Source organism: Schistocerca americana, chromosome 4 (assembly GCF_021461395.2).
Source record: "Schistocerca americana isolate TAMUIC-IGC-003095 chromosome 4, iqSchAmer2.1, whole genome shotgun sequence".
In the NCBI taxonomy this organism is placed as follows: Eukaryota; Metazoa; Arthropoda; class Insecta; order Orthoptera; family Acrididae; genus Schistocerca; species Schistocerca americana.
Genome location: NC_060122.1, coordinates 800170898 through 801065593, shown reverse-complemented (window position 1 = coordinate 801065593; position 894696 = coordinate 800170898). Strand labels below are relative to the sequence as shown.

Below are 894696 nucleotides of genomic sequence, written 5' to 3'. Positions count from 1 at the left end.
TTTTTTAAGTAAGGATTTCATCTCCCAAAAGTTTGGTTTTAATATCACAGTTCTTTAAAATGTATTGTGTTGTTGTAGGCAGTATAACCTTGCGTTCTTCTGAATTTTGAACTACCTTCTTTTAGGGTGAAAATATTAGTTTAATATGTGGTTCTATATTTAAACAGTGTTTTGGAGTAATCTTGACCGTTCAGATCCAGTACATGGTAAGATGTCAATTTTATGTATCTCTCTCCTCGAAGTGACCACAACAGATATTTTCATCCTACAGAGTAATGTTATTAGGCTTCTGAGAACCCTGGTGTTGCTGGCAACATATTCTGGGCCCATTCTTGATCCAAAACATCAGGAAACTTGACACACTTTGCTGATTTTCAGAACTTCGCTACATGCACAAGTAAAGTTTATAGAATTGGTTCGAATTGCCATACATAAAACTCTTACATACACTTGAAACGTTCATCATTCATTTTTTAAAACTAAAAATAACATAAATATCAAGAATTTTAACTAAGCATAACCAACTGGAAACACTATGTGAATTCCACATGAGAAAAAGTAGATACTTAAAAATAAGTTTGTGACTCTCAGTGAACTTAGTGTTCACTATAAAAAATAAAACTCTCATTCTAATAATCAGAAGAGCTTTACTTCAGATTTAACATGGGATTTACAACAAGTGCACACACTAAATGTGCTGACAATTCTAAGTTCAACACCAGCTAACAGGAAAATAAGGTCTACAGTCATGTCACACACTGAACGAGGAAAAATGTTCATAGCTGTCATCTAGGCATTTTCAGTATAAGCAACATGTAGGTGACCTTGCCACACACTAAACTCTACTCTGCTCAGGGAAGCACATCTTAATAAATGTCCAGTGAATAGTAATAGTTCCTTGGGCTATAATATAAATGAACCAATTCTTGCAGATCTTGTCCTAGCCAATCAGCATTCATAGCAGCATTTCACAGCTGAAAGATTTAAGATAAGTTAAAAAAAGTATGTGCTATCATGATATAATTTTTTAAATTGATCATAGACTCAGAAAACTGGGTGAAGTTATCCAACCTCACCTCAAAACTGGGGCTATGTAATTTTATGGACCAATAAGTTTTTGCTACAAACCTTTATTCAATAAATCATTCCATCTACAGATTTACTTCTAATGTATAAATTGAAAAGGATAATTAGTTATCAATCCCTTCCTGTTATGTTGTTAGCATGTGATGGTATTCCATACTAATATCATAAATACGGAAGTAACTCTGCCTGTTACACTTTCACAACCAAACCATCGAACCAGTTTTGATGAAATTTGGTATGCAGGTAGCTTGAATGCTGCACATAGCACAAAAATTGATTTGAATAATATAACACTAAATATAGAATAATAATTACTCTTTGAAAAAGCTATTTAGTCTTTGACTTTTGAACTGTATCTTACGTGTGTGATTGCTTTTATTGTTTAATATGTCCTACATAATAAGATTAAACATAATGAATACAATGAATATACAATCCTCTACGTGTTGAATCTATGCTTCCACAGTAACATTAGTCGTAAGCTCATCACATTTTAGGCACTGAGTGTTACACGTCTGTTATAACTTCAGAGATGCTTGAAGACTCACAATGGTAGCAACATTTAAAGGTTGTAGAGCAAACAGAGAGTGTAGCACCCTTCCATATGGAAGCTTTTGGTGAGGCTGAATTTCATTATGATCTTGTATTTGACTGTGTAAATGATAAATTGGTCATCTTAGGGGCATGGATAGAAAATGTAGGCACCATACTGCATTGAAGTGGAAGGAGGAAATGGTTGGCATGTGTTGCTCTAGTAGTGAAATCTCAGATCCAGTACTAATTAAAAAATATAATGCATGACTGCAGATTCTACATACAGCAGAATAAGTAAAACATTCATTACCTACATTCCACAACTGCATATGTTTTAATACCTACATCTCTGCACTGTTATATACTCAGACATTTATAAATTACTAGCTTGTTTACTATTATTCACCATAACAAAACTACTGATATGCGGTGGCAGCCACAGGTAACAGCTAGTTTATTATAAATGTGAAAGTTTCTGTGTGAATATGTTTGTTACCCCCTCACGCTTAAACAGCTGGACAGACTTGGAAGAAATTTGATATGTGATTAGCATATACCCTGATCCAAACATAGACTACTTTTAAATTTTACAAGATTTTAAGAACATAACACGAAAAGTGGAAGAATAATTACTCTTATGAAAAGCTATTTACTCCTTGAATTTTGAACAGTGTCGTATTTGTGCAAGCGCTTTTATTGTTTAATATGTCCTACGTAATATGAATACAGTGATTATACAACCCTCAAAGTGTTTAATCTGTACTTCCTTGCAAGCCTTTTGCATTTTATCTGCTGAGCATCAGACGTAACTTATAGCTTCTGAGAAACTTGAAGTCTCATGATGACAATGTCATTTAAATGCTTTACGACAGAGAGGCATTGTGTCTTTACGTGTAGAACATGGTAGGCATTTAGTGAGGCTGGATTTATTTAGGATATCCCAGTGTATCTGCTGGTAACAGGTGCACACATGAGGGCAGATAATGTTGTTGAACATACAAATATTATAAAATTTGCACTATGCTGAACTAGATACTGCTTATTTTCTTTCTTTGTCAAGTTAGTATGTTTGTCACTCCTTCAAACTGAAGAAGCTGGACAGAAATGGATGAACTTAGGAATGGAAGTAGCCTATACCCTGAATTAACACGTAGGATATCTTTTATTAAAAAGTCACTGTTCCTGTGGGATGGGCAATGTGACTACTGTTCCGATGTCGCACGATTTGCTGGGCCGCAAGTAGCTCACGCCTCAATACAGGAGATAACTTTTTTGATGGCGCATACACATGGATAGTGAGTTTTGGCATTAACATTTCTTTATAAATAACTGTTTAACCATGGATAACACTGTGGGCTGCAGCTAGTTAATCTATAAAGACTCTATAATTTATTGACAAACATTAATAATTGGTATAAACAGATCATCATTGTTATTACCTTGTATAGTTTCCCACTAATGTCAAGGGCTGCTTGAAACATGAGTCTCTCCATCTTCTCCAGTTTCCACCATATCTCTGTCACCACCCAGACACAGTCTTCTCCTCTCTTACGAATCTTTCTTCGACTCCTATCAGCAATTGTGTCTTTGACTTCCCCTTGGTCTCTCGCCTTCTGTATTCATTTCATGCAGGCCCATAACCGTCCTTGTCTTATCCCTTCTGTATGGGGACTTCCCACGAAGCTATCAGGTTGCCTTTCATATTCACTAGTGTAAAACCAGTCTGGAACCAAAATGGTTTTCAGGGATGTGGTTTTACGTAGGAACAAAATCTAATTTCAACATTACAATCTGCTTAGAGGATTTACAATTCAAATACAACAAAATTTAGAAAGGATTATTTCTAAACTTATTCCATCAACTGGTGGTGATAAAGTTGCTCCTTATGAGGGAACATAATTTTTTAAAGTTGTATTGCATACCATTGGTTTGTACAAGTGCTGGTGGCAGCACTAACAGGTAGGTGACCGAGCGAGGTGGCGCAGTGGTTAGCACACTGGACTTGCATTCGGGAGGACGACGGTTCAATCCCACGTCCGGCCATCCTGATTTAGGTTTCCCGTGATTTCCCTAAGTCGCTCCAGGCAAATGCCAGGATGGTTCCTTCGAAAGGGCACGGCCGACTTCCTTCCACGTCCTTCCCCAATCCGATGAGACCGATGACCTTGCTGTTTGGTCTCTTCCCCCAAACAACCGCAACAGGTAGGTGAAAATCGAGACTGCAATATGTGGCTCACTTCACCATGAACAAACAGACTGCCTGTAGAAATGAAACATGCCTAAGATACAACATAAATGCTGATATGGGAATGAATTGAAAGAAGTCCACCTAAGATTGTAAGGGCTTAATACCTGCAGGAGTCATCTGATGTCCGAAAAAGTCCATTGCCTGTTTGCAAAGCACACACTTGTCATTATTTATCTTCAATTCGTAATCAGAAAGCTTTTCAAAAATAGTCCGTACCTGAGTTTCGTGCTCGGTAGCAGATGCAAAAAAATCAACATGTCATTCTGCAATGCTAAGCAGAAATTCAGGCTGCAGAGAACATCACTGACAAAATGTTTCCATTTTTCTGTAGCATTCTTAAGACCAAATGACATCCATACATATTCAAAGAGCCCAATAGGCTTAATTACTACTGTCTTTTGCATATCCTCTGGTGCTACTGGAAGTTTGATGATAGGCTTTTTGGAAGTCAGTATCACTGAACATTCGGGAGCCTGCCAACACAGCTGTAAAATCATGTAAGTGGTGAACAGGACAGCGATCCAATGTGGTGAGTGCATTCAGGGCACGGTGGTCCTCACATAGACACCACGTACCATCTTCCTTTTGAATCAGATGTAGGGGAGATGCCCAAGGCCTGTCAGTGTGTCTGATAACCCCCATTGCCAGAAATTCTTCAAAGTCTTTCTTTGCAGCAGTGTACTTATTAGGAGCCAACCAATGGGCCTCGTAAGCAACCAGTGGCCTTGGCACTGCGGAAATATGATGTTTAGTGTTATGTTTTACTTAAACTGTGGCGTGGGCTGGTGTTCTGCTGTGCCCTCTTTTGTACTGGGAGTGGCGTCATCTCTGCTCTTGAGTCATAGCAAGTGCAGTGGCACCGTGAGAGATGTAGGCACGCAGGGTCTCATTGTCCGCGACACCAAGCATATTCATAACTTTGGAAATAGATCACTAACACTGGACAGGAAGTTACGGGGCTCCTTTAACAGAGGTAGTTTTTGCATCTACTGCTGAACATGCTGAAATCCAGAAGTCTCTCCTAGAATTATCATATGACCATGTAAAATTCCTTTGTTCTTGTGAACGATAACCTCCTGTATGTACACATTTGCATTGTAACAGTGGAGAAAGTCCGCACCGAGTATGGCGACGTCAGAGATCAGGAAATTCCATTGAAAATCCTTTGGGAATACTAAATTCATGACAGCACATCGGTGACTGAACATAGGAATTCTAGAATTGTTCGCTGCTGTGAGCTGTGATTTTATGGGTGAATAGTTTTCTGATCTTGCAGGGAGAACATTGACGTCTGAACCAGTGTCAGTTAAATAAACTAGCTCATTACACATGTCTTTGACATACAGCTGATGCAACATAGAAACACTGTGAAGAATAGTGCTCGTCAGCTGTGTTTAAGACAGCTACATTGCTGTTACAAGAAAGTAAATTGTCATCATGTAGTGGAGTTTGAGTGGTACATCTTCTTCGAGTGGGGCAGAATTGTTTGTAGTAGTGGCCAGGCAGAGTGCTGTGGAGTGATCAGTTATGCCTAATTTTGATTGCTGCCCCCCATTTAGGAAATTGCTTGGCTTCATGCATTTGTGCACCATTTGTCTGAAGCAAGAATATACCCCCACAGTTTTGTATGCTTGTTGACATTACCTAGTGAAGTGCACTATCTGGCAGGTTGGGTGCTGCTGAAAGTGCCGGAGCTTACCTGAGTTGCTGCTGCTACGTAGCCGCAATGTCCATAATGATGATGTCCAGTTTGTGGGGGCTGCTTGCATCACTGAATAATAAAACATGATAAAGTTGATCCGTGATCAGTAATTGTGAGTCAATACGTGAGGAAGCATTAGAAATCGCCACCTTTTACTGTGAAAGCTAACTGGCTTGTCCAAATCTGTTTGAGCGTGGCATCAGAAAACTCAGTTGCGGAAATCGGTGATCACAGGTGGTGCCAGCAAGTGGATGAAGGCTTGTCACCAATAGTTTCTCATAGTAGCACGTATTGAATGTGGATGTCTGTTGGTCTGCATACTCAGTGAAGCATACTGTTCGTGATGTGTGTGTATGTACTTTTGGAACGTGTTTTGTGCACCACGTCCGATAATAACAATAAAGTTTGCGAGTTCCAGTGTTGTTGTTGTTGTTGTTGTTGTTGTGGTCTTCAGTCCTGAGACTGGTTTGATGCAGCTCTCCATGCTACTCTATCCTGTGCAAGCTTCTTAATCTCCCAATACCTATTGCAGCCTACATCCTTCTGAATCTGCTTAGTGTATTCATCTCTTGGTCTCCCTCTACGATTTTTACCCTCCACGCTGCCCTCCAATACTGAATTGGTGATCCCTCAATGTCTCAGAACATGTCGTACCAACTGATCCCTTCTTCTAGTCAAGTTGTGCCACAAGCTCCTCTTCTCGCCAATTCTATTCAATACCTCCTCATTAGTTATGTGATCTACCCATCTAATCTTCAGCATTCTTCTGTAGCACCACATTTCAAAAGCTTCTATTCTCTTCTTGTCTAAACTATATATCGTCCACGTTTCACTTCCATACATGGCTACACTCCATACAAATACTTTCAGAAACGACTTCCTGACGTTTAAATCTATACTCGATGTTAACAAATTTTTCTTCTTCAGAAAAGCTTTCCTTTCCGTTGCCAGTCTACATTTTATATCCTCTCTACTTCAACCATCATCAGTTATTTTGCTCACCAAATAGCAAACCTCCTCTACTACTTTAAGTGTCTCATTTCCTAATCTAATTCCCTCAGCATCACCCCACTTAATTCGACTACATTCCATTATCCTCGTTTTGCTTTTGTTGATGTTCATCTTATACCCTCCTCCAATAGGGAGGACAAATTGCATTTATCATCTGAATTCCATAGGCCTTAAGGGAAAGTTCAAGAAACTGGAACCCAAGATCAGGTTGTTGCAGTATGTACAGTGGTGTTATGAATTTACTACGCATCACTGAAGGCGTGATGCAGGTCGAGGGCAAACTGCGTTTGAGTTGCATAAGGTGCAAAGTGCCCAGCACTTGGCCGAAAGTTAAAACCAGTTGTGGTATAGTGTGAAAGTCTTCTGAAGCACCCAGTAAATGCCTTGGAGGTGTAGTGTCCTCATTAATAGGCAAAATTATCTTGCTCTTGATTAGCTTATCATCTGCCTTGGTTGGGGTCATCACTTGTGGGAATTATCGTCCCCAATTGAATACATATGGTGTAAATATTATATCCTTTATTACATTAATGAAATACAAAAATCAGAGCACAAAATACTCTGGAGAAAGCCAGTGACGTCTTGGAGGAACATGGAGTAACACCAAACAAAGATGCAGTTAGATCATCCACCACATAGGCACAAAGATAGTCAACACTGTTAGTTAGTTCTTAGACTGCTTGTGTTGCCACAGAATAATTATTTCCACAGATTGAAACATACAGGTGGAGGTATCGCTATATACAAACGGAAAACTGATGATCTGCAAGATTCTGAGTTCTTGCAGCATGCAAAGAAAAAGACTTTAAAATTACTGGTATAATGAAGAAATACCAATAATTTTTTTTCATGTACAGGTCTCCAAATAGAAATGTTGCAATAATTCATAATAAACTAAAAAATGTATTCCTAAAGTTTAAATGGAACAAGATTCAGGAGAAGTATTATTACAGTCTAATAGGAAATTAATAATAAATTTATCTATGAAAGTGATCAAAACCTGACAATCATTAAAAACATTGTCAACCACATCGATAACATATTCATATGACTTAAGTTCCACAAGGATCAGTAGGTGAGAATCATTATAGGTTATTGTGTTATTTTTACAAAAACAGGAACACAGAAACAGAGCACAACAATAAGAAAAAGGGCAGGATTATCAGTCAACAAAACCTAAAAATTTTTAGAATTTCGCTGAGAAAATTAAGTTGAACTGAATTAATGCAAGTACGTGACACAAATGAGATATTTTAAGTATTCCTTAATACACAAGCATTCCATTTTCAAGTAACCACAAAATGACCTATCAGTAAAAACAGCGTCACTCTACGCAACGGCGTAGCAAAGAAATAATAAATCTTTGATGTAGCCTAAGGGATCTCGTGCAAAGGGAATTTTGAGATACGGTTTACAAAAATTACATACACAGAATTGTAGAGTGTTCAAGAGGAGATAAAAAAGGAACTCACAAAAATGTCAGAGGTGCATCATTTCCCCATTAGGGGTCAATTTTGACGCGAATGATATTTAGACACAGTGTTTGAAGTGGTTCCTTTTGTATTACTTAAGTTTCCTGTTCATGTGTATTGTAAAGTCTCAAATGAAAGGATCCACTTCAAAGGTGGTCGGAAAGGAGGAAATGCAGTTATTGCCATTTTGTAATTTAAATTTTTACAAATACTGTTTTTTTTTAAAAATAAAATCAAGTTCATTTGCTTTATTAGCTGGAATTAAAATTCAATTCATACCAAAATAGTTATTGTTGGTTAATGGCACACCTTGTGACGATGACCATGTACAGAGTTAATGTTCATACAAAAATGGTTTATTTTGTAATAAGTTAATCAGACATTAAACTACGATACACATGCATCTTTCTGATAATAAATAACTAACGATAAAGTGCTTATGGCCTCCAACTTAAATTAAATGCCTAGAAATTACTTCCATTATGTAAATAAAATGAGAATTGAGAGATTGGCCATTTTACAAAATAAACCCAGGTTCAGAACATAATGGTCCAATTATTGTTGGCAAAGTGTTACAATGAATACACTTACAGCTTTGCATGCCACCGCAAAAAACAGAGGAAGGAGACAATCTAATGTCACTTTTTCAAATGTAAAATAATTACAACTTTGTAGAAGAAAGGTCAGCAACATATAAAGGATTTTCAGGTGCTAATTTTCTGAAGACTTACCTTTTTTATACATACAACTAAAAGAAATAGTTTTTTACTGTTCATTCAGTATAGTTTCTATAATCCTGTAAACATTTGAACTGAAATAACATTAGGAATTATTAAATAGAAGTCCATAAGCAGGAATCTCACCTGAAATTATTGTAATGTCCATTAAGAACAACTCAGTTGGGCACAAGAGTTCACCTTTTTTGTTTTATCAAAATATGTGTTATATAGGTTTCTCAAATGGTCAAAGCAGTGTTCATTAGTTTAACCTGGCTTCTCCTATTCAACTACATGTTATTCACTTCAATTGTTATGAAAAAAACTTTAGAAAGCCACAGTAAATATTAGTAATTTGGCTACTGTAATTGATTATGTAGTGTTTGTTGCAAGAGAGTTATTTGATTGAACAATGTTGTTGTTGTTTGAATGTGGCTTTACAAAAACAAACATTATTATTAGAGTCTTACTGTGGCATTGTATTCACCTCATTATGAGTTACAGATATTATCAGGACTACACTAGATAATTAGAGATCACAGCATATGGTCAACATCCGGATTATTTTGTTAATACTGAAGATTATATTTAAGATGTTTGCCCCCTGATTCAGGTGAAATCCATGGGGAATCTGAGCTAAAATCTGAGAGACGACCTCCAGACTTACACATCATTCACAATTACACTGTCCAGTCACATTAATATGGGCACCTGTCAAAAGCCTGAATAACCACCTTTTGCAGGTGGACCACTGTGAGACATGTAGGAAGAGAGTCGGTGGGATTCTGAAAGGTACAGATGGGGATGTGCAGCCATGTTGCCTTCAGTGCCATGGCACTCTCGTTTGAGCAGCCATGTCTCGAATAGCGTGATTGATGTGGACACCCCCTCCCCCCCCCCCTACCACTAAATTCTCAATTGAGCTTAAATGAGTTTAAATCCAAGGATTTTTATGGCCAAGGGAGTATGGTACACTCATCTTGGTGCTCTTCTAACCACACAGGTACACTGTGAGCTGTGTGACATGTTGCATTGTCCTGCTGGTAGATTCCATCATGTGAGGAAATAAACTGCATGCCGGGACGGACATGCTCCCGAAGTATAAAATGCATACTTATATTGATCCATTGTGCCTTCCAGAATGACTGTCATCCAGGGAATACCCCCAGCCTGGACCCTTCTGAAGAGTGTCGTAGACTGGTTACTTTCAGACATTCCACACCACACACACCATTGGCCATCTGTCCAATGGAGCATAAAACATAATTCATCTGAAAAGGCCACCTGTCGACATTTAGTGAACATCTAGTTGTGATTAAGTGGACATCTAGTTGTGGTACTGGCATACAAATTCCAGCTTTCATCAATGATGAACAGTAAGTAGCATGGGTGCATGAACCAAAGCATCTACTGCAGAGTCCCATACACAATATGTTCACTGAACATTTGTTGAGGAGACTGTTGGTAGCTACCTGGTCCCTCTGAGTTGTCAGTTACTCAACTATTGCACATCTTTTTGCCCATATGGACCTCCACAGTCATCATTTCCCCATCGTAGTGCACCACAGTTGCCGTGGCACTGGCTTTGTGTTGCGCCATTTTATCATACTCTGTATACCACAGCGGCACATGAACAGTTTACAAGCTTAGGCATTTCAGAAATGCTTTTACACTTGACCCTGAAAGCCAATGATCATATCCTTTTGAATGTCAGTTGAATCGCTTCGTTTCCACATGACAGCAACTGCACTGTTTACCATTAGCAACATGCTTTATATACCCTCCAGTGCTAGTGCTGCCACCTACTGTGTGTGAATAGTTATTTCATGATGATGTCCAACATAGGTGGTATTCACATTAACATGAATGGACCAGGTATAAGTAATATGCATCAAGGATGCCCATATGACAGTTTGGGGGTCCCAATACCTGGGGTATGGAGTATTTTTAATATTTTGGAAGATGAATGGCATCTTGTAAGTAGCCATTAAAATTTTACAGTTCATACCCTGTTAAAAACTTATGTAATACTGACTTCTAAATCATTTTCTGGGAAGGAAAAAACCTGACTACACTAACAACCTTTCCCTAAGTTCTAGGGGGACCATGCCCCCTCCCCCCTTGCCTCTGTTTATGAGCACTCTTGGTATGGGTCAGGAGGTAGAATTAATTTCATGTAAAATGAATCTGATGTCTTTAGAAACCACTGCAATTACCTGGCTTTTAGATAAAATTCATATGCTTCCAACAGGTTTACTAAAAGTACAGATATTTGGGTGAATACAACATCCAACAATATTTAAATTTTGCCCATGAGCAGTGAACTTTTAACATAGTGTTGTGTTCTGAGCATAAGTAATTAAATTCTGTGGAGCTTGTTAAATCATAATAGTCTTTATCAAAACATCATGCATACACACAGTGTAAAAAGAAAAAATTCTCTCAGTTCTTAGAAAATATGAGTTCAGCTTTACAAGTATCAAGCACTTTTGTTAACCTATGGAAAAGGGAAACACATATTAGTACAAGAGTGTGCTGGAAAGTAATGCCTATAAATTTTTTTATGTGAGAACTATTAAAACTTTTTAAATAAAGCAAACATTATTAACATTTTACATCTTTACTCTTCATGTCTAGGCTTTGCAGCCCTCTGCTGCTAGAGGCCTCTGAATTGTAGTGTGTAACATGGCAGAGTGTAACAGAACTACGTTGGTGTATGAGAAACAGTCTGCTGTAATTGAGTTTTGAAATTGAGGCGTTCATGCAGATATGGAGCACCCTCCCTTTCATCATGACAATGCCAGACCACACTTGAATGCTGCTACACCTGTAACAATCCGACACTTTGGGTTCATCGTCATCAATCTTTCTCCATAGTCCTGACTTGGCCTCATCCAGTTTTCATCTGTTTTCAAAATTTAAAGAACACCGAGGACTTAACTTTGTAGTGATGAAGCAGTGCAAGGCTAGGTTGTGGCTCCACCAAAAAGGCAAACAGTCTACATTGACAGAATCAAGAAACTGGTCTCTTGTTGGGGGAAATGTGTTCATTATCAGGCCGACAAACTTGAGAAATAAATATGTAGACATAAAGAATAAAGATGCAGAATCTTAACAGCATTTGTTTTATTTAAATAGCCTTAAGATCTTTTGTACAAGAAACTCAAAGGGATTACTTTTCACCATGCATTAGTTTGTATGTTCATCGGTGGTGGTGGAGGCTGCAACTCTATTCCAAGAATACACAGTTTCTTCCTGAATAGAATGAGCATTTCAGCTCAAATTATGGATGTGTTTCCAGTGCCTAGACAGACCAATACTGGTGTAAAACATGCATCCCTACAAATCACCCCGAACAGTTGGAGGAGGACAGGGTTGTAACTGACAGCGCTTTCTTGCTTGTCGCTTGGCCTCTTTGTGTCTGTAACATTCTCCTTCAAACTAGTTGACAGCAGTGAATGTAGTGTTCCTCCACAGTAAGTGGTCCATAACACAGTCTTCTCATGTTGTCTAGTTGTCATTGTGATGGATTTTAAGTGGCACTTAAAAAGCCTGAGAGAGTCTCCATGTCAGCTGTCAGAGCAGAGTTCACCATAAGGGATTTGGTGCGAAAGCTTTGTATTACATAAGCAATAAACAGTCAGATTACATGAAATTGTTGTATGTTTTATCAATAAAAATGAAAAGTGGTCACCCTGCTCCAATGCTGTGTCTAGCATGTAGATACTGAACTCAGGGAGAGATAATCCTGGGGCATGTTGTGTGAGTACCTTCATTTTTCCCACATTGATGGTAAGACCAAAGTGATTACTTGCAGTTTTAAAGCAGTTGACTCACTGTTGTAATTCTGCTGGTATTAGAGCAGGAGTTGCAGTATCTTCGGCATACTGTAGTTCTGTCACACAGATACAGTGCAGACAGTATTGTTGCTCACAGTGGCCTTGTGTGCACTTGCTTATGTAAAAGCGATCATCTAACTGGTCTGGAGGTGTCTCCGATTGGATCATGGGTGTGAAGACATTTTGCTACAGACTTGAATAAGTCGAGGGAGGAATCATGATTTATTCATTTATCTATTGGACTTGACATCCATGTTATCGCTTGCTAGCGTGACTTGGAGGAGTGCATTTAACCATTCACTTTGCAAAGCTTAAACACTAGCACTCCTACACAAAGTTTGTAGTAGAACAGGCTTACATTTCTCATGTTAGGTGAGCATACATTTTAAAATTGGCCTCACAGATCATAATTTCTCAAGATACAGAGTACTACCAAAAATATTTACATATTTCATAGGAAACAAGAACTGTAATCCACAATGACCACATACATTTATAAGAGCGTGATGTTTTGGCCTCGACCATACAGACATGTGCCATCACAAACTTATCATACTTACTGAAGGTATAGGACATCATTGTTTATTTTCAAAGGTACAAGTCTCTGCATATACTATACCTACATCAGAATATGAGAAGTACACTGTGTATAACCTGGAAAGGAAAGCAACGGTAAGCTCAAGAATGATAGACATCGAAATTTCCTAGCTGTGAACAAGTGTAAGTTGCACAGTAGATTGTGCAAAGCTCATATAGGTCTAATATTATTACCCCTATGTCTATGAATCTCCACAAACATGAACTTGGAAACTGTTCTTACACTACTGTCTTATATTGCCATGTATGTATACATACAGTAAAGGAAAGGCAACCGCTCACCTGTGGCAGATTGATGCATGGAACACAGTAACACAAAATAGAAAACAAGAAACAATATTCACACTAGCTTTTGAGCACTTTCTCTTTTCGCAGCAATAGTACACACAGCTTTACTGTATGATTACATGATGATGGCGTCCTCTTGGGTAAAATATTCCGGAGGTAAAATAGTCCCCCATTCGGATCTCCGGGCGGGGACTACTCAAGAGGATGTTGTTATCAGGAGAAAGAAAACTGGCGTTCTACGGATCGGAGCGTGGAATGTCAGATCCCTTAATCGGGCAGGTAGGTTAGAAAATTTAAAAAGGGAAATGGATAGGTTGAAGTTAGATATAGTGGGAATTAGTGAAGTTCGGTGGCAGGAGGAACAAGACTTCTGGTCAGGTGACTACAGGGTTATAAACACAAAATCAAATAGGGGTAATGCAGGAGTAGGTTTAATAATGAATAGGAAAATAGGAATGTGGGTAAGCTACTACAAACAGCATAGTGAACGCATTATTGTGGCCAAGATAGATACGAAGCCCACACCTACTACAGTAGTACAAGTTTATATGCCAACTAGCTCTGCAGATGACGAAGAAATTGAAGAAATGTATGATGAAATAAAAGAAATTATTCAGATTGTGAAGGGAGACGAAAATTTAATAGTGTTGGGTGACTGGAATTCGAGTGTAGGAAAAGGGAGAGAAGGAAACATAGTCGGTGAATATGGATTGGGGGACAGAAATGAAAGAGGAAGCCGCCTGGTAGAATTTTGCACAGAGCACAACATAATCATAACTAACACTTGGTTTAAGAATCATGAAAGAAGGTTGTATACATGGAAGAACCCTGGAGATACTAAAAGGTATCAGATAGATTATATAATGGTAAGACAGAGATTTAGGAACCAAGTTTTAAATTGTAAGACATTTCCAGGGGCAGATGTGGACTCTGACCACAATCTATTGGTTATGACCTGTAGATTAAAACTGAAGAAACTGCAAAAAGGTGGGAATTTAAGGAGATGGGACCTGGATAAACTAAAAGAACCAGAGATTGTACAGAGATTCAGGGAGAGCATAAGGGAGCAATTGACAGGAATGGGGGAAATAAATACAGTAGAAGAAGAATGGGTAGCTTTGAGGGATGAAGTAGTGAAGGCAGCAGAGGATCAAGTAGGTAAAAAGACGAGGGCTAGTAGAAATCCTTGGGTAACAGAAGAAATATTGAATTTAATTGATGAAAGGAGAAAATATAAAAATGCAGTAAGTGAAACAGGCAAAAAGGAATACAAACGTCTCAAAAATGAGATCGACAGGAAGTGCAAAATGGCTAAGCAGGGATGGCTAGAGGACAAATGTAAGGATGTAGAGGCCTATCTCACTAGGGGCAAGATAGATACCGCCTACAGGAAAATTAAAGAGACCTTTGGAGATAAGAGAACGACTTGTATGAATATCAAGAGCTCAGATGGAAACCCAGTTCTAAGCAAAGAAGGGAAAGCAGAAAGGTGGAAGGAGTATATAGAGGGTCTATACAAGGGCGATGTACTTGAGGACAATATTATGGAAATGGAAGAGGATGTAGATGAAGATGAAATGGGAGATACGATACTGCGTGAAGAGTTTGACAGAGCACTGAAAGACCTGAGTCGAAACAAGGCACCCGGAGTAGACAATATTCCATTGGAACTACTGACGGCCGTGGGAGAGCCAGTCCTGACAAAACTCTACCATCTGGTGAGCAAGATGTATGAAACAGGCAAAATACCCTCAGACTTCAAGAAGAATATAATAATTCCAATACCAAAGAAAGCAGGTGTTGACAGATGTGAAAATTACCGAACTATCAGCTTAATAAGTCACAGCTGCAAAATACTAACACGAATTCTTTACAGACGAATGGAAAAACTAGTAGAAGCCAACCTCGGGGAAGATCAGTTTGGATTCCGTAGAAACACTGGAACACGTGAGGCAATACTGACCTTACGACTTATCTTAGAAGAAAGATTAAGGAAAGGCAAACCTACGTTTCTAGCATTTGTAGACTTAGAGAAAGCTTTTGACAATGTTGACTGGAATACTCTCTTTCAAATTCTAAAGGTGGCAGGGGTAAAATACAGGGAGCGAAAGGCTATTTACAATTTGTACAGAAACCAGATGGCAGTTATAAGAGTCGAGGGACATGAAAGGGAAGCAGTGGTTGGGAAGGGAGTAAGACAGGGTTGTAGCCTGTCCCCGATGTTGTTCAATCTGTATATTGAGCAAGCAGTAAAGGAAACAAAAGAAAAATTCGGAGTAGGTATTAAAATTCATGGAGAAGAAATAAAAACTTTGAGGTTCGCCGATGACATTGTAATTCTGTCAGAGACAGCAAAGGACTTGGAAGAGCAGTTGAATGGAATGGACAGTGTCTTGAAAGGAGGATATAAGATGAACATCAACAAAAGCAAAATGAGGATAATGGAATGTAGTCGAATTAAGTCGGGTGATGCAGAGGGAATTAGATTAGGAAATGAGGCACTTAAAGTAGTAAAGGAGTTTTGCTATTTGGGGAGCAAAATAACTGATGATGGTCGAAGTAGAGAGGATATAAAATGTAGGCTGGCAATGGCAAGGAAAGCGTTTCTGAAGAAGAGAAATTTGTTAACATCCAGTATTGATTTAAGTGTCAGGAAGTCATTTCTAAAAGTATTCGTATGGAGTGTAGCTATGTATGGAAGTGAAACATGGACGATAAATAGTTTGGACAAGAAGAGAATAGAAGCTTTCGAAATGTGGTGCTACAGAAGAATGCTGAAGATTAGATGGGTAGATCACATAACTAATGAGGAAGTATTGAATAGGATTGGGGAGAAGAGAAGTTTGTGGCACAACTTGACCAGAAGAAGGGATCGGTTGGTAGGACATGTTCTGAGGCATCAAGGGATCACCAATTTAGTATTGGAGGGCAGCGTGGAGGGTAAAAATCATAGGGGGAGACCAAGAGATGAATACACTAAGCAGATTCAGAAGGATGTAGGTTGCAGTAGGTACTGGGAGATGAAAAAGCTTGCACAGGATAGAGTAGCATGGAGAGCTGCATCAAACCAGTCTCAGGACTGAAGACCACAACAACAACAACAGTACACACGTTCACCCACACAGCCATGGGTTTGAATGTTGTATGTGTGAACGTGTTTATTACTTATGGAAAAACAGCTAGTGCTCGAAAGCTAGTCTGAATGTTGTTTTCCGTTATGTGTTACTGTGTCCACACATCGATACACTGTGGGTGAGTATATATATTGTGTGGCCAGAATCAGTCTGAGGAGCATGAAAGAGTGTTGCAGGATAGGTTGTGCTGAGAAATTATTTGTAAGAAAAAATTTGATATGTTGTGCTGCTTCTGAGCTAATTAGCATTGAAGTTAACCAATCAGGCTATTCATGTGCAAATTCAAGAGATAATGTTACCATACATGTTCTCTGTTTGAACAAAATAATGATAGAAAACTTGGACATGGGACAACAATAAAGATCAAACCAAAGCTATAGGCTGACCAAGCTCATGCAGTATTGTCTCCACAATGAGAACAACTGACACCAATTGTGTCTGGTGGGTCATTTGAACTTGTACTCACAATGGTCTGATTCGGTAACTTCAATGCTAATTAACTTGGAAGTGACATGAGTACTGACCTTTTTTCTTAACAATTATTTCTCAGTACAGCTGCAACATCCTTACAAACTTTGTAGACTGATTCTGATTACTATGTATGTTCATATACACATATCAAAAACAGTTTCGCGTCATCCCTGTTCCCAGAACTCCTGAAGATAGACGTTGACTGTTGATATGGTATCACAGACATAATACCTTTGGCTGTTCAGAGATGCCACTAAACCTGCCTCAAGACATAAACAACCTTGCTTGAGCAGCACCTGTTAGACGGAGGGGGTAAAACAGCCGATCAGTTCCAGTCATTCCACCAGGAAGGAGGTACATGGCTCATGTTGTCTGTAGTTCAATCATGCCTAGATGGTCAATACCATGGTTCGATTGCATCTGCATTGCTACTTTGTGCCAGGAAGGACTCTCAACAAAGGGAGTGTCCAGGTGTCTTGGAGCGAACTAAAGCATGTTGTTTGGACATAGAGGAGATACAGAGAGACATGAACTGTCGATGACATGCCTCGCGCAGTCCGCCCAAGGGCTACTACTGCAGTGGATAACCACTACCTACGGATTATGACTCAAAGGAATCCTGACAGCAACACCACCATGCTTAAATAATGCTTTTCATGTCATGTTATGACTCAAACTGTGCACAATAGGCTGCATAATGTCCAACTTCACTCCCGACATCCATGATGAGGTCCACCTTTGCAACCACGACACCGTGGAGTGTGGTACAGATGGGCCCAACAACATGCCAAATGGACCGCTCAGGATTGGCATTATGTTCTCTTCACCAATGAGTGTCGCAAATGCCTTCAATCAGACAATAGTCGAAGACATGTTTGTAGGCAACTCCGGTCAGGCTGAATGCCTAGACACACTGTCCAGTGAGTGCGGCAAGGTGGAGATTCCCTGATGTTTTGGGGTGGTATTATGTGGCGCCAATGTACACCATTGGTGATCATGGGAACCGCCATTATGGCTGTACAATGCGTAAATGCCATCCTACAACCAATAATGCAACCATGTCAGCAGCATATTGACGAGGCATTCATCTTCATGGATGACAATTCATGCTCCCATTGTGCAAATCTTGTGGATGACTTCCTTCAGGATAATGACATCGCTTGACTAAAGTGACCAGCATGTTTTCCAGACATGAACCCTATCAAACCTGCCTGGGATGGATTGAAAAGGGCAAGTGATCATGCTACTGGGTATTAGAGGTATTGGTGTGTACAGCAATCTGGACCACCATCACTGCAGGTCTCACTGTATTGTGGTACAACATGCAGTGTGTAGTTTTCATGAGCAGTAAAAAGGTAAGAAATGATTTTTATGTTGATCTCTGCTCCAAGTTTCTGTACATGTTTCAGAACAGAGGAGATGCAACACTTTTTTTGATGTGTGTATAACCACAAAGAATCTTGAATTGTGTACTTATCCTACACTGCCCTTGTACATTTTCTTTTGTATCAGTTTTGCCCATAATGATAGTAAAAATATTCTTTTTACTGCTAATTATTACTCATGGAGCACAGGTATTATATCATGGACACTATAAATCATCCAGCTCTTGTCTTCACTGCATTGACAACTGTGTGAGTGTCAACCACAATCTTAGTGAATATATATTTGACTCTAGAAACCATATGAAAATATACACAGTAAAACATACTGTCTCAGCAGTAACTTGTGCATTCCTAATGGAACACAAGAATATTTTGTTTTCTGTGCAGTCCAATGAATATCTCTTCTTAATAATATTAATTTTCATAGTTCAATGAACTACTAATAATTATCAACATGGACACTGTTGTCAACAGAACTGTCATTAACCTTTGGTAGCACAGTCCTGTTCCGATTTCAAATACTTTAAAGAATTTTATCCTAGGTGCTTTCTCACTACTATATACTTACATAAAAGTAGGGTATAAATGGAGGGGATTAGTCTAGTTAATCACTCACTCACTCTGTTTCTATGTTTGCACGACTCATTTAATTGTTGTTGTTGTTGTTGTGGTCTTCAGTCTTGAGACTGGTTTGATGCAGCTCTCCATGCCACTCTATCCTGTGCAAGCTTCTTCATCTCCCAGTACTTACTGCAACCTACATCCTTCTGAATCTGCTTGGTGTATTCATCTCTTGGTCTCCCTCTATGATTTTTACCCTCCACGCTGCCCTCCAATACTAAATTGGTGATCCCTTGATGCCTCAGAACATGTGCTACCAACTGATCCCTTCTTCTGGTCAAGTTGTGCCACAAACTTCTCTTCTCCCCAATCCTATTCAATACTTCCTCATTAGTTATGTGATCTACCCATCTAATATTCAGCATTCTTCTGTAGCATCACATTTCGAAAGTTTCTATTCTGTTCTTGTCATTTAATTGACAAAAGGCAATTTCTGATTCTGTATATTCTTTGAATTACATATTAAATAACTATATAATATACCTATGTTATATGTTCTTGAAAACATTTCATCTCAATCACTACAGTTTATTCATACCCTTTGCACTGTTACATAAATTACGTAAATGGATTTTTTCTCAATTCCTATACAGCAGCAAACTTCAGTATAGATCAAAATTTTTTTGTACTTACACAAACACGTAATATTTAAAGTTACTGTACGTATTTCTTTAGGTGCTGGTGAAGGTACAGTACTTTAATCCTGTTTGAATCAGGGAAGACTAACAAGTAGCTCCCTTTGTTAGATATTCTAACTATTTTAAGTGAGCGTAAATACATCAGTTGCCATACATGATTTTTCTTCTTTAAAACAGGTGGCTTCAGGTGTGTCCTCAAAGGGATTTTATCCACCACATGGAATTCTTATGTATGTGTTAACCTTTTATCAAATTGTATCAATGAGAATAATCAGCTTTTGAAAATATAATATTACTGGTTAGCTAAAAATTCTACTTACAAAATGGTGGCAAGAGAACGCACATATCAAAGTGCTGAAATTTGCAGTCTTTAGGAACCAGTGGCTCCTTTTTTGTAGAAGGATTGAAGGGGAAGCAAGAAGGGTGAAGGAAAACTACTGGTGGGATTTAGGACAAGAGTCCAAAAAAGTCGTCCAGAGCCCCAGGTCAGGGAGTATCTTATGGGATGGGGAGGAAACACTTGGGGACTGCACCAGTCTAGATTTAAAAACCTAAGAGTTTAAAGGCAACGTGCTGGCATACAACTTTGCCAGCACACCGGTCAGCACTACTAAACATTGTATAGCAGGTGCTGAACTAAGCGCACTTGTGACGAGAAGACTGAGACACGCCCCCAGGCTATGCGCTGACAACACCACCTGGACAGCGTGCATATAGGCCACCGCCGCTGACAAGCTGTCTCAGTCTCAATCTCAGTACCTCAATATGTCACACTGTGCTCTAGTCTTCCACAGTGATAGTCATTGCCTCACACCTTAGCTAGCTGTGAGGGAACGTTAGTCATTGTACATAGTTGTGATATGGACACGGACAAGATTTAAGAATTAGTACATGTTATTTGCATGTAAGGATATAGAGGCTTATCTCATGAGGGGTAATATAGATACTGCCTACAGGAAAATTAAAGAGACCTTTGGAGATAAGAGAACCAGTTGTATGAATATCGAGAGCTCAGATGGAAACCCAGTTCTAAGCAAAGAGGGGAAAGCAGAAAGGTGGAAGGAGCAAAATACTAACATGCATTCTTTACAGACGAATGGAAAAACTGGTAGAAGCCGACCTCGGGGAAGATCAGTTTGGATTCCGTAGAAATGTTGGAACACGTGAGGCAATACTCACCTTACGACTTATCTTAGAAGAAAGATTAAGGAAAGACAAACCTATGTTTGTAGCATTTGTGGACTTAGAGAAAGCCTTTGACAATGTTGACTGGAATACTCTCTTTCAAATTCTAAAAGTGGGAGGGGTAAAATACAGGGAGCAAAAGGCTATTTACAATTTGTACAGAAATCAGATGGCAATTATAAGAGTCGAGGGACATGAAAGGGAAGCAGTGGTTGGGAAGGGGAGTGAGACAGTGTTGTAGCCTCTCCCCAATGTTATTCAATCTGTATATTGAGCAAGCAGTAAAGGAAACAAAAGAAAAATTCAGAGTAGGTATTAAAGTCCATGGAGCAGAAATAAAAACTTTGAGGTTCGCCGATGACATTGTAATTCTGTCAGAGACAGCAAAGGACTTGGAAGATTAGTTGAATGGAATGGACAGTGTCTTGAAAGGAGGATATAAGATGAACATCAACGAAAGCAAAACGAGGATTATGGAATGTAGTCGAATTAAGTGGGGTGATGCTGAGGGAATTAGATTAGGAAATGAGACACTTAAAGTAGTAGAGGAGTTTTGCTATTTGGCGAGCAAAGTAACTGATGATGGTCGAAGTAGAGAGGATATAAAACGTAGACTGGCAATGGAAAGGAAAGCTTTTCTGAAGAAGAAAAATTTGTTAAAATCGAGTATAGATTTAAATGTCAGGAAGTCGTTTCTGAAAGTATTTGTATGGAGTGTAGCCATGTATGGAAGTGAAACGTGGATGATAAATAGTTTAGACAAGAAGAGAATAGAAGCTTTTGAAATGTGGTGCTACAGAAGAATGCTGAAGATTAGATGGGTAGATCACATAACTAATGAGGAGGTATTGAATAGAATTGGGGAGAAGAGGAGCTTGTGGCACAACTTGACTAGAAGAAGGGATCGGTTGGTAGGACATGTTCTGAGACATTGAGGTATCGCCAATTCAGTATTGGAGGGCAGCGTGGAGGGTAAAAATCGTAGAGGGAGACCAAGAGATGAATACACTAAGCAGATTCAGAAGGATGTAGGCTGCAATAGGTATTGGGAGATGAAGAAGCTTGCACAGGATAGAGTAGCATGGAGAGCTGCATCAAACCAGTCTCAGGACTGAAGACTACAACAACAGACAACATGTTATTTGATTGCTATTAACAACAGAATTATGGATTGGACATCACTGAAGTTAAGAACTTTATTGGTTCCTGTAATAAAGTGTATTTTAACCACATGTGCATTTTGTGTTTTAGTGATAGGAAACCGGTCACCCACCTATCGTACCACCTTCTCCTTATGTAGCCAGGGACCACAAAACATTTCAAGAATGCACAGCCACAAGAGGCATGAGATAGGATAATAAGCAAGACATAGATTACTGACAAAACATCATGAAAAAGCTAGTAAGAGCATAAAGTTAAGTGTGTTACATGTGCTACTGGTGGGGGACAGAGAAAAATAGGTCAGAAAACAAAAGATATACAAAACTAAAATGAAGCAAGAATGGACTACTTACGTAGAAGAAATGCTGAGACTGAAGAAATTAATGTAAATTATGGCCAGGTCGGTAGTGAGAACCAAAGATACACTGTATCACCAGTTCCCATCATCCGAGTTCTGAGAAGATGTTGTCTGAGGAAAGCATGTGTGGTGAAACAGACACTAAAGCCATGACTGTCATGTTGTAGAGCATGCTCTGTGACAGGATACTGTGTGTTGCCAGTATACACCCTCTGCCTGTGCCCATTCATCCTAAGCAATAACTTGGTAGTAGTCATGTCAATGTAAAAGGCTGAACAATGTTTGCATAATGGTTGGTATATGACATGTCTCATTTCACATTTGGCTCTCCATTTGATAATAAATGTTTTGCCAGTTACAGGGCTGGTATAGGTGGGGGTAGGAGAGTGTTTAGGTCAAGTCTTACAGGGGGGTAGGGGGGGGGGGGGGGTAGGTCACAGGTGTGGGAGCCATAGCGTAGGGAAAAGTGCTGGAGCATAGGGTCTGACAAGGATATTGGGAGGGTGACAAAAATCTGTGTTAGGTGTGATGGTCACAATGTCAGACAGAATGGACCTCATTTCAGAGCATGATTTTTAATAAGTCATAGCCTTGCTAAAGTAGCTGATTAATGCATTTGAAAATAGGATAATACTGATTGACAAGAAGTGTACTAATAAGTCATTTTTTGGAGGGATCAGCAGTTCCAGGATTGGATGTGATAGTGTGAGAAATATGCTTTTGAACTAGGCTGATGGGGTGATTACATCCAGTGAAGGCTGATATAACTAGTTCACTGAGATAAGCATGGTGATGTATTGCTGTAAACAGTGTGCATCCGCACAAATATAATATCTGGATTACTTCACAACCCTTCTCTAGGTCCCTGCAACATGATCCTAACCTAGCCTTAGCAGAACTCTAGGTTCTTCATTCCCTAAAAACTGATGATTCCATCATTTTCCTCTCAGGAGACAAGTGATCTACCACTCTGATACTTGACCAATAGGTTTATGTAAAACCGATGGGGGTATGTAAGCGAGGTTCTACGTCAACTATCTGACACCTATATGTATAGCATCTACCATCAAGATCCCGTCCCTGTGATACAAATTGGCTTACAGTCCCTCCTCTAAACTTGAGGTCCTTCAAAAGGTCTGTCACTTCAATCCATAGACCTTCTTACCCCATCCAACCATGCACCTTCGCCTTTTACCTTCTTCTGAATATCCACAAAACCAATCACTCTGACGGTTGCATAGTTTCTGACTTCAAAGTATCCACCAAACATACGTCTGTCTTAGTCGATCAGCATCTGCAGCCTACAGTACCAATGGCTTCCCTCCTATATTAAGGACACCAACAACTTCTTAGATCATCTGAAATCTGTGCCCATAACACTCCTACTACATACCATGCTTGTCACCATTGACACCACCTCTCTCTATACCAACATGCCCCATGTGCTTGATCTGTCTGCTGTTGAACATTTTCTCAATCAGCACCTACCTGACTGCAAACCTATGACGTCATGCCTCTTCACCTTAATCAACTTCATACTTAGCAACAAGTATAGGGTTATTACAAATGATTGAAGCGATTTCACAGCTCTACAATAACTTTATTATTTGAGATATTTTCACAATGCTTTGCACACACATACAAAAACTCAAAAAGTTTTTTTAGGCATTCACAAATGTTCGATATGTGCCCCTTTAGTGATTCGGCAGACATCAAGCCGATAATCAAGTTCCTCCCACACTTGGCGCAGCATGTCCCCACCAATGAGTTCGAAAGCATCGTTGATGCGAGCTCGCAGTTCTGGCACGTTTCTTGGTAGAGGAGGTTTAAACACTGAATCTTTCACATAACCCCACAGAAAGAAATCGCATGGGGTTAAGTCGGGAGGCCATGACATGAATTGCTGATCATGATCTCCACCACGACCAATCCATTGGTTTTCCAATCTCCTGTTTAAGAAATGCCGAACATCATGATGGAAGTGCAGTGGAGCACCATCCTATGGTACGTTTAGCTCCCTGCTTGCTTTATTTGTCGACTCCCGTGGGCTACGCGTGAAACTTGCCCGCATGTGTTCAACCGTTTCTTCGCTCACTGTAGGCCGACCCGTTGATTTCCCCTTACAGAGGCATCCAGAAGCTTTAAACTGCGCATACCATCGCCGAATGGAGTTAGCAGTTGGTGGATCTTTGTTGAACTTCGTCCTGAAGTGTCATTGCACTGTTATGACTAACTGATGTGAGTGTATTTCAAGCACGACATACGCTTTCTCGGCTCCTGTCGCCATTTTGTCTCACTGCGCTCTCGAGCGCTCTGGCGGCAGAAACCTGAAGTGCGGCTTCAGCCGAACAAAACTTTATGAGTTTTTCTACGTATCTGTAGTGTGTCATGACCATATGTCAATGAATGGAGCTACAGTGAATTTATGAAATCTCTTCAATCATTTGTAATAGCCCTGTACTTTACTCTTGAGGGGTGGACATACAAACAGATCTGGTGAATGGCCTTAGGAACCACAGTGGCTCCTTCCTATGCCAGCCTCTTCTTGGGTTGCATAGAGGGGGCTTTCCTGTGATCCATAGACCTTCTGCCCCTGGTTTGGTTTAGATCCATTGATGATATGACCAGTTAAAATTCTTGGAATCTCTAAATACACTTTTCCAATTAAATTTCACATGCACCTTTTCCATATTCCATCCCAGTTTCCTTTGTGTTGGCCTCATCCTCATAAAGGGTCAGCTACACACTTCTATTCACATTAAACCTACTAACAATCAACAGTACTTATGAGTCATTTTGGCAGTTGCCATCATTTCCACATCAAATGTTCCCTCTGTTACAGCCTTGGTATTTGAGGCAAATGTTGTTAATCAAATGCAGACTCTTTACAACAATACTCCACTATTCTCACCTCATCCTTCACTGGATGTAATTACCCCACCAGCCTAGTTCAAAAGCCCATACCTCAGGCCATCACATCCAATCCTCATACTGATGATCCCTCCAAAAATCAGCTTAGTAATACACCACTTGTTAGTCAGTATTTTCCTGGTTTTGAGTGTATTAATCAACTACTTCAGCAAGGCAATTACTTCTTAATAATCATGCTCTGAAATGGGGTCATTCCATTTGACATTTTCACCATAACACCTAAAATAGATTTTCGTTGTTTTCTCAATCTCCACAATATCCTTGTCGGACCCAATGCTCTTTCTGCACCGGTTCTCCTACCCTGTGGCTTGAACCCCTGTGACCATCCTCACTGTAAGACTTGGCTTATGCATGCTCTACCACAACCTATAGCAGACCTGTAACTGGCAAATCATATACTATCAGACAGAGAACCACCTGTAAAATGACACATCATGTACCAGCCAGTAAACAAACACTGTTCAGCCTTTTACATTGGCATGACTACCACCAAGTTATTATTTAGGATGAATGGGTAAAGACAGAGGGAATATACTGGCAACACACAATATCCTGTTGCAGAGCATTCTCTGCAACATAACAGTTATGTTGTTAGTGGCTGTTTCATTACATGTGACATCTGGATCCTTCCCCCAGACACCAGTTTCTCAGAACTCTGCTGGTGGGAACTGGCATTACATCATGACCTTGGTTCTTGCCATCCACCTGGTCTTATTTTATATTAATTTCTTCATTCTCAGTATTTATTCTCAGTAAATATTTCTTTCTTCATTCCCTTTCAGTTTTCTATGTCTTTTTATTGTCTGATCTGTTTATTTTCTCCTGCACATAAAATGTGCTTAGCTTTCTGGTTTTATTAACTCTTGCACAATGTTTTGACAGTAATCTCTGTCTTGCTTATTATCTTATCTTCCACCTTTAAGCTCTCAGGTTTTCAAATCTTGTCTGCTGCAGTTGCCAACAATCAATCTATCCTTCTCGTCCCGTGAGGTATGTCTCCCCTGACCCTGGGTTCTGGGCATCTTTTCTGAACACTCCCCACTTCCTAAACCTCACCATTTCTTTTCCTTCATCCCTCTTGCTTCCACCTCAACCCTTCTTCTGCCACAAGAAGGAGCCACTGGTCCCCCAAGATTGCAGACTTCAATATTCTCCTTCTGTTGCTTGGTTGAGCTGATTTTTTATGTATGTAATCACAGTATACTTTATCATATTGTGTTTTCCTTATATGAATGGTTTCCGTTAATGTACTGTAATCAATGTTTGTCTTATTTTCTCTTCTCTGGAGTTTTCCTTCCTCAGGATTTAGGGTAGTGGTTCTATCCACTAATTTCTTTCTGATTGTTTAAGTGTGAATTCAGCTAGTGTATACAGGGTCAGGTGTGTGGGAAATAATTGACTATTTATTCAAAATGCCTAAGGTTCTCAATGCAGTATGTTTGCTTATTGGCAGCATAAGTACGAATGAATTGATTAAATTCCCTATACTTCTTTCATCATAAGAGCAAACTTGATGTAAACAAACACAAAGGCAATGGTTGGTCAGAAGCCTTATTATCTTTTTTCTGTGAAGTACTGAATGGGTTGTGCACTGGTGTTGTTCTGCTCTTGGAAGTAGATCCAACTTACATATTAGATATCTTATTACTATGTCACTGTAAAAGAAACTTTAAGACATTCTGATGTCTTAACAGCTATCTACATTTTTCTTGATCATACTTTAGCTGTGTAACTTTTTATTTCAAAAATCATGTACAGTCACAGTCTCTGCAAATGCTACTTTCGCTCTGATTGTCTTTCTCTTCATATGTACCGTGAAAATGGATGACCCTGCTTTCTGTTCATACCGACACGTGTGTGGAACACCACTAACGGTGTGAAACAAGTTGTTGTTAATGTTTTCCACAAGATTATGGAGAAAAATCAGCTTTGACGTTTTTTGAGAAACACTGTGCAGTAAAAATAAGGGCAGGCATTTTAATTATATTTGTGGTGTAATCAATAGCGTCATAGATTGTTGAGTGTGTGTGCTAGTGGGTGGCAGTTCAAAAAATTTTTTTTTCGGTTTGAATACCTAAATCATTTAAATATAAAATTCACAAATATATGGTAATTAACTCATATTTAACCATCATTTTTCAAGTAAAATGTATGTCTTTTAGTTTCTAAATTATATACCACGTACAAATTTCTTGTTTTCATTGCAGAAACACATTCTTAACTATCCATATTTTATAAACAATTGTTAAAGATTGTTGAAGTTAAGAAAATATTATACAATTAAATTTTTTGGAGAAAAATGAAAGATCAAGTACTCTTTGTATGAATATGCACATAGTTTTGTAGGACAGATGTGGTCTCACATGAGCTAAAGTGATAAGCATTGTAGAAGCATGGAGAACATTAATGTTCATGATGTTGAGCACACTGTACAAAAGCTGTATTTTTACAGTTGTCACCTTAACACTGCAATCTGAACCCAATGGAATTGATCCAGAGCAAAGTTAACGGATTTGTCGTGAGAAATAACAAGACATTTGAGCTACCAAATGTACTGGAACTAATGCACGAAGCTTTGTGACATGCCACTGCTGAACAATGGCAAAATGCAGAACCGCATGTCATTAAAGAGGAGGAGGAAATGTGAATTTTTTTTATGGCTGCCAGAGCAGAGTTCACCATGAAAGATTTGGTGTGAAAACTTTGTATCACCTATGTGATGAACATAGCCTAACCGTCTCAGTTGATGAGCAGTGATGGTCGCCTCACAGCTGTTTAGATGCACTTTCTCGAGAACCACAATGTGGGTCACATGGTCCTCCCACTTAATGTTCAAGATGTCTCATTTTTTGTTGGTGGAAGTGCTTGTGTTTCTTGATATCACAGCAATAGAATGTTCAAGTTTCACAGCCATATAGGGGTGTGGAAATAACAACACGTCTGTACACTGTGAGTTTGGGGGAGCAGCTTTAGGTTTTTATTGATGAACACACTGTGTATTAAACATTCAAATGCTGCTAGGGCAGTCCCAATCCCATTATCAACATCTTGTTTGCAGGTAAATTGTTTAGACAAGATACTTCCAAGACATGAAAAGTAGTCAACCTGCTCTAGTGCTGTGTCTAGGATGTAGATACTGAACTCAGGGAGAGATAATCCTGGGACAGGTTGTGTGAGTATCTTTATTTTTCCCACATTGGTGGTAAGACCAAAGTGATCACAATCAGTTTTAAAGCAGTTGACTGACTTGTAATTCTGTTGGTCTTAGAGCAGGAGTTGCAGCATTTTCGGCATGCTGTAGTTCTGTCACCCGGGTAACCTCAGTACATCTTTGCAAACAAAGTCTTGCCAGATTGAAGAGATCTTCATCAAAACAAAATTTAATCTCCATGCCTGGATTGTCTGCAGATGTTTGATGCAGCACTGCAGCCATGAACAATTCAAAGAGTGTTGGAGTGAGCTCACAGTCTTGTTTCATACCCTGAGTGATTGGAAATGAGTTATGACAATGCGAGCTAGGATAGTTTTAATTCCCCTCTTGTTTTGCCATCTGCCTCCTTAAATTTGTTTTGTTACTTTTAACTATTTACCATTAACATACGTGAATATAATCTGCATTTTCATAAAAGAGAAAGGTTGGCCCTCAGTTTTAAAGAGTATAACACCAGATCTAATTTGTGCTTAGTTTTATGTATGTAATTGATTTTCTAATTTATTTTGACTATTACTAGTTAGTATTTTTTATTATAGGGCAAAATCAGTAATTCTTTTGTAACTTAAATTCTATTGTTGATGTACAAACAAATATAAATTCTGTGCTAATTATAAACATTTGGAGGAACAACTAATATTATTCTGAAAGTATTTATTTGGTTCTATTCGAAAACATGTTAGCAAAGCAAGCCCTTAATTAATTCCAAAGTAATTAACAGTTTTGTCCAAAGTATTGTATGCATACTTATATTTGTTAATTTCACGATTTAAACAAATAATTCAGCCTAACCCTTGTAGTAGAAGACACTGTTAAAAAGACAGAATTTTTCAATGTATTCAGTTAATTTAATGAGTTAAGTTTTAATTGTAAATTAAACTTCAAACAATGTGTAGTTTCAGTATCTATTATTGTGAGGCCCAGCTTTTGGTCATGAGACAGTCAGTCCATGGCAGAGTTTCAGATGAGAGGTGTTGGTTAGAACAACAACAATGCTTCAACTTAACTGTGAAATAAGTGTTGCACAATTAGGTCGTGTCTTAAGACAATGACAATGTCTGCTCCATACATACCTGATTATTCTGAAAGAACTGTGAACTTTGCGGTTAGGTTTTAACAGCTCTTAGATGTTCAATAGTAAACTATTGTAGCAGTATGTGGAAGTTTGCCTGCAAATTATTAATGAGGCTTATCGAAAGTTAAACAATAGTGCACTGGCCAAATAACTGTTTATTATTAGGGAGTTTTGAACAGTGAAATTAAAGTACTGTGAAATACAACTGTGCACCTGTCGGCAACATTATTTACAGTAATCAGTGTGAGAATCCACAACCCATTTTTCAGCCAGTGTAGCAACGCAGTACGTCGACACTGAGGACAACAAACGAAGGAAATGAAGCAGGCGGAACCACTACAGAGCCTGATGCAGAGTTACCAGTAAGATCCTGTCCAGACACACCATAATGTAGAGCTTTACACAGTTCCACATAGTATCCATGATATCCAAAGTGTCTTAGTACCCTCCACACGGTAGATCTAGGTGCAGAATGAAAGGCTTTTTCCAAGTCATAAAAAACTAAATATAAAGGCTCTTGCTGAAAATATCATATCTGTTGTGTGTCTGGAGGCTCAAAAACACATTGAGATAAAAGCAAAACCCACTCTGAAATAATTTGGGGCCAATTTAATAAAATTATTGTAAGATATTTACCTGCAACTGACATTAGTGAGATACCATGCCCACATACACTACGGACACCTTTCTTAAAGATAGTGATGATGGTAGCATTCTTCAAGTCATTAGGTACTTCTAATGTTTCCCAAATTAAGAGGAACAGTATAAAAGGTCTAGTCTTCAAAGGTATACCTCCATTTTGTTTCAAGTCCAGAGGAAAATTATTTGGACCAGGAGCCGTTCTTGGCCTTAATTGTTTGAGTGCTTTGATAAAATCTCTGTATTTGGGTGGAAGTACCAGCCATGGTAGTTGGGGTTGCTGAGGGGCACAATTTAGAAGCACAGAGAAATGTTCCTTTGAATGCTGTAAGACTTTTTTCATTCTCAGTTAAATTGACGGAACTGTCAACAGTGGTGAGGACCGAATTGGGCCTTAAATCTCCCTTATGTCTGCATAGAAGTTTTGCAAGTCATGGGCATCAGATAATCTTTGCAGTTATTCAACTTCTCGTTGCCACCAGTTACTCTTAATTTCTCTAATTTGTGGCTGACATTTCCCTGTAAGTTCCATTAAATGTGATTTCTTCACAAGGTACATGGATCTTGAAGAAAGGATAGATGAACTTCCCACTTGGCATTGATCAGACCCATGATTTAAATGATTAATGGAAAATCTCATATAAAGATGTGAGACAAATACTAACAAAGAGATAGAGGGGCTGGCCAGTACTTACCTCAGCTCAGTACAGCCGATAGATACACAAAAAACAGAACCGAAAATTTACGTTCCTAGCTTTCGGAACAAATGTTCCTTCATCAGGGAGGAGAGAGGGGAAAGAAAGGGAAGAAGGGAAAGTGGATTCAGTTACTCACAACCCAGGTTATGAAGCAACAGGGAAGGAAAACAGGGAGGGTAGCAAGGATGGAGGCATGGTTGTCAGAGGGAAGCCAAAGATATTCTACTGTAAGTACTGTGCCAGCTTCAAACCAAAGAGGATGCAACAGAAGTAAAGAGGTATACAGTATAAAGATAAACACAACTATGTAGGATGAAAAGGTGCGTGAATGGCTAAAGAGGAAAGGGAAACAGGAGAAGACTGAAGAGTAAATGGGAGTGAGGTTGTTTAACGTAGGTTCAGTCCTGGGGGATGGCGGGATGAAAGGATGTGTTGGAGTGCAAGTTCCCATCTCCGCAGTTCAGAGGGACTGGTGTTGGGTGGGAGAAGCCAAATGGCACATATGGTGTAGCAGGTTCCTAGGTCCCTAGAATTATGCTGGAGGGCATGCTCCGCTACTGGGTATTGGGCATCTCCTAGGCGGACAGTTCATCTGTGTCCGTTCATGCGCTCAGCCAGTTTAGTTGTTGTCATACCGATGTAAAAGGCTGTGCAGTGCAGGCATGTCAGCTGATAAATGACATGTGTAGTTTCACACGTGGCCCTGCCTTGAATTGTGTATGTTTTACCAGTAGCAGGGCTGGAGTAGGTGGTTGTTGGGGGATGCATGGGGCAGGTTTTGCAACGGAGTAGGTTACAGGGGTAGGAACTGCTGGGTAGAGAAGGTAGTCTGGGAATATTGTAGGGTTTAACAAGGATGTTACGGAGGTTAGGGGGGTGACGAAAGGCAACTCTGGGTGGTGTGGGGAGAATTTTGTCAAGGGATGATCTCATTTCAGGGGCTGACTTGAGAATTTATTCATTATTTTCCTCAAACAAGTTTTGTCATTCTTTCTTCACAAAACCTGTTGTTTCTTTAGCTGACTCCTGATTTGCACTGTTAGTGCTGACTTTACTAGATGGCTAGTCAGCTTATTTGTGGTAGTGTTTCTGTAATCTGTAGCAATCGATTTAATGTGAAGTTTAGAAGTGTTGACTTTCCATCTGGACAGGTCATAGATGGATCATTTTTGGTTTATAACAGACTGAGGGCCTCAGCTGCCAGGAAAGGAGTATACGATCTGTCCAGCAGTCCTCTACTTTTCTTGCAGTTCTGGTGACAAGGATATCCTTTTTATTACATTACCTTCTGATTACATAGTCCAGGATGTGCCAATGCTTCAAGTGAGTATACATCCAAGTGATCTCGTAACGATTAGGTGGGCAGAACTGGGTATTGGTAATACCCTATTATCCCTCCCCCTCCCTGCCCCAGCCTCCTCCTTACCCCCACCTAGTCACCACTCCCATCATGCACTTGTGCTGCTGCTTACACTATGACTTCAATTGCCAGAGACTGCAGTCATATGTGTGTGAGTTGTGTTTGCGAGAGTGTGTTTATATAAATGTATGTGTATGTGTGTGTGTGTGTGTGTGTGTGTGTGTGTGTGTTTGTGTGTGTGTGTGTGTGTGTGTGTGTGTGTGTGTGTGTGTTCTATTTTTGATGAAGGCCTACCTAGCCGAAAGCTCCTTTATGAAAGTCTTTTTGTTGTGCCTATCTGCAACTCAGCATCTCCACCATATGGTCAGTAGCAACTTTCCTTTGATAAAATTAATAAGAGCTTGTTTCAAGATGGTACTTTGGCAGTGGTTGTGCTCAGTGGGCTATAGATCTGATCTTTAGTGTCTACATCAGCATCCAAGATGGGTTCATATGCAGAGATGAGAGTCATAAATTTATCTTCAGACAGTGGGATTTGGAGAGACATAATTCTTTCACTGACAGCAGCTGAAGTTAGCTAATGATCATTCACCAGTGTGGTCTTCACAGAGAATCCAACACCATGAATGCAGCGTTTTCCCTCATCCTTGCACTTCCTGAAGATCATGCAACCTGATTTGAAGCCTGCAGTTTTACCTTTTCTGGACAATCTGGTTTCACTTAAGGCAGCAATATCAATGTTCATTCAACCAACTTCCTTGGTGACAAGTGCTGTTCTTCTCTCAGGTCTGTTATTGTCTTTCAAATCAAGTAAGATTTGAACATTCCAGGTTTCTGTTATTAGAGTTTTGATAATCTTAATATTTTACCCACATGTAGAGTGACCTGCTGGATGCTGCCTCCCAGCAGGCTTGGAGTGTGACTAATTGTGGTTAGCCCACATTTCATAGGGCTTACCCCTTTCAGGGTGTGCAGCAGTGATCCTAAAAAGACCTGCCCAAACACAGAGGCAGACTTTCAAGTCGTAAGTCTTTTGACTGCTTTGATGTGGACCACCACAAGTTCCTCTCCTGTACCAATCTTTTCATCTCTTAGTAACAGTTGCAACCTACATCCTCAATTATTTGATGTATGTATTCTGATCTCCATCTTTCTTTACAGTTTTTATCTTCTACAGCTCCGCTTAGTACCATGGCAGTAATTCTCTGATGCCTTAATAGATGTCCTATCATCCTATTCCTTCTCCTTCTCAGTGTTTTCCATGTATTCATTTCCTTACTGATTCTGTGGAGAACCTCCTCATTCCTTACTTTATCAATCTACCTAATTTTCAACGTTCTCCTGTAGCACCATGTCTCAAATGCTTCAGTTCTTTCCTCTTCCAGTTTTCCCACAGACCATCTTTCATTATAACACAATCCTGAGCTTCAAGCTTACATTCTTAGAAACTTCCTCTTGAGATTAAAGCCTATGTTTGATACCACACTTTGTAAGCAATGCCTTTTTTTGATAGTGTTAGTCTGCTTGTTATGTCCCCCTTGTTCTGTCCCATGGATCATTTTGCCACCTAGGTAGCAGAATTCCTTGACTTTGTTTTCTTCGTGATACCTAGTTCTGATGTCAAGATCTCACTGCTTTCATTTCTGCTACTTCTCATTACTTCTGTCTTTCTTTGATTTACTCTCAGTCCACATTCTATACTCATTAGGCTGTTCATTCAGTTCAACATATCCTGTAATTCTTCTTCACTTTCACTGAGAATAGCACTGCCATCAGCAAATCTTATCATTGATATCCTTCCACCTTGAAGTTTAATCCCTCTCTTGAACCTTTCTTTTATTTTCACCATTTCTCCTTTGATGTATAGATTGAATGGTAGAGGCAAAAAACTACATCCCTGTCTTACACCCTTTTTCATTTGAGCACTCCTTTCTTGGTGTTACAGCCTCAGTGTTTCACATGGTTCTTGTACACATTGTGTATTACCCATCTTCCCCTATAGTACCCCTATTTTCTCAGAATTTTAAACATTTTGCACCATTTTACATTGTCAAACACTTTTTCCAGGTCAACAAATCCTGTGAGCATGTCTTGATTTTTCTTCAGTCTTTCTTCCATTATCAACCACAACGTCAGAACTGCCTTTCTGTGCGTTTACATTTCCTAAAGCCAAAGTGATCATCATCTAACAAAATGTCAATTTTCTTTTCCATTCTTCTGTATACTATTCTCAATTTTCTTTTCCATTCTTCTGTATATTATTCTTTTCAGCAACTTGGATGCATGAGCTGTTAAGCTGATTGTGTGATAATTGACACTCTTGTTGGCTCTTGCTAGATTGTGTAGATGTTGTTTTTCCAAAAGTTTGATGGTATATTGTTAGTCTCATATATTCTACACACAAATGTGTACAGTTACTTTCTGGCCACCTCCCCCAATGACTATAGACATTCCAAAGAATGTTCTCTGCCCCTTCCAACTTACTTTATCTTACATTGTCCAAAGCTCTTTTAAATTCTGATTATAATACTGGATCCCCTGTCTCTTCCCTGCTGACTCCTGTTTCCTCTTCCATCACATCATCAGACAAGTCCTACCGCTCATAGAGGTGCCTTCAATGTATTCTTTACATTTATCCGCTCTCTCTCGTCAGCATTTAAAAGTGGAATTTCTATTGCATTCTTAGTATTACCACTTTTGTTTTAAATTTCACCAATGGCTGTTTTGACATTTTTGAATCCTAAGACAGTCCTTCTGACAGTCATTTATTTTTCAATTTCTTCACATTTTTCATGCAGCCATTTCTCGTTAACTTTCCTGCATTACCTATTTATTTCATTCCTAAATGACTTGCATCTCTGTATTCCTAAATTTCTCTGCAAATTTTTGTACTTCCTTCTTTTTTTAATCAGCTGAACTATTTCTTCTGTTACCCATGTTTTTTTTGCAGTTGTGGGTTTTACGTGGTGTTGAACCATAATAACACACTTTTAGGATTGAAACAACATTTATTTCATTGCTCAATAATGTGAATACAGAAAGATGGCTGTCAAACGTAGTGCTAGAACACAAAGACAAGAAGACAAAACCAAAGATCATAGTTAAAGAACTGTCACTTCACATCAGAGATGCAACAAATCCCCCCCCCCCCCTCCTTCCCCCGTCCGGCAGTGCAGAGCACGTCAGGGCACAGCTAGCACACGTCCACAAAAAAATCTTTATGCCAGTGCATTGGGCGGAGGTGGCTTTCGGTGCGCAAAGTGTGCTGCTCGGGCACTTTGTTGTCAGGGTCTCGTGTGCCAGACTGCTGCACATGCAGTGGTGAGTTGAAGAGGGCCACGGTGGCAGCTTTAAACGTTGTACCAAGTCTGTACTTGTGCAGCTGTTGAGAAGAATCATGAATGTATTGACCCCATAGCATAATACATGGTGCGGGCCAGAGTACAGAGATTGCAGAGCTGCATGAACAGAGTCATCTTTTAACATGATGAAATCACATGATATTAAGTCCTTGTGAACAAACACCTGTGGCATGGTGTGAGCACAAGGTAGAGGCAAGTGAAGGCGGGGTGCGTGAGCACGCAACCACTCAGTAAGGGCCAGCAGGTCAGTAGTGTCCATTGGAGAAGGGTCCTTGATGAATTCAGCAGGCAGGATGAGTGGTTAACCATACAGGACCTCCGCCATCAAAGCATGGAGGTCCTCCTTGTGCGCGGAGCGGATTCCCAACAATACCCATGGCAGAGCCTCAGCCCAAACCCTGCCGTGGCACATGAGTGCAGCTTTTAGCGTTCTGTGCTAATGCTCCACTAGGCCATTGGCCTGCAGATGATATGCAGTCATTTGAAATTTCACCACCCCGCACAACTCACACAGGTGAGTGAAAAGTGACGACTCGAATCGGCAGCCCTGGTCTGTGGTAAGTGACAGGGCGCAACCAAATCTAGCCACCCACGCTGAAATGAACACATGAGCAATTGTCTCAGCTGTAATGTCCAGCAGGGGTACCGCCTCAACCCAATGGGTGATGCGGTCAATCATGGAAAGGATGTATATGTATCTTTCGGACAGGGAAGAGGACTGACCACATCAATGTGCACGTGGCACAGGCAGCCACTGAGGATGACAAACTATCCTAAAGGCAGTTGTGCATGTCTGCTCACCTTGCTCCACTGACAAGGAAAGCACATGTGTGACCACGAGTGGCAATCGTGCCGCACTCCTGGCCAGACGAAATGTTCGGTTACGAGTCATGTGGTTCCCCACATTCCGAGGTGGTCAAGATTATGTATCACGTCAAAAATACTGCGCCAAAGGAGGGAAGGCACCAAGGGGTGGGGCAAAGCAGTAGAAACGTCACAGATGATAGGAGTTGAGACCCGTGCAGGGCAATAGGTTTGATTACGAGCGAAGATCCGTCGTCCAATAACAGAGGTTCGTTGTGTGTCCGCATCTTCAGCCTGAAGCCGCACCAGTTCCTCTAAGTTCAATGGGGCGGAGATAATTGAAATTCAGGAGAGGTAGTCGGCAACTACATTTTCCACACCGTGGATGTAACAAGTGTCCAAATAATGTTGGCAAATGAAGTCCATGTGCCAGAAGCGGTGCGATGGGAGATCTTTCACCGGGTTGCAGATTGCATCAAAAAGAGGTTTATGGTCTGAATAGATGATGAAAGCATGTCCTTTGATGTCGCTCCTGAAATGTTTGATTGCCTCATAAACCGCGAGGAGCTTGCGGTCAAAGGCCGACCATTTACACTGACTCCTTGTAAGCTTTTTTGAGAAGAAACAGAGCGGCTGCATTGAGTCTGCAGTGAGCTGTTGGAGGACAGCATCTACTGCCGACTTGCTAGCATTGGTAGTGATAGAAATCCATGCCTCAGGGTCGGGTTGCCTGAGAGTGATAGCCTGTGTGATGGTCGATTTCAGATTGTTGAAAGGGTCCAGCATGGGCCCAGTCCAGCCCAGTTTACACTTTCCTGTTGTATTTGTACCAGAGAGGGCGTCAGTTAGAGCCAACTGGATGGAGGCAGCCCGAGGTATAAGTCACCGATAAAAGTTCACCATACCTAGGAAATGGTGCAGTTGTGTGTAATCCTCGGGAAGAGGCAGAGTGAGGATGTTCACGATTCATGAGTCTGTAGGGTGGAGGCCAAGGATTCGGTGGCAGATGCCGTTGCTGACTGCTGACCCGCAAAGGGAGGCATGCATGGTGGAGCGAGAGGGGGGGCACGAGTGGTGGCAGTTGACTGACCTTGATGTGCCAGGATGACGAGTATGAAGCGTCGGCATTAGACAATGGCTGAGCATGTGGCGCAATAGCCAGAGAAAGCGAGCGATGTGAAAGATCCCACAAAACGAGGCCAGGAGCGTCCTGCAGGTCCAACTGCATCTGTGCAGAATTGGCAGCAGTAAAGGTGCAGCTCGACACAGGAGCAAAGCAAAGCAAAGACTCAGTAGGAGAGGGAGGCTGCATTGACAGGAGTGGCTCTGCAGAGAGGCAGTGTAAGAAAATCCATGCATGAGACAATTCAGCAGACATGGTAACAATGCAGAAGCGTAACACCATGTTACAAGTGTGTAGTCAGTCGATCTGCCTGTGGACATCCGATAAATCAGAGAGGCAAGCCTTAATATCTTCATGCAGAGAAGCATATGTGAAAAGTGTGGCCAAGGATGCAGAGAGAGGAGACGCACTGCACTGAATGGTAGAACCAGATGCATGGCAGAGTGCAGGTTTGGCAAAAGCTCATAATGGTGTAGAAAAACCAACCCAATCACAGGTTCGCCCACATCGGCGATGTGGAAGGTTCAAGGAAATGTCACGCTCGAAGACAGACGGAGCAACATCTTGACGGAGTCGAGAACCACAACATGAGGGTGATTAGTGGTGATCAGTGCAAGTTTAGCAGGAGAAATCGTGTTGTCCATAAGCTTGGCCTGGATAATACTGACATTGGCACCAGTGTCGATGAGAAAGCACATGCCAGACAACAATTTTGTGTCATAGAGGTGTCGCGCCGTTGGTGCAAGTGGTGCGGCATTGGGAGGTAGATGCCATTGATGATCATGGTGGGACGTGACACCTAAACATGCCTGCTGAAGTCGTTTGGGTACGCACAAGGTTTGCGGCAGTAGTGAGTGGCGTCCCCGTAGGTTGCATGGTTCCAGCAAAATGGGTAAGCTTTGAGGTGACACATTGCGGGGCGGGCAGGGGATGCAGCTGGCTGTGTCATAGCTTGAGAATGCTCGGGCTGCTGCTCGGGTGAGGTCAGCTGCTGTCGGGAGGGTGCTGGTAGTACCTCCTGTAGGCCACCAGGAGGCAGCTCCTGGCAGGTCACTGAGCTACTAAGGCACATTCACTGGCCTCTACCGGCAGCTGAGGTGACCAGTGTCACCAAGATGGCATGCAAGGGGGGGGGGGGGGGGCGGCTTCAATGACGTCAAGCAAGTAAGGAAGTGAGACCCCATGTGCATGAGCGTTTGGAGTACAGTGCTCTAACTGTGTCTGCACATTAAACCAACCGGAAGGCCCCTGCTTAACTGGAGGGTGAAACACAACGTCCTTCACACAATTATCATTCACAATGTCAGTGAGCAGTGCGCACTGTCCGGGCGGCAGGCCCTGCTGCATAGTAGCATTTGATGGTGGCCCTGGTGGGCCGGCAATGGTTAAGTGGCCGCTGGCATGGCAGGAGCCAGTAAATTGTTCACTTTTAACCAACTCTACATTAGGAACACTATTAAAAACACAAGCACAATTGATAGGGTGCGACGGACTTGTACAAAACGACACTGATAGATCTATTGTTCTCAAGACAATGTGAGCTGGCACACGGAGTCTGTTACTGATGAAAATAAGCACAAAATAATTTCCGAATGCACAATGTTGAAGCTGGGTTCACCACAATAGGTTTTACATGGTGTTTAACAATAATAATACACATTTAGGATTGAAATGACATTTATTTCACTGCTTAGTAGAGCAAATACAGAAAGGTGGCTGTCAAACATAGTGCTAGAGCACAAAGACAAGAAGACAAAACAAAAGAGCATAGTCAAAGAACTGTCGTTTCATGTCAGCGATGCCACACAGTTACCTCCCTTGTACCAATGTTTCTCTTTCCAGCTTCTGTGATTGCCCTTTCTAGAGATGTCCATTCCACTTTAACTGAACTGCCTACTGAACTATTAACTGTATAAGTATCTACAACTTCAAAGGACTTCAAGCATATCTCTTCATTCCTCAATACTTCCGTATCCCACTTCTATGTACCTTGATTCTTCCTGACTAGTCTCTTAAACTTTAGCCAACTCTTCAGCATTACTAAACTGTGACTTGAGTATATATCTGTGCCTGGATGTTGATTAGGTACAAAATGCCTAAAAAATGAAGCTAAGCATAGGAATGGTTTACATTTTTTCAGCTAGGTGCAGGAAAATTTTTTGTTGCACTCATTTAGTCACATTTGGCACTATTCCCATAAACAAAATTATATGTTAAAGAAATTTGATTTAACCTTGCCAGCTTTAGATTTTTGAGTTTTACAGTATTACCTGCATCTGAAAACTTCTATAACACTATTTCTATTGAAATAAGTTGTTCCTGCCTTGTGGATGTTGTGTTGAGTAGATTATCAACATGCAGGATTACCTTATCTAACAGATCAGGTTCCAGCACAGTATTTAGTGCAATAATAAATATGCCTGTACTGGCGTTTAAATCAAAAGGCAAAAAATGAAATTGGCAAATTCTACCTGCAGATATAAACTTAGTATATTTGTGAGATTCCCGTTAACAGGAACTGTCAATAGAAGATCCTCAAATCATTGCTTGTTCAAAATTCTACACCATGAAACTTTGGTATTTGTTCATCCATTTCTAAAGTGTAGTAGTGATGAGAAAAATAGCTTGATTAATCCCTCTAGCATCAGGCACAAGGCAAATGTTACACCATGATCTACATATTTTAATAACAAATTAACTAGTTCATCCTACTGTTGTGAATTAAGGTACGTGAATCTGATACTTTGTCTTTAATATAATCTTTATTAGAGCTCATAAACATGCAAGGAGACTGTTGACTGCAAGTATGTAGCACTTTTTTTTTAACAAATTTGACCTTTACAACATGACAGTATTTGCCATGTTTGGCTTTTGTTTCCAATAAATCTACAGTAATATTCTTTCCATCAAAACGAAGGTAGCATTTACTATTAGAGAGGCCTAATTTTAGATCCCTCTCTCATAAAAATTCCATACCACACATGCTACAATTAGAAATATCCATCTAATGGCTCCATTTCTTAGGATTACAGGCACTTGTGTTTGCCTCTTGACATTGCTCAAGCTAGAACTGACTGCATGAGTAATCATACAATTCTGGACTGTCAAGGTAAGCACTTTTGTGATATCACTAATTCTGCTGAATAGATTATTGTACAATTGTAGCTGATATGTTTCTCACTACAGTATTAACAGAAACCTGACGTAGAGTTTCATGTTGTTCATTACCCATGTTAAAATCAGTATACAACTCATCTCTGATATATGTTCCAACATTGTATTGCAACAGGTTAACAAAACTGGTATCACTGCCCTCACCCCACGACCATCATTGGAGGCATAACCTGGTCACTTTAATTAAGTTTGTTGAATTTGGCGTAATAGGGTGACCATCTTCTGTTACCTCAACCACACTAACTGATGGAGTCTGAGTGTGTCATTTTGTTTTGGCAGTGTGGTCTTACACTTTGTTATAACGTCAAGTTGAACAAATATATTTCTAGGATGACACAATACATGTAAGTCACAAAGCATGTAAACAAAGTAAGATGAGTGTTCACTGTAACAGTCAAATCAGCACTGAGTCCAAGTCTAGCGGCCACTGGCTGGCTGGCCGCTTAGGTAGCGCGGCTGCTGCGTAGCTGGCAAACAGCACCGCATGTAGAGGATGCGTGTAACTGTGCGGCAGCACTTTGAAAGATCGGCAAGTCACAACACACTTGATCATTACCTTGTTGAGTATTATTTTCATCTGAATGACTATGATTTTTTAATATAGGATTCCACCTATTGTGATGGTTATTATGCCACTGATTTCCCTCATTAACAATGTTTCCAAAATTGTACCTACTGTCATGTCTTCTTCTGTTGTTTAGGTTCATCAGTCTCTGATTTCCTTGCATATGGTTATTCATCAGAGGTTCTACCAGTGGCTCCATGCAGTTGTCACAGCAATTGTTTGCTGTGCTTTGTTTGTTGAAATGGTTATAGGGCAGAGTGGACTGTGTAATGTATCACTTTTCTTCCCCTGTATATACTTCATTGTTTTAATCTTGCTCATAAAAGTAAAATGTAATCAAAGGAAGGATGCATGAATTGCTGATATGAGAAGAAAATGTGATCATAGAATTGGCAAATTCAGGCCAAACAGTCATCATTGGAAAGCAGCAAACTTGGTGGTGAAAAATTGTGTAGTCTTAATCATTAACAAAAAGAATTAATTTTGCATAATAATGACAACAACAATAATAATAATTACAATTGAACTTCATTTGAAACATATGCTGGATGTTCAGATTGTGAATGTTGAAATATGATAACGACAGCATGCTTCTGGCGCATAATCATCATGTCACTGAACTGACTAATTCCAACTAATTTACAGGCCAAAAATCCTGCAAAACAAACTTTATTAACGTGGGGACACAGAATTCCATACTATGCTACCAAAATGAAATGAAAATAATTCAAACAGTATTGTTATCTAACACGGAACACAAGTTACAGGTATGATACAATCTTATATCACTGATCTTTGAAGAGCAAGAAGGAAGGAATATTGACAGAGAAGAAGCTGAGTAGCACCCTGGTGTAGTGGTTATGATACTAAACTGTTGCATGGAGGGTTGTGAGTTCAAAACGCACCTGGACTGTACAATTTTAATTTCTATATTCGGTTTGAGTACATTCTAGAAGTATCCACAAATATCAAGGATCATTGTACTGGAATGTTCTGTAGCTGTATATATACTGTATGTGTTCTTGCCGGAGGCAGTTTGTTCCATGCCCTTGTATGTGAAAGTGCTGAATAAACCTTCGTTAAGTGAAGTTGGTGTTCATCACTCATCTAATTACACCTCCTTCTACATGACATTACTCTGGTGGAGGCACTGGGTATTGGAACTTGTGATAGCACACATTATCAACAACACTGTCCCATCAGGCCATGACGGAGCTGCAGTTTGCGTGGTGAGAATCCCGAGTTCGAGCCATATTTAACAGTTCACAATCTATTGGAGACAGAAGAAGAAGAAGAAGAAGAAGAAGAAGAAGAAGAAGAGTACTTTACAATGACAGCAACTGTGTGCCACCACATGGGACATCCTTTCAGGTTCTCTGGTGATGATGGCCTAGATCCAAACAAGTGGCTGAAGGTATATGAGTGTATAGCCAAATTTAACAAATGGGATGACACTGTGTGTTTGGTTAACGTATTTTTCTACTTGGAGGGTACTGCCAAGCAACGGCATGAGAACAACGAGGAGAAGTTCACAAGCTGGGAACTGCGGAAGTATTTCACCAACACACAATGACAGAAGTGCAAGGCTGAAGATAAATTAAAGTGCAGGGCACAGTGTCCAGGAGAAAATATAGCATCCTACATTCATGACGTCTTGGAACTGTGTGAAATAGTAGATCCTAGAATGAAGGGGGAAGACAAGGTTGCAAATCTCATGAAGGGTGTTACTGAGGACATGTATCAAGTCCTATTCCTGAAGGAAGTTTCGACTGCAGACGACTTCATAAAATGGTGCCAGTATATTGAGACAATGCATCAAAAAAAGAATTACATGCAAGAAATTTGAATGGCTTCCAAACATTGTATTGATGTCTGTGATGGAGGAAGCAACTGATTTCACAAGTGTTTTTCATCAGATAGTGAGAGAGGAAGTTCAGAAGGCACTTGGATTGCATGGCTAACAAAAAATCAGACACATCAAGAGGTCATAAGGGAGGAAGTGTAACAGACATTGAACCCAATCTCTCGTCCTTCATTTCCCTTTAATATGGTGAAAAATTCGAGGCCCAGGCGGAGTTATGTCCCTACAATGGCGCATGAGGAACCTGTTTGGGCACCAAGGAAGAGTGACGTCTGGAGGACCCAGGATAACCATCCAGGATGTTTCCATTGTGGACAACTGGGGCACGTGGTGTGCTATTGTCGAGAAAGGTGGCAGATATTTGATGATGCCCATACAGAAGACAGATGAACAGGAAGATGTGGGTGCAGAACGACGTAGGTCACCATCGCCACATGCTAGCCGCTGGAGAGGACGCTCCCCAACACACCGATCAAGGTCTCCATCATCGTTTAAAAGCTCCAGCTGATCACCTAGCTGCTGTAACCTGGAAAACTAAGGGTGCGACCTTTCTTGGAGGTGAGGCTGCCGAAGAGAAAAATCCTCCGCCATCAATCACTACAAAAATGATAGGAAACTACGTCAATATCCTCATGGATGGCCAACCAGCCCAAGCTCTTGTGGACTCTGGAGCATCATATTCAGTCATTTTGGAGAAGTACTATCACCAGCTGCAGAAAATCGTATTCGTTGACAACAAAACATCTTTGCTGAAGGTGGCTAATAGGAAATATTTAAAACCTACAGGAAGATGTACCATTCATGTGGGTATAAGTGGCCATACGCAGCCCTTAGAATTCATTGTTTCCTTTGCTAATATCTGAATGAAAGCATTTACTTTGTCTGTGCAGAAGTGTCTTTTACATTCCAATTTATATTTTATTACCTTGGGTATAGAAGAATTTAAACACATGATGAGTGTGTTGTGATCTGAATTACCTAAGTTTATTCTTTGGGCCTCAGTGACACCATTTTTAATGTTTGTGAAGATATTATCTAATAGGGAAGAGTGGTTTCATGTGAAATCTGTTTAGGATACTCAGATGCTGTCTTGTTTCTTCACTTCCAGTCAACATGTTAATATTAAAATTCCCACATAAAAATAATTTCACTTCATTCCTAGATAAAGTGCTTGAAGCTGCCTCCAGCCTTTTAAAAAATATATTTTTATCACCCATTGGTGATCTATATATTGATATGACAATTAGTTTTTTACTCTTCTCCTCAGTTTTTATCTCTATGGCACATGATTCAAAATGTTTCTCGGTATTTAGATGGTCCAGTTCTGCTTTTGCTTTAAAGTTTAATCCTGGTCTAGTATAAATGCATACTCCACCAGTTTTGCATACGCTGTGGTAGTAATGAGATGCTAATTTAAATTTTCTTATATTTGTAAGACTTAATTAATTTTCCTTGCACCATTATTGAGATAAACAAATATATGAGGCACCAGCAAAATTATCTAAAGCTGCTTCTAAATCTAAAACTTTGTTCTTGATGCATGTATGTTTTCCCACATTATACTGAACATTTTGCAAATATTTCTGTTTTTGTCGTTACCTGATAATGTGCTGTTTTTTTCCTGATGTTTGTCACTTATCTGCAAGTTTTCAGGCTGATTTGTCACAATCTTTTCCTTTTCTTGGTTTGAAGCCATAAAAAATCCTCATTAAGTGGAAAAGAAGTAGCTTGCCTTTGGCTCCTCATTAAGCAGTGTTGTGCTCCTACTGCGATTGTTGTTGCTGTTGGTGCTGATGCAGATATGATTCTTTGGGCAGTAGCTGTCTTTGCTTCTTTTACTGATGCTGTTGGTACTGCTGATGTCGGATCTGCTGTTTTGGCTGATGGTTTTGGAGCTGCTGTTGCTTTTACTTCTGTTACTGGTGATGGTTCTACTATTTGTGCTGAATCTTCTGCTGCTACTGATGCTAATCTTGCTGTTTCTGTTGTTGATGTTAGTGGTGGTTGTGATGCTGCTGCTGCTGCTACAATTTCAGTTGTATTAGCTGCTACTGGTATTTTTGATGTTACTAGTAGTGATACTGTTGTTGGTATTGCAGATGCTTATTTGTGCCTCTTGATTTCTTCCAGTAATTTCTGCATCACAATTTGCTTCCCTAGGCCATTCAAGTGAAGTCCATGTGAAGTGTAAAATCTGCAGCCAACACTATTAATACCAAGAACATAGACATTTTTGAATTGTTTGCAAATACTTGAAAAATGCTCATTAGTAGCACTAACCTCCTTGTTGGCACAAGACCAATGTTGCTTATTGTAGTGGTTTGGTATGTTCACAAAGTGAAGGTTTGTGTGTGACAAGTCAGCCAGCTGCTCCTTTAATTCAATGCAAGCTGTGGATGTTTCATTCTTGTATACATCATTTGAGCCACCAAACAGGGCTACAAATCATTTAGAGGCAACTTGATGATTTTTGCAGTGTGGGCATTCTTGATTATCTCAGAGAACGATGCCTCATGCTTGACAAAACTAATGGATTTCATAATTCATTCTTCATTAACGGGTTAGTTGGTTCTGTGTCTGTGGCTATCAACTAGGATGTGAAGCTTTGCTAGTTGATTATGATATTTTTTCTGTGACACAGGTATATTTTGGTGTGGTTTTAGCGTATTCTGGGGAACAGTAACAGCTGAATCACATTTCTGTGAACTTTCAGTAATGTTTCCTGAAGCACTTTGATCAAAATTCATATCTGTTTCTTAGTGAAACATCTCTGCAATTATCACATGTCCACTTTGTTATTGTGTTTTCATTTGTTTTGAGCAACAGATTAACTTTGCTAATCAAAAATGGAACTTAGTTCCACATAAAATGCATATGTCCCCATTTCTGCCTACTCTGTCCAGTCTTGTGTGATATCAATTTTATCAATGTGTACTAACAGAAACAGTAAAACATGATGAATAAATGGTAGCCCAGCAGTGACTGAGCAGCACTGCTAAATGGCAGTAGCAGTTGGCACGGGCCAGAGCTATCACTGCTGAAGTACTGGTTATTCTTCATGTTTTGCTGTCCCTGTTAATGTATGTCGATAGAATAGACATCTCACCAGGCTAATTGCAGACCACTCAATTGAATGGGCATGTACCATTCTGATTTAAAAATCATTGTGTAATGGGAAATGAACTGATGCTTTCTGTCAACACTGAGGATCACACAAAATATGTGATGAGTAGAATTGTTTGCTGACACAGGTAGCATAGAGTAATGCAATACAATAAGACACACACACACACACACACACACACACACACACACACACACACACACACACACACACACACACACCTGTCTTGCTACATTGAGCTCCGTCGACTGCCATCTCTTTCCTGGCCCATGGTGAGTGTATTGGGGTGAGGTGGTGGTTACACACACACACACACACGCCTGTCTTGCTACATTGAGCTCCGTTGACTGCCATCTCTTTCCTGGCCCATGGTGAGTGGAGGGATGGCGAGAGGCAGGAAGCAGGGAAGATGTTGAGGAGGAAGCATCTAGTGGCTCAGGCAAGAGTGGGGAGCCTTCTGTGGGCTAGCTAGTGGTGCAGGTAGAGGGCAGGTGGCACATGGTTTGGCATGTGATTTCACAGACTAAGGCATGAGATAGCAGCATACAGCTAGCTGACACAAATTGGGTGGGTGTACTGGGGCTTGAGTAGATGGTGCTGGGTGGATAGATTGGGCAGGTATTGCATCTGGGACTCCCACAAGTGTATGAACCCTGTGGCAGGGGACTGACAGCAGGAGTGGCATAGGGATGGACTGGGATGGTGTGGATGTTGGGCGGGCAGTGCAACACAACAATGGAAGTGTCTTATGTAGAATTTCCCTCATTTCAGGGCACAATTATACATAATCAAGGAAGTGATTCAGTCATTCCAGTCCTAGGTGGTATTCAGTGACAAGGGGGGCACTTCTTTGTGGTTGGTTCTTAGGATGGATATGAGCATCAGATGTGTGTGGGCATGTGGCATGAGAAATCTGTGTATTAGATCTGGAGGGTACTGCCTGACTGCGAAGGCCTTTGTGAGGCCATCAGAATACTGGGCAAGGAAGTTCTTATCATTGCAGATGTGTGAACCACAGGTGGCCAGGCTGTGTGGGAGGGGTGGCAGCTGTCAACATTAAGGTACTGTTGGTGAATAGTGGATTTCTTATAGATCGAGGTGTGGATGGAACCATTGAGAGGAGGAGATAAACATCTATGAAGGTGGCATAATACACTCCTGGAAATTGAAATAAGAACACCGTGAATTCATTGTCCCAGGAAGGGGCAACTTTATTGACACATTCCTGTGGTCAGATACATCACATGATCACACTGACAGAACAACAGGCACATAGACACAGGCAACAGAGCATGCACAATGTCGGCACTAGTACAGTGTATATCCACCTTTCGCAGCAATGCAGGCTGCTATTCTCCCATGGAGATGATCATAGAGATGCTGGATGTAGTCCTGTGGAACAGCTTGCCATGCCATTTCCACCTGGCACCTCAGTTGGACCAGCGTTCATGCTGGACGTGCAGACCGCGTGAGACAACGCTTCATCCAGTCCCAAACATGCTCAATGGGGGACAGATCCGGAGATCTTGCTGGCCCGGGTAGTTGACTTACACCTTCTAGAGCACGTTGGGTGGCACGGAATACATGCGGACGTGCATTGTCCTGTTGGAACAGCAAGTTCCCTTGCCGGTCTAGGAACGGTAGAACGATGGGTTCGATGACGGTTTGGATGTACCGTGCACTATTCAGTGTCCCCTCGACGATCACCAGTGGTGTACGGCCAGTGTAGGAGATCGCTCCCCACACCATGATGCCGGGTGTTGGCCCTGTGTGCCTCGGTCGTATGCAGTCCTGATTGTGGTGCTCACCTGCATGGCGCCAAACACGCATACGACCATCATTGGCACCAAGGCAGAAGCGACTCTCATCGCTGAAGACGACACGTCTCCATTCGTCCCTCCATTCACGCCTGTCGCGACACCACTGGAGGCGGGCTGCACGATGTTGGGGCGTGAACGGAAGATGGCCTAATGGTGTGCGGGACCGTAGCCCAGCTTCATGGAGACGGTTGCGAATGGTCCTCGCCGATACCCCAGGAGCAACAGTGTCCCTAATTTGCTGGGAAGTGGCGGTGCGGTCCCCTACGGCACTGCGTAGGATCCTACGGTCTTGGCGTGCATCCGTGCGTCGCTGCGGTCCGGTCCCAGGTCGACGGGCACGTGCACCTTCCGCCGACCACTGGTGACAACATCGATGTACTGTGGAGACCTCACGCCCCACGTGTTGAGCAATTCGGCGGTACGTCCACCCGGCCTCCCGCATGCCCACTATATGCCCTCGCTCAAAGTCCGTCAACTGCACATACAGTTCATGTCTACGCTGTCGCGGCATGCTACCAGTGTTAAAGACTGCGATGGAGCTCCGTATGCCACGGCAAACTGGCTGACACTGACGGCGGCGGTGCACAAATGCTGCGCAGCTAGCGCCATTCGACGGCCAACACCACGGTTCCTGGTGTGTCCGCTGTGCCGTGCGTGTGATCATTGCTTGTACAGCCCTCTCGCAGTGTCCGGAGCAAGTATGGTGGGTCTGACACACCGGTGTCAATGTGTTCTTTTTTCCATTTCCAGGAGTGTAGTTGGAGGAGGGCCAGGTGAAGTAGATGGGAGAGATGATGTTGAGATTGTTGAGGAATGAGGAGAAGGTGTCGTGGCCTTGGGTTAAGGTTATAAAGATGTCATCAGTAAACCTGGATTGGACCAGAGAGTGGGGGTTTTGGGAAGCTAGGAATCTTTCCCCTAGATAGCCCATGAAAAGTTTGCCATAGGAGGGTGTCATATAGGTGCCCATGGCTGTGCCATCAATTTGTTTGTATACCTTCCCCTCAAATGAGAAGTAGTTATGGGTTAGGATGTAGTTGGTTAGGTGTGGGAGGAATGAAGTGGTGGGTTTCGAATCTGCAGAGCACTGGGAGAGGTAGTGTTTAATTGCAGCAAGGCCACGGGCATGAGGGATTTTGGTGTATAAGGAGGTTGCATAAAGAGTGATGAGTGGGGACAGGGGATGTAAGAGTGTGGGGATGGTGGAGAGCCAATGCAGGAAATAGTTGGTATCTTTAATGTAGGGAGCTGGGTTTTGGGTGATTGGTTGTAGATGCTGATCAAGGGCTGAGATTCTTTTGGTGGTGGCACTGTAACCAGCCACAATGGAGCACTCAGGATTATTAGGTTTGTGGATTTTGGGGAGCATGTAGAAGGTGGGTGTGCAGGCTGTTGTGGGAGTGAGCAAAGAGATGAAGTCAGGGTAGAGGTACTGGGAAGGGCCTAAGGATTTCAGCAGGAATTGGGGGTTATGTTGGACTTCTGGGATGGAGTTACTTTGGCATAGCTTATAGGTGAAGGTGTTTTTAGGTTGTGTAGGTCAGTCCTCTTTCTGCTGAAATGTTGTAGTTCTTAGACAGGGACCTGGGCAAGGATGGTGAGGCCAGGTTGGAAGTTTGGAATTCCTGAAAGGTGATCAGGGGATGGTTAGGTGGGAGTGTGGGAGGGTCACAGCTGGATGGTGGAAGGAACTGGGACTGGCAGGGTTCAATGTTAGAATTGGACTGGCTTTGGTTGAAGGGGTTTGTGACAAAGAAGTTTTCCCACTGTAGGGAGTGGGAGAAGGATGGCTGGTCTTTCACAAGTCCAACATGGTTAAAACTGGGAGTAGGGCTGAATGTGAGGCATTAGGATAGTACTGAAACTCCTGTGGAGCTAAGGATTTTGGTGGAGAAGTTAACATCAGTGTTCTGGGATTGTATCAATTCTGGATTTCGTTTAGTGTTGGTAGGGGATTTTGGAGGATGTGGTATGTTGAAAAGGTCAGCTAGGCAGGGTCTGGGTGCTATGTGGACTTGGCAAGGAGGGAGACAGTGATTAGGATTTGGGGTTGGATAGTGGTGCCTCAAGATGGGAGTTAGGATTTCAGCAGGCTGAATAACTTGTGAAAGTGGTGTTTGGAATGTTCTTCTAGGTGTTGGAGAGTCAGGTTTTCAATTTGGATGATGTGGTGTAGGTAGTGGGGATTGTATAGTGATGTGTTTTCGTAGAACCAGGTTTGTGCAGGAAAGAGACTTGCAGGATCAGAAAATGTGAAGTTCATTGTGGAAGGAGGGGCGGGATCCAGAAATAGGGATATTTATGGTTAGGCCACTGGGGGGGGGGGGGGGGGGAGACACCCTGGTATAGATAGCATTTAACGAACGGCATATGGGAAAAGGTTGCAGGTGACTGCATGGAGTATTGAATAACATTTATGGGTGTAAGGAGTGAAAGGAATTCTGTTGGCGGAAGGGGGTAGTATTGTGACTGAGATATATTTGATCGTGCGTGATACATTGTCATGTGCATGAAATGAATTTGATTTCACATGATTTATCATCACACATAAGAGAAAAAAAAGAAAACATGGACAGGCAGATTGGGAGCGATATGTGAGGGAGGGAAGGATTTTGTGTTGCTAAAAGTGTGTTATACTATTATTGAGCGTTGCATGGCACATGGAGCTGTGTGTGTGGCTATCATAACAGATGCAGCTGTAACAACAGGGTATGTAACCATGTGTGTCATGGCTGTTATGGTGTGTGTCATAAAGGTGAAAGGGAAGAAACATATGAGAAAGAAATGGACGAACAATAGGGGGCAGCTAGATAAAGGAGACAATAATGAAGGATGAATGACATGAGATTTGGTTGGAAGGGAGTCACTAGGTGGTATGATAATGTACAGAAAATTCTGGTTGAGAATTACAAATTATTTAGGAATAAAGGAGATGACTCACCAAGAGGCAGAAGTACTGCATTGTTGACAGGTATACAAACAAAGCTACAGAGCTTTGCTAGTTTTTGGAATGATCTTCCTTTTTCAAGCTTATAGGAAAAATGTGCACATAAACACAGACACATACTCACTCACAAACCCACACCTGTCTGCCTATATTGTGCTCTGTTGACTGCCAGCTCTTTCCTGGCCCTTGGTGAGTATACTGGGGTGAGGTGGTAGTGCAGGGTGGGGTAGGATGAGGGTTGGAGAGAGGTGGGAGCAGGAAGGGTGAGGGTGATGGGGTGAAGCATGGAGCTGCTCATGGGAGAGTGGGGAGCTGTCTCTGGGCAGGTGGTAGACAGCTGAACATGCGATTTCACAGACTAAGATGTGAGATAGCAGCACACAACAAGCTGACATAAATTGGGCAGGGGTACTGTGACAAGAGATGATGTGCACACACCCACACGCACGCACACACACACACACACACACACACACACACACACACACACACACACACACACACACACACACACACACACACACACACTCTCTCTCTCTCTCTCTCTCTCTCTCTCTCTCTATTGGATGGGGGGGAGGGGGGGGATAGGAGGACAGCAAGACAGCGAGTTACCTGAGGTTTAAGCCATGGCAGTGATGGGAGCGAAGGATATGCTGTAAGGTTAAATGTTGTGCCACTGGGTGGTTCAGATAGATTTTGGCAACAGTTTGACGGTGACCATTTATTCTGGTTGACAGCTGCTTGGTTGTCATACCAATGTAAAACGCTGTGGTTGCAGCAGAGCTGGTATATAATATGGCTGCTTCCACAGGTGGCCCAGTCTCTGATGGGGTAAGATAAGCCTGTGACGGGACTAGAGCAGGAGGTGGTGGGTGGATGGATAGAGCAAGTGTTGCATCTGGGTCTTCCACTAGGGTATGATCTCTGTGGCAGGGGATTGGGGATGTGGGAGTAGCATAGGGATGAACTGGGATGTTGTGGTGGTTGGGTGGGCAGTGGAACACCACTCTGGGAAGGGATGGAAGTATCTTGGGTAGGATGTCCCTCAATTCAGGGCATGATGATAGATAATCAAAGTCCTGATGAAGGATGTGGTTCAGTCATTCCACTCACAAGTGGCATTTCTTTGTGATTGGTTCTTGGGATGGATGTGAGGATCAGGTGTGTGTGGGCATATGGCATGGGAGATCTGTTTGTGTATTGGATTTGGGGGGTATTGCCTCTCTGTGAAGGCCTTTGTGAGGCCTTCAGCATACTGGGCTAGGGAATTATAATAACTGCACTTGTATCTGCCACAGGTGGCCAGGCTGTACAGAAGGGAAGTTTTGGTGTTGAAGGGGTGGCAGCTGTCAATGTGCAGGTACTGTTAGTGGTTGGTGGGTTTGACGTGGACTGAGGTGTGAATGAAGCCATCCGAGAGGAGGAGATGTACATCTAAAAAGGTGGGATGATGGGTGGAGGTGGACCAGGTGATGTGAATGGGAAAGAAGGTGTTGAGATTGTGAAGGAATGAGGATAAGGTGTCGTGCCCTTGGGTCCAGGTTATAAAGATGTTATCAATAAACCTGAACCAGACCAGTGGTTTGGGGCTTTGGGAAGCTATTAATGTTTCCTATAGGTAGCCCATGAAGAGTTTGGCATAGGAGTTTCCATGTGGGTGCCCACAGCTGTGCCACAAACTTGTTTGTGTACCTTTCCTTCGAAGGTGAAGTAGTTACAGGTTAGGATGCAGTTGGTTAGATGTTGAGGAATGAAGTGATGGGGTTGGAATCTGTAGGGCATTGGGAGAGATAGTGCTCAATTTTGTGAGGGCTGCAGGCATGAGGGATGTTGGTGTAGAAGGAGCTTGCATCTACAGTGACAAATAGGGACCTGGGAGGTAAGGGTGTGGGGATGGTGGAGAATCAGTGCAGGAAGTGGTTGGTATCTTTACTGTGGGAGGCTAGGTTTTGGACAATTGGTTGTAGATGTTGGCCAACAAGGGCCGAGATTATTTTGGTGGGTGCACTGTAACCAGCCACAATGAGGTGCTCAGGATTGTTATGTCTGTGGATTTTGGAAGGCATGTAGAAACTGGGTGTGTGGGCTGTTGTTGGGGTGAGCAGGAAGATTGATTTAGGTGAGAGGTTCTGGGAAGGACCTAAGGATTTCAGTGGGGACTGGAGGCTATGATTGACTTCTGGGATGGGGTCACTACGGCAGAGCTTGAAGGTGGAGGTGTTGGACAGCTGGCAGAGGGCCCTCAGCCAGGTAGTCACTCCAGTTCATCACAACAGTGGTGGAATCCTTGTCTGAGACTGCAGTTGTTTGTGTGAGTTGCATTTGTGTGTGTGTGTGTGTGTGTGTGTGTGTGTGTGTGTGTGTGTGTGTGTGTGTGTGTGAGTGTGTGTGTGTCTATGCATATGCGTGTCTATTATTGATGAAGGCCAGTGGCCGAAAGCTTTAATTTTGAGAATCTTTTTGTTGTGCCTGTCTGCAAATCAGCATCTTTGCTATATTGTGAGTAGCAACTCCCCTCCTCATAATATTGATAACAATAGTAAAACAGACATGGTACAAGATCAGATGGGTCAACTTAGTAATCAAGTTTCAGAGTTAAAAAATGGGTTGTCAGAAAGGTTAGAAAGTGTGAATGAAAAAGATGATGTTTTATAAAATAAGTTTATTGTTTCAGAAAATGAGTTTGTAGCTGAGTCAGCAAAACAATTAAAGAATGTTGATGAAATCAGAGTTGAACAGAAGGCCGTAGCAGAAATACGTAGTGAGTTGGGAGCTACCACCTAACAAAAGTCTCCAATTTAAACCAAAAAAAATTAAATGTAGAAAACAATATGGAAACTAATGTAACTGTTTTAGATCAAAAAATTTCAGCAGTTGAGGAAAATTGTATCAGCAAAAATCTGTGTGCAAACAATGGTACTGCATGGTACAACACTCCCATCAAAAGTGGATTTACAGCACCACTATGTAGATAGCTTTGTGTCAGGCATGAATGACAATCAAAAAGCTAAATTTGTTAAAAGATTTGTTGAAGGTAGAGCTCTGCCATGGGTAAATTTAAATTTGAGCCAGCGAGAAACATAACAGAGTTTTGAGAAAAGTTTTTTAAGTAAATTTTGGTCGGAAGCAGAACAGGGGAGAACCAAAAGTGAATTTTTGATTGGTCCTAATCATAGGAATAGAGATGGCACTTTGAAAGAGTTTTGTAAGAACCAACTTAAAAAGTTAGCACATCTTAAGAAACCACTGGCTGAAATGACCTTAATTTATACACTTAAAAGGAAATTACCAGAAAGAATGCAGTGGGATGTGGTACATGGACCTGACAAGTGTCTTAAACAGTTTTTACAATATGTTGACAGGCTGGATAGGGCAGCAGAAAGAAGTACGTAGCATAATAATAGGAATGATAGAAATCACAATGGGAGTAGTCACAGAAACAGAAATAATGGTAACTTCCATCAGGATCAAAGTGACAATAGAGAGATAAATCCTGAATAGCAGCAGTTTAGGAATAATGGGAACAATCATTGGCATTTAATAAAAGAAACAGTCACAGAAGTAACTACTCAGGAAATAGCAGTTTGTCTCAAGATTGTTGATGAAATCAGAGTTGAACAGAAGGCCGTAGCAGAAATACTTTGTGAGTTGGGAGCTACCACCCAACAAAATGTCGCCAATTGAAACCAAAACGAAAACCCACAGTTTTGGGGTGAAGAAACATAACAAGCACAGGACCCCTAAGTTACACTTGCAATTAGACAGTAATAACAGTGTTAATTATATGGCACATATATCTGAAACTGAACAGAAGGAATATCAGATTTCTGATTTAAGCTTTGGTGCCAGTGATGTTGTTGATGAAGTTATTTTGGAGGAGTATGATAACGATTAGTATTAGATATCTGTGGAGTATAAGAATAATGAAGTTCCTGAGTTATTTGTAAATGATGTTGATAATACAGGTAAGGCAAGTGATGTATGTGATGTTGTAAGCAAGGGTCGTGGAATAACATTCCAGTCAAAACAGTTTTTCACCAATGTCATGCAGAGTAATGATCTAAACAATGAAGGTGAGGTATCTGTGAACCTGGAGAATAAAGGTGAAAACTTTTTGAAGTTTGTTTGGGACTAGCTTGATGATAACATGGATAAAGGTGGATTCTTGAATAAGTTAGCTGTGGTTAGTCATCATTTGAATTCCAATTGGTGGAATGAAGTGAAAGAGGATCTAAGCAGGAAGTGTAATTTTGACAGTAATGTGTTTTGTGTTCCTTCTGTAACAAGTGATGTTAGTTGTTCCATGGAATCTATTCATTGTGTTCAATATTTACCTGACAACATGAGTAATCAAAGTAATGTTATGATACCTGTAAAGTTGATAAAACCTTGTGAAGACAGTGTGGATGGAGCATTTGACGAAACTGAAAGTGATCTTTTGCACGAAGTGTCTGACAACAGAGAGAATGATTCAAATTTTGCGTGTCCTTACATTAAAATTAAGATTGATCAGTGGGAAGGCAACTGTTTGATTCATAGAGCTAGTCCAATTTGTGGTATATCTGAACAATTTAGAGACAAGATCAAGTATAGTAAGAATTTTGTGGAAATGCCCATTGTAGGTGTAAAGTTAGGAGGAGCTACCGGTAATCAAAAGCAAACTGGTAAAATCTCAGATACTTTTAACTTTTAGCATAGAAGATGAGACCTTTGAACATGGATGCTTAGTGATCCCAGTTTGGAAGAAAATATAATTTTTCAGTATGGATTGGATAGTGAAATTGAGGTTTGTCTTGGATGGAATGTTAAAGAATTGTTTATTTTGGGATCTAAAAGTAATACTTATGTGAAAACTAATTTCTGTATTTTAAACTGTGGGAAAAGTTGTAACTATTTGCAAAACATTGTGAACTGAGGTGAGTACCAGATGTTTTATGACGATATAAATTTTGATCAGACTGAGGATCAGGATTTTGAAAGTGTAGTAGATTCTAAAGTGAGGGAAGCTAAAACTCGTAATGACCAGCAAAAGGAACAACTTAGGAATTTTTTATTGGAGTTTAGAAATGTGTTCATTGAAAGACCAGGCAAAGTGAAAGAATAAGAATCTTTATTAGCCATTCAGTATTTTCTTATACAATGGGCCTCATCAGTAAGTTCAACTATAGTATAAAGATGGTTATATTCTCATAACAATGTATATATAAATCATATGAATGTTAGTGTAGTTCAATAGCACACATTTGGAATTTTGTATAGTGTTAATTTCACAATAAAAAAGAAAACATTATACAAATTTATATTAAGCGGGGAATATTCATGTTGATGACACTATGTCATTATCATATACATGTTGATAACACTATGTCATTATCCTAAGATACTGATACAAATATAGAGCACTCAAAATAGGTCTATGCCTATATGTTAGATATTGTTTTTCCAAATTTAGGTCCTACTACAGGCAGAGTACCTTTTGTGGTTATGTCTTGTATTATGGGTGTGGACAGATGACCTAAGGGGATATTGAGCTAGGTTTTCTTTTACATGTAATAAGCAATAATAGATGTACAAACAAGGAACTGTCATAATGTTAAGTTTTTTGAAATGTTCCCTGCATGCTTTTGATGAAATCAAAGGATAGTTGTGCCAAAGTAAGATATTGTTCAGACCAGATTTGTCTCTTCCTTTTTGTATTATGACAGACAGTAGTGATGTTGGTTTGGATGCTCATTTATTTCAGGAGGTTGAAGTTAAAGGTGTTTTTGAGCACAGGTTACTTGCATTTGCTAGTAGAGCATTGCAGAAGTATGAAAAGTCATACACTGTAACTGAGAAAGAACTTTTGGCTGTATACTGGGTGTTTAGCAAGTTTAAAAATTATTTACTAGGTCACAAAGTCATCATCTATACTGATTCAGTTGTTGTTGTTGTGGTCTTCAGTCCTGAGACTGGTTTGATGCAGCTCTCTGTGCTACTCTATCCTGTGCAAGCCTCTTCATCTTCCAGTACCTACTGCAACCTACATCCTTCTGAATCTGCTTAGTGTATTCATCTCTTGGTCTCCCTCCACACTGCCCTCCAATACTAAATTGGTGATCCCTTGATGCCTCAGAACATGTCCTACCAACCGATCTCTTCTTCTGGTCAAGTTGTGCCACAAACTTCTCTTCTCCCCAATCCTATTCAATACTTCCTCATTAGTTATGTGGTCTACCCATCTAATCTTCAGCATTCTTCTGTAGCACCACATTTCAAAAGCTTCTATTCTCTTCTTGTCCACACTATTTTGTTTTTGTTTTTGGTTTTAGGGCGCAAGACTTCTATGGTCATTAGCGCCCAGCCCGTGACTTAGGAAACAGTAAAAAACCGAAATTGAAAACCAGCAGCAATGGGAACGAAAGTCATAAAATTGGAGAAACTAAAAGCAGAAAGAAGGCTTAAAAATCCACTACAGAAAGGGGTTGGTTGTCCCCAAAAAAGCTTCAAATGACTGACGTCATTTCACTGTCACTAATAAACTGGAGAACGCGGTCGGCTGAGCGCGTGTCATCTGCTAAAATCGACGATAGATCAGGCGATAGCTGTAGACGGGAGCGTAACGGATTAAAATAGGGGCATTCAATTAAAAGGTGTCTGACCGTCCACAGCTGAGAGCAGTGGGGACAGAGTGGGGGAGGATCACCGCTTAAAAGATGTCGGTGGCTAAAAAGACAGTGCCCTATCCGGAGTCTAGCTAAAATTACCTCCTCCCGACGACGCGTTCGTGAGGAAGAGGTCCAAGCGCAAGGAAGGGCTTTCACTTCCCGCAATTTATTATGGGGGAGTGTTGACCAATGCGCATGCCATAAATGAGAAACTTGGCTACATAAACCGCTCCGTAGATCGGTAATGGGAAGCGACTGAATAGCTGGCCGAGGAAGAGAGACTGCAGCCTTGGCTGCTATATCGGCCGCCTCATTCCCACAGATACCAGCGTGTCCCGGGAGCCAGAGGAACGCCACCGAGACGCCCCCCAGGTGGAGCAAGCGCAGACAGTCCTGAATCCGGTGGACCAGAGGGTGCACAGGGTAAAGAGCTTGGAGACTTAGGAGAGAGCTGAGAGAATCTGAGCAGATTACGTACTGTATCCGCTGATGGCGGCGGATGTAGTGGACAGCCTGGAGAACAGCGTAAAGCTCCGCAGTATAAACAGAACACTGGTCGGGAAGCCGAAAGTGATTTGGGATGTCGCCAACAATATAGGCACTCCCTACACCTAACGATGTTTTCGAGCCGTCGGTGTAAATAAATGTGGCGTCCGTCATTTGTGCACATAGAGCAGCAAATGCCCGACAGTAAACAAGTGTAGGGGTACCATCCTTGGGAAATTGACATAGGTCACGGAGCAAGTAGACCCGGGGACGGAGCCAAGGCGGTGCTGTACCCCAAGTTGTCAAGAAGGTTTTAGGAAAGCGGAAGGAAAGAGAATGGAGCAGTTGACGGAAGCGGACTCCTGGGGGTAGTAGGGAGGAGGAGCGGCCTGCATACCCTACATCAAAGGAGGCGTCGAAAAAAAGGTCATGGGCTGGATTAGCAGGCATGGAAGACAGATGGCTAGCATAACGACTCAGAAGAACTGGCCGCCGATTGGACAGTGGAGGTTCAGCAGTCTCAGCATAAAGGCTTTCCACAGGGCTGGTGTAAAAAGCTCCAGACACTAAACGTAATCCACGGTGGTGGATAGAGTCGAGACGCCGAAGAATAGACGGCCGAGCAGAGGAGTAGACTATGCTTCCATAATCCAATTTCGAGCGCACTAAGGCGCGATAGAGGCGGAGAAGGACCACTCGGTCCGCTCCCCAGGAGGTACCGTTCAGGACACGGAGGGTGTTAAGGGAACGCAGACAGCGAGCCGAAAGATAGGAAACGTGGGAGGACCAGCACAGTTTTCTGTCAAACATAAGACCCAAGAATTTAGCGACGTCTGAAAACGGAAGGTTGACAGGACCTAGATGTAAGGAGGGCGGAAGAAACTCCTTACGTCGCCAAAAATTAACACAAACGGTCTTACTGGGTGAGAAACGGAAGCCGGTTTCGATGCTCCACGAGTGGAGGCGATCGAGACATCCTTGAAGACGTCTTTCAAGAAGGCTGGTCCGTTGAGAGCTGTAGTAGATCGCAAAATCGTCCACAAAGAGGGAGCCCGAGACATCAGGAAGGAGACAATCCATAATTGGATTAATGGCAATGGCAAACAGTACAACACTCAGCACGGAGCCCTGGGGTACCCCGTTTTCTTGGGAGAAAGTACGGGAGAGAGTAGTGTTCACCCGCACCCTAAATGTGCGCTCTGCCATAAATTCGCGAAGAAAAAGGGGCAGCCGGCCCCGAAAGCCCCAAGAGAACAGTGTGCGGAGGATGCCTGTCCTCCAACAGGTATCGTATGCTCTCTCCAGATCAAAAAATATTGCTACCGTTTGGCGTTTCCGGAGAAAATTGTTCATGATATAAGTGGAGAGAGCAACAAGATGGTCAACTGCAGAACGATGCTTTCGGAATCCGCATTGGGCTGGTGTTAAAAGACTGCGGGATTCCAGCCACCAAGCTAAACGGTAATTCACCATACGCTCCAAAACCTTACAGACACTACTCGTGAGAGAAATGGGGCGATAACTAGAGGGGAGATGTTTGTCCTTTCCAGGTTTCGGAACGGGAACGACAATAGCTTCCCGCCATCGCCTGGGAAAGGTACTGTCGGTCCAAATTCTATTATAAAGGCGAAGGAGGTAACGCAGACTATGGGTTGATAAATGCAGCAACATTTGGACATGGATACCATCCGGTCCTGGGGCGGAGGAGCGAGAAGAAGAGAGGGCATGTTGGAGTTCCCGCATGGAGAAAACAGTATTGTAGCTTTCGTGATTTTGAGAGGAGAAAGCAAGGTGTCGCACTTCCGCTGCACGTTTCTTCGGGAGAAACGCTGGCGGGTAATTTGAAGAGCTCGAAATCTCAGCAAAGTGCTGACCCAATGAGTTAGAAATTGCGACGGGGTCCACTAAGGTATCATGCGCGACAGTGAGCCCAGAGACCGGGGAGAAACTAGGCGCGCCTGAGAACCGTCGAAGCCGACTCCAAACTTCCGAGGAGGGAGAGAAGGTGTTAAATGAGCTAATAAAGAATTTCCAGCTTGCCTTCTTGCTATCGCGGATGACGCGACGGCATCGCGCACGGAGCTGCTTATATCGGATACAGTTGGCCAAAGTTGGATGGTGACGGAAAATGCGAAGAGCACGTCGCCGCTCACGTATTGCGTCACGGCATGCCTCGTTCCACCAAGGAACTGGGGGGCGCCGGGGCAATTCGGAGGTGCGTGGTATTGAACGTTCCGCAGCTGTGAGAATAACGTCGGTAACATGTGTGACCTCATCGTCGACGCTGGGAAAGCTACGGTCATTGAATGTCGCTAGAGACGAAAAAAGTGTCCAATCGGCTTGGGCAAACTTCCAGCGTCGCGAGCGCATATATGGCAGTTGAGGCTGCAGTCTAAGAACACATGGAAAGTGGTCACTCGAGTGTGTATCATCAAGGGCGAACCATTCGAAGCGCCGAGCTAGCGGAACAGTACCGACCGCAAGGTCCAAATGAGATAAATTTGTCGTGGAGGCAGACAAAAATGTGGGGACCCCAGTGTTGAGGCAGACTAGATCCGCTTGGTGGAAGACGTCTAGCAATAGGAGCCACGTGGACAAGGATGTGGAGATCCCCAAAGCGGGTGGTGGGCATTGAAGTCCCCAACCAGCAAATAGGGGGGTGGAAGCTGATCAAAAAGATGAAGGAGATCAGCTCGTGCCATTGGTGTGGACGATGGAATGTATACCGTACAAAGAGAGAATGTGTATCCAGAAAGGGGAAGACGGACGGCGACAGCTTGGAAGGAACTGTTTAAGGGGATTGGGTGATAATGGAGAGTATCATGGAGCAGAATCATGAGTCCTCCATGGGCTGGAGTGCCTTCAACAGAGGGGAGGTCATATCGGACGGACTGAAAATGAGGGAGAACAAAGCGGTCATGGGGACGCAGCTTTGTTTCCTGAAGACAGAAGATGACCGGCGAGTAGGATCGTAAGAGGATCGACAATTCATCCCGATTGGCTCGAATGCCGCGGATATTCCAGTGGATAATGGACATAGGGTGAACAGAAAATGGAGGAACGTGACCAAGGGTGCTGTCAACTCAACGACTGCTCAGAGCTTGCGACCGACAGCATGGAATGGCATTCAGTCGAAGGCAGAAGATCCTGATCCATAGGTTGGTCAGGAGCAGCTCCTGCCACCAGCGATCGGCCGGTTGACCGGCCACCAGCAGTGCGCCTCGGCGACACAGAAGACGGCCGAGGGCGATTTCCGCCAGGTGGTGCTGTAGATGGGACACTCCTTGGCGGAGAAGGAGAGGAACTGTGTTTCTTCGTAGCCTTCTTGGAAGTATGATGTTTAGATGAAGGAGGAACCGATGGTTGTGAAGTTGCGGTACGTAAAAACTCTTCACGAGAATGCTCTTTTTTCGAAGACTTGGCATCTGACTTTTGGGCTCGAGATTTAGCAGAACCCGACGAAGGGTGAGCCATTGAGTGGGCAGGCGAAAGTGGTGAGGTTGAACGGGCGATCTTTGCGCTGGCCGATCTGACGACCGTGGTACTAAAGGTGAGGTCGCAAGTCTGCGTGGCCGCCTCCTTCGTTGGCCGAGGAGAAGCAAGGACAGTGCTGTATTTTCCTTTCTGAGGCACGGTGGGCTGTCGACTGGCGAATAATTTTCGAGTAGCAAAGGTCGACACCTTTTCCTTCACTCTTATTTCCTGGATGAGCTTTTCGTCCTTATAAACGGGGCAATCTCGAGAGGAAGCAGCGTGGTCACCCATACAGTTGATGCAGCGAGGGGATGGAGGTGGACAAGCACCCTCATGGGCATCCTTGCCACATGTAACACATTTGGCCGGATTGGAACAGGACTGGCTGGTGTGATTGAACCGCTGACATCGATAGCAACGCGTAGGGTTTGGGACATAAGGGCGAACGGAAATTATCTCATAGCCTGCTTTGATTTTTGATGGGAGTTGAACTTTGTCAAATGTCAAGAAGACAGTGCGGGTTGGAATGATGTTCGAGTCAACCCTTTTCATAACCCGATGAACAGCCGTGACGCCCTGGTCATACAGGTAGTGCTGAATTTCTTCGTCAGACAATCCATCGAGGGAGCGTGTATAAACGACTCCACGTGAGGAATTTAAGGTACGGTGCGGTTCCACCTGGACAGGGAAGGTGTGGAGCAGAGAAGTACGCAGCAATTTTTGAGCCTGGAGGGCACTGTGTGTTTCTAACAACAGGGTGCCATTCCGTAATCTGGAACAAGACTTTACAGGACCCGCAATTGCGTCGACACCTTTCTGAATAATGAAAGGGTTGACCGTGGAAAAGTCGTGACCTTCGTCAGACCGAGAAACAACAAGGAACTGTGGCAACGATGGAAGAAGCGTCTGTGGCTGAGACTCAGTGAACTTACGTTTGTGAGCAGACATAGTGGAAAGTGAGGAAACCATTGTGGAAGAATCCCCCATGATTACCGGCGTCTCCGATGGCGCGCTCCTCCCTTGTGGGGGCCCTCACCGAGGGCACACCCGCCTTAGGCGATTGTTCACACCTCAGGTCACACCTCCCGACAAACGGACGGAGGGACCAATCGGCACTTTCGGAAGGTATCAGCTCGGGTAATCACCCCTCCCTGGGCCTGGCCGTTACCAGGGGGTACGTACGTGTCCTACCTGTCTACCCGGGGCGGGGAATTACGCGTTACCCCGTCACCGGCTACGCATGGAAGTGCGTGGGTCGGCCTTCAGACACGCACAGGGAGGAAAAAAGAGAAAGGGAAAGGAAAGAAGAGGGGGTTTCAAACGCCGCAGCGGAGAAAAGGGCAAGGAGAAGAGGGAAGGAAAAGAGAAGGACAGAGGAAGGACGAGGACTTGTAAGTGTAGAAAGCAAGGAATTTGGAACAGTTTCGAGCGTCCGTCTCCGGACGTAGGCACAAACCATACTCCCAGAGTGGGAGAAAGGGAAGGAAAGAGCCAGAGGTGAGGGAGGGGGGGCGAAGATGGGGGACGGGGAGGGATGCGGAAAGGGAAGGGAAGGTATCCAGCCCGGAAAGGAAGGAGGGCCACATTAGCTCGGGGTCCCGTGCTCGCTACGCACGTGTCCACAAAAGAGTTGTGGACACCCTGGGGTTCCACACTATTTATTGTCCATGTTTCACTTTCATACATGGCTACACTCCATACAAATACTTTCAGAAATGACTTCCTGATACTTAAATCTATACTCGATGTTAACAAATTTCTCTTCTTCAGAAACGCTTTCCTTGCCATTGCCAGTCTACATTTTATATCCTCTCTACTTCGACCATCATCAGTTATTTTGCTCCCCAAATAGCAAAACTCCTTTGCTACTGTAAGTGTCTCATTTCCTAATCTAATACCCTCAGCATCACCCGACTTAATTCGAATACATTCCATTATCCTCGTTTTGCTTTTGTTGATGTTCATCTTATATCCTCCTTTCAAGAACTGTCCATTCCATTCAACTGCTCTTCCAAGTCTTTTGCTGTCTCTGACAGAATCACAATGTCATCGGCGAACCTCAAAGTTTTTATTTCTTCTCCATGGATTTTAATACCTACTCCGAATTTTCTTTTGTTTCCTTTACTGCTTGCTCAATATACAGGTTGAATAACATCGGGGAGAGGCTACAACCCTGTCTTACTCCCTTCCCAACCACAGCTTCCCTTTCATGTCCCTCGACTCTTATAACTGCTATCTGGTTTCTGTACAAATTGTAAATAGCCTGCCGCTCCCTGTATTTTACCCCTGCCACCTTTAGAGTTTGAAAGAGAGTATTCATAACTGATTCAGTTATGAAATCAGATACATTAAGGCCACAGACAATGTAGCTGCTAATGGTCTGTCTAGGCTACCTTTTGGGAGTGACTCATCTAACAGCTTTGGAGAAGCAGAGGAAGAGTTTAAAATTATTTAGTTGAGAGGTGTGAAAGAGGAAAAAGAGATGTTGAAAATTTGCAAAGACATCTGCAGGTAGCAAAATCACGATCTAAATTGGAAATTGATTAAGAGCATGCTGGGTAAGAAATGAAGAGAAGACTAAACAATATTATAAGGTACACAAGGGTATTTTATTCAGGAGACATAAGATTGACTCAGATAATTGGAAACTGTATTGGCCAGAAAAATGCATTGATACTTTAATTACTTATATGTTATAACCTTTAATCACTAATAAATTGCGTGGATATACAAAAGTAGAAACACTAGCGGGTTACATGTTACTCACTCCGTATCTGTCATTCGACTGCCGTGCCGTGACATGCGGCCGGCGCCGTTCATAGTCAGGTGGCGCTCCCGCGCTCGGCCGAGCTGCGGAGCGCCTCTATCGCCGTGTTCGCGTACTAACGTAGCGGCACTTTTGAATGTCGTGGCACTGTCACAACACTTTTTCCCCCTTGAAAAAAAAACACTCACTTCCTTGGAGACACGGACAGTGCGGAGACATCCATGGCCTCTTGGGAGGCCCCGAGAAGATCCCGCGGAGAAACACGAGAGTATGGTCGAAAATGTCCAGGACGGAAGCTTGCGCGTGGAACGTGCCTCCTGGACGAGATGATGGGTGAAAACTCCGGAGCAGCATCCATAGGTGTCGTGGACCTGGGGGTGTGCTCCAGCGAGATGGGTCCCGGAGAAGGCGGCGTCGCGACTGGGGCCGGTTCCGGCGTACTCTGAAGCGTTAGCGACAGCGGCGGCAGCAACACGCCCGGAAGATCGGCAGCAGTGACAGGACTGGCTTCTCGGGCTGGTGGAGACGAAAGAAGGGGCGGTGGTACCGGCGTGGCCACCACTCGTGGGTGCATCTGGTCGTAATGGGGAACAACCATGCCGTCGTCCGTACGGATTTCACAAAGCCGGCGGCCGCGAAGAGCCTGGACCACCCCTGGAATCCATTTAGGGCGAGATCCATACCCCCGGGCCACACGTCGGCGCCCACCGGGTATTTTCCCGCACTAGGGGACACAGTACAAGGCCTGACAGGGTGAAGCAGGTGCAGTAGAGTGCGCGGTTGGCGGCCATGCAAGAGTTCAGCAGGGCTGCTATCACCCAGAGGCGTGAAGCGATAAGAACTCAGAAATTGCAACAGAGCGTCATCTGTGGAAAAATCACTAAGGAATTTTTTCATTTGGCTTTTGAAAGTGCGGACAAGGCGCTCGACCTCCCCATTCGATTGCGGATGGAAGGGCGGTGCTGTAACATGATGAATCCCTTGTCCAGTACAAAAATCACGGAAGGCCTGCGAAGAGAACTGAGGGCCATTGTCCGTGACAATCGTGGATGGAAGACCTTCTAGCGCAAAGATTTTGGACAAAGCCAGCGTCATCGCCACAGTGGTGGGCGACGGACATCGAAAAACAAACGGAAACTTCGAGAAGGCGTCAATCAACAGTAGCCAATAAGTGCCGAGGAAGGGGCCGGCAAAGTCAGCGTGCACCCGTTCCCACGGCTGCGCCGGATCAGGCCACGGAGAGGGCAGAGTACGAGGCGCAGCCAGTTGTTGAACACACTGACCACACGCAGCGACCATGTGGGCGATGTCCGAATCAATACCGGGCCAATAAACGTGCCTGCGGGCCAGGGACTTAGTCCGAGAAATCCCCCAATGGCCCTCATGCAATAGTTTGAGAACATCTTTGCGAAGAGAGGCGGGCACCACAACCCGTGGAGATGCGCCATCCGTGGCCAGAAGAACAACACCCTCACGAACAGACAGACGAAGGCGCAAGGCATGGTAGTTGCGAAGGGGATCCGATGCCCGGCCCTTGGTCCTGTCCGGCCAACCCCGCTGAACAAAACCGATCACCTGACGCAGGACCGGGTCCCGCGCAGTAGCCGACGCGACCTGCGAACCTGTAAGTGGAAAACCCTCGACCGCACGACGTTCTTCCTCATCAATGTGGAAACAGAGTAGTTCATCACGATCGAAAACCGGGTCGGGGCCCATCGGCAATCGCGACAATGCGTCAGCGTTGGCGTGCTGGGCAGTGGGGCGATAGTGAATCTCATAGTGAAAACGAGACAAGTATAAGGCCCAACGTTGCAGGCGGTGAGCCGCCTTATCCGGAAGCGACGCCGAGGGGCTGAACAGAGAGACCAGCGGCTTGTGGTCGGTGATGAGGTGAAACTTAGAACCATACAAAAAAACGCTGAACTTTTTTAGAGCATAAATGATAGCGAGCGCCTCCTTTTCTATTTGAGAGTAACGCCGTTGGGGATTGTTGAGGGTCTTGGAAGAGTAGGCGAGAACAGCCCCTAGGCCATACTGTGACGCGTCAGTCGCCAGAACCAAGTGCTGACCCGGACGGAATGTGGCAAGACAAGGCGCCGACTGCAAATGAGCCTTCAGGCGGACAAAAGCCTGCTCACACTCGGCGGACCAACAGAAAGGAACGTTTTTGCGTAACAGCTGATGCAGAGGATGAGCCACCGCCGCCGCGGAGGGAATGAATTTGTGATAATAAGCAATCTTGCCTAGAAACTCCTGAAGTTCTTTGACCGTAGACGGCCGGGGTAGAGCGTTAATGGCCACAACATGCTGACGTAGAGGATGTATACCCTCATTGGACAAGTGGAAACCAAGATACACAATGGAGGGTTGGAAGAACTGTGACTTGTCCAGATTGCACCTCAACCCAGCCGAATGCAAAACCCGAAACAGGGAACGCAAATTGCGAAGGTGCTCCTCAGTGGAGGCCCCCGTGACAACGATGTCATCCAGGTAGTTGATGCAGCCGGGAACAGAAGCCGTGAGCTGTTCCAAAAACCGCTGAAAAATGGCCGGCGCGCTAGCGACGCCAAATGGTAACCGCTGGTACTGATACAACCCACAAGGAGTGTTGACGAGAAATTCCTTGGAAGATGCATCCAACGGCAACTGATGGTACGCCTCCGATAAGTCAAGTTTGGAAAAGAACTGGCCCCCAGCGAGCTTGGTAAATAACTCCTCAGGACGGGGAAGAGGATAAGTGTCAATGAGGCTTTGAGCGTTGACAGTGGCTTTAAAATCACCACACAATCGCAGACTCCCGTTTGGTTTAGAAACCACCACGATGGGCGATGCCCATTCGCTGGAGGTAACAGGAAGGAGAATCCCCGAAGCTGTTAACCTGTCTATCTCAGCTTTGACAGGTGCACGCAACGCCATCGGAATAGGGCGTGCCCGGAAAAACTTAGGGCGAGCCGTAGTTTTAAGAGTAATGTGGGCTTCAAAATGCTTGGCACGACCCAGACCAGCAGAGAACACGGACGAGAATTCAGAATACAAGCCATCCAGCTGTTGATACGGAATATCCTCAGATATGAGGTGCACATCATCAATGGAGAACCCGAACAACTGGAAAGCATCATAACCGAACAGGTTTTCAGTGCCCGCATGATCCACCACATAAAACGTGAGGGGCCTAACAACAGACTTGTAGGCAGTGGAAGCATCAAACTGGCCAACGATAGGAATTTTCTGCTTATTATACGTTCGTAGATTTCGCGTAACTGGAGACAAGGGAGGGGAGCCCAACTCCAAATACGTGCGAGAATTAATTAGAGTTACTGCAGAGCCAGTGTCCACTTGCATGCGAATGTCTTTATCCAGAACACGAACAGTAACAAACAACTTATTCGTTTGAGAAAGCACACAGTTAACATCCATGTCCGATGCCTCATCCTCGTCGACAGGAACTTTAGGGGACTGACACACAGAAGCAATGTGGCCTTTTTTCCTACATGAATTACACGTGGCCCAACGTTTTGGACACGCGGCTCTGTCATGCTGTACGAAACAACGTGGACAAGAAGGAAGGGCGGAACGAACCTGCTTCTGTGGTTGCTGTTTTCGCTGCGAGCGTGGCGGCCCAACGCGACGTTGTTGACGCGAGTGCACCGCCGCCACATCGTCGTTTCCCTGTGAAACAGGCAAATTGTCCGCGTCGAAAGTGGTTTGTACAGCGCCTACATCACACCACGCGTCTATTTGCGCACCAGCAGCGTGAAACACTTCAAACGATTGAGCGATGCTGAGAACTTCCGACAACGACGGGTTTGGCAATTGTAAGGCACGTTGCCGAACTTCTTTATCAGGAGCAAGCCGTAAAATAGCGTCCCTAACCATTGAATCAGCGTAAGACTCATGATGAGTGTCCGTGACAAACTGACATTTCCGACTCAGACCGTGTAGTTCCGCCGCCCAAGCCCGGTAAGATTGATGGGGCTGTTTAAGACACCGGCAGAACGCCACGCAGGCGGCAACGACGTGGGTGTTTTTTCGGTAATAGTTAGACAATAAGTCACACATTTCTTGGAAGGACAGAGAGGCAGGTTCCCGCAGAGGGGCTAACTGAGATAGCAGCTGATAGATCCGTGGGGAAATCCAAGAGAGAAATAACGACTTACACATAGGAGCGTCGACAACGCCGAAAGCCAAGAAGTGTTGCAGCAAACGCTTCTCATAATCCTCCCAGTCTTCAGCGGCCTCGTCATAAGGAGGGAACGGAGGCGGAGAAGAGGAAGACAGACGATGAGTAAGCGACGTCGACAACGCCTGAATAGCAGCCGTCAGCTGTGTTTGTTGTTCAATAAGCGCTTGCATAAGCTGTTCCATGTCTGCCCCGACACGAACACACAATTCCACAACGCAGGAAAGAAATATCCCATCCTCGTCGCCAAAAAGTGTTATAACCTTTAATCACTAATAAATTGCGTGGATATACAAAAGTAGAAACACTAGCGGGTTACATGTTACTCACTCCGTATCTGTCATTCGACTGCCGTGCCGTGACATGCGGCCGGCGCCGTTCATAGTCAGGTGGCGCTCCCGCGCTCGGCCGAGCTGCGGAGCGCCTCTATCGCCGTGTTCGCGTACTAACGTAGCGGCACGTTTGAATGTCGTGGCACTGTCACAACATTATACACATGAGATTTTTGGTCATTGTGGATCAGCCAAATGTATACAGAAGGTTCAGGAAAACATCTATTTTTATAACATAGGAAGGAGAGTCAAGAAGAAGAATGCCATCTGTGACAGATGTCAAAGAGTGAAGGTAAGTAACCAAACAAGTAGAGGTCAAATGCAAAACATACTGCATAATAGTAACCTAGACCTCATGTCTGTGGACACCTATGGGCCTTTGCCTACGTCTAAGAACAGATCTTGTTATGTTTTTGTAGTGGTTGATGTATTTTCAAAGTTCATAACGCTGTTTCCTCTTAAGAAAGCTACCAGCAAGCAAATCATCTCTAAGTTTGAAAACATATATTTTCATTAGGTGAGTATTCCTAAAACAATTATATCTGACAATGGTTCTCAGTTTACATCACAAGCTTGGAAAGACTTTGTTGATCAAGCAAAAATAAGGTATACTCTAAACTCTGTGTACCAGCTAACAACATTCTTCAACAGGTTTTTCACCATTTGAAATCATGTCTAACCACAGGCCAGCTAACTCTATTTCTGAGAATGTTGAGTTTCCACCATATAAAATTCTGTCATCGCAAGAGAGAGAAGAGTGTATCAGGGAGATGATGAAAAAGCAGGGGGATAAAAGAAAGCAGAGACATGATGGTGAAGGCAGATTTTCTAAGTTTGAGGTAGGAGCTCTTGTGTTGATCAAAGCCAAAAAGAAATCTAAAGTGTTGACAACTGAGATAAAGAAATGCTTTGATATTTACATAGGACCATTCAAAATTCTTGAAAATCTGCATCCTAAAGCAAACAGACTTGTGTATCCTAAATCTATGAAGTTGTTTGGATTATGCAATATCACTGAACTGAAGGCTTATAGACATCTACATCTACAAATATACTCTGCTATCCACCAAATGGTGTGTGGCGGAGGGCACTATTTGTGTCAAAGTCATATTTCCTCTCCTCTGTTCCACTTGCGGATCACGCGAGGGAAAAATGACTGTTTGAACGGCTCAGTACAAGCTCCAATTTCCCATATCTTTGAATAGTGATCATTGCATGACTTGGTAGTAATAATATAATGCTCTACATCCTCAGCAAAGATCGCATTTTGGAATTTAGTGAGCAGTCCCTCCCATTTAGCGCGTCGTCTATCTGCAAGTGTGTCCCACTTCAATCTTTCTATGATATTTGTAACACTCTCATGATGGCTAAATGTACCAGTCATGAATCTTGCCAATCTTCTTTGGATCTTCTCAATCTCTTGAATCAGACTCAACTGGTAATGGTCCCATACAGACGTACAATACTCTAAGACTGGACGAACTAAAGTATTGTAAGCAATTTCCTTTGTTGCAGGACTGTGTCACATGTGTAACCTGATCATTCCACTTGAGATCATTTCGAATAGTCACAACCAGATACTTGACGGATGTTACTGTTTCCAAAGACTGGGCATTTATTTTATACTTGTACATTAATAGGGATTTTACTTTGTTATATGCACTTACTAATATTGAGAGATAACTGCCAGTCATTACACCACACATTTATTTTCTGCAAATCCTCATTGATTTGTTCACAACTTTTGTGTGATACTACTTTCCTGTAGACTACAGCATCATCAGTAAACAGCCACTGCCAATACCATCAACCATATTGTTTATGTAAATCATAAAAAGCAGCTGACCTATTATGCTGCCCTGTGCCACACCTGATGTTACACTTGTTTCTGTTGAAGTCTCCCCATTCAAGATGGCATACTGCCCTCTGTCTGTTAGAAAATTTTCTATCCAACCACATATGTCATCAGATAGACCATAAGTGTGCACTTTTTGGAGCAAGTGACAGTGTGGAACTGAGTTGAATGCCTTTCGAAAGTCGAGGAATATGGCATCAACCTGGGAGCCAGTACCTAGAGTCTGTTGTAAATCATGCACAAAGAGGGCCAGCTGTATCTATATTTTTTTTCTTTCTGCTTTGTCAGGAATGTAGTAAGGAAGATGATGTGATTTCTAAAGTTCTCTCTTGTCTAATGACTGAGTTTAAGTCTTTGCCACACTATATTTGCAGGTTCATACAACTATATAATTCTGTAATGTACTAGATTTGTGCTTTAGATTTTTATACATATATGTCATGTGACTAAATGGGTAGATCTTTTTACAATTTTGAAATGTAACAATGCCATTAAATATCTAGTGATAGATTTATATTTTTAAAAAAACTATTAGTGTTAAATGTTATTATTATTCTTGTGTACTCTGCAGATAGTGATTTAATTTAATTATCAGGAACTCTTTTGGGTAAAGTCATAGGTGTTGTGGTTAATGTGCATACCAAACACATGGGTATGTTAAACACAGAATTTTTACGTCAGTATGTTGTGGACTATAGTCCATACCTCATTTTGTAGGCATTTGTTGGATGCTGCATCAGTGCAGTCCAACTTGTCTTGCTTGTATACATAATTGCCAAGTTAATGTTACATTGAGAAATCTTTAGTATATATATGTATATTACCGTACTAGTTCATTTTTTCATCACACTTAGCTCTGTTTATTAATGTACCATATGTGTGAACACCTTTTAATCCACTCTGACATAAACCCTGAATACTTATTTTCTCAATACAGATAGGTAAAACATTCGGTGTGTGATGTGATGGAGGTATTTAACAGCATACTTCATACATAAAACAATGTTTCAGGATTCGATGTGAAAGCTAGACAGGAAGTTACCTATCTGTTGGAGTGTGTGATGAGAAATCTAGGGAAGAAACTGAAAGATGTGGGTGGATCCACGCTCACACTCCTGCATGGCTGCACCCTTGTTGGTCCAGTCGACTTTCAAGAGATCATAGGTGCTGGGTAATGTACTCAAGCATCTGTCAACTACATTGATCTTGTGACTGAAATTTGTAAATTTTTTCCAAGAAATCATCCTATATGCAAAATTCTTGTTTTTATATAAATTTCAAGGAACTGTTTGTTTAGAAAACAAGTCGCTGCTATGGACAGTGTTATTCCACATAAATGTTTCTTTTTTTCCCCCCCTTCAAGTAGGGGTATTGAATTCCCAATACATTATGTAACTTTAAATCTTGTTTGTCTTGGCTAAATGCTGTGGAAGGTTGATGTTCTATTACTGATGATTTGTTATGTTCAACACTGAAATGTGAAAACTTAAAAAGTTCAGGAGTATGTTCTATGAACCATTTTGCATGTAAATAATCATCAGATTCTGATAAAATTAGGCACTGTTAGGTTAGCAGTTATACATTTCAATGAATTTCACTAGCCCAATGCTCAGTATGTATTTTTTTTATCAATTATAAATGAATCTTCTACGTTTCTATGAACATAGTGTTACATTATATATATATGAACCTACTACGGTGTCGTAGCAGGCGGAGAGGTGATACTCCAACGTGGCACATCCCAGGTGGCGGATAGGGGGGTCCTCACCGGCTTGCCGGCGGACTTGAGCAAAATAAAATAGCTCTCGCGGGCCAAACACACATCAAGAAATCCATTAGTGTCTGTTCTAGTATCCAGCGACTAGTGGTCTGCATCTGTTTACCTAGTTGGTGCGGCAGTGAAATATGGCTTGATCTCAACAATCAAGTCTGCAATTACCGTGATCTTGTTGAAGGTCACCACAAGCAACTTCAACTTGAAGTAATCATGATGGAACAAATGGAAAGAAATCCGCTACCCCAGGCCCCAGTCAACGGACTGGACTTTCCTGGTCATCGGATTCTGGGGGACCAGGAACATCATGAGGAGAAGAGTCAGAGCTTCTCAAAACCTCTTCGCAAGCACTACCTTGGCACTCTCAATGCAAACATTCTGTTCAAACTTGGAAAACTAAAACAACTGACAGACATGCTAGATAAATTTCACATCAAAATTCTTGCCATCCAAGAGACGCGCTTCGTAGATGAAAACCATTTCGACACAGAACATTACAGGATTTACAAAGGTAAACCTGCTGTCAGAAGAGGAACACCATTATTGTTTGGTACAGGGTTTGCAGTACACAAATCAGTCATGGATAACATCATAGACTTCAATTCAATATCAGAACGTATCTCGACACTGTCCTTCAAATCAGGTAATAAAGCATACACAATTATCAACGCACATGCACCTACAAATGACCATAACAGAAAGAAGCCACAAGAAATTGAAGACTTCTGGGAAGACATGGAGGAAGTAACTAACAACGTACCAGAAAGACATGTGAAAATTGTAATGGGTGATTTCAATGCGCAGCTTGGTAAGGAGAGAAAATTCAGAGAAATAACAGGCCCATACTCAGCACATATTTGCACGAACAGAAATGGGGAACACCTCATAAAATATTGTCAAAACTTTAACCTCAAAATCATGTCAACACAATTTCAAAAACCAAGACGAAAACTTACAACATGGAAAGCACCCAACACAGTGCGGGGAGAATTTCAGATTGATCATGTGGCCATATCCAAGAAAAATTCGCGGGAAATTTTAAATGTCAGAACACGTAAAGGAGTCTTCGAGTCTGATCATTATTTGCTACAAGTTAAGATTAGGCCAATCCCAAGACTGAAACAGACAGCGCAAAACAAAATAGTCAAACCTGATCCGGAATACTTGAAGATAAACAGGGATAAAATCGTTGAAGAAATTAATAGGCACTCAATAGACACATGGACAGATCTGGCGAAGGCAGTTCAGAAGACTAAGTGCTGGGGACAACCACCTAGAAAACGCAAACATAGGTGGTGGAACGCAAAGTGTGATGAAGCCATTGAGAGAAAAAAGCAAGCATGGGACAAGTTCAGTAGCTACAGAAATTCAGAAACATGGAAAGAATTTCACGAAGTTCAGAAACTAGCATCGAAGGAAATCAGAAGGGAAAAACGAGCATATGACAATAACAGACTAAAAGAAATTGAGGAAGATTTCAAAAGAAATAACACAAGAAATTTTTACAGAACTTTCAAAGAAAATATCAAGGGCTATCAACCCCCTAGCCTCTGCTTCCGAAGAACAGATGGATCCCTGGAAACAAACACAAAAGAAAACTGTAAAATTCTCAAACATTACTTTGATAAACTTCTTAACTGCAAAAAACCTACAGGAAAATTAATATTCCAAAAGACCACATCCAATGCCGATTCTGATCCACCCACAATAGAAGAGATAGAGGAAATCATAAAACAAATGAAAAATAACAGAGCTGCTGGAGAAGATGGTATTATCGCCGAGATCTGGAAACTCCAAGATGAAAACATCACCAAAAAAATCCATAAGATTATCTCCGAAATTTGGTTCACAGAGAAAGTGCCAGAGGAATGGAAATGTACATTGATCCATCCGTTACATAAAAAGGGTGGTAAGTCAGATCCAAACAATTACAGAGGCATTTCGCTAGTACCAGTTACATACAAAATTTTCTCTAAGGTGCTATTAAACAGACTAGAACCACAAGCAGATCTGCAAATTGGGGAATACCAGGCAGGCTTCAGAAAAGGGAGATCATGCATCGAACAGATCTGGAACTTGAGAACACTTTTGAAAGTCAGACAGGCAAGAAACACTGTAGTTACCTTTGTGGACTTTAAAAAAGCATATGATTCCATAGACAGACAGACACTCTTTGACGTACTGGAAGAATATGGTATCGACAGATAAACCAGGGCACTTATACAACAGACGCTTACAGACACTACCTCCAAGATTAAGTTCATGGGAGAAGTTTCGGAACCCTTCCACATACACACAGGTGTCCGACAAGGAGATGGGCTCTCACCAATCCTGTTCAACACGGTGTTAGACAAAATTATCAAGCAGTGGGAGGAACAAGTTAAAGGAATACAGCTGGGAAGAACACGTGAAACCAAAACAATCATAAAATGTCTGGCATTTGCAGATGATATAGCCATACTCAGCAATAATACACAGGAGGCAAAGGAAGCACTGGAATGCTTGCATGAAATAGCTGCCAAAACAGGTCTGCAGGTATCTTACGAGAAGACACAATATATGGAACGACAGACCAACAATGTACACACCATGCATACGGTATATGGATCCGTAGAAAGAGTCGAAAAATTTAAGTATTTAGGGGAGTACATACAAATGGGAGGATCAAACAAGGCGGCTAACATGGAACGAACGAAGAAACTCCAGAAGGCATACAAACTCACATGGTCACATTATAATAAGAAAAGCATATCGAGGCAGGCCAAACTTAGGCACTACAAAACAGTTGTATTACCAGAAGCATTGTACGCGTCAGAAACAACCACAATTGGAGCATCAGGCATCATAGACACAGAAAAAATAGAACGCAAAATTCTCAGAAAAATATTTGGACCAATTCACAGAGATGGCATATGGATGAAGCGACCTACCAAAGAGCTGTACCAGCACACTGACAGACTAACAGACGTGATCAGAAAACGCAGATTAACTTTCTATGGGCACATACAGAGAATGGACAACAACCGACTTACAAAGAAAATTTTTGATGTAGTTAACAGCTCAAGCAAGAAAACAAATTGGTATCATGAAATAGACGAAGACTTAAGGCAGATAGGGATCAACAGGCAAATGATAGGAGACAGGAAATACTTCAGAAACAAAGTTAGGAGTGCAAAATTTATTGTAAAGGAGAGAAAGAAGAAAGGAACATTATGGACAGAGCAAAGGAAACAGGAGCACAGCCAAAGGATGAAGAGATTTTGGGAAGAGAAGAGGATGAAAGGAAAGAAGTGAAAATTGTGTCCATAAGGGCAACAATGAAATGAATATATATATATATATATATATATATATATATATATATATATATATATATATATATATATATATATAAAAACAAAGATGATGTGACTTACCAAATGAAAGTGCTGGCAGGTCGACAGACACACAAACAAACACAAACATACACACAAAATTCTAGCTTTCGCAACCAACGGTTGCCTCGTCAGGAAAGAGGGAAGGAGAGGGAAAGATGAAAGGATTTGGGTTTTAAGGGAGAGGGTAAGGAGTCATTCCAATCCCGAGAGCGGAAAGACTTACCTTAGGGGGAAAAAAGGACGGGTATACACTCGCACACACACACATATCCATCCACACATATACAGACACAAGCAGACATATTTAAAGACAAAGAGTTTGGGCAGAGATGTCAGTCGAGGCAGAAGTGGCACTTCTGCCTCGACTGACATCTCTGCCCAAACTCTTTGTCTTTAAATATGTCTGCTTGTGTCTGTATATGTGTGGATGGATATGTGTGTGTGTGTGCGAGTGTATACCCGTCCCTTTTTCCCCCTAAGGTAAGTCTTTCCGCTCCCGGGATTGGAATGACTCCTTACCCTCTCCCTTAAAACCCAAATCCTTTCATCTTTCCCTCTCCTTCCCTCTTTCCTGACGAGGCAACCGTTGGTTGCGAAAGCTAGAATTTTGTGTGTATGTTTGTGTTTGTTTGTGTGTCTGTCGACCTGCCAGCACTTTCATTTGGTAAGTCACATCATCTTTGTTTTTAGATATATATTTCCTACGTGGAATGTTTCCCTCTATTATAACCATATATATATATATATATATATATATATATATATATATATATATATATATATAAAAATAACTTTTAATTTATCAGCATGATTCTTTCTCTCAGGGATATTATCTTTTCTTATCACATTTACTTACATGCGTAAGTAAATATGAAACGGGTTCTTGAAGGGCAGTTGTTATTCATGTACCAACTTTAGATTTTGAACATGATGACTAAATTACAGTTGCTTAACTGAATTGAATGTAATTTTGTTAATTTCTATTTACTGATTGCAAAACAAGGCTTGAGAGAATTTTGATTGTTGCCGTGGAGCTACCAAGATAAAACTTACTGAACTCATAGAACCTGTATAATTTAAAAAATGAACTTAAACATTAAATTAATTATCTGTTGCAATTTAGAAAGGTTGTTACAACGAAATCTCTCACATTTACAGTTACTGTTAACACTCTGAAAAATAAATTAGTACTTCGGCGCGTAATGGCCGACCAGAGGCTGCATTGGAAGATGAGCTTCCCGCAGTGCAAATTACTGAAAAAAAAATGCTTATTAAAAATAATTAGTTGCTGCGACCATTTGAGGTGACAACTATTACAAAGAAATTCATTTTGTGATAAAAATAATTAGTTTATTTTAGCAGAATACAGAATAACTTACATAAAATATGTGTAGCCGCTCAATGACTGCCTTCCATATCACGAAACAAAACAATGTGTGTACCATAAAGTACGTCTGTCCTCCTCAGCCATACAATTGCATCTCTTAGCGATCCTTTTTTATTTTCATAGACATGTTTTATATAAAGGTGCTACTTTTAAATTATCGCTGCATATCAGTTTTTTTTATCAAGAACTTTAACTGTATCTTTTATGCTAATTATGTTAGTAAAATATGTTAAGTGTTTACAAATAATGTTTAGTTCATCCTTAACACTTCACAATATTGTTCACTGCTTACAACTGATAAAAATGTCAATATTTATGCAACGTACCGTCGCAATAGATTAGTTTGTATGAACAGTTAGCAAATAGTGCAGAAGACATTTATGTTTGTGATCATAAATTGTGTATAGACTGTATAACAAGACGTATGCATTTCAGGTTTCACACTTCTCTGGACTACAAACAAATTGTAAGCAAGAAGAATTCTGTTTGTTGTAATCAGAAATTTGTCGTATGCTATGTATTTCCTTCTGTACCTTTTGCAGTTTTTGTGCGCTAACCTGTACTTACGTTCATAGGGAAGTGATAATCATACAACCTAAAAATTTTTTGTAATTTTAGAATTTAGCTTTGACAGTCTGTATTCCATCTTTTGGCATTATTTTGTACCACATTTGGAAAACCTTATAATAGATCGCAAAATATTGTACACATATTGTTTCCATATTATGTGAGGGAGATGTTATAACAGGACAACCTCCTCTAGTGTTACTTTTCTTCAACAGTTGTTGTTGATACAAGTATTATTTTTTGAACTTTGGGCAGATCAATATTACCTCAGTTGCTTTTCTGATAATTTTAATATAATTTTATACACAGTATGTTATATTTCAAGCTAAAATTTATGAAAAGGAATTACTTTTTTAATATTTTAGTTTCAGTGTTATAATTGATAAGTACTAGTTCTGAATGTCAGTTAAAATTATTTTTTTTAGATACATTTGAAATTACAAATTATTTGCAGACTGAAAATGTCTATTATTAATTATATAATCCTGAACTGTTTACAGTGTTTATTTCTGGATTCATTTATGAAATAATAATTGAAGTTAATAATGTAACAAAAACTATTAGGAATTAATTTGTTAAGAAAAATTGTAAACCCTTTGGAATATTGTTATTTCCACAGAGTGTGTGAGTCATGAGCTTGCCTCTGATGTGATCGGACATATTTTTGTATAATAGGTGCAAACAATGTAATTTTGCAGAATGAGATTTTCACTCTGCAGCGGAGTGTGCGCTGATATGAAACTTCCTGGCAGATTAAAACTGTGTGCCCAACCGAGACTCGAACTCGGGACCTTTGCCTTTCGCGGGCAAGTGCTCTACCAACTGAGCTACCGAAGCACGACTCACGACCGGTACTCAAAGCTTTACTTCTGCCAGTACCTCGTCTCCTACCTTCCAAACTTTACAGAAGCTCTCCTGCGAACCTTGCAGAACTAGCACTCCTGAAAGAATGGATATAGCGGAGACATGGCTTAGCCACAGCCTGGGGGATGTTTCCAGAATGAGATTTTCACTCTGCAGCGGAGTGTGCGCTGATATGAAACTTCCTGGCAGATTAAAACTGTGTGCCCGACCGAGACTCGAACTCGGGACCTTTGCCTTTCGCGGGCAAGTGCTCTACCAACTGAGCTACCGAAGCACGACTCACGACCGGTACTCAAAGCTTTACTTCTGCCAGTACCTCGTCTCCTACCTTCCAAACTTTACAGAAGCTCTCCTGCGAAGGTTCGCAGGAGAGCTTCTGTAAAGTTTGGAAGGTAGGAGACGAGGTACTGGCAGAAGTAAAGCTTTGAGTACCGGTCGTGAGTCGTGCTTCGGTAGCTCAGTTGGTAGAGCACTTGCCCGCGAAAGGCAAAGGTCCCGAGTTCGAGTCTCGGTCGGGCACACAGTTTTAATCTGCCAGGAAGTTTCAATGTAATTTTGGCTTTGTTCATGTCAAAAATCAAAATATTATGTGATATACTAAAATGTGAGATCAGTGGAAAATATATTTATGTAAAAAAATCTGCAGCAACAATCTTCCAATTTATTTAGTTCAAACCAAACATGAGGACCTGATGTTAGATTTTCAACTTCAATAATCAGACCCCTAGACAAGAAGAACTGGAGCCATCTCACATGACAAGCTAAGTAAACTTGAAATTTTATTGTAATCTCCACTTCTCTCAAATCTTCATAAAACACTTTGGTTATTAGTTACTTGGACTGGGCATTGTTTAAAGTGGACAATAGATTGAAGAAGGTAGGAGAGAGGAGATTACAACCCTGAGTCCTTCCTGGTACCTGTCTACCTTGTAGAGGACACATAGCATTGCCACTGAAATGCCACTCACAGTCAGGTGGATGAGTAATGACAGATCCCATACTTTCTTCAGAGAAGACAGGATATGCAGGAGAGGACAGTATTTGAGGCACCTTTGGTACCACTACCACAGGTACATGACTCTCGGGATATCTTCCAATACAATGATTTGCAGCAGTTACCAATTACTTGACAGTGGTCTCGGTGATTTCTAACTGTTTATGAATGTCAACCTATTCCCTTATACACACCAGTTGCCACAGAAAGCATAATATAACTGTGTTCAGAAGACATGCTTTCTATTATTTAGTAGAAAGTAAAAAAAAAAAAATTATCACAGCTTCCAGATCCCAGGATGAAACTGCAATGGAAAAGAAGTGCACCTATTAATGTGTACTGCACAGTTTTTTCTAAATAGTTAGTATTTCAGAATTTGAGGATAACACTTGCAGTCTGAGCATACACATCTCAAAAATTATGGAAGGCTACTCTTTGGCACCATCGTCCAAGACCCAGAACAAATTATATGCTGAGAACCAATGTGATGTGGACAAGAAGAATACATTCAGAAAAAAATCAGAGGAAATTAACAATTTTGAAGAGAATATTTACTGATAAATATTTCTGTTGTCATTCGCAAAGAACTCAACAGCCATGAGTTCACCATGAAATAAAGAAACATTTATATCTAAGAAGAAGAAGAAATATTTTGTCAACAAATAGCAATTGTATAAACTGACAATAATTACATAGCAGAAGACTTTTAAAAACTATGATTCAGAAGATTATCGGCTGGAGCTGTAAAATGACTATGACTGTTTCATCAGTTCCATAAAGATACCCCAGCAGTAGACAGTAATCACATTTGCTACTTATCAACCTACAGCAATGCAATGTGATGAACACAGTGATCCAGTTTCCTGTCATCTTCATGACATGCCAAGACATGCAAGCATGTTTGTGTGGTTTGTGTTGCGGAGCATTTCTTTAATGAAAAGATAGATACACATCATTAGTCACTAGCAAGAGAAGATTGGTTTCAATTGAGTTATTTTGTAAGTGTAGGCAGGTATCGACTTGGAGATTGGCACAACCACCAGAAGAGTGATTTAAAACCTTCACAAACAGTTAACTTCTCAACTAGAGGCAAATAAGGCTGAATTAAAAGCAGTCCTAAAACATTTCAATACTAACTTAAAATAATCAATCTATTGGATTCAAGAAAACATTGGCTGAGAGGAATGAACAAAACTGATTTAAGTGAGAGATTAGAGATTAATAATGCTACTATGAAAACAGAATTAAATGTGCCTATAGACACTCAAGCCAATAAAAAGCTAGATATAACTAATACCAACTTAAGAAAAAAAAATTAATTGACCTATGTCAAGAAAAGGTAGAAATAAATAATAAGATTTCTAAATTTCATTCAGCAGCATCAAATTTAATAGGAGAAATATATTCAGAGCTTATTAAACAATGTGACTTACTAAAAAGTGAGGTTAATGTACAGTTCAGGAATGTGAATAAGGATTCAAAAGAGATTAGAGATTATTCTGAACAAAAATTTACAGAAGTGCATAACAACTCTCAGACATTACAACAAGCTTAAACGTTTTAGAACAAAATAAAGATTCCAGCAGAACTGAAATTTCAGGCTCTACACCCCTTAACTTTGAAGAACTGTGTTAGTGAATTAATTTAATAAAAAATTCATGAAAAAGTTGAATTGTCTGTCAATACACCTCACTATTCAGTTGGCACAGCTAGAACAAATGTGGAGTTCCAAAAAATCTGGTATAAATTAGGTAAAACTACGCACAAGGCTGACAAAAATAGAGGGAATGACAATTGAAGCTTTGAAATACCAAAGGGGCCAAGGGTCATTTTGGTCAAAATACATATTTTTGCACAGATGCATGTCAATCGGGGTAAGTTCCATGAGCCTTGTAAGCAGTTCACAACAGCATTGTGTGCATAGTCTGTGGGTCTTTGCAGTTTCAAAGGGGGTGTGTGCCATAGGGTTAAGAAAGAATACAGCTACTTCCCAACAACCAGGTAGTGATGTATGCTGTATCTATGTTGACTTGGAATAGGTACTATGTGCACCTATTCCAACACACACTGAAATATTTTATAGAAACCAGCTTTCTTGTATTATTATATTATTCTGTATTAATATAGGTGACAGGCACTCTTACATGGGATGAAGCTGTCGCTGGAAGATGAAGTAGTAAAATGCCCTTTTGCCTTTTAACTGTGTTGAATATGGGAGTCACTACAAAAAGCCACCAGACTACCTGGAGTGATAACTGCACAGGTGAGAACAAGAATGGGATGCTTGTATTTATTCTCATGTATAGAGTCCTTAGAAAACAAGAAATTATATGGCTACTGAAAAGATATTATTGTCTCTAGCTACGTGTTTGGAAAAAATCCACACTCTAATCTGGGATTCAAAGGCTATAATTGAAGGGGCTGTGTGGGTTTTGTTTCCTCAGATGGCCTCCCTTGCTGTTTGGTAGGATTATGCTGGTATTGGATCCATGTGACACACTGAGTTATAACCTTCGCCACTTTATTTTCTTGAGAGGTTGCACAACAGAAGGCATTGCAACATTTATCTCATTTGCAGACAGAGTAATGATTGGCACTGATGAGCAAGCTTTTAAAATCACAACTTGGCACATGACATATGCTGTAGACACAAGACAGATTAACAAAAGTAAGAAGAACACAATTTTGACTATTAAGTGTGGATTAACATTACTTGAAGATTCAAACGATTTAATCCTGTTTGAATGAAATTTAACTCATTGTTAGCAGTCATTATTTTTTCTTGGATCTCCATAATTAAATGATTTTCCTTGGGAAAATTGGTCAGGCAACGATTTGCACATGTTAGCGTGTATGATTCATTAGAGAAAACTGATAACATCCTCATTTATACAAGCTTTCCATATGCATGAAATGTATTTGGCAAAACAGATGGCATATCAAACAGATCACTTGATAAATCACAATGGATGGTATTTAAAATTAATACACTAACATTTAATTTAAGTGTGAAAGGAAGTTCAGGTGTACAAGAAGTTGTATGTGTAAAAGTGTCACAAAGAGTCAAACTGAAAGAGTAAATTTTACCTTCAGAACAGCATTAAGAAATAGCTGATACAGATGCATTAAACTCCTAGGGCAAATCATCTCTCAGAGGATTGTTCACAAACACTTTTTCCTCACACTCTACACTCAACTGTCAAAGAATATTGCCTATTCTGGGTAAATTAAATTATGACTACACTTACATGCATGCAGGTCATCCTCATTCAGAGATAATAAATACCTTCAATCCTTATTGATCAGTAAATAATGCTTTAGCTGACACATGACATGAATGCTAGCTTGTTGCCACATGACAGGGTAAGTATATTGTAATTAACTTCTAGTAAGCATATAAATTATAAGAATTAAAAGGGTAAATCATAGTACAGATTGTATCTAACTTACGTTCAGTTAGTAGTAGGATCTGTACAAATTAGTCTGGATGCAACAGTACAGTGCTTAATAATCATTTGAACTATTTTCTAGAGCTGATCTTAATTAAGAGCATCAATTCTAGCATTTGATAGACTGTCAGCAATTCTTACCAAAAGGGTGTTTAAATCTAAGTGAGCACCTACAGCATCTAATTCTTCAAATGACTTGTGACTGTTGCATTCAGTTCACCATGGATTATCTTGAAATGTGTAATGAATAGCTTTACAATCTGCTCATCAAAAACAGTGTGGTTAGTAACGGTTCTTTGCATATTCCTTAATACAGTTATTTCATTAGAGATGATAACTGAATTCATCCTAGACTGTTGTTCAAGAGAGAAAATTTTGTCTTTAACATCCTGACTCTTCTTCAACTCCACATTTCGGAGGCAGATAAGATCTCTGACCCAATACTGCTTGGTGATTGTGTTGTTTTGCTTGTTACGGAAAAGATTGATTGTTCTGCTGTTTCACTCCCTTCCAATCCTCCTTTAGCTTGTGTGCTAAGTTCTACACCTACATAGATACTCTGCACACTGTATGGTGCATGGCAGTAGGTACTCTGTACTACTACTAGTCACTTCCTTTCCTGTTCCACTTGCAAATTTAGGAAAAAATGACTGTCTATGCACCTCCATTTGGGCCTTAATTGCTCATATCTTATTTTTGTGATCCTTAGGCGCAATGTATGTTGGTGGCAGTAGAATCGTTTGGCAGTCAGCTTCAAATGATGGTTCTCTAAATTTTCTCAGTAGTGTTTCTCAAAAAGAAATGTCGCTTGCCCTCCAGGGATTCTCATTTGAGTTCCCAAAGCATCTGTGTAACACTTGTGTGTTGTTTGAACCTACTGCAAACAAATCTAGCAGCCTGCCTCTGAACTGCTGTGATGTCTTCCTTCAATCCGACCTGGTACAGATCCCAAACACTCAAGCAGTACTCAAGAATAGGTCGCACCAGCATCGTATTATGCAGTCTCCTTTACAAGTGGACCACTCTTTCCTAAAATGCTCCCAATAAACCAAAGTCGACCATTTGCCTACATGCTCATTCCACCTCATATCACTTTGCAATATTACACCCAGTTATTTAAATGACTTGACTGTGTCAAGCAGGACACTAGTAAAACTGTATCCAAACATTACAGATTTGATCTTCCTACTCATGCACATTAACTTACATTTTTCCACATTTAGGGCTACCTGCCATTCCTTTATTGTTCATCACTGATTCCAGTGCTCGGTCAGGCAAAATCCAAGGGTGATGCATCCTTCTTTCATATGCAATTCCATATGGACTTAAGGCCAGTTGACTGTGCATTTTTGCATTATAAGCACCCATAACATATGGAAGACACAGATCCCAGTTGTGCTCACTGCTTACACAGTAGCTAACCATCTTAATGGTTGTTCTGTGAAGTCACTCAGTGCATCCATTTCCTTCAGGGTGTACTGCTGTAATTCTTAATTGCACTATTTGCATTAGCTTACAAGTCTATTTAAGCAATTCATGCATGAAACTTGTTCCCTGCATAATAGTGATCCAGACTTTAGAATCCACTCTTTTACAAAAACCTTAGCCATGGTCTCAATACTCATATCAGATATTGGTATTGTGAGAAGATATCTGGAGAAATGATCTAACATGGTCAATATGTATTTATTCCCATCTTTAGTCTTAGGCAATGGCCCAACAACATCAAATCCTTCTCTTTTTAATGATTTAGTCGTTTTTGGCAGTTCTTGTAGTGGTGTCTTATTTTTTCTCAAATTATTCCATCTGTTAAAGGAACCACATTGTGAAACAAACTTCCAAATATCAGCTTTAAGACTTGGCCATCAATGTACCACAGGTATTTTAATGCATTTACTGCAGAATCCAGATGATGAAGAATCATGTTGTTCTATAATATTTGCTCTGTCATGCTGGAATAACTAGATGGTTTACTTTACTAGTAATTTTGTACAACAATCCATCTATTTTGACAAAATGTTGATCATTTTTCCATATTTTGCATTGTGGATCCTCCTCTTGAGCTGCTTTTTAACTCTTCCTTGTGACTTATTGTAACAAAAACGTAAACCTTTGGCTCATCACATCATCACAACATGTAGTTTATCAGGTTGGCGAATAACTTTAAGCTGGAACTCACTCAGTCTCAACGCCCACCTTGTTAATCTGGAACTTGGATCCTTTAAGCTCAATGATGATTTGCAAGCAATTAAAGGTCTTTACATAGATAGTCAGGCAGCGGTTAGAGTTGACGGTAAATTGACTCCATGGTTCAGAGTAGTTTCAGGAGTAAGACGAGGCTGCAACCTGTCTCCACTGTTGTTCATATTATTTATAGATCATATGTTGAAAACAATAGACTGGCTGGGTGAGATTAAGATAGGTGAACACAAAATAAGCAGTCTCGCATATGAGGATGTTTTAGTTGTGATGGCAGATTCTATTGAAAGTTTGCAAAGTAACATTTCAGAGCTACACAATAAAGGATGGCAGCCAAAAACAGTTGCAGGATAGAATTTTTTTATTAAAATTCTTGACCAAGGTTTCGGTACATATAAATATACCTTCATCAGAAGTAAACTTCCTGAATAGAAAGACACATTCATTAGAAAAGCCATATCAACGAAAGTGGTTTTTTTTTTTTTTTTTTTTTTTTTTTTGACACCTGAACAATCAGGTAGGCTGGCAGCAGCACAATACGCCGCTCTTCAGCCGAAGAGAGTACAATGAGATAAACAGAGAAGAGACATCACGTAAAAAATCGGCAGGAAAAAACAGTAGACACATGAACATAAAAACACAAGAAGCCGTTCACACTCGATGACAATCCACACGACGAACGGTTGACACGATGCACAAACACTGAAGAAGACGACGGCACTGGTGAACGATGGAGTGTGACGGTGAAACAATGAACACTAAACATGACAGCACACACAATACACTGACGGCGGTGATCTTCGGCGCGCGAATGTCCACTGAGCGTGTGCGAGTCCGGGGACCTGCCAATAGAGGAGGAGGAGGAGGAAGGGGAGTGGGAGAGCGAGATGGGAGAGCAGAGATGCCACGGGCAGGGGAGAAAGGGGGGGAGGGAGGAATGGGGAAAGGAAGCCCGGGGGAAGAGGGGTGGAGGGAGGGGACAGGGGAAAAGGGAAGAGAAGGGAAGGGAAGAGAAGGGAGGGAGGGCGCCGAAAGGAAAGGACACCGGGAGAGGGGGGCGGGGCAGGGTCAAAGTTGATAGGAGGGGTAGATGGAGGGGACGAGGACATCATCAGGGAGAGGGAGCTGGCAGAAGCCACCTTGGGAGAGGGTAAGGAGGGTGGAGAGATGGAGACCGGGTGGGACGTGGGAATACAGGCGCGGCAGCGGGCGGGGGTGGGAGAGGATCGGGGACACGAGCAGGTGAGGAGGATCAAGTTTACGGGAGGTGTACAGGATCCGTATCCTTTCAAGGAAAAGGAGGAGGTGGGGGAAGGGGATGAGATCATACAGGATCCGCGTGGGGGAGGGGAGACGGATGCGATAGGCAAGGCGGAGAGCATGGCGTTCAAGGATTTGGAGGGATTTATAGAAGGTAGGGGGGGCGGAGATCCAGGCTGGATGGGCGTAACAAAGGATAGGGCGGATGAGGGATTTATTGGTGTGGAGGATTGTGGAGGGGTCCAGACCCCACGTGCGGCCGGAAAGGAGCTTGAGGAGACGGAGTCGGGAACGTGCCTTGGCTTGGATTGTCTGGAGATGGGGAGTCCAGGAGAGGCGACGGTCGAGGGTGACGCCAAGGTACTTGAGGGTGGGAGTGAGGGCAATAGGACGGCCATAGATGGTGAGATAGAAATCAAGGAGGCGGAAGGAAGGGGTGGTTTTGCCTACAATGATCGCCTGGGTTTTGGAGGGATTGACCTTGAGCAACCACTGGTTGCACCAAGCGGTGAACCGGTCAAGATGGGATTGGAGAAGGCGTTGGGAGCGTTGCAGGGTGGGGGCAAGGGCGAGGAAGGCGGTGTCATCGGCAAACTGGAGGAGGTGGACGGGGGGCGACGGCGGCGGCATGTCCGCCGTGTACAAAAGGTACAGAAGGGGGGAGAGGACGGAGCCTTGGGGCACACCGGCGGATGGGAAAAAGGTGTAGGAATAGGTGTTATGGATGGTGACATAGCAAGGCCGGCGGGAGAGAAAGGAACTGATCAGACGGACGTAGTTAATGGGAAGGGCAAAGGTTTGGAGCTTGAAGAGGAGACCGGAATGCCAGACGCGGTCATAAGCACGTTCGAGGTCAAGTGAGAGGAAGATGGCGGATCGACGGGAATTAAGCTGTTCGGAAAGGAGATGAGTGAGGTGAAGGAGAAGATCGTCGGAAGAGAAGGATGGCCGAAAGCCACACTGGGTGACGGGAAGGAGGCGGTGCTGGCGGAGATGCTGGTGGATGCGGCGGGTGAGGATAGATTCTAGGACCTTGCTGAAGACCGAGGTAAGGCTGATGGGACGGTAGGAGGAGACGGCGGACGGCGGTTTGCCAGGTTTAAGGAACATGAGGATACGGGAGGTTTTCCACAGGTCGGGGTAGTAACCGGTGGACAGGACTACATTGTAGAGCCTGGCCATGGTGGAAAGAGACAGGAGCTTCACGAAGGTGACGGTAGGTGGCACGATCGTGACCAGGAGCGGTGCTGCGTTTTGTGCGGAGTGTATCAATGAGATCCTGTGTAGTGATAGGGGCATTGAGTTCCGTGTGTGTAATGTTGTCCAAGTACTGGAAACCAGGAGCGAGGGGAGGGACAGAGGTGTCAGTTCGATCGCGGATATCCAGGAAGAGGGAGTAATCGAACTGGGGATCGTTGGGGATGGAGAAAACATCGGAGAGGTAGGAGGCAAAGTGATTGACCTTACTAAGGGTGTCAGGGAAGGGGTGATCATCGTGGAGAAGAGGGTAGTAGGGGGAGGGTTTAGTTCCGGTAAGGCGACGGAAAGCCGACCAGAACTTGGACGAGTTGATTGGTAGGGTGGCATTTAAACGGGTGCATGTCTGTCGCCAGTCCCGGCGTTTCTTAGCCGCGAGCAAATTACGAACGTGTCGCTGGAGTTGCCGGTGGCGTCGTAGTGTGTCCGGGTCACGCGTGTGGAGGAAGGCACGGTAGAGACGACGGGATTCACGGAGGAGGAGAACGGCCTGTGGGGGTAAGGTAGGACGGTGGGGGTGGATGGCGACAGTAGGAACGTGGGCCTCCATGGCCTCAGACAAGGTCTGCTGGAGAAAGGAGGCGGCATGGGTGACATCGTCAGGGTGGTGGTAGGTGAGAGGGTGGCTATCGACCTGGGTGGAAAGGGTATCCCGGTAGGCATTCCAGTCAGCTCGGGAATAGTCGTGGACATACTTAGGGGGAGGGTCAGTACGAGGGTCGGGGCGAGGGCGATGACCGTCTGAAACGGTGAGGAGGACAGGGAGATGGTCGCTACCAATTGGCTCCAGGACATCCACCGTTATGCGGCCAAGGAGGTTGGGGGAGGAGAGGATAACATCAGGAGTGGAGTTGGATTCAGGACGGGTATGCCGGGGGATGGGGACGAGGTCACCTTGAAGGGTGGAGAGGAACCGATGCCATCGCCGTAACTGGGCAGCGGAACGACTATGGATGTTGAGGTCGGCGGCGATCACGTAGGAGGAAAAGGTACGATCGACGTGGGAGAGGAAGTCGAAGGGAATAGGAGCGTTGGGGCGGACATAGATGGTGGCGCAGGTAACGGTAAGGCCGGGGAAGAAGAGACTAAGGATCAGGTGTTCGGTGGGGTCGGGAAGGAGAGGTTGGAGCCGAACGGGGATCTGGCGGTGGTGACCAATGGCAACTCCGCCACGCGCGATCGGGAGGGGATTATCGGAGCGGTGGAGGAGGTAGGGCGAAGTGTGAATGGTGTGGTGGGGTTGGAGGAAGGTTTCATTAAGGAGGAAGGCATCCACGCGGTGGGTGGCAAGGGTGTGCAGGAAGAGGTTCCTGTTGGCGGGTAGGGAGCGGATGTTGTTGAAAAGGATACGTTGCTGTCGCGCCATGATAGGGATTTAGACGAGGGTGTCGAGGCGGGAGAAGGTGAAATGGGCCTGGTTGTTGGAGTAGGTGGCGTACATCTTGAGTTGGAAGATGGAACGGGCGGCAAGGGAGATCTGCTGGAGGGTGTGAGGGCGCTGAAAGGGATGAACATTCTGGAGGGGGAGCTGACGGAAGCCACCTTGGGAAAGGAGATGGAGGGTGTAGAGATGGAGGGTAGGGGGGACACAACGGTGAAGACGTGGCAGGGGGCAAGGATGGGAGAGGAGAGGAGCAACCAGGGGGTGAGGGGGTTCAAGACGGCGGGAGGTGTAGAGGATGCGGATATGTTCGAGGAAGAGGAGCAGATGGGGGAAAGGAATGAGATCATAGAGGATCCGCGTGCGGGACGGGAGGCGGATACGGAAGCCTTTGTTTTTGAAAACAATTACTCTGTTAAAAATAGTGCTGAGGTAATAAACAAGCTAAAATCAATAGAGATCACTTCTTCCTCTCGTTTGGTTTCTTTTGACGTCGTAAGTTTATACACTAATGTTCCAGTGGATATCACTCTTAAGATTATTGAAGGTAACATTCGACAACATAAAACTTTAAGTGAGCTACAGTTGTCGGAACTTATGTCACTACTGCAGGTTGTACTAGATTACAATTACTTTCAGTTTAATGGTAAAATGTATGAGCAACCATTCGGCTTAGCCATGTGTTGCCCGTTAGCTGGCATCTTTGCTGACATCTTTATGAATGCACTAGAAGAAAATTTCTTCAAAAACAACCCTACGTTAGGCAATAAGATTTCTTTTTATGCTCGTTATGTTGATGATATACTCATACTATTTCAAGGTTGTGACCAAGATCTACAACAACTGTTTCATGTTTTCAACAGTTTCCACGAGAAAATGAAATTTACAAAAGAGATACAAAATAACGAGAGAGAACTCAATTTTCTTGATTTGAAACTTAAGTTATCGGGTAACACTACTAGCTTCGACATTTTCCGTAAAGAAACTTTTTCTGATAATATTATTCCAGCAGATTCCTGTCATCCTCAAACTCACAAGATCGCCTTTTTTCATTCTGCAGTTCATCGCGCTGTGAGCACACCTTTAGCACAGAATTGTTTTGAAAATGAAATATTTTTATTAAAATCAATAGCTACTAACAATGGATACGACCCTAAATTAATTGACCAAATTGCAAAGAAAAAAACAGCTGTAAAATTTTCTACTTTAGGAGATAACAGGGCAAAAAACTATGAGAGTAATAACTTTATTTCTATTCCATTTTTAGGGAACGTTTCATATAAGATTAAAAGACTTTTACAGAAACAATACGGTTATACAGTTGCTTTTTCCGTAAATAATAGCCTCAAACGTAGAGTAATTCATAATATTGGATCACGAGAAGAACTCAGCACTAAGTCCGGTGTATACAAAATTACTTGTAACGACTGCCCAAACTATTACATAGGGCAGACAGGTAGACCCATTAAAGTTAGGTATAAAGAACACAAGTTAGGTAAAAATGGGGAAAACGTATATAATTCCACCTTTGCTGAACATCTATGGCTCTTACAGCACACGCCAAGAGAACTGGACGACGTAGAGCTGCTTCATGAAGCTGATAAAGGTGACAAACTAGACTTGCTCGAAGAATTAGAGATTTTTAAGCATCTGTCTCGAAAAGATGGTTTTGTTCTTAATGAACAGGTGCAGCTTCGAAACAAAAATTTTTTAGACAGTTTCAAACCCCTCATTGCCTTAATGTAATATAGTCTGGCTGACTAGGAGTTATTTTCTTGCTTGTTGATGCCGGTGAAATGCGCTTTTCCTATCTTGTTGGGATCTACATATTGTGATGTTTGTTAATTATGAATTTCAATGTGTATGTGTGGTTAAATGACTACTACGTTTTATTCATACAGACAGATGGTTTCGTTTTATTATAACATTTTGGTTGTTTCGCTAGTATGTATTTCACTGCCTACGTTACGCGAGACTCTCACGCATTACAGTAGTGCCCTCTCTCGTTAGATGTTCCAAGCGCAAGCTTTATCCGTTTGACACTAAGACACAGGTAAATTTGGTTCTATATTTCTAGTTTACATAATTGTCTTTAATTGGCATGATACGCTTTATTTATTAAGACAAAGTTTGAATTAACACAACCTTTAATAATTTTTGATGCGCTTATGTATGTATTTATGGATTGTAATATGCGCGAGTCTGGCACATGCAAGTGCCCTCTCTCGGCGAAACAATCTACCTTAGTGCCTTCACACTCGTGTCTCAACAGTTCATAGGCGAAGTAACATTGTTAAACTGTTCGCTTTGATCCTGTGCCCATTACACATGTTGTACAAATGGAGATGATATTTTAATTACTGACGACGCCTATTGGCATAATTGTTTCATTATTCTCCAGTGCATGATGTAATTTTAGTAAGTACTAAAGATTGTGTGCCTGTATTACTTTAGCAATTTCACCGTTATTTAAGCTTCTGTTTCTCACTTTCGTTGAAACTCCTCCGCCTCACTCATCTCCTCTCCCTCCAGCTTAACTCCCGTCGCTCCGCCATTTTTGTCTCACTTGACCTTGAAAAGGCCTACGACCGTGTCTGGCATCCCGGTCTCCTGTTTAAACTCCAAACCTACGCCCTTCCTATCAACTACATCCGTCTGGTGGCCTCCTTCCTCTCCCACCGCCCCTCCTACGTTACCATCCATCATGCCAATTCCCGCACCTTCTACCCCTCTGCCGGTGTGCCCCAGGGCTCTGTCCTCTCCCCTCTCCTCTACCTCCTGTACACGGCCGATATGCCCCAACCCCCCCCCTCCAGTGCACCTCTTGCAATATGCTGATGACACCGCATTCCTCGCCCTCGCTCCTACCCTCCAACGATCCCAACTCCTTCTCCAGAATCACCTTGACCTTTTTTCTGCATGGTGTAACCAATGGCTCCTGAAACTAAATCCTTCCAAGACCCAGGCAATCATCGTAGGTCGTACCACTCGCTCCTTCCGGCTCCTGGATTTCTCCCTTACTGTCTGCGCACGTCCTGTCCGTCTCACCCCCACCCTCACCTACCTTGGCCTCACCATTGACCGTCACCTCACCTGGATCCCTCATCTCCGATCCATCCAATCCAAAGCCCACAACCGCCTCCGCCTCCTCAAACTCCTCTCTGGCCGGACATGGGGGTTGCACCCCTCCACCATCCTCCACACCTACAAATCCTTAATCCGTCCCATCCTCTGTTATGCCAGTCCTGCCTGGATATCTGCCCCCCCCCAAATTCTATCAGTCCCTCCAGATCCTTGAGCGTCATGCACTCCGCCTCGCCTTCCGTATCCGCCTCCCGTCCCGCACGCGGATCCTCTATGATCTCATTCCTTTCCCCCATCTGCTCCTCTTCCTCGAACATATCCGCATCCTCTACACCTCCCGCCGTCTTGAACCCCCTCACCCCCTGGTTGCTCCTCTCCTCTCCCATCCTTGCCCCCTGCCACGTCTTCACCGTTGTGTCCCCCCTACCCTCCATCTCTACACCCTCCATCTCCTTTCCCAAGGTGGCTTCCGTCAGCTCCCCCTCCCGGATGATGCCCTCTCTCCCTCCATTTATCCTTCCTATCAACTCTGATCCTCCCTCCCCCTCCTTTCCTCTGTCCTTTCCCTGGGCTCCCTCTTCCCCCCCCCCTTCCGTCCTGTTTCCTCCCCACTACGGCTCTCCCTACCTGCCTTCTCCCCCCCAGTCCTTTTGTATTCCCCTCCTCTACCTACCCCCCTCCCTGTCGCGTCTGCCCCCTACCCCTCTTATGGGTCCTCATCCTCCATCAGCTTCTTTCCCGGTTCCCCCCCCCCTCCCTTCGCTTTTACTCTCCTTTCCCTCCTTTTGTTTTCCCATCTCCTGTCCAGTTTCCCCCCACCTGCTCTCGACTGTGGTGTCACCTTTGCCGACTTTTTCGTGCTGTGTTCTAGTGCCTATTCAGTGTTGTGTTGCGAACAGAAACCATGCTGTCGCTGGGTGTGAATTTTATATCCTTTGCGAACAGAATCCAGACTGTCGCCGTGTTTTTTTAACTGTCTATTGTTTTCCCTGTCTGCTCCGTATGTATTTTTATCCGCTTCATCATCCCTCTGTTGCTTGTTTTAATTTCCCCATTTTCTTTTCACCTTGTTACTCACTAAGTCCCTGATTTTATCGCCTGTTTTTTATTATTATTTATTCTCCTGCTCTTTGTCAGAAAATCTGTAGGCTGCAGAGCGGCGTCCTAAGCTGCTGCCAGCCCGCCCCCTTTGGGGGGAATTGAAATTCAATAAAAAAAAAAAAAAAAAAAAAAAAAAAAAAAAAAAAAAAAAAAAAAAAACTTTCGTTGAAACTCCTCCGCCTCACTCATCTCCTCTCCCTCCAGCTTAACTCCCGTCGCTCCGCCATTTTTGTCTCACTTCACCTCGAAAAGGCCTACGACCGTGTCTGGCATCCCGGTCTCCTGTTTAAACTCCAAACCTACGCCCTTCCTATCAACTACATCCGTCTGGTGGCCTCCTTCCTCTCCCACCGCCCCTCCTATGTTACCATCCATCATGCCACTTCCCACACCTTCTACCCCTCTGCCGGTGTGCCCCAGGGCTCTGTCCTCTCCCCTCTCCTCTACCTCCTGTACACGGCAGATATGCCCCAACCCCCCCCCCCTCCAGTACACCTCTTGCAATATGCTGATGACACCGCATTCCTCGCCCTCGCTCCTACCCTCCAACGGTCCCAACGCCTTCTCCAGAATCACCTTGACCTTTTTGCTGCATGGTGTAACCAATGGCTCCTGAAACTCAATCCTTCCAAGACCCAGGCAATCATCGTAGGTCGTACCACTCGCTCCTTCCGGCTCCTGGATTTCTCCCTTACTGTCTGCGCCCGCCCTGTCCGCCTCACCCCCACCCTCACCTACCTTGGCCTCACCATTGACCGTCACCTCACCTGGCTACCTCATCTCCGCTCCATCCAATCCAAAGCCCACAACCGCCTCCCGACTCCTCAAACTCCTCTCTGGCCGGACATGGGGGTTGCACCCCTCCACCATCCTCCACACATACAAATCCTTCATCCGTCCCATCCTCTGTTATGCCAGTCCTGCCTGGATATCTGCCCCCCCCCCCCCCCCAAATTCTATCAGTCCCTCCAGATCCTTGAGCGTCATGCACTCCGCCTCGCCTTCCGTATCCGCCTCCCGTCCTGCACGCGGATCCTCTATGATCTCATTCCTTTCCCCCATCTGCTCCTCTTCCTCGAACATATCCGCATCCTCTACACCTCCCGCCGTCTTGAACCCCCTCACCCCCTGGTTGCTCCTCTCCTCTCCCATCCCCGCCCCCTGCCACGTCTTCACCGTTGTGTCCCCCCTACCCTCCATCTCTCCACCCTCCATCTCCTTTCCCAAGGTGGCTTCCGTCAACTCCCCCTCCCGGATGATGCCCTCTCTCCCTCCATTTATCCTTCCTATCAACTCTGATCCTCAATCCCCCTCCTTTCCTCTGTCCTTTCCCTGGGCTCCCTCTTCCCCCCTCCCTTCCGTCCTGTTTTCTCCCCACTCAACCTCTCCCTACCTCCCTTCTCCCCCCCAGTCCTTTTGTATTCCCCTCCTCTGCCTACCCCACTCCCTGTCGCGTCTGCCCCCCACCCCTCTTATGGGTCCTCATCCTCCTTCAGCTCCTTTCCCGGCTCCCCCCTTCGCTTTTCCTCTCCTTTCCCCCCTTTTTTGTTTTCCCCTCTTCTGTCCAGTTTCCCCCCACCTGCTCTCGACTGTGGTGTCACATTTGCCCACTTTTTAGTGCAGTGTTCCAGTGACTATTCAGTGTTGTTTGTCTTTCTCGTGTTGCGAACAGAAACCATGCTGTCGCTAGGTGTGAATTTTATGTCCTTTGCGAACAGAATCCAGACTGTCGCCGTGTTTTTTAATTGTCTATTGTTTTCCCTGTCTGCTTCGTATGTATTTTTCTTAGCATCATCATCCCTCTGTTGTTGTTTTAAGTTCCACGATTTCTTTTCGCCTTGTTACTCTCTAAGTCTCCGATTTTATCGCCTGTTTTTTTCTTATTTGTTCTCTTGATCTTTGTCACACAATCTGTCGGCTGAAGAGCGGCACACTAAGCTGCTGCCAGCCCGCCCCCTTCGGGGGGAGTTGAAATTCAACAAAAAAAAAAAAAAAAAAAAAAAAAAAAAAAAAAAAAAAAAAAAAAAAAAAACCTTCCGTTGATATGGCTGTTTTAATGAATGTGTCTTTCTATTCAGGAAGTTTACTTCTGATGAAGGTATATTTATATGTACCGAAACCTTGGTCAAGAATTTTAATAAAAAAATTCTATCCTGCAACTGTTTTTGGCTGCCATCCTTTATTGTGAAGAATTTTAACAGTTGCTGCTGCAGCCATGTTTAAAATCTTGAAATTTCAGAGCTAGATCAGAAATGTAAGGACTATGGTATGAAGATTAGCATCTCCAAAACAAAAGTAATGATAGTGGGAAAGAGATATAAACGGATTGAGTGCCAAATAGGAGGAACAAAGTTAGAACAGGTGGACGATTTCAAGTACTTAGGATGCATATTCTCACAGGATGGCAACATAGTGAAAGAACTGGAAGCGAGGTGTAGCAAAGCTAATGCAGTGAGCGCTCAGCTACGATCTACTCTCTTCTGCAAAAAGGAAGTCAGTACCAAGACTAAGTTATCTGTGCACTGTTCAATCTTTCAACCAACTTTGTTGTATGGGAGTGAAAGCTGGGTGGATTCAGGTTACCTTATCAATAAGGTTGAGGTTACGGATATGAAAGTAGCTAGGATGATTGGAGGTACTAGTAGATGGGAACAATGGCAGGAGGGTGTGCACAATGAGGAAATCAAAGAAAAACTGGGAATAAACTCTACAGATGTAGCAGTCAGGGCGAACAGGCTTAGATGGTGGGGTCATGTTACACGCATGGGAGAAACAAGGTTACCTAAGAGACTCACGGGTTCAGCAGTAGAGGGTAGGAGGAGTCGGGGTAGACCAAGGAGAAGGTACCTGGATTCGGTTAAGAATGATTTTGAAGTAATAGGCTTAACATCAGAAGAGGCACCAATGTTAGCATTGAATAGGGGATCATGGAGGAATTTTATATGGGGGACTATGCTCCAGACTGAACGCTGAAAGGCATAATCAGTCTTAAATGATGATGATGATGATTTTAATGCGAAATTGTCTGTAAACACTGTAAATTCTCTTTCTGTCAAGAAACATCTATTATGTGTTTGAGCAGAAACCAAAGCATGAAGTCAGTGATGTCTTCTGCTGGTGTGGAGCTGTGCTTTATTGCTTATTATGATTGCCACAGAGCCTGTGTAGGATGCAGAGAGTTTTGCATTGGTTATTATGCTCTGAAAATTGTGTTGTACACTTTTTTATATGACAGCTCTGCACTCATGATTTTGACAACTTCATTTCTCCTCCTTGGTACACTGGTGGAGCTGTAACATTACAATACTGCACCACTATTTATTTTTCACTGTTTTTCAGTCATGGGCAAAGTAGGTGGTAGACTTAAGTTTATTGGTAGAATACTGGGGAAGTGCAATCTACAAAGCACTTATTTGACCAGTTTTAGAATATTACTCAAGTGTGTGGGACCCATACCAGATAGGACTAACAGGGGATATTGAACATATACAGAGGGCAGGACAAATGGTCACAGATTTGTTTACTCCTTGGGTGGTACTGAAGGAACTGAACTGGAGACTCTTGAAGATAGATTTAAACTATTCTGAGAAAGTCTATTAACAAAGTTTCTAGAACCGGTGTTAAATGATTATTCTAGGAATATACTACAACGCCCTATGTATTGTTCACATAAGGATGGTAAGGATAAGATTAGAATAATTACTGCAAACACAGAGGCATTCAAACAATCATTCTCTCAATGCTCTATACGTGAATGGAACAGGAAGACACCCTAATAATTGGTAAAATGGGACATACCCTCTGTCGTGCACCTTATGATGCTTTGCTGAGTGCTGATGTAGATGTAATTCACTTTACAATTTTTTCTAGAAATATGTAACACTGTACACGTAACACAACATGGTGGTCTTGCAGCATCTCAGTTATCACATTTCACAGTGGCATTCATCATGCTGATGGCCTGTTAGTCATTTGTTTCACATATACATATCTTAAATCTATTGCACTGGAATTGACTTATCACTACTGAAGTATTTTGAGGTTTTGAAATTGGTTACCTCATTAAAAATATTGTCTCCATATTTTGTATTATGATCAAAAATTTCAGTTCCTACCATGATATCCATTCTTTTAACTTCTGGTTTTCCGCAAAATTTCAAGACTGTCTTTGATTTTCGAAGGGTGGCCTGTACCTTCAATGAGTGTTGCTGCTGCTGATTTGTTACATTTACCCTATGTGTAGCAGTCCTTTAAATCAAGTTCTGAAATTTCTGCCTGTTTGGCCTATATAATATTTGTTGCACTCACTGAAGTTAATTGTGTAAATTTCAGATGCTTCAAGATCTGTATCTGGTGGTTTAAAGTGTTGGTAAGCTTCACACCTAGGTGGTTGTTGGTGCTGAAGCTAGTTTTTACATCTCTGTTCTTGAATAGCCTGGCTAATCTGTCAGACATTATACCAAGATATGGCAGTTTTACATATTTAACTGCTGGAGTGCTGTCAGTAGTGAGGGCAGTTTCATGTTACTTGTTCAGCTAATATTTTTATCTGTTGTGACACTGTATAAATGAGTGAAAGAGCATATCCATTATGTATTGCAGTACATTTTATGGTTTCTTTTTCTTGCTAAATACTGGATGAGGGCTTTGTATAGCATTGATCTATGTGCAGCTTTTTTGTAGGAGGTGGGATGTTTAGAGGAGTTTGGTACAGTGGTGGACGTACCAGCAGGTTTTCTGTAAATACTGAAAGACACATTTCGGTTCTGTTTTGACATTTTCATGTCAAGAAAAGGTATGGTCTTGTTTTTCTCATGCTCAAAGAGTAAATTGGATATTTTTATCCTGGCTATTGAATTTATTAATACTGCATCGGTAACATCAAATAGACTGAAGGTGTCATCTAGATATGTCTTACAGAATTTAACATTACTTGGGATGCTATCTTGTCATGTCAGTATTTTGTTCTCTAAATGGTTGATAAATATTTCTGCTATTAGGCAATCAAGAGGACTTCACATTGCTAGCCCTAGGTCCTGCTTGTAAATTTTATAGTTGAAAGAGAAGTAATTATGCGAGAGTACTAAATTAAGTACTCCTGTTAAGTTCTATTATTCCTGATCTACTCATGGTCTTGCTTTCTTCTGGTTCTGTCATATTATTTCAACTGTTTCATATATTGGTATAATGTTGTTCCCATACAGTGCAATTAAAAGGTGTTTTGATCTTTAATCATACAACAAAACAGGGATACGTGCTATTGATAGTCAACAAAGGCATCAACAGATTTAAACTACTGATATATTGACAACACTATCAGCTACCGCCCATCCCTACTTTAGCCAAGACCAACTACTGTGTTGTACACTTATTTGAGCTAAGCTGTTGTTTTTTTAATTATTTCAGTTCTTACTTACAGCATTTAATTAAAGTGCTGCCATTTATTGTTTTTGTGCTGTTGTGATAGTTTCTAATTATGGATACGTTTGTAGCACAAAAGAAGAGTAAAATCTATTTTGATGGTAAGTTTAAAATATTTACGCACTTCTATAATTTCCTAGTCACCTATCTATAGCAGTTTGATGTTAGCACTAGACTCATTATTTGGAGAATCACAGAACCTTGGTGTTGCAAGATTTCAGTATTTCACAAGGCAGTGGAGCAGTTACCATCACTACAAATAACAGTAAATTAAAATCAGTTCATAAAAACAAACTTGGATTTTCCCGTGTCGCAAAATATCTTGCTGAGCACAAAAATAATGCCCAATTGTCAATGATTGCACTTCATTTAAAAAACCACTCAAAAAATCTGTCATTAATAGCACAAGTCGCAGAATATTGTCCAATCTGATCACCCAAATGTTACTCAGTTATGAAAACCATTTCCAGTATGAAATGATGGGGAGGGGTTTGTGGAGAGTGCAAGGGGTCTAATAACAGCACATTTTATACTCTGTGTTTAAAAGTCTGCTTGCATTCGTCTGAGTCAACTGCCCCTCCAGTCCCCCCCCCCCCCCCCCCCTTTTTATCCGAAATCTATATACATTCTTGTAAAACTGCAATGCTCAACAAAAGTTTGGAAAACTATTGTAAAATTTAGTCTACGATACTACAGATCTCCTAGACCGAGGCACTTCATGCGTTATCCGGTTAGAGCCGATATACTGGAAGGCGTTTACTACTAGCATGCTTTGTGACCATTTCCTAGTCATGTAAGCATACCACTGCCACAACAGCACACCACAAACAGTCTAGAATCAATAACAACTTCACTCAGTTGTATTCAGCATTGCAGTACTTGCCACATAGAGGCAACAACAGTTTGACAGAATCACGATAGTGGCTTTACTTTCAGCGGGTTGTACACAGCAAGATGCTGCTCATTGGTTACATGTCACTCATAGTGTGTCTAAGGTTTGGAGAAAGTAGAGAGAGATGGGAAATGTGAATGACTGACCACACAGTGGTCATCCTTGTATGATATCATCAATGCAGGGTCACTTCCTCCAGGTGCCCAACAGAGTTGCCAGAAACGACTTCTCCCGGGCAACAGGCATTTGTATCTCAGACCAAACGGACCATAGAAGACTGCATCAGTATGATCTTCACTCCAGGACACCAATGAGAAATTTTACATTGAATCAATGGAATCTACGCAATTGAAGGACTTAGGCTCTTGCACATCAACATTGGGCCATTGGAGAATGAACTAATGTCATGTTTGCTGACATGACCAGGATTGGTTTGCAGCCTGTCACTAGAGGTGTTGGGGTTTTGAGAAGTGGACACTAAGAATGCAAATACATTCAGGAAGTCCATCCGTTTTCCAGTGGAAGTGTAACGTTCGGGGCAGCAATAATGACGGGACGGCAGACCCCTCCAATTCCCATCTATGGTAGTTTGACTGGTACCTCCAACAGGTCCTACAAAGGACTGTTAATGCCCTGTAGATGCAACATCGATGACAGCTTCATCCGAGTTGAGAACAATGCAAGAATGCACCATACTGTAGAAGTGTCTCGGTATCTTCAAAGATGCAACATCAACAAAATTCTTTGGCCAGGACAGGCCCCAGACATGATTGCGATTGAGCATGCATGGGACTTGTTGAAGGTGGCCATTACACAGCATCTAAATCCGCCTGACAATCTTCAGGACTTCTCCAAAGTTGTCATTGGGATGTGGGACCTCATACTCCAACATAAACTGGACAGTCTCATCCAGACCTTGCCTCACAGAGTAGAAATACTCATCCCTGTGAGGGGAGGACATAAACATCATCATGAGATAAAGGTTTCCACTGGTTTTGAGATATATACTTAGAAGAGAGAGCCTGCTCTTGTTTTCAGAAGGAATTATGTTTATTTTGTTAATAAGTTATTGTACAAACCTCAATGATTGTACTATAAGAAGTCATTGTAAACTGTACGATATTCAAAACTGTTGTTGAGACATGTATTATAACTGAAGCCAGAAGTACAATTAAATCTTAAAATATGCAAGTGTTTGTGCACTATCAAATGTTTTTCCAAATTTTCCAGCAACTGGAGTAGCTCTGCATCGAGACACTGAGCTAGCTATCTCTGGATTCAGAAGGTAAGGAGGTTTTTAAATCTGTCCACCAGCAACCTTGAAAATGGTTTTCTGTTGTTTCCCATTTTCAATTTTGACAAATGCCAGAGTTGGTCCCTCACTACAGATCACAGCCAATTCCTTTCAAATGCCTTTCTTTAATGGCAGAGTCCAATCCCGTTAAAGATGCTGCCTCTCTGCTTAAATGAAAAGACCTGTGTCAAAGGCAAGCTGAAAATCTCTTCAGAGACTCCTGGCACTACAAGCCAAATTTACATCATATTTATATTAGAAATTGGCTAGCAATCACCATTTTGTACTATAAAGGGTGAGTCACTAACTATTGCCACCAAGAATGACTTCGAAAGCATGATAGAAGCTGAAAAGTTTTGGGACAAAAGTTGCATGGGACAACGGGGGCCATAATATGACGTCGGTTTTTTGTTGCTAGGTGGGGTCGCTTCAGAGATATGAAGGTCAACTCTGTTTTTTTTAATGGAATGCTATAGTTTGGTACTTATTTTCTGATAGCGGCTATCAAGACGAATCCAATGATGTGTAACAATAAGGTCTTTGAAGGTCAACAAAGGTCACAAAGGCGGCATGAGCGTCCATTTACAGAAGGTGTTCGAAGTGATGACCATTGGTAGCATTGCAGTGCTGCAATCTTATCATCATGGATTGAGTAATATTCCTGATCACTTCGGCACTTATAGAAGCACATGTTCTGACAATTCTCTCTCGTATATTGTGCAAATAGTAAATATTCACCAAATATGGCATACCCATCTAACATGCCATTGACATGTAAATGATTATTTGATGGGTTCACATTAGAACACTAATAGGAATGGTAAGACTAATATGATTGAATCAAGCAAATGTGAATGATGTATTCCTTCAAAGAACAAGTCGATATGCTTGTCATTTATGAAGAATGCCAATGGAATTCAGTGAGAGCTAGAGACCTGTATCCTCAACATACTCACCTTACATGTCATACATCTAAATGTGTATGATAAATTGAGAACAACTGGATCTCTAAGTTACTAATAAGGAAACGGAAATTGGTACTCTTGCCACTGTGGTTCGAGATCCTTGTGTCAGTTCGCATCAGATCACAAGGGAATCTGGCATGAGCCAGAGTAGTGTTGTTTGTGTTCTGCATCACCATAAATATCATCCTTACCATATCAGTCTCCACCACGAATTAACTGGTACAGATTGTATGCACAGCATTGAATTCTGCTGACAGGCTCAACTTCAGATTCAGAGGGATGACACATTTATTAATTTGATTTTATTTACTGACAAGGCTATATTCACGAACCATGGAAGTGGTAATTTGCGTAACGTGCATTTTTGAGCAACTGAAAATCCATGTTGGCTGTGGCAAGTTGCACACCAAAAACCGTGGTCGGTGAATGTATGGTGTGGGATTCTGGAGGACAGAATTATAGGCCCCTATTTCATTGAAGGAAATCTTAATGGCAGAAAGTACACCACATTCCTGCAAGAACCATTAGGTCAGTTACTGAACAAAGTACCTTTAGAAACAAGGAACAGAATGTAATATCAACACGACGTGTGTCCGGCACATTTTTTGCTGATGGCTAGAAATGAGTTACAGAGACAATTCCCAAATAATTGGATTGGATGTGGAGGAGATGTGTCATGGCCAGCTCTTTTGCCAGACTTGACACCTCTGGATTGTTTTCTTGTGGGGATTCGCACGAGACATTGTTTATAAAGACGTTCCAGCTACACCTGAAGATATGCGAGTGAGAACTGTCAGAGCATGTGTTTCAATAACTGCCAATGTGATAAGAAATACCACTCAATCCATGATTAGAAGATTGCAGCACTGCAATGCTACCAATGGTCATCACTTCAAACACCTTCTGTAAATGGACATTCATGCTGCCTTTGTGACCTTCAAAGACCTCACTGTTACACATCATTGGATTTGTCTCAATAGCTGCTAGCAGAAAATAAGTACCAAACTATAGCACCCCTTTTAAAAAAAAGGACGTTCACCTTTATAACTCTGAAGCGACCCCACCTAGCAACAAAAAGCAAATGTCATATTATGGCCCCCATTGTCCCATGCAACCTTTGTCCCACAAACTTTCCAGCTACTATCATACTTTCATAGTTATTGATTGGTGGCAATACTTTGTGACTAACTCTGTGTACGGTTGAGAATATATACATTATTTTATTAAGAAGAAGATTTTTTTTGCTTATAGACCAAACACTATTTGTATGAAGCCCTCCCAAAAGCAATTTATGTACATAAAATTGAGAAAAATAGTTTTTTTCAAAATAAAATGAAAAAGCATGAGCCTCTTCAAGGTCCCCTTTAACAAATCAGATCACCTCTGACAAAGTCTGGCTACATCCTTGCAGAGGCACCAAAAGAAGAGGTGAAATGCAGATAAGAGAAGGTGTGAAACTTCATCTCCTTATATACCCATAGCAGTGTTTTGCAGAATTGTGGTGAAATTTAGTGCCAATTTGACACGAGTAATGCTCCATACATCTCTCACAAACTTCTGAGCTCTTCCCTTTTTTTTCGCAAGTGTCAACACCTTGCTTTTTGACGTGTCATCGAGTCTGAGGGTGCCACGCTTTTGCGCCATTACAGAAGGATGTAGCACCTTGAGCCAAATTCTCCTTTGCAATAGGAGACAATTAAGGCATTTCAAAAAAGTGATCCTTTGTGCTCTGCAGTGTACTAAATTTTCCGAGTTTGCACTGACTATTACCTACTTCAAGTATTTTGAAGAAGTAGGTGGAATTGCCATTGCATTCCCACTGGCACCTAGGCTGATAAATCTCTGCATGGAACATACTGAAATGGTAGCACTTGCAACCACCTGCCAAAAACCTAAGCACTGCTTTCCACTATGTTGACGATACATTTGTGGTGCGCAGACATGCTGGACAGGTTCTGAGTAAGTTCTCAACAGCATCCATCAAAAGTTTCCATTTGTTATGGAAAAAGGAGAATGGAACCTATCTTCCTTCCTTGTATATACTACTAAAGAAGGCAAGTAAGACCCCCACAGACCAGTGGATGAATGCTACAAGCTACCACTGCTGAGCACAGAGGCAGACAGTAGTAACTACCGAAGTACATAGGGCTCATCACGTCACAGGTCACCTGTGACAAAGAAAGCTTCTCAGATGAGCTACAATACCTGAAGGAAGAGTTCTGTAAAACATGGGTATAGTCAGGCACAGATTAGAAGGGTATTCATGAAAAGAGAGGATGCAGCAAACTGGAAAGAGGGGGAAGGAGGCAAGAAACTCACTTTCCTTCCTTACCTGGTCCACTCTCAGCCAAGATTTCAAGGCTGCTTGGAAAATTTAACATAAAATCCATCTTCTGACCATCACTTAAGACCTGTAAGTTCTTTGCCTCTCCAAAAGATCCCACCAAAACTGAACACATCAGGGATATATAGTGTTCCTTATGAATGTGGCTGCCAATAAATGTGAAGACACAGTAGTGTCTAAAGCAGCAACAATGATACACCGAATTATTTATATTATCTGAAACATTAACTTTCCACATAATATGCCAACATATGACACTGTAGCAATATCCATCCACATGTACTGAAACTGTTGAATGTAGTTAATTTATATATTATTTTTTGCTTGGTCTAAATTCCACATAGCACACTTAGGAGGTTGCTAGTACCTATATAGTGGATGAACCAGAATTCCACTTACGAACTTTCAGAGGTTGCTTTATACCACCTTCAGAATATTTTGGTATGAGGGACCCATGGTCTCTGGTGGCTCATTGCAGAGTAACAATGTAATTATGATTTTAGTTAGTTATCCACTTTTTCTGAAAAATACCTTACAACTGTGGCAGTGGAAAGGTCTGAAAAATGTAATACAGAGGGATGAAGGACGGGTGGGGGAGAGGGGGGGGGGGGGGGGGGGAAGAGTTGCTAAATCTACAATCCAGACAGACCAGCAGAGATAGATGTAGATATAATAAGATAATTAGTGGTAGTGGTTACCAAGCTGTCTAAGGAAAAAAAAATTCTTGCCCTAAATCTAGTGGTAATTTGTTGAAGACGTATGTACCAGATCACAGAATCCCACTCTTAATTCCATGCAATAAAGCCACTCCTACATCAAAAGTACTTTGTGTGTCATTATGTCACAGTATCAGAAACTGATTATTATTTCAAAGATTTTTAATTAAGGAGCAAACATCCGGGATGTGAGGAACAAGTCTAACATCTTCGAAGAGGCCTCTACAGTAAGCAGCAAGCTTATTTTACACAATTTTTTTACTACTTTCTTTAGCAGAATAAATAGTCTATTTACTTTAGCTGCACTGTTCCAGAAGGGACTCTTAATACAAGAAAAGACAGCAGGAAGTGGAAGAAGCAATATACAACATTAGCAAGCACGTCAGTCTTCAGCTCAGCTCAACGTAACTGAAGCAATGAAATTTCTTCAGAGCAGAATCACATGAACTTTGTAAAACTTAAGAAAATTTTAACATTATATATAGTAAGTGGAATCCTTTACTTTTTCACACAAGCTATTTCTTATTATACCACTATCACATCAAAGGAAAATCTCTTACTGAAGTGGTCTTTCTGTTAGTGAAATGAAAACTAAATGAGAGGCCGGAAGAGAAGGCATTGAAATCACTCCTTGAAAACTGCTTGGCTCACATACTGCTAGAGTATTTGCTTCTTAATTGTCACAATCAGTAAACGTGACACGAAACTTGAAAAATTTCCAATTTACTGATTACAAACACTATTTTTATTTTCAGAACTAGTAAAACCCTTCCCCCAACAGGCATTAACCACATAGCAGCAGCAGCAGCAGCAACAGCAGCAGCAGATGAAGGGAACAAAAAGTGCTGTCTTCAGGACTAGATCCTTTATGGCTTCCACAGAATATTTTGGTGTCAACGGACACTGGTCAGATTCACAAAGGGCAGGGCATTTAGAGATGGTCAGGATCTGCAGCTGCAGCACAAACATTAAGCTGTTAGTGTGGTCAAGAGAGCTTTGGCAGCCACAAACTTATGGAACTAATTTGAATAGAACTACAAAGTTTGCATTTAACAACAAACAACATTTACTTTTTGTTTTGAAACAGTAAACATTTTATAACACAAAAAGAAGTACGTTTTTTTCAATGCTCTGCTTTATAGTTTTTGTCATGATCCATTTGGACTGGCTGATAACTGGTGAGTGCAGCTTACACAAGTTCACTTATGTATTCAACAGCTAGTTCACATTAATATTCAAATTTTACGCACTTTAAAGTAGAGAACAGTGATTCACACATGTAACTGGGCACAAACTGAATCAAGTCTCTTGTCCCACAATTTTTTTAGTTGTGTTTCTTCTGCAACTTCTCCCAAACTCAATAGTTTAACCCCTCCCAAACTCAATAGTTGAACCCCATCTCAATACTCTCGGTTTCTTCTTCTTGTAGTTCCAGTACCTCTAAATACAAAGCTGCTAAATGCTATATAATAGATGGTGAAACAAGACAGCCTTTCCCACAAAACCAGCAGCACGTGGTTCTTTTGATTTGTCAGTATATTTGTTGTCTGTAGGAATAGTGTAAAACCTGCCTTAAATTCTGCAGTATTTGTGTGTAGAGTTTCACTGTAGGCTGATACTAGTGATTATAGATACCTGTAGCCATATATCAGAAATCTGAGCAATTGGTATTCTCTGTGCATAAGCTGAAGAAACAAACATACTTTCTAGGATTGTGTCATACGCACTGTATGCAATCATAATGTGCAGCCTGTACAACTATTTTCACAGAAAATGTTGTTCAGGCAAACAAACTAACACTCAACAACACTTTTTTCAGCCTTTACAACATCGCACTAATGAGATTTTACCAAATTATCTTACCCATCTGAGGATTCTGCATTATGCCATTTTTCAGAATTCAGTTTCACATACGTGGAAGAATGTATTTCATTTGAAAACACTTCACACTACTGGATTAGTCCTATAATAGTAATCAGCAATAACATAATTAAGTTATTAGTAACTGAAAACTAGGAGACACCGCTATAAATACAAACTTTTATTACATTAATTTACAAAGACTCTTTACTTATTTTTTCCTGTCTGACAGCAGTCAATACAGTACATAATGGCTTGCTCATTGTTCAACAGCATAGTCATCTCATAAAAATAAACTTCATAAATTTTCTAAATTTTAAAAGCTGCCAAATCAAATTAATTATCACATTTCTAATTGGTGAACATAATTTATAGTACTGAAAAATCATTCTGCTTTTCATGTAAACTGCACATTCAACACAGTAAAACAGTTGTTAGCAGTCATTATGACTGCAGACTGGACTCAATCCAACTGCAGGCACTAAATACACTGAATAAAAGTGTCTGGAATTACTCATGTAGGAAATGTTGAATTATCAAAAATATATTATGTATGTATATTTTTACTGTTAGTATTATACTTGAGCTTAAGTTTAACTATTCAAAGTTATATTTATTCTTCAAAATATATTTAAGGCAACTGGATACAGATTTAAAGACTTTTCATACCCATATTAAATGAATCAGTTTTGGACCTTTTAACTGCCTAAAATTACATCAACATAAATTTTATGTTGGGAAATTGTGCTAATGAATAAAAATTTCATTTAATGCCATAAGGTCATAAAAAAATTTGACAAGCTTTATATGGGGGAGGTTGGGGGGGGGGGGGGGGGAAGAGAGAGAGAGAGAGAGAGAGAGAGAGAGAGAGAGAGAGAGAGAGAGAGAGAGAGAGAGAGAGAGAGGCAAATATGCATCATGTTTAAAAATAGATTGAATTTGCAGCTTTTTTTTCCTTTAAAAATGTCAGCACTGTACAAAAAGCACAGTTTAGCAAAGTTTATTAATAAATACTGTGTTCAAGGAAGTCCTGTACACATTTTCCATTTGTGTATTTACAGTAGTTTTAATACTAATATAAGTACATCATTACATTCTGATATTAGAAAATTAAACATCTGCAATGTATGAATTGTACACAAGTTATTTCACTTTTACAGTGAATCTTAAATACACTGTTATAATGAAGCAGTCCTGCACTACATGAGTGTTTATGCACACGAGAACTAGGTGACAAGCACCAAAAACACACACACGCTCTTTTAAAAATGTTTTGAATAGTTTGAGGAAAGTCAATAAATGAAGTTATGTTTAGTATAGCACCTCATTTCAAAGTTTTACTGACATTTCATCAGGAACAACACCAGAGTCTGGTGATTGAAGTTCTGTTGTTTCTTGTCCCTTCACTTTAACACCTTCAAGACAGGTTTTAAGATCTTCTGTAGGTGATACTGGCGATAATGAAGAATCAAGTGAAACAGATGTAGCTGAACTGTTTGACCGTTCTACATGCCAGTGACTTGCATCTGCATCCTCCGAGCCCAATGACATATCTGCTATGATCCCACTCTCTGTAAAAAACAATAATTCATATGAAAAAACAGTTTGTGTAACACATAAGTTATAAACAATAACAATTCTTTGTGCTTTAGGAATTTTCTTAAAAACTAAGTCACTGAAGGGGGTAAATTGAATCATTTTCTTGTAGTACTTTACATGAAGCTACAGATCTACTCTCCGATTTAACCCTTTTAACCCTGTTTCTGATGTGACACACTCAACGTAACAAAATTGCTCCCTCTGACTACCAATAAATCAGCAAACATAATTATTTGACACTTACCAGTAGAACACTGGCTGTGCAGTGTTGTGGAGCGATGGTGAGCCCTTGGGCTGTCTACAGACTCAAAGCCCAGGTGCAGCGTCCCATGGCTGCTGTTACTGCCAGCAGATGATGATGAACTGCTCACTGAGATTATAGAATGTGGCCGCTTGTTATTGCGCGAGAGCTCTCCTGGTGCCACCGTGATAGAGTTGCGGAATCGCGGGGCAGCTATGTAGGTAACAGAAAACAATATTCAAGTTATTTGTTCCAGTAAACAGTTTATAATAGCAGACAAAGACTTGAGGCAATATTCCAATATGAAAAGCCAATTAATACCTTATTGCTATTTAACGATATTTTTTGATGGTGTACTGAAAAAGTTCATTAATAATTCTGCTTTACTTTGTTCTTAAAGCAGTTTTATCAAAATATATTGTTCTGTGTATGTTTCTCACAAAATAGTTGTGTTCTGGATGGAAAATAAATCTCTGTTTTTTAAAGATACTGTTCCAGCTGCTACAAATATCAATGAATAAGTTATAGAAGAAACCTCTTTCTCAAGCATATGTACACAAAACATTACGTATGTCAGGGGTACCCAACCTGCAGCTCAAAGCAAGTATTATATGATCAATAAAAAACCTGTCTACTAAATGATTTTTTTTTTTATCTGCTGAAATTTTTGAATTCTTGTCATTTTGCAGTTCTCTACCAACACCGTACAGATGCAAATTTGGATTAACTAAATTTTTTGACAAAGCTATTGGCCTTTTAATGATGAAACTAGCAGTCTGCAACATTCTCAATCTTTCCTTAGCTGGTCTTTATCTAACCATTATGGTCTGTCACTGGTACTATGGGTAAAATATGCAGTTTTTAAGTTCTTCAATTTCTATAAAATATTACCAAATGAACATGAAATGTTCAAATTATTTTTCTTCCATATGTAATAATTGTGCCATATTATTGTCAAAGACTAAGCAGAATTATAATGATGTGTGTAAATTCTACCACAAGATTTAATTCCATATAAGTTTAATTTATCACACTGCAGAAGTAAATTTCAATGTCACACACTTACTTTTGCTCAACTGTGCAATGCTGATGGACCTGTCATTAATCTGATCTGCGCTTGGCCTGATGTCTAAACATGGTTTGTTTCCAATGCCCATGGAAGACATTTCAGCGAGGCGCATCTCTGTAAACAGATTTCTTATAATTATCTAATTATGAAACTGACATACTCATGCAAACTAAATTTAGAGAATTACAATTTCTACGGACTATCACAATTAAACACACCTCTATTTCTCAGCGCCTGTTTCCACAGAAGTTTTGATATTTCTTCAGTCCATGCTTGTTTAATTTCTTCAGACATGGACTGCAATGTAAAGGTGTCATTTGGTTTTCGTTTCCTAAACCATATTTCAAACTTGGTTGGGCTATCTCCAATCTTAGCCGTTAGTCCAATATCTGTCATTTTAATGCTATTCTTGTAGATATACAAGTCCAAATTCTGCAATAAAAAATTGTCATTAATATTAAGAAGAGAAGCAGTTTAAAACAAATTAAGGAATGCAATTCAAAATAATTACGTAGATAAATACCTTCCTGTCAGGAAACCGCCTTGCTTTACTAAAGAGGATAAGTTCTTCAAACAGAAAGACATGTCGAAGGCACTTCTTTCCTTTTCCCTGCCAAACTAGGAATTCATTTTGACGTAGTAATCTTCCTTGTTCTTTCACATTCACCTGAAACAAACGCATAATTAAAAAGCTGCAGCTTACATTAAAGAAATGAAATATATCTAAAGCTAGTTTTTACTTCATTATTTATTGTGAGTCCAAGACTAATAATGTGTCAAATATGTTTTCAAGTATTAAAAAGTTAAGCTCTCCAATTTTCCACCACATATGAACTTTATGTTGTGGCCTTTTTTATGTTCGGAAATTTCAGATTGCGAATCTGAAGTTCTGGGGTAATTCCCCTGTCATTCTTTGGATTCCCCCTCCCCAACTTATCACTTCACTCAACTCTGGCAGTCATTTGTACATGCCCAAAACTTCAGGTTGCACTACGGTTTGGAATCTTAATCAAACTGCAATTCCATGTATCTTGCAGTTTCCATGTGAGTTTAAAGGTTGGGGGAAGGGAAGGGCGTAGCACCTCTATTCTGACCATTGCCAGTAAAAGACTGTGGTGGTGAAATCAACCTTCAGGTTTAAATGGCTCAATTTATTGTAGCATCTTCTCCAATACTTACAACATTCATTGGTGTCACTATTATACATACATTTATAAATAGTATTTACATAGAAAAAATTAATTTCTTTACAGCTGACAACATCTAGAATTTTACTGCTGTCATAATAAATATAACTGTTAGTATAATGTTCTCTAAATAACAAGCAGTATGAAAGTACTGACAGATATTTATAGGTATTTGTATCACAAGATTTGCCTAGAATTTACAATACTTACATCACAATCTCTAAGAGAGTCCATAGCCAGAAGATCATTGCCGTGACGTAGCTGGAAACGAACCATCTGTTCAGCTGCGCGGATATCAGCAATCTCACTCTCTTTGTCAGGATATGCTTTCATTAGCTGCTGTAGCAGTAGAGCATACTTTCCCATTCGCTGTACTGGTTTAAGTAGATAGCTAGCCAAATCCATTTTATCACCTAGCTCAAGCTGCTTACCCTGAAATCAACCACAAAAATTTTATGTTAGATCTAGTTAAAAAAAATCCACAAGACAAATGTCATTTTATGCAAGGCAGAATTCCTTCTCTTCTTGCATTAACATTTTTACTTTTCATGGTAGAGGTGATTTTCACTCTCCATATCAATCACATAGAACCTGCACAAGCTATATTAAGCTGTAGTCTAGAAACTGTTGTGATAAATAAAACAATGTAAATAATGCGTAAAATAAGGGAAAGGCAACCACTCATCTACAGCAGATCAATGCCTAGAACACAGTGAACTGTAACAGCATTCACACTAGCTTTCAAATATCAGCTCTTTTTCCAGCAGTAGTCTTGCTGCGGCCACAGAAGTATGTAATTTTGCTTGAAAGTTAGTGTGAATGTTGTTTTCTGTTGTGTGTTACTGTGCTCCACATATCAATTCACTATAGGTGAGTAGTTGCCTTTCACTTCTTTCTTTATAGATTTTCATCACTGTTATAAAAGTAAATAATTTAGGAGTACAGGTAACAAGTCTTAATAATTTAGGAGTGATGGAAACAACAACTCTTATCTTTACTCCTAAATCATTCACATTCCAACATAACTAGCTGCTTAATTTGAACAAATAAGGTTACATGAATTAATTAAGACTGATGCACAGTTACAACACATTATAGGTTTAATAAGCAAGTTCCTCTTCAAAAAATCAAAATTAATCTTAGAATGTTTACCCTACATCTGAGAATAAAATATATTTTTACCTTAAAGAAGGAAGTTCCATATTCCGACATAAGAGAATCTGACTTTGGTTTGTTTTTGTTATACAGTGCATACAGGTAAAATTTCTTCTCCTGAAATGAGTACACAAAATTTCATTAAACAACATCACTGGCAAAAATCAGAGCTTACACACAAAACAATTAAACACAACCCTAAATTTGTAGCAACTTACATGTCGAAGGAAACTCTGCCCTACAAGTAACGGGCTGTTTTCACAGCGCTCCAGTTCTTGCAGAAAGTATTGGCTATGAAATTCAAATATCTTTTCTATATTGCCAAAAATAACATTTCTCTGTCCTCTTAGTGCTTGTGGAATATCTTCTCTTAGAAGTTCTGGAATGTAGTTCTGTAATATTTTTACAAATGTTGTTAAAGCATGTTCAACATCACAATACTCTCACATATATGCAAGTTTCAAGGATTATACTTCATAAAACACATTCACTCAGTGTCATAAAAACAGGATAATTCTTCCTGTTCTGTTAGAAATTTGACTGTATTACCTGAATAACGTACTCCAAAGATTTAACGTAATCTCGTTCAGTCTGTATCATCTCCCTCATTATTAACAACAATGTTCTGGAAAATAAAAGTTACGTTAATTTATTTTGATATTAAGCTGTCAAAGAAGAGAAGTAACATGAAAGGTACTTACTTCTGTGTCTTCAGCTCCTTAGCTGAGTCCGCCTGGATGTTTAAATTAGATGTGTGACAATGCAGGTGACTGTTCACAGGGACTGGTGGCATTGGTTTACTGCCACTTCCACTAGAATTATCATGCTCTTCCAAGTCCTCCCCACTATAGAAAAAAAAAAACACATAGAATGAAAAACAAACAAATACATGATGGACAGGGGGGAGGGGGAGGGGGAGAGGGGGAGGGGGAGAGGGAGACCTTCCTTACAACTAAGCTCTTGCATGAAAATCAGTTTCTAACAAAACAGGCTTTTCAGGTACTTGTGGAGTTGTGGACAAATATTGCAATTTCTGGGTTTTTAGTTTTTTCGCTGATATTTTTTTTACACATGCCATAAAACTGCATAAGTGAAGAGTGACAAACTGCATTTTAGTCTGTGTATCATGCTAAACTTATACACCCCCTTTAATGGCTGGGTGAAGGAAGGAGGCATACCTCCTTTGTGCCTATCAAAGTAATGACAGTGTAACATTTTGAATGATAACTACTTTATTTTAAACAACTTGAAAATTGACTCATGCTATGCTCTTTATTATTAATTGGTTGTTCACATTTTATAATCCCAAATTTTCTCAACTGCAGAAGTTACTTACTTCTTTGGGCAGCCATCACTGCCATCTGTTGTGCTGCCGCCACCCGAGTAGCCACATTTATCATCTCCACCGGTACAGGAGACACCCTCGTCTTCAAAACTCTCCACAGGGTACTGCCAGGTACAGGCTCGCCTCAGCGGCCTTTTCCCCACAAACTGCTGGGGATGGTCAGTCTGCTGGTGGTCACAGCGGGTACATTCGTCTTCCGCTATGGTGGCAGACACACTGCTTTCTTCATCTTTGTTACCATCCTCGGAACCCTGTTTGTGAGTGAATGAATGGACATATATTATCACAGCCGAGAGTTTTCAGTGCTCCATAATATGGTTTACAATTTTAATGGTTTAAGTGCAATGTATGACCAGTTCTTTGATCATTTTGTAACAGATGTCAGCTTCACATATTTTTATGATTATGCGCAAATAGCTGAAAAACTGTACTTTAAAGTAGGCCCCAACACCCTTGCTGTTTCTGATAAACAGAATATAGTGAGCAATCTCTGACTTCCATTAACTGTCCAAGATATAGTTAATAATTCAAGGATTAATGCTACAATTCCCAACTGAGTAAGGGATTTGCTGACACTTTAGATGACACTCAGCTACACAATTTTTTCTGCAATGAGAAACAGGTTTCTGATACTTAACACTTTGGTCAGAACACTGTTCAAAGGACTGCCCACAAATATATATCTCTAGCTGTGATTTTTGTAATGCATGAGCCACCTGTTGCTCAAAACGGGACAACGTATAGATATCTCACTATCTAGAATGAGATTTTCACTCTGCAGCGGAGTGTGCGCTGATGTGAAACTTCCTAGCAGATTAAAACTGTGTGCCCGACCGAGACTCGAACTCTCATTCTGGAAACATCCCCCAGGCTGTGGCTAAGCCATGTCTCCGCAGTATCCTTTCTTTCAGGAGTGCTAGTTCTGCAAGGTTCGCAGGAGAGCTTCTGTAAAGTTTGGAAGGTAGGAGACGAGGTACTGGCAGAAGTAAAGCTGTGAGTACCGGGCGTGAGTCGTGCTTCGGTAGCTCAGTTGGTAGAGCACTTGCCCGCGAAAGGCAAAGGTCCCGAGTTCGAGTCTCGGTCGGGCACACAGTTTTAATCTGCTAGGAAGTTTTCATCTCACTATCTGTTTGTTGACATGTGCTGCCTTCTGTTACCAACTTCCAGAATCACTTTGAGATAAGTAGTAGCAAACATAAGAGCTTCCATCTCAACTTAACTGAGCCAATGTGTGATATTTTTGTCTTGAGGTTCGTATGTGAACTCTTAGTTTTTAAGCTTGCTGTAATTCTGATATAAAGTTGTCACGTTTTTTCACTGCAGAAAATTTTTGGGAACTGTTTACAAAGAATTCAGTGTTTCTGGATAAGAGAGAGAAATATCTGAGTGAGTCTGTACGTGGTTAGTCAGCTAAAATTTTTCATCACTAATGTTGTTACCGCACATATTGCTGCTGTAATTACAATTTAATTATGTTTTATTTGTCTTACTATCATTGTCTAGCTCATGAATCTTATGATGAAGCAGCATCCCACATGTATTTCCAAGATTCATTCAGAGAACACGAGAAATTAGAGGGAAATCAAGCAGGAAAGAAACAACCTGGCATTGCCCTGATTTTAACATACCTCTCCATGCCAAAATGCTTCAGACATTTCCATACAGAAGCCAGTTGCTGAGCTAAATTGCTCAAGAATTAACCTTGAACTTGTTTTTGTCATCATTATTGTAAAACTTTTAATCTATTGAAGAACTGAAACAAATGTGAAAAATAAACTCTGAAGCTTGGTCTCTTTTTTAGTGAGTACTATACCTGAAGATACATAAACACAAGTGCGTCCGTAACATTTTAAACAATGGCTTGCCTCAAAGTGTTAATAACTAACATTTGCATTCCAGAGCATTACATGTTTCATAAGTGAAAACAGAAATAAAAACAGCAAAAAAACTTTGGCCTGGAATATCACTGTCTGAAGTATAATTGTGTTCTTAGACAACCAGCAAAGATCTGAAACTGCCCTGGACAGCAGTCAGATACCAAGCTGACTGTCACCCTCCATACGACCAGGAACGATGGTCAGGGATGCCATTCATTTCACAGCAGGACCCCTTTGCTTGTCATCAGCAGCACCTCTACAGCACCTTACAGGACAGTGGTATGTCGACTATATTCTATGCCCTGTTTTGTTGCCCTCCGTGGTAATCCATCCTAGGCTTACATTTCAGTGAGATAATGCCCACCCACACATGGAGAGACCTTTTACTGGTTGTCTTTATGCTTGCCAAACCCTGCCTTGGCCAGTAAGGAGCTGTATCTATCTCCGACTGAGAATGTTTGAAGAATTATGGGCAAGGCCCTCCAACCAGCTTGGCAGTTTGACCATATAATGCACCAACTGGACAGAATTTGGCACAATATCAATTGATGCCAATCAATTGATGCCAAGTTAAACTGTTAGTTGCAAAGGGCCAGAGGTGGACCAATGCATTACTGACTTGCCCAATTTGTGAAGCTCTCCCTCTCTTTAATATATCATCTAATTTTTCCAAAATTGTAACCATTTGTTTGTCTTTACATCTACTGATTTCCTACCCATTCTGGTCATGGTGCATCCTTTTTTTAGTGCATTTGTTCACTGTGATCATTATCACTAATCCATAATTTGTCCTGTCTGGGTATATTGGGCTTTGTTAGCAGAATAATGGGCTTTACCACATCTACAAATGTCCACAAATAGCTGATAGGAAAACACTAAATAGTTCAACATATTTTCACTTATCAATTTCCTGCAGCTCAGTCCTGTCTAGCAACTGTTGGACTATTCAGAATAGTGCACAAACTCTGAAAGAGCCTCCCCTATATTCCCTTCGATAGATGTAGGTAGCACTGCAGACAGCAGAGCTCCAAGAACTTCAACTTACTGTATCATCTTCATCTCGTGAAAGTGTCAGGAATGTTGCAAATGAGTTACTCTGTACACTAGCAGGTGGTGATAAGAACACGACTAGGCAAGCTCAGATTCTCAGACATTAGATCACTAGATTTGGGCTGGGAAAACTTTCCCAGCTTGCAAAATAACTTGACACTTTAAAGGCTCTTACCTCCCGCTCCTCTTCACGGATGCCATTGAGGCGGCTGCCAGAGGCACTTGCGCCACTCGTGCTGCTGTTGCCACTGCCGGTGCCACTGGCAGCAGACGAGGCGTAATCTGGAGGCGGTGGTGTGGGGTCACAGCAGGAGCAGGCTCGGCCCTCTGCGTGGTGGCTGCATTTGTAGATGTACGGGAAAGCACCCAGCGAGCGGCGCCGTCCCGAGCTGCAAGGTGTCGTGCTGCTGGCGGAAGTGCCGGTGGTGGCGACTGCAGCTGTCACCAGCTGATCCAGCCCCAGCAGCAGGGCCTCGTCGCTGTCTGCATCCTCTGCCCCTAGATCGCGACGCATGCGCACCAGCCGCGTCTGCTGCTCACGGATCAGCTCCATTGTCTCTTGACACCGCGCCTGTGCCACCTGCACCACACGATTCACATGCCATAAGCAACTTTCTACAGAGGTATATTACAGTAAGTCCGTTGGGGGTGGGGGAGGGGGGATCACTAAAAGAGTAATAATTTGGAGAAACAAAAACTGATATCATCATCTGATGAAGCAAATCTAAGGGCAGGCCGTGGGGCAGAACTGACATATTGGTATACACATGACTGTTTTCCAAGAAGAAAGCTTACATTGCTAACAAATGCCAGTGACAGGTCAGACACCCAGAAGTTTTAGTGAAGCATTACAATTGCAAACCAATGGCACATTTACTGTTATAAATTTTAACAAATGGAATAAGAACTCAACATCAACTAACATGTAGCTCTGCTGCAGTAACCAGGAGGGTAATACACCAAGCAATATACACAGAAATCATTAAGATATGTTAAGTTGGTGAGTAAGCATGTAATGTTTACTGGTCACAACACATGCAAACATTTGCAGTGGACGTTTCGTCGCCTACAAATCAATTGAGTTAGTTCACATACATGAATCATTCCAGGACATTTAGTAGAGATGGGAAAGGGGGGGGGGTATTATTTAGTAAGAAGAAACAAAATTCATCAAATATTTGTGATAATTATGCCTTCACATAAGGTATATGTGCGGGCATGTCGTCTTTTGGTGGACACACAGACATCGATATGCTCCCAAGTGAAATAACTAAAAGGTCTATACATAGTGTCATCCTTGTTACTAATTAACACCCTTATACCTGTGCAATGAGAGATTATTTCATTGTAGAAAACAATGCCTGATCACACGTGGCTCATCTTATGGACAAATAACAAACAGCATATGATTCTATGCATAAGAAGGATTTGACCTGAATCCCCCAGAGCATGTTTGGAATGTTCTCTTTGAGAGCATATTCAATAGAAGATAGCCAAAACTTTGCAATGAACTGATACATACAGGGGTTGCACAAATACATGGAAACGCCAAAAACACAAGACGTTACTGTGCCCAATACAGTGTGGAAAACTGCTGGAGTTCATAACAGATTCCAGTCTTGGAATGAATAAATACAGGTCCTGTATTGTTTTCAATGGAATCTGCAAAACAGTGGCAAGTTCAGGTAACTTGATGGAGGTGGAAAGAGGGGCCACTAACCCTCCTGTCCACAGTGGACCACAAAGACTCAATAATATTGACATCTAGTGACTATGGTGGTCAAGAGTGCATACAAAAAAATCATCCTCTCACAGAACCACTCCTGGACGATGCAAGCTGTATGAACAGGGGGCCTGTTGCCTCTGAATGCAGCATCACAATGGGAACAAACACTGTACCATTGGGCTGGAGCTGATCAGCCAAAATCGTCACTTAAATCCTGGCAGTGATGCAACCTCACAGAGTACCGATGAGCTCATAGGATTCTACAATATGGCTACCCAAATCCTCACTGAACAGCCAACTATCTTCAATCTTGGGGCATAAACTCTGCCTGACGTTAAAAGTGTAAAAGTAGACTCATCTTACCAAATGACTTATGGCTACCACATCAGATTTTCCTGTTGCTGGCAGCTGAACCACTGACGAGTGGTTTTGAAATTCCAACTTTCCCTGCAATTCCCTGCTTATGGAGCTCCCTTTGTGTTACTTCGGTGCTCACAGCATTCACAAATACATGTCAGTTCTGTCCCATGGCCTGCCCTTAGGTTTGCTTCATCAGATGATGGTATCAGTTTTTGTTTTTCCAAATTATTACTGTTTTAGTGACCCCCCCCCCCCCCCACTTTTGTTTGCTTTGTGAATTAGAAGCTCGTGTTTCTCTGTTCTCTCTGTACACAGTATAAATCTTCTATATGGTGTCTGTGTCTCATGAAATGCTGAACACTTCTGCTGCCTTGATTACAGAAGCACCCACTATTATGAGCATGAACAGTTTGTCCACGTGTGAATGTCCTGAGCTCTGACATAATGCAGAAGTCTGTTCTGACCATGACTAACATTTGCACTGTACTGAGATGTCATCTGTGGTCAAATACAACAGCCCAACCTGCAGTATTCGTTTCTCATGGTGTTCCCTTATTTTTGTCCAACTGCTGTATCATCACTAAGAGCACCATACATTCCCGTGTGTGTTTTACTTCTCAGTATTGACACTATGGTATTACTTCTGCTATATATTAAACTTACATGGAGTAAAACAAATTTTGAGTTGCAATTTTGTGTGTTTTCCTTGCAACCTCCACACTGACTGGAGTGCTTAATGCTTGCAAAATTTAAGAATTATCAATGGTTTTCTTAATTTTCGGAAATTAGTGCATAACAATACTGGAACCAATACTACGCCCTGGGGTATTCTTTCTGGTGTTCATTACTTTTGAGATATCCCTTTTACACTTGGAATACCAACAACAGCAGCAGCAGAAGAAGGTGAAAGACTCCTGCATAAATTTTTCTCAGCTATGTACGTTTCAGATGAGGCTTCTGGAATTTTGTCGAAAAGTTAAAATTAGTTACAGCTTACCTGACAAGGATTCAGAAAATTACAAGTTAAATTACAATCATTTATCCCTTAAAGCAGTTCCTGTCAATTACCTCATTTTCTAGCGTCGAGGATTGACAGCACTTTTACAAATGTAGCTCATTTTTAAGAAAGCCACAAACTGGTGAACTACAAAGACCAATGCCAATCTTTGACATGGGGACATGTAAATGGTAAGCAATCAGTTGCAAATCAACACGCACACAGCGTGACAGAAGCAAAAGTTCTTTCAAAGAAAGTATCTTCCGATAAATTTTTCTAATGCACAAAAATTGACTGAATTTGATAGCTGACTAACAGTTAAGTAGCACCAAATTTATGGAAAGAAGTTATTAGTAAAATAACTGTTATAATTTACGGTCGGTACGTAGCTTACTGATGACGCTGTATTGTGGGTTTGACAAGTCTGTCAAAAACACTAGTGTTGAGAAGTCGCCCAACATAAAAGTTTATAAAATTGGGTAACGGCACGAAGCTGCCTCAGAAGTATGAGTCACTTTCGACGGAAATGACACGTTCGGCGAAGTCTTCAGTCGGAGGGGGCATTGTCCAAGAGCGCTTTCCCTCTACGTAAAGTGATTGGCCACACACCAGCCACGCGTAGCCAATGAGAGACGAGGAAAAAGGCGATGTATTTTGAGCGCCAAAAGTTGAAACCATTCGATAATTTTCGCAGAGTATACGTAATCAAGTCGAACCACGAAGTTGCCGCCGCCGCCACAACTTCGATTTTTTTATACTATTTATCGCAACAGGTTTCGGTGACCATAATTTGAAGCCTAGCCTCGGGCCTAGGTTCTAGGTTATCATCGGCTGCGAGATTGTCAACGAATGGGACGTCATGAGAAGCTCTGCTACAGGAGCCGAACAATTCAGAAGACAATACATCATAGCTCATTTGCAGTGAAATGTCGGCTGTAGTAATATCTCACCATTTGTAAGGGCTTGATCATATTCCGAACGGGTTGGAGAACGGGGATAATGATCGTTTAAATGACTGTGCTGTAATCAGGTTAATTTTGTCTTCGCGATCCCTTCGGGAGAGATGTGCAAGGAACTTTAATATATCTCAACATTCCTCAATACTGGTTCTTGAGACTTAGTAATTAGGTTTTTTGCGGAATAATTTGCGTCGATCATGGGGCGCCCTGACCTTACAGGTATCTCGGTATTTCCCTGACGCTCTCCTGTGTTTCGAACCTATGATCATTCGTGCTGCCGTCTTTTGAATGCTTCAATATCCTATGTTAGTCTCCTCTGGCAGGGGTGCAAAACACTTGAGCAATACTGTGAGATGGGTCGCACGATTGTTTTGTGAGCGGTCCTCTTTGTAACCTGAGTGCATTTTGCCAGTACCATACAAAACCTGCCACCAGGTTTACCTACGACTGAGGCTATGTAATAATTTCATTCCTTATCCCCAAAAATTCTTAACCCAGGTATTTGTCCGAGTTGACAGGGGGTTTATTGATATTACAGTGATAAGATACATTTTTTGTGTTTTGTGAAGCGCAAAAGTTTACCGTTCTTGTCATTTAACGCAAGTAGCCGATCTTTGCGCCATTTTTAAGTCTTAGCAAGACGCGACAATATTTTTGCAGCTTCTTAGATTAGATTTTTTCGTTACACAGACACAAAAATGAAATGATTCTCGTGGGTGCTGAGCATGGCAGAACGTATAACATGAAAAAACATAGAACATTTGAATATAATTCTCATTTCCCTGGTCACTTGTCACAAGATTGTCAAGGTGTGGGAATACATTAAACTGGAACTGCTAATATTTACAGAATTACACTGTCGGGGTGAAAAATAGTTACGCACTTTTAATAAATTTATCATACACAAAATACCTAAGCTTGACAGGTACTGTTTCATGACAGACAACTGCATCTTTGCAAAACGGTCTGTCTACCGTTCGACGGTGTCTCCTAAGAATTAAGAACAGCTAATTATAAGCGCCAGATGGTAACTTTAGGTGTTGCTTTTATGACAAGAACTGTTTCTCTCGAAACCGATTGACTGTCATAGTTCTGTCAAATGTGATTAAGACTTTCGTAAATGAAAAAAAAAACATTTCAAATTATTGCGTGGCACAGTTTGACAATGCCAAATTTTACTGACTCGAAATTATTTCTATGCCCGTGGATGAGTCCATTCCGCGGCTGCTTGGTTACGCGTGTGACCATTTACAGGCTGCTTCTGTAAAACAGATAGTTTCTATTCAGGATGTGAAGGAGAAATATCTAATTTACATCTGAAAACATTTCTATCTGTCAGACTTTTATTTCCCTGGGTATATGGTCGAAGAGCTTTATAGCTGCATATTTCACCACTTTCTGTGCCGAAGTTAAATTCATTAAAAAGTAATGCAGACCATTTTTTCTTCAGGTGTCGTACTTGTGAATACCCCCGTTGCTCTCAAACTGAGATGAATTGTTGATACATGAGGCATGGTTAACCCTACAAGTGTACACCTGTGTACTCTGGCTATGGAGAGATTTTGTTGTTTTAATCAATCTGACCAATATTTTTTGAATGGTCACTGTGACACATATTCACATTGCGTACGTGTTATGTTGCCGAGTGTGAATTACAGTTATGTGGAAATGGCACGTAGGAACGGCATTTTACTAACGGAAGATGCTACACGGTAAGGACTGTTTAGAGGGATTCAATCGTGAGAGTGGTATGAGTAACTTCCGTGATTTAAGTCATTCTGAAGCTGATGTTCCTGCAGCAATTGTGGGCAATGACAAAACTGATCAGTCTGTCGAATCTTCAGACAGCGGAGAAGAAAACAAAAGTCATCCACAGTAAGAGTGACCACTGCTGGAACACAACTGCCCCTAACAGAAGAGGCCTACCAATTGCCGATAACATAGGACGTATGCAGTGTCTCAGTTCATTCATTGTTGTTGGTAACGGAGGGCAGTCTCCAACTTAAGCATGTTTCTGCAGACTCCTTGTGAAACTATGGTGGATGTATTCGACGTCTGTGTCAGACACTCAGGGACGGGCCAGCGATTTGCCTTTACACAAACAACCTGTTTCTCGGAACTGTTCATGCCATCGTCTAATGCTCTCGGACGATCCACACCACACCTAATACAGAAGTCACGCAGTCGCACTGCGCTAAACATAGAACACAAAACGCTTTCTGTTGTCCCAGCACCATTTTTACTAGAACTGAAGTGGACCAAGTTTGCTCTTTCCAACAGTTCAATGTTCACACACATCTCAAATAACACAATAGTTATTTTTTACATCGGATGATTGTTTCTGATACACTCTGTATTCTATATCCAGGTATACATACCATTGAGGACCGATGCCGAGAACATCAACGGCACACTAGACTGCAACAGCCCAGTAAGTCGGCAATCGCTGAGCATTGCCTGTCGGAAATCCACAGCATAGATTATGACCAAACCTAAGTCCTGACACAGACTTCCAAATCTGGGACTGTGACATCAAAGAAGTCATAGAGATAAGAGTAAGGGAGCCACAACTAAATCGTGTCAGTGGTTACATCCTTAGCAAGGCGTGGGAACCCGCGATCACCCGGATTAAGAAGAAAAAGGGTATTTCCCAGATTGTACCGACTTCGGGGGAGGAGGGAAGAATAACGAGGGCGGTGCCGGCAGAGCCTCCTGAACGGAAAGACCTAGGACGCGGCGCCCAGACGGCGGGAGAACGGACGCTGCACCTGGACCACACCGACTCATAGGAAGCGCCTGAGGCAGGAGCGGGAGGGTTCAAATGGTTCAAATGGCTCTGAGCACTATGGGACTCAACTGCTGAGGTCATTAGTCCCCTAGAACTTAGAACTAGTTAAACCTAACTAACCTAAGGACATCACAAACATCCATGCCAGAGGCAGGATTCGAACCTGCGACCGTAGCGGTCTTGCGGTTCCAGACTGCAGCGCCTTTAGCCGCACGGCCACTTCGGCCGGCGGAACGGGAGGGGGATTGTCCTATATATATATATATATATATATATATGCCGCCGGCCCATCGCCGGTCAGTACATCAGCGCACCTGATGATGGCAACGTGGTCGATTGCCGAAATATTGTGTCCTATGCACCTCATACCAGGCTGTTCTCCTGAGATTTATTTCGTTGTATCCAGACAGTTTCTCTAGCAAATGACTGAGGTTCAATGTGACCCTAGGTGTAGAGTTCGTGTGACAATTTACGAGGTGTACAGTACTAGGATTAATATTCGCAGCTGCTGAAAGACGCCTGTGAGCGAGATCTTCAAACAATTGTGTTTACTTCCTTTGGTGCAATGGATACTTGTTACCTATATTTAGTGAGGAGTCATTACCTAATACGACATCAGTGAATGATGAGTCGCAAAGTTGGCTATTATTCAAGTGGCAAAAGTTGCCGAACCTGGACGTTTTATCAGTGCCATTCTATAGATTTTCCACTTAAAAGTAGGTATTAAAAAAGTAGGTATTAAAATTCATGGAGAAGAAATAAAAACATTGAGGTTCGCCGATGACATCGTAATTCTGTCAGAGACAGCAAAGGACTTGGAAGAGCAGTTGAATGGAATGGACAGTGTCTTGAAAGGAGGATATAAGATGAACATCAACAAAAGCAAAACAAGGATAATGGAATGTAGTCGAATTAAGTCGGGTGATGCTGAGGGAATTAGATTAGGAAATGAGACACTTAAGGCTGTAAAGGAGTTTTGCTATTTGGGGAGCAAAATAACTGATGATGGTCGAAGAAGAGAGAATATAAAATGTAGACTGGCAATGGCAAGGAAAGCGTTTCTGAAGAAGAGAAATTTGTTAACATCGAGTATAGATTTAAGTGTCAGGAAGTCGTTTCTGAAAGTATTTGTACGGAGTGTAGCCATGTATGGAAGTGAAAGATGGACGATAAATGGTTTGGACAAGAAGAGAATAGAAGCTTTCGAAATGTGGTGCTACAGAAGAATGCTGAAGATTAGATAGGTAGATCACGTAACTAATGAGGAAGTATTGAATAAGATTGGGGAGAAGAGAAGTTTGTGGCACAACTTGACAAGAAGAAGGGATCGGTTGGTAGGACACGTTCTAAGGCATCAAGGGATCACCGATTTAGTATTGGAGGGCCGCGTGGAGGGTAAAAATCGCAGAGGGAGACCAAGAGATGAATACACTAAGCAGATTCAGAAGGATGTAGGTTGCAGTAGGTACTGGGAGATGAAAAAGCTTGCACAGGATAGAGTAGTATGGAGAGCTGCATCAAACCAGTCTCAGGACTGAAGACAACAACAAGTTTCCATCACTACGCACACACAAGAACTGTTGGCGTACTATACTGTTAGGAGGTGGGCTGCTTCTCTCGGGGCTTACCTTGGCCTGCTCGAGCAGCTTGTCGTTGGCTAGCTTGCGCGCCAGCGCCAGCATTTCGTGGAAGTGGTCCTCCGCGATGGGCGGGTGCGCCATCAGGTACTGGCGCAGGTTGCGCAGCAGCTGCAGGCCCTGCTCCGCCGTCGCCGCCTCGCCAGTCTTCACGCGCGACACGTACTTCATCGTCTCCAGAGCCCACTCGTACGCCTGCAGGCACCACACCAAACCAAACAATGCACCTTTCTGACGACAAAGATATTGGTCTACCCCTCCCCCCAACACCCTGAGTAGAGATGGGCAAACTGAAACACGTAACTGTTTCGAAACAAATGAAACAGTACAATGTAATGTTTCGATACGCTGTTTCGAAACAGTGAAACAGTTTGTGTTTTGTAATCTAATAAACCTAGACATTTTATCATCTTGAATGTCTACTGTATACGTATGTCCATATAAACACAAATGAAGTGCGAGAGCGCTAATCATATCGCAGAAAGTATGAAACTATCACTTAGGCGTCTTGGCAGTTTCGTATTTCATGCAGCAAATGCGCTGCTTTCGTGTCGTGTGACTTTCATGCTTTTCAATTGGCTGAGGACAGCCATAGCTGAAGACAGAAGAACCACCACGAACGGAACTGGAGGTGGGAGCGAACTGCAGAAACAACGGATATGGTACTGGGATTCCCACATTCCGCTAGTATGGGAATATACCCATCCTGCTAATTCCCATGCACACAAAGGGAATCATTGTGGATAATAGGCACAGTGACTATAGACTCACAAATAATGCCAAATAATTCGAATAAATAATAAAATATAACAGAAAAATTTTGTCTTTCAACGTGTTTCGAACCTTTACTATAAATTCACCATGCTTCCCAGCCCTTCCCGTTCACCATTACACTATCAGTGATATGTCAAACAGATTGCTTGCAATTATACCTACATTAAATTTATGTATATGTATAATAACTGTCACTCTACGCCTTTTTTTTATTCAAAATGTTGTAGGCTTACTTGCGTTTCTTAATATGATTACTGTACTTGAACAGAGAAACGTATGTTATAAAAAAAAGTGTAATTTAACTGAATGATTTTCACATATTTATTATTTTGAATGTGAGTAGTATGCGTTGTTTTATTGTTTGGTTAATGTTTAAAAAGCAAATGTTACGCCATTTCGGAATAGGACAGTCATCTAGAAACGAAGCTTTATTTTCGGATATCTTAAGCTTCATGCTATTGCTTGTCAAAACGATTTCGACACTCTTGAAAGTGTTTCACGAAGTGGTATGTTGTGTTTCAGTACCTGTGCCGAGCCCGAATCTCGTCCGACACAGAGCGGAATGAAACAGCCTTATTTTGAAACAACGATACAGTTTCTGTGTCTGGTCCGGATATCTGAGACAGGGGCGGAATGAAACACCAGTTTCGAAACAGTGAACCACAGCCGTTCCGAAACACTGAAACAGTTCCACGTATCGATACACTGTATCGAAACATAGAAACGGTGGCCAAGTCTAACCCTGAGGAACTGATTACGGTGACGTCGCCCGAGGTCTAGTTTAAGTTGAAAGGTAATAGCTCAAGTTGGCGACGCTAACGAATGTGAACGCCAAATAAAGCTTGAGATAATTGACAGGCCTGTAGTGTAGCCTAATGTTTACATTCGCGGCATGTTTAACGCAGTTCTCGTAACAAAAACAAAAGTGCACGGTAAATTCTAAAAGCCTTTATTAGACAAAGGGAACCTCTTAGACGAGTTCTTGTGATGTGTATTAAGTACAGATAGACCGCCTACCAATTAGGAGAAATGAAATGGGGGCAGGGAGTCAACTATCTTTTACCCATTTTCCACCCACCTTACGGGGAACTGCAGTCGGGTGAGATCGAAGATTGTACTTATCAAGGGTTAACCAGTTCTCCGTTGCAAAATTAACGTAGCCGAAAGAACTTTTAGGAAAAAAAAGTGTCAAGCAATAAGACACAGGGCCGGATTTACGCAGATGCCAGGTAGGCTCGGGCCTATGGCGAAGTTTTTATTTTCGGCAGATGTTTTAAAAGATGAGACATTTGCGTTGAATTCGAAAACATTTCAAACAAGCGAACAGCACCGTGTATAGCGTAGCCATTGGTTCATTGTCGAGTTCAGTGGGCAGGCGATTGTTGCCGTCGCTGATCGCAACTGTTGTACGGTGTTTCGTGTCGGATGATGTACGTGTTTACATTCTTTTATTTGTTAATTGTCATTTGCTCTGTTAAAATGCAACACGTCTCCCGAAAGACGAAAATCGCCGATGTTGGCAGTGGCCGGACGCAAAAACACTCGTGGGCCTGAATCACACACCTCTACCGGCTTCAACAGATCTTGAGCTAGGGAGTGAACAAAGAACACCCGTCTTGCCATCCAGAACAAGGCACAAGTCGGCCTTGTTACTTCCCTACTTCCAATGTATGTCTTAAGAGCAGTGTAACAACTTTAGGGCTGAGCTCATGTTTCTTTCATTATATTTTTTGCAATATGGAATTTTAATTTTTTAGTTTAACAAAAAATGACTGGAAACTACAAACGTCGAAAACAAAATGGGAAAGAGTAGCGCAGGGAAAATCATGCGGTTTGCAAGTACGGAAAAATCTCTGGCCCAGCGGGTAAGGTGAAGTTTCTCGTCTAGCATCGACAGTTCTGTCATCACAGCTGTATTACGCGATTGAATTTGCGTTACTCGGTTCTTCACACCTTTCCCTGCTAGACATTAGATGCACCAAATGAATCATCACGTGTTTCGATGTGTCCCTTTCATGTTTTATCATATCCGGACTGGATACACTAGCTGTTTTAGGTTACTTACGTAAGTAGTGGAAACGATCAAGCAAAACAGTGTATACGCAAAAACCTGCCAATTTTCTGAACGGAGAACCAGACCTGACACATTCAAGGCTTAAGGAAGTTATTGAATAATACAAGAGAACATCGTCGATTAGCCGACGAGAATGCAACTATTCTTGTGCTTAAGCAACACTGGTAGTGGAAACCTCAGAAAACTGACGCTCAGCCCAATTCGATCATGCGCGTCTTATTTACTTTGACCGGCCGGCACAACAATATAGGACAAGACACATACATTACATAAATAATATACAGGGTGTCCCAGCTATCTTGTCCACCCAAAGTATCTCTGGAACAATAACAGCTTTTGGAAAACGACTTTCACCGGTATCAATGTAGGGCTGGGCCCCATGAATGTACATATTTGGAAACATTCTAAAACGAAAGCATATGTGTTTTTTAACACAAACTTACGTTTTTTTAAATGGACCTCCCATATTTTTTCTTCAGAAATCCATAGCATGACAAAGCACATACACAATGACGTTGATTGCACCGCTATATTCCCATTACATCCCGAGATATTAAGACGCGAAGTTGACGCTTGAAACACCCGACATGCGCTGCTAGCGCACGTCCTGAGGCTCAGGCGTGAACCCCATGCTGCCCGTAATCGCGATGTGATTGACATGCGTAATCACACTTCCATACTTATCAAGAGGTCCGAAACGAATAACACGGTCTGCTTCCATCCTGCATTAACGTCGTACATTCCAGCAGGTATTTATCCCATAGGCTAGGGGTGATGCGGTTCTGTAACATATCTGTGTACCGCAACGTTAGTCACAAAGTTAACTTCGCTTATCGTTAATCCGTTACTAAAAAGGTAATGCCGTTCAACGTTAAAACTTAACTTTACTGTAGCTCTAGCGCAAGTGGCAGTTAATCATTCACTCGTAATAGTAAAATTCATGTTGATGGTTTTAGTGAAACGAGCAAGTGGACTAAAAGTTTTACCGTTGTTTCGGACCTCTTGAGAAGTATGGAGGTGTGATTACGCATGTCAATCACATCGCGATTACGGGCAGCATGGGGTTCACGCCTGAGCCTCAGGACGTGCGCTAGCAGCGCATGTCGGGTGTTTCAAGCGTCAACTTCGCGTCTTAATATCTCGGGATGTAATGGGAATATTGCGATGCAATCAACGCCATTGTATATGTGCTTTGTCATGCTATGGATTGCTGAAGAAAAAATATAGGAGGTCCATTTAAAAAACATGTTTGTGTTAAAAAACACACATGCTTTCGATTTAGAATGTTTCCAAATATGTACATTCACGGGGCCCAGCCCTACATTGATACCGGTGAAAGTCGTTTTCCAATAGCTGTTATTGTTCCAGAGATATTTTGGGTGGACAAGATAGCTGGGACACCCTGTATATCTTTACAGTGTGGTAAGAATCAGTCCGAGAAACTCGGAAGGGTGTTCCAGGGGACGTTGTGCTGGGAAATAATTGTTAAGAAAAAATTCAATACGTTGCGCCGTTTCAGACATTTAGCACTCAAGTTAGCCAATTGGGTAGCTCCGCGCGCAAAATCGAAGACTTGCGGAGTCCTTAAATCATCACTGAAACGCTCATCGGCAGTTACGTGTGCCTCTTTCGGAAATGATAAATATAAGCAAGGAGAGCAAAAGCTACGCATCTCCGGCTTGAGGTAACTAGAATTTCCACATGAGAATATCTGATTGCCTGACTTCAATGCTAAATAACTGAAACAGCGCAACGTACCGATTTTTTTTCTGAATACTTCTCTCTCAACACAACTTGCCCTGCAACTCTTTTCATGCTGTTTCTGGCCACCCTGTGTAACATATATAAAGTATAAATAGGCTCGGTGAATGCGAGGATAGGGCAGGAATTCGGCCATGGCCTTTTCAGCAGACCCAATATAGCATTCACTGAAGTTACTAAGGCGAATGTCAGGGTGATTCCATTAAAAAGGCCTAGACCGAGATATTGGCCCGTCGTCCTAATCCGACCTTACTTCATGTTTTGCATACCTATGTGATTATTACTTTAATGTATCTGACATGTCACATACTGTTGATCCAAATGGTCAAAGGACGAATGAATATGTTCAAAAGTCTTATGAGAGTACTTCGAATTACATGAATGTTAATCTTGCTTGTAGAATATTAAAAGCAAAGACTGCAAAGGCAAGGCGACGAAGAAAGACATACGAAATCCTGTGATAATCACTGTAGAACCACTGGTTGCGTGGTATTTCCTTTTAAAAAACAAAAGTAAACCTATTTTGAGAAAAAATATACGAATTACATAAACTGAGCGTTAAGATAGTTAAATTTCCTCATGATCTTGTGTATCGGAAAGCGTCATGTGGCGTGATGACTTAAACGTATATAACTTCGCACTATTTGTAAAACTAGGAAGTTCAGTAAACTCGTATGTATACAGCCTTTTCTAAATATTTTTGCCAAACTTCCAGTTCACCGCGTGGTTCATTCAGTGAAATAACATGCGAGATGCTGTGTTATTCAATAACCACATTCACCACCACCACTTACGTGAATCTGTAACGCACACGGCAGTGACAAATATCAATCCTCTTAATTTTACAGGAGTTTAAATGAAATAATTACCGATATGAAAGTATAAAGAGATTGGTGAAAAACATAGTAAAAAAGGCAGAAACTATACTTTTGCCGAGAAAAATTAAGCGCAGAAACATTCAAGGCTGTATGCAGACGCATGATTTACCCACAAGTCTTCAGTTTTCGAATCAGGGAAAACAACAATTATAGTGTAGACACTTCTTAGCTTGCAATGCTCCCAATTCGCTGCCCTCGTGGCAATATTATGAACACCTTCTGGCAGCTGCCTTGGCTGTTATAGTCGAGTCAAATTTAACAGCTTCAACTGAAATGACAGTTCCGTTTTTCTGCACAGTATGTGGAAAGCGACAGAAGTTGAAACCGTCTGAATTCAGACGGCGAGCATTCCTCAAGACCACTGCCGCAGCACTTTGAGACGATCAGGTTAGTCGTTTAAACGTCGTTGAAACTGATAGCGTCAACCGGTATGAAGGAAAGGTTTTGTGAATCAAGACCGGAAAAAACATGAGCATTTAACAGGTTTTCCTATAATTTAATGCGTGGCTGCCTGTACACTTGTAACCCCTTACCGTAACTAGCATGCAATAGTTTCACGTGTTGTTCACGTTTGCCGGCCGGAGTGGCCGTGAGGTTCTAGGCGCTACAATCTGGAACCGCGAAACCGCTACGGTCGCAGGTTCGAATCCTGCGTCGGGCATGGATGTGTGTGATGTCCTTAGGTTAGTTAGGTTTAAGTAGTTACAAGTTCTAGGGGACTGATGACCACAGAAGTTAAGTCCCATAGTGCTCAGAGCCATTTTTTTCACCACGTTTTTCGTTTTGTCAACATATGAAGTGACGTAATGGCCACCATATATATGACCATATGCTTATGACGTCATCGTCTGGTCATGACATGAGTTGCCATGCACTGTCAAAGCCCTCAATGATAACATGCAAAAGAGTGACTTTAGGTAGGTCGCCAAATCTAATGCCGAAGATGCATTCCAGAATTTTACTCTACTGATGCTAAGACCTCAACACGTCGAAGTATGTCCCAGCTGATTATCTATCTAATTGCATTTAACGAGTGCAATACAGTTGTCAGACAAGGCTACATTATGTCAGCAATACACTTTCACGGTTACTGATCATGGTAATAACACGACAGGAACTTTAGATTTATCTACAAAACGCTCTCGTAACCGACTCTCGCACAGTTTTTCCACTTGTTCGAGACAACACAATGGTTAAAACTGTTCAAATAATATTTTAGAAGCGTGTTGAATGGGAAAAAATTAGATAACATTAGTTAGCAATCAGGTCTTTTAACTACAATAGAGCTTTACTGTCCTGTCGAATGACTGAATTATGTAATAACACAAAAAAAATCGCGTTTCATGTTGATAACACTACTAAAAATACTCGGAAACACTCACGCCACAGACAACGGCGACTTTAAACGATATATCCTTCGCGTTGTCACTTCGCTCAACAGAAACCATCTCATCGAACTTCTCAACTGCAGAAACATACATTTTGTCACTTCTCATCAAAAAGAATGTGTACACCAAGCAGAATGTAACGAGCACTTGAGTAATGGCACTGGAAAAAACAAGGGATAGAAAAGCGACGTCCGGGTAAAAACACAAACACAACCACAGCGCTAGCACAGAGCAACTGGCAACGAAAATCATCACACACGCTCTGCGCTGGTGGAGGATACTGGCGTTGTTTGCTTCGATATCCAAAGAGCAGACAAATGTAAACGTCATGTCGTTTGTTCTTCCCCTACTCGATCCGTGCCGATAGAGGGCAGCGATGACACGGGAGTAGTAATGTTACCTACATACACGTTTGAAAGCTCTCGCAAACGACTAGCAAAAATAATTGTGCGGCACTACTAGTGTAGAAAGACACAGACAGGGCTATTATCGCGTAACCACAACAAACTGGCAATTTTTTGTTAACAAATATCTACGGTAGAAAGAAAGATCTTTTACCCTACAGTTTCACGATATGAATTATGGCCCGTAATAGCGACGACAAAATTTTACTGTGGTAGCCGAGGGTAACATAAAAACGTATAGAAAGAAAAGCAGGTACCGTCTGATATAATTCTATTTTCTGGTATGGATTGTTACATATTATGTTGATGATGTTTTGAAGTGCAATTCACATCTTTAAAAACGGATGAGAATTTAAATGTTATTGGCCCTTGTTGGATGTCAGAAGTCGTTGCATTAAATCGCAAACTAATAACCTCTGCTCAAGTGTAATCAGAAAGGATTTCCGCTAATTTCTTATTATTGATAAGCTCCTCAGCAAAAAAATCATTAGAATATGCTAGAATGAAGGTCTCTAAATTAATTAAGTTGAAGAGAAATTCTGGACTTTGTATACAATGTCCACGTTAACATGGACGCCCCTAATATTTCATAAGAGGGTCGAAATTCCAAACCCGACGTTCAGCAAGCAATAGAAGACAAAAGTGTGGCGACAGATTGATCCATAGCTTCTCTCGTAGTCTGGTTTAGGTTGTAAGGTGACAGTTCGGTTGTGAGTTTGCGCACACTGTGAATGTCATGAAGATCTTTTTGTTGCAGTTATATTTACGTCCCCGATGAACACCCCCATTTTCATACTATGCACTGATATTTTCAAGTTTTTAATATATTGAAGGCGTTAATAACAAGAACATGGACGCCCAAAACCCTCATGCTGCCGCGGGTACCAAGGTGCTAATACTATAAAACAGGCGTGTTATGTGACGTCATTGTCGTCGTACTGACTGACAGAGTCACAAAACAGAGGTTAAAGATTGTATGTGTAATACTTCTGGTAAACGAGATGCAAGTAATCATAGAGTGAAATATTCACGGCTTCGAGTACAGCCACTCCCGCAAACATCGTCTCGAATATCTTGAAGCTTTTATGGAATGTCTGGGCTTACAGTTTCCAGATTTCACTACGGCGATGCCAATGTCAAAATCACTTCTGCCACCAGCAGACGCAGGATATCATTTCACGAATAACTGTATTCTGTTTGCAATCTTTGTTACAAGTTACCAACAAATTAAAAGCCATTTAATTTTTCCAAGTTAGGAACAAGCCATCGAATATTCAGAGTACTCTTTCAATAGTAAGATTCAACACACGTCCGAAAGTTTACTATTTTCTGAAACTGATGGGACAACGTAGCACATTCGCTTCGGAGGTAGCCACATCGCACTGCCGTAATAGACTAGAAACAATGTAAAAAGATTGCTACAAATGTGTTAACACGCCAACAGCAAATGGTGGCAGTAGCCGAAATCCTAAATAGATGTAACTCACTGTATATGTTGCAGGCGATTTAGTTTCTCACTATCCTAATAATATGACATCTGGAGGCAGCACGTCTGCAACTGTCATTCTCAACAGGAACTAAAAGGATTGTCAGCATTAACGTACAATAATTCTGAGCAATATTTAAGTCTGGTTAGAAGTATTGGACGATCATGTTGCTATTGCGGTGGTATTGCTCTACTTCGCTACGGAAGAAAAAAGCAGGGTGGAAACTATTGGTGTAAGGGGGCGTCAAAAATTCACACACGAACACTTGTGGCGGGAACAGAGGTTGAACGAGAAAGATAATTATAGAACTTTTTACACGTTTATAGTTCAACACTGATATATTACTGTAAAAACGTTGTTTCTTAAAGATGGACTTCCCTCGGTATTTAGTAAGCAACAACTCGAAAGAGTCATTCTTAATTTTCCGGTTTTTATGTTTATCTGCCCTAACATCCCACAATGTCGACAATGGTTTGTACATTTAGACGCAGTCTAATACGGACGACCTTTCTATTTGTTTTGAACTCATTTTTGCAGGTTAACACAACAGGGAACACAAAGTAGCCTAGATGCTGTACTTCAATGAAACACGTGAACGACTGGGAAGGATATTCTTAATACTGCCTACAGACGGCACAGAATTTCCCTGGTAGCGCAATAATTTCAAAACTTGCTGATAAGCGTAAATCATTGCACTACCTCTCCACCCTTCCCAATATTACTGTACATCCGAAAATATTGACCGTTTAGGCGTCTCTTATCGAAAACAAGCAAATTCTAAGTGGAGCTTCGTTCGCCAGTAATTAAAAGCCGACAAGCGTTATCGCAACACATGCCAAATCGGACAAAAATACGTCTTACCTTCAAGAAATGTAAGCACACTGACAAAAGGAAAATTGTTTTTCATTTCAGTATACATCTAGCTAACTTGAACATTTCTAGAAATTAGAACTTTGGACTCACATTACTGGATGGATACTAAGTCTTTTTTTTATTTTTGCAATATGAATAGCATTACCTTTCTCCAGAAAGCTGTGACACGTGCTAAAGCATCCACTTTCAACGTTCTCCCACTACAAGCACAGAAACAAAACAACGAATCGTAGCACTCAGTTTGCTTGCCGCGGACTTAACTGGCAGTGGGCACAACACTGTAGGCGCACATGAAAAAGAACCGCGCGGCGGCATGAAAAGAATGCCGCCTACTGTGGACCAACAATTGAGGTGCTCGTGTGCGACATAATCAAACGACGGAACTGCAGCGAACTTTTAAAGTGGGGGAAATAAATTACTCATACAGAGAGCCCATTGACCTCGTACAGTATTCCTCGATCGCTATTACCCTCACAATGGCCGACAGTTTGCCACTTGTGCCACGACGTAAAATCATCACGACTGACTGAACTTCTCAGGCGTTCTGTTTCTGGCGGGAAAAGCTTCTGTTTCCTGCCACACTCCAGTTCTCTGTTTAAAAACGTTGTTCTTTGTAAGTCGGGAAAGCAACTAAACAATAACTGTATATATTTCACACGAGGATGAAAACCACTTTCCGTTTATTGCAGACAACGCTTCAGTATTCAAATAAATAATATTAATGGCGTTAATGCGCACACATGACAAACAGTGAGTTTCATACACAGCTTTCAATTTTTTATGAAACAATCTCTGCTGCTGTAGGTACGCCACGTTAGATTTGTACCTACCCTTATTTGTCCTAAAAGAACAAAACTCCTTCCGTCGGCTGCGCGTTACTGAACATTGTAAAGACCCTCACGTCTCGAGAACTAATTAATTGTTTTCTAAAGGATCGCCACTTGTAACTGCCAATAAAGTTTATATCCGTATAATGGTGGTGATAGAAGTATTTTTGTTTATTTAACGTCTCGTTGCTACTGTACCCCTTAGTGAGGAGTTCAGTTGGACGACAGATGGCGGACTCTATTGAAGCCTTATTGAAGTGATTTCGGGTGGTCTGGGGAAATCATAGATCTGAATAAAGTTTGGGTGAAGCGTGAGGGAGGAAGGGGGGGGGGGGGAGGACGCTGTTCCAACCAATAGTTCTCACAACGATAACTTGGACGCCTTTAACCTGCAATACCCATTTGCAAAGTGGTGAATATCGTGCATTACTACATGCTTTTGGCCACTTTGAAAGTTCATTCCTTTACACACCCAACTTCCAAGAGAACGCGGATCGATGTACTCAGCGAAAAAGGAAACCCTTATCGACCCCGAACCATGGTCGTACCCAGAAGGGGCAGCTGCCTCCTCCAGAAAAAAAGAAAATCTTACTAACTGAATTCGCATCACGCCTGCCACCGGAGCATTTGAGGAATGATCAGCTAGATCTTGGTTTCTCGTTTCATATCTTGCCTTCTACAATTTCCGTCTTTTCCTGTTACAATTCAACACAGCACGAAGATTTTTACTAATACTTTATTCGTATTAGAGAGCGATGAGAACAAAAGAGAACGCTACTACCCTCAACTGTGACGTTAGCACAGTGCAATTCGGCTACCTGACGAGTACGGGTAAATTCTGTGATGGTACCACGAGAAGAGGCTAGTGAACTCTATATACAACGTGGGTGCCCCAAAAATGTCTCGTTAATGGGCAGCGGGTTCATCCGTTGATAATGTGGGGTCTCTTAGTTATACGGATCAATGCGATTTAATCCGTAACTCAGTGCGTCAGAGTGTATCTTTCACCAGTCTACATGCTCAAGAAAACTATCATTTTCGGAACAACGTCTTTTCATAACCGCAACCCATCGCAGTTTGTCGTCACCTAGCCGTTAGTGAAACACGTATTTATTGACATTTACGAACGACGTCAGAATGGTTATACAATGTTTTCAATCTGAAGTTTAAGAAACATTTTGTGTAGCTTGCACATTCCTTTTTCGTAATAACGAGCTTTTTTATATTTCTTTACAAATACGTTTGTCCAGTTTTAACATGACCACTGCCCACCCCATTGACGGCTTCTTCCTGTTAAACGCTAGGTGTTAGTGAAGAAATTTGTACAAATAAAGCAACTTGTAATTGATTGCTTCACGTGTACATTGTTCAACTTGCAGATTTTAAAATACTACTCGTAGCTGAGCTTAGATGCAAGGGATAACAGCCAGCGAGACTGAAATATACTGCTGCCGACGTAAATAACGAGAGTTGCTTCAGTTTAATTGGGCCAGATCAGTCACCAGTCACCATTTTATACTTTCTGCAACCAACATTCTTAGCGACCTGCTTTGCTTTACTTGAGTCTTGTGCCTTTCTGCATCTTTTGATTCCAACAGTCTATCATACTAGTTAGTTCTACAATACGAGTACAAGTAGATCCGGGTCCCATCCATTGAGATGACAGCACCGAGTTTATCAACGCATTTATATTTCTCATTCTATGCACAAAGCTTCCTTTCCTGTAACGCCAGTATCCAAACTTCAAAGGTATAGTATTTCAGACACATTCAGCTACTATTCTGCAAGGAGCATCCGACATTCCATACAGTTTTAGAACTTTCTGTTCGGTTCTAGGTTAACGTTGAACTTCAGCTGTCTGATACTGTACAGCACATTTTTCTGCGTGAATCTCAGTTAATTCGTAGCTTTTCCTTCGTATTACTCGTCATTTTAAAATTTTTGTGGATTACGGTTATATTGTTTTCCTATCCTCGTTGTCCTTCTTTCCAATAAATGCCTCACACAGTAGGCAACACATTCCGCTTCGTAATACTACATCCCTTTTTCCTGCGAAACACAATTGTACTGATGCCCTTTGTCTTGACATTCGTTCCTCTCCTCCATTTTAGTTTCCTTATTTTCAAAATATTCTCTTTTGACAAACTTTAGAAATGATGAAACTTCCTGGCAGATTAAAAAAATTTAGAAATGATGTACGTAACTCGTGGTTTCTCCTTTTGGGTAAAGACTTGAAGTGTGTTACGCAATAAGTTCACAAGTCTCGTTTCTTACTTGTCAGTATTATTTAGCTATCTATTACGTACTTTTTTCAGTCTATCGAATACCCTCTTCCTTCACCTCGTCACGTAAAAAGCTTTTTCCATGCACTAAACCCAACTGGCTGTGTTAACTCGTTTTTATCTATAAACGAGTAAAATATGTAACAGCTGACTAGTTTGGTACAAAAGTCTAACAATTATTTAAGTTGCTTTGGTTTTCGAGGTGACTTCTCACGTGAGGAGTCTCGACAGTATTATCTGCTCGAGGCCATGCGCTAGCAGACTCCATTAGCCCGATAACGGGAGAAGAAAGTGGAAAGAAAAGTCGCCACCGAATGCGATACGACCATATCAGGGGCCTGTGACGGGGAAATCCCATTCTGTTGAGTGTTTTCCAAGACAATGGTCTACGGGAGAACATTCGTTTGCCACTTTTGAGGAGGAAGGTAGAAAGCGATAAAGCCACTTTCGTCCATGATTAAATGTAAAAAAGACAAACAATAAAGCTGACGGGTTATTATTTTTATAAACTTAACGATATTTACAACTGTCACGTCACTAACATGTTTAAAAAATCTTATAGCACAGGAATCTTTATTTCATGTAAATCGGTGCGACGGAGTACCGTTACCGTAGAAAGAAACAAAATATACAAAAAGTAAGTGACGCTTGCTTGTCAGTCTCTTGAAAGGCAAAACTGGATCTTAATGACTCCCCATTTCCCCGAGTCTCGAAACTTTGAGACAACTTTTTGCGCGTAGCGGCTTTGTTCTGATCGATCGGTTTGATCCGATTCGGTGGAAAAGCAAGCAAATGAATCTTGTAAACGTACGCTAATATGAAAATGTGATGTTAAAGATTTTTTTCCTCCAGAGTATATTTGTTTTTCCGGAGAATGTCGTAGTTCGTAGAACTAAAGTATAAAACCTGGCACCTATCTTAACGCTGTATTTATTACAGAGATTATTCCATTCCATGGTCGACTGACTGGTACAGCAACCGGTTTTCATAATTATATAAAGAGGTAGCCTCGGTTGCAAAGTTATGTTTTATGTTTTTATTTCGCAACCTAGACTGTCTCTTTACTGCATTTATTTTTATTTGCTGTGACTGACTGCTGCGTTAATTCTAAATGGACATTTGTAAGGGTCTAATGCAGGTTGACAAAAGATTTCAATGTGACACGTTCCTTTATGAATTCGGCGTTTCAGATTGTAATGTTCTACGCTTCTCGCGAGCGAAGCGTTTGGCATGGAAAACAATGCTAATTTTTTGCAGGAATTTATTTTATTCTTAGTTATGTACAGGGTATTTTAATTTTATGTGACTAGTTGAAACTGGTTCTTATTAATGAGCAACACACACGGGGAAAAATTCATAGCACCAATATTTCCCTGGTTCTCCTCTGTTTCTCATAAATTCCAAATAAGAAAAACGAGAGAGCGCTCAGAGGTAAGTTGGAGCTTTGAATCTTTGCTCGTCCGGGCTCTTGCTTGTCCGGGCTTTACGATCTGAAGACACTATGGAGTGTACTAAAGAAGAGAGGTTATCCTATACACGTCATAAAGCTGCTGAAATATATGTACACAGGTACTAAAATAATAATTAAAGCAGGTGAAAAAATTCCACGTATAGTACCTGTGAACCAAGGTGCCAGGCAAAGATGCAGTTTATCACGAACATTATTTAATACATACGTTGACGACATCATAAGAAGATGGAAACAAGAAATAGAAGCAGTGTTAGAGATATCGCAGCATGGAAGCACAAAAACTGCCTTCTTGCAGACGATCAGCTTACTGTATTTAACGATGAAAATAAATTACAATATGCTACGCCTAAGTTGCACCTGCTGAGCAAAGAATAGACTATGGAAATGTCAAATAATAAAACAATGGTAGCGGCATTTAAAGGAGTTGAGCTAATCAGATCAGAAACTATTATCAATAACAGAATAACTGAACAAGACAGCAGTTTTAATTATTTAGGAAAACAAATAAGTTAGAATGAAATGAATACCCCTAGCTGCATACAGGCGTTGATGTAAGTCAACGGGGACAGTTGAAAATGTGTGCCCCGACCGGGATCTCCTGCTTACATGGCAGACGCTCTGTCCATCTGAGCCACCGAGGACACAGAAGATAGCGAGACCCACATTCGCAACTTACTGTCCCGCACTATATTCATAGTGCCCCTGCCCATTATACTCATTACTCGTGGCTTTACCGCCGATCCCCGCCGTAAGAGTTCGGGCGATGTTTGTGCATCTGCACAGGAGAAGATGGTCAAATGGCCGGTGAGCCTTAACTATATATTTATGTTCGAAAAAACAGATACCATCTTCATATATATATATATATATATATATATATATATATATATATATATATATATATATATAACCAAATAAGTTGCTAGCATCACAGAGATATAGACAACAAGCTCCATCAGTTTCGATATCACTGAATTATGTACACGGTGTTCCAGGAGGAATGGTCAGTATTCAAGGATATGACAGAAACGATCATTCGAAGCAAAGGTCTAGTGATCGTGGGTTCTGCATCTTCAGGTCTATCAGCGTGTCTTCATCTTCGCTACTGAGAAACAAATCTCTTCCGCTTTTAAGGTGTGCATTTTAGACCGCACGCTTACTAGACAATTTTTTTTTTGTTTGTTTTCGTCCATACTAACTGTTCCCACAATATGGAAAGCAAAGAGCTTGCAGTAGAAGAGATTTGTTTCTCAGTATCGAAGATGAGGAAGTGCTCACAGCTCTTATGGTATGCGTTTTAGAGGTCGTGTTTACCAGACCTTTTTGCTTCGAATGATCGTTCCTGTGATATCCCTGAATAATGGTCATTTCTGCTGCGACGCACTGTACACAGCGCTACCATTAATAAAACGGACAAATAGCAGTGTATGTTTCCTGACTGGAAATGGAAGGAAAAAAGGTCTTACGAACATGTTGTGCGGAAATGCATCGTTGCCACGGTAGATGGCGCTGACGAATGACAATTCCTTTGACCACGTGTGATGTGTTCCTCGTGTGTTGCAGGCTGTGTGATTGACACAGCGTACTGTAAGCGGCAGAATGGTCCGGTAGTCATGTCGGGAACAAACCGAGACTGTGTTTGTGTACGGCCAAGCAGATGGAAACGGTCGAGAGGCATCACGGCTATACCTAAACAAGTACCCTCGCAGACGAAAACCACATCACACAACATTTCAAGCCCTTTTTGTGCGTTTGTGTGATCAGGGGTCCTTTCAGACAGACGAACATGCGGAGAGGCAGCGGTATGTGGGTGCACCAGATTTGGAGCTTGTACTAGAGTTCATCTCAATGTCCTGTAGAACCCCGACTTCCAAATTTGATGTACGCATGGACCGCTGCCTCCCTGCACGTCCACCAGTCTGAGCGGACCCATGATCACACAAACGCCCAAAAACGGCTCGAAATGTTGTGTGGTTGGTATCTATGAGGGTACTTATTTCGCTATAGTTATGCTGCTTCTCGACTGTTTCCACCTGCTTCGTCGTACAGAAACAGTATTCAACTCTAGAATGAATTTTCACTCTACAGCGGAGTGTGCGCTGATATGAAACTTCCTAGCGGATTAAAACTGTGTGCCGGGCTGAGACTCGAACTCGGGACCTTGGAAGGTAGGAGATGAGATAGTGGCGGAATTAGAGCTGTGAGGACGGGGCGTGAGTCGTGCTTGGGTAGAGCACTTGCCCGCGGAAGGCATAGGTCCCGAGTTCGAGTCTCGGTCCGGCACACAGTTTTAATCCGCCTGCTGCTTACAGTACACTGCGCCAATCACACAGCCTGTAACACTCAAGGAACACACCGCACGTGGTCAGGGGAACTGTTATTCCTCCGCACCATCTACCGTGGTAACGATCCATTTGCGGACACATGTTCGGAGGACCTTTCCTCCTCCATTCCCAGTCAGGTATCCGTCCCTGCAATTTGCCAGTTTTATTAATGTTCACCCTGTATGTGGCACTATTAATAGATCCTTAAAGAACGGTGTTAGGATGGAAGCAAAAGTAAAGTTTTGTAAAATTATGGCTGTGACATCTCTATAGTGAAACTACGGTTTTGACAAACAGGGATAAGTGCAAAATACAAATAGCTGAAATGAGTGTAAACAGTCTTCACGGGTTTGCCGCCGGATGATATTGTGCAAATTCCACAATATTGCCTCGGAGCAACTGTCCAATATTTTCAGGTGGTTGACCCTTGCTGGTGGCTAGGAACAACTGATGACTGACGGCAATACTGTGGAATTTGCACAATATCATCCGGCGGCAAACCCGTGAAGACTTGTTGCAACATATCCACTGGGAAAGCTTGCAGAGTCACAGCTGAAATGAGATTTCTAGAAACAGTGATAGGCTGCACATAATAAGCCCGGATTAGGAATGGGCAAATTAGAGAAGAACTGAATGCTGAAGGGATGAACGACACGAAACACGTGGAAAGACCACGTGAGCAGAACGCCAGGAGAAAGGCTGATGGAGCAACTGTGAAGGTACAGTCCGAAAGGAAGAAGGGACACTGGTTGGTCCAAAATGAAATGGGCTCAACAATAACCTTTGAAGACGGAACAAACTGTTAGCCAAATCCCTGAAAGTGAAGATGATGATGGGATCCACCCCATTACTGGGTTGGCGCAGACTGAACTAGGCTGACCTTGTCGAGGAGGCAGAAGCAGCGCGAGGTGTCCTCGAGTCGCTCCCGCGTGTCCTCGAGTCGTTCGCTGAAGCCGAGCAGGTGGGTCTTGAGCGAGCGCGCCAGCTCCCGCAGGCCGCCACCGCGGGCCTCTCCGGAGCACTCCTCCAGCAGGTCCGAGCCCTTGTCCAGGTGGCGCTGCAACAACAAGGACAGCCACTTCAGCACCGCTGCAGGTTGTCTCTGTATACACACTCAATAAAAGCTTTCTGGTCCAAATACATGAAGTGGAAGGCCGAGTATGGGATCAAAAATTGCCTTGTCGCAAGGGCAACATATCCAACAGCTGGAAAATATACTGTGAAGCGCAGTAATAAGACATATTTTGTATTGACCTTCGTGTTCAACCAAAAAGTCTCTCGTTTTCGGAGGCGCAATTCATGTAAAATGGGGCAAAAAATGGTTAATGGATCGCAGTTGAGGCCAATTGGATCAAATATAGAGTGTGTTTCAAAATCTTGCCATCAAACGTTTAGGGCTGACGGATCACTTCATGGGGAACAACTTTTGTTGGAGACAAAATTTTGGCTTACGCTCCCTGGCGACGGTGGGCATCGTTTAAGACTGGTTATGCCCCTTAGAGGCGACACGGTGTGGGCACTCTGCAGCGTTCCTATGTAATGCGTGTTGCCTATCATCCAGTCATCTGCCCCTTGCGAAACAGGGGGAGCGCGCGGAAACGGAATTTAGCGGCAGTCAGTAGCGAGCCAGTGGGTGTGTTGGACCTTCCATCGAGCTACAGACCCCCTTGAAGATGTCTCCGGCAGACGAGGACGAAACGTTGGGAATTAACACAGAAATCATCAACCGACCACGGCATAACAGCCCGGATAATTATAATGGATATTACGGAAAAACAAATTTTTTGTCGAAAACGGACATATCGTGACTGGTTACCTTCTATCCTCGCCATTTCGCTGTAGAAACAACGGCGGTCCTTTGACCACTGTGTCTGAAATGCTGTTACTGAGTATTACGATCAAAAATATGTTCAAATGTGTGTGAAATCTTATGGGACTTAACTGCTAAGATCATCAGTTCCTAAGCTTACACACTACTTAACCTCAATTATCCTAAGGACAAACACACACATACCCCTTCCCGAGGGAGGACTCGAACCTCCGCCGGGATCAGCCGCACAGTCCATGACTACAGCGCCCTAGACCGCTCGGCTAATCCCCCACGGCAGTATTACGATCCCTGTAATTTAGTGGTGTCCGAATTTATGAACTAGTAGTCTGTCTCGATCCCTCTTTAATGTCGCATATGCGACCGTATCTCTCCGGTTCCGCGGGCGGCCGCCCGCCGCCACGGGCCAGAAGATGAGCGGCCGGCGGAAGGCGGCGGCGGCGGCGGCGGCGGCGGTGGTCGCTGTTTGCTGACACAGCGTGGCGCCGATGCGCGCCCGTATCGACCCCCGCTGTTTGGCAGTTCCAGATTTAAAAGTCCATCGCCAGCGCCTAACGGCGTCAGCGACGTTCCCGCTGTTTACGCGGCCCGCTGCGTGGCAGATGCCATAAAAATACGCCGGCACGATCGGAAACAAAACAGCGGCTCGCGGAGGTCGTTCACTCACGCACTGGCAAGGCGCCAACTCCAGGGGTGCTCTGCAGTTCCGCGCGGTGTCGTCCGGCTTTGAACACGTCACGTGGGATGAGCTAGAAAAGGAGTTTATAAACGCATTCTGCACGGCCGCAGAGGACAGTGAAAGCGGAATAACACACCGGGATAATGATGACTCATACGTGATTTGTTGGCACGACACTGTCAGAGAAATCCACCATCGATTCATCGCCTAGTGTTGTCTACAAAGTTCTCAGGAATCTCGTCATTGACGGCACGAACCCGTACATATACACTGATATTGTGGTACTGGAATTTTCAAATTAAAACATATTCGTTACGCTGCCTAGCGTTTCTACACGCATCTTTGTATGGCGGTCGTCAGGGAGCGAAAGTTATCTACCAGTTGGAAGATGTAAAAAACTGGCTGAATCTGCCTTTTGCACATCTCCACACGGCCGGAGTGGCCGCGCGGTTCTAGGCGCTACAGTCTGGAACCGCGCGGCCGCTACGGTCGCAGGTTTGAATCCTGCCTCGGGCATGGGTGTGTCTGATGTCCTTAGGTTAGTTAGGTTTAAGTAGTTCTAAGTTCTAGGGGACTGATGACCTCAGCAGTTACGTCCCTTAGTATTCACAGCCATTTGAACCATTTTAGAGACACATCTCCACAGACAAAAAGTGTTCCGGCGTAACGTCATGCGTTACAGCGGAGAGGGCTGTGAGACGACGTCATACAACAGTATGCTCACAGACCCCTCTCTAGGACGACACCGAGACAGGAGCGGCATCTAGGCCAAGACAACATAAACGCCGCCCCGCCTGGCCGCAGCTTGAGTCGAAGTCTAGCCGATCTACGAGCGCTCCAGCAGTGACTTAGGAATGTTTTGTTTCACTGTATTGGAATTGTATATGCTGAAGAGACTGCTTATTTGTCTGTTCCCATTTGCTTGCGACACCATTGTAATTTGTCAAAGTTAAGTACTGTCGTTTATCTTACTGTAATAAAAATGTATTAATACGATTTGCTTGAATTGTTGTTTATCGAACCGAGAAAGCAGGTCTCCTAGGCACCATATACGAGGGTTGCCCAGAAAGTAAGTTTCGATCGATCTCGAAATGGAGACCACAGTGAAAACCAGAAACGTTTTATTTGCAACAGTTAGGTACACCTTCCACCTATTTCTCTACATAGACGCTGCTCCAACTTCGTGTTTTGTCGTAGTGTCGTATCAACTTTCCAATATCCTCGTCATAGAAACCAGCTGGTTGTGCTTTTGGACAGTTATCTGCACTGGTCTGCAGCTCGTTATCTGTGGAAAAATTTTGTCTTCATAGCCAGCGGTACTTTCGAGCAGAGATGAGACTCAGCGGGAGCTAATTATGGACTGAATTGTGTGTAATCAAACACTTCAGATCGGAAATTCTGCAGGAGCGTCTTCATTGCCCCTGCAGCGTGCGGTCGAGAATTGGCATGAAAAATGAACTGCTCGACAGTTGTGTTATGTGGGCTGCATGACACGGACGAAATCTCTAACCAGGCCCTCATACCTGACGGTTGACGCTATTCCCTACACATCTTTACGTGCTTACCGTTCACTCAAAACTGAAAAGAGCGACGCGACACGAAAGACGGGCATACTAGAGACACTGCCCAAAGCTTTACCGGGTTTTCCCAGTGGTTTCCATTTCGCGACCAAACGGAACTTACTTTCTGGACAACCCTCGTATTAGACGAGTGGGCAGAACGCAACAAAAAGGGGGGAACATTAAGGTAATGGTTCACTTTTTTCCAAAGCCATAAGCTTGAGGAACTTGCACTCGTGAACTATGATCGACAACTAGGCCCAGGAGGACGTTGCGTTTTATGATGAATAGTGATGGAGTCCAAGGAGTCGCGACGGTAAAGAGCCGTGACGCTAAAATGAAACCCTCAAGGAGAAATACTGGCTCTGGAGGAACTCAGAGTTGTAGTGGCTGTTATTCAGTTTTGACGCTGGAGGTCCCGAACAAGGACAGTATTTCTCCATTTACTTCTTTCGCCATCTCCTCAGAGATGTGATTTACATACCAGTTCGTGAGTCGTAATATTCGTATCTTCGTACAGTACTGTGAATAGTATCATAGATCGATACCACCGCATTGGCGTCCCACAGTTGGCAGTGGCAATGCAAGTTTCTGTCAGTCCCCGAGAGCGGTCGTACGGGATCCGCAGACCCAATGGCGCGCGCCCGCTGAGCCACGCCTCGAGTGGCTCCGTACCACGAGCGTCCTCTGCCACAGAGATATAGGAGGGCCGGCGGCAGTCACACAGCCCATTCACAATGAGCTGCAGACCAGTCACAATGGGGTCGCCACCGAGGCACAGCACAACCGCAGCACTGTCACTATCGTTGGTGCATTAGTTAAGAGCGCCTCTCCCTGCAAAGCTCTTGTTACTATTACATTAGCTGGACTCTATTTCTTGCTGCATTATTTGGAATATGTCTTCGTATGCTTTAAGTAAGCTACCAGTTAAGTAAAGCTTATGTTTACCGTGTTTACTTGTTCGCTAATCATTTCTGCTCTTGAAACTTCCTGGCAGATTAAAACTGTGTGCCGGACCGAAAGTCGAACTCGGGACCTTTGCCTTTCGCGGGCAAGTGCTCTACCAACTGAGCTACACAAGTACGACTCACGCCCCGTCCTCACAGTTTCAATTCCGCCAGTATCTCGTCTCCTACCTTCCAAACTTCACAAAAGCTCTCCTGCGGGCCTTGCAGAACTAGCTCTCCTGGAAGAAAGGAATATTGTGAAGACGAGGTACTGGCGGAATTGAAGCTGTGAGGGCGGGGCGTGAGTCGTGCTTGTGTAGCTCAGTTGGTAGAGCACTTGCCTGCGAAAGGCAAAGGTCCCGAGTTCGAGTCTCCGTCCGGCACACAGTTTTAATCTTCCACGAAGTTTCATATCAGCGCACACTCCTCTGTAGAGTGAAAATTTCATTCTATTTCTGCTCCTTCCCCTTTAACTTTCCTACGACGACAACTGCTGCATCAGTCTGTAGCCCACCTCATCTTATCACTGTGTACAAAGCAGTACACAACACTGTAAATAGCCTGTTTCTTTTCAAATCCAGGTCCAGTCCTATGACGATGGACGAATATAAATATTACAAAAAGCAAATTACAACTAGAAGGTAAAGGTCGTCATAAATGGACAGTAGTGTTCGTAGTAGAGGTAAATCTAATGGTGGTAATGGGAAGTGGAATAATAGTAACTTTAGTAAGGGATAATCTAAACAACAAGAAGTAGTAACAGTAGTCATTTGTGGAACTATAATGATTGTCATCATGTGCAGGTGTGGTAGTAAAATCTGGAGCGTTCGAAAGCGGACAAGCTGAAACTGGAAGCAGTATAAAAATCGTGTTGGAGGAGGACGTTAAAAATTAAATGGATTGACGAAGTGCGGAATGGTGTATTAGAAAGAAGAAGCGGGCAATGAAGTGTATGCATAATTTTTACCCCCAGTAAGGACACATTAGTGAGACGTCACATAAGGCTTTTGGGAATAATGCACTGATCAAATGAGACTGGAGAATTAAGAAATACGAACTGCTGTTCATGATGATGTGGTGTACTATAGTTAACAAAGCTAGAGGCTATAGTGAATCAATAAGCAGACAGATAAAAGTAGATAAACAGTAACGTCTTTCGTACAGTAGAATCGATCTTAACTGTTTTAAATTTTCGAAGTGGCCGAGCGGCTCTAGGCGCTACAGTCTGGAACCGCGCGACCGTTAGGGTCGCAAGTTCGAATCCTGCCTCGGGCATGGCTGTGTGTGATGTCCTTAGGTTAGTTAGGTTTAAGTAGTTCTAAGTTCCAGGGGACTGATGACCTCAGAAGTTAAGTCCCATAGTGCTCAGAGCCATTTGAACCAGTTCTAAGTTCTAGGGGACTGATGACCTCAGCAGTTGAGTCCCATAGTGCTCAGAGCCATTTGAACCATTTTCTTGAGTCCCATAGTGCTCAGGGCCACTTGAATTTTGTTTTAAATTTTGGAAGTAGCTTGCGCCAGAATGAAATCTAGGAGTTTTTCGATACCCCGTTCGACGAATTGCATCGCGTCCTGGCGGTATCTGGATAATGACAGCCAATGCTGTTGTTCGTGGCTCGGGAGAGCGCAGTGGGCTTATGAGCGGCAGCCACGGCTATCTGTAGCGTCAGGCAGAGGGACCGGAGCGAATGACGCACGGTACCCCGCTCGCGTCACAGCTGACGGAATACCGTGGCAACGTACCGGCGTGTTGTGCCCACCATGTTATCTCCGGCCGACTGACTGACCTTCCGCTGCAGACACGCCGTCTCGATTGCTTAATCTGTCCTGCGCTGGCGGTCAAGGTACAGTTCGGCAGGTTGATTACGGAACTCATAGAATTCTGCTCTATCCCTGTTTTGACTAGGATGAGGTGCGTATCCCGTGCAAATTTTAATGGGTGGAACTTAGAAAATACTAATCTCTATATATAAAGGGAAATGTTCTGACTGACTCATGGACTCCCAGCCCAAACTGTTAAGGATACAAAGTTGAAATTTAGAGAGACTGTTACTGTTATGCTGCACGCATCGTTTAAGAATGGATTTTTTCCAAATTCCACCCCTAAGGATGTGAAAAATGGTATGAAAAGTTTTTTGAAAATATGTTGCTGTTACGGCAATATTGAAGCTAGAATTAGGAAAATTGGTATTTGATTTCTCGGCGAGAAATAAAAGAAATTCGTGTTGAATGTTTCTCTAAATAAATCAATTGAAGAACTACTAAAGCATTTTTAAAGTTACATCTATGAAAATTGGTATTTGACTTCTCGGCTACAAATTAAAAAAAAAACGGGTTTTTATGTTTTGCCAAATTCAACCCTAAGAAGGTGAAATAGGTGATGAAATATTTTATTATGAAAGCATTTCTAAAGTCAAATCTACAAATGTTTCAGTTTGGCTTCACGCTTCGAAATAAAAAGATATATGTTTCAGTAATTTCGGAAGTTCGCTGAGGCTTTTTGCGGATGCTGCTTATCGAGAGGTTGTCACAATGGAAAATTGTACTGAAATGCAGGAGGACCTGCAACGAATTGACGCATGGTGCAGGGAATGGCAATTGAATCTCAATGTACACAAGTGTAATGTGCTGCGAATACACAGAAAGAAAGATTCTTTATCATTTAGCTACAATATAGCAGGTCAGCAACTGGAAGCAGTTAATTCCATAAATTATCTGGGAGTAGGCATTAGGAGTGATTTAAAATGGAGCCGGCCGCTGTGGCCAAGTGGTTCTAGGCGCTTCAGTCTGGAACCGCGCGACCGCTGCGGTCGCAGGTTCGAATCCTGCCTCGGGCACGGATGTGTGTGATGTCCTTAGGTTAGTTAGGTTTAAGTAGTTCTACGTTCTAGGGGACTGATGACCTCAGATGTTAAGTCCGATAGTGCTCAGAGCTATTTGAACCATTTAAAATGGAATGACCATATAAAATTAATCGTCGGTAAAGCAGATGCCAGACTGAGATTCATTGGAAGAATCCTAAGGAAATGCAGTCCGAAAACAAAGGAAGTAGGTTAAAGTACACTTGCTCGCCCACTGCTTGAATACTGCTCATCGGTGTGGGATCCGTACCAGATAGGGTTGATAGAAGAGACGGAGAAGATCCAATGGAGAGCAGCGCGCTTCGTTGCAGGAACATTTAGTAATCGCGAAAGCGTTACAGATATGATAGATAAACTCCAATGGAAGACTCTGCAAGAGAGACGCTCAGTAGCTCGGTACGGGCTTTTGTTGAAGCTTCGAGAACATACCTTCATCGAGGAGTCAAGCAGTATATTGTTCCCTCCTACGTATATCTCGCGAAGAGACCATGAGGATAAAAATAGAGAGATTAGAGCCCACACAGAGTCATACCGACAATCTTTCTTTCCACGAACAATACGAGACTGGAATAGAAGGGAGAACCCACAGTGGTACTCAAGGTACCCTCCGCCACACACCGTCAGGTGGCTTGCGGAGTATGGATGTAGATGTAGATGTAAATTCAAACATCCACGTTCTGCACTATTTTCGCACAGGGGCAAAAAAACTACAGTGGTTTTGCAGGATGCGTTACACGTTAGTATAGCGACCGAGCTTTCGACGTTGTGCTGTCGACAATGCGGGGCGGAGTTCGCCAGCGCCATCATGTGAGCCGTGAGGCGTGGGGCGGTGACAGCGCGTGGAGGCGGCGGCGGCCCGTGACGTCAGCGGGTACCCACCCTGCGCCGGAATGCGGCGCAGCTCCCGCCTCCGCGTTTTTCGCAGGCCCTAGGTCTGTAGGTACCTCCTGGTCCTCGCCGGCTGCGTTTTAATGTTGCTCGCACTCCGGAGGAAAGACGAATTCCCTGAAGCACATTAACGTAATCATCGTTCATCGACCTCTTTTACCTGCCACTTACAGGTTGGAGGGCGCTGAGTGAATGAGGGTGGGGGTTAGGGCGTTCAGTTCACAACTGAATCACTCTTACGCCGTAACAAGGCATTCTTGACGTAAACAAATAACTATCAAAGGAATCTGGGAGTGGGAAGTGCTACCAAATATTTGTGACGCAAAGTCGAACCTTTCGACCCAGTTATGTGTCCATGGGCACCTTTGCACAACTTTGTAATACACTACTGGCCATTAAAATTGTTACACCAAGAATAAATGCAGGTGATAAACGGGTATTCATTGGACAAATATATTATACTAGAACTGACATGTGACTACATTTTCACACAGTTTGGGTGCATAGATCCTGAGAAATCAGTACCCAGAACAACCACCCCTGGCCGTAATAACGATCTTGATACGCCTGGGCATTGAATCAAACAGAGCTTGGATGGCGTGTATAGGTACAGCTGCCCATGCAGCTTCAGTACGATACCACAGTTCATCAAGAGTAGTGACTGGCGTATTGTGACGAGCCAGTTGCTCGGCCACCATTGACCAGACGTTTTCAGTTGGTGAGGGATCTGGCCAGGACAGCAGTCGAACATTTTCTGTATCCAGAAAGGCCCGTACAGGACCTGCAACATGCGGTCGTGCATTATCCTCCTGATATGTAGGGTTTCGCAGGGATCGAATGAAGGGTAGAGCCACGGGTCGTAACACATCTGAAACGTTACGTCCACTGTTCAAAGTGCTGTCAATGCGAACAAGAGGTGACCGAGACGTGTAACCAATGGCACCCCATACCATCACGCCGGGTGATACGCCAATATGGCGATGACGAATACACGCTTCCAATGTGCATTCACCGCCATGTCGCCAAACACGGATGCGACCATCATGATGCTGTAAACAGAACCTGGATTCATCCGAAAAAATGACGTTTTGCCATTCGTGCATCCAGGTTCGTCGTTGAGTACACCATCGCAGGGGCTCCTGTCTGTGATGCAGAGTCAAGGGTAGCCGCAGCCATGGTCTCCGAGCTGATAGTCCATGCTGCTGCAAACGTCGTCGAACTGTTCGTGCAGGTGGTTGCTGTCTTGCAAACGTCCCCTTCTGTTGACTCAGGGATCGAGACGAGGCTGTACGATCCGTTACAGCCATGAGGATAAGATGCCTGTCATCTCGACTGGTAGTGATACGAGGCCATTGGGATCCAGCACGGCGTTCCGAATTACCCTCCTGAACCCACCGATTCCATATTCTGCCAACAGTCATTGGATCTCGACCAACGCGAGCAGCAATGTCGCGATACGATAAACCGCAATCGCGATAGGCTACAATCCGACCTTTATCAAAGTCGGAAACGTGAAGATACGCATTTCTCCTTCTTACACGAGGCACCACAACAACGTTTCACCAGGCAACGCCGGTCAACTGCTGTTTGTGTATGAGAAATCGGTTGGAAACTTTCCTCATGTCAGCACGTTGTAGGTGTCGCCACCGGCGCCAACGTTGTGTGAATGCTCCGAAAAGCTAATGATCTGCATATCACAGCATCTTCTTCCTGTCGGTTAAATTTTGCGTCTGTTGCACGTAATCTTCGTGGTGTAGCAATTTTAATGGCCAGTAGTGTAGTAAACCGAAGATAAGTAGAATAAAGTTGGCTAGGATGGGATTTAAGTGGTGCCTATCTTTCTAAAATTCATCATATATTACACCACCGGTGTGAATGGCTCGAATGAAACCAAACACGAAGAACATGTAGGACGGAATGCTGGCTCTAATTCATCTAAAACGCACAATGATATGGCACACGCAGGTCTTGCAGCCCTCTCCCTTCAAGAGGCTGGAAAGGTCAGTGTTGTGTTAAGCTCAATCAGTTAACAGCCACCAAACGAAGTGGAAACCTGAACGAACGTGCTAGTACACCTCGCTGACATCAAAAGGCTCAATATCAGTCTGGGAGAGAGTTCAAACGGGACGGAATGAACGGCCTCCTATAAATGTCGTTACCTTCAGTTTCGTGTGGGGCATGCATGTTCAGTAGTGATACACGTGTGGAATCAGCGGGCAGCAGACGGTGCTGCAGAGCACCAAGCGGATGCAGGACCATGCAGCGTGACCAAAGCACAGATCCTGGCTGCACGTTTGTAACTGCACTCATAGTTCTACATCTACATCTGCATGGATACTCTGAAAATCACATTTAAGTGCCTGGAGAGGGTTCATCGAACCACCTTCACAATTCTCTATTATTCCAATCTCGTCCGCCCCTAGTAGCTGAGCGGTCAGCGCGACGGAATGTCCTACCTAACGGCCCGGGTTCGATTCCCGGCTGGGTCGAAGATTTTCTCCTCTCAGGGACTGGGTGTTGTGTTGTCCGTATCATCATCATTTCATCCCCATTTTTATTTATTTATTTATTGTTCCGTGGGACCAAATTAAGGAGAAGTCTCCATGGTCATGGAACGAGTCAATACATGAAATTAAAACACGCCTAGGAACTTGAACTGTTCCGTCTCGCTTATAATATGCCTATTCTGTCTGATCAAAATATCGGTTCTTGTTGAATTGTGAGTTAGAAACTGTAAAAACTGAGTCTTACTGTGATTTAGCATCAAATTATTTTCCACAAGCCACGAACTTATTTCATGAACTACATTATTTGTTACTGTTTCAATATTACACACAAGATCCTTCACTATCAAGCTGGTGTCATCAGCAAACAGAAATATTTTTGAATCACCTGTTATACTAGAAGGCATATCATTTATATAAATAAGAAACAGCAGTGGCCCCAGCAGCCACCCTTGGGGAACGCCCCACTCAACAGTGTCCCATTGGCACGCAAGTCGCCGAAGTGGCGTCAACTCGAAAGACTGGCATCAGGCGAACGGTCTACCCGACGGCAGGTCCTAGCCACACGGCATAATAATAATTGCAATCTTGTATAGCGCGCGGAAAGAACGAACACCTATATCTTTCCGTACCAGCTCTGATTTCCCTTATTTTACCGTGGTGATCGTTTCTCCCTATGTCGGTGTCAACAAAATATTTTCGCATTAGTTCAAATGGCTCTGAGCACTATGGGACTTAACTTCTAAGGTCATCAGTCCCCTAGAACTTAGAACTACTTAAACCTAACTAACCTAAGGACATCACACACATCCATGCCCGAGGCAGGATTCGAACCTGCGACCGTAGCGGTCTCGCGGTTCCAGACTGTAGCGCCTAGAACCGCTCGGCCACCGCGGCCGGCTTCGCATTAGTGCACAGTGTTCGTCTGACTCTGAATATTGCAACGGATGTCGACCAGTCTGCGTCGACAGTTCGACGTATGCTGCTGCTTGATTGACAGGTGGTACGCATGTCACTTAGTCGGTGTCCGCTGTCTAAAAACCGCAAACGTCTCAGACTCCTAGTTCAGATGGACAAGGATGGGAAAGGAACTCTTTCATGTTCGCATCGAATGAACCATGCTCCGAATGGAATGGAACGATTCGGACCTAGCCACATGAAACCGACGTGGGGATGACCAGAAGAGGATTTGGATGTACTTGATGCTAAGAATACGACACGGAAATGCAATACTACACGAGAGCCGTAGAATATATCACGCCGAAACATAATAATTATTTTCAGAGTGCAATTTTTATTCTACTGCACTATATGCGCTGTTTCGAAACTTGCTGGCAGATTAAAACCCTGTGTCTAATCGGGTCATGAACCCAGAATCTTGCGCCTCGCAGGCAATGCTCTTACCGAGTGAGCTATGCAGGTATGACTGACAACCCGGCCGGCCGTGGTGGCCGAGCGGTTCTAGGCGTTTCAGTCCGGAACCGCGCAATCGCTACGGTCGCAGGTTCGAATCCTGCCTCGGGCATGGATGTGTGTGATGTCCTAAGGTTTAAGTAGTTCTAAGTTCTAGGGGACTGATGACTTCAGATGTTAAGTCCCATAGTGCTCAGAGCCCTCTGAACCATTTGAACTGACAACCCGGCCTCCCGGCTACACTTCTGGCAAGCTTCTGGGGCTGAATCCGCGCTCGGCACACAGTTTTAGTTTTTTTATTTTATTTAGTGATTTATTTGTCCTCGCAATGATAGGTGCATTAGATCCTCTCTTACGTGTAGCCATACAGTCTTCATATGTAACATTACATTCATTACTAGAGACACGTTGTAAGAGATGTTATATCTAATAGGCATCACAACGCTTGGCAATAATCATGAGATAAATATTGTAAACGATTACACCTACAGCAGATACAAAAACGTAGGGTACTTTCGTTTGTGAAAAGTAGATTAATAAAGATAACTTACAGGCAGATAGATATAATTGTGAGCACGGCAGTAGAGGGAGAGAGAGAGAGAGAGAGAGAGATGATGGCAGCCACAGGGAAAGAGAAACGTTGAGAATTATAAAGAGATGTGGAAAGAAAGTAACGTGACTGACTGAGAAACCAAGAGAAAATAATAGAAAAGAAAAATTGCTGGGAGAAGATGTCAGCATTTGCTTTACATATTTTCGAAAGCACTCTGGAAAAACGACGATAAATTTCAAAATTTTACTTACGAAAAGAGTACAGATCGCACAAATCACATTTCTTGTGACTAATTTCAGTCCAAAGGCGAATGATCTTCAGACCGTGCACCAAAGTTGATGTGTGGAGACGGATCCACGGAGCAGCTGACAGCAGCTGGAGACTCTGCAGTTCCTGCTCTATAGATCTGTCTACAGGGTCTGAAGGTGGTCCGCCTTTGGACTTAAACCGGTCACCAATAAAAGTGATTTCTACGGTGGCGGTTGTTGGGATGTTTAAGGGGGACTAAACAGCGAAGGTCATCAGTCCCCCAGTGATTTCTGCGATCTACACTATTTTTAAAGGTACATTTGCTTTACGGTCTGGCAGAGAAAAACAACCACATTGCCCGGCATTAATATTTTAGGGAAATCTTGTAACGGTGACGAATGGAAGTTTTCAGTTTTCTCTTAAGTGGGAACAAGAAGGCTTGTAAATAAGTGAGACCTTGTGCTGCGATTATGATGAGATGAGAGGTACTTCCACTGTGATGCGATGGATGGACGGATGGAGAGGGTTTTAAGGGCGCACGACGGCAAGGTCTTCAGCGTCCGCTCAGTAACAATTGAGACGGGTGTCAAGAAAAGACTCAGAACAATAAGATAAAACAGAAGGTAGGACACAGGAAACAAGCTTGGAAAAATATGTGCCTACCCACACCGAAGCGTGGGACGAAGCATGTCGTCAGCAGTAAGACATGGGCAACACAGGAAGAAAATGGTAAAGGGAGCTAAATATAGCAGATGGAAATGGCCGGCTGACCGCAAGGAAAAAAGGGGGGAGCCAGCCACTCTGCAATACACTAAAACTTCCAGCCTAAAAGTTTAGGCCAGAGTCCACAGACACATCACAAAACTTAAAAATCCTAGACACATACGTCTCATCATTAGCTAAAACACAGAGCAGATCCCCATCAACTTGTCCTTCTGCCCTTGCATCACGGTATAAAATGCAGTCAGTTAAAATGTGCCGGACAGAGATGTGCACACCACAAGCATCACAAAACGGGGGATCCTCTCGCCGTAATAGAAAGCTACATGTGAGAGGACAGTGGCCAATCCGAAGACGCGTGAGGGTCTCTTGTTCCCGCCGGCAGGAGGGAGTTGCTGACTTCACCAACCGTAGATTATTGGCCGTCACCGCCAGCCATTCTTCCTCCCACAACTCCATGTGATGCGAAGTAGTAGGGCTGGTAGACACTGAGGAGCGGATGAAGCAGACACAGCGTATGGTAGTCGCGTGACAAGTCTGACCGAAATTACCTTCACTTTGCTTCTGGAGCATTGACGTAGCGAAATACACTCCTGGAAATGGAAAAAAGAACACATTGACACCGGTGTGTCAGACCCACCATACTTGCTCCGGACACTGCGAGAGGGCTGTACAAGCAATGATCACACGCACGGCACAGCGGACACACCAGGAACCGCGGTGTTGGCTGTCGAATGGCGCTAGCTGCGCAGCATTTGTGCACCGCCGCCGTCAGTGTCAGCCAGTTTGCCGTGGCATACGGAGCTCCATCGCAGTCTTTAACACTGGTAGCATGCCGCGACAGCGTGGACGTGAACCGTATGTGCAGTTGACGGACTTTGAGCGAGGGCGTATAGTGGGCATGCGGGAGGCCGGGTGGACGTACCGCCGAATTGCTCAACACGTGGGGCGTGAGGTCTCCACAGTACATCGATGTTGTCGCCAGTGGTCGGCGGAAGGTGCACGTGCCCGTCGACCTGGGACCGGACCGCAGCGACGCACGGATGCACGCCAAGACCGTAGGATCCTACGCAGTGCCGTAGGGGACCGCACTGCCACTTCCCAGCAAATTAGGGACACTGTTGCTCCTGGGGTATCGGCGAGGATCATTCGCAACCGTCTCCATGAAGCTGGGCTACGGTCCCGCACACCGTTAGCCCGTCTTCCGCTCACGCCCCAACATCGTGCAGCCCGCCTCCAGTGGTGTCGCGACAGGCGTGAATGGAGGGACGAATGGAGACGTGTCGTCTTCAGCGATGAGAGTCGCTTCTGCCTTGGTGCCAATGATGGTCGTATGCGTGTTTGGCGCCGTGCAGGTGAACGCCACAATCAGGACTGCATACGACCGAGGCACACAGGGCCAACACCCGGCATCATGGTGTGGGGAGCGATCTCCTACACTGGCCGTACACCACTGGTGATCGTCGAGGGGACACTGAATAGTGCACGGTACATCCAAACCGTCATCGAACCCATCGTTCTACCATTCCTAGACCGGCAAGGGAACTTGCTGTTCCAACAGGACAATGCACGTCCGCATGTATCCCGTGCCACCCAACGTGCTCTAGAAAGTGTAAGTCAACTACCCTGGCCAGCAAGATCTCCGGATTTGTCCCCCATTGAGCATGTTTGGGACTGGATGAAGCGTCGTCTCACGCGGTCTGCACGTCCAGCACGAACGCTGGTCCAACTGAGGCGCCAGGTGGAAATGGCATGGCAAGCCGTTCCACAGGACTACATCCAGCATCTCTACGATCGTCTCCATGGGAGAATAGCAGCCTGCACTGCTGCGAAAGGTGGATATACACTGTACTAGTGCCGACATTGTGCATGCTCTGTTGCCCGTGTCTATGTGCCTGTGGTTCTGTCAGTGTGATCATGTGATGTATCTGACCCCAGGAATGTGTCAATAAAGTTTCCCCTTCCTGGGACAATAAATTCACGGTGTTCTTATTTCAATTTCCAGGAGTGTATTACTTCAGATAAACGAGGAATGAACTGGGTGGACAAGCGTCACCACATACAAAGTCACTGAGCAGTAGATCTTAATGGGAACGGTGAGATCAATAGAAACAGTGGAACAAGGTAATGACCAGAATATGTGCCGCAGATTACTGAGGACAGACGTGTACAGATGCAGCTTTTTGTACAGGAGAGGTAGACACAACGGTCTACAACAAGGAAGTGCTGAACTGCAGTCTCGGCAGGTCCCTGGGCGAGCAGCTCGCAACGCCGGACTGATCTGCAGCAGCTGTGGCCCGCGGCCCGCCTCCGTGGCGCCGTGCCGCTTCCGGTTGCAGGAACCAGCCGACGTAATCCCCACAGCTAACGACCCGCGATTGTCTTCTATTTATACTGTGGCGGCGAGTACACACGCCACGCCCCAACACTTTCCGCACAGTACGCGCTCCCACAGTGCGCAACCAAGAAAGAGAGAGAGAGATAGAGGTGGGGGCAGGGATGGAGACAGCGAGAGCGGAGGAGGGAGAGATTGAGATTGAGAGATAGAGAGAGAGAGAGAGAGAGAAAGAGAGAATGGGGTACGGGCGAGAGCGAGAGGGGAGGAGGGAGGGAGGGAGAGATTGAGTGAGTGAGAGAGAGAATGGGGTAGGGGGGGGGGGAGAGCGAGAGGGGAGAAGGGAGGGAGAGACAGAGAGAAAGAGAGAGATTGAGAGAGAGAGACAGAGAAGGAAAGAGAGAGAAGGGGACGGGGATGGAGACAGTGAGAGGGAAGGACGGAGGGAGAGATTGAGAGAGAGAGAGAGAGAGAGAGAGAGACAGGGGGAGGGGGAAGGAAGCGGAGGGGGGGGGGGGGGGTGCGAGAAGGCATTAAAAATTGAATCAGCTTACTTTACTTTTTCGTGTCTGGAAACTACAATTTGTTTGCCCAGTATTGGGCAATGTCCAATGCCATAGATCGGCGAGGGTGCATCTGTGGGGGCAGGCAGGGCATTGTAGAAGATGTTCCATTCCTGTCGAGTGCCGCAGTCGCATTTGTCGTCATTTTCGTCCAACAAACCCCATTTGATCATATTAGATTTCGCAGGAGCCACCCCAGTTCTGATGCGGTTAAGCATTCTCCAGGTTTTCCAATCACCAGAAACGCCGCTTGGTGGGTCCTCTCTTAGTGGATAGTAGATTGGGGGCTCATCTAAGGCGCAACTTAGGAAACGGCGTCTGGATTTGAGTCTGCTGGGGCCACACTCTAGGCCAAATATTGAGTGACGGGTATCCAAGGTTTGTTTTAGGTTCTCGGTATGTTCATGGGCTTTCCTACGTGAGTCAGGGTTTGTGAAACCTGCGGCCCTATGAAGATTTTCTATGGGGGTTGGTTTCATGCAGCCTGTCACTATCCTGCGTGTTTCATTCAAGCTAATATCTACCTTTTTTGCGTGGGTGGATCTGCGCCATACCGGGCAGGCATATTCGGCAGTTGAGAAGCACAAAGCTTGGGCTGAAGTTCTGACCACGGTAGGTTTGGCACCCCATTTTCTATTGGACAGCTTTCTTACGAGGGAATTTCGTGCTTCTACTTTTTTGCGTGTTTTTTCGCAATTATATTTGTATGTCAACAAGCTTCGGTAGATCGCTGCCTTGTCAGTTATTGTTGGGTGTTAAAGACTTATTCGCAGAAGCAGAAGCTGAAGCTGTCTTCAGTTAAAGAACGTGCAAGTATTTGTGTGGAGTGTAGCCGGGAATGGAATGAAACACGCACAGTTTACACAAGAAGAGAATGAAGATGAGGTACCATAGTCCAAGGAGCGTAGGGGACGATGCAGGAGACCCGCACCGCCGTACTAGGCAAGGTCCTAGTGGAGGTGGTATGTCGTTGCCTTCCTCCGACCGTAATAGAGATGATGATGATGATGATGATGATGATGATAATGATGCAGACGACACAACACTACCCAGTCATCTCCGCCGGGAATCGAACCCGGGACCCCGTGCGCGGGAAACGAGAACGCTACCACAAAACCACGAGCTGCGGACCAAGAAGAGAATAGAAGTTTTTGAAATATAATGCTACAGAAGAATGTTGGAGATTAGATGGGTAGATCACATAACTAATGAGGAGATACTGAATACAATTGGGGAGAAAAGGAATATGTGGCACAACTTGAGTAGATGAAGGGATCAGTTGATACATTCTGAGACATCAAGGGATCACCAATTTAGTACTAGAGGGAAGTGTGAGTGGTAAAAATCGTAAAGGGAGACCAAAAGACGAGTGCAGTAGCAGATCAGAAGGATTAAGTCGCTGTAGTTGTTCGGAGAGGCTTGCACAGGATAGAGTAGTATGGAGATTTGCATTAAATCAGTCTTCGGACGGAAGGCTACTACAACAACAACAAATACAAATGATGGAAGTAGATACGTATACGACCTAAAGAAACCACATATTGGTACAAGCGAACGATGTAATACAAAGTTTTATCAACATGTCCGTGCTGTACTGCAGAGTCTGCAATTCGATACCGGCAGACACAAAGCACGTTATGAGCCTTGTTAACTGGTGGCTCTCATTTATGAGTTGAAACTGCTGCGACCCTCCTAACTGCCCTGTAATTGGATTTATGCAGCTAATTCAAAGTCTGTGGTGCTTTGGAAGGGAGGTCACTGCTGAACTTTGTGATGAGACACTTGTTCCAACCACTGTGCACAAATACACAGCGCACCGCTTGGTGCGGTTGGATTTTTTAATATTATGATAATTATTCGTATTCGTACTCGCGATTACGGTATGCGTACACAGCGATACCGACTATTCACTGACGGGGCAGTGCGCATAGGCTGGCTGAGATACGACGTAGTTTGCCACTCGGTAGTAAGCCGCTGCTTTAGCAGAACCCTTTCGACAGTGCGCTGTCGCGGCCCACTTTTACAGACGGTGTTTTTCCCACACGTTGTTATGGACACGGCGGCCAAGGCCGCAGGGTCCGTTTCGTGTCACATAGCTCTTGCGGTATTGCCATTCACCAAGCCGCACCTAGACTGTGAAGTAAGAGGCCCATCGCCGATGCACATTAAATGATAGGGAAATATTTGTTACGTATCTTTACCCTTGTTTTACGTGAGTTAGCAGCAGTTACTTTAGTTGCCGGCACCTTTTGTGTTGTTGTATTTGGGGGGGGGGGGGGGGGTGCGTCATGAATGGTCACAGATACCTCGCGTTAATTTTCATACAGTTCAAAATGGTTCAAATGGCTCTGAGCACTATGGGACTTAACATCAGAGGTCATCAGTCCCCTAGACTTAGAACTACTTAAACCCAACCAACCTAAGGACATCACACACATCCATGCCCGAGGCAGGATTCGAACCTGCGACCGTAGCGGTCGCGCTGTTCCAGACTGAAGCGCCTAGAACCGCTCGGCCACTCCGGCCGGCCTTTCATGTACTATCACACACCGATCCGCAAGCTACTTGAAGTTTTCGAGTCTTTATACAGATGATTTCAGTAAGTTGTTTTCGTATATTCCACCGATATTTTCAACAGAAGATCGGAAAAAGAACTGAATGTTCGATGATGTTCTGCATTGCTGGTACAATCGGTGGAATATTATTCAGAGAGCTCTTGCCAATCTTCCGATGGTAGATACATAAATCATCTGTCCTAAAGTTTCCGAGACTAGTTTTATTCCTGGCGTATAAGCGGCGTCAGCGAGATACGGGGGCAGCCTGAACCAACAACTATAAACAACAAATGTGCTTTCGGCCAGTCAGTTGTGCGCAGGCAGTGTTAAATAGTGGGCATGTGGCCGTAGTGCGTCAATGTTGTTATGTCACAAATCGCAGTGGAGCTACGTCTCTAAATCAAGTGTTCAAGACATTCTTCAGAATATTCTGAAAAGGAGAAAAGTGTGTGCAAAAGTCTGTACCTCACACCTTGACTTCCGAACAAAAACAACGACGCGTCGACGACTGCCGCGACTTGATTGAAATGTAAAACGCGGGCAATTTCCTTCTGGAAAAAAATCATCACAGGTGACGAGACTTCGTGTTGTCAATACGAATCTACCACAAAACGACGAAGTGCAGACATTTACATGAAGGGTCAGCGCTCTGACGACACAACCCACATTCAAGCGAATGTGACGCGCGAGTTGAATAACATCCAAAAGAAGGACTTTTCTGACAGTTTAACATATTTGTGTGTACGCTCTGAGGGCTGTAGTCAAGTTTCGGGAGACTGTAGAACACCTGATGTATTAATATCACCATCTTACCTTTTGTCTAATTTTTATTCAAATGGTTCAAATGGCTCTGAGCACTATGGGACAACTTCAGAGATCATCAGTCCCCTAGAACTTAGAACTACTTAAACCTAACTAACCTAAGGACATCACACACATCCATGCCCGAGGCAGGATTCGAACCTGCGACGGAAGCGGTCACGCGGTTCCAAACTGAAGTAATTTTTATTGGTGCACTCTCGAAACAGTTTGGACTGACAGGGTATGTTGAATCCGAACCACGCTGAGAAGTTGAAGCTGAAGAGCATTTTAAAATCTTAGCGGTAGTTTACCATTAAGCCGTAGGAAGAGCAGTGGGAATCATAACATGAACAAATATTCACGGAATAGTAATTCTAAATTCGACAACAGTTGCTTTAATTTCGAGTAATGTGGTATCACAATGATCCTAACTTGTCGATTACGAGCGAGTTGATACATATCCATCACATCGTTCAACTTTACCGTGTTTCACACACACACAGACACACACACACACACACACACACACACACACAAACACACACACACACACTGACACAAACAAACACGTAACGGGTGTAATGTCTCCTAAGAGTCGTTAGACAAATTTTCTCTGGTGTTTCGAAAGATATTTACAATTGCGTTTCTGTAAAGTGTATCTGAAGTGAGCCTATATAAATACTGTTAATCGTATTTTAGAAACTGGAGAAACTACAGGATAGTTGCTTAATCCAAAATGATTTTATTGGGTACACGACCGGTTTGGGAACAGTTACGGTTCCATCATCTGGTGTGAAAAATAAAATCACTTAATCGTCTCAGGCCATCCTCTGCCCAGCGTTGTGATGGTACACTGTGGTACGACGTGTTGGTTCCACGACACCACTGGGATGAGGATGACATCAGGTGATTCGGTGATTTTCCTTTTTTACAGCAGATGATGGAACTGTAACTGTTGCGAAAAAGGTCGTGTACCCAGTAAAATGATTGTGGATTAAGCAGCTGTCCTGCGGTTTCTTCATTTTCTTGTGGCTGCCCCATAAGAACTCTTTGTTAATCTATGTTTCGTTCCATGACCAGTCAGTTTAATCTGATTACAAACAAGTTTTTATTTTTTTAATTTTTTTTTTACATTGGAGTTTTATGTGCTCATTCGAGAGTACAGTCCCCAATTAGTCTGCTGCGATGTTCATTTTAGAGAAGTATTCCGTAGCGCTTTTCTTACCCGTAGACATTTGTTCGCCACTTTTCCTCGCTTGCGGCGCACCACTGATATGCAGTAACGCTAGTCAGTCGCTGCTGGATTATTGGTCATTCTGTTGCTGTCCCTGTTAACCCATTAGACTAACCTGCAACCACCCTGCCGAATGGACGCGTAGAATTCCACTAAACAGTTGTTAGTAACGAGAAACAAACCATTTTTTCGTTGCCACATTGTGTAGTGGTATTTGTTTTACCTACAGCTGAAACAAAATAGTAAGTACCTGACGAAAACTAAAGAAAATGCGTCTGACTTGAGTACAGACTAAGCAGTACAGTACGAAATCCTCTATGCCTCTCCGCAGCTCGTGGTCGTGCGGTAGCGTTCTCGCTTCCCGCGCCCGGGTTCCCGGGTTCGATTCCCAGCGGAGTCAGGAATTTTCTCTGCCTCGTGATGACTGGGTGTTGTGTGATGTCCTTAGGTTAGTTAGGTTTAAGTAGTTCTAAGTTCTAGGAGACTGATGATCATAGATGTTAAGTCCCATAGTGCTCAGAGCCATTTGAACCTCTGTGCCTTTTATGTAGTTGTTTTCCTCTACTGCACGACTTCCTAGCCGTTTGGATTTGCCTAAGAGAGGGCAGTCGGCCGTTGTACTCACAAAGAAAGGAGAAAAACTTTTTATTTGCAATTAATTTAGTTATTAGGAACTTCGATAGACTTCGGTTCTACATTATTCAATCCAGGGCAAGGCAGTCCTCGTATTTTCGTGAAAAGAATCCCGTTTTGTGCCACGTCGCACAGAGACCCTTTGTTCTTCCATTCCGTACAGTGACCACCAGTTTATACTAAACGTGTCGTTTCTATTGGCGACTGGGTGCTGAACTCTTTTGAGACTCCTTCCCTCTCATCTCCCATCCACACCAAACGCGTCAGAACCTGTTTAAGTTACTTCATCATGCTTTATGAAACTAATCCTGTAAAAAAAAAAAAAAACTAGAAGTTTAAATGAACGCATTCTACCTGGTTCAATATTTCCTTAGGACTTGCAGCATGAACACAAGAGTTTTAGTTGGTACAATGATTCTCTAGACACAGATATCTGGGAGTAAGTATTCCTCGGTGAAACTCACACATTTACAGTGTTGACAGTTCCCTTACAAATGGATTTCGGTAAGTATTCCGCATTTAGGAGGCAGATATTTTACTCCAAAAATGAGAAAGACACCTGAAACTGCAAACTGCGTCAGTAGCCTTTTTAGATACTGATTTCTGTAGGGTTTAGTCTTGATGTCCTATCGGCATTCAACAGTTTACTACAAAACCACAGTCGCAGTACAGGAGACTTTATACACTGAGAAAAAAATCCCATTTCACGACAGCTGGAACTTCTCGAGACGCCGCTCCTGGTCGTCTGGCAGCACTAGCGAGAAACAAAAGAGAGCGGTTGATGAAAACGCGTCTCGCTGGACGTCACGCCGTGCTTCTCATACCGTTTCTCGGACAATAACCTTCCCCAGGGCAGTGGCTGGCGGTAATACTACGAGCGGTCGCCGACCCCGGCCATTAAGCGTGACTGATGAGAAACAAGCTGGGCCTGTCTCGCGTCTCGGAGCGGCAACTCGGTTACCTTTTATCGGCATGGAAGAGGGTCCTTTGTGTGGCGGCCAGCGTTCGGATTACAGCCTCCCATTCATTCCGCTGCAATGGACAGAGGGCGTTCTCTAATACTAGAGTGTCTTAAGCCTTAGGAAGGACGCTTATGTAATGAAAGCGGTTTGCACAGCAGCGCCCTACCTACGGTCATGTTAGCGATGGGTTCATTTGTCGGCTTTCGTGCAAGCAGTTACTATAAAATGCGCGAGACTGCTGACAACACGGAAAGACGGCCGGGGTCCGTTCAGTGTGCAGTCGAAAACAGGATACGTTTCAGATCCGACAGTAATGCTTCTGGCGATAGTAAAAATGATGTGGAAGCGAAGGAGACTTACACTCCAGCTGTCGACATCTACAGGGTGTTCGGAATTTCCCGTTACAAACTCATAGGACTTGTAGAGGAGGGGTGAGTACTTAATATTTCGAACAGGATCCCACGCCGGCCGGCCTTTGAGGCCGAGCGGTTCTAGGCCCTTCAGTCCGGAACAGCGCGACCGCTACGGGCGCAGGTTCGAATCCCTGCCCGGCCTTGAAAGCACGGGGTTTTGAGGAATAAGAGAGAAAAACTAACCGACATACGTTTTCTACGCAACGAAAGCTAGCCCATTCGTTGTTTATGAAGGAATACTGGGCGAAAAGGAAGGCCAACAAATGTTGATTACGCGTGGTCCTAAGTGATCCATCCGCGAAGAAGAAGAAGAAGAAAGTGCGTAAATTAAAGCGTGAAAGGTGTTTTCCCAGAACCTTGTCTAGCCGTTCCACGTTCACTTTCTAAAACTGTTCTTACGTTTTGATTGGTCATCTCATCTATCCTACACGTCGTAGGACGAGTGATGATTACGCAGCCTCCTACTATAATCGACAAGTAAATTAGCTTCAGTGAGCATCCGCTAGGTTTGCTCACTCTTTCCTGCCGCGTGTACAATGGGCTTACAGGTGGAGCGCGCCTTGAAGACGATCGCTGTGTGGGAACGTTGCGTCACGTAGCGTACCGCTTAGCGGAAGAGCGCCTTCTTTTAAGGCTGGACACCTGTACAGGGCGCAGTCTGTCCTTTTGTAGCGGCTGCTGCCTGGAGGAAGGGCGGAGCCGCGACGGACAGTGATTAATGCCGCAGCTCTGTCTGGCCGGGACCGCCTGGGAACGTCGGCCCATGGCTCTGCGAGTCAACAACAGGGCGGAGGCGCGTCCACAAAAGACAAGTATCGTTCGACCTGGGCCGGCGCGATTTCTCCGACAAAGCCGTCCCAGTCAAACGTAGCCCTATACAAATTTTCCTTGCGAAGCTTGAAAGGAAAGAAAGGAGAAAAGAGAACAATAAAGCTTGTGCAGCCGTGTACTGAGACACAAGGGTGGCAAGCAGTTTTTCAAGGTGGAACCTATATTGTGCTGTTTGAAACTTTCCCGACGTAATAACCGCTTGTTGTTTCACGGGCATCGCGTCGGATAATGTTGTGAAAGTTGCATAATATTTGAACGAGACAGCTGCTCCTCATCTTCAGATGGTTACTAACGTGTAGCTGCAGTGGCTCGCCAATATCTTGCTTGTTATTTATATTACTAAAACGCTAACAATGGATACGGATCCAGTTGCAAGTTGCTTCTAGGAAACATAAATTTTTTTACTTTCAATATTTCATTCAATTACTGACACGATTTAAAATTCTGTCATAGTCTCCTCATTAAGAGCTATAATCTTATGTTAAAGGTTTGACATAATAAGCCAATTGTTGCAGTAAGGAAATGTGTATATGTCTTGGGCAGTGTAATTCAAGGCGCGCAAATTACCAAGACTCTCGTCATCCAGTATTTGAAAATGAGAGCGTTCAGCGACTTGGAACAAACTTTATACATAAACCCTTGCGAAAATTTTCTCGCTAACGCCCCCCACAATACGACCAAAGGAGAAAATGAATTTTTTATTACGTTTTCGCTGTTCAAGCAGTAAAACTTGAGAAACAGGCATGGTATTTTAATTTATTACTTCTTTACTACTTACTCCATTCGCAAGCCTTTATGCAGACAGTATCCTCATTTACCACTGAATGTTCCTGCAAGATTATATTACCGAACGATACATAGTTCAGTACATACGACGTTTCATACATGAGAGTTTATTCTTCAAAGAATCCGGTATGTGGTTTCACTGATTTTGACTAATGAAGCAGAGGTAGAAACTGGAAACAGTTCTTCGAAACCTGTAAGAGGACCCTGTGGCATCAAAATTATCGAGTGGTCTAATGTGAAGCGCAAGATCGAAAGAAATCGTGTCAATCACAAGATTGTCTTTACAATATGACGATGATGAAACTTAAAAACTGCAGCACTGAATTTTCATTGAACCTTCCTAGCAGTTTTAAATGTGTGTTGGACTGGGTCTCGAACCCGGAACTTCGGCGGTCCATGCTCTTACTAAGTGAGCTATCCGGTGGGACAAGTAGGCAGAAGTGGAGCCGGGAGGTCAGTCTGTGAGTCGTGCCTGGATAGCTCACTTGTTGAGAACATTGCCCTCCGGAGTCAAGGTTCTCGGTTCGAGCCTTTGTGCGGCACACAGTTTCAGTCTACCTGGAAGTTTGAAAACCGCACTCATTCCGCTGCAAAAACGATTAATTCTGGGACAATTTTATTGTTCGCCCAGTTTTGTGTTTATCTTCATCCTGAGAAAATAAAAGCCGTTAGCTAAGTAGCACGAATATCAAACTTCGATAGAAATTGTTATAGTACAGCTTCTGAGTAATGTTCTGACTGTCTGGGCATCCGTAAGTACGACACGTAAATACACAAAGAAATGTTTTCCTTTTTAAGTATTTTTATTGTCTCGTAATTGAATTATGTGACAAAAAAACCACAGAAATACATTATGTGCCTGCTTCGTTTTTCTAACATTGAAGTAAAGTTGAGTCTTGTTTGCAGCCTGATACTATGTGGTAACGAGGCCACTCTAGACAGATGGCACATATCACAGAGCAGTCACTGGTCTTCAGAAGCGTTCTCAAGCGACTCACTCTCATGCCTGTCTCGAGTGCGCGGTCTTTCAAAAAAATGGTTCAAATGGCTTTGAGCACTATGGGACTCAACTGCTGTGGTCATTAGTCCCCTAGAACTTAGAACTACTTAAACCTAACTAACCTAAGGACATCACACACACGCATGCCCGAGGCAGGATTCGAACCTGCGACCGTAGCAGTCGCACGGTTCCGGACTGCGCGCCTAGAACCGCTAGACCACCGCGGACGGCGCGCGGTCTTTCACTTGGCGCAACAGCATCACCTTTGCTTTGTCACTTTTATACATTGACTAATATCACTCTACATGTACTACCCGCCAGTTCGTTTCGTTTCCAGTCTTTCTGTGTCCAAGATGTAGTAATACACATTACTGACACTGTTATTTTTAAAGCAGCACCTGGGGCGTGACAAAACATGGAACGAGTCAGAACAGCAGAGTAACCGACTCCTTTGTAAATACACTGAGGGATAAAAAAATCGAAGCATCAAAAAAATAACTAATGTTGAGTAACGAAATTTCGGGTATACATATGTCCAGGTAACGTATTTAAGTGGTTAACACTGCAAGATCACAGATTAATGTAAGCGCGAGATAAGCTAGTGCAAATATAAAAGGCATGCATTGTGTTTTACAGGTGCCGGATGTCAATTTGTGTCTGTTGCACTTGCCGGTCAATACAGGTATGGTTAATGCTGTTTGGGATGACGCTGGAATTGTCGTTCAAAATGTTCAAATGAGTGTGAAATCTTATGGGACTTAAGTGCTAAGATCATCAGTCCCTAAGCTTACACACTACTTAACCTAAATTATCCTAAAGACAAACACACACACCCATGCCCGAGGGAGGACTCGAACCTCCGCCGGGACCAGCCGCTCAGTCCATGACTGAAGCGCCCCAGACCGCTCGGCTAATACCGCGCGGAATTGTAATCCGATGAAGTTCAATATATGGTCGACTGGACAGATTTGGTCATCGAACAGGCCAAGGCAACAAGCTGACACGCTGTAGAGCATGTCGTGTTACAACTGCGGTATGTGGGCGAGCGTTATCCTGTTGGAAGACCCCCCTTGGATGCCGTACATGAAAGGCAACACAACAGGTGGAATCACCAGACTGAAGTTCAGATTTGCAGTAAGGGTGTGTGGAATAACCGCAAAAGTGCTCCTGCTGTCACACGAAATCCCAACACCGACCGTAACGCCAGTTATGGTCAGTGTGTCTTACACGCAGACAAGTTGCCTGCAGGCACTCAAGCGGCCTTCTAACCAAGACACGGCTATCTCTAGCACCGAGGCAAAACCAGCTTTCATCAGAAAACACAACAGACCTCCACCCTGTCCTCCAATGAGCTCTCGCTTGACACCACTGAAGTTGAAAAATGGCGGTGGTTTGGGGTCAGTGGAAAGGCACAATACAGGGCGTCTGGATCGGAGCTGTCCTTGAAGTAACCGATTTGTAACAGTTCGTTGTGTCACTGTGGTACCAAGTGCTGCTCAAACTGCTGCTGCAGATGCAGGACGATGCGCCAGAGACATCCGCCGAAAACGATGGTCTTCCCTATTGGTAGTGCCTCGTGGCCATCCAGAGCCCGTTCTTCTTGCGACCGCCCATTGTCGTGGCCTCCTCTGCCAGCAATCATGTACAGTGGCTACATTTATGCCAAGTCTTTCTGTAATATCGCAGAAGGAACATTCAGCTTCTCGTAGCACTATTTCTCGAACTCGTTGAAACTCAGTGAGGTGTTGATAAAGGCCTCTTTGTCACCTTAAAAGCATTCATGACTAGCAGCTCCTCAACAACTTCATTCTTAAAGGTAACTAACGCTTACGACTGTTACCGCGCGTATTTAAAGCAAACCCTTTGTCGCCTCATCATGGGACTGGTGCAAAATCTGAATAGACTTCGTCTATTTGATGTTGAAACGCGGCTACCAACTTCCGTTTTTGTCGCAAAACTCCTTGTCGGTGTTGCGATTTTTTTCCCCGTCAGTGTATATCCCGCGCTTTGCTTCGTCGAGAGGCTTGAAACGGAGTACGATACCGTATGTGTGACGTCACGCAGCGCGGCTGAATATTGGCCTTTTGCCCCCGCGAGGACGATAAAGTAAGTATGCATGCCAAGGCCCATCGCATTTCGCCACTTCTCGCTCAACCTCGTACAGTTCCCCGCGCGCTGCGCAAACAGAATCCATCTCATCGCAATCGAGAGAATTCGCAAACTCGTCTCGCAATCCTTTTGGCAGCCAGGCACCGGAATGGCTTCATACCACGGTCTCTTGCTGCATAGCTGACGTCTCCAGCTGACCTTTGTCGTGTATATACGGCTCGGACGCAGATGTGCACATTCTGATACTTGTCCCTAGGACAACATCTATTCCACGCCCTACCTGCGCTAGTAGTCATATTTACATTAATCTTTCTTCACATTGTTCAAACACGAATTAATATTTACAAAACGAGAGCGGCACTGAAAACCACTTTCTCGAGGGGGGGCGGGGGGGGGGGGGGGGAGGGGCAGGAGGGGGGGAGATTTACAAAAGACAAAAAAGGCCGTTTCTCTTAATATCTGATTAGTTCGTATCCTTCGTACGTTTCAGCATCCGTCGACGGAGCTTTATTGGAAATAAAATAACGAAAGAAGGAACGAACTGCCAGGGAACTTGTCTAAAGTTTTTTTAAATTTTTTTAGAATTTTTGTTATGATAGAATAAATAAGGAAATTTACCGATGAATTATCAAGATGTGTCTTCAGAAGGGGGACCCGTTTTTCCCAGTAATGACTTTGAGGATAGCTTGGTTAAATAAGAAAGGAAATCTGCTGTCTCTGCTTTGAGCAGAGTCGGTCAGCATGTTTCGGAAGTGAGGTACTACGGTAGCCATTGAAACAACTGTCGACAGGATACACAATTACCCATATGTATGGCCCGCTCTTCAGTTGCCACTGTTCGAGTGAAACGATGGAGCTTTGGGGAGAAGTGTGCAGTTACGGAAAACGCTGCTTTCATTACTGCGACATAACCAAGAGTGTTTCGAGAGAGGCCATTATGGAGAGAGAATCGCACTGGCCCTCTGGGCGTTTAGTCAGCAGTTAATGGAACTTTAATGGGAGAGGGATGGCTGTGTCTCTGCCCACAAAAGTGCCGAGCTGAGCGGAGTCCTGTGACTCATGAGAAATTAATGTCATATTAGGCGTCTTTCGGAGATCGTCGACACTGTTGTTAGCAGCAGAAGGTGCAAGCTAGAACACGTGAGTACCACCGACGATATGATTCACAACATGCCGTTCATCCCTTCAAATAAAATGAGTAGTGACTCTGACCACCTTTCGAAAAAGCACCGCGGTAGTCCTATGCTGCTTCTTACTGCGATATTCAAGCGTCTTTTACACATTCCAATATAGGGATGATGATGCAGTCAGTGGCTCAGTATCTTGGTACTCATACTACAAAGTCTTCTAATTACTCGATTCGCTGCTAGCAACGACTGATGTGTTCCTCTTTGCTGTTTTCTGACGTAATTACCACTGGACTCCATGTACTGGCTTTATTATCTTATTAACTTGCTATTATCAAAGATATTATATATTTTCTATTATTTAATTCAGCGCTTCAAATGTTTTGTTTGTTATTCTTCTAGCTCTATTGCGTAACACTAATGTTTGTACAAAAAATAAACGGTAATAATACTCGATTAGTGTTGGATTCTTTTCTGTGTCACTAAAGATTAGTTTGCGTGACTGCAATAAAATTTAGGAATTCCTTCTGACTTCACGGGAAACACAAAATTCGTAGCAGTAGAAGTGGAAGTTCAAATCATATGTACAGATCCATGTAACTTACACATTCTTTAATCCTCCAACGGAATACTTCTCCGGTCCATTTCATTTTGTATGCTTAATTCGTTACCAAATCTATTACCTCCGTATCAGGACATGATGTACTGATGTTCGCTAACCACGAGGCAAAGAAATGTCTAATCTTTGGAAAATCAGTAACCAACTAATCTGCGAATATCCTCCGATTAGGTGAGCCCTGTAAGCCGGAGAAAATCGTCCGGCGGGCTGTCCACGGTTTATTTCGTAATTTGCTCTGCAGGCACCGAGGTGAAATTAGGTTATGATTACAAATTAGTTACAGTACGTCTGGTGCAGTGCCGCGGAAGCGAAGGGAAGCCACAGAGTCGCGTAATTAATTCATAATCCGTGAAATCGCGCGCGACCTCACGGTGAATGCGACAAATTTCCGGGTGATTTTTACGCCGGAAGTGTGACCCAAATAGGGTGTCACGCTGGCGTCAAATGTGGCGCAAAGCCTCCACTACCAATGCAAGCGGGCGGAGAGTACTTCTTACCTTACTGTTTCAGGTCCCCTCTGCAATTCCTATTCACTCTTATTCAGCCTGCGCAAGAACTCAAAAGTTATTTCCTATCAAGTTGACACTTTTGTTTTTTCGACATTCGTCCAGACAACACTTCACCAACCATAATTTTTACTTCAGTTTGCAGTCAATCAGAAGACGCAAAATTTGTCACTGCACCCCTGGCACCCACTATAGAGAAAACCAGTTTTAGCCAAATTTGTTGTGATCCCTCAATATAAGACTGAAGCAGAAAAAAAGTTTCATTTATATACTGTAACGGAGTTATCAGTGCACCATCGTAAAGGTAGATTATGTTCCTCCACCACAAATTTATGACTACACGTCAAAAGGCAGAATGATATTATCCGTTTTCTGGCTGTAAAGTATATCAGTGTTGTGCAGGTTCACTGTCGTATACAACCCATATAGAGCATAATTTTACTTTATTAGTCTTATGAAAAGTGTAAGGGAGATATTCTTACGTGCAGACGCTGTACTAATTATCGTATAATGTAGAATATAATTGCTTGATGAATGTCAGTCTCGTGATGACTGGGTGTTGTGTGATGTCCTTAGGTTAGTTAGGTTTAAGTAGTTCTAAGTTCTAGGGGACTGATGACCATAGATGTTAAGTCCCATAGTTCTCAGAGCCATTTGAACCATCTGAATGTCAGTCAGGAGACGAAAAATACAATACTAGTCTTTGTCAGACCACAATATAATTGTGCAGAAACAGTTTCCATTATCTTCTGTCAACTCCCATTATGTAATGTCTAGTATAATGAACGTAATAGAATACCTTATTAATGAAAAATTAATTACACAATGTCCCATTACAGATTTATTTTCTCTCTAGAGTGTGATATATATCCACAAGTATCGTTTCGTATCTCCTCGCCGTTACAGTAATTTTGTCGAAAACATTTCAGTAAATATTTTGACTGTTAATAATATTTTAGATACACCCGAGTACCTTTGAAAGTTAATTAGTCTTCAACATGACACTGCTTTTCCAGTCAGAGTCCCACAAGTGATGGAATGGGTTTGCCTTCCTACGACCTGAGAAATGATTATAGGGTGACGACAAGTTTAACATGTAATGGAAACCACCATGCATCTTGGAACTATTAATTGATGAAAAAGCGATAGTTATGAATGAAAGAGAAGATATAAGCTTGTAATTTAGTAATTTACGATTTCGCAGCAGTGTACAGATGTAGTCATCCTCTTGCATCTAAGCAATTTATGATGATAAATTCTTAGTCCTGGCAGCGTTATATTCTCGGTGCGGTTTTTCATGCCTTGTGGATAATCCATCCTTGTCAGTGGTGGTATATCCAGTTTCTGTTACCTGCTGTGAGGTCACCCGGCGTCTAGTACGACGCACAGCGGGCAGACGCGTCCGAGTTACAGTAGGTTGTGAACATCACGTACGTATCAGAAAATTACATATTAGTAATTATGCACTTTTTTGCAACGCCCTAGAAATTTTATTTACGATAACGCAGCTTCTTCAGATTTTCGATGTGTGGAAAATCAGTATTATGAAAAGTTCCACTGAAAAATCAAGATTAATCGAAGACTGATTCCTTGCTCGCCAGCAGATTTTTCAGGGTTTAGGAGTAGCAACTGAGTAAGAGATTCATATTTAGTATCTCCCTACAATAGCTTTCGGTGATCTTCCCGTCGCTGGCCAAATTATCTTCACAGATGTTGCATCTCTTTCTGACCTAATTGCTCTTCATGCTATTCAGTTCAACGCGTACTGTTCCAAACGTCACTTGAAACCTTTTTACGATGTCGGATGTCTGGTTTAGAGAGCTCATCCTTTGCTCGAGGTAGGACACATGCCGGCGGCTGTGGCCAAGCGGTTGTAGGCGCTTCAAACCGGAACCGCGCTGCTGCTACGGTCGCAGGTTCGAATCCTGCCTCGGGCATGGATGTGTGTGATGTCCTTAGGTTAGTTAGGTTTAAGTAGTTCTAAGTCTAGGGGACTGATGACCTCAGATGTTAAGTCCCATAGTGCTACGAGCCATTTGAACCATTTTTGCAGGACATATTTTCCATTAAAGGCCTCTTTCAAACTCTTGGCACGTTCGTAGGCTGCGTTTCTTTGCACGTTTTCTAAGGCTGAATGTTCCTTGCAGTTACGCCACACATTTATAGTAGTGCGTTTCTTTCCATGACCAGATTCTTCAGCACTGGGAAAAAATACTCAACTACAGAGAAATTTTCGGTGCGATTATGTCCGAGTGCCAGTCACATCTGGCTAAGTTTCCGAGGATCCCGTTTCATTCGTATAATTGCTCGGCCGTGTGTTGTCAGTGGGTTTAATGGCTCAGAGGTTCTCAGACGCATGAGTCCCGTATGGAAGCAGGGCAGCAGACGTCTACGTGTGCTTTCAGCTCTAAAGTTGGACTAGGCTCGAAGTCGTCGTACGCACGAGGCGGTGACCGTGAAAACCCGCACGCGGAAGTTTGCGGCGTCGGGTGGAAGAGAGCCAGCAGCCACGGCGCAGCGTGCGTGGGCGTGGGGAGGGAAGCTGGTGCCAGCAGCACGGGCCTTCCCCAGGACACACGCCGGCACGTCGCCGTGTACCGCTTCTCCACCTCCTACCTGATGTCTACCCGACATTTAGCATTTTCTTCCTAACTGCCGCCAAAAAACAACATTTCCTGTAAATAGGTAAAATCTAAGGGCTAAATGCGGCGGGCTTCAGTGATAGCCCCGAGAATGGACTGTTCGTACAATCTCCCTAGCCGCTGCCAATAGTCAGGGCGATGACATCACATGCAAGGGGATCAGGATTCAAATCCACGCCTGACTCTCCTGATTTAGGTTTTAATTGCTGTTGCTGCATCACTTCAGGCGTTCAAATGGTTCAAATGGCTCTGAGCACTATGGGACTCAACTGCTGTGGTCATAAGTCCCCTAGAACTTAGAACTACTTAAACCTAACTAACCTAAGGACATCACACACATCCATGCCCGAGGCAGGATTCGAACCTGCGACCGTAGCGGTCGTGCGGTTCCAGACTGTAGCGCCTTTAACCGCTCGGCCACTCCGGCCGGCTTACTTCAGGCGTGTAGGAGTGGTCCATCTCTCCCATGACCGCGACGTCGACGAGATGTTTAATTCTGATCTCTCTTCTTTCGTTCGCATACGTGCGATTACTCTCGTAGAACAGTTAACAGCAAAAGGAAAAGAAGGAAGGGCCCAATTTAACTTCCCGTCGATGTCAGAGTTATTAGGACGAAGGATTTGCTCAACTAGAGCAGGATACGCCCCGTGACCTTGTGGAGGAGTCATCCTGGAACACGATTTAGAGAACAATGAAGTAGCTGAACCAGGGTGGTCGAATGGCGATTTGAAACTGCCTCTGTTAGTCCAACACAGTCTTTGTCACATCTGCATATGGAGTAAATCTGCAATGAAAACTGGAAATCTACACCGTTTTTTTAGTTCCTTCTTATATTATATTGGTCAGACACAGGATCATATATGGTCCATCCCCTTATATGCGTATGATATACGTAGGGTGTAACGGAAGTAAGTGCGGACATTCTACTGGTGACTGAGGACACTGTTCTGAATTACATTACATCGGTATTTACATCATTTGCAGACTAATAATCACAGCCATTAAAATTCGTATGTTTTTCTACATCTACATCTACATTTATACTCCGCAAGCCACCCAACGGTGTGTGGCGGAGGGCACTTTACCTGCCACTGTCATTACCTCCCTTTCCTGTTCCAGTCGCGTATGGTTCGTGGGAAGAACGACTGTCTGAAAGCCTCCGTGCGCACTCTAATCTCTCTAATTTTACATTCGTGATCTCCTCGGGAGGTATAAGTAGGGGGAAGCAATATATTCGATACCTCATCCAGAAACGCACCCTCTCGAAACCTGGACAGCAAGCTACACCGCGATGCAGAGCGCCTCTCTTGCAGAGTCTGCCACTTGAGTTTATTAAACATCTCCGTAACGCTATCACGGTTACCAAATAACCCTGTGACGAAACGCGCCGCTCTTCTTTGGATCTTCTCTATCTCCTCCGTCAAACCGATCTGGTACGGATCCCACACTGATGAGCAATACTCAAGTATAGGTCGAACGAGTGTTTTGTAAGCCACCTCCTTTGTTGATGGACTACATTTTCTAAGCACTCTCCCAATGAATCTCAACCTGGTACCCGCCTTACCAACAATTAATTTTATATGATCATTCCACTTCAAATCGTTCCGCACGCATACTCCCAGATATTTTACAGAAGTAACTGCTACCAGTGTTTGTTCCGCTATCATATAATCATACAATAAAGGATCCTTCTATGTATTCGCAATACATTACATTTGTCTATGTTAAGGGTCAGTTGCCACTCGTTGCACCAAGTGCCTATCCGCTGCAGATCTTCCTGCATTTCGCTGCAATTTTCTAATGCTGTAACTTCTCTGTATACTACAGCATCATCCGCGAAAAGCCGCATGGAACCTTCGACACTATCTACTAGGTCATTTATATATATTGTGAAAAGCAATGGTCCCATAACACTCCCCTGTGGCACGCCAGAGGTTACTTTAACGTCTGTAGACGTCTCTCCATTGATAACAACATGCTGTGTTCTGTTTGCTAAAAACTCTTCAATTCAGCCACACAGCTGGTCTGATATTCCGTAGGCTCTTACTTTGTTTATCAGGCGACAGTGCGGAACTGTATTGAACGCCTTCCGGAAGTCAAGAAAAATAGCATCTACCTGGGAGCCTGTATCTAATATTTTCTGGGTCTCATGAACAAATAAAGCGAGTTGGGTCTCCTCGAAGTACATGTGGCAAAGAAAGACCTTAATGTTCATTTTTCCCTCGACAGTTGGTCAGGTGTGTAGACGCGTGGACGCAAAACGGTTAGTCTATACTGACAGGCGTAGGGCACTTAGTGGTGCAGTTGCGGCGGTGCACAGAACATTTGGTCGTAGAGTTTGTGACGTGGTTGTAGGAAGACTATTGGACGCAAACAAAAAAACAACTAACACACGAATGTATGTACATATTAAGGTAACACTTATAAAAATATCTGCACTTATGCCAACTGCATCCTGTACAGTGTCCCTCCTAAGAGTTGTCAGCCGCAATATGTAACTGCAGTCAGCCCAATTAAATACTACTCATCGCGTATTTCATGCGACGGAAAGCCTCAGTTTGTTTCCCGTTACAAACAAAATAATTTTTAAAGTGACCAGACTAACATGTGGAATGAGCGGATAAAATTCTGCTTAAAACATAATTTTGTTTGTAACTGAAAACAAACCGACGCTTTGTGTCGACACTGGGCGCCGTATGAAAGACTTTATGAACAGAATTTGTAACAAAAGCGGCACTGCAAATGTTTGCCGAAACACCAGTCAAAATACGCCTGATGGATGTTAGGAGGGTCACCTGGCGCCTGGTATATATGTAATTAATAATGCCATACGTACTGAATATAAGCACAGAATGATTAGTGTATAAAGCTGTACGAGCTGACAAGCTGAATTTTGAAAAATGTCTGCTGTTCGAGACAGAGCGGGGGAGAGGATGGCTGGAAGATGTAAACAAGCAGTCAGCGTAAGCGACAAAAGCCATAACAAATGCGGCTGATGGCGGCATCCTGTTACATTATAGCTAAAAGTCCTAAAAACTCCTACATATTGAATCATAAGGACGAAGAGAAGACGCGCAAACAATAATGGTCGGATTGATCGATGCAAGTTATCACTTTTTCTTGTAACGTACCCTTCCCTTGAATGACCATCTATTTTTGGAGATAGGCTAGGATACAGTCTAAAAGAATCCTATTACTTAACAGCTGTGCACGAGAATTTCAGTTTGCATAATGTAAAATACTGTTTAGCTCACTGTCTTTCCAGCGACATTACTGTTAGAGGAGGGCGCAGTCGTAAGATGTTAGACTAGCGTCCAGGTGTAGGATGATTAAAATCCACGTTTGACCAACTACATTTAGGCTTTCCGTCGTTTCACTAAGTCGCTGAAGGGAAACGCTGAGAAGGTTCCTTTCAAATCGACGTGGCCAGTAATCTTTGATACCGTTCCTCAATACGAGTTTGTTCTCCATTTTAAATGGTCATGTCGTCGAGAAGCGTTAAGCCCTGATCTTCCTTCCTTCTTCTTATTGATGATAAATTCGGTTGGGAGGAGCACACCACAGAACTGCAGAAACGCCTTAACAAATCTGTATTTGCAATTCGAGTGTTAGCAGACATAGGCGACATAAAAATGAAAAAGCTTGCATACTTTGCCTACTTTCATTCCATAACGCCATATGGTATAATTTTTGGGGTAACTCTTCAAGTCAAACAAAAGTTTTCAGAGTCCAAAAGCGTGTAATACGTATTATTTGTGGGGTAAATTCACGGACGTCTTGTAGAAACATGTTCAAAGAACTGAGTATACTAACTACTGCCTCTCAGTATATTTACTCCTTAATGAAATTTGTCCTAAATAATATATCTCTTTTTCCGACGCCGGCCGGGGTGGCCGAGCGGTTCTAGGCGCTACAGTCTGGAACCGCGCGACCGCTACGGTCGCAGGTTCGAATCCTGCCTCGGGCATTGATGTGTGTGATGTCCTTAGGTTAGTTAGGTTTAAGTAGTTCTAAGTTCTAGGGGACTGAAGACCTCAGAAGTTAAGTCCCATAGTGCTCAGAGCCATTTGAACCATCTTTTTCCAACAAACAGCTCAGTTCATACATACAATACCAGGAACAAAAATGATGTGCACAAGGACTTAAAAGCACTTACTTTAGTTCAAAAAGGGGTCCACTACTCAGGAACACTCATCTTCAATAATGTGCCAGCAAACATAAAAAATTTAGTTACAAATAAAGATCAGTTTAAAAGGAGCCTGAAAGACTTACTAGTGGCCAACTCCTTCTACCCCACTGCTGAATTTTTTAATAGAAACAAATGATGTATTGTATATATTCATACTATTAGTATTGTTATTTCAGCTTAAAAAAAAAATTGATATGTTCCACATCCACGAGGATCTCCTCAGCACGGATCTGTGGAACGAGAAACTAATCTAATCTAATCTTCATTCCTTCATGCCTTCGTATCTTTGTTTCTTCCCCTGACTTAAATAATTACCTGCAAGTGGATGTTGGAGCAGAAGTTCTGCCTAATTTATCGCTGTTTCTACGTTTACTATTCAATATTTATCGTCTGATCTGCATATCGTACGAAAACTACTGAAGAATTGCTCTTCAAATCACTTTTCGCAAGTTTTATATATTTTTGACAAGTAATACGACGAATGAGGCACACGAGGCTAGGCAGACGCTGGTGCTGTAGCCACAGGAGCCGGAGGCTGGCGAGGTTGGCGACCCTGGAGCGACCTGTGAGCGACGACGGCGGGCTGGCGCCGGCCGCTCCTGAGCTTGGCCTGGCCTGTGCCCTGAGCGCGAGGCCGTCCAGCCGTGACGTCGCGCCGTCCAGAGGCGCCGTGCGGGAGCTGCAGCGCGGCTCCCGACCTCCCGGCTACCTGTCTGCCTGTCTGCCGCGTCGCCGTGGCTACTGCTGTCCCGCGACCTGCTCCTCCGCCGAGACCTCCCTCACATGCTGCGCCTAGCCGTAACTCACTCTCTTAAACGTGCCCTTAGCGCTAGGATTTCACCCGGAACAAGTCCCGCCCATTCACCCCCCTCCACGCCTATCCATAGTGTAAGGCCCTCCCCTAAACAGTCGCCGGTTCCACAAACTGGAAGCTACATCAAAGTTGTTATCGTCACAGTTCAACACATGTTACACTGTGATGAGAGTCAGTAATGATAAGAAATTTAAGTTTTTCTGGATGGTAATATAGCATGAATTTGCATTATTGCCGGCCGCGGTGTTCTCGCGGTTCTAGGCGCTACAGTCTGGAGCTGAGCGACCGCTACGGTCGCAGGTTCGAATCCTGCCACGGGCATGGATGTGTGTGATGTCCTTAGGTTAGTTAGGTTTAAGTAGTTCTAAGTTCTAGGGGACTGATAACCACAGCAGTTGAGTCCCATAGTGCTCAGAGCCTTTTTTTTTGCATTATCAAAGAAATAAAAATATTTATAGAGAATTGATAGCATCGCCAGCAATAGAAAACAAAAAAATAACGCGATGTTATTTAAGGGCAATAAGGACAAATTTTCATTAACTAATTCACTTATTATAATACGTTTATTTGAGGGTAACAGCAGAACAAACATACAATGCGAAAACAATGGTCTTGAATCTGTCATGTCGGTAGTAAAGCCACGGATGCAGTCGACTAACTCTGTTGTCCTAAATCAACGTTATATAGAAATAAGTGAAAGTCGTTTTGTTTATGTAGGCCCTCATAGTAACTCACGAAAATTTAGGAATATAAGAATGCCATAAAGTAGAAATACCTAATGAAAGCAGTACGATATTTGCTTATATGACATATTTCGTTAGTATTTGCATGGGTAATGGGTGAATTTGTACTTGTAAATTCTTCCAATGCCATACCTGCGCATTATAAACGAGGTTATAAAGAATTGTGGCTGTTTCTGTGCGATTAATGTACTATATGCTGTTGCAAACGTCTCAGGGAAATAATCTGTCGTTATTCTTTGTCCTGTCTATTTTTAACCAAAAGATTCATTAATTTTGTAAATTTCATTCAAACCATTTTAAAAAAATAATAGTGATGATGTGTATGTTTGTCACAGACCAGTTATGGAAGAAATAAATGCTGCAGCTGTAAAACGTCCTTCATGCTGTGCTAGCTCTTCTTCCACCCCTAAAACTTTTCAGCAAAACTATTCAGTGAATAACACGCGAAAACAGCCTGGATCGATCTAGCAAAAACAAAGTAATTTTGATGCCCTCTGGAATTATAGTGAACACTGATGCCTGTTTCGCGTATACTGTCTGAGTTCTGAAACTCTAGTGTCAAGTATACCGTTGTTCATATCTCTCCGAGCAAATTATTCTTTGAGGGTAGATTTTTCCTGTTTTAGCTTTGGGTAGTTTTTCTCACATAGAAATATGTTTCTTCATAGGCTATTCATCTGAATACTGAGTTCTCGTATTTAAAGAATTCAGTGCACAATTGTTTTCTCCTATGTTTGCTGTGGAAGCACCCGGCACAGCTGAGGCCAACTGTGCACGTTTTTTGTAACGTGTCTTTTAACTATGTCGCAAAATTTAAGACCTAGCAAGATATTAGTTTAACATTCACTCTGAGCGAGTGCAGCCGAACGTGGTAAACCACGTGGGTCAACTGAAACGACGCCCAGGCGCCGAACAAAGACGGGGAATACCGGGGGTGAGTGGGCGGGACTTGTTCCGGGTGAAATCCTGACGCTAACGATTCCTCTCTCTTAAAGGCGACATTGACAACCTAAGTAGCCCTACGTATCAAAAGGGCTCCGTCGAGCGATGCTCCAAATGGTTACCACGACAGGTGCCAAACGGCAGTAAAGCCGGCTAAACGGTCGACACAGTTAATGTTGACTCGGACCCGGATGAGGGCCGTTGGCACGCGGCACGAGCTGATTAACGAGCTTTTGCACTCTCAGCGCTCTCCAGCGGCAGTTCTCGACTTTATTTGGCTCGTAAACTACACAGTTTGTTTACCTCCGAGGATGTCTCCCGCAGTCGGAGACGAAACGTCAGGGGAGAGTTTTATACTTCGACCATGGCCTATCAGCCCGGAAGCTTTAAGTGAAGACGTCCCCTTATTGGTCACGGGATGTGAAAGATAATTGTGAGGGTCGTTGCTAGGTATTTGCCGCCCTAGACGAGAACTGGAAAAAACGTCCCCTCATTGATCATACGATGTGAGCTTCGCCGCTGTACCTCCGAGGAGGTCTCCCGCAGTCGGAGACGAAACGTCAGGGGAGAGTTCTATACTTCAACCACGGCGTATCAGCCCAGAAGTGAAGACAATACCGGGTGTGAAAGCCTACATTGTATGATCGAACGTGAACACAGTTTCTTTACGAACATGAACACAGTTTGTTCACGAAAATGAACGCGGGTAAAATTCCTACGTTATCTCTATTAAAACGTAAATTTCTTACCTTGTCCATGTGCTTCTCATGTTGTTCCGTCTGTGGTGTATATATAAATAAAAACTTCAATATGTAATCAGACAAAAAGGAAAGATACGTGTCCAGTCACATCAGCTTCTAAAAGGTTGCAAAATCGAAAAAACTCTCTCCTGACAGGGAGCGCACTTATATTTACAGAGCAACAAAACTACCGAAATTATTTCTCTTGACATCCAAAAATTTTAACTGCAAACACGGCCAATACAAGGAGCTGCAAATCAAAATGATGGATCTATTGACGAATACTACAAGCTTTTAGAAAAAGCGAAGGTGAAAAAAATCTGAATAGAGCAGGACACGATACGATATCCACTATTCTCTAGCATGGTGTCCATACCAGTTAAGCTACACTGGAGTCCCGCATTGAACAAATGGCTCTGAGTACTATGCGACTTAACTTCTGATGTCATCAGTCGCCTAGAACTTAGAACTAATGAAACCTAGCTAACCTAAGGACATCACACACATCCATGCCCGAGGCAGGATTCGAACCTGCGGCCGTAGCGGTCACGCGGTTCCAGACTGAAGCGCCTTTAACCGCACGGCCACACAGGCCGGCCCCGCAGTGAACAATTTTATGTTTTATCCTACGGTCATCTGAAAGCTGTAATCGCTCAAATTTAGTTATAACATGAAATTATAACAACAGCTATCAAGAACACGTATTTGATGAATCTTTAATATGTCATTGCCTTAAAACGGGGTACTGCATAGCACGCGAGTTGTTAAGCCAAAAATAACTAAACACAAAAATTCTTTAAGCACCAATATGACGTTTTACTACACTTTATTACAACAAATCTCGACAGATTCAATCTGCTGGTGCTTACAAGCGGCGTATATTCACAGGGTGTAAGCTGTAACATGGAACGCACCGAATATGAGTTTCAGCTCAACACGACAACTGCAATATGACATCCATTATGCTCTGCTTGAGAAGTAGAGAGCGTTCTTGCTGCATATTGATTCTACTTTGCGTGGCACGTTGCCGAAGTATCACAGAACTTATTTCATGTGGCGAAATGGATTCTCAAAGTGAACTTTCAGGGAGTGACGTCACAGAACTCGTGGAGCGCCACGTCAAGGTTAACTAACTCGTCACGTGTGACGACAGCTTAAGGCAAGCTCTAGTGACTCCCAGGTAAATGAGGTACAATACGCTTTTTACTTATTTGTTAGTTTTCCTGCATGAGGAGAGAAAATTTGAGTCTACTGAGCCTACCGATACCAGACATAGGCTTTGACCCGTGAATTAATGCAGTGGCGTGTGACGTCACATTTGCGCAAACATAAAGATAACTGAACATTAATAATACCTGTTTTGCGTCTATTTTATCTTTTAAAATGTATTTTGTGACAGACTGATCTGTGGCGTAGCCTGAGGTCTAGGTTAAATTGAAACATGACAGTTTTGGCGGTGTGCTGGCGAATCCAATGAACGTGATGTCATGTGACTAACTAGAATTTTTATTATAGTGCTCAAGTTACACGTACTGCATTTCGATGAGTCTTTTACGCCCGCCATTTTGATGGCATCGTGGCGCAAATCCGACGCCTGGTATCGTTGGCTTCAGTTAACCGTAATATTTCACTTTAGCATCTGGTTGACAACAGTCTCATTAGAATGACAGTCATTATTTACTGTACACCTTTCTTTAACGTTGATCAATCTATCGAAATGCACTTTACTTATTTACCATGAAAGGGATAGTAAGAAAACTAATCCACAGTTTTCTGTGACCTACGTTTTGATAAAACGTTTCCATTGTGTGTATAAACATCCGTATTGGACATAAATTTATAGTAGATCCTTTTTGCCTTGCAATGTCATTCAAAATCACACGTGGAACTAAAAGTGGAAATACCGAAACAATGAAATGTGCATTTGGCATTTTTGTTCTGAAGATCCTTTCTGGGGAATTCGGCCATGTGGTACAAGTATTTTTATTTGAAGCCGCTTCGGCAACTTGCGCGTCGATGATGATGATGATGAACTGCTGATGCGGACAACACAAACACCCAGCCCGGGTGGAGAAAAACCTCCGAGATGGGCGTGACTCGAACCCGGGACCCCGTGATCGAACATCAGCGAGGCTAGCCATGAGACCACGCGCTGGTAGAAATACCGAAGAAGCTATCCCGATCGATAAGAACCTTCACACGAGTCAAATGCGTTCACGTTCACTCTCCACTCATTGCTGTCTTCCGAGGTGCAGTACACCATCCTGCCTCTGAGAAGTGGCAATTTAGCTCATTTGGAATAGCCTTGCCGGGAGCTGTTTGTTGCACCGGCGATAACACAATACGAAACACAAAGAAACAATTTTCTGCGCTAAGCGCAACATAACGTCTACAGCGGTTTCAACAGCGGCTATGGTTCTCAGTTAACTCAAAATGGTGAAGGTTTCTCTGAAGAACCAATGTGGCATTTACGCGGGTAAATTAAGGATAAGTATTAATTTTGCGGACCTCAGCAAGTATGAGTCCGACTTTTCATTAACAGGCTTTTAGTTTCCAGAATGAGATTTTCACTCTGCAGCGGAGTGTGCGCTGATATGAAACTTCCTGGCAGATTAAAACTGTGTGCCGGACCGAGACTCGAATTCGGGACCTTTGTGTTTCGCGGGCAAGTACTCTACCATCTGAGCTACCCAAGCACGACTCACGCCCCGTCCTCACAGCTTTACTTCTGCCAGGTTCGCAGGAGAGCTTCTGTAAAGGTTGGAAGGTAGGAGACGAGGTACTGGCAGAAGTAAAGCTGTGAGGACGGGACGTGAGTCGTGCTTGGGTAGTTCAGATGGTAGAGCACTTGCCCGCAAAAGGCAAAGGTCCCGAGTTCGAGTCTCGGTCCGGCACACAGTATTAATGTGCCAGGAAGTTTCAGGCTCTTACTTTTTCTATTAAAAATGAAATTCCTCCAGCTGTACTTAAGATTTCATATTTATTTGGCTACTAGTTTCGACGTTGCGTCAACGCCATCTTCAGGCGTGAATAAATATGAAATCTTAAGTACAGCTGGAGGAGTTTCATTTTTAATAAAAATTACACCAGCTGATGTCCCACCATCATCCAATTAAATATGGATGTACGAGGATCTTAGTTTTTCGCCGATGCGCTGTCTCACACGACGCAGAGTGGTATTTACATTCTGTCTAATGATAGGGAAAGCTGAAATCAGGCCTTCTTAGATGCATAACACCATTCTCAGCAATCTTCGTGCTACAGTGTCTTGTTCGAGAAGCTAGACAAGAAATAAAATAGAGAGTTTTTGTTTTATATGAGCCACTAACGGTGAAATATCTGTGGCTCTATAAAATTTGTCGCTGTTTGCTGTGCTGGCGCTCACAGCTGTGGCTATCGTCGCCGAATACAGGCAGTTCGCAAACTTGCACCGAACCGCAAGGCGCGCCCACTTGTGCGCCGTCAGTGTTGCGAAATGATTGGGTGCTGTTGTGACGCAGCTAATGGGCTCTTGCCAGCTGTGTAGGCGGTTTGCCAATACCCACCAGGGCCACACCGGTGGAGGTGGTCCAGGCCCACTGGTCAAATAACACACCTGACACTTATTCGAGAAAGGAGAGTGGTTGCAACCCTATTTCGACCATTTAGATTACCTTGGTTTTCCCCAATTTTGGGAGAGGTGATCATCCCCTGGAATGCCTCGTATTTTCGTAACTGATAATTATACATGTCCGCCTCCGCAACTGGGTGGTAAGCATGTCCGATTTTCCTTTACAGGAGTACTCTAACGGCGACCTGTCAGCCTCGTGATGCCAAATGAGGAGCTATCTCAATTAGCATTAGGGGCTCCAAGGTCTGGAAAGCTAACAAGGGCCGGAGAGAGTTGTGCTGACCTCGTGCATCTCCACACCGCATCCGAATGAAGCCAATGGCAGAGGACGACATGGCAGCGTCTGGGCACCGAATGGACCATCTGGCCCAAAGCGCGGATCTCATCAGCCGTAGGAGAATACTGCTGAATAGGAGGGCAGTGCAAAATTTGCCTTCCCATTCCGCACAAAGCAACTGTATGAAACAGGGAACAAGTCACAAAGAACGATACACACTGAAGAGCCAAAGACACTGGTACACCTGCCTAATGTCGTGTAGGGCCCCCACAAGCACGAAGAAGTGCCGCAACACGACGTGGCATGGACTCGACTAATGTCTGAAGTAGTGCTGGAGAGAACTGATACATGAATCCTGCAGGGCTGCCCATAAACCCGCAAGAGTACGAGGGGGTGGAGATCTTTTCTAAACATCACGTTGCAAGGCATCCCAGATTTTCTCAATAACGTTCATGGCTCAATTGGCTCTGAGCACTTAACATCTGAGGTCATCAGTCCACTAGAACTACTTAAACCTAACTAACCTAAGGACATCACACAACACCCAGTCATCACGAAGCAGAGAAAATCCCTGAACCCGCCGGGAATCGAACCTGGGAACCCGGGCGCGGGAAGCGAGAACGCTACCGCACGATCTGTCATCAAAGGTACACGAGTGGGCCTTCGGCTCCGAAAGCCCACATCGATGATATTTCGTTGAATGGTTCGCAAGCTGATACTTGTTGATGGCCCAGCATTGAAATCCGCAGCAGTTTGCGGAAGGGTTGCACTTCTGTCATGTTGAACGATACCCGTTCTTGTAGGATCTTTTTCCGGCAGCAGCGATGTCGGAGATTTGATGTTTTACCGGATTCCTGATATTCACCGTACACTCGTGAAATAGTCGAATAGTCGTACGGGAAAATCTCCACTTCATCGCTACCTTGGAGGTGGTGTGTCCCATCGCTCGTGCGCCGACTGTAACACCACGTTCAAACTCACATAAATCTTGATAACCTGTCAGTGTAGCAGGAGTAGCCGATCTAACAACTACGCCAGACACTTCTCTTATATGGGCATTGCCGACCGCGGCGCCGTGTTCTGTCTGCTTACATATCTCTGTATTTGAATACGGATGCCCATACCAGTTTACTTGGCGCTTCATGTAAGTGTTACTTCTCCACCAAGACGAATCCAGAATTGATAAGACGCATCGTGAAAGTAAAAGAGAAGGTTACACAATGAAAGTTGCAAACAAGATTAGTGGGAAAAACAGTGTACAGAAACCGTCATTTGTCGAAGAAACGGTATACAACGAAATATCGAATATTCGATGACATTTACATCCTGAGCTGTATAATTCACTGTGTTTTCTCAGGTAATATCTTCGTTATGAGTAATTTAATTGGAACTGTAGTGTAATATCAGATACAGGATGATGCTAAGACGCGAACAAATGTATAGCGACGGAAAGAGTGACTGAAAACATTATCTGGACTCCAACTTATAAGCGGCTTTGCTTCGAATCGTTTTCTCAGTACGAAAATACTTCTTACGTAAGGTCACGACGACGGCTTTGAGTGTGATGATCAGATGAGATGGATATAGTGAACAATTCTGGTAATCTTTTCTGTAACGGTTGCTATGACAAATCGTTGTACATCTGGCTAAAATTGCGTAAAAGTCATAAGTCACTTCCACACGCTCGAAAGCGAATGATATAATTTCATGTACTGCATCTTCTAGACCCATTACTAATGAAAGCACTCGGATGCCGTTATCATCATAATACTGATTATCACGCAAACCATAACATTAGGAAATTTACTGAGGATCATTCAGTTAATTCCTACCCATGAAGTTGAAAAGAATTAAATATAAGAACCAATTCACTGATTTATAATTAAGGAAATAATAACTACCACAGGAAAGAATGCTGCGCAAAGCATGAAAGAGAAAGTGTTACGTCATGATGAAGCAACAGGGTTGAGCTGTTCACAAACCACCCATTGCTCTTAATTGCCGAGGAGGAGGAGAGAGATTATCCTTCCTGTGGAGAACTTGCGCCTGCGGCTTCCGCTTCGCTGCAACACAAAGGGGGCAGGCGGCTAGTCGGGGCACGATCCGACTCGCTTTCGTAGACGCAGCTTTTTGCGCCGATGCTTCACGTCTCAGGTCTGCTATAGCGAAGAGTAGATCCCTCAACAAACTGAGGCGCGTGTATTCAAGCGCGAGAGTATACGGCGTAATGATCTGAAGAGAAGTTTTGGCAAAATAATTTCAGCAAAGCTAACGTGTGCCCAAAACTGATTCAACATCACATATCAGTACTGACAGGAACACCCTTATGTTGAGGTGACCTCATCTCTGGTAACTATATTCAGGATATCTGGAATAGACAAGGGTTATGATTGCTATACAAAACAGTATTTTTTTTTCTCCGAACACGTGGATAGGCTAGTGAACAGCTGGGCTCTGAGAAGTATGCTACATCAGACACTTCAGTCAAAGCCAGGAGATAAACTCTAATTCCCGCTCGATTTCCCAGCTGGGAAGCAGACATGCAGTTGTCAACGAAATCAGTACAAATTAAAGCTTGTGTGATTCGCTCTTCAGACGAGAGTATGGTCAGCGGCTAACAGCTCGGGATTTACTACAAATGTTAATCACACAATTAGAATGTTTTCTTTGTTGATCAAACGCTAAACTTGAGTTCACTCTTTCTCCTTGGTCGGTCACTCTAAACTTTAACAATAACAGTCACTAAAGAGATTGAGTGTAGTTTTATATTTATCTTTAAGATTTAAGCACTCAACTGTATTACACATTTACGAGCATAAAATTTGTTTCTCACTCTGATCTGTAAGAATGTTGACAGTCGTGCAACCACCTTGAAGTCACATTAATTACTATAGCCAGAAAGTTTCTTACCTCATCATGACGTATCTTCAGCCAATGATAAGCAGGTTAGGCAATGTTACTGGCACATTTTTATATCTAAGACCTCAATGCACTGAAGACATACTGTTATTACTAGAATGCTTAAACATCTATATGGATTAAAAAAAAAAAAGAAGTATTCTGTTATCGAATTGCGACCTAGAGCCAGTTACGGTGATCGCCAATTAGTTACTCAGCTTCGAAATTCAGTATCATCAGTAAATAAGCATACACCTAGGGTTTTTTATTTATGGCAACAACTTCGGAAAAGTGTGTATGGCCGAACCAGGCGGACATGCGCGCTTATCATAACAAGCACCCACTGCCAGGTGCCGGAAACAGCAGCGACTCGGTTCGTGTTGACGATATGCGGCGGATACAAACAAAGACTCAGCCGCTCGACGACATTCGCCTGGGAACTTTGCATCGAGGCCCCGAGAAAGCAGGATGTTTCCTAAGTTACGGCCCTCTTCAATTGGTTCACTACTGAAACGTGTCGTAAATTTGGCGACCAACGTTCTCGTATACAAGGAGGAGCTTCATGAAATCTTTGTGAAGTGTTCATTTTACGTACTGAATTTGTTGGTTTCATGTGTAAGTAGGCTGTTTAGGTTTTTATATTGGTAACGCCACGTAGCGCTCTGTATGAAAATCACTGGCTGTGCTGTGTGCAGCCTGTGGCTGGTTTGCATTGTTGTTGGCTATGGTAGTGTTGGGCAGTTGGCTGTTAACAGCGCGTAGCGTTGCGCAGTTGGAGGTGAGCCGCCAGTAGTGGTGGAAGTGGGGAGAGAAATGGCGGAGTTCTGAAATTTGTAAGACTGGATGTCATGAACTGCTATATATATTATGACTTTTGAACACTATTAAGGTAAATACATTGTTTGTTCTCTATCAAAATCTTTCATTTGCTAACTATGCCTATCAGTAGTTAGTGCCTTCAGTAGTTTGAATCTTTTATTTAGCTGGCAGTAGTGGCGTTCGCTGTATTGCAGTAGCTTGAGTAACGAAGATTTTTGTGAGGTAAGTGATTTGTGAAAGGTGTAGGTTAGTGTTAGTCAGGGCCATTCTTTTGTAGGGATTATTGAAAGTCAGATTTCGTTGCGCAAAAAAATATTGGCTGTCAGTTTAGTGCTGATCAGAATAGGTAAAGAGCGAAATGTCTGAGTACGTTCAGTTTTGCTCAGCTGTTTGAAAATCAAATAACGTAAGGGATTTACCAGCACAGTAATTCACTAATTTTTCGAAGGGGACGTTACATACATGTTCTTCCGTCTTGTCCTCTGTGAACTACAAATCAATAGTGATAACTCTCAAAGTACTAGTTTGCGTGAAGAAAGATACATTACTCTTCGATTCCTTCCAGCATTATCAATTGTATCTTTGATTTTACGTACCCATCGGAAAGTCGCACCGTATAACAATGTGACTTGTCGGTTATTATGTACTTTTTTCTCATTAAAATACAGACAAAGGGTGGGTAGCACGTGTGCTACGTTGCAAGAAGTAGAATCAGTAGTAAGACGAGGAAAATAAAGAGTAGGAGTTGCAAGCGTTGTTATCTGTAGAGGTTGTCGCGGAGAAGTGCTCGAATAACAGAGCAAATTCTTAAATCAGATTAGCGTGACAACTACTTACGGCAGTTAACAGGCCGTGCTCCGGCTAATAGCGTTCCGAACTCGGGAGGGGAGCTGCTAACGAAGTTTGCTTCCTTACAAATGTTTGCCCTCATCCGCTTTACATGCGGCGCCTCCAGACTTTGCCCCCCCATTTCCTGCCAGGCAGGAAATCGTCCTTCAGACAATATGGCCGTCGCTACTGTCAACAGGCAGCAAGGCGCGATGGGTCCCTGGAGGACAACAGGAGCGTGGCTCAGAAACGAGGACGCCGGGTAAATTCTCTGCACGACGGGAAAAGAGCATGCGGCGTGCCGCTGAGTCCGTCACAGTGGCTTTTTTCCGAGAGGTCGTAAAAGCGAGTTGCAAGTTTTTCGATTAAAGATGCAAGCCTACTTTGGATTTTGTGGAGCAAGACCCCGATACAAGAATAGGAGCCGTTTCAATTAAACTTAAGGCGTCGTACCCTGTCTGCCTGACATCCAAGAACTTTACCTGCTGTATTTGTGTGTTATTCAGCTTTTTATTATGTGGTGCTACCACCACGACTGGAAATTATTTCAGTAATTCCACTGTCATTCAATTAAAGTCTTCCCTGCCGTCTTCGAGTTTTACGTAATTGAAGAAGCAGTTTGTCTAAACGCTTCTGTTTCAAGAGAGCTTATTCCTCAGGGTGTTTCATAGCCTTTGCATCAAACGTGTACAGGTCACAAGACAAAATGTTCGCTGATGTTTCCCAGTGATGCTAGGCGTTCTTTTGTATTGGTTATGCCACTGAGAGTTGACAGAGCGTAATCGCCTTGTGTATTGCCTATAATCCAGTCATCTGCTCCGTATGAATGGGAGTAGACCCAGCAAATTTAAAGTTCCTGATTTGCTGGTAAAATATCCTTCTCCACTTAGAGACAATTGTTTTTAAGGTTTTCTTGTTGAATGTCACTCTGTAAGTTTACTTGGGTAATTAGTATGCGCCTAGTTCGGTGAAATCTCGTCGTCATTGGAAGCATCAGCGAATATTTTTTCTCTAGCCAAAGTTGTTCCTCCTGACACGATCCACCAGTCTTACAAGTCTGATGCAAAGAATTTGAAACACCCTGTATAGTTCCTTCCGTGATTCGCCAATAGACTGACCCGTGTTATGAACAAATAAATACTTGGACGTAAGTTACACGACTGCTTCTCGCCTTCTTTAATCTCCCCCGTTAGGGCCTATATGGTTGCGATTTTTCTGAACCATGCCAATTTTGATTTAAAGTGATGTTGATGCATCGAAACAGACTATGAATGACACTGTATTAGCAGCCAGTATTAAAAATTGGTCTGTTGTAATGAGAGAGGTTTCCTTTGAAAATCCTTGCTGTCTTGTGGAGTTTCTAGGATGTATACGATAATATCATAAACGTGAAATAAATAATATGTATGAACCGTGAGAATCAAGATCAAAATTACATCACTCGTCATAATTACACAAATTTTAAAAAATCTCACTACAACACGTTTGTAAATCAGACTAAAAAGTGTAAATTAGTTTCTCCAACCCTTATATGGATTCCTAATCCCATACTTCTAAAAATTTGTGATTGTGAATATTTGACAGCTATGAAAATACTAGTAACATTCAAAGAGAAAATCGTGGGGCACAAGCAGTACGTAATTGATGCAAGTCTAGTTCACCTCCTTATTATTATCCACTGGATGCACCCCAAGTTTTTCTTTCTAAATCTTCCAGGTATTTTGTTAAAAATTCGCAGTCACAAAATTTCAGGACTATCTGTACAGGGTTAGGAATCTGTATGGGGCCAGGAGAAATTATTTTATTCTTTTCAGTCTGATTTTAAAATGTGTTATATTAAACATGTATTTTTTAATTTAAATATTATTTTCTGGTTTTTTGTCCAGTTGTATGTAATTTCTCGCCGGCCGGTGATGTCGAGCGGTTCTAGGCGCTTCAGTCTTGAACCGCGCGACCGCTACGGTCGCAGATTCGAATCCTGCCTCGGGCATGGATGTGTGTGATGTCCTTAGGTTAGTTAGGTTTAAGTAGTTCTAAGTTCTAGGGGACTGATGACCTCAGAAGTTAAGTCCCATAGTGCTCAGAGCCATTTGAACCAGTTCTAAGTTCTAGGGGACTGATGACCTCAGCAGTTGAGTCCCATAGTGCTCAGAGCCATTTGAACCATTTTTTTGAGTCCCATAGTGCTCAGGACCACTTGAATTTTGTTTTAAATTTTGGAAGTAGCTTGCGCCAGAACAGCACAATGATCCTGCAGGGCAGCCGAGATGTTAGGCATTACCAACATTTTCCACGCCCATCCCCAACCACACTGAAGAGACCGACAAAAAAGCTTAATATTGCACTTTCATCCAGTTTCAGCTACATTTAAAATTTCAAGTCTCCTACCACATTGGAAAGTTAGTTTAAATCAGTTGCAAAATTTGTTACTTTTGAATACATTCTGGGAGTGACAGTGATCAATGTGTTACAAATATTTACTATTAAAAACAGTCTTGATCACAATTTATTTATCACGGTGACCAGTTTCGACCACTACTGTGGTCATCTTCAGACCAATGAGTAAGAACCTCGGCCCGCATCTCGTGGTCGTGCGGTAGCGTTCTCGCTTCCCACGCCCAGGTTCCCGGGTTCGATTCCCGGCGGGGTCAGGGATTTTCTCTGCCTCGTGATGGCTGGGTGTTGTGTGCTGTCCTTAGGTTAGTTAGGTTTAAGTAGTTCTAAGTTCTAGGGGACTGATGACCATAGATGTTAAGTCCCATAGTGCTCAGAGCCATTTGAACCATTTTTTGAGTAAGACCCTCCTCCTTCTGGAGAATCACTACTAGTGAGTAGTGAGTAGGTTCTTACTCATTGGTCTGAAGATGACCACAGTAGTGGTCGAAACCGGTGAGTAGTGATTCTCCAGCAGAAGGAGGTTCTTACTCATCGGTCTGCAGATGACCACAGTAGTGGTCAAAAGCAGTCACCGTAATAAATAAATTGTTATCAAGACTGTTTTTAATAGTAAATATTTGCAAAATTTGTACTGAACAGACAGACAGGCAGGAAAGCGATCTAATAAAAACGCATTAAAAAAGATATCGTTGTTGCACAGGCGTCAAGTTTAACCCGACGGCAGGATTGACGTAACTTTTGTAAGCGAATGAGGGCATTGGTAACGGCGAAAAATGTGTCAGTCTGCTGTGATACTCTCAATTCGCGTCCTGATGGCTCAGGCTGGAGTGATCTAATGCGAGTGTATTAGCTGCATAACTTTCTTTTTCCTTTTACAAATCACATTCACAAATAACAACACCACAGCCGCGGCAGTCACTACCTGGTACACCGTGCTGGCATACACTACTGGGCCATTAAAATTGCTACACCAAGAAGAAATGCAGATGATAAACGGGTATTCATTGGACAAATGTATTATACTGGAACTGAAATCTGATTACATTTTCACACAATTTGGATGCATATATCCTGAGAAATCAGTACCCAGAACAACCACCTCTGGCCATAATAACATCCTTGATACGCCTGGGCATTGAGGCAAACAGAGCTTGGATGGCGTGTACAGGTACAGCTGCCCATGCAGCTTCAACACGATACCACAGTTCATCACGAGTAGTGACTGGCGAATTGTGACGAGCCGGTTGCTAGGCCACCATTTACCAGACGTTTTCAATTGGTGAGAGATCTGGAGAATGTACTGGCCAGGGCAGCAGTCGAACATTTTCTGTATCCAGAAAGGCCCATACACGACCTGCAACATGCGGTCGTGCATTATCCTGCTGAAATGTAGGGATTCGCAGGGATAGAATGAAGGGTAGAGCCACGGGTCGTAACACATCTGAAATGTAACGTCCACTGTTCAAAGTGCCGTCAATGCGAACAAGAGGTGACCGAGACGAGTAACTAATGGCGCCCCATACCATCGCGCCAGGTGATATGCCAGTATGGCGATGACGAATACACGCTTCCAATGTGAGTTCACCGCGATGTCGCCAAACACGGATGCAACCATCATGGAGCTGTAAACAGAACCTGGATTCATCCGAAAAAATGACGTTTTGCCATTCGTGCACCCAGGTTCGTCGTCGAGTACACCATCGGAGGCGCTCCTGTCTGTGATGCAGCGTCAAGGGTAACCGTAGCCATGGTCCCCGAGCTGATAGTCCATGCTGCTGCAAACGTCGTCGAACTGTTCGTGGAAATGGTTGTTGTCTTGCAAACGTCCCCATCTGTTGACTCAGGGACCGAGACGTGGCTGCATGACCCGTTACAGCCATGCGGATAAGATGCCTGTCATCTCGACTGCTAGTGATACGAGGCCGTTGCGATCCAGCACGACGTTCCGTATTACCCTCCTGAACGCACCGATTCCATATTCCGCTAACAGTCATTGGATCTCGAGCAACGCGAGCAGCAGTGTCGCTATACGATAAACCGCAATCGCGATAGGCTACAATCCGACCTTTATCAAAGTCGGAAACGTGATGGTGCGCATTTCTGCTCCTTACACGAGGCATAACAAGAACGTTTCACCAGTCAACGCCGGTCAACTGCTGTTTGTGTATGAGAAATCGGTTGGAAACTTTCCTCATGTCAACACGTTGTAGGTGTCGCCACCGGCGCCAACCTTGTGTGAATGCTCTGAAAAGCAAATCATTTGCATATCACAGCATCTCCTTCCTGTCGGTTAAATTTCGCGTCTGTAGCACGTCATCTTCGTGGTGTAGCAATTTTAATGGCCAGTAGTGTACTTTCTTCAAAAATATAGCTTTTAAGTTCAGCTGTAACACGTGGGGCAAGTTCGACGCAGTCTGCGTAATTAAGTCTCGTAACTCTCACCGTGCTAAGTGCAAATTTTTCGTGTGGAACGTCAACGAGAAAATGTGGAAACGTCGCGTTACGGCTGTGGAATGCGGGCTGGAGTTATGACGGCGAGTCACGCTGCTGCCCTGTAGTGGCAGTGGAGGGGGCTTCAGAAAAGCGGTGACCACGCGCGCCGCCATCGCCGCGTCACCCGGCAAGCACGCGCCGCGCTTCTCTCCTTAACGGGCGCATAAAGCGGCAGTAACGGCCGACCGTGCCGTCCTTCGAGTGTCGCCGAGGCAGCGCTGCACGTAACACAGGCTGTCGCGCAGCGCGCTGCTGTAAGGGGCGGGGTCCTCTGCGGGCAGAGGGTCCTCACACGGCGTTAATCAGGCCATTGAGTCGGCGGCGGTGCGTGCACGCACGTGCGTAGGGCGCCGGAGACGGTGCAGGGTGCGGGCTAATTAGAGACCCACAAACAAGCGCTGATTATAATCAGCCTTCTGCCGCGCTCATCTCGGTTCCATTAGCCGTAAAGCCGCACTTCGACAACATTAACGTGGGCTGTTTTTAGACCGGCTTTTAACTTTTACAGAAGCACGTTCCCTTTGAGTCAGCCGTGACCTGTCATAGCCAAACCACATGGGCAACCCACTGCTCTTTGTACTACGAATTAAAACTTGGTCACGAAGCAAACCGAGCGAGGTGGCGCAGTGGTTAGCACACTGGACTCGCATTCGGTAGGACGACGGTTCCATCCCGCGTCCAGCCATCCTCATTTAGGTTTTCCGTGATTTCCCTAACTCGCTCCAGGCAAATGCCGGGATGGCTCCTTTGAAAGGGCACAGCCGACTTCCTTCTCCGTCCTTCCCTAATCCGCACGAGACCGATGACCTCGCTGTTTGGTCTCCTCCCCTAAACAACCCAACCCAACCCTCACGAACCAATAGAAGCCGGCCGCTGTGGCCGAGTGGTTCTAGGCGCTTCAGTCCGGAACCGCGCTGCTGCTACGGTCGCCGGTTCGAATCCAGCCTCGGGCATGGATGTGCGTGACGTCTTTAGGTTAGTTAGGTTTAGGTAGTTCTAAGTCTAGGGGACTGATGAAGTCATATGTTAACTCCCATAGTGCTTTGAGCCATTTTTTGAAGCAATAGAGGCATCCTGATCAAAGAAAATGTTCAAATGTGTGTGAAATCTAATGGGACTTAACTGCCAAGGTCATCAGTCCCTAAGCTTACACACTACTTAATCTAAATTATCCTAAGGACAAACACACACACCCATGCCCGAGGGAGGACTCGAACCTCCGCCGGGACCAGCCGCACAGTCCACGACTGCAGCGCCTTAGCATCCTGATCATCAATACAGAACTTCTAACCAGCGTTACAACAGGGAATCTTAAAATTTAGTACGGGATCGGAAGTGAACCTTGTGGGTGTAGGTTAACAGCCGTCGACAAGAACGAATTGCGGGCAGTAGATGGCCTAACTGGAGTCTGGAATGATAGCTTGGTGACGTCAGCGGTTGACTACAGTGACAGAGAACGAACAGGTGTACAATCAGGAATATGCACCAATCATTCAACAAAAAAGAAAAAAAACGGAAACTTTTAAATGAATCTATTACAAGAATAGAATACAACTCTTATTTATGTTTGGACATAATCAACGTAAAGTTTTGCCAGAGCTGGTCAGGTTTCTCAGTTTCCATGTCCAAAGATTTCTTGGCGGCGTGTGAAATTGGAAATTTATAGTAAGGTCTTATGGGACCAAACTGCTGACGTCATCGGTCCCTAAGCTTACCACTACTTAATCTATCTTAAACTAACTTACGCTAAGGACGACACACACACCCATGCCCGAGGGAGGACTCGAACCTCCGACGTGGGGAGCCTGCGGACCGTGACAAGACGCCTCTGACCGCGCGGCTAACCCGCGTAGCTAGGGGCGCGTGTGAGTAACCAGTTCTGCACTGCTTCCTGGCAGATTAAAACTGTGTGCCGGGCCGAGACTCGAACTCGAGATCTTTGCCTTTCGCGGGGAAATGCTCTACCATCTGAACTACCCAAGCAAGACTCACGCCCCGTCCTCACAACTTTACTTCCACCAGTACCTCGTCTCCTACGTTCCAAACTTCACAGAAGCTCTCCTGCGAACCTTGCAGAACTAACACTCCTGAAAGAAAGGGTAATGCGGAGACATGGCTTAGCGACAGCCTGGGGAATGTTTCCAGAATGAGATTTTCACTCTGCAGCGGAGTGTGCGCTGATATGAAACTTCCTGGCAGATTAAAACTGTGTGCCGGACCGAGACTCGAACTCGGGATCTTTGCCTTTCGCAGGCAAGTGCTCTACCATTTGAGCTACCCAAGCACGACTCACGGCCCCCTCCTCACAGCTTTACTTCTGCCAGTACCTCGTCTCCTACCATCCAAACTTTACAGAAGCTCCGGAGTTCGAGTCTCGGTCCGGCACACAGTTTTAGACTACCAGTAAGTTTCATATCAGCGCACATTCCGCTGCAGAGTGAAAATCTCATTCTGGAATGTCGTGTACGTAAATTATATATAAAATCAGCTTGCTTTAAGAAAAAAATGTGTTGTATTACTTGTTGAGCGACGCTCATACATTGGATACTTGCTGTGAGCTTTGCCTGTCACGCCTGGCCGCTGTATATCTCACTTTGGAGGACGTGAGCGGTGAAAGGGATTCTGCTGACGGTTCGGCTGTGGTGCACCTGCCACATGGGCGGACACACCCGCGGCTAATCTGAGAGCTGTCAGAACGTGCGCCAACAGCTGTGCGGCAGATAGCGAGTACAATGGGCGCCGCGCGCCGCTGGGGGCGGCCTTTGTCGCACTTCTCCTGCCGGCACGTGCGTGGCCGAGCCGCAGCTGCTGGCCGTAGACAGCTGGGGCTCCGGGAATCGCCAACGGTCCCATAGCTCGTGAAACCTCCTTCCATCCAACAGCAGCCTGCCAGCGAAACACTAGAGCCATTAAGCGATGTACACGACGAGTCTTCGTCGCGAGACCGTCACAGGGTCCACGGAAGACACCGGAAGGATTAATGAAAAAGTCGAGGAATTGCAATGAAGAGTTTCGTGACTTGGTCCACTGCGACACCTCACGTGTCGATTCGGTACGCAACCAGGATGAATGCCGGACATTTGCCACACCGGACATTTGCCACGCCGGACATTTGCCACACTTGCCCCTTCGCCAGGTAGCTTGAGTAGCGATCCCTCAGGTAAGGGACGCCCTTCCTCGTACTCCTTCTGTCCGCTTTGAAACCGCCGTCTCCACATCTTACTCGATACAACCAGTACGTAAGGGACCTTCTTCTTCGACATCTTGGCCAAATACAGAGCTTCTTTTCCGAAACCGAAATATTTATAACTTTTGGGAAACGAAAGCAATACCGACGATTATGTCAGTATAAATATAGATCCATCTGTCTGTATGGTAGCTTCCATTCGAGCTCACTGATTGCGATAACAGTCCATTGCCGTGGGAGCAACAGGAAAGGAACGATGTAAAGAGAATGCGAATGTACGCTAATCATTTCTTTTTGATCACTGCATTTGGGCCTACTTTAATTACTACAACTGCATGCCCAAAAGACAACAAGGAAAGAAGAAATGGGTATGTGAATGTGTGACAAACATTAGTTAATAAAGTGTAGCCGGACAATGTTCAGAACATGACTGAAAATCCGTTCTCTAAATAGAGGTAAGAACACCTATGACTGACATGTCATCTAAAGTCGACGTACAATTTTAAAATGTTAGAAATAAGGAAATGAAGTTATACAGAATGCTATGCTTGTAACGTACGTTGTTGTTCTACATTGTTTAGCTCTGGTATTTACAGGGTCACAGAGAAAGCATCCTAGGTTTTGGAGGGATAAGCCTTAATTGTAATGATCTGCACTACAACGTAAACAAGAAGCACAACTTAAGGAAAAATAATGTAATATCTGTTTCAGCTCACAAGCGACATTGAAGCAGGTAGTTCCTCTGACATAGTATGGGCAGAGGTTATATTCGTCAACCTGAATAAATTAATAACTGGCTCCTTTTACCGACCCCCGGTCTCAAATGGAACAGTTGCTGAACAGTTCAAAGAAAACTTGAGTCTCATCACAAATAGGTATCCTAGTCATACAATTATAGTTGGCAGTGACTTCAATCTACCTTCCGTATGCTGACAAAAATACATTGTCAGACCCTACTGTAGATAGAAAACAACTTCCGTAATTGTTCTAAATGCTTCTTTTAAAATTATTTTGAACAATTAGTTCACGAGGCCATTCAAATTGTAAATGGTTACGAAAACACACTTCACGTGTTAGCCACAAATAATCCTGATCATCACGACGGATACAGGGATTAGTGAACACACAGTCGTAGCGAGGCTCAATTCCGTAACAAAGAAATTCACCAAAACTAAACGCGAAATATATCAATTTATAAAAGCAGCTAAAAATTCGGTTGACGTCTTTCTAAGAGACAGTCTCCAATCCTTCCAAACTATGTAAGTGAAGACCACATGTGGCTTAAGTTCAAAGAAATAGTATCAACAGCACTCGAGAGATTCATACCAAATAAATTAATAAGAGACGGAACTGATCCCCCATGATACACAAAACACGACAGAAAGCTGCTGCAGGAGCACCGAAAAAGGCACGTATAATTTAGACGAACGCAAACTCTCCAAGATTGGCGAAGTTTTACTGAGGCTCGAAATTTGGTGCGGATTTCAATGCGAGATGCATTTAATAGTTTCCACAACGACACTCTCTCTAGAAATGTGGTGGAAAATCCAGAGAGATTCTGGTTCTATGTTAAGTAAACCAGCAGAAAGGAGGAGGAGGGGGGGGGGGGGGGGGGGAGACAAGGGACCCAACCCTTCGGAGCAGGTAAAATCGTGGCAAATGTCCGGCGGGCGTGGCAAATGTCCGCACACCACCAGGGTTGCCGAGGGTCTTGCCTCGTTTAATACATCGTTGCCAGTACCTGGATGGGAAACGGGGAACGGCCTGGCACCAAGTGCCGTTGGCTGCTTTGCCCTCACGGCAAAGGGGAGGAACGCCGGTGACCTGAAGTTCTTGGTCATCAGACTTCGCGCCAATGACCTGGATTAGATTCCAAATCTCTCTCATGAAATGAGGGCATTTGAAACTGTTGAGAGTGATCTGTCGCCGGATGGAAATGTTAAGACTGGCAGCTCTCTCTGTACTATTCGAGGGGAGGAGGCTGTGTGTCGTCGCCGCATTTCATCCTATCCCTTTCCTCATCATCGTCCAAAACAAACATGACACCACACCGTAAAGACCCATTAGCGTCACCTTGTAAAGCTTACTTTAAAGCGATATCGGTAAATGGTAATATGGTTCAAAATGGTTCAAATGGCTCTGAGCACTATGGGACTCAACATCTTAGGTCATACGTCCCCTAGAACTTAGAACCACTTAAACCTAACTAACCTAAGGACATCACACACACCCATTCCCGAAGCAGGATTCGAACCTGCGACCGTAGCAGTCCCGCGGTTCCGGACTGCAGCGCCAGAACCGCTAGACCACCGCGGCCGGCGGTAATATGGTGCAATATGGTACAACACATACTGCCTGGGTAGAGGACAGTGGTGGTGCTCACATGACCAGTTGCGGCGTCACAAACCTCCTGAAAACAGCGTCCTCGCTTGCTGTTGGCTGAACAATGTTCGACCATCTAAGGTGACCACGAGGTTTCCGAGACTGCTAGCGGCTAAAACGCTGGAGACAGAAGCTCGCTTGTGGTGGGATAGGCACATGGGTGGTACGAATTTTAAATCGCTGAATTATGTCGAACTTGACGAAAGCTGAAAAAGTACTTGATCCTGGCCTGCGCCCGAATGTTTCCAATAAAGAACCGTGGCCGGGAACCAAGTGTAGTGGCGTACGATTAGCAAGACTGTAAAATGCTGTTAATCTGTTATGATTCACGAGTGTCAAGCACTCCATGGTGTGGTGTTGTTGTTGTTGTGGTCTTCAGCCCTGAGACTGGTCTGATGTAGCTGTCCATGCTACTCTATCCTGTGCAAGCTTCTTCATCTCCTAGTACCTACTGCAACCTATATCCTTCTGAATCTGCTTAGTGTATTGATCTCTTGGTCTCCCTCTACGATTTTTACGCTCCACGCTGCCCTCCAATACTAAACTGGTGATCCCTTGATGCCTCAGAACATGTCCTACCAACCGATCCCTTCTTCTAGTCTAGTTGTGCCACAAACTCCTTTTTTCCCCAATTCTATTCAATACCTCCCCATTAGTTATGTGATCTACCCATCTAATCTTCAGCATTCTTCTGTAGCACCACATTTCGAAAGCTTCTGTTCTCTTCTTGTCCAAACTATTTATCGTCCATGTTTCACTTCCATACATGGCTACACTCCATACAAATACTTTCAGAAATGACTTCCTGACACTTAAATCTATGCTCGATGTTAACAAATTTTTCTTCTTCAGAAACGCTTTTCTTGACATTGCCAGTGTACATTTTATATCCTCCCTACTTCGATCATCATCAGTAATTTTGCTCCCCAAATAGCAAAACTCCTTTACTACTTTAAGTGTCCCATTTGCTAATCTAATTCCCTTAGAACTACTTAAACCTAACTAACCTAAGGACCTCACACACATCATGTCCGAGGCAGGATTCGAACCTGCGACCGTAGCGGTCGCGCGGTTCCAGACTGAAGCGCCTAGAACCGCAGTGATGTATGGAGGAGATGTTACAATATGAGGGTGTTTTTCGTGGATAGAATATGGCGTCCGTAATGCACTTGGGAAACCACTAAATGGAGAAGGATATGAACGCATTTTACAGCTTATGTAACTTGAAGGATGAGGGGAGAGAGAGGAAATGAAAGCTGCATCGGAACTTTATGCGGAATGAACGGCGAAGAGTGAAAATGTGTGTCGGACCAGGGTTCGAACACAGGAACTCCTGCTTACTAGGAAGCTAGGAAGCTGCGTTAACTACTGCACCATCCAGACCCGACTTAATTCGACTACATTCCATTATCCTCGTTTTGCTTTTGTTGATGTTCATCTTATATCCTCCTTTCAAGACAGTGTCCACTGCGTTCAACTGCTCTTCCAAGTCCTTTGCTGTCTCTGACAGAATTACAATGTCATCGGCGAACCTCAAAGCCATTGTGTGTAATATTTGTAAAATTAATAGTGTTGTGGCAAGAAGCACAGCACAGAACAAAAAAGGCGTCTCTTGGAACAAATTTTATGTACTTTTTACCGAAAGGGAGTTACGGATTTTCCTGCGATTCTCACCGTTACAGCACCACATCTACCGAGCGTTATTTTATGCAGCGAGAGGGATATCTTTAGGAGAAACCAGGCAAGAGAACTAGAACATTTGCTATGTGTGAAACAAACTACTGAGACACGTCTTATTCATACTGGACATGATGTAACCTATACATATCAGACACACTTACACACACAAGTCTCATACTTCGCGAAGGAAGAGTGTCATCGGTGCAGCTGGAATGTGTGTGCGGGATAACTGGCTATCGTATTTTGGGACCAGTCTTCTTTCCACGTCGCCTAACAGACCAGAACTACCGACGTTCCTTGCGGGTGACTTTGCAGCCCCTCCTGCAAAAAGTGCCATTCATGATTCGAAGGCTTCTACATGATGGTGCTCCAGCCCACTTCGCCGTTAACGTCGGACACATCTCAATCGTGTATTCCCTGAACGATGGATCGGACGAGAGGGTTCAGGTGCATAGGCGGCTCGTTCATCGGATCTCAACCCTTTCGGTTTATGGTTACGAAACCATCTCAACAGTATCGTGTGTGCCGAGCCGATTCCAGGCGTGGAGACACTGGGGCAGCGTATTCATGTTGCCTATGACACTGTTCGGATGTGGCCTGGCCGATGTGAACGTGAGAGAGAGATCGTGCTTCGGAGTGTGCACGTATGCGCTGCGGCACGTGGAAACCATTTTCAGCACATATTGTAACTGTGACTGCAGGGTACAGCGCGTATTACACCTCAGTCTCTGTAACAATGCATGATTGAATAAATGGTCTCTAGCATGGAAACCATGCGTTCTGGGCATAGGTTCGTTATTCCTTTTTTGTTCCGTATTCTCTCGTCGATCAATCCGTAGAATTTGTACACGGTGAAAAAAATGACGCCGTATATCGTTATTTTCTGGGGTATCGATATCGTTGTCCTCGATGGTGAGTGTTCATCGGAGGCGAGGGTATCATTTGGAGTGCCCCAGGGAAGTGTGGTAGGTCCGCTGTTATTTTCTATCTACATAAATGATGTTTTGGATAGGATGGATAGCATTGTGCGATGATGCTGTGGTGTACGGAAAGGTGTCGTCGTTGAGTGACTGTAGGAGGATACAAGATGACTTGGGCAGGATTTGTGATTGCTGCAAAGAATGGCAGCTAACTCTAAATAAAGATAAGTGTAAATTAATGCAGATGAATAGGAAAAAGAATCCCGTAATGTTTGAATACACCATTAGTAGTGTGGCGCTTGACACAGTCACGTCGATTAAATATTTGGGCGTAACATTCCAGAGCGATATGAAGTGGGACAAGCATGTAATGGCAGTTTTGGGGAAGGCGGATAGTCGTTTTCGGTTCGTTGGTAGAATTTTGGGAAGATGCGGTTCATCAGTAAAGGAGACCGCTTATAAAACAGTAATACGACCTATTCTTGAGTACTGCTCGAGCGTTTGGGATCCCTATCAGGTCAGATTGAGGGAGGACATAGAAGCAATTCAGAGGCGAGCTGCTAGATTTGTTACTGGTAGGTTTGATCATCACGCGAGTGTTACGGAAATGCTTCAGGAACTCGGGTGGGAGTCTCTAGAGGAAAGGAGGCGTTCTTTTCGTGAATCGCTACTGAGGAAATTTAGAGAACCAGCATTTGAGGCTGACTGCAGTACAATTTTACTGCCGCCAACTCACATTTCGCGGAAAGACCACCAAGATAAGAGAGATTAGGGCTCGTACAGAGGCATATAGGCGGTCATTTTTCCCTCGTTCTGTTTGGGAGTGGAACAGGGAGAGAAGATGCTAGTTGTGCTACGAGGTACCCTCCGCTACGCACCGCATGGTGGATTGCGGAGTATGTATGTAGACGTAGATATATCGATACATTATGAACAGCCCCAGTTTGTACCCGATATACGCTCGTGCGGACGACACGGCATCCCGGGATGCGCGAGACTCACTTCCAGCTGGGACCATCAGTTAGCCCGCTTTTCCCCTACGTGTAGACATCTCTGTGTGTTTGTGGTGCGTCGAGCGCGGGCCCTTTGAGGCCGGCTTGTGCGTGTGCGATGTGTGAAGCGCCGTGTGCGGGGCATCGCGAGTAGAGTCACGCGAGGCGCGGACTGCCGGCAGCTCCGCTCATAAATATTTCATAGCGCGCTGGGCCCGAGCAGACTGAACTGAATCTCGGCGGCCGTGTTTTGAGGGCCGCTCCGCCCCGGATGTAACCGGCCGGCAGATGGCGAGCAATGTTACGCGCTACAAAAGCGCCGCCTGCAGCCGCGCGGACTGCTACAAAGCCCCCCTGTCCGCGGCGCGGCGCAGCATCTGCGACAGCGCGCACCAGCGGCGCGGGACGCCGATACGCCTCCAGCTGCGCAGCCGAGCTCGTCTGCTGTCCTCCGTCTAGGGACCGCCGACACACCTCCGTGGCAGACACAACTCTCTTCGTATAAGAGGCCCTGAGCCGACGCGGTTTCACACCGGCTGTCTGTCCTAACCCTCTTGGGACCCAACAGTCAGTGGCCCGCCTGACGTTCACTATCTGGTAAAAAATATCTGGACAATATTCTTCTTGGGTGTGCAGCCGGATCATAAAGTCATCTTGACACAATATTTCAGCGGTCCAACTGGCCGCCATCTTCAGGTACACGATCTCGCCGGAACTGTGATCGTGTAGCAGCACTCTCACCTGAAGATGGCGGCCAGTTGGACCGCTGAAATATTGTGTCAAGATGACGTTATGATCCGGCTGCACACCCGAGAAGAATATTATCAATTATTACGCCGGGAAAGCCTTCGTAATCACAAAATCTGGACACCTACAATGGACACTAAAGTCGGGCGTGCCCACCCTTCGTCTTTACGACGACTTGAATTCTGCCTTCAATGACATGTCTGAATGTCTGTGGACGAATGACAGCCCATTCTTCCTCAAGAGCCGACACTAGAGACGATAGTGCTCTTGGACGCTGGCGCCTGTAGTGAAGATGACGTTCCAGCCCATTTCGAGGTGTTCCATTGGGTTCAGGTCGGGAATCTGGCCAGGCCAGTCCATTTCAGGAATATTATTGTCCACAAACCAGTGTCTCACAGATGCCGCTTTATGACAGCGTGAATTGTCATGCTGGTACATTCATTGTCTCCGAACTGTCCCTCTGCTGTAACCAGCACACAATGCTTCGAAATGTTATGTAAACTGAACATGGAGGGTGGAGAAAGGAAAGAAATGGAAAGGAGCTAGTGATGTCAACTGCATCGGGACTTAATGCGAAATCAGCAGCAACAAGTGAAAATATGTGCCAGACCAGTATTTGAACCTGGGATCTCCTGCTTACGAGGCAGTTTCGTCAACCACTGCGCCATCCGGATACAGTATTTATCGCAAATGCACAGACCATCTCGGCACGTCTTCCGGCCAACCCACATCCTCACCTAGCGCCACTTATCTGCAGCCCCAATTCATGTTCTCCATGCTCGCTACTTTGAGATTCCCGCTGGAGGTCGAACGTAACAAAGCACTCGCACTGAACAGGGACTATGGATGGGAGGGGGTAGGTTGCAGTGTGGGTCGGCTGGGAGGTGTGCCCAGCTAGTCCGCGCAGTTGCCATAAATACTGTGTCTGTATGGTGCAGTAGTTAACGCAGCTTCCTAGTAAGCAGGAGTTCCTGTGTTCGAACCCTGATCCGACACACATTTACACTCGTCGCCGCTCATTCCTCATAAAGTTCCCATGCAGCTGACATCAATAGTTCCTTCCCTTTCATTTCGTTTCTCTCCCTTCCCCCTTCAAGTTACATAAGCTGTAAAATGCGTTCATATCCTTCTCCATTTAGTGGTTTCCCAAGTGCATTACGGACGCCGTAATCTATCCACGAAGAACACCGTCATTTTGTAACATCTCCTCCATACATCACTGCGGTTCTAGGCGCTTCAGTCTGGAACCGCGCGACCTCTGCGGTCGCATGTTCGAATCCTGCCTCGGGCATGGATGTTTGTGATATCCTTAGGTTAGTTAGGTTTAAGTAGTTCTAAGTTTTAGGGGACTAATGACCTCAGCAGTTGAGTCCCATAAGATTTCGCATACATTTGAACTTTTTTTTTTTTTAAATTTATGTGCCCACTTTATAGAGCGGTGCCGAATTAGTCTAATGCTTGACGATATGTATTAACATACTCCCTGTACTCCAGCAGCAATCGAGTAGCGCTGCTGCATGGCTGTTGCAGGAAGACGTTGCGACGGAGACAGTCACACCAGGTGGGAGACGCCGGGCAAGGGAGACGTGATAGTCAAATGTTTTCGATCTTACAGTCGAGAGCAAGCCACAGTACTGATGCAGCATCATACAGTTTCACTTTCAAGACACTTTCGCCAGGTGTTTCAGTTTGCACATTCTTAATACGATAATATCAACAATATTTTTTGTTGTCTTATGATTTAAAAGCCAACGGCCTTGACGCAGTGGTAACACCGGTCCCCGTCAGATCACCGAAGTTAAGCGCTGTCGGGCTGGGCTAGCACTTGGATGGGTGACCATCCGGTCTACCGAACGCTGTTGACAAGCAGGGTGCACTGAGCCCTTGTGAGGCAAACTGAGGAGGTACTTGATTGAGAAGTAGCGGCTCCGGTCTCGTAAACTTACATACAGACGGGAGAGCGGTGTGCTGACCACAAACCCCTCCATATCCGCATTCGGTGGCGCCTGTGGCCTAAGGATGACGCGGCGGCCGGTCGGTACCGTTTGGCCTTCCAAGGCCTGTTCGGACGGAGTTTAGTTTAGTTTATGAATTAAAAGAAATGTGCCCCCTACAAGTGATCACATCGGTAAACAGTTATTCGTTTTCCTTACACTTCGGTGACAGCATTGCAGCTACACTTATAACATCCTCAGTAGTCTGACACGAGATTCTGAAGCGATGTCTGTAGTTGCTGTGGGCTTATTACACCAGTGGTGACTCACACAGTGTATATACAGTGGATGTCTTCCATGGAGTGAAACTTATTTGCAGCTCCTACTAACAACCCGCTATGCAGACGTAATGAACGCAAATTAGCTCGCCGAGAAAGTCGTTCAGTGTGCAGCACGCATAAGATACCTGCCGCTAGGAGCCGCCCAGAGGACACCTACACACACATACACACACACACATACACACACACGCACACACGCCTGGTGCATCCGGCTGCACTCTGCGGTTGCCTCACCTCACGTGGCAGACCTTTCGCTGTGTCGCAACGCCTTCCGTCAGTGTTCGCTACCTTACATATTAATTGGCTCTTGTGTCACCGCCAACGGTCCGCAAAGCGACGGTGGAAATTTATGTGGCAGCGCGCTTTCCTTCCCTCGCGCACAGATCCTACGCGGCATTAAAGTTGCAAACATTTACACTGGCAATCTCCGCACATCCTGCCTCGTATGTGTGAAACATGATCTAGATTACTTGCATTAGTGTTAGAGCCTCGTTGTGGGGCTTGTATTTACATTCCGAGGCAAAAAAGCAGTCGGTGATGACAGCGAGAACATCTTCTCACGGCCACGGAATACATTATAGCGTATAACATTTCACTGGTTTTTCGTATTTCTTTTTCGAAGTACTTTCCCGAATATGACATCATTCGAATATTCCTTGAAAATTCTGGATTCAAACGTAGTCTGTCGTCAAACAGTCTTACATGACCACTTGTCAGTGCCAAGAGAATCATTGGGTTGGGTAAAATGGCTCTGAGCGCTATGGGACTTAACATCTGTGGTCATCAGTCCCCTAGAACTTAGAACTACTTAAACTTAACTAACCTAAGGACATCACACACATCCACGCCCGAGGCAGGATTCGAACCTGCGACCGTAGCTGGGTTGGGTACTTCGTACATCTAATAGTTTGAAGTGACATGAAGATCGAGAAGAATTTGGCTCCGAAGTTAACAATACTTTTCCCCCATGTTAAACCAGCTCGTGATAGAATTATCCAGCCGGCCGGTGTGGCCGAGCGGTTCTAGGCGCTTCAGTCTGGAACCGCGCGAACGCTACGGTCGCAGGTTCGAATCCTGCCTCGGGCGTGGATGTGTGTGATGTCCTTAGGTTGGTTAGGTTTAAGTAGTTCTAAATTCTAGGGGACTGATGATCTCAGATGTTAAGTTCCATAGTGCTCAGAGCCATTTGAAACATTTTTAGAATTATCCAGTAGCTAACCCCTGACCATAACTACGTTCCGTATCAAACTTTACCCGCTTTAAAAGCGCAGTGGTTAGCACAGTGGACTCGTATTCGGGAGGACGACGGTTCAATCCCGCGTCCGGCCATCCTGATTTAGGTTTTCCGTGATTTCCCTAAATCGCTCCAGGAAAATTCCGGGATGGTTCCTTTGAAAGGGCACGGCCGACTTCCTTCCTCGTCCTTCCCTAATCCGATGGGACCGATGACCTCGCTGTTTGGTCTCTTCCCCCAAACAATCCAATCCAATCCAATCCGCTTTAAAATTTCATCCAGAGCGACTGCTATCTGATTTGTATGCAGCGGAGATATTATAACGGGTGTAACGAGATAGTGATATGAAAGCTGAACTAACAGATTAGTTAATATTTAGTTTACAGAAGCAGTTATCGTCGCACTGTTTTTCCACAAGGGGTTTCTTGATAGCTCTTCCCCTCCGTCACCTGCGTCCGCGTGAAATGTCGCTGACACAGTCGAACGCGGTTGTGCTCGGTTCGGATGCTGACGCCCGTATCATTGTGGGGGGTAGAACTTTTCATGTCCATAACTTGGGCAACAAGATGAGCAGAGCTGTTGGCGTGCAACATCTGATTACGAAACCATGCAGCCGGCCGTTGTGGTCGAGCGGTTCTGGGCGCTTCAGTCTGGAACTGCGCTGCTGCAACGGTCGCAGGTTCGAATCCTGTCTCGGGTACGGATGTGTGTGATGTCCTCAGGTTAGCTGGGTTTAAGTAGTTCTTAGTCTAGGGGATTGATGACCTCAGATGTTAAGTCCCATAGCGCTCAGAGCCATTTGAACGATTTTTGGACGAAACCATGCGCCATTGTCGTCGATTAAATACTGAACACCTCTCACTGTACGTTTAATGAGAAGAACACGTATGAGGTTGTTGATGGTGATGGTTAAGTTCGGTGAAACCCTCGGTAATATTCCAGAGGAGCAGCCCATTTGATAGAATGTTTCATCTTCCCTTTTTCTTTCTTTTCAAGAGCATTTACAACAAAATAACACCATATTTCCTTGTACACACGGATATCACAGCCACATATACGATGTAGTTACACACTTAACAGACAACTCGTTCACAATCTCCATACATCCATTTGTCGATAAATAACAGTTGTTATTATATCTTTATGTAAAAAATGACACCTTTAGTTGTATTTATCGGTCTTATGTTATCTGCAATTTATTTCGGTGTTGCGTTACACAACCTTCACGCCCCTCTGTGATCCTACGCGATCTTTTGGATACTTGGTAGTCATCATTATACATCTCAAACAGGGTACAAAAAAAAAACTGTTGTCCGTTGTGCTTATTCTTCTTTCCCGCTTATGTTAGTACTAGTTATTTAGTTAGGGCCTAGTGTTTTATGGCGCTAAGCGGCGAGGTCATTAGCGCCATTGCCTCGAGTTCAGGAAATTCGAATGTGTAGTCATGTAACTTCAGCCATAAATGATTATTTAACATGTACCTCCTCAGACTACCGGTTTCGGTCAGCAGTGACCATCTTCAGGTCCGTTTTATATTAAGACATGTTTTGTATAAAACAGAGCTGATGATGGTCACTGCTGACCGAAACCGGTAGTCTGACCATAGATTTGAAATAAATAAAATTTATTCTACATTTTTGGGTCACTGTAGCATTCGTCATGTCGCAGCTTGTGTAATTACATAATTCCGAGTTTAGTTAATATACTGCCGCCGTTGACACCATAAGCAGGAAGAGAAATGAGATGTGTAATAGTCATCGACGTGTACCACGGAGGCTCCTGAAGATCGTGTAATGTAACACAGAAATTGACTGCAAATAAAACGAAACCTATGAACACAGCTGAATGTGACATTTATACTACATAAAGATACCGCTGTCAGATCCGAGGCAAGCGACCGCAAACCAGTAGCATTAGCATCTTGTCAGTGCTCCGAGGCTCAACATTCGCTGTGATCGGCACTGACTTCGTTTCTCCGTTTTGCTGGACTTAGTATGGTAGATAACACACGTCAAACGAATGACGAGGAAGAACGTGTAAAAGAAATAGATTATGCACAGTCCCGCCCTATCCGCCCGGATAGCCACGCACGTTAACACGCCGTTTTAAGGGATTCGGGGAGACGCGCTGACAGCGGATCGAATCCATTCGCCGGATTAACGACGAAGGGTTGTGTGTCGGACGGCCTGGATGTGGTTTCTAGGCGGTTTCGAACATCAGTTTAGGTGAATACCGGATTGGTATCCACGTCCAATCTCAGTTACACAATTCGCATACATTTCGAAAACATTCTCACGCTTTTACAAGGGATGAGCTACCGGCAGACAGATGGGGTATACAACTACCGTGCCGGGGGGGGGGGGGGGGGAGGGAAGAAGAAGAGGAGAGGCACCCGGTCACTCTCTACCACTAACTTTGCCAAACCCAGACTAGCATGCCGACCCCGTAAACATACCGGTCAAGATCATGGATATTGCAAAACTTGACCTTCTGGCTGCCGGCTGATCATCTTACCAGCCGCGGTTGGTTACCAAGAAAAAGCCATAACCATACTGGACATACATTTACTTCGGGCATTCTACAAAAAAATCCCTTTTTTACCTACAGCGGTCGTAAAACAAAGCAGTTACAATATTACTCATTAATTAGAGCGTAAATTTCTTTATTCACCGTACACTATTCAAGGCTGTTTGAATACGAAACCAACAGTGTAAGTACAAATAAGACAGGTTAGGATATTTGACTCCGCCAGAGAGCGCCTTCGAACTGGTGGCGAGATGGCGATCTGGACGCTCGCCTATTGATCTAGCGGGCGCGAGACTCCAGCCTTGACTGGCAGTTGACCTCGCACTCTCGACCTCGCACTTTCGACCTTGCCCCGTACATACAGCCGTTGAAGCTGACAACAGGAATGCGAATCAAACGCGGTACTTCCCGCGGCTGCCCGCGAAGGTCGTGCGAAAACTGCCGAGTCACCGACAGACAGCCAGTATAGTGATGGGCGTACGGAGACTGTGCCGTAAGGACCTCCAACGGGCAGAGAAACGCATAAAGCAATACAGGGGCTCCACAGCCAAAGGACAGGCTAACAAGTTATTCTGCCGCAAATAGGGCTGGTGCATATTTCTTGGGTGTTTCACTATCTTCCTCCCTTTCTTTCCCAAATTCACCAACACTTACACTCCGTGACACTTCAGAAGAACTCGTTAGGCTTGACAGCACTATGCGGTTACACTGTGATATGTCACAAACTAGGATCAAGAAATGAAGTGACATTTAAACTGAGCTCCTGCCAAGGTTACATGGAAGAGCCTTCGTGGACACCATTTTTAGACTTTTCAGCGTGGAGCCGCATTTCTTTTTCTTTTCCTTCGTTATATTTTTATCACTGGAATGAAATACGTCTTCTTCAGTTTTAATTTCTTTTAAGCAGCCCAGTAGTCTAATTCAGTTGTTTCCTCATGGAGGACGAGATCGATAACCCGAAAGTAAAAGGTCGAATTTCTAGTCTGGGACACCTTTGAAAACATCTCGAAACGTCAGCCTAACTTCGAAATCCTGTGACTTGCTTTATTCTCCTAAATGATGGTCTCTTACGCATTGCAGCAGGAGTATTTCTGTCAACGAAGTGAAAACAGAAAAATAATAACTATATAAAGAATAAAAAGTATGAATCAGACGCTTAGTGGGTAAGAATAAGACTACTAATCCAATAGTCTGAGGTTCGATCCTGTGCCTATCCTAAGCTTTTTTGTATCACTCGTCGGTTATTTAACCTCTGCCATTATTTTTCAAGTTTCTGTAGTTCAGTCTTGTCGTTAGAGGTGCGGAGTGTCCATGTCTGCACAGAAGTTTTAGAAATCTACGAAAGCCAGTTTAAATCAGAGATCTCTATAATGATGTGGACGTTTAGATGACTAATCTAGGTACGTGCATGGGGCCCTGACGATTGTGCCAATGAAGGCACAGGTTGAGATGTTAATGTGAAAAGTGTCAGGCGATACCATGATTGGGAAATTACGATAAATTGTAGCTCCCACTGCGAGTGGTAGGTCCGTTCATACGTCGGTAGAAGACATGAATATATCGTCTCAAAAAATACCATGCCTTGTGAGACACTATGTTATTCAATCCAGCTTCCGGATTGACGACACTTTCACTTTCACTTGCCTTCCAAACACGACTACAGGATGGAGGTTTAAGGAACGTTCCACCTGCATGTTTTTTTTATTCCATTTCCACATGAAGCATTCTCTTACCCACTGTGAGTACCTCAGTAACGGCTGTAGGTATTTAGCAGGTGAGGGTCTAAACTTCCGTGGAGTATATCACGTATCAAATAGTCTACAACAAAGAAACGCTTGATTTTTTCCTTACAATTGCAACCGAGTTCAAAACGCTCCCCACAAAAGTCGGTGCTGTTAGTGATGCGAATCCTTATCGTGTACGCATGTCTCACCGCTCAGCGTCGTACTTTTCTTGACCGTAGAGGCACTCAGTACTTGTTTACCGTTAGGATTGTAAGTTGGCTTGTTCGTTAGTTACAAATACCCGTACATCATCTGAATCCAGTATTTTTTACAGGCTAAAGTTTTTAAATAAAAATTCGCTCATGGTATACAAGGATCTGTCCAGAAGAAATGATTTTAGGTTAGATTTCAAATTTGCTTTACTACATGTCAGACATATTATGTTATTGGGCAAGTGAGCAAAAATTTTTGTTACTGCACATCGAGCTCCTTTCTGAGCCACCGTCACTTTTAAGATGGGCAATCAACATCGTTTTTTCGTCTAACGTTGTAGGAATGAACATGACTGTTCTCTTTAAACTGTGATGGGTCATTTATGCCGAATTTCATTAGCGAATATATGTATTGTGATGGGGCAGCTAAAATGCCTAACTACTTGGAGGAGTACCTGTAAGACGACCTCGGGTGAACAGCACATATTCATCTTAGGGTTGTTTTAATGTCCCGTTATCAACTGGAATTATAGCTTTTTTTTAAAGTAATATCAGCTGACTGGACAGTGTACATTCTTATGAACTTTTATCTTATAGATGAAACGGGAACAATCCTTGACAACGTGGCGCATATTGAGGGACACAATAATAGTTCGAGAGACGTTTACAACAATCACGACACTTTAGAGATGGAGGTACGCTTCATACCTCGAACTGTTTGTCATCTATTAGATGGCTTCCTATTACTCGATTTGTAGCATTCCCGTCACCTGAGAGGGGCTTCCTCGAAGAATTTATTTTGCGGTGTCGAAAATTGCGTACCTAGCCAACTTGCGAGGGTCCGGGCGCGCTTAGGTGGCCACTCCAGAGAAGAAATACGAGGAGGGCGGCTTTGCGGCAATCCCATTAAGTGAAGTCAGCCCCGAGCGCTCCAACTTAATCAGCTCTGGGTGAGGAATTAGGGGGCGGTAAGATGGCGCCCCTCGGCTCCCCGTGCGGGTGTAGCAGCGGCCTAGGAAATCAAAAGGACGGCGGCAGCGGCGCGCTGCTCCAACTGAGCGCAGCGTCCGCCTGCTAATCGAATCTTATCGTTCAGAGCCCGGTGGGAAATGCACCCGCGAAAGAGTCGGCTCAGTTCCATCAGTAGCAGGAAGGCGTAGCAATGAATGGCGCGGGAGCAACGGTGGTCACTTGTTTCAGAAAACAGTGATGCGGGACAAATCTCATCCACAAATCGGCCATCAGAGAGCGATCTGTATCTGAATACACCTATCAACGTCTAGTCAAAGTATGGCTTTAAGGAAGTACCGAACGAACGTAAATCTAAACAAACTGTGTCGCTTTTCCTGCTTTCTGTTTCGTTTTTTACCCTTTCGTGAGCTAGATTGCGCTGCAGATTTACTGCAGTGTAAATCGCCAGTATTCTCTTCTGTATTTCCATCAGTTACGCTGCTAGTTTACGAACGTCTGCGCTGGAAATCTCTAACATCTCGTGTGGTACAAGAAAGGGCTGGTAAAAGTAAATTAGGCTGGATACGTAACCGTATAAATAAGCAAGTAAAAATAAATGTGGTATGAATATTTGGGTGTTGGATGAAAATATCGTCATCGTATCTTTCATTGCAGAGTAATACAACTGCCTGAACTAGTTCATCGGAACAGGTTGTTTTGGTCCAACCTGCGTTTTTCTTCCGCCTGATCATTACGCAAGAGGCATCTCTGATAAACGTAGCCCTGCATTTGTATAGTTTGTTGACACCATCGTTGTTTTCGATTTTATCGTTCGCAGGAACGGTTTTCTCTTCGACTTATAAAACAATCTAAGTCGAGGAGAAAACCGTTCCTGCGAACGATAAAATCGAAAACAACGATGGTGTCAACAAACTATACAAACTTATAAAACAATCTAAGTTCAAAGACAGCAAAGGGGAGAAGAAATTCAACTGAAAGCTTTCAGCCAAAATTCGTTCCTATATAAAGGCAAAAGGCTTCTGGGAGTTTTGCGTCAGGAAAATGATTTGGATGTTTCAACTTACAACCGTTTAACTGAAGCTGAGCTTTTGAATTCTTAGAAATATCTTGGCAAAATATCACCTGATTAAAGTGCATATTGGATGAGCCAGTTATTTAAACTATTAACAGATATTTTGCTGTCGGACGTCACGAAATATCCTCAGAAAGAAAAGTGAGGCATGAATTGACATGTCTTGGAGAGGGATTTTAAATCATTCTTTGAGGAAAATGTCAAATGAAATTACGTTTCAGTCTTCTCCGAAATAAAAATTATGTTTCCTCACTTCTAAGGAAACACATCGACAGTAACTGTTCGCATTTTTTTTTCAGAATCGATGGATGTACTGCATCCAACACTTTTCATTCTCAGGGTCTGATGAAGAGACGCAAGCAGCGAACGAAGCAGTGAAACGATTAAGGCACTGTATTCGTGTTTGGGAGAACTGTCCGCAGATTTCCCACATGCATTCCGTACTTACCCTGAACCGCTTCATGTGAACGCCGGAGTGGTATCTTCATTAGGGACACAGCGCATTGCCTTTCATATTCACGTCTAGCTGCGTGTTGGCAGATGATGTTTGAAGTGATCGTTGTATCAAAAATCTCCAGATACCAGGCTTTGAACACTGCCCCCCCCCCCCCCCGCCCCATTTTGACCGGAATTGAGGTTGAAATCTTCCTACACGTTGGTCAGGGGAATTGCGTAATATATCGCAAAAACTAGTAGCCCAATAAAATGACAGTTTGGAAATTAGACTGCTGAAAGGTGTTTGATTTGAAATTCTGAAATTGAACGAAATCCATAAATTATCTGGGAGTAGACATTAGGAGTGATTTAAAGTGGAATGACCATATAAAATTAATCGTCGGTAAAGCAGATGCCAGACTGAGATTCATAGGAAGAATCCTAAGGAAATGAAATCCGAAAACAAAGGAAGTAGGTTACAGTACCCTTGTTCTCCCACTGCTTGAATACTGCTCACCGGTGTGGCATCCGTACCAGATAGGGTTGATAGAAGAGATAGAGAAGATCCAACGGAGAGCAGCGCGCTTCGTTACAGGATCATTTAGTAATCGCGAAAGCGTTACGGAGATGATAGATAAACTCCAGTGGAAGACTCTGCAGGAGAGACGCTCAGTAGCTCGGACGGGCTTTTGTTGAAGTTTCGAGAACATACCTTCACCGAGGAGTCAAGCAGTATATTGCTCCCTCCTACGTATATCTCGCGAAGAGACCACGAGGATAAAATCAGAGAGATTAGAGCCCACACAGAGGGATACCGACAATCTTTCTTTGCACCAACAATGCGAGACTGGAATAGAAGGGAGAATCGATGCAGGTACTCAAAGTACCCTCCGCCACACACCGTCAGGTGGCTTGCGGAGTATGGATGTAGATGTAGATCGCACGTGATCAGTACACAGCAGTGCACTGAATAAACGACAACTAACCTCTGGCGTCCGGAGAGTACTTCTGTGGACGGAACTATGGCTGTAAGAGGGCGTCCAACCTGCGGTTTCGCCGCTAGCGGAACGAGGCATCGTTGCGTGTCGCCAAGGTCGAACGGAGACAGTACCGGGTCGAAGAAGAGATCTCTTGTGGAGAAGCGCGGCACTCCTTCTGTTACGATGTGGTTTTCGCACGCAGGATCCTTACGACAGAAAGCTGACATCAATAAACTGTCTCTAGTTTACGACGCAACCGTGCGCCACCTCCACCACGACAATGCCTTCTCCGCTACGGTATTGAATCGCCCACGAGCTGCTTCAGTCATTCAGCCGAGAAGTAGCGTTATTCTGGCCAGAACTGCGCTGTAAAGAAGCTTACGCTACGCGTTTATGGAGGTTAAAGAGACAGGAAGGCGTGACCGAGTGTACTTACAACGAACGTTCATTTGGCAGCTGCATTCAAGCGTTGCCGCTCCTCCGCCCTGTATTTCGCTATCGGATCATTTCAGTAAAGCTAATATTTATCGCAATATTTGAGCAAGTTTCTAAATAGCCGTTTACTGGTCGGTTCGTCGGTAAGCGAGGCGTAGCGCTGGGCAGTAACTTTGCCGATTGCCCGCCGGCGAGAGAGAGATCGATCTACCCGTAGATCGTCCAGGAAATGTCGAGGTCAAAACGGACAGCGCGAACGCCAAACCAATCCACGAATGTGAAAGGACAAGGGAACCCTGTAGAGGAATTAATCAAAATCAGGTAGCGGAACATGCATGATGTTCGGCATTTTAATTACTTCGCGTTTTTCCAATACCATCACACTGTTACCTTACAAAAACGGCAGCCCGAGTTCAGCGGTACGACAATGGAATTTGCTGATTTAAAAACGCTTGCCCTGTTTGGGCTGACCACGTTTTCTCGTCCATGCCAACCATTTTTCCGTCAGTAACGTTGCTTGGCAGTACCTTACAAACCGAACAGCAGTGGACTCCAATTGGGGAGGAAGCCACTTCATATCCCTGTTTATGTCACCGACGTTTCCCTTTCCCCGGCATATTTCCTCTCGTTATCCTTCCCGAAATCCGATTTTGAGCTGCGTTCCTAATGGACAAGCCGTCAACTCAACGTTAAGCACTAATCGTCTTTCCCTTCTTTCTTGCACCTCAGACCTTAACTATCATCAGCTTGACTCTGCTGTGTTGTATGTATCTATGATACTTTCAACGTCATCCGTATAAGATGAGTCTTACAAGGGGAGGCCGCCAATTGTGAAATTCAGATTCGATTCATACTGCGCATAATAAAAGCTCACGGCCAGAGGTGTAATGTGGCGAAGCACCAAGATGCACTTCTCAGCCATTGTCGAGAAAATAGACGGTTAAAAGAAACCGTTACGGTGAAATACTCTCTACGATTAATAATTTTCTACAGCGTCGTGGCGCAGCGGTAAGCGCTCGGGTTCGTAGTCAAAACTCCGCTGAACATCCGAAACTACGCCATAAACTCATCTTTGCAGTAAATTACGGAACAGACACCGAACGTGGTGGCGCAGTGGTTAGCACCCTGGACTCGCATTCGGGAGGACGACAGTTCAAACCCCTCGTTCGGCCATCCTGATTCAGGTTTTCTATCATTTCCCTAATCGCTTCAGGCAAATGCCAGAATGGTTCCTTTGAAAGGGTACGGCCGATTTCCTTCCCCATCCTTTCCTAATTCGAAGGGACCGATGACCTCACTGTTTGGTCCCCTCCCTTAAACCAACCAACCAACGAAATTGATTCTGAGCTGATATGTCTGTCAGTCAGAGAAGGGAGTGGTTCTCTTGAAAGGGGGGGGGAGTGGGGGCAAAGGATGGGAGGGGGGGGGGGGGGGAACTGCTCTCCGTCTCTCTTGGGAGCCCAAACAAGTATAATAATTGGTACTCACTACTCATGCAACTTGTCACCAACAACAGACACCAGCACAATCAGTGTGGATCGGGTTCTGCTAAATGCTAGACGCGTGAATAGCGCCGACGTCACCCCGGGCATCTCAAATGGTTCGCCGTTCTCATCAGGGTAGGAAGCCAACGAGTAGATGCGTGCTCCAGGAACAATACGACCCTCAATGTGAAGTGGAGTGCGCGGGGGCTACCAGTGGTATTAATCCAACACGACGGCAGCAGGGAATACTATTGAAAGCTGTCAGTCACAGCCGCTGTTTGTGGATCGCGGCACTAACAGCGCGCGGGAACGCTCACACGTCCTTCGTCACTGAATGTCCTCTCATCTGAGCAGTAACTCACCTGTTGCTCGCTGTTCTGTCGCCACAGCCGCAACGGCTATTGGGTAGGAAACCTTCCGGACGGCAAGGTATCCTTTTAATGCCTACTGCAATCGTTGCGTGAATTTAAAATTTACCTTAAAGAGAGGAAGAATACAATCGAGAGTCTGAGCTCTTGTTTGTTAACATAAGTGCGAGGTACTGCCAGCAGAGAAGTTCGTTCAGAAAGCCCTAGCCATTCGGAAGAGGGGACGGAGGCGTGAGACATTAGAACGCGTCGCGTTCAGAAACTCAGAAAAACTGCCCTAACTGCCTTAAATCGCATCATGCGAATTTCGGGTTGGTTCATTTCTCAGCTGTTATCTAGTTGGAAAAATGTTACGTCGTCGATGTAGGTGGTAAACACTGTACTGAACTTAGTCCCGATTGTTAGCTTTCCCACAGAATTATTTCGGTTGAAAACAAAGTGTCTTCTGGTTAAACTACACATAAAATTTTGGACATAATCTCACTCATGGACTGTTTCTCCACAGCCCCAGAAAATGTTCAATTAGAGTTTGGTGTATTTTACGTCCTCATGAAATCAGTTGTATCAAAAAATATATGGTTCAAATGGCTCTGAGCACTATGGGACAACTTCTGAGGTCATCAGTCCCCTAGAACTGAAAACTACTTAAACCTAACTAACCTAAGGATATCACAGACACCCATGCCCGAGGCAGGATTCGAACCTGTGACCGTAGCGGTTGCTCCGTTCCAGACTGTAGCGCCAAAAATATAGTCCACAGAAGAATCCACTGAATACATCAGACCCTGAAAGGAACTGCTCGTTATTAAATGACGCCGAGGTAATAAACTTTCTTGCTTGCTCCACGCCATTGATAGTTAAAATAAAATAAAGTCGTCCTCGCTGGAGGTCGAGTCGGCGGCCTTTGTAGCAGGTGATATGTCTTAAGCTGTTACGTGACGATTTAACTTCGCAATAGAAGGTATTCTTTTAATGCCTACTGCACTTGTTATAATACAGTACAAATTATAAATAAATGATGAGCTATTCTTGATTTTTCCGTTTACTTGCGTCTCACAATTTATGCGCAGAGCAGGCATCAAGTTTCTACGTACTGATTGAGATGACGCTGTAATTAAGACAATGGACTACTCATTTTCGGGAGGACCGTGCCTCAATTCCCATTTATGGTAATCGAGATTTAAGTTTCCTTGGTTTCCCTAAATTGAGTAAGGCAATTGCCATGATGGTATCTCTCAGAAAGACATATCCAATTTCACTTCTCTGTCGCCGGCCGCTGTGGCCGAGTGGTTCCAGGCGCCTCAGTCTGGAACAGCGCACCTGCTACGGTCGCAGGTTCGAATCCCGTGTGTGATGTGCGTAGGCTAGTTTAAGGTGTTCTAAGTCTAGGGGACTGATGCCCTCAGATGTTAAGTCCCATAGTGCTTAGAGCCATTTGAACCTTTCTCTGTCCGAGCCTGTCTGTCTCCAATGATCTTGTGTCCGACATGACATTAATGTCTAATCTTCCTTTCTTCAAGTCACAAGCAGTGCCAGGCGACTCATATACTTTTAACATAATTACGTGAGAAGGCAATGGAAATGCGTCGGATAAATTTCAGTACTTACAGTGTTTGAAACCGTATCCGACACAACTCCACAACCGAGAACAAATATCTAAAAATAAATAAATAAAAAATAAAAATAAGAAAAGGGTTTATAACCATTTAATCTGAAATACTGTGTAGTTTATTTATTTATTGTGCTTAACATAGTCCATTGGGTAAAGTGTAATTTCAACATTAAGAAACAAATTTGATGCACAACACTCTATGCAAGTGATTCTATCTTTGGCTATAATGTTTGGTTACCAAAGAATCAGTGTCCCGTTCAGACGGTAGTCGACTATTTCCTGAAGATGGCCGTGGTCGTGCGGTAGCGTTCTCGCTTCCCACGCCCGGGTTCCCGGGTTCGATTCCCGGCGGGGCCAGGGATTTTCTCTGCCTCGTGATGGCTGGGTGTTGTGTGATGTCCTTAGGTTAGTTAGGTTTAAGTAGTTCTAAGTTCTAGGGGACTGATGACCATAGATGTTAAGTCCCATAGTGCTCAGAGGCTCAGAGCCCTGAAGATGGCCCATAAGCCGAAAGCTTGTTCGAAATAAATAAAAATCAGTAGTACAAGAACAGTGTACTTGTCATTTAACATTAAATATATACGGCAGTAATTTTGATCAGTTTCGCAGGCACACAACGTGAGTGAATCCATCCGACGACTCCTTGCAAATAGATGTTTCTTCTGGAATGCTATCATAGCCCAAGCCTCATAGCAACCCGTATCTCCTTTTAACACCTTAGTTCACTACGGATACCTTACCTTCTATCCAGTAAAAGGGAAGAAGATCAAGAATTTCAGGCACGTGGGAGAAATGGTCCCACTGAACAAGGCAGGAAATTTTTAAAAAAATGTATTGAAGTTAAACATCTGGTAGACGTAGAGGGCGTTAGAGGCGGAGAATTAGTGCAATCGGAAGAAGAGAAGTGAAGGCAGTGGACTGTTTAATTGACTGAGAGGGAACAAAAGTTAGACTGACAGGACTGGGGATCGAACTCCATGCCTTCCGAGAGCCAATGTAGTGCCTTAACGACTCTTATCGTTAGTGCCAGCTCTCGCAGTCACCAAAAGTGTGTTCCAGTGCTGTTAGAAATAAATGTACGCCTACAATTATTTAGGCACTTTCGTGTTTCTTACTTGACACCCATCAAGACACAAGATGAATCCGACGCATTACGGCTATTGTTGGGTGGGCCTACATAAAACTTGGCGCGCGCAGTACTGTGTCTGCTGCGAATACTCCTCGACAACCAGGCCGTGACAGCCCGTAATTCCCCTCACTGCCGTGCCGTGGCCACAGATGAGAAGCACGAAGCACGTACCAGGAACCAAGTAACGTAGTCGCTGCTGCACTCCAAGGAATAGGGAAGCGCCTCTGAGGTTCCCGTTGATCGTTACTACCTCGTTACAAGTTTACTCGGACGCGTTGTCGGCCTGATCGACTCGTCAGTCATCATCATCATCAGCATCATTTCCTTAGGGCTTTGTGCCACTTCAACGCGGGGTCGGCCTTGTTACTATCGATGTGGCAATGGTAGTGTGAGAGGGTGGCCAGATTCCCTTCCTGTCGCCATCCTGCAACCCTTGGGATAGAATTAGTGAACCCCAACTGTTTGCGTCTAGTGTAAGCCATGAAAGAGTGCGAACGTTTACAAGTGTCTGCGAGTCGTGTAACTGAGGCGGGACGAGAGGACCAGCCCAGTATTCACCAAGTGGGATGTGGGAAACCGCCTAAAAACCATATCCGCCGGGCGGATTCGATCAGGGGGCCGGCGCACCTACCCGAGTCCAGGAAGCAGCGCATTAGCGCTCTCGGCTAACCTGGCGGGTCTGATCGACTCGTCAGTAGGTAACCAAAAATCTGTACTACTTCGAACAGAGCAGAGTTTCACGTTTGGTAGCTGACTAGGCCATCAACGGCTGACAAGGGATAAAGATTCGGCCGTTTATTTCCAACACCAGCGTTGCAACTAATAATGTTCAAAGGCAGCTTCACGTTATACAGTGCTCACTGGTTCGGTCTCTACTTACTTTTTTATTTCCATTAATTGCTATCAGAAAACTCTTTCATTAATAACAATAAAAATCAAATAAGATTGTGTAACAATATTTGGAAAGAAGAGAAAAAAAGCATCATTATTACTATTAGCTTCTTCATGTCTGGATATTAGAATAACATCAATTACCGTCAGATGAAAATTCGTAGCTGTCTCCTCTCGACAGGAATAAATAATTAATGGCGCGAGTTGTAAGAGAGTAGTTTTACGAAACTCGCCCGCTCTGTGGACCTAGCAAACTGCATTTGCGTAATTAGTCGCTCGGTGAGGGAGTCACCATGCAGGGGATGGACGTATCACATGTCGGACAAGCCAGCCACCTGCATTAGCTGATATCAGGTTTCGAAAAGGCGGTTGCATGTACGTGTAACATACCCGGCCTTTCAACCGGAAGTAAGTGACCGTCCCCTAACTTCCATTTCGATTTTATCCTCACCAACACACGAAAAAAAATAACAACTGCTGTTAGTACTGTACTCATATTAACCGACTGACACACACAAAAGCGTTGCACATTGTCAGAATTATCAGTAAGAAACAGAGAAAAGCAGGTACTTTATGCAAACATAGAGTTACCGGTGTAATAATGTTAATAACTTCGGCCGAAGGACTTCACATCTCGCTTGAGACGTTACTCGACTGGCAGAGTGAACGTGTTTCGCCAGAGAAGTCCTTATGTTCTTCAGTGCCACTAGTAGAAAGATACTTTTCTCTGTCTAATATTTCTGTTGACGACACAGAGTTGCAGTGGGTAATGACACCTTGCGGAAAGTGAGCACAGTATTGGCTCGTGTGTCTTTGGTTTCTGCATGTAGCTGAAATTAACCAGTTTCGTGTGTGTTAAGTGGTTAGCACACTGGACTGGCATTCGGGAGGACGACGGTTCAATCCCGCGTCCGGCCATCCTGATTTAGGTTTGCCGTGATTTCCCTAAATCGCTCCAGGCAGATGCCGGGATGGTTCCTTTGAAAGGGCACGGCCGACTTCCGTCCTCGTCCTTCCCTAATCCGATGAGACCGATGACCTCTCAGTTTGGTCTCTTCCCCCAAACAACACACACACGTGTGTGGTATCGGACAGGCGGGAAGTGGAGAGATTATATGCCGATGTCAACACAATGCGTCTTTCGATTCTCAGAAACCAGCTTTTACAACAGACAGGGAACAACTACGGTTAAAACTTAACTGCTAAGGTCATCAGCTCCTAAGCTTACACACTATATAACCTAAATTATCGTAAGGACAAACACACACACCCATGCCCGAGGGAGGACTCGAACCTCCGCCGGGATCATCCGCACAGTCCACGACTGCAGCCCCCCAGACTGTTCGGCTAATCGCGCGCGGCTCAAGGTTATTCTTGCGTTAGTGACCAGTTATGACATTTCACAGAGACTGCCCACGAAAATATTATTGACAATGATATAATGCACATGGGCCGGCCGGTGTGGCCGTGCGGTTCTAGACGCTACAGTCTGGAGCCGAGCGACCGCTACGGTCGCAGGTTCGAATCCTGCGTCGGGCATGGATGTGTGTGATGTCCTTAGGTTAGTTAGGTTTAAGTAGTTCTAAGTTCTAGGCAACTGATGACCTCAGAAGTTAAGTCGCATAGTGCTCAGAGCCATTTGAACCATTTTAATGCACATGAAATTTTCATTTGTTCCAGGCAATAGCTATGCTGTTTTCAAAAACGTTTTCACTCGCGTTCTAATTTGTATTGCGAGATATACGCCGAATGCCAGGTGGTTCACAAAAAGTATTAATAAAGCACTGCAGCAGAAGCTGTTCTAGTGTGCCATATACTCTATGGAAACAAAGGACAATATGTGTATTTAGTGTTTTCGGGTCAGAGAGAAAGTCGCTTCGGAGCCAGAGTGTTGTGCAGTACGCGCTCAATAGGACGTGAGCGGAGCGGGTGGGCGGCCACAAAATTCGCCCTCGATATCGCTGATTTCGCGGTGGAATCCTCTTATCTGACGGAGCCGAAAAACAATCGATGTAGGGGAGGGGGCAGGGGGTGGGGCCGTTCAGGTGTGGGTGGACCGGCCACACCCCTCGCACGCTGTTGTCTGCTGCGACCGCCGCTGCGCGGCGCCACCTGTTCCGATCGATGGAGGACCGGCGCTGACGTCAGCGAGTGCCGCCCGCCGCCCCCCCCCCCCCCCCCCCACGGCTGCTCATTCGGGCGCCTCTGACATTGTGACGTCACTGGAAGCCAATCGCGCAGGAGCGGAGCGAGGCGAAGAAGTGTTCCCACCTTGTTAGGTCACAACAGAAATTTCATACACAGCCTCTTGATTCACACACGTTGGACTACCAATTCCCACTTTCCAGTTTATGTTTTCTTTTTTTTAAATTATTATTTCCTTTTTCCCTGACAACCCATGATTGTCGAGTATCTATAAAAAGTTTTTTAGCTTAGTCTCGGCACGGCACGACAAGAACAATAAGTTGAAGCTGAAGGTATCATTTCTGACACTTCAAAGTTGACCATGTCGAAGAGATTTCACACTCTACCGCGCAGGCCGCATTTCGATCGAGATCGCCCCGACCCCGTCATCCTCCTCCCACCCACAATGAAGCTTCGCTGTGTAGATAAGGAATTCTTCGGATTGCAAGCTAAATGACAGTACAGTGACTGAGACCCACACAGCGGGTCGGGCGTCATCGCCGTGAGCCAGACGATGTAAACCCTGATGATGGCCCGTAATTAAAAGGCAGAAACCGGTCAGAGGTTAACATCGGCTGCGATCAAGACTGTTTTTAAATAATTTTATTAATGACAGAATGCTTTACTCTTGTTCGTCCCGCTCATATATAGTTATGTTGCCTCTTAAATGGGTATGGTGACATCGTGAATAAGCCTCTGAATTGCCATTCAGGAAGATAGAGGGTCCTGTACTCTCCTGGATATTCTTTCTTTTCCTAATCACACAAGAAGAACGCTGGTATGGTTCCTCCATCAACGATGTCAGATTCCTAGAAGATACCCTCTCCACGTTAAACCCACTCTTTCCTGCCGGCTACTACACACCACTTAAGGGAGTAAAAAAAAAAAAACTGTTTCTATTCCTGTATGCCTTTCTACTTTCTTACTAAGTACTAACGCCTACCGTTACACCACATCTTAGTTGGTTGCCCGACGCTTCCAGCCGTTGTGGCCGAGCGGTTCTAGGCGCTTCAGTCAGGAACTGAGCGACCGCTACGGTCGCAGGTTCGAATCCTGCCTCGAGCATGGATGTGTGTGATGTCCTTAGGTTAGTTGGTTTCAGTAGTTCTACGTTCTAGGGGACTGAGGAATTCAGATGTTCATATGCTCAGAGCCATTTGAACCATTTGAACCGACGCTTCCTGGTGGTTGACCGTGTAGAATTCCCTTTGGTGTGCCTCCTGTCATCCATTCATCCTTTTATTTCGATACTTGCCTATTGTCTCCAGAATGCATATTGTCTCTGGATCTTTCATTGCCTATGTGGTCTTGCAATGAGACTCCTTCCATCCCTTCTTTCTTCTCATATGAGTTAAGCCACACTCGTAACTTGACAGCAAGAGACTCTTAATCACAAACTGATTATTTCATAGCTAATGAGGAGACTGGAAAACTGTTCAGAGAAATGAGGGTGCTTACAGGATCAGACCATTATTAGGTAGAAGCGAAAACGAAAGTAATACACACATGCGTAAGAGGTACTACATAACTTATTCTATTATTATGGCTCTTTTAACTTTTATTTGGACTGGAACCTTCTTATTGGTTTCCTACATTAGTCTATCAGGCTGTTCAATTCAAGTCGCTACGAAAGCGTGCCTTCACACACTCTACATTCGTGTACTGATTTCTTCTACACGCAAGCTCCAGCTTGCTCTAACACTGGATATGAAATACAACAAACTAAGCAATTTCTATAACTAGGCAACACTGCGAACCTCAACTTGTCGTCTACTTGCTACGTTGTTCCATACGGTTGATCACTTTTTGAGTGCCACGTCGCAACACTGCTGTCGTAATCGGCACTGTCAACGTCCGAAGGACAGACGCGCCGGAAAAAGTTGGAGACGAATCTCGGAGAAGAAAGAGAGGCGCCCAAGGTTTGCGGCTACGACGATGATGGAAGCGCGTGTTTTGCAGACGAGTCACGCACTCATCCGTGAAGCGGGAACACAGCGCGCGGCCCTCCGCTGACTTTCCGAGCCGGACCTCAAGCACGCTTAAGGCACTAGGCTTGCGAGTTCGAGACGTCAGGTGAACACACCTGCTAAACTTTGAATTTGTTTTAAGATGTGTGCGGAAAACTCACATGTTTGTCAAAGTTTCTATTTTTCCTGTAGTCCGTATTCTGCATTCATTCTTTGTTCTTGTTTTCACATCAGTGTTACCGACCTGCAAATGCAATAAACACTTACTTTTCATTGAGAACAAGCAGTCAGATTGGGATTTATCTTTATGCTTCCTTGAGCTGTGCTCTTTGGTTCATCAGCCACAGGTGGACCCTTACGTTCAGAAAGTTTTGCTTTTACAAGATGGTAATGCAAGGTCTCTCTCAGGAAAGCAGACGGCGCCTCTGACTGTTATGAATGCCTGCGTTCGAAATATTTGTGACGTGCGACTCTTTGATCATATTCCACCATCGTATGCACAGCTACATCTACATCTACATAGATATTCCGCAAGCCAACGTACGGTGCGTGGCGGAGGATACCTGTACCAATACTTGCCATTTCCCCTCCTGTCCCACTCGCAAATAGAGTCAGGGAAAATCGACTGTCTGTACGCCTCCGTATGAGCCTTAATTTCTCGTATCTTATCTTCGTGGTCCAAACGCGCAATGTATGTTGGCGGCAGTAGTAACATTCGGCAGTTAGCTTCAAGTGCCGGTTCTCTAAATTTTCTCAATAGGATTTCTCGAAAGAACGTCGCCATCCCTCCAGGAATTCCGATTTGAGATCCCGGAGCATCTCCGTAACATTTACGTATTGTTCGAACCAACAGGTAATAAATCTAACAGCCTTCCTCTGAATTGTTTCGCTGTCTTTCTTCAGTTCGACCTAGCACAGATCCCAACCACTCGAGCAGTACTCAAGAATAGGTTGCACCAGCGTCCTCTATGCGGTCTCCTTGAAAGTCAACCACTCTTTCTTAAAATTCTCCCAATAACCATTTGCCTTTCACATGCTCGTTCCACCTCATACACCTTTGCAACGTTACTCCCAGATATTTAAACGACTTGAATGAGTCAAAAATGGTTAAAATGACTCTGAGCACTATGGGACTTAACATCTGAGGTCATCAGTCCCCTAGAACTTAGAACTACTTAAACCTAACTAACCTAAGGACATCACACACATCCATGCCCGAGGCAGGATTCGAACCTGCGACCGTAGCGATCGCGCGGTTCCAGACTGAAGCGCCTAGAACCCCTCGGCCACACCGACCGGCGAATGTGTCAAGCATGACACTAGTAATACTGTATCTCAAATTACAGGTTTGATCTTCCTACTCATCCGCATTAACTTACATTTTTTCCACATTTAGAGCCAGCTGCCATTCTTCTCAGCTACTGGAAATTTTGTCTAGGTCGTCTTGTATCCTCCTACAGTCACTCAACTTCGACACCTTACAGTACCCCATGGCATCATCAGCAAGCAACAGCAGATATCTTGTCTGCATGCAGACAAGCCCACAGATTTTCATACACTCTGTCTGCACTGCAGTCTTATCAAGGACCTTAACGCTCTGGCCTGAACAACATGGCGGAAACACCCGTTGCCACTCCTTCGTGCAACTATATTCTCTAAGCCCTTTACATTAGCAGGAACCGACTCTGGAATGACCTCCCTCATTACGTTCGAGAGTTCTCCAGTTTCAAAAGTCAATTAATGGAATATGTGCTGAAGCAACACCAATAACTTCTGTTGTCATGTACACTCTCGTTACTCCTTTACATCCTCCTTTCCAATCATATCTTCCTCTTTACCCAGTATTCGTAGCTGCTGCAATCTCCTTAAATCTCCCTTCCCTAGAACTTGCTAGGTCAGAAAATATCTATTTTGTACATCTATATATTCTTTTCATATCTGCCACTATAATAACAATAATTATTATTATTGTTAGCGGCAGCAGCAGCAGCAGTAGTAGTAGTGGAAGTACTGCCAGCAATATCTTTACTGCCTCTTAGTATTATTCATTCACTTTGTCTCTACAGACACTCTAATCATTTTATTACTATTTGTCATATTAAAATTGTAATGCAAAAAAGGTACTGTATGCGTGAAACCATGGTCTGAAATAAGAGAGGGCCTGAAGGCGCTAATACGATCAGGTTAAATAAATAATAACTATTTCTCCGTTGCAGCACTTTAAGCTTTGCATCTCCTCTTCGCTTCCTGAATTTGACAGAAGCCACCTGCCCTACATAACCCAAACGAAGAACTGTGTGGCATTAACCGCCTGTACTTCCTTCCGTTCTATGATTCACTCTAAGTGCCGATACGAGTTCCTTCCATCCCCACACACGCACCCCTACCCCCGCCCCGGATCCTTTCGTTCTCCCTTCTACTAACTACTCTCGTTGTCCCTACTGAAACTTCCGCACAGAAAGCAATTTTTATTTTATTTTTTTTGTTTTTTGTTTTGGAAAACGACCGTATCACGTACATTTTCGCTCTTGACCTTTCTGAAGTCTCTCTAGACAACATCTACGCGTTAGAGACAGACCCGAATTCACAAGTAGCAAGTGGTCCAGCGCGGCACGCCGGTCACGTGCGCTGTCGTGCGTTCGTGAAGCGGTTTCGCGAGTGGAGGAACCGCTAGCTGATGTCCTTGGAGACCGCCTGCTGCCCACGTCTGCAACAACGCCTAACACGTTCCTCATATGGCCAGCTACGAGCCGAGCTGCTGGCCTTGGCGAATTCTAACGTCACGCGTGATCTTGAAAAGAGAAGGCAGCTGTAACAACTATAACCAGCTACGGTCGTTCTTAGAGGGTGGTGAGATAAACATTGGCCAAGGGTGAAGGCGCAAAAAGTGACCATAAAGAACCGTGAAAGAAACATGGTTTAAGAAATAAGCGCGAAAGTTATCCTGATGTTCTTTCTTACGAGAAAAAGCTTCTACCTCGGTCCGCGACTGTAAACATACGTTATTGTCACAGTGTCATTTCTGTAGTGCTATTTCGTTCAGGCAACCTCATACAAAACCACTGGTACTGAACAGACGTCTGTCACTATACTGTGTCCATCTAAGTCGAAAAAGTGAAAGTAGACTGTCAGTTAGTTACCATGCCGATAGAAGACGACATGTTGATCGCCCTGAAGATAAACCGCTGCAAAGTCGACCGAAACATCGGCAATTTAGTTGCTTTAGTGTTTCTTAAAGACGCAGCCTAATACCCGGAATTATTTTATCCAGAATACGCGACGTCTCCTAAACTTGACTCCGGGAACAAGTTGGCTCGCTCAAAGCAATAAAATGCAATCTAAAATTATAATAATAAAATAATTCTTGGCTATGGATATTTTCTCAACTCTGATTATAGCCTTCTGCTTTTGTGTCTAATTACTAATTTATGAGGAGCAAGTAAAATCTGTTCTTTATTATGCGTCATACCAAACCCAGCGTCCTGTAGCTGTCATAATCAATACGATATAGATTTTTCCCTTGTTTTCAATTTCCTTAGAAAGTTTATACAACTTGTAATTTATTTATTGTATGCTATATTTTTCATCAACATAGTTCTTTCATGTGTCAACGGCCTTACCACAGTGATCACCGAAGTTAAGCGCTGTGGGTTTGGCTACAGCTCGGATGGGTGACCATCCGAGTTTGCCGAGTGCTGTTGGCAAGCGGGGGGTGCACTCAGCCCTTGTGAAGCCAACTGAGGAGCTAGTTCATTGAGAAATAGCGACCCCAGTCACGAAAACTGACAACGGCGGGTGAGCAGTGTGCTGCCCACATGCCTCTCCAATCCGAATCCAGTAACATCTATCGGTGAGGATGACTCGGCGGTCGGTCGAGAGGCTTTCCGTGGCCTGTTTTGATGTATTTTAGTTTTAGTTCATTTAAGTAATATTTAGTAATATGATTCGTTTTTATTAAAACTATTTCAAAATTTAAAAAGAAATTCTAAATTTGCGCAGTAAAAAATGCAGAAAGGTAAGACAAGTGGCGAGTGCAGGCAGCTTTGGCAGATCTGCCAAGGGCGCAGGACCACATTGGTACGACTCTAACTACTGTCGAGAAAATGAGCCTGCTGACAGGAAAAAAGTGCCTGTCATGTGCACAGTTTTAATGTGCAATGGCAGCGCACACTAGGCTGGAAAGTGGAAGTCACAGCGAAACATAATTTCAAGTATAATCAACCGTAATGATGTTAGCGATGCACCTTGACCAGTGACTATATCAGCAGAAGTACATTTTTGTTTTCTCTAATATATATACTGGTTTGGGAATATTTATGGAATATCCCGATAGTTCTTGGAGGAACATAGACATATTAATATTTGAATACAAAGTATTGAAGCACTCCGTATTCAGGCTACAAATGGCCCATGGGGACCATCCGACCTCCGTGTCATCCTCATTGAGGGTGCGGATAGGAGGGGCGTGTGGTCAGCACACCGCTCTCCCCGTCGTTGAGATGGTTTTCTCTGGCCGGAGCCGCTACTATTCGGTCGACTAGCTCCTCAATTGGCATCACGAGGCTGAGTGCACCCCGAAAAATGGCAACAGCGCATGGCGGCTGGATGGTCACCCACGCCCGGCAGCGCTTAACTTCGGTGATCTCACGGGAACAGGTGTATCCACTGCGGCAAGGCCGTTGCCTGAATACAAAGTATTAGTGTTCGAAAATTAAATTTATTAATTCGTTATGAATCGGCTTTCGGCTTCGTAGGACATCGTCAGATAATTTTATGCTAAACAGGTAGGCCACACAACTTCAGCGACAATTCGTAGCTGTGCAAAGAATGTTGTACAGTTATGTGACATTTTATGACTAGATCGACACAAAACATAAGCATGTTCTCGTACCTAGATACTGAACAAATAAATCTTATGGTACCATTTATTGAAATATTACAATTTTTCGAGCGCATAAAACAGAAATGTGCTACAAGTGAGTAATGCCACCGGCTGCTATGTCATATGGATGGTAAATGTGACGAACAGACCGAATAAAGGGAGGGGAAGAAAGACGTCTACGGAATGTGGGTATGTGACCTGGTCCTTAATGATCAAACACAGTTCCACTACTCACCCTTATTTAAGTAGCAGCCAGTTATTATTCTTCTCACTATAATGCTAGTAAGATTGCTATAACCTCATCCACATTCCATAGACGTCTTTCTTCCCGTCCCTTTATTCGGTATGTTCGTCACATTCACCATCCATATGACACAGTAGCTGGTGGCATTACTCTCTTGTAGCACATTTCTGTTTTATACACTAGCAAAGTTATAACATTTAAATATATAGTACTATAAGATTTATTTGTTGAGTATCTAGGTACGAGATCATGCTTGTGTTTTGTATCGATCTAGTCATAAAATGTAACGTACCTCTGTACAGCATTCTTTGCACAGCTATGAATTGTCGCTGAAGTTGTGTGTCCTACCTGTTTACCATAAAGTTATCTGACGATGACCTACGAAGCCGAAAGCCGACTCATAACGAACTAGCAAATATTATTGTGGAACATCAATACTTTGTATTCAAGTTATTAATACTGGTACGGCGCTTATGAAAAAAGAATGGTACGATTCACCTTCATGGACGGAACCTTTTAGGAGCGTTCAGCTTTTTTTATTGGTCTATTTAATACACATGATTTCGAAACTATACGATTGCATTTGCAGATGTGCTTGTCGCAGTCAGCTGCATTTCGTATGCGTAAGCCGCTATCATTAATCGTTATTTCAAGCTGATCCAAAGCATGATTACATAAGAATATGCTTACGCTGGAACAAGCTGTAACTATAGTTGGAGTCTTATGGGAGTGTTGATGTAGCGGGGTGGGTGTGAGGGGTGGCAGGGGCGAAATACTAACTCCATTACACGCAGCCGCTCAACTGCGACATATGTTGGAGGTAGTGAATCTGCCACCAATAGGTCTTCATTCTGCCCATGAAGAGGTTAGGTGCTGGCCACATCTGGTAACACTTAACTAACAGGCGAGAAAGTGCACAAAGAGCTTAACGCAGACGGAGTTTGACAGACGCTTCCTGCACAAACAGATAGGTGGCGCGTAGACGGCGGACAGTGGGGGAGATAGGGGCAGCGTTCAGACGCAGTGCGAGGGCGCAGATCCCCTGGTTGGGCGTGGCTGCGTGGGGTGACAGTCGGTGGGCGGACCTGCTGCCAGGACCTGAGCTGCAGATCCACGCCGCAGCGCCGCACCTGCTTTCACAAACCACGTCGTGCTGTCGTAGGTCTGTGGAATATCCTCGCGTTCCTGGACATACAAGTCTCTGTTTTTATGGACACAATGCATTGCAACATTGATGTCGACTGATACGTGAAAGGGACGAACGCTTTACGCAGGAACTAGAGTCAATGAATGATGGTGATGTCGGTAAATTCCAACGAAACATGTACACTTTTAAATTCACGCCAACCAATGCTGGAGGGACTTTACTAGCAATCGAGTACCTTATGTGCCTTGGTAATATGTGAAGCTTCAGGAAAATCCCGATAGATAAATTGAAAAAATCTCTACTCTTACAGACACCCACTCAATAACGGCCTTGTTACACGTACGATTACAGAAACAGCTTAAAACTCCTGTCAGATAACACATTGTATGAAATAATCATCATAGTGTTTGTAGCACTTTAGTCAGAGAATTGGGTGTCTGTCAAGATACGGTTTAACCAATTAACGTTCCAAATCAGAATAATATTGCAACTTTTCTAGAAATTAGTATCGTAAAACTTTGGTTTCTTAGCCTTTTATAGTTCTCCAGATGCATCGCAACTCAGCTCTCGATTTATCGGCGGTTCGGTATTTCGTAATGAGATAAAGTCAGAAAGTTAATTTGCTTCGCAGATATAACTTGGATACAAGAATATAGTTAGGACACTTATCTGTAATACGAAATGGTTCAAATGGTTCTGAGCACTATGGGACTTAACTGCTGTGGTCATCAGTCCCCTAGAACTTAGAACTACTTAAAATTAACTAACCTAAGGACATCGCACACATCCATGCCCGAGGCAGGAATAGAACCTGCGACCTTAGCGGTCGCGCGGTTCCAGACTGTAGCGCCTAGAACCGCTCGGCCACTCCGGCCGGCTATCTGTAATACGATTAGGAGTAGACACCCTAAGCTTGTGTACAGTATTGGTGAGATTGTTTGATGCTGTAGTAAAGCATTCGTTAAGTACTTCATTTTCTGTATAGACCATATACTTGGCAGACTCCAAGATTAAATTCGGCGTCATCTAATACGTGGGATTCAGCTTTTATAGTCCATTAGTCCATTAGTCCATTTAGGAACTTGCTCATCTAAACACACTCACGTAAAATTCGCAAGACTTCCTCACTCCGGCGCTGCTGTTGTGTTTCCCACCGTAATGTGTCACTTCCCCACCTTCTCCTCCTCCCTCCCCCCATCTCTGCCCCACTCCTATACTGTTCCCTTTATTGCCCACTTTTCAACTGATTAACAGCGTCTTTTTGAAGCAAAGTTGTCCCAAGATTTCAAGTAACGCTCTCCGGTAGCATTCATTTCTTCTGGAAGACACAATTACGCTGACGATAACCCGAGAATGTGGAGCCTGTGGTATTCGCCGAGAAATCCTCGTATCTCATGGGGCGTAAACTTATTACCAATCCATCCTCTTTACCATCCAGTCCACTATATGTGTCAGAGAAGAACAATGAACCCAATTTTTTCTTTGAATTAAAATACGACACGCTCCCAGTTATTCGGATGCGTGTTTTCCACGAATGCTTCGATGATTTTGAAAAAAAAAAGAACTCTGAAGTACTCCGTTATAACTGGAACTTATATTTCATTTGCGCGTAATTCGTTTTACCGCTGGAAACAGTCCGTAAGCAATGGAATAGGCTTTCAGATGCGAACTGTAGCATGTTTTGTAAATACTCGTACAATATATAGCATTTTCGAGTAAAAACATGAGTAGTTTGTATTATCCACGTTTTTCGGTTATCCTTACAGAGTCGGGACCGCATTAACCCGGATAATCGGCTGTAGATTACTTACGTGCTATCCAGACAACCTCCACGTCTTTCTGCAATCGGCGTTAAACGTATAAGACAGCTTGTGACTACAGAACGATGCCGATATACAAAATAAGATCTCTAGCCTTTCTCCAGCAGTCTACAAAGTCATCTGCGGTCACGTGGTCACAAATAGTGCACCACCTTTGATGATTACAGAGCCCGTTTTATACGAAGCAGCAGCGAGTCAACATGAGACCGATCCTAGTGGTAGTACGAATGCAAAAACGCAGGAGAGACTGCACTTTAGGCACGGTTGCAACGTCAGTTGGTCGCTAGTGAGGCTTCGCGTGTAATGGGCTTTAGCACTCCTTCAGTACAGCTTCCCCCACCACTGTGATTCGTCTTTGGATACCCCCACCCCCCTACCTCTTGCCTCCGAGACCACGTGATATTCCGCGCGGGCGCGAGCGCAAACACACACACACACACACACACACACACACACACACACGCACGCTGCAGACTGACCTCCATAAGCCGGCAGCGACCGGCCGGCAGGTCTCTAGTTGGCGCCACGTAGCACGTCGCACGGAGTACAGTCAGTGCTCCAGACGTACGGGGAACGACTGTGGCGCTTCGCGGGCAAGTCCGCTGCGACTGCCTAACCGGCCATCGACAGCAGCGTGGGCCCGGCTTGGCTTGGCGCCCACGGTCAGACGCAGCCGCCCAGTCCCTCCGCCTTACACGGCTCCAGACCACGCCACGCCGCAGGTGTCTGTCTCGCTGACTCAGCCGGCACTTAAAGTCTGCGCTACCCGCCGCCTCCAACCAGTTCGCCGATCCCAGCTTCCCCCTATGGTCAGCGCCTCCGCGCATGCGATTTAATGAGAGCATAGCTCAGGCAGCTTGCAGGAGCAGCTCGAGACGAACTGCCTAGCCAACAGCCTGGTTGGATCCCAACTCACCATTCAATTCGGTTCAAAATGGTTCAAATGGCTCTGAGCACTATGGGACTTAACTTCTGAGGTCATCAGTCCCCTAGAGCTTAGAACTAATTAAACCTAACCAACCTAAGGACATCAGACACGTCCATGCCCGAGGCAGGATTCGAACCTGCGACCGTAGCAGCAGTGCGGTTCCAGACTGTAGCGCCTAGAACCGCTCGGCCTCTCCGGCCGGCTTCAATTTGGGCTTCACATATACACTACCAGGGCGATTCACAGTCACTTTGGTAAGGACAAGGCAATCGTTACATCTAGCATGTAAGCATAAGTTCAGACAACTAAATTCAGACCACACATTTTCACAGATGAAGAAATTACAAAATCACTGAACGATTACACGTACACACATCAACAAAAAATGTAGCATCACCCTGATATGTCGTGCAAGGGTGTTGTTATTGTGACTGCTCCTCTACCGATCGGAAGCGCGCTACTGACATTGGTTCTAAATATACACACCGGTATCGTGAGCGGCTACCTACGGCTAGAACGCCACTCTCGAAAGGACTGCAGCATTTCAGTTGTAAATAAAGCACTCGTATGGCCCTATTAGGGACACCTGGGGAGCAGAGGAGTAAACATCCATTGTGCCTCGAAGGATAATGGCGACCAATGACCGGGTCCGCGTCATCACGTTAAATGTAGAAGTCTTATCAACCAGAGATGGCTTGACGTGTGTACCGGAGTCAGAATGGTGTGGATATGGAATTGCTTCCAGTGTTGAGGACCGCAGAGGCCGTCCATGTTCGACAGGTGCACAGTATGATCGATATTCCCAATTTTTTGAGTCAAAGGAAACTTGGGCTGAGTGCTCCAGGACTCAGTTCTGTGTTCGAAGATGGTACATCACGTATCGCATCAGATTGTTAGCAGGTGACCGCATGATGTGAATCGCCGTTCCTGGCGACCAAGGCGAACGCCGTGTTGTACACCCAGCAGCATGGACTCCGTTGGAGATGGACAAGAAATCATACAGAATGGATGTCCCACGATTGAATTCGGGTGCTGAATGGTTCAAATGGCTCTGGGCACAATGGGACTTAACAGCTGAGGTCATCAGTCACCTAGAACTTAGAACTACTGAAACCTAACTAACCTAAGAACATCACACACATCCATGCCCGAGGTAGGATTCGAACCTGCGACCGCAGCGATCGCGCGGTTCCAGACTGAAACGCCTAGAACCGCTCGACCACACCGTCCGCCTCGGGTGTTGATTAACAGACGAAACTCCGATCTGTTTGTGCCCCGATAACCGAACACAACGTGTTTGGAGAAACCCTGCAATGTTGAACACTATCAATATTGTGTTCCGCATGTGCAAAAAGGTAGTGGTGGAGTGATGTTCTCGGGTGGCATTACATGGGGCCATCGTACAGTTCCCGGAGTTGTTGAAGGCGATCTCACTGCTCTACAGTGCACGAGATACTGCAACCATTAGTGGGACCGTATCGCCAGTGTTTTAGTGAAAATTTCATTTCGATGATTAATAACTTACATCGTCATCGTGGTGTTCTCGAAAACATGTTCCTTCGGCATGCTAGGATCACCAGACTGGAATTGCCAGGCTGTTGTCCGGCCATGAATCCAATCGAAAATGTTTGGAATCCACATGTTTTTGAAAATCTACAATGTCAACGTACTCCGTGCGACTTCCATCCCTTCCAAGGGTGGCACAACGGGCCCGTCGAGGTTAATAAAGCATCTGGCGGACGAATCCTTATCAACACAGACAATCTCACATGCCCTCACTTCACGAAACACACTGAGAGATTTGGCATTTAATCCAGGACATTTGTGCAAAGTATGTTAACCGGGAACTTTATTCTGTGACCTTTTCCTCCGCTAATTGGCAACATGTTGGCAGTTAAAATTTCTTCCATGCCCACAAATCGAACCGGAAAAATATTTAATGCTAACATTGAGTTAAAACATTTTAGTGGTAAAACCGCACCAATTTTCAGCTGACAGTTACCGAAAAATAAGGAAAATATATTTCTTTACGAGAGTACTTTGTCAGATGATATTTAATTTAAAACATTGTGAGCATTAATTTGGATTTATTACTTTCGTCGAATCAGTGACATAAGTTATGGAAGGGTAAACTTTGACTTTACACGTTCCCCCTTCGCTCAGCCCCTGTATCACCTCCCCATTATTTTGTTGAATCATCGCTGCGGAGCCCGTTTATTGAGATCAAATGACAGTACAGTGAAGAAAAACGTACAAAACTGAAACATTATTTTTTACACTATTCAAAACGTGGAACAATAGACAGTCTAAAATCGTATTGCCCGCTATAATAACGCGATTGTCTCTTCAATGTTTCGTTGCAGATCAATACAAAGCTATAAAAAAATGCTCTTCGTGGCTCATTTGGCATAACGAGAGTGACTCCGCAAGTAACCAGAAACAAGCAACGAGCGTCTCCGTAGCTAATACGCGTACGTCTTACGGAACTATCGTTTCACGCAGTCCAATCCGAATCTCCGCATGATTTCCTTTCATATATCTCCGCCCCCTCGCTGTTTCGGTGGCCTCCAAAACATTCCCTTCTTCTTGGTTCAAAATGGTTCAAATGGCTCTATGGGGCTTAACATCTGAGGTCATCAGTCCCCTAGAACTTAGAACTACTTAAACCTAACTAATCTAAGGACGTCACACACATCCATGCCCGAGGCAGGATTCGAACCTCCGACCGCAGCATCCGCGCGGTTACAGACTGAAGCGCCTAGAACCGCTCGGTCACCGCGGCCTGCCCTTCTTCATCTTCTCGCCTCTCGTACTTTGCCCTCGCCATCCCCCCTTTCTCTCGCATTCTTATTTTTTATTTTTACGGCCCTGATGGAATATTGCAGTTACGGCACTTCCGTATCTAGAGTGGCAAAAAGTCGACACTGTTGAATGGTGGCGTGAATTTTGCACCATACTTCGCCTGACACGCTATTATCGTGAAATGAATAATCTTCCTAGTTCGATGACTGGCAGGACCTAGCATACAGCAGAATTTCCGCTGTAAGCAGAAATACGGGTCCGGAGCAACTTCGCGGCAGCGCTGTCTGTGTTGTGTTGAGGCGAGGAGCGCAACACGGCGGCCGCTCCCGCCCGTCCACACCCGCCGCCACCCCCCGCCGCCACCGGACGCTTCCGACGTCGTTAACCCGCCTCCCCAGCCACGACCGCGTCGTGACGGTAGCGTTGCGTCAGCCCCAGTTCCGGGCCAAGGATAACCGCCGCTGCTTCCCGCGCTTATGATAGCCTCTGAGCGCGTCTTCACCTGTAATAAGTCAACCGGGCGGAAAAGGTCTCACCGAACCGCAACCCGACGTGGAAAAGCGGATCTACTGAGCGCGCAGGAACCGCGGACCATTATCAACAAGCTGTCTAAAGTACTTAACGGGCGACATCGTGCAACGGCCAAAAGCCGTTGCAGTGCATATTTATTCCCAGACAATTAGTTTCCGACAAGCGACTATCTCCGAGTCACGGATTACCACTAGATGAAATTTAAGGAAGGTTCCTCGGCGTCAGATACGTAATTTGAAAATAATTTATCGACCGGTACAATCACAATAACTTTAACGAAGTAATCGGTTTCGACCAGCATCGACCACGCTCGGACCATAAAACACACGCCGAGGTTCAATGGCATCACTGCGTGAACCACATTGTCAGTGTCACTGACCATGTCGTTTCCATAGTGGCGCCACTGAACTTCCGCCTGTGTTTTATGGTTCAAATGGCTCTGAGTACTACGGGACTTAACATCTGAGGTCATCAATCCCCTAGAACTTAGAACTACTTAAACCTAACTAACCTAAGGACATCTCACACATCCATGCCCAAGCCAGGATTCGAACCTGCGACCGTAGCGTTCGCGCAGTCCCAGACTGAAGCGCCTAGAACCGTTCGGCCATTCCGGCCGGCTGTGTTTTATGGCTCGAGCATAGCTGATGCCGGCCGAATCCGATCACTTCGTTTGAAATTGTTGTGACTGTCCCGGGCAATAAATTATTTTCAAAACAGTCAATCACTGTACGTCAAATGGTTCAAATGGCTCTGAGCACTATGGAACTTCTGAGGTCATCAGTGCCCTAGAACTTAGAACTACTTAAACCTAACTAACCTAAGGGCATCACACACATCCAAGCCCGAGGCAGGATTCGAACCTGCGACCGTAGCGGTCACGCGTTTCCAGACTGTAGCGCCCAGAACCGGTCGGCCACACCGACCGGCCACTGTACGTCTCCAGCTCCACTAGAACGTCGTTGTTTCCAAAATACATAGTTGTTTTTGGTTTCAGCATATGCCCCATACAGCTGCGTCTACTATGTTATACATTTTTCATCAGTCATCAAATGCAAAAATAGAAAGACCGTCGCAGTGTCCAGTATACTGTCTGGCCGTAGCCGTACCATAGCTGTCATTATACACTGAAGAGCCAAAGGAACTGGAATACCTGCCTAATATCGTGTAGGGCACCCGCGAGCACGCAGAAGTGCCGCAACACGACGTGGCATGGACTCGACTAATGTTTGAGGTAGTGCTGGAGGAAACTGACACCATGAATCGTGCAGGGCTGTCCATAACTCCGTAAGAGTACGAGAGGGTGGAGAGGTCTTCTGAACAGCACGTGGCAAGGCATACCAGATATGCTCAATAATGTTCTTGTCTGAGGAGTTTGTTGACCAGGGGAAGTGTTTAAGCTCAGAAGAGTGTTCCTGGAGCCACTCTGTAGAAATTCTGGACGTGGGGGTAGTCGCATTGCCCTTCTGGAACTGCTCAAGTCCGTCGGAACGCACAATGGGCATTAATGGATGCAGGTGATCAGACAGCATGCTAACGTACGTGTCACCTGTCAGAGCCGTATCTAGACGTATCAGGGTTCTCATATCACTCCAATGCGCCACGCCACTGCAGAGCTTCCACAAGCTTGAACAATCCCCTGCTTACATACAGGGTCTAACAGAAGCAAAGCGTAAAAAAGCGATAGGTGCATTTTAGGCCCAACATTTGGTAAATATACGTGACATTATGTAGAAAAATACTGATTAATTGCAGATAAACTGGAGCAAAATATCAGCTGTACTGGAATTGTCAGCACTCACAAAACATGAATATGTGATTCTAAGGTATATGTTTTTCTGCTAATAATTTCATAAATGTAGATACGATAATCTCTAAACAATATGTATTATCATTCATAATTTCTTCACACGTTGATTGACAGAAAACAAATGGATCCACTGACGATGGTGAAACTTCACTGGAACATATTTGGATGTTCCAACTAGAAGAATTTATGTTTGCTCAAGGAAGAACCGAATTTCCATAATCATACAGGGATGATGAATGGTAAATGTGCCAAGTTGAACTAAGGGACGCCGGTCCGGAAGCGACTTAGTCAAAAGTAATCACCGAAAGTCGTTCTGGTATCTCCGACAGTAGACTTCTTTCACTGTAAGCTCTTTGCTTTCCATATTTTGGGACGAGGTAGTATGTTTCAAAACAAGGAAAAAAATCATGCCCTCTAAAAACCTTAAGAGCTATGAGCAGTTTTTCGGTAGAAGAGATGTGTTTCGTAGTAACAAAGATGAGCAACTTCTCATAGCTCTTAGGGTGTGCACTTTAGAGCCCAAGACTTTTTTTATCTTGTTTCGGCCCGTGCTACCTCCACCCAAAATATGGAAAGCACAGAGCTTGTAGTAGAAGAGGTCCAATGTCAGAACTATTTTCGCTGATACGTCAAGTTGACACATTAATCCTTGTCGATCATCCGTGAAAGATGACAAAATTGAATAATTCTGCAGTCAGCTTCTATATTTTCTATATTGTTGTTGTTGTTGTGGTCTTCAGCCCAGAGACTGGTTTGATGCAGCTCTCCATGCTACTCTATCCTGTGCAGGCTTCTTCATTTCCCAGTACCTACTGCAACCTACATCTTTATGAATCTGCTTAGTGTATTCATCCCTTGGTCTCCCTCTACGATTTTTACCCTCCACGCTGCCCTCCAATACTAAAATGGTGATCCCTTGATGTCTCAGAACATGTCCTACCAACCGATCCCTTCTTCTAGTCAAGTTGTGCCACAAATTTCTCTTCTCCCTAATTCTGTTCAATACCTCCTCATTAGTTATGTGATCTTCCCATCTAATCTTCAGCATTCTTTTGTAGTACCACATTTCGAAAGCTTATATTTTCTTCTTGTCCAAACTATTTATCGTCCAATTTTGACTTCCACACATGGCTACACTCCATACAAATACTTTCAGAAACGACTTCCTGACACTTAAAATTTCTGTATTGTATTCCTCGAAAAGTTCGTCCCCTTCCCCGCAAGGATTCCCATTTGAGTTCCCGGAGGATCTCCGTAATACTTGCGTTTCGTTCGAACCTACTGGTAACAAACCTAGCACCCTGCCTCTGAATTGCGCCGATGTTCTCCTTTAATCCGAAATGACGCGGATCTCAAGCACTCGAACAGTACACAACAGCCGGTCGGGGTGGCCGAGCGGTTCTAGGCGCTACAGTCTGGAACCGCGCGACCGCTACGGTCGCAGGTTCGAATCCTGCCTCGGGCATGGATGTGTGTGATGTCCTTAGGTTAGTTCGGTTTAAGCCGTTCTGAGTTCAAGGGAACTGATGACCTCAGATGTCAAGTCTGATAGTGCTCAGAGCCATTTGAACCATTAGTACACAACAATGGGCCGCACTAGTGTCCCATATGCGGTCTCCTTTACAGATGAGCCACACTTTGCCAAAATTCTCCCAGTGAACCGCAGCCGACCATTCCCCTTCCCTACTTCAATCGTTAGATGTACGTGTGACAGCGCGAGAGATGTGGGCGGAGCGGGGGGGGGGGGGGGTTGGGGTTGGAAGGGGAGGGTAGGGGTAGTGGGGCAGTTGAGGAGAAGATGTAGCATCGACCGCGTTAATCAAGTCCAAGGAGATGCAGGTTGCAACAGGTACGCAGAGAGGGAGGCACTAGCCTGGACAGCTCAAAAATGGCTCTGAGCACTATGGGACTTGACATCTGAGGTCATCCGTCCTCTACAAATTACAACTACTTAAAGCTAACTAACCTAAGGACATCACACACATCCATGCCCGAGGCAGGATTCGAACCTGCTACCGTAGCGGTCGCGCGGTTCCAGACTGAAGCGCCTAGAGCCGCTCGGCCACACGGCCTGCCTATCCCGGACAGCTGTATCACAACAGTCTCTGGATTAAAGAGCACCATAACAAGAAAGAGGCACGTCAGTCATACGTCTGTCACGTATTTCTGGCTCCGGTTCACCAGTGATATGCCAGCTGTTGCCTCGCTTTCCATTACGCACACGCGGGAAAGGTGGCTCTACTCCTGACAAGGGAACCTCCCCATTGCACCCCCCTCAGATTTAGTTACAAGTTGGCACAGTGGATAGGCCTTGAAAAACTGAACACAGATCAGTCGAGAAAACAGGAAGAGTGGAGCTATGAAAAAAATACGCAAAATATACAAAATGAGTAGTCCATGTGGAACATAGGCAACATCAAGGACAATGTGAGTCAGATGCGCCGTGGTCCCGTGGTTAGCGTGAGCAACTGCGGAACGAGAGGTCCTTGGTTCAAGTCTTCCCCCGAGTGAGAAGTTTAATTTTTTATTTTCAGACAATTATCTGCCCGTCCGTCCGTCCAATGCCGTAGTATGGGGACGCTACACCTAAAAAAACAAACATCGAAACACACGACGTCAGTCGACTACAGCGCACGGAGGAGAGAGTATTCCTGCTAACGACTGTGAAACTGTTGCATTCATTTGTTGCAGTTTATGTGGCAAACTCTTATGTTTTCACCACTTTTTTGGGAGTGATTATCACATCCACAAGAAAACCTAAATCGGGCAAGGTAGAAGAATCTTTTTACCCATTCGCGAAGTGTACAAGTTAGGTGGGTCGACAGCATATTGGTCATGTGACGCGCATGCCGTCACCAGTGTCGTATAGAATATATCAGACGTGTTTTCCTGTGGAGGAATCGGTTGACGTATGACCTTGCGATCAAATGTTTTCGGTTCCCATTGGAGAGGCACGTCCTTATGTAATCGCACGGTTTTGCGCTGCGGTCGCAAAACACAGACACTAATACAGTGAACAGAGACGTCAATGAACGAATGGACAGATCATAACTTTGCGAAAATAAAGAAAGTAAACTTTTCACTCGAGTGAAGACTTGAAGCAGGGACCTCTCGCTCCGCAGCTGCTCACGCTAACCACGGGACCGCGGCGCTCCTGAGCTCACACTATCCTTGACGTTGCCTATCTTGCGCATGGATTACTCAGTTTGTATATTTTTCTTATTTTTTTCGTAGTTCCACACAACTTCTTCCTGTTTTCTCGATTGATCTGTGTTCAGTTTTTTAGGCCTATCCACTGTGCCAACTTATAACCAAATCTGAGGGGGGTGCGTTGGTGAGGTTCCCTCGTGAGTCTCGGCTAGAAGGTGATGCCCGACCCCGGCGTGTCGGCTAGCTGCCGGAGATTCCCCAGGCGGGCGAGACGCGGCTCCTGCCCTACCTGGTCCATGGCGTCGCGGCTGGCCCGGACGCGTCGCGCCGCCCGCTGTCCACTGAGCACTGAGCACTGAGCACTGTGGACTGGCGACCGCGCGGCCCACCGGCCAGCGCCGGCTCCGCCCGCTATTGAGGGCCGCCAGCACAAAGCGGCGCGTCCTCCCACCTCCTGGAGGCCGCCGCGCCGGAAGTTAATCACCCGCGCCCGCAGGTGACCGCCTGACCGCGGGAACGCAGCCGCTCGCTGCCTCTGCCGCTCACGTCGCAGACTCCCGACACCGAACAATATGGAGGACAAGTCCTGCACCGTCTGGGGTCTAGCCCGCCTGTAAGCTCTGGTGCGGCCTGCCGCTGCTGTCAGGCGAATACAGAGGAACGTATTGTTGAGATCCATTGGGGTATACAACACTAGTCCCACAGATTCACTGTTGGTAATCATGGGTCTCTGTCCACTGGACCTGATAATAAGGCAGCTCGCAGCCTTCTACTGGCTGCACAAACAGAACATCGACAAGGTGCAGAATATAATGGGCAGTCCTCTGTTGTTGGTTGTTTTTGGGGAAGGAGACCAGACAGCGAGGTCAGCAGTCTCATCGGATTAGGGAAGGACGGGGAAGGAAGTCGGCCGTGCCCTTTGAAAGGAACCATCCCGGCATTTGCCTGGAGCGATTTAGGGAAATCACGGAAAACCTAAATCAGGGTGGCCGGACGCGGGATTGAACCGTCGTCCTCCCGAATGCGAGTCCAGTGTCTAACCACTGCGCCACCTCGCTCGGAGGCAGTCCTCTGATAAGCGTTAAAGCTATTAGAGAAAAAATGCTTGACATTTGGCAGGACGAATGGGATGGGTCCAGTACGGGTCGTAGAGTCCACAGGTTTCTACCCACGGCAAGGGAAAGACTAAAGAACAATATAATGAAGCCTAGTTCACTTCCTTACAGGCCACGGTTCCTATCCCACATTTTTTTTTTTCATCAGTCTACTGATTGGTTTGATGTGGCCCGCCACGAATTCCTTTCCTGTGCTAACCTCTTCATCTCAGAGTAGCACTTGCAACCTACGTCCTCAATTATTTGCTTGACGTATTCCAATCTCTGTCTTCCTCTACAGTTTTTGCCCTCTACAGCTCCCTCTAGTACCATGGAAGTCATTCCCTCATGTCTTAGCAGATGTCCTATCATCCTGTCCCTTCTCCTTATCAGTGTTTTCCACATATTCCTTTCCTCTCCGATTCTGCGTAGAACCTCCTCATTCCTTACCTTATCAGTCCACCTAATTTTCAACATTCGTCTATAGCACCACATCTCAAATGCTTCGATTCTCTTCTGTTCCGGTTTTCCCATAGTCTATGTTTCACTACCATACAATGCTGTAGTCCAGACGTACATCCTCAGAAATTTCTTCCTAAAATTAAGGCTGGTATTTGATGTTAGTAGACTTCTCTTGGCCAGTAGACTTCCCACGTACCTGCATAAAATAGGGAAAAGACCTACACCAGAATGTGACTGTGGTGCCCACGAGGGATCGCCGGAACACACAGTGTTTGAGTGTCCAATATACGAACAGGCTGTCTCAGTTGAGCTTCTGCAAACATGGAATGTCAATGAAATATTGACGAATGGCGAATTCTTCTGCAATTTCGCAAAATTGGTAAACAAAATATCGAGGGAGGCATGTGAAGCTGACTGCCACACGATTCTGCTGCCGCAAACATTCTTTGGGCGTAAGGACCACGAAGATATGAGAAATTAGGGCTCATACGGCGGCATCTAGACTGTCGTTTTTCCCTCGTTCTATTCGAGACTGGAACAGGAAAGGAAATGACTAGCACTCGTACAGGGTACCCCCCACTACACAGCGTACGGTCGCTTGCGGATTAGCTATGCATATGTAGAAGTAATTACAGTAACACAGACAGAGCCGAAATGAGTCATTTCCTGTTCAACTTTTTTTAGGATCGAAACTATTTTATGGTCTATAACAGGAACCGTCTACACAGAGATAACTGAACTACGTAATCGATTGAAATAACACCAGAGTAACCACGCGAAACAAGGCTGATTGCCTTGTGTCATTATCAGGGGCGCTGTTATCATGCAGCTTCTGCCCCGATAGCTCAGTGGTCAGCATGACGGATTGCCGCCCTACGGGTCCGGGTTCGATTCCGCACAGTGACTGGGCGTTGTGTTGTCTTCATCCTCATACGGCGGGCAGGTCGCCCAATGTGGCGTCGAATGTAATAAGACCCGCACCCCGCCAGGGGCTCCCGGCCAATGACGCCAAACGCTCATTTCCATTTTTCATCATGTAGTGAGCTAGAAATTGGGACCTTGTAAAAGAACACCGGCAAGCGCAGACTAGGGTGGATGATTGTCACCATCACGTAAATTGTCTGCCACGGATTAAGGTAATCTCAGATATACGAGAAAACACAAACAAGTTAAATTAACAGACAAAATTCGATGAGTGTGTTGCACAGTTGTTTTAGGCAACCTCCAACTTCAGATTGGGTTGCTTCTTTATTTTACTTATACATCCACAAAGTGCGGAGAAAAGCTAGGAAATGGGGTGAAAAAAAACCCTTCCCCATATGAAGATTAGATGCGCAGATCGGACAATTAATGAACGGGTACTAAACCGAATTGGGGGAAAAATGGCACAACTCAGCTGAAATAAGGGATCGGTTCACGTAACACATCCTGAGACATCAGGGAACGGTTAATTTCGTGATAAAACGAAGTATTTATCGCTGCGAACGCGTGTATGTGTTTGTGTTTGTATACATATGTATCTGTGTGTGTGTGTGTCTGTGTGTGTGTGTGTGTGTGTGAGAGAGAGAGAGAGAGAGAGAGAGAGAGAGAGAGAGAGGTCTGTCAGTATGAAACATCAGCCATCAGCCTTAAGTCGGAAATGATATTTTTGAGAGTGTACGTTTGGAAACAGCATTGTATGGATGCGAATCATAGGTTGTGGGAAAAGTGGAAGAGAATTGAATTTTTTGAGATATGGTTATATACAGGGTTATTACAAATGATTGAAGCGATTTCATAAATTCACTGTAGCTCCATTCATTGACATATGGTCACGACACACTACAGATACGTAGAAAAACTCATAAAGTTTTGTTCGGCTGAAGCCGCATTTCAGGCTTCTGCCGCCAGAGCGCTCGAGAGCGCAGTGAGACAAAATGGCGACAGGAGCCGAGAAAGCGTATGTCGTGCTTGAAATGCACTCATATCACTCAGTCATAACAGTGCAACGACACTTCAGGACGAAGTTCAACAAAGACCCACCAACTGCTAACTCCATTCGGCGATGGTATGCGCAGTTTAAAGCTTCTGGATGCTTCTGTAAGGGGAAATCAACGGTTCGGCCTTCAGTGAGCGAAGAAACGGTTGAACGCGTGCGGGCAAGTTTCACGCGTAGCCCGTGGAAGTCGACGAATAAAGCAAGCAGGGAGCTAAACGTACCACAGCCGACGGTTTGGAAAATCTTACGGAAAAGGCTAAAGCAGAAGCCTTACCGTTTACAATTGCTACAAGCCCTGACACCCGATGACAAAGTCAAATGCTTTGAATTTTCGGCGCGGTTGCAACAGCTCATGGAAGAGGATGCGTTCAGTGCGAAACTTGTTTTCAGTGATGAAGCAACATTTTTTCTTAATGGTAAAGTGAACAGACACAATGTGCGAATCTGGGCGGTAGAGAATCCTCACGCATTCGTGCAGCAAATTCGCAATTCACCAAAAGTTAACGTGTTTAGTGCAATCTCACGGTTTAAAGTTTACGGCCCCTTTTTCTTCTGCGAAAAAAACGTTACAGGACACCTGTATCTGGACATGCTGGTAAACTGGCTCATGCCACAAATGAAGACTTCATCTTTCAACAGGATGGTGCTCCACCGCACTTCCGTCATGATGTTCAGCATTTCTTAAACAGGAGATTGGAAAACCGATGGATCGGTCGTGGTGGAGATCATGATCAGCAATTCATGTCATGGCCTCCACGCTCTCCCGACTTAACCCCATGCGATTTCTTTCTGTGGGGTTATGTGAAAGATTCAGTGTTTAAACCTCCTCTACCAAGAAACGTGCCAGAAGTGCGAGCTCGCATCAACGATGCTTTCGAACTCATTGATGGGGGCATGCTGCGCCGAGTGTGGGAGGAACTTGATTATCGGCTTGATGTCTGCCGAATCACTAAAGGGGCACATATCGAACATTTGTGAATGCCTAAAAAAACTTTTTGAGTTTTTGTATGTGTGTGCAAAGCATTGTGAAAATATCTCAAATAATAAAGTTATTATAGAGCCGTGAAATCGCTTCAATCATTTGTAATAACCCTGTACAAGGATGTTGAAAATTAGATGGACAGATTAGGTAAGAAATGAGCAAGTTCACTACAGAATCGCCGAGGATAGAAAGAGGTGGAAATCTTTGACAAGCAGGAGGCCCAGGATGATAGATCTGTTAACAAATCAAGGAGTAACCTCCATGCCACTTGCGGAACCTACAGACAGTAAAAACTGGGAAGGGAAATGATTGAAACACATCCAACAAAGAGTTACGACAAGTAGACTGGGTATTATGGGCATAGGTACAGATATTTTTGTTGGCGACTGAGAATAGTGTACTGAACATCACAGCAGTATTTACTTCATTTGCAGACTAATAATTATAGCTCTTAGGAGTAGTATTTTTTTAGTTGGTTAGTATCTCTTAAGGAGAACGCCATTAATCCTTATTTTCCCCTGGGCAGCAGTTCAAGTGTTGAAGTGTGGACACATAGACGTAAAATGGTTAGCCTATACTGACAGGCGTAGTCTACAGCCACGCAGAAAACATCAGGTAGTAAAGAATGCGATGAGTTTGTGGGAAGACTGTTTGACGCAGAAAAAAAACACCCAGCATACTGATGAGTGAACATATTAAGGTACCAAATATGAAAATAGCTGTGCGTACCTCCATTACACCCTGTATATATTTCACATCAAGGGAAATTGGTGAATATAACACTTACGTAACATGATCGTCCTTTCTTGTTCTCCTGCTTCATTGGTATTGTTCCCCACTTCCTCATTTTCCACACGATGAAAGAGACATGCTCTTCAAGGATGCAACGTTGTTTCGTTTCTATTGATTGCTTTTTTTGTCTCCATGTGGTCCCCTTACTCTCTAAGATGGGAGGAAAAGACGTTCACTCTACTTGCACAGATTTTCATTGTGTGTTTTCGTGACTGAACTGTACATGTGATGAATCTTCAGGACACAGTTTAGAGACGTGTGTGGTATTAGCCCGATGGGTTGTGGACCACCACCTATAAACAACATTAACGTTGACCGGGTACCAACAGCAGTTAATGCAACACGTGGGTTTCAATCGAGTCTGGAGCGCCTAATAGTGCCGCAACGTAGCTCTTCACCTGTTACAAGCTAGCTTTTCACCTGTTACAGTACATGACCGAATTAAACGATCAATCGTCCTGAATAGTGTGTGATGGCAGGGGAGGGTCTACCAACTCATCCATGCCACCTTCATTCATATCATGTATCACTCCTGCAGTACGCCAGATCTTTCCCTCCCCGACGAAAATGCTGCAGGCTAGCTCGGATATGTGATCTAATCAACGGCATTTCGTCGTATTTACCTAGAGAACAGCTTACGATATTCGATATTCATTAGAAAATGACACCATTAATAAAATAAACTGCTTTTTTATTCCACGTTTCCTACATACCGGTATAAGAAACGTTCACAACTCCTGATCGCTATTTTTCGACATCAAGACTAGTAGATTTATCTCCTTGGGTATATTTTAGAAATCTGTTCGTGTGCTGTCTGTAAAAGTGTCCTACAATTGAATGTAACGACGTTATCGGAAACATGTCTGTCGCTCATCACAGAATTATAGAAGCCTCATACCTAGTACAGCACTGCGGTTCTCGGCCTATCTTCGGTTGGTGCGAACGACTTGACGTTTATGATGTTGCAGTAACGCAGAATGTTTGACCGCATTAAAGCATATGGCACTGCAGTCATTCGCCACGTTGCTATAGCTGTTTGTACTGGAGCTCCTTCTGTTCCAGTTGCAAGAGAGTGTGCCAAACGAAGCGGAACCTAGCGGCCTGGATAGTGAGACGTGTAAATACAAGGTCTTAAATCGGGTGCGGGGCGGCGCTGGATTCATTGTGAAACCATGTCAACAAGATGTAAACTGGCGAAGTGCTGGCTGGAGTAGGGTCGTTTGCAGGGCCGAGTCTGCGCGTAATTTGCATCTGCGACCTTTCTTCCCTGCGAGGAGCGCAGCCGGCGGTGAATGGGCGCTCGTGACCAGCGCGTGGCGGAGGGAACTTTCACGGTTTTGGAGCGGCCGCTGTGTGGCAATGGCAGGCGCCGTATGGGTCCTAATTGGGTGCCGACGACCGCTCGGCATTTTTCCTTTCGCAATCCGCCGGCCCGCGGCCTACGAACAGTTATTCTCGCCTGGAGGGACCACTCCATAATTGGAGAGGCCGTACCTGTTGCTCTTAGCGAACCGTTACGCAATTGTGTTCCGTCTGGTCGTCACACGGCGTCTTGGTAGATCTGTAAGTGTCGGCTTACGGCAAAAGCTGCTTCGTGCCTCGCGAATTTTGAGCGAGCGGTCCTAAAGCGCTACAACGGTGCCCGTTCCGTTACAGTCGCTAAGAATAGCAGCGGAATGTTCTGTGCGAGAGCTGACGAATGGGAGGAAAGGGAAGGCTCTGAGTGAACGTATGTCGAGGAGTGACAGTAAACAGATTTTATGTTCTCGAGATAAGGGGCTGGACAGCTTTTAGTGTTGTGAAAGGGGACTGTCCAGTTCGTAGTGTTACGGTAGTTAACTTCTCTACACGAGTTTTTTGGCTACGGTATATATTTTTACGATACCCTAAAGGAGTTTTTGTATCGTACCATGTTCAGTCTTGTGTAGTATCTAATAATATTCTACAGGGAGACGGAACTACTTTACACAAAACATACGCACAGTGCCAGACGGATGATGTATTTCTTAAATGGTTTTAATGGATAATTTTAATGTACATATTTTCTGGTATAGTAGCAAGTTACGAGAAAATACGTTATATCTGTTACTTAAGAGAGAAAGAGATAGTCTTCATCTTTTTTCCGATATATTTTTCTTTTGTTTTTGCAAGTGTGACAACTAAAATATGTGGGCAAACTATGACGATCTCGACGTCTCGCAGCAGCTCACTGCTGCTCTGGTTCTGCGAATTTTTTTTTTTAAATTTCGTTTCTATCGTTACATGTTTCTTGTTCCTTGACCAACACTATTAGGAAAATGAAATCCTTATCTTTCTGTCGCAGGTTTCTTCAAGAGCTCCCTTGCCCGTACGTACTGCAGGACGCTTATACGAGTTATTATCAAAGAAAGAAAGTTATTGTTTGTTTTGTAAATAAAAAAACGCCTTCTCTTCGTGCACTGTGTTTTTTTCCGGACGCGTTTCTCCTTTTTTCGCTTTGAGGCATCATCAGTGGGATCTCTAATGATACAGTTACGATGCACTTTTGTTTTGATATGTATTATTCGTAGATTGTAATACAGTTCACTTCTTGCTTTTTATGTAAATAAGTGATTACTTACGGTTCTTCGTGTTTTTAGCTAGAATCGGTGTTTCCTCTCGTCTGGTCACATGAAGGTCGCACTACCGCTCTATTTACGAAATCTAAGCATGTTTTTGTGTTTCGAACATTTTTCTTCCTATTTTTCATTTTGTTTGCACTTTTTGTGTCTTCTGTGGCTAATATAGACATAACCCTAATACTACTTTGAGTCCACTGTGTATGTCATCCCGTTCGGTTTGTTTACATGCACGTACACGTTGCAGTCTAACGAAGTACATGCTGAAAACTAACATCTATTCATTTCTGTTACGTCTATAACTCTGTGTGTGTGTGTGTGTGTGTGTGTGTGTACGTGAGCGAGAGAGAATATTCATGCACTCGGACGCACTCACGCATACACACACACACACACCACACACACACACACACACACACACACACACACACACGCCGGCCGAAGTGGCCGCGCGGTTCTGGCGCTGCAGTCTGGAACCGCGAGACCGCTACGGTCGCAGGTTCGAATCCTGCCTCGGGCATGGATGTGTGTGATGTCCTTAGGTTAGTTAGGTTTAACTAGTTCTAAGTTCTTGGGGACTAATGACCTCAGCAGTTGAGTCCCATAGTGCTCAGAGCCATTTTTTTTGAACACACACACACACACACACACACACACACACACATTGAATTACAGATCCATATCACTGACCTCATTGCAGTAGGATTTTGGAGCCTATACTGTACTCGAACATTATGAATCACCTTGAAGAAAATGACTTATTGATACATAACAAACACGGATTCAGAAAATATCGTTCTTGTGCAACACAGCTAGCTCTTTATTCCCATGAAGTAATGAGTGCTGTCGGCAAGGGATCTCAGATCGATTCCATATTCTTGTATTTCCAGAAGGCCTTTGATACCGTTCCTCACAAGCGACTATTAATCAAATTGCGTGCCTATGGAGTATCGTCTCAGTTGTGTGACTGGATTCGTGACTTCCTCTCAGAGAGGTCACAGTTCGTAATGATAGACGGTAAAACATCGAGTAGAACACAAGTGATATCTGGCGTTCCGCAAGGTAGTGTCATAGGCCCTCTGCTGTTCCTGATTTATATAAATGATCTACGTGATAATCTGAGCAGCCCCCCTTAGATTGTTTGCAGATGACGCTGTAATTTACCGTCTAGTAAAATCATCAGACGATCAATTCCAATCACAAAATGTTCTAGAGAGAATTTCTGTATGGTGCGAAAAGTGGCAATTGCCACTAAACGAAGAAAAGTGCGAGGTCATCCACATGGGTACTAAAAGAAAGCCGATAAATTTAGGATATACGATAAATCGCACAAATTTAAGGGCTGTCAATTCGACTAAATACCTAGGAATTACAATTACGAGCAACTTAAATTGGAAAGACCACATAGATAACATTGTGGGGAAGGCGAAACAAAGACTGCGCTTTGTTGGCAGAACACTTAGAAGATGCGACAAACCCACTAAAGAGACACCTTACATTACACTTGTCCGTCCTCTATTGGAATATTGCTGCGCGTTGTGGGATCCTTACCAGGTAGGATTGACGGAGGACATCAAAAAAGTGCAAAGAAGGGCAGCTCGTTTCGTGTTATCGCGCAGTAGGGGTGAGAGTGTCACTGGCAGTCACTGAAACAAAGGCGGTTTTCTTGGCGGCGAGATCTATTTACGTAATTTCAATCACCAACTTTCTCTTCCGAATGCGAAAATATTTTGTTGACGCCCACCAACGTAGGGAGAAATGATCATCATAATAAAATAAGAGAAATCCGAGCTCGAACGGAAAGATTTAGGTGATCCTTTTTCCAACGCCCCATTCGAGAGTGAAATGGTAGAGAAGTAGTATGAAAATGGTTCGATGAACCCTCTGCCTGGCAGAATTGCAGAGTAACCATGTAGATGTAGATGTAGATGTGAAATAAGTGAACGAGAGACAGTATATTGAAACCTCCCCTTAGAAAAATTTATGAATGACTGTGCTGATAAACCTCTTACGTTATTTGATTTTCAAACAGCTGAGCAGAACTGAACGTACTCAGCCATTTCTCTCTTTACTTATTCTGATCAACACTAAACTGACACACAACATTTTTAGCGCAACGCAATCTGACTTTCAATAATCCCTACAAAAGAATGCCCCTGACTAACAATAACCTATACCTTTCATGAATCACTTACCTCACAAAAATCTTCGTTACTCGAACTACTGCAATACAGCGAGCGCCAATACTGTCAGCTAAATAAAGAATTCTAACTACTGAAGGCACTAACTACTGATCGGCATAGTTAGCAAATGAAAGATTTTGATTGAGAACAATGTATTTATCTTAATAATATATATATATATATATATATATATATATATATATATATATATATATATATATATATATCAGTTCATGACGTCCAGTCTTACAACTTTCGTTTTTCTGACGGACACACGTCCAGATCGTCCGCTCTCAAAACTCCACCATCTCTCTTCCCACATCCACCACTGCTGGCGACTCGCCTCCAACTCCGCAACGCTAAGCACTGTTCACATCCAACTGCCCAACACTGCAATAGCGAATATTCCAACAATGCCAACCAGCCACAGACTGCACACAGCACAGCCAGTGATTTTCATACAGAGCGCTACGTGACGTTACCAACATAAAAACCTAAACAGCCTACTTACAATATATGTACGAGTCGTACCTAGCCACCAGTAAGGTTCAGCCACCTGAAGATGTCGGAAAGTTGCTCCGAGGGAATGATGTTGTGGAATTTGCACAACGTCATCCGGCGGCAAACGCATGAAGACTATTTGCAAGTGTACAAATTCTTCCCAGAATCAAGACAGCGGGTATATGCGTGTTTGTAACAGCTGCACCACAGAGCACTGGGAAGTAATCTGACGATTGAGCCCACCCGCGCGACCGCCCCCACAGGAGTAATGTGTGTGCTCACAGGAAAGGCCTTTCGTGGGCAGCTAACAAGGGGAGGCCGCCAATTGTGAAATTCAGATTCGATTCATACTGCGCATAATAAAACCTCATGGCCAGAGGTGTAATGTGGCAAAGCACCACGATGCACTTCTCAGCCGTTGTCGAGAAAACCGACAGTTAAAAGAAACCGTTGTGGTGAAATACTCTCTACGATTAATAATCATCTACAGCGTCGTGGCGCAGCGGTAAGCGCTGGAGTTCGTAATCCGAAGGTCGCTGGATCGAATCTCGCGCCATGCAATTATTATTTTATATATATATATATATATATATATATATATATATATATATATATATATATATATATATACAAACTATTAATGAATTGCTTATGCATGTTGGTGAAAGCGGATCGCTCTCCAATTGTACCGCCTCCATTTTTCCGTTTATTTAACAGGGTGTACCAAAGCTCTCCCGTCCGCAATCATTTTCGACGATGTTATAAGTTGCGCTAGGGACCGCATCTACCTTCTTTCGAAGTTAGCAGGCAACTACGCTGTTATGTGCCGGCTCGTTTCGGCCCATTCAACATCTGTCCTTCAAGTGTAACGAGCGAGTAACGGAGTTTATATTTCATACCTGCCACAGCAAGTTTGTGTTCATGGGGTCTCTATTCTAATTTGACTTACGCTATACGTATCCGTTTCGGAATATCGTTTCTACGTCTTCCGTTAACTATACGTGGTTAACCTTATGAAGACAATAACATTTGTGAAATACAACTTTGTTTGCGGAAAACATAATGATGTTCGAAGTCGCCAGTTTTTCCACGACAAACGACTTTCAACAACGTATTATATGCATAATTGTTGCAACTGATTGCCGGGAATTATATATACACACACACACACACACACACACACACACACACACACACATATATATATATATATATATATATATATATATATATATTTGAACTACAAGAAACAAATACTAATAAAAAAAAGTAGAATGGCGCGAGATTCGATCCGGCGACCTTCAGATTACGAACCCGAGGGCTTACCGCTGCACCACGACACTGTAGAATATACTAATCGTAGAGAGTATTTCACCGCAACGGTTCCTTTTAACTGTCGATTTTCTCGACAACGGCTGAGAAGTGTATCTTGGTGCTTTGCCACATTACACCACTGGCCATGAGCATTTATTATGCGCAGTATGAATAGAATCTGAATTTCACAATTGGCGGCCTCCCCTTGTAAGTCCAGTCCAGCGGCTGGACGTACAGGCTCTCCATCAAAGGGCCGGCAGCAGGGTGTGCGTACAGAACGGGGCGCATCACGCGGCGGAGCACGAAAATGGGTCAGTGGGCGCCACTGTGCAGACGGGCCGGCATCGATCGCGGAGGCGCCGGCAGCCGCTGGCCACCTGCCTGCCACTGCGGGTTGTCTTGCCAGCTGCACCAGCTGAGGTCCAGACCCCACGTTGGGCACTGCCAGCCGGTCCTCCCGTGTCGTAACAACGCCAGCAGGCTTGCGGGGTGGTAGCACTTCCCCTGAATCAGCGCACACAGTGCTGATGAGATAGACGCCTCCTCCCATTCAGCACCGATACTCGGTACTAGGGTAAAAAAAGCTAATATTTTTATTGTTGACTGAGGACGGTGTACTGTACATCATTACAGCAGTATTTACATCATTTGCAGACGTAATTCAAGCTATTAGAAGCAGTATGTTTTTAGGTTGGTTATTATCTCCGACAACATTCCATTAGAACTACTGATGGCCTTGGGAGAGCCAGTCATGACAAAACTCTACCATCTGGTGAGCAAGATGTATGAGACAGGCGAAATACCCACAGACTTCAAGAAGAATATAATAATTTCAATCCCAAAGAAAGCAGGTGTTGACAGATGTGAAAATTACCGAACTATCAGTTTAATAAGTCACAGCTGCAAAATACTAACGCGAATTCTTAACAGACGAATGGAAAAACTGGTAGAAGCGGACCTCGGGGAAGATCAGTTTGGATTCTGTAGAAATGTTGGAACACGTGAGGCAATACTAACCTTAAGACTTATCTTAGAAGAAAGATTAAGAAAAGGCAAACCTACGTTTCTAGCATTTGTAGACTTAGAGAAAGCTTTTGACAACGTTAACTGGAATACTCTCTTTCAAATTCTGAAGTAGACAGGGGTAAAATACAGGGAGCGAAAGGCTATTTACAATTTGTACAGAAACCAGATGGCAGTTATAAGAGTCGAGGGGCATGAAAGCGAAGCAGTGGTTGGGAAACGAGTGAGACAGGGTTGTAGTCTCTCCCCGATGTTATTCAATCTGTATATTGAGCAAACAGTAAAGGAAACAAAAGAAAAATTCGGAGTAGGTATTAAAATTCATGGAGAAGAAGTAAAAACTTTGAGGTTCGCCGATGACACTGTAATTCTGTCAGAGACAGCAAAGGACTTGGAAGAGCAGTTGAACGGAATGGACAGTGTCTTGAAAGGAGAATATAAGATGAACATCAACAAAAGCAAAACGAGGATAATGGAATGTAGTCAAATTAAATCGGGTGATGCTGAGGGGATTAGATTAGGAAATGAGACACTTAAAGTAGTAAAGGAGTTTTGCTATTTAGGGAGTAAAATAACTGATGATGGTCGAAGTAGAGAGGATATAAAATGTAGACTGGCGATGGCAAGGAAATCGTTTCTGAAGAAGAGAAATTTGTTAACATCGAGTATAGATTTAAGTGTCAGGAAGTCGCTTCTGAAAGTATTTGTATGGAGTGTAGCCATCTATGGAGGTGAAACATGGACGATAACCAGTTTGGACAAGAAGAGAATAGAAGCTTTCGAAATGTGGTGCTACAGAAGAATGCTGAAGATAAGGTGGGTAGATCACGTAACTAATGAGGAGGTATTGAATAGGATTGGGGAGAAGAGAAGTTTGTGGCACAACTTGACTAGAAGAAGGGATCGGTTGGTAGGACATGTTTTGAGGCATCAAGGGATCACAAATTTAGCATTGGAGGGCAGCGTGGAGGGTAAAAATCGTAGAGGGAGACCAAGAGATGAATACACTAAGCAGATTCAGAAGGATGTAGGTTGCAGTAGGTACTGGGAGATGAAGAAGCTTCCACAGGATAGAGTAGCATGGAGAGCTGCATCAAACCAGTCTCAGGACTGAAGACCACAACAACAACAACAACCTTAATATGGACATACATTAGTGTGTTAGTTGTTTTTTGTCTGCCTCCAATAGTCTTCCTACAAACACGTCACAAACTTTACGACCTGATGTACTCTGCATGGCCGTAACTGTACCACTAAGTGGACTACGTCTGTCAGTATAGACTAACCGTTTTTTGCCCACGCGTCCACACACCAGATTCTTGTTTGCTTTTTCCTTGTTTCGAACAGTCTTCCCACAGACACATCAAATACTTTGCAATCTACACTATGTGATCAAAAGTACCGGACACCCCCAAAATCATACTCCATATCAGCGGCCTCAATAGTCATTAGACATCATGAGAGAGCAGAATGGGGCCCTCCGCGGATCTCACGGACTTCGAACGTCGTCACGTGATTGGTCGTCACTTGTATCATACGTCTGTACGCGATATTCCTACACTTCTAAACATCCCTAGATCCGCTGTTTCCGATGTGATAGTGAAGTGGAAACATGAAAGGACACATACAGCACAAAGGCATACAGGCCGACCTCGTCTGTTGATTGACAGAGACCGCCGACAGTTGAAGACGGTCGTAATGTGTAATAGGCAAACATCTATCCAGATCATCACACAGGAATTCCAAACTGCATCAGGATCCATTGCAAGTACTATGACAGTTAGGCGAGAGATGAGAAAACTTGGATTTCATGGTCGAGCGGCTACTCATAAGCCACGCACCACGCCGCTAAATGCCAAACGACGCCTCGCTTGGTGTAAGGAGCGTAAACATTGGACGATTGAATAGTGCACCGATGGCAGGGTGTGAGTATGGTTCAAATGGCTCTGACCACTATGGGACTTAATATCTGAGGTCACCAGTCCCCTAGACTTAGAACTACTTAAACCTAACTAACCTAAGGACATCACTCACATCCATACCCGTGGCAGGATTCGAACCTGCGACCGTAGCAGCAGCGCGGGTGGGTATGGCGAATGCCGGGTGAACGTCATCTGCCAGCGTATGTAGTGCCAACAGCAAAATTCGGAGGCATTAGTGTTTTTCATGGAGGGGGCTTATACCCCTTGTTATTTTGCGTGGTACTATCACAGCACAGGGCTCCATTGATATTTTAAGCACCATCTTGCTTCCCACTGTAGAAGAGCAATTCGGAGATGGCGACTGCATCTTTCAACACAATCGAGCACCTGTTCTTAATGCACGGCCTGTGGCGGAGTGGTTACATGACAATAACATCCCTGTAATGGACTGGCCTGCACAGAGTCCAAACCTGATTACTATAGAACACCTTAGGTATGTTTCGGAACGCCGACTTCGTGCCAGGCCTCATCGACCGACATCGATACCTTTCCTCAGTGCAGCACACCATGAAGAATGGCCTGTTATTCCCAAGAAACCTTGAACGTATGCCTGTGAGAGTGGAAGCTGTCATCAACGATAAAGGTGGGCCAACGCCATACTGAATTCCAGCATTACCGATGGACGGCGCCACGAACTTGTAAGTCATTTTCAGCCAGGTGTCCGGATACTTTTGATCACATAGTGTACATCATTATGTGGATTACGTCTGTCAGTATAGAGCAACCATTTTGCTCCCATGTATCCACATTTCAAGATTTGACCTGCTGCACAGGGCAAAATAAGCATTAACGGCTGTCTCTTGCCACATTTACTTAGAGATACTAATCAATCCAAAACACACTACATCTAACAGTTATAATTATTAGTCTGCAAATGACGAGAATACTGATGTAATGTTGTTCAGTACACCATTCTCAGTAACCAATAGAAATATCTGCAATCATACCCATTACACTCTGTATAACGTATACAACTTTTAAGTCATACAGAGGAAATGATGCATACTCGACGTTTTCCATATTGTTGGCTCTTCACTGAATAACACAAAATAACTGTTTTTTGGAATGATGAGCAACTACGTTATTTTTATATTTCTCTATATCAAACAAACAGCCTTTTTCTGCAGGCTGCAATATATTATGTCTTACTGAAACAAATGTATTCCCTTTCATTTGAAAGGCAACTTCACCTGGCAACTTGCTTGGTTTTATACATAAAAATGCATTCTCCTCCTCCTCCTTCTTCTTTTCAATCTTGTCCTCCTGTCATAGAATTTGCCCTAGTTTCACAATTTGACAGTTATCACATTGGTTTTAACTTTGTGACCAGAAGTTCTTCCTGCCGCACAGTTGTGTCTGTGAACTGTGTACGTTCTCTTCCAAACCATCCCCAGTGAAAACTTTTCTTGTATTTGGTTACTAAGTCATGGGCGTTTTGTGAACCTTGCCGCGAGGAAATACTGTGCAGAGTCATGGTATCTCCTCATGCAGTGTAAAACCAAGGTATACCAACAACAGAAGTCACATCAGTGCTGAATTTTTTTCAAACTGTTATTATTTGACATTATTGAATTAGAGTCCTACAAAAAATAAAATCCCTGGAGTTCTGTATTTTTACTACAAGAAATTCAGGCAGTTAAACCGGTATCATCAAGCGTATGAAAAAAGACCTATGAAAAACTGACATATTATCAAAGGAGAAATTCGTGACCGACATAACATTTCATCTGGTGTCAACAGACTGCAACAACGCACAACCTGTGTAACTGTGTGATGTTACAGCATGCTGTTTATTGCACGGCGCACTGAAGATGACAAGAGATGATAGAAACCTGTCAGCTGTGAACAGATGAAAATGGTTATTAAACGACTACATCACTCGAAACCTCAGAGAGTTCTTCTTATTGTGAAGTTCTGACTTTTTATACGCCTTATTGCGACCTATAGTACTTCTAGTTTTCTCTTCACCATACCTAAGAAAGCGGAATGTAGACACGTATATAATGTTTCCATTTTCCTGGACATCGGTTCAACAAATGTGATAAGCGCTGTCTCGACGTCATCACTATGTGCTTGTTTTTCATCTCGTACGTGTAGTACTTGCGTGTGACAAATATCTCACCATTTCCACTGCTCTTATTTGAGTGCTCTCAACAGACCATGTTAATCGAATCAGATTTGGGGATCTCACATACTAGAGCAGTGTTCTAATATAATTCGTACTGTGCTTCATAAACAATCTCTTTCGTAGACAAATGACAGTTCCCAACGTAAGTGAACAAATGTTTTCCACTTGATTCACATACACCAGGAGCTATGTACTCGCAAAGACCGATATGTATCTAAGAGTTAATTAAATGAGCTTCCGAATTTCAAGAAGGTATTCGATGTACGGTGTAGTAGTTACTGGAGTCAGCTAATTGTAGAATCCGAGGGAAGGGATTTTCCTCCAGTATCGGTTCCATGCCGCAGAACGCCTTCCCCTCGACACTACACTAGGGCGGGCAGGTGCTTGGACACTGGATATAGGGAGAGGAGGCGTGCGTGTGACTTTCCCAGCGCCCGCATGCGAGGCCCGCATGCCCCGTGCCGTGGCCCAGATGTTCGCCTTTCCTGGCCACCTGATGCTCCAGCCGACACAGAGCACGATTCACTTTCCAGTTTTCGTGTCATCTATCCGCCGGGGATTAAATTTCCACAGAGTCTGCAACTTTCAAGTGGTTCTAAATATTCAGTGGCTGGAGCACCAGTTGCTGGGAAATTGCCCATAAGCATGCTCAGCCTCATCTACACTCCTGGAAATGGAAAAAAGAACACATTGACACCGGTGTGTCAGACCCACCATACTTGCTCCGGACACTGCGAGAGGGCTGTATAAGCAATGATCACACGCACGGCACAGCGGACACACCAGGAACCGCGGTGTTGGCCGTCGAATGGCGCTAGCTGCGCAGCATTTGTGCACCGCCGCCGTCAGTGTCAGCCAGTTTGCCGTGGCATACGGAGCTCCAACGCAGTTTTTAACACTGGTAGCATGCCGCGACAGCGTGGACGTGAACCGTATGTGCAGTTGACGGACTTTGAGCGAGGGCGTATAATGGGCATGCGGGAGGCCGGGTGGACGTACCGCCGAATTGCTCAACACGTGGGGCGTGAGGTCTCCACAGTACATCGATGTTGTCGCCAGTGGTCGGCGGAAGGTGCACGTGCCCGTCGACCTGGGACCGGACCGCAGCGACGCACGGATGCACGCCAAGACCGTAGGATCCTACGCAGTGCCGTAGGGGACCGCACCGCCACTTCCCAGCAAATTAGGGACACTGTTGCTCCTGGGGTATCGGCGAGGACCATTCGCAACCGTCTCCATGAAGCTGGGCTACGGTCCCGCACACCGTTAGGCCGTCTTCCGCTCACGCCCCAACATCGTGCAGCCCGCCTCCAGTGGTGTCGCGACAGGCGTGAATGGAGGGACGAATGGAGACGTGTCGTCTTCAGCGATGAGAGTCGCTTCTGCCTTGGTGCCAATGATGGTCGTATGCGTGTTTGGTGCCGTACAGGTGAGCGCCACAATCAGGACTGCATACGACCGAGGCACACAGGGCCAACACCCGGCATCATGGTGTGGGGAGCGATCTCCTACACTGGCCGTACACCACTGGTGATCGTCGAGGGGACACTGAATAGTGCACGGTACATCCAAACCGTCATCGAACCCATCGTTCTACCATTCCTAGACCGGCAAGGGAACTTGCTGTTCCAACAGGACAATGCACGTCCGCATGTATCCCGTGCCATCCAACGTGCTCTAGAAGGTGTAAGTCAACTACCCTGGCCAGCAAGATCTGCGGATCTGTCCCCCATTGAGCATGTTTGGGACTGGATGAAGCGTCGTCTCACGCGGTCTGCACGTCCAGCACGAACGCTGGTCCAACTGAGGTGTCAGGTGGAAATGGCATGGCAAGCCGTTCCACAGGACTACATCCAGCATCTCTACGATCGTCTCCATGGGAGAATAGCAGCCTGCATTGCTGCGAAAGGTGGATATACACTGTACTAGTGCCGACATTGTGCATGCTTTGTTGCCTGTGTCTATGTGCCTGTGGTTCTGTCAGTGTGATCATGTGATGTATCTGACCCCAGGAATGTGTCAATGAAGTTTCCCCTTCCTGGGACAATGAATTCACGGTGTTCTTATTTCAATTTCCAGGAGTGTATATGCAATGTAGACGTTTACCAAATACACTGAAAATGTTAATTCACAAAACTGCCACTTCGAATCCTGTACTGCACACATACCTCAATGTGATCGACGACCTGCCATAAGCAACCCAAATGATCACTGCAAAAGGGGAAAAATATAGTTAATCTTTTTTTTAGGGAAGAGAATTGTTGCAGCACGTGAGGTCACAGTTGCTGCATCTCGATCGATACAGCAACAAAGCTCTGTGGGCTGCGACAACCTGTGCTTAAGCATCTCTACGCCCAACAATGAGTTTTGCGGTTGCTTAGTTCTGAGCGCGCGCCAGCACAAGAGTCGTTCAAGAGGAGTCCACAGATGCGGACGGACGAGGCGAAGCGGTCGTAGAAAGCAGACGAATGGTAACCGAGTAGCATACTGAATATTATGGTCGCGCGACGGGTGAACTATACTAATTGATACTGAAGAATAATTCGCAAGTATGGAATCTTCTCCAAGATTGAAGCTTTGATGTACGTTGAAGTTTTATTCAAATAACGTGGCAATATGTTACTGCGATTCAAATGAGGTTTCGTCGAAAGATGTAACAAACTAATAGCAACATCTCAGTCCATTGTTTTTAATGGAATCCACGCATTCGACTATCACATAATGGTAACTAAGAAACAGCCAATAATTAGCAAGCAGAGGAGTAATTACCAACGAAGTGAACAACCGGGAATCTCAAGCTTTAGATTAACTTCACTTTCTTATCAGTGCAACAAGTAGAATTCCAGTGCACGAAGCCTGCTGGCTGCCTTCATGCCACTTAGCCATGGAAGTCAACTCTTCCCCTGGGCATCAAGTCAGTTATCTTCTGGACGCATATCTTGTCTCCTATAATCACCATTTCTTTCAGTGGGACTAAGATTTTCCTCAAAATAATTCTCTCTTTGGCTTCCATTCCCCAGCGAATTTGTTTTTTCGTTGCGGGTCACCATGATATATATATATATTTACATGCTAAAGTTCCGGGATTAAGCCATTTACATTGCCTACAAGAAGAAGCTGAATTCTGACGAATATATATATATATATATATATATATATATATATATATATATATATATATATATATATATATATATATATAGAGAGAGAGAGAGAGAGAGAGAGAGAGAACATCTGATGCTGATCGAATTCGTCCTTCAACAATTTGGATCTTTTGCTACAAACTCGCTTGATGTGCTGTTAGTCACTTTTCATTTTGTTCAAGCCTGATGCGAACATTTCGTTCTCTGAAGTGCTTCGTTCAATACATTCACCTACGCGTTTTTAATTTCTATTTCTTCTTATTATTATTATTATGCTGGATGGTTATCATTAAAGTGCAACTACTCACGGAGGACTAGTGTGGGTTGTAATTATCCTATGGCAACTAAACTTGGTAAATATTCTAATGCGTTTGTGCGGAATCGATTTACACTGAAAAAATAGTTGCATTTTGGCCACCAGGTGCAACTCTGGCGCTGTAAATGCAAGAAAGACTTACAGAAATATTTCCATATGTAGTGGATTAGGAACGGAGCGTGGGCAGAAAAAGTCAAACAAGTGAAAAGGGCTTAATGTCGATTCTATTACTAACCGCCAGTTACACCATTTGTTCAATATGAGCACCGGAGACGTCCGCGAGATGCTGTACAGCGCCAGATTTGCACCTGATGGCCAGAACTGGAACCAATTTTTTCCAGTGTAAATGGGTTCTGCATGGTGTCACATGATAATTACAAACCACGCCACTTTAATCATAACCACCCGGTATTTAGATTTTAACTTCGTCGTACAGTATTTGCTGTCTTACGTCTACTGAAGGAAAGACTGACCATTCGTTTCCAAAGATGTCCCCAGGCTAGAAATCCGACGTTTTATTGTAGGATCAATGGGATTGTACCGTATAAGTTCGAAATTGCAGGGAGTGGCTGCTAAAGCGGAACCTTATACCTCCAACAAAAAGTGCATACGTGCGCGTACAGGAAATTCCTTGAAACGTCACCGAGTGATCGAGGCCGTGACGTCACCACAGCGACGTCATACGGCTGCCTTGCATCACGGCAGGTAAGCGACATTCCTCCGTTACACCGGCCTCGCGCCGCCTTTCGCGGCATACCGCAAACCACCCGGCAGCCGGCGCCCCATCAATGGGCAAGTGGCGGCAGCTGCCCTCTACCCGCGACAGTACATTTTGTTGCTGCGAGAGTGCGTCACTTCCGTCTTGCTCGATGTGGCACGTCACCTCTGACCTCCACAGGAGGAAACCTCTCGTGCACTCAGCAGTCTTCTACGCACAGGTTACACGATGACAGTCAGAAGCCCCACTCGCAGCAGTAATCGAATTGAAGCTGCTTCAGTCGCAGTATTAGCGACTTGTCGTCGAAACTCGTGCTCTGACGTTAATACAAAATGTCATTTCGGGAACTTCCACTAAGAAAAAGTACTAATGTGGTAGCACACGACTTTAGTTTGGTGCGATGCCGCTCAACTCGGAAGTAACAGGTTCGAATCTTGGTGGTAGAAAATAGCGATATGAGATGTGTGACAGTATATTGTCACCAGATCAGGTGTCAATACCCAGGATTTAGTCCCCAACCGCTTCATAATGTCTCCTGGATTTAGGGGATGTCACACCATTGATGCTAATCTGCCCGTCGGATGGGATGTAGGCTCGGCGCCCCCCCCCCCCCCCCCCCCTTGGTGCTATGCGAGGGGAGGAGGTTAACCGCTTGCACACGGCTTCACCCCCTTCCGTCCTGTCATTCATAACGACACAGATACTGCACTGGGTACGCAATAATGACTGCCATCGATGCAATGCAGATATACGCTTGAGACTGATCTGCATAAAGGAAAGAGGCACTGCATACTATTTATCACTTGGACAAACATGAAACGTGATCTCAAACTTCCGATTCTAGCTAATAACTAGACATGAGACAGAAAAGGACGATATTTTACAGTTGCAGATTCTAGCTCTTTGAGAATAATTTCAGTTCACACATAGATAAGCGTGAAGGCAACTGTCTATATACACAATAACTAATTTATATACAAATACGACAAACACGGATATCTCCGTATATCCATAATTAAAACGGACGACTTGGGACGTCAGCTGGTATAATATATGTTAAAAAATGACGTAATTCCTCCAACTGATATCAGTTACTGCCTGCCTTCCGCATGGAACACGCCCATCTCACCACTGACTACTAGTGTTAGACACATACGGTTACTGTCAACAAGTATGGACCTGAAGATGACGTAACAACATCGAAACTAGTTACCAATAAACCAATACGTTAATACAGCTGGAAGAATTACGTCATTTTTAACATATTTTTAACAAAAACGCAGATCTGTCCTCGCTTGTATTACTGTAGTACACAATCCTTCACGTTCTATTACCTCTTCTCCCTTCTATTTATTCTATTTTTTGAGTAACGTACCATCTCTGCATTTTAAATGTGTGTACTACATTAGTTGTGACTGAATTGTTCTTTGCATTTCACCTACATTCCCCGCCGATATGGTAATCTTATTTACGATTTTATATAGTCATAAACCAAAAATTCATCTTATCGTTCTCGTTTCTACAAGTCAGAGCCGTACTGTTTATAGGACTATGGATGGACATGTGTTAATGTATTTAATTACAGCTTGTCCAACAGGTTTTACTAGAACCAAAATTATTTAGTCATGCAATGTGCGTGGAAATTGTCTCCAGTTACTCCAACCCGATTGAACCTAGCTATTCCCACTTAATATTTTTGCTCCGTTTTCATCAAACAAGGAGTCAGCGTAACTACAGGAAGTATTCTGCCTTTCGTAGTGCAGTTTCAAATCTCTGTAATCTAAAGTTTCACAGATAGTCAACTGGCGCTCAATTAGTGGGCTGGAATCAATACAAAAATACCATCCTGAATCACATTTTCCGTTATTTTCTTGAATTGCTTAAGGTGAATGTCTGGGCTGTTTATTCAGCAAGGGAACATATGACTCAATCGCGCGTCACTGTACATCTCAGATGGTGTGCCGTTTCTGACTTCAAAGTGGATGTTACGTTGTTCTCCTCTCCAAGTGACTTTCCTGACAGGTCACTGTGTTATAGTGAGCTGATGAATCACGGCCTGCTGCAAGTCGTTAGCCTAACTTTGACTATTTGGGGGTTACATGTCTTATGCATAGCTGTCTCATGGAAATGACTGTAATGAGACTGCGCGTAGTGTTGGGTCGTGTTGTTATTGATGATGCTCATACATGACAGAGAGGGTGAAACTTGATGCCGAGACATGGATTGCGTTGTTAGTATAACATCAAGGAGCCGCCGTGCTTAAAATCCTCATCCGAAGGACAGAACATTAACAGTGTAGCATGCCCTCAGTCAAGGTGACATGTGGAGACGTTTATGACTTAACGCAGGATATTGTTGCACAGTCTGATGATCAGCAACTGTATACCATCACCTCTCGGCAGCCAAATATTGGCGTTGAAATTTTCTGCCATCACCGGGGCTTGAACTGGCTCAGCACATACGAATCTAATACAACGGAGCACCAATCTGTTTGTCCAGCAGCAAGGAAAATGTTCAGACACACTATTCGGTCTCACAGCTTGTTTGTAAAGATACATTGTTTACTACTGTTTCTCTGGGAAGACAGATGAGCTTTTCAGGTCATAACATCTGATTCACGGGGAAGAGGCCGCGACACGTTCAGTGCATTATCGTTCAGGGATTGTTTCTATAGAAGGCATGTATGAGTACAAACAGATGCGAGTTCTGCATGATAACAGCTACACATAAGGCACCTGGTATGGAAAATGGCTCAAATGGCTCTGAGCACTATGGGACTTAACTTCTGTGGTCATCAGTCCCCTAGAACTTAGAACTACTTAAACCTAACTAACCTAAGGACATCACACACATCCATGCCCGAGGCAGGATTCGAACCTGCGACCGTAGCAGTCGCGCGGCCTGGTATGGAAGCCGCCCAAGTAGCACAAATTGCAAAAAGATTTGCTGCACACCGCAATGTTCAAAATAAGCAGCCTGCAAAAAAGTGAAGCACTCAAAGAGGAGGAGGAAAGGAAACGAAACTTTGGTGGTAGAGAAAGCATGTAGGGCCACTGTGATATCCGTAATTACAAAACTGAGTCTAATTTAAAAAAAAAAAGAAACATGGCAACAGGAGTCCGCTTATCAGTATGACGCTGCGCCCCTCTGACCTGGATGCATGCAGTGATTCCCTTGCGAAGTGTGTCATAAAGCCGTTGTGTCTTCTCCTGAGCCAAGCTGGCTAACAAGTGTTGTGAGTGGTCCTTGATATCTTCGATGCTGGCTCTGAGGAGGAATTGGCGTCTGAGCTAGTCCCACACATGTTCTATCGGGGACAGATCTGGCGATCTCGCTGCTGTGGGTGAATTTCAACGTCTCGCAGACAGAGCAAGCATTGTCCTGTTGAAAAATGGCATCCCGATACTGTCGCATAATAGGTAGCACTAGAGGACGCACGATGTCTGTGACACACCTATTCGCCACCATTCTCTCAATCACTGCCAGATATGACCTGAAATCATACGTGATGGCTCCGCATTGCATGACGCCAGCAATAAAAGTTCTGTGCGTCTCCGGAACATTCAGAACGTTGGATGAATGGTACTTCTCCCCAGTTCGCCACCATGCTCGTCGACGATGGGCATCCGAGGTAGTGCAAAACAACGATTCAGTGCTGAACACAATGCGACGACATTCATCGGTACCACTCCAATCCCAGCCATTTGTGTGGTGGTGTTAAGGCAGCCACCGTGTGGCACCAGTTCCCTAGATCGACTGCTGCTAGTCTCTGACCAGTGGTTCAGTATAACATAGAATGTTGCAGTGAATCCATTGGTTGTCCTCGGACAGCAGGCGCAGATGTGAATGGGTTAGGATGTGCCTGGTGCGCAATACGGCGATCCTTCCTTGTGTTAGGCAGACGTGCGGTTGGCCGGAACCTTGACGACGATTATGTGCGCCCTCATGCTCCCGAACATTTCACATCCGAATAGCCCACAAATCTCGATACTGCACGAGTCGACCAGCAGGTTAAATGAGCTTCCTTTCGAACTCTGGCAGGTGCTGATAACACTATCTCACACGAGTACGCAGCATGTCCGTGTCCTTCAGACTGATCACTCAAGGTATGACTCTTACGAGGGCTGGGAAGAACACAAAACTCGAACACACTAACGCACTCTGGTGACCGTTCTACCTGCCACAGAGAACTGAAACTCTGGCGAAAGTGCTTCACTTTTTTTATCAGACAGTATAACCTCATCGTGCATGATGATAGCGACGAAACCCTGAGATTTTACGTGAATATCCGGTCCCCAGTTCCACGATCCCTCACGCGGCGAACAAGGAAGGTCGGGCACTCGCAACAGGTCGATGCGCTGGTAGAGACAGCGCAGAAAAAGTTCCGTCTACTCCAGCGCACTCCACATACGGTAATAGACGGCAACAGGAATGCGCCTCTAGCGTATGCTTCAAGCACTACACGCACCAGCAGCGGCGCTACGCCGAACAGTGGAATGCCGGCAGCTTGTGGTCGGGAGGCGGGCTCCAGAATGCCGCGCTGGTAGCGGAGGCGATGCATTCCTGAGCAAGTTGGGCCGGCCGCGCCGTGGCAGACTGGTTACGCAATGGCCGCGGGCGACGCCTATCTGGCGAGGGCATCTGGAGCGCGCCAGCCAGCGCCAGTAACGCTCCAGCTTTCTCCAAGACTCCAGCCTGCGTACCGAGGATGACTGCTCTTCTCGCCGCTCTGAGATCCACTGGTGGCACTCGCTCATTCATTCATCGTGTCGTATGTCTAGCGGTTCGTGGACCAGATCTCTACTTACCTCCAGCTGAAATGAGAAACAGCTCCGTTCATGCCTTGTTTTTCCGAGCGAACCTAGCTGAGCGAGCCGGAGCAGCGGTTAGTTTATTTTGGGCGGGTAATCAGTCTTCAGACTGGTTTGATGCGGCCCGCCACGAGTTCCTCTCTTGTACCAACCACCAACCTCTTCATCTCACAGTAGCACTTGCAACCTACGTCCTCAGTTATTTGCTGTATCTATTCCAATCTCTGTCTTCCTATACAGTTTTTTCCCTCTACAGCTCCCTCTAGTACCATGGAAGTCATTCCCTCATGTCTTAGCAGATGTCCTATCATCCTGACCCTTCTCCTTGTCAGTTTTTTCCATAATTCCTTTCCTCTACGGTTCTGCGCAGAACCTTCTCATTCCTCACCTTATCAGTCCTCCTAATTTTCAACATTCAACTGTTGCACCACATCTCAAATGCTTCGATTCTCTCCTGTTCCAGTTTTCCCACAGTCATACAATGCTGTGCTCCAGACGCACATTCTCAGGAATTTCTTCTTCAAATTGAGGCCTATGTTTGGTACTAGTAGACTTCTCTTGGCCAGAAATGCACTTTTTGCCAGGGCTAGTCTGCTTTTGATGTCCTCCTTGCTCCGTTCGTCATTGGTTATTTTGCTACCCTGGTAGCAGAATTCCTTAACTTCATCTACTTCGTGACCATCAATCCTGATGCTAAGTTTCTCCCTGTTCTCATTTCTGCTACTTCTCATTACTTTCGTTTTTCTTCGAACTACTCTCAGTCCATACACTGTTCACAAATGGTTCAAATGACTCTGAGCACTATGGGACTTAACTGCTGAGGTCATCAGTCCCCTAGAACTTAGAACTACTTAAACCTAACTAACCTAAGGACATCGCACACGCCACTATAATTACCGAAATTTTGTTCCATATCCGTGATGTGTTTATCCCAGAAAGCTCTGAATAGATGTATTTTACTATTTAAGAACTGATAAGGACCTAATGTGCTCGCTGCTTCGGTAGGTAAATACGTACCAAATAAATATGAATCGACAATTTGAAATTAGGAAGCTATCGTCAAATTGGGGTTTCTTTGATAGCCATAGTCGTGCATTACTCATAATCCTACAGGATGAGACCCTTTATAGTCTCTGAATTTTTAGCCCATCACCTTACCAGTTGCGAAGTGATTATCGTATTATTTCTAATTAAAACCACAATACGACTCATGAAAGACAAAATTACGGGCAGAGGCAGATATCAAGAGAGGGCGTCATAAAATTCCCACGGACTAACTTGCGACAGTGCTCAGAATTTATCGATTAGTAGTCAGGTGACTAACACAGCAGAAAAAGTACGATTGAAAAATTTACCTACTATTTAGCGGAGTTTAATCAATCACAGATCACACCTAGAGTGACGTGGGGAAGAATTGTAAATATAAATCAAGGTATGTTACGTGGCATCTGAACTGCAAGAAGCCATAACTTTCCGCTTCTTTGGAAATTCGCTCAGTGGTGATGTTTACTTCTAGCAATAACCTGACATCAAACACAAAATTGGTACAGTATTGCTTGATGCATTACAGACGCTAAAATCATTCTGAGGTTTGTAAATGTCGAAGGATATATTAATTATTGTACAATTGCAAGGACGTCCAGCCGGAACTGCGGGTGTTCGTATTTTACGTCTTTCAGATGAGTCGTCAAACACTAAACGAATCGTGTTCAGAAAGCAGTGGAAAGCGGATGTAAACGAGGCGCAGGCGGAAGCCGAAGAAGCGCCCGTGTCAAGGAATTTATGAGCCAGGAGTGAGTGTCTGTTGTTCGCCCGTCTCACAATCGGTGCCGCTGAAGGAGGCGGCCGGCGTTGAAAGCGAAGCTGAGCAAGCTTCCGTTCTGACATCAAAGGCTCCAGCGCGCGGAGATATCTCTGACGCAGAATACACATCCAATAGGCTTAGCGTGGCCTGTCGCCTGGAAATATGCGCCTAAGAAGATTTAAATGGATTTTCGGCCATTGATATCACAAGAAACAAAGGATTTTTAGGCTACTGCTAAATCTCAATTAGAATAATTCTTTCCGTGCTCTTGACAATAAAGCAAAGCGCGCATGCTGTTTTTTAAGAGACCTTTGTGCGTAAGCGACATTTTAGATCAGACAGGGTAAGGCAATACGTTATTTTCCACCGTCTGCCCAAAGGCTAAGAATGAAAATAGCTTCTCGATGTAGAGCTACGGGGGATTTGTTAAGGGCACTGGGAGATTTCTGTCCGTGATAATTTATCTTCACAGGCCAGTGAAACAAGCAGAGTGGTCGGCCGACCGCCATGTTTTTTGTCGTTGGTCGATCTCTCTGGTATTATAGCACAGATACGGCAGTGTTGTCGCTTTGTTATCAAGATTACACTTATCACTGATTTAGGTACACAGCCAGATACTGCAGATCCCAAACGTCAACATGTGCACAGCTACAGTGGCTGTTTGTTTGGCTGATAACGCGCCAGCGAAGGAGGAAACACATCCGCACATGTATTCGTCAGGCACGGTTCGTGAAACGAGTACACGGAGACGACAAAAATTGTGGATCTTCCTACCGGATCAATGAGTAATAGATAAGATGTCGGCCATGCGGTTGTGTGTGAGTGATGCCTTCTACAGAAATATCGACTCAGTCCTTCTCCAGGCTCAACATAAACAGCAGCGCATACGTAAAAAGGTGTGAAAATATTGCCCCTTCTCCATATGTTAGTTCAACAGTCGTGTAATAACTTTAATTACGTGGATTTAGCTAATGTGCCGCGCGGAGTGGCCGCGCGGTTTGAGGCGCCCTGTCACGGACTGCGCGGCCCCTCCCGCCAGAGGTTTGAGTCCTCCCTCGGGCATTGGTGTGTGTGTGTGTGTGTGTGTGTGTGTGTGTGTTGTTATTAGCACAAGTTAGTTTAAGTTGTGTGTAAGTCTAGGGACCGATGACCTCAGCAGTTTGGTCCCTTAGGAATTCACACACACATTTTTTTTGTGAATTTTGCGCTACAAAAGTTGATTTTAACCTAAAAAAAAAAACAAGAGAAGGGCACGACAAAATGTAATATAGCAGCATATTATATGTTCCACAAACACGTTTATTGTATGTATAAAAGGAAACATGTATTACAAGCCACTGATGATGCTCCCCAAATAAAAGAAGCGAAACGCGTATGGCAATAACCGAACTGCCTTCAGTTAGTTGCATAGACCGTACATAACTCCACGAAAGAAAATTCAGATCTGAAAGGGTTAAGGTAATGCGAGGGGTGTTCAAAAGAAAAGGTACGAAACAAGACTTTGGGTATAAGTGAAGACTTTATTCAAAAGTAATCACCAGAGGCCTGATCGCAACTATTTCACGAGTTGGAGGATTCCCTGTTCGCAGAATTCCTGCGGCTGCATCAGGAGGTACTTCACCACTGTATGCCTCAGTTCGTCGTCCGAGCTGAAGCATTTCGCTTCGAGATTTTTTTCTTTTTTTAGTGAGTCAAACGGGCTGTAGGGCATGTTCAAATGGCTCTAAACACTATGGGACTTAACATCTGAAGTCATCAGTCCCCTAGAACTTAGAACTACTTAAACCTAACTAACCTAAGGAAATCACACACATCCATGCCCGAGGCAGGATTCGAACCTGCGACCGTAGCAATCGCGCTGTTCCGGACTGAAGCGCCTAGAACCGCTCGGTCACAGCTGTAGGGCAGGTGCTCGAACTCCTCCCACTTGAACTTGGTCATTACATTTCGCGTGACCCTGGAGACGCATGGACGAGACGTATGGACTCTGGTTACCGTCGAACATAATCGCTCCCTCCGTGAGCAGGCCAGGCCTTTTGCTCCTGACGGACTTTGCAAGATCCCCTCGCTTCTAAACTGATAGTGTTATTAGCTTAGCCGCGAGTCCGTAGAGGGTGGTATATGTGACGTACACCATGACTGGTCAGCATTTCAGCCCGGAATTTGCAAGTGTAAGTCGGAACTTCCCTGAACCGCCTTAGTGGGTCGTGACGTCGGATTTCCTCGTACCTGTGCGCGGTGCAGCTCTCGTTAATGTCGTCCCGTACAGATTCTTTATTGGCGCATTGGATGTCTCTGTCGGTGGAAGCTAATCATCTGAAATTGCTGTCGATCAACTTTGGGGTACCTATTTACTCGAAATTAACATTCAGAATGCCGTAATATCACTTTTATTCCTATTATGTCAATAATGAAACACTCATGTCACAAACTACACATAACCGAGAGCATGGCTACCATCGAACAAGACTAATAATGGATACCCTATCTCTTCTAAATCGACTCCTGTTTCTTCTTCTATCACATCAGACAAATCTTCACCCTCATAGAGGCTTTCAATGTATTCTTTCCATCTATCTGCTCTCTCCTCTGCATTTAACAGTGGAATTCCCGTTGCACTCTTAATGTTACCACCGCTGCTTTTAATGTCACCAAAGGTTGTTTTGACTTTCCTGTATGCTGAGTCTGTCCTTCCGACAATCATATCTTTTTCGATGTCTTCACATTTTTCCTGCAGCCATTTCGTCTTAGCTTCCCTGCACTTCCTATGTATTTCATTCCTCAGCGACTTGTATTTCTGTATTCCTGATTTTCCCGGAACATGTTTGTACTTCCTCCTTTCATCAATCAACTGAAGTTTTTCTTCTGTTACCCATGGTTTCGTCGCAGCTACCTTCTTTGTACCTATGTTTTCCTTCCCAACTTCTGTGATGGCCCTTTTTAGAGATGTCCATTCCTCTTCAACTGTACTGCCTACTGCGCTATTTCTTATTGCTGTATCTATAGCGTTAGAGAACTTCAAACGTATCTCGTCATTCCTTAGTACTTCCGTATCCCATTTCTTTGCGTATTGATTCTTCCTGACTAATGTCTTGAACTCTTCATCACTACTATATTGTGATCTGAGTCTATATCTGCTCCTGGGTACGCCTTACAATCCAATATCTGATTTCGGAATCTCTGTCTGACCATGATGTAATCTAATTGAAGTCTTCCCGTATCTCCCGGCCTTTTCCAAGTATACCTCCTCCTCTTGTGATTCTTGAACAGGGTATTCGCTATTACTAGCTGAAACTTGTTACAGAACTCAATTAGTCTTCCTCCTCTTTCATTCCTTGTCCCAAGCCCATATTCTCCTGTAACCTTTTTTTCTACTCCTTCCCCTACAACTGCATTCCAGTCGCCCATGACTATTAGATTTTCGTCCCCCTTTACATACTGCATTAGGCAACGGCCTTGCCGCAGTGGATACACCGGTTCCCGTGAGGTCATCCAAGTTAAGCGCTGTCGGGCGTGGCCGGCACTTGGATGGGTCACCATCCAGGCCGCCAGGTGCTGTTGCCATTTTTCGGGGTGCACTCAGCCTCGTGATGCCAATTGAGGAGCTACTCGACCGAATAGTAGCGGCTCCGGTCAAAGAAAATCATCGTAACGACCGGGAGAGCGGTGTGCTGACCACACACCCCTCCTATCCGCATCCTCACCTGAGGATGACACGGCGGTCGGATGGTCCCGATGGGCCACTTGTGGCCTGAAGACGGAGTGCTTTTTACATACTGCATTACCCTTTGAATATCCTCATACACTTTCTCTATCTGTTCATCTTCAGCTTGCGACGTCGGCATGTATACCTGAACTATCGTTGTCGGTGTTGGTCTGCTGTCGATTCTGATTAGAACAACCCGGTCACTGAACTGTTCACAGTAACACACCCTCTGCCCTACCTTCCTATTCATAACGAATCCTACACCTGTTATACCATTTTCTGCTGCTGTTGATATTACCCGATACTCATCTGACCAGGAATCCTTGTCTTCCTTCCACTTCACTTCACTGACCCCTACTATATCTAGATTGAGCCTTTGCATTTCCCTTTTCAGATTTTCCAGTTTCCCCACCACGTTAAAGCTTCTGACATTCCACGCCCCGACTCGTAGAACGTTATCCTTTCGTTGATTATTCAATCTTTTTCTCATGGTAACCTCCCCCTTGGCAGTCCCCTCCCGGAGATCCGAATGGTGGACTATTCTGGAATCTTTTGCCAATGGAGAGATCATCATGACACTTCTTCAAATACAGGCCACATGTCCTGTATATACACGTTACGTGTCTTCAATGCAGTGGTTTCCATTGCCTTCTGCATCCTCATGTCGTTGATCATTGCTGATTCTTCCACCTTTAGGGGCAGTTTCCGGCCCCTAGGACAAGAGAGTGCCCTGAACCTCTATCCGCTCCTCCGCCCTCTTTGACAAGGCCGTTGGCAGAATGAGGCTGACTTCTTATGCCGGAAGTCTTCGTCCGCCAATGCTGATTATTTATCAAAATTTAGGCAGTGGCCCCGGGGATCGAACCCGGGACCGAAGACGTTTTGATTATGAATCAAAGACGCTACCCCTAGACCACGGGTCTAACGAGGCAAAATTATGATAAATAGTTTTAAACATCCAGAGGCTCCTCCTAGTATTCATGTTGTCTTAAATGACTAATTATTAAATATAAATAAACAAAATCGGAGACTTTGGCGCGAAGATGGCGGTACTTCCCGTCATGTATATTTCCCAGGCTGACGCTTGTTGCTACGGTCCAGCGCCGAGCCCCACCCCACTACCGCGACATATGGTCGCTTCGTCACCTAGACAGCCAGCGTGGGAAATGCACTTCCTAACTATCGTGAATACATCAATGAGAGTCAATAATTTATTAAAACTGGTAAAAATGTCTTCCTCACGTAAGAGGCACCTTATAACTTGCGTAGGCTAAGAGTGTGTCGCACTATACGTCACTGTTAATGGTTTCTCCGTGCTCTAGGACTTCGATGAGTATCGGATATCGGACCTCGAAAAGACGGTGAGCATCATCATGTCTGCTGAAGGTACAGCTTTTTTTGGGGGGTGGGGGTGGCGAGGTGGCTTCCATTGCATAGATGTCACTCCACGGTAATCCCTACGCAGCATACGGAAATTTCAACCGGTTTGGTTGTTGCGACGTTTCGTGCCTTTTCATTTGAACAATCCGTGTAATTTACCTTTTCGTAAATTTTGTAATAAAAATATAATACTTCTACACAACGTTTTAGTAATGGTTCGCGGGGAGCTAGGGAGTGGCCAAGAGAAAATCGCAGGTCTGTTGCTAGTTACACAGTGCCAGTACTCACGGTAAGGGCAGTTTCGGGCAAGTTGTGGAGTTCGGGTGCTGGGCAGGTAGAAGTAGCGGACTTCGTATGAGCCTCTTTAACAGGTATCGAATATCAAGAACCAGAACACATACGTTCTCACTGGAGGGTCTTCAACGCCTACTGCGGCTTAGCGAGCAGCGCAGCCCGCAGTTGTCAGCGCAGCGCTACGTGTGTCTGAAAGAGAAAGCGGATCAGCGGCGCATTCCAGCGGGTAGCGGCGTCACGCGAGGCCAGCTGACGGGAGCCATCCGCGTCGGCGGCCTCTCGCCTGCGACGCGGCGCACCTTCCACCCCGCTCCGGCCTGCGGGCGCGTCTCATAACCCGCCGGTCGCTGCGAGTAATATAGCGGGGTGGCGCTCCCTTAATAATCCACCGCTCGAAGAGGGAGCGGCTAACGTGGGGGGTGAGTCCGGCTCAGCCCTGTCTTCGACACGCCTTGGGGGGCGTCGCGCAGTTTTTTGCTCCCTTAGGGAAGGCGGGCCACACGAGGAAAGGAATCTAGGGCCACCTTCGTTTCACCCCTGCACACGTCACGAGATCGGCGCCGAGTTCTACGGTGCGAATACACGACGAATACACGACAGAACGAGGCTTATTACATTGAATGCCTCTGAAACATCGATGTTGTTATTAGTGTGTACGAAAATCTTTTATTATTTTAATGGGATGAGTTGCCGGCCGGTATGGCCGAGCGTTTTATGCTTCATTGGATAGATGCTCGTTGGCGTGTATAGCGTGAAACGTCTGAAATCAAACACCTTTCAACAATGTAAGGAAAGGAGACACCTACAGCCTTCCTTATGATGTCATTTATTGCGTGGCTAACAGTTTCGTTGCTTCAGTGCACCATCTTCAGGCCTTAGCTGACGTCCGAAAATGGTCATTGGCTTTCGGACGGAAGATGGAAGCATTTCCGAGACGGCTAACTTTGTAAACATCCGTATAGACGATGGGTCAGTGTCCAACGTAACTGGTTTATGCAGACTGTAGCAGTGATGATGTTTCTCCAAACAATCAACAATCGTCGGAAGGGTCCAGACCGGAGGTGGGGGCATTGTGGTCTGGGGAATGATTTCGTGGCATTACCTGGGTGATCTCGTAATTCTGGAATGGATCAACACAAGTATGCACGCGTCCTTCGGGACCATGTCAAACCTACATGCAGTTTGTTTTTCCTCGGCACCATGGTATCTACCAGCAGGACAATGCAACATGACACACGACTAGCTGTGTACATGCGTGTTTCCAAGAGGAACAGGGTGAGCTTACCGCACGTCTCTGGTCACCAAACTGTCCGGGCGTAAACTCAACTAAGTGCCTCTGTTATCACCTCGATCGGACTGTTTGCGCCGTGGATCCTCAAACGAGAAAAACAAGTGGAAATGAGCGTTTGGCATCGTTGGCCGGGAGGCCCCAACCGAGGAAGTTGGCGCCACATTGCGCGCCGGGAATGAGGATGAAATGATGATGAGCACAACACAACACCCAGTCCCCCATCGGAGAAAATCTCCAACGCGGCCGGGAATCGAACCCGGTCCCCCTTGCATGGGAGGGGAGCACGTTATCATCCAGCTAAGCAGGCGGACCTCAAACGAGAAACCTGGTGCAGCTGCCATGACATTATAGTCGGCATGGTTTCACATCTCTGTCGGTGCCTTCCAGAAGCACACTGACACTCTTCCTCCACGTTACGCAGGCTTTTAACGGGTGGTCACATTAATGTGACCGAGCGAGGTGGCGCAGTGGTTAGCATACTGGACTCGCATTCAAGAGAGCGACGGTTCAATCCCGCGTCCGGCCATCCTGATTTAGGTTTTCCGTGATTTCCCTAAAATCGCTCCAGGCAATCGCTCCAGGCAAATGCCGGGATGGTTCCTTTGAAAGGGCACGGCCGACTTCCTTCCCCGTCCTTCCCTAATCCGATGAGACCGATGACCTCGCTGTTTGGTCTCTTCCCTCAAAACAATACAATCCATTAATGTGACTGGACAGTGTATTTTCATTCACATCCCCTAATCATGGCAGAGTTTTGTTTCTACGTGTATTTATTAATGGCTACTAGTTTACAACAGTTGTGATGCTTCTTTTCTATTTATCTTGTGCGAAATCTTGCACGTCTCGATGAACCCTCTGCCAGGCACTTAAATGTGATTTGTAGAGTATCCATGTAGATCTAGATACACCGAACATACCCAACTTGTGTTACACGTACCTGTCTTTGTCGACCCCTGCCGTGTTATCCAGCTCGTGCTCCCTCGTTCTGTGCGAGTGTCGAATCAATTACGGACAAAGGAAGGGAACGGTAAGTGCCAAGAGGAAAGGAATCCACGAGGGCATCGGGGTCTTTAACAGCAGACGGGGAAGGACGCTCCCCCGGCATGCCGCATTCCGGGAGGGTCGCCCGTGACGTGTATCGCAGCCTGCGGCACAAAAAAGCTTCCGTATAGCTGCGAGGTGGCGAGGCCGCACGCACAGGGAAATCAGCTGCGTACCGCGCCAGCTGCCAGGTGGATTAGGGGCGTCGGGGGGGGGGGGGGGGGGGGGACGCAGCGCCTGCCGAACCGGTTGGCGATGGGCGGCGTTCACTAGCCAGCGTCGAAACCGAAAGCGAAACCTCGGGCCGAAATAGCGCCGCCGTCATAGCGCTCTTGCTGGAAGCCCCTATCTAGTACGTGTATGGTGGACCAGATTTTTCAAGCAAAGATCTATATCTGTACAAGCCTCCATACGGTGTGTAGCGGAGGACATTTCTGGTACATATAAAATTTTCTCTCCCCCTCTCTTTAACTCGACTATCGCGCGCGTGAAGAATGAGTTTCCGTTAGCCTCCACATAAGCTCTGAGCTAATTCTCTGTGTCTTTGTCTCTTTTTTTTTACGCTGTGGAAGTCTCACGAGACTTACGTGAGAGGAAGTACTCTACGCTGCCCGATTCTTCTTGGAACGCGCGCTCTCGGTGCTCGACAGCAAAGCTCTGCTGACGCACAACTTATGTATTGTAGCATCTGCACCCGAAGTTTGCTGAGCTTTTCCACCGCAACGCTTTCGTTCTTACTAAACCACCCTATGGCGATAATAATGATGTACACTCCAGTTAATAACAGCACTGTAGATTCGTCAGAAGTAGTACGGCCTCTATATGATGATGGTATCTGTTGAAACTTCCTGGCAGATTAAAACTGTGCGCCGAACCGAGACTCGAACTCGGGACCTTTGCCTTTCACGAGCAAGTGCTCTACCACTGAGCTACCCAAGCACGACTCACGCCCCGTCCTCACAACTTTACTTCCGCCAGTAGCTCGTCTCCTACCTTCCAAACTTGCCCGCGAAAGGCAAAGGTCCCGAGCTCGAGTCTCGGTCCGGCGCACAGTTTTAATCTGCCAGGAAGTTTCATATCAGCGCACACTCGGCTGCAGAGTGAAAATCTCATTCTGGATGGTATCTTCATACAGTTAAGGCTAACCGGGCATTGACCTTCTTCTGTGCGGATGCACACGCATTGCCCGAAGTCTTACGGGACTCGGTAAGATTGTCTGCCGCCAGTAATGAGTGTAATGGGCAGTGGCACTACGAATGTAGTGTGTGGACATTAAGTTGGGAATGTGGGTCTCACGGGAAGCGTACAAAGGATAAGTCCCTGCAGTCGCTCTATCCTCTGTGCCCTCGGCGGCTCACATGGATAGAGCGTCTGCAATGTAAGCAGGGATCCCGGGTTCGAGTCCCGGTCGGAGCAGACATTTTCAACTGTCCCCGTTGATGTATATCAACGCCTGTCGACAGCGTAGAGTCTTGATCTAATTATCATAGTACGGCCGGCCTCGCCTAGAGATATGCGATATCCGGCATTGTTACCACGACCAGGCCTACATCGATTCACTCAGTCAGCTAATGTGTAACCGATCGCTGTGTTGGCATTATAGTGTTGTTAGTCTCTTCTGGTTCTGTCAGCTTCGTACTTCTGGATCAGTAAGATCCCAACAACATACTTTCTCACCCTTTCTTTCTCTCTCTCTCTCTCTCTCTCTCTCTCTCTCTCTCTCTCTCTCTCTCACATACACACACACACACACACACACACACACACACACACACACACATACCTATACTGAATCCATTAACATGATCATCAGCTGCTGGCCAGCTTCTCTGCTCCGTACGTGGCACTTATACAGTTTACACATCATACGGAACATATGCAAGATGGATTAGTAAAAGGGAGTGGATACGATCGAGAGATGAAGAGAGGCCATTGTGTAGGGAACGGTTTTTAGCTACACTTTACGTTCCCGAATTTTATGGATATAGCGGTGTTCCCACTAGTGTAACGAAATTAGCTTCCTGCTTCGTGACCTGCTACTAACGTCAATGTTGACGAATTGTACGATCCCCAATGATAAACTACCAAGGCATTAAATATTTTCACATCGACAGAAGATGAAGAGGGACGAAAATTTATTTCAGTTGCGGTACTACAGTTTGTCATAATGTTGTTAGTGTATGAGAATTCAATAGTGCCACGAATAACATTTTAGTGTGAGGACCGCTCGGTAAGTCGTGACAGAGATCATATACATTTGTATTTTCAGAGGTCCGTACGATATGCAGAGGAGGAAAGGTGCTGTAGCAATATTATTTTATACCCTTCCGTTCGCATTTCCGAATAGGATGTGAAAGGTACGAAGATCGCTACGCCTTCACTTCACCTGGGCTTCCTTCATTCTGCCGTATTTCTTATTACGAGAGATCTATTTTAAGTATTTGTCGGTGCTCTAAATTCATGGCGGAGAAGTAACATCATCTCCTTAGATCTTTCCGTGATAGGACATCTCTATAGTTGCAGTTCTCAATAAACGCTTGGTGACGCTCTCGTGTTGGGTAAAGATACGCGTGACAAATCGCTCAGTTCCTATTCGAAGCTTCCCTGTTCCTGCCATTAATTAACATGGCAGGCCCTCTAGACTTAAGAATCCTGGGGATTCGGCCAGACGAGCATTACCGACATCCTTCTACAGAAAACAACGAATAAATTTGAGTCTGGCATCCGCCTTCCTCTCAGATGTTGGTATGGTTGTTTCACCTCGAGGCGCTCCAACATAAACCTCAAGATGTATGGGGTCTGCAAAGGAGTTCAGCGATTGATAGGCAAATGTAAGTATTTTGTAAACAATATCGGTTCCTTTCGTCTTTTTTACGAAGGTTACACAAAGTGTTTACAGAAGAATGGAAAAAAAACTGGTAGAAGCCGACCTCGAGGAAGATCACTTTGAGTTACGAAGAAGTATAGGCACACTCGAGGTAATAGTGATAATACAATTTATCTTAGAACATAAACTGAAGTTTTGTAGATTTAGAGAATGCGCTTGACAATTTTTACTGTAATACTGTCTTTGAAATTCACAAAGTAGTAGGGACAAAACACACGGTTAGCGAAAGTATCTCCAACTTCTACATAAACAACACTGCAATAAAATAAGAGAAATCAGAGCTCGATCGGAAAGATTTAGGTGTTCCTTTTTCCCACGCGCCATTCGCAAGTAGAATGGCAGAGAAGTAGTATGAAAATGGTTCCATGAACCCTCTGCCAGGCATTTAAGTGTGAATTACAGAGTAACCATGTAGATGTAATTGTAGATGAACTATAAGAGTCGAAGAACATGAAAGGGAAGCAGTAGTCGAGGAGCGAGTCATTCAGTCTATATTTAGCAAGCAGTAAAGGAAACCAAAGAGAAATATGGAGACGGAGTAAAAGTTCAGGGAGAAGAAGTAAAAAGTTTTCAGTTCGTCGATGGGAAAGGACTTGGAGAAGAAACTGAATTGAATGGATAGTGTCTCGAAAAGACGTTATAATGCGAATCTCAAGGAAAGTAAAACAAGGATAATAAAATGTAATTGAATTAAATCGGATGGTGCATACAAAATTAGATTATGAAATGAGACACTAGAAGTGATCGATGAATTTCGCTCTTTGGGGAACAAGGTAACTGACGGTGGCTGAAGTACACGGGATATACGCAGCAGATTGGTTATAGCAAGAAAAGTGTTTCTGCAAAAGAGAAATTTCTTCAATACGAATATAAAGTAACTTAAGTGTTAGTAAAGCTTTTTGTTTTCAAAGTAGTTTTACCTTGTACGGAAATGAGCCGGCCGGGGTGGCCGAGCGGTTCTAGACGCTACAGTCTGGAACCGCGCGACCGCTACGGTAGCAGGTTCGAATCCTGCCTCGGGCATGGTTGTGTGTGATGTCTTTAGATTAGTTAGGTTTAAGTAGTTCTAAGTTCTAGGGGACTGATGACCTCAGAAGTTAAGTCCCATAGTGCTCACAGCCATTTTTGAACTATGGGACTTAACATCTGACGTCATCAGTCCCCTAGAACATAAAACTACTTAAACTTAAGTAACCTAAGGACATAAAAAAAATGGTTCAAATGGCTCTGAGCACTATGCGACTTAACTTCCGAGGTCATCAGTCGCCTAGAACTTAGAACTAATTAAACCTAACTAACCTAAGGACATCACACACATCCATGCCCGAGGCAGGATTCGAACCTGCGACCATAGCGGTCGCGCGGTTCCAGACTGAAGCGCCTAGAACCGCTCGGCCACACCGGCCGGCCCTAAGGACATCACACACACACACACACACACCCATGCCCGAGGCAGGATTCGAACCTGCGACCGTAGCGGTCGCGTGGTTGCAGACTGTAGCGCCTAGAACCGCACGGCCACTCCGGCCGGCTGACCTCAGAAGTTAAGTCCCATAGTGCTCAGAGCCATTTGAACCATTTGAACGGAAATGAGACGTGGACGATAAGCAGTTCAGACAAGGAAAGAATATAAGCTTTTGAAATGTGGTGCTCCAGAAGAAAGTTGAAATTTAACTGGGGAGGTTGAATTAACTAATGAGGAGTTACAGAATCGAAATCGAGGAAGAAAGAAATTTGCGGTTCAAGTCGACTACAAGAAGAGAGCGTATGCTAGGATAAATGGCGAGGCACCAAACAATCATCACTTTGGTAATGGAAGGAAGTGTGAGAGAGAAAAAATGCAGAGGGAAAGCGGTAAGCAGGTCCAAACAAATGCAGTTTGCGGTAGCGATGGACATATGGAGAGACTTGCACAGTATGAACGTGCGTGGAGAGCTGCACCAGACCAGTCCTCAGACTGAAGACCACCATCACAACAACAACACTACGGTCGCAGGTTCGAATCCTGCCTCGGGCATGGATGTGTGTGATGTCCTTAGGTCAGTTAGGTTTGAGTAGTTCTAAGTTCTAGGGGACTGATGACCTCAGATGTTGAGTCCCATAGTGCTCAGAGCCATTAGAACCAATTTTGAACAACAACAACAACAACAAAAACAATAACAAAATTCAATTTGGTCATGTTGAGGGCGAGCTGCTAGTCGTTGCACCAAGCAGTTATCATCTTCGGATACCGATAGCAGCGTCACGTGTTACGGAATACAGAGAAGGTCGGCGATATTTTTACTGTTGTAAGAGTAGGCTACAGCGTATCAGAGTCATGGTAATGGCTCGTGACGCGCTGTTGGTGACACGGCCGGCCACGTACCGCTGGGTGCGTAACCGGGTGGGTGCGGCGTGAGGTGACGGACAGCAGGTAGAGCGGAGACGGCGCGGCCAGCCAGCGTGTCGCCCTGCGGCCGGCCGGATGCTCGGACAATGGAGCGGGCGCCGCTCAAGTGTGAGCGTCGGCGTGGGTGTGGGTGTGGGTGGGGGCGCGGGCAGTTAAAGCCGTGACAGCTTCCAGGCGCCCTGCCTTCCGGAGGGAGCGCCACAGACTGTACGACTCACTCGGCTGCCCGTACTGCGATCAGGTTGCAGCGCAATCCATCAGCTCGAGTGGGCACACAGACACTGCGCGCTCCGCGTCTCGCGTTGCAGATTACAGCCTTCCTTGGCGTCGGTGTCGCGTCTCTCGCTAGTGGCGCGGATCAACGGCGCAACGGCGAGCTGTCAGCCTTCAATTTACGAGGGCACAGGCGCAACTCGTGGGAACAGCTCCCACACTTCCGGCCGGCGTATTGTTAAGCGTGTGTTCCCGCGTGTGTTACCTGTTACGCGAAACGAATTCTGCTGCTAGCTGAATCCATTTCAACGTCTGAATGTCTTCATTTACCTCTGTACTCTACGAGCAACGATGCATTGTGTGGCAAGATGTACACATCGAACAGACAGCAATACACCCTGAGGAAGGCGTCTTGCAACAGTAGCCGAAACGTCGGAATTTTATAGATGACAATGCGGCCTCTAACCCAGAAGAATTTTATTGACAGCTTCTTCCCGATCTTCTACTAATTTTTAGACCGGTGTGGACGAACAACAACTGTCGGTACTGCTCTATAAGAAGGGAGTGACGTCAGAAGACTATAGCGATCTGCAGGAAGACGTTGAGTAGGTTGATGTATCGTCGAAGCACTAGCTGCTGACTTCCAACGTAAATAAATGTAACATATTTGGCATACACGAGAGAAAAAACCCGCTACCGTAAAAGGACACTATTGCTATCGTAAAATATCTAGGGGTAATCGTCCGCAGCGCTGTTTAAATATAATGACCACATAAAACAAATAGTGGGAAAATGAGATGAAAGACAGATTCTTACGAAGAGTCTTAAGCATACGTAGCTCACCCACGAAATAACCGGGGTACAAAACAACCCAAAAAATGTTCAAATGTGTGTGAAATCATATGGGACTTAACTGCTAAGGTCATCAGTCCCTAAGCTTACACACTACTTAACCTAAATTATCCTGAGGACAGACACACACACACCCATGCCCGAGGGACGGCTCGAACCTCCGCCGGGACCAGCCGCACAGTCCATGACTGCAGCGCCTTAGACCGCTTGGCTAATCCCGCGCGGCTACAAAACAACTATTCGATATATTCCAGAGTATCGTTTATCAATAAAACAAAAGTATTGGCACTAGGAGGAAGTAAGGAAATAAAAATTATGCTGAATGGAGAAACACTAGAACAGGTGCAAAATTTTAAGTATCTTAGAAGCAGGATAGACACCGACTCGAAGTGCACCACAGAAATTAAAACAAAGATAGCAATGGCAAAAGAGGCGTTTTATAGGAAAAGGAGAATTTTCTGCAGCGGTCTGGACAGAGAACTCAGAAAGAGACTCATAAAATGTCTTGTATGGAGTGTTCTTCTATATGGCGCTGAAACATGCACTATGAGAAAGAAAGACAGAGAAAGGCTGGACGCTTTTGAGACCTGGACATGTAGGAGGATGGAAAGAATAAGTTGGATGGACAGAGTAAAAAATGAAGAGGTACTGAGAAGAGTGGGAGAGAAAAGACAGTTACTAGATGTAATAAAGAGAAGAAAAAGAAATTGGATTGAGCATATATTAAGAAAGAATGACGGACTTATAAAAACAGTTTTAGAAGGTTATGTAGAAGGGAAAAGGAAGCGAGGAAGGAAGAGATTCCAGATACTGGAGGACATGATGGACGGTACAACACACAGCAGCCTTAAGAAGGAAGCAAAGGATCGCAGAAAATGGAGAGGCAAAGGACCTGCTAATATAGCAGATAACTGATGATGATCGTTTATCAGTCTGGGAACCTTATTGGACTGGATTAATAGAAAAGGTAGAGAACATCCAATGAGGAGCGGCGCGTTTCCCCGACCTTTAGTCGGCGCGAGAGAATTACTGACATGCCCAACAAACTTCTGTAGCAGACATCACAAGAGGGGCGTTGGGCATCGTGGGCAGATTTAGTATTGAAATTCCGAGAGAGTGCGTTCTGGGAAGAGTCCTCGCACTTACGTCTTGTGAAATGAACACAACAAGAAAATTCGAGAAGTTAGAACTAATAGTGAGATCTACCAACGACCATTCTTCCCACTCGCCGTTCCCGAGTAGGACAGAGACAAGGGGATCAGATTTTGGTAAGCAGAAGTACCCTCCGCTAAACTTCGTCAGCTTGTTTGCAGAACGTAGATGCAGATAAGTAATTTTTGAGAACATTTCCCTCGGAGAACAGCGGTTTTTTTACTGAACATAAACAGTCACACGCAAGAAACTTTTTTTTTTTAGTTACCGGTTTCGGTCTGTTTTAGACCATCTTCAGAACTCATACCATGATGGTAATTGCAGTTAGCGTTCGTGGAGTCGAAGCGCCTCTTCACCGTCACCGCGTACCATCATTGCATGAGGTCTGAAGATTGTCTAAAACAGAGAGGATTCGATAACCTCAAAAAAAAAAAAAAAGTTTGTCCCGGTTGTGACTATTTTCATTTTACAGATATAGATGTTCAAGGGTGAGACAAAATTTCTCTCATTTAAATTCATCACTATTACGCCTTTATCTATATTACACATATCGTCGTTGCTGTAGTTCCTCGACCCAGATTACATAATGACGTGCAAACTGCCAGAGGCAACCGTATCAGAATCAGAGTGCGACTGACCCATAGCTACTAAGACAGTATGCAGATAAACGGCTTTGCGAACAGGCGCCATATTAACCCTTTCGCTGCTACAGAAGTGCTCTTTCCATTCCGTGCTGAGGGCGGCTTCTCTTTAGTGCTCGGCCCAGATGCTAGTACCTGTTCTGAGGCACGGCGTTCCGGCTTATATGAAACACTTTTTATCCGATTTTTCGAAAGGAATTCGACCAAAAAACTTTGATTTTTACACATCTTACAGTCTGATATCTTCTCTCGATAAAGAAAGGAACTTCTTTTCGCTATCCGTCATACTAACTGCGCTGCATAGGATTAATTAAAACATTCCACGAAATTTTAAAGATTTTTACTGAGGTAAAAAGCCATGGAGTAAATTTTGCGTATGATTGACTTTAGCTGACACTTTGCAGCGAATCGAATGTAAATAGGATATCGAAATTTTATTTAAAGCTGCGAGCAGAACGATATCTCACTTCCTTCTCGAGTTATTGGGTTTTATATCCGATGGATGATCGCGCCCTACGCGTCCAGTCACGTTTTTGCGCGTCGCGAACTTTGTGGTCGTAACAGTCGTCATATCTCATAACCGATTCAAGATATCGAAACGAGGTTTTTTTTCCAAATTGTAGCACCCCATGAGGCACATATATTGTACGATAAGTACTCGACATTTTTTTGTCCATCGAGATATGGAAATAACGCGTCGCAGCGGTGAGAGGTCGGCGGCTCGCGAGGCATGCAGACGTCCGTAACACTGTAGGAAAACGCGAACAGCGCGCATATACTCGTCCACAGCACCTGCGAAACGACATAGTGGGACATGTAGCGTGTTAATTATTGGACTACATGAAAAAAAAGTGAATTAGTTACAAACTGTGGCGCGTATAGACTTTATTCAACATGTAAACGTCACTACAGACATTCGGATTTAGATTATGACATGTTCGAGATGCCTGCCATCATTGGCGATGATGTGGCGCAGACGAATAGGGAAATCCTGCATGACCCGCTCACGTGTCGGATCATCGATACTGTCCGATGACATCCTGAATGGCTGTTTTCAGCTCAGCAATGGTTCTGGGGTTATTGCTGTACAACTTGTCTTTAACATAGCCCCACAAAAAGGAGTCGCATGGGCCCCCAAAGCACTCCTTCAGGACATCAAAAGTTTTCCTGCTTAAAGACAACCAACACTGATTTCTGGTATAACTCTGGAAGTTGAAAGAGCGCAACATCTTTTCTGAGTCTGCAGGAACGAGTTTTCGGAGCAGTGAGCCACGCACACTGACTAATGAGAACACAGTGCCTCATACTGCAGGGTGACAATTATTGAACTATATGAAAAAAATGTAAATTAGTTACAAATTACGGCGTGCACACACTTTATTCAACATGTAAATGTTAGCCCCACAAAAAGGAGTCGCATGTGTCCAGATCCGGAGAATATGGCAGCGAACAGAGACCCATGCCAGTGGTCTCTAGGTATCCCAGAGCCAGAATACGGTCCCCAAAGTGCTCCTCCAGGACATAAAACACTCTTCTGCTTCGATGGGGTCGAGTTCCGTCTTCCACGAACAACATCTCGCGAAAATCAGGGCAACTCTGGATAATGGGGATGAACTTGTCTTCCAAAACCTTCACGTACAGTCGGTGGTCACCGTGCCATCAAGGAATATCGCACCGATTATTCCGTGACTGGATGCTGCACACCACACAGTCACCCATTTTGGGTGAAGAGACTTCGCTATCTCGAAATACGTATTCTCAGTGCCCCAAAACTCGCCAATTTTGCTTATTACGAACCCATCAAAATGAAAGTGGGCTTCATCGTTGAACCAAACCATATTTACGTACTAATTCCCATGATGCCCCGCGGCCAACCGTGCAGTTTGAACGTCCTAACGCCAACCGTTCAGAAGTTATGACTATTTTATTTCATATAGTTGAATAACTGTTAGCCTGGAGATACACGTCCACAGCAGCGAAAGAGGCTGAGTGTCGCAAAAAATATAAATAATAGACGGCTAATTGTAACGCCCTTTCCTAACAAACAGATGGGAGGGGGGGGGGGGGAGCGCAACCTTAAACTTAAATGTCCCTTCGGTAATGAACCATTAAGGAGGGTGTTACGAATTAAATCTACAAAAAATAACGAGTGCCAAGCTGCACTACACAGAGTGTTTATCGTCACTTTTATTTATGCAGCTGTGGAACCCTGTTAATAGATGAGACAGGCCACATGAATGACAGGCGGATAAAAATATAATGACAGCAGCGCATCAGCCCGAAACAGTGGAGCTGCGCGTGACGTAGCAATCTGGCAGGAGCCACGGAACAACAAAACGTTAAGACAATGCGTAGGAGGCGAACGGCAAAGGAAGCGCGAGCTAGCAGCGGAAGCCAACGAGAGGCGTCGGGTTGTCCCTCGTGGGCACTCAAAAAGACACACATCGGCTTCCGCCCTTCGCCCACAGAGCGCACCCGTGGCCACCGAACCGGAAGCAAACATTCGGCCGCCACACGTGCAATTAACTGTGTACATCCAGACGAACAAATATTTTTGTCCCTCCCTAACATTGATTCCTCGATAATGTACGAAGCGGTACAGTACAGTTTTAAGTATCACCTGGAAAAAATACAACTACTTAATTAATTTTGTCTTTGTTTGCAGGCACGTGTTCTCAGTTCCAGTTCACACTGAAAGCTCCACGAACAGTACTGCAGGTAGTATGGCTCTAGACGAGCCACGACGCAGCGGGTCAGTCCATCTACACTGCGCTGCGCCAGTTTCTGTTGTACGCCATATTCAACAACAGAACTGCGACTTCAGTCGCTTGACAAATAGTACGGCATGCCCTGAAATATCGAACTGTTACTGACATAGTACTGACACTGGCTTGTGCGCACCACGAAATGTTAATAAGGATGTGCACGAAACTAGTAACGACAGACGAAATGGGAAGGCGTCCAGGTGAAGGCGCAGATGTGAAAAAAAAGAATCCTTCACTCTTCGTGCGAGAAGAAAAGCAAACGTGTCCTGTTGTTGTCGCCCCAATCCCCTCCAGCCTGGATGTCAATCGTATCCACTCCCAGTCGAGAACCTGCCTAGAAAGACACAGCAAACAGGCACTCAAAGAAAACTCGAAGTTACTAATAACTCGATCACACCACTGGAAACAGAAAGATCTCGTCCTTGCGAGCAATGGACCTGAGCTCCACAATACGAAACGTTTTATACATTTAATGGTTTGTTTATCCAACCTCTCCTCGGCAAGTATGAAAATCTCTTTACGCAGTAGTTCGTCCGTGTATAAGAAAATAATAGCAGCGTATATTTTGTCCAATACTGGTGTATGATATGAATTCAACAATACTGACACAAAGGGTACGGGAACTGTTGGGCAGAGGTTCAGCTAGTTCGCAAAACAGACAATGCGTCATACTCTTCGTGTCAGAACCGAAACAGGAAGAGCAAAGTTACAATGTACTAGTCTTTCAGGATTTCATGAACACTCTTCTGTCATTAAAAATATGTAGCGGAAACTGGGAGTAACTTTGTAAAGAAATAAAACTCTAAATGCGCTATAATTCGCTGATACATGTACGACGGTTGGAACTTTAATAGTGGCAACTATTTATTTACAGCTCGTACAAAATAGATGTGTGTTTCAAAGTAGTCGCCAGCATTGAGCATAACCCGTTGCCAGCGGTGTGGAAGTCGTAGGATACACTTAGCAGTGCCAGTTGTGTTGACAGTTCGAGCGGCGCGGTGTACTGCCCGACGAATTTGTAGCAGTTCTGAAGCGAATGCCGTGAAATGGTTCCTTCAGTTTAGGAATCGAGTTGAACTCACGACGGCTTAAGTCAGGGGAGTGCAGTAGGTGGTACAGCACTTAGCAGCCCCATCAGTCAACAAATCAGTAACAACTTGCACTGTACGTGCTTGAGCATTGTCCTGCAAAATGATGGTCAGATCCTGCAGAAAGTGTCATCACTTCTGTCTCTGAGCTGGTCGTAGGTTGTGTTCCGAAAATGAACAGCATAGAGGAGGAAGTGATGACACTCTCTGCAGGACCTGACCATCATTTTGCAGGACAATGCTCAATGATCTTAGAAGAAAGATTAAGGAAAGGCAAACCTACGTTTCTAGCATTTGTAGACTTAGAGAAAGTTTTTGACAATGTTGACTGAAATACTCTCTTTCAAATTCTAAAGGTGGCAGGGGTAAAACACAGGGAGCGAAAGGCCATTTACAATTTGTACAGAAACCAGATGGCAGTTATAAGAGTCGAGGGGCACGAAAGGTAAGCAGTGGTTGGGAAGGGAGTGAGACAGGGTTGTAACCTCTCCCCGATGTTATTCAATCTGTATATTGAGCAAGCAGTAAAGGAAACAAAAGAAAAATTCGGAGTAGGTATTAAAATTCATGGAGAAGAAATAAAAACTTTGAGGTTCGCCGATGACATTGTAATTCTGTCAGAGACAGCAAAGGACTTGGAAGAGCAATTGAATGGAATGGACAGTGTCTTGAAAGGAGGATATAATATGAACATCAACAAAAGCAAAACGAGGATAATGGAATGTAGTCGAATTAAGTCGGGTGATGCTGAGGGAATTAGATTAGGAAATGAGACACTTAAAGTAGTAAAGGAGTTTTGCTATCTGGAGAGCAAAATAACTGATGATGGTCGAAATAGAGAAGATATAAAATGTAGACTGGCAATGGCAAGGAAAGCCTTTCTGAGGAAGAGAAATTTGTTAACATCGAGCATAGATTTAAGTGTCAGGAAGTCGTTTCTATGGAGTGTAGCCATGTATGGAAGTGAAACATGGACAATAAATAGTTTGGACAGGAAGAGAATAGAAGCTTTCGAAATGTGGTGCTACAGAAGAATGCTGAAGATTAGATGGGTAGATCACATAACTAATGAGGAGGTATTGAATAGAATTGGGGAGAAGAGGAGTTTGTGGCACAACTTGACGAGAAGAAGGGACCGGTTGGTAGGACATGTTCTGAGTCATCAAGGGATCACAAATTTAGCATTGGAGGGCAGCGTGGAGGGTAAAAATCGTAGAGGGAGACCAAGAGATGAATACACTAAGCAGATTCAGAAGGATGTAGGTTGCAGTAGGTACTGAGAGATGTAGAAACTTGCACAGGATAGGGTAGCATGGAGAACTGCATCAAACCAGTCTCAGGACTGAAGACCACAACAAGAACAATGCTCAATGACGTACAGTGCAAGCTGTTACTGATTTGTTTGACTGATGGGGCTGCAAAGTGCTATACCAGCTACTGCAATCCCCTGACTTAAGCCCTCGTGATTTCAACTCGATTTGTAAACTCAAGGAAACACTTCATGGCATTCTCTTCAGAACTGCTACAAATTCGTCGGGCAATAGACCGCGCCGCACGAACTGTCAACACAACTGGCACTGCTAAGAGTATCCTACGACTTCCATATCGCTGGCAACGGGTTATACGCAATGCTGGTGACTACTCTGAAGGTCAGTAAAACTTTGAAACACGTATCTATTTTGACGATCTGTAAATAAATAGTTGCCACTATTAAAGTTCCAACTCTCGTATTTCCCGACTATCCACCGAAGAACGACTAAAGAAATATATTTGGTGTCAGAGGTCTCACGAAATACAATATATTATGGTTAACTAACTATAATGCTTAACATCATTCTTAATGAGTTGTCTGCAAGTGAGTCCTGAACTGCATCGATGCATTTAGTAAACTGTTATACCCGTGGATGTCATAAAAGTACTGACTCTATCGAAACAAAATCTGCAAATTATAGAAATACTGTTCGTAAAAGAGGAAACAGAATACATAGCAGATTAAAAAAATTTGAAAGCTCATAGGAAATTTGGCATTATTCTGCCCAATGTACCTGAGAAGCAGTCGAGCAGAACCTTTTAATACTTTACACAAAGAGATATCTAACAGCAGACTGGAATAGGGCAATTCCATATTATTTCTTCACATTTTACACAGAAATAAGACGAATTAAAATTGGGGGTACAGAACCTTCAATGTTCAAATGGTTAAAATGGCTCTGACCACTATGGGACAACTTCTGAGGTCATCAGCCCCCTAGAACTTAGAACTACTCAAACCTAACTAGCCTGAGGAAATCACACACATCAATGCCCGAGGCAGGATTCGAACCTGCGACCTTAGCGGTCGTGTGGTTCCAGACTGAAGCGCCTAGAACCACTCGGCCACACCGGCCGGCAACCTTCAATGTGCAAACAGCAAATCGAACATATGCTATAAGACAACCAGTTTTCAAAACAAACAATCACTAAAGGCTCAAGTTTATGTCGTTCTCTCCAGTATAATTTGAATTCAGCAGTGACGCAGAAAATACTGTGACGCCATGACACAAAGTATTGCAACACAAATTTTATTCAGAAATCGAGCTCTTGCTGCTAATGTACAGAGGAATATTAGGTGAAATAGTCCTGTGCAAAGCCGGTACGATCTGGGACACATTTATCACACTTGCAATCGCCTTGACGTCGGCCCACTTGACTTTAATATATGTTGTGGCGATGCGTCTTACGAGATGGGCATTCAGGGCGAGCTGTCCGCTGCGCTTCGGCATCTGCTGCCAATTAGTCAACGCCCCTCCCGGAGATCCACTCTAGATATCAGTATAATGGTCGCTTTCTGCGCTTATGAAGTCTGCATAAGGTGTGGCAGGCGTAGAAACCTGACAGGCAGCACGATGCAGACACACAGATCAAGGCTCCACCCATGTCTGTGATGTAACTTGAGGCCGCGCTCTCTTCAGTAACAACAACTGTGTGCTGTTGATTTATTTCGGAGCATAAATCCCCACGAGATATGATCCAGACAGACACGCAGACTACGTAGTGAATCTAGAAAAACTGATAAACTATCGGCGATAATTGTTGACCCGAGTGTTCACTGACATAATCGGAATGAAGGAAGTTGCACTGCTTGTAGATGAAGAAAAGAGAATAATTACCACCATGCTAGGGATCTGAGCGCGAATATTTTCTGAGTTGTAGATTCATATCCAATAAACCAAGAAGCAACGTTCGTAGCTAATTGTAATAACATATTTACTTGCTTTGGTAGAAATCATTGCACCATTTATCGAAATTTGATTGTACATTTTCAGAATACATAGTAAGAACTAGAAATATATACGGATTTACTGTAACTACAGTCCAGAAAAAACGGAAACTAACATAGTAATTAAGTACAGTGAGTGATAATATCATTGTTATAAATAAGAAAAGAACTGTTTTGGACTTATAAGAATTAACGAAAGTAATATACAAAACCACATAACATCATCCTACGGATGATGGATTATAGGATAATAAACATATGAAATCCTCTGGGAAAAAGAAAATCATATTTCCGATACATTCTAATCAACAAACAAAGACAGATTTTGACTTCACTACGTAACTGCTAGCACTCGGCGAAAATCTGCAATAATTTACATGTGTTTATGCTCGTTTGATTTAAATTTTGGCTACTAACCTATTTTCAGCTACAAATACATTAATGTTACTGTCATAATAACACTAAAGGTTATATCGAACATAAACCACAGAGAAGTGTGTGTCAAATTTATCGATATCCAGTTGTGGGCCCCTTCATAACAGTCACAAGTTAATCACCCAATTTGTAAATGTTACGTGACTGTGGAACAGTTGGTCATTCATGGTGCGGTTTTTGCCTCTTGGGTTAACTTCCTGCTACTTTCAGAGCTATTGATACCAAATATTCAGGGGAGAGAATACAAGCCGGCCGTTGTGGCCGAGCGGTTCTAGGCGCTTCAATCTAGAACCGCGCGACCGCTACGGTCGCAGGTTCGAATCCTGCCTCGGGCATGGATGTGTGTGATGTTCTTAGGTTAGCTAGGTTTAAGTAGTTCTAAGTTCTAGGGGACTGATGACCTCAGATGTTAAGTCCCATAGTGCTCAGAGCCATTTGAACCATTTTAGAGAATACAAGATAACTTAGACGGAATTTCTAGTTGGTGTGATGAATGGCAGCCTGCTCTAAATGTATATAAATGTAAGCTTATGCGGATAAGTTGGAAAACCAATCCTGTAACTTTCGAATGGTAATATGCTGCATGACACAGTCATATAGATAAAATATGTAGGCGTAACGTTGCAAAGCGACAGGAAATGGAATGAGCTCGTCAGGTTGTTAGTCGGGAAGGCGAATGCTCGATTTCGTTTGATTCGGAGAATTCTGGGAAAGTGTAGCTCATCTATAAAGCACGCAGGTGCGACCGATACTTGAGTACTGCTCTAGCGGTTGGGGTCCCCATCAGGTAGGATTAAAGGGAGACATTGAAGCAGTTCAGAAGCGTTCTGCAAGGTTTGTTTCCTGGTAGGTTCGATCAAGAAGGAAGTATTACGGAAACGCTTCGTGAAGCCAAATGAGAATCACTAGAGGGAAGGCAATATTGCGGAAATTTAAAGATCGGCATTTGAGGCCGACTGAAGGTCGATTGTACTCTCGCCGACGTTCATTTTCCGTAAGGACCACGAAGACGAGAGAAATTAGGGCTCGTGCCTAGGCTTATAGACAGTCGTTCTTCCGTTGCTCTACATGATAGGAAATGACTAGTAATGGTAGGCGGTACTCTCCGCCATGCACCGCACGGTGGCTTGTGGAGTGTATATATAGATGTATATGTAGGGGGGAAGGGAAATTCGCGAGAAATGTTGCGCAGTGAACACCCGTTCAGAAATTCATGAGACTGTTAGATGCCATTTTATTCGTATAATGAAGCACGAGATACCGTACGTAGCTTTACGAGAGACGGTATTGTAAACTTCTGCAACATCCTGTCTATCAAAGTGGAGACTAACGCATTCTATGGATTAAGTTCAATCCTAGCAGAACTGTAGTTTGCGCTATTCAGGGATTGCTGATTGTTTAAGGTTAACACTAAACATCTGCGTTGCTACAGCATCACGTTTTATTAGAGGTGAAGCCGTCGTAATCCTAAACTGACACTTGACAGACTGTTTTAAGCTGCAATACTTTCACCACAGTGTCAGGTGTCATCTGTAGAGAAGGCAGACACGGAGGGCCCATCACTGAGGAATTTGAAGCTGTGGGCGCTTTCACTCTGCGGCGACAGACGAAGTTGCCTTGCTGCGAGGAGATACGCTAACATTCTCCACCCGTAACCCCGCAGCCTGTTCGTTTCTGTTAAACGATTTTTAGCGTCACATTCAGACATTACGTAATTTCTGTGTTCGGGTAAGGCAACGTATCTTCTTTGTCTGAATCTTTTATCTTAGTATTTATACAGTGTATATGGTACCTGCGAAATAGCAAAATATCTGCTCTTTCCATCTGAACGAATCCAGCGCGAATGGAGTAATTCCCTGATCTTTCTCCTCTCAAGTGGAGCATATAACAGAACAGTGCATTCGACAGTCCTCCATGAAATCTCTTGTCGATATGAAAATTATATGTTTAACTTTAGCAGTGTTGGTTATTGCGTAACTGTTCTTAAAACGTAGTTCTTCCAAAAATCGCTAAGACATTTCTTGGAAATGCTGGTGTGCACACTCGCGTCCACGACACGAAGTTTGACAGCATTTCTCGTTTCCATCTTCAGACCGTTCCAGGTGCTGATTAATACTCGTAGTATACGGTATAGTGCTCGGAAGTCGACTGAAGAAATAATCCGATGCATCGTGCTTCGGCTGTGACAAAAGCTAACGGCACTGTCCATTAGGTTCGGCAGACATTTTTTGTTATAAACAGTTTGTGCATTTCAATGACGGCACTTACACACGAAGAATTATACCGCCACACTCGCCACTTGACGGTTAAATAAATGACTAACCCGAAACTATATGGTGATGTACGCTGGCGAAAAAGTAATAAACCACTTTCTGGTTAAATAAACGACTAATCCGAAACTGTATAGTGATGTACGCTGGTGTAAAAGTAATCAACCGTAATATTTTATCAAATATCGAAATACGCCAACAGGTGACTATCCTTCTAAAATGGAACAAAACAAATCTTGAAGTCATAATTTCTAGTTTGTGTCTTCTGAGGTTTTCATGTTAGTGGTACTGTAACTTTTTTCACGTCTTTTGACAAATACTACTCAAGTAGCCTTTAATGTCTTACGTACACAGAACATAAACTGTCTATAATAATAATAATAATGATAATGATAAGAATACTACATATGAGAGATTCTCCCTCGATTATATCGAAGAACCGTTATTTGTCCATGTCGAAAGGCTCGTGTTTACTAATACGAAAGTAACTATGTGTATTGGCTCTATGTTATCTGAAGTGTTGGTACAAACGAGAGAAAGTTTGCACATGATAACAAAGTATAAGAGGAAGTCAACCAAACCCATAATTGTGGTCGGTTTCAGATGGGAGAAGCTGTGCTCATACAATTTGTAAATACGAAATTGTGCGAAATGTGTCCTTAAAGACACAAGAAGCGAAGGACAAAACATAAATATTATTCTATTCATACGTGCCATGTGAGATAACAGACACAGAATTTTGCAGCATTGGAGGCTTAAGAACACAAAGGAGTTTGGGCTCGTTTCTTCATATGAAGCAAATGAAAAGCTGAGGAAATTTTCCAGTGACGTGCCAGTCGTCACAACAGCAGGTGTTTTTGGCTGCCAGAGACAGCCCCCGGGTGTCGTTTGTGTGGTGATTCCAGTGTCATTATGAGCAGCAGCGGGGAAAGTCGGAAGCCTGGGCGACGTGTCAGCGTTATGGCTATGATTTTCTACGTGTGCACGCACCAAGTTGCCGTGTACTATCACCAAGGACAGTAATTGGACACGCTGTTGTCGGAAGTGCCTGCATGGAAAGCTCACGGCTCACGTACTTTACCGCTCCTTTCTCAACTGTTACGTAAACACGACGTAACATGAGCTGTGCTTTCCGTGATATAACCAGACCCGTGGCGGTCGTTGGCTGGCTTGATCCACATTCCGTTTGTCCCCGTTTGTTCCGCTCCATGTCTCTTGTAATGGCGAGACACAGTTACAGTTGCACTCTACCAAAACTACGGTTCGGTAGATTTGGTAGACTATATAAATGACGTTGTAAAATGGTAGGATTACCGGCAGTACAGGTTGCATTGGTAGAGAAAGAAACATAAATGAATATGTAAAAGAGACGACGACTTCTCTTTGTTTTTTTGTTTGCTTTGTTGTTTGTTTTGCACATAATTATAACCGTACATTATTCAGTGTTAGTCCATTGTGGATTTTGTATCCTTACAGTGTATAAACTACATTTTGTAAATAATAAAAGTTAGTTGGTCGCGCAACTTCTGCGCTTTCATACAACTAAAGCAGTTACTTTTAAGGCACATACAGTTTACATGCACAGACAGACAAAAATATGTATATATAGACGTAATTATTGTTGCAACTTTGTATTCAACAGAACATTCTTCTCTATGATTGACGGCAAGAGTTTTCTGGTATTATTGGTAAATGTGAAAGTTGTTTATGAATAACAGAAACACGTTTTATACATGTTCGACGAAGTACTGAAGACATGATTTGCGTTTTTTTTTTAAATTTTACCTTTTTGTTGAGGAAATTGAGTTTCCTAGAGCTATATGATAAATCTGTATTTTTTCTTAATTTTTCTGCAACATCTCTCTGTTTCACGTTACAAGTCAATAATTTTCGAGTAAAATCTGAATTAAACATTGACAATTTCAAAATGGTTCAAATGGCTCTGAGCACTATGGGACTTAACTTCTGAGGTCATCAGTCCCCTAGAACTTAGAACTACTTAAACCTAACTAACCTAAGGACATCACACACATCCATGCGCGAGGCAGCATTCGAACTTGAGACCGCAGTGGTCGCTCGGTTCCAGACTGTAGCGCCTAGAACCGCTCGGCCACTCCGGCCGGTATTGACAATTTCAATTCTGCTATAAATACTGTTTATTCTAAAGTAACAGAAGGAGTGTAGCTAGGTAGAAAAAATTGCGTAGGTTATTCGGCCCTTTGTTTATCCTTATTCGGTTTCCAAACAATTTACCGCTCCCGTTTTTGGAGGGACATGGTAAGACGCTGACCGCATACGCAAACAAAGCGATCGATGAGAGGTAAGGCCCAATGCGTATGCGACACGCGTAACGGTCAGATAACACGGGCCATCCTCAAGTCACTAAAGCTACTAGGAAAACTAAAGTAGTCCATGCTTAATTTTTGTGTTCTACAGTAGCCTACGGTAGTTATACGTATCTATTAATGGTAAACAACGGTTTGTCAAATGGTTCAAATGGCTCTGAGCACTATGGGACTTAACATCTACGGTCATCAGTCCCCTAGAACTTAGAACTACTTAAACCTAACTAACCTAAGGACATCACACACATTCATGCCCGAGGCAGGATTCGAACCTGCGACCGTAGCAGCAGCGCGGTTCCGGACAGAAGCGCCTAGAACCTCTCGGCCACAGCGGCCGGCGATGTTAGAAATTTGTTTTTTCCAGAAAAGCTGTCCTTGGTATTGTCAGTGTTATTATATCTTCTCTACTTCGGCTATTCGCTACGTCACACGGATGTCTTCTGTCTTACTGTCCACATGTTTCAACGTATATCAGACTTCATTCTTTAATTATCGCGTACGAAACTTCATAATTTGATTCTTTCAACGTCAGGAAAAGTTTCCATCATAAATCGAACTTTTACATTTGTGTTACAATGCAGTGGTGTTAGTACTACTTATATGTGATCTTGTTTGCGATTTGTTTACGCAGAGAGGCATTCCGATGATGAGCGACGGCTTTCCTACAGTCCCGTTCAGTGCCTGAATGCCGTAAACACGTATACTTCCTGACGAACGCCTCACGAATCATCCTGTCTTCTTTGAACTATTTAGAAATCTTTTAGTGCGTTTTTTCACATGATCCGAGGTATTCCTGTAAGTGCTTAAATGTAGGTACAGCAACAAGCTGAAGCCACTGATCGATTACTAGATTCCATAGAGAGTACGACACTACTGGCATGTTGATCGCTACGTTTCACCCTCTGTCCAGCACTAGTAGAGATTTTCTATGGGCTGACATCAGCTGATTTAGCAGGCACGTATGCTTGGGTCATCCCTGAGAGCACAGATGTGTCACCTTGGAGCGCCCACAGTATACTCGACACGAATACGTAGAACAAAGGGCAAAACTTGGTTGCAGAGAATGTTGAAATGAACAGCCTGGCTCATGCTCACGGTAACTTGAATGAGTCGATCCAAGTCATACTACGGAAACACCCACAGAACCTCGTTCAGCCTAGACTACAACCTCGACACTGTGGTTTAAACGCTTCCAAGGGCCATCATTACACACGAAGGGGGATAAGCTCTGTCTGCCATTGTGAGCAATGCCTTTTGCATAGTACCCGATTTCAGATGCCGATTATATGCAATCCCTTTCGCAATTTTCACTTGAAAACTAGTTCAGATGGGCCAGCATTCACCAACAGCCGCAATCCCTGTCAGGTTTTAAAGTGATTGTCATTGACGAGACGTGACATTCGTCTCCAGACCCTGCTAGAAGTCAGTGGTATCGCATATTCCAGTACCTCATAAGTGCAAATTAGGTCCAGAACACACATTGCATTCCTACTCACATGGTTGCCTGGTATCAGGTCAACTTCAGACGCTCGGAATCGACCAGCGTGCTCTTTTATAAGGGGATGCCTAGATGTCTTAAGATTTTGCCTGGTGAGCGTGTACTGAGAATGAAAGTGTGGTAAAAGCCACTACGAAGCAGTAGGTTTATCAAAATGTTAAGGCAAGGCACAATCCACTGCTTTATAGCAACTCGAATTTTATGACTCACTGTAGCTAACATGGCGATGTTTATCACAAGGAGAACATCAACTTTCCATTTTAGGTGATACAGATGGTGCTAAGACGTAGCGGGCAGTGATAGCAGAGTAATAGGCCGGATCTCCCCGGGAAGTAAGACAGTGCGCGCGACCCCTCGACGTGATGAGGGCGTGAGGAAGGGATAAAATGCGGACGCGTCCCTCCCTTGTGGCTAGCCTTGAGGGGCCGCTTTCTTTGAACGTCTCCCCTCGCGCCAAGGCTGCATAGCGCCAGAAGATACACAGACTGAAGCCCCCTTCCTGCGTCCCGAGAGCACAAATAACGTCGAATAGCGCCTTAAAATAAATTATACGACTGCAAAGCTAACTAGAATCTGCCAGTGAAACGGTGTCTTGGTCATTGTTTACGAAGTGCTCTGTAAAATTAGCCGACAGCAGCCATTACTAGGTCAGCAGAACTCATATAGAGATGATTATGGTGTTAACAAGCTTGCTGCCTGTGTCACAGCTTACTTCTGCAATAACTAATATGCTTTGATGGCTCTGCCTTGAGCAAAAAAAACAATTTCTTGTTTGTTTCTCTTCACCCACATATTTTTTGGTGATGTTCAACACACGGTTACCCTCTAACGTACTTAACATCACTTCTTGTTGTTCATCTCGCTCTCCCTTCTGTATGTCAGCTGATGTTTCAGTACGTCATCCGCAGATTTTGTTGTTGATAGTTTTGGTCCCTACTTCGTAAAAACTCTATGAACTGTATGTTGCCAACACAGTTCATAAGGGCCGCGCGGGATTAGCCGAGCGGTCTGAGGCGCTGCAGTCATGGACTGTGCGGCTGGTCCTGGCGGAGGTTCGAGTCCTCTCTCGGGCATGGGTGTGTGTGTTTGTCCTTAGGATAATTTAGGGTAAGTAGTGTGTAAGCTTAGGGACTGATGACCTTAGCAGTTACCTCCCATAAGATTTCACACACATTTGAACATTTCTGAACAGTTTATAAGAGTTTTGACACTATAGAAAACACGAACACCAACAACAAATCTGCACATGAAAAACTGTAGTGAAACATCAGCTGACATGTAGAAGACAGTTAGCACTATTAAGTGCTCTAAGAAATCGCGGAAACATGCATGGGTAAAGTACTTTGTATGAATAGATTTCACCTGTGACACCCTCTGTTTCTAATGAGATTTTTCTCATACGTGAACTGAATTTAGGGAAGGGTACGTGAAAAACACAAAGAACGGTTAGAGGCTAATTTATAGTCGAATGTATCAGTAGGAAGGGAAATAAAAAACCAACGGGTTCTTGTTCAAGCGGCTTTTTGTATAAAGTGATTAAAGAAAAACATGGAAAAAAGTAAATCAGGTGCCCGAACGGAGATCTATACGCTTTTCCTCATACAAGTACACTCTTCGCTCGTGTAACCACGCTGCTCGGCCAAAACACGATGAATCTTTCTGTTATGATTGCAGATTTCATTTTGTAGATTCTTATCTTTAAGTACCCTTGTAGGAATACTGAAATAGCAATAATAGGCTCTGAAAGAAGGCATCAGCGTGCAAAGTTTTTGAATCCAAAGTGGCACAACGTTTCAGAAATCGCCAGTTAAGCTCATTGCTCTTATTTGATTCGCAAACCGAGTGTGACACCTCAGTGGTAAGTCACTGTGCTTGTTTCTGGAGGACGAACATCCAGAGTCAACTTTTCCACGATTGCCCCAAAGTGTTTAAAGCGGGCCGATTTCCTTCCCTACATTTGCCCAATCCGACCTTAGTGACCTTCTCTAATGACATCTCGTTGACGCAGTGTTAAACCCCAATATTACTTCGTTCTGATGCACAGTAATGACGAAAGAAGACCAGTTGTCAACACCGCTATATTTTCATATTTCTAACATTCGCTGTCCCACAGATATGCAATATTAATATTGGGTACAAGTATCCTTTGAACTAGTTGGATCCTACTTTTTTTGCATTGCTCACAGGTACTAGGATCGAAACAGAAGACAGAATGGATGTTCGATGATCATTGCAATATTCACAAAATATCGATGTTAAAGTTTCTGTAATACTGTAACATCGATATTAAAGACAAGATATCGACCGCCGACGCTGAAAATAGACAAAAAACCGCTAGTTTTCACCACAGTCAATTATTTTTTTGTTATTCAAAACAATCTTTTTTCAGAACATATCTAATAGCAACACCAGCGCAACAAAAATGCGACTTGTCAAACGTTGCCATAGAGTGGGGTGGGCAATATTTTTGAAGGAACGAACAAAGGCTATTTTTGTAATTGAGAGTGGACTAATGCCTTTCACTGTTCATCCATTTCATGCTTTCGTGATGTGAAATACTGCACGCTAGTACTGTCTGGATTATTTCTTTTAACTATTACGAATGATACTGCGAATTATGCAAGTACATTTTTATGAACGTACATTTCCCGTTCGTGATACGTAAGATTACATTTAATGCACCTAAATTTAAGCACTTACAGGAAATCAATATATTCACAATGTTTGTAGTCTATCAGTTCTCAAATAATTTTACACTTTTCGTTTGTTATTTTGAAAGCTACTTACTACGAATAATAAACACTTTCGGCTCTCTTTTCCATTTTCCCGAGATCTGTGTTAACATTAAAGGCGATTACCAAATGGTGCAAAAGAATAGCAACGTCCCACTCGCCGACGACCGAAATCAGTGGCTTGTTAACGATAGATATTTTTCATTATTTCACGTTCATATTGTTTCGGAAGGCATTACAAAACTGGAGGAGAATTCCGTGTTACGTGCAATGTGGAGTGAGCAGAAAGAATTGGTTTATAGGTGTATCATTACTGGTACTACCAAAATGTAATAAAAAGCATTACAGTCTGTAGACAAAAACTTATGCAATACGTAATGTTAATTGTCGCTGTATTTACTGATTAATAAGTGTTACATATTTGTACACCTCATGATATAAATTCATTATTTAGCAACGATGTTAACGGGTCGATTGAGCCGGGCGACCGCTACGGTCGCAGGTTCGAATCCTGCCTTGGGCATGGATGTGTGTGATGTCCTTAGGTTAGTTAGGTTTAATTAGTAATTAGTTCTAAGTTCTAGGCGACTGATGAGCTCAGAAGTTAAGTCGCATAGTGCTCAGAGCCATTTTTAACAGGTCGATTATTATCGGTCATCGATGTTTAGACATCTTTGATGAAATCGAAATCAGCATCCGCGATTTGCCATCTTTTCTCACGTATCTAGTGTAGAGTATACTATCTGTGGCTCTGAATACGCCGTCCAAAACTGCGAGACAGACGCGTTTACGAAGTGGTTTCTGCAGCTGTTTCCCCTGACTCTCAGGCCAATGTTGGGAATGTCTGCACCTCCCCCGTGCTGCCCCGTGTCTGCAAATCAAATAGAGAGGAGTACCCCAACATCGCACACTGCGGCTGGAAATGATCTTGCGCTGCCCCTGGCTACCACAGCCAGCAGGGATGGGGGGATGAAACACGGATAAAAAGAGTTGTATGAACGACACGGCGGGGTATGGAAGGGTGGAGACTGGAGGAGAAAGTCTGTGTATTGTTGTAACCAGACAGCAAAACGGGGAACGGATACTAAGATACGAGGGTTTCTCCAAAACAAATGCACACTATTTTTTTTTTAAATCCATCTTTTATTCTACATGTTTGAAAGTTTTACAGTGTTTAGATACATCCTTTAGGAACAATATCTTCATTTCTCCACATAATTTCCATCACTCTCAACTGCCTTACGCCATCTTGGAACCAACGCCTGTATACCCGCACGGTAAAATTCTGGACCAACCTGTTGGAGCCACTGTTTGGCAGCGTGCACAAGGGAGTCATCATCTTCAAACCTTGTTCCACCAAGAGAGTCTTTCAGTTTCCCAAAGAGATGATCGATAGTCACATGGAGCCAGGTCAGGACTGTAATGCGGGTGTTTCAGTGTTGTCCATCCGAGTTTTGTGATCGCTTCCACGGTTTTTTGACTGACATGTGGCCGTGCATTGTCGTGCAACAGCAAAACACCCTGCTTTTGCCGATGTGGTCGAATATGACTCAGTCGAACTTGAAGTTTCTTCAGTGTCGTCACATATGCATCAGAATTTATGGTGGTTCCACTTGGCATGACGTCCACAAGCAAGAGTCCTTCGGAATCGAAAAACACCGTAGCCATAACTTTTCCAGCAGAAGGTGTGGTTTTGATTTTTTTTTTTTCTTGAGTGAATTCGCATGCTGCCACTCCATTGATTACCTCTTCGTCTCTGGTGAAAAATGATGGAGCCATGTTTCATCACCTGTCACAATTCTTCCAACAAATTCATCTCCACCTTCTCGTACTGTTCCAAAAGTTTGCTGCATACCGTTTTTCTTGTTTCTTTGTGAGCCACTGTCAACATCCTGGGAACCCACCTGGCACAAACCTTTTTTAACGCCAACACTTTCAGTATTTTGCAAACACTTCCTTCCTCTATCCCAACGTAGCGTGACAATTCGTTCACTGTGATGCGTCTGTCAGCAGTCACCAATTCGTTAACTCTCTGCACATTGTTTGGAGTGTGTGCAGCACGAGGCCTGCCGCTGCGAGGACAATCCTCAGTATTGCCGTGCCCATTTTCATCACGTAACCTGCTTGCCCACCGACTAACTGTACTGTGATTGACAGCAGCATCTCCATACACCTTTTTCAACCTCTTGTGGATGTTTCCCACTGTCTCATTTTCACAGCACAGGAATTCTATGACAGCACGTTGCTACTGACGAACGTCAAGTGCAGCAGCCATCTTGAAGACATGCTGTGAGGGCGCCACTCACGGGAACAGTTTGAACTAAGTTTGAAAACAAGCGGGAAGGATGTATCTACACACTGTAAAACTTTCATACATGCAGAATGAAAACTGTATTTTTACAAAAATGGTGTGCATTTCTTTTGGAGTGACCCTCGTACACAGCGAAGATAAAGTAGTAGTTGTCATGGTTTTACGTATATTAGTCATCTACCTGTTTCGGTTTCACAAATTTTGTGTCCATCGTTTCGTTGACTGTAGCAGACGAGCGAGGGCGAAAGGCAGGCCTCTGTCGCCTCAGAACTGGGACTTTCCTTCTTGGTAAAACAATCCTGGACCGATAAAGCGGTCACAAGAAAGAAACGCAAAAACAGGGAGCAAAGTAAAGCTCGTCAACAGTTCGCAAGCGAAAAAGATTGAAGGTCAAGGTGGAGCGAATGTTCACGGACGGGCTCGCGCGCGCGATATTTTCATCTAGAAACTTGTCAGAGCGTTTATATAACATCATCCTCCGAGTTCCCAGAACTAGAGCGGCGCGTGCGGTGACGGCCGAGTTTAGCACCTGATGCACGTCCCATCAAAACACCCCGGCGCTAATTCGGACGGTGCCTCAGGGTTTGCTCGGGGACGGCCCCGCGGGCGCGTGCAGTCGCTGGGAGCTCGCCAGCCGCGCTTCGCCGTTGCCACGGCGACGACCCCGGGGCCTTCGCGATGGCAGATCACGGGCGCCCTTCACTCCGCACACACAAGTGTGTCTGGAATCCGACGCCGACGCCGGATGCGGACCCACGCGCCACCTCCTTTCCATTCTCGCGGGACCGCCGCTGAAAGAAGAGACCGCCCCTGCCCGGTCTTCTGTCGGTATCTGCTTTCCAGCCGGCTACAGCTTTCGCCGCGCCCCCTGCTGCGAACTCTCGGAGCATTCAGCGGAACAATCGGAATTCTCCCAGTGGAAAGCCGAATCGAGAAAAGTATTTCTTGTATTTAGAGAGCGGCGCTGGAACTTTGCTCGTTAAACTGCACTCAGTGCGGACGTCAAAGATAAACATTTTCGCTCGGAGTAAACTTCCTTGTCGTGCCTCGAGGCGAAAGGCGATTAAGGCCATTTATTTGTTGCTTTCCTCCACCAGTCCCTCCAGAGGACTCTCAAACGAACGCTTTGTCAAACGGAAAATATATTTTCAGAAGTCGCTATCAGTTCAGTTTCGTGAAGACGTAAACTAACAAAATTCTGTAAAAACAACGAAACAACGCAAGTCAAAAACTTAAAAAAAAAGATGCGATAGCACCAATAAATGCGCAACAGTGTTGATAATATGTTTGTGTTGTCAAGGAGCGTTCTGAATCAATGACATTTTGTCAAAATTCTACTGTGGCATGATACCTAAGTCTCAACGGCGAGTATCTGAACTGTTTTCAATACTTGAGCCACCATTACAAGGATGCCTCTTGAAAGACGACGTACAATAATTCCGCTGTTAGAAATGTGGTAAGATCTCATGGGACCAAACTGCTTATGCCATCGTCCCCTAAGCTTAGACCCTACTTAATCTAACTTAAACTAACATACGCTAAGGACAACACACACACCCATGCCCGAGGGAGGACTCGAACCTCCGACGGGGAGAGCCGCGCGGACCGTGACAAGACACCTAAGACCGCACGGCTACACCGCGCGGCCCGCTGTTAAGAGAAGAGGTGTTAGTTTACGGCAAATGGTACTACTGCCACGTTAGGCGGAGTGTGAGGATGTGGATGTGTGTGATGTCCTTAGGTTAGTTATGTTTAAGTAGTTCTAAGTTCTAGGGGACTGATGACCACAGCTGTTAAGTCCCATAGTGCTCAGAGCCATTTGAACCATTTTTTTTTTGAGTGTGAGGATAGAAATATAGGTGAAAAATAAGTTAATTTCTCATATTCAGGCCTGTTGTTTTGCAGTAGTCGAATAGGAGACTTTACGGACATGTGCACCGAAGTCATTTTATAACCTAAGTCGATTAAGCATTGCAATTATTTCGCTTGTTCAAAGCTTGTGCTCGAAATTTTCCATAGATGTCCTGTTCGCCGCGTTGTTAACATTCAGTTTCCGTCATCCAGTATCACGTCTCCCAAACAACAATAATTCATTTAGCAACATGATCCAGGTAATTCATCGGGTGTGGTCGTAACTCCGTGTGGATTACGTATGCAGGGCAGATGTCTATCACAAAATCGAACCTTAAAAATGTGTGAACTTTTCGCGTTGCAGATTAACGCTCGTATATTTTCGTTATTAACTATACAATAATACCCAGTGAATATGACAAACTGACAGAAAAATAACCCATATAGATTATAAAAATGTATTTACGTAGCTCACCCTAAGCCACTGTACCGATTTCAACCAAACTTGTTACACATATTCCTTACTGTCAGGTAACACTCGCCGTGGGTGTAATAAACACCTGAATCTCATAGTTCAGCAGATATGACGCCATAAACATTGAGATGAGTGAAAAAATGCATGAAGTTTTAATACATTTACTCTTCACTTCTAACACTTCTACAGTCGAGTCAACTTAAGGAAATCCCTGACACCTGGCAGCCCTTTCTGACAGCTTTCTTCTGCAAAGCGCAAACGGTTTTAGACGAAAACAATAACTGTCTATAGAGCTTTGAAGAGGCATTGCCATAGAGACGTTTACAAAACTGCGAAGCAGCTGTGCCCAGCATAAACAAACTCCCCGGAATACTATAAATATACATTTGCACATTATGCATATTTCTTTTACGATTGCTTCACAATTTCGAAGGTGTTTTCAAGAATACATGTAACTGATTTTTTTCGATATTATACTAAAAACAAAACACATTTTCTATTTTTGTTTCTAGCAGCAAATTGGCAAAATGACTACCTGGACAATGCCGTGTTTTTCGGCTAATATAAAGGACAACGTCGTGTTTTTCGGCTAACATAATGTACAGTGTGTATTTATGTGGGTGAAGCTTTTTGGGGTCTTAATAAAAATAGCTGCAGACAATCTGGCCAACGGCCATGCCGCAGTGGTTTCCGTCAGATCACCGAAGTTAAGCGCTGTCGGGCTGGGCTAGCACTTGGATGGGTGACCATCTGGTCTGCTGAGCGCTGTTGGCAAGCGGGGTGTACTCAGCCCTTGTGAGGCAAACTGAGGAGCTACTTGATTGAGAAGTAGTGACTCCGGTCTCCGAAAATGGCACACGACCGGGAGAGCGGTGTGCCGACCACATGACCCTCCATATAGGCATCCAGTGACGCCTATGGGATGAGGATGACACGGTGGCCGGTCGGTACCGATGGGCCTTCATGGCCTGTTCGGGAGGAGTTTAGGTTTTTAGTTAGTAGCAGACAATCTGAATGGCTGTATGAAACTGTTTGCAAAAACAAATAAACGCAAAAGAAATAAACACTCTCTCAGGGTGGAGAAATTTTATGTGATATGATGAAATGAGTCCTATGAACTGGTCACGCAGGCACTGTGCTAGCGAAGGGCAGTACAGTGTATGGGCCATTATGTGCAAATGTGTTAGTGAAGTAATAATGAACTTAGTACACGTACTTCACTGCTTATGTGGAAGAGCCAATATCTACGGCCGAAAACGTTTTCTCTTTTAAAAGTTTCGAATATCCGTTTGGTGGGTGTGGCCACGCGACATGTGTAATCCGCAAATATTGTGGGCCAGCCTCTCCGACTGCAAGTATTAGGGCATATGCCTGACGCAGTAAAAGAGGAACAAACGATTGAAACCACTTCGAATTAACTCTACAAGAACGGAGCGACGAAAACGAGTGACACTACACTGTTTGGTGCGTCACAGCTCTTTTCGCTTTCTGGAGACGGAGTGATCAGTGCTAAACACCAGCAAGATATGGAAAATGTGTGAGTCACGCACGCAAGTGTCCTTCCATGTAGATTACTACAGCATTGAGACGCATCTGGAAAACTTATTTAACTTCTTGTATGTATAGATCACGCATATTTTATCAATTTCCTGACGCATTTCAGCCACTGACCACCTTCAAAAGCTCATGATACAAAATATCTCATCATTGTCTTCGGTAGAAAGCGCAAGTCAAAAATTTAGCACTCGCTGATGTTGGTAAAAATCGTACACGGAAAAAAGGGGTCTTTCATCTGTTCTGATTATTCGACGCTCTCTTTCGAGCGCACAAATAAGCAAGGATGTTTAAACGGCAAATACTTTGGTATCTACTACTGAATTCAAAGAAAGACTTCACATTTGTCTTTTCAATAGTCGTCATTGACAAATACGAACAGTAGACTCTTTTGTGCACCATGAGCAAGCACCGCTGCAGAGTTGTCAATAGCATAAAGATGTACACCTCGAAAGCTGAGTGGTGGAGGGTGGTTCGTCTACGATTGTCACTTCTTCCAGTCTCGAATGGTGGGCGGGAAGAGCAATTGTTGACACGCCTACATGTCATCTCCAGTCTCTCTCTAATCTTCGTTGAAGGCATCCTCGCGGTAAGAGGAAGCAATATAGTGGCTTTTCTATAAATGCAAAACGCTTCAGAAAGTTAATAGACTATTTCTGGCCCATAAAAACATGTAATTAAGTTACGTATGTGCAACGGCGACCGCTGCAGGTCACTTTGCGTTCACGTAATTTGTTTCCACGTCTGCAAGGCGTTTGTGGTGCACCGAGACTCACCCTGAGCCGTGGTACGGACGCCGCCCTCGCCATCGAGCTGCGCCGGCGGGCCATCCTCTGCAGGTCGCGCTCCCTGCGCTGCTGGACACGGGGGCAGCAGCCGCCCCCGTGCTCGGGGGAGGCGGTCGCCACCGCCACCGACTTGACGTCGGCGCCGGGCAGGCTGCGGACGGCCACGAGGCGCACGCAGCCATCGTCGTCGGCGGGCACTGCTTCCATCGCCAGTTCACATCGCGGCCCACACGGACACGGGCGACCACTGCGAGCACTCGGTATACACGTCCGCACCGCGCGGCACCCACTGCGCGACTGCCCGCCTCCTGCGCTGCGCTGGCGCTGCGGGGAGCGGAGCGCCTGCCCGCTAGGCAACCCCTCCTACGCGCCACTCTCCTCGCCGCCGGCGCCGTGCGCGCGCCGCGCCGCACCGAACTAACCGCGACGCCCGTAGCCACTTGCTCGGCCGAGTAACTTTTTCAGCCACCGTACGCACGCGATATTACTCTGCCGGTACTAGAATGTTTCTTCCGCCTCCATCTGCGCGACAGCAACGGTAATGTTTCCAACGACAGTGCGACTAAAGCGGAGATACTAAACATGCTTTTCCGAAAAGCCCTTAACCGAAGAAGACGCAATAAATATTCCAAAACAGAGCAGCTGCCAACATGAGTAACTTAGACGCAGATACGCTCACACCCGTTCAGGATCCTCAGTACATGGCAGGTGTCAGCCGTGGTTAAAACAGTGTTCTGTGCTGGAGCTAAGCGAATTCGAACGTGGGCAAATTGTTGGTGCTCGAATGTGAGGTACTTCCGTAACTTAGGGATTACAATTACAAATAACCTAAATTGGAACGATCACATGGGTAATATTGTGGGAAGAGCAAACCAAAGACTGCGATTCATTGGCAGAACACTTAGAAGGTGCAACAGGTTGTAATGGTACTTGAATTACGTAACCATTACGGCAAACCTCTCGATACCAGCAGTATTCTACTGTGTTTCTGTAAAATAGTTAACATATTTCTGTGACAACATTCAGATTTGATTTAATTAATGTAGAGGTACTTCGATACATCGATATGTATATATTGCAATGATATTATTCTTATGTGTATTCTTTCTTTTGTCACTATGATCTTTGACGTACTTGTAACTCTGATTTGTGGGCGCGCAAGCGGTTATTATAGAGTCAAGCTTTGGTCGTCATGTTAAAAAGACGCAAACTGTAGTCAGTTTATGAAATGTGAAATTTAACAGTGAGGAAGATATTTTCAAGTATGTATTATATTGTGTTTTGGAACGAGTTACGTGATACTGCAACAAAAGTAATAAAAAAGAAGTGTAACTTAAATTCGGAGTGCTGATTACTTTTTTACACTACCATTGTCCTAACTTGCAAAAGTTTAATCTTCAAGCATGGTTTATGAAACACATCTATAAAACTTTTGAATATCGCAGAATAACACCTAGGCCTCTTTGCATCCGAGCTTGGAATCATCACTACCTATATTTTCGACGTTTGAGCCATGAGTTCACAACGAGACCAGCGTGGGAAACACGAAAAGATGAGTGCCCAGTTTATCCATTATTTCAAGAAATGACTTTATTAACTGTGCTCTAATGACACCTTCCACATAATATAACTTTGTTATTGCCCGAAAATGCAATATTTAGCAGCGTGAGCAACACTACAATCATAATTAACTTTTGACCTTTGTTGTGATAGGGTTGTTAGAAGGTCTAACAAAGAGAGTGCTTACACTACGCTTGTCCGAACTATTCTGGAGTACTGCTGTGCGGTGTGGGATCCGCATCATGTGGGACTGACGGATGACATCGAAAAAGTACAAAGAAGGGCAGCTACTTTCGTATTATCGCGAAATAGGGGAGAGAGAGTCACAGACATGATAAGTGAATTGGAGTGGCAATAATTAAAACAAAGGCGTTTTTCGTTGCGACGGCATCTTCTCACGAAATTTCAATCACCAGTTTTCTCCTCCGATTGCGAAAACATTCTGTTGGCACCCACCTACATAGGGAGAAATGATCATCACGACAAAATACGAGAAATCAGGGCTCGCACGGAAAAATTTAAGTGCTCGTTTTTCCCGTGTGCCGTTCGAGAGTGGAACGGTAGAGAGACAGCATGAAGGTGGTTCATTGAACCCTCAGCCAGGCACTTTATTGTGAATAGCAGAGTAATCACGTAGATGCAGATGTAGATGAAGCTAGCTGAAGTGTGTTTCAAGAGGCAGCGTATCGAAAATTAAAGCGCATTGTAGAAGATTATCACGAAAAGTAGAACGATAATTCCAAATGTCACTGTAGAACTGAATGTCACACTCCAGAACCCTATCAGCATGAAAACAACACGAAGGGAGCTCCACAAGCAGGAAACTGAAAGGCGAGCTGGAATTTCAGAACCATTTATGAGCGACGCAAATGTCCGTAACAGGAAAATTTTATGTTGACGTCATAAACATGGGCGATGCAGAAATGGAAGGAAGCCATTTGGTCGGTTGAGCCTTGTTTCACGCTATTCGTAACTTCTGCTCGAGTTTACGTCTGGCGTGCGCCATTCCAAGTCTACGATGCTGAATGCTTGCTGCCAAGTATGACATATGGCAAGGGTTTCGGTGATGCTTTGGCAGCAATGACGTCGTATTCCATGGGCCACATGGTTACCCCAATTTCGAGTTACTGCCGCAGATTATGTGACCATTTTGGCTGATCAGGTCTGTCCCATGGTACAATGTGTGTTCCCCGTTGGTGATACTGTTATCCGAGACAAGGGCCCCTGTTCGAACAGCTCACATCGTCCAGGGCTAGTGTTGTGAGTAAGAGTATGAATTATCCCACCTCCTTTGGCCACCACAATCACTAGATCTAGAGTTGCTACTTGCAGCACGGTTCCTCTACCCCCCTTGTTTTAAATAAGGAATAACGCTATTTGCTTACAACGGGACGTGAATAATGGAGAGTGGTTCAAAAATGGTTCAAATGGCTCTCAGCACTATGGGACTTTTCATCTGAGGTCATCAGTCCCCTAGAACTTAGTACTACTTAAACCTGACTAACCTAAGGACATCACACACATCCATGCCCGAGGCAGGATTCGAACCTGCGACCGTAGCAGTCGCTCGGTTCCGAACTGAAGCGCCTAGAGCCGCTCGGTCATCTCGGCCGGCGATGGAGACTGGCTCTGAGGCAGTTATCTTTCGGCGATGACCTATTAAAAAAAATCTGTATCACCTGAGGATGCGTCTTTCAGTAGCGCGCAACAGGTCGTGACTGTTAATAAAAAGTATTCTACAGCCAGTGCGGATTACTTCTTTCAAAATGTGGAAGTTTGGCTGCGGTGGCACGCAATTTAAAATAACATGCACGTTATTATTGAGCCTTTTTCCTCTACTTTGGCGAGATGGGTGCGTGAGCTCTACGCACTTCAGTCGTCATTACCTGAACTTACCACTATTTCACACTGTTCCATTGAAAAGCATAGAGGACCTGCATTTATCCATTCCGAGAGGACAGGAAGCCGTTTTGAGTGCCGACGGTTTTCCTACACCGTATTACGCATGGTAATATGTTTTTCGTTTTTTCATGTCTTCATCCATCCGCTGTACGTGCCGAGAAAACGTGCGTTGGTACTCTTGCGAACGTGCTTAGCTAGCATACACTGTTTCCCGTAATCAGTGCTGCATTCGTAGCAGCAGCAAAATCGTGCTCCAAGGTCGGTGCAGATGTTACTCCTTGCTCGGTGGCGTGACATTTAAGCAACCTTGCCGCCACGCTTTCCTTATTGAGGTGCACTGGGTTCACGCCAGGGACCTTGGATATCAAGGGACCTTGGGTATCACTGCTGAAAAGAGCCGATGATCAGCTTACTGTTTCAGCTTTTCACACTGAAGATACTCAGTACTGCGTAATACTGTAAACCACCGTATTCCAAAGCAGCTACCAGTCGTTCTAAATGGATAATTACAGTTCCTCTATGGTTTGCAAGACAATCTTATACCACTGTTCCTGCAAAATAGTGGCAAGTTCAGCTAAAGACGACGAGGGTGGATAGCAATAACGCCGCCTTCTCTCCAAAGTAGACAACAAATGCTCCATAATATTGGTATGTGGTGACTTTGGGGGCAGAGACGCGTCAATTCGTCCTCATGCTCACAAAACCAAATCTGGACAATGAGAAGCGTGTCAACAGGAGCCCTGTCGTCTTGAAACACATCACCACCACTTGAAAACAAACACGGTACCATGGGATGGACATGATGAGCCAAAATGGTCACATAATCCTAGGCAGTACTGCGACCTAGTAACCCCGGGGCCCATGGAATACCACGATATTGCTGCCCAAAACATCACCGAACTTGCTGCCATTTTTCACTCTTGCGAAGTAAACATGGCCAGAAGTTGAAATGATCTGAAACAAAATCCATCCGACCAAATGGCTTTTTTCCATTGCCCACAATCCAAGTTTTATAACTTCGGCATCACGTTTTCCTGTAACGGGCATTTACACTACTGGCCATTAAAATTGCTACACCACGAAGATGACGTGCTACAGACGCGAAATTTAACCGACAGGAAGAAGATGCTGTGATATGGAAATGATTAGCTTTTCGGAGCATTCACACAAGGTTGGCGCCGGTGGCGACACCTACAACGTGCTGACACGAGCAAAGTTTCCAACCGATTTCTCATACACAAACAGCAGTTGACCGGCGTTGCCTGGTGAAACGTTGTGATGCCTCGTGTAAGGAGGAGAAATGCGTACCATCAAGTTTCCGACTTTGATAAAGGTCGGATTGTAGCCTATCGCGATTGCGGTTTATCGTATCGTGACATTGCTGCTCGCGTTGGTCGAGATCCAATGACTGTTAGCAGAATATTGAATCGGTGGGTTCAGGAGGGTAATACGGAACGCCGTGCTGGATCCCAACGGCCTCGTCTCACTGGCAGTCGAGATGACAGGCATCTTATCCGCATGGCTGTAACGTATCGTGCAGCCACGTCTCGATTCCTGAGTCAACAGATGGGGACGTTTGCAAGACAACAACCATCTGCACGAACAGTTCGACGACGTTTGCAGCAGCATGGACTATCAGCTCGGAGACCGTGGCTGCGGTTACCCTTGACGCTGCATCACAGACAGGAGCGCCTGCGATGGTGTACTCAACGACGAACCTGGATGAGTGGGAAAAACAACCCAGTAATGTTCGGATACAGCATTTGTAGTGTCCTGTTTGTCACAGTTACGGAGTTTAAATACTTAGGCGTAACGTTACAAAGCAATATGAAGTCGAACGAGGATGTGAGGATTGTGGTAGGAAAGGGAATAGTCAACTTCGGAGAATTTTAGGAAAGTATGGCAGAGGCGGTCTGCGGTCTGCTAGATTTCTTACTGCAAGTATTACGGAGATGCTTGGGGAACTCAAATGGGAATCCCTGCAGAGAGAAGAAACTACTCAAAAATTTTAGAGAAACAGCATTTGCAGCTCACTGCAGAAAGATTCTACTGCCGCCAACATACATTTCGCATAGGGACCATGAAGATAAGATACGACAAATTGGGTCTCAGGCAGAGACATACAGTCATTCGTTTTTACCTTTCCCTCTTTCCGTTTCTACATCTACATCTACATGGATACTCTGCAAATCACATTTAAGTGCCTGGCAGAGGGTTCATCGAACCACCTTAACAATTCTCTATTATTCCAATCTCCCGTTCCTCCCTATGTAAGTCGGTGTCAACAAAATATTTTCGCATTCGGAGGAGAAAGATGGCGATTGGAATTTCGTGAGAAGATTCCTTCGCAACGAAAAACACCTTTCTTTTAATGATGTCCATCCCAATCCTGTATCATTTCTGTGACACTCTCTCCCATATTTCGCGATAATACAAAACGTGCTGCCTTTCTTTGAACTTTTTCGATGTACTCAGTCAGTTCTATCTGGTAAGGATCCCACACCGCGCAACAGCATTCTAAAAGAGAACGAAGAGAACGGACAAGTGTAGTGTAGGCAGTTACCTTGGTAGGTCTGTTACATTTTCTAAGTGTCCCGCCAATGAAACGCAGTCTTTGGTTAGCCTTCCCCACAACATTTTCTATGTGTTCCTTCCAATTTAAATTGTTCGTAATTATAATTCCTAGGTATTTAGTTGAATTTACGGCTTTTAGATGAGACTGATTTATCGTGTAATCGAATTTTAACGCGTTCTTTTTAGCATTCCGATATTTCTTCTAAATCGTTATGGAACAGGAAAGGAAATAACTAGTAGAGGTACAGGATACCCTCCGCCACACACCGTATAGTATGTAGACAACGTATTCCTCACGTCGTTAAAAGAGCACACAGGTCGCTTTGGAGTACTGTACGTGCGGCAGACCAGTACCAGGCGGTCCTCTCACCCTCCACTGCTGAAGCAAGTCATGGTAGTGAAGTGGCATACATGTACCTGTCGGTTGGGTGAAATCAGTGTCGATGTGGAGACATGACCCAATGACAGAAAGTAGCTGTCGTGTTTGGCTGAGCCCATGACCACACTGTGGATTAAGTTACGGAGTTCGTTGGTGATTCAGCTAGCACTGACAACGTGTCCACATACCACTCCCAGTCACGTACCATGCGGTAAACACATGGATCATAAAAAGATTCTGACCTACAGGGACCAGAGTCAATGATTGTCAGTGGCATTGGATTACTGCTGCATGTGAATGGAGGTACATCTCAACGAATTTATGAGCGAACACTGCGCAGGATGCTACAGATAACTGACGTACGGAGTCTGGTACCTCGCCAAAGGCTAATGTTCACAGCGAAATATAAAGCTGCAAGTCTTGAATGGGTCAAACATAGAAACTGGACAGTAGCTGACTAGTAGTATTAGCGTGCTCCATTTTGTCTTGTCTCAAATGACGTCGAGTACCGAGAACCCCGACGGCTAAATGAGATGTACATACCACGGTGCGTAGAGAGAGTAGTGTAGGCTGGTGGTGACTCTATTATAATTTGGAGATGTTTTCCGCGCCATGAACTGGGGCCACTCATTTAGTGAACATGAACCAAGATGTTTCCAGAGTGAAATTTTCACTCTGCACCGGAATGTGCGCTGATATGAAACTTCCTGGTAGATCAAAACTTTGTGCCGGACCGGAACTCGAATTCGGGACCTTTGCCATTCGCTGGGAAGTGCTCTCTAGGTCCCGAATTCGAGTCTCGGTCCGGCACACAGCCTTAATATGCCAGGTAGTTTCGTATCAGCACACATTCCCTGTAGAGTCGAAATTTCACTCTGGAAACAGGCGTCAGGCTGTGGCTAAGCCATGTCACCGCAGTATCCTTTTTTCCAGGAGTGCTGTTCTTGCAAGTATCGCAGGAGGAGAGCTTCTGGAAGGAAGGAGATGAGGTACAGCCGGAAGTAAGTCTGTGAGGATGGGTCGTCAGTCGTGCTTGGGTAACTCAGTTGGTAGAGCCCTTGCCTGCGGAAGGTAAAGCTCCCGAGTTCGAGTCTCGGTTAGGCACACGGTTTTAAACTGCCAGGGAGTGTCATGGAAAAGGATGTTTGTTTCAACATTCTCGGTGAACTTTTCCTCTACCTGCTCATGACGAGTGTGCTGTGGACACTCCCAAGACGATAACGGAGGTGTTCACAGGGCTGCACGTCTACATTCCTGTTTCGATGTACACTCAGGTACCCTGCCGCACCTCGAATGGCTACTGGATCCCCGATCTCAATTCTACAGAAAACGTATGGGATTATTTGGAGCAGCAAGTGGAACGTAGCAATCAACAACTCCGCAACTTCCTGGCAGATTGAAACTGTGAGCCGGACCGAGCCTTGAACTCGGGATCTTTGCCTTTCCCGGGCAAGTGCTCTACCATCTGAACTACCCAAGCACGACTCACGCCCCGTCCTCACAGCTTTACTTCTCCCAGTACCCCGTCTCCTACTTTCCAAACTTTACAGAAGCTCTCCTGCGAACCTTGCAGAACCAGCACTCCTGAAAGAAAGGATATTGCGGAGACATGGCTTAGCCACAGCCTGGGGGATGTTTCCAGAATGAGATTTTCACTCTGCAGCGGAGTCTGCGCTGATATGAAAGTTCATGGCAGATTAAAACTGTGTGCCGGGCCAAGACTCGAACTCGGGACCCTTGCCTTTCGCGGGCAAATGCTTGGGTAGCTCAGATGGTAGAGCTGAGTGAAAATCTCATTCAACAACTCCGCTGTTTGGTAACTGTACGGGACCTAACCATCAACGAGTCACTTCAGGTAGACTGGAATGATTGAGCGGACATGGTGGACTCTATTGCTCGCCGAATTTAGGCATTTATCGAAACCGCAAGCGGTGTCACACGGTAAGAGAGCGGTGTCTTTCGGGGCTGACTAGATTTTTGTGTCACAGCAGGGCGAAAGATGCAGTTACCTCCCGCCGTCGAGCGCTGCGGTAGTGTCCCGGACGGGTTGATACAGCGGAAACTATCTGTGAGTGCGGAGGTGTGTAAACTCTGTTATCGTCAGAGGCGGAGCGACGAGTGGCCGATAGCGGAGGCAGCGGCCGCAGCAGCCGGCCAGAAGGACGGGGGAATTCGCGGCGGCGGTGGAACGCAGCCTGCTCCGTCCTGTTCTCGTTTCGAAGCCGCGAGCTGCCGGCGCCTTGCTCAATCGCGCCCAGTGCGTGCCCGGTGAAAGCTAATAATTGCAAACCGAAGCTGTCCGCGGGCCTGCGGGATCACAACCTCGTAACGCAACGCCGGCACCGCCGTCGCCGCCGCCGCCTCCTCTGCTATTTGCTGCCGCCCTGTTCTGTCAGCCACCTGGTACCCACAACATTGCTCTCAACGTAGGTGGAACGTTTTTCACTACAGGCAGAAGCACTACTTAAAAGCACACATTAACAAACATCTACATCTACATCTACCTTTATACTCCGCAAACCACCCAACGGTGTGTGGCGGAGGGCACTTTGTGTGCCACTGTCATTACCTCCCTTCCCTGTTCCAGTCGCGTATGGTTCGCGGGAAGAACGACTGCCGGAAAGCCTCCGTGCGCGCTCGAATCTCTCTAATTTTACATTCGTGATCTCCTGAGGGGGTATAAGTAGGGGGAAACAATATATTCGATACCTCATCCAGAAACGCACCCTCTCGAAACCTGGACAGCAATCTACACCGCGATGCAGAGCGCCTCTCTTGCAGAGTCTGCCATTTGAGCTTGCTAAACATCTCCGTAACGCTATCACGCTTACCAAATAACCCTGTGACGAAACGCGCCGCTCTTCTTTGGATCTACTCTATCTCCTCTGTCGACCCGACCTGGTACGGACCCCACACGTTGTTAAGAAGCCACGGAAATCTGAAAGCCTTTTATAAACAGTTCAAAATAACTAAAGACGCCCAGTGCACATGTAATGGAGGACAAAAAACTATTGACAATCTGCTTTTAGTCTGTACCAATGTTACGACATCAATAAAGAACACTTAGTTAATAAATTTGTAACACATTTTTACAACTTTTGTAATGCAATAAGATTCTCATTAGTACGACAGTCTTTTGATGTCAAGTGTAACTTCGCAAATGCCCAGAAAAACCTAAATGTATGCTGGAAGGCTAACAAATTTTTTCTTACAACTCATACGATCATTGACGCAGTTATTAGATATCCATAATTCAATGTTCACAGATACGTATATGCAGATATAACTAAGTTAATTGTTACGTTTTGACATATTCTAATTTCGTACAAGTGGCGTTCAAAAAGTAATGCAACATATTTTTCTTTTCTGCAAGCAGGTTGGTTTTACTCAGAATTCCAATACACCGTATTATTCCGCACTCTTTTGCCTACGAAACCCTATTTTTGAGCATAATCTCCGTTCAGTGTGACGGCCTTTCTCTACCTCTCTGTGAGGGCCTGTATGACCGCATGTTATCACTCCACTGGTTGACGTCGGAGCCAAAGTCTTGCGGCAACAACAACCAGCCCATCATCCATGTACTGCTTCCCGCTGAGTGCGTCCTTCGTTGCGCCAAACAGACGGAAATCGGAAGGTGTGAGATCGGGGCAGTATCGTGGTTGAGAAAGAACTTTCCAATTCAGTTTTGTGAGCTCCTCCTGGGTGTGCAGGTTTGCGTTGTCATGGAGAAGAAGTCCGTTCGAATTTTTGTGACGACGAACACAGGGACAACATCAAACAGAATAAACCTTTCAGAGTCTCAGAAGACGGTCGCCAAGACCACCGGCTGAGGGTGCGGCTTTGAACTTTTTCTTCTAAGGAGAGGTGGTGTGACGCCAATTCACACATTGCCGTTTTTGTTTCCGGTTCGAAGTGACGATGTTCGACAATAGTTGTCTCGAAGCAGCCTCGCAACGCTCAAGCACATGGTCCTTCGTTGGCCTTTCTGCTCTTCTCTTAGGCGGCGAGGAAACCAGCGGCTGCAGTCATGGACTGTGCGGCTGGTCCCGGCGGAGGTTCGAGTCCTCCCTCGGGCATGGGTGTGAGTGTTTGTCCTTAGGATAATTTAGGTTAAGTAGTGTGTCAGCTTAGGGACTGATGAACTTAGCAGTTAAGTCTCATAAGATTTCACACACATTTGAACATTTTTTTGAAGTCAGCGGCCATACACCTTCGAGTTCCCCAAGTAGTGAATAAGTATGTCAGCACTAAGAACACAGGCGTCCACTTGAGCAGGCATATGTTTGATTGTGATCCGTCCATCACCTCCAATGAGAGTGTCTGCACGTTCCAACATTTCAGGAGTCACGACTGCGTGCGGCCGGTCGGCATGCGAGAGATCGAACAGGTTTACGCGATCTTGTTGCGATGTTGACAGAAGTCTCGACCAACGACTCACCGTGCTTTTGTTCACTGCCAGGTCTCCGTAGACGTTCTGCAAGCGTGTATGAATATCTGCGATGTTCTGGTTTTCCGCCAGAAGAAACTCTCTGCCTGGAACGCACCTCCGTTACAGACGCCATTTTGAAGTCTTGATATAGCGCCGCCATCTATCGGAACTTCATGAAACTATATTATTTGATCCATACCGGATGTTGATTAACTCCGTGGCTGTTATTCTGTTAAAGATTGAATCAGGCACCAACACTTTTAGAAACTTTATTTTATTACGATGACCCATTGCGGGCCACTTCTGACTGTTTCCAGCAGATAGGCGCAGGACAAATACCGAATAGTGTGCTAAGCGAGCGCTACGTAACATACACTTCAGCCAGTCAGAAGCGGCTAAATGACGACTGATCCCACGATGCACACTTCCATGGCCGGTATTTGTGTCCTTTATAAAATTTGTTTTTTTTTTTTTGACATTAGGTTGTGGTCCAAGGCATGTTTATCTATATAACGATTCGTCTGCTATGTGAGTTTTTACAACCTCTAAATGTCTTTAGCATTAGGTGACAAAACTTCAGGCGCAGAAACAGGCCATAAGCTACGTCGTCCTTCTCATACAATAGATCTCGTTAAATGACCACTGCCGAAGCCGCTTGTAGGATTATAAGTAATTAGTTAGCTATGTAAATTTTCATAACAGTTTGTAAAGAAAAAAAAGTTCAAATGTGTGTGACATCTTATGGGACTTAACTGCTAAGGTCATCAGTCCTTAAGCTTACACACTACTTAACCTATATTATCCTAAGGACAAACACACACACCCATGCCCGAGGGAGGACTCGAACCTCCGCCAGGACCAGCCGCATGGTCTATGACTGCGGCACCTGAGACCGCTCTGCTAATCCTGCGCGGCGTTTGTAAAGAAGAAATTGTCCGATCGACTCACAAAATCCAACAAACCCACCCACACACTAACAGTCTAAGTCCCTTGTCATCCACAGAGTCTGTCTATCTTCTGTTTATAGTATCTGAAACATAATCAATATGTTACCTGAACCATTTGTTACGTAACAGATGTAAGTTTTAATGCAGCCACTAGCTGGTACATGAGCCACTAACTTTAGCTCCACACAAAACGCTCCACATCTAGAACTAGAATTCGTATGTCATTATTTATGTACAACTGTTGTGGCATGAGGCATACGCCTATTGCAAAAAAGATCCGTATTCTTAACAAGCACAGCTCTGCCTTACTGCCTTACTTCTAACTGCGCTCTCTCTATCTCACTGTGACCTCCCCCCCCCCTCTCTCATACACACAAACACACACACACACACACACACACACACACACACACACACACACACACATACACACATACACACACGTACACGCACACACAATATAAACGCAATAATGTGATAACGGTGTTTAAAAATGTTATATAAATTTGTCAGTGTTCACATTTCACAACATTGTTATTTTAAATGATGCACTTGCTGGCTTCTAATACGTCAACTTCGCTCACTACAGTGCATAAAAAAGTGTAATTGACGTTGCAGGTGATGTGAACATAACATGAAAAGGAGTCTGAGAACACTGGATGTATTTACATTTTTATTACTGCCGGTCTTTGCAATCAAAGACCTCCACAAAACTTTAGGCTTTTACTAAAATAGTGTTTTGGGTTGGGTTGTTTGGGGGAACAGACCAAACAGCGAGGTCATCGGTCTCATCGGATTAGGGAAGGACGGGGAAGGAAGTCGGCCGTGCCCTTTGAAAGGAACCATCCCGGCATTTGCCTGGAGCGATTTAGGGAAATTACAGAAAACCTAAATCAAGATGGCCAGACGCGGGATAATAGTGTTTTGTTATCTCTGCTGCTGGCATACAGTTACCCAAAAGCCGTATACACAACGTACGCATATCTTATTCGATGACATTAATCCACCTGATGATGAATGTTTAACCCTCTGAAACGCGTAGTGAGAGTAAAAGTAAAATGTGACTGACTGCTGTAGGCTCGTAGGTACTGTTGATACCAACTGAATCGTTCGAAGCGAAAGGCTTTGTGAAATATAATATCTTAGGGCTATGTGGCAACGGCCCAGTCGTTGTGGGGACGGCAGCATAGTCCCCATTCTGTTGATTGAGTATACGGACACAGATAAGGGATATGGTCGCCAGTCGCGGGTGTTTTAATCTGCACCCACAACTCCGGCACACCGCGCTGGGGCCACGTGTGCGATATGGGACAGGCATGTAATAACGAGTGTATACAAGCGGGCCATTAAAGTTAACGATTTTCCTCCCGTTTCCCCTCCCCTCTCGACCTTCCCCTCCTTTCCATGTCCACACACTAGATCTATTACCGGGCACATTGCTGGACGGTTGTTTTGAACTTGCAATGTCTCAGAAAAGCACCCGCTAGTGGGATCGCGCTTCGTTGACGTTGACGTGTGTGTGTGTGTGTGTGTGTGTGTGTGTGTGTGTGTGTGTGTGTATGTGTGATCCGTGGCCGAGAGTTGCCGGCTGCGGCTGTGGAACGGATGCTGGCTGGCTACGACGAAAGTGAAACGAAAGGTATTACCTGGCGCTCGTAACGCGGCGTTGTGCGCGACTCGCTGGCGAGACCGGCACAGCAGATAAGAGTTTTCGGGTGGACAATGGTCGCGGTGAGAGGCGGGCGGAAAATGGAGCGTGACAGTCGAGGAAGTGCCGTGCCGGAAGAATGCTTACCGGCTGGACGCACGCTGACAAGTCGGTTATACAGAACTAGTGCTCGCAGGATTCTATACTGGCTGGAATAGCTTGTCACCCTCTTTTATCTTCAATTTGTACTCTGGAGGATTATGTTTAATAACTCATCACGACAGCTTGACATAGATAACATATGATTCTTTACCCCATCTCTCAGAGTACTGCTTTAATATACTCCTTTTTCTCCTCCTTCAGCCTTCAAATGTCCACTCTTAGATGCAGACCTCCTTCTGGATCTTTTCCTGAGCGGTCTGGACCCAGTTTTTACCCGCGTGTCGCCAGAACTTCCCTTTGACTCCCTCGAACGTCACTGCATTAGTGTTTTGGTCCATTTGATGTTGGGTCTGGCCACGTCTGCTGCCCAACGCCATTTCAGTCTCGCTGTCCGCTGGATGCGGATGATGCTGTAGTATATCGAAAGGTTGTAACAATGGAAAATTGTACTGAAATGCAGGAGGATCTGCAACGAATTGACGCATGGTGCAGGGAATGGCAATTGAATCTCAATGTAGACAAGTTTAATGTGCTGCGAATACACAGAAAAAAAGATCCTTTGTCATTTAGCTACAATATAGCAGGTCAGCAACTGAAAGCAATTAATTCCATAAATTATCTGATTATCTGGGAGTAGGCATTAGGAGTGATTAAAAATGGAATCACCATATAAAAGTAATCGTCGGTAAAGAAGATGTCAGACTGAGATTCATTGGAAGAATCCTAAGGAAATGCAGTCCGAAAACAATGGAAGTAGGTTACAGTACACTTGTTCGCTGATTGCTTGAATACTGCTCACCAGTGTGGGATCCGTACCAGATAGGGTTGATAGAAGATCTAGAGAAGATCCAACGGAGAACAGCGCGCTTAGTTACAGGATCATTTAGTAATCGCGAAAGCGTTACGGAGATGACAGATAAACTCCAGTGGAAGACTCTGCAAGAGAGACGCTCAGTAGGTCGGTACGGGCTTTTGTTGAAATTTCGAGAACATACCTTCACCGAGGAGTCAAGCAGTATATTGCTCCCTCCTACGTATATCTCGCGCAGAGAGCATGAGGATAAATTCAGAGAAATTAGAGCCCACACAGAGGCATACCGACAATCTTTCTTTCCACGAACAATACGAGAATGGAATAGAAGGGAGAACCGATAGAGGTACTCAAGGTACTCTCCGCCACACACCGTCATGTGGCTTGCGGTGTATGGATATAGTTGTAGATATAGATGCAGAAAGCGTCGTACGCCTCCGTTCTTCTCCTTACCTCTTCATTCTTGGTCCTGTCTATCAGATTCACTCCACACACTGTTTCGGCTGTTGCAATTTGACAGACCCGGTGTCGGTTTGCGCTGCTTAGTGTGTAATTGTTTAGAGCCTATATCTTCTTACTGGCAGGACGCATGTGTCATAAACTTTCCACTGCAAATCTTTAGCGACAGTCGATTTGCGGAGAATGTACCCGATTTTATGGATTGCCATAAGGCGAGACAAACTGGCCGGGCGCCTTTGCAAAGTGATAGGTGGTATTAGAAAACATCCAGGATCGCTGAGAACTGTAATACGTGGAAGATTGTAGAGGACGTCTGGGATATCAGTGGATACAAAGTAACTCATAACGGATGATAACTCGACTCAGCGCCAGTCCGTATCTGTGGCTTTTGAGGCATTTTATAAACACCTAATTCTCTTAGAAAGATAGATTGAAAAGGTCAAACAGAAAGACTTAGCGGCAAGGTACGCAAAATGCGGCATTAATTATGAAAATGCTGGCGCCTTATGCACAATACAGGGTTATCACAAATGATTGAAGCGATTTCACAGCTCTACAATAACTTTATTATTTGAGATATTTTCACAATGCATTGCACACACATACAAAAACTCAAAAAGTTTTTTTAGGCATTCACAAATGTTCGATATGTGCCCCTTTAGTGATTCGGCAGACATCAAGCCGATAATCAAGATCCTCCCACACTCGGCGCAGCATGTCCCCATCAATGAGTTCGAAAGCATCGTTGATGCGAGCTCGCAGTTCTGGCACGTTTCTTGGTAGAGGAGGTTTAAACACTGAATCTTTCACATAACCCCACAGAAAGGAATCGCATGGGGCTACGTCAGGAGAGCGTGGAGGCCATGACATGAATTGCTGATCGTGATCTCCACCACGACCGATCCATCGGTTTTCCAATCTCCTGTTTAAGAAATGCCGAACATCACGATGGAAGTGCGGTGGAGCACCATCCTGTTGAAAGATGAAGTCGGCGCTGTCGGTCTCCAGTTGTGGCATGAGCCAATTTTCCAGCATGTCCAGATACACGTGTCCTGTAACGTGTTTTTCGCAGAAGAAAAAGGGGCCGTAAACTTTAAACCGTGAGATTGCACAAAACACGTTAACTTTTGGTGAATTGCGAATTTGCTGCACGAATGCGTGAGCATTCTCTACCGCCCAGATTCGCACATTGTGTCTGTTCAGTTCACCATTAAGAAAAAATGTTGCTTCATCACTGAAAACAAGTTTCGCACTGAACGCATCCTCTTCCATGAGCTGTTGCAACCGCGCCGAAAATTCAAAGCGTTTGACTTTGTCATCGGGTGTCAGGGCTTGTAGCAATTGTAAACGGTAAGGCTTCTGCTTTAGCCTTTTCCTTAAGATTTTCCAAACCGTCGGCTGTGGTACGTTTAGCTCCCTGCTTGCTTTATTCGTCGACTTCCGCGGCTACGCGTGAAACTTGCCCGCACGCGTTCAACCGTTTCTTCGCTCACTGCAGGCCGACCCGTTGATTTCCCCCTACAGAGGCATCCAGAAGCTTTAAACTGCGCGTACCATCGCCAAATGGAGTTAGCAGTTGGTGGATCTTTGTTGAACTTCGTCATGAAGTGTCGTTGCACTGTTATGACTGAGTGATGTGAGTGTATTTCAAGCACGACATACGCTTTCTCGGCTCCTGTCGCCATTTTGTCTCACTGCGCTCTCGAGCGCTCTGGCGGCAGAAACCAGAAGTGCGGCTTCGGCCGAACAAAACTTTATGAGTTTTTCTACGTATCTGTAGTGTGTCGTGATCATATGTCAATGAATGGAGCTACAGTGAATTTATGAAATCGCTTCAATCATTTGTAATAGCCCTGTATATACCAGAAGTACTAAATTCCTTTCTCATTATACGTCTGCAGCTCGTTATCTTGCGGTAGCGTTCTCGCTTCCCGCGCACGGGGTCCCGGGTTCGATTCCCGGTGGGGTCAGGGATTTTCCCGGCCTCGAGATACAGGGCGTTGTTGTGACGTCTTCATCATCATCATTCATCCCCATTACGGTCGGAGGAAGGCAGTGGCACACCATCTCCGCTAGTACCTTGCCTGGTAAGGCGGTGCGGGTCTCCCGCATCGTTCTCTACGCCCCTCGGAGTATGGGACCTCATCATCATTATACGGGACTTCTGATAATGCTAATATTAAGCCTTCTCTTGTTGTCATCTAAGGTTGTTACAATACCCACGCAGTCCAAAATCTTTTGGCCAGATTGGGATACTGAAAAAATGGTTCAAATGGCTCTGAGCACTATGGGACTTAACTTCTATGGTCATCAGTCCCCTAGAACTTAGAACTACTTAAACCTAACTAACCTAAGGACATTACACACATCCATGCCCGAGGCAGGATTCGAACCTGCGACCGTAGCAGTCGCGCGGTTCCAGACTGTAGCGCCTTTAACCGCTTGGCCACTCCGGCCGGCTGGGATACTGAGATCTTGGATTGGGATACTGAGAGGTTTTATACTGCCTGGCGTAAGATTTCATAGATTAGTTACGAGGTTCCCATTAGACGACGAGAAGTATGAACCATCGAGTTAATTTATGGCGGTTTCCGACTGTTTGGCTGTTTATTTAGTTACAAATTATTAAAAATAAGTGGCGCTGCAATCCTTACCTTTACTTGCTGTGGTACTATAGCTTCAGAAGCGTGCGAATAGTAGTACTCACCTGAAAAGAAAGAAAAAAGATTTAGTTGATGCATTAAATATCATTTTGTCGACGGCGATTCCTCAACTTTTACTTTAATAAATCATTACACGGGCACAAACTGCTTGGTATAGACAAAAAAAATAAATAAAGTTTGAGTTTTCAGTACTGAATGCGCATTGCAAACAAAAGGTGTCTCGGCTCGTTCCCTTGTATGGGAACCGTCACATTTCGCCGTCTCTACTGTTTTTCATTCACCGAAACTTAGCTCACTTGCTGTTTTCTCCGAGCCTGGTCCCTTCTTTAGACGGAGGCGTGACGCGGCAACGGAAGGTACAAGAGGCCAGGCTGCATTGTGACGAACTTCCGAGATCGCCGTGTTTGCACACGCCCGCTCGCTAACCAGCCTTGTGCTCATCAGATAGCCGCGTGCTTCCCGTCTTGCAGCCAGCGCCTGTGTAATGCTCCTTTCGTTCTGTTCCTCCCAATTCTCCACACACACACACACACACACACACACACGCACACACACAAAACCACGTGGTGACGTTCTAACGCAACCACTGTTCTCAACAGAACATGGATACAAAGTTGAGTTTATAAAAACAATGTTTTCATTCTAAATTAGGTGTATAAGCATTATTATTTGCTTTATGCCAAGATCATCTTCACGTGGTTGCCCTTCTTCGAAATAAGCGTAATATATACACTCGTGTTCAGAAGAAACAGATCACTTCGAACGACTGGAGATAGGACATTCATATTCACAGGATGTGTACATTAGTATGTTGTGCAGAAACGATTAGCATTTCAAAATGGCTCTGAGCACTGTGGGACTTAACATCTGCGGTCATTAGTCCCCTAGAACTAAGAACTACTTAAACCTAACTAACCTAAGGACATCACACACATCCATGCCCGAGGCAGGATTCGAACCTGCGACCGTAGTGGTCACGCGGTTCCAGACTGAAGCGCCTAGAACCGCACGGCCACACCGGGCGGCGATTAGCACTTCAGTCGTCACGGTTCAGCATATGTCCTGTTGCCTAGTAAGCACAGGGTCCGCCATGGGCCGTGGTAACTTGTACCATGCGCGATGGCATCGACGCGTATAAGGCGCTAATGGCGTCCAGTGGTATACTCATCCATTACTCAATTAGTTCCAAAGTTTATGTGTGGTGGTTGGCACTGGGTCAGAACTCTGCACCCGTCGTTTTACCATACCCCACACATTTTCGACTGGCGACAAGTCTAGTGATCTGATGCGGTAGAACAGAAAGCTGATATCCTGTAACACCGAGAAAGCACGTGTTCGCGCAGCAGCATGTGGCCATGCATTGTCTTGCTGAAAAATAGCGTCTGGGATGTCGCAGCAACATGTGGCCATGCATTGTCTTGCTGAAAAATGGCGTCTGGGATGTTGCAGCAACATGTGGACATGCATTGTCTTGCTGAAAAATGGCGTCTGGGATGTCGCAGCAACATGTGGAAAAGCATTGGTTTGCTGAAAGATGGCGACTGGGACGTCGCAGCAACATGAGGTCATGCATTGGTTTGCTGAAAAATGGCGACTGGGATGCCGCATCAACATGTGGACATGCATTGATTTGCTGAAAGATGGCGACTGGGACGTCGCAGCAACATGTGGTCATGCATTGTCCTGCTGAAAAATGGCGTCTGGGATGTCGCAGCAACATGTGGACATGCACTGGTTTGCTGAAAAATGGCGACTGGGATGTCGCAGCAACATGTGGACATGCACTGGTTTGCTGAAAAATGGCGACTGGGATGTCGCAGCAACATGTGAACATGCATTGGTGTGCTGCAAAATGGTGACTGGGATGTCGCAGCAACATGTGGTCATGCATTGTCTTGCTGAAAAATGGCGTCTGGGATGTCGCAGCAACATGTGGACATGCATTGTCTTGCTGAAAAATGGCGTCTGGGATGTCGCAGCAACATGTGGAAAAGCATTGGTTTGCTGAAAGATGGCGACTGGGACGTCGCAGCAACATGAGGTCATGCATTGGTTTGCTGAAAAATGGCGACTGGGATGTCGCAGCAACATGTGAACATGCATTGGTGTGCTGCAAAATGGTGACTGGGATGTCGCAGCAACATGTGGTCATGCATTGTCTTGCTGAAAAATAGCGTCTGGGATGTCGCAGCAACATGTGGCCATGCATTGTCTTGCTGAAAAATGGCGTCTGGGATGTTGCAGCAACATGTGGACATGCATTGTCTTGCTGAAAAATGGCGTCTGGGATGTCGCAGCAACATGTGGACATGCATTGTCTTGCTGAAAAATGGCGTCTGGGATGTCGCAGCAACATGTGGAAAAGCATTGGTTTGCTGAAAGATGGCGACTGGGACGTCGCAGCAACATGAGGTCATGCATTGGTTTGCTGAAAAATGGCGACTGGGATGCCGCATCAACATGTGGACATGCATTGATTTGCTGAAAGATGGCGACTGGGACGTCGCAGCAACATGTGGTCATGCATTGTCTTGCTGAAAAATGGCGTCTGGGATGTCGCAGCAACATGTGGACATGCACTGGTTTGCTGAAAAATGGCGACTGGGATGTCGCAGCAACATGTGAACATGCATTGGTGTGCTGCAAAATGGTGACTGGGATGTCGCAGCAACATGTGGTCATGCATTGTCTTGCTGAAAAATGGCGTCTGGGATGTCGCAGCAACATGTGGACATGCAGTGTCTTGCTGAAAAATGGCGTCTAGGACGTCGCAGCAACATGTGGCCATGCATTGTTTTGCTGGAAAATGGCGTCTGAGATGTCGTCCAGAAAGGGTGTGCTACAGGTCGCAGGATGTCATTCACGTAGGTCACACTCACAGTGCCCTGGACGCACACCAACTGCGATTTTTGGCTGTACCCAATAGCACCCCACGCCATGAGGCTTTGAGTTGGTGCTGTGCATCTTGTGCGAATGCAGTCACTGCGATCCCGCTCCCCCTTTCTGCGGCGAAACAAAATGCGGCTGGGCCAACAACAGTATCTGATGCCATTCCTGTCCCCAGTGACTTCGTTCGACACACAACTGCCGTCTAGCATGTTTCTGCACGTTCGCCAAAGGTAGGCGGAGAAGTGGACCACAGCGGCCGGCTACGCTGATAATCCTCAGCAGATTATTCTGCTACTCTGTGTGCTTTCCAAACATCTCGGATAAGCTATATATTTTAAAAGTACGAAGCGTAAGTATGATATGAGACACTGACTCTCAATGAAGCAAGCCGCCAGCGTTATAATGTGTAACATGCTCCTCCCAGAATATGGCGGTTCGCGGGAACTTCCCCAACTGTCTGTAAACAAGAAATACCACGGATTCCCCATCTTCTTCGTACGGTTCAGCGTCAGAAGATGATTTAAATGAACTGTTCTTTTCACATAAGAGATATTCTGAAATGACTACGTCGCTAGAGACTATGCAGCTTGGAAAAGCTATTTTCTAGCTGTACGACCTCTCCCCTCATATCAGAGGATACAACAGTTTGTAAAATCGTCACTGACTTTTTACGTGATTACAAATTGAGAGGATGCTCGTGGAGGGTGTCTGTACCATCCCATGGACTAACAGACGGTAGAGCTATGCCTACACACTGCTTAATCTCTACCCCACAGAAACCATCCAATAACCAAAAGATTCTGGAGCAATATCACTATCAGAACAAATTAGTGCTTTTGTACCATTCTTCATCTATTTTCCATGAATAATCTGAAAGAATAATTTGCCAGGTATTTTCATGTTTTATGTCGCTATGGCAAAGTTACACATTTTTCAAAATGGTTCAAATGGCTCTGAGCAATATGGGACTTAACATCTGTGGTCTTCAGTCCCCTAGAACTTAGAACTACTTAAACCTAACTAACCTAAGGACATCACACACATCCATGCCCGAGGCAGGATTCGAACCTGTGACCATAGCGGTCACGCGGTTCCAGACTGAAGCGCCTAGAACCGCACGGCCACACATTATTCTATGATCAGTTGTTATTGTTATTGCTGTTGTTGTTGGTGGTTCTGTTGTGTGTTCAATCTGATGCAGCTATGCTGTGCAAGCCTCTTAATCCCTGCGTCACTGATGCAAGCTGCATGCATTTGAAACCGTTTTATGTAGTCAAGGCTTACGCTACTTCCACAACCCCCGCCCCCCCCCCCCCTCCATTACCAAATTGACGATTCGTGGATGCCTCAGGATATGTCCTATGAATCGGACCCTTCATTTAGTCAAATTGTACCATAAACGTGCTTTCTCTACGATTAGATCTGTTCTTTCCATTTAAGCTTCAGTTTCCTTCTGTAGCATACATTTGATTTTGTACTATTGTCCACGTTTCCCTTCCGTAGGAAGCTACGCTCTGGAGAAATATCTTCAAAAAAAGAATTCGTAATAATTTTAATTCGATATTATAAAATTTCTCTTTATCAGACAAATTTATCTTGCTACGGCCAGTCTCCATTTCATATCGTCATTCGTTTCCCATCGTCAGTTACTTTTCTCCTCAAATAGCAAAACGCACCCACTACTTCCAGCATTTCATTTCCCGATCTACGTAATTCCCTCTGCATCTCGTGATTTGTTTCGGTTATATTCTATTAATCTCGTTTTACTTTTGTCGATATTTGCATCTGTGACTGGTGAACCTTTGACAATGCCAAGCGAAACGTCAGAAAAGCTGTTAAACAAACGTAGGCCCAAGATCTCGAGACAAAAGCCAACAGGCAATACGTCACTCGTATAGTAATGTGCTGTTTGGATGATATGTACACAAAACACCAACTTAAAAAATTTGAAGAAGTGAGTTCCCTAGTGTGAAAAATAGGGACAGTTTTCAGTCCACGTCGGCGATTGCGCAACAACTGAGCGCGGTGAACAGTATGTGTTCAAAGTACAAGCACATAACAGAAGCCCAAAACTGCGTCATTATTGCGCGGACAGGAGCAGGTAGGTGCGTGTGTGTGTTTTAGGAGCTCGGCAAAGAACGCCATCCTCTGGTGACTTCCGCCTTCCGCAAAGTAGTGCGAGTCGCTGCAACAGAGGCGCTTTTGTGCGCCCGCCGCGGCTGCCTGTGCAGCGAGAAACCCGGCGTACGGTCGCCGTGCGGTGCGGAAGCTGCGGCCGGCTTTGTCATCTGCCGCCGGTGTAGATAAGGCGCAGCGCTGTGAGACGTGTGGCGGCGCGTGGGCCTACTGTGTGTGCGTGTGCGTGTGTGTGTGTGTGTGTGTGTGTCTGTGCGCCACCGACTACCGAGAAGCCGCCACCGGACCACAGCGCGGTCCCCTGTGCCGCGGTGCGGGCGGCCGGTGTATATAAATACCGCTTACGCGGGTTCTTTCGCGGAGACCGCCCGCTCTGACTCAGCGGCGGACGTCGCCGGCGCTCGAACGCGTGACCAGTCTTGCGTGATGTGCAAGGTCTTTTATTTCCCAACTACTCCAGCTATTCTAAACTGGGTATGAATCGAAAAAACCAACGTGGAATAACTCAGGGGGAATACTAGCGAAAGTTGATTACATTGTTGTTCTGCTCAAAACAAAGACTCGGCTCAGGTCCTTGCCGAAAAGCCTAAATGACGCTAATCTCTGACACCTAGACGTAAGGTGCCGCCGAACGTTCTAATACCTACTTGCATGTCGTTATTCACGGCACAGCTAGTCAAGAAATACTTGGTGTAAAAAATAAAAAAGATAATAAAAAATGGTTCAAATGGCTCTAAGCACTATGGGACTTAATCATCTGAGGTCATCAGTCCCCTAGACTTAGAATTACTTAAACCTAACTAACCTAAAGACATAACACACATCCATGCACGAGGCATCATTCGAACTTGCGACCGTGGCAGCAGTGCGGTTCCAGACTGATAGGCCTAGAACCGCTCGGCCACAGCGGCGGGCAACTTGCTGTCATGTCGTTTATTCCAGACTGTGTTAGTATATGATGTTGCCCCTCACTGTGTACCTCCATGTTTTTAATTATATTTAAATTTTGGCTCTGAGCACTATGGGACATCTGAGTTCATCAGTCCCCTAGAACTCAGAACTCAAAAATGGTTCAAATGGCTCTGAGCACTATGCTACTTAACTTCTGAGGTTATCAGTCACCTGGAACTTAGAACTACTTAAACCTAACTAACCTAAGGACATCACACACATCCATACCCGAGGCAGGATTCGAACCTGCGACCGTAGCGGTCGCTCGGCTCCAGACTGTAGCGCCTAGAACCGCACGGCCACTCCGGCTGGTCATGAACTAGTGATCACAACTCTTAACGTATGCATTTTAGAATTCATGTTTCTGTTTCCTGTATCCATGGCACTGAGGATTTTGTGTATTACACCGTGAGCTGAGTTTCGCATGATCGATCTTTTCGGAATCCATGTGTCATGTCACAGACTGCGCGGCTCCTCCCGCCGGAGGTTCGAGTCCTCCCTGAGGCATGGGTGTGTGTGCTGTTCTCAGCATAAGTTAGTTTATGTAGTGTGTAAGTCTAGGGACCGATGACCTCAGCAGCTTGGTCCCTTAGGAATTCACACACATTTGAACATTCGGAACCCATCTTGATTTCCACGAAGTACGTCATCATGTTCCTGCAAGGTCATTATGTTCGAGCTCTGAATATGTTCTAGGATTCCGCTGCAAATAGATGTGAACTATATAGCACGGTAGTTCAGTGGATCAGTCATACTTCCTTTTTTGTTAATGGAGACGCCATCCGGTCTTTCCCAAGCACGGGAAAATTTTCTCCAGTGAAAAGATCGGCCTCAAATTTTGTTCAAGAAAGGAACATTTTCTTTCGCAAACGCTGTGTTGAACTAATTAGGGGCTCCGCTGGGATCTGGGGTTTTATCGAGTTTTCGCGATCTGCGCTGCTTTTGAAAACCACTAGTGCCGGTATCTGCTGATACGTAGTCGATGGAATAGCCGCGTGGCCCTATCCTTCCTCCAGCAGCCGGAAGGCCGACCGATATCGCTGAGTGTTGTGCGCAGAAGGCGGCGCCGAAATGATGTATGTGGACACGAGGCGGCCAGTTGCGTGTTATCGTTCACGAGTCCCCTACGCTAGGGAACGTATGCGTTCGTCACAATAGTATGTACACTGTGCTGGGAATCAATGGAGGACCGTCCTCTCCACACATGATCCCGGCATGTACAGCAGATGTGTTTCTATTTGTCGAGTAGCTATAATCTGGTATCATTAATCAAACATCCGTGAAACGGAAGCTTCCGGAAAAGGCTGTTTTAGTATCAAATGTGTAGGTGGAAACACAGAACTCAGTATCTTTCCAGGTGGAACTAAGACAGCCATACATCACCAACGCTTACGTACGACATTTTTGTCGGCGCAATGGATTATAATATCGTCCACCAAGACAACGGCATACATTTCAGTGCATGGCGTTACTAGCTCGATCTTTCGACCTAGCGTTTTGGGGGTGATCACTGGAGTCGGGTGCTGCTCGCAGACTTTCAGACGGTTTCCGTGTTTTATTTAAGTTGCGTCACGTGCTCAGCACTTTAAGTTTCATAGCTTTTTCGGTAAACACTGACATAATATTCCGTGACAGAGACAGGGCCGGCCGCTGTGACCGACCGGTTCTAGGCGCTTCAGTCTGGAACCGCGCGACTGCTACGATCGCAGGTTCGAATCCTACCTCAGGCATGGAAGTATGTGATGTCCTTAGGTTAGTTAGGTTTAAGTAGTTTTAAGTTCTAGGGGACTGATGACCTAAGATGTTAAGTCCCATAGTGCTGTGAGCCATTTGAACCATTTTTGACATAGACGTTTCGTCTGTGTCACAGTCACGGTTCCTTTTTTACGAACGATTACTAGTTTCACGCCATTACGTTGACCAACTTCGGAAAAGTTACATTACCGACAAACATGTATTGTTGTGTACTTTACAACATAACTTTTTCAAAAATTAATACCTTGTCCGTTTTGGAGAGCAGCCACTATGAATGACAGGGCAAATTTTATTATCCGCCTACATTGTGTACATTACGAACATTATGATCGCTTTCGGTGCCATAGAAACATCTTCAGGTTGGCGTATGTCGACTAGAAGTAATACCCATGCTAAGTTTTAGGACACTAACTGTTGTGTTATGCGTTAATGACTTAGCCCACAGTATTACTGCCGGCCGGAGTGGCCGAGCGGTTCTAGGCGCTACAGTCTGGAACCGCGCGCGACTGCTAAGGTCGCAGGTTCGAATCCTGCCTCGGGCATGGATGTGTGTGATGTCCTTTGGTTACTTAGGTTTAAGTAGTTCTAACTTCTAGGGGACTGATGACGTCAGCAGTTAAGTCCCATAGTGCTCAGAGCTATTTGAACCATAGTATTACTTCTAATCTCAAACTTTTCGAAAATACTGCAGATTTTATTTTCGTGTAACCGAAACCTGTCATATTGTTAGTAATATCTGCGATTTAGACGGTCAGTAAAATGTGTTGTAATTTTTTTCAGTGGATCCGAGAATAGGCACAACGAAGAAAAAAAATTGTGCGCTCTCTGATGGTGAAGTAAACAAAACGTCGAATTAAGTTTTATTGTACGCAACAAAATAAAATTTTGAGTGATTATTAGTTTTGTGATTTCCATTTGCTTTACAGAAATCAACGAACTGAAATACACGTGGGGCCTCCAAAAAGTAAGTCAGTATAATGAAAGGCCAAGCATTTTTTTTAATACGGCACTACAGTTCAGAATGACACAGATGAATGGCACTTTTTTGCAATGTAGTCACCAAGTCTTTGTAAACAACGGCCGGAACATTCTACATCTAGTTCAGTTTCTCGACAATAGAAATCCGCTTCTTGGTCATGGAGCCACTCGACAACCGATGTATGAACGTTCTCACCGTTAGAATATCTCTTCTGCCCCTGGCATAACCAGCGCTCGAACCCGGGACCTTTGGTACGACAAACTAAGGCACTGCCGACTTCCCCGCGAGAGCTCTTCTCTTCAGATACAATTACACTTTTTCTGTGCTCCTTGGGTCAGGTGTTACTTATTGTTTACCGTTTACGCACGTTCTCTCGGACCACAGCACGTAGCACAAAATATATCGGAGTGTTAATCAATGCTCTGTCGATATACATACAGTGGTACCGATCTGACTGTCTAGCGTCTGGAGGTCTGGATGTCAGCTTTTATGCTACACTGTATTTAGGATGGGGGGAAGGGATGAACGTACTTTTATTAGTTCAGTCTTAGGAGATATACGTGGGCTGACTGTTCCTCGCATTTCATACGCACTGCTACACAGCTGCGTCTCTTACAAAATTTCGTATTAGTAAAGGTCATTATCTTGTCACATGTAAAGATTCGTCCCTACATTACATCATTTTTCTGGACATTGTTTCGTGTCCATACAAGAGCTGGTCTAAAATCGTCGCGTTCAACCCTTGACAAAGACGACTTGGTCACTTCTCGTAATAATGTGCACATAAAAGTCTCATCGAACCATTAGGTCATGCCGAAACATAAGTTGCATCAACAACGCCAAGGAAGCTCCAGAAATCATTTTTACATTTACACGCTTATTAATATGCCGGCCTTTACACTGAAGTACTGTCTAATTGTAGAAATAACAGTTTTAATACAGGTTTCTTGTTACCATTAATTATTCGGCACGGTTATTTTTTTCCGGTTCTTCAATACAAACTTCGGAGTGCTAAAATTGTCTACAGCTGCAATCGTTTACATGCATTAATGTGCTTTTCAGTTGTTTGTGACTGATGGGTAAGCCAGTGCTCCTCGCTTTCTCTCCCGTTAATATTGATCCCTCTGCGATGACATACCGACGTTAAACGGATTGGGTGTTACACATCCACCGCGGAACTAATCTGGGGTGAGCGCGTTATTTCGGCCGCAATAAATTCCGGACGATATTGGCAGGCGTGGGGGCCACCACAAGGGATTAGACGGCCGCATCTGCTGTGTAGTCGCCTGGAGTGGGACACGAGTGTGGCGGGCAGTACAAAGGACTGATTTGTCGCGTGCGGAGGCTTTGTGCAGCGCGGCTGGGTCCCCGGGGACGGCGATGCGCGTGGGAAGCGACTGCGTGCGTGCTGTCTGCCCTGGGGACTCATCCAGAGGTCACAGTATTACATTATGGAGGTCCCGCATGACGGCTGCTGCACCTGTTGCCACTTATACACTACAGACGGCGACCATCTTGCGCCAGGCGGGAATCTGAAAGCGCCCTCTAGACGGTCAGTATTACTCTACAAAAATACTGTGCGATATTGCTGGGGTTATCACGTGACCCGCCCGGATAGCCGCGAGCGTTAGCACGCCGCTCCCGGGATTGGGAGAGCGCCCTGGCCCCGGATCGAATCCGCCCGGCGGAGGGCCAACCAAGCTGGACGTGGCTTTTACGCGGTTTCCCACGTCTGACTCTATAAATATCGGGGTGGTACCCACGTTCCGCCTCAGTTAGACGATTCGCGAGCATTTCTAACAAGGGAACCTCTCCATCGCACTCCCCTTAGATTTAGTTATAAGCTGGCATAGTGGATAGGTCTTGAAAAACGAAACACAGATCAATCGAGGAAACAGGAAGAAGTTGTGTGGAACTATGAAAAAAATAAGCAAAATATACAAACTGAGTAGTCCATGCGGGAGATAGGCAACATCAAGGAGAGTCTGAGCTCAGGAGCGCCGTGGTCCCGTGATTAGCGTGAGCGGCTGCGCAACGAGAGGTCCTTGGTTCAAGTCCTCCCTCGAGTGAAAAGTTTACTTTTTTTATCTTCGCAAAGTTATGATCTGTCCGTTCGTTCATTGACGTCTCTGTTCACTGTAATAAGTTTAGTGTCTGTGTTTTGCGACCGCACCGCAAAGCCGTGCGATTAGTAAACGAAAGGACGTGCTTCTCCAATGGGAACTGAAAACATTTGATCGCAAGGTCATAGGTCAACCGATTCCTCCACAGGAAAACACGTCCAATATATTCTATACGACACTGGTGACGGCATGTGTGTCACATGACAGGAATATGTTGTTGACCCACCTAACTTGTACACTTGGCGAATTCTTCTACCTTGCCCGATTGAGGTTTTCTTGTGGATGTGATAATCACTCTCAAAAAAAGTGATGAAAACATAACAGACGGACAGATAATAATTGTCTGAAAATAAAAAATTAAACTTTTCACTCGATGGAAGATTTGAACCAAGGACCTCTCGTTCTGCAGCCGCTCACGCTAACCGCAGGACCACGGCGCTCCGTAGCTCACATTGTCTTTGATGTTGCCTATCTTCCACATGGACTACTCAGTTTGTATATTTTGCTTATTTTTTTCATAGTTCCACACAACTTCTTTCTGTTTTCTCAATTAATCTGTGTTCAGTTTTTCAAGGCCTATCCACTGTGCCAACTTATAACTAAATCTGAGGGGGGTGCGATGGGGAGGTTCCCTTGTAAGACGTATGCACGCTTTCAAAACACGAAATGCAGACGGATGGAGTATACAGTTAGCATGTCACTAACGTTGTCAAATCCGCAAATTAATATGGCGACGCCGTGAAGATCTACGGCATAAATGCCACGAAAAAAAGAAGATTTAAATCATTACGTGACTACAGCAGGGCTCTACAGCTGCCCCTTAGGGGTCCGCCGGCTCTTTCTAGGGGGTCCAAGCGGCCACCCTTCAACAAATCGTGTAAAATAATGAGTAAAATTATTGAATAAAAATGTGAAAATCAAATTCATCCCTTTTTTTCGTGTGAAAAACATGTGAACTTTTACTTCAAATCGTATTCCCAAGCAGCCTTTGGGGTTTCTAAGTGAGAACGCATACACAGGATAGCGCCGGAGAACGCGGCTTCTCTGATCGACTGTTTCGCAACAATACGGGGGTAGTTTGTGCGTCGGCTTACGGCGGTAGATGCGCTGAAACCTTTTACGCATGCACGGAGCGAGCTTTGTCGACCAATCACAGCGCTCGCTGGCACGTATGCGGCCCCAAGCATAATTAAATGTTAAACTTGCTTTGTCAGTGCAGCTCTGAAATTTAAAGTTACTGTGCTCTTGACTGACTAGGGGTCCGCCATGGATTTTCGACTATAGAAGGGGTCCACCAGCTGAAAAGGTTGGGAAGCCCTGCTCTACAGCATGTTATTAAATACGTGATAAATTACAAGATTTAGACCGATGACCACAAATTTTGCATCGCAGTTGAATTCCATGAAGAACATACTAGACGAGATCATAATAGTTTGGTGATGTGTTAAAACTGACTGTTATTTGTTGCTTAGATCATTTGATCGCCTCTTCTACCGAAGCGATATCGAAACAGTCATTTAACAGCATATACATGTTGTTGTTGTGGTCTTCAGTCCTGAGACTGGTTTGATGCAGCTCTCCATGCTACTCTATCCTGTGCAAGCTTCTTCACCTCCCATGTACCTTCTGAATCTGCTTAGTGTAATCATCTCTTGGTCTCCCTTTACAATTTTTACCCTCCAGTACTAAATTGGTGATCCCTTGATGCCTCAGAACATGTCCTACCAACCAATCCCATCTTCTGGTCAAGTTGTGCCACAATCTCCTCTTTTCCCCAATTCTATACAATACCTCCTCATTAGTTATGTGATTTACCCATCTAATCTTCAGCATTCTTCTGTAGCGCCACATTTCGAAAACTTCTATTCCCTTCTTGTCTAAACTATTTATCGTCCACGTTTCACTTCCATACATGGCTACACTCCATACATATACTTTCAGAAACGACTTCCTGACACTTAAATCTATACTCGATGTTAACAAATTTCTCTTCTTCAGAAACGCTTTCCTTCCCATTGCCAGTCTACATTTTATGTCCTCTCTACTTCGACCGTCATCAGTTATTTTGCTCCCCAAGTAGCAAAAATCCTTTACTACTTTAAGTGTCTCATATCCTAATCTAATTCCCTCAGCATCACCCGACTTAATGCGACTACATTCCATTATCCTTGTTTTGCTTTTGTTGATGTTCATCTTATACCCTCCTTTCAAGACACTGTCCATTCCGTTCAACTGCTCTTCCAAGTCCTTTGCTGTCTCTGACGGAATTACAATGTCATCGGCGAACCTCAAAGTTTTTATTTCTTCTCCATAGGTTTTAATACCAACTCCGAATTTTTCTTTTGTTTCCTTCACTGCTTGCTCAATATACAGATTGAATAACATCGGGGAGAGACTACAGCCCTGTCTCACTCCCTTCCCAACCACTGCTTCCGTCTCATGTCCCTCGACTCTTGCCGGCCGTGCGGTTCTAGGCGCTGCGGTCCGGAACCGCGGGACTGCTACGGTCGCAGGTTCGAATCCTGCCTCGGGCATGGATGTGTGTGATGTCCGTGGGTTAGTTAGGTTGAAATGGTTCTAGGGGACTGATGACGTAAGATGTTAGGTCCCATAGTGCTCAGAGCATTTGGCTATAAAAAGCGGCGTGAGATCAACAATATAGTTGACAGTCTGGCTGGAGTCCACGCAGCGAGTATACATAACAGCAAAACTCACAGCGTCTAGAGAAGGCGGCTGGGTCGCTCGTCCAAACATCACGCAGAAAATGAAAATAAATCGGTAGAACACCGCGAAGCAGATTATTAATTAAAATTGTGTGTCGAATCATCTCTAGAACTTACGTGTCTAACTTTTGCAGGCAGTGAGGTACCAACCGCACTACAAGGCTATGCTACAGACGTCCCTACAACTTCATTTACACGTTGCTTTCCCAAGACTTTTCACGGTGCATGGAGGGCGGTAGTTCTGTCGTATTCTGTTCTCCACAGAGACTGTCTCGAGATTCTGTGTGACTAGTGCCACTAGAATGAAGAGTGTACTTGTGTTGCTGAATCTGCAATTTCCTATTGCTCTTTTCAGTAAGATACAGTGAAATGTAACAGTAACTACTCGTATTTGAAACAACATGACTGTTCTGCGTGTGCACTCGAATGCTGCGACAGAATGTTCATAAAGGATACTCGAGTGCGGAGTGCGCTTAATATATATATATATATTTGAAGTACTAGAGCTTCTCGTATGAAACCACCGACGCTATTTCAAGACAATGACATCTAGTGGTCCGTTGAGGTACTTCTACGAATGTACTGCATTGGAGCAGTAGCCGTTCCAAGCAACAGTCGGTGCGGAGATTGTGCTACGCGACTGTAGGAAATTGTGACGTTCTAACATGCCGTTTTTCTTGAACTGGTCATATTGAGGACGTCATTGACAGTGAAAGTAAGTGTATCTAAGTTATTGTATCGTAAATTTGAGCCTGTGCTACTGTTTTCATGAATATTACTTAAATGAAACCACTTGGGCAGTATATAGTTCTGATGCAAAACTTATTAAATTTTAGATTCATTTTTCTTTTTATTTACGATTTTAAATTGTTTTAGGCGTTATAAGTTTACGTAAGTTTTGAGATGTGGACTTTTGTCTAGGAAAAATGCGACTTTGCTTCAAGTAGTTTGTATCGCATGAAGCGATGTGTGCTTCCCAATTCCGACTAGGTGAATATCGGTCTGGTAACACGTTCCGCCTCACTTACACAATTCGTAAACATTTCGGAAACGTTCGCACACTATCACATGGGATAATACTAGACGCAGCAGACGGATGGCGTGTACAGTTAGTCTATCACCAATGTTGTCATATCCACAAATTAACAGACCGATGCCATGAGGATAAGCGGGATATAGGTCAAGAAAAAGAAGAAGATTTAAGTTATTACGTGACTCTAAGACAATTTTATTAATTACGCGATGAATAACGAGATTTGGGTTCAAATGGTCCAAATGGCTCTAAGCACTATGGGACTTAACATGTGAGGTCATCAGTCCCCTAGACTTAGAGCTACTTTTTGCTAACATCGACAAAACTCCTGTAATAACAACAAGAAGAATGTGATTTGATACATTGAATGTCTTGTAAGTAGGCTGTTTATGTTTTCTTATTAGTAACGCCACGTAGCGCTCTGCATCAAAATCACTGTCTGTGCTGTGTGCAGTCTGTGGCTAGTTTGCATTGTTGTCTGCCATTGTAGTGTTGGGCAGCTGGATGTGAACAGCGCGTAGCGTTGCACAGTTGGAGGTGAGCTGCCAGCAGTGGTGGATGTGGGGAGAGAGATGGCGGAGTTTTGAAATTTGTAATACTGGATGGCATGAACTGCTATATATATTATGATTATTAAGGTAAATACATTGTTTATTCTCTATTAAAATCTTTCATTTGCTAACTATGCCTATCAGTAGTTAGTGCCTTCCGTAGTTTGAGGCCGGCCGCGGTGGTCTAGCGGTTCTAGGCGCTGCAGTTCGGAACCGCGGGACTGCTACGGTCGCAGGTTCGAATCCTGCCTCGGGCATGGATGTGTGTGGTGTCCTTAGGTTAGTTAGGTTTAAGTAGTTCTAAGTTCTAGGGGACTGATGACCTAAGATGTTAAATCCCATAGTGCTCAGAGCCATTTGAACCGTAGTTTGAATCTTTTATTTAGCTGGCAGTAGTGGCGCTCGCTGTATTGCAGTAGTTCGAGTAATGAAGATTTTTGTGAAGTAAGTGATTTGTGAAAGGTATAGGTTAATGTTAGTCAGGGCCATTCTTTTGTAGGGATTTTTGAAAGTCAGACTGCGTTGCGCTAAAAACATTGTGTGTTAGTTTAAGCTCAGTCCTGTATAATTGTTCAAAGGGGACGTTTCAGTCCTACGACGTTATATCGCTGCAAGAAAAGTTAAATATTATGTAACTGAGCGTATAGTACGGCATCAGCCCGAAATATGTGGCGCACTCTATGCTAGTCTATGTAAGCGCTGCAGCTAGTTATTACGTGAGTAGATGACGTTTGTCTGTTCAATTACCATACCTGTTTTTATCTCAAAATTTAAATGACTGTTAATTATATTGTCTGTATGTGACTTAAGGCCCTCAGTTCGTGGTGGATGTAACATGTTTTACGCAATGTAATCCAAGTAAGTAGTAATTTTTATTTACTATTTATGAATTTTAATCACGTTTTATTCATAATTGACAGCAAGATATCACTTGTTGTCGCTAAAATTTTTTAGGCAACTCTTTGTTCTTCTGAAGAAGACGTCAGTATCGGTAATGGTATCCGACTCAAGTCTAAAAATAAATGAAAATCGACAACTCACTGACTGTGTACTTTATTAATTGGAAACATACTCACAGTTGCTGCTAACAGCTATGTTCAAGACTGTGATGTGGTACGGCTCACTCAACAGACTTAACTACTCCTTTCGTTTCACAGAAAGTAACTGGACACTGTAAGAACTAAAACTGTTCGGCGTAACTCTGGCATTTCGCGTGTCACTCTCTGGGAACCCACCTGGCGGTCTGCGGTTGGCAAGCCGCAGACACGCCGAGACACTCGGTCGGGAGAGAGTCGATTGGAATCCCAACGGCGCTATACAATTTTCTCTGGAATTTGCCGGGAGGAGATCGGTGGCGAACATTGCCCCTACACCAGACCACTCGCCAAAGTGCTGCGGGATAATTTGGAAAACTTTCTGCAGATCTCTCACCAGAGTCGCGTGCAGTGAGAGCACAGGGCAGTGCTGTCGGCGACCTACTCGTCAACGCTCGGCGTTAGATTGGGCGCTAGAATGACGCACTTGAGCAGGAGAAGGACTCTTTCTCTTCCTCCAACTTAACATGGTACTCATAAAGCTGTCACCAGCGAAAATACAGTGCCGGAAAAAAATTAGGGCACCTTTTCAGAGGTTTTCCCTTCACTCCAGATTTATTATTGCGACAGTGCATATGGAGTACGTGAAATGATTACATTTAATTCGGCAGTGGTGAACAGTTATTGTCCGTGGCAGAGAGAAAGTTACTTCGGTCCTGATCCGAGCGAACAGCGAACGTTACAAAACCTGCCTACTTTACGTCATTCTTATTGTGGCCTGTATTATTCTTCTGTAAGTGAAACAGGGAAATTACGCAAACTGTACGTACACAGGTTGTCCAGATGATAATAATGCAAAATATTCTTTCCGTTCCTTTCGAAATTAAACATAAAGTAATAATTTTTTATAATTCTCCTCCTCTTCCATACATTTTGTAGTTGCTATCTGCACTTTAATGGCCATTAGTGTAACAAATGAGATCGCGGCTCCTGGTACATGGTGTCAGTTATGAAACAAGTACCAATATCCAGCCTTTTTTTGCGTAGCATAATTTGATCGGTGCAACCTGATTTTCAATCGTTTTTCGCCCGTTCCCCAAAGCGGCGCCGGTAATGGATGTGTTCTCGACAGGATTGTTTGGTGCACTTGGGTTCCGCGGCCGTTTGACACAGCTCAAAGCAGACCAACTTCAGCTATTGGCGCCATCGAGACTTTTAGAGACTGGCTGGGGCCGGCTCACCCGCGCACAGTGTCTCTGGAGGGCGCCCCGCCACTTCCACCTGCAGGTGGCCAGTGACCACGGAGCTGGCGCCGCGCCCCGCAGACTGGGCAGGTCCGGCTAGCGCCGTGTCACCGGGTCAGCGCGCGGCACGCACAAAGGCGGCGGCATTCCTGCGTACGGCCGCGGGTGACGACACGCGTGTCTGCCGTGCGTGCGATCCCGCCTCGACGCTCTCCCACTTTCGAAACGACACGCATTCAGCACAAGTGGCACACCCGTCTAATCGTCTCGGCCAGGTCTTCACAGGCAGTGTTTACCTTCAGCTAGGTGCACTGAGTTCCAGGAAACGCATACTTGCATCGTGCACTATGTGTTGTCGAGGAAGGGCCATAGGACAGGTGCACATACACTACTGGCCATTAAAATTGCTACACCACGAAAATGACGTGCTACAGACGCGAGATTTAACCGACAGGAAGAACTTGCTGTGATATGCAAATGGTTAGCTTTTCAGAGCATTCACACAAGGTTGGCGCCGGTGGCGACACCTCCAAAGTGCTGCCACGAGGAAAGTTTCCAACCTATTTCCCATACACAATCAGCAGTTGACCGGCGTTGCCTGGTGAAACGTTGTTGTGATGCCTCGTGTAAGGAGGAGAAAAGCGTACCGTCACGTTTCCGACTTTGATGAAGGTCGGATTGTAGCCTATCGCGATTGCGGTTTATCGTATCGCCACATTGCTGCTCGCATTGGTCGAGATCCAATGACTGTTAGCAGAATATGGAATCAAATGGTTCAAATGGCTCTGAGCACTATGGGACTTAACATCTACGGTCATCAGTCCCCTAGAACTTAGAACTACTTAAACCTAACTAACCTAAGTACATCACACAACACCCAGTCATCACGAGGCAGAGAAAATCCCTGACCCCGCCGGGAATCGAACCCGGGAACCCGGGCGTGGGAAGCGAGAACGCTACCGCACGACCACGAGCTGCGGACAATATGGAATCGGTGGGTTCAGAATTGTGATATGGAACGCCGTGCTGGATCCCAACGGCCTCGTGTCACTAGCAGTCGAGATGACAGGCATCTTATCCGCATGACTGTAACGGATCGTGCAGCCACGTCTCGATCCCTGGGGACGTTTGCAAGACAACAACCATCTCCACGAACTGTTCAACGACGTTTGCAGCAGCATGGACTATCAGCTCGGAGACCATGCCTGCGGTTACCCTTGACGCTGCATCACAGACAGGAGCGCCTGCGATGGTGTACTCAACGACGAACATGGGTGAACGAATGGCAAAACGTCATTTTTTCGGATGAATCCAGCTTCTGTTTACAGCATCGTGATGGTCGCATCCGTGTTTGGCGACATCGCGATGAACGCACATTGGAAGCGTATATTCGTCATCGCCATACTGGCGTTATCACCCGGCGTGATGGTATGGAGTGTCATGGGTTACACGTCCCGGTCACCTCTTGTTCGCACTTTGAACAGTCGACGTAACATTTCAGACCCGTGGCTCTTCCCTTCATTCGATCCCTGCGAAACCCCAGATTTCAGCAGGATAATGCACGACTGCGTGTTGCAGGTCCTGTACGGGCCTTTCTGGATACAAAAAATGTTCGACTGCTGCCCTGGGCAGCACATTCTCCAGACCTCTCACCAACTGAAGACGTCTGGTCAATGGTGGCCGAGCCACTGGCTTGTCACAATACGCCAGTCACTACTCTTGATGAACCGTGGTATCGTGTTGTACCTGTACACGCCATCCAAGCTCTGTTTGACTCAATGCCCAGGCGTATCAAGGCCGTTATTACGGCCAGAGGTGGTTGTCCTGGGTACTGATTTCTCAGGATCTATGCACCCAAATTGCGTGAAAATGTAATCACATGTCAGTTCTAGTATAACATATTTGCCCAATGAATACCCGTTTATCATCTGCATTTCTTCTTGGTGTAGCAATTTCCAATGTCCATTAGTGTAATTATAGGTTTATATCGTTAACGTATTAAGCAGAATTATGCAGTATGTTTTATAGTCATGTATTATGACTTTTTGGAGAACGAATATCTCCTCCAACATGGATTCCGGAACAGAATTTTGCACTGAGCATAATTTAATCATTGCTAACACTTGGTTTAAGAATCATAAAGTAAGGTTGTATACATGGAAGAGACCTGGAAACACTGGAAGGTTTCAGATTGATTATATCATGGTAAGACATATTTCTGAACAACATTTTAAATTATAAGACATTTCCAGGGAAAAATCTGGACTCAGTTCGCTCTTTTCCTCTATGAGATCCACAGCGCTGAAGTCATCGGCACTCGGGTTAATGCCGTGTTCGTCGATTTCAGGATGGCATTTATTACCGTCCCGCACTGCTGGTTAGTGAGGGGGGGGGAAAAAATGAGCTTGCCGTGTATCGGACCAGGTTTGTGTCTCGATTCAAGACTTCCCTGCAGATAGAACTCAACACGTCGCTCTTAACGGAACAAAATCGACAGATGTAAAGGTAATTTCCGCAGTACTCCAAGGAGGTGTGACAGGATCGTTACTAGAATGAGGTTTCGAAGGTACGAGACGAGGTACTGGCAGAAATGAAGCTCTGAGGGCGGGTCGTAAGTCGTGCTTGGGTAGCTCAGTCGGTGGAGCAATTGCCTGCTAAAGACAAAGGTCCTGAGTGCGAGTTTCGGTCTGGCACACAGTTTTAATCCGCCAGGAAGTTTCAGGATCGTTACTGTTTACGATGTATGCAAATGATTTAGCACATGCGTCCGAAGTTATTGGCACATGATGTGGTTCTCTGTAAGAGAGCAGAAACGTCAGAAGATACTAACGATTTCCACGCCGATCCACAGAGAATTAATGAATGATGCAGTTCAACATTCTCCGTGCAGAGCTGTTGGTTCGAAGAGTGGAGCTCGTGCGTTCGAGTTCTATCGCAGGTGAAAGTGTTGGTTGTAAATGTGTACCATTATGGTCCACACGGAGATTGAACTTAAGACAGAAGTATGTGTGTGTGTGTGTGTGTGTGTGTGTGTGTGTGTGTGTGTGTGTGTGTGTGAGAGAGAGAGAGAGAGAGAGATGGCCAAGAGTGAAATAAAAGCAGTCGAAGTCGAAATGTGCGTAGCTAAAAGAAGAGAACGGTAATTAATCTTAACAGGTATACGAATAATAATAATTAATTTCCGAATGCTCTCCGTACGGAAGATACTGGACTTTCTAAGTACTTCGGCTTCACTTTCGTCGCATAACTGCAGCAGAAGCTGTAAAATTAAGCCGGGCAATTACTTGTATAATTACTGCGTCAGTGGCAGGTCAGACAGGAAGTCGAGTCTTCCGTAATGTCGCAAATAACCTGGTGACGCAATTCGATTCGGTACCCCTGAAGGTACCGTAGCTTCTGAACGCTTTCACAACAGCAGTGAAACAGATCAATTGGCTCTCACTCGGTTTTATTTCTAGGGGCCAATTCACTGACTATAAATGCACTAATTGTACGACTTCTTTTCACTGAGGACGTGGTTTGATATACTTCGTATTTTTTTTGGAAATCCACATACACTGGGAGCATTAGAAACGACTATCAGATACGCTATCGATGGGCAAATCTGATGTTACAGGCTTTGTCTCTGACCTGTTTCTGATAGGAGGGAATAATTTACAATCGTTTCATAGTCCACGCCGTTCCGTGACATGTACAGAACTGAGATCGCTGAGCGTCTAAATTATGTGGTACGTATCTAAATTTGATGTAGAGTTAATTAGAGGAAGACGTACATCCGAAAGCTATATGTGTGACAATTTTACGGAAATCGCAGATTAGCAATTTTCTTGAAAATAATTGACGCGTACGTTTTCTCAGGAAACTGCAAATATATTTTCCTTACAGAACCTATAAATCTGGCTTTGTTTTTTCATCCAGGCACGTGATAAAGTAAAATAGAGAAAATTAACAAATGAGAGTTCTTCACAAATAAAAAAAGCAGCTTTAGTTTCCAGTGAGTCGCGTTTGTGCTGCGTTATTTACCAGCCCATTCTTTCCGCTGCCGTGAGACCACACATTAAGCAGGCATGGAGAAATATGTTGACAATTGCTATCTGTGTTGTACTTATTTATTAATTTTTTATTACTCCGTCTGTAAGAGATTATCTAACAAGAAATTTATGCTTATCTCTCGTGAAAACGCTACCGGAAAGAAAATACGGCGTATGTCCACAGCGAATTACAAAACGGGACGAGCTGTAATCACAGGCTCTTACTTGCTGTGAAAGCCTTCTGGTTGTCTTCCTGATTCCTCCATTAAGTTGCGCGTGCAAATAATTACTGAATCTTCTGCAATACTCGCTTGTTTTATCGATATGGATCCTCCATTTCGCGTAACATAATTAGATCCTTGTAACTAACTCCTGATTTCTGGTTCTTGAGTCCTCATCAGTGTGGCAGCTATTGCTGTGAAGCAATATCGTTTTCGCTGAAAAGAAGACGTTTGTTTCGTAAGCGCCATCGGTGAGCAGTATTAAAACTGAAACGTGATGCCAGTTTGTGTAATGTATGTAGTGAGTTGATCAGATTTATAACATTACGATCGCGCGTGCCGTTTGCGAACAGTGTGTTGTGCAGAAAGCACGTGCCGTATTCGGGGATGTCTAAATTACCGTATTATTGATTCTCAACAGAAACAGTCATTTTAAAACGAGACTTATCATTTATAGAAGCATTTTCTTTTTTAAAATCAAATTCAGAAGGAATAATTTGTGACGGAAATGAGGGAGAAGAGAAAGTTACCAGAATATTTGACAAACGTTAGTGCGCACGCTGTTGCGAGTCTTTGAAAAGAAGAAACCCTCATTTTCGCGGCGACAATTTTAGGCCATCATTTCATATACAATGTAAGGTGGCCCAATGCTCTACAGTTTATCTTTGTCTCGTAACGGGCATGATAATAAGATGAGGGAAATGAAGACGTACAAATTCGGAAGGCTAATGCCGTGTCGGTGTAAGCACTCTCTTCTAACACCAGCTGTTCGTTTCAGCTCCATGTAACTTGCCACATCCTATGCTCTTCTCCATCTCTTCCAAATACTTCATCCTTGGCCCTCCTCTTCCTTTCTTTCCCAACACTTTCCCTTCACAGATATTAATGATGATAAGTTTTGTGTTTGATGACATGTCCAATATTTTTTTTGGTTCTTCCACATCCTTTAATAATCTTCTCTTTTCGCTGACTTACATTACGAGTAAGAGGTTCGGTTTTTCTTTTCACACGGTCCGTCCTTGTCATTTTCTGCTATACCCACATTTCAGCAGCTTCATGTCCATTCTTTTCCAATTTCACAGCAGTGTAGTTCATACGGATGATGTGTGATGATTAAAATGTTTTTCTTAGTTATAAATACGTATTTCGGCAATTTCACTTCCATTAAGCATCTATTATTCTCTATGATTATAGCAAAATTGTTTCACCTGATCAATTCTGACCTTACCAACTTTTTAGTGGTCTTAATTTCTTCCACCTTTTTCCATACTACTGTTACTTTCGTGTTCTGTTTGTCCACTTTTAATTTCCGTAGTTTAGGAGAGTCTGACAGGACTTACAGCATTCATTTCTTTTTGTGAATCTGCAACTACTACAATGTCATCAACTTGATACAATGTATGCTTTAATCATTGGCTTCTTTTCCCTTTGTCTTCTCGTTCATGAAATGAATAGTTTCGTAGCCGAACACATTAAATAAATACAAAGATATGAGATATCACTGTCGAACACCTTCTCTAAGTGTGGCCTTTTTCTCTATCTTTCTGATATTTACTTTTGTGCTTTCGTTCTGATTCATGATTCTTCTATCCACCCACTCCCCTAGTACTTTCTTCGTAGTTTTCAAGAATAGTTCACAGTTCACATTCTCAAAAGTAAAGCTTTTTCAAAGTCAGTGAAGGTAAGATAAGTTGGTTAAAACTGTGTGCCGGGCCGAGACTCGAACTCGGGAGCTTTGCCTTTCGCGGGCAAGTGCTCTACCAACTGGGATACCGAAGCACGACTTACGCCCCGTCCTCACAGGCAAAGGTCCCGAGTTCGAGTCTCGGCCCGGCACACAGTTTTAATCTGCCAGGAATTTTCATATCAGCGCACACTCCGCTGCAGAGTGAAAATCTGATTCTGGTAAGATAAGTTGTTCTAGTCGCATCCATCTTTCCCTTGAATTGCATGTGCGGAAGGCCAGAGACGCTTCGCTTCTTCCTCTGCGTTCTCTAAACCCATATGCGTACATAAAAGTTCTACTGAATTCCTTGCGAGCAAGGAAGGCAGGAAGTGTTAGTCTCGCAAGATAGGTATGACAAGTTCTGTAAAGTTTGGAAAGTACAAAAGAGAGGTACTGACGAAAGTAGAACTGTGTGTGGGGGTCGTGAGTCACGGCTGGACTGCTAAGTTGGTAAGATCAAGGTTCCGGGTTCGAGTCCCGGTCAGGCACACAGTTTTAATCTGCTAGGAAGTTTCTCTTAGAACCAACCAGTATGCGTGAAAATACTCCCATCGTTTTGCTGTTGGATTAACCTATCAGCATTTTCAGGACAGCTTTTCTGTACTGGGGCTTATTCGGGATATTTTCATAATCTGTTAGCTTCTACATCTACATGATTACTCTGCAATTCACATTTAAGTGCTTGGCAGTAATCGAATTCCAACGGATTTCTTTTGGAACTCATGTGGATCACCTCACACTTTTCGTTATTTAGCGTTAACTGCCACCTGCCACACCATACAGCAATCTTTTCTAAATCGCTTTGCAACTGATACTGGTCTTCGGATGACCTTACTAGACGGTAAATTACAGCATCATCTGCGAACAACATAAGAGAACTGCTCAGATTGTCACCCAGGTCATTTATATGGATCAGGAACAGCAGAGGTCCCAGGACGCTTCCCTGGCGAACACCTGATATCACCTCAATTTTACTCGGTGATTTGCCGTCCATTACTACGAACTGCGACCTCCCTGACAGGAAATAACGAATCCAGTCAACTGAGACGATGTCCCATAGGCCAGCAGCTTGATTAGAAGTCGCTTGTGAGGGTGTCAAAAGCTTTCCGGAAATCTACAAATACGGAATCAACTTGAGATCCCCTGTCGATAGCGGCCATTACTTCGTGCGGACAAAGAGCTAGCTCCGTTGCACAAGAACGATGTTTTCTGAAACCATGCTGATTACGTATCAATAGATCGTTCCCTTCGAGGTGATTCATAATGTTTGAATACAATATATGCTCCAAGACCCCACTGCAAACCGACGTCAATGATATAGGTCTGTAGTTCGATGGATTACTCCTACTGCCCTTCTTAAACACTCTCTCACTTTACGGTTTAGTTATCTGGTACGCACTCTACCCTTGGTTTCCATTCTCACAGAGCCCTTAAGCCGTGAGCACTGACGAGGCGCGCCGGTCGTCGGGCGTGTTGTTCAACGTTCGCAGTCGCGCCTTTCGCGGTTGCCGTGGTCTGGTCTGCCATCAGAGCGACCCGACCTTGTTGCTGCTGGCGCGCTCCGAGTCCGCACGCTTATCCAGCAGACGTCCTTGGGATGCCTGCGGGAGAGTGGCGAGATGGTGGTGAACCGGTGAATGAGAGCCGCAGCGCAAGTGCGACTTCTCGAGCGGAACCCAAACCGACACCGGTTCTACTCTGCATACAAACACAAACTAACCACCGTTCGCTCCATACGGGGCAAATTCAGGGGACAGGCAAAATAACGTCAACACCTGTACTTACTTCGGAATGGTTTATTAATAAGGGATTGGATCCCAATTTGCCCATAATACCGCTACTTTTCTTCTTGGAATACTGGCATATAATACATACATTCAAGAAGAATATAACAATTCCAACCGCAAAGAAAGCAGGTGTTGACAGATGTGAAAATTACCGAACTATTAGTTTCATAATGCACTGCTGCAAAATACTAACACGAATTCTTTACAGACGAATGGAAAAACTGGTAGAAGCCGACCTCGGGGAAGATCAGTTTGGATTTCGTAGAAATGTTGGAACACGTGAGGCAATACTGACCCTACGACTTATCTTAGAAAATAGATTAAGAAAAGGAAAACCTACGTTTCTAGCATTTGTAGACTTATAGAGAAAGCTTTTGACAATGTTGACTGGAATACTCTCTTTCAAATTCTGAAGGTTGTTGTTGTTGTTGTTGTTGTGGTCTTCAGTCCTGAGACTGGTTTGATGCAGCTCTCCATGCTACTCTATCCTGTGCAAGCTTTTTCATCTCCCAGTACCTACTGCAACCTACATCCTTCTGAATCTGCTTAGTGTATTCATCTCTTCGTCTCCCCCTACGATTTTTACCCTCCACGCTGCCCTCCAATACTAAATTGGTGATCCCTTGATGCCTCAGAACATGTCCTACCAACCGAGCCCTTCTTCTGGTCAAGTTGTGCCATAAACTTCTCTTCTCCCCAATCCTATTCAATACTTCCTCATTAGTTGTGTGATCTACCCATCTAATCTTCAGCATTCTTCTGTAGCACCACATTTCGAAAGCTTCTATTCTCTTCTTGTCGAAACTATTTATCGTCCATGTTTCACTTCCATACATGGCTACACTCCATACGAATACTTTCAGAAATGACTTCCTGACACTTAAATCAATGCTGGATGTTAACAAATTTCTCTTCTTCAGAAACGCTTTCCTTGCCATTGCCAGCCTACATTTTATATCCTCTCTACTTCGACCATCATCAGTTATTTTGCTCCCCAAATAGCAAAACTCCTTTACTACTTTAAGTGTCTCATTTCCTAATCTAATTCCCTCAGCATCACCCGACTTAATTAGACATTCTGAAGGTGGCAGGGGTAAAATACAGGGAGCGAAAGGCTATTTACAATTTGTACAGAAAGCAGATGGCAGTAACAAGAGTCGAGGGGCATGAAAGGGTAGCGGTGGTTGGGAAGGGAGTGAGACATGGTTGTAGCCTCTCCCCAATGTTATTCAATCTGTATATTGAGCAAGCAGTAAAGTAGACAAAAGAAAAATTTAGAGTAGGTCTTAAAATCCATGGAGAAGAAAGAAAAACTTTGAGGTTAGCCGATGACATTGTAATTCTGTCAGAGACAGCAAGGACTTGGAAGAGCGGTTGAACGGAATGGACACTGTCTTGAAAGGAGGATATAAGATGAACATCAACAAAAGCAAAACGAGGATAATGGAATGTAGTCGAATTAAGTCGGGTGATGCTGGGGGAATTAGATTAGGAAATGAGACACTTAAAGTAGTAAAGGAGTTTTGCTATTTGGGGAGCAAAATGACTGATGATGGTCGAAGTAGAGAAGATATAAAATGTAGACTGCCAATGGCAAGGAAAGCGTTTCTGAAGAAGAGAAATTTGTTAACATCGAGTATAGGTTCAAGTGTCAGGAAGTCGTTTCTCGAAGTATTCGTATGGAAGTGAAACGTGGACGATAAATAGTTTAGACAAGAAGAGAATAGAAGCTTTCGAAATGTGGTGCTATAGAAGAATGCTGAAGATTAGATGGGTAGATCATGTAAGTAATGAGGAGGTATTGAAAAGAATTGGGGAGAAGAGAAATTTGAGGCACAACTTGACTAGAAGAAGGGATCGGTTGGTAGGGCATGTTCTGAGGCATCGAGGGATCACCAATTTAGTATTGGAGGGCAGCGCGGAGGGTGAAAATCGGGGAACAAGAGATGAATACACTGGTTCAAATGGCTCTCAGCACTATGCGACTTAACTTCGGAGGTCATCAGTCGCCTAGAACTTAGAACTACTTAAACCTAACTAACCTAATGACATCACACACATCCATGCCCGAGGCAGGATTCGAACCTTCGACCGTAGCGGTCGCTCGGCTCCAGACTGTAGCGCCTAGAACCGCACGGCACTCCTGCCGGCTGATGAATACACTAATCAGATTCAGAAGGATGTAGGTTGCAGTAAGTACTGGGAGATGAAGAAGCTTGCACAGGATAGAGTAGCATGGAGAGCTGCATCAAACCAGTCTCAGGACTGAAGACCACAACAACAACGATAGCACAGTCCCCAGTGGAATATTATGTCAGTCTTCGATCTCTTCGAACTGCTATAGTGACGAGGGAGGCGTTAATCTGCTCCGGATTCTGCGCTCCAATACCGCCCACAAGGGTTCCATAATGTTCAAGTCAGACGGACTGTGCTGGCTAGGGAAGTCGCTGCAGCTCAGCTGCGTGCACCTCACACCACGATTGTACCGTCCTGTCTGGGTGAACGTGCATCATTGTTGGGGAACAACATTTCTATCACCTAAAATGTTCACACAATAGTCGGTTGTAACACGGCCTTTGAGAGTAATGATGGGACCAGCAGGTACTCACACCATCGCACTTCCATCTCCATGCTTAACCATTGGAATCAAGCAATCAGGACTGTAGGCTTCTTTTGGCCTTCTCCAGACGTAAAGCCGGCCTGATGCTGGAAATAAAGAAAAAGGTGACTGGTCGGAGCATATGACGTGTTTCCACTGATCAGCCGACCAGGATTTATGCTCCTGACACCAAGTTTTACTCCTCTGTCGTCAGTAATGGTTTCGGTATAGCAGCTCGCCCATGAATATTCGCTTTATGGAGTTATTGGCGGACAGTGTCGATAGACGCGGGGTCTCGAAGATGGCTATTGAGCTCTGCAGTCACTTTAGCCACCGTACCTTCGTGTTATTTTGACGCAAGTCCTGTTAGCGTACGACGATCTCTGTCATTTAGTTTTGATTTGCGCCCACTATTGCGTTTACCCGTTGATGTCTTTCCATGTTTTGTGTAGGCTGTCATGACTGTTGAAACAGTTGCTCTTGAAACATTCAATAAGTTGGCTCTCTTGGTTACTGATGCTCCAGCTAACTGGGCCCCCACAATCTGCCCTCTTTGGAACTCTGTTAGGTCTTTCATTGCACGTCGACCTCGGCCTCTGAATGCAAATACGAAGTGTGCACTACTCTTTAACAGCCTGCACTGTTGCTTAGGGCGTACTGAACACGCACAGTCCACTAGAACACGTGCCTTACCTCCGTTCTTGACCGTCAAACACAACAATCCCATTATTAACACTGTTCACATTATTTTGCTTATACCCTCTATGTCCCTGCAGGCACTATAGTTCTTTTCACCACTAAATCAGATGCCCTATCCCAGCGTGTCTTAGATGTCGTTCACTCGTATCCCTCTGCTGGAGAGGTGAATAAAGCACACTGTAAGTGAATATTCATAGAGACCGGAGTTTTTCCCGATATACTCGTACACAATACGCAAATAACTTACTGGAATGCAACCGGACAACCGCTAATATTTCGACAGGCACACACCATGCCATTTTCAGGGCTGCAGTTTTGCCTCGAAAATGGCAGGGTGTGCTCCTGTCGAAAGTATCAGCGATTGTCGACGACATCACCCGGCCGCATTCCCATAATACTCAAAGAGTTCGCATGTCCATTTGGTGAACAGGCGAGTACGATACAGCATCTCCGGAAGCAAACTTTTCAATTCCCAATTAAAGTCTTCAGTTCCAAATAAATTTCTCCATAGCGCTTTTCTTCTTCCTTCCTCCTTCCCCTCTTCTCTATGTCTAGTCCGGCGAATTCAAAATTCAATACAAGTCTCAATTTCGTACTTATTTGCTGTGTCTCTTGTTTAGTCTGCACCTCTACACTTGTGCATTGTTACCTAAAAAGAGAAAGAATTGACAAAATTCTTGCTGTTGTTGTGGTCTTCAGTCCAGAGACTGGTTTGATGCAGCTCTCCATGGTACTCTATCCTGCGCTAGCCTCTTCATCTCCGAGTAACTACTGCAACCTACATCCTTCTGAATATGCTTAGCGTATTCATCCCTTGGTCTCCCTCTACGATTTTTACCCTCCAGTACTAAATTGGTGATCTCTTGATGCCTCAGAACGTGTCCTACCAACCGATCCCTTCTCCTAGTCAAGTTGTGCCACAAATTCCTCTTCTCCCCAATTCTATTCAGTACCTCCTCATTGGTTACGTGATCTGCCCACCTAATTTTCAGCATTATCCTGTAGCACCACATTTCAAAAGCTTCTATTCTCTTCTTGTCTAAACTGTTTATCGTCCGTGCTTCACATCAATACATGGCTACACTCCACACAAACACTGTCAGAAAAGACTTCCTGACACTTAAATCTATACTCCATTATTAGACACGAAGAATAAAGATGTAGGTTGTCAATGACGTTTGTTTTATTTAAAAAAGATTGAAGAGTTTTCACATAAAAATTTCGGAGACATTACTTTTGAGCAAGCCCTCATATTTAGTAGGCGATGAGTATTGTGACACTGCTGGTTGCCGTACCACTGGCAATAAAGTACCATCATCTATGTTCCTCGAAGCTCGTCTACCATATATATTTATGATTTTTTATAGTCAAACATAATTTTTGAATTCTGATATGGTTAATTACAATAGAGTAAAGCAAAAATCGATCTACATTGATTAAAAAATTCAGAAAAAACGGTACGGCGAAAAGGCAACGGATAATATAACGAATCGAGGTGATCACTGGCACATGAAACGTCTCACGTAGTGAAGCAATACAAGACATGAATGCAGAACTTAGCTACAGCTTCACAATTCGGACATAAAGTACTATTTTTTGCCCGGAGTAAAAGCGATATTGTAATCCTTGATTCACTCTGTGGTTCAATGAATGTTTTAGGTACAAAGAGTTATCCCATTCTCTGCTTATTCTAGAGTTGTTCTGGAGCTCCCACAATGTTGTAAGGACGTATCACGAATATCCGGCTTCATGCTTCTTCAGCCGCGTTTATTTCTGGCGGCCAGCTCCGTCGCATTCCCACGCAAAGGCGGTGTGTGTTGCTTTCTTTTTTACCCGCAGGTAACAGAAAAGAACGGCATTTTTTTTGCACTTGAAGTCGCAAGGTCAGCCCAGCAGGCAACCTGCCAGTTACGCATGAGCCTGCCATCTGTCCCGACCTTGCAGGCTTCCTCCTTTCACCGGGGGACGTCCAAAGAGCTGCTACGCAATGGCGATCTCTTTTGCCGGCGTGCCTCGAGCTGGCGCGTCTGAAGCGGCTTGTAAGAAATCGTAAAGTCCAGCTCCCCAGGGCACACAAGGAGCACTTACATGGAAATTGGAAGGGAGACTCGCAGGTCTTCTGTGGAAAAGAACCGAACGGAAACGCAATTTAGTGGGGAGCACTGCGCTCTTTGATTGCGTAGATGGTTGCCTCTGCGGCATAAGGCGGCGCTGCCAGTGAAGACTCTCTGACTTACAGACTTAAGAGGGCATATGACACGGTATACTGTTTGCGAAGCTGAGTTCGTAACAAAGAGGGAGGAACGAAGATTATGACTTGCTACGAGGGGACTTCAAAAGCTAAGTTACACATTATTATTTTTGTGTCGTCGCACTGTAGAGTCTTGTACCATGGGAAGCAAGGAGACTATGTTTCCAGAACGAGATTTTCAATCTGCAGCGGAGTGTGCGCTGATATGAAACTTCCCAGCAGATTAAAACTGGCAGAAGTAATGCTGTGAGGACGGGGCGTGAGTCGTGCTAGGGTAGCTCAGATGGTAGAGCACTTGCCCGCAAAAGGTATAGGTCCCGAGTTCGAGTCTCGGTTTTTTTCTGTAACACAACTGCACACATGTTTTAACAGAGTTCTTTATTTACTAGAAACGAAAGCTACTTGGTAGTCCATGTGTTGTGGTACAAGCTCTTCTGTAACAGTCCACAGTGCAATTCCCACTATGTACACTACTCTGATCGCTAGGTCCAAATTGACTCTGAGCTAGAGACTGCGACTCCGTCTGCGACTGAGCTGAATGTCTGTGACTGACTGGTCCCTCCGGTCCGCGGCGGCGATCTAAATACCGGCGGTCCAGAGGGCGTTGGCGGCGCGTTGCTTTCAAGTCTGTCTTTGACCACTCTCATTATACGCGCGCTTGATTCAGCGCCTATTATCGATCTTCTTACAACCTCTTTGCCGACCAGTGTGCTGGAGACAGCTTACGTCAGTACAATTACGGCAGGCCAAGTAACTTTTATTGAATGCTGCACTACACTTCAAAGTGACGCAAAACATGACACTATTTTTCACCATAGCTACCAAGTATCTGTAAACATTGGTCATAATGTTTTGCCAATCACCAGTTCCTCAACAACAGAAACCCGCCCCTTGGTCAAGGAGCCATTCGAGGAAGATTGTGTGAACATCCTCATCGCTGGAAAATGTCTTTCCCCCTAGATATTCTTCCATCTTGCTGAAAAGATGAAAATCGCATGGTGTAAGATCTGGACTTTATGGTGGATGCTTCTAAACCAACCCATAGAAAAGGCTGACACGAAGCTTGCATTGTGCGTGCTGCATGCGGTGTTGCATTGTCGTGCATGAGAACAATGCCTTCGCTTAATTCTGCACTCTGCTTGGCCTTTATGGGAATGTGCAGAAAATTCAGTGTTGCACAAATCGGCATCAATGGTTGTGACTGTTGCCATAAACTCTGTGTGCACAGCTCCTCCTCAGTCGAAGAAAACGGTGACCGTCACGTTCCAAGCTGATGGTGCAACTCTGCATTCCTTCCGCAGTGGCGAAACGAAGTTTCATTTGATACACACTGTCTTTGTTGCAGATGTGAAATGAGGGACCCATGTCGCAACAGCCGCGATGATGCGGCTTAGGATATCTTTGCCTTTCATGGAGTAACGCTGAAGGAAGCCCAGAGACGTCATAAATCTTTCACCTTTGTGTGCAGGTGCCAGTGGTCGTGAAACTCATGATGAGCACAATTTCAAATACTGCAGACGATCTCGGACAATGGAATGATTACTGCCTATTGGATGCGCAATGTGAACTGATCGTGACATTCGCTGGTATATGAACATGCAGTTCGAATGTGTTTCCACTGAACGAAAAATAAAGTACTTAGATTTTCTCTTCACCTGTGTAGGAAAATAAAACAATCTGAGCAACTGGCAAACAGTAAAGGTAATTACTAATAGTATTAAGAACATAAAAACTGAAGGTAAATTCATAAAAGAAAGTGCTGAGTTTGTTAGGTGTGCTCTGATGCTCAAAGTGGATCCCCTAAGAAAAGGCTATAGAGAAACGTAGAACAAGGCAAGGTGCACTAATATCTAATATTAAACAGGCTGTCTGTGAGAGCAAAGCCGTCTACCTGGGGAACAATATGAAGGAGACGACAATCCATTTACTTTCGGGTTTGATTCAAGTTAAGTTCCCTGTAGGGGTGTCAATTTACAAATTAAACCCACCGCGCTAAAATGCGCAGACACTTCGTCATTCAAGACTTTAGGTACTGGATCAGACTGCAGTAAATCATCTAGTATAAATATACAGTTATATCTCTTATTATTGACCTGGCCTGTTCAAGAGCTTAGTGTTGGCAGTTCACGCATGAAATTTCATCTTTTGTCTTTTTGAAGTACCATTCAAGAAAAATCCGAATGCGAGTCCATTGATTCGCTGATGTTTATGTATGGAGGAGATATTCAAGAAAAATCCGAATGCGAGGCCATTGATTCGCTGATGTTTATGTATGGAGGAGATATTCAGAGCTGGCACTGTATGTGAATGTGGAAATAATCTTAGAGATTACCATGTGTAGCGGGTATAAGTGCAGATATTTCTATTGGTGGTTGAGGACTCTATACTGAACAATATCATATCACTATTTATGTCAGTTTCTGGGTTATAATTACAGTTATTACAATTCGTATGTTTTTAGGTTGATTAGTACCTCCAAGTACGTGTGACAAGAGCATGAGGAAACAAATAACACATTGATGTGTGTACATATTAAGATACAACACACAAAAATATGTGCATTTGTACCTTTTACACCCTGTATAAAAAAAAAGCAGCTCTGGTGGAATGTAATTACAATGCATTTTATCAAATACAGTACTGCGTAGTGAATTATGAACTTCTAATGACTGCAAGCAACTGCTACCAACGCGATTTAGCAAACAGTTGTTGCCAACATCATGATGAAAGAAGCTGTTGCCATTTGCATGACTACCGTCTTAGTGCAGGGAATCAAAATCAAGGTGCCGTAAAATTTTATTTTTTTGTAACAACGTCCTTAGGTTGGTCACGGTATAAGCGTACGCTTTCTCACTTCCAGCAAACACAAACAAACGTTTTTCTTACACTGGAACCTCCTTATTTGACAGCATTGACGGTCCAAGATAGCTGTCACAGTACATGAATTTCCATTTACTATGTCTTCTTCTCCCTGGTACATAGTAGTATCAGTGCTGCGGCTACCAGACCTACATAAATGGTAATTACTTCCTTTCTGTCTGCGTTTCTCAATAATGAACCGACAAAAGCGAGTAAACGGAAGTGAAGATGCCATGCAAATGTCTAGATGTGGAAATACATGTCTTTACTGTTCTACTTGCCGTGGTAGGGTCGCAAATAATTGTGGTGGGGAGATGAAGAGTGAAAGGGGATTATTTAGATAACATTGAAGCTGCCGTCATGCATAAAAGAGCCGGAAGCATCCGGCTCAGCAACTTGGGGGCGTATTTCCGCTTCTCCTCGCTGCCTGTCAACCGTTTTCCCCATCGTCACGTCTCCCTTTTCATTGTCCTGTCGCTGTCTCACTCTCTTTTCACTGAATGAGGAATGGGACGTCATCTCTGTATTTTGATTACAGTTCTTTGTTTATCATTTGCGTCCTAGTATTACGGCTTCAGTATTCCACATGTCCTTGATTGTCGTTAAACAAACATGACACTGACACACATCTTGCTTGTTAATTATTTAAAAGAAATCTCCGAGAGTAAAATGAGGCACAGTTATCCAACTGAGCCCTGCGAAATAATGTTACACTGTCAACTAGGGACGGCTACAAATACATGACAAGTTTTTCTTCCTTTTTGCAATTCGGCGTTGTACATATCGCAGTAAGCAAGCGCCCTAAGCATTACGGCAAAATATATTTGTTATTGATGTATTTAACTTAAACTCAGAGTAAAAAGTGTGATATGTAAATTCTCCAATTCTCTCTCGTCACACTTCTTTTACCTCTTCATTTCACTTGCCTTCTGCTTCGCAACGTCGTGTATACCGCCTGAGATCTGTTGTTTACTTTTAAGGAGTGAACTGCTCTGTTTCGTTTGGAAAACACGTGCAACTGGCCTCCATAGCGTATTTCGGATGCAAACGTCTATCAACTTTAACTGTGCATCAGATGACTGCAATGATGTTGACAAACAAGTGTCCTGTTACTTCCAGTGACATAAATGAGACGGTTAATATCGTTAAATTTAACTCACAATTAAAGTAACGTGCCATAAAAAACTATTACATAACCGAAATGGATTTCCAAAGCAGTACATCCATTTAGACAAAGAATAAGAATATTAATGTTTTGTACTCGTAAAACGGCTGATGGAAATTGAGTGCTTAAGTGAACCTGAGCAAAATCTTTCTTCACACAATGTAAAGAGACGAGACGGAGAAATCGTATTGATCAGTGAACATGAAATGCCTTCCGCAACCATAGACTGTGGAATTCTGGAGCCTGGGAAGGAATGACTTCCGCCACTTCAGCAGATTGGAAGAAACTGTGGCTTATTTCAGTTTCAACGTTGGTATTGCTCAACAGTCGAGTCTCCAATACAACAGCGTCTATCAAACGTTTCATTATTGGAACATGTTCACTAGATTATTGGGTTAAAGTCCGCAAAATTTTGCTATATTATCGCCTCTGGAGGACAACGTTTCAGCATTTTGGCACAATGGAGCTTGGGGAGGATGAAGAGTTAGGAGAAATAGTCGGTCGAGAACAATCGAGATGATGAGCACTGATGATTATTCACAGTGTGATGTGAAGATATTTTGTCAAGCGACAAAGTTATTTCGTTTTAATTCAAAACGTAGGAAAGACAAAAAAATGCAAAAATCACAATAGCTATCTAATTAATAAGCCAAACGAGGGATCACAAGCCAATCGGATTTTTGTAATTTCTTTTTATGTTCATGGTACGTGAAGTTCAGAACTCAAATATTAATCCCCCAAAATAATTCAATGAAACTCTCCAAAATTTTCAATAAAATCGACTCTGTTGTTTTCTGAATGTCTTTAATACGCTAACGCAAGGTCATTTCCTCGCGACAGGCCGTGTGGCTATAGGACGGGGAGTATCTGTCCTACTAGCAATTCCGTGAAGTTTAAAATACATATAGATGAAAAAATCACTAACTCTCGAGATCGCTGGTTCAAGACTCGTTTCGGTCATTATTTTTTCGTGTTTTTTCCGTTCACTTCGATTATCTATGCCACTTAATTATAATATTCATCGAATATACTCGTACGCTAATTAATATATATCTAACTGCTATTTTTATGAAAAATGCACATCGTCTTATTTATAATTACATATCGTACACAAAAATTCAGTTTCCGCTGCAAACGTATATTCTTAACTACTGATCTAAGACGGTTTAAATTAAAAAAGAACATTACAAATTAAATTCTTTCTTGTTCTTAAGTATTTTACGCTCCATGGGAATGTTCATGTAACATGTACCCATGTTTAAAATCCCGGGAAGGTTGGGAAGCGAACCCGCGACCTGTCGAGACAAATGGTCCTTGCCTTAGCATATTAAAGATGATCAGAAAACTTCAAAGTCGATTTAATCGAGAATTTTTCAGAGTTGCGTCGAGCTGCTTTAGCACATTGATATTTGAATTTCTGAACTCCGTAAAAAGATAAGAATACAAAAATCCGGCTACCATATGGTCCACTTGTAAGTGACGGTTAGTGCCTGCTTACGTGGATATTTCCGGTTCGTTTTAAGGTTGGCCGATCCGAGCTTTCCCCGAAAACCGGGAAACAGATCCACCCCGGCAAGTGATGTTCTAAGAAGTGCTGTTTGCACAGGTAAGCCGACTTACTGTGACGGAATCCGCCGAAACGATGACTACTTGTCAATAGCGCAACACTGACATTCACACGGAAAAGTGGCACGTATTATTTGACATTCACTTCGTTTCATGATGGACCAAAGTCGGAGAGGTGAGATCTAACGAATTTTTCCAATTTGTGGACTGATTTTTGTGTTTTACTCCAAATTACGTAAACGTGACTTGCTTGGTCATTGCACCAACGGCTTGAATTGTAAAAAGTACCTACGGTCGTATGTTCAAGCATGTAAAAGATAAATCTATGTAAAGTCGTATTGCTGTTTCGAAAATAAAGGCTGGTAGTCCTCTACGTAAGTTGAAATGTACCCCAGGTTTCTGTCTTCAGTTACGTAGAAGATATAGTTTTCTGAAATCGGATCAGCTTTTTGAGAAGCCCTGTATTTGCAGGGACAGGGAGCTGACATGCTAGTTAGAAGCGATTTTTCGTCTCTTTGAGCAGAACAGTGCTTCAGCTGAATGCTGTATTGTGGCATGCCATGAAGAATGTAGAAAATTATGTAACGCTGCCGACTAAGAATAGAAAAAAAATAAAAGGCATTTTTTCCCATTTTGTTGTATTTGTACCAGTACTTGAGATACTTGAGATAAGCTGCATACAAAAATAAGACGACGGTTTGTAGTTGTAGCAAGGATGGTAGCAGGCGACAGAGGTTTGTAGCGTTGGCAGTAGCACCCAGCAGTAAAATCTGAGGGAGTTTTTACGTCGGCAGTGTTGTCGTCACCTCACCGTCTTACACGGTGCCTGCCGGTGGATGCAAATTCATTTGGCTCCGTCTGCTGGTTCTGGTACGACTACGAGAGGGGGATCCCACTCTCGACCAGTTCCTGCCCGCGCCATTACGCCGCCTCTCACATAAATATCTGCAACGCGGCGATGGGCAGACGGGTTTAGGAGAGAGAGGTGAGTAGCCAAGTGCTCGAACCGCCGAGCTTAATTCGTCCGCTGCCTCGTTATTAAAGGCGTACGGAGGCGCGCGTAATTCAGCGTCAAGGATGCCGCCGTAAGCAATTCACTTAGACGCCTAAACCACGAAAGAGCGCTGAGTAACAATCGGTGTACTTCATTAATTAATACAATGGAGAACGCAGGGGCGACATATATGCGGTCAGGGCTTTGATTACTCAAGATTTACTCAGCCGTTAGGACGCCGTTACTCTTCTCGTTTTCGTTTATTTTCTACGTACCTCTGGTCGTGGAACACGGACCGTAATATAGCGAAATAATTATTAGAGAGAACGAAAAACGTGTAATTGCTGCCACGCCCCTGGCAAGCATAAGACATCAGTAAGTGTTGCACTTGCCACAAATTAATTCTAATGACAATTAACAGTTTCAGAATATATGAACGTTTCAATTACTTCGCTAGTGGTTAGCGTCACTTCCGTATTGAAGTCAGGGCAGACGAACGCCGTGCTCCCGTTAGACGCCTGCTTTGCTAGATTTCACACGTCTTTTACGTTTAATAAACTATTCCTCATTTTGATCTAACATTTTAGCGAGTTCCTAACATCGCCAACTGAGTTCTCACTAGCCAGCCTAAAACATGTAATCTTTTTTGAGGTATACATATTTCAAAGGGAACATCTTACTTTTCATATCTTAACTGCAGCGAAATTATTGACCCGCCAGGTCAGCCGAGAGCGCTAATGCGCTGCTTCCTGGACTCGGGTAGGCGCGCTGGCCCCGGATCAAATCCGCCAGGCGGATTAACGACGAGGGCCGGTGTGCCGGCTAGCCTGAATGTGGTGTTTAGGCGGTTTTCCACATCTCCCTAGGTGAATACCGGGCTGGTTCCCACGTCCCGCCTCAGTTACACGCCTCGCAGACATCTAAGCCGGCCGGAGTGGCCGAGCGGTTAAAGGCGCTACAGTCTGGAACCGCACGACCGCTACGGTCGCAGGTTCGAAACCTGCCTCTGGCATGGATGTGTGTGATGTCCTTAGGTTAGTTAGGTTTAAGTAGTTCTAAGTTCTAGGGGACTTATGACCACAGCAGTTGAGTCCCATAGTACTCAGAGCCATTTGAACCATTTGAGCAGACATCAAAGAAAGAAAAGAACTGCAGCGAAACTATTCATAGACATAGACTGGAAATTTGCTAATTGTGAGGTCGGAACCTGCCGGATCAGAGCAGTTTATCGACGTTTGTCAGAGGTCGCCCGATATCATCGGTCCAGAGCTGGGTCACATTGCATCCGATCTCCTTCGTCAGTTTGTGGCCGCATCAAGAGCGTTTGGTTAGGTTAGAATCTTTTCTACCGAGGTGCTTAGAATGTATTTTAACCTTGGGCGGGATGGACATCACAATGCCTCTGCACTTCGGAAACGACTGATACACTACGGCTTTGCTATTAAAAAGACACCGAAAGCATGTGAAAGAGCCATATATGTCTGAAAAAGAACGTGGCGAGTACTGCGCACTCTTTCCTCAGTTACTCAAGTAACCAGACAATTTTTGAAAATATGTGAAATGAAGAGAGAAACGTTATGGTGTGGAACGTGTCAAGTGCACAAGAAATGCACATATGAAACAAATTTTTTAAAATATATATATATGAGGTTTGTCCGGAAAATACGTATAAAAGTTGAATAATAACTTTATTTTACAATTATTCAGGTATTACAATATGGTCTCCTTCAAAGTACTCGCCTTGGGAGATGTGGAAGCCATCAAGGCGGAAACGACACGGAAACTGAACAACATCACAACTGAAGACTTTCAGCAATGTTATCAACAGTGGAAACGTTCTGGTAGACACTTGAGATGGTTCGTGGTACATTGAAGTGTAAGATTACAAACATTCGGTACAATTTCAAATAAATTAAATAAATTCATCGAAACAGACATACGACAGTTAACGTTTACTCACTGTCATTCGGTATGTGTGTGAAAGACAAACAAAGTCTTACAATAAGATATCCTGAACACTTGCAAATCACCTCGTACTACAGTATTACCACCCTTCTGGCATAAAACACCACTAAGCACTATTTTTGAAGATATTACATCTGTCTGTCAGACATCTTATTTCATTTGGTAATTTGTCGAAAATTTTGATAGTAGCATATTTTACCCCTTTCTGTGCCAAAGATAGGTTGAGCAAAGGATAGTGTAAGTCTTTCTTTATTCTGGTATTATAATCATGAATGTCACTGTTGTTTTTAAACTGGTCCATGTTGCCTCGCTTGGGCCCGTCAACACCGACTTTGGACTGTTGATGACTAGGGGAATAAGGCGGGTGGTCTGTCACGGTGATTGAGTTTCGGGCCAAAAACTCGCGCCCAACGAACGACGTGTGAGCGGGCGCATTGTCGTGATGAAGGATCCACCTGCCCCATTTGCCAACTCCGGTCGAACTCGGGCCACACGAGCTCTGAGACGTGTCAGGACTTCAACGTAAAAGTTTCCGTTCACTCTCTGGCCGGGAGGGACAAATTCCTTGTGAACAATGCCCCTAGAATCAAAGAAAACAATCAACATTGTCTTCACATTGGACCTTGATTTTCGCGACTTTTTTGTTCTCGGTTCTCCTGCTAGTTTCCATTCCTTGCTTTGAGATTTGAGCTCCACATCGAATTCGTAAAACCAGGACTCGTCTCCAGTGATGACTCGGTTGAGAAAGTCCCCTCGTTCCTCTGCTTCCAACCAACCCTCACAGCACTCAACCCTCTTTGCTTTCTGTTCTGGCGTCAAGAGCTTCGGTACGTTTTTCGCACACAGTTTCTTCATTTCAAGTTTTTGTGTCAGGATTTCGTGAACGATTCTTTTGGGGATTAACAGCTCGTCAGCAATCATTCTGACAGTCAATCTACGGTCTTTTAGAACACAAGCCCGAATTCGTTCAACATTTGCATCGGAACTCGATGTCGACGGGTGTCCTGGGCGAGGGTCATCGTTCACTTCTTCTCGGCCATCCCGGAACCTTCTTAACCACTTGTTCACGGTTGGTTCCTTCAGAGAATTGTCTCCATAAACCTGTTTCAAACACTCAAAAATTTCACGGCCATTCTTGCCTAGCTTTGCAAGAAGCTTGATGTCGACGCGCTGTTCCTCAATCAGAGAGAGCTCCATGCCGACGGCAGGTGAAAGAGGGTAACTGTCAACAAGCTGCCGCACACTCCCACCTTCACGCACAGTGCTCTGACTCGAACTGAGCGTTGATGGGATTGATTACTGCACTAGTCCCACCTGGCGGTGACTGCAACTTGTAACATAAAGACATTATTCAACTTTTATACGTATTTTCCGGACAAACCTCGTATATATATATATATATATTACACTCCTGGAAATGGAAAAAAGAACACATTGACACCGGTGTGTCAGACCCACCATACTTGCTCCGGACACTGCGAGAGGGCTGTACAAGCAATGATCACACGCACGGCATAGCGGACACACCAGGAACCGCGGTGTTGGCCGTCGAATGGTGCTAGCTGCGCAGCATTTGTGCACCGCCGCCGTCAGTGTCAGCCAGTTTGCCGTGGCATACGGAGCTCCATCGCAGTCTTTAACACTGGTAGCATGCCGCGACAGCGTGGACGTGAACCGTATGTGCAGCTGACGGACTTTGAGCGAGGGCGTATAGTGGGCATGCGGGAGGCCGGGTGGACGTACCGCCGAATTGCTCAACACGTGGGGCGTGAGGTCTCCACAGTACATCGATGTTGTCCCCAGTGGTCGGCGGAAGGTGCACGTGCCCGTCGACCTGGGACCGGACCGCAGCGACGCACGGATGCACGCCAAGACCGTAGGATCCTACGCAGTGCCGTAGGGGACCGCACCGCCACTTCCCAGCAAATTAGGGACACTGTTGCTCCTGGGGTATCGGCGAGGACCATTCGCAACCGTCTCCATGAAGCTGGGCTACGGTCCCGCACACCGTTAGGCCGTCTTCCGCTCACGCCCCAACATCGTGCTGCCCGTCTCCAGTGGTGTCGCGACAGGCGTGAATGGAGGGACGAATGGAGACGTGTCGTCTTCTGCGATGAGAGTCGCTTCTGCCTTGGTGCCAATGATGGTCGTATGCGTGTTTGGCGCCGTGCAGGTGAGAGCCACAATCAGGACTGCATACGACCGAGGCACACAGGGCCAACACCCGGCATCATGGTGTGGGGAGCGATCTCCTACACTGGCCGTACACCACTGGTGATCGTCGAGGGGACACTGAATAGTGCACGGTACATCCAAACCGTCATCGAACCCATCGTTCTACCATTCCTAGACCGGCAAGGGAACTTGCTGTTCCAACAGGACAATGCACGTCCGCATGTATCCCGTGCCACCCAACGTGCTCTAGAAGGTGTAAGTCAACTACCCTGGCCAGCAAGATCTCCGGATCTGTCCCCCATTGAGCATGTTTGGGACTGGATGAAGCGTCGTCTCACGCGGTCTGCACGTCCAGCACGAACGCTGGTCCAATTGAGGCGCCAGGTGGAAATGGCATGGCAAGCCGTTCCACAGGACTACATCCAGCATCTCTACAATCGTCTCCATGGGAGAATAGCAGCCTGCATTGCTGCGAAAGGTGGATATACACTGTATTAGTGCCGACATTGTGCATGCTCTGTTGCCTGTCTCTATGTGCCTGTGGTTCTGTCAGTGTGATCATGTGATGTATCTGACCCCAGGAATGTGTCAATAAAGTTTCCCCTTCCTGGGACAATGAATTCACGGTGTTCTTATTTCAATTTCCAGGAGTGTAGAATACAGAGTTAAAGATTAATATTTCTGTTATTGACCCCATTCCCTTAAATGGCACAAAATGGTTCAAATGGCTCTGAGCACTATGGGACTTAATATCTGAGGTCATCAGTCCGCTAGAACTTAGAACTATTTGTGGTGTGAGGTGTGTGCAGTTGGAGTGATGTGGGACGCCTGATACGTCTAGATACCTCTCTGACAGGTGACACGTACGTAAGCACCGTGTGTGATCACCTGCTTCCATTAATGTCCATTATGAATTCCGACAGACTTGGGCAATTCCAGCAGGACAATGCTACACCCCACACGTCCAGAATTGCTATAGAGTGGCTCCAGGAATACTCTTCTGAGTTTAAATACTTCCGCTGGCCACCAAACTCCCCAGACATGAACATTATTGAGCATAACCGGGGTGCCTTCCAACGCGCTGTTCAGACGAGATCTCCACCACCTCGTACTTTTACGGATTTATGGACAGCGCTGCAGGATTCATGGTATCAATTCCCTCCAGCACTACTCCAGACAGTAGTCGAGTCCATGCCACGTAGTGTTGCGGTACTTCTGCGTGCTTGCGGGAGCCCTACACTATGTTAGGCAGGTGTACCAGTTTCTTTGGATCTTCAGTGTGTGACAGTAATATACCCCTACCAGAAATACAATCTGAAATGTTCGCCAGGCCGTCTGCGAACAACATAAACGGACGGAAACTCTGGTACTGTTTCCAGAATGAGATTTTCACTCTGCAGCGGAGTGTGCGCTGATATGAAACTTCCTGGCAGATTAAAACTGTGTGCCCGACCGAGACTCGAACTCGGGACCTTTGCCTTTCGCGGGCAAGTGCTCTACCACTGAGCTACCGAAGCACGACTCACGCCCGGTACCCACAGCTTTACCTCTGCCAGTATCTCGTCTCCTACCTTCCAAACTTTACAGAAGCTCGGTAGCTCAGTGGTAGAGCACTTGACCGCGAAAGGCAAAGGTCCCGAGTTCGAGTCTCGGTCGGGCACACAGTTTTAATCTGCCAGGAAGTTTCTGGTACTGTTGCATCTACAGCGAAAACATGGATTCCTTTTCTCTCGCACTTAGGACGCCCAACCTCAAATGCGTGGCGTAAGAATGACGGGGACTGACTTTGTACTACGTGCGGTAGGAAACAGTCCTGGGCGTGGTGCTGACTTTACGGGAGTGGCCGTTCTTTACATTTTCACGGAGGTTTCGCGTGACGGATGCTGAATAAGGGCCGGAGTCCCAATTTACGGCGCATTCGGTACGGCGACCGCGCTAACTTGATGACGCTCTGTTACGTGGTGCGAGTCGAGTGCGTAGCAAAACGGCACGCGCGCCGCCCTAACAGCCGTGCCGGCGGCATCATCTGCATACGACGGACCGGCGACTGGCGCCTGTGCTGTATTTAGCCGCATCTGCACTCTGTAACTAACTGTCGGAAATGTTACTTGATACAGCATATTAAAAAAAAAGGAAAAAAAGTAACCGATATACGAGGGCAGTTCAATAAGTAATGCAACACATTTTTTTTCTGGAACAGGGGTTGTTTTATTCAGCATTGAAATACACCAGGTTATTCCCCAATCTTTTAGCTATACAACACTATTTTTCAACGTAATCTCCATTCAATGCTACGGCCTTACGCCACCTTGAAATGAGGGCCTGTATGCCTGCACGGTACCATTCCACTGGTCGATGTCGGAGCCAACGTCGTACTGCATCAATAACTTCTTCATCATCCGCGTAGTGCCTCCCACGGATTGCGTCCTTCATTGGGCCAAACATATGGAAATCCGACGGTGCGAGATCGGGGCTGTAGGGTGCATGAGGAAGAACAGTCCACTGAAGTTTTGTGAGCTCCTCTCGGGTGCGAAGACTTGTGTGAGGTCTTGCGTTGTCATGAAGAAGGAGAAGTTCGTTCAGATTTTTGTGCCTACGAACACGCTGAAGTCGTTTCTTCAATTTCTGAAGAGTAGCACAATACACTTCAGAGTTGATCGTTTGACCATGGGGAAGGACATCGAACAGAATAACCCCTTCAGCATCCCAGAAGACTGTAACCATGACTTTACCGGCTGAGGGTATGGCTTTAAACTTTTTCTTGGTAGGGGAGTGGGTGTGGCGCCACTCCATTGATTGCCGTTTTGTTTCAGGTTCGAAGTGATGAACCCATGTTTCATCGCCTGTAACAATCTTTGACAAGAAATTGTCACCCTCAGCCACATGACGAGCAAGCAATTCCGCACAGATGGTTCTCCTTTGCTCTTTATGGTGTTCGGTTAGACAACGAGGGACCCAGGGGGAACAAACCTTTGAATATTCCAACTGGTGAACAATTGTGACAGCACTACCAACAGAGATGTCAAGTTGAGCACTGAATTGTTTGATGGTGATCCGTCGATCATCTCGAACGAGTGTGTTCGCACCCTCCGCCATTGCAGGAGTCACAGCTGTGCACGGCCGGCCCGCACGCGGGAGATCAGACAGTCTTGCTTGACCTTGCGGCGATGATGACACACGCTTTGCCCAACGACTCACCGTGCTTTTGTCCACTGCCAGATCACCGTAGACATTCTGCAAGCGCCTATGAATATCTGAGATGCCCTGGTTTTCCGCCAAAAGAAACTCGATCACTGCCCGTTGTTTGCAACGCACATCCGTTACAGACGCCATTTTAACAGCTCCGTACAGCGCTGCCACCTGTCGGAAGTCAATGAAACTATACGAGACGAAGCGGGAATGTTTGAAAATATTCCACAAGAAATTTCCGGTATTTTCAACCAAAATTGGCCGAGAAAAAAAAATGTGTTGCATTACTTATTGAACTGCCCTCGTACTTACAGGTGATGGTACCGGACAATGTTGAGCCGCGCGGGATCAGCCGAGCGGTCAAAGGCGCTGCAGTCATGAACTGTGCGGTTGGTTCCGGCGGAGCTTCGAGTCCTCTCTCGGGTATGGGCGTGTGTGTTTGTCCTTAGGATAATTTAAGTTAAGTAGTGTGTAAGCTTAGGAACTGATGACCTTAGCAGTTAAGTCCCATAAGATTTCACACACATTTGAACTTTTTTTTTTTTTTGACAGTGTTGAGATAGGGGCCATTTTATTTGTAACTCGAACAGTGAGTACTGACTGGCGTCGGCTGTCTTACTGGTGGCGTTCATAGTTTATTTCTTACTACTTGTCTTTATCTCTGTATTGTCCGCCACCGGTAGCTGAGTGGTCTGCGCTACAGAATGTCAATCGTCAGGGCCTGGATTCGATTCCCAGCTGGGTCGGAGATTTTCTACGCTCAGGGAATGGGTGTTGTGTTGTCTTAATCATCATCATTTCATCCCCATCGACGCGCAATCATAGTAACATATAAATTTGCTACTTGATCTGCAGATAGGCATATAAAATTATTTGCTTTGGAAATTGGAAATCTATCTGCAGATCAAGAGGTTGGAAATCTTTCTGCAGATCAAGTAACAAATTTATATGTTACTATAATTCTCCTGATGCTAAATGTCATTAAATAATGTACTATTTTACCTATACAGTACTAAAAAAGATCAACTTTATAATTAATGTAACAGTATCAACTCAGAAAATCAATGTCTCTGTACTAGTGTAAAAGGAATTTCAGTTGCGTAAGTGAATATATGATCCTTTCCAAACATAGGACATCTTCAAATGTTACGATATATCATAACATCTTTGATACTCATATGTTTGTAAGCTCTTTGTATGTATCAAAACATGTGGTGCGTGGTAGACATCTTCTCAGTGAAAATCTAAAGTGTTCAGTGAGAAAAATTTACGTGTCGACAATGAGAATGCAGTGGGAATGTGTTCACATCTGTTGGACGAATGTTATGGCTCAAATGGCTCTGAGCACTATGGGACTTAACATCTATGGTCATCAGTCCCCTAGAACTTAGAACTACTTACACCTAACTAACCTAAGGACATCACACAACACCCAGTCATCACGAGGCAGAGAAAATCCCTGAACCCGCCGGGAATCGAACCCGGGAACCCGGGCGTGGGAAACGAGAACGCTACCGCACGACCACGAGCTGCGGACGACGAATGTTATGAAAAGAAACACTACAAAGCGACATTTCACGTAAGTCACATGCAACGAAAGTCTGTAACGCAACCATCTGTGTGTGGCGTGCTTATAATTATGTATTATTTATGGTTTATGACAATTAATCTGTAAAAAACACACCACATGTCATAAGGAAAGCGTGTAAACCGTTTGAAGATGGATCACAACGATTCGAAACCGATAACGGTACCAAAAATGGTTCAAATGACTCTGAGCACTATGGGACTCAACTGCTGAGGTCATTAGCACCCTAGAACTTAGAACTAGTTAAACCTAACTAACCTAAGGACATCACAAACATCCATGCCCGAGGCAGGATTCGAACCTGCGACCGTAGCGGTCTTGCGGTTCCAGACTGCAGCGCCTTTAACCGCACGGCCACTTCGGCCGGGCGGTAACGGTACCCTTTGAATAATAGAACTGAAAGTAAATTTGTGGCTGGTTGCTGTCCCAACATCATCAACATTTGTCTTCAAATAACAGCCACGGTCTTCATCATGTCATCATATGACAAAATTGCAATATTAGTGATTACGTGAATTGTGCAGTCGATTCTTACTATTCGACGCTGGAAATGGTAGATACGGTATTTACTACGCTTTAGCCAAGGGAGGAAATCTACAGGCACCTGTCATGAACGCTTTGTGGGACAAATTAACAGGCGCCTTTTACTAAAAACTGCCCGCGCTACTGCAGAACGTTACCCTTGCAGAAAGAAAACTGAGGCACCACCCCATTTTCTACTCCACGTACGACAGTATGTAACAGAACGTTTTATATGTTATGAGTTGGTCTAGGGGATCCGATAACACGGCCATCCAGTTCAGCTGACCATAATCCCTTGCATTTCTGGCTATGGGACCATTTAACGGTTGTTGCTGTATTCTAGATCCACAGACAACGTGCACGCTAGAGGACCGTGTGTCCCATACTTGCGATCAAATCCGAGGTCAGCCAGGTGTGTTCGTCCGAATTCGTGAGTGATGGGGAGTGACAGCCACATTAAGCCAGTTGATTTGATTTGATTTAGTTCCGTACGTAAAACAACAGTCACTAATAAATTACTCTTGTTTCGGTCGCCAAAATACTCCTTTTATTTTGCACTACTTCTGGCGCGTCTGTAGTTAAAAAAAAAATTAAGGAGATAACTTTTCTGAAAAATGACGCAATAAACTGATTTGCATCACTTAATCGACACTCAGTATGTAGTCAATTATTAACATTCCTCCTTAGCATCAGTGCCTCAAGTGGCTCATGCCATACAGCATGTTACAGGGTAAACATCTACAGCTATGGCTATCGCTTAGCTACTAACAGTATACAGGCATTTAATACTGATTAGCAGCATCCAGTCCGTAAAAATTGTGGTATGTTAAAGTGTAAATGTTTTTTTAATTCATGACATTATTTCTGTAAATATTTATTCAACTGTTTTTAATGGGTATAACGTTAGTCTGAACTTTAAAGTACTGCAGAACTGTCTTTTTGTGGGAGTCTAGTACTAGTTGAATATAGCAAGAAAAGGGACATCTAGAAAATTAAAAAAAAATAGAAACAATTATTTACATATTCTTGAAGTGTATGGGGTATGTTTGTACCTCACTTCATTTTAATCTGTGAGCGGCATCCTGGCGGCACATGTGATTGTTCCCAACAGATTGTCGTAACTAAAATTCCTGATCTCTTCCTGTTTTGTTAAACATTGCTATCCATGACTATCTTGATGGCTCAACATACCGCTGTATCTTCAAACATCTCAGGTAAATGTTAGCTACACGAGTTATATAGACTCGTATGTATGTGTCCTCGCACGTCCTATAAAATGTAATACATTATTTAAATACTGTAGAATGCGTAATGGCGGCTTACATATTATTTGAAAAAAGCATTTCCGTTCACATATAGTTTTTGTTCTGGTACTGACGAAGCCTCTAACGCCAGTTTGTTGCGAAAGGTGTTTACCTGTATGGGATGAGCCAGTTTAGGCACTGATGTTGAGGAGGAATGTTTACAACTGACTAGATACTCTAAATAGACTAAGGTATGTAACTCAGCTTATTCCGTCACTGAGCAGAAAACTGTTTCCCACCTTGTCTTTTTGCACCACTGAGCTGTTGATTGTGATTTTACGAGTGTAAAATAAAGGAATTATTTTCGTGACCAAGACAAGTGTGGTGCCAAGCATGGTCGCATATCCTCTAAAGGACATTTTGTCTAACACAGTCAAAAGAAAAGTAGTTCTGGCACCGAAATTAATTGATTGTGCGGTTTCTCTCCCTGTCATTGTGGTACCCTTGAAAAGAAGTAGGAGACCCTTTGCTAGGTCTCGTCAGGAATTAGTGGCCCAAATATTTTGTGTCTTTCGGTCTCAAGTGGTTCGCTCTGGAAGATAAAATGTGGCGCTGTTTCACCTCCCAGACCACACAGTCTACATTTATGGGTTTCTTTCTCTACTCTCATCGTTTATAAATGTCTCGTGACGTTCCCATGGTCAGTCAGTAAACTTACCATGACTTTAATCCGCCTCCTATTCAAGTGCAGGATTGCAGAAATTACGCCGCGCAGGATTAGCCGAGCAGTCTCAGCGCTGCAGTCATGGACTGTGCGGCTGGTCCCGGCGGAGGTTCGAGTCCTCCCTCGGGCATGGGTGTGTGTGTGTGTGTTTGTCTTTAGGATAATTTAGGTTAAGTAGTGTGTAAGCTTAGGGACAGATGACCTTAGCAAAAAAATGGCTCTGAGCACTATGGGACTTAATATCTATGGTCATCAGCCCCTAGAACTACTTAAACCTAACTAACCTAAGGACATCACACAACACCCAGCCATCACGAGGCAGAGAAAATCCCTGACCCCGCCGGGAATCGAACCCGGGAACCCGGGCGTGGGAAGCGAGAAGGCTGCCGCGCGACCACGAGATGCGGGCTGACCTTAGCAGTTAAGTCCCAAAAGATTTCACAGGCATTTGAACATTTGAACAGAAATTCCCTTTAATAATGGTTTCGGCCTCATTAACTTGCCATGTTTTTCTTTTTGGGTCTAAGTCCAAAGTTTGATCCAGCTACATAGTTTAGATTGTATCACATCTCCTGATTGGTAGTTACGACAGATCCAAGGACAAGAAATGGGGTCCTTGGCACTGCCCTATTAGCTTGTTCCTTACCAGTAGTATCTGAGTGAGCAGGGACTAACAGCATGTTTACCCTGTTGCTTTCCACTAGCTTCATAAGGGCTTCCTGGCATTCTGCGACGATCTATGATGTCGCTGCAGTGGCTGATGGAGATTTCGAAGCTGGTTGGTTGTCAGAATGAATGTACTTGAAGAGATTAGTGTTTAACGTCCCGTCGACAACACGGTAATTAGAGACGGGGCAGGAGCTCGGATTAGGGAAGGATGGGGAAGGGAATCGGCCGTGCTCTTTCAAAGGAACCATTCCGGCCTTTGCCTGAAGCGATTTAGGGGAATCACGTAAAACCTAAATCAGGATGGCCGGACGCGGATTTGAATCGACGTCCTCCCAAAAGCTAGTCCCGTGTGCTAACCACTGCGCCACCTTGGTCGGTGTGTTTGTTATAATTTGACGTGTCCGTCGGAGGTACGAATTAGACCAAGAAATACTTTTGAACTATCTCTGCCAAATGACTTTTGAATCCAGTGGCAGCTCTGAATACCGCGGGAACAAACAGAAAAATAAAATCGGAAAGGAAGGGTGGCTATAGCTTCGCGTCTCGTCGACGTAAAGATCAGTGAAGGTGGATCGCTAATTAACTGGAGATAGAAGGGCAAAACAAGCTACCTTGATCTGTTTATGGAATCTTCCCGGCATTCAGCAGGAAACCGGGTGAAAAAATTAAGGTAAAAAATGTGTCAAATGGCTCTGAGCACTATGGGACTTAACATCTGAGGTCATCAGTCTCCTAGAACTTAGAACTACTTAAACCTAACTAACCTAAGAGCATCACACACAACCATGCGCGGGGCAGGATTCGAACCTTCGACCGTAGCGGTCGCGCGGTTCCGGACTGAAGCGCCTAGAAGCGCTCGTCCACAACGGCCGGCTAAATTAAGGTTAGCTCTTCATCATTTTGCATTGTCTTATGAATAAGATAGATGACTCCTTACTTATGTATGACTAGTTAACCCAAACCTTGATTAATCTGATGATTATGTGTAAATCGAAATGCGTAATTAAAGAAAGTAGTCACTGCACAACCTGTGACTTCCTTACATTTTTGTAGTGTCCATGACATTACTGAAATAACCCTTCAAATTACCCATACTTTTTCCACGTCTTGACTGGCGTGCCATCCCGCTCGCTACGTAGATGTTTTTCTCTGCTTGTGCAAAATTGCAGATAACGACTCTCGATAGGGCACTCGGGCATGGAATACTTGGTCATTTAACTTCTTTCAGTGGACGGCGGTATAGAGTTTCAGCTACTTGGTAGGCAGTTCCCGGCTCGCTTTCATGAACAAGAGGCCACGGCTGCGCTCCCGGACACGCGCGCATTCCCACGAGCAGAGCACGCACGAGCAGGCTCGCCAAACAGCGTCTCTCTCTCTCTCTCTCTCTCTCTCTCTCTCTCTCTAAGTGGTCCCTTCTGCGTGGAGCTGTCGGCCTTGGACAGCGTCCTGTGGGCGGGGTGCTGGATCTGCAACTGTAACGTCCCTCCGCTAATCCACAGTCCTCTAAGTGACTGGCACGATCCGCGTAACGTGTCAACAGGGCGTGTGTGTACATTTACTCGTCACTGATCCTCTACCAGAATTGATGACAGCTAGGAAGGCATCGCCTAGTATTCAAGTTACCCTTACGTTACCACCGTAACGCGACCTAGGGTCACAATGAAGCTCGTTTCGCACGTGTACCATGTGAGCAGAACTGAAGGGGTCGACAGAAGATGTTGCTAATGCTAAATTTCGGAAGAATTAGCCTGATCACATTATTTATTATGCTTTTGAATGCACCACATGCTGGTAACGACTACTACTATTCGTATCGCCAGGAATATCTCTAATATGTTAACTGTTTTGTCTTACTGTATTTATGTGCCGGCCGGTGTGGACGAGCGGTTCTAGGCGCTTCAGTCTGGAACTGCGGGACCGTGTGACCGCTACGGTCGCTGGTTCGAATCCTGCCTCGGGCGTGGATGTGTGTGATGTTCTTAGGTTAGTTAGGTTTGAGTAGTTCTAAGTTCTAGGGGACTGATGACTTCAGATGTTAAGTCCCATAGTGCTCAGAGCCATTTGAACCATTTTGAACATCTGAGGTCATCAGTCCCCTAGAACTTAGAACTACTTAAACCTAACTAACCTAAGGACGTCACACACATCCATGCCCGAGGCAGGCTTCGAACCTGCGACCGTAGCAGCAGCGCGGTTCCGGACTGAAGCGTCTAAAACCGCTTGGCCACCACGGTCGGCTAAGTCCCATAGTGCTCAGAGCCATTTGAACCATTTGCGTTTACGTTCTTGTCTTTGAATCTGACAAACAAACGAGTATAACATAGAATACCTCAAGATGACACTCATGTGCGTTAGGCCTCTATTAGACAGTCAAAGTTCTTTGACAAATATTTTATAAAAGCTAGGAACTGGCTCCCTGGCTTGCCCAGGTATTTATTTATTCCAATCTTTTCTTAGTTCATGTCCTTTTCCATGCCCTCTCTGTCCATGTAATCCGCGGTACCGGGAATCGAACCCAGGTCCTTCCAAAGGTGGTCACCCGCACTGACCAGTCGGTTACAGAGGCGGACTTTTATAATACACAGCGATGTAATAAAAGTATGCCAGTACATCGTCAAAGATTATATAAAACACATTTGGCAAATATCTTCCCCAATGTACGGATACACCGGTTCCCGTGAGATTACCGAAGTTAAGCGCTGTCGGGCGTGGTCGGAACTTGGATAGGTGACCATCCAGGCCGCCATGCGCTGTTGCCATTTTTCGGGGTGCACTCAGCCTCGTGATGCGAATTGAGGAGCTACTCGACCGAATAGTAGCGGCTTCCGTCAAGAATACCATCTTACGACCGGGAGAGCAGGGTGCTGACCCCACACCCCTCCTATCAGCATCCTCCACCGAGGATGATACGGCGGTCGGATGGTCACGGTGGGCCACTCGCGGCCTGGTTGGTTGGTTGGTTTGGGGGAAGGAGACCAGACAGCGAGGTCATCGGTCTCATCGGATTAGGGAAGGACGAGGAAGGAAGTCGGCCGTGCCCTTTGAAAGGAACCATCCCGGCATTTGCCTGGAGCGACTTAGGGAAATCACGGAAAACCTAAATCAGGATGGCCGGACGCGGGATTGAACCGTCGTCCTCCCGAATGCGAGTCCAGTGTCTAACCACTGCGCCACCTCGCTCGGTCCTCGCGGCCTGAAGACGGAGTGCTTTTCTCCAGTGTAATACGCGCCTTGTCATTTACTACAGCCAACACATTCAATCGTTGAGGTACACTGGTGATTTTGTTGCCGAAGTTTGTTCGAACACAAGTAGGACGGGTGAACCACGGGCAGTTGATTAAGCGGAAACTTCAAGGGTAAGAACCTCGACGCTACTCGGAAAAGAACTGCAAAAAGGTCTGACTTCCGGAACTTAAGCGGCGAAGAAACGACATTCCCCTCACTTACACGCTCGCATTATAATATTCTGCAGACTTGTGCTCATAATATAATCCGGGTAATTACGAATCCACGCACTAGCTGCCATTGTTATCATTATCTTCACATCAAGTACTAGGTCTCTCTCCCTCTTTGTCTCTGTCTCTCTCTCTTTTTCTCTCTCTTTTTCCACTTGTTGCGGTACCTGTCGCTTCCTGGGGCTTCCTTGACTTCTCCTCCCAACTGGGTTAAATAAACTTATCTGGATAGCTAATATTTCTCCACTTAATCTTTCTAGATATTCGTTCCAATTTCGCCTTTTTTATTGTACTTTATTGAGAATATTAAGTATCCTAAATTGTTCCGTGATCCCGAATTTCAAAATCTGTCATCTCTTAAGCATCCCTTTACTGCTCTTAGAAATCTGATCTCTGATGGTTGCATCCGACTTACTTGGCTTTTATTTATAGCTCAGGTTGTAATGGTTCTTTATTTACGTTACCATTGCGGCACTCCAACTCCAGTTCTCGATACCAGTAATATCGTACTACATTTCTGCGAAGTAACAGACATATTTTAGTGACAATATTCACATTTGGCTTTATTAATGTATAGGTACTCCGATGTATCGATATATTACAGTGATAAGGTTCTTGTGTGTATTCATTTCTGTGAGACTGTCATAATCTTTGACTTACTTGTAACCTTTTTGGCGCGAATGCGCACAGAGCAGTCTTTGTTTCACTTTCCAGAAGTTAAGTTGTTATTTCGCTTTGTCAAAGAACAAATGGTGGTTCAAATGGCTCGGAGCACTATGGGACTTAATTTCTGAGGTCATCAGTCCCCTAGAACTTAGAACTACTTAAACCTAACTAACCTAAGGACATCACACACATCCACGCCCGAGGCAGGATTCGAACCTGCGACCGTAGCGGTCGCGCGGTTCCAGATTGTAGCGTCTAGAACCGATCGGTCTCCCCGGCCGGCTGTAAGAGAACAGTCAAGTCTTGTGTTTGGTTAAAGTGGAAATTAAATATATGAAGATTGATACAAAACTGTTTTCTTGATGATGTGACAATTAAGAAGAAGTATATGTGAATTTACAAGAAGTTTAATAAAAATGTGGATCGTGAACACCAAGTCAAAAATTATTTCTACCATACCACTGTTCTGATCTGGGATTGTTTGATCATTAAGAATGTCGTGAAAAGCGCATTTGTTAGGTCTTCAAATATTGCTAAAATACAGATCTAGACCTTCTAGCAGTCAAAGTGGAATCACCCTATAGTTAACAAGATGAGCCATAACAACTTCGACGAAATCTACGTGGGAATGCATTCAAAATAAGTGCCAAAATTAATGACTTTTTTACAGTGACTCCATTAGTTCCATTCTTAAGATACCATTCACAGTCAATAACTTTTTGTGGCCCGATAAAGCGAACATATGCTGCGTGAGCAACATTACTAATCTGGTTTCTAACCTACTTTGCAAGTGGTGGTATTGTTAGAAGGTGCACTTCCACAAACAGACACTGGAACCGCAACTTTCTTATAAAATTTCAATCTTGGTTGTTTCCTCATTTTATTTTTAATACGTTTTGATTATATAGCTTTCTTATCTGTCTGTCTGTTCAGAAAAAAACTGGAAACTGATTTTAAATTAACTTCTCGATAATCTAGATATCTGAAGCTATAGCCTAGAACTGGATGACAATGCGACATTAACTCGCTTTCTTGTCAGTCTGTCCGGTAGGGGCAGCGTTGGGGGCGGAAGAAGTTGGTAACGCCTGACATCTTAGCTGCCCTGCAGGACCGGCATAATGTGCGGCTAGTATTGGAAAGGATACCACGCGGTATGGGAGTGGAGATATGGTTAAAATGGCTCTGAGCACTATGGGACTTAACTTCTGAGGTCATCAGTCCCCTAGAACTTAGAACTACTTAAACCTAACTCGCCTAAGGACATCACACACATCCGTGTCCGAGGCAGGATTCGAACCTGCGACCGTAGCGGTCGCGCGGTTCCAGACTGTAGCGCCTAGTACCGCTTGGCCACTCCGGCCGCCGTGGAGATATGGTAACAAACTGTAGTCTCCCTCCCACGGAACGGAATCGTGGATGTATGCCCGGGCCGCGTTAGCCTACGAACTCACGGAGTCTGGACTGTTCATCGGAGATGATACCTGCGACGCCTGCCACTCGTCGGCCGTGGTTGCCGCTAGACAGCGGGGGTGGTCGCGCCCGTAATGAGATGTAACGGACGCCGGCCATCCCAGGTCCAGGCGAGGACAGCGAACCCCCGCTCACCGGCGCCGGCCAGGCGGAAGCGACCGCCGCGGCAATTACGGCAGCCGCCAATTACCGGCCACTGTTTGCGCGCGGCGCACAATTAAAAAGCCGCGGCCAGCGACGGCCGCGCTCCGGCGTGCACACAGTCCACCGCAGCCCGGCAAGCAGGCTCAGCGACCAACAGCGGTCGCGGAGGGCGCATGCGCCGTCCCTATACCTCTCTAGTCAACAGTTCTATGTCTTTTGTGCCAAAAAACAGAACTTGTTCCTCTCTGCAACGGTTCCTATCAATAGTTCCGTGCTCTGTACTCCTGCATTGTGACAGAGCGGCAAGAAGTTCCGACACAGACTGGGGCCTCGGCGATCTTTCATCAAGTAGGAGTGGAAGTCAACTACCTCTGCTGCTGATGCCGTTCTCTTCCGACCCTTTAAGTTTCAGGCGGGAAAATCTGCGATCCTAAACCGTTGGGTCTGTTAGGCAATGTCTCCCCAGATTGCACAATACCACTTACAATCTATTATTGTTACTGCCATGATTAACACAAAAAGTTCAGCGTTGTGGCTCCTACGACATTTTTCGTTTTACAAAGTGCGTACCATAAGTAATGCGACCAACTATTTTTCTGACGCACCGGTACACCACAGCGTGTTGCAACCGGCTGGGCTATGTGGAGGGGGGTGTTAGCTTCAAAATTCTCTTTGTCTCATTCGGCTGCGAGCTGCCGGAAAGTGACGACGTGCGTTTCCGTCAACCCCGTTTTGGGTTAATGTAACACGGCACAATGGACCATTCTATAGAGCAACGATACGCTATGAAATTTTGCGTTTAACTTGGGAAGTCCGCCACTAAACCGTTCCCATTACTTCAGAATGCCTTTGCGAATGATTTCTTGTCCAAATGACAAGTTTTCCGATGGCACAAGTCGTTTATGGAGGGCCGAGAGGAGATCACCGACGAACCTCGCAGTGGACGGCCATCAACCACACGTCGACGAAAATGTGACGCGCGTGCGCGATTGTTTGAACTCTGACAGACGGCTGAGCCTCCAATTGATAGCACAAACTCTAAACAAGTCAAAAACAACCGTTTTCGGTATTGTGACCGAAGATTTGTGTGGTGTCACCGCCAGACACCACACTTGCTAGGTGGTAGCCTTTAAATCGGCCGCGGTCCGTTAGTATACGTCGGACCCGCGTATCGCCACTGTCAGTGATTGCAGACCGAGCGCCGCCACACGGCAGGTCTAGAGAGACTTCCTAGCACTCGCCCCAGTTGTACAGCCGACTTTGCTAGCGATGGTTCACTGACAAATTACGCTCTCATTTGCCGAGACGATAGTTAGCATAGCCTTCAGCTACGTCATTTGCTACGACCTAGAAAGGCGCCATTATCATTTGCTATTTATCTTGTGATGCATACACCGTCAGACCGATGTTCACCAATTATGGATTAAAGTTAAGTATTCCAGAAGCTACGTACCTTTTTTGCTAGTCTCTATTCCTTTAACTGTTCCAGACCTCACGCCAGCCGGCGTGAGCTTAAACGCGTGCCTTTCGGCTTCCTCTCCTAGTGGCTTGGCTGTCTTGCCAAGTCACAACAATTTGAACATAAGAAAGGTGTGTGCCAAACTCGTCCCAAAAGTGTTGACCGACGAACACAAGCACATGCGACTGCTTTAATGCCGAGAAATGTTGGAATGTATGAAAATTGTTGTGTTGGCAGAAGAGCCGACACCGTGTTACTAGAGGAGGCCGAAATGCACGCGTTTTAGCTCACGCAGGCTGGCGTGAGGAGGGAAGGACTATACTGACGTGAGGTCTGGAACATGACACGGAATTAGAATTCAGAAAGCGGACGTAATTAGTTTGATACTTAACTTTAATCCATTAATGATGAACGTCGCTTTTGACGGTACATGATTCACAATATTATCTGTTCAGAATACATTCGTAGTAACTGAATGTGGCGCCTTGCTAGGTCGTAGCACATGACGTAGCTGAAGGCTATGCTAAACTGTCGTCTCGGCAAATGAGAGCGTATGTAGACAGTGAAGCATCGCTAGCAAAGTCGGTTGTCCAACTGGGGCGCGTGCTAGGAAGTCTCTCTAGACCTGCCGTGTGGCGGCGCTCGGTCTGCAATCACTGATAGTGGCGACACGCGGGTCCGACGTATTCTAACGGACCGCGGCCGATTTAAAGGCTACCACCTAGTAAGTGTGGTGTCTGGCGGTGACACCACAAAAATGATCCTCATTTTTTAAACTCAGTTATCACTGGTGATGAGTCGTGGATTTTTGAGTACGACCCTGAGAGTTCAGAGCGGCACACCCCATCGTCGTCCCGTCCCAAGACGACACGCATGAGCAAGTCCAGGATCAAAACCATGCTCATTGCCTTCTTTGACGTCAGAGGCAGTGTCCACCACCGGGACTACAGTGAACTCCTACTTCCTACTTGGGAGTGCTCAAGAGACTGAAAAGGAGGGTCTCGCACTGCCGAAGCGACATCAACGACTTCCTGGCCAGGACCGAGACCCCACTGGTTCCCCAGCCTACGTACAGTCCTGACCTGGCTCCCGCTGACTTTTTTTTGTTTCCTCGGTTAAAATGGTTCAAATGGCTCTGAGCACTATGGGACTTAACATCAGTGGTCATCAGTCCCCTAGAACTTAGAACTACTTAAACCTAACTAACCTAAGGACATCACACACATCAATGCCCGAGGCAGGATTCGAACCTGCGACCGTAGCAGTCGCGCAGCTCCGGACTGAGCGCCTAGAACCGCGAGACCACCGCGGCCGGCGTTTCTTCGGTTAAAAGGAGTCATGAAAGGAAAACATTGGGACACGATTGAAAGCATCCAGGTGCATGTTACATCAGCTCTAAAGGACATTCCGGAAAAGGCATTCTAGGATGCCTTCCAGGCATGGAAACACCGCCTCCAGAAGTGTATCGACGCAAGAGGATGCTATTTTGAAAATTTTTGATTATTTGTACGAATATATTTAATAAATGATTTTTTATGAATTTGGTCGCATTACGTATGGAACGCACCTTGTATAACCCCCTATTTTCCAGTCGAGTCTTGAAACTGAAGATCGAAAGTATTTCCAAACTGCACCAAATGTGGACGAACTAGTACTGGAATGTTATGTACTCGTATATTAGTTATTTACAGCCAGCTTCTCAGCTTTTATACAATTTGCATAATCTTCCCAGTGCCTCTCTTGGGACCCACGGCTTTCTTGACATCTGTCATCCAACTTCTAGGGCCTGCCTGGAATGGATAGCCGTGTGCGTTAAGGGGCCTGCGTTTAGGACGCGAATTCGCGCCGGCCCCGTTTCGAATCTGCCCGAGGGCTGGTGTGCCAGCCAATCTGTATGTGGTTTTTGACCAATTTGCCACGTCCCACTAGAGCGAATACCGGGCTGGCACCCACGTCCCGCCTCAGACACACGGTACGCAAACATTGAGAACTCTTTCTCACACTTGCAGCAGACAGTATACTAGAAGCAGACTGATGGGGTACACTGATTCCGTCCTCTAAGGGAAGGGAGGAGAGAGGTGAACAGGCGACTGATGACCTTCGTTGTTCAGTCTCCTTAAACCCTTAGTTAGCAGCAGCCCAGCTTTTAGACGAAATTAGAATTATATGTTAATACCTTCAGCTGCTGACGGGCGTTGATATACGAGGGTTATTCCAAAAGTAAGGTCCGGTTATAAAAAAAAAATCAAAACTAAAATGTTTTTTCAAAACAATTGTTTTATTTACATTCCTTACATCTTTATCTATTTTTCTACATAACTTCCATACTTATTTAAACATTTGTCACATCGTTCAACAAGCTTTTGAATGCCCATGTTATAGAAATCGGCCGCCTGTGACGATAACCAGTCCTTAACTGCTTCTTTCACTTCATCATCTGTGTCGAAGCGCTTGCCGCCGAGAAACTCCTTTAAGTAACGGAACAGGTGGAAATCACTTGGCGCCAGGTCCGGACTGTAAGGAGGATGGTCCATCTGTTCCCATCCAAATTTCTTGATCAGAGCTTGCGTTTCATTTGCAGTGTGGGGTCTGGCACTGTCATGCAACAACAAGATTCCAGACGACAAAAGACCACGTCGCTTATTCTGGATTGCACGTCGAAGTTTAGTCAGGGTAGCGCAGTAGGCGGCTTTATTAATCGTTGTTCCTCTCTCCATAAAGTCGACTAACAATACTCCACGTCTATCCCAGAACACAGTCGCCATAACCTTACGTGTTGAGATTGTCTGCTTAGCCTTGACCTTGACTGGCGATGACGTGTGACGCCATTGCATTGACTGACGTTTAGACTCTGGAGTGATGTGAGAAACCCATGTCTCATCCCCTGTGACAACATTGTCTAAAAGACTGTCACCTTCCTTATGATATCGCTCCAAAAAATCAAGAGCAAAAGCCATTCTTTTCATTCGTTGGGGCTCAGTAAGCAGCCTGGGAACCCAACGGGCACACAATTTGTGAAACTTCAAATGTTCAGACACAATTCTGTACAAAGTTGTTCTACTCACATTCGGAAAATGCATGTCTACGTCTGTAATAGTGAATCGGCGATCTTCACGAATTTTTTTGTCAACCGCATTGACCAAATCGTCTGAAATCACTGATGGTCGGCCACACCGTGGTTCATCGTGCACATTATCCCGTCCTTCATTAAAAGCTCGCACCCACTTGCGCACTTTACTGTCGCTCATTATGTTAGGACCGTACACTTCAGTAATCTGCCGATGGATTTCCGCCTCTGAATTGTTTCTTGCAGACAAAAACCGTATCACTGCCCTTACTTCACAATCGGCGGGCTGATCAATTGTCTTAAACATTGTAAAGTGACACTGTGAACTACACTCAGCAACAGTAACAAAGCGAATGGCGGCGTTTGACGCGCAAGGCTTGCCGGGAGTCGGCGCGCATGCGTGTTTTGTCATTGGCGCCAAATTTCAATAGTTACGGCGAATCGGACCTTACTTTTGGAATAACCCTCGTATATCAACAAGGACAGGTGAAAATGTGTGCTCCCACCGGAACTCGAACCCGGGATCTCCTGCTTACATGGCAGACGCTTTATCCATCTGAGCCACCGAGGGCACAGAGGGTAGTGCGACTGCAGGGACTACCTCGCGCACGCCTCCCGCGAGACCCACATTCTCACCTTGTACGTCCACACACTACATTCGTAGTGTCCATACCCAACACACTCATTACTCGTGGAAGACATTCTTACCGGGTCCCGTAAGAGTTGGGGTAATATGTGTGCATCAGCACAGAAGAAGACGGTCATGGCCGGTATTGCGAGAACTGTATACTTATATCCATATAAGTTTTTGAGATTAGCATGTTCAGACAGGCAGGTAGACAGACATGACGGTTTTAGACAAAACTTTAAATCACGATATCTTTTTTTCGTGATCCGATTTAGATGAAATAAAGCCTGTACTTTGCCCCAAGCTGAGTTCCAGTTACCTGTGAAAACCCGTTGAAAATTCGTCCAACAGTTTTCGAGGTTATCCTGTTAAAACAGACAGGCAGGCACGATGGTCTTACACTGTTATTTGTAGTCCCTTCCACGCCGATCATTTTTTATGGTATCTTCATTTTTGTTCTGCAGACTCCAGTTTCCAGTAGTCCATTTCCGTATCATTTTTCTTTTTTTCGTATTTCCCACAATACTGACTCATATTCAAATACGCTTTTTACTCCTATTTTGTATGTAATGTTTTTAGATTTTTGTGCTCATATTACTCCAGATTATGCAGCGATAATAGGCCATTTTGCATCTAAACTAAGCATACCCAATACAGTTAGTTTAAAAATCAACACGTACAAAATTATTCTGCAGATAAAGTTGGTAAGTGTACTAACATAACATAATGAAAACAAACATCGATGTAAATATTCCTCTGTGCCACACTTGTAAATCTTTTCGTTGCGGTCTTACTACTGCAGCGAGTGAAAGTCTTATCTGGCCGCGAGAGCGTTAATCAAAGTCCTGAGGAAAACTAAACGTCCACTGTACGAGTATTGTCCTCATTAGATTGGGCAGACTAGACATTGCGGACAGTAAAGCCGGGAGCTCCACCAGACTCTCATACATAGCTCGCGTCGCACTCTGACACACAGAAGCGGCTCGCGTATTGCTGCGAGTCTGTTCTGCGGCGGGCGCCGTTCTCCGCTAATGGGCGACCGGAAACGCACCCCCGCGGCTGCAGCCGCCGTCTACGCAGCCGGTAGGCGCAACAGGTAGGAGAGTACTGTGCCGGCGCCGCGCGGTCAATGGCCTTTCGTAAACAAAAACAACACACCGCGGGACACGTGAATGTATGGCAGGTACGACGGCTCTTGGCATTGACGGCACTCACCTTACGCGGTTATTACCGGCGATTACTGCAAAGTGCCTGGTGCCACGTGAGTTAAGATGCGTTAACGGCAGAAAAAGTAAAAAAAAAAAAAGGTAGTCATGGTGGCTATTCTTCGCAATACGAGGCAGTGAAATAAATGGAATACTTAATAACGGAAACCTGTCTACTGTCTTTATAGCGAATTCACTTCGTCAACGAGCGTTTAAAAGTCAAGCTTCGTCATCAGGGCTACCTCTGTTATGTATGGACCTCCACGTCAGAAACGCTTAAATGGTTCAAATGGCTCTGAGCACTATGGGACTCAACATCTGAGGTCATCAGTTCCCTAGAACTTAGAACTACTTAAATCTAACTAGCCTAAGGACATCACGCACATCCATACCCGAGGCAGGATTCGAACCTGCGACCGTAGCGGTCGCGCGGTTCCAGACTGAAGCGCCTAGAATCGCTCGGCCACACCGGCCGGCTCCAGAAACACTTATCTGTCAATTTTGTTGATTTCTTTTGCATATGATACGAGGGCTCTTCAGAAAGTAATGCACCTCATTTTTGTTCTCATCCGAAAGCAATGCTACGAATGCGAAACGTTACCTATTTGTTATCTGAAGTCTCCTGAGTGAGAGCGCCAACTTTCCATCACTTCTGACAGATAGCGTAGTTGCAGGACAGTTTCAAAATGGCCGGCCGCGGTGGCCGAGCGGTTCTAAGCGCTTCAACCCGAAACCGCGCGATTGCTACGGTCGCAGGTTCGAATCCTGCCTCGGGCATGGATGTGTGTGATATCCTTAGGTTAGTTAGGTTTAAGTAGTTCTAAGTTCTAGGGGACTGCCGGCCGAAGTGGCCGTGCGGTTAAAGGCGCTGCAGTCTGGAACCGCAAGACCGCTACGGTCGCAGGTTCGAATCCTGCCTCGGGCATGGATGTTTGTGATGTCCTTAGGTTAGTTAGGTTTAACTAGTTCTAAGTTCTAGGGGAGTAATGACCTCAGCAGTTGAGTCCCATAGTGCTCAGAGCCATTTGAACCATTTTTTTCTAGGGAACTGATGACCTCAGAAGTTAAGTCCCATAGTGCTCAGAGCCATTTTTGTCACCACCAGAAGGCGGTTCGGCGGAGCTCCACGATTTGCAGCAGTCGCAGAGACCATCCACGGCTGTCACATCTGACATGTTGCAGCGAGCCGATGTTGTCATTCGGGAGGACAGACGCATTCGTGAAAGACATTTTGAGGACGATGAGGAGGTGATTCAAATAGCGAAGTACTGGCTCCTCCACCAGGACAAGGACAGGTACCGATAGAGCATACGCACGCTTGTTTCTCGCTGAAGGAAGGCCGTAGAACGGGATGGAGGTTACGTGGAAAAATAGGGTGTGTAGATAAAACACCATTCTTTCGTGTGTGTAGTTCTCATTATGTTCAATAACGAGTTGTTGAAGAAAAAAATGCGATGATTACTTTCTGGGCAATTCTCGTATTTTAATGAAGCAATTCCGACAATTGCAACATACACAGTCCGTCCAAAAATTTCCTAGACCGATTTCATTCCTGGCGTATAAGGGATGTCAGCGCGGTAACTACTGTGCAGCCTGAACAAGCAACTGTAAACAAGACGTGTGTTCGACCCGTCAGTCGTGAGGAGGTGCTGTTAAGCAGTGGATGTGCGGCCGTAGTGCGTGAACGTTTTTGTGTCACAAATCGCAATGGAGGAACGTCCTTAAATGAAATGTTCAAGACGTTCTCAAGCACGTTTTCAGGAAGAAAGAGTGTGCAAAGATAGCGCCGCAAACCTTGATTCCCGAACGAAAGCAACGGCCGCCTGCCGTGATTTGATTGAAACGAAATGCAAAATGCGGATAACTTAATTTCGTTCATCATATCAGATGATGGTTCAAATGGCTCTGAGCACTATGGGACTTAACATCTGTGGTCATCAGTCCCCTAGAACTTAGAACTACTTAAACCTAACTAACCTAAGGACATCACACACATCTATGCCCGAGGCAGGATTCGAACCTGCGACCGTAGTAGTCGCGCGGTTCCGGATTGAGCGTCTGAACCGCTAGACCATATCAGATGACTGGGGAAAATATACAGCTATATCAGTGATGATTTAAACAATGAAAACTGCACCAGTTACTTATTTTTTGATGCTTAGAACAACGCGTTTCGAGAATTTATTATCATTTTCAAGTGAATTTGTGCGGTCGTTTACATGACTAAGTTTGGTGATTTTTGCAGGTGTCATTTTCTGCGTTAGAAAGTGACACATACAAACACATTCATGTAAGCAAATGCATCTCAAAATTAATTCTCGAAACGTGTTGCGCTAAGCAACAAAAAATAAGTAAGTGGTGCAGCTCTCATTATTTAAATAAAAATGCGCATAATTGTTCTCTGAAAAAGTCATCAAGGACTATGAGTCTTCGTGTTATCAATACGAAACTACCACAAAAAAACTAAGTGCAGAAATTCACATGAAGGATCAACGCTTTGGCAACATATCTGACATTCAGGCCAATGTGACGCGTGTATTGGAGAATATTACATATTTTTTACTAATCAAGTCTCGAAACTTTTTGGACTGTCAGGTTAGACAGTTTTCAAAGATGCTAACTAGCCCTGGATGCTGTACCAGGAGCCCCACTAACCTGTTCCTTCTTTTGGTAAGGATCTTACACAGATTTCTTTTAGCATTTCTTCACTCCGTACTTTCAACATTCTTAGATAGCACCACGTTTCAAATGCATCCAGTGTCTCCTTGTATGAATTTCCTAGTTATCCGCGTTTCACTTTTCTGTAATGCTCTACTACCGACATACGCTATCAGCATCCTCTTACGAATTTTCTTGTCCTGTCTGATACGAGTAAAACTCTTTCATTGAAGAAAGCTTTCTTCACCTGCTCCGATGTCCTTTTGATATCTCATTCGTTTTGCCCATCCTGTGTAATCTTTCTTCGTAGACGGAAGTATTATTTCGCTACTGAGCCGTTCATTCTTGGTTACATACTGTGTAATATTTTATTGGGTAATCTAATAATTTTTTTGTGGTAAGGTGTTATGGGACCAAGGTCATCGGACCGTAAGCCTACGCACTACTTAATCTAACTTTTATGCTAATCTCCGACGGGGGGGGGGGGGGGGTTATCTAATAAGGCCTGTGACAGTATTGTATCAAATAAGCGATTATTTATGAAATTATTATTCGATTATTATAAACTGGTAGAACTGATAAAAGAACATTTAATTACACACAGTGGGAAGACGCTTCGAAGCAAAAATGTACAGACACAGTCAGTTCCACAAGAAAGTGTACGCCATAATTTTAAATGCAACGTCCGCAGTGACATCTCTGGCAGTAGTCTCGAATCTGTACTCAGTGCGCTTTTGCACAGTGTACAGATAAACAGTGTGAGACTTGAATGTTTTGCTTTGTCGGTTCCAGTTTAAAATGAGTGCAGTGTTGTTTGTAAATCATCCAAAGGGACCAATCTTTTATGTGGAGCTGCTGCTAAAATTCTTAGGAAGTCAAAGAAATTCGTTGCGAAGTAGGTCAAACGATATTTAGAGGTTGGAAAGTGGATGGCCGGCCGCGGTGGTCTAGTGGTTCTAGGCGCACAGTCCGGAACCGCGGGACTGCTACGGTCGCAGGTTCGAATCCTGCCTCGGGCATGGATGTGTGTGATGTCCTTAGGTTAGTTAGGTTTAAGTAGTTCTAAGTTCTAGGGGACTGATGACCACAGATGTTAAGTCCCATAGTGCTCAGAGGCATTTGGAAAGTGGATGATTTACCGGAGAGACGGCTAAGGTGCCAAGAATCGAATAAGGCGGCTATTGGATTACCTATTAGGTGATTGCGCAGTTAGTAATAACATGTATTTTCATGTAAATATATATTGATAATAGTGTCTTTTATTTCATACAGATAACGGCGTACAATTTCCTGTGGAACTGGCTGTATATACTAGTTCGTCATTCGACAACACCGGTGTTTGCAGACAGTGTGTTCCGTGGTACACAGTTGCCACTTGTAGCCTTGAGCCATGAAATGGCACGTTTCAGGACGGTGCGTCATGAGATGTGCTGATGGAAACACAAGTCTAGCGCAATAACGGTTCCGAGAAGCAATGTTTGCTGACAGTAGCGGCACAACGGCGAAGGAATGTCTCTGTCACGGACGGGACTACAACGGTCTGGTGGTACCCACATCGTAATTTAAAAACAGAGATAAACATAATAGCCACCTGTAAGGCGGATTCGCTCTAATCTAGTTTGCACCAATTACACTAACCGCATTTTTATGTGCATATCTGTGTTTCAGATAAAATGCTCATCAAATGCCCCATTATTATTAACTGATAGCTACAGATCATCCACCAGCACTATAGTCTCGTAAATATCTCTTCAATGATGTCGAGGTTTTTCTGTAGGCACAATTTTACTTTGGACCCTTTACTTGTTAGAAGCTTTGACAGAGTCGTTTGACGTGGAACTGTGCCACTTGCTTAGAATTCAGATTCACTTGTTAACGCCAGTGTAAAAAAATGGCTCTGAGTACTATGGGACTTAACATCTGTGGTCATCAGTCCCCTATAACGTAGAACTACTTAAACCTAACTAACCTAAGGACATCACACACATCCATGCCCGAGGCAGGATTCGAACCTGCGACCGTAGCGGTCACGCGGTTCCAGACTGAAGCGCCTAGAACCGCACTTACGCCAGTGTGCTGTCACTTCAATTAAGCTGACAAAATGAAAACAAACTCTGGTGTTTTACACAACGACGCGGAAAAGCGGTTACGAGGCAGAGAGATTCAGATACACGCTCGGGTAACCTGATGTTTTCTGTGGTATCAATAAATGGAAATGGAAATGCCGTGTGGCTAGGGCCCCCGTCGGGTAGACCGTTCACCTGGTGCAAATCTTTCGAGTTGACGCCACGTCGGCGACTTGCGTGTCGGTGGGGAAAAAATGATGATGATAAGAACAACACAACACTCACTCCCTGAGCGGAGAAAATCTCTGACCCAGCCGGGAATCGAACCCGGGCCGTTAGGTATGACGTTCCGACGCGCTGACCACTTTTTTTTAAAATCTCATTTTGTTCGTTATTGTTCGTTTCAATTGTTCGTGGTGGACGTCACCTGACACCCGCTGAAGTTCGCTATTGATCCATTCACTCAGCTTTTTTTATTACAGAAGGCAGCCAACCCTCTGACCGAACACGCTGATCTACAGTGCCGGCTAACCACTCAGCTACAAGGGGCGGACATCAATAAATGATCTCCGGCAGGCATATAGAGCCTTCGACGAGGCCACAACCGATTACTCTCCCATTGTACGTATCACTGTAAATGCGACTTCCACTCAATGTTTTTTTTTTTCCAAGACACGGTGCGAAACAGGTCGAACACATAAAAGTATCGATTTTAGACCGACGTATGCTGGTTACGACGTGCAAGATATCGGAATGAGAGAAAAAGACAAACCAGAAATGAATTTTTCTTGAGTATCGGAAACTCTGCACTATTAAGGGGCTCCGGAAAGGCTCAAAATCATGAAAAGTTCAATTTTTACTTTTTTGCGTTTTCTGAATCTGCAGACTATTACCTTTTAATAGATATATAATTTATTCAATTCCGAAGACTACAACTATTTTTAAATTTTTTTTGAAATGTGTTCTACATGGGCGTGACCCACTGTGCCGCTGTTAAACTGCTGTCAAATGGTGTTATTATTAACGTCGGTGTTCATCAGGTACATTTTAGTGATGTGAGATAAAGTATGTGTTGTGGCTAACCGGTGATGGTTCAATATATATCACTGGTGTGATTGTCGATTGTTTCATGTTTATTTACTCTGTCGTTATCTCGAAAATATTCGTAATTAATTCTGTTTCTTGAGTCTCTGTTTTGTTGAAGTATAATAATGAGTAAAAGTAAAGTTATTAGAAATCCTCTGAAGGCTTTTAAGAAAAGGAGAAATGTTGGAAAGCCAAAGGTATGTGTTATTACTGTAAACAATAAAGACGATAACCAAGTGAGTGAACCTAATCTCTCAAGTACACCTGCCCATAGCAGTCAAAGTGGGAAAGAAAATACTTCACAGAAGAAGCTTGGTTCAATGAGTGAAAACTATGAAGTTTTATGGGCGAATCGGATGTGAATGAAATATTTGATATCTCGGCTCTCAAAGGAATTTTCTCAAACTGTGTAAGATGTATTCATTGTAGTGAAGTTGGTCTGGAACTGTCCATAATAAAGCACGTAGGACTTGCTAGTGAAATACAACTGAAATGTGATAAGTGTTCATACATGACCACCTTTTGGAACAGTGTTGCAGTAACTGCAACTGAAGAAAATGGTAGGAAAATCTACGAACACAACAACGGGCGATGCTTGCTTTAGACAAGGAACGCCTTCGGGCTGCAGACAGGGCTGTAAAGAGTCTAGAAATACAAGCAAGAGTAAACAGGAGGAGGAACAAGAGGAAGCTGGAGGAGGAGTTTGCAGAGGATGAAGATAATCCATCCTATGGACCTGGAATGCACTAAAAAGTTAATCCAATCTTTGTCGCTCGATTCCCTAAACTTTTATTTTCTCATACTAATTACATGTTTTCTAAGGATCTTCATAACATACTTGTTTCAAACTTTCAGTAAATGTTACACAGTACCTTCTGCATAATTTAACACAGCCTTTTTCCAAAAAACTGTATATTTTTGATTATATAAATAAAAAATTGCAAAAAAATTTTGTGAATTTTCATTACAATTGAAAAAAAATCATCTTTAATAACTGAACTAAAATTTTGTAAAATCCCTGTGTTAAGTTGTAGCCCATATTCCAATAAATAATCTGTAAAATGTTCAACTTCCTACCTCAAATACTTTGTGAGGAAAGATGTAATTTATAAGCGTTATTTTAACATTGCAAGTATAGGGCGTTCCGGAGCCCCTTAATGACCACAGCGAACTGTCTATTCTCTATGTACCTATTCCCTGCATGCCGTAGTGCTAAACTTTATTGAGTTACACCGATAAAGGAAGAACTGCGGCTGTGAGAAACTTCGCAAGCCTTTTTTCCGTACAAGACAGTGCAGCTGTTGCGGTCTCCGGCGCTGTGGGATACAGAGTACAGAACCGCAGAGGACGTAAGGCTATTTGCGCGTATGACGGAACGCCTGTAGTGTGACGGGAAGTCCATGAAAGGCGGGCGTTACTGCCAAGGGCAACGGCGGCGATGCAACGGCAGCACTCTGAGGCTTAGAACTGCATGGCTACTGGAGCGCCCAACCTATCTACGTATCTCGCTTAAATGAGTGAAGGCACGCACGCAGAACAGAAAATAAGCATGTTAGTTACGTTTCTCATGCAAGCATAGTCCGCGCTGCTGTCGGGAAGTATCAAAATTAATCTCACGTGTCATCTCAGTATGAAACTATGGCACATTCAATCTTTCCGCTCTTAGATGGCTTTCTAATCGCCAGGCTGACGCGCACGTTGTACTACCACAATTATTTACGAACCTAATTAGCACACTTACGTATTTGAACTGCTTTCAGGACGGCCAAAGACAGAAAAATAACGACGATGACTCACCATTTCGTAATACCACACAGCGTTAGACGCTCCGATATCCTCCATATTGCGTGAATCGTCCTTGACGTCAGTTTCGCCGTTGTGGCCAGGGCAGCGACCTCACACTAAATGCACTGCGCCAGACTTTCGCAGCGGTCCTGGTTGTAGCGGTGGTTGTGACTCTCTGCCTGTTCACCCGCCAAATCACTTCTGCCGCCGGTCGAATGCAGTGACGTAAAGACAAAGCTATGAGGCTGCCTCCTGTACGCTGGCTAAATTCCAAGAGCTCCATGGTAATAAAAGTGATCTAGGTACGACTGCATAAGTTGAATCTGTATTTCGAGAGACCACTGACCTCAGTTGGGATATAGCGGGTACGTGGCGACAATTCACACGTCGGTAAAGTTTCACTCATCCGCCTCTGTAACTGAGTGGTTAGTGCGGCTGACTGCCATGCGTCGGACCCTGGTTCGATTCCCGGTACTGCCAAGGGTTTTCATTTGGCGGAAGGACTGGTACGGGGTGCACTCAGCCTGTTGAGGCTAACTGAGGAGCTACTTGACCGATAAGTAACGGTTCCAAGATCGAGAAATCCGACACAACGACCCGGAGGGCGGTGCGACGACCTCTTGCCCCGCAATCTGCGTCCAGCGACGCCACTGGCAGAGGATGACATGGCGGTCAGTCGGACTTGGTTGTCCCGTCAGGGCCAGGACGCGGAACTTTACCTTCTACGTTATTTACTCAAATAAATCGGAAACGACAAGGATGAGCATACTTGCAGAAAACCACGTTTGTGGTACGTTCTACTTGGACAATGTACAAAATTAAATCGTGGACGATATATATCTGACAGGAGGATTATTTGGTGTACTACGTGGTCAGATCCCAAATGGCCTTATTTATAACTGGGACTCATGGACAGCTGATCATTTCGATTGTGTTTCTTCGTCTATAATCAGCAAGCCACCTTACGGGGCCGGCCGGTGTGGCCGTGCGGTTCTAAGCGCGTCAGTTTGGAACCGCGTGACCGCTACGGTCGCAGGTTCGATCCTGCCTCGGGCATAGATGTGTGTGATGTCCTTAGGTTAGTTAGGTTTAAGTAGTTCTAAGTTCTAGGGGACTGATGACCACAGATGTTAAGTCCCATAGTGTTCAGAGCCAGCCAGCCAGTTAAGTCCCATAGTGCTCAGAGCCATTTTTTTGAACCACCTTACGGTCTGTGGCGGGGGTACTAGTGGTATCACTTTCTTTCCCTAGCACATTCACGAATAGTACGTGTGAAGGAATATTGTCAACAAAGCTCCGCATGTGTCCTAATGTCTCTACTTTTCCCGTCTTGGTCATTTACCGAGGCATATCTGGGAGGAAGTGAGGACGAAACGCCGACTCTTCTTGGAACATACACTCTCGGAACTTCCATAATAAAGCTTTCCTGTGATGCACAAAGCCACTCTTTTAGCGTTTGCCACCGTAGTTTGTTACCGAGGAAGGTAGCGTTGTTGTTAGCACGTTGGACTCGCATTCGGGAGGACACGTTTCAAACTCCGTCCGGCCGTTCAGATTCCCTGTTTTCCGTTATTTCCCCAAAATCGCTCCAGGTAAACGCCGGGATGTTTACTAACACGGCTGATTTTGTTCCCGATCCGTTCGTAACCCGAACTTGTGCTCCGTCTCTAAATGACTTCGTTGTACATGGAATCTTAAACAACAAATCTTCCTTCCTGTAGTTTGTTGAGCATCTCCGTTACGGCATTCGCGCCGATAGAAGGATCCAGTGACGAACTGCGCCACTCTTCTCCTTTGTATCCTCTCTCTCTCTCTCTCTCTCTCTCTCTCTCTCTCCATGTCTTGTTAAAACAAATTGGTAAGGGTCCCATACCGATGAACAGTACTCCAGAATTCGTCTAACAAGTGTTGTGGAAGCCACTTATTTCGTGGATGAACTACATTTCCTTAAGTTTCTCCCACATAATATTAGCGTGATAGCTGCTTTTCTACAATTTTTTGTAAGTCGTTTGTTTAGTGACTTGTCGCCAATACTGTTAGAACGTGGATGACTATCATCTTTGAGCGCTATGAGTGTTTTAGCACATCACGGTTTACAATTATTCACCAAGGCACAATAGTATATCATGAAAATCCAGTGTTACGTAAAACCACTGTTCGTGAAGTGTTGCAAACAAGACAAAGTGGGATGCCGCTGTTGGATGGGACAAGAACCTGTTACATTACCCATTCTATAAGAGGATGTCAAATGAAAACGAGACAGATGAAAAAAGTAAGTACACTGTTTAGTATTTCAAAAGTAATCAGTTAATAACCATAGCTGCTAATACAGTTGTCCCACGGCGAGACAAGACGGTCGATGCTCTCATGGAATAATATTTGCGGTTACCAACGGAACCATGATTGTACCCAGGCGTGCAACTCTTCGTGGTCCCGCCCACAGCTGCCAAGATTGTTTCGAGTAAGCTGCAGAACTTCCGCTGGGAAGCCCTTACACATCCTTCTTACACATCCTTCAACGGCCTCGGTGTTTCCCCTCGCGACTTACAATTTTTAGAGCCCTGAAGAAAGAAAATCGAAGCCGTGGATTTTCTTCCGACGACGAGGTGCACGCCTGGCTACAGTCATGATTCCGTAGGCGACCGGAAACAATTTCCATGATGACATCGCCCATCTTGTCTCACAATGGAATAAACATATTAACAGTTGCGGCGATTACTTTTGAAATATCCAGCAGTTCCCTTTTTTTCATCTGTCTCGTTTTCATATGACTGCCCCTTACAGCACAACACCCACAACAAGCGGAACTTAAAAAAAAATTCTTTTATTTGACCCGACTTGAGTTTTGCTTCTGTGTTCACCTCACACTTGATACTACCAGACTTTCTCGTGGTCAGACAGCACCCTCACAGTCTACATCGATGCACTGCTTTTCTACACAAGTTTGGTTGACTCGTATCGCTCGATGACACGAAGCTGTAACTAGTTTCCAGAAAGCTGTAAATGGGAATCTATACGAAAAGCCAATGCAACGACTCGAACGTAACCATGTCAACCATAACCAAATCTGTGTACAGCTGCGTTACCAGCCAGCTACGGTTCGGGCTGTGCCTGCACGTAGCAGGTGAGTCTCTTGAGTACCTGCTGCCATTTAGCTGGTGCCCGACTCCGCGGCCTTCACATACTTCCAGAGGGGGCCCTGGCAGGTGAAACGGACCGGCGCCAGATGCAGTCTCACTCCGCTACACTTCTTTGCGTTATTCAATACCTAATACAGACGTATAAAACATTACCTCACTCTGACAATGCGTATTTCTCTAATAAGTCAAATTGTAATTAATCTTTCAATGCACTAAACACGTTTTGACAGTCGAGTCTCCTCTTCACGTAATATAACTTAAAGTTACGCACTCTAACGTAAGTCGCCCACCATGAGGGTCCTTTCATGAAAATTAATTGTCTTATATTTCGCCTTTAATTTGACTGTGAAAATGAAAAGAAAGAGATCCTAAATGCCTTATTTCAAATTCATTTACGTCTGCAGTTACAATCGAGTTATTTACCTACAGCACATGAGACTTCTGGGGCTGTACTAATACGTAGGATGTATCGTTATCACAGAAATAAAACCACGACAGAAAATGTTATTTATCTTGTATATAAGAATAAATACTACTCGTGTTTCGCATCTGAACTGTATAAGGGGCGATCAAAAATTTTCATTTCGAAGAATCGGTATGCCAATCAGGCAAAATCGCAGTGGTCATTTAGACAATCATCCCGCCGGTACACCAGTGTGAAGATAGCCGTCTGATAAAACACCGTGTTCTGATTCATGAAGAAGACCGTCACTGTCTGCGGCACATCCTCGTCCGACAGCAATCGTCGGCCCTTCAACGCCTTTTTTAAGGGAGCGAATGCGTGGTAATCGCATGGGGAGAGATCAGGCCTATTGGGCGGGTGCAAGACTCTCTCCCACTTGGGCTGGCGTAACTCTTGCGTTACGACATTTGTGTTATTATGTAGCAACAGCACTCCTTGGAGCACCATTCCACAACTGTAGCTTTCGACAGACATTCTGCCGAATGCATATTCTTCACTTTTCGTTGGGTGTCCTTAGGCACGTAAAAAAGAATAACAGCACTTGGTCCTGCTTGGACGCATTTGGTAATAAAGGTGTTGTCCGCCTTTCCGTATTTACCTCAAGCACGTCGGAAAGACACGAATGCCACCCTTCTGTCTTGCTTACATGTCGGTCCTTACAGAATGGTTCAAATGGCTCTGAGCACTATGCGACTAAACTTCTGAGGTCATCAGTCCCCTAGAACTTAGAACCACTTAAACCTAACGAAGGACATCACACACATCCATGCCCGAGGCAGGATTCGAACCTGCGACCGCAGCAGCAGCGCGGTTCCTGACTGAAGCGCCTAGAACCGCTCGGCCAGCGGCCGGCATGCCCCGTCTCCAAGATGATTCATTTCATAGCACTGATTCCATACAACCGAGTGATATATTCACACCACTTCACTACCGTGAGGTATGTTAGTGGTCGAAGGACACACGACCTACAGACACCGCTCCTAAGCGCCCAATGTGGTCTTTTAAGGTGATGTTTATTACTGTCATATTGTCCGGTGAGCCGATGGTTGGGGTAACGAAGAATACCGTTAAAGCCGTCGGCACACGGACCGTGCTGTCGAACGTTAACGTTGAGCGTGCCAAGTTCAACGTGCTGCTGAACGCTCAGGAGCGACGCGACATGTGCATACGGTACGTGGGCCCCAACGTGGTATACGCGATCGCAACGCACTCCAGCGGCAGTTGAGGGATATTTCTAGTTCGTAAATCACACTGTTTACTCAACGGGCGCGCGTAAAATTCTCACGTTAACTGTATTAAAACGCACATTTCCTTCATCGTCCACGAAAAGGAAAGTACCATGTCCAATCAATAAGGACACAGGCTTATAAAAGTTCGATTACAAACAGTGTGGCACAAATTTGAAATACTTCTCCGCATACGATAAACATTATTTCATCATTCCCACATTTTAGTAAAACCCCAGGGTCAGTCTTACTTGATCACTGTTCCTACCCAGTAGCAGAATCTTTGCAACATGTGAATTACGAAGCGTAAAAGGAGCAAAATATCTTTATACAAGTAGCGCAAGCTGTCCTGTAGATTAAGCCAATCGGACAAAGACACCCCTCTAAAAAAAGGTGAACTTATATTTACATAACATCAAATATTATAGTATATATTTATATTAAACTATTAATAAAGTATCAGAATCTAATAAAAGCGCGAAAGTTAAGAAAAAAAACTTGGAAGTGTTACGACGCGAACTAACGCCCCAACAAATAACCATTACTGGACAGAGACGCTACTCACTACGCTTTTTTTTTAAAAAAAAGTCTCATTTTGTTCGCTTTTGTTCGTTGCATCTACTCGGGGTGGACGTCGTAAGACATCCGTTTTTTTTTTGTTTTTTTTTTTAATTTTTGTTCGTTGTTGATCGTTGTGTTTGGTCATTACGGACGTCACATGACATCCGGTCAAGTTCGGTGATTGATCCTTCGACTCAGTTTTTTATTACAGAGGCCAACCGGCTCTCTGAACGAACACGCTGAGCTACCGTGCCGGCATGCTAAATGAACAGTACCTCTGCACTGAGTCATATTATCTTAGTCATTGGGGAAAACGTTAATGTAGGTAATTATGTTACTAATTGAAATTTAATTATAACAAATTGTACCAAGAACAGTGCGTTTTGGGTGGATCTTCAGTGTGTCGCTGCCTTCAAATAGCCTACTCTCATAATCCGCAAGTTACAATAATTCTTTGGCTTCGAATATGATGTTTCTCATTAATTTATTGGATCGAATCACACAACTAACAACGGGTTTTCCAGTGATTCTCAACATGCTGGTGCTCAGAAACGGCATATATACATATAGGCTTGAAATGAATGCCAATATGGCGCTTCACAACTCTGTACTGAAGGCAGACGGCGTGCGTGTGACGTAGGTGGCGTTGTGCCATCTCATTGGTCAACGCTCAGACGCACGCTCAGAATATCTGACATGCCAGATATTGCTCTGCACGTCGGGAAAGACTCCCGAACGTGCTATTCCACGCTATGACGTCAGAAACTCGGCACGCTCAACGCTCAACGTTCGGATGGACGGTCCGTGTGCCGACGGCTTAAGGAACGGCTCGCGGCAGTGTCCAGCACGTGGTCGGCATGTGTGGGACGTGGACAGAGCGGGCGGTCACGCGTCGTCCCACGCCCCACGGCCCGCGGGCGGCGCGCACGGTGTTCCCGTATTGATCAGGGAGCGGGAGGCGCCAAGCCGCGCCGCTGCAGCACGGACTCCGCCCCCGCGGCGCTGGGCGGTCACAGACTTCGTTATCCGCGCCGTAGCTCATTTACACTCCGCCAGCGCAATCGCTTCCGCCCGACGTCCTGCCCATTCATTGTGTAATGGGACAATTAGTTACATTTCACGCCACCGGGTCTACATCCATACACATACCCTGCAAGCCACCGTACGGTGCGCGGTGGAGGTTACCTAATGTCACTTCGCCGGCCACTGTGGCTGAGCAGTTCTAGGCGCTTCAGTCCGGAACCACGCTGCTGCCACGGTCGCAGGTTGTGATCCTGCCTTGGGTATGGATGTGTGTGATATCCTTAGGTTAGTTAGGTTTGAATAGTTCTACGTCTAGGGGACTGATGACCTCAGATGTGCTTACAGCCATTTCAACCATTTTTTGAATATCATTTCTACCAATCAAAAATCAAATGGCTCTGAGCACGGACTTAACGTCTGAGGTCATCAGTCCCCTAGAACTTAGAACTACTTAAACCTAACTAACCTAAACCGAGCGAGGTGGCGCAGTGGTTAGACACTGGACTCGCATTCGGGAGGATGACGGTTCAATCCCGCGTCCGGCCATCAATGCTTGGATGGTTCCTTTAAAGGGCACGGCCGACTTCGTTGCCCATCCTTCCCTAATCCGATGACATTGATGACCTCGGTGTCTGGTCTCTTTCCCCAAACAACCCCCTCCCCACCCCCCCACCCCCCCGTAACTAACCTAAGGACATCACACACATCCATGCCCAAGGCAGGATTCGAACCTGCGAACGTAGCGGTCGCGCGGATCCAGACTTAAGCGCTTAGAATCTCTCGGCCACAACGGCCGGCTCCTACCAAACACTTTCCTGTTACACTCGCAAACGGAGCTGGGGAAAAACGACTGTCTTCACACCAGCTGTGCCAACTGCCAATACCGATTTTTTCAGCAGCGTTTCGCGAAAAGATCGTCCTCTTTCCTCCTTTTATTTCCATTCGAGTTCACGAAGCATCCCCGTAATACCTGCTTGTGGATCAACAGATCTAGTAGCCCGCCTATGAATTGCTTTGAAGCCTTTTTTTAAAAAATACTATCTATGGCAATTCCAAACACTCGAAAGTACTCAAAAATGGGTCGCACTTGTGTTCGAAGGCAGCTTCATTGACAGACGAGCTACACTTTACACTTTCCTATAATTCTCCCAGTAAACCGACCTTATGTGCTTGTTGCATTTTGTACCGCTTTGCAACTTTACACCTAGACATTTAAACGACGTGGCTGTGTTAAGTATCACAACACTAACGCTGTATTCGAACACTGTGGGATTGTTTTACATTGGCGTTTACAATGTCTGTGTTTAAGGGCTGTGTGCATGACTCAAGGAACAGACACTGTTCTGACGATTACAGCTCTGGTAAATATTACGAAATGGATGCTCAATTTGTGAATCTGGATTGACGTCAGCTGTTTGTGACAGACGGAAATTCATGCCGGACCCACTAGAACCCAGAGTTCCCGATTATCGCAGCGGTCGCCTTAATTACTTCAGATATCCGAGCACGCCCTCAGACCGACCCAGACTTTTCCATAGGTCACGGAGTCGACAACACTTACGTTCGCACATTTCGTGATTCCTGCATAGGGAGAGACAAACATTTTATCTTCATTTTAGCCTGTCAAGGCAAGCATACATAATTTTCTTAAATCTCATTTTGTTCGTTATTTTTCGTTGCATTTATTCGGGGTGGACGTCCCACGACACCCGTTCATGTTCACCGATGATCCATTCACTCAGTTTTTTATTACAGAGGGTGGCTAACCCTCTGACCGAATACGCTGAACTACGTTGCTGCATTACTTCGGCTATCCGGGCACGCCCCCAGGACAGATCCAGACTTCTCCAAGTCACGGGGTCGACGACACATGTGTTCCCACATTTCGTGAGAGAAAAAAAAAAATTATAGTCATTTTAGGCCGCCGATGCAAACACACATCATTGATTGTTACAATGTCTCTTTCTATAGAATCAGAACAGCGTCACGCATGCATGTCTGAAGTACATTGTAGGGTGAAGGCACAGACACTCTTCAAACACGAACGAGTCCGTGTTATATGGAAGTTCGGATCGGTCCTGAAGGCGAGTCTGGATAGCTGAAGTGGTAAGGCGACCGCTCGCGAAAAGCGGGAAATCTGGGTTCGAATCCCGCTCCACAACAAATTTTCATGCATTACAAACAGATGTCATCAGTCCGGAGTCGCAGAATGCGAATCCATTTCGTAATAGTACCATAAGATTTTTATTCCTGCTCATATGCGTTAACTTACTTTTTTTTACTTACAGACCAAGCTGCCATTCATCACACTTAGAAATTTTGTCTAACTCGTCCTATATGCCGGCCGCGGTGGCCGTGCGGTTCTAGGCGCTGCAGTCCGGAACCGTGGGACTGCTACGGTCGCAGGTTCGAATTCTGCCTCGGGCATGGATGTGAGTCATGTCCTTAGGTTAGTTAGGTTTAAGTAGTTCTAGGGGACTGATGACCTAAGATGTTAAGTCCCATAGTGCTCAGAGCCATTTGAACCATTCATCCTATATCTTCCTACATTCAATCAATGACGAAACTTTCTCTGTACACTGCAGCACCGTCAGCAAACAGCCGCAGAGTATCGCTGACCATGGCTGCCATATTGTTTATGTATATAGAGAACAAGGTCGGTCCTATCACACTTCCCTGGCGCACTCCTGACGATACCTTTGTCTCTGATGAACACTCGCTGTCCACGACAACGGGCTGGGTTCCACTCCTTACGAAGCCTTCGAGCCACTCACATATCTGGGAACCAATTCCGAATGCTGGTACCCTCTTTAACGGTCTCCAGTGGGGCAGTGTGTCGAACATTTTCCGGAACTCTACGACCATCAAATCTGTCTGGTGCTCTTCATCCATGGTTTGCAAGATATCGTACGAGAAAAGCGCAAGTTGAGTTTCGCACGAGCGATACTTTCTAAATACGTGCTGATTTGTGGACAGGAGGGTAAGAATTAACTGAAACAACTGCGACTCGCAGTAATAAGAAGCAGCATGAAAATTGCATGTTCTACTCAACATCTCTATACTTCTGGGCTGTTGAGAGAAGCGTGCAGTGCGACGAAAGTACGCATGCCTAACAAACGGAACGCGAAGAATGTGAAAACTCGTAATTTCTACGCTATTATCATATAATTAGATTCTGTACATGCCGTATGAACAAGAAGCTACCACGGTAGCGCCCAGCTGTGAAAGTTTGCGGCTCTAACGGGTACCAGAATCCGTGACGAAAGGAAGATCACTGCTCCACATGCGATGTTGCACGTACGAACTTCTAACAGAGATGCGCTGTTCGGAGCGTAGGTATTATTTCGTAAAAGAGGGTCTGTTTCCATATACCAGTGGCAGTCGACAACACGAGAGGCTTCAAGAAATCTCAACAGCATCTTAAGTGACGGCAAGAAAAAGGGACTGCTCCTTCAGTAACAGTCTGATGAAGTGTATTATCTCTGGACACTGCTCCTGTACACAGAGCTCTGTTTACATTTTGTGCTGTTCCGATCTTCGAAGAACTCCCACCTACCCGAAGAGCAGGAAACAGCAACATGTGTTACTCATCAACTAACAATGTCAGACTCTAGAAATACGGGACAGTTAATGTAAATGTTTAGAGGGGACAAATCTTGTTTGACACTACCAAACCAGAACCTCAACAGAATTTATTCTTGAAACACTAGTCTCACTTAACTACGTCTTTTAAAATCAAATGGCTCTGAGCACTATGGGACTTAACATCTGAGGTCATCAGTCCCCTAGAACTTAGAACTACTTAAACCTAACTAATCTAAGGACATCACACACATCCATGCCCGAGGCAGGATTCCAACCTGCGACCGTAGCGGTCATGCGGTTCCAGACTGTAGCGCCTAGAACCACTCGGCCACTCCGGCCGGCTACGTCTTTTAGCACCGCCTGGCATATCTACATAGGAAAATATTATATATATTTCATAAATGGTAAAATTTTATACTATGGAAAGTTTAAAAGCTATTCGAGTTATCGCTACTGTTTCTCGTCTAAAAAGAAGATGTAAAGATGTCAGAGTGTCGCCATCGCCCATTCCTTCTAAAAAAGTAGCTACGTGATTGAATCATACACAACAAGATTTGCGTTTCACAGAAAAATATTACGCATGTCGTCTCCGCTAATTTCTACATCTATGGGTTAGGATTTAATTCACATAAAAAAGGAAAATAGAGACCGGAGAGATGTTAGTTTTTCTTTCATTTGGAAACGTCAGTACCTACGTCGTGTCAACGACGTTAAACCAATCGACAGGGTTCTCTATCATATCGGTCCTGATACGCGAGAAGGTTAAAAGGCGTCGTTAAGCGAAGTGAATTCGCTCTCAGAAATTAATTGTAGAATTATATTTCTTCGCCGTTACACGTATCTGTATGTTTACAATCTTCGAGGAAATAAACCAATATTCAAATCAATACCACGACCTCCCAAAGCCAAATTAATTTATTAAGCATTTTTCAGCCTGTAGTAGCAAAGCTAAGAAAAAGCTTTTAAAAATTGTTCGCCCTTACAAGAAATTTCCTTTCCTTCAGAAGCACGACTGAATTTGAAGATTTCATATGTAGGAGATGGCGAAAACTTTGTTGTTAATGACCTACGGAGTACTGTGCACGTCCACCCGTCTTGCGACATTCCTCCAGAGTTATGATCGAGACTGTGTCATTAACGGCGACTGTTCAGATCTAATGACTAGTGACGGCACGTCAAGTGCAGCTGAGTCTTTATATTTTTGCTGTCCCTTTACGATCGGCTACCACCATGAGTAACATGTATAGCAACAGCTATGACTGGCATTTACGGTGCCGTTACATCTAAAGCAGTACTGTATTTGAAAACGTTGCTCTGGGATTGCTTGCTGGGGTCCAGGTGACAGTGATGACCGACTGCTGCCTCATCATTAACGTCATTAAAAGGCAGTATTGGAGATCAATGTGTGATCAGCATAGGGATCTCCAGGCGATAATATCGGCTTCTAAAATCGGAAGCGCTACTTGTCCGTCGTCCTCCAACAATTGATCCCGGCACCTCCACGCGGCAGCCAGGGATATTGACGCACAACTGCCTCTCCATTTTCTGAAAAGGAAAAGAAAATCCACCACCAGAATTCCTCTTGGTAACTTAGGGGTGAATCTATTGTGCAGAATTGGGAAAGGGTTGTAAATAAGCGGGAACTGTAATAAGATTTTACGTGGCTGGCATTTGACAACTAGATGGTTAGACCGCTACCGCCAGTGATACACCAATGGGCCGCTGGCATTGTCGGCTCCCACTGCGTGACTACCTCCCTTAGGCAAAATGTTGTGTCTGCCAGTTATCAGACAGCACGATTTTTGAGCGCTACAATTTCACCCATTTCAAAAAACACCTAACTCCGGTCTTCATCAAAATTAATAAGAAAGTTTTGACGTTCTTAGAGACACTGCAGTGATCTATACCACGTGTGAGCTACATAACTTTTACGTGATTTTTGTAGCAGGTAAAGATATTAAATTTCACTTTTTAGGGTTAAATATAGACAGAATTGCAAACAAATGCCGTTTTGCGAAACTTATGTTGGGTGGGCAAAATAGAATGGACGATCAAAAAGTTTCCGTGCGAAGACCGTATAGTCCATAATTGCTTCGCTGATCAGGCAAAACTGCCGTGAGCATTCGGGAACCATCCCGCCGATGCAGCAGGTTGAAGATAGCCGTTAGGTGAATCATTGTGTCCCGCTGCGTCAAGAAGTCCGTAAGTGCGTGCTGCACATTCTCGTTCCACGGGAATCATCGACCCTGCAAGGCATCGTTTTAAGGAAGTGAAGGCGTGATAATCGCATGGGAAGAGATCAGGACTACAGCGCGGGTGCTGGAGTATCCTTCACTTGAGTTGTCGTAACTCCTGTGTTACAACATTCGCGATATGGGGACGCGCGTTAACATGAAACGGCAGCACATCTTGTTGAACGGAACTTGGCGCACGATTACACAACTGTGGAATCTGCTCCGGAAAGTATTTAATGCAGCCTAATTTACATCGACCGCATCTGAAGTGGATGATACAAGTTGGGCTGCCTATTTTGAAAAGCATAAAGTTTTTTTCAGGCCAGCTATATTTTGTGAAACCTGTTGACAACAAACGAATGCTATACACATCTTCAAAAACAACTGTTGCTGAGCAAGGTAATTATGAGAATAAGAAGTATTTCAGTGAGTTCAATAGTTTTCAAAGTATTAGTTGATACTTTCACCTGTTTAAGATAATTAACCTAAATTCGAACTTAATTTAAATTAATTACAGATTTTTAACTTGATTAGAGAGTCTATAGAGATCTATTCCGTGAGTGAGCTTCAGATTTTTATGTCCCTTTTGTAGGACGTAGAGACTTTAAGGCGATTTTCTGTCGTTGCTGAGTCGGCCGGAGTGGCCGAGCGGTTCTAGGCACTATATCTGGAACCGCGTGACCGCTACGGTCGCAGGTTCGAATCCTGCCTCGGGCATGGATGTGTGTGATGTCCTTAGGTTAGTTAGGTTTAAGTAGTTCTAAGTTCTAGGGGACTGATGACCTCAGAAGTTAAGTCCCATAGTGCTCAGAGCCATTTTGTCGTCGCTTAAAGCATTGCGCTGTGGCTGCTCGCTGTAGACACTGCTTGCCGCGACAACGTTTTAAGTCTGGATGTTAAACGTCAGGCGCTAACTAATTTAAATCCGTAATGAAATTTTCACTCTACAGCGGAGTGTGCGATGATATGAAACTTCCTGGCATATTAAAATTGTGTGCCTGACCGAGACTCGAACTCGGGACCTTTGCCTTTCGCGGGCAAAATCTGCCAGGAAGTTTCAATTTAAATCCGATTATGATCAAGGCTTCCAGAGCGTCTGTTAGCAATTCACACGACACACCTGCTAGAGTCGACAAATGCCCTCATACAAATCCCAGTACTGCCTTTCAAGGCATCTGTAATCTGGAAAGGCCAACTCCTGTAGAACATCGCCTGACGGGGAAGCTCAACAGCCGCCGAAGGCGAAACGTGCTTTCTAGAGGGCAGACGCAGATACCTGCGGCAGCGGGTAATGGATTGACCCGCGCCGTGCGTTGCTTGCTGGCAGCTCTGGGCGGCAGATAAAGGCGCGGCTTTCACCGCGAAAGCCGCAGAGGGAGGGAACAAGTGTCCGCCGAACAACACGCGGACGGGTCGCCACCCGCTGCGCTGACCCGGCGAAAGCACCCGCCGCCGACGCCGCTGTCGATGATTGCGCGCGATACAGGCGGTCGGTAACGGCGGATCAGGGAAAGCGTGGGTGCTTACCGGTGGGTGCCTCTGTGAGGCTGTAGGCTTCGCACGCCACGGAACACTTCCTCGTCAGTCAAAAATGGTTCAAATGGCTCTGAGCACTATGGGACTTAACTACTGAGGTCATCAGTCCCCTAGAACTTAGAACTACTTAAACCTACCTAACCTAAGGATATCACACACATCCATGCCCGAGGCAGGATTCGAACCTGCGACCGTAGCGGTCCCGCGGTTCCAAACTGAAGCGCTTAGAACCGCACGGCCACACCGGCCGGCTCCTCGTTAGTCCCTGTCGTTACTGCCTCACTCCACTTGCGACGTGGCGTCCATTAGATTCAAGTCGTGAAGTAACGTATCATCTTGCACTGAATGTACCTGCGGTGGAAGGCGAAGCCAGCAGCGCTTTGACCTGATGCTCGGCAAGGCTGGGGTTTACAAGATCCTCTGCGAGTGTGGCCTGTCGTACACCGGACTAATCGTGCAGTCCATGAAAGATGCACGGAACATCTTAGCTACACCCGGTCCTTACACCGCAATAAACCGACTGTTGCAGAGCACTGTCCACTCTATGCCAGTGGTTACCACCTGTCTTGCACTATTACCCTTGAATGCAATAAGATGTTAGCTAGTAGCCCCCTCCCCCCTCCCTCCCACAGTTAGATACATTAGCTTATGTCTAAACTTCAGAACAAAAACGATTTTATTATACAATTTAATTTTTAAAATGACGAAGTATAAATGACGGTTACTTTTTGTAGATGTTTTATTAAACCAAGAGCTAATCAGTCAGTGAAGCAACTTGTTGCTGCTTATTCCTAACAACTTTTTTATACTAGGTTTGTTCTCAGCCAGTACACACCATAAATCATTCTCCAAGTCCATTCAGTACGTCGGTTTGGTTTCCATTGCCATCAAAGTCAAGAATCTACCTTCACATCTCTAATTCTTGTACGCTATTGTTTCTTTGTGTTCTGGGTTCAAGTAGTGTATATGATAGAATGAGTGATGAAGCATTTCTCAGTATATTGTGAGTGCCAACTACGACCGTTTTCTAGAAAAGGTATTTATCCACAGAGAGGGTAGACATTTGTCACAAAACATGCTTTCTCTCCACCACTTCAGTCCCTAGCGACAATTGCTTCTCCAGTCGGGAACCGTGCTGCTGCTACACTCGCAGGTTCGAATCCTGCCTCGCGCATGGATGTGTGTGATGTTCTTAGGTTAGTTAGGTTTAAGTAGTTCTAAGTCTAGGGGACTGATGACCTCAGAGCCATTCGAACTATTTGACAATTGCTTCACCCGCACCCTGTACGCTCATTTGAAATCAAACAAGTTAAAAGCCATTAGCTACACTCAGTATTTCAAAAATCACTTGACTACTGGAGTCTTATCCCTGAACTGGCAGAAACTGAAACACTTCATGTTCCCAATGCTTTATGTCCCACTACAGTAATAATAATAATAATAATAATAATAATAATACTGTATGCATCACTAGAGTATCCATTACGTAGTTACTGTTGTGTTGCGATGTTAATTCCAGATGTTAGTTTATCTGTTTCAAAGTGAATAATGAAGCAGTTTCTGGTCTACTGAAGGAAGTTCGTACAACTTGGAGAAGAGATTTTGATGAGATATTTAGGACGTGTTATGTGTCTGTCTCATTTTTTCTTTCATGGATGTACCATACAAAGCACAAAGTATGTTTGTAGGGAATGGATACGGTAACCTGTTATTCATACATTCGTTTCACAAGCTCTAACCTACATTGCATCTTGTCACGCATTAATGCTATTGGGCAAATGAAACTTTCACTCTGCAGCGAATTATGAGCTGATATGAAACTTCCTCGCAGATTGAAATTGTGTGCCGATCCGAGATTCTAACTCGGAACCTTTGCCTTTCCCGAGTTCGAGTCTCGGTCCGGCACACAGTTTTAATCAGCCAGGAAGTTTCATGGATGCTGGTATTTGAAAGGAAGTAATTATTTTATGTAATCAGTATTAGTCAAACAATATTTATGAGAATAAAAATGATCTTTGAAATATAGTTTAGTTACTGAGACACAATCGAACCTTTTTAGTTGACCCTTAAAATAATTTCATTTCACTCCACAGCGGATAATTTCATCCAGGTTGGGAACCACTGTTCTATGCAGTGCGAAACTGTCGAAATTCTATCGTCAACTTTATCTTTTTCGGACACGGTGGTGACAAATGTAGTGAAATTTGTTTAGATAGAGACAGCGGTTACATCTTGTACAAATCAAGGAACCCGGCGCTTCCTTTAACAAACATGCAAAGATGTCGTTGCAGAGTAGTTCATAATGATACGTCGATATCCCAGGATAGCTCGACCGCATACTGCATACAGCTTTACCACCGATCAACGTCTGCAAGCGCAGTGGCGCGGTCCGCGGGTTTAAAAGCACGAAAAAGTGCTGCGGCGTCAGTCTGTCGGTTCACTCGAAACAAATACGGCCGAAATATTAGGAGAAGAAATGCAAGTTATGCAGCTGCACGCCAGAAATTTAATGGGTAAGTCACATCGGCGCGAAAACATGAAAGCACACATCAAGATCGACACTAATTCACTAGCTAAATAGACTGGTTCACCTGTCGCAAGCCATAATTCTGATCTACACCGTAGCGCCAAAGAAACTGGTATAGACATGCGTATTCACATACAGAGATATGTAAACAGACAGAATATGGAGGCGCGGTCGGCAACGCATATATAAGACAACGAGTGTCTGGTGCAGTTGTTAGATCGGTTACTGTTGCTACAATGGCAGGGTATCAAGATTTAAGTGAGTCTGAACGTGGTGTTATAGTCGGCGCACGAGAGATGGGACACAGCACCTCCGAGGTAGCGATGAAGTGGCGATTTTCCTTATGACCATTTCAAGAGTGTACCGTGAATACCAGGAATACGGTAAAACATTAAATCTCCGACATCGCTGCGGCCGGAAAAAGATCCTGCAAGAACGGGACCACCGACGACTGTATAAAATCGTTCAGCGTGACAGAACTGCAACCATTCCCCAAATTGCTGCAGATTTTGATACTGGGCCGTCAACAAGCATGTCAGCAACGGACTGTTCAAGCTGGCGGAGGCTCTATAATGGTGTGGGGATAGCGCAGTTGGAGTGATATAGGACCCCTGATACATCTAGATACGACTCTGACAGATGACACGTACGTAAACATCCTGTCTGATCGCATGCATCCATTCATGTCCATTGTGCATTCCGACGGACTTGAGCAATTCCAGTAGGGAAATGCGACATCCCACACCTCTAGAATTGCTACAGAGTGGCTTCAGGATCACTCTTTCGAGTTTAAATACTTGCGCTGGCCACCAAACTCCCCAGACATCAAGATTACTGAGCATATCTGGAATGCCTCGCAACGTGCTGTTCAGAAGAGATCCCCACCCTCTCGTACTCTTACGGATTTATGGCAGCCCTGCAGGATTCATGGTGTCAGTTCCATCCAGCACTGCTTCAGACATTAGTAGAGTCCATGCCACGTAGTGTTGCGGCCCTTCTACCTGCTCGCGGGGGCCCTACACGATATTAGGCAGGCGCACCAGTTTCTTCGGCTCTTCAGTGTTTGTAGATCTTCCTGCAGTTCGTCAATAAGTTGCTTATCCTCGCACGGGGCAATCGCTTTCGAAGTCGCCTGCTACACGAAGTAGCTCGGTGACACGGTACGGGGCGCGCGGTCACCTACAAAAGCCGCGTAGAAAGCGCGCCTGCTATCAGCGCGGCTGCGGCTTCCGCACTATAGCACCGGAAGCGCGCCGGCTGCAGTAGTGGTGGTCGGTGTCGCAGGAGGAACATCGAGGCGCGAGAAAGCCGGCCGCACCGCCGCGATTCCGGCTCGCGCCGAAGCTGGACAATTGCCTACGAGGCTGGCCGCGTCCGCATACAAATGGCACGACGACAAGTTGGGGCGACATCCACGTAACTGAGATCTCCTCAGTACCACGCGGGAATTAAATGTTCCTTCAAAAGATCGTCGCTCCACAAGATGGTATAGAAAACAATTCTCTTGAAGTATCACTAGACCGATAGTCTACTTATCCGAAATAACTGCACAAACAATTCTCTGTTACATGGTGGAACCGCTTAGTTAAGAGAGAGATATTCCGTGGCAGACCACGATCGACGGGTGTGTAAAGTAACAGTCACCTGTTTCTCTCTCACGGCGCCTTATGTCCCCCCAAGAGCAAAAAAACGTCGGACTGAGATCGCAACATTTTAAAACCTTGAAGCTACCAGTTTACGCATAAAGGTAACAGAGTATTATCATAGGGAACAACGTTTCATAGACGATAACAATTGCCTGCATTTTACAGGTACTCTCTAAAATTTAAATCCGCCCCATTATCAGCACCAGGAGTGATTTCTCTCAGAAAATGAAGTCGCCTCTGAATGTAATACACTGAAAACTAAATTGAAAGAAAAAAACTCTGCTTTCAGTAAAGCTTCTCATTGCAGAACAAGCATCCTCTGGTGGTCATTCACTGGTTTTCGGGGCGTGTCCATACGTCCATGTCAACACTGGAAATGTTATATTACAGTCTGTTTTGACAATTAGTTTGAGTGTACCGTGATACGAAGTTATATAGGCTTAACAAAGAACATAAAACAAATTTTACGTCCGCAATGTACGGAAACGAGTAAATAAGACGAAAATGTATCACAAGATAAAAATCCTACAGGTAACAAAATGAGAAATGATGAATCGCCGTTGGTAAACATTTGAGGAAACGTAGTTTTTCGCGGCGGCATTGTCGGATGAATACTTTACGGAATATTTGTAAACTCCAGCTTTCAAGGACCTGTGCTCTTGTCATCGACAAAAATTATCTATTGCATTATTAGGCTGCCTGGTACTTTCGTATTTCGTTGGCCCAACTATGTCGCATAGACGCCTCGAAGATACGAGTATATCTGATGAGACTACATGACGCAACATGCATCACCAGACAGGAATTCTCTCGTCAAAGGAGTCGTTGAGATCAGACGGTGCAACAACAGCTTTAATCGTGACAGTGTTTACGCCCTCAGTGGAGCACGGAAACGGGCACTCGATGCTTGAAGGGCTGCGAAGAAGTAAACTCAGTTATCTACAACCTAACGGAATCAGCATCGCTACTGCTGTACTTCACCATCTCTCGTAACATACGGAAGTTCCTCGACTTTGTGACGCTTCCACGATATAATCCACCGCGCGAGGTAGCCGCCCGGTCTCAGACATCTTGTCACGGTCCGCGAGGCTCCCCCCGTCGGAGGTTCGAGTCCTCCCTCAGGCATGTGTGTGTGTGTGTGTGTGTGTGTGTGTGTGTGTGTGTGGTCCTTAGCGTAAGTTAGTTCAAGTTAGATTAAATAGTGTGTAAGCTTAGGGACCGATAACCTCAGCATTTTGGTCCCATAGGACCTCCCCACAAATTTCCAATTTCCGACATATTCCAGACAACTACGACAGATCTGACGATGATGACACAGGGAGCAGTTTCAAACCTGAGTTTGCAGGCAAATCAGAAACAGCAAGAAGTCCGAATAGCATGTATCCACGATTTGAAAACGTTCACTCTAGGGGCGATGTGATGGCTTCACGTTGCATAAACTATTTCACCAGATGAATCCCGATGCTCGGGCATAAACAGCCATCGTATGGAGCCCAAGTCCGTATGAGCGACATGCATATCGCAGGTTATCTTCGCCACAGACCGCGTCTGTCGCAGTACAATTAAAAATAACAGGTAGTGGCTCAACGGCTCTCAGCACGATGCAGCTCCGGAAGGAGAAATTATGCAGTCTTATTGGGCACTTTGCACGATGTTGGCAGGGCTCCAAGGGTCCTACGACACAGAAATCAGTCTCCTAATAACACCACGACTCTTCCGTGAAGTGAACGCTACCCTACAGTCCCTGGGTACTCTCCCGGTGGGCAAGACACGACATTCACCGCGGTATGCGATGTTTTAATGTGAGATGAATTTCCTCTTACGAGTCACTGAGAGCACGAAGCAGTTTGCTTCAAAAAATGGTTCAAATGGCTCTGAGCACTATGGGACTTAACTTCTACGGTCACCATTCCCCTAGAACTTAGAACTACTTAAACCTAACCAATCTAAGGACACCACACACATCCATGCTCGAGGCAGGATTCGAACCTGCGACCGTAGCGGTCGCACGGTTCCAGACAGTAGCGTCTAGAACCACTCGGCCACAGGGCCGGCGAAGCAGTTTGGAAGCGGACGATACACATTCTGACGGGGAACTTATGCCTAGTTCAATCCATTGCACGTATCGTGTTGATTAGATGTCTGCAGGTACTTCAGGCAAGACAACCATCTTGGTTGTCTTAGGTGACCCATATTGCCATTTCCGAGCACACGTCGCACTCATTCTCGCCTATAATCTTGTCTTGCCTTGTGCAATTTCGTTCACATTGGTTCAATGTGTCATCTTACTCCACTACAAATCGAGTGAAGTCTGCCAACTGCATCCTCATGATCTCCGGCCACGCAGACTGTTTGCGAACAGTCTTTGCGGTTTCGTACTGGAGTTTCATGATTGCCACAGGTTAGTCCTTATGCGTCATCATGACAGACAATTTTTTTTTCCCGATGTCGGAGGTATCGTAACGTACGAAGATGAGATGTTATCTGTAAACAGAACTTCACGACTTACCGTATTTGAAGAAAGGCATCACGAAAATAGCAGTGCTGCTGTAAATTACATTTATTCGCAAACAACTAGTTTCGATCAAAGGACCATTTTTAAGTCAAGGATTATCACTGAATCAAGTTTAAGGTTCCTTGCTACATCATTACTTTCAGTTGTATAATCTGTCTCATATACGTGCACCTATTATCTTACGTATTTTTGATCAGTAAGCAAGTGTAAAAACCGATAGTGTCCCAGGAGAAATTGTCAATATTCAGGGATGTGACAGGAATCATCATTCGAAGCAAAGAAGTCTAGTAAACATGGGATCTAAAATGCGTACCTTAAGAGCTGTAAGCATTCCTTCAGCTTCGATAATCTGAAACAAATATCTTCTACTGGAAGCTCTTAGCTTTACCTGTTTTGGGAGGAGGTAATATGGACCAAAAAAGAGAAAAAATTGTATAGTATACGTGGGTCGTAAGTCCATACGTTAAGAGCAAAGAGCACTTGTTCAGTAGAAGATGTGTGTGTCACATTATCGAAGATAAACAAATGCTCATAGCTCTGGGCATACATTTTAGGGCGTATGTTTAGCGGGCTTTTGCTGCGAATGATGGATCCTGTCATATCCCTGTTTTTTTTTCAGCCTTCACTCTTGCAAAAAAACTGACGGATTTCGTTTTGACGTATGTACATTAAATATTTTCCGATTTCTAGTGTAATAAAAGTGACAAATAAGACACTTTTGGCAAGAAGAATCCCAAAATCTGTGCAGGGTCGTCAGAAACAGTCTGAAAAGGTTGTGAGGCTGTTGAAAGGTAGGCTGTGATGAGAAATAATTTTTAAGAAAGAAATTCGATACGTTGCGCCGTTTCGAGTTATTTAACATTGAAGATAGCCAATCAGGCCGTTGTGCGCGCTAATTCAAGCGGCCTGCCGGAGGCGGTGTCACCATACGTGTTCTTTGTTTGGTTTTCTAAAACGGAAGAAGAGGGCGATACAAAAACTGGACATCGGACTGTAGTAAGGATCGAACGCGAGCCAAAGGCTATGAGAAAAACTAACACTAATTGTATTTGGCGGGCGTCTTAAATTTGCGCGCGCCACGGTCTAATTGGCTAACTTCAATGTTAATTAACTCGGGAACGGCGAAAATTATAGAATCCTTTTCTCTTAACAGTTATGTCTTAGCACAAGCTACCCGGCAACAATAACAAGGATTTTGACTTGATTCTGATCACCCTGTATACACTTCATTGTATATGCTTCTCCGTATGATACGGCAGGAATATTACAAATGTCAGTGTCCGTTCACTGACTTTAGTCAAATGACCGCCTCAATCATTTCCTCACAGTCTCTTAAGGTAGCACTGTAGATCACCGGTCAGAGTGCAATAGATCGGAAGCTCTGAAGTAACTAGATATGATAACCAGCTCTAAATTATAGTCTTTCGTTGTTAAAAACGTAAAAGAACTGTTTGCAGGTTTTAAAAAGTTATGCGTGGAATAATTTCTGCAGGGTTAGTAGTAAGTACCCCCGGCGCTTTCAGAAGAGGACTGCGTGAAAACTACAAGATATACAGATAACAGACACTTATCAGTGGAAGGAGTATGTCTGCACCTTTTTAATTCACACTAGTGCTCCATATGTACACTGTCTGTGACGTAGCAGACGTCAACACGAGCAGGCAGCTCGCTCACGTCGTCGGGAAGGCACGACAGCAACCCGCTTCGCAGATGTGTTCATACGGTTGCCTAGCTGCAGGCGTCAACACGGCAGCGGCGGAACAGGCGCTGGGCGGCGCGGCGGCAGCGGGCGGCCGACCTTGACCCCGTGCGGCGAGAGGGCCTCTTGCCACCCCTGCTGTACGGGCGCTCATTACGGCGGCCGTGAAAGCCGGGGGCGGCTCCGATTAGCGCTTTCGCGGCGACCGCAGACAGGCGACTGAGTTACTCACACAGACACTCGCGCTTTCCCGCAACGGGTCTCGCAGAAAAAGTGACTTCTGCGGTTTCCGTCCGCAGTAATACAGCGGGAGCAGGTTTAATAAGCGCGAGGATAGCGTCGCTTCCGAAGTGACTCCTGCCCGAAGTTGGCACTTTCTGCAGCAGCTGCAGCTCGATACGAGTCAGCGGCAGCAAAGTAGCTTTCAATGTTCCGTCGACCACGATGTCATCATAGATACAGCACGAACAGCGATGGGTCAAGAAAACTGACCGTCCATTACAATGGACTGATCTGCGCATTTGCGTCGCACACTTTAGGGAAACATTTGTTTTGGGGATATCGGTTTCCTGATTGATACTTTGACCAACAATCTGCGGCTGTTCGCCGATGATGATGATGATGAAGTGTACAGGAAAGTATCGTCGGTGGATGACTTTCGACGCAGAGAAAAAGCAAGCAAAAGACTGATGTGTGTACATGTTAAGGTACCACATACAAAAATATGTGCGCTTACACCCCTTACTTTCTACTGTAAGCTCTTTGCTACCACGAACGGCCTAGGGTATGCAATAAACACATGAAAACACATTACTGTCAGACAGCAGGGCTTGTAATGTAATCTTCTTGCTATTATATAAGACTTAAATTTGTGGCCATTGTTAATGGACCATGTCCTCTGGCGAATAATTAGCTTGCTGATAAGTGCAAAGACAAAACCACATTTCACAAGTTTATCAATATAGAAATTAGATACATTAGAACTAATGTATCTGCTTCAATTACCCAGAACTGTGAACATCGTTTAGGGTAACAACCCTAAAAAAATGTTTTCTGCATGCTGTATCCATGGACAATAACAAAGGAATGTGTCCTCGTTTTTTATTGTATTTTGTAGGTCGTCGGTAATAGCAAAGAGCTTGCAACAGAACAGATGTGTTTCACAGTAACGAAGATAAACAAGTGGTATTATCTCTTAACGCATGGATTGTAGAGATCATGTTTACTCAACATTGTTCCCTTGTTTTGTTTCGTACTACCACCACTCGAAATTTGCAATTTTTTTTAATACCCTGTACATGAATTATGCTCTCTGACGCTCTTGAAACGTAATAGCCGGCCGCTGTGTCCGATCGGTTCTAGGTGCTTCAGTCCGAAACCGTACTGCTGCTACGGTCACAGGTTCGAATCCTGTCTCGGGCATGGATGTGTGTGATGTACTTAGGTTAGTTGGTTTTAATTAGTTCTAAGTATAAGGGAATGATACTCTCAGAAGTCCCATAGTGCTTAGAGCCATTTGAACCCGTTTTTTGAAACGTAATACCACAATATATGCAATATCATTATAAAAAGTGATTCACGATTATTAAAACGACTACCCCAACCATTGCTGCTCAAAGACCAACAAACTGTATCGCTTCCCCGCATGTCTGCAACGATGATTAAGGATCTCACTGACTAACCCTGTCGCTAAGCGCCAATTGCTTACTCTAAAAGATAGATTGCGAATGTGTCGTGAGCATAGGGCTGTGTTTAGAGTGTGGGAAAGTTGGCATAAATTAAGGATTTCCTTGCGTATTTCAGGTTGAAATGATGCCTCCAAGGCAGCAAGTCACAGTTTAGAGTGCTATGCGGAACGAACTGTAAGAGCCTGGCAAGCAGCGAGTCGCGAGAAAATGGGATGCGGGGTGCGCTGCATCGTGGCAGCTGCCCAGAGCGGGTCCTGGCACTCCCTGACTACTTGCCGCGTTACGTCGGCAGCCAGCGTCCTCTTTCCTGTCACGAACACCCGCCTCCGGGAAACAGTACTGACGGCACAAAAGCCGAGCCTTCCATCGCTTTGCGCAACAATGACGACTCGCAATCCCTCGCACGGCGCAAGCATACAAAAATCACTGACCACGCCCGTCTGAATTACGTGAAGGTCTGAGGGCAAACGATTTCGAACACTCTAAAGGCCTGTTACGCAACGTTTACAAGGAACGAAAAGCTGCCCTCCAGGGTTGATTTGAGTGCTGCAATGCTCTGCTTGGCACGGTCCTAATCAAGGTATTATGCCTTCCTCCGACCTTTGAACTGAATACCGCTGACGGAATGGACAGTGTCTTGAAAGGAAGATATAAGATGAACATCAACAAAAGCAAAACGAGGAGAATGGAATGTAGTCGTATTAAATCGGGTGATGCTCAAGGAATTAGATTAGGAAAGGAGACGCTTAAAGTAGTAAACGAGTTCTGTTATTTGGGGAGCAAAATAACTGGTGACGGTCGAAGTAGAGAGGATATAAAATGTAGACTGGCAATGGCAAGGAATGCGTTTGTGAAGAAGAGAAATTTGTTAACATCGAGTATAGATTTAAGTGTCAGGAAGTCGTTTCTGAAAGTATTTGTATGGAGTGTAGCCATGCATGAAAGTGAAAACTGGACGATAAATAGTTTAGAGAAGAAGAGAATCGAAGGTCGAAATGTGGTGCTACAGAAGAATGCTGAAGATTAGATAGGTAGACCACATAACTAATGAGCAGGTATTGAATAGAATTGGAGAGAAGAAGAATTTGTGGCACAACTTGACTAGAAGAAGGGATCGGTTGGTAGGGCATATTCTGAGGCATCAAGGGATCACAAATTTAGTATTGGAGGGCAGCGTGGAGGGTAGAAATCGTAGAGGGAGACCAAGAGATGAATACACTAAGCAGATTCAGAAGGATGTGAGTTGCAGTAGGTACTGGGAGATGAAGAACCCTGCTCAGGTAGAGTAGCATGGAGAGCTGCATCAAACCAGTCTCTGGACTGAAGACCACAACAACAACAACCACAGACAATTACTTGGTGACCTACAGTTTAACTTGGACCAAGAACCGCGGGGCGACGAGACATCTGTAATACTTAACAGTCTTTGGGAGAGGTGGAAAAAGCTGCAAGTGCAAGAAAAGTCCTAACAGCTAACGGGAACTAAACGCCGTCTTTTGGATTAACCTACACACCACGAAGGAATTATCCGAATGCGACGGAAATCGGTAGGTGTTATGTACATGTACAGACAAACGAACAGTTTCAGGAAAACTGGATGATTCATTAGACAGCAAGAGCTTCACAAATTGAACAAATCTGTAACGCGATGGATCACCTCTGGCTCTTGTGTAAGCAGTTATTCTGCTTGGCACTGATTGACAGAACTGTTGGATGCCCTTCTGAGGGATTATCTTGGTGAAATTTAAGCCAAGATGGCCTGCCAAGCAGGGCAACAAAACGGAGTGTAGAGTATCGTAACGTACCGCCGTGTTGTAAGGGTGCCGCCGATGGCAGCCAATGGGTTACTGCTACGAGAAGAAATTACAGCCCACACCATCACTCCTGGTTGTTGGTATCCCACCGCCGTCCGCGGCGTTTCCAGACACGTCTTCGGCCTGGAATCTCATTGAATGGAGTAGCATTATGTTCAGTGATGAGTCCCCTTCCCAAATGAGCGCCGATGACCAGCCCAAACATGTCTGGAGACGACCCGGAGAGCGGTGGGGTTACCAACCTGACTGTCGCTCGCCATACGGCCCTAGACCCAGGAGTGGTGATGGTCTGGGGTGGCATTTCTTTTCATAGCAGAACCTCTTTGGTTGTCATCGGCTGCACCCTTACAACACGGCGCTACTCTGACGATATTCTGCACCCCGTTTTGTTGGCCTACATGGCATACCATTCGCGGATCACATTTCAGCAAGATAATACCCGCTCGCACACAGCCAGAGTTTCTACAACTTGCCTTCGTGCTTGCCAAACCCCACATTGGCCAGAAAGGTCGGCGAATCCCTCCCCAACTGAGAACGTTTGGAGGATTATGGTCAGGGCCCTCCAAGCAACTCGCGAATTTAACGGTCCAACTCGCCTGTTGGACAGAATCTGGCACGATGTCGCTCAGGAGGACATCCAACGATGCTATCGCTCAGTGTCAAGCAGAGTAACTGCTTGCATAAAGGCGAAGGTGTAACAGCGCGTTATTCACTTGCTCAATTTGTGAAGCCCTTTCTCTGGAATAAAACACACAGTTTTTCTGAAATTGTAATCGTTTTTCTGTACATGTACATCACATCTACCGATTTCTATCCCATTCGGATAGTTCCTTCGTGGTGCGACGTCTTTTTTTGTCTTAGAATCTATTAAGTGAGGAATTTGAAAAAAAGCGGCAATACCACATTTTGTATGCAAAAGAATACCCATTTTTTAATCAACATAAATTGGTTTTAACTTCTTCTTGCAGAATATTTCCTCTGTACTATGGAGATCAATTGTTTAAACTGGTTTTGGGAAGTAAATTAGAGATACTAAACAGAAGCAGTTGCAACAACTGAATTTCCCGTGTACTACAAAAAAGTGAACCGAATCATGCAGCTAAAGCTGCGCATACATCGGCCTTATACTTAGCATAACGTGTGCTTTTGTCATTACAGATGGCGCACATGCTCGGCAACAGAAGAGAGGAAACAAAGAAAATCGGCCGTGCTCTTTGAAAGGAGCCATTTCGGAAATGGACATTCGATACTTAGGGAAATCACGAAAAATCTAAATCTGGACGATCGGACGAAGGTTTGAACCATCGACCTCCCGAATGCGAGTCCAGAGTGCTAACCAATACGCCACCTCGCTCGATATATAGCAATGATAAAAACTGTTATGTTAGATTTGTCGCGAATCTTTATTAATACAAAAATTTACTGCCAAGAAATTTTAACAAATTTTGGGAAATATAATAATTTAGCTCTCTCTTTCGCTCTGGTGCGCATCAGCATATGTCGCTTTAGATCAAAATTTGGTTCATATGAGGCTGTGAAACACTCAGACATTATGCACAAACTCCCTGCGGTATTGCAACATATTCGGTGTTCCTAACAGACAGAGTTCTCTACGATCTGAAGCCATAACTGTAAGAGGATACTTCCACCAGAAGGGAGGCACACCTTCATTTCATCTGACAGAAGAATTGCTCGGTATTAAAAACAAATACCGTGAATAATCGGAGAACTGAGTGGAACGTGCATTTAGAGTAATAACTCAAATTCATTTCTGGAAGCGAAAGTATCATTTTGTAGCCACGAGGAAACCACTGCAGAGCAGATTGCAGTGTCGGGTAATGAGCGAGAGACAGTTGCGAGCCATGTTCACGCCTCCAACGACCGGATGTACCACGTAATGTAGCTCCAAGCTAGCATTTTCTCACCTCCGCAATTACCTACACTTTCATTCTAACGAGGGGAAAAAACCGTACGCTCTGAGACACTCATTTTTCAGCGTTCTAATACGATGAATAACACCGGTGCACTGTATTTGTTGGCTCGTATGTGTGTACAGGGGAGTAAGAAAGAGAAAAGTAATTGTGGCTGATGGTAACCCGTAAATTGTGTCTGTAATTCCCCCTAAGCCGGTAAACAGGTAGCCACACTCTAATTTCGTTTTAGAAAAGCAACTCGGGAAAGTGCAGTTAAACTATTTTTCTGCATTCTCATCTTGTCCTCGGAATACTCTCTCTCCCTTTATTTTATTTTATTTCATTTTATTTCTTTATTTTTTAAATGTTTTATAGCAATCCGTCACTGACAGAAAAATGCGTTTCGACAGTAAGCTCAAGATTTTGTTGTGGTTTTGCCTTCATTTTGCCTGATATCAGCGTTACACAAAAACAGAAACAGTGGAAATTAGTCACTCTTTTTTGAAATGAGAAAGAAGTTGACTTCCCTCTATCATAACGTAAATCGTTTCCTTATTATTAGGATTCACAGTCATGTAGAATATCTGAACGACAAGATTTTCCCTATTTGGCCGTTATCTGATTTTCTTTTGGATACATCACTGCAGTTTTGGATTTGTAGCCATTTGCAAGTGATTCTGCAATTGACATAGCGTATGACTTACTGCTTAATATCTTTATCTCATTTACGTGAATTACATTTGTTACTGCCGTCATTTAGCAAAAGAATAAATATCCTGTTTTCTATTCGTGAACCTGTGGCGACGAGTAAGGTTCAAACACGACATATCCTGTTCCCAATATCGCTGTTGAAGACCTAAACGCCAAATATGTACTTTAGTTTTAGTGTCATTGCAGAATTATCTTCGCTTCTTCATTAAAAGTAATCACAACATGATTCACTCATTTTGTACTGTGACCTATCACACAAGTGACATTAACCCCTATATGGTCAAACAAAAAAGTAATGTACTTGGCGTATGCTACGAACCGCAATGTAACTAATCTAGATATGACAACAGCGTTATGTTTTCTGTTGACAGTATACCCAGTACGACGTTTCATGGCGTAAACAGCAGTGCTGTAATGAAGCACTAATGCTAAGATGTGTGTGTAAATTACAAAACTACTTGTAAATGGTTACGAAGCCGAAATTGCATGGTGTATCCAGAAGGTAATCAAATGAAAGTGGAATGGCGAAATTATTATTTAACGCAATGTAAATGCTTGCAACAGTGAATGTTTCTCAACTAAACATTTTTATTTATTACCGGATATGGATTTGGAAACTTTCAGATCACTTCCGTCTCGGCTTCAGTCCGCTTCTAAAGTATCCAAATTACTGATTTTTTACGTTAATTTAGAGGAAGATGTAATGTTATCTAAATGTACACATACGAGGACATTTAATCCGCATAGGGTTCGATTCCCGGCGGGGTCAGGGATTTTCTCTGCCTCGTGATGACTGGGTGTTGTGTGATGTCCTTAGGTTAGTTAGGTTTAAGTAGTTCTAAGTTCTAGGGGACTGATGACCATAGATGTTAAGTCCCATAGTGCTCAGAGCCATTTGAACCATTTTTAATCCGCATATTCATATCTCCTCTTTTTGGATTTCAGTTGTAGCACAAAGTAAGCTATAGTACATAAACATTTAACCTGCCGTGGTGGCCATTGATCACACCGAACTTTTAGTTGTGTGGAATTGAGAATAAATTCCTGATATTGACTTTCGACGGTTTCCCTAAACCACTTCAGGCGAATGCCAGGGTTGTTCCTTGAGAGGGCCACGGCAGCTTCTTTTCCACATCCTCGTGCAAAGGAGCTAATGCACTGTCTCTAATGACCTCAACATCGACATCTTGCTTCCCTATTAGCATAGTCTGTATAGTTCCCGCTGCTAGAAATAATACATTCACTAAAAATGTACAGAACAAGTTGCTGCAATTGTTTCGTTGTAGATCCCCGAGGTGACATGCCATGTTTCGGTTAGGATATTTTAAAAATGCCTTCAAAGTAAGTACAGTCGAAGAAACACGTTGCAGGCAGTCAACATAGAACTAGGTTTTGAATGCAATCAGCACTGCGCCGGCAGGAGTGGCCGTGCGGTTCTAGGCGCTGCAGTCTGGAGCCGAGCGACCGCTACGGTCGCAGGTTCGAATCCTGCCTCGGGCATGGATGTGTGTGCTGTCCTTAGGTTAGTTAGGTTTAAGTAGTTCTAAGTTCTAGGCGACTGATGACCTCAGAAGTTAAGTCGCATAGTGCTCAGAGCCATTTGAACCATTTTAATCAGCACTGCAATAACTGACGTAGGATTTGAAATAATGTTGCAGCAATAAAAAGTACGGATGTCGCCCATTGAAAAGAAAGAAATGGCATGAATTATTTCGTGATCTTCCTTTGAAAATAATGTTAAGCGAGAAACAAAATCTGCAAAAGTGTCATAAATGTTCTCCTCCCCCCCCCTATCGCACCCATAGAGGCCCCGTGTTCACTTCTTCATTATGTAGCCGGAGTACACACTGTCCTTTACAGTGAATATACTTCAGTAAGATCCACTACTGTGGTAGCTAACAACAGAATAATATTTGCTAAGCCATGAAAAACTAAAGACCTCAAACACGGTCACCGCACGGACGAAAAAATTTTTGTGAGCGTAACGTCGTAAATTTTGGGATAACAAATAAGACTGTTGTGCTTGAACAGTGCTGCTGGATTTAGGACACTAACAAGGATTTGTGTTACAGCCAATGCCATATATTTGCGCCCGCACTTTGGACCGGTGCTGTTATTGCAGTAAAGAGCACAGATTGGAAAACTACGTTACGAGTACGTTTGGTTCCGCCTTGAACCCATCCTGGGGTGTCAAGCGAGTCTGATTGATTCGGTGGCGCCGTCGTAATGGCGCGGGATTGAATTATGGCCCTCGGGACGCGCGGTTCGTCCGACGTGTTTATCTCCGCACTGGCCAGGGGTCGGCACCTCTGTGCGTGCGTTGCGTAATCCAGCTCCGATGACGAATTCCTACGAACACGATAACACTCAGCATTTATCACGCATTCCATTTTGAGTAGTTCATGGCGGATGGCAGATGAGTCCATAAATGGGGGGAGGGGGCAACTCCAAAATGGCCAACTCCAAAATTCAAGGAAGATCGACTTAGAGTCCACCAATTCACCTACTTGAATTCCACAATTTCTCCTTCAGGTGAAATAGTGCTTATATACGTACTGGAGTACTGGAGCACGAAAGAAAGGTTACTGCTGCTACTATGGCAGACTGTCAACATTTAAGTGAGTTTGAACTTTGTGTTACAGTCGGCGCACGAGCGATGGGACAGAGCATCTCCGAGATTGCGATGAAGTGGGTATTTTCCCGTACGACCATTTCACGAGTGTACCATGAATCTCAGGAATACAGTAAAACATGAAATCTCCGACATCGCTGCGGCGGGAAAAAGATCCTGCCAGAACGGGACCAACGACGACTGAAGAGAATCGTTCAGCGTGACAGAAATGCAACCCTTCCGCAAATTGCTGCAGGTTTCAATGCTAGGCCATCAACCAGTATCAGCCTGAGAACCATTCAACGAAACAGCATCGATGTGGGCTTTCGGAGCCGAAGGCCCACTCCTGTACCCCTGACGACTGCACGACTCAAAGCTTTACGCCTCGCCTGGACCCTTCAACGCGTACATTGGACTGTTCATGACAGGAAACATGTTGCCTGGTTGCACGAGTCTCTTTTCAAATTGTATCTAGCTGATGGACGTGTACTTGTATGGAGACAACCTCATGAATCCATGGGCCCTACATATCAGCAGGGGACTGTTCAAGCTGATGGAGGCTCTGTAATGGTGTGGGCCGTGTGCAGTTGGAGTGGTGTGGGACTTCTCATGCATCTAGATACGACTCTGACAAGTGACACGTACGTAAGCATACGGTCTGATTACCTGCATCCATTCATGTGCATTGTGCATTCTGACGGGTTGGGCAATTCCAGCAGGACAATGCGACACCCCACACTTTTCTGAGTTTAAACACTTCTGCTGGCCAGCAAACTCCCCAGACATGAACAATATTGAGCATATCTGTGATGCCTTGCAACGTGTTGATTGAAGACATCTCCAGCCCTTCGTACTGTTAGGGATTTACGGACAGCCCTGCAGGATTCATGGTGTCTGTTCGCTCCAGCTCTACTTCAGACATTACTCGAGTCCATATCACGTCGTGCTGCGGCACTTCTGCGTGCGCGGGGGTCCTACACGTTATAAGGTAGGTGTACCAGTTTCTTTGGCTCTTCAGTGTATTTGGACAGAAAAGTCCTCTGCGATAAATGAGTCGAATGGTTTTGATTTTCGTTTGAACTCTTTGTTCAGTTGCTTGAGAGAAGTACAAACGAACTCTTACACTCCTTTACATAGTATCGGCTCTTGTTTCGTACCAAAAACTTTATAAGAAAACCAAAGACAGACTAAAAAAATCTTGTAATACCAAAATGGCGAAATTAGCAAGATACACGTTTTGAAATGTGTTCCGGACAAAGCTTCAATGTTAACGTTACCTTAAAAATATCTTCTGAATAATAGTACTCGCAACTGAGGCTCGCCACTTTGTATTCGTTGAACAGTTTATCGTCCTCTGTCTATCAGTCTGGAAATTTTAAATAAAATTTACATTTAAAAAATGTGTTAAAATGTAGTGCTCCTCTTTAGCTCAATACTGCTATTAACTCCTACAATGACTCACTGGTGTGTTCCCGAATGGGACCAAGAAAATCACAGATCTACTGTTAGTTACGGAGTAGTTGTGGAGAAAGTGCAGCTTTGGGAAAGTCGCTGAGTTACGACATTGAGCAGCCTGATGAGCTGAATTTGAAAGCTTAGTTAATAATGGAGATATAGGCCAAAAATGTGACCGTGATATCACTGCACTTCATTGAAATACACGGAAGGGTAAAACACAATTAATCAAACAGCTATCTTGGAGAAGCATTTAACTTCTCAGAAAGACACAAATTTCCCTGTCGTTGGTCATCCAGTCCACCACAAGGACAGCAAAGCTATAAATAAATTTTCCATAAAATAACTGAAATCTTGAGTTTGTTTTTTTGTTAGTAATACAAGTTATCGTGATGAAATAATCGTTTCCATTGCAGTGCTTTTCAAAACGTGGTATTTAATTGTATATAGTGTGGGCAAAATAAAATTCCCCCGGAATATGTCTACAACACACTGACGCGGATTGGGATTGTTGCTGATTATCATAGGAGATGATGAAAATGGCCAGCAGTGACGTCAAAGCGGCGCTGTGCTCGATTTATCAAACAGTGAGATACATTTAGCAGCTGTGCCTGCGGTATAGCAGCAGTAGTGTTTAAAGTGTTCTGCTGCATCTCGTCTAGTGTGTGAGTATTATGTGAGTACACCTGAGCCTTCAATTTTCCCCGCAGCTAAAAATCACAAGGAGAGAGATCAGGCGAGCGCGGTGACCAGAAGATTTCACTGCCCCTGCACCCGTGAGTACGTTGACACGGTGGTGCCTGCTGTTGCTTCCACTTGCATAAAATACCCATACAGTTGTTCATCTTCTGTGAGTCCTCTTGTTCCTTAGGAAGGGTCAATCCCGCGTCAGTCTTATTGCAAATACTTTCAGTGCCTGATACATTTTCCCCGCCCTTTACTTCAGCTGCAGCTTCTGCATCACGAACGGAAATTGACACATAATTTTGTTTAATTTAAACACGACGGTCTACCAGCCCACTTCGGTGTTAATATCGAGCTCCTGAACAACACGTTCCCTCATCGTTGAATTGGAAGGGTAAGTCCTGTCTCATGGCCAGAGTGACTGGCGGATGCCGTAGCTCTCGACTTTTTTCTCTGTCGTTACGTCAAGACGTCGGTGCGCTGAATCTCCGGGGGATCTATGGGGGATCTTTGAGAGAGTGCGAAAGAACTTAATGTGTCATTGTCATGTATGCATTGAGACTGGCGGTCGCCACTTATTACCATGAGTTACGTTCTTATCATGAAGTGTACGCAGTCTACGTCCATAACACAACAAATACGCATTTCCGACCACTCGCTCCTCGTCTCAATATAATCGATTGTGGACCCATTATCACCTGTCCCAGTTTGACCCAAAAGGTTAGAGACACCCTGTACAGCAAGTATTTGAGTTTGCGATGTAATAATCGTACGTCATAAAATACGGCATTAGCTGTAACTTATTGTAGCTGTTCAAGGGGAATATATTATTTCCTGGCGTTACGACAAGAGGTGTTACGCGCGTAAAAGATCAGCCGCGACATTTGTTCATCTACAGACTCGCCGAGTGAAACAAATAGGCACAAACGCTGAAGTATTACTGCGCCTGTAAGGAAGCAACACGCTTCACAGTTCGGTTAATGCGGTTGCATTGCCTTGAAGTCTGTGGCACAGTTTCGGTGCCACTCCCTCCGGAATTGCACTCTCGCTGTCTCGATACTGAAAAAAAAAAAGAAACTAGGGAGCTAAGTTGTGTAAATTTAAAGCCTTTCGGACGAATTCCGCTTCAAAGGTGGTCGTCAAGCAATGAAGTGATGGTAAGGAAGAGGTTAAAGTAAAAGCGAGAATACTGATGTTGAGTTAACTACTGGAAATATTCTTCTTTCAGACCAATTACGCAACATACAGCATAATTCCGATGACAAAAATCCTGATGACGATCATAATAATCTCGATTATACTTGTGACGATGGAACGGCAGTTTACTACGCCGAACGGCGGGCAGCCTTATATGCGCAGTGGCGTAGCGGGTTGCATACACAGTTACAGTAAGGGGAACACTTTCTAGAGATCGTTCAGCCTTTTCTTCAACAGCATTCTTCGTAAATCGATCGACACATGAAATAAGTAAGAAAAAACAAATCACTGGTTTCAGGAGGATGCCAATTTATTTTCACTGAATTCTTACTCTAATAGGTAGGTATAAATGCTACGCATTGGAGAAAGGAGTTTCACACATTGCTGGAGCATCCATAAATGGATTGAGAAACAATTCGTTCTTCGAATATCGCAAGCTTAGGAACGAGAAAAAATTTCTCTTGAGTAAATTTCACAGAAGATTATATTTCACAAGGAAAGAAATTTGAGAAGGAGACATACCTGTTTTAGAAAGAATTATATGAAAAATAGATAGTACTGTTCTGCGATTTGTTGCAATAGTTTGGAGTGGTTTCTGTTTCAGCAACACAACTAGGGTTAAAGGTAAACAGCGTTTTAAAAAAAGAGGAATAGAGAAAATAAAACAAAAGAGAAAACCAAAGCCGGTTGATTTTATAGTGCTATGCATATTCATGACAAGAGTTTGCTGATCCAATGTTTCCGATGTAGTTTCCAGAACGTGTGTTTATTTTTTTCGCTTTCTGACCGTTCAGCATATTCATTGGAGGTGTGTGTTGACAAAAAGCTTCGAATTAATAAGTGGACCATATTGTTTATGGAAACGGGGGCGGGCCCTCCATCGTCTGCTTGTAAATTTATTTCCCAGCTCCCTAATTTATCGTAGCCTTAACTGTTTACCTCAACTTCTGAGTATGTTTAAGCACAAGTTTACAGTTATGTGATTCATAGTCTGCCTGCTTTACACAAAATTATTGAATTTTCTTCGCCCCTACAACAAACCTTAATTTTTATTCTAATACTTATAAATAAACGTCACACCGTTAGTCGATAATATGCGCCCACACAATGCTGACACAGACATGCGACAATTTCTATATCATGAAGATAACACAGTTACGAATTTTTTCGAACACCGTAACCATTCATCCTGATTCACGATTCTGTAGCAACTTACCCATTACTCGACTAGTGTTTATCAAGTCATTCATTGTACCCAAATAAGAAAGCTTTCCGAAACAAATGTCTGTAAATATGTATATTCGAAACAACATCAACAATAAGTGGCTCAAAAATGGAATAATTTATATCTGTTCACGGTGACTGAACTTAAGAAATATATAAATACGGGTTTATATGGGTCTGGTGTACTGCAAAACATCGATTTTAAGATCTTACACACGCTAACAGAAACACATACACGCAACAGGATTCCACATTTTCATCAGGCACACATGAAAAAAAAAAAAGAGTAATGCATGTCCTGTGTTCCATACATTCTTATCGTGAGTTTTTCCTAGGTTGTAAAGCAAATGCCGAGATAGGAAACGCCTTCTAAATAATCCCAGCGCGATAATTCTGGTTCCAATTCCAGTTCGCTGGCATCTTACTAAAAAGATCTGAGAGATAAAGATGCATCGAAGACCCTGTCATGTTCATTCACGAAAGGAATAAAATGCAAATTAAAAGTGATCATGTGCTGTAGTAGTTGTTCGTATTGGTGCGTCTGCTGAGAGCGGGTCTGTAATACAAGAAACATCGTGTCTGTATATGATTCTTAAACAAATGATGAACGTTAGTTGTAAATACATAAGAGTGGTATATGTCGTACGGGATCATCTTCCGCAGCCCTATAAGAGAGCAGGAATGATGACTAGCCTTTCGACTCCCACGAAAATACCCCCGTTTCTCGAACGCCCGCGTCACTGTAGATATGTAGTCACTGAGTTACTGATACCTGCTCGCAATCCGTCGCAAATTTCGATAATTACCTTTCCACACATTACTCGACATCCCCAAAATAGCATCGTATCGGTAAATTGGTCCCCTATATAAGTAAAAATTACAAATTTAACGTGGTTTCAAGGGCGCTATCGAAAAATTGTTACGTAGACACTCATATATACAACAATATTTACAGACAGGCGCAAGAAACTTCCATAATTGTGGGCAATGGTGTGAGAACGGTTCGGACTGGACAAACAAGCAATGGAAATGTTTGTAAAATAATTCGAAACCGCTTTCTTGATGATAAAGTTTTACGAAATGTAGCGGTACGTTTAGTAAAAGTCATCGTCAGGTTTTTTAGAATCGTTATTTAAGATAGGAAATGCTTGAATTTTTTGTTTACGACGCGAAAAATGATTTTTATAGTTTGTTAACTCACTCACGCTGCACCATCCAGCCACTATAGTAATGTGCAAGTCAGAAGTTGTCAGTTTCATGCTTTCTGCGCGAGGAGGGGCGGCGAATACTTTGTGGCTTTACCAGTGTGTTCCCTGTCTCTGTGCCACGCCACACACTCCAGCCGCTGCCTACCGTGGCAACTGCCAACGCTGCGGCGAGCCCCACCTTGGACCACTGTTTCTGTTGCTGACAATTTGTACATTCCGGAAACTATGGATGTAGCTTCTTAAGGTAGTACTTGTCATGTTTGTTTTATTACACCCATAATAAAAACCACAGTGGCCAAGTGCATTTACTAAGCCTAATCTAATGAGAAAATAAACGCCAAACGTTACACGTCCACTAGAAAAAGCACAGACAAGCAGAGCAAGAGGACACTGGCTGCAGAGTAACGTGGCACACTTCCACTTTCCACCGCACATCTCTTCACCAACCGTTCCTCACGTGTTTTCCACTATTATACAACGATGAACGCTTGCACAAATCACGGCAACGTCAATCTACAGCCAATCATGAATGTCTACGCCGAAAAATGCGAAAAATACTCTTCTCAAATTTGCATCACAGGCTGCACACAGTGCGTGGAATAAGGCCTCCGCAAGAGGGCCGATATGTGGGATCGGGAGAATTTGACATAAAAGACGCCCGCATGGGGTAGCCGCAAGGTCTATGGCGCCTTGCCACGGTTCGCGCGGCTCATCCAGTCGGAGGATCGAGTCCTTCCTCGGCCATGGGTGTGTGTGTGTGTGTGTGTGTGTGTGTGTGTGTGTGTGTGCTGTCCTTAGCGTAATTAAGTTAGATTACGTAGCGTGTAAGCGTAGGGTCAAATGACCTCAGCAGTTCGGTCCCATAGGAACCACCACATAAAAGACGTGGCACCAAAACACAACTTTAGCCATTACCTACAAAATAATTGTTTCGGTGATATGCTTGAAGAAATATTTCAGGGAATTCTTACTTCGTGAGATTTGTAAGTAAATTCCAGCTTTCAACGACTTGCTCTGTCACCATCGTCAGAAGTTACTTATCGTAGTAATTGGCCGTGTTATACTTTCGTATTCAGTTGGCCGAATTATGTTATCGAAATGTCACAAGGTCACGGAAACAGAAGGAATAACATTGGTTCTCCATATTCTCGGGGCAGTGGCTGATTCCTTTAAGGAGGATTTCGAAGAAGAAGCGTCCATCTTACTTCTTTGGATATGCTGACGACACTTTCATTATCTGGGCACACGGGACGGAGTCTCTTCACTAGTTCATTGATTATATGAATAGTATGGTCACCAATATCAAGTTGAGCGCCGATGTGGAGAGAGAAGGAAAATTGCAATTTTTAGATGTTTTCCTTCAACGAAAATCAATTAGGCATCTCGGCCACACTGTTTAGCGGAAGGCCAACTCATAGCGACGTACATCTCAGTGCGCAAACCTTTCATCATCCAGCCAAATACACTTATACGGTTAGCTAAAACTGTTTCTTTCGAGGACCACCCGGAATCCGCGGTCAAATATATGAAAAAGGAGTTCCGGAAGAACGGCTATATTGAACGAGATATTAAAAAAAAATGGTCTCTATGAAATGAAAACACGCAGCTAGTCATTCACTACAAGATGTTTAGCCTACTGCACTCTGTCGATGGGACGTTAAACTTCCTTCCTTCCTTGCTGTATCACTCCTTCCTTTCTTCGGGTCTACAACAAATGAAATAAGCAGATTCCTGGGCAGAAGAGGTGTTTGTTTTCTGGCCACCGAGAGAATTACATAGATGCTGCACCAATAAGATACTCTTCTTCTCAGAGCGCCTTGAATTTATGAAAGTCCTTGTGAAACGGTAGCAGCTACATGCCAGGCTGTACTTACGACTTCAGAACGCTGCTCAGAGGACCGAAGCCCATAAAATATCGCGAGTACGATCAAAAATGTTGCGAAACAGAGCCTCACAAAGAAACATAAGATTACGTTTGATAAAACTAAAATCTTGAAAATTCCTGGCAGATTAAAAGTACGTGCCAGACAGAGACTGGAACGCTGGAAACCCGAGACTACGAAAAAATCAGACGCGTCAAGTTTCCGAGAAATATGTATCCATATACAAAATGTGTTTCTCTACTGAAGCCTCAGCGCCAGGACAACGTATTCACGTTGAAATGAAAGATGGTGAAGTACAGGGGTCTACATTTCCCGCGCACGAGACCCGCCCCGGTTTCATACGCCCACAGTCCGTGACGGCGCTGTGAGAACGGCGGCACCATTTATACCGCTGCCGACTCACGTGTCAGCGCTGTGCACTCACTGCCACGTGCTCTCCCTGCCACGTGGACTCCTCGCACGTGTCGCGCGCGTCGCCGGCCACCAGTCCGAACACGCGGATACATCACGTTTGCCGTAGCATTCGCTGTTGAAAGTCAATCGGATCACGAGTTTCTCTATAAATGGCACTCCAAGCTTACAACGCCGATCCTTTTCCTTCAAAAACGGAGCGGAGCGTCCGAGGTCTTTCTGGGAAAAAGAGGTTTCGGCAAAAACCTGTAAGCACGGACAGGAAGGGAGGTTAGGCTTTATCGGTTCGTCGACGACGTCACTGCAGACGCAGCACAGCTCCGACTAAACGGAGATTGAAAGGGACAGTCGGCTGTGTCTTTTGCAAAGGCACAGTCGGAATACGTCTCACTTGATTTGAGCGGACGAAGCAAAACCTAGGCCGGGGCAGTTTGACAGGAATTTGAACCACACTTCTGCCGCATGCGAGTCGTGCGTTCAGACATTAAGGTACAAGTTCAGTGGTGAAGCTCACATTGCCTGGAATCTGGGAGAAGCTGGAGGTAATGACGTCTGCTTCACAAGTTTTAATGGGAAACACAGCGTAGTATTAATATCGCTGCACAGAACTCTCAGTAATAAATAATTCTTTTGTTTGACATTTCTTTTTTTTCGATGTTGCGTATGTTCGCTGATACAATATATATAATATTGCTGGTGCTGGTGCGTAAACAACTCTTAACTAAAGAAACAGGAAGGATAATGTATATGGATCTCCCTGGCAGATTAAAAATGTGGGCACACAGTTTTAATCAGCCAGGAAGTTTCATATCAACGCGCTCTCCGCTGCAGAGTGAAAAATTCGTTCAGGATAACGGACGTTTTTATACAACAGTTTTTCATTATTGAGATGATATACGTAAATATTTTAGAACTCGTGTTTTTCATGAAAATTCTTTTTACTATTTTCACAGTGAGGAATGCTATGGTTTCTAACATCTTTTTTATGAACTACTAAGGGAGAACACATTTTACTCCGACAGTATAATGCAATAATGCAATTCACCCACTTCTTTGAAACTTCCGTCCTTTTCCAGTTTTTAGTACCCTGAAGAGCTTCTGCAGCTGACAGTGACTGACAGGCTTCCCGATTCCGTGCTTTGATTTTACTGTCTTTGTAGGACTCTGCTCATACACTGTAAATTCGATATATCCTCTAAAATTCTACCTTACTTAAGTCAGTCCACCGGCAGGACAACTTTTGTCTGAAGTACCGCTGACTAGGAAGGAAAAATGAGCTGTTAAGGAAAAATGAGCTGTTTATGATGATTTTTAACAAAAGAACTACTTTGTATTTTAAAAAATAGTGCAACTAGCACTCACACTCTGACGGTTCCGTACAATCATAATTATGTGTATGTATAGTTAGTTCATCTATAGGATTTGATGAGTGATTTTGCGAATATCAAAATATGTGATATAAATGGTCGTATTTTCTGACGACACTGACTTAGATGCTTAAATTTGTTGTACAGCCAAGCGATTGTAGACGTTAGTATTTGACATAAATTTCAGCTGGATGCTTTTCCGTGTCCCTGAGAAAAATGGGTCTTAACAGACGGGCAGATATACGCACAGCAGAGTGGTCTTACAAAAGTTCAATTTCTACCTATTGAGCTACGGAGTCTTAAAAAATTATTTTTTTTCTTATGTTACTCAAATTGGGAACAATAACGGAAATTTATTTTCTCTCTATAAAATTAGTATAGATTTTTGTACTCCATTTGTTAGCCCACAGAAGATCTGTTTCTTGTCACCACGTCGGCCCAAGTATGACGGTATTCTGATTAAATATCAAAATCTTGTCTCCTACCAAAAACAAACCATTTTCAAGACAAAATGTGTTCACTTTTGAGAGATCATTTCAACGGAACTAACATTGTACCATATTCCGGTGAACAAATGTGCAATCGAACTCGTTGTTTTCAGTTTTGAGCAAATTTTCTTCAGTCTGAAAATGACAACTCTCAAGAAAAATGCCTTGCACAGTAAGTCTCGGACACCACAGACATTATAATCGCTCTTCTGTATCGTGGTCAAATTTTGTGTAGCGGGTACATTAAGCTTTAGAAACGATGTAGGTGACTTTATAGGCAACACTACGTAAATGGATAATGATGCGCATTAGACTACGCCGAAGCAGAGCTGCAGTAATGTACAACATCGTGAGTGTAAGTTGTTTAGAGATCTCTGGACCATCAAAAAATAAAAGAAACGTACCTATGTTTCTGTGTCCCGCTTGCGTAATCGGCAAACTTGTCTACTGTGCCATACATTGCCGCCAGTGATTGAAATATAGTTCCGAAAGACTGTAAAGAAATAATTTGTTGCAACTACGTACAGATAAAGAACTCTGCGCCTGTGATTCCCTTTACTCAACGAACGTATGTGTTGCGCGGGTAGCGGTCGCGCAGGCGAAGCCAGCAGAGGCAAATGAAAACTGACTGTTCATAAGAGCTCAATCTTCATCAGCACAACTATCTTACTGCACAGTTAACTTATTTGATACGCTAGTCACCGCAACGGCTGCTGTGTGACATAACGGTCCTTTTCATTTTCTGTGTCATAGTATGATTCAGTACATGACACGCAGTTGGAGGAAATGTACGATGTTTCTAAAGCCACGTAAGTAGTAATGTTTGACTTAGTGTACAAGAAAAAGAGAAAGAACGTTAAAGTCTAAAGTTTCGTGGACACCGAGGTCATTAGAGATGGGACACAGACTCGGAATGGACACGGCTGCGGATGGAAATCAGCTATGCCGTAGGCGCACTTCGCCTCTTCTTCCGGTTTCTTTATGTAAAATAGAAATAATACTCTGTGACACTTCAAAAGTTTGGGCGACAGAATAAAAGTAACGCCTTCTGGAGGGATAAAAAAACGTAGATGAAGCAGTTAGCTGTTGTTATACTTCTATGTCACTGAAAAATATGCAATAGGATTTTATAAAAAAAAGATACTAATCTACTTCTAAATAGTAACTTAATAGTGGATGTCAGAGAACAAAGTCCGTGAAATTTCTGGGGTGATACACAGTTTATATTTCGTAGATCATTTGTATGAAGCAGCTTGTTGTTTCCTAGCAGTTGAAGAAGAAACTACGAAACTACAAAACAACAGTAGTAAAGATGTGATAACGGAGATAAATAGCATTTGACATTTTATTTTCTTTCCCATAACTCCCAGTGGTTACATAGAACGATTCTTTACAAAAAGGGTTGCGGAGGAGGTGATGTATTTTGCTTTTATAAAGCGGACAGAAAAACGACTGGAAATTATGTTGGCGATAATTCTCGAAATTCCTTGGAAATTCTGGCATCTTCTTTCACACAGAATCGCTTAGAGGAAAGAGTTCACAGAATTCAATTCGACGGAGCATTTTCTGTGACGAAAGCCACTTTAATTGAATGAAAAAGAACTGGTACAAATTTATATCTACAGTTAAATGTTTCCGTCACACGACTAATGCTTAGCTACAAACTTCTTATTTTCTTTTCCTAATAAGGTTGTGTCGGATCGAATAACTGGCCGTTTTAAGAAGTGACTGTAAACATCCGATTCACATGTTCTATCTCAGTTATGAGAAGTAGTTTTCCAAAGATGTTAGATATTCTTTTAATTAGCAGGAAATACTACTTCTCATTCGTGCCGAAAAACTATTAATAAGGTTTTCAGTTCAGCGTTAATTATAGCACAATGCTAGTGAAGATTTCTAGCACTAATTTAAAGACGTACCGATAGAAAATACTCTGTCTTCATATGTTGCATGAGACGAAATAAACGGCTGGGAGCTATTAAGTGTGTCACATGAAAATTAAGATTGGGGAAGTATTCACCTGCGCTGCAGCATTTCATCAGTTAAAGGTAAAACCGTAGCTGGATAGATAAGAAGTTGCAGTCAGAGAGTACTCACCATGGAGATGAAGTAGAACTTCTCGAAGTCGTTCTCCTGCTCCTTGATGGCGGGCAGGCTGGTGGCCAGCTGGGAGTGTCGGCGTAGCGTCTCCTCCCCCTTCTGGCACAGCCACGACAGTACCTGCAGCCGACACACGTGGGAATGTAATGCGGGCGCGAGATCAGCGGACAATGAAGGAGTGGGATACAAACATTTAATAATACACTTCACAGAATAGATGGATGACATGAATGATAGTGTCTGCCCATGGAAGAGACTGCAAGAAAAGTGAGACAGTTTAACACTAGATACGTCATCGTGAGCAGTAAGGGACGGCTATGGCACCCCCCTTCCATGTGGTTCAACAGCACCTGTGCCCCTACTCGCAATGAAAAACTCGATTATTGCTTTTCGGACACAAATATGTTGAGAAGCGTGACTTGTGTACAGTTACAAGAATTATACCTGGAAAACAGCAAATAGCCTTAAATATGCTACAGAAAATTTTATTTATGTTGTGTACATGGTTCCGTGTAGTCAGCGCGTACACAACTTTCCGAATAGAACGCGCCCCGCTAAGCACAACAGCGCAGGCGCAGCGCTCGTCCGTCTCTGCACTACGAGATGGCGCTGTCTTAGAGACGGACCAAATTCTGCTTCCGCCGATCCGCGTATTAATATGTCTCGCAGCCAATGAGATTGCTGCTAACGTAGAACCTTTTCTCCTCGCGGATCACACTCGCGCAGTGATACTGAACGCTCGAGGTATTATAACGAGTGTACAGACCTCCGATCAGTCAGTCTGCATTAGTCTGTAGTCAAGTTCCAGTCTGCGCCTAATAAGATTATCATATTCCTGTACATAGCCATGAAGAGAAATGAATAGACACTTTGTCAAGTATCAGAGATATGTGAGAATAAGATTAACTTACCAAGACCAAGGAACTTCAGATTGTCAATTGTAAATAGCATCGAGAATCAAGTTAAGTAAGGTTTATGATTGTTATTATTTTAATAAATGTGTGTGAAAATTAATTAAGTTTTGTTTAAAGTTGGTCACCGTCAATCTGCTACTCTAAGCGTGCAAGTGGCATTTCTATCGTCTGACCTAACGGCAGACGATAAACACGCCACGATAAGACCACGAGACATATTGCTGACACTCGCCTACTTCGTTAGAGCGAAAAGTCAAATAATCTGATGGTGTGTGTACCGAAGGTCTTACAGTACGCACACCACAGTTTACATTTACACTTTATCTGTTTTTTTTTTTTTTTCAAATCTATACTTATATGGCATCTACAGCTTTTCAAGATGGTAGCTTGCTTTGAGCTCGTTAAATGTTTGGATTATAACTGTAATACAGCTACTAATTTTAGAATGGTACTTGTTAATCCGATAATTAGTTAATACACAGTGCACGCACGAACACAGCAAAATTTGGAAACCTACAATAGATATATTCGACGGTTGCGTCGCTCAGGAACATTTACCACGTAAGTTTCTGCCAAATTATACAGAGTATAACAGGTGTAAGTGAAACCATTTCTACTGGGGACAGAACGGTGTTCTGAACAACATTACACCAGTATTTTCGTCATTTGCGACAAGCCATTTTACCTATTTTCCCCTAGGCAGCAGCTCAGGTGTTGAAATGTGTATGCGTGGACAAAAGTGGTTAGTCTATACTAAGAGGGGCAGTTCACTTAGTGGTGCAATTATGACCGTGCAGAAAACATCAGGTAGTAAATTATGTAACGGTTTTGAAGGAAAACTATTCAGCACATAGAAAAATAACCAACTCACTGATGTGTACACATATCAGGGTACCACATATAAAATTATATAAAATTGTGTGCATTTGTACCAATTACACCCTGCATATGCATGAAATTAAGACCATTTCCAGTATGATTACTCAAATTAAAAAAAAATTAAATATGTTTACTGGAAGTTACATAACTTATTTTTTTATCTATCAGCGCCAAAAAATTAAATCGCCATAAAAGTTCGTAACAGATTAAAAAAAAATCCGAAGCCAGTAATGATAAAATGTGAATCTACGGCTGATACTTCTTACTCACAGGGTTCTACTGTGAACTGTCACGGTTTTAAGTTGACTGCTTTTCTTACTGTTTCGAAAAGAGTACATCGCTGCTAGAAAACAAAATGTATTTGACCCGCAGGTATAAGCAGATCGCCGGCCGCAGTGGTCGATCGGTTCTAGGCGCTTCAGTCTGGAACCGCGTGGCCGCTACGGTCGCAGGTTCGAATCCTGCCTCGGGCATGGATGTGTGTGATGTCCTTAGGTTAGTTAGGTTTAAGTAGTTCTAAGTTCTGGTGGACTGATGACCTCAGATGTTAAGTCCCATAGTGCTCAGAGCCAGTTGAACCATTTTTTTTGAGATTATAATTTCGTAAATGTAAAGGGAAGAAATAGTTAGGATTGGTAGTTTCACCAAATAACGGAAAGCAAGAGGCTTTTTACTGTGCAGTACACATGCATGTGACAATTTCCTTCCACAGCGTCAGTATCAGAGATACGCTACTTTGATTTCCTATGATATTGTGATTTTGGTGCACTCACAATAGTAATATTTGCTATTAACATTGCAAACGCAATTTTGTTTTATTTCAATAAGATCAGTATGTTTTATGATGTATTCTGTGACAGTGTCGCTGTACTCGTGAAAGAAAACTAAACAAACAATTTTTTTTAAAAAAAATATCTGTTTAACATTTTTTTTTCGTTTATCACTTTTTGTCTGTAGCACATTGTTCCCATGACGTGAGTTGCGTGTATCACAGAAAAATGTACTACGGGAAGTTGCTGATCGTCACAGGATCTGCTCAGTCGCCCTTGTCCAAAGAACGGAGGCTACAAGACACTCACAGAAACGTGTCCAATGGACCATAAGGAAGCACGGCAGGGAATGAGGTGCACACATGGTTTATTAAATGAGAGCTAGTGAAAACTGGAGACGGACGGTGCAGATTAGTAGGAAATAACAAAAATGTTTCTGGTGGCTTATTACCTATAAAACATTTAAAGTTCATAATGGACATGATGATTCTCATTTGACAAAGAAGAGTGCTAGTACTTCCATACTTGTTACATTAACAACGTGGTGCCTCCAGATAGATGTTGTTTTAGGACGTTTCATGTCCTGCGATTGCGCTCCTTGGCTTAATCGTACTGCTCAATAACCTATAGCTTATTGCTCAATACAGCTGCCAATAGCGTCGCTAGATTTTCAATGCGCTTGATTACTAATGTATTCCATTTTCTACCCAGTAACTAAAACACTCGATTCGATTAGCTGTCATATTTTGTCTACAGTGTGCTCGTTCAGTCAAGGTTAGTTATGGGTACGGACTCATTTCTTCCTTATTACTGAACTTTCTGTCAACACGGAGTCCATTTGTTATGAATTAAGCTAGTTTAGGTACTACAGGGAAACAACAGGGCTTGTGTTTTTAAAACTCACGTAGTCTTCCTTAGTGACAGTGAGATGAAACCTACTGTATATCAATGTCAACGCAACAGACCACATTTGACTTCATAATAAGCCCACCTGTTGCATTGGTAAGTGTGAAAAACTGTGATTTAAAAAAATTGAAGTGACAAATTGGATGATGTCGCACTGTCTCCTTCCGGCAAACACCCTTCTGTTAATCTGCTGCGTGCCACTACGGACACGAAATAGTGTTACCCATGCTAATGCAAAGGGCAACTCTGTTTGAAATGCAAAACAAGCTATGAATATTTTTGAATAACTTATTTGGCGTATAACTTGAATACCATCAAAGCGTTTGTGAATGTTGGTGTGAAAATCCTTCTAAAAATCATCCTCCTGTGGTTCAGTTTTACACGACGGTTGCTCTGTAGCAATGCATACACCGTGAAATAGTGATGAAGGTACCCCTCGTTACGGAAGAGCACAGCACAAATCGTTGGGATGAACTTGCGGTTCTCGCTGTTTGGTATAGAAACTTGCGGGGTAATCACTTGCAGAGGAGACCATGAAAATTCGGATTATACACGTATCATATTTGTTTGACGGAGAGGAGACGTCTTACATATCTTGTTTGGGACTGTTATAGCTTCTGTTTTAGCAGATCCCTTCATAGTACTTGTCGAGTGTTACTTGACGTAGTCTGCTATTGTACGAGAGTTATTCGAAAAGTAAAGAACGATCGGCCGCGAAATGGAAATCACACAGAAAATCGGATGAAGCTTTGCACAGATGCATTGGGCACTATGTCTAACACGCCCGTCGATCGCATCATGTCGCCCTTTTCACTCCTGAGCTCACAGTGAGAACGTAAAGATGGCTAGAAATTAGCGTCTCCCGACCAGTATGACGGCCTGGTGAGAGATTTCGCCTGAAGCTATGCAATCCACATAACATAGCTGTCATGCGGTTCGTTCTACACGACGATTCTCGGCCGCACTCTGCAGGGGCAATGAAGATGCTCCTGCAGCGTTTTCGATGGGAAGTATTTGATCACCCACAATACAGCCGGTAATTGGCTACCCCTGAGGTTCATCTCTGCTCAAATGAATCGCTGGCTATGAAGACAATATTTTGACACAGACAAGGAGCTGCATTCCAGAGCAGAAAATTGTCTAAAAGTACTGGCGGCTGTCTTCTGTTACGAGGGAAATGAAAAGTTGGTGCAACGCTACGACAGATGTCTAAGTCTGAGCGGCGACTGTGTAGAGAAGTAGCTGGAAGGTGTAGCTAACCGTTGCAAATAAAACAGTTTTGATTTTCAATGTGGTTTCCATTTCGCGTCCTATAGTTCCTTACTTTTCGAACAGCCCTCGTAGTTAACGAAGTACTCGGCTGCAGGAGGACTGCGTTAGCTTCGGGAACTTTTGCGAGCTCCTCTAACACAGCTGTAAAATGATTCAAACGTCACTCAATCGTGACCTAAGAATAACGACTAGGCAACGTTATTTTTGTATTATTTTGATTTTCGTCGTACGTAATTTCACCTTACTTTTGGCTAAACAAATAAATCTGCAGGTAAGCTTGATTTACAAGCTGTGGATCAAATTTACAATACTTACAGAATTCGTGTGTTCTCTAAGCAATTGCAGGTATGGTATACCGTCTAGCCCGGGTGTGGTTTTCACATGATTTCTTACATACGAACACCGTACTGGTTCCCGATTCACACAGGACACAAACAGTCAGAAGGCAAAATCACACACGATCTGCAGACATACGGAGCACACGATGCACCTCGTGTTAGATCAGCATGGCCTTGTGACGCGTGTAAGAGCACTCGCCCACAGAGACAGGTGACAAATTTACAGTGAGATAAGGTTGTCTGCTACTGAAAGAGGCATAGCGCCAGGAAATGTACCGAAAATAAGAAGTTGTTAATCAGAGTTATGCATTGTCACTTGTTATCATGCTCGTGAAAAGTGAAATATATCTCTCGAGGGATTCCTATGACGATTTCTTTATCAGGTAACACGAGCTCTTACTGTGAAAGAAGCAGGAAAATCGAGAAACTACTATTTTGCGTTGTTATCTTTACTTCTGGATTGCGGTCACACAGAAAACACACAAACACACCTTTTAAAAATACCAGTCGTAAATAATGCACTAAGACAAAGACAGCTGCATGCTAAATAAAATACGAAGAAGGATACCAGTGAAGGTGTTTTTCATAGGCATAGCCAAGATGTATTTTGTAGAAAAAGCTGTTTACCATTGTTGATCGTCAGTATTTCGATTATTTTAACGCTGTTGTTCATCTTTTCCTGTCCAGTGGTAATATTTGTATCTACACGTTGTTGTTGTTGTTGTTGTTGTGGTCTTCAGTCCTGAGACTGGTTTGATGCAGCTCTCCATGCTACTCTATCCTGTGCAAGGTTTTTCATCTCCCAGTACCTACTGCAACCTACATCCTTCTGAATCTGCTTACTGTATTAATCTCTTGGTCTCCCTCTACGATTTTTACCCTCCACGCTGTCCTCCAATACTAAATTGGTGATTCCTCGATGTCTCAGAACATGTCCTACCAACCGATCCCTTCTTCTAGTCAAGTTGTGCCACAAGCTCCTCCTCTCCCAAATTCTATTCAATACCTCCTCATTAGTTATGTGATCTACCCATCTAATCTTCAGCATTCTTCTGTAGCACCACATTTCGAAAGCTTCTATTCTCTTCTTGTCTAAGCTATTTATCGTCCACGTTTCACTTCCATACATGACTACCCTCCATACAAATACTTTGAGAAACGACTTCCTGACGCTTAAATCTATACTGGATGTTAACAAATTTTTCTTCTTAAGAAACGCTTTCCTTGCCATTGCCAGTCTACATTTTATATCCTCTCTACTTCGACCATCATCGGTTATTTTGCTCCCCAAATAGCAAAACTCCTTTACTACTTTAAGTGTCTCATTTCCTAATCTAATTCCCTCAGCATCACCCGACTTAATTCGACTACATTCCATTATCCTCGTTTTGCTTTTGTTGATGTTCATCTTATACCCTCCTTTCAAGACACTGTCCATTCCATTCAATTGCTCTTCCAAGTCCTTTGCTGTCTCTGACAGAATTACAATGTCATCGGCGAACCTCAAAGTTTTTATTTCTTTTCCATGGATTTTAATACCTACTCCAACTTTTCTTTTGTTTCCTTTATTGCTTGCTCAATATACAGATCTACACATATCTTAGCTAAAACCAGCGTCCTGGATAAGTCATGTAACAGGTTTTTTTAATTACCTCCACAATCTACTATTTGTAACAGTACCAAGTTAACTGTTGCAGGGCACAGCACTTAAAAATTGTAGAGCAATGCACGGAAACCCTTAGAAGATCGGCACTTCGTAGAGGGACAGGCAGTTCACTTTCAACGCAAAGAAAGGTAACGTATTTCTCATAAATATGCGAAAGTATTCGTTATTGTACGAGCACACGAGTCTGAAATCTGGAAACTGTCACATCCGTTACGTACCTAGTAGTATGCATACGGAGCGATTTAACGTGGAACGATCACATGAAACTAATTTTAGGGAAGGCGCGTACTAGGCAGAGATCCATTTGAAGAGTCCTCAGGAAGTGCAGATCACCCACCAGAGCGTTAGCTTACAAAACCCTCCTGCGAACTGTACTTGAGTATTACTCCCCAGTCACGCACCCGTTTCAGATGGGATTAGTGGAGGAATTAGAGAGCATCCAGAGAAGAGCAGGCGCGTCCATAGGCGCGAAAGCGTCACGGAGATGCTGATTCACCTCGAGCCACAGACGTTACAAGAGAGGCGTTGCAGTTTACTGTTAAAATTCCGAGAGCGTATGTTGCCAGAAGAGTCACTTGCTTCCTTGGTAGTCTCCTGTGGTCTGCTGTCGGTCCTAAATCCAACTCGATGTTTCGGCGATCCACCTGTCCGCCATCTTCAGGAGAGACGTTGCTGCTGGCGAATGAGCGGGACAGGCAGCACGCCGTTTAATCGATTACATTGCATTGCTTTTTGGATACGGTAGCAAGCCCGTGGAGACTACCGTGATTCACTACGCGGAAAAAAACCTACTCAGATACATCTTGCTTAATTCTACGAAAATTTCACGAAAAGGCCGTGAAAGTAAAATCGGACAGATTCGAGCTCACACGAAGGCTTACCAATAGTTATTCTTGCCACGCATCATTCGCTGTTAGAACAGGATAAGAGGTGAAATGAGAGTGGTATACAAAGTGCCCTCCACCATATACCAAAAAGTGGGTTGTGATGTATATATGTAAACCAGAATGCATTTTTTAGTCTGCAGGTGATTGTGCGCTGATATGAAACTTCCTGGCAGACTAAATCTGAGTGCCGGAGCGAGACTCGAACTCGGGACCTTTGCATGCCGCAGGCAAGTGGTGTACCAACTGAGCTGCTCAAGCACCTCTCACTGGCCACCCTTACAAAGTTAGTTCTGCCTATAGCTCATCCCTCATGACTATCTATCAGTTACTCAGTAAAGTTGATCAGAGCAAAAATTTAAACAACGCAGTAGATATCATTTTCGCTCACGCTCAGCTTTTATATTCAAGACAACAAATAAGGCGTGACGAAAATTAGGAGAAAAAAGCTTTGTGTGCCGGTGGGCACACATTGGCAGCAAACAAGAGGCTAAGTTTTCTAAGTCTACAGTGAGACACCCGCCTTCTGTGACTTTTAGCCTAGGTCGATCATTGGTAGGATGGTTATGACACAGAAGACGCAGAAGGTTGAGGACTGTAAGTGCTGGCAGACTTTCCTAACTCGTGAAGTCAAGGTCTGGGAGAAGTCAACGGAGAGGTTAAAGATGATGACTTGCCACTTAGTCCTCCACGCGGATGTGACCGGGTCAAACAAGGTGCTAAGGTTGTGAGTACTATATGTAGAGAGTATCAGTAGTTAGTTTGTCGTATAAATGTAATTACTGAGTGGTACTTAGTTAAATTTAGAAGGAAAGGCAGTGGTTGAGCTGACAGTGGGGTTCCGCCCAGTTCCTCGTAGTGGGGACGGGTAGTGGTGTCTTTGATGGGCTTGCTGAGTGGCAGTTTAATGTAAAATGTAGAGAAATTGTACTTCAGCTAACTATTGTATCAAAAATTTTAAGTAAAGTTTGCAGTTGTTGCTATTAGTGGTCTGTTTTTGTAGCCGCGCGGGATTAGCCGAGCGGTCTTAGGCGCTGCAGTCATGGACTGTGCGGCTGGTCCCGGCGCAGGTTCGAGTCCTCCCCGGGCATGGGTGTGTGTGTTTGTCCTTAGGATAATTTAGGTTAAGTATTTTGTAAGCTTAGGGACTGATGACCTTAGTAGTTAAGTCCCATAAGGTTTCACACACATTTGAACATTTTTTTTTTGTTTTTGTATGGTGGTTAACAGACCTGTAGGTAACATTAAATGTAAAAAAAAAAACAAAAAAGAAAAAAAAGGAAAAGAAGGGGAAAGAAAGAAAGAGGCACCTCATCTCCTACTTTCCAAACTTCAAACATCACAGAAGTTTTTCTGCGAAACTTGCGGTACTAGCACCCCTGGGAGAGATACTGGCAGAAGTAAAGCAGCGATGGCGGGACGTGAGTCGTGCTTGCGCGCTCAGCTGGTTGATCAGATGGTTCAAATGGCTCTGAGCACTATGGGACTTAACAGCTGAGGTCATCAGTCCCCTAGAACTTAGAACTACTTAAACCTAACTAACCTAAGGACATCACGCACACCCATGCCCGAGGCAGGATTCGAACCTGCGACCGTAGCGGTCGCGCGGTTCAAGACTGAAGCGCCTAGAACCGCTCGGCCACACCGGCCGGCCTGGTTGATCACTTGCCAGCCAAAGGCAAGGGTCCCGAGTTCGATTCTCGGTCCAGCACACAGTTTTCATCAGCCAGGAAGTATCATACATAAAGATGTCGTGGGCAATGGTACACGTCTTACTAAGATGTCGTTTGTTTTCGGGAGGTTGGGAAGATGTCTTCCCACTACCGTTCTTTCCAGTAATTTTCAAATTTTTACTTCGTATATCCACTTATCTTCTAAAACGATGAAACAACACAGTTGCTATCACGTAGAAAACAGAGACTGCCCTGTTATGGGTACAGTGTTTTATTAATGGCTTCCCCTAATTAGTAACTTCCACCTAGTGCAAGAAATGTGTCAATATCGGTAAGTGGTGATTAAAGTTGCGTCTGAGTCGTATTCCCACGTCCCGAGAAACAGGCGCGGCGGCTGTGGATGGCCTAGCCAGCCGCTGGCCCAAATCCTGGAGACGGGGCGACGCCAGTTCCGGGCTGCCATCCGCCTCTCCGGTCGGAATGCGACGCTAATTGGTTGGCGGACAGACAGCGGAATGCGGCGAGCGCCGGAACCCACTGGCGAGCAGGCAGCGCTCGTTCGCTCGCTTCCTTCCGTGGCGACGATAAGGGCCGCCCCGCAGCACGTGTGTCGCGCCGCGCCGCGCGGTCTGCAAACAGCCGCTAACGAGCGGCCCCAACACGGCGCGACAGGAGGGCAAAGCAGCGCAGCGGGGGAGACTGGAGAGTGGGGAGTGGAGAGGACAGGAAGCGCGCGCTGGCATCCGCACACAGCCGGTACGGCGCGGGCCACGCCCAGCGAGCGCGTGTGTTCCCAGCCGCGGGATGCGGGCACGGATTGCTCTGCACTGAGGGCCCCACACAGCAGCAACAGACCGCAGCGACCAGTCACCAGGTCGCACGATCTGTCCGCAGACGCAACGTGTGCGCGTAGATCGCAGCGATCGATCCCTGACAGCTCGTAATTTCCAAGCAAACAGACGTATCGCCGGCGATCGCGTGTAGTAACACGGCTGACTGCCTGGATTCTATCTGTTTGTCTTAGCCCTTTCGTGGGCAAAATTACTGAGCAGTTTTTTTTAATGAATGGAGAGCAGACAGTAGTTAACAGATAGGTATATTTATCATACAGAACATCAAATTTGCTCCAGCTGTGAAAGTGAGGTCAGACAACAAGGTGGGAAGTATTCTTCCCACTGCCCTTCCTTGGAGTTAAATGACAAAAACAACTTTTTCAATACAGGGTGTTACAAAAAGGTACGGCCAAACTTCCACGAAACATTCCTCGGCCGGCCGGAGTGGCCGAGTGGTTCTAGGCGCTACAGTCTGGAGCCGCGCGACCGCGACCGTCGCAGGTTCGAATCCTGCCTCGGGCATGGATGTGTGTGATGTCCTTAGGTTAGTTAGGTTTCAGTAGTTCTAAGTTCTAGGGGACTGCTTACCTCAGCTGTTAAGTCCCATAGTGCTCAGAGCCATTTGAACCATTTGAAGCATTCCTCACACACAAAGAAAGAAAATATGTTATGTGGACATGTGTCCGGAAACGCTTACTTTCCATGTTAGAGCTCATTTTTATTACTTCTCTTCAAATCACATTAATCATGGAATTGAAACACACAGCAACAGAACGTACCAGCGTGACTCCAAACACTTTGTTACAGGAAATGTTCAAAATGTCCTCCGTTAGCGAGGATACATGCATCCACCCTCCGTCGCATGGAATCCCTGATGCGCTGATGCAGCCCTGTAGAATGGCGTATTGTATGACAGCCGTCCACAATACGAGCACGAACAGTCTCTACATCTGGTACTGGGGTTGCGTAGACAAGAGCTTTCAAATGCCCCCATAAATGAAAGTCAAGAGGGTTGAGGTCAGGAGAGCGTGGATGCCATGGAATTGGTCCGCCTCTACCAATCCATGGGTCAACGAATCTGTTGTTGAGAAGCGTACGAACACTTCGACTGAAATGTGCAGGAGCTCCATCGCGCATGAACCACATGTTGTGTCGTACTTGTAAAGGCACATGTTCTAGCAGCACAGGTAGAGTATCCCATATGAAATCATGATAACGTGCTCCATTGAGCGTAGGTGGAAGAACATTGGGCCCAATCAAGACATCACCAACAATGCCTGCCCAAACGTTCACAGAAAATCTGTGTTGATGACGTGATTGCACAATTGCGTGCGGATTTTCGTCAGCCCACACATGTTGATTGTGAAAATTTACAATTTGATCACGTTGGAATGAAGCCTCATCCGTAAAGAGAACATTTGCACTGAAATGAGGATTGACACATTGTTGGATGAACCATTCGCAGAAGTGTACCCGTGGAGGCCAATCAGCTGCTGATAGTGCCTGCACACGCTGTACATGGTACGGAAACAACTGGTTCTCCCGTAGCACTCCCCGTACAGTGACGTGGTCAGCGTTACCTTGTACAGCAGCAACTTCTCTGACGCTGACATTAGGGTTATCAACTGCACGGAGAATTGTCTCGTCCATTTCAGGTGTCCTCGTCGTTCTAGGTCTTCCCCAGTCGCGAGTCATAGGCTGGAATGTTCGTGCTCCCTAAGACGCCGATCAATTGCTTCGAACGTCTTCCTGTCGGGACAGCTTCGTTCTGTAAATCTGTCTCGATACAAACGTACCGCTCCACGGCTGTTGCTCCGTGTTAATCCATAAGTCAAATGGGTATCTGCCAACTCCGCAATTGTAAACATTGCACTGACTGCAAAACCACGTTCGTGATGAACACTAACCTGTTGATGCTACGTACTGATCTCCTTGATGCTAGCACTGTAGAGCAATGAGTCGCACGTCAACACAAGCACCGAAGTCAACATTAACTTCCTTGAATTGGGCCAACTGGCGGTGAATCGAGGAAGTACAGTACATACAGACGAAACTAAAATGAGCTCTAACGTGGAAATTAAGAGTTTCCGGACAGATGTCCACATAACATCTTTTCTTTATTTGTGTGTGAGGAATGTTTCCTGAAAGTTTGGCCGTACCTTTTTGTAACACCCTGTATATGTCATATTTATTTGATAAATTTACTTCTCTTGTTACAATGATTGTTCACAATTACTTGCCATGAAATTTTCTGAAACATGGGTCTATGCAAAGTGGTACTTGACAATATGTACAAACACAGCGAGTGCTCTTTTCCGCAGCTTTCGTACTACAATGACGGCACGTCCAGTAGGTTTCTCCTAAAATGGGTCGATGCTCACCTACAGCCACATGACAAAAATCTTCAGGAACTTTACCCCTTTTTGTCAGAAAGACAGGTTTTTGTCCACGCCTTTTCTGGGATGAGAAGCCAGCGATCAGTTGTATGGCTAGATGGATCCTGTATGTGAGCTGATCATGCTGTCCACTTTCTCTTTCACTTATTTTCCACAGGATAAAACTGTTCACTGGAGCAACGTCCACCAGGAAATAAAATATTCTGTGACAACATTTTACAGAACGTCTGCCAATAGCATACTTTTCTCGTAATTGATCAAACTTATCGACACCACCCATTATTTTGTTGTATTCTGCCGCAACTTCAGGACAAGAAATCTCTGTACTAGTACCATCCTTGTTTTCCCTTTTCACTGTGTCTGTTTCTCATGGGTCACGAATTGAGGACAGGAAAGTGACTGGATGGTTATTCATTCATTTTACTGCAGAAATGGCTCCTTTTGTTTCAATCTGCAATTCTCCTCGTTCCAATTTTACGTTCATAAATTTGGGTAAATCAAAAGTATTTACCTCATACTATAGCTCTGAGGAAAAAATAACAAAAAGGCACGCAAACAGCACTGAAAGGCTCCCCTACAGAACAACACTCAGCTACACAATGCCTCTGCGCGAAGGTACAGCAAGAACGGCGGGAACTTCCGATTGGAAGTAGTACCCTATACTGTTCACAGAGGTGGGATCTGTGAATCCCACGGGACTAGGAGCGAGTTCACTGTAGTGGGAAGCATGTTTCCCACGGCTCACGAAAGGGTTAAGTGTCGTTGTGTGGCTTTGTTCTGTTTCACTAGGGCCAGGTAGAGCAATGAAAGGGGACCGAATTGATCAATGTGTTGATCTCTACGGGAGACGGATTTTCGCAGGACGCTGTTGTCTCGAGAATGCAAGTTTTTTGAGCTGAGCGTTTTTAAGCAGTCAGCAGTAGTCAGAGGATAGGAGCTGAGAGTCGAGTACGGAAGCGCGGGGCAAAATCAGGTGAAACGAGTTATACTTAAAATTGTTGTTACTGAAAGAGAGACAAAAATGTCGACAGACGGCAAGAAGAGGGAGTGTGATAAAAGGAGGCATACACTGATAAGCCAAAAGATTATGAGCAGTGCCCACTGCGACGTCAGATGCCGCCTCTGGGAGCGTGACGCTGTAACAAAAGTAAGTAAAATGTTTTTTTTATTCCAGTCTTTGATCACAATATGAATTCTTTAGACGATGACCGGTTTCAGTCCGTAATGACCATCCTCAGATCTATAATATACAAATATATACACCTAGTGAGCAGTGTGTCTTATTATGTTTTTTGCGTAAATGATGACTACATCTGCCGGCCGTTGTGGCCGAGCGGTTCTAGGCGCTTCAGTCGGGAACCGCGCGACCCCTACTGTCGCAGGTTCGAATCCTGCCTCGGACATGGATGTGTGTGATGTCCTTAGCTTAGTTAGGTTTAAGTAGTTCTAAGTTCTAGGGGACTGATGACCTCAGATGTTAAGTCCCATAGTGCTCAGAGCCATTACGTATCTGGAAAGCTGTCATCCTGCCAGTTCCACTGTACAGCTCTGAAGTATAGAGCATGGCGGAAAACACCAAGCTAACCAAAACCTAGCGAGTCAAGGGCACTTCGCATCGTCTGAGACGTGCCAAGATTTACCACCAACGAAGAGATTCGAGTAATACTGGGACATCCTACCATATATCAAATCATAAACAAAAATCCACCTCATTCTACAAAGCATGCCATAACTCACAATTTCAGCTCATGTGCTCACTCGGAGAAGAAGAACACCCCCATCATAACACACCCATCATCACCATCCATCGTCAGTTCAGACGATAAACACTAAAGCCATCGCATCTTCCTGACATATTAAAACTGAGTGCCGCACCGAGACTCGAACTCGTGACCTTTACCTTTCACTGGCAAGTGCTCTGCCAACTGAGCTACCCAAGCACGACTCACGACCCGTCCTCGCAGCTTCAATTCTGCCTGTACCTGGTCTCCTACCTTCCAAACTACACAGAAACTCTTCTGCGATCCTTGCAGAACTAGCACTCCTGGAAGAAGGGATATTGCAGAGACATGGCTTAGCCACAGCCTGGGGGATGTTTCCAGAATGAGATTTTCACTTGAAGCGGAGTGTGCGCTGATATGAAACTTCCTGACAGATTAAAACTAATCTGTCAAGATTAAAACTAATCTATCAAGATTAAAACTAATCTGTCAAGAAGTTTCGTATCAGCGCACACTCCGCTGCAGAGTGAAAATCGCATTCTGGAAACATCCCCTAGGCTGTGGTTAAGCCGTGTCTCCACAATATCCTTTCTTCCAGGAGTGCTAGTTCTGCAAGGTTCGCAGGAGAGCTTCTGTAAAGTTTGGAAGGTGGGATACGAGGTACTGGCAGAAGTAGAGCTGTGAGGACGGGGCGTGAGTCGTGCTTGAGTAGCTCAGTTGGTAGAGCACTTGCCCATGAAAGGCAAAGATCCCGAGTTCGAGTCTCGGTCCGGCACACAGTTTTAATCTGTCAGGAAGTTTCATATCAGCGCACACTCCGCTGCAGAGTGACAATCTCATTCTGGATACTAAAGCCATCGTTCAGCACAAAAAATCCCCAACCTTTATACACTCCTGGAAATTGAAATAAGAACACCGTGAATTCATTGTCCCAGGAAGGGGAAACTTTATTGACACATTCCTGGGGTCAGATACATCACATGATCACACTGACAGAACCACAGGCACATAGACACAGGCAACAGAGCATGCACAATGTCGGCACTAGTACAGTGTATATCCACCTTTCGCAGCAATGCAGGCTGCTATTCTCCCATGGAGTCGATCGTAGAGATTGTGGATGTAGTCCTGTGGAACGGCTTGCCATGCCATTTCCACCTGGCGCCTCAGTTGGACCAGCGTTCGTGCTGGACGTGCAGACTGCGTGAGACGACGCTTCATCCAGTCCCAAACATGCTCAATGGGGGACAGATCCGGAGATCTTGCTGGCCAGGGTAGTTGACTTACACCTTCTAGAGCACGTTGGGTGGCACGGGATACATGCGGACGTGCATTGTCCTGTTGGAACAGCAAGTTCCCTTGCCGGTCTAGAAATGGTAGAACGATGGGTTCGATGACGGTTTGGATGTACCGTGCACTATTCAGTGTCCCCTCGACGATCACCAGTGGTGTACGGCCAGTGTAGGAGATCGCTCCCCACACCATGATGCCGGGTGTTGGCCCTGTGTGCCTCGGTCGTATGCAGTCCTGATTGTGGCGCTCACCTGCACGGCGCCAAACACGCATACGACCATCATTGGCACCAAGGCAGAAGCGACTCTCATCGCTGAAGGCGACACGTCTCCATTCGTCCCTCCATTCACGCCTGTCGCGACACCACTGGAGGCGGGCTGCACGATGTTGGGGCGTGAGCGGAAGACGGCCTAACGGTGTGCGGGACCGTAGCCCAGCTTCATGGAGACGGTTGCGAATGGTCCTCGCCGATACCCCAGGAGCAACAGTGTCCCTAATTTGCTGGGAAGTGGCGGTGCGGTCCCCTACGGCACTGCGTAGGATCCTACGGTCTTGGCGTGCATCCGTGCGTCGCTGCGGTCCGGTCCCAGGTCGACGGGCACGTGCACCTTCCGCCGACCACTGGCGACAACATCGATGTACTGTGGAGACCTCACGCCCCACGTGTTGAGCAATTCGGCGGTACGTCCACCCGGCCTCCCGCATGCCCACTATACGCCCTCGCTCAAAGTCCGTCAACTGCACATACGGTTCACGTCCACGCTGTCGCGGCATGCTACCAGTGTTAAAGATTGCGATGGAGCTCCGTATGCCACGGCAAACTGGCTGACACTGACGGCGGCGGTGCACAAATGCTGCGCAGCTAGCGCCATTCGACGGCCAACACCGCGGTTCCTGGTGTGTCCGCTGTGCCGTGCGTGTGATCATTGCTTGTACAGCCCTCTCGCAGTGTCCGGAGCAAGTATGGTGGGTCTGACACACCGGTGTCAATGTGTTCTTTTTTCCATTTCCAGGAGTGTAACTCCCTACATCAGCATCATAAATCGGAGGACGGAATCCCCAAGCCATTACACTAACGCCATTTTCATATCCGCATGTTAGCTAAGCAGAAGACAGTGTGTCACTGGACGCTGGATCTTCCTGCACAAAGTAGATGTCCGGTGCACAAAGAGGTCTCTAGAAGTCGAGGCAATGAAGGCAGTTCTGTGCCAGATTTAAAAATTGGGGCGATTGTAGAAATTTCGCTGGCAGTGATGGTGCGCTGTCAGGTGAGGCTTTTTTCCCAGCGGAGCACTTAGTTGCGGGGCAGGTCCACAGTGGTCGGTGGCGGCCGGCTGGGCATTGCGTGCCGGCATCCCGGCCGCGATTAGTGCTCATCGCTGCGCCGGCTCCCGCCAGTGAAACGTACCAATTACGCGGCCACAGGCTGCTGACCGTGACGGATCTCCGAGGCACTGGGTTAAGTTCGCAGACAGAGAGCAGAGCAGAGCAGAGCAGAGGACAGGCGCAAGCCGCAAACAGCTGTTATCCCTAATAGCGCCGCAACTACCTGTTTCGCCGGGTGCGTAATTTTCCGGTAGCATTTACTTGTAGCAACACACATCTTCCACCTGCTGTCAGGCGACAGCGTATTACGGAATCCTCCGTGTACAATTCATCGAGCAGCAAATAGTAACAACCGTAATATTAATACGTGAACATAAAAAACTGTAGTATCAATTTTTAATATTACTACACAATGAGGACAACGAAACTTATACACTGAAGAGCCAAAGAAACTGGTGCACCTGCCTAATATAGTGTAAGGCTCCGGCGAGCTCTCAAAAGTCCCGCAACACGACGTGGCATGGGCTCGACTAACGTCTGAAGTAGTGCTGGAGGAAACCAGCACCATGAATCCTGCAGGGCTGTCCATAAATCCGTGAGAGTACGAGCGGATGGCAATCTCTTCTGAACAAGCACGTTGCAAGACATCCCAGGTGTGCTCAATAATGTTCATGTCTATGGACTCTGGTGGCCAGCATAAGTGATTAAATTCAGAAGACTGTTCCTGGAGCCACTCTGTAGCAATCATGGACGTATGGGGTGTCCCATTGTCCTTCTGTAAATATACAAGTCCGTCGGTACGCACAATGGACATGAATGAATGCAGGTAAATTTGACAGGACGATTACTGTACGTGTCAGCTGTCAGAGTCGTATCTAGACGTATCAGTGGTCGCAAATCTCCAAATGCACACGCCCCACACCATCACAGAGCCTACAGCAGATTCAACAGTCCCTGTTGAAATGCAGGGTCCATGGATTCATGAGCTTGTCTCCATACCTGTACACGTACATCCGCTCGATACAATTTGAAACCAGAATTGTCCGACCAGGCAACATGTTTCCAGTCATCAACAGTCCAATGTCTGTGTTGACGGGCACAGGCGAGGCGTAAAGCTTTGTGTCATGCAGTCATCAAGGGTACACCAGTGGGCCTTCGGCTGCGAAAGCCCACATCGATTATGTTTCGTTGAATGGTTCGCACGCTGACACTTGTTTATGGCCCAGCATTGAAATCTGCTGCAATTTGATGAAGGTTTGCACTTCTGTCACGTTGCACGATCCTCTTCAGTCATCCTTAGTCCAGTTCTGGCAGTATCTTTTTCCGGTCGTTGCGATGTCGGTGATTCGATATTTTACCGGATTCCTGATATTCACGGTACACTAGTGAAACGGTCGTACAGGAAAATTCCCACTTCTACCTCGGAGATACTGTGTCCCATGGCTCGCGCGGCGACTATAACACCACGTACAGACTCACTTAAATCTTGATAACCCGCCATTGTAGCAGCAGTAACAGATCTAAGAGGTGCGCCACACACTTGTTGTCTTATGTAGGCGTTGCCGACCGTAACGCGGTATTCTGCCTGTTTACATATTTCTGTATTTCAGTACGCAAGCCTATATCAGTTTCTATGGTTCAAAATGGTTCAAACGGCTCTGAGCACTATGGGACTTTACATCTGAGTTCATCAGTCTCCTAGACTTAGAACTACTTAAACCTAAGGACGTCACGCACATCTATGCCCGAGGCAGGATTCGACCCTGCGACCGTAGCAGCAGTGCGGTTCCTGACTGAAGCGCCTAAAACCGCTCGGCCACTGCGGCCGGCCGTTTCTATGCTGCTTTAGTGTATAATGAAGGGTATTTTGCGACAAATGTGTGCAAAAAATTATGTGTGTACGAACCGCGTTATGAGAAGGAAGTGGATATACAAACGTGAGAAAAGTTTTTCACTGTCCCTCACACTGCTGTCAGCCTCTACTCCGCGTCCCGATCAGGTGCTACGTTAGAAATGCCGCACGAAACTAACATTTCGTGAAATCGCATTCTAGGGACGTTCCTGTTTAGATGTTGCAGATGGTTCATTTTCAGTAACACACGCATATCCTACATATATAACATTACAACAGCTAGATTTTTTGTGTCGTCAGCCTTGGAAAAAACGTCGTTTTTTCGCTTACTTTTGTCTAAGAGTAAACGGAAGGTAACTTTGCGTTCATTTCCCGCCATTACCACAAAATCCTAAATTTCTAATTTTCCGTTTCTTCAATTTGAATAGCTACTAGACTAAAAACTAAACTCCATCCGAACAGCCCTTGATGGCCCAACAGTACCAACCGACCGCCGTGTCATCCTCAGCCCACAGGCGTCACCGGATGTGGACATGGAGAGACATGTGGTCAGCACACCGCCCTCCCGACCGTTGTAAGTTTTTCGTGACCGGAGCCGCTACTTCTCAGTCAAGTAGCTCCTCAATTGACTTCCCAAGGGCTGAGTGCATCCCACCTGCCAACAGCGCTTGGCAGACCGAACGGTCACCCATCCACGTGCTAGCCAATCCCAACAGCGGTTAACATCGGTGATCTGACGGGAATCGGTGTTCGTACTGCGGCAAGGCTGTTGGCTGAATACTTACGACTTCCCTTATTGTACGGAAACTGTATTTGTTTTATGCTATGCCTCGAAGACGAACGCTAACGGCTCGGACTGATAGACAAAGAGCTATAGAAACACGATATTTGCGTCGACAAAGTAACAGGAATAGTGTGGACATGGATGGTGGTGGTAATTCTTTTGTTGATTTGAAAGAGATATTTAAATATAAACAGAACGTAATTCCCAACAGATTTGAAAGCTATAATTGCTGGTTGATGAATTTAGAGTGCAGGTTTTGTAATGCAAAACATTTCGCATATGAGGTTACTTAACGTGATGCAACGGCACTCACATTTAGTTGTCATGAGGAAAAAGTTAATTTGCCACTGACAATACAAAATTTACTTTTCAATACACTGTAAAAAGGAATCACTTCAAATGATCGAACAGTTAAAGGGAAATCAAATAATTATTTCAGTAATAATGGTAACTGCAATGCAGAATTTGCTTTGGTCAATTCTGAGGCCAAACTTTCAGACAGTTTTACCTGGAATATATCACTATAAGACAGACGAAATTTTTTATCATGGATCAGATCCAAGACTTCTAGTACATAGTTACTGCACAAGATTAAACATTAATGGCAGTGTCGTGATGGCAGTTCGAATTTTGGCGCCGGAAGCTACTTTAACTTTCAGGATTTAATCAGCATAAGACGAAATGTTAACACGTGTTCTTCCTAATTTCCAGTCTGTACCGAGCCTTTCCGCATCGTCTTCTGAAGAGAAAGTACGTGAGACTGTTGATGCTGGTGCTGGTGCTGTTCGAGAAGTACAGGTCATCCAGTCGTCCTGAGTTCCAACTGGCGGACACGAACTCAGAAATTCAGAAACGGTTGAGGAAAGTACACTAATTCTCGTTCCGTAATTCTGCAAATTTATCCTTTACATAGAAGAACGCATACGTATAACTGGGCAGACGAATTCTCTACGCATTGGAGAACGACAAACGCATTCAAGATTTTCCGTCCTCGTTTTAATCCTTTGTTCGAATCGCCTCATCCTTACACATTTTTCAGACTTAAGAAAAGTGCAGACAGAATCTTACATCCGTCTAATTAGTATCAACTCTGACTTCGTACCAAAAACTGACACGAAGATCAAAGTAACACAATGGCAAAATGGTTCAAATGAACAGACTGCACTTACTCAAATGTGTTTCGTAAAAGCTTTAAATGTTACGGTTAGCTTACAAATATGGACGACATCGTTCATCGATCCGAAGGAGGCAGTGTTAAATCTCTCCACTCAATAACAGGACAATAATGCGAAATTCCACTTCGTATACACAACTACTAAGAGATACGACGTTTTTCTACCCGTATTGTGTCTCATATATGTCAGCTGAACAAAATTGTTCTGCATCTAGCGGTGATTTCGCTCAATTTTCTGTTCAATTAACAGGAAATTGGGGTACTACAGGGCAGTGATTTCACAGTAAGCATAAACAAATATCTTGTTTTGTGACACGAATAAAATCTTTTCTCCAAGCTGTGGCAGATACACTAAGGACACAGTGAAGTTATTCTCTTTGACCTTCAGAAGAACGTCTACCACGTTATTGATACTGCATAACTCAGTCCAGAGGAAGTTCTCATATTTTTGTCGCCGAGGTATAAGCATCGCTTGACTACATGGAAGTGAGGTAGACAGCTGAGGTCGAGATCCATTACAGAACCAGAGAACAACAAAACAACCGTTGCCCGTTTAGCACCAGAAACAGGAAAGCAGAGAGGGATCAGAGTTAATATTATTCATTAGCGGAAGGCTAATGAGGTCCTAATGATGTACCAGAGGTCTCTAATCAGCGGAATATAGGATTACGTGAGCGTCTGCTTGTTAGCTGTATGGCCAGAGAGGCACCGATTCTCGCAGTATGTGAACAGCCATACGCTATGGAACTCTCAGGACTTCAGCACACCAATATGGCACTCTGGTGATACATTTCAGTGTTTGTTATGGTCCTCTGTAAAAATAAATCACACGGAACCCTTAAATTAAAATGTGAATGACTCTGATGATACAAAATGGATATTTGATTGAAAAGTGTAACTAAGGTAAAAAGGATTCTTCATATTTAATTCCTTTAACGGTCCATAAGAAGAGTCGTAGTTCGGGTAAAAAGGCAATGACGAAAAGAAAATGAAGAGGAAAAATCTGGTTTTAAATAAAGAGTAAATGAAAACATGGAATAAGACCTGTTATGTAATTTTGTCTCCTTGTTTACTACCAACACGAGGAAGCGCCTTGTCTGAAAATGTTTGACCGATCTTGGTAAATTCTCCTTTCTTGTCACCATGCTGTTATGGGTTACCTATCGACTGAGACACCATTCTCCAAATAAACCCATTTGATAAGTGCTTCCGAAATATAAATGAAACATGGCGAAACTTTGTCCCTGTGTCGTTTTGAAAACTGATGTTGCTTAAATTTGACTTGTTTATTCCTTCTTTGTCAGCAGTACACGGATCTCACGATCTGATTTTCATGAGACGAGTGGTATGTAGGGCAACTACATCAGAAGGAATAGTTAAGGTATAGACATTAATAACATTTGTACATGACTATGTAACCCACCGCGTTGTTTCGTCTGATTTTCTACTCTGTGTTTCTAATTTTTTTTTTTAATTTCTCGGATCTAGCTTGTTGTTAATTTTTCCCCCGACATAGCCTGTAACATTCATCCTTTATAAATGTCCAAAAAATATCCGTCTTGTGTCGTCACTTTTCCTGTAATTTTGTTCTGGGCCTTGCTGTACTCCATTACGTCTCAATTTTTAATGTTTATTTGCTTCTTATTGGATCTAAAATTTTGCTCATAATTTGCCTAATATTTCTAATTTTTCTAATTTAAACTGAGTATAGGCATTCAATTGTGTAGGGGCATTCTGTTTTCACTAATGCGTGGTAATACATCATTTTTGCATTTCTTGATGTGCACGTTTCATTGTAAATATTTTATGTTATTCCATACGCCGTTTCCATTTGGTCAATAAGTTATTAGTAGTGACAACTGTGTACTCAAGTACTAAAATACGTTTTTTTTGTCACCATGCACGTAGCATCTTACTTAAAACTTGTCTGTGGAGATGTTCTTCCTTCTGTTTACCTTGACTGTAGTATTCTTGCAAGCTTTTTTATTTATAGCCGCGTGGGATTAGCCGAGCGGTCTAGGGCGCTGCAGTCATGGACTGTGCGACTGGTCCCGGCGGAGGTTCGAGTCCTCCCTCGGGCATAGGTGTGTGTGTTTGTCCTTAGAATAAATTAGGTTAAGTAGTGTGTAAGCTTAGGAACTGATGACCTTAGCAGTTAAAGTCCCATAGGATTTCACACACATTTGAACTTTTTTTTTTAATTTACAGCATCATCATCAAATGCGAAAATTGTGGAGAAAAAAACGTGCATGCAGACATTATATGCAAGAAACAGACAAGAAACCCTCCCTCATGGCACGAAGTTTTAACTAAATAAGATAAGATATGTGGCGTGAAGGAAAAAACATCGCGTTTCAGCTGTTGCTTGCACAGTAACAAGCGACCAGTTCATGGCGGCACAAATGAAGACTTTGTTTTAAAAAATGGTTCAAATGGCTCTGAGCACTATGGGACTCAACTGCTGAGGTCATTAGTCCCCTAGAACTTAGAACTAGTTAAACCTAACTAACCGAAGGACATCACAAACATCCATGCCCGAGGCAGGATTCGAACCTGCGACCGTAGCGGTCTTGCGGTTCCAGACTGCAGCGCCTTTAACCGCACGGCCACTTCGGCCGGCGACTTTGTTTTATTATCCCGGAAGTATTAGTACGCAGAAAACATGTAATGATTTAAAAGATTTACGTCGTTTGCATATAAACAAATCAGTCGCACAATGTTGACGTAACTGCATTAACGATGATATTTTTAGAATGGTTGGTTTGGGTTGCTTGGGGATGGAGACTAGACAGCGAGGTCATCGGTCTCATCGGATTAGGGAAGGACGGGGAAGGAAGTCGGCCGTGCCCTTTGAAAGAAACCATCCCAACATTTGCCTGGAGCGATTTAGGGAAATCACGGAAAACCTAAATCAGGATGGCCGGACGCGGGATTGAACCGTCGTCCTCCCGAATGCGAGTCCAGTGTCTAATCACTGCGCCACCTCGCTCGGTTTATTTAGAATGGGGCATGCTGTTCTGCTCTATACAACAACACAATGCACACCCAATTTACTACCGCATTCCTCTTACGCGCAGGCTTCTTAGCAATGGGCTTTATACGCACGAGGACTTTTCACTTTTGAGGTAAGGTGGAGCTATTGCCGTCCATTGCCAACAGGCGTTTCCGAACCACGGAGGCTCGACGGGTAACGCCCGACTGGAATATGCAGAAATACCAGAAAGTCTTATTTCTGCAAGCAGACAATGCACGCGCCTCTGGGACGTAGACAGTGGTGAAAGTGGCAGCGCAAAGATAAGACGGCAATTTACGCGAGTATCGCTTTCTAATCGCCAAACGATACTCGCCAGTGCAGAAAGGCCTCTCAGTAATATGGAAATAAAGTGAAAAGTAGACAAATGGACACGCGGGGAGGGGCCCACGAAACGAACAAAACGAAAAGCAGTGACAGGTTGCCCGCCGCCGGAGGCAGCCAAACTGGAACGATTGTCTGGCGTGGACACAGCGGCCCGGCGGAGTTTCTAAAGCCACACGCCGTAATGGGATGCCTTCCCACGCAATTGGCTCTACTTGCGGTGCACCTGCTCACTGCCAATGACTGATACTCAACGCTCCCAATCAATGGTGACGGCGACACCGTAACTGGATCATCGTGACTGCCAATATTAGTGGGACGCAAGTAACAACCCAACTTTCGCAGAAAATTGCTGTGTTCACCACGCCTTCGCCGTTGTCGCTGGAGGTAGTTAGCGAGATAGGGGGCACTGGAAGGACGCGCAGAAATAACGAGCTGCCTGGTGAGTTCTCAATGGCATCCAACTTATCGTGGTGCAGGTGACGTAGGTTCTCAAACGTTACGCACACTGACAATCAGCTAGATGACTAAACGACTCTCTTGGCGCCACGTGTAGAGGGCAAACGGAATTGTAAGGCGACAGAGCAGATGCAGCAGTTGTAGCCAATGTCCGTAGATCTTTGGTTCACACGACGTTATCAATTTGTGAAAAAAACACAAAAATTCGATTAAAGAAAAAAAAAATGTGCAGACCATACAGTCTATGCGAGCGAAGCAGCGACATCGACATACATACTCCGCGAACGACCGTCCGGTGCATGGAGGAGGTACCCTGTACCACTACTACTCACTTCCTTTCCTGTTCCACTCGCAAATAGAGCGGAAGAAAAATGACAGTCTAAAAGCTTCCTTATGAGCCATAATTCCTCGCTTCTTATCTTCATGGTCCTTACGCCAAATGTGCGTTGGCCGCAGTAGAATCGTTCTGCAGTCGGGCTCAGATGCCGCAGTATCATATATCCCACCTCCTCTTCATATGCTTCTCCATCTCGTTCCATAATATTGTCTTCAAATTCGTTTCATTTGTGTAGATCTTCTGTATATTCTTATCGTCTTTCATTCTTTCTTTCTTTATTTAGTACTTTAATTTTCGTATAAGGAAATTTAACTTTCAGACTCCCTCACAGAGCAGGAAATTCGGTTGTTGCCGGTCTAGCGAATGGGACTTAACGAGTCTAAGTGAAGTCGGAGAAGGTGCTGCAGCAACTTTCTGTTCGTACTCAAAGGTTAGAATTAATTTTGATTCTCTTTTCCAAACACTCCCGGCACGTGTAACGGAAAAGACGGAAATCAAAATCGCAAGCAAAATAGTCATTTGGAATGTGGTAGGTTAAAACAAAACCAGGAGACAAAGTAGCTACCCAAAAATTAAGTTCAGATGACTGTCTCGTCGTACTGATAGAATTATCAGCAGTAGTCGTAAATCGTTTCAGGCGGAAATTGGGATGCAGCTTCTCCACCATATCCCAGCCGATTGAGAGTGCCTGTTTAATTTTCCACCTTCTCCTATGAGTATTGTATATTATGGCCAAGAAACAACCGAAGATTTCCGCCGTGCGCATTTTCTGCTGAAGTTCTCTCTTGATCACTTACGCATTTTAGCGAAATGAAATTTGCATTTTTGAATGATTTAACGCCGCTAGCAGAATTGGTCTTTTCGAATGAAATCAAATGGCTCTGAGCACTATGGGACTTAACTTCTGAGGTCATCAGTCCCTTAGAACTTAGAACTACTTAAACCTAACTAACATAAGGACATCACACACATCCAAGCCCGAGGCAGGATTCGAACCTGTGGCCGTAGCGGTTGCGTGGTTCCAGACTGTGGCGCCTAGAACCGCTCGGCCACTCCGACCGGCTAAGACATCAGGGAATAACTTCCACAGTACTAGAGGGAGCCGTAGAGGGCAAAAACTGCAGAGAAAGACAGAGACTGTTATGCATCCAGCTTTACTCTGAGATGAAGAGGTTGGCACACGATACGAATTCGCGGCGGACCGATCAAACCAGTCAGAAGACTGCTGACTAAAAAAAAAAGAAAAAAAAAAGAGCAGCATGGAGGGCTGGTTGTAACAAGTACTTACACTGGAGAGCAAAACAACAAACTTCGTGGGTTAAGCAAAGAAATTTAAAGATTGCTGCTTATATGCAACACCGCACAGTGCGGCTCTACAAAAAGCTATTTCCTCACTGTTTGGAAAGATACCTAACATATGTGTTGTTGACGATGTTAGGGCTACCCTAAACACCCTAGAGGTATATCTGTCCGTGGCCAGTGCTGAGCATCCCACTCGCTCCCTCCAGCCGTGGCCGCCATGCAGACGAGCGGCCCACGTGCCGGCAGTTAGCCACGGAGCCTCCAGCGAATCTGCGGGCAGCCGTGGGGTCCAACCGAGATGGCCGATACTACGGCGGTCGCGGCCGCCACTTTCACCCATCACACCTCGGCCCGATCCCACAGAGCACAGAGCGCTCTACCGGTTCCGCGCCACGCCATCACCTGCCGACAGGTGAAATGTCGCGGGATCCCAGACACGATACGACAGAAGGGTGCAGCTAATTTCTTCCGTCTACTCCCTCTTCTCGGCCTTTTACTACTTGCAAGGTGATTTCCGGCATATCGAGATTTTCTCACGCCACAACTGGACAGGGTGTACAAGAATAACGACCATCAAGCACCTGCCTTATCGCTCGCACGTTTCGTTTAGCAGGAACAGACGTAGTGTCTCCCAAGCGAATGAGCATCGAGTGCATCGCACTTTCACACTACGCTTGTCCACGTTAACCAGATCCTTCTATTTTATGTTGGACACACAACACTGTATTTTTATTATAGAAATCTCCTTAACACAACGTTACATGTTTGCTGCCATTGGTTACAGATTTTTTCTCTTGTGATGTCTATCTTCATTTCCGCACCTTGGCTATCTAACCTTCATGTTTACCCTTTAATTTATGGTCCTGCTGAAAGATAAGTTTTCGTTTTTTCAATCATCATGTCTTAGTTTTTGGTGTCATGAATGATGCGAAACGATTTGTATTCCAATCGAAACATCAGTGCTATGACGTATCCTTGGTAAGGAACACTCTAATTTGTTGCAGCTGTAAAAATACTGAGAGCGCAATTTTTCTGCTCTTAACTTCAACATTCAGTTAAAATAATGTTGTCTAAGCTCATATACCAATCTCAGGAGCAATCTATTCTTTAGAAATGATGCATCTGTCAGTCTCCTTCTTCACTGATTTCGCCCCAGAGCGACGGCCATGTTGTAACTTATCCAACCCACATTATTAGTATGTTGAAATGCCTTGCAACTATATGGTTTTTTTTCTGGGATTGGTGTTTCCTTTCACTGCAGGTCCATTTCGCAAACGGGGATTACAGAGGAGTAGCAGTAGTTGGAATCAGAGCACTTATAGTCCAGAACGAATCAAGTTTCTTTTTCTGTCTTCTGCGTTGCTGAAGCTATAAATCTCCAAATTACATGAAAAAAAGTAAGGACGAATATTGGGATGGCCATAAATGGCTCTGAGCACTATGGGACTTAACATCTGTGGTCATCAGTTCCCTAGAACTTAGAAGTACTTAAACCTAACTAACCTAAGGACATCACACACATCCATGCCCGAGGCAGGATTCGAACCTGCGACCGTAGCAGCAGCGCGGTTCCAGACTGAAGCGCCTAGAACCGCTCGGCCACACCGGCCGGCTGGGATGGCCATACAGGTGGCGCCAGTTGAACATACAGCTAACAGATGAGTTATTTCAGCTAGCGTAATTCAATTATTCCTTTTGTCTTTAACTACAAATTGATATGCAGCACAACCAATATTGTTTTTATAGAAAAAGATTTTGCTAGTGAACTTGAAAATGTCCTCAAGTCGAAATTGTGTAATAGTATGAAAATAAACAAAAAACTTACAGCTGGAGGTGGTATCTAGTAACAAAAAATTAAAAAGAAAACTACTAACAACTGTGGACTTAGGTTTCAAGGAAAAAATACACTGGTGTGCAAAACTTAAAGGAAGAAAGTAACTTTCGCATGACGTGTCACTGCCAAGTAACATACATCGATGAAACTTTGACCATACGGAGAAAGAAGTGGTACAATATACTAGAGAAGGTAACTGAAAGATATACGCAATGAGATCAACAGAGATGACACATCTGTTCAATTTCAACACAGGTCTGTTCAGCCAACAGGTTGCAAATACACTCATCTAGGTACACTCAGTTAGGTTTCGACACCTCCATGGTTGTCTTCATCATCAGGACGTAATCTTGAGAAACCGTAAAATCAGGCTCACTTTGTATAATGGGGATGAAACCATCTTGCAAAACGTCCGCAGCTCGTGGTCTAGCGGCTAGCGTTGCTGCCCATGGATCACGGGGTTCTCTGCCCGGGGACTCGGTGTTTGTGTTGTCCTTATCATTTCATTATCATCATTATGACAATGACTAGATCGGATTGTGCAAAACTTGGACTGTGTAAAAATTGGGACTTTGCGCGGGCGCTGATGACCGCGGAGTTAAGCTCCCCACAAACGAAACACCATCATCATCTTCCAAAAGTCCGCCCCTGGAAGCTGAATGGTCAGCACGACGGAATGCCGTACCTAACGACCCGGGTTCGATTCGTGGCTGGGTCGAAGATTTTCTCCGCTCAGGGACTGGATGTTGTCGTAATCATCATCATTTCATCCCCATCGACACGCAAGTGGCGTCAACTCGAAGGACTTGCGCCAGGCGAACGGCCTACCCGACAGGAGGCCGTAGCCACACGGCATTTCCATTTTCATCTTCCAAAACCTTCAAGTATCGTTCGGTAAACACAGTACCGTCAAGGAAAATCACACCGATTATTTCATGAGTGGACTTTGCACACCACACAGTCACCCGTTGAGGATGAAGAGACTATTCGATTGCGAAATGCGGAGTCTCAATCCCCCAAATCCGCCGAATCCCGACATTTTCGCCAGTAAATGACCGACAACAACAAGGCGCGTGTGTTTGAGCATACTAATTCCCAGCATGCACCGCGGCCAACCGTGTACTTTGAACGTCCTAACGCAAGCCGTTCAGAAGTTATAACGATTTTACTCCATATAGTTCAATAACTGTCATCGTGTAGATACAGCCAAAGCTGCAAGATTCAGTTAAGACTGGTTAACAAAAATTGCTGGAAATCCGTACGTAATGTGTTTTTCCGTTCTTCCAATCATACGTGGCATACAGCGAACCAGTGCTTAACAGTGTTGGTTAAAAACAGTCTTGGTTGCAATTTTTTTTTTTTTTATTTTTCAACGACGCGTTTCGCCTTACTTAGGCATCTTCAGGTTATCTTTTCTAGATGGGCGAGAGAGGCACCAATGTCCGCATAACGCGTTCCCGTTCACAAGAGCGAGTAACAGAGTAAGATGGGGGCTCAGGTAGTATCGTATACATAATGCGCCACAGCGTCGTGTGCCAGTACTGTATTAAGCTTCACGCTGTGGCGCATTATGCTTACTACCTGAGCCCCCATCTTACTCTGTTACTCGCTCCTGTGAACGGGAACGCGTTATGCAGATATTGGTGCCTCTCGCGCCCATCTAGAAAAGATAACCTGAAGATGCATAAATAAGGCGAAATGCGTCGTTGAAAAATAAAAAAAATAAAATAAAATTGCAACCAAGATTGTTTTTAACCAATACTGTTTTTCCGTTGTCAGTGTTTCCTTTTTTTCTTTTTCTTTGCAGGATTTGTAATTTAACTGTGGTTCACCCCACTAACGGTCGGCAAGGCAATGGGAAGCGTATAGAAATTCCGCACAGAAGACCGAGAGCTCGCAGAAGGGAGCCCAGGGAGGCAGTCGCTCTCGTTTGGCGGAGGTGGAAAGCGAGGAGACGGACGCGGTGGCCAGACCGGGCCCTGCTGTTTCACGGCCGCAGCTCTCAGCCGCGATCGGGGTCGGCCGCGCCGCCACGCCCTCGCGAGCCCGGGCGGCAGCCACGTGGAAATTCGCCGCCGCTGCCGGCCGCTATGCCTGCACAGCCTCTCGTACTTCACGCTCTCGTGTGTTAAGCATGCCTAGATCACCCTGAAGGAACCTGGCGTCGTAGAAGACACGCACGACAGGTGCCGGAGGTAAGGACAAATCGTTGAGGCAAGTGCAAAAAACGGAAAAGCTTCTAGTTTAAGAACGGAATTTGACATACACCGCCTGGGAACAAGTGTCAATGAAGCTAGCAGGATGCTCATGGGCTAAAGTTACAGACCTATCGAAAGTATGAGAAGTGCTAGCAGCTGACGAAGCTTCACAGGCCCGTATCTCATTCAACAGTGTGACTGAATGTAGCAAGCCAACTTCCCCGCGAACAGTATAGCGCCGGAAGAATTAATAGCCGTCGCGGAACAAGAGCTGCGGCAAGGTATTCTACTTTAGGCGGGATTGTTTGGAGTCTCTTGTTGAAAACCCAACTTCTAATAAAATTTTGTCGAGATACGCAAAAATCCCAATTACACTAAACGGGATAGCACTTCAATGAAAACCGTCTCTTATTATGCGAGTGTCTGACACGTAGTCTTACAAATATAAAGGATAGCAATGTTGAAACGAGACAGATGGAAAAAAGTAAGTAAACTGTGTGAGACCTGAGTTTCTCCTGGTGTACACAATTTTAAATATTACCAGACTGAATTCCCGCAAGCTGTTTGACAAAAAGTAAGTAAACTGCTTATTATTTCAAAAGTAATGGCCATAACTGTTGATAACATTCATCCCAACGTGAGAGAAGACGGTCAATACCTTGATGGAAAAATGGCTGTCTACAGGACCAAGATTGTACCCAGGAGTGCACCTCCTCATCCGAAGCAAAATGACGGGCAGAATGTCTTTCTCCAGGCCTCCAAAAACATGGAAACCGCATGGGGCGAGATTGGAACTGTATAGAGGATGTGTAAGAGCTTATCAGCGAAACGTCTGCAGCGTAATCGAAACAACCATGGCAACATGTGGACGGGAGTTGTCCTGCAACAGAATAATGCCCTTTGTCGGTATTACTGGGCGTTTGGACTTCTTGTCGTCACTGTGCTGATAGGTTTCGTGCTTCTGTGACTTCCTCGGTTTTCTCGAGGTCAGTATACACTACCTACACGAATGATGCTGACTTCGGAGAAAACGTAAACAGAGCATTGAAAACCATTTTCATTAATGAAGAAAACTGCTCATTTTCAGATTTCTTGCATGCGACTTCCCGACACGAACAACGTTTTACTGAAGACTTGATGTTTGAAATATATTTGCAATAGAGCACTTTCCTGAAGGAAGAACAGGAGACCTATTTTCAGCCTGAAGTCTGACGGGAAATGGATGAGTTGCCGGGTGTTCGAGGAGTGTTATGGTGAGTGTCTTCAATACCTGGTGAAACCACGTCCACACGCCATGGGCTTGGGCGGGCTTATTATAGATGTCGGGCGTCGAAGGGTGGGCAGACTGGTGAAACAGGACGGGAGGTGAACTGTGGCGATACTAACATACGTCTTTATTGCTAGACAGAGTACAAGTACGTCTCAACAGAGAGTACACAGAACACTAACAGTGGGCCTCCGCAGCCGACGATCCTTGCGTGTGCCAGTGAACACCACGACATTGACAACTGTGACTGAAATTGCCTTTGGACGCTGGCGCAGTGGCAGAGCGTTGCATGGTCTGATGAGGCGTCTACAGACGTTAAAGTAACCTCTGGCGTGCCACAGGGGAGTGTTATGGGACCATTGCTTTTCACAATATTTATAAATGACCTAGTAGATAGTGTCGGAAGTCCCATGCGGCTGTTCGCGGATGATGCTGTAGTATACAGAGAAGTTGCAGCATTAGAAAATTGTAGCGAAATGCAGGAAGATCTGCAGCGGATAGGCACTTTGTGCAGGGAGTTGCAACTGACCCTTAACATAGACAAATGTAATGTATTGCGAATACATAGAAAGAAGGATCCTTTATTGTATGATTATATGATAGCGGAACAAACACTGGTAGCAGTTACTTCTGTAAAATATCTGGGAGTATGCGTGCGGAACGATTTGAAGTGGAATGATCATATAAAATTAATTGTTGGTAAGGCGGGTACCAGGTTGAGATTCATTGGGAGAGTCCTTAGAAAATGTAGTCCATCAACAAAGGAGGTGGCTTACAAAACACTCGTTCGACCTATACTTGAGTATTGCTCATCAGTGTGGGATCCGTACCAGATCGGGTTGACGGAGGAGATAGAGAAGATTCAAAGAAGAGCGGCGCGTTTCGTCACAGGGTTATTTGGTAACCGTGATAGCGTTACGGAGATGTTTAACAAACTCAAGTGGCAGACTCTGCAAGAGAGGCGCTCTGTATCGCGGTGTAGCTTGCTCGCCAGGTTTCGAGAGGGTGCGTTTCTGGATGAGGTATCGAATATATTGCTTCCCCCTGCTTATACCACCCGAGGAGATCACGAATGTAAAATTAGAGAGATTAGAGCGCGCACGGAGGCTTTCAGACAGTCGTTCTTCCCGCGAACCATACGCGACTGGAACAGGAAAGGGAGGTAATGACAGTGGCACGTAAAGTGCCCTCCGCCACACACCGTTGGGTGGCTTGCGGAGTATAAATGTAGATGTAGATGAATCACTGTCCGTTTTTCATCATGCCGATGGGACGGCACGAATCCGTCGTCTTCCAGGGAAACAACTGTACTGCGTGAGGAGATAAGCTGGCGGCGGCTCCATTACACTGTAGGGAACATTCACATGGACATCTATGGGTCCAGTGGAGCTCGTGTAAGGCACTATGACGGCCAAGGAGTATCGCACACACCCCTTCATTAGGGTCATGTTTCCCGACGACAGTGGCGTTTTCCAACAAGATTATGCGTCAAGTCACAATGCCAGGTGTGCGATAGAGTGGTTCGAGGAAAACAGCGGCGAGTTACACTGTTGACGTGCTGGCCCCCCAACCTGCTAGATCTGAACCCCATTGAACACATCCAGGACGATACTGAACGTGGCCCCCTCCCTGGAATTTACTGGAGTTAGGTGACCTGTGTGTGTGTAGAGGTGGTGCCGGCTCCCTGCAGCGACCTACCTAGGTCTCACCGCTTCCCTGCCACGACGCGTCGCCAGTATTATCCGTGGCAAATGTGGGAATACCGGCTATTAGGTAGGGGGTCAGAATGTCCTGACCGATCACTCGATATGCTCACCATTAATATACAGTTATTTAAGTTATATTTGGGTCGTTCAACTCGTGTGTCAGATCGTTAGACGTCGAAATGGCTCTGAGCACTATGGGACTTAACATCTGAGGTCATCAGTCCCCTATAACTTAGAACTACTTAAACCTAACTAACCTAAGTACACCACACACATCCATGCCCGAGGCAGGATTCGAATCTGCCACCGTAGCGGTCGCGCGGTTCCAGACTGTAGCGCTTAGAACCGCTCGGTCACACCGGCCGGTTTAGACGTCGAATTCGGTGTTATGAATAGGACTGCAAACAAGGATGGAAGATGAAGATTTATCGTCCCGCTGATGACGAGGTCATTAGTAAAAGAGCACCACCTCAGCTGAGAGAAGGATGGGGAATGGAATCGGCAATGCCCTTTTCATAGCAGTCATCCCGGCACTTGGCTCAAGCGATGTGGGGAAACCACGCAATACCTAAATGTGTGTGGCCGGACAGAGATTTGAACCTCCGTCTCCATAATGGGAGTGCAGTGCCTTACCATTGTTATCACCTTCGTCGGTTGGGCTTTAAGGCAATCACTTTGCGTACATTTATGCCTTAAGAACGTCGGGTACTTTATGTCCCGTTGTCGGCAGCCTTGTAATGCTAGGTGGTTCAAAATGGCTCTGAGCACTATGGGACTTAACATCTATGGCCATCAGTCCCCTAGCACTTAGAACTACTTAAACCTAACTAACCAAAGGACATCACACAACACCCAGCCATCACGAGGCAGAGAAAATCCCTGACCCCGCCGGGAATCGAACCCGGGAACCCGGGCGTGGGAAGCGAGAACGCTACCGCACGACCACGAGCTGCGGGCAATGCTAGGTGGATTCTGCTGCGTCCCACAAGAGCTACAAAGAAACGCTGCGCACTGGATCCCGGTACAGTCACCGCCAGCATGGAAACTTCCGGCCGCGTGTGGTGTAACGGCGAGCAGGAGCGCCGTTTTCCGCGGGGCAGGTGCCGTAGGGCGCCCCCGGGGTGGCGGTCATCGGCGCAGTGGGTCGTTACGGTGACGCTGGAGAGCCTCGGCCCGTCCAATTACCGTGCTCCACCGCCAGCGCCGCGCCTCCAGCCCGCAACCGCACGAGCACGACCACGGGGCGGGGGAAATCCTCGCGCGGTCGCGTGGGAGACGGCTACGTACGTCCCAGGGGTCGTGGCTGCCGGGTCGCGGCCGCTGTTCTCTCATAAGTGGCTGTCCGACATACTCCGCCGGTACCGTCTGGCTCTCTTACGGGACCAACGTGTACGCAAGAAGGCGGATTCATGTCTCGGCTTGAAGTAAAATGTTACATGTTTCACGATTTCAGCTCTACGCTTCAGGTTTTGGTGATGCCTGCGAGCAGCCGTATCATTCAGTTGTAGACGCTGCACACCATTCATTGCAGTAATGATCCTTTCGTAGACGGAAATCGTATTCACGCGCATGTGGAGTTTTAACCCTTTAATGCAGCCTCATCCAAGAATTGCGCCCGCGCCCCGCAAGGCACTGTAGTTCAGCGGCCCGCCCACGACCGTGTGTCGCTAGTGTCGGCATAGGAGTGAGCGAGAGAGAGAGAGAGAGAGAGAGAGAGAGAGAGAGAGAGAGAGAGAGCTGCAGAGCGAGTGAGACAGCACACCACTGCTGTGCGCTGGACTGCCCCGCGGTCAGCCGGCCGTTATGGCCGAGCGGTTCTAGGCGCTAGAGTTTGGAACCGCGCGACCGCTACGGTCGCAGGTTCGACTCCTGCCTCGGGCATGAATGTGTGTCATGTCTTTAGGTTAGTTAGGTTCAAGTAGTTGCAAGTTCTAGGGGACTCATGACCGCAGCAGTTAAGTCCCATAGTGCTCAGAGCCATTTGAACCATTTTTGTCCCGCGGTCAGATCTAACGTAAACAAAATATTCTATTTTAGAATTAATTTTATGTAAGGGATATAGTCTCATACTTACTGTTAGAAGTTGCAAGTAATTATTTTTTGTTATACTTCGTGCTACAATTTTTTGTATCCCTTTTAAGAGTTTAGAAATCGTATCCTTAGTTTGCTGTTTTGCGCGTAATAATTTGAACTGACCAAGTTTGAAAACTTATTAAACTAGAATTAAGGTCATAAAGCTCTTAAATTCTTACAGTCAAGATTGTTAAAGAAGACGATTAACATTTAACACTTTTTCTTTTTCGAGGAAACGATTTTGTCTAGGCTTGGTACAATATTCCGTGAGACTGCTAACTTCAAAGAATTGGTCAAATTTTTATCGCCACGAAATGAACGGTTCTTAGTTTTAGCAAGCTGTGAAAGAGAGAAAAAGCGCTCAAAAATATACGTGGAACAAAACTTTGAGAGAATTTTTGGCCGCGTGCTTGTGCAAAAGAGGATATTTCTCCCGTGGAAGACAGCTGTAAAAGTCATCCAAAGTTTTACACATAAGAAAGCGGTCCTTCAGGCCGATATGACAGTGGAGATCAATCAGCTCTAGTTGAAGCACTTGTGAGACGTCCTCTGACCGAAGGGAAAACGGGCGAACAAATACATCTGCCGGCTGACGTTCGGGCGGTCCGCACGGTCAGCTAAGCGGCGCGGCTCGGCCACTGCAGCAACATACGAATTCGCCCGAGGCGCTGGCCGCGGGCGATCGCGGGCGTTAGCGCCCCAGGGGCACAGTTTGGACGAGCCTGCTTTAATGCATAGTGTAGCTGATCAGCTACAGACTTCATTTCTGTGATGTATCCTATACTGAGCAACATTTTGTAACAAATTCTTTAAGTAGTTACGTGTATGCACTCTACTGCAGCTGCTAAGCTGCTAGTGGTTCTTCATAGCGAGCGTAAATGGCGGAACAAACTGAACGAGTTCGACAATCAGCTGTGTGGATGTACTACCACGCGTGTGTTTTGGCGGAAAGTAGAGACGTTATTTTGGCGTTTGTGCACTGATTGTGGGTCTGAAACATACTTTTTATTTTGAAAACGTAAGTAGATATGGTGCAGACAGTTAATTAGAGTGTTTTTACGACAGATTTGAAATTAGGTCTGTTTTTGTGTTTGTAGCGATTGTCAACAATAATGCTTTATTAATTTAATTAAAACATTTTTCAATATTTTTTTTCGTAATGTAGGCACTATAAACTAAACGTGATAATTTTTACAACCTGAAATAAAAAATCATGCATGTACGGGTTAATCTTCACTGTGTTTAGCTTTGTGGTACAACGAAAGGTTAACGCTACCCTGGCTTGCATATATGGTATGGCTTTAGTCTTTCTTCCTGCTTCTGGAGTATTCTTTACGAGTTTCGGTAGTTTACCTGATAATTATCAAGCAGAGCTGGAAGATGTATTTATCAACATGCATCATGACTGACCTCTCGAAAACAGTATTCATCAGCTACGAAAGACCGACTTATTTCACTAATACGCAGTACATAAGGACAGCACATCTTTAGCTTCACAAACTATGTAAGGCTTCTCGCCTTTGTTTTCTGAGGAAGAAACTGAAATGACTCTAGATTTCATCCTCTCTTCCCTCCTTCTATAACACTGCACTTTCGTCGACTTAATATCCGATCAGTAATGGCTCAAGTTGTGGCACGACAGCACGACAGCCTAACGCAACCTTTTCAGTTAAACGCTTTGTCCGGTTAGAGATAATTCGAAACGGGAAACAGAAGTTATGGTGGATTAAAGTTAATAGCGTGCCGCCATAACATTCTTTCATCCACTGAAATTCGATCAAAGTACAGAAAGGGGTTGCTCCTTCATTTTCAGAAGTTAGACAACACAAGGTCTCCAGACGTGGGCACACTTCTCATGAGTATGCTTCCCGTGGATAATCATCCAAAACTGCAACCACAGATAAAAACACTAACAGGGCGCATAGTATGAACTTTGGCGGATACCGATTAAAGGTGTATGAAATAGTTAACGCCATAGACGTATCAGATGAAACTACCAAACATTTTGTATGAAGAATTAACTGCGAGGACCTGTCTGCAAGGTAGACTCTGCATTTGTTGAATGCCGCTCTAAAGCGAATACGAAAATCAGTTTCTCTTTTTAAACAGAATACAGTCAATTGCATTTGGCGGTTTGTTACTGCTGATGAATCGTGTGTCTAGCACTACGCGCCAAAACGAAGCAGCACTCAAGGAAGCGGGGGAAAGCCGTTGGTTCAGCAGTAAAAAAGAGAAGTCGATTTAATTTGGAATTAAACGGGGTTCGTCTTAATGAGTTTAAACCAATAAACTGTGAATACCAGGTAAATCTTGAGGACAAACTGAACGGAAAAATTGACGATAAGACGCTACAACTGCGGAAGAAGAAGATCTCGTTCTTTTCGGAACATAATCTGCGTGCTAAGTTACACTGGGAACGGCAAAAAATGAAGGTTCTGAAGTGGTATTTGTTGGAACATTCACACTGTTTCGGCATCCACTAATTCCCACACATTCTCATATCGAAAAGTATTTGTGGCTGGAAAAAGTTTAGTATCTGTGAAGAAAATAGGTAGCTCCAAAAATTGTAAAGGTACCAGGCATTAAATACAGGGAGTGCAAAATTATGTACAACTTGTACAGAAACCAGACTTCAGCTATAAGAGTCGAAGGACATGGAAGGGAAGCTCTTGTGGAGAAGGCAGTGAGTCAGGGATCTAGCCTATCCTCGGTGTTATTCAGTTCGTTCACTGAGCAAACCCCATGCAAGACATCAAGATGATATTTGGAAAGGAAATTAAATGTCACAAGCCCTGGGTGGTGTGAGGGGTGGGAGGGGGGGGGGGTGGGCGGTGTCATCGTTACCGACCGACCGCCGTGTCATCCCGCCTCCCCCCCTCTCAGCCAGTGGCGTCACTGGATGCGGGATGAAGTGGCGTGGGATTAGCGCTTTGAAGTTTGCCGATGATATTGTAGATCAGCGAGAGACGGCAAAAAGTCGGAAGATCTGAATGGAATGGCCAATATCTTGAAAAGATTTTATAAGATGAACATCAACAAACTTAAAACAAAGGAAATGGAACGTACATAAATTAAATCACGCGACCGTGAGGAAGTTAGATTTGTAGTGAGAAAGTTAAAGCAGTAGGTCAGTTTTGTAGAGCGAAATAACTGATGATGTTCGAAACACAGAAGATGTAAAATGCAAAACCCCGTATTTGTCTGGAGAGTAGCCTTCTACGGAAGTGCAATGCGGGTAAAACGAGCTCAGACAATAATAGAGTATAAAAAACACTACACTGCGTGGGAAACAGGTGCAGCTAAAGTAATATTTCTATGAAAACGACTATTGTGAAGATTTACAAAAGTGGAGTACAAAAAAATACAAACGCTGAAAAAGAAAAAGCGGGATCCTAAAAGCCGACAAATAGCTAGGTGGAAGTACAACCACGTTATTTTCAACATGAACCGCCGCTAACAGTGAATGAGGAAGTTGTCGACTTCAGAACAAGCAGAAAGGAGCAACAAATTGAAACGACAACTGGAGATGCTTTGTAACGGAAAGCGAAACGTGTGTGATGAAAAGCACGGATAGAGTAAACTGCAGTAAATTTAAGACGGGAAAACAGTAACATCTGAGAGAATAGGAACATTTGAAATGTGGCGCTACAGCATGATACAGACGATCAGCTAACTAATGAAGTAGCACTGAACAGAATTGAGGGATAAATAAATTTATGACAAAACTTCACTAAAAGAAGGGATAGATAGACAGGCACGTCCTGAGGAATCACCGAACCATCAGTTCGGCAATGGAAAGAAATCTGGAGGGCAAAAAGTATAGAGGGAGACCGAAGCCGGATTGAACAGAGTAAGCAAGTTCAAGTGGTTGTAGAGTGCAGTAGTTATGAAGAGATGAAGAGGCCTCCACATGGTAGTCTAGCGTGGAGAGGGCTTCGTCAAAGCAGTCTTCGGACTGAAGACCTCAACAACAACAACAATCTCATCGATTTTCACGGGCCTTGCAAGTCACTTAGTCTGCCCCTTTCTCACATGGTAGCCTGCAAACGATGGATTAAGGGCAATAGGTAGATTTCATATTCGTAGATTTCCGAAACGCATTTGACACGGTGCTCCACTGCCGACTGTTAACGAAGGTATGAGCATATGGAATAGGTTCCCAGATATGTGAGTGGCTCGAAGTAATAGAAACCAGCACATTGTCCTCAACGGCAAGTGTTCACCAGAGACAAGGTTATTGTCAGTAGCGCTGCAGGGAAGTGTGATAGGACGGCTATTACTCTCTGGACGTATAAATGATCAGGCGGACAGGCTGAGCAGCAATGTACGGCTATTTCGTGATGCTGCTGTGGTGTACTGGAAGGAGTCGTCATTGAGTGGCTATAGGAGGATACAAGATGACGTAGACAAAATTTCTAGCTGGTGTGATGAATGGCGGCTTGCTTTAAATGCAGAAAAATGTAAGTTAATGTAGTAGTAGTAGTAGTAGTAGCAGATTACGGCAGGTCTTGTCATGGGGTAAGCCTCTTCCACTTTTGTCTTTTCATTTCTGAATATTTGTCTCCTTTTATACTGTCCAGCATTTGATATCTTCTTTTTCCTCTTCCCCTTTTTCCCTCCACCATTCCTTCTATTCCTTCCTCTAATAAACGGTCCCTCCTCAAACAATGTCCAATCCAGTTCCGTTTTCTCTTTCTGATAACTTTCAGCATGTTTCTTTCTTCTCCAAATCTTCTTAATACTTCTTCATTCCCTACTCGGTCTTCCCATATCACTTTTTCCATTCTTCTCCATGTCCAAATCACTACTGCCTCCAATCTTATCTTTCTTCCTCAATGTCCAGGTCTCCGAACCATATAGTGCAACGCTCAGGATGTAACATTTGGCAAGTCTTTTCCTCAAATCTTTGTTTAGTGGTCCAAAAAGTAATTTATGTTTCCTCTTGAATTCTTATTTTGCCATTGCTATTCTTTTCCTAATTTTTGTTGAGCAATACATATCATCCATTATTACACTTCCCAAGTAATTGAAGTTATTCACTTGCTCTATTTCCTCTCCCTCTATTTTCATACGGCATTTTCTCCCCTTTCCTCCACTTACCACGCTTTCCGTTTTCTTCTTGTTAATCTTCATTCCATATTCTTCTAATTTTGTGTTTAGATCATCTAATATTTGTTCCCTCTCTCTTGCACTCTCTGCCATCACAACCATGTCGTCTGCAACTCTTATACACTCCACCCTCCGATCCCCTATATAAGCTCTCTCCTTCCATCAAAACTTTCTGTAATAATTTCCTCCAGATACATATTGAACAGTGTTGGCGATAAACAACAACCTTGTCTTACACCTCTTCCCAGTTCTATTTCTTCACTCATCACACCTCCTATTCTTACTCTTGCTCTCTGGTTCAAATATAAATTTCTAATTAGCCGTCTGTCCCTCCAGTCAGCTCCATGTTTCCTTAGAATTTCCATCAGTTTGTCCCACCTGACACAGTCAAAAGCCTTTTCAAGATCAATGAACACAAAATCTTCCTTCTTCTTCTCCTTCTTTCCTTTCCCATTTGCCCTATCTCTGGAGTCCTCGTCGTATTCCCCTCCCGGAGATCCGATTGAGGGGAATCTTTACCTCCGGAATATTGTACAAAGAGGTCCATCCCATGAACGTCTAGGGAAGTAATTCCAGTGGTGGTTTTCCGTTGCCTTCCACTGTCCTCCACATCCTGTCGGCTCGCTGACCCAGTTTCCCGCTGGGGTTGGTTACCCCAACCTTCCACTCGGTTGCTCAGCTTAACGGGATCACCACGTGTAGGTTGGATTGTTGAGAACTGAGGTGAGAGAAGCTAAGAGAACTCTTTGAGTTCTTGTATTCGCATCTCTCCCCCATTTTTAGCTAGAGTCTCAAGGTTATAGCAGCGACTCCCCCAGGTCATCTCGCAGAAGAGTAGGAAAAACAAAAGTAATGTTTTACTACAGCACTAGTAGTGTACAGCTTGAGACACTCACGTCGACTAAATATCTGTGTGTAGCTTTGCAAAGCGATATGAGATGGAAGGAGCAGCTGAAGACTGTAGTATGGAAGGCGAATGGTCGACTTCGGTTTATTGGGAGAATTCGAGGGAAGTGTGGTTCATCTGTAAAGGAGACTGCGTACATGATACTAGTGCGACCCATTCTTGAGTACTGCTCGAGTGTTTGGGATCGGCAGTAAGTCGGCTTAAAGGAAGACATCGAAGCAATTCAGAGGCAGGCTGCTAGATCTGTTACCGGTAGGTTTCAACAACACGCAAATATTACAGAGATAGGAATCCCTAGAGGGAAGTCGACGTTTTTTTCAGGGAACACTATTGAGAAATTTTAGAGAACCGGCATTTGAAACTGCCAGCAGAACGATCGATTCCACCGCCACCAAGGTAGAGTTTGCGTAAGAGCCACAGAAGTAAGGTAAGAGAAATTAGGGCTCTTACGAAAGCCTATAGACGGTCCTTTCCCCCTCGCTCTATTTGCAAGTGGAACAGGAACGGAAGATGATGTGCTACAGACGGGAAATTTAACCGACAGGAAGAAGATGGTGTGATATGCAAATGATCAGTTTTTCAGACCATTCACACAAGGTTGGCGCCGATGGCGACACCTACAATGTGCTGACATGAGATAAGCTACCAACCGATTTCTCATACACAAACAGCAGTTGACCGGCGTTACCTGGTGAAACGTTGCTGTGATGCCTCGTGTAAGGAGGAAAAATGTGTACCATTACGTCTCCGACTTTGATTAAGGTCGGATTGTAGCCTATCGCGATTGCGGTTTATCGTATCGCGACACTACTGCTCGCGTTAGTCGAGATCCAATGACTGTTAGCAGACTATGGAATCGGTGGGTTCAGGAGGGTAATACGGAACGCCGTGTTGGATCCCAATGGCCTCGTATCACTAGCAGTAGATGACAAGCATCTTATCCGCATGGCTTTAACGGATCGTGCAGCCACGTCTCGATCCCTGAGTCAACACATGGGGTCGTTTGCAAGGCAAAACAACAACCATCTGCACGAACAGTTCGACGACGTTTGCAGCAGTATGGACTATCATCTCGGAGACCGTGGCTGCGGTTACCCTTGACGCTGCATCACAGACAGGAGCGCCTGCGATGGTGTACTCAACGACGAACCGGGGTGGACGAATGGCAAAGCGGCCTTTTTTCGGATGAATCGAGGTTCTGTTTACAGCATCATGATGGTCGCATCCGTGTTTGGCGACATCGCGGTGAACGCACATTGGAAGCGTGTATTCGTCATCGCCATACTGGCGTATCACCCGGCGTGATGGTATGGGGTGGCATCGGTTACACGTCTCGGTCACCTCTTGTTCGCATTGACGGCACTTTGAACAGTGGACGTTACATTTACAACCCGTGGCTCTACCCCTCATTATATCCCTGCGAAGCACTACATTTCAGCAGGATAATGCAGGACCGGATGTTGCATGTCCTGTACGGGCCTTTCTGGGTGCAGAAAATGTTCGACTGCTGCCCTGGCCAGCACTTTCTCCAGATCTCTCACCAATTGAAAACGTCTGGTCAATGCTGGCCGAGCAACTGGCTCGTCACAATACGCCAGTCACTACTCCTGATGAACTGTGGTATCGTGTTGAAGCTGCATGGGCAGCTGTACCTGTACACGCCATCCAAGCTCTGTTTGACTCAATGCCCAGGCGTATCAAGGCCGTTATTACGGCCAGAGGTGGTTATCTGGGTACTCTCAGGATCTATGCACCCAAATTGCGTGAAAATGTTATCACATGTCAGTTCTAGTATAGTATATTTGTCAAATGAATGCCCGTTTATCATCCGCACTTCTTCTTGTTGTAGCAATTGTAATGGCCAGTAATGTAGTAGTGGTACGTGGTACCCTCTGCGACGCACCAAATGGTGGCTTGCGGAGTAAATCTGTAGGTGTAGATGTCACACATTAAAGAGTGGATTGTATTCACGGAATGTGTGCTAGACACTGCGCATTGATGAGAGAGAATTTTTACCTGGAACACAATTATTCAGTGCCAGACTGAGAAACATTCACCAGTGCAAGAGGCAACTTTGAGATACTCAGGTAGTGAAGAGAGGTGGCTTGGTGTTACTCGAAATGCAAGCAGAGCTGGTCGCGGATGGCAGTACGCAAAAAGAAGACCCCGGCTCGGTGAAGCGCCTTGTGACAAAAAGTCTGGCCGCTGCGCGGCCCGTGGCCAGCGTGTTTCCCGCGGCTCGCGCCGTCTGTTTGCTCGGCTCGCACGGCGGACGACTCCGACTAATTAATGAGGCGGGCAGCGGCCGGAAAACGATGGGGTGACGGCGCGGAAAGCTGTGTGTGCGCCACCTCAGAACGTCGGCGGTGCGGCACACTTGTTAACGGTCGGCGCGCGTCGCTCTGCGGAACGGCTCACGGCAAACGTGTTGGGCTAGTGGTTTGCTTGCTTGCTTGCGTTTGTTGGAGCAGACCGTACTCTGAGTTTGTTCTTACGCCTGGAATACCAGCCGTGTAATTTATCGGCACCTCGCCTTACTCTTCTTTATTTGGTCATTCACCTACTTTTCTCACTTCCCGCGAGACGATGTGAGCTATAGCACCTCGGTCATGAAATGAGACACTCCATCATTTATAAAATCCCGACGAAAATGTGTAAATCTAGCCCCTCCAGACAGATATACACGTCAGTTCAGCGTCTGTTTGAAGAAAAGCAAACACGTAATGGCTAGTGCGCTAGTGACTAGTAGCTGCACGTGTAAATAGAGACATTTGTCCTAAATTGTCAAAACTGTTTTGTCAGTCACCGGAAAATTAACATGAATTCCTCCCCTCCCACTTCCCCTCTAGCTCAGGCCAAAATGGTTCAAATAGCTCTGAGCGCTATGGGACTTAACATCTGTGGTCATCAGTCCCCTAGAACTTAGAACTACTTAACCCTAACTAACCTAAGGACATCAAACACATCCATGCCCGAGGCAGGATTCGAACCTGCGGCCGTAGCGGTCACGCGGTTCCAGACTGAAGCGCCTAGAACCGCTCGGCCACACTGGCCGTCGCTCAGGTCACGAGTACGCTGTTGAAAAGGTAAGCTCAAAACAACGCCGAGAAATTCCTGTAAATAATGAAAGGAATGTGTCATAAGGAAGATCTGAAAAACTTCGTATTTATCTCTCATATTATCACATCTGAACAAAGCTTATTGAAAAGAGAACCGATAATGGTGCAAACTTTTCTATGCAAAAGTTAGGCAAGTGATACTGATGTGACTACCGGGCTGTTGTTAATATTGGGCTCTATTCAAGATCCATCGATTTTCTCTGTATATATCAGCAATCAAACCATAGTTATGGCTTTGCATACTTTACACACTTCGCAGATCAAGTCTTTGGAGTGGAAACCAGTTGCTTTTACCATCTACATAACTGTTTCTTACATAATGTCATTCCAAATGTTATCTCCCTTGCAGAGGTGTGGCGTCTGTGCATATCAAAATGGTTCAAATGGCTCTAAGCACTACGGGACTTAACATCTGAGGTCATCAGTCCCCTAGACCTAGAACAACTTAAACCTAACTAACCTAAGGACATGACACACATCCATGCTCGAGGCAGGATTCGAACCTGCGACCGTTGCAGCAGCGCGGTTCCGGACTGAAGCGCCTAGGACCGCTCGGTCACAGCGGCCGGCTCCGTGCATATCAAGACATATTCATACTCAGTTGGTTTTCCGTTTTTCACCATTTCAAATCTATTTCACTATATTATATTAATTCGAAAATTATTGATTTCAGTCATTAATATCTATATTTGGGTATTGTAATCATCGATAGCAGCATCTGTCATAAGTACATCGTTTAGGAAAACTCAGTAACACAAGAAAAATGTCAAAACGTTCAGGAAAACGGTAAATCAGTTTCTTGCGGTCAGTGTATTTAGCGACAAAAATTTTCAACTGTATACTGTTCGAATTCATAATAAATACTACTTGAACAGATTAATTTCAGGAAAAAACTGAAATGATTAGAGAGAAAAAACTAGCAGACGCAGGATGTGTGAGGGGTCCTCTACGGTAGATATCCTCTTTCATTTGAGAAACAACGTTTGTTTGTGTGGAGCATACTATAACAGTTCAGAAGTTGGCGCAATATGGAATTATAGGAGATTACCAGTGGTTCATTTCCTAATAATCTTTTTTCGAAATATATCTGTGTACTCACGTAAATATTAAATTACCGCAACTGAAGAGAGAGCAGCTTTCTCTGAAGCAGTGGATTTGTTCATATTTTATTTGGTTATGTTTAGATGACACACGAACAAATACTATTAAGCTCTTTAGTGGGAGTTTACACAGTGCGTATTTGTAGTTTCTGATAATTTCTTCTCTTTTGCTAATGTATACCTTCACTCGTTCCCCATTCCTGGAGATTCTCCTTCTTTATAGGATCTCTGACTCACGGCGAATGAGTGAGCACAAGGAGCGGAGTGTTAAAAATTACAATTTGCACTACGCTGTTCAAGGGGAATTCAATACCTGTTTTGTAGGGACTAACACTGTCCCAGTAACTGCACAATCCGGTGCGTATGTGCCATCTCGAAAAAGAAGTGTAAAATTCAAATCCTGAACATTTTTCAAAATGGTTCATATGACTCTGAGCACTATGGGACTTAACATCTGAGGTCATCAGTCCCCTAGAACTTAGAACTAATTAAACCCAACTAACCTAAGGACATCACACTATCCATTCCCGAGGCAGGATTCGGTCGCGTGGTTCCAGACCGCAGTGCCTAGAACCGAACATTTTGCATTCTATTTACCAGTTGTACGAGTGACGCGTCGATAATATTTCGTACGAACGTTAGCAAGAGTCATCGCCAGTACCCCGTACGTTGACCGAGAGAACCTACCTGTCAGTAAAGAAACGATTCATTCACCACACGAGACATACAAGCACTACCACAACTAACAGAGTTTACGTAGGGGGTGATCACAGCAATGCAGCAATATTTCACGACGCCCATCGTCTGTCGCTGGATGGGCTGAGGAGACTTGAGCACACTGTTCGAGGCTCCGACGACTCCACGCGGCTCCGGAGGAACAACGGAGAGCCGAGCATCAGCACGCGCCGTGCGTGACTCACCCGCTGGAACTCATGCTCCCTCGGGAGGTCGGACAGGAAGTCGTTGTGCACCATCCCTGCAGGGCTGTCTCTCGCCCGGTCGCGGCCGCAGCATCACTGAGCGGAGAGAGTCCGGCGCCGCGCGGCGAGCGCATTGTTGGTAAACACCACCACCTCCACCGCCTCCACCACCACCACCACCACCACCTGCACGTCCACCCACCACCGGCACCTCTTCTCCCTTTCTCCTCCGCCCCCCACCGCCGCCGCCCGCGCAAGGCGATCCCTCTCCGGACTCAGCTGGCTGCTCTGCGGAATCGGGGTCGGCAGCTCGGCGAGGTCAAGGTCACGGAGCGGCAGCTCCACACGCAGGCACGCAGCGCACGTATATAGATTCCCACGGAGAAGTGCCACCGGTTGTGGCAGCAGGCACAGGGGGGGGGGGGAGGGGGAAGTGGCGGCGCTGGGAGGGAGAAAGTCGAGCTGTGAGGACAGCTGTCCTTTCACCGCGTCCCCTCCAGCGCCAGGAAAAGGTTCTGCGCCAGAAACGATTCCGCGAAGGGCAAAAACTGCTTCACGCAGCGGGGATGCTCAAATAAGATGCCCACTGCTCGTTTAAACACAGGAACTGAACCCATAATAGCTATTAACACTTGCCTCTGAAAACAGGGTTGCTTTCGATACAGACGTAGCTGGTTCGAATCTTTATGATTGAAAAAAAAAATAAAAAAAATTCAGTCTTCAATTTCTGGCCAGCAAGGGCTAAGAGCTGATAGCTTACAGTTTCTAACAAACTGGACGTTCATGTCCAGGATTAAATCATATCTACTTCCGCAGTATGTCACAGAATGAGGGTAGCCTGCGTCATAAATTCAATGCATTGGAAATAACAGCCCATCAGCTGTAAAATACAGGTTTATTAAACCTTGACGATGGTTTCGACAGTTGTAGAACTGTTTTCTACATCTACATCCATACTCCGCAAGCCACCTGACGGTGTGTGGTGGAGGGTACTGTACATAGAATCACATTTTATCTATATATGAGTCGTATATGTAGTACTTGTCACACCAATACACTGCGTGTCAACCACATGTACCAGAAAGAACCAATGACTCCCAGACAGGGTGTAGATATGTGTGATTCTACGTACAGTATCTTCGCCGGACGGTGTGACCGAGCGGTTCTAGGCGCTACAGTCTGAAATCGCGCGACCGCTACGGTCGCAGGTTCGAATCCTGCCTCGGGCATTGATGTGTGTGATGTCCGTAGGTCAGGTAGGTTTAAGTAGGTCTAAGTTCTAGGGGACTGATGACCTCAGTAGTTAAGTCCCACAGTGCTCAGAGCCATTTGAACCATTTTTGAACAGTTTCTTCTGAAAATGACAATTTTAAAACTGTCGGAACCACGGTCTAGGTTTAGTAAACCTGTGCTTTGCAACTGGTTGGCTGTTATTTCAAAGTCACTGAAGCTTTTGCACGCATAGGTGCTGAAGCGCAGCCAGGTTTAAAATCTTAGTATGTGATAGTGTTAAAGATCTGTCCGTCGGATGCTATTCGGATTGGATTGGACTGATTTAGGGGAAGAGAGCAAACAGCGAGGTCGTAGGTCTCATCGGATTAGGAAAGGATGGGGAAGGAGGCCGGGCGTGTCCTGTCAAAGGAACCATCCCGGCATTTGCCTGAAGCGATTTAGGGAAATCACATGCTATTCGGGACGATTGGGCTATTTGCCAATGGTCTCTCAGTTCCTATATTTTCACAATGATTCCTGAAAACAGAAACACAACGCTACTCCGTACAAACACTAATCACGACATACTCAGTTGAAGAAAGAATGGGGATTCTGCCTTACTCTGATTTCTTTGGATTCCGATAACACTTAAATGTTTTACATTCGCGAGAACAAATGCACAAGTGCGCCGGCATTGCACGGGGGCAGACAACCAAATGCGAACAACGACGTTCATTTTTACTACGTTCTCAGTACATGGCTACGAGGCTAAAGGCGTCAGAAAGCTTCCTACCAAGAATACTGAATACAAAGAATGAAAATAAGAAAATTTAAGCGAGCCCTGCGTGTTAATAGATAATACAAAAGGCGTCCATAGTAACACACAAGTAAAACAGCACATTCTTCGAAATAGCGAAATTCGGCTTCAAGGAAATGACTTCGTAATAACTCTTCCATTCTAATCAGCACTTCCTGTCAGTGTCGAATTCAGCCCGTCTAATTAACTTGCGTAGTGATAAAACACTAGTTTGGTTTGAGGGAATGGTTGGAGCGCGTATTCCACGAACATTAATACACGTTTTCGTTGGTTAACAACAATCATTTTATACGGAGACTGGGATCGTTCCGTTAAGAAGACCATAAGCGGCTCCTTCCTCAGTTACTGCCTGCCTGAACTACTGTGTTCGACATTCAGTGATTTCGCAAGGCCTGACAGTTAATTTGAAGAGAGAAACCTGCTTTTTGCATCACTAATTAGACAGTTTCAATCGATATGAATTTTGTTTGCTCGTATTTCCTTATGGTTCTCGTCTATTTACTACCATTGCATCAAAATGGTGACTTATGTTCGGAGTTTTGAGATATACCAATTATCTCTGGCTCATGTTACCTTCTGTTTCAAGAAAGTAGTTGTTCATTACGTTCTCTTTATCTACCAGCTAGTCAGGTCTTTTAATTCATATTATAATTCTCAGCTATTTACGTTAAAATATTACAAAGAACTCTCTCGGTCCTACAGCTGTAGTGACCATGTGACACTTTGAAATCGAAGGTGTCGCGAACATTTTCATTGAGAATTGCGAATATCTTCTTCCGCTCACATTCTCTCCCCTCTGCCACACTGTCGCGTACTTTCTTACAGAGCCTTTGTAGTTAGTTTTGATCTGTCATAAGAGGCATACCCGAGACTGTACCTTCCATTCCTTGCAGCTAAGCAGGGAACAGAATGAAGTAGACTCGTACCATATATAAATATTTGCAATAATGCATTTAAACAACTACATCTGGAAAACACAGCCAAATATCGATATGTTTACCAAATCCCTTGCGAAAATGAATGATAATGGTCGAACATTTCTCTGTAATTATAGCGATGTTTTTATTTCAAAGAAAAAAAAGCTAAAAAGAATCGTGTGGCAGTGTTCGCTGGTAGACCTCGAAGGGTAGGACTAGCCCCTTAATTAGAAAGGTATTACTCATCCGCACACAATGATCCCCTGTTCTTGCGTCTGAGGCCTGTATCTAAGTGTATTTATCGAATGTGTGGTATCGTGTTTGTATTGTATGATGATGAGAGAAGGGAGGGGTTGAAACCCTGTGCCGGCAGGTAGCTTATTTCTCACCAATTGCAAGGAGTCCCCATCCGACGGACCGATCACCATCAATCGTCGCACGCCTTCATTTCACGAGACACTGCGGAGAGTTTTCGAAGTGAATCCTGGACAGTAACGTCAAGTCTGGTGATCAGGGGCCTTTCGTCACCACTATAGCGGCCAAATATTGGCTGTGGAAGTTTCTTCCGACACCAGTATTCCAACTAGTTATGCCCGAGGTGAGCGCTACGCAGATGTATATTCCAAGGAATACAATACATCATTTCAGTAAAATTAAAAAAAAGGTTCAAGAACTTGGTCGGAAGCGGCATAAGAAACGCATCGAATCCAGATGACCAAGTGGACGTAGAAACAAGGTTTAGAAATCTTTATACAATTACCTAAACGACACCAGTTTAGTCGAGTATATTAAGATAAAAAATATAAAACAGAAATTGAATGAATATCTGGTGTCTGCATAATAATGGCGAGTTAAATAATTACAGCAGACAGGATCAATTACTTTACATACTATGTTGTGTGCTGTCGATAACGTTGGTTGCCAGGCAGAGCATTTTATGGGGCGTATACTGCATTTTAATGACCATATCATAAAATTATTGAGACACTGACTAACTGTGACTAGCAAGCGCTGTAAACAGCAACGGACTTGCGTACACATATGCAGTAGCTGCAATAACATTATTGTGAGCTGTGCTCGAGCTAAGCAAAACATACACATCAAAAACAGTTTTGTATCTCCCCGGTTCCCAGAACTTCTGAAGATAGACGTTGACTGTGGATATTGTATCACAGACACAGTCCTTTTGACTGTTCAGAGATTCACTCAATCCGCCCAACCGGCCACTATGGCCGAGCGGTTCTTGGCGCTTCAGTCCGGAACCGCGCTGCTGCTACGGTCGCAGTTTCGAATGGGATGTGTGTGATGTCCTTAGGTTAGTTGGATCTAAGTAGTTTTGAGATCTAGGGGACTGCTGACTTCAGACGTTAAGTCCCATAGAGCTTAGAGCAATTTGAATAATTTGAAACCCGGCCAAAGGTGTAAACAACCATGCATGAGTAGCGCCTATTACACGGAGGGGGTCCGACAGCCGATCAGTTCCAGTCATTCCACCAGGGAGGAGATACACGGCTCGTGTTGCCTGTAGTTCAACCATGCCTAGGCGGTCAATACCGCGACTCGGTAGGGTCCGTATTTTTACTTTGTGCCAGGAAGGGCTCTCAAAAATGGAAGTGTCCAGGCGTCTCAGAGTGAACCAAAGCGATATTGTTCAGTAATAGAGGAGATACAGAGAGACAGGAACTGTCGATGACATGCCTCGCTCAGGCCGCCCAAGGGCTACTACTGCAGGCGATGACCGCTACCTACGGATTATGCCTCGAAGGAACCCTGACAGCAACGCCACCAGTCTGAATAATACTTTTCGTGCAGCCACAGGACGTCGTGTTACAACTCAAACTGTGCGCAGTAGTCTGCATGATGCGCAACTTCACTCCCGACGTCCATGGCGAGGTCTATCTTTGCAACCACGACACGGTACAGATGGGCCCAGCAACATGCCGAATGGACCGCTCAGGATTGGCATCACGTTCTCTTTACCGATGAGTGGTCGCATGTGCCTTCAACCAGACAACTGTCGGAGACGTGTTTGGAGGCAACCCGGTCAGGCTGAACACCTTAGACACACTGCCCAGCGAGTGCAGCAAGGTGGAGGTTCCCTGCTTTTTTTTGGGTTCCATTATGTGGGGCCGATGTACGCCGCTGGTGGTCATGGAAGGCGCCGTAACGGCTGTACGATACGTGAGTGCCATGCGCCGACCGACTGTGCAACCATATCCGCAGCATACTGGAGTCCACATCTTGTGAATGACTTCCTTCAGGATAACAACATCGCTCGACTAGAGTGGCCAGCATGTTTTCCAGACATGAAGTCTATCGAACCTAGCTGGGATACACTGAAAAGGGCTGTTTATGGACGACGTGACCCACTAACCACTGTGAGGGATCTACGCCGAATCACCATTGAGGAATGGGGCAATCTTGACCAACAGTGCCTTGATGAACTTGTGGATAGTATGCCACGACGAATACAGCATGTATCAATTCAAGAGGACGTGCTACTGGGTATTAGAGGTACCGGTGTGTACGGCAATCTGTACCACCACTTCTGAAGGTCTCATTATAAGGTGGTACAACATGTAAATGTGTGGTTTTCATGAGCAATAAAAAGGGCGGAAATGATTTTTATGTTGATCTCTATTCCAGTTTTTCTGTACAGGTTCCGGAACTCTCGGAATCGAGGTGATGCAAAACTTTTTTTGATGTGTGTAATTAGTCTTGATGGCGTGAATTTCAATAGTCTAATTTTCGAAACTTATTTCAATGATGGATAATTAATTTCATCAGCGTCTGTATGAGGATCAAGAAAATACCATTCTCGAAGGTGCGAAAGTCGCAACACAACCGCAAGTAAGTGGAAACACCGGACCAACAAATTTGTTCCAGCAGGAAGGCACACATGAAGTCAAGTAAGAAGCCATTCTTTGTCAATGAGAAAGACCAAAATCGAGCAGTTTTAAAGACCTATGTTGCCTGATACTAAAGACTTCGTCGACATTGCTGTACGATAGTTTTGACACAGAGACAGCGCGAAAGGTAGACTGGGAGAAAAGAGGGGAACGGGGTAGTTATGAAACTATGGAAAGCAGAAATGGAAGCTCGCGAAGCAAGTAACGACGCTTTGTGTCAGGCGGATACGTCTGGGGGCGCACAGCGGGTGGCCGTGCACTTCACACAGACGTCCAGTATGCTAATGTGCCGATTGTCCTGCGTTTCAAATGTGCCTCGGGCCAGTTCCGTCGTGCCGAGTCACACCCTTGAACTCGCTCTTGATCTTTGCCGAAGATCGAATTCAGAGAAAGTAAGAGGACTCGAGCTGCGAATAAAACTGCAGACTCAATACGGAGCTGCTACGTACATGTGAGCAGCTTCACCTACTAGAATTGTAAAATATATCTCCAACGGATCAGGCCTATAACATTATATAAAATGCTTTTTTTCCTTTTTTATAAAAATTTGAGACCATTTTCTGATGTACATCACAGTTTATTTCCTGCTTCGCCTTAGCCGCGCTATGGATTTTTATTGCGTTATCTGAGAAGAACATTGGGAATTTGATTATCTGCAGCCTGTTCGTCGATTTTCAACGTGCATATGACAGCATCCACAGGAATAGCCTATACAATGCAATGCGGGACTTCAGAATCCCTGAGAAGCTAGTGAGAACGGAGCAAGCTTTTATGAAAGGGTCAAAGGCAGCAGTACGGTTCCGAGGAGCCACATCAGAAACATTCGAGATTGAGACAGGCCTCAGACAAGGGGATGCTCCCTCATGTGTTCTGTTCAATGTCATCCTAGAGAAAGCAATAAAAGAGTGTAGGCAACAGGAGTGGGCTGGAGTAGAGATGGAAGGTAACTTCAACTGTCTCGCATATGCATATGACATAGTACTATTAAGTGAATCAAAGTACGAGTAGAAAGAAATGTACCAGAAAATGGACAATTCTGCACAGAAGGTAGAGCTCAAAGTGAATCGAGGCAAAACTGGGTTCATGCAATTAGGAAGAAGACAAGAGCAGGTAGAATTTCTCGACATAGAGGGCAAGAGGTTCAAGAGAGCAGACCAGTTCAAATACTTGGGATCTTGGTTTACCACGGACAACAACATACAAATGGACATAAAGGAAAGAATAGCAGTGGGAACGAAATGCATGCATTCCCTCAGAGAGACAGTGATATGCCCATCAGTAATGTACGCTTCAGAAACATGGAGCATGACTAAGTGAGAAAAGGAAAAACTATTAATATTTGAAAGAAGCGTAATGAGGAAGATATGGGGACCAGTTTTAGATAACGGAGAATGCAGGAGGAGGAAAATCGAGGAAACCTACCTTCTGATTAGACAACCAACTATCCTACAGAAGATAAAGAGCAAAAGAATACAATGGGTGGGCCATGTAGCCCGTATGCCAGATGGAAGACAGGCGAAGATGGCACTAGCGGGGAAACCAAACGCCCCGTTGGACGACCAAGGCAGCGCTGGACGGACGACCTGGTGAAGGACCCAGCAGCTCTGGTAGGTGAAGACACCTGAAGGACCCGGGCACAAAACAGGAAGGAATGGAGGCAGTTTGTGGAAGCAGCGCGTGGTCTGCAGGGCCTGTGATCGCTGAATATCTCTCTATCTACACTCCTGGAAATGGAAAAAAGAACACATTGACACCGGTGTATCAGACCCACCATACTTGCTCCGGACACTGCGAGAGGGCTGTACAAGCAATGATCACACGCACGGCACAGCGGACACACCAGGAACCGCGGTGTTGGCCGTCGAATGGCACTAGCTGCGCAGCATTTGTGCACCGCCGCCGTCAGTGTCAGCCAGTTTGCCGTGGCATACGGAGCTCCATCGCAGTCTTTAACACTGGTAGCATGCCGCGACAGCATGGACGTGAACCGTATGTGCAGTTCACGAACTTTGAGCGATGGCGTATAGTGGGCATGCGGGAGGCCGGGTGGACGTACCGCCGAATTGCTCAACACGTGGGGCGTGAGGTCTCCACAGTACATCGATGTTGTCGCCAGTGGTCGGCGGAAGGTGCACGTGCCCGTCGACCTGGGACCGGACCGCAGCGACGCACGGATGCACGCCAAGACCGTAGGATCCTACGCAGTGCCGTAGGGGACCGCACCGCCACTTCCCAGCAAATTAGGGACACTGTTGCTGCTGGGGTATCGGCGAGGACCAATCGCAACCGTCTCCATGAAGCTGGGCTACGGTCCCGCACACCGTTAGGCCGTCTTCCGCTCACGCCCCAACATCGTGCAGCCCGCCTCCAGTGGTGTCGCGACAGGCGTGAATGGAGGGACGAATGGAGACGTGTCGTCTTCAGCGATGAGAGTCGCTTCTGCCTTGGTGCCAATGATGGTCGTATGCGTGTTTGGCGCCGTGCAGGTGAGCGCCACAATCAGGACTGCATACGACCGAGGCACACAGGGCCAACACCCGGCATCATGGTGTGGGGAGCGATCTCCTACATTGGCCGTACACCACTGGTGATCGTCGAGGGGACACTGAATAGTGCACGGTATATCCAAACCGTCATCGAACCCATCGTTCTACCATTCCTAGACCGGCAAGGGAACTTGCTGTTCCAACAGGACAATGCACGTCCGCATGTATCCCGTGCCACCCAACGTGCTCTAGAAGGTGTAAGTCAACTACCCTGGCCAGCAAGATCTCCGGATCTGTCCCCCATTGAGCATGTTTGGGACTGGATGAAGCGTCGTCTCACGCGGTCTGCACGTCCAGCACGAACGCTGGTCCAACTGAGGCGCCAGGTGGAAATGGCATGGCAAGCCGTTCCACAGGACTACATCCAGCATCTCTACGATCGTCTCCATGGGAGAATAGCAGCCTGCATTGCTGCGAAAGGTGGATATACACTGTACTAGTCCCGACATTGTGCATGCTCTGTTGCCTGTGTCTATGTGCCTGTGGTTCTGTCAGTGTGATCATGTGATGTATCTGACCCCAGGAATGTGTCAATAAAGTTTCTCCTTCCTGGGACAATGAATTCACGGTGTTCTTATTTCAATTTCCAGGAGTGTATCTATATATCTATCTGAGAACAACGAACTTCGTGTAGAGTGTCAAAGAGCACAGAAAACACAGAACAAGTGAGTAATAACAATCTTTCCACTGATATTTCAGCTTTCTCCATCTTTTGACAGTATAATCTCAGCTTTTCTGCAAGAACTAACGTCTCCCAATAGTTATTTACCTACTGTAATCTCTCTATGTCACTGCAGTTTTGCTCACCACTCCTAGGTACCTTAATGCAGCTGCCACTAACCTGCACTACTGGCCATTAAAATTGCTACACCAAGAAGAAATGCAGATGATAAACGGGTATTCATTGGACAGATATATTATATTAAAACTGACATGTGATTACATTTTCACGCAATTTGGGTGCATAGATCCTGAGAAATCAGTACCCAGAACAACCACCTCTGGCCGTAATAACGGCCCTGACACGCCTGGGCATTGAGTCAAACGGAGCTTGGATGGCGTGTACAGGTACAGCTGCCCATGTAGCTTCAACACGATACCACAGTTCATCAAGAGTAGTGACTGGCGTATTGTGACGAGCCAGTTGCTCGGCCACCACTGACCAAACGTTTTCAGTTGGTGAGAGATCTGAAGAATGTGCTGGCCAGGGCTGCAGTCGAACATTTTCTGTATCCAGAAAGGCCCGTACAGGACACGCAACATGCGATCGTGCATTATCCTGCTGAAATGTAGGGCTTCGCAGGGATCGAATGCAGGGTAGAGCCACGGGTCGTAACACATCTGAAATGTAACGTCCACTGTTCAAAGTGCCGTCAATGCAAACAAGAGGTGACCGAGACGTGTAACCGATGGCACCCCATACCATCACGCCGGGTGATACGCCAGTATGGCGATGACGAATACACGCTTCCGATGTGCGTTCACCGCGATGTCGCCAAACACGGATGCGACCATCGCGATGCTGTAAACAGAACCTGGATTCATCCGAAAAAGTGACGTTTTGCCATTCATGCACCCAGGTTCGTCGTTGAGTACACCATCGCAGGCATCCTGTCTGTGATGCAGCGTCAAGGGTAACCGCAGCCGTGGTCTCCGAGCTGATAGTCCGTCTCCTGCAAACGTCGTCGAACTATTCGTGCAGATGGTTGTTGTCTTGCAAACGTCCCCATCTGTCAACTGAAGGATCGAGACATGGCTGCACGATCCGTTACAGCCATGCGGATAAGATGCCTGTCATCTCGACTACTAGTAATACGAAGCCGTTGGTATACAGCACGGCGTTCCGTATTACCCTCCTGAACCCACCGATTCCATATTCTACTAAGTCATTGGATCTCGACCAACGCGAGCAGCAATGTCGCGATACGATAAACCGCAATCGCGATAGTCTACAATCCGACCTTTATCAAAGTCGGAAACGTGATGGTACGCATTTCTCCTCCTTACACGAGGCATCACAACAACGTGTCACCAGGCAACGCCGGTCAACTGCTGCTTGTGTATGAGAAATCTGTTGGAAACTTTCCTCATGTCAGCACGTTGTAGGTGTCGCCACCGTCGCCAACCTTGTGTGAATGCTCTGAAAAGCTAATCATTTGCATATCACAGCATCTTCTTCCTGTCGGTTAAATTTCGCGTCTGTAGCACGTCATATTCGTGGTGTAGCAATTTTAATGGCCAGTAGTGTAGTATTTCTTCTGGCGTACCCTTTGACACTTACTCTTGCACGACAGTGAAGGATACAGGCCCGGAGGACTGCACGAAAGGAAGGCGAGATGTCCTTTCCCGCAAATGCTTCCTGATACGGAAGTGTCGGAGCTCCGCGTGACGAAGTGCAGTGGGGTGTGCGGAACGAAGGCCACGCAGAAGCACGCTTACCGGTCGGCGCGGGAGAGCGGCGGGCCGGTGAGTGAGTCACGGCGACCGGCGTCCATACCGGGCGGAAGAAGAAACGCGTCTCGGAGACAGGCCGTCTAGAAAGCGAGAAGCGCGCAGGAGCGACCCGCCAGCCCGCAGGTGTCGCGCCGTTATTACTGCTGCACCGGGGCAGCGTGCGAGCTGTCCCCGTCCGTCCCCAGCAACAGCCACCACCCAGCCCTCGCGTCTTCCAGCATGTCAGCGCGACAACTCGTCTTTGTTGTGCACACCAGCTCCCGTCGCACCCTTCAGCCATTTCACCTCCTGTCGCAACAGGTGGCTCCTCAAGGTAAACCCATTCAGAGAAGCCTGCAATAATTTTGGACCTGACACCCAGTATCTTTCCTCTCCGTAACTTTTCCCTAACCGTTTACGAGTGTCATACAGAATAAACTGACACACGAAAATTCGGCCTAACCTGCGTCCGTACATCAATGACTGCCGTCTATGTTTGCCCACCGTTGAGTCACACGGAATTGCTATATACTAGCCAACAGAAAGCCCAGAGCAGACCAAGCTTACTCATCGGCCGAACATTGTGCATGATGTACAACAGTCTCTAGATTCCGGCTCCGGTTGATGCCATATTTCTCGACTTTCGAAAGGCCTTCGACTGAGTTCCGCACTGTCGCTTGCTCCAAAACGTGCGCGCTTACTGTCTATCCGATGACATACGCGGTTGGATAGAAAGTTTTCTAACAGACAGGGAGCAGTATGTCGTCCTGAACGGGGCGACTTCAACAGAAACAAGCGTAACTTCAGGTGTGCCCCAGGGCAGCGTAATAGGTCCTCTGCTTTTTACGAGTTACATAAACGATCTGGTTGATGGTATTGACAGCGGCATTAGACTGCCGATGATGCTATAGTCTACAGGGAAGTAGTATCACACGAAAGTTGTGAATAAATCAATGAGGACTTGCAGAAAATAAATGCGTGGTGTAATGACTGGCAGTTATCCCTCAATATTAGTAAGTGTAACTTAATGCGTATAACAAGGCGAAAATCCCCATTATTGTATCAGTACAAAATAAATGCCCAGTCTTTCGAAGCACTAACATCAGTCAAGTATCTGGGTGTGACTATTCGAAATGATTTTAAATGGAATGATCAGATTACACAAGTAACGGGTAACGCGAACTCTAGATTGCGGTTTATTGGTAGAATCCTGAAGCGATGCAGTCCCTCAACAAAGGAAATAGTTTACAATACGTTAGTTCGTCCGCTCTTGGAGTATTGTTCGTCTGTATGGGACCCTTACGAGTTGGGTCTGATTCAAGAGATTGAGAAGGTCGAAAGAAGAGCGGCAAGATTCGTGACTGGTACATTTAGCCATCGCGAGAGCGTTACAAATCTCATAGAAAGATTGAAGTGGGACACCCTTGCACATAGACGGCGCGCTAAACGGAAGGGGCTAATTCCGAAATCCAATCTTCACCGAGGATGTAGAGCATATATTATTACCACCAACTTTCGAATCGCGCAATGATCACCATTCACAGATACGGGAAATTAGAACTCGTACTGAGGCGTTCAGACATTCTTTTTTCCCCTCGCGCGATCCGCGAGTGGAACAGAGCGGGGGAGGGGAGGGGGGAGAATATGACTTTGGCGCTAATAGAGCCCTCCGCCACACACCTCTTGGTGGCTAGGGGAGTATATATGTAGATGTAGATGTATATGTAAATCCCTCCGCCGACCTCCACACCTACAGAGGCGTGATACGTGTCGTTCTCTGCAATGTCAGAATAACAAGGCTATCTACTCCACCAAATTTCTATCACTCTCTCCAAATCCTTCATCGCCAGGGACTCCACCTTGATTTCTCCATCTGTTTACCCTCCCCCACACGAATCCTTCAGCAGCTCTCCAGTTTCCCCTCCTTCCTCACACGCACCGAACACCTCTCTATATCCCTCACATGCCACAAACTCTACTTCAACAATCTCACTGTCCTCCCTTCTGTTCTCCGATCCTGATGTGCTGCCAACACGCCGAAACAACTCTTCACCTACGTAATCTGTACGGCCTCTCTTTACACAGTTTCAACAGATTCCCTCTGTTAGACAATGAAATCCGTCCTTGCTGCTGAGTCTAACCAGTCGAAGCCATTCCCTATCTTACCCCACATCACGCCTCCCCCTTCCCATCTCATCCTCTCGTACTATTTCCTCTTCGTACACATGATCTGACCACTATTCTAGTTACACCTCTCCCAAGGCTCAAGTTTTCCTGCTACCCACACTCTTACGTCACACCGTTTCCGAAAGGTCAACCGTCCTGCTCCACACATTAAACTTTTAGAATAACTCAACCACCACTTCCTCAAATAATCCCTTCCCGGAAAGGTCTTTCCCGTTTAGTCTTGTGAGATTTTAAAAGTATTCATTGAAAAAAAAAAACACTTTAAAAAAAACCATAGCTATGCGGACATCATCTTGATAATTTTAAAAACAATGTTAACACTTTACTTTTCTCATATTTTGAAACTTATGTATTAATACAAATTTTTGGCGTTGCAAAGCAGTAGTTCTGTAGCATTATCAGAACAATAAAGGAAAACTAAACTATTGTTGCTGTTATTTAATAGTCACGCTTTCGTACTGTACAATCTTGTGACATACAGTTCTTAACTTTTCAGTGCCACAGTTCTTAACTTTTCAGCGCCAACAGTCACAGAATGCTGAACAAGGGATATTGTTCTCTTAACCAAAATGAAGACATTTTACTGTTATGATAATTTAATTTTAGTAACTTGATAGCTATGATGAGTTTCAGCTGTATGCTACTATTATTATCAGCTGGCTTCTTCTCGCTTTAAACGATTAAGTCATGTCATCCTCACAATACGCACATGTTCTTGAGCTATTTAGCAATGGCAAGGTGGTCTGGCGCCTCTGGTAACTGTAAAGCATAACCGTACATCTTGATGATGCTCACGTTCTACACCGAAATATTCATACAGCTACCGTTTTTACGTGGTATGCCAATCAAAAAGCATCTTCAGATGCTGTGCTGATGAACATAAGGCGTAGGGCCTCTAGCATGGAAATGTTTTATCTACTCGATTTATAAGAGGAATGATACGTCGCTTTGGGAGGTTTTGTATCTATGACGTTTCACCATTAAATAAAGGCACCAACTTAAGAGTTTGCGGTTGTGTGGGGGGGGGGGGGAGGGGGAGGGGAGTGCGGCGACTGAGAGAGAGAGGGGGGGGGAGAAGAGACAGAGAGGGGGGGGAGAGACAGAGATAGATAGATAGACAGACAGAGAGAGAGAGAGAGAGAGAGAAAGAGAGAAAGCGAGTGAGAAGAGGGGGCTGAGGATGGTCAGACTAAATACACGATGCACAAGATCGCCTATATGGGCACTATTAGCTGCAGCCCTCATTATTTTACAATACAACACAATTTCAACTGTGATGGTCGCACAGAGAAACGGAAACTTTAAAAATAAAATAATTGTGGCACTCCTCAGGAGGTGGTGGAAAGGTGAGATTGGCTTCTTTCTGTGCGCCATTTAGTAATCATGCAGAGGTCGATCAGTCAACAACAACGGGAAATTCGTCGTCATTACAATTTAGGACATCATGATCGAGTACCAAATGGTTCAAATGGCTCTAAGCGCTAAGGGGCTTAAAATGTGAGGTCATCAGTCCGCTAGAGTTAGAACTACTTAAACCTAATTAACCTAAGGATATCACACACATCCATGCCCGAGGCAGGATTCGAACCTACGATGGTAGCAGCAGCGCGGTTCCGAACAAAAGCGCCTAGAACCTCTCGGCCACAACAGCCGGCTGATCGAGTACCATCTTGTCACATTGTCAACACATGGGTTGCAGAGTTCGAGGATGCAGGGTTGAGGTCAGAGCATCGAAGCACTTCGACTGTGAATCAGAAAGATCCTACGGCTATAGGCACAGAAACATGCGGCAGCATTAAACCTAGGCCTCAAAATCGCCCGACGAAAACTTCTCGTTGCGTGTCCTGTTCCATTTCCATAGAGCTATCCGCCAAGAATTGCTAACCCTCTAGTTTCTACCCGATATCACAATATTATTCTTACTCTGCAGATAAACAGCCACAGGTCGCGTACTATTTGATTTATTTGACTAATCTCGCATTGTCAGATCATAGCATGCTCAGATATTCATTGCTGTGGCACTTACAGGTAAGGTGTGTAAAGCATCGCTTGGCACCATCAACACGGAATGATGTGGGCTGCATCGTACCCGGCCAATGAGTTTTGCAATAAACACCGAAGACCCAACTCACATGAACTTGTGATGGCGATGGTGCCTAGCGGTGCTTTAAAGTTGAAACCTCGTACGTGTTGGCTCCAGAGCAATGCATGTCCGAGGACGCCCGCGTCTGGTGTGCTAAATTAGTCAGATATATCAAGTAGGACACGACCAGTGGCTGTTCCGTCTTCATCCTAGAGTTGGAAGATCTACAGTTAACCTCCAGAAACGGCACTTTCCTGTGGATATCATCAATTGTGACTGGAGATAACCACAGAACATGGAGCATCTGGCACAGAAGAAGAGCTTCTACCTTTGACACTGTGCACATATTCTCTCACATGATTTACTACGAGCTACGGACGGAGGGCAACTGGCAGTATCCACATTTCTAGATTTCCGAAAATCATTTGATACAGTACCCCACTGCAGACTGTTAACCAAGGTACAAGCGTAAGCAATACGTTCTCAGATATGTGAGAGACTCGAACACTTATTAAATAATAGAAACCAGTACGTTGTTCTGGACGGCGAGTGCTCAAATGTTTCTAATGGCTCTAACCACTATGGGACTTAACGTCTGAGGTCATCAGTCCCCTAGACTTAGAACTACTTAAACCTAACTAACCTAACCCGAGGCAGGATTCGAACCTGCGACCGTAGCAGCAGCGCGGTTCCGGACTGAAGCGCCTAGAACCACTCGGTCACAGCGGCCGGCCGGTGAGTGCTCATCAGAGACAAGGGTATGGTCAGGAGCGCCCTACGGAAGTGTGTTAAGACTCCTGTTGTCTCCTACATATATAAACTGTCTCGCGGACAGGATGGGCAGCTATCTGTGGGTGTTTGCGGATGATGATGATGATGATACGGTACTCGGGAAGGTCTTGAAGATGAGTGACAGCGGGATAATAAAAACAGCTTAGACAAAATTTTTGGTGGCAACTAGCCCTAAATGTAGAAAAATTTAAGTTCATGCGAATGAGTAGAAAAAACAAACCTGTAATGTCCGTGTGTAAAATTAGTATTGACCTGCTTGACACAGTCACGTAGTTTAAATATCTGGGGGTAACGCTGAAAAGCGATATGAAATGAAACGGGCATGTGAATAATCTGTTGGTACAAGCAAATTCACAACTTCAGTTTGTTGTGAGAATTTTAGGAAAGTATGGTTCATCTGTAAAGGGGACTGCATACAGGGCGCTAGTGCGACCTTTTCTCGATTACTGCTCGAGTGTTCGGGATTCAAGTCACGTCAGGATGGAGGAGGACATCGATGCAATTCAGAGGTGGGCTGCTAGATTTTTTACCGGTAGATTCGATCAACACGCTAGTGTTACGGAGATGATTCTGTAATTCAAATGGGAATCCCTGGAGGGAAGGCGACGTTCATTTTCGAGGAACACTATTGAGAAAATTTAGAGAACCAGCATTTGAAGCTGACTGCGGAACGATTCTTCTGTCGCCAACATACATGCCGCGTAAGGACCACGAAGATAAGGTACGAGAAATTACGGCTCATACGGAGGCGTATAAACACTTCTTTTTCCCTCAGTCTGATTGCGAGTGGAACAAGGAGGGAAATGACAAGTAGTCGTTCAGAGTATGCCCCGCCACGTACCGTACGCTGGCTTGCTGAGTATGCACGTAGATGTAATCTAGTTTTAATCTGTCAGGAGGTTTCATAGCCGCGCGGGATTAGCCGAGCGGTCTCAGGCGCTGCAGTCACGGACTGTGCGGCTGGTCTCGGCGGAGGTTCGAGTCCTACCTCGGGCATGGGTGAGTGTGTTTGTCCTTAGAATAATTTAGGTTAAGTAGTGTGTAAGCTTAGGAACTTAAGTCCCATAAGATTTCACACACACATTTTTGAAGTTTCAAATCAGCGCACACTCAGCTGCCGAGTGAAAATTTCATTCTGGCCACGTAGATGTAGATGTGTAGAAGTAGCAAGATTTTCAACGGCAGAGTAACTTGATTACTATTTCTTTCATTTGCTTTTAATGGTAATAACTACCTATTGTCTTTGTTTCTGACTCGAATAAACAATAATTTTCAGAAAAGTTTTTGCTTTTGGCCGTCTACACTTTGCTTCTGCCAACGTCATTTATTTTGGTACCCGATTAGTAAACGCAGTCTACTATTTTTGGTGTCACATTTCCTAATTCCCTCTGCATCGTATGATGGAATACGACTGTATTTCGTTGACCTATTTGTTACTTCTGACGACGTCTAGTTAATAACCTCGCTTCAAGACGCTATTCATTCCATTCAACTGTTGTTCCAGGTCCTCTGCCGTCACCGCCTCAATTATTCATTCCGTACGACTGCTCTTCCAGGTCGTCTGCCGTTTCCTACTGAATTACTGCGCTATCGGCAAAACCCGTAGTTTCTGTTTTAGGGCAGGATATGAGCTTCCATTTTTCTGACTGCCATGGCAGGTGGGATTCTAGCCGAATGATTGTCATGTCCGAGAGAAAGCTGATCGGGGACGCGGGCTGGTAATAGGTTTTCCGTGTGAACTACTGGTGTATTTACGGCTGGACATCAGCGGGGGAAGGGCCCGGCTCTCCCCCATCTTTACGTGGCGGTTTCCCGCTGCGGTGGCGTCGTAAAGCGCCACCTAATGCAACTTCCTTGCTCCGGTAGTAGCGCTCCCATTCCGTGTTTCGCGGGTTAGAACCGCGCACGAGTAGACAACACACGCCACACACACACAACATGATATCCTCTAGCAGCCGCTCCTACTGTCAATTTACACAACATGATACTCTCTAGCAGCCGCTCGTACTGTCAATTTACGGATAGCTCTGTTTGTTAGATGTTATCATCGAGTTCAATGGGGGTAGTCGTACCGAAACAGTTCCAGGATTCAATCTTGTCACGTATATATTAGAACTTTATGGGGCATTGGAGGAACTCACTTTGTTGCAGTCATTCGGCACCGAGATACTTATGGACTGAACACCGTTCCTGCTGGGTAGTCTACCCTCTTGGTGGGTTTGTGGAAATATTATACACCGAAAACAAGGATATATGAATATGGATCTAAAGTCAACTTCTCAAAAGAAGGAGAGGCACTGTCCATATCGGAGTTGTCCACCATTAAAATATCCAGTGCACACGTCGCAAGACGAGTCAAGCATCGCATTAAATCACTTTATACATACGTCTCGAAATGCTGATGGTAAAATTATAGAGATTCTAGCTTACAATTTAGCTTACAGGTAAGCCGTTCGTGCCACACACCATTCACGACAGCAGTACTAAAGGGAGCACCCTCTACCGCACACGGTACGGCGGCTCTTGGAGTACACAAGGAGAGGTAGATGGTCGTGCTATCCTACACTGACATCTACTGTACACGTCCCAAATATTTAAAAAAAATTTGAGTATAAATTCTTCGTTCGGAATTTTGCTCTGATGTGTAAACTTATAACTCTGGACACGTCACTTTTTCTAGTTTATGTGCCGTTGTTACGGTATTTTTTTTCCGAAGACTGATTTGATGGTTATATCCTTGACAGTCTATCCTGTGCAAGGCTCTTCGTCTCTGAGTAAGTATGCGACCTACAGTCACTCCAACCTGCTTACTGCCGCTGTCTCCCTATATCCATCTACATCTCTCCAACTTATAACGAGCATATTTCCCTTCATTATGAAACTAACCTTCTCATCTGAAGACGTACTGCATCAGCCGATCCCCCTTTTTGTCTAATTGTGCCACAACTTGCGTCCTATTTCGATTCAGTGAGTCTCATTAGTTACCCGATCTACGCAGCTAATCCTGACAATTTTTCTGTAGCACCACACTTTTCAGTTGCCTCCTTGTCGGATCTGTTCCTTGTTCTACTTCACTTCCGTACAAGCCGTATCTTTTGAAATCAGCCGGCCGGGGTGGCCGATCGGTTCTAGGCACTACAGTCTGGAACCGCGCGACCGCTACGGTCGCAGGTTCGAATCCTGCCTCGGGCATGGATGAGTGTGATGTCATTAGGTTAGTTAGGTTTAAGTAGTTCTAAGTTCTATGGGACTGATGACCGCAGCAGTTAAGTCCCATAGTGCTCAGAGCCATTTTTTTTAAAATCATGTTGATGGTAAAACTGAGGAGATTCCGGCTGACATGGCCAAATTGCACACAACTTAAATTTTATTTGTTACGATCAAATTTTAAGTTTTAAGATAAATTCTTCGTTCGGAACTATGCAGAGCTGTGTAAGTTTCATCACGCATGGCACATAGCTTTTTGAGTAGCGATTTTTGGTATTTTTTTCTGTTATACAGGGTCGGTGGCACACAGGTAAAAAGAAAGATAACGAATCTGACATAAAATGGCAATATGGAGAGTATCATATGATGTACATAATTTTTTATTTAATTGTATTGATCGCAAAGATTTTTGAACAGAGTTGCCGATTTAGACTATACAATAGCCGTCTTCAGAATCTACAGCACAATTAAAAGGAATAAAAAACATTACTGTCTACTACAATAAGAGATTGAAATGTCGTGCGGCTAGGGCCTCCCGAATAAGAGATTAAAAACAGAGGACAGAAAATATAATATAAACACGACACACCTTCAGCTGCACTGCAACAAATCATAACCACGTAAAAATAATATGATTCAAAACTGACATGCATGTCTCAATCGTGTATTACACAGGATGAAAAACTGAATAGCAGAACATGAACTGTAGGCAAGATAAACTAACATCAAACTTAAGAGTAGCCTGCGCCATCTAGCGACGACTGCCGTAATTCACTACCACTAAAATTTGCTCTAGCTTTCATTTATTTCACTGAAATCTTGTTGAAATTTCCTTCTTTTTCGTCATTTCACGTTCGTTTCCTTTCCATTTTCATTTTTATTACTTATTGTTCTAGCCCGCATCTCGTGGTCGTGCGGTAGCGTTCTCGCTTCCCACGCCCGGGTTCCCGGGTTCGATTCCCGGCGGGGTCAGGGATTTTTTCTGCCTCATGATGGCTGGGTGTTGTGTGCTGTCCTTAGGTTAGTTAGGTTGAAGTAGTTCTAAGTTCTAGGGGACTGATGACCATAGATGTTAAGTCCCATAGTGCTCAGAGCCATTTGAACTTGTTGTTCTAATCATAATACGCAGGTCGTATTGGGTATACCAGCAGATAATTTAGTTAGTGAGTGAGGACAGTGTACTGAACAACATTACATCAATATTTACTTCATTTGCAAACTAAAGCCGGCCGCGGTGGTCTCGCGGTTAAGGCGCTCAGTCCGGAACCGCGCGACTGCTACGGTCGCAGGTTCGAATCCTGCCTCGGGCATGGATGTGTGTGATGTCCTTAGGTTAGTTAGGTTTAAGTAGTTCTAAGTTCTAGGGGACTGATGACCACAGATGTTAAGTCCCATAGTGCTCAGAGCCATTTGAACCATTTTTTGCAAACTAAATAATTATCGCTGTTGGCAGTGCTATGTTTCTAGTTGGATAGCATCACCAGGTACATGTGGCAAGAGGAAACCACTAACGTTTATTTTTCCCTGGTCAGCAGGTCAGGTGTTGCAGAGTGGACACATAATGGTTAGTCTATAATGTGGCGCGTAGGAAGACTGTTAGATGCAGAGAAAAAAGAACCAACACACTGATGTGAGGATATCTTGGTTGGTTGGTTTTTGGGGAAGGAGACCAGACAGCGAGGTCATCGGTCTCATCGGATTAGGGAAGGACGGGGAAGGAAGTCGGCCGTGCCCTTTGAAAGGAACCATCCCGGCATTTGCCTGGAGCGATTTAGGGAAATCACGGAAAACCTAAATCAGGATGGCCGGACGCGGGATTGAACCATCGTCCTCCCGAATGCGAGTCCAGTGTCTAACCGGATATCTTGAAGTATCACATATAAATATACATACCAATATACACTATGTGATCAAAAGTATCCGGACACCTGGCTGAAAATGACTTACAAGTTCGTGGTGCCCTCCATCGGTATTGCTGGAATTCAATATGGTGTTGGCCCACCCTTAGCCTTGAAGACAGCTTCCACTCTCGCAGGCATACGTTCAGTCATGTACTAGAAGGTTTCTTGGGGAATGGTAGCCCATCCTTCATGGAGTGCTGCACTGAGTAGAGGTATCGATGTCGGTCGGTGAGGCAGGGCAGGAAGTCGGCGTTCCAAAACATGTCAAAGGTGTTCTGCAGGATTCAGGTCACGACTCTGTGCAGGCCAGTCCATTACAGGGTTGTTATTGTCGTATAACCAATCCGCCACAGGCCGAGCATTAAGAACTGGTGTTAGATCGTGCTGAAAGATGCAGTCGCCATCCCCGAATTGCTCTTCAACAGTGGGAAGCAAGAAGGTGCTTAAAACGTAGGCCTGTGCTGTGATAGTGACACGCAAAACTAGGCGTGCAAGCTCCCTCCATGAAAACCATAAACACCATCGCGTCCGAATTTTACTGTTGGCACCACACACGCTGGCAGATGACGTTCACCGGGCATTCGGCATACCCACACCCTGCCATCGGATCGCCACGTTGTGTACCGTGATTCGTCACTCCATACAACGTTTTTTTCACTTTTCAATCGCCCAATGTTTACGCTCCTTACACAAAGCGAGGCGTCGTTCGGCATCTACCGGCGTGATGTGTGGGTTATGAGCAGCCGCTCGAGCATTAAATCCAAGTTCTCTCACCTCCCGCCGAACTGTCATAGTCCTTGCAGTGAATCCTGATTCAGTTTGGAATTCCTGTGTGATGGTCTGGATATGTGTCTGCCTATTACACATTACGACCGTCTTCAGCTGTCGGCGGTCTCTGTCAGTCAACAGACGAGGTCGGTCTATACGCTTTTGTGCTGTACGTGTCCCTCCACTTCACTATAACATCGGAAACAGTGGACCTAGGGATGTTTAGGAGTGTGGAAATCTCGCGTACAGACGTATGACACAAGTGACATCCAATCACATAACCATGTTCGAAGTCCGTGAGTTCCGCGGAGCACCCCATTCAGCTCTTTCACGATGTATAATGACTACTGAGGTCGCTGATGTAGAGTACCTGACAGTAGGTGGCAGCACAGTGCACCTAATATGAAAAAAACGTATGTTTTTGGGGGTGTCCGGATACTTTTGATCACACAGTATACATGTTCTCTAACTTTATTCTATCCTCTTCTTTTATAATACCAATTCTAGAGCCATAAGAATGTATTCTATTTTAGAATGATTTCTGTGACAGATTTTTATTTTTGCGCGTTTTGTTAAATTCTGGCCAGCCTTTAAATTGTCAGTAGAAAAACAATGGTCAAATGCAGTAGAGAATACTTTGATGAAATATATTTTTCAAGGAGTCCTCTTTTAATTACTTTGCATAATTAGTTGTAGTTCTTACATGGTTACGACTTGTTGCAGTGCAGCAGATGCGAGGTGTGTCGTGTTTATCTTATATTTTCTGTTTTCTTTTTTTTCACCTCTTATTATGAGACAGTAATGCTTTTCCTACACGTCTATTTTAGATTCTGAAAATGACCCTTGTACAGCCGAAATCGGTAACTCCGTCTCAAACATTTTGCGATCGAGACATTGCATAAAAAAGGTAAAGGTCTCGGGTTCGATCCCCAGTCAAGCCTAGGCGTCTTATCTGCACTTAGCCGTTCTTTTTTTGTTGATGTGGTTCGGAGTCCATGTTTAACTGTGGGACACCATACTGTAACTAGCTGAATACGTCAGTACAAAGATCGAAGGAAAGCGACGACATTCCACCTGCAGTAGCACCATGGCTAGTAAAGCACTGCGGAATCAAACCAACTTTCGGGTTGAGACCAATTTGTTTTTTTTTTTATAAGGAAACGAGCGAGAACGCGTGCAGTGCACGAGAGACCGATCTCGTGGAAGAGATCGCTGGGGGGCATCACCGAGCAGCGTGCCAGTACATCGGCGGGAAGGGGAGGGGTAGAGGGAGGGGCGTAGCAGGGTCCTCCAGTTAGCGCACTTTCAGCGCGGCGCTCGCAAAAAGAAGGCAGCGCGGGGCGTGGCCGCCGTAGAAAGCCCGGCAGCCGGCAGCCGGCAGCAAGTGCGCGGGCACCAGCCAGGCAGACAATGCCCGCGGCCCGGCTTTCTCCGGGGATCGCGCCCGCAGGTGGCCCTCCGATGCTCCGATAGCCGGCCGGACACGTACAGTGGGCGCTCGCACGGCGGACCCTCCGGGCTACGCGCCAGAAATCGACCAAAATGAAGCGCTTTACGGAGGGTCAAAGATCCACCAACTTCACAGTAACATAGGTGAAATATCGGCCAAGTTACCTTCATTAGAAACAATTTTACTACCTTGTACAGGTGCTGTATCACTCGTCCAGGAGGAATAACTGAATACTGTTAGGTTTCGATTAAATTGGCGAAGTTTTAATTAACATTTCGAAAAAATTCAGCTAAGCATTTCTTTTTTTTTTTCAGGAAAGCATCAGTAGTCGTGCCACAGAGTGAAATGTCCGAGCCACAGTGTCGTAGCAGGGCGGTGGACGTGCCAAAACGAAACGGTGCAACCCACTGATAAAGTGGAGACTGGCTGCGCCATCTTGTTTGGAACGTCCAGCGGACTGCTACGATATCGTGGCGCAGAAATTTCACTGTGTACCGCGAGTGTGGATATTTTCCAGCAAGCAAACAAAAAAAGAAACAATTACGTAACTGTTCTGTTTTCGTGGTGACAATTAGAAATTTATGACTACCCTTCGTGTGCGAGGGTAGAGCAAAAGTGGGAATGTTTTCAGTAGATGCGACGTACTTTTAAGTTCAGCGACGCAGGGCGCTCGGATAAAAAACCATTCCTGTTATTATGTTCAGACGTGAACATCAGTTTCTGCACAAATTCAGTGCTACTGTCGGTGGTGGTAGTACTCGGAAAACACAAGCTGACAAATTTTGTAACCACCCCAGTGATTAAGGACACTGAGGGGGACATCTAAACGATTTGGTCCTGAGCTGTTGTCAGGGAGCAGGCCGTTGTGGCCGGGCGGTTCTAGGCGCCTCAGTCTGGAACCGCGCGACCGCTACGGTCGGAGGATCCAATCCTGCCTCGGGCATGGATGTGTGTGATGTCACTAGGTTAGCTAAGTTTAAGTAGTTCTAAGTTCTAGGGGACTGATGACCTCAGCAGTTAAGTCCCATAGTGCCCAGAGCCATTAGGGCGACTATCTATCAATTCTTTACGTAACTGTATTGTTCCGGAAAGAATTCAACCAACGTACCCATAAGAAAATGGAATAGCAAATAGGACGGATTGTTTCGCGAAAATGCAGCACTAGTTACATATGATCGAACGTAGAAGTCTCAGGCCCCACTTTTTTATGGTTCTGCACGATATAACGCCGTGCTTCGGACTGCGTCATTTTATAGGCTATATAATACAACTTGTTGTCATAACTTCAAACATGTTTCCCAATCACAGTAGTAATATCTTTGGGAGCTTTTATGTCCCTTTCCTTTCATTGTGACAGTATCACCACTTAGGGGAACAGTTTTCGAGGTACTAAGTGGTCCAAACGGGTGCTACTAAAAACAGCACCTTCTTCTTAGTGATATTCCTTTTGCACGTCACGTTAAACCACGTTCTATGACGAAAATAATCAGTATTTTTTAGAGAATACATGACGAAACAGAGGCGAAGAGGAGCCTAACTAAAGCGCACAGAAATTATGTGTAATGATGAATGATCAGTGTACCTTGGAGATGATCATACTTCTAAATAAACTCAGCCTTTAATATGCATTAACTCCTCGTTGAGATTTACTATTACTGGGACAATATTATAAATTATTCGGATGCGAGCCATACTGGAATGTTCATGTTATTCTATCAAAACGACCTACGGCACACTGGGTACGGGAGGAGAAGCATCTAACAAAAGGTGATGAAAAACCGTAACAGGATAGCACTCACTTCTGCCTTTTTTTCTTTTGCTCTGTTATCTGACACGCTCTGTTCTGCGTACTATTGAAAATCTGTGACAGCGAACACATGTTGGTACATGCTGACGATCAACTAAAGGTGAACCACTGAGGAACACAACCACCATAAGTTCAATCAATTATGGAAATTAGTTCTGAGGCAGTCATGGCCTCTCCTTATCTCCAAATAGCCAATATAAGAGGCTTTTGTCACGTGATTCTGTCCGGAACTGCGCGACCACTACGGTCGCAGGTTCGAATCCTGCCTCGGGCATGGATGTGTGTGATGTCCTTAGGTTAGTTAGGTTTAAGTAGTTCTAAGGTCTAGGGGACTGATGACCCCAGCAGTTAAGTCCCATAGTTCTCAGAGCCATTTTCATCAGTCTCCTAGAACTTAGAACTACGTAAACCTAACTAACCTAAGGACATCACACACATCCATGACCGAGGCAGGATTCGAACCTGCGACCGTAGCGGTCGCGGGGTGCCAGGCTGTAGCGCCTAGAACCGCTCGGCCACCGCGGCCGGCTTAAATATGGAGGTTGCAATCCTTACGAAGGAGGTGTGTGCTAATTGTTCCAGCGATCAAGAGACGCTTGAAAAGAGTTCCACTCGTCCAAGAAACCAAATCTCACAGTGACTGCGTCTTGTCTTGAAACGCAGTCAGCCACGGCGCGAACACTGTGTGCCCTGGGCGACAGCCGACCACCAGTGGCCGCATTCCATAACTGCCAAGTTCTCGGCTCGCAGTCCACTCGAGGCGTGGCGGCACTGACCACCGGCAACATTCCACAGTGTAGAATGTCTCGGTCCTCACCTCCCCCACTGCCAAGAGCCCGCTCCTTAGGGGTCTCGACTCGGGCAGCCTTGGCTCCGACTCTGGGGCTTATGCCCTGGGCGCCGACCAGCTCTCAGTGGCCGCATTCCACTCACGCGGTATCTCCAGCCGCTTTAATTCTGTCTCAGTACACTCCAAATGTTCCTTTCGCCTTCGCAACATCTTTGTTAACGGGTCACCTAAGTGCAGCTGAGGATGGAACGTGAAGACATCGTATTAACAATTCCTGATTGAGAGAGAAATTTTTTTTCCTTTCGTCACGGTTGACAGCCGCACGCTGGCCGCATTCCACAGTGAGTGTGTCGACACTGCTTCAAGTACGACCCAGGCGGGCAGTTCGTGACCACGCTCAACATTCCAGAAGGCGCAATGTCGCGGCCGCTAACTCCACTCTGTCAAGTGTATGTCAAAGTCTTACTGCAGCGAGCACGAAACCAGGCCTTGAACAGTTGGGTGAAGAGCGATTCCGTTGAAGACGCGATGCCAATGTTCCTCTTTAATATCTATGATATAAACGACCCATCAAATTTATATTCGTTTCAATAGATTACAAGAAAGTGCGGCCACACCATGGGTTATATTTTGTTCTGGAGGTCCAGTATGTCATCTTCCAACATTATTACAAAAGACTGTCTTGGAGAACTGTTGCCAACACCACCATCAATCGTGCAATACAGATGGACTGGCAGTATGGGTGACTATTACAATGACCAGGCTTTACCAAACAAAACTTCTGAATTCATGGTACAGATAAAGAGGCAAGAAATTTGAGCTTCTCGCTACCTAGTAGTGACTCTTTGACATGTGTTAGTGGAATTAGATTTTAGGTAGACTCGAACTAAATTCTAGGCCAACAGCAAAGTACTGTTGCCATAACTGAAGCGCGCAGAACTAATAAAAGCCGCGCGGGGTAGCAGAGCGGTTTAGGGAACTTAGCCACGGTTCGCGCGGCTCCCCCGCCGGAGGTTCTAATCCTCCCTCGGGCATGGGTGTGTGTGTGTTGTCCTTACCGTAAGTCAGTTTAAGTTAGATTAAGTAGTGTGTAGCCTAGGGACCGATGACCTCAGCAGTTTCGTCCATACGAACTTACCACATATTTTCAAAATTTTCAGTTAATAAAAAATAACTACAAACTAGGAATAACGCCTTGCTTCCCAAACGCAAAATTTTCCTTTTATTATCGCTCTACTTTTTTTACCATATGACTGTTTTTGAAATCTTTACATGTCGTTTTACTTCCATCGAAAGGTCTGCAGAATGTACTTTTCGCTTGCCCGGGAGGGAGAATTTAACCGGCTGCTGGCTGCGCATTAAGGTTGCAGCGGTCTGTGATCGGGAAAGTGTAATGTGTGCCATTTTGGTCGACACCTTTGAACTCCGCCTCATTTCTCCTTAATTAATATGCATACGAAGGCCGTGTATGGATACGTCTGCTAAAAGCCGCTTCGGCTTCATTCGCCTCATCAGTATAGGCGTGGCGGAAATAGCCATTAATTTTCCCACTGTGAAATTTCAGGCGACAGCAGTCTGCGCTTCAGCACCGAAAGTTTCAACCAGAAGTGTAGCCGTGACAGAAGACACACCTGGACGACATTTCTTTGAGCCTTCATATTTAAGATTCACAGCGGGGAGCTGTCAACATAAGATTGAAAATCACTAGGAACCGCTTCGATAGTTTATTATCGTTTGCGTTTATTTTTTCCTGGTAGCTTTCACCTCTTATCAGATTCTGGACCATTATGAAGAAGTCTGGTCTTTGAACCATCGTACTACATCGCTCTTGTTTCGCAACTGAGAAGCATTTCAAAAGCGGTTGGAATATTCTAGCCTAATTGAGTTATTCTAGATTATTGGTGAGTTAAAAGAAATCTTTGTTGTGGCAAATAAATTATTTAATGCAGGTAATTCGTGAATAAAACTGCGGCTAATTGGTGACTGTACGATGTTTTCGACCTCTGGAAGCGAGATTTACTTCTACAGCAGACGTTCAGAATGTCCATACTTCGGTGTTATTGTTGACACATTCGTTAGCATTTCATACACGTTCACTGGACATAGGACAGGCTGCAGAGTTCGACGACTATGAAACATTATGATGGCAAAACCAAGAAGATGCTGTGACATCTGAGCGGGTCATTTTCTTGCAGCCATGTCCTTTATTTATCACTACTGTTCCGACGTGTTCGCCGCCGCCATTGATGTACGCGCCTATGACGTACGTCAGGCGATGAAAGCTACCTTGGCGCGTCGTATATGTCGAGGCAGACAGCGACACTTGTTTCTGGAACTCGGCAAATGATGAGGATGTTTCAGAACAAAGATGTACCAAGGCAGCAACGACGAGGCGCTTCTTTTTCCGATTCGAAAAGTCGCCGACAGCTCGCAAAGGCTGGTGTAGAAACTGCCCGGCGGGCGCGCAGAGAAATCCAAGCACGGTGCAACCTCTTTCGAATGGGAGACACGTACGGCGGCCGTCCGCGAATGGACCAGTGCTTGCACGGAAATGCGTCTCGTATTCCGAGCCCACAGTATCGCTTAGTCCTCGCTGAAAACTCTGCACGCTGCCATAAACTTCATTGAGAGACAAAAGCGCCGAAAAAAGATGGGGCGCTGCACTATTTGTAACTGAAACTTACCCTTCCCTTACGTGATTAATATCATTGTAATATGCAAATATTCACTCAGTATTACATGTAGTGTATGAGAAAACGGTGAAGCAGTTGATTAAAATGGAGATGACAAAGCTGTAACGTCGACTTGTACTTTCTTAAGAAGGCTAACTGCCAAAACCGTTAATCCAGTTTATCATGGATTCAGCTGCTGGAATTTGAAAGTCAGTTACGTTGTTGCCTTTTTTATAATATTTAGCAAATCTCAGGACACAGATTTTCTTTTCTATTAACAATTACTACTCAACACTGCTGGAATTCCATGTACTGGAACCAGTGGCGTCAGTACCAGAAACTTAATTTTTTCTTAACTTGTTAATAAAAAGTAGAGCTGCCTTTTATGTTCAATGATAATTTACTGACGGATTCCTTTCAACCTTTCGCTTAATTTTCATCGATTCGCTAAGCTATATTGCAGAATTATCATTACATTTACGAGTTGAAATATTTCCTAGTACTGAATGAACGTCATGTCTGAGCCCTTTTCAGAAACAGGAAATTTTCCAGAAAGTCAGCTGTGACAAAGAACTGTTAACTACAAAGTCTTAACTTAATTGGTCTAATATACAACAAGAGATACTGTCTATATCAGTACAGTAAGTTCACAGCAGTTCAATATCATTCTGATGCCTGCAACAATAAATTACTTATATACCTCCCGTAACTTTTATTACGCAGGAAATTTGCTCCTAAAGAAATCACATTTTTCGTGTTTAGTAACTTAAAATGAGTGTTAACATATGAACACGGTTATCAACCGCCTGACAAGTCTGATTTTTCGACTACGCAAAATCTTGTTGTCTAAAGCCAGTGAAGATGCTGTGTTCACGAATGACTAGTGTAATTGTTGAGAGAGCCCATTATTAACGGGACGTGAAGCTCTCGTTTGATACGGACTGCTTTTACGGAGAAGTGAACCGAAGGCTTTCACGTATGGGTGAAAGCTGCGCCCCACTGCTTCAGATTTAATTTAGGTCGACGATTTAGGAGCTCGCGACGGGGTGCCTCGCAGAGGAAGGACTTTGCATAAACTCCTTATGCTATTCCACTTCTAGTCTCCTTGCCAAAATTTTATCTTTTCGTTTAAGGCAACTTCTACTAAAATAGATTTTGAGTGGTATTCATTTATTCAGTGACGTGCTGCCTGACCGTGTATTCGTTTTCAGATTCTGTTTTAACAAACAACTATTGTACATTCTTTACTACACAAACTATTCCAAATTATTGTAATTGTCTAAAGAATTTTCAGGAGAAGTAAATTCCTTACAGTTGAGACGAGGTTAACTCTTACATATGACTATTACTTAAAGCCTTAATTTATGTTTCATATGACTTTACTCTAGTCGAAACATGAGTAATCTATCACACAGAGTGTAATAGAAGAGCCCTTCCAAAAAATGCATTATTTTTTCCGTGACTTTAATGATTTCCTATAATTTTCACTTTAACTGTAGTTCCGTAACTTCAAAAACAATTTTAGCGAAAAGCTATGCACACACACACACACACACACACACACACACACACACACACACACACACACCAGAAACGAAACGGAAGAGATAATCATCCTATAATGAAATTTATATTACTTTTAATTTCGATTTAAAATGTGCCCTGATATTCGGAAGACGTCGGTCACTGCCAATATGATATAAATAGAGAATTATTTTGGCAGGAACAGCGAGAAGTTGAGAATTTTTCTCAGGGAAGGATAAGATCATACACAAAATCTTATGGTTCCTCGTAATCTCTCTCAGAAGCCGATTTTCGCCGCAATGAAGTGGTATCACATTATTAACTACTGCCGACCGCCGTTCAAAAGTAGTAACATAGTCGAGCACTAACGCAGGTATTGAAGAGAAAAAAATCATACCCCACACTCCGTGTTCATTGAGATAAGTTAATGGTAACCGATGTGTCACGACTTCCGTTAAAGAAAGTATGGTTCTGCATACTAATGACCTTCGCCTCTGTCGTATTCTGCGTTGTCTTCCAGATGGGGCCATGTGCAACGGCAAACATGTTGCTGAATATGTCTTGGAATATTGTAGTTTCGCTGAAATCTACGGAAAAGAAAACCCTATTCTCTCAGAGGTAAAAAATAATAACAAAAAAAAATGGCTCTGAGCACTATGGGACTCAACTGCTGTGGTCATCAGTCCCCTAGAACTTAGAACTACTTAAACCTAACTAACCTAAGGACATCACACACATCCATGCCCGAGGCAGGATTCCAACCTGCGACCGTAGCAGTCGCACAGTTCCGGACTGCGCGCCTAGAACCGCGAGACCACCGCGGCCGGCAAATAATAACAAAAAAATTAGTGTACTACTAATTTTTTGATGCTACTTCACGCGAAAATCAAACGAAGTCAGACAATTACACCGAGAGAAACTATAGAAATTTTTCGCAGCATCGTCGATACTGTGGAAAGTCAGACTATTATAATTCACTTATCTGTTTGTCCAAATACGACAACGAATAACAGCCTTATTAATAGAAATTTTAAGAAAGATCTTACAGCACCTCCATTAATTAGACCTTAGTCTAGAATTACAGGTTTACAGCGGAAGGAAAGTTGCCCTGGAGTAGAAGCAACCTTGTTCCTTATCTAATCTTCAAAATGATTACATACAGTACTAAGAACGCTGGATGGAGAGGAGTAATGGACAAGATTTACATTCACTTCAAGCACTAAGCCGATTTTTGCCATTTGAAGTCAGCTTGGATATATAAGTACCTTTACACAAGTAAGTCCGTTAGATGCGAAACAATAACTAATCAGGGTAAGTAAAAATAGAGAAACGAAATCAGAATACTCTCTTGAAACAAAAAATTACTCGGTATCTTCGTGTGTGATCTGCGAGTGTTTATGAGTTACTGGCGAATTGTTCTCAACATGCAGTACCAGGAGTTTCGCAAGTAGCAGTATTTCCTCCCAAATCTTATGTGGTTCTTGGTAAGGTTCGCCAGATGTGATTTCTAGGCATAAGTGAATTATGGACGGTTAACACAGAGTCAGTATTACAGTTTAAGCAACTGAAGTTAGATATCTGTACTGGCTAGATTACATCATCAAAATGTTGGTTTATTCCACGGTGTAATCGCCTAAATAGGGTTTTACTGAGGATGCGTTTATTGTAATCCAGTTAGACTTCAGTCACTCTTATAATAAAAGTGTATACAAAAGAAAAGTTCTGCTGCAGTTTTGTCATGTAGTGTACGATATACTACGAGACACTCTGATAAAGCTTAGGTTATGTTTCTATGATCGCTGTTATTCATTTTAATCTTCTTCCTAGTGTACATGTAGTATAATGGAAAGCGAGAGAAATTCCAGTTCCTATTAAGATGATTATTCTCTTAGGATTCACCAAAGAAATGTCTATCCAATAAAAGTCTTCCATTTTTTCTTTATCAACGCGACCCATTTTTTGGATAAACGTTCCTCGGTTTCTTACCGCATCAGATTTGTTTGTATATTCAAGTTTTCAACGACTTCCTCTTCCATAATGGTCAAGAGTCACTGTTCATACTAATAAGCCGAGCAGTGGGCCTACTTGTGTGTGTGCGTGATCGAATTATATCACGCAGCCATCGGACTTCAATAAGCTACGATGTCTGAGACAGAGGAACATTATTAGTGATTCCGTTAGACGCATATTTCTTTACAGTCTTTCGTCATCGAGCGTCCGTTTCCATGCCCCGAATAAACTTGTTGCACATTCTGATCTGTTTATTGAATCCCAGTAGATAGATGCGTGGAGTAAGATTTTCGTTCCAAACAACGCAATCGTATCAGTACAACGAAAACCAGCCAAAGTTGTAAATTCCACGTTTGTTTATATTCAGTCAATGACTAGTTTCGGACAGGTACCCATTTTCAAATCACCGTAATATAGTCAAAAATGGTATTTCCGAAAATGCAAAAACGATATCAAAAGTATGCAAACAAACGGTTACAGCGCATACAGATAACATATGAGGTTGTGTATGAGCTGTTTGTGAGATTGTGTTCAACAAAAGCAAATTTGTCAAAATTGCAACATTTAATGTTGCTCATTGCAGCGTTCTGAAATCGTACGCATAGACCGACCAAAGTAACTGCGTTCACAAGGAATTTGATGAATTCGAGGAACACTGAGGGCAATGCTGTCTTTTGCCGCACACAACAGATTTTTTAATTTCTTGAGTGGTCGGAAAATAGTTTGAATACCTTCTCTGTTCGAGACTTTGCTTCTTTCATTCGATTTGGCAACAACTTATTTGTTGTTCTCGTACGATGTTATTTTCCTGTGGACCACTGATGGTGTATTCATACTATGTTGGAACCATTCACATACTGATCTGAATAAACCAACAGCTAACTGTCTATGAGTAACCAGTACCGATTTCCCGTGAGTGTTACTGGAATTCGCAAAACATTTCTGGGTTCATCATTTATATAGATAAAACAGAACAATTATTAACACTCTCATACTGGGAATATGCAAGTGCTGGGTAACCACAAGCAACAAAAAAGTGAAGGAACAATAGCTCAACATGTACAACTTGCAACGCGATAAGATTTAACATGAATGCAAAGAGAGAGGAGAAACTTGGTTTAGTAAACAAAAACATCGCTGTCAGTATTTGCACCATTTTCCATCCCGTTACAGCGCGTGTCCGTATTTGTTGAAACACATTTAGTGTGTGGTGCAAGTGAAAAATAATGCCGACTTGGACATTTGATGCACTATTAGCCCGGCCGCTGTGACCGAGCGGTTCTAGGCGCTTCAATCCGGAACCGCGCTGCTGCTACGGTCACAGGTTCGAATCGTCCTCGGGCATGGATGTGTGTGATGTCCTTAGGTTAGTTAGGTTCAAGTAGTTCTAAGCCTAGGGGACTGATGACCTCAGATGTTAAGTCTCATAGTGCATGGAGCCATTTTTTTTGCACGATTAGCACCCACCGTATATCTAAAATGCAACTGTGATTTGTACTACAGACTAATAATTCCTCCTCTGACGATGAAAACTATGAGTAGTAGATCAATATATTTTTAAAAATTAATAAGTAAACTAGGTCTTTCTGAGCTATTTACAAATATTTCTGAATTATTGATTCTCATCCAGTAGGTGTTAAACTGTATTTGTCCGTTACACTTCCGCTAGGGATGCGCTGTTGTAGAGGTGCCGGGTGGTTATAAATGAAGTGCAGTTACTCAAGGAGGTCTAGTGTAGGATATAACTACCGTGTGGTAGCGAAACTTGGTAGATATGTTGTTGCTTTAGTGCGTAACTGATTTACGCTGGAAAAACATCAATTCCAACTTCTCCCACCAGGTGCAAACCTGGCGCTGTACGACATCCTGTCGATGTTTCAGGTGCTCGTATTAAACAAACCGCATAAGCGGCAGTTAATAATAAAATAAACATTAGGCCTTTCTCCTTAGTTTGACATTTTCTGTCCACGTTGAGCTCTTAATCCATTACATAAGGAGATATTTCTATACATCTATCTTGCATTCACAGCGCTGATTCGCACCTGGTGGCAAACATTGGAACTAATTTTTTTTTAGTGTAAGTCGATTGTGTGTTAACGCGTTAGAATATGTACCACGTTCCGCTGCCATGCGATAATTTCAGTCTACACTGGACCTCTGTGAGTAGGCGCACCTTAATTATAGCCACCCAGTTTCTAAGGCTGGCGACTTGTCTGGCGTAGATGTAATACACCATCTTTACTCGTGAATCAGCCTATACAGGGTGAAAAGTATTTCGAAGTAGCCGTGCGGTTAAAGGCGCTGCAGTCTGGAACCGCAAGACCGCTACGGTCGCAGGTTCGAATCCTGCCTCGGGCATGGATGTTTGTGATGTCCTTAGGTTAGTTAGGTTTAACTAGTCCTAAGTTCTAGGGGACTAATGACCTCAGCAGTTGAGTCCCATAGTGCTCAGAGCCATTTTTTTTGAAAAGTATTTAAACCGACAAACTCTGGGAGGTTGTAGGGGACATCAAAACAAATATTTTTTCCTAATGTCATTTTTTTCGTATGGGGACTATTTAAACCGGTAGAGGAAGATTTCTCTGGCGGCAAATTAATCAAACCAACAAACACTTTTCCATTTTTTTATGACCAAGAGACAAGAACTAGGTAGCAGATACGGCCCAATTAAACAGTCTACAACAACACCGACCCACACATTAACGAAGAACCGCACTTGATGAGCGCTAGTAACTGTGGCATGTGGGTTATCCTCACTCCAAACATGCGAATTGTGCATATTGAAGACTCCATCACGCCCGAACGTTGCTTCATCGGTAAACAACACATAGGATGGAAATCTAGGATGGATTTCACACTGTTCCAGGTACCACTGCGAAAACTGTGCTATGGGTGGATAATCAACTGGTTCCAGGTTGTGGACACGCTGTAAGTGAAATGGACGTAACAACTGCTCTAGAAGGACTGTTCTTACAGTCGTCTGATTCGTCCCCATGTGACGTGCAATTGCACGAGTGCTGATTGAAGGATCCCACTTCAAATGCTGCAAGATAGCTTCCTCAAATTGCAGCGTTCTTACCGTGCGACGGCATCCCTGTCCAGGTAATCTGCTAAATGACCTGGTCTCACGCAGACGTTGGTACACAGCATCAAATGTCGTATGATATGGGATACGGCGATTGGGATATTGTTGTTGATAAACCCGCTGTGCAGCTCGTCCGTTGTGCTGCGCTACGTAGTACGCACCAACCATATCAGTGTACTCACTCCCGGTGTATCGCTCCATTAGTAACCAGAGACAATGCACTACTACACTGGTGGACAGCAGTTGCCTGCAACTGAAGAGCGTAATACGCCCTCTAACTACTGAAGGTCGTAATACGGCCTCTATCAACTGAAGAGCGTAATACGGCCTCCAACGGTTTAAATAATCCTCGTAGGAAAAAATGACATTACGGAAAAATATTTATTTTGATGTCCCCTACAACCTCCAGGAGTTTGTCGGTTTAAATACTTTTCACCCTGTATATTAGTGAAAACCATATCAAAATCCCTATAGTAGTTCCTAAGATTAGTCTTCACACACAGAAAGGAAAAGGCGGAGGGGGAATTTAATGTGCAATATGCGATGATTAGTTCGTCTGCAACATTAATAGACCCGTGCATACGACGTTATTCATATGTATTTGACGATGCTGGTGCTGACTCTGCATTTATCATTTGACGATGCCACTATGCACTCCGTCTTCAGGCCACAAGTGGCCCATCGGGACCATCCGACCGCCGTGTCATCCTCACGTGAGGATGCGCATAGGAGGGGCGTGTGGTCAGCACACCGCTCTCCCGGTCGTTATCATGGTTTTCTACGATGCCACTATGGCTGCAGTACATTGTTTTTATGAAACAGATGTGATGATGGTCATTAAAGACCGAAACTGGTAATCTGTTAACAAAAAGTTTGTGACCACAGACGTAAAAAAAAGGAAACTTATTGTACATACGGGTTACTGTGACTTTGTTTTTATGAAACAGATCTGATGATGGTCATTATAGACCGAAACCGGTAATCTGTTAACAAAAAGTTTGTGACCATAAACGTAAATAAAAGGAAACTTATTGTACATACGGGTTACTGTGTTTTCGCGACAGTGTCGTAGCTTGTGAAATCAATAGACCCGTCTACTTCAGAAGGACATGCTCTGTTTTGCCTGCGAGTATTTCTGGTATACTAGGATATGTCTACTCTTCTAACGAGGTGTTGCGCGTCTTGAGGAACAGTGCAGGAGGGACGACAGAGCTTTCGTGCTCGCCGGGCGCCTAGCGGAGTGGCCGAGCCGCGCTCCATAGCAGTACAGCTCGGCGGAGTAGAGTCGGCAAACAGGCGCACTGCGGCTGCACGCGCATAACTCAGGGCGGCGCAAGCGGGGCCTCTTATATCGAGATAGGCGTGGCGGGCCGTGTCGGGCCTATTATAATAAGGCGCGCGGCCCACAAATCAAACGCCGGCGCAGTGCGAACCCAGCCGCGCGCCGTACAGATCTGCGTGACGTCTCAATACGGCGCCGGAATGCCGCACCGGAGCAGACCACGCGGCTGCCGCTGCGGAAAAACTCTGGCCGCCGTTATAGGAACCACATTCCGAAGCCTCTCCGTTTAGGAACTCCGCACTGCACACAGAATCCGACCAACATGGTTTACAATCCCCTTCATGTTTTCCAACACCAGAAGCTGAGCACGAAAAAAAAAAAAAAAAAAAGAAAACACATTTATAAACAAAAAAAGTAACTCGTATGTCCATAGTTTAATATACAGGGTGTAGGTGCACATGCTTTTGTATGTGCTATGTTAATATGTACTCACACCTCTGCGACGAACAGTCTTTCCATAAACACGCCACAAACTTTACGACCTAATGTCGTAACTGCACCGCCAAAGTGTACTACGCCTGTCAGTATAGACTAACCGTTTTGCGTCTACGCATCCGTACGTCAACATCTGACCCGCTGCCCAGGGGAAAATAAGCATTAATGGTTTGCCCTTGCCACATGTACTTGAGGGTACTACTCCGCCTAAAACATACGAGTTGTAATAGCTATCATTTTTAGCTTGCAAACGATTAACGTACACCGTCCTCAATCACAAATAGCTGTATCTGCACTTACACCCGTATGAAAACGAATATCTGTTTGTTTGTTCGTCTTATATACGTTCCTATACCATCCATCCGATTACGCTGAAACTTTGGTGAGGTTTTGGGCTCAGGTCCACCGACAAACTTTAGCGATCGGTTCCTTACACCAAAACAAGAAATAAATGTCTAGTAAACAAGGGCAAAATGGCTCTGAGCACTATGCGCCTTAACTTCTGAGGTCATCAGTCGCCTAGAACTTAGAACTAATTAAACCTAACTAACCTAAGGACATCACACACATCCATGCCCGAGGCAGCCGGCCGGTGTGGCCGTGCGGTTAAAGGCGCTTCAGTCTGTAATCACACCTCCATAATTATCAAGAGGGACACTTACTTGTCAATCACATCGCGATTACGGGCAGCATGGGGTTCACGCCTGAGCCTCAGGACGTGCGCTAGCAGCGCATGTCGGGTGTTTCTAGCGTCAACTTCGCGTCTCAATATCTCGGGATGTAATGGGAATATTGCGATGCAATCAACGCCATTGTGTATGTGCTTTGTCATGCTATGGATTGCTGAAGAAAAACTATAGGAGGTCCAGTTAAAAAAAACATAAGTTTGTGTTAAAAAACACATAAGCTTTCGTTTTAGAATGTTTCCAAATATGTACATTCATGGGCTCCAGCCCTACATTGATACCGGTGAAAGTCGTTTTCCAATAGCTGTTATTGTTCCAGAGATATTTTGGGTGGACAAGATAGCTGGGACACCCTGTATATATAATGACTGTGGCCCCACATTATGAAAAAATTATTAATTGTCGAAACGTTGCCGCAGAACGAGGCCTTGACTCGGCTGACTACCCGAGAGGACTTCATCATTGATATTCGCCGCCGAGCAGTTACACGGAATTCGGCTGCCGGAGAAGAGTGGATTCCGCTGTTTACTCTCCCGGTGGGTGACAGGGGCTGTCGAATTAGCACGCGCTGTCGCTTTTGGGAGGATGGCACGCTGTGAGAGAGGACAGGAGAGGAGAAAGGCAGGCAGGCAGGCAGGCAGGGCGTGGATGCGCAGGCGGCAGGTCAGCAAAGGTCAGCGCCGGCCTCGCCGCTGATCAATGCGGCGTCACGCGCCGCCGCGCTGAAGCGCACGCCGCGCCGCAGCGACGAGGCGGCTCGGCCACAGTGGTACAGTGGCAAGAGTGGTCAGCCGCCCGTTCTGGCGCGACACGCAACAGGTTCCCGCGGCGCGGAATACCCGGCCAGCCCCGCTGCGTGAGAACGCCGCTGATGCCGCAGGTCTACTTTACACCTGCCGGAACCCCGCGAGTCGCCGTACTCGCGAGGCGAGCGTACTCCCCCAAAAGGATCACCCACTTTTGGTACGACTGCGGGACATAACTAACACTAACAACTGCCGCTCTGGCACGATTTATATCTCAACCGTTTTCGAGAAATCAAAGGTTCGCGGACCTTTCCAATATCTGACAGGAGGGCCAACTGCAGAGTCGTTCTCACAAGGGAAGAGGCAGCTGACGGGGGCGTTAAAACCAACGAGACAGCGCCCGCGTTGCTTGGGACGTGCCGGTTAACGTGATATACGAAAGCAGCGTTCTCCAGTGGCAGCTGTCGGTTACAGATGTCTAGCAAATTACACAGTTTGTTTACGAAAATGGACGGGCATAAAATTCCCCCATTAACTTTATTGAAACGCACATTTCTACTTGTACATCTACATCCATACTCCGCAAGCCACCTGACGGTGTACGGCGGAGGGTATTTTGAGTACCTCTATCGGTTCTCCATTCTATTCCAGTCTCGTATTGTTCGTGGAAAGAAAGATTGTCGGTATGCCTCTGTGTGGGCTCTAATCTCTCAGATTTTTTCCGCATGGGGCTAGTGGAGCTCGTGCAAGGCAGAATTAAGGCCAAGGAGTATCGTACACCGGTTGCAGACCACATATGTCAGCAGTGGCATGTTTCGACAAGGTAATCCGCCATGTTAGAAGGCCAGGAGTGTGGTGGGGTGGTTCGAAGAATATAGCGGCGAGTTCCAATTGATGTGCTCGTACCCCATCTCTCCAGATCGGAACCTGATCGAACGCATCTGGAAAGTCATTGAACGTGGCGTCAGACTTCATCGCTTCCCCTCCCCGGAATTTACGGGAATTAGGTGACGTGTGTGGGCAGGTGCGGTGCCATCTCCCTCCGGCGACTTACCAAGGCCTCATTGCTTCCATGGCACGACGTGTCGCCGCTGTTATCCTTGCCAAAAGTGGACATAACTCACTCCTGAAACAGTGTGCACTTACGTTTACGTAACATCGAATATTATAGAAGGCACGTCTATTAAATTAATAAAAAAAGTCCAGAACATTTTAGAAAATACGAAGTCGAATGTAGCGACAAGTAAGACACAAACGACAATGAGATTTTCACTATGCAGCGGAGTATGCGCTGATATGAAACTTTTATGGCAGATTAAAACTGTGTGCCGGACCGAGACTCGAACTAGGGACCTTTGCCTTTCACGGGCAAGTCCTCTACCATGTCTCTCTCTCTCTTTTTTAAATCTCATTTTGTTCGTCTCCGTTCTTTGTATCTGCTCGGGGCGGACGTCGCAAGACACCAGTTTCAGTTCGTCGTTGATCCATTAGCTCAGTTTTTTTTTTAATCACAGAGGCAGCTAACCCTCTGACCGAACACGCTGAGTTACCGTGCCGGCAACCATCTGAGCTACCCAAGCACGACTCACGCCCCGTCCACACAGCTTTACTTCCTCCAGTACCTCGTCTCCTACCTTGAGGAGAGTCGTGCTTGGGTAGCTCAGTTGGTGGAGCACTTGCCCGCGAAAGGCAAAGGTCCCGAGTTCGAATCTCGGTCCCGCACACAGTTTTAATCTGCCAGGAAAGTTTCAAGACACAAACGAGCCACACATTCCTTTGTAACTCCGTACCCCTAACCACTATGTTATGTCCAACTTGTGTAAAATATGGCCATGTCTGGAGTAGGTGTCCAGTCGTGGAGTCATTTCCCTCGCACGCTGTGGTGCAGCCACCAGAGCTGTGTGTGCGGGAATCCCAGATAATGCGTTCTCTCCTGAGAATGTGCCACTCTTGCTACGCCATCATCTTAGTTTTAGAAGATATGTACAAGATACTTTTTGAAGTTGCCCCATATTACGCATAACAAAGTGTAGACGACGTAAAACTAAAATCAGCGCACCGGAAATCTGTCATTTTACACCACTTGAAGATTCGCCTTAGTACAACTGCTGGGTCGCACTGTGTAAGTGTATACGATGGAAACTTTGTCGAGCACCATTAGTCATAACCCGTTTCTCTGTTTCCTCTGACGTTTGGAAAATTTTACGACTGGCGGATGCGAATATCCGGTACAGCTGAATTCCCCGTACCGGCTACTGGCACACGGGAAAAATCCGCAGCCGTCCTCGGGCGCTACGTCTCGGGCCTTACACGCCTCGAAGCGCAAGCGAGGCTTTCCATTTCTTTCTGTGGAACTAAACTGCAGCCTACTTTCTTTCACCCTGACTTGCATAATTAGGCTCTGCCGACTGACTCTAAGTGTATGTATAATTGGGTTGCCATATTTTAATGTTCAAGAAATGGGGAAATTCAGATAATGTGATTTATTTCATGTATTTTTCATTTCCCTGGACCATTTTTAGGAAATATTTCTACAGATAATGCTGTCATAGCACTCACCACGACTTACATTTTTCGTATTGTACAGTGCAATAAAAAGCTTTAACTTTTCAACACTGAGCTTATTACGCTCATCCGTCCACCGATTCTCTCTACAGCAGCATCTTGAGCACGTATGGCAAAACAGTGCTGTACCACTTTCAGTAATCATGTCCATCAAAGCGAGAAAAGAATTCTTAATTAATAATACACATTTTATTTATTTAATCGTATGGCTAGGGCCCCCCGTTGGGCAGACCGTTCGCCGGGTGCCGGTCTCTCAATTTGACGCCACTTCGGCGACCTGCAGTCGATGACGATGATAGGATGATGATGAGGGGAGCACAACACCCAGTCCCTGGGAGGAGAAAATTCCCCGACCTAGCCGGGAATCGAACCCGGGCCCAGAGGGTTTACATTCCGTCACGCTGACCATTCAGCTACCGGGGGCAGACAATAATACAGTGAAGAGCCAAAGAAACTGGTACAACAGCCTAATATCGTGTAGGGCCCCCGCGAGCACGCGGAAGTGCCGCAACACGACGTGGCATGCACTCGACTAACGTCTAAAATAGTGCTGGAGGGAAATGACACCATTAATCCTGCAGGGCTGTCCATAAATCCGTAAGAGCACAAAGGAATGGGAACAGCACGTTGCAAGGCATCCCAGATATGCTCAGTAACGTTCATGTCTGGGGAGTTTGGTAGCTAGCGGAAGAATTTAAACTAAGAAGAGTGTTACTGCAGCCACTCTGTAGCAATTGTGGACGTGTGGGGTGTCGCATTGTCCTGCTGGAATTGCTCAAGTCCGTCGGAATGCACAATGGACATCAATGGATGCAGGTGATCAGACAGGATGCTTACGTACGTGTCACCTGTCAGAGTCGTATCTAGACGTATCAGGGGACCCATATCAGTCCAGCTGCACACACCCCAAACCATTACAGAGTCTCCACTAGCTTGAACAGTCCCCTGCTGATATGCAGGGTCCATGGATTCATGACTTTGTCTCTATACCCGTACACGTCCATCCGCTAGGTACAATCTGAAACGACACTTATCCGACCTGGCGACATGTTTCCGGTCATCAACAGTGCAGTGTCGGTGTTGACGGGCCCAGACGAGGCTCCGAAAGCCCGTATCGATGATGTTTCCTTGAATGGTTTGCACGCTGACACTTGTTGATGGCCCAGCACTGAAATCTGCAGCAATTTGCGGAAGGGTTGCACTTCTGTCACGTTGAACGATTCTTGTCAGTCGTCGTTTGTCACGTTCTTACAGGATCTTTTCGCGGCAGCAGCGATGCCGGAGATTTGATGCTTTACCGGATTCCCGATATGCACGGTTCACTCGTGAAATGGTCGTACTGGAAATTCCCCACTTCATCGCAACCTCGGAGATGCTGTCTCCCATCGCCCGTGCGCCGCTAATAACACCACGTTCAGACTCACTTACATCTTGATAAGCCTACATTGTAGCAGCAGTAACCGATCTAACAACGGCGCCAGACACTTGTTGTCTTATAAAGCGTAGCCGACCGCAGCGCCGTATTTTGCCTATTTACATGTGTCTATACCAGTTTTCTTGCCGCTTCAGTGTAGGAATACAGTATTTACGTGTAGATATCCGTATATTTTATAATAGGTACAAAGTAAAGTGTTTTAATCGAATTGACAAATGAGCAACAATACAATCATAAAATTACTCACTTGCGTAGTGTGTACTCTGCTTCTGTAATAAACTTTAAACTGGCACTTATAGCCGGCCGAAGTGGCCGTGCGGTTAAAGGCGCTGCAGTCTGGAACCGCAAGGCCGCTACGGTCGCAGGTTCGAATCCTGCCTCGGGCATGGATGTTTGTGATGTCCTTAGGTTAGTTAGGTTTAACTAGTTCTAAGTTCTAGGGGACTAATGACCTCAGCAGTTGAGTCCCATAGTGCTCAGAGCCATTTTTTTGGCACTTATAGTTATTTTTTAGCATTCCGTTCTGTATAAAGACTCACTAACACACTAGTCGATCCAGGTTCCAGAATACGTAGCTCCGCTGCAAACGTTCTGTGAAGCTTCTCTTGTTCACCTCGTCCTCACAAAGGCGTAGAGACGCGGTTTTGTAAATTTTAAGCAGAGTTTAACAAGGACCCGCTACAGAGCAAAGAGACCGTAAAATTTACAAAACAATTGCCGAAAGTGCGATAAATTACCTAGATGACTGTTGACAGAGTCAGGATTTAGAATAAAGTAAAGTGATAAATAAACAATATATTTTGTTATATACTCAAAACACGGCTGGCATTGCGAAAAAGTTCACAGCTGAATGCGGGGCGTCGGGAAAATGTTTCAAAAATGGGTGCCCCCAACTTGCAGAAAAACGCGTAATATGGTAACCCTAATGTATAAAGAAGTGTGTATTACAATTTGAAGGACTGGGCAGGGAATCCTTTTTGAGGAGGGACCACTGTGAGTGAGAGAAACTGCAGGAAAAGTGATCGAGCTTGACCGGCGGGAGACTGGGACCGTGTCTTGCCGAAGCTGAGGAATGCAGAGAGCGGAGACCCTGCGTCAGAGCGCGGTGCAACTGACGGCCCGCCCCTACGGTAAAAGCTGCGTTTCGCCGCCTCGCCGGCCGCTAATGGCACTCATTTGCGATTTTCCAGGCCCGACCTCGATGCCGTCCCACTGTGCAGTCGTCCACTTGCCGCCAGGGCAGCCAACCACTGCAGGTGGGCCGCGAACGGGACGTCTGGGTGACACAGCGGAGCGGACTAGCGGAAGGGTGGAGAAAGCTTTCAGCTCTACTGGCCGAAATACACTCTCTGCAATTCCGGAGTTATCAGGGTTAAATTACAGAAGAAAAACGTTTACCTACAAGTTGTACAGAAACCAGGCTGTAGTTACAAAAGCTGAAAGACGTGGTAGAGAAACTGTAGTTGAGAAGGGGGTGACGTACGGTTATACACTCCAACTCCCGTGTTATTCAGTCAATTCAGTGAAACAGTAAACGAAACCAAGGAACAATTTGAAAAAAATGAAAGTTTTGACTCCTCTGATGACGCTGTAATTCTGTAAGAGACGTCAAGAGACCTGCAAAACCAGTAGAATAAAAGGGGTGCTGTCTCGAAAAGAAGTTATGGGATGAACACCGACAAAAGTAAAGCACGAGTAATAGAGTGTAATCGAGCTTTGCTATTTGCACAGCAAAATAACTAATGATGGATAAAGTGGCGAGAACATATAAAATGCAGACTGGCAACAGCCAGTAAAACATATCTGATGAAGAGAAGTTTGTTAAAATCGAATACAAATTTAAGTGTTAGGAAGTCTTTTATGGAGGTATTTGTCTGGAATGCAGCCTTGTACGGTAGTGAAATGTGGACGATAAACAGTTCAGACAAGGAGAGAAAATAAGCTTTTGAGATGTGTTGCTGCAGAAGAACGCTGAAGGTTAGATGGGTAGATCGAATAGCTAATTAGAAAGTACTTAAAAGGAAATAAGGGCAAACAGGAAACCTATGTCTCAGCGTGACTAGAAGGAATACTTAATTTGGAAATCGAGGGAAGTATGTGGCGTAAAGATCGGAAGTCAGATATCAAGGCACGAATACAGCAGGCAGGTCCAAATGGTTGAAGGTTGCATGAAGAGACGAAAAAACTTGCACAATTCTGTTTAACACAGACAGCTGCGTCAAACGAGGCTTTTGACTGGTAACCACAACGTGACGCCGATAAATTTTTCAGCATTTAGATATATTTTTTAAAGTAAGATATTTTATAGTAACCATTTTGTATGTATTTTTGTAAAATAATGGCATCTCCTATTTTTACATTATTTTCAATGTCACAAACTTTTTGATATACACTACCCGAAGCGGCTCATGGTGAAGACTGCAGACTTCAAGAGAAAGAACAGAGTGCAAAACCCCTTCGGGTCAGCTTCATTTAAGTTTTCCGTCGTTTCACTACATGACTTCAAGCGAATCCTGCAGTGGTTCTTTCAGAGACACGAGAATAATTTCCTTCCTTTAACTTTCAACAACTAATCTAATGCTGTGCCTCTAATAACTTTATCGGTGGGGTATTAAAATCGAACAAACGTTTCTTCTTTTTTTTTGGTAAAAGGAGTGCCGTTTTTCCGTCTGCAGTACTGCGTGAAAGAGTCATTCGATGGACTCCGGAGAAGCGACGAAACTGATGAGATGAACTTGCTTACACACCGAGCTCTGTCTCATGGGGAAGTTGTCAGAGGCTGGCACAGATTCCTTACTCCAAACTGCTCAGTAGACACTCCCCATGTCATCTCTAAAAGTTTGTCAGCACACGTCATACCAAACTGTATAACGTGAAAACTAAATTACTGTCGTCTACAGCAGAAATAAGCAAAGTTACTGTTATCAAATTTAACTACTTTTTTTTTTATTTTCTTCTGGGTGGGACCTACGATCTCAATAAAAGTGACAACCATTTGAACAGTTGCATATAGTGGGACTTGTAGCGAACATTACATAGTTAATTTCACTGGTGTTTCTGGCTAGATATCATTTTTAATAACGCAGTAATATTATCGTTATCAAGAGCACTTTGCATGTAATGCACCTTATATTTTAGATGATGATCGTTGACAAACTTGCTGTGCACAAATATGCATAGCACACGAATTTATTTTAAGAACTGACAATGAGGTGTCCTTAAGTCCTATAGTGCTCAGAGCCATCTGAACGATTTGAACCAATGAGGTGTCCACATCTGTTGCTATAGATGCACTTGTAAATCAACAATGTCTGAAACTAGAAGTGCAAATAAAGTAATTTAAAAACACAGTCTGGTGGAATCATGTCATTTTTCAAATCTTATGAAACTGTCGTTACTGAGTTCTGTAGAAGAAGAATTTTATTTCCTCGAGCAACTAACTTTTGTGTAATCTTCATACTAAATAGAAATCAAAAGTATACATCTAATCTGAATAACGAAGCTGTTTAATAGCTGACATTTTCTGATCCTTTACACTAGAATGTAACAGCTAAACGAAATACAAACGAGTGCGCCTTTAGAATGTTCGACTGCTTGCCTAATGCAACTCGTATCGCGCTAGACAGCAGAATAAGAATGTGAGCCGGACGCAACTAAAAGTTTCGTACCGAAATAATAGGCGCTCGTTTGGTACCTCTGAGTATGAGTTTTGGATCATTTCTCACAGCCATCTACGGAAAGGGCGGTCTCGTCATACAGCTCATTTCAAAGACGGAAGTACGCTGAAGAGAACTGGCGTAGCTTTTCCTCCACTCCTATTGTAAGGACAATATGGCGACACAAGTGGTATCTATTCGAAGAAGTTAAAAATTCCTAAATCCTGATCGACGAGTGTTCACGAAAGTGGACCTTGCACTTCGAAATGATGAGAGAGAGAATGCGGGGGGCGTAATTAGGGTAACTTGGTGTCTAGGGCGAATTTTGACTTTGCTCACAACCCCTAACGACAACAATCTATTTTATCTTTAATTTTCATCTCTGCATAGCATGTTTATTCGTTTGCTGAGATCAACACTGTTTTACACTATTCAGTGACAAAGTGCGAATTTCAATAATTCTCCCTTGAATAACACAATTTGAAAACGTGAGGAACATACAATTGAAAGCAGCATTGTTTGCAACAATAATGCGATTCCCTCTTCATTGTTTCATTTCCAAACAACGAAAAACCACAATAAAAAAGGTAAATACACGCAGTTTACATTTTCGTTGCCGTGGCCCACTTGGCGTAAGAAGAGTGGGCTGCATCTGGTAGCCGTAAACAAGACAAAAGCCTCTTCGTACCATGGGGATGTAGGTCCTATGAAACTGTCGCTCAGCACCGTCCGGTCTGAATCTGTTCACCATTTCCTTTCATACTTCGCAACCACCGTAACATTTTGGTCCCCAAATCCTTTACCTTTCTCTTCCTCTGTTTCTTCCAACTCTTCTTTCGCACAATTTGATGATTTGTTTCAGCTGTTAAAAAAAGCTGGGCGCCCAGTAAAACGCCGAAGGGGAAAGGGGGCGAGAGGGAAGGTGTAGTACTGCTAGTAGTGGCACATTTCCTCAAATCATATGTCAGGAAACGTAACAGAAACATATGATTCTCAACAAATTATATTTGTGCAATTTCATCCTTATTGGCCATTTGACATCGACTACTCCAGAAACTACTTAACTACTTTTTTTAAAGTTGTTTCGGTACTTAACAGTACCAAACAATAGCAAAAGTGTTTCATTTTAGACAAAAATGTTTTAAATTTCTTGAAATGTGGCCGCGCGGGCTAGCCGCGCGGTCTAGGGGGCCTTGTCACGGCTCGCGTGGCTCCCCCGTCGGAGGTTCGAGTCCTCCCTGGGGCATGGGTGTGTGTCTTGTCCTTGGCGTAAGTTAGTTTAAGTTAGATTTAGTAGTGCGCAAGCTTAAGGACCGATGACTTCAGCAGTTTGGTCCCATAAGACCTTATCACAAATATCCAAAAAAAATTTTGTTGAGCCGCGCGGGATTAGCCGAGAGGTCTAGGGCGCTGCATTCATGGACTGTGTAGCTGGTCCCGGCGGAGGTTCGAGTCCTCCCTCGGGCATGGGTGTGTGAGTTTGTCCTGAGGATAATTTAGGTTAAGCAGTGTGTAAGCTTAGGGACTGATGACCTTAGCAGTTAAGTCCCATAAGATTTCACACACATTTGAACATTTGAACAATTTTGTTGAAATGTGTAACTTGCAGAACCTTTTCCTGAGCAACTTCTTTTATATAATTGTTAACACGCAGCCACAAACTCATACGCCTTTTGTTAACACAGAGCTGCTACGCAAATATAATGAAATTATACTGAAACACTTTAAAAACTGCAGTTCTTAATTTGCTGACAGTTATATTTTTAACAGTGTATATATATATATATATATATATATATATATATATATATATATATATATATATATTTAAAACTATAGTTGTAAAGCGTGCTGTTGGGGCAGATCGGGAAGCCCTGCTAATCTTTGGCGACCGCAGTTCGAACGGGAAGAGGAGCGCAAGTCGCTGGAACAAGTAGTGCATTCCCTCGGGCAAACAAAGTAAGATGGGTTGGAGAATACTAAATTAAATGACTAAACCCACTGATCAAGACTATAAATTCGTGTGCTTAACTTTGGTACAGATTACAGAAATTACCATTTGATTTTAGTTTAGTTTGAAGTGTCGGAGGAGACAATCGCCCCCTCCGTCCCCCTTCACCACCCTTTAACCCACCATTGTCTCTTCCACACACGACGGTCTAGAGATATACATATCCGCGCTGCTCTATCATGTATCGTAATGTCTTCTACCTACCTTACACTAGGTTGACGCCTCAATCTTGTCTTGGAATACAGCAGACAACGTGCTCAGCCTGCCTGCTATGCCTTCGCCTCGCGACGTGTGTTATCCACCTCACTCCAGCTGGTTCCATGATCCACCTGTTTCTTTCTCTCCCACCTCTGCTTGTGAACTCGTTTACGACACATTATACGTGAGCTGGGAGACAGCAGGGTGAACGGAGCAGCTGCTGGACACGGCAGAGCCCACGGCGTGAGGAACGAGCAGCTGCCCCGCGGCGCGGAAGGCGTTAATTTTCTCTGGAGCCTCCAGGCACTCGGCCGCGCGGTGCGACGCCGTACCTCCCCTGATCAGCTCGCGCTCTCGGATTTGCTGGGCGGAGAGCGCAGAGGCGGACAGTCGCTCGCGGACGCGCGGATTAGTTTCGCTGGTAAACCGGACCACTGCGCGGTTCCCACGCCGCGTGGGGCGGATGCTAACGGCTCTTTCTGAGCGGCCGAACGCGGTCTGACCACTGAGGCCGGGGCATTCTGATAACACACCAGCTGGTGCCTTCCTTTCAGGTACCAAATCTGTCTCTTTATTGCCGGCTCTCTTGCGGTACGTACGTGTCACACGTAATTAGAACTCTCCACTTGTGTATTCATGAGCGTATATCGGGTGTTCGAAGCGCTCCACACTGATATGGTCTGAGAAAGTCTTCTGGTCCAGACTGTATACCAATTAGGTTCCTTTCGGAGTAGCTGATGCATTACCTGTTATATTGCTAGAGAAGGCCGAAATGCACGCTATAAGCTCACGCAGGATGGCGTGAGGTCTGAAACAGGATACGTAATGAATGCTATAAAGAAAAGTACGTAGCTGCTGGAATACTTAACTTTAATCCATCATTTGTATATCGCTCTTGATGATACAAGTTAGACTCTTTAGATACATGCAATATGATGCTAATGGCGCCTTGCTAGGTCGTAGCCATTGACTTAGCTGAAGGCTATGCGAACTACGGCAAATGAGAGAGGCTTCGTCAGTGTTGCATCGCTAGCTAAGTCGTCCGTACAACTGGGGCGAGTGCTAGTAAGTCTCTCGAGAACTGCCGTGTGGTGGCGCTCGGTCTGCGATCACTGACAGTGGCGACACGCGGGTCCGACATGTACTAACGGACCGCGGCCGATTTAAAGCTACCGCCTAGCAAGTGTGGTGTCTGGCGGTGACACCACATTACCTTCATACTTAATCATATACAACCGTTCGCTCGACGAAAGATCCGTACCCAAAGACTGGAAAGTTGCACAGGTCACACCAATATTCAAGAAAGGTAGTAGGAGTAATCCACTAAATTACAGGCCCATATCGTTAACGTCGATATGCAGCAGGATTTTACAACATATATTGTGTTCGAACATAATGAATTACCTCTAAGGAAACAGTCTATTAGCCCGCATCTCGTGGTCGTGCGGTAGCGTTCTCGCTTCCCACGCCCGGGTTCCCGGGTTCGATTCCCGGCGGGGTCAGGGATTTTCTCTGCCTCGTGATGGCTGGGTGTTGTGTGCTGTCCTTAGGTTAGTTAGGTTTAAGTAGTTCTAAGTTCTAGGGGACTGATGACCATAGATGTTAAGTCCCATAGTGCTCAGAGCCATTTGAACCATTTTTTGAAACAGTCTACTGACACACAGTCAACATGGGTTCAGAAAACATTTTTATTGTGAAACACAACTAGCTTTTTATTCACATGAAGTGCTGAGTGCTATTGACAACGGATTTCAGATCGATTCCGTATTTCTGGACTTCCGGGAGGCTTTTGACACTGTACCACTCAAGCGGCTCGTAGTGAAATTGCGTGCTTATGGATTATCGTCTCAGTTATGTGACTGGATCTCCCATTTCCTATCAGAGAGGTCACAGTTCGTTGTAATTGACGGAAAGTCATCGAGTAAAACATGAAACGTCCCCTTTGAACAATTATACATGACTGTGCTTAAACTGACACACAATATTTTGTTAGCGCAACGCAATCTGACTTTCAAAATTCCCTACAAAAGAATGGCCCTGACTAACATTAAACTATACCTTTCACAAATCACTTACCTCACAAAAATCTTCGCTGCTCAAGCTACTGCAATACAGCGAGCGCCACTACTGCCAGCTAAATAAAAGGTTCAAACTATGGAAGGCTCTAACTACTAATAGCGATAGTTAGCAAATGAAAGATATTAATAGAGAACAAACAATGTATTTACCTTGATATCATCATATATAAATATAGCAGTTCATGACAAACTACAAATCTCCGCCATCTCTCTCCCCACATCCACCACTGCTGGCGGCTCACCTCCAACTGAGCAACGCTACGCGCTGTTCACAGCCAGCTGCCTAACACTACAATGGCGAGTATTACAACAATGCAAAGCAGCCAAAGACTGCACACAGCACAGCCAGTGATTTTCATACAGAGGTGGCGTTACCAATAAAAAAACCTAAACAGCCTACTTACAAACAGAAGTGATTTCTGGCGTTCCCCAAGGTAGCGTTATAGGCCCTTTGCTGTTCCTTATCTATATAAACGATTTGGGAGACAATCTGAGCAGCCGTCTTCGGTTGTTTGCAGATGACGCTGTCGTTTATCGACTAATAAAGTCATCAGAAGATCAAAACAAACTGCAAAACGATTTAGAAGAAATATCGGAATGATGCGAAAAGTTGCAGTTGACCTTACATAACGAAAACGGTGAGCTCATCCACATGAGTGCTAAAAGGAACGTGTTAAACTTCGGTTACACGATGAATCAGTCTAGTTTAAAAGCAGTAAATTCATCTAAATATCTAGGTATTTCAATTACAAACAGTTTAAATTGGAAGGAACACATAGAAAATGTTGTGGGGAAGGCTAACCAAAGACTGCGTTTTATTGGCAGGACACTTAGAAAATGTAACAGACCTACTAAGGAGACTGCCTACACTACGCTTGTCCGTCCTCTTTTAGCGTACTGTTGCGCGGTGTGGGATCCTTACCCGATAGGACTGACTGAGTACATCGAAAAAGTTCAAGGAAAGGCAGCACCTTTTGCATTATCGCGAAATATGGGAGAGAGTGTCACAGAAATGATACAGGATTTGGGCTGGACATCATTAAAAGAAAGAATCGCCAACTTTCTCCTTCCAGGGCGAAAATATTTTGTTGACACTGACTTACATAAGGAGGAACGACCACCAAGATAAAATAAGGGAAATCAGAGCTCGTACGGAAAGATATAGGTGTTCATTCTTCCCGTGCGCTATACGAGATTGGAATAGTAGAGAATTGTGAAGGTGGTTCGATGAACCCTCTGCCAGGCACTTAGATGTGATTTGCAGAGTATCCATGTAGAAGTAGATGATACCTTGGGAAATGACGCCTTATTCACAGCTGGTTTAAAATGAGTGCGATGGACGATATGTGCGACATGGCTTGATTTATTTATTGCTGTTACAACAACAACGACCGCCTTGTCATTCTGTGCATTCTACACAGAAGCGCCAAAGAAACTGTTATAGGTATGCGTATTCAAATACAGAGATATGTAAACAGACAGAATACGGCGCTGCGGTCGGCAACGCCTATATAGGCTAACAAGTGTCTGGCGAAGTTGTTGGATCGGTTATTGCTGCTACAATGGCAGGTTATCAAGATTTACGAGCGATAGGACACAGGATCTCCGACATAGCGATGAAGCAGGGATTTACCCGTACGATCGTTTCACGAGTGTACCGTAAATATCAGGAATCGGGTAAAACATCAAATCTCCGACATCGCTGCGGTCGGAAAAAGATCCTGCAACAACCGGACCAATGACGACTAAAGAGAATCGTTCAATGTGACAGAAGTGCAACCCATCCGCAAATGGTGGCAGATTTCAATGTTGGGCCACCAACAAGTGTCAGCGTGCGAACTATTCAACGGAACATCCTCGATATGGGTTTTCGGAGCAGAAGGCCCACTCGTGTACCCTAGATGACTGCACAACACAAGGCTTTGCGCCTCATCTGGGCCCGTCAACACCGACATTATACTATTGATGACTGGGAACGTGTTGCCTGATAAGTCGAATCCCATTTCAGATTGTATCGAGTGGGTAGACGTGTACTGGTATGGAGACAACCTCATGAATCCACGGACCCTGCATGTCAGCAGGGGACTGTTCAAGCTGGTGGAGGCTCTGTAATGGTGTCGGGCGTGTGCTGTTGGAGTGATATGGGTCCCCTGATACGTCTAGATGCGACTCTGACAGCTGACACGCACGTAAGCATTTTGTCTGATCACTTGCAGCCATCCATGTCGATTGTACATTCCGAGTTTCTACATTTCTCAAATACTTCTGATACACTTGCTCACAAGCGGCTTCTAATCAAATTGCGCGCCTTTCTTAGTAACGCACGGAAAGTCATCGAGTAAAACAGCAATGATATGTGGCGTTACCCAAGCAAGTGTTACAGGACCTGCGCTTTTCCTAATCTACGTAAAAGACTTAGGTGACTATCTGAGCAGCCCTCTTAGGTTATTTGTGGATGCTGTCATATACCGTCTAGTAAAGTCACCAGAAGATCAGAACCAATTGCAAAGTGACTTAAGCATGATATCTGTACGATGCCAAAAGTGTGAAGTCTTCCACGTGAGTACTAAAAGGAATTCGTTAATTTTCGCTTACATGATAAATCCCACAAATCTAAACACTGCTAATTAAACTAAATACCTAGACAGTACAATTACGAACAACATAAAGTGGAAGTTCCACATGGAAAAAGTCATGGGAAAGACGAACCGAAGACTGCGTTTTATTGGCAGATCGCTTGATCGCTTAGAAGATGCAAGGAATTCATTAAAGAGACTGCCTACACTAATCTTGGCCGTCGGCTGCTAGAGTACCGCTGTGCAGTATAGTGCCCTTACTAGACGGGACTGACGGAAGAAAAAAAAAAGGCTCTGAACACTATGAGACTTAACATCTTAGGTCATCAGTCCCCTAGAACTTAGAACTACTTAAACCTAACTAACCTAAGGACATCACACACATCCATGCCCGAGGCAGGATTCGAACCTGCGACCGTAGCAGTCACGCGGTTCCGGACTGAAGCGCCTAGAACCGCACGGCCACCGCAGCCGGCGACTGACGGAAGACATCGAAAAAGTTCAAAGAAGGGCAGCGCGTCTTGTGCTATCGCGAAACAGGAGAGATTGTCACGGCTGTGATATGGGAGTTGGGGTGGTAATCACTGAAACAAGGCGTTTTTCGTTGCGGCAAGATCTTTTCACGAAATTCCAATCACCAACTTTCTCCGCCGGTTGTCAAAATATTCCGTTGACGCCCACCCACACAGGGAGAAATGATCACAGTAATAATATAAGAGAAACCAGAGCACGCACGGATAAATTTAAATCTTCCTTTTCGCTGTTTGAGATTATAACGATAGAGAAATAGTGTGAAAGTGGTTCACTGTGGAGTGGAGAGTAGTCACGTAGATGTAGATGAAAGCAAGCAGGATATATTATAATTACCAACGAAAACTGGCTGGGGTGAAACTGCACGACAATAGAAGCAAAAGCTTTCCATTAAAACAAGGGTGATGGTATGAAATGGAATTAAATCAAGCGATGCTGAGGGAATAGGAAATGATTCACCACAAACAGTACTTGAATTTTGGTATTTGGGCAACAAGATAACTGAGGAGCCGACGTAGAGAGTCTGTAAAATACAGAATATAAATTTAAGTATTACGAATTATTTTCTTACGGTATTTGTTTGAAATGTAGTCTTGTACGGATCACAACCCCAGGTGTAAACGTAATCGTCCAAAAGCACTACTAGTTAGGGGCAATTAACCACCTGTAGATGGCACCAACACACAGACATAGCAAATACTGACGAACCCCTGCAGCATAACAAAGCTAACCGGCATTGTCAGCTGTAATCCAGCTGACGAACAGACAACGCTGGAAAGCCGTACTGCATACTATAGCGCAAACAAACCAACCAAAATCCTTACATTGTGCGATGGATTTATGACCAATCGACCATTCATATAACAACCTTGGCTTGTTAAAGGTACAGACGTTGCAGCCAGCCCAGTACACTTCGTAGGTGCCGAGCGCAGCAGTACCACCCCTCAGTAAGAATGGCAATCTTTATCGTGACCTAAGCTATGACAACGGTACCGACCATTGCACGATACCCAAATTAACAACCTCACCCTTGCACGATCTGTCACAGATAGCAAGAAAATCGCACTGCTCTTACTGCAAGACCAGGCTATCGCGGAGGTTTTTTCCTTCGACGTTTCTTTCCCTTGGCGCTTGCCTTGACTCTTTTTCATTGAATTTCTCATTGCAGAGAAAGAAAGTGTGGGGAATATCCACAAACGCTTGTGCAACGTCTGTAGAGCAGCATCTGCTGTCGGCAGAAGTACAGTTAGTCGCTGGGGACGGAGGGTGAGTTCATCAGAAGGCGGTTCGGAGGAGCTCCACGGTTTGCAGCGGCCGGGGAGACCATCCACGGCTGTCACACCTGACAGCCCAGATCTAGCCCCCTTGGTCTTCCATCTGTTTGGGCCATTAAAGGCTGCCATTCGTAGAAGACATGGGGACCATGAAGAGGTGATCCACACAGTGAAGCACTGGCTGCGCCACCTGGACAAGGATTGCTACCGACAGGGCATACACGCCCCTGTTTCGCGCTGGAGTAAGGCCATAGAACGGGATGGAGATTACGTGGAAAAATAGGGTGTGTAGATAAAACACCACTCTTTCGTGTATTTAATTATCATCATGTTCGGTAAAGAAATGTTGAAGAAAAAAATTTGGAGCATTACTTTCTAGTAAACTCACGTAGAATGTCAAATCAAACACCTTTCGGCGTCTGAATTTACAAATTGTTATTTTATTGGGCTACCAGTTTCGGTGATATACTACGCTATCTTCAGGCCCCCTGACTGTTGTGTAGGAAGATTCCCATCTCTAGTCCAGTCAAAACGGGGGCCAGCATTCAAAGAACGGTAACTGTAGAACTGCAGGCGATGTTTGAAGTGATCGCTGTCTCAAATAGACAACTACGGAGACCAGCCGGCCCCTTCATCGACTGGACTAGAGTTGAGAATCTTCCTACACGTCTGTCAGGGGACCTGAAGATGGCGTAATATATCGCCGAAACTGTAGCCCAATAAAATAACAATTTGTAAATTTAGACCGCTGAAAGGTATATGATTTGACATTCTTTACTGAACAGTTGAGGTACCGCAACTATCTGTGAAAAGATGGCCGGCTGGCGTGGCCGAGCGGTTCTAGGCGCTACAGTCTAGAAACGCGTGACCGCTACAGTCGCAGGTTTGAATCCTGCCTCGGACATGGATGTGTGTGCTGTCCTTAGGTTAGTTAGGTTTAAGTAGTCCTAAGTTCTAGGGGACTGATGACCTCAGAAGTTACGTCACATAGTGCTTTTTTGGTGAAAAGATGGACATGCAGAGACAAATCTGCAGATGTTTCGAGACGTCATCCACAAGTATGCCAAACATGCGTTGCGTCTGAAATACGGCGCAGAGTTTTATTTGGCGACCTCGTGACATTTGGCGCCACGCTGCACTTTGCCGGAGGCGCGCTGTACGTGGGAGAGGTACGGCAGCATTACCATAACTCGCCAGCGGTCAAACGCCGGACCTGGAGCGAGCGTCGAGTTACGCGGCGCGCTGCAGGCAATTTGTAAGCGAGGCGGCGGCGTATGAGCCGCGCCGGACTGTCGCCCCTCGAGTTATTGCCGCGTGAGGCCGGGTCGAACACCGCAATCATTTATCACGGCAGGCCCGTGTAAGACAATACGCCGGGCGTAAGACGCTTGGGCCCACCTAACAGTGGGCAGTCTCAGGAAGTAATACTGAGGGCCTGCTGTACTACACTGGTTTTTTTTTTTGGTTTGTAGGGCGCTCAACGGCGCGGTTATCAGCGACTACACTGGCGGAGACTTTAATATCGGAGGAGCGAAAGAGCTACTCACCGCATCAGAATTTCTGTTCCGAAGACATTAGTACAACGGAACGTAACGTGATGTATGGGGGATATCATAATTAATCATAATTAATAGAGAAAGGAGACACTGGTGAAAGTATACTGCGATAATAGGAGAAAAAAAACGTTCTAACAAACATGTGTTTTGTGGTTACAAGCCGCAACGACTTCACTCTGAGAAGAATAATATAACTGCCATAAATAAACAGGTGACTGAGTATTCACAGTTAGCGAAATAACTGGTTATCGGTGTGAAGCAGCTATTTCAATAACTGCCAAGACCGCGCATCATCTGTTTGACAACTTGCGTACGTCGTACTTCACTACTTCCACTTTTATTTCCCTCTGCCTTATCACGAACAATGAATACATTGACCATGTGATGTTCGTACTATCATGGAAATAACTGTTGCGTAACAGCTAAAAGACAGCGCCATTTTTTACCGATGAATGTACTTCTAATTCGGTCTCGCTCTATCTGACCATAGATAAATTGCAGTGACCTTACGAATATCGTACTTCTTTGGAAATAACTGATGGAATAACTGTTTATTTCCAAAGGTATAGAAATACTAGAGATTACTGGCAACCGGAATACTGGATAATTCTATTCCATTCCTGTTTCGAACCTCGAAGGTGCTACAATGATAATTTTCGATCGCTTTCGATACCGACGGTGTACCGAGATGAAGAAATCCACAACCAACAAAATGTGGAACTACCTCACTATTTTAGAGATGGAGTTGGCGAAGCATGATTTGCGCTGTAAGAAATTACTGTCTAAGTGCTGCGTAACGAATCCACTATTTTAAAGGACGTGTTCGTGAAGTGTGATTTGAGCTGTAAAAAATTATTGTGGAAGTGCTAAAAAAATTTAAGGAAAAAGAAAAGACTTGCTAAATTCACACATGGCAGTGAATTTATCGGCTCCAAGACCTTACGCGCCAGACTCAGGTAAGTAATGAAAAAAATCATAGGTATAATGACAGAGTTGCTTGAAGGAATGTGTAATTCCTTTTTTTGGTGCTCACTGTCAGAAGCAGCTGCAGTAATATTGAAAAAGAAAACAAAGGACGAGAGCCTTAGATTTCATGAGTAGCTATATCTCTCATCTTCCACAAGAGGCATATTACCCGAGATATACCTTTTACTTTTACAAATATATGGTTAACACGTCTCCCCCTTCTTCCACCCCCCCCCCCCCCCCCCCGCGCCCCCAGGTTTGGAGTACACAAGAAATTCCTAAAGCTTAACTAACTTACTTCCTGTATCATTGGATAGTCATAACAGAAGATGGTCAGTCTTATCTGCGTTGCGAAGAAGTTTATTGGAGAACAACCAGTTAACTGGCTCTGAGCACTATGGGACTTAACTACTGTGGTCATCAGTCCCCTAGAACTTAGAACTACTTAAACCTAACTAACCTAAGGACATCACACACATCCATGCCCGAGGCAGGATTCGAACCTGCGACCGTAGCAGTCGCGCGGTTCCGGACTGCGCGCCTAGAACCACTAGAACACCGCGGCCGGCGTCCCTACAGAACCTGCCGGCGAAAGGCAAAGGTTCTAAGTTCGTGTCCCACTCCGACGCACGATTTTAATTTGCTGGGAGTTTCAAATCAGCGCGCACTCCGCTACTTCAGAGCGTTGTATTTCGCAATTTGCTGTATCTTCGTATCTGTTAAAGGACGCCTACCACAAGATGACCACAAATGTGGGCAAAATACTGCACTCTTTGTTCCAGTGAATTACGAATTCTTTTACACGCCGCCGGATCATCCCAAAAATCCTGACAAAACTTTAAATTTGTTGGGCCTGCTCTTCAATCGTGTCAGTGTGAATACTGTACATACACTTCACTTCTGTATGATCCCATACAGAAAAATCCAGAGGCCAGGCGATCCTGGAGGCCGACGTGAGGTCCCGTTCCATCTATCTGTATAGGATCACATTGGTGGTTAGATGTCGGCTCACATCATCCATTCTGAACCATAAGTGAAATCTCTTTCTTCGCTAGGAAATGTGTCAGGGCCTCATAATGCATGTAGCAAATTTCCCAACCATGGGCTATTAGTGACATTTGAGTCCAATTACATAGGAATTTAATCTTAAAGTTTATATTTGATACGCATTTTTGCACTAACTAGAACAATATCTCATACTGAACTCATTGGTGGTTCGTGATCACACTTTCCCAGTTATCTCAACGGCTAGTTTCTAAGTCCAAGTTTACCGGAACTATTTTTCTTCTACTATTGCACATTCTCAGCAGAATCAGTTTCCCCTATTAGTTATGATAGACCCAGTAGAAAAGACAGTCGCCAAGAGTCCAGTTACCAAAAGTTACAATGCAGCAATGTTTTATGCAACAGCGAAGAATTAGTTTCTTGTTATGAAAACTCTTCACTGCTAATGCCGATTTGAAACAGAAGTAGCTGACGTTAGCCCATCAGTAAAAAACAAAGAAAACCAGCGCAGAAGGAAGAAGCTGAAATGATGAACTAACTGTGGGCTAATAGGTTAGGACATATTCGACAGACACGATCTGTGATGCAGTCTGATCTACCTTTGCAGTCTAACTGGCAGAGACCAGTCCTTGAGAAACAGAGACGTAGGTTCGATACCCGGATTGGCATACTGCTAATTGTCGGTGGACATTTTGGACAGTAACTGAGATAGCCCCTTATTGAAATATAAAACAATACCCTTATGAGTGTTTCACATCAGGGCTCCAATACTTTAGATAGCCCATGATATGTTTGCATAACATGATTAATTTGTGCAATGTGAAGATGGTTAACGGTTGGGGCATCTTTAAGTATGTTGATTCCTGCTTGCCGTATGTTAGAAGCTCAGTTATTCAGCTGTTTCTTTTTGGGAGGGTCGTGGTGGGGGCCAGAGGAGGGAATGGGAAATGGTCAATTTCCACAAGCTCTCATTCCCGTGTGACTTAGGTTGTCGCAAATAATTACGACAACTGTGACACGATACTTTATACTAGCATTGTGTATCGCTGAATATTATTCCGTCTTTTGTTTGCGGGCACCGTTTTGCGGTAGCGTCATTTCACAGAATATCTCATAATTCTGTTGCACCTCCACACTGTAGTTTATGAGAAACTTGTTAAAGAGAACTATTGTGAACCCCACTTTACCTATGAGATCGCCAATCCTACTGAACAGCAATTAGCCTCCGAAATATAGATAAATAAAAAAGATAAAAATCACAATATCTTATCCTACATATGGAAAAAATATCAAACGTCAAACACTACAGACACGTCATCGAATGAATTTTGTCAATACGGAGAAGAATGTGATATGCCTTTCACGAAAGGTGGAAGTGTTGTTCATTACCCATCGGAGCTGGAAGTTAACCGTTACCTTCCCACCACATTGCTTCAAGCTAAGTGATAGATAAGGCTGTAATACTTTATTATTTGCCTTGTTAGATCGAGGGGCTACATAATTTCCCTTTCAGTTGGAGAGATGTGATTACTGAGTGGCCTTGTGTGCTTCCTGTTATCGCGGACGCTACAAATGACGCATTACCTGGTTTACCGTACTTTACAATAGTTGCAACAGCGTAGATTAAAGCGCCTTAGGTAAGGATAGAGAGGTCACAGTCAATGCCAGACAGGTGCGTAGATTCTATTTTTGACTCATTTCAACATCGTTCTAACTGCCAGTTAGTTCGTGGGATCTGCTACAGCGAAATCGTATGCTCTTTTACAGCCTGCAGATATCAAGATGTATCGTACTTACCACTGTTCGTCTTAGAGTGAACTGTGTGTCCCAATCACTTTTTAAGTAGGATAAACTGATCTGGAGTGTAAATTCTGGTCGATATAGTGGTCGCCAATTATGCTTAGCAAAACAGGCAGAAACCATCGTCTGAAACTTTACCGGAATAATAACGAATGACTAACATCAGAGAAATCGGAGGGAAAATTGGACCACGCTGCTTCCGAAAATCGATTTAGTGTCTTACCCAAAATTCCATATCACTTGTTTCTTTTAACGACAAAGGCTTTCCTTTTAACAAAGATCACTATTTCTCTGAGAAGCGAGTATATTCAATTATTGCTCCTGCGTTTAATATCAGCTACGGTGTCCATAACTGTGCAAAAAATTATTTATATTGCTTTACATAAGAAGTCCCGGCTGCGACCACGTTTGGCAATAATAAACTACTCTTGCATTGGTTGCCAAAATATTTCTTTTATTTTTAACCCCTTATGACGCGTTTCGGTGTTACCATCATCAGGTGAGGCGGATAACAATTTTCTGCGCATTAACGCAATAGGTTGAGCTACACACTTAATCGATACACAGTATCAAGTCAGTTCTAAACACTCCACCTTAACATCAGTGCCCAAACTGGCGCAAGCCATACAGCTTATTACGACGTAAACATCTACGGCTGCTGCATTCACTTACCTACCAATAATATACTCGATACTCATACAACAGCGTCCAACATGTAAACATTGGATGTTAATTCTGTAAATATTTGTTTAACTGTTGTTTAGTACTACATTTTAGATTGTTTTATTTATTTACAAGAAGCCGTGAATTAGTTGACTACAATAGGGAAAGGAAATGTCTATAGACTAAAAGACATAACAGCATTACACATTCTTGAGCTGTATCGGATATACTTGCGCCACATTCAGTTCTAATCTATGAGCGGCGTCCCAACAGTTCTACATTACATAATGATGACCCTACAAGTAGTCGTTATAAACGTTGCTGTTACCTACCTGTTTTGTTAAAAATTGCTGTTCGTTATTATTTTGATAGTTGAACAAAGCACTCTGTTTTCATATACCTGTAGTCAGAGTAAGCTACAAAGTTATATAAATTCGAACTATATGTGTATGCACATCTTGTAAAATGCATGTAATACTTAAACACCGTAGAATAGGTAATGAGGATTTAGATATTATTTGAAATAATCATGCGTACGTCACAGGCATTTTTGTTCCAGTAATGATGATGCGTCTAACGCCATATTGTGGCAGAAGGTGTTTACTTTGTAAAATGCCGTATCGCATGAGCCAATTTAGGCAGTCATGATAAGGAGGAATGTTTACAATTGACTAGATACCGTGTATCGCCTGAGGTATGTAACTCAACCTATTGCATCATTGTACAGAAAATTGTTCTCGTCTGGTGACAGTGATACCGAAACGCATCGTAATGGGTGAAAATAAGGAAATACACACATCCAAAAAAGTTTTGAATCACTCCGGTTCCGAGAACTCCTGAAGATAGACGCTACAGTCTGGAACAGCGCGACCGCTACGGTCGCAGGTTCGAATCCTGCCTCGGGCATGGATGTGTGTGATGTCCTTAGGTTAGTTAGGTTTAAGTAGTTCTAAGTTCTAGGGGACTGATGACCTTAGAAGTTAAGTCCCGTAGTGCTCAGAGCCATTTGAACCATTTTTTTGAAGATAGACGTTGACTGTGGATATTGTATCACAGATACAGTACCTTTGGTTGATTAGAGATGTCACTAAACCCGCCCAAAGATGTAAACAACTATGCATGAGCAGCACCTATTAGACGGAGAAGGTCCGAAAGCCGATCAGTTCCAGTCATTCCACCAGGAAGGACGTACACGGCTCATGTTGTCTGTAGTTCAACAATGCCTAGACGGTCAATACCGCGGTTCGATCGCGTCCGCATTGTTACTTTGTGCCTGGAAAGTATCTCAACAAGGGAAGTGTCCAGACGTCTCGGAGTGAACCAAAGCGATGTTGTTCGGACATGGAGGAGATACAGGGAGACCGTAACTATCGATGACTGTCTAGCTTAGGCCGCCAAAGGGCTACTACTGCAGTAGATGACCGCTACATACAGATTAGGACTCGGAGGAACCGTGACAGCAACGCCACCACGTCGAATAATGCTTTTCGTGCAACCACAAGACGTCGTGTTACGACTCGAACTGTACGCAATACGCTGCATGATGCGCAACTTTACTCCAGACGTCCATGGCGAGGTCCATCTTTGCAACCACGACACCATGCAACGTGGAACAGATGGGCCCAACAACATGCCGAATGGACCGCTCAGGATTGTTCTCTTCACCGACCAGTGTCGCATATGACTTCAGCCAAACAATCATCGGAGGCATATTTAGAGGCAAACCGCTGAGGCTGAACGCCTTAGATACACTGTCCAGCGAGTGCAGCAGGGTGGAGGTTCCCTGCTGTTTTGAGGTGGGATTATGTGGGGCCGACGTACGCCGCTGGTGGTCATGGAAGGCGCCGTAACGGCTGTACGATATGTGAATGCCATTCTCCGACTGATAGTGCAACCATATCGGCAGCGTATTGGCGAGGCATTCATCTTCATAGACTACAATTCGAGCCCCCATCGTGCACATCTTGTGAATGACGTCCTTCAGGATAACGACATCGCTCGACCAGAGTGGCCAGCGTGTCCTCCAGGTATGAACCTATCGAACATGCCTGGGATACATTGAAAAAGACTGTTCATGGACGACGTGACCCACCCATCACTCTGAGGGATCTACGCCGAATCGCCGTTGAGGAGTGGGACAATTTGGACCAACAGTGCCTTGATGAACTTGTGTATAGTATTCCACGACGAATACAGGCATGCATCAATGCAAGAGGACGTGCTACTGAGTATTAGAGGTACCCGTGTGTGCAGCTATCTGGGCCACCACCTCTGAAGTTCTCGCATATGGTGGAACAATATGAAATGCGTGGTTTTCATGGCTAATAAAAAGGGCGGAAATTATATTTATGTTGGTCTCTATTGTTGATATGTGTTCATCCATGAGCGTATTTTGGTGACCAAGCCAGGAGTAATTTATTTGTGGAAAATATCATTAACCTAGATGCTCATAAAGCTTGCGTAAATGTTGAACTTGGAAAGTGGTTCTTGCAGAGGTGGGTGACTTCTGTTGCCTCGGAAGCAGAATACATAAGGAAGCACGACCACAGTGTCCAGAGAGTAGTGACCATTTTCAAGCAACTTCCTCCAGCTCTCAATGGCTTACACCCGATATGTTGACCACACCTCTTACCAGAGGTGGCAATTGCCACGAATAGCAGTATTCATAAGCACCAGGCATCTGCGTAATGAAGCGCCTGCCGACAATTAAGCGTAACGCCGACTGTCAGTATTTCATGGCGAGGGAGCAAACGCTCGAGAGCGCAGCGACGAAACGGCGTGTTAAGTGCGGGCATGCGCCCACCGCCGCCCTACATGGCTGCGTAATTGGCCGTAAAAGCCGGTCCGCCCCATCGGAGGGCACTGCCGCTGAACCAGTACAGGCAGAGGAGAGCTCTGGCTGAGCTGTGCGGGGCAGCCTGACCCACAGGGGCACGGCCTCGCCGTGCAGCTTTGCAAGTCTCGAGGATTTCGTGGAAGGCCTACGAGTTAGCCGTAGACCCGAGGGTGGAAGCTAGTCATGGATGTCTAGGCGGTTATGACAACCCCCAATCCCCTCCCACCAACATTTTTGAAATAATTTATATTTTTACACGTTTCTATTTCCAAATTTCTCAGCTAATTTGATAATACGGGACCACGAATGCTTAAGAGGCTAGAAAATTAGAAGCTTTGTTTAAGACAGTCTACTTTTCGGTTGCTTGCCTAAGGGCTTGCCAAGGAAATGTGCCCTTTCACAGGCCACGGATGCTGGCAACAAATCTGACATAGTTCTTGAGTCCATAATTAGAACTGCCAAACCACAGAAAGTTGAGTGACGAAAGACAGAATGGAAAAGATCATTCACTAAAAAATGAATTGCATGACAAAAGTAAATTTCAAATTTTTAGAACGAATGCTTTTCAAATTTTGCATATCTCTAAATTATAAATTCTTGGAAGTTACGTTACAGCGACATACTGAGCACTCATGTAAACATATTATAATTATTATTATTTATATTACTGTGTTGTTGTTGTGGTCTTCAGTCCTGAGACTGGTTTGATGCAGCTCTCCATGCTACTCTATCCTGTGCAAGCTTTTTCATCTCCCGGTACCTACTGCAACCTACATCCTTCTGAATCTGCTTAGTGTATTCATCTCTTGGTCTCCCTCTACGATTTTTACCCTCCACGCTCCCCTCCAATACTAAATTGGTGATCCCTTGATGCCTCAGAACATGTCCTACCAACCGATCCCTTCTTCTGGTCAAGTTGTGCCACAAACTTCTCTTCTCCCCAATCCTATTCAATACCTCCTCATTAGTTATGTGATCTACCCATCTAATCTTCAGCATTCTTCTGTAGCACCACATTTCGAAAGCTTCTATTCTCTTCTTGTCCAAACTATTTATCGTCCATGTTTCACTTCCATACATGGCTACACTCCATACGAATACTTTCAGAAATGACTTCCTGACACTTAAATCAATACTGGATGTTAACAAATTTCTCTTCTTCAGAAACGCTTTCCTTGCCATTGCCAGCCTACATTTTATATCCTCTCTACTTCGACCATCATCAGTTATTTTGCTCCCCAAATAGCAGAACTCCTTTACTACTTTAAGTGCCTCATTTCCTAATCTAATTCCCTCAGCATCACCTGACTTAATTAGACTACATTCCATTATCCTTGTTTTGCTTTTGTTGATGTTCATCTTATATCCTCCTTTCAAGACACTGTCCATTCCATTCAACTGCTCTTCCAAGTCCTTTGCTGTCTCTGACAGAATTACAATGTCATCGGCGAACCTCAAAGTTTTTATTTCTACTCCATGAATTTTAATACCTACTCCGAATTTTTCTTTTGTTTCCTTTACTGCTTGTTCAATATACAGATTGAACAACATCGGGGAGAGGCTACAACCCTGTCTTACTCCCTTCCCAACCACTGCTTCCCTTTCATGTCCCTCGACTCTTATAACTGCCATCTGGTTTCTGTACAAATTGTAAATAGCCTTTCGCTCCCTGTATTTTACCCCTGCCACCTTTAGAATTTGAAAGAGAGTATTCCAGTCAACATTGTCAAAAGCTTTCTCTAAGTCTACAAATGCTAGAAACGTAGGTTTGCCTTTCCTTAATCTTTCTTCTAAGATAAGTCGTAAGGTCAGTATTGCCTCACGTGTTCCCGTGTTTCTACGGAATCCAAACTGATCTTCCCCGAGGTTGGCTTCTACTAGTTTTTCCATTCGTCTGTAAAGAATTCGTGTTAGTATTTTGCAGCTGTGACTTATTAAGCTGATAGTTCGGTAATTTTCACATCTGTCAACACCTGCTTTCTTTGGGATTGGAATTATTATATTCTTCTTGAAGTCTGTGGGTATTTCGCCTGTTTCATACATCTTGCTCACCAGATGGCAGAGTTTTGTCAGGACTGGCTCTCCCACGGCCGTCAGTAGTTCCAATGGAATATTGTCTACTCCGGGGGCCTTGTTTCGACTCAGGTCTTTCAGTGCTCTGTCAAACTCTTCACGCAGTATCATATCTCCCATTTCATCTTCATCTATATCCTCTTCCATTTCCATAATATTGTCCTCAAGTACATCGCCCTTGTATAGACCCTCTATAGACTCCTTCCACCTTTCTGCTTTCCCTTCTTTGCTTAGAACTGGATTTCCATCTGAGCTCTTGATATTCATACAAGTGGTTCTCTTATCTCCAAAGGTCTCTTTAATTTTCCTGTAGGCGGTATCTATCTTACCCCTAGTGAGATAGGCCTCTACATCCTTACATTTGTCCTCTAGCCATCCCTGCTTAGCCATTTTGCACTTCCTGTCGATCTCATTTTTGAGACATTTGTATTCCTTTTTGCCTGTTTCACTTACTGCATTTTTATATTTTCTCCTTTCATCAATTAAATTCAATATTTCTTCTGTTACCCAAGGATTTCTACTAGCCCTCGTCTTTTTACCTACTTGATCCACTGCTGCCTTCACTACTTCATTCCTCAAAGTTACCCATTCTTCTTCTACTGTATTTATTTCCCCCATTCCTGTCAATTGCTCCCTTATGCTCTCCCTGAATCTCTGTACAACCTCTGGTTCTTTTAGTTTATACAGGTCCCATCTCCTTAAATTCCCACCTTTTTGCAGTTTCTTCAGTTTTAATCTACAGGTCATAACCAATAGATTGTGGTCAGAGTCCATATCTGCCCCTGGAAATGTCTTACAATTTAAAACCTGGTTCCTAAATCTCTGTCTTACCATTATATAATCTATCTGATACCTTTTAGTATCTCCAGGGTTCTTCCATGTATACAACCTTCTTTCATGATTCTTAAACCAAGTGTTAGTTATGATTATGTTGTGCTCTGTGCAAAATTCTACCAGGCGGCTTCCTCTTTCATTTCTGTCCCCCAATCCATATTCACCTACTATGTTTCCTTCTCTCCCTTTTCCTACACTCGAATTCCAGTCACCCATGACTATTAAATTTTCGTCTCCCTTCACAATCTGAATAATTTCTTTTATTTCATCATACATTTCTTCAATTTCTTCGTCATCTGCAGAGCTAGTTGGCATATAAACTTGTACTACTGTAGTAGGTGTGGGCTTCGTATCTATCTTGGCCACAATAATGCGTTCACTATGCTGTTTGTAGTAGCTTACCCGCATTCCTATTTTCCTATTCGTTATTAAACCTACTCCTGCATTACCCCTATTTGATTTGGTGTTTATAACCCTGTAGTCACCTAACCAGAAGTCTTGTTCCTCCTGCCACCGAACTTCACTAATTCCCACTATATCTAACTTCAACCTATCCATTTCCCTTTTTAAATTTTCTAACCTACCTGCCCGATTAAGGGATCTGACATTCCACGCTCCGATCCGTAGAACGCCAGTTTTCTTTCTCCTGATAACGACATCCTCTTGAGTTCCACTCGTAAGAGGCACCAGGAAATTATTATAAAAATACATATTTTGTTAGAACAGATAAAAGACCAATCATCGCCAACGTAATAAAATGCAATATAGTTCCAAACTTTCGTTGGACTTCAGCTTAAGCACCCTGTTATCTCTTGAACTGTCAGATTATTCACATTTTACTTCAGGGCGTTATTCTGTTAAATCAGTTCTGGTCCATTTTCAGTTCCCTCTCGTACGTAGTATCTCCTTCTTGCATTGATCATTGTTCGATCATATGTCAACATCTGAACAACGAAAGAGTAGAAAGTGTGACGTGTGATACTTGGACCCCCAATCCCGCCCTACCAACGTTTTTGAAATAATTTATATTTTTACACGTTTCTATTTCCAAATTTCTCAGCTAATTTTGATAATACAGGACAACGAATACTTAAGAGGCTAGAAAATTAGGAGCTTTGTTTAACACAGGCTACTTTTCGGTTGCGTACCTAAGGGCTTGCCAAGGAAATGTGCCCCTTCACAGGCTGACCACGGATTCTGGTAACAAATCTGACACAGCTCTTGAATCCATAATTAGAACTGTCAAACCACAGAAAGTTGAGTGACGAAAGACAGAATGGAAAAGATCACTCACCAAAAAATGAATTGCGTTACAAAAGTAAATCTCAAATTTAAGAACGAATGCTTTTCAAATTCTTGGAATTTAAGTTACAGCGACATACTGAGCACTCATGTAAACAAATTATTATTATTATTAATAAGAGTGTTCCAATCGTAAGAGGCCCCCGGAAAAGTGTTATAAAAATAGTAAATAAAAACGATATAAAACCAAACTGGTGCATGATGTACATTTAGAGTTGAGAAATGAAGATACCATACAAGAGGGCCTAGAAGTGACCTCCTCCACCTGTATACATAGTTCAACAAGGCGCTGAATGTTCGTGAATGTTGCTGCCAGCTTTTAGTGTTTTGGGAAGAACTGATGGTGAAGGAGACGCTGTATGAATTAATCTCTTACACATTACACTAGGTCCAAGCATCACGCAAGTTGTCACACTTTCTACTCTTTCGCTGTTCAGATGTTGACATATGATCGAACAATGATCAATGCAAGAAGGAGATACTACGTACCAGAGGGAACTGAAAATGGACCAGAACTGATTTAACAGAATAACGCCCTGAAGTAAAACGTGAATAATCTGACAGCTCAAGAGATAACAGGGTGCTTAAGCTGTAGTCCAACGAAAGTTTGGAAATACACTCCTGGAAATTGAAATAAGAACACCGTGAATTCATTGTCCCAGGAAGGGGAAACTTTATTGACACATTCCTGGGGTCAGATACATCACATGATCACACTGACAGAACCACAGGCACATAGACACAGGCAACAGAGCATGCACAATGTCGGCACTAGTACAGTGTATATCCACCTTTCGCAGCAATGCAGGCTGCTATTCTCCCATGGAGACGATCGTAGAGATGCTGGATGTAGTCCTGTGGAACGGCTTGCCATGCCATTTCCACCTGGCGCCTCAGTTGGACCAGCGTTCGTGCTGAACGTGCAGACCGCGTGAGACGACGCTTCATCCAGTCCCAAACATGCTCAATGGGGGACAGATCCGGAGATCTTGCTGGCCAGGGTAGTTGACTTACACCTTCTAGAGCACGTTGGGTGGCACGGGATACATGCGGACGTGCATTGTCCTGTTGGAACAGCAAGTTCCCTTGCCGGTCTAGGAATTGTAGAACGATGGGTTCGATGACGGTTTGGATGTACCGTGCACTATTCAGTGTCCCCTCGACGATCACCAGTGGTGTACGGCCAGTGTAGGAGATCGCTCCCCACACCATGATGCCGGGTGTTGGCCCTGTGTGCCTCGGTCGTATGCAGTCCTGATTGTGGCGCTCACCTGCACGGCGCCAAACACGCATACGACCATCATTGGCACCAAGGCAGAAGCGACTCTCATCGCTGAAGACGACACGTCTCCATTCGTCCCTCCATTCACGCCTGTCGCGACACCGCTGGAGGCGGGCTGCGCGATGTTGGGGCGTGAGCGGAAGACGGCCTAACGGTGTGCGGGACCGTAGCCCAGCTTCATGGAGACGGTTGCGAATGGTCCTCGCAGATACCCCAGGAGCAACAGTGTCCCTAATTTGCTGGGAAGTGGCGGTGCGGTCCCCTACGGCACTGCGTAGGATCCTACGGTCTTGGCGTGCATTCGTGCGTCGCTGCGGTCCGGTCCCAGGTCGACGGGCACGTGCACCTTCCGCCGACCACTGGCGACAACATCGATGTACTGTGGAGACCTCACGCCCCACGTGTTGAGCAATTCGGCGGTACGTCCACCCGGCCTCCCGCATGCCCACTATACGCCCTCGCTCAAAGTCCGTCAACTGCACATACGGTTCACGTCCACGCTGTCGCGGCATGGTACCAGTGTTAAAGACTGCGATGGAGATCCGTATGCCACGGCAAACTGGCTGACACTGACGGCGGCGGTGCACAAATGCTGCGCAGCTAGCGCCATTCGACGGCCAACACCGCGGTTCTTGGTGTGTCCGCTGTGCCGTGCGTGTGATCATTGCTTGTACAGCCCTCTCGCAGTGTCCGGAGCAAGTATGGTGGGTCTGACACACCGGTGTCAATGTGTTCTTTTTTCCATTTCCAGGAGTGTATATTGCATTTTATTACGTTGGCGATGATTGGTCTTTTATCTGTCCTAACAAAATATGTATTTTTATAATAATTTCCTGGGGCCTCTTACGAGTGGAAATCTCTGTATTAATAATTAATAATTAATCAATGCAAGAAGGAGGTACTACGTACCAGAGGCTACTGAAAATGGAACGGAACTGATTTAACAGAATAACGGCCTGAAGTAAAACATGAATGATGAAAAATCTGACAGCTCAAGAGATAGCAGGGTGCTTAAGCTGAAGTCCAAAGAAAGTTTGGAAATATTTTGCATTTTATTACGTTGGCGATGATTGGTCTTTTATCTGTCCTAACAAAGTCTGTTCCCTAAAACTGTGACAGATTGCATAAAAATGAGCCTAAGAAGGCTGAGTAAGGCAGATGATTATCGCTAGCGCATGTGGTAGGCCTGATATACCCACAAAGAGCAACATTTCGAAGAACGCAGACAAGTACCTGGGGATTCGCCCTCACAAATCCTGCTGCGACAGTTGGCTTGTGATGCCTTTTTAAGCTTCCGCACTCGCGATACGGCCCAAGATTACGCCGTTACTGGGACAGGCAAAGCAGTTGTTCGACTCACAAGTGCATCGCTGCCAATGTGACGCAGCGCCGGCATCCGCGGCGGTTGGATCGCACGCTGCAACGAAGGCCGGCCGTCACGTGCTGTTACCCAACGCCACGCGACCCAGAAGCTTGCGTCAGCAACGTGACGCTCTGCCGTCACCGTCACAAGGACGACAGTCGATTATTCGCGGGGACGGCTTTTTACACGACCAGCTACAGGACTTTTTTCTCAGCCTGTAAGATGCCTCACAAGCATACTTAATGCAATAATTAGAGTGGTTTTCGCATATAATAATATGTCCAACAAAAACACACGATTACGTCTACGTAACTACTGACGGAAGATATTAAAAAAGGAATACTGTATACTATATGGATAATACTGTATATGGCATAATTACCACCCTCTTTAATCGAGACTAAAACTACTTTTCTTTTAACAGATAACTTTCTTGCGCACAAATTCACACCAACCTTTACGCTTTCGCTCCTTGATAATTTGCAGATACTGGTCTAGTTGGCCGACAGTTGAGGAACAGCATCAACAAGCATCATCAAGTCCTCCTCATGCACTGCTCAAAGTGAGTTTGTCTTTATATTACGATTACACTGAATTTTCTTAATAGCAAACACTATGATGATGCCTTTAGCTGCTACCAAAAAGTTAGACGAGAAAAGTCGTTGAAAACTGTTAAATGATACGCAATATGTCTAAAATCATCTCTGCATATACGAAAGACATTTTATCAAGGGTAAGATCACAAGTTGTTCTTACTTATTTTTTGTAATACCTTCGTCGAGGACAAAATACGCTTCTCGTCGTTCAAAGAAATATTCGGTAACAATATTTGTGTGATAGCATAATGTGGAGTTCTTATAGGTTTCTGCAAGGAGTTCAGAATCATTTTTCGTACTTATGGGTGGAGCAGTTAGTGGTAGTCACATGGATGCTGGTTGATGACTGCGAGGTCATCGGTCCCATCGGATTGGGGGAAGGATGGGGAAGGAAGTCGGCTGTGCCCTTTGAAAGGAACCATCTCGGCATTCACCATAAGCGATTTTGGGAAATAACGGAAAACCTAAATCAGGATGGCCGGACTCGCGTTTGAACCGTCGTCCTCCAGAATGCGATGGGTGGTACTGAAATCCAGTAAAAATAGATGGGGAACGAGGATACACAACCTCAGACTGAGTTAAGACATACCGCTAAAAATTATAAATGGCGCCTAGTAAACCAGTGAGGTATACAAACCAACCTTTCGAGTTTATATACCTTAACCTTAGTAGTTTTCTAGTGATATTAGGTAGGAAAGGAAAAAAGGAACGAGACTATGATTTGTACTTCTCTGGGGAACGTATATACCACAGATATTACTGTGGAACACTGCACCCATTGCGCTACAACCTAGATACTCACTGTGAAATGTTGATCATGTCATTTTGATACAAAATTCTGATCCCAGAAATAGCCCATCTGGACAGCGAGGAGACGCGTCCATGCCCCTGCTACACTGAAGAGCCAAAGAAACTGGTACACCTGCCTAATATCTCGTAGCGAGCCCATGAGTACGCAGAAATGCCGCATCACGACGTGGCATGGACTCCACTAATGTCTGAAGTAGTACTGGAGGGAACTGACACCATGAATCCGGCAGGTCTGTCCATAAACCCGTAATCGTACGACAGGGTGGAGATCTCTTCTGAACACTACGTTGTAAGCCATCGCAGATATGCTCGATAATGTTCTTGTCTGGAGAGTTTGGTGGCTAACGGAAGTGTTTAAGCTCAGAAGAGTGTTCCTGGAGCCACTATGTAGCAATTCTGGACGTGTGGTGTGTCGCATTGTACTGCTGGAATTGGCCAAGTCCTTCGGAATGCACAGGATGCTTACGTACGTGTAAACTGTCAGATGCATATTAAGACGTATCAAGAGTCTCATATCATTCCAACTGCACACGCCCCACACCATTACAGAGCCTCCACCAACTTCAACAGTTCCCCGCTAACATGCAGGATCCATAGATTCATTAGGTCGTCTCCATACCCGTACACGTCCATCCACTCGATACAATTTGAAACGAGACTCGTCCGACCAGGCAACATGTTTCCAGTCATGAGCAGTCCAATGTCGGTGTTGACGGACCCAGGCGAGGAGCAGAGTTTTGTGTAGTGCAGTCATCAAGGGTACACGAGTGGGCCGCTTCGGTTCCGAAGGCGGATATCGATGATGTTTCGTTGAATGGTTCGCACGCTGACACTTGTTGATGGGCCAGCATCGAAATCAGCAGCAGTTTGCGGAAGGGTTGCACTTCTGTCACGTTGAACGATTGTCTTAGTCGTTCTTGGTCCCGTTCTTAAAGGATCTTTTTTGGGCCGCAGCAATGTCGGTGATTTGATGTTTTACCGGATTCCTCAGATTCACAGTACACTCGTGGAATGATCGTACGGGAAAATTTCCACTTCATGGCTACTTCGGAGATGCTGTGTCCCATCGCTCGGGCGCCGACTATTACACCACGTTCAAACTCATTTAAATCTTGATAAACTGCCATTGCAGCAGCAGTAACTGATCTAACAACTGCGCGAGACTCTTGTTGTCTTACACACGCGTTGCCGACCGCAGCGCCGTATCCTGCCTGTTTACGTATCTTTGTATTTGAATACGCATGCCTATACCTGTCCCTTTGGCACCTCAGTGTATGTTGGCTAGAGGCACGTCTATAATGTTGGGCGCAGGGTCTGAGCAGGCAGCGAGGTGCTGGGAGATCCCCGAACGTCCGCCTGTCAACGGCGCGTCCAGGGTCTGCTTATTTTGCTCGCGGCTGGCCTGCCGTAACAAGATCGCCAGCTTGTAAACTGCCGAGCGACGAACACCCACCGGTTATTTGAGTTGCTCTTCCGGCACCGACGGTCGCTTAAGCTGTCACTGGCGGAAAAACAAGGCCGCGCCGTCAGCAGACAGCCCGTGTCAGAAAGAGGGAGTGGCGAGATTAATACTGTGCGTTCCAGATCACCTAACTTTATTTCTGTGCGCTAATGACCTCATTCACTCGTGATTTTTCGAGACAAAAACCATATTTACAGACCTAGCACGAGAAGGCTTGCAGCCTAAAAATGGAGGTCGCACGATCTTCAAACGTAAATTGATGGCGTTAAACACGTTCCGCTACATTACATAAGGTAAAAAACTGTAAAGGAAAAAAGAAAACGTTTGTGCAAAAGATGCTAAACCTACACAACTGTGTACCTGCGAGAAGCACGCAAATGAAGACGAGACAGACTATACAGGTTGTAATGGGTATACGTGCAGATTTCTATTCGTGATTGAGAACGGTATACTGAAGAACATTACATCAGTAGTTACGCCATTGCAAAGTAATATTATAGCTATTATCAGTCTTACGTTTTCAAGTTGGGTAGTATCTCCACATACGTGTAGCACAAGCAAGCCATTACAGCTTTTTCCCTGGGTAGGAGGTCAGGTATTAAAGTGTGGATGCGTGGAGCCAAAAAAGATAGTCTATACTGATAGGCGCAGTTCACATCGCGGCTCAGGTATGGCCATGCAAAAAACATCAGGTCCTAAAGTTGGTGACGTTTTTGTGGGAAGCCGCGCGGGATTAGGTGAGCGGTCGGGAGCGCTGCAGTCATGGACTGTGCGGCTGGTCCCGACGTGGGTTCGAGTCTTCCCTCGGGCATGGGTGTGTGTGTTTGTCCTTAGGATAATTTAGGTTAAGTAGTGTGTAAGCTTAGGGACTGATGACCTTAGCAGTTAAGTCCCATTAAGATTTCACACACATTTGAACATTTTTGTGGGAAGACTGTTCGACACAGAGAAAGAACATCCAACACACTGGTATGTTTAAATCTTACCAAATACAAAAATATGTGCAATTATGTCGGTTACACCCTGTATAACGACCATGGCGGAGATGTCGGTAACGCAGGTAGGTCTGTGTATAGAAGTGCCCTTTGTTGGGAATCAAGAACAGCGCGAACGTTCACTGCAGTGCCGAATTGTCTGTTAGACGTGCTCGACATGAGGTGTGGGAGACATGTGTATGTCCAGTTTCACTATGGAATCCGGGAAAGAGGAACAGCGAGGTGCAGTGCTGTTTCTGACTGTAGAAGGAGTGCAGGGAAATGAATTTCATACCCAAATGTCTGCTGTGTATGGCGAAGATAGCATGTCACGTGCAGGTGTGTTTGCGTGGAATAAACCATTTCGAGAAAGCAGTTCCATGTAACTCTCAATAATTCTTGAGAAAACTGACTTTGAAATTTTCCTTGCTTCTTTAATTTTCCAAATCTACGATGGTGTTCCGATGGACCATGTAGCAGAACGCTCAGTTGTCATAAAGGCAGTCCGTGTTCGTGTTCGATTCCCGGTCGATAGAAATTCTTCAACAATTTCACATGTTCTACGAGAATTTCCCACAAGCGTAAAATACACAAAGATGGGGGGAAAATCTGTTGCGCTAGAGACTGGTAATCGCTCATTCGAGTCTTGTTTTTGTCATTTTTTTCGCTTTTTCTGTTAAGTTCGAATACTTATGTTATTTAAATACAAAATTCATCAAATACTGGGTGATCAAAAAGTCAGTATAAATTTGAAAACTTAATAAACCACGGAATAATGTAGATAGAGAGGTAAAAATTCACACACGTGCTTGGAAATACATGGGGTTTTATCAGAACAAAAAAAAAATAAAAAACAACAACACACACATACACACCATATTGCTAGACGCGTGAAAGATCTCTTGCGCGCGTCGTTTGGTGACGATCGTGTGCTCAGCCGCCACTTTCGTCATGCTTGGCCTCCCAGGTCCCCAGACCTCAGTCCGTGCGATTATTAGCTTTGGGGTTACCTGAAGTCGCAAGTGTATCGTGATCGACCGACATCTCTAGGGATGCTGAAATACAACATCCGACACCAATGCCTCACCATAACTCCGGACATGCTTTACAGTGCTGTTCACATTATTCCTCGACTACAACTATTGTTGACGAATGATGGTGGACATATTGAGCATTTCCTGTAAGGAACATCATCTTTGCTTTGCCTTACTTTGTTATGCTAATTATTGCTATTCTGATCAGATGAGGCGCCATCTGTCGGACATTTCTCGAACTTTTGTATTTCTCTGGTTCTAATAAAACCCCGTGTCATTCCAAGCATGTGTGTCAATTTTTATCTCTCTATCTACACTATTCCGTGATTTATTCAGTTTTCAAATTTATACTGACTTTTTGATCACCCGGTATATGCTGATCAACACATATATAATTGTAATATTTTTCGAAAAATGCACGTCTTCTTACTTCCAATTAAATATTGGACATAAAATTCCAGTTTTCATGGCAAATACAAATTCTTAATTACCAATACTTTGTAAAAGACGGTTAATAAAAATTGTTTAAATTAAATGTCATTACAAATAGTTTTTCATCTTTACGTATTCTACATTTCGCGGGAAGGAACGTAGAACATCCATCTTTGTTTAAAAATTTGCATAGGCCATGAATGAAACCTGGGCCACCCATGTGGAGGGTGGGCATTTTACCGCAGTTGCACATGACCCAACGAAAATTCCTTGATTTAGGAAATTAAACATGTTCAGAAAACTTCGAAGTATATTGTGTCGAGAATATTTGAGAATTGCGCCGAAGTGCTTTGTGAACTGATACTTGAGTTCTGAACTTCGCGTATGGTGAACACACTGAGGTGACAAAAACTCATGGGATACATTCTGATATCGTGATGGACCTCCATTTGGCCGACGCAAGGCAGCAGTTCGACGTGGAATGGACTCAACAAGTTGGAGGTTCAAAAATGGTTCAAATGGCTCTGAGCACTATGGGACTTAACATCTAAGGTCATCAGTCCCCTAGACTTAGAACTACTTAAACCTAACTAACCTAAGGACATCACACACATCCATGCCCGAAGCAGGATTCGAACCTGCGACCGTAGCAGTCGTGCGGTTCCGGACTGAAGCGCCTAGAACCGCTCGGCCACCACGGCCGGCTCAAGTTGGAAGTCCCCTGCAGATATACTGAGCCATGCTTCCCTTATAGCCACCCATAATTGCGAAAATGTTGCCGCTGCAGGATGTTTTGCACGAACTGTCCTCTCTATTATGTCTCGTAAATGTTCGATGGGATTCATGTCAGGCGATATGGATTGCCAAATCATTCGCTCGAATTATCCAGAATGCTCTTCAAACCATTCACGAACAATTGTGTTACGTTGACTTGACATCATGTTAAGGGAATATGAAGTCCATGAATGACTCCAGATCGTTGGAACATAACCAACCGGTCAATGATCGGTTCAGTTGGACCACATGACACAGTCCTCCCATGTAATCACTGCCCACACCATTATGAAGGCACCACCAGCTTGCGCAGTGCCTTGTTGTCAAATTGTGTCCATGGATTCGTGCAGTCTACGCCACACTCGAACCCTGCCATCAGCTCTTACCTACTGAAATCGGGACTCATCTGACCAGTCCACGGTTTTCCAGTCGTCTAGAGTCCTAAGATATGGTCGCGAACACAGGAAAGACGCTGCAGGCGATGTCCTGCTGTTGGCAAAGGCACTAGCATCGGTCAAACGCTGCCATAGTCCTGTAACGTCACATTTCGCCGTACTATCCTAACGAATACGTTCACCGTACTTCCCACACTGATTTCTGCAGTTATTCTCAGGCAGTGTTGCTGATCTGTTAGCACTGACAACTCTACCCAACGCAGCTGCTCTCGGTCGTTTAGTGAACGCCGTCGGCCACTGCCTTGTGCGTGGTGAGAGGTAGTGCTTGAAATGTGGTATTCTCGGCACACTCTTGACACTGTGCGTCTCGGAATATTGAATTTCCTAACGATTCCCGAAACGGAGTGTCCTATGCGCCTAGCTCCAACTACCAGTCCGCGTCCAGAGCCTGTTAATTATCGTCGTGCGGCCATAATCAGGGCGGAAACCTTTTCAAGTGAATGATATGATTCCAAATGACAGCTCCGTCAATGCCTTTTGTACTTTACACACGCGATACTACCACCATCTGTATAGGTGCAAATCGCTAACCCATGACTTTCGTCATATGTGTAAAACAGTGACAGCCGGCCGGGGTGGCCGAGCGGCTCAAGGCGCTACAGTCAGGAACCGCGCGACCGCTACGGTCGCAGGTTCGAATCCTGCCTCGGGCATGCATGTGTGTGATGTCCGTAGGTCAGTTAGGTTTAAGTAGTTCTAAGTTCTAGGGGACTGATGACCTCAGAAGTTAAGTCCCACAGTGCTCAGAGCCATTTGAATCATTTTTTTAAAACACTGACTAAAATCTGAATGTCGTGTGGTGCTCTTGTATGAGCTACAAGCATCAGAAGGTCGACAAAAGATTGCTGGTTAGCCGGAGAAACAGTTAACACGATCTCGCCGCTCGCTACTTGCGACGATAAGAGCATCCGGAATGGCAGCTCGTAATTACGATCGTACCTAGACCAGCCACGCCCTGCAGTCTCAGCTAAGGTAATCCGCCACGTTTTATTGGCGAATGGCATCATTAGCATCTCTCTCGCCCGCCCTCAATTACTGAACGAGTTTCATTTCTTTCTTTTTTACGTGTGTGGTTTTTCTTTATTGACCGAGCCTTCTCGCCCGACCCGGTAATGACTGTTTCGTATCCAGGCACCTTTGCCTGTCACCTTTTTGAGAAGATTGGGCGTCATTACTAATGTATTTGCGGATATTTATCAAAATATACGTACTTAACTGAAACGATAGTCGAACCTTATTTCAGTGAGTTGTGCTACTCCCTGCTGTCATTAATCTCTCGGCATATCTCATCCACTCCACATGGAATGTGATGTCATGGCAGGACCAGGCCTGTAAGTTAGTGAGAGGTTAAACTGGAAGCAACACATTGATGGTCTGCTGAAACGTCTGAGTTCAGCTACGTATGCTATTAGGGTTATTGCAAATTTTGGTGATAAGAATCTCAGTAAATTAGCTTACTATGCCTACTTTCATTCACTGCTTTCGTATGACATCATATTCTGGGGTAATTCATCGTTGAGTAGAAAAGTATTCATTGCTCAAAAACGTGTAATCAGAATAACTGCTGGAGCCCACCCACAGTCCTCCTGCAGACATCTATTTAAGGATCTGGGGATCCTCACAGTAACCTCACAGTATATATATTCACTTATGAAATTTGTTGTTAATAATCCAACCCAGTTCAAAAGTAATAGCAGTGTGCATAGCTATAACACCAGGAGAAAGGATGATCTTCACTATTCAGGGTTAAATCTGATTTTGGTACAGAAAGGGGTAAATTATGCTGCCACAAAAGTCTTTGGTCACCTACCAAACAGCATCAAAAGCCTGACAGGTAGCATTGGCTGAATTTTTAGACATAAATTAACGGAAAAAAACAACAACTTAAACATTAGTGTCATGCAATATTTTGTGTAATGTAATAACTTGTACAGACATTAACCTGACACGTTCCACATCATTACGAAGTGTCGTATTCATGATCTATGGAACAAGTATTAATCTAATCTAATCTAATCTTAGTAAATTAGTTACATGTTCCATATATCATCTGAACGATTTATTTTATCGAAATGATGTGGATAGAGTAAGTTTACAGATTGTGTATAAATGATCAGTGTTAACATTTATGACCACATCATTAGTTTGATTTACTCATGCAACTGCACTTACAATTTTTTTACTGACTACCAGTTTTTTAAGAAGAAATTCGTTAACGGAATGGAAACAGTTGTCCAAGAGAAACAATCTTCAGCTACAGTCAAAACTAGCTCTCTTCACTGTCAGCATTTTATGTTATTGGGAAAATGATCCCAGATCTATGTTGGTGCATATTGAACGCCTTTTTGGGCCACCGACAATTTTAATCATGGGTAATAAAGGTCACTTTTCCCCTACAATGTTGTAGATATGCACATCATTGCTCTTCTCAAATTCTGATGGATTATTTGACGAATTTCAAAAAAGTGGTTCAAATGGCTCTAAGCACTATGGGACTTAACATCTGAGGTCATCAGTCCCTTAGACTTAGAACTACTTAAACCTGACTAACCTAAGGACATCACACACTGTAATGTTATGTGAGCCTCACGGCCCTTTTCTTAACTAATTTGTGCCTGATTTTATTCTGAGAAGCTCAGTAATGTATGTAAATACCGTAAATGTAAATGTGAATCAAAAAGTACTTGAAGTGAAGTGAAGCGCTGCTGGACAGCAAGAAACTCTCTAGCGCGCAATCGCCGCAGCGATAGCAGTTGTGAATCTTTGAAAAGGAGATGAACTTCATTGTCGTCCCCGTCTATCAATTTATGGTGCTGAACTGTACTGACGGATTTTGATGTAGCAGGACGTGTAGTTTGAAGGAAGTTTGTGTGCCAAGCAATGTCCTTATCTCACGAAAAGCAGATTGCTGTTTGATCTTATTTACTTACAACAGTGGTCCCTCAGGTATAAAAAGCTACGAAAACTTGGGTTCAAAGCTATCCCCAAGGAGGCCAAGTAACTAACAGAGTCGTATTTTAAACCTTAAGGAACAATAACTTCCTCCAAATTATAATACGTCACCAACTAGTGCAGAAGCTGATCATTCAAGGAGGCAGCAAAAAAAATTCAGGTACCAATTACGTCTTAAAGTAAAAATCTCAATCAAAAATCAGTCTCTCTCTCTCCAAACACATATGTAAATATTCAAATTATTAAGATAAAAGTCATTTCATCACACATCTATGCCCGAGGCGGGATTCGAACCTGCTACCGTAGCGGTCGCGCGGGTCCAGGCTCAAGCGTCTAGAACCGCTCGGCCACAGTGGCTGGCTGAGAAATTTCACAAGCTAATATATGTATTGTGACGGCGCAGTTAAAATGCCTGGCTCCTTGAAGAGATACCTGCTTGAAGACAGATTCACTACTTTCGGCAGAGTCAGGGAAGGGAATCGGATAGAGGGTAATCGTTTCTAAATCAAAGAGCTGGGAACTCGGTTTGATGTTGCATGCCACGTGTACAATCCAATAGTGGTATACTGAGTACTCCATAAATTCTATCACGAAACGTGGCCCGCTCTTCCTTAACCAAAACGAAAAATTTCGTCCACAGAATAGAATTACACATCGGACGAATCATCCAGTACCGAACAAGGCAACGGTAAAACTTTTCCTCTAGGACTTCTTTTAGGAAATTAATGCGAAATCGTAGTGTAATTTTCAACATTACTAAGCCGCTCATTGGATTTTATTTACCGCATCTCAAGCCTGTTGGTCACCAACACATCGTTTTCTTTTGTAATGACTAGCGTTCACAATTAAAATTGTCAGTATCACTTTTCCGCCGTTGTAATCTGCGTGCAGATAAAGAGTTATGGGCCGTGTATTATTTGATTTATTCGGCTGCGGGCAAAACTCGACTATTGAGGAGCAAAATTAGTCAAATAAATCAAATAACACACGGTCTGCGGGTTTTAGCTGAACAGTAATAAAAACATTTTATGAAGATGATAAATGTTTGCAAGCGTGTGGAATTTCATTCAGAAGTGTTTTATTTTAGTGTACTTGTACAGCGGGTTTCAGCTGCTAAACTCACGGAGAGAATATATCAAGCTGTGGCCGAGCGGTTCTAGGCGCTTCAGTCCGGAACCGCGCTGCTGCTACGGTCGCAGGTTCGAATCCTGCCTCGGCCATGGATGTGTGTGATCTCCTTAGGTTAGTTGGGTTTAAGTAGTTCTAAGTCTAGAGGACTGATGACCTCAGATGTTAAGTCCCATAGTGCTTAGAGCCATTTGAACCATTTTTTGAGAAGATATCAACTCTAGCACTTGCTTTCTGCGGCCATTCAGCGAAGTTTGCCGAGTGATCGTCTCCAATGATCGTTTCCGCATAATTTGATATTAATGTGTTAGGCATACAAATGTCTTTGGCAGTGGGACAAATGGATTCTGATGTTAAGCATCAGTCAGGTGGCAAGTATCGACCTTCTGACGATAGTGATATCTGTTGTTCAGGGGCGACCGCTCATCATAACACGACAAATTATGTAATATAGCAGTTGTCAGGCGAATCACATCCGCATCTTTCATCGTGCTGTTCAAGAACGTGTAGGTTCAAATTTCATCCATGCCCATGTCGCGATACCAGTGAGACGCTTTATGTATAGTGTTACTTAAGCAGTCCATATTACCAATCACCATCGATACTTTCATTTTATTAGTTTACTTACTGCATGCTTTTTGTCATTGTCATACGAAGTGTATTTATTCTAGTTTTCTGCCGGTTGCCATAAATTGTGTGGTTTTAGTTCTTTACAATTATAAAACACGATATAATCTACAGAAAAAAATAAAGGGTCCTCTGTTCCTGCGACATGGAAAACAGATAGAATCCTCACTTCGGACGAAATATATTGAACCTGTTTCGAAGAAGTTAATACGAGTGAATACAAGATTTACAGACACAGATGAATGAGAACACACATTCCTTTGCTTCCTAATAACTGTTCTGCGTAATACTCGCCAGTTCCGAAAACTATTTTTCTTACTGTCTCGATGAGTCAGCCTTTGACGGCGAGTATGGGTCCAGGTTCTTCTGCAGTCCGGCATGGGGCCACTGTCACATAATGCCACACATATCAGCGTACGGCACGATTCGACCAGCCGGCATAACGAAGACTGACAACGTGGCCCATTTCAAACTTTGCCAGGTGCTGTGTGCTGATAATGCTGACTCTCACGTATACGCATCATCTCCGTGTGCTTCAAAGCGATCACTCAATTTATGAAACATCCCCTTTAAAAAAATTTATGAATTACTGTGCTGGTAAACTTCTACGTTATTTGATACAAAGACAGGTGAGTAAATCTGAAGGTACTCAGACATTTCTCTCTTTACTTATTCTGATCAACACTAAACTGACACACAATTTGACTTTCAATAATCCCTACAAAAGAATGGCCCTGACTAACAATAATCTATACCCATCATGAATCACTTACCTCACAAAAACCTTCGTTAACTCAAACTACTGCAATTCAGCGTGCGCCAATACTGCCAGCTAAATAAAAGATTCAAACTACTGAAGGTACTAACTACTGATAGGCGTAGTAAGCAAATGAAAGATTTTGATGGAGAACAAACAATGTATTTACCTTAATAGTATTCAAAAGTCATAACATATATATCAGTTCATGACATACAGTCTTACAAATTTCCTTTTTCTGACGGACACGCGTACAGATCGTCCGACCTCAAAACTCTGCCATCTCTCTCTCTACATCCACCACTGCTGACGACTCACCTACAACTGCGCAACGCTACGCGCTGTTCGCATCCAACTGTCCAACAATACAATCGTAAATATTCCAAAAATGCCAACCAGCCACAGACTGCACACAGCACAGTCAGTGATTTTCATACAGAACACTACGTGGCGTTACCAACATAAAAACCTAAACAGCCTACTTACAAACTTCTTACGCTGTTCACGTCCCTTGTACACCCTACAAGGCTTGGTAACAACACTAAAAACGAATAGCAATAATGCACTCCCGTGGCCCTTCCTAAATGTCACAGAGAACAGCAGTTCTAATAATTCGCGTACCAGCCGATGGTGTGTATCTGTACCAAGTTAACTGACATCCGCCCATGTCTTGTGCGTTACCGTATTTACTCGAATTCAAGCCGCACTCGAATCTAAGCCGCACATGAAAAATGAGACTCGAAAGAAAGGAAAAAAAATTCCCGAATCTAAGCCGCACCTGAAATTTGAGGCTCGAAATTCAAGGGGAGAGAAAAGTTTTAGACCGCACCTCCAAATCGAAACAAAGTTGGTCCACTGTAACATGAGACACGATTTAGGTCGAATGGATGAAGATACAGCTACAGTAGTTTGGTTCGAGTCGTAAGCTTAACATTTAAGCTTTACCAAGTAGCCATTGCTATGTGCCAGGCGCTCCATCCGTATTTATACGGGTACCCTTCCTTTTTCGCGTGCTTCGTCTGGTTTGAATCGATTGCTTATTTGCTTTGATCTGATCGGTGCAGTTCTCTTTGTTACAGGTGTTTACGTCACGCTAAGCTGAAAATGCATTATTGTACTGTGTCATGCATTGTTTGTCGCATTCTGATGGTGCGTGTTTACGGCCTGTCGCCGCTCGCGGCAGAGCTTGCTTTTGTGCGCGCTACCGCCGCTTTTTTTTTTTTTTTTTTTGGTCATCAGTCTACTGACTGGTTTGATGCGACCCGCCACGAATTCCTTTCCTGTGCTAACCTCTTCATCTCAGAGTAGCACTTGCAACCTACGTCCTCAATTATTTGCTTGACGTATTCCAATCTCTGTCTTCCTCTACAGTTATTGCCCTCTACAGCTCCCTCTAGTACCATGGAAGTCATTCCCTCATGTCTTAGCAGATGTCCTATCATCCTGTCCCTTCTCCTTATCAGTGTTTCCCACATATTCCTTTCCTCTCCGATTCTGCCTAGAACCTCCTCATTCCTTACCTTATCAGTCCACCTAATTTTCAACATTCGTCTATAGCACCATATCTCAAATGCTTCGATTCTCTTCTGTTCCGGTTTTCCCACAGTCCATGTTTCACTACCATACAATGCTGTACTCCAGACGTACATTCTCAGAAATTTCTTCCTCAAATTAAGGCCGGTATTTGATATTAGTAGACTTCTCTTGGCCAGAAATGCCTTTTTTGCCATAGCGAGTCTGCTTTTGATGTCCTCCTTGCTCCGTCCGTCATTGGTTATTTTACTGCCTAGGTAGCAGAATTCCTTAACTTCATTGACTTCGTGACCATCAATCCTGATGTTAAGTTTCTCGCTGTTCTCATTTCTACTACTTCGCATTACCTTCGTCTTTCTCCGATTTACTCTCAAACCATACTGTGTACTCATTAGACTGTTCATTCCGTTCAGCAGATCATTTAATTCTTCTTCACTTTCACTCAGGATAGCAATGTTATCAGCGAATCGTATCATTGATATCCTTTCACCTTGTATTTTAATTCCACTCCTGAACCTTTCTTTTATTTCCATCATTGCTTCCTCGATGTACAGATTGAAGAGTAGGGGCGAAAGGCTACAGCCTTGTCTTACACCCTTCTTAATACGAGCACTTCGTTCTTGATCGTCCACTCCTATTATTCCCTCTTGATTGTTGTACATATTCTATATGACCCGTCTCTCCCTATAGCTTACCCCTACTTTTTTCAGAATCTCGAACAGCTTGAACCATTTTATATTGTCGAACGCTTTTTCCAGGTCGACAAATCCTATGAAAGTATCTTGATTTTTCTTTAGCCTTGCGTCCATTATTAGCCGTAACGTCAGAATTGCCTCTCTCGTCCCTTTACTTTTCCTAAAGCCAAACTGATCGTCACATAGCGCATTCTCAATTTTCTTTCCCATTCTTCTGTATATTATTCTTGTAAGCAGCTTCGATGCATGAGCTGTTAAGCTGATTGTGCGATAATTCTCGAACTTGTCAGCTCTTTCCGTCTTCGGAATTGTGTGGATGATGCTTTTCCGAAAGTCAGATGGTATATCGCCAGACTCATAAATTCTGCACACCAACGTGAATAGTCGTTTTGTTGCCACTTCCCCCAATGATTTTAGAAATTCTGATGGAATGTTATATATCCCTTCTGCCTTATTTGACCGTAAGTCCTCGAAAGCTCTTTTAAATTCCGATTCTAATACTGGATCTCCTATCTCTTCTAAATCGACTCCTGTTTCTTCTTCTATCAAATCAGACAAATCTTCACCCTCATAGAGGCTTTCAATGTATTCTTTCCACCTATCTGCTCTCTCCTCTGCATTTAACAGTGGAATTCCCGTTGCACTTTTAATGTTACCACCGTTGTTTTTAATGTCACCAAAGGTTGTTTTGACTTTCCTGTATGCTGAGTCTGTCCTTCCGACAATCATATCTTTTTCGATGTCTTCACTTTTTTTTTTGCAGCCATTTCGTCTTAGCTTCCCTGCACTTCCTATTTATTTCATTCCTCAGCGACTTGTATTTCTGTATTTCTGATTTTCCGGGAACATGTTTGTACTTCCTCCTTTCATCAATCAACTGAAGTATTTCTTCTGTTACCCATGGTTTCTTCGCAGCTACCTTCTTTGTACCTATGTTTTCCTTCCCAACTTCTGTGATGGTCCTTTTTAGAGATGTCCATTCCTGTTCAACTGTACTGCCTACTGCGCTTACGATAAAGAAAAGAGACGAATTGTCTCATAAGCGAAACAATGGCAAGAGACTGCTATTTTTTGTTGCTTACACTGCTGCTTTCTTTGATAATGATCAACAAGAACCAGATAATAGACTGCGTATGATAGAAGATGTTCTGAACGAGAGTTTACCGAACACTTTTCTCCGATTGAAAATCTTTGCATACGCCTTTTTAGTACAAAACATTCTGCACAGAAATTAGAGTCATCGTAGATTTAAAAATCTAGTCAGTTGCCGTGCTTCATTTCTGACTGTGTCACTATACAGCATAAGAATAATACGAATATGAACATGACATGATACGTATATTCTTCCGCATTTGCTGTTGTCTCACACTAGTTTCGTAGTTTATTAGGCAGACAGGATTTAAATTAGATAGTAGCAAACACGAAAGAATACATGGCATAATGTTCACATTCTTCTACCTTTTCTTTTAATTTATTTACTGGCGCCAGTATTTATCTTTGTGCCTGCAAAACATGCCTGTGTAGCGCTACATATATTCGACGGCAGAAGTTAGTTGTGGCGGCACCTACCAACATTTTTCAGAACTTTCGTTTACTCTGCACACGATTCTAAGCCGCAGGCTGATTTTGGATTACAAAAACCGGAAAAAAGTGCGGCTTAGATTCGAGTAAATACGGTACTTTTTTCGTCAGACAGTGCATGCGCGTTTCGAGTGACACGTTCGTGCGCACTACGCTCTGCGAAAGCTCGGCCGCTGCCAACACTGGAAAGCGGAGAGCGGCGGCCGAGCGCTGGCTGGGTGCAGCAGGTTCCCAGACTGTAAAGCGGCGTGAGTGTACGACAGCACGGCCCGAGGAACGCACGGCCCGCGGCGGCCACGCAACGCGAGTCGCTAGAGGCGGTGAGACGCGGCCGCTCGCCACCGAACTTTATGTTTCCCTCCGCGCGTCTGTTTACTTTCCCACCACTTCACTTCCACGCACAACGTTAAACGAGGACTTGGACCTCCGCGGGATCCGCCACCCAGTTTGTATCCAGCTACAATGAACATACAACACAACAATTTATCGTCAAGTCGACTGCAAGATCGTCAGAGGGCGACTTCGAAATACATGATAGTGATACATTTAAAAAAAGTCGATAGAGATAAATAGCTATGGTATCTGAAACACAAACTCTCAAAATTTTTCGTACAGTGTTTATAAATGCACATACACTACTGGCCATTACAACTGCTACACCAAGAAGAAATGCAGATGATAAACGCGTACTCATTGGACAAATATATTATACTAGAACTGACATGTGATTACATTTTCACGCAATTTGGGTGCATAGATCCTGAGAAATCAGTACCGAGAACAACCACCTCTGGCCGTAATAACGGCCTTGATACGCCTGAGCATTGACAAACAGAGCTTGGATGGCGTGTACAGGTACAGCTGCCCATGAAGCTTCAACATGATACCACAGTCCATCAAGAGTAGTGACTGGCGTATGGTACGAGCCAGTTGCTCGGCCACCATTGACCACACGTTTTCAATTGGTGAGAGATCTGGAGAATGTGGTGGCCAGGGCAGCTGTCGAACATTTTCTGTATCAAGAAAGGCCCGTGCAGGACCTGCAACATGCGGTCGTGCATTATCCTGCTGAAATGTAGGGTTTCGCAGGGATCGAATGAAGGTAGAGCCACGGGTCGTAACACATCTGAAATGTAACGCCCACTGTTCAAAGTGCCGTCAATGCGAACAAGAGGTGACCGAGACGTGCAACCAATGGCACCCCATACCACCACGCCGGGTGATATGCCAGTATCGCGATGACGAATACACGCTTTCAATGTGCGTTCACTGTGATGTCGCCACACACGGATGCGACCACCATGATGCTGTAAACAGAACCTGGATTTATCCGAAAAAATGACGTTTGCCCATTCGTGCACCCAGGTTCGTCGTTGACTACACCATCGCAGGCGCTCCTGTCTGTGATGCAGCGTCATGGGTAACCGCAGCCATAGTCTCCGAGCTGATAGTCCATGCTGCTGCAAACGTCGTCGAACTGTTCGTGCAGATGGTTGTTGTCTTGCAAACGTCGCCATCTGTTGACTCAGGGATCGAGACGTGGCTGCACGATCCGTTACAGCCATGCGGATAAGATGCCTGTCATCTAGACTGCTAGTGACACGAGGCCGTTGGGATCCAGCACGGCGTTCCGTATTACCCTCCTGAACCCACCGACTCTATATTCTGCTAAAAGTCATTGGATCTCGACCAACGCGAGCAGCAATGTTGCAATACGATAAACCGCAATCGCGATAGGCTTCAATCCGACCTTTATCAAAGTCGGAAACGTGATGGTACGCGTTTCTCCTCCTTACACGATGCATCACAACAACGTTTCACGAGGCAAGGCCGGTCAACTGCTGTTTGTGTATGAGAAATCGCTTGGAAACTTTCCTCGTGTCAGCACGTTGTATGTGTCACCACCGGCGCCAACCTTGTGTCAATACTCTGAAAAGCTAATCATTTGCATATCACAGCATCTTCTTCCTGTCGGTTAAATTTCGCGTCTGTGCAGCAATTTTAATGGCCAGTAGTGTATCTCACATGCGACACATCTGATCGGTAGATCAGAGAGGTCACAGTTCGTAGTAACTGACGGCAAGTCATCGAGTAAAACAGAAATGATTTCTAACATTTCCCAAGGTAGTGTTACAGGCCCTCTGCTGTTCTTTAGTAATATAAACAACTTAGGAAACAATCTGTGCAGCCGTCTCACATTGTTTGCAGGTGATGCTGTCGTTTGTCGTCTAGTGAAGCCATCAGAAGATCAAAACTTAGAAAAGGTATCTGTTTGGTGCAAATATTCGCAATTGACCCTAAATAATGAAAAGTGTGAGGTCAACCACGTGAGTTGTCAAAGGAATCCGTTAAACTTCTGTTACTCGATAAATCAGCCAAATCTAAAGGCCGTAAATTCAACTAAATACCCAGGAATTACAATCATGAACAACTTAAATCGGAAAGAACACACAGAAAATATTGTGGGGGAAGGCAAACCGAAGACTGCGTTTTACTGGCAGTACACTTAGAAAATGTGACTAATCTACTAAAGAGACTGCCTACAGTACGCTTCTCCGTCCTCTTTTAGAGTACTGGCGCGAGACGTGGGATCCTAACCAGACAGGATTGACAGAGAAAGTTCGAAGAAGAGCAGCACGTTTTGTGCTATCGAGAAATATGGGAGAGAATGTCGCTGAAAAATGGGTCTGAGCACTATGGTACTTAACATCTGAGGTCATCAGATTGATATTTTTAAGTACCGTATTGATTGAGGAAATTGCAAAACATATGAAGACGGCGCTCGATTCCTTTTATGCATTGAATGGACAAGAAAATGGTAAGTACGAAGTCTGCACCCACCACATAACTTACAACTTCAGAAATGTACTAACGAGGCCGCAGCGTTTAACGTTTTCACTCAGCGAATGCATCAATGAAGATGTAAGCCAAGATACTGATTCACGACTACTGCCGAAGCAACATGCACGCCACATGTACGCCATTATTCGACTTTTCCAAGAAGTAAACTTTGTGATGAATGTTTTTCAAACCGTCATCTCCCTCACTGTTTGCCTCTCGGTCGATCAGTTTAGCGATTTTACCTACGGTTGGCGCAACTGTCATATTTATATGTAGTAACAACCAATTAATTTCATTACAAAATTAGCGATGTGCAGGTTGGTTAAAGGTCGCATTAATAACTGACGGCATTTCAACGAGAGGAGCCACTGAAGACAAACAAGGCGAATACGTGTATAGAGTGACAATTATTGAACAATACGGGAATAAAACATAAATAAGTTACAAACTGCGGCGTGCACATACTTTATTCAACGTATAAATGTTACTATACACAATCGGATCTAGGTTTTGACATGTTCGATACGCCTGCCATCACTGGTGGTGAAGCTGGTGGAGACGAATAGGGAAATTCTGCATGACCCGCTGAAGTGTCGGGACATCGATGGTGTCGGTGGCCTCCTTGTCAGCTCAGCAAAGGTTTTCGGGGTGATTGTTGTACCACCTTGTCTTTAATATAGCCCCATAAAAAGGAGTCGCCTCTGATCAGATCTAGAGAATATAGCAATCAATCGAGGCCCATTTCAGTGGCCTATGGGTACGCCAGAGCTAGAATGCGGTCCTCCATAACATCGAACACTCTGCTGCTTCGATGGGATCGAGCTCCGTCATTCATGAACCACATCTTGTCGAAATCGGGGTCACTTTGGGTAATGGGGATGAAATAATCTTCGAAAACCTTCACATACCATTCTGTAGCCACCGTGCCGTCACGGACTATCGCACAGATTATTCCGTGACTGGACATAGCAGACTCAGCCGTTGAGGGTGAAGAGACTTCTCGATCGCGAAATGCGAATTCTCACTCCTCCAAATGCGGCAATTTTGCTTATCGACGAACCCATCCAAATGAAAGCGGGGTTTATCGCTAAACCAAACCATGCAAGCGCATACTAATTCCCATCCTACCCCGCGCCGAACAGTGCCGTTCAAAAGTTATGACGATTTTATTTCATATAGTTCAATAATTGTGACCCTGCAAACCACTAGACAGACGAATCGTTGAAGCAGTGTATGCGAAATATGGAATGTTTAACCGCTCCGGGTAGATCAAAACGACTGAAAGACCAAACGACTGTAATCGTTGCGACACGCTCTTAAAATGTGGAGCTTTGTGTACGCTGGTTGCAAAATCTCATTAACTGTAAACGCTGGAATCTGCATTTAGATGCAACACGTAATACTGATCAAACACGAGCTGAACAAACAGCGAGTCACGTACGCGAATGTCGGCAATGCCGCGCATCTACAGGCTTGTCCAATAAGATGGGAAAACATTAGGCTAAAGTGGGCTGTGGCAGTGACGGTTACGAAACACACGAGACGGGGACGCCGACTTTGCACACAGCCACGTGCCTGGCGTACAGACGCGGCTAGCGGTAATCGCCACGCAAATACTTGTTAGGCGCGCAGCCGCTAATTTGCGCTACCCCACCCCTAGCCCCTCACACTCCCCTACCGAGTCATTAACGCTCGGGCGTGCACACTCCATTCTGCGGCGCGCCACGCCTCGGAATTCTATGACGAGCGCAACGGAACACAAAGGGGAAAAATTACAGTTGCCCATTAACGGGCTGTGCAGCTGCACCAGAATTGAACAGTAATTGATACTGTCTAATGTCAACGCTAATCTACAAAGATGCAGTTTGTTACTGTCTTATGTCTGAACAGTCTGAGTGTTTGGGAAGGAAGACAAGCACGTACTCAGATCGGGAAAGCAAACCGGGAGTGTCCTCGTCACGGCTGCCAAGGCTCGGGGGAAACAGTATAGGTCACAATCCGCGAATAAACTGAAGGCGGTATTCCAAACCGAACAGGTGAAGAAAGCTGTTCGGACCACTTCGTTGCCGGCCGGAGTGGCCGAGCGGTTGTAGGCGATACAGTCTGGAACCGCGCGACCGCTACGGTCGCAGGTTCGGATCCTGCCTCGGGCATGGATGTGTGTGATGTCCTTAGCTTAGTTAGGTTTAAGTAGTTCTAAGTTGACAGATGTGAAAATTACCGAACTATCAGTTTAATAAGTCACAGCTGCAGATTACTAATGCGAATTCTTTACAGAAGAATGGAAAAACTGGTAGAAGCCGACCTCGGCGAAGATCAGTTTGGATTCCGCAGAAATGTTGGAACACGTGAGGCAATACTGACCCTACGACTTATCTTAGAAAATAGATTAAGTAAAGGCAAACCTACATTTCTAGTATTTGTAGACTTAGAGAAAGCTTTTGACAATGTTGACTGGAATACTCTCTTTCAAATTCTAAAGGTGGCAGGGGTAAAATACAGGGAGCGAAAGGCTATTTTCAATTTGTACAGAAACCAGATGGCAGTTATAAGAGTCGAGGGGAATGAAAGGGAAGCAGCGATTGGGAAGGGAGTGAGACAGGGTTGTAGCCTCTCCCCGATGTTATTCAATCTGTATATTGAGCAAGCAGTAAAGGAAACAAAAGAAAAATTCCGAGTAGGTATTAAAGTCCATAGAGAAGAAATAAAAACGTTGAGGTTCACCGATGACATTGTAATTCTGTCAGAGACAGCAAAGTTCTTGGAAGAGCAGTTGAACGGAATGGACAGTGTCTTGAAAGGAGGCTATAAGATGAACATCAACAAAAGCAAAACATGGTCGAAGTAGAGAGGATATAAAATGTAGACTGGCAATGGCAAGGAAAGCGTTTCTGACGAAGAGAAATTTGTTAACATCAAGTATAGATTTAAGTGTCAGGAAGTCGTTTCTGAAAGTATTTGTATGGAGTGTAGCCATGTATGGAAATGAAACATGGACGATAAATAGTTTGGACAAGAAGAGAATAGAAGCTTTCGAAATGTGGTGCTACAGAAGAATGCTGAAGATTAGACGGGTAGATCACATAACTAATGAGGAGGTATTGAATAGAATTTGAGAGAAGAGGAGTTTGTGGCACAACTTGACAAGAAGAAGGGACTGGTTGCTAGGACATGTTCTGAGGCATCAAGGGATCACAAATTTAGCATTGGAGGGCAGCGTGGAGGGTAAAAATCGTAGAGGGAGACCAAGAGATGAATACACTAAGCAGATTCAGAAGGATGTGGGTTGCAGTAAGTACTGGGAGATGAAGAAGCTTGCACAGGATAGGGTAGCATGGAGAGCTGCATCAAACCAGTCTGAGGACTGAAGACAACAACAACAACAACAAAGTTCTAGGGGACTGATGACCTCAGAAGTTAAGTCCCATACTGCTCTGAGCCATTTGTTAAATCATGAAAACAGCGAACCACGTGCGCTAGGAAAAGGGACTGACTGTAATATCTAGGATATTAATCAATTTAAGATACTTTCCGCATATCGGTTCTGTTCTTGTGGAAGTTAACTACTAGCTTGAGTAACCAACCCATTTGCCTTAAAGAAATGTTCAGACGAACTAGAAATTGTAGTGAATATTGCATCTTTCTAGGAAATTCATGCATGTAAGTCATGGTTCTTCCGAGTGAACAGAAACGCTAGTGTTCCCCGTTAAGAAGAAGACCACATGCAATGTTCGGAACAGTGATAACGTACCTGTGGTGATTACTACCAGAACATTGCGGATATCGAACAGGTACGTCTTGCTGACCGAAAAGCGAACAACGGGCGAAACCTCTCTCGCCGTATACGACATCGATCTGTCCCGGAAGACCAGCACATGCGAACCTGTCGAGGTGTAGCAAGGCGATCGTACCCGCGCAAAGTGGAGAGAAAAACAGGCAGGAGGGGCGTGGGACCCCCTGGTGCGTCGGTGCCTCTTTTCCCGCGGACGTGTTCTCGGAAAACGCCCGCCGACGGCAAGCGCAGAGAGACCGACTGGGAAATCACGCTTCTGCGAGCGGGATTTCAGGATGTGGAATACTTAAAGGGGGATGGCAGGGAAGTGGGGCACTTTTTCCCGTTTTGTTGGTCCTGTACGTGCGCTGGATCGCTGCGGTGGTGCGCTGTGACGTGCTCTGCTTGAAGTTAACTGGCTGCTCAGGCTGAATTCGAAGTGAGTCATTTTCTTGTTTGTTCCATCGAAAAATCAAACAAGTAAACAATATAGTCCACCGTGGCAATATTGAGTATTTCAATCATTAGAAACTTGAGTATAAGGAGAGGCCTCATAAAATTCGGGCGCAAACATAACCACAGTAGATCCTTACGTATGGTCCAACAAGTACTGTGATTTATAAGGTGACTCACAATATATATAGTGCTTCATTAACGCAGCGAAGAACTTTAATAATTTACCCTGTGTCCCGTGGTTTTCGAAATTCCATTGCGAACGAACGGTGGGTTAATTAGATAAAAGTTCTAACTGGACAAGCACGGGGAAGGAAATTAGCCTTCTAAACAGAACTAATCTTGCATTCTCCTAGATCGATTTATAAAACACTCGGAAAATATAAATCTGCACTCACAGACAGGGTTTTAAACCAAGCTCCTCTCAAGTGCGGCTGCAGCGTGTAAAAAACTGTGGAAATCGATATATTTCTTAACAAATAATGTTTGAAAATATCAGATTGTTTGAAAATATCAGGTCAGTGACACGCATTTTAAAACAACTTTCACTTACAATAAGGTTTATAAGGAAGATATTCGCGAGACGGAAGTGATCGAAGTAGTTGTTTATAATTAAAATTTATACCCTTTGACTTCGCCTCTCCACTCCTATACCTTTATAATTCTTCGTGACTGGCGAGCCCTTCTCTTTCACCTGTTATTCAAGAGTATTTACTGAAAGTGTTGGGAACTGCATCACCTCAGATTATTTTTTGTTTTAACTGTCAATTTCGGTCACATTCAGGCTATTTTCGAGTAATAAAAAAATGTGGCCAACTGTGCATTCCACAATTTCAGTAACTCATCATTCTTGAAATGTTCTGTTTACGTATAACATGTGTTATAACTAACATGTGCTCTCTATCGCATTGTTCAATTACAACATATTCATGGTTATTCAGGGCTCAACAGTGATGTTACTGTTACCGGTTAATTTAAACTCAGAGTACTTGCGAAGTTAATATTAGCTATAACGTATCTGATCTGATTCCCAACAGATCATCGCGGATATTAACGCTTACACTGGAAGACAGAAACAGGTTTGTTACAACACGTCATACCAAAATGGACCATTTCAAAAATGATTAGTTATTGTAGTTTTGGAACGCACAGTTCTATAAGTCCTTTATGATCGGAAGATGGTTCGAAATAGACCGAAATCGATACTCAAAATAGAAAATAAGCACAGTTGTGAGTTAAATGATGCAGTTCCTAACATTTATGTTAGTACTGCTATCTTACCCTTACTGGGAAATGTGTCACTAATAATTCGCAGGCTTGGTAAGTTTAAAAACGTATGGTGCAAGTTCATTTAGTATGTGAATTTAGAAGGCACGTTAACCCTGTGGTCCACAGCAGTGGACAGCTGTTTTACGTAACTTGTTCGGCGTTTCTAATCAGTCCTAACGCTGCAAATGCACGCAGCCCACTCCAGTGGACTCCCCATACTGGTGCTGCGCTCTGTGGGAATTTGCAGCTTCAGCACAATTTGCAGCTTCAGCACTGACTGAAAACGTCAAAGAAGAGACATTAACAGCTGTCCACAGCATTGGCTATACGGGAATATGCGAAATGACAGTGACTGGTTTAGGTCCAGGAAGTCATTTGAAGGGCTTGCTTTGGGAGACTGAAGACGACATCACAGTGAGCCGGCAGCTAGGAGTGTCGAAGACGCTCAAGTCAACCCGAATTTCCTGGGTGCTAGAGTTTGTGCGACAATCCTTGACGCCACAATAAACATGCTGAAGTGACCACACATCTTGGCATCTGAAAAAGCTTCTTTAACGGAACAGTAATAATATAGTATTCAATAGTTGTGTATAGCAGAGTACTGTACCATGGTTGTAACGATTTGATTCTACACATGATCACTTTATGTCACACGAACTTAATAGGTCATTTCAGTATCAGTGTCGACGCTGCGTACCACATAAGGTGTCGTACATCATCATCAAAGTACTGTGTAGGACACTATTGAAGGTCTTGTTGGTAAAATCTTGAAATTTCTAGAATACTCGACGTTTCGACAACTGTGCTGGGATCTTCTTCTGGGTCGTACCGCACTACACCAGTAATATTTTTCTAACATCGCACCCCCCCCACCCCTCCCGGGGTGGCCCAGCGGTTCTAGGCGCTACAGTCTGGAACCGCGCGACCGCTGCGGACGTAGGTTCGAATCCTGCCTCGGGCATGGATGTGTGTGATGTCCTTAGGTATAAGTAGTTCTAAGTTCTAGGGGACTGATGACCTTAGAAGTTAAGTCCCATAGTGCTCAGAGCCATTTGAACCATTTTGAACCCCCCCCCCCCCCCCTCTCTCTCTCTCTTTCACTACCTGCTATCAGTATTTACGCAATGACTCCCTCTCGCCAATGGTAGCCTGACAGTTTGCACCCAGTAACTCCATTTCTCTTGAAGAGCGACAGCGTTCAGTCACCCGGTGTCACCAGAAGAATCCCGAAGAAGATGTCAGCAGAGGTGTCGAAAGTTCGTGTACTCTAGAAGTTTCGAGATGAGTATTACGCAGTCTACAACTCAGAAGATTTTACCGTCAATGACAACGACGCCAAAGTCTGCGGACCTTGTCTACGATGATCCCTACATTAAAGAAACCGAAGCTGGCGAAAGCAGTGTCTCAAATGTTAAGCAACATTCTGTTACCTTCGCGATGTTGTTGTTAATCGAAAGTACCTCATAAAATAGTGGCAAGACTGTCACGCGTAGAAATGAACCGCTAGGTGTTCTGTGTGTGTGTGTGTGTGTGTGTGTGTGTGTGCGTGTGTGTGTGCGTGTGTGTAGCTGCGGCTGCCCCTTGCTTACCGCCGTGGCTGGCCCTCGAGTGGACGGCACCACATCAGGGCCAGCACGTGCGCAGGACTCAGCGATCACGGCCGCAGATACGGCCATCTCACGCGTGCTCCGAATACCGGCCGTTAATGGCCGGCCTGTCCGCTACTTGTTCTCTGCCACGTCGCATAGTACCACAGCCACAGCAACGCCTCCCACGCGTCTTTCCTTCTGATCATATATGTAGCACACCCGGTGTATTTGCATGGATGATGATGCCACAAGGCAAGTGCCGATCCAGGGAAGGGAGAGGGGAGGAGGGCGGGGTGTGTGTGTGTCATTACCCTTAATGTAGGACGTCGAACGGGATGACTTGGAGCAGGAGAGACACCACAGGACATTTTAATTTCCACTGTCTATACTTTTACAAATAAATTTATAAAACTTCGTCAGAATGACCAGAAAGGATCCAAGATTTACACTTATAGTGGTGGAAGTTCGAAAATATAAGAAAATAATTTATTTTTTTGACATTTGTATTTCACCTTTTTTCACTTACCATTGGCTGCATTTGTTGCTATAGGTACACTTTTCTTCATAAGTAAGAGAGATTCTTCGATGAATTTTGCACAGCATACAAACCATACTTACAGGAGTATGAAACTCTAGAATTTTCCAAATATATTAAAAACTGTGGTCAAAAAGGAGATAATTAACTATAAAATTTGAATTTCTTCTAAACATCAAGTTTAAAATATAACAGCACATTCATTTATTCATAAATTAAATAATTTCTAGAGTTTCATACACCTGTAAGTATGGTTCGTATGCTGTGCAAAATTCATCGAAGAATCTCTCTTACTTATGAAGAAACGTGTATCTATAGCAACAAATGCAGCCAATAGAAGTGAAAAAATGATGAACTTACACAAGCAAAAAAAATTATTTTGTTATGTTTTTGAACTTCCACTGCTATGATTGTGAATACTGAATCCTTCCTGGTCATACAGACAAAGTTTTATGAATTTATTCGTAAAAGTATAGACAGTGGAAATTAAAATGTCCTGTGGTGTCTCTCCTGCTCCGAGACGGCCCGTTTGACTCCTACCCCCCTTAAAAAACGCCCCCCCCCCCTCAGTGCAACGAAACAAATATCAGTAGAAACGTTTATATTTCTACATGTAGCAATTTACAAATTTCTCAGATAACTCTCTGAGAATAAAGTAGCATCAGAGACTAGAGTTTCTAAAACAGCGAGAAATTCCATAAACTGCAAGCTACATTTAGCACGGGATACCTCTCTGTTGCTTGTGCGAGGGCGTGCCTACGCAAATGGGTTTACGATCTACTCCGTAGGAATGTAACCTTATAAAGGCGAACATTCCAACACTGACATCCCGAACGTAGTTTGGAGTCTCCTCTCGCTTACAACCTAAAATAGCCACGGCTCTCAGACCTAGGTTCAGTGTCGTAGAGCTAAGTGAAATACTGACAATGGTGAGAGCACGCTACGATTTTATATTGAGCAGATTATGACATTGTTGACGTTCAGAATGTTGGTTATTACCACAGTTCCCAAAGTAAATGCATGATAAATGTTCTTCTCAAGCTTTCAGAAACTTGAGGTAGCTACGACCAGTCAGTTACGAAAAACTTACTTATTTTCATGAACTAGTTCCTCTTCAGATGCGGCACGCAGAAGTTTACCAGTTTCAAAGCAAAGGGTGGGGGTTCTCTAATACGAAGCCTAAGCGACATTCAGTTTCTTTTCCGGTGCTTACTAATGGCTTATGCAGAGCACAATGTGACGTAAACATCACTAACGAATTAGGTTCAAAATGGCTCTCAGCACTATGGGACTTAACATCTGATGTCATCAGTCCCCTAGACTTAGAACTACTTAAACCTAACTAACCTAAGGATATCACACACATCCATACCCGAGGCAGGATTCGAACCTGCGACCGTAGCAGCAGCGCGCCTAGAACCGCTCGGCCAAAGCGGCCGGCAACGAATTAGGTCTCTGTAAAGTTGAGACCTACCAAAACTACGATTCAGTAATTGTGGTACAGCACATAAATGACGTAGTAAACGGTCAGATTACAGGCAGTATAGCTATCACTGGTACCAACAAATTGGAAATTTGTGGTAAGGACTATGGGACCAAATTGCTCAGGTCACCGGTGCCTAGGCATACGTACTGTTTAATCTAACTTAAACTACCTTTCGGTAACGACAACACACAGATATCCATGCCCGAGGGAGGACTCGACCCTCCGACGGGTGGAGCTGCGTGAACCGTGACAAGATGCCCTAGACCGCACGCCCAACCCGCGCGGCTAGGAACCGAGACAGAAAAATGGAGGAACGTGTAAGAGAGGAACAAGGAGCCGACAACTTCTCTTTGTTTTTATATTTGTTTAGTTTTTTTGTTCTGCATATAATTAGAACAGCCCATCAATCAGTGATAGTCCATTGCGTATTATCCTTATAGGATATAAATTGCTTTTTATAAGTAATAAAAATTAGTTGATCTCGTAACTTCTGCACTTTTATGCAACCAATGCAATTCCTTTTGATGCAAGTACAGTTTAGACACACAAACACGAAAAAAATCTATACAATTATTGTTTTTATTTTGTACTCAATAGAACGTTCTTCGTCATTATGACAGGCTAGAGTTTCCTGATATTAATGAGTTGTTTATGAACAATAGAAACGTGGTTCAAATGGCTCTGAGCACTATGGGACTTAACATCTGTGGTCATCAGTCCCCTAGAACTTAGAACTACTTAAACCTAACTAACCTAAGGACAGCACACACATCCACGCCCGAGGCAGGATTCGAACCTGCGACCGTAGCGGTCACGCGGTTCCAGACTGAAGCGCCTAGAACCACACGGCCACAACGGCCGGCAAAACAGAAACATGTTTCATACGAGCTCAACAAAGAAGGAGCTTCCTCAGCTGGCGTCACGAGGCTGATCGGACCTCCCTGTCTCAGAAAAATCCGAGGACGTACCAAAAATCGAACCAAGGTTCTTCCTTAGCTGAGACAACAAAGCTAACCATTCGGCTACGGAAGGGGTCCTGAGGCACGGTTTTTGAGTTAACCTGGCCGGTTTTGCGTGGTGTGAACCAAAAATGCACACATTAAAAAGAGGTTGTGCCAAAAGGAACCAACAAGTAAAGAACTGTAGATGGTGGAGGGAGAAAAACCGGTGAACGGTTTCGTTACAGAATCAGACTCAGTTCTGATTGTCTGAAACACTGAATGGAACCCTTTGGGAAATGTTGCGGAGAAGGGGAAGAAAATTTCGTTGAGTGCAGTTGATGCATAGCATGCATATTGCCGGGTACAGAGCAATCGTGCTAATTTTGAAGCTTATTTCTTACTTACTTGCGCAATATTTGCAGGTAGCAGTCCTGTGGCTAGGAAGAAAAACATACACCGTTGGATCTCTCTGTCTGTTTATGCCAAATAGCGGATTCGACCTTTGTTACAAGTGAAAATGTAGGCAGCATGTAGTTACTCCAAATAGCAGTTCGGTAACAGAGTGAATTTCATTGTTAAGTAAATGGTCTGCTGGCGAACTGCGACTCGCAATACTTACACTTTGGACCTGAAGATGACTTGCGACAAAGTTCGAAACCGCTAATTCGTATAAGCATACTAAGTGACGGAGACGGTGTACGTCTTATATTAAAGGTGGGCACGGTGCCCGCAGATGTCTTGTCTTCAATTACCAAACGACCTGTGGCAGGATGTAAGGATGAGTGCTAACTGGCGAATGGCTTCGGTACAGTACGTAGTTGGATTAAAGTGACAATCGTTGGTTCCTTTTCGAGGAAAATAAAGTGTTTGCAATTGTGTGGCTCTGGCGTTTTATCTTTGGGCTACTATTCTGAAGCTTAGCGCTTCTGATCTTAAACGACACTGGTTGATATTAATTAGCGATTGAATGGATATTACAAGCGGATTTGGTCAGATCAGGAGTTTTCTGAGTGCAGTCAGACAGCAGCAGGGCTCAATCGGCAATACAGAACTGAATGGTAATTAACCTTGTCTCGTCTGTCAACATACGATTGGCGGCGCTTTTCGAAACATGTTAATGAACACAGTAGTGGGGCAGATGGATCCGTAAACGCTAATAACGAGATTTCTTTGCCAACTGTGTGGTGATTACGGAAACACGTGGCCCACATCTCGTGGTCGTGCGGTAGCGTTCTCGCTTTCCACGCCCGGGTTCCCGGGTTCGATTCCCGGCGGGGTCAGGGATTTTCTCTGCCTCGTGATGGCTGGGTGTTGTGTGCTGTCCTTAGGTTAGTTAGGTTGAAGTAGTTCTAAGTTCTAGGGGACTTATGACCACAGCAGTTGAGTCCCATAGTGCTCAGAGCCATTTGAACCATTTGAACGGAAACACGTGCGATGCACAGCATCTGCTAAACACGAATGAGAGTGGAAAGAATCCTTCAGCCACCATGCGAAAGGAAATAAAGATTTTAATCACAGTAATACGACAGAGTCAAATTGTACACTGGAGCAAGGCACATTGGCGGTGACGCAACGACAGCAGCCTGTGATCATCTTCCACAATATAACTTGTCTTATTTGCACTCACTGAGTTCTCAACTGTTGTAGATACTGTAAATAGCGATCACGTAGACCTGTGCATTATCAGGGTTCAACAGCCCTGCGTCCAGCAGTAAGAATGGACCTTCGGTGGGCTATTGAGGGCGACATTATAACGCACGCCAGCTGTTTGCCAACCGAAATAAGACATCGAAGTGCGCTGGCAGCTCGATTACACGCTTCAACACCTGCTGTTTGTGTTTCGTAATTGGATGAGGCGTCTCCCTCCTGAGGCAGCAGAAATAGAAGAGATCCTGGTCTTTCACACTCAGATCAGGCAGGCTTGGAAATGCCACCAGGTGTTGATGGAACGTCAACGTAGTTACTGCAACTACTTTCATCCTTTAATTTCACCTTCGTATTCATTTCAAATAGTGACATACTAATATAACTCATGTTTAACGTCTTGGGGCATTGGACAGGTCAGTTACACTGTCGGCCGAGGTGGCGCAACGGTTACTGGGCTATCATTCGAAATAACAACGGTTTAAGTATCCGACGGATCATCCAACAGTAGAATTTCCGGGGTTTCCCTTAAAGGCAAATGGCGCGATGGTTCCTTTGAAAGAACTTGTGCGCTGTCTCAAATGTCCTCGCAGTTGACAATACTTCAGACCCTAATCTTCCTTTCTTAGAATGTGGAGGGATATGGAGGGTAAATAAAAGATCTATTTCTTTCTCTTCTACTTTCTTAAGAACAAAAAATCTTATAGAATCTCACGTTCCCTTTTAGGTACCTCTAATTACACATAAGGTGAAGGATTTAGGTCCGCTTATCATTGGTACAGTCATCGTAATAATAGAATTTAGAGCTTCGAATGTTACGCGTCGTCTATATGCAGTCAAGTACAAATTAAGTCAACAAAATGGTAGCTTACCCGGCATCAGACAAAAATTTGTGAATGCGTTCAAGAATTCCTTGCTGGCAGAACTCAACATGTCGTCCTTAACGGAACAAAATCGACGGATGTGAAGGTTTTTCAGAAGTATCCCGAAGGAGTGTTACAAGGCTGTTACTGCTTACAGTACACGGTGCGTCTGAAAGGTTCGGTAAAGGATCTGGCCTTCAATACAATCACCATTTAGGTACAACAGACTTCTGACATCGTCCTGTGGAATGGCTCGAAGCGTCGTGATCAAGCGTTGTGGGACATCCGCATCAGTACAAGAGATGAGAGCTGGTGCTACCAATGCGATCCGTAGACCAAGCGACAGTCGGTGGTGTGGCGTTCATTCTCTTGTACGCCTCCCTCGTGCACAAACTCATGATGGATGAACGCCTCGCAGTTGGAAAAGGGTGTAAACATCGCCTTAATCTTGGATTTTGTCAGCCGACTTTTTTCGAGAGGCGGGCAAGACGATAAACATCACGCCAATGACTGTCAAATGGTTCAAATGGCTCTGAGCACATGGGACTTAACACATTAGGTCATCAGTCCCCTAGAACCTAGAACTAGTTAAACCTAACTAACCTAAGGACATCACACACATCCATGCCCGAGGCAGGATTCGAACCTGCGACCGGAGCGGTCTCGCGGTTCCAGACAGAAGCGCCTAGAACCGCACGGCCACACTGGCCGGCCAATGACTGTCGGTTAGCCTCCGAATCGTATTAGCAGCACCAGCTCTCATCTTCTGTAACGATGCCTATAGCCAGCAGTGCGTGTCCATGGTGCTTCGAGCGATTCCCACATCTTTATAACCGATGTCAGAAGTGTTTTATAGCTGATGATGAATACTTTGAAGGGCAGTAAGGGTATTCTGTTAGTAATTATTAGTTCCTTTATTTTCTGAGATCATTCGCTTAAGGGGCTCCGGAAAGGCTCAAAGTCATGAAAAGTTCAATTTTTACTTTTTTGCGTTTTCTGAATCTGCAGACTATTACCTTTTAATAGATATATAATTTATTCAATTCCGAAGACTACAACTATTTTTAAATTTTTTTTGAAATGTGTTCTACATGGGCGTGACCCACTGTGGCGCTGTTAAACTGCTGTCAAATGGTGTTATTATTAACGTCCGTGTTCATCAGGTACATTTTAGTGATCTGAGATAAAGTATGTGTTGTGGCTAACCTGTGATGGTTCAATATATATCGCTGGTGTGATTGTCGATTGTTTCATGTTTATTTACTCTGTCGTTATCTCGAAAATATTCGTAATTAATTCTGTTTCTTGAGTCTCTGTTTTGTTGAAGTATAATAATGAGTAAAAGTAAAGTTATTAGAAATCCTCTGAAGGCTTTTAAGAAAAGGAGAAATGTTGGAAAGCCAAAGGTATGTGTTATTACTGTAAACAATAAAGACGATAACCAAGTGAGTGAACCTAACCTCTCAAGTGCACCTGCCCATAGCAGTCAAAGTGGGAAAGAAAATACTTCACAGAAGAAGCTTGGTTCAATGAGTGAAAACTATGAATGTCTTATGGGCGAATCGGATGTGAATGAAATATTTGATATGTCGGTTCTCAAAGGAATTTTTTCAAACTGTGTAAGATGTATTCATTGTAGTGAAGTTTGTCTGGAACTCTCCATAATAAAGCACGTAGGACTTGCTAGTGAAATACAACTGAAATGTGATAAGTGTTCATACATGACCACCTTTTGGAACAGTGTTGCAGTAGCTGCAACTGAAGAAAATTGTAGCAAAATCTACGAACACAACAACGAGCGATGCTTGCTTTAGACAAGGAACGCCTTCGGGCTGCAGACAGGGCTGTAAAGAGTCTAGAAATACAAGCAAGAGTAAACAGGAGGAGGAACAAGAGGAAGCTGGAGGAGGAGTTTGCAGAGGATGAAGATAATCCATCCTATGGACCTGGAATGCACTAAAAAGTTAATCGAATCTTTGTCGCTCGATTCCCAAAACTTTTATTTTCTCATACTAATTACATGTTTTCTAAGGATCTTCCAAACATATTTGTTTCAAACTTTCAGTAAATGTTACACAGTACCTTCTGCATAATTTAACACAGCCTTTTTCCAAAAAACTGTATATTTTTGAATATATAAATAAAAAATTGCAAAAAATGTTGTGAATTTTCATTACAATTGAAAAAAAATCATCTTTAATAACTGAACTAAAATTTTGTAAAATCCCTGTGTTAAGTTGTAGCGCATATTCCAATAAATAACCTTTAAAAAGTTCAACTTCCTACCTCAAATACTTTGTGAGGAAAGATGTAATTTGTAAGCGTTATTTTAACATTGCAAGTATAGGGCGTTCCGGAGCCCCTTAACTTTCCAGACGCTTCTTGTATTTATGATGTAGCGAATAACGTTGAAGCTTCCGTAATGATATTCACGGACGTCGCTGTTGTTTATGGCCGTCTTGCAAGGCCAGAAGACTGTACCTAAATGTTAGAAGACCTACACATGCTCGACGACTGGTGCTGGGTCTGGCAGTTGACCCTCAACGTAAATAAATGTAACCTTGTGCGCATAAAAATGCGAAGAGATGCACTACTGTGCGATTATACTATTGGTGACGAGACAGATCGTTGGAAACGATAAGTTGAGTAAAATACCTAGAAGTAAACATACGGAGCGACTTAAGATGGAATGACCATGTACAACAAAATGTAGAAGAGCAGCTGTCAGGCTGAGACTCTGTGAGATGATCTAGGAAAACGTAATCTATCCAAGAAAGAAGTGGCTTACAAAATACTTGTCCGCCACATTCTTGAGTATATCTCATCTGTGTTAGAGCCCTACTGGGTCTGGTTAATAGGAATAAGGAGGAAGATGCGCGTCTCCTCGGAGGATCGTTTGTTCGGCGCGGAGATACTCAAAAAAATCCTAGTGGCAGGCAGTACAAGAGAGGCGTTGTGCATTACGGAGAGGTTCACTGTTGAAGTTACGACGCAGTTTTTCCAAGAAGAATTTCGCAACATATTACTTAGGACAGCAACCAGCCACAAATTTACTTTCAGTTCCTTTATTCAAAGGGCACCGTTACCGGTTTCGAATCGTTGTGGTTCATCCTCTGAGGTGTAAACCGTCTGAGGATGAATCACAACGAATCGAAACCGGTAACGGTGCCCTTTGAATAAAGGAACTGAAAGTAAATTTGTGGATGGTTGCTGTCCTAACACCATCAACATTTGTCTTCAAACGACAGCCATGGTCTCCATCATGTCATCATATGACAAAATTGCATATATTACTTAGTTCCACACATGTTTCGACGAAATGAACGCAACGAGAAAATCATGTAAGTTAGAGCTTGGGCGGACGTTTATCGACAGTCGTTCTTGCCACCTACTATTCGTAAGTGGAACTGAGAAACGCAGAAAAACAGCGATACCGGAAGTAACTGCCCCATATCCCACCCGGTTAGCCGAGTGGTCTAACGCATAGCTTTCCGGATTGGGAAGGAGCGCCTGGTCCCTAGCACGAATCCGCCCGGCGGGCTTGTGTCCGGTGAGCCGGCCAGTCTGTGAATGGTTTTTAGGCGGTTTCCATCTGTCTCGGCGAATGCGGGCTGGTTCCCCTTATTCCGCCTCAGCTACACTATGTCGGCGATTGCTGCACAAACAAGTTCTCCACGTACGCGTACACCACCATTACTCTAACACGCAAACATTGTTCACTCGTCTAGTGTGAGACCTGCCCTTGGGGGGGGGAGGGGGGGGGGGGTCCACTGGGGGCCGAACTGCACAATAACTCTGAAAGAGTGGTTCGGCGTAGGGCGGCGGATGGGTGACGTGGACTGTGGTAGTCGTCGCGGGGTTGTGGACCACTGCAGCTGCGGCGGGGATGGAGCCTCTCCGTCGTTTCTAGATCCCCGGTTAACATACAATACAATACAACACCATATCCACATACCGTACGGTGACTTGTAGAGTATAGGTGTGGATGTAGGTGACAACGCTCTCTCCAACGCAGTTGTTACCTCTAATTGAAATGCTGGTGAGTGTATGTTCGAACTCCGCCTACGTCCTATTTCACAGCTTGAAGACTACAGAAAGGGGAGTATCGTGGCAATCAATGAGGTAGATCATTTAATCTGATAACCGTGCAAATGGCTCAAATGGCTCTGAGCACTATGGGGCTTAACATCTGTGGCCATCAGTCCCCTAGAACTTAGAACTACTTAAACCTAACTAACCTAAGGACAGCACACACATCCACGCCCGAGGTAGGATTCGAACCTGCGACCGTAGCGGTCGCGCGGTTCCAAACTGTAGCGCCTAGAACCACTCGGCCACACCGGCCGGCTCTGATAACCGTGCTAATGAAGTTCGCCTCCGTCCTACTACACACTTCGGTCACCCCTTTCACAGGTGTCCGCTTCCAGTGTTTGCCAGTCTGCATGGAAGAGGTTCTAGCGCTCTCTCGACCAGTCTGTAATGCTACAGCACCACAGATACGCAACAGTAATTCGTGAGAGAATGTGGCGTGGCGGAATGCTCACACAACCGTAGTCGGCCTAATGCTCCATGCTGTCAGTACCGAGCGAGGTGGTGCAGTGGTTAGCACGCTGGAATCGCATTCGGGAGGACGACGGTTCAAACCCGCATCCTGATTTAGGTTTTCCGTGATTTCCCTAAATCACTCCAGGCAAATGCCGGGATGGTTCCTTTCAAAGGGCACGGCCGACTTCCTTCCCCGTCCTTTCCTAATCCGATGGGACCGATGACCTCGCTGTTTGGTCTCTTCCCCCAAACAATCCAATCCATCACGTCAGTGGTGACGAACTGGCGCCAGTCGCAGGCAGAGGCGGCGGTGTGTGCGCTTGCGCTGGGCGGCAGAAGGCGGCGCTGGCTCTCCGTGTGAGGTGATGTGGGTCAGGGGGACGAGCCAGCAGCCAGCAGCCAGCAGCCAGCAAGCGGCGTCCAGCCGGCAGGCCGGCGCGGCGGTGCGGTGCCCGGGTGCGCTCGCCAGCGACTTGCGGCCCGCTTCTGTCGCCGCCACTCGCCACCCGAGTGATGGCTTCGCGGCAGGTGGGACGAATGACTCCGGTTCCGCTCCGGCCGATCTCCGGGAGCTAAGCGGCCTCCTAGCGAGCCTACTGGCACACATCCTAACTGCTGAGGAGAAATTGGTGCAAATGTCGTCCGCGGACCAAATGACCGCAGCTGCTGTTCCGCAAATTCTGCGGACTTTCTCAGAAATGGCTGCTGAAGCAGTTCCTGATTATTCTGTGCCACCTCTCGCTCTTACGTCCACATCTGTTTGCTGACCACTGTGGAAGACGTATTACCCATCGTACGTGGTCTCCTATTCAGCTACACTGAGACTGAAATGTAGCGAGATATTTTCACTGTATAGTGCAGTCGTTAGTAAATTTGGCTCGTGCTTCAGATAAACGGTCATATACTTGCTCTGCACAAACTTGCTTGAAGTTTATTTGGCTTTCCTATGTCCACAAGAAGGAAGGGTTGGAAGTTTTTAAATACAAATGGTTCAAATGGCTCCGAGCACTATGGGACTAAACATCTGAGGTTATCAGTCCCCTAGAACGTAGAACTACTCACACCTAACTAACCTAAGGACATCACACACATCCATGGCCGAGGCAGGATTAGAACCTGCGACCGTAGCGGTCGCGCGGTTCGAGACTGAAGTGCCTAGAACCGCTCGGCCACAGCGGACGTCTTTTGAAATACAGCTAATGGTTTCCTCTCCAACGTTTGTTCCACTGAGCTACTCGCCAGGGTAGCCGAGAGCGCTAACGCGCTGCTTCCTGGACCCGGGTAGGCGCGCCGGCCCAGGATCGAATCCGCCTAGATGCAGTTTTTAGGCGGTTTTCCACATCCCGATACGTGAATACCGGGCTGATCCTCACGTTCCGCCTCAGTTACACGCGTCGCAGACGTTTGATACACGTTCGCACTATTTCATGATTTACACCAGATGCAGACAGCTGGGGTACACTGCTTCCACCCCTGGAGGGTATGGGGTGGCGGCAGGAAGGGCGGCCACCCCTAAAAACTAACCTTGCCAAATCCGTTCTAACCATGCCGACCCTGCGATCGCTGAGGAACTATGGCGTAAGCGAAAGAAGAAAGAAAGAAGTTTGTTCCACCGAGCTATTGTTGATAACACGTTTTTGGCAGTTTATCCCCTTTAGTTCCGATTACATGAATGACATTTCCACGACTAATTTGGTTTCTGTCAGATGCTACGAGCGATGATCTAATGCATAAGTCTGGCTAACACCATCCATCACGGCGTCTGAAGAGGAGGCTACGCTAGTCGCCCTACTATCATACATGGAAATGGAATTTTTTATTTGGTTGAACGCCTAAAATGCAGCTTTGGATCCTGCGTCGTTAGAACATTAACCTCTGCCATCCCTTCATCTCAGCCACTTTGTCAAAGATTCAACAATGAGCGCTTTAATCACTTGCTCTGTATCTTGTCAGACTTCGTACGCAACGAAATTGCGTTGGAATGCTACTGCTGAGGGTGAGATTTCAATTGTGTCGCGGACCAGTGTCCATGAATAGAAAAATCAGGAATTATCACCATCATCATAAGGATGTTCTTCCCTCACTCTGGGCAAGACGTATGCATATATTTTCGGTTCCTTTGTCTCTGTCCACGATTGTTTCCTCTGCTGCTTCAGTATCGCGTCGTGTTAATTGGAAAGAAGTTTCTAACGTTGTGGTTGGTTGGTTTGGGGAAGGAGACCAGACAGCGTGGTCATCGGTCTCATCGGATTAGGGAAGGATGGGGAAGGAAGTCGGCCGTGCCCTTTCAGAGGACCCATCCCGGCATTTGCCTGGAGTGATTTAGGGAAATCACGGAAAACCTAAATCAGGATGGCCGGACGCGGGATTGAACCGTCGTCCTCCCGAATGCGAGTCCAGTGTCTAACCACTGCGCCACCTCGCTCGGTGTATCTAACGTTATGCAGAGGGTAAACTGCAGAAAAGCAATCCGATTACTTAGGGCGTGCTAAGTAGTGAGATGTTTTACACATGAACCATACTGCCTTCTACGACATGGATTCAAATGGTTCAAATGGCTATGAGCACTATGGTACTTAACATCTGTGGTCATCAGTCCCCTAGAACTTAGAACTACTCAAACCTAACTAACCTAAAGACATCACACACATCCATGCCCGAGGCAGGATTCGAACCTGCGACCTTAGGAGTCGCGCGGTTCCGAACTGAGCGCCTAGAACCGCGAGACCACCGCGGCCGGCCGACATGGATTAAGGGATAAACATGCAGGATGTCCAGCTGATACTACCCATGGGTTTTATGTAACCTGCACGCCTTCAAATACCACACGCAAGATTTTTCATATTCTCTCGCTCGGTACGTGCAAACTATTAGTCCTACAAAAAAAATCAGTGGGACCCTTTTGTAGGAAACTTTACTTAGTTAAATTTTTTACTGGCATACGTTTTTGCCAGAAGCCGTACTTCTTGAATTATTCAACAAAAATGTACAAAAATGACCTTCAAACGCGTTTTTCTTGAAAACCGTGGTATCCAGCGAATACGTACCACAGTAAAAAAATATATGTACATTACATTTTCACAAGCAGGCCCCATCTATTTTTCCTGTAGGACTAACAGTTTGCACGTAGCGAGCGAGAGAATATGAACATCTCGCGCGTGGTTATTGAAGGATTTGTGTTTTTGCTTAAAACCTATCAGAAGGGACAGCTGAATCACCCTATTCAGAAATGACTGTACGCATTTTCGTACTGTCCATTCTGTTTTCAGAATACACTACAGAGAATTGTAGAATATTTTTCAGAGTGCCACCGTTTTGTTAAAAAGCATCTAAAAAAATACCCCTACGTACTACGTTAGACAGCCAATGGTAACACGGATTCTCGTTAGTTCACCGAAGTTAGGCGCGGTAGGGCTTGGCTAACACTTGGATGGGTAACCGACCCGTCTGCCGACCGCTGTTGGCAAGCGGGATGCACCCACCTACTTAACTGGCAAGCAGCGGCCCCGGTCACGAAAACTGACAACGGCCGGGAGAGCCGTGTGCTGAACACATACCCCTCCACACGCGCATCCAGCGACGCCTGTGGGCTGAGGAAGACACGGCGGTCGGTCGATACCGTTGGGCCTTCAAGGCCCGTTCGGACGACGTTTTCACTAGTTTTACTTCGTTCGACGATATCATCAGTTTAGAAGCAGTTTTTGAAATTTTGTTCGAGGTTAAAAATTTTGGAGTTCAGACCTCCCACCAACGGCGCTCGCACTCCGCGAAGGCCTCTCGTCGATGTCGTGTAGTGTCCTTAGGATGCATAAAACAGTCTCAAGGGTGTACAGAAGAAGTCTAAAGTGAGTTTGGTAATTTATTTTATTGGAAAAACATCACGAATAATCGGTTCCAAAAACGAGTGTCGCCCAGGTATACAGCCATAAACCCATAATCATCATCATCGTCACTATCAATATTATACTCTTATTACACTACTGGCCATTAAAATTGCTACACCACGAAGATGACGTGCTACAGACGCGAAATTTAACCGACAGGAAGAAGACGCTGTGATATGCAAATGATTAGCTTTTCAGAGCATTCACACAAGGTTGGCGCCCGTGGCGACGCCTACAACGTGCTGACATGAGGAAAGTTTCCAACCGATTTCTCATACACAAACAGCAGTTGACCGGCGTTGCCTGGTGAAACTTTATTGTGATGCCTCGTGTAAGGAGGAGAAATGCGTACCATAACATTTCCGACTTAGATAAAGGTCGGATTGTAGCCTGTCGCGATTGCGGTTTATCGTATCGCGACATTGCTGCTCGCGTTGGTCTAGATCCAATGACTGTTAGCAGAATACGGAATCGGTGCGTCCAGGACGGGAATACGGAACGCCGTGCTGGATCCCAACGGCCTCGTATCACTAGCAGTCGAGATGACAGGCATCTTATCCGCATGGCTGTAACGGATCGTGCAGCCACGCCTCGATCCCTGAGTCAACAGATGGGGACGTTTGCAAGACAACAACCACCTGCAAGAACAGTTCGAAGACGTTTGCAGCAGCATGGACTATCAGCTCGGAGACCACGGCTGCGGTTACCTCTGACGCTGCATCACAGACAGGAGCGCCTGCGATGGTGTACTCAACGACGAACCTGGGAGTACGAGTGGCAAAACGTCATTTTTTCGGATGAATCCAGGTTCTGTTTACAGCATCACGATGGTCGCATCCGTGTTTGGCGACATCGCGGTGAACGCACATTGGAAGCGTGTATTCGTCATCGCCATACTGGGGTATCACCCGGCGTGATGGTATGGGGTGCCATTGGTTACATGTCTCTGTCCCCTCTTGTTCGCATTGACGGCACTTTGAACAGTGGACGTTCATTCGATCCCTGAGAACCCCTACATTTCAGCAGGATGATGCACGACCGCATGTTGCAGGTCCTGTATGGGCCTTTCTGGATACAGAAAATGTTCGACTGCTGCCCTGGCCAACACATTCTCCAGATCTCTCACCAATTGAAAACGTCTGGTCAATGGTGGCCGAGCAACTGGCTCGTCACAATACACCAGTCACTACTCTTGATGAACAGTGGTATCGTGTTGAAGCTGCATGGGCAGCTGAACCTGTACACGCCATCCAAGCTCTGTTTGACTCAATGCCCAGGCGTATGAAGGCCGTTATTACGGCCAGAGGTGGTTGTTCTGGGTACTGATTTCTCAGGATCTATGCCCCCAAATTGCGTGAAAATGTAATCACATGTCAGTTCTAGTATAATATACTTGTCCAATGAATACCCGTTTATGATCTGCATTTCTTCTTGGTGTAGCAATTTTATTGGCCAGTAGCGTAGTATAATGAATGAATGGAGTGTTGAGACACTGCAGGCGCGTTTTGGAGGAGGCTTTTTTTTCCCTCGTAACTGGATATCTTTTTAAGCCCGCAAAGGCGTCACCGGAAGCTTGAAGCTCGGTGAAATGTCAGAGGCGGCCGAAGAAGCAGAGAATGGTGCGCGAGGCGATAGCCGCGGAGCCGTGGAAAAGGCGGGGAGGCGTGCGAGAACTACCTGTGGCGAATGGGCGGCGCGACGCCCCGGGGTGTGGGGCGTGCTCCCTTGTCGGCGCCGCAACCGCGGAAGACCGCGCCGGTGACGGCAGCCGGCGGCTTTCTCCGCGAGACGTACGGCCCGCGCTTCACAGACCGCCGGGGGACTCGCGTGACCGTCCGCCGACGTGAAGCGAGCGGAGCTTAACTCGCGAACCCGCGGGCTGTAATCGATTCTCGTAACAGAGCAACCTGGTCTCTCCAGAACTTGACGTCGATAGTTCTCTGAACCTGTTAGCGGAAGATGCAGGTGTATACAGCCCGATCTCATCGTTACAAAAGTGCTCTTAAATGTACAAAGAACTGAAAATATTAGGCTAGACGCAAACTGCCTACTGATCCGTATCGTAAACGAACCCCTTGTATATAAGAGAAAAACATGATATCGATCCGGTCACTCGAATCAGTCGCAACTTGAAACTTCTAGCAGTATCTCTCTGGAGCGATTTACGGAGGAACATTTATTTATTTGCTGCCGTTTACAAATGACCTGCCACCTTGTTTCAAAGACAGGTCGTACTTTCAAAATACGAAGTTGTACATGTACAGAATGTGAAACTTATTTGTTATTTCTTATTTTCAATAAGGTTCAAATGGCTCTGAGCACTATGGGACCTAACTTCAGAGGTCATCAGTGCCTTAGAACTTAGAACGGCTTAAACCTAACTACCCTAAGGACATAACACACAACCATGCCCGAGGCAGGATTCGAACCTGCGACCGTAGCGGTCGCGCGGTTCCAGACTGTAGCTCCTAGAACCTTTCGGCCACACTGGCCGGCTTTCAATAAGGATTAATAGTAGAACAGCTTTCAATACTTATAGACTTCAAAGTAATTGGAACTTCCTGGCAGATTAAAACTGTGTGCTGGACCGAGACTCGAAGACGGGACCTTTGCCTTTCGCGGGCAAGTGCTCTACCAACTGAGCTACCCAAGCACGACTCACGTCCCGTCCTCACAGCTTTACTTCCGACAGTACCTCGTCTCCTGCCTCCCAAACTTTACAGAAGCTCTCCTCCGAACCTTGCAGAACTAGCACTCCTGAAATACAGGATACTGCGGAGATATTGCTTAGCCACAGCCTGGGGGGATGTTTCCAGAATGAGATTTTCACTCTGCAGCGGAGTGTGCGCTGATATGAAACCCGTGTTCGAGTCTCGGTCCAGCACACAGTTTTAATCTGCTAGGAAGTTTCATATCAGCGCACACTCCGATGCAGAGTGAAAATCTCATTCTGGCTTCAAAGTAATTATAAGGAAAAAATCTTAAAATTAACTATGTATGAGTAGAAGGCAGAGAAACATCTATTTAAATATATGTTTGAGGAATGCTGATTCTACACGGAGATTCATCGCAAGAGTCCTAAAGTAGTGCTATGCATTTATGAAGACTATTTCTGAGTATTGTTCGTCAAACGAGGATCCTTTCCAGTTTGCGCTAATGGCAGGAAGTGAGAAGTTTTAGTGAGGAGCTGAAGAATTTGTCACGAGTGTGCTTAGAAAGTACTTGAGCGTCACAAAAATATTCAAACATATACAGTACGTGCTTCAGTAGGAAACATACTGTGTGTCTCATCTGAGAGTTTATTCTTTAAATTCGTATAGTGTTCGTTCCAAATGAAGCCGAGTGCCATACTGCCTTTCCCACACACGGGTCATTTAATAAACATATCGGTGAAGTTAAAGAAATTTGCGAAAATCGTACTTCGCACGCATCACCTGCGAACACACACACACACACACACACACACACACACACACACACACACACACAAAAGAGGACATTCATCTTATGGCACACCACGTAACCGATGCATACATGTATTTTATAATACCTAAGTAAAGGTAAAGGTGAAACGTGAATTCGCAACATGCTGAACTGTTTAAATTTAGGGCTATTCCTTTTTCATTTAGCTTCCATTTCGTTTTGAAGCCCTGGACTCTACTTCAGTCGAGTGGAGTACCGACTAAAACCGCAACCCCGTTACATTTCTCGAAATCATATCTGGGGTGTAGATCGTACTCTTGAAGTTTAGTTAAGGTACAAAAGAGTAGCCCAAGATAAAAGTTCGGAATGTGAAGAAGAATTAAGTAATTTCGACAATGACTTTTTTGCGTAGGAGCGTACGAACGAGTGGTTCACGATATCTACAAGAGCCAGACAGAGACAGCATGAGTGTAACGCAGAAATAGTCAGGCCTATCTTAAAAATGTTGAAAGACAGCAGACCTGTTCACAGTTTAACTGATTTACTTCTGTACTGAAAGTTAAAAAAGGTGTTGAAGTTACACAAAACTAGAAAAGTAAAACAAGGCGTATAGACCGGGGCTTCTGTAGCTGTTTGAGAATGTCATTGTTGTTCTTGTTAAATTCGAGAATGAGACTAGCTATCAATGGGATAGTTAACTTTTTAGTTCGAGCGTTTGTTAAGAACGAACAGTAGAAAGAGGAATGTAATTAGGAGATCTAGAAAACAATACAGCCGGATAGAAACAAAATAAGGAAAAATATAACATAAGACGAGGAGGAGTTTTGGTATCTAGGAAGGCGTAAAAAGCAGAATACAGCAGGTGAAGAAAATGTTCTCCAGCAAAGGAACTCTGCTTGGCTTAAAAATTTAGATATTATGGAATAAAAGGAATGTACAAGCAATTTAAATCATATGTCACAGAAAGACGTCAGAAATTACAAATCACGGAAAGAACAGGCATTATGATATGTGAGGGACGAATACTACGGAAATTCCGTAGTAATAAAGAACAATTTGTTGGGCTATTGCTAAGAACCAAGGATTGTCCGATCTGCTAATGTCGGTGGCAGCAAACTGTATAAATTAAACGGAGAGGTTGCATATTATTGAGGATTCGCGACTCTGCATGTACACCAAGCTTATGACATTGCCACAGCAGGCAAAATAACAGACAGCGTGAAACCAGTAGAAAGAGTATGAGTGAAAAGGAAGAGCTGTCGGAATCCTCCCTGCCAACATCATTTCCCCCCAACCGCCCCCCATCCCCCTCCCACCCTCCAAATCCAACCCCCACTACCGCAGGGATCACGAGGCCACTCCTCACCTATTCTCTAATATTAAGCAGCGCAACCGGATTGGTGATCATATCTCACAAACGGCGAAAGTCCTAAAAGGCTGTTTTTACAATCCGGGTGATGAGCTACTTGCGGGTAATATCGAATTAATTAATCTTAATACGGGCGGTAATGATTTTCTCCTCTCATGATTCGGAACTACTAATTTCGGCTTAGAGAAAGGCGGAGCTTTTCGCGGCGTATCGGCATCGAGCCTGCTGACGCTTCGGGCGAAACGTCCTCTGCCTATCGCGTAGCAGAACGGTGGACCTAAGAAGTGACACACACAGGAGCACGACAAAATGACGTGCTCTGTGTTTCAGATACAATTATCTTAACGGGAAGTCCTCAATAAGCCATTCTTTCTGGGGATGCTTCTGTTTATGATATTAATTAGGAAGGGTAGAGTATTTACTTCGTTACGTGATTCATGCTATACACTGAAGCGCCAAAGAAAATGGTACAGGTATGCGGAGATATGTAAACGGGCAGAATACAGCGCTGCGATCGGCAACGCCTACATAAGACAACAAGTGTCTGGCGCACTTGTTAGATCGGTTACTGCTGCTACAATGGTAGGTTATCAAGATTTTAGTGAGTTTGAATGTGGTGTTATATTTGGCGCACGAGCGATGGGACAGCATCTCCGAGGTAGCGATGGAGTGGGGATTTTCCCGTAAGACCATTTCAGGAGTGTACCGGGAATATCAGAAATCCGTAAAACATCAAATATTCGACATCACTGCGGAAAGTGGCTTCAGGAACAACAACCGCTGGCCACTAAATTCCCCAGATATGAACATTAATGAGCGTATCTTGGATGACTTCCAATGTGCTGTTCGTAAGAGATCTCCACCCGATCGTACTCTTAAGGGGTTTATGGTGTCACTTCCCTCCGGCACTACTTCAGACATTAGTGGAGTCCATGCCACGCCGTGTTGCGGCAATTCTTCGTGCTCGCGGGGGCCCTACAGTATATGAGGCAGGTGTACCACCTCCGTTGGCTCTTCAGTGTACAAAGCTGATACGGGGTGTGTACTCTCCATTAACAAAACAGACTAAAGAATGTGACAATACATGCGGAAGCCTATGTACAAGAATTGGCTCTGCAGTGACCACCAAAGCGACTCTACGGCTGACTCAACAACAGTTCACAGAACACATACGACACGCATTGAAAAATTCTGCAACATCTGTCCTACGTGGTTTGTTTACTGTTGTTGAGCTAGTCCTAGTGCCGCTCGGACTTAACTGCAGGGGTAGTTCTTGTACACAGGATTTCATCTATATTGTCACTTAACATGGTTTCAAAAAGAATTTTTGTCTGCGTGGCCATCTTCCGCAGCAAGCACAGAAATATTTCTTCTGTAAATGAAACCGCCTTTTTTTAACTCGAAGGCATCTTCAGTGGGATCTAGAACGATACAGTTTTGTTCTGGTATGTGTCATTTTTAAATTATCAGACAGCTGACGTCGCTTTTTTATGTAAATAAGTAATTACTTACAGTTTTTTCACATCTGCGTTTCCTCTCATCTGGTCTGGATGTTTGAAAATGTGCATGGTTGTCCAAAACTAGTCGTCATCACGAAATAAAAAACATATTTCTTAATGCAACTTATGACGGGGCTCCAAACATTGATTTCAGCCAGATTTGTGTTATAAACGGTTTCTTTAAATGGCTAACGCAAATGCCTGAATGGTTCCCTTGAAAATGATGCAGCCGATTTCCCTACACGTCTTTTCCTCAGCTCGAATTTTCGCTACGTCTGTAATGGCTCTAAGCACTATGGGACTTTAACATCTGACGTCATCAGTCCCTAGACTTAGAACTACTTAAACCTAACAAAGGGTTCGAACCTGCGACCGTAGCAGCAGCGTGCTTCCAGACTGAAGCGCCTAGTACCGCTCGGCCACAGCGGCCGGTGTCCGTAATGGAGTTCTCGTTGAGTTTCCTTCTTGTTGTACATAACATTCCCCGGCACGGCATCCAGTCCACAGTGGTGGGTGGCACCCCGCCCGCACAACCGCCAGACACAAAGGGCCATATACAGTGTATAGCGGGCGTCTGGATTCGCGACTTTGGCCTCTGGCCCGGCGCAGTGGGTCCGCACACCCGTCATTGTTCCTGCGGCCGGGCGCGTGAGGTTAGACCGCCTCGCACGTCGCTGGCGATCAAACTACTTCCGTAAACAAATAAGTCGGCGACAGGCGCTGCTGCACGGCAGAGGATGGGCCGACGATTGATAAAGGCGCAGCTGTAGAAGGGGGCCGCAGGGAGGAGAAAGGGCCGCGACCTCTGGGCGGCGTGACTCTGCGATTAAGGCGGCGGCAGTACCTGCTAAGAGCCCGTGAAATCTGCCCGCCCGCTCGCGTGCGCCCGGGAAAGTTTTCCCTGCGGGGGAGGTGCCAGGCCGGGCTGTTGTAAACGGATTTAAATCGCCGAGTACTTTGACAGCTACAGCGGCTAAGCCGTCTCCGTTTCTAATGAGCTCCGTGCCGGCAGAATCACGAGAATTCTAGCCGCTCTGTCTCCTTGAAGTATTACTGCGAAACGCTGTTTAAGAACCATGAAAGGTTAAAGACATCGAACTCATTTGCAGACGCGTTTCTAGCTTCGTAACTGATCGGTGTGACCCGTACGCAACTGTAAGAAAAATGCTCGGGGTACCGCTACGGTCGCAGGTTCGAATCCTGCCTCGGGCATGGATGTGTGTGATGTCCTTAGGTTAGGTTTAAGTAGGTCTATGGGGCTGATGACCTCAGAAGTTAAGTCCCATAGTGCTCAGAGCCATTTGAACCATTTGAGCTTAAATGGAAACCTCAGGAAGTAAGACTACTTAGTTCTTGGGGAATCTTCTCGGGTACATTCAGAGCACTTATGTTCGAAGAACACTACGGGGTTTATGCTACCACCATCGTATAATTCGCGTAGGAATCGTGAGAGTAAGATAACAGAGATTGAGGGATTAGGGAAGCATATAGACATTCATATTTTCTCGCTCAGTATGGGAATGGAATAGCTCAGAAACTGAGCAACGCTGGTACGGTGTACTGTCCGACATGTACAGTACATGCGCAATACACGTTTAAATGCAGACGTTTTAAACTATCGACTTTCTTCAGCTGAAACTTACGGGCTGAGACGCCGTGGTCGATGTATAAAATTTCCACCTGACGTTTCGTCTCCATCTGCGGGAGACATCTTCCGAGGTCGTCCGGCTACTGCCATTGAGGCTCCAGTTACTCTAGCATTTACAGAGCGCATAGAGGGCACCACCATTCGTCACGTGATGCCAACGGTATGCCTATCTTTGGAAGGCGTCATCATTCTCGTTTAAGAGTATCGAATTTCTCTTCAAAATCTAGAGGGTCAGTGACGTCAGAAATCAACTGACTGCCCCGAATGTAGAGTTCTAAAATCCTGAGGACGCTGAAGATCGCATGTGCTCAGTGATAGGGGACGCCAGCGTTGTCTCTTAACATCAGGAGCCACAACCAACTCTCCCTGTTTTCTCTCATCTTATGTTAATGTAGTTTAGGTCGTTGTGAAAATCGACCTTATGCTAACACCATTAATTTATTTTTATTTTTATATTTACCATACATGTATCGATACCCATGTGTCAACTTCTGGGTGTCAAATGTTTACTTCTTAAAATTATATCGCTAAATGAACTGCATTCTTATACATCGGTTTTTATGCCCCTTTTTGGTAATTTTTTGACAGCATGTCATCTGCAAAATTTTACGTCCTGCTGCGTGTCTCTGGTTGGTGTCTCAATCAAGCTGGCCGGTGAGGCAGAGCGATTCTAGGCGCTTCATTCTGGAACCGCGCGACCGCTACGGTCGCAGGTTCGAATCCTGCCTCTGGCATGGATGTGTGTGATGTCCTTAGGTTAGTTAGGTTTAAGTAGTTCTAAGTTCTAGGGGACTGATGACCTCAGATGTTAAGTCCCATAGTGCTCAGAGCCATTTGAACCATTTGTCTCAATCAACTGCTGCTCAGTGCATTGTTTCCACACAGTTTTTCGCACAATTTTCGATCACTAGATCACCTCACATGTACTTTCACAAAATGTGACGAAACGTGATCTGAGCAGACACTTCTCACTCCATACTGAGACAATTTTTAAATCTCAAACACGGAAAAACATCAAGGGGAGCTTCAAAGCTTAGTAAAATCAGTAATGCAGTTTCTTTATTTTATTGTTAGTTATGTTTTACTGAGATGTTGCAAAATTGCAGGATGACTTCGTTATTTCTTTCCGTGAATACATACACAAGAGATACCAAGTGCTTAAATAGATTTTATAATAGCTGAATGAAGAAAAAGGCTATATTGTGCATAATGATGAAAGTAAATTGATTTGAAAGCTTTATTCTTAATTAAAACTCTTTCAACAGTGACAAATTCAGCTCTGTTTCATTTGGCACTTAGAAAGAAAACAAGACACAAATGCTCAAGAAAACATGCACTGTATACTGCTTTCTAAATAAGGTTTGAAGTGTATTTTCACGAGTTATCGAGTTATGGAATGGTGATGATTTGAAATATTTAGACTACACTTTTTATTTTATTTTATTTCCAAGCAGTGTTCTGAGAGATTTATTGAGCGTAAGTTTTTAACTAAAAAATAATGGTTTGCTACGCGATCGCCAGTTGCACTAACCACACCAGACATGTGACTGAGTTAGAAATTAAGTTTCCCATATTTACTAAAAACAAAACGAAACGAAATTGGTTACACGGTTGTGAACGTGGAGATTCGTTTTCAGCTGAAAATGCTCGTGTCTGCTCACTAGATTTTACTGTTTCGGATTACGAAAGGAGCTTGAAAAGTGAGCTAGCAGTTGAATATAGCTTATAAACGAAAGATGAAAACTGGTGCTGTTGCAACTCTAAACCTACCACCATCTGGTGCTGATTTAGGGCTTAGTAATGAGCCTAATCATGAGAGAAATATTTGAGTACAGAAACGAAGCTACTGTAAAGATGTAGAAGATGGCTCTGAGCACTATGGGACTTAACATCTGAGGTCATCAGTCCCCTAGACTTAGAATACTTAAACCTAACTAACCTAACGACATCACACACATCCATGCCCGAGGCAGGATTCGAACCTGGGCTCGTAGTGGTCACGCGGTTCCAGACTGTAGCGCCTAGAACCGCACGGCCACCCCAGCCGGCCCTCCGGTGGTGATTTAGGGCTTAGTGATGAGCCTAACAATGAGAAAAATTTCCGGGCACAAAAACCAAGCCACTGTAAAGAAGTAGAAGATATTTTAGAGGTAAACATACTATCAACTAATGAAGAAATAATTATTACGTAAAACGTTAACCTTAAATACAGACATTGCTGCGAATTGCGACAGTGCGTGCTTGCGCCAACAATTAGAAATTATGGAAAGAGAAATGAAAGACCTTAGGGAAAGGAATGCAGATTTACTGGATCATCTCGATTTGGTGCTGGGTTACTGAAGTTACACATGTTCAAAAAGTGATTCACGACTCCTTTCTGATTGTCAACAACAAACGATTATGAAAGGACGGTGTAATTATAAAAGGTGTTTGAAAAGTGAGCCAACAGTTGATTGTACCTTAGAAACGCAAGATGAAGAATGGTGCGGATTAGCCGAGCGGTCTAAGGCGCTGCAGGTATGATCTGTGGGGCTGGTCCCGATGGAGGTTCGAGTCCTCCCTCGGGCATGGATGTGCGTGTTTGTCCTTAGGATAATTTTGGTTAAGTAGTTCAAAAATGGTTCTAGGGGACTGATGACCACAGCAGTTATCAGTCCCCTAGAACTTAGAACTACTTAATCCTAACTAACCTAAGGACATCACACACATCCATGCCCGAGGCAGGATTCGAACCTGCGACCGTAGCAGTCGCACGGTTCCGGACTGCGCGCCTAGAACCGCGAGACCACCGCGGCCGGCGGTTAAGTATTGTCTAAGCTTAGGGACTGATGACCTTAGCAATGAAGTCCCATAAGATTTCACACACATTTGTGCATTTTTTCCAACTCTAAATGTACCACCCTCCGGTGGTGATTTAGGGCTTAGCGATGAGCCTAATAATGAGAAAAATATCCAGGCACATAAACGAAGCTACTGTAAAGAAGTAGAAGATATTTTAGAGGTAAACATACTATCAACTAATGAAGAAATTATTACCAGCAAAAACGTTAACCTTAAAAACAGAAAGTGCGACAGTGCGTGCTTGCGCCAACAATTAGAAATTATGGAAAGAGAAATGAAAGACCTTAGGGAAAGGAATGCAGATTTACTGGATCATCTCGATTTGGTGCTGGGTTACTGAAGTTACACATGTTCAAAAAGTGATTCACGACTCCTTTCTGATTGTCAACAACAAACGATTATGAAAGGACGGTGTAATTATAAAAGGTGTTTGAAAAGTGAGCCAACAGTTGATTGTACCTTAGAAACGCAAGATGAAGAATGGTGCGGATTAGCCGAGCGGTCTAAGGCGCTGCAGGTATGATCTGTGGGGCTGGTCCCGATGGAGGTTCGAGTCCTCCCTCGGGCATGGATGTGCGTGTTTGTCCTTAGGATAATTTTGGTTAAGTAGTTCAAAAATGGTTCTAGGGGACTGATGACCACAGCAGTTATCAGTCCCCTAGAACTTAGAACTACTTAATCCTAACTAACCTAAGGACATCACACACATCCATGCCCGAGGCAGGATTCGAACCTGCGACCGTAGCAGTCGCACGGTTCCGGACTGCGCGCCTAGAACCGCGAGACCACCGCGGCCGGCGGTTAAGTATTGTCTAAGCTTAGGGACTGATGACCTTAGCAATGAAGTCCCATAAGATTTCACACACATTTGTGCATTTTTTCCAACTCTAAATGTACCACCCTCCGGTGGTGATTTAGGGCTTAGCGATGAGCCTAATAATGAGAAAAATATCCAGGCACATAAACGAAGCTACTGTAAAGAAGTAGAAGATATTTTAGAGGTAAACATACTATCAACTAATGAAGAAATTATTACCAGCAAAAACGTTAACCTTAAAAACAGAAAGTGCGACAGTGCGTGCTTGCGCCAACAATTAGAAATTATGGAAAGAGAAATGAAAGACCTTAGGGAAAGGAATGCAGATTTACTGGATCATCTCGATTTGGTGCTGGGTTACTGAAGTTACACATGTTCAAAAAGTGATTCACGACTCCTTTCTGATTGTCAACAACAAACGATTATGAAAGGACGGTGTAATTATAAAAGGGGTTTGAAAAGTGAGCCAACAGTTGATTGTACCTTAGAAACGCAAGATGAAGAATGGTGCGGATTAGCCGAGCGGTCTAAGGCGCTGCAGGTATGATCTGTGGGGCTGGTCCCGGTGGAGGTTCGAGTCCTCCCTCGGGCATGGATGTGCGTGTTTGTCCTTAGGATAATTTTGGTTAAGTAGTTCAAAAATGGTTCTAGGGGACTGATGACCACAGCAGTTATCAGTCCCCTAGAACTTAGAACTACTTAATCCTAACTAACCTAAGGACATCACACACATCCATGCCCGAGGCAGGATTCGAACCTGCGACCGTAGCAGTCGCACGGTTCCGGACTGCGCGCCTAGAACCGCGAGACCACCGCGGCCGGCGGTTAAGTATTGTCTAAGCTTAGGGACTGATGACCTTAGCAATGAAGTCCCATAAGATTTCACACACATTTGTGCATTTTTTCCAACTCTAAATGTACCACCCTCCGGTGGTGATTTAGGGCTTAGCGATGAGCCTAATAATGAGAAAAATATCCAGGCACATAAACGAAGCTACTGTAAAGAAGTAGAAGATATTTTAGAGGTGAACATACTATCAACTAATGAAGAAATTATTACCAGCAAAAACGTTAACCTTAAAAACAGAAAGTGCGACAGTGCGTGCTTGCGCCAACAATTAGAAATTATGGAAAGAGAAATGAAAGACCTTAGGGAAAGGAATGCAGATTTACTGAATCAAATACTTCAAATGGCTCTGATCACTATGGGACTTAACATCTGAGGTCACCAGTCCCGTAGAACTTTTAACTACTTAAACCTAACTGACCTAAGGACATCACACACATCCATGCCCGAGGCAGGATTCGAACCTGAGACCGTAGCGGTCGCGCGGTTCCAGACTGAAGCGCCTAGAACCGCTCGGCGACAGCCGCCGGCTTTACTGGATCGCCTCTCTCGACGTAGTCCTGAGTTACTGAAATTATATATGTCCAAAAAGTGATTCATGACTCCTTTTGTGATCGCCAACAACAAGTGTTTATGAAAAGACAGTGTACTTACTGGTCTGTGTGGTTTAAGCCTGTGAGAGCCTCCGAGATGGTGAAGGAGGCTGATGTCCGTCGGAGGCTTGAAAGCTAACATTTCACCTACAGTAGATGAGAACAGTCAGTTATAAAGCTTAATAATAATAATAAACCAAAACATGGTAAAATCGGCTACGTTCGTAGCTGTGTGTGAGTTGAATCTGCGTGCGCCGTGTGCCTATAAACTCCATTGCAGTGCGGCGTGGCCAGTGGGTTCACGGTGACGTCACAGACCGCCTGCGCGTGACCCCTACAGCGTATTCTAGTACGCGTGGTTTAAACTACGAGGGTCACCCGAAAAGAAATGCGCACTATTTTTTTAAAAATCCATCTTTTATTCTACATGTTTGACAGTTTTACAGTGTGTAGATACATCCTTTAGGAACAATATTTTCATTTCTCCACATAATTTCCATCCCTATGAACTGCCTTACGCCGTCTTGGAACCAGCGCCTGTATACCCGCACGGTAAAATTCTGGACCTACCTGTTGGAGTCACTGCTTGGCAGCGCGCACAAGGGAGTCATCATCTTCAAACCTTGTTCCACGAAGAGAGTCTTCCAGTTTCCCAAAGAGATGATAGTCACATGGATCCTGGTCAGGACAGCAAGGCGAGTGTTTCACTGTTGTCCATCCGAGTTTTGAGATCGCTTCCATGGATTTTTGACTGACATTTGGCCGTGCATTGTCGTGTAACAGCAAAACATCCTGATTTTGCCGACGTGGTCGAACACGACTCAGTCGAGCTTGAAGTTTCTTCAGTGTCGTCACGTATGCATCAGAATTTATGGTGGTTCCACTTGGCATGATGTCCACAAGCAAGAGTCCTACGGAATCTAAAAACACCGTAGCCATAACTTTTCCAGCACAAGGTGTGCTTTTGAATTTTTTTTTTTTTCCTTGGGTGAATTTGCATGATGCCACTCCATTGACTGACTCTTCCTCTCTGGTGAAAAATGATGGACCCATGTTTCATCACCTGTCACAATTCTTCCTAGAAATTCATCTCCACCATTCTCGTACTGTTCCAAAAGTTCGCTGCATACCGTTTTCCGCCGCTCGGGGTGGCCGAGCGGTTCTAGGCGCTACAGTCCAGAACCGCGCGACCGCTGCGGTCGCAGGTTCGAATCCTGCCTCGGGTATGGATGTGTGTGATGTCCTTAGGTTAGTTAGGTTTAAGTAGTTCTAAGTTCTAGGGGACTGATGACCTCAGAAGTTAAGTCCCATAGTGCTCAGAGCCATACCGTTTTCCTTGTTTCTTTGTGAGCCACTGTCAACATTCTGGGAACCCACCAGGCACAAGCCTTTTTTAACGCCAACACTTTCAGTATTCTGCAAACACTTCCTTCCTCTATCCCAACGTAGCGTGACAATTCGTTCACTGTGATGCGTCTGTCAGCAGTCACCAAATCGTTAAGTCTCTGCACATTGTGTGGAGTGTGTGCAGTACGCGGCCAGCCGCTGCGAGAACAATCCTCAATATTTACGTGTCCGCTTTCATCACGTAACCTGTTTGCCCACCGACTAACTGTACTGCGATCGACAGCAGCATCTCCATACACCTTTTTCAACCTGTCTCGTTTTCACAGCACAGGAATTCTATGATAGCACGTAGCTTCTGACGAACGTCAAGTGTAGCAGCCATCTTGAAGACGTGCATTTGGCCGGAGTGGCCCGTGCGGTTCTAGGCGCTACAGTCTGGAACCGCGCGACCGCTACGGTCGCAGCTTCGAATCCTGCCTGGGGCATGGGTGTGTCTGATGTCCTTAGGTTAGTTACGTTTCAGTAGTTCTAAGTTCTAGGGGACTGATGACCAAAGAAGTTAAGTTCCATAGTGCTCAGAGCCATTTGAACCATTTTTACCGAAATTATACATGTCTAAAAAGCGATTCACGGCTCCTCTCCTGACTGCCAACAACAAGTGTTTATGAAAGGACAGTGTACTTTCTGGCCTATGTAATCCAAGCCTGTGAGAGCCTATTCTGCCAGGAAAAAGTATTGTCCTCCGAGATGGTGAAAGCGGTTGACGTCCTTCGGAGGCTTGAACGCTAACATTTCACCGACAGTGGACGAAACAGTCAGTTATAAAGCTTAATAATAATAATAATATAAATAATAAACCAAAATATGGAAAAATCGATTACATTCGTAGCTGTGTATGAGTTGAACCTGCGTGCGCCGTGTGCCTATAAGCTCCAGTGCAGTGCGGCGTGGCGAGTGGGTTCACGGTGACGTCACAGACCGCCTGCGCGTGACCCCTACAGCGTATTCTAGTACGCGTGGTCTAAACTAAACAGATTGCGAAACCCCACATTGTAGTATGACTAAGTTTTATTTTAGCCTGTACGGTGAGAGCGAATCCTGACAAAGTGCCGCGGTAACTGTGTAGGTGAGAGGTCTTGCTTCCCCCCGTCACGACGGCAGATGAATGGCAGGCCGGGAGGCCGCCGTGGTGCATGCGGAATGCGCGCCCCCAGGCTGGCGCAGCTTCTCACGACCCGGCGCCGCCCTGCCGCCCTGCCGCCGCGGCCGGTAGTGGGCGGCGAGCGCCACCGACCCGCCGGGTCAGCCAGCAGCCAATTAGCACAGCCGCGGCGGAGCGCTCGCAATGCGACCTGCCAAAACCGGCGCTGCGGCGGCTACGCGATCGTGCCACACGTATGCTTTCTTCCGCCATCCCCGCTCCCCCTCCAAACCCTCTCTTCTCTCTTTCTGCTCCCTCCCCCTATTCCGTGCCGATTCCTCCATCACGTGAAGACATCGGCGCAGCGCCGACGTCGCGATACGCCGCGCCTCTCGCTAGAATAAACTTTCTCCGCAGACAGATAAGCCGGACAAAAGAGCAGCTTGTCTCTGCTAATCGGGGCATTAAAGACGCCTAATTATCCGGCCGCGAGGAAAGGTGATTGGCGGAAGGAAGGGGAGAGCTCGGCGGTTATCTGATGGGGGCGCGCCGGCCGGTCACCTAACGAGCGCACGGCAGCCAGCGCGCCGAGCCCTCTCAGCCAGCTACTGGGTCCCACGTTTCACTTTCCCGGGGGCATCTCTAATGAGAAACCGCCCGGTGCGCAAACGTCCCCTACCAAATTCTGACGTTTTCGATGCAAAACACCTGTCACTGACTCGCTTTACTCTTTGCCTTGACGCTCTCTCCGGTCTTGCCAGTCGGGCTCAGCAAAGAGAAGACACATTTATATTTATGGTCCGTGAAGACCAGAACTCAAATATCGAACAATCAAAGCCGTTCGATGCGACTCTAAAAATTTCTGGAGAAAATCAACTTTGAAGTTTTGCGACCATTTTAATTCGCTAAAGTCAGGTCGATTATTCAACAACCACCGAGACTCAGCTGTAGAATACTAGCTTGCCGTTTGGGCGCCCCGGGTTTCGATTCCAAGCAGATTCAAATTTTTGAAGAAAGGCGCTTCTTGGAAGCCAACGGCCTTGCTGCACGGGTAACACCGGTTCCCGTCACATCACCGAAGTTAAGCGCTGTCGGGCTGGGCTAGCACTTGGATGGGTGACCACGCGGTCTGTGAAGAGCTGTTGCCAAGCGGAATGCACTCAGCCCGTGTGAGGCAAATTCAGGAGCTACTTGTTTGAAAAGTAGCGGCTCCGGTCTCGTAAACTGACATACGACTGGAAGAGCGGTGGGCTGCCACATCCTCCTCCATATCCCCATTCTGAGGGTGACATGGCGGCCGGTCGGTACCTTTGAGCCTTTATGAATTGTTCGGGCTGAGTTAAGTTTAGTTTTAGGCGCATGTTGTAACAGCATTACTGTGAAGCGTAAAACACACACAGACGAAAAAATAATTTGTAACCTTTTTTATCTTAAAAGTCGTGATTAGTGATTTTTTGCTATAGATCGGTAACTAAGAATTTATATTTGCAATGAAAACGAGATTTTTGCGTGTGATATATAATCAGAAATGATAAGTGTGCATTTCTCCTAAAAAGGTGTCTTAAGTATAGATTGATGACTTTTATGTTTAAATGACGAAGGTCTTCGGAACTGAGTGGTGCTGATGGTGATCTGGCACTCGGACGGGGACGTTAAAGCTCGGCTCCCTCCATAATGCTCTTCGAGAGGAATAGGCTATGGGCCGGGATCGGGTTTCACCCTCTCCTCATCTCCAACACCAACAGGAAACTACACACCACAGCCAATTACTTATACACGTACACCCACGGTGCTAACGCTTCGCGAAGGAAAGGTGCCTACGGGTGCGAAGTATAGAACACACCTTTCCAACTCATGTGGATGAACCTTCAGCGGCTCCCAGCAACTCATGCCTTATGAATTCAATTTACTCCACGAGACACTGGGTAAAGGTTTGGAATTTATTCCACCAGGACACTGGCTCCAAGTGTGGTGATCAGGAACTTGACGCCATCATTCCTCCTGCCGTTTGACTGCAAAGCCATCCAACAGTACGTGACGTACCTATGGCGGTTACCCATCCAGTTACTGGCTGATGTTGCTTGACATCGGTGGTCCGAAATGTTGACAGATGACAAGCGACGCGAAAACATAAAACTATTCTCAACATTAATGATCGAAACAATAACGTATTAGTTTGCAAGGAGAAGGCAAACGCCGGTAGCAACTACCCGAACACACAAAACTTAGACAGTATCTCCACAAACTACTGAGTTGTCTTGCAATATCTGAAACTTGATTTCACTGACATTCATGTCCTCCATTAACTACAGCTCGCAAGGCTGCTTACTGTCTCGGGAGTGATGATGTATATATGGAGGAGATTAAATGATAAACAGAAAGTGTACTTTGCAAAAAACAGAACGAATTCTACTACACGCAAGGTGGGTGAAAGAACAAAGAATGTGATGAAGACGACGGAGTAGCTGCACGCCTATTCGCTGGGAACGACCGACGCGCGCCAGCCGGGTTGCAGCAGACGGGTTGTCGTGGTCAGGTACTGAAAGCGAGTGTGGCGCTAGGGGATTACCTGCCGGGATCTCGAGCGCCGGCTCCGAGAACTTGGGGAAGCGCAAGGCCTGTCACGACGGCCATCTATTCCGGGCGCCGACCTATCCTCCGTGAATGGAATTAGCAAGCAGACGGGAGAGCAAATCGTGAGCGAAACGGTAACGCGGGGGAAAGTTGGCTGGCGACGTTGCGACAGCGCCAGGCCCTGCAGTGGGCCGCAGACCTGGAGGTGGGACACCGTAGCTGCACCTGCCGGCCCGGAGGGGTGTCGCTGCACCAGCGTGGATGGCAACTGCAGCACACTGCCGTTCGTGTGCCAGCGAGCCGCGCCGAGACATCGCCCACAAAAGGCCCCGTTACCGCTGCACTGGCTCGTTAAACGCCTACGGGGTCACAGCTGAGTTCTTCTTAGCTCTCGTGTCGTGTCGTCTCACAAGCAGGTTGCAATGATGCTAACGAGGCTTGGCCCAGAGATACTCGGATCAATTCCTAGAAGGGAAAGAAATGGTAATAAATTTGGCAAGCAAGGGAAGGAGACCTAACCGCGAGCAGTAGTTTGTGTGCCAGTCCTGAGCTAAATCCTGAAATTCAATCCAGTATCTTTTGAAGTAATCCAATGAGAAACTGCTGATGGTGATCCGTTCACACGAAATATGCTCCATGTTTTAAGTAGCTGCTAACGTTCAGCCAGAGGGAGGATCATTGTCACACTAACCAGAAAGCAAAACGAATCAGTTTTTCCAAATCGTTCAAATGGCTCCGAGCACTATGGGACTTAACATCTGAGGTCATCCGTCCCCTAGAACGTAGAACTACTTAAACCTACCTAACCTAAGGACATCACACACATCCATGCCCGAGGCATGATTCGAACCTGCGACCGTAGCGGTCACGCAGTTCCAGACTGAAGCGCCTAGAACCGCTCGGCCACAGCGGCCGGCGCCAGTTCTTACATAATGAATTTTCACCGTGTAGTGGAGTGTGCGCTGGTATGAAACTACCTGGCAGACTCGAAGACACGACTCTTGCCTTTCTCAGACAAGTGCTCTGCCGACTGAGCTACCCAAGCACGTCTCACGACCCTCACTCACAGCTTCGCTTTTAAGTCTGGTAGGTAGGATACGAGGTACTGGTGGAAGTAAAGCTGACAGGCCGGGTCGTGTCTCGCTTTTGGGTAGCTCAGTTGGTGGAGCACTTGCCTGCGACAGGCCAAGTTCCCAAGTTCGAGCTCTGGCGCGGCACACAGTTTTAATGACAGCTGGAATGACTGTCGTGAGAACTAAACAGGAACCATAGCTGAGCAGGATTACGTCAGAACTTCACAGACAATATCAGAGAACACAGAAAGAAAATGTTATAGTTAAGTGTTGCGGCGAGCAATGCTGGCTGATGCTTAATGGCAGACTGGAACAAGCCTCGGAATTAAAGCAATGGAACCTAAGAGCAGCTTTCATAAATACTGTTAAGAGTCTTGTGACTCGCAAGGAAGCATTTAAAATAGTACCAGTGCGGACTAGTTGTAGAGTCCTCTGTCGATCTAAATGCCACTGGTTCTCAAAAATGAAAAAAAAGTCTATTACAATTGTGAAGATAAATGTACGGACTTTTACTACTGCAGAAAGAACCTGCGAAAGACATTCGACCGGTAAAAGACGCGTCAGCATTATTGTGGAATACCTTACAAGATATTATCGCCTTTTTGGAAGCCTTAGCAAATTTTTGTAATCGGTAGTCCATTTACTTAATTTACGAGTATATGAGAACTAGACGTATTCGTCCTGATAGAATTACCTCTACAAAAGGAGGGCTCTTCCCAGCCGTGTAGGTGTTGCACCAACAAGTTTTCTTATTTTTTAAAAAAAATATAAAGTAGCAGCAGGCTAGCGCACGGCTAGTTACTTCAGTGAATCTCTGTTCCACATTCGACATGTTACTCTGTAACTGTAACAATTGGTACGTTGCACAAATTTGCCGTAGGGCCTATAACTAGATTTTTTAAGAATCTTGATGCCTTCTAACGTTTTAAAAATTTTAAACCATTTGTAATTTGCACCAATCGTAACTACAAAATAATTTTTTATAATAGGTCTGAAGATAGGCAGCTGGCCCGAAACCGGTGATAAGGAAATAAAGGAAACCGATCTGGGGGCTGAATTTGGCCACCCTTTTGCTTGAATTACGGCTATTTTTAGCCGTCTCTAGAACACTGTGGCACTCCAATAGAAGTAACTTCGGGGGCAATGGAAATAAAAAAGAAAAAAGATCGTTGGCAAAATGAAGTTGCTCACAATGGTGTTTTCTCATTATAAAAACTGGGGAAGTAGGTGTACGCATTGCTGGAAGATCCAACCTGTTCAGACTTCTGACTTGTCCCAGCTCCACCTTTGAAGGAAATTTGCACCTGGAAAACTTTTGAGTCAATGTAGAATGGTAACCATAGGTGGATATTTCGCAGACCTTTCAGAGCAACACTTCAGGAACTGACCCTAATCACTGGAACTTAGCTGGGCAGTATATATTGGCCTGAAAGCGGACTGTGTTAAAAATTAAGTTAATTCTTTATCTAAAATGTAGGTATTGGCACTAACAGGTCGTGGAGCGAGTACCTGCTCTGCTAAAGTGGCCGTATCATCTGAGGAGCTGTCAAACAAAATGATCACCACGATGGTATCCACTTTCGTTCTCGCCGAGATTTCTAAGCAAGTCACGACACGCCAGCTCAGGTCTAGGAAACGCAACATTACCTACGCAAGTGATCTCACAAATCGCGATGGCGAGAAGAATGAAGTACGCGTTTTCGATGGAGGCAAAGAGAAAGCGACTGACGGACACGATACCGAGCCCGCCGGCTCGACGCCTCGGCAGGTGTTCAGAGGGCGGCGCGCAAGTCGGGGTCCGCGGGTCAGCGCTAATGATGCGGCGCTTGACCCCTCACCGGTGATTTACGGCGCTTTGCGCGGATCATCTTCAGATGCGGATACCGGCTATTGCGTTCCGCGTATCTCCGCGGCAGGTCACTGTCTTGCAAGGAGCAAAGCCGCACTCCACTGCGATATTAACAGGCGTGCACAGTTACCTAACGGCTTTGGCGGATAGCAAACCAGACAAACGAATTGAGACGAATTGACCTCGCAAGGGGACCATACTTCTTCCATTTTCTTCATACAGTATTGTAAAACCGTCCGATGAAATTCTAAAAAAACATCTGGAAAAAGTCACCTTGGAAGATCAGAAGTATTACGACCACCCCCAATTACCAAAATAGCCAGCGTTCGTTGATCGCGTAGCGTACAAGTCTTCTAATCACGAGACCGCTCGTTCGATTCTCGCTAATGGCAACTTTTCTTTCATTTGTATACAAATTCTGTATTTATTATCAAATGATAACGTTAAAAAATAAATACTGAATCATTTTTAAGTAAAAATAACACTTTTTCATATTTAATCACTAATCATATGAAAATAAAGTATCATTCAGACATACGAAAGGCCTTTTACTACTGCAGAAACAACCTGCGAAAGACATTAGACCGGTAAAAGACGCGTCAGCATTATTGTGGAATACCTTACAAGATATTATCGCCTTTTTGGAAGCCTTAGCAAATTTTTGTAATCGGTAGTCCATTTACTTAATTTATATGAGAACTAGACGTATTCGTCCTGATAGAATACTTATCTGTTATGTGCTGTTACTGTTGGTTTGCACAATTTTGACATGGTTTTTGTTTTCGGAAATATCATTCTTGACTATGTTACGATCATCTGAAAATCGACACCAGCCCGAAACTAGTCATCGTGTGAATAAAAAAGCGAAATTTGTAACTCTGGCTGGTTTTTAGTTGTATTGATATATATGTACGCCAATAGTACTGTTCAATATTTAGAAATAAAAAGAAAGTATTTTATTTTCTACTTGATGTTGTGGATTTATCTACGACACTTTCATGCGATCAGTAATTTAGAGAGATCTTATTTGTTTAAAAATTTACAATTCAATATTTAAAGGAATTGGTACGTTTTTTATCTTAACAGTGCACGGAAATTATATAATCTTCAACTGCAATGTGTGCATATACATATAACAATCGCATTTGGAGATTAGATAATTTCCGTGCGCTGTTAGGAACAAAACTTCCCAGTTCTTTCCAATATCGAATTGTTATGTTTTAATCAAAGAAGATCTTCTACTACTACAGTGATCGATACTTCGATTCAAAATACAAACTCGGGAAAAAATGCAAATTTGTTTCCCAGGATACGATAAGCTTTCGCTCTTCTTTAGTTTTCCTCTGTACTGTCGTGACTTTTTAAAGTCATGTTCACGTGTTTATTTGTATGAAACGAAGAACTGAAAAAAATATACATTGCATACAGCTATGCTTACAGAATGCCAACGGAACATTAATAATATTAGCCGACACTCTCAGGTTTAGACTAGCTTCAGAAGTAACTCAGTCACGTGAATAACGATCAGCCGCGTTGACCTTTAAACTAATGTTCATTTTTATCTCGCAATGTAGGTACACAAAGTTGTTACCAAAAATGTTTTACATTAAAGGGTCGGAGGCTTATTGTTATCGTTTGTATCTACATATGCTCACGTACTCCGCAACCCTTTCACCGGTGTGTGGTGGAGAGTAAAGATAGCTTTATGAACTTAAGTGACGACTGGAAGAACATACCAGAGTCTACGTACGGAAAACGCTTCCAACAAGAAAAAATGCCTAAGTACCCTAATGCGAGTTAATTTTCAAAGTCAGTACCAAACAAGTACATTTGCGTGTGAAAATATGTTAGTGCACCTGGCGTGAAGATTACAGGCAGCACCATCTGAATGAAATATCACTGGTTTGACCACCTTCCTGTTTATTCTGTCGACAGTAGGCCGAAGAGGTGGAAAGGCACAGTTATAAATAATTTGATATTCTGTTCATGTTATAGAGTAGGAAGAGAATGAGTTAAGCGTTCTGTCGAAATCCATCCCTTCAGAAATGCAAAAGAACTGGAGAGGTAATCGGCACAGATTTTTGACTGTAGAAATTTCAGTGTATACCCTAAGCGATACAGCGAAATTGCCAAAATGATTGGACGAATATTTGGCCCCAATTCCTCAGAAATAGTAATCCCATTTCTCAGAGTACTACGTAGTCTGCGATATCTCGATAATTTAAAGCAAATACAAAATCTTAACTGCCTGCATTAATTCAACATGAAAACCAACATACCAAAAAAATATCTATATCTTCCCATTGTAGTTAATCTGCCCAAAGGAGACCCGTTTCTTTATCATTGCAGGTGGAGCTCTATTGTAGCGACTACTTCTTACCAAGCTTTTCCAGAAGCGAAGAAATCTAGGCACAAAATTATTGTGTTGAGGCAAAATTATTTTTTATTGTCATTACTTGTGAATTCATAAAAGCTCCCTGCTTTCGTACATCTTTGCATTGATACCAGATTTTTTATTAAATTTACTGCTGCGTACTAAGTGCGCTATCTCGATACTCTATTGCGAGTCGCACAAAAAAATGGTTCAAATGGCTCTGAGCACTATGGGCCTTAACTTCTAAGGTCATCAGTCCCCTAGAACTTAGAACTACTTAAACCTAACTAACCTAAGAACATCTCACACATCCAAGCCCGAGGCAGGATTCGAACCTGCGACCGTAGCAGTCGCGCGGTTCCGGACTGAGCGCCTAGAACCGCGAGACCACCGCGGCCGGCACATCAATGTTAAATGTTCTTTCGGGAACAGATACTACCTTGATATATAGTTAAAATATGGCTACCCAGCCATTGACCTTCTTGTGCAAACGCACACGCTATGCCCCAACTCGTACGGGAGTTGGTAGATTAATCTACCACGGGTAATGGGTGCGATGGGCAAACATCTATTATGCGCACTACGAATGTAATGGTGTGGATATGACGGGAATGTGGGTCTCACGGGGAGCTGCAGGCGCATTATCCTCTGTGCCCTCGGTGGCTCACATGGATAGAGCGTCTACCATCTAAGCAAGAGATTCTGGGTTCGAGTCCCGGTCTGGGCATACATTTTCAACATATCCCCAATGATGTATAGCAACGCCTGTTTGCAGCTAGGGTGTCGATTTTAATTACCATTTCATTCTCGAGAAGCTGCACGGTCATCAATGGTATCTGTTCTTTCGGGGACAGATACTATCTTGTTTCGTAGTTTCTCGCAGGACTCACGATGCAATAACAGCTTCGAGAGAGCACTGTCACGCAGTCAGTAAAAAGAAGCCCACCTGCAGTGAGCAGTCTTGTAAGAGTTGATGCGATTGGTCGTGTAGCTGGTGATGGATGAGATCACGATGTTATCTGAACACTGGTCCCAGATGTAATGACAAACCAGTGCTGAAAATGGAGCCGCCGAGTTCCGTTTCCGAAGCAAATGAGGGCCGCGATTGCTGCAGCAAGTAGCCCGATACATTCTCGTTTAAACGGACAGTACGAGAGCGCCATACTGGAAACGGCCAGCCAGCTATTTGTATACCGAACGTGCCCGGCACCCGGAACAACCACCTCCAAACAAGGCGACACGGGGGAGCAGAGAAATTTTACGCGGACCAGTCGAGCATTCATCTCGAGCTTCCACCGAAAAAAAAACAGTGCTGCAGAGAGGCTGAAACGCGCACAGATGAGATAAAGACCAGAGTATAGTATTTTATTATGGACAAGCGATGTTGACGCACGTACTGCTGCAAATATGAAGCTATATAGACTGAAGCATTACTTGCTAATCCTGCGAACGTTTGACATTCGCGAAGCAGCGTTCCGCTGGACACAAGTTTGGAATAAAAATAATAGACACCCGTAAGATTTCAATTGAAATTCAGGGGATAATATTGGTAATGGCCGCGCGGGATTAGCCGAGCGGTCTCGGACGCTGCAGTTATGGACTGTGCGGCTGGTCCCGGCGGAGGTTCGAGTCCTCCCTCGGGCATGGGTGCGTGTGTTTGTCCTTAGGGTAATCTAGGTTAAGTAGTGTGTAAGATTAGAGACTGATGACCTTAGCAGTTAAATCCCATAAGATTTCACACACATTTGAACTTTTTTTTTTTATTGGTAATGTAGGTGCAGGGTGCGTGCCGGCACCGGATTTCGCGCTATGGCATACACTCATGAAACAAAACATTATGACCAGTGGCCACGGCGTGACCGAATGTCTCCAGATGACGCGGTAAGGAAAGTATACAAACTGATCAGGGACGAATTGGGAGACATTCTAGCGGCGTTGCGGGTCGGAAATGAAGAAATCCACAGACATAGGCGACTGTGACAAAGGGCAGATTGTTTCGGCCTGTAGCCTGAGTAAGGGCATCTCGGAACCGTCAACTCATCAGGTGATGGCGTACTACTGTTGTGTGTATCTACGGAAAGCGGTTTAAGGACGATGAAATTAAGAGCAGGCGAAAAAGCGGTGAGCGTTCCCATCTCATCGTAGAACGTGGAAGTCTTAAATTTTCCGGCTCTGTAAACTAAGGATAGACGGCGACCTGTGGCATATCAAACGAGAGGGTACGGCGCTCGTGCAGACACAAAGGTTTCCAAGCACAGTGTTCAGCGCACATTGTTGGACATGGAACTCCTCAACACACAACCCTTACGTGTTCCCAAGTTGACCCAACGACATCGTCATCTACGATTACAGCGGGCACAGAATAATCGAGATTCGACCGTGGGTCAATGGAAACGGATCGCCTTGTAGGATGAATAACGTTTCTTCTTATACCAGGTCTATGGCCGCGTCCGGATACACCTTCGTCCAGGGGAATTGTTTCCTGACACTTCCACCGCGCCACCGACGCGCGCTGGTGGCGACAGTATAATGTTAAGAGGAACATTTATCTGGACTTACATAGGACGTGTGCCAGTAATCGAAGGCACCATGACTGTGTTGCAACTGCATGACGAACATGATAGAGAACTCATGTAGATTTCGCATGAAGGACACTGTCGGGAGCCAGCTCCATGCCCACAACAGTCCTTAATTTAGGGGAACTATGTGGTCTGCCATAGATATATGTCGTTACATACCTACAGAAACGACGTAACAACTTGTCGAATGCACGCCACAAAATATAGCACTCCTAATCGAGACCAACACGCTACTAAGTAGACAGCCATGTTGTTTTGGCTCCTCAGTGAACAATCTCTCGGGAAAGCGGTTATACAATGGTGTGCAACTTAACCCTTCTCTTTTTTCTCATACCGACTTGGCCCACTGAGACTAAACAATTGGAATACAAAACTACTGACCTGGTCCGAGTCACGCCAAATCGCATACAGCAAACGTAACATTTTATACTACCGACCAATATTACGTCATGTTGTGTGACGGAGTGTACTTTGTGTAGAACGCTCACTTTCCCCTTCCTTGCCCAGTCGAGAATGTTGCGCTGGAAATACGGCTGTTTATAAGCCTCCGTACGCGCTTTTACCTTTATGGTCCTTTCGCATGATTAGTGTAGGAGGAAGCAATATATTGATTGACTCTTTTAGGCAGGTACCTCCTCAGAACACTGACAGTAAACAACACCTTCGTGCAATCGCGTCTCTCGTAGCGCCTACAATTGGAACTGTAAGCGCATCTCCGGGGCGATTTCTCGTTCACTAAAGATTGCTGTATGGTGTGGCAGGTGGCAGTTGACGCTAAATAACGAAAAGTGTGAGGTTATCCACATGAGTTCCAAAAGAAATCCGTTGGAGTTCGATTACTCGATAAGTAGTACAATTCTCACGGCTGTCAATTCAACTAAGTAGTTGGGTGTTAAAATTACGAACAACTTCAGTTGGAAAGACCACATAGATAATATTGTGGGGAAGGCGAGCCAAAGGTTGCGTTTCATTGGCAGGACACTTAGAAGATGCAACAAGTCCACTACACAGCTTACACTACACTCGTTCGTCCTCTGATAGAATATTGCTGCGCGGTGTGGGATCCTTACCAGGTAGGGGAGAGAGTGTGGCAGATACGATACGCGAATTGGCATGGAAGTCATTACAGCAAAGACGTTTTTCGTCGCGGCGAGATCTACTTACGAAATTTCAGTCACCAACTTTCTCTTCCGAATGCGAAAATATTTTGTTGAGCCCAACCTACATAGGTAGGAATGATCATTAAAATAAAATAAGAGAAATCAGAGCTCGAACAGAAAGGTTTAGGTGTTCGTTTTTCACGCGCGCTGTTCGGGAGTGGAATGGTAGATAGATAGTATGAATGTGGTTCGACGAACCCTCTGCCAAGTACTTAAATGTGAATTGCAGAGTGATCATGTAGATTTAGAAACGAACTTGTGACGAAACGCGCCGCTCTTCCTTGGATATTTTCAATCTCCTCTATTAACACCACCAGCGCAGGGTCCCATACAGAAAAAAATTGGAAATTTGTGGTAAGGACTATGGGACCAGACTGCTGAGGTCATCGGTCCCTAGGCTTACGCACTACTTAATGTACCGGCCGCTGTGAACGAGCGGTTCTGGGCGCTTCAGTCTGGAACTGCGCATCTGCTACGGTCGCAGGTTCGAATCCTGCCTCGGGCATGGATTTGCGTGATGTCCTTAGGTTAGTTAGGTTTAAGTAGTTCTAAGTCTAGGGGACTAATGACCTCAGATGTTAAGTCCTATAGTGCTTAGAGCCATTTGAACCATTTGAACTACTTAATGTAACGTAAACTAACTTACGCTAAGGACAACACACACACACCCATGCCCGAGGGAGGACTCGAACCTCCGACGGGGGGAGCTGCGCGGACCGCGACAAGACCCATGAGACCCGACGGCTACCCCGCGCGGCTCCCATATGGAGGAACAAAACTGAAGTGGAGGCCGCACGAGGCTTGTGTAAGTTACCTCCTTCGTACATGGAATGTGCTTCCTGAGGATTCTTTCAGTATATTTGACTGTCGTATCCAGCTTTCCTACGATTAGTTTTATGTGGTCGTTCCAATATAAGCCGGTCCGTACTCATACAACCAGATATTTAATGGAGGTGGTTGTTTCGAATGATCGTTAGTCAATCGAGTAATCAAAGAATAACGGGCAATAACGGGTGTGTCCGCCTAGGTACACACGATACATTATATTTGTCGTTGTTGAGAATGTACTGCTAATCGACGCATGGCCAATTTATACTGGAGTTTCTAACCCCAAATGCTATGAGGAACGTACAGATCCTTGACTGTTGGAACCAATGTCCAGATTTTTCACTCACAGAACGTGTCTGGTATGCGACGGGAAAACCTGTACTTTAATACCAGCTTCCAGGCAGCTATCTTAATGAAGTGACACAGCATATTTTTTCGGACGTGGCAAGAAATTCCTCAAGAATAGCTTAAGAGCGTGTTTTCTCCCACGTCAAACGAACGGAAAACTGTATTTGTGCTCGTGGCCATGACGCTTTATACTGACGTGGATGATGCACATTAGTTTCGAATGAAACGGAAGTTTCATCATCTGATACTCGTCATATGATGCACATCGCCATAAAATTTGATAAGTATCGGGCTGCTGCTTAATTGTGTAACACAAATCATTTAGCGTGTTTAAATAACTGTCATATATTCTTAAACGGGTAATATTGGTCACGACTGGAAGAAAGTGTTCCTGTACTGATGTGTGCGTAAACCGGTACCTGTTGAAAAAGCGGGCCAATCTATGCTGTCATTCCCATCGGTCTGGCACGTAGCAATAGACTCTAAATTCAATGCTGCAAGCGTTTACCACACTTCCTAACACATCCTTCCGCCCTTCCACGCGGTGAATAACTTACTCTTTTAAATACAACTGGCTCCATTCCGATAGCGCCATATGCATTGGCCACGCCCTCCCATAAGATCTGCAGACTGACGATGGGTTGGGCATACACCAGTGCTCTTAAATGTCCCCAGAGCCACAGATCCAGCGGAATCAGGTTCGGATAACCGGACATCCTCGACAAATTCATCGCCCATGAAATGTCGCGGTGCGATACTGCCTCACGATCCGTACAAAATAGGGTGCTGCCCCGTCTTCCATAAACCGTAGCCACTGCCTTTCTGCAAGTGTATCGTTCTCCAACAGCGCATTTTTTTCAGACGTGACAAGAAATTCTTCAAGAAAACCTTATGAGCATGTTTCCTTCCACGTCAAACGAACGGGAAACTGTATTTGTGCTCGTGGCCGTGACGCTTTATACTGAGAAATGCGTGATACACAGCACGTGTTAATCTGTTTGCTAAATTGTTTGCTCTATGAGTCTGTCACTGACAATTGCTATAGATACAATGATACTGAAGCAACACTGATGCCTCACCTCCATGGTTTCTAGAGGATTTGCTTCTGCCCACACCTGGGTATGGTGGTAATCTACTATGCCATCTCTTGTGAATCCCGCCTACAACATCGAATATCATAGCTTACTCGTTCCAACTAAAATGGCCCATATGTCAACAGGTATCGGTTTCCGGGCAGGTAGTTACCGGATGTTTTCTTCTAGTTTTCAGCAGTACTGCCTTCTGTTGGAATCAGAGACACTTCCTTTAAACGACCCTGTATGTACAAGGTGTTTCCGTAAGAGCGTGCAAAAGTTTAACAGAACATGGAGGATGCTCCACTGAACAGTTAGACGTAGGGAACCTGGGGTCGGAGAAGTCAGCTTAAGGAGATAATAGGAATAAAATCACATTACTGTGTACCTTTTTATTTACGTCAGTTAACTGCAAATACCTTCATCTACACAATGAACGTGCCATTTGTACTGTTGTTGTTGTGGTCTTCAGTCCAGAGACTGGTTTGATGCAGCTCTCCATGCTACTCTATCCTGTGCAAGCTTCTTCATCTCCCAGTACCTACTGCAACCTACATTCTTTTGAATCTGTTTAGTGTATTCATCTCTTGGTCTCCTTCTACGACTTTTACCCTCGACGCTGCCCTCCAATACTAAATTGGTGATCCCTTGATGCCTCAGAATATGCCCTACCAACCGATCCCTTCTTCTAGTCAAGTTGCGCCAAAAATTTCTCTTCTCTCCGATTCTATTCAATAATTCCTCATTAGTTATGTGATCTACCCATCTAATCTTCAGCATTTTTCTGTAGCACCACATTTCGAAAGCTTCTATTCTCTTCTTGTCCAAACTATGTATCGTCCACGTTTCACTTGCATACATGGCTACACTCCATACAAATACTTTCAGAAACGACTTCCTGACACTTAAATCTATACTCGATGCTAACAAATTTCTCTTCTTCAGAAACGCTTTCCTTGCCATTGTCAGTCTACATTTTATATCTTCTCTACTTCAACCATCATCAGTTATTTTGCTCCCCAAATAGCAAAACTCATTTACTACTTTAAGCATCACATTTCCTAATCTAATTCCCGCAGCATCACTCGATTTAATTCGACTACAATCCATTATCCTCGTTTTGCTTTTGTTGATATTCATCTTATATCCTGCTTTCAAGAGATTGTCCATTCCGTTCAGCTGCTCTTCCAGGTCGTTTGCTGAAACAGACGGCCATCAACGTCAGTGCAAACATGGCATGGACGAAAACGATTCTGACGCAGCCTGCCAAATATCTCTGGCGTGTCTCAAATCACATCACAGACAGTTACATTTTTGGCAACTAACTGCATCTCCGTATCCACTGGGGTCTCATACACAAGTGACTTTATATAGCTCCATAGGGAATAATCAAGGGGACTCATGTCAGGTAACCTCGCAGGCCACGGAACAGGTCCTGCCCTTCCAATCCAGCGAGCAGGAAATACTGTACCGGTATTGGCCCATCGTATTGTACTGTACGCCTCTGAATAACACTGAGTAATGAATGCGTCTGTAGCTGATTCATACCACGTTCTGTCACGGGACAATGTAAATGCGATACAATAGAGCCATCTTATGGACAAGTAAAGTAAACAAAACTTGCATCTTGACTTTCTGGTATTCATATTTGTCCTCCTTGTTCCTTGCAGCAGGTGTAAACTTGTACGCATATTAATTGTAAATAAGCTGGAACACAGTAATGCTAGACAACACGGTAGACAAGTTTACTTCCATACCTCCTTAAGCTGGCTTCTCCGACCCCAGGTGCCCTGTCTCAAATTGTTCAGTGGAGCATTCTCTATGTCCTGTTCCATTTATGTACAGGGACACACTGAATGTGAAGAGTTTCTCCAATTACACTTCATTCGAGAATGCCTCAAGCTAAAGCTATGTCTGAAAGTTTCTGTCTCCGTTAAGAATGACGGACTGTTTTCTGTTTGCGAGGAACTCTCCATTACAACCACAAAGGTGGTCTGATATCTCGTCCGCTCGTATTTTATTTATTGGGCGACCAAGCGCACGGTAGAAACCCCGTTATTCAGTGACGAATACGTACCATTTATAACAGCCCTAACAAGAAAAAAAATGTAAGTGACAATGCAGCGGCGTTTGAAAGCCGATTAAGTGTGCCGGCGCGGTGCGGCGCAGCTCTCGAGACGAGAAAATCGCACTGGTTTCTCCGGCCACTGCGGCGGCTGAAACGCGACGCGGACAGAGCACAGAGGGGGAGAGAGAGATAGCATCGGGAGCGCCCTGGGGCCGCGCCGGGCCCAGATCGGCTTGTCCCGGAAGCTTCCAGCTCCAGCCGTGTCGCGGAGCGGCAGCACGTGAAACGCGCGGAACCCGTTCCGTCCCGCACGCCGCGGGGTGGCGCCCGCCTGCGCAGTATCGGTACGCACCGCCCACGCCGCCCGCGCACCCACTGGCGCCAGCCGCGGCGATTTTCAATTAGTGGCGCCGGACGACTGGCGAGGTCCCCCGCTGCGAATCGTCCGCGCGCAATGTCGCCGGCGAGCTATTATCGGCCGCGATGGAGGTACCTCCGCCGCCTAATGAGCAGCCGCTAATTAATTGGCTACATCGGCGGCTCGCGCGCTGTCGCTCCGTTCCCAATTAGAACCGCTGCCGCGGCAGCTTTATTAAGCGAGCGGCGTGGGCGGGTCCCGAGCTGGTACTGTACTGCGCTTCATTTGCATGTGGGACACGAGAAAGGCGAAGGCGGGCGTGCCTGCTGCGACGGAAGCCGCACATACACCGTCACGCGTGTGTCGGCCTGAGATTCATTGGGAGGATACTGAGGAACCGTAATTCATCCACCAACGAGGTCGCTCGCAAAAATATTGTCCGATGGAGTCTTGAGAAGTAATCTTCCATCTGCGACGCACACTACGTTTGATTAGCAGAAGAAGTGAACAACTTCAGAAGTGTTCCCCTACACATCACGAGTTCGTTTACTCAGCAGGAGGGTGTCACAAAATAGTCTATGGCTGACGGCACAAGCAAGACGCCGTGCGTGATACAAAGTGCACCACAAAAAGATCTCTAGTCGCCTTGCTTGTGAAGTGGCAACAATATCTCAAAAGTTGGCTACAGTGCGTTTTATCGGAAAGTTGAGTGCAGCTGTGTGTTCGTGCTTCACTTGCTGCGAGAAGCTCATATTGTTGAGTTGCTATAGAAATGGGGCAGGTTGCTTTAGAACAGTGAGTTGATATTGTGGAGTGTTACACAAAGGCAGGCTTCATCAGGGAATGCAAAGAAATGTTTCACGCGAAGTATCGTGGTAAGAAACTCCCTACGACCAGCACTATTCAAGGCCTATACAAGAAATGGAGAGCTGTAGGATCAATTCAGAATGTGCAGAAGAATGGGCTACCGACAGTGGTGACTCCTGAATTTTTCAAATGGCTCTGAGCACTATGGGACTCAACTGCTGTGGTCATAAGTCCCCTAGAACTTAGAACTACTTAAACCTAACTAACCTAAGGACAGCACACAACACCCAGCCATCACGAGGCAGAGAAAATCCCTGACCCCGCCGGGAATCGAACCCGGGAACCCGGGCGTGGGAAGCGAGAACGCTACCGCACGACCACGAGATGCGGGCGGTGACTCCTGAAATTGAAGACAGAATTGGCCTGGAAATTACCAGAAGTCGCGACAAGTTGGTAAGCAGGTTATCAAAAATGGTTCATATGGCTCTGAGCACTATGGTACTTAACTGCTGAGGTTAGCCGGCCGGAGTGGCCGTGCGGTTCTAGGCGCTACAGTCTGGAACCACACGACCGCTACGGTCGCACGTTCGAATCCTGCTTCGGGCATGGGTGTGTGTGATGTCCTTAGGTTAGTTAGGTTTAAGTAGTTCTAAATTCTAAGGGACTGATAACCACAGCATTTAAGTCCCATAGTGCTCAGAGCCATTTGAACCATTTTTTTGCTGAGGTCATCACTCCCCTAGAACTAAGAACTACTTAAACCTAACTAACCTAAGGACAACACACACATCCATCCCCGAGGCAGGATTCGAACCTGCGACAGTAGCGGTCGCGCGGCTCCAGACTGTAGCGCCTAGAACCATTCGGCCACTCCGGCCGGATCAACAGAAGCCTCTGGCCTCCAAGGTCCACGCAATTAACACCATGTGATTTATATTTATGGGTCACACTAAAAAGCAAAGTATATACTTTTTTTCACTTGCCACCCTGATTTTACGACCCACCACCTAACTGCTTAAGGTGGGTCTTTACTGACCACTTGGCCTTTGCCGTCGGTATATGGGCGCTGATGTAGCTAGAACCTCCACACCAGTTCCCACGTACGGGCGCACCGTTGCCCGTGTCCCTCCACGTTGATCGTATTTTGTTTTTGTCTCTCTTATTTTTGTTTTCTTTCATTTGGTTACTTGTTTGCTTTTTTTCTTTCTTTTCTTTTCGTTATGGCACCTTTCCCCAACCGTTTAGCAAACATTGACATGAAATTTAAAATTTGAAAAGGAAATACAAAAATTTTCTTGAGAATGAAGAAGAGGAAAGAAGATAGGAAAGGAAGAAGTTTGTAGTCCCTCCACCCTGGGGAACTGAGGATGAAAGCCTTGGAATTTGTCGTCAAGCCATTGATCCTCAGTCTTCAATCCCTTGTTTACCTTTAAACTACGAAGATCTATGCTAAACTGTAATTACTAGGCTATTTACTAAAGCTATTACTTAAATAATTACGCTATTGACAGGTTTAAAGTGCCGTGTTTGCCTGTGGCACTTGCGACGGTGCGCCGACACTGTTTACATCTATTCATGTATAGCTTTAGTTACGTGTCATGTATTGTGATATCTGTACATTATGTTTAGACTAATGCATTTCTGTCAGGTCTTCTTTCTGTCTCGGTTTTCATCCCCCACACTATGGCGTCTATGTAGGTGCTCCATCTAGGTTTGTTGTCTGAACGGACTCTCGCATCTGTACTCTTTATGGCATTCATCTGAGATTTTTTCTGTCAGTACGTTTAGTTCGTCCCATAATTCTTGTGTTCTAATTGCATCGTATATGTGTTGTTCAGTTTGTAAGTGTTGTATTCCTGGTGTGTTCCTGTGTTGTCTGACAGTCACAATGGACGATCTTCAACTGATTATTATTAGAGAAATGAACAACATCACGCCTGCAGAATTTACAACGTGTTACTGGTAACGTCATCACACGAAGTAAGCGATGCCACTACGCCCATGGCCACCTCTTCCAGCATCACTTATAAACAGGTAACTACATGTTTTTTAACGTTACAATTATCTGTTCTTTTTTAATTAGTTCATTGTTACTTGAATTCGGGCGTGAGGCGTGCCCATTTTATGTAACACCTACTACATCTACATGAATACTCTGCAAATCACACTTAAGTGCCTGGCAGAGGATTCATCGAACCACTTTCACAATAATTCTCTGTTATTCGAGTCTCGAACAGCGCGCGTAAACAACTAACAATCTATACCTGCCCCTGTGAGCTCTGATTTCCCTTATTTTATTATGATGATTGTTTCTCCCTATGTAGATCGATCTCAACAAAATATTTTCGTATTCGAAGGAGACAGTTGGCGATAGAAATTTCGTGATAATATACCGCCGCAACGAACAACGCCTTTGACTTGATGTCCACCCCAAATCCTGTATTATATCAGTGGCACTCTGTCCCATATTTCTCGATAATACAAAACTTGCTCCTCTTCTTTGAACTTTCTCGATGTACTCCGTTAATCCTTTCTGGTAAGGATCCCACACCGTGCAGCACTGCTCCAAAAGAGGACGGACAAGCGTAGTGTAGGCAGTATAAGGACTTACTCTTGAAAGTCTGGTTCGGTTACTAAATAAGAAATTTCTAGATACAAAAAGAATTCCGTCGATGAACCTTCAGTCGGTTCTAAGACATTTCGATCTCCTCAGTGGCAGTAAAACATTAGAAATAATAATTACCTCAAAATTCTTAGGAGTAACCATCCGAATCGACCTAAAATGGAAAGACCTATCAAACGAGCAGCTGGAAAACCAGATGCCAGGCGTAGATTCAAAGTATCTTAAGGACATCCAATTTATTCACGAAAGAAATGGCTTACAAAACACCGTTTCTACCGATTCCTCAGTGTTGCCTATCAGTGCGGGATCCTTATCAGGTTGAATAAGCAGGAGAGAGAGAGAGAGAGAGAGAGAGAGAGAGAGAGAGAGAGGGAGAGAGGCATTCGACATCTGTTGTTGAATGAACGCGTCTTCTATACTTTCCATATGCCTTGAACTATACTTCTTCACCGGCCGGGGTGGCCGAGCGGTTCTAGCCGCTTCAGTCTCGAACCACGCGACCGCTACGGTCGCAGGTTCGAATCCTGCGTCGGGCATGGATGTGTGTGATAGGTTGATTAGGTTTAAGTAGTTCTAAGTTCTAGGGGACTGATGACCTCAGAAGTTAAGTCCCATAGTGCTCAGAGCCATTTGAACCATACTTCTTCCTCCTGCATCTTTTCCATGGTCACCTACTTGCAACGAACGAGGTCAGTGTCTCCATATTTTACTACCTCTTGGAGTCAAGCAAAGAAGTTCCTTGTTCCTCGTTACATGATAACAAACGGGCACAAGAGTCAATTTGTAATTTTTGTACTCTTTGAAACCCACTGACTTCATGTAAATCGAAACACGAAATTGCACGTGTTGAATGGAGGATATCACCACTACTTCCGGGAAGGGGACATAACAAAATCAATCTTGTTTCGCACTAACTTCTATATACTTTTTTGCGGTTTCAATCGGTTACGTAGCTAATTCGAGTATTATCTGTGTAGTTCGTTGCTGTTAGAGATCATGAAACATTTTCAATAGGAAAAAAATTAAGTAAGCAATAAAGGCTCACTTCTTTTCTGACTGCGTGATTGCACGGACGCAGAAAGGATTGCAAACGCGCTATTTCCATAACTGGAAGAATTAAATCATTTTACGGCTGCCGCTTTCTGGAGAACTTTCCGACATCTCGACGCTATTAAGGAAATACAGGCGTTTTTATATTGGTTTGGAGTGGTGAGCTGGGACATTAAACAAGCGGCCAAAATTTGTACTTAAGCCCGAGCTCTTTATAATGGGACGGAAGGAAATTGATACAAGTGCAATCAAGGTTCAATCGAAGCCACAGAGTCGACCGTAGTCAGACAGAGTTGCACGTATAAAGTTGTTCTTGCGGCGAACTTAACTGCATTTTGGACGGACTACGAGATGAGGTTAACCTGTAAGGAGGACCGCTGCACTATCGGACACCGAAGAAGACAGCTAACTAGTTCCGCTCCACGTTGAGCGGCCCACAAATAAAGCAGTCCATAGTTGAGGAAAGCGTGTTGTCAGCGGCGCGAAAGCATGTCGGACTCGGCAGAAATCGATTCGTTTCATCTCGTCTCCCTAACGACGTCCTCCGCGCACCAGCCGTTTACTGCTAAGCTGGCCAGCTCTCTGCGATCGAGGCGACCGCGCCGAGCAGCTATCGGCCCGCCGAATTCGCCCGCGGCGCTCTCGTATTATAAACGGCCGCCATCCCGGACGGTAAACGCCTCACCGTGGAAGCGAAAAACGGCGGCCAGGACGTCCGGCGGGAAGAGCCGTAACGAGGCTTTAATAAGCTGTCCGGGCGTGCCGGCCGGCCGGCCGGCGGATCTGCGGCGCGCGATCTGCTCCCGATTTGCATGTGAATGGGCGTGGCGGGACACGGCAGTTGCCATGGCGACGGCCGGGCTGGCCCATCGCGGGCCGTAATGAGGGCCATACGTTAGGGCGGCGTGACCCGCGCGTCGCTCGTTATGCCGGCAGACAGCGAAAGGTCGCCCGAGGAAAGTCGCACTTGCGACCATTCCGCCGGGCTCTCGCGTCTCCCTATCGAAGAAGATCTGCATAGAAAGCGTGCGGCGGCCCGTGGTCGGGCTGCGCACGAGTTGTAGCTCCGGCGTGGTCGCAGGGTCGAGCAAGGCAGGCTGGAAGCTGAGCAGGTACGAAACACGGAGGGATGCATTAATTTGCACTTCTACAGTGGAGGGGAACACGACGCTTAACCTATTTCGTTAATGTTGGGCTGTTAGAGAGCAACGAATATACAGGGCGATTCATCTGCCCCTACTGTTCTCGTTTTATGCAACCCGCACAAGACCACTCTTGGGATTTTCATATTCTGTCACTGGCTACGCGGAAACTATTAATCGTGCAGAAACGGCTGCCTCAAGAGGCCGTTGTTATGCCGCCGTCGATCACCAACATTTTATGGTAGACATTTCTGTTCCTTACACGAGGCACGAGACGATTTTCTCACAGACAACCAACATTCAAATGCTACTTACGAATGAGAATTCCACTGTATAACAGACCTGGTACACAAAATGTGGATTACGTTACACCAGTCTACGCTGAGCCGTTTTTCTGAAATGCTAATTACTTCATATCCAACCATGCAGCACACTTCATGTCATTTTAGCCTTTGTTGGATGCTGTCTTGATGTTGCTGTAATTTAAATGAACAGCGTTGCAGAGAAACTATTTGTGTCTTACGAAAACCTCCTAACGATTTCTAAGCGTTTGGAGGTTCAAATGGCTCTGAGCACTATGGGACTTAACTTCTGAGGTCATCAGTCCCCTAGAACTTAGAACTACTTAAACCTAACCAACCATAGCGGTCGCGCAGTTCCAGGCCTAGAACTGCTCGGCCACTCCGGCCGGCAAGCGTTTAGAGTTTCATTTCCTGTAGACAGTGTGTCTTTCTTCATAACAAAATAGCCCCCACTTTAAGTTTCGGAAATATCGATTTAAAATGTAAGAAAACTGAATGGCAGCATTCAGAGCAAATCCACATTTACACATCGCAAGTCGTATAAAAACATGTAGTGTCGAACTCGAGGAACGTTTGTGTCAGCCCGCGAAAAATTTCATACTGGTGACCTTGCAATTTGGAGACCTAAAAGGAAAGGAACAGTTTGTGAATGACACTGGAAACACGTGATCAACTGAGATAACTTTTATGCCCTTTTATATCACGATATTCTTCATTAATACTCGTGAGGCCATTAATACAGGGTGATTCAAAAAGAATGCCACAACTTTAGGAATTTAAAACTCTGCAACGACAAAAGGCAGAGCTAAGCACTATCTGTCGGCGAATTAAGGGAGCTATAAAGTTTCATTTAGTTGTACATTTGTTCGCCATTTCAGCCAATAAAGTTTTTGGTCCCTTTTTCTTCGAAGGTGCTACTGTAACTGGACTACAGTATCTGGAGATGTTAGAGAATTGGCTGTTCCCTCAGCTCGAACAAGAAGCACAACAATTCATATTTCAGCAGGATAGAGCGCCACCACATTGGCACTTATCTGTCCGTAACTACGTGAACGTCAACTACCCGAGGCGATGGATCGGCCGCCAGGCAGGCCGTGACAGAGCACTTCATCACTGGCCTCCAAGAAGCCCTGATCTTACCCCCTGCGATTTTTTCTTATGGGGGTATGTTAAGGATATGGTGTTTCGGCCACCTCTCCCAGCCATCATTGATGATTTGAAACGAGAAATAACAGCAGCTATCCAAACTGTTACGCCTGATATGCTACAGAGAGTGTGGAACGAGTTGGAGTATCGGGTTGATATTGCTCGTGTGTCTAGAAGGGGCCATATTGAACATCTCTCAACTTGTTTTTGAGTGAAAAAAAAAACCTTTTTAAATACTCTTTGTAATGATGTATAACAGAAGGTTATATTATGTTTCTTTCATTAAATACACATTTTTAAAGTTGTGGTATTCTTTTTGAATCACCCTGTATATCAAATGGTTCAAATGGCTCTGAGCGCTATAAGAGTTAACATCTGAGGTTGTCAGTCCCCTAGACTTAGAACTACTTAAACCTAACTAACCTAAGGACAGCACACACATCCATGCCCGAGGCAGGATTCGAGCCTGCGACCGTAGCAGGAGCTTGGTTCCGGACTGAAGCGCCTAGAACCGCTTGGCCACAACGGCCGGCCATTAATATATCAGGCAACTCAGAATAATTTAAAATTTGTTATTATGTACGTAATCGAATTACGCAAAGTGATCCAAGGGAAAACAGAATAGGCGAGAACACGCTGAAAGTAGTAGAAGCGTTTCACTATTCGAGGAGCAAAATGAAGGAGACATCTTTACTGATACTCAGTAATGCGCTTTACGATGTGTTGCGACAGTGTTTATGGCATCGCTATGAATGAAGTAGTGAGGTATAAGATACAGAATGACAATACCATACAAAGCTTTTATGAAAAGTTGTAAGATGAACTGTTAGGAAGTTTATTCTGGGAGTGTTTTTCTTATATGGAAGCGAAATGGTTCAAAATGGCTCTGAGTACTATGGGACTTAACATCTGAGGTCATCAGTCCCATAGACTTAGAACTACTTAAACCTAACTAACCTAAGGACATCACACACATCCATGCCCCAGGCAGGATTCGAACCTGCGACCGCAGCAGCAGCGCGGTTCCGGACTGAAGGAAGCGAAATGTGGGTAATAAACAGTACGGACAAGACAATGGAAGCAATATTAGGGTTTAATGCCCGTCAGCTACGATGTCATTGCAGACGGAGCACAACTCCAGAATGAGGAAACATCACGACATTTGCCTCAGGAGAGCTAGGGAAAACATGCAAACTGTAAATAGTGAATGGAGGTTTGGACCGTCGTATTGCTGACTGCATGTATACCGTCTTAACAATGCTCCCCTTACTCCTCAGTATAGACAAGAAGATTGGAAGATGCTTGAATGTGGCGCTACAGAGGAATGCTGAGGGTTAGAAAGGTATATCGGTTGACTCATGAGGATGTTCTGAAGCGAATTGAGCAGAAGAGACGTTGTGGCACAAGTAGACTAGAGGAAGACTGCTACGACACATCCTGAGTCATGAAAAAGTATGTACTTTGCTAATGGAGCTGAGTGGGAGGATGTTGTATCTCACGTATACTACGGAATCGAGGTTAATGCAACATTTGGGAAGTCTGAAATTCCCCGTTAATTTTTTTGTCTGACTGGTCGTTCAAAGCAACAAGGAGGCACAGATTCAGTTTCTCACCACTTTTTCCTCTGTTTCCTTGTACGTGCGCCTGTCTTCAGTGCACACGTTCCAGCTGCTCGAGACTTCCCTGGCGGACTTCGCTGCCGCCATCAATCATCCTAATTCTGTCCGTGGGCAGCGCGGAGCGGCCGCTGACTACACCGTGATCTCATTACGGGGCGACTGTCGTACAAGGGGCAGCTATTTGCTATCGGACCATCGAGCCCATTGTGAAGCGAGAGAGAAAGAGAAAGCGACTTTGGCAGGCGCCGGCCCGCTCGCAACACGGAACAAATCGAATTTTGCGTTGGTCATCGTGACGCTTTGATAGCAGCTGTCCGGGGTAGCGGAACACGTGTACCCAGTCGATGCTAATCGCCCGGGCGCCTGTACAGTCATTGCTTACTCAGCCGGAACGCCGGAGAGAAGTTTGCTGACGTGTCGATAGGGGGACTGTCACGGTGGAAGTGACGCAGCCACACCTCAGCAGTGTCGGCCATACGTATCGAGAGTGGGGTAGCAGTTAGAGAAGACACTGTAGTCTTTTGTATAAGTCTTGTCCTGCGTAAGCTGTTTTTATTTTTGGAATAAACACTTTATTTAATGTTGTTTCCCTAAATCATTTAAATCGAAAGCAGGGATAGTTCCTTTGCAAAAGTCACAGCTTGTCTCCTATCACATTCTTTTCCACTCTGAGCTCTATAACTAAGAAGTTCGACGTTGTTTCGTTATCAGTCACTTTTCACTCCCTTGGTCACGAAATTTGCTTGATGTGAATCCAATGGAACCCAGTTTAGGTCTGACACGAAGAGTATTTGGTGAATACGACAATTCTATACTGAGACGCCAAAGAAAATGGTATAGGCAAGTGTATTCAAATACAGAGATATGCAAACAAGCAGAATACGGCGCTGCGTTTGACAATGCCTTTATAAGACGACAAGTGTCCAGTTGTTAGATTGGTTACTCCTGCTGCAATGGCAGCTTATCAAGATTTAAGTGAGTATGAACGTGGTATTATAGGCGGTGCACGAGCAATGGGACTCAGCATCTCCGAGGTAGCGATGAAGTCGGGATTTTCCCTTACGACCATTTCACGAGTGTACCGTGAATATCAGGAATCCGGTTAAACATCAAATACTCGACATCGCTGCGGGTGGAAAAAGATTATGCAAGAACGGGACCAACGACGACTGAAGATAATCGTTCAACGTTACGGAAGTAAAACCCTTCTGCAAACTGCTGCAGATTTCAATGCCGGACCATGAAAGAGTGTCAGCGTGCGAACTATTCAACGACAAATCAACTATATGGGCTTTCGGAGCCGATGGCCCACTCGTGCACTTTTGATGAGTGCGCGACACAAAGCTTTTGCCCCGTCTGAGTCTGTCAACACTGATATTGGACTGTTGATGACTGGAAACATGTTGCCTGGGTGGACGAGTCTCGTTTCAAATTGTATCGAGCGGATGGACGTGTACGGGTATGGACACAACCTCATGAATCCATGGACCCTGCATGTTAGCAAGGGACTGTTCAACCTGGTGGAAGCTATGTGATGGTGTGGGTCGTGTGCAGTTGGAGTGATATGGGACCCCTGATACGTCTAGATACGACTCTGACAGGTGACACTTACTTAAGCATCCTGTCTCATCACCTGCATCCATTCATGTCCGTTGTGCATTCCGACGGACTTGGCCAATTCCAGCAGGACAATGCGACACCCCACATGTACAGAATTGCTGCAGAATGGCTCCAGGAACGCTCTTCTGACTTTAAACGCCGGCCGCTGTGGCCGAGCGGTTCTAGGCGCTTCAGTCTGGAACCGCTCCACCGCTACGGTCGCAGGTTCGAATCCTTCCTCGGGCATGGGTGTGTGTGACGTCCTTAGGTTAGTTAGGTTTAGGTAGTGCTAAGTTCTAGGGGACTGATGACCTCAGATGTTAAGTCCCTTAGTGCTCAGAGCCATTTGAACTCTAAACGCTTCCGCTGGCCACGAGACTCCGCAGAGCGTATCTGGGATGCGTTGCAACGTGCTGTTCAGAAGATGTCTCCACTCCCTTCTACTCTTACGGATTTGTGCACAGCCCTGCAGCATTCATGGTGTCAGTTACCTCCAGCACTACTTCAGACATTAGTCGAGTCCATACTAGGTCGTGTTGCGGCACTTCTGCGTGCCCGCACGGCCTCTACACGATACTAGGCAGGTGTACCAGTTTCTCTGGCTCTTCGGCGTATTTAATAGTCTCTCGGCAGGAAAACGGCAGTTTTCTACTTTACCTGTCGACCTGAGGGCGCCCCGTACCCTCATTTCGTTTATTACGCTGTTTAGAATCAGCGGAGGCTTTTGCAGGTTCTAGAGTTCCGAGGCTGTTTCTTCTCTTCCACTGGTGACGCTAGACCAGCCCCTGGGCTGCGGCTGCGCGGGTTCGCGGCCCTCTTAGGAAGCGAAGCAGGTCGGCATCGCCGCCGGCGCTCGCCGCTGGTCAGCAGCAGCACGTGGTAGGGGCACACACACACACACACACACACACACACACACACACAGACGGGGCCGAGGAATTAAGTTAATTCGGGCAATTTCACGCACGCACCGCCATTAGGGGGCGGCGCGCCGCCCGCGCACCGCACACGGCCGCCGGCTCCGGCAGGGGTCTTCCAAATTGCCCCCGCCGCGCAGCGATATTTTACCGTGCGGCATCCACCGCTGTGACCAATACCGAGTAATAACCGCGGCCGCACTGCGAGAAACAGCCACCAATTTTAACTTTTTTTTATCGAAATGGGAAGTAGCGCCGGCAGTAAACAATCCGCCGAAAATTACATCGAGAACATTTGGCACCGAGGGCAGAGAGAAAGGAAGCAAATTACGTGCCATCGCGGCTTTTTTTTAAATTTTTTTTTTTTTAGTTTTTGACTCTTCGATCTCTGTGAACCAATCGCCGTCAAAGGCGTGAAAAATTGAAGTTTTATACTGCTGCTTAAGGCGAGAGCGGGCGTTAATGGGCGCCAGACATGGAAGCCGGTGTTTTTACAAGGACTTTCACTCCACCTCTAGAATTTTTTTCACTGACCCACATCATCAGTACGCCTTCACCCTCTGCATCGAACAATTTGGACGAGCTCTTCCTACAACAGGTAACTTAATTTAGGAGAGCTGTTGTTGCGATGGCATCGATACAGAAGAAAGTGCCATGTCTTTCGTGGCTTCGCGAAACACGGTCAATTATTGAAGCTCGGCGACAGTTCGGAAGTGGCTACGGTCGAGACCGCGAGATGTGACGAGCATCAAAGGATGGTACGGAAAATTTAAAGTGACTGGCAGTGTCGGTGACAAGGGAAGAAGTGCTGGACGTGGAGCGTGCATACAGGATTTCGACACAGTCCGCGGAATTCGACGCGTCGAGCTTCCAGAGATACAGACATTAAATCAGAGCACTGTGTTGAAGATTTTACACAAACGGCTGCATTACTCTGCATAAAAAGCGCACTGCCAGAAATTTTACAGCTATATGCTAGGCCCAGGCGACAGTGGCTACCTCAATAAAGTTTGTTTTTCCGACGAAGTGACTTTTCACATTTCCGGGAAAGTTAACAAAATGGTTCAAATGGCTCTGAGCACTATGGGACTTAACATCTGAGGTCATCAGTCTCCTAGATTTAGAACTACTTAAACCTAACCTAACCTAAGAACATCACACACATCCATACTCGAGGTAGGATTCGAACCTGCGACCGTAGAGGTCGCGCGGTTCCAGACTGAATCGCCTAGAACCGCTCGGCCACACCGGCTGACGAAAGTTAACAGGCGTAATGTCAGGATCTAGGGGTTGCTGACGCCACAGATCGCGGTGCACCGCCTAAAGCCAAGTCTGGAAGTATATGTGTGGTGTGGCTTAATACACAACACAGTTACTGGTTCCTTCTTTTCCACTGGGCTTATCATTACAAAAACAGTTCACTTGGTCATGTTCGAACTTTACTTTGCACCTCAGTTACAGGAATTTCAATCACGGGTGGCGATTCAACAAGACAGTGTACCGCCTCGCTTGGAGTTACTTGCTCGCCAGTTGTTGGATGCAACCCTTCTGGACACATGGATAGGAAAGAAAGGTCCAACTTCATGGCCATCACGTTCACCAGACATACCCCCGTCTTATCTTTCGTTTCTGGGGTAAAATTAAAGTCTTTGGCACAGGGACCGACCTGTCGAACGTCAACGTTGAGCGGGCCGAGTTCAACCTGGTTGCTGAGCGCTCAGAAATGGTGCGACCTTTGCATACAGAACGTGGGCCGCAACGTGGTACACGCGATCACAACGCGCTCGAGGCAGTTGTTGCGTGTATGTGGCTCGTAAACCAAAATGTTCACGAAGTGGACGGCCGAAAAGTAGCTTATTAGCTCTATTAATACGTACTTTCCTCGTCACCGAGCGACGTGGTGCAGTGGTTAGCACACTGGACTCGCATTCGGAAGTACGACGCTTCAAACCCGCGTGAGGCCATTCTGATACACGTGTTCCGTTATTTTCCTAAATCGCTTCAGCCAAATGCAGTGATCGTTCCTTTGAAACGACATGGCCGACTTCCTTCCCCATCCTTTCCTAACCCGATAGGACCGATGACCTCGCTATCTGGCCCCCTTCCCCAAAATCAACCAACCAACCAACTTCCCTTGTCCATATGCTAGTCAGGTAGTTCTGTTTGTAGTGTAGATAAATTAACTTCAATAACTGAGAAATTATTATAAGGCAAAAAGAAAAGTAACATGTTCAGTCAATAACGACATTCGATTATAAAATTTCCATCACAAATAGCGCGATACGAATTTACAATAGTTGTCCACATAAGACGAAAATTATTTAATCATTCTCGCTTTTCAGTAAAACCCTATGGTCATTCTCACTTGATCACTGTCCATACTCATTAGCAGAATCTCTAAAACATGTGAATTACAAAACTTAAAAAAAAGGGCAAAATAACTTGCTGCAAGTAGTGCAAGGTATGCTGTCGATTACGCCAATTGAACAAACTCACTCCTCAAAAAGAGGGCATTGTATTTAGATGCCATCGAATATTGTAGTATATACTCACATTAAGCTAACAAGGAAGTATTAGAACCTATTAGCAAAGCGGGGGCTAGAAAAAAAATATTTGGATGTAGTGGGACGCGAACAACCAACCCTTCGTACTACCTGTCACAAACTTGTGATGCTAATCATTGCGCTGTTTTTTTTTTGTTTTTTTTTTTTTTTGTTTTTTTTTTTTTTTTTTTGTTAAGTTGAACATTTTGTTCGTTAGCGTAGACCCGTCCAAGTTCATCGTTTACCCAGTCACACAGTTATTTTTTTATTTTTTGTTTTCGTTTTTATTACAGAGGGCAGCTAATCCTCGGACCGAACACGCCCCACTACCGTGCCGATTCGCGCTAAAGCGGCCAAGAATCTTTGGTGGCCATATCTAGCTTGTTAGCATGTTCTGAAAGCTTTAATCGTAGCTATGTTACTAACAGAAATTTAATTATAGCAAACTGTGCCAAGAACAGTGCATATTGCTAGCTTAAAATGGCATACTCTCATAACACCCAAGTTACAATAATTCCTTTACCACGAATATGACGTTTCTCATCATTTCATTGCAACGAATCATACAATTAATGCTGGGTGTTCGAAATATCCTCAGTTTGCTGGTGCTCAGAAACGGCATATATAGTTCAAATGGCTCTGAGCACTGTGGGACTTAACTTCTGAGGTCATCAGTCCCCTAGAACTTAGAACTACTTAAACCTGACTAACCTAAGGGCATCACACACATCCATGCCAGAGGCAGGATTCGAACCTGCGACCGTAACGGTCGCGCGGTTCCAGACTGAAGCGCCTAGAACCGCTCGGCCACAGCAGCCCACTCAGAAACGGCTTATAGACATACGAGCTTCAACTGAAAGCCAACATGGCGCCTCACAACACCGCACCGAAGGGAGATGGCGTGCTTGTGGCGTAATGACGTTCTGCCATCATATTGGTCAACGTTCAAACACACGTTCAGAATATGTGACACGCTAAGTATTGCTCTTCTCTCCTGTCTGGTCTTCATGGCGTAGTGTTAAGTTTAAAGTGAACAGTTCACCAGTTCCTGATGTGAAAATTCTTATGGCACAAAAACGAGGTATGGAAGAGATGTTGGCGAAGACATGGAGAGAAATTAATTGTCGGGTAGACATTGTACAGGCAACACGTGGTAGAGTACCCATAAGAAACCATATGAGTTAAGCAACCACCTGCAACAGACTGGATAGCTGTATCTAGCATAATTCATCAGAAATAAATTTTTCTGAGCAGGAAAGAATTTGAAGCCGACCCTGTGTGTATAACGGTACATTTATTCGCTGTCACTCATCGGTGACTGGAGTGCCGACATACAAGCTCGGCTGCGTGTGGCGGCCGCTAGGAGCGCTGCTGCAGCGCGCGGGGCCCGCTCCTAGGTAACGCCGGCTGGACAGGAACAGCTGTACCTCATTTGCAATAAAGCCGTCGCCGGCCATTACGCGGCAGCTTTAAGTCGTTACCATCGGCGGACTGCGGCAACTGTCGGCTTGATTCATGGCTGTCCAGCAGGCGGCGCTGCGCCTGCTCGCCTGTGACAACTTCTAATAGCCGTGTCCCGGGGACCGGTCTGCGCGGAAAGCCAAGGCGCTCAGTTAGCACAATACGTCTATTCAGTCGTTTGTGAGAAAGTTACCCGAAACTACGCCTGCTACTGCTGACAATTTGATACCGAAACGAAACTTTTTTTTTCGAGAACAATGAACTATGAACACGGAAACACCCTTTATCTCGCAAGGGGACCATCAGACCTGTGAATCACGAATTTTGACGAGTGTAACGTACATTGTAGAGGTTCCTGTCCTCAATACCTGACTAGCGAATTTTCTTTCGATGGGCCCTAGTACTCGAAAAAATCGAGATTGATGTTTTATGCGTACCTGCCGCACCTCTCACGTTAATTACCTTTTGACTAGGAGAGCGTGGCGCAGGGGCTAAAGTTTACAGCTACCACGCTGGCGGTATGGGTTCAAATCTCATTCATACAATTTTTTTCTCCAGTTTCATCGTACACTACATCACTAAACAGTATCTGCACGCAAAGTTATTCAAAAATAGTCCTTTCCGTCATAGCAATGTAATTAATAAATCAACTAGTACAGCAGATTTTCTTCAAGTCTGTAGCCCGTTTGTTACAGAACGGAATACCGAATAGTCTCACTCTCTATCGTTTGGTACACTAAGCCAGATCTGCGGATGGTGATTTCCGGGTTTCCCCAAGGTAGGGTTATAGCCCCTCTGCAGATTCATATATTTATAAAGGATTTAGGGGGCAATCTCAGCAACCGTCTTAGGTTGTCTGTAGACGACGCTGTCATTTAGCGACTAATAAGGTCATCAGAAGACCAAAACAAATTGCAAAACGATTTAGAAAAGATATCTGTATGGTGGAAAAATAGCAATTGATCCTAAATAACGAAAAGTGTGAGGTAATCCACATGAGTGGCAAAAGGAACCCGTTAAACTTCGGTTACACGATAAACCAGTCAAATCTAAAGGCGGTAAATCCAACTACATACCCATGAATTACAATTACGAATAACTTAAATTGGAAAGAACCGATAGAAAATGTTGTGGGGAAGGCAAACCAAAGTCTGCGTTTTATTGGCAGAACACTTAGCAGATACAACAAGTCTATCAAAGAGACTGCCTACACTACGCTTGTCCATCCCATTTTGGGGTGCTGCTGCGCGGTGTGGAATCGCCGGCCGGAGTGGCCGAGCGGTTAAAGGCGCTACAGTCTGGAACCGCACGACCACTACGGTCGCAGGTTCGAATCCTGCCTCGGGCATGGATGTGTGTGATGTCCTTAGGTTAGTTAGGTTTCAGTAGTTCTAAGTTCTAGGGGACTTATGACCACAGCAGTTGAGTCCCATAGTGCTCAGAGCGGTGTGGAATCCTTGCAAGATAGGACTGACGGAGTACATCGAGAAACTTCAGAGACGTGTGCAAGATTGTAGGAAAGTTGGAGTTAAACGTCTCCTTGGCGTCACACACATTAGAGAATCCGTTCTCGCTCAGTTAGACAAGGAGATCATAAACTATTTAAAGAGAGAAATGAAGTGATTTAGGCAGACTATGGGAATCAATATCGCGTTGGCCGAAGAGGGCTTGAAATTTGTGTGTATGTAAGATGGAGTTAGTTACGCGTAGCTGTAAGTAACCTCAAGGTTAGTTTGGGGTCTCTTACTGAAAATGGTACGCCCTTGCCAGGGCACGATCAGAAAAGAAGCCCACTCGGACACTAATGGTTGAACTTAAGTCCGTCGTGGAATAAGAACCGCAGAGAGGATTCGAATTACTTTTTCATTTGCAGATAGTGTTGCTACGGGCGAAATTCACGTTAGGTGGAATGAAATAAAATCTTCTGTCTCGCAGTAGATATACCACCGTCAGTCCATAAAGTTTTAACACTGCAAATAAGTGGTTGACACCCCTGCCCTGGCGTACGGGACTACAAGTCCCATCGCCACACCCCCACCCGCTCATGATAGGCAAAATTTTTCTGCCCGACTCATGTAGTACCATCACCGTCAGGGGGCGGTACGGGACTACAAGTCCCACCGCCACACCTCCAAAGCGAATTGCAGTGACGGAATCACTGCCCTGTGGAAATTTACTGCCCCACCAACACAGTTAGACCGCAATAGACCGGTGACGCTGCATTGCAACATATAACCCCGGACTACAAGTCCATTTAAAAAAAAAAAATATATATAAGTGGTTCAAAGGGCTCTGAGCACTATGGGAGTTGCCTTCTGACAGGACCTGAACCTGCGACCGTAGCAGCCGCGCGGCCCCAGACCGTAGCGCCCAGAACCGATCGGCCACCCCGGCCGGCGCTCTAACACTGCATTAAAACTAACAGAGAAGAGTTGATGTGGTGGTTTTAATGCTTCGAGTGTTTCACATAATTCGCTCAGTACAACGCACGCAACATTTATATGAGTATGTGAACCTGTCAGAAAAGTCTTTCTTTGGGATTATTGATCATCTCACGCTTTACACTGGCCTGGACTGCGCTTACGTAGTGAGTGCGTCGAGCCTTCATGCGAATATCTGCACTTAGTCATTCTGAGATACGATCAAATTGAAAACACCTAATCTCGTCACCAGTGATGCTTTTTTCCAGGAAAGATTGTCCACGTTGTTGATATCAATCAAGTAGCAGCAGACGTCCTCACGACGTTGCTTTTGTTCGGGTGTCAAGGTGTGGACAACGTCTTGAACATTTCATTTAGATATGTTGCGTTCGTCCATTGCTCCACTGCGATTTGTGACACAGAAATGGCTCATCAAGTCCCAACGTAAGACTAATTTCAATGGAGATGCAGAACTCAGTATATCAATTCCGTAAATTAGAACTAATTCAGGTATAACTCCTTGACAGGTCAAAAGCAGCTTAATGTGTCCTTCTACGAATAAGCGTGGTGCCTCTTTTACAAATGTATCAGACTGGCTTTCCGAGACTTGAGCCATCTTGACACGAGACGAGGTAGCTAACGTTGACGTGGACGAGGACAGGAAGCCCAACCTCAGGAGATGCACCTAACGCGATTTGCGGCTGCAGATTATATATATATATATATGGTTCAAATGGCTCTGAGCACTATGGGACTTAACATCTATGGTCATCAGTCCCCTAACCTAAGGACATCACACACATCCATGCCCGAGGCAGGATTCGAACCTGCGACCGTAGCGGTCACGCGGTTCCAGACTGAAGCGTCTAGAACCGCACGGTCACACCGGCCGCCTATATATAAGAAAAAAAGAAATTAAATACATTAGGAGGCGAACCCACTACACATTGTTAAGTAATTCGGCGTTCGGCGCATGTGACAACCCTGAACGACCTTGTATTTGATGTTCCGATCTTCAAATGGTTCAAATGGCTCTGAGCACTATGGAACTTAACATCTGTGGTCATCAGTCCCCTAGAACCTAGAACTAATTAAACCTAACTAACCTAAGGACATCACACACATCCATGCCCGAGGCAGGATTCGAACCTGCGACCGTAGCAGTCGCGCGGTTCCGGACTGAGCGCCTAGAACCGCTAGACCACCGCGGCCGGCTCAGATCTTCTGAATGGGGTTTAATCGCCGATATGTTATGACTGCCATTTAATTATACCAAATACTACCGAAAACTATTCAGATTTGATGAATCTTGAATGAGACATTGCCTTAAAGCGACTAACTTTCATGAAACACGGGTTGTAACACGAAAATTCTGTAACCTACAATACGACGTTTCCTGTCATTTTATTACAACAAATCGAGCCAATAACGAAGGGCTTTCAAGGGATCCTCACTGAGTTGGTGGTTAGAAACAGTACATATTAATAGGAGGTAAGTTAAAATACAAAGCGACCGAATATGGGCTTCAACTGGAAACGATAAATACAATGTAACCTCCCCACAAAAATCATTCTCATTTAACCTCCGCACAGAATTCATTCACATTTAGTGTAACGTCAAAACAGAAAAATTGCTAAACCTCTCAACAGTAAAAAATATAATTATGTCGTTCACATTCAGTGTAACGTCCCAACAAAATTTAAAGTCAGTAACCTGGTGATAATACAATGTAAGTAACCTCTCAATTAAATTGTCGCTCACTTATAACTTTTCAATAATTGACTGTGAATTTAACCTGGTAAATTTTGGACGTCTGCAGTGCTGCGTCATGGCCCTGAAAGATCATTCTGAATAAAAAAAGGAAAATTCTTACCTCAATGAAGTCGCCGGATAGCGCATATATATCTGCTCTTACAATAAATTTTTCTGGCACAGCCCTGTGCAATGCTGGCCGATAGATTTGTCATTTATGAAACGAAACAATTGATTTTTCTTTTGCAATAATCAGGATGATCATGGATTGGAGAAATTAGCAAGTTCTTTAAATTGAAATAAATGGTTGTTGAAAGTTACTTTTTATGAGAAAGATTATTATTACGAGATTTTTAAAACATTTACATGGGAGTTGAAATGACGTTACTACATATGCGCGAGGGTGCTGGGAGTTGAAATAACATTACTACATGTGCGCGAGGCTGCTTTTTACCTTATACAATAATACTCATGCTCCGGCATCGCTGCACCGCGACCGGCCCAGCCAACACGATACACCAGACCAGACCAGAGCAGACTGCAGACTAGCAACAACTTACTGCTACAGCTACACAGTTCCTACTGCAGTCAACACTGCTCTCTGGTCAGAGATTCTCTTATACCTTGCATATCGCAGGCAACGCATGAGCAGTACATCGAAATTACATCTGCTCGGACCTCTTACAACAATATGGCGTTTCGTAAGTTCTGCTTGTGACGTAGAGTGTGTTCGTGCCCCTTATTGGTTGAACATTTCGTACCACGTTGCCGAAATATTGCATAACTTATTTTGTGTTTCTAGTGAGGCAGTGAATGGCCGCTCAACGTGAGACAGCAGCAATGAAGGAAGATTATGTTTAACGTCCCGTCGACGCCGAGGTCATTAGAGACGATGCACAAGCTCGGATTGGGAAGGAAATTGGCCGTGTCCTTTCAAAGGAATCATCCCTGCTTTTGCCCGGAGTGAATTAGGGAAATCACGAAAAATCTAAACGTGAATGTCCGGACGCGGGCTCGAACCGTCGTCCTCCCGAACGCGAGTCCATTGGCTCACAACTGCGCCACCTCCCTCGGTGAAACAACAGGAAATGACAGCACAAAACCAGTACAGCTACACGTCAGCACTAGATAACTCGTCCGTTGACGGCTTTAGCTCCCACGCAGCGCGAGCTCGCGAACACCTGCTGGCGTGAAGTCGCGGACGGGTATCTGCAGGCGCGGACCGCGCGCTGTACAAACAGCGGCAGTCAGCTGCCGCAGCGCGGGTCAAGCGGGCGCTGGGGAGCGAGCATGACCCCGGCCGTGCTTCCAGCATACCAATGCGCCGGGCTCTCGCGCCTGAGGCACGCACTGGCCGCGCTGAGAATACCAAACGTGAAGGGGGGCCCGTGTGCCGGATAATAGCAGTCCATCCCGCACCCCGGCTGTTAAACGTACCCGACAATCTTGTTAGCGATAAATACCTTCATTTGTCACAATCCAGCTCCGCTGTAGGCCACAGAAATGAGTCCAGTCACAGGTATCACCATGACAAGAGAATCGAAGCACATGTGTCTTTTTCTTCTTTGATGTTCATTAACAAGTCAGTCACTTCAGATGTCATATACCGCCATCACCCAACTCGAAAACCGTCATCCCCTGCCGCACATCACACCGACATTCCTATATGATTGCAAACGTATACAAACAATACAAACATTTGAACTCAGACGCACAATCTCTCTCTCTCTCTGTCTGTCTCTCTCTCTCTCTCTCTCTCTCTCTCTCTCTCTCTCACACACACACACACACACACACACACACACACATTGTTCACCGCTGACTCTTCCAGGACGTGTGGATTCTACAATTTTTTGTAGGGTCATACACACAGTATGGTATACTTTGTCCTACCCTTTATTTAGTCTTGTAAGTTAATGGAAATGAAATGTGCATTTGGCGTCACTGCCGGGAGGCCCCTTACAAGGCAGGTCCGGCCGCCTTGGTGCAGGTCTTATTACATTCGACGCCACACTGGGCGACCTGCGCGCCGGATGGGGATGAAATGTGATGAAGATAACACAACACCCAGTACCTGAGAGGAGAAAATCCCCGACCCAGCCGGGAATCGAACCCGGGCCTCTTAGGACGGCAGTCTGTCACGCTGACGTGCCATCGGGCGGACTTGGAAGTTAATAAGCCGCACCTTAAAGCCGCACCTTAGAGAAGTCCATTAAGTGCAAGAAGTGTTAACAACTACGTAAAGAAAGTCAAAATTCCAGGATGAGTCCCGTATGACCCAAAACGTGCCAGTAGCAACCAAATGGAACTAAAAGAGACTCTCAACGTTATATAATTATATATAGCTACTAATACGTCAGTAGGGACTTCAGAAATTTAGTTAATCATCTTATAATTAAGTTTTCCCCGCGACATTTAAGGCTCATCGTTATATACGATAATGATGGAAGCTGAAGAAATGGATCAAAATTTTTCCCACGACCGGGACTCGAACCCGGGTCTTCCCCCCCCCCCCCCCCCCCCCTGGCCGTGGCAAAAATTTTAATGCATTTCTTCACATTCCATCATTATCATAGATAATGGTGAGACTTAAATGTCGCGGGGAAAATTTAACTATAGCAAGAATACCCGGGTTCGAGTCCCGGCCACGGCACAAATTTTAATTCATTTCTTCAGCTTCCATCATTGAGTTAAACACGTCGTTCCATGACCCTAAGACCGAGGTCCGTTATAAGTGTCACATCATCAAAAAGAGAGAAAATGTTGGCGGTTTCCTGCAGAGGCAGTTCTTCCTGCTGCGGTACCGGTAACAGATGCACCACAGTGTGGGACTGAAATGCCGCGGCAACTGAAAATCTAATCCGCAGCTGAAGTTCGGGGGACAGTACTATTTCGGCGGGCGAAACGTCTAAATTGTACACAGATTCAGCATTAAATTCTGGCGGTATACGGACCAAATGCAGTGTTGGGTCCAAGGGTAGTGAAATGATACCAACAAACGACCACGGCCGGTATAATTTACGTGTTGCTGATCGGCAAGGAAGGCCATCAACATCGACGACTGATGACACGTCCAGGCAATCGAGAAGGAACATCTGGTGGGTGAGAGTTTCTGCAACGTCGAGGACGTTCACGCAGCGGTTATCGAATGGCTCTGCGACCGAGGAGTGGATTTCTATCGTCGAGGAACTGGAAGATCGGTAGAACGTTCGGATCGTTGTTTACAAAGATTTGATGGCAATGTTGAAAATTAGTGTCATGTATCTGTGTCATTTTGAAGTGCAGTGCAGCGGTCAGTAGTTAGTTGGACTGCTATAATAATGTGTGATTTATTTTACGGGTTCCCTCGTAAGAACCGGCTAATAGTTACTGCATTTCTCGGCGCTACGTCTCCGTTAAGGAATCCAATTTGCCGAAATTCATTCACTCAGTTTCTTTATTCAGTGTTTCAATGATTGGGGACCATTTCATAGCATCCAGTGGTGCAAGTAAAGAAAAATAATCTAACTGTGTTGAAACACGAATATTCAGTCCTCGATTCCAGCATCCTTCACACTTAGCAACACTAAATGCATTCCAAATGCATGCCTTTCTGCGAAATTGTACTGCTTACAAAGCTGTGTTCTGAGGAAACCAGTGATTAGCTGCCAATCTTCTACAATATGTTGAACATATCTTCAACGCTGACATTACTGTTGCCATAGATAAACGAAACCCGTATAAAATTTACGAGATCTGAAACTGTCAAGTAATTCATCCTCTTCAATTTTCGGACGTGTACAGTGACGTCATTTACACTGAACCAGGAGTGCATTTCAAGTATCTTTCTGATCTATCCAACTATCCCTTCAGATATCCCCACAGGAAAAAACCGAATGGGGACAGATGGAGTGATCGTGGTGGCCTTTCGAGTAGCCCATCGCGACCATTCCAGGGCCCTGGAAAGGCTGCCTCCAGGTGTGCCCTCACTTGTTTGCTGTTATGTGCTGGAGCTCCGTCTTGCTGAAATCGAATGCGGCTACGTTTAGGCATGAGAACATCATTCAGCACGTCCCACAAAATCTATCGCAGGAATGCGAGATACGTGCGACCATCAGTTCAGCCTGGGGGGAATGTACGGCCCAATTAAAGTCTCCGACAATGCCAGGCAAGACGTGTCAGAAGCGCCCTCTCGTGGCGTTTACGCCCCCCTGTTCCTATGTGATTACTGATCCTTGTCGTATGCACGACGTGCCTTGTCAGTTTTTTAACTTTTTTCGAATCACCCTATGTAAATGCAATAAATTAGTGTGGCGTGTCATTTGAAACATTGAATCCTGCTTTAAGTAGCTGTAAAAGGTGGATTGTGAGATAGAAAAGTAGCAGATACACAAACAGGTTTACTGAACCATGTTTTTATTCCGCAAAAGAGATTTGTATACGCCGTTCTTGCACATGATTTGCCCAAGTATCGTATGCTTTGAAACATGCAAGCATACAGAGAGCTGATCACAATTTTTACACCACCAGGACGTTCTTCCCTTCTTTCTCGTACTGACAGACGGAAACAGTGCGGACGCAACACGGAGCAGCAACGTACGAGGCGCTGAGTTCGAGTAGAGATAGGTCAGAATTCGAATGCTACGTGGTAGCACAACGCCGAGATGTTTTCTTCTGTTGTCTGCATTGTTATCGATAGGCGGAATGAAGCTGAATGGGAGCTAACAAGGGAACCTCCCCATCGCACCCCCCCTCAGATTTAGTTATAAGCTGGCACAGTGGATAGGCCTTGAAAAACTGAACACAGATCAATCGAGAAAAACAGGAAGTTGTGTGTAACGATGAAAAAAAAGCAAAATATACAAACTGAGTAGTCCATGCGAAAGATATGCAACATCAAGGACAGCGTCGGCTTAGGAGCGCCGTGGTCCAGTGGTTAGCGTGAGCAGCTGCGGAAGAAGAGGTCCTTGGTTCAAGTCTTCCCTCGAGTGAAAAGTTTACTTTCTTTATTTTCGCAGTTATGATCCGTCAGTTCGTTTATTGACGTCTCTGTTCACTGTAATAAGTTTAGTGTCTGTGTTTTGCGACCGCATCGCAAAACCGTGAGATTAGTAGACGAAAGGACGTGCCTCTCCAATGGGAACCGAAAACATTTGATCGCAAGGTCATAGGTCAACCGATTCCTCCACAGGAAAACACGTCTGATATATTCTATACGACACTGGTGACGGCATGTGCGTCACATGACAGGAATATGTTGTCGACCAACCTAACTTGTACACTTGGCGAATGGGTAAAAAGATTCTTATACCTTGCCCGATTTAGGTTTTCTTGTGGATGTGATAATCACTCCCAAAAAAGTGATGAAAACATAAGAGTTTGTCACTTAAACTTCAACAAATGAATGCAATAGTTTCGATGTTTGTTTAGGTGTAGCGTCCCCATACTACGGCGCAGTTACCTCGCATCGGACGGACGGACGGATAGATAATAATTGTCTGAAAATAAAAAATTAAACTTTTCACTCGAAGGAAGACTTGAACCAAGGACCTCTCGTTCCTCAGCTGCTCACGCTAACCACGGAACCACGGCGCTCCTGGGCTCACATGTTGCCTATCTTGCGCGTGGACTATTCAGTTTACGACTTCTTCCTCTTTTCTCGATTGACCTGTGTTCAGTTTTTCAAGGCATATCCACTGTGCCAACTTGTAACTAAATCTGAGGGGGGGTGCGATGGGGAGGTTCCCTTGTAAGAAGTTTCACGCACTGCATAGATAAAACTCAGGCGCCGTCCGCGTAACTGCCGTTACACCAGTCCTACGCCTGTCGAGAAAGTGGTAAAGATTAATCTTCCAAGAGTTCACATTGCTTTTTGCTTCTTCTAGGTGTCCGCTGCCGTTTGAACCATCTTTCGAACAAAATATTCGTGATGAAGTGGCGGCGTCGGCAGAAAAGATGATATTGTAGGTCATAATACGTAAAATAAATCAAAAGTATATTATCTCCCTTGGCTATATGCCACTCGAGGTTACGGCGACGTGTTTGTCGTGTGAGCATTTCTACTGTGCAGGCGCGGCGCGTGGACAGAGAGAGAGAGAGAGGGGCACGGTACCTGCTCGCTCTCGTGCTGGAGCGCGCGCAGCCTGGCCAGGTCCCGGAGCCGCTCCCGCCGGGCGTCGCACAGCGTCTCCAGGCGTCGCGACGCCATCTCCACCTCCGTCAGCAGCCGCTCCGCCCGCTCCAGGGACAGCCTGAGGAAGAGCAATAGCACTCCGCTCAGCAGGAAGCTAACCATACAGTAAAGCGGCAGTGTCCTCGAGTCTGCTGCGGGACTCTGAAACCAACGTAACTCTATATTTCGGGGCTCCACCATCTACAGGAGAAAGCTCCTGCTGAGTTCTGTTGAAACCTAATGCAAGGGCTGCAAGTCGTCGTCCTCTATAGCCCCCTGTACCGTTCAAGGCGCATGCGTCTTTTGCCACAGTTGCTGCCCCCCCAAGATGTGGCTGGCTGAGCACTGGCGCCAAAGATAAATTTTCAAACACTAGGGCCGACTGCAACAGAGGACCCTGTATTTTAATGCGAGATAATACAGTGTTCCTGGGTCCGTTGTTGCAGTCGGCCGTAGTGTTTGAAAATATATCGTTGGCGCCAGTGTTCTACCAGTGGTGACTCAGCCAGCCCAATCTTGAGGGACAACAACTGTGGTGGCGGAGCAAGCTCTTTGTACGGTACGGTGCCTATACATCAGTTTTCTGCGTTACCCAGCAGTAGTAGCAGCAGGCGTGCTCTCCTGAAGATGGCGGACAGGTAGACCGCCGAAACATTCATTCATGATGATTTTAGGATCCGGCAACAAACCCATGGAGAGTATCAAGAATAATTACACAGGGAAAACCTATGCAGTCATTTCAATACAATAAAGTCTTTCACTTTCCAGAGTTGAGAAGGAAAGAGCAAAAGAGTGCAAAGAGAAAAGAACAAGAACTGGAAACTGTCTGTAAAAAATGTCTTTCACTTTCCGAAGTTGAGAAGGAAAGAGCAAAAGAGTGCAAAGAGGAAAGAACAAAAACCGGAGACTGTAAAATATGTCAATCCGTTCACTCACTGATACATCGTGTTCCGTAAATGCCAACATGTTGTCTTTATGCGTGTGTAAGTAATACTGTTTAACAGTGCGTTTCTAGAGGAAGAGCATAAAAAAATATCAGCCAACCAGCTGGAAACCGAAGATTTACTTAGCAGTTGATCTAGGTTTTGATATTTGTAAAAATATTTTCTCCAGAAGGAGAGGGCTCTAAAAATGTGTACAAACGGTTAAGAACTATTTTTACATACATAACAAAATATTAATAAGAGAAAAATATTTGTGACATAAACCTACTCAGTTGTCATATCACATGGTGATAAATGGCTTCAGATAATGTAATTTACCGCCATATGATGTAACAAGTGGGTACGTTTACCTCACAGAAATTTTTCTATTATTAATATTTTGTTGTATTACGTAAAAATAGGTCAGGCATTTATGGAAGAGAAGGATCCAGCAAAGCAACGCCGACCCCACATGATGTGGGAAAAGGCTGAGGTGATGATGATGTAAAAATAGTTTGAAACCGTTAATACAAATTTTTAGGACCCACTTCTTCTGAAGAAGATATTTTTGCGAATATTGAAACCTGGGCAAAAAAAAAAAAAAAACTTTGGTTTGCAACTGGTTGGCTGTTTTTTTTCAACCTCTTCAAATTTATACAGATCTGAGTCACAGCAACGTTTAACATTTTGTTTCAAGAAGGTTTACCCGAAATCATAAGACTTTATCTTCTACGCGAATGAGGGTAGAACCTTGAGGCGACTTTTAACCTAGCCTCGACACTAAATCTTTACCTCGGCACCAGTTGTAAGTTGACGTTCCACGTTGTTGCCAGCAGGGGCTCACCCCGCAGCAGCTAGCTCTCTCGCTCACTTCGACGGCTGTGGGAGACCTGTTACGAGCTGCCTCAACAAAGGATCATCCGTAAGGGGCGCAAAGATCCCGCACTGCACAAGAGGCTTCCGAGATATCTCGATCTCGTGGAGGCGCTGTGTGGTTTCCTCAACAAAAAGCTGCCACAGTGACGGATCGGGCGCTAGGGGCAAACTGATCTTGCGTTCCACTATTTGCCTGCAAGATCACGGTGTGTTTCTCCTGTGTGAGGGTTTATGAAAGACTTGGTCTGTGCTATTCCCCTTCTGTCAGCTTTGGGTGACCGCCATTCTACACAGCAACAACTCCAGACAAGGTCGCATAAGTATGGGACTAGTTAGATTAACTTGTGGGTGTTAGTTGTGTGCCAGATAAGAGTGCTCATTCAATTTTTGTGAAAGGTAGATGAATACTTAGACCCTAAACGTAAGTGCAAAAAATGCCTCGAGGTTGTAGGTGTATATTTGTAAAAAAGTATAACCATATGAAAAGGGACGGTTCTTTTGAAACCAAGAAAATCTGTACTACCACATATAAGTTAAAATTTACCCCAAGGTTCTGTCTTGACTCATGCTATGATTGTATCGAAGTGGAAGCTCAATCTTCCAGATTCTAGATTTTCATACGAGGAACACCAGCTTGATCTGGGGAGACGGAATAATTTGAGAAACAACATGTTACTCCAAAAAAAGGGGGGTTATAGTCTTTTAATAGAGTAATAATCGTAGGTAGATTATGTCAGAGCTATTACTTGACCTTTTTACAATTTACTGCAGAATTCAAGAAGTAGAACATTTTTCATTTCGGATAACTAGTAAGCAATACACTGGTGCCAGCGACTAACAAGAACACGATATCTACGCTGATATTGTAAACATATCTTGAAATTTATTGCAAATTACATAGGTCCTCTCTAGCCCTACCACTCTTCCCATGCCAAACACTTGATCCACTTGTCACCCTAATTCTATCACCAGCACCCTTCTCATTCGTCGCTCAAGACTCTCCAGATGGCTAACGTAAACAATTTTGTGTCCCAAGTACAGGCTGGTCCATGTCATACATACAAGAGGGTCTGAAAAAGCGTGTGATTGGAAACAAAAGGATTTATTGTTTGATAAATAGTATCTGGCAGAGGTCCACATCAGTACTGCCTCGTTCTCTTCAAAGATTCCAGTTCTCAGACTCGTGAGAACACGAGTCCTGCGACTTTAGTTATCGCGTATCAGTGTTGGCATCTAGCTAAACGACGACCCACCGTCGTAACTCTAGAAGATGGTGGTGCTAGAGGGAGCGCAGTGGAGACGACTCAATTGCGGCCATTAGGGCTTCCGCGAGATCAGAGGTGGTGCTGAGTGCCTCAAGAGTGGTCGCCAGCACTACCGGTTTGGTCGGAGTCCGGTCGTGGGAATTGAGATCCCTGCCATCTGCGGCGGCCGCTGCCGTCTACTCCTGCGTCCGCGGCTCTGCCGCTCAGGACTGTATAGCAATCACGGCGAGCCCACTCTGCCATATTTAGCCAGCTCTTAGGATGTAGGGGAACTAAACGATGCGTCGAGGCGGTCTCACTGCTAACGGTGCAGCTGTCGCCAAGATGGCGCAGCCACGCTGCAGAGAGTGTCCAGCAAAGTCACCAGCCCCGTGTGACCACTATGGCGACCCGGGCCCAAATATAAATTTAATTGCTTGCACTATTCTAGCTGCCTCGCTTCGGGAGACGAACTTCGGGACAGAATTATAGAATCTCTGTCAATCCACTGTGGATGAAATATTTACCAAGGAAAAACCCAAACAACCGTATATTTTGAGAAGTTATTTTACACTACTGGCCATTAAAATTGCTACACCACGAATATGACGTGCTACAGACGCGAAATTTAACCGACAGGAAGTAGATGCTGTGATAAGCTATTCAGAGCATTCACACAAGGTTGGGGTCGGTGGCGACACCTGCAACGTGCTGACACGAGGAAAGTTTCCAACCGATTTCTCATACACAAACAGAAATTGACCGCCGTTGTCTGGTGAAACGTTGTTGTGATGCCTCGTGTAAGGAGGAGAAACGCGTACCATCACGTTTCCGGGTTTGATAAAGGTCGGATTGTAGCCTACCGCGATTGCGGTTTATCGTATCGCGATATTGCTGCTCGCGTTGGTCGAGATCCAGTGACTGTTAGCAGAATATGGAATCAGTGGGTTCAGGAGGGTAATACGGAACGCCGTGCTGGATCCCAACGGCCACATATCACTAGCAGTCGAAATGACAGGCATCTTATCCGCATGGCTGTAACGGAACGTGCAGCCACGTCTCGATCCCTGAGTCAAGATATGCACGAACAGTTCGACGACGTTTGCAGGAGCATGGACTATCAGCTCGGAGACGATGGCTGCGGTTGCCCTTGACGCTGCATCACAGACAGGAGCGCCTGCGATAGTGTACTCAACGACGAACCTCGGTGCACGAATGGCAAAACGTCATTTTTTCGGATGAATCCAGGTTCTGTTTACAGCATCATGATGGTCGCATCCGTGTTTGGCGACATCGCGGTGAACTCACATTGGAAGCGTGTATTCTTTATCGCCGTACTGGCGTATCAACCGGCGTGATGGTATGGGGTGCCATTGGTTACGCGTCTCGGTCACCTCTTGTTCGCATTGACAGCACTTTGAACAGTGGACGTTACATTTCAGATGTGTTACGAGCGGTGGCTCTACCCTTCATTCGATCCCTGTGAAACCCTACATTTCAGCAGGATAATGCACGACCACCGCATGTTGCAGGTCCTGTACGGGCCTTTCTGGATACAGAAAATGTTCGACTGCTGCCCTGGCCAGCACATTCATCAGATCTCTCGCCAATTGAAAACGTCTGGTCAATGGTGGCCTAGAACTGACTCGTCACAATACGCCAGTCACTACTCTTGATCAACTGTGGCATCGTGTTGAAGCTGCATGGGCAGCTGTACTTGTACACGTCATCCGAGCTCTGTTTGACTCAATGCCCAGGCGTATCAAGGCCGTTATTACGGCGAGAGGTGATTGTTCTGGGTACTGATCTCTCAGGATCTATGCACCCAAGTTGCGTGAAAATGTAATCACACGTCAGTTCTAGCATAATATATTTGTCCAATGAATACCCGTTTATCATCTGCATTTCTTCTAGATGTAGCAATTTTAATGGCCAGTAGTGTATACAAATTATTATATCCAGAAATATGTATGAGTTGACTGATTCCAGCTGAGAGTCATTAATATTGTAGCAATACGAACTACTTTTGGACGTTTTCTGAGGAGAACAATTTTACGTTCCTCGCCATTTACAGGAAGATGCAAAGCTATGAACCTATTTGAAATCGTATCAAAATATGATTGGATGTTTGTGCAGCTTTTTTCTCGTAGTGCTTTATTACAGATAACTGCAACATATGATGCATTATTATAACGGAAAGTCCAGAGCTGAGTACGAACAATGAATTGAAATATATTAAATATTCAGACTGCAACCGACGTTACCGAACTCCAGAACTGCCACAGTCTATCCATGCAAACCCTAGTATCACCACATATAGTTTCATAATACGAACTGGAAGTGTACTTCTATAACTATTTGGACTCACAAGAAGGAAACAGGTTTTCGGAAAAGTAACATTAATTACAGAGCAGGCGCCGTAAACTGCTACATCAACACATTACACACTAAGAATTTTGAAAGTACTCTAACCTGAGACAAATATACGAACACATTCTCAGTTTGTTAAAATTTAAGGACGAAGTGAAACACTCACACAAGAACTAGAAACATTACAAATTACCCCTGAACGTCGCTTAGCAACACTAATTTATTGATCAGTTAACAAATCTCACATGTTTTTTACAACAAGATACGTTACTCGTATTACTTCAACACCAATTACTTCTCGAGAGACGGTAGTGAGTCAGAATTTCGTGCTGGTCTTTGCATAACACGATACATAGGGGATTGAGGTTTGCACACATACAGCAAAATACAGCTGTCTGCTGATGTAGTACTGGCCTACCTACATAAACGTAAATTCGTGCCACGGTCTTTAACAAAACAATTAGCATTACAGCTCGTTAAAAGCTCTCAGTGGGTTTCTGCCAGCAGCTAATCCGTGAATATCTGATTTTTGAGAGCTGAGACAAGTTCAGAATGATTTACATCGAAGCAGCTAGTACTACTATTTTACAAGACACGTGTTTCCGGGTCATATGTAAAATCGGTAAGCGGATCTAAATCCCCTATTCAGTCACTCGTTGACCACGATGGCACCGAAACAGAGGACGACCGAAGAAAGGCAGAAATACTGAATTCAGTGTTCCGAAACTGTTTCACTGCGGAAAATCGTAACACGGTCCCTGACTTCAGCCGTCGCACGGACGCCAAAATGGAAAATATTGAAATAAACGATATCGGAATTGAAAAACAACTGCTATCACTTAGTAGCGGAAAAGCATCCGGACCAGACGAGATACCCTTAAGATTCTACAGCGATTATGCTAAAGAACTTGTCCCCTTTCTATCAGCAATTTATCGTAGATCGCTGGAAGAACGTAAAGTACCTAGCGACTGGAAGAAAGCGCAGGTCGTTCCCATTTTCAAGAAGGGTCATAAATCAGATGCGAATAATTATAGGCCTATTTCGCTTACGTCAATCTGTTGTAGAATAATGGAACATGTTTTGTGTTCTCGTATTATGACGTTCTTAGATAATACAAACCTCCTTCATCATAACCAACATGGATTCCGCAAACAGAGATCATGTGAAACTCAGCTCGCCCTATTTGCCCAAGAAATTCACAGTGCCGTAGACACTGGCGAGCAGATTGATGCCGTATTCCTGGACTTCAGGAAGGCATTTGATACGGTTCCGCACTTACGTTTAGTGAAAAAAATACGAGCTTACGGAATATCGGACCAGGTTTGTGATTGGCTTCAGGATTTCCTAGAAGAAAGAACACAACATGTCATTCTTAACGGTTCAAAATCTGCAGATGTAGAGGTAATTTCGGGAGTACCGCAGGGAAGCGTGATAGGACGTTTATTGTTTACAATATACATAAATGACTTAGTTGACAACATCGGTAGCTCCGTGAGGCTATTTGCAGATGACACGGTTGTCTACAAGAAAGTAGCAACATCAGAAGACTCGTACGTACTCCAGGAGGACCTGCAGAGGATTAATGCATGGTGCGACAGCTGGCAGCTTTCCCTAAACGTAGATAAATGTAATATAATGCGCATACATAGGGGCAGAAATCCATTCCAGTACGATTATGCCATAGGTGGTAAATCATTGGAAGCGGTAACGACCGTAAAATACTTAGGAGTTACTACCCGGAGCGATCTGAAGTGGAATGATCACATAAAACAAATAGTGGGAAAAGCAGGCGCCAGGTTGAGATTCATAGGAAGAATTCTAAGAAAATGTGACTCATCGACGAAAGAAGTAGCTTACAAAACGCTTGTTCGTCCGATTCTTGAGTATTGCTCATCAGTATGGGACCCTTACCAGGTTGGATTAATAGAAGAGATAGACATGATCCAGCGAAAAGCAGCGCGATTCGTCATGGGGACATTTAGTCAGCGCGAGAGCGTTACGGAGATGCTGAACAAGCTCCAGTGGCGGACACTTCAAGAAAGGCGTTACGCAATACGGAGAGGTTTATTATCGAAATTACGAGAGAGCACATTCCGGGAAGAGATGGGCAACATATTACTACCGCCCACATATATCTCGCGTAATGATCACAACGAAAAGATCCGAGAAATTAGAGCAAATACGGAGACTTACAAGCAGTCGTTCTTCCCACGCACAATTCGTGAATGGAACAGGGAAGGGGGGATCAGATAGTGGTACAATAAGTACCCTCCGCCACACACCGTAAAGTGGCTCGCGGAGTATAGATGTAGATGTAGATGTAATTGTTGTATCTCGTCCAGTTCAGCAGTGTCATGCACGGAACAGTGATACATTTACGCGATTTCCCACAATTACGTGAGGTGTAGACCACATATGATTCCCGTCCCCATGCTTGTAGAACTGCCAGCCACGTCTTCGACATCAGTCAAAACCAAAGTTCTCCCTCGTTTCCTTTAACCTGCCATGTTCCCTGAGAAACGGCAGATGACGCTTTTGCGCCAGGAGTCAATTAGCAACGAACGCGTGTGCACTGCAGCGAGCGACAGACACGGCTGAAGAAAAACGGCGAAACTCGTTAAACGCCAATCACTGCTCCAGCTTACCCGCATCTCTAGGTAGCCTTGCTCTTCTAACAGTGGAAAAAATAGAAAGGAAAAATGAGGCTAACGCTCTGCCGTCCCCGACAAGGTCGTTACATACAGAGGGCAAGTCAGACAGGACAAGCATGGGAGGAAAAATCGTAAAATCGTTCCCGTCCTGATTAACAAAACCATCCATGGTATTCGCCTTACTGGATTTAGGAAGACGACGGATGAGATATGAACTGAAGAGCCAGCACGCAGAAGTTCCGCAACACGACGTGGCATGCACTCGACTAATGTCTGAAGTACTGCTGGAGGGAATCCTACAGGGCTGGCCATAAATTCGTAAGAGTACGAGGGACTGAAGATCTCTTCTGAACAGCACGTTGCAAGGCGTCCCAGATATGCTCAATACCGTTCATGTTTGGATAGTCTTGGGGCCAGCGGAAGTGTTTAAACTCGGAAGAGTGTTCCTGGAGCCACTGTATAGCAATTCTGGACGTGTGGGGTGTCGCATTGTCCTGCTGGAATTGCCAAACTCCATCGGAAGGCACAATGGGCAGGAATGGGTGCAGGTGATCAGACATGATGCTTACGTACGTGTAACCTATCAGAGTCGTATCTAGACATATCAGGGGTCCCATATCAGTCCAACTGCACACGCCCCACACCATTAAAGAGCCTCCACCAGCTTGAACAGTCCCCTGCTGACCAATTCTCTTCAGTCGTCGTTGGTTCCGTTCTTGCAGGGTCTTATTCCAGCCGCAACGATGTCGGAGATTTGATGTTTAAGCGGATTCCTGTTATTCACTATACAGTCGTGAAATGGTTGTACGGATAATTCCTCATTTCATCGCTACCTCGGAGATGCTATGACCTATCGCTCGTGCGCCGACTATTATACCACATTTAAATCCACTGAAATATTGATAACCTGCCATTGTAGCAGCAGTATCGGATGTAACAACAGCCGACCGCCGCGCCGTATTCTGTCTGTTTACGTATCTCAGTTTTTGAATACGCATGCCTATATCGTCGCAAGCAGTGGCCGCGAGGTTTGAGGCGCCATGTCACGGATTGCGCGGCCCCTCCCCGCGGTGGTTCGAGTTCTCCCCCGGGCTTGGGTGTGTGTGTGTGTTGTTCTTAGGATAAGTTAGCTTAAGTGGTGTGTGAGTCTATGGATCGATGACCTCAACAGTTTGGTCCCTTGGGAAATCACATACATTTGAACATTTTTGTCTATACCAGTTTCTTTGGCGCTTCAGTGCATTAGGAAGACAAGATGAGGGTATTAACTCCGCTTCTGCCAGATGCCTGTCGACTGTTGTAATAACTGAGAAACCTCGCTTTCTCTTTCAAACGGAAGTCAATCGGGAGCTTGGTACGTTTATCACAGTGCACTATATAGCGGTTGTAGCTGCAGCTACACATGTTAGAGCTTGAAATTTGAACTCACTGGTGTTCTTTCGAATATGATCCAAACTTCGGCAAAGCACAATAACACTGATACTTCAGAATGGCATTAAATACCTTTACGTGTTAAATGGCAATTCGTATTTTAGAACGAACGAGATACTGTCACACACAATGCATAAGTTGTCGGGTTTACAAAGACGGCGATTACAGAGCTCTTCTTAGTGATCATCTACGTTTGTCAGTTTGAATCTTAGTTTTAGATCGCTAATCACCTCTGATCTGTGTCTGCTGGGAAATGCAACCAACCAACATATATATATATGCTTGTACCTCTGGTAGTTCAATGGCGAATTTGTGAGTACCGAATCACCCACGGACAAGAACACTGCCCTGATGTGGTGATTGATAAGTTTTATTATTTGTGGTGTTTATTATCAGTTAACATTTTCGGACTGAATAACTAATTATAACGCTTTCTTTTAAATGATATTGCATCTTTGAGGTAGCGAGAATCGTGGTATATAATTTAGCAATTGTTAAATGTTCTGCTATAATCGCACTTTTTTTATTTGGATTAAAATCCATAAAAGACGAGTTCGATAACTCTAGTTTCAGATGATGTGAGATGAAACATAAAAATAAATCTTCCAGGAACAGAGACAGAGTATATCAGGACAGTTCTTCGTTATACAATCTTAACTGCCCGATATACAGTAAGAGATCACTTTCACACTATTGCTGAGGCAAGTAGAACTAATGGCAGGAACTGGCAAATACCGGGTGGTTATAATTGAACTTTCACTGCTCGAGAGGTCCCCCACGAAAAGCGAGTGCTCATAGGACAATGAAACTTCGTGGTAATACTTGTATGGACATGCGGAAGAAAAATAACGAATGAAACACTGAAAGGCGCACATTTTAATTTGAGAAGATAACATTTGTTAATTCATTGCGTACCATCTTTACGTTGCAGGTGAAAAGCGATGCCCAATGGACCGACCATCTGCATTCGCGACGGCCTGGAACCGCACTACAATTCGCGTTTGTTGACATCACTTTTCGAAAGATGGATCATGCAATGGTCAGTTGTCGTCACACAGCTCGTACAGTGCTTGAAGGTCACACATTGCATCCAGCATTCTCAGACACGGCAACACTAACTTCCACAACAATTTGCGGCGCTTAAAATTAAAATTGTAGAGCCGCCACAAGTCGGATGTAGCTTTTTCTCTGTTTTACGTGTTTCACTCGACAAACGCGAGCATCCTCAGAAATCAGGTGGCGGACGGCCACTCGTTGCAAATATCCGGCTTTTGCGTACGGCGACGGCGCTATACACAGCCCTGGTATTTGTAACGAATGGCCCTCGGCCACGTAATTTCTGAGGATGCTCGCTTTCGTCGAGTGAAACACGTAAAATAAAGGAAAAAGTTACTTCGGACTTGTGGCAGCTTTTCAATTTTAATTTTTAACAGTCGCTGTTCCCCCTGCAGGCAAATGCCTGCGCTCGCTGAATTTGTGCGCAATTGCCCGCCGGCCTCTCCCAGGAGCTGTTCCGGAATCCCCTGTTAATTACAACTTCGGAATCGTGTTTTTTCAACCCCGGTGCGGAAAGAGGATCTCTCCGTAGTCGATTAACACGCCGATACAATGATGTTGTTTTAATAAAATGGTTTTACGAGTAAGGCCCTTCTCACCTTGTACAGAGGCATGTTGACTGTCTGCAACTGTAAATGAACACTGGCGCTTGCGTTTCAACCTTACGTCGCCGTAACAGTACCGGTTCCTAACGGCATGTAATGGACACTAACGCCACTAACAAAGCGCCCAGAACCGCTCGGCGAACACCGGCTGGCTCTAAAGTGTTCATTGTCCATGTTTCACTTCCATACTTGGCTACACGCTTTACTAATACTTTCGGAAAAGACTTCCTGACACTTAAATCTATACTCGATGTTAACCAAAAAAAAAAAAAAAAAAAAAAGAAAAAAAGGTTCAAATGGCTCTGAGCACTATGGGACTTAACATCTGAGGTCATCAGTCCCCTAGACTTAGAACTACGTAAACCTAAGTAACCTAAGAACATCACACACATCCATGCCCGAGGTAGGATTCGAACCTGCGACCGTAGCAGCAACGCGGTTCCGGACTGAAGCGCTTAGAACCACTCGGCCACAACGGTCGGCAACAATGCAAATCCTGCAGCACACAATCTGAACACGATTCCTACAAATTTGGCTACCCATACGGTAAACAGTTTTCCGTCTACAGTGCGGCTCAAGTAGCTAAAGTTGAATTATGACCACATTGTACGTGCTGTAAAACTACTTACGAATATTTTATAATCTTCTTTTAGTATTTTAGTATTTAGTATTTAAAAAGGAAATTCAAAAGAAACAATCCGAAGAATAAAAGAACCTGTGTTTGTGCCAAGAATGAATCGTCATTACTTACTTGTTGTTGTTGTGATCTTTCAGTCTGAAAACTGGTTTGATGCAGCTATCTATGCTACTCATTACTTACTTGACGTTTTGTTAATAGCCAGGGAATGGAAATGAAACAGAAACAATTAAGACGATTGCTGCACCATATACATAAGAGATTTTTAGCGTTCATCAAAGTGAATAATGATGCCATCGAAAGCTTGGGGGACGCGTAGAGGTGGTTGGTGTAGAGAGGATCGTTACTATCTCTCTTGTTCGTAGACAAACGTGTAAAATCTTTTCCATGTCATTGTTCTCGGTTTTGTTGTTTACCATCCTTTAAACCGTCAGTCCTCCTATTTTCTAACAAGTGCTGCCAACCGACCGTACATATTCTGGCTCAAAATGGTTCAAATGGCTCTGAGCACTATGGGACTTAACATCTGAGTTATCAGTCCCCTTACATATTCTGTTCTGAGAGCACGAAAGTTGAATTTTTCTGGCATGTTAATACTGTGCCCCAGACCGCCACACAAACCGAAACCTTGCCTTTTGTAAGCACTGCTCTTGCCGAAGGGGAGGGGGGGGGGGGGGGAGGGTTGGGTTGTTTGGGGGAAGAGACCAAACAGCGAGGTCATCGGTCCCATTAGGGAAGGATGGGGAAGGAAGTCAGCCGTGCCCTTTCAAAGGAACCATCCCAGCATTAGCCTGGAGAGATTTAGGGAAATCAAGGAAAACCTAAATCAGGATGGCCGGACACGGGATTGAACCGTCGTCTTTCCGAATGCGAGTCCAGTGTGCTAACCACTGCGCCACCTCGCTCGGACTTGCCGACGGGTATGCGAGAATTACTGCCCGGAAGTAATGTTGTGAGGAAGAGTAGTGACTCATGCTTGGATGATGATGATGATGATGGTGATGATGATGAGAATGTTTGGTTTGTGGAACGCTCAACTGCGCAGTTATCAGCGCCCGTACAAATTCCCAACCTTTGCTCAGTCCAATCTCGCCACGTCCATGAATGATGTTGAAATGATGAGGACAGCACAAACACCCAGTCTTCTCGATCATGCTTGGATAGCTCAGCAGTCGGTAAGAGCATTTTCCGCTCAAGGCAAGGTTTTGGTTGGTTCAAATGGCTCTGAGCACTGTGGGACTCAACTTCTGAGGTCATCAGTCCCCTAGAACTTAGAACTACTTAAACCTAACTAACCTGAGGACATCACACACATCCATGCCCGAGGCAGGATTCGAACCTGCGACCGTAGCGGTCTCGCGGTTCCAGATTGTAGCGCCTAGAACCGCGCGGCCACTCCGGCCGGCAAACTGTGTGCCGGACCGAGAATCGAACTTGGGACCTTGGCCTTTCGCGGACAAGTGCTCTATCAACTGAGCTACCCAAGTACGACTCACGCCGCAAGGTTTTGGGTTCGAGTCTCGGTGTGGTACGCGGTTTTAATCTGAAAGGGACTTTCGAAATGGAACACACTCTGCTTTCAGGAATGTTATTTGTGACCCAGTGATATAAGTTAAGATAACTGTTATATTGGTCTTATTCTGCTTCTATACTATACGGGATAAGAAGGGGAAAAAAGGAATAATGGTGTCAACGCAGTGACAAACGCGGCGACAAGAGATGATGACGCATTTGCATTACGGACTGAAAGAAGGAAGGAACTCTGTACAGAAGTGAGGAGCCGGTGAGAGCCGGGGTTCCAGGCTTTCGCTGACAGCCCCGGATGAATCGCGTTAACGCCGCACAGTCGCCCCGGAACGACAATCACTCACCGGCGATGACAGTAATACCAGTTCGTCCAGCGACCGCTATGCGGCGAATTACAAGTCTGAATGGGTTTAACGGGAGCGTAAGTGGTGTGTAAAAGAGCCGAATGCGCTCGGTGTCCCCATTTGAGGCCGCCACCTCGCAGGAGTGACGAGAAAGGCCGTGACGCGACAAGGTGTGCACAAAGGGCGCTGTCGGGAGCCGTAAGAGGCTGGCCGGGCAGCGGAGGCTGGCGCCGTGGGGCGCCAAGGCCCATCCCATCCCGACCCATTCCATCCCATGCCATCCCATCCCAGCACAACAGGCTCACTCATCCCTCCCCGGGCGGTCGCCGGCACCGAGGCTTATACGTTAGTAAACCGGGACGCGCACGCGACCGCCAGCCGCTGGCGGCTGTACAGCTCCCAGCTAATTAGCAGCAGCAGTGCGGCGAGGTGCGGTGCGGCCACCGGCTGGTCGAGCGAGTGCTACAAACTCTTCTGCAAGGGCTGCTGCCCACTCTGTAAGCAGACACCCGAGGCAGAGGTAACTGAAGCATCTAGTAGGGCAGAGGCGACTTCCTTCTCCTGGTGATCACCGTGTTGAGCCAACACCGACTCAAAGGAAGGCCTCGACGCTTGTTGGTGACGTCACGTCAGCTAGGCACGGCGAACGCCAGGTCTGTTGCAGGCAGAAACGCCTGGGCGTGCTTATCACTATAAATCTATTATTTTTGGACAAAATGCTTGGTATTGTTTTGGATTCTGCAATTTTATTCAGATGAAATATTTTCTTACTATCGTAAAGCTACAAATGAAGATCATAGTTCTGTATTACTGAACCCTGTCGAAAGAAACGTAGATCAATAAGAGAAGATGCTTTGCCCCATTGCAAGCTTCCCAAATTTTACATTCAAGTAACTATATTTACTTGATCCATTTTGCTATCGAAAATTACCCCAACCCCCTTACAATTAACTCGTTTCTTTTATTTATTTATTTATTTTCGTTTGACGTCGTCGCTGGAAATGTCAACTAATTTACATGTGTAAATGTCCAACTGTTGGCACCGAGCGAGGTGGCGAAGTGGTAGGACACTGGACTCGCATTCGGGAGGACGACGGTTCAATCCCGCGTCCTGTCATCCTGATTTAGGTTTTCCGTGATATCCCTAGATAACTCCAGGCAAATGCCGGTATGGTTCCTTTGAAAGGGCACGGCCGACTTCCTTCCGCATCCTTCCCTAATCCGAGCTTGTGATCCGTCTCTAATGACCTCGTTGTCGACGGGACGTTAAACACCAATATCCTCCTCCTCCTGTCCAACTGTTGCCAGTCATTAGATTGCAGTCGTTTTCAACGAAAGGAATTCTAAACAGGAAACAAAATAGCTTCATACATCGAAAATCCTGCTGAGCTTAAACTTTTTTAAACATGCGCATTGGAAAAGATAAATGTTCCCCTCTTGGAACTGAAAGGAGAAACTTTATAAGATAAAAAAATTTTATTTGATAAAACAAGTATCTCTCTTTTGCCTCTTCTTCTGTCGCCCACCCCCTCCCCCAACGTGTAAAATCGCAAGATATTTCATTAACATTCAGTGCTCCTCACCCCATAGTCAACCAAGATACCTAAAGAAGAGCACCAATATGTTCACAGTTTCTTGCATAAGCAACCTAGTACAAACGTAACTTCCTCAGATTTACAAATAAGGTAAAGAAGCACGAATTCTGTTGCTGCTGGACCACGAAGTTGTTTTTGTATGTCAATCCTTAAAACAGGTGGAAATTTAAGTTCAAGAGTACACTATTTGTTAAGAAGTGTAATGAATTGCACAATTAATTGATTGCAGAAATCTCTCAGAACAATGTGTGTTGGCCAACTACCGCCAATAGTTTCACATTTTCCTGTGTCAGGGAGGGAGACACCACCATTATTGGTATGCCTGCAACAGACCTGGCGTTCGCCGTGCCTAGATGACGTGACGTCACGAACAAGCGCCGAGGTCTTCCTTTGAGTCGGTGTTGGTTGAGCTCGTAGAGCACCACAGTACTTCGCTTGGTAAAGTCTGCAAACGGTGAAATACGGCACACGTTGGCCTCAAATTTACAGTCATCAGCATTTCAATTAGAGCCAGCAGCTCTGCTCAAAATTCTCCCCTACATTTACACTTTCTCACCAAAAGTATCCGGACAGCCACAAGTAATGCTTAAATGGCCACTAGATGTCGCGGGAGGCAATGTAAAAGGAGGGTGGGAGTACTGTGTTGCAGGCAGAGAAGCAGCGACAGAAGGATCGGCGTGAATTAAGAGACTGGATGTCGCCTGGGTTACAAATCCACCAGGGACACTTAAAGCGTTCTAAAGCTGTCCATCTCGACTGTTGGTCATGTGATTGTGAAGCGAAAACGCGAAGGACCAACGACAGCTAAACCAAGAGCAGGCAGGCCTCAAGTTCTGACGTACATGGTCAGTAGAACATTGTGGAGGACGCTCGTACGCTCGTAAAAAGTCCTATGAAATCTGCAGAATAAATCACTCGGGAGTATCAAATTGTTAAAAAGAATTGGGGGGGGGGGGGGGGGGGGGTACAGTGGTCGAGAAGCGCCTCATAAGCTAAACATTCCTCTAAAACTAAAACTAAACTCCTTCCGAATAGGCCGTGAAGGCCCAACGAGTACCGACCGGCCGCCGTGTCATCTTCAGCCCACAGGTGTCACTGGAAGTTGATGGGAACCGGTGTTGCCACTGCGGCAAGGCCGTTGGCAAACATTTCTATAGTCACTGCTACGAGGGTGAATCTAGTGAAAAAAATGGTTCAAATGGTTCTGAGCACTATGGGACTTAACTGCTGGGGTCATCAGTCCCCTAGAACTTAGAACTACTTAAACCTAACTAACCTAAGGACAGCACACACATCCATGCCAGAGGCAGGATTCGAACCTGCGACCGTAGCGGTCGCGCGGTTCCAGACTGTTGCGCCTAGAGCCGCTCGGCCACCTCGGCCGGCTCAAATGAAAACCTTAAATTTGTAATAACAAATCGAAATTTCGCGCCGTTATCCTGAAAGTTGGCAAGCGTGCTACAAACAGCATTCAGAATTGCCTGTAGGTGCCAGCATAGTGCAGATGCACACACACCGTCACAGTATCAGTATAAAGATGGCCGCCCCACTTGCGCCAGGGAAGAACAACATTCTGTTATTCGGTTTTTGCGTAGTGAAGGTGTGAAACCTATTGAAATTCATCGACGAATGAAGGTTCAGTACGGTGATGCATGTTTGTCACAGCAGCAAGTCTACGAATGGAGTAGGAAGTTCGCAAATGGTGTGACTTCAGCGGAAGATGCTCCTTGTCCAAGTCAGGCCAACGAGTTGTGACTCCTCAGAACAATGGAACAGTTGAAGCCATAGTGAAGGAAAACCGCTGAGTGACACTGAATGACATTGCAGCATGTTTACAGATTAGTTATGGGTCAGCACACCACATTGTGCATGATGTGCTCCAGTTTCACAAAGTGTCTGTAAGATGGGTGCCACGGCAGCTGACTCCTGAAATGAGAGAACAACGTTTTGATGCTTGTGAAGAACTTCTTCGGCGATTTGAACGAGAAGGTGATGGCTTCCTTGCAAGAATCGTTACTGGGGACGAAACCTGGGTTCACTTCCACCAACCGGAAACGAAGAGAGCGAGCAAGGAATGGCGCCATTCCTTATCACCAAGTGATTTCCATATGTCTGGACCACTCAAAGACGCAGTGGGAGGAAAGAAGTTCCGTTCTGATGTAGAGGTGCGCCACGCGGTGTATGAGTGGTTGCGCGGACTACGAAAGGAATTCTTTTCTAACGGCACTTTGTAAGCGCTGGAGGACTTGTATTGAGCGTGAGGGAGACTAGGTTGAAAAGTGATAGAGCTTTGTACCACTTCTGCACAATAAATAATATTTAAGAAATATTTAAGGTTTTCATTTCACTCACCCTCGTATGTGGCGCTTGAGTTGGTGTAAAAAGTGACGCCGCTGTTGAGGCGATGACTGGAAACTAGTGATTTGGAGCGATGAATCACGCTTTACCCTGTGGCAATCCAGTGGGAGGATTTGTGTTTCGCTGATGTCTGGAGAATGTAACCTGCTACCACATGTAGTGGCAACAGCGAAGTACAGAGGAGATGGTGTTACGGTATGGTGGTGTTTTTCATGGTTAGGGTGTAGTCACGTCATTGCGCTTAAGAAAACGCTGAATGCGGAAGGATAAGAACATATTTTACAGCACTGTGTGCTGCATACAGTAGAGGAACAATTCACAGACGATGGCTGTTTGTATCAGTACGATAATGCACCCTCTCGTACGACAGCATCTGCGAGGCAAAGGTTGTGGACAATGAAGTACCTGAAATGGACTGACCAGCCCAGAGTCCCAACACGAACCGAAGTGGAACACCTGTGGGATGAGTTAGAACGTCGGCTTCGCTCCAGACCTCAGCGTCCAACACGATTACCTTCTCTGGTTTCGGTTCTTGAGGGAGAATGGGCTACCATTCCTCCACAGACATCCGCACACTTTACAGGAAGTGTCCCCAACAAAGTTCAAGATTAACGGTGCAACAAGTATCTTTCGCCACTCACCGTAAGTTGGCTTGCAGAGTACAGATGTAGATGTAGATATGAGTTGGAAGAGAAAGGCTGACAGAGATGTTGATATAGACTGTGAGACACGTCGGCAACGTCTGAGGTTACGGAAGTCAGTGAGATGCGGCAAAGCCACCATGAAACTAATGGATGCTGAGAGGCTGACATAAAACTAATGGATGCTGAGAGGCTGATCATACGCTGGCTGGGATCCTGACTGGAGCCAGGGCCTCTGAACGGGCACGGCAAGGCAATGCCAGGCTCGCTGCCTCGCATCATACGGGCGCCGGTAATTCCTCGTTACGGTAATGCCCGCCGCTGGCGGGAAGCAGGTTTCACGTTGCGGCATGTAGCGGAGGCGTGGCGCTGCAAGCACGCTGACAATGGCTCGTACGTCACGAGGCCACTCGGCGAATTATTTTAGATTACGCCGCTTAAGAGAACATTATTTTGTGACTCACTTCCAACACGGCAGCTTCCTTCTTCTTGTTTTACTTACGTAACATGACAGCAAACTTCGTCTATGTAATATCCAGATCAAGAAAGTTTTCATTTCTTTGCGTGTAACATCATCGTTTGTGAAATGTAGTTGTTTGTTGTTGTGGTCTTCAGTCCTGAGACTGGTTTGATGCAGCTCTCCATGCTACTTTATCCTGTGCAAGCTTCTTCATCTCCCAGTACCTACTGCAACCTACATCCTTCTGAATCTGCTTAGTGTATTCATCTCTTGGTCTCCCTCTACGATTTTTACCCTCCACGCTTCCCTCCAATACTAAATTGGTGATCCCTTGATGCCTCAGAACATGTCGCACCAACCGATCCCTTCTTCTAGTCAAGTTGTGCCACAAACTTCACTTCTCCCCAATCCTATTCAATACCTCCTCATTAGTTATGTGATCTACCCATCTAATCTTTAGCATTCTTCTGTAACACCACATTTCGAAAGCTTCTATTCTCTTCTTGTCCAAACTATTTATCGTAAATGTTTCACTTCCATACATGGCTACACTCCATACGAATACTTTCAGAAATGACTTCCTGACACTTAAATCAATACTGGATGTTAACAAATTTCTCTTCTTCAGAAACGCTTTCCTTGCCATTGTCAGCCTACATTTTATATCCTCTCTACTTCGACCATCATCAGTTATTTTGCTCCCCAAATAACAAAACTCCTTTACTACTTTAAGTGCCTCATTTCCTAATCTAATTCCCTCAGCATCACCCGACTTAATTAGACTACATTCCATTATCCTTGTTTTGCTTTTGTTGATGTTCATCTTATATCCTCCTTTCAAGACACTGTCCATTCCGTTCAACTGCTCTTCCAAGTCCTTTGCTGTCTCTGACAGAATTACAATGTCATCGGCGAACCTCAAAGTTTTTATTTCTTCTCCATGAATTTTAATACCTACTCCGAATTTTTCTTTTGTTTCCTTTACTTCTTGCTCAATGTAAGATTAAACAACATCGGGGAGAGGCTACAACCCTGTCTCACTCCCTTCCCAACCACTGCTTCCCTTTCATGTCCCTCGACTCTTATAACTGCCATCTGGTCTCTGTACAATTTGTAAATAGCCTTTCGCTCCCTATATTTTACCCCTGCCACCTTTAGAATTTGAAAGAGAGTATTCCAGTCAACATTGTCAAAAGCTTTCTCTAAGTCTACAAATGCTAGAAACGTAGGTTTGCCTTTCCTTAATCTTTCTTCTAAGATAAGTCGTAAGGTCAGTATTGCCTCACGTGTTCCAGTGTTTCTACGGAATCCAAACTGATCTTCCCCAAGGTTGGCTTCTACTAGTTTTTCCATTCGTCTGTGTTAGTATTCGTCGTGTTAGTATTTTGCTGCTGTGACTTATTAAACTGATAGTTTAATGTGAAATGTAGTAGAGCTGATAAAAGTACGTACGACAGTAGTAAGCAACGGAGAACAAAATGGTGTCACTGCTTTGTAGTAATACAGATTCCGGTAGTGATCAGTAGAAAGCGACTTGTGAAATGCTCAATAACGCAATTATTTAGGGATCCTTCCTTATCGGAAGTCAATTGAGAGTGATGGCTGAAACTCCATAGGAAACCTTCTGGACAACAAATACGCTTTTATCTAAAATATCTTTGCAGCTGCCCGTGTATATTATGTTTCTCATGAAGTTCATATCGATAACTATATTCTTCAAAAAAATGTTCAAATGTGTGTGAAATCTTATGGGACTTAACTGCCAAGGTCATCAGTCGCTAACCTTACACACTACTTAACCTAAATTATCATAAGGACAAACACACACACCGATGCCCGAGGGAGGACTCGAACCTCCGCCGGGACCAACCGCACAGTCCATGACCGCAGCGCCTGAGACCGCTCGGCTAATCGCGCGCGGCTTCTAGTTAACACTGGGGTGACAGATGTCACGGAGTACGTCGTAATATCGTCTCCGATTTTGCCCAGAGTAGTGCAGCAACTCGACGTGAGATGCACTCAACAAATTGTTTGGAAGTCCGCTGCTAAAAATTTTGAGCCATGCTGCCTCTACAGCCGTCCACAATTGCGAAAATGTTGCCAGTGTAGGATTTTGTGCACTAACCGGCGTCTCGATTGCGTCCCATCAATGTTCGATGAGATTCACGTCGGGAGAACTGCGAGGCCAAATTATTCGCTCGAACTGTCCAATACGTACATCAAACCAAACGCGAGATGGGGCACTGTCATTCATAAAAATTCTTTTTGGGAACATGAAGTCCATGAATGTCTGTAAATGGTCTCCAAGTAACCGAACATAACCATTCTCAATCAATGATAGGTTCGCTTGGACCAGAGGACTCGGTCCATTCCATGTAAACACAGCCTACGCAATTATAGAGCCACCATCAGCTTGCACAGTGCCTTGTTGACAACTTGGCTGCACGGCTTCGTAGGATCTGCGGCACACTTGAACCTTACCATCAGCTCTTACCAACTGAAATCGGGACTAATCTGACCAGGCTACAGTTTTCCAGTCGTCTGGGGTGCAACCGATATGGTCACTAGACCAGGTCAGGCGCTGTTGTGCTGTTAGCAAAAGCAGCTGCGGCAGTCGTGTGCTGTTGTAGCCCATTAACGCCAGACTTCGCCACGTTGCCCTAATGGATACGTTCGCCGTACGCCCCAGATTGATTTCCGTTGTTATTTCACACAGTGTAGGTTGTTTGTCAGCACTGACAACTATATGCAAACGCCGCTGCTCTCAGTCGTTAAGTGAAGGCCGTCGACCACTGTGTTGTCCGCGGTGAGAGGTTCAAAAATGGCTCTGAGCACTATGGGACTTAGCTTCTGAGGCCATCAGTCACCTAGAACTTAGAACTACTTAAACCTAACTAACCTAAGGACATCACACACATCCATGCCCGAGGCAGGATTCGAACCTGCGACCATAGCGTCGCGCGGTTCCAGACTGTAGCGCCTAGAACCGCTCGGCCACCCGGGCCGGCGCGGTGAGAGGTAATACCTGAAATTTCGTATTCTCGGCACACTCTTGACACTGTGGACATCGGAATACTGAATTCCCTAACGATTTCCAAAATGGAATGTCCCTTGCGTCTGGCTCCAACTACCATTCCGCATTCAGAGTCTGTTAATTTCCGCCATGCGTTGAAAACCCTTTCACAAGAATTACCTGGGTACAAATGACATCTCCGGCAGTGCGCTGCCGTTTTACACCTTGTGCACGCGATACCACCGACATCGGTATGTGTGGATATCGCCATCCCACGGCTTTTGTCACCTCTGTATATATGCCCCCAGCTTATCCACCGGTGTCGCGCATTCTATCACTGCAGTCTGCTCGCCAGTCATTGGTCGAAACTGCAGCTAAGTTCTACCACCTCAATGAGCAGCATCATCAACTAGGCGGAGACAGTGGTCCTCAAGCCATCAGCTAGCGCTCATGGTTCTGGGCCTCGAACTGGAACTGCTGAAAATGACGCATCCCAGCCGGTCTCTGAGGGTCCTGGGTCGTCTACACTTACCTCCATTGGACCCTGGGCTGTGTGCACTGTACACTAGCCAAGACAAAAAGCTCGCTGTGCTGCGGAGCTGAAACTAGACTTGAGTCAGTGAAGGTACCGTCACTGCCAGCCACTATTTTGGCGCCAGAGCACTTCGCTGCGTCAGTAGACGTCACCTGCCGCTACCAGTCACTACAGTCGCCACCAGTCCGCCTCCTTAGCTGAGCGGTCAGCGCTTGTGATTGCCGTGCAGTGGGGCCGGGTTCGATTCCCGCCGGGTCGGAGATTGTCTCCACTCGGGGACTGGGTGCTGTGCTGTCCTCATCGTCAACCACACGCAAATCACCCAGTGTGGCGTCACTGCAACGACTTACAAATCGGCCGCCGAACTTCCCCAGGTGGGGATATCCGCCCATGAACACCATATGACCAGAAACATCCCCCAGGCTGTGGCTAAGCCATGTCTCGTCAATATCCTTTCTTCCAGGAGTGCTAGTTCTGCAAGGTTCATAGGAGAGCTTCTGTGAAGTTTGGAAGGTAGGAGACGAGGTACTGGCGGAATTAAAGCTGTGAGGACGGGGCGCGAGTCGTTCTTGGGTAGCTCAGTTGGTGGAGCACTTGCCCGCGAAAGGCAAAGGTCCCGAGTTCGCGTCGCGCTCCGGCACACCGTTTTAATCTCCCAGGAGGAAGTTTCTTACCATATGACCATTTCATTTCATTTCAGTCGGCACCAGGGGCGCAGCTGTAACAACAAGCAGAGGAGGACTAACAGCGTCACCAAAGTGCATGCTCCGAACAGGCTTATTTTTTCATGAAAATAATTCAGACATTAAGACTAACCCCAGTAGGTCCATGCTTTGCCAGAACTGTATCGAAACACCTTTTGGAAATCACAGAACGCGACATCATTAATTGCTGCCTTCTGTATCTAGTGTACCAGTAGCGTGCAGTGAATTTCACAACACTGTTCCTTGTCCAGTACACGATCGTAGTCTTGTAGTATAAGATACCAGTGTAGAGTACTGACCGGACGTCCTGGGAGGCGGGCAGCCACTGCGCGCGCTGCTGGAGGCGGGCGAGCGCGGCGGCGCCGTCGGCGCGGAGCCGCGCCAGCTCGGGGTCGGCGAGCGCCTTGGCCAGCAGGCGCTGCTGCGCGTGCAGCTGGCGCCGCGACGCCAGCGCCGGGTCGCCCGCGCGCAGCTCCTGCAGCGCCGCCACCAGCCGCCGGCCGCAGGCGTGCGCGTGCGCCGTCAGCGGCTCCAGCTCCTGCAACAGCGACAGCACCGTGTCCGAGAGCTGCCCAGCACAGACTAATTCCCACCTAACACAATCGAGTGGCGGATTTCTCCTAAATTCTCAAATTATGTTATGCTGAAATTAATTACTCCTCACACTGTAAACCTAATTAATGTTTACTATTAAAAACAGTCTTGATCACGATTTATTTAACAAGGTGACCGGTTTCGACCACTACTGTGGTCATCTTCAGACCTATAAGTTGTATACAAAGCTCTAATTAGAGGGCTACATACATTAAACAGAATACATAAAGTTATAAAGCTATAAAACGTTGAATTACCATTGAGTAGGAACCTCTTTCTGTTGGAGAATCACTACTGGAGAAACCAGTGCACGTCTTACTATATATAATGGAGGCTCCACCCACTTCTGACTGCATGATGTCATTATTAACCAATGAGTTATAAGTCGAATTACAATTTAAAATTTCTTAGTTAAAAGAACATTGTCAAGAATTAGAAATAAATACACACTAAACTTAGCTTATTAAACAGCTATTGTCAATTAAGAAGCGCTAAAAATATTTAAATATGTAGGAAAATGAACTTCGGTTTGGCAGTACATGGGTTGCCCTCTCCAGGCCTGTCAGTGAACCATTTGGAACCACTGATTGCTATGGTGAAGTTAGACGCCGTTGCAAACATGAAGCAGCAGGCTTTTTTCACTGAAGTTGTTGTAAAGTCGATAGTCGAACTGGTGGTTGCCATGGTGAGGACAAACGCCAGTGCAAAGATGTGGCAGCAGGCTTCTTTCCAACGAAGTTGTTGCGAAGTAGAATGGCAAAGACTGTGGCGTCAGACGATGTATTATTGAGCAGCAACTTGTCTTTATTGAAACGAAAAGAGTAAGCTGCAATAATCTGTAGCTAACATGTATACTACATGCTGCCCAAATATGATACGAAGTAGTTGTCCGTATATATGAAATATTATCTATGAAGTTGATATGTAGATTACATGAGCCTTTTTTTCATTTAATGCATTGCTATTCCTCTGTTTATATGCCAGTCATATAAGCAAATAAAAATGAAAGAATTTAAAAAATTATAAAATTATGAGCCAGTGTCAAAAATAAAACGATACGAATTAGCAATATGCAGTCTAAAAGCATAAAAGCAAAAATTCTAAAACATATAGCCTGCTGCTTCATCTTTGCAACGGCGTCTAACTTCACCATAGCAACCAGTGGTTCCAAATGGTTCACTGACAGGCCTTGAGAGGGCAACCCATGTACTGCCAAACCGAAGTTCATTTTCCTACATATTTAAATATTTTTAGTGCTTCTTAATTGACAATAGCTGTTTAATAAGCTAAGTTTAGTGTGTATTTATTTCTAATTCTTGACAATGTTCTTTTAACTAAGAAATTTTAAATTGTAATTCAACTTATTACTCATTGGTTAATAATGACATCATGCAGTCAGAAGTGGGTGGAGCCTCCATTATACATAGTAAGACGTGCACTGGTTTCTCCAGTAGTGATTCTCCAACAGAAAGAGGTTCCTACTCAATGGTAATTCAACGTTTTATAGCTTTATAACTTTATGTATTCTGTTTAATGTATGTAGCCCTGTAATTAGAGCTTTGTATACAACCTATAGGTCTGAAGATGACCACAGTAATGGTCGAAACTGGTCACCTTGTTAAATAAATCGTGATCAAGACTGTTTTTAATAATAATTATTTATAAGACATTGATCACTGCTGTTCCCATAATGCATTCAAAAGTAATTCTAATTAATGTTGATTCCATTTAATAACTATAAAATACCTGCACTGGAGTGTGGAATTTCTAATTATCATATACATACACAAAAACACGTGTGTGTCTGTGTGTGTGTGTTTTCCACATATCCTCCTACACCACTGGATCGTTTTCAACCAACTTAGTACTCATCCAACTTATAATATGGAAAAGAAGTACTGCAGGTGTAACAACCACCTAGCTCCTATACCGCTGTCGGGACATGGCGAAAAGGATTGGTGACCCCTGACATCTAGGCTGTCCTGCAAGACAGACGTTTCATGTGGGTAAAGTGCGCGTCATTTACGACGGCGGCCGAATTTAGGTTCGTTCTGCGCATCTGACATCACAAAACACAGTCAGCCAATGAACAGAGAACGACAGCTCGACTGCAGTGCAGAGCACGGAGAAGTGTCTTCAGTTTTAGAAACGTTCAGTCACAAATAAAGTAATTGAACAAAAGCAATGTCTTGATAGCAGACTTCCTATAAAAGAAAGTTTGGAAAAAGCATTCTTTATACCAATTACTTCATATTCTATTAATTAATTAAACCAAACAAGCAATAAGTCTCCTAATTCAGGCGATAGCAAGGAAATTCATTCTCACTAACCGCTTTTTCACAATAAAGAACAGTGGTAATTGTTTATTTCCTATTGCACTGCGCCGAAACGTGAGTAATTCATAGTCATACCAACAGTGTTTATCGGTGTTTTGCGTGCTTCTTTAAACTCCTCCAGGAATTCAATTGAATGACGAGTTGCGGTAGCGTAATGGTTAAGGTGCTGCAGGCACAGTAGCTCAGCGTGTTCGGTCAGAGGGTTTAGCTACCCTCTGTAATAAAAAAACTGAGTAAGCGGATCAACGAACAACCTGAACGAGTGTCATCGGACGTCCGCCACGAACAAATTCAACGAACAATATAGAACAAAATGAGATTTAAAAAAATAAAAAAAAAAAGGTGTTGGGATTCAAAGCAAACGGTTCTGAGTTCAAACCATATTAGATGCTTAATATTTTCTTTATTTAAAAACAATATCGAAGTGTCTTACTTCATGAATTTCATTCGTTTGAATGTAATTTTTTGAAATATCTAGTGGCAACTAAAATCGACCATACGGAAAGTACACGATGTGGACTTTTACCTCTGCAAACTCTTCAAAATTTCGTGCAATGGCTTACCACATTTAATGCTGCACAATAACTGCGTTGAACATCGAAACAAAATTAAGTCATTTATGGGGGGGAAAGTATCAGTCAAGAAGATGTGTAAAAATCAAATTTTTGGGCCAAATAGTTTTTGTGAAATCGAATGATAAGTGTGTCAAAGCAGTTGGAACACCATGTGTCTGCATAGACGAGCAGTGCAGTGACAAAACCGCGCACAGCGCGAAATGCGGGGAGCACGTCTCTGTAGCAGCGAAAGGGTTAACGCGGCCGTGGTGGCTTTACTTCATATACTGCGTCCTCTCCCCTAAACGTAAGTTCGCGAACTATTTTATACTACGACGCTGCTTCTCTTGGCGCGTGCAACTGGCAACGCCGCAATATCTCGCGTCTGAGCGGGCATGCGCGAGCCGCCAAGATAAAAGAATTGAACAATAGTATTGGCATATGTTCCAGAGATATATGGGCAAATGGGCACAGCTGAGAAGAGAGAGAGACGACAGAGAGAGGGGGGGGGGGGAGGAGGGGACGAGTACTGAGCGATGGGTTCTGAGATGGAAAGGGGAAGGATGAGATGGACAGATGGAGCTGGGACTAGGAGATTGACAGAGCAAAATGTGGAGGAGGAACTGGAGAGACAGAAAGGAGGAGGAGGACAGACATGGGGGACAACGAGATGGTCACAGAGAGCAAAGGAGGAGATCAAAAAAGAGAGGGAGAAGGAGGGGGACATGTAGGAGGCATGAGGAAAATGGAGAGAAGTAGTGGGGAGATGGAAAAGAAACAGAGGGAGGAAGAGATGGACAGGGGGCAGGAGATGGGGCAGAGAGAGTGGGAGGAGTTGGACTGAGGTACAGGGGAGGAGGAGGATATCGACAGAAATAGGGGGAGAAAGAGACGAACAGAGACAGGCAGAGAATGACATGTACAGAGAGAGGACAGAGGATGAGATGGACAGACAGAGGGAAAGGAAGAGGAGATGGACAGAGATAGGAGAGAGGAGAAAAATATGGACAGAGATATAGGGATGATGAAGTGTAATGCAGCCAAGAAAAATTCCAGTTCATTCCTCCTGTTCTTTCTTAATTTTCCGACGATATGTTTTCAGTGGAGCGATATATAAATAAATGGTCATTGAAAAGATCTATTCTGCTCATATTACATTAATTTCTCTTTCGTTGCTAAACTCTTGATTCAGGTATATGTAACGGAATACCAATAACGAGCAGAAAAATTGCGACTAGAGCGCACATCACACAATATGGAAACAATTTTCTTGTAGTTGAGCGTAATAGATCTCCCTTTTCAGAAAGGAGATGTAGTAACATTGCCTCAGCTTTGTTTCGGAAAACTGGTTCTATATGTCATGTGAAAAGTAATAATAAGCAATAACTTACAAGTTAGAACGTAAGTCAACAGAAATACATGCTTTTGATTTAGTCAGTGCCTGCCAGAGTCCGAAAACAAAAGAAATTGGGAAATTTTTAATTTATTTCGTCGCGTCTAGTCTGTGTCGCGCGTCGGCTCGCCGCCACATAATCTCCGCGTACAGCGGAGATGGCTGGCGCAGACGATTCCGTTCTACACCGTGCTGCTGTCGCCGACATCGAAGAGTTAATGAGAAACGCCATGAATGTGGATTTATATCAGAACAGTTATTTGCGAATAAGCCACTCAGAACTTCGCAAAGTACTGAAAGGTAGGCATCTGCCGTCCTTTGTGCCAATGTTTATTTAATTCTCTTCCTGTGGACTTCCTAACTCTCTTCAGACTATGTCGTTCCAGTCTCCTTTTTGGTTTTTCCTCTTGGTCAGCTTATTATTTGTGAATTTTGGAGCTGAATATTTCGCTGTCTTGAACATCTTCTGGTGCAAGTTCTGCCAATTTCTGATCAGTTTTCATCACGCCAGTCAATTTCATCGTGTCCGTTTTCGGTATACTCCTGTTATCAAAGAAATCGACTACTTGTTTTGTAAATCTGGCTGGATTCATTCTTTCAATACATTCATGGAATTTGCGATTTTTATTGGCGTATTCGCGTTGATTTGCTGATTGACTCTGAGTCGGCATTCTTCGCCTGCAAATTTTGGGCCTGGAATTTTTCTTACGATTCTGCGTTCTCTTTTCTCAAAGTTTTCAGTGACTATTCTCCTGTTCAAAATTAGCGTTTCTGATCTATACACGCATTCTGGTTTAATGACTGTACTGTAGTGTCTCAGTTTTGTGTGTTCGCAGACAAATTTTTCGTTGTAGTCATTTTGACGAAGTTGCTATTCAGTTTCCATCTTCTGGCATCTAATTTCGTTTGCTCTTGTTTCGATTCCACTTTGCTGAGTGGTTTCACCGAGATGCGTAAACTGTGAAACTCGTTCAGTTGTGCCATATCTCGTTTCCAGGGACGCTTGTTTGCTGCGGGTCGCGTACGCTGTCTATTCAAAAGACACCTAGAGACAGAGTTTTTCTGTACTTTGTTTCGAGAGTACAATCTGATTTTGGACTGATGAAATGTCACGAGTTAATATAGGCAAATGGTCTGATATATATTACGTAGTAAAAATCGTACACTTGCCTTATATCATGTAATTGTTCTGCAATTGATGTCGCTTTCCAACAGATGAAGAGGTGCTATGTATGAGAAATCGGAGCACCCAAAAGTCGAAGCGACCCCTTTCAAGTTAGGGAGAGGAAGGGAGACTAGCCAGTCGTGCGCGTGGGAGTAAGCAGAGAAAGAGACAGAGAGAGAGAGGGGAGGGGGGGGGGGAGTGGGGACAATGACGGCACTTTGGGAGGAACCACTAACTTGTACACGTACGTGTTTATTAAGTGTCGCTGGGCACAAAAGGGCCTGTCGAGGTAATGATTTAAATGAGAGTAATAACGTGCCGCCTAAGGTCGTAAACAGGGGGTGCCGGCACCGCGGCGGCGCAAGTGAAAACGGAGCTCGTTTAGGGCGCAAGTGGAACGGGAGGGGCGTGGCCCGCGGGCCAGGGGGCGGTCACGTGGCCCCGCAGAACACAGTCATCCGGGCACGGCGCTTGACCCTTAATAAGCCCGTCCGTCTGCTCGTCCATCACATTACGGCGTCATTAAGCGCGCGCCACAGAGGACTGCAGCCTGCGTTTACGAGATCGCTCCGAGATTTCTCCGGTAATTGCCGATGCTCTGCCTATTCTCCTAGAATCGCACGACGAAAGTCGAGAGGCCATCGCTAAATCTTAGGACGGAACTACGCTGCTGGGAATAATACAGGATATCGTAAACACATACAATACTTTCAACATCGATAGCTACATTGCCGGGACAGAAATGTAACACCCTCAAGGACAAGTTCATTTCACTGATAAGTGTTTGACAGGTAATTGATCATTGTACGAGTATACGATAAAAAATTTAGACCAACTGAAACACTTTTTTCACAGTACAGGCTGTCCAGAAAGTTGCATCAGTACACAAAAAACATGAAATGTAGTGACTGTATGGCATTGTTGTCCAGGAGGCCCCGTCCGGGGGACTTCGACCGCCGGGTTGCAAGTCTTATTTCAGGCCGGCCAGAGTGGCCGAGCGGTTCTAGATGTATTCATTGTAGTGAAGTTGGTCTGGAACTCTCCATAATAAAGCACGTAGGACTTGCCAGTGAAATACAACTGAAATGTGATAAGTGTTCATACATGACCACCTTTTGGAACAGTGTTGCAGTAACTGCAACTGAGGAAAATGGTAGCAAAATCTACGAACACAACAACGAGCGATGCTTGCTTTAGACAAGGAACGCCTTCGGGCTGCAGACAGGGCTGTAAAGAGTCTAGAAATACAAGCAAGAGTAAACAGGAGGAGGAACAAGAGGAAGCTGGAGGAGGAGTTTGCAGAGGATGAAGATAATCCATCCTATGGACCTGGAATACACTAAAAAGTTAATCCAATCTTTGTCGCTCGATTCCCAAAACTTTTATTTTCTTATACTAATTACATGTTTTCTAAGGATCTTCCAAACATATTTGTTTCAAACTTTCAGTAAATGTTACACAGTACCTTCTGCATAATTTAACACAGCCTTTTTCCAAAAAACTGTATATTTTTGAATATATAAATAAAAAATTGCAAAAAAATGTTGTGAATTTTCATTACAATTGAAAAAAAATCATCTTTAATAACTGAACCAAAATTTTGAAAAATCCCTGTGTTAAGTTGTAGCCCATATTCCAATAAATAATCTGTAAAAAGTTCAACTCCCTACCTCAAATACTTTGTGAGGAAAGATGTAATTTATAAGCGTTATTTTAACATTGCAAGTATAGGGCGTTCCGGAGCCCCTTAAGCGGCGCCAAAGAGAGAAAAGGCAGGAAGTGTGTCATTGTGCAGAAATTGGCAGGGTATCTGGACTTTCCAAAACGTGAATGAGAACGCGTGTAGCCGCAGAAGCTATGCGAGTGGTTCAGTGCGGCCCCTTTTTGCGCTTGGGTGCCGTGTCGCTGGCGAGGTGCGGTGCGAGATGAAAGACGACGCCGGCGGGGTACGTCTGCGCTAACGGCGGCAAGTGGCGACGCGGCCGCCGCCGACGCCGCCCCCGCGCACTGGACCGTGACGGCGCGGCCGCGGGGCCGGCGAGAAAGCAGCCGTAATGGCCCGCAATTAAGCGCGGGCTTGGCAGGTGGCCGCCTGCACGCGGCTCCGCCCAGCTGGGCCAGCCGCTCCGCGGGCTGCGGGCGCGTCGCATCTGCTGATTAACGAGCTGCGAGCACCTAATTGAAAAACCGTATCGCAGGACAGATACGCCCGCGGGTGCCGAACGATACTTTCCTTCCGAGAACTCGGGAGCTCACTGGGCAAGCACCGCCTCTCTGGTCTCACGGTTAGCACACTAGACAGCTCAAGCTCAGGTTCCAGAAAAGACGGGTATCTGTCGAGAATGTTCCATCTTCTTGTCTCAGAACCAGTACACCATCTCAAGATGAAAACCGGTTCATGGAACTAGTAGCTATTTCAAAGAAGTGACTGGTTGGAGTTTTATGTACACTACTGGCCATTAAAATTGCTGCACCACGAAGACCACGTGCTACAGACGCGAAATTTTACAGTCAGGAAGAACAAGCTGTTATATGCAAATGATTAGCTTTTCAGAGCATTCACCCAAGGTTGGCGCAGGTGGCGACACCTACAACGTGCTGACATGAGGAAAGTTTCCAACCGATTTCTCATACACAATCAGCAGTTGACCGGCGTTGCCTGGCGAAACGTTCCTGTGATGCCTCGTGTAAGGAGGAGAAATGCGTACCATCACGTTTCCGATTGCGGTTTATCGTATCGCGACATTGCTGCTCGCGTTGGTCGAGATCCAATGGCTGTTAGCAGAATATGGAATCGGTGGGTTCAGGAGGGTAATACGGAACGCCGTGCTGGATCCCAACGGCCACGTATCACTAGCAGTCGAGATGACAGGCATCTTATCCGCATGACTGTAACGGATCGTGCAGCCACGCCTCCATCCCTGAGTCAACGGATGGGGACGTTTGCAAGACAACAACCGTCTGCACGAACAGTTCGACGACGTTTGCAGCAGCATGGACTACGGGGCGGAGACTGTGGCTGCGGTTACCCTTGACGCTGCATCACAGACACGAGCGCCTGCGATGGTGTACTCAGCGACGGACCTGGTAGCACGAATGGCTACACGTCATTTTTTCGGATGAATCCACGTTCTGTTTACAGCATCGTGATCGTCGCATCCATGTTTGGCGACATCGCGGTGAACGCACATTGGAAGCGTGTATTCGTCATCGTCATACTGGCGTATCACCCGGCGTGATGGTGTGGGTTGCCATTGGTTGCACGTCTCGGTCACCTCTTGTTCGCATTGGGAGCACTATGAACAGTGGACGTTACATTTCAGATGCGTTACGACCAGTGGCTCTACCCTTCATTCGATCCCTGCGAAGCCGTACATTTCAGCAGGATAATGCACGACCGCATGTTGCACGTCCTGTACGGGCCTTTCTGGATACAGAAAATGTTGGACTGCTGCCCTGGTCAGCACATTCTCCAGACCTCTCAGCAATTCAAAACGTCTGGTCAATGGTGGCCGAGCAACTGGCTCGTCACAATACGATAGTCACTACTCTTGATGAACTGTGGTATCGTGTTGAAGCTGCATGGGCAGCTCTACTTGTACACGCCATCCGAGCTCTGTTTGACTCAATGCCCAGGCGTATCAAGGCCGTTATTACGGCCAGAGGTGGTTGTTCTAGGTACTGATTTCTCCTGATCTATGCACCCAAATTGCGTGAAAATGTAATCACATGTCAGTTCTAGTATGATATATTTGTCTAATGAATACCCGTTTATCATCTGCATTTCTTCTTGGTGTAGCATTTTTAATGGCCAGCGGTGTATTTACGTTAAACAGACAGTCACGGGTTCTTAAATATTCGTAATGGATAACCTAAATCTAATTTAATATTTCTAGTATCAGCCATAACCATATTACAAACCGCTCACGGAGTGAGGCTACGCGGTTTGGGGCCGTTACAGAAAGAAGACACTTTTAACGTGATCGTCCGTAATGTTTATTTCTCCGGGAAACCGAAGCAACAGAGCCTTGGTGTACCATCATGCTAATTTGTGATCACAGTCTTCCATAAAGATTCATCATAATTTACTACATCCGCCCCAGGGATGAAGATAGAAACTTCGTGTGAATTTTAACGTATGCATCCAAACTAAAAGCTCACCTTGGCAACAGATGTCCGAGGGGCGTTCAGTAAGTAATGCAGCACATTTTTTCCTGCAGGAAGGTTGGTTTTGTTCGGCATTCCAATACACCATATTAATCCCCTATCCTTTAGGCAACAAACCCGCATTTTTCAACGTAATCTCCAGACAGTGCGACGGCCTTACGCAACCTTACTGGGAGGGCCCATATGCCTGCACAGTACGGCTCTAGTGGTCGACGTCAGAGCCAACGTATTGCTGCATCAGCAAACTACCCTCACCAACAGAGACGTCCAGTTGAAGAGCAACGTGTTTGACTGTGATCCATGGATCACCTCAAATGAGAGTGTCCGCACGTCCCAACACTGTAGGAGCCACAGCTGTGTGTGGCAGGTCGACATGCGGGAGATCGGAAAGGTTTGCGTGACTTTATTGCAATGATGGAAGAGGCCTTGCCCAACGACTCAGCGGGTTTTTGTACACTGCCAGTATCTACGAGCAAACAGTTACAACTGCGTCAGTGCTATTGGCAACGCTATCCCTCCCCCCCCCCCTCCCGCATTCTTCATCTTCCCTAGAGTGTTGTTTAAAGACCATTTCATAAAGGCATAAAGGGAGGCTACGGTAGCAGGTTCGATTCCTGCCTCGGGCATGGATGTGTGTGATGGTTAGTTAGGTTTAAGTAGTTCTAAGTTCTAGGGGACTGATGGCCTTAGAAGGTAAGTCCCATAGTGCTCAGAGCCATTTAAACCATAAAGGGAGGGGCGCCAGTGTGTATTGGCACTGCACATCCATCTGGCTGGATGACTGGGTCGTCGTTCCTATCTTTTATAAGACACTTTCACAGCCACGTCAAGTCTGCACCCGAACGTTCCTGCCTTTTGATGTTTGACACTCACGATTCACACTTGTCCATACAGGTGTTAAACTTCTGTAAAGACAATGGAGTTGTTTTTCTGTCTTTCCCTCCCCATACGTCTCCCCGCCTCCAGCCCTTGACATATCTGTTTATGAACCATTCAAGAAATACTACTTTACAGCTGTAGACAACTGGCTAATTATCAATCCTGGAAAAACTGTAACAAGTTGACATTCTTAATCTTGTAAATAGTGCCTTTGGAAATGTCATGACACCAAATAATATTGTGGCAGGATTCAAAGCTTGAGGGAACATGCCGTATAAAGCAAATATTTTTAAGGACGAACATTTTTTGTCAAGCTTTGTAACTAATCGTCAGCTTTATACAACGCCAGAAGACCAACAACCTCCTACGTTAGCAGGAGACCAACAGCCTTCTACATCTGCGGGAGTACATCAGCGTTCTCCATCCGCAGAAGTCAATCAGCCTTCTACATTAGGAGGCGTTCAACATCCTTCTACATCGGTATTAGCCGACATCACTGAAAAGGTATCACCACTTGTACCTGCTGGCCTTGGAGCTATCTCTCCCACTGTTACGCCAGAACAAATTCGCCCTCTAACAAAAGCAGGAGAACGTAAAACAAGCGGTTAAGGCAAGCAAACCTCTTTAAGTCCTGTATTCTTACAGATACTCCTATAAAAAATAAAACAGAGCAAGGTACAAAGGAGAGGGAGAGAAAGAAGTTCATTAAAGACAGAGAAAGGCAATTTAAAACTAATAAAGTTATTTGGTTACGAACAAAACAAACAGCTCGACAAACCAAGGAAACAAGATGAAAAAAGAGTCAAACCTAAAAAGAAGAAACATGAGTCTTACCCTGACAAAGACTCTTTTTGTTTGGTGTGTCTTAAAACTTATTCGTCATCCAAACCAGGTCAAGGCTGGATCCAATGTGTTTCCTGCAAGACGTGGGCACACATAGCTTTCAGAGGGCAGCTTTTTTTTACACTTGTATCAACTGCCAATCGGACCCATGTTTCTCTTCAGAATCGGAATGACTTGCCACCACTAAGGGCCTGTGAGGCTAATTGAAACTACTTCATAATCTTATGTTTAAACGTTGTTTAAATAAATCAGGTTACCTTCCATTCGGAAAGTGGGTTGCACTCTGCGACTGTTATATTGACTTGTAATTATAGATTGCAGCAATAAGTCGTCCTTTTTAAATTTTATTGTGCAGATCTAGATTTCGGCTAGAAGCTAGCCATTGTCAATGCACTATTATTTTCGCTCAATACATGTAAGTCGCTGTTGATCGTGCTTCACCCACAGTTCAAAAAAGGCTCTGAGCACTATGGGACTTAACATCTATGGTCATCAGTCCCCTCGAACTTAGAACTACTTAAACCTAACTAACCTAAGGACATCACACAACACCCAGTCATCACGAGGCAGACAAAATCTCTGACCCCGCCGGGAATCGAACCCGGGAATCACCCATAGTTCATTGAGTGTTCATTACATGTATTGAGCGAAAATATTAGTGTATTGAGAATGGCTGTCTTCTAGCCGAAATCTAGATCTGCATAACAAAATTTAAAAAGGATGACTGATTGCTGCAATCTATAATTTTCAAGTTTTTGTAAAACTAAGAAATTTATTAGAACAATGTAAAAATCGATTATATTCATTTTAAAATTTATCTTTAGACTATTAGTTTTTGGTTTTAATATGTTTGTATATTTTAAAACAATAAAACCCTTTCAAAATACATGTTTTGGTTACTATTATCCTGAATTCTGGCACCGTACCAGCTTCTCAAAGGCGTCTCAGCCTGACCCATAACTGTATCAGTTTGACCCAGACTGGGTTAATTTGATACATCAGGTAAAATTTACAAAACATTTTTAGACACCGCAAATTTATTTTTATAAAGCTTTGAAATGTACCAACTGATAGCGAAATAGTTATAGTACCTTATTACGTTGCATTTGTTTCAGTGCAATTGTAGAGAAAAAATACAGATACCAGAAAGTAAAAAGCGTATCAACTAGACCCGGTCTCCCCTGATCACAGACGTGCTTGTTACAGTACGACAGTAGTTGCACTATCGTCCGCATGTTTGACGTATGTCCGATGGAGGGAGCACTGAACATTTTGTAACATAAGATTTCCAGAGCGTACTTATTTCCTCATTTCTGTGGCTACTGTGACTGCCAGGGAAATAGGTTTTCTCCAGCCTAGATGTAATATGCCGGTCTTTCTTTCTCTTGGTTTCGAATGCATAACCAAAAACGGCGACCTATCTTTCAGGCATAAAGACTGTGTGTCCTTGTCTTTAATGGCAACATCTCCAACCCCGCGGTACCAGATCGCGCCTGACGTCCCATTTCGAAGCAACAGCATGATAAGAACACAGTTCACGGTGCCTCAGTTGATAGTACGGTACGTTGTTCACTAGACAGACTGGGTTCACTTCCCAGCTCAGCATCTGTCACAATGGTTCCTTCCAGTAACACTCCATTAGCGAATAAACGTTTCACACCGAATGAAGAAGACTTTTAGACACGCACCGTAGACCTATGCAGGAGGGCGCGTTTACTACGATGTCGAACAGCTGACGAATCCCGTTAGATGACAGATTTTACTGTGCACCACTTGCCATCTCACGCTGACAGTTACCGTTGAACAAACGTCTGTAATCTGTGTGTGCTTGAAAATTCAACAGCGGCTTTCGAATTTAAGCACTGCGGACACAACGAAAAATTTCAGAGGGGAGACATTAACGAATCTCTTGTTCGAAGAAACGGATTTCAACTCCACCCCTCGGCACAACGAGACGCCAAAACAATGTAATTTAAGCGATTGTGTTGCTGCCAAACGACAAGAACAATGGCCACTTGGGCGAACGCTAAGTACCTTTAAAACACTGGGCGGTAATGAACCGGTACAAGTACACTCCAGTGATTAGCTACGTGCCTTTCCAGCGCCATCTGCTGTCACACAATGGCACGCCACGAGCGGCGGCGTTCTGTCCCTTCCGGTCGTGTTGCTGCGTGCGGCGGGCAGCCAAACGACGGTTATTAGACGAAGGATAGTTCTCACTTCTTCTTACTGTAACTTTCTATTCCTCTATTTTGCTCTACGATCGATTAAGGAAATGGCTTCTTTTTTCTCCCATTTTTATGCCTCCTATCGTTCTATGCGAATTGTTGGTCTTTCTGTACTGACGGTACTGAAGTTACCCAATAAAAACTCCATGTTGCAAACAGTTGTTACGCAGCTGTAAGTACCGACAATACAGCCCGCTGTCGTATTTTCTAACTCTACTAAGTCTTAAAATTTATTACGCTATTTCGAATTTACAGCCGGCCGCGGTGGGCGAGCGGTTCTAGGCGCTTCAATCCGGAACCGCGCGACTGCTACGGTCGCAGGTTCGAATCCTGCCTAGGGCATGGATGTGTGTGATGTCCTTAGGTTAGTTAGGTTTAACTAGTTCTAAGTTTTAGGGGACTGATGACCTCAGATGTTATGTCCCATACCGCTCAGAACCATTTGCACCATTTTCCGAATCTACATAGACAAAGGGATAATCAGACAGAATTGACACTACCTAGGTTCTACATCTACATAAATACACCACAATCCACCAAACGGTGTGTGGCGGAGGGTACTTCGTACCACAACTAGCATCTTCTCTCCCTGTTCCACTCTCAAACAGAACAAGGGAAAATTACTGCCTATATGCCTCTGTACGAGCCCTAATCTCTCTTATCTTATATTTGTGGTCTTTCCGCGAAATATAAGTTGGCGGCAGTAAAATTGTACTAAATTTCCTCAGTAGCGATTCACGAAAAGAACGCCTCCTTTCCTCTAGAGACTCCCACCCGAGTTCCTGAAGCATTTCTGTAACACTCGCGTGATGATCAAACCTACCAGTAACAAATCTAGCAGCCCGCCTCTGAATTGCTTCTATGTCCTCCCTCAATCCGACCTGATATGGATCCCAAACGCTCGAGCAGTACTCAAGAATACGTAGTATTAGTGTTTTATAAGCGGTCTCCTTTACAGATGAACCACATCTTCCCAAAATTCTACCAATCGACCGAAGACGACTATCCGCCTTCCCCACAACTCCCATTACACGCTTGTCCCACTTCATATCGCTCTGCAGTGTTACGCCCAAATATTTAATCGACGTGACTGTGTCAAGCGCTACACTACTAATGAAGTATTCAAACATTACGGGATTGTTTTTTCCTATTCATCTGCATTATTTTACATCTACCTATATTTAGAGTTAGCTGCCATTCTTTACACCAACCACAAATCCTGTCCAAGTGTTCTTGTATCCTCCTACAGTCACTCAACGACGACACCTTCCCGTACACCATAGCATCGTCAGCAAACAGCCGCACATTGCTGTCCACCCTATCCAAAAGATCATTTATGTAGATAGAAAACAACAACGGACCTACCACACTTCCCTGGGGCACTCCAGATGATACCCGCACCTCCTATGAACACTCACCATCGAGGACAACGTACTGTGTTCTATTACTTGAGAAGTCTTCGAGCCATTCACACATTTGGGAACCAATGCCATATGCTAATACCTTAGTTAGGAGCCTGCAGTGGGGCACCGAGTCAAACGCTTTGCGGAAGTCAAGGAATATGGCATCCGTCTGATACCCTTCATCCATGGTTCGCAAGATGTCATGTGAAAAAAGGGCGAGTTGCGTTTCGCAGGAACGATGCTTTCTAAAGCCGTGGTGATGCGTGGACAGCAACTTCTCTTTCTCAAGGAAACTCATTATTTTCTAACTGAGAATATGTTCGAGAATCCTGCAACAAACCGATGTTAAGGATATTGGTCTGTAATTTTGAGGATCCGTCCTTTTACCCTTCTTATATACAGGCGTCACCTGCGCTTTTTTCCAGTCGCTTTTTGATGTTGTTCATCTCAGCTGCCATCGGCCTGTGACGTCGTCACGGCCCGCAGACGCAAAACTGCACAGGGATGACTCTTCATCCCGGGTCCGCTTCATCTTGGTTTCTCTTGTTACATCTTCCTCTGAGTGCTTCAGTAAAAGCAAACGAAGTGGATGGAATCACATTAAATAAAATCCACAAGAAATGCAGAAGCGATTTAAGTATAGTCCGGCTGGAATGCAGCTAACAGGTCGACGTCCAGCTATGGAAATTTAAAAAAAAAAAAAAAAAAAAAAAAAAAAAAAAAAAAAAAAAAAAAAAAAAGAAAGAGAACTATAGCACCTCGACGCGGCCGGATCGTCCCGATACGTTTCCGACGTAATAAAGAAATCGATTGACGTTATAAGCAGTGCCGTTTGAGCCGTAATTTTGATTACATCGCCAATTGTGCTCTCATTGGGCACTCTGTTCAACAAGCGTTTCAGGCCTGCCACCATCTCCAGCGAAACAATCGTATCGGCAGCCGGCAGCTGGCAGCCCGGGGCGGGCTCCTTTTCGCCGCACTCGGCTGCTAGTTCCAGACGCGGCCGCCTGCCCGGCAGCGGCGCCACTTTCTTCCTGCGCCGCTTCGTTCCAGGGCGCCGATCGGGCAGCCGACGTCGGCAGCCACACGGAGCGCCGATCGCATCTGCGTCTGCGCCCGCGCTCCTCTAAAGAGAAGAAAACGTGAGACGGCCGCGGCGAGCAGCGCCTCCCCCCCCCTCCCCCTCCCGCGCAGATAGGCGATAACGAGGCGTGTTTGCAATGGGCAGCCTAATGTGTACCGACTAATAACGCAAATGCGATTCCAATGACCCAAATCGATTAAGAGCGCGATTCGACGTGGCGCCGACTGGAAAGCGGCCCCACACAATAGGCGGCCGGCGAGGAGGGAACCCCGCCCGGCGCGTCTCGTTTCCGTTCCGACGCTGCCGGTTTTTTTATCTCGCGTCTCCCTTTCGAGTGCCATTGCCGTTTGGCAAACAGCTCTCTTTGCGGTTATAACGGCCCTAACGGGCTGCGCGCTTCTTGTTATTAACTGCATTTATTGGCTCTGGAGGCCCTGCTCCACTTAGTCCCGACCCGCAACGGGCTCGTTACGTTTCATTGTCGGCATTCTGACGTGACGATTACAGAGCTAGAAACTCGATGCTCGAGAATTCCTCGCGATCTGCGATCCACTCGTGTGCAGAAAGCATGTTTAGCTCTGCCTCCTGTTTCCATTCGCTTCAGATACCGGTTGTAGCGTACGAATTACGACAGATGGATGGGCGAGTATGTCGACTCCTCTCCTGTAATATTGCACTACGCCAATCGACCACGGGTCGCTGGCCGGTGGTTTGAACCTCATGCCTCGCCTTTACACATCGGCCTAACGTGATACACATTTTATTATCTATTTATTAACATTGCAGAGTGACCCACCGCCTTGGTAACTATGGTGGGTCGTTTGCTACCCAAATTAGTAACAAAGCTGCAGAGATAAACTCTTCTTTGCCTGCATATTTTCTCAGTAGTGTTATTTTTCTTTTCTGGTATACAACTGTATTGTTAATTAAAACAAGAAACACACGTGACACATAAAGTACGTTTGTGGAAGGGAAAACACATTTTACTATGTTCTTAAAAAAATAAACGCTAGGAAAAATTTAGATAGTAAAAAAGCTTGCTATAGCTGGCTGTTTGATCTGTGAAGGCTTCTCATCTGAAGTAGCATATTTTATTCTACAAAGGTTACTACTATATATACGTATGTCGTGAGATTTGTTCTACGAGCTTTGTGTATGAGGAATGCCAGTACTACTTTTTGCCTGCAATTACTTTCTCCATTTGCCCGCCCCATAAGCTGGAGAGGAGTCTCGAAAAGGTGACCTCGAACCTCGACTGCCCGGTGCGACCTTCTTATCAGTGTTATGCAGTTGTGCTCGTGTAGTTGACTCGTATTGTACTGCATACGTATATTTATGTAAGATGTTATAAAGGTAACACCTTTGACAGTTTGCATCTTACACAATTCAGACATTACACAATTGCATGTTTAAAAACAATAGAGACCAACGTAAACATAATTTCCCCCCTTTTTATTGCCCATGAAAACCACACATTTGCATGTTGTACCACCATACAGCGAGACCTTCAGAGGTGGTGGTCCAGATTGCTGTACACACCGGTACCTCTAATACCCAGTAGCACGTCCTCTAGCACTGATGCATGCCTGTATTCGGCGTGGCATACCATCCACAGTTTCATCAAAGCACTTTTGGTCCAGGTTGTCCCACTCCTCAACGGCGATTCGGCGTAGATACCTCAGAGTGATTGGTTGGTCACGTCGACCGTAAACAGCAATTTTCAATCCATCCCAGGCATGTTCGATAGGGTTCATGTCTGGAGAACATCCTGGTCAGTCTAGAAGAGCGATGTCGGTATCCAGAAGGAAGTCGTTAACAAGATGTGCACGACGGGGGCGCGAAATAGTCGTCCATGAAGACGAATGCTGCCGATATGGTTGCACTATTGGTCGCAGATGGCAATCACGTGTCGTACAGCCGTTACGGCGCCTTCCTTGACCACCAGCGGCGTACGTCGGCTCCACATAATGCCATCCCAAAACATCAGGGAACCTCCACCTTGCTGCACTCGCTGTACAGTTTGTCTAAGGCGTTCAGCCTGACCGGGTTGCCTCCAAACACGTCTCTGACGATTGTCTCGTTGAAGACATATACGACGCTCATCGGTGAAGAGAACGTGATGCCAATGCTGAGCGGTCCATTCGGCATGTTGTTGGGCCCATCCGTACCGCGCTGCATGGTGTCGTGGTTGCAAAGATGGACCTCGCCATGGACGTCAGGAGTGAAGTTGCGTATCATGCAACATATTGCGCACAGTCTGAGTCGTAACATGACGTCCTGTGGCTGCACGAAAACCATTATTCAACATGGTGTCGTTGCTGCCAGTGTTCCTCCGAATCATAATCCGTAAGTAGCGGTCACCCACTGCAGTAGTAGCCCTTGGGCGGCCTGAGCGAGGGATGTCATCGACAGTTCCTGTATCTCTGTGTCTCCTCCATGTCCGAACAACATCGCTTTGATTCACTCCGAGACGCCTGGACACTTCCCTTGTTGAGAGCCTTTCCTGGCACAAAGTAACAATGTGGACGCGATCGAACAGCGGTATTGGCCGTCCAGACTGAACTACAGTCAACACGAGCCGTGTACCTCCTTCCTGGTGGAATGACTGGAACTGATCGGCTGTCGGACCCCCTCTGTCTAATAGATGCTGCTCATGCATTGTTGTTTACATCTTTGGGTGGGTTTAGTGACATCTCTGAACAGTCAAAGGGACTGTGTCTGTGATACAATATCCACAGTCAACGTCTATATTCAGGAGTTTTGGGAACCGGGGTGATGCAAAACATTTTTTGACGTGTATATGTAAAGCGCACTTTGCATTGGTTAGAAATTAACATGCAAATGGTGGAGCATCCTCAGATTGCTTGTCGATATACTCGAGACAGATACCACAGCTGCAAAACTGGAACGAAGTCCAGAGTTTCTCAAGACTAATCTTCCATTTCCTGAATACCACGACGGCTTAAAAGTAAACATACCGAGAGCGGGTGTATAAATAAGACAAGAAATCTCCTGGTTGGTAACCAACTGAGGATCATAAAGTTCGCAGCATGACTCTCTCGTCCCTTGCCTCCATCAAGGAAGTAGTTCAGAGCACTTACTGCCACACATGGTTTCATTCCTTAGCGAGAGGAGCCACTTGTGTCGTGGTAACTGGGACGTAGTTGTGGTCTCTTCTACTTTACTTGCTGATAAGCGAACGTCTACGCAGTTAACTGGAAGACCTGTCTCCTATTTTACGTGACGAGTGGATGGGTGACAAGCGGGATTCAAATAATGTGTGGGCATCAGAACCTTCCTAAAATAATGGAGTTGAAGTCTTGGTCATTTTTAAAAATTAGTCGCCGGACGGATACATGTATCTGAAAACCTTCACTATTACCTTGATGATTAGGAAGGTTATTTATCTCACGTCTGTCTATATCTATGGTAACGAAAAATCTGTAAAACTGTCGTGTCTCTCTATCTTTCTGTTTGAAAAAGCTTCTACGAAACTTCTAGACGAATTTTCATCGGGTTTTCGAACGTAACCTGGGCATAACGTGCGATGGCGTGTGGATTTTAGTTCGTCAGAATCGGATGACCGAAAAAAAGTGATTTTAAGTTTTACTAAAACTTCTCTTTCTGTTTGAACATGGTGAGCTCAAAAACTACTAGGCGAATTTTCATAGGGGTTTCGCGCGTAAATTCAGTACAAAAATGGTTCAATGGTTCTGAGCACTATGGGACTTAACTGCTGAGGTCATCAGTCCCCTAGAACTTAGAACTACTTAAACCTAACTAACCTAAGGACATCACACACATCCATGCCCGAGGCAGGATTCGAACCAGCGAGCGTAGCGGTTGCGCGGTTCCAGACTGTAGTGCCTAGAACCGCTCGGCCACACCGGTCGGCAAATTCAGTACAGTTCCGGGCACCAGATAGGCGTTATTGTATGAAAATTGGATCACGGAAAAGAGATATCATGATTTAAAATTGTATCTAAATCGTAGTACCTGTCTGAGCACGTTAATCTCTTTCATGGAGTTTTCAGAGAAAACTTGTGCATAGCTTGGGGCACCGTGTGGGCTTTACTTCATCAAAACATGATCACAGAAAAAAAGCATATCGTGATTTAAAGTTTTATGCGCACTAATATTATAAATGTAAAAGTACCTCTATGTGTTACGTTTTTCCTACTAACCCGCTGAACCGATTTCGATAAATTTAGTAGGGAGATAGATTGAACCCTGAGGAGGAACATAGGATGCTTTGGAAAGTGTGTAGTACAAGATGGTTTGTGGTTTGAAGAATATTACTAGAATTAGGGAAAAATCGTTATGATGACGACGAACGAGTCGTTGCCAATGTTGACTGGTGGCCAATGCTAAATAGAAACATATAAATCACAGCAGGTTTGTCAGTAATGTCGATAAGGTGCTGGCTGCATGGTCTGGATCTGCAACGACTAAAATAATTAGAAGTCGTTGGTAAAAATATAATATGTATTGTACTTAACTGGTTGTGGAGGATTCTGCTTGACTGCATACGTATAATTATAAACAGATAGCTATTGAGGTCTTACTTAAACCATACGTTGTATTGTATTGTATGTTAATCGGGGACCTAGAAACGACGGAGAGGCTCCGTCCCCGCCGCAGCCGCTGTGGTCCGCAACCCCACGACGACTACCGCAGTCCACTTCACCCCTCCGCCGCCCCCACACCGAACCCAGTGTTATTGTGCGGTGCGGTTCGACCCCCCCCCCCCCCCCCAACTCCCGGGAACGTCTCACACCAGAGGAGTGTAACGTGTAACCCCTATGTTTGCGTGGTAGAGTAATGGTGGGGAACTTGTTTGCGCAGCAATCGCCGACATAGCGTAGCTGAGGCGGAATAAGCGGAACCATCCCGCATTCGCCGAGGCAGATGGAAAACCGCCTAGAAACCGTCCACAGACTGGCCGACTCACCGGCCCTCGTCACAAGTCTACTAATACGGACCGCGGTCGATAACTGCAACCCCTAACAAGTGTGGTATCGAACGTTGATGCCACAAAAATATGTACTCTTTGATTTTATAACTTTATCGCATTTGCGATAGTGCTTTTTCTATTAATATGTACTACATGATACGATTCAAAGTAATGAATACAATCCTTTACAGTCTTCAATGTGTTAACCCACACTTCCACAATATTTGTCACATGATGTATATGATGTATACTATATAGCTACTTAAGTAGCTCGGTGCATAGATGCACTCTCCTGTCCACACCCCTCTGTATTCACTGTTCGGCAATGACACAGTGGATGCCGACGCATCGTATGCCGGACAGCGCGGCGGGGGACGGGAACGAGGGGGGGGGGGGGGGGGGTTGCAGGTGAGAGAGGGGCGCACATCACGAGCCGTGCTTACTTGCAGGGGTAGACGCGTGAGAGTGGCTGAAGTCACTCCACACGCCGTAGCTTACTTCCCACTTTCGCTCATCTTACCAAAACTACTCATACACGAGTGCAGCTGTGGGAAGATGTAATTGTGTATGCACGGATATGTCTCCTGCTTCTAATTTCATTACTCTGGTGTATTATAAAGCGAGTTTTAATCATTTTTGCCTCATTTGTGCCATACGTAGTTTGTATGGTGACAGTAAGCTAGCTTCTGTATGGTTCGGTTACAAACCAATACCACATCTGATGAGTTTATGAAACAGACTGAAAATGACTACTGCAGTGTAGCAACTGATTAAGCTAAAACAGGGACAGATAGCCATTATGGGCGAGATGGCCAATGTCTGCAGTCCTCGAAGTACTCGCTTTGCAGTGCAGCCGGTCAGTTGATAGTGAGTCTTTGCTACGACTGACACGCTGCTGCTTCCCTTCACTCTTTATTTCGACAAAAACCTAATATTTTTTATGAGTTTAGTTTTAAATGCATTGCATAGCATGCCAATACTTTTCAATGTTCCCATAATTTACACTGTCACTAGTTATGGAAACTTACATTTCAGGAGGTGTGTAAGTGTAGCTGCACTCCGCCATGCTGTTTCCCTTTGTGTTCTAGTCCGCCATGTTTGATGACGTGTTATGGCCATCTCTCTCTGCCGATTGAGAGATGGCTATACTATCTGTAATGTTGCTAGCCTTCTCCTTTTCGTTTTTTCTTTACAAATGCCAACTAAGGATGTTCCCACGGTTGGTTCTACTGGAGGCAGATGATGGGAAGAAGACTTCCAATTTCTATTAGTAAAGTAAAAAATTATAGTTATTAAGTCAGAAAGGGTTCTAAGATTCCAAGGAAAATACTAGAGCGAAGTATAAGTAACCGGTTGTGATTCAAAAACTGCAATGGGTCACGTACCTGTTTGGGTTTATCCACTGAGAAACGACTTGTCTGATTTCCTACAACTTCCTCGCAAAACTTACGTATAACAAGTAGTTCAACATAAACATGTTAAGATTGTTGGATACTCTTTTAATACGATTTCCTCTTTGTTTTTCGAGTGTTTTGCCATCTGTCGCTTGCATGTGCAGTCATCTAACCCTGATACGTGCGTGAAATGACTACGTGTTAAATAACTTTTAAAAAATTTGTAATTAATTTGAAAATTTATCTAACTTAGTGAGCGAAGTCTTATTTTGCGAGTGCATAAATCAATACATGTAAATTTCCTAGGTTTTTTTGTGTATTGAGGTTTGATACTGGCATTTGAAAAAATCGCGCTCATCCATACCTATTTTAATATCCCGAATATTTTCACGCGTCTTCATTTGTAAACTCGAGTATTAACAGACAGTTTGTAAGTAGGCTGTTTAGGTCTTTATGTTGGTAACGCCACGTAGCGCTCTGTATGAAAATCACTGGCTGTGCTGTGTGCAGACTGTGGTTGGTTGGACTCATTCTAGGAATATTCGCTTGTGTAGTGTTGGGCAGTTGGATGTGAACAGAGCGTAGAGTTGCGCAGTTGGAGGTGAGCCGCCAGCAGTTGTGGATGTGGGGAGAGAGATGGCAGAATTTTGAGAGTGGACGATCTGGACGTGTATCCATCAGAAAGAGCAAATCCACTATTAAGGTAAATACATTGTTTGTTCTCCATCAAAATCTTTCATTTGCTAACTATGCCTATCAGTAGTTAGTGCCTTCAGTAGTTAGAATCTTTTATTTAGCTGGCAGTATTGGGACTCGCTGTATTGCAGTAGTTCGAGTAAAGAATATTTTTGTGAGTTAAGTGATTCATGAAAGGTATAGGTCATTGTTAGTCAGGGCCATTCTTTTGCTGGGATTATTGAAAGTCAGACTGCGTTTCGCTAAAAATATTGTGTGTCAGTTTAGTGTTGATTAGAATAAGTAAAGAGAGAAATGTCTGAGTACGTTCAGTTTTGCTCAGCTGTTTGAAAATCAAATAACGTAAGAAGTTTACCAGCACAGTAATTCATAATTTTTCTAAGGGGATGTTTCAAGTTGAAGTGTTAGTGGGTAATAGTTGATGGCTTATGATTATGTGTCAGACAGCCGGACCCCTTTGAGACGGACGACGCGCTCGCACCCACCTTGTGGAACTCGACCCACTCGAGCTGGTCGTGGTCGCAGCGGCCCCCGCACACGGCCGGCGCCTGCTCGGCCGCCACGAACTCTCGCAGCGCCTCCTCCCCGCTCACCACGTGGTACTGCAACACGGGCACGAGCGCACACTGAGTCGCCGGCGCACGCCAACACTGTGCCGAGCTAGCGACCGCCCCACAGCGCTAGGCTCGGACACACAAACAAGTCCGTCCATTCACACACACGTACAACACCAGTAGAAGAAGAATGGCTAACTTTGAGGGATGAAGTAGTGAAGGCAGCAGAGGATCAAGTAGGTAAAAAGACGAGGGCTAGTAGAAATCCTTGGGTGACAGAAGAAATATTGAGTTTAATTGATGAAAGGAGAAAATATAAAAATGCAGTAAATGAAGCTAGCAGAAAGGAATACAAACGTCTCAAAAATGAGATCGACAGGAAGTGCAAAATGGCTAAGCAGGGATGGCTAGAGGACAAATGTAAGGATGTAGAGGCTTATCTCACTAGGGGTAAGAAAGATACTGCCTACAGGAAAGCTAAAGACACCTTTGGAGAAAAGAGAACCACTTGTATGAATATCAAGAGCTCAGATGGAAACCCAGTTGTAAGCAAAGATGTGAAAGCAGAAGGGTGGAAGGAGTATATAGTGAATCTATACAAGGGGGATGTACTTGAGGACAATATTATGGAAATGGAAGAGGATGTAGATGAAGATGAAATGGGAGATACGATACTGCGTGAAGAGTTTGACAGAGCACTGAAAGACCTGAGTCGAAACAAGCCCCCGGGAGTAGACAACATTCCATTAGAACTATTGATAGGCTTGGGAGAGCCAGTCCTGACAAAACTCTACCATCTGGTGAGCAAGATGTATGAGACAGCCGAAATACGCTCCGACTTCAAGAAGAATATGATAATTTCAATCCCAAAGAAAGCAGGTGTTGACAGATATGAAAATTACCCAACTATCAGTTTAATAAGTCATGGCTGCAAAATACTAACACGAATTCTTTACAGGTGAATGGAAAAACTGGTTGAAGCCGACCTCGGGGAAGATCAGTTTGGATTCTGTAGAAATGTTCGAACACGTGAGGCAATACTAACCCTACGACTTATGTTGGAAGCTAGATTAATAAAAGGCCAACCTACGTTTCTAGCATTTGCAGACTTAGAGAAAGCATTTGACAATGTTGACTGGAATACTCTCTTTCAAATTCTGAAGGTGGCAGGAGTAAAATACAGGGAGCGAAAGGCAATTTACAATTTGTACAGAAACCAGATGGCAGTTATAAGAGTCGAGGGGCATGAAAGCGAAGCAGTGGTTGGGAAGGGAGTGAGACAGGGTTGTAGCCTCTCCCGGATGTTATTAAATCTGTATATTGAGCAAGCAGTAAAGGAAACAAAAGAAAAATTCGTAATAGGAATTAAAATCCATGGAGAAGAAATAAAAACTTTGAGGTTCGCCGATGACATTGTAATTCTGTCAGAGACAGCAAAGGACCTGGAAGAGCAGTTGAACGGAATGGACAGTATCTTGAAAGGAGGCTGTAAGAGGAACATCAACAAAAGCAAAACGAGGATAATGGAATGTAGTCGAATTAAGTCGGGTGATGCTGCGGGCATTAGATTAGGAAATGAGACACTTGAAGTAGTAAATGAGTTTTGTTATTTGGGGAGCAAAATAACTGATGATGGTCGAAGTAGAGAGGATATAAAATGTAGACTGGCAATGGCAAGGAAGGCGTTTCTGAAGAAGAAAAATTTGCTAACATCGAGTATAGATTTAAGTGTCAGGAAGTCATCTCTGAAAGTATTTGTATGGAGTGTAGCCATGTATGGAAGTGAAACACGGTCGACAAACAGTTTAAACAAGAAGAGAATAGAAGCTTTGGAAATGTGGTGCTACAGAAGAATGCTGAAGATTAGATGGGTAGACCACATAACTAATGAGGAGTTCTTGAATACAATTGGGGAGAAGAGAAGTTTGTTGCACAACTTGACTAGAAGAAGGGATCGGTTGGTAGGAGATGTTCTGAGGCATCAAGGGATCACCAGTTTAGTACTGGAGGGCAGCGTCTGCAACCCAGTGTACAGATTTGCGACGGAGTCTGCTATCGCACCTTCCCGGACTGAGAGTGCCCATACTGCGCACCTGTGATGTGAGTTACAAACTTGGAGAGATGCTCTGTTCACAGATGTGTGTCTGTTTTCTGTATGTCTCGTATATTTTGCGCAGTCGTTTTCTGAAACCCTGGAGGTACTTATGAAAATGTCCCATACATCGTTGCGCTGGAAAATGAAATGCCGGGAAATACTGTTTTCGTACTGTCACTTCTGACTATGACATTAATTAAAATAACCGAACATGGATGTCTTTCGCTTGGAAAGAAATTGGTAGTGTAATGGACCATCGAGGATTTTGGGTGTGACAGAGAGGTGAAGGTATCGGCACGGGGCAGAGTTGCAAGGTGTGATGGGAGCAGTGCGGGGCGCACCTGGACTCCCGAGGCGGCCAGCGCGGCGGGGGCCGGCTGCGCCTGCGCTTGCCCCGGCCTGGCCTTGCGTCCCGCAGGCCGCCACAGCAGCGCGCAGCCCACGGCGGGCCCCCCGGCGGCGGCCAGCAGAGACAGCGCCTGGTCCACCAGCTCCAGCGACGGCGCCTCGCCGCCCCCGCACGACGCCACCAGCACGCACACGCCGCCCGACAGCCGCTCCTCCCTGCAACACGGCCACAGGTCAGCAGCCGGCTCACCCACCGCGACCGCATCCTCTGTTATCCTAAGCGACACCCACAAGGGGAGGCCGCCAATTGTGAAATTCATTCATACTGCGCATAATAAAAGCTCATGGCCAGAGGTGTAATGTGGCAAAGCACCAAGATGCACTTCTCAGCCGTTGTCGAGAAAATCGACAGTTAAAAGAAACCGTTGCGGTGAAATACTCTCTACGATTAATAATTTTCCACACTGTCGTGGCGCAGCGGTAAGCGCTCGGATTTGTAAACCGAAGTTCGCCGGATCGAATCTCGCACCTTGCAATTTTTTTTTTAGTATTTGTTTTTTATAATTCAAATATATATATATAATTCCCGGCAATCAGTTGCAACAATTATGCATATAATAAGTTGTTGAAAGTCGTTTGTCGTGGAAAAACTGGCGACTTCGAACATCATTATGTTTTCCGCAAACAAAGTTGTATTTCACAAATGTTATTAATTGTCTTCATAATGTTAACCACGTATAGTTAGCGGAAGACGTAGAAACGATATTCCGAAACGAATACGTATAGCGTAAGTCAAACGTTCGAATTAGAATAGAGACCCCACGAACACAAATTCGCTGTGGCAGGTATGAAATATAAACTCCGTTACTCGCTCGTTATACTTGAAGGACAGATGTTGAAAGGGCCGAAACGAGCCGCCGCATAACAGCGTAGTTGCCCGCTAACTTCGAAAGAAGGTAGATCCGGTCCCTAGCGCAACTTATAACATCGTCGAAAATCAGTGGGGACGGGAGAGCTTTGGTACACCCTGTTAAAAAAACGGAAAAATGGAGGCGGTACAATTGGAGAGCGATCCGCCTTCACCAGCATGCATAAGAATTCATTAATAGTTTATATATATATATATATATATATATATATATATATATATATATATATTAGTCGTATTATTATATAACTATTAGTCGTAGAGAGTATTTCACCGTAACGGTTTCTTTTAACTGTCGATTTTCTCGACAACGGCTTAGAAGTGCATCTTGGTGCTTTGCCACATTACACCTCTGGCCATGAGCTTTTATTATGCGCAGTATGAATCGAATCTGAATTTCACAATTGGCGGCCTCCCCTTGTCAGTGTGTAACGCGTTTCTTGAAGCAGCTCCACCACACCGGAAGAACTAGCTTCGCCTCGTCTCCGTATCCGCATTAAAATAAAGACAGAAGGCCGGAGGTTGGAAAATCCAGCTTCATCAGAAAACTATTATTGCATTCGTAAAAATAATTTCCTTACATGTAACCTGCCAACAATAGCACACTGGAAAGGACAGATTCAAGAGGTTGCTGAGGATCTGAGCGTGGGGAGGTGCGATGCGTGTTTGTTTCGTGGAGGAGGGACTGGCAGAGGAAGTGAGCCACAATTTGTTAGGAAACAAAGCCATTGAAAAACCGTCTGTTAGTCACTAAACACATTAATGCTTTGCAGCTGCTACCTACTACCTGTGATGTATTTAACTGAGAAAGAAAATGTTACATGATATTTTTACATATTACTTTGCTGACTCTTATTTACACTAAGGTTGCAGGGTCATGGGATATCGATACGGCACAGAGAGATGGCAGTAGCATCGCTTACACTAGCAATAAAAGGCCAGTGTACTGGCGGAGCCATCATTTGGCGAGAATACCAAATCTCAGGCATCACCTCTCACAACGGATAACGAAGATCAAAAATGGTTCAAATGGCTCTAAGCTCTATGAGACTTAATATCTGAGGTCATCAGTCCCCTAGAACTTAGAACTACTTAAACCTAACTAACCTAAGGACATCACACACATCCATGCCCAAGGCAGGATTCGAACCTGCGACTGTAGCAGCCGCGTGGCTCAAATGGTTCAAATGGCTCTGAGCACTATGGGATTTAACATCTATGGTCATCAGTCCCCTAGAACTTAGAACTACTTAAACGTAGCTAACCTAAGGACATCACACAACACCCAGTCATCACAAGGCAGAGAAAATCCCTGACCCCGCCGGGAATCGAACCCGGGAACCCGGGCGTGGGAAGCGAGAACGCTACCGCACGACCACGAGCTGCGGACGCAGCCGCGTGGTTCCGGACTGAAGCACCTAGAACCGCTCGGTCACATCGGCCGGCGATAACTAAGTGGACGACGGCTTTCACTCAACGACTGAGAGCAGCAGTGTTTGCTTAGACTTGTCAGTGCTAACAGACAAGCAATTCTGAGTGAGATAATCGCATAAATGGGCGAGGGACATACGATAAGCATACCCCCTTACGACTGTGCGGCGAAATTTGGCGTTGAGGGGCTACGGCAGCAGCCGACCTACAGAAAGCGCCTGCACCGCCTCTCCTGGGCTCTTGACCGTGTCGGTTCCACCCTAGACGACAGGAAAATTGTGGTTTACTCACACGGGCCCCGATTTCGATTGGTAAGAGCTGATTGTAGGGTTCGAGTGTGGCGCAGACCCCATGAAGCCATGGACCCAAGTTGTCAACAAGGGCCGGCCGAGCGGTTCTAGGCGCTACAGTCTGGAACCGCGCCACCGCTACGGTCGCAGGTTCGAATCTTGCCTCGGGCATGGATGTGTGTGACGTCCTTAGATTACTTAGCTTTAAGTAGTTCTACGTTCTAGGGGACTGATAACCTTAGCAGTTAAGTCCCATAGTGCTCAGAGCCATTTGAACTATTTGTCAACAAGGCACTGGATCCGTAAAAGCGTGGACTGTGTTTACGTGGAACATACTGGGTTCTCTGGTCCAATTGGACGGGTCATTGACTGAAAATGGTTATTTTCGACTACTTGGAGACCATCCTCCCAGAAATGATGGGATTTTTATGAATGTACCGTGTCATTGGGTCACAACTGTTTGCGACTGGTTTGAAGAACACATTGGATAATTCGAGCGAGTGATTTGGCCCAATTGTGGGCGGGTATAGAGGCAACACGGGTCAGTATTTCTGCAGGAGACTTCAAATGGTTCAAATGGCTCTGAGCGCTATGGGACTCAACATCTTAGGTCATAAGTCCCCTAGAACTTAGAACTACTTAAACCTAACTAACCTAAGGACATCACACACAGCCATGCCCGAGGCAGGATTCGAACCTGCGACCGTAGCAGTCCCGCGGTTCCGGACTGCAGCGCCAGAACCGCACGGCCACCGCGGCCGGCAGGAGACTTCCAACGACTTGTCGAGTCCATGTCACGTCGAGATTACGCCGGGTGAAAGGAGGTCCCATGTGACATTACGAGGTACCCCACGACTTTCGTCACCCCTGTGTATCATGAACAATGTACAACATGTCAGTGTATATTAACCCATTTCACAAAGTAAATACCGGTAACTGCCACTGACCACTTCTGCAGTATTTCTTTGTTTCTGTTAACTAGTTTCCAATCTTTTCCCAGACTCAGCGACACGCGGGAGTTCCATATCTACTTTTGCAGCATGATAACGGGTACCAGCTTCCTACAGTGTAGGCGGTGCTCTTGTCAGCATTCACTTGGCACCTTCAATTTTCATGGCCTACTGGCCAGGGAAGTAGTCTCTAGCCATTGTAATCACTGAGAAACCAAGCGGTTGTTAACATCGATATCGGTTACACTGCTGCAAGACAGAACCCAGCGGTAACGTACAGGCAGAAAAGGTACAGGTAGAACTGCATGTCGCATTTGATCAGCCCGAAAAGGCTTGAAAACTAGTTAATATGGCTCTGAGCACTATGGGACTTAACTACTGTGGTCATCAGTCCCCTAGAACTTAGAACTACTTAAACCCAACTAACCTAAGGACATCACACACATCCATGCCCGAGGCAGGATTCGAACCTGCGACCGTAGCAGCCGCGCGGTTCCGGACTGCGCAACTAGTTAATAAAAAACAAATACTTCAAAAGTGATAGATCGAAGTAACTAGTACTTATATACTATATTTTGCCTCGTGGAAAGTAATGTCGAAATATATCGCAGTACATTCTACATTCACATGTTTAGTAGTTTTTTTGTATTGGGTGGTAACACGAGAAGAAACACAGAGAATAGAAGAACGACAGTACTGCAAGCTTTTACAACCTATAGCCATTTAGCATTTTCAAGTTCCAGAAGAACAGCGGTGAACGGGTAACCAGTTTTTAGATTTCAGGGTGCTTGTTACATCTGACTGGGGGCTCAGGGAGAAAGTGTCGGTGGGGGAAGAAGGGGGGGGGGGGGGGGTGGCGGCGCATTACTGTTCCTCTGAAAACAATACGACCTACTTACTTCCGCAATCGGAGTTCCTCCGCCGACTCTAATGACCTAGATGTCAATAGAACGATAAACTCTACTCTTCCGTAGCTATGCAAACGTATTTCTTAATACCGCGAATGTCTGTTATAAAGCATAAAAGAATTAACATACTACTTAGACATTGTGACGAAAGATCTTTGTAAGTCTGGCATACATAATATTAGAAGAAGCAAGTTTGTGGCAATTATCATGTGATGGACAAGAGTAATAAGTCTTCTTCTAGCTACATTAATTACGTACATATCGTAATAATTTATCTGTACTAACGACACAGAGAATGACTACACTGTTCCATGAAAAGATTGAGTCTTCTGCGGAGCACCGCGATCAGTAGAAGCGATCGATACCATTGAAGTGAAATGCTATTTTTCTTCCTATACGAAATACTACGAACGAAAATCAGTTTGTTGGTAGTGATAATTTCTATCTATTGCTCCAACAGCTTTCTGCATCATTTAACATTTCATTTCAGACATCTACTTCAGCTATGTACCGTCACATAATCGGTTCAAAAGTATACGGACGCTTAGTAGTGGGTTTGCTTTCATGAGGACTTGAACTCTGCTGGGGACACTTACCATTATGTGCTTGAACGTCTGTGAAGGAATGGCAACCCATTCTTTCTCAAGAGCCGAAACGAGAGAAGGTAATGATTTTGGTCCCTTGGGTCTGGAACGCAATAGTCTCTCTAACTTAACCCAGAGGTGTTCCATTAGGTTCAGGTCGGGACTCTGAACAGAGCAGCCCATTGCAGGAGTGTTACTGTGCGCAAAGCATCACCTCAAAGATTTTGGTTTATGACAGTGTGCACTGTCATATTTTCCTCTGCTGTATGCACCACACAATGTCGTAAAAGGTGTTCATATCCTTTCGCCTTCAGCGTTTTGTTAAGCGCAATGAGAGGTGCACTCCCTAACCAAGAAATAAACCCCCATACCGTAACAGCACCACCTTCTCGATACCCCACACTTGGCACTACACACGATGGCAACTAATGTTGTGCAGACAGTCGCCAAACAAAAACTCTTCAGAGTATTGCCACAGGCTATAGCGTGATGCATCACTCCAAATCACTCACTTATAGTCATCCAACGTCCAACGAAGTCGCTCTTAAAAACTGACTACAGAAGTGCGTGGCATGTGAGGAGTCGTTCGACCACTGTGCCAGATGGACTGCTGACAGCTCGATGGAACTCACAGGCGGTTCCTTCCCCTGATTTCACGCAGTTGTTTAGTACTACTCTCCGCAGTTATCGACAGTTCGTTTGTGTCAGTACATGAGGTTTGCCCGGTCTTGGGTTTAGCTGTGGTTGTTCCTTCGCGTTTCGACACCACATTATCACTAACAATCCTCGTGGGCAGCTTTAGGACGGTGGGAGTGTCCCTGGTGGATATGTCCACTGACACAGCTCTCCTGACAATATTATTCTGCTGCTATTGCTTCCCTGCTGGCAACACAATACTCCCCAGATCCCTTTGTTTCGATGGGTCTTTCTCTCGTGACTTCTAGTGCTTACTTCCACATTACACGTGGATTCTGCGTTATGTACACTGAGGGGCGGCTAGTGGAATTTTATCGTTGTTTATAAAAATGTCTGGTTTGTAATGTAGAAAAGATGCATTTCCGGGCCGATTAAACATATGTGGGGCGGCGGGTGGAAGTAATCGTTATATAAATGTTCCTATTATTTATGCTGTTGTTTGCCGTTCTCAACACTGGCTCTCTAACTACAATATTGGCAACCAGAAAGTGATTAGCAAAACGCGAAGCCTGTAATTAGAATTCCTAGTGCCTACTTCATCTGAGAAATACACTTATAGCTACAGCTTATATCTCTGAGGAATTAGGAGATTGTCTAGGATCCATAATCAAAAACGAAGATTGTCTAGGATCCATAATCAAAAACGATTCTCTAAAAATGTTCAGTATATTCTGAAAGTCACAGACCAAAAAGAATCCACACAATCCAACTAACAGAGCAGTTCAGAGTCTAATGCGCTGATGCAACTATAACTGTTCAAATTAAATGTTTAAGTGAATGCTCGCCATAATTTGATGATAATGTTCATCAAACGCCATGCTAAATAATGGTAGAATGTTTGTCCCGCGGCGGCACGTGAAAATACGACATACGCAAACTGAAGGTAGATCATTATAGTCATCCCAGAATTAACACTTCACTCGAAAACGATTTCATGGTTAAGCGTATCCCGAGTAACTTAATACGGCGTCCGAGGCTGTTTATAGCAATGGTACCGATGCGACGCGACTCCTGGCACAGATGGCGTGCTATTCAGCGTCTGGAGAGAACTGGGGCCTTGCTTCCCCGCGCAGCGTTCTTATATGTAAAGCCGCGGTGCGGACGGCTTAGGGAACGCCTGATCAAATCGGCTCTCCCGACTAGCCGCTGGGCTAGTAATGCACCACTTCAAGTTATTGAATAAATCATCGCTTCCTTTGCCGATGGCCGATGAAGCTCTCAATTTGAATGTGCAATCAGCACACAGGTAAGTAATCATAATAAAAGTCTGACGTGGCTAAGTCAAATGTTTTGGGCGAGAGAATTAATTTAATTACACTACACGCAGTAGACGAGCTCTGAACTTGCCCTTTGGAGATACGCTATCGCTATAGTTTTATAGTTATTCAATTGAAACTTCTCACATCTTTATGATTATAGCGGATCTCCCTTCTACTTAAATTTAAACACCCTAGCCTTACTTATTCGCCTACTTAATCTATCTTGCTTCCTTAATTTCTAAGACAAAAATCAGAAAATTATGAATTTCAACTAAAATTTTAATTTGTGAGATCCAAAATACTGTTTCTACTAAATTATTATGAAAAAGGAATCTAAATATAAATTTTTAAGTTTCTAGCTCTTTTCTGTTGCGCCAGTGATTTTTACAGAAAAACGTCCAAATTTCGAAAATGGTTAAAGTTATTGAACTGATATTCAACACATATTGATTTAGTATTACTCCTGACATGCTAGAAACGTTTCAGGTTATTCACTTGATTTTTAAAGTATTGCGCAACATTTATGACGTCAGAGCTAGGCTGGCACGCAATGGAAAGACTGAGTGAGTAGGCTGCTTCCCTACAACACGTGTGTGGATACTTTTGATTAGAGTGTATGTGCCTCGTGAACGTAAAGAAGAAGTTTCTGTTCCCATTCCCCTTACTGCCTCTTTTACGATCTTAAAATGCTGAAACCCACTCCAGTTGAATTGTTTTGAATAATGTCACGGCACAGAATCAGCGAGGAACTTCGTGTTTGAGAGACGTGGTGCAGGAGAGAGGGGGCCGAAGTGTGCACGGCCTCGTGCGGGCGCCGGCTACGGCCCGTGTGCGCCGCCGGCACGTGGACGCGGAGCCGGGCTGCACGTGGAGACGGGCCCGCACGTGGCCTGGGCGCTAACAGGCGCTAACTGTAATCGCTCTGGCCGCCTCTGTTCCCGCACGCCCCCACACCGGATGTCGGCGTCCGCTGCACCATTCACTGGCCGGCGCCCCACGCCTCAGCTCGCGGCTCGAGGCGCTTGCAGGTGCAGGCCGCATTTCTTCCACTCGTGCCGTGTACGCAGTTTCCTCACTGGTTCTCGCTCTCTTGAGTAGCCGGTAAGCGCACTGGTGTGCAAAACTTAAGGACAGAAGTAGCTTTGGCGTGATGTGTCACTGGCAAGTAACCTAGCCCGATGAAACTTGGATCACACGTAGAACGAACTGCTTCAGTATAGTACAGAAGGTAACTGAAAGGAATGCGGAATCAGACGAAAGGAAATGACAGATGGCTCTGAGCACTATGGGACTTAATTTCTGAGGTCATCAGTCCCCTAGAACTTAGAACTACTTAAACCTAACTAACCTAAGGACATCACACACACCCATGCCCGAGGCAAGATTCGAACCTGCGATCGTAGCGGTCGCGCGGTTCCAGACTGTAGCGCCTAGAACCGCTCGGCCACCGCGACCGGCAAAAGAAATGACACTTTTATTCAAAGATGAAGATTAGATTGAAGTCACCGCGACTCAGTCACTACAACGATGGGACACGGTGTCAGTTGTGTTTGTATGTGTGTGTGTGTGTGTGTGTGTGTGTGTGTGTGTGTGTGTGTGTGATTACCGAGTACGGCAATTCATTCACCTTCCTGCGTCCGTTGAAGCGGCTGGCAGCGGACGGTTCGGGAGAGCGATTTGGCGGTGCTGCGCCAGGTCTTCTCGAGAAATCGCAGATTAGTGATTGGTGATATGTTGTTTGATTTACTCTTGTTAAATTCTGCATGTTCTTTTGGTGAGGTCACCAGCCGTTTTGCTTTGGGGTCGTCCCACCATTCTTCTCCGTTTGCCCACCCGCGAGAAGGTGGTTGTTTATAAATTGTGTGTTCCGTTTTTCCCTTGTGGAGTAGGGGCGGATTAGAGCACCCTGCGATTCGGGTTGTTCGGTAATCTCACTATCAATCTACCGTACGTTAGTAGCTGCCTCTGTCATGTTTGTCGGATTTGGTGTGTTAACGAATTTATTGCTTGGAGTGTAACGGCCTAATACCTGAAATATGCTTTGATCTTTGGAAACATTGACATTACTGCCTATGATCTTGAGAGGCGGTATCTGTGTACTGTAGAGCATCTTAACTATTGTTTGGCCAACCTTGTAGAATTTTATATGAGATTGCATTTCGTGGACTTTTATTTAAATGATCATTTTAGTATATAAAGTTGCCACCCTTTCACCGTAAGACTTTTCGTAGAAGTTAAAATTAAGTTGCACCTTCGGTGGCAAAGTTAATATTTTAATTGTTAGTGTTTTGTACCATTTCCATTCCTCCTACGGGGGGTGCATAGTTTGTGTGCTTGTGTAAATTGTTAAAACTCTTAGTTTGAAGTTATCTGGTGTGTTGCAGTTTTGCACCAGGGTAGTCTTTCAGAGGCTGTTGTGAGCTGTGATACACACCAGCTTTACGAAGATGTAAATCATCCTTCACAGAGCCGAGTAAAGCTGCAATCCTCGTGCGGGGGCCGCAAGATCACTTTACACAGTGTTTCTCAACAGAGCTTCGTAAAGCTGGTGTGTATCAGATTCCTTGCGGAAATTGTGAGAAATCGTACATAGGTCAAACAACACGCACCGTTCATGAGAGCTCTGTGGAGCATCGAAGATACACACGTTTATTACAGCCAGACAAGTCAGCTGTGGCCGAACACTGTATTGACACAGGGAATTCCGTGAATTACAGTGATGTGAAAATTTTAACATCCACCTCTCCTTTTTGGGAATTTGTCTTCAAGGAAGCTATAGAGATTAGATTAGCCAATAATTTAATAAATGGAGATAATGGTTTTAATTTGGACAACGCATGGAATCCGGCTCTTGGGGTAATTAAACTGCAGAGAAGTCGTCATCGTGTCACCGCCGCCGATCATACATTGATAAGCGAGTCGAATGTCTGTACGCCCTCGCCACAGGCGGCGCATGTGTAAACGTATTTCTCTGCCGCCGACCAGCATCTGTGACCCGCATGCGGTGGAACATGCAGGGTGCTACAAAAAGGTACGGCCAAACTTTCAGGAAACATTCCTCACACAAAAAGAAAGAAAATATGTTATGTGGATATGTGTCCGGAAACGCTTACTTTCCATGTTAGAACTCATTTTATTACTTCTCTTCAAATCACATTAATCATGGAATGGAAACACACAGCAACAGAACGTACCAGCGTGACTTCAAACACTTTGTTACAGGAAATGTTCAAAATGTCCTCCGTTAGCGAGGATACATGCATCCACCCTTCGTCGCATGGAATCCCTGATGCGCTGATGCAGCCCTGGAGAATGGCGTATTGTATCACAGCCGTCCACAATACGAGCACGAAGAGTCTCTACATTTGGTACCGGGGTTGCGTAGACAAGAGGTTTCAAATGCTCCCATAAATGAAATTCAAGAGGGTTGACATCAGGAGAGAGTGGAGGCCATGGAACTGGTCCGCCTCTACCAATCCAACGGTCACCGAATCTGTTGCTGAGAAGCATACGAACACTTCGACTGAAATGTGCAGGGCTCCATCGTGCATGAACCACATGTTGTGTCGTACTTGTAAAGGCACATGTTCTAGCAGCACAGGTAGAGTATCCCGTATGAAATCATGGTAACGTGCTCCATTGAGCGTAGGTGGAAGAACATGGGGCCCAATCAAGACATCACCAACAATGCCTGCCCAAACGTTCACAGAAAATCTGTGTTGATGACGTGATTGCACAATTGCGTGCGGATTCTCGTCAGCCCACACATGTTGATTGTGAAAATTTACAATTTGATCACGTTGGATGAAGCCTCATCCGTAAAGAGAACATTTGCACTGAAATGAGGATTGTAACATTGTTGGATGAACCAATCGCAGAAGTGTACCCGTGGACGCCAATCAGCTGCTGATAGTGCCTGCACACGCTGTACATGGTACGGAAACAACTGGTTCTCCCGTAGCACTCTCCATACAGTGACGTGGTCAACGTTACCCTGTACAGCAGCAACTTCTCTGACGCTGACATTAGGGTTACCGTCAACTGCACGAATTGCCTCGTCCATTGCAGGTGTCCTCGTCGTTCTAGGTCTTTCCCAGTCGTGAGTCATAGGCTGGAATGTTCCGTGCTCCCTAAGACGGCGATCAATCGCTTCGAACGTCTTCTTGTCGGGACAGCTTCGTTCTGGAAATCTGTCTCGATACAAACGTACCGCGCCACTGCTATTGCCCCGTGTTAATCCATACATTAGATGGGTATCTGCCAACTCCGCAATTGTAAACATTGCACTGACTGCAAAACCACGTTCGTGATGAACACTAACCTGTTGATGCTACGTACTGATGTGCTTGATGCTAGTACTGTACAGCAATGAGTCGCACGTCAACACAAGCACCGATGTCAACATTACCTTCCTTCAACTGGGCCAACTGGCGGTGAATCGAGGAAGTACAGTACATACTGACGAAACTAAAATGAGCTCTAACATGGAAATAAAGCGTTTCCGGACACATGTCCACATAACATCTTTTCTTTGTTTGTGTGTGAGGAATGTTTCCTGAAGGTTTGGCCGTACCTTTTTGTAACACCCTGTATAAGGCCGCGCTTGGCATCTGGTCGTCAGTCTTGTGACTCACTGAGAATGGCCGGATGATACGCGGCCGAAATATCAGTGGAGGAAATTTTATTTGCGCGGTTGCATGTCCGAAATTTAATGGACTATCATCATCACCATCATCATCATCATCATCAGAGAATAACCTACGAACAGCGTCGAAGTTTTTGCCAGAAGAGCTTACAAACGGGTGCATACGGTAGGAGTACCGTTATCTGCACGCTATCGACTGCACACAAACTGCGCCTTTGTGACCGTTTTAAATTTCATGTCGGACAGGCGTCACATGCAGGCGCGTGTCGTGTCGGTGACGGCCGTGTTTGGATAGGTGCGCTGACTCACGCCGCGCGGCAACCGGAGGTGCGCCGTGTTGTGTTGCGCGCGCCTGAACCAACACTGCGGCTCTCGGCCGCCGACGGCAGGCGATTGTTCGCCGGGCGCCGCCCCCGCCTCGAGTGTCCGCCGAAACCGCGCGCGCACGTGCTCCAGTGTTTACCGGGAACTCTCATTCCGCCCGGGGGCCTGGCGCTCCCACGACATCCGAAGCGGCCCATTATCCTAAGTGTGTTCCCTCCGACGATACGGCCTAATTTCATCAAGAGAGTCTGCTTTACATCTGCCTACATCTATTCCCCGGGAGACACCTAATGGTGTGTGGTGGAGGGTACATCTGATACCACTATCTCCTCCTATTCGCGAAGGTCTCCGTATCAGCTGTAATCTCCCTGATTTTCTCGTCGCTGTCCTTTCGTGAACGTCTGTCAGAAGAAGCAATACGGTGGCTGATGCGCCTTCGAAAGAAGGCCCACTCTCTTGGAATTTTAACATCTACATCTCTCCGTGATACACAGCTTTCCTCTTGTGCAACGTCGGGGCATTGGAAATTTGTGGTAAGATCTTATGGGACCAAACTGCTGAGGTCATCGGTCCCTAACCGTACACACTACTTAATCTAACTTACTTTAACTTACGCTACGGACAACACACACACACACACACACACACCCATGTCCGAGGGAGGCCTCGAACCTCCGACGGGTGGCCGCGTGAACCGTGACAGGACGCCCTTGACCTCGCGGCTACACCGAGCGGCGCAACGAAAATGGTCCAAATGGCTCTGAGCACTATGGGACTTAACATCTGGGGTCATCAGTCCCATAGAACGTAGAACTACTTAAGGGGGGTAGGACGTCAAACGGGCCAACTTGGATCAGGAGAGGCATCACATGACATTTTAATTTCCAGTGTCTATACTTTTACAAATAAATTCATAAAACTTTGTGAGCATCACGAGGAAGGATTCAGGATTCACACTTATTGCAGTGGAAGTCCGAAAACATAAGAAAATAATCTTTTTTACGTGTGAAATTTCATCATTTTTTCACTTACTAATAGCTGCATTTGTTGCTATAGGTACACTTTTCTTCATAAGTTAGAGAGATTCTTCGATGAATTTTGCACCTGATACATACCATACTTACAGGTGTATGAAACTCTAGAATTTATTTCATTTATGAAAAAACGAATGATCTGTTGTATATTAAATTTCATGCTTAGAAAAAACACAAATTTTGTAGTTAATTACCTCAATTTTTACCACAGTTTTTAATAGATTTGGAAAATTCTAGTTTCATACGCCTTTAAGCATAGTTTGTATGCTGTGCAAAATTCATCGAACCATCTCTGTTACTTATGAAGAAAAGTGTACCTATAGCAACAAATGCTGTCAATAGTAAGTGAAAAAAAATGACGAAATTTCACACGTAAAAAAAATTACTTCGTTATGTTTTCGAACTTCCACTGCTATGAGCGTGAATTCTGAATCCTTCTTGGTCGTGCTGACAAAGTTTTATGAATTTATTTGTAAAAGTATAGTCAGTGGAAATTAAAATGTCCTGCGGTGCCTGTCCTGCTCCAAGTCGGCCCGTTTGACGTCCTACCCCCCTTAAACCTAACTAACCTAAGGACATCACACACATCCATGCCCGAGGCAGGATTCGAACCTGCGTCCGTAGCGGTCGCGCGGTTCCAGACTGAAGCGCCCAGAACCGCTCGGCCACACCGGCCGGCGCGGCGCAACGTCTGGAGTTATTTGATTTGACCATATGTGGATGAATTTCTGGTCACCCAGCGCTTGTTTGAATTAATCAGCCTGATTATTAGCGTCGCACTGTTACTAATAATTTACTCGTCACCGTAATAGCCTTCTGACAAGCAACATGACGAGGAACATGATTCGGCCAAGAGCAAAAGAAAGGCGACTTTTGTGGCAGGACCATGCGACGTAACATTTACTAACGATGTACACAAAGAGAAAAAAGAAGGGAAACAACCTCTGTCGCACAAGAGCACAAACAAGAGTAAGTGGACGACAACTCAGATTGCTAAGAACCAAGCTTTCTCTCCTTGAACAAATTAACAAGCATTCCTTTGGTGCAGCAAAGTAATATGCGTGACGTATGCCACTCGGTCTATTAGTCTGCCTGATGTACATCAATGAAGCAAAATCTTACGGTTGACCAAGCGACGTGGCACACTGAACTCGCATTCGGGAGGACGACGGTTCAAACTCGCGTCCGGCCATCCTGATTTAGGTTTTTCGTGACTTTCCTAAATCGTTTCAAGCAAATGCCAGGATGGTTCCTGTGAAAGGGCACGGCCGACTTTCTTCCCCATACTTTCCTAATCCGATGGGACCGATGCCCTCGCTGTTTGGTCCCTCCCCTGTATCAAACAACCAACCTTGCGGGTGCTCGCGAACAGTGTCTCGGGTCAGTCTTGGTACCCAAAACTTCTGCATTTCGTCTTGTGGCTGCTGCTCCCATACTGTCTGTAGTTTCTTTCAAATATACCGTCATGCAAATAGGATTCTGCCTTGACCGAACACAATTTTTTTCTTTAACGTCTAGACACCAGTTTTCTTCTTTCGGTGAAGCTTCTCCTTCGTAAGTGGGTTCGTATTCGACAGAAAATAAAATGAAGCCAATGACGGCGGTGAAAATTCACCCGAACATGTATGGGTATTAAAAGACAAAACTGTCTGCTGCTCAATCCAGAACCCTAATTCCATAACTGAGGTATCTCCTGGAAGAGGGATCCATAAGTCTACGTGTTCTTTCTCGGGAAATTGTTTATGATTAATCAGTGCGTTATTTAGATAGGGGTTTCGTTTCTACTGATTGAAGTAAAAATAAAAAGTTTAACAGAATAGCAGAAATTCATAGAAAAATGAATTTTTATCTGCACTAGCCCTAATTTGTGTAGAACTGGGAACTTTCAGGGACACAGGGTGTACCTCGTTCTCCATCAGAAATTTTTCCTTCAGAATATGAACGATGAGGAAACGCCTAATCTCCAAGCTCCAATGAAAAGGGCGAGTACAGGAGATTGTCAATGATATCCACCGATCATATCCGTCATCTGAACAGTTAATCTAAATAACGAGTTGTTTAGAAAGTATTAAGTTTTTCTGCAGTATCTGTACAACTCTGCTCCAGCGCTGATGCGATGAAAACCTGAAGAATATATGTTATTTCTCTTCCCTTAGAGCACTCTGGTAACGCACAGAGACGGGTAGTATCTAGAATGAAGAATGTCAATTAAAAGTAGGCACTGCTCATCTCTTTATTTCGAAACAGAGTACATTTCCTTTCTGCAGCGGAGTGTGTGCTGATCTGAAACATCCTGGCAAGTCGACACTGTATACCGGACTGAGACTCGATCATGGAACCCTTTCCTTTCGCGGGTTAGCACTCTGCCAAATGAGCTATTCAAGAACGACTCACGACCCGCCCTCGCTTCGTTTCTTCCTCCAGTACCTTCTCTCCTACCTTTCAAAGTTCGTTTTCACTCACTGCTGCACTGTAAATATTGTTGTTGTTGTCTTCAGTCCCTAGACTGGTTTGATGCAGCTCTCCATACTACTCTATCCTGTGCAAGCTTCTTCATCTCCCGGTACCTACTGCAACCTACATCCTTCTGAATCTGCTTGGTGTATTCATCTCTTGGTCTCCCTCTACGATTTTTACCCTCCACGCTGCCCTCCAATACTAAATTGGTGATCCCTTGATGCCTCAGAACATGTCCTACCAACCGATCCCTTCTTCTAGTCAAGTTGTGCCACAAGCTTCTCTTCTCCCCAATCCTATTCAACACCTCCTCATTAGTTATGTGATCTACCAATCTAATCTTCAGCATTCTTCTGTAGCACCACATTTCGAAAGCTTCTATTCTCTTCCTGTCCAAACTATTTATCGTCCATGTTTCACTTCCATACATGGCTACACTCCATACAAATACTTTCAGAAACGACTTCCTGACACTTAAATCTACACTCGATGTTAACAAATTTCTCTTCTTCAGAAACGCTTTCCTTGCCATTGCCAGTCTACATTTTATACCCTCTCTACTTCGACCATCATCAGTTATTTTGCTCCCCAAATAGTAAAACTCATTTACTACTTTAAGTGTCTCATTTCCTAATCTAATACCCTCAACATCACCCGACTTAATTCGACTACATTCCATTATCCTTGTTTTGCTTTTGTTGATGTTCATCTTATATCCTCCATTCAAGACACTATCCATTCCGTTCAACTGCTCTTCCAAGTCCTTTGCTGTCTCTGACAGAATTACAATGTCATCGGCGAACCTCAAAGTTTTTCTTTCTTCTCCATGGATTGTAATACCTACTCCGAATTTTTCTTTTGTTTCCTTCACTGCTTGCTCAATATACAGATTGAATAACAAATATTAGATTGTACTTATTTGTTTTTATGTGGTGCAGTGTTCGCATTTACTGCCGGACTGGTGGAGCCTACGGCGTGGCTTCCGCCGCGTGTGCCCGGACACGGCTGGGAGGCGGTTCCAGGCCAGGCGACATTCCTGCTTGATGGTCCGCAGCGCCTGCCCGCCTACCTGCCGGGCGCCGGTCACCGCCGACCACACCGCCCACCGACCGCTGCCCCACTGACAACCAGTCACCATCTACACCCCGACCTCGTTGTGGCTATTAATGACATATTATTTTCGGGAGAAGAGATGCAACTGCTGTGTGATGTCACGAATATCGCTCAGTTTCCACCATCTCAGATGCACAATTTTTATGCTGGTTACTAGTTTCAGTCTAACTACACCTCTTCAGATGTGAAATAAAATACAACAAAACAAATTAAAGACTACGTATCTGCTTTACATAAGCTGACAATGAATAAAAAATATTAGGGCGATAATTACAGAGTTTACCTCCGTAACTGACCATGCAACCGTTGATATACACATTTTTGACAGAGCAAACTCTGTTACAAGATTTATTACAATTTTAAACAGAAAACCTCGCTAGGTATGCGGTAAAAGTATCCACGCACCTCGAATGGGAGGGGAAGGGGGATGGCGTGGGGGAGGTGCAAGAAGGATCGGATGAAGAGGAACGATGACACGCGCACGGTAGAAACGTAAGTTTTACTTACGAACTTCCAACATGCCGGAGTAGCCTGGTTCAGCAACTTGTTATTCAGTATGTAAGCGTATTGTCATACCGCTGGCTAGGTTGCGGAGTATCTTTGCGGGCACCGCGTCTGTCGAGTCGAGCACGGGACACGGAACTGTTACGTTGTGTTGCGGGTAGCGCTGCACGTGAGAGGCATTATTAGTATGAAAGTTGAAGTGTTGCTGCAAGTGCTATTACAGTAAAATGATAAAATAAGCAAATGATTCAGAGGAAAGTGCGTCAAGAAGTAATTAAAAAATGAGCAGTGCCGCCGATAACGTATTTGTGTCTTACCGTATAGCATCAATCATCCGCGCCGTGTTCGGTCTCCAAGAATGAACTGATGTGAATCAGCAGAAATTAGCTACCACAAAAGAGTGCAAACAAGTGCCAGTGTCTTGTAGCGAGCGTGAGGACGTGCATTCGAACATCGCGTTTCCGCATGGTCAACAATCAGCCGCGCCGCGACGGTTACGCGCACGCTCGTACAAGTGATTTGGTGGACAGACAATCACTTAGAAGTTGGCATCAAAACTTATAACTTAGAATGTAAGCAGTGAAACCTGTGTTTTCGTATCGTCTCAGAATATAGTTGTTCATACCAGACGTAGAGCAGTGTTGTGCTTGGACGCTGAGTGGCTCATCTAACTTGCTTGCATATTACATACATAATTTCAGGCAAGCCAGCAGCCAGCTGTGGAGCAGAATGGTACCACCGCCGCGGGATTATCAGGTACGTGGTGTGGACAGGGCACACGGTCAAGGAACGACAAACAGTTACTGTTTAAAGTTCCTACCCATTTGTACTCCCGGGCGTGTTACAAGTAGACAGAAAAATCTGTCCAAGTTGTAAATTTTTAGTTTTTATTCATTCCTTGACTAGTTTCTGGCCTAGACCCATTTTCAAATCATCATTAAGTCGTAAATGGCATTTCCGAAGATGTCAAAACTCTACAGTAAACATTTACAGTTATCTGTATGCACCGTAAATGTTTACTACACAGTTTTGACATCTTCGGAAATGCCCAAAACTAGTCATGCAATGAATAAAAAGTAAAAATTGGCAACCTGGACTGGTTTTTCCTTCTACTGATAATTTTTACTGTTAACCTTTCCGTCTCTTTCCCCCACCAGTTCGCCAGTCGTTACTGTAAACTTTAAAGAACTGACAAAGCTTCTACAATCGATTTCTTAAACTCCAGTTAGTTAGTTCATTTTTAGTTATTACTCCTTTTGTTTTGTTAGATTAACTTCTAGTCACAGTAAAGATTATGTCTGCAGGTAAAACGCAGAAAGGGGCTATATCAATTTAAGTCACTGAATTCGGTGGTTTTCTAGTTTCTATTTGTATCTCTCAATTGAAATCTTATAAGAATATCCTCTTATAGGTACTCTCCGGCGCAGTAGTACTGTCGACACGTGCAGTTACTCACTAGCTGATCGCGTGACAACGGTTAGCACCACGTTGCGCAGATTTTTTTGCGTGAACTCATTTACGATGTAGATTTTAGACTTGAGCATCGGAAGTGATTTATTCGAAGAATAACGCAAACAAGAGAAAACTGAATCCGTGTTCATGCGGGGAGTGTTTGTCAAAGAAATGGAGTGAACGAAGTGTAAAAAGGTACTGCAAAGTGCCGCAAATAAACAGAATCTGACATTGAGCACATGTAAAACATTAAAATCAAAAAAACTGGCGGGGTGGTATTTGGCACTGAATATTTATCGAGAAACATGTAAGAGTCTACATTAGGATAGCGGAACGAATACTTTACGGTAGCAGGTAGGAAGCTACGTCGGGAATAGACATTGGGCACTAAATATTATCATACGGAATAGATCAGTGTATCTATAATCATAATAATTACTTATAACGCCATTCGAAGTGTTATAAAACGGTGCCACAATATCTCGCGACAGACAGAGTTACCATGATCAGTGGCGCTGGTTGTATGAATTGCCAACATATGTTAGAAAGTATCTTAGCTAACGAAAGTCATGCGTACTACTCAGAAAAGCAACTGTCTGCAAAACTGGCATTGTAAAATAGTGAAAGTGTAAAAAACAGTTCTTATGATAACACAAAAAAGCAACCAGTCACTGATCATACTGCAGTTTGTTAAGAGCTAGTAGCATCGCTGTCGGTTTTGAACCGACAAATTCAACTTCAGACATCTGTTCATGTTTAAAATTATTTGTAACTTAGGCGTTGTACATGTAACGCTGACTGTTCTCGCTGTGTCGAAAGCTACTTTGTTAGAGAGTTGTTTTCATGTTAGGTCCAATTAAAGTAAATTAGCCTTCTTCTTACATTATGACCTACTGTAAAGTACCATAACCCCAAGGAACTCGCGCCACGCCGAGAATTAGTCAGCGTCGTATGTACAGCATAAGCTACATACAATTTCAAACTTGACCTGGCGTTTGATGATAAACCTACCGGTTAGAAACCGGTCACTTCACCACTTCTTCCTAGCAAAGAGAACTGTTAGCAGTGTCTGGTTGCTGTTTTAACCTTATTTTTGGAGTTGGCCTACATTTATAACACTGACTAGTAATTACAAGCTCTACATGTGTGAGTGTGAAATCTTATGGGACTTAACTGCTAAGGTCATCAGTCCATAAGCTTACACACTACTTAACCTAAAGTATCCCAAGGGCAAACACACACGGGCGGCCGGAGGGACCGAGCGGTTCTAGGCGCTACAGTCTGGAACCGCGCGACCGCTAAGGTCGCAGGTTCGAATCCTGTCTCGGTCATGGATGTGTATGATGTCCTTAGGTTAGTTAGGTTTAAGTAGTTCTAAGTTATAGGGGACTGATGACCTCAGAAGTTAAGTCCCCTAGTGCTCAGAGCCATTTGAACCATTTTGAACCACAAACACACACACCCATGCCCGAGGTAGGACTCGAACCTCCGCCGGGACCAGCCGCACAGTCCATGACTGCAGCGCCTTAAGCCGGCCGGAGTGGCCGAGCGGTTAAAGGCGCTACAGTCTTGAACCGCACGACCGCTACGGTCGCAGGTTCGAATCCTGCCTCGGGCATGGATGTGTGCGATGTTCTTGGGTTAGTTAGGTTTAAGTAGTTCTAAGTTCTAGGGGACTTATGACCACAGCAGTTGAGTCCCATAGTGCTCAGAGCCATTTGAACCATTTTTTGCAGCGCCTTAGACCGCTCGGCACAAGCTCCACAAATCGAACCAGATTAGTTCGAAGAACCTAATAAAGTGAGGCGCAGGCCACGTGCGGTACTCACGTGGGAATGGAGGCGTAGTAGAGCAGCAGCGTCGCCACCTGGTGGCGGTCCAGCGACGCCCTGGCGACGCTCTGCGAGTCGATCATGATCAGCGGACGCCCTTTGACGTCATGCGTTCCTGCAAACAACGTAAACACCTGTCAGTCTCCCTGCGTAAAAATGTGTACTTACGAGCTCTTCACCACCGCACCTTTTCCTCAGTCGAGGCATTTGTTTAAAAGATTCCAAGTTTTTTTTAAAGGTGCTATTGTTTGCTACAGGAATAGCCCGCGACGAACTTCAAGGAGCTTTACTTCTTAAAACAAGGCGATCTTTTGTCATTCAGCCAATACGCTGTGGAGAGACTGTTTGGGCTGTCCAGCCTTCCTCTGAGGTGTTTCACCACCACCGGAGTAGAATACGTCCCGATAATTTGGAATAGGCTGGGTTTGGACTAGGTTGCAGATAGATTAGGATAGGAGTTGGGTTTCTGCCTTTCTTCATCTCATGTTAATGCTTACAGTGCGGATAACACTATCGGACAAATATTCACTTGTACGCTGAGTTCCTCGGCTGATGGCCGCAGGTATCTTTGTGACGTCAGTGATGACATCGGTGGCCGATTGTGGAGACAGATACGAGCCACTTGGAGAATCAAGACATACTGATTAAATATTGTAATGAGGCAGGATTCGGCAACGACTGGCTACTCGTAGTTTAATGGTAGTATTTTCCCACAGTTATGGGGGAAAGGTATATTCACTGGCGAAAGTGAGCGTACCCATTGAGGCAGACTCATGGCTGTGAAGATCGTGGTGGAGCAGCGTCTTCTCATCCCTCCCGTTTGGCGGCAGATTCATTCAGCCAGGACGGACAGCCGCGCCCGTGCAGCAATACTGCCCGTCTCGCGCCGACGCGGCTCACTGGCCCCCACTCGCCACCTGATGGCGTCGCCCACTTCTGGGTACTGGACTGTAGCGCCGTAACGGTATCGGCTGTTACTTAGATCGCAGTACTTCCTAATTCCCAAAAGCAAAACTCATATTACATCGCTACTCGGATTTTATTGTAATATATAGTGATGCTCCAATTATATAGGCAATCGCTTTCGCTATCACACGAAACACGTGAGTTTTTTATTGCATAGCCATCTTACTGTGAATTTCTATCGTGAAAGGTTAAAATACGCAACACTTCTGTGGCTTAGCCCCGCCCCCCTTCCACCTTCGATGGATTATTCCAGCGAAGAAAGCTAGGTACTCCTGAGAGTCACAATACACATATTTACCGAGCGAGGTGGAGCAGTGGTTAGGACACTGGACTCACATTTGGGAGGACGACGGTTCAATCCCGCGTCCTGCCATCCTGATTTAGGTTTTCCGTGATTTCCCTAAATCGCTCCAGGCAAATGCCGCGATGGTTCTTCGGAAAGGGCAAGCCCGACTTCCTTCCCGCCCTTCCTTAACATGCTGAGACCGATGACCTCGCTGTTTGGTCTCCTCCCCCAAACAACCGAACCAACCCAATTTATTATTATTATTATTATTTATTTTATGGCCTTCATTGGACCACTGTAGTCAAAAATACAAAGTTCTAAACATGTTGTTACACATGGATACAATTTGGTTCGACAATAACTTAATATATTTAGGTAATATAATTATTAGAGGCTATGCTTATATGAAAAGTGTTTTGCTCTTCTGTCTGCCCAATATTTCTTCATTCTTTCAGATATTTTCTTTCTTTCTTCATCTGAGACAACTCTTCCTGTACTCCTTTTATTGATTTTCATTTGTAGTCTGGTTTGCGGGTCTTGCAGTATTCTGGTTTTCTCTGTCTTGTTTTTTAGGTCATCTACCGTAATTTGAAGTTCTTTTATATCTTCCTTAATTTCTGTGATCCATTTAATGTCGCTCTTGCTATTCCACAATTTTTGTATTATTTTTTTTACTAATTCTGTTTTCTGGAGTTCTCATCAGATGTCCAAAGAATGAGATGCGTTTCTTCCTGATTGTGCTTATGACTGGTTCTATTTTCTTATATACTGTTTCATTTGATGCTATTCTCCAATGTCCATTTATTTTATACTATTTATTTATACATGTCCTAATTATTCTTCTTTCTATTTTTAGTATTCTGTCAATTTCTGCTGTATTAGTTGTTTTGAAGATAGTTTCAGCTGCATACGTTATTTCTGGTTGTGTAACTGTTTTATAGTGTTTTAATTTTGCATCTATAGACAGGCTTTTTTTGTTGTATGTAGTTTTGGTAATGTAATTTGCATAGTTCAGTTTTTTTTATCCTATTTTGCCATGATGGCTTCTCATTTAGATTGTATGTTATTATTTCGCCTAAATATTTAAATTTATCAACAATTTTGATTTTCTGTTCTCCTATTGTAATTTTGTTTGCAAGTGGTGGATCAGTTAACATAATCTCCGTTTTTCAAATGATATTATAAGGCCTACTTTCTCTGCTATTTCTTGTAGTGATTTCACTTGTTGCCTGGCTTCTTGAACGGTGTTGGCTAGGAGAGCAAGATCATCAGCGAATCCCAAGCAGTTGAAGCTAATATCATCTTTTGCACTTCCAATTCTTATCCTCTTTGGATTGTCCTTGTACCATTCTCTCATTATGTATTCCAGTGCACAGTTGAAAAGTAATGGTGATAGGCAGTCACCTTGTCTTAAGCCTGTTTTTATGAGGAATGGTTCCGAAATTTCTCCTCTAAACTTCACTTTTGATTTGGTGTTGGTTAGAGTGAGTTGTATTATTTTAATTAGTTTTGGATGGAGTCCTAGATTTCTTAAAATTTTTAATACTGAAGGTCTGTGGAGACAGTCATATGCCTTCTTAAAATCTACAAATGTTATTGCCAGAGGTTTGTTTCGTTTCTTGTAGTATGCCATAATCAATTTTAAACTAATTATCTGCTCTGCACTGCTTCTCCATGGTCTGAAACCTCCCTGATATTCCCCTAACTCCTGTTCTAATTGCTCCTTGATTCTTTCATATAGGATCTTGGATAGAATTTTATATGTGCAATCTAGGAGAGAGATTCCTCTGTAGTTGTCTGGGTTGCTCTTATTTCCCTTTTTGTGTAGTGGGTGGATGATAGCTGTGGTCCAATGTTCGGGAAATTGTTCTGTTACCCAAATTTTTGTTAGAGCCATGTGTAAGGAGGTCTTGACTGTGTCACTTGCATATTTCCACATTTCAACAAAAACCTGATCTTCTCCACATGCCTTATAATTTTTTTGTTCTTTAAGAATTTCTTCTACTTCTTGGAAAGTTGGAGGGTCTAGTTTGTTAGGTTTGGTTTTTATTGGGGTATTTATGTTGATTTGTAAGGGTTCTTTGGGTTCCTCGCAATTCAGAAGTTTGTAAAATGCTTTTGCCATGATTTCTGCATTTTCCTTGTTACTGTGTGTCATTCTTCCATCTTCATCTTTCAGTATTAGTGTAGGGGCCTCATATTGTTGTAGTTGTTTCCCAAAGATTTTGTAGTAGTTCCTGGAGTTGGTTTTATGATAATTACCTTCTATAGACTTTATAATATCTTTATGAAATCCTCTCTTGATTCTTCTAATATTTTGAGTGAATTTCTTTCTTTCATTTTTTAGGTTGATGGCATTTTCTTCAGTTTTATGTGTTTGAAACTTTAACCATGCTTGGTGTCTATCTTCACGGAATTTGTCACATTCTGATGTCCACCATGCATGTTTCCTTCGTGGGTTCAAGGGAGCTAGATTCTCTGCTTCTTTTTTAAGATTAGGCACTAGTTGTTCTAGATCATCTGTTAATTTGATGGTTTGTGTTATTTGTTGGTATTTATTATTTTTAATTAGCTGATGTGAGTCAAACCTCCTTTTTATACACACATTTCACAAAATAATGATTAAGACAAAAAACCGGACAATTCAGTTGCGAGTACGACTCACCCTTTGAGGGTTGGTACATACACACACAAACAATTTAACATTGTCCGAACACGCTTTGAAGGCCCAGTGATACCGACCAGCCGCCGTGTCATCCTCACTCTTAGGCTTCACAGGATACGGATACGGAAGGGCATGTGGTCAGCACACCGCTCTCCCGGCAATTACCAATTTTCGTGAAAGATGGGTCTACCTCAATCAAGAGCGTCACATTGGATGAGTGTAACCCGCTTGCCAACAGTAATTACGTCTGTAGATGATAACAACTTCGTGTAACTCAGTGGCCCGGTGCAAGTCTTTCTACTGGATCCCGCTTCAGCGACTTGCGTGTCCGTAACCAGTTTTGCAAATGGGGTAAGAAGACGCACAGTTTAACGTGGTATACGAACTACGTCTTGCTTCTGGTTACTCCTCACATGAAGAGTGAAGACTAGTTTAAAACGAAAAATGAAAAATCCGTGATTCGACCCAAATTCCATCCCGCGATCTTTCGGTTTCCAGACATTCGCTTTACCGGTACGCCACCAAGCTCAGTATATATAGATACTTCATTTATAGTTTTTGATCAATGAGTTTGCGATTATCGACTTATGTGACGTATATCGCCGTATCTGTCGACTGCAATGACTTAGAAGCTTGAAGTTTTCACACAGCCAAGAAATCGTAGACTTAAGTATCTGACGTAAATTTCAAACTGATACTTCTACTCATTCCTCACAAAATGGGGCTTAATAGTGGCTCAGACAGACAGATAAGAAACAGGCGGACAAAGAAAGTGATCCCGTAAGGGTTCCGTCCCTACCGGTTGAGGTACAGAACCCCAAAAACGACGAGCACATGGGATTTATGTTATAGGGTGCATAGTAATTAACCCTTCCCAGCCCAGTGGTTCCGACTGGACACATTACAGGTTTTAGATATTTCTGCAGTATCCACGATAGCCCACTGGTTCCACACAGCACCAGTGCGTTGTAGCGTGTAAACTACATCACTAGATAGCAGCACGAAGAGAATAAGGAGTACTGAGTCCATGTGGACACATCAGAAAGAAACCGCACCAATTTAGACAAAATTTTTTTGAAATCGTGTTTAATACGTTTCTTGAAGAATCTACAAGTCAAAAATAATATTTTAAATATTTTTTCTAATGCAGCATAAAATTTCGGCTGGAAAGGGTTAATAATGGAAACTAAAAAGGGTGAAAATTTACCATAATAAAAGCAAAGTTCACAAAGGAGCCATCTGGTAGGTAATCGTGAATGTGTTGTTACGAGACACCACTGACCTGAGTGTGAAATATTGTCACAGACAGAAAAAATGTGCTCGAAGCTTGAACTTTTCAGTTAAGTCCCATCTAATTGCGCTCATATATCGCCCACGGCCTACCTTAACATGAAATACAACACTACATCAGTAATCTAATGCACACGTGTATCTCTTAAAGGAGGTATTACAGGCATCGTTCTTGCATTTGGATGGAATAAGGCACTCGCCTCTTTGTCTCTGCAATGAATTACAAATTCCTCCAAACATTCATGGCAAGTGGCAGCACCACAAATCGATTGTATATAAAGCGTATCGCGAAGAAGTGTAAAACAGTGCAGTAGTTATAATAATTAGGAAACGGAGCGATTTATCCGACGTCCAAAAGGGGATGATCATTGGCTTTCGGGCCAAGGATTCCCGAAACGGCTAAGTTCATAAACCATTCGCGCGCCGTGGTTAAAGTATACCGTGCCTGGCAAAATGGCGTCCTCAGATTCAACAGATATATAATTTCTCTTCCAGTGATGAAAACTTAATAACTGAAACCAGCCAAAAATAAAGTTACATATATGCAGATGATGGCTAAAAAAATGCTTTCCTTTAAATAAATTTCAACAATGGGCTACATGGTGTCTACCACAGATCACTCTAATCACCATTTACAGCTCCAACAATATTATTTCTGAAGATGCAGACTTGTCGCATAACATGGTAAAAACAACAAAGCTTCAAAATGTCACGATACTCGCCACACCCGTTCATTACGTATGCTCTTCCTTACTAAGGGGCTTCAGAGCGGAGAGTAACTGCATCTCCTTTACTGTACGTTTCTACTAGGCTGTTCGAGGATCCTCAGATTTCTAATTGGCGGTGGACATTCAAAATAACTTAGTGATTTGCAATCTAGCAAAAACGTCGCTTTCAAAATAACGTGCAATTTCGTAACAAATCATAGGGCGGGTACCTCTCCAGAAAAACGACGTGTTCGAGGACAGGGCCGGAGAAACTGGTGGGACACGCACCAGTGCGTACGTCGCCTCTCTTCGCCTCTCCCTGCGGCCTGGACGCGCGCGATTGCAGACGATCGGGAAAGGCGGCCAGAAGGAAGGCGCAGCACGGGGCCGACGGCGACCCGCTTCCCACGGCTGACCTTGCATCGGCAGGGACGATGCCCGGGGGTCACCACCTGTCACGCTGCCGGCTAACCCCGTTGCCCGCCTCTGTCGGCCCTCCATCGCTCCAGCACCGACACCGCCTGCGCTCTTCTCCACCGGCCGCGCACAACCGTTCTGCGGGTAGCATACCTCGCAGCCGTCGCGGCTCGATAGAGCGGCAAAACGTCGTCTCTTTGCAACGTTTAAGGACAACGATTTGCTCAGCGCTACAATCTACAGAATTGCGCTCTGTTACGGGCTGCGAACGAGTTTGTTAGCAGTGGAGGTACCATCGTTCGTACCGTTTTGTAACTTAGGCAGCGCTTGTACCGTGTTGTAACTTCCGTATTTTCCTGCCACACATTTTTAGAGTTATCGAGTGTGTCTTTTGCTGGGCTAATATAGACGAGACGAATTACGACGGTACTGCAAGGTGCCTCCAAAGTTTATTCTAGAACAACGTTGTAATATTTTCATGGCAGGTTATATGTCTTTTCGTCCAATAAGATCACCTTGCAGCGGATATACGAGGGTGAGTCAAATGAAAACCTTAAATTTGTAATAACAAATCGAAATTTCGCGCCGTTATCCTGTAAGTTGGTAAGCGTGCTACAAACAGCGTGCAGAATGACCTGTAGGTGGCAGTATAGTGCAGATGCACACATACCGTCGCAGGATCAGTATAAAGATGGCCGCCCCACTTGCGACTTGCGCCAGGGAAGAACAGCGTTCTGTTCCTCGGTTTTTGCGTAGTGAAGGTGTGAAATCTATTGAAATTCATCGGCGAATGAAGGTTCAGTACGGTGATGCATGTTTGTCACAGCAGCAAGTCTATGAATGGAGTAGGAAGTTCGCAAATGGTGTGACTTCAGTGGAAGATGCTCCTCGTCCAGGTCAGGCACAACGAGTTGTGACTCCACAGAACATTGCAGCGGTTGAAGCCATAGTGAAGGAAAACCGCCGAGTGACACTGAATGACGCAATGGGAGGAAAGAAGTTCCGTTCTGATGAAGAGGTACGCCACGCGGTGTATGAGTGGTTGCGCGGACTACCAAAAGAATTTTTTTGTAAAGGAATTTATGCACTTGGTAAGTGCTAGAGGACTTGAACTGAGCTTGGGGAGATTATGTTGAAAAGTGATACAGCTTTGTACCACATCTGCGCAAATAATATTTTAAAAAATATTTAAGGTTTTCATTGACTCACCCTCGTAATATTGATGAAAGATTCTTAAAAGTCGTTTTATAATCTCTCTAGAAGCGGCATGCTTGTCACGCTCGCACCTGCATTACTTTCTGCAGCTGGCAATCTGGCAAAATACCGGTAGAGCAACTGTCGAGATTGCAGCGAAGGCACTGGCAATATGAAGCTTTGATGCGCTCCTTGAGACGTAATCTCGTGGCTAAACGGATATAGTACTGCACCTTAATGGCACCTGTTCGTGTTCACGTTTGATTTTCAAATTTAAAAAAAAATCTGTGATCTCTGTCTGGCAAAAAAATTAATTTTACCTCGGATTATTAGCATATTTTTGCTTACTGCAATGTTCAGTGTGTTATATGAAAGGGGTCCTTTTAAATAATTATATGGGCAAAAATTTTATAACAAAGTATGTAATATTAAGTTTATGAGTTCCAGCAATTAGTTTAGAAAGTGAATTTTTTTAAAGAAAAAGTGACTTATAATTGCTGAAAGGGATGGTGTCTATGAAAAGAGCCCGAATAATCGTGTACCAGTGCAGCTTCTTTTAGGCAAATGAAGGACAGGGGTGAACAGAATTGTGACTACGAAATCAGAACAAATTGCAGTGACAAAATACGTTCCGATTTGCCATATGCAAAATCTCTAAACTGAAGGATAGGTGGTGACTAGAATTGTGACTACGAAATTAGAACAACATACGTACCGATTTACCACCCCTAGAATTACTTTAACACTGCTTCAGCAGGTGTACCGTACTTTCTTCTCGTAAACTTAACTGAACTTAGTTATGTTAACAAAAATTATGTGTTGTAATGGTACTTGAATTACTTAACCATTACGGCACCTCACCTCAACCTCTCGATACCAGCAATATTCTACTCTGTTTCTGTAAAGTAGTTAACAAATTTCTGAGACAACACTCAGATTTGATTTCATTAATGTAGAGGTACTTTGATACATCGATATGTTTACATTGCAATGATATTATTCTTATGTGAATTCTTTCTTTTGTCACTATTATCTTTGACGCACTTGTAAATCTGATTTATTAGGGTGTAAAGTCTTGGTCGTCATGTTGAAAAGACGCAAATTGTAGTCAGTTTATAAAATGTGAACTTTAACAGTGAGGAAGATATTTTCAAGTATGTTTTATATTGTGAAGTGATGTTTTGTGAGTTACGTGATATTGCAACAAAAGTAATAAAAAAGAAGTGTAACTTAAATTCTGAGTGCTGATTACTTTTTACATCACCATTGTGCTAACTTGCAAAAGTTTAATCTTCAAGAATGGTTTATGAAACACATCTATAAAACTTTTGAACATCGCAGAATAACACCTAGGCCTCTTTGCATCCGAGCTTGGAATCATCACCACCTAGATTTTCGACGATTGAGCCATGAGTTCACAACGAGACCAGCGTGGGAAACACGAAAAGATGAGTGCATAGTTTATTCATTATTTCATGAAATGACTTTATTAACTGTGCTCTAATGACACCTAACACATAATGTAACGTTGTTGTTGCCCAAAAATGCAATATTTAGCAGCGTGAGCAACACTACAATCATAATTAAATTTTACCTTTGTTGTGTTAGGGTTGTTAGAGTGTCTTTGAACTGACATTCCCTAAATGAAACAGAAAACAAAAAATATTACTTGGTAAATTATTAAAGTTGTAAATCCACTTTTCATTCAGAACCAAGCAGTAAATAAGAGAAGCGAAGGCTGTGTTCAAAACGGTTTCCTAGTCGCCAGTCGAAATTTCATTAGATGCCATCTACCGCGATGCATTACTATGGTCTTTCAGCAGCTGTTATTAACTGCTTTTCGGCCTTACACATTTTCTAAAAATCGTCAAATCATCCATCCGTGTAATATCAAACACTAACCAATGAAAAAAAAGTCAAAACATGCATGCAGTAAGTACCGCATCGATGCAGAAATCTTGCACGTTACGGTCAGTTAAGTAAAAAAGTTGTGGCTTTAAATGAATTTTTCGGGCCGCAAGTAATTGGGAATGATTAGCATAGGACATCACACGACGCTGCTGCGTGCCAACGGCTCAAACAAATGCAGAGAAGGACTCATGTACTAAAAGAAAAGACATAAACGCGAAAAATGCAGGCCTTAAACTTCCGGAGAACGATGAAGTATAAAAGGTAAAAAAGGAACAACGATAAAACAAACAGTCGTCCTATATTATATAGTCCGAACACACGTCACGGTTGAAAACAAAATTTAATAAAATTACTGCAGTTACCGGTAAAAATTACCACGATAAAGTGTGTTTCCGATAAATTAATCAGATCTTCCTACCATCTTGAGTCCATCGAAGCAACGTTCACCTATACCGATTTCTGGAATGGCAGATACAGTATATGACAGAAGACAGGTGATCAAATTCTTTACAACAGAAAAAAAGTTAAATGACTGAGTAGTTACTGATTAAGCTACGGCAATCCTACACGATGAGTGAATGCTATGGACGGTCACTGCGCATACCTGGGCAGGTACTCTTAACTAAAAATCGGATGCTTTTTACAGACAGCTGTTTTTTTTTAATTTATTCTTACATTGGGGAGCTTTAGACTCACAGCAGGTTCACCTCCAGTTGGTGGGTATTTACATGCAATTTACACTTCATTCTACATGCAGCTAGTCTCTAGAATCATGGTTCTCGTTAAAATAGTTGAATATGTATAGATTTGGTATTTTAACACATAAATAAAGGATTGCGTTGTTATTTTGTTGCTGAGACGTTGCGTAATTCCTGATGTTTGTGAAATGAAGAGTGGCCCTTTAAAAGCCTCCATTACACACAAACACGGAAAAGATTGCACTTAGATGCACTTATTTTAACAACTTTCGTACAGTTATTTGACTTACGCCCTGCAAATGACAAGCTGTGAGAGAGGACACTTTGTCACGTCAAGGTCTTCGGCCTGCTAGAGTGAGTTGTCGAAAGGTATTATACGTAGTTGAGAATGAGGATAGCGTAACTAAACGTAATTCTACAATTTCCTTACACATACTGTCCTTAACGGCACTTAGCACTAAGTCAACAGTATCACTGCAAACTCTGCTGGGCAAATGTACTGTACATCACATGCTAAACGGCTCTGAGCACTATGGGACTTAACTGCTGTGGTCATCAGTCCCCTAGAACTTAGAACTACTTAAACCTAACCAGCCTAAGGACATCACACGGATCCATGCCCGAGGCAGGATTCGAACCTGCGATCGTAGCTGTCACGCGGTTCCAGGCTGAAGCGCCTATAACCGCTCGGCCACCCCGGCCGGCATCACATGCTAGGTCCTTGAATCAGTTCTGTGTTCAGTTCATCAACTTCCCCGGGTATTTATCCTACCGACAGTGCCTAATACGAGGAGCATTCAATAAGACTGCAACACTTTTTTTTCCTGAAAGGAGGTTGGTTTCATTCAGGATTCCAACAACCATATTATTACCCACTCTTCTGACTACAATACTATATTTTTGAGCATAGTCTCCGTGAAATGCGACGGCCTTACGCCACCTTACTGGGACGGCCTGTATGACCGCACGCTACCACCCTACTGGTCGACGTCGGAGGCAACGTCTTGCTGCATCAGTAACCTCCCCCTTAGCCACAAACTCTTCCCGCGTGGTGCATCCTTCATTGGGCGAAACTTGTTGCTCGTTATGGTTTTCTGATACGCGGCCAGGAATCCGGCAGCCAACACACATTTGAGTACCGCAACTGGTCGAAGTGTGTGTCAGCACCACCAACAGAACGTCCAGTCGTGCGGCGACGTGTTTTACTGTGACCCGCAGATCACCTCGAATGAGAGTGTCCGCACGATCCAACACTGCAGGAGCCACAGCCGTGTGCGGCCGGCTGGCAGGCGAGAATCGGACAGGTTTCCGGGACCTTGTTGCGATGAGAGCAGACGCCTCGCCCACCAACTCACCGTGCTTTTGATCAGTGCCAGGTCTCCGTAGACATTCCGCAAGCACCTATGAATATTGGCGATGCTCTGGTTTTCCACCACAAGAAACACTATGACAGCTCTCTGCTTGCTACCCTGCTCCGTTACAGACGTCAGCCTGAAGGCTGCAAATAGCGCCACCACATATCGGAACTTCATGAAACTGTGGGGGCTGAAGCAGAAATATTCCGGGATGTCACAAAACAAATTTCGTATTTTTCCAACTGAAATTGGCCAAGAAAAAAAGTGTTGATTACTTACTGAACGTCCTTCGTAGTACCGCTTTAATCATTCCATCAGTAGGATGTGGATAGTGACATCAAATTTCTTTATAAAAAGTCTGGATGCTTTAGGTAGTTTGATTAACTAAGTAAAATTCAGCAACTGCGGCATAACTGCGTGTACAAACAGTGATCCAATACTGTAAAATGCTTTTTTATTCCAGTCTCTGATCACAAATGAATTCTTTAGACGATTTACTACTGTACCTCAGTAGCTAGTTGGCAATAATCACTATGTGGTCGATGTGGCCTATTCTACAACATACACTCCTGGAAATTGAAATAAGAACACCGTGAATTCATTGTCCCAGGAAGGGGAAACTTTATTGACACATTCCTGGGGTCAGATACATCACATGATCACACTGACAGAACCACAGGCACATAGACACAGGCAACAGAGCATGCACAATGTCGGCACTAGTACAGTGTATATCCACCTTTCGCAGCAATGCAGGCTGGTATTCTCCCATGGAGACGATCGTAGAGATGCTGGATGTAGTCCTGTGGAACGGCTTGCCATGCCATTTCCACCTGGCGCCTCAGTTGGACCAGCGTTCGTGCTGGACGTGCAGACCGCGTGAGACGACGCTTCATCCAGTCCCAAACATGCTCAATGGGGGACAGATCCGGAGATCTTGCTGGCCAGAGTAGTTGACTTACACCTTCTAGAGCACGTTGGGTGGCACGGGATACATGCGGACGTGCATTGTTCTGTTGGAACAGCAAGTTCCCTTGCCGGTCTAGGAATGGTAGAACGATGGGTCCGATAACGGTTTGGATGTACCGTGCACTATTCAGTGTCCCCTCGACGATCACCAGTGGTGTACAGCCAGTGTAGGAGATCGCTCCCCACACCATGATGACGAGTGTTGGCCCTGTGTGCCTCGGTCGTATGCAGTCCTGATTGTGGCGCTCACCTGCACGGCGCCAAACACGCATACGACCATCATTGGCACCAAGGCAGAAGCGACTCTCATCGCTGAAGACGACACGTCTCCATTCGTCCCTCCATTCACGCCTGTCGCGACACCACTGGAGGCAGGCTGCACGATGTTGGGGCGTGAGCGGAAGACGGCCTAACGGTGTGCGGGACCGTAGCCCAGCTTCATGGAGACGGTTGCGAATGGTCCTCGCCGATACCCCAGGAGCAACAGTGTCTCTAATTTGCTGGGAAGTGGCGGTGTGGTCCCCTACGGCACTGCGTAGGATCCTACGGTCTTGGCGTGCATCCGTGCGTCGCTGCGGTCCGGTCCCAGGTCGACGGGCACGTGCACCTTCCGCCGACCACTGGCGACAACATCGATGTATTGTGGAGACCTCACGCCCCACGTGTTGAGCAATTCGGCGGTACGTCCACCCGGCCTCCCGCATGCCCACTATACGCCCTCGCTCAAAGTCCGTCAACTGCACATACGGTTCACGTCCACGCTGTCGCGGCATGCTACCAGTGTTAAAGACTGCGATGGAGCTCCGTATGCCACGGCAAACTGGCTGACACTGACGGCGGCGGTGCACAAATGCTGCGCAGCTAGCGCCATTCGACGGCCAACACCGCGGTTCCTGGTGTGTCCGCTGTGCCGTGCGTGTGATCATTGCCTGTACAGCCCTCTCGCAGTGTCCGGAGCAAGTATGGTGGGTCTGACACACCGGTGTCAATGTGTTCTTTTTTCCATTTCCAGGAGTGTATTTTAAATCTATGTGACGATGCTATGCTGATTATTTTATATGTTTTGACGATGCCATTATGGCCGTATCATTTTAGGACATGGTGTAAAAAAGGTACATTATACCATATTTTATCTGTACATTTCCCTGGTGTATGACAGTATATTGTGATACATATTGCTGTTTTATGTTAAAAGACAGACTGCTTACTAGATGTATATATTTACATATTTTAGATCTGAAGATGGTCATTACAGACTGAAACCGGTCATCGTCTAAAGAATTCATTTGTGATCAGAGACTGGAATAAAAAAGCATTTTAAGTAAAATTCCTTTCAACGCACATTCTTCCGCCGGCCGCTGTGGCCGAGCGGTTCTAGGCGCTACAGTCTGGAACCACGCGACCGCTACGGTCGCAGGTTCGAATCCTGCCTCGGGCATGGTTGTGTGTGACGGCCTTAGGTTGGTTAAGTTTAAGTACTTCTAAGTTGTAGGGGACTGATGACCTCAGATTTTAAGTCCCATAGTGCTCAGAACCATTTGAACCACATTCATCGACGTGTGTCCTAGACTGAATATGTCACAAAAATTATGTTAATAAATCTAATACTGCATTGGTATAATGCAATTACTCGTGATACACAGCCGTGGACAAGTGGACTTATGATTCCTGAGCACTGACGAACTTCAGCGCACGAAATCTTGTACTAATTTTATTGTACTTCTCCGAAAAGATTGACTGGATTCCATGTGGATTTTATTAATTCTTTTGTTAACGTCAATATCAAGTTCAGTAAACAGATTTAAATTTGTATCTAATGTATTTAGGAGCTTTTTCTAAGATTCCTAACAGCAGCCGTTTCTCAGTGATAATACTGTTTCATTATAGGCTAGAATATTCTTGGCTGCCAACCTTGGGTATCTGTGCTTGTTGGATGCTGCTGGTGCTTCGCACGGGCTACAGCTCTCCCGTCCCCTGGACGAAATCAGCGACGCTAGACGCTCAGCTACAGTTAGGTTGTGGCACTGAGGTAATATACAGTTTCGCTCTCGATTATGTAATAAATACTTCTGACAGTCATATAACACTGAGAGAATAATGAAATAAATGTAATAAAAGAATCACAGCTGTAACCCGAGGTGCTACAAAATGTCGCTTCTAGTGCGAAGACCTCTACTGTACATTTATAGAGTGACGGAGTGATTAAACATTATCATATTTTAATGTTGAAAACGTCTGAACAAGTGCCCTCCAGCGTGTTTTTAGGAAAGATGCTAACCGTTCACTAATGACAATACTTTTACGGACATTGGCAACTGAACGGGCCACTCAGGATACGTACGTTCGTCAAAGCTTTTGTAGTGTGAACTGCGTGTGAGGTCCTGCAATATCCTGCTGGAATACGCACAGCCGTACACTAACTGTGCTCATCCACAAAGCAAAAACATTAGCAAACTCGTTCGCTGTTGAGGCCGTCTGCCTCTGAAATGCCTTCGCCCTTTTAAGAAGAAGCCGAATCATTTGCCATTGTCGCCACCATAATGTAGGGAAGCAGCCTACTCACGCTGTAGTAAATTCACATCACTCTTTCCAATGTGTGCCAGCCAGTCCGCTGTAACTGGCTCTGACGTCATAAATGTTGCGCAATACTTTAAAAATCAAGCAAATAACCTAAAACATTTCTAGCATGTCAGGAGTAATACTAAATTAATGTGTGTTGACTATCAGTTCGATAACTTTAGCCATTTTCGAAATTTGGACGTTTTTCTGTAAAAATCATTGGCGCAACAGAAAAGAGCTAGAAAATTAAAAATTTATATTTAGATTCTTTTTTCATAATTATTTAATAAAAACAGTACTTTGGATTTCAGAAATTAAAATTTTAGTGGAAATTCATGATTTTCTGGTTTTGGTCTTAAAACTTAAGGAAGCAAGATAGATGAAGTAGGCTAATAAATAAGGCTAGGAGGTTTATATTTAAGTAGGTTGGAGATCCGCTAGTACCATAAAGATGTGAGAAGTTTCATTTGAATACCTATAAAACTGTAGCGATAGCGTATCTCCAAAGGACCAGTTCAGAGCTCGTCTACTGCGTGCAGTGTAATTAAATTAATTCTCTCGCCCAAAATATTTAACTTAGCCACGTCAAAATTTTATTATCAATACTTAACTGCGTGCTGAATGCTCATTTAAATTAAGAGCTTCATCGGCCATCAGCAAGAGAAGCTATGATTTATTAGGTAACTTAAAGTGGTGCATTACTAGCCCAGCGGCTAGTCGGGAGAGCCGATTTGATCAGGCGTTCCCTTAGCCGTCCGCACCGCGGCTTTATATATAAGAACGCTGCGCGAGGAAGCAAGGCCCCAGTTCTCTCCAGACGCTGAATAGCACGTCATCTGTGTCGGGAGTCGCGTCGCGTCGGTATCATTGCTACAAACAGCCTCGGATGCCGTATTAAGTTACTCGAGATACGCGTAACCATGAAATCATTTTCGAGTGATGTGTTAAGTCTGGGTTGACTTTAATTATCGATCTTCAGTTTGCGTATTGTCGTATTTTCACGTGCCGCCGCGGGACAAACATTCTACCATTATTTAGCGTGGCGTTTGATGAACCTATCATCAAATTATGGCGAGCATTCATTTAAACATTTAATTTGGACATTATAGTTGCATCAGCGCATTAGACTCTGAACTGCTCTGTTAGTTAGGTTGTGTGGATTCTTTTGTTTTTCATCTGTGACTTTCAGAATATACTCAACTATTTTAGAAAATCGTTTTTGATTATAAATCCCGGACAATCTCCTAATTCCTCAGAGCTATGAGCTGTAACTATAAGTGTATTCTCAGATGAGGTGGGCACTAGGAATTCCAATTACAGGCTTCACGTTTTGCTAATCACTTTCTGGTTGCCAATATTGTAGTTAGATAGCCAGTGTTGAGAACGGCGAAAGACAGCATAAATAACATTCTAAATAACGGGAAATGAAGTGTTTCAACATTCAAACATTTATACAACAGTAAATTTTCTAACAGCCGCCCCACAATAACGTTTCCCCAAAAAATTAGCGTAAGTGACATATTTTCCCTCTGTCAAACAGTGAAGCAAATATTAAACGCCTTCTCCCATTTCCGCTTCTTTCTCTTTCCTTTTCTCAATGAGTCACGACAGTTTCTTTTTCTTTACTTCATTAATTGTGCTTTATCACGTTCGTCTTTCTCTCCTTCCTCCACCTATCTGACGTCTATTGCTGCCAGTTTACTTAATTTAGATCTATCTGGCTGTAACTTGTCCTTATTGCTGCAGTTCTCATGAACGAATGTAATGTGTTTTCTAGGGTTCCGAAACTCAATCAGTAAAAACGGAATCCTTGCAGAAACACTCTGTTATCCGTCTACCTGTCCGTCCGCCTGTTAGGACCCTTTACTTTCAGGAATGACCGGAGGTCTGAAGTTGAAATTACCTGCACGAGTGAGATATGATTTTCAGTTATTTTATGTCTGGATTTATAAAACAAATCCAGATTTCGTCTAGTAACTAGCTATTATCAATGCAGTATTTCAGGTTTTTAATACGTGCCGTAGTACGTCGACCCCTGTTGTTCGGGCTCTTGTCACAATTGATTCATGATTAGTAGTCTAGGCATGTATTAAAAGCATGAAATACTGCATTGATAAACCTGGATTTAATTTAATAAAGCCACAAAGGAAACGATTGAGAGCTGCTCTCCATCATTTTGAAAGTTGAAATTTGCGGAGAATATTAAGGTCTACTGTGCCTTAGCAGTGTTAAAGTTTAAGCTTCTAAGTCAATGCAGTCAAAAAATACGGCCATTTATGATACATATTTCGATACTCACAGACTCACCCATCAAAACCTATATATACATATATATATATATATATATATATATATATATATATATATATATATATATATATATATATACATAATTATGTTTGTTCGGAATTCTGAGAGCGTGAGCGCTCCTCGCACCTGTCCGTTTTTTTTATTTTTCTGCACTATAGTAATTACTACATTTTTGTAATGTAGTATATTAAATATAACTTATAACATGCTTAAAGCAATAAATGTATTGAAAAATAAGTGGGACACTTATTTAGATGTAAGAGATGGCCTAACGACCCTAATCTTGCAACGGTAATAAAAATCAACAAATGAAATAAAATAAATATGAAGGTTAGGACAACAGGGTTTACCATTCTCGCCGCGTATTGCCGAGCAATCGATCTTCAAGCAACAATTATCAAATCAGCCCTTGGTGTCATATCCAGTAGCTCGCCACGCCGTGATAACGAAAGGCGGTGCGGTATGATCTCGACAATCGGTCCTCTATGTGACCTTTGACCAGGTCCCCTACGGGGACGATACCGACGATATGACGGCCGAAAACGCAAACGAGTCTCATCGCTCAGTATCACAGAGTGCCACTCAGTGTATCAGGCTCTACACATTGCTAATTTCTGTTGTCTGTGGTGTGGTGTCAGTGGTAAACGCTGTATGAGAACTTCAGATCTCTGCGTAACTTACATTAATCTGTTCCCGATAGTTCGTCGTGACACACTGCCTGTAAACTCTGACTGGATCCCAACTTTTATGATCCGACTATTCGTAAGAGGCAGTCGAACAGTCTTACGATCTTCTCGCGGTCCTTCTGGAAGGACCCCTTCCTACTTCTGAGACAAATCGTCACCCGCACGTTCCGCTCTCATCGGGCTAAAATGAATCGGCTGTACCATCCGTCGGTAAAAGGCTGCCCTGTCCCTCTTCCCAATGACTGCACCTTCCTCAGTGTCCGACAGGTGGCGATCATGTGCACGTGAACGTCCTCTGGGCATACTTTGTTGCTGTCCCCATCTAGAAACTTCCGCTAACTTTACACACATCCAATCAACTCTGATTTACTGACACCGCTCTCCATCTAGGAATATTTTTTTTTCTTCTTTACTGAAAATAACGTCACAGAAGGATAAATTGTAATCAATATATCACATAGGAATGCAAATGTTTGAATACCAGTTCGGCAGTATTCCGTCGAGGTGTTTATGGTATAATACGTCACAGTCAGTGTAGCATCGTAGAACATGTACCGCCATTACAGATTTCTACATCTACATTCATACTCCGCAATCCACCATACGGTGCGTGGCGGAGGGTACCTCGTACCACAACTACCATCTTCTCTCCCTGTTCCACTCCCAAACAGAACGAGGGAAAAATGACTGCCTATATGCCTCTATACGAGCCCTAATCTCTCTTATCTTATCTTATCTTTGTGGTCTCTCCGCGAAATATAAGTTGGCGGCAGTAAAATTGTACTGCAGTCAGCCTCAAATGCTGGTTCTCTAAATTTCCTCAGTAGCGATTCACGAAAAGAACGTCTCCTTTCCTCCAGAGACTCCCACCCGAGTTCCTGAATCATTTCCGTAACACTCGCGTGATGATCAAACCTACCAGTAACAAATCTAGCAGCCCGCCTCTGAATTGCTTCTATGTCCCCCCTCAATCCGACCTGATACGGATCCCAAACGCTCCAGCAGTACTTAAGAATAGGTCGTATTAGTGTTTTATAAGCGGTCTCCTTTACAGATGAACCACACCTTCCCAAAATTCTACCAATGAACTGAAGACGACTATCCGCCTTCCGCACAACTGCTATTACTGCTTGTCCCACTTCATATCGCTCTGCAATGTTACGCCCAAGTATTTAATCGACGTGACTGTGTCAAGCGCTACACTACTAATGGAGTATTCACACATTACGGGATTCTTTTTCCTATTCATCTGCATTAATTTACATTTATCTATATTTAGAGTTAGCTGCCATTCTTTACACCAATCACAAATCCTGTCCAAGTCATCTTGTATCCTCCTACAGTCACTCAACGACGACACCTTCCCGTACACCACAGCATCATCAGCAAACAGCCGCACATTGCATTCCACCTTATCCAAAAGATAATTTATGTAGATAGAAAACAACAGCGGATTTCGAGCGCACTTCTGTCACGGAACTAAGCACGTCCACATACGGCTACGGGAGTGCACAGATAACGTGAGCGAGACATTTCTAGATTACAGACCGGGAGGAGCTACTTCGGAGTTGGAACGGGCACTATCGACAACACTGGACAGACGGTGGGACGCCTACTAAATGTTGTTAAGTCCCATCTCGATAGCCGCGTGCCTACTCGTTTACCGATCGTATTCCGCCCGTGATGGATGGCCCCGAACGGAAAAGGCGTACGATCGTATCGAGCGACTAATAACACGGAGATATGAGGTCGGCGGCTCGCCGACGTGGCGGGGTCGATGTCGTGCGAGTGGTGACCGGGGCGCGGCGAGATCTGTCAGATAGGCGGCCGCGGCAGCTTCTGTAATTAAGACGGCCGACCGCTAGCCGGCTGCAACCTGCCAGGGCCGGTACCACGACCAGGACGTGCGCCTGCCTACCTGTGGACGCCCGCTCCCCGCCACGCATTCCTCAGCCCGAGCCGGCACACTTCTGGCCATCGCTGTCGGCAGCTGACGCGCCCTTTCCACTCTGCTGCCCTTCCGTTTGTTTCAACTAAGATACTCTCATTTCATTGTTTCACGTATAGCCCAAGGTAGGGGCCATAACATGATGGAAACCACTGAAACATCAAGCACATCTCATGTTATAATGTGCACATGTGTTCGACTCCGTTTTCCTTTTCTTTTTGCCGGCCGGAGTGGCCGTGCGGTTCTACGCGCTACAGTCTGGAACCGCGAGACCGCTACGGTCGCAGGTTCGAATCCTGCCTCGGGCATGGATGTGTGTGACGTCCTTAGGTTAGTTAGGTTTAAGTAGTTCTAAGTTCTAGGGGCCTGATGACCTCAGAAGTTGAGTCCCATAGTGCTCAGAGCCATTTGAACCATTTTGAACCATTTCTTTTTCTTTTTCCCAACTGGGAAGCGCGTTTGGACTTACGTTTAACATTCTTCCTTCGCCATATCTCTCCATCCACTACTTCCGTATCTTCTTCCATTTTTCTGTCCATCCCGTAGCGTGTCGCTGAATTTTCTATTTTCGTTTCTTTAACGTTTGTTTGCATGGCCATCTTCCACTGCAGCTGTTCCATATCAACTGCCAATTTTTTTGTCTTAATAGTCTTTTCACCACACAGCCTCCTCTTTTATTTGCAAAGCTCCTTCACTACTGTTCTTTGTATTCTACCGTCTATTGTTCTTTCTTACATCTTCTGAAGTCGACAGCTTTTTCTGTCGTTGTTGGCGGGGGTTGATGCTGGAAAAAAGCTTGGTTGCACTCTCACCCTGCACGATTTTTCGGCTTTTATGACCCCGCATGGTACTGAGTACTAAACAGATGAAACTATAGTAAGCCGGCCGAAGTGGCCGTGCGGTTAAAGGCGCTGCAGTCTGGAACCGCAAGGCCGCTACGGTCGCAGGTTCGAATCCTGCCTCGGGCATGGATGTTTGTGTTGTCCTTAGGTTAGTTAGGTTTAACTAGTTCTAAGTTCTAGGGGACTAATGACCTCAGCAGTTGAGTCCCATAGTGCTCAGAGCCATTTGAACCAAACTATAGTAACATTCAAAACATCACAAATACACGCCAGCCTGGGTGGCCGAGCGGTTCCTGGCGCTACAGTCTGGAACCGCGCGACCGCTACGGACGCAGGTTCGAATCCTCCCTCGGGCATGGCTGCGTGTGCTGCCCTTAGATTAGTTAGGTTTAAGTAGTTCTAAGTTCTAGGGGATTGATGACCTCAGAAGTTAAGTCCCATGGTGATCAGAGCCATTTGAACCATTTAAAAAATTCACGTTTTTTAGTCATAAAAATGATTTTAATAATTTTATACTGTTTCCGTTGAGGTGTCGTACGTGTGATACATCACAATTGGTTCAAATGGCTCTATGCACTATGAGACTTAACACCTGAGGTCATCATTCCCCTAGATTTAGAACTACTTAAGCCTAACTAACATAAGGACATCACACACGTCCATGCCCGAGGCAATATTCGAACCCGCGACCGTAGCAGCAGTGCGGTTCCGGACTTAAGCGCCTAGAACCGCACGGCTACAGCGGCCGGCTACATCATAATTAACAGAGAAAACTGATACAGGTGAAAAATATGATAACAAAAGGAAAAATATTCCAGTAAAAGTAGGTACGAAAAACAGCCACATGCTGGATAATCCGTCTGTGTAGTTACGAGCCGAGACTTAATACGAAATATTGTCCTACTTAGTATAAATGTTTAAAATGTTAACTTCGCGATTAAGTCTCCTTCTAAGAGTGATCAAATTTTAATCATGGACGAATGTTGGGGAATATAGTAGATGCACGACGGAGAACATTTAGCTGCCAATATAATACGACATCTAACATACCAATATAGGTTCAACACGGCCTGCCTTCGGCCTTAAAAATCACCTGACAGCTATCCTCTGGGTTTATCTGCTTGGAGTCACTCGTGAGAGATGTGCACATATCTCTCGCTGATAATGTCGAAGAACTGAAGCAGCGAGTTCCGCGGTTTTGTCGTACTTTACGAGATGATCCGCAGGTGTTTCAAAGAATTCACAACTCACTTCAAGGACGAGTGCAGTATTATATCCAAATTTGAGGACAACAGAGAACGCCTTGTTGAGCAGGAACGTATGTACTTCATTTGCCAAATGTAACGTACTGTAGTAGTAGTAGTAGTAGTAGGGTGGGTGTACCAATCTCAGGATGTTGTTGTTGTTGTTGTTGTGGTCTTCAGTCGGAAGAATGGTTTGATGCCGCTCTCCACGCTACTCTATCCTCTGCCAGACTCTTTATTTCCAAATCACTACCTCAACCCACACCCCTTTGAAATTGCTAACGGTACTCGTCTCTTGGTCTCCTCCTGGAATTTTCACCGCTCCCCCCTCCCACCCCACCCCCTCCACACACACACACACACACACACACACACACACACACACACACACACAAACGTCCAGTATTACACTGGCAATACCTTGGTGAATCAGAATGTTTCCTATCAACTCATCCTTTCTTTTAGTCAAGTTATTCCACAAATTTCTTTTCCCCATAATTCTATTCAGTTCCTGCTCATCTTCCGTATTCTTCTGTGACGCCATTTTTCGAAAGCTTCTGCTGTCTTCTTGTCTGAATTGCTTATTATCCACGTTTCTCTATCATACAAGGCTACAATCCTGACCAATTGCTTCAGAAAAGAGTTCCCAACACTTAAATTTACATTCGTTCTCAACAAATTTCTGTTCTTCAGAAACGCTTTTCTTGCCACTGCCAGTCTACATTTTACATCCTGTGTACTTTGGCGATCATACGTTTTTTATTGCCCAGATGACAAAACTCATCTACTAGTTTTAGTGTCTCGTTTCCTAGTCTAATTCTCTCAGCATCGCCTCATTCAATTCGAATACAATCCCTATTACCCTTGTTTGGCTTTTGTTAATGCTTATCTTCTATGCTCCTTTCAAGACACCGTCCATTCGTTTGAACAGTGCTTCCAAAGCCCTTCCTCTGTATGACAGAATTACAATGTCATCGCCAAACTGCAACGTTCTTATTTCTTCTCCCTGAACTTTAATTCGCTTCCCAAATTTATAGCTCCTTTCCTTTACAACTTGCTCAATGTACAGATTGAATAACATAAGCTACAACCGTGTTTCATTCCCTTCTCAACAGCTGCTTTCTTTTTATGCCATCCGTTTTTTTTTTTTTTTTTTTTTTTTTTTTTTTTTTTTTTTTTTTTTTTTTTTTTTTTGCTGCCATCTGGTTGCTGTATAAGTTGTAAATAACCTTTCGGTCCCTGTTTATCACCGCTACTACAGTCAGAAATTTAAAGAGTGTTTTCCAGTCAACAGTGTCCAAAGCTTTCTCGAAATCTACAAACGCTATAAATGCAGATTTGCCTTTCCTTGACCTGTCTTCTAAGGTAAGTCATGGGGTCAGTGTTTCCTCGCTTGTTTCCCCATTTCTACAGGTACGAGAATGCTGTAAACTATACCATGTAACGTTCTGTAGTAGTATTGTATTTCTTGTTCGGATAGGTCATGGGTGAAATTTCAGATCATTTAGATAACGACGTAATTTAGCCTTTTACGTTTCAGGCACATGTGAACCAACCAGAACAATACTTCATTCTGACATCAGTGGCGACTCGTAAACACACATTCACAGTTATCTGGGTAACTGCTCATTTACGGAATCACGTATAATGGAATGACTTCGCTTGCGTTATCTTGTACGTTCACCAGTGTCAGTTCTCGCTACTAACTGTGCGATTTCGTATGAGAGCGAGCGCACACAGACTGCAGATTTGTACGTCAGTCTGGCGATTCGACCCGTTGTGTTGACATTCAGGAGCAACATTTTTTTATTTTTTTTTGTGGTAAGTTCCTATGGGACCAAACTGGTGAGGTCATCGGTCCCTAGGCTTACACGCTATTTAGTCTAACTTGAAGTAACATATGCTAAGGACAACACACATACTCCCGCCCGATGGAGGATTCGAACCTCCGACGGGGGTAGCCGCGCGAACCGTGTCAGGTCCCGGTGGAGATTCGAGTCCTCCCTGGGGCATCGGTGTGTGTGTTTGTCTTTAGGATAATTTAGGTTAAGTAGTATGTAAGCTTAGGGACTGATGACCTTAGCAGTTAAGTCCTATAAGATTTCACATATACACTCCTGGAAATGGAAAAAAGAACACATTGACACCGGTGTGTCAGACCCACCATACTTGCTCCGGACACTGCGAGAGGGCTGTACAAGCAATGATCACACGCACGGCACAGCGGACACACCAGGAACCGCGGTGTTGGCCGTCGAATGGCGCTAGCTGCGCAGCATTTGTGCACCGCCGCCGTCAGTGTCAGCCAGTTTGCCGTGGCATACGGAGCTCCATCGCAGTCTTTAACACTGGTAGCATGCCGCGACAGCGTGGACGTGAACCGTATGTGCAGTTGACGGACTTTGAGCGAGGGCGTATAGTGGGCATGCGGGAGGCCGGGTGGACGTACCGCCGAATTGCTCAACACGTGGGGCGTGAGGTCTCCACAGTACATCGATGTTGTCGCCAGTGGTCGGCGGAAGGTGCACGTGCCCGTCGACCTGGGACCGGACAGCAGCGACGCACGGATGCACGCCAAGACCGTAGGATCCTACGCAGTGCCGTAGGGGACCGCACCGCCACTTCCCAGCAAATTAGGGACACTGTTGCTCCTGGGGTATCGGCGAGGACCATTCGCAACCGTCTCCATGAAGCTGGGCTACGGTCCCGCACACCGTTAGGCCGTCTTCCGCTCACGCCCCAACATCGTGCAGCCCGCCTCCAGTGGTGTCGCGACAGGCGTGAATGGAGGGACGAATGGAGATGTGTCGTCTTCAGCGATGAGAGTCGCTTCTGCCTTGGTGCCAATGATGGTCGTATGCGTGTTTGGCGCCGTGCAGGTGAGCGCCACAATCAGGACTGCATACGACCGAGGCACACAGGGCCAACACCCGGCATCATGGTGTGGGGAGCGATCTCCTACACTGGCCGTACACCACTGGTGATCGTCGAGGGAACACTGAATAGTGCACGGTACATCCAAACCGTCATCGAACCCATCGTTCTACCATTCCTAGACCGGCAAGGGAACTTGCTGTTCCAACAGGACAATGCACGTCCGCATGTATCCCGTGCCACCCAACGTGCTCTAGAAGGTGTAAGTCAACTACCCTGGCCAGCAAGATCTGCGGATCTGTCCCCCATTGAGCATGTTTGGGACTGGATGAAGCGTCGTCTCACGCGGTCTGCACGTCCAGCACGAACGCTGGTCCAACTGAGGCGCCAGGTGGAAATGGCATGGCAAGCCGTTCCACAGGACTACATCCAGCATCTCTACGATCGTCTCCATGGGAGAATAGCAGCCTGCATTGCTGCGAAAGGTGGATATACACTGTACTAGTGCCGACATTGTGCATGCTCTGTTGCCTGTGCCTATGTGCCTGTGGTTCTGTCAGTGTGATCATGTGATGTATCTGACCCCAGGAATGTGTCAATAAAGTTTCCCCTTCCTGGGACAATGAATTCACGGTGTTCTTATTTCAATTTCCAGGAGTGTATTTGAACATTTCAGAAACGTGGCAAGGCGCCTTAGACCGCGCGGCTACCCTTGCGGCATGAACAACATTCGAGGGATGGTGTTTTTCAAAAGAACAGCGCTCGCCCACATTCTGCTGTTGTAAACCAGCATCCTCTACAGAGTGCCGACATGTTGCCTTGGCCTGCTCGATCACCAGATCTGTCTCCAGTCGAGCACACATGGCACATCGTCGGACGACAACTGGAGCGTCATCTACAACCAGCATTAACCGTCTCTGTACTCACCTACCAGACGCAACAGGTATGGAACTCCAGCCCACAAACTGACATCAGGCACCTGTACTAAACAAGTACGTTTGCGTGCTTGCATTCAACATTCTGGCTGTTACACCGGTTATTGATATACCAATATATCACATTTGCAAGAGATTACCTCGCACCTGAATTAACCTGTGATCTTGCAATGTTGGTTACTTAAATATGTTATCTAGAGAAATGTATTCCCTAAATTTCACTACCATACATTAATTGTTTTTTGGTGTTGCGATTTTTTTTCCGACAGTGAACGTTTCAAGTATCTGTGAATTATTGAACCACTGAAAAATGTTAAAATTCCAGAATGAGATTTTCACTCTGCAGTGGAGTGTGTGCTTGTAACCTTCCCCTTACTAATCGACCTATCCTGCTTGCGATATAAAATATGACCGTGGATCGCGTGTATACCTAATGGAATTTTTCTAATTGGATAAAGGCTGTCTTTCCTGAAGAAGTAATACCGATAAGTATGGGGAAAGTGTACAACCCATCTTTCCGATACAAAAGTCTACCAAAAATAAAAAGTAATTAAACCGAACAGGGCTACAATTTGGAAAAATGAAAGTTATTTTGTGCATTCACTTACGAACAACACTGGACAGAAAAGGGGTACCACTGATAATGAATCCAAAAGTTACACTAATGAACGAAAAGGAAATAATTACGGTCGCCAGCCCACTAGGGCGATTTACATCCAAAATCCTGTACAAGATGATGGGGAAGAGAAATATTTATTATTAAACACTGACGTGGCAACTGAAGGTTGTCACGTTTTTTGACACTAATTTTAAGTGAGTATGTAATGATAAAGAAAACTGAGAAGTCACTTTTACGTTAAGTTTGTCATTAAATTTTGAGAAAGGCTGTCGAGTAATGATTTCAAAATATCTACTTAAACTGTATGTTAGTATTGAACTTCGTTACGTGAACAATGACTTTCAGAAACCTCAACATAACGTCATCAAAGAGCTTTAGAGACAGGCAAGCACTTTTTACTTTGCAGTTACTTAATTTTCAAAGTGGATTTCATATTATTGTCTGAACAACTGAGCCTTTTTTTACTGACTTGAACGGAATTAAATACTAGAATACGTACCAAACCAAACAGCCATGTGCTCCATGCTATATGTAAAATAAATAAAAGTTCAGCACTCTTAATTTGTGCATTTTCTTTAGATTTGGATTTTTTGCAGTGATAGATTCTCGAACTTCGGTTAGCATATAAGGAAAAAAAAGGAACAAGGACCCTGCTTCGTAACAATGTCGGGGGCGATGAGGACACAGTAACCCTGAATGTAACTGATTATTGTTTAAATAAAGTTCATTAATCAAATCACATTCAGTTGCGCTGCTGGGTTAGCCGTTAATACTTTCTACCAACGAACAGTCTTACTTCAGTGCTGTTGAGTGCGACGAAACTCGGAGCCGACGACGAATCTGTGTTGCTGCAACTGCTGCTGTCGTTGAAGACGGTAGCATATTGTGGGGCCACGGCTAATTACAGGAACAGACAATCGTAATTAATACAGCCTCTTCCGCCCGTCAACTGTCCTTACTCCTGCTACTAGACATCTGGCCGGCGCGCGCACGTGATGCCGCCGAAAATTGTACTCTCTACTGCGAGAGCGTTAACACCACACTTCCGCACACTAAAAGCGCTGGAACCCGTCTCCCGCTCTCTACGCGCGCTCTCCGTAACAACTCCCCACCCAAAGATTTTACAACAAACAAGCACTGTTATTATCGTTGCTAGTCGATGCAAATAACAATTCCTTTGGCTTCTTCCCAGAGCTTATAAGTTTCACAGATAAATACAATGAAATGTCAACAGACTTCTACCTAAATGTACACATACAGTGAAGCAATGTCCTTACTTATTAAAGGAAAGCATTTAAATTACAAATTTTTACATACAATTCAAAAAAGATTTATATGAGGGCAGTTCAATAAGTAATGCAACACATTTTTTTTCTCGGCCAATTTTGGTTGAAAAAACCGGAAATTTCTTGTGGAATATTTTCAAACATTCCCGCTTCGTCTCGTATAGTTTCATTGACTTCCGACAGGTGGCAGCGCTGTACGGAGTTGTTAAAATGACGTCTGTAACGGATGTGCGTTGCAAACAACGGGCAGTGATCGAGTTTCTTTTGGCGGAAAACCAGGGAATCTCAGATATTCATAGGCGCTTGCAGAACGTCTACGGTGATCTGGCAGTGGACAAAAGCACGGCGAGTCGTTGGGCAAAGCGTGTGTCATCATCGCCGCAAGGTCAAGCAAGACTGTCTGATCTCCCGCGTGCGGGCCGGCCGTGCACAGCTGTGACTCCTGCAATGGCGGAGCGTGCGAACACACTCGTTCGAGATGATCGATGGATCACCATCAAACAACTCAGTGCTCAACTTGACATCTCTGTTGGTAGTGCTGTCACAATTGTTCACCAGTTGGGATATTCAAAGGTTTGTTCCCGCTGGGTCCCTCGTTGTCTAACCGAACACCATAAAGAGCAAAGGAGAACCATCTGTGCGGAATTGCTTGCTCGTCATGTGGCTGAGGGTGACAATTTCTTGTCAAAGATTGTTACAGGCGATGAAACATGGGTTCATCACTTCGAACCTGAAACAAAACGGCAATCAATGGAGTGGCGCCACACCCACTCCCCTACCAAGAAAAAGTTTAAAGCCATACCCTCAGCCGGTAAAGTCATGGTTTCAGTCTTCTGGGACGCTGAAGGGGTTATTCTGTTCCATGTCCTTCCCCATGGTCAAACGATCAACTCTGAAGTGTATTGTGCTACTCTTCAGAAATTGAAGAAACGACTTCAGCGTGTTCGTAGGCACAAAAATCTGAACGAACTTCTCCTTCTTCACGACAACGCAAGACCTCACACAAGTCTTCGCGCCCGAGAGGAGCTCACAAAACTTCAGTGGACTGTTCTTCCTCATTCAACCTACAGCCCCGATCTCGCACCGTCGGATTTCCATATGTTTGGCCCAATGAAGGACGCAATCCGTGAGAGGCACTACGCGGATGATGAAGAAGTTATTGATGCAGTACGGCGTGGGCTCCGACATCGACCAGTGGAATGGTACCGTGCAGGCATACAGGCCCTCATTTCAAGGTGGCATAAGGCCGTAGCATTGAATGGAGATTACGTTGAAAAATAGTGTTGTGTAGCTAAAAGATTGGGGAATAACCTGGTGTATTTCAATGCTGAATAAAACAACCCCTGTTTCAGAAAAAAAATGTGTTGCATTACTTATTGAACTGCCCTCGTACATCGGTAGCAGGTGCCATGCAGCCTGCATTTTCGGTGGTACACGCTGATATGAAACTACCTGGCAGATAAAAACTGTGTGCCGGACCGAGACTCGAACTCGAGTTCGGCACACAGTTTTAAATTGCCAGGAAGTTGCAATGTTAAAACTGTGTAGCAAAATAAATTCATCCTTTGCGGTAGAAATGACAGAAAAACGAATCTCTTCCGCCTACGAGGAACTGCCGTAAGAGACGACCGTGTCAAAGTTTTTTACGAGCCGTGCCAGGCGTCGGTCTGCACGGCGCCCGCACAAAGGAGCAGGCGTTTCTCCCAGGCGCCCCGCAGTCGATGGCGGGCAGACGCAGACAATGGAGACGTGCAGGCGAGAGGGGCGGCCGTACCGCCCGTCCACGGTTCATACTCTGGTGCGGCCGGCACGCGAGCCCGCCATTAGCGCTTGTGTCCCACGCGGCGCCACCGGGTACCACCTCCCGTGTTACACGAGGACCCACTCCCCATTCCAGGCAAATCTGCTCACGTCTCGGTACGCAACAAGCGCGTGTGGTACAAGCCGCTGCCGTTTCACTCTGCTGTAGGAAAGTACAAGCCACTGCCGTTTTACTCTGTTGTAGGGAAGTCTCTACGAAGAGCGAAGGAAGATGAGTGTTCAACAGCTCCTCGTCGAAGAGGTCATTACAGACGGAGCCCAAGCTCAGATTAGGTAGGGGAGAAGGTGCGGTAAAGTGGCCAGCGCGGGAAAAGTGCCCACTGCGTACGTTTTGCCCTGGACAGAACTGCTGCCGTCGAGAAGTAATCAGACTAATTCTGACATACACGTAGAATTTTGGAACACGTATTATGTTCGAGTATAATGACATTTCTGGAGACCAGAAATCTACTCTGTAGGAATCAGCATGGGTTTCGAAACAGACGATCGTGTGAAACCCAGCCCGTGCTATTCGTCCACGAGACTCAGAGGGCCATAGACACGGGTTCCCAGCTAGATGCCGTGTTTCTTGACTTCCACAAGGCGTTCGATACAGTTCCCCACAGTAGTTTAATGAACAAAGAGCATATGGACTATCAAGACCAATTGTGTGATTAGATTGAAGAGTTGCTAGATAACAGAACGCAGCATGTCATTCTCAATGGAGAGAAGTCTTCCGAAGTAAGAGTGATTTCAGGTGTGCCGCATGGGAGTGTCGTAGGACCGTTGCTATTCACAATATACATAAATGACCTTCTGGATGACATCGGAAGTTCACTGAGGCTCTTTTTACGGATGATGCTATAGTATATCGAGAAGTTGTAGCAATAGAAAATTGTACTGAAATGCAGGGGAATCTGCAACGAATTGACGCATGGCGCAGGGAATGGCAATTGAATCTCAATGTAGACCAGTGTAATGTGCTGCGAATACATAGAAAGAAGGATCCTTTATCATTTAGCTACAATATAGAAGGTCAGCAACTGGAAGCAGTTAATTCCATAAATTATCTGGGAGTAGGCATTAGGAATGATTTAAAATGGAATTATCATATAAAGTTGATCGTCGGTAAAGCAGATGCCACACTGAAATTCATAGGAAAAATCCTAAGGAAATGCATTCCGAAAACAAAGGAAGTAGGTTACAATACACTTGTTCGCCCACTGCTTGAATATTGCTCACCAGTGTGGGATCCGTACCAGATAGGGTTGATAGAAGAGAGAGAGAAGATGCAACGGAGAGCAGCGCGCTTCGTTACAGGATCATTTAGTAATCGCAAAAGCGTTACGGGGATGATAGATAAACTCCAGTTCAAGACTCTGCAGGAGAGACGCTCAGTAGCTCGGTACGGACTTTTGTTGAAGTTTCGAGAACATACTTTCACCGAGGAGTCAAGCAGTATATTGCTCCCTCCTACGTATATCTCGCGAAGAGACCATGAGGATAAAATCAGAGAGATTAGAGCCCACACACAGGCATACCGACAATCTTTCATTCCACGAACAATACGAGACTGGAATAGAAGGGAGAGCCGATAAAGGTACTCAAAGTACTCTCCGCCACACACCGTCAGGTAGCTTGCGGAGTATGGATGTAGATGAAGGTTGTCAGTGAGTTTGAAAGAGCAAGCTTGTTCGGTTATCTTTTCGTAAAAACTGTTCCAGTTTTCAGTCGTCTCATGTAAGATAAGTCATTTATACTATTATTCTTGTTAACTCACTTACACGTAGAGTAATATTTTTCTTACATTATCAGTGTTCGAACAACATATTTTGGCTTAAAAACGTTGTTTCTTGTTGTTTTTTTCGATTTGACAGTTTTATCTGTGAACCACCAATGCCGATACGATTACTTGTCGTGAAAAGTGACCAGGGTGGCCGTTTTCCCCAACAGTTCATTTTTAATCTGTTTATCCCAGTAAGACATAGTTACTCCCGTACAAATTACATAATACTACAGACTGGCTTCTACATTCTGTAACAAACAAAGCTACCATCCGTCGTTCTGTCACTCTGTGACGATTTTGAATTAATTAACAAATGTTATTTCAAAACGGTTCAAATGGCTCTAAGCACTATGGGACTTACCATCTGAGGTCATCAGTCCACTACAACTTAGAACTACTTAAACCTAACTAACCTAAGGACATCACACACATCCATGCCCGAGGTAGGATTCGAACCTGCGACCGTAGCAGCAGCGCGGTTCCGGACTGAAGCGCCTAGAACCGCTCGGCCACAGCGCCCGGCAAATGTTATTTAAAACCATTTTTCGGCTACTAGAAAAATGCGATTGAAAACGGGCTGTTGCAGATATTGGGGCATAAAGAGGCCTGTAAATTATGTCGAGAAATCACAGCAGCATGGTAAGTCCCATTGCGATGTAAAATGGGATTGAGGAAGTAAAGAATGATAATAAGACTTCTTCTACAGCAGTACAGAAATTTCATGTTCCACGTAATGCGCTGGAAAGAGGAGTCCTAGGAAAAAAAGAGACGCTGTAGATGGTAAAGGATTATGGGAAGCTTGTACAGAGTACAATACTGACAGAAGCTGAAGAAGTGAACTAAAATTTGTGCTCTAGCCGGAACTTGAACCCATCCCTTCTGCTTACTTGGCAGATGTGTTTGCCATTACACCACCATGGTAGTACAGTAGCACAGTTGCATGGACTACCCTAGTCCTATGTCCTCCCTAACACAAACACTAGGGTAATCCTTACAGCTGTGTTATCTGCATTGACAGTGGTGTAGCCGCTAACACATTTACCAAGTAAGCAGGAGATGTGGGATCAAGTCCCAGCTTTAGAATAAATTTCAAAAATTTCTTCAGCTTCTGCCATACTCACTGATAAAGTTGAGACTTACATGTCTCAAGCAAAATTTAATTATATAAGCTCTATAGATCATCTACACCTGAGGTACAGGTAGGAATTCCCCATTATGTAGAAACCTGGGATGTTATTCCAGTATCAGAGAGCCCCAGCAATACTAACAATTTAAGAAGTGAAAAATATGTGGAAGGCGTGAATCGAAGGGACCGATGACCTCAGCAGTTTGGTCCCTTAGGAATTCACACATTTGTGAATTGAAGTTTGTGTTACGGAGGGCATGGGAGTACGGCAGTCCGTACAGGTGTGTTACCTATACTGGTATAGTGGTGTAATGGCAAACACATCTGCCTAGTAAGCAGAAGATCGGGGTTCAAGTCCCAGCTATAGCAAAAATTCATTTCCCCAGCGTCCATCATTATCGTAGATAACGTTGAGGCCCATATGCCTTAAGAAAAATTTAATTATATGGCTCTGAGCACTATGGGACTCAACATCTTAGGTCATAAGTCCCCTAGAACTTAGAACTACTTAAACCTAACTAACCTAAGGACATCACACACACCCATGCCCGAGGCAGGATTCGAACCTGCGACCGTAGCAGCCTCGCGGTTCCGGACTGCAGCGCCAGAACCGCACGGCCACCGCGGCCGGCATTTAATTATAGAAGACATATAAAGTGCGCCCAATAAACTTGAACAAGGCGTCATTGATTATGTTTTTGAAAAGGAAAAGCCATTTTATTGGATTTACAGAGAACGATCTAGGCACATCAGCATTCCATTTTATAGAGTGGAACCAAATAGGGCGTCGCTTTAACAAATAGTCGGACATGACACACATGGGCAGCACCTTAATATTAGCCTTAGGAAGCCGAAAGCAATGGCTAGAGACCAGCTACTAACAAGATCAACGTAGAAAAGTTTTTTTATATCCTTAAAACAGTGCAAGGAAAACCATTTCGTCCTGCTCATTCTATTTACAATGCTGTTGTAACGGTGTAGGTTAGACCAAGAAGAGCAAAGCATTTGCTCTTAAAGGAAAACGCCAAGCCGGTGGCGTTACTTCAGTCGAAAGATGGTTGCGGTTCACTTTCAGAGTATGCATATCCGCGGTGACCACTCTACAACTTCACTTCTCAGAAAACGTACCACTGGTCGCTGTTCCAACGCGGCGCAAGTCGACAGAACAGCAGTAGTGTTAGCACAGACACAGCTTCATTTTCTGTTATGCAACAACAGGCTGTCGACTTTTGGTCATTTCAAGGACAACTCCCGCCAACTGCGAAATCAATAGTAGAACTTTTAGGAATGTTAGTGATCTTTCACGATTTCCATTTTACTCGTACTCGTATTTTCGTTGTAATGCAAATTTTATTTTCCATCATTTAGACACAGAAGTTGAAACAGAAGTCTAACAATCATATTCTGATGCACAGATATTGTTCGAATTGGAACTCCTCTACCGTATTTGGGACTCACATCATGCATCAGACGAAAGGAAAAGCATTGACACACCGGAAACAGTTGATATTTGCCTTAATATAAACAGTTTCATAAAGAACTACTGAACCTATTAAACAGTGCCGGTAAAATGAACGAACAGCGGTGGGAACAGCCCAGTCATTCCGTTCATAATCAGTCACCAGCGCCGATATAATGGTTTGCGGAAGCTCACCTGGTAGGGTGATTCCCGCCATCAGGAGGCGGTCGGGGACTTCAGTGATGCTTCTCGGTGTGGCCACCAGGGGGCAACACTCTTCGTCAGTGCTGGTAGAACCTGCCAACACACAAGTCAAATCATAAGAGCTGTGAACAAGATATTTCCGTGACATTGCAAATAATGAACAGAGAAATGAACAGTTTACACATAAAATTTTGTCTTTGTAAGTACCGTAACATCGGTTTACATTCGTTAAGTAAGAATAATACAAAGAAATCTAAGTTTCGATATTTTCGCGGTAATATTTTGCTTTCAAGCAATGTAGGCAAAAAGGAATGGATTCATAATGTTCCTACTAGATATTTGCCCATTCACTCATTACTCGCGACATACTAAGCTGATGAGTCCCGTAAGAGTTGGGGCAAAACGTGCGCAGGAGGTGAATGGCCGGGTAGCCTTTAACTGTATGAAGTAGTATCTGTTCCCGAAAGAACAGATACCATTGATGCCCGTGCAGCTTCTCTAGAATGAAAGGATACTTAAATCGAAACCCTTAGCTGCCGACAGGTGTTGTTGATATTAATCAATGGGGACAGCTGAAATGTGTGCCCCGACCGGGACTCGATCGCGGGATCTCCTGCTTACATGTAATGAGTGAATGGGCAAATGTCTATTAGGAACACTACGAATGTAAGTTGTGGACAGTTGGGAATGTGGGTCTCACGGGAACCGTGCAAGGGATAAGTCCCTGCAGTCGCGCTATTCATCTGTGCCCACGGTGGCTCAGATGGATAGAGCGTCTGCCATGTAAGCAGGAGAAAGAATGAAAGGATAATTAAGTCGAAACCCTTAGCTGTCGACAGGTGTTGTGGATATACCTCAATGGAGACAGCTGAAAACGTCTGCCCCGACCGGGACGCGAATCCGGGACCTCCTTCTTACATGTAATGAGTGAATGGGCAAATATCTATTAGGAACACTACGAATGTAGGTTTTGGACAGTTGGGAATGTGGGTCTCACGGGAAGCGTGCAAGGGATAGGTCCCTGCAGTCGTACTATCCTCTGTCCCCTCGGTGGCTCAGTCCGCCTTTCGCCGCGGAGCAGCTCGGACTTGTTTACGTCTCGGCTGCGAACGGTCGCGGAAGAAGCGGTGTTTACACCGTCGTCACTCGCGTGTGTTACTGTTTAAATCGAACGCAATGGCACACAATTTCCGAAAAACCACGATACAGTTCACGTTCTGTAACGAGTATGCAAGACCGAAGGCTTTCGAAATCGAACGTTTCTTGAGGGACGAAGTGCATCTTAATTACACGGAGATTATTGGAATTCATTTATCAATCGTGAGCAGCACTCTTTACGTGAAGATGATTGACGACGCAGCATGTGATAGGATCATTGAAGCCGCCAAACGAGGATTCCAGTTCCGACACTCCGATGGTCATATTGGCGAAGTTTTAGTCGCTCATTCGGGCCTGGGCGTGCGTACGATTCGAATCTTCGAGCTGCCTTTCGAGGTACCCGAATCATTGGTCACTGAATCACTCCAGCCATATGGCAGAGTTATTAGTCATACGGCCGAACGCTGGGCAAGTTTTAGCACGTATCCAGTGCTCAATGGTGTCCGACAGGTGCGAATTGCCCTTACAAAACATGTGCCATCGTACATAAACATCGGCGGCTGTAGAGCTATTGTCATCTATGATGGACAGCCCAGGACATGCTCCGGGTGTGGTGGTGAAGGACATCTTCGATCAGCGTGTATGCAGAGGAGACTCGTGCAACTCCCCAGCGGAGACTTCCAGAATCCGACCACACCAACGTCACTGCCGATGACTTACGTGACGGCACTTCGCGGGGAGGTGACGCCGAGGTCGGAGCGCACCATCGAACCGACGCCACAGTTGATTGAGGCGCCTTCGGACGCCACTGAAGAAGGAATGGCTCAGACCAACCTCCAATCTGAGACACTACAGGTGGCGCAGAAAGAGGATGAGAGCATCACAATAGGCATGGAAGCTGAAGTGGAACGGCCCCAGGGGATTGTGGCGGCGGCGGGAACGCAGGAGATGCAAGATGCGCCAACACCAGAGGCCGAGGTTAGGGCCCGCAAACAACGCTCGCCAAAGCGCCGCAAGAAGCGCCGACTAAACTCTGCGGAGACGCTCCCTTCTCTTCTAGGGAGCCCAGACGAGTCTAACACTATGGACCTGTCTGACATGGAACCACAAGCTTCGGATGTCGCAGATCATATGAATTCGGACAGTGAAATGATGTCATATCGTTCAGACGACGCATCCGCTCAGGGGCCTGCTACCCCTTCGGCGGTGGAGTCTACAGCTGCGAAAGAACAACAGATGTCACACAACAATGCCGCACAGGAAAATTTGGAGCACACCAATAGTATCAGCTGGTATGAGCAGGACGACGACATCACCGATGCGGACCATTCTATTGGTGGGGCCTTGCATCCGTCCGCATCTCAAGAAACCTAATGCCGCAGGGACACGTTCCTCGGGCGACCCTCGGCGGATGTGCAACGGGACTATCGACAACGTGAAATTTTGTCATTTTAACATCATGTGGAGATGACAGCTACTCGACCCCAGGCATACAGAATAGGGACAGTGAATGTAAATACCATTAGATCGCCCGTGAAACAGCAGTTGTTTAGGGACATGATATACGCGTCGGATGTGGATATACTGATGGTGCAGGAAATTTACATTCCTGAGTTCCAGGACGTACATGGATACATCTCCTACACCTCGCCGCACTCGAACAACGACAGTGGAACGGCGATATTGGTCCGGGACGGGATTCCGGTCCGAGACCTGGCTTATCTGCCTTCGGCACGAGGACTGGCGATAACTGTTAATGGTATTCGCATTCTCAATGTTTATGCCCCTTCCGGCACAGACAACAGACGGGCGCGTGCGAGATATTATTCGGAAGAGATTGTGCCCTTATTTACCGGCAGATTCGATCATTTCATTATAGGTGGTGACTTCAATTGTGTTTTAGCCCAAAAAGACCAGACACCACATTACAATACTTGTCGTGAATTGCATGTGCTATGCCGGGATCTGGAGTTAAGCGACACCTGGGACATGATTCATAGTAACCGTGAGGGATATACTTTTTTTACCAGTCACTCGGCGAGCAGACTCGATCGAATATATGTTTCGGTTGGCCTACAGGATAAGGTGGTCGACGCGGAACGATGGCCTGCGGCATTTACTGATCATCTGGCTTACATTTGTACCATGTCACTCCCTAGGCAAAGTGTGTGGAGAAGCCGCGGGACATGGAAGCTCAATTCGTCCCTTTTGGCGGACCCCGAATGTCGTCAGAGAGTCGAGGAGGTATGGACCACATGTCAACGCCGTCTACCAACGTATACCTACGTGCTTTAATGGTGGCTCGAGTGCACTAAGCCGGCAATAAGAAGAGCTCTAATACAGTATGGTCGGGATAAGGCGAGATGGCAGAGAGACACTCTTGATTATTATTACACCATGCTTCGTGAGCTGTCCTTCCAGGTGCCGTCTGCAGAACATCATGCGGAAGTTCATCGTGACAAGGCACAAATCCTATCGATCACGCGACGACGACTGGGTGGCATCCCAATACGGGCAAGATGTCTTGACACCATCACTGGGGAACGTACCTCGATGCACCATGTGTCGCGGGAACATAAGCGTTACCGCCGGGCATTGGTAACAGTGCTCCACGGTTTAGATGGCCGTCAACTGACAACACAACAGGACATTGCAAATGAATTTTTAGAGCATTTCCGCCATCTCTATGCCGGTACACCGACGGACCGTCAGGTAGGGGAAGAGATACTGCAACATCTGCAAACGACACTGACAGAGACGGATAAGGCAGCGCTTATGGAGCCACTCACAGAAGACGATATAAAGGTGGCACTCACAAAAGGAGCGGCCCATAAATCACCGGGGCCAGATGGGATTACGCAAGAGTTTTATCGAGAATTCGTGGACATGATGATGCCACAGTTGGTGTCGATGTACAATGAGGCGATGAGTCCGAACATGCGCCTACAGTCGGATTTTGTGACGGGCTTTCTTCTTCCCATCCCGAAGATGGAGAGGAGTCGTAGTGTTACTCAATATCGGCCTCTCACTATGCTAAACACCGATTATAAGATTTTTGCACGGCTACTAGCGTCTCGTCTCAAGCTGGCGATATCCAGGACAATATCCCCTGATCAGGCTTGCCTAGGGGTGCGAAGCAACATCTCCTCGGCGTTAAGTGAATACCGTGACGTTATCGCCCTTGCGGAAACTTGTAAAATGCGAGCAGCGATGATATCTGTGGACTTCGACCGTGCGTTCGACAGGATAAACCATGACTTCTTGGCGTCAGTCATGAGCCGAATGGAGATTCCACCTGTTTTCATCTCCATCATTATGAGGCTAATACGAGGGGCTACGTCGAAGGTGATTGTAAACGGTCGGGAAGCGGGCTCGGTTCCTATTAACAGCTCCGTCCGACAAGGGTGCCCACTCTCCATGATGCTGTTTGCGATAGCGCTTGAGCCGCTGATGTGTGTTATGAGGCGCTCACTTACTGGGATAGCGCTTAATGAGAACTCTTTCGTTTGTCGTGCATATGCGGACGACCTGATCCTTCTTGTCAGATCAGGTCATGAAGTGCATCAGGCTGTTGAATATCTAGACTCTTACGGGACGGCAGCAGGCAGTGTCATTAACATGACGAAATCCAAAATTATGCACATTGGACGGGGTCTGGAAGACATACCGGGACCGTTTCAGACGGTGGAATCGCTGAGATGTCTGGGGATCACATTTACCCGCTCACTACGGCGGTCAGCGGCGGCGAGTTCTCGGCGGCTTCTGCAAAATGTTCGTCTGGCGATACGGAACAACGCATTGAGAGCCTTTGACATGATCCAGCGTGTGGCATACACTAACGTTCACATAGCGTCACGTCTGCCCCATTTAGCGCAGATCCTACCAATACCGAAGGGTATTGCAGACCGCCTCATGGCTGCCTTTGGTTACTATGTTAGTACTGGGATGTTGTTTAAGATCACATATGACACGTTAACGCTGCACTTCCGGAACGGTGGCCTCAACCTCACAAACGTGCGAAACAAAGCTCTGGCGCTTTACATGCGAGCGATGATACGAAATTGGCAACAACGAAAGCACACCATTACGTCAGCTCTGATAGAAGTACTTGTTCCGCCTTCGTACGAACCCCCTATTGCGGTGGGCAATATTTCGCCTGCTCTTGCACACATTGCCTCATTTCTGGTTGATTACAGTTATGTTCGTCTGAAAGTACCTTCGACGAGAATACCCACGACTCGGGAGATCTATAGGTGCTTGATGGATCACCATGCCCGCAACGTAATGGAATTCAAATACCCGTCGAGAACGTGGAACCACATTTAGTGTGCAGTGCATACTCCATTGCTGTCAACAGCAGCGAGATCGATGTGGTACATTCTTATAAACCGTAAACTTGTGACCAGGAGTCGATTACATACAATTCATATGGTCGATTCTCCTCTTTGCACAAACTGTGGCCTGTTAGCAACGGAAGAACATGGTTTAGTGTGTGGCGCAGCGAGGGACGTCTGGATGCTGACGCGTCGAATATTGGCCTTCCTTCGGCGCACTAACTACACAGAAATCACATCGGATGTACTTTTTCTACCGGACAAGACCTTTTTTCCCAAACAAAAGACGTATGCGGTCAATTGGATCGCTGGACATGCGACGAAATATTTGTATTCGTACGATATTAAGTCCGTGATAGATTATTGGATGTATTTACAAGAACAACACGAGCTCATACGGAGTCATACGAAATACAGGACTTACTTTTCCAATTTTTTAGGAAGTGTTTTTCACAATCCGCCCGACAGCTGGGGTGTCCCAGAACTGAGAAGACTCCTGCAGCAGAACGACTAGAAACAATACTGCGCGGCTCAGTTATATTGGCATACAGCACACTGAGAAGACAACGGGCCCCTACATGGTCGACGCAGGAGAAATACATGAATATATGCCGCCCACAAAGGCAGAAATGGTCAAGATTATATGGCTGTCTGCCAGATTTATGATGCGACACCGCGTGCTGCAGGGATTGTGATGCAGATGATAACTTCATTTTCACTCCCGCCCGTGACTAGGATTGTCATTTACTTTCTTCATGTTACACAAACAAAAAAGGGCGGCCTTTACGTTGATTTTCTGGTTTCCAAATTGTTTTTGCTTTGTTTTTGCTGTCTCGATCCTTTTCTTATCCCTAAGATAGTACAATTGTACGAATAAAGATTGTTTGTTTACCCTGCCTTCCTGCTCCCAAAAAAAAAGATAAAACCATCCGCTTGGAATACGGATTTTTTTTTTCAAAAAAAAAAAAAGAAAAAAAAAATATCTTTACTAAAAAAAAAAAAGAGCCAGGGTTCGATTCCCGGCTGGGTCGGAAAAAAAAAAAAAAAAAGATGGATAGAGCGTCTGCCATGTAAGCAGGAGATCCCGGGTTCGAGTCCCGGTCGGGGCACACATTTTCAGTTGTCGCAATTGATGTATATCAACAACACCTGTCTGCAGTTAAGGGTTTCGATTTAAAACCCATTGACAATGATGAGTCTTTAATGAATCTTTTAAGGGTGGCAAATTAAGAAAACTGTGTTTGTTAAGGCAGAATTCTTCTTCAAAACATATTTAGACCAATGGAACTATAACCACTGAATGCTTAACGGGTACGGCGACTGCCTACGAATTCAGGAAATTTTGTAAAGTATTGTAGTTAATAAGCGTAATTAATATAAATCGCCTATTCCAGCTGGATAGCACAATAAGTCCGTCCCATATAAACGAACTTTCCACTGCGCGTCTACATAAACTACCTACCCAACATGAACCTGACTATTGCTCAGCATGTGCGCCCAGATAGCTGAGTGATAGCCGGCACGGTAGGTCAGCGTGTTCGGTCAGAGGGTTAGCTGTCTTCTGTAATAAAAGAACTGAGTTAATGGTTCAACGACGAACTTAAACGGGTGTCTTACGACGTCCGCCCGGAGCAGATGCAACGAACAAAATGGAATTAAAAAAAAAAAGAAAAAAGTGGTCAGCGTGACGGATTGCCGTCCTAGGGGCCCGAGTTCGATTCCCGGATGGGGCGGGGATTTTCTCCGCTCAGGGATTGGGTGTTGTGCTGGCTTCATCATCATTTCATCCCCATCCGGCGCGCAGGTCGCCCAACGTGGCGTCGAATGTGATAAGACCTGCACCAAGGCGGCCGGACCTGCCCCGTAAGGGGCCTCCCGGCCAATGACGCCAAACGCTCATTTCCATTGCCATTGCTCAGCATAACGTCTGAGAGTTTTTAAGTACAGCTTAGATTCGCCATGCATATACTAATCCACACTAGGCTTAAAGACTACCTCTTGTAAGTTCATAGCGATATTTTCCTTGCTGAAACACTAGTTTCCGAGCGACGAAATGCTGAAAGAGGTTTAGGGGTAGTCCAAAAAAAAAAAAAAAAAAAAAAAAGAAAGGTTAGGTCCAACAGGTGCTGCGACAGCCGCTATCAGCTGTGTGTGAACGAAGTGCTTGGATCGCCGACCCTAACAGCCGAGGGTGGTCCGGCGGCCCGCATCCTGTCTCCCGTTACGGGTGTTCCGTTTCTCTGGGACCCGCACAGGGGCGGCGCGCTGAATGACAGAAACGGGAGAGCGTCGCGAATACTCCGAGGGCTACCTGGAACTCGGAGGTACCGGATGCACACAGCGAGGGCTTGCCGAAACCCAGTAGCTCCAACTGAGGCGCACTGCGTGCGCGACAGCTTGTGCATCGTAGGAAATATTCTGCCTTTCTCTTGCGTGTAGGCTGCGGAGCACGGAAAAGTCTCTACAACATAATACGCTGCCGTCCACTGTAAGAGGGCACTATGTAGACGGCATGCAACAATTGTCAAATTGGTGCGCTCGAAAACACAGGCGATTGGCATTCCAGCGCAACGCCACAGGATAGGTATAGGTAGTGCCGCCAAGATTCTGTATATTGGGAAAGTTCACACAGCTGGTTTCTCACATTGAGAAAACACGTCTGAATGATGGCTGCTCGTGTAAGGAGGAGGAATGTCTACAGCATCTGTCGGCAGGATCGTGCCCTATTGAGACGCGGTTCATCGTCCCAGGACCCCTTGGCTGTCATACGAACTCAAATACGGAATCGAGGATTCAGAAGGACCATACTCTTGCCGCCCCGTACGTCAATGGCTTGCGCAGCTAGCGCCCCTGAGGACAGACATGTCAACGGTGTGCTTCCGGAAGCTCAGCCAAGAAAACCCGACGTATCACAACACTCCACTCTATAGCTGGGCCAGCCACGACCTGCCAAACCGCACGCACGCCGGGTGTTCGGGTCTCGTGCAGGCCGACGCTCGGCCTGTCTCGGCTTCATTCGGTTCTTCTCTTACTTCGATAAGTTTTGACAATTACTATGGTTAAATCGCTCAGAAATGAACCGCGAATTTCCAGACAAGAATTGTCAGAACGATGTGTACTGGCTTTTCGCGATTCAGTGTAGGCCGTTCGTCACATGCCCAGAAATTCAATCGTGTTCATCCCAAATCATACAGCTCCTCGCGAAATTCATAGTTAACAGTATCGTCTCTATCAAAGTGAACTATGGTAACTCATTCAGAAAAGACTTGGGATTTGACACAAGAACAATTTATTCTCTTATTTAACACTTTCGTAATCAGTATAAAGAAAAGGCAATGCTGTTATGAATATTCCACTTTCTGTAGGGATTCAACATTAGTAATAAACAAAAGAAGAGCCTTAAATCACCCGTTTTTATATAAGACGATTCTAAAAGTACTTCGAAATTACACTTAATCGTAGAATTTTACTGAGACGAAGTAAATATGTGATTTAGGTGCCATATTGTAGCGAAAGTTCCATTCACTTTCCGTTGTAACACCGAATTCCGCCACTAGATGAGCCAGCCGCAGTGGCCGTGCGATTCTAGGAGCCACAGTCTGGAACCGCGCGACCGCTACGGTTGCAGGTTCGAATCCTGCCTCGCATGGATGTGTGTGATGTCCTTAGGTTAGTTAGGTTTAAGTAGTTCTAATTTCTAGGGGACTGGTGACCTCAGAAGTTAAGTCGCATAGTGCTCAGAGAGCCACTAGATGACAGAAAAATGAAAATAAAAATGACAGACTTCACAGGACAGTACTCGTTGCGTGTTTCGGATGGAAAAAACAAAGTCGGCAAGAAGGGTTCAACAACTTCGTACCGAGTACCATAAGGAACCTCCTAGTAGGCCTCATGGAATCAGAGTTTTGTTCAACTAGTTGTAGCATTCGTCATGACAAGCCTCCACGTCGCCCTCGAGTTTATGAGGATGTCGTCCAGCGGGTGAGAGAGAGTGTTTTGTTCGAAATCCAAGCAAATCAACGTACCGTGCGTCGAGAGAGCTTGGAGTTCCACAGTCACCTGTGTGGAGAGTGTTACGAAAAAGTTGGCGCATGAAGCCATACTGACTGACACTGCAGAACTGACACTAGATGTGCTGAACAAAGTGTGGCAAGAAACTAACGTTAGATGGCACGTTTTCTGTATGACCAATGGCAGTCACATTCATTCAACCAAAGTGAAATTGAAAGTGGAAGTTAAGGTGAAAGTGAATGTGTGGGACGAAACTTGCATATTTTTTCTACAAGATGACAGCTCTATTGCCTGTATAAGTCTTCTCAATAAAATTCTCTAAGTAAGTAAAGTAGTGAAGTCCTTTTAGAATCAACCTGGTATGTATGTGAAAGATGTCCGTATCACACATACTTTTCATTCTGTGCAGGATTATCCTGAAGTAGTTTAGAGGCGTAATGTAGTACGTATATGCCTACACTCTTGTTTCTCGTGCTTGCGATCAGCTTCGTGTGAGCTATAAAGCAAAGTGTTCCACTACAAAATTAGGGTGGCCCATCGAGACCGAAATAACGAGAGAAATAAGGGAACTTCAACATCTGCGACTATTCTATCACCACGAGAATGAGAACTGATGTTTGTAATGCGCCCACCATACATTCAGTACTGTGTGGTTAGGATACGGGCGTACTTAACGCTAACTAGTGGTTTAAGTCATACCTACAGAACAGGAAGCAAAAAGTTTCCTTATATGGGTCAAGTAATTTAAATAAGTTTGCCACTTCATCTAACTGGGGTGAAATTACAATAGGTGTTCCACAGGGTTCAATCATGGGTCCCCTTCTGTTCTTGATATATGTGAACGACCTCCCTTCCTATCTGAAACAGAAAGCTGAACTGACACTGTTTGCTGATGATACAAGCATCATTATTAATCCAGTAAAAGAAAGTCCAGTTGAAAATGATACAAATATGGTCTTTGGAAAAGTCATTAACTGGTTTTCTGCAAATGGGCTTGCTCTAAACTTTGAAAAAACACAGTATATACAATTTTCTGCTGCAAAAAGTACAGTTCCTTCAATAAATATAACACATCAACAGAAGTCAGTAGACAGGGTAGAGCATACTAAGTTTTTGGGTGTACATATAGATGAGAATCTTAATTGGAAAATTCATATTTTGGATCTCCTAAAGTGACTAGGTTCAGCAACTTTTGCGATAAGAACAATTGACAATTTTGAGAGTATAGAAATTAGTAAGCTAACATACTTTGCATACTTCCACTCTCTGATGTCATACAGGATAATATTTTGGGGTAACTCAACATTTAGACAAAAAGTATTCACTGCTCAAAAGAAAGTGGTTAGAATAATGTGTGGGGTTCATAGCCGCACATCTTGCAGGCGTCTTTTTAAAAGATACGGAATTCGTCCAACAGCCCAACAATACATCTACTCACTAATGAAATTTGCTCTCAACAACATGGACCAGTTTAAAAACAACAGTGACATTCATGATTATAATACCAGAAAAAAGAAAGACTTACACTATCCTTTGCTCAACCTATCTTTGGCACATAAAGGGTTCAAATATGCTGCTATAAAAATTTTTGACAAATTACCAGATGAAATAAGGTGACTGACAGACAGCAGTAACAGCTTCAAAAATAAAGTGAAATCATATCTCCTTGACAACTGCTTCTATACCATAGATGAATTCTTGAATAGGAATAAATAAATCTGTAAATATAGTATATGCATTTTGTGCCATTTAAGGGAATGGGGTAAATAAAAGAAGTATTAATCTTTAACTCTGTATTGTAATATATATATATATATATATATATAAATTTTTTTTGTTTCATATGTGCATTTCTTGTGCACTTGACACGTCCCACATCATAACGGCTACCGTACTGTGCGATTGATCAATGGAACACGCAACCAACTAACTAACTAACAAACTAGCACAGGTAGGGCCCAGCGGAGTGATAATGTTAGGGAAGATACGCGAGCGCTGAGGTTATTTAGAAAAAATATTCAAAACAGACGAGGTGAGATACGACCATTCGAACCTTTTAGAAACTGCGACATGCCACGCTATGCACTGGCCATGTTCTTAAGAACCAAGATACGAGGACGCACGCATGCACACGCACACACACACACACACACACACACACATACACACACACATACGAGCCGCAAGGAGAAAGAAGCCGAAACTCGCATTACTATTAGCCAGAAGAGCTGCCCTTTGTCTCGCGGTACGGGTACCCGCGGGCCAGCTGCGCGAGTCGGAAGGGAGAGACGTAGAGTGTCCCCGGGACTCCTTGAGAGCAAAGTGCAGTACGGGCTGCGGCCCTTACGTCCATTGGAAGTACCCACTGGCCGCTGCGACAGAACAGATGTGCCGGCACTGTTGGAGCCGCGCTTGCTGAATGGAGGGAGATCTTTGTGCGCAGTGCAGGCTGCCAACGCTGGGGTTCTTAGGCTAATGTGAGACAGGCGGCGGCGCGCAGATGAAACACCGTAACTAGCGGACGCAGTGGATCGTTCAGTCGCTGTCAAAGTGTTCACGTCGACTGTCAGTTGTAAGTACTAATAGAGCGTCGTATTGTGGGTCGTCTAGAACGGTCATAAAATGCTCCAGGATCTGTTGGCTGGGATTCGTATCGCCTCTCAGGATTGTGTGGTTAGGATACGGGCCTACTTACAATTACCTAACATAGGTACGGCCCAACGCAGCGATAATGTTATGGAAAATGTGCCAGCACTGAGGTTATTGGATGCGGAACGTTCGCTCTGGACAACTAATAGTATGAAAGATGCTGGGTGTTCTTGTCGGAACTATCCCAGCATTCGGCTCAAGTAAAGGAAATTAAGGGGAGGTTTACTATCTTTCGGTTACAAAAATCGATTTTTTTTAAAATTGCATTTTTGGATCCTTAAAAGTGTTTAGAATCCACCCCTAAAACGGTTTTTCCGAATACGGAACGGAAGTATTTGCAATTCGCGATTGAACAAAAAAATGCACCTGCCTGAAATCGGCCTTATCCACGCACCATTTTTTTTTTTCTTTCGGAGGACGAGTTATTCTACCCGTGCTGCGGAGGAAACACACAAAATTCAAATGAAAGTTTGAACGCGTGTGTTTGGAAGTTAGCCCGCAACCATTTGCATCCTGGTTCGAATACTGTGGAGACCGCGACTTTCCTGGCAGTGAGCAACTTCAACGAAGGGTATTCAGCAATTCTGAAGACCATGACGTCACTCTGGGACTCTATTCGACGCAGTTGGCCAAGCATTCGGACAACGACCGGATTAAAGCGGCCGAAAACCGCTTGTCATTGGCCGTACGAGCGGCTCTGGAGTAGCGCAGGATGGCCCAGATCGAGCAGAACGCCCTCCATGAGGAAGAGGAAGGACTAGTTTATGGACCCGGAATAGCAGATTGAACGTACGTTGCATAACATTGCATTTATATGTGCTCAATACCTCAAACGTGTTTTTCTCGAAATGACTTTTTTTTATCGCGCGGTATGGTAACTTCAAATCTACTGAACCGATTGGCATGATTCTTTGTTTCCGACGAAGCTAACTAAATTGTCTAGGAGTTGTATCCGATCCGTCAACTATAAATATTTTTACTTGGCCGACAAAGTCGAAAAATTGATGGAAAAAAACCTTTTTTTTCAAATGGCCGCCATTTTGTTTCCTACGTTCCAGATAACTTCAAAATGATTCAAATGGCTCTGAGCACTATGCGACTTAACTTCTGAAGTCATCAGTCGCCTAGAAGTTAGAATTAATTAAACCTAACTAACCTAAGGATATCACACACATCCATGCCCGAGGCAGGATTCGAACCTGCGACCGTAGCTGTCCTCGGTTCCAGACTGTAGCGCCTAGAACCGAACGGCCACTCCGGCAGGCTCCATATAACTTCAGCGAGGTACAACTCCTAAAGAATCTTACATACTTCGCTAACGCCAACTCAGTTTTGATTTCAGACCAGCCGGCTGACCTGTGACATACCGCGCGTGGAGGTCTACATCGAAATTTTGTTTCGTTCCGACGGCACTTCCACCTTTGCTCTCCGGCATTTCCGGTCGAAAGAATTCCAGTTTGTAGAGGAAATATCAGTAAACATTTTGACCAAATTTGACATTGATATCTATAACATATCCCGAGAAAAAAGTTCTCACACAACATGCTTTCTTCGGGCCAAAGATAGTAAACCTCCCCTTAAAAAAGGGCTAGCAAGACGACATCTGAATCCCAGTTCTTCTCTACTGTGAACCGTCCTCTCCCAGTCCCTCGGAGAGTACGAATGTTTAATCGGGTTCAGGGCAGTCGACTCTATGATCAATGTAGACTGCTAAGGTACAGCTGATCACAGTCGAATTTGTATATCCTAGAATCGGCAGACGCATAATATCAAGGCGTTTCATACTAAATTCCGGTTCCGGGAAGAAGTTTCCTGAGGTGTCAGTTGCCGCTCCTGTCAGATGTCAGCGACGTCAGGTTGTCCAGGTTTTCGCATCCGCGCTGGTGGGACATAATGGTATTTTCATAGGTGCTGCGTTTAATGCTTTAGGGTAAAGGGCAGAACAAAAAAAAAAGAGATGTTTGCAAGGCGAGCAAAGCAAATAGCTGTGCGAACCGTAACTTTATTGTCAGATGTATTGCCTTTAATGTGAAAGTTATATCAGTATAACGAACGAAGCCGGCCGGTGTGGCCGAGCGGTTCTAGGCGCTTCAGTCTGGAACCGCGCGACCGCTACGGTCGCAGGTTCGAATCCTGCCTGGGGCATGGATGTGTGTGATGTCCTTAGGTTAGTTAGGTTTAAGTAGTTCTAAGTTCTAGGGGACTGATGACCTCAGATGTTAAGTCCCATAGTGCTCAGAGCCATTTGAACCATTTTTTAACGAACGAAATGTTGAAGGTGACTAGATGAATTACGAAAAACTGCACGAAAAAGTGCAAAAATTTCAGTGTGTGTATGTGTGTGTGTGTGTGTGTGTGTGTGTGTGTCAGAGAGAAAGAGAGAGAGAGAGAGAGAGAGAGAGAGAGGGGGGGGGGGCAGAGCGTGCAGAGTGAGGAGAAGTATTTCTATGTAATGCAATGTTTATGGAATGGATACGAATGAATAAACTCGCCACCAAATTTAAATTTAAAATTATGTCTGCACGCATCTTGCTGAGTGGTCTTATGCAGCGATTTTTGTTTTTTCTCTGTAAGCCTAGAGTGCACGGAAATGTGTCACCGTCGACTGATTCTAGGAGCATACAAGATGCCTTACTCAAAATGTCTACGTGGTGTGATAAATGACAGTTGGCTTGAACGTAGAAAAATGTAAGGTAATATAGACTAGTAGGAAAACCAATCATGTAATGTTCGGATATAGCATTAGCAGTGCACTGCTGCCTACCGCAGTCACGTCAATTAAATATCTGGGAGCAACGTTGTAAGACGATATGAAATGGAACGAGTGTGTGAAGATTGTGATAAAGAAGGCGAATGGTTGACTTCTATAGGGAGAATTTTAGAAAAGTGTAGTTAATCTCTAAAGGGGATCGCGTATAAAACGCCACTGCGACGTATTCGTGAGTACTGCTCAGATGCCTGTGATCATCACCAACTCGGACTCAAAGAAGACATCGAAGGAATTCAGACGCGTGCTGCTAGATATGCTACCGGTACGTTAGAGCAATATGCAAGTCTTCGAGAGATGCTTCGTGAACTCAAATCGGATTCCTTGGAGTGAAGACGACGTTCTTTCGCGAAAGATACACGAGAAAATTACGAAAACGCATTTGCAGCTGTCTGCGGAGCGGTTCCATTGACGCCAACATACATTTCCTGTAAGGAGATAAAAGAAATTAATGGTCGTACGAAGGCATATAGACGATAGCTTTTTCTTCACTCGATTTGAGAGTAGTGGAAAAGGAAAGGAGTGACTAGTGCTGGTACACGGCAACCCCCCCCCCCCCCCCCCCGCCATGCAATGCACCATACGGCGTTTTGCGGAGTATGTATGTAGATGACGATTAATTATATGAGTTAGCGACTAAAAACTTGCAAAAATGAGATCTTTTAAGGTATCATTGAATCTAAAAAGGTTAGCATCTTTTATTGACACACCGTAAATACCGTCATTTCAGTGAGATTCAATATGTTCAAAAATTGTTTATCGAATCATGCGGCTCTTGAAGCTTACTAAAAACCTCTGGTAGCATACAACAGAAGTTTATGACAGTCTGAATGTCAGCGTTTCAACTTGGGCTTCTTATGGCTAGCTCAGCCAGTGGTAGTTATTTTTACACATACATATACTGGTTGGTTGTTCCCGTTACAGTTTGTTTAAAATATGAATGAAAAGCAACTGAACCAGCCACTATATTCATATTTTTTAAATTTATGATGCTTTTCGGAGGCTTTTCTCCATCATTCGGCGACAGTTTCGGTGTTTCGATTAGCTGCATTGTTACTGGCAGACCAAAAATGTTGGTGTGGCCGAGCGGTTCTAGGCGCTTCAGTCTGGAACCGCGCGAGCGCTACGGTCGCAGGTTCGAAGCCTGCCTCGGGCATGGATGTGTGTGATATCCTTAGGTTAGTTAGGTTTAAGTAGTTCTAAGTTCTAGGGGACTGATGACCTCAGATGTTAAGACCTACAGTGCTCAGAGCCAATTGAACCAAAAACGTTGAAATACATGTAGCCTTATGCATATTTTTGTGGCGGTGTTCGTAGCGACAAGCAATTCGCTGTAGAACGGCTTACGAAGTCACCGCCACACTTTTAATAGCGGGCCGACCGGTCCGCTGGAACAGTGAACAGAAAGAGGAAAACCCAAACACTCTGATTAAATAAAAGTCGGTACTTATCTTTATTAACGAAGATACAGCAACACAGTAGTGAACTCCGTGTCTACAAAAATCTGTCTAGTTCGAGTCGGAGCGGCTAGGTCAGCGTCGGCTGACGACAAACAACAACTCTGCTGCGATGAACACACAACTGACTAGCAAGTACACAATTCGGTGGCGAGTATACAACTGAGCGGCGAATACAGAACTCCTAGCGCTCGCGACTCCAGCGCTTAAGAACCCAGAAGCCAGCGGTGGCGCGCGCAGACTTGCGGCGATTTCCTGTCTCGCTGGCGCTGCTTATGCGGACGGCGTCCGGACTTTGATGCTGCCAACCTTTTGGCAGCGGGCTCGGGTGGCATTACTGGCTAGGATATAACACATATTCTGTATTATTCTCGAGAGCGCTGTACTTGAGTTTAACACATTTAATGTCTACAAACTTTTACCAGAGATGTCACAAGTAGCACAGTGATTTTAAGTGTACAAAAAAAGTAATTCAACGCGCACAGTGTCTTAAAATTCTGTTCAGCATTAGGAAGAGAACTGCAAAAAGTGTGGTGCACTCCTCCGTAGATGACGCCACGGCTGCGATCGTGGTGTTGTTTACACGGCTTGCAATTGGCGGGGTCCTCCCCAGTGTGGACAGATGCCGGCAGGGCAGCAGGGCAGTGAGTCAGTGGGCTGGAATTGCATTAGCGTGAGCCGACAGCCGAAAACGAGACGGGAGCGACCGCGGCGGGGGTCGGCAGCACAATCCCGGCCTCTCGTGCAAAACGTCAGCGCTGACAGCTCGTTAAGATATCGCATGCGCCGCTAATTGCCCGGCCTGTTAATCAAGCGCCGCCCCATTAACTGTGGTCTCCGCGCCGGGCGCAGGGCAGCAGCGGCAGCAATCTGCCTTTGTCCGCGTGTCGGGCCCGCAGTGCGCCATATGTCCCGATGTTTCCCAGAAACATCCCAGCAGGCGGCCTGCAGCACGAGCGCAACTGAGAGGGGCTATCATGTGCGGAGGCTCTTGCCAGCCAGCTGATCACACCAAGAGACAGCCTCAGCCGTGTCATGGGCTATCCAAAAAAAAAAAAAAAACCGACTATGTCGAATAAAAAAATTAAAACTTTTTGCCACATCGGACTCGAACCCGGACCTCCTGCTTATCGCGGGGAAGCGCCGTAGCACATCGGCCGTCACAGCACGCCTCCAGGGCCGACTGCCAGAGATAAGCCAGACATCCGAGTTCGTATCCCAGTCTGTGCGCTGCCCGACGTGGATGAGCGACAGAACAGACTAAGCTCTCCACTGAATACAAGGTGCGACAATATAGTAATGAGACTGATTTTCATTGCAAGGTGTGACAACTTTGCATGCTTGCGTAGGCACAGTATCTTTGACCTTGTTCTATAAGCTGCTTCTTCTAGTCCAAGCGGCACATCGATGCTACTACTCAATCGTGAGTTGTGCTGTAATAAGTTAACATGTGTTTGTGTCTCTCGTCACGGAAATGGAACCGCATAATATTGCGCAACGGTATGACATTTCTTTTTGCGTTAAATTTGGTGAAAACGCGACGACAACTTACGGTAAGCTTCAGAAGGCTTTTGGAGAGGAGGTTGTGTCAAGAGCTCAAGTTTTTCGTTGGTGTAAAGTGTTTAGTGGAGGCAGAACGAATGTTGAAGATGAAGACCGCAGTGGACGACCATCAACCTCACGGACGGATGTCAACTCGGCCAGGGTGTATGAACTCGTACGATCTGATCGAAGATTATCCGTGAAAATGATTGCAGAAGAACTGAACATCAATCTAGAAACGGTTCGTCTAATAATAACTGAAGATCTTGGTATGAGAAAGATTTGTGCAACAATGGTCCCCAAAAATCTCACACCACAACAGCGAGAAGCACGGAAAAATGTAGCAGCCGAGCTGTTGGAGCAAACGGAAATCATTCCACAATTGTTGAACCGTGTTATCACTGGTGATGAAAGTTGATTTTTTCAGTACGACCCAGAGACAAAACCCCAAAGTTCGCAATGGTGCTCAAAGGGATCACCCAGACCAAAAAAAAACTCGCATGTCAAAGTCAAAAGTGAAATGCAGGGAATTGTTCATAAAGAGTGGGTGCCTCCTGGACAAACATTTAATCAATATTCGTGTCCGTACCGACAATGCTGATAATTGGATTCTTCATCACGATAATGCGGCATCCCATGCTGCTCTGTCAGTACAGCAATTTTTAACCTCAAAACAAATTTTAGTACTACCACAGCCACTTTATTCACCAGATATCGCTCCGTGCGACTTTTTTCTATTTCCAAGAGTCAAAACGGCGGTCAACGGACACCATTTTCAAACAACACAATATGTCCAAAAAGATGTGACGAAGGTCTTGCGGGATTTTACAGAAGATGAGTTCGAGAAATGTTACCATCAATAGCAGAAGCGCTGGAAAAAGTGTGTGCAATCAGAAGGGAACTACTTTGAAGGAGACAACACTAAACTTGACTAAAACGGCAAGCAACATTTTTTTCACATCAGTCTCATTACTTTATTGTCGCACCTCGTACACAGGAAGAACGACCATTCTCGACATAACAATATGTACTGTGGCCACATGATGGGTTACGAACGTGGAAGTCAGAACCTGCTCAAACATTTCACATTCTTTCTAACCGATACCACATAAGCCGGAACTAGCGAATTACTATCCCCTATATAAATTAGGGACCATACTATGGGTATCAAATAAAGTTTTTATTATCGCCACGAAAAAACAAAATTTACGTAATTAAGTAGTTGTTTGTTTGCAGGTTCATGGGCTTCAGTCCTGCTATACGGTGAAATTCCCATGTCAGTCGCCGTGGCAAACCTCTAGAGCAAGGTTTCCCGAACTCTGAATAGGAGCTACGCGAGCAACTATTAACAACATGGCAATTCTTCTTTCGACATTTTGATGGTACTAATTATTTCTAAAATTTTATTATGATTCTTGTGTTATTAGTTAAGATTTAAAATGAAAGTAATCAAAGAATAAAAAAAAGTATTTTTCATTTTTTTAAAAATTTTATTAACCTTCAAACATAAAGTATTCCATCAGAGTATCAAGATTCTCAAAGTGTTTCATCACAGAAAAAGGTTACGAACCCCAGACTAGGGAACCCAAAGCCAAATGCTGCATCGTATCTCCCCTTTCTGCATCGTTTTCTATTCGGTCGACAAGCTTTTACTACGGCACTGTAACGAGAGAATTCAGCGTATACTAATACTGCAGACATTTACTTGCATAAAAACAAAAGGTTCATTATGTAACTTTGTTTTCCGTAGTGATTATTACAAGTCTGTCTCCCACCCCTCGTACTGCCATCTGTACATTGACTCGATAACTATATTCTGTAGATGAACCAGTTGCTGAGTTTAGCTTGCCTAGGCTCGCTGTGAAGACGAATGTTCAATAGTTTTTATTCTTCTGTACTTAAAAGTTAAGGTTGCACCTTAGCATGTAACTATGCACGTAAAATGGACTGACGGGCTCTCTGAAAGGAACGGAATGATGTATGCTCTAGTTGAATAACTGTATTGTAGTGTTCTGAACTGTCAATAAAGACAGTTGTAAATTAGAGGGAAAATGAATTTCTACTTTTATTACACCAACTTAATGATTCCACTTCACGGTGAAGTGTAGATAAACAGCATCCACGAACGTTAATCTGCCTCTGGTGAGTACCTCACGGTACATTTTAAGAGAATAACAAGATAACTAAGCAGGCGCTAAAAAGTTGCAAATCTCCATACAGCCAGTTCACATCACACGCCGCTAATTTCCTTCGGCGAGCTCCGCAGAAGTTTACGACACTTCATAGTATGTTGGTTTTCGTGTGTCCAATGTTGTGTTCTAGAGAAGCGAAGTTCGTGTCCTATAGCTTATTATCCAATATGGCAAGACTTAAAGGGCCGGCCGGAGTGGCCGAGCGGTTCTAGGCGCTACAGTCTGGAACCGCGCGACCGCTACGGGCGCAGGTTCGAATCCTACCTTGGGCATGGATGTGTGTGATGTCCTTAGGATAGGTTTCAGTAGTTCTAAGTTCTAGAGGACATAGTGCTCAGAGCCATTTGAACCATTTGAAGAGTTGAAGTGAAGACGTCTTGAACGAAGTGTAGCAGAAGATCAAGCTGTCAATGTACAAATAAAAGCTAGAATGAATAAACTCCAAAATAGAGTACAACACAATACATCATCAGTAGCGTTTCCATATCCACAGTTGTATAAAGGCATACCATAGGCTTTTACATGCAATAGGGCGTGTATGTTGGTACTGCGTATCTCATCCATTCACTCCAGATTAGGTCACTGTCTCTTTTCTTACCGGTCCCTCTATGAATACTGCAAAGAATTTCTTCGGTAAAACTACCATTCATTCGTGTGGCCACATGACCTGCTTACCTCAATTTCATTTTCATCATTGACATAACTGCATTTTCCACTGCAGTATATTCTGTCATCCATTTGTTGGCGATCTTGTTTCTTTTTGTAATTCAGAGCGTGTCTGTATCTATCGATTACTCAGCAGTACCCCATACTTGGATATTGCGTTAAAAGTCAATGTCTCATACTGTAAGTCAAAACAGGTAAAAAATCGTGTTTGTGCACTTTCAGTTCAGACGCACAGGTAACTTCGTTTTGGAAACGAACAGTGAAATCTATTGCTGGAATACACAAACACCATCTGACAAAAACTGTCCGGACTCCCCCATTACAAAAGGCAGCGCGAAGTACTGTGTTGTAACAGTAGAGAGCCCGTAACAGTCAGGAGACCTCGTAAACTACGAACGAGGGTCAATCATTGGTTGTCATCTGACTACAGATTATTCACTTGTGTGGCCATACTGATCGTAGTTACTTTACATTTCCTGCGGGTCTTTTCGTTCTGTCGTTGCAACTAAAAGAAAATGGGTGTTTTATTCCACCACACGCGTTTCGCTTTATTGAGGTAAAGAATCACCATTGGTTTTGTAATTAAAGTTGTTTACAATTTGATTTGCTTCTAAGGTTGAAAAATAGTTCGTTAGCAATATGTTGATTTTTACTTACGTTGATTTCCGCTTTGTTCCCCGCCTACATCAGGAAATGCCGCTTGATAGCACGTCTTTTGTGTTTTTCCTCATTAAACCGTCTAGTAAAATCATCAGACGATCAATTCCAATTACAAAATGTTCTAGAGAGAATTTCTGTATGATGCGAAAAGTAGCAATTGGCACTAAGCAAAGAAAAGTCGAGGTCATCCACATGGGTACTAAAAGAAATCCGATAAATTTTGGGTATACGATAAATCGCACAAATCTAAGAGCCGTCAATTCGACTAAATACCTAGGAATTACAATTACCAGCAACTTAAATTGGAAAGACCACATAAATAATATTGTGGGGAAGGCGAAACAAAGATTGCGCTTTGTTTGCAGAACACTTAGAAGATGCGACAAACCCACTAAAGAGACAGCCTACATTACACTTGTCCATCCTCTGCTGGAATACTACTGCACTGTGTGGGATCCTTACCAGGTAGGATTGACGGAGGACATCGAAAAAATGCAAAGAAGGGCAGCTCGTTTCGTGTTATCGCGCAATAGGGGTGAGAGTGTCACTGATATGATACGCGAGTTGGGGTGGCAGTCACTGAAACAAAGGCTGTTTTCTTTGCGGCGAGATCTATTTATGAAATTTCAATCATAAACTTTCTCTTCCGAATGCGAAAATCTTTTGTGTTAGCCCACATATGTAGGGAGCAATCATCATCATAATAAAATAAGAGAAATCAGAGCTCGAACGGAGACTTTTTTTTTTTCCGGCCGGGGTGGCCGAGCGGTTCTAGACGCTGCAATCTGGAACCGCGCGACCGCAACGGTCGCAGGTTCGAATCCTGCCTCGGGCATGGATGTTTGTGGTGTTCTTAGGTTAGTTAGTTAGGTTTGAGTAGTTGTAAGCTCTAGGGGACTGATGACCTCAGAAGTTAAGTCCCATAGTGCTCAGAGCCATTTTTTGTTTTCTTTCGCGTGCGCGCTTACTCCACAGTTTACAGTGTTTCAAAAACTCTGCAAGCGGCTCACATTCGGAATGGCTAAAAGGTCGTCACCCTAGATGTTGGTAAAACAGTTAATAATGTCCTGGACTCATTGCCGAAAAACGATGGGATAAAACTCCGATAATAGTTTGCAAGTCAGTGGGTGAAAGGAGGACTGGACGACGTCGAAAAACATGGCAATCAGAGGAGGTGGAAAAAGGGGAACATCGTAAGTTTGTTGAAGAGGAAGAAGAAGCTAAAGAAGAACGCCTTAGTTACATTGTAACATTCTGAATATGTTTGGTAGTATAAGCCCAATGAGACATTATTAATCGTGCTTTCGTTAGGATTCATACAGTATAATACAGCTCTGTTGGCATTGACGTTCTGCTGGATAATACTGCAATCCCAGTGTTCAATATCGTGGACAACAGCCACGAAATGTACGCTCTAACGATTAAACTAATTACAGAGGACACAGAGAAATGGAACCAGTCATTTGTCTCGCCCTCCATCCGCCGAGGAAAGGGAAGTGTTGTGTTGGCAGAAGAGCCAACACCGTGTTACGAATGGAGGTCGAAATGCACGCGTTTTAGCTCACGCAGGCTGGCGTGAGGAGGGAAGGAATATACTGACGTGAGGTCTGGAACATGACAAGGAATTAGAATTCAGAAAGCGGACGTAATTAGTTTGATACTTAACTTTAATCCATTAATGATGAACGTCTTTCTTGACGGTACATAAGTCACAATATTATCCGTTCAGAAGGCATAGTAACTGAACATGGCGCCTTGCTAGGTCATAGCAAATGACGTAGCTGAAGGCTATGCTAAACTGTCGTCTCTGCAAATGAGAGCGTATGTAGACAGTGAACCCTCGCTAGCAAAGTCGGCTGTACAACTGGGGCGAGTGCTAGGGAGTCTCTCTAGACCTGCCGTGGGGCGGCGCTCGGTCTGCAATCACTGATAGTGGCGACACGCGGGTCCGACGTATACTAACGGACCGCGGCCGATTTCAAGGCTACCACGTAGCAAGTGTGGTGTCTGGCGGTGACACCACAGGAAGAAATTCTGTCATACAGTGGGCAGTACTCTCTGCCCTGCTGTTCAGAGTACAGATGCGTATTTAGACCCTGTATGTACGGACTCGAGGACCGTGGCTGGTGAAGGAGCCACCCCAGAGTGCACACTGTGTGTGTGTGTGTGGGGGGGGGGGGGGGCGGAGCTTCCGGCGAGACAACCTGTGTGTGGCGCCAGCGGGAGACAATGAGTGCCAGCGGCAGAGGCGCCAGTAATTAATCCCCGATCCCCGGCCGGGCGCTGCGCTTCCGGTTTCCGGCAGCCATTGTACGCCCGCCGACTGCCTCTTCTGCCCGCCGCTCCCTCGCCACCCGCTGCTTTAAATGGAAATTGCTCCGCTCGGGTCGAACTTAGGCAGCCAACCGTCACGGAAATTCCAGCTTCTCGTCTTTTAATTGCCGTCTCACCGATTTCAGGCCTTGTTTGTTCGAGACAAACCCCTTAACGCGAAGAAACTTTTCGTCGGTGTTTACCATGTTGACTCTCTCTCTCTCTCTCTGTCGTGCAGCAGCTTGTCGTTGTGAATAAAATCAGGGACGTTTAGTCGTGCCCGAAGATATGCTGAACAAGCAGTCTACTTTAGAAAAACAACGAATGACTGCTAGACGCTATCTACAGTAGAGATGGGCAGACTCGTTCATCCTTGGGAACTAGTTCACTGCTGATCGTTCTTTTTTGGGAACCGTTCATTTTTATTCGTTCACCGTTCATTTGTGCTTGGTATATGGTTCTTATGAAAAACTGAAAACTAGTAGTGTAGGCGACAGAAGGGTGGAGGGCACCAAGAGGTGGCACTTGCCTCCCCCCTGGACTGTAGAGTTTTTATTCATTACAGAATTCTTACAAACTTTTAGAAGTAATTTCTGTAATTCTGCAGAACCTCTCGTTTAGCCAACCGTAGCCTTGTGTGGCTGATAGCAGGGAAATAATATGGGGTGGCGCACGGAAAACCGGCCCCGACTGCAGACTGCTCGCCAATTACGGACGATGTGTTGCCCGTTACGAGCAGATACTACAAACAGACAAACATGTAATAATTAGGCAGTGAAGAAATGACAAGCTAATGCAAGCAACAATTGCGAAACAATCGATGACGGTGTGTAGAGAGCTGGAGAAGAGAACATGAAAATCTCACGCGACGCGTATGGGCTATAGCTCATATAGTCTTTTGGTGGCTGTTTCCCAACTTAATACACCACAAGTGTCTTGTATAAAATTCTTCGTTTCGACTTCCACTACATAGCTATGCTACGTTGTAAACAATAATCGTTTACACCCTATATATACTTCACGTTGTTTCTGAGTTCGTAGGCGAAGTAGAGACTTTATGGAAGCATAAAATAAAATGTGGTTTTCTCATACTTGCGTCACACGCTTAGTAAAAATTAGGTTTTTATGTTGCATTATTAAAGTAAAAGCATCAATAATAATAATTTACTTCGCAGTAGTAAAGTTTTTGGTTTGAAAGCTCCTTCTGAACAAATGTTTTTGAGATAATAAGTAAATACGATTTTATGGCAATCTATGTCTATTCAAATGGAGAGGCACCGCTTTTCCTACTGAGCCAAAATGACCCACAACCCACTCTTTTTTTTTTTTTTTTTTCAAAGAAACCAGACTAGCAGGTAATGCAAATTGGAAACAACCAAACTCAAAAATAATTAGAGCCATCCTACGTGTGATGTTTTATATATGAAAGATACACGAAAATCGTTTTATATGAATTTTCTTACACTAAAAATTAAGCAAATTATTGAAAGTTAGCTGCTAAATCAAGTCGATGAAACCAAAAAAATATGAATAACAAAAAAAAAAAGGCTCTGAGCACTATGGGACTCAACTGCTGAGGTCATTAGTCCCCTAGAACTTAAAACTAGTTAAACCTAACTAACCTAAGGACATCACAAACATTCATGCCAGAGGCAGGATTCGAACCTGCGACCGTAGCGGTCTTGAGGTTCCAGACTGCAGCGCCTTTAACCGCACGGCCATTTCGGCCAACGTAATTTTTATGAAATTTACGTAACTATAAAATACTTTTTGATTACCGGTCGTGGACGCTGAATAGCCAGAACCAAGTGCAAGAACAGTTTGGAACACATGTAAAATAGGCGAGCGCAGTGAACGAAACGAACAACTGGATACTGAACTAACTAGGAGCAGTCGGCAGTGGAACTGAGACAGGTGGTCATGCGAAGAACGACGAGTGCGGCCAAGGGGGACCGAGACTGAGACGAGAACGCGACGGAGGCTGGAACGAGAACTGCCGAAGTGACCGCCGCGACCGAAGTGAACTAGTGAACTATGAACCGATCGTTCCTCTTTAGCGGGAACTATAAGAAGACCGCCACGACCGAAGTGAACTATGAACCGATCGTTCCTTGAAATTAGTTCCTCGGTCCTTTCGTTCATCTTGGTGAACCGTTCCTTTGCACCCGTTCGTTCGCGAACTACCCATCTCTAACCTACAGTACGCTTGTAGGAGTGAAAACTGTTAATGAATCAGCTATGGCTTACTTTCAAAGATTTACCGTAGCTAACTGAATATTTAATTGCGGCAAATCATTACCCTATATGATCGAAAGTTTCCGGACACCTATTAGTGAACATCTGTCCACCCTTCGCTTCTATGGCGGATTGAAGTGAATGTGTGTGGAGGAATGGCAGCCCGTTCTTCCTGAACAGCTGGAACCAGAGAAGGTGATGGTGTTGGACGCTGGGATCTGAAGTGAAGCCGACCATCGAGCCCATCCCGGAGATGTTCCGTCTAGTTGAGATCGGGACTGGGCAGGCCAGTCCAATTCAGGAATGATATTGTTTACAAACCACTCCCTCGAAGATGCTGCTGCTTTATGACAGGGTACATCGCCATGCTGACACAAACAGGGACGTCTCCGAACTGCTCCTCTACTGTACACAGCACACAATGCTTTAGAATGTAAGAACCTTCAACCTCGCAGCGCGTTAGCAATCGATGGTTAATATATCAAAAAACTAAAAACTCGCCTCGATTGCGAATAAAGCACCTAGTGTTAACCCAGGTTTCGGCGTAGATAACTACACCTTCTTCAGAACAACAATAAAACCCACAAATGCCTAAGAAGACCTTTGTCAATGATTAAAAGAACACAATAGCTATACATTTATAAACGAAAAAGAAAAGGAAACACAAACAGTACATATGTACAAAGTCAAAACCATTACTTAACTTAATAGTGTACGCTCCACCTCACACCGTCCTATTTTCGATGGGCCATGACCCGCCATACATATGTCCTGTTTGTGTTTCCTTTTCTTTTTCGTTTATAAATGTATAGCTATGGTGTTCTTTTAATCATTGACAAAGGTCTTCTTAGGAACTTATGGGTTTTATTGTTGTTCTGAAGAAGGTATACTTATCTACGCCGAAACCTGGGTTAACACTAGGTGCTTTTTTTCGCAATCGAGGCGGGTTTTTAGTTTTTTAATGCTTTAGAATGTGTTCCTATCCTTCCCTATTCAGTAGTTTCTTGAAAGCAGTAAGGGTACCACACCCCAAACCACGAAAAACACTCATACATTGTAATACCACCTCCTCTGTACGTAGATGACGGTGTGGAGTGTAGCTTTTGTAACTGGACACCGGTTGTGACGATGGTTCGTAACAGTCGAAAGCGATATCTGTCATAACTCCACCGAATGCGGTCAGTACGCTTGCGAAAAAAGAAAAGCCAACACATTTCTCAAAACAGCCCGCACGCTCCAAATTTACAATGTCAAACTTTATCATAAATAGGAATCATGTGTACTGAAGATATTCATTCATCGTCTAACGCAGTAATGTTGAGAAAAAAAGAAGAGCATTTATCGATACGTCATGATGATAAACGGCTGAAAAGTTGAAAGAAAAAGTTCGGAAAAAGTGGTGTGTGAGCCGTACTGCGGCTCGCGTTGGTGTTCTTGTAGGTTTCCGTCCTCTGTTGTAGGCCAGACTGTATCGTTTAGTTGACATGGTTGCGGTTGTTTGTATTCTTCTTGTGTTGACTGGCGCCACTTGGTTTCGTAAGCATTGCCTGTCCGCTAGTGGCAGCAGCGGCGTTATCGATATGTAGTAACTGTGGCCCCCCTATCTTTGGGGTGACGTCATTGTTTCCAGTATGAGATTTTCACTCTGCAGCAGAGTGTGCGCTGATATGAAACTTCCTGGCGGATTAAAACTGTGTGCCGCACAGAGACTCGATCTCGAGTTCGAGTGTCGGTGCTGCACACAGTTTTAATCTTCCAGGAAGTTTGACGTCATTGTTGTTCCAGGTCGCGTGAGTGGGCAGTTCGGTTGGTGACTCCGGAGCAGCCAAGAGGGCAGTGCGCGAACACGCCAGGACTGCTGGCGGCACGCATGCTCTGCCGGATGGAAGGGCTGTGGTCGCGAGTGTACACGACCTAGTCGTCAACCGGATCCAACAACCTTTAAGTTGAGTGGGTTTTAATTGTAGCAGTGAAGCCCCCACCATTGTGAAATCTCGCAATTCTCCAGTGACTTGGGTTCGTGTTCTGCTCGCAGTGTTGCTGAGACGAAGAGCAGCGAGTGGAGTGCTTGGGGAAGGCGGATCTAATTAGCTTTCCTCGACTTCTTGTTACTAATTGCTGCATTCTGTGTCTTACTACTTGTTAAGTTCAACCAGCGGTATTTTCCATGCCTGGTGGCCCCTAACGCCCCAATGACCTGCCCTGGGGGTTAGTGTGTGTAACGGCAGTGTACATTTCCTCGCTTTGCCGCTGCTGTCCGGTAAGGCGTGTAGTTTTGACAGTTCCCTTGATTTGTAGGTCGATTGGTATTTCTTCTACTCTAGTAGTAGTGGTTCCTTTCTCCTTTCAGACAGTCTAAACACAGCATTCTGAGCACGTAGTGCTGATCGCCGGTTCCGGCTTTGGCGTGGTGTTCCATCATTGCATTGGTTATCGGACGTGAGGCAGCTTCAGCAGATTATCATTAGGCATTCGTTAGACTGACACTAGTCTGAATTACCATCTTGTGAAGTGAATGCAACTCTTGGCTGCCTTTCTCATCGCTCGTGAAAGTGTTTTTTTGGCCTGACCTACTCAGAGGTCCACTCCTGGAGCAACGTCTGTGACTATCTCTTGTATTTTATTATTGTGTTATTATTTTATTACTGTATTACCAAGTTACCATCATTTGTTTGACCTGTTTGGTGATCAGTTGCTTGTCCTTTTGAATTAACCTTGTTATTATATTTGCTGTTTTATTGGCGCTACAGCAAAGTGTAAACGGTTGTGCTACCAAGTTGCTATCATTTTGTCTCAACTGTTTGGTGTCAGTTGCCTGTCTTTTACATTAACTTTTGCTATTTTGCTGTTTTACAGTATGGTTGTTAAATTTTTTTAATAATTGCCATTCTTGGCGTAAAAGGCCTTCAGCTGTGGCTGTCGCTACTTGTATTAAAATTCTAATGTGGCAATTGTATTTTAGGTTGGTTGGTTGGTTTGGGGAAGGAGACCAGACAGCGTGGTCATCGGTCTCATCGGATTAGGGAAATCACGGAAAACCTAAATCAGGATGGCCGGACGCGGGATTGAACCGTCGTCCTCCCGAATGCGAGTCCAGTGTCTAACCACTGCGCCACCCCGCTCGGTGTATTTTAGCAGTTAACCTTTAAGACCTTGGTGATTTGTTGTCAAGATTTTAATAACTGTAGTTTGTAAGCTGCAACAAGTTCAACAATTCTTAATTTACTGCCATTAAGGCCTTCAGCCGTGAAACAATTCTTAAACTATTGCCATTATTTTAATTTGTTGTTGATTTTAAAGAAGTTGCGTGTGATTGAAAGAAAAGCCAACCAACAGTAACAGATTACGGGCCCGTCCACAATCGTAACCGAATCCTGCCTTCCTCGACCACCAGGTCTCTGTCGTTTAATCATCCGACACTGCGGGCAACAAACGCAGTGAAGTCATTACAGCAGGTGCAGTGAACGTGGTAGCAATCTTCGGCGTCTGACCGGTGGTTTCGCGTGCCCCGTCCGGCAGCTGCCGGCGAAGACAAAGGCGGCGACGGCCGGCCGGCTGGGGTCGCGGGGCGCAGTCAGCTGATTGCCGCGTGCGCGCCGGCGTTCTGCGGCGATGCGGCGCCGATACACCGGGTCGGCCCCGGGATCAGCACTACCGTAACCAGGGGACGCTGCCTCGTGAGAAACAGGGGCCGCCGGATTCCCAAACCACCAACACAGAAGGCCGCACTGTGCGGCGCGGTAGGCCGCCGCGCCCGGCAGGGGCGGTGTGTGGTCGACCTACGTGTCGCCAGATCACAACTTCCCCGAGACGTCCCAATTTTTAGTGGCGTCACGGCCCATCTCCGTAAGCCTTACGCGCGGCGCCAAATGTCCCGACTTTTGAGCACTGTCAATACACGGTTTATCAAAGAGAATCATCCGATTTAAAAAAACAAAAATAGTGACTATAATGAACGATACAGAGGGTCTATACAAGGGCGATGTTGTTGAGGACAATATTATGGAAATGGTAGAAAAATGGTTCAAACGGCTCTGAGCACCATGCGACTTAACTTCCGAGGTCATCAGTCGCCTAGAACTTCGAACTAATTAAACCTAACTAACCTAAAGACATCACACACATCCATGCCAGAGGCAGGATTCGAACCTGCGACCGTAGCGGTCGCTCGGTACCAGACTGTAGCGCCTAGAACCGCACGGCCACTCCGGCCGGCGGAAATGGAAGAGGAAGTAGATGAAGATGAAACGGGAGATACGATAGTGCGTGAAGAATGACAAGAATGGGGGAAAGAAATACAGTAGAAGAAGAACGAGTAGCTTTGAGAGACGAAATAGTTACGGTAGCAGAGGATCAAGTAGGTAAAAAGACGAGGGTTAATAGAAATCCTTGGGTAACAGAAGAGATATTGAATTTAATTGATGAAAGGAGAAAATACAAAAATGCAGTAAATGAAGCAGGCAAAAAGGAATTCAAACGTCTCAAAAATGAGATAGACAGAAAGTGCAAAATGGTTAAGCGGCGGGAGGGGGGGGGGGGGCAGAGGAAAAATATAAGGATGTAGAGGCGCATTATCACTAGGCGTAAGATAGATACTGCCTATAGGAAAATTAAAGAGACCTTTGGAGAAAAGAGAGCCACTTGTATGAATATCAAGAGCTCAGATGGAAACGCAGTTCTAAGCAAAGAAGGGAAAGCAGAAAGATGGAAGGAGTATATAGAGGGTCTATACAAGGGCGGTGTACTTGAGGACAATATTATGGAAATGGAAGAGGATGTAGATGAAGATGAAATGGTAGATGCGATACTGCATGAAAAGTTTGACAGAGCACTGAAAGACCTGAGTCGAAACAAGGCCCCGGGAGTAGCCAACATTCAATTATAACTACTGATAGCCTTGGGAGAGCCAGCCGTAACAAAACTCTACAGGCTGGTGAGCAAGATGTATGAGACAGGCGAAATACCCTCAGACTTCAATAAGAATATAATAATTTCAATCCCAAAGAAATCAGCTGTTGACAGATGCGAAAATTAACGAACTATCAGTTTAACAAGCAACGGCTGCAAAATACTGACACGAATTCTTGACACACGAATGGAAAATCTGGTAGAAGCGGACCTCGGAGAAGATCAGTTTGGATTCCGTAGAAACGCTGGAACACGTGAGGCAATACTGACCACATGACTTATCTTAGAAAATTGGCCGTGCGGTCTAGCGCGGGAAGGAGCGCCTGCTCCCCGGCACGAATCCGCCCGGCGGATTTGTGTCGAGGTCTGTGGATGGCTTTTAGGCGGTTTTCCATCTGCCTCGGCGAATGCGGGCTGTTTCCCCTTATTCCGCCTCAGATACACTATTTCGGCGATTGCTGCGCAAACAAGTTCTCCACGTCCGCGTACACCACCATTACTCTAACACGCAAACACAGGGGTTACAATCGTCTGGTGTGAGACGTTCCCTGGGGGAGGTCCACCGGGGGCCGAACCGCACAATAACCCTGTGTTCGGTGTGGGGCGGCGGAGGGGTGAAGTGGACTGCGGTAGCCGTCGTAGGATTGTGGACCACTGCGGCTGCGGTGGGGACGAAGCCTCTCCGTCATTTCTAGGTCCTTGGTTAACATACAATACAATACAATATCTTAGAAAATATATTAAGGAAACGCAAACCTGCGTTTCTACCATTTGTAGACTTAGAGAAACCTTTTGACAATGTTGACTGCAATACTCCCTTTCAAATTCTGAAGCCGGCAGGGGTAAAATACAGGGAGCGAAAGGCTACTTACAATTTGTACAGAAACCAGATGGCAGTTATAAGAGTCGAGGGGCATGAAAGGGAAGCAGTGGTTGGGAAGGGAGTGACACAAGGTTGTAGCCTATCCCCGATGTTATTCAATCTGTATACTGAGCAAGCAGTAAAGGAAACAAAAGAAAAATTCAGAGTAGGTATTAAAATGCGTGCAGAAGAAATAAAAACTCTGAGGCTCCCCGATGACATTGTAATTCTGTCAAGAGACAGCAGAGGACCTGGAAGAGAAGGTCTCATTTGCCTCTAGTCTGTCTCGGAGATGTGTTATATTTGTTCATTTGCGCGTTCACATTTGTGTGAGTCCCTGAGTGTGGTTTGTAGTGTTTCCGTTGTGACTACTGTTACGTTTAGCAGTGCGTGCGAGTACCGCCCACATTACTGCACGATGTGTTCAAGGGATCCACGTTCACTGCACTGGCTGTTGCCGCCCGCAGAATGTGAGCGCTGGATTTGGGCCGTACCCAATCAGGAAATGAACCGTGCCACGACCAGGATCGGCATGATTACTCGTAACCGTTCCCTTGTTTTCGGGAAAAGGATTTACACTCTACGGCCTTTCTCACTTTGGTCCCACACCCGTTGTCAGTCGTTAAACCGCCATGTATTTAGTTGACGTTCCTGTTCCATATCTTCCCCTGTTATTTCTCTGATCGTACCTTGTCTTCCCCTCCTAAGCCACTAGCATTCGGTCCGACATCTGGTATGTCGATCGGGAACAAGCAGCACGTCACATAGCGAGTGCTTCCGTGATAACGTTACAGCCTTTCTGGGGTGATAATGGTCGATAAATATGTCTTGAGATAACGAACCCTAGACCGAAAATAAACGAAAATCGAGTAAAGTTCTACCTCAGTCTCGCGCAGCGCTCAGTCTAAGCGACCATGACGTACAGAATTCCCGCTGAATACTCGCCAGCACTCCCAGATAATTTCTCCTGTCGATAGCCTAGTAACGGTTTGTTGATGTCAGAGAGATCGAAAATCCTAAGTCTATGGTAAAGTAATAAAGAATTCAATTTATCAGCACAGGTTTCAGAAGCTGTTACGGCATTGTCGCACAAAGATTTGTTCTGTCTGTTCTAATATCTCAGGTGTCATTAGAAGCGAGTCGCAGGAAGAGAGAATCCTTGCCAGGAGAGCCTCCTCAGTCTCGTGCACAAGACGTTTCACAGAAGAAGAAATCAAATGGGGGTGAGATCAGGTGAACGTGCAGGCCACGAAATACAGGTACCCACCAACTCTCAGTCCAAAGTGATGAGGGGCTCCATCATGCTGGACCTACATCCGTTGACGCGTAACAACTTGAATATGTCCCAGGAACATCGGCAGTACGTCCCTGATGAACAACTGCGCACACTGGTACTTTAAAGCGAGGAGGACGAAGTAACAGCCCCGGTACGTCATAACTGACCACGCCTGCTCAGACGTTGACTCACAATCTCTGTCGATGGCTCTTCTCAACTATAGCGTGGGGATCCCTATCGGCAGAAAAATGACTATTGCTCATGATCATTGTGGACATGGGACAGCGGCTCGTCAAATATCTAACAACGAAATTCGTCAAGCAGCCGTTCAATTCAGATGTTATTTTATTTTATTTTCGCTACCAGTTTTGGCAATTCATTATGCCTTCTTCAGGCAGGCAGGTGTGCTCGGTTGCAGTCAGGTCTTCGCAGGAAGCACTTGAGCTATGAATTCACGACATCCAGAATCATATCCAATAAAACAATACCAATAGTCATTATTTAGGTTTTATTTGTATTTTTAGGCTATCAGTTTCGACGACACATTACGTCATCTTCAGCCCTGCTTCAATCGAGTAACCTTCGTGTTACAAGATACAGCAGCACTTTTAACCGGTCTCGTAACGATTTTACGGGCATGTGTGCTCTTTGGACACCTGTCAGAAACATATGGCCGCAGTATGCCAATATTAATTATTTTTGAGAGGTGCATAGACGGCCAGAAGACAACGTAATGAATTGACGAATCTAGTAGCGAAAATAAATTAAAATAATATCTCAACTGCACGGCTATTTGGCGAATTTCATTGCTGAATAAAAAGTTATAATTCCGTCTCTGGTAAAACAGACTGCATCCGCGGAAAGGACATACGCAGAAAAGCGAGGGTCGACTACAGGGTGCTGTACAAGTAACGTAACTAGACGGTCAGCTAGAAGGGTCATACTTAATACATCATTTTTCAGCAGAGGATGCAGGCACACGATATGTTGGCTAGACTAGCTAAGGCATCTTTCCCCTACCTGCACACATCACAGAATTTGAAGGTCACCACTTCTGTCTTTGTGTCTGTGAGCAGATTCTGCTGCACACGGATCACACTGCATTAACCGACCTTCATAATAAAATGGGTATGTTGTTTTCAGCTGCTTAGCCTTCTAAGACTTCTTACATATTACGTCTTCGGCAACGTAAGTGAAGAAAAGAACGTCGGGTGTGTCCCAGGAATGATACGTTCTCTGGCGAATCTCGCTTTGACTTCAATGCAACAGAGTTGGACGCGGCAAGGGGTACAAGAACGCTGCCTGGTACGACTAGTCAGTCGCGGTCATGACTGGTGGTTTCTTCCCACCACTGGCGAAGTACGGAAGAGTTGGGAAATTTAGTCAATCCACTGTTTGCTCTCTGTGGGCTACGCTCACCATAAAAGGTGATACAGCCGCTGACAACACGCAACAGACTTTGCGACGTATCAACTCCATATTTTAGCATGTGATGCACGCGGATTTCTCGCCGGTATGAAGCATTTTGAGCCCTACAACGACAACTGTTGCAGCTGCTTGATCTGCTGGAACTGTAACACGTTATGAAAACGTAACAAACTGATCAGATACCTAATCTCTTTTTTCAAGATTCGAATATCAAAAGCACCAAATAATTTGTAAACATATTCGGTAAAATACGTACGTGACTGCAGTAACGCACTCCACTGACTCTGATTTTTCAGCATAGTTACCACAGGCCTAATTTCTTATGGCTACAGGAAAAACCACAAGTTAGCTGATTACTACAGAGACTAACAACACAACGAAACTAATGCTAATGTGATCGAAGAAGGCTACAAATTAGTAAGAGAAGAGCGAATATTGTCAAATCCAAGTGCTCATCTACTCGAGGACTGCCAAATTTCCTATCGCTGCATGGTACTAACGGTTGTTCTTATCTTAAAGTTGAAGATCAACTAATCTAGTCACTTACAAGACCTACTGCAGTTTAATACATTCTCAATCTCAGTTCAATTTCACACGTTTCACAGACACGAAAAGTTCTTACATAATGCGCCGAAAGGATCCTAGACTCAACCAGGAATCAAAAATGGTTCAAATGGCTCTGAGCACTATGGGACTTAACAGCTGTGGTCATCAGTCCCCTAGAACTTAGAACTACTTAAACCTAACTAACCTAAGGACATTACACACATCCATGCCCGAGGCAGGATTCGAACCTGCGACCGTAGCAGTCGCGCGGTTCCGGACTGCGCGCCTAGAACCGCTAGACCACCGCGGCCGGCAACCAGGAATCGGTCTCTACACTTTACCATTAACAGTCATAGCGTGTAACCAAGTTACGAATCCATAGCAGTGAAAATCAGCTTCCGCAAAAGGAGCAAGAGGTAAATTACCTTGGGATCCTTCTCATCTTCATTGTGCCTAGAGCTAGTTGAGATGTAATTTAATAATAGCTCACTTGCAGCGCCCGTCTCGGCATCCCTTTTTTCCTATTTATCTTGTATGTAACGGGAGAATAAGTTCCATTTATCTTTTCGAAGTCAGAGAGCTCGGTTGTGAAATGATATATGCCGTGTGCCCAGCTCTTTTATTATATGCTAATATCGACAAGCAACGGTGATAAATCAAGTCACGACGCCTGACCCTTCAGGTACCCCCATTGGTTGGACGGTACAGGACAAACGTTGGATGTCGTCTTCGAGTTGTGGTACTTCCTCATGCGTACGTGATCAAGTGCCACTGCGTTAGACAGCTCTGTTACTGCTGAATTAAACTTTCATTACGGCTGTACGGCTCGCAGCATGATGCACACGTACCACATACATCGATCTATCAACGACATTTCTGCTAACTCGACTCTGAAGCAAAAACATCAGAAAGTCTAAAAGTATGGTATATTTTATAATACTGCACCCAAATCTTATAGCTAAAAGGTTTATAGCAGCAGTGATGCAAGTGGCAACTCTTATTCCATATGAATCATCCTACTGAGATTTCGATGTTAACGTGCAAGATCGCTCTGCGAGGTTATTTATTAACGACAAAGTACAGGGTGATTCAAAAAGAATACCACAACTTTAGGAATTTAAAACTCCGCAACGACAAAAGGCAGAGCTAAGCACTATCTGCCGGCGAATTAAGGGAGCTATACAGTTTCATTTAGTTGTACATTTGTTCGCTTGAGGCGCTGTTGACTAGGCGTCAGCGTCAGTTGATGCTAAGATGGCGACCGCTCAACAGAAAGCTTTTTGTGTTATTGAGTACGGCAGAAGTGAATCGACGGCAGTTGTTCAGCGTGCATTTCGAACGAAGTATGGTGTTAAACCTCCTGATAGATGGTGTATTAAACGTTGGTATAAACAGATTACAGAGAATGGGTGTTTGTGCAAAGGGAAAAGTTCTGGACGGCCGAGAACGAGTGATGAAAATGTAGCACGCATCCAGCACGCATTTGTTCGCAGCCCAGGAAAATCGACTCGCAGAGCTAGCAGAGAGCTGCAAATTCCACAATCAACTGTATGGAGAGTCCTACGAAAAGGGTTAGTTATGAAACCTTATCGTCTGAAATTGGTTCAAGCACTGTCTGCAGGCAGCCCGTGACAGAGCACTTCATCACTGGCCTCCAAGAAGCCCTGATCTTACCCCCTGCGATTTTTTCTTATGAGGGTATGTTAAGGATATGGTGTTTCGGCCACCTCTCCCAGCTACCATTGATGATTTGAAACGAGAAATAACAGCAGCTATCCAGACTGTTACGCCTGATATGCTACAGAGAGTGTGGAACGAGTTGGAGTATCGGGTTGATATTGCTCGTGTGTCTGGAGGCGGCCATATTGAACATCTCCGAACTTGTTTTTGAGTGCAAAAAAACCTTTTTAAATACTCTTTGTAATGATGTATAACAGAATGTTATATCATGTTTCTTTCATTAAATACACATTTTTAAAGTTGTGGTATTCTTTTTGAATCACCCTGTACAATGATCCGTGTTGTAGTAGCTGAAAATATTGTCAAGTTTGCACTGTGAAGACTTTTTACAGGTCACTACGTTGCGGAAGAGTTATACTGACTACCCTACGTACTAACGGAGTTACGCGTACATTATAAATTCCGTTTTTGTCAAAACACACGAATACTTAAGTGCTAAATCATTTGGTAATACCGTAGACAGCGGTCAGGCGACGCGAACGGCAGCGGCGCAGACGCTAATAGGCGGCCTTCATGGGGCGAATGCGACAGAACTTGTCATGAAACAAGTTCTCCTGCAAGACTGCTGCGAAATAACGCTAATCGATGTTATCAAAAACCTGAAGTATTACGGTGCTGTGCGAATTAAGTGATTTTTCCTGTCATTCGTTTGGGGACGCTAATAATCTTGACTGTTTTATGTGGCTACTTATACCGCAGTGCGATTTTATCTGCGTAGCAGAAGCCATAACTGAAGTTGCGCCATAAATGGGGAGCAATTAATCTTAATGTGCATTAAGGACAGCTACTATATTTCTTTCTTTTCTTCGCTGCTTGGGATGCGAAAATTACCTCTAGTACGTAATTAACCGAAAATTATTTATCTTTTTAATGAAGTACAGTACGTCACAGGTGAAGTAAGTCTCGATGAGTAAAGAAACTAATTACTCTAACACAGATGTCATGTAATCTAAGAGGTCAACAGTTAATGGAATTAATATGTTCAATCAGTATGAGTGTATGAATCACGATGCGTACCACATTATTGTCATTAAGCTATAGACAGCATGTCATTGTTATTTCTGAAACGGTAACGCTTAGAATACTCTGCCCGATAATAGATACCCGCATCGGCAAAAGTTGTCTAAAGTAATCTGTTACAGCCGGTCGGTGTGGCAGGGAGGTTCTAGGCGCTTCAATTTGGAACCGCGCGACCGCTACGGTCCCAGGTTCGAATCCTGCCTCGGGCAGGGATGTGTGTGATGACCTTAAGTTAATTAGGTTTAATTAGTTCTAAGTTCTAGGGGACTGACGACCTCAGATGTTAAGTCGCATAGCGCTCAGAGCCATCTGAACCATTTTTTTGAAAGTCTGCTACACTGAGAGATGTTTAATAACAAAACTGTTGAGCCTATGACGGCCGCTGTGGCCGAGCGGATCTACTCGCTTCAGTCCGGAACCGTGCTGCCGCTACGGTAGCAGGTTCGAATCCTGCCTCGGGCATGGATGTGTGTGATGTCCTTACGTTAGTTAGATTTAAGTAGTTCTAAGTCTAGGGGACTGATGACCTGAGATGTTAAGTCCCTTAGTGCTTAGAGCCATTTGAACAATTTTTTGTTGGGTCTACGCTTAAATGGCACACACTTACGTAAAACGAGCACGTAGATACGGTCGTCAGAAAAGTCTGAAAAGCTTCTAAGGGTGCTGCAGGATAGGTTGTGGTGGGAAATAACTACAAAGAAAAAAATCCGATACGTTGCACCTTTTCCAATTTAATTAGCACTGAAGTTAGCCAGTTAGGTCACTGCGCACGCAAATCAAAGCAGTCTCCTTGAGGCAGTGTTGAAAAATGTGTTCTTAGTTTGGTTAGCTGGAAAAAAAATCACGCTCGTTTGTTCGGTCTGAACAAACCAAATGAAGAACACGTTTGGCAACACCATCTCATGCAGACTACTTGCATTTGCGCGCGCAATCGCCTGATTGGTTAACTTCAGTGCTAATTAAATTTGAAAAAGCGCAACGAATCGAATTTTTTTAGTAAAAATTATTTCTCAGCAAAATCTACCCTGAAACGTCCTTACAAGCTTTTCATACTGTTTTTGAACAGCCTGCGTACTCAATGGCTACAGGAAATTGCGTAAGTAGATCATTTATCTGACACCTCCGTGTAACTTTTATTAGTAGTGGTCAGTATAAAATTAGCAAGCTAGAAGGCATACGTCACGCTCTACCTGACTGCTATTTTTCTCACTTTCTAAACCACAGGTCAAAACTGGTAGTCGGGAGAGCAAACAATAGCCACTAAACCATAATGAATAACTGGAAGCTGGAACGTAGTGCACATTAATGCACTACTCGCCATTAAAATTGCTACTCCACGAAGATGACGTGCTACAGACGCGAAATTTAGCCGACAGGAGGAAGATGCTGTGATATGCAAATGATTAGCTTTTCAGAGCATTCACACAAGGATGGCGCCGGTGACGACACCTACAACGTGCTGACATGAGGAAAGTTTCCAACCGATTTCTCATACACAAACAGCAGTTGACCGGCGTTGCCTGGTGAAACGTTGTTGTGATGCCTCGTGTATGGAGGAGAAATGCGTACCATCACGTTTCCGACTTTGATAAAGGTCGCACTGTAGCCCATCGCGATTGCGGTTTATCGTATCGCGACATTGCTGCTCCCGTTGGTCGAGGTCCAATGACTGTTAGCAGAATATGGAATCGGTGGGTTCAGGAGGATTATACGGAAGGCCGTGCTGGATCCCAACGGCCTCGTATCACTAGCAGTCGAGATGACAAGCATCTTATCCGCATGGCTGTAACGGATCGTGCAGCCACGTCTCGATCCCTGAGTCAACAGATGGGGACGTTTCCAAGACAACAACCATCTTCACGGACTGTCAGCTCGGAGACCGTGGCTGCGGTTACCCTTGACGCTGCATCACAGACACGAGCGCCTGCGATGGTGTACTCAACGACGAACCTGGGTGCACGAATGGCAAAACGTCAATTTTTCGGATGAATCCACGTTCTGTTTACAGCATCGTGATGGTCGCATCCATGTTTGGCGACATCGCGGTGAACGCACATTGGAAGCGTGTATTCATCATCGCCATACTGGCGTATCACCCGGCGTGATGGTAAGGGGTGCCATCAGTTAAACGTCTCGGCCACCTCATGTTCGCATTGACGGCACTTTGGACGTTACATTTCAGATGTGTTACGACCCGTGGCTCTACCCTTCGTTCGATCCATGCGAAACCCTACATTTCAGCAGGATAATGCACGACCGCATGTTGCAGGTCCTGTACGGTCCTTTCTGAATACAGAAAATGTTCGACTGCTGCCCTGGCCAGCACATTCTCCAGATCTCTCACCAATTGAAAACGTCTGGTCAACGGTGGCCGAGCAACTGGCTCGTCACAATAGGCCAGTCACTACTCTTGATGAACTGTGGTATAGTGTTGAAGCTGCATAGGCAGCTGTACTTGTACACGCCATCGAAGATCTGTTTGACTCAATGCCCAGGCGTATCAAGGCCGTTATTACGGCCAGTGGTGGTTGTTCTGGGTACTGATTTCTCAGGATCTACGCACCCGAATTGCGTGAAAATGTAATCACATGTCAGTTCTACTATAATATATTTGTTCAATGAATACCCGTGTATCATCTGCATTTCTTCTTGGTGTAGCAATTTTAATGGCCAGTAGTGCAGATGATGTGTTGCAAGGTCCGAATTGGAAAAAGAAAGGAAGAGTCGGTCATGGTATTCTTGATAGTATTCTCAATAGGTCTTGCCAAACATTTATACCATTTTTTAATGAGGAACAACTTGCTTGAAAAAGTCGTATGTCACATGCCTTTGAGGAGATTCTACTATCCTGAGTTTAGGACTTTATGAAGATGGCATAATGCATTGGAATTTCAAAACTATTGTTTCCACAGCAGCTACGAAGCTCATCTTTTCACGGACACAAAAGCGAAGTGATCAGTACTCGAATTTTTTGCGTGCAGCGACGGAACCAAGTTGGGACATGAGGCAGCCACTGCAGCGGGTTCTGTCGCTGTCAGCAGCGCGTGGCATTTCAGACACCGCCTTCCAGCACCTGCGCCACACCTGTCTCGTTGACGCTGGCCGTTGCGACATTCTCCAGCAGAACGGCAGCGGGACGAAGGCAAGGCGCGCCGGTCCATTCAGGCCGCGTACAAAGGTGTGCTAAACTCTCTGCTGTACCACTCGTACGTCCCAATGGATCTGAATTAGACAGTCTGCGTCGACGGCGCTCTGTCCGGAGTCAAAAATATAGCGCGGATGCTGGCTGCGTGTGTTAATCTGTTCAAGGCGCAGCCTCTCCGAAACTCTGAATAAATCCAGCTGAATCGGGTCCCTGGATGTTGAGCATTACATCAACTTTTACAAGACACGGCGGAAGGAATCGCGCGTAACATCGTAGGAGGACCATTCTTGTAATAGGTTAGGGGAGTGAAGTTCAAATCAGGAGAGCTCGAGCTTCTGATCAGGCAACGGCCTTGCCACAGTGGATACACCGGTTCCCGTGAGATCACCAAAGTTAAGCACTGTCGGGCGTGGCCGGCACTTGGATGGGTGACCATCCAGCCGCCATGCACTGTTGGCATTTTTTGGGGTGCATTCAGCCTCGTGATGCCAATTGAGGAGCTACTCGACCGAATAGTAGCGGCTCCGGTCAAAGAAAACCATCATATCCGCATCCTCAACTGAGGTGACACGGCGGTCGGATGGTCCCGATGGGCCACTTGGGGCCTGAAGACGGAGTGAGTTTCTGAAAGTGGTGTTTCTCGATGACGAGTCTACACATCTATTGCTGGCCGCAATATATACTTGACACCTGCAAATGATCTGAGGTGTGTGAAGTAATGACACGAGCTAATTGGCACAAAAATTAAACGGCGCCGCTCGTTCAGTTAGCAAACATGATAATTGGTAAAGAGAACAACATTGGTCAACTCACATTTCCTGGGGAAGGGACTTCCCTCAGTCTAAACGATCAGGGACGCCGCAGCCGTAATTTTCATGCAGCGGTATTTCTTAGCATATCAGGATGCTAACATCATCGTATTCAGTGCTTCAATACGATGAACATCTTGTCTGGTCATCAGTTGACATCACAGCAGCTGAGAGGAGTGCTCCACCTACCATCTTCGAAGGTTCAAAAAATGGCTCTGAGCACTATGGGACTCAACTGCTATGGTTATCAGTCCCCTAGAACTTAGAACTACTTAAACCTAACTAACCTAAGGACATCACACACATCCATGCCCGAGGCAGGATTCGAACGTGCGACCGTAGCAGTCGCACGGTTTCGGACTGCGCGCCTAGAACCGCGAGACCACCGCGGCCGGCAATCTTCGAAGGATGCCATGGGTCTGATGATGGTCATGTGATATGACTGAAACCGGTCACCTATGTTCTTGTAGAATACCTGGTGCGATTGAATTTTAAAAAGAAATTTTTTTTACGTCAAACGTGGTCAATGTTTGACAAGCGCGTCGGACTGCGCCACAACTGGTCAAATATTTGACAAACTTTGTAATGTTTGACAACTTGTTTGATCCCGTGCAGCTGCTGTCATTACGCAGCCGAGTCCGCGGCTCGGAAGCCGTGCTAGAGCTAGTGCTGCGGCCGTGTGTGACCTTTGTCGGCCGGGCGTTCCCTGCCGCCCATCCCGCCGGCGGAGACGCCGCTGCCGCAGCAGCCGCGACCGCCCGCCTTTCACCGCGCCAAATGTCAGGCGCCACCCCGAGCTCCGGCGACGCATCTCCCGTGTTGCCTAGCAACGCGCAACCACTTGCCGAGATGCGCGCGCAATCCGTTCTCTGACCGAGAGCGTGCATATCACTGGCCGAGTGCAGTCGCCCTCGCGTAACCCACTATAAACGACTCCCTCTATACGTCAATCGTTACGACTGTAATAATGCGCCACCGACTGTTGCAGAGACAGACTGATAACAAAAGACAGCGGACACTACTATTGCAACACCATTACTACACTACTGGCCATTAAAATTGCTACACCAAGAAGAAATGCAGATGATAAACGGATATTCATTGGACAAATATATTATACTAGAACTGGCATATGATTACATTTTCATGCAATTTGGGTGCATAGATCCTGAGAAATCAATACCCAGAACAACCACCTCTGGCCGTAATAATGGCCTTGATACGCCTGGGCATTGAGTCAAACAGAGCTTGGATGCCGTGTACAGGTACAGCTGCCCATGCAGCTTCAACAAGATACCACAGTTCATCAAGAGTAGTGACTGGCGTATTGTGACGAGCCAGTTGCTCGGCCACCATTGACCAGACGTTTTCAATTGGTGAGAGATCAGGCGAATGTGCTGGCCAGGGCAGTGGTAGAACATTTTCTGCATCCAGAAAGGCCCGTACAGGACCTGCAACATGCGGTCGTTCATTATCCTGCTGAATTGTAGCGTTTCGCATGGATCGAATGAAGGGTAGAGCCACGGGTCGTAACACGTCTGAAATGTAACGTCCACTGTTCAAAGTGCCGTCAATGCGAACAAGAGGTGGCCGAGACGTGTAACCGATGACACCCCATACCATCACGCCGGGTGATACGCCACTATGACGATAACGAATACACGCTTCCAATGTGTGTTCACCGCGATGCCTCCAAACACGGATGCGACCATCATGATGCTGTGAACAGAACCTGGATTCATCCGAAAAAATGATGTTTTGCTATTCGTGCATCCAGGTTCGTCGTCGAGTAAACCATAGCAGGCGCTCCTGTCTGTGATGCAGCGTCAAGGGTAACCGCAGCCAGCATCTTCTTCCTGTCTGTTAAATTTCACGTCTGTAGCACGTCATCTTCGTGGTGTAGCAATTTTAATGGCCAGTAGTGTATTTAGTTTTACAGGCCCCTTTTCATCCTTGAAGGCCATCTACTAATTATGATACACATCTCGTTTATTACCTACTTACCCGTTGGAGAAGCAGAAATGAAGATCAGAACTGAACCTCTTGTCGACAGTGAGGTCGTCAGGAACAATGTAAAAGTTCCATAGGACAAGTATTGGGTAAGAAATCGATCACATCTTCACAGAAATTTTTCTGTCCTGCTCTGCGTCGGTAGAACACAGTTTATAATCATTCGCAGTGGTGCCAATGCAGAGAGCGTCGGAAGGAACAGGCGGTTCCTGAGGTCAATGGAAGCGGTGTTCGAGAAGTGAATGAATAACCAAAACAAGTCCTCGGCGTAGCAAAGTTATCTTGAGCGTTCACAGTAGTGAAGGGAACAGTTCAAATCATGTACGTGAATCACGCAATGTCAAGACTCTGTAACACAGTGGCGTCCAGAAAAAGGCTTCAGACACCGTAACAGAGAAACTGTGTCGAGCAGGACCGCGTGCTTTCTGTGGCCGTAGCTGCCCTAAGTGGCCCAGGTCTGTGTGACGTGTTCCCCCTATCGATACTCAGGCTACGCGGGATACCAAGGGAACAGTCCTGGCATTCGTCTTGTTCCTTTCGTTCCTCTACGCATCTTACATCGTGTTCATCACCAGACGTTCCGCTCTCGAGCGCGGCAAGATTCCGTACACTCTTTGTGAGGTGCGACGCCGCAAGACAAATCACGCGACTTACTGTGCCTTTGATTCGATCGAAAATGTGTCTCTGCTGCAACATCTGCCACCGGAGTTTGTTGAGCATCTCTGTAACGCTCTCGTGCCGGCCAAACGATCCCGCGACGAAACGCGCCGATTTTCGTTGGACATGGCCGTCTCTACCTGGTAAGGATCCCATTTGATGAACAATAGTCAAGGATCGGTCGAATAAGTGCCTTATAAGCCACTTCCTTCGTGTATGAATTATATTTCTTTAACAGTTTTCCTATGAAGCTCAGTCTGGCATCTGCATTTCCTACTTTTTATTTTATTTGCTCATTCCACTTGAGGTCGCTTCGGACTTCTCTCCAACACCCTATGCTGGCCACCGACCGAATCCTCCACTTAGAGAGCTCCTAGCTGTTCCACGAAATTGTATATCCAGATCTTTCCACCAACTAGCTTCACGAACTGAATGCAGGCGTTTTAGAGGGCCGTTTCCTGTCTCATTAATAGTCCTTAGCAGAGAGCTTCTGCCTAATAACATTTTTCAACAGTTCATTTTCAAAATGTGCTAGAAAACACCTACCGTCTTGGAAATTGACAAGCCCATAAAGCAGTCCAGTAGGTTCAGACCACACATACTTAGCATGGATTACGGAAACGCTGGTCCGGTACCTCATGGCTGGAAAAAAACACTCGTCCTCCAGATGCCGGAAACTGAGTATTACGTCCACATTAGCAACCAGGAAGAGCTTACAAGCGAGGCCGGAAAGCGATATTTCACAATTTTCAACAGAAACTTCAGTAAATTTTAAACGAACAGCTGAACTGGGACTTGAACCCCACTCCCTCTGTATGTGAGTCAGGTGCTTTGTTCTCTGTACAGCCCTGATCGGTGCGCTCATATGGACAGATAGACATGCATGACATTCGTTACCACAACCTCAGAAATTTAAAAGGTATTAGAAAAGATGAATGAAAGACGAATTAGTAAATAGAGTAAACAATTGCTTACTTATCACTGGAGAATGAAATCCGAAATTAATATTTTTAGTCCTGTTAACGTAATAGATAAGGATGCTTCTTGCAATTATAGGATTTTCTTCTTCCTGTATTTCGTTCACATATGGAAGTTACTTTAGCGAAAACATTTCTTGTTTTAATTATTCTCTTCCTAGCATCGAATGAGGTTTAGTCTAAAAATATTGCTTTATGCAATATTATGAAGTTTTTCGCATGAAATATTACTTTCTCGTTTTTTTTCGGACAACTTTAATGTACAAACGCCGGAGTAGAAGTCTCCTATCTCCTTTATTACAACCGCTAATGACTCGAATAAACGTAGCGACTAGCGTACGAATCATGTGGCTTTACTACTTTTATGTGCACATTACAATACGTTTTCTAATTAAAAAGTTGTGTTACGATGCATTTGATGGCAAACTTCCACATTTATGAAGTTATTATAGGAACTCAATCTTTAACTTGCCTTTCTAATACTTCCTCGTTCCAGAGAAGTACGGGTCACTGCACAAAGCTCTACGTGTTAATGTCGGATCGAGCAACAGAAATTAAATTCCTCCGACTAGTTCCAACTTATTTTCGTTAACAATACTGTTATTCCCTCTTACTTCGGAGGCTCTTAATCTTTATGGCTTCAGGAACTTTTTTCTCATTAACATTATCGCTTTCACGCCTATTTTTCCCGCTGACTGCTCGACGCACGCAAGTACAGTACAGCGCTGAGATGTAAGGTTCGTTACACAGACTGGATTCCTAGAGCATAAGAGATGATGCCTGATAATTGCTGTCGTCGCTCGTTGTTATTTGTCTATTACGTGCTAGCATCGGAATTCTGTGTAAAACAGACAAAGGGATGATATAGCTGTCGTAAAAATGAAGAAGTTCGTCAAAAACATGTTAAAAACACAGCTGGACGTCAGGAAAATGATGAGTATTATAATGCCAAGTAGATTTCGTTAATACTATCGAAATAGCGAGAAAGTTAATTCGAAAGGATTTAAGCAAAGTGAGAAATGTTATGACATTGACAAAGACGTCAAAAATTGGCAATCTGTCTGGAGGGAAAGAGATATATAACATTCATCATACACATTGTCATGGCTAATGCGGTGTAGGAAAACCTTTGCCATTCAGAACACCTTTCAGTTGACTCAGAATGGATAAATGCAGGTCCTGTATGCTTTTGAAGGGCATCTTGCAGCATCCTCAATGCAAAGTGGTGACATATTCAAGTAACGACGATGGATGTTGATAGTAGACCACACAGGCTCAACGATACTGAGATCTGGAGACTGTCGTGTCTAGGGGAAATATGGCAGTTCATCCTCGTGCTCATAAAAGCAGTTCTGTACGATGCGAGCTGTGAGAACAGAGGTCCTGTTGCCTTGGAACACTATACCACTGGACGAATATGATCAGCCATAATGGTGACATAAATCTCGTCAGTAATGCGAGCTTGCTGAGTAAAGCTGGGCCCATGGAATACCACGATGTGGGTGCCCCAATCATCGCCGAACCCCCGCCTTATTTTACTCTGGGGATGTGAAGTCGGGCAGAAGTTGGAAACAGTGTGAAGCAAGACACATTCGACCAAATGAGGTTCTTCCATTGGTCCACAGTCCAGATTTTATGGCTTCGGAACCATCTTTTTCTGTTATGGTTATTTGCATCACAGAAGAATGGTTTTGGAATTCCAGGTCGCTCTGCGATTTCCTGCTTATGGAGCTCCGTTCGTGTTGTTTTGGTGCTGACAAGATTCACGAGGGCGACATTCAGCTCTGCTGTGACTTTTTCACCTGTCCTCCTCTTAGTTTTCGTCTCTATATTCTACACTGAACCGTCCGTCACGGTCATTCACCACACACTTTACCCCGCGTTGTGACTTAGCGGTTGATTTTTTTTCTCTTTCCTTATTGCGATATAAACGTCCGATACGATGCCTCTTGACACACCGAAAACTTTGGCTGCCGCGCGGGATTAGTCGAGCGGTCTGGGGTGCTGCAGTCATGGACTGTGCGGCTGGTCCCGGCGGAGGTTCGAGTCCTCCCTCGGGCATGGGTGTGTCTGTTTGTCCTTAGGATAATTTAGGTTAAGTAGTGTGTAAGCTTAGGGACTGATGACCGTAGCAGTTAAGTCCCATAAGATTTCATACACGTTTGAACATATGAACAAAACTTTGGCTGCCTTGGTTACGGAAGTACCCACCACCATATGAGCACCAACAGTTTGCGCACGTCCGCATTCGCTTAGCTCCGACATGACGCATCCACAACGACACAGAACACTCTTCTGATCACGGCCCATTGACACTCGCAACGTATTGAGGGCATTACATAGATGCCATTTGTGGTGAAATATAACAGCTCTACTCGTAGGGTTGTCTAGCATCTGCGTTTATGTTCATGCCTTTGTTTCTGGCGATGAGTCCGTATTTATGGGCACCCCCCTGTATCCAGAATGAGATTTTCACTCTGCAGCGGAGTGTGCGCTGATATGAAACTTCCTGGCAGATTAAAACTGTGTGCCCGACCGAGACTCGAACTCGGGACCTTTGCCTTTCGCGGGCAAGTGCTCTACCATCTGAGCAACCGAAGCACGACTCACGCCCGGCACTCACAGCTTTACTTCTGCCAGTATCTCGTCTCCTACCTTCCAAACTTTACAGAAGCTCTCCTGCGAACCTTGCAGAACTAGCACTCCTGAAAGAAAGGATATAGCGGAGACATGGCTTAGCCACAGCCTGGGGGATGTTTCCAGAATTCAGTTTCATATCAGCGCACACTCCGCTGCAGAGTGACAATCTCATTCTGGAAACATCTCCCAGGTTGTGCCTAAGCCATGTCTCCACTATATCCTTTCTTCCAGGAGTGCTAGTTCTGCAAGGTTCGCAGGAGAGCTTCTGTAAAGTTTGGAGGGTAGGAGACGAGATACTGGCAGAAGTAAAGCTGTGAGTGCCGGGCGTGAGTCGTGCTTCGGTAGCTCAGATGGTAGAGCACTTGCCCGCGAAAGGCAAAGGTCCCGAGTTCGAGTCTCGGTCGGGCACACAGTTTTAATCTGCCAGGAAGTTTCACCCCCCTGTATGTTTTTTGGACAGTCAAATGGTTCAAATGGCTCTGAGAACTATGGGACTTAACTTCTGAGGTAATCAGTCCCCTAGAACTTAGAACTACCTAAACCTAACCTAAGGACATCACACACATCCATACCCGAGGCAGGATTCGAACCTGCGACCGTAGCGGTCGCGCGGTTCCAGACTGCAGCGCCTAGAACAGCTCGGCCATCCCGGCCGGCCTTGGGACAGTCAGTTTCTATTCATGTTCAAGGTAACATCATAGGAGCGGTCGAATACAATCATTGAAATTTTTTTGTATAAATTGTTCCATTCTATTCTGGCATTTGTTTCTGTATTTCGATGTCGAGTAAAAAAGTCCTCTTGATACCTTCTCGACATAAATTACCGGAAAAAAGTCTAAATTATAGGCTATGGTAGGGCAGACTGGAGGCGGCCATTACATCAAATTCATCTTCCATGAAACTCGTATCAGGATTGGCATGCGACGCCGTCCTACAGTTGGCAAGAAGTGATATCTTGATGATGCTTAGCTGTTTGTTGTTACTGTGGTCATCAGCTCAGAAAATGGTTTGCTGTAGCTCCACACACTAGTGTATTCTGTGCAAGCTGCTTCATCATACCTGCATAACTACTGTAGCCTACATCCACTACAGTCTGTCTGATGTAGTCAATCCTGAGTCTCTCACTACAATTTCTGTCACTCTCACATCCCTCTATTACGAAACGGACTATTCCTCCATGTCTCAGACTGCGTCATATCAATCAATCCTTTCCTTTACAGAAGTTGTGCCACTAACTCCTCCCGAAATGGATTCAGTACCTCATCATTAGTTATCGAGCCATCATTCTTCTGTAGCACCACATTTCAAATGATCCAGTTCGTTTCTTGTCAGCGGCGAACCGCTCCAGACAAGTACCATCAGAAAAGCTTCCAACATTTGAATTTATATTTGGGATAAACAAGTTTCTCTCTTTCAGAAAGGCTTTTCTTGCTATTGTAAGTCTGAATTTTATATCTTCTCTATTTCGGCCATCGTGAACTATGTTGTTGCCCAAGTAACAAAAATCATCTACTGGAAGTTGCACATGTTGGTGGGAGTGATCCGACATTTTGGCAAATAGGAATACTTGCCAACCAACATCGCGTTTTGTAATGTTTTTTTATATTTTTCGCCAGTGACCGGTTTCGACAGTGTCTATCTGTGATCTTCTGGAAATAATATTATTCAGCATGAATCGCACAAACATGAAAAGAGAACACTCCATTTATAAAAAAAAGAGGCGCCACACTGGCTTGTCTGCTACGACACATCACGGAAGACTGATATGCCGTAGTCATAACGGCTTCGTCGACGGATTCGCCCCCACTCCAGGCCACACTGTTGTTGCTGTGGACTTTTCATTTACTCTGTTTTACATATCTGAGAAGCCAATATGGCGCCTTTGTTTTATAAGTGGCGTGTGGTGTCGTCATGTTTGTGCGATTCATGCCCAGTAATACTATTTCCAGAAGATCCGAAGAGGACGGCTAGACTCTGTTGAAACCGGTTATTCAGGAAATAAAATAAAAATAAGAACATTGCAACACCCGTTGCTGGCCACCAAATATTCTTATTTACCTGTCACCTACTCTTAAATGTCTCATTTCCTTATCTAATTCCCTCTGAACCACCTCATTTAAAGTGACTACATTCCATGACAAGGTAGTACAATGTAGATGTGGCGTCACCGCCAGACACCACACTTGCTAAGTGGTAGCCTTTAAATCGGCGGCGGTCCGTTAGTATACGTCGGACCCGCGTGTCGCCACTGTCAGTGATTGCAGACCGAGCACCGCCACACGGCAGGTCTAGACAGACTCCCTAGCACTCGTCCCAGTTGTACAGCCGAGTTTGCTAGCGATGGTTCACTGTCTACATACGCTCTCATTTGCCGAGACGACAGTTTAGCATAGCCTTCAGCTACGTCATTTGCTACGACCTAGCAAGGCGCCATATTCAGTTACTATAATTACTTTGTGAATCATGTACCGTCAAGAGCGACGTTCATCATTAATGGATTAAAGTTAAGTATGAAACTAATGACGTCCGCTTTTTGAATTCTAATTCCTTGTCATATTCCAGACCTTACGTCAGTATAGTTCTTCCCTCCTCACGCCAGTCTGCGTGAGCTAAAACGCGTGCATTTCGGCCTCCATTCGTAACACGGTATTGGCTCTTCAGCCAACACAACAGTAGATATTTGTAATACAAATAAAACAATCTCTGCGTCAGTCACTTATTTATTTTGCCACTATGCGTTTCGATGGTTCACACCATCATCTTCAGGTGAATTTCTGACAGTGAATTGTACTGTCACTGTCAGATATTAATGTTTTTTAGCCTCTATAGTGCCATTACTAAATCAACGATTTTTATCATTAGCAAAGGATGCAAGATAACCGACTCTGCCCATGGTCTGCGATTTGAAAAGACGTCTGTAATCTTTATCAAAGCAGCCATGTAAATAAACAATTCTCCCCCTGATGATGATGGTGTGATCCATCGAAACGACTAGTGATAAAATAAACAAGTGACTGACGCAAAAACTGTTTTATTTGTATTGATAAACAGTCGCAGCCGCCATAATGCCGTCCCTTACGGACGAAATATTCAGGTTTTTGTAATCTCGAGCATACTTGTGTACGCGGCACGAGCTACAGAGTCCCCACCGTTACCCTCCGTTGCCAGCGCGGATATAACGGTCGCCTGATCGCCGATGAGAACACAGCGAGGCTGCTTTCCACACAACTTAGTTCCGAGTCGGGCGCAGACAGCGGGGAGCGAAACGCGCTCTTTAACCCGACCTGACAGCGCGCGTCGCGGCTAATAAATTTCGCCACCGAGAAGAGCGCGGCGCGCGGCGCATTTGCATGCAAAGGGCCCGGGAGGGTGCGGGCAACCCACTTTGGTAAAGGAGCCGGCGACCGGCTGCGAGAAACCACGACGATGAGAGCTCGGTCAGCAGCTTTCTGCACAGTTTACTGGCAAAGCCGCTCAGCTAAGACTGCTAACCGTAAAACTGGCTCCTCTCAGTCTCGGATGGGCAGGGACTGGGCGGCGTTTTATGAAAGAAGACGGAATCGCGATATTCATATCTGTGTGCTTGGTGCGTGTTCGTGAAACCTTTCATCGCCTGGCCACAGGATCAGGTAACCCAGTAGTAGAAAGGGGAGATATGGGGACTGGTAGTAGAGACTCGAACATGTAATTTTGCGCCAAGGTGTGGAAGATCTTTTCGCGGCGTGGACACGGAAATGCGTGCGGGTCGGGACACTTCTTAGCGGAATCCCAAACATTTTAGGCAACAATTTAACAACTCTTCTTATTTACAAGGTTATGCTATACGAACTGTTAGAGAATGTTATGGCTATAAAGAGGCTGTGTATTGATAATCTGTGAAGGATTTCACCATTATATTCTTTACAAAGTATCCTCTTTGAACATATTGGTCTGTGTTACAGTACGTGGTCACAAACATAATGTATTATGCAGAAGCTTAAACAAAGGTGCTTCGTATATAAATGTCCAAGTTGTGGCATGTTATCTTTCGATTCCCCCTCAATATATAGTGTGTTTAAAAGTATTTGCACCAAACGTCTACGGGTGATGAATCACGTCATGGGCAACAAATTTTGTTAGCAGGAAGATGTTCGATGGCACTTCCCGAGGACGCTACGGGCCCTCTAGTATTCATCAGCCACAGAACCACGAGGTTTCACTGAACTAACAGGGCCTGCTAACCAGGTGTGCTGCATACTACCTACCCCAGCAAAATGACAAGAGTGATTTTTAAGAAGGCTACCATAAGAATGAGTGTCTCTAAGCGGAAAAAGATATTTTAGAAGCAAACGAGGAATTTCAGTTTTGCTCGATCAAGCATCTTTCAGGCGGAGCAGATGACTGGATTATAGAGAACCCTCACTGCATACGCATGTCGAGGAGTACCAACTCGCTGTCACCTCTCAGGGGCATAACCGATACGAATTGACGCCTATCTTCAGCAGGAAGTGTTAAAATTCATGGCGAAACTTTCAGCTGTCATTTATTTCCAACAAATCGCTGACAGTGATGTCTAGAACGAGCTCTTAGCTTGAAGATTTATTAGTAATAACAAGTGTGATTGGAAATAAAATATGTTTCTTGTAAAGGGAAATTATTCTCCACCTTGGGAGTGTATATACTTATAAACCTGTACCTATCAGCCAACAGTTGTCATAAAATAGCGTTAAATGTGGCAACGTCAATTACAAGGTAGAAACTATGTTATGGATGCGAGTGTTCACTAGAAACGCAACTAAAGGTATCGATGAATCATCTAATGTTGGCAGTCATTCCGCTGTGCTCTCGTTCGTAACGAGCCAAGATAATCGGTAGCCGAACGCAAATCGCTACTGCTGCCTTGAGTTATCTTCTCTAATAAGCCCTTCAGAGACATATAATGCCGCAAATAAGTACTTGCAAGCACGTGCCAAAGAGTCCAGATGAGTGATTTGAGATGTGCGAAAGTTTTTATTTCAATTTATTTACTTATTTCTTTTCCTGTTTTATTCTGACGTTCGCCTTATAGCCAGACCATTCGCGATGAGGTCAACCGCATTTGTAGTTACGCATCCATATAACATTCTCATTTAAAATTAACGTAAGATGAGTCAGTCCTACGTTTGTTGACTATAAACACAGCAACGATTCGTTTAAAATTCACAACCACGTCAGAGGTGAAATGCGAACGCACAACCATCGCTTTGCTTCCCGACCACGAGAGCACAGAGTGCAACTTAGATGTGTTTGATGTTTTAATGATCCTTACGAATGTACTACGATGTCGAAGATACTTTTCTTGACTGTCTTTAGCGGATTCATTCACTATTTGACCTTTTGATCTGATGTCAGGCGACAGTCAAAAACAAAAAATTCAACTACAGCTGATCACAGTTGTCAAACGCACAACGGTATCATACGCCGTGTCGGATTTCTCATGTGAAATTGGAGACCATGCTCGTTTTCTTCGGGAAAACAGTCTACGGAACAGTTTACGGAAAAGAACGCACGTAGAATTCCTGTGTTAGCTTTATTAAAACGCACATTTCCTCCCTTGTCCGTACGCTAGTCACAATGTTTTCTCTGCAGTATACATAAATAAAAACTTCAATATCCATGAACATATTATAAGACGAAAAGAACAATTCCATATGCAGCTAGTAAGAACATCTGGTTATAAAAGTTCACAAAATCGAACGAAGCCACACTTTTAATTTTATGTAGACTTTTTAACTGTCCCCCAGTGCATGTCCCCGTATCAGTGTATATTTTATCTCCCATTACCTTCATTTACTGTGTTTTTTTCTGTTCCTCTTTGATCCCCTTTTTATGTAAGAGTTCCCCTTTCCATGTTTTTTTTTATAAATCCACTTGTGAAATTATAATAAAATTAAAAAAAACGAAGTCACTCCTGAGAGTGAGGACACTTAAATTTACATAACATGAAATACTGCAAAAAATATTCCTTTCAAATTAACAAAAAAATGCGAAAACTTTTAAGGAAACATGAAGGTCACAAAAATAATTTAGGCTACAGAGGCTGCGCAGTTATTGCATTTTACCTCGTAACTCGGCATCTCTGTCCACAGAGCTACGCTGAACTTTTGTTACGTTAGACCTTGTATTTTATGTTACGATTTCCTGAAGGCTTTAATGGCTTATATGTTGTTAACTGACATTTAATTATAACGAATCCTACGCATTTTTAATTAACCTTCAATTTCCAGTCGCCTTAAAACAACGTACTTCCATAGCATGCAAGTTGTAATACGAAAATGACTAAAGAAAACAATTTGTAAGTAGGCTGTTTAGGTTTTTATAATGGTAACGCCATGTAGCGCTCTGTATGAAAATCACTGGCTGTGCTGTGTGCAGTCTGTGGCTGGTTGGCATTGTTGTAATATTCGCTTGTGTAGTGTTGGGCAGTTGGATTTGAACAGCGCTTAGCGTTGCGTAGTTGGAGGTGAGGCGCCAGCAGTGGTGGATGTGGGGAGAGAGATGTCAGAATTTTAAGAGCGGACGATCTGGACGTGTGTCCCCCAGAAAGAGTAAATTTGTAATACTTGATATTATGAACTGATATATGATAACTTTTGAACACTATTAAGGTAAATACATTGTTTGTTCTCCACCAACATCTTTCATTTGCTAACTATGCCTATCAGTAGTTAGTGACTTCAGTAGTTAGAATGTTTTATATAGCTGGCAGTATTGGCGCTCGCTGTATTGCAGTAGTCCGAGTAACGAAGATTTTTGTGAGGTAAGTGATTCATGAAAGGTATAGGTTATTGTTAGTCAGGGCCATTCTTTTGAAGGGATTATTGAAAGTCAGATTGCGTTGTGCTAAAAAATATTGTGTGTCAGTTTATTGATGATCTGAATAAGTAAAGAGAGAAATGTCTGTGCACGTTCAGTTTTGCTCAGCTGTTTGAAAATCGAATAACGTAAGGGGTTTCAAAAATGGTTCAAATGGCTCTGAGCACTATGGGACTTAACATCTATGGTCATCAGTCCCCTAGAACTTAGAACTACTTAATCCTAACTAACCTAAGGACATCACACAACACCCAGCCATCACGACGCAGAGAAAATCCCTGACCCCGCCGGGAATCGAACCCGGGAACCCGGGCTTGGGAAGCGAGAACGCTACCGCACGACCACAAGATGCGGGCTCGTCAGGAGTTTATCGGCACAATCATCCACAAATTTTTCTAAGGGGACGTTTCAAATTCTCTAGCCACCAATATGACGTTTCCAGCCATTATATCACAACAAATCGTATGGATAACGACGCTTTTTCGACAGGCCCTCAATGTGCCATTGCTTTGAAACTGCACATATCCATACGACGTAAGTTATGATATGAAACCCACCAAACATGGACTTCAACTGAATAAAGATGAAATCCAATATGGCGTCTCCTAAGGTATGTTTGTGGCGTAGAGAGCATTCGTGCCTCTTGTTGGTTCAACTTCTCGTAGCACGTTGCTACGGAACTTATTTATTTTGTGTTTCGCCCTAGGCAGTACGTCCTCAACGTGAAACAACACGAAGTGGCGTCATAAAACTCGTACAGATTCTCGTAAACGTCAGCTAACTCGTCCCGTGTGAGGACAGCTTTGCGAGGGTCGCTGTACGAGCACGTCTGAGTTTCAAAACACACGGCAATAAACACACCTGTCAGCAGGCATGCATTCAGCAACGTATCAATGGGGAGCCTCAGGTAGTTCAAGGCTCTGGCTGAAGAAGCTGATGCCCCTCACCGCGTTACGTGTCCCGCACGCAACGGAGACCAGTTCCCAGACGTAATTTCCGTGATCACGAAATCCGCCGAAGCATGACTTATTAATTCCGGGACGAGGTGCGGCGGCCCGGTGAATATATTACAGGAGGCGGCCGGCTGCATTCCCGCGTCCCGGGCGCGCCGAGGGCCGTGGGAAGAGGCGGCCTTGCCCCTCAGCGGCGGCGGCGGTCGTCTCCAGAGGCGGTCACCGGAACGGGCGGCCGAGCCGCCGGGCACGCGACTTTCGCGTCGCCGCGCACAATTGGGAATAAAAAGGCAATAAATAACAGAGCGCGCTGGCTCCGCGCATTCGCACACATGTGCGCCACACCCCGCCGTAATGTGGAGCGGCCGCAATTTGGACCGGGAGAAAATGGTGACGGCCAACTTTTTTTAACGGCGCGGCTAATAGCGTGAGCCGACAATGCCGTGGCACCTGGACCGTGACGCCGTAAATACCTGGTCTGAAGCGAGCTCATCGACAGGTCCCTCGACGCTCCCCTCTCTCTCTAGCCTAGCCCCTAGCCCTGCCTGTAAAGAAAGTCTAAGCTGTAAAACCACAGCCGTGACTGAAAGCCGCCCATCGGCCTGTGCCAGGTGGAAAGCGCCGCGACCTGGGCGCGTCCAGGGGGGGCCTTGTCTGATCCAGATCTGCCCTGTCCCAGCTGACTGACAGCTAGCACAGTGCGCCTGTCATACGGGCTGGCTAGCAGTCGGTCGGTCTATTTTCATTTCAACCTAGTTCTCAAGAATTGTCAGATACACGTCATAATACGAGGTGCATTCAAGTTCTAAGGCTTCCGATTTTTTTTTATCCGGACTGGAAAGAGACAGAAACATGCGCATTGTTTTAAAATGAGGCCGCGTTCATTGTCAATACGTCCCAGAGATGGCAGCACCGTACGGCAGATGGAATTTTACCGCCAGCGGCGAGAATGAGAACTGTTTTAAATACTTAAATTGGCGACGTTTTCCTTACTTGAAGAGCGTGCAATCGTTCGTTTTCTGAATTTGCGTGGTGTGAAACCAATTGAAATTCATCGACAGTTGAAGGAGACGTGTGGTGATGGAGTTATGGATGTGTCGAAAGTGCGTTCGTGGGTGCGACAGTTTAATGAAGGCAGAACATCGTGTGACAACAAACCGAAACAACCTCGGGCTCGCACAAGCCGGTCTGACGACATGATCGAGAAAGTGGAGAGAATTGTTTTGGGGGATCGCCGAATGACTGTTGAACAGATCGCCTCCAGAGTTGGCATTTCTGTGGGTTCTGTGCACACAATCCTGCATGACGACCTGAAAATGCGAAAAGTGTCATCCAGATGGGTGCCACGAATGCTGACGGACGACCACACGGCTGCCCGTGTGGCATGTTGCCGAGCAATGTTGACGCGCAACGACAGCATGACAATGGATGAGACGTGGATGCCATTTTTCAATCCAGAAACAAAGCGCCAGTCGGCTCAATGGAAGCACAAAGATTCACCGCCACCAAAAAAATTTCGGGTAACCGCCAGTGCTGAAAAAATGATGGTGTCCATGTTCTGGGACAGCGAGGGCGTAATCCTTACCCGTTGCGTTCCAAAAGGCACTACGGTAACAGGTGCATCCTACGAAAATGTTTTGAAAAACAAATTCCTTCCTGCACTGCAACAAAAACGTCCGGGAAGGGCTGCGCGTGTGCTGTTTCACCAAGACAACGCACTCGCACATCGAGCTAACGTTCCGCAACAGTTTCTTCGTGATAACAACTTTGAAGTGATTCCTCATGCTCCCTACCCACCTGACCTGGCTCCTAGTGACTTTTGGCTTTTTCCACAATGAAAGACACTCTCCGTGGCCGCACATTCACCAGCCGTGCTGCTATTCCCTCAGCGATTTTCCAGTGGTCAAAACAGACTCCTAAAGAAGCCTTCGCCGCTGTCATGGAATCATGGCGTCAGCGTTGTGAAAAATGTGTACGTCTGCAGGGCGATTACGTCGAGAAGTAACGCCAGTTTCATCGATTTCGGATGAGTAGTTAATTAGAAAAAAAATCGGAGGCCTTAGAACTTGAATGCACATCGTAACAGGTCAATAGCTATGCTATTTGGTCGAAGTAGGTGGGCCGGCCGGTGTGGCCGAGCGGTTCTAGGCGCTACAGTCTGGAACCGCGCGACCACTACGGTCACAGGTTCGAATCCTGCCTCGGGCATGGATGTGTGTGATGTCCTTAGGTTAGTTAGGTTTAAGTAGTTCTAAGTTCTTCCGCGTGTGACTGTGGCGTGTCAGAGGGTACTCCCGACCATGCGGTTTACGAGTGCCCCCTCTTCAATGATGTTGCGACTACATTCCCAGACAGACTTCCAAACCACAACACATACCAACTGCTTAGACGTGAGGACACTTTCCAGCTGCTAAATAGATTGGCCAACGATTTATCAGTGAAAGTTTTAACGGAATACTTGAGGGACATGAACTGAATAACTGAGACAACCAACACTGATTGCGCCCAGAGCCTTATTCCCATACTGCCTGTGCGTGGAGTGGCCGACTTTCCATCATAGTTGGAATCCGCCACGTCCAGGATTAGAGGGAGTGGGGGTCAATGCTACCGATAAGGACATGCACCGGATACGACGTAGGATAAGTTAGGTTGTAGGACTTAGATTTAGGAAAACTATGCTAGGGAACTGCAGCGAATCAACACCGTGGCCTGCCCTGTGTCAGGGGGCACGCTCTTCGGGTTTAGCTCGATGAGCAAGGCTGTCAAAGTAGGTTTATATCTCTCACTGGCACACATGTGACGCTGCAGGCGATAGGAATGAGTTACAAGAAATAGATATAAGTCCTAGGTACTAGACATTAAATGCCCATTGTATGTAATACTAACTGTAGCTCACCTGAAAATAGTAACTAGCTGCAATATAAGTACCAGTTGTATAATTATTATGACCCACTAATCAGATAAGGGAGTGGGTTAATATTGTATAATTATTATGGTTTGTAATAAAGATTTAAAAAAAAAAAAAGGCCTAGGGGACTGATGACCTCAGCACTTAAGTCCCATAGTGCTCAGAGCCATTTGAAGTAGATGGGATATAAAATGTAGACTGGCAAGGCAAGAAAAGCGTTTTTGAAGAAGAGAAATCTGTTAACATCGAGTACAGATTTAAGTGTCAGGAAGTCTTTTCTGCAAGTATTTGTATAGAGTGTAGCCAAGTATGGAAGTGAAACATGGACAATGAACACTTTAGACAAGCAGAGAACAAAAACTTTTGAGATGTCGTGCTACAGAAGAATGCTCAAGATCAGATGGGTAGATCACATAACTAATGAGGATGTACTGAATAGAATTGGGGGGGGGGGGGGGGGGGGAAAGAACCTGACTAGAAGAAGGGATTGGTTGGTAGGACATATTCTGAGGCATCAAGGGATCACCAGTTTAGTACTGCAGGAAAGCGTAGGGGGTGGGGGGGGGGGGGTGTAAAAATCGTAGAAGGAGACCAAGAGATGAATACAATTAGCAGATTCAGAAAGATGTAGGTTACAGTAGTTACTCGGAGATGAAGAGGCTTGCACAGGATAGAGTACCATGGAGAGCTGCATCAGACCAGTCTTTGGACTTAAGACCACAACAACACTAACCACCTGAAAACTAAACCAACAAAAACACAGGACTGTTTGTAAGGCGTCCGGATTTTACGGACCTTACAAGAGCTTGATCCATAATGACAGTATGATACACTATGAGATCGTCAGAAAATAATAATTATATTACATCAACAAAAGGCAATTGCAGTTAATCTCATGTACCAAATACTAACAAAACAATATCGATATATATATACTAAGATGGTATCTGTTCTTTCAGACATGCCCGAAAGAACAGATACCATCTTAGTATATATATAGTTAAGGCTCACCGACCACTTGACCATCTTCTTCTTCTGTGCGAATGCACAAACAGTGCCCGAACTCTTACGGGAATCGGCAACGCGCCGCGAGTAATGAGTATAATGGGCGGGGGCACTACGAAATAATGGAAATGTCGTGTGACGAGGGCCTCCCGTTGGGTAGAGACTACGAATGTAGTGCGGGACAATGCGCTGAGAATGTGGGTTTCGCAGGAGGCGTGCCAGAGATAAATCCCTGCAGTCGAGCAATCCTCTGTGTCCTCGGTGGCTCAGATGGATAGAGCGTCTGCCATGTAAGCAGGAGATCCCGGATTCGACTCCCGGTCGGGGTACACATTTAATCTGTCCCCGTTGACGTATGTCAATGCCTGTAAGCAGCTAAGGGTGTTCATTTCATTGTAAAACAATATCTACCAACATATGGACAGGGGCATGAATAAATAAGTTAAAGTGAAATGCATTTTGGAGACGAACCGAGCACGTGGTTAATGGCATCGGAAAACCTCACTTAATAAGAGAACAGCGAGCTTCAGCGCAGAAGGGGTAAGTCCAGAACAATACATTATTCCTTTTAATGTGAATACGGTTGGGGCTGTGGGTAAGTGGCTGGATGGCTTTAACAGGGCTAGGCTGTGACCCGTCAAGAAAAGTAAAACTCACCTCTAATGAGACGGCGATTGGCTGAAGCCATACTGGGCGATGCAGACGATACACAGTGCGGAGTTCCTCATTATATAAAAGCGCTCTGAGAACTAAAATTTCTAGATAGCTCTCTAGTCACAAGTGTGTGGAAAATAGCAAGGGCGTTGAGAGCTTTGCTTTCTGCAAAGTGTGGATGATACGCTTCACGTATCATGGCGACAGATAGCAAAGGGGTAGTTGATTATTCCTGCAGGAATTTTTACAGACAAAGAAATCGTGCAGATCGCTCCAACCGTTAGCGAGTGTGCAAATAAAAAACCCTAATTTCATGTTTGTAGAAATTAAGAAAGATCTAGAGGAGCTGAGAATGATTGGCAAAGACGTAAAACAGACATGAATGCAGAGAGAAGGCACAAAAAGTGAAAGGTTTCCAGAAGAAAACACAAAATGAGAGAGGAGGGACATGGACAGAATGAAGGAGAGAACAACAGAGAGCAAGAATTAAGAACACGAATTAAGAAGTACTGAGAAAATAAAGAAATGTCATAAAACAGCTGTTTCACGTGATCTTGAGTTGGCCAAATATGAATAACAATAATAAATAATAGGAATAATAATAATCATCATCAGCATCATCATCGCGAACGGTAGTCTGTTATAGAGTTATGAAACACGTTTATGTTCAAAATTATGATCTTTTTTGGAATACTAAAAATGTCCTCTATAGGAATTCGGAAAACATAAGTCTTGTGAAACTCAGTTCGGTCTTTTCGCCGCTGGGATCTAGCGACGTGTGGAGAAGGGGCCCCAGGTTGGAGCCGTATTCCTTGATATTCGGGAGTGTTTCTCTGCAGTTCCGCAGTGCCACTTAGTGAACAATAGACGAGCCTACGAAGAAGCTCAGTTTGCAGCATAAGAAGCCTTGTAACTCAGAGGTGCACCTGGTTTGTTACACGCATACATTACAGTACTCTGAGACTTCGTAGCTGCAACACTGGAACTGAAGATTGTAATGGTTCTTCATTCACGTGACCATTACGGCACTCCAACCCCAGTTCTCGATACCAGTAACATCGTACTACTTTTCTGCGAAATAACAGACATATTTCTGTGACAATATTCACTGTGTGTATTCCTTTCTGTGAAACTGTCATAATCTTTGACTTACTTGTAACCTTTTTGGCGCGAATGCGCACAGAGCAGTCTTTGTTTCACTTTGCAGAAGTTAAGTTGTGTTTTTGCTTTGTAAAAGAACAGTCGAGTCTTGTGCTTAGTTAAAGTGGAAATTAAATATATGAAGATAGATACAAAACTGTTTTCTTGATGATGTGACAATTAAGAAGAAGTATATGTGAATTTACAAGAAGTTTAATAAAAATGTGGATCGTGAACACCAAGTCAAAAATTATTTCTACCATACCATTGCGCTGATCTGGAATTGTTTGATCATTAAGAATTTCCTGAAAAACGCATATTGTTAGAATACAGATCAGGACCTTCTAGCAGTCAAAGTGGAATCACCCCAGAATCAACAATATGAGCCGTAACGACTTCGACGAAATATACGTGGGAATCCATTCAAGATAAGTGCCAAAATGAATGACTTACAGGGACTTCATTATGTCCATTCTGACGATACCATCCATAGTCAATACCTTTGTTGTTGCCCGATAAAGCGAACATATGCTGTGTGAGCAACATTATTAAAAAATGGCTCTGAGCACTATGGGATTTAACATCTATGGTCATCAGTCCCCTAGAACTTAGAACTACTTAAACCTAACTAAGGACATCACACAACACCCAGTCATCACGAAGCAGAGAAAATCCCTGACCCCGCCGGGAATCGAACCCGGGAACCCGGGCGCGAGAAGCGAGAACGCTACCGCACGACCACGAGCTGCGGACAGCAACACTATTAATCTGATTTCTAACGTACTTCGCAAGTGGTGGTATTGTTAGAAGATGACTGTAGATCTAAAACAGTCTGTTTAGAAAAAAATGTAGCTTGTGTTTGTTTCTGCAAGTCTGGGTTTCAGTCGCCACTCGACAGCCGTTAAAGAGCGGAGCAAATTTTTCGGCGGAGAACTGCGGCGGCAAGTGGAAAATAAATAAGGAAGAAAAGCGCCGGGAATTTCGGGGGGAGCCCTAACATCAAGGGCGATATATCTCTGGCGACAAGCTACGGGCAGACGGCAGAGTAAACAAGCGGCCGGAGACATTACGCGAAGCCCAAATTAACATAAAACATCGGACGTCGTAAATCAGGGCGACACGTGCTGGGCCGGCTGCAGGGGACGCGGAGCAGCTAGCAGGCAGGCATCGTTCTGCCGCGGAGGGGCAGATACCGTCTGCGGACGACTAACAAGCAGTTCGGTTCGGGGAAGGCCGGTCCTCGAGGCCGAACCAGCAACGACGTGACACGTTATAGCAGAACGATAGCCCAGGAATTAGCGGCGAGCTTATACCGCCACTGATACTACCTCGTGGCTTGCTTTATGGCCCTACTTGTGAACGCACTGCAGCATCAAATATGCGGAGAACGGACACTTGCGTGCGAACGGACACTGTTCCGGGGCCTACAAACGAGCCGCGAACCGAAACCGGCCGTGTTACCAGGAGACCGCCAATATATTTCACCCACCCGAGATATTTTGTTCCTTGAAGTACCGCAATGGCGTGCAGTGCTATTAGGAACAGTGTGTTCCCTTATCGCCTACAAGTCAGGGGCAATGTGATTTACTATCGTTTAAACAAATCGAAAGATGTCATTGTAACAACTATGGCGATGAATAGGAGAGAGCTGGCGAGCACGAGTAAGACTTTTAATTCAACTGCAACGAGGAAGAAGGGAGACTAAATATAATAGTACGTTCATGATTCTCAAGCAAAACACTAAAATATTGTTACAGTATTATGACTTCACCCCTCCCTCCCCACACACACACACAAATATTTCTGAAACTACCTGGCAGATTAAGATATCAGCGCACACTCCACTGCAGAGTGAAAGTCTCATTCTGGAAACATCCGCCTGGCTATGGCTAAGCCATGTCTCCGCAATATCGTTTCTTCCAGGAGTGCTAGTTCTGCAACATTCGCAGAAGAGCTTCTGTGAAGTTTGGAATGTGGAAGCCGAGGTACTGGCGGAATTGAAGCTGTGAGAACGGGTCATGAGTCGTGCTTGGGTAGCTCAGATGGTGGAGCACTTGCCAGCGAAAGGCAAAGGTCCCGAGTTCGAGTCTCGGTTCGGCACACGGTTTTTATCTTCGAGGAAGTTTCATAACAGCGCACACTCCGCTGCAGAGTGAAAATCTCATTCTGGAACGTAGAGTATGACAACCGCCAAGACTGCAGAAAGAGAACAAACATTTCAATGACAGGACAAGCAGTGCATAATGTTGTGAAACAATACATAACTAAATAAATAGCACGACGGAGTTCTGAAATTAGCTCGCCTGCTTGGAAGTCCAACACCACGACCGCTTACCCACGACGCCGTTGCTGTTTCACATTAAGGTGTATTGCCTCCTTTTTCTTGAACCGTTCACTATTCCTATTTAGCTTCTTTTTTCACAGTTCAGTACACCTTCTTCCCGTTTTCATGCTCAAACAATGTTCCGTTTCTGACGGGCTATCCTCTGGGCCACCTTCAGAAGATTCCAGGTTCGAATCCTGGCAGGGTCGCCATATGAAACTTCCCCTTAGAAAAATTAATGAATTACTGTGCTGATAAACCTCTTACATTATTTGATTTTCAAACAGCTGAGCAGAACTGAACATACTCAGACATTTCGATCTTTACCTATTCTGATCAACACTAAACCGACACACAATATTTTTAGCGCAACGCAATCTGACTTTCAATAATCCCTACAAAAGAATGGCCCTGACTAACAATAACCTATACTTTTCAGAAATCACTTACCTCAAAAAAATCTTCGTTACTCGAACTACTGCAATACAGCGAGCGCCACTACTGCCAGCTAAATAAAAGATTCAAACTACTGAAGGGACTAACTACTGATAGGTATAGTTAGAAAATGAAAGATTTTGATAAAGAACAAACAATGTATTTACCTTGATAGTGTTCAAAAGTCACAATATTTATATATTTGTTCATGACATCCAGTCTTACAAATTTACTGTCTCTGATGGACACACGTCCAGATCATCCTCTCTCAAAACTCCGCCATCTCTCTCCCCACGTCCACCACTGCTGGCGGCTCACCTCAAACTGCGCAACGCTACGCGGTGTTAACAGCCAACTGCCCAACACTACAATGGCGTATATTACAACAATGCCAACCAGCCGCAGACTGCACACAGCACAGCCAGTGATTTTCATACAGAGCGCTACGTGGCGTTATCAATATAAAAACCTAAACAGCCAACTTACAACCTGACCACCTAATCTGAGGGTGTTGCAATGGGGAGTTTCCCTTGGGAGTGTAGGAACCTTATGGCATCAAGATGGCGCCTGTAGCCCCGCCTACCGCCGCGATAGACCAAAATGTCTGTTCCTTTCAGCGTGTATGACGTTAAGAGACGGCCGGCTTGCTCACCGCTTGGGACGCTAGCGTCGCTACAACAATGATATGGGGAGAATTTTTGACAGCAGCAAGTGTAGCGACTGAGTACATTGGACAGTGGCGTGAACTGAGATCCATCTGCGAAGCGCGCAATGGCGGCAGCCTGAGCAACTTCAGGGGTGAGACGGCGAGGGGGCGACGGCCCGGGTGCTGCTGGCGAGGAAACAAAGGAGCGGAGCCCGCGGCAGCTGCGCGCACCTGGCCGCCGTGGTCGCGGCCGCGGCGGAGGACGCACCCACCCTCCGCCTCCGCCCCCGCCACATACGCGCGGTAAATCAGCGGCCGCACCGCCCCGCCCTGCTGGTAGCATCACGGACACCTGGTCGCTAATTAGCCCCCACCGCGCCTGACATCCGCAGCCGGTGTGTTTCTCAAAGCCTCCGACCGCTGCGTGCCCACCACGATAACGAGCAGATGGCCGTTACTGGTTTCGTCTGCCAGCTACCACGTACTCACAGGACAGCGCTCGCGTCTATGCTTTAAAACGATCTGGCACAACTCTGAAATAAAGAAAAGCCTTCAGCTCACAGTTCTTTAATAAGCGTTACGCGTTTCGAAATTTCTTCGTCACACAGAAGCTGTGGAATGAAGCGTACAACAAATTAATGACAGAAAATAAACATAAGTATGTATGTAAGTGTAAATTTCCTTTGCTTCACGTCTATGGTCACAATTTTTTTGTCATCAGAGTACCGGTTCCGGTCTATAACGACCATCTTCAGATCTGTTCTACAAAAACTAGGGCCATAGGACATGCTTTTATAAAACAGATCTGAAGACGGTCATTATAGACCAAAACCGGTAGTCTGATCACAAAAAATTTGTGACCATAGACGTGAAGTAAAGGAAATTTATTCTATATCTGGTCACTGTTCAATTGGCGACCATGTCACAGCTTCTGCATCTAAGTATTCCAGATCACAGAGATTGCAAATAGTCTCGTACTAACATAAAATTCAAATTTTAGTAGAAAGCTCACGAAAGTGGGCACATCAACTAAATACGAAAAAAATGGTTCAAATGGCTCTTAGCACTATGAGACTTAACATCTGAGGTCATCAGCCCCGTAGACTTAGAACTACTTAAACCTAAATAACCTAAGGACGTCACACACATCCATGCCCGAGGCAGGATTCGAACCTGCGACAGTAGCGGTCGCGCGGTTCCAGACTGTAGGGCCTAGAACCGTTCGGCCACTCCGGCCGGCAACAATATTTTCATATGTGTGTGTTAAGTTATAGCGAAGTATACACCACTAGGTCTGTAGGTGATTTCTTTTTCGCGGGAGGGGGGGGGGCGTAAAGGGAGTGCGAAATTTAGAACATAGAGCTGCCAATAGTAGCAGCAACAAAGGCTCTTTGCTGGAAGGTTATGTCTCTGACACTGCGAAGACAGGGCTCGTCTTTTACACATCAGATATGTAGTTGGCGCTCTCCAAATTACGTGCTTAAAGCACTTGAGGTGTCCAGTGCTACACTATACCATCACGTCAGGTGCTAGGCAGCTATAACGATGGCAAATGTAATATGGCAACGTTCATTCTCCTCGGAACCGCAACACACGTCTATTATCACTGTAACGCCGTATTCGGAGATACAGATCTTCTGAAAAGACAACACAGTTCCAAACCTCTGTGTGCAGGTTTGTCGTTCGACGCTCTACCGTTTGAGTGACTCTCTCTCTCTCTTGTTGCGTCGTGGGAAGCCGCAAGTGTTGTCCCGAACTGACAGTTCATACAGCACAAGCCACCATCAGACTGTGCATGGGGACATTTGTCTTGCTGTAAACAAGTCCGACACAAGGTACGTGACATGGTGTACGATTTTGCACGGCCGAGCGAACAAATACGTCTGTCTTCCACGGCGCTAGTAGCACGTTGCAGTTAATATCCTGCATGGCGCTGAGGCTGATTGAGCCCCACTGAACAAATCGATTCCATCATTGATGACGTCATCGATGAAACGTGATTTCTGTGGCGGACCGAAAAACCGCAGTCTTGATAGGCCACGTACCAAACCAGAAGTTTGCTCTGTATCCGATGTATGTACGCGATTGTACTGTGTGTGTGGTGTGTGTGTGTGTGTGTGGAATTTTAATGCTGTGTTTGTATTTTGATGACGATGAAAGACTGAGAGAGACAGAGAGGGAGGGAGAGAGAAAGAAAGAGTGAGGGAGAGAGAGAGAGAGAGAGAGACAGAGGAGGCAGGGAGGATGGAAGGAGACAGGTAGCGACGGAGAGTGTGAGAGAGTGACAGACGAGTGGAGGGGGGGGGGGGGGGGGGGGAAGAGAGGCTAGCGTAATTTCCGGTGCCGACACATATCCATCTCTTGCTGAAGAGTACCTAAGGAACCACCAAACTTAATGTTCGCTTTAGACTGACGGAGCATTAACACTGCAAGTCCTCACAGCGTAACACATTGTGGAGACCATAGAAATTAACCCAGGACATTAACGGAAAGTCTGGTGGCCAGCAACTTCATGCTACCACTTCTCTTCCCCATTCCGTCTCAAAATGAGCACTGAAAATTTATTCCTCCACCGCGATTCGGACATGACACACCCGAGCCGAGCGGTACAACACAGGCGTGCTTCGGGAACCTCGCGTGAGAATTTTAACGCTACATCTTTTTTCTCCCGGCGCCAGCTAAATTGGGCTCCCTCGGGCCAGCTTCTCTGATCTCATTTCCTGGCCTCCAACAGGTTCTCCCGTTGGAGAAGGTAAGTACATGCTCCTCATTTTACAATTTACATCCAAGAACTCTTCTTCAGAACTAAACAAAAAGCTCTTCTTGCAAATGAAAACTACTTTCCTTGAAAAACTGCGACTTACGTTACAAACTAAAAGCTCTCGTACAAACTAAAAAACTCTGCTTCGCCAAACAGAAAATTTATTTTTCGATACACAGAGAGACTCTTCTTCGAAAAACCAAAGACTCTTTAGCGAGAAATTAGTAAACTTCCTTCGAATTATTAGAAATCTTCTTAGAAAAAAGTAATTCTTTCTTCGAAAGAAAAATTCGAAAAAAATTAAGGCTTCTCCGACAGAATTACGACAATTCAGCTGAAAAATTAAAGCCCCTCTTCGGAAAAATTTACAGCGCTTTCGGAAGAACCTGACTCTTGGTTTACAGATGCAAGTAATCATTTAACAAAGTGCTTACTTCGGTTTCACGTTTCGGAGATGCATTACTGTACTGTTCTCAAGATTTAAAACTAATCGCTGATATTAGCAGTTCGATAGTAACTTATTATTACCTGCTGTCTTAATTGTACTTCTTTTTCGAATGACACTTCCTCACAGATCATCGCGTCATCTGATATTCCAACTGCTATCCTACTCTGAGTCATGAACTTATATGTGACATGAAGAGTGGTGTCCACCACGCCGAACTTGCACCGGAATTTTGTAATGGCAAGGCGTAAATACATTGCCAGAAATGAATTAGTACACACTTTTAGAAGTTTCCAATTCACTGCCGATTTATTGTTGCAACACTGCATATGGAGTACACGAAGTCATAACATTTACAGATCGATAGCACAAGCGGTTCTGGAGTACCAGGTATCGACTCATGCTGAAACACTCGAATTAGCACGTGGTGTGACCTCCACGGGCGGCAATGCAGGCGCTGAATTTGGCATCCAGTCGATCGTACAGATGGCGAAGACTGTCCTGGGATACGTTATGCCTCGCCTGTTCGACCTGTTCACGTAGTCCTGCAAGAGTTATTGGTTGACGAGTTACTTCTTGTGCCATCACACCCCACACGTGCTCGACTGGAAACAACTCCGAAGGTCGTGCTAACCAGGGAAGTTTCTGCGCGCCTTGCAGAGCACGCTGAGTTTCGCGGACAGTGTGTAGGAGAGCATTGTCGTGTTGGAACAACAAATGACCTTCCCGTTGCAAGAATAGCAAAAGAACTGGCTTAACAACATACTACACGTACCGTGCGGTGGTTAGCGCCCCTTCAGAGTTGTAACTTATGGTACCCCAGGCCATAAGGTCTCGGACGGGGCCCTTGTGTCTTGGACGATTGCACTCTTCGTGACAGCGCTAACCAGGTCTACTTCACGCATACGATCATCACTTGTGTGATATCAATAGCTACGATGCCACGGCGTAGGTGCAAGTTCGTAGGTTGGCACTACACCGACGACAGCGCCCTCTAGCCGGCGTTGGGCAGCTCTACGAGCGCCGCTCCAGATTCAGCCCATTTGATTCCGAGGAGACGACCTAGCAACATTGTTTCTATTTCATAGTGGGCGAACCACTACTTGTAGCTTTGTAACTCAATGTACGGCTCGCCTCAGTGCAAAGTTATGTATTCATCTTCTTGCTAAAGTAAAGGTGATTTTAATTCACACTGCAGTGCCGAGAGTTCCACCTCACCTGCTCGTCCTAGCTTCCAACATTCGGCCTACCCTTCAGTTTTCGGGAGCAGACCCACGCGCCGCCTTCCAGGCGGGATACGGAAACTTGAGTACAAACAGAATCTGCTTTCATCACTGAAGACACCGGCGCGCAGTTCCGTCTTCCAAGTGATACTCTGCGCCATCAGTTGAGACGCGCCCGCTGATGCTGTGCCGTGAGAGGAAGACAGGCTAGAGGTGTTCCACGGATAATAACCGGTTCGCAAAAGTTCCTGTTAACACGTCTGTGCTCACAAGCCTCCTTATCCACGCTGTGGTAACCGCGCGATCTACCACTGCTGTCCTTAAGACACAACGATCCTGGCCGGCGTCTGTGGTGCTTGCACGTCCTGTACGACGTGCATTCAAGTTCTAAGGCCTCCGATTTTTTTTCTCCGGCATGGAAAGAGATAGAAACATGCGCATTGTTTTAAAATGAGGCCGCGTTCATTGTCAATACGTCCCAGAGATGGCAGCACCGTACGGCAGATGGAATTTTACCGCCAGCGGCGAGAATGAGAACTGTTTTAAATACTTAAAATGGCGACGTTTTCCTTACTTGAACAGCGTGCAATCATTCGTTTTCTGAATTTGCGTGGTGTGAAACCAATTGAAATTCATCGACAGTTGAAGGAGACATGTGGTGATGGACTTATGGATGTGTCGAAAGTGCGTTCGTGGGTGCGACAGCTTAATGAAGGCAGAACATCGTGTGACAACAAACCGAAACAACCTCGGGCTCGCACACGCCGGTCTGACGACACCATCGAGAAAGTGGAGAGAATTGTTTTGGGGGATCGCCGAATGACTGTTGAACAGATCGCCTCCAGAGTTGGCATTTCTGTGGGTTCTGTGCACATAATCCTGCATGACGACCTGAAAATGCGGAAAGTGTCATCCAGATGGGTGTCACGAATGCTGACGGACGACCACACGGCTGCCCGTGTGGCATGTTGTGAAGCAATGTTGACGCGCAGCGACAGCATGAATGGGACTTTCTTTTCGTCGGTTGTGGCAATGGATGAGAAGTGGATGCCATTTTTCAATTCAGAAACAAAGCGCCAGTCGGCTCAATGGAAGCACACAGATTCACCGCCACCAAAAAAATTTCGGGTAACCGCCAGTGCTGAAAAAATGATGGTGTCCATGTTCTGGGACAGCGAGGGCGTAACCCTTACCCATTGCTTTCCAAAGGGCACTACGGTAACAGGTGCATCCTACGAAAATGTTTTGAAGAACAAATTCCTTCCTGCACTGCAACAAAAACGTCCGGGAAGGGCTGCGCGTGTGCTGTTTCACCAAGACAACGCACCCGCATATCGAGCTAATGTTACGCAACAGTCTCTTCGTGATAACAACTTTGAAGTGATTCCTCATGCTCCCTACTCACCTGACCTGGCTCCTAGTGACTTTTGGCTCTTTCCAACAATGAAAGACACTCTCCGTGGCCGCACATTCACCAGCCGTGCTGCTATTGCCTCAGCGATTTTCCAGTGGTCAAAACAGACTTCTAAAGAAGCCTTCGTCGCTGCCATGGAATCATGGCGTCAGCGTTGTGAAATACGTGTATGTCTGCAGGGCGATTACGTCGAGATGTAACGCCAGTTTCATCGATTTCGGGTGAGTAGTTAATTAGAAAAAAAATCGGAGGCCTTAGAACTTGAATGCACCTCGTACCTAATCTACGGGTGTCACTCAACAGACCCTGTAGTTCTTCCCCACTTTCACTGAGGATAGCGACGTCATGAGTGAATCTGATCACTGATATTGTTTCTACATCTACATCTACATACATACTCCGCAATCCACCATACGGTGCGTGGCGGAGGGTACCTCGTACAACATCTTCTCTCCCTGTTCCACTCCGAAACAGAACGAGGGAAAAATGACTGCCTACATGCCTCTGTACCAGCCCTAATTTCTCTTATCTTATCTCTGTGGTCTTTCCGCGAAATGTAAGTTGGCAGCAGTAAAATTGTACTGCAGTCAGCCTCAAATGCTGGTTCTCTAAATCTCCTCAGTAGCGATTCACGAAAAGAACGCCTCCTTTCCTCTAGAGACTCCCACCCGAGTTCCTGAAGCATTTCCGTAACACTCGCGTGAAGATCAAACCTACCAGGAACAAATGTAGCAGCCCGCCTCTGAATTGCTTCTATGTCCTCCCTCAATCCGACCTGACAAAGATCCCAAACGCTCGAGCAGTACTCAAGAATAGGTCGTATTAGTGTTTTATAATCGGTCTCCTTTACAGATGAACCACATATTCCCAAAATTCTAACAATGAACCGAAGACGACTATCCACCTTCCCCACAACTGCCATTACATGCTTGTCCCACTTCATATCGCTCTGGAATGTTACGCCCAAATATTTAATCGACGTGACTGTGTCAAGCGCTACACTACTAATGGAGTATTCAAACATTAAAGGATTCTTTTTCCTGTTCATCTGCATTAATTTACATTTATTTATATTCAGAGTTAGCTGCCATTCTTTACACCAATCACAAATCCTGTCCAGGTCACCTTGTATCCTCCTACAGCCACTCAACGACGACACCTTCCCGTACACCATAGCATCATCAGCAAACAGCCGCACATTGCTATCCACCCTATCAAAAAGATCATTTATGTAGATAGAAAACAACAGCGGAGTTACCACACTTCCCTGGGGGACTCCAGATGATACTCTCACCTCCGATGAACACTCACCATCGAGGACTACGTACTGGGTTCTATTACTTAAGAAGTCTTCGAGCCACTCACATACTTGGGAACCAATCCCATATACTCATACCTTAATTAGGAGTCTGCAGTTGGGCAAGGAATATGGCATCCGTCTGATACCCTTCATACATGGTTCGCAAGGTATTCACCCTGAATCCCAATGATTCAGCCTGATGCCTATTCCTGAACCGTTCCTTTATTTCTGTCATTGTTTCTTCGGAGTACAGAGTGAACAATACGGGCGATTGACAGCATCCCTGTCTTACAGCCTCTGACTTCCACTGTTATTGTGCCCCTTGGCACCTGTACATATTGCACAAGAAGCTGCAAGTAGTGCTGGAGTGTGAGTTAGCGGGCTGGCAGCAGACAGACGGGAGGCGGCTGACGTCGAGCGGCGAGTCGGCGGCGCTGGAGTGGCCACGCCCCGCCGCCGCGGTATCCGCCCATCTGCATGTGGCGGTGGCATTGTTAGCACTTGTTTGCGCCTGGCCGCTTCGTTACGCCGCGGCGTGACGCCCGCCTAACAGTACCTGCCCGCAGATCGCGCCGATGTGACCGCCCTCGCGTCCCTATCGACGCTCGCCACGTCCCGATACCGGCCCAGCCGCGGTCGTGACAGCCCGGCGGAATCCCACACGGCAGCTGCCACAGCACCGCCACTTCGCACAGCTGTCGGGCGAGTGCGGTAGTGGCCACCACAAAGCACTGTGCCAGCCGCGACTGGCGTAGAACTGCACGTACGAACGGAAAGAGCGATAAGTATGGAGTTGCGTCGCAGCTCAGGCTGCCGACGCAGAAACGAAATGGGTGCTAGAATGAAATTTTCACTCTACAGCGGAATGTGCGCTGATACGAAACTTCCTGGCAGATTAAAACTGTGTGCCGGACCGAGACTCGAACTCGGGACACAGTTTTAATCTGCCAGGAAGTTTCATATCAGCGCACACTCCGCTGTAGAGTGAAAATTTCATTCTAGAAACATCCCCCAAGCTGTGGCTAAGCCATGTCTCCGCAATATCCTTTCTTCCAGGAGTGCTAGTTCTGCAAGATTCGCAGTAGAGCTTCTGTGAAGGTAGGAGACGAGGTACTGGCAGAATTAAAGCTGTGTGGACGGGGCGTGAGTCGTGCTTCAGTAGCCCAGCCGGCACAGCACTTGCCAGTGAAAGGTAAAGGTCCCGAGTTGGAGTCCCGAGTTGGAGTCTCGGTCCGGCACACAGTTTTAATCTGCCAGGAATTTCGAAATGGGTGCTGCTGATGATCCTGCCCCAAGTTTTAACCACCGATTCTTTAGAGATTACCACTTCTAGTACAGAACAGCTTCAGGTGTCTGGTTACTCCCCACTCGCTGCTACAGGTACAGTTTCAGGTCTGAGTTACCTATTGTCCTCATTTGATTGACATGTACTTAACCTATTGTCCTGTTAAGTGGTTTTCCATGCCACTGCACTTAACCTATTGTTCCCCCACACCTTCCCCCTTCGCTGCTACAGGTACACTTTCAGGTCTGAGTTATTCGAATATCCCCTGTCACTACTATCAGTTTGATTGACTACTTAATTAAGTTGATCAATTAATTAACCTCTCCCCCTTTAGCAAACCCCTCTCCCTACCCACCCTGCCTCCCACAAAATCTTTGGGAAAAAAAGGCTCATTTGACCGGTCATTTGGAGCGAAATCGTTTTCTGTGTATTTTAGAGGACTCCATACACTGCCTTGAATCCTCTAAAACAATATTCCATACACAGCAAACGGTTTCGCTCCAAATGACCGATCAAATGAGTCTTTTTCCCCAACGATTTTCTGGGAGGGGGGCAGGGTGTGTGGAAAGGGGGATTGATAGAGGGGGAGAGGTAAATTAATTGATCAACTTAATTAAGTAGTCAATCAAACTGATAGTAGTGACAGGGGATATTCCAATAACAGACCTGAAAATGTACCTGCAGCAGCGAAGGGAGAAGTGGTGGTGGAACAATAGGTCAAGCGCAGTGACATGGAAAACTACTTAACAGAACACTAGGTCAAGGACCTGTCAATCAAAAGAGAACAGTAGATTTTCCCCTGAGTGCATACCTGCCCCTGATGTAGGCAACCCGAAAAACGGCTCCCCACCCCCTTGCCCCATTACTACTGTATGTTGATAATTTTACTTTTGGGCCGTCTAACTACAACTCAATGAAACACAATTTTCGTGCCCTACGCGTTTCACCTTTATTCTTTGCAAGGCATCTTCAGAGGCCTGGAATTATGAAAATATTTTTACTATTTAGTTTACATTTTGGGATCATGTCTTTTTAGGTTATAAACAGTTATGTTGGTTGGCTTTTCTATTGTGTAGTAATATTTTAAATTCTGCTTACAGATTCCGTGGATGATATTCTACACGTTGTGTTTTTGTTCCATTATTGGCGCTGTTCTTCTTCTCATACTTGCCATTTCGGTTTTTGTTTTCCAAACTTCACAGCACTAGGAACTGAACACTTGCTTTGATGCTATGTTTCGGTTTGCGTTGCCGACTGTCGGATGTTATTGCCAACTTTCGAGTGTAATTTTTGGGATATCTGTGATCTATTTGCTTGTGTGTGTGTGTGTGTGTGTGTGTGTGTGTTGTCCTTAGAATAAGTAAGTTTAAGTTAGATTAAGTAGTGCGTAAGCTTAGGGGCCGATGACTTCAGCCGTTTGGCCCATAAGACCTGATCACAAATTTCCATTCGAGCCACAACAGCTGTGTTATACGTATTGCAGACATTATCACATTGCTGGCTCCCATAATTGGTTGTATTACTCTTCATGAGGACCATCCGCGACATCTCATAACTTCTCCTCTCAAAGTCCATTTTCAGCGCCAGTAGTTTCTTTCTCTCACACACACACACACTCTTATTCAAATCTCAAGTATCTACACTCTTAACAACGGGAAGAAAGGATATTGCGGGGTATGCTTCATCTAATTTTTGCTAAAATATAGGATTTTTTGCGACCATGTGCAACATGAAAATATTTTTGACATATTAACAAATGTATCACTCCCGGGAAACTTTTAAATTCTATTGTTTCCGATATTTCTTTCATTTTTACTGTATTCTTAACGAATAATATGAGACAGGAGTCCATCCCCCTTTCTGCATGATATCAGTCAATGATGCGGACCTTCACGAAGGTTCCACTGAATTCAGGTTCGCTATAGTTTTAAAGTGGTGGCTTCAGAGAAAATTCTAAATGCAACCAGGACCAACAAGATGGGACAGTAACACGGACGCGTACGTAATTACCACATAAAAGTAACGAACTGCTATGGATATATGCATCTGACATCAGTAACAGATGGGAATGGACTTTCTCACACCCATCTTAAGCTTACGAGGTTTTTTTTTTTCAGAACCACAAGAAAGTTTCAATCCAGTTTAAAATGTGACTCATGGCAGGACCAGTGGTGTACGTAAACAGAAGAACTGAAACGCGCGCGTGTATGAGTGTGTGTGTGTGTGTGTGTGTGTGTGTGTGTGTGTGTGTGTAGCATTGCAGTTATAATTAGTTGCTACAGCGATTGCCGTTATGGTAGCGCGAACTGTTTCAGTTCGGTTCCGGCTACGATTACAAAGAACGCAACGAAACGAAACTCTTTCCACCCTGCAGGGGTCCCCGTCGCCCGTCGTCGCCTTTCTTTGTTGGAAAGGCGTCGATTTTCTGAAGAAACAGCGCGCCTTACGAGAGCCGGAATGCTCCATTTATTAACATTTATTCTACAGTCCATTGTTACGAGGCATTATCTTATCCAGTTTCAGAACAATCTCGCATACATAATCGAGTGCTTCATCAGGTTTTCTACGTAAATTCATTATTTGATCGTTTTTGCTTTCGATTCGACAACGTCATGAGCATATATACAGCACGACGTGTGAGGCCAACCGAAGCACTGCAACCGACGCTCACTAGGCTGAACTGCGTGGATTCACAAAAGTAGTCGTCCAACACAGGGACCTTTCGAATTCGATAGTTTACCTGAAAGAAACTGCAGCCTAAATGATGTACAATCTTAGGGTTCCCGGGAATAAAGAGAATAATGGCCGCTACGAAGGCAAGAACATTCAAATAACAAAACTATGCATAATATTACCAAATTTAGATTGTTGTCACGTTTTCTTCCTGCTATCGTCAATTAACTGCACCGACGTAAGGTATAACGGAACTCCTAAATTGCACACAGTTTCACCGTGAAATTCTGAAGGTGTACGGTCGAAATGAAACGCCACGACCAGCCCACCAACGACTTGCTCAAGGCGGCACACATGTGACGGATGCTGATCAGTAGGTCCAGATGTTGTACCATGCAGTTTCCATCTTTTCGGCAAGCTGAAAGAATGTTTGGGGGGGGGGGGGGGGGGGGGGAACTAGCTTCTACAACGATGAGGACGTTCACAGAGGGATTCCTGAATGGTTTCGTGACCAAAGAGAGGGTTTATGTCGTCTACACTTGGTAGAAAGTTCCGACCGTTGTCTACAGGGACTTAGTAATGAAAAATAATAGACATCCTCCGCAGCAAGCATGAAAATACTCGTTTTGTAAATAGAACTGCCTTTTCCTGCTGCTAGTTACTTCATTTATCCCATACGCGTCTCGCCTTCTCCTGTTCTAAGGCATCATCAGTGGGATCTATAACGATACAGTTTTGTTGGTTATAGATTATTAAACAGTTCACTTCGCGATTTTTTTGTAAAAAAAGTAATTACTTACGGTTTGCTGATATGCGTTTCCTCACATCTGGTCTGGAGGTCGCACTACCACTTTTATCACTGCCATATAATCACATCTCTGTGTTCTCGCCTTCCACACACTGTTCACCATGTTTCTCACTTTTTTTGTGGTATACTATTGTTCTTTTGTCACTCGATACAACTATTTCGTCCTACACTGTTTTTAACAATGTAAATATTGCGACTCCATTACGTGTGTCATCTTCTTTGGTATGCCGGCCGCGGTGGTCTAGCGGTTCTGGCGCTGCAGTCCGGAACTGCGGGACTGCTACGGTCGCAGGTTCGAATCCTGCCTCGGGCATGGGTGTGTGTGATGTCCTTAGGTTAGTTAGGTTTAAGTAGTTCTAAGTTCTAGGGGACTTATGACCTAAGATGTTGAGTCCCATAGTGCTCAGAGCCATTTGAACCATTTTTTTCTTTGGTATGTTCACCTATTTGTTGCTAACCTAACGAAATATATGTTCGAGACTAACTTCTATTATGATGTTTATACCGTGTGTGTGTATGAGTGAGAGAGGGGGATGGAGCCGAGGAGTTTTTTTTGTGGCGTTGGGGATCGGGGGGTGGGTGTACTAGCTGTTAGCGAGTGGTTGAAAACTTTGGTGACAGCTGATTTGACTTTTCGTTTCAACATTCTGTGGAGGGGTTCATGGATGAGTAAGTGTAAACATGTCGGGTTCTATTATTATTATATTGGACAGTATCATTAAGTTAATACTTTTTGCGAACGTTATTCTATTATTTTATCAGTTAGTGTAAATAATGAATTGGTTGGTATGTGTACTTGGTCATTCAACAGAATTTTCCCCTCTGCTTTGGTTTTCTGCATGTGCTGATTTTCTTGCATGGTTATGAGGTGTTTTTTGTTGTTGATTCTAATTATTTTTATGTCATCTTCTCGAGTGGTTGGTTTGTGATCATTTTCTCTTAGGTGTTCTGCAAATGTGGAGTGGTTTGTTTCATACTTCCAGGCTCTCATGTGTTCTTTGTATCTGACATCAAATGTTCTCTCTGTTTCCCTATCTGCCATATATCTGTATCTTTTGAAGTGCATTGAGGAATTCAATAAAAGTTACTTGCCTTGCTATAATAATGTGCAACTTATGCTTCGATGTCCCGTTGAACGCCATCGACGAAAATATAGAAATACTACATATCTGTACAGAATGTAACTTAGCAGAAAAGTGATGACTGATGTGCATTTCGTTTGTGTTCCCATTCGTTTACTGTCAATACCAGCAAGTGGGCGAGGTACATTAACCCGGGAACGTGCACTATATGATAGTATGGGGGAGTCAAAGTCAATTTTGCATTAAGTCTTCATTAATGTTATATTTACTTGAATGGTGTACACTGCGATATGTTTTTGAACAGGTTATGATGAAAGGAAATGTTTAGCCGAATAAAAAATGTAGCAAAACCCACAAAAGATACCTGTTCTGGCCTTGGTGTACCAATCGGGAGCGATCGACTATCGTGCCATCCTCTGCCAATGGCGTCACTGGATGTTGTATGGAGGGGAGTGGGGTCGCACACCACAGTCCTGGCTGTCTGTTTTCTTGACCTTGGAACAGCTGCTGATCAGTCAGGTAGCTCCTCAATCAGCCTCAATAAGGTGAGTGTACCCCATCCCAGTCCTCTCACGAACGAAAAAATCCCTAGCTGTACGGAGAATCGAACCCTCCGCATAGCAACCAGACACATTGACAACTGAGCTATGGAGGTGCACAATAAAAAATATAGGATGCCATTTAAAAGAAGACGTAATGCTGTTTTTTTATCTTAGTAACGAAGAAAGTTACAAGAAAGGCAATCAGAGTACTGATGAAGATGTATAATAGTGTTACATATCCTCGACACTCAGGAGAAGTTAGGAATTTAATCCAGAACATTGACGCAAAGTGTGGTGATCAGAAACTTTACACCAATAGCTATCCTTCCCTGCCAGCCATAAACTAATGGTGAACAATTCTTCTGCTACGAGCATTATCGACCTCGGTTATGGCGGCGGATATTCTCCACGTAAACATGCAAGGTATCGAAAGCAAATATGTAATATCTACCAAGGTTTTAACCAGCTAACTGTGGACCATTACACCGAAAATTAAACAATCAAGTCCACAAGTTACACTCTGGTTACGACAACGAACAGAACTTAACAAGGGTTATTCGAAACTGCCAAGTACAGCTGCTGGCTGTGATTAGAGACTGCGGTTATCGCTGAAACAACCGGCTTTCGTTTATATCGGTTTTTTCCAACACCATTCTAACCAGACAATTAAAACCGTTCAAAATAACCGATTTCTAAAATAACCGATTTGCGGATTTTATTCCTATTATTTTCTGTAACTGTAGGAAGATTTCGAATCCCTTAGTGTCAAGGTACATAGAATAAAGTATTAAATTAGTAGTAAGTAATGAAATCTTCACGGGTTATCAGCCAAGTGGCGTCGTCTTCTAATCGGAACGTTTCAATGGACTGCGTATCCATCATCTTCAGGCGATGGTGGATACGCACTCCATTGAAAAGTTGCAACTAGAAGACGACGCCTCTCGGCTGATAACCCGTGAAGATTTCATAGCTGAAATATGCCGAGAAAGCCTGCAATCGCATATAGTGGTAAGTAATTGACCACTACAAAAAATCAACAGTATTCTCCCATTGGTTCTAGTTTTTTGAAACTCTGCCCCAAAATCATGTTGTAATCGAGGATCATATCACTATTTCGACTTAAGGAATAGTTTAGGTGCAAAGAATGAAAACTGAAGCTAAAGAACTATGATTTTTTTGTTAATTTGTCCGTTTACAAAGGTTACAAGCAGATAAAGACATGTTATATAGAGACAGCCAGTAGGTGAGATAGTTTCTGTTTTTTTATTGTTAACTATGAATGAACTGTTAAGTTTCAAGTTTTTTTTTCCTTATATTATGATGTAAGTTTGTTGTGCCTGCGCGCGCTTTAATTTTTTTACAACATATGAAGCATATTACTTCACTGATACTGCAGTTCGTAAAGTACTTCCAGACTGGGGAGGGTGCCTTTCTGTAAAAGAAATGATATCCGAAGACGACAGTGAGAAACTATTGTGTAGACCAGATGGGACAAGTCTTTCTCACTGCATGTACACGTATACCACCTAACAGGCCACGCCAGACGATAACAGGTACACTACTATCTCGGAAGTGCTGTATAAAGTTCTTATCTCATGAGTCTGTTGCTCGTTTCTGTTGGCATTGAACGAAGCCTATTCGGAAAGTAAGGTCTGATCGTTTGCGAAATGGAAACCACTGCGAAATTCAAATATGTTTTTTTGGCAAGAGTTAGCTACCTCTTCCAACTACTTTTCTACATAGTCGCTGCTCCGACTTAGACATTTGTCATACTGTTTTACCAGCTTCGCAATACCCTCGTAATAGAAGGCAGCCGCCTGTGCTTTCTGCCAATCCTCTGCACTGATCTACAGCTCACTGTCTGTGCCAAAATGTTGTCTTCCTTGCTAGTGGATCATGGGCTGCATTATGCTTGATTAAACACTTCCCTTCATAAACGCCGCAGGAGCATTTTAATTGCCCCTACAGAGTGCGGTCGTAAACTGTTGTAAAGAGAGAAACGCATGACAGTTACGTCAAGTGGGCTGCATAATTTGAGGGGAAATCTCTCTCCAGGCCCTCATACTTGGCGGGAGACGCTATTTCCTAGGCATCTTTACGCGCTCTCTGTGCGCTCAGAACTCAAAAGTGATGTGATTGACGGGCATACAAGAGACACTGCCCAATACATTCGTGCAAGGATTCATTGAATTTTCACTGTGGTTTCCATTTCGCATCCGTTCGGACCTTGCTTTCCGAACAGCCATCATAACCACTGATCACTTTTCCCATTTCCCATAAGAATAAAAACTACTCGTTTTTTAAAAACGAAAAATTTAGCATTGCTGCTACAGCTATTCTTATTTCGGTTTTTTTACCCTTTTCTTACTACAAAAATAAAAACTCCTGCTATGACCGGGACCAAACAAATACCGAAAAGCACATGTAGTCTTCCTTCACAGTGGGCCATGTGAGCAGAGATGCAACTCAGGGGGAGCCAATTATGGGCTGTATTATGGATGATTAACACTTCCCTTCGAAAACGACACAGGAGAATTTTCATTGCCCCTACAGAGTGCGGCCGAAAATTGAAGTGAAGAAAGAAACACATAACAGTTATGTCAAGTAGGTTGCATGATATTAGGCGATATCTCTCTCCAGGCTCTCATGCTTGGCGGAAGACACTATTTCCTAGGCATCTTTAAGCGCTCAGAACTGAAAAGAGGGAAGTGATGTGATTGACGGCCAAATGAGAGACACTGCCCAATACATTCGTGCAAAGATTCATTGAATTTTCACTGTGGTTTCCATTTCGCACTCGTTCGGACCTTGCTTTCCGAACAGCCCTTATAAAGCACTGATTGCTTTTCCCGTTTCTCATAATAGCGCAAAATTTCAAAGCAATGCAAATTTTAGGAATAAAAGCTACTTGTTTTTTAAAAACGATAAAATTGTCATTGTTGCTACAGCTAATCTCATTTCGGTTTTTTTATCCCTTTATTAGTACAAAAATAAACACTTCTGCTATCACCGAGACCAAACAAATACCGAAAAGTACCGGCTATTCGGAGCTGAAGTAAAAAATCACTCCGTCTTCAGGGCACGAGTGGCCTATCGGGACCATTCGACCGCCGTGTCATACTCAGTGGAGGATGCGGATGGGAGGGGCGTGGGTTCAGCACACCGCTCTCCCGGTCGTTATGATGGTATTCTTGGCCGAAGCCGCTACTATTCGGTCGAGTAGCTCCTCAATTGGCATCACGAGGCTCAGTGCACCCCGAAAAATGGCAACAGCGCATGGCGGCCTGGATGATCACCCATCCAAGTGCCGACCACGCCCGACAGCGCTTAACTGCGGTGATCTCACGGGAACCGATGTATCCACTGCCACCGGTGTCGGTTTTAACCGGTCGGTTCTTCCCACCCCCAGCTGTGACACGGACGCAGGCACAGTGAGTGCTGGCTGCCACGACTGCTGCGGCTGGGAACTGGAGCGGAGGGCCGGCGCAGCACGCGCGCCCGATGGACCGTGTCGCGCCGCCTCCATTCCATCCTTCTTCCCCGGCGCGGTCCCCAGCCCCATGCATAATTCATAGCAGCCCCTGCTGCCGATACTCGCCACTCTGGCACGGCACACATCCGAAACGGAAAGCTATATCGCAGCTCTTTTACTTCTCTCTGCCATATGTCGGAGTTAAAGGTCTCTAATGGAGATAGGTCCCGCCTCTACACCCAAATGTCGCTACATGACTCACTAGATTCGCCTCACAATGCTCTTCCACATAACAGGAAACTGAGGCCAGTTATCCTTTCTTATGCAAATTCTGCACTTGCTAATGATGACAATATATCAAACTGGTGAAGGAAATTAGAAATCAGTCGCAAGCTATTACTAGATAATTACCATACAAATATGTTGTCCTCCTTTATGCTGTTTTGATTTATAATAAGACAATGGTTGTACAGGTGAACTTGAACTTCACCGAAAAAAAAATTCGGAAGTTGTTTGAGGATACTTTTGAGAATTTTGGTATAAGGCGACACATTATCTCCGTAACAGAGTAACTGCACTTCGTTTGATTTGCTATCCACATTTATTAATTTGTATCTGTACTGTGGAGGAAGGCAATGGCAAATCACCTCCGCTAGGACCTTGCTTAGTCGGCTGTGCGGGTCTCCCGCATCGTCCCCTACGCTCCTCGGAGTATGGGACATCATCATCATCATAATCTGTGCTGCACCATTTCAGTAACACGAAGAGGCAAGATGTTACGAGGGAGTCGCAGTATACTGAAAACAACAAAGATTACTGCTCTTAAGATGTTGACACTAGCAGTCTACGATAGCCTACTGGGTTTTATCAGTAAAATATTTCGAGTCAGTCACACGTACCTAGCAAGACACATCGCATGCTGGTAGGCCTACTATCGGTCGGCATATGCTGATACAGGGTGTACAGAAAATTCGAGAACACTTTCAATTATTTATTGCACAAGAACCAAATATTGTACAGATATCATACATATGTCATGTTGAAGAGAAACCTTGAAAGTTTTTTTTCATGGCTCTAATAGCTCTGAGCACTAAGGGACTTAACATCTGAGGTCATCAGTCCCCTAGAACTTAGAACTACTTAAACCTAACTAACCTAAGGACATCACACACATCCATGCCCGAGGCAGGATTCGAACCTGCGACCTTAGCCGTCACGCGGTTCCAGATTGAAGCGCCCAGAACCGCTCGGCCACACCGGCCGGTATACCGCCACAGCGTAGTTTGGTAATTTGCCGATAGTCAGCGCTAGTCGCAAACATGGCGAGTTCAGGTGTGGAGCGAGCTTTCTGTGTGTTTTGGAGTTCGACAAAAACAAGTGTGCTACAGTTGCTCGATGTTTAGAACGAAGCACGGTAAGAAGCCACCAACGAGGAAGGTCATTTACCACTGGCACAACAAATTCGTTACGCAGGTTTTTGTCGAACTCCAACACATAGAAAGCTCGATCCGCACCTACACTCGCCATGTTAGCGACTAGCGCTGACTATCGGCAAATTACCAAACTACTCTGTGGCGGTATACATGAAAAAAAAAAAAAAAAAAAAAAAAAAAAAAAAAAAAAAAAACTTTCAGGGTTTCTCTTCAAAATGACGTTTCGTTCTTGTGCAATAAATAACTGGAAGTGTTCCCGGACTTTATGTACACCCTGTATATTCGCGCTCAGCCGCTGCCTACAACAGCTCAGCACCTTAGCGCTCGTGTGTGCACCGTAATCAGAGCAGCAGCCGGAGTGGGCGGCGGCGGCAGCGAAGCCTAAAGAGTGGCGGACAGTGGACAGTGGGCAGTGGGCGAAGTGTGGTGACGCTGCCTCCTGCCTTTACCAGGGGGCCGTGGCCAACCCAACCCCCACCCTGTCTGTTGTGCGTCATGCTGCTCGTAGCTACGGTCGCGCCGCTTAAGGCAGCCAACACCACTGGCTGGCTGAATTAAGGAGTACGCGAGCCGAGCCCAGCACTCCAAGGCAACGGCCAACGTGTAGAAAGCGCCCTCCGCCGGGACGCTGGGCGCTGTGGCTCATGGGAGCAGCAGGTACCATACAAGACGCAACACGGTGCAGGACTTCGGACCGATGGTTTTCGGTCGTTATCAATCATTACCAACTGTAGAAACTGGGCCGGCCGGTGTGGTCGAGCGGTTCTAGGCGCTTCAGTCCGCGACCGCGCGACCGCTAAGGTCGCAGGTTCGAATCCTGCCTCGGGCATGGATGTGTGCCATGTCCTTAGGTTAGTTAGGTTTAAGTAGTTCTAAGTTCTAGGGGACTGATGACCTCAGATGTTAATTCCCATAGTGTTCAGAGCCATTTGAACCATTTTTGTAGAAATTGGTATCGTTGTTGCTATTCTGCGTTGTCTTTTCTCTGTCTTGCCTCTGCAGCTATTAAAAAAAAAAAAAAAAAGTGACGAGACGTTAACCCGTACTTTAGGTTGTATTTCGTGTACAAAGACAGGCGACGCTCTAAACTGGGAATGGCAGTTACCGCTGAAAATGTTCAAATGTGTTTGGATTCCTAAGGGACCAAGCTGCTGAGGTCATCGGTCCCTAGACTTACATACTAATTAAACTAACTTATGCTAAGAACAACACGCACACACACACCCGTGCCCGAGGGAGGACTCGAACCTCTTTAGGGAGGGACAGCGCAATCCGTGACATGGCACCTCAAACCACGCGGCGGTTATCGCTGGAACAACAGCTTTTCGGTTGTATCGTTTTCTTTTTCCCCACGCCACACGTACCTGCCTGTTAAAACTGTTCATATAACCGGTTTTCGGTGTTTTATTTCAGTTTTCTGTAGTAGTCGTAGAAATCGAACGAAGATGGAAAATTTTTGACTCTCTCAGTTTCAAAATACCTACAATCAAAATATTAAATTAAATAGGTGAATAAAACAAAACTTTGTCCGCACACTGCTCCCTGCGTTTCTAGAAATGTGATAAGCGGTTGAATGCATCAAAAAATCACCAGTATTTTCCTATTCATTCTAATTTTTTGAAACTCTGCTAAAAATCACGTTCGTAATCGGTGATCGTACCACTATTTGGCATGACGAACAGTCACTGCTGAAGGGCGAAAACTGCCACTGAAGAATTCTTTCTTTCGTTTTAATCTGACCGTTTTCAAGGGCCACAAGCAAATAAAGGCACATTATGCAGATACAGGTAGCAGATCAACTACTTTCTATTTTTATTGTACACTATGAACGAATTGTTTTTAAATTTTTAATTCATCAATATTACCACAATTTCCTTCCTATTTTATTACTTTATAGAGACTCGCAGACAAATTCTTACTCTTTTAAAGTAATTGACGCACTATACTTCAATGCTACGTCACTTCGTAAAAGTATTTCCATATTATGATTGGTGCCATTCTGCAATACAGTGGATCTCCGGCGACGGCAAGGAACTACCATTTAAATCAGGTGGGGGCAAGTCTTCCGCAGTGCACGTCACGACACACGGTGCTAGGAACGTTACTGTCTCAGCAATGCTGCACCAGTCCTTAGGCCGGCCGAAGTGGCCGTGCGGTTCTAGGCGCTGCAGTCTGGAACCGCGAGACCACTACGGTCGCAGGTTCGAATCCTGCCTCGGGCATCGATGTGTGTGATGTCCTTAGGTTAGTTAGGTTTAACTAGTTCTAAGTTCTAGGGGACTAATGACCTCAGAAGTTGAGTCCCATAGTCCTCAGAGCCATTTGAACCATTTTGAACCAGTCCTTATGCCACGTATTCGTTGTTCGTTTCTGTCTGCCCTGTTAATAAAATAGCACTTACAGCTTTCCCTATTTTCTATAATAAAGCATTATTTAAACTCAAGGCTAATTTTAGGAATAAAAATTACTCTTTTAAAAAAGTTTTTCTTTTTAAAAAATACGAAAATTTTAGCACTGCTGGTGCTGGTAATTGATATTAACCGTAACCAAATATCGAAAAATCCCTGTTAAACATCACTAAAATACCCGTATCGGTTTGAACCGATAGTTTTCTCCATCCCTACTCTAAACTCAGTGCTGTATCCTAACGAAGATTAGCTACGTTTGCAGAACCCGGAAAACTATCGCTACTAGTGGATAGCTTTCGATTTGAAACGATTCAGCTACCCTCTTCAGCCACCACGGCGAATGTCTTCGTCCAGTACGCGCTTAGTAACACACTTTACAGTCACCTGGAAGGAAGCACGCCTGACGAAGCTAATCTAAGGCATACTTCATACGTTTATCTGTCCTACAGTAGAAGAAGCGCAATGTCCAGAAGTTAACATGTTACATCTGATGTTGCAGGAGGAGGTTGAATAATGTGAGTCTTGTCGATAGACCCCATAGGGTGAAACAAACCTGCTTTGGAATTAAGTTTCACTGACCGTACTTTTCTTTTTTGTTTTCTACGTCCCGGTGGTGGTAACACTGTAAACCAAATTCTGGAGAAGAGTGGGTCGTCACGCACTATGCTATACCTAATGCTTGAAATGTAATGTACAGATTGATGTGAGCACAGTTTTAGTACAATTTCCAGTTGATGGAAGAAAATACGTTCAAACGGATGAAATGAACAAGTTCCAATCAAAAGTCTACAAAAGCAGCAGCCAGTGGTGCGTTTGAAGAAGAGCGTGTCGACAGTGTGGAAGAGACTGCCTCTCTGGATACGGATGAAGCAGCGGACATTGTCTGATGGAACGTCAGCGTGTTGGTCCTTCTACAAGACGTACCGAAATCGTTAGCTGTCTCACTATACTGCATGTATAATAACATTTTCAGGCGTTGTAAAAGATACTAAATGATATGCATTACACACATGAGAGACTTTCGAGCGATTAAAGGAAATGCCATTTCCCTATCTTTATGAAATAAACAATGTAGATTCCGATTAAAGGTAGAACTAGCAAACCGGGCCGGCCGCTGTGGACGAGCGGTTCTAAGCGCGTCAGTCCGGAACCGCGCTGCTGCTACGGTCGCAGGTTCTGATCCTGCGTCGGGCATGGATGTGTGTGATGTCCTTAGGTTAGTTAGGTTTAAGTCTAGGAGACTGATGACCTCAGATGTTAAGTACCAGAGTGATTAGAGCCATTTGAACCAACTACCAAACCGACGTTTAAGGTCCAATGTTGCCATGACAGGTATTGTCTGCAAGAAGCAACCAAGGCGCTCAACTCTCTCTGCACTGCCATAGAAAATCGCTTTAAAGCGCCTAGCTTCTCCAAATTCACGTACAAAATCTGAAATTCAAGGATGATATAGATGCCCATATCGTCTACAAGTATTTCTTAATGTCAGTTACGGTAAAAGATATGTTTTTATCTTGAAATAAGAGTAAGTTTCGCGTCCCGAAGTTTCCTGCTTGAAAACTGCAGGTACAAAGCTTTGCGCAGCACAGATGGCGACGCAGGCAGAGCCAGCACCGCCAAGGCGCCGGCGAGAGCACTTCAACTCGTTCGCTGTCATATGGCAACTCATTTACATTGCTAACCGCTAAAACTGCGAAACCGCGTAGGCGGCACGCAACAAACGACGCAGTGGGGATGAAGTATACTGCATGTCTGAACAGGAAAATGAATAACGCAACAGCACAAATAAAGTAGCAGCAACGTCCTATATATATATATTCTTTATATGAGGAAAGATTAAGCGGCTGGTTTCTTCTACGGAAATTGGATTTGAAAGTTGTTTGTTAGTGTGAAGGTTATGCCTTGTGTAAGGGGCCGGCCGAAGTGGCCGAGCGCTTAAAGGCGCTACAGTCTGGAACCGCACGACCGCTACGGTCGCAGGTTCGAATCCTGCCTCGGGCATGGATGTGTGTGATGTCCTTAGGTTAGTTAGGTTTAAGTAGTTCTAAGTTCTAGGGGACTTATGACCACAGCAGTTGAGTCCCATAGTGCTCAGAGCCATTTTAGCCTTGTGTAAGAAGGAATGTCCACTATCGCGTGTTGGAATTCAGCAGCAGGATTGTGGGCTATTGAGAGCGTGTGTGCGAAATCTTATGGGACTTAACTGCTAAGGTCATCAGTCCCTAAGCTTACACACTACTTAACCTATATTATCCTAAGGACAAACACACACACACATGCCCGAGGGAGGACTCGAACCTCCGCCGGGACCAGCCGCACAGTCCATGACTGCAGCGCCTAAGACCGCTTGGCTAATCCAGCGTGGCTATTGAGCGTGCGTTATATCGTTCCGCTATACGGGTTGTCTCAGAAATGATGCGACAAATTTCGAGTGGTTCCAGAAGGTGTCTTTAGAAGAAAATTGAGGATAGCAACCCGTGTCTGGAAACACGACCGGCGCCTGCCGCTAGGCAGACAGTTGGTGGAACGTCTCACAATGTTGCTTCTTGTTCAGCGATTGCGACTGACTGCCGCAATCGCAAGTGGAGAAAATGAGGATGGCTGCTGCCTAGATAGGCCTTCTCTCCTTTGAATGTAATGCTCTGTTGCCTTGGTGCATGACGGTCTTGGGCCTGGGACTCCATCTGTTGTTTATTTTTTCCTGTAGACCCAAAACCATTGGAGGTTTCAGATGGCTCCAGAAGAAAAATAAACTGCAGATGGAAACCCATTTGTGAATCAGTCATTCACTGGGGCACCAGAGCATTGCATTCGAAGGAGACTAGGGATGTCTACAAAGTAGCTAGCTCCATCTTCTTCACTGGCGATCGCGCCAATCAGTCATGATCACTGGATAACAAACGACACTGCGAGACATTCTGTCTACGGTACGTCATCGTACAAAGTCACGTTTGCTGCCGAAGGGGTAGCTTAGTGGCAGGCAATAGCCCCTGTAAGTTCGATGCTCTGTAGCGTTATTGAATGACGTTACTGGACACGGGTTCGAACCTCGATTGGTTCCTGAAGACACCTTCTACAGGCTCTCGAAGTTTGTCATAACATTTCTGGCACATCCGGTATTGTTGCTCGCGCTGATCAGGATCCCTCGACTGTGAAGCGCATGTGGAACTGATGGGTTCAGGAGGGCCATACTTAATGCCATGTAGGATCTCAATGGTAACACGTGACTAGAGCCCGAGAGGGCAAATATACTCTAGGATATTTCACACCTGGGTCAGATACTTGTCAAGAAACGATCTTGTTTGCAGCAAGGCTGGGACAGTGGGACAATGTTTGTACTGTCACACATGAGAAGCCGCGAACGTTGCCAGTCTGCATTCGTGATCTTCATACGGGCCCGGTACCTTCCTGATGGGACGGGGTGCCATTGGATACACAAAAGGATCCACAGTGGTCCACATAGCCATTATACAGCCTTCCAAACCTCCCACATTTCAAAGATCGAGGGAAAAAATCTGCAGTACGTACGATAATGAAATTGGACCATATCCTAGAACATCTGAAAGGGTATCTATTTACGGGCCAGATGCTGCAACTACTGCCGCCAGACTGCAGGAAGATAACATGAAATGAAAATGGCGACTCCAAATAAGTGCGCGCATGCGGTACCGTGGTTTCCAGAAGTAAAATCGCCGACTGCCGCCCAAAGAAATTGTTGTAGGCGTCACTGACTTGAAGTGAAAACAATTAAGGAATCGTACCGTAAGTTTCTGGGAACTAGAAGTGTTCTGAATCATTATGGCGGTGAACGTCTGTTACGGAAGATACAGTGGAGGATATCGTATCGTAAGTTGCTGGGAACGAGTAGTGTTCTGAAACATTCTGGCGATGAATGTCCCTGGGTTTTGCAGAGACAGTGGATGATATCAGATAAGCGTTTCCCAGAAGCCCACAAGCCCACGTCTTTCACTTCCGCAGGGTCCTAGGCAACCTAAGGTACCCCGAGCAACATTTCATGGTCTATCACAACAGTGTTTTCGTTTGTATTCTTACAAAGTTCGAATTCTGTAATATCTGACGCTGAACGACAAACCATGCCAACAATAATTTGCTTTCGATATGCTGCAGCCTATTATGATGAATGCCAGCTTCCTGGATAGATATTTTATTCTTAGACGAGGCTAACTTTGAAGTATGAGGAACGGTTAATCGGCACAATGTTCAAATTGGGCGCTCGCAACTTCAGCACGCTGTAATTGAACATGTTTGTGACAGTCCTCGATTGGACGCCTCGTATGAACACCAGAATCTGAAGATGCTGTACTCCAGGCAGTGGAAGAGGAAGCGACGACACGTACCAGAAACATAGCAGGTAGACTGAATGCGGATCACCAAACTGTTTGACGTGTTCTGCTTGAGCAGCAGTTACACCCGTACCGCCCGAGTAGGAATAGGCAGTGCAGCCGTAGGATTTTGCGTCACGGGTCCATTTCTGCAGGCAGTTCTTGCGCCGCCCTGTAGACGAGCCCGACTTTCGTCGACGGATCTTTATCACGGATAAAGCCCAGTTCACCAGGGAAGGTATTCTCAAATCGCCCAACAGTCATCTATGGAGCGATGAACACCTGCATGTGCGCGTCTCCATGGTTGGTTGGTTGGTTGGTTTGGGGGAAGAGACCAAAAAGCGAGGTCATCGGTCTCATCGGATTAGGGAAGGACGGAGAAGGAAGTCGGCCGTGCCCTTTCAAAGGAATTATCCCGGCATTTGCCTGGAGTGATTTAGGGAAATCACGGAAAACCTAAATCAGGATGGCCGGACGCGGGATTGAACCGTCGTCCTCCCGAATGCGAGTCCAGTGTGCTAGCCACTGCGCCGTCTCCATGGGTTTCAGGACGTAACGGTCCGAAAATTTCAGCACGGTTGCTGGATGGACGTGTACATGGCCACACCTTCTTCCGCCACATCTCACGGGTGCCGGTTACTCGTGGTTCATTGAACGAGCGCTGCATGGGCTCTTAGAAGAAGTTCCACTATATGTCCATTAAAAGATGCGGTTCGAGTCGCACCACTTCAGTTTTCACGTGCAGCCAGAGGTCATCTGGACCAAAGATTTAGGCAACAGTGGATACGTCGTGGTGGTCCGCACATTCTCCCGACTTGCACCTGCACATTACTACTTCTAAGGTCACATGAAATTCTTGAATTTCGAGACTCCTGTGGCATCCGAGGAAGACCGACTGGCGTGGGTTATGCCTATGGCGGGTACTGCAGGACTAGTAATTCGTAATCCTGTGTACTGGAGCACGGTCCGGAGATCCCTTATTTGGGTGGAATTCAGTGGTCGCCACATTGTGCCCTACTTGTATGTGACGCAAACGACAGGTGTCCGAGAGCTACGTGTGTTGTGGTATTATATGTACGAGGGCAGTTCAATAAGTAATGCAACACATTTTTTTTCTCGGCCAATTTTGGTTGAAAAAACCAGAAATTTCTTATGGAATATTTTCAAACATTCCCGCTTCGTCTCGTATAGTTTCATTGACTTCCGACAGGTGGCAGCGCTGTACGGAGCTGTTAAAATGGCGTCTGTAACGGATGTGCGTTGCAAACAACAGGCAGTGATCGAGTTTCTTTTGGCGGAAAACCAGGGCATCTCACATACTCGTAGGCGCTTGCAGAATGTCTACGGTGATCTGGCAGTGGACAAAAGCACGGTGAGTCGTTGGGCAAAGCGTGTGTCATCATCGCCGCAAGGTCAAGCAAGACTGTCTGATCTCCCGCGTGCGGGCCGGCCGTGCACAGCTGTGACTCCTGCAATGGCGGAGCGTGCGAACACACTCGTTCGAGATGATCGACGGATCACCATCAAACAACTCAGTGCTCAACTTGACATCTCTGTTGGTAGTGCTGTCACAATTGTTCACCAGTTGGGATATTCAAAGGTTTGTTCCCGCTGGGTCCCTCGTTGTCTAACCGAACACCGTAAAGAGCAAAGGAGAACCATCTGTGCGGAATTGCTTGCTCGTCATGTGGCTGAGGGTGACAATTTCTTGTCAAAGATTGTTACAGGCGATGAAACATGGGTTCATCACTTCGAACCTGAAACAAAACGGCAATCAATGGAGTGGCGCCACACCCACTCCCCTACCAAGAAAAAGTTTAAAGCCATACACTCAGCCGGTAAAGTCATGGTTACAGTCTTCTGGGACGCTGAAGGGGTTATTCTGTTCGATGTCCTTCCCCATGGTCAAACGATCAACTCTGAAGTGTATTGTGCTACTCTTCAGAAATTGAAGAAACGACTTCAGCGTGTTCGTAGGCACAAAAATCTGAACGAACTTCTCCTTCTTCATGACAACGCAAGACCTCACACAAGTCTTCGCACCCGAGAGGAGCTCACAAAACTTCAGTGGACTGTTCTTCCTCATGCACCCTACAGCCCTGATCTCGCACCGTCGGATTTCCATATGTTTGGCCCAATGAAGGACGCAATCCGTGGGAGGCACTACGCGGATGATGAAGAAGTTATTGATGCAGTACGACGTTGGCTCCGACATCGACCAGTGGAATGGTACCGTGCAGTCATACAGGCCCTCATTTCACGGTGGCGTAAGGCCGTAGCATTGAATGGAGATTACGTTGAAAAATAGTGTTGTGTAGCTAAAAGATTGGGGAATCACCTGGTGTATTTCAATGCTGAATAAAACAACCCCTGTTTCAGAAAAAAAATGTGATGCATTACTTATTGAACTGCCCTCGTATAACGGAGAAACGGCACGTTTCCGGTGATGAGTTCCTGTGCTAGGCTTAACTGTCTTGATCTCCAAGTCATCAAAGGCTGTGAAGAGAATTTAGTTAGACCTCGTGAGGCAGGAGATATGTGGGGTACTTACGGTCCTCGTGCGCCGGCGGCTGCAGGGGCGGCGCGGCTGCCTCGACAGGTGGAGCTGCGACGTCGTCGTCGTCGTCGCTGTCGATGTGCGGCAGCGAGCCGGCGACCTCGAAGAGCGGGCACGTCTGCATGGCGGAGTCGCGCACCGGCACGCTGGGCCGGCGCTGGCGGGCGCCGCAGCCGCAGGCGCCGGCGGCCTTGCACGGGAAGAGCGCCGCCTCGAGCGGCAGGCGGTCGGGCGCGAGCGCGCGCTCCGCGGACGCGAGCAGCGAGCGCAGCTGCGCCGGCAGCTCCATGGGCGAGCCGACGGGCGGCGCCGCCCCGCCGCCGCCCCCGCCGCCGCCCCCGCGCCACACCAGCGCCGCCTCCACGGCGCCCGCGCGCTCCGCCGGCCGCACGCAGCAGTAGCAGTCGGCGCGGCCCAGCCGCAGCCGCAGCGCCTCCACGTCGCCCAGGTGCAGCACCAGTCGCTCGCCCAGCGTCAGCGGCCAGCCCGGCGCCCAGATCGCATCGCCACCCTGCCGGCCACGGAAGAGAGCGCCGCGTCACGCAACAGCATCACACTCACCGTCTGTCTTTTTTTTTTTTTTTCGTTATTGTGATTTCATTCCCCTGCCCCATATGGGCAGGGGAGGGCTGTCAGCAGCACAATCCGCCGCTCTTCAGCCGAGTGACATGACAACTAAAACAAGAATAAAATAATACATACATAAGGAGGTAAAAAAGGGGAACATAAAACAGAGTAAGGGGAGAAAATGGAGGTAAAAATACACTGACATGTGGACGTTCATTGGGGACAGTTAAAAAAGTCACCAGAAAGTTAAAAAACACAGTTGGCGATTCTTAAAACACAGAGAAGACACTGGATGCGCATGCACAGGTTAAAAGTTGGCCACAGTATTAAAAACACTCCGAAACAACACACTTAAAATCTACTTGGAGCACACACGACGAAGAATAAAACTACCAGGTGGGACCTGCCGAGGGAAAGGTCAGAGAGGATGGAAAAGGAGGGGAGAGCATGGGGCAGTTGGGGAAGCGGCGGGATGAAGAGAGGAGGGGCAACTGTGGGTTCACGAAGAGGCAGGAGACACATGGGGCCGGAGAGGAAAAGGGAAGACAGGGCAGGAGGGAGCGCAGAGACACTGAAAGAAGGCACAAGAGATAGAGGGGGAGTAGGAGGGGAAATCCGCTCAGAAGGAGGGAGGGGGAGGAGAGGGAACCCTGAGGAGGAGGCAGGAGTTGGTAGGAAGGGTAGATGTCGGGGCGAAGCTCACCATCCGGGAGTCGTAGACGGTGGAAGTTGTGTTGGGAAAGGAGATGGAGGGTGTGGAGATGGAGAGAGGGAGGGACACAACGGTAAAGGCGCGGCAACTGGTTGGGAGTGGAGAGGAAGGGAGACACCAGGGGGTGAGGGGGATCAAGGCGGCGGACGATATATAGTGTGCGGATGTGTTCAAGGAAAAGGAGAACCGTCTGTCTTACAAAAGATACAATCGTAAAAAAAAAAATCGTGGAAGTGTTTTGTCAGTAGACGCCACAATTAGGATTCCAATTGCTGTATTCTACACCGAAGCGACAAAGAAACTGGTGTAGGCATGCGTTTTCAAATACAGATACAGGGTGGTCCATTCATAGTGACGGGGCCAAATTCTCCCGAAATAAGCGTCAAACGAAAAAACTACAAAGAACGAATCATGTCTAGCTTGAAGGGGGAAACCAGATGGCGCTATGGTTGCCCCGCTAGATGGCGCTGCCTTAGGTCAAACGGATATCAACTGCGTTTTTTTTTTTTAAATAGGAACCCCCATTTTTTATTACATATTCTTGTAGTACGTAAAGAAATATGAATGTTTTAGTTGGACCAATTTTTTCGCATTGTGACGTAACGCACAAGTCACCAATTGAAATTTTCGCACTCATACCTAGAACTGTAAAACTACCACAAGTAATTGTAGCCTATGGTAGTTTCCTTATCCTTTCTCTCCCGCCGTCCTTCCTATGTCACCATCCATAACACAGATTCCTACACCTTTTTCCCCTCTGCCGGCGTGCCCCAAGGCTCCGTCCTCTCCCCCCTAATGTATCTTTTGTACACGGCGGACATGCCGCCGCCGTCAGCCACCGTCCACCTTCTACAGTTTGCCGATGACACCGCCTTCCTTGCCCTTGCCCCCAACCTACAGCGCTCCCAACACCTTCTCCAATCCCATCTTGACCGGTTCACCGCTTGGTGCAACCACTGGTTGCTCAAGGTCAATCCCTCTAAAACCCAGGCGATCATTGTAGGCAAAACCACCCCTTCCTTCCGCCTCCTTGATTTCTATCTCACCATCTATGGCCGTTCTATCGCCCTCACTCCCACCCTTAAGTACCTTGGCGTCACCCTCGACCGTCGCCTCTCCTGGACTCCCCACCTCCGGACAATCCAAGCCAAGGCACGCTCCCGACTCCGTCTCCTCAAGCTCCTCTCCGGCCGTACGTGGGGTCTGGACCCCTCCACCATCCTCCACACCTATAAATCCCTCATCCGCCCTATCCTTTGTTATGCCCATCCGGCTTGGATCTCCGCCCCCCCCTACCTTTTATAAATCCCTCCAAATCCTTGAACGCCATGCTCTCCACCTCGCCTATCGCATCCGTCTCCCCTCCCCTATGCGGATCCTGTACGATCTCCTCCCCTTCCCCCACCTCCTCCTTTTCCTTGAAAGGATACGGATCCTGTACACCTCCCGTCAACTCGATCCTCCTCACCCACTCATCTCCCCGTTCCTCTCCCTCCCCCGCCCGCTGCCGAGCCTGTATTCCCATGTCCCACCCGGTCTCCACCTCTCCACCCTCCTTACCCTCTCCCAAGGTGGCTTCCACCAGCTCCCCCTCCCTGATGATGTCCTCCTCCCCTCCATCTACCCCTCCTACCAACTTTGATCCTCCCTCCCTCTTCCTGTATCTGTTCCTTTGGGCACCCTCCATCACTCCCCCCTTCTCGCCACTTCTCCCCCGGGCCTCCCCTCCCCTGTCCTTCTACTCCTCCTCCCCTCTCCTCAGCCATTGGCATCTCTGTTCTCCCCTCTCCACCCTCTCCCCCCGCCCTCACCCTTCTTCCCCTCTTCGCAGGTCCCCGGACTCGCACACGCTTCGTGGACTTTCGCGCGCCGGAGATCATCGCCATCTGTGTCTCGTGTGTGTGACGTCGTTTAGTGTTTTTAGTGTCCGCCGTCACGCTTCTCCGATCACTTGAGCCATCGGATTCATCAGTGTTATGTGCGCCGTGACAACGTGTTTTCAGTGTCTTTCTCGTCGAGTGTGAACGGCTCCGTGTTTTTTGTGTGACTGTGACCACTATTTTTTGCCCGTCACTATGTTCATTTTCATTCTCCATTCTTGTACTGTGATTGTCAACTCTATGGCTGAAGAGCGGCGTAGCATGCCGCTGCCAGCCTACCTGCTTGTTCAGGTGTTAAAATAACAATAAAGTAAAAAAAAAATAGTTTCCTTACTAGCGTGGGTCAGTTAAGATCGTAGCTGCGTTACCGGCATGTTAGGTGTGTTGCATACCTATCGGGCTTTACCTCATTTCGATCGCTTTGTATGCTTATGCGATCAATTTCTCAATATATTGCCCTAGAAAGCGAAAACTGCGAACCGCCTAGAAACTGAGTGAGGATATATAAAGGCCCGCGTAACCTATGGAATATTTTTGGTCTACATAGCTATCACCCTGCTCCTTACTTAAAATAGGCACTATTTATAGCAACATTGAAATTGTCAATGTTTGAACCAGGTTTTATTCGAAAAGTGTTTACTTTTAATGTGAAACGGAGGAATGTTGTAGCAAAAATTTAAATAAAGGACACAGATTTATTATACAGCACTAGAAAATGCAAATTCCTCTAACAAAAGGTGGTAGTCATAAAAAAAAAACGCGAAAAATATAGCAGACATCGCTTCAACACTTTGTCGAGCTTATGGGTGCCTGTTATTCAGGAACACCTTTGGCATTTGTCGGTGGTAAGAGGAAACTCTTGCCTTTTACCATGATCAAGAACGTTCTATTGAGTACAAAATAAAAACAATAATAACAGATTTATTTATGATAGTCCATCCAAACTGTTCTTGGATCAAAAGTAATTGCCTCAGTTACACAAAAGCGCAGAAGTTACGCGATCGACTAATTTTTATTAACTATAAATTGCAACATTATTTTGTTAGAATACTGACTATATGACGGTCTAACACTGAACGATTCTAATTATATGCAAAACAAAGATACAAAAAAAAGGACAAATCTTCGGTTCCCATTTTCTCTCCCACAGGTTAATTTATGATTATTTTCCTATCAATGCTACCCGTAATGCAACCATTTACTACATCATTTGTGTACCACACCAAAACGACCGAACCGTAGTTTTGGTACAGCGCAAATCCACTTACACCGCTAAAACCCTGCAAACACAGGTACTGACCACCAAGTTCACGGTATTTTTCTTTAACTGGTCAGTTTGTCTCTTCCCATAACGGTTTCGAACGTTTTGTTCATCATCAGATGGCTGGGAGAAATGGTCAGAATTCAGGGACTTGACTGGGAGTATCATCCGCAGCAATGTACTCTAGCAAACGTGGGCTCTAACATCTGTACTTTAAAACTTATGAGCCCTTGTTCATCTTCGATACTGTGAAACATATCTTCTACTCCATGCTCTTCACTTCCCATATTTTGAAAAAAAAAAAAAAAAAAAAAGAGAAGTCCAGAAAACATGCTGTCTAAAAGCAGTTGTTCACACTCGCTACTGTGAATCATCTATTCTACTGAACAAGTGCCCACAGCTCTTAAGATATGCGTTTTAGAGCACATATTCACTACACAGTCTTTTTTTCTTTTGGTCCGTAGTGAGTCCTCCCAAATTACAAAATGGTTCAAATGGCTCTAAGCACTATGGGACTTAACATCTGAGGTCATCAGTCCCCTAGACTTAGAACTACTTAAACCTAACTAACCTAAGGACATTACACACATCCATGCGCGAGGCAGGATTCGAACCTGCGACCGTAGCAGCAGCGCGGTTCCGAAGTGAAGCGCCTAGAACCGCTCGGCCACAGCGGCCGGCTCCCAAATTACAGAAAGCAAAAATTTTGCAGTGGAAGAGATGTTTTTTTACAAAATCGAGTATGAATAAGTGCCCATAGCTATTAAGGTATGTCGTTTAGTGGCCTTGTTAGCAAGACTTTTTTGCTTCGAACGATTGTCCCTGCCCTATACCTGAATCTGACCATTCATCTTGGATATGTTTTGTTAGCCATCCTTACAGCAGACACAATATGTTGTTAGTTTTTCGGTAAAAAGCACGACCGCCGTCGTACATGAATTTTTTGTATTGATTTACTTATGGGTATGAACAAAGAAAACTACTACTTTTTGACCAATCAATGCGGTGATTTCAAGAACTGAAAGAATGTTATCTAAAATAATATTTATACTGCAATAATTTCTAATATTTATACATTCTGAGAAGTGTTTCAGGGCTTAATATCTGCCAGGGGTTGTCTCAAGTGAAAAATGAGGTTTCTGCCATAATTTATCTAGAAAACAGAACAGGCATCAAGCCAATGCCTATCAGCTAAAAAACGTACGGTAATTCCGCCATGTCACTTTTCTGCTTGCCCTTAACTCGTCCATTGCTCCAAACGGAATAACAAAGAATGGAGTTAATCGTTACAGAGCTGTCCAACTCCGGTTTGGCACGACTTTTAACGCTTCACGAGTGAAGGCACACACTGCTCTGACGACGAGCCAAATCGTGACCGAAGCGTTTCGTAACTGTACGTCGAAATCCAGGGAAAATCTCGCAACTTTGCGTCTCGTCGAGTGTGACAAACCTCAGGACACTGCAAACCACAACAATCATGCACACAGTAAACCGACTCTGCCTAACATATCAGCAGCTTCAAGCGAAAGGACAGCAAATTGATTGCTTGTGTACAAAACGGTTTCATGAAAAATCCCCCGGTAGAACTGGGACTGAGGAAGCCTCAATTTTCGCCTACTTTCAATAACAAAAACAGCTAACACTAGGAGTCCTTCTTGTAAGAGTGTAACATTCTGTTGGGAATAAAATCGTTACGAAATAAATGAAGTACTAGCTCAGTTTTCAGTTTAATAGAAAGAAGGGGAGTAACTGGCTGTCGCTTGCTGAGAGATCCTCCTTGTCAGTTCAAATGATTATGGAATTACTAAAAGTCTAAATAATGGTAATCGTAACAGGACTTGAGCTTCGTTATGTCGATTAAGGATCAAACAGGTTACGGCTTCTCAGCAAACAAATGAAGAACTGTTGATCTAATGAATTTTACATGTTTCAAGTTGTCTCCCTGAGAGTTGGCTGTTGCTAGATAGCGATCATGATCAACAACTGGCTGTGATGTCCACCAGCTTAGCTGAGAAGTAAAGTATTTGCCTACCACGTAGCGAGCCCGGGTTCGATTCACGGCCGAGTTGGAGGTTTTCTCCGCTACTGTGTAACATTCCAGGCTTATGGTTACCCCCCCCCCCCCCATTATGTGATTCTAGATCAATACTCTTATGTCTCCAGCTATAATTAAACTCAATTACTTGTCGATAATAGGAAAAAGGCTTTTAGAAGAATAACAGCAATACCAAACAATAGTAGTTACAATACCTTTTGTACCATGAACAATCAAAATCAGATACAGGAAATTAATACATGGAAAATGTTTAGATAAAAGAATAATATATTTCGTTCTCATTATCTGTAAATGGTAGGAATTAAATCTCGAGCCTAATTAATAAAATATAGATAATTGATCGTTTAGTATTGTTCGAGTGTTTATTTCTGCAATTTCAATATTAATGTGATTTTTATGTGTTTCGAAAATGTCTTAAACGTGTTCTAGCAACGTGGGGAATATTATAGAGTGTTTGATAATGTTGTCAAACTGTTTCTTATTATAAATTATGTTTTGCATTATTATAACCAGTAGTACATTGTAGAAAGGGTACAAACACTCGGCCTCGAGTACTGTTAGGGCAGATGAGTGTTGGACCCACTAGAGGACAGATCTGTGCGTGCAGTTGAGATAAGTTCTTGGTGAATGATTCAGGTTTGGATTTACAATAGAACATTGGACATTGTCTAAAACAGCGTATTAGAACAGTGCAGTGACGGATTATTTCGGAGTGTTATGCAGTAAAATGCAGAATGATATGTGACTTTATAATCGTACTTTGTTGAGTATTAGTACTGAACAACGCATTTCTGTCAAATTACAGCATCTGGACTATTTAATACCGCCAGTGTAGTATGTACTACGATCGGTTAGCTGTAGTAGTAACTACGAGGCTTATTACACCGAAGATTGATCATGAGCTCACAAGATATAGGTTCTGAAGTGAATAAATCTACGTACTTACTTTACTTCAGCTGTAGCCTATATAATTGTAGTGGAATCCATTATGGTATCCTGTATTTATTGAACAAGCATATTTTAGCTCATGTACGCAGTCGTCGAGGGACACCGAAGGGCCGCGCGGCGTTACCCGAGCGGTCTTAGGCGCTGCAGTCATGGACTGTGCGGCTGGTCCCGGCGGAGGTTCGAGTCCTCCCTGGGGCATGGGTGTGTGTGTTTGTCCTTAGGATAATTTAGGTTAAGTAGGGTGTAAGGGACTGATGACCTTAGCAGTTAAGTCCCATAAGATTTCACACACATTTGAACATTTGACGCCGCAGGCAAGATATTCACAGGTATTTAAACCATTGTTAACTACTCACTAACCGGTGGGACGTTACAAGTGGACTGGGTGATGTGTTGTCCTCGTCATCATGATCATCTCATCACCGAAGCGCAAGTCGCCCAGTGTGGTGTCACCTGAAATAAGATTTGCAACCACCGGCCGAAAGATTCCCGGATGGCGCCTCCCGGGTATCAGTGCCACACGAACATTTCATTTTCAATGGGTGTGATTAGTATCACTGTAAGACTTTTGATGACGGACTTGCCCCAACACCAATCGAATAACAAATAACTCGTACCCAGCCGTAAGTTTTAAAAACGTCGATTATCGGAAACACCCCGGTGTTTGCAGGATGTACAGCAAGCTCACGGCGCGCCGTGGTTCGCCCCTGATGTCGGAACCAGCGCGGGCCGTCCGCGGCCTTGGTGCGCCAGCGATAGATCGCGAGTCCCACAAGTCGAGTTGCCCAAGACGGACGGTGGAACAATGACCCAACAGCTCGTAGCGCAACTCCGCGACCATCCGCGCCGCTCTACAAGGTCGTCCCTCGCTCTCTGGCCACCCAGAGTAAATAAGAGAACGGCCGCTTTCGGTTTGCGCAACTGCACCGGTCTGCGGTCACTGGCCTGTTGGCGAGACTGCTGGGCTCAAAAGCGATTGGCAGCACTGCTGCTGAGTACCGTCCTGTATAACACGACAGTGCTGGCGCTTTTCACAACACGGGTTAATACACTACTGGCCATTAAAATTGCTACACCAAGGAGAAATGAGGGTGATAAACGAGTAGTCATTGGACAAATATATTATACTAGAACTGACATGTGATTACATTTTCACGCAATTTGCGAGCATAGATCCTGAGAAATCAGTACCCAGAACAACCACCTCTGGTCGTAATAACAGCTTTGATACGCCTGGGCATTGAGTCAAACAGAGCTTGGATGGCGTGTACAGGCACAGCTACCCATGCAGCTTCAACACGATATCACAGTTCATCAAGAGAAGTGACTGGCGTATTGTGACGAGCCAGTTGCTCGGCCACCATTGACCAGACGTTTTCAGTTGGTGAGAGATCTGGAGAATGTGTTGGCCAGGGCAGCAGTCGAACATTTTCTGTATCCAGAAAGGCCCGTACAGAACCTGCAACATGCGGTCGTGCATCATCCTGCTGAAATGTATAGAGTTTCGCAGGGATCAAATGAAGGGTAGAGCCACGGGTCGTAACACATCTGAAATGTAACGTCCACTGTTCAAAGTGCCGTCAATGCGAACAAGAGGTGACCGAGGCGTGTAACCAATGGCACCCCATACCATCACGCCGGGTGATACGCCAGTGGGGCGATGTCGAATACACGAATCCAATGTGCGTTCACCGCGATGTCGCCAAACACGGATGCGACCATCATGATGCTGTAAACAGACTCTGGATTCATCCGAAAGGTTCTTCGTCGAGTAAACCATTGCAAGCGCTCCTGTCTGTGATGCAGCGTCAAGGGTAATCGCAGCCATGGTCTCCGAACTGATAGTCCATGCTGCTGCAAACGTCGTCGAACTGTTCGTGCAGGTGGTTGTTGTCTTGAAAACGTCCCCATCTGTTGACTCAGGGATTGAGACGTGGCTGCACGATCCGTCGCAGCCGTGCGGATAAGATGCCTGTCATTTCGACTGATAGTGATACGAGGACGTTGGGATCCAGCACGGCGTTCCGTATTACCCTCCTGAACCCACCGATTCCATATTCTGCTAACAGTCATTGGATCTCGACCAACGCGAGCAGCAATGTCGCGATACGATAAACCGCAATCGCGATAGGCTACAATCCGACCTTTATCAAAGTCGGAAACGTGATGGCACGGATTTCTCCTCCTTACACGAGGCATCACAACCACGCTTCACCAGGCTACGCCGGTCAACTGCTGTTTGTGTCTGAGAAACCGTTTGGAAACTTTCCTCATGTCAGCACGTTGTAGGTGTCGCCACCGGCGCCAACCTTGTATGAATGCTCTGAAAAGCTAATTATTTGCATATCACAGCATCTTCTTTCTGACGGTTAAATTTCGCATCTGTAGCACGTCGTCTTCGTGGTGTAGCAATTTTAATGGCCAGTAGAGTAGTTCAAAGTGGGGAAACGTGTGCAAGAAAGGAAGAAGGAAATTAGGGTTTACAGTCCCGTCAACGAAGAGCTCATAAGAGAAAGAGCACAGGCTCAGATAGGGGAAACCAATCACCCGCGTCTCTTTCAAAGAAACCTTCCTGGCATTCTCATTATGCGATTTATGGAAAACACGGAAAACATGTATGTGGATGATCGGACTGGGATTTGAATCATCGTCCTATCGAATACAAAGACCATGTCGTGACCATTTTGTCACTTCGCTCGGTGGACCAGCGTGTTGACTTCCAGGCACATGTCATGACTGTAAACGAATCCACTTAGCTTGTAAAACGGCACGGTGACCGAAGTATACTGCACGCCTTCTCACTTTTTTTTCTTTAGATCAACTTATTTATTCCGTATTAAGCAATATTGAGAAAAGGATGCGATGTCAGTCGACATTATGGATCGGTCCTGGCGGAGGTTCGAGTCCTCCCTCGGGCATGGGTGTGTGTGTTTGTCGTTAGGATAATTTAGGTTAAGTAGTGTGTAAGCTTGGGGACTGATGACCTTAGCAGTTAAGTCCCATAAGATTTCAGACACATTTGAGCATTTTTTTTGTTGACATTATGGATCACTTTTTAACATTATACTTATATGTATTAGGCACTGCTGTTCAACAGTATGAGATTTGTGAATATCTGTGAATGAAGTCTTTCAGGATCATACTTGATGATCTTTCCGCGACCGCTGTTAGTTTTGTTGGATTCAGTACTTGAACAATATCTGTGGAAAGGTCACTCATTGTCAACATAAAAGTTTTCTGGGTGTGATACCGCATCATAAAGTATAAAACTACTGCTGCTGGAGAAAAAGCAACGTTTCGGCCACGGTTACAGCGGCCGTCTTCTGGGTCTGGGTTTTTCTTCAGCGGCAGTAGTTTTATATATTATGACGCGGTACCATACCCAGAAAGCCGGCCGCTGTGGCCGAGTGGTTCTAGGCGCTTCACTTCGGAACCATGCTGCTGCTACGTTCGCAGGTTCGAATCCTGCCTCAGGCATCGATGTTTGTGATGCCCTTAGGTTAGTTAGGTTTAAGTAGTTCTAGGGGACTGATGACCACAGATGTTAAGTCCCATAGTGCTCAGATCCATTTTTTTTTTTTTTTTACGTCGACTGACTCCGGCTGCGGAAGCCTACGCAGTTATATCACTCACCGTCTTGGGATAGAGAACAAAAGATCCGGAGGAACCAGTCATTTGTAATTGGTCTCTCCTTGCTCGTATTTGAAGTTACGTCTCGCCAGTTTGTATGTACGTATGGGAGATAAGCGTCTCTAGTTATGTCATCTCATCAACGAGTTTGAATCCTTCCTAGTGATGATATCGGTATCATATCAGTGTGATCAAATTAATTTCACTGTGTTGCTCACGAACCTGAACAGCGTTCATGTAAGGAATTCGTCTGTTGAAAATAGTGGACACCGACGGGATCTGATATAACGGCGCCAACCGGTTAGACTTCACTAACATCCTCGGCATGTATGGCTGCAATAGCAGTAAACAGAATATTGAGAACACGCCCTACTGTGTGTCCGAGAGAACAAAGCTTGATACAACAACAATGAGACACGGTAGTTTAGCCCTATTATGTCAACGCGTTTAGTTAGTTAATAATTTTTCTCATTGTTTGTAAAAATCTCGAGACTTTGTTGCTTATATTCACTGACGGAAAAAAATTGCAACATCAAGAATGAGATGTGCGACATAAACGAAAGTTGGTAGGCTTGTGTCTTCATCTGAAAGATTACGTCTACTCAAATTTCGCGCCAATCGCATAAGAGTGGTGCTAGCAGCATCACTGTGAGAATTCAGATCAGGTTTGCTTTAAATACGCGCTGTAACGGTCGTGACCGTTAGTTACCTTTGAGATGGGACGTGGTGAGTTGACGTTAGTCAAGAATGTCTTTAAGGCGACAAAGACGCCATCATCAATATTTCACTGAGTTTGAACGAACATGTGTAACAGGGCTACGAGAAGCTGGATGTTCCTTCTACGATACCTTGGCAGGAATGTAGCCGCTGTACACGATTGCTGGCACCGATGGTCAAGAGAATGTACGGCCATGTGGCCCTACCGAAAGGGAAGAAATTGGAATTTGTGGTAAGTTTTATGGGACCAAAATCCTGAGATCATCGGTCCCTAAGCTCACACACTCATGCCAAGGACGACACACACACCCACGCCCGAGGGAGGACTCGAACCTCCGTCGGGAGGAGCCGCGCGAACCGTGACAAGGCGCTCGAGACCGCCCGGCTGCCCCGCGCGGCCGAGAGGGAATACCATCGTGGGCCGGCCGAAGTGGCCGTGCGGTTAAAGGCGCTGCAGTCTGGAACCGCACGACCGCTACGGTCGCAGGTTCGAATCCTGCCTCGGGCATGGATGTTTGTGATGTCCTTAGGTTAGTTAGGTTTAACTAGTTCTAAGTTCTAGGGGACTAATGACCTCAGCAGTTGAGTCCCATAGTGCTCAGAGCCATTTGAACCATTTTGAATACCATCGTGTTTAGAGTATGGCTCTGCCGCAACGTACTGCATCGGCAGCATGTATCTGAGCAACAGTTGCACCATAGTGACACAGCGAACTGTTACTTCAAGGACAGACACCCTGTAGCATGCATTCCAGTGACACCAAACCACTGTCATTTGCTACTTCAGTTGTGTCAAGCGAGAGCTCTTTGGAGGACAGGATGGAGGTCTGTTGCGTTTTCTGATGAAACCTGATTCTGCCTCGGTGCCAGTGATGACCGTATGTTAGCTGGAAGGAGACCATTTGAGGACCTGCAAGAAACCTGTCTGCGTGCTAGACTCACTGGACGTACAGTTGGAGTTACGGTCTGGGGTGCGATTTCGTATGACAGCAACAATACTCTCGCGGTGATCCCACGCTCTCTTGCTGCAAATCTGTACGTCAGCCTGTGCTGCCATTCGTGAGCAGCATTGCAGGGAGAGTTTTCCAACAGAGTAACGCTCGCTCACATACTCTGTTGTTAGCCAAAATGCTCTAGAGAGCGTTGATATGTTGCCTTGGGCTGTTCGATTAGCAGATCTGTCTCCAGTCGAGGGCATATGGGACATCACCGGACGAGAACTCCACTATCATCTACTAACAGCATTAGCCATCATTGTATTGACCAATCAAGTGCAACAAGCATGGAACTCCATGTCACAGACTGACATCCGGCAGCTGTACAATACAATGCAAGCACATTTGCACGTTTGCATTCAACGTTCTGAAGCTTAGACCGGTGAATAATGTACCAGTATTTCACATGTGCAATGGCTTACCTCGCCCCCTTTCATTAAACTGTGATCTTGCAATGTCAATAACTTAAATATGTTACACCTCTCTCTCTCTCTCTCTCTCTCTCTCTCTCACACACACACACACACACACACACACACACACACACACACACACAAATACCTGCAGCACGACATGGCAGAGCGCTGTCCTCATTGGCGGGCACAGAAACCGCTAGGCGCACCTGTGCACTGTCAGTGTACGGCTTGGATTGATATCTTTCCGATAACGAACTTTTTGCTGCCATCCATGTACCATGCATCTTCCGTTGAGTGCCTGAGTGATACAGATAGTTGCACCGCAAGGTGGGACCACAACGAAGGTCGTCGGTCTGTGGAGAGGCCAGGCTAATCCGTGGCTCCTGAAGGGGGCCAAGAGACTCTTCAGTAGTTGCTAGGGCAACGGTCTGGATGATCAACTGGTCGGTGGAATGTTCAAATGTGTGTGAAATCTTCTGGGACTTAACTGCTAAGGTCATCAGTCCCTAAGCTTACACACTACTTAACCTAAATTACCCGAAGGACAAACACACACACCCATGCCCGAGGTAGGACTCGAACCTCCGCCAGGACCACCCGCACAGTCCACGACTGCAGCGCCCTAGACCGCTCGGCTAATCCCGCGTGGCAGGCGACTGGTCGGTCTTACAACATTAGCCAACCTGGTCTTCCTGTGCTGAAGTGAGTAGCTCAATTAACGAATGGGGACGTACTGATTCTAACTGAGGGAAAAGGAAATTGATGGCACAAATAGGGTAAAAGGAGGGGTCGTTTGATTCGACACAGCCTGAGATATCAAGGAACTGACAATTTGCTAAAAGATGGAAGTTTTGGGAGTAGTAATAGTAGAGGGAAGCCACGGCTTGAATACAACAAGCAGGTCCAAATGTGTGCATCTTACAGCAGTGATGCAGAGATGAAGAATCTTACACAGGATAGACAGGTATGGACTGAATAACACCAGCACCACCACCACAACAATAACAACAACAACGACAAGTTCTTGTTGCGCAGGTTTCCGAACCACTGGTGATACAGCACTGGTAATAGCTTCATCAGAGAACGAAGGTCCATACTGTCAGTTTAGACATAATCATTATAGGCATGCCCAACATCACACCTGGTTTCCGTTCTTTTTAATGTTATTCTGCTGTTAAGTATCACTCATAGATGAACGTCCTAAGTGTTTCCCCTACAGTAAGATTCGTCGAGGGTTAAGAAGATTTCTGACATGAACGAAGTAAACGACTTATTGATACAAAAAAAAACAGATCCCAGAGAGAACTTCCATCCCCTACGGAACATTTAACAAACATTCATCACATTACATTTCCCTTAAAAGAGCAAGACAGTCATATACATTTTTTATGGTCGCTGACGCTTCGCTCCCCCCTTTTACCAACAAACACGAAAAAAAACTTTGTTGATTTTTGACGTTCCTGCGCGATCATGCGTATATCGGTGCAGGGGTCACTTTTTTGCGCTCCTGCCACCGGAAAGAATGGGCCGAATGTCAATAAACTCTGATTAGCCGTTAGGGGGCAGAAAATACGGAATTTCGGGGAGACGGGTGCTCCCCTCACGCAACAACCCGCAGCTGCGTCGGGGCCAAGCGGTATTGGGGCGCAGTGGACCGTGATCAATAGCGAGGAAGCTGACGGCCGCATCAACAATGCACCGCGGACGTATCTTCTGCAGACGGGCTGTTTAGCAGACGGCCGCACGTGACCAGCAGCCGCCCGACACGTGCACTGCGGGTACACTGCACCAGTGTTCCCATGCCGTACATGCCAAAGAAACACTTCACGGCCATATGTCTTTTTTCTTCCTCTAGGTAATTGTTTGTCCCGTATAATGAACTGGCTGTACATGGCTCTCTACCAGTTGGAGATGGTGTACTTAGTAGAGTGTCAGACGTGGAACAAGTATATTAGCCAAAATTTGTACAGGGTCTAGTGGGGACCAGCACATGCCTCAGACTTAAGTGTTCCTGAGTCCGACTAGTCGCGAAAGAAGTGCTTTAGTTATGAGCAGGAAAGGTCTTTTCCAGCGTAGACCCCCACACGCATTGTAGTCGCAGAATAACATTACGGGATAGGGTAAAAGTGCAACTGCGAATGAAGTTTAGGTTCTTGCGAGCCAAGATCGAGACTACTATCTAATATTGTGATGCATACGTCAGAGTTAGTAAGGATAATAAAACTCGTTATATGAAGTCAGTTGATGTCTTTCGAAGCACATCTTTTGCTTGTTTTCGACTCCTCTCACATGGCTGTGCTACATTCGTTCCTTTTCTCTTCCTTGCTTATGCTTCGGTCTCAGCCATTTATATCTGGTTCAAATGGCTCTGAACACTATGGGACTTAAAATCTCAGGTCATCAGTCCCCTAGACTTAGAACTACTTAAACCTAAGTAACCTAAGGACATCACATACATCCATGCCTGAGGCAGGATTCGAACCTGCGACCGTAGCAGCAGCGCGGTTCCAGACTGAAGCGCCTAGAACCGCACGGTCACAACGGCCGACCATTTATCTCTCTTCTTCAGTAGCAAGCAAAGTTTTGTCCAGTGAAATGGTTACTTGTGACACTTAATAGCAAACTTACACTGCGGTTATCTGCTGCTTTTGGTAATAGGAACACGAAAGGTACAGGAAACACAAAACTATGTGATGCATCACAATCATTCAGCAGTAAATAGTAAGATAACCAAAATGTGCTGCCAGGAAAAACTACATGTCTCGTAAGAAAATATGCATAATTAAATAATTACCTTCTACTTTTTTAGACCACTGACGATGTTTAATATGAATAGGCGAAACATGTGTGTCGAAACGATACTAAACATTCAGTTGAAAATACGGGTAATATTCTTTTTATTTATTTTTATGCTGAAAATAACTGCAACAGCTGCTGAGGAAGATTAGTTAGATAAATTTTCGATATTTTTTGTCTTTTTACTCTGGGTCTACGTCGAGGGCGCAAATATAATCTTAAATGATGTAACACAGACACAAAAACGTGATGTCTGACTACCCAGAGCTAAGACAACACCCTAAGTAAACAGCACTGTGCGGGCACTGCTTACATCTTACGCAGTGTGTCCACGCAGTTGTCAATGTTGCGCCTACGATGCTGCTACAGCAGGCAAATACGCTTCGACCGTTTTACGTGATCCAGAACACGGACTGAACTTTACCCGTATCACAAGAACAAGAGGCCGCTTTTCTAAAATGATTAATTCGGGAAATTCGGCACGAATTACTATGCGTGGCAGGACACAGTTCCTGAAAAGTTTCTGCAGCTCTGTTATTAATTTGCTGTTATTTGGCGTCAAAAGAAGGAGCTATGGGCTACGTCAGTTTTTGTACTGTATATCAGCTTCATATAGTCATATTTGTATGACTCGGTGGCTACGAAAGAGTATTCCTTTCTCTCTCTATGTAAGAAATTCCAAGTTGCACTGCGGTTCGTAGTACACTTAAACTACAAATTTTACTGTAACTGCCTCGGTATGTCAGTTTAGAGATGGTAGCAGGGCAGAGGGTACTATTTCCAACTCGACTATTCCTAGGAAAGGACTGTCGTGTCCAAACTAAACTCCGGATTGAGGTCAGCTTCATTTATAGTCTTGACTGAGTTCTTGTTAGGGAACGTGCTGAGAAGAAACATATTGCCAACCGTAAAATGTATGTGACGATCAGTGGTTCGCTATATTTAAAGAAGAAACAATCGTTAGGCCTCGAAAGGGCAGTGCCTACAATCACCCGTAACCAGGTGAACATTTCTTAGTTTCCTTGTGCGTTTTGGAAACAATAACAAACAATTTTAAAGATGTTGGTATTCATTTCCGCTGTAAATGAGTTCCTTGTGTGACAAGACGATCACCGGCCACTTTGTGCAATCATTCCGGCCGGGGTGGCCGAGCGGTTCTAGGCGCTACAGTCTGGAACCGCGCGACCGTTACGGTCGCCGGTTAGAATCCTGCCTCGGGCATGGATGTGTGTGATGTCCTTAGGTTAGTTAGGTTTAAGTTGTTCTAAGTTCTAGGGGACTGATGACCTCAGAAGTTAAGTCCCATAGTGCTCAGAGCCATTTGAACCATTTTTTTGTGCACTCATTATTTTGGAAAAGTGTGAACACCTCTCCTACGCTGGCAAATTTCCATTTTCTTTACGTTGGTCTTCTCACTGGTTCGAGGCGGTCTGCCACAACTTTCTTTTCTATGCCACTCTCTTGATCTCAGAGCAGTACTGGCACCAAAAGTTGTCCATTATTTGTCACAAATATTGCAAATCCATGTAGTTTTTACCATCTTTATTCGTATTCTCCACAATCTATCTTGTTGTGCATTCAGAACACTGGTTCGCCGAGAAACAAAAAAGAAGCGTAAAAATATAATAGAAGCTCCATCAGTGTCAGGCACAGTACAGCCCACAATGGCCAGTGCCAGGCGTCATGGTGTTATGCGAAAAGCAGCAAGGCTGGCTGTCTTTGCGAGGTGCGAGTTACAGGGTATTGGAGATTCCAGAGGAGGCACCCTCGGAGCATAACAAAGTATGATGGATGGGACGGAGACAGGCAGCGGCGTGCAGACGCGCCAGGCATGCGCGCCCCCCGTTCCCAGGGCCGGCTGGGTATATGTCCACGTCCGTATGTATGTGCGAGAGCGAATTGTCTTCCAAGAAGGGGGACGGGACCGGCATCCCGACGGCGTCTACCTGCGCGCCGTATGCGTACGGGCCCGCCGTGACGTGACCGGACTGTTTGGGAGCGGCGGCCGGGGCGAAGGCCCGCTAGCTTCCGGCGGCGCGGGGAAGCTGGCTGCAGCGCCGGTGCCGCCGGGGTGCACCCACAGGGAGCATCGCGAGAACCTCAGCACTGCTCGTCCACCAGAACCAGGACGTTGTGGATAGAACCAAGGCTGGTGCCGTGTTGCCCCGCTTCAGTGTGGTAGCAGTGAATATTTTGGTACTGAACATCGGAACAGGAATGTTACTGCGATGAAGACTACCTGGCACAGAGTATTCATTGGGAAAACGTTCGCCAAGGGCGGAAGTAGCTCTTGATGCGCCTTATGGAAATGTTAGAAGACTGTTGTTGTCCACACTGCATAACAAAGCTCCGAAGCTCAAATGGCTCTGAGCACTATAGAGGACTTAACATCTGAGGTCATCAGTCCCCTAGACTTACAACTACTGAAACCTAACTAAGGACATCACACACATCCATGCCCGAGGCAGGATTCTAACCTGCATCGGTAGCAGCAGCGCGGTTCTGGACTGAAGCCCCTAGAACCGCTCGGCCACAGCGGCCGGCAACAATGCCCCGACTATCAAGTTATACACTATCCATTTTCCTCTTTATGCGTGCTTAGTTTGGCGGTTTTCTAATGGAAACAATAAGTGTTTCGTTGTAATGCAAACGAATATTCTCGTTTAAACCAAACTCAAAGCATGTAACACTTATCTACTTGTAAAGACGTAGATCATGAAAATTTACGCGAGTGGTTAAATAGTGGTGCCTATTGAATTGACTTCTTAAGTAATAGAACCCAGTACGTAGTCCTCGATGGTGAGTGTTCATCGGAGGTGAGGGTATCACCTGGAGTGCCCCAGGGAAGTGTGGTAGGTCCGTTCTTGTTTTCTATCTACATAAATGATCTTTTGGATAGGGTGGATAGCAATGTGCGGCTGTTTGCTGAGGATGCTGTGGTGTACGGGAAGGTGTCGTCGTCTAATGACTGTAGGAGGATACAAGATGACTTGGACAGGGTTTGTGATTGGTGTAAAGAATGGCAGCTAACTCTAAATATAGATAAATGTAAATTAATGCAGATGAATAGGAAAAAGAATCCCATAATGTTTGAATACACCATTAGTAGCGTAGCACTTGACACAGTCACGTCGATTAAATATTTGGGCGTAACATTGCAGAGCGATATGCAGTGGGACAAGCATGTAATGGCAGTTGTGGGGAAGGCGGATAGTCGTCTTCGGTTCATTGGTAGAATTTTGGGAAGATGTGGTTCATCTGTAAAGGAGACCGCTTATAAAACACTAATACGACCTATACTTGAGTAGTGCTCGAGCGTTTGGGATCCCTATCAGGTCGGATTGAGGCAGGACATAGAAGCAATTCAGAGGCGGGCTGCTAGATTTGTTACTGGTAGGTGTGATCATCACGCGAGTGTTACGGAAATGCTTCAGGAACTCGGGTGGGAGTCTCTAGAGGAAAGGAGACGTTCTTTTCGTGAATCGCTACTGAGGAAATTAGAGAACCAGCATTTGAAGTTGACTGCAGTCCAATTTTACTGCCGCCAACTTACATTTCGCGGAAAGAGCACAAAGATAAGAGAGATTAGGGCTCGTACAGAGGCATATAGGCAGTCATTTTTCACTCGCTCTAGTTGGGAGTGGAACAGGGAGAGAAGATGCTAGTTGTGGTACGAGGTACCCTCTGCTACGCGCCGTATGGTGGCTTGCGGAGTATGTATGTAGATGTAGATGTAGATTTCCACTGAAGCGCCAAATAAACTGGTATAAGCCTGCATATTCAAATACAGAGATACGTAAACAGGCAGAACACGGCGCTGCGGTCGGTAACGTCTATATAAGACGTTGTTAGATCGGTTACTGCTGCTACAATGGAAGTTTATCAAGGTTTAAGTGAGTTACAACGCGGTGTTATAGTCGGCGCACGAGCCACGGGACACAGCATCTTCGACGTACCGATGAAGTGGGGATTTCCCGTACGACCATTTCACGAGCGTACCGTGAATATCAGGAATCGGGTAAAACATCAGACTTCCGACATCACTGTAGCCGGAAAAAGATCTTTCAAGAACGGGACCAATGACCACTGAAGAGATTCCTTCAACGTGACAAAAGTGCAAGCCTTCCGCAAACTGCTTCAGATTTCAATGTCGAGCCACCAGTAAGTGTCAGCGTGCGAACCATTAAACGAAACAACATCGATACGGGGCTTCGGAACCGAAGGTACATTCGTGTACTTTTGATGAATGCACGAGACAAAGCTTTACGCCTCGCCTGGGCCAGTTAACAATGGCATTGGACTGTTGATGACGGGTACATATTGCCTAGTTGTACGAGTCTCGTTTCAAATTGTATCGAGCGGATGGACGTGTACGGGTATAGAGATAACCTCATGAATCGATGGATCCTGCATGTCAGCAGGGGAATTTTCAGGCTGGTGGAGGCTCTGTAATGGTGTGGGGCATGCGCAGTTGGAGTGATATGGGACCCCTGAAACGTCTAGATACCACTTTGACAGGTGACTCACACTAAGCATCTTGCCTGATTTTCTGCACCCATTGCTGCCCATTGTGCATTCCGTCGGACTTGGGCAATTCCAGCAGGACAATGCGACACCCGACACGTCCAGAATTGCTACATAGTGGCTCCAGGAACACTGTTCTGAGTTTAAACTACTATGGACAACACACACACAAGCCCGAAGGAGGACTCGAACCTCCGACGGGGGGTGGGGGGGGGGGGGTGGGGGGGGGTGGGGGGTGGGGGAGGAGCGGCAAGGACCGTGACAAAGCGCCTGTTAATACAGCACACAAAACTGGGCAGTTATGTTGTAATGTTGTAGTTACGTGAGCTGTTGAAATACGAATTTCATAAAGAGTCGTGTATATATTATATCTCAATCTCATTGTCCCGAAATGAAATTGGCTTTACGTCTAAAACCAGTGGAAAAATGTACCGAAACATATAATATTCTGGCTTAACTATATGTTCTGACCATTTGGTATTGATTCGCATTTTTATGTAGCAGGGTCTGCATTTCCGCTAGAACGTATACGGTGGAACCGCATTACCACGAGTTTGTTGGCATTAAAGCACGAATGAAGAATATAAGTACGGGCGGAAAGGGGGTAAAACGAGTATATTTGGTTTTATGCTTTCGCTTTTATTCGAAACCTATTTCTATCTGTAGCAAGGAGATCCGCACAAACGTTTCTGACGTCAAAGAATGGAGAGAACTGGACTGCATGCACTGAACAATCCCTGAACGCCGGCCGGTGTGACCGTGCGGTGCTAGGCGCTACAGTCTGGAACCGCGCGACCGCTACAGTCGCAGGTTCGAATCCTGCCTCGGGCATGGATGTGTGTGATGTCCTTAGGTTAGATAGGTTTAAGTAGTTCTACGTCCTAGGGGACTGATGACCTCAGATGTTAAGTCCCATAGTGCTCAGAGCCATTTGAACCATTTTTGAGTGCCTGCACACTTTTTCCGTTCGCTGATGGGATACGAAAAGAAAAACAGTACAATCCCGAATCTCTCTTACGTGATGATCTTTTTATACAAAATAATAAGTTTCACTCTGGAATGTGCTACTCTTCTTTGAATTTATTTAAGCTTTCCCTTAACCCCAGTTTGTAAGAGTCCCAGGCTGACAAACGGTACTTTGTAAGTGACTTCGTTCCTACCTAAGTTACACTTCCTTAGCATGTTTCCAATAAAGCTTTCTGGGGTGTAACAATACCGATATGGCCCCTGTACGTAACGTATAGATTGTGCCCTTACTTACCTCCGACGGGCTAGAATAGCACAGTAAGTTCGTTTAAGTAAGGTTAAGTAGTGTGTAGGCTTAGGGACCGATGACCTCAGCAGTTTGGTCCGATAAGTCCTTACCACAAATTTATTTTTCTTCTATTCTCCCTCTTAGCTATTTAAATGATGCTCAACTAGTGGGCTCTGATTATCGTCGTAATGCGAGAAATTTAAGAGATGAGAGTGTTTTCCGAGGCCGCTCAACTAGCAAGAGTAAACTTAATGGCAAACAAACTCATGAAACCAGTACATTCTACTCAAAATAATGGCAATATCACTTTCCAGTGTGCCGCGCGGGATTAGCCGAGCTGTCTAAGTGCTGCAGTCGTGGATTGTGCGGCTAGTCCCGACGGAGGTTCGAGTCCTCCCTCGGGCATGGGTGTGTGTGTGTTTGTCCTTAGGATAATTTAGGTTAAGTAGTGTATAAGCTTAGGGACTGATGACCTTAGCAGTTAAGTCCCATAAGATTTCACACACATTTTTTGAACTTTCCAGTGTCACTTCGAAGATACTAATTTGTGTCACTACATGTATGAAGTATTAATGTTGGGAGTACCAACTGTCCGTTGGAATTACCCCAAACACCTTACAACAAATAGCGGCTGAGATTTGGTTCAAATGGCTGTGAGCACTATGGGACTTAACATTTGAGGTCATCAGTCCCCTAGAACTTAGAACTACTTAAACTTAACTAACCTAAGCATATCACACACATCCATGCCCGAGGCAGGATTCGAACCCGCGACCGTAGCAGCAGTGCGGTTCCGGACTGAAGCGCCTAGAACAGCTCGGCCACAACGGCCGGCGGCTGAGATTCATTCCAAGGCTCTGCATTGTACGTGAGATACCATAACCTACGCTCAGAAGAAAAGTTACGAAATAGTGACTGCGCTACCAGTTACGGTTAGAAGACTCACCCCAAAATTAGGTGTTTGTGCGATTATGTACTTCTTTGACGACCGTTCGGGGATTTGCACCAGTACGTGCTTACAGACTGGTACGTTGCAATCATGACATTGAGTTTCCTACATCCGTGTCGGCAGTGGAGGTAGAGCGTGATTGAATAGAGCGGAACGAATATACCACAGAAATGGAAATGTTCCAGCGTGTGTTCTTAGACACGCGCTCCGTCTGTTGGGCTGCCTGCCGAAGCCTGCGAGGTCTGGCATTAGCTGACATCACAGCCGCGCCTTGCAGAACCGCCTCAGTTGTCAAAGTACAGCCGATAGACCACGGCGGTCACGGCCAATCGAACGGAGAGCAGCACCCGCTAGTACGGCGTAAAATCTAATTAGGCGCACCGGCGCGGCGGCCGTCTGTGGCGGTGACGCCTTCACGACACGCGGGGAGACAAAAGCAGAAAAAAGGCGCCGGCGGCAGTGCGCTGCGAGGTGCGGCAAGCGCCTAATTAACGGTGAACGGAAATTACACGGCGGTCGCTGGTGCCGGCGCGAAGAGTACAAACAACGAGTGGTAGCAGCAACACGGCAGGAGTTCGCCTGCATTCGGCCTTGCGCTGTTACGACAGGCCCAGCCGTTTGCGATGCACGATTGGAAGGGAGGAAGGTAAGTAGAAGGATGATCAACCTCTGACGTCCCACGGGCCATGAGCTAATTAGAGACATAAGAGAAACTCACAAGGAACACCTTGATTGTGAGGTTGCAAGCTCAATCTTTAGTAACGCTAATTTGAATGTGTTGAGTTAACAATTATGACAGGAAAAATATTAGCTGCTAATGACTCATCATGTGGTTTACTGTTGTTGTCGTTGTGGTCTTCAGTCCTGAGACTGGTTTGATGCAGCTCTCCATGCTACTCTATCCTGTGCAAGCTTCTTCATCTCCCAGTACCTACTGCAACCTACATCCTTCTGAATCTGCTTTGTGTATTGATCTCTTGGTCTCCCTCTACGACTTTTACCCTCCACACTGCCCTCCAATGCTAAATTTGTGATCCCTTGATCCCCCAAAACATGTCCTACCAACCGATCCCTTCTTCTAGTCAAGTTGTGCCACAAACTTCTCTTCTCCCCAATCCTATTCAATACCTCCTCATTAGTTACGTGATCTACCCACCTTATCTTAAGCATTCTTCTGTAGCACCACATTTCGAAAGCTTCTATTCTCTTCTTGTCCAAACTGGTTATCGTCCACGTTTCACTTCCATACATGGCTACACTCCATACAAATACTTTCAGAAACGACTTCCTGACACTTAAATCTATGCTCGATGTTAACAAATTTCTCTTCTTCATAAACGATTTCCTTGCCATTGCCAGTCTACATTTTATATCCTCTCTACTTCGACCATCATCAGTTATTTTACTCCCTCAATAGCAAAACTCCTTTACTACTTTAAGTGCCTCATTTCCTAATCTAATTCCCTAAGCATCACCCGATTTGATTTGGCTACATTCCATTATCCTCGTTTTGCTTTTGTTGATGTTCATCTTATACCCTCCTTTCAAGACACTGTCCATTCCGTTCAACTGCTCTTCCAAGTCCTTTGCTGTCTCTGACAGAATTACAATGCCATCAGCGAACCTCAAAGTTTTTATTTCTTCTCCATGGATTTTAATACCTACTCCGAATTTTTCTATTGTTTCCTTTACTGCTTGCTCAATATACAGATTGAATAACATCGGGGAGAGGCTACAACCCTGTGTCACTCCTTTCCCAACCACTGCTTCCCTTTCATGCTCCTCGACTCTTATAACTGCCATCTGGTTTCTGTACAAATTGTAAATAGCCTTTCGCTCCCTGTATTTTACCCCTGCCATCTTCAGAATTTGAAAGAGAGTATTCCAGTTAACGTTGTCAAAAGCTTTCTCTAAGTCTACAAATGCTAGAAACGTAGGTTTGCCTTTTCTTAATCTTTCTTCTAAGATAAGTCGTACGGTTAGTATTGCCTCACGTGTTCCAACATTTCTACGGAATCCAAACTGATCTTCACCGAGGTCCGCTTCTACCAGTTTTTCCATTCGTCTGTAAAGAATTCGCGTTAGTATTTTGCAGCTGTGACTTATTAAACTGATAGTTCGGTATTTTTCACATCAACACCTGCTTTCTTTGGGATTGGAATTATTATATTCTTCTTGAAGTCTGTGGGTATTTCGCCTGTCTCATACATCTTGCTCACCAGATGGTAAAGTTTTGTCATGACTGGCTCTCCCAAGGCCATCAGTAGGGCGACAGAAAATGAGAGTCCGGGAGGTGCAGGGATCAACTTTCTATGGGATGATCTGTTATGTACTACACTTAACGAAAGTAGACGTCGTCGACATTCAAGAAACGTTCAAAACAAATTATTAACCTGCACCAGTAACACGTAATGAAACATGGCGCGCCACAGTGATCACGAAGGTTGGCTCCATCAAGATCTAAGGCGAACTCATTGGGAGTTACAAACCGCGCGGCACGCTCAGTCAGCTATCCACTCTTAAAGAACGCATACGGAATCATCTTGGTGTAACGGCGTGATGAGAACATGAAATGTGAAGGCATGCAACCGAATGCGAAACAGTCTGTTGCATAACCTGTCGTGAATCTGGCTATCCTTTAGCGCAGCTGCAGATAGTGCGTTAATATGTTTCACGAACACGGAAAAAAAAAACATCCAGAGGCTGAATTTGTCCAGTGTTTCTAAGTGGTAGGCATTTTCAGGAGGGATACTTTGCTATAGACGAGTACGATTTCTATATGCAGACCTGAAATCAAGCAAAACCAAGTTATTCCAAAAATGGTTCAAATGGCTCTGAGCACTATAGCACTTAACTTCTGAGGTCATCAGTCCCCTAGAACTTACAACTACTTAAACCTAACTAACCTAAGGACGTCACACACATCCATGCTCGAGGCAGGATTCGAACCTGCAACCGTAGCGGTCGCGCGGTTCCAGACTGTAGAGCCTAGAACCGCTCGGCCACAAGTTATTTCGATCAACTATTAGCCAAAAGCGGTGCTCATGCCATACTTGTAGTTATCTTACGCCCATTTTCCCACTCTTGATTGCTGTGACATAAATATTCCCTACTGTCCTTGCAAGATTGCGCGCACGAGAAAGAATCGTAGGGGGCAAAGCACCTCCGAATTTTCACAGCACAGCAAATAACTTTCCAGCCAATGTATCATCCACATTAAAAGTCCGCTTAATTGTATACGAATGCGTTAGGGCACTGATGTTAGGTGATCTTGATACAAGTTTCTTGGTACCTTTAATTTCCAGGGTTCCTTTCAAATGCATTTCCTCTTCAAATCTCAATTGGTCGGATTTGAAAATAAATCCCTTACTGAACAATGGGGTAAGTTTGTTTATCTCATCTACAAATTTTCGGGCCGATTCCGCAGTATGCTGTGCACCGTCAAGTTGACGCTTTGTTTGAAATTTCGTGAACTTGCGTCTTCCATTTCCGTAGCACTCTTTGTAGTTATGCAACCAACCACTGTTTCACTTGAAATCCATGAAATCTATGTCGGGCGCAATATAATGTGCATAACGTAGTAGGACATTATCATGGACATCCTGCAAATCGTTTCGAGCATCCTCGAAACGCGCAAACACCAGTTTTTGCAACAAGTGCGCCTTATCCTCCCTTGGATTCCTATACTTTTTCTTACGCACTACACAGTCATATTATAGCGCACTTATTCGAAATCTGTTAATATTTGTTTGTTTACCATGCGGCAGATGATATTCCACGTACTTAATTATGTTTTTACCCGCTCCTTGCACAACGATTGTCCTTTACTACCTTTTACTGGAGACGGGATTTGTGGTTCTCTGTCCGACAGGGGTGATGAACCACACGGCTCGGCGCCTGTTACAGTATCACTTTCATTTATTAAGCACGTATCTTCATCATTGTACTCCTCGTGTACATTCTCCACCCAGCCGAGCGTATAAACCACACATTCCACTGACTCATCTTGCAGGAACGCAAATACACTATGTGATCAAAAGCATCCGGACACCACAAAAACATACGTTTTTCATATTAGGTGCATTGTGCTGCCATTTACTGCTAGGTACTACATATCAGCGACGTCAGTAGTCATTAGACATCGTGAGAGAGCAGAATGGGGCGCTCCGCGGAACTCGCAGACTTAGAACGTGGTCATGTGATTGGATGTCACTTGTGTCATACGTCTGTAAGCGAGATTTTCACGCTCCTAACATCCCTAGGTCCACTATTTCCGATGTGATTGTGAACTGGAAACGTGAAAGAACACGTACAGCACAAAAGCGTACAGGTCGACCTTGTCTGTTGACTGAGACCGCCGACAGTTGAAGAGGGTCGTAATGTGTAATAGGCAGACATCTATCCAGACCATCACCCAGGAATTCCAAACTGCATCAGGATCTACTGAAAGTACTATTGTGGTGTCACCGCCAGACACCACACTTGCTAGGTAGTAGCCTTTAAATCGGCCGCGGTCCGGTAGTATACGTCGGACCCGCGTGTCGCCACTGTCAGTGATAGCAGCCACCACACGGCAGGTCTAGAGAGACTTACTAGCACTCGCCCCAGTTGTACAGCCGACTTTACTAGCGATGCTACACTGACGAAGACTCTCTCATTTGCCGAGAAGATAGCATAGCCTTCAGCTAAGTCAATTGCTACGACCTAGCAAGGCGCCGTATTCAATTGATATTTATTATATGAAGCATGTATCATCAAGAGCGATGTTACACAATTATGGATTAAAGTTAAGTATTCCAGAAGCTACGTACTTTTCTTTATAGCATTCATTACGTATCCTGTTTCAGACCTCACGCCAGCCTGCGTGAATTTAAGCGCGTGCCTTTCGGCTTCCTCTCATTGTGTCTAGGCTGTCTTGTCTAGACACAACAACTATGACAGTTATGCGGGAGGTGAGAAAACTTGGATTTTGTGGTCGAGCGGCTACTCATAAGCCACACATCACTTCGGAAAATGCCATCGACCTCTCGCTTAGTGTAAACCCTGGACGACTGAACAGTGAAAAAAACTTCCTGTGGAGTGACGAACCACGATACACAATGTGGCTATCCGATGGCAGGGTGTGGGTATGGTGAATGCCCGGTGAACGTCATCTGTCAGCTTGTGTAGTGCCAACAGTAAAATTAGGAGGCGGTGGTGTCATGGTGTGGTCGTGTTTTTTGTGGAGGGGGCTTGCACACCTTGCTGTTTTGCGTGGCTTTATCACAGCACAGGCCTACATTGATGTTTTAAGCACCTTCTTGCTTCGAAATCCTGCGCACATTTGTCACAAGATAATTTGTACGATAGTAAAATACCGCGCGGGGAAGTCGTGCAGTGAGAGGCGACTTGCCACAGTTCAAGCTGCTACCCCCCTCGGAGGTTCGAGTCCTCCCTCGGGCATGGGTGAGTGTGTTGTCCTTAGCGTAAGTTAAAGTTAGATTAAGTAGTGTGTAAGTCTAGGGACCGATGACCTCAGCAGTTTGGTCCCACAGGAATTACCACCACTTCAAAAAAAAAAAAGGTTCAAATGGCTCTGAGCACTATGGGACTTAACTTCTGAGGTCATCAGTCCCCTAGAACTTAGAAGTACTTAAACCTAACTAACCGCACATCCATGCCCGAGGCAGGATTCGAACCTGCGACCGCAGCGTTCGCGCGGTTCCAGACTGTAGCGCCTAGAACCGTTCGGCCACCCCGGCCGGCACCACCACTTTGAAAAATATAATAATGCTTCATGATAGTTGTAAATAAAGTTCTTGCAGCGACAAGAGTTTTTGGATGTTAGTGTAAGCTCTACGATTTCCCTGTACATTTGCTCTGCGCAGTGGAAGACAATCTTTGTTTACTTCGGACGACTGTCTCATTAACGACGAACAAACCCATAATATACAATAAATCGCAGCTGTATTTAGCATTATATTTTTGTTGTGAATTTTCTTTGTTTGTTTTATTAGGCACGAAACGAAGCTTCGGGCATAAGGACGGCGGATGAATGGGTATGATCTGTTCTTCAGTCTCATCCCTTTGTCAGTCATTAAGTGTTTGCTTGTGGTGGTCGTGGTGTCCAGCAGTTTTGATATCCATTTGCTGAAGTATATATTACCTTAGTACGAAGGACAAATTCTGTTACAATAAAACAAGTCTTGCTTATGTAGCATGTCTGAATCATTAGGTAATATAGAAAGAAATTGTGCCACCAAAAACTAATGACAGATATGTACTCGTCGTATAAATGTGGAGCACAAATAGTTGCTTTTCACTCGGAGGAGGTACTACAAAGACAAGAAATCGAGATTTTCGTTAAAAAGAATATGGATTGCATCACAGTTGTGGTAATCTTCGTTCGCTGATCTACCAACCTGTATATCACCCAGGCAGAGTTTCTGTATTTATGCAACAACTATGAGTGGAGTGAATTTTGTCCTTCGAGTTTTGTTAACCTTAGGTTAGCGTCGATTTTTGACAGGAAATTACTTCTCCACATTTATGAACATGCGTAGCTGCAGACTTCATGATTTGCGTAACGATCACCATGATGGCAAAAAAAAAGAACAAACTGTAAGCCACTTGTTTTTCTAGCAGACGGCTGTGCGAGGTATCTGGTAATCGTACAGCGTTACCAGAACATCATTCGACCTGAAGTTAGCGCAGCGCTTTCCGCTACCTAATTACCATTTCTATTTCGCTTGTTTGGTCGATCGGTCCCTCCTCGTTGCCGAATCAATTGTTCGCCGGCCAGTCTGAACTTTTCCTCGTGTTCTCGCACAGCGTATTTCAGTCCCCCTCGCCGCGCAGCGCGGCAGATGCCAATCGCACTCGGCGTAATTCCAATTAAGTTTAATGGGCGCAGTCCGAGCGCTAGCGCGGCGGCAAACGGAGCTCTCCGACGTCGCGGCGGCCAGAAACGGCTTCTGGTCAGCCGGGGCGCCGGTGCCGTTTGGAGTCTCCTACATTCCTGCGAGGACATCGGACGTAAGCTTTTTCACATAAGGCGTTCGGGAGCGCGCGCCATTGCGCAAGGCGCCGGCATTAGCATGCTCGGCGCGCCGCCGTCGACGTTCTACTCGTCTGGCGAGCCGTAAAGCTGCCGCGTCAGCGCCGGGCCGGGCCGGCCCGGCTGCAGGCGCCTTACGTAATTTTTCAATCAGGCCCCGAAGGAGAATGTGGAAGCCCGCGCGCGCCGCCGGCCGCGAGAAAGCGGACTGATGAGATGTCCTCCGCGGCGTGTCAATAATTAACCACTCTGCGATTGCATCACTTCCCGAAAAGCAGCAGTGGGCAGCGCTCTGGATCACCACACAGTTTCACCAAGTGGAACACTGCTCTCACATATTTTTGTACGGAGCAAAGTGCAGTGACGGTGTAACTATCGTCAGCTAAGATCTGACGTAGACAATAACATAGCGGGCAATAGCAGCGTGGTTAGCACACTGTATGCTCTATCCAGAAACCGTCTTTATAACAACGGAAGTGTCTTACAGTTTGTGGAGGGATGGCAGCCCATTCTATCTCAACAGCTCAAGCCACAGAAGGTAGTGATGTCGGGCGCTGGAGCGAAGTCGACGTTCTAGTTCATCCAAAAGATTTTCCGTTGAGTTCAAGTTGGGACTCTGGGCCGCCCAGTCTACTTCAGGAATGTTATTGACCAAAAACCACTGCCCCACAGATTCCGCTTTACGACAGTATGCATTGTCATACTGAAAAAAAACATCATCGTTTCCGAATTGTTCCTCTACTGCACACAGTACAGAATGCTGGAAAATGCTTTCATACCAGGCCGCACTTAACGATTTGTTACGCGTAATAAGGGGACCACACCCTTATCACGAAAAACACCTGCACACCGCAACGCCACCTTCTTCGTACTTCACGTCTGGCGCTACACATGATGGCAGGAAACTTTCTCGAGACATTCGGCAAACTCAAATCCTTCCATCGGATTGCCACAAGGTACAGTGTCGTACAAGACTCAAAGCCACTTCTCTCCAGTCATCCACTGTCCAGTGATCTCGCTCTTTTTACACCACCTCAAGCGTCGCTTACTACTGACTACGGAAATGGGCTCTTTATTACTAGTTGCCCGACCACTGTGCTAGGTGGACTGCTGGCAGCACTACAGTGATTCCTTTGTTGATTTTGTCCGATTTTGTACAGCTACCCTCAGCAATGCGCGATGGTCCTTGTCCCTCGATACATGAAGTCTACCTCGTCTGTGTTCACCTGTAACTGTTTCTTCGTATTTCCACTTCACAATCACATCACCGACAGTAGCGTCTTGAGAAGGATTGAAATGTCGCTGATGGATTCGTTAGTCAGATAACATCCGATGGCTGGTCCACATTTGGAGCCATTGATCTCTCCTGTCCCATTCCGTTGTTACTGTTTCCTTGCTGACAAAACAATATTCCCCGCTCCTTTTAAACTGGTTCCTCCTCTAGCGAAATCTAGTAGTCAATTTCGCATTACATATTAGTGTACGGATACATTTAATCAAATATTGTATCATCACGGTCGACTTTGAAATTGTGATCGTACAAAAAGATAAATGTGATGTCGGAACGTCTCGCGACCATCTGAGCCGAGAGTGTGATTATAATGGTAACGAGTATAGCAGAAACAACGCGCATGCACAAGAATATTACAGCTAGCCGCCGAGGCCGAGCGGTTCTAGGCCCTTCAGTCTGGAACCGCGCGACCGCTACGCTCGCAGGTTCGAATCCTGCCTGGGGCACGGATGTGTGTGATGTCCTTAGGTTAGGTTTTAGTAGTTCTAAGTTCTAGGGGACTGATGACCTCAGAAGTTAAGTCCCATAGTGCTCAGAGCCATTTGAACCATTTGAAGAAAATTACACAGATATACAGGGCTATTACAAATGATTGAAGCGATTTCAAAAATTCACTGTAGCTCCATTCATTGACATATGGTCACGACACACTACAGATACGTAGAAAAACTCATAAAGTTTTGTTCGGCTGAAGCCGCGCTTCAGGTTTCTGCCGCCAGAGCGCTCGAGAGTGCAGTGAGACAAAATGGCGACAGGAGCCGAGAAAGCGTTTGTCGTGCTTGAAATGCACTCATATCAGTCAGCCAGAACAGTGCAACGACACTTCAGGACGAAGTTCAACAAAGATCCACCAACTGCTAACTCCATTCGGCGATCGTATGCGCAGTTTAAAGCTTCTGGATGCCTCTGTAAGGGGAAATCAACGGGTCGGCCTGCAGTGAGCGAAGAAACGGTTGAACACGTGTATCTGGACATGCTGGAAAATTGGCTCATGCCACAACTGGAGACCGACAGCGCCGCCTTCATCTTTCAACAGGATGGTGCTCCACCGCACTTCCATCATGATGTTCGGCATTTCTTAAACAGGAGATTGGAAAACCGATGGATCGGTCGTGGTGGAGATCATGATCAGCATTTCATGTCATGGCCTCCACGCTCTCCCGACTTAACCCCATGCGATTTCTTTCTGTGGGGTTATGTGAAAGATTCAGTGTTTAAACCTCCTCTACCAAGAAACGTGCCAGAACTGCGAGCTCGCATCAACGATGCTTTCGAACTCATTGATGGGGACATGCTGCGCCGAGTGTGGGAGGAACTTGATTATCGGCTTGATGTCTGCCGAATCACTAAAGGGGCACATATCGAACATTTGTGAATGCCTAAAAAACTTTTTGAGATTTTGTATGTGTGTGCAAAGCATTGTGAAAATATCTCAAATAATAAAGTTATTGTAGAGCTGTGAAATCGCTTCAATCATTTGTAATAACCCTGTACATGTCTTACTCCGCTAGGCCCACAAACAAATATACACATACATCCACAGATTAGGCGTTCATATTCATGTCTGGGTTCTTGTAGGAAACAAGAACAGGTTTCTTCTCTCAGTGCGACCAAGCTTTTTGGAAGGTTTCCTTGGTAGTGAGGTAAATGGTGGAACGGGAATTGCCGTCCCAAATACACTCAAGTGAAAACCCCTCTGCCCTACTCTCAGTTCACTGGCAGTTGCCGGAAAGGAGTCGATCTCTAGAATAGGGTGAATGAAAAGGACTGAAAAAAAAATCTCACATCACTGTTATACGTGGCGAGAAGGTCGTCGTCTGGACTCTGCTACACTTAGTAGGACTTACATACAAACACGTTAGGCGTTTACGCTTTTCTCTGGGAAAGACTATCCGAGAAACAAATTGAAACTAGCGCAATCTCCCGGTTAAGCACAGTTGTTTCAGGAGGGTTTACCTTGTTGTTCTCTTGTAAATATTATTAGTTGGGATCCTGCCTGCCTCTTTTCCAACTCTTTGGGACTTGGCTACACAGAAATTCGAACTCTACAACCGGCCGGACCGCACGGTCATGGAATTAAGGAAACTAGTTTCACACGCAAAGGTAGCAGAATAACGATCAGGGTAGTCAGAAATCTGAGTTAGACATCCGTTACTTATACTATTACTTCGCTTCATCTTATCATTGTTAACTCCTGGTATAACTACCGCTGATTTTGTGAAAATAGATATTTCAATGAATGATGGAACGTTAAATGTCCCGACGAAATAGAGGCCACAGAGAGCATTAGCTCGGGTTGGAGCAGTTGAGGAAAGGAATTGTCCGTACCGTAGTGAAGCAACTGACGCAGAATTCAGTTAAAGTAATTTAAAGAAACAATAAAACCACCAAATATTGGTAAGATAACACATTGTCGATGTAGACCATGCGACTGCCTGATTATCTTCTTGCAACAATGATAAAAAAAAACATTTCAAAATACAGTAACCTGTTTTGACTAGCCACTGATCATCAACACGCTGTTTAGAAGTTCCATTGTCAACAGACGTCTGACACTTACATTGAGAAGACAACGGGAGCCATATGGTACCGCTTGAGCCCTGTACTTACAGACGAGTGTGTTGATGATCAGTGGCTGGTCGAAAATGGTCACTGGATATTGAAATGCCTTTGGCATTGTTGTCGAAAGAAAACAAAAGAAGACCGTCAAATGTGTATGACTTGGAGGACATATGAAACCCCCCTCTCATAAGCCACTCCTGCTTACTGTCCCCTGTGCATTTCACTTAGTACATGTATTACTGAAACAGCACCTACAAATTATACCGGACGGTGACGTCTGTTCTCTTCCTTTGAGGATTCTAACTTGTTTTTCAGAGAACGTTTCAGAACACGCTTCTATGCAACTCGTCTTACGTGATTAACATCTGATGCCACCGAAGAAATCGATATTTTCTACACATTGTGACAGTAATTTATACCTGAAATCTAAGGGATTTCATGAACTCTGTTTAACCACCCTCGCAGATTTCCCTTTTTCGCCTGGTCTCATTGCCCTCTCGTTAAGGAAAGGGACAGACTAGAAACAATATAAAAAATCCATTACGGCGTACATTAACAGCCTTGCTAGATTACAGGCAAATATACATAACTTCTGATCCAGAGGCTACAGTCACACTTGTTGTCGTGCGAGATACTTTACACTGGGGGGTTGCAAGAAGAGTGTTAACTTATATTCGGAATTTATTTGGAAAAACTTTAGGCGGAAAAAACCGATATTCGCCTTCAGCTGAGGAGGCCTTCCGAAAGCCTGTCCGGAATTATCTGGTAATGTTACACGTGAACCGTCGGCTTAGTACCAAACATCGTGATGTTGTTTCCAATTTAATTTGTCATTTTCAAAAGGTCGGCCGTAAACACTGCGTCGAAGAGTTATAAGTGATGTCACAACGGGATAAAAATATCGCTATTTGCACAGTTACTGAGCCCACAGCCTTGCAGTTACTCGCCACACCGAAAACATATCTACTCTCATCCTGCTTTAGGAGACAAAATGGATTACTACGGTGGGACCTCTCTTCTAACTTCAGCATAGTACTTCAAGTGTACTCATGTGTCGTCTGGACGCCTGACGAATGCTTGTGCAGTATAGTGTTGTGATTATGATGAGGTGGACAATTTAGGGAATATAAAGAAGGAAGAGTGCTGGACCATCTGGTGAGTCACTCCGTCCCATAAAGAGACCAGAATGAATGATGTCACATGAGACGGAGTTGGGATTTAATTACAGATTTCTCTCTGGTCAAATAACCACTATCAACGGTATGAGGAACGACTTTTTGGACAACATGGTTGTGGAGACGAAGCAGCGATTAGTACGATTAATCAATTATTCAAAAACAATCTTAATCTCATTTATTATTATTATTATTATACCGCCATCTGGTTTCAACCCGATGTAGGGGTCATCTTCTGGGCGTTTACACCATTGGTCGGCTGCTGGTGGTGTCACTCTTGTCTACATAACGGCACCACCAGCAGTCGACCAATGGTGTAAACGCCCAGAAGATGACCCCTACGTCGGGTTGAAACCGGTTGGCGGTATAATAATAATAAATGCGGTTAAGACTATTTAGTCTATTCGTCTACGGAGGCCTGTGAACCACAGAGCACGTAGCGAAATTTCATTGACTCGACCGTGCAATCAACAGATTGGCGTTACAATTAAGTTATTGGCAAAATAAGGAAGAGGCAGAGCTACTTAATGATGATGATGATGATGCTATCGGGTGTCCGAAACGGCGGGCTACGGGGCCTCCGTGGGTCCAGGATGTGGGCACTTAGTGGACAGCTCCAGCGTCCGCGCAGAGGAATCCACGGCGGGAACACAATGGCGCCATTAAGGCGGGGGCACAGTGGGCTTTGTGACGAATCACATTACGGGAGGCGCGCCCAAGGACGGCGCACAATGCGGTTCCGTGGGCGCTGCCGGCGCGGCGCCGGAAGGCTGCCGAAACCGCGCGGCGCGCAAAGCGCCATTCATAGCCCCCCACCTGGCGTCACTTTCCACCATTTGCGAGCACTGCCATTATATCTCCGCGCAGGAACATTATGTATTTCGCACAGGATTGTATGATTACATGATAGCAGAACAAACACTGGTAGCAGTTACTTCTGTAAAATATCTGGGAGTACGCGTATGGAACGATTTGAAGTGGAATGATCATATAAAATTAATTGTTGGTAAGGCGGGTGCCAGGTTGAGATTCATTGGGTGAGTCCTTAGAAAATGTAGTCCACCAACAAAGGAGGCGCTGCAGTCATGGACTGTGCGGCTGGTCCCGGCGGAGGTTCGAGTCCTCCCTCGAGCGTGGGGGTGTGTGTTTGTCCTTAGGATAATTTAGGTTAAGTAGTGTGTACGCTTAGGCACTTTAGGGACTGATGACCTTAGCAGTCAAGTCCCATAAGATTTCACACACATTTGAACATTTTTGAACAAAGGAGGTGGCTTACAAAGCACTCGTTCGACCTATACTTGAGTATTGTTCATCAGTGTGGGATCCGGATCAGGTCGGGTTGACAGAGGAGATAGTGAAGACCCAAAGAAGAGCGGCACGTTTCGTCACAGGGTTATTTGGTAAGCGTGATAGCGTTACGGGCCGGCCGAAGTGGCCGTGCGGTTAAAGGCGCTGCAGTCTGGAACCGCAAGACCGCTACGGTCGCAGGTTCGAATCCTGCCTCGGGCATGGATGTTTGTGATGTCCTTAGGTTCGTTAGGTTTAACTAGTTCTAAGTTCTAGGGGACTAATGACCTCAGCAGTTGAGTCCCATAGTGCTCAGAGCCATTTGAGCCATTTGATAGCGTTACGGAGATGTTTAGCAAACTCAAGTGGCAGACTGCAAGAGAGGCGCTCTGTGGCTTGCTGTCCAGGTTTCGAGAGTGTGCGTTTCTGGATGAGGTATCGAATATATTGCTTCCCCCTACTTATACTTCCCGAGGAGATCACGAATGCAAAATTAGAGAGATTCGAGCGCGCACGTGGGCTTTCCGGCAGTCGTTCTTCCCGCGAACCATACGCGACTGGAACACGAAAGGGAGGTAATGACAGTGGCACGTAAAGTGCCCTCCGCCACACACCGTTGGATGGCTTGCGGAGTATAAATGTAGATGTTGATTTTACACTTACACACTACCGTACTTTTCCAGAGAAAAACGCCATTTGCACATCGGCTGCAGAGTTTGAAACGTCACTTTTGTCTCGTCCTCGGAGTTTACTTAGGGTCGTGTTAAGACCATCGGCCCACGGGCCGTGCATTCGAACGTTGAGCGTGCCGAGTTTCTGACGTCGTAGTGCGGAGAAAGCACGCTGGGGAGTCTGTCCGAACGTTCCGAGCAATAGCTCCCAAGAGAGATATACTGAAAGTGCGTTTGAACATCGACCAATGAGCTGGGGGAACGCCACCTACGTCACACGCACGCCGTCTCTCTTCAGTACGGACTCACGAGACGTTGAACCCGATATGTATATATGCCGTTTCTAAGCACCAGAAAATTCAGGATCTCTCAAAAAGCCGTCGTTAATTCATGATTTGTTGTAATAAAGTGACGAGAAACGTCATATTGGTGGTTAAAGAACTATTGTAATTTGTGTATTATGAAAGTATGCAATTTCAAGCGAAACGGCACGTTGAGGATACGTAACAAGTGCAATGTTCTTAATACAATTTGTTATAATTAAACGTCAGTCAATAACATATCTACGATTAAAGCTTTCAGTAGACGGTAAAATGCAAAGTATGGCCACTTAAAAGTCATGGTCGGTATAGCGGAATAGGTCTGCCGGCATGGTAGCTCTGCGTGTTCGGTCAGAGAAATAGCCGCCCTCTATTTAACTTGGAGAGTGAATATTATTCATGATTATATAATTTTTTGAACAGGATGCCACGGACGATTATATATATTTTTTGAACTGGATGTCACACTGTTAAGGTAATAATACATTGTTTGCTTTGCAACAAAATCTTTCCTTTGCTAACCACATGCTTATCAGTAGTTAGAGCCTTCAGTAGTTAGAATCTTTTATTTAGCTGGCAGTATTGGTGCTTGCGGCATTGGTGTAGTTCGGGTACTGAAGATTTTTGTGAGGTATGTGACTTATGAAATGTATAGGATATTGATAGGATTTCTACTAATTCAGGGCCATTCTTTGTATTACTTATTTGAAGGCAGTTTGTCAATTTTAAAGCAGTCGGATCGCGTTATCCTTGAATATTGTGAGTAATTAATGAATAGGAAAAGTTTGAGTTCTGTTTGTCAGGACAAATTCTGTACGTCAGTGTTGAAACGACAAGACAAGCTAAGTGACAGCATGGCAATTTCACTGAGCAGTTGAAGTAAAAATCAAATGAAGAAGTTTCAACTTTGTGTCGCACTGTTTGTAATGGAGCTTTTCCAAGCCGATGTCCCTATTGACAGGACACGATACTTTTCATTTTGTCTTATAACTTGTCCACAGGTATTGAAGTTTCTATTTATGTGTACTACAGGCACAACAACATAGCTCGCGTAAAGGGAGCAAATGTGCGTTTTTAATACAGTTAATGTAGGAATTTTACGCCCGTCCATTTCATAAACAGTGTGGCGTGGGAGCCAGTCACTGCGGTGGAAACCGTACTTCTACGGATATCGGTCCGTCTGCCGTCACCTGCAGCCACAATGGCGATGAAAAGAGTCTAGATTGTCTGACGAAAGGGCCGAATCCGGTTGCTGGCAAATCAAAAATCTGAAAACGCGATCGAGACTCTTTATTTGATGTTTTCATCACATATTGTTTGTTTCTGTATTCCTGGCAGGTACTGATTTCTCAAAGCAATATCCTGAACTATATACAAACAGTTCGATAGCTTCAAATCGGTACTGTTAACACTACTCGGTAATTTGCAGTGAGCCCGCATCTCGTGGTCGTGCGGTAGCGTTCTTGCTTCCCACGCCCGGGTTCCCGGGTTCGATTCCCGGCGGGGTCAGGGATTTTCTCTGCCTCGTGATGGCTGGGAGTTGTGTGCTGTCCTTAGGTTAGTTAGGTTTAAGTAGTTCTAAGTTCTAGGGGACTGATGACCATAGATGTTAAGTCCCATAGTGCTCAGAGCCATTTGAACCATTTGAATTGCAGTGCAGTATCTACTGCTCTAACAACGATCACTGACATCATGCACTCCAGGGCTGCAACATTCAGTATGTGTTATGTGACCTGAAGACAATGTATGTACCAATGAACTCGCGCGCGCGTGTTTGTGTTCGTGTGTGTGTGTGTGTGTGTGTGTGTGTGTGTGTGTGTGTGTTTGTGTGTGTGTACGGCGTGGGATCGTGGGACCGCGCCGTTTCTCGTATGCCTGCCTCCTCGCTCACCTGCAGAGCCCGCCTCCTATCTCGACCCTTGTATCGTCCGACGACGAGAGCGACCGATTACATTATCGATCCTGTGATCGACTGGAAGTGACAGAGCGTGGACTCCGCCACGTGGGAGGTCCGGCAATGCCTTATCGGATCGCTTGTTAGCATAGCTCTGGCTGCCCCGCGTCCTTCCGCTGGTCTGGAGTCTCACGGAGACGGTGACATCGGAAGGCACTCCACCAGAAGGCGTAAACAAGCGGAAAATCGGAAAGGCGAACCAAAAGAGGAATAAGAAAATACTTCATCACCAAAGTGGAGCGACCATTAGAATCTAAAAATTAACAATACATGTAATTATGCAACAACCGGAACACTAGACCTTCTCAGAGACGAGGTATAAGTCTAAACGGGAATCTCAATATGTGGGAAGTCGAAGCTCGCCTTATACACCAGCTTTACTCCGTATTTTAATCTCCTGTCAGCGGGATACTCCACGCATCAGAATGTAAAATTCTTAGCGCAATGAGTTGGTCGTTATCATACGAACGTTGTTTCTACATCTACATCATACTACGCAAGCCACCTAATAGTGTGTGATGGAGGGTACTTTCGGTACCACTATCTGATCCTTCCAACCCTGTTCCACTCGCGAATAGTGCGTGGGAAGAACGATTGTCGGTAAGCCTCTGTATTGGCTCTAATTTCTCGAATTTTCTCCTCGTGGTCAATACGCGAGATGTGCGTGAGGGGAAGTAATATGTTGTCCGACTCCTGAAAAGAGCTAACCCGAAATTTCAATAGACTCTCCGTGATGCACAGCGCCTCTCTTGTAACGTCTGCTAGTCTCTCGCCAGCTAAACGGTCCCGGGAAGATCCACGCCGCTCTTCGTTGGATCTTCTCTATCTCTTCTATCAGTCCTACCTGATAGGGATCCCAGACAGATGAACAATACTCAAGAATCGGGCGAACAAGCGCCTTATAAGCACTTCTTTCGTGGATCAGTTACATTTCCTTAAGATTCTTCCGATGAATCTGAGTCTGGTGTCTGTTTTACCCACTATCTGTTTTATATTGTCATTCTACTTAAGGTCGCTCTGGATAGTTACGTCTAGATAGTTTACGGTAGACGCTGTCTCCAGCTGTTTGTCATCAGTAGTGTAGCAGTACAATAGTGGATTTCTTTTCCTATGTATGCGCAATATGTTACATTTATTTACGTTCAGGGTCAACTGCCAGAGTCTGCACCATTCATCAATTCTCTGCAGGTCGTTCTGCAAATTCTTAATATCTTCTAGCGTTGCTACTTTGGTATAGACAACTGCATTATCTGCGAATAGCCTTAAAGAGTATCCGACACTTTCTACTATATCTTTCATATATATTGTAATAGCAACGGACCTATCACACATCCCTGAGGTACTCCGGATTTGTCGATTTAGTTCCGTTAAGAGCGACGTGTCGAGTTCTGTCTGCAAGAAAGTCTTGAATCCAGTCACAAGTCTGCTCCGATATTCTGTAGCCCAGTATTTTTTTTTTCATTAAACGGCAATGCAGGACGCTGTTAAATGCCTTACTGAAATGAAGGAACACGCCATCAATCTGAGCGCCTTTGTCCACTGCGCCGTGGATCTCATGTGGAAACAGAGCGAGCTGAGTTTTGCAGGATCTCTGTTTGCGGGATCCATTTTATTATAGAGGAGATGTTCATTTTTCAAAAACGTCATAATTCTTGAGCTACTGAATGCTATAGATGAAAATTATGGACCTCGAGCTAGTTTAGTCTTCGGTGTGTGCTACGTGAGGTAAACTACGATGTTGATTTAAACTTAAGGATTGTGCCGTAAGACGGACACGGAGAAGTGTTATAATTACAGCTTTTAAAGAGGCAACGCCAATCTTAATAACACAAAGAAGCGCTCAAATGTCAGACATGAGACTTGCTGCAGAACTAACAGCATGTATGTAGTTTGTAAAGTACTTACGATCTTTTTGTGGACGTCGTTCTCTTCGCACTCATATAGTAATAAAAGTCATAGAATATATACAGTGGAAGCGAATTTTCATTAATTCTTTCCTTTTTCCTGATGAACACGGCTACCAAGATGACGTGCTGCCGAGACAAAACTTATTATGTCTTACAATAACAGTAAACAATAATTAGCGCAACACTGGAATAAAAAAACAGTAAGACACGAGTTTTCAACATTATTCGAAAGTATTTAACAGTTTTAGATGTAAAACAAAACTACGAAACCGATGATGATGACAGTAACGTACTGAAACGCGTTTGACCTAGCGACGTGGCGGACTGGTTAGCACACTCTACTCGCATTCGGGAGGACGGCTCAAACCCGCTTCCGGCCACCCTGATTTGGGTATTTCCGTGATTTCTCTAAATCGCTTCAGGCGAATGCCGGGATGGTTCTTTTGAAAGAGCACGGCCGACTTCCTTCCCCATCCTTCCCCAATCCGATGGAACTGATGGCATCGCTGTTCTATTCCGTCCACCCCCCCCCCCCCCAACCAACCAAACACGTTTGAGTAAAATGTTAGAGAAGACAATTATGTTGTGAAGGAGGAAGTGGATCCAACTGATTATTGGAGATTCTTTCTAATAAGGATTAACATCTGATAAGCAGTTCCATTTACTACAACGGGGACAGAAAGTTCATATATTTTCGAGATGACCGACGTCCGTAGTATAGGAAGCTAAAGATGTAAGATAAATTTTTGCTCTGTGTGTGTGTCTGTGTGTGTGTGTGTGTGTGTGTGTGTGTGTGTGAGAGAGAGAGAGAGAGAGAGAGAGAGAGAGAGAGAGAGAGAGATGCTCTTGACGTAAAATATTTTATTTTCATTTTACACTACTGGCCATTAAAATTGCTACACCAAGAAGAAATGCAGATGATAAACGGGTATTCATTGGACAAATATATTATATTAGAACTGACATGTGACTGCATTTTCACGCAGTTTGGGTGCATAGATCCTGAGAAATCAGTACCCAGAACAACCACCTCTACCCGTAATAACGGCCTTGATACGCCTGGGCATTGAGTCAAACAGAGCTTGGATGGCGTGTACAGGTACATCTGCCCATGCAGCTTCAACACGATACCACAGTTCATCAAGAGTAATGACTAGCGTATTGTGATGAGCAAATTGCTCGGTCACCATTGACCAGACGTTTTCAATTGGTAAGAGAACTGGAGAATGTGCTGGTCAGGGCAGCAGTCGGACATTTTCTATATACAGACAGGCCCGTACAGGACCTGCAACATGCGGTCGTGCATTATCCTGCTGAAATGCAGGGTTTCGCAGGGGTCGAATGAAGAGTAGAGCCATGGGTCGTAATGCATCTTAAATGTAACGCCCGCTGTTCAAAGTGCCGTCAATGCGAACAAGAAGTGACCGAGACGTGTAACCAATGACACCCCATACCATCACGCCGGGCGATACGCCAGTATGGCGATGACGAATACACGCTTCCAATGTGCGTTCACCGCGATGTCGCCAAACACGGATGCTACCATCATGATGCTGTAAACAGAACCTGGATTCATCCGAAAAAATGACGTTTTACCATTCGTGCACCCAGGTTCGTCGTTGAGTACACCATCGCAGGCGCTCCTGTCTGTGATGCAGCGTCAAGGGTAACCGCAGCCATGGTCTCCGAGCTGATAGTCCATGCTGCTGCATACGTCGTCGAACTGTTCGTGCAGATGGTTGTTGTCTTGCAAACGTCCCCATCTGTTGACTCAGGGGTCGAGACGTGGGTGCACAATCCGTTAGAGCCATGCCTGTCATCTCGACTGCTAGTGAAACGAGGCCGTTGGGATCCAGTACGGCGTTTCGTATTACCCTCCTGAACCCACCGATTCCATATTCTGCTAACAGTCATTGGATCTCGACCAACGCAAGCAGCAATGCCGCGATACGATAAACCGCAAACGCGATAGGCTACAATGGTACGCATTTCTCCTCCTTACACGAGGCATCACAACAACGTTTCACCAGGCAACGCCGGTCAACTGCTGTTTGTGTATGAGAAATCGGTTGTAAACTTTCCTCATGTCAGCACGTTGGATGTGTCGTCACCGGCGCCAAGCTTGTGTGAATGTTCTGAAAAGCTAATCACTTGCATATCACAGGATCTTCTTCCTGTCGGTTAAATTTCTCGTCTGTAGTACGTCATCTTCGTGGTGTAGCAATTTTAATGGCCAGTAGTGTAGTATAGTTCTTTTAAACTTTATGCCATTTTATCCGCACTCATGTCAGTATAGTCTACATCAGCAAATAAAGACCATGAAGTCATACGCCCAAAAGATACTATTATCGCCATCATCATCATGTGTTCTGTAGGCCTT

The 894696-nt window shown here is 44.7% G+C and overlaps 2 protein-coding genes across 2 annotated transcripts; both read right to left on the bottom strand.

Annotated features, from left to right (window-relative positions):
- Window positions 1-107231: 107231 nt before the first annotated feature.
- On the bottom strand, window positions 107232-677950 carry LOC124612425. The gene is made up of 17 exons (XM_047140631.1): window positions 677892-677950; window positions 654562-654700; window positions 440956-441078; window positions 142481-142657; window positions 125049-125252; window positions 116766-117170; window positions 113655-113914; window positions 113020-113163; window positions 112868-112943; window positions 112537-112710; window positions 112346-112435; window positions 111374-111595; window positions 110500-110643; window positions 110195-110408; window positions 109974-110090; window positions 108911-109120; window positions 107232-108638 (listed from the first exon to the last, which is right to left on the bottom strand). Exons 2-17 carry the CDS (start codon window positions 654655-654657, stop codon window positions 108397-108399), a joined length of 2898 nt encoding a protein of 965 aa, XP_046996587.1. The 5' UTR covers window positions 654658-654700; window positions 677892-677950; the 3' UTR covers window positions 107232-108396.
- A 25883-nt stretch (window positions 677951-703833) lies between these two features.
- LOC124613813 (uncharacterized protein KIAA1755 homolog) lies at window positions 703834-851697 on the bottom strand. Its single transcript, XM_047142535.1, has 5 exons — window positions 851403-851697; window positions 758814-758915; window positions 724684-724801; window positions 704230-704495; window positions 703834-703853 (listed from the first exon to the last, which is right to left on the bottom strand). The coding sequence occupies exons 1-5, from the start codon at window positions 851695-851697 to the stop codon at window positions 703834-703836; spliced, it is 801 nt and encodes a 266-aa protein (XP_046998491.1).
- Between the last annotated feature and the right edge of the window lie 42999 nt (window positions 851698-894696).

What these genes read in the sequence shown, in the direction of transcription:
- LOC124613813 (XM_047142535.1), bottom strand. Translation starts at nt 851,697, where the DNA reads ATGGAGCTGCCGGCGCAGCTGCGCTCGCTGCTCGCGTCCGCGGAGCGC. An exon ending in GCCGCCGGCGCACGAGGACC is followed by an intron (nt 758,916 to 851,402) that starts GTAAGTACCCCA and finishes GTGTGTTGGCAG; the next exon opens with GTTCTACCAGCACTGACGAA. An exon ending in TACTACGCCTCCATTCCCAC is followed by an intron (nt 704,496 to 724,683) that starts GTGAGTACCGCA and finishes GCCGTGTTGCAG; the next exon opens with GGAGGAGCGGCTGTCGGGCG.
- LOC124612425 (XM_047140631.1), bottom strand. Translation starts at nt 654,657, where the DNA reads ATGGCGTCGCGACGCCTGGAGACGCTGTGCGACGCCCGGCGGGAGCGG. An exon ending in GGCGGTTTCCTGACAGGAAG is followed by an intron (nt 110,409 to 110,499) that starts GTATTTATCTAC and finishes TTTTTATTGCAG; the next exon opens with AATTTGGACTTGTATATCTA. An exon ending in ACAGGCGCTGAGAAATAGAG is followed by an intron (nt 110,091 to 110,194) that starts GTGTGTTTAATT and finishes ATCTGTTTACAG; the next exon opens with AGATGCGCCTCGCTGAAATG.